The sequence below is a fragment of the Ambystoma mexicanum genome, chromosome 3p (assembly GCF_040938575.1).
Source record: "Ambystoma mexicanum isolate Mex_15411 chromosome 3p, UKY_AmexF1_1, whole genome shotgun sequence".
NCBI classification, from domain to species: Eukaryota; Metazoa; Chordata; class Amphibia; order Caudata; family Ambystomatidae; genus Ambystoma; species Ambystoma mexicanum.
In genome coordinates, this window is record NC_090925.1 from 801,233,973 (window position 1) to 802,298,269 (window position 1,064,297).

A 1,064,297-nucleotide genomic window follows, 5' to 3' on the forward strand; every position below is an offset into this window, starting at 1 on the left:
GAAGCTCCGTCATCTCCCTGAAACACAGCACTTGCGTTAATAGGGAAGAAAGTATAGCAAATGGAATCACGTTATATGATCACGCATGATGGAGCTGTCAGTATCCATACCTCGTGCTGCTGAAGAATATCTATGGATGTTGCAAATGTAGTGCGCACTTCCGAAAGCTGTTGCGCCGATTCGTATACGCATGGTCCCGCTTCCACTTCCCCTGGAATTACTTGAATGTCAGGCTCCGCATCAAGTGCAGGGGTTGACGCTCCATCAACTGCCTGAAACATAGTACTTGCATTAGTGAGGATTACAATAGTGAAAACATAACACACACCTGGGGTCGACAGCACAGGTACATATCAACGGCTAACCACGAATTAAACATTGTGTAGAACAATCAAACGACAAGAATTCCAGCTCTGATGATGACGCTCGATGGAGCTGTCAGTATCCATACCTCCTGCTGGTGAAGAACATCTAGAAATGATTTAGATGTGGCGGACGCTTCAGCATCTCCCTGAAAGACAGTACTTGCATTAGTATGGATAACACTAATTATAACTGAAAACAAACACCATTGGACGATAACTAAGGTGTATATCAATTGGAAAGCACTAACCAAACATTCGGTAAAATAATAAAACAATAGAATAAAACTATTACTTGACAGGCATAAAACAAGTCTGTAGCGGATTAGCCTAGTAAGATTACCTGATACGCGCTAGAAGTGGTTGATAACTGCGACCACGACAAGGATGTAGAATGTTCTTGCTTCAGATGCAAGGGATAGTCAAGAAGTTGTAAAGGTAAATTAATGATTGATAATGAAATGCCAATATTAAAAATAGCCATGCAAGGCGACAGAATACTTGAAAACTGCTCAATACAGCACAGTTCCCTGTTCCCATATATATACATTTGGTTTGTGGGTTATGAAATTGAAAAAGAATATATTGATAAATGTCATTATTCAAAAAGCTATACACTCATATCAATATCGAAATTATTACAAGAGATAGAACACCTACAATATCAATTAATCCATTCAGCTACCTACACACTACCGCAAGGCCTAAAGATAAATCCGGACACTTGACACACTGGTGGCGGAATGTGGACAAATAGAGTGGGAATAGTGTTTTCGAGCAATTTCCATGTCGTTCGCCGTTTATTCTTCTTTGTTACCCAAGATGTTGTGTACATGTCCAAGGAAAAGTGCCGGCTGCAGATGCGGTATCGATCACCCCTCTTGTCCTGTAAGACTTGTTGGACTCTACTTTCCAGCTCATCCAGCGGATATCCGCAATGTCTGACCCATTCTCTTATTCGATCAACAGTTTTCGGGAATACATGCATTGTAGTGCCTTCAGATTTCGCATGGGTCTTCGAAGGGCAACCGCTAATCGAAACAGGCAGGCATTGTTGATAAATCTGAAAAGTAAATATCGACATTATTATACAATCTTCATGAATAAAGATTTGATACAAAAGTAAATGAATCATACAATGATCAATGCAAGGTTTGTTTTGGTCGCCGGAACTATACCAGTTCATTATGTGTGGCTTAGTATTTGCATAAGTTGCAGAAATGTATAAATGATGTGACTAAAATCTGAACATGTGACTCGTCCCTTGGATGTTCTGTCTTGCACGAGAAGGAAACATGCTTACATTATAGACTGGACCCCCGAAGGATGCAATTCGATGACAATAGACAAAGATGAAAATAAATAGATCTATTGATAGCATAGCAATGGAAACTCAAGTCAATAGCAATGAGACCAATGAACATAGCACTATTGTGTACTCTACTCGCAAATAGATAGAAATTTAAAAATCTGCCAAATATGACTAGGATACATGGCCTTACCTTGACCAACAAACAGTTGGATTCTGCAAGCAGAGCAGTATGTTGCAGGAGAATAGGTGGGTGGTCACAGGTAGCACACTGATGGGTTTTCTCTAAGCGGTCACAGAAGTTCACGGATAGCACGACAACGAGCAGATTAGCGTAGATCTCAGTGGTTGCCAGGTAGCACGTTCAGGAGTTGACTTGCAAAGCACAAAGATGTTCTCATGAGACATATCAAGTGATTTATAAAGTATTAGAAACAGGGGTGTGTTTGTGAATGAATGACGTATGTATGTCGTGGTCTTAGGGGGGCGGCCTGCTTGAAGGGGAGGCCTGGCTGGAGACACGGGGTCTGAGGAGGCCATGTGAGTGATGGCCCCTGGGCGTGGGATACTTTTTGAAGTGTACATGCTGTTTGGCTCCTTGGCCGTTTGCGCCTGTGACAGCCCCCCATGCCAGCCCTCATCCCCGGGTGCGAACCGCCTTTGATAGAGGGGGTGGGATGGATGGGCCTGGGGCGTGCAGATAAGACACAGGAAGACTGCTGAATGGAGACACACTTATGTGGATTGCAGGGGGGCGGCCTGCTTCAAGGGGAGGCCTGGCTGGAGACACGGGGTCTGAGGAGGCCAGGTGACCGATGGCCCCTTGGTGTGGGATACCTTTTGAAGTGTACATGTAGTTTGACACCTTGGCCTTTCGCGCCCCTGACAGCGCGCATCCACTGGCGCGAACCGCCTTTGATAGAGGGTGGGTGGGATGGAGGGGCCTGGGGCGTGCAGATAAGGCACAGGAAGACTGCTGAATGGAGACACACTTATGTGGATTGCAGGGGGGCGGCCTGCTTCAAGGGGAGGCCTGGCTGGAGACACGGGGTCTGAGGAGGCCATGTGACCGATGGCCCCTTGGCGTGGGATACCTTTTGAAGTGTACATGTGTTTGGCACCTTGGCCGTTAGCGCCCCAGACAGCCCCACATGCCAGCGCTCATCCACGGGTGCGAACTGCCTTTGATAGTATATCGTTGCTTATCAATAACAAATGCCACATACCGGAGATTCTTGTGAGCACAGACCCACACTTCAACCGGTGTATTATAGTGGTCAAGACCCTAAGGCCTGTATAATCCAATGGTAATTGTTAGTATAGATATATGTGTGACTTTTATAGAGACATAACCTACTGAAAGACTTTGAACAAGTGTTATTTAGTGCATGCATTATCGAGAATATGGGCCTCATTACACGTTGTGTGGTAAAAATCACAAATTAGCGGCATGGCGCTATTAACGTGTCCGCCCTCGCAAGAGAGCGCTAATAGCGTACCATTACGAGTACGCGGACACGAGCATAGCGCCATGCTGTGAATGACCCTACCGCCATGCCGCTAAAGTCCCCAAAAAGTCCCTTACCGGCTTCCACGAAAGTGCAGATAGCACCTCCGCCTTCGCGCTGCATGCAAATAGCGGTCACCGCTATTAGCGGTGACCGTTAAAATGCAGAACCGGAAATAGCGTCATCGCACAGGAACGGGAAAGAGCATGGCGGCCATCTTTAAAAACACAATCCATTGCCATCCTCTGCCCCCTGGACCTGTTTTGAGTTGTGAGCAGTGCAAAATCATCTGGGACACCTGCATCATGCCCAAGGCATTTAAAAAAACCACTGACAGGCAGCGCAAGGAGAAATATACAGCTGAGGAATTGATCATGCTAACACAGACCATGGCTGAGAATGCAGAGGTCGTTTTTGCAAATGACATGCGCCGGCCAACCTTACTAAAATAAAAAGCCATCTGGGAGGAGGTAGCAGTCAAAGTCAGTGCTGTGGGCACCAGCATGCGCACTGTGCGCGAATGCAGGAAGAGGTGGGATGACCTCAGACTGCGGGTGAGGGGCATCCTGGCTGAAAACCACCGCATTGCCAGTGCCGGTGGAGATGGTTCACCAATCACAATGAAAGAATGGGAGGAGACATGTTCAAACCTGATTGCTGTTGAATCCATTGAGGGAGTAGGCAGCATGGAGCTCGGCGTGGGTACCACTTCAGATGGAGGTGAGTGTACACATGACAGGATGCGATGTGAATGTACTGTTCCCCCCATATGTGAGCACAGACTCCTCTCATGCATGGACACACATCCACATGCATCCATCCCTCACCATGTCAGTGTCAGACCCAAACACACACACATGCACACATCACCAGAGACAAGTTCCAAACACAACCATGCATGGATGAGGCACTGAACTGGCACATCACCTGCATCCACAACTACTAAGTCCCAATGGCCACAACTGCATCATTTATGTAATCTGCATTAAGTATATTGAAACGCAACCAATGCCATCCCCCTTCTCGTCCCTGACAGGCTCACATACAGATGGTGAGGATGCCGCTGATGCATCCCAGGCACCAGCTACGTGCAAGAGGCCAAGGGCACAGGAGCCGGAGGACACCCCAACAACATCCAGGGGCAAGGGGGGAAGGTCACACCTGACGAGCGGGAAACATTGTCAGAGTGCCACTGCCATGGCAGTAGTAGCTGCACCACAAACTGCAGCCCCACCACCGGAGGTGAACCCACTGGCACCAATGCCTGCCACCGAGGGCCCACCATCAGCTGCGGCAAGCTCCGCTGGTGAGACAGCCGCCACTGCCCCCCAATCCGATCCGGAGGACACCCTAGTCGAGCCTATGGAGATGCACACCCCAAGCCCCCCTAGAACGCCAGAGCCAGCACCATTCCAGACCCCTGGGTCTGATGTGACTGTTGAGGTCAACAACCCAGCAATTATGTCCCCATGTTAGCTTCACCTGCTGCAGTGGATGCATCTGAGGGCACAGCATCCAGTGCACGGTCAACCAGCACTGCCCCCCAACTGACCACCATCCTGCAGCGTCAACACGAGCTGACTGTGCTGGTTGGCCAGCATGTTGAGGAGGCTGCCCATCTCAGGGAGAACATTGTGGAGACGGCGAGGCACTCCACTGAGAGGATGGATGCAAACACTGACAGGCTATGCAACGAGATAGCGAGGCTCAGGGAGGTCCTTGTTCGCATGGCCGACACCATGGACCGCCACTTTTCACAACAAGCCCAGTCTGCCCCATCATCATCTTCCGGGTCGAGACAGACAAGCCCCCTCCGGCGCTCTACACGCACCACCAGGCGCACGTCTGACCATCCTCAAAATGCAGCCAAAGACAATGGCAAATAGGGTGTTAATGGAGATTCCTCTGTGTGCATTGGCCAGGGCAAACATGGCAGACAGATGAGGGACTGTTGTGGGGGGTGGGGGGAAGGGTGTTATGGGTCTGTTGTGGGGGGTGGGGGGAAGGGTGTTATGGGTCTGTTGTGGGGGGTGGGGGGAAGGGTGTTATGGGTCTGTTGTGGGGGTGGGGGGACGGGTGTTATGTGTCTGTTGTGGGGGGTGGGGGAAGGGTGTTATGGGTTTGTTGTGGGGGGTGGTTTTGGGACTTGCACTTCTACACCTTTCTGTTACTCAATACACTGGTTTCTGATCAAAACACAGGCTTGGACATCTTCATTGTGTTTGTGTACTTTATTGGCGACACGGTCCATTGCGTGCTTCCAAACATACACCAGTGCATTAATACCCATATCCATGTGACAGTACGAAAACATGTTCCTCAGAATATTTGGTTGATCAGATGCTGTCTCACAGCACGTCCCTCCTGCCCATCCCCTCTTGCAACACCTGCATCCCCTTCACCTCCGTCCTCATCACCATCATCATCCTCATCAACCTCAGGGGGCAGTGGCACATTCCGTCTGATACACATATTGTGCAGCATGACACATACCATGGTGATCTTGCCCACCTTCTCATGTCCATACAGGAGAGCACCACCAGACCTGCTAATGCACCTAAACCGTGACTTCAAAAGGCCAAAAGTCTGCTCGATCACGATGCGGGTACGGGTATGTGCACGATTGTATTCCTCCTCGTGCCTGTTCTGTGGGTTCCGTACAGGTGTGAGGAGCCAGGTCTTCAAGGGATAGCCCGCATCACCTGTATGGGGGAATGAACAGGGTCCTGTTACTGTTCACCTCAAAAGCGGCCTGTTCATATCACACAAATTGACATTGCATTGTGATTCAAGTACACAATTGACAGCATACATGCAGATGGTCTGTGTGACAGAAACGTGCAAGGGGGAGGTCGACCCTGCAAGTAGACATGCCACATTAATGCCTCCAACAGTAATTGACATGTCCTGGGTGAGGCGAGGTCTTCGGTGTCCCTGGGCCCAGGCAGATATGTTTCCACACTGCTGGTGTACTGCCATTCCAACATTGATGTTGCCATGCAGAGAGGCATCACTTCAGTGGTGGAATAGGTGCATGGTGAAATGCTATGGCTAGCGGTGATCCCTTTGCGTGCATTATAGGGCACATTGCATTATTGATGTTGTGCTGGACTAATTCAGGATGACTATCTTGATGGCAAGTGTGAAATTTTTGCATTTTGTGGCGTGGAATGTTGTGCAATTTGTATGTGGATGGATGTTTAATGTTACTAGACCTGTAATGTCATCTGTGTTGTGTAGCTTACACTTGCATGTCGGTTCATCTCAAGTACGTTGCCGCCTTCCCAGATGGACGTTGCCGTACATCTGTATGTGCATTTTGCCCACATACGACAAGCTACACCGAGTTGGAGTATGTATCTCTCCCCTCCCCATTCACACCCAGTTGTAGTATGTATCTCCCCCCCCATTCACACCCAGTTGGAGTATGTATCTCTCCCCCCCCATTCACACCCAGTTAGAGTATGTATTTCTCCCCCCCCATTCACACCCAGTTGGAGTATGTATCCCCCCCCCATTCACACCCAGTTGGAGTATGTATCCCCCCCCCAATCACGTTGCCATGTGCTTGCCCTGCTACTCACCAAGTAGCCACAAACGTTGTCCGGTGTGTCGCTCCATGTTGCGTGGGATAGTTGAGTTCCGCAGGACCATGGAATCATGGGTTGATCCGGGAAATGGGGCACAGCAATGTGTGATTATCTTGTTGGCGTCACATACCATTTGGACATTGATAGAGTGGAATTGCTTCCTGTTTCGGTAGACTACTTCATTGTGATGTGGGACCACCAATTCCACATGGGTACAGTCGATGGCCCCGATGCAACTTGGGATGCCTGCCAGTGAATAGAAGCCAACTTTTGTGTTTGCAATCTCCTGGGCAGTCCGTGGCATGGATATGTGTTCAGGTGCATGCTTCAGGAGGGCATTGAGTACCTGGTTCAGCGTGCGGGAGAATACTGGTTGTGAGATGCCATGCATCTGTCCCACTGTATGCTGGTAGATGCCTGTGGCCAGGAAGTGGAGCACACTCACCACCTTCAGTTGCGGGGGGATGGCAGTTCTGATGTCTATGAGGCTCACAATGTCGTCGTGGATCATGTCCACGATGCTGGTGATGGTAACCCTGCCAGACGGTACAGGGTGTGTATCTGCTCAGGGGTTAGGTTAAATGGACTGGCTCTGATCCTGGGGATTGGTGGGTGCCTCTGTGGTATGATTAGGTGCCGTGGTGGTGCTTGCTGTGCCTGTCTTGCCCTCCTCCTCCTCCTCCTGCGTCTCCTTTGTGCTGCCTGTTGTTGCAGCTGCACTGCAATGAGGTCCTCCAGGCCATGTAATGCTGCCAGTATTGGAACCATCTTGGTGTGGGAAGGGGTGTGGTGTGCTCCTTTTGAGCTGCCACAGTCTCCATTGCCTCCACCTGTGCTGATTTTGTCCACCTGTGGCAGGTGGGAACACTGCTCAGTTCTCTTAACGGGTGGTTCGCGATGCCGGTATTAGCACCATGGCGGTAAGGGGTTTGGGGGGCTTTACCATGCCGCTATTAGCATGTCCACTGGCCTTGTGATGCTGTGCTAATAGCGGCATGGCGTAATTTACGGGATGGAGGGTCGTGCGCACGCGGCCTGCCCGCTATTAGTGGCACCGTACTTAGCGGTGCCGCTAATACCGGTGAGCCGGGTCGTGATCCGCATGGGGATTTAACGTTACCGGTATTCCATTACCGGTAACGTTAAATCCCTACCGCCATCCGCTTAATGAGGCTATGGGCCTCATTACGAGGTATGCCGGTAGCCATGCCGCTATTGGCGGCATGGCTGCCGGCAAAACCGCATCCGTGTCCTCGGAATGAGGACTTACCGGACCATTCCGAGTTCGGATGGCCCGGTAATTCCTCACTCGAGGACACGGACACGGTTCATCCCCATTCCCATTTCAGCCCCCATAGGGCGGAATGGGAATGGGAGAGGGAATAAACAACGGGCCATTACGAGATGGCCCGTTGTTTGCTCCCTCTTGCCCTCGCGGGACCCGGTATGCATGCCTGGTTTTCCCAGGCGTGCTTAACGTGTCCCGCGAGGGGACCTCGTAATGTGGCGGAACGGGTTGAACGGCGCCGCAGCCTTTTACGGCGCTGTTTAACCCGTTCCGCCAGGGTCCTAATGAGGCCCTATGTGTTATGTTAGCTTAGATAGATAGTGACCACCCTGCTTCACAGCGACCAGACCTTCACCCATTCGGAGCACAGATGTCTGACGTCCATCCTTGAATGGAGACACACTTGATTCATTTAAAAAATTGAAACAACCGTTGTTAAAATATATGTGGTGTTTTATTTTGTATCTTATTTTCATGACACAAAAATACAAGACTTTAAAGATTATACAGGTCAGGTTGCAGCACAGCGAGAGAAAATCCCCTGTACTGACCGCTGTCACTCGGGAACGTTTCTCTTATGGCACGAATGGCACAGGCGGGTATCACTCTTCGAACGCGGTGTCCAAGCCTCCCGTTGAGCCACCATGTAAAGGAACGATAGGCCACTAGCCTGTACCACCTGTGAAAAGGAATGAAACAAACTGTTTTTAAATGACCAAGATAAGCTTAATAAACGGTTGTTGTCAATGACAATTCTTGTAACGAATGGCATTCTGCACTGACAAATGCTATCTAGACAATGCACACTATTGAACGACTTTCATGCGTTACTATGATATGAATATATAATTTTGGATATAGTAGAAAAACATGAAATAGGAGTGGCATGACAAGCAGAGTATACTTACTCGTTACTCGGATTACGAGGACGAACAGTTGCGCGAAGTTCGTGCATAAGCACTATCATTATTCTCAACACGGCCCGTGTGAGGCAGGCTGCCCTGAAGTCTGGCAGCTCGGTGATGCATTGCGGTCGTGGCTCGCCTTCCGAAATGTAGGCCAGGCATCCCGAGTTTTCTCGGCAGCAGCAGTTCTCGTCCTCGGTTAGCATTAGCTCGCACCGATTGCATGTGCACCAGGTGGAGACGCCGTCCATGCGACTAGGCCCAGGCTTTTCATCTGTTGAATCGTCCTCCCAACTGCCGTCCGAATCCCCATCGTTTTCGCGTGCTTCCCTTTCCAGTAGTTCCTCCTCGGTATACTCGGGCTCGTACATGTAGGGCATTATTGTAGCCATTGTGTGGTAAACAAAGTAAAATAATTTACAGAGATGGTACAGGTGTTCACACGGGCTACAAGCGGCGAAGGTAGCTGACCAGAGCACAGAAACGAGTCACAGAATACTCAAAGTAACACACAGAGAGGAATGGAATCGAAAATCTGCTGCTGTGTGTTGGGAAACGGTCTGTTTATACTTATTGAGGAAAGAGGCGTCCTGCCATTTCCATGGCGACACATCATTAGCTGAGGCGCAGCGATTGTTGACACGAGACGTGCTTTGGCGTTGGAAAATGGGCGGTACGAGTCTGCTGATGACAGGCTCAGGGGCAGGGGATTTGATTTAGTGCCGCAGAAGCAGATCAGCCAGGGCGATGCGGCAAGTGATAGGATTATCACAAAATGGCGGCTCCCTGGTGCCTGTTTTCGCGTGCGTTTAATGGACGAAAACTCGGGTAAGGTCCATAGGAAAGTTTTCTAAAATCGAGCCACTTAGGCTTAAAAAAACATGGCCGTCCCGTAGGGACAATAAAAAAATGTACTGGACCATGCCTTTAATAGTAGAGTCTCATGCATGTCTGGAGAAATGGATACCATTCTGAGATGTTTATACTAGAGGATATTGGAATGTCTGGGACAGTGTAACCTTGCGTACAAGTGTACATCTGTGAAGCATCGAGAAAGGGAGGGAAATGGGTGCATCTGTTGTTGGGAGGGGTGCACTCAGGGACATCAAAATTTGATTTATTTTATTTATTTATTGGGTATTTATAATGCGCCTATACAGCAAATGGTGTTTCAATGCGCAACAACACAAAAGAGAGGATGGGGGAACAGGAATGGAAAATAACAAAAACACTGTCCTACTAGGCCTTGTGTCATTCGGATCGTGCAAGTGCAGTAACAAGAAGTGCAGGGGAATGGGAGAGGTGGGGGGAAGTGCCGGTCAGAATGAACGCGCTGATGCTAAGGAGGGAAAGGAAGTGCAGGTCGGAGTGGGGAGCATGCAAGTGCTGGGGCAGGAGGATGAGAGGGGAAGAGGGTCCAAGGGCTCAGCGAGTGCTGAGGGGAAACCAGGTGGAAAAGTGCCAGGGGAATGCAGGGAGTGCACGGAATGAAGGTCCACATGCTAAGTGCGAGGATGGGGCTGGATGGGCTCAGTAGGGGGGCAGGCCTCGCCAAGGGAAACGGGGAGGGAGCCTGATCGGGGCAAGTGCAGATTTCGGGGGCGGGAGGGTGAGGGTAGACCGAGGTTCAGGGGTAGACTTGGCGAGGAGGGCCTGGTGCCATGTATGAATCAAAAGGAACCAGGCAGCCAGTCAATGTGGCACTGAGGGACATTAGTAGGCGAGGGGAGAGGGAAGGAAGTGTGAAAAGGAGGGTCTTGAGAAACTTTCGGATCTTAAGGAGACCTGGCTCAAACCTGAGGAGGACAGCAACGCCATTCCAGAGGGAGGCTCCTGCGGAAGAGAGAGCTCTACCCCCCAATCTCTGCTTGGAAAAGCGTCTGATCTACAGAGAGTTCGAGCTAGAAGAACGAAGGGCTCCAGCAGGGAGGTATTTAGGGAGAGAGCGAGTTGGATGTAGCAGGGTCCCAGGCCAAAGAAAGCTTTGTGGATGATGCAGAGGGTCTTGAACTTGATCCTTGCAGCAACCGGGAGCCAGTGGAGAGATTTTAGTGCTGGAGAGATGTGGTCCCTGGGCTTCAGGCCTAGGATATGTCTTGCAGTCCTATTCTGGATTAGTAGAAGGGTGGAAGGGAGGATTTAGGCAGAATGAGGAAGAGGCTGTTGCAGTAGTCCAGCCTAGAGAGTACCAGAGCTCTGGAGACATTGAATTTCTGGGGGAGGGGGAGGAAACAGGAGAATGCCTCTGAGGGGGGTGAAGCTAAAAGTGCACCTTCTTGGCAAGGTTTCGTAATGTGAGGAGAGAAAGAGGGAGACGAGTTGAAGATGACACAAAAGTTTTTTGCCTCACAAGAGGGTGATGGGAGGGGGACCTTGGAGGGCAGCCAGAGAGTAGGAAAGGAGGGAGCTGGGGTCCCAATAAGAAGGATCTCAGTCTTACTAAGGGAGATATGCATCTCGGGGCCATTGATATGGGGTAGGCTGAGCGCCTCTCGGACACAGGGTGGGCATGTACCTCTGGGACATTAATATGGAGAGGCTGTGCACCTGTGGGACATTATAACGTGGGTAGGGTACGCAGCTCTACGAGATTAATTCGAGGGTGGGATATGCACTTCTAGGACATTCATACTGGGGTGGACTCGCACCCCTCTAACTTTAAGGGCGCTTTTGGAGATAAGCCCCAGGAAGGCAGCGTTGCCCATAGGTCTCCACGCGCCCTTACTTGACAGTGGCGTGTTTTTATTCGGTTACTTCATGCACCTTCTGTGCGCACCTGACTGACCCTGCTGCCGCCATTACACAGCTCATATGGGCACAGCTCCCATTGGTTGCACAGAAGTCGCTGCTGTGTTTCTTGTGAAGAACGTTTTTGGTCATTAAAGTTTTCAGTCAAATAAAAACGTTTATGATGTTTATCAAATAAAAGTCGCAATGCTGGCAAAAGTAGATTATTTATAACAAGTTATGACGTTCGAACCCTTTTATTCATGAAAAAAAAGAAAGAGGACATAATACTTTTTTCGACCTGAGTTTTGCCCATCGCTTAGTGCTGTTTTACAGAGACAATTAATTATTCGGGAATAGGAATTATTTACTGTTATGACACTGGATCCCGATTTATATATAACCTTTTTGCACATTTTCGAAGGTATTTATTTCAGGTGGTAAGTTAACCACGTATTGATTTCCTAAAAAGGCGATGATGTAAGGGTGAAAACTGGGAAGGGGCAGCAGGGAGCTCAGGGGCTGCAATGCAATATTATACACCTCATCGGCTTATAAATGACAACATTACACCGAGAAAGTAGATCGGATATTTTGCGGGGTCCTGTGGCGCCCATTTTCTTTTGGAAACTCGGCACACGTACCGTGTCCAGAAAACATGGAGTCGTTATGACTGGACAGGAAACCTCTTTACCTTTGTTATGTTGTATTTCCCGTCAGTCTTAATCAACCGTGGGTGTTTATTCACTGATGCATTTTGCACAGAGCGAAAGCACAGCGTAGAGGTTCAAGTATAAGAAGGATTCAGTCCTGGCCACTCTAGGGCCAAAATGGCGGGTGGAAGCTGGCAGTTTTTCCCAACAGAGCGAAAACCGCCTGCGGCCTGGACGGTTTCTGGAATCACTGGGGCTCCCCTGGGTTATTTATTTGTAATCAGTAACTGTTAGCTCCATTAAACGGGCGGGACTACAAGTCCCAGAATGCATCTGTAACATCAGGATTGTGAGCTAGGACATTTTGTCAGCTGCGCGTGTCCCGAGTTTCAGAAGATGTATGAACACCTGGCTTCTAGGCGCTGGTGCTAGTATGGTGATGAGGGCTGATACTTCTGTGAAACTTGGGAGAAGTAAATGTACTATGCGCGTACACTAAACTATGTGCACTGATGAAGTTAACCATAGTCGAAACGTTGTCATTTATCATATAGCAACTTATAGAGAGCGGAGAAAACCGCCTAATGTAGATTACCCCTGCTATCTGCGCAGGGAGTATTAATTCTATTAAAGACTAGGAGGCGAGCATTATGCTTCATCTTCTTTTATTACTACTCCTCAGCAGTTCAACAACATATATATAAAACCATGGAAAATACCCAACAAACTTTTCCATTTTTTTTTTTTTTTTTTTTAACTACAACCCCCATGAGTCTCTGTAGTCCGTGCTCATTCCACCAGTCCTGATCTCCTTCCTGTACTTAGGCTCCTCCTCTGCTTTTACTCGCTCTGATATTCACTCCTGTCCATTAACTGATCCTCGTCAACGGTGCGAAGAATCTTCAGAACTCTAACTCAACTGCCGGTGCGCTCCCGGCCTCCTGATGGTCTTCTCTTCTTCAGTTATTCTTCTGCTCTTCCCCTATGAAGACACAATCATAAATCTTAGGGTGGTGCGCATGTACTGTACTCTCACATATAAATTTCTCAACATTTTATACAGTACATCCAATCGGGCGGGAATTTAATGCTCGCCTCCTAGTCTTTAATAGAATTAATACTCCCTGCGCAGATAGCAGGGGTAATCTACATTCTATGACAAGACAGGAGGCGAGCATTATGCTTGTTTAAAGCTTCCCCAAGACTGTACTAGCCAAACCCTCTGCTGGCTTAAAGTAAAATTCCTTAAATGTACGATCGCTCGCCCAATCTGCTGCTCTCATTATTTCACTCAAAGGCACTCCTGCTCTCGCGGCTGATGAAGCCATCGCCCCTCTTACTGAATGAGCTCCATATGAGTCCACATTCACTCCTGCTGCGCACATAATCTCTTTGACCCATCTGGCTATGGTGGCGGATGCCACAGCGTGATAAGGCTTCCTACGCGCTATTAACAACTGAGTAGTGCTAGCTGCTCTGTTCTCTGCTGTCCTGCTCTCGTATTCTTTAATGCATCGAGCTACGCACCATTTCGAGTTGTCCGGAAAATAAGGGTAATGGACTGCGAAGGTGTCTGTCTTAGTCCTCCTCACTATGGAGAACGTAACCCCCTCCGGTCCGAAGATTCGTCTATTAATCTCTAGCGCCTTGACGTCTGACACTCGTTTACATGAGATCAGACACAATAGCATAGCTAATTTACCCGATAGTTGTTTGAGAGAAAGGTATCTATCTGCTGGCCAGTCTGATAGTAATCGTAGCACTGTCGCCACGTCCCATGTAGTACTATACTTAGGCCCTGGAGGCGCTCTAAATCTCGCTCCTCTGATGAGTCTCACTACCGCTGGATGTTCCCCTGCCGGTACTCCCTCAATTGACATATGTCCCGCTGATATAGCCGACCTGTACACTCCTATCGTACGGAAAGCTTTCCCATTCTGCAATAGATGCGCTAGGAAATTTAGGATCTCCACTACAGGTGCTGAAACGGGATGAACACTTCTGTTCTTGCACCAACTCGTCCATTTTGCCCAAGCTGCGTCGTAGCTCCTCCTAGTGGAAGGAGCCCAGGATTCAGCGATAAGCTGCGCAGCCTGCTCCGAAATTCCTGGCAGAGCCCAGCGTCTCCTGATATCCTGCACGCGACTAATGGGAGTGTCCCTCTCACTCTCAGAGGATGACACGACCCAGCTGGGTCCGTGAGCAGTCGCTCTCCTTCGGGAAGGACTCTGGGAACGTCTGCTGCTAGCTCCATTAACGTTGGGAACCACACTTGAGACTTCCACAAGGGTGCTACTAATACTAGTTCTGCCTTCTCCCTCCGACACTTCGCTAGAACTCTGCTCAGCATCGCGAAGGGGGGAAAAGCGTAATGCGGACCTCCTGTCCACTCTTGCAGAAACGCATCCGTCCCTAGAGCTCCCGGATCCAGCCTCCAGCTGTAATATAAGCTCGTCTGAGCGTTGAGCCGGGAGGCGAAAAGGTCCGTATGCAATGGACCCCACTTCCTGTCTAGTCTCTGAAACACTACTGGATCCAGTCTCCAATCGCTGGAATCTGTCAGGTAACGGGAGTTCCAATCCGCTACTACATTCAGTGAACCCGGCAGGTACTCTGCAGTCACTGACGTTTCTGACTGAAGGCAAAAGTGCCATAAGTCCTTCGCTAACTCCGCCAGCATCTTGGACCTCGTGCCACCTAAGTGGTTTATGTACCTCACTGCCGAGATGTTGTCCATCTTCAGCAGCACACAAGACTTCACTCTCTCTCTCGTGAAGGCCTTGATCGCGAACGATCCCGCTAGGAGTTCCAGACAGTTTATGTGAAGCAGGAGCTCCTCTTCGCTCCACTTGCCTCCGGTCTGTAAACTCCCGCATCTGGCTCCCCAGCCCTGCCGGCTGGCGTCTGACTCTATGATCAGATCTGGCTTGTCTCCGAATATGGCACGTCCATTCCAGGCGTCCATATTCTTTAACCACCACTCCAGCTCTGTAATGGAGTCTTGATCTAGAGGTACTTGTTGGTGATATTTCAGACCCTGTTGAAGATGTTTTATCTTCAGCCTCTGCAGTGCTCGGTAGTGTAGAGGCCCAGGGAATATGGCCTGAATGGATGCTGCTAATAGTCCGACTATCCTCGCCAATGTCCTGAGGGATATAAGCCTTCTCTCTAGGCATACTCTGATCTCTCTCTTTATATCTCTCATCTTCCGCGCTGGTAGTTCCAGGGTCGCTTTCTTTGTGTCTAGCACAAACCCTAGGAAGTCTAATCTCTGTTCTGGAATGATATCCGATTTCTCTATGTTCACTAGGAACCCTAGCGATATCAGAAGGTCTTGTACCCATCTCGTTTGGTATAGCAGCACCTCTCGATTTTCCGCTAGCAGCAAAAGGTCGTCTAGATAGATGATCAACCTGACGCCTTTCTCTCTGATTGCTGCTGCTACGGGTTTCATTAGCTTTGTAAATGCCCAAGGAGCCGACGCCAACCCGAACGGCATCGTCTTGAATTGCCAGAACTGTCTGTGCCAGCGGAAAGCTAGGTAAGGTCTGTACTCCTCGAGTACCGGAACCGTGAGATAGGCATCCTTCAGATCTAAACGCGTCAGCCAGTCTCCTTCCCTTAGGGAGTCTCTGAGCTGATGTATGCCCTCCATCTTGAAGTGGCGGTATACGATCCATCCGTTCAGCTCCTTGAGATTTATAACTGGACGCACCTTCTCTTTCCTGTGCACTAGGAACATATTGCTTACGAATTTGGGCTCCCTCGCGCATCTCTCTATCGCCTGTTTGTGCTCTAGCTGCGCGATCTCGCTGTCTAGCCATGCTTGCTCCGCTTGCGCTAGTCTCTGGCCCCGTGGCCTGTGCTGCTGAATTGGGGTTTCTATAAAATCTAGCTGCAGTCCTCTGACGGTCTGCAATATCCAGGAATCGCTTGAAATCATGCGCCAATTTTCTAAAAACATGCGCGTCCTCCCACCAACTGGAGGATACTGAATCGCTCTCACCTGGCGTAAATCCTTGGCCTCGGCCTGATCCCCTGGATCTGCGACCTCTCGGGAATCTTCCTCTGGACGGGAAGAATGTATCCTGGCCCTTGTTCTCCCAGTATTGTGCTCTGGGATTATGGGGTCTTCTTCCTCCGTGACTGCGACCGGCTGCGCGACCCCGACCGCGGCCGGTCCCTCCAAAAACTCTACTCGGAAAGATTTTGCGGATCGATGCTTGGGCTTTCTCCAGGGATGCGTATGTTCCGACGAATCGGCCCATCTCCTTCCCAAAAGTCTCTCCGAATAGAAGGCCTTGCGCCCCTTCTCCCGCTTCATACGATGATAGATCGCTGAGCTTCGAATCAATCTTGAGTAGAAGCCCCTTTCTCCTCTCTGAGGCTATGGCGCAATTCGCATTCCCGAGCAGACAGACCGCTCTCTGCGCCCATCCGGCGAGAGCCTCCGGGTCCACTGCTTCACCAGTGTCCTTGGACCTCTCTGCGAGGTCCATTATCTTTGCCAGTGGTCCTGACAGGTCTAGGATCTTCTCCTGACAACTTTTCCAGGACCTATCGATACCTTTGCGGGGGTCCTTATTTGTCTTTGACACGAAGGTCAGCATTTTCGGGTCGAGCTCGGGGGCCTCTGCTACTTTGCCCGGGAGATCCGGTCGCGGACACTCTGCGCGCAGCCGTTGTCTCACTTCCTTGTCTAATGGCTTGCGCAGCCTAGCCGCCATGTACTGAGCTACTCGGGGGGATGGCTGCCACTCGGTGGACCTTGGATTCCTGATGCTGTCCGGGTCGAACATATCATCTTGGCCCCCAGTCAAGTGTTTCTCTTTCCGAGCTCTCTTGCCCCCACTGGGCTGGACCCAGTCTACCTCGCTCTCCTCGTCTCCTTGTGAGGTCTGATCCTCCCCTTGCTCCTCCTCCGAGCCTGGGTCATCTCCAGTATTGTCCTCCCCTGGAGAGGGGGTCATGAGGTCTGGCACTGCCTGTCGTCGTAGATAAGCTTCCTTCAGCTTTGCGAACGCATCAGGCACCTCTGGGGCCTCATCTTCTGCCCCGTCCCAAGAGCCCCGGGGGTCGACAGAGGCTTTCCTCTTAAGGGCTAACTTACTCCCCTTGTGTCCCTGTATCACGGGATCTGTGGGCGTGCGCTTGCGGTCTGTGGTGCTGTCCTCAGGCTGCGAAAGCATAGCTTCCAGCGTCTCTAGCCTTTCTTGAAGGGGCCTAACGCCCTCCGCCACTGCATCAATGAGGGAGCTCCCTAGCACTTTCTTGAAGCTGGCAGCGAGGTCATGTGATTGTTCCTCCTCGCTCCACTCAAATTCTGACATTTTTTTTTTTTTTTTTTTTATTTTTTAAACAGTGCTGTGTGCCAAATTACCTGGATCAGGTGTCTTAGCACGCCCACTGCTCCCTCCTGATGGTCTAGAGATAGTAGGGTCCCCTACTTGTATTCTCTTATGTTTTTATTCTATTTTATTCCAGTGGCTGCACCTTGCTTGTCCACAGCTCAGTGGCTCTTGAGAGGTATTCTCTCTCCTCAGTAGCGCCGGTTATCTGCTAGGAGCAGTAGCGTTATTTTTTTTTTTTTTTTTTTTTTTTTTTTTTTTTATACCCGTAAGCTGCCGTGTGATGTCTTTCTTAGGCACGGAGCTCCCGAGCGATCCGATCGCTACGGCCTGGCGCTTCCCTTGTATCAGGGGAAACTTGTCCGAACTAGCGGCGTTTAAAACTGAGCCGAAGTTCGAAGCCGACGCAGAATGTACTGCGCGGCACGTCTTTGATAGGCTCCTCCCACCCGCGGGTGGGGGCTGCTCTGAGAGCGTCGCTCTTCGCGCTCCTCACGCGGTAGCTCCGCCCACCCGCGGGTGGGGCTACCTCTGTGAGAGCCGTCTGGCGGCTTCGTATGATTCGCGAGCGCCGGCTTCCCCTACCCGAGGGCGGGGGCCGGCTCGCGAGTGTCCCGCGGCCTCAGCCGCGTAGTTCGCGAGGCCTGACTGAGCCCCTGCGGTGCCGGGTATGCGACACGGGACCGTCCGCCTCGCGAACCGGCTTGTCTAAGGTGAATCCCTGAATCGGCTGCCCGCGTACGCGAGCTCCCTTCGAAGCAAACTCGCCTAAACGTGCTATCAACAAACTACTATTTTATACCAAAACATTTTTTTTTTTTTTTTTTTTTTTCATAAACTACTATCTCCTACACACTGTCTCAACTTATTTGTATAATCACCCACTCTCACACAGACATTTTACCCCAGTCGTACAGAGAGTGGAGAAAAGGTACTTATCTGCTTGAAGAGCAGTAAAAGAAGAGGAGGAGCCTAAGTACAGGAAGGAGATCAGGACTGGTGGAATGAGCACGGACTACAGAGACTCATGGGGGTTGTAGTTAAAAAAAAAAAAAAAAAAAATGGAAAAGTTTGTTGGGTATTTTCCATGGTTTTATATATATGTTGTTGAACTGCTGAGGAGTAGTAATAAAAGAAGATGAAGCATAATGCTCGCCTCCTGTCTTGTCATAGAATGATGTTTGCCCATGCAGGTAAAAGCAGGTTCTCCCTTTCAAATGTTCAATATAATTCAAGCGCAGCGTTCTATTTAGCCGGGCCACGTCGGTATTTAGTGTTCGTACGAATATTCATAATGTGCGCTTCAAATTGTAGAATTGTAAGGTTTAATGATAATTTTTAATTAGATGAGATTAATGGATTTGAAACAACGTCAAAGTAAAAGGTGCATTTACTGACAAATTTTCCTTCTACGGCACCCGGTATTCCTGTGTCCCCTGGCCCCAACTTCATTACTATGATAATCCCTCCCAATGGGTGTGACCCAGAATGCACCTGGGCCCGCCCCCATCCCTATCAGGACAGTAAACCCCTCACTGTCTGCGTGGATGCGCTGTAGACTGGACCCCTCTCTCTTCTGCTGGAAGTTTGCATAGAGGAGTGTTGGCTGGATTGGACCGTAGAGATCTCCCTCCTAGTTAAATAGTAGAGCCCCTGGCCCTGCGTTTGGTGTTTCTTAATTGCTCAAGTTCCCGGTGCTCGCCACCCCGCCCTCTCCAGGTAAATAGTTGTAAGCACATATATGTTCTTTAGTGACATGTCTACGTGACTTGTATTTTTAAGACCCGAGCGTCGACGTGGCTCAGAGTTCCTGCTATGTAGCAGGGAGGCGTGAAAGGGAACAGGCTGAGCAGCCCAGAATTAGACTGGACATGACAAGGCCTCTTTTCTACTCGTAGGTATAGAAGGACATGTTTGGGCGTTTTTACATTTTGCAAAAGCAACCTGCGCCTTAAAAATCCGAGGTACTTACAACCAATACATGGAAGGCAAGGGGCGTCTTAGGGGCTTTGCATTTCTACGGTCCCAAAAGACGCAGGCCGGAGTCTAGCCGTTAGTTGACCTTCCCCCACTCATTTCCCCAGTTTTTGCTTACGACGGGCTACGTTTTTTTAAAACGTTAGAACGGGAACAACGCTTTACAATAGCAAAATCAAGAAGATCATTGTTTTGTAAACTGTATGGGTGCACATTTCTGTGTGATTTAGAGGGGTATGCTTAAAACTCATGTTTTTGTAAACATTCGGCTAGTTAGAATTACAACCAAAATGGAATATCCTTTTATAAACGGAATTCTCCTCATATAATTTATTAGCGTCGGAGTACAGATTTCCGTTTCGTTTATCAGGCTCGAACAGTGAGGAAGACACGCAGTAAAGGAGCATAGCTCAGGGGGAACGAACAAGACGACTTATGCAACACAGGTTCGATCCCCAGTCCGCGCTTAGAAACCTCTGGGAAAAATAAACTATTACAAGGGGAAACGGATGTGACGTAATTCGCACGCAGAAGCTATCTTCTAATCTTAGTACGGCACATTGTACAAACCAATAAGACCTATTAACTGTGAAGCACGAAAACGACCTAGTAATTTCCCCCCTCAAATGCTGTGCACACGGCTCCATACGTCTGATTTGCACCCCAACAACCCCCCCCCCACCCCCTCAGCCTTTTTGGTAACATTAGTGGCAGATGGAGTTTTAAACATACACATAATATATAATAAAACTGCAGGTCCATGACAGATCCAGATAACTCATCTATAACAGCTCTGTGGGGCAAAATAGATGCACACCGCCTAATTTGCATATGCTTCGCACTACATACATCGCCATAGAAATATGTTGAGCAATAAGAGTATGGCTTTAGTTTTATTCTCCTCATCCTGCATGCAAAGTCACAATAGCATCATGCAGATTCATGCGAGCCAAACAAATCCCCCTTGGGTTTTAAAGCCATAGTCATTATTTCCTAAAGCATGCAGTATTTTGCACTCTTCTAATTTCCGACCACCCCCATTCCACATTTCTTAAGGGACAACAGTCCCTGCTAATAGCCCCCCTCCCTCCCACCAGTGCCTAATGGCTCACATTGTAATGCTCTGTTGACCCAGAGCAACATGCTAACATCTCATGAGAGCCTCTCTGCTGCGGAGCAGGACATTTCGGCGCCGCCAGTTCGGCACAGGGTGATTTGGCACAGATGTTTCGCCGCAGGTGTCGGTTTGGTGCGCCCTGTTCGGCACCGAATTTCAATGAGGTCACAGGCCTCACCCTCCCTCACACCTTATTTAGTCCCACGCTCTGAATGTTATGCTTGATTCCTAGTTCCGTGCACTGGATTACATGTCCCAGAATGCACTTGAACACAGATTCAAGGGGGGACGGAATGCTGAAAATTCAGTGCTCCAGTGAGCAAGAGGAGCGAAAGGAAAAAACAAAGAACAAGCAGGGTCAAATTCCCAAAGAGGGTGTCTCCGTGAAAAAAAGTCCCAACTTAGGTCAGTTGCAGCCAAAACAGAATACAGTTTTGTTGGCTAACAGTTGAATTACCCTCCCAGCGACTTCAATGGGCAGTGATTTCATGTCAGCCTCTGAACATATCCCCCATATGGAGAAACTAAAAAGGCATCAGACCCCACCTCTGGTACCACAGAGCACGGGTGTGACAAAATACAGTTCAATGAACTTTACATTTCATGTAGGTTCCACATGGGCAGCTAAACAGAATTGTCCATCTAACAACCAGGGACTTTATATTGATAACAAACAAGGCTTGTACTGCCGCGCCGAAACATGCCGGTGCCAAAACATCCCTGCGCTGGACCGGTCATGCCTAATAGGCCGCGCCAATTCGGCTCACACTGGACTGGCTGCACTGAAACGGGTTGTGCTGTCTCTGCTGTCATGAGCCCTCCAGGATATTTTCCTGGCAAAGGGACACCTCCCCCATTGGGCACCCTCCTTGACAAGGAAGGTGCCGAACAGGAGAGGTTTCCCGCTACCAAATGTCCGGGTCTGGCTTTTGAAAGAGCCAATGGGGGGACAAGCTGCTCCCCCCGTTGGATACGCCACTGCCTGTTAATTTTACACTCGAATCAGGCCACTTAAATTCTACATATACACATACACCCATTCAAACAATAACATGATTTTCGAAATTCAGTTACCTTTTAGCAGCTTGTGGGCATCCAGGCATATGTGTACATAAAGCAAATGTGCATTAACAGGGTAGAGAATCGTCTAGTACCAAATGAGGGTCGGCATTGATTGGCTCATTGCGATCATGGCATGTCCACTGGAGTGATGCAATTGATCAGTGGGTTTCTGGATTTACAAAATATCCATTGGGGTTCTCATGGGTTTGGAAAGGTTATATCTATGGAGTATTTGAATGTTTGTTGCCCAAGTGACTGCATATTTGCTAACCAATAGCTTCTTTTTCCACAGGATTTTCGTGTGATAGGGGAAAAACATCATGGATTCTCAAATAACAGAGACAGAAATTGTCCTGCAGAATCAGGTGTTCCAAATGTCAAAGGACCTGGTGGAGGTGGTCCTGGAAGAGCACTATGAGGTTCTGCAGGAGCTTGGCGCTGGGGCCTATAGCTCTGTGCTGAGGGCACAAAACAGGGCAACTGGTAAGGAACCAAAGCATCTAAGTGCAAAGCATGCAGTGAGGGATACATATATCATTCACCCTTCACAAACCTTTGTGTGTACCAGCGCAATGGGATTAAAAAAAACATTGCATGAATACACACTCTTTTAGCCCTGCTGTATGAGTTAATTTTTATTTGCCTTACACTGGTTGTGATTAGCTGTTGTGTACAATGTAGACTTTTCTCAGTACACCATTAACTCGTGCATGCCCTTCCTTTGCAGACCAGACCATGGCCCTGAAGCTCCTCAAGAAAAGCTGTACATCGTTGAGTGGCTTTCTGGTGGAGTACTGCACAGCCTTCCTCCTCTCCTCGCACCCGTCTATCATCGGCTGCTATGGAATTGCTTTTCAGACACCAGAGCACTATGTTTTCGCCCAAGAGCTGTCACCTGTTGGTGATCTCTTCTCCCTGATTGTGGATCAGGTAGGCACATTCTACCATTCCCCAATATGCATCAAATGGATCCTTTCCTAGTAATGTGCCACCATCTCTCTTTGTAACTAATGGAGGTCATGATTTTGTTAGTGCTCTGCTCAAGGTGTCACTAGGCCGTTTCTGGGGTTCTGACCATAATTAGTAACCAGATAGACGTTATGCTTTGTTTCACATACGGAAAAATTGCAATCCAATTTTTCTGGGTCATGTATTTAAGTGTTTTCAAATCATTATTTTAATATTGCGTGCATCTCAGCTTTTTTTCCTATCCTGACAAATGGCTGCATTCAAATGGTTGCATGGTTAGGAAATTGAAAAATTGTAGCATTTCCTTTAAAAGGGTTATATTATAGAGAGTTTATTGGATAGTTCAATTCAGGCAACAATCTCTAAAGATTTTGTGAGTGGATTTTCCGAATAATCCAGACCATGTTTCTAGTGAGCTTCTGGGAATTTTCCTTTGCATGAGCTTATTATTGAGCAGTGCAGGTGGAGCACCGTGCGCATTAATTGAGCTGGAGATCATTGCTAAATGCTATGGGAATCCTAAGATGTTCTGTTTACTGCTTTTCAGGTTGGAATTCCGGAGGAGAAAGTGAAGCGATGTGCTGTTCAGATATCCAGTGCCTTGGATTTCATGCACAAGAAAGGATTTGTGCACCGTGACATTAAACCAGAGAATGTGCTCCTGATGGATAGGGAATGTCACCGCATCAAAGTGACTGACTTTGGGTTCACTCGCCTGAAGGGGACTGCCATCTCCCCAAGGTCTGGAACCACCTCGTACATGTCTCCTGAGCTTTACCAGCCCGGTACAGACTTTCTGGAAGCAGAACCTAGTCTGGATGTTTGGGCTTTTGGTGTGCTTCTGTTCTGTGTGTTGACTGGCAACTTGCCTTGGGAGATGGCAGCACGTGCAGACATAAACTATAGTGCATTTGTTAACTGGGTGACCACAAGCATTGGTGAGGTTCCTTTCTGCTGGAAGGGGTTCACTATAGAGGCCCTCAAAATGTTTAGCAAGCTCTTGGCTCACCATCCCACGCAGAGGAGTCGTGCTGCTGAAATCTTGCATTTCATAGATCCTCCTTGGACAGTCGATCTGTTGGCCGATGGTATAGAGGAGATCAACAGAACAGAGGAAGAATACAGCACTGAGCCATCCGCTAGTGACTCCATGTCATCTTGCATTGATGGAAGCCCCAGCAGCAAATCTCCCACAAGCTGCTCTCACTTTGAAAGCGTAAGCAGCAAGAGCATCAGCTTGAGCTTCCTGATGTCATCTAGTGGCAGGTCTTATTCTTCCTCAGAAGAAGCATCTGTGGATGGTTTTGAGATGATGACACCAGTCCTGTGGGATGTGAACACCACCGGCCAAAACTTCATTACAGATGGGTCATCCCTGTACATTGGAGCAGAAGCAGAAGTCTCCTGATGTGATGTTCAACTTCATCCTGAATAAGACCAAAAAGAGGGCGCATCTAACGAGCAAAGGTAGCTGGAGTGGCTCCTTTACCCGTCCAGCATTATCTGTGTGCCGAGAACAGGTGACGCGGACGGGATACTGAACTAAGGTAATGTACTCTCCTCGTTGGTGATGCAGCATGTTACTTTGTTCGCCTAAGCAACCAAATCTCGCGTATAATACCACACGTTATAGCTACACACCTCACTTTTGATCACAGTCATTCTTGTCTGAATACCACACTTGTTTACCATTTGGACATTTTTCCAGGCTTGACACATCCCTACATCCTTCATCCTATCTCTAGAATATCAGTACCACACCTTTGACAGGAAGGGTACTGATCGTCACCAGAGCGCTGTATATCTCTCAATGTGGCATCATTAACATACTTCTGCAATTCTAACAGTGCCTTGAAGAGACGACAGGGTGACATGTTTGGCGCTAAACACCTGAAATAAATGTATCGGAAACATTCAGCACTTCACTATGCATACTTTCAACCTAAGCAAAGACCCCAATATTTTTTTTAATCAAAAATGCACCTTCATTGTAGTAACCAGGTTGTAACTAGAAAAAAACAGTTATGTAAAAAGGCAGTTGTGAAGTCCTCCAATTTCATGGGATTTGGCCTTTCTCCATGTCCCTACCTCACAACATACAGTACCTTTCCCCAAGAAAACCTTCCACATTAAATCCTGTGAATGGGCTACTATCCGCATATAGTAGCATCACGTAATGCAAGTGAGGTCACCATCGTTTAATGTGTTTTTGGTGTCCTCTTATGCATTACCTGGTATTACAGAGAATAGGTTCTGGATGCACCGGCATAGATTTCAATTTGCTATGTAAGGAAGTGTGTATAATGTATTTGTGTGATTGGGAGAGTAATCTATTTCATGCAACGCTTCAAAGTAAAACAAATATTGGATTCTAATTCTGACTTTTTCATTAAAGTTGCTTGGAAATTGTGATGCGTTCTTGAACCCCCCGACCCCTCCGTATTGGCTGGAATCCAGGAGTGGCAAAGGCCCACAAGGAACTAAAAGCCATAAGCAAGTGCAGGAGAAGAAATTCAGTTTATACACCTCTGACATCCGATTGCTGGATCCCAGGTGACGTGAAAGGACAATAGAGGAAATAAAGTGGCACTGGTATGGCAACAAACCTCAACATGGATTGGACCACAGAAAGCAGCCTCATGAATGGCCAGCAAGAGTCACATGCAAAAATCATGACAATATTGCAGGGATAGTAGGGTTTTGAAAATACACGATGGACATAAAAGAGTCTCACTAAACATTGCTTTTTGTGTAGTTGAACCCAAGCGTGCTGCTCCTTTTTAAAAGACGTTAAAGCAGCTTGTGAAAAAAGAAACTGCTGGGCTGAAGAGCTATGAGTGCCTCCTTCAGGAGTCTGCCCGAGGTGCAATACCCAGACACCTTTTGAAGTATTGCTTTGAGAGGAAGAGATTGTGACAGCTTGTCTCAATTATAGTCTCCTGAAATATAGAGGAATCCCAAGTTTTCCGATGTGTACTTGGGGGTGTTGATTTGGGAAACCTCATATTGTGCCAGACAAGCCTATACACGATCAGGAGGTATCCGGGTCTTCAGTTGTGAAATTCAAGGGGTTCCAGGAATCGCCAGGGTTTGCAACCAGCAACTGAGAAGGTCCAGCCAGGGGGCACGAGATAGCATGCACATATGGGTGGCTTTGTAAAAATGATGACACAGAGTGGTGGCACCGTTGGGACCTTCATGGCTGTTGGCATGGCAGCCAAATATTTAATTCAGCGTTTGTTATATGAGAATGCGATGGAACTTGCTAAATCCTTCCTGGAGTGCAGTATTATTAAAATACTGTTCAAGGAATAAAAAAATAAACCAGGGATGACACCCATAGATACGCTAGTGTCTGGATTAAAGGAGGTCCAAGCTGTATGTGACAGAAGTAAACTAGTATACCAGAGGAATTAGAAATACTTGAAAAAGATTACAAGTCGAGGCAGTAGGCCAGGCGCTTGGGATATATCTGATCCAGATGAGGCATAGCCCACTCCCATCACCCTTCACTAGCTAGAGCACTTTGTTTACTGGAGGTCAGAAGACCAGAACAAAGTAATGCCATGGTTGTTTCCTAAGTAACTCAACCCCTGGCTATGAAACTCAAGATCACCAATCACTTTTATAGATTTTATTTTCAATAAATATGAGTTTGAAATCCACTGAAACTCGTGTCCTTTTTTTCCAAACACGTTTTGTTACATAAAAATGCACAATTTTTATTAAAGCCCTCTGCTGCTTTGTATCTTTTTAAAATTCAAACCGCAGCACAGCTTTCACATTACCAGTACATCAAAATAAAACATACAAGTCAAATGTATCAAAGAAGGCACTGGAGAGAGGACCAATAGAGTGGAAACCGTTGAACCGCCCAGGAAGAGGCAGAGATCAGCAAGCTGATGCTCCTGCCAAAAGGGGCCATTTTCTTTATTGGTCAGTGGCAAACAACCAAATAATCGACACATTCTAATCCATGGATGTTCTCTAAGAAATCACAAGTTCTAGAAACTTCGACAAGTATCCCATTAAAATTCACCCGATCAATGACAGGAGTTATCATGAGGTTTGTGAGAAACAGCCACATGAAGAAAGGATGGAAGTGAACCAGAGGGATAATAATAGAATTGTGATTATACTAAAAAATATTTGATGTAAATCATCATTCTATTACAGACCAGCACGTTTGTATTGTTAATGTTTTAAAGCCTATTACCACTGGTTGACCAGGTTAAGCAATCAGGTTTAAATAGAAGATGTTGAACTTTGAATCACTGGACCAGTTGAGGGTAGTATGGATTTCTTCCAGTGTATGACAATCAGAAAAGTCCTACAGGCCATGACCCCTAGATGGCTGCACAGCCAGAAGTGTCAATGGACCTCAGTACAAGGTTGGCGGTAATCCGCTGGTGGTGCCGGCGGGTTGCTCCCAACCCCATAACACTGATTCTGCCGCCTGATATGCCAGTTCCACCGGGATATCACAAGTAGTGGAACCGGTAAATCTCCATTCCCATGTAGGACTCCATGGGAATGGGGACACTGAAGCACAGGCACTGTTGCTTACAGTGTGGGTGCTTCAGTGAGAGACATGCCGGTAGGGGCCTGGTTTTCCAGCAGGTCAACCCTGCCGGGGATCTGTGCCCCTACCAGCATTCTCATACTATGGTCGGTCCCGAAAGGGTGCTGGTACGTTGCTACCCACACCCTTTTTCCAGACCGCCATACTTGTAATGAGGCCCAATGTCTTCCAATGACATATAAAGCGATTGTAGCAAGCCAAATTGGCAGTACAGCATATAAGGCAAGAGATCTATATTGTTAAATACAGGATTGAACAAAGTGTAAATATAATATCTTCACTTCCAATGTAAGGAATAAAATGTTCATTGGAAACACCTAAGAAATTAGACAAAAAAACTCTTGTAAGTTTAGCAGATAATTATTTTAAAGACAAAATAATTTCATGTCCAGTAAGACAAAAAAGAGAGAACCACATATAACGTTCCATAAAGAGGTTCATGAATGTATATCAATTTTCAACAGGAGCAAGCTTCAAAGTTGACCAAATTTCCGGGATCAACCGAAACTGCACTTTCCCCTCAAGTATTCTTATTTTAATTCTTAATTTGTCTACATTTATACTGTAGATGTATACTGTCACATGCTACATTTCAACCAATTACTTTGATTAGTCATTTTGTTTTCATTTTCACTTATCTTGCCATCTTTAGGTATATTCCTATCTTTCTTTTTATACATCATTATTACAAAATACAGGAGGATGCTGGCACATCAGAAAAATACTTTTCTTCATTTGGAATCGGTGAGGCGGGAGTATGACATTGTACTATTGGACATTTTTAATGTATGTGAGTCAAATTAACTTATTTTGAAAGATATACATTTGAAACTTTTATTGTTTTTTTGAATTTGATTAGTTGTGCAAAATCGTATTTCTAAAATGTACCATTCGGAAAATATGCAATCTTTTGTGTTGTATCATGCACATTGCTCTGTGTACCATCATTCTAATTCTTTAATCAAAATGTGAGTTTTAGTCAATTTCATATATTCTTGCCTTCTTTAAATGCACAATGTGGGCCTTTCTAGATTGAAGAACTAAACCGCACTCAAACTACACAATCTTTTTACTACTACATGTATATTTTGTTCTAAATAATTTTGAAGTTTAATTTAAAGGAGGAGACAGCTGTGCTAACTTTGATGTCTATTCCCCATGACACCAGTGTTGTTTTATCAGGTATGTATTTGATCATTGTTTTATTCTTCAAATTCTACATGCGTTTAATCAGTAACTTTGTGTTTAGTAAAACAATATCTTTTTTGATCCATGATAACACTATGCTGTTTAATATCATTACTTCTCATCACTTGTAGTGGTAAATCTTTATTCTGAAAATGCCACTATTCTGTACTTATCATTTGATACCATACATGGGTAACGTTCGGATTGATAATTATTTTTAATCAAAGCTCATTATTAGCATATGTAAAAGATTATGAATTACATTTAGTGTCTTATGTGTAATCAAAAATGAAGTGCAATAGAAACATCATTCTAACAATATTTGTTGTATGCTTACTATACATTTTGATATGTACAAGGAGTCTGCTACTGATATTGTGGAGATGGAAGAAACACAAGAACCACATGTACAGCGGTAAATGTGACAGTCATCTTGTATTATGCATTGTAGTATGATTTACCTTTCACTGTGCAAAGCGATCATTAAAGTGAAGTTGTATGATTGGGAGAATGTACTTATTTTGTGTTTCTTAGTAATGATGCCATTTTCCATTATGCAATACATAAGGCACATGAAAACAATAATATGTTTTATGTTTGATTGTATATTGTGTTCTCATCTTTTTTCATCTACGATTTGCAGGAAAATACATCAGTGCAAACCATTAACTCCAACCCTTATGACACCACTCATGGACAACAGGTACTTATTTGACTTTAAAAAGAAAAAGGTAATATCTACCGTAAGGCAATTGGAAGGTGACTGAGTAAGTATCTTTTCTATTTAGATCCCTTATCTGATCAATATATATAGTGTCTTTATAACATTATACCATCATAATTATTTTATTTTCAATCTGTTCTCCTCACTTCTTGGGCAGCATTATGACTATGTAAAGTAAAATCTTGTTTTCATATCAAGTCATAGCACACTGGGTAAATGGTTAGGATATATAAATCAATAATATCCCAGCTATGCATAATATCGTATATTTTCAAATGTAAAATATTAAACTTGAAATTAATGAAAAACAGACTATTAAAATCAACAATAATTTATCATACAGTTCATTTGTACTTTGTGATGTACAGGATTTAACCTCTCTGATGCAGTTAAACACTAGAAGACCAGGTCCAATAGTTCAATTGACAGTGTTGGGGAGGCGGGGGTCTTATTCTCGCCCCTCTCACCATTCCCAAGCCAATATACCATGTAGAAGTGTCTCGCAATACAACACAATGTAGACATACGCATGCATAACCTAACACAAAGACAGGCCCCAAGACTCCATTTTGTACCACCAGAGAAGCCATCTTTTACTAGGCCCAGAAATCATCCCCCTGCATCAGAGCAGCCTTCCCATTCCCCGCGCCTGCACAGACAGCCCGGAGCTCCGCCACCCCCTCCTGCCCGGCCAGCTCCGGTCAAGCCTTGTTCCTACGGAAGGCCAGCAGTTTATTTATTGCAAACAGTATAACATCATATCCTCACAGGGTGCATTCCGCAGAGCGTGAGATCAGAACAGGCCTCTGCACTGCGACCCATCCATCTCCACTAAACTGCCTAAACCCCCTCTCACCCCCACCCTGCCAGACAACAGCCCACGAACACAGACCCTCTGACTCCTTTGATTCCGATACCTATCTGACCTGGCCTCAACCTGACCATGCTGACCCCCCAATGAAATTCCCACCCCACATGGCAGTATATCCACTCCAATCCACTTGCCTATACAAATACTAATAAAACAAATGGAAAGTTAAAGCCTTGAAGTGGGCTCCCAGGTGCAATACATTTAGCATCAAAAGCACGGTGGAGGGTGAAGGGTTAGAATGTCTATAAGTCTAGTTTTTGTGGCCTGAACACCCCTATTCATGAAACAGTTTTATGTCTGCCATTAGTCTCATATTATCAGTTCCTGTTTTGTTAGCTTAGTTAGCCAGGATTATGTCATTCGTGAACTGACCTTCACCGCAAGGATGAGCCCAGCTGACCCACGTGCCACTGGAGCAACATCTGGACAAGAACCAATCCAGAGTGGTCAGAGAATATAGACATATAAGGTGCCATCCCATTTCACCAACTGTATCATAGAAATTTGTACCTATAGTCCTACGTCAGCAGTGACGTGTTTTGCATTTATAATGTGCTGCCTGTGTATTGTTTGGCAGAGCGCTCTCGGGCAGCAGAGTCCTTTGCTTGCATCCTTATAATTTATATCAAGTTTTGTTATAATTGCAATTTATCTGAGAGCTTTATTCCCTTTGAGGGGAGCGTCCAATTTATTTTGTTCTATTGGTTAAATGTGTAGCCTGGGTACGTGCCTTCAACAGCCATTTACTATTCTGTTTAACTTTGAAAGTGTTTTATATATAATTTCACCACTGTATGTGCATGCCATTTTTGATCTAGGTTACTGCTTTGAATTTGTGTGCCAATCTTTGCGCGTGTCACTTTTTTAAAATCAATGCAATCACAGTGGCACATTTTCATTATGTCACAAACAGCATCATTCAAGGACCTTAGGCATACTGATATGAAAAGTGATGTACATAGAAATTGTTTCTATTGTACAGTTAAATGTTAAGTCATTATATAAGTATACATTTTTGTTCATATGAATGGTCATTTAAAATTAAAGAGGATTGTTAAAAATCATTGAGAGAAGGGTGACATCATTCAAAACTCATTAGAAAAAACTGGGTAAATATGAATTGTCTTTAAAACATTCGACAAAAGTAGTTTTTTGACATTTTCTATAGTGGATTACATTGTACGTTTTGTATTGCTATGTTTTCTAAATAGGAAAGACTGATTACTTTTTTGTAATATATCAGTTAGAGGCCCTGGAAGACGAAAAGGAAGACTCAAATCACACCACTAACAATTGATGCCGCTTGTCAAACTGATGTAAGTTGGGGGAAACCTTTGTGTGAACTTTCAAATACTCATCCGAAAGTTAAGACTAAGGGCCTTATCACGGGTTGGGCGGTAACGCCGGGGCTATTAGCGTTACTGCCAAACCCCCCGGCGCTATTAGCGCCGGATCACGGGTTTGGCGGAACAGTAAGTTCCCATTCCCCACTGGGCCCGTCCGGGAATTCACCATTCCGCATTGGGCCCAATGGGGAATCCTCGGCGGTATACGTGCCGAAAATCAGCACATTCGCCAAGCCTGTGATCTGGTGGACCCTTAAATGCAGCGGTAATAGCGTTACCGCCAGACTCGTGATGAGGCAGTTAGGATGCCCATGTGCAGTGGACAGAGTTTGAACCGAACATCACCAGCAAGCAAAAGAAAGTAATGACAAACCCCACAAAAGATGAGTCATCATTACTTGCCGATCCACTCGGCCAATCTATGCCGTTGTCCAATGCTTATTCATGAATCATTTTGATATATCTTATTAATAAATCTGTTTGTTATTCATCAACTTACATTGCCTTTTGTTCATTATGAGTGTTATATTGAATGTATTTTCTGCCTCCCATACAATCTGAATTTGGTTATTTTCTTTATTATATCTACGTATATCTCTACCTCTTGAACTTTATATCGATTTCTCAAATAGCATCTCTAAATCTGTATCTGTTGTCTCAATGTATCGCTCCTTTTCTCTACAACTATTACTCATGGTATATTTGCATGTGCAGGCATAATGAAGCAAGACACAGACAATAGACAAAGTTCAAACTAAGATATTTTATTAAATGAAATGTCAGGATGGTAGAAGGCCTAACTTGCCCTATGCTAAGGTGAGATTTCCCGACCTGAACAAAAATAAGGACAGTCTGAGTCAAAGAGTCTGTCCTTGTCCAAATCCTATCCTTGCCCTCACAACTATCACTAAGGAATGTGTGGAGATGTCAATACTAAAAGAAATAGTGTTCAACATAAAGTTCTGAGCTTGGTCCAGCTCTTCACTTCTTCTTCAGCTTCCCGTGTACAGATTCACATTCATTTGCCAAGTCTCCGCCTGTTGACTTTAGTGGCAGCTGCACACTTTCCTGTTTCTCCCATTTAGCCTCTTAGCTTTGGCCCACTTGTCACATTTCTCTTGCCAGGCGTTGCCTATGTCGCACTGTTTCCAGTTATAAAGTACATTTTCTGGTGGTCTGGTTCATGCCCGACTTTTGTTACACTTCTTCACACTTGCACTATTTTCTGCATAATGTTTTTCAAACATTGATCTTGATTGGGGGCATAGATCCCCGCCAGCACACCCTCGCTCGTCCATTAGGCCCTGTATTATAAGCAAATGCTCCACCACACACTGCTGCAGCCAGCACTGCCTATGCAGTATAATTCCCACTCCACCCTGCTTCACCGGCCCTCACACACAGTGAACTTGTCCAATTTGTGCACCTCTTAACTGTCTCTCCTTGCCCTCCACCAACCTTGTTTCTTCCAGGAACAGCACACCCAGAGCTGCTTTGCGGAATTGCCACGCGACTAGAAATCTTTGTGGGAGAGTTCATTCCTTTTACATTTAAAGTTCCCACAACCAGACTCCTCCTCCCCTCACTGGTCCCCATCACCTCATATCCCAGCCTGCCCCAATCATCACACTTTCACTACATGCATACCCCCATTGCCTCACTGTATATAGTCCTTGGCGTCGCTCAAAGTAGAATCCGTAACCAACACCTGCTACCTGTGGAACCCCCCAGTGTAACTGTAACTTAAACTATATAAACTACAACCTGCAGTAAATGTTATAGAGACACCGTCCTTCCTATTGAGGGCCACCTGGGTTGGATACCTCCCTTCCAGCAATCTCCTGGGAGCCACACTGTGCCCTCCGTACATAACTCCATTCTGGAGGTGGTGTGTGTTCTCATCTCAACCCTCCTCCATGGGGGCACTTACAGGCCCTTGCGTGGGGTCGGTCCATTCATACACATGTACTTGCGCTCAGTCTGTCCTCGCTGACACCGGGGGATATCCAGAGATGGTGCCCGCTTTCCCCTCTTCTTAGCTGGACTTGCCTGCTTGTTTGGGACTGCCTCTGTGTCTGATGTTAGATGGCATAAAGCCTGCTCTGCCTCCTCTGCCTCAGTGATCCAGTAGTCTAATGCATCTATCTCAAACTGCAAGGTGAACCGGTATGCCCATCGGTACCTGATCCTGTTGTCCTGCAGCCGCTTCCTGAGCAGCCAGCAATCTCTGGCTAGGCTAGCACCTCAGTTTTATCCTTGTATCTTGAGAAATTAGCAACTACGGAGCGCAGGCCGTTCCCATATGACTTCCTGCCCCTGTGCGCTCTCTCTAACTTTGCCTCCTTTCCCCCTTCCGCATCGAATAGGAGGTTGACAATGGCTTGAACTTTGCATTCCACATGCAATGGGGATTCCCCACCCGCCTCCTTCAGTCTCAGTATGCAGATATTATTCCTTCTTTCTTGGTTTTCGAGGTCACCCATTTTTAGAATCACCTTCTCCTTGCGCAACTCCAGTTTTGTCATTCGGGCATCAAGATGCATTTCTACCATGTCCTCCTTAAGTTGGTTGTTCTCCAGGCTCTCTACCTTACTTTTCACTGTTCCTAACTTTCCTGTAACGTCTGCCAGGGATGCTCGAAAGTCCCCTCAGAGTGTCTTCATTTCCGCCAGGATACTTCTGATGTCACCTTTCATGGCACAGCTTGATACGTCCACTTCTGCAAGCAGCCTGCCTAAAACCAATCCTGAAACGTAGCGTGATCCGAGATATAATCCTGTATCAGTGGCACCCATATATGAATGAGTGGCAACAGCCAAGTTGTGACTCTGGGCGTTTCTCTTTTGGCTCTCCATAATGCCCACAGCAGGCTTAGGAAATTATTCCCATGCACTTTCCTTAGGATCCCCTTTCGTGGCACCTAGAGCCACTCTCCCAGTGTAACTGGCCTCCCCAAGTGGTTCTCTATGCACACCGGTTTCCTCTTTGTGACCACTCTCAAATGAGGGACCAGCACCCTGAATTGTGCTGCTCTTTAGTATATGTGCATATCCAGCTGCCCCCCAACCCCTTGTCCTTCAGTTCTATCAGCACATCGTAGGGTATCCTTTGCTTTTGGCCCTGCCATATAGATTTGTTAATCCGGAGCTTCAGCTCTGTAAAATGCATGTCCAGTATCTCAATATGCAATGTCTGGTATGAATATAACACTTTGGGGAGCAGTATCATCTTGACTGCGTTCAGCCTACCTAGCCATGACAAGGTGAACCTCTATCACATCTCCATGTCCGCAATGGGTCTATGCAGCAGTGGGGGGTAATTAACCATGTACAAATCATCTAAATCCATAGGTATCCCTATACCCAGGGACTTTATACCCTCCTTTTGTTTGTTTGTGCATTTATATAGCTCTACGAACCCTCAGGTATCTGAGCGATGCTTATTTCCCACGGTGTGTGGTGCTCATTTATCGACCTTGGAAGGATGAAAGGCTGAGTTTAGCCCTGCCGGAATTCAAACCTGCATCAGCAGGCTCTGCACGGATGTCAAAGCGAGCGCTCTACTCGCTGTGCTATCTGACTGGCTATCATTCGCAATTCAATCGGAATCTCGAGGTCGCCCACATCCACCCCTCGGTCCTGCACGTCTCTGCCGACGGGGAAGAGGGCCGACTTGTCCATACTAACCATGATGCCCGATACCCTTCCATAATCACTTAGTAGTCGGAGGACCCCCCAGACGGAATCGACAACATTGACCTCTTGATAGATCGTTAGGTGGGAGCCTTCATATTCCAAATCCTGCCTCAGTCAGGCTCTGGCTAGCACCTCAGTTTTATTGCTTTTCTATTTTCCATTTCTGTATATTTATAGAGTGTGTTAGGAAAGATTTGCATTTCATGTGTAATTGTACCTCCAGTTGTGTACCCCCCCGACGTTTTGCTGATAAACACCATAGTCTGACTTTACCAGAGGAGCCCAGCCTTATGCTGCACTCCTCTGGGCTTTTCGCTCACTTTTTATGGGGAAACTGGCATGCCCTTAAGACAGTTAGTACTGGGAGACTTTGTTTCCCTTAGTCCTTTCCAATGTTGCAACTTTTCTGCAACATAGAACAAGTGTACAATGTACCTTCCAGTACAGTGCACTTGGGTCGATTAGTCATTTACAAAGGCCCTAGATACTCTCAAAGGACTTTTTAGGAAAAGTGCAGATCTTCCTTGGACAGGGCTGGTTGCAGCTTATCATTCCGTATATTTTTAACCCTTTCCTGCCAGGTAAACAGCGTTTACCGTGTTTGGTACAAATAGGTGGCCTGGCTCCAAAATGGCCATGCCACAAGGTTCTTTGTCCTGTTCTTTGGCCACCTTGCCCCTTCACCCTCCCCAGGCTGAGCCAACCTGGGTCAGTCCTTATTTGGGCATGCATTTTCCAGAGAAACGCCAAGCTTTTGCAGACTTCTGCATGCCTTGTGTGTGTGCCTCCAGGATGTGGGCTGGGATGCCTCTTCTCAATACACATGCTGGGTGCCAGAGAGTTTGGAGTGCTGGGAATGCCTGGGACCACTGTGGTCCGTGATTGGTCCACGTATGGTGTGCCTGTATGTGAGCAGATCTCCCATTGGGTCCTCTTTGTTTTGGCACCGAAGAGATACTGGATAAGAGAAAACCCCAAACACCCAGACCATGTCGATCTCTGGAGTTCCAACTGAACGAAGGATAGGATCCAAGTATCCTGAAACTAAGAAGCTGAGTCGAGGAACCGCTGGTGACCCGCTAGAAGGTTTGGCACCCTGAGCCCGCTGTCGTCCCGTGGGACGCCTCTGCATCTGGTCGTCCTAAAAGGTCTGCGAAGACGCTTTGACCCATTGGAATAGTGGGACCAACTATTCTCGGCACCTTCATCAAACCCTGCAAGTAAGCCTTCTCGGATGTGTCCTGCGCCATCCAGTGGGCAGACCAGTTTACGCAGACTCTTTGCCCTGATACCGCCGCCGTTTCGAGGAGGCACTCGAAACTTGGTACGTCGCTAGCTCTTTGTTCACGGCACTCTCACACTGAATTTCATACACTTGGTTTTCCCAGATCTGGAGTAAAGTGAGTGAGCCCGAACCAGAGTACACGTGGTTACCTTGTCGCCCAGCAGTGGTGATGACCTTTGCAGGTGCACTGTATTTGTGCCCCTCTTGCCCCTGAAGCCTGCTGCACTGAAACTGGCCTGATCCATCCACCTAGAGTGGAGAAATCCCCACTGTCCCATTTGGGAATCATCGCTGTATCTTCGTTGCTGAAAGCTGTAGAGCCGCCAAATTGCCACACTTGAACCTGCAACCGAAGTGGACTTGACTGCCGAAGTTTGCTCTGGAGTGCACTGGGGGTCAGTGAGTAATCGCAACCCTAACCAGTGGTCCCTAGCACCTCCATCCATTTTTACGCACGAGTGGCCCCTGGGGACCCCTCTCCTTTACACTACTAGAGCAAACTACCAAACTATTCCCAACTCTTGGAATCGACCCTGCCCTCAAGTGGAGACCCTCCTCGAATAGTGGGAACCTATTCTTCATCGCCTCACCCACCTTCCTGAGCCTCTACAGACCCTTGAAGAGTCCTCGTTTTGCCCATTGGAACTACCGCGTGCGCCAGCCTTGATGTACATTTGAGCATTAGGCTCCACTCTTCTTAGGGATTGGACTGCCTCTTGGTTAGGAGTGTGTTGGATGCAGAAGGGACCAAAGACTATTTGCACTGCCTGATTCCTTCCCCTTTTAGGTTTTGGACCCATTTCGTGGATTAACCCTTTAGACCCAATTGGTCTTGTATATATGTATCTAGATAGGATTGTGTTGGCTTAATAGTATTACTGTGATTTGATTTGTGTGTTGAAACTCAAAGGTCTTGAAATAAATGTATTTGTATTTTTAATATATCTATACCTGACTGGGAGTGATTTGTAAGTGTCCTTTACTCTGTGTGCTCATTGAGGTCTTTCAGTCACCCTTACCCCTCTTGAGACCTGGTCTTGACCGCCGCCAAGCTACCTTGATTTTTCTGGCTCGTCCAGAAGGTTACCATGTTCCAAGAAACTAGGCTGGCCTCCTGAACCTCTGCCCACTAGATCAGAGTTCAGAAATCCATCTTAACAGAGCGCCAAAGCCCTCAGGCATCCAAGCGCTCTATCTTGTATCTTGAGAATTTAGCAGCTATGGAGCGCGGGTCATTCCCATACAGCTTCCTACCCCTGTGCACTCTCTACAACTGTGCCTCCTTTCCCCCTTCTGCATAAAATAGGAGGTTGACAATGGCTTGAACTTTGCATTACACATGCAATGGGGTTTCCCCATCCGCCTCCTTCAGTCCCAGTATGCAGATATTATTCCTTCTTTTGCGGTTTTTAGGTCACCCATTTTTCGAGTCACCTCCTCCTCGCGCAACTTCAGTTCTGTAATTCGGGCATCAAGACACATTTCTACCATGTCTGCGTTAAGTTGGTTGTTCTCCAGGCTCTCTACCTTACTTTTCACTGTTCCTACCCGTCCTGTAAGGTCTGCCAGGGACGCTTGCAAATCCCCTCATGGTACCTTAATTTCCATCAGGATACTTCTGATGTCATCTTTCAGGGAAAAGTTTGATACGTCCACTCTTGCAAGCAGCCTCCCCTCGGGCACCGTCACCGGCACCCTGTGTCACACCGCGGCCGTGGAAACTCTGGGCAAGATGGAGGCGGTATCGAGCCTCTGTGCCGGTCCGCTTGACGTGCTAGTCGTCTTGGACCGGCAGGTATAACAAGAGACCACGCCCCCTGCAACTCGCGTTGCAACTCGCTTTCGTTAGTCTCTTGACTTTCGCCCGCGCAGCAGTGCCCTGTCCAGGGTGCATTATTTCTCTTGCTCCCTCTGGTCCTTTGCTATCCTGACCGCTCCGACTGAGTATTTCCTATGCTCGTATTCCCTGTCACCCGGTTGCGGTGTGTTCTGTGTCCGCGACTCCTTACTACGTTCGTGTCTTTCACTCTTTCTCTCTCTCCTGCTCGCTTTCTCTCTCTCTCCCGCTCGCTTTCTCTCTCTCTCCCGCTCGCTCTCTCTCTCTCTCTCCCGCTCGCTTTCTCTCTCGCTCCTGCTCGCTCTCTCACTCTCTCTCTTTTCTCTCTCTCGCTCTCCCTCTCTCTCTCGCACTCTCTCTTTTCTCTCTCTCTCTCGCGCTCGCACTCTCTCTCTCTCTCTCACGATCTCTTCCTCTTTCATCGTTCACTCCTCTCTTACCTTCCTCCAGAGTTCTATTGTGGCAATCCTTCCTCTTTAAAGCCTCCCGTCTGGAACAGTTTCTCGCTTCCAGTGATAGGGCGAACCCCATTCTCTCCCAGAGCTTCGCTTGGAACAAACCCCTTACCGGGGAAATCAGACCTTCTGCTAACTTACGGTTTCAGCCGATACAGGACAACGCCAGCCTCTCCAGTCTCCTATCTCCAGTCTCCTATCTCCAGTCTCCTATCTCCAGTCTCCAGTCTTCACATCGGATTTGCCAATACCATCAATTGACACAGGGTTTTTTCTGCCTTAACAGGCTTTTTCCCTGTTTGAGGAGCGGACTCCCCTGGGTTCACCTGACTGCCAGATCCATCGGCGGGCAAGGTGGCCTCGGGGGGAGACCGTCCCTATCTCTTCGAACGGAAGAAGGGAAGAAGGACTAACCAGTCAAACGACGAAAGAGGGAGTTCCCAGACAGAAAGAAGAAGGAGACCAAAGTCATCAAACCCTGCTGAAGTACCAGGTGAGGAGTCTCAGGGGGACGGAACTTTTACACACTCTGACAGATTGCAACGCCTAACTACCGGCATGGCCTCACTGGAACAATACCAAGAGATGGTGACAGCAATTCAGGGCCTGCAAGCCGAGGTTCTGAATCTCCGAACCGAGAACACTAACCTACGCCAACAAGTAGGAACACGAGAAGAATCCCGAGGCGACTTACCTCCCCTGGCTTTTTCTTTTGGGAAGTATGACGGCAATCCGAAACTCCTAAAGGAATTCCTGAACGCCTGTATGGTTTATTTCACGTTTCGACCAAGGGCATATGAATTAGATAGAACCAAGGTAGGATTTCTTGTTTCCAACCTTGCTGGTAACGCACTGGCTTGGGCAACTCCACTGATAGCCCTCGCAGATCCAGCCTTAGCGGATTACTCTCAGTTTACTCAACTGCTGCGTACCAGATTTGAGAGACCAGAGGTCCAATATTCTTCTTATGAAACCCTTCTAGATCTCCGTCAAGGCTATCATGATGTACAGACTTATGCTTCTACTTTTACCAGATTGGCCACAGACTCTGGATGGCCAGATACGGCCCAGCAGACTCTATTTCGCCGAGGCTTACAGGATGAGCTCAAGGACGAGCTAGCCAGGATGGCGCGTCCCACCTCCTTTCAAGAGTTAGTTACTTTATCCCTGCAATTGGAGTACAGATTGCAGGAACGAAGGTCAGAAAGAAGGAGATTCAAACACCATCCTCCAGGAGGGATTCCCACTGCAGGTTCTCCTAACCGACCACAACAGGAGGAGCCTATGCAAATAGGAACAACCCGAGGCCCGTTGACCCCCGACGAACGCAAGAGACGCAGAGACCTAGGTCTTTGCATGTACTGCGGATCCTCGAAACATTTGCTCCGGAATTGTCCAGAAGTACCCCCGAGACGTCCGGGAAACGCGCCTCCCCGGTCTTGAGCAGGGAAAAGAACCGGGCAGAGTCGAAGAATCCCTGCAATTCCACCCACCAGGATCCTTCTGCGGACAATAACAGCCTTATGGTGTTTTCTGTGCACCTTACATTTGAATCCTCTCCTTCTGTAGAAGTCCTAGCAATGCTGGACTGTGGTGCGGCCGGAAACTTTATTGATATCCAGTGGGCTAAAGAACAAGGTATACCCCTACGCCGGAAGGCCTGCCCTTTGCCTGTAGAAGGGGTAGATGGAGCTCCCCTTTCATCCGGTCCCATCATTAAGGAGACAGTCCCGGCTAACATGTCCTTGTCTCAGCACCAAGAACGGATTGTCTTTGATGTTATAAGAGCAGCCCATTTCCCAATCATCCTGGGCATACCCTGGCTACGTAAACATAATCCCAGGATTGATTGGTCGGCAAATACCGTCTGTTTCTTGTCACAGTACTGCACGAAGGAATGTCTACCACAACCCTCTCCTTTGATGAGGAAGGGGATCACACTCTCGACATCCACCACAGTTATCCAAACGATTCCACCGCATTATCAGGAGTATGCTGAAATCTTCGAAGATAGGCTACCTCGTACTCTACCCCCACACCGCGCCGAGGACTACGGTATCGAGCTAAAACCCGAGGCATCGGTACCTTTTGGTCGTATGTACCCTATGTCTCTCCCGGAAAGAAGAGCCTTGAAGGAGTACTTGGATGCTAATCTGCAAAACGGCTTAATACAAGAATCCCGTTCTCCGGCCGGAGCCTCAATGTTCTTCATTCCCAAGAAGGGGACTACGGAATTAAGACCGTGTATAGACTACCGTGGGCTTAACAGCCTGACCATCAGAGACAGGTACCCTATGCCCCTCATTAAGGAGGTACTGGAAGCAGTGGAAGGAGCCTCAATCTTTACAAAGTTAGACCTGCGAGGAGCCTATCATTTGTTGAGAATAAAGGAGGGAGACGAGTGGAAAACGGCTTTTAGAACTCCCTTGGGACATTTTGAGTATAGGGTAATGCCCTTCGGACTTGTGAATGCTCCTGCCGTGTTCCAACGTTTTGTAGATAAAATCTTCTCAGATATGCTATACATCTCAGTGGTGGTCTATTTAGATGACATTTTGATCTTCTCTTCCTCCCTCTCTGAACATCGAAGACACGTCACGCAAGTCCTTCAAAGGTTGAGTGAACACCAACTACTGGTTAAACCCGAGAAATGTGTTTTTGAAGCCTCCTCAGTATCATATTTAGGATTCATTCTTTCTAAGGAGGGGGTACAGATGGATTCGGAGAAGGTTACAGCAGTTCTTCTATGGCCTACTCCCAAGAATCCCAAGGATATACAGAGATTTCTGGGATTATCTAACTTTTACAGAAGATTTATTCCTAGCTTCTCGGATATCGTTCTACCAATCACCCGTTTGCTTAAGAAGGGTCAGAAGTTCGAATGGGATAAGGAGGCGGATCAGGCTTTTCTTTTACTTAAGAGGACTTTCACCACCGCTCCTATCCTAGTGCAACCAAATCAGTCTCTTCCTTTTGTGGTAGAGACGGATGCTTCAGGAGGTGCCATAGGAGCGGCTCTCCTACAATCAGGCAAAGATGGAGCAGAACATCCGGTAGCATACTATTCCAGAACTCTTACACCTAGTGAGCGGAACTACTCCGTGTTGGAACGAGAATTACTAGCGATTCGTCAGGCATGCATTGAGTGGAGGCATTTACTGCAGGGGGCGGCTCATCCATTCCTGGTTCGCACAGACCACCGGAATCTGAAGGTATTACAACAGATGGAATGCCGCAATTCTCGCCACGCCCGCTGGGCGTATTTTTTTTCCCAGTTCGACTTTGAAATAACCTACCTTCCAGGAAAGGAGAACACCCTAGCTGACGCTCTGTCCCGCAGTCTGGAGCCCAAGGAAGAACAGGGCCTGGGTGAGATACTCTCGGGTAAGAGAATCCTAGGAATGATCAACTCCTTCCTACAAGAAGTAGAGTGCTCGACCAGACCCTCTGAAGTCTCTCCCGACCACATGACCCTCATGGAAAGGAGAGGGAAGCTATTCTTTCATCAAGGATCACTGTATTTACCATCTGAGAAACTCCAGACGCAAGCCTTGTTCTGGTGCCATGACCTTCCCTCGGCTGGACATAAGGGCCAAGAGGCAACACTCCATCTGATATCCAGATACTTCTGGTGGCCAACTATGGATCAGGACGTCAGAACTTATGTGAAGGCATGCCCGATATGTGCGGCTAATAAACCCATTACTCATCGACCCATGGGGTTGCTCCAGCAAGAACCTCTACCATCACAACCCTGGGAACACATTTCCACTGATTTCATCGTGGATCTCCCTCTCTCTATGGGATCCACCGCAATTATGGTTACGGTGGATACATTGAGCAAGATGGCTCACTTCTCTCCCTTGCCTGGTTTGCCTTCTGCATCCGAAACCGCTGAAGTGTTCCTGAGTGAAATAGTCAGGTTGCATGGTCTACCTCGGACCATAGTTTCCGATAGGGGTTCCCAATTCACATCCCGATTCTGGTCAGCCTTATGTAGCACTTTGGGTATAAGGAGAGCCTTATCCTCTGTTTATCACCCCCAAAGCAACGGACAAACAGAACGCCTCAATTCCACCCTCGAACAATATCTCCGTTGTTTTTGTCATCAGGAACAAGAGAAGTGGAAATCCTTTCTAACATTAGCAGAATTCACCTACAACAACACCAAACATTCGGCAACGGGCTGCAGCCCCTTCTACTTCACCTACGGTTATCATCCGAGGCATATACCTCTCTTTGGGGTTCCTCCAACTTCAGTCCCTTCGGTAGACCAGCGCCTGTTTGATCTTCGATCCATCCAGAAGGAAGCGACTCAGAAGCTGGAGGCAAGTAGAACTCGATACAAGAAGTATGCTGATAAGAAGAGATCTCCAAACCCCGAATGGGAGGTGGGAACTAAGGTCTGGTTATCTACCAAATATCTCCCACGTTGGGTTCATCCTGGTAAATTCTCAGCCCGCTTTATAGGCCCTTTTCCCATTTTATCTCAAGTGAACCCAGTGGCCTTTCGACTACGTCTGCCATCCAGTCTGAAAAGGATACACCCTGTTTTTCATACCTCTCTCTTGAAGGCTTATCTCCCAGATCCCAGGGGCCGTCGTGTACCCTTTTCTATACTCCAAGATCCTGAACCGGAAGAATATGAGGTGGAGAGGCTGGTGGATTCACGCTACAGGCATGGAACTATACAATATCTGGTTCAATGGAAGGGATATTCTGTCGCTGAACAGTCCTGGGAGCCTAGAAGTCACATCCACGCCCCACGACTTCTAAGACAGTTCCATCGCCTACATCCGGGGAAACCTGGGGGAGAGTCGATGAAGAGAGGGCATACTGTCACACCGCGGCCGTGGAAACTCTGGGCAAGATGGAGGCGGTATCGAGCCTCTGTGCCGGTCCGCTTGACGCGCTAGTCGTCTTGGACCGGCAGGTATAACAAGAGACCACGCCCCCTGCAACTCGCGTTGCAACTCGCTTTCGTTAGTCTCTTGACTTTCGCCCGCGCAGCAGTGCCCTGTCCAGGGTGCATTATTTCTCTTGCTCCCTCTGGTCCTTTGCTATCCTGACCGCTCCGACTGAGTATTTCTTATGCTCGTATTCCCTGTCACCCGGTTGCGGTGTGTTCTGTGTCCGCGACTCCTTACTACGTTCGTGTCTTTCACTCTTTCTCTCTCTCCCGCTCGCTTTCTCTCTCTCTCCCGCTCGCTTTCTCTCTCTCTCCCGCTCGCTCTCTCTCTCTCTCCCGCTCGCTTTCTCTCTCGCTCCCGCTCGCTCTCTCACTCTCTCTCTTTTCTCTCTCTCTCTCTTTCTCTCTCGCTCTCCCTCTCTCTCTCGCACTCGCACTCTCTCTTTTCTCTCTCTCTCTCGCGCTCGCACTCTCTCTCTCTCTCTCACGATCTCTTCCTCTTTCATCGTTCACTCCTCTCTTACCTTCCTCCAGAGTTCTATTGTGGCAATCCTTCCTCTTTAAAGCCTCCCGTCTGGAACAGTTTCTCGCTTCCAGTGATAGGGCGAACCACATTCTCTCCCAGAGCTTCGCTTGGAACAAACCCCTTACCGGGGAAATCAGACCTTCTGCTAACTTACGGTTTCAGCCGATACAGGACAACGCCAGCCTCTCCAGTCTCCTATCTCCAGTCTCCTATCTCCAGTCTCCTATCTCCAATCTCCAGTCTCCAGTCTTCACATCGGATTTGCCAATACCATCAATTGACACACAGGGTTTTTTCTGCCTTAACAGGCTTTTTCCCTGTTTGAGGAGCGGACTCCCCTGGGTTCACCTGACTGCCAGATCCATCGGCGGGCAAGGTGGCCTCGGGGGGAGACCGTCCCTATCTCTTCGAACGGAAGAAGGGAAGAAGGACTAACCAGTCAAACGACGAAAGAGGGAGTTCCCAGACAGAAAGAAGAAGGAGACCAAAGTCATCAAACCCTGCTGAAGTACCAGGTGAGGAGTCTCAGGGGGACGGAACTTTTACACACTCTGACACCCTGCTATGACTCCTCGTCTGCATTTTCGGGCACCAGGGCTAGGTTATGTCACTCTATGCCTCCTCTCCACCACCCAGGGCATCACAAAAGGGTAGCCACCGCTCAGAGGTCTCTCACGATGTTCCCTGGGGGCCCTATGCCCAGGCCCTCCATGCTAGGGCTACTGCTGGGGTCTATGCTGTCCAATCCTTGCTCCTGCTGATGCTGATCCTGCGGCTGTCCCCATGCTGGCACCTGAGGTGCTCCTGGCCCCTCTGGAGCTTCCTCTCTATCCCTTCCTACCTCATATCCCCGGCGTCTGCTTATCTTTGTGGGTCTTCACTGCGAGTCAGCTGCCTGCCCTGGGACCTCCTCCCTGCTGACACTTCTTGGGCACTGTGAGAAACCTGAGGGTATTCTCACTACTAGCCCTCTTGGATCCTCTGCGGAGGTGGCCAGGGAAAGGCCATCACTCTTGGATCCTGACCCTGGGGAGGAGAAGCAAGGAAGGATCACCTGGGTGGAGGGTCTTTGAGGACTGGTAGTGGGGAACCCTTGGGAGGGACATAGTATTTCCCTTTTCCTGTTGATGACCAATCTAACCCTCCTCCAACCTTTATGGGCTATTACAAGCCAGTTCCCCTCAATCTTACACATATAAGTACTGAGACAAAGAAGAGACCACTAAGAGCGCTGAAGATTTCAAGAAGATGCCTGCCAGGAGTTATGATGGTCAGGCATGTCCCTTTAATTGTGGTCAGATAGGGCTAAGTGGACAATCGCACCTGCAGCCAGTCAAGGGGCTGCAGGTGTATAGAAGGGTATCAGCCAGACAGAACAGAAAGCGAAAGGAGAAGCAGCAGGTTACCCTTATGAGGAGGAAGCCATGGTGGGACCGGAGACAGAGCCAAGCCGCCGGCAATCATCCCAAAGGACTTGTGGGACCCAAAGAAAGTGGGCAGTACATTTTCCCCAGGTCTGGGAGTCTTCCTCTCCCAATGCAAGCAGCAGGTGCTGCTGTAAAGGAGCCCGGTATTGTGAAGATGCTGCCCGCATTGAGAAAACATCCTGTCAAGGAGCCACCAGAGGGCAAGACTATATATACAGCCAAGAGGCCGATCTAAGGAACTAAGTGAAGGTGTAACGCTCACCTGATTCCCGTAGAGGCGCCGGTCTTGACTGGGCGTATACCGTATCTTCAAAGGTGATGTGTAACACACGGCTGGCTCTTTGGGCTGGACCTCTGTGCACTGTATATCTGACTCGAAGGGTAAGATGTCTGCAGATAGAAAATATGGGATTAAGGAACTGGGTTATTGAATGTCTCTCTCTTCTTCCCTTTCTCTTCTCCTGTAGAACCCCAAAGGTTAACGCTCTCACCTTAGGTAAGTGAACGCCGTGCTCTCCATCTGCCTCGGGGCAGGGTGCTGTAACCAGTTTCTTCACTGGATAAGGGGAGCAGGCCTCTTGACTTCAGAGGACTGCTGTCCGTCGTTTACTGCACGAACGGTAAGTTTCGAGTAATTCTAATGTCTTTAAAGTCTTTAGTAATGATGTTTCTTGTTTTGCAGGGTTCCGGCGATGGCGGATGACGGGCTGAAGTGAGTTGAAGATGGAGCCCGTGTGATGAATAGAAGCGCCTGGAAGCACGTAAGTAAGCGCTTGTTGCCTGCTTCACGATGCGCTCCAACTGTCTTTTTATTTTGCAGGTACAAGTTCGGAGCGGCTGCAGGGTGCCGGAATACCCACTGGGTTAGATGTGGAAAGGAGTAATGGCACGTGAGTATTAAAGTTCCCCAATGTCTTTAAACGCACCTTGTTTTGTCTTTCAGATGCGGGATGCAGCGCCGAAGGCCTCCGGAGCGTACGAATAGTTGGTAAGCCTTTGTCTTTCAGATGCCGGAATGCAGCGCGAGGCGTTGGTGACAGCCGATGGACCAGGTAAGTGAAGAGCTGTCACTGAAGACCGTAATGCTAACCTGTTCTTTCTTGTCTTTATAGGTGTTGCTGAAGACTGGATTCAGGATGGTAAGCCTTTTTCCTTAGGCCCAGGATCAGATGCAGAAGACACGATGAGCGTTCTGCTGCTGAGGATGCAGAATAACGCAAAGCAAGATTCATCCATCGGGTGTGGTTTAAATAGCCTCCTGTAGTGCTTAGGTGTCTCCTTCCACAGCCACGCCTAGGTAAGAAAAGAGTTCCTGCTTTCCAGAAGAGTTCCAGTGTTCTGAATCTAGGGAGTGGCTCCTGCCCCACCCAACAGGAAAAGTAGTTCCAAATAAAAGAGGATCAGAGGCTCAACTGGCAGGCAAGTAAGCAGCATGGTCTGCTGCAGGTAAGTCCACCCAAGCATTATGAGCCCGGCGCTTCCAGCGCTGGGACTGGGCATATTTATGAGCCTGGTGCCACTGGCGCCAGGACTGGGTCAAAAAGGTACAAATTGGGACTGGTTGGCACTCGGAACCTGGGTTATGGATCTGCTTCCAAGGGAGTTGGGAAAACCCTGACCTTTTGGAAGCAGAGATCATGACAGTACCCCCCCTCAAGGCCCCTCCCAAACCGGGCTTCTCCGGGGGTTTTGGCTTGTCAGGAAATGTTCGGTGAAATCTTTTGATTAGGCGAGGAGCGTGGACATATTCAGCAGGTTCCCAGGATCTCTCTTGGGGGCCGTAGCCTTTCCAGTCAATTAGGTAAAATAGTTTAGATTTGGAGATCTTGGAGTCCAGAATGCTTTTGACTTCAAACTCGAGTTCTCCATCAACTAGGATAGGTTTTGGAGATTTAGTTAGTCGGGTTTGAGGTTGCACAGGTTTTAATAGAGAGACATGGAAGACCGGATGTATCTTCATGTGCGGGGGCAAGTCCAACTTGACCGCTACTGGGTTTACTATGGTAGTGATGGAATAGGGACCAAGGTATCTTGGGTTGAATGTGCGTGGCCCTTTTAGAGGTAGATATTTGGTGGATAACCAGACTTGATCCCCTACTTGATATTGAGGGGCTTCCTTCCGATGTTGATCTGCTCCTTTCTTGTATTGTTCTTTAGCCCTTTGAAGGTGAGAAACAGCTTCCTTAAAGGCTTAGGTGATTGTAGAATGCAGGTAGTCTACTGCTGGTGTTTCAAGATCTTGGAGGGGATCCAACTCCGAGGTTGGAGGGTGACTGCCGTACAAAAGAAAAAACGGGGTTTTCCCAGTTCCCGAATGGACAGAGTTATTGTAGGCATATTCGGCTATCCAAAGGATGTCTTTCCAAGTTTTTTCAGTTTGTTGCAGCATGCAGCGTAAATACTGTTCCAGAGTTTGATTGGTCCTCTCGGTTTGTCCGTCGGTCTGAGGGTGGTGACTGGTCGATAGTCTCACATCAATTTGAGCCGACCGACAGCAACTTCGCCAAAAATGAGAAATAAATTGACTACCTCGATCCGAAATTAGAACCGAAGGAAAACCGTGCAGTCGGACGATGTTTTCGAGAAATTCTCGGGCCAGAGTTGCTGCTGTTGGCAAGCCTTTGAGCGGAATGAAATGCGCCATCTTGGAGAATAAGTCCACGATTACTAGAATCGTATTGTATCCGGAGCATGGAGGTAGATCGGTGATGAAGTCCATAGAAAGCGTATGCCAAGGGCGAGGTGGGATGTCAATAGGGCGTAAGAGGCCTGCTGGTCTTTCCTTTTGACTCTTGTTTTGGGCGCATACTCCACAGGACATTATAAAGTCTCTGATATCTTTTTTCCAAGACGGCCACCAGAAGTAGCGCTTGATCTTTTCTGAGGTCTTGGCCATACCGGGATGTCCTTCCATTAAAGAATCGTGATAACAAGAGATTACTTTTTTCTGTAAATCTGTGCTGGGTAGGTATAATCGTTCTTGGAAATACAATAAGTTGTCCTTTACTGCAAAGTCCTTTCCCTGCAGATGCCAATTCTGTATGTCTGCTGGAGTTACAAGTTGCCTGGCTTTATCCTTAACTTCCTCCATGGATTCTGTGGCGATTACACCCAGAATTCTTTGTTCTGGAATGATTGGTACAGGTTTAGGGTTGATCAAGTGTTCTTCCACTCACATCCGAGAAAGGGCATCAGCTTTACCGTTCTTTGTACCAGGTCGATAGGTAATTATGAAGTCAAACTTGGCAAAGAATAATGCCCAACGGAGTTGTCTAGAGGATTGGGCTTTTGCGGTTTTCAAATATTGCAGGTTTCGGTGATCCGTAATCACAGTAACGGTGTGTCGTGCCCCCAGCAGATAATGCCGCCAAGCCTTAAAGGCAGACTTGATAGCCAGAAGTTCCTTGTCAGTAATCGTGTAATTGATTTCAGGAGGCGAGAATTTGCGGGACCAAAATGCCACGGGATGCAACTGATTGGTTACCGGGTCCTTTTGTGATAGAACTGCCCCCATGGCAAGGCTTGAAGCATCAGTTTCCACGATGTAGGGGAGTTCGGGGCGAGGGTGTTTTAAGATTGGTGCAGAGATAAATTTAGTCTTCAAATCCTGGAAAGCTTGTTCCGCCTCGGTAGACCATTCAAAACATTTGTTTTTCTTTAACAAGGCAGTGATGGGCTGGACTATTCGAGAGAATTCGGGGATAAACCTGCGGTAAAAGTTAGCGAAGCCTAACATGCTTTGCACACCTTTTACGGAGGATGGTGATGGCCATTTGAGAACTGCATCGACCTTCTTTGAATCCATACGCACTCCGCCAGGTGATAATATGAATCCCAAGAATTCAACTTCAGTCACGTTAAAAACACATTTTTCCAACTTAGCGAAAAGTTTGTGTTGACGCAATCTTTCGAGGACCATTTTCACGTGTTTCCGATGTTCAGATTCCGATGAAGAATAAACGAGGATGTCGTCAATGTACACAACAACACACACATCTATGAGCTCTCTGAGGACATCGTTCATAAAATATTGAAAGGCGGCCGGGGCATTGCAAAGTCCGAAGGGCATGACCTGATATTCAAATAGTCCATACTTGGTGCGGAAGGCCGTCTTCCATTCATCGCCCTCTTTTACTCGTACCAAGTGGTAAGCTCCTCTAAGATCCAGCTTTGTATATATGCATGCTTTTCTGACTTGGTCCAGGAGTTCAGGGATCAAAGGTAACGGATATCTATTCTTAACGGTGATCTGGTTCAGGGAGCGATAATCTATACAAGTTCTAAGGTCTCCTTCCTTTTTTGGAACGAAGAACAAAGCTGAAGAAGCAGGGGACTTGGAAGGACGAATAAACCCATTTGCCAGGTATTGATCCAGGTATTGTCGAAGGTGAAGGTTCTCAGGCTCGGTGAGGGCATAAATTCTACTACAAGGAGGAGTAGATCCAGGTATCAGGTCTATCTGGCAGTCATAAGACCTATGAGGAGGTAGAGAGTTAGCCTGATCCTTCCGGAAAACATCTTGGTATTCTAGGTATTCGGGAGGTAACTGGGGAGTCTCTGAAGAAATTGCTGCCAGTGCAACACCAGGTGGAGGGTGACAAGTAGAGACACATTCTGGAAACTGGACCGTTCTTGCTCGCCAATCGATCAGAGGATTGTGTTTCTCTAACCAAGGTATTCCTAGAATAATCTGAAACTGAGGGGCCTTGATCACATCGAACACGATCTTCTCATGGTGTCCATCTTGACTTACTAGCGTCACCTCTTGAGTGGTATGCGTTACTGGCCCGGAGGCTATCTCCGTACCATCCACCGTAGTAATGACGTCCTTTACAGCCTTGGGACAAAGAGTTAGATTCATCCTCAAAACCATTTCATGATCCACATAATTGCCGATGGCACCGCTGTCGACGTAAGCTTCAATTGCATGTAATCGATCCGGATTATCAGGGCTAATGAGGACCATAGGTATCACGAAATGCGAGGTCACGGAACTGGTTTTCACGCTCGGCAAGAGGACCTCTATTCTTGTCGGGCGAGGTCGTTTCCCTGCTCAGAGTTTGTAACTTTGGTAACTGCAGCTCCTACTGCCTTCTTGGCAGGTTTCACCGGACAGTCTCGAAGAAAGTGCCCTGAGTTTCCGCAATAGAGGCATAATTGCAACTGTTTTCTCCTTTCCCGCTCCTTTTGTGTTAGAGGACCTTTCAGACCCCCTATTTGCATGGGTTCCCCGGAGTCTACTCCTTTGGAAGGAGTTGGCGGTTTGGAAAATACTCGAGCATCAAACTTGGAACGATCGGCCTTCCTGTTCTGCAGTCTGTGATCTATTTGAACGACTAAGTCTATATAGTCCGAACAATCTTGTGGGGGATTCACTACTTGGGCTAACACATCTTTGAGCTCTCCACGTAGACCTCTATAAAACAGCGTAATCCTTTTGTCCTCAGGCCATTGAGTTTCCACTATCAGTCTGTTGAAAGACGCAATATAAGCCAAAAGGTCTTGATTACCTTGTCGCAACGAAAGAAGCTCATTTCCAAGGCCTGCCCCTGTGAATGTCTTGCGAACAGTTTTTCCATACTGAGCTGAAAAGCTTGAAAATCATGAGGACCGGATCATCTTGATTTACTAGAGGGATCGACCAGTCTGCCGCATTGCCACTAAGGTACGAAAGCACGAAAGCTACTTTAGCTTGATCAGTTGGAAAGGCTGCTGGCCGGCATAAGAAATGCAACCGGCACTGATTGATAAATACTGCAAACCTCTTTGGGTCACCAGAAAATCGTTCGGGCGGAGCCAGAGGTACATTCCCAGGTAGGTTGATCTGCACTGGATTCATAGAGGATGTAGAAGGAAGATTTCCCCCAGATGCGGGTAACGGGGTCTGTCCGGCTTGTGACTGTAGCAATTGTCTAGCGAGATCATCTGTTCGCTCCTTGGAAATAATCAGTTCCCTTCTTAGAGCGTTCGTTTCCTGACGGGCTGCATGCACTTCTGCCCTTAGTTCCCCAAGTAACTGGGCTAGCTGGTCGGTATCCGAGGTTTCCATAGCGCCTGGACGGGAGTTTTGTGGTAGGCTTTGCGTTCTGTAACGCTCACCTGATTCCCGTAGAGGCGCCGGTCTTGACTGGGCGCATACCGTATCTTCAAAGGTGATGTGTAACACACGGCTGGCTCTTTGGGCTGGACCTCTGCGCACTGTATGTCTGACTCGAAGGGTAAGATGTCTGCAGATAGAAAATATGGGATTAAGGAACTGGGTTATTGAATGTCTCTCTCTTCTTCCCTTTCTCTTCTCCTGTAGAACCCCAAAGGTTAACGCTCTCACCTTAGGTAAGTGAACGCCGTGCTCTCCATCTGCCTCGGGGCAGGGTGCTGTAACCAGTTTCTTCACTGGATAAGGGGAGCAGGCCTCTTGACTTCAGAGGACTGCTGTCCGTCGTTTACTGCACGAACGGTAAGTTTTGAGTAATTCTAATGTCTTTAAAGTCTTTAGTAATGATGTTTCTTGTTTTGCAGGGTTCCGGCGATGGCGGATGACGGGCTGAAGTGAGTTGAAGATGGAGCCCGTGTGATGAATAGAAGCGCCTGGAAGCACGTAAGTAAGCGCTTGTTGCCTGCTTCACGATGCGCTCTAACTGTCTTTTTATTTTGCAGGTACAAGTTCGGAGCGGCTGCAGGGTGCCGGAATACCCACTGGGTTAGATGTGGAAAGGAGTAATGGCACGTGAGTATTAAAGTTCCCCAATGTCTTTAAATGCACCTTGTTTTGTCTTTCAGATGCGGGATGCAGCGCCGAAGGCCTCCGGAGCGTGCGAAGAGTTGGTAAGCCTTTGTCTTTCAGATGCCGGAATGCAGCGCGAGGCGTTGGTGACAGCCGATGGACCAGGTAAGTGAAGAGCTGTCACTGAAGACCGTAATGCTAACCTGTTCTTTCTTGTCTTTATAGGTGTTGCTGAAGACTGGATTCAGGATGGTAAGCCTTTTTCCTTAGGCCCAGGATCAGATGCAGAAGACACGATGAGCGTTCTGCTGCAGAGGATGCAGAATAACGCAAAGCAAGATTCATCCATCGGGTGTGGTTTAAATAGCCTCCTGTAGTGCTTAGGTGTCCCCTTCCACAGTCACGCCTAGGTAAGAAAAGAGTTCCTGCTTTCCAGAAGAGTTCCAGTGTTCTGAATCTAGGGAGTGGCTCCTGCCCCACCCAACAGGAAAAGTAGTTCCAAACAGAAGAGGATCAGAGGCTCAACTGGCAGGCAAGTAAGCAGCATGGTCTGCTGCAGGTAAGTCCACCCAAGCATTATGAGCCCGGCGCTTCCAGCGCTGGGACTGGGCATATTTATGAGCCTGGTGCCACTGGCGCCAGGACTGGGTCCAAAAGGTCCCAATTGGGACTGGTTGGCACTCGGAACCTGGGTTATGGATCTGCTTCCAAGGGAGTTGGGAAAACCCTGACCTTTTGGAAGCAGAGATCATGACAGAAGGTGACTTAGTGCACAGGTGCAAGTGCCAAGAAACTTGTGCCTATGCTGAGGAGTCCCAGGGCCCTGGTTGCCTGACCTGTAATGGGTGGACCATGTGATCTAACAGCTTCGCCTAGACCAGAAGGCCCCGAATGGTGAAATATAAGGGCACAGAGCAACAGCCTAATACAACCACTGCATATGAACTGGCAAAGCAAGCCAGAAGGAGGGTCAGGTTGACCTAGTGTTTTGTTGAGACTTTTTGGAAAGACTGCTACAAATATACGTGGCGAAGTTGAAGTCTTGGAGAAGGGAACCCTGAGACTTAAAGGAGCCACACTTGTTGTCTTGGTAACAGAGTCTCAAGACCCCTTTTGTTTTGAACTTTTTTACTTTGAACTTTGTTGCTCGAAGCTTGGGGAAGGGAATCCCCACTACAACTTCTTGAACTGGAGAAAGGTAATTGTGAGCCTTTTTCATGGAACATTCTTATGGTTGGGAAAGGGAAAGTGAAAGTAAGCTATGAGCTGAAAGAAGCTCAGAACTTTGAGTTGAACACTATTTCTTTTGACATCCCTGCCCATCCGTTAGTTGTTACTGCAAGGGCATGGATAGGTTTTGGACACAGACTTTTCTGTTGAGCCCTTTGACTCCAACTTTCCTTACTTTTTGTTCTGGTAGGGAAATCCCATCTTAGTATAGGTCAAGTTAGGCCGTCAACCATCCTGACATTTTAGTTAATAAATATCTTTTATTTGAATTTTAAGTCTGCTGTATGTGTCTTACTTCATGATGCTGTCACAGCACCCAGCAGCAGATGCAGCTCTGGTGCGCATTCAGTGGGGACCAGTTCAGTAATCAGAGCCTAACTGTACCTGGGCTAAAGGCGATGGATCCTGGCCCTAACTTCCCACTTTGGGGGACAGGACCCTGCTTATAGTCCCACGGCTTTGAGCCCCTGCAGTTATAACTCTATCAGTCGAGACACAAAGGTTATTAAGCCACATGCCTGTTAAAAAAAGGTGCTTGTCTGACTGTACTGTAAGACCTATCTCTCACTCACCCCTGCCTATCCCCACCTTGTTCACTCACGTGAACTATCCCTCCCTCTGCCTCACTCCCTAAGCCGGCACTTTTCTTTGTGCCTAGTGATGCATTTTACCATATGTACCTGAGTTGGTAACTACCTCTATCAGTGTATAATAGAGGGTTGTAGTGCTACATGTCTGTTACCTAAATGTGCATATCTTACTATACTGTTTGGGGGAGGAATGTGAACCTCTGTAACATCAATACTGGGCCGTTAAATGTGCACACTTTAACATTAATACCATGAGTTAAATGCGCACCTCTGTAACATTAAAACAGGGGGGGGGGGGGATTGTACCTCTCTAACATTACAACTGGCAAGTTAAATGTTCACCTATATAACATTAATACTGGGGCGGAATGCGCACCTCTTTATCATTAATACTGGGAAGTTAGATGTGCACCTCTGTAACATTAAATCCAGGGAGTTAAATGTGCACCTCTGTAAAATTAATACAGGGGTGGAATGTGCATCTCTGTAACATTAATACAGGGAAGGAATGTGAACCTCTGTAACATTACTACTAGGGAAATAAATGTGCTCTCCTGTAACATTAATACCAGGGAGTTAAATGTGCACATCTGTAAGTGCATACAGGGGAGGACCATGAACCCCTGTAACATTAATACTGGGGAAGAATGTGCACACCTGTAAAAGGAATACTAGGGAGGAATGTGCATCTCTGTATCCTTAATAATTGGGAGGAATGTGCACCCCTGTACATTCCTCCCAATTAAAACTGGAGAGCAATGTTAACCGCTGTAACATTAATACTGGGGAGGAATGTGCACCCATGTAAGATTAATACTGTGGAGGAATGTGCACCTTTGCAACATTAATACTGAGGTGGAATGAGCATGCCTGTAACATTAATACTGGGTATAAATGTGCACCTCTGTAACATTAATACTGGATATGAATGTGCACCTATGTAATATTATACTGGGGGAGAGGGCGCCAGTGTAACATTAATACTTGGGAGTTAAACGTGCATCTCTGTAACATTGATACTGGGGATGAATGTGCACTTCTGTAACATTAATACTGGGGTGAAAAGAGAATTCCTGTAACATTAATACTGGGTATGAATGTGCACCTATGCAACATTATACTGGGCAGAGTGCACCTCTGTAACATTAATACAGGGGAGTTAAATGTGCACCTCTGTAACATTAATACTCGGGAGGAATGTGCACCCATGTAACAGTAATACTGGAGAGCAATGCAAACGTCTGTAACATTAATACTGGGGATGAATATGCACCCCTGTAACATTAATACAGGTAAATTAAATGTGCAGCTCTCTAAAGTGAATACTTTTTTAATTAAACGTGCACCTTTGTCACAATTATTCTGGGGAGAAATGTGCATCTCTACAGCATAAATACTGTGGAATTAAATGTGCACCTCTGTAACATTAGTACCTCTGAGAACGGTGCATCTCTGTAGCGTTAATACTGGGGATTTAAATGTGCACCTCTATAACATTAATACAGGGAGGAATGAGCACCTCTGCAGCATTAATACTGGGGAGTTAAATATGCACCCCTGTAACATTAGTGCTGGGGAGGAATGCACACCTCAGTAACATTAATACAGGGGAGTAATGTGCACCCCTGTAAATGTAATACTGGGGAGAAATGTGCACTTTTGTGACATTAATACAGTGGAGTTAAATGTGCACTCATGTAACATTAATACTGGGGAGGAATGTACACCTCTATAACATTAATACTGGGGAGTTAGAGTTACACCTTTGTAACATAAGTACTGGGGAGAAAGATGCATCTCTGTAGCGTTAATACTGGGGATTTAAATGTACACCTCTGTAACATTAACAGTGCAGAGGAATGTGCACCCCTGTAACATTACTATTGTGGAGGAATGAGCACCTCTGTAACATTAATAGTGGTTTGGATTGTGCAACTATGTAACATGAATACAGGTGAGTTAAATGTGCATCTCTATAACATTAAAACTGGGGAGTTAAATGTGCTCCTCTGTAACATTAATACTGGGGAGAAAGGTGCGCCTCTGTAGTGTTAATGCTGGGGATTTAAATGTGCACCTCTATAACATTAATAGAGGGGGAAATGTGCACCTCAGTAACATTGATAGAGGGGAGGAATGTGCACTTCTGTGACATTAAAACTGGGGAGGAATGTGCACCTATGTAACTTTAATACCTGTGTGGAATGCACACCTCTGTAACATTAATACTGGGGCGTTAAATATCCATATCTGTAACATTAATACCAGGAGTTAAATGTGCACCTCTATAACATTAATACAGGGGAGAAATGTGCACCTTGGTAATATTGATACAGGCGAGGAATGGGCACCTCTGCAGCATTAATACTTGGGAGTTAAATGTGCACCCCTGTAACATTAGTACTGGGGAGTAATGTGCACCCCTGTAATCTTAATACTGGGGAGGAATGTGCTCTTTTGTGACATTAATACAGGGGAGTTAAATGTGCACTCCTGTAACATTAACAAAGGGGAGAAACGTACACCTCTGTAACATTAACAATGGGGAGGAATGTGCACCCCGTAACATGAATACAGTTGAGTTAAATGTGCCCCTCTGTAACATTAATACTGGGGATGAATGTACACCCATGTAACATTAATACTGGGGATGAATGTGCACCTCTGTAACATTACTACTGGGGTGAAATGAGCATTCTTGTAACATTAATACTCGGTATGAATGTGCACCTATGTAACATTATACTGGGGAGAGTGCACCTCTGTAACATTAATACGGGGAGTTAAGTGTGCACCTCTGTAACCTTAATACTCGGGAGGAATGTACACCCATGTAACATGAATACAGGTGATTTAAATGTGCAGCTCTCTAAAGTCAGTACTTTTGAATAAATGTGGACCTTTGTCACAATGATTCTGGGGAGAAATGTGCATCTTTATAACATTAATACCGGGGAGTTAAATGTGCACCTTATGAACATTAGTACTGGGGAGAAAGGTGCATCTCTGTAGCGTTAATACTGGGGATTTAAATGTGCACCTCTATAACATTAGTATAGGGGAGGAATGAGCACCTCTGCAGCATTAATACTGAGGAGTTAAATATGCACCCCTGTGACATTAGTACTGGGGATAGGATATAATATGGCATTTATAATGCGTCTATACACAAGTGTTTCAAGGTGCGACGAGGCAAGGGAGGGGGAACAGAGGGAAGACAGAGACAACGATCTTACTAGGCCCAGTGTCATTCAGATCACGCAAGTGCATGGGATGGGGGGAGTGGAAAAGTGCAGAGGTGATGAGGGAGGGACAGTGCAGTACATGGGATAAATAGAATAAATAACCAATAAGTAATAGTACGGCCAGCTGGTGGCAAGTGTAAGGGTGAGTGCAGACATCAGGTGTCAAGTGCTTTTAGGGCACTCTAGGGATACAGAAAACTGTCCCCAAGTGCGGGGGTTGCCCGGGAGGCAGTGCAGGTGAGCAACTGGTGGGGGAGGGGACATGGGCCCGAGATGAGAGGGTGGCCAGGTAACCAGTGCAGTTTCAGCAATGAATTCAGCAGGGGAGAGAAGGAGAGAAAGCAAAAGCAAAGAGGAAGGTTTTGAGGTGCTTCCGGAACTGGAGATGGCTCTCCTCAAGTTTCAGGTAGGCAGGGAGGCTGTTCCAGAGGGAGGCCCCAGCAGAGGAAAGAGATCTACCACCAACTCGTTGCTTGGAAAAGCGACTGACCCTGAGGGAGTTGGAGGCGGATGAACGAAAAGCTCGAGAGGGAAGATATTTAGGAAGATAGAGTTGAAGGTATTGAGGGCCCAGGCCGCAGAAGGCCTTGTGGATAATGCAGATGGTTTTGAACTTAATCCTCGCAGCTACTGGGAGCCAGTGCAGAGATTTCAGTCCTGGAGAGATACGATGCCTGGGCTTGAGGCCAAGGACAAGTCTCGCAGTCCGGTTCTGGATGAGTTGCAGAGGGCGGAGAGTAGAAGCAGGCAGATTTAGAAAGGGGTTGTTGCAATAGCCCAGCCTAGAGAGAACCAGAGCTCTCGTGACAGTGAGCTTCTGGGGGAAGGAGAGGAAAGGAAGAATACCCCTGAGGGGGTGCAGCTGGTAGTGTGACTTCTTAGAGACATCAGGAATGTGAGGAGAGAAGGAGAGTGTGGAGTCGAAGGTGACCCCAGAGTTTTTTTCCTTGTAGGTGGGAGCAGGAAGAGGGCCAAGAGAGGCCGGCCAGAGAGTGACAGGAAAGGAGGGAGCGGGTGTGCCGTTGAGGAGAATCTCAGTCTTACTGGCATTAAGGCAGAGATCATTGGTGGCACACCACTCCTGGATAGCAAACAGACAGTTGGAGATGAGAGAAGAAGGGGTGGCTGAAGGTAGCCTGAAGATGAGCTGAGTGTTGTCTGCATAGCACTGTAAGAGGAAGGACCCAAGTTGGACCTGGGAGGGTCGATCAGAGAGGAAAGAAGTCAGCCATGCCAGGGCCTGACCGGCGATACCCAGGTTATCACAGAGACGGTTGAGCAGAATGGCATGGTTGACTGTGTCAAAGGCAGAAGAGGGATCAACTAAGATGAGGACACAGGGGGGGTTGGAATAAAGGTTGAAGAGCAGGTCTTCACAGATGTTCAGGAGAGATTTTTCCGTGCTTCTGGCAGCTCTGAAGCCAGACTGATGATCATAAAGACAACCAATAGATTCAGTGTGAAGATTAAGCTGGGAGATGACCAGCTTTTCCAGGAGTTTGCCCAGGAAAGGAGTGATGGAGATTGGGTGATAGTTAGCTGGGCAGGACGGGTCAGCGGAGGGTTTCTTAAGAAGAGGGTGCACAAGGGAGTGCCTCAAGGGGGATGGGAAGACTCCAGTGACGAAGGAATGGTCACAGAAGTCGACCAGGGCAGGAACCAGGGAGTCAATGTGGTCCTTGATGGTTTTGGAGGAACAGTAGTGAACCTGTTTTGATGACACTTTCATAGATTGGACTTGTCTAGAAATCTCATCTGGGGAGAACAGGGGAAAGGCAGAGAAGGAGGGAGGAGAGGTGGCCGAAGAAGGGCCAGAGGAAGAGCAGGGGTAGAGGGAGGAGGGGGGAAGAGAGAGAGGACAGGATGTCCTGAGTTTTAGAGATGAAATGAGAGGACAGAGCCGTGCAGAGGGCATGGGAAGGGACAGGAGAGGTAGAGACTGGAACAGGGTTGGCCAGTTCCTTACAGATTTTAAAGAGTTCAGCCGAGTTATTAGATGCCACAGAGATGCGTGCTTGGATGTGAGCTCTCTTCCTGGTGTGGACAGAGAACCGGTATTGCCTTTGGAGCAGGCGGCAGGCCAGTTTGTCAGAGGGTGTACCAGAAGCATGCCACTTCATCTCAGCCACCCTGCACTTGCGTTTGAGGGTGACGAGGTTTGAGTCATACCAGGAGTTGGACCTGGCTTTGTTCTTCAAGCGGATCCTCATGACAGGGGCAAGAACATTGAGAGTATCAGATATATAGCAGAATGGAGCATGGAAAGGGCTGTGTCGGGGTGTGAGTCAGCCAAAGGGGGAGGAGAGGGTGAGAAAGTGGCAGCGAAAGCCTCAACTGAAATGCGTGCTTCATGGGTCGGATGACCGAGAAGGTGGGTGGCAGTGCTGGAGTTGGCTTGGCTTGAGGCGTAGAGAGGGTGAGCTGGGAGGAAAGGAGAAAGTGATCACTCCAGGAGAGAGGAGTGGTGAGAGGTATAGAAAGGGGAAGAGATCAGAACATCCAAAGTGTGCCCTGCAGAGTGACTAGGGCCAGAGGGGAGAATAGAGAGTGAGTGTTACGCTCACCTGATATCCCCGGGGCCGTCTGGAAGGCTTTGAGATATGGAACCCTGGATGCATAGTTGCCCAGCGCTGAATAATGAATCTTAGTTATTTGTAGGGTGAGCTATCCGTCCTGCGTTTCTTGTGCAGGGGCGCTTGATGTTTGTTGGCGAGCTGCCCGAGTTGCTTCATTGGTGCAGTACGCCTTCGTGGGCCCAGGCCTGCTGTGACCCCGAATCTGCTGGTAGGCAGGTAGGTTTGTTAATTGTAAGTCTTTGTTCTGTTTATGGTGGGAATTTGTTAATGTCTTTATCTCCGTCTTTTCAGGTGCGAAGGTCTTGATGCTGGTGTGCCGGATGGAGACATAGAAAAAACAAAGAGGTGATGGCTGGAAGGTTTAGAATTAATCTTAACCACTGGCAATGCTCTGGGCAACCCTCCAGACCACCGTTCTTCACATGCCAAGCCATTACAGAAGGGAAAGACCATATGCAAATCAGGCTTGGCCCCACCCCAAAAGGGGAAGTCCAGCCCGAACTGCTAGGCCACATCCCTTCTGCACGAGACCACAAGCATCCCCAAACATGTTTCGCCCTTGTAGGGGCTCATCAGTGAGGAGTAGCTTGGGTCTCTCGGCCCAGCAGGCACGGGACCCACGTCTGGGCATACCCATCCCACTTGGGTGACATAGCAAAAACAAAGAGGTGATGGCTGGAAGGTTTAGAATTAATCTTAACCACTGGCAATGCTCTGGGCAACCCTCCAGACCACCGTTCAGTCTAAATCTTCCAGCCATCACCTCTTTGTTTTTGCTTTGTCACCCCGAGTGGGACGGGTATGCCCAGATGTGGGTCCCGTGCCTGCTGGGCCTAGAGACCCAAGCTACTCCTCACTGATGAGCCCCTACAAGGGCGAAACATGTTTGGGGATGCTTGTGGTCTCGTGCAGAAGGGATGTGGCCTAGCAGTTCGGGCTGGACTTCCCCTTTTGGGGTGGGGCCAAGCCTGATTTGCATATGGTCTTTCCCCTTCTGTAATGGCTTGGCAGGCGAAGAACGAGGGTCTGGAGGGTTGCCCCGAGCAATGCCAGTGGTCAAGATTCAGTCTAAACCTTCCAGCCATCACCTCTTTGTTTTTGCTTTGTCACCCCGAGTGGGACGGGTATGCCCAGACGTGGGTCCCATGCCTGCTGGGCCTAGAGACCCAAGCTACTCCTCACTGATGAGCCCCAACAAGGGTGAAACATGTTTGGGGATGCTTGTGGTCTCGTGCAGAAGGGATGTGACCTAGCAGTTCGGGCTGGACTTCCCCTTTTGGGGTGGGGCCAAGCCTGATTTGCATATGGTCTTTCCCCTTCTGTAATGGCTTGGCAGGCGAAGAACGATAGTCTGGAGGGTTGCCCCGAGCAATGCCAGTGGTCAAGATTCAGTCTAAACCTTCCAGCCATCACCTCTTTGTTTTTGCTTTGTCACCCCGAGTGGGACGGGTATGCCCAGACGTGGGTCCCGTGCCTGCTGGGCCTAGAGACCCAAGCTACTCCTCACTGATGAGCCCCAACAAGGGTGAAACATGTTTGGGGATGCTTGTGGTCTCGTGCAGAAGGGATGTGACCTAGCAGTTCGGGCTGGACTTCCCCTTTTGGGGTGGGGCCAAGCCTGATTTGCATATGGTCTTTCCCCTTCTGTAATGGCTTGGCAGGCGAAGAACGATGGTCTGGAGGGTTGCCCCGAGCAATGCCAGTGGTCAAGATTCAGTCTAAACCTTCCAGCCATCACCTCTTTGTTTTTGCTGTGCCGGATGGAGAGGCACGTTTCTAGGTAAGAGAAAGCGCGAAGCGCCTTTATTGTCTTTTAAAGCTAACCTGTGTTTTCTTCTTCTTCTTCTCCTCACAGGCCCCTGTGGTGCTGCGAGTGGATGAGAGCGCAATGAAAAACAGGCCTCCGGAATCCATTAAGGTAAGTAAGGTAATTACACCGCTGTGCGGTAGTTTAATATTGAAAGCGAACCTGAATATGTCTCTTTTCCTTTGCAGATGTTGCTGTGGTGCTTCAGATGGAAGCATGACGTAGCGCGATGGAATTCAGGTAAGACTGATGAACTTCGATGTTTTGGAAGCGCGCGTTCTAATATTGTTCTTCCCTTTCTCGTTATTGCAGGTCGCAATGTTCGAACAGCAGCTGTGGTAGCGGTTCGCCGGAAGTCCTTAAGCTAGTATTCACAGGTGAGTGATGTTTCTTCTTCTCTCGGTTTCCACAGATTGCAGCCCAGTTCAGATGCTGAGTGCTGGATGGTGTTTTCTCAGGTAAGAGAGAATAATCTTGTTCTTGTTCTTGCAGGATTACAGGAAGATGCTGAAGACCAGGAGCTGGACGCATTGAGCGTCACTCTGCTGGTTGCAGAATAACACGAAGCGTGTTCTGCAGTCAGGGTGTGGTTTATATAGCGCTGGTAAAGTAGTACCAGGGAAAGTAGTTCCAGGCCTGCCACACCCAAAACACTAGACCGCATGGCTTGGTTCTTAGAACTAGACTGTGTGGGTGCTTCCATGTTGGATTTAAAGGCCCATGTAAATAAATGGGACCTAGTTTGAACAGCCCTTCCTTCCTACATATGAGCCTGGTGCCAAAGGTGCCAGGACTGGCTCCAGGAGCCCTTTGGCAGTGGTTTTAAGGCCCTCAGGGTTCTGGTGGGAGCCTGCTTGTGGCACAACTTGTGCCCCCTCACAGTGGTCATGACAGCACTCCCCCCCCCCAAGGCCCCTCTCATGGTATCCTTCCTGTACGGTCTGGGTTTGGTGGGGTTATCCAGGTGAAACCTCTTAATCAGACGTGGTGCGTGAATATGTTCACTTGGTTCCCGAGTTCTGTCTTGAGGCCCGTACCCTTTCCAGTCCACTAAATAGTATAGCTTAGATCTGGTACGTTTTGAATCCAGGATGTTTTTAACTTCAAATTCAGGCTCTCCATCAACTAGCACAGGTTTTGGCAGTGTTAAGACTCTGGTTCCTGGTTGTACAGGTTTTACAAATGACACATGAAACACCGGATGAATTTGTATGCTTGGTGGTAAGGCTAACTTGACAGCCGCTGGATTTATCACTGAGTTGATGGTATAGGGTCCTAGATATCTTAGACGAAAGGTCCGGGTACCTTTTATGGGCCCATGTTTTGATGCCAACTAGACTTTGTCTCCAACTTGGTAATCAGGAGCTTTCTTTCGATGCCGGTCCGAGAATTATTTTTGTCTGTCTTTGGCTTGCAGTAAATGTTAATTTGCCTTTTTGAAGGCTTGGGTTATGCTTGTGTGTAGAGTCTTTACCGCGGCCATTTCCAAGGTCGTGGGGGAGTCTAGTTCAGAGGTACGTGAATGTCTTCCGTATATTGTGTAGAACGGGCTTTTTCCTGTGCTGGTTTGTATGGAGTTATTGTATGCGTATTCCGCTTTCCATTACAAGTCTTTCCAATTCTCTTCCACTTGATGCAACATGCAACGTAGATACAGTTCTAATGTCTGGTTTGTTCTTTCTGTATTTCCATCCGTTTGGGGGAGATGGCTAGTAGATAATCGAACATCAATTTGTGGCATGGTACAACATTTCCTCCAGACGTTGGATACAAATTGGCTTCCATGATCTGAGATTAGGACTGAGGGGAAACCATGCAGTTTTATAATCTGTTTAAGAAATGCTTTTGCCAGACCGGTAGCGTTAGGAAGTCCTTTGAATGGAATGAAATGTGCCATTTTAGAGAACAGGTCTACAACCACCAGAATGGTATTAAAACCTTGTCAGGGAGGTAAGCCCGTAATAAAATCAAGAGAAAGAGTATGCCAGGGAGCCGGTGGATTATCCAGTGGTTGTAGGAGGCCAGCTGGTTTCTGTTTTTGTGATTTATTCTGTGCACATATCCCACAGGATAGAACGAATCGAGCAATGTCCTTACGCCAGGTTGGCCACCAATAATTCCGTTTAACCTTGGCTAGAGTCTTAGCAATTCCGGAATGGCCTTCGATCAGGGAATCGTGATAAACAGACATGACTCATTCTCGCAGATTTTTACTTGGTAGATATAGTCGTTCCCTGAAGTAGGGTAATCCATCCAGAACCGTGTGATGTCATTTTGGGAATTCCATTTCTACAAGATCTCGGGGTTCATTAAGGTTCGAATCTTATCTTGAAGTTTACTCAGAGTCAATGTAGTGATGAGTCCCAGCAGTTTATCATTTGGGATGATAGCAACAGGGTCCAGGGTACTGTTCGTTTTCTCTTCAACACCCATTTGAGACAAGCAACGGCCTTCCCATTCCGAACACCCGGTCGGTATGTTATTACATAATCGTATTCTGCGAAGAATAGAGCCCACTGCAACTGTCGTGACGATTTGGCTTTTGCTGACTTTAGGTTTTGAAGGTTTCGGTGATGTGTGATTACTGTGATGGTATGTCTGGCACCTAATAGATACTGCCGCCAAGCTTTGAAGGCTGATTTTATTGCCAATAACTCTTTGTCTGTAATTGCATAGTTAAGTTCTGGTGGTGACAATTTACGTGACCAAAAGGCCATGGGGTGTAATTGGCCTGTCTCTGGATCTCTTTGAGAGAGAACTGCTCCTATAGCTATGCTGGAAGCATCAGTTTCCACTACATAGGGGAAATCAGGGCGAGGATGTCATAAAATTGGCGCAGAGGTGAATCTTTTCTTGAGTTCTTGAAAGGCCTGTTCTGCCTCTTCAGTCCATTGGAATTTTTTGTTGTTTTTTCTCAGTAACGATGTGATTGGGTGGACTATCCGTGAGAAATCTGGAATAAATCAGCGATACAAATTCACGAAGCCGAGCATGCTTTGGGTTCCTTTAAGTGAAGAAAGTGACGGCCAATTAAGGATGGCATCTACTTTGTGTAAATCCATCTTGACTCCCTTTGGCGAGAGAACCGAGGAACTCAACTTCGGTGAAATGGAAGGAGCATTTCTCGAGTTTAGCATACAGTTTGTGCTGGCGAAGTTTGGCAAGGACTGAGCGAACATGTTCCACATGATCTCTTTCAGAGGGGGAATACACCAGGATGTCGTCAATATAGACCAAGGCACAGACATCGATTCATTCCCGTAATACATCATTCATGAAGTATTGGAACGCTGCGGGAGCGTTGCACAGCCCGAAAGGCATTACCTGATATTCTTACAGGCCATACTTGGTGGGAAACGCGGTTTTCCATTCATCCCCTTTCTTAACACGTACAAGGTGGTATGCTCCTCTGAGGTCTAGTTTGGTGTAGATTTGGGCATCCTTGACTTGGTCCAACAGTTCTGGGATAAGGGGCAAAGGGTAGCAGTTTTTTACTGTGGTTTGTTTAAGTGCGCGGTAATCGATGCAAGTCCTCAAATCTCCTTCCTGGGTACGAAGAATAAGGGAGAGGCTGCCGGTGACTTTGACGGGCGGATAAACCCATTAGCCAGGTATTGATCCAGATAGGACTTCAAGTAGAGATTTTCGGTTTCCGTAAGTGCATAAATTCGACCACAAGGAACCTGTGCGCCAGGTATCAGGTCGATCTGACAGTCATAGGGCCTATGTGGCGGTAATGTGTTAGCCTGTTCCTTCTGAAAAACATTTTGATAATCCCGATATTCTTTTGGTAAGGTGTCCATTGGTTCTGCGATCCCCGATGCTATTCCTTGATCAAATTTCAGGTTTGGCTGTGGTATAGAATTCGGGTAGCAAGCGTGGGCGCATTCGTCGGAAAAGGTCAGTCTCTTTGCACGCCAGTCTATGTGGGGATTGTGAGTTACTAACCATGGCATCCCTAAGATCAACCGGAACTGAGGAGCTTCGATGAGGTCAACCGTGATTGCTTCTTGATGTCCATCCTGACACAGAAGGGTTAATTCTGTTGTGCATTGGGTTACTAGTCCCAAAGCAATTTCTGTACCGTCAACAGTAGTTACCTTTTCAGTTGTTGGTTTTGTGCATAAGGGAAGTCCCATTTCTGTTGCCAGATCTCGATCTATGTAATTACCAACTGCTCTGCTGTCTATATTTGCCTCTATGGCATGCATCCGTGATGGTCGTTGGTGATTGATCAAGGTTACTGGTAGGGAGAAATGTGAAGTCTGTGACTCATCCTTCTCGCTCGACAAGCGGACCTCTACGCTTGCCGGGCCTGGTAGTTTTCCTATTCCTTTCCATCATCTTCTTTCTCTGTAGCCCCTACCACCTTCCTTGGAGGTTTCACTGGGCATTCTTTGAGGTAGTGACACGATTTACCGCTGTATAGGCATAACTGTAGCTGTCTCCTCTTTTCTCTTTCAACCTTGGTTAAAGGGGTCATACTCCTCCAACCTGCATGGGTTCTGAGGTATTTTCTGATGGACGTTGGACATTTTCTTTTGAACGTACGTACATGGCATGATTTTCAAGCCTACTTCGGTCTGTTCTTCAATTCTGTAATCTGTGGTCCAACTGAACTACCAGGTTGATAAACTCTGCACAGTCTTTAGGTGGGTCTACCACTTGAGCAAGGACATCCTTCAGGTCTCCTCGTAGGCCCCAATGAAACAACGTGGTTCTTTTATCTTCTGGCCACCCCGCTTCTACAACCAGTCTATTAAAGGTGGCAATGTAAGTCAGCAAATCTTGATTCTCTTGGTGGACGGACAGGAGTTTGTTATCAAGAGCTTGTCCATGCAAGTGTCGAGCAAATAACTTTTCCATCTCCTGTTGAAAACTCCTGAAGTTCTGCAGTAATGGGTCATCCCGGCTCACTAAAGGTACTGACCAGTCTGCGGCACTTCCACTCAAATATGATAACACGAAGGCCACCCTCGCCTGGTCGTTTGGGAAAGCCCCAGGCCTACAAAGAAAAAGGAGGCCGCACTGGTTCATGAATGTTGCGTACCTTCTGGGGTCTCCATTAAACTGTTCTGGTGGTGCCAGGGGTACTGCTGCCGGCAACGTTATCTGTATTGGATTGACTGATGATGGTGTAGCGACAGATGGGGCAAATCCAGGCAATAGAGCCAGCCCCGCCTGTGTTTGTAGTAGCTGTTTGCTTAGTTCATCAGTATGGTCTTTTGTGACTATTAACTCTCATTTTAAGGCATTGGTTTCCTGCCGGGCTGCTTGTACCTCGGCGCGTAATTGTCCCAAAAGCTGGGCTAACTGATCAGTTTCAGATGTCTCCATGACGCCCAGGTGGATAAGGTTTAAAGGCTTCATGTTCTGTTACGCTCACCTGATATCCCCGGGGGCTCTGGAAGGCTCTGAGATTTGGAACCCTGGATACGTAGTTGCCTAGTGCTGAATAATGAATCTTAGTTATTTGTAGGGTGAGCTATCCGTCCTGCGTTTCTTGTGCTGGGGCGCTTGACATTTGTTGGCGAGCTGCCCGAGTTAATTCACTGGTGCAGTACGCCTTCCGTGGGCCCACGCCTGCTGTGACCCCAAATCTGCTGGTAGGCAGGTAGGTTTGTGAATTGTATGTCTTTGTTCTGTTTATGGTGGGAATTCGTTAATGTCTTTATCTCCTTCTTTTCAGATGCGAAGGTCTTGATGCTGGCGTGCCGGATGGAGAGGCACGTTTCTAGGTAAGAGAAAGCGCGAAGCGCCTTTATTATCTTTTAAAGCTAACCTGTGTTTTCTTCTTCTTCTCCTCACAGGCCCCTGTGGTGCTGCGAGTGGATGAGAGCGCGATGAAAATCAGGCCCCCGGAATCTGTTAAGGTAAGTACAACGCTGTACGGTTGTTTAATATTGAAAGCGAACCTGAATATGTCTCTTTTCCTTTGCCGATGTTGCTGTGGTGCTCCGGATGGAAGTGTGGCGTAGTGCAATGGAATTCAGGTAAGACTGATGGACTTCGATGTTTTGGAAGCACGCGTTCTAATATTGTTTTTCCCTTTCTCGTTATTGCAGGTCGCAATGTTCGAACAGTAGCTGTGGTAGCGGTTCGCCGGAAGTCCTTAAGCTAGTACTCACAGGTGAGTGATGTTTCTTCTTCTCTCGGTTTCCACAGATTGCAGCCCAGTTGAGATGCTGAGTGCTGGATGGTGTTTTATCAGGTAAGACAGAATAATCTTGTTCTTGCAGGATTACAGGAAGATGCTGAAGACCAGGAGATGGACACGGTGAGCGTCACGTTGCTGGTTGCAGAATAACACAAAGCGTGTTCTGCAGTCAGGGTGTGGTTTATATAGCCCAGGTAAAGTAGTACCATGGAAAGTAGTTCCAGGCCTGCCACACCCAAAACACTAGACTGCATGGCTTGGTTCTTAGAACTAGACTGTGTGGGTGCTTCCATGTTGGATTTAAAGGCCCATGTACATAAATGGGACCTAGTTTGAACAGCTCTTCCTTCCTACATATGAGCCTGGTGCCAAAGGCGCGAGGACTGGCTCCAGGAGCACTTTTGCAGTGGTTTTAAGGCCCTCAGGGTTCTGGTGGGAGCACGCTTGTGCCCCCTCACAGTGGTCATGACAGTGAGAGAGAGTCGCAGAGGTCGCAAAAGTGTCCACAGGAAAGACAGGGAGCATCCAGGTGAACGTCTCCAAGAAGGAGGAGTTCAGTGGACGAGACCAAGAGGGAAGATGAGAGGTCTGGCCACTCAGAGAGGAAGGAGATCTGACCAGGTGGCCGATAGATGGTAGCCACAGTAAGGGAATGGCTAGGGGAGAGAGAGAGAGAGCCTGCAGACGAGGCATTCGAAAGAGGAGTAGGCCTGCGCAGGAATGACAGAGGCAGGAATCCACTTGGGGAAGATCAGGGCTACACCCCCTCCGGAACTGTTGGACCTGGGAGCGGAGAGGATCTTGTAGCCATCAGTAAGGAGATTGTCAAAACTTGTGTCAGAGCTGGCCGTGAACCATGTCTCGGTGAGACCGAGGACATCAAGGTGAAGTTCCTCCAGGAGGTGGCAGATGTCAGAGGAGTGCTTAACAGCTGGGTGAGAGTTAAAAGTGGCAATATGGAGAAGGTTGCCATCCTTGAAAGACTTCCGGGAAGGGGTACGAATCAGAGGTACGCCCTGCAGAGGTGTAGACGTGGCCCGAGGGGGACAGAAGAGGAAGGAGGCGAGGGCAAGGTAGCCAAGGAGGAGGCAGCAGGGGGAGGCAAGAAAGCTGTGGTGGGAAGAGGGGACAGCAGGGGAAGGAAGGAAGTTGATAAGGGGTGGGAAGCATCTATCAAAGAGGAGGAGATTGGCACGAGGGCCTTGGACCAAGACGGTACCATTCAAGTAAACATTAATGATCACCTTAGAGGAGTGGGAGGAGGCCAGAAGGGCCTCTCACCAGGTGCCACCATTAATATGAGAGGAAGAGAGAGGAGAAAGCACATAGTCCATATGAGGAGTCCATAGGTCTGGCGAGGGAACGACAAAGAGGATGTCAGTGAGGGTTTGCCTAGAGTAGGCACTGGTATATGTGTCAGCGATAGGGAAGCCTGGGTTGGAGACCAGGATGTCTTTTTTAATCTTCTTCCTACCAGATTTAGTGAGGAGAGCTGTATAATCGATAGAGAAGCAGTTAGAAAAGATGGGAGAGACAGAAAGCACCATAGAGTAGGTGGGAATAGGTTAGAAGAGGAAGGGTGGGTAGGGGTGGGGAGAGAGATAGGGAAGGACGCAGGGAGGGCCGCAAGCAGACGAGACGGAGAGATGAGACAAGAGTGGACAATTGGACAAGACGACAGGTGCTCAGACGATGGTAGAAGGTGTGCTAGACGAAGCTTTGCTAAGAAGTAAAACCAAAGGATGGCCCTACTAACACAGTGTCGTTTAGATAACACAGCTAAGTCTGAGAGTCCTGTATGCTGGGAAAAAAGGCCTAGGATTCACAATGCAATTTTAAATACTTTCACAATGTAATTATTTGAGCACACCTAGAGAAATACCTCTAAATCCGAGAGTCCTGAATAAAGGGAAAAAGGCCTAGGATACACAATGCAATTTTAAATACTTTCGCAATGCAATTATTTGAACACACCTAGAAAAACACATCTAAGTCTAAATGCACTCGCAATTAACATTTTTCCTTGGCAAGGTTGTCAGGTTAGAGTGCAGGCTCTCATTGCTAACCTTGGCAATTCTAGTCACTTTTGGTTGAAGGCTGGCCACTGGCTTCCCCTGCGGACACCTGCAGACGCGAGCTGGAGCCGCCAATGTTGGAGCCGCCCTTTGCCTTGGGCCCTTAGCCGTAGGGGTTGCCGGGTAGAGAGCTGCACTGGGAGGGTCAGTGATGACCAAAAGAGATCCAATCGGGGAAGAAGGTTGGCGGTCTGGGAGGCAGGAGGGAACAGGACCGGGAAATGGAAGCAGGGGGAGGGAGTGACAAGCAGCAGCGCTGGAAGCGCTGAGGGCACAAAGCACACAATTACACAAACAAAATGCCCAAAGAGTGTCAACAGCAGCCCACGCTCACCAGATGGTGCAGGAATGCGCACCTCTGTAACATTAATACAGGGGAGTAATGTGCACCCCTGTAAACTTAATACTGGGCAGAAATGTGCACTTTTGTGACATTAATACAGGGGAGTTAAATGTGCACTCCTGTAACATTACTATTGGGGAGGAATGTGCATCCCTGTAACATTACTATTGTGGAGGAATGCGCACCTCTGTAACATTAATACTGGCTTGGATTGTGAAACTATGTAACATGAATACAGGTGAGTGAAATTTACATCTCTATAACATTAAAACTGGAGAGTTAAATGTGCACCTCTGTAACTGTCATGAATCAAGGCAAGAAGTGGTCCATTTGGCAGCGTTGGAAGCCTGTATCAGTATTGGCCCGGTGTTCTCCCAAGATGGTGGCTGCAAGCGCTAACCCTGCTCTAGTCTCTTCCTGGCATGATGTGTTTTTCGGACTCTGCCCCCTCTGTCGGACAGCACTCAAACAAGCTGCTGCCTGCAGATCAGCGTGTAGCTTCTCTGGCAAGCATGCGCTTCATTGCTGTCTCTCTGCCGTCTCTATGGCCCTCATTGTGGTGCTGCCCGATGACGGGCGCGCACGCAACGGCGTGACGTTGCACGCCGTCGCATGCAGTACAAATAAATGGGGCGTTTCCCGGCCGAGTCAGTGCGACCGGGAAGCCCGAACCAAGACAGACATGTGGTCTCCATTCTTGGGGCCGGGGCTTGCGGCAAGGCGCGCGGGGGGCGCCAGTCACCTCCAACAGTGGCGATGAGTGGGGGATACCATGCCCGGGCCCGGCGGTGATTACAGGAACAATTTTTCACCCGAACGAGGTCGGAACACGAACTTCGTTTCACGCCGCAGGTAGTGCGATGCCCACGCAGCTGGTGGCCATTTTGTGCAGCAAGCTGTGGGACTTCGGGAGGCTCTGGTTTGAGCCCTGAAGCGACCCCAGGCCTAATCTTTGGACATCCTGGTAGCTGATGGCTACACATACATGAGGTTATGCCTGAAGAGGGCATAGACTAAATTTTGGGTTTGCTACATCGAGTGGAAGCAAGGAGAAGGCCCATCTTGGCTGGGCCTACATAGCCCATTTGTCCTTGGCAACATTTTTGGAACATCCAAAGGCAGGGTGCCTTTTTCTTTCATCCCCTTCATCATCATCCTGGTGGCCTCACCAGCCTTCATCCTCTTCATCATCACAGAGGTGTGCTACAGGTGACTGTACCCAGGGGGGTCAATGCTGACAGTTGTCTTGGACTAGGCGTTTGAGTTGCGGCTCCTGGTCAGCGTTCTGGGAGTGCCTGTGCGCTCAAACCCATGAGTGACACCGAGGATCAGGACGGTGCACACGGCGCGGCGGCGCAGCTACTTCCTCTTGCCCCAGCGGCCCCGCAGGGCCAACAGCTTCCAATGCAGCAACCAGCAGGTGGTCAGGCAGCGGTTCCGGCTCTTCAACCCCAAATACAACCAGCTGCACCGCCTGGCATTCAACAAGCCGCACCTGTCATGGCCCAGAAACGTGCCCATGCTGCTCTGCAGCCCATCCCCGAATTTGATGTGTCGGGCCCGCCCTCCAGCTTGGGGCCCAGGTAGAGAAGGTGGGTGGACCGCCTGGACATGTACTTCAGGGCTGCTCAGGTGGTTGATGACGACACCAGGTTGGCTACGATGCTATACTCGGCAGGGCCATCTGTCCAGGAGAGTTTTGAATCTCTGCCACCAGGGAATGGAACTTATGATCAAGCAAAGGCCGCCCTACAAGTGTACTTTCTGCCCCTTGCCAATGCAGACTATGAGCGGTTTGTGATGCTCTCTGCCAAACAAAAAGATGACGAGACTTTGGACACGTTCTATGGGCGCCTGAGGCGTCTGTCGCTCGCCTGTGCCTGGGGTGACGCAGAGGATGTGATCAGGACCATGCTTATCCAGGCGTGCTCATCAGGCAAGCTCAGGCGCCAGGTGCTGAGGGAGCCCGGGATAACGCTCCAGCGCATCCTTGAGCTAGGAAGGTGCCACAAGGTGTCGGAAGCGAGAGCCGCAAGAATGGAGGCCGGGTCGCGGCCTATCAAGACTGAAGAGGTCTGCGTGATGTGGCGAGGAGGAAGAGGTACCAGGAGGTTTGGTGGCGGCACCCGAGACAGAGCTGGGAGGGCAGGCGAAATTTGCCAAAAATGCGGGTATGACCTGCTCCACCAATCAGAATGCCCTGCAGCTGGCAAGACCTGTGGACGGTGCGGGTTGCCGGACCACTTCTCGAGGGTGTGTAGGGTGACTATGCCCGTATTGGTGCCAAGGGGCCAAGGCCGAGCTAGCTCCACTCGCCAAGGTCGGCCATCCAACGTCGCTCAAGTGGACCAGAGCGAGGAGGAGGCCCACGTGGAAGAAGCAGAGGAGGAGGATGAGGAGAACATATTTTTTGTCTCAAGTGTGGGGATTCTGAGAAGCAGGAACCGACGACAGCCAAGGTGCGTGGTTGAGGTGAACCAGTCTCCAGTCCCGGTCCTAGTGGACACAGGGGCGTCGGTGAACGTCATGGCCCGTGAACACTACAATGCCATGGATCAGCCGCCCCGGCTGGTTACACCCAGGGCTCGCATCTTTGCGTTCGGTGGTGTGGAGCCCATCCCTCTCGACGGAGCATTCTATGCAAAAGTAGAACACGATGGCTCTCACATCACAGCACGCTTCTACGTGACCCCAGTGAGTAAGAATACTTTGCTAAGTTGTGCAGCGGCGGAAGCTCTCGGCATCGTCAGCTTCGCGTACTCCGTCTACCTGGAAGATATCAATGACTTGCTGGAGAAGCACGAGGCTCTGTCAAGGGGATTGGGCGGATGGCCGGAGAGCCGGTGCGGCTGCATATCGATGATTCGGTACAGCCGGTAGCCCTGAAACATTGGAGGGTACCATTCCACCTCCGTGAGCAGGTCGACAAAGAACTGGACAGCCTCGTCGATCTAGACATCATAGAAAAGGTGGATGGCCCGACTCCCTGGGTGTCCCCTATAGTGGTGGCCAGGAAACTTAACCAGCCGGGCGCAGTCAGGATCTGTGTAGACATGAGAATTCCCAACAAGGCCTCCTGACCCCAAGAAGGTAATGGACATTCAGAAGGCCCAGCCACCAGAGTCTGTATCGGAGGTGCGAAGTTTCTTGGGCATGGTCACTTACTGTGGGCGGTTCATCAAGAACTTGGCATCCAGGTCGGAGCCTCTCAGGGCCCTGACAAGAAAAGACACCATCTGGAATTGGGGCTCACTGGAGCAGGCGGCTTTTGATGACATTAGAAGCGCCCTCACGGCCGAGGACACCATGTCGTTCTTCGATCCTGCATTACCGTCTGAAATCATCGTGGACGCCAGCCCTTTTGGCCTGGGTGCTGTATTGACACAGATTGACCATGATGGCGGTGTCCGGCCAGTGGCGTATGCCAGCAAAGCACTGTCGGACGCCGAACAACGGTACTCGCAGATTGAGCGCGAGGCGCTGGCCGTGCTGTGGGGATGCCGCCACTTCAGGCTCTATGTACTCGGACGCCCAGTGACGGTGGTAACTGACCACAAGCCACTGCTACCCATCATGGCAGGGTCGTCATCCAAGCCGCCAGCACGAATTGAAAGGTGGATGCTGGCTCTTTTGGAGTATGGGGTGACTCTGGTATACCGACCGGGGGCAAATAACGCAGCTGACTACCTCTCCAGACACCCCGGGGCGCCCGCGGAGGGGACCGAGACGCCTGTGAAGAAGAAGCCGAGGAGCATGTCCGAGTCGTGGTGGAAGCAGCCACGCCGAATGCCATGCCTCTTCAAGAGCTGGAGGCTGCGGCGGCACAGGATGAGTATTTCAAGGTGCTGAGGCAGTCCATGCAGCAAGGATCCTGGAAGTCAGCACTCGAAGCCCTGGCTGGGCGCACTCAGGAGGCCTGGACTGGGCTGGAGCAACTATGGAAGGTCCGCGAAGAACTGTCATTCTCTACATCGGGCCTGTTGCTTCGGGGTGATCGGATTGTAGTTCCCCAGTCAAAGGTGGGCGACGTGATTGCACTGGCGCACCGGGGTCATCAAGGGGCCGCCAAGACCAAGGCCCGCCTCCGGATGAAGGTGTGGTTCCCCGAGCTGGAATGCAAGGTGGACGACTTTGTGGCGGCCTGTGTCTGGTGCCAGGCAGCATCGCCTGTGCAGCGGGAGCCAGCCATCGAGGCAATGCCAAGGGGGACCCATCCATGGGAGGTGGTTCATGCCGACTTTGGGTCCACCACCATGTGCACCCACTTCTTGGTCTTGGTTGACGAGTACTCCAGGTACCCCGAGGTGGAGTTCGTGGAGTCCGTGGTGTTTGAGCACGTGGTTGTGGCGGTGGAGAAGTTGTTTGCGGCTCATGGGTTTCCGCACACGCTGTGCTCAGACAATGGTGCGCCATTCCAGGGTGAACGGTTTGCAGAACTAATAGTGAGCTGTGGGGTGGTGCACCGGAAGATCATGCCTCTCTGGCCTCGAGCAAATGGGGAGACAGAGCGTTTGATGAGGACTCTCAACAAGACCTTTAGAATTGCCCAAGGACAGGGACAGTCCCTACAGAGAGCCCTTTATCAATTCTTGAGGGTGTACCGCACCACGCCCCATGCGTCCACGGGGGTGGCCCCAGCAGAGGCGATGTTCAGGAGCTGTCCTCGTGGTTTGCTGCCAGAGGTCGGAGAACGAGAGCCTGCGGTAATAGATGACCAACGAGTCGAAATGGACCGGCGAGTGAGAATTGAGCAAGAAAACGTGCGGAGGGGGCTCCGCTCACAACAGCTGGAGCCGGGCGATGAGGTCCTCATTCGCAATCGACATCCGCATGGGAAGCTCTCCCTGCCGTACGAGCCTGAGCCGCTAGACGTGGTGGCTGTCAGGGGCTCTATGGTAACTGCGTCAGATGGCCGGTCGGAAGTGACTCGCAATGTAAGCTTTTTCAAGAAGATCAGGGATCCTAGAACTGACCCTCCTCCTGATCCGGACCTTGGGGGAGCCCCAGAGGACGAGGGAGACCAACCCTGCATGCCGGAGTCCCCAGCCCGGGGGCCATCGGTGGACAGATCACCCGTGCCGGAGGTGAGCCGGAGGTACCCCCAGAGGGCTGGGCGAGGGAGACCTGCTCGTCTCACCGATTACGTGCTGGGACACTTGGCTGATGATCGGAAAGGTGACAACTGTTAACTAGAGGGACCTGGGTGGATGCTAATAAAGGGGTGTTCATGGCATCGGGGTTTGTGAGTTATTCCGTTTGCAGTGTTGTTTGGTTTGCAGTGTACGGTTGAATTGTGATCATTTGGTTCTCCCCGAAAAAGGAGGAGTGTGGCGCTACCGATGACGGGAGCGCACGCGACGGCGTGACGTTGCACGCCGTCGCGTGCAGTACAAATAAACGGGGTGTTTCCCGCCGAGTCAGTGCGACCGGGAAGCCCGAACCAAGACAGACGTGCGGTCTCCGTTCTTGGGGCTGGGGCTTACGGCAAGGCGCAAGTCACCTCCAACACTCATTGTCAAACGTCTTTTCGAATGCGGCATTTCCGGCCACCGTTTCTTCTACGTATTTGATGAAGGATTTCTCTTCTAGCCGTATGCAGGAGGCTGGCAAGGTAGTAATCGTACAGGAACTCGTATCACAAACTCCTTTCACGTTCTCTTCGGAACGGGAAGATCTAAGATCAAGGGTAAGACGGCCACTCCCGAAATGTGAATGACGATTTCATTACTGACACTTATTACTAACCTCTCTATTTCTTACCTTCTGTACTCCTCTCATAGTCATCAGACTTCACTCAGACCATCACGCTGCCGCACACAGCATTTGGGGACACTAAAGAGCATTGGGTAGGTAGTGGCAACATTGGGAGTAAATAGAGAGTATTGTCCTGGCTAATAACAGTGCTTTATTTCAAAGTTACCTGCTCTCTGACCGCCTACGTTCCTTCAGCAAGACTGATTCCAGTTCTACACACAATCTGAATTAGGACAGACAGAACTCCAAGCTTCACCAGCCGAAGACATCACAGTGTTTTATTCTCTAGCGGGTTTCGCTGGAAACCCTGTTCCTTCCTGGCTATACATAGCGGAACGGCACAGGGCAACCAGGCGGATTCTCATTGTATCACAGACTGCATCAAACCAGATTAGTGCTGTGTTTTTTTACTGTGCAAGTTTACTCCAAATCTGTTCATGATTTTATTACAGTAACATTAATACTGGGGAGAAAGGTGCACCTCTGTAGTGTTAATACTGGAAATTTAAATGTGCACCTCTATAACATTAATACAGGGGGGAATTGTGCACCTCAGTAACATTGATACAGAGGAGGAATGTCCCTGGGCTTCAGGCCTAGGATATGTTTTGCAGCATTATTCTCGATTAGTTGAAGGGGAAGTATGGAGTATTTAGGCAGAATGAGGAAGAGGCTGTTGCAGTAGTCCAGCCTAGAGAGTACCAGAGCTCTGGAGACATTGAATTTCTGGGGGAGGGGGAGGAAACAGGAGAATGCCTCTGAGGGGGGTGAAGCTGAAAATGCGCCCTCTTGGCAAGGTTTCGTAATGTGAGGGGAGAAGGAGGGAGACGAGTTGAAGATGACACCAAGGTTTTTTGCTTCACAAGAGGGTGTTGGAAGGGGGCCCATGGAGGTCGGCCAGAGAGTAGGAAAGGAGGGAGCTGGGGTCCCAATAAGAAGGATCTCAATCTTACTGAGGGGGGATGTGCATCTCCGGCCATTAATATGGGGTAGGCTGTGCGCCTCTCGAACACGGGTTATCATGCCTGTACGTCTGGGACATTAATATGGCGAGGCTGGGACATTATTACGTGGATAAGGTATGCAACTCTAAGAGATTAATTCGAGGGTGGGATATGCACTTCTAGGACATTAAAACTGGGGTGGCCTCGCACCTCTGTAGCTTAAAGGGCGCTTTTGGAAATAAGCCCCGGGAAGGCAGCGTTGCCCATAGGTGACGTGTTTTTATTCGGTTACTTCATGCACCTTCTCTGCGCACCTGACCCTGCTGCCGCCATTACACAGCTCATGGACACTGCTCCCATTGGTTGCACAGAAGTCGCTGCTGTGTTTCTTGTGATGAACGTTTTTGGTCATTAAAGTTTTCAGGAAAATGAAAACGTTTCTCATTTTTATCAAATAAATCTCGCAATGCTGGTAAAAGTAGATTTTTTAAACCAAGTTATGACGTTCTAACCATTTTATTCATGAACAAAAAGAAAGAGGACACAATACTTTTTTCGACCTGAGTTTTGCCCATCGCTTAGTGCTGTTTTCGAGAGACAATTAATTATTATAGAATAGGAATGATTTACTGTTATGACACTGGATCCCGATTTATATATAACCTTTTTGTACATTTTCGAAGGTATTTATTTCAGGTGGTAACCACATATTGATTTCCTAAAAAGGCGATGATGTAAGGGTGAAAACTGGGTGAGGCAGACAGGGCGGTGGGAGGAATTGTGAATTTTACGTGGGTTGAATGCTGAATGGTGGATAGGTGCACATCATCCAATTGGATGGGGAAGCGCCTGCGTGGGTCCGTCCACGCCTACTCTAATTTAAAGAAAGAAAGGAAGCTGGCAGTTTTTCCCAACAGAGAGAAAACCGCCTGCGTCCTGGACGGTTTCTGGAATCACTGGGCTCCCCTGGGTTTTTTCTTTGTAATGAACTGTTAGCTCCATTGAAAGGGCCGGACTACAAGTCCCAGAATGCAACGGTAACATCAGGATTGTGAGATAGGACATTTTGTCAACTGCGTGTGTCCCGAGTCTCAGAAGCTGTATGAACACCTGGCTTCTAGGCGTCGGTGTTAGTATGGTGATAAGGGCTGATACTTCTGTGCAACTTGGCTTGGGACAAGTAAATGTACTATGCGCGTGCCCAAACTATACTGTGAGCACTGATGAAGTTAACCATAGTCGAAACGTTGTCATTTATCATATAGCAACTTATAGAGAGCGGAGAAGACCGCCTAATTATGATCGTCCATGCAAAACCTGGTTCCCTCTTTCAAATGTTCAATATAGTTCAAGAGCAGCGTTCTATTTAGCCGGGCCATGTCGGTATTTTGTGTTCGTATGAGATGAAGAATATTCATAATGTGTTCTTCAAATTGTACAATTATTAAGTTTAATGATATTTTTTAATGATATACTATTTTTTAATTGGATTTGAAAGAACGTCAAAGTAAAAGGTGCATTTACTGACTCATTTTCCAGCCACGCCACCCGGTATTACAGTGCCCCCTGGCCCCCACTTCATTACTATGCCAACACCTCCCAATAGGTGTGACCCAGAATGCACCTGGGCCCGCCCCCATCCCTATCAGGACAGTAAACCCCTCATTGCCTGCGGGTATGCGGTCTAGACTGAGCCCCTCTCTTCTGCAGGAAGTTTGCATAGAGTACTGCTTTACTGGCTGGATCGGATCGTAGAGATAACCCTGGCATTTGTCCAATTGTATCCCATATGTACATAGCTCATTACCTTTTCCCCCCAGAAAAGTGTCACATGAGACCTGTTTGTTTTTTGGCATAAAAGAGCCGCAGATTTATTCCACAATAACATAAACCAAAACCACACTGCACACATTGTGGAAAACATAACTCCTAAGATGCGGCGATTGCTCCGTGTCCAAAAGTAAACTGCTTCCCCCTTTCTTCCCCAAGCGAATAGGCCCAACTCTCCCAACCTTGGCGTCCGAGCCTCTCCTGCCCCTGCAGGTGCTCCTGGGCGGGGAGAGTGCCGTTTCCATGGGGGAAGCTGAGCCTTAGATGTTCCTCCCAGACGCCCCTGCCGCTTAGGCTCCCAAGGGGTGCTGGGTCTGAGAAGAGCGACGACCCTTCTCGCTTTCCCCTGGCTCATCCGGAGTCTGCCTCATGTGTTTGTCCGGGCAAACACCGCCACACCGCCTGCCGTCCTGCGACGCCGACGACCAGGCCCTTCTGCTTTCATATCCATAGGGTTGGTGGGTGGGAAAACGAAAAAGCTCCTTAAAGTCCGTGCGGGGGTCTCCTGCGGAGCTGGCTGCTGATTTCCCTGGAGTTCCTGTTTGTTTATAAAGTAGAAGCCCCTCCCCTTTCTTTTGTCTACCCTTCGCGGGCTTTCCTAGGATTTGCCGCGCTTCCTCGCCTTTTTGCGGGCTTCTGTTGTTTTTGCCGCGCTGGGCTTGGCTTCTCCCCTTTCATCCGTGAAGGGGAGGTTGGAGAGGGGACACTGCCCGAGTTATCGGGGTGCCTCCTCCATTTTGTGTTGCCTTCGTCGACACCTGTATAACCCTGGCATTTGTCCAATTGTATCCCATATGTACATAGCTCATTACCTTTTCCCCCCAGAAAAGTGTCACATGAGACCTGTTTGTTTTTTGGCATAAAAGAGCCGCAGATTTATTCCACAATAACATAAACCAAAACCACACGGCACACATTGTGGAAAACATAACTCCTAAAATGCGGCGATTGCTCCGTGTCCAAAAGTAAACTGCTTCCCCCTTTCTTCCCCAAGTGAATAGGCCCAACTCTCCCAACCTTGGCGTCTGAGCCTCTCCTGCCCCTGCAGGTGCTCCTGGGCGGGGAGAGTGCCGTTTCCATGGGGGAAGCTGAGCCTTAGATGTTCCTCCCAGACGCCCCTGCCGCTTAGGCTCCCAAGGGGTGCTGGGTCTGAGAAGAGCGACGACCCTTCTCGCTTTCCCCTGGCTCATCCGGAGTCTGCCTCATGTGTTTGTCCGGGCAAACACCGCCACGCCTCCTGTGGGTTTACCGTCCACTGAGGCTCCCCCCTCCTTCTTACATTTCCAGGATTTTAGTGCAAACATTCCAGAAGAATAGATCCATGCCCAGCGGGGTCAAGTGAACCCCGTCCTTGCAAAAGTATTCTGGTGATTTCAGATTAATCAGCCCGTGTCTGATCTGGCCAAAACCCCTGCCCTTACAGAATTTTGCCATAGCACAGTTTAATTTCCTCCTGGATTTCTCCACTGCTGCGTGCTTGTCCGCACCTCTCCATTCCTGTCTCGGGATGATTTCCGACCAAATAATTTCTGTTTCTCCCAGCTGTCCTGCTAATTTCTGCAGAGAAAACATCATTTCGCGCATCAGCGCACCCCTCCCCAAGCTTGTGTGGTCATTACCCCCTAAGTGGATAACCAGTATGTCTGGCTTGCGCCTGTTCTCCCCCAACCTAAGAACCTGTTCCTGCAGTTGGGCCCATCTCATCCCCGGCACCCCGTGCCACTCTATTGAGAACTCGCCCGCCGTCAGCTTTTCCTGTTCTTCCGACCAGCTTGCCCTTGCCCTAGATACAAGAGAGTGTCCTACCACCCAAACTGTTCTCTTCCTTCTTTGGGCAGCTGCTGGAGAAAAAAGGGGGGAAACATGTAACTTTACATTTTCTCGGGTCTAATGTACCGTTTGTAGCAACCTGATTTCCATCTCCCAATCTGCTTGATTGCCACTTCCCCAGTGCTTTAAGTGGGGTAAGAAACTGAGGGGGGGCCCTCATTTGGGGGCGTGGCCTAAGACATGATGGGCATGGCCCAATTGGTGGGTGGGGCCTAAATGCAACATGGTAAAACTGGTCGGGCCTACATTACGAAGTACATATTGTGTAGCAGACTGCTTGCTACATGGCTTAAAGTATAACAAATCAAAGCTCAAGGTGATTATTTATTGGACCCTTAACTGGGCCGTTGACAAAAGGATAGGTGTTGAGGTACATTAACAGGTGCATTCAAATGTGTAGACAATTAATTGACAATTTCCCAACTGGTCGGGCCAACATTACTAAGTACATATTGTGTAGCAGACTGCTTGCTACGTGGCTTAAAGTATAACAAATCAAAGCTCAAGTTGATTATGTATTGGACCCTTAACTGGGCCGTTGACAAAAGGATAGGTGTTGAAGTACATTAACAGGTGCATTCAAATGTGTAAACAATGAATTGACGATTTCCCAGAACCCCACATAATAATCTTCAAGGGAGTCCTTCTTTGCATGAGCTTGCTCGCAGTGTGTTTCCTCAGCTGTTCGTCTCCCTTTTGCCAGCCAGCTTTTTACAAAGGACAATGGCTTAAATGCTTTTACTGGAGGGCCATTAAGTTTCAGCCATAAACATGAGGAAATAGTAGCCACATGGAGGGATGCTCGGCTTGGCGAAGCAATTAAATTCATGGCGCTGAAGCCCCTTTCGCAATCTGCATTACTTGCGGGCAACGTTTCCATGCAAGCAACCAAAGCCCTAAATGCTTCAGGGCACCTTTTGCCACCAAAGTCCTTAAAATCCCTGAAGGCATGGATGGTGTCTCTGATTGGGAGTTGAAATTTCGTACACAGTCTCTGAATCTCATTTTCACCATAAAGTACAATGTCTTCATCATTCGGTAAATTCTTTGCATCCACGACACTGAAACTGGCTACAAGTTCTTTATCCAAGTCTGGAGCACACCTTTTGGCAAGGTTAACTGAAAGGCTTTGATAAAATTGCCTTTCATTCAGAGACACAGAGTTTGCCCTTCCCTGGGAAATATGAACGCCCTTGAAGTGTCCACAATCAACTGCACTCTGAGCAGTAGAAGCAAACTCCCCCGGAGATTCTTTCATCGCAAAGAATCTCCGTACTTGCCCCACCAAGAGTCTGTGTGCATCCACTATTGTGTTATCCCGGCTCTGAAGAGCCAGAGACAAGTCTTTCAGTTCTTGAAGGGCATCGCACATAAGCCCTAAATCTTTCACAAAAGAGTTGGAGGTAAGCTTCTTAAGCAGACCGTCATATTTGCTTCTGTCCCTTGTGGGTCTTGAGAGATCCTTAGCAGCTTCTCCGAAATGCTTACACAAAGCAGGGAAGCAGTTCCAAACAGCTTGAACCGTCCTATAACTTGATGCAACCCATCGTGTGTCCAGCATCTTACCTATCTTCTGCAGCTGCAAACCCAGATCACTTGCAGCCATTTGTAGCTGTCTTGTGTTTTTTGGTGACATGCTGTATGTGGCATATAAAGAGTCCATGAACATTTTAAAATGATTGGCCCCACCAACATCATCAATAGTGTCTCCAACGGCCAGTTCAAGGCGGTGAGCTAGACAATGCCACGATAACACAAGATTTGGGAATTCCGCTCGCAATAATGTTATCACCCCCCTTTGCTACCAAACATTACAGCTGCACCATCCGAACAAATATCAATCCAGATCTCATGCAACAGGGTCTTTGTGATGCCAACATTCTCAAAATACCCCAGCAGAGCTTCCTTTATGGCCAAGGCATTTGTCTCTTGGAGATCCACTAGACCAAAGAAAATGGTGACTGGTTTACAATGAGCCCCGAAAAGACCCCGCAGATAAATAATCAAAGTTGATTTGTTGCTGACAGTGGTGCTCTCGTCCACAAACACAGAAATCTTTGGCTTGTGTTCTCTGATATAACACACTAACTTCTTTTGCATTTCTGATGCAATATGTCTCACTATCTCTGTTGCAGTAACATTACTGCGCAACACACGACCCATTTCAACACCATTCACCTCCTGGAGGTCCACCAAATCAGGGTGATCTGTGAATGGCCGATTCTTTTTGGTCAAGTAGAAAACAGTGTGAAACACTCTGCATGTGCTTTCCAAATGTTTGCCACTGCTTTGCTGCATGACTTCTGTCAAGTGGTTATTTTTTCGCGCTGTTAGAATGTCTTGTGATGCCTTATGAGCACCACTTGACTTGTGCTCCATAATCTTCTTTCGGAGCTGCTTCTGCCTAGCATGTTTGCCAAAACCTGAAGGACCCACCTTTCCATCGGCCCATTCCATGCTTATGCGCAAACCTTGCCCACAGGAGTGGACGGATAAGCCACCTGTTGCTTTCACGTCCCTACACACAGAGCATCCAATGTGGCCTGAAGCCAGAAAAATCCATTCATATTCCCCCTTAAAATAGCACCATTGCTGCACGCTCCAGCAATCAGGGGTTAGAAGAGGCTCTTCTGGCACAGGCTGCAGTGTAGCGGGAGATGCACTGGAGCTACTGGCCTCCTTAGCGCAAGAATCCTGGCATATTTCTGGTGCCTCACTTCTCGAATTGACTGGGCTAGCTTCCTCATCCCCACTCAGAATGGTGGCAGCCTCCTCCATCTTACATCTTTTCGCTGATGGCAAGTAGTCAAACAATGAAGTCTGCACAGACTTGCGCTTGGGAAGTACCGCAGACATCGTTAATGGCCGCTCAAAATCTTGGGTGTATCACTAGCAGATCTGTTTCTAACCTGTGCACGGCCGAAACTCTCGGCTTCCTATCTGTAAAAAAAGAAAATGTGGTTTACTGCTCTGAACCTAGTTTATATATAAATTACTACATCTTATTGCAGTGACAAAGGCAGTATTCTAATTTGGGTGGTAAATAAACCTAACAACCACTAATAAATGGATTCAAAGCCTTCCTGTAGCATAAGATGTGATATCCGACACCTTGCCATTCCTAACCTGAGATCCATCCTGTAACATGAGATGTGATATCTCAATGCTTCTAATACCAAACCTGAGACCCTTCCTATAACATGAGATGTGATATCCAACTCCTTCCCATTCCAAACATGAGACCCTTCCCATAGCCTGAGATGTGAAATCTCAATCCTTCCTATTCCAATAATGAGACCCTTCCTATAGGATGGGATGTGATATCTTACAACACAAGAGTGTGAGTTCAGTTGACAGAGGTATGTAGTGTCCCCAACCTCGCATCTTACTTCTGGGAATCGATGTGATGATGCAAAGCTCCTGAACGCACCCTGTAGCCAGGGGGCGCACACTGCAGCATCCAAGAGACAGATTTAGCGTAGAGCGTAGTGTGGTAAAAGGCCATGGCTACTGTCGGCTGCCTAACCCTTTACTGTTTTCCCTTGGACCTCTGCAGTTAATCATATACTTTTAGTTCTTACACTTTCCACACAATTTTACACTATAACCTATAGTTCTCACTTTGTTCTCGACTATCCTGTTGACCTTTTATCTACCTTGATGCTTGCAATATAGTCTCCCATACTGTATCATCTGTTTTGGACTCTTTGTACTCCCAATTTTGTACCTTATGTATATATCATGCAATGTCTGTAACATGAAGCTTAAAGTAACCTTGTAACCTTTGCGCCCAGTTACCCGAGGGTTTGGTGCGCCTTATAAATGAGGAAACAAACAAACACACTCACTTTCAGTGAGTTTACTTCTCACTTCCCAATACATGGTTGATTTGTGGAGCAAGCATACACAAATAAGGATTCAAAGCAAAGAGGCAGCTCCACAACTTGGCAGATACTATGAAGGGGAAGCACTTGGAATTGTCTTCAATGGCACAGGGGCATTATATAGTGAGGTGGGACACCAGGCGCTGCCGCCAGGTGCTGACCTCACATGCCATGTAATGAAGGAGCACACCCTAGGGTAGAACCATATATGCCCGAACATTCTGGCCGTGGAGACCGTTCGAAGCGGTTGGTTAAATGTGCCATAATATGAGAATGCAATGCTGAGCTCTGTATAACCAATACATCACAAGGGAACACAAATCTGAATTTGTAAGAAGTTTATTTAAATACATTAGAAGTAAGAACCCTACAAATGGCGACGAGAGACGGGACGTAAAGAAATCCGCATAAGAAGGTCCATGGAGAGACAGAAGCAGAGCCCTAATGGAAAAACACTTGACAAAGAAAATGACGACACCAGGGAAAAGCCGAGAATTCCAAGAGCTGAGATTCGCCAAGAGGGAAGACTCTCTCCTTGGAAAGAAAGCAGCTGTGTGTAATCATGAAGACAAGAGCAGGAGGCAGGGCTGTCACAAAGTGTGGCGAGGCCGGGGCAAAATGTTTGGTGAGGCCCCCTAATGATTTTTTGTACTGGGCCACCAGCGGTGCCGCCGCAAACAGGAGATGCGATAACTCTCCCCTGGTGTGTGTGGAGGATCCCAAATATGGTTCTTTATTATGACAGCAAATCAACTACAGCTAAGTTATGTTTCTCTACTGAAGACAAGTTCACTCCAGACTAACATTTTTATGCATAAATATATATAGGATGGCATGACGGCGGGTGGTGTGACGCCAGCTTTAGGGAGGACTGCCCTGCCCCTTTGTGCACATTAAAACACACATCATACACAGTGACAGGTAGATGATGTTCAGTGGTGGCTGATTAATTTTTGAACTGAAGAATGTCCATGGAGACTGCAATCAATCTATTTTATTTATTTATTCAGCATATGTAAAGCGCGCCAAACCCAAAGGCATCTGGGCCAGTATTACCATATAAGGACTCACAGCCACTAAAAAAAAAAGAAACATGCCACGGAATGTATATCCAGACTAGCTGTGCACCATAAGTGTTATTACTGGCTAGACTGCCCAATATTCAATGCAGGCCAGTCTAGCCACCTGATAACACTTATGTTTTCTTTACCTAGGCATGGCTGAAGATGATTACTTAGAGCGGAAAACAGTCTAAGGCACCCGTTTGGTACATACATTATAATGCAGACAAAGAAATACAGCTAGGAGTTAATAGCCGCTGATTATCACAAGACGGCCAGCCAGCAGGGAGCTGAAACACAATGCCCACTGAAAATCTTTAAATCCTCCTTTGTCAGCAAGTGGTTGATGTGGAGGAACCAGTGTCAAAAGGCAACTTATAAGGCAAGCATTTCAAAGCACTAATTTCCAGCCCCATTGAAGGCCCTGCATAAGTCTTGGTACAGAAAGGTGCAACGTTGCAAGTTATGGTATTGGCACTAGGGCTAACATTCATACTTTCAATGCATTTTCGCATCAGGGCAATTAATTGCCCATGGAAAACGCCATGCCTTATTATCAATAGGACAAATATGGCCCTGGGGGTCACAATGCATTAAAAGAACACTTTTATTGTACTGGGGCGGATTTTGCCGTAGCGCATAACTGCACTTGCACCAGTGTAAGTTTAATGAATCCCACTGTGCCTGTCTAGATTTCTAAGTTAAGCACGTACGTGTAGCGTAAATGAGGTGCAACAACTTGCATTTTTGACACTCAGTGCAAACAATATATTACAGGCGTTGAAAGGCAAAAACGAAGGGTAAGGCTCATGATTGCCATGAGCATTTCCGCTCTAGGCATGGCCATGCAAGCCGGGGTATGAAAAGACCCGTTTCTGAATCGTGCTTTCTGCTGGGCCTGGCCTCCACCAGGGCAGACCATATCCAGTAGAAGGAGCCGCAGATGTAGGGTATCCCATGCAACATCATTTTATGAATAAGGGATGCACTCAGGATGGAATATGCTTCCCACTCCGCTCGCACACCACATTAATGTGTATGTTTTAGTGTGAACAACAGGGCATGTGCCAAAGTATTGTCCGCCCCGCTCCCCCACCATTTATTCATTGACTTATTATTTATCTTGTTTCTCTCCTATGCTCTGCACTTTCCACTTTCTCCCCCCTCCCATGTACTGTCCCCATTTTTCCCTTCCCCATGCACTTGGCGTTCTCAATGTCACTGGGCCTAGTAAGATCGTTTGTTTTTGTTTTCTTCCCTGTTTGTTCCCCTTCCCTTTGCCTGGTCACGCTCTGAAACACCTGTGCATGAGCGTGACATAAATAAAATAAATCCTATATCATATCATGTATCCATGCTGTGTTTAACTTTTTTTTTTTAATCTTTTTTTTTTTGTTCATCTCTGCCATCCAGACGGCCGCGAGGGCCCGAGGCCTGGGGCAGTTTGCCCCCCCACCGCCCCTTCGTGACGGCCCTGGCAGGAGGTATAGTAAATGAAGAAACTATGATGGGAACACAGGCTGTTCCCTCGCATGTATTTTCTTTAGTTTCTTTTCCGCATTCCAAATGTTTGAAAACGGGAAAGAAACTAAAGAAAATGCAGAAAGTGCATGCGAGGGAACAGAAAAGTAAAACATGTAAAGGGGAACATTGATTTGAAAAATAAATAACGTTTATTTTTAAACGTAACAGAATTGTCTGTTGCAGTTTCAGCTTTCCAAGGCGAACATGTACACATTGAAGTGCGAAGTTCGCCTTGACCAGCTGAAACTGCAACAGCAAGGAACATTAAAGCAGGCAGACAGTGGCAGACTTACTTTACCAGTGCCAAGAAGAAGCAAGCAGGTAAGGAAACCGACGGACGGTCCAGTCCACCACTCCCAAACACATCTAATGGCGCACTTTCACTCCTCGTGAGTGAGCCTGAGGAAGTCACGTCACCGAGGCTCAAGAGGAGTGAAAGTGCGCCATTTCCAACGACATTCCAGGCAGCTGTGACTGGCAGAAGTGTCAGCCAGTCACAGCGTCGCTCAAGCTGTGACTGGCTGGCAAGTCTGTCAGTCACAGCTTTGCCTGCAGTGTTGCCTGACTCTGCTGTGCGGCGCCGGCGCCTGACTTCTTGATGGGCGACCGGCGCCGACCGGCGGGCTCATCTCCCGTCGTGCGTCTGTGGCGGGAGATGCACCCGCCGTGGTTTGGTGGCATCGGGGGGCCCCGGCAGGGCCCCGGCTCAGTCTCACTTTTTGGAGACTGCCGGGGCCCGGCCCCGGCAGGCCCCGGCCCACTTAAAGCCCTGCACTTCCCCCATGCCCACTGCTGCTGCCGAAGTCGCCGCCCCTATACGAAAAGAGTGTGTACCAAAAACCCCTTCCGTTTCCCCTATGGCTTCTAAAGCCAGCTCCATCACCCTTTTAAACTGGAAGCGACATAGCGATGAACCATCCTGATGGATGAGCAGCGGGGCTTCCTTTACTGACGGTGGCCTCAAGCCGAGGTACCTTGTAACTGCACTGACTGGGCATATCGGGCTCCCTGCGATGAGCTGTAATGACACCGTGCAGCCTTTGCCATCCTGGTCTGTTTTAGACCTTTTTAACCATAACATTACTTGTTGCTCTGAACATTGTACATCCTGAATTTGCAAAAACTTAAGCCCTTTTGCGCCTTTGTTCTCAGGTACTAATTCACTTACCCTGAATGCCCCGAAAAATGCCAGGGTAAAAGCTGCTTTGAACAATGCTGTTTCGTAGGCCCCGTGGCATATCCCCCCGAGACAACATACCACTTTTTGCAACTTGTCTACATCAATGGGCCTCCTTGCGTCCTTCTCCACTGTTATCTGTCTAGCCTACCCCTTCATTGCCATTCTGATATAGTGTTCCTTAGTTGGATCGGTCTCCCCCTCCAGTTTGCTGAAATGAGCGATAGCTGCTAGATGGTGTGCCATCCAAGATCTTGACCTCCCCGCACGCCACCCCCATCCCATGAAGGCCCTTACTGGCAAATCTTGATGGTTTACCCCTAGTACCTCCCGCTTGAAATTCTGGTAGCGTTCCCAGCCAGCTTTATACCTCCTTGTCGTGCCTGGTGCCAGAGCCGTCTGGATGAGGGCATTCAGATTACCCCAATCATGTCCCACCACTGAGCTTTGAACGGGGACATCACCTTCTCTGCTGCCGGGCAGTTCTCCTGAAATTTCCCCCACTGTAAACGAGAGAGAGCATCAGCTGCCACGTTCAGCACCCCAGGAATGTGTCTCGCTCGCACCTCAATATTTCCAGCCAACATGCATTTCTGCAACTCTCTTAGCAGCTGCAACACTCTTCTGCCACTGGCAGCCCCTTTGTTAATGACTTGGACCACTGCTAAGTTGTCCGACCAGAGTATGACTCTGCTGTTCGCCAGCTGTTCCCCCCACAGTTTGAATGCCACCACAATGGGGAAGAGTTCCAGCAGCGTGATGTCCTTTGTGACCCCTTTGCGCTGGCATTCTTGGGGCCATGCCTTCCCACACCATTTGTTACCCAAAATTGCACCAAACCCCTTTGCTCCTGATGCGTCTGTGACCAACTTATGCCTGCCCTCGCGACCTTCTTGGCTGCGCCAGATCAACACCCCATTAAAGTTGTCCAAAAAGTTGTCCCACATTTCTAGGTCATCCCGCAACTCCGCCCCTAGCCTGACTTGTTGATTTGCATGTTGTAGGCCGACCATTTTTAGTTCCACATTCCTTGCAAATGTTCTGCCTACTGGGGTGACTTTCCCTGCAAAATTAAGGTAACCGGCCAGTATCTGCAGTTCCCTGAGTGTCGCCTTCTTCTTCCCTCTCAGCCCCCCGATGGCCCCCTTCAATTTTGCTACTTTGTCCTGGGGCAGCCTGCATTCCCCCTTCACAGAATCAATCTCAATCCCCAAGAAGGTAAGACATGTCACTGGGCCCAGCGTTTTCTCTCTGGCCAACGGTACCCCCATGACCTCCATCAGCCTCTCAAACGTGGCCATGAGGTTCTCGCATTCCCTAGACCCTTCACTCCCAATGAACAAAAAATCGTCCAGGTAATGGACTACAGCCCCTTCGTGGCATTCTTGCTTCACCGCGAACTCCAAAAAGCTGCTAAATGCTTCAAAATAGGCACCAGAAATGGCACACCCCATCGGTAAACATTTGTCATAGTAATACAGATTTTGCACCTTAAAGCCCAACAAGTGCTGGCTTTCTTCGTGAATGGGTAGAAACCGGAATGCTGACTCTATGTCTGATTTACCCAAAAGGGGTCCCTTCCCGGCAGCCTTCACCACCTCCACGGCGTCCTCAAAAGATGTATAATGTACCCTGGCCCTATCCTCGCTAATCCCATCATTGACTGACTCCCCTTCTGGGAAAGAGAGGTGATGGATCAACCGAAATTGCCCTGCTTCCTTCTTGGGCACCAGCCCCAGTGGAGATACCACTAAGTTTGGCATTGGAGGATGCTCAAATGGGCCAGCCACTCTGCCTAGCGCCACCTCTTTGGCCACTTTCTTGGCCACCACTTCCGGCAAGCCCAGCGCTGACCGCAGGTTGGCTGCCTCTTTGCCCTTTTTTCTCACTATACTCGGGATCTTGAAGCCCCACCTGAAACCTTCCCACAACATTCTGGCATCTTGATAATTATGATAAATATTTAACCATGGAGTCATTGCCTGTAGCTTAACCGGGGTTGGCAACCCCATTTTAATCATACCAATACATTTCTCATTCTGGATCATTTTTGACATTGTGTTACCCGCATTAATCTTTTTTGACCTTGTCTCTACCCTTTGGACTACTCTTGCGCCTCCCCTCGCTGGAAGCGGTGTTGCGTTCCTTGCTGTTGGCTCCACGAGGGTGCCTAAACCGGCACGCTTTACCAAAGGGGCAACCCTCTTCTGAATTGACCCTCCAGCATTCTGCTTGCTCCCCCTGGAAGCTGGATCTGTTGTTCCAGGAGGAGTGCCCGCGAAAGGACGCCCTGCCCCGCCAGGTGAAACCCCCCCTGCCCCTCCAAAACTGAGGTTTCTCAACTGCGGATTTCTCACTTCCCTCTCCCGTAAGCACCAATTTATCCAAAACCCCGCCCACATCCATTTCATCCCAGGATAAGGCTGGCCATACTTGCATTTTTAAACGGAACGCTCTATCATATTGCAGCCATCCTTCATCCCCTCTTTTCAAATAAATACTTTGAATGTAATGACCATAAGCCAGCATTGACAACGCGTCGCATAGTAGCTTCTGTCTTAGGTGATTCCTTCTCTCTTTTTTCCTTTTCTTTCTCTGACAATTCCTTCAACCCGTTACCCAAAGGCTCCATCCCAATGAGCTCTAGAATGTCTATGAACTCCTTCCTCCATACTTTCTCTTTGATTGATAATGGTATATGCCAAGACAGAGAATTAACCGCTACCCTCACCGGCGCGAAGCCCGGCATTGTTCTCCCATATTGCGTCATAGTACCCCACACTCCGTCCTGGTTGACAAAGGGACTAGGCCCCGGGGGTAAACCTGTTTCGCTACACCCTGCCCCCACCAAGAGGGGGGTTGCGTTGCCACTCCTCCCCTTGCTAAATCTTGCTGGTTCCCTGAGGCAACCCCAATTATTGCACCAGTGCTTGTCGCCGGCATGGATTGCTGACTTTGCGGGGTTTGGCCCGCAGCGATACCCACATTGTCGCCACTAACCCCCGCCCCTTGTTGGAGTGGCTGTTGTGCCGCTCCGCCTCTGCCTTGGGTGATTGGTTGCTGTGTTCCCATATTTGGAGTTGGCATTGTGGACCAGCCCCCCAGCCCTTGGCCCCCTGACCCTGCCACCCCCCAGGTGGCTTGGCCTGCTGATGCTGGCCATACACCCAGGTTCCCTGCCCCCGAGTTCCCCATGGCGTGCTGATAACCCCCGGAGCCCACTACCCCGGAGCCTGGTGCTACCCCACATTGTTGCAATACAGCCGCCCCATTACCCAAATGGTTAAAAGCATTTATGTTCCCGCTCAACATTTGACCACTCACACCATTCCCCCAAGCTTGCATACATTGCATCACCATACCTTTAACTGTTTCCAAGGATGTGGGGCCTTCGTCCCTCGCAGCCACCAGTCTGGTTGCAGGCGTGCTGGGTGCTCCCTGTCTCCTCGGTGTCCCCACAGGCTCGGGCGCCGGTACGGCCACAGCCTCCTGTGTCCTCCCCTTGCTACTTGTCCCGGTAGCTCTAGCTTTCTTGTTTCTGGCCGCCTGCTCTTTGCTTGCCAAAGCCCTTTGTGTCATGACTCTTTTCCTTTTTCCGGTTGGCTCCTCTTCCTCACATCCCTCTTCCTCCTGTTCCAGCACGTCCTCCTCATTTGGAAACATCAAGGGGGAAACCGGGCCCTCGCTTGACCCTGGTTGATCATCCTCTGCTTGAGAAGCCAGTGCCTCCATCCATCTGCTGCCGTGTTTAGCCACCACCAGCTTGGCCATGGAGATAAAAGCCTCCAAATCCATGCTTGGCACTTTCTGCTGCCTGGTGCACCGATGCCCTGCTGCCCCCGTGTCCACCTTTTTGCAGGGCACAATGCAGTCTGTTTCCCCTTGCTGCAACCCCTGATGCCTGCAGCAAGTCGTATTGGGGGCCCGCTGTCGCCTTGTGTGCTCAATAACACGTGTCCCAGTTTACTCGCACACCCCCACTTCTCGTGCGCCTGCCGGGTTATCTGGCCTCAGGCCCCTGCCTGTTGCAAGTTCTTTTGGGACCGCTGGCACCCTCTGCCGCCGTCTCCACGTGCCTCGGAATGCTCTCGCACTCCTACCTCACCCTGAATGCCACCTGTATGGCCACCGGACGATGCCCGCCGCACGTTCCTTTGGAGGACCGCTGGCTCCTTCTGCGACGATAAGGCCGTAGGCTCTGCAACGTTGTTCCTTCGCTGTGTGCCGGGCGTTGCTCGCTCTCTCCCGGTCACGCTTTCCGCGGCTTCCTGGTTTCGGTGCTTCCTCCGGCTGATGCGCTCACCTTCCTCACAGCTGGGCTGGCGCTTCGATGCGCGCCGCGGCTCCTCGGCTGCTCCCGGCTTCCGTGCCTCCCTTCTTTCTCCCGTGCTCACTCGCGCTCTCACTGGGCGGGGGCTCCTCTGGTGTTCCTCTCGTCCAGCTCACGCCGCGAATCACTCAGCTGCTCCTAAAACGAAAACGAAAAAGCTCCTTAAAGTCCGTGCGGGGGTCTCCTGCGGAGCTGGCTGCTGATTTCCCTGGAGTTCCCGTTTGTTTATAAAGTAGAAGCCCCTCCCCTTTCTTTTGTCTACCCTTCGCGGGCTTTCCTAGGATTTGCCGCGCTTCCTCGCCTTTTCGTGGGCTTTTGTTGTTTTTGCAGCGCTGGGCTTGGCTCCTCCCCTTTCATCCGTGAAGGGGAGGTTGGAGAGGGGACACTGCCCGAGTTATCGGGGTGCCTCCTCCATTTTGTGTTGCCTTCGTCGACACCTGTATCTCCCTCCTATTTAAATGGTAGAGCCGTGACATCACCGTGTCACAGGGCCACCACTCCGTTTCTGGCCCTGCGTTCAAGTACACGCCCTCTCCAGGTAAATAGTTGTACGCATATATACTTTCTTTAGTGATATGTCTAGCCTTGAGCCCGGGCCATCAGCACAATTATAACAACAATCGTGATTTGTATTTTTAAGACCCGAGGGTCGACGTGGCTCAAAGTTCCCGCATTGTAGCAGGGAGACGTGAAAGGGAACAGGCAGAGCAGCCCAGAATTACACTGGACATGACAAGGCCTCTTTTACACTCGTAGGTAAATAAGGACAAGTTTGGGAGTTTGTACATTTTGCAAAAGCAACCTGCGCCTTAAAAATCCGAGGTGTTACAACCAGTGAATGGAAGGCTGTTGCGTAGTGACTAAGCGATTGTTACGCATGTGCGAGCGGGATTGAGGCTCGCGCATGCGCTGTTGTTAATAAAGGCGGTCCTCCGGCAGTTCGTGCCGGGGACCCGAGCAGAGCACACGCGTCCTGCGTGGTTCCTGGTTTGTGTGTGCCTGCGTGCGTGCGAGTGCAGGTGGGGGCCCTGGGAAGCCCCCACCATATAACACTGGCGACAAGGAGGCTCAGGAGCATCCCGTACCCGCTCCGACTGCATCGGAGTGTGAGTTGATGCTCCGTGTCGTCTCGGACTCAAACGTGCGGCCGGCGGCCATTTTGTGTTATCAGTGATTGCAGCGGTTGCGGCCCGAGAGGGTGCTCGTGCGTCAGTTGCGATCTCCAGTGCTTCATTTACAATTTTTGGACCCTCCCACTGCCCTAGGGCTGTGGATTTGAGAAAGAAGGAAAAGAAAGGTGATTTTGGTGCCGAGATCACGCCTTCGCCATCAAGTGCCATCATGAGTACGTTGCCTCCTTGCCAGCATGGGTGAAGAAGGAGAGAATGAGGGTGCCCTTGTGCCTATCCCACGCAGAATGCACAGCACACTAGCCCCCATGCCCGAATTTGACACCACGGGCCCACCCTCCAAGCTGGGGCCGAAATGGCTCGCTCCTGTGGGTCAAGAAACTGGAAATGTTTTTCAGGGCCTCTGGGGAAGACGATGACGACGCCAAAATTGCCATCATGGTGTATTCTGCAGGCACAGAGGTGCACAGAATTTATGACTCTCTCAACATCCCGGTGGTCACGTATGATGCGGTGAAGCAAGCCCCAAGAGATCATTTTATGCCCATGGCCAACGTGGACTTTGATAGATTTGTCATGGGCGGAACGGCAACATGAAGAGGAATCACTGGACCAGTTCTGTGCGCGGCTGAGACACCTGGCAACCTCCTGCAGATGGGTGAATGAAGAGGAGATGGTCCGTAACCAGCTGCTGCAAGGGTGCAGTTCTGGGAAACTAAGAAGGCAAGTACTGAGAGAGCCTGGTCTGACCCTGCAGCAAATCCTGGACACGGGAAGAGCTTACGAACTGGCGGAGGCCAGGGGGGCGAAAATGGACGCAGCCACGCACTCTGGCAAGGGCGAAGAGGCGTTTGCCATTGGACGCTCTGCCCTAGGGAGGGCGAGATGGACACCAAAGAAGGGTGATGGCCCTCCAGTGCCTGGGGCTGCTCTGTCTTGCCCCTACTGCGGATATGACTTGCCACACGTGGGGGAGTGCCCGGCAAAGTCGAGGGTCTGCGGCCGGTGTGACACACCAGGACATTAGCGTGCGCGTCTTGGAAGCAAGGCGACACGAAGCAACAACAGGTTCGATACCCGGGTCCGCGCTTAGAAACCTCTGGGTGTTTAAGCGCGTTATAAATAGTAACTAAGACAAAAAAAAAAAAACCACACACAATTACGCAACTAGAAAAACAAACAATTCCTGTAACAGTGCCTCGATGCCTGCGGGCTGTGTGAGCGCTTTATAAATGTAAATGTAAATTAAAAAAATTATGCGAGGGTGTGCAGGGCTACCGCACCAGTAGCAGCCTCAAGAGGACCAGCGAGAGTTGGCGGGAGCAACACTCGGAGGGTGAGGGGCGAATCGGCTGTCGAGCAAGGCATACAGGACCTGAACATTGCAGAGGAGGAGGAGGAGGAAGAAATCTTCTTCATCTCAAGCATCGCCAAGGGCCCCGGAGGAAGCCGGCAACCGATATGTACGGTAAACATCGGGGAAGTCCCCACCCCAGTCCTCATAGACGCAGGGGCGTCGGTCTGTGTGTTAGAAACGGACCACTATGAAGCACTCCTGGGCCCACCTGAGTTGGCACAATCCACAGCACGAATATATGCATTTGGAGGTGACTCGCCACTCCCCATTCAGGGGGTGTTCGTGGCGCCGGTTTTCCACGGGCAGAGCAAGATAAAAGCGAGGTTCTTCGTCACCAGCGTGAGCCCGCACTCCTTATTAAGCTGCGCTGCCTTGGAGGCGCTGAACTTGGTGCACTTCACGTTTGCCGTATATCACACTGACCTGGAACGCCTGCTACAGCGCTGTGACATGATCTTCCAAGGCATTGGGAAGCTAAAGGCCGACCTCATACGACTTCACATCGACGGGTCGGTGAGGCCAACAGCGCTCAAGCATCGCCGCATCGCGTTCCATTTGAGGGCGCAGGTGGAGAAGGAGCTACAGACGATGGTCGACTGAGACATCATCGAGAGTGTCATGCTGTCCTCTCATTCTGTCCCTTTTTCGCAAACATCTAGGTCAGACAATAGGACAGGCAACACTCACAATACACCAGTTACCCCAGTCAGGTTTCCATTCCATGTCCCTCACAGTGGAAGGTTGTCACGTGAGCAGGTTTACCCCAAGGGCCACACATGCAGACTCAGGGGTTCTCCGTTCCTTCATTGGCGTCTGCAAGAGGGAGCGCGCAGACGCCGGCTACAGGACGCTGCTCGCAGAAAGTCAAGTCCGCGATCATGGAGACCACGCTCACGTGTCGCGTCTGGGGGTCACGTGACGTGTCGCGGATCAGGTGACGCTGAAGCTTCCGCTATTTAAGCGCTGAACCTCCGCACATCCGCGCTTCACAGCTGTTCTTTGGAGGACTCTGTACAGCGTTTGGATACCTTGTGTTTTCACGGCTTCTTGACTCTTGGATTGTTTTTGGATTTGCTTTTGCTCACGTCTTTGGCTCTGTTTGCTGGATCATCTCGAACTCGAAACGCCTTTTGGACTGCCTTGGATTACCCTGAATTGGACTTGGCATTTGTCTCTTCACTGCATTACGTTATTGAGTACTTTGGATTTTGGTCCTTTTGTTTCATCAAGTTACAGGAGGGCAAGTTGGGTTTTAACCCAGCCTACAGTCTTTCTCCCTACTGTCATCGGGGAAACCAGCTCACATGCCCATCCACAGAATTACCAACTATCTTAGGTTCTGGGCTTCCTCACCCATCAGTTTAGGTAAGCCCTGTTCTTTATTCTGCCTGTTTGCTTGTACTGTGCTCAGTTGATTGCTAATAAAGATTTTCTTTACAGCTGCCTTGGGTTTCAACATTTCCCGTGGATCCAAGCTGCAAGAACTACCCACCTGTGGCCTCAATGATCGCATAGGGAGTAATCTTGTATTCTCTCTCGGTGGTACTTGGGTACGGAGGTTTCAATACTCTTCACGACAATCAAGCAACCTGACAGACTGTGAAGCCATTGTTTGTCGTGCAGAGTATGCAGGGTGCCGCGGATGACCCCATGGCAGCTATGATTCAAGCAATCACAGTACTAAGAGCGGACATGGCTGCAGCCACCACAGCCCTTCACCAACGTTTAGATGCTATTCAGAGTACCCGCAACCCATTACATGCAGATGCAGAGTTCGGGGACGCGGCATCACCTGCCCCAGTTCCTCAGGCCCCAGCCCCAACCACTCCTGCTCCGGTGATTCTACCCACTCCTTTTCCATTGGCTGCACCTGAAAGATTCAGGTTCAGATTCAGGAAGGGGGATCCCACCAAGTACCGCACATTTATAAATCAGTGCAAGTTACACTTCCTGTGTCGACCTACCTCCTTCCCCGATCCTACTTCTAAGGCCGCCTTTCTGTTATCACATTTATCTGGAACAGCCGCTGCCTAGGCCAACCCACTTCTTGAGAATAACCCAGCATTATACGATTTTGACCTCCTGGTCACAGAAATGTCCCGTGTCTTTGACACCCGCCACAAAGCTCAGTCCAGGGATCTAGAACTATTAGAATTACATCAAGGCAGGGGAACACTCATTGAATATATTACAAAATTCAACCAACTGTCAGCCGAGACTTCATGGCCTGAGAGCAAGAGGGCTGTGGTATTCTACAAGGGTCTAAACAACGCTATGAAGGACACATTATCAGTAGTTCCTTCCTTGCCCACAGCGTTCCCCGATTTAGTAGATCTGGCTCTCCAGGTTGATGCCAGGCGCTCACAACGGAAAGCTGAAGCTGGGTTTTCTGGTTCTATCCCTTCTACAGGTTCCTCTCATTCTGAGTCTGTTTCTGAACCTATGCAAGTGGGAGGTCTACGTAGTCCTTTAACTTCCACGGAAAGGGAGCGCAGGAGGGTGGACAATGCTTGCTATTATTGTGGGTTGATTGGTCACTTTGTGAAAGAATGTCCACGTCGCCCAAAGGCTAAAGCTCAGGGTTTTCGGGCAGCTCGACCATAGACCCGGGGGTGGGTTCGAGCGCTATAAGTCACTCCCCGGACCAGGTACCTGCGTTTGGCACCATCAGACCCGTGATGGTACATGCGTTGTTACAACCCAGTATTGAGGTCTCACATTCAGTAACTGTCATCATCGATTCTGGTGCCACTGGCAATTATATCAATATCAATATGGCCCACACACTTAATCTCCCTCTTATCGCCAAGACCCGACCAGAACCCATACAGACCATAGATGGGAGTTCGTTAGTCTCTGGCCCAGTTAAACAACAGACAGCACCTCTTACTTTGGTCATACAAACTAACCATAAAGAAACCATTAGCTTTGACTTGATCTCCATGCCTCAATATGGCCTTATTTTAGGCATCCCTTGGTTGCGTCTGCATAACCCTTTGAATAATTGGAAGACTGGTTCTGTGTTCTTTGAGTCAGAAGTTTGCCAGGAGTTTTGCCTTACTACACCTTCTACTGAGAGCACTCCAGCCCAAATTCTCAGTACTGTTTCACAACTCACTTTGGAACCTTCTCCTGTTACCTTGGCAGACACGCACATTGTTGGTCTTGTAGCTGAGGCAATTCCAGAGCCTTATCAAGACTACCTGGATGTCTTTGATAAGGGATCATCAGAAATCCTTCCACCTCATAGGTTGTACGATTGCCCTATTGAATTACTACCAGATTCTGTAGTCCCAAAGGGTCGTATATATTCGCTTTCTCCCACTGAGGAACAAGCCTTGAAAACTTACATTCAAGAGTCCCTACGTAAGGGTCACATACGTCCATCTTCATCCCCAGCAGCCAGTCCTATCTTCTTTGTCCCAAAGATGGAGGGAGACCTTCGCCCATGTGTTGACTACCGACGTCTAAATGCCATCACTAAAAAGGACAGGTATCCTATTCCTCTCATCACACCCCTATTGGACCGCCTCATGCATGCTTCAGTATACACTAAATTGGATCTCAGAGGTGCGTATAATCTAGTACGTGTGAGAAAGGGTGATGAGTGGAAAACGGCCTTTTGCACTCGTTACGGATTATATGAATATTTGGTCATGCCTTTCGGCCTTTGCAATGCGCCTGCTACATTCCAGCGCTTCATGAATGAAATATTTAGTGATATTCTGGATGTATTTATGGTGGTCTACCTGGATGACATTCTCATTTTTTCACGTTCTCAAGAGGAACACATCAGACACGTAAGGGAGGTACTAAAACCCTAACGCATGTTCTCCCTTTTTGCGAAACCCGAAAAATGTCAATTCCACACTGACAACATTGAATTTTTAGGGTTTCACATCACTCCTGATGGTCTCACTATGAATCATGCCAAAGTCAAAGCGGTTTTGGAGTGGCCGACTGCCACCAACCTTAAAGCATTACAGTCTTTTTTGGGTTTTGCTAACTACTATAGAAGATTCATTTCTGGATTTTCTTCCATAGCAGCACCTCTTACTCTTTTGACCAGTCCTCTAGTTCCATTTAATTGGTCCAACGATCAACAACTTGCATTTGATACCCTAAAAGCTGCATTTACCACTGCTCCTGTCCTCCAACACCCTGACAGTGATCTCCCTTCTATAGTTGAGGCGGACGCGTCCTCGTTCGCCTTAGGGGCAATACTGTCTCAAGAATGTGTCTCTACTGGACGCTTGCATCCAGTCGCCTTTCATTCCCGGAAGTTTACACCCACAGAGTGTCACTATACGGTGACCGAAAAATAACTTCTGGCTGTCAAAGAGGCTTTGCAAGTATGGCGTCACCATCTCCTGGGTGCAAAACATCGGGTGCCGGTCTTCTCGGATCATCAGAATCTACGCGATTTAGCTTCTCTGAAATGCTCGAAAAGCAGACATGTTAGGTGGCATCTGTTTTTTGCCGCTAACGATTTCCAGATCATGCATCGTCCTGGTACCGTTCATGGTAAGGCTGATGCTTTGTCTCGCTCTCTTGGGGGGGTTTCATTGCCAGTCTCTGTACCCCTTCTCTGACTCTGCTGGATATGCTCCGTAAGTGGGTTTCCACTCACCCATCCTTACTTTCAGATTGGGATTTGGTATTACAAGACGGTCTGCCTTTCTTTCAGAACAAGTTGTTTCTACCCACCACTGATATTCACAATCTGGCTCTTGGATGGTCCCATGATCTCCCTGTTCATGCACATCCTGGGCAGCGAAGAACACTTTCGCTTCTACAATGTTGGTGTTGGTGGCCTTCCATGAGAAGGGATGTGGAATGCTATGTTAACACTTGCTCTGTTTGTGCCCAATCCAAACATAGGAAAGGACGACAGTTGGGTCTCCTGCAGCCTCTTCCCATACCCCCGAGGCCCTGGCATACCGTGACGATGGATTTTGTGACAGACCTTCCTCGGGTTCAAGGTTTTGATTCCATCTGGGTTGTGGTAGACTCGTTCACCAAAATGGCACGATTTATTCCATGCTCGGGCATTCCCTCTGCTCCTGTTCTGGCAGGATTGTTTTTCAAGTCCATCGTATGCCTTTTTGGTTTACCATCAGTGTTGGTATCTGACAGGGGTCCTCAGTTCACTTCTCGTTTCTGGCGCGGCTTGACTAGATTAGTGGGGATCCATTCACGTTACTCTTCGGCCTACCATCCGGAGACGGATGGACAGACCGAGAGGGTTAATCAAATCATGGAACAGTATCTGCGTTGCCTGATTCTCCAGCATCAACAATACTGGTTTCGCATCTTGCATATGGCTGAATTCACCTATAACAACGCGGTGCACTCTTCCACTGGTTTCTCTCCCTTCTATATCTTGTATGGTCAGCACCCTAAAATCCTGCCCATCCCGGATTTTTCGCTTTCTGGTAATCCGGCTGCCTCTTCTTGCATCAGAGACATCTCGGCTGTCCACGCGCAGACCTTGCTGCACCTCAAAGAAGCCCAGGATTCCATGAAGGCTTCCGCGGACCGGAAGCGTTCTGTGGCCCCTTCGTTTTCTGTGGGGGATAGAGTTTGGCTTTCTTCTCGTCATCTGCATCTACAGGGTTGCCGCAAGTTGTTGCCCCGCTTTGTTGGTCCTTTTGTGGTCTCCCGAATGATCAACCCCATGGCCTATCGCCTTCGAGTCCCGGTTTCATGGCGGCTTCACCCGTCTTTCATGTCTCTCTTCTCAAACCTTGCCCTGGTCCTACCCGTCTTTGTTCCCCTGGAGATCCAGTTTCCCCTTCCTCCCCGGATGTTTTTGAAGTGTCTGCTATTCTGGGTTCTCGTTTCTTCAAAGGGGGTTTGCAGTACCTAGTGGATTGGAAGGGTTATGGCCCGGAGGAGGGCTCATGGATTCCTGCGGGTGATGTACATGCCTCTCGTTTGGTGTCCAGTTTCCATATGGACAATCCGTTGTGCCCACGGGGTCGTGGGCCTTTGGGGGGGGGACTCTGTCACGCTATCCTCTCATTCTGTCCCTTTTTTGCAAACATCTAGGTCAGACAATAGGACAGGCAACACTCACAATACACCAGTTACCCCAGTCAGGTTTCCATTCCATGTCCCTCACAGTGGAAGGTTGTCAAGTGAGTGGGTTTACCCCAAAGGCCACACATGCAGACTCAGGGGTTGTCCGTTCCTTCATTGGCATCTGCCATGGCGTCTGCAAGAGGGAGCTCGCAGACGCCGGCTACAGGACGCTGCTCGCAGAAAGTCAAGTCCGCGATCATGGAGTCCACGCTCACGTGTCGCATCTGCGGGTCACGTGATGCGTCGCGGATCAGGTGACGCTGAAGCTTCTGCTATTTAAGCGCTGAACTTCCACACGTCCGCGCTTCACAGCTGTTCTTTGGAGGACTCTGTACAGCGTTTGGATACCTTGTGTTTTCACGGCTTCTTGATTCTTGGATTGTTTTTGGATTTGCTTTTGCTCACGTCTTTGGCTCTGTTTGCTGGATCATCTCGAACTCGGAACGCCTTTTGGACTGTCTTGGATTACCCTGAATTGGACTTGGCATTTGTCTCTTCACTGCATTACGTTATCAAGTACTTTGGATTTTGGTCCTTTTGTTTCATCAAGTTACAGGAGGGCAAGTTGGGTTTTAACCCAGCCTACAGTTCTTCTCCCTACTGTCATCAGGGAAACCAGCTCACGTGTCCATCCACGGAATTACCAACTATCTTAGGTTCTGGGCTTCCTCACCCATCAGTTTAGGTAAGCCGTGTTCTTTATTCTGCCTGTTTGCTTATACTGTGCTCAGTTGATTGCTAATAAAGATTTTCTTTACAGCTGCCTTGGGTTTCAACATTTCCCGTGGATCCGAGCTGCAAGAACTACCCACCTGTGGCCTCAATGATCGCATAGGGAGTAATCTTGTATTCTGTCTCAGTGGTACTTGGGGATGGAGGTTTCAATACTCTTCACGACAATCAAGCAACCTGACAGAGAGATTGGAAGGGCCCACCCCTTGGGTCTCGCCAATAGTGGAGGCCCCGAAGCCGAAACAGCCTGGGGTGGTCCGCATCTGCGTGGACATGAGGCTACCCAACCTGGCGATCAAAAGGGAACGACACCTCACGGCCACCCTGGACGACATTGTCGGCAAGCTGCAGGGGGTGAGAGTGTTCTCTAAACTGGACTTGAGATCTGGCTACCATCAGCTGGAGCTTCACCCCGACTCAAGATACATTACTACTTTTATGACTCAGGAGGGGCTGTATCAGTTTAAGAGGCTCAGCTTCGGGGTCTCGTCGGCAGCAGAAGTCTTCCAGAATGCCATCAGGGGAGCACTGTCGGGACTTAAAGGGGTGATCAATATGTCGGACGACATTCTGGTGTTTGCGAGATCGGAGGTGGAACACCTCAAGCGCCTGGAAAACACCCTGGAAAGGCTCCGTGGCCTTGGCCTGACTCTCCACAAACAAAAGTGTGAGTTTTTGAAAGACCGGCTGGAATTCTTCGGCTTTGTGTTCCACGCGGGGGGCATCTCCCCAGATTCGGAGAAGGTGAAGGACATCCTGGAGGCCGCCCCGCCGGGGTCATCCGCGGAAGTCAGGAGTTTCCTAGGGATGGTCAACTACTGTGGACGATTCATTCGCGACTTGGCATCCCTGTCGGAGCCCTTGCGGGCACTGACCAGAAATGACGTGGCCTGGAACTGGACCGGGAAGGAACAGAGGGCGTTCGCCGCCATCAAAAACGCCCTGTCGGGCCAGGAGACGATGACCTACTTCAATCCGGACCGGGAGTCGGAGATCGTGGTGGACGCTAGCTCGGTTGTACTGGGGGCGGTTCTCATGCAGGCGGATCCCCAAGGGACCATGAGACCCATCGCATATGCCAGCAAGGCTCTCACCGAGACAGAGAGGCGCTATTCACAGATCGAGCGCGAGGCCTTGGCTATCCTATGGGGCTGCAAACTCTTTCGTATTTACATTCTGGGGAAGCCCGTAGTGGTGGTGACGGATCACAAGCCCCTGATCCCGATCATGTCTGGAGCATCGTCCAAACCACCACCACGCATCGAGAGGTGGATGCTCTCGCTGATGGAGTACGGGGTCAAGCTGATGTATCGTCCTGGCACCCACAATCCAGCGGATTATTTGTCCCGAGACCCGGGGGCTGGGCGGCCCTGGAACTCGGCCGAGGCGGCGGACTGTGTTGAGGCGGTGGTGGAGGCAGCACTGCCCGTCGCCCTGGTGCCCCAGGAAATTGCGGATGAATTGAATGCTGACAAGGTGTTCTTGAGGATCAAGGAGGCCATGTCAAGTGGGGAATGGCGCGAAGTGTTGATAACAATGCCAGAAGGGGCGACGATGCACAAAAGGACTTGAGGGAGCTCTGGAAGACACGTCATGAGCTTTCGGTGGCCAAGGATGGTCTCCTGCTGAGGGGGCACCAGATAGTCATCCCGCGCGCTCTGGTGGGCAAGGTGCTGTAGTTGGCCCACAAGGGACACCAGGGGACGGCAAAGACGAAGGCACGGCTCCGGTTAAAAGGGTGGTTCCCGGATCTAGAGAGCAGGGTGGACGGGTTTGTGCGGGCTTGCGATCCATGCCAGGCGGCGAGTCCGGTGGAGAGAGGGCCGCCTATCCAAGCCATGGAGAGGAGTGAACGCCCGTGGGGGACTGTACATGCAGACTTCGGGTCCACGGGCCGTGGAATGTACTTTCTGGCGGTGACGGACCAGTGGTCCCGCTATCCCGAGGTGGAGCTGGTTGAGTCCACGGCAAGTGACCACACCATCCTGGCCATGGAGAAAATTTTTGCCACCCATGGTTTCCCTCTGGAGATCTGTTCGGATAACGGATCGCCGTTCCAAGAGAAGCAGTTTGCTCGCTACTGTGAGGAAAAGGGGATAAAGCACCGGAAAGTCACCCCGATCTGGCCCAGGGCCAATGGGGAGGTGGAACGCTTCATGCGGACGCTCAACAAGATCTTCCGCATATCGATGAATGGAGGGGAAGATCTACGGCGCAACCTGTTTGACTTTTTGCGGGAGTATTGCACAACCCCACATCAATCTACTGGGGTCGCGCCGGCGGAGGCCCTCTTTAAACGGGTACCCCGAGGACTGTTGCCCGAAGTGGAAGGTCGGGATCCGGGGGAGATCGACAACAATCGGGTGCGAGCAGAAGGAGCTGCCCGGAACGAGAGTGAGACGGCTCGGCGAGGATTACCGGAGAAGGCGATCGCAGTGGGGGACACCGTGCTGGTGCGAAACAGGAGGCCGGAAGGAAAACTGTCGTTGCCCTATGAGGCACAGCCACTGGGGGTGACCCATGTCAAAGGGTCCATGGTCACTGCGGCCAATGCACAGGGAACAGTCACAAGGAATGTGTCGTTCTTCAAGCGCATAGAGGCAGCGCCTGACCCGCAAGAGAGCATCACGCGGGAGCCCGAACAGCATGCCGGATCGGCACCGAGGGACAATGGACCGCCCGAGACTCCAGGGACACCAGAGGTGCCCCCAGCCGAGGCACGCATGTACCCGAGCCGGGCGGGGCGCAAGCCGCTGCAGAGGTTCCAAGACTTTATTATGGACTCTGCTTCGTGACCGGTGTGAGACTGGCCGTTAAAGTTTGAAGTACTGTTGGTAGTTTCATAAGTTGTCATGGTTTCTTGTTTGGGGGAAAAGGAGGGATGTTGCGTAGTGACTACGCGATTGTTAAGCATGCGCAAGCGGGATCGAGGCTCGCGCATGCGCTCTTGTTAATAAAGACGGTCCTCCGGCAGTTCGAGCCGGGGACCCAAGCAGAGCACACGCGTCCTGCGTGGTTCCTGGTCTGTGCATGCCTGTGTGCGTGCGAGAGCAGGTGGGGGCCCTGCGAAGCCCCCACCATCTAACAAAGGTGAGGGGCGTCTTGGGGGCTTTGCATTTCTACGGTCCCAATAGACGGAGGCCGTCTCTAGACGTTAGTTGACTTCCTCCCACTCCCACTCATTTCCCCAGTTTTCACTTATCACGGGTTAAGGTTTCTTTTCTCTTTATTTTCAAATCGCGACCCAAAGAAGGGCAACAACGTATGCATAAGGCATGAACAGTGCTTCAAAATAGCAAAACCAAGAAGATCATTGTTTTGTAAACTGTATGGGTGCACATTTCTGTGTGATTATGAGGGCATGCTTAACACTCATGTTTTTGTAAACATTCGGCTAATTAGAATTATCACTGAAATGGAATATCCTTTTATAAACATGAATTCTCCTGGTATAATTTATTGGCGTTGGAGTAAATATTTCCGTTTCATTTACCAGGCTCGAACAGTGAGGCCGACCCGCAGTTAGGGAGGATAGCTCAGCGGTAACATGGTCGCCTTGGAAGCAAGGCAATGTGGAGCAAGTTCAACACAGGTTCGATCCCCTGTCCGAAAAACCAATTACCAGGGAAACGGAAGTGACGTAGTTCACACACAGAAGCTGTCTGTAAAATGGCGGTTTTTCTAAACTTCACACGGCAGATTGTACAAACCAATAAGACCTAGTAACAGGCGAGCACGAAAAAATGACAGTACCTTCCCCCTCAAATGCAGGTCGCAAAATTCCACATGTCTCATTTGCACCCCAACAACCGCCCCCCTCCCCCCTCAGCCTTTTTGGTAACATTAGTGGCAGATGGTGTTTTACACATACACACAATATAAATTAAACGAATGGTTCGGTCAAAAATTTGTATTGCCCCTACGGGTCGGCCATGTGTTTTAAAGCCTAAGTCGCTCGATTTTAGAAACATTTCCTATGGACCTTACCCGAGTTTTCGTCCATTAAACGTACGCGAACACAGGCATCAGGGAGCTGCCATTTTGTGATAATCCTATCATTTCCCCCATCGCCCTGGCTGACCTGCTTTTGCGGCACTAAATCATATCACCCGCCCCTGAGCCTGACATTATCAAAACATTCATATTCCCTGCCTCTCTCCGTGACGTTTCTGTGCTGCGTAGGCAAACGCGCCCAGTCGTCTTCTACGCGACTTCACACAGAACCCGGAAACCAACACAGATCAACTCACAAGACAGCGTGCCACAATTCGGAATATGAAACTGTACTTTAAAATGAAACAGCAACACGGTACATTTGGTAAAGTACATTTATTTGACATTAAATGTTTATAGAATATTCAGCAATTGCCATATGAACTCCGAATGCCATTTATTTTCTTTTATCTCTATCCGCAAATCCGTAAAAGTTTATCGTGAGTCACGCGCTGTTTCTTTATGGTACACAGGGTGTTGGTTTTCGTTAAAAGAAGCACTTTGGTCGCACGTTGAACTGCAAGGCTGTTCCATCAAGTAGGCACTAAGCCAGCGTAAAGGTTGATATGTTGCTTCTAGCCGCTAGTACTGCGTAAGGGCATATGGGCCCTTGGCAATCGTCCCATAAAATAATCAAAATGGTGCAGTTGTTTACATTAAGCTGCAGCTGGCGGTTGAAAAAACCATCTGCCGGTGTCTGAAACTGGTGGCAGTAGCAGTAGGGAAGGATATACCCGTTTTGAAAACATAAAATTTATAATTAGTCTCGCCAGCCGATCTTTATTAATATTAATTATTTTATTTATTACAGCCGAGCTGAAACTATTTGCTTTCAAGGATAGTGCAATGGAGTATGTTCGGCTCTAAAATCAATGCGAAAAGTAACAAAATAAATCGAGGTTAGTACACAATGAGAAACGACTTTTTGTCTGCACACGTGTGGAATGTGGACCTGCATGCCCATGTGCCTGCTACAAGGACGATCCCACAAACGTTTTCCTAGCTCTTCATTCATTAATTTATTCATGCATCCACTCATTAATTCTTCATTCTGGTATAAAAGCGTCTAAAGAGTTACTTACATTATATTTGCAATTTCCATTGTGTCTCTGCGTAATGCAGTCCGTAAATCCCACTGTGCTCTTGACAACGATTTTTCGTATACTGAACTAACATGAAACTCAGTCTAGTTTCAGAATTTTCTGCCTTATCGTCTCTTACGTTATTGCACCCCCCCCCTTCAAATGAAGTTCTTTCGGCATGGTCCCTGTCTCTCAAGGTCAAAAAACAATAGAACCTTATACTGCCAGTGCGAGTTGTGGGCCTCTTCAGGGCGCGAGCTGACAATCAAAGCCGCTGACCTTCACTAGAAATGAGCATACATTCTTTCTTTGCAACATCCCGTAGTAAAGCCATCTGTGAGAACTTGAAGTTTCGAATCCATCTATGTACTGCACCTCAATGTGCAAATGCAAACCGGCTTCTCTCCCATCTGCAACGGCTCGCTTGGCGCCTTCTAAGGCCCCCAATTCTGTCCTTGTTGTCTGCGAGCTTTGAAGCCCCAAAGAACCATAACTATTGAGACTTTTATTTTTTGGGGAAGGTCAGGGAAAGTATAAAGTACCCGAGGAGTTGAGTTGAAAGTGAGATTTATTGTTTGTTTGTTTTATTATTTGCAATGCGCAAGCCTCCCCTCGGTTAACAGTGCGCAGCATTTACATGAGATTGCGAAAATTAGTTACATCAACAAAAATATATACATACACATCTAGACAAGGTCAGCAATATGACGTGAATAGAGAGAGAATTCAAAGATGACACCCAGGTTGTTCGCCACCCAGGATGGTGAAGGTAGGGGTTAGGGTTAGCGTACTTTGTATGCACACTGTACAATAACATTTATTTACAAAAAGACACTCGTATTACAATTATTTAAACCGGGATTTGTACTTCACAACCAGCTCTCCTTTGGGTGGACATGGCACAGTGGCAATGTTGGGTGGCAATGGATCAGTGCTCTGCACAGAAACATTCAAAATTCCATATCTGTGCTTCTCTAATACAGCAACAATAAGGCTTTTGACAAAGTCGAACTCCATTTCCTCATAGACTGGTTTGATCACCCATTGCTTACTTCTTTTTGAAAAGGCCTTAGTGTAGCGAGGCATCCTTACATTACCCATAGTCCTAGATTGTTCACGGCAGAGATTCTCGTTATGGGCCAAGACGGCAAGCAGAGTCCTATGTCTCATGCCCTGTATGCTGAAATGCAAGCGCTTTGGCCTGTACTTTAGGCACATATTGTGGAACATCTCCAAACCTCCTGTGTGACAGAATTCTGGCAGTCCCCTCAAATCTCTTGATAGAGTTTTATCGAAAACAATCTTCTCAATGGCTTTAACCACTTCTTCTTCCGTGCCTCCACTGGGGACAAAGCGCCATGTTCACATTGGTGGAAATGTAGGTTTTCTGACTAGCGGTGCATGTTGGTACAGTGGTGCATCAATGACCGCCATTTTTCAAGTAGTATTTCCACTGACCCTTCACAAGTTTTGGAGCTCCACCAAAGATGGTTACTGATAGACTGGGACCACTCTGAAATACTTTCCAAACCTTTTTTTTCTCCCTGCAGCCGAGATTTTCTCATTGATTGATTTAGCAAGATGCCATACGTCAAATTGATGTTTAATATGTGGGAACTGCTCTCTCATTGTCTTGGCAACTGAAACGTGTCTGTCCGTGGCTATGAGGCCGATGTGCATTCCCCTCGATTGTAGATATTCCACTGATTTTATAAATCCTAGTTTCTCCATGGCCACTGAGGATGTACATTGTGTTACCTGCATGACCACCGAACTCACAATTTTCTTACTATCCATGTCCTGAAAGTAGTACGTGCAGTACTTGGCAGAAAATCCAGGGCTGTCGAACTGTCCATCACCGGCTAGCCTGAATCGTTTGCCTTCGAATGTACTTGCTAGAGACAATTGTTCAATTTTCCAAGCATCACTAATGGCCGGAAACAGATAATCATGTTGGTATTTGTAGTACTGCGTTTTTTAAATGAAATGGAGTCCCACAAACTGAAAGAAAGACTCTAACTTTCTAAAACTGGAGCCACTAAAAAGTGATGCAGCTGCACACAGTAGATTGCCTGCTGGCAGTTTCCCCAGCATTGGTTGTGCAGACCATGAGAACGTATGATGTAATCTACAGGCGGCATGTATTGTGACGTTACTGCCTTGTTTTTGACGAGTCACATGAATCAATGGCTTCCCACATACTTTCCCTCTGACGGAATGCCCACATTTCAGCATACTTATAATATCCATCAAACAACTGTCAAATACTATGTATTTGCCCTCTTTCATTAGACTGTCATCCTGCGTCAAAGTTGTTTCAGCCTGTGACGTTGAGGACATATCACCACATTTGAAAGAAATATCGCTGCTATCAAGTTCTGATGCATCGGTGAATGCTGCTGCTGGTTCATTCTCTGTCATTTCAACATCTGCTACCTCAACATTGATGGGAGAACACAACAATGTCGACAGCTTTTTTGGTGGCAATTTTTTGGCGGGTGTAGATTGTGTGAATTGATCTGCGACTACTTCAGAGCTATCTTCAATTCATCCAGTATCATGTTGTTGTGGTGGTGCGGTCGCACTGTAGCAATGGTCCTTTACAACTTTACTGGATTCTCTGGATACATTCATTTAATGTTCTGGCCATTGGACATGAGCATCTCTAGTCTCAACACGCGGCCTCTGAATTAATAGTTCCTCCATAGTGTAAATGGTCTGGCAAGCAACATCTCTCATTCGCTTCACTGTCTGTGTATGTATAGTTAGGACACCCACGGGTAACTAGAGGACAGATTGGAAAAGGCATGTTCAGTTTAAACACAAGCTAAAGTATAGTACAATTGACTGGGAAAAAACATAAAATAGTCCCCAGCACAATTTATTTTCTAAAGTTATGAACTGTTTATAACTAACATTATTTTTGTTTCTTTTCTTTGCAACTTTTTTGACTCGACCTTCAACATCTGCACTCTGTTGCTCCGATTCATATCCGCCTGTCTCCCCTTCCTCTTGCGCTGCAACGACTATATTTTCTGTATCCGCATAGACAGCACGGAATGAGGCTCCATCGACTCCCTGAAACATAGTATTTTCATTATTGTGTATCAAAATATTGCTAGCATAAAACACGTGAGGACGAACACACAGGTACATCTCAACAGCCAAACACGATTTAAACATTATGTGGAACAATCAAACGACAAGTATTCGAGCTCTGATGACCTAGTTCGATGGAGCTGTCAGTATCCATACCTCTGCCTCTGCATGGACTTCCACAAATGATTGTATTGAAGAGGAGGCATCAGCAACTCCCTGAAACACAGTACTTGCGTTAGTATGGTTTTCAATATTGTAAACATAACACACACTTGGGGTCGACGGCACAGGTACATATAAAGAGATAACCACAAATGTTGCATTGTCTAAAAGAATCAAGGAATATTTAAATATGATCAGATTTAATCGACTTATTTCTCCGATTTCTTTACATCTGCATCATCTAAATGGGATCTTGTGATTGTAGTGGAAGTTCCATCGTCTCCCTGAAACACAGTACTTGCGTTAATAGGGAAGAAAGTATAGCAAATGGAATCACGTTATATGATCAAGCTCGATGGAGCTGTCAGTATCCATATCTCGTGCTGCTGAAGAATATCTATGGATGTTGTAAATGTGGTGCACACTTCCGAAAGCTGTTGCGCCAATTCGTATCCGCATGGTCCCGCTTCCCCTGGAATTACTTGAATGTCAGGCTCTGCATCAAGTTCGTGGGTTGACGCTTCAACAACTGCCTAAAACATAGTATTTGCACTAGTAAGAATTACAATATTGAAAACACAACACACACTTGGGGTTGACTGCACAGGTACATATCAATGGCTAACCACGAATGAAACATGGTGTAGAACAATCAAACGACAAGTGTTCCAGTCCTGATGATCACAGTCGATGGAGCTGTCAGTATCCATACCTCGTGCTGCTGAAGAACATCTAGGGCTTTTGTCAATGTGGTGGACGCTTCAGCATCTCCCTGAAAGACAGTACTTGCATTAGTATGGATAACACTAATTATAACTGAAAACAAACACCAGGGGACGACAACTAAGGTGTATAGTAATTGGAAAGCACTAACCAAACAATTGGTAAAATAATCACACGATACATAAGAACTATTACTTGACATGCATAAAACAAGTCTGTAGCGGAATAGCCAAGTATGATTACCTGATACGTGCTAGAAGTGGTTGATAACTGCGAGCACGTCACGGAAGTAGAATGTTCTTGCTTCAGATTCAAGGGATAGTCAAGAAGTTGTAAAGGTAAATTATTGTTTGATAATGAAATGCCAATATTTAAAATTGCCATGTAAGGAGACAGAATACTTGAGAGTAATGCTATTGAAAATGCGCAATATAGCACAGTTACCTGTGACCATATATAGATTTCCTTTGGGGGGTATAAAATCGGAAAATAATTTATTGATAAATGTCGTTATTCAAAAAGCTATACACTCATATCAATATCGAAAGTATTACAAGGGAGTATTACATGGGACACAACACCTAAAATATCAATTAATCCATTCGGCTACCTACACACTACCGCAAGGCCTAAAGCTAAATCCGGACACTTGACTCACCAGTGGCGGAATGTGGACGAATAGAGTTGGAATAGCGTTTGCGAGCAATTTTGGTGTCGTTCGCCATTTATTCTTCTTTGTTACCCAAGATGTGGCGTACATGTTCGAGGGAAAGTGCCGGCTGCAGATGCGGTATCGATCACCCCTCTTGTCCTCTAAGACTTATTGGACTCTACTTTCCAGCTCATCCAGTGGATATCCGCAATGTCTGACCCATTCTCTTATTCGATCAACAGTTTTCGGGAATACATGCATTGTAGTGCCTTCAGATTTAGCATGGGTCTTCGAAGGGCAACCGCTAATCGAACAGGCAAGCATTGTTGAAAATTCTGAAAAGTAAATATCAAGATTATTATAAAACCTTGAATGATGAATAAAAATGTCATAAAAAAGTAAATAAACCATACCATGCTAAATGCAAGGTTTGTTTTGGTCGCCGGAACTATACCAGTTCATTATGTGCGGCTTAGTATTTGCATAAGTTACAGACATTTTTTAAATTATGTGACTAAACTCTGAACATGTGACTCGTCCCTTGGATATTCTGTCTTGCACGAAAAGGAAACATGCTTACATTATAGACTGGGCCCCCGAAGGATGCAATTCGATGACAATTGACACAGATGAAAATAAATAGATCTATTGATAGCATAACAATTGAAACTCAAGTCAATAGCAATGAGACCAATGACCATATCTCTATTGGGTACTGTAATCGCAAATAGATAGAAATGTAAAAATGACCGAAATATGACTAGGATACATGGCCTTACCTTAACCAACAAACAGTTGGATTCAGCAGGCCGAGCAGTATGTTGCAGGAGAACAGGTAGATGGCCACAGGTAGCACACTGACGAGTTTGCTCGAAGCGGTCACAGATAGCACGACAACGAGCAGATTAGCATAGATCTCAGTGCTTCTCAGGTAGAATGTTCAGGAGTTGACTTGCAAAGCACAAATATGTTCTCATGAGACATATCAAGTGGTTTATAAAGTATTAGAAACAGGGGTGTGTTTGTGAATGAATGACGTGTGTATGTCGTGGTATTATGTGGTTTGCAGGGGGGCGGCCTGCCTCAGGGGAGGCCTGCCTGGAGACACGGGGTCTGAGGAGGCCATGTGAGCGATGGCCCCTGGGCGTGGGATACCTTTTGAAGTGTACATGCTGTTTGGAACCTTGGCAGTTTGCGCCCGTGACAGCCCCCCATGCCAGCGCTCATCCCCGGGTGCGAACCGACCGCCTTTGATAGAGGGGGTGGGATGGATGGGCCTGGGGCATGCAGATAAGGCACAGGAAGATTGCTGAATGGAGACACACTTATGTGGATTGCAGGGGGCGGTCTGGCTCAGGGGAGGCCTGCCTGGAGTCACGGGGTCTGAGGAGGTCATGTGAGCGATGGCCCCTGGGCGTGGGATACCTTTTGAAGTGTACATGCTGTTTGGCACCTTGGCCGTTTGCGCCGTGACAGCCCCCCATGCCAGCGCTCATCCCTGGGTGCGAACCGACCGCCTTTGATAGAGGGGGTGGTATGGATGGGCCTGGGGCGTGCAGATAAGGCACAGGAAGACTGCTGAATGGAGACACACTTATGTGGATTGCAGGGGGGCGGCCTGCCTCAGGGGAGGCCTGCCTGGAGACACAGGGTCTGAGGAGGCCATGTGAGCGATGGCCCCTGGGCGTGGGATACCTTTCGAAGTGTACATGCTGTTTGGCACCTTGGCCGTTTGCGCCCATGACAGCCCCCCATGCCAGCGCTCATCCCTGGGTGCGAACCGATCGCCTTTTATAGAGGGGGTGGGATGGATGGGCCTGGGGCATGCAGATAAGGCACAGGAAGATTGCTGAATGGAGACACACTTATTTGGATTGCAGGGGGGGGGCTGCCTCAGGGGAGGCCTGCCTGGAGACACGGGGTCTGAGGAGGCCATGTGAGTGATGGCCCCTGGGCGTGGGATACCTTTTGAAGTGTACATGCTGCTTGGCACCTTGGCCGTTTGCGCCCATGACAGCCCCCCATGCCAGCGCTCATCCCCGGGTGCGAACCGACCGCCTTTGATAGAGGGGGTGGGATGGATGGGCCTGGGGCGTGCAGGTAAGGCACAGGAAGACTGCTGAATGGAGACACACTTATGTGGATTGCAGGGGGGCGGCCTGCCTCAGGGGAGGCCTGCCTGGAGACACAGGGTCTGAGGAGGCCATGTGAGCGGTGGCCCCTGGGCGTGGGATACCTTTTGAAGTGTACATGCTGTTTGGCACCTTGGCCGTTTGCGCCCATGACAGCCCCCCATGCCAGCGCTCATCCCCGGGTGCGAACCGACCGCCTTTGATAGAGGGGGTGGGATGGATGGGCCTGGGGCGTGCAGATAAGGCACAGGAAGACTGCTGAATGGAGACACACTTATGTGGATTGCAGGGGGGCGGCCTGCCTCAGGGGAGGCCTGCCTGGAGACACGGGGTCTGAGGAGGCCATGTGAGCGATGGCCCCTGGGCGTGGGATACCTTTCGAAGTGTACATGCTGTTTGGCACCTTGGCCGTTTGCGCCCGTGACAGCCCCCCAGGCCAGCGCTCATCCCCGGGTGCGAACCGACCGCCTTTGATAGAGGGGGTGGGATGGATGGGCCGGTGGGCATGCAGGTAAGTGTGTGGAAGCGAGGGGCCATCAGGCCCCTATCATCCTTTACTTCTCAGTAGAAACTCGGACCAAGTGCCTCCAGTAGTGGGTTCGCCCCTTGCCCTTATGTGATGTTAACTTTGGTTGACATTCGCGTAGATGGGACCACTGAGCAGGACACAGGGCATCCATTTTTGTACCCCCTTTCCACTCCCTCTTGGTGACCAGGCCTCACTGCGCAGAGCACATGGCCCCCACCCTCGTTCCCACTCTGACTGGAAAACTCCAGAGGTATTTGCAACAGCTAATACATGTAACACATCACTCTTCCTCTGAGATCACTGTCCTGCATGTGAACCAGCCTGAACTAAGCACATAGCTCGTTCATCTCCACCAACGTGTCCTTGCCCACGCACCCTCGCCAGTGGAAACTTACTGCCATTCTGACCCTGTATCCCTGCAAGGTATTCTCTTCATGTGCCAGACCACTGACCACGCCATGATGCCCACCTAGCAGATCCTCAACTAACATTAGACCCCTACTGCAGTATATTGTTGCCTATCAATAACAAATGCCACATACCGGAGATTCTTGTGAGCAGAGACCCACACTTCAAACAGTGTATTATAGTGGTCAAGACCCTTAACCTAAGGCCTGTATAATCCAATGTTAATTGATAGTATAGATATATGTGTGATTTTTATAGAGACATAACCGACTGAAAGACTTTGAACAAGTGTTATTTAGTGCATGACCTGACCTTCACCCATTCGGAGCACAGATGTCTGACGTCCATCCTTGAATGGAGACACACTTGATTAATTTAAAAAATTGAAACAACCGTTGTTAAAATATATGTGGTGTTTTATTTTGTATCTTATTTTGATGACACAAAAATACAAGACTTTAAACATTGTACAGGTCAGGTTGCAGCACAGCGAGAGAAAATCCCCTGTACTGACCGCTGTCACTCGGGAACGTTTCTCTTATGGCACGAACGGCACAGCCGGGTATTACTCTTCGAACGCGGTGTCCAAGCCTCCCGTGAAGCCACCATGTAAAGGAACGATAGGCCACCAGCCTGTACCACTTGTGAAAAGGAATGAAACAAACTGTTTTTAAATGACCAAGATAAGTTTAATAAACGTTTGTTGTCAATGACAATTCTTGTCTAATGGCATTCTGCTCGGACAAATGCTATCTAGACACTGCACACTATTGAATGCCTTTCATGCGTTACAATGATATGTATATGTAATTTTGGATATAGTAGAAGACCATGAAATAGGAGTGGCATGACAAGCAGAGTATACTTACTCGTTACTCGGATTACGAGGACGAACAGTTGTGCGAAGTTTGTGCATAAGCACCATCATTATCCTCAACACGGACCGTGTGAGGCAGGCTGCCCTGAAGTCTGGCAGCTCGGTGATGCATTGCGGTCGTGGCTCGCCATCCGAAATGTAGGCCACGCATCCCGAGTTTTCACAGCAGCAGCAGTTCTCGTCCTCGGTTGGCATTAGCTCGCACCTATTGCATGTGCACCAGGTGGAAACACCGTCCATGCGACTAGGTCCAGGCTCTTCAGCTGTTGAATCGTCCTCCCAACTGCCGTCCGAAGACCCATCGTTTTCGCGTGTTTCCCTTTCCAGTAGTTCCTCCTCGGTATACTCGGGCTCGTACATGTAGGGCATTATTGTATCCATTGTGTGTTAAACAAACTAAAATAATTTATAGCGGTGGTACTGGTATCTGTTCACACGGGCTACAAGCAACGAAGGTAGCTGGCCAGAGCACAGAAATGAGTCACAGAATACTCAAAGTAACACAGAGAGAGGAATGGAATTGAAAATCTGCTGCTGTGTATTGTGAAACGGTCTGTTTATACTTATTGAGGAAAGAGGCTCCTGCCATTTCCATGGCGACACGTCATTAGCTGAAGCGCAGCGAATGTTGACACAAGACGTGCTTTGACGTTGTGAAATGGGCGGTACGCGTCTGCTGATGACAGGCTCAGGGGCGGGGGATATGATTTAGTGCCGCAAAAGCAGGCCAGCCAGGGCGATGGGGGAAATGATAGGATTATCACAAAATGGCAGCTCCCTGATGCTTGTTTTCGCGTGCGTTTAATGGACTAAAACTCGGGTAAGGTCCATAGGAAATTTTTCTAAAATCGAGCGATTTAGGCTTAAAAACAAATGGCCGACCCTTAGGAGCAATAAAAAATGTTGACCGAACCATTCCTTTAAACCTGCAGGACCATCACAGATCCAGATAACTCATCTATAACAGCTCTGTGGGGCAAAATACATGCACACCTTCTAATTTGCATATGCTTTGCACTACATACATTGCCATAGAAATATGGTGAGCAATAAGAGTAAGGCTTTAGTTTTATTCACCCCACCCTGCATGCAAAGTCACAATAGCATCATGCAGATTAATGTGAGCCTAACAACCCCCCCCTTGGGTTTTAAAGCCATAGTCATTATTTCCTAAAGCATGCAGTATTTTGCACTCTTCTAATTTCTGATCACCTCCGTTCCACATTTCTTAAGGGACAACAGTCCCTGCTTATAGCCCCCCTCCCTCCCACCAGTTCCTAATGGCTGACATTGTAATGCTCTATTGACCCAGAGCAACATGTTAGGATCTCAGGAGAGCCTCTCATCTGAGGAGCAGGTTATTTCGGTGCCGCCAGTTCGGCACAGGCCGATTTGGCACAGATGTTACGCCGCAGGAGTTGGTATGGCGCGGCCTGTTCGGCACCGCAATTTCAATGGGATCACAGGCCTCTCCCTCCCTCACACCTTATTTAGTCCCACAATCCGAATGTCATGCTTCATACCTGATTCAGTGCACTGGATTACATGTCCCAGAATGCACTTGAACACAGAATTCAAGGGGGGACGGAGTGCTGAAAATTCTTTGCTCCAGTGAGCAAGAGGAGCGAAAGGAAAAAACAAAGAACAAGCAGGGTCAAATTCCCAAACAGGATGTCTCAGTGAAAAGTCCCAACTTAAGTCAGTTGCAGCCAAAACAGAATACCATGTGGCTAACAGTTGAATTACCCTCCCAGCGACTTCAATGGGCAGTGATTTCATGTCAGCCTCTGAATAAATCCCCCATATGCAGAAACTAAAAAGGCATCAGACCCCACCTCTGGTACCATGGAGCACAGGTGTGACAAAATACATTTCAAGGTTCCACGTGGGCAGCTAAACAGAGGTGTCCATCTAACAAGGAGGGACTTTATATTGTTAACAAACAAGACTTGTACTGCAGCGCCGAAACATGCCGGCGCCAAAACATCCCTGCGCCGCACTGGTCGCGCCTAACAGGCCACGCCAAATAGGCTCACACCGAACTGGCTGCGCCAAAATGGGTTGTACCGTCTCTGCTGTCCTGAGCCCTGCAGAATTTTGTCCTAGCAAAGGGACATCTCCCCCATTGGGCACCCTCCTTGACAATGAAGATGCGGAACGGGAGAGGTATCCCGCTACCAAATGTCCGGGTCTGGCTTTTGAAGGAGCCAATGGAGGGGCAAGCTGCTCCCCCGCTGGATGTAACACTGCCTGTTAATTTTACACTCGAATCAGGCTACTTAAATTCTACATATACACATACCCCCATCCAAAGAATAATAAGATTTAGAAATTCATTTACCTTTTAGCAGCTTGTGGGCACCCAGGCGTATGTGTACATAAAGCGAATGTGCATTAACGGGGTAGAGAAATCGTGTAATACCAAATGAGGGTCTGCATTTATTGGCTCATTGCGATCATGGCATGTCCACTGGAGTGATGCAATTGATCAGTGGGTCTCTGGATTTACAAAATATCCATTGGGGTTCTCATGGGTTTGGAAAGGTTATATCTATGGAGTATTTGAATGTTTGTTGCCTAAGTGACTGCATGTTTGCTAACCAATAGCTTCTTTTTCCACAGGATTTTCGTGTGATTGGGGAAAAACATCATGGATTCTCAAATAACAGAGACAGAAATTATCCTGCATAATCAGGTGTTCCAAATGTCAAAGGACCTGGTGGAGGTGGTCCTGGAAGTGTACTATGAAGTTCTGCAGGAGCTTGGCGCTGGGGCCTATAGCTCTGTGCTGAGGGCACACAACAGGGCAACTGGTAAGGACTAACCAAGGCATCGAAGTCCAAATGCATGCAGTGAGGGATACATATATCATTCACCCTTCACAAACCTTTGTGTGTACCAGTGCAATGGGATTTAAAAAAAACATTGAATGAGTACACACTCTTTTAACCCTGCTGTATGAGTTAATTCTTACGTGCTTTACACTGGTTGTGATTAGTTGTTGTGTATAATGTAGAGTTGTCTCAGTACACCATTAACTCATGCATGCTCTTTCTTTGCAGACCAGACCATGGCCCTGAAGCTCCTTAAGAAAAGCCGTACATCGTTGAGTGGCTTTTTGGTGGAGTACTGCACAGCCTTTCTCCTCTCCACGCACCTTTCTATCATCGGCTGCTATGGAATTGCTTTTCAGACACCAGAGCACTATGTTTTCGCCCAAGAGCTGTCACCTGTTGGTGATCTCTTCTCCCTGATTGTGGATCAGGTAGGCACATTCTACAACCACCCCATAACCACAGTGCCTTTCCTACTGAAAATCTTGGATAAAGTAGCATACCTACAAATCCAGCAGCACCTGTAACAAAACCACCTCCTAGGAGTGCGTCAGTCTGGCTTCAGACCTCAGCATGGCACTGAGACCGCACTCATAGACCTCAAGGCACAAATAAACACACTGAGAGACAAAGGTAAAACGGCACTCTTGCTACTCCTTGACCTCTCAGCCGCGTTTGATTTGGTAGACCACTCCATACTCTGCAACCACCTGGTCTCCGCGGCCCGCTTCTCTCAGGAGGCAGTCGCCTGGATCCAGTCCTTCCTTGATAATAGGACAATGTGAGTCTTCTCTCCTCTAGCAGCTGCGGACCCCGCTCCCATATCATGCGGTGTACCCCAAGGCTCTCGCGTATCTCCTACCTTGTACAACATCTTCACAAAGCCCCTTTTCGATGATCTAGATGGTCTAGGTATCACCTACATGAATTATGCCGATGATACACAGATCCTCATCCCGTTGACGGGAGATTATGACAAGGATTTGGCCTTTGTGAACAGAGTATACCTCATCATCCAGGCATGGATGGCCTCTCACGGTCTATGCCTGAATGATGACAAAACAGAACTCCTCATTCTAGGTACCCCATCCAACATCAAAAACTAGGCCCCAACTATGCATCCCTCATAATTAACAACAATAACATTACTGTGGCTAAGGTAGTTAAAACTCTTGGCTTCTACATAGACTCCACGCTTACCTTTGGTAAACAAGTAAACGCTATGGCCTCAGCTACCTCCTACACCTGCAAGCTGATCAGAGCAGCTAAGCCGTTCCTCTCACCTCACAACTGCATTACTCTAGCGAGAGCCCTAATCTTATCCAAATTGGATTATTGTAACACCCTATATATAGGCAGCACCAAAATACATAACGTCCAAAATTCAGACTCTCCAAAATAATGCCCTGAGAGCTGCCCTAAGCCTCCCCAAAAACATCCATATTTCTGACCTCAGGAGATCCGCTAATTGGCTCTCTACGAAAGATAAAATCCTCCTTTAAAACTGCATCTTTGACACACAAATGTCTCAACCAAGCAGCCCCACAATACCCCACAGCCAGATTTACTAGACAAACAGCCTCTCGTCCCCTAAGAAAAACGAACTCGAATCTACTAGTAGTACCCAGATTTAAGCTTACTAAATCCGGAGGGAGTAGCTTCCCAGTCATAGCAGCACAGTATTGGAATTCCCTCCCCCCTGCCTTAAGGGAAGATCTACCTTACTCACAATTCAGATGCAGTCTTATCACTGGCTAAAGGAACATGACGTCTGACCTTACCTCACCTGCAATCCTCCCAGTACTTATTGTATATATGTGACTTCACTGTTTTTTGCTATTTGTATGCGCCTCATACTTATTCTTGGCTCTTACTGTATATACATATTATTTTTTCCCTGACTGTTGTTCATGCATAAAGCATTGTAACCCTAGCTGTACTCATTCCTGTGCTCCATGTAACTTAAGCTTAACAACCCTCTTTTTGCCTTCGTGCCCGAATACCTCTGTGTCAGGTGCGCATTATAAATAATAAAAACAAACAAACCCAATAGGCATCAAATGGATCCTTTCCTAGTAATGTGCCACCATCTCTCTTTGTAACTAATGGAGATCATGATTTTGTTAGTGCTCTGCTCAAGGTGTCAGTAGGCTATTTCTGGGGTTCTGACCATAAGTAGTAACCAGATAGACGTTATGCTTTGTTTCATATACGGAAAAATTGCAATCCATTTTTTCTGGATCATGTATTTAAGTGTTTTCAAATCATTCATTCTTTTAATACTGTGTGCATCTCAATTTATTTTCCTATCCTGAAAATTGGCTGCATTCTAATGGTTGCATGGTTAAGAAATCGAGAAAATTTAGCTTTTCTTTTAAAAGGGTTATATTATGGAGAGTGTATTGGATACTTCAATTAAGGCAACAATCTCTAAAGATTTTGTGAGTGGATTTTCCGAAAAATCCAGACCATATTTCTAGTAAGCTTCTGGGAATTTTCCTTCGCATTAGCTTATTATTGAGCAGTGCAGATAGAGCACTGTGCGCCTTAATTAAGCTGGAGATCATTGCTAAATGCTATGGGAATCCTAAGACGTTCTGTTTTCTGCTCTTCAGGTTGGAATTCCAGAAGAGAAAGTGAAGCGCTGTGCTTTGCAGATATCCAGTGCCTTGGATTTCATGCACAAGAAAGGATTTGTGCACCGTGACTTTAAACCAGAGAATGTGCTCCTGATGGATAGGGAATGTCACTGCATCAAAGTGACTGACTTTGGGTTCACTCGCCTGAAGGGGACTGCCATCTCTGCAAGGTCTCGAACCATTTCGTACATGTCTCCTGAGCTTTACCAGCCAGGTATAGACTTTCTGGAAGCAGAACCTAGTCTGGATGTTTGGGCTTTTGGTGTGCTTCTGTTCTGTGTGTTGACTGGCAACTTGCCTTGGGAGACGGCGGCTCGTACATACATCAACTATAGTGCTTTTGTTGACTGGGTGAGCACAGGCGTTGGCAAGGTTCCTTTCTGCTGGAAGCGGTTCACTACAGAGGCCCTCAAAATGTTTAGCAAGCTCTTGGCTTACAATCCCACGCAGAGGAGCCGTGCTGCCGAAGTCATGCATTTCATAGATCTTCCTTTGACAGTGGATCTGTCGGCCGATTGTATTGAGGAGATCAACAGCACAGAGGAAGAATACAGCACTGAGCCATCCGCTAGTGACTCCATGTCATCTTGCAGTGATGGGAGCCAGACTGAGAGCTCCAGCCCCAGCAGCAAATCTCCCACAAACTGCTCTCACTCTGAAAGCATAAGCAGCAAGAGCATCAGCTTGAGCTTCCTGATGGCGTCATTGAGTGGCGGGTCTTATTCTTCCTCAGAAGAAGCATCTGTGGATGGTTTTGAGATGATGACACCAGTCCTATGGGATGTGAACGCCACTGGCCAGAAATTCATTACAGATGGGTCATCTCTGTACATTGGAGCAGAAGCAGAGGTCTCCTGACGTGAAGTTCAACTACATCCTGAATAAGACCAAAAAGAGGGTGCATCTAATGAGCAAAGGTAGCTGGAGTGGCTCCTTGACCCGTCCAGCATTATCTGTGTGCAGAGAATAGGTGAAGCGGACGGGACACTGAACTAAGGTAATGTACTCTCCTCGTTGGTGATGCAGCATGTTACTTTGTTCACCTAAGCAACCAAATCTCACACGTTATAGCTACACACCTCACTTTTGATCACAGTCATTCTTGTCTGAATACCACACTTGTTTACCATTTGGACATTTTTCCAGGCCTGACACATCCCTACATCCTTCATCCTATTTCTAGAATATCAGTACCGCACCTTTGACAGGAAAGGTACTGATCCTCACCAGAACGGTGCATATCTCTCAATGTGGCATCATTAAGCCAACACACTTCTGCAATTCTAACAGTGCTTTGAAGAGACGACAGGGTGACATGTTTGGTGCTTTACTAAACACCTGAAATAAATGTATCACAAACATTCAGCACTTCACTATGCATACTTTCAACCTAAGCAAAGAGCCCAGGTTGTAACTAGAAGAAAAAGTTATGTAAAAAGGCAGTTGTGAAGTCCTCCAATTTCATGGGATTTGGCCTTTCTCCATGTCCCTACCTCCCAACCTACAGTGCCTTTCCGCAAGAAAACCATCCACATTAAATCCTGTGAATGGTCTCCTATCAGCATATAGTAGCATCACTTAATGCAAGTGAGGTCACCATCGTTTAATGTGTTTTTGGTGTCCTTTTATGCATTACCTTGTATTACAGAGAATAGGTTCTGGATGCACCGGCACAGATTTCAATTTGATATTTAAGGAAGTGTGTATAATGTATTAGAGTAATCTATTTCATGCAACGCTTCAAATTAAAAAAAATATTGGATTCTAATAATTCTGACTTTTTCCATTAAAGTTGCTTGGAAATTGTGATGCGTTCTTGAACCCCCTAACCCCTCCGTGTTGGCTGGAATCCAGGAGCGGCAATGACCCAGAAGGAACTAAACGCCATAAGCAAGTGCAGGAGAAGAAAGTCAGTTTATACACCTCTGACAGCTGATTGCTGGATCCCGGGTGACGTGAAAGGAAATAGAGGAAATAAAGGGACACTGTTATGGCAACAAACCTCAACATGGATTGGACCAGAGAAAGCAGCCTCATGAATGGCCAGCCAGAGTCATATGCAAAAATCATGACAGTATTGCAGGGATAGTGGGGTTGTGAAAATACACCATGGACATAAAAGAGTCTAACTAAACATTGCTTATTGAGTAGTTGAACTCAAGCATGCCGCTCCTTTTGAAAAGACGTTAATGTCAAGGAGTTCCCCCCTTCTCACCCGAGTTCGATCTTTGCTGGATTTCTCAGTCGATGCCTTCTTGCGAACTGATCGAGTCTTGAATAAAGCTGCACGAGTCTCTTCCGACTCTAGCGTGCGTTCAAGGTTCCAGGATGCAGGGATCCAGGAGTCTGGGAAAGTAACAGGGTGTGCAACAAGCACACGAGTCCAGGAACCAAGAAAAGAAGGAAAGGGACTAGGATGGGGTAAGCTGGAAGAAGCAAGGGAAACATTACTGCAAGCTACGGAGCACACGTCTGGTCGCTACTTTGCAATAGCATTGAGACGCGCGGGGCCGCGGGGGCGTGGCACATTTATGGAACGTACAACGTCCGCCGTGAAGGCTGGTGTGAGGTGTGTTATGTGATACGGCCATGTTGGAAGAAACAATGAATACAAGCCCCGTCGCGATAAGGACCAGGAAGTCCAGAAGGGGTGCGTTCTGTGGGTCATGACAGCATGCCTCCTCCGAAAACCTGTTCCACCAGGTTTGCCCGGGTGTATAAGGTGAAATCTTCTGAGTAGTCGAGGGGCCTTGAGATTAGAAAGTGGTTCCCAGGTTCTTTCACTAGGAGGATATCCTTTCCATTCAACCAGGTATTGAAGCTGACCCCGTTTATACCTGGAATCACATATTCGGGATACTTCATACTCCAATTGGTTGTTGACCAGTAGAGGAGGAGGTCAGCAGGATTTCCGGGATGATTGGTTGCAGGGTTTTAATAAGGATGTGTGGAATACTGGGTGAATTCTCTTCCAAGAGTCTGGTAGTCTAATCCGGTATGAAACTGGATTGATCATTTCCTTGATGGGAAATGGACCATAGTACCGAGGGGCCAACTTGTTTGGCCGTAGATGCCGGGGTAGTAGTTTCGAAGACAACCAGACTTGATCACTGATAGCATAAGAAGGACCTTTTTAAATCCGCATACCTCTTAGTCTGTGTTCTGGCCCTCTCTAAGTTTTCTTTGGCCTCCTGGTGAATGTTGATGGGGGTTTCTATCCAGGAGTCGACAGTAGGTACTGGTGTAGGATGAGGGAGAACAGAGGGTAGAGCCGATGGATGGAAACCTTGGCTACAAAAAAAAGGACTGGTCTTAAGTGCTGAATGGTCAGAATTGTTGTAGGCAAATTCAGCCACGGGTATCAGGAGCGACCAGTCATCCTGAACCTTGGTGGCGAAACATCGAAGATACTGTTCCAGGGTCTGATTAGCACGTTCTGTGGCCCCATTGGTTTGGGGATGATAACCAGACGAAAGGGGGCGTTGGATTCCCAAAATGCGACAGAGATGTTTCCAGAATTGAGAGACGTATTGAGGTTCTCGATCAGATATGATCTTGGAAGGAATTCCGTGTAAACGAAATATGTGTTCCAGGAAGATTGCAACAAGCTCGGACGAGGATGGCAGCTTACACAGGGGTGTAAAATGAGCCATATGAGTGAACAAGGCTATGGTAACCATGATGGTCGTGTATCCTCGGGAAGGTGGTAATTCCACAATGAAGTCTGTAGCAATGAATTCCCATGGTCTTGTTGACAGCGATGGTTGATGTAGAAGACCCGCCGGTCTCTTGTTATCATGTTTGTTTTGACTGCAGACAGCACAAGCTTTGATGTACTGTTGTATGTCGGTCTTCATTCCAGGCCACCAAAACTGTCTTTGTATAAGACGGAGGGTGTTGGTTATGCCACGATGTCCGGAGTGAAGGGTATCATGACAGAGGTTTATCATTCTTTGTTGTAATTTCTGTGTAGGAATGACCAGTGCATTCTCCTTGAATAAATATCCTTCCTTAACTCTTAGGTTCCATGGATTCTTCCTTGAAATATCCTTCCAGAGGTCAGAGGATTCGGTTTGCACTCAGATTTCTTCTAGGAGGTTGACTGCTTGGGCTACAAAGAGCGTGTGGGGAACATCTTAGGATAGGCCTTGTCTTCAGTAGTTACATAGTCAGGACATCGAGATAAGGCATCAGCAATCATGTTTTGTGATCCGGGAACATGAGTGATTTGGAATTGGTACTGGGCAAAGAAGTAGGCCCAACGCGCCTGACGACTGTTCCTGCACTCCAAGATTCTGATGGTCCGTGCGGACCTGAACTGGATATCTAGCACCCAGAAGAAGATGTCGCCATTCAGTGAAGGCTTGGCGGATGGCTAACAGTTCCTTTTCCAGGACGGAATAGTGTGTCTCACTGGGAGTCAGGGTTCGTGAGAGGTAAGCAATGGGGTGTTCCAGTTTATCCTCAAGTACCTGTTTCAAGACCGCTCCTATGGAGTAGTTAGAGGCATCCGTTTCCACTAGGAATGGGCGATTTATGTCGGGTTGGGCCAGGATGGGGGCTTGCGTGAACTCTGTCTTCAATCGTTGGAATGCTTTATCTTGCGGTGTAGACCAGATAAAGGGGGGTGTCTTTCTTCAAGAGAGCAACGATCGGCTGAACGATCTCGGAAAAGGTAGAAATTAACTTCCGGTAGAAGTTGGCAAGCCCCAGGAAGGATTGAATTTGTTTCACAGATGTGGGAGCGGGCCAACCCAGTATGGCTTTTACCTTTGAAGGGTCCATACCAATTCCTTCTGGGCTAAGGATGAATCCTAGGTAGTGAACAGAAGTAACGTGAAACAAGCATTTTTCGGGTTTGGCTAAAAGTTTGTGTTCACAGAGTCGTTGTAATACTGCCTTTACATGTTCTTCATGCTTTAGAGGATCCTTGGAAAAGATCAATATGTCATCCAGATAGACAATGACGAAGAGGAATAACATGTCAGAAAAAACCCTATCCATAAAACGTTGAAAAACTGCGGGGACATTAGCTAGTCCAAAGGGCATGGTTAGATATTCATAGTGACCAAAGGGTGTTCTAAACGCTGTTTTCCATTCGTCTCCTTCCCGGACATGGATTAAATGGTAGGAACCCCGAAGATCCAACCTCATGAATATTACGGCGCCTCTCACAGCTTCCAGGATATCCGAGATCAGGGGTAGTGGGTACCGATCTTTGAGGGTGCATTGATTTAAGCCACGATAGTCGAGGCAAGGTCCGAGTTCCTTGGTGTCCTTCTTGGGAACGAAGAACAACGAACAACCGCTGGAGATTTTGAGGGTTTTATGGTCCCGTTTTCAAGATTGGTGTCCAGGTATTCTCGGAGGGCCTTTTTCTCAGGTTCGGAAAGAATGAACATTCTGCCGAAGGGAATCACTGCTGAGGGATCTGTATCTATGGCACAGTCTTCAGGTCTGTGAGGGGGTAAGGCCTGGACTATAGCAGTTGAGAATACATCAGCATATCCCCGATAGGCCTCTGGGACTTGTATGATATTGGAAACCATGAGTGGTGTTTTCTGGTCTCTTAGTGGTTCTTTAGGGGGTGTCGAGGAGGGATCCAGGGATAGACAGTGGGACATACAAAACTCTGAGCCTAGGAATAGTGATCCTGCTGTCCAATTGATATACGGATTGTGCTTTTGTAACCAGGGCATACCCAATACCATGGGGTAATGGGCTGACTTAATGATGTCGAATGTAATCCGCTCTTGGTGATGGTTTATGGAAAGTTGGATCTCTTTTGTCTGCAGGCTTATGGGTCCTGAAGAGAGGGGTCTTCCGTCGATTGCTTCCACCGGCTGCATGGTGCTTCGTGTCTCGTACGGAATATGATGACTAACAACCCAGTCTTGGTCAATGAAAATTCCCATAGCTCCGCAGTCCACCAAGGCCAGAATGGGATAGGTCTTATTCTTGGAGGGCGACAGGAAGGCCTGTAGTATCACCAAATTGTTTTGTCCAGGAGAGTTCAAGGATGGAATTGATGTGGAGCAAACATCTCTCTCCCGAAGCTCTGCTCCATCTAGGATCGGGAGCTGGCGTTTCCCGAACGCCGAGGAGGGGCTAGAGGACACTCCCTAAACAAGTGTTTGTCTGAGGCACAATACATGCACAATCCTGTATGAATCCTTCTCATTCTTTCTTGCGGGGATATAGGTCCACGGAAGGCTCCTATCTGCATGGGTTCAGGTTCAGAGACTGAGCCTGGGTTTGTGTCCGTCTTGGTGGTATTCTCAAAAGACAGCCTCAGAGGATTAGCTCTGGATTTCTTCTTCTCTGCCTTCCTTTCCTGGATACGGAAATCTATTTGCATGGCAAGGTCCATTAATGCCTGGAATGAGTTTGGGCAAGCCACTCTGGCCAACTCATCCTTAATCTCCTCATTCAGTCCTCTCCTGAAAAGGGTAAAACTCGCCTCTGGGGACCAATCAGCTTCCTTGACTAATTGCTTGAATTGGGTAACATAGGTGAGCATATCCTGGGATCCTTGCTGGAAGTCTAACAGGCGTTCCTGGGCACTAAAGACCTGCTCTGGGCGGTCAAGCATGGTCTTAAGGGCTTGTATGAAGCCATCATAGTCATCCAGAAGAGTATCGCTGGAATTAACGAGGGGCGTAGCCCAGGTCAAGGCGTTTCCTGAAAGGTGGGAAATTATGAACCCCACCTTAGCCCTGGGAGTTGAAAAGTAATAGGGCTTAAAAGTAAAGTGGACCAAATATGAATCCAGGAATCCACGAAGGGTTTTTGCTGAACCATCGTATTTGTCCACTATGCCGCCCAGCAATACACTTTCTTTTGTGGCAGAATCACAGGATAGAACTAATTGTTTGAGAGCGGCGTTTTCCGCCTTTAGATTCTGCACCTCGGTTGATAGCTCTTGCATGCCACGCATCAAATCCTGGACAGCCGCTTCCATGTCCATATCGAGTTTGGTCGGGTGGCGTTTGAAACTGCCAAGGAGTTCCCCCCTTCTCACCTGAGTTCGATCTTTGCTGGATTTCTCAGTCGATGCCTTCTTGCGAACTCATCGAGTCTTGAATAAAGCTGCACGAGTCTCTTCCAACTCCAGCGTGCGTTCAAGGTTCCAGGATGCAGGGATCCAGGAGTCCGGGAAAGTAACAGGGTGCGCAACAAGCACACGAGTCCAGGAACCAAGAAAGGAAGGAAAGGGACTAGGATGGGGTAAGCTGGAAGACGCAAGGGAAACAATACCGCGAGCTACGGAGCACACGTCTGGTCGCTACTTCGCAATAGCATTGAGGCGCGCTGGGCCGCGGCACATTTATGGGATGTACAACGTCTGCTGTGAAGGCTGGTGCGAGGTGTGTCATGTGATATGGCCATGTTGGAAGAAACAATGAATACAAGCCCCGTCACGATAAGGACCAGGAAGTCCAGAAGGGGCGCGTTCTGTGGGTCATGACAGTTAAATCATCTTGTGAAAATAGACACTACTCGGCTGAAGAGCTACGAGTGCCTCCTTCAGGAGTCTGCCTGAGGTACAATACCCAGACACCTTTGAAGTATTGCTTTGAGAGGATGAGGTTGTGACAGCTTGTCTCAATTATAGTATCCTGAAATATAGAGGAACCCCAAGTATTCTGATGTGTACTTGGGGGTGTTAATTTTGGAAACCTCATATTGCGCCAGAGAAGCCTGTACATGACCAGGAGGTATCTCGGGTCTTCAGTTGTGAAATTTAAGGGGGTCCAGGAATCGCCAGGTTTTGCACCCAGCAACTGAGAGGGGAAAGCCAGGGGGCATGAGGTAGCATGAACATATGGGTGGCTTTGTAAAAATGATGACACAGAGTGGTGGCACCTTTGGGACCTTCATGGTTGTTGGCATGGCAACCAAATATTTAATTCAGCGTTTGTTATATGAGAATGCGATGGAACTTACTAAATCCTTCCTGGAGTGCAGTATTATTAAAATACTGATCAAGGAATTAAAAAAGTAAACCAGGGATGACACCCATAGACAGGCTAGTCCTCTGGATTAAAGGAGGTCCAAGCTGTATGCGACAGAAGAGAACTAGTATACCAGAGGAATCCGAAATACTTGAAAAAGATTACAAGTCGAGGCAGTGGGCCAGGCGCTTGGGATATATCTGATCCAGGAGAGGCATAGCCCACTCCCATCGCCCTTCACTGCCTAGAGCACTTTGTTTACTGGAAGTCAGAAGACCAAGAGAAAAAAGTAATGCCATGGTTATTTCCTAAGTACCTCAACCCCTGGATATGAAACTCAAGATCACCAATCACCTTTATAGATTTTACTTTCAATAAATATGAGTTTGAATCCACCGAAATTCAGTCCTTTTTTTCTGCACTTTGCTGCCCCAATGTTTATTTTTCCAAACACATTTTGTTATATAAACATGCAAAATTTGTATTAAAGCCCTCTGCTGCTTAATATCTTTTTAAAATTCAAACAACAGCACAGCTTTCACATTACCAGTACATCAAAATAAAACCTACAAGTCAAATGTATCACAGAAGGCACTGGAGAGAGGACCAATAGAGTGGAAACCGTGGAACCGCCCAGGAAGAGGCAGAGATCAGCAAGCTGATGCTCCTGCCAAATGGGGCCATTTTCTTTATTGGTCGCTGGCAAACAACCAAATAATCGACGCATTTTAATCCATGGATGTTCTCTAAGAACAAGTTCTAGAAACTTCAACAAGTATCCCATTAAAATTCACCAAATCAATGACAGGAGGTACCATGAGGTGTGTGAGAAGCAGCCACATGAAGAAAGGAACCAGAGGGATAATACTTGCATTGTGATTTTACTACAACATATTTGTGAGGTAAATCACCATTCTATTACAGACCAGCAAGTTTGTATTATCAATGTTTTAAAGCCTATTACCACTGGTTGACCAAGTTAAGCGATCGGCTTTAAATAGAAGATGTTGAAATGTGAATCACTGGACCAGTTGAGGGTACTATGGATTTCTTCCAAGTGAATGGCAATCAGAAAAGTCCTACAGGTCATGACCACCAGATGACTGCACAGCCAGAAGTGTCAATGGGCCTTAGTACGAGGTTGGCGGTAACCTGCTGGTGCTCCCGGCATGTTGCTCCCAACCTCATAACACTGATTCCGCCGCCTGATATGCCAATGCCACCGGGATATCACAAGTGGCAGTGGAACCAGTAAATCCCAATTCCCATGTAGGACTCCATGGGAATGGGGACAATGAAGCACAGGCACTGATGCTTACAGTGTGGGTGCTTCAGTGAGAGACCTGCCGGTAGGGGCGTGATTTCCCAGCAGGTCAACCCTGTCGGGAATCTGTGCCCCTACCAGCATTCAAGACAAAATAATTTCATGTCCAGTAAGCGAAAAAGAGAGAACACCATATAACGTTCATTTAAAGAGGTTCTTGAATGTATATCAATTTTCAACAGGAGCAAGCTTCATAGTTGACCAACTTTCCGGGATCAACCGAAACCACACCTGCCTCTCAAGTATTCTTATTTTAATTCTTAATTTGTCTACATGTATACTGTAAATGTATACCGTCACATGCTACATTTCAACCAATTACTTTGATTAGTCATTTTGTTTTCATTTTCACTTATCTTGCCATCTATAGTTATATTCCGATCTTTCTTTTTATACATCATTATTACAAATAACTATATTTAAAATACAGGAGGATGCTGGGACATCAGCAAAATACTTTTCTTCATTTGGAAGTGGCCAGGCGGAGGTATGACATTGTACTATTGGACATTTTTTAATGTATGTGTGTCAAATGAACTTTTTTTAAAGATATACATTTGAAACTTTTATTGTTTTTTTTATTTGATTAATTGTGCAATATTTTATTTCTAAAATGTACTATTCGGAAAATATGTAATCTTCGGTGATGTATCATGCACCATCTGTGTACCATCACAGTGATTCTTAAATCAAAATGTGAGTTTTAGTCAATTTCATATGTTTGTTTGTTTATTGTTTTGATATGGCGCACCAAACCCGAAGGTAACTGGGCGCAAGCAGTACAAGGAGACTTTAGGCTTGATGATACATAGAATTACAGTCATAGAATTACCGGTCACAGGTTGCCGGTGAGCAGTTAAAGATATATACAGTTCATTACAAAATATACAGTTACATTACAGAGAACAGTATAAGGTGAAGTTTCAGTTGCCAATTTATGTGGTGGCAGATATTAGCTTAGTCACTTGTTTGACACTAAGTTGTTGGGTGAGCGTCATTGGTTCTAATCTATTTCTGTATGTTTAGTCTGAAACTGGGGTAGGTTTAATCAGCCCAGAGTGAGTAGGCGAGTGAGTTCCATGTTTGGGCTGCCATAACTGGGAAGTTTCTGCCGCCAGATTTGACTAGGTTGACGCGCGGTATGCTAAGGTAGCAAGAGTTGGAGGACCTAGCCAGGCGATTAGTAGTTTTCTTGGCTATCCGGTCGGAGAGGTACTGTGGTGCGGCATTGTTGAGGCATTTGTGGGTCAGGGAAGCCGTTTTTAGCTTAATTCTGTCTTTAATTGACGGCCAATGGTTTTGTCTTGTGTTCACAGATATGTGATCTCTGTTTGGGATATTTAGTGCCGTTCTTAGGGTGTTATTTTGTAGCGTTTGGATTTTGTTTAAGATGTACTTGTTAGTCCCCATGTAGAGAGCATTACAATAGTCCAATCTTGAGAGTATAAGGGAATTTGCGAGGGTAGTGCATCTAGTTGGGGATAGGTAAGGTCTTCAGGCCCTGATTAGTTTGCATGTCTATGCTGATGTGGACGCTAAGTAGTTGACTTGTTTGCTCATGGTTAGGGTGGAGTCAAGGTAGAATCCAAGTGTTTTACTTCCTTTACAACCTTGATGGAGTTGCCATCAATGTTGAAGGAGGAATATTCGTTATTGAGTTTTTTAAGGTTGGCCGGGGTACCTAGTATTAGAAGTTCGGTCTTGTCGTCATTCAGGCAGAGGCCGTGAGTGGCCATCCATGCCTGAATGAGGAGGTAGATTATGTTCACAAGAGCCGTGTCAGTGATGTAATTGCCCGAAAGGGGTATGAGGATCTGGGTGTCATCTGTATAGTTAGTGTAATTTGTCAAACAGTGGCCTTGTGAAGATATTGTACATGGTGGGTGAGACGCATGAACCTTGTGGAACACCACAAGTTATTGAGATAAGATCTGCTGATTCTAAGGGGGAGAATACTTGCATAGTTCTATTGTTGAGGAATGATTGAACCCATGCTACTGCATCCTTAGAAAAGTGAGCCGCTGAGGCAAGGTGTTTGCAGAGGACTTCGTGGTCCACCAAGTCAAAAGCAGCTGACAAGTCAAGGAGGAGCAGCATTGCAGTTTTCCCTTTGTCTGTGAGTGCCTCAATTTGTGTTTTTAAGTCAATCAATGCAGTTTCAGTGCCATGTTGCGGCCTGAAACCTGATTGGTGGGTCCTGAGGAGGTGATTAGTTTCCAGGTATTGTTGTATCTGAATGTACGCTACTCTTAGCTTTATCAACAGTATATCAAAGGTACTCACGGAACTGAGAGTCTTTCTCCACTGGATCCTCTGTTCTTCCTCCTGTTTTGAAGCTGTGGTGTGCCTCCCAGAAAGCGCTGAAGAGACCAGTGTCTGGGCTCCAAGCACCTCGTGGGCGACACCCTCGGGAAACCCTCTGGGGAATAAAACCCGATAAGTTGTTCAGGGATCCTCCAAGATAGATGTAGTGATTCTGGCAAAGGATTCTGAGTGGAAAGTTCTTTGCCCCTAAGATTACTAATAGGTGCTGTAAACAGAAGCGTCCAGCAGCGACAGGTGTAGAACTGCAAAGAGAGCCGTGTCGCTGTGAACAAGGGCTCAGAAGAGAAGCCGCTGCACGGCATTGGAGAAGCTGCTGCACAGACTGGAAATGGGCGTAAAAGGAGGATCCGTTGAGGAAATGCTGGTCGGCAATGGAAGCCGGGAAGCCATACTCAGGAACACAGCAAGGAAGCAGGAAGCGCTCAAGCAGGACGCTCAACAGGGTAGGAGCGGAACCCGGAGAGGAGCGCCGAGCGGAAAGGAAGGAAGCGGCGAAGGGAGGCAGCAGCCGCGGGGAAGACGGTAGAAAAGGAAAGGAAAGGCGGATATAACGGAGGAAGATAAAAGATTAGACCGAAGTCTGGAAACTAGGAAAAAAGGTATAAAGGCTTTCAATAAGCAGGCAAGCGAATGCTAAAGAGCTGCACAAGGTGTGGAGCGAGTAGCGACGCACCTACCTGCTTCCTTACTGAAAAGATATGGTGTCTGGCGAGAGAAGGTCACCATCTTGAGGAAGACTAGACCTGCACTTGGAACTAGCAGAAATGGAACCAAATAGGAGCCATCTTGGTTTCTGCTTCATATAGTAAGGATGGTGCACTTTCCAAGTTCTCCAGTACGACCGTTGGGTTTTCCTAACAGTATGCCCTCCCCGCAGGGCTGTTGGTCCTGGTTTCCAGGGGTGTGTACGATGAAATCTGTGTACTAAGGCAGGTGCATGTACTGTAGAGGCGGGTTCCCAAGAGTGATCAGCAGGTCCATAGCCCTTCCAATCAATAAGGTACTGTAAGGTACCTCGACAATACCTGGAATCACAGATGGCTGCAACTTCATATTCTGGTCCTTCAGGAGTGAGTATTGGTGGGGGAAGGGCAGTTTGTTTTCTGTGGAACTTGTCAGGGATGTGTCTTTTCAGTTGAGAAACATGAAAAACGTTGCGTATCCTGTTCCAAGATTTGGGCAACTGAATACGATATGCCACCTTTCCTATAGCCGTGATAACTAAAAAAGGACCGAAATAGTGGGGAGAACGTTTTGAAGGTATCAGATGCTTGGGAAGATATTTTGATGCTAGCCATACCAGATCCCCTTTTTTATAAAGGGATTTCTGAGACAGTTTTTTATCGGCTTGTTGTTTGGCTTCAGCTCTGGCTTCAGAAAGAGCCGAAAGGGCTGTTGAGTGTGCTGTTTGTATTTTCTCAACCAGAGCATCCACTGAAGAGATCTTTGTAAGAGGAGGCGAGGTTGTTGGAAACACAGAAGGGTGGAATCCATAGGAGCAGTAGAAAGGAGACATTTGTATGGCAGAATGATGGGTGTTATTATATGCAAATTCAGCATAAGGTAGCAAAGAACTCCAGTTATCTTGTGAGGCCGATACAAAACACCATAGATATTGGTCTAATGACTGGTTAAGTCTTTCTGTCTGGCCGTTAGATTGAGGATGGTAACAGGAAATGAGACTGCGTTGTATCCCCAATGATTGGCACAAGTCCTTCCAGAAGGCAGAGATATATTGGGGTCCTTTGTCGGATAGAATACTTTTCGGAAGTCCGTGTATACGGAAAATGGTATCTAAGAAGCATTGAGCCATTTGAGCAGCAGATGGTATTTTAGCCATAGGTATGAAATGGGCTAATTTGGTCAGAGAATTCATGGTTACCATTATGGTGGTGTGATGTGATGATGGAGGGAGTTCAACTATAAAGTCAGTTGAAATCCTTTCCCAAGGTTGTGCAGGTAACATCGGTTGGACGAGTTTACCCATGGGTAGCCTTCTGGGAGTCTTAGATTGGAGACAGGTGGTACAAGAGGCAACATAGTCTTTTACGTCCTTCCGTAAACTGGGCCACCAAAAATATCGACCAATTAATTTTTGTGTGGTAGAAATGCCTCTATGTCCTGCCATTTTGTGATCATGACAAAGGTGTAGGACTTTCTTTCTAAGGTCACGATTAGGGACATACAAATGCTTGTTGTAGTAATATAACCCATCTTCTTGTGTCAGATCATATTGTTTCACGTCTTGTGGAGAGATGTCTTTACTTTGTTTTCGAACTTCATGTAGTAAAGAGGACACAAAATAAATGAAAGGTGTTTGGGGAAACATTTTTTCTGATTTAGCTGGAAGGTCCACTTCAGAGGAACTGCGTGAAAGGGCATCTGCTATTTGGTTGCTTGTTCCTGGAATGTATGTAAGAACCATGTCGTAAGAGGAAAAAAAATAAGCCCAACGGTCTTATCGACTGTTCTGACACTTGAAATTCTGCAAAGCTCTCAGATTCCGGTGGTCTGTCCGGATCAGAATAGGATGTTTTGCTCCTAGAAGAAGGTGTCTCCATTCTTGACAGGATCTCTTTACAACCAATAATTCTTTTTCCAACACTATGTAATTGCACTCAGAGGGTGTAAGCGTTTTGGACACGTAGGCAATAGGATGTTCAATGCCATTAGAAGATTTCTGTTTGAGTACCCCTCCAACGGCTGTAGAAGAGGCATCTGTTGCCAATATAAAAGGTTGTGACTGATCTGGAAGTCTTAGAATGGGAGCAGAGGAAAAGGCATTTTTTAGGAAGTCAAATGCTTGTTGAGCTTCTTTGCTCCAATGGAATCGTATTCCCTTTTTGAGAAGGGTGGTCAAAGGTTTGATAACCAGGGGAAATCTAGGGATAAACTTCCTATACAAATTGGAAAACCCTAGAAATCTTTGTATTTCCTTACTGTTCTGAGGTGTTTTCCAGTGAAGTATAGCCTTGACCTTTCTGGGGTCCATCGCTGCTCCGTCAGCAGAAAGGATATATCCTAGATAAGGTATGGTGGATTGGTGAAATGAGCATTTCTTTCGAGCTTTGCATACAAGTGGTTAGTTTGTAATCTCCCTAGGACTTCAGACACGTGTTGAACGTGTTCTGGCTGGGTTTTTGAAAATATAAGAATGTCTTCTAAGTAGACTATTAGGGAATGTAGAAGCAAATCAGAGAAGAGATGGTCTACAAATCTTTGGAAGACTGAAGGTGCATTAGCTAACCCGAAAGGCATCACCCGATACTCATAATGCCCAAAGGGCGTGCAAAATGCAGTCTTCCACTCATCCCCTTGTTTTATTCTGATGAGGTGATATGCTCCTCGTAAATCCAGTTTGGTGAATATGGATGCGCCTCTGACTGCTTCCAATATTTCTTGTATGAGTAGAGAGGGGTATTTACCCTTGCGGGTCACTTGGTTTAAACCCCTAGAATCAATACAAGGGGCCTCATTACACGTTGTGCGGTAAGGGATTAAAATTACCGGTAAGGAAATACCGGTATCGTTAAATCCCCATGCCAATTACGACCGGATTACCGCTATTAGCGGGACCGCTAAGTACGGTGCCACTAATAGCGGCTAGTTCACGGGCGCGCAACCCTTCATCCCATAAATAGCACCATGCCGCTAATAGCACACCATCACAAGCCATGCGGACATGCAAATAGTGGCATGGTAAAGCCCCAAAAACCCCTTACTGGCATGGCGCTAATACCGGCATCGCGAACCACCCGTTAATAGAACTGAGCAGTGTTCCCACCTGCAACAGGTGGACACAATCAGCACAGGCGGAGGCAATGGAGACTGTGGCAGCACAAAAGGAGCACACCACACCCCTTCACACACTGCTTCCCACAACAAGATGGTTCTAATACTAGCAGGATTACATGGGCTGGAGGACATGATTGCAGTGCAGCAGCAACAACAACGGCAGCACAGAGAAGACGCAGGAGGAGGAGGAGGAGGGCAAGACAGGCACAGCAAGAACCACCAGGGCACCTAGTCATACCACAGAGGCAGCCACCAATCCCCAGGATGAGAGCCAGTCCATTTAACCTAACCCCTGAGCAGATACACACCCTGTACCGTCTGGACCGGGATACCATCACCAGCATCGTGGACATGATCAATGACGACATTGTGAGCCTTATAGACATCAGAACTGCCATCCCCCTTTACTGAAGGTGGTGACCGTGCTCCACTTCCTGGCCACAGGTACCTACCAGCATACAGTGGGGCAGATGCATGGCATCTCACAACCAGTATTCTCACGCATGCTGAACCAGGTACTCAATGCCCTCCTGAAGCATGCACCTGAACACATATTCATGCCACGGACTGCCCAGGAGATCGCGAACACCAAAGTTGGCTTCTATTGACTGGCAGGCATCCCAAGTTGCATTGGGGCCATCGACTGTACCCATATGGAATTGGTGGTCCCACATCACAGTGAAGTAGTCTACCGAAACAGGAAGCAATTCCACTCCATCAATGTCCAAATGGTATGTGACGCTAACAAGATAATCACACATTGTTGTGCCCGATTTCCCGGATCAACCCATGATTCCATGGTCCTGCGGAACTCAACCATACCACGCTACATGGAGCGACAAGCCGGACAACGTCCGTGGCTACTTGGTGAGTAGCAGGTCAAGCACATGGCAGTGTGATTGCGGGGGAGAGATACATACTCCAACTGGGTGTGATGGGGGAGAGATACATACTCCAACTGGGTGTGATGGGGGTGGGAGAGATACATACTCCAACTGGGTGTGATGGGGGGAGAGATACATACTCCAACTGGGTGTGATGGGGGGAGAGATACATACTCCAACTGGGTGTAGCCTGTCGTCTGTAGGACAAATGGATATACAGATGTACGCCAATGTCCATCAGGGAAGTCCGCAATGTACTTGAGAAGAACCCACATGCAATTATAAGCTACACAACATAGAGAACAATCCAGGTCTACGAATATTACACATCCATCCACATCCACATCCACATTGCACATCATGCCACACCACATAATACACAAATCAGCAACATGGCGTCAAGATGGTAATACAGTATTAGCGCAGCACAACATCAATACAGAAATGTGCCCTTGAATGCATGCAAAGGGATCACCCCTAGCCATAACATTGAACCACACACCTATAGCACCAGTGAAGTGATGCTACACAGCATGGCAACATCAATGTCGGAATGACAGTACACTAGCAGTGTGGTACCAAATATGCCTGGGCTCAGGGACACCTAAGACATGGCCTCACCCAGGAAATGTCAATTGCTGTTGGAGGCATGAATCGGGCATGTCCACTTGCAGGGTCAAGCACCTTTGCACATTGCAGTCACACAGATCGTCTGCATGCATGCTGGTAGTCGTGGATTTCAATCAGAATGCAAAGGTGATTTGTGTGACATGTACATGCTGCTCCAGAGGTGAACAGTAACAGGTCCCCATTGTTCCCCCCATACAGGCGATGCCAGCTATCCCCTGAAGAGGTGGCTCCTTACCCCTGTACGGAACCCACAGAACCGGCACGAAGAGGACTACAATCGTGCACATACCCGTACCCGTGTCGTGATTGAGCAGACATTTGGCCTTTTGAAGACACGGTTTAGGTGCATAAGCAGGTCGGGTGGCGCTCTCCTGTACGGCCATGAGAAGGTGGCCAAGATCACCATGGCATGTGTCATGCTGCACAATATGTGTATCAAACGGAATGTGCCACTGCCCCTGAAGTTCAAATGCAAACACCTGATGAGGATGATGAGTACGGAGTTGACGGGGATGCAGGTCATGAAAGAGGCCATGGCCAGGAGGGACGTGATGTGAGACAGCATCTGATCAACCAAATTTTCTGAGTAACATGGTTTCACTCTGTACGATGGATATGGGTAGTAATGCACTGGTGTCTGTGTTGAAGCGCACAATGGACCCTGTCACCAATAAAGTACACATACACAATGAAGAAGTCCAAGCCTGTGTTTTGATTAATCACCAGTGTATTAAGGAATTTTAAGATGTATAAGTGCATGTCCCCAACCATCCCACCACCCTTCCCCCCTCCCCCCACAACAGTCCCGAAATACCCTTCCCCTCTCCCCCACAACAGTCCCTTATGTGTCTGGCACAATGTTGTTGTCCAGCTGCACACGTGGAAGGTCACCCTGCAGTCCCTATTCCCCATTGCCACCACCAGCATTAGGAGGCTGGGTTGACGTGCGCCTGGTAGTGCGCGTGGAGCGGCGGAGGGGGCTTGTCTGCCTCGAACTGGCGGATGATGATGTGGCTGTCTGTCCCGGTGGTGGTGGTGGGATCTGGCGGTCCATCGCGTCCACTATGCGCGTGAGGACCTGCCTGAGTTGGCAAATCTCCCCACACAGCCTGTTGGTGCAGGCTTCAATCGCCTCCCATGAGTGCCTGGCAGTCTCTGTTATCTCCCCGATGAGACGGGCAGCCTCTTCCACATGCTGCCCAACCAGCACAGTTATGTCCTCTTGGTGCTGCCTGATGCTGGCCAGGTCAAGGGCACTGTGGCGTTCCCGTGGTGTGGCTGCTGCGTCTTCCTCTGCATCCAGTGGGCTACTGGAACCTCCCATGTTGTCCTCGCCAGACTGGCCATGGACACTGGACCCAGGTGTTTGCTGTGGAGTTGCCTCGGGGGTTCCGGGGGGGGGTTGGGGTGTGCATTTCCATGGGGAAATCTATCGGGTCCTCCACATCTGAGAGCGGCGCTGTGGCTGCCGCCTCACCTGTGGAACTTGTGGCAGCAGAGGGTGGGCCCTCCGTGGCTGGAATCTGTGGTGGGGGGTTCACTTCTGAAGGTAGGGCAGTTGTTGCTTGTGTGGACAGCGGTATGGTAGCAGTGGCGCTCCGCCGATGTTTGGCACTCTGCATGGGAACTCTTCTCCCTTTGCCCCTTGATGTAGTGGGGGTGTCCCCTGTGTCCTGTGGCCTTGGTTTTTTCATGGCAGGGGGTGTCAGAGTTGCAGTACCAGGTTCCTCACTGTCTGTATGTGAGCCTGTCGGGGGACAAAGAGGGGGATGGCATTGGTGACGGTTCAATGTACTTCATGCAGAATACATTATTCATGCAGTTGTGAGCATTGGGACTTCATTGGTAGGGATGCAGGTGATGTGTTTGTTGAGTGGGTCCTCCATGCATGGTTCTGTGTGGCACTTGTCTCTGGTGATGCGTGCATGTGTGTGTGTTTGGGTTTGGCACTGACATGGCCAGGGTTGTATGCATGTATGGATGTTTGCGCATCCATGAGGTGAATCTGGGCTCACATTTGGGGGGGACCTCAACATTCACAGTGCATACTTTCATGTGTACACTCACCTCCATCTGATGTAGTTGCCACACCATGCTCCATGCTCCCAACTCTCTCAATCGATTCAACACCGATCATGTTGGCGCAGGTCTCCTCCCACTCCTTTAATTTTATAGGCGAATGGGCTCCACCTCCTGTGGCCATGTTGTGATTCACAGACAGGATGCTGCGGACTCGGAGGCGGGGGTCATCCGGCCGCTTTCTGCACTCCCGGACAGTGCGGGTGGTGGTGCCCACTACACTCACTTTTGGGGCAACCTCTGCCCAGATAGCCTTCTTGCGGATCAGGGTCTCCTGCCGCATGTCGTTCGCAAATACTACGTCGGCATTCGCTGCAAGGGTCTCAGTGAGCATTGTTAGCTCCTCGTTGGTGAACTTCTCCTTGCGCTGGCAGTCGGTTGTTTTTTTAATAGTCTTAGGCATGGCGAGGGTATCCTTGTGGCTTTCTAATAGCAAAGTTCTCAAAACAGGTCCAGGGGGCAGAGGATGGCAATGGATTGTGTTTTTAAAGATGGCCGCTGTGCTCCTTCCCGTTCCTGTGCGATGACGCTATTTCCGGTTCCGCTATTTAATGGTGACCGCTTAATTGCGGTGAACGCTAATTGCAATGGCCGCTATTAGCGGTGACCGCTGTTTGCATGTTGCGGGAGGTCGGAAGTGCTATCAGCGCTTTCATCAGTGTCGCTAAGGGTCTTTTTGGGGTCTTTAGCGGCATGGTGGTAGGGTGATTACCGGCGTTGCACTATGCTCGTGTCCGCGTAATGGTAATGGTACGCTATTAGCGCCCTCTTGCCAAGGCGGACACGTTAATAGGCCATGCCGGTAAATTACGATTTTTAGCGCACAACGTGTAATGAGGCCCAAGGTCTTAATTCCTTACAGTCTTTTTAAGGAATAAAAAATAATGAAGCACCCGCAGTGCTTTTGGATTCAGTAATTAATCCATGATGAAGATTGGTTTGTAGGTACTCTTTCAAGGCCTCTTTTTCAGGTCCTGAGAGTGTATACATTCTGCCAAAAGGTACTTGTTTGTCGGGTAAGAGTTCAATGGAACAGTCGTCACTGTGATGAGGCGGGAGTTCCTTAAATTCCTCGTTAGAGAATACTCTATGGTACTCTCGATAACATTCAGGTAGAACGTTAAGATTGGAGACAGATTGGTGTTGAGAGGCTGATTCTTCTTGGTGAGGAGTTGTGAATAAGGCCACGGCACCTTTGGGTAGACAATTTGACAGGCAACCTTCGGAACAGGGTACCTGCTGCCCAGTTAATGTAAGGGTTGTGTTTTACCAACCACGGTAGTCCTAGAATCACAGGATAATGGGCTGCTTTTATCAAGTCAAAAACAATCTTTTCTTGGTGTGAAGCTATTTTCATGGTAAGTTCCAGAGTGTTTTCTTTTATGGGTCCCAAGAGTAGGGGGTTTCCATCCACCCCTTCCACTGGTATCGCAACGGATTTGGTTAGCCTTTTGAGTTGATTTTGTCTGGCCCAGTCAGAATCCATAAACAAGCCTGCTGCTCCGCAATCAATCAGGGCTGGCACTTCGATTAATGTGAGGTCTTGGAACTGTAGTGTGATTGGTAAAACCACCATATTCTGAGAGGTAGGAAGGCAGTCCAGGGAACAGTTCTTGCAGTACCCGTTCATAGTTCCCTTCATGGACGGGTGATGCGTTTCCCGAACGTCGGGGAGGTACCAACGTGCAATCGGGTAGTGTGTGCTTATCAGGTCCGCAGTACATACATAGCCCCAATGTCTTTCCTCTGAGTCTCTCCTCTGGAGTTAAAGGTCCACGGGTTGATCCTAATTGCATAGGTTCACCTTCTTTGCGTCTAGTGGAGGTTTTTGTGGATTCGTTACGTGGAAGGGAGGCTGGAAGTTTGTTCCGATTCTTGCGCCGTTCAGAGTTTCTTTCTTGTATCCGATAATCCATCTGGAGGACTAGAGATATCATTTCAGCCAAGTTTTGGGGTCGAGCTACCCGAGATATCTCATCCTTCAGTTCTTCGCATACATTCCTTCTAAAGATGGTGATGAGCGCATTGTCTGACCAGGCGGTTTCTGTGGCTAGTTGTTTGAGGTGGGTAATGAAGGAGAGCAGGTCAGTGTTTCCTTGTTTCAAATCTAAGATTTGTTCTTGAGCCGTCACCACCAATTCTTTTCTGCCAAACATGGCCTGAACACTGTTAATAAATCCTGCAGCGGAATCCATTAATTGGTTATTGGTGGTAACAAGGGGAGTGGCCCAAGCAAATGCATTGCCAGACATGTTAGAGATCATGTAGCTAACCTTGGCTCTATTTGTAGGGAAAAAGGTGGGCTTCAAGGTAAATTGTACTGTACATGAATCCACGTATTCTTTTAATCTCTTCGGATTACCATCATATTTTCCCATCGGTAAGGGTCCAGGGGGAAGTTCAGTCCGGGAGGTAACCATTTGGCGTAACACATTATTCTCATTTCTTAGTGTCTGTACTTCCGTGTTGAGAGCCTGGACCGCGGTTATCAGTTGTTGGACTTGTTGATCCATGGCGTCGCTATCTCTTAGCTTTATCAACAGTATATCAAAGGTACTCACGGAACTGAGCGTCGTTCTGCACTGGATCCTCTGTTCTTCCTCCTGTTTTGAAGTTGTGGTGTGCCTCCCAGAAGGTGCTGAAGAGACCAGTGTCTGGGCTCCAAGTGCCTCGTGGGCGACACCCTCGGGAAACCCTCTGGGGAATAAAACCCGATAAGTTGTTCAGGGATGTAGTTCTTTGCCCCTAAGATTACTAATAGGTGCTGTAAACAGAAGCGTCCAGCAGCGACAGGTGTAGAACTGCAAAGGGAGCCGTGTCGCCGTGAACAAGGGCTCAGAAGAGAAGCCGCTGCACGGCACTGGAGAAGCTGCTGCACAGACTGGAAACGGGCCGTAAAAGGAGGATCCGTTGAGGAAATGCTGGTCGGCAATGGAAGCCGGGAAGCCGTACTCAGGAACTCGGCAAGGAAGCAGGAAGCGCTCAAGCAGGATGCTCAACGGGGCAGCAGCGGAACCCGGGGAGGAGCGCCGAGCAGAAAGGAAGGAAGCGGCGAAGGGAGGCAGCAGCTGCGGGGAAGACGGGAGGAAAGGAAAGGCGGATATAAAGGAGGAAGAGAAAAGATTAGACCGAAGTCTGGAAACTAGGAAAAAAGGTATAAAGGCTTTCAATAAGCAGGCAAGCGAATGCTAAAGAGCTTCACAAGGTGTGGAGCGAGTATCGACGCACCTACCTGCTTCCTTACTGAAAAGATATGGTGTCTGGCGAGAGGAGGTCGCCAACTTGAGGAAGACTAGACCTTCACTTGGAACTAGCAGAAAGGGAACCAAATAGGCGCCATCTTGGTTTCTGCTTCATATAGTAAGGATGGTGCACTTTTCAAGTTCTTCAGTACGACGGTTGGGTTTTCCTAACAGCTACTCTGCCAAGTATCTTTAAAAGGAAGGGAACCGGCGTGATGGGCCTGTAGTTAGTTGGAATGGCTGGATCTAAGGTTTGTTTTTTCAGTAGAGGTAGGACCCAGGATACTTTCAGGTTACTTGGGACAATATTAGTTGAAAAGGATGCATTAATCAGTTTGGTGATAAATGGTGACAGGTCTCTCGCTGCATCTTTGATTAATTGTGCTGGGCAGTTGTTGCCCTGGCATCTAGATGGCTTCACGGAGGAGATCATTTTCTCTACTTCAAGGATGGAAACTTTGGAGAATTTAAATTGATCTGGTTTATTGGTTGGTGTTTTGGTAGTTTGAGAGTGAGCATCATGTTTGGCGAGGGAGGATTTCTTGTTCGCAATCTTTCCTTGAAGGAGTGCAATTTTGTTGGCTAAAGCATTCTGAATGTTGGTGCACCAGGCTTTTTCTTTAGTTATATTATCAGCTGGAGGGATAGGTGGCTCCATTTGTAGTAGTATGGTGAAGAGCTCTTTTGTGTTAGAACTGGCTTTAGCAATCCTGTGGTTGTAAAGTTCTTTCTTAGTGTTAATTATTTCTTTTTTGTAATGGTCGGCAAATTTTGTCAGGTTCGTTTTATTTTCTGCTGATGGTGTGTGTCGCCATAAGGCTTCCAATTTTCTCTTTTTTTGCCTTAGTTATTTTAAACCTGGGATGAACCACGCATTTAGGTGTGCTTGTGGTTTGCTTTTACGTAGTTTAAGAGGTGCGATAGAGTCCAATGCTGTGGACATAGTTGTAGTGTAAGTGTCAACTAGTATGTTAGGGTCTGTGGATGAAGATAGACGGCTTAATGAAGGCAGGATAAGTGGTAAGAGTCTGTTCATTGTGATATCTTTTTTGTTCCTGGTAGGTTGAGGAGGAGCTATAGTCATGTTTGTTTGTCTCTGTTTGTCTATTACCATAGTGAAGATAATCAGGTGGTGGTCGGTCCACGGCAGTGGAGAGATGGAATTGATAGATAGGTTACAATTTAGGTGGGCCACCCAGTCAAGGGTTCTGCCTTTTGAGTGTGTTGCTAAGATTACTTTTTGGGCAAGTCCTTGTTCTAAGAGCATATTAGTGATAGCTTTGGCGTCATTGTCTGTTTGGTCATTAAAGCCAAAGTTGAAATCCCCTAGGATAAGTACCTGAGAGGTTGTCTTTGTATTATTGGAGAGGATACTTGAAATGCAATCCTCGAGGGATCCAATAGGTTCCGGAGGCGTATACACTAGGTAGATTGTTAGTTTCTTAGAGCTAGATATTGGTATTTGTGCTGTAAGCATTTCGCAGGACGTATTTGAGGTGATGGCATAAGTCTGATTGTTAGTTGTGTTTTAGCTATGATGGCGTTACCTCCTCCTCTAGCGTTAGTTCTATCTGCTCTGAGGATTTGGTAATTTTCAGGGACAGCTAAGGCAACGGCAGGACCTGCTGCGTCATGTAGCCAAGTCTCAGTGACTGCTAGGAGGTCAAGATTATTTAAGGTGATCAGGTCGGCTATATCTGTGGCATGTGCTACCAGATATCTAGCGTTTATTAAGTCATATTGAGGTTGGCAGAGTGGACAGTGGTATGAGTTTTAATGGATTTGCAAGGGCTAGTTTTAGTTTTGGTTAGTGTCTGCAAGGGAGCTAAGGCTGTTTTATCAGGATATGTTTTATTAGGAAAGTGGGGTAGTTTTAGATTTGGAGCAGTTATTATTTGGATAGTAGTCCTGTTTAGATAGGACATTCGCTCGTGGTTCATGGAGGCGAGGTAACCTAGCTCGAAGTTTATTATTCCTTTATGTGACTGGACAGGGTGTGGATCTGGTACTGGTCATGGTCGTTGGAGTGTATATTCTTATCTTCTTTAAATGCACAATGTGGGCTTTTCTAGATTGAAGAACTAAAACCCCAATCAAACTACACAATCTTTTTACTACTACATGTATATTTTGTTCTAAATAATTCTGAAGTTTAATTTAAAGGAGGAGACTGTCACGACCGCGGGTTACTGGCGGCTATGGAAGAGGTTGAAACTTGGCGGCCATTGAACTGCGCCGTCACGTTTTCTCGTGGACGGCGCAAACGGTCTAGTCTTTTCCAACATGGCCGCCGCCAAAGTGTATTTACCACTCTACACTAGGCGACTCGGTGCGTTGCAACTTCGGATTTCCCTCAGTTGCTCTCGCTCATCTACGTTTTCCTCTTGGCGGTGCTCCGCCCGCTTCCGATTTTCTCCTGTTACTTGTTCTCTCTCTCTCTTCCTGGATACTGCATTCCTTCTCCGTTCCTCCCGTTCTCAGTTGCTCTTCCCTGACAGTTACCTCTCCTTCCATCTCTGGGGTTCCTTTCCTCCCCCCTGGTTTCCTTCGCTGCTTCTCCCGTGCTTTCATTGTTTACTTGCCTCTCAGTCGCTCACCCCCTTACTCACCTCAAGTGGATCTGCAGCGTGTACCTTCACCATTTTTTCTGGTCCTGGTTCAGCGTGCTTCAGTGCTCCGAGGGGTTTTTACGCCGTTGGCTTTTCCCCTCACTCCGTATTTTGTCAGTTGCGGAGGGGGGTCATCGTGCCTACACTGTTGAGCTGCGGTGGCTTCCTTTCGAGGCCGACCTTACCTCCTTAATAAGAAAAGAGTACCCGCTCTGCACGCCAGGAGAAAGAAACTGAACTACTCTTCAACTTCAGGTGAGGAGGAAAGGGAACCGGGAGACGAGTTGTGTTCCACTGAAGAGGAGGACATTACCGATCAGCCTGATAAGGTAGCGAGTCAGCCAGTCAACATTGATAGCTTGCAACGCCTAAGTACCGAAATGGCAACCCCACAACAGCTCCAGGAGCTCGTCACTGCGGTACAGAACCTACATCTGGAAGTACAGACTCTGAAGACAGAGAATGCCGCTCTCCAACAGAGGGTTGCCGCTCGAGAACAGCTCACGGCTGATCCCCCCCCCCTACCTTTGGTATCAGGCAAATTCGATGGAACCGAAAGGAAAGTAAAGGAATTTTTGGATGCATGCAATATTCACTTTGCTTTCAGAAGAGGCACCTTTTCTACTGACCATGCCAAGGTAGGGTTCATGATTACCCACATGACGGGTAACGCCCTAGCATGGGCGACTCCCTTGGTATCTCAGTCCGATCCGGTGTTACAGGATTTTACTGCCTTCAAGGATCTCCTCAAGCAGACATTCCTTCATACAGAAACCACCTACGTAGCAAGCGAGGACCTGCTTGATGTGCGTCAAGGCAATTCAGACCTATTTTCGTACCTGTCCTCCTTCAAAAGAATAGCGGTAGAGGCAGGTTGGCAGGAAGAAGCACAGTATACCATATTTCGGAGAGGTTTGCGGGAGGGCTTGAAAGATGAACTTGCCAGGATTTCCCGTCCTGATTCCTTCTCCGATCTTATAAAGGCAGTCATTAGGATCAATTTTTTCGCATAACCGAAAGAAAGAATGAGAAGAAGAAGGCTTGTTCTACCGGATCCTTTCTTGAACCTCACCCTTCGACCTCCTCACCTGCTACTCGCCTGCCACCCAAGGAAGAGCCGATGCAGATCGGAACAACCCGAGCTCCTTTGACAGCGGAAGAAAAGAAGAGGAGAAGAGAGGGCAGTCTGTGCCTCTATTGTGGCTCGGCCACTCATCTCTTGAGAGACTGTCCCGAGGTACCCCCAAGGAGGCCGGGAAACAAACACCCTCGGTAGTCGGTAGGACAGACTATCGAGGGGCGTCCTTCAGTTCCTACACTACTCTTTCGGTGACCTCGGCCAAATCCTCCAAAGATCATTGTTTAATGGTTATCACCGTCCTACTCCAGTTCAGAGGAAAAGAGATGGAGACTCAAGCCCTACTCGACTGTGGAGCTGCCAGGAACTTTCTAGACACCTTATGGGCGGATAAGGTGGGTCTGATCCGAGTTCCCAAGAAGGAAGACCAGAAGGTGGAAGGGGTGGATGGCACTCCTTTATGCTCCGGGCACATCACTCATACTACAGAGGAAGTGCGAGTATCCATTCAACAACATTCAGAGGTGATAAAATTCGATATCATCAGGGCAGCCCATTTCCCTGTGATTTTGGGGATAGGATGGCTCCGTAAGCACAATCCTACTATATATTGGACAGACAATCTACTAAGTTTTCGCTCAACTTATTGTCAAGAGAAGTGTTTGCCTGGACCAGGGTTTGAGAAAGTCAAGACTGTATGTGCTACCGAGAAGAGCTCCATCCATTGTATTCCCAGGCACTTCGAGGAATTTGCAGCCATCTTCAAGGAACAACAACCCCTAGTACTCCCCCCTCATCGACCAGAGGACTGTAACATTGACCTCATACCTCAGGCCTTGGTCCCCTTTGGGAGAATGTACCCCCTTTCTTTGTCTAAAAAGGAAGTGCTCAGGTGTTACTTGGATGACAACCCAGCCAATGGTCTGATTTGACAATCAAGATCCCCGGCTGGCGCCTCCTTATTCTTCATACCCAAGAGAGACTCTAAGGAATTAAGACCTTGTATTGACTACAGGGGTCTTAATCAGGTGACCATCAAGGACAGATATCCCATGCCCATCATCTCAGAGATTCTAGAAGCCGTCCAGGGGTCGGTGATTTTCACGAAGTTGGATCTACGGAACGCATATTATCTACTTCGCATTAAGTCCGGCGATGAATGGAAGACGGCTTTCCGCACTCCCTACGGGCTTTTTGAATATCGAGTAATGCCTTTCGGACTGGTTAATGCCCCCTCAATCTTCCAGAGGTTCATGGACTGCATATTCTCCGATCTGTTGGGTCTCAACACCGTGGTTTACCTTGATGACATCCTGGTATGTTCCCGTAAGAAGGAAGAACATACTTCCCAAGTTTCTGAGGTGTTACGCAGACTCCAATCACATCACCTACTGGTGAAACCAGAGAAATGTGCCTTCGCCCAGTCGTCCATATCCTACTTGGGATTTATACTCTCTGAAAGGGGAGTTACCATGGATCCCAAGAAGGTAGAAGCCATTCTCACATGGCCATCTCCCTCATCCGTAAAGGAAATCCAAAGGTTTCTAGGTCTAGCAAATTTCTATCGGAAATTCATCCCAGAGTTCTCGGAACTTACGCTTCCCATCACTTCTCTACTAAAGAAATCTTCCACACCTTTTTTTTGGAACAAGGATGCGGAAGACAGTTTTATCTGTCTCAAGAAAAGATTTTGCACGGCCCCCATTCTCAGGCAGCCTGACCAACAGAAGCCCTTTGTATTGGAGACCGACGCCTCTGCGGCGGCGGTGGGTGCTGTCCTCCTGCAAACCAACCACGACATGGAACATCCAGTAGCTTATTTCTCTAAGACCTTGACAGCCAGCCAACAAAACTATTCTGTCATCGAGAAAGAATTCTTAGCTATGAAATTGGCTTGTCTGGAATGGAGACACCTGCTCAAAGGGAGTATGTATCCCTTTCTAATACGCACCGATCACAAAACTTTGCAGTATTTGAGGAAACAGGAATGTTACAATACTCGACAGGCCAGATGGGCACACTTTTTTGCTCAATTTAATTTTACCATCACGCACATTCGAGGCTCCCAAAACCAAGTCGCAGACGCGTTATCCCGAAGTGAAGAAGTCAGCCCGATACATCAGAAAGAACTTATGTTCCCCTATACTAGGATTGTCTTGGCTGTGTCATCGTTTCTGGAGGAGGTTAGGGAAGCTTCTCCTTCTTTAGAAGAACTCACTCCAAGCCTAGGGAGAATACCTGTCGAAATAAAGGACGGGCTATACTTCAACCGAGGGAGGTTGCTCCTCCCTACACACAATCTCCAGGTACAAGCCCTTCGGTGGTGTCATGACTCGAAGGTCGCGGGTCATCGGGGTCTACATGGTACTCTTGAATTGCTCCAAAGATCCTTCTATTGGCCCAACATGAAGGTGGACACTCAGGCTTACATTCGGACCTGTTGGACTTGTTTACGAAACAAGAACTCCACCCAGAAGCCGTTGGGGTTGCTTCAACTCAATCCGATCCCTCCAGGTCCTTGGATGAACATTTCTACAGATTTCATCGTGGACTTACCTGTATCCCAAGGTTGTACGTGCATCATGGTTACTGTCGATACCTATTCTAAACTGGCATATTTTTCTCCTTTGTCCAGCATACCCTCGGCCTCGGTTACGGCCGAAGTCTTCCTTAAGGATGTATTCGGACCACACGGCCTTCCACAAAAGATTGTATCCGATCGTGGCAGCCAGTTCACCTCTAAGTTTTGGTCAGCGTTATGCAAGTTATTGGGGATTTAGAGGGCTCTCTCTTCGGGATTCCATCCTCAAACAAATGGCCAAACTGAGCGGTTGAATGGTACCCTCGAACAGTACCTGAAGTGTTTTGTAAACCAGTCCCAAGACAATTGGGTATCTCTTCTCCCAACTGCTGCATTCACTTATAACAACTCTATCCATGCCTCTCTAGGTATGAGCCCTTTGTATTGTACGTATGCGTACAACCCCAAATCTATAATACCCACCTTCTGGAAGGACACCTCCATTCCATCGATAGAAACCAGCCTGGCTCAACTAAGAGAAGCCCACATAACTGCCAGACAGAGTCTTCAAAGGGCAAGCGTTCAGTACAAAGAACAAGCAGATCGACACCGAAGACAAGTACCGGCTTGGGAAAAGGGTACTAAGGTTATGTTGTCTACAAAGTTTTTACCTCGCTGGGGTATCCAAGCTGTCTCCCTGTTACATTGGCCCCTTTGACATACTGTCTAAGATTAACCCAGTTGCTTATCACCTTAAGTTGCCCAAGTCACTCAGTCGGATTCATCCAACCTTTCACTCCTCACAGTTACGTCCCTATGTGTCTGAGATAGGAAGCAGGAAGCTCCTAGACTTCGCATATTACCCAACCCGAACTCTGATGAATACGAAGTCTCCCACATCCTGGATTCCCGTTATCACCGGGGACGTCTAGAATATCTCATACATTGGAAGGGCTTTCCTTCGTCCGAAGATTCCTGAGAACCTGGGTCCTATGTTCATGCCCCCCGTTTGGTACGCCGGTTCCACAACCTGCATCCCGGTAAGCCGGGGTGATGCCACCTTAGAGGGGGGCATACTGTCATGACCGCGAGTTACTGGCGGCTATGGAAGAGGTGGAAACTTGGCCGCCATTGAACTGCGCCGTCACATTTTCTCGTGGACGGCGCAAACGGTCTAGTCTTTTCCAACATGGCCGCCGCCAAAGTGTATTTACCACTCTACACTAGGCGACTCGGCGCGTTACAACTTCGGATTTCCCTCGGTTGCTCTCGCTCATCTACGTTTTCCTCTTGGCGGTGCTCCGCCCACTTCCTACTTTCTCCTGTTGCTTGTTCTCTCTCTCTCTTCCTGGATACTGCATTCCTTCTCCATTCCTCCCGTTCTCAGTTGCTTTTGCCTGACGGTTACCTCTCCTTCCGTCTCTGGGGTTCCTTTCCTCCCCCCTGGTTTTCTTCGCTGCTTCTCCCTTGCTTTCATTGTTTACTTGCCTCTCAGTCGCTCACCCCCTTACTCACCTCAAGTGGATCTGCAGCGTGTACCTTCACTGTTTTTTCTGGTCCTGGTTCAGCGTGCTTCAGTGCTCCGAGGGGTTTTTACGCGTTGGCTTTTCCCCTCACTCCGTATTGTGTCCGTCGTGGAGGGGGGTCACCGTGCCTCCAATGATGAGCCGCAGTGGCTTCCTTTCGAGGCCAACCATACCTCCTTAAGAAGAAAAGAGTACCCGCTCTGCACGCCAGGAGAAAGAAACTGAACTACTCTTCGACTTCAGGTGAGGAGGAAAGGGAACCGGGAGACGAGTTGTGTTCCACTGAAGAGGAGGACATTACCGATCAGCCTGATAAGGTAGCGAGTCAGCCAGTCAACGTTGATAGAGACAGCTGTGCTAACTTTGATGTCTATTCCCTATGCCACCAGTGATGTTTATTAGGTATGTATTTGATAATTGTTTTATTCTTCAAATTCTGCATGCGTTTAATCAATAACTTTGTTTTTAGTAAAACAATCTTTTTTGATCCATGATAACACTATGCTGTTTAATATCATTACTTCGCATCACTTGTAGTGGTAAATCTTTATTCTGAAAATGCCACTATTCTGTACTTATCATTTGATACCATACATGGGTAACGTTCGGATTGCTAATTATTTTTAATCAAAGCTCATTATTAGCATATGTAAAAGATTATGAATTACATTTAGTGTCTTATGTGTAATCACAAATGAAGTGCAATAGATACGTCATGCTAACAATATTTTTTGGATGCTTACTATACATGTTGATATGTACAAGGAGTCTGCTACTGATATTGTGGAGATGGATGAAACACAAGAACCACAGGTACACAAGTAAAAGTGACAGTCATCTTGTATTATGCACTGTAGTTTGATTTACCTTTCACTGTGCAAAGCGATAATTAAAGTGAAGTTTGGGAGAATGTACTTATTTTGTGTTTCTTAGTAATGATGACTTTTTTTACCATTATGCGATACAAAAGGTACATGAAAACAATAATATGTTTTATGTTTGATTGTATATTGTGTTCTCATCTTTTTTCATCTATGATTCTCAGGAAAATACATCAGTGCAAACCATTAGCTCCAACCCTTATAACACCAGTCATGGACAACAGGTACTTATTTGACTTTAAAAAGAAAAATGTAATATCTACAGTAAGGCAATTGGAAGGTGACTGAGTAAGTATCTTTTCTATTTAGATCCCTTATCTGATCAATATATATAGTGTCTTTATACCAATATACCTTCATAATTATTTTATTTTCAATCTGTTCTCACTTCTTGGGCAGCATCATCACTATGTAAAGTAAAATCTTGTTTTCACATCAGTCATAGCACACTGGGCAAATGGTTGGACAGAGACTTTTGGGGGGGGTGTGTCCATGGTTAGGATATATAGATCAATAATATCCTCGCTATGCATAATATTGCACATTTTGAAATGTAATATATTAAACTTAAAATTAATGAAAAAAAGGCTATTAAAATCAACAATCATTTATCATACAGTTCATTTGTACTTTGCAATGTACAGGATTTAACCTCTCTGATGCAGTTAAACACAAGAAGACCAGGTCCAATAGTTTAATTGACAGTGTTCGGTGGGAGGGCTTATTCTCGCCCCTCTCACCATTCCCAATCCACTATACCATGTTCAAGAGTCTCGCAATACAACACAATGTAGACATACGCATGCATAACCTAACACACACACACAGGCCCCAACACTCCATTTTGTACCACTAGAGAAGCCATCTTTTACTAGGCCCAGAAATCATCCCCCTGCAACACAGCAGCCCTCCTATTCCCCACGCCTGCACAGACCGCCCAGAGCTCTGCCACCTCCTCCTGCCTGGCAAGCTCCGGTCAAGCCTTGTTCCTACGGAAGGCCAGCCGTTTATTTGTTGCAAACAGTATAACATCATATCCTCACAGTGTTCATTCCGCAGAGCGTGAAATCAGAACAGGCCTCTGCACCGCGACCCATCCATCTCCACTAAACTGCCTAAACCCCATCTGACCCCCACCCTGCCAGAACAACAGCCCACAAACACAGACCCTCTGACTCCTTTGATTCTGATACCTATCTGATCTGGCCTCACCCTGACCATGCTGAACCCCCAATGAAATTCCCACCCCACATGGCAGTATATCCAATCCAACCAACTTGTCTATACAAATACCAATAAGACAAATGGACGGTTAAAGCCTTGAAGTGGGCACCCAGGTGCAAAACATTCAGCATCAAAAGCACGGTGGAGGGTGAAGGGCTAGAATGTCTATAAGTCTATTTTTTGTGGCCTGAACACCCCTATTCATGAGACAGTTGTATGTGTGCCATTAGTCTCATATTATCAGTTCCTGTTTTGTTAGCTTAGTTAGCCAGGATATGTCATTCGTGAACTGACCTTCACCGCAAGGATGAGCCCAGCTGACCCACGTGCCACCACAGCAACATCCAGACAAGAACCAATCCAGAGTGGTCAGAGAATATAGACATATAATGTACCATCCCATTTCACCAACTGTATCGCAGAACTTTGTACCTATAGTCCTACGTCAGCAGTGGCGCATTTTGCATTTATAATGTGCTGCCTGTGTATTGTTTGGCAGAGCACTCTCGGGCAGCAGAGTCCTTTGCTTGCATCCTAATACTTGATATCAAGTTTTGTTATAATTGCAATTTATCTCAGAGCTTTATTCCCCTTGAGGGGAGCGTCCCATTTATTTTGGTCTATTGGTTAAGCGTCTAGCCTGGGTATGCGCCTTCAACAGCCATTTACTATTCTGTTTACATTTGAAAGTGTTTTATATATAATTTAACTTCTGTATGTGCATTCCATTTTTGATCTATGTTACTGCTTTGAATTTGTGTGCCTATCTTATACGCGTGTCACTTTTTAAAAAATCAATGCAATCATAGTGGCACATTTTCATTATTTTACAAACAGCATCATTCAAGGACCTTATGCATACTGATATGAAAAGTGATGTACATAAAATTGTTTCTATTTTACACTTAAATGTTAAGTCATTATATAAGTATTAATTTGTGATCATATGAATGGTCATTTAAAATTAAAGAGGATTGTTAAACATTATTGAAAGTAGGGTGACATCATTCAAAACTCATTAGAAAAAACTGAGTGAATATGAATTGTCTTTAAAACATTCGACAAAAGTAGTTTTTTGACATTTTCTATAGTGGATTACATTGTACGTTTTGTATTGCTATGTTTTCTAAATAGGAAATAATTATAACTTTTTTTAATATATCAGTTAGAGGCCCTGGAAGAAGAAAAGGAAGACTCAAATCACACCACTAACAATTGATGCCGCTTGTCAAACTGAATTTGATTATTTTCTTTATTATTTTCTTTATTATTTTCTTTATCTGTTTCTCTCTGTCCACCTCTCTCTCTTTGTATACATTTTTACATATTTTATTTCTCTTTTTCTAATTTTTATTATATCTACGTACATCTCTAACTTTTGAACTTTATATATATTTCTCAAATAGCATCTCTAAATCTGTATCTGTTGTCTCTCTACAACTATTACTCATGGTATATTTGCATGTGCAGGCATAATGAAGTAAGACACAGACAATAGACTTAAAGTTCAAAATAAGATATTTTATTAAATGAAATGACAGGATAGTAGAAGGCCTAACTTGCCCTATGCTAAGGTGGGATTTCCCTACCTGAACAAAACTAAGGACAGTCTGAGTCAAACAGTCTGTGTCCAAAACCTATCCTTGCCCTCACAACTATCCCTAAGCAATGTGTGGAGATGTCAATACTAAAAGAAATAGGGCCGCATTACACGGTAGGCGGTAAGGGTTTACCGGTACCGGTATTTTACCGGTACCAGTAAATCATTACCGCCTTACTACAAGGTCCCTTTGCGGATTGGGGAATCTTTAGGCCTGCTTTTTGCAGGCGTTAAAAACCAACCCGCAAAGGGACCCAGGGAGCTAATTACGGTACCGCAATTTGCGGTGCCGTAATTAGCGCCTTCCTCATTCCCATTATGCCCTATGGGGCAAAAATGGGAATGGGGAAGGGCAATGGTGGAAGGGGGAATTACCGCCCCTCCAACCTTGGAATGGGGCGGTAATTCCCCTTTCCACCAAGGCGGTGCTGGTATTTTACCGGCATGAACCATGGCGCAATTAGCGCCATGGTTCACCACCTACCGTGTAATGAGGCCCAAAGTGTTCAACATAAAGTTCTGAGCTTGGTCCAGCTCTTTGCTTCTTCTTTAGCTTCCCATGTACAGATTCACATTCATTTACCAAGTCTCAGTCTGTTGACTTTATGGGCAGCTTCAACTTTTCCTGGTTTCTCCCAGTTAACCTCTTGGCTTTGGCTCCACTTGTCACATTTCTCTTGCCAAGGCTTTGTCCATGTCGCACTGTTTCAGGTTGGAAAGTACATTTTCTGGTGGTCTGGTTCATACCCCAATTTTTGTTACACTTCTTCACACTTGCACTATTTTCAAACATTGATCTTGATTGGGGGCATAGATCCCCGCCAGCACACTTTCGCCCCGTCCATGAGACCCTGTATTATAAGCAAACGCCCCACCACACACTCCTGCAGCCAGCACTGCCTATGCAGTATATGTCGTAAATCTCCCCCCGTCTCACCTGAGATCGCTTCTTGCTCAGTTCCGCGGGAAGATTCTTCTTGCGGGCGGATCGGGTCTTGTATAGGCTCGCACAAGTCTCGTCCGACTCCAGCGTGCTTTCAGAGTTCCAGGATACTCGCGGGTACAGTATGTCCAGGAAGGAGGTTACGGTCGCTAATATGCGAGGATTCCAGGAGCAATTTGGAAGGGAAGGGTGGAAGGAGAAGAATTAGGGACCAGGAACTAGGAAATAGAGAATTTGTCGAGCAGCAAACACACGTCTAGTCAGTACCTGTTGATAGCGTTGAGACGCGCGGGCCCGCAGGGGCGTGGCATATTTATGGAACGTGCTGTGTTCGACGTAAGGTCAGTGCGAGGCGAGTCATGTGACACGGCCATGTTGGGAGTAGTAATGAATACAAGCCCCGCCGCGATAAGGACCAGGAAGTCCAGAAGGGGTGTGTTCTATGGGTCATGACAGCACGCCTCCTCCGAAAACCCGTTCCACCAGGTGTGCCCGGGTGTATGAGATGGAATCTTCTAAGCAATCGAGGGGTATTCAGGTTAGAAACAGGTTCCCAGGTTCTTTCACTAGGAGGGTATCCTTTCCACTCAACCAGGTATTGAAGTTGACCCCGTTTATAACTGGAATCGCATATTCTGGATACTTCATATTCCAGTTGATTGTCCACAATCACGGGACTGGGTCTGCAGGATTTCCGGGTGGATTGGATGCAGGGTTTTAATAGAGAAGTGTGAAAAACTGGGTGAATTTTCTTCCAGGAGTCTGGTAGCTTGAGCCGGAACGAGACTGGGTTGATGATTTCCTTTATGGAAAATGGCCCATAGTACCGGGGGGCTAATTTGTTTGGCCGTAGATGTCGTGGTAGTAGTTTCGAGGATAACCAGACTTGATCACCAATGGAATAAGAAGGCGTTGGTCTTTTGGAGTCCGCATAACGCTTAGTGCGTGTCTGGGCCTTTTCCAAATGCTCCTTGGCTTCCTTGTGTATGTTGATGAGCGTTTCTATCCAGGAGTCAACAGTAGGTACTGGTGTGGGATGTGGAAGTATAGAAGGTAAAACGGACGGGTGAAATCCTTGACTGCAATAGAAAGGGCTGGTCTTGAGTGCTGAGTGATCGGAGTTGTTGTAGGCAAACTCAGCCATGGGTATAAGGAGTGACCAATCATCCTGAACCTTGGTGGCGAAACAACAAAGGTACTGTTCTAGGGTCTGATTTACACGTTCCGTGGCTCCGTTGGTTTGTGGGTGATAACCTGATGAGAGAGCACGTTGGATTCCCAGAATGCGACAGAGATGTTTCCAGAACTGTGAGACTTATTGAGGCCCTCGGTCTGATATGATCTTGGAAGGAAGTGTCAGAAAACGCTCCAGGTCTTGTATCACCCCTGCGGTTCACGTGTCTCATCCTCACCAAAAGCTTCTGTCCCGTTATACCACCATACAGAAGGCGGGCTTGCGGTATCCACGCTCTACGCACGGAACACATTTGCGTCGGGAACGCAGTTCCCGACGCCTCACGTGGAAGTTGCCATGGAGACTACGTCAGTGGACGCAGCATCTTCCACGTGATAGAAAACGTGTTGGGTCACGTGACCATCTTGGTGCCGGTACTTCAAGTACTTAATGATCTGGCGCCCACTTCTCGCTGCTTCTGATCCAATAGTGACAGTGGTTTTTTCTTGCTCGGATTTTGTGGTTTTGTTTGATCTCGGATTACGTTTACTGGATTGCTCTTGGATTATCCTTACCTGTTCTTGTATCTTGACCTCGGATTGTTTATGGATTATTCTGGCCTAGTGATTTGGTTTTGTCGAAATCGGACCTCGAAGCTTGGGAGACCTCTTACCTTCTTTCTTTCCTTCCTTCCTTTTCCCCCTCCAATCCCTTCCCTGTCCGTCCCCAGGGTGCTGTAGGCGTCCTCGTGCCGGCGGGTATAGGCTTGGTGCTGGACTAGAGACTTCCTGAGCACCTTTTAGGCGTCCTCGTGCCGGCGGGAATAGGTGGTTGCTGGACTATTGACTTCTTACACCTTGGATTGTTTGGTCCACCGAACAGAGGGCAGATACCATCACACTGTTCCTACAGAATAAAAGAAGGACTTGCCAGAGACGTTCACTTCCAGGGAAACCAGGGTAAGAAAACTACCTTTCCTTACCATATTTTTCTTTCACTCATTCTCTGGTACTGATTGTCTTTTCTCTTCTTCTGGTCTCCAGAGTACCCCAGTATAGAGGACATTCTTGCATGAAACACTTCTGGTTAAACCGTTTTCTGCAGGTTAGTCTGTTGAGATTTTGTTACGTGTTCTTTTGAAAGGGGTGTATTAGATTGTAATCAGTATAATATTCTGCAGTCGTTGGACGGAACCTGGACCCATCATCTACCGGGAAGTTGCGGGCCGCTCAGCTCTACGATCCCAACGACTCTACACCATCTTCCGATCAATTGGATTCTTAGACTGTCCTTTCGTACTCCTGAGAATCACATTGATAGGAAGAAATATATTCTTCACGACGGGTCAACGCGGAACCAGGCTCCCGGATTTCTGACAGGAAGTCCATGAAGACGGAAAATGTGTTCCAGGAAGATTCCAGCAAGTTCTGATGAGGATGGTAGTTTATTGTCATAAATCACCAAAGTATCAACTGAAAAGGATACAGTAACCAAAAAAGGATACAATTTGGTAGGGCTTTTCCGGATCCTATCTTCACACGACTTGATTGTAGGCAGGTCAAATTAGACCTTCCAAATGATACAACTCTCTGACTGAATAAAACAGGCAGAGAGATGGATCACTGGAAAGGGCGTGGGAATTGTACAGGAAGTATGCCTAGAATAGATAAGTATCATAAGACACTGTCCCAAGTTAAATACTAAGAAACACAGATTTGGGATTAATTCAGACACTGACCTTAAGGCTAAACTGAAGAATTCCAGGACAATTTCTTGAAGAGTCCCAAGAGTTGAACAAACGACAAAGGAAGGGAAGATTAGTAAGGGAGACTTATCCCGAACGGCATGAGGCTCTCGCTAGATACCGGGTTGGTGCACCACAGGATAGCGTCCAATGTACTGTGCACATTCACCTTCCAATAGTTCATGAAATACTTCCTTTCCCACAAAGAACAAAATAAGAATCTCACCTGTTGACTGTCACAGGTACCAAAAGTTTGAAGTAGTTCAGAAAAACACGTGCAGGATTGCACGCGACAGCATACACGCAGCCAAGCCAGCCGCGCTTGTAGACAGCGTTTCCGCGTGAAGAATTAGACACGCGAACAGGATTCACGCAGCTCTGGACAGCCACGCTTGAAGACAGCGTCCGCGTGGAGATTTGGCACGCGAACTGCATTCACGCAGCTCAAGACAGCCGCGCTTGCAGTCAGCGTCCGCGTGGAGATTTGGCACGCGAACTGGATTCACGCAGCTCAGGACAGCTGCGCTCGCAGACAGCGTCCGCGTGGAGATTTGGCACGCAAACTGGATTCACGCAGCTCAGGACAGCCGCGCTCGCAGACAGCGTCCGCGTGGAGATTTGGCACGCGAACAGGATTCACGCAGCTCAGGACAGCCGCGCTCGCAGACAGCGTCCACGTGAAGATTTGGCACGCAAACTGGATTCACGCAGCTCAGGACAGCCGCGCTTGCAGACAACGTCCGCATGGAGATTTGGCACGCGAACAGGATTCACGCAGCTCAGGACAGCCGCGCTTGCAGACAGCGTCCGCGTGAAGATTTGGCACGCGAACAGGATTCACGCAGCTCAGGACAGCCGCGCTTGTAGATAGCGTCCGCGTGGAGATTTGGCATGCGAACAGGATACACGCAACCCAGGAATTAGCGTGTGGAGGAAAGCAAGCTCAAATTAGGCCAAAGAAGTTTGCTGAAAGGAATGCGAGGAAGTAGGTCCGGAGTTCAGCTACAAACGCCAAAATTGACTTAATCAGAAGCAGCGAATGGAGTTTCCACACTGCTTATGTACGCACTGCCGTGATACACGTGACGGACCTAAGTCACGTGAAAATTAACGACGTGAAAAATGCAGACGTCGTTTTCCGGGCAATGTATCGAACAACCTCCATTTTGAGTAAAAAGGTCTACTGGTTCTATGGGCGTAACTCATCTTGTATGGAGAAGTTGTTCCTGGTCCAGAGGTATGTCCGGCAGGCATGACATTTATACAGAGGTGTAAAATGAGCCATGTGGGTGAACAAGTCAATGGTGACCATGATCGTTGTATAGCCCCTGGAAGGGGGTAATTCCACAATAAAGTCTGTAGCGATGACTTCCCATGGTCTTGTCGGTACTGGAGGTTGCAATAAGAGGCCCGCCGGTCTCTTGTTGTCGTGCTTGTTTTGACTGCATATAGAGCAGGCTTGGATGTACAATCATATGTCGGTCTTCATTTTAGGCCACCAAAATTGTCTTTGTATAAGACGGAGGGTATTGGTGATACCACAATGTCCGGAGTGGAAGGTATCGTGGCTGAGGTTTATTATTCTTTGTTGTAATTTCTGTGTGGGGATGACCAGGGCGTTATCTTTGAACAAATATCCGTCCTTGGATTTCAGATTCCACAGATTTTTCTTGGTAATGTCCTTCCAGAGCTCCGAGGATTGGGTTTGCATCCGTACTTCTTCCAAAAGACTGACTGCTTGGGCTACAAAAATCGTGTGGGGAAACATCTTGGGATAGGCCCGATCTTCAGTAGTTTCATAGTCCGGACGCCGAGATAAGGCGTCAGCGATTATATTTTGTGTTCCAGGAACATAACTCATATGGAACTGGTACTGGGCAAAGAAGAAGGCCTAACGGGCTTGACGACTATTCCTACACTCCAAGGATTGTAGAACTTGAAGGTTTCGATGGTCCGTACGAACCTGGACCGGAAGTCTAGCTCCCAGAAGAAGATGTCGCCACTCTGTGAAGGCTTGGCGGATAGCTGATTGTTCCTTTTCCAAGACGGAATAATGTGTCTCACTGGGGGTCAGAGTTTGTGAAAGATATGCTATGGGGTGTTCCAATTTGTCTTCGAATTCTTGTTTTAAGACTGCTCCTATGGCACAGTTAGAGGCATCCATCTCTTACTAGGAACGGCTGATTAATGTCGGGCTGAGCTAGGATGGGGGCTTGAGTAAATTCTGTTTTTAGACCTTGGAACTCTTTGTCTTGAGGTGTAGACCAGAGGAAGGGAGTGTCTTTCTTCAAGAGAGCGATGATCGGTTGAACAATCTCAGAAAAGGTGGGTATACATTTCTGGTAAAAATTGGCAAGCCCCAGGAAGGATTGAACTTGTTTCACAGAAGTGGGAGTCGGCCAAGACAGTATGGCCTTTACCTTCGACTGATCCATACCAATTCCTTCTGGACTAAGGACAAATCCCAGGTAATGAACAGAAGTAACGTGAAACAGGCATTTCTCAGGTTTGACCAGGAGTCTCTGTCCCCGTAGTCGTTGTAAGACTGCGTTCACATGTTCTTTATGCTGTAAAGTGTCTTTGGAATAAATTAAGATATCGTCCAGGTAGACGATGACGAAGAGAAACAACATGTCAGAGAACACCCTATCCATGAAGCGTTGGAAGACTGCGGGGGCGTTAGCAAGTCCAAATGGCATGACCAGGTATTTGTAATGTCCAAAGGGTGTTCTAAAGGCTGTCTTCCATTCGTCTCCTTCCTTAATACGAATCAGATGATATGCACCTCTGAGATCCAGTTTCGTGAAGATTACAACTCCTCTTACTGCTTCCAGGATATCCGAGAACAAGGGTAAAGGGTAACGGTCCTTGAGGGTACATTGATTTAATCCACGGTAATCGAGAGAAGGTCTCAGTTCCTTGGTGACCTTCTTGGGAACAAAGAACAGCGAGGCTCCGGCTGGGGATTTCGATTGTCTTATGGTGCCGTTTTCAAGGTTGATATCCAAGTATTCTCGGAGGGCTTTTTTTCCGGTTCGGATAGGATGAACATCCTCCCAAAGGGAATCACTGCTGAAGGCTCTGTGTCTATGGCACAGTCTTCGGGTCTGTGAGGGGGTAGAGTCTGTACTATGGCGTTTGAAAACACATCAGCATAATCCTGATAGGCCTTTGGGACCTGAATGATGTTGGAAACCATGAGTGTCTCTCGTTGATCTGTTGGAGTAGTATTGGACGACATCAAGGAAGGACTCGGGGACAAACAATGAGATAGACAATACTCTGAACCCAGAAATAAGGATCCTGCTGTCCAATTGATGTATGGATTGTGCTTCTGCAGCCAGGGCATGCCCAGTACCATGGGGTAGTGGGCTGATTTGATGATATCAAACTTGATCAGTTCCTGCTCATGGTTTATTGAAAGTTGTATTTCCTTGGTCTGTAAGGATATGGGTCCAGAACTGAGGGGTCTACCATCAATCGCCTCCACAGGTTGCATTATGCTCCGGGCTTCATATGGAATACGGTTCTTAAAGACCCAATCTTGATCGATGAATACTCCCATAGCCCCACAATCCACCAGGGCCAGAATGAGGTAGGTCTCCTTATTTGATAACAATAAGAAAGCTTGGAGAATCACTACATTGTTCTGTCCAGGAGAGTTCAAGGATGGAATAGATGTGGAGCAAACATCTCTCTCCCGACACCTCGCTCCATCTAGGATCCGGAGCTGGCATTTCCCGAACGCTGTGGAGGGGCTAGAGGGCATTCTCTAACCAGATCTTTATACAAGGCACAATACATACACAAGCCTGTGTGGATCCTTCTCATCCTTTCTTGTGGGGAAATAGGTCCACGGAAAGCTCCTATTTGCATGGGTTCCGGATCAATGTCAGAGTTTGGAACAGGATCAGTTTTTACTGAAGTCTCAAGGGAACTCCTTTGGAAAGGCATCTTGGTCTTTCTTCTTTCAGCCTTTCTTTCCTGGATTCGGAAGTCTATTTGCATGGCTAGATCCATAGGAGCCTGGAATGAGCTAGGACGGGCCACTCTGGCTAATTCATCCTTTATATCCTCGTTTAGACCCCTACGGAAGAGAGTAAAACTTGCTTCCGAGGAACAATCTGCTTCCTTGGCCAATTGTTTGAATCTAGTAACATACGTTAGCATATCCTGGGATCCATGCCGGAAATCAAGTAACCGTTCCTGGGCACTATAAACCTGTTCTGGGCGGTCGAACATGGTTTTGAGTGCCTGTATAAATCCATCATAATCATCCAGGAGGACATCTCCTAAGTTGACTAGGGGAGTAGCCCAGGTCAATGCATTCCCTGCGAGGTGCGAGATTATGGAGCCCACCTTTGCCCTGGAAGTTGAAAAATAGTAGGGCTTAAAGGTAAAATGCACCAAGCAGGAGTCCAGGAATCCACGTAGGGATTTTGCAGAGCCATCATACTTGTCTACCACTCCACCCAGTAAAACACTCTCCTTGTTAGCGGAGTCGCGAGATAAGACAAGTTGCTTTAATGCGGCATTCTCCTCTTTTAAGTTTTGCACCTCAGTTGTTAGTTCTTGCATGCCACGCATGAGATCCTGGACTGCTTCCTCCATAACAGTATCAGTGTCGGTTGTCTGGCGTCTCAAACTGTCGTAAATATCCCCTCGTCTCACCTGAGATCGCTTCTTGCTCAGTTCCGCGGGAAGATTCTTCTTGCGGGCGGATCGGGTCTTGCATAGGCTCGCACGAGTCTCGTCCGACTCCAGCGTGCGTTCAGAGTTCCAGGATACTCGCAGGTACAGTATGTCCAGGAAGGAGGTAACGGTCGCTAATATGCGAGGATTCCATATGAGAAGAATTAGGGACCAGGAACTAGGAAATAGAGAATTCGTCGAGCAGCAAACACACATCTAGTCAGTACCTGTTGATAGAGTTGAGACGCGCGGGCCCGCGGGGGCGTGGCATATTTATGGAACGTGCTGTGTTCGACGTAAGGCCGGTGCGAGGTGAGTCATGTGACACAGCCATGTTGGGAGTAGTAATGAATACAAGCCCCGCCGCGATAAGGACCAGGAAGTCCAGAAGGGGTGTGTTCTATGGGTCATGACAGTATAATTCCCACTCTGCCCCGCTTCACCGGCCCTAACACCCAACAAACCTTCCCAGTTCGCGCACCTCTTGACTACCTCTCCTTGCCCTCCACTAACCTTGTTTCTTCCAGGAACAGCACTTCCAGAGCTGCATTGCGGACCTCTCACGTGACTAGAAATCTTTGTGGGAGAGTTCATTCCTTTTACATTTAATGTTCCCACGACCAGACTCCTCCTCCCCTCACTAGTCCCCATCCCCTCATATCCCAGTCTGCCCCAATCATCACATATTCACAACATGCAGACCCCAATTGCCTCACTGTATATAGTCCTTGGCGTCGCTCACAGTAGAATCCACAACCGACACATACTACCAGCGGAACCCCCGGTGTAACTGTAACTTAAACTGTATAAACTGCAACCTGCAGTAAGTGTTATAGAGACACCGTCCTTCCTATTGAGGAACACCTGGGTTGGAAGTCGAATACCTCCCTTCCAGCAATCTCATGAGAGCCACACTTTCCTCCCCGTACATAGATCCATTCTGGAAAATTTAACAAGAAATTGCATAGTAGCCTGTAAGGAAGTGTACATATGGATAACATCTTTAATGCCAACTATTTTTTAAACATGGAGAACATTATTGCCATTATCAATCTTGCATATAGACAATCAAATGATGTTGCTAAATCGCGTGTACATTGTGATAAGAAATCTGTAAAAACCTATGTCTGATATTAGGAAAAGTAGAAAGACGGATACCAGCTATGCGCGGAAACGCGAATTAGTCTTGAGGGCATACATGAAATTGAGAAATTGGGTAAAGCTACATGAATGGTCATGCTATAGTGTGCATTGGCAGATCGTGTATACTCCCTTGCAATCTCAGGATGAAAAATGTTGGCATTATGCACATAAACATATGCTAGCAAAGGATACTAGAGAGGTGAACCCTGTTACAGAAGATGGAAAGATTATGTCTCTGCTCTTCAATATCTTGAGAAAGATATAGTTTTGGATGTTGATGTGGTTGAGCCAACTGTTTGCTTGATATAAGAGATGGTGCCAAAGTGGTTTGATTGTCAAGTACAGGATATTTATAATCTCATTATCAAACTCAAATCATCTAGGGCCGCTGGACCTGATTGTGTGTCTAATGTTGTGATCAAGGATAGTTCTGTGTTTTGGGCTCACCTTCTCTGGGCTTTGTTTAGGGATATTGTTTGATCTGGTAGAATACCAATTAATCGGAAGAAATCGATCTTAATCCCTCATCACAAGTAGGGACCCAGGGACGACCCTAGTAATTACCGCTTATTGGCACTTTCTGATACAATATCAAAATTCTTTACTTCATGTATTCTAAGTAAGTTACACTATTGGGTATTGTGAGAAACCTGAAGGTACTCGCACATGTACTCCCCAGGGATCTTCTGTTCAGGTAGGCAGGGAAGGGTCATCGCTTTTGGACCCCAACAGGAGGATCACCTGAGTGGAGGGATAAAGCGTGTTATAAATAACCTATCATATCATATCATATCATATCATACTGAATCTGTTGGTTGTCTCAACGACCACCAGTCTGGCTTCAGAGCTGCCAGAAGCACAGAAACTGCTCTCCTGAACACCCGTGAAGAGTTGCTCTCAAATCTCTACTCTAACCTTCCTTCTGTCCTCATTCTCCTTGATCTATCCTCTGCTTTTGATACGGTCAAGTACGCCATCATGATCAATCGTCTCCATGACAAACTGGGCATCGCAGGTCAGGCCCTAGCATGGTTGACCTCCTTTCTCTCGAATCGACCCTCCCAGGTCCAACTTGGGTCCTTTCTCTCTACCACCTTTCTCTCTACCATTACTTGGCTCCTCTGGCTCACTGCATCTCTACCTTCTGTTCTAACATTTAGTGTTATGCAGATGACACTCAGCTTTCCTTCAGGCTCCACTCAGCCTCCTCTGATTTTTTGTTCATTCCCAACTCTCTATCTGCAATTCAGGAATGGTGTGCCTTCAACAATCATTGCGTTAATGCCAGTAAGACTGACATCCTTCTCATTGGGACCCCTGCTCACGCTTTCCCTCTTTCACATGGGGGCGGCCCACCTTCGGCCCTCCACCTGCACCTTCCTGCAAGGCTAAGAACCTTGGGGTCATCTTCGACTCCACACCCTCCTTCTCTCCTCACATCTCAGACATCTCTAAGAAGTCACACTACCAGCTGCACCTCGTCAGAGGTATTCTTCCCTTTCTCACTTTCCCCAGAAGCTCACAGTCGCCAGAGCTCTGGTTCTCTCTAGGCTGGACTACTGCAACAGTCTCTTTTTAAATCTGCCTGCCTCTACTCTTTGTCCTTTGAAACTAATCCAGAAAAGGACTGCAAGACTTGTCCTTGGCCTCAAGCTCATGGAATATTACCCCCCCGGCCCTAAAATCTCTCCACTGGCACCCGGTGGCTGCAAGGATCAAGTTCAGGACCCTCTGCATCGCCCACAAGGCTTTCTGGGGCTGGGGACCACACTACATACAGCTCTCTCTTCCTTCTCGAGCCCTCTGCTCATCCACCTCCAACTCTCCAAGGGTCAGACACTTCTCCAGGCAGAGAGTGGGGAGTAGATCTCTGTCCTCGGCTGGGCCCTCCCTCTGGAACAGCCTCCCTGCCTCTCTCAAACTTGAGCAGGACCACCTAATGTTTCGAAAGTACCTCAAGACCTTCCTTTTCGCTTCTGCTTTCTCTTTCCCCCCTGCTGCTGCTCCTGTCTGGTTTGCTAACTGGTTACCTGTCCGCCCACTGAACCTCACGGGCACCAGTCTCCTGCACTACCTGCTACCAGTAGCCCCTTGTACTACCTCCAGCCTTCCATCTACTTAGGGACTGTATCTACAACCCTACAGTCCCCTATTTCTCTGCACTTACTGAGCCACCACCCTGGCAGCACTTACCACGTTCTTGCCACTCCTTCATTTCCCACCATTGAACCACTGTGAACTGTGATTCGAGCCGGCTCGACTTCATCGAATCATCAGGACCCTCCAGTGCTGCCTTTGGCACTCAGCCAATCCACTGTAAAGCATGTTCAAACCAGTTCGCTGTCACGTTGCGCTAGATGATTGCACTGTGGCCTTGGCTTGAACACAAAGCTCCTTGTTGCAACTGCTTCCTACGAATCACTGTTCGACCTGCCAGCATCTTTGCTGCAGATCTTCATTGTCAGCCGAACTGACCATAGTGCCCCAGTGAACCGCGACCATCGGATATGGCATTAAACCGCCCAACTCAAACTGTGCATCTAGTTACCGGCATCTTCGCTCTCTAACAGACCCTGCTTGACCCTCATAATATGCACTTCCTCAAGCCCTCCATTGAACTGGCTGCTTAGAACAGCACATACAGTAACCAGCATCTTCGCCATCGAACCAAACCTGGTGGCCCTCACGATTCCTCCTTCTTGGTATTTATTTGATATACATGTCTGCCACGTGGCTCCATGTCATATGCAACACCGTGGACATAAATGGACATTTCGTTGATTATAAATGTGGGCCTAAAAGTTATTGCATGCAAAGTGAAAAGGCAGGATCATCACATATTAAGTGCACCATTCGGTAGGTATGCATGCATACACAATGCACATTCAAAGGAAGGGATGCAAACAGCTGATGCAGCCTTTACATTGTACACTGACTTCAAAGATAAGCTAGACAAGATTCCTACTAGTCTGGTGGACCTATACAATCTAAATCTTTTCCAAGCATTAGACCAAATAGCGCCTCTCAAACTAAGAAAAGCAAAACCTTCAGCACATCTAAACAAATGGTTCTCCACAGAACTAAAAGCCTTACGCAAATCCAAAAGATGTTCGGATGTTTGGATGCCCTATGGAGAAAAAAAACATTTGGCCCAAAACAAGGCAAAATTCACCTTGGCCTCCACTGCCTACAAAGCTTCCATTCTAAAAACCAAAAGTGACACCTTTAATGACAGAATTGTTAACGCTAAATCTAGTTCCTAAGAGCTTTGCACTATTCTCAGAGAGTTGGAATCACCAGTCGCTCCTCCTGAATCTTGCAGCAAAGATGCCACTTGGTGCTCCAACATTCAAAAAGCACTTTTAGACAAAATCGCCACTCTACAAGCAAAAATAGAAGCAACAAAAACTTAGCCTCACATCTAACTCTGTCAGGAAACCTGACCAATCACTATTGGTTGGATGTTGAACCCGTCGTGTAGTGGACACATTTTTCTGACCAATGTAACTCTCAGGAGTACAAAAGGACAAACTGAGGGTTCTATTGATTGAAAGATGAATGGACACACTGGAAACCTGATGGCTACAAGGCAAAATTTAGGATTAGTACAGGTGATAGCAATGGCAATAATAAACAATACAGATGCCAAACCAGACTAACCTGAGACAAAAAAATAGCCCTGTTCATAGAAGCAATGAAGAACCAATACTCTCAACCACAGAGGAGTGTAATGAAAACCCTGTGGATAGAAATGGGGTACTTTTAATGAGGAACTGTGAAATGGCTAGTACTGCGATGATATGTTATCAATTGAAAAATGGAAGGATACTTCTTACCACCGTGACCAGAAAATAAGTTCAGTAAGTCAGAAGCGTCCTTCCTTGGGTTCGGGTGGCAGATGTTTGTAGGAAGATTCCCAGGATGGTACTAATGAGGAAGTCTCTAGTCCAAGATAAAACAACAATACGAATTCCAATAGCAGAAGAGGGCCAGTCTGTGTCAATGATGAGCGAGCAAAAACGAAGACAGAATCTCTTTCCAGAAGCAAGTTGGGAGTGGTCCATGGTAGTCAACAGAAGATCAGAGAATTCCAAAAGGGCAAGGCAAGTTCAAAGTCCAGGAACAGGCAAAAAGGTCGAAGAAGCAAGAAATCCAAGTTCAAAATGCTACTGCCGGCTATGAAAACGGGATCAGAAGTGCTGAGTTGCTGTTGAGGCGGGCTTTATTTTGAAACACTGGAAGCGCAGGACACACGTAATCGCGGCCACAATGAAGTACGTGCCTGAAACCGGGTCATGTGCCACCGTCGCCATCACAACCCCCAATGCACCCGGAACAACGAGCTGGGTTGGGGGAGGCTCTGAATGCATGTGTTTTGCAGACGGCTTCGCCTGTATGTGTTGCTGGACATCCTCAAAAGTGTACGAGGTAAATCACCACCAGTCTTGCTGTGTACTTGTGCCGATTGCCGTATCCTGACAAACTCCAAACCTAGTGAGACACGCATCTCCCCCTAAAACTGGCAGCCTTTCGAATTCACACCAGTTACTACGACAGAGGTTGAAACTATCATTGCCATACTAAAACCATCACATTGCCAAGGGGACATCTGCTCAGCAACAATTATAAAGGAAGGGGCCAAGGAATTTGCTCCTTACATCTCATAACTCATTAACGCCTCTTTTGAATCATGCACTGTCCCTAAAAATCTCATAGATGCTTGGGTCATGCATCTCCTAAAATAAAACCTTGACCCTAGTATTCCAACTACCTCCAGACCTATTACAGCTGTGCCATTCTTGCTGAAAATAATCAACAAAGGGGCTTAAATCCAAATTCAAAAACATCTCGAAATAAACAACCTTCTGGGTCTCTGCCAATCTGGGTTCAGACCAATACATGGTACAGGGTCAGCCTTGTTGGATCTAAAAATACAGAGGGATGAATCCAAAGACAATGGAAACGCGGCGCTTATCCTCCTGCTAGATTTATCGGCAGCTTCCGATTTAGTCGACCACAACAACCTAACAAAAAATCTAACTGAAGTAGCCTTATTCTCTCCTAAAGCTGCCACTTGGATTCAGTCCTTCCTTGCTGACATAACCATGAGGGTTCTTTGCGCCTACAGCCTCAGCAGAACAACCTGCTCCAATCACATGCAGAGTCCCACAGGGCTCCTGCATCTGCTTGACTCTCTACAATATCTGTACGAATATATTGTTTGACCACCTAGAAGACCTGGGTGTCCCCTACACTAATTACGCAGATGACACGCAGATCCTCGTCACCCTCTCAGGCTCCTATGACAAAGACTCCAAACTATTGAACGAAACCTACCTCAGAATTCAGGCTTGGATGGCCAATTATTGCCTATGTCTCAATGATGATAAGACTGAGATACTACTCATCGGTTCTAGGTCACGACTTAATAACTTAGACTCCCAATATAACTCTTTCAACATTGATGGGAACAACATCAACGTATCCAATGATGTCAAAGCGTTAGTAGTGTACTTGGACTCCACCCTCTCCCTCTCCAGAAAAGTTAACGCAACAGCATCAGCAACGGCTTACACCTCTAAACATATTAATGCGTGCAGGCCCTTCTTGTCCACTAACAGCTGTATCACTTTGGCTAGATACTCTCGAAACTGGACTACTGTAATACCCTATACTTAGGCACCATTAAGCGCAATCTGAACAAGCTACAAGTGTGACAAAATAACGCTCTCAGAACGGCTCGAAACATTCCCAGCTCAATCACATTGCACAAATCAGACGTAACACTAACTGGCTCCCTATCCATGACAGGAACACATTCAGACCTTTAAGGATCACCCACAACAGCCTCTCAAACTCGGCGCCCAAATATCTGGTCAACACATTTTCAAGTAAGCATTCCAGCAGACCTACCACATCCAATTATTCTCATTGCCTCAATATCCCCAAATTCATACTACAAAAAGATCGTGGGTCCAGCTTCCCAGTACTAGCAGCTAAGACCTGGAATTCCTTATCTACAGCACTAAGAGCTGAACCTTCTTTCTGGGCCTTCATAAACATGGTAAAAACATATCTCTTTTCCCAGCTCTATTAAGGACTACAAATAACCACAGCTCACCTCCTCTCCTTATCGGAGTATCTGGGTCTAGATATGTAACACTAGATGCTTACTACTCCAGTGCTTGCTCTTGCAACCTACTTATTTATCTCTGCACTTAACTCTCCCCTGCCAGGCTAGGTCAGTTACCCTGATATGTAACACAGGATAATTGCCTACCTCTCCTTTTCTGTTTCACATTAATTCTATTTCTGGAATATGAGTACTGTACCTCATGCTTGTAACCTTTGTTGTTTTCATAAGAATGGACAGAGTACTGTACCACATGCATGTAACTTTTTTTGTTTTCATAAGAAAAAGCACTCGGATACCCTCGGGTTAGGTGCGCTATATAAGCAAATAAACTAAACTAAACTACACGGAGCGGTAGGCAGAGGCCGATTTCTGGAGAGTATACCGTTCTAGTGTAGTAACAAGCTTCCATCCATGCACAATATTATAAATCTTTTCCTGCATTTCTGGATTTAGGGGAATTTTAGTCATATTCATTAAAACATATGACGTGGTCAGGGGCTTCACCGTGTCCAGGGGGGACAGGGATCCCTCTCAACCTGGGGTAGGCGGCCTGCCAGGGCGAATGTCAGAGCCGATCCTACCCCATATGCGGGGTGAAGAAGTGGAGAGAGCCGCAGGCCGAAAGGCCCTGAATGATACAATTGGTACCACTGTCAGCCAATGCTTTAAAAGCCCATTTCTGGCCAGTATTGTGCTGCAGGACCGCAAATAAATTCCAGGATGCCATGCAGTGGCGAGAGAACAGAACAAACGAAAGGCTAGACCGAGTCACTGGCAGCGGTAAAGCCCATGTGACACCACTGACCATCAGCCTTATATGTAAGGGGAAAAAATACCACATCTGTCATCAAAGACAGAAGAGAACGCCGAGCGAAAACCAAGCAGAACAAACTGCAGGGGCTTCACAATGATCCACTAAGGCTAAGAGGGGTTTATACAATATTACCCATTGGTGATCAACCCCCAGGGAGAAGTGCAGGATTAGACAGATTCTTTGAGTTAGGTGAGTCAAACAGAAATGGAAGGCGAAAGGAACAAAAGAAACAGTCACAGGTATAAAGGACCCACAGAGACAAAATAGAGTGAAAGGTATTCGGGTGAGGTCAAGAGGTGTGAAGGTGGCCATAGAGACCAGGAGAAGGATGTAAGGTGGAGCAGGGTACTAAGGAGTCTGTGGTGGTGTTTGATGCAGGAGCAGGTAAGATATTGAATGGGAATGAGAGTAGTACCAAACAGGGAAGCTGTGAGAGTGTGTGTGGGATCAAGCGTTGGAAGAGAGCGCATGAACAAGTAAGTGTTTGACAAGAGGGGTATGTGAGATAGGAGGGTGAAGGTAAAGAAGGGAAGGTGAGAGTATTTGGAGTGGGGGGAAGTGAAGATATGACCAAGTAGTTGCTGGAGGAGGGAGAGAAGGCAAGAGAGGGAGAAGCTAGAGAAAGGAAAGTGTTTGGTGGAGGTAGGGAGAGAGGGAAAAAGAGAGAGAGGGAGAGAGGGGGTAGAGTGTGAGAAGATTGAAGGCACACAAGTTGTGGGGTACATTTAAGGCCCACAACAGAAATCCCTTTACCTCAAAACCGCATTTCCATATTTCACCCAAAAACGGCAGTGCTTTCTTTCCCTGGCACATGTGTGGCGAGCACTGAACATAAGAATGTCACCAAAAGAAGTGCTCTGCATTATTTTACCTCCATTTAAATCATCTGGAAATTACCTACATGCAGAACGGCATTACATTTGCTGTTCTGTTTTCTGAATACTAAAGCTACACACATGACATCCAAGACGACTTTGCAATTTGCTCTTGATTTCATTTTTAAACATCACCAAGTTGTGCTCTTCATGAAAACCCACACTGGCATGCTTTACTTCTGCTGAGTACCAAGAAGAAAGGCAATACAGTTCTAGAACATCTGATGTAGTGGGTAATCACTCGAAAGGCAAATAATTTGGGTTTCCACTTAAAAACAGCTTGTGTTTTCTTTTGCTATAAATCATTGTGCACAAACTGCAGTAAAATAAAGGAATAATGCAGTGTTTCTTTTTCTCATGTCAATTTCAAAGAAATGCTTGGCAGTATATCTCTCTGTGTTCAGAAACCGACATATCTGTAAAAGCACTCCAGAAGGTTAATTAACAAGAAACTGTGTGCTGTAACCGCATTGGTAAACTCAAAATAACTGAAATAAACACACGTGTGAATTTGCTCTTCTGAAAATCAGGAAAATACAGTTTAAAAATGAAATGACAAATGGCAACCTTGCCTCCACAGAAACAGTATGGTATATGTTGGGATGAGGGGTCTGGCTCTAAAATGTACATTATATTTATTCCCCAAATAAACTTTGAAACCAGCAGAACAGGTTTGGCCCAGGCATTCACTTCAAAGGTGCTCTGCCCCCCATGGGAAAATATTTACCTCCCCAGGTGAACCAGCCCCCATGGGCATATGAAAGGGCCAAAGTGTGGAAGTTTGCGGCCTCGTCAGACTGACTGGCAGCCCTGCCAGAATGAACAAAGGAGGTCAGTTGGGCTGGGCATAACAGTGAGGTGTGATTTCCTCCAGCACCCCTCTGAAGGTAGAACTGTCAAAAACTTCAAAAGGCATCATAAAAGCTCTTTGTTGCCAGCCAAGCTTGGCAGAGACAGTTGCTGTGGGGGTTTGTAGGACCGCCCACATAGTGGCTAATCCAGCCCATTGAATTTAAAAGAACTGTTGTACATTAAGACATTTTGGGCCTCATCACGACTTCGGCGGTAACCCTTAAATCCGGCGGTAGCGCTATTACCGCTGAATTTAAGGGTCCGCCGAATCAGGGCTTTGGCGGATTTCGCCCCAGCTCTGAGCTGGGGGGAAATCCGGCGAAAATGTGTGCTATTACCGCCGGCGGGAAATCCGCCAGCGGTATTAGCGCAAAGATTCCCCATTGATCCCAATGGGGAATGGTGCATTCCCGAATGGGCTCAGTGGGGAATGGGGACTTACATTACTGCCGAACTTGTGATCCGGTGCTATTAGCGCAGAGAGTTCAGCAGTAGGGCTAATACGCCCGCGCTAATAGCGTTACCGTTACCGCCCAAGTCGTGATGAGGCCCTTTGTTTCGGCACCCGAAATAAGCAACAATGCGATATTATATCAGTATTTCATGTGAATTTTAAACAAGCAAAATGAGACACAGTGCATGTTTTTAGCACCAGTGGAACTGGAATGGCAGGAAAAATGCATTTCTGGGTGAAGTATAAATGACACAGACATAAAACCTGGTGGAAATATGCGAAATAGGATGGGGCATATGTATAGCGATTTGCAGAATTTTTAATATTATCTTTCTCCTACAAATGGTGAAATTGTGCCCAAAAGCGATGCTACCTCGCACAGAGTTGGTGATTGGACTGTCCAATTCCCTGTGAAATATGGAACCTGCATATCTATGTTTGATAACGGCGGCTAGTATAAATCTGATGTTTAGATCCATAACTAATTTTTGGTCAGAAATAGGCTTTGTGAGACAAAGGAAGTCATAAACACACACACATAAAATTATGTCATTTCCCCTGAACCAATCAGACCGGATGGAGGTGGGAGGACCGATAGGCTGGACTATCCTAGAATAGGACTAATTCTTGGGTACTTCCCTCCAGATTGTAAAATTCTATGATGTCACTTTGCCTCTATAAGGGAGAGACAGAGAACCACGACTTACTTACTGAACTGGCTCACTTACTTACTTACTTAATGAACTGGCTGACTTACTTACTTGCATTCTGACTGCCTGCCTGATTTCCAGACTTGCTGACTCAGACCCAAAACCAGATCCAGAGACAAACCATTGATCCAGATCCAGGCAGAACCACTCATCCAGAGCCGGGCAGAACCATCCCAGCTAGGAGAGCCCAGCTGTCCCAGTGGCCAGATCCTTGTGTCATGTGCCGTGTGAGCTGGTGCCTGTGGGATCACTGGTGGTCTCGCTGTCATTGACGGTTCCACCACGTTCCTTTCCAGGTGTGTTCAGCAGGCTAGTGGTTTGCAACATGGCCACTCCTGGGAGGCACAACGTCCCCCTCCTCCCGGCGGTCAGCGCGTTGCAGCCCGATACCGGTTTAGTCTTTCTTTGGGTTAATGCACTAGTTTTCTCTTTTCGTGCTCACCGCACGGCTATCCTCTTTCTGTCCCGCTACCACACCTTTCTGCGGTTCCTGCTGTTTTTCTCTCTCTGCCTCTACTGCATCTCTTTGCAGTTTACCCTGTATCTCCCCTCCATCTCTCTGTGCGGAACACTCTCTCTCTCTTTGCACCGCCTCTCACCGCTGTACATTCTGGTTCCTGCCGCGCCCCTCCACGGTTCTGCTCTCTCTCGTGTACTCTTTTCTTGTTTTATCCTATCTTTCTCTATCCTGTGGGCACTTGGGACAATTGTGTTATTCACTTTGGTTCCACCGCCTGGTTTGCTCTCCAGCTCCCTGCAGGGGTCTTATTCAGCCTCTCTTCTCCTCCATTCCTGGTTGTGGTATAGCTGCTTACTAGATCAGCTCGGAGGCTCTGCCCTCCATACTTATCCTACTGGGTCACATCCTATCGTGGCACTGACATACCGGAACCCATATTCCACCAGTGTGGGAGTGACTACTGCCTTTCTTGTCTGGCCACACCTTTACTTTGGATTGACTGTTGGCCATTCTGGATACATTGATTTCTTGGATTCATCTAAGTTTTTTTTGTGCCTTCTGGCTTTTTCCCCTCTCCTGGGTTTGACTCTGGAGCGAGGCCAGTGGGTAGCTGTGTCCGCAAGCATCCACTGTTGCTTCCTCTCGGGGCAGGCCATGTCTTCACAAAAAAAAGGAAGTACCTGGAGAAAGAAGAAGAACCAGCAAGGCGCCATCAGCTCAGGTGAGGAGGAGGGGGACTTCATAGACACTGAAGATGAGGATTACTCGGTTGACACCTTGGCTCCACTGTCCAGAGACCTCGCTGGATGTCCAAATCCCCAAATTCAAGCTTCCCTTGTAAGTATCATGTCACCCAGTCCCAAAAACGGCAAATACCGCTCTTTTACCCTTGCATCAAATTCAAACCCTATAAAAATCCTAGTAAAATCCCACTTATATCCCAAATTGCCAGTATCATCTGTTCACCTTTTCCCTAGAAGAATCTGTGTTAGTCCATGGGCCTCATTACACGGTAGGCGGTAAGGGATTACCGGCACCGGTAAGGGCACCAGTGCCGGTAATCCCTTACCACCCTACTACGAGGTCCTCAGCGGGTCCCTTCCTTAGCGCCTGGTTTTACCAGGTGTTAAGGACGGGACCCGCTAAGGGACTTCAGAGCTAATAACGGTACTGCAATTTGCGGTACCGTTATTAGCTCCATCCCCATTCCCAATGAGTCCTATGGGGGCTCAAATGGGAATGGGGAATGGTTCCCGGAATGGGGACTTACAGGTCCCGCAAAGGTCGGAATGACCTGGTAAGTCCCTATTCCAGGAACACGGACCAGGGATGCGGTAAGGGGGTAGCCATGGCGCTAATAGCGCCATGGATACCGCCTACCGTGTAATGAGGCCCCATATCTGTTAGTGTATTCCTTTTATAATTCTTTATGTCATCTGTATAAATCCCTAGTACCACTTAGAAATACATTAATGAATTACCCTATAAAGAGATTCACCATGATCTGGTTGCAATTTGAACCCAACTACCTCATGTCAAGTGCATTTCTTTAATAATTATAGTCCTTAAAATATAGTCTCAGTAGAACTAGTCATTGTGCAACAAAAACTGAATTTTCCCATGTATTGTGCTTTTCTCTAAATTCCGATTTGCCTCTTTCCCATATACACCCAAATATAACCCCATTAAGAATATTCCCTCTCTCTCAGAATCCTGTCTGTCATGTGCCTGTGTTTCTCATCCAAAACCGATTTCTGATTTTGCCAGATAAGCCCCTTTTCTTAGCTGCTTGTTATGTTTAAACCCATGTCAAAACAAATTGCAATTCTGCCGTGTGTGTTTTATTCTTCATATGTTTCCTCCCAAAATCTATGTTCTTACCTGTGTCATTGTGCTTTGGTGCCCTGCAAAGTAGTCTTTGAGCTCCCTTGTCTCTTAAGTGCAGCCACAGAAATTGCTGTCATAGCTATCCTACCACAATTGTAAACTGAGAAACAAGTAACAAGTCAAATCAGAGTATACCATTTTGCTAATTTTGAAGGTTTACATTTTCTTCTCTGGTCTCCTATCATGGGGTGTTGGGCTAAATACACAATCTGAGTTTTCCCTCTTCATTCTGACTCCTTGCCACTGCTTTCCATCTACAAAGAATTTAGTCAGCAAGTGTTTGGTGGAAGTGTTGCAGTGAGATTGCATAACCTGTGTGCCATCTGTCATGCAGAAAAACTATTTTGCTTCTGTTTTCTATTGTGGGAATCTTTTGAATTTTACTGCCACAACAGCCTTGGCTGCTACCCTAATTTTGATTTACTTAATTTTCGGTGAATTTAAAAACATTAATAAATATTTCATTGTTACACACCAGTGTTAGGCAAGATTGAATGCAGTACCCTTTGGGTGCACTACAACAACCCTGACCTCCTGGCAATAGGAACTCAACCTTTGGTATAAGTCTATACTACACAGGGTGGTAGCGTCTTGAGCAGCCAGGCTTATCTCAAGAGGAGTCAATGTGAGCTGTAGGGGAGTTACACAGAGATTCACAGTGACAAGTATTCAAATAAACACTTACACACAAGGTTTCTTGAATAAACAATTATTAATTAATTTATCAGTCAGTTAGAATAAGCCTTCCTCCAAAACTACACACTTAGGTTCTAAATCAGTAAAGACCCTTTTGGGATGGCCCAAAGTCACAACCTTCACCCTCAGGTGACTTCAATAGTTAGGGTGCTGGGGACAGTAATATCTTATGGTTGCATTTAGAATATTCTTATGAATTGGTCAAAGGAAAACGTTATTAGAACAAACAAGAGATCACAAATATTCTTAAGCAGGCAAATACGTTTAGATCCCTTGTGGAGAGTCACTCAGTATAACAGGTTAAGCCAAAGTCAATGGGCAAAAGTCTATACGAGCTGAAGCATCTCTGGTAGGTAAGTAGAGAAATTATTTGCACAATGTTTTATAAGTCTTTGAAGAAAAGAAGAATCAATGTAGGGCCACAAGCTGTTTAGGCTTGTGAGTCGTAGAAGATGCAAGCAACTCTGCAATAAGAGGTAAGTTCTCTCAGACTTTACAGTACCTTTGAAGAAAAAGTGCTGCAGATGACTTCTGTTCCTGTGCAGCTCTGCAGATCTCACTGTTCCTGGGTGTCAGTCATGGGGACAATAGGGATGACTTCTGTGGACTCCTGCCCTGCAATGGGACAGTCAGCGCGCGCAACTGGCAATCTTCAAACAAGTGGCACTTCAGTGTTTCAGCTCCTCGCGACTACCGCAAATAGCAACACCATGGTTTCTGGATGTTGAGATGGACTTTCCTTGCTTCTGGGGTCCCGCACTCTGTTGAGAGGGCTCAGGCTCGGTCAGTCCTGCTTCCTGGCAGTCTGGAGGATCTTCCTGGAGCTCTTGGCCAACTTAAAAGCAATTCACACAATCTGGTGTTCCTCTCCCTGGCGTTTCGGTTTCCAACAGCAACTCTGTGGAAATGCAACCAGCTCTGAGAGAATGGCCAGGTGGCTTACTTTGGACTTGATTGGTTCCACCAACTCAAAGGGAGAAGTCGTCCTTGCCGGGGTTTCTCTGCCGATACGAATTTGGTGTTTCAGCACAGCAGCAGGGCTTCACCGGGCAAACCAACGGTCCAGGAGTTGCACCAGGTGTCCTCTTCAAGTTCTTCTACGGTTCCTTCGTCCAGTCGTCGACTCTGCCTTCCAAGCCAAAAGACTCGCCTTTTTATTCAGGTTTCTCCCATTCATTCCATCCTAGCTGTCAGTCACCCAGCAGGTTGGCTGTCCTTGCCGGACAGTCAACCGGCCAATCACTACAGAGTGAAATTGGGTATCCTAGGAGACTAAGCACAGGGAGTTTTTGGGCACCTCCCTCACTTCCTGCCCCCACCAGACACCCTGGGGCCAGAGGTTGGCTTCACTCGTGTATACCGCCAAAGGCAAAGCGATCAAAGGGGCCAAACCTGGTTTGGCATGCAGAGTAAATCTCAAGAAGGACCTTTCCAAGAAGAAATGGCGAAAAAAGAAGACCGGGGCCATTTTGACAAAAATGGCACACTTGGGTGCTTTAGCCCACGGTAAATGCACACCACAGTAGTTAAAAGTTAACCACTGCCACCATCCATTCATCGAGGAAAGGGTAACATAAAAATGTTACATGAGAAGCTAGACAAAGGGGATACTAAGTAACCCCTCCAGCAGCCTATTGTAAGATAGTGTGTGCTGGGTCTAGAAAGTTACAAATGTAAGTAAAGTCAATTTTACTTTACTACTCTTGGAAACAGTAGTTTATCCAAGAGAAGGTATTTGAACCTTTGGGAAATCTGAAAGACTTCCCTGTGCCACTGCACTGACGGTGCCGTGTGACTCAATGTAAAAGATGATGTCTATGGAGTTTGTCAGACTCCATAACCAAAAGAAACACATAGTTTAAAATCATATTAAAATACATGAGAAAGTGGGAAAAAGGGTCTCACTCTCTCCAGGTTAAAAAATCAAGTCCTCAAAATCCAGCAAATTTGCTGGGGGTCTCTAAGGTGGAGGGAATTAGCACATTTCTGAGAATTCTCCTTAACACTCGTCCCCCCCAGACTAAGCGACAGGACGATTTAATCCCCCCCTGGATGAATCTCCTTACTCCAGTCGGTCATACTTTCTGGAGAGATCATCAGCATTTTGGTGATTACACCCTGACCTGTGTTCAATGGTAAAATCAAACCCCTGTAGGCTGATTGACCATCTTAACAATGTATGATTTTCCCCCTTCATCTGCATTTACCATCTCAAGGGTTGATGGTCAGTCTGAATCACAAAAGTAGACTTCTTCAAAGACCACACAATGGCAAAACATTCACATTCTATGGTTGCCTACCTGGTTTTAGGTTCCTTCAGTTTCCTACTGATCAAGCAGGTTGGGTGTTCCCTGCCTTTCTCATCCAGCTGACTCAGAACTGCACCTATACGTGTATTGGAAGCATCTGTCTATACAATAAAGGATTGGTTGTAGTCAGGAGCTCTTAAAACTGGGGCTTGACACAGGGCTTTCTTAAGTCCTTCAAATGCCTTAGTGCACTCCTCATTCCACCTGGCCTTCTTGGGGAATTTGGGTGAGGAGATCACATTCAAGGGAGAAGCTATGGTCCAATAGTTCTCAATGAAGTTCCTATAGTAACCTGTAAGACCTAGAAAGGCTCTCACTTGGGTTTGAGTAGTAGGGGTGGCCCGGTCCTGTACAGCTTGTACATTGCTAGGCAATGGCCTTATTTCACTTCCTCCTACCTCATGTCCAAGGTAGACCACTTTACTCTGACCAATTTGACATTTACTTGCCTTTATGGTCAGATTGGCCTGCTGAAGAGCCTGCAGTACATATCCTAAGTGGTCAACATGTTCTTTAAAAGTAGGGCTGAACACTGCAATGTCATCCAAGTATGCCATGCATAAGTCCTCCATCCCATTCAGAACATGATTCACCATCCTTTGGAATGTAGCAGGTGCATTCTTTAGTCCAAAAGGCAAACCCTTAAACTGGTAGAGGCCTCGTGGGGTTGAAAATGCAGATGTTTCCTTGGCATGGTCTGCCAGGTCTATTTGCCAATAGCCTGAGGTTAGGGCCAATGTACTGGGGTACTTGGCTGAACCAAATTTGTCCACCAGCTCATGTTTCCGAGGTAAAGGATGGGCATCAGTCGTGGTGACTGCATTGAGAGCTCTATAGTCCACACAGAATCTCAACTCCTTGGATCCTGCCTTTGGTACTAGCACAACTGGGCTAGACCATGGACTTGTAGAGGGCTCTATTAGCCCAAGATCAAGCATCTTGTTGACCTCTTCCTTTATGTGGGTTCTGACATGGTCTGACATTCTGTAACCCCAGCCTTTGACAGGTAAACAGTCAACAGTGAGAGTCTCATGATTGCCCCAAGGGGTCAAGCCTGGTGATAGTGAAAACAGAGGGGTAAACTGATTTAACATAATTGTGCGCTCCTCCTTTTGTTCCTGTGTCAGATCAGAAGAGAGATTAACTCCTATCTTTCCATCTAAAGGTTGTCGCCTGAGGAGGTCAGGTAGAGGTTCACTCTCCTCCTCCTCTTGAGCAGAGGCTAGAAGCATAGCTCCCAGTTCTGGTCTAGAGACATAGGCCTTTAGGTGGTTGGTGTGAAAGACCTTGGGGGCCTCCTTAGGATTGCCCAAGTCCACAAAATAATTGACATCTCCAAGTTTTCCCACAACCTTAAAGGGTACAATCCATTTGTCATGTAAGGCCCTCTGCCTTGTAGGAACCAAAACTAGAACTAGCTGGTCTTCAGTAAACTCAACCATGTTGGCCTCCTGGACATGCTAATGCTTCACCAGAGCCTGACCTGCTTTCAAGTTATCTGAAGCTTCTGTCATCATGTGTGTCATTCTCCTTCAGAGACCTAACGCATGGTTAGTGATTCTCACTGGCTTGTGGGAAGGAGCACTCTCCAACCCTTACTTCATTAGGGCCAATGGACCTCTAACTGGATTAGCATGGAGATGCTCAACCCCCTTCAAGGCATAGCAGTTGAAGGTCCCACTTTCTTCTAAGGGGTTCTTCTAAAGCACTGTTAGGGAGAATTCTCATAAATGGCTAATTTCCCTTACCTAATGAGTCCCTCAGCAGCTTTGCTGGATTTCTAAGATTAATTTTTTTACCTGGTAAGAGTGTAAGCCTTTTTCCCCACTCTTACATGTGTTTTGCTGTGTGTGTTTTTACCATTTGTGTGATCTTGAGCTCTGGAGCCTTACCTACTCCAGGAGCATCATTTTTGTGTGTGTTACACAGCACCTTGAGTGCAGTGACACAGGGTTGTCTTTTAGACTTCCCCCTGACTCCATTTTTCTGGGACTGACTACTGTCTCCCAGAAACATGTAAAGTTGCCATTAACTTTATGTAGTCTCTTTAAATCACAGACCCAGTACAAATCATCTTACATGGAGTATTGGAAAGGGTTTATTCCTATCCCTTTTTGTCTGTGTCTCTTGGAGCACTGTTTCACTCCCTTTACATCAAGACTTGGCTGGTGGCAGTGGTAACTACCCTAACTTTTCTACCGCAGTTATCTTATATAACCATGGTATTGTTTAGGCTATCATATTAGCCTCAAACATTAACCCGCTTGACCAAATACATTTTATTTTGGCTCTGGCTGGGTTTATTCGCCATTTCTTTTTGTTAAAGTATTTCTCGTGTTCTTCTCTGTGCGCCAAACCGTGGTTCATTCCTTTGTTCGCCGTCTTTGCGCGGGCTTCTGCACAGAAGCCCTCCTTAAGGTGCCTGAAAGTCTGGGTAGGCAGGATGTGAGGGAGGGCTCTTAGGACCCCTGCCATGGGTTTCCCTGGTAACCCAAGTTGCACTCCTGTTTGATTGGCTGGGTGACTGTCCTTGCCAGGACAGCCACCCTGCTGTGTGATTGACAGCCAGGCTGAATGAATGGGGAAAACTGCATAAAAAGCAGGTCTCTGGGACTGGAAAGGCAGAGTCGCCACTGGAATGAAAGAACCAACGAGGAGCTGATAGAAGAGGACCTCTTCAACGACTGAACCGCCTGGTGAAGCCCTGCTGCAGGTCCAAATCTTCAGAATCCGCCAACAGAGAATATCCTCCAGGAAACTTCTTCCCTTGAGCTGGTGGGAGCAACCAGTTTGCCCAAACTTCAAGCCAGGACCCCATCTCTGGTCGAATTCGCTGTACAGAGCTACAGTGGGCCGGATAGCCAGGAAGGTCGGACCCTGCTTGGGTTTTAAGGAGCGCATCTTTTATTTGTTGCTTTGCTCTGCTGCTGGTTTCTTCCCTGGGCAGTGCAGGACCCTCCAGTCTTCCTACTGTGTGTCAGTCCGACAGTCGCTTCAGGAACTGTGAGCCTGCTGGAACTACCAGGAACGTCCGCCTCAGCTACAGCTTCCTTTCCATTTGAAGGTACTGTGCAAACCCGGTTGCTCGTTTCGTTCAGCCGCGAGGAAAGTGTGTGAAATGTTTCTCCAATCCGAGGGCTTTTCCTTCTCTTCTCTTTGTACTAACGTTTCTACCAACCAACCTCGTCCGAAATCCGTGGCACGAACTTTACTGCAAACTTCCCTGAATCGTGTGATCTTGAGCAAAAGACTTTTGTCCTATTGACTTTGGCCCTAAGCCTTTTCTACCTGATTCTATCACTGTAGTTCCTCTTGCTCTATTGCCCTGAGTACTTACCTGTTGGTGTGGTTCAATTTCTATTAACTTTGTCTTTCAGGAGCCACCAGGAGGCGCCGAGATGTGCTGTAGCACCTCTGCAGTTCTCCTTCCAAGGGCAATGAAAAAAGAATGGGAGACCTGACCCCCCCGGTGGCTGTGCAGACCCCCCAGGCACTAGCTGGGAGAAAATCGGTCAGCGGCGGAGTTCCAGAGATCCGTGCTGTGCTCGATTGCCAGGGAAGCTGCTGGTTGCCCGTCTCCCACCGGCGCTTCCACGGCAGCTGAGGGTCCCCCCAGGTGGGGGAGGGGCCCTCTAGACTCGTGGCCGTGATGCTGCGGAGGAGAGGGGTGCTGGAGATGAGCCTGTCACTGGTCGTCCGGAGCTGGCGGCTTCGACCCCCATGCGCCTGCGGAGGCCTATCCGGCCATAGCAGCCTGAGGTGTGTGTGCACTGGAGGGGCGGCTGCGGCGGGCGCCGGGGATCCCTGAGGTGCAGAGTGGGGGAGCCACGGCTGGGGAGAGATACGGCGAGAGCTTGGTTGAGGCAGAGCCTCTACCCCGGGGGTATTGTATTCGTGTGCGGCCTGCCCTGGTGTGGGACTGCCTGGACAGAGTGAGGTGCTGCGGCGCTGGAGGGCGCACACTCTTTACCCAGAAGTGGTGATTGGTGTCGGCGGGGGAGCCCATCTGTGGTCATAGGAGGGGAGACTATTTCACAGGACTGCACCCCGTTGGCACATTGTCGTGGAGAGGGGGCCCTCCTAGCCCCGGAGGTCCTCGAACTGTGCAACTGGAATCCCGCAGGCTCTTTGGTCTCATGCTTTACCACCTTGGACTGGCCTCAACCTGTGGCGGCCTTGGCCTCTGAGTAGCTGGGGCTGGTGCCCTCTCCAGTGTGCGTGGGGAGTGGGCAGGAACCCCACTGTAGCTCAGCACGTTGGCACTGGGAGCTCCCAGGGGTCACTCTTTGGGTGCCCTGGGGGGGGTGGGCTTGTGCTTGGATGGTCCTTTCTGACCGGCGCCAACTTCTCAGCTGCGGCCTTGCCTTGAATCTTTACCTTTCTCCTGCTTGCCCCTCAGCCACCCTTTTCACCCATGAACCCCTCTATTCTCCACTGTCTGGCCTGGCAACAGAATTGAAAGGTGGGTGTATCTGTGTGGCCCTTGATTTGCTGCCCCCGGAACGCTGTGGAGTTTCCCCCTTACCTGCCATATCACATCTCATGGTGATAGCCTTCTCCTTGGGCCCCTGGTGTGGTCTGCTCTCTGTTCTCCTGCAGGCTCAGCCCCCTTGGCATTGTGTTGGAGCTCAGAGCCTCAACAGCTCCGTTCTGTGATCTCCTTTGTGACTCTTCTGAGGGCCTCGAGGGCGTCTCTGTCAATATCCTTTCCTCCCCCCTCAATGGACTGGGCGAAATCTCTGCAAAGGTTCCGCCACTCTCCCGTGGCGGCAAAGGAAAGCTGTACCATGTTGGATATCGGCCATCCAGAAGGTATAGAACCCCAAACGATGAGTAGAGCCATGGCAGCTCTGTTGGAGGAGATCCGCAGGTTCAGGGCTGACATTAGTAAAAGACTTGACACATTGGACAAAAAAGAAGACTCCGTGGACGACCGTGTCCAAACCCTTGAGTGGGAATGCTCCAAAGTCTCAATCTACCAAGATCTATCTGCCCTCACATTGTCGCGCAGGTGGTTATGCAGCCCGTTAACTAAGTGGCTCCAGGTCAGAGGCGTGAGATACAGATGGGGCCACCCATTTTCTCTCTCATTTGAAGTGGAGGGCTATAAGTACTCATTGGTTACGGAGATCAACATACAGAGAGTGACCCAGGAGCTTCTGGGTGAAACCGCACCAAGGGATGGAGAGCCGAATAGGGGGAACGTTTTGTTGGAGCCTCGTAATGCTTACAAATTTGTGGAAAGGCGCTGAGTTCGAGGCCATAGAAAATTCAGAAAGATGGCGCCTTCCTCTCCCGAGCAGCCAGCATCCTGACAGGGCCCGGTGTCCATGCAGCTCAAACTTGGGTTGAGTGGGAGTGAGGTTTGATACATGGGGTTATCTCCAGGTTGCTGGAGAGGTAACCCGACTTCTCGGTCGTTGGCAAAGGGTTTCTGTCTTTAACAATGCCTTCTGGCAGGGAGGGGGGTGGGAATGGAGGAAGTAGCTGGTTTTGTTCTTAATGTTGGGGCGGGCTCAGAATGTTGTGGGCTTGTTATGTTGTTAATCGCCCTGGTGAAGGCGATCACTGGTGGCCTGGTCGTGCGTCAGGTTCAATGTCGCAGGTATTCCAGGCGCTCAGGAAAAGGGAGGGATGGGAGGGTTTAGGGGGGAGTTTCTTTTTAATGTAGGGTTTTACTGTTGACATCAACCGTTTGGAGTCTATGTTCAAGGAAGAAAGAAATGTTTATTGGGGAACCAATGGCGAACCAGTCAAGGGAGAGGCTTCAGGGACTTTGCATGCTGAGTGAACTAGAGCTTAGATTCTGCACCCCCGATGGCTGAACCTGATCTGTTGCTGACTCTGGGCTCATTGAACGGGCGTGGTCTCAACTCTTCCCAGAAGCGATCAATTGCTGCGAAAGAATTCAATAGATTGAAACTTGATTTTCTTTTTCTTCAAAAAACTCACTGGGTGAGGGGTGGGGAACCGACCCTAAAAGCAAGGTCTATCCAGAGGGTTTTTCATGCGTCCTACCATGCTAAGAAGAGGGGAGTGCCAATAGTGGTTTCTCTGAAGGCTCATTTTAGCCCGAAAGCCCAAAGCAGGGACCCGGAGGGTCGATTTATCATGGTCAAAGGGGAAGTGAGAGGTTCCAAGGTGACCTTAGTCTCTATCTATGCCCCCAACGAAGCCCAGGATCACTTTTGGTTGGTGATGAAGTCTAAATCATGTTCTTTACTGAGGGTGCCCTTTTGGTGGGAGGGGATTTTAATATGGTCTTGGACCCGGATCGAGACAGGAGATCCGAGCGGCCCTGTTCAGATTCCCTGATGCAGAGACGCCTAGCAGACTTTTTCCAGAGCACTAATGACGAGTTGGGGCTTTGGGATTCTCACTCGGCCCGCCAGGGCCAAGACCCGTTATTTACATTCTTCTCTAGAGCCCATTCGTCATTCTCTAGAATTTACTGCATCCTAGTTGACAAGGCAGTCAGTGAGAGGATCACGGGATCGAAAGTGGAAGTGACGCCGTGGTCAGACCACGACTTAGTTAAGGTTCAATTGGGGATGCCAAGTCGAGTCACTGGCCCATGGAGATGGACCTGCAACGATCTCCTGTTGAAAGATAAGGAGCTATTCCAGTCCCTCCTTGCATCCATTAAGAAGTTTTTTTAAATCAATGATGACGGGCAAGTGGGGACAGGGGGAGTTTGGAAGGCCTTTAGCGCCACAATTAGGGATGTTCTCATTGGGATGGGGGCGGCGAGGAAGCGGGAGAGGTGCAGGGAGGAAAAGCTTCTCAGGGATAACATCAAGGCCCTCCAACCAAGGGATAAGCTTAGGTCCCAGATATCCCCAGGCATGTGGGCTGAGCTGCAACAATTAAAGGCAAAACTCGCCTCTCTGTTAGTCGGGCAAATGGAGAGAAAGCTTTCTTTCCTTAAGCAAAGGTACACGGAGAAGGGTGAAAAAGCCGATAAAATCTTAGCCTGGAGGCTTTGGAAGCTTAGAAGTAATAAGAGGGTGGATTCTTTGACTCTTCCAGGTGGGGCGAGCTGTAGTGATGACCCAGGGATTGCGGAGCAGTTCCGTCTTTACTATGAACCCCTGTATAGTTCAGAATATGGTGGGGAAGGGGCGGATATAGATAGGTTCCTGAACTCCATACCACTTCCCCGTCTCCTCCCCGATAAATCGGACCCCTTGGAGAGACCCATTACACCGCAGGAAGTAATCAAGACCATCAGCTCAATGAAGGCAGGTATGGCGCCGGGGGCCGACGGGTTCACGGTTTTCTTCTACAAATCCTTTCGCCTCGTCCTTGCACACTTCCTGGCTAAACTTTTCAACGCAGTCTTGGAATCAGGTCGTCTTCCGCAATCAACACTCTCACCTCATATTGTTGTCATCCCGAAAGAAGGTAAAGACCCGAAACAGTGACAATCCTACCGTCCCATTTCACTACTTAACACAGACGTGAAGGTGTTGGCCAAACTCTTGGCAAATAGGTTGGCCCAGTTTCTCCCTTCGCTGGTGCACGGAGATCAGGTGGGCTTTATTCCCGGGGGGGTAGGAAGGGGACAAGATCAGGAAATCACTGGACTTAATGCATCAAGTCGCGGTTTCAGGTGAGGAGGCCTAGCTGCTGTCATTGGACTCAGAGAAAGCCTTTGACTGGGTTGAGTGGGCCTACTTGGGCAAGGTACTGCAGAAGATGGGTTTAGGGGCTAGATTTTGTGGATGGATCTCGATCATGTACAATGGCCCAACGGCCAGAGTGGCAGTGAACGAGACGGTCTCGGACACATTTTCGCTGCCCAGGGGGACCCGTCAGGGATTTTGCCCCTTCTCTACACTCTGGCGATGGAACCCCTGGTGATAGCTATAAGGCAGCACCAGGGGATTACGGGTGTGCGCTGTGGGGAGCTCGAGTTTAAACTCTCCTTATTCGCGGACGACATCCTAGCGTATTTGACCAAACTTCCAACTTCGCTTCCAAACCTTCTTGACTTGATCCAAGAGTTCGGTCTCTTTTCGGGGCTGAGAATCAACCCAGGGAAGTCCAGCTTGATGCCAATGGGTAGAGCCGACGCCGAAGTTGTGGGGAGGGGGTCACTTCACTGGGGGGTATTAGAGTTGAGCGTAGGACTACATCTTATCTGGGGGTTCTCCTCCCAAGAGACTTGTCCCTTCTCTTTGAAGAAAACTATCCTCCCATCCTAGCCAAGATAAAGTCTGACTTAGTTTGTTGGGCTCCCTTGACCCTTTCATGGTTTGGGCGTATGCTGTCTGTCAAGATGAACATTTTGCCTAGGCTTCTTTACCTCTTCTCTGCCCTTCCGATCGCCATTCCTAGTTTTTTTTAAGATTCCTCCATTTGATGGTCCAACGCTTTATCTGGAAGGGGAAAAAAGCAGGGGTTAAACACAGAACCTTAACACTCCCGAGAGAGTACAGGGGATTCGGTTTACCAGACTTCAGGCTCTACCACGAGGCTGCTCAATTAAGAGTAATGTTGGAGCATTCGAGAGATGACATGAGAACCTATTGGTCTTAAATTGAAGATGTGCAAGTTCACCCCAGGAAGGTGAGAGATCTCCTGTGGTCCCCTACCAAGGACCTCCCGTATAAAATTAGGACTCACCCTACCCTGTCTGTGCTGTGGCCACTGTGGAAATACGACAAAGAAAACTCTGCTCTCTCCTCCTGGCCTTCTCTTTTTTCTTCTCTGTGGGGCCCCCCGATCGACCTGGGCAAAAGAGATCTGCGTGGGACGCAGGGATGGTCAGATGTGGACCTCAAGCATGCGGCGCAGGTCTTCTGGCAGGGAGAATTCATTGAGTATGCCAGCCTGGCGGAGACCATGGGAGATTCGCCAATGTCAATTTTTGATTATATTCGAGTGAAGGGGATCTTGACTGATAGCCAGTGGGTGCATAATCTGGCCCATCCCCTTATGCCACTAGAAAAAGTAATTGTCGAATCCAAATCAAGGAGGGGGTCCCTGCCTAGATTTTATAAGGTCTTAATTACAGCGGAGGTTGGGAGTAGACAGAGATTCAAGAGGCTGTGGTAGGCTAGGTTGGGGATGGAGGTGGAAGAAGCTACATGGGCAGCTATTTTTAGGTCCCTTTTCTCGGGCCGTTTGTACACGGCAGCGATGGAGCACAACTTTAAAATGCTGCATTCATGGCACCTTGGGCCAGAGAGATTAGCTAAAATGTATCCCGGTGTGTCCCCAGTCTGTCCGAGGAAGTGTGGCCAACAAGGGACATGGTTCCACTTATGGTGGGAGTGCCCGGTTATTCAGGAATTTCGGGCAGACCTTCGGAGTTGGATTAATGAGATTACGGGTGTTCCTCTATCCCTGCTCCCCCTTGTATTCCTTTTTGGCATCCCGTCCCCGTATGTGGTCTCAGCTCCCTTCCCCGGGGTGGTCCAGGCCTTGCTCCGGGCAGGGAGATTAGCCTTAGCCCAGAAGTGGAAAAGTGGCTTGGCTTGTAAAGTCGGACTGGGTGACCAAGCTCTGGACGATTTTTACTTATGAGAAACTCTCAGCTTTGACTCACGATACTATGAACTCTTTCCTCCAAGACTTGATGGTGGTTCTGCTCCACGAAAGCTGTGAATCGATGAGACTTTGAACCCTCTTGATATAGATTGTTGCTAATTATGTGTGTGCATTCCAGTGTCTGTTATCTCATTGTTTGCTTCAGGTCGAGCCCGATATGTCAGCCGTTGATAAGTATTTGGTCCTTGACTGTTTCGAATTCGAGACTCCATTAACCTGTTGGATTCGGTTGTTTCTTAAGAGTGTGATTTTTAAACTGCTTATAATAGTGTAATGTTATACAACTGAAGAGTGAAATACATGTATATTCTTTTACTTGAAAACCTGTCAGTGTTTGCCTGAATCATAGTAATTGCTGTGCTTTGTGTAACTATTTGATACTGCTCACTTACTCTTGAGATAAGTCTGGCTGCTCAGCCATCGCTACCACTTTACTGTGTAGTACAGGTTTGTACCAAAGGTGAATTTGTACTGTCACTTGTAGTCTTAATTGTGTGTGGTGTACTGCATATAATTCTGCCTAATAAGCACCTATCATGCTCTTCATAGTTCTATGAAACCTCTCTACCGACCCATTGGTCTGGGGATGGTAGGCTGTTGAGAACGTGTAGGTTGCTCCACAGTTTTTCCACATGGCATACATGTAGTGGGATATAAAGTTGGATCCCCTGTCTGAGATAAACTCCTTAGGAAAACCTACTCTGGTAAAAATACCAAGTAGGGCCTTAGCCACTGCCTGAGGAGTAATAGTCCTCATAGGTATGGCTTCAGGATACCTGGTAGCATGGTCTACCACAACCAATATAAATCGCTTGCCTGAAGATGTGGGAGGGTATAAGGGACCAACAATGCCGATTCCTACCCTCTCAAAAAGGACTCCCACCACTCGGAGAGGCACATTCTTGGCTCCACTCTTTTTTATTTCAGACCCCATTTTAGGCCAGTAGAAATTAAGAGAATTCTTTTCCTTGGTCTTCTTAAAGCTTAAATGACCAGCTAAAGGAATCTCATGGGCTAACTGTAGAAACTAAGATCTCACCTCCTGGGGCACTGCAAGTCTTCTGTAGTGCCTAGGGGTAGACTCAATAGGTTCACTGTAGAGGACACCGTGCTCCCAGTACAACCTGTGCTTCCCTGGCTCTTGCCCTTCCATCTGGGAAGCTGCCCGTTGGTGAAGTCCTTCAAGAGTAGGACACTCTCTTTGACCTCTGCTGAAGTCTGTCCTACAGGGGCCACCTACTGCAGGCAAAGTCTGCAGCTCAGGTGGTCTTTAGAATCCAGATTTCAACAGGGGGGAGGTCTTCTTGCAGCTCTGTGCCATCAGTGGCTGGTTCACCATCTTCTGGTTGAACCTCAGACTCAGCCTCAGCTGGTGAAGTAGTTACAGGTGTGACTTTGGACGGTCCTCTCGGGGATGTCCTGGTTTGATGCACATGAGTGCTATCTTTCTTGTTTCCTGAGACCTTGGGTTTCCCCTTTGTCTCTTTCTTCCTGGAAATAGACGTTTGCTCTTCCTGTGGACTGGGTGTTATAGGGTCTTCTGTAACAACCCATTGAAAGTCATTTAAAGTGAGCTCTCTGGCCTTCCTAGTCTGCTCCTGCTTCCTTTTACTGGGAGGCCTGGGGGTGCTTGATACAACTCCAAATGTTTTGAAGTCATTCCCCAGCAGGACTCTCCCAGGCACCAAAGAGCTAGCTTCACATTTTCATACTCCAATATTTCAATTTCCCCCACTTCCATTACAGCATCAGTTGCAACCTGGGGAAGCCTAGACAAAAGCCAAGGAATCAACTGATTCCCTGTGAAACCCTGAATCCCAAAGTTATACTCAAAAGCACCCAACCAATCAAAAATATGAAGTTTCACATCAAACATCCTCACTGCTTCTTTAGACGTGCAAGTTCTCTTTGGACTGGAAGACCTAAAAGACTCTACGATAGAGACATTTTCAAGAGACAATTTCTTCATTTCAAGAGCATGTTGCTTTTCCATTTCCCTTAGTTTGATGTCCTGCTGTTTGGTTTCAGCTTGGATTTGTGTCATGCGCGGGAGGCATACCAGCTCGCTTCCTTTCAGACAGAACGTCCAAACCACTACAGACCGGAATATCAGCACCCCCACTCCCGACAATTCCCCGACCAGCAGTAGCGCTAGACTCCCCAGGTTGCAGGCAGTTCAGGGCTTTAGAATACCTGTGGTGCAGGGGAAGCAGCGTTCCTTCATGCAACGCAGTGTCATGATCTGTCGATCACGCCCTTTCTGGTCTTCCTGGTCCCTGGCACATAGGGGGTTACTCGCTGTAGTACACCCAACATGGCCGTATACACGGAATGCGGTCTATCGACCTTTACATCCTATGCAGCACGTTCTATAAATTAGCCACTCCCCTGCGGTTCCGCGCGTCTCAACGCTACCGATAGCTGTGTCCTGACGTGCTCCGTAGTTCGTTCTCCTGAACTGTGTTGCTTCCTGGTTCACGGACCTTCCTCCTTCTCCTTTCCTTCTACCTTCCTTGATCCTGTTTCTTCTGCGTTCCGCGCAGACCGCCTCCGTGTGCTGCCTCCATTCCAAGCTTCCTGTCGTCCAGACTATGAACCTCTGCAAGATCGGACGTATCCCAAGATGTTTCCTCATACCATATTCGTAGCTCAAGCAAACAATCTCCTGGAAGAGATTTGTATGCAAATTCAGACTTCAGAACTTTTGAAAGGAATTTCAGAAAGGAATCAATGGAACTTGAGAGTCAAGGACGGATACTTGTTCAAAGATACCAATCTGGTCATTCCTACATAAAAATTACAACAAAGAATAATACATTTCTGCCATGATACTCTTCATTCCGATCATCGTGGTATTTCCAACACCCTGCGTCTAATACAAAGACAAATTTGGTGGCCCAAGATGAAGACCGATGTACAACTGTATATTCAATCTTGCTCCGTCTGTAATCAGAACAAACATGATAACCAGAAACCAGCAGGTCTCTTATTACAGCCTACACCACCAACCAGACCTTGGGTAAACATTGCTACAGACTTCATTGTGGAATTGCCGCCTTCTAGAGGTTATACCACTATCATGGTCACCATTGATCTATTCACTCATATGGCTCACTTTACTCCTCTGTATAAATTACCATCCTCCTCAGAACTTGCTGGTATTTTCCTGGAACACATCTTCCGACTGCATGGACTTCCTTCCAAGATCATATCGGACAGGGGACCCCAGTATATCTCTCAGTTCTGGAAACACCTCTGCAGGATACTAGGGATTCAACGAGCTCTCTCCTCGGGATATCATCCCCAAAACAACGGTGTCACAGAACGAGTAAATCAAACCCTTGAACAATATCTTCGTTGTTTCTCTACCAAAGTCCAGGATGATTGGTCACTTTTAGTACCAGTAGCCGAATTCGCTTACAATAATTCGGACCATTCGGCTGTTAAGACCAGCCCTTTTTTCTGCAGCCAAGGATTTCACCCTTCGGTCTTACCTTCTGTTCTTCCACACCCTACACCTGTTCCTACTGTCGATTCCTGGATTAAAACACTCAAATGTTCAGAGAGAAGCCAAGGAACATCTCGAAAGAGCGCAAATCCAAACCAAACACTATGCAGATTCAAGGATAAGACCAGGGCCTTCATACTCCATTGGGGATAAAGTATGGCTATCTTCGAAACTTCTACCCCGACATTTCAGACCAAATAAGTTGGCTCCCCGGTATTATGGACCCTTCTCTATAAAAGAGATCATCAATCCTGTGGCCTTTCGACTCCAACTCCTGGACTCCTGGAAGAAGATACATCCAGTTTTTCACAAATCCCTGTTGAAGCCTTTCATCCAAACTACCCGGACTACTCTTAGACCTAGTCCTGTGCTTGTCAATGACCAGCTGGAATATGAAGTTTCTCGTATTTGTGATTCCCGATATAGACGAGGCAAACTTCAATACCTGGTGGAATGGAAAGGTTATCCACCCAGCGAACGTACCTGGGAACCAGTCTCAAATTTGAACTCCCCCAGATTTCTCAGAAGGTTCCACCGAATTCATCCAGGTAAACCCGGTGGAACGGGTTTTAGAAGGGGGCATGCTGTCATGATCCATCGATCACGCCCTTTCTGGTCTTCCTGGTCCCTGGCACATCGGGGGTTACTCGCTGTAGTACACCCAGCATGGCCGTATACACGGAACGCGGTCTATCGACCTTTACGTCCTATGCAGCACGTTCTATAAATTAGCCACTCCCCTGCGGTTCCGCATGTCTCAACGCTACCGATAGCTGTGGCCTGACATGCTCTGTAGTTCGTTCTCCTGAACTGTGTTGCTTCCTGGTTCCCGGACCTTCCTCCTTCTCCTTTCCTTCTACCTTACTTGATCCTGTTTCTTCTGCGTTCCGCGCAGACTGCCTCCGTGTGCTGCCTCCATTCCAAGCTTCCTGGAGTTTCCATTGATCCCGGACAAAGAATCTGAACGAATCCTGGAATCCGAAGACGGCCGAGCGGGCTTGTACAAGACCCGAACTGCTCAGAAGAAAACCCTGACAAAGGACTCCGCAAAACAGAGAAAACAGATGAGAAAAGGGGAAACCTTTGACACGCAGGGGCATTGGCCATCCTCGCTGGAACCCCCGTTTCCATTGGCAACTTCCCTGGAGACTGGGATCGGGTAGGAGGACCCGATCGCATTGGCTTCCTGGTTACGGGACGCTTTCCGGGTCACGTGTCTCGCCCCCTGCTCACGTGATCAGGAACCGCCGTGCATAAAGCCGGCCAGTTCGAAATGCTTGTTGCTTCACAGCTGTTCTTCGTATCGCTGTTCAGCATTTCATCTCGGATTCAAGATTTACGGTACCCGACCTCGGCTTACGGATAACGGACTTCCTTGCTAACTCCTTTGTACTACTGACTCAACCCGCATTCTACTACCTCGGCTTACGGATCACAGACTTCTTTGCTCGCTCCTTTTGTACTACTACTTCAACCGACACAGACCACACGGATTTTGACCTTTGGACAACGTATACCGGACTGCCCCCGAAACACTCCCTGATTTGTTGACTTTTCCCTGCTCACCTGGCATTGACCTCAGAGTGCTTTTGGACTTGCCTTTGCCTTGCCCTAATCTGTCACGAATAACGCTCAAGCATTCAAGCCTTACCCTGTGCCACAAATCAACCAGGTCCTTGCAGTCGGCTCAGCCGGCTTCAGGAACTTTACTGCGTGCCCCCTGCACCACAAAACCGATACCAGGACAGTTTTACAGGACTTAGTTAAGAAAACTTCAGTTAATTACTGGTGCCTGCATTTCTGTATACTGTGCCTGCTTGTGCTAAACTTGCCTTCCTCCCCACAGTCTTGGGGTCTTCGGCGGCGCCTGGTTCCTGTGCAAACAACACCAACACCTGTGGCTTCAAGGCTCGCACAAAGAGTGTATTCTATCTTTTTGTGGGGAACTTGGGGACAGAGGCCCTATTACTCTTCACGACACAGCAAGTCTGACAGAATGTGAAGCCAGTGTGTTCGTGTTGAGTATGGAGGCGGAAGCCGACGACCCCTTGGCTGCACTGGTGCAAGCAATTACAGTTCTCAGTGCAGACAGGGCAGCCGCCAAAACGGTTATCCACCAGCGGCTGGATTCCATCCAAAGTGCCCAATATCCCTTACCCACTGACGCTGAGTTTGGGGATACAGCGGCTCCACCCCCAATAGCTCCACCTGCTGCCCCTGCTGCCACGCCACAATTCCCCGTCATTGTGCCCACTCCATTCCCATTGGCAGCTCCGTAGAGATTTCACGGTGACCCCCGGAAGTTTTGCACGTTCCTAAATCAATGCAAATTACACTTTCTCTGTCGACCTCAGGCCTTTCCTGATTCCACAACCAAGGCGGCGTTCACACTATCCCATCTAGCTGGTACTAGCTGGTACTGCTGCCGCCTGGGCCAATCTCGAAAACAATAGCCCGGCCCTTTATGATTTTGAGTTACTCGTGACAGAAATGTCCCATGTATTTGATACAAGACACAAGGCCCAGTCCAAGAATCTCGAACTCCTAGACTTAATCCAGGGGAAGGGCAGACTCATTGAATATATCACCAAGTTTAATCAGTTGGCTGTTGAGACCTCATGGCCCGATGCAAAGAAGGCGGTGGTTTTTTATAGGGGATTAAGTAACTCCATGAAGGACGCCATGGCGGTCGTTCCCTCCTTGCCTACTCAATATACCGAATTGGTGGATCTCACCTTACAGATCGATGCAAGACATTCTGAGCGCAGATCTGAGGCTGGTTTTGCTAATATGGCTCAGGCCTCTTCTTCCACGGAAACAGTCGGGGAACCCATGCAAATAGGGGAATTGTCATGATGCCTACCTCCAAGGAGCCAGGTCCGACCCAGCAACCCAAGAGGCAGGCATCATTCCCCCCCAGGGAAGTTCCAGCGGGCCCAAGCTGGGGCCCTTTGGATGCAGTCCTGGCGCCTTAGGCGCCAGGCTCATGTTGGACCCCAGTCCTGGCGCCTTAGGCGCCAGGCTCATAAAGCTGGACATGTGTTCAAGTGTTTTTATGTGCACTTACCTGATGCAGACCATGCTGTTACATCCAGGCCCTCTTGAGGCCTGAATGGGACTACTTTACCTGTGGGACTACTTTCCACCCGGGTGTGGTCGGGGAAGGATGCATACCTGATCGGTGGAAGGATACATACCTGGAACTTCTTCCAAAGCTATTTAAACCCCACCCGAACAGCCACACGTGCTTCGAGTTGTTCTGCACCTAGCAGCTGGACGCTCACCGTGTCAGCTCCTGCTTCTGGACTTCAGCCACGCCTGTCAGCATCCTGGGACACCTGCAAAGGGTGATAAGAAGAGAATTGGGGAGGAAGAAGGCCTTACCTGCTAAACCTGCATCACAGAGACATCTCACCGACGATCCTGAAAAGGAAGACATCATTCTTAAAAGCATTTCGCTCCGATCGCTGCAGCGCTGCATTTCACTCACCTTTCTTGGGTGCCTCCATCTTCAGCAGCGATCATCCGGATTCGCAGCCACTTCCCAGAGCCTAGAGAGAAAAAGACAAGAACACAAGGTGAGAGAAGGAAGGGAATAGGAAAAGCTCAGTTTCCTTCTAAGACTTACCTGTTGGGTCATTCCCATTTGATTTCGGGTCTTGCTGCTTCCAGGCATTTTCCGGACCCCGGCCCCTATGGGGAAAAAAGACAAAGACATTAGATGAGCGAATGCAAAAACATTACCTGAGCGCTCATCTAGGACTTACCAGATCTTTACTGGAACTGCACTTTTCACTTCGGGTCGGCGCCATATCTCCGGCATTCCGAACCCCGGCTCCTATGGGGAAAAGACATCAACATTAGCGCTTTGTTGCAAGAAGTCTCCAAAGGAATCTTCTTTCATCACCTGAAAAAGACAATGAACATTATTATTTAAAGCTTGAACTTTTGAACTTGCAACAGAACTTTTACAGCTCCTTACCAGTATAATCAAGCTTACCTGAACTCCCATCCAACCTCAATCCAGTGAAGTAACTGGGTTCAACGCGCCCCTGCGTCAGAAGCAGGATGGAGAGCTCGTCCTTTCAGACCTTAAGGTGAGACTTCACGGGGGATCGTGGAAGGGTATCGAGGAGGGTTGGAAGGAAGTGGGAGGCTCGAGCATTATTCCGCCAGATTGTAATACTCCCTTTTCACGTACAGGAGGATATTCCTGCGAGCCAGATTAGCCAGAGTAGAGGGGCCCGTTCTATCCATCTTCAGAGCCCTGCGCTTCACCATTGAAGAGGCATCAGCACTCGAAACCAGGCCAGCGCCCCCGTGAAAATCAGGTGAGCGTGACAGAACGCGAAGCCTACCCACAATTTCCCACCCGGGCGCTATGGAGACTTCCGAGACTGACCAGCTGGCCCAGCTTTTGGGGGAATTACGGGCAGAGGTGCACTCAGCCCGCCAGGAGACTAACGCTCTCAAAAGAGAACTGATCCTATCCAAGGAAAGAACAGATGACCTGGCCAAAAGGTTATTGCAGGCCCAGACAGGGCACATTCCTTTACCGAATTCCGGTGGTACTTCCACATCAATGGGTTTGAATAACCCGGTACAAATCAATCTACCTGGACACATGCCTTTGGCCCCGCCTGAACGTTTTGCGGGGGATCCCAAGAAATATGCCGTCTTTATGAACCAATGTAGTTTACACTTTCTATGCAGACCCGGGGCCTTCCCCAACGACCAGACCAAGGTAGCCTTTATACTATCTTACCTCAGTGGCAGTGCTGCCGATTGGTCTATTCCTTTGGTAAATCAGCATGATCCCATTCTCCAGGATTTTCAGAGCTTCCAGGCCAGCATGGAAAGATTGTTTGCTCGACACTCTCAAGGACAGGCCCTTGATAACAAACTGCTATCCTTACGACAAGGTAATCAGGATCTCCTGTCCTACATTGCCACCTTTAATAGACTGGTTGTGGAAACTGGATGGCCAGAAAATAAAAGGATCACATTGTTTCATCGAGGCCTGCGCGGAGAGCTTAAAGATGTTCTAGCTCAGATAGTAAATCCACCCCAGGTCTGCGCAGACTATATAGACTTTGTGGTTCAACTTGATCACAGACTTCAAAATAGAAAAGCAGATCGGTTCAAGTACGAAACTCGAGTACCGATCAAAACCCACGCTAACTCCAAGAGCGCCGATGTATCCGAACCTATGCAAATCGGCGGTGTTAAAGGACCATTAACGCAGAAGGAACGAGAGAGAAGGCGGCAAATGCAACTTTGTCTGTATTGAGGGGCTTCCGGTCACTTTCTTCGAAATTGTCCGATTAAACCACCTAAGAAGGTGGTTGGAGCCACTGATAACGATTTATTGACACCTGATTCGGGAAACGACCTAGCCCGACAAGCGTAGGGGTCCACTTGCCGAGCTTGAAAACAAACTCTTTGACCTCGCATTTTGTCATGCCAATGGTGCTCGTGGACCCAAAACAGCCTCAGCAGTTGCATGCTATAAAAGCATACATCGACAGTGGAGCTATTGGAAATTACGTAGACCGTGAATTGGCTTCCAGGATTAAGCTCCCTCTCCGCCCGAAAGTAACCCAAGATGTCATTACTACAATAGATGGAACCGAAATAGCCTCAGGGCCTGTAACGCATTCCACTGTTGAATTGACACTGGTGGGTCAGGATGGACATCGGGAAGCAATCGTGTTTGATGTGATCAAGGCCCCACAATTTCAAGTAATTCTTGGAATTCCTTGGTTAGAAACACATAATCCAAGAATAGACTGGCGAGCAAAGAAGACAAGTTTTCCTGATTGTGAACCAACTTGTTATCCAAGAAATCCAGCTATGGGTTTAGCCTCAGCAACTTCCACCTCTGTACAGCTACCGTCAGAATACCAAGAATTCCAAGACGTTTTTCAGAAAGAACAGGCTAACACGTTACCTCCCCATCGATCTTATGATTGCCAAATCGATCTGGTACCCAATGCTCAACTACCTTGTAGTAGGATTTATGCTCTTACGGAACCTGAGAACCTGCATTTGCGTCAGTATTTAGATCAGTACCTAGCCAATGGTTTTATTCGCCCGTCCAAGTCTCCTGTCTCTTCAGCTTTGTTCTTCGTGCCGAAAAAAGAGGGCGACCTTAGAACATGTATAGACTATCGCGCCCTAAACCAAATAACGATTAAGAATCGTTATCCTCTGCCCCTGATCCCTGAGCTTATCGACCAGGTGAAAAACGCTAGTGTGTACACCAAGTTAGATCTCCGAGGAGCTTATCACCTGGTGCGTATAAAAGAAGGCGACGAATGGAAGACTGCATTCCGCACCAAATTTGGGCTCTTCGAATATCAGGTGATGCCCTTCGGTTTGTGCAATGCACCTGCCGCCTTTCAGTACTTTATGAATGGTGTTTTTCGGGAACTTATTGATGTCTGTGTCATTGTTTATATTGACGACATCCTGGTGTACTCTTCTTCAGAAGCCGATCAAAGAAAACATGTTAGGGCAGTTCTTGAGAAATTGCGCCAGCACAAACTATTTGCCAAGCTCAAAAAATGCGTTTTTCATACCACAGAAGTTGAGTTTCTCGGATTCATCCTGACACCTCAAGGAGTCCGAATGGACTCGCGAAAGGTGGACGCCATCCTCAAATGGCCATCTCCTAGCTCGGTAAAGGGAGTTCAGAGCATGCTTGGCTTTGCCAATTTCTATCGAAGATTCATCCCGGAATTTTCCCGAACAGTCCAACCCATCACAGCTCTCCTAAAGAAAAATAAACGCTTCGAATGGACTCTTGAGGCCGAACAAGCCTTTCAGGACCTGAAAACCAAATTCACCTCTGCACCTGTGTTGAGGCACCCACACCCAGATCTCCCTTACATTGTGGAAACCGATGCATCCAGTTCGGCCATGGGAGCTGTCCTGTCGCAAAGAGACCCAGAAACTAACCAACTACACCCTGTGGCCTTTTGGTCCAGAAAATTCTCTCCTCCTGAAATCAACTACGCAATTACCGACAAAGAGTTACTGGCTATTAAATCTGCTTTCAAGGCTTGGCGTCACTACCTTCTCGGGGCAAGACACACCATCACCGTAATTACGGACCACAGAAATTTGCAGTATTTAAAGACGGCCAGAGCTCAATCTTCACGACAACTCCGATGGGCTCTATTCTTTGCAGAATTTGATTTTGTAATTACCTATCGCCCTGGCTGCAAGAATGGTAAAGCAGACGCCTTATCCCGGATTGGCATGGAAGAACCCAACTCGAGTTTAGAACCTGTGCCAATCATACCTGAACAAAGAATCTTAGGCTTAACTTCATTGCAAACTATTGAGGATATCCAAACGCAAGTAAAACAACTTCTAGACTCTTCAGCCTTACTGGAATGGAGTCAAAAGGGTCCTCATTACACCGTTAAGGATGATTTACCCTACTTCCAGGAGCGGTTGTTTCTGCCAAGTAAAGAATTGCAGGAACTTGTTATTGCCCATCATCATGAATCATTAATGGAAGGACACCCTGGTATCGCTAAAACGGAGGAAAAAATCAAACGCCACTTCTGGTGGCCTTCTTGGAGAAAAGACAAAGTCTTTTGTATTGTCTTGCGGAATTTGCGCCCAAAACAAGGGTCAAAAGAAAAGGCCAGCCGGCCTACTTCAACCCTTGGATATTCCACCGGCACCATGGCACACCTTGTCAATGGACTTTATAACTGACCTGCCTCCTTGTGGTGGTTACAACACTATCCTTGTAATTGTGGATCTATTCTCCAAAATGGCCCACTTTATCCCTTTAAAAGGGTTGCCTTCAGCTTCCACCTTGGCCAAGGAATTTCTGGAGAATATAGTTCGCATACATGGTTTCCCTTCCATATTAGTCTCGGATCGTGGAAGTCAATTTATCTCCCATTTTTGGAAGAAGTGTTGTCAACTAGCACAAATAGATGTGCGGTTATCCACCAGCCACCACCCCCAGACCGACGGACAAACCGAGAGAACCAATCAGACTCTTGAGCAATATCTTCGGTACATGTTACACCAATCCGAGTTGAATTGGAAAGACATCCTTTGGATCGCAGAATATGCATACAACAATTCAGTGCATTCTGGAACCGGACAAACTCCTTTTTATACTTTGTATGGTCACCATCCTCGGACCTCTGACCTAGATCCACCTCTGACCCTGGAAATGCCCGCAGTAAATCATCTGCATTCCACAATAACCCGAGCCTTCAAAGAAGCTGCAACTCATTTACAGCAAGCCAAGAAAAAGTATAAAGAAAACGCTGATTTGCACCGAAGTAAAACTCCTCCTTACCAAGTAGGAGACCAGGTATGGCTAGCAACTAAACATTTACCCCTCAAGGGCCCGCGAACCTTCAATCCCAGATTCATAGGACCTTATCCCATCAAAGCTATAATCAACCCAGTGGCCTTTAAACTGGATTTACCGTCCAACATGCGTATTCATCCAGTTTTTCATGCGTCACTTTTGAAGCCAGTACAACCAGGAACCCGACTGTCCAAGCCTCCAGACCCAGTTCGAATTGAAGGGGAATTAGAATTCGAAGTTAAAGACATTTTAGACTCCAAGGTGTTAAAGTCGAAACTCTTCTATCTTGTTGACTGGAAGGGATATGGACCTCAGGAGAGATCGTGGGAGCCTAGTAACCATGTTCACGCACCTCGATTAATACAAAGGTTCCACCGGAGATTTCCGAACAAGCCAAAACCCCCAGAGGGAACAACCTTGGGAGGGGCCTTGAGGGGGGGTACTGTCATGATGCCTACCTCCAAGGAGCCAGGTCCGACCCAGCAACCCCAGAGGCAGGCATCATTCCCCCCAGGGAAGTTGCAGCGGGCCCAAACTGGGGCCCTTTGGACGCAGTCCTGGCGCCTTAGGCGCCAGGCTCATAAAGCTGGACATGTGTTCAAGTGTTTTTATGTGCACTTACCTGATGCAGCCCATGGTGCTACATCCAGGCCCTCTTGAGGCCTGAATGGGACTACTTTACCTGTGGGACTACTTTCCACCCGGGTGTGGTCGGGGAAGGATACATACCTGGAACTTCTTCCAAAGCTATTTAAACCCCACCCGAACAGCTACACGTGCTTCGCGTTGTTCTGCACCTAGCAGCTGGACGCTCACCGTGTCAGCTCCTGCTTCTGGACTTCAGCCACGCCTGTCAGCATCCTGGGACACCTGCAAAGGGTGATAAGAAGAGAATTGGAGAGGAAGAAGGCCTTACCTGCTAAACCTGCATCACGGAGACATCTCACCGACGATCCTGAAAAGGAAGACATCATTTTTAAAAGCATTTCGCTCCGATCGCTGCAGCGCTGCATTTCACTCACCTTTCTTGGGCGCCTCCATCTTCAGCAGCGATCATCCGGATTCGCAGCCACTTCCCAGAGCCTAGAGAGAAAAAGACAAGAACACAAGGTGAGAGAAGGAAGGGAATAGGAAAAGCTCAGTTTCCTTCTAAGACTTACCTGTTGGGTCATTCCCATTTCATTTCAGGTCTTGCTGCTTCCAGGCATTTTCCGGACCCCGGCCCCTATGGGGAAAAAAGACAAAGACATTAGATGAGCGAATGCAAAAACATTACCTGAGCGCTCATCTAGGACTTACCATATCTTTACTGGAACTGCACTTTTCACTTCGGGTCGGCGCCATATCTCCCGCATTCCGAACCCCGGCCCCTATGGGGAAAAGACATCAACATTAGCGCTTTGTTGCAAGAAGTCTCCAAAGGAATCTTCTTTCATCACCTGAAAAAGACAATGAACATTATTATTTAAAGCTTGAACTTTTGAACTTGCAATAGAACTTTTACAGCGCCTTACCAGTATAATCAAGCTTACCTGAACTCCCATCCAACCTCAATCCAGTGAAGTACCTGGGTTCAACGCGCCCCTGCGTCAGAAGCAGGATGGAGAGCTCGTCCTTTCAGACCTTAAGGTGAGACTTCACGGGGGATCGTGGAAGGGTATCGAGGAGGGTTGGAAGGAAGTGGGAGGCTCGAGCATTATTCCGCCAGATTGTAATACTCCCTTTTCACGTACAGGAGGATATTCCTGCGAGCCAGATTAGCCAGAGTAGAGGGGCCCGTCCTATCCATCTTCAGAGCCCTGCGCTCCACCATTGAAGAGGCATCAGCACTCGAAACCAGGCCAGCGCCCCCGTGGGAATCAGGGTGAGCGTGACAGGAAACCGCAGCCCAATTTCTCCTTTAGAAAGGGAGCATCGACGGACTGATAATGCATGCTATTACTGTGGGTTAAATGGGCACTTTGTAAAGACCTGTACCCGACGCCCCAAGATGAGGAACCCGGTTTTTCGGGATGCTCGAACCTAGACCCGAGGGCTGGGTCGAGCAATACTCCTGCACCCTCGGATATAGCCCCTGCCTTTGGGTGTGTCAGGCCAGTGGTTGTCCAAGCTACAATAACCATCGCCCCTGACATCGTCCATTCCGTCTCCATCATTATCGACTCAGGCGCCACGGGCAATTATGTACACATCAAGTTGGCGGAATCCCTGAACCTCCCATTGGTCAACAAACATCATCCTGAACCCGTACAGGCGGTGGATGGCACAGCCCTGATTTCTGGCCCAATTAGGCAGAAGACGGCTCCACTCACGCTCAACATACACAACACTCACCAAGAAACAATCACGTTTGACCTGATTACAATGCCACAGTTCGGCCTGATATTAGGCATTCCATGGCTGAAAGAACATAATCCATTGATAGATTGGAGGACGGGACAAGTCCATTTCGAGTCTGAGCTGTGTCAGAGCTACTGTCTCACCGCACCGAGTCTCCGTCACAGGCTTTAGGAGCCGTTGCTCAACTTACCTTGGGGGACAACGCTTCATTCCCCGCCGAGTCCCATCTAGTAGGGGCAACAGCGACAGGGGTTCCTGTTGAGTATCGAGATTTCCAGTCGGTTTTTGACCAGGGGTCATCTGAATTCCTTCCCCCACACCGGCCTTACGATTGTCCTATTGATTTAGTCCCCGATTCCGTTATCCCCTCAGGCCGAATCTACTCCTTGTCTTCTTCGGAAGAGAAAGCCCTGAAAGAATACATCTTGAAGGCCCTGAAAATTGGTCATATACGCCCTTCCACGTCCCCGGCGGCCAGCCCTATATTTTTTGTCCCTAAGAACGAGGGTGACTTGCGTCCTTGTGTGGACTACCGCCGCTTGAATTCCATAACCTTAAAGAATCGGTACCCGATACCCTTGATTACCCCCCTATTGGATCGATTGAGCCATGCCACTGTATTCACCAAACTCGATCTCCGAGGTGCATATAACCTGATCAGGATTCACCCCGGAGACGAATGGAAAACGGCATTTTGTACATGGTAGGGCCTGTTTGAATATGTCGTCATGCCGTTCGGGCTGTGTAACTCCCCAGCCACATTCCAGCGCTTTATGAATGAGGTGTTCAATGATCTGCTAGACGTATGCGTCGCAGTCTACCTGGATGATATACTCATCTTTTCTCAGTCCTTAAAGGAGCATGTGAGACATGTTCGTGAGGTACTGTCTCGTCTTCGCCAACACGCCCTCTTTGCTAAACCCGAGAAATGGCAATTCCATACCGACCATGTGGAATTCCTGGGGTTCCATATCACCCCAGGAGGTTTGGCCATGAACCAGTCCAAAGTCCGAGCCGTCCTGGAGTGGCCACGACCCGTGTCCCTTAAGGCCTTACAATCATTCCTGGGTTTCTCGAATTTCTACCGGCGGTTTATTCAGGGTTTTTCCTCCCTCGTGGCGCCACTTATGGCATTGACTAGTCCTAATGTCCCCTTTTTGTGGTTGGAGGAACATCAACAAGCTTTTGATGCACTTAAATCAGCATTTACCACTGCCCCCGTTTTAAGGCATCCTGATCCAGAACTCCCCTTTATACTGGAGGCGGATGCATCCTCTTTCGCTCTAGGCGCCGTGCTATCCCAACAATGCCCTTCCTCTGGTCTGCTTCACCCAGTAGCTTTTCATTCTCGGAAATTTTCTCCTGCTGAAAGCCATTACACTGTGACGGAGAAAGAATTGCTGGCTATCAAGGACGCCTTTCAAGTCTGGCCACATCACTTGTTGGGTGCTAAACATCAGGTCACGGTGTTCACAGATCATAGGAACCTCCAGGATTTGGCTTTGCTCAAGTGCCTCAATAGTCGTCAGGTGCGGTGGCATTTGTTCTTCACAGCTTACGATTTTCAGATCAGGCATCGTTCTGGCTTGTCCCATGGGAAGGCTGACGCACTCTCTCGTTCTCCCGGGGGGTCTCTTTGCCCGTGTTCCCTGACACCTTGTTGGAACAACAAGTCATCTGTCTTTGCACACCACCACTGTCCTTTCTCTCCTCCATCCGCATGTGGGTGTCATAACACCCTGACCAAGTCTCCGAATGGGATCCAGTGATACATGAGGGGTTGCCCTTTGTTCAAAACACGTTATTCTTACCCACAACGGACACTCGCAACCTCGCTTTGGAGTGGTCTCACGACAGTGCTATTAATGGTCATCCAGGCCAAAAACGAACGCTTGCACTCCTTAAGCGATGGTGTTGGTGGCCGTCCATGAAACGGGATGTGGAAGGTTACGTTAACACGTGTGTGATCTGTGCCCAATGCAAACATCGCCGCGGGCGCCCACTCGGGCTATTACATCAGTTGCCCGTTCCCCTAGGCCGTGGCACACGATTACAATGGACTTTGTGACGGTCCTCCCTCAAATCAAGGGTTACGACATCATATTGGTGGTGGTCGATTCCTTTTCCAAGGTGGCTCGCTTTGTCCCCTGCTCAGGCATTCCTTCGGCTCCTGTGTTAGCTGATCTCTTCTTTAAGGCAGTCTTTTGCCTCTTTGGTTTGCCTACGGTAATCATCTTGGACAGGGGGTCCCAGTTCACCTCTCGGTTCTGGCGAGCCCTTACTGGTCTCCTAGGGATCGATACCAGGTTTTCCTCCGCCTATCATCCGGAAACGGACGGCCAGACCGAGAGGGTGAACCAGTCCATGGAACAGTACTTACAATGCCTCATCCTGCAGCACCAACAGTCATGGTACAATGTCTTACATCTCGCAGAGTTCGCATATAATAATGCCCAACACTCGTCTACTGGTTCCTCTCCTTTCTATGTCCTCTACGGTCAGCATTCTCGCACCTTGCCCATTCCTGATTACGCCTGTTCTGACAACCCCGCTGCTGTGGCTTGTGCTCGTGATCTATCGACCGTTCATGCTCGTACACTTGCACATCTCCGGGAGGCTCAGGTGTCCACGAAAGCAGCGGCTGATAAACAGAGGGTGGAGGCTCCTTCCTATTCTGTGGGTGACAAGGTTTGGCTTTCGTCCCGGCATCTCCGTTTGCCGGGCTGTCGAAAGTTGATGCCCCGTTTCGTGGGTCCCTATAGGATTGCTAAGGTTATCAACCCGGTAGCCTTTCGCCTGGCGGTACCCGCCTCCTGGCACATTCACCCCATGTTTCACTCTTCCCTCTTGAAACCTTGTCCCGCTTCTATTCGTCTGAGGGGTTCCCCTGGTCCTATCTCTGTGGGTGGTTTGGAGGAGTATGAGGTTGTGGAGATTCTGGGTTCCCGTGTGGTCAGGGGTAGTCTCCAGTACTTGGTGGATTGGGTAGGTTATGGTCCAGAGGAGAGGTGTTGGGTCCCTGCAGCTGACGTCCATGCCCCTCGTCTGGTTTCTCGTTTTCATTTGTCCCATCCGTCCTGCCCACGTGGACGTGGGCCATTAGGGGTGGGCTCTGTCATGCGCGGGAGGCATACCAGCTTGCTTCCTATCAGACAGAACGTCTAAACCACTACAGTGCGGGATATCAGCACCCCCACTCCCGACAATTCCCCGACCAGCAGTAGCGATAGACTCCCCAGGCTGCAGGCAGTTCAGGGCTTTAGAATACCTATGGTGCAGGGGAAGCGGCGTTCCTTCTTGCAACGCAGGAGCATTGGTCATCCTCACTGGAACCCCCGTTTCCATTGGCAACTTCCCTGGAGACTGTGATCGGGTAGGAGGACCCGATGGCATTGGCTTCCTGGTTACGGGACGCTTTCCCGGTCACCTGTCTCGCCCCCTGCTCATGTGATCAGGAACCGCCGTGCATGAAGCCGGCCAGTTCGAAATGCTTGTTGCTTCAAAGCTGTTCTTTGTATCGCTGTTCAGCATTTCGTCTCGGATTCAAGATTTACGGTACCCGACCTCGGCTTACGGATCACGGACTTCCTTGCTAACTCCTTTGTACTACTGCCTCAACCCGCATTCTACTACCTCGGCTTACGGATCACAGACTTCTTTGCTCGCTCCTTTTGTACTACTACTTCAACCGGCACAGACCACACGGATTTTGACCTTTGGACAACGTATACCGGACTGCCCCCGAAACACTCCCTGGTTTGTTGACTTTTCCCTGCTCACCTGGCATCGACCTCAGAGTGCTTTTGGACTTGCCTTTGCCTTGCCCTAATCTGTCACGAATCACGCTCAAGCATTCAAGCCTTACCCTGTGCCACGAATCAACCAGGTGTTTGCAGTCGGCTCAGCCGGCTTCAGGAACTTCACTGCACGCCCCCTGCACCACAAAACTGATACCAGGACAGCCTTACAGGACTTAGGTAAGAACACTTCAGTTATTTACTCGTGCCTGCATTTCTGTATACTGTGCCTGCTTGTGCTAAACTTGCCTTCCTTCCCACAGTCTTGGGGTCTTTGGCGGCGCCTGGTTCCTGTGCAAACAACACCAACACCTGTGGCTTCAAGGCTCGCACAAAGAGAGTATTCTATCTCTTTGTGGGGAACTTGGGGACAGAGGCCCTATTACTCTTCACGACACAGTAGGTCTGATAATTTGTAATCTTTTGAACTCTAACTCAAGTCTCATTTTCTCAAGAGACACACATTCTGGACTCAGTGATGGACCTTGTGTGGTCCCTGTGGATACAGGTTGAGGCAAAAGGGCCTGTTGAGGTAAAGAGGCTCTTCTGACTCTTCAACAATATTAGAGTTAGACTCGGAATTATCATCCTCATTATCATTTTCCACATTTCCTGGGTTAGTAGGTGTGACAGGCCTTCTACCCAGACTTTGATTATTCAACAAACTTGCAATTAGTTCATTTTTCTTTCCTTTTACGGGGAGATTCCTGATTTTACACATTTCTTTCAGTTGCTCTACTGTTAAAATGATAAGGGCTTCCTTCATGAAGTTATCCATATTTGGCATGTTACAATTTCTAAGTGTAACAACTCTACAATATATCCTCAACACCTGCCACAAGTGTTAGGCAAGATTCTCAGAGAGAATGTCAAGGTGGCTTACTTTGTAGTTGATTGGTCCCACCAACTCAAAGGGAGAAGTCGTCCTTGCTGGGGTTTCTCTGTCGATACAAATTTGGAGTTTCAGCACAGCAGCAGGGTTTCACCAGGCAAACCAACGGTCCAGGAGTTGCAGCAGACAGCAGACATCCTCTTCAAGTTCTTCTTCGGTTCCTTCGTCCAGTGGTCGACTCTGCCTTCCAAGCCAAAAGTGTCATGAACCATCGGACGCATCCTTTCTGGACTTCTTGGTCCCTGACCCATAAGGGCTTGCACTCAAAAGTACTCCCAACATGGCCGCTGAACGCGGAATACTGTTTACCATTTTCCGCGCCGTACGCATTACGTTCTATAAAGCAGACACGCCCCCGTGGCCCTGCTCGTCTCAACGCTACCGCTTGCCGTGGCTAGACGTGTGCTGCCGTAGTTCGCTTGTATTTCTCCTTTGATTCCTGGTTCCCGATTCCCCTAATTTCCTCCTCCTTCATTCCCCCTCCTTTGTCCTCCTTGCATCCTGGATCTCTGTGCACTCGTCTCCCGTGTGCACTCTTTATTGTTTTCCTGGATTTCCTCGGACTTCCCGGACATCTGAACGTTCCCAGGACTCAGAACGCTGAACACACGCTGGAACCCGAGGACCTGCACTCAGGGTTATACACGACTCGAACCCTATGAAAGAAAACTCCATCGAAGAACTCCCACAAACAACAAAGACAGGTGAGAAGGTGGGAAACCTGTGACAGATTGAGGCGCCGACAAACTGATACGGATACGGACATGGAGGCTGCAGTTCATGGCATGCAAGAGTTAACCACAGAAGTTCAGAATCTCAAAGCTGAGAATGCTGCATTAAAACAACTAGTCCTGTCACGTGATTCTGCGACCAAGGAAAGTGTATTGCTGGGCGGAGTAGTGGATAAATATGATGGCTCCTCAAAGAACCTTCGTGGCTTCCTTGATTCGTGTTTAGTGCACTTTACCTTTAAGCCCTACTATTTTTTCACTCCCACAGCAAAGGTGGGCTTTATGATTTTGCATCTCTCCGGGAATGCATTAACCGGGGCTACGCCCTTAGTTAATTCTGGAGATGCCCTCCTGGATGATTATGATGGGTTCATACGGGCTCCAAAGACCATGTCGACCGCCCTGAACAGGTTTACAGTGCCCAAGAACATCTATTGGATTTCCAACAAGGGTCCCAGGATATGCTTACCTATGTAACATGCTCTAAGCAACTGGCCAAGGAAGCAGATTGGTCCCCAGAGGCCCGTTTCACCCTATTCTGGAGAGGACTAAACGAAGAAATAAAGGATGAGCTAGCCAGGGTAGCTCGCCCAGGTTCCTTCCAGGCCCTTATGGACCTCTCCTTACAAATAGGCTTTCGAATTCAGGAAAGGAAGGCGGAAAAGAAGAAAACAAAGATGCCTTACCAAAAGACCTCTATAGAATCTCCCTCTAAAACCAGCAAGGCCCCATTCACAGTCTCAAATATTATCCAGGTCCCCAGAGCCTAATCAGGACTACACTGATGTGTTTTCAACTGCCATAGTTCAAGCCCTACCCCATCACAGACCTGAAGACTGTGCTATTGATACTGAACCCTCGGCAGTGATTCCCTTTGGAAGGATGTTCATCCTATCAGAACCTGAGAAAAGGGCCCTCCGAGAATACTTGGATACCAACCTAGAAAATGGCACCATACGACCATCCAAATCCCCAGCGGGAGTTTCGTTGTTTTTCGTTCCAAAGAAAGATACTAAGGAGTTTAGGCCTTTTCTTGATTATCGTGGTCTTAATCAATGCACCCTCAAGGACCGCTACCCATTTCCCTGAATCTCGGATATCCTGGAAGCGGTGAGAGGAGCCGTAATCTTCACGAAATTGGATCTCAGAGGTGCCTACCATCTGATCCGTATAAAGGAAGGTGACGAATGGAAAACAGCCTTTAGAACACCCTTTGGTCACTTTGAATACCTGGTCATGTCTTTCGGACTCGCCAATGCCCCAGCGGTCTTCCAACGTTTTATGGACCGGGTGTTCTCCAATATGCTGTTCCTCTTCGTCATAGTTTACCTGGACGACATACTGATATACTCCAAGGACCATCTCAAGCATGAAGAACATGTCAAGGCAGTCTTACAACGGCTACGTGAACATAAACTCCTGGCTAAACCAGAGAAATGCCTTTTTCATGTCTCTACTGTTCACTATCTCGGATTTGTTCTTAGTCCAGAAGGAATTGGAAGGACCACTCAAAAGTAAATTCCATACTATCCTGGCCTGTTCCAACTACTGTGAAACAGATTCAATCCTACCTGGGGCTTGCCAACTTCTACCGGAAGTGTATACCTTCCTTTTCGGAGATATTTCAACCGATCATTACATTGTTGAAGAAGGATACTCCCTTCCTCTGGACCGCAGCCCAAGACGAAGCGTTCCAACGTTTGAAGTCGGAATTTACACAAGCCCCCATCTTGGCTGAACCAGACATTGATCGACCTTTCCTAGTAGAGACTGATGCCTCTAACTACGCCATCGGAGCAGTCTTAAAGCAGGAATTCGAGGACAAGTTGGAACACCCCATTGCTTATCTCTCGCGAACCCTAACTCCTAGCGAGACCCATTATTCTGTTCTGGAAAAGGAATTGTTGGCCATCCGTCAAGCCTTCACAGAGTGGCGTCATCTACTCCTGGGAGCTAAACATCCTGTTCAGGTCCGTACGGATCATCGGAATCTCCAAGTCCTACAATCCATGGAATGTAGGAATAGTCGTCAAGCCAGTTGGACCTTCTTCTTTGCCCAGAACCAGTTCCAGATCCATCATGTACCTGGAACACACAACATAATTGCTGACGCCTTATCCCGACGTCCCGACTACGAAACTCTGGAAGATCGATCCTTCCCAAAGATGTTTCCCCATACAATTTTCGTAGCTCAAGCAATCACTCTCCTGGAAGACATTTGGATTCAAACCCAGTCCTGGTAGATCTGGAAGGAATTTACTGGGAAGAATCGATGGAATCTTAAAACCAAGGACGGGTATGTGTTCAAGGACAATGGCCTGGTCATTCCCACACAGAGACTGCGAAAAAGGATTACAAGCCTCTGTCATGATACCCTTCATTCAGGACATTGTGGCATTACCAACACTCTCCGTTTAATACAAAGACAATTTTGGTGGCCAAAAATGAAAGTTGACGTCCAGCAGTACATCCAAGCTTGTGCAGTCTGCAATCAAAACAAGCATGATAACAAGAGGCTGGCGGGTCTTCTACTCCAACCAACACTACCAACAAGGCCCTGGGAATTTATTGCTACAGACTTTATTGTTGAACTACCACCTTCCAGGGGATACACAACTATCATGGTTACCATTGATTTATTCACTTGCACCCTTGTATAAATTACCATCATCCTCAGAATTTGCTGGAATCTTCCTGGAACACATATTGCGACTTCATGGACTCCCCTCCAAGATCATATCAAATAGAGGTCCTCAATACTTATCTCAATTCTGCAAAGACTTATGCCGTATACTAGGAATCCAACGTGCCCTCTCCTCAGGTTATCATCCACAGACCAACAGAGCTACAGAACGTGTGAACCAAACCCTGGAGCAGTATCTTCGTTTTTTCAATACAAAGGTTCAGGACGATTGGTCTCTTTTAATACCTGTGGCTGAATTTGCCTACAACAATTCAGATCACTCGGCTGTCAAGACCAGCCCCTTCTTCTGCAGCCAAGGATTCCACCCTTCGGTTCTACCATCCCTTCTCCCACATCCTACACCGGTTCCTACAGTCGACTCCTGGATTGAAACCCTCATCAATGTACACAAGGAAGCCAAAGAGCCAAAGAACACCTCGAAAGGGCCCAAGCTAACACCAAGCACTATGCGGACTCCAAAAGAAGACCAGGACCTTCCTATGCAGTGGGTGATAAGGTCTGACTATCCTCAAAACTACTGCCTCAACACTTACGACCGAATAAGTTGGCTCCTCGGTACTATGGCCCTTTTTCCATAAAGGAAATCAATAACCCAGTGGCCTTCCGATTCAAATTACCAGAGTCCTGGAAGAGGATCCTCCCAGTATTTCACACATCTCTAATGAAACCATACGTCCAGACCTCCCGGTCTGCTCCAAGATCTACCCCTGTGGTTGTCGACGACCAGCTAGAATACGAAGTATCCCGAATATGTGACTCCAGGTACAGACGTGGTCAGCTACAGTATCTGGTGGAGTGGAAAGGCTATCCACCCAGTGAACGCACCTGGGAACCGGTCTCAAACCTAAACGCCCCCAGGCTACTTCAAAGGTACCACCTTATACACCCGGGCAAACCCGGAGGAACAGGCCTTCGGAGGAGGCATGCTGTCATGAACCATCAGACGCGTCCTTTCTGGACTTCCTGGTCCCTGACCCATAGGGGCTTGCACTCTACAGTACTCCCAACATGGCAGCCGAACGCGGAATACTGTTTACCAGTTTCTGCGCCGTACGCATTACGTTCTATAAAGCGGACACGCCCCCACGGCCCTGTGCGTCTCAACGCTACCGCTTGCCGTGGCTAGACGTGTGCTGCCGTAGTTCGCTTGTGTTTCTCCTTTGATTCCTGGTTCCCAATTCCCCTAATTTCCTCCTCCTTCATTCCCCCTCCTTTGTCCTCCTTGCATCCTGGATCTCCGTGCACTCGTCTTCCGTGTGCACTCTTTACTGTTTTCCTGGAGTTCCTTGGACTTCCCGGATATCTGAACGTTCCCAGGACTCGAACGATGAACGCACGCTGGAACCCGAGGACCTGCACTCAGGGTTACACAAGACCCAAACCCTACGAAAGAAAAGACCATCGAAGAACTCCCACAAACAACAAAGACAGGTGAGAAGGGGGAAACCTGTGACAAAAAGCCTCGCCTTTTTATTCAGGTTTTTCCCATTCATTCCAGCCTAGCTGTCAGTCACCCAGCAGGGTGGCAGTCCTTGCCGGATAGTCAGCCGGCCAATCACTACAGAGTGCATTTGAGTCTCCTAGGAGACTAAGCACAGGGAGTTTCGGGCACCTCCCTCACTTTCTGCTGCTACCAGACACCCTGGAGCCAGAGGGGAGCTTCACTCGTGAATCCTGCCAAAGGCAAAGCGAACAAAGGGGCAAAACCTGGTTTGGCGCGCAGAGCAAATCTCAAGAAGGACCTTTCCAAGAAGAAATGGCGAAAAAAGAAGACACAGGCTATTTTGACAAAAATGGCACACTTGGGTGCTTTACTGCAGTTGCGAACGCAGCCCGCTGTAAATGCACACCAGGGTAGTTAAATGTTAACCACTGCCACCAGCCATTCATCGAGGAAAGGGTAACATAAAAATGTTACATGAGAAGCTAGACAAAGGGGATACTAAGTAACCCCTCCAGTACCCTATTGTAAGATAGTGTGTGCTGGGTCTAGAAAGTTACAATGTAGGTAAAGTCAATTTCACTTTACTGCTCTTGGAAACAGTAGTTTATCCAAGAGAAGGTATTTAAACCTTTGGGAAATCTGAAAGACTTCCCTGTGCCACTGCACTGAAGGTGCTGTGTGACACAATATAAAAGATGATGCCTATGGAGTTTGTCAAACTCCACAACCAAAAGAAACACAGAGTTCAAAATCACGTTGAAATACATGAGAAGGTGGGAAAAAGGGTCTCACTCTCTCCAGGTTAAAAAAATCAAGTCCTCAAAATCCAGCAAAGTTGCTGGGGGTCTCTAAGGTGGAGGGAATTAGCACATTTTTGAGAATTCTCCCTAACAACCGGCCTGGTTCATAGTCCATTGCAACATGGGGTATTTGTTAAGGTGGGTGTGAGACAGGTTGGGTGCCTACTCAAACCAAGAACCCAGGGTTCAAATACAAATAAAAGGTTTTTTTTATTGTGCGCCACATTCATGGTCAGGGGAAGAAGTCCCTGGCTGGAGTGTGCCATGTCATAAAAACCATTACAAAGTGAAAATGGGGGAAGGTACAGAGGCAGAGGGGTGAGGAGACCCGAGAGAGTTAAAGATGGTAAGAGAGACAGAGTGAAAGTACCTAGGAGGATCAAAGGTAGGGTTCTCTCCCTTCTCTAGAAAGGGAGAGAAGTGGGGAATACCAGAATGGAAGGTAGAGCCATGAACCATGAGATAAGGGACTGGGTGTACAAGAGGAAGAGAGAAAGAGAGAGAACACATGATAAAGGCTCAATCTCGAATCATACTCATGCAATCCTGGTAGAACTATAGAGCAGGGAACCATTAGGAAGCCCCAGAGGGACTAACATGGAAAAGGCCTCTTCCATTAGGCCCTCACCTGAAGCTTAGGCTAGATTAGATAGTAGGGGTTACCAATCTCTAGTCTTGATATCACACATGCTGTTAGGGAAGCCTGGGTTAGGGTGGAGGGAGTGTATGCAAGGTCGAGGAACGAGTCAGGGAAACCAGAACTACTTTGGTCAACCTGAAACCCGACAAGGTCATCAGAAGAGGTTTTTACTATCTGTCAATACAAATCCTGGAACTACTGTTTGGATAATGGAGGTTATTGAAACCATCTATGACAAATACTATGTAAAAATTGATGAAATAGCCAAATTTACTGCTTTTGCAATGGTGTAATTGTTTTTTTTTTTTAGCAAATACAATAAACTGTCCTTTCTGAAGGTTTATATTCGTTCTCAACAATGTCAAACCTCCTAAACTAGAATTCTTGCCATAGGTTAGTAGCAGAGATGGTTCCACTTGGTCTACATACCATTGGGATAGGTTTTTGTTTAGTAACTTAGGAAGCATAGCTTTTGCCCAATTCCATTATCTTGTGGCGGAGTACCAAACATGGCCGAGATCATGTGGGAGGAAGTAGATGCACAAACGGGACCATAGTCAGATTTACGCTACAGCAGCATTGTTCAGAGATAAATGTGATGTCCAAGGGTAGTGTGTTCCACTTCTGAGCCCCCTAGAAAGGAGAGGGATAGACAGGAAGCTGATCTAGTCCCCATTGCCCTGGGTTGGGATAGCAGGTCTATGTTAACGGACTGCTGCATACATGCTGGGATATAGTGAATACAATCTGACCAAGATGAAGCTAGGGGTTTGTCCATGGATTGCCATGTGTATCACACTGAGAACTGTCAACACAACCCTCTATCGGTGCGTATTCAGTGATTGTAACAAACGGAACCATTGGCTGAGGTCTACCTAGGCCATTGGCTGAGGTCTACCTAGGGCAAGTAAACTTAATTCTCTTAGCGGATTGCACTGTTTGCAGTCTGTCAGTCTGCCTAAGACATACACGGTAAAGACCAATTAAATACCTTTTGCGCAATCAAGTCGTTATTCACAATTGCAGGTTCGTTATTTACCGTGTCATAGATCGTTGTCAGTAATAACATCCAGGTTCATAACCTCATCACTGGGAGAAGGCAATGTCCCAGATGTGCAGAACAAAGCTCGGGGCTCCCCAGATGTTGATTAGGCCAAAAGAATATGACCTCTGTTTTATTTGGATTTAATTTCCGTTGATTCAGACATCCAAGAGTCTATGCAAGAAAGACACTGGGGTCAGGTCATTACACATTTGCCGGTATCCTGCCAGTAGTTCCAGTGGGATACCGGCAAACAGTATTACCGTTTCTGCCGTCTGATATCCTGGATTTACTGCGATATTACAGGTGGCGGGAAGACCGGTAAGTCCAGGACTCCATGGAGGATATTCCCGGTATATCCAGGACCAGTGATACCGGTGCAGGAAATACCAGCAGTTTTTTGCCTGTGTGGGCCTCATTTACATCCAGCTTATTTATTTTGTCATTTGTATAGAGCACACATCCCAGAGGTATCTAGGCGCTCTTAACTTAAGAGATTGGTTACATTTGGAACTTATTGCATGAGCTCTAGGCTGGAGGTAAACCGGTAACCCCCACGGTAAACTTGTAGTTTTGCGATGCAGTAAAAGTGGCGATCATGGAATTACCGCCACTTTTACCACACTGCAAAACGCATGATTAGGGCCACTGTCTCTTGGTTGCTCATCAGGTTTCTTTTGAACCTTGAAAATGTAGCAGTAACTCTATAGCTCCATTATAATTATGAAGATCAGGCCCATATGAATTCTCCAGCTGTATACATGGTTGGATGTGCAAATGAAATGGTTGTGGGTGTTCAATACCTGTGGGACCCCACTGGTCAGATAATAAGATGAGAAGCTTCAAAGGGGGCAGTGCAACTGATTGTGTTGTTTGCATTTGGAAGTGTGTGCACCATTTCAGAACAGCGCCACTAAGGCCTATTTGCTCCTGTTGGGAAGGCAGAATTCTGTGACTTGCAGTAGCAAATGTCAACAACAATCCCAAACGGATCATGGAGGCTGTTCCTTCCCAGTCCATTTCTAGTCTGATGTCATCAGGGACGGTCATTAAAACCTACTTGGTGTCCCTGCCAAGTCGGAACGCCGTAATGGATTTGGAAATTGGCATCCCTCATTATAGGTTTGTAGATGGCCTTCAACAGTTCTGTCAATCCGTTACAGCAGGACAACATTTTTGACTAAAGTTTCCTATTACCTCTGCTATTTTAGTCATGTTGCCACTAGGGTGTGCATTAGTAGTGGGGTGAGGGGGGAGAAATTACCAATCTGTTGTGATTTATTTATAAATTATCTAAATACTGAGGTCAATGCGGTGTCTGTAAGATGGCTTTAAAAATCGTAGAAGCACAGCAGGCCATTGTGGAGACTGAGCATTTGCTTGGACTGTCGTGTTTGGGGAAGGATTGTAATGAGCTTTTCTCAAAGCAGGTGATGATCCTATTTGCCGGTGTTTCTGCCCTCCTAGAGCAGTCTCAGTTTCTTGATTGGAGGGGAACCAAATACTTGTTTTCCTTGTCATCCAAATGTTTGTGAATGACCTGTATGTTCTCAGAAATTAAGTGAATTATTCTGTTGTAAAGATTTCAGATGGGATGTTTTGGTTGTCAAGTCATTCACTAGTTTCGGTACAATTTTAAGACCTTTTGATGGCTGTAAGAGGCAGACACAAAAGTGAAAAAATGAAAAAAATAAACAAATGAGTGTCAAAACAAAGAACTTTGTGGACTATATATTTTTAATCCAACTGAGTGAGCCAAAAGCACTCTTATACAACCATACCAGCGCCAACACAGTAGAAACTAACACCTAACTACTATGACACAACAAGCAGGCACCACGTGCACGAGCCTACTAGCTTCTACCGACAGGCTGCAGGTAACATCAAGAAAGAAATAACAAAAAACAAAGCGCAGCAACCCACAGTTCCTAGTGCTCTTGAAACTCTCCCATTTACTCATACACAAGGAATTAGGCAGCTGCAGCTAATTTGAAAATATACAATTAACTAATAATGGCGGAATACCTATTATCAAGAAAGGAAGACAACAAATCCCTCGTTTCCCCAAGAAGCTCCACTGCACATGGATTCCCACCAGCGACGACCCAAACTGAAACACTAAGGTACAAATTCATCAAATTGGAAAGATTGTGTACGAGAGAAATCAACAAGTTTTGGGAAAGATTCACATTACAAACCTACCTAGAACAGGACAAAATCCCACGAGGACTTAGAATAATAATCTTTCCAGATTTCCGTAACCCAGAGGATGCAGACCTAGCAGGTCTCTGTGAAGAGAACTTAACCAATGGCTCCAAAAGTAATGTTGGAACTTCTAATTGAGCATGCGGATAGAGAGCATAAAAGAATCATCAGAGATATCGACGCACTCAAAGAGGAGATTGAAGTTACCAATGCTCCAGCCAGCACTAAGGAAAAGAATTACAGAACAACGTATGATATACTTAAGAATCACCAGGATGAAGTTAAAATACGGAAATGTCTGAAGTTCGCAAGAGATGACAGGGACTATAGAGATGATAGAATTTTCACGTTCCAGCCTAAATATGATGAGCATTATAAACAGCCTCCAATGAAAGCACACCGAATGGCTCCCCACTAAGTTCAGATGTGGACAGTGAGCCAGAGAACAATGACAAATCACAAAAAGAAAACTAAAATGACACACCACAAAATGCAACGAACGCACAACCAGAAACAAATGAACCGGACGAAATATCGGCCAGCAGACTACGAGGATATGTTTTTTTAGACCAGATAAGGAAATACAGAAAAGGAAACAAACCCACAAATACCAAACAAGTGAGGTTCCAAGACCCTCTAGAAACAGGTACCACAGCCAAAAGACCAGATACAGAGGAAAGAGAGGCGGGATCAGAAAACCACACTGCTGAAAACGAAGGCATCCTGAGACTGACCAGATCCAGGACACAACTGCAACAAAGAGATCAGAGGCGATGAACCTGGTCATGAACTTATCCGACCATACTCTAACAGGGACAAAAATAACCATGCTCAATAGAGGACTATCCTTTGCACCTACTAATCAACTGAATTACACCAATGCACAGATAGACCTCTTTAAGTTCACGAGAAAGCTTAAACTTAAAGAATTCTTCTCTAAAAAGGAAGTTTGGAAAACAACCAAAACAACCAAACCAAACATTAGGGATGTAACCATGGAAACATTAGACCAAACCCACATGTTGGTTAATCATGCAGAATTTGGACATCGAAGAATGCAACATCAAAACCAAGGAGTTGAAAAGAAAATCAACATTTACCCCAAATCTACAGGGAGAGAATGCAATTGACATTTTTTCGAAAGCAGTTTGCAGAGATCTGCACAAAATGGAAGACAAAACACGCAACCCAAGGAAAACAAAAGAATACACAAACCTGAACAGCCAAGAGCTACAGGCAATGAAGAAATTACAGAACAACACGGAATTGATAATCAAGGAAGCAGATAAAGGAAGACATATCGTCGTAATGAACAGGGAAGATTACATCAAAATGGCCCAGACCCACCTCCAAACACCTGGATGCTACGAGGCACTTCCTAATAACCCTATCAGTACCATCAAGGAACAAGCTCATGAACTGATCAAGAAATGGCACTCAAGAGGACTCTTGACAGACTATAAGGCCAAATACTTAAGAACAGATCACCCAAAAACTCCAACCATCTACTTTTTACCCAAAGTGCACAAACCCTTCACCAAAATACCAGAGGGCAGACCGACAGTAAGTGCACTTGGGTCCATTAACAAACCTATAGCCAAATACATTAAGGGAGTGACTGAGAAGGAAGTACCAAAGATCCCCACGTAACTACGAGACACAATGCACAACCTCGCAATCCTACAGGAAATCAGATGGGACAGTGACTACAAACTAGTGTCCCGAGACGTCAAGGCACTGTACACAGCCATTGAACATAAGCAGGCACTGTACGCCATTGACTACACCTTCTTACTTACATACCTCAGCATCACACTACTCGCAACTTGCAATACTGAAAGAATTTTTGGAATTTTCGCTGACCAACAGTATCTTTGTATTCAATGGTATCTACTACAAACAGAAGAAGGGTGTAGCCATGGGAGCCGCATATGCACCGCCAATTGCCAACCTATTCATGAACAAATATGAACAAGTACATGCATTCAGTGAAGATAAATACAACAAACATATCCTGAAATGGTATCGCTTCATTGACGATATCCTGCTCATATGGACTGGCGGCAAAGTCACGCTTAATGAATATAAGGAATTCCTCAACACCAACACCTTTGGGATAGAGCTGACAGGGACTGAAAGTGAGCACACCATTGACTTCTGGACATTAATATCTCCACCACACCAACGGGACTAGAGACTAAACCCTTCAGGAAACCGACGGAAATCAACTCTGTACTTTTTTCCACAAGCTGTCACAAGAAAAATGTAATTGAAAATATACCTAAAGGCGAAATTATCAGGGCTCGGAGAAACTGCAGCACAATCAACACGTTCAAAGAGAAATGTGAACTTGTATGCAACAGATTTCTACGAAGATGGTACAAATCAACCAATATTACAACAGCAATCAATCAGGGGAGCACCATCCCCAGGGACAATCTGCTCAAACCCAAGCGCAAAGAAGAGAAAACCAAGAATGAGAACACCATTCCGTTTGTGACGGAATATAACAGAGACAGTAGTAAACTCATGAAAATATTAAAGAAACACTGGCATATCCTTGAAGTGGACCCAGAGCTACGAGAATGTATAACAGAAAGATCTGCAATATCCTAATGTCGAGCACCAACACTTAAGAGCATTCTCTGTCCTTCCTTTATGGAACCCCTCAAAACCACCACCAGCAATTGGCTAACACAACAAAAGGTAGTAGGCTTTCATAAATGCAGAACTTGCTCCATGTGCTGTTCACTTTGGTAATATATATGAAACTGATCAACTGTAGGACAAAATGTGTGATTTATGTCATCATATGCATATGTGGACTCAAATATATAGGGAGTACGATAAGAGAACTGCGAATAAGAATCAGAGAACACCTGAACTCCCTCAAAACGTCCGAATTTAGATATTCCCCCGCGACCCATTGGCAAGAGAAACACCAGATGGACAACCAAAAAGACATCAGATTCGTAGGGGTTGAGATGGTCAGACCAGAGCCACAAGGAGGAAACAGAGCCCCAAGACTGTGGCAAAATGAGGCCAGACTCATTTGCAGAACACGCAATACGGAGGTCGGCTTGAACACAGAACACAAGCTCAATGTTTTTCTGTAACAAGGGAAAATAACGTCTCTCCATTAAAGATAACAGAACCTGTGTTTTCAATCATGTATACTAACCCTTTATCATCATACCAATTGAAAGTCAAATGGCTTACTTCAACTCTGTACACTACCAGAGAGACTCCACCCTAATTCCCCTCCCCCACAATACCCGGGCAACCCCTATCATTACCTGTGGTTCCCATCATATACACCTTAGTCGAGATGACCAATTGCTCCCAATGCACATGGTATTTCCATATACATACAAACATACATGGGTAAATTAACAGTCGTCACTAATACAGTGGCACTTAGACCAACTCTTGCACCCATCAGATCTGAGGAGGCAATTGGACCCTCCCGCTCTCACCTCCCCAGGGGGTCACCAACCCTGCAACCATCTTCGGCCAACCCACTTAGTGGCACACATGTGTAACCTGCATATACACTAGTGGGGTAACTACAGCCACCCACCCATTATTCCAACAATCATACCCAATGCAAGATTTCTAGCTATCAGCATTAGAGCATGAAATTATGTCAGAGTCCCCCTTTGGCCAGGCAATTGGCCCATTGCTTGATCTTTAAGCACTCCTCTATTTTGCTTCCCGTGGGGCTTCACCCCGTCTGTAGATGCGAGAATCCGCCACAGCCATCTTCAACCTGAAGGGAGGCTTGACGTCCACAAACAATCACAGGGCACGTTGTGTCATCCAATAGGATGACCAGCTGCACAGCCAATACATTGCCGGTTCCTATTTTATCAGGAAGACCGTATTCACGGTTCTTCCGAATAAGACGGAGAACACTCAAGCCGTACGCAAAATCCTAAGGTAAGAGCCGCAACACCACGAGACAGTTTGTTGTTACTAAAATACCCCTCTGTGCTCTCTTGCCAAGGAGAGTGCCACAGAGGGGGCCCGGGGCACCTGAGCCCTTATGTTTTCTGAACCCACCAACCGGGACCCATAGCTTCACAATGTTGCCAAATTAAAGTTCCACCAGCCACACGGCCCATACTGGGATGGAACAGCTAATTCCTAGAAGTTATCCCTATAATAGCGCTACTAACCCCCGTGGGTCGATCGGCACCTACTGGGACTTGTTTAACGCGATATCCCGAATCAGCACACTGGAACGTGGCACCAGCCTACTATCTGTAGAGTTCAATAAGAACCTCTCATGACCTCGATCTCTCACTCAACTGAAATCTAGTCTGTCCACCACCCACCAGGACAGCACGCAACAGCAGACTGCTTACTGGTTCATGTGTATACCGCATGGCACCATCCCTGCCATTTGGCCCCACTATCAAGCTCCCTTCCCATAGTCAACTCACCGGGGAGCACACACACGGAACACTATGTACCATGTGTACAATCAACCACAGGGCCACGTTAGTAACTTAAATACAAAGCTTTACACAGCCCGGGACCAGAAAACATAAGAACCCTTACCCTGCCATTCTCCGCCGGGGAGTCCAGAACAGCATTGGAATACTTAAAGTTGTATTTAGCGCCTAACTGCCACCTGCCAACACCTAACGAATTCTATCATACACCCCAGGTACCCACCTTCAAGACAAAGGAGCACTGACTCCCTACTCCTCCCTCGACTACCGGAGTGCACCCCGCACCAACCCCCACGCGACCAAGGATGCACACCAAACAGGTGAGCCCCAATCTCAGCCTCAACAGATCACACTGACATCTGGGCTCCATTCTGCCTATATACCTTACTAACACTTGTTCTATGAACCCCGCATTTTTATCTTTTGTATGATTTACATCTATGACTGTGGGCCTCATTACGAGTCCGGCGTTAACCGAGGCGGTAAAACCGCCTGGTTAACGCCGGACTCGTATTACCATTCCGCCTCCGTGATTCCCGGAATTACCGGGGCATCACAACCCCGGTTTTCCGGGAATCACGGAGGCGGAATGGTGTAAATCCCCATTCCCATTGAGTCCTATGGGACTCGATGGGAATCGGGATCATGGAAACACCGGCAGCATCTTGTAATGCTGCCGGTGTTTCCTCGTCCGCCTGCAGGCGGGCGGTGTTAAACCCGCCAGGTCAGACCTGGCGGGAACATCACCTCCCGCCTGCAGGGGTCGGGATCAGGCGGTCCGGAAACAACGGTGGCGGCGGGTTTACCGCCACCGTTATTTCCGGACCGCCACGGTCGTAATGAGGCCCTGTGACTTCACTCACAAATGTTAACCATCTGAATAATACTGTGTTCATTGTACACTGGATCAACAAATGCAATGTTACATTTCATGATTTGCATTATATCACTGGGCCTCAAACTTGAATCCAGCACCCCATCACAATCCACTATGCACACCACACCAATGGTGAACATGCACTATGATATTGTATGAATTGCTTTTAAACCATGATAGCCTTAATAAAGACCCCATGGTCGAAACACGTGTCAGCACCACACGTTAATCAATGTCTAGAATATCTGGCACGAGATGGAATAGTGTCCAGTGAAAAAAGATGATGGACAGTGAAAAAATGAAAAAATAAACAAATAAGTGTCAAACAAAGAACTTTGTGGATTATGGGTCTCATTACGAGGTGGGCAGTAAGGGATTACCGGCACCGGTAACGACACCGATGCCCGTAATCCCTTACCGCCCTACTACGAGTTCCCTTTGCGGCTCCTTCCTTAACGCCTGGTTTTTCCAGGCGTTAAGGACGGGACCTGCAAAGGGATACCGGGGTCAATAACGGTAACGCAATTTGTGGTACCGTTATTGCCACCTTCCCATTGAGCCCTATGGGGGCTCAAATCGGAATGGGAATGGCCCTGGTGAATGGGGAATTACCGGTCCCGCCGACCTCGGAATGGACCGGTAATTGCCCCATTCACCAGGCTGGAGTCGGAAGGTTTTTGGAGGCAGCCATGGCGCTAGTAGCGCCATGGCTGCCTCCAACCTCGTAATGAGGCCCTATATCTTTTTAACCCAACTGAGTGGGCCAAAAGCACTCTTATTCAACCATACCAGTGCCAACGCAGTAGAAACTAACATCTAACTACACCATTAATTGGAGTGTTATACCTGCATGGCCCGTCTGGGAGTGATTGTGGTGGAATGGTGAAATGTACTATGAAATTGAGGTTTCTCATACGCATTCTTAGGCTATATATGTCTCATGCAAAAACGTTCAGTGTTGTGTTAAATACCCCATTAACCCACTTTGCCGCTGCGCAGTGGAGATCATATCATGAAGTGCTTACTGAGGGTATAATAGCCTGCAAGCATGAAGAAATAGAATACCCTTTCACTGTGCGGGAAAGAACTGTGTGATAAGGGTGCACGCGTGTGCATGTCAGGCTAGCAGAATCAAAGGTTCATTGTCTGTTAAGGTCAAACACTCCAGAGGGGAAGCTGTCCAGTCTTGGTGGGAGCTCTTTTGCATGTGTGCTATGTCTGTCAGTATGTTGTGGTGTTCAGAGAGGAGTGCGTGTACTGTTTCTATTTGATCTGTTTTGCCTGTTATGCTTGTCATGTCATGGGGCTATTCTACAGCGCCAAATTATCACTGGACTAGTCTCAGAGCACCTAGGCTGGTCAGAAAGTTGGCCTATTGTGTCCCCCCGCCCCCACCCCTACTGTCATGATGCCTGCCTCCGGAAGACCGGACCAGGCCCAGCAGCCCCGGAAGCAGGCATCATGCCACTTGGAGCATGCCCAAAAGCCCCAGTTAGGGGCTCTTTGGGTGCAGTCCTGGCGCCATGGGCGCCAGGCTCATTATTGATAACTTACCTGAAGCAGACCATGCTGCATACTCACCTGAGGCAGACCATGCTGCATGAAGACTCAAGCCAAATGAGGCTTAGGAGGGACTATTTTACTGAAGGGACTATTTTGTTACTTGGATGGGGCTGTGGAAGAATACTTACCTGGATCTTCTTCTAAGGCTATTTAAACCACGCCCGGACAGCCACACGTGCTTCGCGTTATTCTGCTTGCTGCAGCGGAACGCTCACCGCGTTTTCAGCAGCTCCAGTCTTCAGCCACGCCCGCTTCAGTCCTGGGACTCCTGAAACAAGAAGAAAAGAAGGATAAAGGTTAGAACAGGAGTTTTAACTTTAATCCTTACCTGATTCCTGATCCATTTCGCCACGGAACTGAAAGACAGAAGTCTTTCAAGCATCGCTTCGCATTCCTACGGCGCCGCGTTGAACTCACCTGCTTGGCGGTACTTCAGCATTCCATCACGCTCTCTCCATCTCGCGGCCGCCCTCCGACACCTAAGGAGACAAAGACAGCAAGGTGAACAAGGGGACTCTCTAAGGTTATACAAGCAACCCCCAAGGACTTACCTGATTTACCACGGGAGGTACTCACCTCATCTCGGGTCGGCGCAGTCAACTCTGCTCCATCGCCGTACCCCGGCCCCTAAGGGGAAAACCACAATAGACTTACCTGAATCTTACCAAGTGCCATTTGGAAATCTTCGAGTGGATTAATCGGCAACCTGCAAGGAATCGGACAGAGTGAAGATCAGACATTTTAACTCTTATGAACAATTGGATTTTAGAGTCAATACTGGAACTCACCAATTCCTCTACGCCAGTGAAGTAACTGGTCATCAACGCGCCCCTGCGGTCGACGCAGGATGGAGAGCTCATCCTTCCAAACCATCAGGTGAGACTAAGGAGGGGACATCAAGAGTGATCTGTGGGAAGACAACGGGAGTGGGGAAGGTGGGTTGACACTCAATTCCACGGGTGGTTAATTCCTCTTCTCCTTTGCAGAAGAATATTCTTGCGAGCCAGACAAACTAGGCTGAGCGGGCCAGTCCAGTCAGTCATCTCGGCGCTACACGTCACGCTGGCGGAAACAACAGCGGCCCAGTTCCGGTCGACGCCCCCGTGGGAACCAGGTGAGCGTAACACCCACCCCCTCTCTCTTCCTCTGCAGTATCCAGGCCTCAGTCTGCGGAAGAGAAATGTAGAGGGGGCGTGGGGAAGAAGAGGACGAGAAGGAGGGAAGCGTTGCAAAGACAGGGGGAAGGGGGATTCGGAAAGGGAAAGGGTGTGTTGTGGTAGCGTTGGTGCGCCCAGGTGGTGTGTTTGAAAGTGTTTTAATAGTTACTGTAGCTTATTTAGCCCTGCCAAAGATTCAATGCGTTTGCAATCTCTAATCTTTCATAATCCGAAACGGTGACTGGCCCGATTTCCTGTGAGCGATTACATTGAGAGCTGGAGAGTCTGTGCAAACTGTGGACTGCAGAAACAGAAGTGTCAACTCAGAACACCACCATGCCCATGGTGTGACCTGACGCATGCGTACAGACATCAAAGACATGCTTAATGTCGGTTGCTTCCACACTGGACAAGAGTATCTGCTGGCCCGGGTCGGAAGGGCCCTGCAAACGTACATACAATCCTCCTAGCACTTTCGTTCTGGTGGCGCATGCGTGTAAGAAATAAAGACGGCCCGTGAGGCAGTTGCCGCCGGGACCTTGGAACGATCAGACGTGCGTGTCCGAGTCTTATTGCATGGGCATGCTTTGGTTCTAGTACAGGGCGGCCGAGGCACGGTAAGCCCCATCACACTGGCGACGAGGTGGGACACGAGGAGAAAAACGCCCGACACGGACAATCGTGTTGTTACGGGTATTTCATCACACATGCACCACGATCCCCACACGAGTGACGGCAGCCATTTTGTTTATGGCGTTTAAGGCGGTTGCGGCCCACGAGGGTGCTTGTGCACTGTCTAAACACTGCGTTAGTCGATCCTTGAAGTTTTGGATGTTCGGCAATCTCCCCACGTCAGACACAAATATAGCCAGGTTTGCGGCCTCTAACACAGTCTGAGGTGCCAGTGCGACCTATGAACATGACGGACAATGAAGGAGAGGCCTCTGGATCAGCGAGGGAGGTGAGAAGACAACATGGTTCATTGCAACCAATGCAAGAGTTTGACACCTCAGCCCCCCCCTCGAAACTAGGCCCGAGATGGCTCCTCTGGATAAAAATGTTTTTCGCCGCCACCGGAGAAACAGATGAGGATGCCAAAGTGGCGACGCTGTTGTACTCGGCGGGCACAGAGGTACTGCGCATATATGAGTCTCTCACCCTACCAGTGGTAAACTGCGAGGCGGTCAAAACCGCACTAAGGGATCATTTTATTCCCTTATCTAACGTAGATATTGACCGGTTTGTCATGTGTGGAGAGAAACAGCACGATGAGGAGACATTGGATCAATTCTGTGCACAGTTAAGACAGCTGGCCACTACGTGCAGATGGGCGGATGCCGAGGTAATGATCCGACACCAACTGATCCAAGGATCCAGCTCAGGGAAACTGCGGAGGCATGTTTTGAGAGAGCCAGGCATGTCGCTGACACAGATTTTGGACAGTGGAAGGATCTACGAACTTGCCGAGAGTAGAGGGGCTAAAATGGACGCTGCAGCACGCCCAGACAAGCTCGAGGAAGCTTTTGCGGTTGGGAGACAATCTCAAACAAAGTCGAGGTGGAGCCAAAAGAGGCAGGAGCCGACATCCCCCCAAGGCAGTGCGGTTATCTGCCAGCATTGCGGATACGATTTGCCACATTCGGAAGACTGTCCAGCCAAATCGAAGACCTGCGGCAGATGCAACACGCCAGGGCACTATGCACGGTTGTGCAGAGCGGCTGCCCCAGTTGCCACACAGCGGGGACCGCGAGGGTAGGCGGTGGATATAGGAAACAACCAAGTGTCACTGCAGTGGAACTGGATGTCCAAAGACTCAACATTGCAGAGGAGGAGGAAGAGGATGGAGAAGTCTTTTTCATTTCAAGTTTGGCGACCGGGATGAGAAAACAAAGACAACCGATGTGTGTAGTCGACATTCAAGGAGTCCCCACGCAGGTACTAATAGACACTGGTGCCTCAGTATGTGTGTTGGCTACCGAACACTACGAGGCCCTCCCAGGCCCCCCTGCATTGGACCATTCGAGAGCGAAGATTTTCACGTTCGGGGGTGACACTCCCCTGCCCATCAAAGGGGTGTTTGTAGCTCCTGTAGCCTGGGAAGGAAAGACAATCAAGGCAAGGTTCTTCGTCACAGACGTCAGCCCGCGGTCCATGTTGAGTTGTGCAGCCTCTGAAGCATTAGATCTGGTCCATTTTGCGTGTGCAATTTATCAAGGTGATATAGACTCACTTCTGAAGAAATTCGAGAATACGTTTCAAGGGATTGGCCGACTAAAAGCGGAACCAGTGCGGCTCCACATAGATGAAACGATTCGACCAACAGCATTAAAACACAGATGAATTCCATTCCATCTTCGGTCCCAGGTTGAAGAAGAACTCAAAGCACTGATCGACATGGATATCATCAAAAGGGTGGAAGGGCCGACTCCGTGGGTCTCGCCGATCATGGTGGCACCTAAGCCCAAACAACCGGACAAGGTTCGCATCTGCGTGGACATGCGGTTGCCTAATGCGGCCATCAAGACAGAAGGCCACTTGACCCCCACGATAGATGATATCATCAGTGAGCTGCAGGGGGCCAAGATATTCTCGAAACTTGATTTAAGAGCAGGATATCACCAGCTGGAGTTACATGCAGACTCAAGGTACATTATGATGTTCACAACGCATGAGGGTCTGTACCAATTTAAGTGCCTCAGCTTTGGGATTTCTTCCGCAGCTGAGGTGTTTCAGAATGCCATCAGGGGTGCACTGGCGGGTCTAAGGGGAGTGATAAATATCAGTGACGATATCTTGGTCTTTGCCACCACGCATGCCGAACACCTGAAGCGTCTAGGGGCAACCCTGCAGAGGCTGAAAGATCTTGGACTTACCTTACATCGGGAAAAATGCGAATTTTTCAGAAATCGCATTGGGTTATTTGATTTTGTGTTTCATGGCAATGGTGTATCCCCGGACCCGGACAAAGTCAGAGATATCAGCGAGGCCGCACCCCCTCAATCACTGACAGTGGTCCGCAGTTTTCTGGGGATGGTGAATTACTGCGGTCGCTTCATCAAGGGTTTGGCATCCCTCTCTGAACCCCTCTGGGCCCTCACGAAAATAATGACGCTGTTTGGGTCTGGGGCACCAAGGAACAAGATGCGTTCGATGTCATAAAGAAGGCATTGTCAGATCAAGACACTTTGGCGTATTTTGATCCTGCGGCCAAGTCCGAAGTGGTTGTAGACGCCAGTCCAGTGGGCCTAGGAGCTGTGCTGATGCAGAAAGACGTGAGAGGTGAGATGCTACCTATCGCATATGCGAGTAAAGCCCTCACGGAGACTGAACATCACTACTCTCAGATAGAGAGAGAGGCCCTGGCCATTTTATGGGGCTGCAGACATTTCAGGTTGTACATTCTTGGGAAACCAGTAACTGTCATCACGGATCACAAACCGCTTCTTCCAATCGTAGCGGGTGTGTCCTCGAAACCTCCTCCCAGGATAGAAAGGTGGATGCTGGCCCTCATTGAATACAGGGTCAAGTTGGTGTACTGTCCGGGGACGAACAATCCAGCAGACTACTTATCCCGTCACCCTAACAGGGAGAGGGAAGGTGAGCAAGTGGATGTGGCAGAGTGCAAAGAATTCGTACAGAATGTCGTAGCAGGCGCCATGCCGGTGGCGTTGGACAGAAATCTGATGGCACAGGAGTCGGCAGGGGACGAGGTGTTCAAAATCATCAGAGCTGCAAGTCAGAGCGAGAGCAAGAGAAGCGTTCTACAGAATAATACAAGGAGGGAGGACAGGGCCCAGAGAGATCTTCAGGCACTGTGGAAAATCTGTGATGAACTCTCCACTTCGGAGGATGGGTTGCTACTAAGAAGCCAGCAAATTGTGGTACCCTGGTCGCTACGAGCCCGAGTCATAGAACTGGTACATACCGGACACCAGGGAGTGGCGAAGACGAAGGCGAGGCTGCGCACTAAGGTTGGTTCCCAGATCTGGAGGCCCTAGTTGAGCGGCATATAAAAGGGTGTTTGCCGTGCCAGGCAGCCAGCCCCGTAGAAAAAGCACCCCCGATAAATTCCATGGAACGAAGTGAGAAGCCGTGGGGCACAGTCCACGCTGACTTTGGGTCAACCGGGAGGGGCATGTACTTTTTACTGGCAGTAGACCAATGGTCGAGGTACCCGGAGGTAGAGCTGGTTGACTCACACGCCACAGATCACATGATCCTTGCGTTAGAAAAGATGTTTGCCACGCATGGTCTCTCCTCTGTTCGGACAATGGGCCACCATTCACTGGGAACCAATTTGCACAGTATCTGAGAGAACGGGGCATTAAACATCGGAAGGTGTCGCCGCTGTGGCCCAGGGCGAATGGAGAGGCCGAAAGGCTCATGAGGACCCTCAATAAGGTATTTTGCATAGCGGCCAACAGTGGGGCAGAACTGAAGAGAACCCTATTTGAGTTTCTTCGAGAATATAGGTCGACACCACATCAGTCCACCGGCGTGGCTCCGGCCGAGGCTCTGTTCGGGAGTTGTCTGAGGGGCCTCCTCCCGGAGGTAGAAGGTCGGGGCCGGGGATCATAGACAATGACCAGGTGAGAAGGGAACGGGAAGCCCACAATGTCAAGGAGAATCAACGGAGAGGACTGCGAGAAAAGGCCATAGCGGTGGGGGACTCGGTACTGATACGCAACCGCAAGCCAGAGGGGAAATTATCGCTGCCATATGAACCCCAACCGTGGGTAGTCACCCACGTCAAAGGATCTATGATCACTGCAGCGAATGCACGAGGAACCATCACCCGCAACCAGTCCTTCTTCAAAAGATTTGGCAGGCAGCTTCCCGAAGTGGATCCTACGAGACCAACGCTGCAGGTGGAAGATGCGGAGGTACCGCAGGATGACCCATCCTTGGATCCACCACCGACAGTCGGGAACCCACCGCTCAGCTTGCCGGCGGAAATGAGGTACCCGGTGCGAAAAGGCCGCACCATACCTGTTCGGCTCAAATACTACATTCTAAATTTCTAGCGACTGAACAGGTGACTGTCCGTGGCCCAAGAGACGCTATCCAGAAAGTTAAAGTTCATAATGTTCACGGTATACCTGTGAATGGGTTGCAGTTGTAAGTTGTTGTTTTGTTTAAAGAAAAAAAGGGATGTTATGTCCGTATTACAGGTGCGCATGCGCTAGCCTCGTTCTGGTGGCGCATGCGTGTAAGAAATAAAGACGGCCCGTGAGGCAGTTGCCGCCGGGACCTTGGAACGATAAGACGTGCGTGTCCGAGTCTTATTGCATGCGCATGCTTTGGTTCTAGTACAGGGCAGACCGAGGCACGGGAAGCCCCATCACAGCCTAGAGGATGTGTTAGCAACATACTAAAGGTGACACACTTATTTTAATAGGAGCATATTCTTTATCATGCTCCCACAGATAAGGAAAAGTTTGACATTTTATAGCGTATTGGATACTTTCAGCAACAAAAAGCGTAGAATCAACAAAATGCCCCCTTAAATTGTCCTAGAATGCAAAGTGATGTAAAAACCCCAAACCATCTCATTTGAGGTTTTAATACACACAGCAAAATAAACGGTGTGATAAGAACAATTGCTAGCAGTCATTGCCTGTGACTACAAATGGAAGAATTACAAAAATAAAAACGTTTAAATACCTAACCACTAGATATTATGCAAATAAACTAAGCAGTTTAAAGTGAAAGGGAGTTTACTTTGCTATTAATTGTATTGCCCTGGAAGTTGAGATTGCTAACTGGGGTTGTTTCGGGTTATGACACTAGATGCAACGATTGCACTGCAAATCCCTCATACACACTTCCCTGGCAGAATTGTCTCATACAATTGTCACGCCAATGGTCCACTCTTTACTCAATGTTGTGTCTCGTCTGAAGGCTGAGGCCCCACCCTGAGCATTACCTGGGGAGTACCTGGGGTAGGTGTGAGGGGGAAAACTATTTAGAATGTTCTCTAGTTAATGGGAACCTACGTCTTCAACTATCTAACCAGCCTTGTATGTGTTCTCCCAAGCTCTTTTTTGTACAAAACCACTACATTCAAAAGGCTAGCTGAGGTTCTATGTCGTTTCAACAACCACTTTTTTCAAAGTATTTATTTTTGATGCATTTTTTTGAGGAAACAACTCTTCAAAACTTGTTTTTCATATTTGGGGGGTCTTCCCTCCAACCCCCCTTTCCCTATATTGTAAACCCTACCCCACCCCTGTTAGGCAGAATCACCTGCAGTACCCTTTGGGAACACTACAGGCAATTAGGACTACAAGTGTAAGCACAATTTCACCTTTGGTACAAGCCTGTACTAAACAGTAAAGTGGTAGCGATGGTTGAGCAGCCAGACTTATCTCAAGAGTTTAAGTGAGCAGTAGAACAAATTACACAAAGGACCAACCAATACAGTGATTCAAGTAAACACTTACTCAAGGTTTCTCAGTAAAAGAATATACATTTATTTACTCAATCATTTATAAAACATTACACTAGCATAAGCAGCTCAATATTACACACTAATACACCATAAAAATCCAACCAGTAAGTAACTAAGCAAGTTTATCTCAAAAATGAAGTGTGAGCAAAATGTCACTTTATATACTTAGAAAGGGAGGGAAAAGACAAAGTTACAAGAATAAACAACCCAAATACAATCATAGGCAGGGAAAAGGTCAAGTTAAATACAACCAGCAATTCTTCTCAATAGGCCTGGGCCAAGGTCAATGGTTCAGAGTCTTTTGTATAGGATAGCACAGTTCTGCTAAGTAACGGTTACGTCTTTGCCACTGATTTTTAAAGGATTTGGCTAGGCGAAAAGTTTGACAAATGTTTAGGGAAGGACAAGCCTTCGTAGTTGAGGAAAGTTTCACGCACTTTCTCGATGGCCGAAAAGATTTCCAGACCGTATTTGCACAGTACCTTTTAAATGAAGAAAGCTGTAGCTGAGGCAGTTGTTCCCAGCAGTTCGAGCAGATCTTGTTGTTCCTGTGCTTCAGTCATGGGGACAAGAAGGAGGATGTCGGGAGGTTCCTGCACTGCCAAAGGAAGAGGCCAAAAGCTGTAGCAAAATGTTGGTTTAAGGTTTGAGTGCCTTAAAGACCCCCTGGTTTCCTTCCCTCTGGCTATCCGGTTTTCAACAGCACTCTGAAGAAAATTCGACCAGAATAGGATGGTGTCCAGGTGGCTTGCGAGTTGGTTGTTCCCACCAAACTCAAGGGAAGAAGTTAACCTTGAAGGGCTTCTCTGTTGTCGGAGTTTCCAGGCAATTTGGACTTGCATCAGGGATTCACTGGCCATCATGGAGTTGCAGCAGTCCTCTTCCTTCCTCTCCTCTTCGGTTCTGCCGACTCTGCTTTCCAAGTCCCAGAGACCCACTTTTAAACAGTTTTCCCCCATTCATTCAGCCTGCCTGTCACTCACACAGCAGGGTGGCTGTCCTTGCCGGACAGCCAGCTCGCCAATCACACCAGAGTGCATTCAGGTCTCCCAGGAGACTAAGCACAGGGAGTTTCGGGCCCCTCCCTCACATCCTGTCCACCCCAGACACTCTGGCACCAGAGGAGGGCTTCAGCACAGAAGCCTGCCAAAGGGCACAAACAAAGGGACCAAACCTGGTTTGGCGCACAGAGACAAACACAAGAAGGACTTTTCCTAAAAGAAATGGTGAAAAAAGATGACCGGAGTCTGTTTTTACAGATAGGTCTGGGGCACCATATTGAAAAACATGGCTACCCCTGATTTTTAGCTACTATTGTTAGCGGTCGGGAAAAATCACGGTAGTTGATCTAAACCACTGCCACCAGCCATTTAAAATAGGAAAAGGTAACATTTTACTGTTACATGAGTGTTTTGACTCAGTGGAAGCTAAGCAAGCCCTCCAGCACTCTATAGTAAGATAGGGTGTGCTGGGTCAGTAAATGTAAAGAGACTAGTAAAGTCAATTTAACTTTACATGTCCTGAGAGACAGTAGTCATTCTCAGGGAAGGTAGTTAAACCTTTGGGGAGTCTGAAAAGACACCCCTGTGCCACTGCACTGAAGGTGCTGTGTGACACACAGAAAAAGATGATGCCACTGGAGTTGCTTTAAAAACTCCATAACCCTAAGAACATAAAAGTCAAACACATTGAGAATGAACAGTTCAAAGCCCCAAAATATAACAAAAGTGCTGGAGGGCTCTATGGTAGAGGGAATTAAGCACCTGTGTGAGAAATCTCACTAACAGCCCCTAGTAACCATTTACCCCCCTAAATATTTAGAAGAGATTTTTCAATGAAAAGGCATCGAAGAAAAATACTTCATAAAAATCTCTGGCAATGAAACAGCATACCCCAACTTGGCTGCATCACAGTGACCAGAAGTAGCTTCACAACATTTAAAATAATACATTTTAATATTACCCAAGTAAATAGTTTTCCTTCTATTGACTACATAAATATGAAAGGAAGAGACACCCCTGTCAGCTTTTAAACATGTTTGCATGCAGGACAAACCTAGTGTCATGTGCTCAGGTCGTGGCGTCTATGGGACAGATGGAGGGCATGCCGCCCTTGAATTGTCCCACCACGATATCCCCTGCGCACTGTTGAGCGGTCTAGATGCCCTCCAACATGGCCGCTGCCGGGAGATTCTTAATCCTCCTCCTCCCGGCAGCTGGCGCGTTGCAACCGAAGTGTGCTTTTCCCTTTTCTGTGGTACGTTACGCTAGTTACATCAGCTTTGTTCCATCCCGGAACATTCTGTCCTTTGTGCTTTTTTCTCGCTGTCCTCGCCGGCGGCTGCCCCGCCTCTGCCCTGCATGGTGCTCTCACTCTCCTGTCTTCTCTCTGGGGATCTCTCTTGTCTCCTGCTCCTGGCCGGCACCTCCGAGCACTCCGCTCCCTTCTGGCTTCCCTTCCCTTTTCTCTTTCTCCTTTACTTTCAGGTTGTGCACAACGCTCTCCCTGTCACCTCACACGCGTTCCCTCGCTTATCTGGCGGTTTCTCTCCAGGCCTTCCCGTCACCCTGCTGTACCTCTCCCTCGGAATTCCAACTCCTTACCTTTCTTCTCGGTTCCATCGTGGATCTCTCTACCCTCGTGCATAGTCAGTTCTGGTCCTGTTTTCTCCTGGTACGGATCCACAGCCAACCTTCCAGTTGAGGTACATCGTTCTGCTACGGACTTCAAGCAACACAACCAGATTCTTGTTATGTGTGCGCCCGTGCCTCGGGCCGCACCTCACTCACGCTTGCATACACGCAGACACACAAGAGGACACGGGACGCGCTGTGTGCCCTTCCGCGTCCCGGTGGCAACTGCCCGCACGGGCGTGATTTATTCTAACACGCATGCGCGCAGCTCAAACGATGCTCGCGCATGCGTCATTCGTGACTGGCACGTCACATCCCTTTTTTTCTTTAACAAAAAACACAACATAACATTATGCTACAACAACAGTGCAAACTGCAAACACAAAACGATTAACCCAACCAGTTAGAAGGCTGCTGTGACCTCGGCTCAGTCTCCCGAGTCCAGGATGTAGTCCTTGAGGTGAGCAGGCGGTCTGCGGTCTCTTCGCACTGGATACCTCGAGGTACTTGGCGTAGTTCCGCTGGGACTGTCTCCACATGGGACGGCAACCCTCGGGGCGTCCTCGGCTGGACCCCCTGGAACGCTTCGGAGTAGGGGCTCTCCCCCGGATCAAGGGTCTCCGATGAAGTATCCACTTTTTGCGTGCGTGACCGTCCACGGGTGAGACTCATATGGCAAAGACAGTTTGCCCACTGGGTGACGGTTCCGGACTAACACTGAATCACACACTTCTTTGTCTTGTAGACCTCTTCTCTCACTCTCTCTCTGATTGCGTACGGCGCGCTCCTCTCTTACTTTCTCATTGTCGATGACCCCTGGTCCTCGGCTCTCCAATTCCAGTATCATGCCACGGGGGCAGCGTCCAAACAGCGCTTCCACGGGAGCAACCCCTGTTGACTGGTGGGGGGTGGTCCGGTACTCTCTTAGGAATTCCACGAGCTTCTTCGGGAGGTCCTCACTCCCATTAGCAGATATCCTTAGCACTTTGTTCAACGTACGCATTAGCCTTTCGGCTTCCCCATTAGCGCGAGGCCACAGAGGTGATACTCTGCGGTGATGGATGCCCCTTTCCTTGAGGTATTGGGCGAACTGACTGCCGGTAAATGGAGGTCCATTGTCAGAGCAAAGTATTTCCGGGAACCCGTGTGTCGCAAACATTTTGTCTAGGGCTCTAGTGGTATACTCCGTTGCTGTGGATTCCACCACCTCCACCTCAGGATACCTTGACCATTGGTCTACCGCCACTAAGTAATACATGCCCCGACCTGTCGATCCAAAATCCATATGGCTTTTCGCTCCGTTCCATGGAGCGGATCGGTGGAGCCTTGTCCCCTGGAGTTGCTGCTTGACATGGCAAACACCTTCTCACAAAACGCTCGACCATCCCTTCCAGATCAGGGAACCATACCTTGGGTCGGAGCCTCGCTTTGGTCTTAACAACCCCTTGATGTCCAATGTGCGCTAACTCCAGGACACGATTCCTTAGTGCCTGTGGGATCACGATTTGCCTCCCTCTCAGCAGTAATCTGTCATCAGAAATGGACAGCTCATCCCTTACCCTCCAGAGTGCCTGAAGGTCCTTTTGGGCATCTGCCTGCTGCCTGGAGTTATTCCGCAGTACCTCTCTCCAGTTGCCACTTCTCACTGCCACCTTGATGATGTGGAACACCTCATCCTTGGACGATTCAGTTGCTATGGCGAGTCTCGACAGCGCCACCGGTAACGCACCCTCCACCACGTGACAGAGTAGCCCTTGACAGTCAGACACCTCCTCTTTCTTTTCCACACTCCCAGTGCTGGGGTGTCGTCATAGATAGTCCGCGGGGTTATTGGTCCCCGGTCTGTACACGAGTCGAACCCCGTATTTCATCAGAGCCAACATCCATCGCTCAATTCTGGGTGGCGGCTTGGATGACACGCCCGCCAGTATGGGCAGCAAAGGCTTATGGTCGGTCACGACCACAACAGGCTTACCCAGGATGTAAAGACGAAAATGGCAACAGCCCCATAGAATGGCCAAAGCCTCTCTTTCAATTTGCGAGTATCGCTTCTGCATGTCCGAAAGCGCCTTGCTCGCATAAGCGATGGGTCGCATGTCCCCTCTCTTTTCTGGCTGCAGCAGCACCGCCCCAACACCCACGGGACTGGCATCAACAACAATCTCAGATTCCACCGAAGGGTTAAAGTACGCCATGGTGTCCCCAACGGATAGGGCATTCTTGAGCACCTGAAATGCCTCCTGTTCTTTCCTTTCCCACATCCATACGGCGTCATTCCTGGTCAATGCCCTGAGGGGTTCCGACAAGGAGGCCAAACCCTTAATGAAGCGCCCACAGTAATTTACCATCCCCAAGAAGCTCCTCACCTCCGTGGGGGATTGGGTTGCTGCGGCCTCTCGAATGTCCTTGATCTTAGCCGGATCGGGCGACACACCGCTGGCGTGAAAGATGAAACCAGAAAACCTGATCCTATCTTTGAAAAACTCACATTTTTCACGGTGTAGTGTAAGTCCCAAATTGTCCAACCTCTTCAGTATGCACTCCAGTCTCTTCATGTGCTCTGTCTCAGATTCGGCAAACACTAAAATGTCATCACTCATATTCAAAATGCCTTTGAGACCTGCCAGCGCCCCCCTGATGGTGTTCTGGAAGACTTCGGCAGCAGATGAAATGCCGAAGCTCAGGTGCTTAAACTGATAGAGACCCTCATGCGTCGTAAAGGTTGTGATAAATCTTGAGTCTGGGTGGAGCTCAAGCTGATGATAGCCCGCCTGTAGATCTAACTTCGAGAAAACTCTTGCGCCCTGCAGTTCTCCTATGATATCATCAAGAGTGGGCGTAATGTGTCTCTCCCTCTTAATGGCGGCATTGGGGAGGTGCATATCTACGCAGATGCGCACCGCTCCGGGCTGTTTTGGCTTGGGGGCGACCACGATGGGTGAAACCCAGGGCGTCGGGCCTTCCACCCTTTCAATAATGTCCATTTGAACAAGTGAGCGGAGCTCCTCCTCCACCTTCTCTCGGAGGTGAAACGGGATCCGTCGATGCTTGAGAGCCGTAGGCTTGATGGTGTCGTCAATGTGCAGACGTCCCGGGGGAGCCTTCAACTTTCCCACTCCTTTAAAAATGCCCGAGAATCTGTCCAGCAGCTGCTCGATGTCCACTTGGTAGACCTCCCACGCAAAATGCACTAGTTCCAGGGCCTCTGATGCCGCACAGCTGAGCAGAGAGTGAGGGCTCACGTTTGTGACGAAAAATCAGGCTTTTATGGTCTTGCCGCCCTTGGACACAGCCGCAACGAAAACGCCCTTGATGGGGAGTGGTGTATCTCCGCCTGCAGTCCCGGGATTGACTGGTAATGATCGGAGGCAAGCACGCACACTGAGGCCCCCGTGTCTATCAGCACTTGTGTCGGTACCCCCTGTATATCCACGACACATTTGGGCTGAAAATTTTTCCTAGCCCCTGTGGCTATGCTCGAAATGAAGAACACTTCATCTTCTTCATCTTCCTCCTCCTCAGCCATATTAAGCCTCTGCATCGCCTGTTCTAATGCCGCAATGCTCCTCTGCCCCCTTGAACCACCACCACGTGCCCTGGCCGGGCCCCTCTGTACAGTCGCTGGAGCGGGAGCGCGACACATCCGGCAATAGTGTCCGGGTCCGTTGCATCTGCCACAGGATCTTGATTTGGCGGGACACTCTTTAGAGTGCGGCAAGTCATATCCACAGTATTGGCAAATAGACACCGCCCCTTGCAGCGGACCAGCTTCCTGGCGTTTCTGGCCCCACTTGGCTTTCGACGTCAACTGTTTTCCAACTGCAAACGCTTCTTCTGACTTTCCCGGACGCACCGCCGCGTCCATTTTAGCACCCCTCGATTCTGCCAGTTCATAGGTCCTTCCACTGTCCAAGATCTGTTGCAGAGTCCAACCAGGCTCCCTCAACACTTGCCTACGTAGCTTGCCTGAGCCACAGCCTTGGATGACCTGATTTCTGATCATCGACTCTTCGTTGTCCCATCGACAAGTTGTGGCCATTTGTCGCAGGCGAGCGCAGAACTGGTCAAGTGACTCCTCTTCCCGCTGTTTTTCACCACAAAACAGAAATCTCTCGTAGTCTACGTTGGACAACGGAATGAAATGATTCTCTAAGGCAGTCTTGACAGCGTCATAGGTGACTACCTGCAGGTTAAGGGACTCATAAATGCGCAGAACGTCCATGCCCGCCGAGTACAGGAGAGTGGCCCTATTTGCGTCGTCGTCGGTTTCCCCAGTTGCAGTAAAGTACATGTCCAATTTTTTTATCCACAACCACCATCTTGGGCCCAATTTCGAGGGGGGACCCGACGTGTCAAATTCTTGCATGGGTAACAAAGCCCTCTGTTGTCTCCTTACTACCACTCTCGCTGTTTCTGCTTCACCGTCACTTTCCGCCATGTTCACAGGTCGCACAGGCACCTCCTGGTGGTTCAGAGGCCGCAAACCTGACTTGGATGGACAGTAGACGTACCTTGGGTCACTGCGCAACCGTGGAACCTTCCAGTTGTTGAGGGCCTTCCCCTATGCTTGTGTTTCCTTCCAGTCACCCCTTGTGTGGTGGCCACTGGTTCAGGTGAAGTCCTCTTGGATGATGAAGACTGCCGAAGTTCAAAAAATTGTTTGGGTGTAGTTTCTTTCCGGTATGAGCAGCGCACAAGCACCTTTTCAGGCCGCTACTGCCTCGTACCATGTGTGAAAACACATCCGCTCTGCTCGCGCCGGGTTCGTGACACGCAACGGTGTAACGTTACGAAGATTGACACGCAGCGTTGTGTCAATAAATGCTCCACTTGCATCCCATCCTCGTCGCCAGATGTTATGTGTGCGCTCGTGCCTCGGGCCGCACCTCACTCACGCTTGCATACACGCAGACACACAAGAGGACACGGGACGCGCTGTGTGCCCTTCCGCGTCCCGGCGGCAACTGCCCGCACGGGCATGATTTATTCTAACACGCATGCGCGCAGCCCAAACGAGGCTCGCGCATGCGTCATTCGTGACTGGCAAGTCACAATTCTGTCCACTGGTTTTTATTTTATGCCTATATTAAGGCTTTTCCCCCACTTTTGCCGATCTCGGGAGAGAGGCCACAGTGCTGCACTTTAACAGGCAGCCACTGTGGCTTCCTCTCGGGGTAGGCCCTAGCTCCATAATAAAATAAAAAGGACTATTGCTCAAGAATACGTATTCTAGTGTCATGGGATTGTTGTGAGGGATTTCTCGTGCGCCAGATTGCCTTATATTTGTTGAGATTATTTCCTGTTACACACTGTTGCACTGCATGTGGCCAAAGGGTTCCCACTGTCTCTCTTTACATACAGTTTACAAATGACACACCACAATTTGCGCCAGTGTAAGCCTGAGTTTATTGTTAGTGTAAGTAGTGTCCATTGGCAATACGTGTTTCGGCCGTTGGACTTTTTCTCAGCCGGACCTATATTACAAGTCGGTGATTACTGTTCGTCTCTCTCCATATTTCTTAAGTGAACCAATCAATGGGCGCATTCCCCGAACCTCATCCTTATAGTTCAGTTCTCACTACTGAATTCTATCCCTCAGGAAACACGTGTCGCCAACGGACACATCTTACACTAACAATAAACTCAGGCTTACACTGACGCAAATTGTGGTGTGTCATTTGTAAACTATCGCTCAAGAAAGCGGTCTGAGAAGGCCAACTTTGACGTCAGCACATCAGGTGAGGAGGAGGAGGTGATCAGTGATTAGGGGGAAGAAACCAAGGGAATTGACACCTGGATATATGGGCTGCTACATATGTATGTAACTACTTATTTAGCAGAAGTAAAGGTTTTCCCTTCTGCTGCTTAAGAGTAATGTACATGTAAAATTACTCCTGAATATCAGAATTCTAAACTCAGTGCAACTAGCAACGTGCAAAGAACAATATCCACTTTTCTCACCCAATTATGTCACTTCTTCACGGACTCTCAACTCATGTTCTGTAAGTCCTGGCAAGACCTTTTGCGTTCCTCACTACATTATAAATGCAGGTCTATGTGCACAGTGACGTGGGGTCAGGGGGGCAGACCCTGTCAGGGGGAGTCCAGGACACTCCCCAACTTGGGACAGGGGATCTACTAGGGGGTAAGCAGAGCCAGTAGTCTCCCAGGGGCAGGTAGGTGCAGTTAGGGGGCGGGGCTCAGTCCTTGACCACCCCTCACGTTCCATACATGTTAACAAAGGTACCATGTTATGTCACCCAATGATTGCTATACCCCATTCTGGCCAAAATCCTTCGAGGGTTGCCAGGGGGGGCGAGCAAGCCAAATGATCCACGAGAGAGAAAGTCTGCTCACAAGATTTACTGGATGCCACATGAAAGCAGCCCTCAACACACCAGGAAAACTGGCAACACCCTGAGGCAAAAACAAAACGAACTGCTAAACGACCAGCAAACAGACTGCTAACAAACCCATGCTGGAAGAGGGGGCTGGGCTTAGAGTTTAAAAAAAAAAACATTTCCCCCTCAAGAACATGGCTTCAGAGGAAAGAACATCTTTAGATGGCCCAACAGAGTCAAGTGAGAGCTGCTGCCAGCAGAGAGGAGGGGTGTGAGTCGGAACTAGGAAGAAAGCACTACAAAAGGGGAAGGAATGGAGTGCAGAGTAAGGGTTGTAGGGATGAGGACAGGGGTCGTGGAGGTGGACTGAGAGACCAGGTGAAGGATGGACAGAGCAGGGATGTAATTTCTTCAAAATGCCAGGGGTAGCGGAAGTAACATCACATAACCCTTGGCCTATGATGACATCACAGGAAGTAATGCCATTTGACCCAACCCCGAATTGACATCACGGGAAGTGAAGGAACACCACCTTTTGTTCCTTGACAAAACAGGAATGGGTATCACATAGCATTGTTGCCGAGTCCACAACGAAAAATATGGTTACGATATCACTATAATGTGACATACATTTCATACCCGAATGGATCATTAATATCAGTGTGTATAGGCCCATATTACCAAATTACTGTGACTGCAAGCAGACATCCAAGGCCAAATGATAATGATGTGTTATTATAAAGCACTTACGCTTAAGCGCTTTATATAGAACAAATATACATACAATATCCCTCAACCTGTGTTGGTACTCATTTATCGACCTCAGAAGGATGAAAGGCTGAGTTGGGGTGTTTAAGAACAGACTAAATCAGGGACTTACCCCCTGAAGTGTGCCTGAAATAAACCTTTAATAAGTCTAACAATTATTGTATAGAATTCTAGAAAGACAAATTATTTGTTATTCCTATTCTTTCTTATTTAGGGTCACTGCTCAAAGTGTTACACTTGTACAACCCCCTGTTTTTTTTTTTATTTTTTTTTATAGAGGCCTGAACAAGAAACCCAGCCACTCCAGAAACATAGAACCACATGGCCACAGCCAGCCCAGGAGCTTACATACTTACCAGACTGGACACCCCCCACAGGCAGCCCCCTCCAGACTGGACACCACCCACGAGGCCCCATCACCTGTGACACCACCCACATGCAGTCCCCTCCAGACTGGACACCATCCCCCAGTCCCCCTCACCTGTGACACCACCGACAGGTAGCCCCCTCCAGACTGGACACCCCCACAGGTAGCCCCCTCCAGACTGGACACCACCCCCCAGTCCTCCTCACCTGTGACACCACCCACAGGCTGCCCCCTCCAGACTGAACACCATCCCCCAGTCCCCCTCACCTGTGACACCCCTCACAGGCAGCCACTTCCTGACTGGACACCCCCCACAGGCAGCCCCCTTCAGACTTTGATATCACTCCCCAGGCCCCCTCACCTGTGACACCCCCACAGGCAGCCCCATCCAGTCCCCCCAGATCCCCTCACCTGTGACACCACCCACAGGCAGCTCCCTCCAGACTAGACACCGCCCACAGGCAGTCCCCCCAGACTGGATACCCCCCACAGTTAGGCCCCTCCAGAGTGGATACCACCCACACGAAGCCACCTCCAGACTGGACACCACCCCCTCAGCCCCCCTCACCTGTGACACGACACACAGGCAGCCCCCTCCGGACTGGACACCCCCCACAGGCAGCCCCCTCCAGACTGGACACTGTTACTCACCGGATGGAGAGTGCGCAAAGACAGGCGACCAGGGCTGCTCAATTCGGGTAGTTGCTTGAAGAGCTTGGTTGGGGCCTTCAACCAAGCCTCCTCTCTGTGAGGGAATAAACTCTTTTCTGTGATATGACTCTCTGCTGATTTGGTACCAGACAGATAGGCCGATCACCTAAAAGAGCGGGGTGAACGCACCGCCACGGACCCAGCTGTAAAGAAAGGACAAAAGGTAAGTAACCAGGAAAAGATTGAGCCACCTCTCCTTAGACCTCTACAATCTAGAGTAATACCTGAACACTCTCCCCTCTATATTCATTGGAACCGGCACTGAAAGGTACCTATAAGTACAGAAGGGTAATTTAGTGCTATTCTACCTAAGGAAGACTGTGCAGGTATATAGAAATATGAATGGTCAATATGTCTTACCACTGGTTGGAGCAAGGGAGGCTGATTATCCAGAAAGGAACACAACAATGGTGTAAAACAATAAACAGGAAGGTTAGCCAGGAAAATTATACCCGGGCAGCACGAGGAGTGCACTAGGTACAGATTGGTGCACTCGCCAGCAAAGCGTCCCTGTGTGCACTTATAAATAGGAGAGGTATGTAGTCCAGAATGGATGACGATAGTCCGATATGCAGCAATGAAGTACAATGATAGGAATGGCAGAGTAAGAGGAGTCACTCAACCCACAATATCACTGAGAAATAGATCACTTTGAAAGCTCCTCACCATAGGAAGTAAGGGAATATCAGTAATGCACACTTACCAATAGCTATAGAGTGAGGAGGGTGCTGTGTCACTTAAATTCGAGACACTGGCGGGTGATTGACTGATTGCCAGGCACTTCGTGGCAGAATTAAGTCCTGTACACAAACGGGCAGCGGAAGTAGCCAAATCAGGAGACAAAGACAGTCTGAGTGCGAGTCAGGAGGTTCGGTACACAAACAGGCAGCGGGAGTAGCAGAATCAGGATACAAAGGCAGTCTGCGTGCGAGTCAGAAGGTTCGGTACACGGCAGGCAGCAGCCAATAAGGAATTTCCCAAGGAGTCTGTTAGGCAGAATCCCATGCAGTACCTTTGGGGAACATTACATGCAATTAAGACTACAAGTGTCAGTACAATTTCACCTTTGGTACAAGCCTGTACTACACAGTTATGTGGTAGCAGTGGCTGAGCAGCCAGACTTATCTCAAGAGTTGAGTGAGCAGTAGAACAAGTTACACATAGGACCAACAAATACAGTAATTCAAACAAACACTCAAGGTTTTCTGGTAAAATAATATACATTTATTTACACAGTCAGTTAGAAAACATTACACTAGCCAGAGCAGCTCGATATCATCTACTAATATACTACAAATACGCAACCAATAAGTTACTGAACAAGTTCATCTCCCTTGAAGTGGGAGCAAAATGGCACTTCAGATACTTTAAAAAGGGGTAAAAAGACAAGGTTATAAGAATCAACAGCACAAATACATTCATAAGCAGGGCATAGGGCATAGGGTTTCAGTAAACTACAACCAGCAATTCAGATCATAGGCCTGGGCCATCCCCCTGGCTATCCGGTTTTCAACAGCACTCTAAAGAACATTCGACCAGGATGGGGACGGTGTCCAGGTGGTTTTGCGAGTTGGTTGTTCCCACCAAACTCAAGGGAAGAAGTTAACCTTGAAGGGCTTCTCTGACGATGGAGTTTCAGGCAATTCGGACCTGCAGCAGTGCTTCACCGGTCATCCATGAGTGGAGATTCTGCTCAAACACCCTTTCAGGCCTTAATCATCCCCCAACATACACATGTGATAAGTGAGTGCAAAAACATGTGCATGCTGCCCATGCCACATTGCATTGGCATAAAAGCACAGTGACAGAATGTTTGCCCACGACAGAAGCAAATATACCAAACGTTGCAAGATGCACAAACAACGACCAGGCGTGTCACAGCCTGAGCATGAGTGAGCTGGGTGGCAAAATACCTGTCAGGGAACTATCACATGACAGGTCCATGCATGGGTGATGGTAGGCCAGTCAGAGAGAGCATGACTCACAGAGACTGTTGAATTGTGCATCCACTCGGGAAGATCAAATAAGTGCCACTACTCAGTGGTAGAGTTTGAGCAACACATGAGAAGGCATTGTGTGACTGCACATGCTGGTGAAGGTGTATGCACGACATGTGTTTTACACAGCAATAACAAAGGAATGTGACCATCCCTCCACCCCAACCACACTGATGCCAAACACAGAGTGATGCAGCACGGGTAAATGCAAATCGAAATATACAGTGCACACCCATTTGTCTGATGGACACACCACCACATGCCAGGCAATTGTGCATCCTGCCATCCGCAACCATCCCTGCAACAACAATACACAAGCATGCACGCAACAAGACACATGACTTGCAATGTAGAGAGGCACTGGCTGAAAATAAAACGACCAAACAGGCCGACACACAAATGACCTGCATGAAGCATGGAATGTAACAAACAGAATTATGTATATTGAAGAAATATGTAAAAAATTATCTTCTAATGAAGGTAAAAGTAGTCCATGTAAAATATGTAAAAAAATGAAATCCTTAAGCCTATACAACTATATACAATAAAAACGGGGAAGGAATGTCTGAAAAGTCTGGGTAAAATAATAAATAAAGAAAGGAAACCTACACCTAAATAACTATGTACACATGTAACTATGAAGCAGCTGTCCCAGGTCCAAGGGTCCAGGAACCTCCTGCGGAAGCAGCTGTCCCAGTTCCAAGGATCCAGGGACGTGCAACTGAAGCAGCTGTCCCAGCCCAGAAGGGTAAGGGACGTGTAGCTGAAGCAGCTGTCCCAGCCCAGAAGGGTAAAGGACTTGCTGCTAAAGCAGCTGTCCCACCCCAGAATGGTAAGGGACATGCAGCTGAAGTAGCTGTCCCAGCCACAGGGGGTAATGCCATGCCCCAGGCCACTAGTGGTCGGCATCTGGAGCCCAGAGTGGTCCCAGCCACACAGGGTCAACACCAACACTCCGTGGCAAGAAGGCAAAGCCTGCACAGCAGGTACAGGCTCAACCCCATGGCACGGCACAGGACACTGGCACGTTGAAGAAGGGAAACTTCCATGAAGAACTCCAGATCCTCAGGGACTATGTGACCGAGCACGAACATGACATGTGCCTGCAACCGGGGAGCTCACATCCACCTGCTCATTGTATGGTGCATTGGCGGCATGTCATGGATGAGATAAATGCCTTAGGGTTTGAGAAGCGCACTGATGCACAGGTATTGAAACGCTGGAATGACCTCACCCGTTGCACCAAGTCCAAGCTGGGTGCCAACCTCACCTCTGCTATGGCAACCAGAGGGGTGTCACCAGAGGAGGAGGAGCTCACCCAGCATGAAGAGACAATGAGCCAATTCATTCTGATGGAGCAGGTGCAAGGCGTGGGAGACCTGCCAAATTACGAGGGCACGTCTGGTGAGTGACCAAGATTGTGCATCCTGAGTATGTATAATGAAGCATAACCAAGATGCACTTGAATGAGTGCCCTGGGTGACACATGTGGTGTAATGACTCCTGTCCCGTGTACCTAACAGTGAATACAACCCAGGTGTTGTATATCAGTTGAACATTGCTGTGTGACAGTACTCATCCCCCACTAGCATACACACCCAACATCTGCAACATAATACCACAACATGCCCTCTTAGTTGCATCCTTGATGTCATTGACTCTTCTCTGCTAGAAATGAGCTTGTGTCTGAAAAAAAGAGTTACACTTCATGCACTGCAGGGTATAGATTCTCCATTCACACATGTATATTGATGCTTTCATGCTACATAAATCATCCGAGATGGCAACCAAAAAGCCTCACGGAAGTGCCATAAGTGAGCGTGCATATGTGTAGACTGTGCACATCCCTACTGCCGCTATGGCAATGACTCCTGAGTCAAAGTGTTGTGAGGCCTGATCCCTGTTACACTCCGACACTCAGCACACACTCCATGTATATATGCCTCTGTCCCTCTTGTGGGTCGCTGTACCTTGTTCCTATCTTCAACTCCATTTACTTACTCTCTCCACTTCACAGACCTCGTCTAGGTGTTACTATTACAGTCAAACTTCAAGTGGGGCTGTTTCCTTTTTTCCACACTCACATCATGTTCCCATTGTGTGCAGTCCCTGTGCCAGGCCAACACTGGTGTGGCATGTGATGGATGCAGGCTAGGATGTGAATATGTGTGTCTGCCTGTTGACATGTCATGTAATTGCACGTCACAGAGCCACACGAGCATGCCCATTTCATTGGTATTAGTCAACAGTTTGCTGTGCCATAAAGTGCTTGCTAACAACCATGTTTGATGGCAATGTGTCCACTGGAAGCATGTCCCGGAGCAGGGGATGTTGTTTCCAGTCTGCATATGCCAGGATCAGAAAGCTCTTGTGCATACTGTGTGGATGCTGTTTCTCTCATGGTGACATGGTCTGCATTTTGTTGCATGACAGCAATATGATGCACATGTTTACTGTAGACACATGACTCCTCATGTCTTTTTCTGTCCATGTGCAGGTGAGCAGGCAACAGATGCAGAGGAGGAGGAGGAAAAGGAGGTGGAAGAGTCTGTGGCGGTTCTGACCATCAGTGGATGATGTGGCGTGGCAGGCTGTGAAAATCCACTTGTGCTCCAGACCATCCTTTCCGCATACAATTCAGACTCTCGGACTCCAATAGCTTTGATGCTGAACCGGATGTGCAGTCCTCAATGCTGGCAGAGTTGAGTGCAGCAATTGTTGGAGCAGTTGGGGCCTGTGAGTCTGCAGGGGGTCAGGTGGCATCACACTGCCAGTTAGTGGTTTCAGGGTCATCTGTGGTGGTTATGGATGCATGCCACACCCCCATGTATTGGTTTCTGGTCCTGAGGCAGATGTCCAAGGGAGGGCTGCAGTCCTGCAGCCAGAGACAGTGGTATCACAGCAAGGGCCATGCTCCCTTGGATCAGGCAGGCATGGGCCCCGCATACATGGTGGATGAGTGCAGCCTGGGCAGACCGAGTGGGAGCAGCAGATGTTGCGTTCTGTACACCGAAAGGGTGCTGCCTATGAGAGTTTGGCTGAGGGCGCGGATACGGTGGCCAGTTCCATGATCCCACCAGCAAAACAGGTAGAGCAATGGAGGCCAACCGCTGCAGGTAATGCGGTCCACATGCCGCTCCCACAGGCTGTGCATGGAGGCCAACATCAGGAGCCGACGGGCAGATCTGAGGTATCTACAGGCATCGCTGCTGCCTGAGGCAAGAGTTGTTGGGCCACAAAGCTGTAACCAGTTAGGAAGAGGCAGCCACCAGGAGACTGTTTCAACAGGAGATGCAACCATCGAGGCAGAATATCTCAGAGGAACTTTGTGCATACTGTGAGGTTATGCATGGTGACCTCCAAGCCCTCAGTGTGCTGGTGCATTCATCAGTGTCATACACGGCCACTGCCACTGAGGACCAGGCCAGGGCACTGCATGGTCCGCCTCAAGAACCACTAACGCCTTCTGACTCAACCCAGGATGATGGTGCCAGCAGAGACATGCCTCCCTGTCCACCATAGCTGTGCGGTCCATGAGCCCATGGAGGGTGGTTTTTAATTTTTTTAACATCCACCCACGTGGAAGTTGACATGCACCCTGCTGCTCCCCCCTCCTGGGCAGATCCACCACCCGGTCTATGATGGACATTTTTGATTATTTATTTTGTTGATACTTTTGTTCACCCCAGACCCTGATGTTGGCATTTTATTTTTTATTTGCCCTTTCCTGGTTTATTTTTCATTATTTTACTTTTCTTTTCCTTGAGGCGTGCTGTTAACATCTCAAGGACATGACGTTTGCAGTGGAGGACATGCAGGCATGCATAGTGAGGTCACCTTGCACAGGATGGCATGTGCAGGTAACTATGGTTTTTGTGTTCCTTCGCACATGTGTGCTATGTGAATGGTACTTAACTATGCCTGTTGTAATGCCTTCTCCCATGTTGTTTCAGGAATTGTGATCTGGTGGTGACTGCTGTCCAGAGGGAGACACCCTGCACCCTTTGACGTCCATGCTCCCCATACCCTCCACCAGGCACTGTCCCTCCTGAACCTAATTTGGAGACACAGTTCTGGGTGAAGGTGATGCAGGATTAACACCATGCCAATGCATTCAGCGGGTAAGCATAAGCACTGTCTTGCATGCTGAGCATGCGTGATTGGTCACCATGTTTGCTGCATGCGTTACTTAATTTATATGTGCTTTGCATGCTAACAAGCTGCTATGGTTATTTCAGTGGTACTCATGTCACTGTGTTACCTACCATGGTCAATTCATTTATGGCCGCACCTACTGTGGTGTAGAGCATGTCATTGTCCACCATCTTCAATCCAGGCAGTGTACTCCTTGATGTGGCAATTCCTTGGGCTTCCCTCTCAGTGTGACTCTCGCTCTGTTGTGGTATGCTGCTCTCCTGGGCAGATCAAAATCTATGTCCTGTCAGCCTCTTGCACACTGTGGTGCCCCTGCAGTGTGTGCTTTTTGCATATTTTATTTATCAAATCATGTGTTGTCATGGATGTGCATGTTTTTTTCTGTTGTTACTATGATTGCATTTAGGGGAAGCGTCTCCCGATAGTGTGCATCGGATGCAAGGCAGGTAGGTACCCTGTATTAGGGCATTAGCAGACGTGTGGGTGCTGTTTGCATGGGAGTCACATCTGTGTGTGATCACTTGGGAGTGACTTGTTTTGTGAGGCACCAGTACTTCTTCATGGGTGCATGTTTCACAGGGTGTGCTTCTGGTGATAGATCTGGGCATGGTGTTGTTTTAAATGGATTGGTGGGGTCAGTGGTTTCATATTGTACATTATGGGCGTTCGAACTACGTGGGCCTTTCATGGGTGTTTGGAAGTGGGTTGCATGGCCGGCTGCTTGTGGCCTGTGACAGATGTTGATGGTCGTTCTGGTGTGTGTCTCATGGCACTTTTAGCATGTGTAATGAGTGACACTTCACATCCCTTGCAATGTTTGTTAGGTTATGGATCAACGGCAGATTTGGGCTGTCTTGATGATGGATCAACCATTACGGTGTGCAGTACCAGTTAAAAGCCACAAACATGTGGGGAATTATGCACTTTTTTGGGATGCTATGTTGTACCATGCAATCTGCACCATGGTGTTTGCAGCTTCAAGGTGACCACAGCTGGGTGCATGGTGCTGCTGCATTGTACTGAATGCAGTTTTTGACAAATTGTATGCTGTGGCAATGAAGTCTGCATTGACCATGCACTTTTTGTTTGCATCCTTTATTTAACATGCATTTATACTTGCTTGCTGCATCACATTGCTTTGTGTTGTCTGCTTATGTCTTCCATGGCAGTTGCCTCAGTGGTCAGCCTTCCATTGTGACATCGGCCTCTGTGAATTTATGCTTCAGGCATGATCCTGCCGGGAGTGCAAGAGGTGAGTATTTATGTACTTGCATTCTTGTGTTTTTCATCATGGCTGCACTATAAGAAATGTGCAGCCACCTTGCAAACCCATCCGCTGTATCTTCTGCTCTTAATCCTTCACAGTCCGTTTGTAATCCACTTGCATCTCGCTTATTTTCAAAAAGCCGGGACATACTGAACATCCTTGTGACATGCTCTTCCAACACAACCCTACCCCCTCTGTCTCTCCTACCACTCCCCTCACCCTTCCGCCTTCGCTCCTGTCTCCCCTGAAGAAGTCAGAATTGTGAACTCCATGAAGGTCTCTTCCAAACAAGTGGGCCCATGCGCTTCCAGAACTATCAAGGGCAACACCTCCTCTCTGGCCCCTGCTCTTGCTGATCCCTGCAACTGCTCCTTTGCAGCTGATTCATTTCCATCATCCCTCAAACACTCCCTTGTGCGCCCCATAATTACAATACCATCTGCAGCCACTTCCTGCCCAGCCAACTAACGCAGCTAGGAGAAAGTGCTTGAGAAGTTGGCCCTCCCCCCAGATCAATGCCCATAACTTACTTGTTGGCGGTCTACATGTCCACCAGTGTGGATTCAAAGCTTCCTGGGCCATGGGCAATGCTCTCCTGAACACCGTGAAGCACTGCTCACATACCTCAATTTCTAATCCCCTCCTGTCCTGATCCTCCTTTATTTCTCATCTGCATTTGACACAGTGAACCATTCCATCCTCATTAGAATGCTCCATGATACACTTCTTATCTCGGAGCGGGCAGTGGAGTGGCTTAGCTCTTTCCTAACCAACCATTCCTACTAAACCATTCTTGGCCCTTTCTCCTCCCCTACTTCCTCCTCCACTGGTGGCGTCCCCCACATCTCCATTCTTTTGCCCAGCGTCTTTGACATATACATTTCTCTGCTGCAAAGCTTCATTGCCTCATTCTCCCACAAATTCCAGTGCTATGCTGACGACACACAATTCTTCAGGAAAGTTCCCATCACACTTGCACCTTCATTCTTCCCTGACTACCTCTCCACCATCCTAGCCTGGTGCACTGCAAATGACCTTGGTTTGTACGCCTTCAAAATCGAGAGTCTCCCTATCCGATCCCCTGCAGCCTACTTCTTCCCTTCACTTTGGCCTTTCTCCATGGGCTCACCTCCTGCCCCCTCCTTTAAAGCCAGGAATCTTGGCACGTGCATGCACTTCCCCCCTTTTTCCCCCCTTTTCCCTTTTCCATGCACTTGCGTGTTCTCAATGTCAATGGGCCTAGTAAGATTGTGGTTTTTGTTCTCCCTTGTTCCCCTCCCTTTGCCTGGTCGTGCTCTTAAACACTTGTGTACGCGCGCGATATAAATAAAATATAATTTCATTTCACCCTTTCCTTCATCCCTCATATTCTGGTCACTGTCAAGAAGGGCCTCTTTCAGCTCTTCCTTCTCAAAGTAACTGTACCCTTCCACACCTTCCTTCCGTGCTCTGGTTCTCTCCAGGCTACACTACTGCAACAGCCTCCTCCTTAATCTTCCTTGGTCCACCCTGCGACTCCTCCAGCTTACACAGAATAGCGCAGCAAGCCTTATCCTTGGCCTCAGGCCCAGGGACCGCTTCTCTCCTGTCCTACAAAGCCTTCACTGGCTCACAGTCTCAGCACAGATTAAATTGTAATCCCTGGTATCATCCACAGAGCTATCTGGGGCCGGGTACCACTCTATCTTCAAAGCTTCCTAATCAAATACTCCTGTTCTATAATCCTGCGGTCCTCTGGCAACAACCCCCTGCTTGTGAAGCACTTTGCTATAAAAAGGGGTGTTGGTCAATCGGTTTCCTCAGTAGGCGGCCTTCTGTGTAATAGCCTCGCTCTCCCACTGCGTCTTGAGCAGGACCTCCTTAAATTCCCAATATGCCTCAAGTCCTTTCTCTTCTCCTCTTCCTCTCCTCTTCCCTGCTGATCATACAATAGTGTGACTGATGTGAAGGGTCCATATGTATCATCAGGGCCCTGACCCCCCCACATCTTTCATCCAAGCCACTGCGTATATACTGTACTTGCTCACGCTCAGCCTCACCAAGGGAGGTTGCACTTATGTTTATCTTATCTTATCTTAGCACTTCACCACAAGCAGTTCTCTATGTACAACTTGGAACCTCTTCCCTTATCATCCTCCCCTGTACACCTGCAAATTGGGAACACTCACAGGGCACATTAGGTTTGTCTCCCCTCCCAGTTATTGTCATGATTTGTTTGTAATATTGATTCCATTATTTCTCACTTTTGTAATTAATTGCCTACCTTCCCCTGTGTGCACTTAGAGACATTTTGGGTAATTGTATGAGTGCCTAACAAGTGAGCAATACATAGGTTTATGGAAAACGTGCTGCCATGGCTGTGTTCAGTGCACTGTCCCAATACTACGCAGGTGATGGCATGCCTTATCATGTCATTGGTAGTCTTCCAGGGGTGTCCCTGCTTTTTTGTGGGATCAATTATCTGCATATATGTCATGGGTACCAGGCAAGTAGTTGGGGTAAGATGGGTGGAGGCTTGGCAGGCCTGGCATAGGCATACAAAAGTCCATAGCAGATACTTTCGTTTCATTCCTTCTTGGTGTATATAGTAACTTCCTGGTTACCACTTCCTGTTGCCAAACAGGAAGTGCATGATAAATCATGATCTCTAGTCTTTGGGTGTGGCTGGCTATATAAGCTACACCGAAGATCCTTCCAGTGCTTTGTGTTGCTTACTGTGAGCTGCATCAGCAACACACTCGCCGTGCTCCGGATCAACCTGCTCTGCTTACCTGCTCCGGATCATCCTGCTTCTGTTTATCTGCTCCTGATCATCTTGCTTCTGTTTACCTGCTCGGATCATGCTGCTTCTGTTTATCTGCTCCGGATCATCTTGCTTCTGCTTACCTGCTCTGGATCATCCTGCTTCTGTTTACTTGTTCGGATCATCTTGCTTTTGCTTACCTGCTCTGGATCTACCCTCATGCTTTCTCCACGCCGCGGCCTTCTCCGGTCAAGAGGGGAATCCTACACCGGCACCTGGGAGCACAAAGAAGAACTTGTTAGCGCACGCACTTCCATAACGCAGCGCATACTCACTGAATCTTCTCACTACGCTGGAATCCAGGTCAGTAGTCCGAGCGCTCAACGTCCTGCAAAAGAAAGAAGAGACATTATTCAGTGCGCTCGCTCCAATAATGCGGAGACATTATTCACCGCGCACTCTCCAATAACGTGGTGCATTCTTACCACAGTTTCTACTTACCAGACCACCAAGTTTGCAGAAGCGCTGAACCCAGCCTCTAGGCACTAGCACTCCATAAACCATTCCTGCAAGGGAAAGGAGAGACATTACCTGGTGCGCTCGAACCTATGACGCAGCGCATACCTACCAGCGGCTGATTTCTACACGCAGCGCTACTCACCCAAAACATACCTTGGCAAATAAGGACAATACGGACAATTCTGGACACTCAACATCCACCGCGCAACGTTCACTTTGTGGAAAGGACTATTTAGCTAGTGAAGAAACTGGCACATTGGACACTCTGCCTCGCTCTGAAGGCACATAACACCGTGTGGCATCTGAACTCAGCCAACAGATATTGGCACCATCCCTATGAGTGAATCGTGCCCCTGCGAGTGCAGGATGAGGTGCACACCCTACTAAAATTCAAGGTAAGCCCCTTAAGCAACATCACAGCACAAATAAAGAGAAGGGAAGGGCCAAGGGGAATCAGGTGAATTCTGGTCTGAGTGTACATCTTGTATTGACAGGTGTTCCTCCGGGCGAAACAGGGGAAGTGAGAACTCGGGGTCAAAGGAGGCTCATCCATCACTCCTGCAGAGACACAGGTGAGTGTGACAATATGTGATGTCATCTCATTTTCATGCAGCATGTTCACTGATGCGTGTATTGTGTATGCGCAATTGTGTACTGAATGGGGATATGTGACATGCACATTTGATGCATGTCATTGAGGGGGACAGGCAGTGTGTGGGATGCTGTTGTTTGTCAGTGTGTGTTTGATTTGCATGCAATGTGCAGGTGTTTCTGCATGTGCGGTGGGACACATGTTGATGTTTGTCATGTGAGTTGTTGTTTGCATATGTAGTATGTCACTGAGGGGTGCCCGTGGGACTTGCTTTTTTTGGTGCAGGGATTTGTTAGCTGCATTATGTCTCATTTTGTTCATTGTCTGCAGATCCTTCGATCAGGGAATGATGGCTATTTAATGGGATGAAATTTGACTGTCAACTGCATGCCAAGGGGGCATATTTGATGTTCATTTATATTGATCGTTATGGGATGTTGAGGAACTTGTGGGTCTATACTGTACTGCTTTTATACACCCCACAATAGGGACATGTTTGTGGTTGCCATGCATAATCTAGGACATGTGTGCAGATATTTCCAACTGTGCTTGTTGAATTTTGTGTCCATGTAAATAGTTGAGGCCATGTATGGCTTCCAGGTCAGACATGTTTCAGGATTTATAGATGTTTACACATTTGAACGGTATATTAGTTACTCAGATCCACCAGAGCAGAAGGGGACCACTACTGTGGGTATGGTGCGCAGGATACATATCCTTTTACATTACATATGGGATGGTTTTGGTGCCACAGAGGTGATTTAATTGAATGGTTGGCATGGTGGTAGTGGCGTACTCCCTCTTCAATGTGTTTCTTTTGGAAACACAAGATGAAATGTATTTTAGTCTAAGGGATGCACACAATTTAGCACTTCCAGGGGCACTTTCTAAGGGTGGTTTTGTGGGCACAGTGGATTGGCCCATTGTCATCATTGAATGGCACCTGGGATGAAGCGGGATCGTGTGCACTCCACAGGGGAGGGATTTTAGGTGAAATACGATTGCAAAAGCTGGGTAGGTGCAGCCTCTCCATGTGCCATTTGCCCAGCAATACACCAACGGTGGGCCAGTGGGTGTGGATGGGGTGCCACCACCATGTCCAATGGGACGCCACGCCGTGTTGCAACATTGTGCCGAACACATGCTGCCACAGTGATCCTGCAGACTACTGGTGCTGCATATAGTAACACACTACCAGAATGGTCAAGGGAGTGGAAACGTGACTTGAGCACTCCGAATGTGTGCTCCACTATGCCCTGAGTTGCAATATGGACAGTTTTGTATCTTACTTCAGCAGGTGTGTTGGGGTTGTGTGTCGGCATCGTCATGTATGTGGTCAGAGGATAGGCACTGCCCCTTCTAGAGGTGAGAATGGTTGTCATTTGTTGACAGTGTCTATTGGTCTGTGTGCATCATGCATTCATTTGCATTGCCATTCATACTCACCAATGAGCCATGTGTTGCCATGATTCCCAGCATCCAGGGCCCGGTGTAGAGGGATCATCCTATCATGGGTGCTGCCAGGATAGTTGGCATACACTTCAGTAATGATGCATTTGGCATCACACACAACCTGAACATTGATGGATTGCCAGTGTATCCGGTTGCGGTAGATGTGCTCTGTTGCTCGAGGTGGACGTAGAGCAACACATGTGCAATCAATGGCACCTAGCACTTTTGGGAAGTGTGCCACCCCATATAAATACTGGACCACTGCTTGCCTTTCTGCAGGTGTTCTGGGCATATAGACAGAAGGACATGCAGTTATTATTGCCAATACCTGATGTAGGCAGCATGACTGCGTGGCCTGTGAGATGCCACTGACTATGGCGGTGGTCCGCTGGAATAAGCCAGTGGCCATAAAATGCAGCACAGTGGACACCTTTTGCTTGGGAGCACATGGTGGGTGATGTGAGGTGATCTTCCCACTACGTGACCAGGGCTAGAATGATATGGGGGGGGATATACCTGGCACAGACCTTGTCATCAGGCATCCCAAAAAGGCTGGTCCTTGGGTGGAAGATCCCGGCCCTGGCCATCCTCCTCTTGCGGTGTGTCCCAGGATGAATGCTGCAACAAATGGTGCATTCATCGTGGCTGTATATATGCATTTGGTGATCGCGCTTGCTTTTTATGCATTTATTTGTGTGCGCGTTGACGTTTATGCCTGCTCTCGCGTGGCGTAGGTGTTTCAGGGTTTGCGTATGTTTTTCGCAAGCAGGCGATCCCTGTTCAATTCCATGAATACAGTTGTTTTGCGCATGTATGGGCGGTGCGATTGTTTGGCGGTGGAACGTCCCTCGTAACGCCCACATTTTTGCTTGTTCTTCCTCATTCCACATGTTCCACCCCCTTTTTAGGTGGCTACGATGGCCCGGCCAGGCCTTCCCTTGGAGTCTCGCGCAAGGCGTTCGTGGGGTCACAGTGATGGGTTGGACTGGCGCGGATTCCTCGCAATCCCAGCTAAGCCCTGCGCATTGTGTTCCATGAATCAACGAACGAGAAATTACGCATGATTTTCTGCACAAGCCCTGTTTTTGCAGCGCAGATTATTCCATGAATCGGGCCCTTTGTATGCAGAAGCTGCGCAGCAGGAAGCGTTGCTGTGTAAAGCTTTTCCACTTTTGATGGCCCTGAATGCAGAGGTTGTGCGTTGGGAAGCGTGATTTAAAAAGCTTGCCCTGTGTAATTTGTGCTCTGGTGGCAGGCTAGCACTGGCATGTTTATGGAGCAGGAAAGCTCCTCTCCTGACTGGCAGGGGCTGCGGGAGGTGAAGAGAAGCAGTTTACTGTGTAGAGTGAAGCAGACGAAGCAGAAAGCACAGAGGCAGCGGAGCAAGCGGACCCTTATGCAGCACTCAGTGAATTCACTGTTATTGTGTGACCCCAGATCGCTCCGTATTTGTCCGCTAGGCACAACCAATAGTTTTGAATACCGAACTGATGATAAGAAGTTAAAGGGACAGAATCATACTAACTTTAAATACCGAACTGATACAAAGAAGCTGAAGTGGCAGAAAAAGAACTGTGGAAGCTGACAAGAAGATTATGGTCATACTTAAAGGGCTGAGTAATTGCCAAAGCCAATAAAGGGCGATACTAAAGCCAGTTAACAAGAACCAGTATTGCCAAAGCCAAAAGAGGGTCATACTAAAACATGCTAATAAGAATCATTGCCAAAGCCAAGAGAGGGCAATAAAGAAGCAAGCTGATTGTAAACTTTATGGCCAAAGTAAGAAGGGGCGATAGTTGGAAAAGAACCAAACAAGTATTGGCTAAGCCCAAGAAGAGAAAGTGTGAGAGAAAGCCATTTTCAGCATTTGGTTGATGTAAGAGTGGGAACACAAGAGTGGCAGGAGAGCTGCCCTTTTGATAAGAAGCATTGAGAAGGAGAGAAGCACAACCTGTATTAATGTGGCAATCACAAGTGTGGAACAAACAGCACCAATGTGTTCCTTGTCTCCCCCAAAGAAATAGTAAATATTGAAGTAGTTGAAAGTCAAAAGACTTTACAAAGTTGTTTGACACACACTTGACCACAAAAGTAATTGTAGTAGTGTTAGGAATATTTTATTTAGTCCTGGAAGGCAAGTGTACCAGGGCTGGCACCTTGTAGAGGTAGACCTGGCAGGTGGGTGGACCAGGTAAAAGTCATTGAAGTATTCCTGTGTGGTTAATGCTTTGAAAAAAGAAGAAGTGGCCAGACCACTAAAGTATTTTGTGTACTCTTGTGGAAGGGTTTTTATTTCCTTTCTTTTGAACTACTGTGAAATCATCCTGTCAAAACATTGCCGTTGCACAAGATTAACTGTGGAAGTGTTTCTGTTTCCTAAGAAGAAGTTATGTTGAACGATTCACTATAAGTCGAGAAACAAAGGGTTATTATTTCTTTTGAACTGTTGGAAAGGTCAAGTGAGAGACTTTTGGAGCAAGAAGAACCTTACCAACAGAACTTTGTTGTAAAATGGAACTTTCCTAATTTTGAACTGTTAGTTGAAAGTCCTGCTTTGAATCTGGGGAAGGGGATCTCACCCAGGCTACAAGGAGAATGAGTAACAAGGTTTATGTTGAACATAACTGTTACATTTGAATTGCCATGTATTCCCAATATACGTTTGTTGTATGTACAAGTGTAAAGGCGTTTCCTTTAGTTAATTAATAATTAATAGGCAGGAAAATCCTCTTCAGGGTAGGCACAGTGAGGCATTTATCAAACTTTTTGTGTTAATAAAATGGTATCTTATGAAAAACCTTTACCAAGTTGTCTGCCTCACATTTCTAACCCCTCACATAGTGTACAGGGGATGTTGGACTATTCTCCAAATCACCGGTCTCTATACACATTCCCAGCACCCCTACAACCATGACAGAGTTTCTCTGAATAGGTGAGCCTCCCCTTTCCCCACAACAGGCCATCGAAGGGACACCAGTCACCTTAATATCCGCGACCAACGGAGCCTCCTCAAACAACTGCATGCCTCCCTAAAGCGCAGTGTCTGAAATGTCATCTAAATTCAACTGCAATACAGGAACCAATAAGGGGCACTTTCAGTAGTTAGCAGAGCAGTCTGAGCACCATCAAAAAAGTTTAGAATTTCCACATTGTCAATAAGTGTGGCATCGTCAACCACGGAATTCCCCAACAACTGTGGCAAAAAAGACCCAGTAGTCTCCTGTAATGCCGCTACTGGCAGCCATCGAACGCTTAAAGGGGAAATCAATTTCTCCACCACTTGATAGCTTAGTGGCACAGTCCTTACTCCGCAGGGCACAAGCGTAGGGCATATTGATATTGATATTTTATTTGTATCGCACTCATACACAAGTGTTTCAGAGTGCAAGGAGGAAAGGGAGGGAACAAGGGAGGACAAAGCAACGATCTTACTAGGTCCAGTGACATTGAGAATGCACAAGTGCAGGGGAGAGTGAAGGGGGAAGTGCAGGGGGGAGTCTGTCAGATCCTCACTCCTCTTGACTGGCGCAGAGGCAGCACAAACTCCTCCCTCCCCATTGGGTCTTGGCACCTGGGAAATAGAAACCGCAGGCCACCGCAACCCTCTAGGAAAAGAGGGTTAGGGTCCGTTGAGTGGATGGGTAGAGGGAGTTCATGATAACCAGAAAGAGGTTTAGGGAATTATCAATGGGTGGGAAAGGGGAATTAGGGAAACATGCTCCTCGACTCCTGTGCTGTTCTTGCTGATGGTTGCTGGTAGTGTCTCTGCCCTTGCACACTCACACCTAACAGCCACTCTCCTTGGAGTTACACAGATGGGAGGCCTTTGTATTGGAGCCTCTAACCAAACATATTTAGTTCACTAGTGCAACTTTTGCTTTGGCACTGCCACCCTTAAACACAGATAATTCAGCACCTTCCCCACATTACTTCATGTAGGCAATCCCCTTGTGTACTTGGCAAAGCCCTCCCCAAATCATGTCATATAAGTGGTCACTTCCCACCAATATGCAAACCTGAAGTTCCCCACATTTCCCCATGTGAGGGTAGAAAACAATAACATGCACACTAGGTGCTGAAACACTTAGCTCTGGCTTCTGCGGGAGTTCTAGGTCCTTTGGCCTTTTTGTGCGGGTGGGCCGTGATACGTCTCCCCAATCCCATCAGGTCAAAGAGCTGAAAATAGCAAGACAAAGTTAGTGCACGTGCGTGCAAAATGTCGTTCCTATGAACGTTCCCTAAAGGGTTAACGATTGTTACTGGTGCGGTTACTTCACCGCCAGGTTAGCTCCAACACTGGGTTAATATTCATGCAATGCATGCAAGAGGTTAATAAGTCGTTTTCTCATGCTTCCGGGTAGTTTAACAAACTGTCCCTGTGGCGCGTAGCGCGTCTCCCTCCGATGGGACAAATCAGCTGTTCTAATAAGGACGAGTACTTAGCTTTTTGTGTACGCGGGGCCGGGGTTTGAAGCAGGAGGGCGGTGCCCCGCGTAGGAGTGCCTTCAGGAGCTCGTGATACACACGTCCTCTCTTGCCAGTGGTCAGGATTGCGAGCGCTGCTTTCTGGGTGCGGCTCGCGCATGCGCATTAGCGCGCGTGTGGTCCTTCTTCTCCCAGCAGGCCCGTGAAGCACTCGGCCTGCTGGGTAATATAGTTTCCGGGCGGTTCTCCATCCCTGTGCCTTGTTCCTGCAAAAAGGGTGGAGAACTCGCCTGGAAAAGCTGGTTGGACACCTAAGGGCCTCCTTAACTCCCCCTAAGGCCCCAACAGAGGCTGTAACCGGCCCCATAGCCCCCAAAACACTCCCAATTGCCCCAGCCCTGACAGGGAGGGGGAGAAAGTGGAAAGTGCTGAGCAAAGGAATTAAAAAGCAACAACAGTGGTAGTACAGGCAGCAGGTGGCTAGTGCTAGGTGTAAGGCAACAGACAGGGGGGGGGTCTGATAAGTGCAAGGGTTGCCAGGAGGCAGTGCAAGTGTGTGGCAGGGTGACTAGGTACCTGGGCCCGAAATCAGAGCGTAACCAGGTGCATGATGCCGAAGCAGAACAGATCAGCAGGGGAGAGGAGGAGTGAAGGCAGAAGCAAAGAGGAAGGTCTTGAGGTGCTTCCGGAACCGGAGATGGTTCGCCTCAGGTTTTAGAGTGGCAGGGAGGCTGGTCCAGAGGGAGGCCCCAGACAAAGACAGCTTCTTTGAAAAAACAACTGACCCTGAGGGAGTTGGAGGTGGAGGCACGAAGAGCTTGGGAGGGAAGGTATTTACGGAGGGAAATTTGAAGGTATTTTGGACCCAGGCCCCAGAAGCCTTGTGGACAATGCAAAGGGTCTTAATCCTTGCAGCCACTGGGAGCCAATAAAGAGATTTCAGGGCTGGAGAGATACGATCCCAGGGCTTGAGGCCAGGGCAAGGGCAAGGACAAGTTTTGCAGTCCTGTTCTGGATGAGTTGCAAAGGGCGGAGAATAGAAGCAGGTACATTTAGAAAGAGGCTGTTGCAATAATCCAACCTAGAGAGAACCAGGGCTCAAGAGACAGTGAGCTTCTGGGGGAAGGAGAGGAAAGGCAGAATACCTGTGAGGATGAGTAGTAGGAAGTTTTACTTTTTAGAAACAGAGATGTGGGCAGAAAAGGAAAGCGTGGAGTCGAAGATGACCCCGAAGTTCTTAGCTTTGCAGGTTGAGGTAGGCGGAGGGCCAAGGGAGGCCGGCCAAAGAGTGACAGGAAAGGACGGTGAAGTTGTGCCGATGAGGCGGATCTCCGTCTTGCTGGCATTCAGGCAGATATCATTGGCGGCACACCGTTCCTGAATAGCAGACAGGCCGTCAGTCATGATCACAGCCAGGGCTTATAGTCTTGATTCAGACGTTCAGGCCAGGCGACACTCATTGCATAGATCAGCGGGTCAAAGGTGGGTGTTAGCTTGGCACACATGGCATTTACACCATTTACAGCATTGAAATATCATAGACTTCCATAGGGTTACAATAGTCTTTCGGTACCCATAAAATGGCCGCCTAGAGGGTCATGGACAAGCAGCAGCATTGAATTAGTCCTTTTGTCATAAAGAGCTACTTAAGCTCCGCTCCCACTGGAACGTGCGCTTCGCATTTTCCCAGCTGACAGCGGTGTAACGCTACCGGCACTTCTGCTCACAGAACCTGAGGAATTAAAGAAAAGAAATATTAATTCATAGAATAGTTAATATAAAATTCACAGACCGCAGACAAGACTTACCAGTCCGAAGATTTCCTTTGCTGAAGTTTTCCAGTAGAAGAATATTTTTTTCGTCACAGTCCAGCCTGCAGTCTTGTTCGCAGACGCAGCACCTTCCGAAGGTTTTTTCCTCAGCATTCCGAAGACCTGCAGAAACTAAGTTACTTAGTTAAATAACGAACATTACAGAGTTTTAGAGTCAAGATCATTTCTAAGCGTATACTTTCCTGAAGCACCACAGAGTTTTTCCTCACAATTGTTAACCACGCTTCGCAGTAGAAGGTTGCAATCTTTCAGAAAAGACGAACTTACGTTATCCAGCATTTTCTTTTCGCCATCAAAGTTCCTTTTCTGCATACAGAAAGCTCTTCATTTTCAGCGTGCTTCAGCTGTAACAATTGAACCAACTCTCTACAAGAAATAAAGGGTCCATATTCTTCTCCTTTAAACTTCAAACTTTTCATCCTCCAAGGCACTGCAAGAGAAAGAGGAATAAAGTAGTTAGTACGAGAGATTTCTCCAACTTAGAAAACTTTTAATTCTAAGAAAGACAGCAGTTGTCCTCATTTGATTTCTGTCGAGAGACTCATTCCCTTTAAAGACACTTGCCTCTAGAGTCTTCCATAGTTCTTCAACATTCCAGTTTTCAGTAACACAATCTATACGCGCCCCTGTGAGACAGAAGGATGGAGAGCTACATAAATACAAAACACAGCTGAGGAGAGTGTGTGGTCTCAGATAAAGAAGAGAGTTTATTGCTGGGTGAAGATAGACATAGACTCTGAGCAGGTCTCACCATCCTTAACATTTACAGTACCTCCATTTTGTTATCTATCTGCCCTGGCAGGAAAAGAATCCAAAAGCTTCAGTGCAGCAGATCAACAGGCTCATAGATCATTACGCTCTCGAGGAGTCCAGGTAAGCGTTACACAATCAGAGATGGGAAAAGGAGAAGAGGTGGACACAGGCTTGGATGTGGGCTCTCTTCTTATGGACAGAGAGTCGGTATTGCCTTTGGATCAGGTGGCAAGCCAGTTTAAAGAGTAGAGCATGGAAAGGGCTTTGTCAGGATGCGAGTCAGTCAGGCAGGGGTGTGGGGAGAATGTGGTGGCGAAAGCCTCAACTGACACACGCTTCATGGGCTGGATGTCCGAGAAGGTATGTGGCAGCGATGGGGTTGGCTTGGCCTGGGGGAAAGAGAGGGAGAGATGAGAGGAGAGGAGGGAATGATCGCTCCAGGAGAGAGAAGTGGTCAGAGGGATGGAGAGGGGGAGGTCAGAGGAGACATCAAGCGTGTGCCCTGCAGAGTCCGGCCAGAGGGGAGGATAGAAAGGGAGAGGTAATCGCAGAGATCACAGAAGAGTACAGAGGAGGAACCATTGTCGCTTCTAGGCAGTAATGACAAGAAAGCACTTACATGCAGCCCTCTGCTGCTTTCCATGGACTACCACAGACTGCCTCAAATCTTCCACAACTTTGCAGTGCTGTGTCCAGCTGCTGGGCTTTTTAAAGGCCTCATCCTCTTCCTCCCGAACACACAGCAGACAGCGTGGAAAGACTGAAGCATACGCTGTGTGCAAAGCAGACAGCCTCAACTCTGCTTCAACTCTGCTGCAACTCTGCGGAGCTCCCTGCAGCTGCTGGGCTTTTTAAAAGTCTCCTCCTCTTCCTCCCAAATGCACAGGAGACAGCATGGAAAGATTGAAGAAAAATCTGTGTACAAAGCAGACTGCTTGAACTCTGCCGCAAGTCTGCGGCGGTCCGCGCAGATGCTGGGCTTTTTAAAAGCCTCCTCCTCTTCCTCCCGAACACACAGCATGCAGTATCGAAAGACTGAAGAAAATGCTTTGTTCAAAGCAAACTGCCTCAAATCTGCCACGCTCTGCGCAACTGCTGGGCCTTTGGGCTAACTGCACACAAAAAACAGACTTGCTTGTGGTGGATATGGTCGCTTTACTGTGATAGACCACAGCTTACAATTAAACGCTAACCTAGCTCCTTGGCCTTACAGACTACAGACCAATAACAATCACCAAAAATTAATGAAACAACTAATCAATTCCTGCCCTTTATTCCCTTGCCGCCAATTCCTTTGAACCGCCATTCCCCCTTTCTCCTCCATCTCCTCCCGAGGCCATGCTCCTCCTTCTTCCATACCTCTTCCCCCTTTTTGTACCCCTGCAGGCTAGCCTGTCCATGCAAATAGCACTAAAGCCCTCCTTTACCGCACTATTACCCCTTTTTGCTTCCCCCCAACCAGCCTCCAAAGGGCCATGTCCCTGGCATTCCCCCTCCCTAATAGACCCACCACCATGCTCCCTTCAACACCAATCTGCTTATAGCTACTCTTGTCCGCACAGCCCGGCTGACCTGCCACTTCAGCAACAACATTAAACATTTAACATCAAGGAACCCCTACTGCCCCAGCCTGTCACACCAACGCCACCGTCCCCCCATTTACAAGGCCGCCCTCTCATGCCACCCTACTTCCCAGGCCCAAATAAACATAACCCCACCCAAATCTGGCACCTGCTCAATAAACCAACCATATGGGTGGGAGGGTGGGTAAAACGACAACCACCCCAACCGTTGCTTGCTCCTGAACATTCTCCGCCCTTATTAAATTGCCAGGAAAATGCACTCTGCCCCAGGCCAGCTCACTAGCCTGTGCAGCGCCCAAAACCACCCCGGTGGGGAAATGCAAACGTGTCACCCGCAGGGCCCCCTTTGGGCTAACTGCACAAAATAAAACAGACTTGCTTGTAGTGGAAAAGGTCACTTTATTGTGACAGGCCACAACTTACATTAAATGCTAACCTGTCTCATTGGCCTTACAGACTACAGATAAATAACAATAACCAATAATTAATTAAACAATACATCAATTCCTGCCCCTTATTTCCTCCCCACCTCAATTCCTCTGAACCTTCATTCCCACTTTCTCCCCCATCTTCTCCCTGAGACCACGCCCCTCCTTCTTCCATACCTCTTCCCCCTTTTTGTACCACCCCGGCTAGCCTGTCTGTGCAAACAGATCTACCCCCCTCCTTTACCACACTACTACCCCTTTTTGCTTCCCCAACCATCCTCCAAAGTGCCTTGTCCCCGGCACCAGAAAAACCCTCCCCTCCGGTGTTTTTTTGCCCTCAGCTCCTTTACCTCAACCCTTTATTACTCCCTCCACAGCCAAACTCAAGTCCAGCAGATATGACTGATTCCCCATAACTGACAGATGAACACCATCCTCGTGGTTGAACAAATTGAACTCCTCATATTTGATTTCTGGATGGGCCAGCCTCTGCACCCCCCACGACGTAAACACTTCCCCATCTCCCTGTTGATCTTCTTCCTCATCTGCTCCACTGCCCCTTCCTTCACATCTCCCCTCCATACCCTCCTGGGAATCAGTTCAGACCATATCAACATGACCTCTGACCAAATTTCCCTCAACCAACTGAGGTGCCTCTTCATTTTCTTTAATAGTGCCACACTCGTTTCCTTGACCAGATCGTTTTCTCCAGCATGTAAAACCGGCGTTGCTGGCACCCCACGGCGCTCCCTCATACTCACCAGCATAAACAAGAGTTTATCCCACCTGAGCTTCCCTAGCCCAGACCATCTCAACGATGCCACTTCATAGCTACACCCCAATGTTGGGGGCAGTGAACCCTCCACTAAATACAGTGTTCTCTATTTCCTAGCCGTGTATAGAATCAAAAACTCTATTTCCTAGCTGACACAGCTCCTCTGGGATCCGGTGCCAATGCACGGAATCTCTGCCACTGAAAACAAGATAATGCATCAGCAATGCCGTTATCCTTTTCTGGCACGTGTGTCACCCAAAACACCAGATTCCATTTCAGGAATCTCAACACAAACTCCCTCAGGAGCCTGACCACCCTGTGATCCCTGGCAGATTGCCTGTTTACAATATTAACAACAACCTGATTGTCAACATTGAAATTCACAATGTGGTCCTGCAACTCTCTCCTCCACAATTCCAAAACCACTAACAATGAGAAAAAGTCCATGAAAGCAATGCTCCTCCCCCCTTTCTTCCTCTGCTCTGGCCACATCCCTGCGCACCATCTGCCCCTCCAGTACACGCCAAAACCCCCAGCACCAGATGCATCAGACAAAACCTGCACTTTGCAATTGGCCGGGTCCCCCTGTAGCCACATGGATATGCCATTGAAATCTCAACCATACCCTGTGATTTTCCCTTATAGACCTTCAGCCTGTGATGCAGATGCCTCGCCCCCACCCCATCAAATGAGCCATGTTCCTAGAGAAAGTGCTGCCCCGGGGTCACCAGCCGCCATGCAAAATTAAGATGCCCTACCAACCTCTGCATGTCCACCAGTGTCATTCGGCGCACTGCCACCTCCCTATCCAACACAATTTACTTGCTCTGAAACACAATTTACTTGCTGTATGAGCTCCTTATGAATGCACAATAAATAAGTAAATAAAATTGTACCAGCTTGCTCACCTTGTTGTCTGGCAAGCGTGAGGGCATAGCCATTGAATCCAATTAGATGCCCAAAAAAATCAGAACTAATGCAGACCCCTCTGTTTTATCCTCCGCCAAAGGTACTCCCAACTCACGCATAAATGCCTGGAAAACTTGAAGCATTTCTCGGCACTCTTCTTCCCTACCCGCCCCATTGGTGTATAAGAATTCGTCCAAATAGTCCAACACCTCAATAAAAAGCGGACCTGTAGGTGAAGATCCACTGCAAAAAGGAACTAAAGGGCTCAAATAAGGCACACACCATTGCGCAACCCATAGGTAATGCCTTTTACATGTAAATCTGACCTTCAATCTGCATACCCAGCAAGCAGATATCCTCCGGGTGAACTGGCAGTAACCAAAAAGCCGACTTTATGTCATTCTTGGCCATAACTGCATCCTGTCCCTTTTCCGTTCACAAGGCCCACTGCCAGACCAACGCTCGCACAGGACACCCCACAATCCTCCGGGACAATGACATTATTTACAGACATGCCCTCTGGCCACGACAAATGGTGAATCAACCTAAACTTGCCAGCCACTTTCTTAGGAACCACCCCCTAAGAGGGATATCACCAGATAACTGGGCAGATCCGCAAACGGGCCCACCACTTTTTCCTGGGCAACCTCATTCTGCAATTTCACCCTCACCACCTCCGGTTTCTCAAATGCCGACCTCAATTTCTCGGCCCACCGCCAAATCCTGGGACCCTGGTATCCCCAACCTAAAACCCTCCTGCAAGCCTGCACCCAAAATCCTGGCCCACTCCCTATCCGGGTAAAAACCCAGCCATTCTTCCAGAACCTCCAGCTTAACTGGAGTAAAAGCCTTTTCCCAAAACCCGTCACACCGCACCTCGGCCCCTGCCTCTGTCGCAAAGCACTGTGTGACAGGGTGCCGCCCTGCGCACCAGCTGCACTCATGCTTGAACCTACACATTGCCCTAGAGCACCCTTCCTTATTGAAAGCCCAGAAGGGTGCCAATGGCTGTCCCCTGCCTCCTCCCCTGCCCTGTCAATGGTGGAATGACCAGGAAAGGGCCACTAAGGCACCAGTAAATCCCTCACTGTGTGAAGCGTGGGTGCCGAGCGCATAGGCGCCATCCACTGCCACCTCAGGTCCATGTATATCTCCCCCCACAGAGCCACCTGGTCCTCCCCATCCTTGCCCTGAACTCAGGCACAGCTGGCCCATGGGGACGTGAGGGATGGTGCCCCACCAACAATGACACTCCCCCACCATGTCCATGAGGAACAGCCAAATCCTGTCACTCATGGACATTGTGGGGGCTCTACTGAATGTGCAGTGGGGAGTGCTCCAATAAGCCACTCCTGCTGCACATGCTCAGTGTAGGCAGCCCAGTGCCAGCACTAAAAGATGAAAAACCCGGCTGAAAACGATCTCTGGGGGCGTTACGAAAGAAATGCCCCAAGGCATCCTTTTCTTCACACACCCAGCCCCGTGTTCTGTCCTTCACAGACTAGGGTGGGGTCAGACTTTGCAAACCTAACCTCACCCCAGTCTGTGCAAGAAATAGGACAGGGTGGCAGAAAAATTAGGTGGGGTCAGGTGTCAGTTACAGCCTCTGAGCATTGACCCTCCTACTTGGGGGGTCAATGCTCAGAGGCTAGGGACTCATCGTCCTCCCACAGCGATGTCACTGTGTGGGCACTGGGCCCCACTCACGTGCAGGAACTTTCGATTCCCCAGCCAACTGTGCCACTTTCTGCACATGGGTCGGGCTGAGTAGTATTCAGTTGACCCCAGATAGGACGCACGAGAGAGCGACTGAGCTGGCTGCACCAGAGGAAGGTGTTGGTCGGACTGACTGGAGTAACAACTGGGCTGAAAGAAAAGGGTACGTTTAATCAATTCTAACTTTCTTGTCCCCCTTTTCGATCCCTTCTCTAGGCCACTGGCCAGAGTAGTACACGAGCCCCCATCCCCACACCCTCACTATGGGTGCAAAGGGGCTTGCTGTTTCTCACACAGTCACACACCCTCACTGTGGTGAGGAGGCAAATGTTTCTCACACTCACACCATAAGACATGCTGCGCTCTGGTTGGTGAGGGCCTGAGTGCTCCAAACACCCATGGCTAGCTGGCAGCTTACATGGGCTATGGAGAGAGGGCAAGTTGCCAGGACTGTGCAGCTCCGGAGTCCCATGTCACCTAGATGGATGGGTGTATGGGGCATGTTGGTGGGGTGGAGCAGAGAGGAATTCCTGCCATTCAGGCCTCTTGGAGGATCCCTTGGTCTCAACTCCTCCCTCTGCTACTTGCTCGGGACTCAGAGATCCAGGTCAGGCACTAGGCTCTGCTCCGAGGAGGGGGTTGGGGGGGACAAGGGCAGGCCTGTTGTGAAGGGAAAAGAGACCGGGCCCCTTTAAGGGAAAGCGAAAGGAGAAGAGGCACAGGGGGAGGGCGGGAGGAGGGGAGGCGGAAGAGCGGGAATGGCAGTTGATGTACAGAATAAAGAGGAGTAGGACGTACACTGAGTCTGTGTCCTTATTTGGGCCCAAGTACGCCCATAACAACTGGCGACGAGCAGGACGAGCAGAGGAGAACCCCGCCTTCCAGGAGGAGAAGGACGAGCGTGGAGAGCTGCCGGAGTCACGGAGGGACTCGGCGCTGCCAGTAAGAAGCCATGCAGCAGCGCCGGTGAGGAGGTCCGGCGCCCAGGCCACAAGAAGGGGGAGAAATAGAAGCACAGAGAGCCACCGGAGTCGAAGAGGGACTCGGCGCCGCCATGAAGAAGTGACGCAGAAGTGCCGGTGAGGAGGTCTGGCAACCAAGGCCAGAAGAAAAGCAAAAAAGGAGGAGACACACGGAGAGCTGCCGGAGTCACGGAGGGACTCAGCGCCCCCAGTGAGAAGCTAAGCAGCAGGGCCGGTGAGGAGCGAGAAGCTAAGCAGCAGTGCCGGTGAGGAGGTCCAGCAGCCCAGCACAGAAGAAGGAGTGGAGAGGTTGCCGCCCACACAGAAGACTGACGGAGACCCTCAGGATGTCGAGGGAGGAGGCCCAGCCACACGGAAACGAACGCAGCGTATCACTCTCCGAAGGAGCGGAGTACCCAGGAGGATCGGGAGAGCCACATGCTGGTGAAAAGAGACACTGCACAGGTACAGAGACGGGGAGGACCTGGCATGTGAGGAGAGGGGCACGGAGTAAACATAGTAGCCCTAGCCATAAGCCACTCGAAAATGGCCACGCCCTAGCACCATCAGCCATGTCACAATCAGGGAGCGCAGCAGTAGACACTATGGCACCCGCCACACAGGGAGTAACTCCCCCTAACCCTGTTTCATTCCTACGCCGCCCGAACCCATTCCCACTAGAACCCCAGGAGAATCAAGGACAGAGGTGGCAGGAGTGGATGGACGAGTTCGAAGAATGCATGAGGGCTGTAGGAAACCTAGACATGCCAAACAAACTAGACATCTTCACAAACCCGGTTGGGAAAGACATAAAGAGCATCATCAAAACCATCCCGCTAGCAGAAAGGACGACATATCAAAAACTCATCAAAGCCATCAATAGTTGCCTGGTAATCGTTCCAAATAGAGACTATTTTGAACGCTATATTTTCAACCAGTGCACCCAGATGCCCCAGGAAACAATTGGACAGTTCATACTAAGTCTTCAGAGGAAAATCACATATTGCGACTTCGCCAACTTCAACGACGAAGAAGCCATCCACCTAAGATTTATTGAGGGATGTCGGTCCTCAATATTTCGCAAACACCTACTAAAGAAGCCGTTACTCCTGAAGGAGATAGCGGAGCTAGACAGAGTATACGAGAGGGTGGACATCCAGGCTGCCCACATAGAGAACCCAAAGAAGACAGACTCCATAGCGACCATCACCAGCAGCCAACCAAGCTGCCAACTCGGCAACAAGTACAGACAAGACCAGTGGAACTCCACGAGACGAACACCACCAGAAAGGCAGTGCTACCGCTGTGGTTTTGAATTTTCACACAAAGGACAGTGCCCCGCAATAGGCCAAATGTGCATGAGGTGTGGCCAAGAAAATCACGTCCAAAGTATGTGCCGGGAGAAAGCACCCCTCCTACCAGCATACCGGCCACCTAATCAACAAATGCCGGCGAGGCATTTTGAAACGCGGAGACCTTTCAACTCACGACTGTACCCCGAACGGGAGAACACCAAGACCATTAACCCCAGACCCATGGCCAACTCTGGGTTCATCAGACCAGTAGAAACCTGCAAGTAGAACCGGCAAACGAAATATACACCAGCCAAGAACAAATATACCACATGCAATCTTACCCTGATGAAGAACTCCGAAGGGAGAGTGCCACCAGGGACCCATATGAGAACCCACCCTTCGAAGAACAATAATCAGAACCGGAACAATATGCAGAATATGACCGATACAGCAGAGAGTACGTCTGCCTCGTCTCTGATGCCTTGGATGACAGCACAGCACCCCGGGTGACTGTACACCTAGGGGGAATTGGCACCCCGTTCCTGGTGGATACGGCCGCCACCGTCAACGACGTGAGCCACCAAACGTATGAACACCTGGCCGACAAGTTCCCGCTACAACCATCACACGCCCACATCTTCCAATGGGGCGCAACGCAACCACTGACCTCCAAAGGACAGTTCACGTGTGACCTGATACACAGAGGGAAAAGAGTCCAGACGGCGATACATGTCATCCACAACCCAGCGACGTGAAGGTGCCTACTCAACCACAAAACAGCCGTTGCTTTACACCTCATCGATATCCACTATGACCAATCGGAAGCGATTCAAGTGCTCCCGCCCAAATCCCAATACATACAGGCCTTTGATCAGAAGCCCCTAGACATCGAGACACTAAATACCGCCTATCCCAGCCTGTTTGAAGGAGTCGGCATGCTGAAAGACAATGTAATCAAGCTGCACATTGACCCATCGGTACGACCAGTGCCACAACACCCCAGGTGAATAGGGTTTCATATACAAGCCAAGGTCACCCAGGAACTGCAGACACTACTAAAGAACGACATCATAGAGAGAGCGACTGGACCCACACCATGGGTGTCCCCGCTAGTAGTCGTCCCCAAAGCAGATGGACACCTTCGTCTCTGCGTAGATATGAGGATCCCCAACACAGCCATTCAACGAGAAAGACACCCAGGTCCGAACATAGAAGACATGCTGATAAGACTGAAACAAGCCACCAAGTTCTCAAAATTAGACCTCAACCAAGGATACCACCAGCTGGTCATCGACCCCAAGTCAAGACCCATCACAACCTTCACCACCCACGAGGGTCTGTTCCGCTACAAACGGCTGAACTTCACAGGCAGAGCGCAAGAGTTTAGCTGCTGTCTGGGCGTGCGAGAAATTTTACTATTTCATCATTGGACACACTTTCACGCTAATAACGGACCACCAAGCCCTGCTAGCTCTCTTTGGCAACCCGAAAATAAAGATGCCGCCACGCATCGAGCGATGGGGCATTCGCCTCCAGGAATGCGACTATACCATTATTCACAAACCTGGGGGTGAGGCCAACCACGCAGATTACCTGTCGTGCCACTCAGACGGAGCGTCCGACACCGGGATGCAAGGAGAAGCTGAAGAATTAAGAATACGTTGCATAACTGTCACTGAACGCCCTCCCCCCTGCAATCACAGCACAACTGTTTGTGGAAAAGAGCAGAGCAGACCCCACCATCAGTGCAGCAATACATCTCACAAACATGAATAAGTGGCGACAAGCGGCCAACGAACACTTTGAGCCGGGGAGGAGGGGGGGAGTAGATAGAAGAGACCTAGCGAGAATGGAGAAAATACACAATGAATTAGCCACAACAAGCCAAGGCACCCTTCTCAGAGGGAACCGCCTCATAGCACCCAAGAGCCTAAGGAAACCCCTCGTCATGATTGCACACAAAGGTAATCGAGGCGTGGATATTACAAAACCAGGTGTGGTTCCCCCACATGGACACTAACGTGGACGACATAGTAAGACACTGCAGCCCATGCCAAATAAACGCAGCCAGCTCACCACCATGCCCACTGCAGATAGCTCCCCTCCTGGAGGGACCATGGCAACGGGTGGCACTTGACTTTTACGGCCCACTGGAAGAGGGAGGTCACCTCTTAGTGGCCATTGATGAGTACTCCCGATTCCCACTAGTAAAACACGTGCAGTCCACAGCCTTCCATCACGTGGTGGGCACGGTAGACGAACTGTTCAGCGAGTGGGGCATTCCAAACATAGTGAAAACGGATAACGGATCCCCATTCCAGGGCCAAGAATTCAAGAAATTTGTGGCACACCTAGGGTTCCACCACCAAAGAATCTACCCTCTATGGCCCCAGGCCAACAGAATGGTGGAACGCTTCATGGCGAACATCAAGCGCACCTGCCAGAAAGTGGCAACAGACCAGGCCTCGATGCCCCAAGCCATCTCGCAGATGTTAAGAAGCTACCGACACACCCCACATGAGGCGACTGGCCGCACCCTGGCTGAGCTCATGATCAAGTACAAGCCACGATCCCGGCTTCCCCAACTCGAGGACTACACACCTGAGGAAGACGACGAAATAAGACAGCGAGAAGCAGAGAAAAGACAAAAGGCCAAAGAATGGGCTGACAGGAGACGGAAAGCCAGAGAAGCCTGTTGGAGAGACAGTGCTAGTCCGGCAGGCCCAGCGCCGGAAAACTGACTCGACACACCGGCCCTAGCCGATGATGGTGACTGAAGTGAAAGGGCCCATGATTACCGCGACAAGGGACCAAGGAGAAATAACCAGAAATGCATCATTCTTCCGGAGGATGTTCCAGGAGGATCCAGCTGAGGACATGCCCCTGGAAGAGGAAGAACCCGAGGACCCGAAGGATCCCCCAGATCCACCTGAAGCGCCAACGTCAGTAGACCCGGACGATGAAAGAGGTGACCACGCCGTCGGCCACACAGAATGGCCAGAAGACCCACCCGTCTCATTGAGGAAATGTAGACCGTGGACTTACTTGATAAGTAAGGGGGGTGTTGTGAAGGGAAAAGAGACCGGGCCCCTTTAAAGGAAAGCGAAAGGAGAATAGGCACAGGGGGAGGGGTGGGAGGAGGGGAGGCGGGAGAGCAGGAACGGCAGTGATGTACGGAATAAAGAGGAGTAAGATGTACACTGAGTCTGTGTCCTTATTTGGGCCCAAGTACACCCATAACAAGGCCCGGGACATGCTGTGGAGGGGGGCAAAGAAATGACACGTCTTGGGCAGCCCTAATGTGGGGCAGTGGAGTGGGGGGGCAGAGGTTAAGTTCAAGATCTTCTGTACTGGGAGTGCACTCCAAGAACCAAAGGCCAGCACTGCGCCACCCCCACACAAGATCAAATTCACGGCTTTAGTCTGGCGCCCTGAGAGACTACCGACACTTGACCCCAAACTCTGCTTCCTCCATTAGGAGATTAATTCGTTCTTTCTGGGGGACCTTTTCATCTTTTATGAGATAGATGCTTTATTAATGGAGGGTGGGCTTATTCAGCTGGGAGGCGAATCATGCATTCACAGAGACGTTTTAACCCATTGGTAGATAGATCTCGGATTCCTAAAATAAATTTTAAAAGCCACTCTCTTTTCTACTGCCTCTCACCCCTGCATCCAGATCTCTCCCCGCCCCACGGGATCCGATGTGTGCTGCCACGGTCCTCCTTCCATGCCAACGTCCCCTTGACCCTGGTTCGGGCTATCTCTGCATTGCTCCTGCCTCTGCATCCTGATCTCCCACCTCCTGAGCCCCTACGCACTGCCACTGTCCTCCTTCTATGCAATCTTCCCCTATACCCTGCTTCTGCCTCCTGTCTCTGTATTGCTCCTGCCTCTGCATCCTGATCTCCCTGCCACGCGATCCCCTGTGCACTGCCACTGTCCTACTTGTATGCCATGTTCCCCTCTACCCTTCTTTTGCCTCCTATGAGCCATATTCCTGAATTGCTCCTGCCTCTGATCACCCGTCATCCAACTTCTTGATCAACACCTGCCCTCCGCTTCTGCCCCTTACCCCTGCCACTGCAGCTACATCTGCTCCTCAGCCTCCTAAACTCTGATCTCATTCCTCTACTACCCTGCATCTGCCCCTCAGCCTCCTAAACTCTGCTCTCAGTCCTCTACTACCCTTCACCTGCTCCTCAGCCTCCTAAACTCTGCTCCCAGTCCTCTACTACCCTTCACCTGCTACTCAGCCTCCTAAACTATGCTCTCATTACCCTGCACATGCTCCTCAGCCTCCAAACTCTTCTCTCATGATTAAACCAATAATAAAAAACACAGATGACAAGTCACTTAGCACAATTTGCTACCACAAAGTGCAACAGAAGATGCAGTTTAGCACCATTGAGTAAAATAGCACAGATATGCAACGGAATCCAGCACTTGACCCTTGGGCTCAGTCTGCTAGGTTCCTATTCCAGTTTTTTTTTTTTTTAAACTTTGTTTTATTAACATTTTCATAATATAACAAACAGGCTGGAAGCTTTACCATAGAATAAACATGTCATCAGCCCCCAAAATAAGAGAAAAGATGAAGAGCCCCTCCCCCCCGCCCTCCCAGAAAAGAACGAACCCTCCCCCCCATTAACTTGGATCCAGTAAAACCCCCTTCACAGGGAGATGCGTTGCAAACTTTGTGTGACCGGAGTTCGGGAAAAAAGCAAGAAGATTCCAACTGCGTGTTAGGCTGTATGTCGTCCAATCTCCCCCGGGACGTGAGTCCTCATTTCCATCCATGTTCCCTCCCCGAGCCTCAGTGGACCTCCCATCCCCAGATCTGCTGAACCCCGTACCAGTTAGCCTGAAAAGAGTTCATGTCATTGTTCATCATCGCTGTTAATTTGTCCATCAAGAACATGTTTTTAACCTTGTGTATCCAGTCCTCCTTTGTGGGCGTCTCCCTGCTCTTCCATTTCTGGGCCAATGCCACCCTCCCGGCCCTCAGCATTGTTTCCCACATTCTCGGGTATCTGTGTACCTCCGTATCCTCTGGGGGGAGGCCCAGCAGCACTGTTAGGGGATTATGGGGGAGCAATTCCTCCGTGACTTCAGCGATCCAACCCCTTACCCTCTCCCAGTATGTTTGCGCTTTCGGACAGTGCCACCACATGTGGCCCCTCGTGCCTGCTTGGTCGCATCCCCTCGGGCAGGCGGGGGATATTCCCGTGAACATTTTTGACAGTTTGACGGGATCTCTGTGCCACCCCTGTAGAATTTTAAAGTTGTGCTCCATGTCTGCAGTGAACAGGTTCCCGTGGAATGCTATTTTGAATATCCTCGACCAGGAGTCCTCCGAGATTTCTCCCCCGGCCAGCTCGTTCCAGAAAGTGCGGAACCCCCTCCTTCTCTCCAGGTTAACCGCGTTGAGGATTCTGTACATTGCAGATACCGCCCCCTTCCTGGAGGTTGCAGTATCGAGTAGTTTCTCAAAGGGGGTCAACTGCCTCTTTAGCCGCTGGCCCCATGATTGATCGCACAGGATACCCTTCAGGCGGAGGTACTCGAATATGGAGATTGTTTCCGGGCCGAGGGCGGTCTGCAAGTCCTCGTATGGTAGGAAATCTCCCTCTTTAAACAATTGTCCAGCCCATTCCATCCCCGAGTCCGACCAGGACTGTGCGTTACGGAACCCCTTGTTTCCCAGACTAAGTGGGTGGCCCCAAAGGGATGACATCGGGGACGGCCATGATGTCAGATGAGCCGTTTGGGGGCCCTCCCTCCATATTGCCCAGAGAACTCCCAGTGTTGGGTGGGATTTGAGTCTGTTCGGGATGAATTTAGGTGGGGCCCATAGGAGGTCGCGTACCTTAAGTGGGTGCGCATCTATGTCCTCCAGATACGCCCAGTATGTGCCCATCCCTTCCCTCATGTGTTCCAGGAGGACGCGCAATTGAGCGGCGCGGAAGTAGAGGTGAAAGTCTGGGAGCCCGAACCCCCCCTCCTCTCTAGGTAAGGTAAGAATGGCCTTCGCGGTTCTCGGGGTCCTACCCTGCCATACAAACTCGCGCACCGCATTCTGGAGGACCCTGAATGTTTGGTCGGGGACGTTGGTGGGGAGGGCGGTGAAAAGATATAGTAAGCGCGGGAGTATATTCATTTTCACTGCCGTCATGCGACCATACCAGGACAAGATCATGGAGCCCCATCTCCTTAAATCGGCGGTGACCTGTGACATAACAGGGTCGTAGTTGGCAGGGGCGAGTTTGTGCAGGTCCCTGGTCAGAAGGATCCCCAGGTATCGGATTGAGTTCTTCCCCACCGCTATTCCCCCCAGACTGTCCCGGGAGTCTAGTCCCGGGTCCCGAGTTCTCATGGGGAGGAGGACTGATTTAGATGTGTTGATCTTTAGACCTGAGAATCGCCCAAACGCGGACAACAGGGACAGGAGAGGGGGGAGTGAGGATCTTGGGTCCACCAGATAGGCCAAGATATCGTCTGCAAACAGGGAGAGCTTGAATTCTACATCGCCTCTCCTGATCCCCTTTATGTCTGGGTGTGATCTGATTGCTATTGCCAGGGGTTCCATAGTTAGGACATAGATCAACGGGGATAGTGGGCATCCCTGTCTTGTTCCTCGTGATAGAAGGAGTGGGTCCGACAATCTACCATTCACTTGGACTCTGGCCTTTGGGGCCCTGTACAGTGCGGCCACCCAGTCCCTAATGTGGGTCCCGAAGCCCATCTTCTGGAGAGTGAGCTCCATAAACCTCCACTTGACCCTGTCGAATGCCTTTTCTGAGTCCAGGGAGAGGACGCTCGCGTCTAGATCCGACACCTGGGCGTAATGAAACAGGTCTATGGTCTTGCGAATATTATCTGAGCCCTGTCTCCCCCTAACAAACCCCACCTGGTCACCATGGACCAGCTTCGGTAGGACCCCCTCCACCCGGCTCCCGATGACCTTGGCCAGGATCTTAACATCGACGTTCAGCAGGGAGATCGGGCGGTAGGAGGAACACTCCGAGGGGTCTCTACCGTCCTTGGGGAGCACCACAATGATTGCCTCCATCATGGAGTCCGGGAGAGGGCCCCCCTCCAGGACCGCATTGAACACCCTGACCAGGTGGGGGGCGAGGGTCGACCGAAACCTTTTATAAAAGTACACTGAGTAGCCACCTTCGCCCGGGGAAGTGCCCACCTTCATGCCACTGATCGCATGGTCCACCTCCTCCTCGGTCACCGGACCCTCCAACCCCTCCGCCATCTCCCTAGTCAGAGACGGGACCTGTATGGAGTTTAGGAATTCCTCAATCTCCCCCCCGTCCCCTCTGTACTCAGACGAGTATAGCCTTTCGTAGTATCGGCGGAAGGCCTCTCCAATGTGAGGAGTACCATGCCCCAGCTCCCCCACCTCGTTCTTCACTGCCTTCACCATTCTACTCTTCTGTACTTCCCTCAGCCTCCAAGCTAGGATCCTGTCCGCCCTGTCCCCCTTCTCATAATACTTTTGTTTGACCAGGTGGAGGCTTCTCTCTGTTTTGTGGAGGAGGAGGTCTTTTAGTTGGAGCCTATAGTCGTCCAGGGCTGCCACCCGGTCCCGGTCTAAGGGCTCCGTGGGGGAGCCTCCCGGTTGAAGTTGGGCAATTTTTCCCCTCAGATGCCTCTCCTGGGCTTCCCTTTCTCTTTTCCTCCGGGTTCCCAATTGGATCAGGACTCCCCGCAGGGTTGCTTTAAACGCGTCCCACAAGGTGTGTGTGCGCACCTCACCGTTGTCATTGAATTCAAAGAATTCTGTAATGGCGTCAAGGACCTCCTGGGCTAGGACCTCGTCCTTCAGGAGGGCATCGTTACATTTCCATCTTCCTCTGTGTTCATTAAAGCCCCCTCTCGCTATGGTGACTCGAACCAGGTCGTGGTCAGACCAGGGGACTGGGTCCACCCTATGGCCAGAGATAAATGGGTACAAGGTCTCATCCACCAGGACATAATCTATCCAGGAAAATGATGTGTGTACGGATGAGTAGTAAGTGAATATGGGGGTGTCCGTTCTAGGGGACGGGACCGTGTCCACCAGGCCCAGCTCCGAGTTGACCCTCTGGAAGCCCCGTGCCATGATCTCATCGAGTGCCCTGGGGGCCTGGGGGCCCGCTCGTTTCCTGTCCCGTATTGGGTCCAGGACCATGTTAAAATCCCCCCCCACCACCACCGTCCCATGGACAAAGCCTTTAAGTTTGTCCCTCACCTCTTCCCAGAACTGGATTTGGCCCTCATTTGGGCCGTAGACGACGGCTAGGGTAAGTGGGGCTCCCTGTAGGGATCCCCGCACCATCAGGTAGCGCCCCTCTGGGTCCTTCAGCACAGCCTCTTTCTCGAGCCCCACGTTCCTCGCTACCAAGATGGCCACCCCTCTCTTTTTGTTTTTGTGGGATGCACTGATGACCTCCCCAATACCTCCTGCCCGGATTTTGGGTTCCTTCCCCCGTGGCCAGTGGGTTTCCTGCAAGAAGAGGATGTCGAGGTTGGCCCTTCTGAACTCTCTACAGACCAGGGATCTCTTTGTGGGCGTATTTAAGCCCCGTACATTGAGGGAGCCCACTCCCAGGGCAGGTAGACTATCAGCCATAGTCCCAGATTCCCTCCCTCTCGGTCATTACCCACGTGACTCTTTCCTTCGCGCGCTCCCTTGGTTCTACTTTACGGATCTCTTCCCCTCCCCCCCCGGTGGGCCTAAAACACCCCAACTGCCCCCCGTGTCCCAACCGTGTCTGAACAACCCCCACTCCCGAATATACCCCCACCCCCCTCCCCGGCGTCCAGCCAATTAGTTCTGCCATTGCTGGCTTTTGGCCGAACCACCAGCCTGCCCACCTCGGCCAGGCATTTCACCCATAAAGCTCATCCCCTCGAGCCCCCAACGTTCCCCCCCGGTCGTAACCCGACCATGTGTCCCCTGTACTTGCTGTTCGTGGGGACGGTAGTAGTGGTAGACTCTCCGAATCTGCGCATATCCGTCCCGGATTCAGTAGGTTACCCCCGTTCTCAGTCCTCGGAGTCATGCCGTTCTCCCTCTTTTGCTGGAGATGGAGTGTTCATTTTCCGAAATTTCCTTGCGCCGGTGCGCCTTCTCCTCTCTCCGGATGGACCGGGGCTGGTCGTTCTGAGGTTTTCTGGTCCCACTGGACCTCTCCGGGGGTGCGGATCCGCTGTGTATCCTTGGATAGCGCTCCGGATGTCTTCTTCCGTGATCAGGGTTGAGCGTCGGCCCATGTATTCAAAGTTCAGGGAGAAGGGGTAGCCCCATCTATAACGCACGCCCTTTTCCTTGAATAGTAGTGTGAGGGGTCGGCATAGTCTGCGCTTGGCCAGCGTGTAGGAGGAAAGATCCTGGTATATTGAGACCTGGGCATTGTTGTAGGTGATTTCTCTGGTCTTTCGGGCCTCCTCCAGCACCTTTGTCTTCTCGGAGTAATAGTGGAATCGGACCAAGATTGACCGGGGGGCCCCCGTTCTGCCCCCTGCCCTATGCACTCTGTCGAATGTTGGCTCGGTTGTCATTGCCTCTGCAAATAGGAGGGTGATGATGTCCCTCACTATTCGGGTGACGTCCCTCTCCGTCTCCCCCTCCGCTTCAGGAACACCGAAAATTCTGAGGTTGTTCCGCCTTTCTCTGTTTTCAAAGTCATCCATCTGTCGGGCCCTTTCCTCGTCCCTCTTCTCCAGGGCTTCCAGCCTCATACATAGTTGTATGTCCTGGGCTGCTGTTGATGATTGGTTGGCCTCTACTTGTAATAGTCTATCTTCGACCTTGTCCACCCTCTGGTCCATTTTTTCAAATTTCTGGGCTATATCTGAACGCATGTCCCTGATTTCCTGCAAGATCGAGGCGAAGCCTCTTTCCATTGCTGCCGACGAGGGGGGCCGCGTCTTCCTGTCGGGCCATGGTTTCCCTGGGGTCCGCGCTCATGTTGCCTCTGGGGGTCTCCTGGAAACGGTATCCCTGTAGGGCTTCCCGCCAGTTCATCTGATAGTCACCTGCAACTAGCAGTGTCGATCCCCACCTGCTCCGGGTCAGTGTCCGAACTCCCTCCGCGATTCAGATGGGGGCTTGGCTCTTTCCTGGGGGTTAGCCTTTGCTTGGGGGGGGGGCGGGCACACGCCCCACCCGTTCCTGGGTGGGGGCCTCACACCCCTCTCGGTGTCCTCCGCCGTGATCCGGGGCTTCTTCTGGCCAGCCCCGTAGGAGGGTGTCCCGTGCGGCCTGGGCCCGCGGGCGTGGAGGGCACCTCTGCCTCGGCGCCGCGCCCGAGGGCTCTTGTGGTGTGTGGGGGGGGGGGCGGGCACACGCCCCACCAATGGCGGGTGGGGGCCTCTCACCCCGTCCGCCCCGAGTTCTTCTTTCCGCAGGGGGGGGGGGGCAGGGCGGAATCGATATGCCTCGGGGGTCCTCCCCGCGGTGTTCTTGGGGCGCGGGTGGTTGTCCCCACTCGCGCCGGCGGGGGGGGCGCAGGTCCGGGCCCCTCCGCGGCGCTGCCACTCACTCTTTTTGCCCCCCTCCTCCGGGACCCCGCGGTCCGCGGCGGCCCTATGGGGGCAGGGCCAGCGGGCGCGGAGGGCACCTCTGCCTCGGCGCCGCGCCCGAGGGCTCTTGTGGTGTGTGGGGGGGGGGGCGGGCACACGCCCCACCAACGGCGGGTGGGGGCCTCTCACCCCGTCCGCCCCGAGTTCTTCTTTCCGCAGGGGGGGGGGGGGCAGAATCGATATGCTTCGGGGGTCCTCCCCGTGGTGTTCTTGGGGCACGGGTGGTTGTCCCCACTCGCGCCGGCGGGGGGGGGCAGGCCCGGGCCCCTCCGCGCCACCGCCGCTCACTCTTCTCGCCCCCCTCCTCCGGGACCCCGCGGTCCGCGGCAGCTCGATGGGGGCGGCCGAGCGCCAGCCCCCTCCGCTCGAGCGGGTCCAGCCAAGGGGGCTCCGGAGCCGGTCGCTGTGCCTCCGCTTCTCTGTTCCGGGTGATGGGGCGGGGGGGGAGCCAGTCCCCCGAGCCGCCGCCGGGCCTTCTGGACCTCCGGATGCACGTCGCGGCGAGGGGGCCTCTGATGCGGTGCTCGCTCGGCCGCGTTCGCGCGTCCGGGCCGCGTCCTCTTCCGCTGGGGCCTTTCTCGGGGACCCCGGGGTCTGCGGACTCCGCTCTTTCTCCCGCAGGGCGCCCCGGGGATACACTCGCTCCGTCCGCTGTGTCGGGCCCGCCGGGGGGGTCTCGGGGGGGCTCAAATCCCGCTGGACGCCTGGCTTCGGGGAGAGCAGCACGTTCAGGCAGCCATTGCCTGCGCGCCCCCTGGTGGCCTCCTCCTATTCCAGTTTCATTTTTTTAATGGCATGTAGTTTTGGGCAATATAAGCTGTGCACCTTCAAACATTTCCCAGGAATTGCTATCATTAGGTGTACTCCCATATGCGTTTAATTAGGTCATATTGTTTGCCAAAAAATCTAAACCAAATTCTGGAGAAAACGTGTATATTTGAAGGAGGGTCTAACATGTATATTTGAGAATGGCTGTAATATGCATCTTTCAGTGTGGCTATCATGTGCATATTTCAGGGTGGCTCTAATGTGAATATTTGAGTGGCTCAAACCTGTATATTTGAGCGTGGATGGAACTTGAATATTTCAGTGTGGCTCCAACGTGCACATTTGAGTGCTGCTCAAACGTGTATAACTGAGTGTGACTCTAATATGTATATTGAAGTGTGGATCTAAGCCACCATAACTGCACTGCTAAAGAACATTTGGGCAATTAATGCACCTGGAACCTTCTCCTTTCCTACACTACCTTCTACTGTCTCTCCTTTCCATTACTGTACTCTTCTGCTCTTCTCGTTGAATTCTTGAGTGTCCCATCCCACACACATTTTATTTCTCCTGCTCTATTACAGAGCTCCCTCTTTCTCTTAACTCAATTCTAACGATAATGGTATGCCCCAAGACCCTATCCCAGGTCTATCCTCCTACTCTGACCCCCTTTGCGCAGAGCAGCACTGTGCACTGGTAGGGTGGCTGGGCTACCCGTGTTGGATGTTGACCACTTCCCTGCTTCAGAAACAGGATGGATGGAGTGAAGTTATCCTAACAGACAAAGGAGTTCTGAATGGGCCCACTTGATCACCAATATAATCATGTATGCCTATGCCCCCCACGGTTGCCTCAGACTGCTTTCCACTCTAAGAAAGGCAAGGAGGCTCAGTACGCTGAAGTCAGAACTTGTAAGACTCTCCTCTGTGGTCATTTAAGACTATGTAACTTGTTGGACATGCACATTTGCAGTTTGTACTGTATGAGTATAGGATTCACTATATGCCTTTATTAATTTCAGAGGAGGTACAGATGTTAACAAAAGGTCTGATTTCAACTGATTCCAATGGCAGGGCCTCGGTACCCCAAAAAGGAGGATACTCGGAGCACCTGTCAAATTCAGCATGGAGCTGCCACCAGCCCATACCCTGCTCTGTGGGCCACACACAGGTGCCCAAAAACATACACTAGGGGTACAGGGTTGTACCCCCACCCATGGTTGCCATAAGGGTATCTCAAGGGTCTGTTCACCATAACGAAAAAGAGGTAAAGCTGCACTGTCAGTGCAGAAAAAAACACAGAACACACATGAAAAGGGAATACAGAAGAAGGACATAGAGGCCCTGTCCCTCCGATGCATTTCCAGCATCACAAGGAACACCTGGGTAGACAGTCTTCAGGGATTGCGGAGGGAATACCCGAGGGTGAGACATGGTATCCCCCATTCTTTGACATTGGCCTTCCCAACTCCCATAGCCTTCATGAGATATTAGAAGTACCACAACCTTCATTCCCCCAAAGTACCATTCAAGTACTGTGACAAGGAAAAGGGAGTCAGGAAGAATACAGACTTCCTATGTGAAAAACCACTATGTTACTGGGACGAAGAAGATGCAAACGGAGGCACACCAGTATACTCAATAGAGATGTCCCAATAACAAAGCCAGGCAAGGTCAGGCAATTGAAATCAAGCATGCTCACCTGCAACCTGTTACAAACCTAGCAGAGTACAACATGGACACAGTCAGAAAGCAAGGTGAATGATTTGGGTGGAGAGCTGAGACGCCAGGGCTGTCCAGGACCAGCTGGAAAAGAACGGGATGCCGAGACACAGAGTCTGCGAGCTGAGGCAGCCAGAAGAAGCATAGCTAGGGAGCCGTGTCTCCAACGAGCCGGAGAAGTCTGTGGAAGGGAGACCCTTTTGAACTGTATTCCAGAAAGTGCTCATACCCCTGGGCCAGGACAGGAGCAGCCCAGGAGTGTCTGAGGGGCAGGTTGGTGAGACCCTGACCTCAGACGGCAAGGGCGTTAAGAAAGAAGTCGAGAAAGCACCAGTATGTGAAAGCTGCGAATGAGATACAGTGCAACAGCTCCATCACATAGGAAGAGAGACGCGCAGAATGAAACTGAAGAATGATCTAGAGAACAAAGCATTGATTCACAGTTATGAAGACGTTTTTGAAAGCCTCTGTAGAAATCACGGAGGCCTTCTGCAAAGAGGGGAGCTGTGCGCCGACACAAAGTGAGAGCAAAATAGAAATCACAAAAGGGGAGCCACGCGAGAAGGTGAAGTGGGAGCAAACGCACACGAAAACAGTTAAAAGTAAAATACAAGCATTGGAGTGGCCACCACGTGGGAGAGTGATCCAGGAAGGCTGCACAGACCCCCCACCATAAAGAAGTATATATTGGAAAGGATTCCAGGCATGGGAATGACCCAGGAGAACCACAGAAACCCAATAAAGAAAATATGATGAAACAATGATTTACAGAGAAAGTGGATGTTGAAAGAAGAATACTTTTCGTTGAAAGTGACTTTAAAGAAAATAACACATTTACAAGGCACCTGGTTGCATGACCTGTAGTGGTTGGACACTGCGGTCTGACACCTGCGCCACGACCAGGGGAGCCCCATTGAACAAGGGAACCCTGGATAACAAACTAAAGTGAAATAAGCAAAGTGGAGCTATCGAGAATGGGGAAGGAGACCCCGAAGGAAGCACGTAGAACTGTCATGGTTTTGCAAGTGGAACCTTTGCGTTAAGCAAGTTGAACTTTTGTGTTAAAGAAAGTGGAACTTAACCAGTTGAACATTGGTATTTTGAAAGTGAACTCTGTGGAATCGGAAGGGTCTATGTTTTGGCAAGGGAAGCCTGGGAGACCCATTGAAGAGTGGGAACCAAAGGGTTTTGGTGTTCAGGGAGAGGGAACCCGCAGAAACCAAAGAAGGTGCTGTGAACTTTTTGACAAGCGAATCCTGAGAAGCTTGTGGAGCTTTGTGATCCAGAGTGCCTTGAGCTTGGCAAGGGAGTTAAAGATGAACTCCATTGCCAAACTATTTTTAGTTTGAACAATATATAGAAGTGAGGGCAAGCATAGATTTGGACAAGGACAGTGTTTTGTTTTAGACTGACAGACTTAGACTTCCCTTAATTTAGTTTCCGGTAGGGAACATTCCCACCTTAGTGTTTGGGCAAGATAGGCTAAAATATGGCTGATCGCCGTAGCCAGCCTGGTTCCTATAATATTCCCTGGAGACCCTGTAGTCCTTATAGTTCTTCACCACAGCCATTGTAATGCTGTTGTTTTAGTCTTTCAGCCGCAGCGGTCTGAAGTGCAACCGCAGCCAGATTTTCCTGTACTTAAATGATACAAACCAACCTTGATCGCCTCTTGTCTGTATGTTGATGGTGTCAAAATTATTTTTACACACTGGAACATGATCAGGTTTTTTGTATTGAATGTTCACAATATCGTTGTTGTTTCCTCTAATCTTCATTGTTCTAAATAGCCGTGCATAGCAATCCCCCAGCCTTTGATACTCTACAATATGTCAGGAATCGGTCCGGGATCAACAGGAGTCAAACCAAATCGGCTCCCTCCCCATCGTCTCAGACACAACAGGAACACTATACACGGTGTCAGCGCTCACGATCCATTCGGATTCCTCGTAAAAGAGGGTTATTTCAGGTCTACAAGAAGTTATCAAAACCTCATCCCTCAGTGTTGTTGCGTTGGCAGTTGCCATGGAGATTAGGGCAGGCACGTCGAACCGCTCCACGCCACCCGCACCGTTAGGTCATGTGACCGCAGCTAGATAAACTCTAGCCGGCAACCAACTTGTTGCTTCTGATTTTGATTTTGGAGCCTGCTACGTATCCTGAGATATCCTTGTTTTTGCCAGCTATTTCTGAATTCCTTGCTTTCCTGTTTTGCCTCGTATTTTTTACCCCTGCTTCATCCTCACACTTGTGATTTCCTCGAAGTTACGGACTCTGTGATTGGAATCTCCATTGTTCTTCCTCTTCCTACCTATGCTATTCTCCTTACCTGTTGTCCTCCCGTTCCTTCCATCCTTCCAGCTTACACCCGTAACAATTCCCATTCCACCCCGCTGCTTCTTGTTGCCAAACTGGACTGCACCCAGGAACTGCCATTTGTCTCACACTTTTGATCATCAATACCTCCCGTTGCCGGATCGGATTGCTATTGACACTCGTTTGATCAACGTTGTTTATAAATCCTTCATCGTGGACTGCATAGGATTACCTCCTGTTTCCTGGAATTTACGTGCTCATTGCTCCTCAACCAGACTGCCAGTACACCACTCCTTTCCTCTTCCCCGGTACGGACTAGAGACTGCCGTGGTACCATCAGGGGCCGAGGTCGGAGCGTCCTCGTTTCGTCTGGTATTGTACTTCCGATCCTTAGGCGTACTCGTGCCGGCGGGAATAGTCCTACCCTGTACTTGACGGTCTTACTGGAGCATTGGTTGTTTCTGGAATACTTGCTGTCAATCCCATGGTAAGAGTGTCTGTCTTTTTCTTGTTTCTGCTTTTCATTTCACGTTATCTGAATATTAAGGATTCTTGTTTCTTGTGTATTTTAACAGCAGTTTTCTGGTCCTTGTGAACTCGGCATAAAAAGCATTATTGTGTCAACTGGATTACTGTCAATCCCGAGGGAGTCTACTGCCACGCGGTTTTTGGGTCCATTCTTCCAAACAATTGATCCCTGGTGCTGGTTTCCTTGTATCCAGACACAGGGTTACATTGTAGGGTAGAATTCTTCGTCTACACTACGAGGGCAAATTAAGAAGGCAGTCTCAACATAATAAGAAGCCTCTTAACATACCTCCATGGACCCAAACGATGCTCTGGCCCAGATCATGCAAATGGTTACGGATTTACGGGCGGATATGATGGCTGCTCATACAGCAACCCAACAGCGCATCAATGACATACAGGCAGAGATGGTTCCTGCTGCCTCTCCTGTACTTGACCCTATGGCCCCCTCAGGTTCAGGAATGGCTGGTTCAGGGCAGGAATCGGGTCCTGTGTTTGTGACAGCTCATTTCCCTTTAGCCCAACCCGAAAGGTTCATGGGAGATCCTCGTACTTACCGTACCTTCCTGAATCAGTGTTGTTTACATTTTTTATGTAGACCTTCCTCGTTTCCCGATTCGAAAACCAAGGCAGCTTTTCTCTTGTCCCATCTTGGTGGGACTGCCGCATCATGGGCTAACCCTTTACTTGAACAGGGTAGTCCATTATTGTTTGACTGCGACGCTTTGATTGCAGCTATGAGTCGGGTATTTGATACCCGGTACAAGACCCAGGCCACAGATCTCAAACTTTTGAAGTTACATCAGGGTGATTCCCCATTGTTGGCATATCTGGCCCGGTTTAATCAACTTGTGGCCGAAACGGGATGGCCTGAGGACAAGAAGGCTTCTATGTTTTATCATGGACTAACCGACTCCTTGAAGGATACCTTGTCTACGGTTCCTATCGTACCCACAACCTTTCCTGAACTCCTAGATATGGTGCTCCAGATTGACTCAAGGAGAGCAGAAAGGAAAGGAGAAAAGAGGGCTCAGACCCCCTTGGCTATGTTACCTCCAACTCCCGTTCAGGCAGGACCAGAACCCATGCAGATTGGAGCTATTCGGGGTCCTTTAACTCCTGAAGAACGAGAGCCTCGTAAAAAGAACAATCTGTGTTTCTACTGTGGGTCATCAGACCACCTGCTAAAAACCTGTACTAAGAAACCCAAGCGTCAGGGAAACGCCAAAGCCCGGCAGTAGAGGGAGTCACTCTGTCGAGCTCAACGTTTCTTGACTCCATGACTAAGAGGCCTTTCATTGTTCCTACTCGTTGTGCCCTGTCCTCAGACCAGGAATGGTTCATCGATGCAGTTTTAGATTCCAGAGCCACCAGAAATTATGTTGATGAGGCGTTTGCCAAGAAACTAGGCATCCCAGTAGTTAACAAGGCTCAGCCTGAAATGGTCAACACTGTGGATGGTTCGATTTTGCTTTCTGGTTTAGTTACTATACAAACTGTCGATTTATTGTTAACCACCTACCAGGGACATGAAGAGACAATTAATTTCGATTTGATCGCAGCACCACAATATCGATTAATCTTGGGTCTACCTTGGTTGAGACGTCATAATCCGGTGGTTGATTGGAACTCTGGGGAACTGGAGTTTGTGTCTGCCTACTGTGAGACCTCATGTTTTTCCTCGATATCTGAATCAAAGAATCCTTGTTGGCCATTATTACATGGTGTCTCCACTATCGGAGCCATTGTCGCTAAGCAACTACCCGAAGAATATGCTTCTTTTGGGGATGTCTTTGATGCTAAAGGAGCTGAGATCCTCCCTCCTCATAGAACATATGATTGTCCTATCGATCCGATTCCTGGGGCCAAAATACCTGTTGGTCGCATTTACTCTCTGACACAGAAAGAGGAAGCTATTCTAAAAGAGTATATTGATATGTCCCTTAAAAATGGATTTATCCGTCACTCACGATCACCGGCAGCATCTCCGATGTTTTTTGTACCAAAAAAAGAAGGGGATCTCAGACCATGTATAGATTACCGTGCTCTAAACGCCATTACCATCAGAAATCAATATCCACTTCCTTTAATATCTGTTCTCCTTGATCAACTCGGTTCTTCCAAAATCTTCACTAAACTAGATTTATGAGGGGCTTACAATTTAGTCAGATTAAGGGACGGGGACGAGTGGAAAACGGCGTTTAAGACCAAGTATGGTCTTTTTGAGTATTGTGTAATTTCAACATTTCGTTAACAACATTTTCAGAGACATGACTGATAGTTTTCTTGTCATTTATCTTGATGATATCCTCATTTATTCCGATTCCTATGACAATCATGTACAACATGTTCGCCAAGTTTTACAACGATTAAGGGAACATTCCTTGTATGCCAAACGAGAAAAATGTATCTTTCACATCAAATCTGTGGAGTTTCTTGGGTATGACATAACTGACCAGGGAATACTAATGAGCAAGACCAAAGTAAAGGCAGTTCTGGATTGGCCGGATCCTAAAGATCTAAAAGCTTTGCAGTCATTCTTGGACTTTGCCAATTTCTACAGGCGTTTTGTACGTTCATTTTTTGAAAGTGTCGCTCCTTTAACATCTTTGACTAGCAGCAAGAAGACTTTTGCCTGGGAGCAGAAAGCTCAAGACGCTTTTGAATCCCTCAAATTAGCTTTCACTACGGCACCAGTACTCCAACATCCCAACCCACTTCAACAATATGTGGTCGAAGCGGATGCTTCCGATACAGCTGTAGGAGCCATTCTATCACAGGCTTGTCTTGACTCTACGGCTCTACATCCTGTAGCCTACCATTCCAGGAAACTCTCTGTTCATGAACGGAATTATACCATCACTGAGCATGAACTGTTGGCCGTTAAGGACACATTCAACATCTGGAGGCATCATTTGCTTGGTACCACTCTTCCTGTTCAGGTTTACACTGACCACCGCAATCTGGTTGCTATTCGTTCAGTAAAATGTACCACTGCCAGATTAGCTCGGTGGCATGAGTTCTTTTCTGCGTTCAATTTCACAATCACATATCGGCCTGGTTCTTGTAACTCCAAGGCAGATGCCCTATCACGTATTCTGGGAATCGAGGTATCTAAACCGATCCCTACTTCAGTTTTGCTCCCGCATCAGGTGATTTTTGGGTGTACGGTCGATCCAACCTTAAGAACTCTCCTAGAGAACTGGGTAGAACAAAACCCACAGATCATTAAGGATGAGAGTATCACAGTCATGAATTCGCTACCCTACCTTCATGAGAAGATATATCTTCCCAATGAGTCAACCCGTTCCATGGCATTAAACTGGTGCCATGATTCTAAGTTTTCTGCACACCCTGGGATTCGAAAAACCATGGAACTATTGGAGAGGTGGTCTTGGTGGCCTACCATGAAGTCTGACACTATCCAATACGTCAAGACATGTGCTGTTTGTGCTCAAGGCAAGTCATCCCATGTGAAACCTATGGGATTGCTGAATCCTTTGCCTGTCCCCAGATTGCCATGGACTATGATATCTATGGATTTCATTGTAGATTTACCACCAATCAATGGCCAAAACACCATCTGGGTTATTGTTGATTATTTAACGAAATCAGCCTTGTTTATACCCTGTTCGGGTTTGCCTTCTGCCCCAGTCCTGGCTGACTAATTTATTACTCATGTGTTCCGACGCTTTGGTTTTCCTAGTGTCATTGTCACGGATCGGGGGTCCCAGTTTACCTCGCGTTTCTGGAGGGCTATCACATTGTCCTTGGGCATAGAAGGCAGATATTCCAGCGCCTATCACTCTCAGACTGACGGGCAAACGGAGATAATCAACGCAACTCTGGAACAATACCTCTGTTGTCTTCTACTCCATTACCAGGGTTCTTGGTTATCTTTTTTGGCTATGGCTGAATTTGCATATAATAATTCCTTGTATACCGCCACAGGGGTCACCCCGTTCTTTGCCCTTTATGGACATCATCCACGTACTTTGCCATTGCCTTTGTCCTCTGGATCCAGTAATCCAGCAGCTAATTCTTGTGTCCAGTCACTTACGACTTTGCATACCCGAGTAAGACAACACCCGCTGGAGGCCCAACGGCATAGCAAACGACATGCGGATGCTCATCGTTCGGCATCTCCAAATTACTCCCCAGGCATGCAGGTCTGGTTATCCACACGGAATCTACGCTTACCTGGTCGTAGCTCTCTTCTACCACGTTTCTCTGGTCCTTTCACGGTGTCCGAACTGATTAATCCGGTGGCGGTTCGGTTACAGCTTCCTTCCAGTTGGAAGATCCACACTGTTTTCCATGTCTAGCTTCTGAAACCTGTTCAAGGGGGTTCTCGGTTACTGGTCCCGAAACGTCCCATACCTGTCATTGGCTCGGATGAGTATGAAGTTAATCAGATTCTGGATACCACCGTCCGTCGTGGGGTCTGTCTCTTTCTTGTTGACTGGAAACAGTATGGTCCGGAAGACCGGACGTGGGAGCCTTTGGAAACCATTCACGCTCCTGCCTGTTTAAGGGATTTCTGGGCTTCCCGTAGAGGGAAGCGTTCTTTGAGGTGGGGTACTGTCAGGAATCGGTCCGGGATCAACAGGAGTCAAACCAAATCGGCTCCCTCCCCATCGTCTCAGACACAGCAGGAACACTATACACGGTGTCAGCGCTCACGATCCCTTCGGATTCCTCGTAAAAGAGGGTTATTTCAGGGCTACAAGAAGTTATCAAAACCTCATCCCTCAGTGTTGTTGCGTTGGCGGTTGCCATGGAGATTAGGGCAGGCACGTCGAACCGCTCCACGTCAGCCGCACCGTTAGGTCATGTGACCGCAGCTAGATAAACTCTAGCCGGCAACCAACTCGTTGCTTATGATTTTGGAGCCTGCTACGTATGCTGAGACATCCTTGCTTTTGCCAGCTATTTCTGGATTCCTTGCTTTCCTGTTTTGCCTCGTATTTGTTACCCCTGCTTCATCCTCACACTTGTGATTTCCTCGAAGTTACAGACTCCGTGATTGGAATCTCCATTGTTCTTCGTCTTCCTACCAATGCTATTCTCCTTACCTGTTGTCCTCCCATTCCTTCCATCCTTCCAGCTTACACCCGGAACAATTCACGTTCCACCCCGCTGCTTCTTGTTGCCAAACTGGACTGCACCCAGGAACTGCCATTAGTCTCACGCTTTTGATCATCAATACCTCCCGTTGCCGAATCGGAACTCCTTCTGGATTGCTTCGACTCACGTTTTGTCCTGTGAAAGTCCTTACGTTATCGACCCGGATTGCCTTATGGATTGCTATTGCCACTCGTTTGATCAACGTTGTTTATAAATCCTTCATCGTGGACTGCATAGGATTACCTCCTGTTTCCTGGAATCTACGTGCCCATTGCTCCTCAACCAGACTGCCAGTACACCACTCCTTTCCTCTTCCCCGGTACGGATTAGAGACTGCCGTTGTACCATCAGGGGCCGAGGTCGGAGCGTCCTCGTTTCGTTGGGTATTGTACTTCCGATCCTTAGGCGTACTCGTGCCGGCGGGAATAGTCCTACTCTGTACTTGGTGGTCTTACTGGAGCATTGGTTGTTTCTGGAATACTTGCTGTCAATCCCATGGTAAGATTGTCTGTCTTTTTCTTGTTTCTGCTTTTCATTTCACGTTATCTGAATATTTAGGATTCTTGTTTCTTGTGTATTGTAACAGCAGTTTTCTGGTCCTTGTGAACTCGGCATAAAAAGCATTATTGTGTCAACTGGATTACTGTCAATCCTGAGGGAGTCTACTCCCACACGGTTTTTGGGTCCATTCTTCCAAACAATTGATCCCTGGTGCTGGTTTCCTTGTATCCAGACACAGGGTTACATTGTAGGGTAGAATTCTTCGTCTGCACTACGAGGGCAAATTAAGAAGGCAGTCTCAACACAATATCACTGTAATGCAGTAAGCTGTAAAAAACCCAATTTATATCGGTGCAGATATTGTCCCAAAGTTCTTCTTCACTTCTAACATATTGGACGGCTCAGAGTATGTTATGTAGCATCCATGTTGTTGAACACCTGACAGATGCATCTGGGTCCTCCAGAAAAACCTTCCGCTGGTATGTGTCTAGGTATAACAATGTATCACCATACTGTGGGATGGCTGATACAGCTCTATTGCTGCTTCTGACAAGGCTGTGCATATCAGGGTAATACCCCTCATTGAACCACTCCGGTGAGAGCTGCAGAGGGTTTGTTCATTATATAATAAACGTGGCTTACCTGCTACTTAAAGCATCCCAGGAGCGGACGTACTGAACTTCTTTGAGTGCCCCAGTCCATTGTCCTTCCAGATTTGTGGGTTTGGCCAGATTAACAGTAAAGTTGGATATTTTGTTCTCTGGGAATGTACCTGCGGAAACGTTGCTGGAGAGAATATTGTAATATGGTGTAGACTCCATGCTGCTCCTGTTATATAACTGTGGCCTGTAGAGATCGGGTGTCCACCGAACTGTTGAATTTGTCAGGCCAGCCAACCCATTGTAATCAACAAAAATGGACCAGCAGGACAGGGAATAACCAACTCAACACATTTATCTTTTTAGAAATACCAATAAATGCTGAATATTGAATTCAAAAATCTTTTATTATATCAAAAATATATAAAATACTGTTTAGTTAAAAACATTTAAACAAACAAATACCTTCATATTCAACTCATACTTAATCACTCCTACCTTTCATTCCATTTTCATTTTTTCAAACCAATAACATATTTTGTGGCCTATTAATAATTAGCCCAAAATTCCAATTTCCACAATGAAATAGGTCCTCCACCAAGTGATCTGATGGTTCAGTCCATGTGCTCCTGGTCACACGGACATAAGTCTACACGTTTTTCGGTTGTATTTCAGGACGTCACCAATCTTCGCCCCTTTACTCTCGCAACCTTTGGCAGGACAAAATATGCTTTTAAGAAAAACCAGAACCCTAGGCAACATTTGGTACATACTTATAGAGATATGAATCAGGAGCAGACAATACTGAACCAGTGGGGTTTAGCACCTATAACAGGACACCACAGATGTGGTAATTGTGTCTCATGCCCATTGACAGAAACACAACAGGAGTTTATTCATGGTGCTATAAAATGGAAATTGTACACACATACGAACTGCCACACAAAAAATGTTATTTACATTATTAGATGTCCGTGTAATCTGTTATACGTGGGCAAGACAACAAGAGAGGCCAGACAGGGCATAGGGGAACATCACAGCTGTATCCGGAACAGGATAGCTGACAAACCACTTGTCGATCATTTTGTGAGGAATCAACATAAAGACACTGGGCCTCATTACGAGTCCGGCGGTAACATTGCGGTTTTTCCGGCTCGGTTACCGCCGGACTCGTATTACCATTCCGCCTCTGTGATTCCTGGAATTACCGGGGCATTACAACCCCGGTGACCCGGGAATTCCGAAGGCGGAATTCGGTAAATCCCCATTCCCATTGAGTCTCATAGGACTCAATGGGAATGGGGGCCATGGAAACACCGGCACCATCTCGTGATGGTGCCTGTGTTTCCACGTCCGCCTGCAGGCGGGCGATGTTAAACCCGCCAGGTCAGACCTGGCGGGAATGATACCTTCGCCTGCAGGACTCGAGATCAGGCAATCCGGAAACAACGGTGGCGGTGGGTTTACCGCCACCATTATTTCTGGACCGCCTGACTCGTAATGAGGCCCACTGACATTAGATGGTTTGTTTTACAAACTGTGAAGACACCGAAAAGAGGTGGAGATATGGCAACCATACACCACAAGATAGAACATCGGTGTATATACCATCTCAATACCGTGAAAAATGGACTCAATATCTCCGTTGAGTAGGTTGCATTAATTACGCATTGAATAGTTGCAATCTTGAGTCATGTTTCCTATCAAGAGGGGGTGGATATAGCAATCACTGGAGAACAATTGAATTTGGACCTCTTTGAGTACTATGCTATTATAGACCAAAAAATTGTATTTGTTTACTTATTTCTCTGTAGCCAAGAATACTATGCTATTATAGACCAAACAATGGTATTTGTTTACTTATTTCTATGTAGCCAAGAATTGAAGTGGATATGGAATATAATATGGTGTATTTGAGAGACTATAATGATATCTCCCCCAAATGAGGATAGACTAGCCGGTTAATACTCTGGACTATTTTGACTTGCAAGTATTCACATATTCTGGTGTGAGTCACCTGATGGAGGTTTGCCCAATGGAGAACTAATTGCTTGTTTACAGTGGAACATGTCAGGATGGAAGGTTGTCCATCTTGTTCACCCACTTCGTTAAGTAGCCGCATGTAAGTTTCACATGAGGTCTAATGAACCAAAAATAGTTGTAGTGCCATATTAGTTGGAATACAAAACGGTGTAGCCAGGAGATCGGAATTATATCTCCACTATCGTTGAAAGGAAAAAGAAAAAGAATAACAATTTGTACATATAGATTAGCCCGGTAATATTTGTAATTACATTTCGGGGGCTCTATGTAAGAGTCTTTGCCCACTAAGAAGGAATTTTTCATTATTAAAAAACCGCCGGACCACCGACTCGAATGGAAAATAGAAAGTAGTCCATTCTTTATGTCTGTGCCCCAAAGGAAATGGGACAGTCCTCTCTCGATCTCCATGATCAGGCTTTAACTGTTATGAAGTGATGCACCCCGTGTTATTTTAGAAAACTTTGTAGTGGTTTATTTAAAATCTCCATGCCAGCGTCTGTCTGTAGTTTAGCGGGTACTCGTCCGCTGTTAAATATGCATTTAAAAGACATTGCTAAACTGGACTCTGTCTTCTTTTTAAAGCCACAACATAGGCCTATTTTAACAGGATGTCGATGACAGGTAGAATATAACAGAAACCATTGTTGTCTCCCTGGAACAGGTTCAAATCCATAATATCTGCCTGCCATTGTTGATCGATATCAGTCATTTGTCGTTTAAAATGTATTCAGGGCAGTTTGTCTAGCGTGTAGGATTCCTGCTCTGAGTACCACGTCTTGACAGCGCACCTTGACACATTCTCACCATCGGTTCGTAGTTTACGAGACAGGCTTTCAATACCTCTATAACTACCAACACCCCATTCATCCTAATATATTTTTGACAGCTTTACCCTGGGCATATTCACCTCATAACCGTTGAACATAAAGACATATCTAGGTTTTTCAAACAACAGATTTCTATTAGCATTTAAAACATCAATTTGTATTCAAATTGTATTCGGTGAAGTCGAGCAGAGTCAAGGAGAGCCTGAGAGCAGTCTTGCTACTATTTCTATCTGCTTCGCGGCAGTGGGAGGAGATAACATTCAAAAGCCTGTTCAGTACGCGTCGCGTACGTGGAGTCGAGCAGAGTCAAGGAGAGCCTGAGAGCAGTCTCGTTACTGTTTCTATCTGCTTCATGATAGAGGCAGGAGTGACCATTCAAAAGCCTGTTCAGTACGCAGAGCATACGCAGAGTCAAGCAGAGTCAAGCAGAGTCTAGCAGAGTCTAGCAGAGTCAAGCAGAGCCTGAGAGCATTCTTGCAGTCATTCAGCTGGTAGCTGATAGCCTTTAATATCGCTGCAAAGGAGGACGTTCTATTGGTTATATCATTCTCTGGTAAGAGGATTGCAATTGCTACTATTGCCAACGATCAGAGTACTGTCAATGCCTCATTAATTCTGACTTTATCCAGACTTGATGCTGCAATCGAGCTAATGCAGCATGCAAATAAAGCACCTCAAGACAAGACATGGAAAGTCCCTACGAGTCAGCTTACAATGGTTAGAGACACTGCAGTTGCTCCTAACTTGGCACCAGGACTACGAGGAAATATTTGTGTCACCGACGTCAGCTCTTGTAGCTGAGTTAACTTCGACATCTTCTGAGGCCAAACCTGTTAAAAGTGTACAATGTGCACCTGTGCTCAGTGCAAAAGCTCAAAAAAACTTCAAATGTTCAAGAAAAACGTCAGAACTGGAGAAAGAACAGACTATTCAGTCTGTAAAGAGAGAAGTTACAAGAACATTATCTGATGGGACGGAGCGCTGTGAGGTTCTTAATGGACTTTTAAACATAGGATCCAAAGAAAACAGGAATATTCAACCACGGAAAAGCCATGCTATGCATGTCGATGTTGCTGCGAAACATTGCGAGGCTGAACTGAAAAAGAATGGAAGTACGTCAAGGAGCGTAAAAACTAGCCCAATGTTCAAGACTATAATTGAAGAGAGTCAGTGTAAAGATCTGGGGACTTGGTCCATTATCGAGGAACTAATTCCAACAGCTGGCAGTTCATTTTTAAATAGAACTCAGCTTTTGGCCATATTACAAGAAATAACTCAACAGTCTCATTAGTTCCACAGATATCAAACTTATTGAACTACCTAGGTTTTACAGCCCATCTAATTGGGGACTTGTAGAATTCTCTACACTAATTGCGATTGCCTTGCTCAAGTCGGAACTAGAGCCCCTTTCGGCTTATCCCTTATTCTTTGCCGGGAAGGGAAGAAAGTGGTTCCTCGTGCTTCACTCTCGCAAATTGAAATGAATTCACATTCTGGTACGGGTTTTCAACTTACAGAGAGAGACACATTACGTGCGTTTCAAAGAAGAAACGACTTATCCATTGAAAAAAATTGTGATAAGGAACATTGGTTACCAATGAGAGTTACCAAAAAAGAGAATTGAAGCTGTGCACAAGTTAAACAAGGGCAATGGCTGTTTTGGAATACAAGGGGCTTGTTACACCTCGGTCTCCTCGCCGCAGGTGTGGGCGACTTGCCTCTTCGTTTCTGCAGCTTTGGCAGTTGCCGTGGAGACGTAGCGTTTTCCGGGCCAGGATTCGAGCGGGTCATGTGCCTAGTCAGCTGACTGGGACACAGCAAGGCAGACTCAGCCCCTCAACAAACGCACATAAGCATTCCACACCCGGAAGACGCTGCTTCTAATTAGCGTTCTTCCATCCTGCTTCGTTTTGTACTAATTTGTTGTTTTTGGACCTTTGCCTGCTCGCTCGACTTGCTACTCCCTGCCCCTTCTGTGTTTTGGCGAACCGGACTCGCGTCTTTGACGTATTCAAGCTCTCGCTCGCATTTCATTACCTGCATCTTTCGGGGCACTCTGATCTTGTTTCCTCCTTACCCATCTTGCGGCTTGGCTCTCTACTCTGCTCTTTGGGGACAAGATCCTGCAACCTGGGAAACTTTCCACTCCGCTACTGCTATATCTCATAGTGAGTCATTCTACTAATTACCTTCCATTTAACTTACTGCCTGTCATGAGCACCAACCAATCTTCTCTCCTGCCTTGACATCCTCTTCTTTGGTACTGCCTGTCATACGACCCAACCATTCCTCAGCCCTGCTTGGACACCTACTACTCTGGGAAACTGTACTGTACTTTATTTTGGATTGTGCTGTTTTGTTAAAGACACTTCTTGAATCCAACATGCACTCCTGGACGCTACCCTGCTTTGTGCACCAACCCGACACTAGTGGCGTCCCTCGTGCTGTCCGGGAAGTAGTACACTTACTAACCTCCCTCTTTATTATTTTATACCTCCATTGTTTCTTTAAGTCAATTTACTTCTCTAAATTGGGTAAGCTGATTCTGTGTTAATTGCTATCTTTCTGTCTTATTAGATAGGTGACCTTACCCACCTTCCTTTTCTTTTTAGTTGCAGGTCTTCTAATGACACTATTCCTACTGCTGGTTTCTTGTCCAACCTTACCAGGTAGAGTCACCCTTTTAAGGCATCCTATTGAAGAGATTGTATTATACTGATATCTAATATCTCGTATTTTATCTTGCAGCATTGGTTCTGCGGTGTGGACATCCCCGCCCTTTTGAGGAATCAACTCCTCTGTCTGGGTTTCTCAAGACAGAGGGGTGTATTGCCTAAAAGAGCTCCTCAAGTTGAGGAGGCCTGGTTCTGGGGAGTCCCCTAGTGGGATCACCTCAGCTTGGGCTGAACTTATTCAACGCCGCTCCCTCTTGTCTGTTGATTCGAGGTGGGAGCAACGCCCCGGCCTTGTCAACTCAACCGTGAGTAACAGGGCTACAGGTCTTTTCTTTTTCATCCTCAGGTGTTGGCTCTTATAGTTGCTAGTGATGTTTTTATTTGACAGGAAACTTGGTGTACCTTCGTCATTTCACATTGATGATTATCAGATTGTGTACAACCCCGCTATCTCCTCTGGGATGGCCACGGGGGGGAGGGGGTGATTCGCAATAGTTACAAACATTATACACAGTCTGCACATCTTTCCTTGTGAAGAGGTTTTACCAAATGTCTTACCTGCTGTTTTACATTTACATGAGGGCACTGCTAGATCAATGTTGATAGTAAATGTGTATGCCCCCCCTGGAGGGTCGCACACCAAAACAATCATTACAGCTATAGAAGATATAATCTTTAGATGGTCTAGTTTCACGAGCGGTGGACCGGTGGTTATAGCAGGAGATCTAAAAAAGGGATCTACACTGTTCCACTGGCTGTGAACTAGATGTCCCAAATGATTGGATGAATTTTTCGGATCGGCATGAGATGAGTATTTTGGCTTTCCATTATAATACTCGAGCTGAGAGGACCTATATATGGTCTAATGGCAAAGTAAAGTCTCATATTGACTACATTTTTGTGGACAGTGTCAAAAACCTTGTTTAGCAAGGTTGGGATCGTGTCTAACAAGTTGAGTGACCACACAGTGCTTAAATGGCACTACCGTACATCTTGTAAGGATGTACACAACCACATGGTTGTTGGCGTTAGTTCAAATATAAGGTGCAACTGTCCAATTTGGACAGATAAAAGAATGAAGGTCTTTAACAAGGCCTTTTATCAAGAGAAACATGGTATTGCACTAGCTTTGACCAACGCTAATTGGAACCTTTATAGCATGGTATGATTTTATTTATTTAAAATAGCGCACCTGACAAAATTAATCGTATCTGGGCACTGATGATAGGGTCATACCAAATCTCAGTCTGCGTCACTTATCACTAAAAAAGGATTCCAGAATGTAAACCTTCGACTGGCATAGACCTGTTAGCAAAACAGGTACGTATTTGCTGCCTTTTGAAATGCCATGATATTTTTGTGTTCTCTGATAGCTCTCAGGAGGCTATTCCAGAGTTTTGGAACATAAACTATGAATCTTCGATCTCCTTTTTTCAAAGCTCTGGACCTTGGTTTGTGTAGCAACAACTTGTCACAGTAGCGAAGTTGGCGGCCTGGAGTATAACTCTTGATTTTATCCACCAGGTAGCTTGGTGCAAGCTGATTCACACATTTAAACATCAGACAGAGATTAAAATCTATACGTTCCTTCACGGAAAGCCAGTGTAAGGATCGTCTAAGATTAGAGATTGGGGAAGATTTTGCCACCCCAAAAAACAATCTAACTGCAGCATTTTGTGCTACTTGTAGCCTGCGTAATTGAAAGCTGGGGATTCCAGTCAGCAGAGTGTTTCCATAGTCCGCTCTGGAGTTAATCAGGGTACCAACAACTGAGACTCAGTCCTTATCGGCTAGGAACGGGAGAATCTGTCGGAGCATCTGTAGTGTGTAGAACACAGATTGGACTTTCACACTAATTTGTGCTCCGCTCCCCATGTTATCTTCCCAGATACAGCCCAAATATTTTATCTCAGACGAGAACTCCAATTGCGAACCCAGGAAACAAGGTGACAATACCTGCTTTTTCTGTTGCAGATGACTTTTGTAGCCAAACAGCGCTACTTCAGTTTTATTAGCGTTTAACAGTAACTGGTTAGCACTCATCCATGTTTGTATTTCCTTTAAGCAATCTTCCACTAGTTTGAGTGTCGCCTCTATTTTCTCAACTCTCAGAAATAGCTGAGTGTAGTCAGCGTATGAATGGAATTTCACTCGATGTTTCCTTAGAATATCTATGAGCGGTTTTATGTATAAATAAATAAAAAATTAGAGCGGAGAGTGATGAGCCTTGTGGGACAACACATGTTTGCTTGAGGAAATCGGAAAGAAAGCCTCCAAATTTGACCCTCTGTTCTCTTCCAGACAGAAAAGACCTGGACCACTTTATGGCTGATGAAGAGATCCCTCCAACCTCCTCTAGATGACTCAGCAGGATGTTATGATCTACTGTATCAAAAGAAGCGGGCAAGTCCAACATGATCAACAATGAAACATCCCCTTGATCGGCTATCAATAGCGCCGTCTCTGTTCCGAAACCTGGTTGGAAACCTGATTGTAGGGGGTTTAATAAATTCTCCTTTTCCACGCGTTCCTGAAGCTGTGTTGTAACTACTTTTTCCAGAATTTTTACAGGCCAAGGTAAACCTGCTAGGGGTCTGTAATTCTGTACATTTGTAGGGTCTAGATTTGCTTTCTTTAGCAGAAGAGTGACAACTGCTGTCTTCAGATTTGCTGGTACAATCCAAACGGCTAGTGATTTATTCACAAAATCTGTGATGAAAGGACACATAGCTGATGCCAATCGTTTAGCTACCACAGATGGAAGCACAAATAAGGTGTGGTTAGTTGGTTTCAGATTAGAAAGTAGTGAATAAACCGTCTCTTCGGCGACTTTTGAGAAAGAAAGATTTAGAACTGAATGGACTAACTGGATTAGTGACCTTCCTATCTTCTATTAGTTCCTCCAGTCCCATTGATGGTGACAGAGCAATCTTTTCTTTAATCAATTCTATTTTTTTTACAAAATAATCGTTAAAGGAATCTGCCTGTATTTGTGAGGCTTGTAGGGCCGTTGAGGCACATTTAGGTTCCACAAAGTTTAAAATGACTGAGTATAGTTCTCGCGATCTGTTAGTAGCTTTTTCAATCCTATCCATAAGAAATTTTGATGTGGCCTTAAAGATAGCCTTCCTATAATTTTTTGGGGTGATCTTAGTTAACTCAAAATTATGGTCCGTTTGCCTCTTGCTCCATATCTTTTCATGGGTTCTCAATTGAGCTCTAATTAAAGCAAGTTCCTGAGAGAACCATGGGTTAACCAATTTCCTCCCCTTGCTGAAAAGGGGCCCGTTTATGCATTTTGTGCATGATTTCTGTGCCTTCCTTAATAAAATACTCACAGGACAGAGAAAGATCAATTTGTGCCAAGGCAGATTTCAGCTACTTCCCTGATATCTTAAGTAGGTCTTTCAATCCACGGAACGAAATGCCATTATCTTTTTCTTTATACAACTTATCAGGCACTGTCATCCCAAACAATCTTGCATCATGGTCAGACCATGAGACTGACAGGGTGTCTAGAAAGTGTATAATTTCTCCTCTGTATAAAAGTATGTCGAGGCAATGGCCATCGCTATTCGAAGATGAAATTGTCTCATGCCATGAGCCTCAAGGATTTCTAATAGTTCTTTTGCCTCGACAGAGGACGAGTCCTCAGCCCAAAAGTTAAAATCACCTAGGCAATGTAATTCTCTATGCTTGCTACCTATATCTGGGAGAAAATTGTCCAGTTTTTCCCAGAAATGTTTTGCTGGTCCAGGTGGACGGTATCCAAACACGATTTTTATAGTCCTGATAGGCAAGCACCAAATACACGCATGCCCCATCTGGGTAGATTTTTCCCAGTCTAAGGTTTGTAGATGGGACAGCTTTAAGGGGGCTCGAAAAATAACCGCCACCCCACGGCCCCTTTTAGAGGTTCTATTTATGCTTTGTATGAAATAATCTTGGGGGACTAGTAGATGAAACATAGTATGAGAAGAATCATTAAACCACGTGTCAGTAAGGGACAAGCAGTCCAAATCATGAAGTTCAATAAAATCACGAATCTCCAAAGCATGTTTCACTGCAGATCTAACATTTAGTAGGGCTGTTTTTAAAGATATCATTACTGTGAATGAGGCCCGGGGAAAATTCCCCAGCCATCTCTTTCCTTCCAATATCTAATTTCCTAATTTTGTATGAAGTACGTAAGGAAGGAAACTCCCTCTTTAGGTCGAGCTCCTATTGGTGAAAGCTATCATAGTGCTTGAAACCTCCAAGAATCCAAGATAGCAGAGTATAAATGTGTACCCACTCCTTACTTGTAACTATAATATTATCCGCTCTAATGGTTATTCAGCAGCGCCTCTCGCCACACGCCGCCATCTGGCCGCAAACAGGCCTAAAAAGGCTTCCCGTCAGCGCTTTGCGTTAACGTGGGCCAGCTACAGGCTCAGTCGCGTGATTGGTATGTCAAAGTGGTCGTGCGAGCCCTGGAAGCCGGGAAGTGAAGTCCTCCTGGCTGCTCTGATCTTAACGTGCAAAGGTTTCAATAGTGCTTCCACGAAACAATCATGATTGCTATTCAGCTCTTATTATTCCCCACACAAATATAAAATTGGTGGTCTGATTCTGCCTAATAAATCAAAATATTTTAAAACTTAACATCAACACGTTAACAATGAATACACAATTAAAACAGCAAAAAGAATAATCTTTAAACCCTATCAAGTGCTTCATTCCCCACATACTACAAAATGTACCCGACCACAAGAATCGATGGTCCATACTTATGTCAAGTTGACACAGAGGGAAAAAGCTGGAGGTAAGCTCTTAAACGGCACTGGGAAATTAATGGCCAAACTGTACGATACCATAGTAGCAGAAAAAAGAAAAACCTACAGCAGAGATGGAGCTATGGCCAAAAAAGATGAAGCATTGAGTTCTCAGACTAAATCGAACTGTTTGAAACATTTGGCGGCGAAATACAGGAATTGGCATAAACATCATACATTTTCAACAAACAATTCCAATTGGCTTTTGTTGAACAAATGGCTTCAATTGAAAGATAGTAGAAAATTCTGGGCACATTATAATTAAAATAAGAAAGGCTACAGCTCCTGTGAACTTAATTCTATCTCTGAAAAAACATGGGCTGACTAGATTGCCAAACTGCACTTTGATCCCAATATTGCACCAAACCTGAGTAAAACACAGGTCACTACTCATAGTATGTCCATATTGGAGATAGATGAGGAATTATTGTGTAGTATTATTAAAAACCTTAAAGGTTCATGTGCCCCCGGCCCTGACGGCATTCCAAACATTGTCTTTAAGGCTCACCCTATGTTGTGGGCACATATTTTAGTATTTTTGTATAAGCACATTGAAGTATCAGGTACCATACCATCTAGCTGGCAAAAATCGATCTTGGTTCCGATTTTTAAGAAAGGGGAAAGGCTCAACCCTCAGCACTATAGTTTACTTGCTATGATGGATTCGAGCTAAAAATATTCACCTCTATTCTATTGCGCAAACTCAATAAATGTATTGATAGTAAAGATATATTCAGTCCATTACAAACAGGATTCAGGAAACATCATAACACCTTGACAAACATTAGTGGCTTGCAATTCTTAGCAGGGGAAACAAAGAAATCAACTAGACCACATCTATACTGTTGTTGTATAGATTGTAGCAAGGCTTTTGACCTTGTTCCTCGAGTTTTACTTTGGGACAAACTTACAGCTTTGGGAATCGATCGCGATTTACTTTTCTACATACAGCAACTGTATACAAATACCTCAATTATTGTGTGTTTGAACTTACGGGGTATTTGTTCTGAATACATGCCAACTAATAATGGCCTCAAGCATGGCTGTGTATTGGGACCAACCCTGTATAATCTGTTTACTGCAGATTTGAGCACAATCTTTTGTCCTATGAACAACTTTCCCCTGAGTATAAATGGTACAAAGATACCCTGGCTATCACATGCCGACGATATTGTGATGTTCGATCTCACCCCAGTCGGCTTACAGCACTCAATAAAAGTTTTGGCAGCCTATGCTAAAAAGAACGCAATGGAGATTAATACATCTAAAGCTAAAGTATTGCATATTAGCAATATGAAGGTGGTGACAAGGACAATTATACTTGGTATATTGATGACACCCACCTGGATAGAGTAACCAAGCACAATTATTATCAAACACTTTATTCAGAACAGAGGTGTAAATAATATTGAAGGATTACTGGAGGTATACCGTATTAGTATGGTGCCAACTATACTATACGATTTGGCAGATTTGGGAAAAAACAGGTCGCCTGGTTAGAACAGTTGGAAGGTAATATTTTGAGATCGGTCATGAATGTCCCAAATTGGGGCCCCGTAGAGGCGCTGAGATTAGAGTACGTGGTAACCTCATTGATAACTTTGTGGTTGTTACAGAGAACGCTCCGATAAGCGAAGTTTCTAGGAAACGAAACAACGTCAAATGAATACATTTTACTTATGGGCAAGGAGTCTTGTTATGGTGTCAAAAACAGTTTCCTTGCTGCTCTAGAGGATACTGCGAAGACATTTATTTATGAATTCAGTTTGTGTGCTGATGTATTGACATCTAATCCTAACTATATAGTTAAGATTAAAAGAAATGCTAGACATTGGGACATGGCAAATAATGTCAATAAATTACACGTTAAGAGTAGATATTTTGATTTTTCAAAGCTGTTTCCCTACACACTTACTGGCCACATATCTGACGAAGTTATGTGCAAATGAACTTAAACATTTTATTTAGTTTTTACGTTTGAATTTGCTCCCTACAATGGACTTGCTTGGAGCTTGGCAAAAAATATCCTATGAATACAGATTGTGCCGGTTATGTCACATGGAGATAGAGACAAGTCGCCATGTTTTAATGAATTGTAAGTCATTGTACACTCATTACTTACGGGGTTATGAATTATTCTTAACAAAAAGTTGCTAACTGCACTGGAGACCAGTTTTGGTCAACTATATTGGGAGCTACATCAGTTATAAAAGAGCTGCTGTTTTCAATGTTTGGAAAGAGGCCTCGAATAAATTTGCAAATTGATGTTATTTTGTAGCAAATTTTATATTTATCAGACATACTGAATGATCTGCGATAGAAATGAAATTTAGTGGGATTGCTGGTTATTGTAATTTCTTATTTTAGTTGTGTGTTTATATTTTGCCCAAATCTTGTTTTGTTATTATGTTTCTTTTTTTGTAAAATGTTTCTAAAGTTTGTAATAAACTAAGTACACAATAAAAAAATAAAAAATAAAAGTGGATTCACATTGCATGGCGGGTTGTTAGATGCTGTACGATGATCAATCGGGCTACAAATTTTGCAGTATGCCAAATCACTTTTATACACACTTCCTTTCACTGCATTGATAAACAAACATGTTGGCATTCTCATTGGTGTTCATTTTTTTATTTCCTGAAGGTATGCGTAAATACATGTAAAAAATCTACATTCTCAATCTTCATGTCAGTTTATGGGGGCCCCATGCACGTTGCTCGGCCATACTGATTTACATATACTCTATTCCCCTCCACTAGCAAACCATTTTTTCAATGGTGCTTCTAAAACACACACTGCACACCCCTGTCTAAACTGCTTCATTTTCAAAAGGGGGTTATCTGCCGATTGTATAGCCCAAAGCGCTTTAGTCATGCATTGTTCGGGTCCTTTCCCAACCATTAGCTGGGTTAGCAGGTATATTAGGCTCAACATTTCTACAAGGCGTTTAGGGCTCAACCTGTAACATATTTTACATAGCACTTTATCCGTATAAGATATTTCCAAACATTCATGAGCATCCTGTTAGGGATCAATGTTTTTATGCCGGCGCACCATCTGTAAAAGTGCTGTTTTAAACACGTTTTCACCACTATGGCTGTAAAATAGCTAGGATATCAATCCAGGGCACAACTGATGTGTCTGCATCATCTTTAATGCTATCTGTATCTATTAGCGAAACACGTTCCTTACATAGGCTATTATCGCGATCCTCTGGGTTTTCAATTGGGTTTGAACAGCAAACACAATAAATATTGATAGTCTCTTCTACTGCTTTACTCACCACAGTGCCGTCCAAACAGAAATACATGGTTTTAACTATGGATAGTTCTCACACCCCTACAAAATATAAACATTTGCTTTAAAAATATACCCACCGGTTGGCACGCCATCCAATTTCCTATCCACATGGGCCCTCATTTTTCACAAAGCCCCAGGGGTTCAGTGTCACTCCCAGGCGTCTTAACTGTATCATTCTGCATGACCATGGACTTGTATCGCTGTCTTCAGACTCCACTTTGCCTGTACATGATCGCCCAATCTCTGCAGCCAGGGGCTGCTAGAGAACCACATTATCATCCCAATTAAGCATTTGCAAATTTACCACAGTTATGGGTATAACCTCCTTAATGTTTTGAATGAAATCTCCAACATATCACCCCATAACAGTGGCAAAGATTGGCGGCTCGTTGCTTACAGAATGTGAAGCCATGAGCCGCCATCAAATCCTGAGAGCCGTGCATCGCATCAAGACCCATAAAACAATAAGGCATATAACTAACGTTAGAATCGCCAGAACTTCTGGGGTTTGTTTGCCCCTTGTCATAACTGTAGCGGTTCATAATTACAGTTTCCGCGATCACAGCACCACCCTTAATAACCCTGGGAAAGTCGGAAGGGTGCACATGTTTTCCATGCCTACAATAACAACTGTATGTCTGCGCTGTAAGACCCACCGCCCTGCTGCATCATTTTCTTAGAACTGTCCCTAACCTATACCTATTCATATCCTGTGTCACAGGTTTCCCCCTTCTTACCTGTTGATGTTGTTTACTGGAGCTCCTTGAAGGAGTTTTCTTGCGTACAGTCCGGGTCTTGTACAGCCCCGTGTGGGCTTCTTCAGGTTCCAGCATGTGATCGGCGCTTCGACTCCTGGAACGTTCAGTATGTCCGGGAAATCCAGGAATGATGATGTGTACTCGAGACGGGTACACGGGGGTCCAGGATACAGGAGGTGAGGAAAGGAAGGGACCGAAGGAGGAAGAACAAAAGGGTCCAGGAACCGGGAACAGGTAGTCAGCGAGAGCGAACTACGGCAACGCACGTCTAGCCACTACAAGCGGTAGCGTTGAGATGCGTGGGCTCACGGGGGCGTGGCGTCTTTATAGAGTGTGCTACGCCCGACGCGGAAGCTGGTAAACAACGTTCCATGTCTGTCGGCCATGATGGTAGTACTGCTGAGTGCAGGCCTCGATGTGTCAGGGACCAGTAAGTCCAAAAGGGACGCATCCGACGGTTCATGACATCCCGTCCAATTTTTATAAGGTGTACATTAAACATTGTTGGGATTCTTATAAAATGTGCCAAATTGATATCAAATTGTATAGCAAATGATATATCCAATGTATATCAAATTGTATATCAACTATTTGGGGGGCAATAAAGTTTATATAAAAATATCAAATTGTATTGCACGCCCAAAATTATATCAAATTCACATCAATTTGATATCAATTTGATATCATATTTATAGGTGGTGGGAAAAGGGGCAGGGTGAAACCACCTACTTTTATTTTGGGCGGGTGAAAGCCCATTGACTTGTCTGGTAGCTGCTTACAAGGCCGGTGACACCCGCCAAAAGCGTGTGAAGTGAGAGGTGCAATATTACCATCATCCGCGAATCACAGCTGTGGGTCCACACACAGATCAGAGGCATAGAGTGAGCGGGCCCAAGGGTGCACTGGGCACGAGCTCCACGTACTCCTAATCCTGACCAGAGCCAGATAGCAGTGCATTAAGCTGGGTGTAGCGATGCTAGCAAAGAGTAAAGACAGGGGTAGGGGCACAGAGAAAACTAGGGTTCAAGTTCTGCGGACCGTCCATGATTACACCTCCAGATTCCAACCTATAAAATACTATTGCCACGAGTATAAATGGTAACTTTGGGGTCTGTTGCGGTTCAATTTCCACATATTCGTGTACTAAATGTATCTTCTCTGTAATCAGAAGTGTAGCTTAACTAAAACCCCACATATTTTGGAGTGCATTGCCAATCGTGAATGTTGCAAAAAAACTTGCACTGTGTCCTATGTAGCATTTTTATACCAACATGTTTGGATTTTGACATTACAAAGGTCAACAGTCACGTGCGCATTCGTGTAAAGGAGATTGTGACAATGTCACATTTTTTAAAGAAAAAGCGGATGGAAAGGATACAAATCTGTTTTATGAAATAGCTTAATTTTTGGCTCTACGTTGTGAGAAAGGGACACGTGGGGTAGTGGGGGAGGGGAGAAGAGAGATGGGTGGTGGTGACGCTGATGGAAGAGAGAGAGGCATGTTAGTAAAAATCGGTGCTCTATGTTTCACCATTCCTTGTGCTTTGAAGCCATACAGTTCAGATTTTTCTGTAATTTGTAACAAAACGAAAAGACCCAGAAAACCAAAGAAAACAAGCATTGGCAATGCCGCCATTTGGGGCTCTGTGTAGGCACTTGCCAGGCACAGCCAGAGTGGTATTAACATTACTGGCAGCCGTTGCAAAATGGGGAGAGTACCTGGGCCTCTAATAGCAGTGCCTGGCAAAAGCTTAAAACGTATGCACAAGCAAAACATGTTGGCTTTGCCAATGCTTGTTTTAAACAGGACTTTAGTGAAGTACACAAATCTAGTGGCTGAGGGCAGGCCTGGTGGACATTTTTATTACACCAATACTGCGTTTGCAACTCCATTTACGTCATTGCCCCTCAGAAGACTGAACAAACACTGACAGGCACTTTTGAATGCAATGTCTGAAAGTAAGGCTTGGTTAAAGCCAGCTCAAAGAGTTCCCATGAGGAGGTGTTTGAGGGTGGCTGGGGCAGGAACTGGATGGCAATGACCATAGGGATGAGCATGGCCATGGGTAGTCAATGGGTGGGCAGATGACCGAACAACAGTGTCCGACTTGTGTGTCTCTCCTTGTATGTCATTCCTCCTACCTGTATTTCAATGCCATAGTTTCGCCTTATAGGTGCGCACCGAGCAAGTTCCGTTAAGTACCGCTTGGCCGCAACACCCTCGTCTCCTGGCTATCTGTGAAAAGGATTTCTTCCTACGCATTCACTACGAGCCCCACAAGGCTCCTTAACGAGAACTCTATGCCCATTTGAGGGGCAGGACTATATATATTGGGAGTGTGCATGCGCGCACCGGTCAAGTCCGGTTAAGTAACGCTTGTGTTACACCATCCACTGGTCACCTTACGCACACGAATACCCGTGCAGCCACTAAGCCCTCCATCTCAGGTCCTGATCTGCCTTCCCCTTCTGATCTCATGTCCTCACTCCCTCAAGCAGCACGGCAGCGGCGCACACGAGGGCATCTAACGTGCTATGGTCATATTCAACGTTGGCAGCTACCCTGGCGTCTTGGAGACAGTCGACGGAGACGCCGGCTTTTTGCTTTGCCTCGTCACGCCCTCAGGAAGACCCGGCAACGTTTTGAAAACTTGGGTCATGTGACAAGGAAACGTGCTACATCATCGGTCATGTGATGGGTCATGTGACACTCCTAGGCCCCTTTAAAACCGGAGAGAGAACGCTCATTCAGTGCTTCACAGCTGACCCAATCAGGCACTGTTCGGCGTCTTCCTGACTCCATATCTTGAACTTGGACTACGGACTGTTATTCTTGGATTCCTCTGTCAAGCCCTTGGATAATGTTTTGCTCTGCTGTTTCAGGACCTTTGAACTGTATTTTTGGATTCCTTTGGATTACCCCCTGGTTACGACGAACTTGGCTGGCTTTTGACCTTGGAACTCTTAACGGACTGTTTTTGGATTTCCTCTTCTGTTACCTTTTGGAGTACCCTTTCCATACAGATCTTGCAGTGCCTATTTCTATAACAATCTACGCCCATCAAGTCATAACAGCTTGGCCGCAACACCCTCGTCTCCTCACCATCTGCGAAAAGGATTTCCGCCTATGCATTCACTACGAGCCCCACAAGGTGAATTGGGACCCCTGCTGAAGATTGTCAACAGCCAGCCTGTGCAGCCGTATTTACAGCCTATTGTTTTCTTCATTTTAGGCTCCTTAACGAGAACTCTACGCCCATTTGAGGGGTAGGACTATATATTGGGAGTGCACGCGCACCTGCACGCACGCACCGTACAAGTACCGTTAAGTACCGCTTGGCCGCTTAGCCGCGGCGTTGCGGTGTGCTGGCGGCAGTTCTTTTGTTCTTTTGTTTATGTTTTTCTCTTTTGGTATTTGACCAGTTTTGGACACCCTGTTCTTGAGCTAACTGATACTCCTGAAGTGGTATCCTGATCATAGGCCTTTCTCACGTAAGTGATATTTATTCTCACTTTCTTGTAGATGGGCCCGTTATTGCTTGAGTTAAAATTTTGCAACAAACATGCTGTTGAGCATTTAGTTCGTATACTGTATAGTGGAGCGTTATCGTAGCGTTTGCCAAACTGTGTGGTTGATTGAAGTTTTGTGTTTGCTCCTTTGTTTATGTCTTACCTGCCTTACCCTCTAAAGTCCAATATGCCTAATGACACAGGGCTTCCATGCAGCATGGCTGTAAAATCCAATGAAAAAAACAAACGTACATCTCACAAGTCCCGAAAAGTAATTACTTTGACTCATGTCAGTCGCACCCCTCCTGTTAATCGTGATATTCGTTTGTTTTGTGCAAAAAAGGCTGATGTCATTCCAGCAACCCAAAGCCTAATAAAGTCAAATTCCTTACCAGTCTTTACTGACACTGAGCACAATAAATACAATAGGGAGCCAATTACACATATTGGTGCCCCAAAAGCAGGAGTGTCTGACCAAACCATTTTGACTATACCTCAGACTCCAATAAAAAGTATGCAGCGAAAAAGGACATTTTCTATAGTGGAAGAGGAGGTCACATTTTGCCCAGAGGTTACAAATAACATCGAAAAGTGTAAACCGTCTGCTGCCATTTCTCTTCATGCTAGTATTGGAGATTTTGAAAGTTCAAGGCTTTCCAGTGTGTCAAATGTCTCTGATTACAATGCTCCATGTTCAATGGACACAACCAGACAGGCTTTAAATGAATCATACATTCAACCTACACCCCGTCGCTGTCTATCAAATGCTACAGGTGGTTTTGTCTCTGAAAATCTAGCTCTTATGGAAATCACGTTAGGTGCAGTGAACACCACAATAGCCAGTCTCTTCAAACTTTTTGAAGGTCTGGATATGAAATTAATGCAACAGTCATTAAAAATTGATCAGATCACAGATTGGATGAGAAATGCAAAACAACACAGGAGAGGTTGACCCGAATAAAAATATAATGGAGAGACTAGTAGTGATAGAACAAAGCCTGGAGCATATTAATGCTGGTTCTGCATTGGCGATGTGGACGGCTTTGTCTATTTTTTCAAGGGTTATTCGTCCTGTGGAGTCGGACGACACTGAAACCATAAAGATAAATGACTCATGGGTCAGCGTAGAATCCCTTTCTGATAATACACGTCCAGTGCCAAGCGCTGGCTCGTACTAAAAGCCGGAAAAAACCCTCAAGTAGAAAAACAAACGCTACCGCACAAAAAATAACTGCCGCAGTGAAGCTTGGTGTGACAAACCTTAAGAACTCCCAAGATTTGGTTTCACACTTTGCTGATGTCGCCAATGCTGATCATATAAATAAGCTCTCCTTAGTGATGAATCATCCAGTAGGGGTAAATGCAGGAGCCGTTTCACTTATAAGTCTGGTGAAAATGTGCCCTGCCTCATCCCCTCCATCCTTGGCCCATCATGCATGAACCACTGAATGACCTGGTTGAGTTGCTGGACCATAACCCAAATAGTCTTCCCCTGCAGGGTCAAAAAGATCAAATGTCGGATTTAAATGTGGGTCCGATCGCCCTGTTAGAAAATCCGCTTGCAGAGAAAAAGAACAGCTCTTTGGTGCAAATGGACCCAGGGTGTAAAGAACGCATGACTGCGATAAAAGCAGCAGTTGATGCGTATTTACTACAACGCGTCCTAGAGGCAACTCCAAAGATTGACTTGACCAAAACAATGCAATGTTCAGGCCACCTCCAGGAGCATTCGGAGTGGCTAACTCATGCAGAAAGTATATGTAAGACAAAACCAGATGCTCCTCTTGGTGTTTCGAATATAAAGGCCCCTTGGAGCGCAAAAACACCAATCGGCCTATTGTGAAAAAGTTGGCTAATGAGCCAAATGCTAAAGGTAAGAGCAGTGAGTTCAGGAATAAAAATAAAAACAGTCTCCAAAGCTTTCACACATTAATCATGAAATGCTGTGACGCCCCTCATGAGAAATATGATTTATCACGTGCAAGTGTTTAAACAATTTTGGAGATGTGGCTGCCCTAGAAGGTATTACCTCGAGTGACCTAGATCAAATTGAATTCCTCTGTGATCACAATTTATCCATAGTACGGTTGTGGATTAAATCAGGACTCGTACTTAACACAATATGGAAGGCAAAGATGGACCTCTTCCAGATGGGTTTTCTTATAGCTCAAGACCCATAACGTTTGGTCCAAGAAATGAAGGAAATTAACTCTACATTGGAACAAGCTAAGACAGTTAAACAATTGGAACCAGTGTGCCAATGTCCATTCTGTGATAAGACTACAAAATCCCAGCGAGCGATTGATTCAAGGGGGCAATTACAACCATTAACTGAGGAAAATAAAACCCAACTCTTCCTGGCAATCTGGAATACAAGGTGTCATGAACTGTTGTCTGCGTCCCTTATGGACTTTCTGGTCCCTGACCCATATGGGATTGAATACAGTGATCCTTCCAAAATGGCCGCTTGACACGGAATGCTGCTGGCCAGTCTCTACGCCCCATGCTCTACAAAACAGACATGCCCCAGCGGCTTTGCGCTTCTCAATGCTACCGCTTACTGTAGTCGGATGTGTGTTGCCGGAGTTCGCTCAGGGCTCTCTTCTGATTCCTGGTTACCGGTTCCTTGATTCCCCTTTCCCTCCTCCGATTCCTTTACTTTACCTCTGATCTTCCTGTATTTTCTTCCGTGCTCGGGTCACGGCGTTCCGTGCCTCCGAGTGCGAACATCATTCTTTCCTGGTATCCACCCTGGACTTCTGAACGATCCATGAAGTTGGATAGCGAACCTCACGCTGGAATCAGAGGACCAGCGCTCTGGTTTGTACAAATCCCGGACCGTGAGAAAGAAGACATCACAGAAGGTTGCAAGCAAACAACAAAAGTAGGTGAGAAGGGGAGAGACTTGTGACAGATTGAGACGCCTAAAAAAGGATACAGATACAGAGATGGAAGCCGCTGTTCAAGACCTCATGCAAGGCATGCAGGAACTAACCACAGAGGTGCAGAACCTTAGGGCTGAGAATGCTGCATTAAAACAGCTAGTTTTGTCATGTGACTCTGCAACTAAGGAAAGCGTGTTATTGGGAGGAGTAGTGGACAAATATGATGGTTCTTCAAAGACTCTCCGTGCTTTCCTTGATTCATGTTTGGTGCACTTCACCTTCAAGCCCTCCTACTTTTCCACTCCTAGAGCAAAGGTGGGCTTTTTGATCTCACACCTTACTGGAAATGCCTTGACCTGGGCAACCCCCTAGTCAATTTGGGTGACGCCCTCCTGGATGATTATGCTGGGTTTTTGGAAGCTCTAAAGGCCATGTTTGATTGCCCAGAACAGGTGTACAGTGCTCAGGAACCACTACTCGAATTTCAACAAGGATCCCAGGATATGCTCACCTATGTGACCCGTTTTAAACAACTCGTAAAGGAAGCAGATTGGTCTCAAGAAGCCAGCTTCATCCTCTTCCGAAGAGGTCTGAATGAAGAAATAAAGGATGAGTTAGCTAGGGTAGCTCGCCCAAGCTCCTTCCAGGCTCTCATGGACCTTTCCTTGCAAATAGACTTCCGAATCCAAGAAAGAAGAGCAGAGAAAAAGAAGTCTTAATCGGCCTTCCAAAAGGCCGCCACAGAACACCTGTCAAGACCTGAGCCCACAGTTTCTCCAACCTCAGACCCAGAACCCATGCAACTGGGGGCCTTCCGTGGACCCATTACCCCACAAGAAAGGATGCAACGGATTCACACTGGTCTATGCATGTATTGCGCCTCCGATAAACACCTCGTGAGAGAATAACCTATTGCTCCTCCACAGCGTTTGGGAAACACCAGCTCCCGATCCTAGAAGGGGCACAGTTTCGGGAGAGAGATGTTTGCTCCACATCAATTCCATCCTTGAACTCTCCTGGACAAAATAATCTTGTGGTTCTACAGGCCTTTCTATCGCCTTCCAAGAAAGAATCTTACCCCCATCCTGGCATTAGTAGATTGCGGAGCCATGTGCATATTCATAGATCATGATTGGGTCACTGCTCACAACATTCCACATGAAACTCGAGGAACTATGCAACCTGTAGAGGCTATTGATGGGAGACCTCTGTCTTCAGGACCCATAGCCCTTCAGACTAAAGAGATCCTACTCTCTATAAACCACCATCAAGAGAGGATCAAATTTGACGTTATAAAATCAGCCCATTATCCAATGGTTCTAGGAATGCCCTGGTTACAAAAGCATAACCCCTACATCAATTGGGCAGCAGGCTCCTTGTTCCTTGGTTCTGAACACTGTATGTCTCACTGCTTATCCCTAGATTCCTCACCAAAGTCTTTTGAAGACTCGCAAGAGAGTCAGCAAAGTCCAGTCACCGTCTCTAACATCATCCGGATTCCTAGGGCCTACCAGGCCTTCACTGATGTATTTTCGACCGCTATAGTCCAAGCTCTCCCTCCTCACAGATCAGAGGATTGCGCCATCGATACTGAACCTTCAGCAGTGATTCCTTTCGGGAGGATGTTTATTTTATCAAAACCTGAAAAAAGGGCCCTCCGGGAATACCTGGATACTAACCTCGAAAATGGCATCATACGACCATCTAAATCCCCAGCGGGTGCTTCGTTGTTTTTTGTTCCCAAGAAAGACACCAAGGAGCTCAGCCCATGTCTAGATTATTGTGGCCTTAACCAGTGCACTCTCAAGGAACGCTACCCATTGCCTCTCATCTCGGATATCCCGGAAGCAGTCAGAGGTGCAGTAGTCTTCACAAAACTAGACCTAAGGGGTGCCTACCATCTTATTCGTATAAAGGAAGGTGACGAATGGAAAACAGCCTTTAGAACCCCCTTTGGCCATTTTGAATACCTGGTTATGCCCTTTGGACTTTCTAATGCCCCAGCGGTCTTCCAACATTTTATGGACCGAGTGTTCTCTGATATGCTGTTCATCTTCGTCATTGTATATCTGGACGACATACTGATATACTCCAAGGACCATCTAAAACATGAACAGCATGTGAAGGCAGTCTTACAACGTCTACATGAACATAAGCTCCTGGCCAAGCCCGAGAAGGGCCTTTTCCATGTATCAACTGTTCATTACCTCGGATTCGTTCTCAGCCCAAAGGGAATTGGAATGGACTCCTCGAAGGTAGATTCCATTTTATCCTGGCCCGTTCCAACTACTGTAAAACAAATTCAATCCTTCCTGGGGCTTGCTAATTTCTATCGGAAATTTATACCATCTTTATACCATCTTTTTCAGTGATTGTGCATCCTATCCTTACATTGTTAAAAAAAGGACACCCCCTTCCTGTGGACCTCAGCCCAAGATACGGCGTTCCAACGGTTGAAGTCGGAGTTCACACAAGCCCCCATCCTAGCTAAACCTGACATTGATCGACCCTTTCTTTTTGAAACTGATGCTTCCAACTACGCCATTGGTGCAGTCCTAAAACAAGAATTGGGTGACAAGTTAGAACACCCCATCGCCTATCTTTCTCGCACCTTACCTCCCAGTGAAACTCATTATTCCTTTCTGGAAAAGGAATTACTAGCCAACCGTCAAGCCTTCACTGACTGGCGTCATCTCCTCCTGGGAGCCAAACACCCAGTACAAGTTTGCACGGACCATCGGAATCTTCAAGTCCTACAATCTCTAAAATGTAGAAACAGTCGTCAAGCCCGTTGGGCCTTCTTTTTTGCTCAATACCAGTTTCAAATCCATCATGTCCCTGGAACACACAACATAATAGCCGATGCCTTATCCAGACGTCCTGATTACGAACCCCTTGAAGATCGGACCTTCACTTACCCTCCTGGAGAATATTTGAATTCAAACTCAATCCTCTGAAACCTGGAGGGAGTTTAAGAGAAACATCGATGGAATCTCAAAACAAAGGACGGATAACTATTTAAGGACAATCGGTTGGTCATTCCCACTCCTGGACTGAGACAAAAGATAAACAAGCTTATGTCATGATACCTTTCATTCAGGACATTGTGGCATCACCAACACCCTCCATCTAATACAAAGAGTTTTGGTGGCCGAAGATGAAGGATATCAGGATCCATATCCAGACATGTGCAGTCTGCAATCATAACAAACACGATAATAAGAAACCGGCAGGTCTCCTGCTCCAACCAGCAATACCAACAAGACCCTGGGAAATCATTGCATCAGATTTTATAGTGGAACTGCCATCTTCCAGGGGCTACACAACTATCATGGTTACTATTGATTTGTTTACTCATATGGCACATTTTACACCTTCATACAAACTGCCATCCTCATCTGACCTTGCCAGAATCTTCCTGGAACACATATTCCGGCTTCATGGGCTACCCTCCAAGATCATTTCAGACCGAGGACCCCAGTACATATCTCAGTTCTGGAAGCAATTATGTTGTGTACTGGGAATCCAACGTGCCTTGTCTTCAGGTTATCACCCACAGACCAATGGAGCCACTGAATGCGTAAACCAAACGCTACCAAGGTCCAAGATGATTGGTCACTCTTAATACCTGTGGCCAAATTCGCTTATAACAATTCGGATCATTCAGCTATCAAAACCAGTCCTTTCTTCTGTAGTCAAGGATTTCATCCTTCAGTTCTACCCTCCGTTCTCCAACATCCTACCCCAGTTCCTGCGGTAGATTCCTGGATTGAAACTCTTATTACTGTACGCAAAGAAGCTAAGGAACACTTAGAAAAGGCCTGAAGAGATGTTAAACATTATGCTGACTCCAAAAGAAGACCTGGACCTCCCTACTCAGTAGGCGATAAAGTCTGGTTATCCTTGAAGCTCCTTCCTCGACATCTGTGCCCAAATAAATTGGCTCCCCGGTATTACGGGCCCTTTTCTATACAAGAAGTCAATCCAGTGGCCTTTCGACTCCGACTACCAGAATCATGGAAAAGGATCCATCCAGTCTTCCACACCTCACTGTTAAAACCATATCTTCAGTCCTCTCGAACAGCTCCAAAATCTACCCCGGTGATTGTAAATGACCAACTCGAATACGAGGTTTCCAGATTCTGTGACTCTAGGTACCGACGTGGTCAACTACAGTATTTGGTCGAATGGAAAGGCTACCCTCCCAGTGAGCACACCTGGGAACCCATGTCAAACATGAATGCCCCCAGGTTGGTTCGAAGATACCATCTTATCCATCCGGGCATGCCCGGAGGAGCTGGGCTTCAGAGGAGGCATACTGTCATGAACCGTCGTCTGCGTCCCTTCTGTACTTCCTGGTCCCTGACCCATAGGGGATTGAATACAGTGATCCTTCCAACATGGCGCTTGACACGGCATGTTGCTGGCCAGTTTCTATGCTCCACGCTGTACGCTCTACAAAACAGACACGTCCCTGCAGCTCTGCGCGTCTCAACGCTACCGCTTGCTGTAGTCGGACGTGTGTTGCTGGAGTTCGCTCAGGGCTCTCTTCTGATTCCTGGTTCCCGGTTCCTTGATTCCCCTTTCCTTCCTCCCATTCCTTTACCTTACCTCTGATCTTCCTGGATTTTCTTCCGCGCTCGGGTCACGGCATTCCGTGCCTCCGAGTGCGAACATCATTCTTTCCTGGTATCCACCCTGGACTTCTGAACGATCCCGGAAGTTGGATAGCGAACCTCACGCTGGACTCCGAGGACCAGCGCTGGGTTTGTACAAATCCCAGACCGTGAGAAAGAAGACTTCACAGAAGGTTGCAAGCAAACAACAAAAGCAGGTGAGAAGGGGAGAGACTTGTGACACAAGGGGGTTTTCACATCTGCAATGGGTAAAAGACAGTATACTAAATGATTTCCACATTGTAGCCTTCCAGGAAACGTGGATGAGGCATCCTCCAGTATGGGATGATCATGCCATTGCTCTAGTACCAGCGGTAACTGCTGATGAAGGGAGACCTACCTCAGGGCTATTGATAGCTGTTAAAGTAAGTAAGGGGCTGCACATTTCATTGCAGGCTTCTCCAAATAACGTTCTTCAGCTGGTTAAAATTACCCATGCCAATCAATCGCTGGCCTTAATAAATATATATCGAAATCCTGCAGGGATTGCGGGTGATGCCTTTTTTAAAGATCTGGCGGGCCTATTAGAAATCATAGCTAAAACTCATATCTCTGATACATTGGTGATGGGTGACATAAATCTTAATTGTGTTGATCAGAGGAAAGGAAATATTAATCAGAGCACTCGAAGATGGATGAATTTTATGAAGGACGTAAATTGAAGAATGGGCAATGGTGTGATCCAAGGAGATATTCCGGCATGTAGCACTTGGGAGAGAGGTAAATCAATGTTCATCATAGACTATATATGAGTGACGACATTTTCTCAAGTGCAATAAAATTTGAAGTTGTCAAACAATCTGCCAGGGATCACCATCTGCTAACCTTATTCTGGACCACAATATCGCAGCAACATACTAAGAATCAAGTTTGGTCCAGCCGGACACTAGTTGCAAATAATGCTAAAATGCGTTTTAGATGGTCTGCCAGTAATTTAGCAGCTTTAAATGTCTCCCTCATGAAACGTCCACTAATGAACAACTTTGATTCAAATCTTGAAATCTTGGATACTTTTAAAAACATCCAGACTACTAACAATAAAACGGGGCAAAAGCGCACTCATGGGTTTGATCTTCTCCATAAACAGACGAAAGCGGCCCATCATATGGAGATTAGGATGCTAGTATAACCTACCAACTGAAGAACGAAAAGCGGCCATTAAGTCGGCCAAGTGTCCATATCGAAATTGGACACGTGCTAGGAAAGCCAAGCTGCTTCAAGTAGACAGTGGTATATTTATGTCAGCATGCCTCAACAAAAATATGGTGCAAATATGGGTTCTTTTAAACAAATGTACATCAAGCAGCCATCTGGCATGTCAAATAAATGGGGTATCCGAAGCACAATGGCTCGCTCACTTCACACAGTTATATGCAGATGAGAAATATCTGTTAAACAAGTACATAAACAAAACCTCTTCGAGGTGGCAGTTAGAATGCTCTGAGGAAATTATTGAGGAATTGATGCGGAAATCATCATCGTCCCCTGCTTCAGGTCCTGATGGACTAATTATATGTTCAAACAAAATCCCAGGCAATGGGCTATTTTCCTTAACAACACCTTCTAGCACATTCTGAAAATGTGCAATATGCCTAGCTCGTGGCGTTCCTCGCTTATCGTGCCGATATTTAAAAAGGGCGATCGCGGTGACCCTACGAGTTTTCGCCCAATTGCGTTACTTGATGCGCCAGTAAAACTTTTTTCCCAGTTGGTATTAAGGGATTTCAATCAATGGACGCATCAAGCTAAGCAACAAGACCCTCACCAGACAGGTTTTGTGGCAGGCATGGGGACTGCTGTTAATATCCTTACCCTGAATGCATTGAAAGCCCAGGCACATGCAACAAAACAGCCGATATAGTTTGCTTTTGTCGATCTCCATTCTGCCTTTGATTCAGTATCGAGAACTAAGCTTATGACAAAATTATTAGAGGCAGAATTTCCAGCATCTCTGTGTGACATCATATATGCATTACACTCTGAAACTTCGATACAAGTAAGATTATCTACTCTAGGCCTTTTGTCATCTGCCATTAGGCCAACAAGAGGGCTGAAGCAGGGTTGCATCCTAGCTTCAGGCCTCTTTAATTTATTTATTAATGATGTCAGATTGGCTTTTGTTGATGTGAAGGCATACTCTGCGACATTAAACTTCTTGGAAGTTAAAGCCCTGTGGTATGCGGATGATAGTTTCCAAAACACCAGGAGGGCTACAAAACGTGTTGACAGCTCTGGGTGCTTATTTTACACATAATGAACTGGTTGTCAATTTGAAAAAGTCTCAGATTGTTCTTTATGTTGCAAAGACGTCAGCGAGGAATAAGATGGTTTGGAAAATGGAAAATTCAAGGGTTGAAGTAATGCCCAACTATGTATATCTGGGTATGTTATTTGATGGACATCCATCGGTAAAATCTCAATTGCAAAAGATTGATCGGAAGTTGTCCTCAGCCATATCGCAGAGAAGACTAATTTTATATAAATATGGGAAATTTTCCATTAAATCGGCGATAATGTATTGGAGCCAAAATGTTATACCAATTCTCATTTACGGTCTGGAAACTAAAAAAAAATATCCAAATCAATTACTTTAACAAGCTACAGTCAAAATTTTGGTGGGCAGTCTTACAGTTACCGCAAAGCATACCAGGTTCTTGGCTATGCTATGAGTTGGGGCTGACATCTTTGGGGGCTATGTACAATTGGCATTTGTGTGCCCTGCTTCGGAAGTGTGTACTCCCAGACCAGAAGGGCACCACATTAGCAATCATTTCATATTATATGCTGTCTTCTTCACACACTTTTCCACAAAATTGGTGTAATCAATGGCAAATGCACACATAACAATTGATGTTCTTGTCTCGAATCCAGATCGCGCCAAAGCAAAATTATACATGATGGACTGGATAGACAAAAGAGCATCTCGCCTCAAATATAGAGACTTTAATAATCTCTGGCTTGGCCCAAAAAGGTATAGAGCTACAGAAGCATACTTATATAGAGCTCCGTCACCTCAGATGAGAAGTGCAATACTTCAAGTACGCTTCAATCTATGGCCAACTCGTGATGGTTTAGCTCGTAGGAAACGTATTCATCCTGTCGACAACTTTTGGCGGTTTTGTGATCATCATCAAAATAAGGAGACCTTAGAGCATTTAATAGTAGAATGCCATAAGCTCACAGGCTTAAGACAAATCCACTTCATTAAGCATATAGCCTACTTTGCTAATATGAATCCCGAATTCCGATGGTTGGTGGTGGTGGCCACAAAGAGCATGAGCATTCGAACAGCTACTGTCCAGTTTCTGAATGCTTTGAAAGTGGTGGAATCAATTGCTCTTTTATGGTATAGTTGGAACAAAGAAATTAGCTTGTTTTGAAACTGACAGAGCTAAGGGTGCTGTATTGTTGTATGATAGGAACATAAAAATCGGAGGTCTCGAAAATTAGTTGGAGTTCAAATAGTGCTCACAGTTTGTGTAGATACTATTTTCAGATTGAAGCCCTTGGAAGTATTTGATATAGAATGATTTGAGGTAACTTTATCATGAACTTTTGTATAATTATGAGTAGTTAGGCCATATGAAGTTATCATGTTAGCTATTTTTCTGTGTTTTTGTTATTAGAAATAGAAATCACCTGATCCAGATTATTTTCCTTTTATTTCTTTTATTTCCTTTTTTATTCTTTCACGTCTGCATTCTTTCTTGTTGTTGTCTTCATTGTTGCAATACTTCAGAGTGACTTCTTTTATAATATGTGTATAATGTGATACTATGTTCTCTTTTTCTACATTTTATGGCTGGAATTCATTGTTTTTATCTTTTTGTGGATTTTTGTAAAGATTGAAAAAGTTGATTTATTTCAGCTAACTCAATAAAAAGAAAAAATAGCCCAAACTGAAAATGGCCTGCATGGCTTTCCCACACATAGAATGAAGAAACTCAAGAGCTCTTAAAAAAACATTTCAATGCCATAGTTTCGCCTTATAGGTCTAATAGCCCAAACTGAAAATGACCTGGATGGCTTTCTCACACATAGAATGAAAAAACTCAACATCTCTTAAAAAAGAAAAACAAATTAAGTAGTCAGTGGGTTGCTTTAGCATAGTTGCCAACATGACCCATTCCAATCTGTAGATGCTTAGCCAGTCCTGGGTTTACTTTGCATTCTGGGAATTGCAGTTTCACTTTTCCCCCCATTATAAAACTCAGACTACACATCCCGGAATGCAAAGAAAAAAAACAGGACTGGATAAAGGCCTACAGATTGGAATGGGTCACGCAGAGAACGATGTTTAAAATCCCCTGTGGGTAATGCACAAAGGTCCCACCAGTGTTCACTCAAGACACACAGGCTGCCCCACCATGCAATCTGTGAGGTGTGCTGCGAGGCTTCGTCACTTCTTTATCGAGGCTTCGCTCAGTGAGACAAACACGTTCTCCTCAGTGACGCGCGCTGTGCCATTCGTAGCGAGATACACAAACGAGGCCCAAACTAAAGTACGCGGATGCCCCAGGCCGCTCTAACGTCCTGTCAGTGAAACTGTAACCTACTCAGTGAGATCCACGGTCACCGCAGCTGACTATGCGTGGCTGCGTGGGGTGCAGTCACGTCCGGTGCACCCCTGCGTGACAGGCACACGTTTCCTTAATTCCTCGTTTGGAAGAACAGGCTATGAGATGCGCAACGTGCCCAAAGTCGGCTCAGCGAGAAGCGCGTTTCCATAGCGACCCAATGAGTACCCCCCAAAGCATACACTAGGGCGAGACACGTACAGATAATAGTCTCATCGTGTGCCAAGATGACTTTTCGACATGGGTGCACCCAGGGGTGTTACTAGGTCTGGGAAAGATCAGGGGCTAAGCTAATGTCGGGACTAATGGGATTCGGGGCTAGTTATAGCCTTTTGGTTGTAGCCCCTTAGCTTCTATCCGGGGCTAAAACCAAAAGACTCGAGGCTATAGCCCCCTCTGCCACCCCCTAGCAACGCCTCTGGGTGCACCCTGCTCAGTGGGGAGGTGCGCGGGCGACATAGCAAGGATAATATTCACTATTTGCTCTGGGGTGCACACCAACCTAGTTCTGCTTCTGCAAAAATAGGACTGCAAGTCCCAGGATGCAAAATGATGTTATCTAATAAGACAGGACTGTCTAAATATATTTTACACATGGGACCACCAGGCATCTCTATATTGGTGGGGCATACATGTATGTGAGAACATGTCTGTACATGTGAAAAGATGTTGAAACTTTTACAGAGCGTAATTATCGGTCTTGGTCACAATGTCTGGTCACTCAGTTCAGGGAGGTACATAGACAGGCAGGGCGAGCAAGATAGGGAAGACATAGTAAAAGGTAGGGATAGTAAGAGAGGGCAGGGGTGTTGCTAGGTCTGAAAAAGACCCGGGGCTGCGCTAATGTTGTAACTGTTGGGACTGGGGGCTAGCTAGCCCTTTGTTTGTAGCTCCTGAGATTCTATCCGGGGCTACAACCAAAAGATCAGGGTCTATAGCCCCCGCCCCCCTAGCAACGCCTCTGAGAGAGGGGGAAACAGGAGATCCAACTCGGTCGTGTGAGGGGTCTTCTGGGGTAAGGATGGCACATCTCAAACTAGATATTATATAGAAGGCAGTGTCGTTTGAGAGCTGCCAATGCCTTAACAAATAATTAAATTCACCTTTGGATGACAGGGACAGAGCTATGTTAGGGTTCCAGGGCCCGAGCCAACACACACCCCCCAAATCAACGGCAAGCAGGCAACGCGAAGCAGCTTTCTTTTCTATAATGCTGAACATAATGAATGCCTCTTTTAAACGCGCCTACTAGGTAGTCTTGCTCGCTTTCTTTTCAAAAATAAATCATGTGCACATTATGGGATCTACGCCAGTAGACAGGTCCGCGTTCCAGGCGGAGTTGGAAGTACTTGGTTCCTGATAGTTGACATTATTTTTGAATGGAGGGAGTCGAGGACCGAACAACGCATGTGCTCCCCTCCCGGCGGGGGCTAATTACCTACCGGGGAGCGTCAATGAAGGTCGCTCAGCAGCACCTGACCCCCATTGGCGCACTTAACCGTCCGTTGGAGCAAAACCCTGTGCTTGGTCCGTTGGTATGCAGATGCCTTACACCCCGCTGAGGTGAAGGCGCTGGGCCTCCAGCTGCACGTTTCCCGCGTGATCGTTCATGGTGGTGTCTCAGCGGTAAACCGCCCCTTACTCCTAGAAACTCCGCCGCCGCAGGGGAGAACATTTGGAGCTCTTCGCCGAACCCCTCCAACCGCACTCTTTCGGCGGAGTCCAAGCCGTGGTTTTTGGAACATCCTTAGCGTCTCGCCTTGGCATCAGTAACCAGCACTGTCTCAGGTAAAGCGCAGGTGGATATAATCATAACCTTTTATAATCCCAAGTGCTCACCCCGTTAAGCGCTCGCTTCAGGGTACGGGGTGAGCTGGGGGTCGTCCCCAGCACCTCGTCTGCCCATCAAACTACAATTCGGCAATACTACAACATATCATTGCAGAGAGAAAAGCGGTAATATTAGTTAAAAGTTGTTGGGCCAAAGTCTTACCACTTGGAAATAGTTGTGGTGTTTGGGGGGGGGGGGGGGGGGAAGGTTAAACGGTCCTTCTGGTCCTGCAGGGGTGCCACTGCAGCAGTCGTTGGTGTAACAATTTCGCGTTCGGAAAATAAACCAATTCTACACCCACCTGTGACAAAAAAAAACTCATCCACCGGGCCCTTTCATTTTTATGGTGGGAAGAGAGCCTCGGAGTATGTTGGCGTTCTCTCGTTTTATATATATGTATTTCCCATTTGCTACACGCTAGCCTAGCTTCTTATCCGCGACTCGCGGAAACAGAGGTGCGTGTTTTCGGGGGATGGGATGGTGGTGGTCTTTCCCAAAACATGGACTTGTTTAGCCTCTTGCTTAAACCTGCCATTGAGGACCGGGGAGGGGGTTGGTAGTCGGTATGTGTCGCTGGTTTAAACCATGTCATGCAGTATGTGTTTAGCAAACACGCGCACGTTATCTGTCAGCCGCCATCTTTCCTAGGGAGGTGAGTAGTTACCGACTTCTTGGGAACCCTCTGTTTTTCGCGGTCGCTTGTAAAACAAACGGTTAGTGGGAGGCGGATTTTATACCCAGCAATCAGTGATCCGGCGACTGCACAGGGAAATTCGCCTGCCTTTTACACCAGCAGAAAGCTGGTGGATACCACAGGATTCCATTGTAAAGTGCTTCATTTATTTTGCACTCTGGCGTGCAAAAGATTGCAATTATGTCGAGGAGACCTGTATGCACCGAAGTGTACACACAATCGGTCACATCCTGCATAATGTACACACAATTCCAAAATAAGCCCCTCGTGTGTTTGAGACCGAGCGGCAGATCAGGTCTCGAGTTAATCGCGGCCATACGCAAACAGACCATGTATCCTGTGTTTGTGTGGCAATCTGGGTCTCTTCCTAAATTTCAAATTGAAACAACATTACAAGATCCAGAAATCGGTGCGGGCTGGCGAGGACAGCACTGTGGGGCCTTCTCATACATGGCCACCGAAAAATGCTGAGCTCTGATGGCAAAGAAGAATTGCCGGGGCGAAGGGAAACTTTTCCGCCTGACTGTTGCGTAGTCTTGGTCTGTTTTCCTCCTCTTGAGCATGCACTAGTATGATCATCCTGCTAAATATTACAACCATCAGTAAAAAAAAAAATAATCTACTTGGAGGTTTTTTTTATACAATCAAAATAGGTCAATGTTCGTTCCAATCCAACAGTTCTTTTTAAGGCAACTTTCCGTTCTTGTATTCCAGTGGTTAGGTTTAACTACACATGTCTGACATGCATGATTTAATTCGAAACAGAGGTGTTGTTGGCAACTGCTGGCGAAAAGTGTTTCTAATTCTTTTCATTGAGTTTTGAGAATGGGGGAATTGTGGACGGGTAGCCCCGGCGAGATGGTAAGTTTTGGACAACGCACTAGTTGAACCAGAGCTAGCCTGCTCCAAACCGCTCAAGCCTGTAGGCGGCAGCGCCAGTGAGTGGCGCCAAGCAGATATTCTTTGGAAGGCATTAGGCCGCCTTTAGTACATTTCTTACAAGGCCCAAATGCAATAAAACCATACATGAATGACATAAGCACAGTTGCGTCCTCAGTTACATACATGAGCGTGGGGGAGTGGACATTGCTATCACCCCCCCCCCCCCCTGCAGGAATGGCCCTGAGGGAAATGCGTGACCCCAGACACCCAGCCTCCGCCCCCCACCCCTCATCATGGACCGATTAGGACTGCTCAGTGAGTGCCTGATATGTTTCTGCACCAAACATTGGACCATCACATGAATCTCCCTTCCAGTGACCCAAATTACTGAGCCCATAACTCCATTCAATGCAATGCACCCCCAACATACCATCACAGGCCTACCAGTTGGGACAAACCACCTTTCCAAACCGTGCTTGTGCTCGGCTCGCGGAACAGTCTGTCCTGGTGCTCTGACCTCCCTCACTTCTGCACAATTAATGGACATCTGTACCGCATCCTCTTCTTAGCCTCCCAAACTTTCTCCCCACTGCAGCAGCCGGTGGGGACTTAAAAACTAGCTCTAAAACACTGATGCCCCACCCCGCGGTGTGCAGCCCTTCAATTGTCCATACATGTATAGCCTTCATGTGAATTCCAAAGGGTGCATGTGGCCGCAGCCCACTGGGATATTGTTTCCCGCTCCCATCCTATTAAAACGGCCACCACGCTCCACTACAGCCTATGTGTGGCACACAGATATTACCTCTCCCCGATGCCCCTTGTCCCATCGTACACATTTTACTCTCCTGTACTGTGGCCACTGGACCAGCCGGGGCGTCATGGTGGTGGAGGGTGGTCATTCCCATATTACGGTGTGTCATCTAGGGGTACAAGAAATGACGCATGCCACATGCTAGACCAGTTAGACTCAGTCAACCCTGACCTTGCTGGCAATGCACCAGAAGCCCTTACCAAAGCTATAGCCACACAGACCCATGGCCATCCACCAGAATGGGGCCTGGCCCTCCACCAGAATGGGGCCTCGCCCTCACGGCTGCACCACTGGGGTGCCCAACCATGGCCTCACACTGTGTGGTCTCTACCAAGGCCCTGCCGAGAGAACCAACCTCCAAAGGGAAACGCTGGTCTGCCCAACAGCAACTCGACTTATTGCAATCCCCTAATCAACTCCTAGGATAAGCACATGGTCCTGAAGCCGCTCCTCTGTGATGAAACGCCTTGCTGGCTCATGACATCTGGACTGCCGCAAGGGGGCAACCAATACATCAAATAGGCCACCAGGGCCTTAGAAACTGCAGTCCCTACAGCAGACCATTCCCAGAGAAGAAACACCCACTATAACTCGCCCTTCCGCTCAAAAGAAACACTGACAACGCACTACCCAATCCTTACTTAAGGGTGTGGGCCCTAGCCTGCCCTCCCCCGATAGCCGAGGGCACCCAAGTCCTTGAGCTGTATCCAGTGGCCCTTCTGGATCCCGGCCCAGCCCCTTGCCAGGTCAACTGTGACCACACCCTTGGCTGGCTCCGGACTGCCGCCAGGGACAAAGCCATACATGAACTAGACCACCAAACTGCAGACCACCAAACTGCAGTCCCCACCAACAAACCATTCACGGTGCAGAAAAGCATAGAAAGAACTATCATACCGCGCCCATCTGCGCAAAGGTAACACACCACTTGCCACACTTTTTCTCCCAACTCTGGGGGGTGGCCCCTCAACTGGCACACCCTCTGAGAACGATTCCTGGGGGCCCACAGACCCCTGGCCTGTATCCAGTGCCTCTCCCAGATCCCAATGTCCTGGCCTATGCTGTCCCGACTGGCCAGAAGCCCATTGGATGCACCACTGTGGTCACTCATCCAGCATGCTCGGGACCACAGGACTGCCACCCGGAGGCAATTGATCATAAACTAGACCACCATACCGTAGTCGCTACAAAACAGACCATTCCCAGCAGCAAACTTATTGACATTTCTCTCCCACCTCTGAACACAAGGGCGTGGCCCTCACCTCACCACATCCCCTAAGAACGAAACTCAGGGCCCAGCCCCTTGACCTAGATCCAGCACCCCTCCCAGATCCTGCAGTCCCAGCCAGACCTAAGCCCCTTCCATACTCCACTGTGACCACTCGCCCGACTGGCTACAGCCAACAGGTCTGCTGCCATGGGAAGCCATTGATGACTTAGACCACCAAACTATATAGCCCTTACAAAGCGGACCATCCACACACAGAAACCTCTAAAACTCGCAAAAATAACACTTACCGCCATAGTTTCGCCAATTCTTAAATTAGGGGCATGGCCCATACCATACACTGCGACACCCGCTAGGAATGATACCCAGGGACCCCCAGGCTCTTGGTCTGTATCCCGTGCTCTTCCCATACCCGATTTCCCTGCAGAGTCCCGCAACCCCTTGCCATGCTCCACTGTGACCATGCACCCCACTGGCTTTGTCCCCGGGACTGCCGCCAGAAGGAAACTAAACCGCAAATCTCACCCATCCCTACTAGCATGTGGTTATTCCGTCGCCCCACCTCATGGAACAGACGTGACTCCCAAGGCCTGTGGCCAATGCCAGTATCCCTCGTGGATCCTGGTTCCCCCACAATTCGTCATAGCCCAACAAAAAGGCATTCTCATGGGGGGCCGATGCCCATACTGCCCTCTCCCCAGCCTCATCTAACCACCAATCCGCGCACAGGAGCACATTGCGCCAAGCCTTATGGCAACCTTTCCGGTCTACGCTAACTGGTATGCCCGAACAACCAACAAACATTGCCCCAAACCCACTCAATCTATGGTCCTGCGAACAAGACCCATGCTCCCCGCCCACACCTCATGGATTGTTCCTGCACACCCACCGAGTCCCCCAGCCGGAAAGGGCCAGCCTGGCCTCGGCCCTCCCCCAAAAAAAGTAAACACAGCCCTACATATTAGGGATGTATCGGCAACTTTTACTCCATAAAAATATATACAAAAACTGTAAAAAAAAACAGGAAACTCATGTAGAAGCATGTGCTCCTGCTTTGACCCACAAAGCTCCATGTCCATGGATATGTTTGGACCATTGGTGCTGTGGGGGTATCGTTTAGCGAGAGACACTTGCATTTCAAACTAAAATACTTTATTCAAATGTCGGGATGATAGAAGGCCTAACTTGCCCTATGCTAAGGTGGGATTTCCCTGCCTGAATGAGACTAAGGAAAGTCTGCATCAAATAGTTCCACTTAAACGTATCTGTCCAAAACCTATCCTTGCCCTCACAACTAAAGCTAACCAAAGTGTAGAGATGTCAAAATCGAAAGAAATGGTGTTCCAACAGTTCTGAGCTTCTTCCAGCTCGCATCTTCCTTTCAGCTCCTCTTCCCCAAGTATAATAAAGTTCCACTAAAAAGTCTCAAGGGGACCTTTCTCCCCTCACCTGACCACATCCCTTGAGACGGGTACCAGGGGGTGGGAAAGAGAACGGGTACCCACAAACACGTTCGAGAGGCCTCGTTTGGGCTGTTGCGGCTAAGGTTTACCTCAAACTTGCAAAAAGCAAGAGCGTACATTTATTGAAAAGAGAATATCGGAGTCTTTGGAGACAGTAAGCAAAGCATTCCAGGAAAGGCAGCAGCAAAGGGAGAGCCTACAGAGGGGTTCCTACATAAGCAGCGAGCTAATCGCAGGCACCAGAGACTTTATTCCTCGAATGAATATGTTGGGGGGGGGGGGGAGGGGGGTCCCACCAAAGCTGCACTAACAAAAGGCTGCACACTAGAAGTGGACATGCTGTGCCATGTAGTTCAAAGAGGGGCACTGTCTATGCCACATAGCAGGACCCCATAGCCACAGTATGGAAGGGTGCATTAAACAAGCAGAAGCTAAAACTCACTAGAAGTGGACGTGCCGCGAGTGGTCCAGAACCCTTCCCTTCGCTTCCCTCCCACACATCTGCAGCTGCCCAGGGTCACACTGGGGAGAGGCAGCCTCGCACTGGATCACCCAGTGACTTCCTCCTCCGGAAACCTCTGCTGCACCTGCTTCACATGGAATGCCTGGGAACCAAGAGGCCCTCTTTTCAGAGTGGCCCCATATTTTGCTGAACGAGTGAGCACAGCGCTTGAGGCCAACCCTTCTACAAGCATATTTTGACACGAACATAAACTCAAGCACCACTTATTAAAAAAAAATTGTAATGTGTGACTGAATATTACAGAATGTAGCACATACCCGTGAGATCGGCTGTTAAGCTTTTTGATCATTATATTTGTGGCCTATGTTGGGGGTGGGGGGGGGGCAGCCGAGCGTGGTGGAATGCTCCTTGTATCAGTGGCTTTACTTCACAACGGCTCTACGAACAAACCTCTACACTGTAATGCAAGGTAAGCGGGTCTTGTAAAGTGAGCCTTCTGCCATTTAGGCGACCTCTTGGTACTACACTGTAATACATTTCAATTTCTGTCCACCTCGGTCGGAGTCTTACTGGTATGTTATTTAACGTTAATACCCAGAGGTTTCTAAGCGCGGACCCGGGGATCGAATCTGTGTTGCTGTGTGTCGTCTTGCTTCCGCGGCGACCGCTTTGTCACCAAGCTATCCACCCAAGACAACTGGGACCAAAGTTGGGCAAGTGTAAGTTGGGGGAGCGAGGAACACTTGGTTATAAATGGTGCCTTATGATGACGACCCCTCTATCCCACGCTCGAGTAGGAATCAAGCTGTGCTGCATGGCAGCATTACCCAGCAGGCTCATGCGCTGTACTGCATTGATGAAATTGGGGCTTGACAATGGTGAAGGTCTAGAGGAATAAGTCAGATAATGTGCATCGAGGCCAGCCTATTGGTGCGAGCGCTAAATAAATGGTTGTCCTGCCCCCTATCTTTCTGCAGATTTCAGCAGAGCCCACACTGTGATGTTATGCTTTATGGAACCAGCCCTTGTTGTCCCAGCTGAGTTCTCCTGTCTCTTAACACAATCTCTGTTTCAGAAACCGCCAGTTTATGGGGCTGCGGTGGTTACTAAGAGTGGAACTGCAAAGGATGAATTTGAATCACGCAGCTGACCTGGTCCATCTGATGTCAGCACAGGCAGAAATCTGGCAGCCAAGAGCCAGCGAACCGCCCAGGCTGGCCTGGATCTATGACCATGATTTTTCCGTATTATGTATCACCCCCACAAGAAAGAAGCCCTTTGTCCCCGAAGTCTACTGGGGCAAGTCCTGGTGGGCCAGTCCAGGCCTGCCAGTTCCTTTGCCTCCTGAGCCCCTTGCTCCATTCAAAGATCGGACTGACGCTCTACAGCCAGTAGAGCCCTGCTTGGGCTGCAAACCAGAATCGGGTGAAGGAAAATGGCTGCTGTGTGCAAAAGCACATACTCGATAGCCAGTCGCATAAGTGACATTACTAAAACTGCACACCAAATCAGCTACTGCTTACACCTGAAAGCACTAGAGCCACCCCCAAAAATCAGTGCATGGATATTTTGATTGACCTTTTTAGATCAAAACGTAACTACAACAGTAACTTTTTATTACACAAAATACATAAAAATATGTAACATAGCTTAAAAGCTGCATTAATGTTTTTATTTGTTTTTTTAAAGCATCCATTGAGTTGCATTTTTTATTAACGTTAGGCGGCCACCATTTTGGAAGTAAAAAGGGCTGATCCATTCAAGGGGTGTGGTTTTGGAGTGGGAATGGGGAGGTGGGGGAAATCCTATAGATTTCACTTGGAGATGGGCGCTAAATTGGTGGAGGAGCATTGGAATACACAAATCCATCCTCCTATATCTGCATTGAAAAGGATTACGGACCTGCATTCAAAGCCCCTATTTTGAAGCTCTTATTTTAATAGTTTCGGCTTAAAGGTAGTGCTTTCGGCGTCGCCTAATGGCCAAAAGTAAAATCCTCCCACCTCAAAATCTTATTTGGAGCATTGGTTACCTGCCACCCTAAAAGATCCTCCTAGTATCTTTCAAGCCAATGTGTGGACTTGAACCTGCAACCATGTCGCTGGTAACACACTAACTATTCAAGTAGGGGTTCTCCCCCATGCAAAATCGTACTACTGCGAGCTTCGGATGCTGGCACACCTCTACTAGTTTACTGAGGCTTAACTCCTCCCTTCGCAAGGATGATTGTTTATCCTTGATTTTAAGAAGCCTGGATGGATTAGAATGCAACACTTCATGAAACCGAATATGTAACCAGGGTAATGTTTTAAACGTATCACCAAAATATGCAGGGGTTCAGTAAATCAGCCCTAGTTACTGGCACAAGGGACAATCGTGCTCGACAACGGATATGCAGAATTTCTTAAACTTAAATTAAACGACTGGCACAGAGACAAGTCTTGCTTTAAAAAAAAATCAAACTCCTGACCTGGGTTGCAGTTACTCTGTCCTGTTAGAGGGAATCCTGGAAATGTTTGGCCTAGTTAACAGATTCAGGGCAACTCCTTTTCTTTTTGTGTGTTTAGGGAGTTGCTACCTGCTGTGTGATGGCTTCTCCAAAGGCGCTTGAACATTTAAAGAAAAACATAATGAAATTTCAACTTAATATAGCATGACCTAACCAGATCAATAATGACTACTTTAAATGTATTTATATTTGTTTCAGCACAAACACTAATTGCCTCTTTGGTTCTGCCAACAGAATAGTGGAGGGGGGAAGCAAAAATGTGGATGAAAGTCAGGGAGAATGGAAGGGGGGGGGGAGTAGAGGCTGGAGTCAAAGGGGAAGAGAGCAGGCAATTTAGAAGAAACCAATGTTCATGTCCACTGTGCCGGAGTGCCACCTTGCCCCACATCTTAAGGCCTTTAACTCTCTCATGCAGTTGAGTGGTAATGAACGTACACTCGCAAAGGCGCAAAGCACAGCATCTTTCTCTTTTTCTCCTGCATTATGGTGGGGGAATGGTGTGCGGGTGCAGGGGGGTTATTATGAGGTTAGTGTTAACAAAAACGTATAGGTTGGTAGTGGTGAATTTTTTATTTTTTCTGTTGCCTTGCTGATAGTGGGGAGACAGTCTGTAATGCTTTTATAGGCGCATCTTGAACTTGGTCCTGGCAGTCACCGGTAGCCAGTGAAGTGGTCTTGCTGGGGTAGAGACCGACTGATGGTCTTTCAGTCCAAAGTTCATGCTGACAGCTGCATTTTAGACTTTATTTCGGCACAATCCATTTGAGAGGCTGGAAGGCCTGTGTAAAGCATCTTGCAGTAATCCAGTCTTCAGTTGGTAAGGGCTTCGACTACTTTGGGGAATGTAGCGGAGATTATCATGCAGTAGTTTCATTTTTGACCATGGTTCTGATCTGGCAGGTTAGGTATCCACCGACGTTGGTAAAGCAATCCGATTTCGCCCCCCCCGCCAATGTTGCCCTCCTTTTGCTTTTCATTTACAGAACAGTGATCCTGTCAGGCAAAATGAACCATGAATTAGCACGTTAGTGCTTGACTGTCCTCCATGACATGCACGGGGGAACTCCATTAGACCCAAATCTTAAGGAGCATTTGAAAAAATACATGATTTTTATTTCATAAGTAAATGGATAAAAAAATATTAAATCTGTTACCCATAATGCATTTTGGGTTTTGCTTAATAAAATACTAACGTAACATCATACTGCTTTTAAAGCAACTCATTATGTATTCTAGCTGTCCAATATACTTAAAAGGTTATAAGTACAAGATAAACCTACATTAATAGTGGCCCATGACCACGTTCCACAGAACAGTTGTGAAAACAGAGCGCCGGGCTCAAGTGAAGGTGATCGCGTGCACCGGGGTGGACTGATATTCACAGATGTGTTTGTGTAAGACTAGTTCAAACTATACACAGGTGCCGTTCAGTCCGCTATTAAAGGAATCCCCAAAACGGACAAGTTAATTCAGACTGTATGAGAAAGTCATTTGAATAATCCTATACCGGTAAAGTTGGACAGAGGAGTACACTGTAATAACAAGGGAGTGCTGTATGTCCACTACGCTAGCCTAGGGACCACTTTGTTATAACAACAACAAGGTCAACCTAGCAATCTATATTACATAGCAACTGTAGTTTCGACAGAGAAGTTCTTCAAACTGACTTCCAGTTGATGTCCGTCTTCATCAGGACAGTACTATCCCTTGTGTGTTAAACAAATCATACAGCATGAGTTAAAATAACACACCAAAACATTGACATTCAAAGAGGTGTAGAGTAAGCTGAAAATTGTCAGCCCTATAAGAAAAGGAAAAAAGAAGGGAGGAAAAAAGCACACAAATAGCTACATTAGACTTGGGTCGAAAAGAGAAATGGTGTCAAGCTGGCTCCGGTCACAATAGTGTACAGGAGCATACATGTGGCAAGGGAGAATAATCGTAATTTTTACCATATTCTCAACCTTAGATGGCCTGGATTGATATGATTACTTCCAATAACATATCAGCCAAAGGTAATGCAGACCCCAACATAGTAGGTCTGTGGAGACATAAACCAAGGGCAATTTTTTTTTTTAATTTTTTTTTATTTTTTTACAATTGGGGAACAGTTCCCTAGTTGCCAACAGTGAAGTAAGTTGACCTTTATGTCAAACCTTAAATAGACACTGTCTCGCCACCTCCTTTTTTAAAAAAACTTTTGTGTAGAAGACAAGTTTCTGGAGAAAGAGATACATTTTCTGCCTTCTGCAAAAGGTGTTCTAGACATGAAACTGTGTGGCGAGTTCCCTGGTGAGAAAATGGCACAGAGGCTGCTGCCTAAGCAGTCATTGGGTCCTGCTTGCAAACCCACACGGATTCCTGGGACTTTGTGGAGATTCGGTTCCTCTTTGGGCAGTTGGACTCGGAGAGTTGGGGAGTAGGCACTCATCCAAGATTTCATTTCTACAATTCCATAGTAGGGGTAAGTGGATGGCCTTGAAAACGCACTAAAGTTTGGGTGCTGGAGTAAATATGGGTGTGTTTGGGAGGTGGAGGGAGCGAGGATGGATGGCAGTGGTAATGTGCAGGATTATTTCCATTGCGAAAATTTAGAATTTTTGGATTCAAAACGTTCGTAATCAAAATAATCCACTTCATTCATCTTTCATACAGTTTGCTCTGGGCACTGTGTGAAGGGTCAGACATGAGAGGCAGACACAAAGTTGTAGTATTCTCATTCAGACATTTTTAATGAAAAGAAATGGGCTGGGGGGGGAACACCTCTCCAACCTTATTCGGAAGGGGGTTCCCTACCTTGTCTGTCAAGAAGTTGGTAACTTAGAAACCGCCATTGTGTCCAAAACCATCCCTCACACTAGAAACAAACTAAGAGTGCAAGGAAATGTCAGACTTATGTTATTGTGCATTTTTTTGCGCTGTATATACCATTGGTGTGATCTCAAAGCGCTGTGGGTTTGACGCCCTTGGGGACCATAGTCCAGGTCAAGCGGAGAGAGTAGGGTAGTAAATAGTGTTGGGTGCACTCAGTATATGTGCAGCTGCATTCTAATGCTAGGTGTGGTGCAGTGGTTGTCATTCTACCAGTGGTGGAGCTTGTGTTTGAGATTGTGATGCAGCTAGGCTTTTTTTTTTTCCCCCTGTTTATAGCTGCATTCTAAAGACTGTTGAGGTGTTCATGGTGGTGAGTAGGTAGGTGTGCAGGTAGGCCAAAATTGATCAAGTGTTATAGCTGCCTTCTATTGGTTGTTGATGTAGAGGAGTAAATGAGCATATCGGTATGTGAGTGTCAGTGTGGATTGGTGGGAGACCCCTATTCCTGATTACCTTCCAGTGCCTGCTGAGCTGACAGATTTTATTCTAGAGGTTCGGGGCATTGGTTCTCGGAGATATTCTCGGTCTAGTGTGGAGTTTTTTTTCTGATTACCAGGCTTGGGAGGGGTTGGGGGGGGTGGTCTTTCCCTTTTTGGCAGTGTCATTGGAGTTGAGTTGTCTTCTTCTTTATTGGGTTAAGCAAATTGCAGGTCTGTGGTCGTCCTTGTCGTGTTGATTTGGCTATTGTCAATCCATTTCTGAGGCTGGGTTATAAGTGCTAGTGGGCCCAATCTGTAGGAAGAACATCAGTTTTCACTGTAGAACCTTTACGTCCTGTGTGTAATTGGGCCCAGGCTGTCACTCCCTGAATTAGATTATTTTACTCCCCTGTATACATTCTCACAGCAGGTTTTTCATTAGACAGGACTTTGGCAGTTTGGTAAAAGATGGTACTTTGGATTGAAAACTTTTTTTTTTCCCCTCCTTTTCAAAGCGGATGGAATTTGCAAACCACTGAAATACGGGACGTTCAAAACTCCCACATCTAAAACATCTGCTTTGGACTATACAAGGGAGCGGCTGGTGGTCTACATGGTGTTATAATATGGTGTTGGTGAAAGACGTGGTGTGAACTAATCCAAGCGTAGGGTTTCAGGAGCTCAGTAATGGCCGAGCTTCCTGCCAGTATCTTCTTACCTGGTTGTTGTTGTCTTTCCTCAGGCGTACATGGGCAAACGGAGAATGTGTCTGCTCATAGATGAGCTGCCTTATCCGTGGCTGTTGACTGTATGCCTGGATCATGGGATTGGACTAGGCCAGACGCAGGGAATCGGGTCGGCAGAGGGAGGAGCCACGTTTTGAGTGTCTTCCTGAAGGCTAGGTGGAGGTCGAGAGGGAGGGGTGTTCCAGATAGTAGGTGCTTGAACTGAGAAGGGTGTACCTCCTAATCTGGTGGATTTTAAAGGGGAATGGGGGGTGGAAATCGCCACGAGTTGAGCAGGTCCGGATCTCGAGGTTCTGTTGGGATGGTAGCAAAGAATTTGGTTTGGCGGAATTTGGGACCTTTCTTGTGGAGGGCATGGTGAGTCATGCACATGGCTTTGAAAGTGACCCTTCGGCTAATTGTGAGTCAGTGGAGCACCATGAGGGCAGGGGAAATGTGTTCCCTTGGGGGTACGGGAGGAGGAGGAGGAGGAGGAGGATGATGACTACTGAAGACGGCATGTCATGAAGAGGGCTTTAAGTTGTGGATGAGTGGACAGGTCATGGGGTTTGAAGAGGTCAAACCAGATGTCTCCTAGCAGGGTGAGATCAGGATGGCCACAAGGAAGTTAATAAAGTTGTCGCAACTCAATCGCTAACCCTCCATCCCTTTCTTACCTGTACAAATATTTCATGTGCACCCTTTCTTGCACCCTACCTATCTCTGCTACCTTTTTCGATTCTCTTGACAGGAGCAGAATGCAGCACTCTCGAGACCAGCTTCAGTGCTGTTCTACTGCAACTAGCCACCCCCTTTTTAGATCTTCTCTATTCATCTGAATATGTTGCATGAGCACCTACCACAAAACCCACACAATTTAATGGCATTAATCATCTCTTTCTAAAAGGGTGCTGAGGCTTGCACAGTGTTCTGTAAGTTAGATTGCCTTTCATCTGACCCCACTTTCATCTGGCTCCTGTGTGTCTCCCCCATTTTGTATAATATATTTACAAAGCCGCTATTCGACAAATTGGACCGTCTAGGTGTCACCTACACTAATTATGCAGATACCCAGATCCTCCTCACCATCTCTGGCAACTACAATTCGGACGTCATCCGGATTAACAATCTTCTCCATCATTCAGGCATGGATGGCCACCCACGGCCTTTGCCTGAATGATGAGAAGATGGAGCTTCTTCTAGTAGGTTCTCCCAACAACCTGTCAAAACTCAGTCCTTGCGACATAAACATTATCATAGATGGTAATACGATCCCCATTGTTAGGAGTGTGAAAACCCTCGGCTTCCACCTAGATGCCAATACCAACCTCTCTAAACAAATCAACGCAACCGCCTCAGCCACTGCCTACACGGCTAAGCTTATCAGGGCTAGCAGACCCTTCCTATCACCCAACAGCTGCCTCACTCTTGCCAGAGCCCTCATTCAGTCCAAACTGGACTACTGCAATAGCCTGTACCTAGGAGCCAACCAATCCATAATCAACAAACTCCAGGTTCTCCAAAATAATGCCCTACGCGCAGCACTTAACATCCCAAGGCGAGAGCACATCTCCACAACCAGGAAAGCGTGTAAATGGCTTTCCATACAGCAAAAAATTGACCTCCAAAACCATCTGCCTCACTTACAAGTCCCTAAACCACTTAGCCCCACCATACCTCACCAATAAATTTACCTTAAAAACCACCACCAGATCATCCAACTCCTTATGCCTGTCAGTGCCTAGATTTGCCCTAGAAAGAGCAGGAGGCGCTAGTTTCACACTGCTTGCCTCCCAACTTTGGAACACCCTTCCATTCAACATTAAAGCTATTGAGTCCTTTCCAATCTTTAGGAAATAGGTTATTGGCTGGTTACCGAACAAAGAATAGCATTTACCCTCACCTTCAAAGACCTTCCCCCTCCCTAGGGCCGCCACCTTGCCTATATTATATGTAACTGCTGCCTGTACCATGTAATCTATGTAAATGTTTATCTCATGCCTGTAACCGCTTCCTTAAGCGCCCTTCTACCTACGGGTCTGGAGCGCTATACAAATTAATCAAACAAACCAACCACCCGCACCCTACCCCGCGCACCCTACCCCGGTTTCTATTAATCTAGAGTCTATGCTGCCTGGGGCAGGCTGTTAATTCGCCCACTGGCTTGGCAGTCCCGTTATTGCTATGTTTCATCATTTCTCCATCATGCAGACATGCACTGCAATTGATGGCAGTTTAATATAAATGATCAAGTAAAAACTTATCGACAGAGGCCATGGAACTTGCACACGTTCCACGCAATTCATTAATATTCCATGCTGGTTGGAGTTTAACACATCCAAGCTTTTTATTTTAATTTAGTTTCTCAACTTGTTTGTACTTTATTTCGTACCCTCTTTCTATTTCCCTTCCCCCTTCAGACTAGTTTGGATAACCCTGGCAGAGGGCACATTATGCCTCAGGCACGCCTATGCACATGATTACTAGACTGGCGATTATGCACACTTAACATAACCTTATTACTATTAGCTGCGTGGCAGGGCATGTAGGTAAGTAAACAGTTTTTTTGCTTTGCTGCTATAATGGGCATGTAGACTGATTCCCTTTTCTCTTTAAGGGATTCAAAGCGTCTCACAAAAATGGAGGACAACCACAGCATGATGCATGTTTAAATTATGATGGGTGGGAAGGCTTATTTATTTAATGTATTTATTTTGGGCTGGAAAAGAGGCAGAAGACCAGTCAATAACATTTTACTTTTGTAAAAACAATGCCTCCTGTAAGTACTACACAAACTCGACTGCTGATGTTCTTAAAATATATTGGCAAGTAATCAGTGATTTTACTCCGCAAGTCCTTTTTTGTTTTGAGCTGCATAGAATATCCACGTTTTTGCTCGTGTCTATGGTGTTTTCTAAGCGGTTGTATATATCTGCCTACAGGTTTACTGCTACACTAAATTATGAGCCCAACAGTAAGTGAAACACAGCGTATCCTGGAGGGCCTGGTCTCCTTGATGTCGCCAAGGTTGGAGCAAGTGGACCTGGAAGACTACTACAAGGTTATTGATGAGCTTGGGACCGGCACCTTTGGGTCTGTGTTGATGGCTAAAGACAAAGCAACAGGTAAAGAGACCAACCTAAAACCAGGCAGTGGCTAAACTACACTGCATCCGGATCTGCCTCCTCTCCGGCTGGTTTCAGTTTCAATTTCGGGGTTTCAGCACCCAGCTAGTTTATCACTTCCAGTGATATAGTGCCCTTGCCACCATGCACCTAGGAATGTATTCTGCTTGCTCTGCCATGCTCCTAGGAAAACCTCGCTCTGCTTGTTATCTCAGCCAAAACTATTTACTCAGTACTCTTGTGGGGTCAGTCCCTTGGGCAAATTCTCAGCTCTCATCTCCCTAGGGACTTCCCGGCTCCCTCAGGCCTCTCTGCTTAATATACTTCTCTGCTTCTTCTCTAATCATTGTACTGTTCTTTTGCTGGTCCCTAGCGACCACCACAGTTGCTCTACAGCTTTGACTTGGATTTGTGCGAGTGCTGGTTTCCTAACCAGGCTTTGCATTGGCTAAGTTTCATCAAGCTTTTTTTTTTATTTTTGGTGGTCCTTCTAGTTTGCCTGCTGGGAAATGAGCTGTGTGCTTCCTGTGGTCTGCTGATGTTTCAAGTGGGCCTTATGCGATTGGGCATGGGCATGTGCTTGCTTTTTGTTTTGCTACCCTACTGACACCTGGGTGGTTAAAGGGTGAAGCGCTAAGGTGGTGAGTATCCTGTTATGTTGGTGTTCCTCTCTCAAGTAGCAATGTCCTGTTTAAGGGAATCTGCGGTGGTGACTGCCTTCATAATTTCTTGATTGTGGCTCTCTTGGCTCTGACTTGGCCCCAGTCCTTTTCTAATCTTACCTGAAGCGATCTGGGAGTATACCTGCTAGTCAGTCAGTGGGACCGTAATGCAACAGTGAGGGTTTTTCCTTAGGATGAGTGGTTTGGCACCTGGAATCCCAACCCTTAAAACCTCCAAGTAGCTCATGCCACTGGCTCACGGTCCTCTTAAGCCAGGATACTGTCTTCGTCTCATATGAGTTTTAAATAAAAATACAATGTTTGTGGTTATTCTCAAATGTGTCAACAAGTTTTTGAAGATTAAATACCTGAAGGTAAACTCTTACATTTTAATTTTTCCCTTTACATAGATTGTATCTTGGAAGTTCTGTTACAAGGATTACCATGAGCACTTATAATCCTTGTATGTGCCTTTTCTCCTAGATAAGACTATGGCACTAAAGTTTGTTAAGAAGAGCCGGGCATCGTTGCAGAGTTTTCTGACGGAGCACTACACCTCTTTCTTCCTGTCCTCGCACCAGAGCATTATTGGCTCTTATGGGGTGGCCTTCCAGACCATGGACCATTATGTCTTTTCTCAGGAGTGGTCACCATTTGGCGATCTTTTTGGTATGATTGAAGATCGGGTATGTTCACGTTAATATTGTTTTATGCTTGATCAGATTTTACAGCATGATATTATAAAGAGTTAAAAGCAAATTCAAATCTCCACATTTGAGTATGGCGATTGTTGTTTTACCGATAGCAACACTGCCTCTGACACCACTTCCTATTGAGGTGTGGGGTTTCAACGCTGTGATCGGTCCACTACTGAGCCAAAGACAATCTTCAAACCCTTTGCACAGAAGCACAATCCTAGGTTTCTCTAAGCATACTGGGTGGGTGACATGGTGCAGTATACAATTTTGTCTGTTAGCAGAACGTGAAAAAGGCGCACGCGCGCGTGTGTGTGGTTTTACTCCCTCTTCAGGGAATTGTGAATTGGACGAATTTGTGTTTCTGACCTAAAACCCCTCCCCAATGTTATTAAAAGGACTTCTAGATGTACATGCTGGACAGATTACCTTTTCTTTTGCCTGAGAGTCTGTTTTGGGGCCCTTTCGTTTCTGTTTCACGCTCCTTCTCTCACTTCAGGTAGCTTCCCACAAATGGCTTCAAGAACATGCCAACTCCCACATAGTTCAAGGGTTTTTATTTTCAATTCCACACAGTGGCTTAATGGACAACCCTTTCTCACAAATGTAGGAATGGGAAATCCCACCTATACCAGGGCATCTGCCTACTGGTGTTGGCCCAAAGGCACGTGCCTTATTTACCTAGGCTTTCTCAGGAAACAATCTACGGGTTCCTATGCAATGACTTACGGTTTGTGCCTTTTAGACCGCCTGATCTTCACCTTCTATGGTACTTCACACAATATCACTTTGAGGCAGATTGTATGCTTTACAAATGTTTTACCTACTTGGATATTCCTCTTCCTCCTTACCTCCTACCTCTGATCTTAATCACCACTACTCTCCCATCGCCACACCCCTCCTATGACTCTTGCTTCTCCCAACCACTACGACTCTCCCCACTCTTTGTCACCCCTCTTCATTGTGTCCCCTTACATGCGCCCTACTCTGTCAAACCACTCTGCTCACATGCTCATTCCGTCCCAGTACCATTTCCTCTCACCAATCTTTACCTTAACTTGCACAAAGCCAGAGAAATCCTTTCATCATGCTCCTCTGCAATATCTTTCCTCCACTCGGTCTTTTGGTCTGCCTCCTCTGACCTCACCCAACAACCTAGAACTTTCTGCTTCCAAGGTCTCGTTTTCCTGCCCATTTCCTCCCCATTGGCTAACGTGCCTCACTGGTTCTCTGGGCCAATCTTCCTCTTTTCTCTCCTCGGGACAGGTGGGGGGGGGAAAAGGACATCAAGGGGGGAGGTGGGCATGTCTAAGGCCCACCCCTTATGTGGGGGTCCGCCAGAGGTTTGCAATAGAGGCCTGCAGTGGTGAGTAATGCCGTTCAAGTCCCAGTTCGTGAGAGGGCCTCACTGGCATGGTCGCCTGTTGGTTTGGCTGGGGAGCCATTTCGTGGCGATCATGGACGAGTGCAATGCTGCTGAAGTGTTGTGTGTACGAACTGGCCAGCATCATGCACTGCATGCAAGAAAGCTTTCGCTGTAAAACAGTACAGGGATTGGGGCCCTGCCAACGGACAACCCTCCCCCAGGGGTAGGACTGGATCTGGTCCTTGGTAGACCTCCCCCTGGCTTAGAGGGGTCCTCATACCCTCTTGACTGGGTCAGCTTACTGATCTGTCACTCTGCTCATCTTTGCGTTTATGGGGGTTCCAGTCTGTTGGCTTGGGACCTGAACGCTTCCCTCCCTGCTTGGGGATCTGAGGGGCCTAAACTGTAGTATAGTACGCTCTGTACAGCATGTCATAACTGTCCAAGCATAATATGAGAGAAGTGTGCCATGCACTGCATATAAAAGACAGACCACTGACCCCCTTTTTTTTTTCTCCCCTACCTTCGCTCTTTGGTCTCACATCCACCTCTGTCTTTCACATTGTCTAATGAACAAATCCTGCATAGGGAGCTCGGTATGTTTTTATCACTCCAGAGGGATAAGTATTACCATATTTTGATAGCCTACTTCTAGGTGAGGCACCACCCCGTCTCACCATGACTAAAAGCCTAGGATGTCAGGATGGTGAACTAACCTTTTTGACATCAATGTGCTAGACAGTTTTAATTTGACCAGTCCATCCTTGACTATGCCACTCTTGGCTCAGGCTTGGCTTTCAGTGTTTCCAGGCTTTGACCCAGGGTACAAAGCATATAGACACCCAGGCAGAGGAGCCACCAAAAGGACTGGCCTACGCAGCCCTTCATGCATCCAACATTACATTGTATACTAACTTATAATTGTCCAAATCTACTTTCGCGACCCAACCCAATTATCACAACGCTTTAGGACCTATCTGCCTCTTCCTGTTGGAAGAACCATGGTTCACCTAACAGGACTGACACCGATCACAAAAGGCGATATTTTAAAAAAAAATCTTCCAGCAGACTAGGGTCTGGATTCTCCCCAGGAGGGTTCACAGTACGCCACTCGATGGGCAAGCCTAGGTGCTCTGTTACTATGGCAGTGATTTGGCACAAGTTATAAACTTACCAAAACCTCTGCTGTAAGATGTTATTAATCTTGCCATGGCAAGCTTTGTGATCTTGACACAGCTGCTAATGAACCAAACTTCCCATTTGACTGGGAGCCACTCGTCTTGGTGTTTTGCCCCAGTCCTGAAAGAACCTGTGTCTTAGTATCCTAGCAATTTTCATGTTGGAGATGTCTAAGGCCATGCCATGCAATGGGATGGGCAAGAGCAGGGGAAGGATGAGAGTCCTATGGGGACAGAAAGGTTAGGGTCTCCACATAACTGGATGGATGGATGATTGATTGGTTTTCCATACGCTTTTAACATTCTGTTCTTGATGTGTGCACAATATCCGGACAAGGCTGTATACCTGCATGGTGGTGATGAACACAGTAGAGCATCTTATTACAGAAAGTGGTATGGAAGAATATTTCTATGCCTCTTCAGTTCCCTGGATCTAAGTCAGACCGAGAAACATTGTGCGGGGGTTTTTGCTAATATCCAGTAATGTAAAGTGATCTTATTAAATGCTAGTGCTGTAATCTTCATGGCGTATTGGTGCATGGTTCTGTAGATGTTGGTGGGGAATTCCCATCCTGAAGTGGTGAAGGGGACAAATGCAGCTGGGTTTCTGTGTGTTGCTATGTATGGCTATCTACTGTCCTGCTTTGTTTGTGTTTGTGTGTGACATCGTTAATGTTGTTCTGTCTTTCAGGTTGGAATTCCAGAAGTGAAAGCCAAACGCTGTGCCGTACAGATTGCCAGTGCTTTGGACTTTATGGGTAGCAAAGGCCTAGTGCACCGTGATATCAAACCTGAGAACATCCTGCTGTTTGATGAGGAGTGTCACTGTGTTAAAGTCAGTGACTTCGGTCTCACATGCTTGAAGGGGACGCTCATTCAGGCCAGGTCTGGCACTGCATCCTACATGTCCCCTGAGCTTTGCCGTCCCAGTGAGGGTGACACCTTGCATGCGGACTCCAGCCTGGATGCGTGGGCGTTTGGAGTGCTCCTGTTCTGTGCCTTGTCTGGATATTTTCCTTGGGAAGAGGCTGTACCCGAGAACGAGGACTACAAAGCATTTGTTTACTGGGCGAACACTGGACCTGTGGAACTACCCTCTTTGTGGACGGGGTTTGCCACTGGAGCCCTTGATCTGTTGAAGAGACTCTTCGCATTCAATCCTGTTGATAGGGTACATTTTTCAGATGTATTGCCATATGTGAATCTTCCATGGAAATCTGATGCACACGCTACTCGCGGAAGGGAGGGGGACCAAGAAACAGACCTGGAGCTCAGTTACGAATGTGTTGGTAACGATTCTATGACCTCTTTCAATGATTGTACCCAGAATGATGACTCACACAGCGGTCACATCCGGCAAGCATCATCAGGATTTTCCAGTTTGCTCTTTCATGGTGATGATGAACAAAGCACGAGGAGTGCTAGATCTGTGGTTTCGTTCTCTGCCATGCACTGGTCATCGGATCCTGAAATTTGTTACACTTAATTTGAAGAGGATTCGAAGGACTGGTAAGACATTCTAGACCTGCCAACGATCAGACAACCTGTTGACTCATCTAAATGTCAGTTTCAGGAATACCATGTCTTATGATGGTTTGATGTGGAGTTGGTTAAGCCCTTACTGTGTGGCCTAACGTTTGTCCTCTGGCAAACCTAGGATGAGTACACGCGGACTACACCCAATGGGCAGTTTGCTTCATTGTTGCACAGTCGATCCAGCACCCTAGGGCTCATTCTTGGAACTTGGGTGTATTGGCAATCAGGAACTGTTGGTATGGAGAGCCATAAACAATGCTAGGGGCAGTTTTGAAGGTCCTTTTCATGCTGCACAGGCCAAATGATTTACCCAGTGCCACATGTTTAATTCTGAAAGACATTTTAATCAAAGTGCTTGGCAGAAGCGTAATATAAATTTGGAATAAGGATTCGTGAGCCCCAACTAAGTGGAACAAGGTGATAGAATGTATTGTGGCTTATCTCACTGGCTTCTATGAGATGTACCAGAATCCCCTCTGGCCTGGGAACGCAGTGCCAAAATGAATTGGCAATGCTAGTCAGTTTTATATCTATAATTGTCAGACGGATGCTTTGTACAGGTATCGGACCATGATTGTAGCCAGAATCAAACGCTCAATGTTAAGCTATTTCATAAGAAAATCGGTAACTTTTTTTTTGTACTGCACCTGCCCGCATAAGCATACAGGCAACTATGGCAGTTTAATTTCTTGGGTTTGAATAGAACGTCTTTTGGTTGAGACTGTTTGCATTCAAGCATAGGTCACTTCTTTGACCACAGCTTAGCCTGTACACATCTTAAACTGGTAATTCTAAAGGCTGATGTGTGGGGTATGTAGAACTGGTTGGCTGACCCATGCTGTCCTCTCTATAAACCATACTTTTGAAGCTTTACTGCAGACCTGGTCTCCGATTTGATGGCCAATTCAGAAATGGCGTCATTTGGGAGGAGTGTGTGGGGGGTGATAAAGGAGGATTACTAACTTCTCAAGGTGGGCATGTATTTACGATTTTGAGTAATTATCAAAGATTGGGATTTTGTCCTATTCCACAAAGAAGCGTGCAAAGGCGATGGAAGTGTAATATCAAGCTTCAAAGGGAAGATGACTTGGGAGATGCCAGTACATTGCATGGAATCGTCCTATCCAATCCATAAATGTCACTATTGCACTGTGGCAAAAAAATAAAATAAACACCCTTTTGCACAGACTCCTCATTTCATGTTGTATTTGAAAACTAAATTGTGCCAAAAGTAGCTTACTAATTAATAATGCATTTGTGATGTGTTGTGTACCTGTGCTCAAAACCTATTTTCGATATATTAACAAAAAATGCAGAAAAAGGTGTAAAATGAACTGCAACAAGGTGGAAAACAATGTGGAAAATCAAAGGCGGGTATATAATATTACAGAACGCTCACCCGCCACCAAGTGCTACACCTTAATCACAACGGGAACACCCCAATGACCACACGCAACAGGCCAAAAAAAGCACGATGGACACTGCACAAACACTTGGAGATTGTGGTGGGGGAGCGGGAGTCAGAAATCTTTGTGCACTTCTAGTAACTTGAGGTGTGCTCGCAAAGGAAGGTTATTGCCTACAGTTCTGCACTGCGTTGTGACGATGATGCACCGTATTCAATGGGGGATAGCTGTAGATGGAGGCACATTTTGGACCAAGGGACCAGCGTTAAAGCAAGTGCAATTCTATCACAGCCAAAGTACAGCAATTTCTTGTAGATAAAATGCAGTTGTTCGGGGCTATACACAATTAAACCAATGCATTATAAGGCACTTCCATACACCTGAGGTTTCATAGGCCATGGGAAGTGGTGTCGCCAGTCTCCAGGAAATGCTTACATGTAGTCTCAACTTGCTGAACCTCTCCAAATGTTGTGGTGCCCAAAGCCCACTGTAGTATTCCATTGGTGCACAGCTTGGCTTGCAGAGGAGTGGCAGAGGATACAAAGGCAATAAAGAAAAGCAGGTATTCTGATGGAATACCTTGTTACCCAGGGAGAGGACATTTTCTGATAGTCAGATGAGCCCCCCCCCCCACCCCAAAGAAAAGAAAAGGCACTGATATTGCGCTCTTTTTGTCAAATCCTTTAAGATCTGCAAATACCATCTTCCGATTTGTGGTGTGTGAATTTTGAATCTCCACACATGGCATAGGATTACCCAGGTCCCTTGCATCCCAGGTAAGCACTACGAGGTATACACCGTGCAGCAGATTTCTCTTCCCTGCAGCAGGATGACTTGCCTATGCTATCAGAAATGCAACAAGCCAGATTCCTGGTACGGGACGTGCATTACCAGTACAATGTGTTTGCTTTTGAACTACGGATAACACTTCTCCTGTTCACCAAAGTAATGGAGGAGGTGGCCAATGTTCCCTCTAGGCTGTGTGCATGTGCGCGTGCTCAGCTCCCTTTTGGGTGTCGATCAGTTATTCATTTTTTTTCTTTCAGCGCACACAGACAATTCCCACCGTCAAGAATTAAGAGCCCATCCACAGCATTTAGCTGACATTTGCCTTCACTCTAAATAAAGCAAATTAACACTAACTAGTCTGCATATTCTTGTCTAGTCCATTTACATTGAAACAAATGATGGTACCAGGATAGCGAGAGCAACTGGTAGAAAAAAGGCAGAAGGTAATAAATCAAATCATAATTTTTATTTAAGATTTGAGTGTAAACCTCATCATTAGGCATGTTCATTTTTTATTAAAAAAATCCTAAATTTCAGGCATTCATACAGCTAATTCAGATCCTAAAACATTTGAATTACATTATTTTAAGAAAGTTAAAATTCAATTCCATTGCGTTGCTAATAATTCACTCCAGACAAAATATCGACTATTAGTGCCCATGTATATGAATCTTCTTTATCAAACAGGCTTCCTGGTATAGTTTCGACTGCAAAAAAAAATGGAAAAGCTCATTAAAGATGTTAAAAACTTTGAAAGAAATGGCATACATTTACCTTAGCGCGGACTATCAGGGCCTGGTTAATTGGAGAGATCCAGATAATACAGTAGGGACACCATCTCGCAAGAAGGTTACTTTTTCAGACACTTCATCTGATGAAGGAGATGGCTACCAAAGAGGTAGGAGAGGTAATCGGCAAAATTATAGCCAACAGAACAGAGGCTCCCAAAGAGGAGGAAGGAGAGGAAGACAAAACATCTTCTTCCAATATCCTCCTTATTTTTACCCACAAGGGTTTGCCCCACCTGGGCAGATGCAGCCTTATCCTCCCCAAGAACTCCCTTTTCCTCCACCGCAAACAGGCCCACCTCCATTAGGAAACTTGTGAGTTAACTCACCAAGTGGTCGACAAGGTTTATTCTATTTTCTCGTTGCATGTTTAAAAAAATTATTTTCATGTTTCATTTCTGGTATTCACATTGAGTCACCAATGTTTGAAACTTGGGCCTAATTAATAAAGGTCACTGAAACTTCTCCCCAGGACTTGGATTTGTACTTTCCTCCAATGATACATACTTAAATAGATGTATTAAAACTTCAATATGGAGATGTGTTTAAACTGTCACTACAATAATTCAATGTAGTAAAAATGTCCTGCGCGACAATAGGCTATCCCTCATGTTACAAAAATTTATGAGAATAAAGACAAGAAGAAGCCTGCCAAAAAATGCTTTAATTTTACTAAAGAAGATTGGGCAGGGCTTAAGAACTTACAATCAGATAGAACAATTGTGATTAAAAAAAGCCGACAAGGGAGGAGGAGTGGTTGTGTGGGATTCCATGAAATACGATCTCGAGGTTATGAGACCACTTGACAATCGGGAGGTATATGTCAAAATACAAGGAGACCCTTCGCAAAGAATTCGGAAAGAAATTGAAACGTTGGGGAAAGATGCGCTGGAAAGAGAAATTATTACCCAAAAAGAACTTAATTTCCTATTGCCTAATAACACCAGGACTCAGCTTATCTATATGTTGCCTAAAATACACAAAAGCATGAGTGCGCCACCAGGCCGACATGTTGTATCATTGAGCGGCTCCATTTTGGAACTGATCGGCCAATATTTAGATTTCTTCAAACCAGGACAGATAACATTTCAGTCCCCAGTGAGTTTTTGGTGGAATTACTGGAAATTGCACTTACTAAGAATTTCTTCAGATTCAGAAATATGTATTATATGCAAATAAAGGGTACAGCGATGGGGGCATCATTTGCACCCAACTATGCCACCCTTTATATGTGGGATTTCAAAGAGTCTAACGTTATGGCAGAATCTAATCCATTTAAATCTGCCCTGAAACTCTATAAGAGGTATATTGACGATATACTTATTATTTGGGATAGTTCCAGAGGGGATTACAATGCTTTTTTTTCATATGGATTAATAATTTAAATCCCAATTTGAAATTCACCATTCAGACTAGCAATAAGGAGATTGCATTTCTGGATTTGCTAATAAAAGTGGACGATGAGATCTTGGTTGTGGACCTGTACAGAAAGGAATTGGACAGGAACACAATATTGCATCATCAAAGTTTTCATTCTCAGTCTTTGAAATCCAACATTCCTTATGGGCAGTTTCTAAGAGCTCGCAGAAACTGCACAAAAATCGAAGACTTCACTAGGCAAGCCTTCACTTAAGAGGAGAGATTGACAGAGAGAGGTTATCCAAGACAACTTCTAAAACACTGTAAAAAACGAGCCCGATACCAGCACAGAGAGGTTTTATTGAGAAAAGACCCAAAAGAAATTGAGGGATGATCAAATAGTCTGTGCGCTTACGTTCAATACACAGCACAACCAAATTAAGAAAATAATCTCTAATCATTGGCATTTACTCCAATTGAATATGCAGAAATTACCCAAACCAATCTATGCCTTTAAAAAGGGGAAGAATATTAAAAATTGGGCGGACAGAAACCAAGTACAAGATACTCAATTGACCATTACTGCGACCTGGGGTATGCCCCCTATTTACTGTTGCAGCTGCTCCGGTACTTCTGCCGACCTCTGTTATTAATATCCACGAAAGGGACTGGAAACTGAAGCAACACCTGCCTTAGTTCCAATGTTATTTACGTAATAATATGCTCTTGCAAAAAGGCATATATTGGTAAGACTAGAGCCGTAAAATTATGTATATGGGAACATAGATCTAAGATTAGAACAGGGCAGTTGAATGCCCCCTTGACCACGCATTTTGTGGAATTTAATCATAATCCAGAAGATATAAAATGGTGGGCTGTAGAAAAGGTTTTCGGCGCAGATGCGGCCAATGTGATGGCGTGATTATCTCAGAAAGAACAGTGGTGGATATATCACACCAACACCCTCAATAGAGGCCTGAATCAACAGGAGGAGTGGAATTGAGTGCTCTTTACTCATCTCCTTATCGTGCTCTGAGTCGGGTAGTTATTTATAAGGTATACAGGGCCATAGGCGGCGTGCAGGAGGTAATAAGGTCCACAATGCAGATCTTATGAAGCTGTATTTCCCCCCCCTTTTTTTGTATGTGAACCGGTGTTGTAACTTGTCATTTTGAATGTTTTCCCACACTCTTAGATATTATCTTTCTCTACCATACCCTTCGTTTTGCAATGACCATTATTATTTTTTGATCACTTAATTAGCTCGTTTTGGCTAAGTTGGAGCTGCTTCTATTTTTTTTTTATATGTAATCTCTAATGGTATTAGATATCCAATCACTATTAACCCGCACGGACTGTTGGGGTTAAGTGGCACCTTATCCGCCATGTTGGGAAGCTGAGGTTCTACTCCAGCATTTGTCCGTTGTTTTTGAAACGGACGATTGATATAAAAGAGGGACTAGCTTACTATACGCTGTCGCCTCGGTTTCTCAGAAGTTATTGTGATCCGCGTCCGATTTGGAACTTGGTGTGAGGTAAGTGGGATGTTTTGTCCATTCCGCCGTTCACCTTATAACCTCTTTTGGATAGTATAGTGCGCCCAAAGAAGCTCATGCACGTGATTTTTGACATTCTTATAGATTGTAACCACACACGGAATAGGAGCAGCTACACGGAGGGAACTGTGTCTCTCACCCATTGCTTCTGCATCCTGTTTTGTGTACACACGAGGCGGGCAAATAAGATCTAAGAAGATTGCATTAGGTGAGTAAGACGTTTGTTTCACTTTTCTTCTTTCTTTCTTCTTCTCTTTGTCGTTTAGAGAGATGATTTAGATTGAGAGGAGATAAAGATGGACATATGGTGTTTCTCTTTTCCACAGAGGCAGATTGCCTTTCTCACTGATGAAAACTGAGCCGGTGTGATAAAAGCTTTCGCTTTGAAGGTATTCTTCTGGGTTACTCTATCTAGAACCAGGTCAGACCCACAAGTGTGGGCTTTTTAGAGTTAAATGCACACTGGGATCTAACACGTTCCTCTTGTCTGTTTGTTTTCCAGGGTTAGCTTAACCATAGCATCTCTGATGTACACCAGAGACTATTGAAACTTAAACCATATTCAGCACCTCTGACATATATCAGAGGTTGTCGAAGCACAAACTAGACGGCAAACCGTATGTGGTTCTCGGGTACGTTTTTATTGAAACTGAATGGAGACATGTAGGCGGCAGGGTGTGGGATTAGGGGGAGCACGTTGGCACGAATTGACAGTGTCTAAAGATTGGGAAACGACATTTTTTTTCTTCTGAATTTACCATTTAACCTTGTACATAGGTAGATGGGGCTGTGAAACCACACATATGGATGCTTTGTGTTTCCTTTACATGTGCTGCATTTAGGCATTTTGTGAGTATTAGGTACTGGAATAATGTTTAAAAGTTCCTTCCATTAAGCTGAACCTCAGTTGGGTACAGAGATAGACCATATAGGCCTCTCCCCGGGTTTGGACTTTGTTGTTTGATGGGAGTAACTGAGTGAAAAAAAGACAGTATGGTATATTTTAAACAGTATTTTAATTGAAATTTATTTAATTTTTTGTTTGATTTTAGAATTTTGTTAAACGTTCATCCAATCCTGATGAAGACATATATAATCATCCAAGTCGAAACTATTTACCAGGAAGCCTGTTTGATAAAGAAGATTCATATATATGGGCACTAATAGTCAATATTTTGTCTGGAGTGAACTATTATTAGCAACGCAATGGAATTGAATTTTAACTTTCTTAATTTGTTTTAGGATCTGAATTAGCTGAATTAATGTATGAATGCCTGAAATTTAGGATGTTTTTTTTAATAAAAAATGAATTAATTAAAGATGTCTAATGATGATGTTTACACTCAAATCTAAATGAAATAAAAATTATGATTTGATTTATTACCTTCTGCCTTTTTTCTACCAGTTGCTCTCGCTGTCCTGGTACCATCATTACTTTCATTATATGGCCTTACCTCAAGGTGCCAGTGATTTTTGAGGTTCCCACCTTTTAGTTGATTTAGCCTATTTACATTAACACACTATTCAAGCGTGGCCTTAAAAACCAAATACCCTTGAGGTGAACAAAAGGAATATGAAAATCTGGCGCAAGGAACAGAAGATCGAACTAAGATATGCTTGCACACATTACCCAAATAAACTTTCCTTCCCGCCCTGGCACTTATAGTTGCTTATCGCACTTATGCCGTAGGACTAATGCTTGCTCCAGGCCACATTTAACTATTCTTGGACAACCGTGAATATGGCTACCTTGGCTCTGCAAATGGGTCCCAGACTTGCACCTACATCCACTTGTCTTATGTTTGTTGTACTATGATCAACATTTGTTAGTTATGGTGCCTTAGCAAAAGCGTCATTGTCAAATCTTAGATCAAGGGGTGTCAACCTCCTCTCCCGAACCACAGAAGCCGAATAGTTCGACCCTCCCACTGTGGTTGGCATGGGCACCCGAATATAGATATCACCGGTCACCATGTTGCAGCCAATGGGGTGAAGAAGGAAGTTGGGGAAAGGGTATGGACCGATAAGGGAAAGGTGGGAACAAAACATCAAATAGATACATATCACCATATACTGAACAGGCTACTTGTTAACCTGTAATCCTATACCAAAACCTTACTAGACCTAGTACTCTGCCTGCAACACTAAACCCATCACCTGATATCGCCCTACTCGTATTGCATCTTTGCTATAGAGTGTTCAAACATAAATGCACACATAACATGACTTTGACTCTTGGGCACAGAGTGCCATAGGTTGCCCAACGTATAACTGATAACAAGCCCAACAAAAACTTACAAGGGAAGCTCCCTGTGATAAAAAGACAGTACACATGGCCCATGGGGCTAGCAACAAAACATCATAGAACAAAACGTTAGCGTTTCCTAGCAAACTCCCCTAGAGAACGCCCCTATTCAGCAAGTTCTGCTTAGCCAGTACATGCCCCCATCCTCTTGCTGTCTGGGTTCTCAAATCATTTTACGTGTACTATTCCCAGTTTTGGCATCAAAAGCATAAAGGCAGGGTAGGATGAAAAACTCCTTGATGCGTGAGTACTGCCATAAGTTCTCGATCCAAAAAGCTACATTGCTGTTGTTTCCTCATAACAAACTCGGCGTACAAATAAACTGTGATCACAAGCATTAACAAGTCACTTATCTGCATGCCTGAGTGCCTTGTAATGACACTCAGGCGCCGTAGAACTGGCTCCTTATCGCAGACGGGACCAATGCTGCTCACCGCCACGGCCCGCGAAAAAGCCCCGTAACTCTCCACTGCTGCTGCTTCAGGTCACTGCCGCCGGCCAGGCAGTTTTCACCATTCCTTCCGCATTGTAACCCACCAGAGCTTCGCGAACACACGCCGTGGCTGCCCGTGCTGAATCTTCAATTATCTGCACCTGAGCAGGGGCGTTCAACGGTCTTTAATAGCCCAGGCTCTCACACAGTTGATACCGCGTGAGCTCTGAAACTACTTCAGGCCCGGAGGATGCAGGGAATTGTAGTTCCAATTACTGCTTTCTCCCAAATCTGAGTCTTTTAATGCCCCAAACTCTATTCCTGATAGTCGCCTACAATATGTAACCCAACTTTCAGCTCAAAAATTGGATACTGACTGTAAGTAAGGCTACTTGGATCAGGAACCTTATTCCAAATTTCCTATTGTTTGTACATAAGACACTGATCCATTATAAAACTCAATATCATTTACCCTTTAAGGATTCTGAGAAGGCAAATGTCATGCTCACCCTCTATTACTTGAGCATTGCTAACATTGGCCTATAAGTGGACAGCAACAATGCAATAGAACCTACTTGGCCTGCAAGGAATTATGGGAATTGAATATGCCTTGCATTACTCATACATAGCATTAGGTCAACAGATATTCTGACAGCTGCAATGCTTTTCATACAGTCGGCATCCTTTCCAAATTTTCATAGTTTCATTGGGCATAGACCTTAACAAATGAAATGGTAACTATCTGATATACAACTTTTTTTTTCAGTGAGCACTTGTATAATCCTGCCCAACAATATTAGGGGGGAGGGTGTTGCAGACAAACTTATGCACTGCAAAATAATTGTGCGTATGAAGATACGTGACATTTTCATAAACTGCCCATTGTATCATGGTGAGGGTTTAAATGTTTTCCGCTTGCAAAGTATTGTGGTTATGCAAATATCCCGGTGATTGTTTTACTACTTCCATCCCTAACTTTTAGAGAGCCCCATCAACTAGAATTGGAAGCTAGCACATGAGTTGAATGGGCCTTGTTGGGGAGTATGGTGGAGTTGTTGATTGACACGGGATAATACTCTTTGGAGAAGAACAACAAATCTGCAACTTTCAAAATGCAAGTTGGATGTTTTGGCTGTACAGTGAATGAAAAGTGTTTCCATTAAAGGATAGAAACCTCCAATAACAGTCAAGGAACCTGCACCTTTGAATGGATTGTGTCCTCCCACGTATTCCTCATTTTAGATATATCCTTACCTTTGGCTTGCTGCTTCAGAATTTCTTTTTCTTCTGTCCACCAGAGGGTGCTTCTCTCAAGGCCGCGGCGTCGATGTCCCTCGGCATCCGTCGAGCACCGATCTCATACACTGTATAAGAGCCTTGAGCGCGCCCGTTGGCTTCAATTCCGTTTTTCTGTTAGCTTCGCTTCGGATCGTTTCAAACAGCGCTTCAGTTTTTCGTGAAAAGAAAAGCTATGTCGTCTTCATCGAACTCTTCCACACCGAAGACGGGGTTTAAAAAAATGTCTAAAAGGTGGATAGAAGATGTCTTTGACCGATCCACACAAGAATTGTCTTTGGTGCCTCGGTTCCGACCACCTAATTGAAGACTGTGGTTCGTGCCAGTCGATGGCCCATAAGGCCTTAAAAGAACACAGAGGTAAACTGGCAATGGGGGAGGGTTCATCAAAGTCTACTTCGAAGGGGAAAGACTTGGCTGAGTCTTCGAAAAAATATCGTAAAAAACATAGGTCGAGGAGTAGATCGAGAGTCTTCTTCGTCATCCAAGAAGACGAAGAAAAGACAGCATCGTTCTTCCTCGACGTGTTCGGAGGAGGTGATAGCATGCCCATCAAAGCATGACTCCCCGAGTAAATGGGAAGCCTTTCGAGCTTCCATGCTAAATATTTTTGAGGACGCGGCTCAGACCCCCTCAAAGGTTAAAGACCATGCCCCTGCTCACGAAAAAACGTGACGGGGGGAAGGTCCAAAACAAGAAAAGCTGATAGTCATCGAGTGTGTCATCTAGGGACTCTCCCCGATCACCTTGTGAAAAAGACCTTCTGGTGCATAAATCGAAGGTAGAGGGAAACAAAATGGCGTAGAAATATCATACGCCATTGAAGACTTCGAAGGCTCTCGAGTCGACAACTCTTTTGAAGGAAGTTACGTCGAGTTCTCGATCGATAACTTTGAAAGCTCCTTTCGACAGTTTCCACAACTCCCTCGACGATTACATCGAGGTCATCGAAGGTTCCCTGGACGACATTGAAGGCTGTGGTTACGGCATCAGTGCCATCGACTTTTACGTTGACAACCAAGCCTTTAATAAGGGAAAAACCTACATTACCAGAAAAGGTTTTTCAACCTGAGAATAGACATGAATTTTTTAGGACCATGTCATCTATCTATGAGGGAGAATCATCAGAAGAGGAAGAAGTCACCTCTGCTGTTGTTAAATTTGGCACAAGATCTGTTCCAGACGAATTATTCCTCAGTCAAAAATTCAAGATTTACAAGAATTTCTGCAAATAGCAAGTGGTCTGGACACTTCTCCAGAGTACGAATTTGATAAGCCAGACCCATCAGAGCAGGCTGATGCGGGTTACAGAAAACTTGTGAATAGAGTTACTGAATTTATGGGGCGGGGTAGACGTTCACCAGTCTCAGTGTGATGACATGACTGATATTCTATCAGGAACACCTCAGCAAGACCCCATTCTTCCATTTCACATTGCCTTGCAGAGAAGGGTTAATTCTGCATGGGAAAACCCTGAAGCCATCCCAGCAGTAAATAAAAAAATGTGTGTCTAAATATAGACCCTGCAATTCTGATCCAGAATACCTGAGCAGACACCCAACTCCAGAAAGTCTGGTAGTACAAGCAGCCACTTCCACAAGACATGTTGCATATCCTACAATCCCTCCAGATAGGGATGATAAAGTGGATGCATGGTCTAGGAAGATTTTTACATCAGGGAGTATGGCTTTGAAGTCTACTAATGTAACCTGTACCATGGCAAGGTTCACATATACCCTGTGGGACTGCATCTGAACATCCCATAAGGTGAAGAGCGTGATGGCTTTCTAGCCATTATAAGGGATGGAAGGGAGGCTTCGGGAGAATGCCTTCAATCCGGTTTGGACACAGCTGACAGTATCAGTAGGTCCATGGCAACTAGCGTGGTGCTATGTAGATTTGCGCGGATCCAGGCTTCTTAATATGCCTTTTGACGGCTCAAGGTTGTTTAGCAGCAAGGCGGATGAAAGTTTGGAGAAGCTGCAGGCCTCTAAAACGGTGGCTAAATCTCTCAGTGCCGCTATAAGACAACCTCAGCAACGCCCCTACACAGGCTCATCTTCCTGGAGGGGTCGTCCTTTTCGTTATTATTCCTCAATTGGAAAAGGAAGAGAGCAGGCCAGTCAGAGAGGTGAAAGAAAATGTCCTTGGGGCGAGGAAAATGTGCTAGAGCTGCCCCAGCAGCAGCATCTGTCCCTTCGGCCACTGCTGCAGCTGCCGCAAAACCACTCGGTTTTGACCCACAAGACCCCTGTGGGAGGCAGGATCTCAAGCTTCTAGAAGAATGGCGGGGCATTACTTCAGATGCTTGGGCACTGGAAACAGTATCCCAAGGTTACTGCCTTCCTTTTCTAAGGAAACCTCAGAATCTCCTTCCGGGATACAACTGTCAAACATCCGGATCCGCTCCTGTTGCAGGAAGTCTTAACCCTATTACAGAAAGGTGCAATAGAACATGTATCTGTAGCGGAGAGGAACAAGGGTTGGTATTCCCCATATTTCCTCATCCCAAAGAAAGACGGAGGACTGAGACCCATCTTGGACTTGAGAAATTGAACAAGTTCCTAAGGAAGGACAAGTTCAAGATGGTCACACTTTCTCAAATCCTTCAGGCTCTCCCGCTCCAGGATTGGTTGGTATCATTGGACCTTCAGGAGGCTTACTTTCAGGTGCCAATCCATCTCAAGCACAGAAAGTACCAGTTTGCGATTGGCAATTCTCACTATCAGTTTTTTGAGTTCTGCCATTCGGGTTAACCTTCGTCCTAAGAGTTTTCACCAAGTTGATGGCGGTAGTGGCAGTGCGTCTCAGAGGGGGGATTCATGTCTACCCCGATCTGGACGATTGGATGATCAGAGCATGTTCTCAAGAACAAGCCCAGGATTATCTGTCCAAGACTCGTCACTTCCTTCACAAACTAGGGTTTTCTCTGAATTTAAAAAAGTCAAACATGATACCATCACAGAAACTCCAGTTTATCAGAGCAGTCCTGGATACTTGCTCGGGTAAAGCCTCGCCTCCCGAAGAGAGCGCACCACATTCTGCAGAAAGTAACAAAATTCCAGAATGCCCAGTGTCTTCTGGCCTTCGATTTTCTCAGATTGCTCAGCCTAATGGCATCCTTCATTTTTCTAGTGCCAGAAGCCAGATTGAGAATGAGATCCCTTCAATGGGCTCTCAGAACTCGATGGTCCCAATTCTCAGGGGAAATGTCAGATCTGTTGCAGGTTCCAGCCAAAGTAGCACAGGATCTACAATGGTGGGCTTGCAGACATATCCTTAGAGGAGAATCTTTTTGGCAACCATGGCCGGAGATCACAGTAGTGACAGACGCCTCACTCTGTTACAACTGTCCTGTGGAATCGCACTGCTGCACACTTCCAGGAATCGATACCCGTGACATCCACGGTTCAACCCAGAATCGGGACTCTCAACATGGAGGATCCCGAGACTGTAAGCCGCGCACCAGTTGTTCCCACTCCCCGGACCGCTGGATTAGCTCCGCCCCCAACTTCCGGAATGGTATATCCGGCAACAGGAACTTCAGCACTACGCGTTGCTTCTCTATTCAGAGTCGCGCTGCGCACCGTAAGTTCGCTACCTTCTTATCTGAAAGATATTTGTCTGCTACTTTTCAGTGGATCGTTTTCCTTGTAGCTTCAATCCTTTTTCTCTTCCTTTTCCGTTTCCTGGAAACTTAGAGATCTCGAATTCTTTCCGAGCCCAGTGGATCAACAGGAAGCCACCTCCCTGTGTTCCCGTCTGTTCTCTCTGGTAGTGTTTTTTTGTTCTGTCCAGCTATTTGTGTTTCCGTGTCTCACGGGGTTTCCTCCCTCTAATCTTGCTTATCTATTACGTCAACATTAGATTTCAACTTCAGACCTCCTATTCAGTCTTCAGTCCCCTTGAGCTCAAGCCCTCTATCCTGATCATTACAATTCCTCCCTTGGGCTATCACCTGTTGGTAAGACTCCAAATCCTACAGCATTCCTTGCATCTTCGTGTCTTTACTTCTGGACATATCCTTACTAGGGGTGTACCGAAATTCGGCTTCGAGTAAACATTCGGCCGAATTCCGGCTGAAAATTGGGTATTCGGTTTCGGCAGAATAACCAATAGAAAGCTTACTCGAAGCCGAAGTTATACCCCTCGTTTGAAGGCACTATATCGCGTGCATATGTTTAGAAAAAGCCCCATGAAGTGAGGCCATTATCATGTGCAAAAAGTGTCAATTGACACTGAGGGGGTGGGTGCATCAACGTTCTGTGTGTATCACTTAATGCTCACAAAGAGAAGCGAGGCCATTATCATGATCAAACAGTGTCTATTGACGCTGAAGCAGCAGGGCGTCCACATTCTGTGTAACTCACTCAATGCCGTAGCAATAAGACAATTGCAGACGGCGGCATGGCACAATGGACTGAGGGGGCATTTGAATTTGAAAGCCCCTTGGCAGCACTCCCTGCTCTACAGAATATGGGAGATGCTGCCATGCATTTAACACAAGCAACAAGGCTCCTTTCTTAAGGTGACTCTCGGGAGTTACACTGCCAGCCTCCATAGCTGATTTACTCTGTTGAGGAGTGCGTAAGTGAGCGAGCGATCAGTTGAAATTAGCACATGAATTCACATATAGGGCACTGCTATTAAGGCACTTCTGTTTTGGAGGTGAAGTTTCTAGGATGTTCAGACGATGTGCGCATTAAGTCTTTGGCCATGCGCATTAAGTCTTTGGCCTCTCTGCTGAGACTGCTAACAAGAACGCAGCTTCATGCTAGATTTCACGAGGGTGTGAGGTGGGCCATTCCCACTGGAGCAAGAATCTGATTTCGTGCTGACTGCCGAGTCAGCCTTCTTCCATAGGTCATCAGATTAGAAGCAGCCACCTTGAGATGAGAGGTTAAACAGACACAACATCTGCCACTGGAGCCACAGAGCCTGCTGCCTGCATACCTCTTTCACTGTGATCAGCAAATGGTGTCAGCCTTCACACAAAGTTACAAACAATGCCCCTATATCCACATATAAGTGAAGTTAAGTTTCCCCCCCCCCCCCCGCCGCACAGTGCCACTTTCCACCCCTGTCAGGCTCTACGATGCAGTGAGGAATGCAAAATACATCTCCAACATCACAATTGTATGCGCCTTGTAATGCTTTTCTGATTTGTATCACTGGTGCTAAACATATACGCGAACCTCCCCACTCCTGCCCCCACCTCCACCCCAGAGCCTTTTCCTTCCACCCGCTCGCCCGTGCCTGCTCACCAAGCTATGGCCAACAAAGGTGCATGCTCCCCGCGTAGCGTGAAGCATTAGTGACCTTCGCCCTATTATTATGGCCAGTCCCACCCACCCCCATGTAGTGCCTACCTCTAAGCCCACCAGCACCAACAACGACTTGGCTATCAAGCCATGTATCCCTGTGCCGATGCTTGCCTCCCTGCAGCAGTCCTCACTCGCTTCACCAGTGATGACTAGCAGTCGCAGCGGTAATGCAGCCCTACCATTCCGTACCAAGTATTAACACGCTAATATATACTCAATTGCCTGCACAAAAAACAAAACCTGGAGAGTCTCAGGAACCACTGCCCTAGACATGGCTACATACTAAGCTTACCATATAATGTCAAGAGGCAACGTGCAGGTATAGAGACAAGAGCACATTCAGAAATAAACACGGAGCTTAAGAGACAGGCAACTTCCAAATGTGTGTTTAAAAAAGATAGTGTGACATCTGTATAGTCACAAAGCTGCAGGCCAGACTGCTCAGGGCCTAATCCATGCTTACAAGATAAGGCAGATCTCTGTCGTTCCTTGATCCATTAGAGATGCCTCGTAAAGAGTGTTTCTGCCTCCTACCTAGAAACACACAAATTCCCTTAGTTGCATTATGCAGAACATCATTTCTTCGTCCAATTAAACAATGTCTCTTGTCCATCCCCTCAAATTGTCCAGAACTTGGAACGGATAGGTACTGCAGGGAACTCCCTTACAAACGATATGCAAGCAGCGATAAGGCCTGTTAACTAATTATTTATTCACAGATGGGGCGTGCTCAAGTCAACCCCCAGTTCCCTACTGAATTTCTTATTAGGCATTGAAAGCAAGCAATAATAAAAGTCCCCTTCTAAAGCTATGATCAATTTATAAGCACTATACATGTCCTTCACTGAAGTCCTGTTAAAAACAAGCATTGGCAATGCCAACAGTTTTGGCTTGTTATGCATATCTTGACACATTTCCAGTAGTAATCTACTATTCGGTCACTATTCGGCTCCGGCAGAATACTTCGCTCATCTATTCGGTATTCGGCCGAATAGTAAATGTACTATTCGGTACACCCCTAATCCTTACCTCTTTAATATTATATAGGCGCATTGCCAATTTATCACATCCGATTGAAAAAGAAAAGCTTAGAAGGGAATAGGCTTGTCAGGGTAAGCTGCCTTTCTATATCCCTACCACTCTACTAATTGAGATTCGGTATCTTTACTTACCTGAAATTCTACTGTTTCTCTCAGAATCCTCCCTGACAAGATTCCGGTTCACAGCCCACCAGTGTGACCCTCCACTAGCCGCTGCAGGAATCCACGCTCCCCAGCAGCACCTCACAGGGTTTTTTTCCCTTTGGGGTTTCCCCTGGAGACTTCACTTCAACCTAGCCTTTGGCTGGGTTTGAGAGGGATTTTCAGGTAATTCCCTCCTGCTTCTATTCAAAGAGAGCTGACCATCACGGAGGTAGGTGTCATTTCCATTTGCCGAGAGATAATTTGCTTCAAGTGCTTTATTAGTATAAAGTTATAACACACTCACTGGGTGGGAGCCCACACCAACGATGTGACAATCAGCGGTCGTTGGTCTCCATCGGAGTCCAAACTACACATCAACCTTTTGGAGTTGAGGGCAATCAGACTAGCGCTGAAGGCCTTCCTGCCCTCTGTACGGGGAAATAATGTTCCGATAATGACGGACAACACAGTGGCCATGTACTGCCTCAACAAGAGAGGGGTCACTGCCGCTGTGCAGAGAGGCGATGCAACTCTGGTTCTGGGCAATACAAGAAGGGATCTCTATCAGCAATTCATCTAGCCGGAGAGCAAAGCACAGCAGCGGACGCTCTATGCAGGCAGAGCAAAGTCTCCCACGAGTGGGAGTTAGCTCAGGAAGTCATTCAAGAGATCTTCGCCCTTTAGGGAACCCCTCAAGTGGATCTTTTCATGACGAGTACCAACCAGAAGTGCGCAACGGTTCTGTTCAAGGGATTTTTCCCCGAGAGGAGCTCTAGGGGACTCGTTTGTAGTGGAATGGGAGTTTCCATTCCTGTATGCATTCCCTCCAGTCCCTGTGATCCCTCAAGTAATCAGGAGGTTGAGAAAGTTCAGGAAAACCATGATCCTAATTGCCCCGGATTGGGCCAGGAGAACATGGTACCAGGACCTTCTGGATCTGTCCATCTGCCCTCCAATACGTCTTCCAAGAAGAGAGGATCTTCCTCACGAGAGGAAGGTCATGTTCTCCATCCGGAGGTCAACAAACTCAACCTTCACGCATGGCTTCTGAGAGGTTGAGATATAAGGATTAGGATCTTCCGGATGACCTGATGGAAATTGCTCGGCCAGAAGGCCAGCAACCAAATCTCTGTATCGGTGTCATTGGAACAAGTTCAGTAACTGGTGCAGAGAAAAGAATGTGGATCCATTCAATGTAATATCACCACAATTTTATCTTTTCTATTACATTTAGCTAATCTGGGGCTCCAGGTTGGTACGATAAAGGGATACTTAGCAGCGCTATCCATTTTTAAGCAACTTTCAGAAGAGGAATCTTACTCCAACATACCTTTTTTAATTCAATTCTTAAAAGGTTTAAATAATGTATTTCCACCAACACCTTTCCAGGTTCCAGTGTGGGATTTGAACTTGGTTCTAAAATTCCTCACATGCATTCCATTTGCGCCTTTAAACTCTTGTCCGCTAAGGCTCCTTACTTTGAAAACAATACTACTTGTAGCATTGACATCAGCCCGCAGGGTAAGTGAGTTGCAGGTGCTTTCTAGCGGTCCTCCTCACACAATCTTTTATAAGGATAAACCATCTTTTTTGCCACATTGTTTCAGATTTTCATCTGTCACAGAAAATAACTTTACCAACTTTTTCCCCTCCTCCTCATGCAAGCAAAGAGGAGCGACTACATGGACTAGATCCCAGAAGAGCTCTTAGTTTCTACATTTCAAGATTGCCAAAAGTACATCAGTGTGATCAACTTTTTGTGGGGTACACTGGACGCAAACTGGGACTTGTGGTAATTAAACAAACATTATCTAGATGGATAATTTTGGCTATAACAGAATGTTATAGATTGGCTGAGAAAGAACCATCTGAGAGCTCATTCAACCAGGGGCATGGCAACTTCAACAGCACTAAAAAGGGGTGCCCCTCTACAAGATATTTGTGCAGCAGCCACATGGTCATCCATGCATACCTTTTATAAAACATTATGCTCTGGACTCGACTTCTTCTCAAGGAAGTCTGTTTGCTAAATCTGTACTCCATTCTGTACACGATTAGAACAATTCTGTACTCCCACCTCCGAGACAAAACTGCTTTGGGAGTCTATCTAAGATGAGGAATACGTGGGAGGACACAATCCATTCGAAGAACAAGTTACCTACCAACTGTAACGCTCTTTCGATTGGATGTTCCTACCACCTATTCCTCATCGACCCAGCCAAACCCACAGTACAGTTTACGTGAATTACACTCTAAATTCTTTTAGGCTTGGGTCAAAAGAGGCACGCCATTAATTAAAATCCATGGGCTACAATATATGAAAAAATAGAACTGAAGCCAATGGGGGCGCACGAGGCTCTCATACAGCGGAAGCCGCCGAGGGACATCGGCGCTGTGGCCTCGAGAGGAGCGCCCTCTGGTGGAGAGAGAACATTTTTCCAAAGCAGCAAGCTGATGGTTAGGATATATCTGAGATGAGGAATACGTGGGATGAACTTCCAATCGAAAGAACGTTACAGTTGGTAAGTAACTTGTTCTTCTCTTTCTATGCTCTGCTGTTGAGGACTTTTCAATGTATGTAATGCGATTTTTGTTTTTAGTGCCTGTAGGATCCCCATGTATTTTGTTGACTGATAAAAAGTAATTGGTTTTGCCAACATGGTTACTTTATGCTTATTGAAAGAGGCTCTTTCACGCTAAAGTTTTTCTTGAGAACAGGCATTTATATTGTGGGAGTTCCTTCCTATGCCACTGCTCTGCTGGTCATTGATTTGTGAATCAGTTTAATGTCCGGGCAGCGGGTAGGCACGTGTGTGTGTGTGTGGCCCATTTTCTCTTGGGCTTTTGTTGGGCACATTTTCCTATCTTTGTTGATTAAAAAAGGGTGATATTTATGTCTCTTAGCTGTCGTCCTGATTTTGAGTAAGTGTTGTCTGTGCTCTGTTCAAAGAACAATTTAGGGCCTGATTTGCAGAAGCATTTTAGAATGGTGCAATCCCATAGGAAAATGTTCTGTGAATCAGGCCCTTAATGTTTATGATAAGCAGAGGTATTCTGATGATCACACTCTGGTGCAGTTATTCTAATGCAATTATCGTTTTACCACAAATTATGAGAGGGATATCTTCTGGCCCCCGAATTACTTAAAGTGGCACCTGAACTTTTATTGGCAAGTATCCGGTCTGAATATTTTGCAAACCACATCAGTTAAGATGAGCGAGACTTGCTTTTTGCAATGCATAACACAATTTCTACATTCTCTGAGCAGTGTCAACAAATGATAGCCACAGCTAAATCTATTGTTTGTATGGCGCAAACAATGCTTTTTTTTGTACATACGCACATTTTTCACAACATCGTAGTACTTTTGTTAGGTACTGTGCAGATCTTGAAGTCTGGTTGATCTCTCTTTATAATTACTTATAAAATATTTGCTCATGGAAAAAATGCTCCAAGATGTGCCTTTTACATAGAGTTGCAGTGGCTGGGGAAATTACCTTCCGAACTCGAGCTCTTTGCTCTCTGCATGCTCACAAAGTGACTTGCCTCTCTAGTCAGTTGCGCACATGGAAAATTTGCGCACAAAAGCCAAACTTTTCTGTACTTGAGAGGGAACATTGGTAGTGACCCCTTCTCTTTGCTCACTGGAGATGCATACTTAACCATTCCCGAATAACTGTTTGGTTTAGCATATCAGGAACCAGCACCCCAACCCCCAAAAGACCCGGCCCCCTCTATACATGAGTTTTATTTGGTATTTGGGTGAAGCCGCAAATGCCTCCCTTGATCCCCACTCCTGCAATCTAATCTAATCGCCATGATATTGGTCAGGGCTTTTCCCCTGCAAACGAACATTGAAGATTTCCTACGGGTTACATGTGTAGGAATGTGGCCTACCTTTATGCTCTGGGATGCTGGTTCTGTCGTTTACCTCTTCTGCTGGTTAAATGTGGCATCCAGGTTCAATTATTTCCGTCCCATCTCAGTGATTGAGGCAAACAGGAATGGAATTCTGGGACCGATGATTTTCATTGTCAAAGGTGATGTTTGACCACTGGATGCTGTAGACCGTTGCAGCTGCAGCCTCCAGTGAGAGCTCATCCGCAAGGGTGATCCTTTAAGCATGTGCCCACCTGCAATGTCAAACTCCTCCCCTGTGAAACAGTGTTTGCCATCACATTGTTGAGATGAATGAGGTCCAGGTTGTTTGATTGTGGAGTCGTACATGGTATTTTGGTAGCACAAAGTGATCCTGTTAACTAATTTTGCCTTCCTACCGATAATCTGGTCCTAATCTTGCATCATGCGATCATTCTGATCATCCGCTCTTTGTGGAAATTTGTACTCTGAAACTGAGAGGACTTTGAAGCATTGTGATGGGACCAACGAGAAAGGAAGTATTATCCCCACTCTGTGGACATTAATCATAGTCTTGTTTGCAAAGATTATTAGGGTGCGTATTATCTTATGTGTAGGCAGTCCCTTATGTCTGCTTGTGCAGCAGAAGAGCCCAAATACATCTAGGGTACACTAAAATGAAACCCAACAGATCCTTGTTGCATGAGAAGAATTTGAGAGCCTATAATGGTTGAAGCACACTTCACGGTGGCTACCTCCTTTTTTATTAATTATTTTTTATAGTTCTGGGTCACAAGGTCTCCATAAATATGGGCTCCTATGTTTTCTTTAGGTGTTGCTCTGGCTGTCCTTTAGGTGCACTACCTATGATCAGATCAGGGACAAGTCTCTCTACTACATAGTCAGAAATGTGTTGTAATGTTCCACTAGATCAAACAAGAGGTATTCTTTGCCTATAGGTGCTACTTTGGCAATGGGACTGGGCTATATGCCAGGGTATACCCGTCCCTGCAACACACATGCCCGGTTTGGGCAATGACAGAGCAGACGTCTTGAGCAGATTGAGCTCCCTGATATCTGGTAGTTGATTATATCGCCAGGATCGGAGCAATCTGTATGCATCAGTGATACGTTAAGTGCCGTCTTGTACATCATTCATGGCCAATGGCCTTTTCTTTATGGGACTTGCCTTTCGTTTGAGTAGTCCTCTCTCTGTTAGGAAAGATTTTATAACTGTATGTAATTTTCCCTCCATGTGTCAACCCCCAAACATTTTGCTGCTGTTTTACACCCTGATCTAGACTTTGCCACAGAAGCACAGCCCTCAGCTGCACTCCTCTGGGCTTTTGCTCACTTTTTATGGGGAAACTGACATGCCCTTAAGACAGTCAGTACTGGGAGACCGTTTCCCTTCGTCCTTTCCTCATTTTGCAACTTTTGTGTGACATGCAACAAGAGTGCAATGTAACTTACTTTACAGCACCCTTGGGTCTCTAGTCTTTCCAAAGGCCCTAGAAACTCTCGCTGAACTCTTAATGAACTGTGCAGATGTGTCATAGGCAGGACTGGTGGCAGCTATCGTTTTCATGTATTTTTTAACACTTTCTTGCCATGTTAACCGCGCTTACCTAAATTGGCACAAATAGGTGGCCTGGCTCCAATATGGCCATGCCACAAGGTTCTTTGTCCTGTCCTTTGGCCATCTTGCCCCTTCACCTTCCCCAGGTCGAGCCGACCCGGGTCAGTCCTTATTTGGTCATGCACTTTCCCGCGAAACCCAATGCTTTTGCGGCCTCTGCATGGCTTCTGCATGGCTTGTGTATTTGTATTTTATTTATATTGCGCACTTAACCCAGGGGTAGCCAGGCGCAGAAGCATTAAGAGGATTGCAAAGCTTAGTTACATACAGCAGGGTGAAGTCCAGCTGTGGTTACAGTGCTGGACATGTCACGCCGAAGAGGCAGAGATGCAGAAATATACAATATAAGCAATATTATATACAATAGTCCGGTAGACGCAAGAAGGTATCTACGCCGAGCAGTGGTCAACCAGATGTTTACAATTTTTTTTACATATTTTCAATCATTGTGGTAAGGAGCAACATGGCAGTGGAGCAACAGGGCATCGGACGGTCGTTATGAGTCGATAGCCTTGAGCCAGTGTATGGTCTTAGCTCTGAGCTGGTGGTAGGGGAGGTCCTCCCTGCAGGGAGGAGGAAGGGAATTCCAGAATTGCGCTGCTTTTACTGGAAAGCTGTTCCCTCCGGACATTGTACGTTTAAACCTGGGCACCAGGAGAAGGTTGGAGTTGGCCGTTCTAGAAGGGCGAGAAAGGGTGGGTCTAGTGAATCTGGAGATAAGGTATTGAGGGGCTGCTTGGTGGAGACATTTATGAATCAGGGAAACCGATTTGAGGAATATTTTGTCTTTGGTGGATAGCCAATTGACAGACCTTCTGGAATCAGAGATATGGGCTTTCTTCGGGATACTGAGGGCCGCTCTTAGGGCGTTATTTTGAAGGATTTGAATTTTATTTGTGATATATTTGTTACAGCCTACATATAGAGCGTTGCAATAGTCCAACTTGGACAGGATCAGAGCCCTGGCCAAGGTGATAGTTAGCGAGAGAGAGAGAAAGGGTTTGGCTGCCCTAATGAGTTTGCAAGTATAGGAAGTGGCGGATGCCATTGCATTAACTTGTAACGAGTAGATGACCTATCATCAAACATTGCAGACTCGCTGACGAAAAGATTGGGTGCCTGTCAGTTTTACAGCTTGGGGGTGGATGAAAGCACAGATGTGAGTGATACCACCCAACTGGCGATCTTTGTACGAGGAGTGACCAAAGAATTCCAAATTGTTGAGGAGCTACTTGACCTATGTTCAATGAAAGGCAAAACAACAGGACAAGACATTTTCAATGAAGTGAAACCAGTCTTGTTGAAATTCAATCTGCCAGAGGACAAACTCTGTGGTCTGACAACTAATGGGGCCCCTGCTATGATCGGCAAACACAATGGATTTGTCAGTTTAATGGCAAAGTCAGTTCCCCAGAATGTCATCACGCATCACTGCATCATTCACCAGGAACAACTATGCGCAAAGGCCTTGGAGATGACGCATGTGATGGAAAAGGTTGTTTCTACGGTGAATTTCATAAGGGCAAAAGGGCTTAACCATAGACCGTTCCAAGCATTTCTTGCGGAGATGGGAGCAGACCATGATGATGTGATCTACTTTTGCCAAGTTCGTTGGCTTAGCAGGGCAGCCACACTATCCAGATTCTGGTCACTGCTTAATGAAATTAAAACATTCATGACGAACAAAGGGAAAGATGTCACCTTATTGGATGATGCGAGCTGGTTGAATGACTTGGCATTCCTTGTTGACATAACAAAATATCTTTTGGACCTGAATATAAAACTGCAAGGGAAGGACCAGTTTGCGCAGAGGCTGTATGAGCACATCCAATCCTTTGTTCATGTGCTGGAATTGTTTCAGAAACAGCTGAATGAAAAAAATGCTACTCATTTCACAGTACTGATGACTAGATCTGCTCACAGCATCAACCATGACAAGTATTTGGCACTGGTTGGGAATCTTTTGAATGAATTTAAAAACCGATTTTCAGATTTCAGGGAGCACAGTGATGAGCTGAAGATTTTTGCAGATCCGTTTGCTACTAATGTCACCAATGCTCCTGACATGTTTCAAATGGAATTAATTGACATGCAAAGTAATGGTGACCTGAAGAGAGCCTTTTCCGAACATTCCCTGCATACATTTTATAGTAAATACATTACATGGGACTCTTTCCCAAATCCGTCTAATCATGCACTTCGGTTCATTGCACTTTTTGCCAGCACGTATTGCTGTGAACAGCTTTTCTCAAGATTGAAGAGCATAAAAACAAAATCAAGATCACTTTTGACAGATGGACACCTATCTGGAATACTCCGCCTTGCCACATCAAGTGTGCCAGCGGGTTTTGAGCATTTGTGCAAGCAAAAACAATGCCAAGTGTCACACTGAAAATATGTGCAGTGTTAGAATTATTCTTAACTGTGCTGAATGCTTTACAAGTTGCAACTTTACAAGTGACTAATCATGCAATAAAAAAAGTCCTTCATACCTTTAGATTGTGCTCGCATTGCGTTTCTTCAATTGGGTTCACCTTTGGGTGATCAATTTTCAACAGTTTATCTTTTGAATGGGATTATGCTTCTTTCATTACCACAGAAGTAATGAATGTTTATTACAGAGATAAGTTGCCATATGTATTGGGCACACTGCACATGCTCAGGCAGCATCAATCATGCTTTGTACAGGACAATGCTGTCCTAAATTGGGAACAACTAGCATAGACATGTTGCTACAAAGGCATATTTTGGCCACAACCAGCATGCCAATGTGTTACATCAGTGACAGTGCTGTCTTACACTGTGGACACATTGATCATTAAAATGTGGTGTTCTACAATGTTCTTGTCTGCTGTTGGTGACATGGAATGTACATGTTCCCCTTTAGAACTGATTGTAAACGTATGGCTTTTTGGCCACTTTTCCTGCTGTAAAATGCACCATTTCATCCCCATATTTGGAAAAATATCTTAGGGGGGGGGAACCCCCCAAACCCTCCCTAGATCGTTACATCTCCTTCGCTACGCTCGGTCGCCCCCACCGTTTCAGTAAAATATCACACACTGGTGGAAGAAATCACAACAAACTAACCTTTGATCACTGTCCCTTACACATCTTTGGGACTGCATGGCTATCCCTGCCTATGATGCAATTGTGTCAAAGGTCACACACCATCGATTTTGAATATACTGCTTTGGGTGAGGGTGTTGACTTTTGGCTCGCCGGCCCTGCGGCCCTCCAGGTGACAAAGTTCATGCTTCGGCCCCACATTCAAAAAGGTTGGACAAGCCTGGTCTAGATCATCAAAAAGGGGCTTTGTGAAGATGTTATAAAGTATAGGGGAGATGCAGGATCCCTGGGGCACGCCACATGTGATGGGCGTTGGGTCGGCTGCTGCTAGCAAGGAGAAGACTCATCGTGCGGTTATTAAGAAAGGATTGGATCCAGTTAGTTGCCTCTTGAGAGAAGTGGGCTGCTTTTTGTAAGTGGTCGCACAAGATCTCGTGGTCGACCAGGTCGAAGGCAGCTGAGAGATCAAGGAGTAGCAGTAGTGCTGTCTTCCCCTGATCTCTCAGCTCGTCTATCTGTGCCTTAAGATCTATAAGTGCAGTTTCGGTTCCGTGCTGAGGCCTGAAGCCCGATTGTCGGACGCCTAGGAGATGGAAGTTCTCGAGGTAGTGTTGGATTTGTTGGTAAGCTATTTTGTCGAGGATTTTAAGAAGGAACGGTACTGTGGTAATGGGGCGGTAATTAGTGGGAGTAGATGGGTCTAGATTTGTTTTTTTGAGCAAGGGGATGACCCAGGACTGTTTTAAGTTATTAGGTATGGTGCCTGATGTGAAAGACGCATTTATTAGTTTGGTAATAAATGGTGCGAGATCACGGGCCGCAGCCTTCATCAATTGTGCAGGGCATAGGTCTCCGTGGCAGTTCGATGGTTTGAAGGTAAGAATGATATTTTCTACCTCTTTGGTGGATACTTTGTGGAAGTTAAAGAGGGAATTGTGCGCTGGGGGGTGTGATCGCGTCGGGTGAGTCTTTTTGTGGGTGAAGATACTCAGCTTGGTAGAAGAGAGAAGGGATTCATTTTTAATGCTTATCTTCATCTTAAGAGAGGAGATTTTGTTGGCTAAGGCATTTTGTATACCAGTGCACCAATTTTTATCTTTGATGCACGAGTCAGGAGCTTGGATCGGGGATTCAACCTCTTTTAGTATTGTGAAGAGCTCTCTAGTGTTGGATTTAGCTTGTGAGATTCGAGTGCTATAGGATATTTGTTTGGCCAGTATAATTTCTTTTTTATATTGGGATGCTAGTCTGCTCAAGTTTTTTTTGTTTTTTTTCTGAAGGGTGTGCTCTCCAGGTTTTTCCGCAGCGTCGCTTTTCCTGTCTGAGGGCTTTAAGATGAGGAGAGAACCAGGAATTGATGTGTTTCTGGGGTTTGCTCTTTTTTAGCTTCAAAGGGGCCATGCCATCAAGGGATGAGAGCATGACTTTGTTGTAGAGGTCCACCATAGTGAATGGATCTGTGTGATCTGGAATGGCATTCAAGGTCGGTGCGATCAACGGGATCAGATTTTCAGGGGTGATGTTTTTTTTTGTTTCGGGACTGGACGGCTGGAGCTATACTGTTAGCTTGCGCTAGGGTTGCCTCTAGGTTGAACGAGATCAAGTAGTGGTCTGTCCAGGACTGCAGGAGTATAGCGGAGACCAAGACTGGGCAGTTGTGCACAGCTAACCAGTCCAGAGTTCTCCCTTTTGATATGAGTAGGCTCAGTGATCTTCTGGGTAAAGCCCAGTTCCTCTAGGGTGTTATTGATTGTGGTGGCGTTGGCGTCTGCGGGATCGCTAAAGCCGAGGTTAAAGTCTCCTAGTAGGATGCGTTGTGAGGAGTTTTTGAGATTATTTGATAAGATATCTGTGAGGTCTTCTTCAAATGACCCTAAAGGGCCAGGTGATGGTAGATAAGGTGAATGGAGATGGATTGTGTATTAGATAGGGTTAACTTTGCAGTTAAAGATTCACAAGAACTTGCATTGGAAGGTGACTCAATTGTCAGAGGGAATTTGGTTTTGGCTATGATGGCAAGACCTCCGCCTCGAGAGGTGGTACGATCGAGTCTTAGTAAAGTATAGTCATCTGGTACGGCTAGCATAATTGCAGGGCCTGCTGTAGGATGTAGCCAATATTCAGTGATCGCTAAGAAGTCCAGGTCTTCGTTGTGTAGTAGCTCGGCAATGTCTGATGCATGGGCTACCATGGAGCAGGCATTTATTAGTGCTCCCTTGGTCCCATGTTCTACTGGATTAAGGGGTGATGGCAAAGATTTGTGCATACTTTTCTGGGTGTGGATGGGCTTGCGGTAGAGTCTACTGTTCAGTTGAAGAGGGTGCAGGGAGGGGCTAACGGAGCTCATATTCGCCTTGCTGTGGGCTAGTTTAGTTGGAGGGTCATAGAGCCTTGGTAGCCTGGCACGTAGTTTGAGGTTCCTCATGAGAACAGGACAGGGTGTGGAGGTCATTTCGGTTAGTTTGTAAAAGTTGTGTAAGGGCTCATGTGCTGGTGGATTTGGTAGCATTGTTGGGTATTGGCTATTCATGATGTACAGTAGTGATCTCAGTAACACCGTATAAAGCGAATGGAGATACATTGTGTGAGTGGGCAGGAAAGGGCTAGTGCAGCATAGTTGTCGGTTAGCATATAGTCGTGTATCATCTAGATGGTGTATCACTACGGTGTGAGAGATGTTAGTTCAAATACAAAGGTAGTAGTTCATACAGGCAATAGTTCACCTAAGTTCAGTATTGGCAATGGGTCTAATAGGCAGCAGTCTGGTACAGTGGTGTTCAATAGGGTTCAGTACCATGGGGTGACACGCCTAGTTTCAGTTTGTCACAGAGGGTTAAGGCAGAAAGTCAAAGATATAGGTAGTAGCCTATTGGCTAAATTCAGCATTAGCTAACGGTATAGCGAGAAGCATTGATTAGCAGCAAGGTCTATGAGCATTCTAGCAATATTTGCAAATGAGTATTGGATAACAGCAAAGGCTAGGCGGCGCACAATGCGCAAGATGCAGAGAGTCTTGGATACACACGATTAAAATCAAATCGCATCGCAAGAATTCAGCATGGCTAGGAATGTTCTCAAGTCTTATTTGGGCATCCAAGACAGATTCAAACATTGGCTAGGTTCGTATGGCCGTACTTTGTGCCTATACAGGTCTAGCATGGGCTGACTCTGTTAAAGTGAGCTAGATTGACCGCTAAGTGCATGGCCTTAATATGCGTTTCAATAACGCTGCTCGGATGAGAAAGTTACGGAATTTGCATTTTACCGTAGTGTTCTGGATTGGAGTCTAACAGAGTTTTCAGGCTACGGCGAGGTTGGGCGTGGACAGGCATATAGCCTTGTAGCAGGCCTTCGAGCAGGAGCCGGCTCGCGCCTCCCGGTCTGCTATTGGCACGAATATCGTGGTGGATGGCCAATGGGAGCATGGGCAGGTCGAGGCACGAAGAGAGTGGTGCCTAAGGATGCCGGGTGGCCATCTTGGAATGGCGCTCCACAAGCACACAATGCTGGGGTGACATGAGAATCGGAGGAAAATCCACTGTTGGTGGTAGACTCTGCGGCGGTTTTGGGCGGCGATGTAGGTCGGTGAAAATGTTTCACAGGTGGGCACGAAATGCAGAATTATAGCAATGGAAATGCTAAAGCCTGGTGGCCTACCTACAGGGAGGAGGGAGCTCTGGCTTCCCTCCTAGGCAGCGCACCACACTGCTCCTGCAGTGGTGGAGAGGTGCCTCTCCCGAGGACGTCAGATGATGAAGGCGGGACAGGCAGGGACAAGCCTCCAGGATGTGTGCCTCCAGGATGTGGGCTGGGATGTCTGTTCCCAATACACATCCTGGGTGCCAGAGATTCTGGAGTGTCCTGAATGCCGGGGACCACCATGGTCCGTGATTGATCCACGTATGGAGTGAGTGTTTGTGAGCAGATCTCCCATTGGGTCCTGGCCAGTTTACACAGGACGTTTGCTCTGATACCGCCGCCGTTTTGAGGAGGCCCTTGAAACTTGGTAAACTGCTTGCTCTGTGTCCATGGCACCCTCACACCGAATTTCGTACACTTGGCATTCCCAGGTCTGAAGTGAGACAGTGAGACGGGTGCGCCCGGACCGGAGTAAATGCGGTTCCCGTGTTGCCCTGCTGTGGCAACGACCTGTGCAAGTTCGCTGCATTTGTGACGCCCCCTTTCCCCTGAAGCCTTTTGCAGTGGAATTAGGCCGATTCCTCCTCCCGGATCGGAGAAATCACCAGTGTCCCGTTTGGGAATCCTCGCTGTATCTCTGAGACTACACGGTGTCAAGACGTCCTGATTGTCGCATTCGAACCTGCCAGCCAAGTGGACTGTACTGGCGAAGTTTGTGCCTGCCTGCGTCGGGGACTGGTGAGTAATCCTTACCCCAACCAGTGGCCCCTAGTGCAGGAGCCCATTTTTACACACACAGTGGCCCCTGAGGGCCCCTTTCCTTTCCAGCGCTATTGCGAAATAGCGACTCCATCCCACACTCTCAAACTACCTCTGCCCTCAAGTGGAGGTCCGTCTTGAATAGTGGGAACTTGTTCTTCATCGCCTCCTCCACCTTCCTGAGCTGCTAGAGACCCTTGAAGAGACCCTATTTTGTCCATTGGCACAAGCGCGTGCATGTACTATTGAACATAAGGCTCCTCCCTTCGTAGGGCTTGGACTGCCTCTTAGTTAGATGTATTCCTGATGTCGAACTGGGTCTAAAGATTACCTGCACTGCCTGTTTTCCTCCCCATCTAGGTGGTCTACATATTTCGTGCTGATAATCCCTTAGACCCCTATGGTCTTGTGTACATATATTGTGTTGGTTGTGATATATTGGTTTTCTTTAGTATTTCTGTGATTCTTTGCTATGGTCCGTTACAAAGGCCTTGTAATAAATGTGTCTATATTGTTAATATAACACCTGTCTGGAATAATTTGTAAGTGTCCTTGCTTTGTGTGCTCATTGAGGTCTTTCAGTCACCCTCACCCCTCTTGAGACTTAGTCTTGACCGCCTTCCTAAGCTACCCTGATTTGTCTGGCTTGTCCAGAGGTTACCCTGTTCCAGGAAACTAGGTTTGCCTTCTGAACCTCTGCCCCTCCTGGTCAGAGTCTAGAAATCCTTCTTAACACTCCACATGCATCTTCAAAATCCTACCTTCATACGGGGAGAGCCCAGCGTGCTAGTTACTGCTGCTAGTTCCCAAATGGCCAAAACTCTATTTGCAGGACCTGCTTAAATTGTCTGTAGTCAACTGTTTATAGTACTGCAGAGACCAAAGCCATTCTTTTCTCAAACTCTATTTCCTTATCAACATTCACCTTTTTTACTGTATTCTTGACTATGCCACTCTTGGCTCAACAGACCTGAGGTACAACATATAGAGTTGCCCGACCAAATAAGGCGCCCACCTTCAAGGATTGTGACCATATTCATGCATCCAACTTTGTATTGTGTAACAACTTCGCAATCTGCCATGGAAGTACAACCCAAATATCACAACTCTTTGGGGCATTTTCCTTGCCGAGCTATGCCACCCCCCCACTAACCAGGCTGACTCATCCCCATGCAATCACAAAACCTTCTCCCCATCGTTGTATCACTCCCTCCTTGTGTTTGAAGCTTCTTTTTTCCCACCTTTCCATCTTCATACCATCCCCTTTCTCATACCCCCCTCCCCCCAAACCATGTGCTCTGGAACTACTATGGTGGCTAATAGCCTACCAGAAGTGGGTGGCCAAGTCCTGCACCCAATCATTCTACTTGTCATCTGGTCTCTAAAAATCTATTTTGTGGCTATCTGGAGGTTTTTTGGTGCCAACCCCAGGATCTCATAAACAACTGAGACGACGTCAACATGACTACATCACAAAAACAAGTGGTGGTTCAGCCAGAGGTTGCATGTGTAGGATTGAGACCTGTTTTCAGACTCTGAGATGCTGGCTCTGTCTTACTTCCTACCAATAATCCGGGGAAGCCTTTAAACAACTTGTACAAGAGCAACCTGTAACTTGTTTCGTTTTTCATGCAGTTAATCTTCCGCAGATGTGGGGGGGGGGGGGGGGGGTGAATCTGGCACAATGCATTGGTGACCAGGGGAGGGACACGGCAAATGCACCTGCGTTTTCAATTCTTATCGTGAAGCATTATGCACTTTATCTTATGTACTGCATTGCTATATGTACTGTATTGCGAATGTATTGATCTAAATGTGTATTTTTTATTATGAAGCACTTTATCTGATGTACTGTACTGCTAGAGTTTGCACAACTATTTTTATGCTAACGTGTATTTGCGAAGTTTTGCACTAATCACTCTTCCAATTTTTTTTCTTCTTCCCTTTGGGTATTCTTTGCCTTTTTATAGTTGCAGCTTATTTAATGTGAATTATAGTACGCCGTTTCGTTAACCTCAGCAAGTGACACTAAAAATATATATATAGAAACCTTGCTGGTCCAGCACTATGCTGTTTATTTTTTTGAGGTCTAGACATAAACTGCATGGGCATTTTAAGTCCTTTCACATGGGCTGTTCTATTCTGGCTCCCCAATATTAATATATTTTATATTAGCAATTTGGTTGATTTCATTTTGGATGACATAGTGTTAACATCTTGCACATAGCACTTTACCTGTATATTTGCATTATGTGATTCAAACACCACGTGCAATAAATATGTATTAGGAGCTGGTTCCTTAGAGCTTCAGTGCACAGCATTAGCAATGTTTAGATCTTAAGCTCTTGTCAAGCTGACGGACACAGTGGTAATTTTCTATGGCTAAACGGGTTCAGTGATGACAGGGTATGTATTTATGGTTAACGTTCAGAAATGTGTCGGATCATTTCTTGAAATGTTATGAAGTTATGTACTGTATTTACTTGATTTTACACGCTTGCACTTAGTGTACAGAGTTTGACTTGTATTGCTATAGTATCCCGTGTATCTCACTGTTTGATGTTCTGTCCATTGAAAGATGTCTGCCTTTATTATTGCGCTGTTAATGCTACTTTTTCCTGTGTACGTTTTAATGTTTAGTGCACTGCACAATCACAGAACAGTTATGCTGGTTTTAAATACCTCCCAGTTTCAGGCACTCATTGTGATCAAGCTGCTGGATAGCTGCGAAACGCGTCATCTCCAAGAGCACTTTCTCTTTTCTTGCATCAATAAAGATAAAAATGTTATGATTGGCGAATCCTGAGTGTGTCTTTCATCAGCCCGCCTATTTTTGGCACGCTGTTTCTCTCTCGTGCGTTCCGTTCTTTTGTACCCATGTACAATTTGTTTTTATATATATATATATCCATCCATGCATTGCTTGATCGCGTGTGCCTCCGTGCCCCTGCAGCCTTCGCTATGCCCGTGCGTCCCTAGCCAGCGTGGTCCCTCCCAATCCCTGATCGTGTGTTCTTCTGCACCTCTTCCATCCCCTCTCATCCTAGGCTAACTCACGTCTGCGGTTCCTCAACCTGCGTGGTCCTCTCAATCCTCGTCATGTGTGCTTCCGCCCCCCTTCCATCCTTGGCTAGCTCGTGCGTCCTCAGCCCGTGTTGTCCCATGCAAATCTTGATTGCATGTGCTTATGCGCCTCTTCCATCCTTGGCTACGCTCGCGCCTTCTCAGACCTCGCCCGCAATCCTTGATCGTGTGTGCTTTGTGCCCTTCTATTTTTGTCTCGTTGGCACTCAGACACTATGCACGTCCTTGCCCTCCTGTAGGCCCCCTCCCTTTTTCCCTTTCCCAGACCCTGTTACTACAGTGTTGCTCTGTTTTTTGTTTTTCTTGTGGGCCCCTCAGCTAAATTCACAATTAAGTGAAGGGGCAATTTTTGCTTCTTATGTGTAATCCCTACCTCACATTTCTCCGTAGGTTCCCTTTGATCACTGCTAATTTTTCTAGTCCTAGCTCTGCATGGTTGTTTACCTGTTGGTGCTTTTCTTTCAGGTTCCCCTGTTCTTGCCGTATACAGTACTGCCTACTTCTGTATGCTTTTCACTCTTCTCCTTAGGTTCCTTTGACCATTGTTCTTTCCAGCCCCTGCTCTGCCTGGTTGTTCCCCTGCTGTGTCATGTTTCCTTTCAGGTCCCCTCTTTATTACTCTGACTGGTTTTGTTCACTTCTACTTGATTACTCTTCTCTTGCCCTTCTTTGAATTAGCTTCTTTATTTACTCTCGTCTGCTTACCCCCGCCCTTATGTTTGCCCCCAGTGTCCTCACCCCCTTTCCTCTCTCTCCCACCTCTGAATTATCTATGGTGTTCTCTGTTTCTCTCATCTTCTCTAACTGCATCTCTATTGACTATCCTGCCCTTCTTACTAAGTGTAGTAGGAAGAAGTTCAAAAAGGATATCCTGGACTCCAACCCAGGCCTCCCTATTGCTGACACCTATACCAGCGCTTCTTCCAGACAGACCCTCACTGACATCCTCTTTGTCGTTACTTTGCCAGACCTATGCACTCCTCATATGGTCTCTGTGCTCTCTCCTTTCTCTTCCTCTCCCATTAATGGTGGCACCTGGTGGGAGGCCCTCCTGGCACCCTTCCACTCTTTAAGGTCGACATTAATATCTACCTGAATGGCACCGCTTTGGTCCAAGGCCCTCAGGCCAACCTCCTCCTCTTTGATGGAAGCTTCCAGCACCTTATAAATTTCCTCTCCTGTCCCTTCTCCCCATTCTTTGGCTTCCTTGCCTCCTTCCTCTGCCACCTCTTTGGTGCCCTCATTCTCTTCCTTGGCTACCTTGCCCTCTCCTCCTTCCTCTTCTGCCCTCCCTCAGGCTCCTTCTACACTTCTGCTGGGAGTACCTCTGATATGTACCCCTCCGTGGAAGTCTTTCAAGGGTGGCAACCTACTCAACATTGCCACTCTCAACTCTCCCTCAGCTGTCAAACACTCCTCTGACATCTGCCGTCTCCTGGAAGAACTCTACTTCGCTGTTCTCAGTCTCACCGAGACATGGTTCATGGCCAGTCCTGTCACGAGTTTTGACACTCCTCCCTGATGGCTACACAATCTTCTCCATGCCCCGATCCAAATGTTCCGGTGGGGGTGTAGCATTGATCTTTCCAGAGTGGATTCATGCCTCTTTCATTCCTATGCAGGCCTCCTCCTTTGAACACCCTCCTGCAGGATTTCTCGCTCTCTCCTGGCCTCTCTCAATGTGGCTACTATCTACCGGCCACCTGTTCAGATAACTTCCTTCCTCTCTGAGTGGGTGACCTCTCCTCCTGTTCTCCCCCCCCCCCCCGGGCCTCGACCACTCAACTCCTCCTACCTGGTGACCTCCATATCCACCTGGATGCTTCCTGTCCCTCCTGGACTCTTTCGCGACTTCTGTGACTCTCTCTATTTCTATTCTTCCCCCTGGCCCGACTCACTCTGCAGGGCACACCTTGGATGTTCTGATCTCCTCAGACAGCCCCCTCTCATCGCTCCTCTTCTGGAGCGACCACCTTCTCCTCTCTACCCCTTCAGGCCGAGCCTACCCCCACAGTGCCACCCACCTTCTCGGTCATCCGAACCATGAAGCGTGTGTCAGTTGAGGCTTTCGCTGCCACTCTCTCTGCCCCTCTGGCTGAGTGTCATCATGACGGAACCCTTTTCCAAGCTCTACTGTTCAATCTGATACTATTGGTGTACTTGCCCCTGTCATGAGGAAACACTTGAAGCCCAAAGCCAAGTGCAACTCCTTGTATGACTCAGACCTCGTCACCCTTAAATGCAAGTGTAGGGTGGCTGAGAGGAAATGTCTGGGATCCTGACAAACTAGCCTGCCACCTGTTTTAAAGGCAATACCGACTCTCAGTCCTCACCAAGAAGAAAGCTCACATCCATGCCTGCGTCTCTGCCGCATCTAGCAACTCAACCGAACTCTTTAAAATCTGCAGGGAGCTGGCCAATCCTGCTGCAGTCTCTACATCTCCTGTCCCCTCCGAGGCCCTCTGCACGGCCCTGGCCTCTCATTTCATCTTTAAAACCCAGGATATTCTGTCCACTCTCTCCTCATCTGCTTCTCTACCTCTGGCCTCCCTGTGGCCACCTCTCCTCCTCCCTTCTCTGCCTTTCCTGTTCACCACCGACAAGGTTTCTAGACCAGTCTGATGTAGGAAAGTCATGTCAAAATAGGTTCTTCCCTGTTCTTCCAAAACCATCAAGGACCACATTGACACCCTCGTTCCAGCCTTGGCTGACTTCTGCAATCACTGTTTCGCCACTGGAACATTCCCTTGCCCCCCGAAGAACTCTTATGCACCCCCTTCTTAAAATACCCTCAGCCGCCCCCTCCTGTCCAGCTATCGCCCGATCTCCATTACTCCTTTCCTAGGCAAACTCTTGGAAAAGCTGGCCATCTTCCAGCTTAATCTTCACACTGAATCTGTTGGTTGTCTCCATGACTATCAGTCTGGGTTCAGAGCAGCCAGAAGCATGGAAACTGCTCTCCTGGACATCTGTGAAGACCTGCTCTCTAACCTTGATGCTAATCAACACTCTGCCCTCTTCTTAGGCTCTCTTCTGCTTTTGACATGGTCAACCATGCCATCCTGCTCAACCAGCTCTGTGATAACCTGGCTATCACAGATCAGGCCCTGGCCTAGCTGACCTCTTTCCTCTCTGACTGACCCTCGCAGGTCCAACTTGGGTCCTTCCTCTTCTCAATCTCGCTCTATACCTGTGGTGTTCCCCAGGGGTATAACCTTTCTCCCTGGCTGTTCAACCAATACATGGCACCTCTCACCCACTGCATTGCTGCTCTCTCCTCCAACTTTCAGTGCAATGCGGATGACACTCGGCTCGCCTTCAGGCTTCCCTGTGCCGCCTCTTCTCCCTATCCCATCCCGGATTGCCTGTCTGCAATCCAGGAGTGGTGTGTCGCCAATGATCTCTCCCTTAATGCTAGCAAGACGGAGATCCTTCTCCTCGGCACACCTGCACCTTCCTTTCTTGCCACTCTCTGCCTGGCCACTCTTAGCCTCACAGGTGGGAGCAGGAAGAGGGCCCAGGACCTCTGGGTCATCTTTGACTCCACACTCCTTCTCTCCTCGCATCTCTGACGTCTCTAAGAATTCAAACTACAAGCTGCACCTCCTCCAGAGGTTTTCTTTCCTTTCCTCACCTCCCCCAGAAGCTCACTGTCTCCAGAGCTCTGGTTCTCTCTAGGATGGACTACTGTAACAGTCTTTTTAGATCTGCCTGCCTCTACTCTCCGTCCTTTACAACTCATCCAGAACAGGACTGCAAGACTGGTCCTTGGCCTCAATCCCAGGGATTGTTTCTCTCCAGCCCTGAAATCTCTCCATTGGCTCCCAAAGGCTCCAAGGATCAAGTTCAAGACCCTCTGCATTGTCCACAAGGCCTTCTGGGGCCTGTGACCAAAATACCTCCAACTCTCTTTTCGGAAATATCTTCCTACTCGAGCTCTTCGCTCCTTTACCTCTAACTCCTTGAGAGTCAGTCGCTTCTCCAAGCAACGAGTTGGGGGCAGATCTTTCTTCGGCTGGTGCCTCCCTCTGGAACAGCCTCCTTGCTTTTGAATCTTCTGAAGAACCATCTCAAGACCTTCCTATTTGCTTCTCTCTTCTCTCTTCATCTCCCCTGCTGATCTCCTGTTTGATACTACACTGGTCACCTGGTTACCATCTGAACTCTGGCCCAGGTCCCTGCATGTCCAGTTGCAACGCTGCACTGCCTCCTGGCAAGCCTCGCACTTGGGGTCTGCGTCTGCAACCCTACAGTCCCCTTACCTTCACTTATTAGACACTCGTCTGCACTTTTAACACTCGCACTTGCCACCTGTTGGCCGCACTACTTGTTGTTTTTGATCCCATGTCTGGCAATTGCCCATCCTCCCCGGCACTTTTCCTCTCACCTGCACTTGCACAATCTCAATGTCACTAGGCCTAGTAAGATTGTTGACTTTGTCCTCCCTCTGTTTCCCCTCCCTTGCTGCGTTGCGCCTTGAAACACTTGTGTATAGGTGCGTAAATGCCATATCCTATTTATCACAGAATGTTATGGTTACAAGTAAAACTAAGCAACCATAATTCCAGCAAAGATGACATCACAAATGTCATTGATGACTTCACATATCTGGGCCACTTCATTTTGTTCACGTACATATCTAGTCCATGTGGTTTTGTTCACTGATGGAGAATGTTTCAAATTCAAAAGGTGCTACATATGTAGAAATTAACTTTGTATGTTGTTAAGGCACTTGGCCTCAGCTCATGGTGCACATACATGGAGAAATAATGAGTCCTCACACAATTCATTTCTGTACACGATGATAGTCTAATGTGGTCATTTTTAGGTGGTTTGTTTCTTTCCTCCTTATTGAAGTTTCCTTGTATTTGACTCTGATTTGTATGCATTGCGGGTCTTCACGTGTATTGTTGGTACTAACACAAGTATGTAATAAGTCTTCAATTGTTGGCTATTTATTCCATAATTAACATTAGGTAAAATTCTTATAGGATTGAAGTTATTATTTTACTGACAATATTAACAGATTACAAATGCTGTACTTTTATGGTGGAGCCATTGCCTATGTGGATGTATGATTTTGTTCCTGTATTACAACACTCAAAAATAATGCTTAAGATAAGCATATTGTTTAATACATTAAATAGTTTGATAGATCTCCCGATCACCCCTGACATCTTGTTAACAATACTATAAACAGAACCCCTTGCAAGGACTTTTCATTCATCAAAATTAATTTGATATGTGATGTCATCAGTGACATTTGTGATGTAATCTTTGTCCTGGGTGTTAGTCTTGGCAGTGCACGGTGGTGACTCGAGTTAGGAAGGAGGGAGGACAAAAGAACAATCTTACTAGGCCTTCTGTCATTCAGATTGTGTGGGGACGAGGAAAGGGGAGAAGTGCCAGCAGGGAGGGCAGGTGTGCAGTGCAGTTAATGTGCAAGTGCAGCCAGCGGGTGGCTCATAAGTACAGAGGGAAGGCATTGTAGGGTTGCAGATAAAGACCCTTGAGTGCTGGGCAGCCTGGAGGCAGTGCAAGGGCAACTGAACATGCAAGAGCCGGGCCTGAGTTCAGAGGGTGACCAGTGTGCAGAGCTGTCGGGTGCATCGGCAGGGGAGAGGAAGAGAGAAGGCAGAAGCGGAAAGAGTTGCTTCCGGAACCTGCGATGGTTCTGCTCAAGTTTGAGCAAGGGAGGGATGCTGTTCCAGAGGGAGGCCCCAGCCGAGGTGATAGATCTGCCCGCAACTCTCTGCTTGGAGAAGCGTCTGACCCTCCGAGTTGGAGATGGATGAGCGGAGAACTTGAGAAGGAAGATGTTTGGAAGAGAAAGTTGGAGGTAGTGTTCCCAGGCCCCAGAAAGTCTTGTGGACAATGCAGAGGGTCTTGAAGTTGATCCTTGTATTTACGTGGAGCCAGTGAAGAGATTTCGGAGCTGGAGAGATACGATCCCTAGGCTTCAGGCCAAGGACAAGTCTTGCAGTCTTGTTCTGGATAGGTTGTAAAGGTCCAAGCGTGGAGGCAGGAAGATTTTAGAAACAAGCTGTTGCAATAGTCCAGCCTAGACCGGACCAGAGCTCTGGAGATGGTGAGCTTCTGTGGGAAAGTGAGAAAAGGAAGAATACCTCTCAGGCTGTGCAGCTGATAGTTTGACTTCTTAGCGACATCAGAGCTATGAGGAGGAGAGGAGAGGGTAGAGTCGAAGAAGACACCAAGTTTCTTAGCCTCACAGGAAGGAGAAGGAAGTGTGTGGGTGGAGGGGGAAGAATGCTGGAAAATAAATATGGGACAGGCCTCCCAATGAGGAGGATCTCATTCTTACTGGCATTAAGGCCAAGATCATTGGCGGCACACCATTCCTGAATTGCAGCCAACAGTCTGGTATGAGAGAAGAAGCAGAGGTGGCGGAGGATAGCCTGAAAGACTGCTGAGTGTCCTCCGCATTACATTGAAAATTGGAGCAGAAAGTAGCGATGCAGTGGACAAGAGGTGCCAACTAGTGGTTGAAGAGCCAGGGAGAGAGGTTGGAGACCTGTGAGGAACACCACAAGTAGAGAGATGGATAGAAGAGAGGAAAGACCCCGGGTTGGACATGAGGGTCAGATGGCATGGTTGACTGTCAAAAGCAGAGGATGGATCAAGGAGAATGAGGACAGAAGGGAGATTATGATATGGCATTTATAACATGCCCATACACAAGTGTTTCAAGATTGGAGAGCAAGATTGGATGTACCGAAAGCAAAGGCTACAAAGGTTAAATGCACTGAGTGCAACAGTAGCGGACAACTTCGGCTGTACTCCTACAGGACCACCTCCATGCGCCACCACATCAAAGCCAAGCACTTAGATGTTCTGAGAGGCTGTTCCTTGTTCAGGAAGCAGTAGGCGCTCTTCCTCATCTTGCTCAACCAATACTGCCACCACACAGGCTACTTTTGTGGGGCAGAAGGTACGACCAGCTACCTTGCAAGCCAAAAAAGACGCTGTTGATCAATATCTTTCCATGACAACAATACTCTTTATATACTGCCACACCCCACTCTGCAGGGGGGGAGCAGTTTCAAAGTGCTTTCAAGGCTGCATCAAAAGCATGAGAAACGCTGCCCCTTACCTTACATTTAAGGCACACACATCTTTTGATGTCGACCTTCCACCCCTCGTATCTTTTGATGGTGCCCCTTCCCTCATTTCCTTCCATTACCTTACTACTTAACCTCTCCCGCAAAAAAATACTAAATTAGAAAACACCAAAAAAAGGTTCCTTTTTAGGAGCCCCCTTTCACACTCAACAACTTTACATTTTTCAAAAAGGTAGTTACTCAATAAGATTCTCCCATTTCCATTAGCATTGTATATTGTGATAAAGGTAATATGGACAATTGTATATTAGAGAAAAATATAAAAGGCTAGAAACAATTTTGTGTCCCAAATACTTTTCTCTAGCATACAATAAGCACCACAATCCATGCACCTTTATGACTATCAGCAGGTTTCACAGTTCCCTTTCAACGCCATGCATCATTAAAAGACCCAGATGGCACGTGCACACGTGCACACCAGATGGCACGTGCACACCATCGCACAGAACAGCCTTTCTACCCTTTTTTACTTGTATATTTGTAACACTCCCCCATTGCCTGCTTTCGCACAGTTCCACATCCATCCACCAATCACTTCCAAAAACTCTACATATAACCCAAAAACTCTACATATAACCCAATCAACATATACTTCCACACACCAACTACCACTTAACAATGTTGTACAACCTTTGCATCTGCATTTCTGTTACTTATACAAAAAAAAAATGTACACAGTGCTCCTATAAATGCACATATGCATTGTGCAGTCAGAAGTGTACACATAGGGCAATACGGATGGGCAAGTGCTCATGGGAGCCCATGAGGGATCTAACTAGGAATGCCAAGGTGGGAGACCGCTAGCTAACTGCTGAGGCAGAGGAGTCCCAAGGGTGGAGTGAATCCTAACTGTGAAGTCTCTTTAATGTTTTTCTGTGGCATGGGGCTTGTCCATCACCCCAGCCCCACCAAACCACCCCCATTATTCACTGCACCTAACATATATCCTAGCCCAGTGTCCAGTATACCCTAAGTATGTGACCAATGGCCAGTACTCATGGCCTGCAGCCATGGCCAATCCCCAAAATCCATGCGGCATGGACATCGGACATGCAGCATTCCGCAGTTGGTAAATCGGAGTAGACATTTGCATTTGCCGAGGGCCAGGAGCACTGCGCAGACACCCTATAAATAGGGTGCATAGAGTATGGGTTCAAAAATGTGATCTGTATGATGCACTAGAATGTGAGCATGATGAACTAACAATAAGCACTTAGATGAACAACTACTGACATAAACAGATAAGATCTAGGACACCCATCTCTACCTGTGCTGGGATATAGGACACCCATCTCCACCTGACCTGGGAACTATCTAGTACTATTAATACTGTTGCACCGATCTCCACTTGTAACCTTAAAATGAGATATCCACTAGGAGATGGCACATATGCTCACCTACTGAGTAAGGATTCACCTATTATACTAGAAATTGAACTCCACAGTTTTTCAGAAATTAGCAAAAGGTTTACCCATATATTTAGGGTTAAAACTATATAATTACCCCATATGAAACTGGATTATCAGTTTACTTGAAATAACCATCATGATACCTGTAGGGAGCAACTAGTTCATTTTGTGCAAAATACTTTATTGATATTCAGTATATTTTGCTTGCTTTTAAAGTACAGAGAAACCTTTTTTCATGTTTATTTTTCATACTCGAACCTATTTTTCCAAGAGCCTCGTCTGTGTGAGGACGAGCTGTTACAGTGATTAAGCGACAGCAAAACAATAACAACGTGACGTCATCACGCTACAGCGTGATGACATCATACTACACATGCCGACCATGTTTTTCAATGCGGCAATGACCGCGACAGCCTGCTGATACTTCTTGAGGTTTTTAAACCAGATCAGGTAAGATTGGGACAGTATGAAGGATAATACTTCATCTTACCTAGCCCACTAGCACTCAATATTAACTTCAGCATTTTTTCTGACATGCAATTGCTCTTCTGCTTTTTTGCAGATTAATTGCGTAAACACAAGCTAAATTGGACCCTGAATACATCTCTAGACCATCTGGCATCTAAGGCCCCTACAGGAGTCCCTAAACTTCAGTTAGACATTCATACATTATTTTCATGCCAATCTTGAATACTTATGGCACAAGATACCAGCTATGTTGATCCGCACCATTGAGTGATCCTGAACCATGCCATAGTTGCACACATAGCGTGGGGATATTTGGAATTTTTGTGATTAAGGAATTTTTGTGATACAGATCAGAACTCTATTCCGTTTTAACCTACTATGATCTCTCCTAGAAATCTTAACAGATTAGCATGAGGATTTCAATTTTAATTGTGATTAGTTAGTCTACCTAGCTTCATGAGCCTCTTCAAACACTTTATTTATACAGTATTCTTGATTTATTTTAGGCCAAGGCACATCCCAGTACAAGGGATCAAGTCAACAGCAGTTGGTTATAGTTGAATAATTGAATGGACACCGACTTGAAACCAAATTTACAGAACTACGCACCATAAAGATTGGACAGCCAGATGATTTATTTATTGACTGAGAAATCATGACAGATTGATCTAAACAAAAATATATGTGGAAGTAAAATTGTATTATTACCTGTAATCCGTAGGTTGATCAAAAGACACAAAGGAAGGGTGAACAACTCCTGAAGAAGGGGATCTTTTCGCCAAGAAACGCGTAGAGTGCATAGATGCACAAGGACCAACTAATTTACATATGATTTATGAACTTGCTAACCCATGTATTAAGGGATTGAGTAACACTGGTGTTTGTTTGTTCACCAGAATAGATTACTTGGAACGAATTTTGAGTGTTGATAACTGAAAGTTTTGTATCTTTGGAATTACTAACATGTGAAATAGAAACAATGTTAGGATGTTGCGTGAAGCTATTTAAGCTCTGTATGACAAAATATCCATTGCAAATAAAAATTACTTTTATAAAAATGGAGTTATTTCTCCTTTTCAAAGAACTGTTTGAATTTACACTTTAGAACGCATTCCATTTATTGAACATATGTTTGTTATATACAATAACACTTGGGTGTGCAGGGGACGGGATTGTTCCACACATTTGTGGACATCTGTTCTTACGACAAAAAGTCCTACCACTACTACCAAAACCTGTGGTTTACTTTCACTTCAAAGAAAGTCTTTGACTTTCACCAACATTGAAATGCAAAACATCTTTCAGAAAGGTTTTATGCTGTTTGTTCCACTGGTATGTTTGCAACTTGCAATGCAGGTTAAGCTCCTCTTCCTCTTTGAAGCTTTCTACAAGGAGGGTTTCTACCCTCCCAACCTTGACGTTCTGCTGCTACACCAGTTAGCTGTTGGTAATGTCTCTTATGCACGTTTCTCACATTAGGAAAAAGATTTCACCTTTTCCTTATAATGGCCATATTTTGGTTTAGGCAATGCTGGTGGTTGTTGTGTTCTAAAATTACCTCCTCTTGACTTGGGCAATGAGGGTTAAAATCCTGCTTAAATGTTGCCCCGTCTTTACTTTGTCAATGGTGGTTGTAATCTGGTTCAAAAAGTGTCCCGCTATACTTTGACAAAGGTGGTTGCATATGTGATTACCTATTGCTGCTTTGTTACTTTAGTAATGATGGTTGCACTCTGGATTAAATATTGTCCCTGCTTTATTTGGCAATGGCATTCACAATCCTCTTCACATATTGGATAACCTAATGGCCTGTTAAAAACAAGCAGTGACAAAGCCGATAGTTTGTCTTGTGTATGGGTATTGAGCAGGCATTTGGTAGGTACTATTCCAATCTTAGAATTAGGGTTCCCCCTCAAAAAGTATACTGGGATCGAAAAGGGGATCCTCTGTATACTGTATGTAGTGTAGGGCAGTCAGAAAACTCACTGAAATGCCTGGTGATTTTCCCAAAACTGCTTGCATTAAATGCAAATACGCCTGCCCTCCTTGTATGAAAAATCCATAGCAAGGGAACCCCCTCCCCAAATGCCCCTATGTTCATCCACGTTAAAGATTTGCATGCTGGAACATGCCATGATGGATAACTTTCCAACAAACAACACTAAGACCGAAAGAAATCTAGCCAGACACCATCTTTTACTTTGTTTCCCCAACCCTGCCACATTCATGGAGGCTAGTTTCAGAATGCATTTCCCAGAATCTGCGTCATCTGACAGTTAACAAAGGGCTGACCAGAGGTATAGTTATGGTATTTACAGTATAAACTCTGTTGCCCTCAGTGGGCACTATTCTATGAACTGTTGCTGCACATTTTTCGCTGAATGCATTGTTGCCGAATTGTGCTTTTTTATTTTTGCAGCAAAATGTAGTGAGGCCGCATGCAAACACTCCTTACTATCCCTACCCCTTACTATCCCTACCCCACATATACCTTCCCATATGCACTTTGCCGCAGAAATGCATTTTGCAAAACCTTAGGTCGGCGAAAGTGGTCTAGATAGTGGGCACAATGTACTCATGACTACCGTGTGGCCATTGCATCATGTTGAAAGATACAGCTACCTTATGAAAGGGAATAACGAGTTTGGAGATGAGGAACTAAATTGGCAGGAAGTATACCGAAGTTGGAAGGTAAAGAGGTCCTGATTAACTATAGTTTTTGATTTGTCCAAACCAACTCATCAATTGTCTTTTGGATGCTTCTAATATATAGAAAATACAATATTTGCACGAAGAAATACCAAGACTATATAAAGATGAATACGATATATGGCAGAATCCGGTGAGAAATTGCTTATGGCTCTGAAGAAGCACTAGAGCACTAAATTGACTCTGCATATGTAAGCAGCACGTGTTCGACAGTGTTAAGTAGCCACTGTTACATTTTGTGTTTTTACAAGTCGATAGTAAAATCCTGTAAGATGAGGTATTGATTCATTGTAAAAACAGTGCTTTGTAATTTCCAGATATTCAGTCAAATAAACTTGTTATACAGATCAATCCATTTCTCACATGTGATCTTTACTGAAATTATTGAAGAGCACCTGCAAGATCCCAGAACAAATTACTGGACAGTTTGGGTTTTACATCATTAGTAGGTTTGATGTTTGGGAACAGGTAACAGCTTCTTTAGTAAAAACTGCAGAAAAACAAGAAACGAGGGGCAGGACAACGCAAGATCAGAAGTAACCTATTTGACTTTGGCCCATTCAATCTTATTTTCCAATTTAGGGGAAGTGTCGCAAACTTATACATTTGCTCATAGAATGCACATTTCGAATGGATTGTGTCGTCCCACGTATTCCTCATCTTTGATATTCGTATCATCGGCTTTGCTGCTTCGGAATAAAATGGCCACACCAGAGGGCACTGTGCTCAATGTCGTGGCGTTGATGTTCCTCGAGGGTTGCCGTAGAGCGTCAACGTCATCAATGGTATAAATTGCCCGAACTGCACACGTTAGCCTGTTCTGTTTTTCCGAAAGCTTTTGCTTAGAGTGTGCGAAACAGCGCTTCAGTCTTTAAGATGTCTTCATCTTCTAAACCGTCAATCCCAAAAACTGGCTTCAAAAAATGCCAGGATTGCGGGAAGAAAATGTCCATCACTGATCCCCATCGTGTCTGCCTGTGGTGCCTGGGTCCCGACCATCGAACCGATGACTGCGGGTCCTATCAGGCCATGACAGGAAAAGCTCTCCAGGAACGCCGAGATAAATTGGCGGTAGGGAGGGAAACTTCGAAGGCTTCTTTGAAGAGGAATAAAGACTCCAGGGAGTCTAGGGACTCGTCCCGGTGTAAGTCAAACAAGTCCTGATCGAGGAGTCGGTCGAGAAAATCTTTGTCTTCATTGAAGATGAAGAGACGTCACCGATCTTCTTCTTCTGACTCTACAAAGGTTATCACTTGTCCAACTAAACCTGATTCCCCAAGAAAATGGGAGGTTTTCAGAGCCTCAATAATGCGAATCTTCGAGAATGCGGCCCGGTCCTCTCGGAGAAGTCACACGAAGACCATTCCCCCAGCTCATCCTTCGGATGACAGAGGAAGGTCAGGGACTACTAAACGCTCTAAATCCAGCGACAAATCTTCAAGGCTACCGGCTAGAGAACCTTCTCTGATACCTCCAGAAAAATAGCAAGTCGACAAGCCTATTGGTGCATAAATCGGAGGCAATGCCGGACAAAATGGCATCCAAACCTTCATCAGCGCCAGTGTCGAGGGTTTCATCGACACCAGTCTCGAAGGTTTCATTGACACCATTCTTGACAACATCTTTGTCTAAGGCACCTTGGACGACTTTCTCAAAGCCAGTGTCGACAACATAGATGCCTCTGTCGAAGACGGCGTCAATTCCTGTTGCGTCATTGACGCCATTGGCAAAACCGATGCCTTCATGGCCTCAACCCAAGGGTAAAGTTTATACCCATTTGCCAAGGAAAGACCTTTTCAAGTCTATGACTTCTATTTATGAGGAGCAATCCTCTGAGGAAGATTCTTCCCCATTTGGGTTGAAATATGAAACCAAGAATGCTTCTGAGGAGCTGGTTGACCCAGAATCTGTCTCCAGTCAGCTAGTGGCATTGACGCTTTGCCTGAACTGGGAGTTTGACAAACCTGATCCAGCAGATCATACAGGAATATTATGAATAGGGTTGTGGAGTTCATGGGCTGAAGCAGGAACTCTCCCATCTACGAATAAGATGACATGACAGATATTCTGAGCCAGGGTCCTCGGAGGGATAGAGTACTGCCTTTCCATGCAGCCCTTCAAAGGAAGGTCATGCCCAACTGGGGAAACTCCAGAATCTGGGCCAGCAGTAAACAAAAACGTTGCCAGAAAATATAGACCTTCGTCCATTGATCCAAACTATTTAACTAAGCACCCTACACCTGACAGCTTAGCGATCCAATCAGCTACATCCACCAGACAATCTGCTTATCCATCTATTCCCCCAGATAGAGATGACGAGAAAATTAATGCCTGGGCTCACAAGATTTTTTTTCTTCGAGCAGTATGGCTTTAAAATCAACCAATGTTACTTGTACCCTTTCGAGGTTTACCTGCACCCTGTGGACTGCATTAGTATAGTGGCTGAACACATTCTGGAATGCGAGGAGAGAGACGGCTTCCTGGCTATTGTGAAGGATGGAAAGGAAGCAATGAGGGAGTGTCTCCAGTTAGGACTGGTCACGGCTGACAGCATCAGCAGGTCCATGTCTTCTAGCACTGTGCTACACAGGTTGGCATGGCTGAGAAAGTCAGGCTTTGCACCTGATGTGCAGGCCAGGCTACTCCATATGTCCTTTGACGGCTTGAGGTTGTTCGGCAGCAAGGCGGATGAGTCTGAAGAAGCTGCAGGCCTCTAAGGCAGCGGCTTAGTCACTTAGCACCTCCATACGTCAACCTCAACAAGACTCCTACTCGGGCTCATTTTCCTGGAGGGGTCGTCCTTTTCATTTCTATTCCTCATTTGGAAGGGGAAGAGGACAGGCTAGTCAAAGAGGACAAAAAAGATTCCCTTGTGGTGGACCAGGAAAGGGTGCTAGATCAGCCCCAGCAGCAGCAACTTTACCCTCAGTCGCTGCTGCCTCTAAGCCACTCTGAGGTCTTGACCCCGGTGAAGGCAGTATCTCTCAGCAACTGAACGAATGGTGGGGCATTACTTCAGATGCTTGGGCACTGCAAAGAGTAGCCCAGGGTTACTGCCTTCCTTTTCAAAATAGACCTCCGGATCACCCACCGGGATACAACTGTGTAAACATTCCAGATCCGCTCCTTGTGCAGGAAATTTCAACCCCGCTAGAGAAAGGTGCAATAGAACATGTACCTGCAGGGGAGAAGAACAAGGGTTGCTATTCCCCCTACATTCTCATTCCCAAGAAGGACAGATGATTGAGATCCATCTGGGACTTAAGACATTTGAACAAATTCCTCAGGAAAGACCAGTTCAAGATGGTAACCCTTTTCTCAGATCCTTCAGGCTCTCCACTCAGACTGGTTGGTATCATTGGACCTTCAGGATGCTTACATTTTGTGCCAATCCATCTCAAGCACAGGAAGCACCTGAGGGTTGGGATTAGCAGTTCTCATTTTTAATTTGCCTGAGGGCTTTCACCAAACTGATGGCGGTAGTGACAGCAAGTCTCGAGAGAGGGGGGGGGGGAAATTCACGTCTACCCCTACCTGGACGATTGGTTAATCAAGGCCTGTTCACCAGAACAGGCCAAGGAACATCTGAAGATCACCTTCCACTTCCTACACAGACTGGGCTTCTCCCTCAATTACAAGAAGTCCCATATGATACCTTTCCAAAAACTCCAGTTCATCGGAACGGTCTTGGATACTTCCTCTGGGAAAGCCTTGCCTCCCGAGGTGAGCGCTCCACACATTCTGCAGATGGTAATAAAATTCCAGAATGCTCAGCATCTACCGGCCTATGATTTTCTGAGGTTTGCTCGGCCTCATGGCATCCTGCATTTTTCTGGTGCCAGAGGGCCAATTGAGAATGAGGTCCCTTCAATGGACCCACTGGTCCCAGTTTTCCGGGAATAAGTTCCGAACAGAGTGGCTCAAGACCTTCTATGGTGGGCTTGCAAGGACAATATTCTCAAGGGAGAATCTTTTTGGCAACAATAGCTGGAGATAATGGTAGTGACTGGATGCCTCGCTCACGGGGTGGGGAGCCCACACCAACGATCTGACAATCGGCGGTCGTTGGTCTCCATCAGAGTCCAAACTACGCATCAACCTTTTGGAGCTGAGGGCAATCGGACTAGTCCTGAAGGCCTTTCTGCCCTCTGTACGGGGAAAGAATGTCCCGAAAATGATGGACTACACAGTGGCCATGTGCTACCTCAACAAAGGAGGTGTGTAGGGTCACTACCACTGTGCAGAGAGGCAATACAGCTCTGGTTCTGGACAATACAAGAAGGAATCTCTCTATCGGCAGTTCACCTAGCCGGAGAGAAGAACACGGCGGCGGATGCTCTGAGCAGGCAGAGCAGTCTCCCATGAGTGGGAACTAGCTCAGAAAGTCCTTCAAGAGATCTTCACTCTCTGGGGAACCCCTAAAGTGGATCTGTTTGTGGTCTAATCGGAAATACGAACAGTATTGCTCAAAGGAATTTACTCTGAGAGGAGCTTTAGGAGACGCGTTCGAAGTGGACTGGGAATTTACACTCCTGTACGCGTTTACTCCAGTCCCTGTCATTCCCCAAGTGATCAGGAGGTTGAGAAAGTTTGGGAAATCCATGATCCTAATTGCCCCGGATTAGGCCAGGAGGACCTGGCACCCGGACCTTCTTGACATGTCCATCTGCCCTCCAATACGTCTTCCACAAAGAGAGGATCTTCTCTCACAAGAGGTAGGTCGGGTTCTCAATCCAGAGGTCAAGACAGTCAGCCTTCACGCATGGTTTCTGAGAGGCTGAGATATAAGGATTGGGACCTCCCGTACGACGTAATGGAGATCTTGCTTTCGGCCAGAAGGCCAGCAACAAAATCCTTGTACCTGTTTCGTTGGAATAAGTTCAGTAGTTTGTGCAAGGATAAGAATGTGGATCCATTCATATGTGGCATACCTATGGTACTTTCTTTCCTATTACATTTAGCCAATCTGGGACTTCAGATTGGTACAATAATAGGATACCTTTCAGCGCTTTCTATCTTTAAGCGCTCCTCTGAAGAAGTATCTTATTTCAAGATAACATTGATTGTACACTTTTTGAAGGGTCTCACTAACGTGTACCCACCCCCACCCGTCCCATGTCCCTGTTTGGATCTAAATTTAGTATTAAAATTCCTTTCGAGCCTTTGCATTGTCCTCTAAGACCTCTCACATTGAAAACAGTCCTTCTAGTGGCTATTACATCAGCCCGCAGGGTAGTGAGTTACAGGCTCTCTCTTGTCTACCTCCTCACACTGTTTTACATAAAGATAAAGTAACACTTAAAGTCAAACCTTCATTCCTACCCAAGGTAGTTTCTGACTGTCTTTTGTCTCAAAAAATCACATTGCCATCTTTGTATCCTCCCCCTCATGCAGGTAAGGAGGAAGAAAGTCTTCACAGGCTGGATCAAAAAAAGGCCCTCAGCTTTTGTATGTCTAGACTTGCAAAACTTTGACAAAGTGACCAACTTTTTACTGGATATACCGGCCACAAATTGGGCCTGGCAGTAACAAAACAGAATTCATCCCGATGGATAATTATGGCAATTTGAGGATATTACACACTGGCGGGTAAAGAACATCCAGAGGGGCTAAGAGCGCACTCCAATAGGGGCATGGCAACTTTGACAGCTCTTCAAAGGGGTATCCCGGTGCAGGATATCTGTGCAGCGGCCACCTGGTCATCTGCATACACTTGTGAAACACCATTCTATAGATCCAACCTTGTCCCAAGGAGGTCCATTTGCTAAGGCTGTTCTTCATACGGTCCATGATTAGGGTTAATTGATAATCCCTCCTCCACATTTTTCACTGCTTTGGGAGTCTTATCAAAGATGAGGAATATGTGGGAGGACACAATCCATTCGAATAACAAGTTATGAACCAACTGGTAACATTCTTTCGACTGGATGTTCCTCCCATGTATTCCTTATTGACCCTCCCAGCCTACCCCGCGGTACAATTTATGTGAATTACACTCTGTTTCTTGAGAGCTTGCAGTCTAGGATACGCTTGGTCAACTCAATTGAGGATATAAAAAAACAGAACTCAAGCCAAAAGGTGCGGCTCAAGCTATTTATACCATGGATGACATCCATGCTCTACGGCAACCCTCGAGGAACATCGACGCCACGACATCGAGCACAGAGCCCTCTAGTGTGGAATTATTTTTTTCCGAAACAGCATAGCTAATGATACGAATATCAAAGATGAGGAATACGTGGAAGGAACATCCAGTCGAAAGAACGTTACCAGTTGTAAGTAACCTGTTCTTCTAAACTCTACCTTTTGTGTATAATTCTAGTGGACTATAGGCTGTTGTACCAGGGTAAGTCCCTACCAGTGATCCCTGTGTAAAACAGTATCAAGTTCAACAGCCGAACATTACCCTCTTCAAGAAAGAGAGTGGGATAAAGGTGTCAAATGTGTTCATGGCCTTTGCTTGCCTCAGTGGATGTGGGCTAAAGTTGGTTGAATGGTATCTGATTCCAACCTTGTACCCACATTGAAGTAAAAGCCCTGGAAAGGTCCTTGGAATGTTTGAATATGGTGATCACAAGCGATTGGGCAGCCACCAAATGTTTGAATGCATGCACCCATTTTATTTGGAGATGAGCCTAAAAGCCCTATGCACTGTGAAGGCATCATGAAGGACAGACAACAGATTCCAAATTCAAAACAGCAAGTTTTTTTTTAACTTGAAGGTAAGTATAAAAAAGGCCTAACTTGCCCTATGCTATGGTTGGAATTCTTTACCTAAATAAAACTGAGGAAAGTCTGAGTGAAAGAGTTCAATTTAGGAATCTGGCTGTGTCCAAAACCTATACTTGCCCTCACAACTATAACTGTACAATGTGTAAGTATATCGGCAACCAAAATGAAAACTGTCCAACATTAAGTTCTGAGCTTCTTCCAGCTTGCAGCTTTCTTTCAGCTCCCTTGCCCAAGAATAAAATAGTTTTGCACAGAGAGTCTCAGAATCCTCTTTCTTGGATTTGATGTACAATAGTCTTATCCAGGTCTCTGGGTTTCCTTCGACTTGGGGTTCCCTTCCCCAAGTTTCAAAATTCCACCCTTCACAAGAAAAGAAACACAATACCCTTTTCTATACAGTTCAGTCAATGTTATTTTCAAATATTAGTTCAGATAATTTGTAGCTTTCGCACAAATTGAAAATGGCACTGTAAATCAGGCTTCAGTATGCTTTGTTTGCCTGTTCCTTTATCATATTAGATTTTAGCATACTGTGGTCTGAGAATTATTTTCACTTTAGCACTTCAATATATAATGGCTTGCCTGGATTTTAACTTACTTTCCTCTTTTTGGATTCCAACTGTTTAGTCAGATGGTTTTAGTTCAGTTCGGGCTTCAATAATGATCTCTTACACAACCCAATTGCAGAGAGAATTGACGGGAGAAGGACCAGGAGGCTGGTGCATGCAGCAAAGGACCGTTCATCATGGTGTGGGAGTCGGGACTCCCTGAAGTTGACCAAGAGAGGTGAAGGGAGCCCTGCTAGAAGGCTGCCCTGTTCCTTTCTATTTAAAGTGCTTGTTCCCCTGTGGTTGAGGTCCACCACAGGTGTGTCTGAGGGGCAGAAGCTGGAGCCTAGGCACTAGAGGAAGAAGGCCATGTGATCTGCGCTGCAGCACAAACATCCTAAGCGAACAGTGAGTTTCTGGGGCTTAAGAAATCTGGTGTGCGTGTGTGAACTTAAGCATTTTATGAAATGCATTGTATCAGAGTGGTTGTGTGTGGCAGAAAGCACGCTATTGAAGGTCTCTGAACAGTGAACAGCTCAATTAAGTGGAGCAAACATGTATGCTTTGTTATTTATACAAGAAAGGGGAATACTTTGTATCGGAGTGGCCACATTTTGCAAGGCACACGTTCTCGAAAGTCTTACTGAACTATCCAATTAAAGCAAAACAAGCAGTTACATTTGTCTACCCTAAAAAGGGGAATATCTTGCATTGCGTGTGATTAGAAACCCGTTTTTCGGAGGTCTCCGCACATTGAATTATACATTGAAAGTGAAACGAACATTTATTGAACTTTATAAGAAGAAAAATAAACCCCCAAGACAGAGGTTTAGTTATCGAACACCAAATTGACTTTGTCGTTAAATAGAACCAAAGCTTTGATACCAAAAAGGTGACACGAACAGGCAGACAAAGGACACTGCATCTTGACACAGACAATTTCAACTAGTGGGAAAACTACGCAGTCACTTCAACTGTGCATTCTAAAACAGCCTTAACCAAACCGTGGAAGATTTTTTTTTTGGTTTCCTTTTGAAAATTGTGTTTTGGAACTTGGACGGGAACCCAGAGTCCTATGTTGGGGGGAGGAACCCTGAGACCTGAAGAGACTTCTTTGCATTCCAATTCTAAATAAGGGGTCATTGAGACTTTCTTTTGTTAACTGGTTTTTACTTGCGGATGGGAGCTGGAAGAAGCCCAGGACTTTGTGTTGAACACTTTCTTCTGTTGCTTGCCGACATCCCTGCATGTTTTAGTGATAGTTGTGAGGGCAAGAATGTGTTGGACACAGACGGATTCCTAAGTTGAATTCTTTGTTTCAGATTCTCAGTTTTATTTAGGTAGGGAAATCCCACCTTAGCATAGGGCAAGTTAGGCCTTTTCAATCCTGAAATGTACGTTAATAAAAAAATGATTGTTTGAATTTGGAATCTGTTGTCTGTGTCCTTCATGATTCCTTCACAGTACCCAGAGGATCAGTATCCATACCTTTTTTTTTTTTAAAAACTTGGCAACAAGTCCCAAGAACAGAAGTCCCAAAATGTACAGACCAACCCAGAGGAATCTCTGCCATCCCTGCATTACTCTGCCATTCGTCAAGTGACCAAAAAAGCGAGATCTGATGCCTTCTCCTCATAACACAGGGAGTAGGGGGGAAGGCAGTTGAGTCACAAGCCCTCAAATTCATGGCCTGAGAAATCTGTCTGTAATCCTTCAGTGTATACTGACCTAAGAAAACGCAGACACCGGACAACTGAGTGGCGCCACCAGCAGCGTCTTGGACCTTTGTTTGTGCAAGGGAGCACCCAAGAAGCTGTTCATATCACCCACATCCTGAAGGATGCATCTTTCAGGTTCTCCTGTATTCATGCACCCCTCTCCTTTGCTGCTCTGCAACTAGGGACACTATAAACCACTACACATGCCACCAGGGCTGAGCAAAACTTCCAAGGTTTTGGCAAATAACTCTTTGCTACCACTTTAGTGGAACTATCTAAATACTTGATAATAGGGGATTTAAATATTTGGTTCAAGCATGTAAATACTGCTAATTCTAGAGTACTTTTAGACTCTCTGACTTTTTTTTTTAGGTTTTGTAAATTCTTCATCTCATGTAGCAAGTCATTTGCTTGATGGAATATTTAAGAATTCAGACTGTGTCCGAGTGTGAGCTCCTTTTTTCGAATTTGCATTGTTTTACCCTAACCCAACAAACCACAGCTGACAAAATCATAGTGGTTTTGGCCGAAAATACAGTTTGGTCGTTAAGATAAAACAACCCAAATCAAATGCATCAAAAAATAGTCCATAGTTGCCCCTCTGCGAGAATGAACACAGCTAAATGACAAGTTCCTTTGCAAGGTACCCACTTGAGAGTCCGCTGCCACGTATCGGCTCGCTGTACCTTTCATCGAAGCAAAATATCCATGCCATGGCAATTCTCTTCTGAACAATAGTACCAACAGCAACCCCGTACGTGTGTTTAAGCTGTGTTGAGCCTCATCAGTGAGGTGGAGTTGTGCCTCTCTGGGCACAGTGAGCAAGGGGTCACGTCTGGATGACCCTAGGAAACTTAAAAGGACTATAACCAAGTCGTTTTAATCAATCAAAAAATAGTCCATAGGCGCCCCTCTGCAAGAACGAACATGGCTAAATGACCTGTTCTTTGTGAAGGTACCCACTCGAGAATCCGCAACCACACTTTAGCTCATTGTACCTTTCACAGAAGGGGAAATCCATTTGCATATCAATCTTTGTCCTGCCCATCAAATGCATTACTCACTCCACCCCCCCCCCCCCACTTACCTTGCATCAGCACACTTCTGTGATCGGGGAACCAGCGCAGAACGGGGACACCCCTGCTGACATTATATGAGCAAGGGTGTGGGGGACCACACCCGCCCGCATCCCCCACTGCCCTTGTTCACTATAGTTCCACCGAATGGGGGATTTGGTTGACATTTTCGGCCGTGTGAACCTTTTGTATGGCCGAAATTCAACCAAATCTCCCTTTCTGTAATCTGTTTTCAGTAATTTTGGCTAACCCCCCCCCCCCTTTTTTTCCCTCTGTGGTCATGAAGAAATCCCTTACTCAAGACGACCCCAAATTTAGCTGAATGTATACACCACCCATAAATGGGACAATTTAACTCTGGCTGGGTGGGAGGCAGAAAATGTGGCACTTGATCCCTCTCCAATCCTGGGCACATTTTATTTAAACATTTCTAACACAGTTAATCAATTGGCACCAGTCCGAGTTAGGTTTCACAACCCAAACAGTCGGAGGAATAAGCCCTGGTTTTCCTCGCACCTTGGATCTGAAAAAAAGGCTCTCCGACAGCCACAGCCCCTATGGTAGAAAAACATTAGGCACAAAATAAATACTGCACATATGCAAAAATTGCATAGTTATCATAAAATGATACGGCAAGCAAAACAGAAATATTCCACCCAAATTGTAGCCCAAATATATTGACAAAGCTGTTTGAAGTATTTCAAGAACTGCAATCTCTTAACTGCACCATCTCATGAAATGATTTATAATTTAGAAATAATATAATGTCGGGCATTTGCAAAGATCTAGCACAACATTGCTTAAACAAAATTACAATCATTCAGTCAGAATTAATAACAATTGCCCCCCTTGGAGATGCACGTTACTTGACGAGGGGAGCTATGTTACTTTAGTTTCAAAACAACCTCGGTCTCATTTCAACCGTAACAGACTCCCTTGTCGCGAACACGCTCTCCAAACGAACCTTAAACATACAGTATAATGAACGAGGTTATATCATTGGCCGCATCTGATCTTTGCAAAAACATTAACAGTTACCTTCAGTGAGAATTAGATCACTGTGGTAAAACCATTACTCAAACGTGCTTGAGCCAAGTCCACCCCGCACATTTTCGGCCATTCTCCCAGCTTCCCCATCCAGCTAAAATGGTGAGCGTGGTGGCAACAGCCCAACTGCAGACCTTTCTGAATAAGACCTGCTGGAGGAAATCCATCTTAGGAGCCGTTCACCCCAGGTTCAAGGAGAGTACGTGGTAGTTTCAGCTAGAGACTAATGGTGACTGGCAGCAGCATCGCGGGGGTCATTTTACTCCGTCTTACTGCAGCCTTCGATACAGTCCACCATCCCACCATTTTCTGGTGTCTTTGTGGGCTAGTCATTAGAGGTAAGGAATGGCCTGTGAGACATGATTGGAGCCATGACGAGTACAATCGCTCACCTTGACACCCTTTGAATCATCTAAAAAGGCAATTGGATGTGGGCTTCCTCTAGGATCATGTTGTCCTTCACGGCTGCATGAAGTCACTTAAGGATATGATTTGCATGTTCGATATGGTATTGCATATGAATGCTGATGATACCCAGGTGATTCTCTACCTGGTGCAGACAATGGGGGAATGCGGCAGACTGATTTAAACAATGTATGGATCAAGTCAGTGGGTGGATGAACTCAAACCCACCTGCAGCTTAATGCCCAAACTAAGGAAACACTTCTGTACAATTTTATATATAGCGGGCAGAGCAACATATTGCTGAGTAATTCTGATGCCACAACCACCTAGATATATTCCGATACTCAACTTCCTCTCCTCTCTTGGACCTTGCACAGCCCCAGCACAGAATGTTAGGAACCAGGGGGTCTGACTTTATCTATATTTATCAATGATTCGTTTTGTATCCATGACCTGCTTTTCCCATCTACGAACTCTCAAGAGATTCCTGAACTATTGTACTTTTTTTTCGCATCAAGCACAAGAGGTGGATGCCTTTTTCTCCACTCACCTTGATGTCTGTAATAATCTATTTGGGACGTCCAAAAACCTCACTGCATAGGATGCAGATTGCCCAGGATGCAGCAGCCAGACTACTGCTCCATCGAATCCATGAAGATCACATATCCCTGTCTCTTCGGAAGCTCCAATGGTTGCCATTGAACAGACGCATTGAGAATAAATAGTTTTGCCTGGGGCAGAAGTCCTACTACAATAATGCCCCTTTTTTTCCTCAAAATCAATTTGTTCTAATGTAAGGGAGCTGACGGTTCAGGCAGCCAAGTTATGCAATGCTTTGCCATTAACAATGCGCATCATTGCTGCAGATAAGATTTTTGAAGTGGGAGTATTTTACTCCCTATTTTATAGTTGGTAAAATTATTTTTTAGGGAGTAAAACATAACTCCAATTCCCAGTGGGAGTATTTTATAAGCAAATACAAATATATTTTAACTGGAAAACAAATGTTTTTGTAATAATAATTCCTTTGCACCTTGTTATTCATACACATTAAACGATACAGGTATTCTTCCAATTAGGCAGTAATAATTGTAGTTTCTTCCTGTGGAACTATGTGGATGACTGGTCCAAACATCCATGGATAATGTGGGACAAAGCGGGGCCATAAGAACCTACGTGTCTGTTTTTATCTTTTGTTGTGGGTATTTTTAGGTGGGATTTGAAGACTGTTTTGTTTCCACAATAGCTTCATCATTGCATGAGCAGCTGCCCCCCTGGTCAACACCTTCACGGCCAACACCCATCCTCCCCAGTTCCAATTCTCTATCATCTCCCCCCGTGAAGTCCTCACAATCATCCAGCACCTTAAAGCATCCAATTTTGTTGGCGACACATGCCCAGCTCGTGTTGTCCAAATGTGTGCTGAACCTATAGCCAAATTCAGTAATGCTTCATTTAAATCTAGCTCAATTCCAAGTGCCATCAAAGAAGCATGAGTCACACTCCTCCTGAAGAAGCCCACCTTAGATCCCACCATCCCCACTAATTACCGCCCTATCACCACAGTACCCTATCTCCTCAAAGTCCTGCACTGTACTGCCTACACGCAACTTCAATTACACCTTGAAAACCACAACTTACTAGGTACCCACCTATCGGCTTCAGATCCAAACACAGCACGGAATCTGCCCTCCTTGACCTCAAGGTCCAGCTTGACCACGTTAGGGGTAACGGCGAGCTTGCAATCCTCCTCCTATTAGACCTCTCTGCAGCCTTCAACCTAGATCATGAAATCCTATGCAAACGCCTCACTTCAACTTTCCACCTTGCCCCGGAAGCCACCTTTTATGGATCCAATCCTTCCAAATGGCTGGTCCCCTAAGGTCTTCCAGGACCTGAATCAGTGGACCCATACCTGTTTGCTACGGTGTCCCACAAGGATCCTGCCTCTCCCCTACCCTCTATACATGATACCAAACCCCTCTTCGACCAACTTGACAGCCTCAAAATACCCTACACCTACTTTGCCGACGACACCCAAGCCCTCCTCAAAATAACTGGAAACCACAAACTAGACTCCGCCAACATTGAGTGCGTCTTCAGTATCATACAGACATAGATGGCATCTAATCTTTGCTTGAATGACTAAAAAACGGAGCTCTTTATCGTGGGTTCCCCATACCGCTTCAAACACCTCAATCCTGCCTTCACTTCATTCTGCAATGACAGCAACATTCTGCTCACTAAACGTTTACCTGGATGCTGAACTCAGCATGCAAAAACATGTCAAATCAATAGTCTCCTCAACAGCCTATTCCACCAAATTAATAAACCTCTCCTAACTGCGTCACCCTAGCTAGAGCCATCATAGGCAGCAAACTGGACTATTGCAAAGCCATCCTAGCAGGGACCTCTACCAAAAACATCAATAAACTCCAATTGCTTCAAAATAACACTCTTAGAGCTGTATGGGGCATGAAACGCTCCAACCACTTCTCACAAATCGGACAGGGGGCTCACTGGCTTCCCATCAAAGCTTGCATCGACTTCAAACTCCTTACCCTCGCTTACCGCTGCCTACATAACACTGCCCCCCCTCCCTCAAGAACTGTATCACCAAGAAACCTAACACAAGCAATCTCTGTTCCTCCACCACATCTGCCCTGAACATACCTCGATTTGCCAGAGAGCTGGGGGCTCCTGCTTTACCACCATCGCGCCCATACTCTGCAATGTACTCCCTCAGCACATCCAAAACGAACGTACCTACACACTGTTTGGTAAGAAAGTACAAACGTTACTATTCAACAAATATGTGTAACTCTTGCAGCCTATGATCTATGCTTGAATGTGACTATCTTTGAAGAAAGGTAATCTTAATGTTACTAACCTTATAGTAATGCACGATATAATGTCTCCTTCGGGTCTGGGTGCTACCAACAAATACAATAAATAAAATGCAAATAAAAAAAAGAAGTTTGGCATTCTGAGCGAGTAATTTCAACTCCTTCCGTGACATGTACTCCTCTCCCCCACATGACTTGTAAGACGCTCAGTTATTTGTTTTCATTTTCGAGCTTTATTTCGACAAACGTCATTAAAACGACATAGAGGCAATAAAAAACAATAAATACTATAACATTTTGTTAGAACACAACATAGTACATACAAAATTTAAATAGCCATTTTACAAATAAACACTATTCAGCTTATCCAAATACAATTAGTTCCCAAACCTAGATCCGTGCTCGATTTAATACTCTAATAGTAACAATAAAAAAAGATGCTTTCTTAAGGTGAAGTGCGCTTTACAAATGCCATACCATGAACATTACCAACCTGGCCACAAATCTGCAAACAAAACTACCACACCGTTCTGAGGTTAAAGGGATGGTCTAGTAAAAAATTTTATTTAAAAAATAGATAGGCAACATAAAAAAATAAATACTAGCATTCTCCGTTTTAAAACTTCCTATGTAAAATTTTGAGCTATTCAAGCTCAAAATTCGCAAAAGCAAGCAAGTGGGCACAGCCATTTTGTGAAATGGAGGCCCTCCTGTGCTGGCTTTTGCGGCACTAATGAAGGAAAAGCCAGCCAGGGACCGGAGACCAGAGCAGGAAAGCTGCAGCTGAATCTCAGTAAGTGCTATTTATTTTTTTTACAAAAAATAAGCACTATCTGCGGTTTTTTTTCTAAGTTTTCCGGGCTGGAGGAGCCCGGAAAACTTAGAAATAAAACCGCAGCTTTAAAAACGTTGTATTTATGTTTGCGGTTGCTTTTGAAGCGACCGCAAACATAAATACAACATTATTGTGTTGGAAAACGCTGCGGTTTTTCTTTCCAAGTTTCTCGGGCTCCTCTGGCTCGAAGGAGCCTGAGAAACTTGGAAAGAAAAACCGCAGCGTTTTCCAACACAACCGCGTTGTTTCTGCCTGAATCTGCTTTACCATTTGGGGCTCTCGGGCTCCCCAAATGGGAAATCAGCTGCAGGTAGAAACACTACGCGGCATGTAAACATAACCGCGTGTGTTTCTGCCTGCTGTGGCTTTCACTTGGGAGCACTGGAGACCCAAAGTGATAGCCACAGCAGGCAGAAACACACGCGGTTGTGTTGGAAAACGCTGCGGTTTTTCTTTCCAAGTTTCTCAGGCTCCTCCGAGCCGGAGGAGCCTGAGAAACTTGGAAAGAAAAACCGCAGCGTTTTCCAACACAATAACGTTGTATTTGTTTGCGGTCGCTTCATAAGCAACCGCAAACATAAATACGTTTTTAAAGCTGCGGTTTTATTTCTAGGTTTTCCGGGCTCCTCCAGCCCGGAAAACTTAGGAAAAAAAACGCAGCTAGTGCTTATTTTTTGTAAAAAAAAATAAATAGCACTTACCGAGATTCAGCTGCAGCTTTCCTGCTCTGGTCTCCGGTCCCCGTCCTCCGCCTACAGCATTAATGAAGGGAAAGCCACCCAGCGGTAGCCTTTGTTTACTACAGCTGGCTGGCTTTTCCTTCATTAGTGCCGCAAAAGCCAGCACAGGAGGGCCTCCATTTCACAAAATTTTACATAGGAAGTTTTAAAATGGAGAATGCTAGTATTTTTTTTTTTATGTTGCCTATCTATTTTTGAAATAAAATTTTTTACTAGACCATCCCTTTAAGCCTTGTCTTTTTTGGCGTATTGGACCGCCTGTCGAGTTGTAGCACTGGTCATTCATCGGAACACTGCTAACTGAGGACATGTTTTGGCTTGCATTAAAGTCACTGGGCCTCATCACGATTGGGCGGTAGTGCTTAACTGCGGCTGTAACACTATTACCGCTGCATTTGGGCGCTAAATGGGCTGTTTTACCTCCAGCTTTTGGCTGGAGGTGAAAATCCCATTTAGAGCCCGGTTTTTGGCACAATTACTGCCGACTGTATTAGTGACGGTATTTGTGCCGAAAATGCCCCATTGGACCCAATGGGGATTTACTCTTATCACGCAACCCGTGATCCGCGTAATAACGCCAGACCGGTTGTCACTAACGCAATTACAATTGGGTGGTATGATCAGGCCCACTGTCTGAAAATGCAGAACAAACTGGCTGCGAGTTCACAGAAAGTAACACTTGGCCTTTTCGCTGAATAGGCACAGATTTTAAATCCTCGCTAGAAGAAACCTTCAACCAAAGACTAATACTGCAGTTAAACATGTGAGTCCGTACAATAAAAATAAACCCGTACATGGGATCCTGTATTGTAAAGCCAGAAGCCGCATCACAGTGATTGTTTCAGTAATTGAACCCCAATAAATAGGGACTTTGGGGAAGTGCACAGCTAAAACAAAGTTATATTTGATCCGTTCACTTCCCAGCTTTGATCTAAACCTTTCACAAGAGAACAGTTGTTTTCTACTGATGTTATTGAACTATGTTCTTGTGCATAATCGTGTATACCAAGTTGCAAACTAAAGGGTGCTCCAACATATATTTTAAAGTTGCAACCGTCAATACATACCTTCTCCTGTACATACTGTATGCACTTGCAGAGAACAAAGATAAAGTCTTGTTTCGGCTAATGCAGTGTGGTCATTACTTTTACTGAATTCAATAAAGTGTTACACTGTTTTCTTACACCCCACAAGCCAGTGGCAGAGCTGGGGGGGAGGGGGTTGCCCCCCTCCCTCCTGGTGCCCAGTACATCCCACAGCCTCCCTATTATCTGCCCCGTAAATCCCCCCCTAAACTGCTCCTCCCTGCACCAAAAGCGGTCTCTGCTACTCCCACAAGCCCTCCTATGAGTTGTGCTTTGGCTACTTGGCCACAGTTGCCCTCGCTAAATGGAGGGCACGTAGTCAAGAGCCAGATTAGACTGGGATCTGAATGCAGTCTCCCCCGGAGAGATTCCTTCCAATAATGCACTGAGCGCAAGTGTTGTGAATTACTCGGTGAGAAAAGGTGAACAATGTCCAGAGTGAGTGTTCACCTTCCGAATTGCAGCTGCGGTGTGTCTGCAGAACTATTGTGGTTGCTATGGAATATACTGCCAAGGCTCACCACCTGACATTTGTTTAGGCCGCCTGCAGCACCTCTGTTTTACAATGTTGCCTTTTGAATGCCGAGTTTATGGATTGGGTTCGTGTCACCCAGATACTTAGTGGAAATCCCAGTGCTCTTTGTTGTCAGAGCGCATTCCTTTTCCCGGTCCACATAAGGGAGAGCTTCACTAACAGTGTAGCTACCATCATAGCGGCCTCAAATATCACCCTCCCCATGCAACCAGTGGAAGGTATTTGGTCACAAACTGAGGGTAAGGATTGAGCTCTGTTTAGGATCTGATTATTCAAAATGGCATGGTTGCTTTTCAAATCCGTGCATGGTTTAGATGCCCAGGAAGCATAGCAATAGCAGTCATCTGATATCATTGTACCATTACATTGGGAACACTGCACTTGCTGCATTGAACACCTCAGGAAGCCTCCTCTGGTGGCCTCCGTTTTCTCCTTCTTTGCCTGCCTCCCCCTACTTGATCTTATTCCTCCAACACCTTAATTTCCCTTTATCCACTCCCCCAACCTCTACCTCCTCCAACACCTTGCTTTCCATCCTGTCGCCTCCTTCCTCCACTCTCCTCCTTGCTCTCTCTGCACGACTTGATGCTGTTTCCTTGACTCCAAACACCCACACTCTCGCTCACATCAGGCCCCCTTTTAAAAGTCTGACCGACAATTAGTTGGAGCTCTAATGATCTGTTACTAACCTAGCCATGTGACTGGGTGAGGGCTGTGTTTCCCACCCCTACCCAGGGTCTAACTTTGAGTTTCTGGATTGATTGTCATCCTGCAGCTCTTTGGAGCCTCTGGCATTGATGTTTCCTGTCTCCCTTTGCCTACTGCTAGTATTTGTTCATGATTTCCTTCTTGTTGTCTGTAATGTAATTTGTCATTTGTATAGCGCCTTTCTCCATTGGTATGGTCTCAAAGCACTGTATGTGAACGCCCTCAGGGGACCAAACTCCAAGGTTTGGGAGATTCGTCAGAGGAGTTTAGAGTGCATGTGTGCATTTTAGCCAATATGAAGGTAGGTGGGGTGGCCAAGTCCCTGCTAGAAACGCATGTCTTGCAGGCTTTTGGTTGGGTGCTGTGAGGTTGCCGGGAGATTATACGAGTGCAGGAGACTGATTATGTGTCCAGCTAGACCAAATTTTTGTTGTGTGGTGTAGCCGCATTCTAATGGCAGAGGTGTTGTGCTATGTGTCTTTAAGTAGTATTTGATAGCAGATGCGTGTGGGTCAGTGGCCATGCCTGCGGGTATCTTCCATCTACATGGAGTACGATACGTACCTTTGTGTCCTGGCTGGTTTCTAGGTTTTTCAGACGTCGCATTGATTCTGTCCTGCGGTCTTCTGGAGTTTATTCTCTCCATTACTCAGAGGTTCTGTGAGAGGTTAATTGCTGCCTCTGGCTATCTGACATGGGGCTAAATAGCCAAAGGTGCGGAAAGGGTTTGTCAGGATGGGGGGGTGAGGGAGACGGGTCTTGATGGCCTTCCGGAAAGGGAAGATGATCCTCTAAGTGGTGTATGGTGAGTGGAATTGCATTCCAGATTGTGGGAGCTTGGACGGAGGAGGAGGAGGATCCCCCTATTTTTGTGGATTTGAATGTGAGGGATGGTCAGGAGAAGTGCAGGGCCTGATCGCAGGTTTCTATTGGGCTGGCAAGGGGAGACATTGTGTTGAAGGTATTCTGGGCCTGTCTTGTGCAGGGCACGATTCGTGATGCACATGGCTTTGAAAGTGGACTGTCACCCGACGGGGAGACAGTGGAGGACACAGAAGGTGGGTGTGATGTGCTCACTGGCGCTAAGGGCTAAGGGGGGGCCTAAATGCAGTGTTTTGGAACCATTGGAGATTTAGGAATTGACATGCAGAGGTACCCAGGTAAACTGATGTAGCATAGTCTGGATGGGAGAGGTCGATATTCATGATTGCTGTGACACTGTGAGGGTAGACGAGAGGTAAGGGAAGATACGTCTGAGAATGCAGAGGTGTAGATAGCAAGATTTAGACACCAAGTTGATGTGGTGGGAAAGTGTTAGATCTGCGCCCATGGTAAATCCCAGGTTTTTTACTGAGTTGTATGCGGCAGGAGGAGGGTCTAGGGAGGACGGCCAATGGGTGTGTTGGGGGAAGAATTACGTCTTCCCGTGGATCATGATTTAGGTTTTTCCGGGGTTGAGGTGGAGGTGGTTAGGTGTCATCGAGTAGTAGATTTCTGTGAGGCCTGAGGCGAGGTGAGGATTAGGGATGGAAGAGGTCTTGGGATCTTGAAGATGATCTGGGTGTCTTCTGCGTAGTTGCAGCAGGTTAGGTCATGTGAGCGAATAAGGGCAGGAAGGCGGTAGAGGTTGAAGTGCAGGGGGATAGGGAGGTGCCCTGTGGTGCTCCATTGGTGACAGGGTGGGGGTGTCGAAGAGAATGGAGGAACAAGGGTGATTTGTGATCAGTTAGCGAGGAAGGAGGACATCCACCTTAAAGCTGTGTATCTAATGCCGAGCGAGTGGAGTCTGTAAGGATGCAGTAGTCGATGGTGTCAAAGGTCGCAGAGAGGTCTAGGAGGATAAGTGTGGTAAAGACCTCCGAGTCTGTGGATCCTTGGAGCTCATCCCAGATGGAAACTAATGTTCATTCCATTCCTCAAAGGGGTCCGAAGCCAGACTGAGTGGGGTTGAAGAGAAGGTTGGATTCGGTGAAGAGACAAAGCTTGGGAGTAGGCTGTTCAGTCAATAGTTTTAGCTAGGAAGCAGTTGTTGAAGGTAGGTCTGTAGTCGGCTGCAAGGAGGGAGTCAAGGGAGGGATTTGTGAGCAGGGGTTTGCTGTGCAATGTCTTGAAAGCTGCTGGGAACATGCCGGAGGTGAGGGAACAGCTAATGATAGACCTTGCAATGCTGGCTGTACAGGTTAAAGAAAGGATATCTTTAAGCAGGGCAGAAGGGCAAGGATCTCCCGGGGATAAGGAAGGGTGGCTGCTGGCAAGTAGCTTCAGGAATTCAGGTTGAGAGATGGGTTGGAAGGAGGAGAGGATAGGGCGGCCAGAGGGAGGTTTGTGGGGTAGGACAAGGGGGCAGGTGATTGGGGCTGGAGCGCTGCTTGTTTACTGCCGATGCTCTGGTTTCTTTCCACAGAAATGTTGTGGAAGTGGTCTGAGAGGGCATCGCAGAGTGCATGGGAGTTGGGTGGGGATTTGAGGGGGTGACTGCAGTAAGAGGCCTTGAATTCTGAGATGATCATGTGGAGTTCCCTACTGGTGTTACAGGTGTTAGTTATTCTGTTCCAGTAGAATGATTTCTTTGCCTTCCGGATGTATGCCTTGCAGGCTTTGATCTGACTGGAGTAAGAGCTCTATTCTGGGGGGATGGGTCAGCCCGGCATCTGCGTTCCAAGGTGTGATTAAGTGCTTTGAGGGTTTTGAGAAAAGGGGTGAACCATCTATGGGATGGACCTTGTCTATGGGAGGGGAATCTGGTGGGGGTGAGTGGTAAAAGGGCATTGGAGAGCCATAGGTCGAAATGGCTGATGGAGGACAGATCTTCCTAGAAAGAGATTGGGAAGGGAGGCAAGCAGGGAGTCTGGCAAATCCACAGTTACTATGACCTTTGTTCCACAGCGGGAAGCAGGTAGATGGTCCAGTGTCAAGTGGGGAGGTGGGATTGCAGTCGATAGCGAGAAGAAGGCTGTTTGGTCCGTCCAGATAGTGGTTGGGGAGCATGGAAATCAGATTGGAGGAGCTGAATATTGCATCTAGGGTATGTACTGTGGTGTGTGTGGCAACTGATATCAGCTAGTCATGGTGAGGGATTCCAGGTTGTCCAAGAGTGGTCATGTCATGGGGTTATGCAGGGCATCAAACCATATGTTGAGATTTCCTAGCATGGTGAGGGAGTGGTGGGCGTCCAGGATGGCCACTATGGAGTCGGAGCATCAGCAAAGTTTCTGTTGCAGCAGGGAGGTATATGAGTAAGAAGCGCTTCGGACGGCAGCAGCAAAAAGTCATAATACTCAAAGCCCAGAGACTTCCTGAATTTTATATGGAAAGCCAAGAAATGATAAATCTTTAGAACTGGAGACTATGTAGGCCTTGATTGCCTAAACACAGTAAATTACATATTAGCGACCCAACAAAGGGTAATCGGGTGTTTGATGCAAATGGTACCTTTTAACAAACTAACTAAAGTTTTAAAAAAAATGTAGTGCATGTAGAAATGGAGGCGGTGGCTCCTGAGACTGCAGCCTCTTTTCCTTCTGTTCTGTGATTGGAGAGGTCTGTGGTGAACAAAGTTGCACATCCATAAAGGAATCTTCTGAACTCGAAAATCTGGGCTTGTGCTACCCCAAAGTCTGAGTTTTTGTGATGCCCCAGAATCTGATCTGGCAGGACAGCTGCAGATACTGGTCTTTGGTAATATCTTACTTTTCTTTACTCCCGGTGTAGGATCTGGACAGTCTTCGTTTTTCCAGGCCCACTTTAGTCAACAGTAAAAGCAATTTCAAAGAAAAATAATCTGTTACAGGTTGCCGGCAAGGTTTTTAGTGGTCGCTGAAGAGGTCCTCTCATGTACGGCTATATTCTCTGCAAATGAGTTGAAAGGCATTGGTAATGCTTGTGCCGTCTAATGCTATGCATTTGTTTTGGTGAGGCAGTTGGTGATGGTTCAGTTTTGATGTTATGGAAGCCACCGATGAGGAGGGCATTCCTGGTTTTGATGTTGCTGACCATAGGTGTAGTCTTCTCTTTGTTTACATTGAGGTAATCGACAACTGGTGGTGTTTTGTTTCGAGGTAGTCCACGACAGTCTCGGAAGTTGTTGGCTTTCCAACACTTTAGGTGACAGGGCTGTAGCATTCTTCGTGGACTGTGAAGAACCATATTTTTACTGGAAGAAGACTGACTACGTTGGCTCATTAACCGCGCTTGCCTGTGCTTGTCTTTAAGTGTGTGAGGGATAGGTTATCCCTTTCTATTTAGGTATTTCCTCAGACGTAGACCTCTTGCACCCTGTGGAAGCCTTTTCTCTGGAGGGAGGGATAACCGTGGATGGTCTCTCTGGCATCACTGCCGCCGTATTATGGTTTGTATTTGCCTCCTCTCAAGATGGCGTCCCCCCCTTCACTCGTATCCTGCATATCAGATGCCTTGTCCGGAGCAACTTTGCGTTGCTACGATCCGTGAGTCTTGCACTAACTAGTAGGTTTACTAACCCTAGAATCTGCTTAGTGATTCTCACTTTCCTTGTCATCTGTTTTTTCTTTCATTTCTTTCTGGCAGTCACGTTTCCTCATCAGAGTCCGACTCTCTCCTCTTTTGCTTCCGAAATCGGAATTGGAATACCCTGGGATTTCCACCTCACCCAGAATGTATGTAACCCCCATGTCTGTAACCTATTACTTTCCCTAGACTTCCTTTTATTCCCGTTTCTCATGGTCACTTTACCCCCAGTGCCAAAGTGTGATTGCCTTCGCCCGAACTACGTTACTCTTGTTCAGAGAGGAATTGCCATAGCATTTCGGTGCTGGACTGCCCATGTGGGCGGGACAAAGACTGATATGAAAATGGATATTTCCCATCTGTGAGAGGTACAGTGAGCAAAAAGCGTGTGCTGCAAATTCTCATCTCAGAATAGGTGATCATGCCGTGTTCTTTCTGGAGAGGTGCGCCTGCTACCTATTTTGAAATATGTTACCCATCAAGCCTCAAGGAATACCGCCGGCAACAGACCCACGTTGTTACTGTTATGCCCAATGTTTATCCTTTTCCGTAAGGTTAGGTTCTGCTGCTACGCTCTAGCTCTCTTCTCCTCCATACCTTTCCTCTTATCTGCTCTTTATGCCTGCATTAATGTCCAAACTGCATTCCGAGCTCCTTCCTCTGGCCCCCTGTCATTGGAGCCAGTGTACCACGGACAAAATCAGGGTAAAGCCTCACGGCTCATTTACTCTTCTGGAAAGCGTCCCTGGAATTGCACTTACCCATCGCATTTTGTTACAGCACAGTTCTGCTGAATTACAGGAACGATACATCAACAGCTGCATCCGACTCCTGACATCCCCACCCAGCGCTCTCTAGCTACGCAGGGTTTTCTCCCCCTCTAGTGTTTCCCTGGCGGCTTCACTCTGCTCCAGATCATTTGGGTGCAGAGAGGGGTCGCTAGGTGAATTTCTCATCTCTTTGAGCTGTGTCCGAAGACCTGGTTGGTGGATTGCTCATTACTTGACTGTTGTATACGGGGGTGCAGAGTCATTTAGACATTGGTAACATAACAGTATGTTCCCGCATTTTGCCAACAAGCCTGGACTCCTGCATAATATGAGGGTGTAGGCAATAGATACAGTCCTCATGCTGGTCTCCCTCAGCCATTTTTTAGCCCACTAGTAGCATGGGCTATGTGTCAGGGTTCCATTGAATGCCTCGTTGGATAAACATAGACTAAGCTCGCTCAATAACAAACTACCTAGTAAACCCAAGGGAGCAAACGTTTTTGGTTCCAAATGAGGTGGTCTGCTAAGCCTCAGAACCGTCCTGCATCGTTTCTGGCACGTCCTTTTACAGAACGCTATGGGTTCCATGGAAACACTGGTGGCCATGGTATTCGCGTAGGTACTTGGGCCTACAGCGCCGTCCTGTGCGTAGGGTCAGGTGACCAGTACTTAAGCTGCGCCCCCGCGCACGGCGGCGCTTCTGAATTTGTCTGTTTCAATTCTACGTACCTTGTCTTCTTGGCTCCTTGAATCCCCGGCCCGCCTTGTGACCTTCCTTGCTTCCTCCTTGTCATTGCTCTCAAGTCTTACCTGCTCAAACCCGACCCGGAACGTCCACGGACTGCCCTTGTCTAATCCCTCACATTTTACCTGCTCATACCAGACCAGGAACGTCCACCGGCTGCATTCTTCTAATCCCTCAAGTCTTACCTGCTCATACCAGACCCGGAACGTCCACAGACTGCATTCGTCTAATCCCTCAAGTCTTACCTGCTCATACCAGACCCGTAACGTCCCCAGACTGCATTCGTCTAATCCCTCAAGTCTTACCTGCTCATACCAGACCCGTAACGTCCCCAGACTGCAATCGTCCAATCCCTCAAATCTTACCTGCTCATATCAGACCCGGAATGGCCACGGACTGCTTTCGTCTAATCCCTCAAGTTTTACCTGCTCATATCAGACCCGGAACATCCACGAACTGCAGTCGTCTCATTTCACAAATCTTACCTGCTCATCGTTACAATCACAAAACCCACGGACTGCATACATCTCATCTCAAAGACAGTTTTGGAACATTCAGGACTGTTGCGCATCGTCGCAAGGACCAAAGGACATTGGCTCGTCGCCGCAAGGATCAAAGGACACCAGCGCAACGGCGCCCGGATCAATTAACTCTTTAGGCGTCCTCGTGCCGGCGGGTATAGGAAAATAAAACATTGTGTTTCCCGGACTGCCTCTCCATTTCCAACTCTCCTGCAATACCTATCCTGGTCACTCATTTGGTAAGCACAAGACTATTCATTTCTTACTTTCTTGCTATTTCTGTACTCCTGGTAACAGTTACTTTCCTTGTTTTCAAGGTACTCGCCAATCTAACTTGGAACGATTCAGTCCCAGTCTGATTTTCTTGTTTGTGAGTATCAGTTCAGTATCTTGCTTTAGAGAGTCCATTGCCTTAACCCACATGTTAATATCTGGTTAATTTTTCTTGCAGCCAGCTGTTGAAGTACCAGGGTGTACCATATTTTTGGGCAATACTCACCTCAATCTGTCCTTTTGTACTTTTATGGGGTATATTGTCAGAAAGCCTAAATTGCGTCACAACGTGTCAAGCCACCACTACTATACTGAGCCCTTGTGTCATAACACTATCAAGAGGGATGTTTATTTTGTTCTCTTCTCTGAGACATATTTGTAATAGTTACTGGAAGAAACCTCGGTTTTGTAGTGGGATTGCTCTCCAAAATCTGGAGAGAAGCCAGAGAATTCTTTTCAGCAAGACGTGCAGTTAGAATCTGAACATGACCTCCAGGGGTGGAGCTGAACACTAGATGTCCCAATTGCTGGGATGAAAATTGCCAAAATCAAGCTGGGTAGACTACAACAACGCCTTTTTCAAAAACATTAACATTGAGGATTCCCAGCCTGATGAAGGGGAATATTTGAAGCATGTAAATCTACTAAAGATCCAATGCTGGGGAAAATAGCTAACTAAACAGACCAGCCTTGAGTAAGGTTTGTCAATCTGTAGCACATACTTATCTGTCTCAATTCATTGCTGTATGGGCCTATTTTAATCTTCCATTTCTAACTAGGAATGGGCTGGAAAAGAGGTACCATCAACTGAGCAGATATCAAATTCAAATCTCAGTTTGGGATGAACAGATCTTGAAAGTTTTGTTTTATGAAGTAGTTGAGTACCTCAAACACACTGTTTTTCACACGAAAATCAATAAAGTTGCAAAAATAATCTCTTAAAGCAGTGTAAAGAATCAAGCATAGTCCCTTCTCCCCAAGGGGGAGCCTCCCCCCTTGAGGCTAGGGAAGTGAGCCCATTCTTCAAGACCCTCCCTTTCTGCTCGCTGGGAGAGACTTTGGGAACAAGGACTCCTGTTCCTGTGAGTAACTCCCTAGGCCACATACCATTCAGAATATATGGGAGTAACGGCTTTGAAGAATGTGATCCCTGTATATTTGGCTGAAGGCTGCTGAAACAAACCAATTTGGAAAAGGAAAAGATGTCTCTTTAAGGTGAATCATACATTTAACTGAGATGAGTGGAGTAACGAGTGAGAGAGATTCGTACACCGGGGAAGCCACCTGACATGATCATGCCTGGCAGAGGCAGAGGCAGAGCAGAGACGAGCTGCGGAGCCCGTGACTTTCGAGGATGCAAAGAATGCAGATCTATGTGATTTTAACGAAAATAAAGTAAACACTTACAGGGAAGAAATTTGGTCGAAACAATTCTGAATTTTATGCCCCTAGGCCCTCTGTTTCCTAATATTAATAACCCCTCCACAATCCCTGTCCCACTGGTTGTAACCCCTTTCCGAACATATATATATATATATAGATTTATTTTTAAAATAATTTTCATTGTTTTTTTCCCCAAATTCTTTCTCTGTAATTGTTTTGCGTTCTTTTTTATTCGTTAAATCACTGGATTCCGAAGAGCGTTAACCTGAGAAGCCAGCAACGGTTGGTGTGGTGAAATATAGCTGAACTTGTGAATGCAGTGGGGGCACTTCTGCAAATTGAGAGGCACTGGAGCATTAGTTGCTGATGATCTGGCTCCATGTGTATTTCAGGAACAGAGGTGTTTGGCACCTCGCGCTGCTTCCTGTCTGCGGAATGTGAAGGAGCCAGATGGCCATCTGGAACAGTGTGTGAAGCAGTCTCTGGAGTCCAGAGCTAGATCAGGTATGAAAAAACTGAAAACATATCTATGTATGCGTGCACTTAAGGGGTTCTGTCTGTGTGTGACTGAGTGTAGTGTGCAAGTTGTTGCAGCATTTGTGTGTGTATCCGTTATCTCAGGCCACCTTTTTACACCTCTCACCGGCCAGAAGTTGGGGGTTCTGAGGGCTGCAGTCGAGACACCTGTGTTCTTTTACTAACCTGGCCATATGACTCGTAGTAGGCTGTGAGTCCAGCGCCTACCCTAGTTTCTGCATTACGGATTGTCGACCTGTAGCTCCTTGGTGTATCCCTTGCATTGGTGTTTCCTCTCCCTTTGGCTGCTGCTGCTGTTCGTACATGATTCCCTTTTCTCACTGCCTATAGTGTGTGGCCCATAGTCTGCATTCACATTCCTTCTCTTGCCTCAAAGACTAGAGTCAGGATACTTGTTCTTGCACCACAAGCAGCTGGGTCCCACAGGGTGAATGCAATCTACCTAGTTCCTGTTAGGGGAGTTGTTAATGAACTTTATCAGGGAATTGGGGAGAGACCCTGGGGCATCCCCCCAAAATACCTTCTCCGAGGTTGGCATCATTTGGGTGGCCCCTCTCACCTCCTAGGGTCTCCCTTGCCCCACTTCTCTACCCCACCAATGAGACTCCGTCTCTCCGGGCGCCAAAGAAGTCTGCCCTGATCTACTCCGATGGCTATCCATCTCAGATCTCAGGCTACGTTATTGCTGTGTACAGCACCCTCGTAATCTTGTTCTGCCACGCACTGGCTAAGAATTTAGTGCCGATAGTCACTCACTCGTGGAGCCATCAGTGATTGGTTTGGGCTCCAAATATGCCTGTTCAATTCTGCAACAAGTTAGTCTGTGTGTATTTGACAGCTCTTGAAAGCTGTGAGGATTGACAAGTCTCGGTTTTGGGAGCTTGGGAGCTCAGGGAAAGTTTAGCCGTCCAGCGTTTCACATAACCACGCATAAAAAAAAAAGCAAATTCTAATACAATAATGCCTGGGTATGAGTTGTGACAAAGTTCAGACTACTTAATGGTGGATGTGAGTGGTGGGGGTAGCCAACTATTTTTTTGCTACCACCTGCAGTATGGTGCTGGATATGTTGGTGGTATTGGGAAGATCCTTGGCTATCCTCGTCGTGCCACATGCAAGGGGCAGGAGATCTCCACATGGTCAATGAGTAAACAAAATGTAGCACAGGTACTGGCAACACCCCGAAGCCCGTTTAAGATCACACCAGAGGTCAAGTATAGGAATTCATATGACACAACTTACTATTGTTAAATCAAGTGACACATTCCTTCACTGTGATTGCAGTGATGGAGAGAATGGCAGCAATCATGAGCCTAGTTTCGTGGATAGTGCAGCACCTCGTCTGTGAGGTAGAGCCCTTAATGTGGCCTAAATTGCTGCCATAATTGGATTGGTTTGGTCCACGTCTCTGAAGCCTGCAGTCCAACATTAAGCACACCTGAACTCAAGTGGCAATTACATTTAAATCCGTCACCAGAGAGCAGTACTCACGAGACTTTAAGTTTACCCAGCCCCCGGGGATGGACCAGGTACCTATTATTAATATTTATTTATTGTGTTATAGTTTAAATTTTTTATAAACTTTACACTAAAAAGAAAATAAAATTAACAATAAATAGCATATGAACAGAATAATAAAATACATATATACTTTTTTGCATGCACCTCTAAAGGGTTAAGCCCAATCTTATTTCCACTTGTAGCCAGATAGTATATAGGGCTGTCAATACACGTAAGCTATTCGAATTAAGGCAATGATGCCAGAACAAGGCGTCCCCAATATGTATTATTTCATGTACATGGCTACCAAGGAGGGGTGAATATATGCTGGCCATCATCGAGCATTCCGTCAACACATGTTTTGCCGTCTCCAACTGCTTTTGTTTTTTACATAGACGGCAGCTGCGGTCCTCTACGGCAATCCTGTCTTTTCTCCCCGTAATGCTAAGAGTGGGGAGTTGTTCAAGCCTAAGTAGCAATATGAACCGTCTGAGTCTTACAGATGGACAAATATTTAGGTATCTCTGGGGTTTCCTAAAATCATATAATCTATATTGCACGAATTGGAAGCTGCTCAGACTTGTGAGATGTTTAAAGTTCTCCAGCCAGTCCCAGAGATCGACACGTTTACATAGTGCTCTATTTACCTTCTCCGAGTATTTGCCATCTCTGGGACGCCAGCCTATTTCGGAGAACAAGTCATTCATCTGGTCAGTGATTGAACATGTCAGCCCTTCCTTCTCAATTTCTTGATTAACCGCTGTTAATAGTCCATTAGTAGTATCTCGGGTCATTCTGAGATATAACGAGGCCCTTTTCTTGAGCACTGAAGCCTTTAAGGAGGTTAGTCCCAGTTCTAATCTGATAATGGCCATAGGAACCGAGGGAGGCAGTCCAAGCACGCGTCGCCAAAATTTGCCCTCTAGTATCTGCAGCCATTTTAGATCAGACTCTAATAGAGCTTCCAGGCCGTATATTATCGCCGGAGCAAAGACCTGAATATAGAGTTGTCGTGTCCCCCATAATGAGAATCCGCCTTGTCTGACCGTAAATCTGTGGAACAGCGCGGTCAACTGTGCAGCTTTAATACGACGTGTTTGTTTACATGTCATGTAATCCCCATTATTTTCAAAGTCTATTCCTAAGTAACAATAATGAGGGACATATGCTATATTTACAGCCCCTACTGTTAGTTGGACTCGCGTGACCTTTTTTTTTGTATATCTCATGATCTTGGTTTTGCCTAAATTAATGCTCAGACCGTTCTTTTCAGCATATTCCCATATTGCAACCGCAGATCTTCTCATCCCGCTAATGGTGTGATCAAATATCACTAGGTCGTCTGCGTATGCTAATACTGGGCAGCTTGCTTTCCCCATCTTTGGCGGGCAATTGCTAACCTTATTCAATGCATCTGGGATGTCGTACACATATAAATTATATATTAAAGGTGCAGTTACGCATCCTTGCTTAACCCCTCTATTTTGTATGACACTTTGCGTTGTATGGCCTTCTTGGTCTAATTTCAATTTAACTGTGTTATTTAAATGCAGAAGTTTTAGATAATAAATAAGGCCATATGGACAACCCATAGAATGCAATTTATTCCACAATCGACTACGAGGTATCGAATCAAATGCCGCCGTGAAATCTATATATAATGCATAGAGCGGAGCCGATCCACTTCTCAGCGCTCTGGTTCGTAACATATCCATTATCAAGATATTATGGGCCGTGGAGTATCCTTGTCTGAACCCACTTTGGAATCGAGACAATATTCCCTTATTTTCTGCCCATGATTGTAGCTCATTGAGCAGAAGTGATGCAAATATCTTTCCAGTCGCATCAAGCATAGAGAGCAATCTATAGTTGCTAGGGTCGGATCTATTGCCCTTTTTGTAGACTGGAATTAATATTGCAGCCTGCCAGGAATAGGGTATATTGCCCGTCTTTAATACTTTCTGGAATAGGATGTTAAGTAAATTTGCCCAGAACTCAGGGTACGCTTTCATGGTAATATTTGCCAGCCCGTTGGGTCCCGGTGCTCTTGATGATTTTATCTCTTTGATTTTATTCAAGATAAGTTCATATGTTATGGGAAATGGGGCCTCACTAGGAGGGCTGCCCAGCATTGGTACTTTCTCACCCTCCGTATTTCTATCTTCCAGAAATTTGACCCACACTCTTTCTTCGATAGGGTTAACTAGCGCCCCCTTCTGTATACCTTGAGCCTCGCTCAGGAGGGACCAGATGTTACGGGTTTTCCCTTCACAAATTGTCTTCACCAATTTCTGTGATGAGAGAACCTTGTCCCCCCTATTTTTCTTCTTAATGGTCGCTCTGTATTTATTTTTAATTGCTCTGATTGTTCGATAGTATTGCTCTCCCGGGAACATTGTTCTCTTGGCCTTACGTAGATCAGCTCTAAGATTACGTTTAAGGTCTCTGATTATTTTATCGTAAGGTAACTTATTTCCCTTACAGCTCATCATGTGACCCATAGGGGCTGCCGCATGTTTGCCTGAGAAAGCACTAATCCAGTCCTCTATGGAGTTGATGGTCATAGTATTAAATTTAGGGAGCTCACAAGGCTCTACCGCTCTCAGGGTTTCCACCGCAAGTGCAATATTCCTCTCTGACCACGAAATCCTAGTGCCTGCATTATTAACTTTTACAATTCCCGTATTGCTAGATGGGGGTTGACTTCGAATATTACTCATCGTGCATTTTAAGGCAGCATGATCACTCCAGTCATTGGGCAGAACGATCAGATCTTCAATCTGTTCTTGTAGCCCCGGGCAAATAAATACGTAGTCCAACGTACTACACGAGGCACCGTTTGACCAGGTATGTTGTCCAGGGTGGTCACTTGCCGTTCTGCCATTCAGCATTATCATGTCCCAGGAGTCAAACAGGTATTCCCATGCATTGCCCTCCCGATCTTGTTTTTTATTATGAAACATAACTCCTTTTTCTTTCAATTTAGTGTTCTGTGTTTTGCACACCCGACTGTTCATGTGGCAGTTGAAGTCACCCATGACCATTATTCCAGAATTGGTAGTAGCAGGTGACCAGTTTGCCAGCAGATCCTGCATGGCATCTTGTAGTTGTTCACTCAGCGTTCCTCCTGGCGGACTGTATATATTTACCAGCAGAAGAGAACCTATAGGATCTTTGCCGTCGAATAGCACTTCAACTGCAAGTAAGTTGTTCCCCCAGTTGCAGTCAATCTGCCTGGACCCCCAAGTGTTAATCACTCCAATAGCCAGGCCACCAAAAGGCCTGCCTTTCTCTCCTCTTTTGGCTGCTGCATGATACATCGTAAAACCATCTAGTACCAAAGGGTCAAGGGCCCAGGTCTCTTGTAGGGAAAAACAGCAGCATTTATCGAGCATCTCCGTGGAACCCTCAGGCGAAAGTAGATGGGAGAAACCCCGACAGTTCCACGATACAACAGAGAGGTATCATGGTTTCCTTAGGATCTCGGGAAGAGCATCAGCCAGCCATTTCAGTGCTCGTCGTACCTCAGACGCTTCCATTTTCTTAACAGTCTCCATATTAGAGCAAGATGTTGTATTTGTAGTAACAGTGATCTCTTCCTCTCTACAGCTGGGATCTATTTCATTTATGTCAGACATCCACTTCCACGTCTACTGATTTTAATTCCTCTTTATACTTTCTTAGCAGCTCCGCGGTGGCCACGAATTTACAATGAAGGGCGGACACATTAGGGTTAGGACCTTTCAGAGGTTCTACAAATTGAAAGTCGTCAGAGATTAGCACCCGCAGTTGGGGGACCGAGTATAGTCTTATCAAGAGCTCTGATCGTGATAACCATTTGTTAACCTTGCTCTGATAAAGGTTCTTAATCAGGCATATACGGCTGCCTTTCTTCTCACTTTTATCAGCCAGCGTGGCTATTGCTTCAGGAAGTGGATCTTCATTTACTGTCAGATTACTTGTAGGCGTGGCTATGTCTACTGTGGATCCGTGACTTACTTCCGCATCTTCCACGGGGTCAGCTCTTTCTTCGCATTCCATTGCGGGCCCTTGTTTGGAGAGTAACCAACTGGTCAGGTATCCATCTCGGGTGGCCTTTCTCTTCTTGGCTCTTGCTATTCTTTTCCTGCTCTTTTTAGTAGTAATTTCCCTCTCGTTCTTCTCTGTCCTTGCTGATTGTATGGCACTATCCCTTTTGCCCTTGTTTGTTTTCTTTGCCAGTCTCTTCTGTTTTTTAGAAAAGTATGGATCGGGTCTGTCTCTCTCCTCCTCTGATTCAGATTTTTGTCGCTCTTCAATATCACTTGCTATATGGATTGCCTCGGATAGATTTGCCTCCGCTTCTTCAGCAGAGTTCATTCTCTCCTTGTTACCCCCGATGAGAATATCCATATTGGTCAAAATTCGCCCCGACATTTTCAACAAGATCCTGAGTGCAAATTGAAGTGAGGCTACCGAAGCCTGTATCTCGGCGATTCCGGCGGCCCCTGTACATGTTTTGTCATTACAGTCAATTGCTTCGTCCGGAACGTCTTCCATTGAGGCAAATACCAAGTTAGGTGATGTAGAGAGTCTCTCAATGCCTACTCCCGTCATAGGGGTCCCTGGCTGTAAGGTTCTTGAATTATCTATTGATAGTCCGCTATTATTATCCGATCTTGCTGCGGGTAATGGCGTCATATTTCTCTGGATACTTAGACATAATTCTAATAGGGAGTTATTGTCAATGTCTTCAACATTTGAGCTACTCAATAGGGGGTTTTCAGGTTGATCGGGTATTTCTTCTTCAACTATAGTTGAATTTGTTTCTCGAGGGGGGAAAAATGAGGTGATCGCACCTTGCTTGATTGTGAGATTTTTTTTCGCTTTTGCTTTAGCTGGCAGCTTTTCCATCTCAACCTTTGAATTAGCAGGGCCCCTAGCCTCTGTTCTTGACTTGGTTTGCCTTAGATTGTATGTAGAGTGACTCGGATTCTGGTCAGGTTGCATTAAAAGTGCTACGCGTGGCTTCGCTGCAGCTGCCCAATCCGCTTGTTACGGCAGCTTTCAATTTACCGAGTTCACGCCTCAGTTTTCCAATGCTACACACTGTGAGTGTACTATACCTGGATCAAAGGCCTCAGCCCACAGTCTCCAAGTAAAGGCCACTTAGATTAAGGTTAATTTGTACAGTGGCGTAATGAAAGTCAACCATGCGGTGGGCCAGGCCACGTTTTGTGGTTCCGACCGTACACCAACGGCCTCAGGACTCAGGGTTAGCCCCCGTCCTAAGGTGCTCCTACGCCAATTTCTGATGTCAATTAATAACCGTGTTTGCGGTTACCGTAATCCAGACCCAGCAGGGAGCGCACTCGCGAGCCCTTGCGCCCGCCTTCAGTAGGTCAATCCAATCTCATACACTGGCTCCACGGGCCACTGAAGCCCCCGCCCGGGCCCCCCAACCGCCGGTCTGGGTCTGGCCCGAATGCTAGAGTGTGTTCACCCACAGGGTCCCTGTGTTCTCACCAGCGTTGCACTTCTCCGTGTTGCACTTCTTAGGTAGTCCAGGCAAACCAGGCAGCGCCGCGTAGGACCCAATGCCCGATGCCCGACTGCCTCGTTTCGTCCGTCCGGCGACTCTCACGGCTCTCACGGCTCGCTCGCTGGCTCTCTCCTCGCTCCTCTGTTCCGCCGTTACTCCGCCGACGCTAGAGGAAAGGACCCAACGAAACACTCGCAACGTGTCAAGCCGCACCCCTCGCTCTCCGTAATCCGACAGAGGCCGCTTCCGACACAGAGACACCTATTAAAGTCCTGACAGTGATGATAGAAGTGTGGATGTTTGAAACTCAGCAGGGGAGCGTTGTGGTCAAGTGTATAAGCAGAGTTCTGTGGAGAAGGAGGCAAGTGAGAGGAGTGGAGGAGAAGAATGTGTACAGGGAGAGGCTGGAAGGGAGGCCACGAGGAAAATTAGTTGTGAGTAGGAGATAATTGAATTAGAGGATGGGAGTAACCTCATTAGAGAGAAGGTATAGGAAGTGGAGGAAAATCTGGAGTCAGGTTGGAGCAGCCCTGAGGCAGAAGTGGAAGAAGTTGTGAGGAAGTGACGGGGAAGCATCAGGAGTAAAGAGGATTAGGAAATAATTGCAGCAAACCACCAGGTGCAGGGAGAACAACAGTTTGAAGAAGGGGTTCAGTCAAAGCTCCAAGAACAAACAGAGGAGATGGTGGTGTACCCAGTGTTCAACAGAGGTACACCTGGGAGGAGTGTAGGAATGAGCATGTGATGAAGTGTTGTGGAGGTGCCAGAGAAGAGTAGCAGGAGAAAGGGAGAAAGAGCCAAGGGTGTTTCTCAGAGTCTCTAACATACAAACATGTGTTGAGGCATCGAGAAGAGAATCTGGGTGGATTGGGAGCGAGGGTGCAAGTGGAAAACGTAGGGCAGTCCTTAGCCACAGGAAACTCTAGGTCCTGTTATCCTTTGAGGTGGTGTGTACCCAAGTGGGGGAAGGTGAGCAGGTTTCTCACTTCATACCCAGCCGACGAGAACTGCACCCTGGAGCCACAAAGGCCACGACTGGGAGACTCTTAGTGTCTTGGAACCCGTCTTGAGCTACCTACAGTGACTGAATCAAGACTTGTATCGTTTAAAACTTTTAGTTGGTCCTTGTATTTGTAAAATCCCAAATAAGCCAACGTAACTAAACCCTGCCATAACATGCCTGTTTGTGGAAAACATTCGACTTTGTGCCCATTATGCTCAAATCTTGGCAAAACAATTTTGGGCTCAAGAAAAGTACAAGGTCATCTGTGGAAGCAGAATGTCATATGAACAGCCATTTGTGGTTTTGGCGCATTTTGGTGGGGCAGCCCCCAAAATATCACCAACACCATTGCTACAGAGAACGGTGAGAGTAAAGGGGTGCCAGAAAGCTGACCTGGTGGTTGCCATGACAACTGGAAATGCTGTGGCATAATCGACCGACACTAAATGCTATTTCTTGTTCCATAGATGTAATCCAATCATGGCTTTTTAAACTATTTTTCTCTCAATCAGGAGTACTGTAACCTTTCGCATGTCTGTCACTTTCACACCTGGGGCCCTTTAGTGATCTTTCTTTCGCAGCCTGATGGAGTTGGGCTATATTTGGGGTACTTTCCTGGCCCATTTGGGCTACATGTAGCTTTCCCTTTCTGAATATTCTCATGCAAGCAATTCTTTTTTTGGCGAGGTGCAGTGCCACTGACCAGAGGACTGCTGTAAGTTGTAGTACATTGGAGAAGTGCATTACCACTGATAAATGCTTTCTCCTTCTCACAACCTGTTTCCATTTCTATTTCTTGTTTCTTGTTTATTTGTATTTTTTTGTAGAGCTGTAGTACCACTGACAATATACAGATGTCCTCATAATAATCTCATTGTGATTTCTTATGCATACCTCTGTATGTTGTCAGAGGTACTGCACCTCTCCAATAAAATAAGTTGTGAGGACATCTTCAGGTTGTAGTTCATTAGATAGGTACAGTTCTACTGACTAGATATGTGTCATTGAAGAAATCACTTTGTGATCAAAACTACAACATAGGACAACTATGTCCAAAGGCTGCAGTTATACATACAACCAAACAATGTCACTCCCCCCTCTTGCGCTGTTGCTCCTTCCCCCCTCTTGCGCTGTTGCTCCTTCCCCCTCTTGCGCTGTTGCTCCTTCACCCATGTGCTGTCCTTCCTCCTCTCTTATGTCCCTGCTCTGCCCCTTGCGCTGTTCCTCCTCCCTTTCTTGCCCTGTGCCTCCACATCCTTTTGCGCTGTCACCACCTTGTCCTCCCTTGAGCTTTCCCTATGCACTTTTCCCACCTGCGCTGTCCTTCCTCCCCCTTTGCATTGTCTCTCCTTCCCCTCCTTGTACTGACTCTCCATCCCCTTCCACTGTCGCTCATCGCCCCCTGGAGCTGTTGTTCCTCCCCTATTGCACCGTTGTGCTGCCCCTTGCACTGTCACTCCTTCCTCCGTGGGCTCCCGCTCCTTCTTCCCTCGTGCTGTCATTCCTTCACTCTCCAGCACTGACGATCAGCCCCCCTTTGTGCTGTTGCTCCTCCTCTCTTTTGCCCGTTCACTCCCCCCCCCCATTTGCGCTCACTCCTTTGTCCTCATAATAAGTCTCAATGTGATTTCCTATGAGGACATCTGTATGTTGTCACTGATATTTCACCTCTCCAATCAAATTAGTTGGGAGGACACCTTCAGGCTGGAATTCATAAATGGCCACAGCACCACTGACCACATACAGGTGCCCTTGAAATAAATCACATTGAGGCCAAAACTACAATATAGTGCAACTATGACCAAAGACTGCAATTGTACATGCAACAAGAAATGGTAATCCCCTCTTGCGCTGTTGCTCCTTTCTCTCTTGCACTTTCCCTCCTGCCCCCTTGTGCTGTCTGTCCTGCCCCCTTGTGCTGTCTGTCCTGCCCCCCTTGTGCTGTCTGTCCTGCCCCCCTTGTGCTGTCTGTCCTGCCCCCCTTGTGCTGTCCATGCTGCCCCCTTGTGTTGTCCATTCTGCTGCCCTTGCGCTGTGCATCCTGCTCCCTTGCGCTGTCTCTCCTGCACCCTGCGCTGTCCCTCCCCCTTCCTTGAGCTGTGCCTCCTTCCTCCCTTGCAGTCACTCTTTTCCCCATGTGCTGTTATTCCTTCCCCCCCTTGCGCTGTCGCTCTTTCCCCCCCTTGTGCTGTTGTTCCTTCGCCCCTTGTGCTGTCCCTTCCTCCTCCCTCTGTTGCACTTTCACTCCTTCCCCTTGTGCTTTCACTCCCCCTTGCGCTGTCACTCCGTCCCCCCCTTGCACTGTCACTCCGTCCCCCCCTTGCACTGTCACTCCGTCCCCCTTTGGGCTGTCACTCCTGTTTACCCTCTTCCCCTTTCGCTTTCCCTCCTCCCCCTTGCGCTATCTTTCCTTCCCCCTTGCACTGTCTTTCCTTCACCCTTTTTACTGTTGCTCCACTCCCTTTTCCCCGTCATGGTTTCCCTCCCATCTGCGTTGTCACTCCTTCCTTCAAAGGTTGTACAATGCGCCTGTGTACTGCTGGTAGCCTAGCTTTCATCTATTGCACTTATTTTATCCCCCCTCATCCCCTCGTGTTATTTATTTCTTATTTCCCCCACCTCCCCCTGGTGCTGCCCTTCGTTCGTCCCATGATGTACTTTCTTCCCCCTGTGCTATCATTCCTTCCATCCATGCTAAATGTAAAATGCAATAAACTACAAACGCTAAAACTATTCGCTTTGCCAGTGCCTGTTAATACATTACAAGGGTACCCATGCTATTGGCCCTGGGAAGCACCAAGACCCACAAAGCAATGAGGCTAAAAGCAAAAGGCACCATAAGGCATTGTTCTGAGACAGAGAATCGAGTAACTTCATGGAGCAAGGATGTGTACACATGTTGTTTTTCTCCCTGGATAGGTGAAAAATGTGCATGGACAAGAGAACGGTGACACGCCTACATCAATGAACCCTACCTCACAGGAACTAAAAGGTGCAAAAGGGGAATTGCTTTGCATGCTCTGTTCAATTTAATGAACCGTGTTCTTCCCATTAGCAGAAATTGAGTGTGGGGGTGCACTCAATATTTCCACAACTCAAATTGCAATCCTTCGTATCTCACATTAATTTCTACTCTTCCGATGCACATGGAAAAACCAACCAGGCTCAAGATTGGGGTGTCTATAAATGAAATATACAAAACCTACGCTAGTCAGAGGAGGACCCCAGGTGCACTCCAATCGGGTCAATATCAATTCCTCCTCTTCCCTTCTTTTCGGATTTCCAATCGGCTATCCCCACAGCAAAGATCTGTTTGGAGTCCCCTGCAACGTGAGCACAGGTACTGGGGTGAAAGGTTGCATATCTTTGCTGTGGGAATAGCTGATTGGTGATCCGAATAGACGTGAAGTGGAGGACACGCTGTTGATATTGGATAGCCTTCAAGGAGGAAGGCTTTGAATATCTTAAGGAATACTGACAAACATTTGGGAGTGCAGAAGATTCACTTGCCAAGCATTGAAACGGGGGAAGTACACCAGATTCTCCGGAAGAAGGGATGAGATTCCTGAAACACATAGAGATGACTCCGAGGAGCGGAGTGGAATACAGTCTGGGAACGGCTATGAGTTAGATGATTGGGAAATTAAATTCTTGATTTGCACTTTATAGTTTGTATAGGAAGTACTTCAGATGGGAGTTTATGCATCACAATGGAATAAATTTGTTATTGGGTGAAAGACAATCTGGTTACAAAAAAGTTAATTGTATAAGAGGTGGAATATTTTTTGTTCTGATTTCATAAGGAAAAACTGAATTATATGTACGCATTTTGTGTTTATGAATAATCTTGTTTAAATATATAAACTTTTTTTAAAATCAAAACATTTGTATGATTTATGTTATATATCAGTTTAAATGACTCTCTGAATTTGTGAGTATTAGTAAGGATTTTATTGACCCGATTGGAGTGCGCCTGGGGCCCTCCTCTGACAGGGGGAGGTTTTCTATACTTCCCATTAGCAGAGCCACATCTGCCCCCATCTGGCCCCTGGTTCCCTGCCCCACATCTACTGTGCCTGTTCATCACTGTTGGACCCCTGAATTACGACCAGGCACAATGCGTTACCACGAGTCGCCTCTGGTTTTTAACTAGGGTTTGAGGTGGGATAAGAAGTGCATTGCAAAATACCACAATCAATAGTGAAAGCAGGGAGGGAGTGTAAACAAGACCAGAGGCATTGTGAGTGCATTTAGCATTTATTTGAAAAACATCAAGCCAGGAAAACACAGAAATAAAATCTGAATCCCAGCAGAACAGAACTTTGATTTTAATAGGTGCAAGGCCTTCCCGCTTTTGAAAATGTGTTTATTAATATTTAAACCAAATCGGACTGTATAGTTACTTAAAAGCCTAGTTAGACAATGCTTCCCCACTCTCTTTCCTTTATAAAATATGTCTCCACTAACTGACTCATAATAACGTGCTACAGTAAGAGCTAAGGTCGATTAACGTGAGGGCATCCAAATAACTCAGTACTACAGCATCAACCCTGTGCCTAAGCAGCCTACTCGTGCATCTAAGAAGCTTAAATGGCTCTCTGCACAATGCACAGTGGACTTGAACCTTGGGGGGAGACCAAAAGTACCTGCATAACAAAATAACAAAGTATCAGTCAATAAGGCTCCTTCAATCATTTAAGTATATGACCATGAGCGTTACATTCTCTGGGACATGTGGCTGTTTGAAACACGTACCGCAGAAATCCTGATTTACTTGAACTAAAACTAACCTTTTTATTTTTACGTGTGAAACCAATGTGTTAGCAATGCTGCTCTGCTGTCAGTAGTTGTGAGCCGGTATGTTTGTCTGCAGTGCCATGATACCGGAGAGTATTAGCGCTTTATTAATAAACCTAGAAATGAAGGAGCCTGCTTTTCGGTTTGGAGCTTCAATTTGTTTTGAGTGTCACTGACTCGAAAGGATTCTGTATAATGAGTCAATAGCAAAGCCTACAGGTTTTCCCCCCTGATGCTTGGCATTTCAAACTAAGGTAAAACACTTCTTTATAAAACAACAGTATGTAAGCCATGTCTTTTTATATTCACTTTCATCAACGTTTCTTTCTGGCAAGTTTGTACACTTTTTAAATTATCATATCACAAAACAAAGAACATAAAAAGATATTTTGAAAGAGACTTTCAGACAAAGTGGGGTTCTCGAGTTTTCAGGGCTGCGAAAAATCCTATGCCCCGGTCCCACCTCCTATGCTCAGGAAGAGGTCTCTGGGCCCTACTGAGCAAGCATCATTTTTATTTCAGTTTACAACTGGCCTGCATGTTCTGACTAAAAGGCCAGCATTTTCACACATGTGCCCATATTGCTGGGCACGCGGCATGAGGTCTAGGTACAGTTTCCACTTTAAAATAAGTTTACCTTTTCACATATTTAAAAAATGTCAACCAGAACACAGTCCCAAAAGATGCACGGAGTGTTGAACTAGATCTGCTAGAAATAGCGGGATCAAAATAGAATAAAAACACGGTTTGTATAAGATGTATTACGTCAATCACCCATCCACATGTTCATTCTGTTCCTTGCTCAATGGCCCAGGAACAGATTGATTTACGTGGGTGGGCTACCATTCACATGATAAAACATGGGTTCAACTTGAAGTATTTAGAAAACACTGATTCGTTTGAGGAAGTTCACAACATCAACATGCTTCACCCTTCTTTTGTTCTGGACGAAATGTATGGGCCACAGCAGATTCAGACTCTGGCTGTGGTGGGGCAAGAGGCGCAGATGGTGGCGGCACTGATGGAAATGTAGCACCTTGGATGGATGTGCTAGTAATCTCCTTCACTAGCATTTTGAGGGGAGCTGGCGTTGGAGATGAAAAGGTGAATGTTGCAGCCTTTAGCAGCACTGGTCTAGAACACAAGTTGCCGGCCTGGAGGAGCTCTTCATCTGTGTTCTTGTCTACATCGTTATTTTCTGTGCGTGCTTCAGCATTCATGCTGCCCCACACAGGGTCCTTTGGCTTCCTCCAGTCCCTGTACATGCCGATTATTTGCGTGGCATGTTCTTTATCTGCTTCCGGTTCCCTGTCAAATTCTTCCGGTGCATTCGGGGCAGGTTTCCGATGCAAGGTTTGTGTGAGGGTTCTCTCACTCTCTGGATATTGGTCGTCATGGGGAGTAGGATGAGTGTGCATTCTCTGGTGCTTTATAAGCTGTGACTTGTGGGCAAAGCTCTTCTCACATTCAGTGCAGCAAAAGAGGCGGGTGTGCACTTTCTGGTTCTTTAAAAGAGACTTCTTTAGACTATAGCTTTTATCACGCTGTGGGTAGGGAAATATTCTCTGAGTTGGTGTCTTTAAGTGCTTCTGCGCATGAAGTATTTGGTGCCTTTGAAGGTTTTCCATCCGAACGAATCTGTTTCCACACTGGTTGCAGGGAAAGGATTTCACTTCTGTGTGGATTGCCTGGTGTCTTTTTAAATGTTTCTTCTGAATAAAAGACTTTTTACACACATAGCATGGAAAGGGTCTCTCCTTGGCATGAATGCTCTGTGGTCTTTCCAATTTGACCTCTTCATTACACCTATTTTCACTTTGCGAGCAGAGCAAGTCTTTTTTTCTTATGTAGATTTTCTGGCCTTGTTTCAGATTACACTTTTGATGAAAGTTCTCCCTGTTTACACTGTAGAATAGAGGAATCTCTTGCTTTGTGTTTTCCTGGTCGTTCCCCTTCTTTGTGCAGGAAACCTGACTAGGAGCGTTGTGTATTTCTACATGCAATGCAAGATCTTCTTTTCGTGCAAATCTCTTTTGACATTCCGTGCAGGAAAATCGTCTCTGAGGCTTGTAAACCCTTTTTGTTGGAAGGCATTTCTTCAAATCAAAGTTTTCTGCACAAAGTTTGCAGAAATATGATCTATGTTGATTGCGTTTCCTTTGACGAGGCCCAAAATCCCCTCCAAGAGGATTCCCACCAGAGTCTGTGTCTTGATTAGAATTGTTTTCTTTCATATTTCAAATCTGTGGCCAGTTCACATCTAAATAAAAATAAAAATATAAATATGAGTCACTGCCCAAAAAAATACATTGATTAAGTAAAACTTAATTCAACTATCATAAGAAATTGAATGAACAGTTCTGTTGGCTACGAATGCAACTACACATGTAGTATGGATGCCTCGTCATAATGGGAATGGAATTATGATACCGACTTCTGCTTCCCACAAGAAAGAGGCGTTCACATAGCCATTAGGGCTGGCTTTATTCTGTGCCATGTGCACCTGCGCATTCCTAACTGCAGAAATCATATAGCCAAGGAAAGCCACGCATGTTCTGGTACTGTCATTTCTCAGGTGCAGCTTCACATGACCAAGTATTGCCATTCTATTGGAATTAAATTCAGATGTCCAAATACTGTTATTATATACTAAGTGCAGCTAGATATGGCCGCTAGGAGGAAGGGCGATAGGGGCGGGTATCTGCCTGATCACCAGCAGCCATTGAGCATTGCGTCCAGACCGCTGGGTGGTACCCTACTACAAGGGCTGAGGGCATTCTTCTGAATTCCTCTCCCATTGGCCTTGTATCTGTCACCAGAAAACATCACCAAGCAGATACCCTATAGCGGTCACCAGCATGTAGTAAGCTTCTGGAGATTCAACACACTCCACTGGTGGGTGACAAGTGCCCCAAAAACATGGCTGAGGTTTTGCCTTTGTGCAACAGAGGAGCCTGAACTTGAAAAAAGGGAGAAATGCTGGGGGGCCTTAAAGATAGCTTTCAACAGTCCAACCCACAGACCTGCTGTTTCAACAAGTAGAACTAAAGGACCAATTTCATAAAAGCAAAAATGGTAAACTAGTTTGCAAAAATATTCTGTAACCAGATAATATTACTGAAGCCAAAGTCAAACCATACAGTACAGTGTAGTCAATCCCAGGGTGCAATTTAAATGATAGCAACCATGTCCCCTGCACCTCCATACCGTCTTCCACTCACAAGACATCGTAATTAATGGATAGAAATTGATGGAGGCTTGCAATTGTAGGCAATAATATGTTTTCTGTTATAGCTCTTCATTCCAGAATCGTCCGGCTTCTAAGTGCTGTCCAAAAGAGAAAACCTAGTAACGCCAGAAGTACAGAGGAGCGTGCAGGTCCTGACCAGATTTGAACCTATCACTACAAGTTGATACATTTCATCTAAGTAAAGGTCTAATTGGTCTGAGCTATTCTATCTGCTGGGAGTGAGAGGAAGGAGCACGAAGATGACGCTCCCCCCGTGCTTGCAAAACAAACCAATGTCTTTTGCCCTGACAGCAGAAGAGGGAGCACCAGCTGTTAGCAATACCTTAGCAGAGATGCATGCACTGAAGACAATGAAGATGCTGTGAAGCAGATGAGACCCTCTGGGCTGTCCTCAGCCACATGGGGAACTCCTAATACATGAGGCCACACAACCCATGCACGCAACTGAATTGATGTACGCATGTTGCAAGAACAGGATAGTGACATGGGTGTATTGTGCTCAACCAACTCTTCTCTGTTCCTGAACTCTCCTCTGATCGCTTTTACAATAAATGTCCAACTGTCTCTCTGCCATTAAATATTGGATGCCTTTGCATTCTCTGATATGAAACTCTACCAAAACAGTGGTGCTCTTTAGCCTTCCAAAAGCTCTCTTATCTCATCCTCTGCCTATCCAGTTCCCACCTGACTTTCTCCCCTACTGTTCTTCAGCTAGAAACCTCTGTGTCATCCATAACCCTTCTCACGCCTTCTCTACTTTCATCTCCAAAACTGGAACAGCAGCTCATTTCAACCTCCTAAATATTAGGAAAGCAGGCACCTCCTACTTTTCAACACTGCCAAGCATCTCTTAACCACTCTTGTCTTCTCTAAACTGGACTACTGTGCCAGCATCCTGTTTGTTCTCCCAACTATGCTTTCTGTCCTCTCAACAAGATCATTAACTACACTACCAGGACTCTCTTTGCTCACTTCACACCTACTTCATCTTACCGTCACCAGGCTGAATGGCTGACTATGCAAAACAGGGCCAGATTCAAATGTCTTCTTCTGGTTCACAAATCTACTGTCACGCCCCCACCTTCATCCATGCGTTCCATGGACACATCTCATAATCCAGCCCCCACTATCACCACCAAAATACATGCCAGGACATACTCTCCCCTGCAGGCCTACCGGCAAGGAATGGGACAAGGTCAGCAACGCCGGTTCTTGCCATCTCAGCGTTGGTTTCCATTCCGGCGTTGGCAGTTGCCATGGAGACGCACCACGGGCATTCTACAATGTCTCCGTTGCCGGCACCTGAGAGCTCCTCCTTCAGCACGTTCGATCACGTGACGGATGATGAGTCACGTGATCATTAGTCAGCGTTCAAAAGGGACGCGCTGACTGCCCTCCAGCGCTTCACAGCTGATCCTGTTGGGCGCATTACGGATTACAGACTACTACCACTGACCTCGGATTGATCTTGTACTCTGATTTGGCTTCTTCCTTCACGGTACCTTTGTTTGGAACTATTTTTTCCTGGATTCGACCACATTTCCGTCCCTGGATTGCTATTGGATTGCCCTTTTGTCATGAACTCTGTTCTTGGATTACGCACGTTTCAACTGATTGACTTACGTTTTCTGGCTTCTACGTAAGGTGGTGATTTCATTCCTACTAAGTGCTTTACCAAACTGTCATCTGGTCGTCACCCTTGCCGGCCGCCTCCGACAAACATCCTTACACCATTATTTAGTCCCGACCAACTCCTAAGGGTAAGCCCCATTGTAGACTTATTACATATTCATATTCAAGTCTGGGGTTCTGTGTTTCTGACCTAACTTCGTGTTTGCCTTACAGTGGTCATAGGGGGCATCTTCCGGCATTCCTGGTTCCGGCTGAAGAAAATCCACCACCTGTGGCCTCAAGGACCGCTCGGGCAGTAATTTCTTGTTTGCTCGAGTGGTACTTGGGGACGGAGGTTTCATCGGCTACACGACCATCAAGTCTTGACAGACTGTGAAGCCCTTTTTTGGTCGTCCAGACGATGGAACCCACTGCCGGGGACCCTGTGGCTGCTCTAATGCAAGCTGTTGCATCTCTTAGAACCGAAGTGGCGGCTGCCACAAACGCGATACATCATCGCTTAGATAATATCCAAAGTACCCGCAACCCTTTACCGGCAGATGCCGAATTTGGCGATCAGGCAACACCAACACTGGGTCCCTCTGTACCTCCTACACCACCTACTCCCGTGGTGTTACCTACTCAGTTTCCATTGGCACCTCCTGAGAAGTTCCAGGGAGATCCTAGAAAATATTGCACTTTTATTAATCAGTGTAAACTTCACTTCCTTTGCCGACCACTGGTGTTCCATGATTCCACCACAAAAGCTGCCTTTTTGCTATCCCATTTGACCGGGGTTGCAGCTACCTGGGCTAATCCTTTTCTTGAGAACAACCACCCAGCCCTTTACGATTTTGATCTCCTGGTGAGCAAGTTGGCCAAAGTATTCGATACCAGGTACAAAGCCCAGTCCCGGGATCTAGAGCTCCTAGAACTATCCCAAGGCAGACAAACCTTAATAGAATACATCACACGCTTCAACCAATTGTCAGCTGAGACTTCATGGCCTGAAAACAAGAAAGCTGTGGTATTTTACAAAGGTCTGTGTAATGCTATGAAGGACGCTCTTTCTGTCATCCCTTCCCTTCCTGATGCATATCCCGAACTAGTAGACCTAACTCTTCAGGTAGACGCTCGGAAGACCGAACGTCGGGCGGAATCAGGTTTTTCAAGTAAACCCTTGTCCTCTCCGCCGGATGGTGCAAGTGAACCCATGCAAATAGGTGGTCTACGAAGTCCCATCACTCGGGCTGAAAGGGAGCGTCGGAGAACCGACAACGCATGCTTCTACTGTGGACTCAGTGGTCATTTCGTCAAAGAGTGCCCAAGACGCCCGAAGAACAAGTCCTCGGGTTTTCAGAAAGCTCGTCCTTGAGTATGGGGGACAAGACGAGCTCGATTCACAATCCTTTCTAGGGTTCGCAAATTTTTACCGGAGGTTCATTGCAAATTTTTCCTCCATTGTGGCACCATTAACCGCATTGACCAGTCCTGCAGTGCCATTTATATGGACCGATGCACATCAAGCAGCCTTCGATTCCCTTAAAACCTCGTTCACCACGGCCCCAGTCCTGCAGCATCCTGACCCAGAGCTTCCGTATATCGTAGAAGCAGATGCTTCTTCCTTTGCATTAGGGGCCATCCTATCTCAGCCTTGTCCTACCACCGGAGCACTACACCCGGTGGCCTACCATTCCAGGAAATTCACACCGACCGAAACTCACTATACGGTCACTGAAAAGGAGCTCCTGGCCATCAGAGCCGCCTTTTTGGTCTGGAGACACCATCTTCTAGGGGCAAAACATAAGACCATCGTCTACACAGACCATAAAAACGTACAGGACCTAGTGTCTCTGAAATGCGCCAATAGTAGACAAGTTCGTTGGCACCTCTTTTTTGCTGCATACGACTTCCTTGTCAAACACAGACCGGGGTTGTCACATGGTAAAGCGGATGCTTTGTCCCGTTCACCTGGGGGGATACCTCTCCCTTCATATCCCAAAACTCTCCTAGGTAAAGGCCATGTTGTTTGTAACTGTACTCCATCTCCGCCTGTGATAACGGCTATACGTCAATGGGTTATACAACATCCCCAAGTATTGGATGATTGGGATACCATTATGCAGGATGGGTTGCCTTTTGTTCAAGGAAAACTGTTCCTCCCCACCAGTGACTCTCGCAACCAGGCCTTAGAGTGGTCCCACAATGCTCCTATCAATGGCCACCCAGATCAGCGACGTACTCTGGAGTTGTTGAAACAATGGTGCTGGTGGCCATCGATGCGGCGAGACGTGGAGACATATGTTAACACCTGCTCTATATGCGCACAATGCAAGACTCGGAAGGGTCGTCCACTGGGACTGCTACAACCATTGCCCATACCCCCGAAAACATGGCATACGGTGTCCATGGACCTGATAACTGATCTACCACGAATACAAGGCTATGACACAATTTGGGGGGTAGTAGACTCATACACAAAAATGGCCCGTTTTTTACCATGTAAAGGCATTCCTACTGCTCCCTCATTGGCTCGAATGTTCTTTGAATCTGTTTTCTGTCTGTTCGGTTTGCCAAGTGTCATTGTGTCAGACAGGGGGTCTCAGTTCACCTCACGTTTCTGGTTGGCTCTTACCAAACTACTAGGTATAGATGCCCGCTTCTCTTCAGCTTACCATCCAGAAAGCGACGGCCAAACTGAGAGAGTAAACCAGGTCTTGGAACAGTACTTAAGGTGCTTAACTTTGCAATTCCAGAATACCTGGCTTGAGTCTCTTCATTTTGCGGAATTTGCATATAACAACGCCCTGCACTCGTCCACTGGGTTTTCCCTGTTTTTTTCGCTCTATGGCCAACATCCACGTACTTTACCCTTTTCTGATTCGAATCTTGCCAATGCCCCTGTATTGTGTACCAGTACCCCTGCGGCAAATGATTGTGTCAGAGATCTTGCATCCATCCATGCTCAAACCCTTGTCCATCTCCAGGAGGCCCAGGTGTCTATGAGTACCGCCGCTAACAAAAAAAGGAAAGAGGCCCCGTCATACAAGCAAAGCGACCGGGTATGGTTGTCTACACGGCACCTCCATATACCGGGTTGTCATAAACTGCTGCCTCGTTTTGTCGGCCCGTATAGGGTTTCCAAGGTCCTGAACCCAGTGGTCTATAGACTTGACGTCCCCGCTTCATGGAAATTACACCCCGTTTTTCACACATCTCTCCTCAAGCCTTGTCCTGATGATACACGCATTGCTCCCGCTCCTGGTCCTGTCCCTGTGATTTCCCAAGAGGAATATGAGGTTAGCGCTATTCTGGGATCCCGGGTTGTTAGAGGGAGATTACAATACTTGGTGGACTGGTTGGGTTATGGTCCTGAGGAGAGGTCCTGGGTCCCTTCTTCTGATGTACATGCCCCGTTGTTGGTGGCCAGGTTCCATCGGGAGAACCCTTCTAGCCCACTGGGTCGTGGGCCCTTGAGGGGGGGGCTCTGTCACGCCCCCACCTTCATCCACTCGTTCCATGGACACATCTCATAATCCAGCCCCCACTATCACCACCAAAATACATGCCAGGACATACTCTCCCCTGCAGGCCTACCGGCAAGGAATGGGACAAGGTCAGCGACACCGGTTCTTGCCATCTCAGCGTTGGTTTCCATTCCGGCGTTGGCAGTTGCCATGGAGACGCGCCACGGGCATTCTACAACGTCTCCGTTGCCGGCACCTGAGAGCTCGTCCTTCAGCACGTTCGATCACGTGACGGATGATGAGAGTCACATGATCATTAGTCAGCATTCAAAAGGGACACGCTGACTGCCCTCCAGCGCTTCACATCTGATCCTGTTGGGCGCATTACGGATTACAGACTACTACCACTGACCTCGGATTGATCTTGGACTCTGATTTGGCTTCTTCCTTCACGGAACCTTTGTTTGGAACTATTTTTTTCCTGGATTCGATCACATTTCCGTCCCTGGATTGCTATTGGATTGCCCTTTTGTTATGAACTTTGTTCTTGGATTACGCACTTTTCAACTGATTGACTTACGTTTTCTGGCTTCTACCTAAGGTGGTGATTTCATTCCTACTAAGTGCTTTAACAAACTGTCATCTGGTCGTCACGCTTGCCGGCCGCCTCCGACAAACATCCTTACACCATTATTAAGTCCCGACCAATTCCTAAGGGTAAGCCCTATTGTAGACTTATTACATATTCATATACAAGTCTGGGGTTCTGTGTTTATGACCTAACTTCGTGTTTGCCTTACAGTGGTTATAGGGGGCATCTTCCGGCATTCCTGGTTCCGGCTGACGAAAATCCACCACCTGTGGCCTCAAGGACCGCTCGGGCAGTAATTTCTTGTTTGCTCGAGTGGTACTTGGGGACGGAGGTTTCATCGGCTACACGACCATCAAGTCTTGACATCTACCCACGGTAAGGCACCACTGAATCTATCCTCCTCTATACGCCTTCTCGTAATATCTGCTCTGCCTCTTCGACTACCCTTGTGGCTTCGGGCCCTCGCTGTGCTTCCGGTCCTTCTCTCTTCTTGCTCCACTTGCTTCTCTTCCCCCGGACATCGAGAAACAGTCCACACCGATTTGTTCAAAACCAAACTAAAAGCCTATAAGGACTGTTAGGGCGAAGAGGGCAGTGGTAATGTAAAACCCACAAGATCAGAGGCAAAATAACATATCTGTGAGCTGACAAAGGAATTTATGGACTAAAATGAGAAAAGGAAATACAGAAAAATAGGCAATGGGAAAGGATAAGACAGATACAAAACATACAAAAATACATGTTTTTTAAATCCTGCTTCTCTGTATTAGATCAGCCACTTCTGTCTCAGGCCAGAGGTATACAAAAGACAAAGTTAAGACATGACAAAACTAACACCCTGTGTATTCATTTATAGATATATAAGAACTTTAATCAAGAAAGCGAGACTTGTAGCCACATCCCTCACGTTCCCGCCTGATTCCCACCATCAACACCATTACCTACCATCCATTTCTTCATGCACCTCACTTCTATGGCATTTTTATGAGGCATTGGGCACTCTTCTATTGACCAAAATATTGTTATTTTCTTTGGGACTGCCTTTCAGTGGAACTTAGTAAAGCAAGCATTTGCAAAGCCAATACATTATGGCAGTCCTGTCAAGCGCAGCCTCAAACATAATGCCATCATATGTCTACCATAGACACCATAAATGAAGGTATAACGCTGCATCTGCAGCTGCTGCCGTCATATACCATATATAGCCTCAGATTCCCAAATAAAAAAGCTTTATAGACTGAGGGAAGGGTCGTTATCCTGGGATAATGACCCGCCACCAAGTTATGGCCCGAAACAAGGTCTATAAGGCTATTCGTCCACTGTGGTAGTAGCAATACATGTTTTGGAGTGTTCATGGTGAAGTACAATATTATGCTTTAAGAGTGAGTAAAGTAGGTAGACAAATAGTTAGTAAACTAAATGTGTTTTTATTTTGTAGTATTTAAACACCATGATTGTCTTCAAAAGTTAAGCATTTTAAATGCAAATTTGTTGAACTGGAACAGGTTTAACACGAGCATGCATTATGTGCCATGTAAAAGTAAACCGTTTCTCTGTAAGAAAAATGAAGCATTTTTCAATGTTTTAGCCTTCTCTTTCGTGTGTTAAATATCATTTTACAGCAAAGAAAGGTACTCGAAGAGAGGAATTGTCTTGTTGAAACAAAACCTTGCCTCGAATTTACATTATTTTTCCTGTCTGAGTCTGAAGATAGTCAATATCAGTAGTTATTGACTGCACTCTAAAAATTGTGATTGGCTGAGAGGAGATCAATAACGATTTCCGATTTCCATGTGCTATATTAAACTTGCAAATAGATACATTAATTCAGGAGAAGCTTTGTTATCGGGCAACGGGGACGTCATTTCACCAAAATGCCAGGGATCGCGGAAGTGACATCACATGACCCTTGACCTCTGATGACATCACAGGAAGTAATGTCATTTGACCCCACCCTAAAATGATATTGCGGGAAGCGAGGGAACACAACCTTTCACCCCCTGACAGAACAGGAAATTGCATCACATAGCATTGTTCCTAAGTATACTATGAAATATATGGTTACGATATCACTATAATGTAATATACATTTCATACAAGAATGGATCACCATTTGTATCATTAAGATCGGTGTGTATAGGCCCATATTACCAAATTACTGTGAATGCAAGCAGACGTCCATGTCCAAATGATAGTGATGTGTTATATAGCACTTACACTTAAACGCTTTATGTAGAAAAATATACATACAATATCACCCAACCTTTGTTGGTACTCATTTATCGACCTCAGAAGGATGAAAGGCTGAGTGGAGGTGTTTAAGAACAGACTAAATCAGTGACTCACCCCCTGAAGTGTGCCTGAAATAAACCTTCAATGAGTCTAGTCATTATTGTATAGAATTTCAGAAAGGCACATTATTTGGTATTCCTTTTCTTTCTTATTTAGGGTCACTGCTGAAAGTGTTAGACTTGTCGAACTCCTTTTCTCTTTTTATTTTTTAAGGGGCCTGAACAAGAAAGCCAGCCAGTCCAGACGCAAAAAGCCACATGGCACTGGCCACAGCCCAGGAGCTTGCATTTAAAAAAAAAAAAAAAAGGAGGCCACCAGGGGGCGCACAGGCAATGGCAGCCTGAACACGCCGCTCCCGCCGTAACTGGGACACGCAGAGGGATTGAGCCCCCCCCGCAACCCCCCCACGGGAGATCCACGGCCCACGGAACCCGTGAACCTCGGGTGCCCCCCGAGGCGAAAGAGCGGCATCGGGGGACCCCCGGGGGCCCGAGAACGAGCTCCGCGGCCCGAAGGGAGGAGCCCCGGAGAGCCCCAGGCAGCGTCTCAACCATCGAGAGGGGAAGTGGCGGCCTGTATTCGGAGGCGCGCACGACCCCCTCTCCTCCCCGAACACGGAGCGCGCCGGCGCCCCGGCAGAAGACCCGCCGGCGACACCCCTGCAGCACCCTACCGAGGAGCCGTCGCAGAGGGGAAGTCCCCCGCTGAGGAGCTGGGAGAAACGCGGGCCACGACCCGCTTAGGGAGAGGCGGCTTGCCCGCGCTCCCGAACTTGGTGCCGAGGTAGGTGGGGGGGAGCCCACCCCAGCCCCCACGCAACCCTCAAGGACCCCGGGGGACCAGCCGCGGGACGCATCGGTGGGCTCGGAGGGGCGAGTCGGCCCCGCCCCCCCCCGGTCGGGCCCCCACCCCAAAAAAAAAAAAAAAAAAAGAAGTGAAAAGAAGTCGGGAAGACGCGGGGGGAAACGCCCCCAGCCCTGGAGGGGTCACAAATCTTTTGGAGGAGAGTATCCTCGAGCCCATCACTTTCCTAGGTGGAGGCCCCTGGGCCCTATCCGAGGGCGAGTGCCCGCCTGGGGGCTCTCGCTGGAGGAATCGCGCCTGAGAGCCCCCCAACAAACCGCTAGTGGACAGCCATGGCCGCTCCCCCCCACCCTAAGAACTGCTACAAAAGACAGAGGACACAAGGGGGGGAGGGGGTGTGAGGCCCCCACCGGAAGTCGGTGGGGCGAGTGCCCGCCCACGAGAGGCCCCCCACAGAGGGCCACACCGGAAGGAGAGAGAGCGCGTCCCCCGACCGGGCTCTGTCCCTTGCCCCCAGGGGCGCACCAGCGGAGGGGAGAAGCAGGAGGACCGAATGAGTTGGCGCCATACCCTCCAGGAGTACCGCTACCAAGACACCAGCAGGGTGAACAGCGACCCAGACCGACGGGCCGGCATGTCTCATTCCGAGACCCCACCCCTGCCCACCCTCACCATGGAAAAGGGCTTTGCCTCGGTCTTGCAGGAGATTAGGGACATGCGGGCAGACATCGCCCAAAAAATGGAAAACATGGACCGCAGAGTGGACAAAGTCGAGGATAGACTGTCACAACTAGAGTCCAACCAGTCCTCAGCAGCGACCCAGGAGCTGGACACGGCCCTGAGACTAACGGCCCTGGAAAAAAGAGATGAGGAGAGGGCAAGACAAATGGACGACTTTGAAAATAGAGAGCGGAGGAACAACCTCAGAATTTTCGGGGTGCTGGAGTCGGAGGGGGAGACGGAAAGAGACTTGACCAGGGTAGTGAGGGACATCATTACCCTCCTCTTCTCGGATGAGATGACAACCGAACCGACGTTTGATCGGATCCATAGAGCGGGGGGAAGAGCTGGGGGCCCCCGGTCAATTCTGGTCCGCTTCCACTACTACACTGAAAAAGCAAAGGTCCTAGAGGAGGCCAGGAAATCCCGGGAGATAACCTATAACAACGCTCAGGTGGCCATTTTCCAGGACCTCTCATCATACACGCTGGCCAAACGGAGGATGTGCCGCCCGCTGACCCAGATGCTGAAAACAAAGGGGGTGCGCTACAGATGGGGGTTCCCCTTCTCCCTCATGTTTGAATACGAAGGCCAACGAGTGAACCTGATTACAGAGGAAGATATAAGGGGAGCAATACAGGAATACGCAACGGACCCGACCCCGCGGAGGGAACCCTCCGGGTTCGCCGCGGATGAAGCCAGAGCGCGCCGGTCACGAGGAGAGAGGAGAAAAAAGACTGGCCCACGGAAATTTAAAAAATTGAACCCTCCGTCCCCATCAACGGACAGGAATGACACGGAACCCGGCCAGGGTGGAGCGGGACTGTCGGACCCGGGCGAGGAAGGGAGCTGAGGCATCTCACGGCAGGCGTCATCAGCCTCGGGGGAACCGTGTAAAGAATTCATCACGGGGACTCACCATCTGTTCCGGCCCGCAGACAGGCCGTGCTCCAGGACCATGGGGTCCGAACTTGTGTGGATCCTCCCGGAACAGCAAGTACGAGAGTTACATTGAGGGGGGGGAGAGAGGGGGTAGGGGGGCTCATGGAGGCTCTAATTTGGATATTCACCCAGCAGGAGGCGGTAGGCTGGTGGTCCGGCCAGTTACCAACAATGGTAGAACTATTTGGCTGGACGCCGGGGTGGGGGGAGGGGGGTAGGGGGTTTGTTGATGTTGTTACGTTCACAGGGGGGACCAGGGGTCAGTTGGGGAAAGGTTACAGGACCACCTGGGGGGGAGGGGGGGAAGGGAAATGGGAGATCAGAGGATAACACGAAATGAGCCGGATAAGGAAAGTGCCACGAGTCAGCTATCCAGTAGCTGGTTATTCTTAGACAATGGCTGAGGATCTGCCTACCCTGGGCGTGGGCTCCCTTAACGTGAGGGGACTGAACACCCCCACCAAAAGATCCCTGGTCTGCAGGGAATTCAGGAGGGCTAAACTAGACGTGCTTTTCCTTCAGGAGACGCACTGGGCGAAGGGGAAAGAACCAAAGCTACGGGGGGGGGGATTGGGGAAGTCCTCAGCGCCTCCCACAAGACCAAGAAAAGGGGGGTGGCCATAGTGCTAGCGAGGGACATTGGCTTTGAAGTAGAAGCCTCACTGAAAGACCCAGAGGGACGATTCCTGCTGACGAGGGGCTCCCTGCGGGGCTCCCCTTTAACACTTGCAGTTGTGTACAGCCCCAATGAAGGCCAGACGCAATTTTGGGAGGGAGTGAAGGACAGATTGAAATTATTCGTACGCGGGCTAATGGTGGTGGGGGGGGACTTTAACATGGTCCTGGACCCGAAAGTTGATAGGAAACGCTTGGAATCCCAACCCACCAGGGCTGCAGACGAAATGATGGCCCGCTCCTTCCAAAGGGTGAACACGGAGCTGGGCCTAGTGGACACCATCCCGACCCCTAGGGCAGAACACCCCTCCTTCACGTACTATTCTACAATCCACACATCATACTCCCGAATAGACTACATCCTGGTAGACGAGTCCCTGTGCCCATATGTCTCTGGCTATGAGGTTGACCCGGTCCCCTGGTCCGACCATGACCTGGTCCGTACCACCATTACAGGGGAATGGCGAGGTGGCAGAAAAGGGCGATGGAAGTGCAACGACTCCCTGCTGAAGGACGACGTCCTGGCGCAGGAAGTGCAGGACGCCATTATGGAATACTTCAAGCTGAACGACAATGGCGAGGTGGGTGCGCACGTGCTGTGGGACGCCTTCAAGGCGACCTTACACGGGGTTCTTATAAGAATGGGGGCTCAGAAAAAAAGGGAAAGGGAGGCCCAAGAAAAATCCCTTAGGGAAAAGATCGCACAGCTCCAGCCGGGAGGCCCCCCGGAGGCACCCTTGGCTATGGAACAGATCACTGCCTTAGAAAATTACAAACTGCAATTGAAAGATCTCTTGTTGCATAAAACTGAGCGCAACCTCCAGCTAGTGAAACAAAAATATTATGAGAAGGGGGATAGAGCCGATAAAATCCTGGCCTGGAAACTCAGAGAGGTCCAGAGAAGCAGAATGGTGAGGGCGATCAGAAACGAACAGGGCTCACTAGACCATAGCACCCCAGTCATAGGAGCAGCCTTCCGACGCTACTATGAACAACTATACTCGTCAGAATATGCCGGGGAAGACACTCAGATTGAGGAGTTTCTGGACTCCATCCAGATCCCGTCCCTGACAGGTGAAATGGCAGAAGGTCTAGAGGGAGGGGTCACAGAGGAGGAGGTGGAGAATGCAATCGGTGGGATGAAGGCGGGAACGTCCCCGGGGGAAGATGGGTTCTCAGTACTCTTCTATAAGAGGTTCCGGTCCATTTTGGCCACACACCTGGCGAGGGTGTTCAATGCAGTACTGGAGGGGGGCACCCTGCCGGAAACGATGATGAGAGCCATCATAGTGGTACTGCCCAAGGAAGGAAAGGACCCCACTGACTGCTCCTCCTACCGCCCGATCTCCCTCTTAAATATAGATGTTAAGATCTTAGCCAAGGTGATGGGTAAACGGTTAGAGGGGATAATGCCCAAATTAGTACACGGGGATCAAGTGGGGTTCGTGAAGGGCAGGCAGGGCTCAGATAATATCAGGAAGACTATTGACCTAATCCACTATGCCCAGGAATCAGACCTAGAGGCTAGTTTACTTTCCTTGGACTCCGAGAAGGCATTCGACAGGGTCGAGTGGAGGTACATGCAACTCCTCCTCCGTCGAATGGGCTTCGGGCCTCACGTCAGGACCTGGGTTTCCGCCCTCTATGGAGCCCCAACAGCGAGAGTGCAGGTGAACGGGGAACTCACCGACTCATTCCCCCTCACGAGGGGGTGCCCACTCTCTCCGTTAATATACGTCCTGACGATGGAACCTCTGGCCATAGCGGTCCGGGCCCACCCCGACATCAAAGGGATCAAAAGAGGAGAAGTAGAGTTCAAGCTCTCCCTGTTTGCTGACGACATCCTAGCGTACTTGGTGGAGCCCAGCTCCTCGCTCCCCCCCCTATTGTGTCTGATGACAGCCTCCGGGCAGTTCTCGGGACTAAAAATAAATGCAGCAAAATCAAAGCTCCTACCCATGAGGGTCCAGGACCCGAGGTTAGACCCCCGGGACAGGTGTGCGGGGATTGCGGTGGGGAGGGATTCCATCAGGTACTTGGGGGTAACCCTGACTAGAGATCTCTCGAGACTGGCCCCGGTGAACTATGGGCCTACCTTGGCGGGGGTTACGTCAGATCTGAGGAGATGGGATGGTATGATTCTGTCCTGGTATGGGCGCATGACAGCGATAAAGATGAACGTTCTGCCGAGATTACTATATTTATTCACCGCGCTCCCAACGGAGGTCCCCACCCAGTTGCTCCGCGATCTACAAAAAGCAATCCGCGAGTTCATATGGCAAGGGCGGGCCCCGAGGATAGGAAAGGCCACCCTAACACTACCCAGAGAGGAGGGCGGGTTCGGACTACCGGACTTTCTCCTTTACTACCGGGCCGCCCAGCTGCGGGTCTTGCTGGAGCACATGAAGGAGGGGATGGGCACCTACTGGTCATACCTTGAGGATATGGATGCCCACCCTCTGAAAGTGCGCGACCTCCTGTGGCTGCCGCGCAGACTCATCCCTAGCAAACTGAAAGCCCACCCAACCCTGGGAATACTTTGGACAATCTGGAAAGAGGGACCCACAACCTCATACCTCACGACATGGCCTTCTCCAATGTCTTCGCTTTGGGGCCACCCGCTCAAAATAGGTAGCAGGGGTTTCAGGAGTGCCCAGTCCTGGTCGGACGGGGGTCTGGAATGGGCGGGACAACTGTTCAAAGAGGGCGAGTTCCTCGAATACGAGGCCCTGCGAGACGCACTGGGGCGGGAGTCCCTCTCAATCTTTGAATATCTGCGCCTGAAGGGCATCCTTTGCGACCAATCATGGGGCCAGAACCTACGGAGACAGCTGACCCCCTTCGAAAAACTTCTGGACACGGCCACATCAAGGAAGGGGGCGGTCTCCAAAATGTACCGAATACTGAACACCGTTAACTTGGAGGGGAGAAGAGGGTTTCGAGGGTTTTGGGACGACCTGGCGGGAGAACCACTTACAGAGGAGGCGTGGTCCAAAGTCTTTAAGATAGCATTCCATGGGAACCTATTTACATCGGACATGGAGCACAACTTCAAGATCTTACAGGGCTGGCACAGGGACCCGTTGAAACTGTCCAAGATGTTTTCGGGAGTGTCCCCCAGGTGTCCAAGGGGCTGTGGCCAAGTGGGGTCGAGGGGGCATATGTGGTGGTCCTGCCCCAAGGTGCAGGAGTTCTGGGAGAAGGTACGGGGGTGGATGGCCGAGGTCACCGAGGAACTAATCCCACTCAACCCCCTAACAATGTTGCTGGGCCTCCCCCCGGAGGACACTGAACTGTATAGGTACCCAAGAATGTGGGAGACGATGTTACGAGCGGGTAGAGTGGCCCTTGCACAAAGGTGGAAGAGCCCAGAGACCCCATCCAAAGAAGATTGGCTTAAGAAACTCAAAAACATGTTCTTAATGGACAAATTGACGGCCATGGTAAATAATGAACTGGGCTCCTTTCAGGTTAACTGGTATGGGGTCTATGGGGCATGGGGTTGGGACCCCCACTGACAACATGAGAACACTCTGGCGAGTTGGCGGGGGGTAGGTTTGGAATGCTTCAATCAAGGATGTGGGAGTAGCCCAGGACCCGGGAGACACCGGATCTCATCCAGCCAATTTGGACGTGAGAGTATAGCATACCTCTGTGGCAACGTACAACGAGCTACGATGACGGCTCCAGCTGTCCGACTTTTGAAGTGACTCTGATCTGGGGGGAGGGGAGGAGTTGGGGCGGGGGGGAGGGGGGGAGGGAACCTGGGGGTCTTATGACAATGTTAAAAGTGATGATTACAACGCTCCCAGCGTTGCCGTTTGTTTTTTCCTTCTAAAAACTACTAATAAAACCAAAGTTTTAAAAAAAAAAAAAAAAAAAAAAAAGGACTTCACTTTTTGCTTTTTTTTTTTTTAGGGTTTGCAAGGGAGACATCGAGGGTCGCAGTTGCGACCCCCGGCCACACCTAAATGATGTCCCTGTGGGGCACCTTATTAACCAGTACACTTACAGGGTGCAAAATGTGAACTCACCACTAGTCATTGCCTAGTGATAGAGGACTTTTGGATAGTAAGAAATGGTGTGCTATGTGTATGTATATAATTGAGGAGGCAAGTGACCTTTTTTTATGGCTAGTCAGTTGAAACTTGAATTTGTGCCCCCTACCTTAAGCAGCATCTCCTCTTGGCAGTAATAGTATCGTTGTGGTTACAAAAATACAATACAACTACATTTTCAAGCCTGAAAACCAAGGTTTTAGGAGACAGAGTGACGTGAAAAAGCACAGAAGGCCAGGAAGCTTAATCTTCTCTCCTTTCTGCTCTCTTTTCCAACTCTCTGCCCAGCCGGTTAACCGACTTTTGGTTATCCAGCAAGTGTGATTATCCGCTATGTTTGATTTTCCAGCACTAATGGGTTTCCATTGGTGCCAAATAATCCAGCATCTAATGTGCATGTGTATTCGTGCAAGGGATTCTTAAGTACGTTTTGGTTAACACAGGTGCCTTTTTGCCAGGAAGTCTTCTGTTGCATTATTTCCTGACTGTATCTTCACACCAACGTGATGAATCCTGCAGAGTCCTCACAAAGGCCCTACCTAAAGTCTCCTCCCAGGTGGCCAGGGGAAGGCAGACGCTACCTAATACTAACCGTGGGGGTGGTATTGATTGGCAGGATCACCTGGGAGGCGAAGGGCCCCAAGGGATTGGGAGCAGTCCATTGGGTGAGACGCAGTATTTGTCGTCCTCAGAGGAAGATATGTCAGTGATGCCAGAATATCTAATGGCTTGTTGTCAGATTGAGATTTCTTGTTCCAAAGCTGTTCATCATGGCGGTTCCGAAAACTGTCCTGATCAATCATTTATTAGGTATAAAACTCCTAATCATGAAGATACCCACATCTCTTATGGTAAGAACTATTGTAGCTAACAAGAGAATGTTAAATGTGGACATCAAAAGATTGCCATCAAATGTTCTGATAAAACTAACTCTCCTCTGATTCCAAAACAATCATTGACTCATTTTAAATTTCCACCTGAAAATGTAGTCAATAATGGAAATGAAATAAATCCCTTTTAAAAACAATGCTCAGAAAGAAAAAGGTATTTTGAACATTGCAGACTTCAAGTACCACATTGCCCAAAATATTGAGACGAGGAAGAGTGATGCAGAGGCACTGGACTGCAAGGTGCAGCCTAGTAGAGTTAATTACCCACATCTGAGTGGGACTAGGGAGTATAAAGGGGCCCCTCAGGTGCAGACCAGCAGGAGAAGCAGTGGCAGCAGAAATTGAAGGAAAGCATAGATGTTGGAGCCACTGCTATTTGTGAAGGGGATGCCGGTTTTGTGAGGGTTTCTACCCTTAACCTTGTATGTAGAGGATGCGCGGTGTGAAGCATTGTTCCAGAAAGCCTTCCCCGTGGTAGCCTTGTATGGAGAGGTTGCGCAGCGGGAAGCGTTAATCAAAAAAGCTTTCCCCAAAGTAACTTGCACTCCGGTGGCAGGTGAGCACCGGAGTGCTCATGGAACGAGGAACGCTCCTCTCCCAACGGGCACGGGACATGGGAAGCAGAAAGCAGCAGCTCACCATATAGCAAAAAAAAGCAGAGGAAGCAGAAGCTGCAGTGGCAGCAGAGCGAGCGGACGTGTTTGCAGCACCCAGTGATTTCACTAGTATATTGTGGCCCAAGAACACTCCGTAATAGCCCGCTAGCCACTAATGAGAATATTGAATACTGACCAAATGTAAAGAAACTAAAGTGGCATACTAAGAATAACTAGGCATACCAATCTGATACAAAGCATCTAAAGTGGCAGAATAAGAACAGTGGGAACAAACAATAAGCTTATAATTGTATTTTCAAAGATCAACGTAATTGCCAAAACCTAAAGACAGCAATATTAAAAGGTAACAAAAACTTCCATCGTAGTCCTGACAGGCGAGTATACTAGGGCAAGGTACTTTGTAGTGGTAGACCTGGTAGGTGAGTGGACCAGGTAGAAGTTGTTGAAGTACTGTGTTGTGGTTACTGTGAAGAAGAATTAGTGGCAAGACCAATACATTATCTTATGAAATCATACTGACAAGATAGTGCTGTTGCTAAAGTAGAACTTTGGAAGTGTTTTGTTTCCTAAGAAGTTGTGCGTAACTCTTTGCTACAAGTGGAGAGATAAAGAGTTGTCACCTCTTTTGAACTGTTGGAAAATCCAAGTGAGAGACTACTGAAGTAAGAAGAACCTTATTATCAGAACTTTGTTGTAGAATGGAACTTTTGTAATTTTGAACTGTTGATACAAATTCCTACTTCAAGCTTAGGGAAGGGGACATTACCCACGTTACAAGGAGAAACAGTGAGTTTATGTTGGATATAACTTTGACTTTTGTTATGTTGGAATTGCCTTAATATGATGTTGCATGTATAAGTGTGAAGGACAGATACCTTTTCTTAGAGTGTTTCCTTTGTTTATTTTTATAGGCAGGGGAATTCTCTTCAGGGTAGGGATAGTGGGGCCTTTGTCAAACCGTTTTGTGTTAATAAATAGGAAGTTCATGAAAAACCTTTAGAAATCTGTCCACCTCATATTTCTGACCCCTCACAAAACTTTAATTTTAAATCTGCATTTAATAGTCATGTTTTTAAGAAAACAATGTATCTTATTGCAGTAGGCCAGAGGAAGTAACACATTTCCCCTTTGCACATCTGCCAACTAAATTGTGTGTGTTTGTGTGTGTGTGTTCAATGAGCTTGTTATAGTTTTATGTTTCTGTAGGTTTACATCACAGAGCTTTTCTAAGTACCCACAAGACAGCAGCACATTGTCCCTCAATGAAACATTAACTCCTCTTTGTTTTGGTCATTTACCTCTGCTAACTTCCAGGCTAACCCCTCTTGTGCCCCACCAGACCTTCTTGCTCCTCAGCTAGGCAAGCCTATTGCCCCTTTAATGGTCTCTCACCTCGCTGAACTCTTCAACATGTCCTTATACTCCGCTTGCTTTCCCCCCATTTTCAAAACAGATTCTTCTCCTAAAAAAGCAAGGGGCTGACCCGAATCTACTGGCTAACTTTCGTCCTCTGTCTCTCCTTGCGCACTTCTCTAAAGTGCTTGAAAGCCTTGTGTTCAACCGTTTTACCAATTTCATAGACATCCAGGACGTTCAAGCTCCCCTGCAAGCAGGTTTTCGCTCCTGTCACTCCACAGAAACTGTTCTCATGAATGTCTCGCACTTCATTTCCTCTGCTAAGCACTCCAACATATCCTCTATCCTAATTCTCTTTGACCTTTCTCCTGTCTTTGATACTGTCGATCACTCTGATCTCCTTAATACTGTCTTTCGTCTCAGGATTCGCAATCAAGCCCTTGACTGGATTATATCAGCATAAATTCCGTCCAATAAAATAGGTTCACAATTTGGGCCTGAGTTTTTGCGGTCTCCAAATGATCTCCCATTAAATGAGAATAAACTATCTCCAGAACAATATTCGTATGTCTTTTAGGTACCACCATCATTTGTGCAGGGTGTACCTGCTGGTCCTTCATCTCCTCTATACAATAATTCAGATTTTAGAAAAAAAATGGTCCAGTCTTTTCCCTGCTATTTCTTCTATTACCAGGAGAAAGGGTTCTGCTTCCAAAGGGTCATTTCTTTGAGCAAAAGCTAGGTCAGTAATAATCTCTTCTTCAATACTGGGGATAGGTTTCACCACTGGCTACAAAGGAGGTTCTATATCTGTTTCCCTAAATCCCTGAGTTCCCCTCTCGGTTTTGTCATTGCTCTTTATTTCTTGAGGTTTTGGAAAATAAACTTTCTCCAATTTCTCTTGAGCTAATCTTTCTCCTGCTTTAATTTGATAGGGCTTTCCCCCGTTATTTTGCATCAGTACTTTAATATCCCTGCCTATAATCAGGATCAATTACTGTCGGCAGTACGTCTAACCCATAGCGCCAGGCCAGACCTGACTTAGAGGTGAATCTGATGTGGATGCCAGGGGGAGGAACAAGAACCAAGTCTGTGGACATTAATGCTCTGTCTCCGGGTTGTATTAATTTGCCTCTACTATTATAAATATCAACCCTATAAACTTTTCAGTAGCAATGGTTGGATTGGGGGCTCTTTTACTAAGTTTCTCAAATTTAAGGGTTGCCCAACTTGTATTAATTGATTCTGATCCCATTCCTGACACCACATCTGAGGGGGTCAGAAATGCAAGACAGACACAAAGGTATAGTTTTCTCACAAATTGCCATTTTATCAAATAAAAAGGGGTGAGACAAATGCCTATCTTTCCCAGACCAGACAATGATATCCCTACCTAACAAACTAAGGCTAAAGAAAAATGACCAAGTATCCAAAAAGGATATGAACCTCACGCTAATATGCACAACAAAATTATACAAAGTTTTTACTGTCTTCAATTCCACAAAACAACGTATCAAGTCAAACCCAAAAGTCATGAACAATAATCCTTGTGACATGGGTTGCATTCCTTTCCCCTGGATCAATTCATGAATATCTGGAACAAATCAGTTTCAAGAAAACTCTGGGTAATAACAAAGTTCCATTCAATGTAGCATGCAGTCTTTTCCATTCAATATATCCTTTCACCTAGCAAAGTGAATATCTTGTTTACAACAGCTTGTTTACAAATCAAAGCAATTGTTTCATTTTGCACAACCTCCTGCTTGATAAAACAAGTCTTTTCCGCCAAACCATAAATTCATAAATCAAATGCAAGTGTTCTTTTCTCAAAAGGCCAAGCACTTGTTAGCACAGCATACACCTTCTTCAAAAGAAACACTGTATTGAGGATGGTTCAACAATTACTTTCTGAAATGTCACAGTTCAGGTTCAACAAGACAGGGTGATGGAAGTAACACTTCTTTTGCACCCCAACCTTTTACCACAACCACAGTACAATCTAAATTTTCATCCTGGTATAGTCGCCTGCCAGAACTAACTACAATTATTCCCTTTCCTGGTTTAATTGCCTGCCAGGATACAACTCGTACTACACTTTGTAATCTGTGGTGATGCTTTGCTTGTTCCAGACTCTGATATGATAGTTTATTCATATAGCGCCTATACACAAGTTGTTTCAAAGCGCTTCAAGGCAAGGGAAGGGAAGGAACAAGGGAAAATACAATGACATTCTTACAGGCCATGAACAGTAAGGATGTGAAATTAACTATCATACTCGGCCTGATGACATTTCAGATAGTGGAAGAGCTAAGACATAGACAAGGGAGGGGGAGAGTGGGAAGGAAATGGAAACAGACAGGCGACTACTGTACTAGGCTTGATGACATTTCTGGTAGATCTGCAGAAAAACAAAAGGTGAGGGTGCAGAAAGGGAGGTGAGGAACAAAACAAGCGACTATCGTACTAGGCCTGATGACATTTCAGATAGTGCTGGAGGGGGGGAATAAGTAAAGGGAAGGAGGGCGGGAGAAGACATACTATGTTGCTATCATACTAGGTCCAGGGACAATTCTGATAGAGTAAGTGCATAGAAGAAAGTAAGAGGAAGAGATAAGGAAAGGGAGGTAACTGCAGCTAGCCCCACTGGCACAGTCACAAGAAACTCATCTTTCTTCCAGTCAGTTGTCAAGGATTACACTTGCATGAGAGAAGAGTCAACAGATTGTGAGGACTCATCAGATCCAGCCAGGCTCTGATGGAAACGTGGACACAGACGACAGTGAGAGTGATGGCAACAACAGAAGCACTCCCACCATGCGCAGCCCATCTAGAAGGGTAATTCGTAGACCGTGAAGATGGATTGAAGAAATGGGATAGATTCCCAAGTTTGGAGCCTGTTAGGCAGAATCACCTGCAGTACCCTTTGGGAACACTACAGGCAATTAGGACTACAAGTGTAAGCACAATTTCACCTTTGGTACAAGCCTGTACTACACAGTAAAGTGGTAGCAATGGCTGAGCAGCCAGACTTCTCTCAAGAGTTTAAGTGAACAGTAGAACAAGTTACACAAAGGACCAACAAATACAGTGATTCAAATATACACTTACTCAAGGTTTCTTGGTAAAAGAATATGCATTTATTTACTCAGTCAGTTCGAAAACATTACACTAGCATAAGCAGTTCAATATCACACACTAATAAGCCACAAAAATAAATGAACAAGTTTAGCTCAAATGAAGTGGGAGCAAAATGGCACTTCAGATACTTATTAAAGAAATAAAAAGACAAGGTTATAAGAATAGATAGCCCAAATACATTTGTAGGCAGGGCAAAGGGTTTCAGTTAAATACAACCAGCAATTCTTCTCAATAGGCCTGGGCCAAAGTCAATGGTTCAGAGTCTTTTGTATAGGATAGCACAGTTCTGGTAAATAACGGTTAAGTCTTTGCCACAGAGTTTAGAAGAATTTGGCTAGGCGAACAGTTTGATGAATGTTTAGGGATGGACAAGCTTTCATAGTTGAGGAAAGTTTCACGCACTTTCTCGATGGCCAAAAATATTTACGGACCGCGTTTGCACAGTACCTTGTCAGAAGAAAGCTGTAGCTGAGGCAGTTGTTCCTGGCAGTTCGAGCAGATCTCGCTGTTCCTGAGATTCAGTTGTGGGGACAAGAAGGAGGACGTTGGGAGGTTCCTGCACTGCCCAGGGATGAGGCCAAAAGCTGTAGCAAGACGTTAGTTTAAGGTGCGAGTGCCTTAAAGTCCACAAGCTGGTTTCCTTCCCTCTGGGTATCCGGTTTTCAACAGCACTCTGATGAAAATTCGACCAGATGGGGACGGTGTCCAGGTGGCTTGCGAGTTGGTTGTTCCTACCAAACTGAAGGGAAGAAGTTAACCTTGAAGGGCTTCTCTGTCGGTGGAGTTTCAGGTAATTCGGACCTGCAGCAGGGCTTCACTGGTCATCCAGGAGTTGCACCATTCCTTTTCCTTCAGCTCATCTTCGGTTCTTTCAGTCCAGTGGTCGACTCTGTTTTCCAAGTCCCAGAGACCTGCTTTTTCCCCCATTCATTCCAGCCTGGCTGTCACTCAAACAGCAGAGTGGCTGTCCTTGCCGGACAGCCAGCCGGCCAATCACGCCAGAGTGCATTCAGGTCTCCTAGAAGACTAAGCACAGGGAGTTTCGGGCACCTTCCTCACATCCTATCCATCCCAGACACTCAGGCGCCAGAAGAGGGCTTCAGCACTGAAGCCCGCCAAAGGCCAACGAACAAAGGGACCAAACCTGGTTTGGCGCGCAGAAACAAACACAAGAAGGACTGTTCCTAAAAGAAATGGCGAAAAAAGATGACCGGAGTCTGTTTTTACAGTTAGGTCTTGAGCGCCATATTGAAAAACATGGGTGACCCGATTTTTAGCTACCGTTGTTAGCGGTCGGAGAAAATCATGGTAGTTTGATCTAAACCACTGCCACCAGCCATTTAAAGTAGGAAAGGGTAACATCTTACTGTTACATGAGTGTTTTGACTCAGGGGAAGCTAAGAAACCCCTCCAGCACTCTATAGGAAGATCGTGTGTGCTGGGTCAGTAAATTTAAAGAGACTAGTAAAGTCAATATAACTTTACAGGCTATGGGAGACGGTGGTCAGTCCCAGAGAAGGTATTTAAACCATGGGAAGTTAACGACATCCCTGTGCCACTGCACTGAATGTGCTGTGTGATGCACTGAAAAAGATGCCACTGGACTTGTTTTAAAACTCCACAACCAAAGAACACAGAAGCAAAACACATTGAAAAGGAAAAGTTCAAAGCCCCAAAATATAGCAAAAGAGCTGGAGGGCTCTAAGGTAGAGGGAATTTAGCACTTGTGTGAGAAATCTCCCTAACAGAGCCTGGTGCGGACCCAGGGAGAGGCCCAGGCGTTGTGGATTATCCCCAAACTGATTGCAAGGATCGACAAATAGTGGAGTTTTGGGGGGAAATATAGAGCAGAGTGATTGAAGAGAACACACAGTGATTGAATGTGAATGAATTAGGTGGTTATTTGAAGTAAAGCACTTTGTTTTTTATATGGCCATTCATTATTATTTTTATTAGACAAGTGCAGAGACTATAAAGAGGAGATACTGGAACCTACCCCGAGAGGGGCTAGAGGGTGACGCCACGTTGCACTGCCTTGACCAGTGCAGAGAATAAATATGGAGATAAAAGTAGGAGCCCCATAGAAGTAGAGGGCTTGGGGAAAAAGTAGTGGTTATTATTTTAACTTGTTGTTTTAAGATGTTATTTTCAATGGTTTTATATGTGTAAAGGAAGGCCTAGGAGGGGCAAAATTTGATGTGAGTGGGTGAGAAAGCAGATATTGCTCTAAAGAGGGGGGATTAGCTGTGTGTTTTCTGTTTGTTGTGATTTGTTTCATTGGTTAAAAAATGGTTTCATGTTCATATATGTTTGACTATTTCACATACACACACACACACGATTGAGACGTGGGTGACAGCCACTTATTGATTTCCTAGACACAAAGGTCCCAGGTAAAGAGCCAGAGATAAGGGGGAAGGGCCCCTACAATTATTAATGGAACCCCATACCTGAGCATAAAGGGACTGGCCATGGGGATGGAGACTCCGCTATCCCACATTTGGAAATACCTCCCCCTGTATAGTGAGCAAAAGTACCACAGTCAATGGGTGACAGAAACAAAGGGGGAGGGACAGTCACATGCCTGGCCAGAAGATGGGGCTTTTGATAAGGAAACCTTAGAAAACCTATCCACGTGTCTAACGGCAAAGTACACAGGCAAACAGTTACAAAATAGAAGGGATGTATTAGATCCATGGAGGATGTTCAGAGAGACTCCAACCACAAATAAAAGGGAGAAGGGGTCAGAAACAGCAGCAATGTCAGGAGGAAATGTGGGCAAAAAGGAGAAGGGGGAGGAGGAGCCCAAGAAAATCTATCCCTTGCTCACAAGACCAGCAAAAGGGTATTCAAATCCAATTTATGTGTCAGGTGGAAGTGCGCCAGCCACACCAAGCACAGCCCCACCCTGCCCACCCTGGAGTAAGTACCCGAGACCTTGTGGTGGCATTAACTTCCGCCCGCACAGAATTGGCTCGATTGCGAGCTGTATGTGAAGCAACACAAGGAGCAGAGGGAGGGTCCTGACCCCTAAGTGCCACCCCTCCCATACCAGAAGATGAATGGAAATCGGGAGATTTCCTTTTCCGAATTGACAGCACGCTCATATGGGAAGTTCGAGTAGAACGAGAAGGGGAAACTGATAGTTTGGGATATGAGAACGCGGGGTCAGTGAGGGACGAGGAGTATTGGAGCGACTTTGATGAGGCAGAAGAGGGTACAGTAGGAGGGATACAGCAAGTACAGTGGGTCACCCCTAGAGTGGAAGACGCATGGGAAGGAAGGCTCTGAAACAGGATAGGGAGAATGGCCCTAGAAAAAAAGAAAGGAACAAGAGTGTAAGGTAGGAAGGCGAAATCAAAGCTACAAATGCCCCTCATCCACAAGGGAGCTGGCCGCCCCACTATGTCCCATGGGCACAGATGAATAAAAACAACCTCCTCAAGTCCCTCCCCCACTCACGGCAGGCGCGGGAAAATGGATCTATGCTTTTGAGAAAAACACTGCAGGGGTGCCCCTCACCATAGGAGATATTAAAAGCATCTTGGTGTCTGCAGTAGGTGACCAGGCTGAAATAGTATGGGTGAAGGCAGGTTATCCAGGTGTGACTATAAGTAACGATACCCATGACAGGGCATCACTTAATGTTCAGGCTCAAGTTTGGGATGCACTGCGAAGAACCTTCCCCGATACCCCGACTTACACTCCATGATGCAATGCACTATGGGGGATAAGGAAGATGCTACGCAGTTCATTCTCCGGGTCCAAGAGATGTGGCGCGCAGAGATGGGCACCGCGTGGGACCAGTCCACTCCCTATTCTATATTATTATAAAGAGAGGGTTGCCAAAGGAAGTACAGAATGCCCTTGACAAGATAGCGGGAATAGAAGCTAAAGGATGGCCTGTGATTCAAAGCATCATAGTACGCCATTGTAGGAGGATCAAAGAAAGATAAAAGGAAAGTTGAGGTTAGCTGAAGAAGCAAAACTCGTACAGACAAAGTTACTGAAGGTCGTGGCGGTAACAGCAGCACCGCCCTCAGAGCAGATAGGAGAGTAGGGCGGTGTCTCTGTGGCCACACAGGCAAGAATGGCAGCGGTGTGGATGGACAATGGGCCGGAACAGAGGGGAGGAGTGCAACAATACATGGGACCCCAGGGGCAAAGGAAGACATCCGCAAGATGACGAGGTGGGTCCCGGGGACCAAGGTGAGGGGGATTCAGAGGTCAGGGCCCATACGGGGGAACCAAGGGCAATGCTGGTTGTGCAGGAGGTGGGGGCACTTTTCGTGGGAATGCTGCAGCAGACAGGGAGGGAACTATCAATACAGTCAACCTTACTAAAACCAGCAGCAGTACGGAAACTCGCACCCAGGGAGCCCACCAGGGCCCGCCCAGGGGGGATATTAGATACCACTGCCTAACCCCCAATTGCCACCACAGATGCATGGCCCCAGTACTTACCCCCACCCTTATTGTATTACAAAAGTTCCTCTGTCAACCTATTAGGAAGAGATTTATTCAGCAAATTAAACATGACCATATAATTTACCGAAAGGTGTTGTCTGTTCCACCCCTGGCATGTGCCCCCTCAGAGTAATGTTGATCATACATGTCAAGGCAAATGAAGTGAAAGTGAGAGGGCTGCCGGTGAATCCCGATATGCTCATTTATGGGATTTGAGTGTGAGCAAAAGCAGTAACTGAACTTACTAGAAAGGAATGATATAAAATGAGTTTAAGAATTTTTAAATGAATGATCTGTTAATGAATTAAATGTTTTAGGTTTTAGGTTAAAATGTGTTGTAAACAATGTTTCTTTTTCATTTAATGTTTTATTATTAAGATGTTTTGTAATTGTATTAGCAAATTATTGTAAAGTTGATTTGTCAGCTATATCATTAAAAAAAAAAGGAATGGAGAGGAGAGTGCCATCAGATTTTGTGTGCCGCCCATAGCCAGCCCTGAGATGGTACAATCCTGTCCCTAGATTTGGAAGGGGTGCAGGTATCTGCCAAGAGGGTTATAGTAATTGGTACTGCCATTCATGGGTGCGAGTGGTGCACAATGCTATGCGTTGACCCCAATGTACCATTGCATGAGTTAACTGATGAAGAATTGTTCACTGACGATGGCACTGAGGGGGAGATTGTTTTAGAAATAAGCATCCCTTGTGACATCATGGTACAATATAGAAAAAGTACCCAGCCCCCTCATTGCTATCATCAGCGGACCACTGCGCTTCTGTGATACAGATATGCAACAATTGCCATCCAACCTGTGGACCACTAACCCCAATGATGTGGGATTATTGAGAGAAGTGACCCCTGTAAAAATAACCCTCAAGCCAGTAGCAATATTACCTAGAGCAAAACAATACCCCCTGTCCAGAGAGGCAGAGGAAGGGATTCAAGAGATACTGTGAGCACTCCTAGAGCAAGGTATAATTGTCCCCTCAAACTCTCCATTCAATACGGCTGTGTACCCCATTAAGAAAGCGACAGGGGGGAGTTGGCATATGATCCTGGGCCTTCACCCCATAATGATATTATCCAAAAGGACTTTACCATTGTTCCAAATCCTGCCTCCATTTTGTGTAGCATTGCAAAACAGGCCACCCACTTCACTGTAGTGGATTTGAAAAATAACTTCTTCTTGGTGCCCCTTGACCCCGAATCACAGTATCGAACAGCCTTCACCCTGCGGGGGAGAAGATATGAGCACTACCCTTTGCCCCAAGCATACTGCGAAAGCCCTAGCATATTCAATAGGATATTGCACGAAGATCCAGTGTACCATTATTCAATATGTAGATGATCTCCTAGTCTGCAGTGAGGGCAAAGAAAGCTGTCAGGGAGATTCCAGTGTCCTTCTCCAATTACTTGCTCATAAAGGGTACAAGGTAGACAAGAACAAATTACAGTACTGTCTGGCAGAGATGCTGTACTTGGGCCAATTGGTCTCAAAAGATGGCAAAAAACTAATCCCTGACAGTGCGGCAACAGTGCGTGCCTCTGCAAGACCGAACACAGTAAAGGACACGCAAAGGTTCCTAGGAATCTGCAATTACTGTAGGGCATGGATCTTAGATCACGCAGAATACACAAGGCCCCGCTTGCAAGGTCTGAAAGAAGCACAGAAAGAAAAAGCACATATCATTTGGACAGCAGAAATGCAAACGGCATACGACAACCAAAATAATTGATCTCTACAGCACCAGTCCTAGCCAAGCCTGATTATGACCAAGAATTTTACCTTTCTTCGCACTCCAATGGCACCCTAATGACAGCAGTACTGACACAAAAAACATCCATGGGTCACAAACCTCTGGCCTATTACAGTGGCACACTTGATTCAGTGATACAAGGCCACTTCGCTTGTGAACAGGCCCTTGCAGCAGCCACCTTTGCAATTGAAAAAAGCTTGACAATTGTCATGGGGTGCTCCGTCACCCTGTAACATGGAACACTCCCTGTTTACAATACAAGAAAGATCAAAATCCACCCTTACTACACAAAGGGCATCAGCGTACAAGATCATCCTCTCAATCCCCAATATTCATGGGGTAAGATGTAAATCCATAAACCCAGCCACATTCCTTAAGGAACCGGGCACTGTCCAAGATATGAAAGAACATGATTGTGCAACATACGAAGGAGAAGGGGATGACATTCAAAAAGCAAGGGAAAATGCCTTACAGGAAAGAGAAGTGTTCTTCATTGATGGGTCAGTATCCATTAACTTGTAGGGGCAGCAGTAGTTAGGATGGAGAATATGAAACTCTAATTAAAAAACGCCTGCCCATGCACTACTCTGCCCAAACAGCAGAACTAATAGCGTTGATTTAGGCTCTCTACACAGCCAAAGGGTGTGCAGTGGCAATATATTCAGACTCCGCATATGTAAACACAACAGTACATGCTGGGCTCTCCAGATGGAGAAGGAGGGGATTTAGAAGAGCTGATGGGTCCCTAGTACAACATGCGGAACTACTGAATAAACTAATTGAAGCCCTTGCAGAACCCTCTGTAGTAGCCAAAATGAAATGCCAAGCACACACACACAACGTAGACAAAATATCTTTAGGAAACGCAGCCGCAGATATGGCAGCCAAAGAAGCAGCCTATCTTCCCATACCCATCGGTACAGAATGTATCCTAATCAGCAAAGGAGAAGAGCCAAAAGCCGAGGGTTACAATGCTCTGCCCATTACACAAGTGATAGAGCTGCAGAGTAGAGCCCCACTAACAGAACAAGAATTATGGACCAAACGAGGGTGCACACAGTCCCCCACAGATCTATTATGGAGCCAGGATACTACAGGAAAGGTTGTCATGCCTGTAGAACTATTGTGTGTTGCATTCAAACAATTGCACTTTCCCACCCACAGTTCAAACCAACACATCACGGCCGATCTCCAGGAAGATTGGTTTATCCAAAACCTTTAAGAATATCTCAGCAAAATGGTGGTTGAGTGCACTACATGCCAAGTGTGCAACTCAGGGATGACACTAAGAACACTTCGGGGCACTCTGCCCCACCCAGTAGGACCCTTCCGTGAGCTGCATATAGACTGTGCAGACATGGGCGAAAGATGTAATGGCGCCAGATATCTCATTGTGGCGGTGTGTCCCTTCTCTCGATGGGTGGAGGCAGGGCCCTGCGACCACCCAGATGTGAAATGTGCAGCTAATTTCCTTGTCAGAGAGGTATTCCCCTGGTGAGGGATATGTGAAGTAATATGGTCAGACAATGACACTCATTTTGTCAATGACCAACAGGTGACAAAGAGATGACATCACTGTTGGGAATAAATGTCATGGTCATTAAGTCAGGGGCTAAAAGTAAACAAGACCATCCATTTAACACCAAAAAGCTTTTATTATGGACATAGCACTTCAGATGCATTAGCCTTGAACATTCCATCTATTAAGCAGATGCATCAACCTTAAACATTCCATCCATTAAGCAGCCCCAAGTGTATTCTTGGGTGTGGCTGCTAATGGATTGCCTTTGCACGTGCTCACTCTCTAGGAGTGGCAGGGTGTGGTTGGTAAGCCGGCCCTAATGGGCGTGCCCACAATCACAGCTATATAAGCTGCCCCGGTCCTCAATAGAGACGCTTCACGTTATTCTGCACTTTCAAGCAGCGTAACGCTCACCGTCGCCTGAGGCCATACTGCTTCCAGCCAGCATACTGACCAACTGGGGGAAGCTGTTCTTACCTGTACATCTCTTCCGCGAACCGAGTATTCATCTTTACACTTTCTGGAACCACTGAATCTTCATCTTGGCACCGCAGCACGACACGTTCCATCGTCGACAGCAGCGCCTGCAAGGAAAAACAGAAGACAAGGTTAGACATCGAAAAAACAGTCAGTTTAAGGTTGCGTTTTGCCATACTTCGCGCTTTTCCTTAAGCCATCACTTACCTGCTGTTGAACATTGCGGTAGCATTCATCTTCCATCCGGCCACGTCTCGCATCTCACAGCTGCATTGAGGCCGCATTTCCATCTAACGGAAGAAAACAGAAGAGAGACAATATTGCGGGCATAAATAGGAGCAACATATAAAGACAAACGGAATGAACAGAATCACAAGAGCTCAAGAAAGACTTACCGATCATAAGGAGAAGCATAGTCGCAGCTGGACTGGACTAATCCTTATCAGGGATCAGTGAAGGAACTAGATCCTATTCGATGCGCCCCTGCCAGAAGTAGCAGGACGGAGAGCTTATCTTCCATAATTCACAGGTGAGCTTTATGAGCCGGCGTATGCTCACAGAAACCATACTTTGGGGAGAAGGGTTCGAGAGGTACAACAATCACAAATTGGCGCACTCGCACACTCTTATCTCCACGCAGGAGTAGTATCACCATGTACCACCGCTCACTGCTTTTCTACTGAGGGAGAGGCCTGAAGGGGGTGATTCAAGTTCAGGGAGGGCTGTAACCGTACCCCGACGCCTCCGCAGAGACCAGTTGATCGTAACAATAAAACACAAAATGTTTTCAATTTACCACCCGCAAGCAAATGGGTTGGTGGAGAAAATCAACAGCCTCCTTAAGAGTAGGTTATCAAAACTATGCCATTCCTTAAAGAAAAACTGGGTTTACCGTCTGCCCCTCGCACTGTTTTAGCTGCGCACACAGCCTACCAAGGACCATCACCTGTCCCCCCATGAAATTGTTACTGGTCGATGGATGCAAACGCCATTGTCACCAGTGAGAAGGGCCTCTGATGCAGACAGAACAGCCAGTGTTGGGGCAAGGGTTCAAAGAGTATCTCACTCAGCTCACAAGAGCAATAAGAAGTATAGCCACACAAACTGCTGCCCCCCTTCACTGCAGAGAGTGAAACAGACACAAGGACTGCAGCACAAGATAGCCCAGCACAACCTCGGATGCCAGGAGAATTAGTGTACGTACAGAGTTTTGTACGGAAATGGAACTCTCTGAGATTCCATGGGCCCTATGAGGTGATCTACTGCACCCCGCTCGCTGTAAAAGTAAAGGGGTTGCAGTATTGGATTAATTTCTGAGATGTTAGATAAGCACACAATACTGTAGTAGGGAGAGTCAAGATGATAACCAAACGACCACCGCAGCACCTCGAGTGAAGAAAAAATATAAATATTGAAGAAAATCTCTCTCTCTTTCCCTCTCTCTCTCTCTCTCTCTCTCTCTCTCTCTCTCTTCCCTCTAATTGTCATGATCTCTGCTTCCAAAAGATCAGAACTTGCCCGACTCCCTTGGAAGCAGACCCATAACCCCGGTTCCGAGTGCCAGCCAGTCCCAATTGGGACCTTTTGGACCCTGTCCTGGCGCCGGTGGCACCAGGCTCATAAAGATGCCCAGTCCCAGCGCTGGAAGCGCCGGGCTCATAATGCTTGGGTGGACTTACCTGCAGCAGACCATGCTGCTTACTTACCTGCCAGTTGAACCCCTGATCCTCTTCTGTTTGGGACTACTTTTCCTGTTGGGTGGGGCAGGAGCCACTCCCTAGGTTCAGAACACTGGAACTCTTCTGGAAAGCAGGAACTCTTTTCTTACCTAGGCGTGGCTGTGGAAGGAGGGACCTAAGCACTACAGGAGGCTATTTAAACCACACCCGATGGATTAATCTTGCTTTGCGTTATTCTGCATTCTCTGCAGCAGAACGCTCATCGTGTCTTCTGCTTCTGATCCTGGGCCTAAGGGAACAAAGGCTTACCATCCTGGAATCCAGTCTTCAGCAGCACCTGTAAAGACAAAGAACAGGTTAGCACTACGGTCTTCAGTGGCAGCGCATCTCTTACCTGGTCCATCGGCTGTCACCAACGCCTCGCGCTGCATTCCAGCATCTGAAAGACAAAGGCTTACCTACTCTTCGCATGCTCCGGAGGTCTTCACACTGCATTCCGGCATCTGAAAGACAAAAGCTTACCAGCTCTTCGCACGCTCCGGAGGCCTTCGGCGCTGCATCCCGCATCTGAAAGACAAAAGAAGGTGCGTTTAAAGACATTGGGCAACTTTATTACTCACGTGCCATTACTCCTTCCCACGCCGAATCCAGTGGGTATTCCAGCACCCTTCAGCTTCTCTAAAGCTCCAAACTTGTACCTGAAGATAAAAGGGACAGTTAGTGCGCATCGTGAAGCAGGCTATAAGCGCTTACTTACGTGCTTCCAGGCGCTTCTAGTCCTCACGCGGGTTCGATCCTCAACTCTCATCAGCCCGCCATCCGCCATCGCCGGAACCCTGCAAAACAAGAGATAGCATTACAAAAGACTTTTAAGACATTTGAAGTGCCCAGAACTTACCGTTCGTGCAGTTAACGACGGACAGCAGTCCTCTGAGGTGAAGAGTCCTGCACCCTTATCCAGTGAAGAAACTGGTTACGGCACCCTGCCCCGAGGCAGATGGAGAGCTCAGCGTTCACTTACCTAAGGTGAGGGCGTTAACCTTTGGGGTTCTACAGGAGAAGAGAAAGGGAAGAGGAGAGAGGCACCCAATAACCCCAGTTCATTAATCCCATATTTATTTTCTATCTGCAGACATCTTACTCTTCGAGTCAGACATACAGTGCACAGAGGTCCAGCCCAAAGAGCCAACCGTGTGTAACACATCACCTTTGAAGATACGGCATTCACCCAGTCAAGACCGGTGCCTCTGCGGGAATCAGGTGAGCGTTACACTAATGCCTTATTAATGCTCGCTCTTTTTATCCTTTTCTATAGGTGCAATGATATTGTAGCTAACGCTACTTAATGAACATATTCAGCTAGATAGCAATAGGGATACACTGAGTGCACCCCATGCATACAGTTATCATTGCGGGTTTCACATTAGTGCCATACTATTCACAATTTTGATGTTTCTTTTAGGAATCTATTGGGAGCATCTTTTATCTGGGGCTTCCATATAAAAGAAGGGGGAAGGGGGTAAACGGGTATGGATCAGTAATATAAGTCTTTGAATTTAACCACATTACACAAGAATGCAACAAAAGTAACCTCAAATGTTTTCTTACTTACAAGTAACGCAGCTGATGATATATCTGATGAACCAAATAATACGCTGCCTCCCCTACCATGTTTACAGTTCAGCAAACTACCTCACAACCTAATATGATGTCAACCTCAATGTTTGATGTGTTGCTCACCCCAGTTCCCAATGCAAAACTAGGCTCCATTTACCCCCCCATTGCATACCGACCAGTAGACAAAAATATTGCTGCTCCCCAACTGTACAGTGAACCATCCATAATGCCTACCACCACGAGTACCATCTGTATCGGCTCCCAATCCACACTGTGTAGTAGCTTAATGGTCCAGTTGTTACCATCAAATGTACACCGGTCACTATGCAACGATGACAGATTATGTAGAAGCTTGGCAGGGAGACGACAATCACTTTTGCATAACAGTAGAAAGAGAAGGCAAACACGTCAGTACAAGTATGAAGCCTACCATGGCCCAGGGTAGGCTTCAAAGTGGAGGACCTTCGCCATCTTGGGCAATCTAACAATTGGCACTCCGATATGAGTGCAACTGGAAGGCGAACAACCAATGGGAGTTGCTACGTGTGTGCCTTGATACTGCATGCATCCGGGGCACCCAAGGTATTAGTGCCCCAAGAGGTACCCCTAGTAGAGTCACAATGTCTCATCCACCTGTAGGATAAAGAGCACCTTTCAGGCACGCACAGTGACAATGAAGCTTCTCCCAGATGAGAGGAAAGGCCAAAAGGGATTGAAGGACATTAACTGCTTCAAAGAACCATTTCTGGCCACAGACAGCACAAGCATCGCAGAAAACACGGGACAAGAGTCAACATTTATGTGCAAGGCTGAGGAGCTGCGTGGCCTCTCAGATGAAAAACTGAACTTTGTGGAAAAGGCATGCACGCAAACATTGACAGACCACATCACAAAGCTAACGTGGGTCACAGCCCTTGAAAAGCCAATCAAGGTACAGCAAGGAAAATGGTAAGGAAAAATATCCAGGGGTTCTAACAAACATTACAACATAACCATCATCATCCCAGATCTTCGAAAGGGCACTGCTGTACTAATGGACTACTACTGGGTTTGCGGCAAAAAAGCATACTTGCACCTCCCATCATTCTGGAGGGGCCAATGTACGCTTGCAACATTACATTCTGCACTGGTGGTGGTACCCGAGGAGCACCTAAAGGGGGGAGCTGTGCAAAGATGGACACGTGGCAAAGAGACAGACAGAAACGCCACCCACAACATCATCCCCATCTTTCGCATACTATCAGAGAATGAGCAACATGATCACCTGTTCCGAAGAAAGCGCTCCTCAAACTACCTGTCTCAAGTGTCTGATCTCATCACACAGATTCCAGATGAATACAACATTTTCAATTCAGCAGAGACATTTTTTCCATCACTCGTGCCCAGCATACAAGCAAGACCAAATGCCAAGTGGCTGCAAATCATGCAGTGGGAGCTGATGCAGTTGGCGAATGACACTGAAGAAGGATTCAACGTTATCAAGTTGGAACTCCGAGCACCCCGGCTAATGACGATGCAGAACCCGTACGTCCTCAACCTTCTTACAGCAATGAAGGGCGGGGTGTGCAAAAACATAGGGTGTTCATGTTGCACATTCGTACCTTCTGCAGACGCTGAAAACAAGACATTAGAACACGTGATAGCTGCAGTACACGGACTTGGCAAAAAAATGAAGAAGGAAGCCAGAGTACAGGAAAATGACTGGTTTAGCATGGAGTTTGGCTGGGTACCCTCATGGCTAGGGACAATGATGAAGATGCTGATCCTTATCGTGTTCATCTTGCTGACCTTTTGTGTGTGCCAGTTAGGTCTCCGGTACTGTGCATAGGCGGTACCTAACAGTGCAATGATGATGGTGACAAGTGAAATAGAAATAGCAATAACAAGGTGCCTCATGAAACTAAGGAAGCCCAGATACAAACAGGAGAGGGCAATGAGCCCAAATACCATATGGTGGCAATATACCACACTGGGGATGAGGTGGACAATTACTATCACGCCACTATTGCACAACCACACGATCTTGAAAAGTACAAAGAGGTGTGGGTGGACTTAGATGGGGGATGTATATATATGACATATACCCCTGAAGAATATGCACAACATGGGGCGAGCTTGAGGAGTGTGTGCAGGGCATGGAAGCCCATAAAGGACAGTCCTACATGGGAGGAGGCAGAACTAAAGGCTATTGAATGTAGAAATACTGGGGGAGGGTATTTGTTACTGTAGGAGTAACGAAAGGGGGGAATGTTGGGAAGGATGTGGTCTTCCCCCACCCTCCCCAAGCACAACAAAGGTATGTAGGCCCATTGAGGCTAAGGGGGAGGTGGCTCGTCCTCCCCTGTACATTCACAAACCCCATAGTATATAAAAGTAGATGTAAAACATGCCCTGTGTCCTGGCATGAAGACTCAATTTTTGCATTCAGCCCTGATGCCATTTTCTACAAGGGCCAAACCCCACCACTCTGCTGGGCTGCGGAAATCGCATCTCCGGCCTCTCACACAAAGTATCCAAGCCATTAGCACATCAGGCCAGCTCCACAGAAGCCTTGTTCTGGCGGCAGCTCATCTGCTCCCTGTCCTCTTAAAGTTGCAAATCTGTAGTATCATTCTGTCACAGAATGCGCTTTGAGAAGAGCGTGGGACTTAGACAGGCTGCAGCACGAATGCCCATCCATCTCCACTAGACCTCCACCCTACCAGGCCAGAACTCGCCAGCCCCAACCCCCCAGTTCCTTTCATGATAAGCATTAACCCCCTCGCCTTGACCATTCCAGAACACCCACCTTAGGCCTAATCCTGGATGGCAATATATTCTTCCTATAACAACACATGTCTGTTTGTATCATAAGGCACCAGGAAGAGAGGCAGTAGATCAAGTCACCAGGAGAGCAGGGTGCAGTAGATAAGGTATCAATAAAGCTCTGAATGTGGAGGTCGGCATGCCAATATCATATTCCCTCTTTACAAAGGACCCCTTTGCATGTGATGGCCAGGTATCCGCCATTACTCAGTTCCTGTTGTTTAGCTCAGATAGTTAGAAATGTTGCACTCACTTGAACTGACCTTCACCGCAACGATGAGCCCCGCTGACCCACGTGCTACAAGATCGACTGGAGAAGCAATGACCAATAGGCACTTGGCATCCCCTAGGGAGCAAGCACAGCTATATGTTCCCCAGTAACCTTATGTCTACCACAGCCTAAAATCTTCATTGATGATGTAATTGTCTTTTATAATGTGCTGCCCGTGAAATTGTTGGCAGAGCGCTCTCGGCCCACAGAGTCCTTTGCTGGCATTTTCTATATTATACAAACCTTGGCAAAACTATCTCTTGGTCTCATTCCCTAACTGGATGTATTGTACTTTATTGGGACACGTGTGTTAAGAGGGTGCCTTCAATAGTCTTTTGACTCTTAACAAAATGTGTTACATCTCTTTTCCAAAACGATATTCCACAAAAGGATAATTGTTATTTTGCTTGTCTTTTGGCTTTAGGCAATACAGGTTACAGTTCTCTCCCCCTTGGTTATAAGGAGGGCTTTGCTCCTGCGGTCTTTGCTTTCTGGTTGTGCAACCTCATAGCTGCTGACAATGCGGGTTACAATTGTCTCCCAATTGGCATCTCTTTCTGGGAGAATTGCGCTGTGTGTGTCTAATTAACACTCTTCTCTGACTTTGAGAATGCTGGTTACAATTACCCCCTATTTGGTACTCTCCTCATTAGGAGAGTTGTGTCCGGTTTGTATTATTATCACTTTTCTCTGGATTTGGCTATGCAGGTTACAATGGTTCCCTATTTGGAATCCATCATTAGGAGAGTTGTGCCGGGTTTGCACCATTTCAATTGTTTGGTATAAAAAATAAGCATAGCTACCTAGCAATCTCCTTCAGGGCGCCCCAAGGTCACCCACTTCAGGCCTACTCACTGGTATGCCTTGGCGTCTCCTACTGACTCACTGGTGTTGCTGCAGGTCTCTTTGGGGCTTCTCCTGTCAGCTACATTTGGTCTGAGGCCATGTGCGCAGACCTTCAGCGAAGCGCTCACAGCTCCGTTCACTATCCGATGTAAATCCAATACTGGAGCCGTTCACAGCGTGGTGAGAGCTCCTCTCCCACATGGTCTGGCTTGCTTCAGCACCGCTTCCTGCTGCATGCTCTTTGCATAGCCACGTCTCCCCGACATCTAATACATCTCCTGCACAGCGTCCTGCTGCTGCCACAACATCATCAGCTTCTGCTTCCTCCTGCTGATGCTCTCGCACCTAAAAGTCCTTTACATTTTGAAAGGTCTTGCTCAGATGTTTTTGAGTTAAACTAGACTGCTCATAACACTTCAATAACTCTGAGCCCCTCTCTCAGGGTTGTCCTCAGATGCACTTTCAATTTCAGGCTCACGTGGTTCTTGTGTTATAGTAGCAGGAGGTACAGCTGCGTAGTGTCTGTCTGCCTTCTTCTTTTTCTTGCAGAAATAGCTCTCCTTGAAGAAAAGGGGGTGATCCCTTCCAGAAGCCACAATGCTAGCTTAATTATACTGGCAAAACACGAGTGGCAACAGAGAGGGACGTCCTACTATATGGGGAAAAAGCTCCAGCAGAAAAAAAAAAAACATACGCAGATGTTGCAGTCCACCACACTATACCCAAAGTCCATAAGATGAATGGGTTTATCTGGAATAGGAAACTTCACAGCAACCAGGCTGCCAACAAACAGCAGGCTAGAGAAATAGGAGCAGGGTGAGGCGCCCCCCCAGGAGTAAAGGACAAAGCCAGGCTGGATAACATAGTGGGGCAAGCCACAGTACAAAGAGCAAAAGGAATCAGTAGGAGGCAGGAAAGCAAGGAGAATGTTCTTGAGAAATGCACAGCGAGTAAAGGAGGAAGAAAAGCACTAGCGTCTGACCTGGAAAAGGAAAAGTCAGGTTGCAAAGCACGGAAGTGGAGTGCCATCTGCAGGCCCGCCATCTTGGAAAATACTAGACCCTCGTCAGACCTTCGATTCGGGTGTGATGGAACCACACGGTGGAGCGACCTGGATTGAATCCTTTTTATTGAACAGGTCTATGAGGGTTTTTTCCCTGTTGGCTTCGGGCGATCCAGTACCAATCTCTTGTGCGCTTGTGTCTCGCCCACCTTTATATAACATATTTACGAAGCTCCTCTTCGACCACCTCGACGGACTGGGTGTCACCTACACTAACTATGCAGATGACACCTAAGTCCTTATCACTCACAGGCTGCTATGACAAAGACATTAAAATACTAAACGATATCTATCTTCACATCCAGGCGTGTATGGCCGCCCATGGCCTTTGCCTAAACGATGATAAGGCTGGGCTACTTATAATAGGCTCCCAATCCTGACTAAACCAGCTGGATAAGCTCTGCAAATCCTTCAACATTGATGGTAAAATCATCAAGGTCTCCAGCAAGGTCAAAACTGTAGGCTTCTACTTCGACTCCACCCTCTCCCTCACAAGGCAAGTCAATGCTACTGCCTCAGCAATAGCTTACACCACCAAGTTGATCAATACCTGCAAACCTTATCTATCCACGCAGAGTTGCATCACTTTAGCTAGAGCTCTGATACTATCCAAGCTCGACTATTGTAACACCTTATAATTAGGCTCAATTAGGTAGGTAAGAAACCTGAACAAATTACAAGTGCTTCACAATAATGCCCTTAGAGCAGCCTTAAACATCCGCGAACCGACCACATTTCAGCAATAAGACGTGACACACATTGGCTCCCAGTGTGAGACAGAATCACACGTCGAACTCTAGTAGTTACTGACAAATGCCTGACCAATACCGCACCAAAATATTGGTTGACAAATTCATCAGGAACCAATCTTATAGACAGACTACAACTAATTATTCACACTGCCTCAACATTCCCAAGTATAAACTACAAAAAGCCAGCTGGTCCAGCTTCCCGGTGCTTGCTGCCAAGCTGTGGAACTCCCTCCCCACAGCACTTCTAGCTGAACCATCCTTCTGGTCCTTCAGAAACAAAGCAAAAGATTGGCTTGTCGCCCAGCAAAAGTAAATCTCTTAAATTTCTGACCATGTCTGATTATCGGTACCTACTGACTATACGCAACCTACATGTCCGGCTCATTCTGTCATTGCCGGGCTTTATATCTTGATTCCAGTTGATTGTGGCTTATCTGTACCAATTGTTCCCCTTGCATTTCTGTATGTTTAGTATACTAAGCCTCTGTCTGGCTTGATGACGTGTATTTTCTTACCCTGCTCATGTTCTACCTATCTGGCTCGTTGACCTGATTTGTAACACTAGTGAACTGCTTAATGTTTGTTGTTTCTGTAACTTTTTCTCAAATGTAAGCGCCCAGATACCAGAGGGTTAGGTGTGCTCCATAAAGTAATAAACTAAAGCTAAACTAAACTACATAGGGTACTGCGCCGTGCCATGACACCCTCTTCCTCATCTCAGTACTCTGGGCATTATGTCCATGATGTTCTTGTTTGTTTTTAAGCAAAATTGTCAGTTTCACAATAAGCCATTAAGGCTTTAGGAACATTAGGGGGTCTCCCATTCCCCTTGACACGAGTCCCCTCCCACCATGTGGTCCTCCAGCATATTACCCCCAGGGTCAGGATGAGATAGCGACTGCCTTTCCCTGGCCACATGAGGAGGCTCATGTATGGGTTTTTGGGATGAACTACCTAAATTCATCGCTCTATCCCTTCAGGTATTACTTTATTGCTCCATTTACAATTTGCTTGACAAACACTTTCATCTGTTTAATGGATTCCCAATTTCTTTCTTGCTTTGTTTTCATGAAGCGGTATAGTTTTCTACACCATCCGCCTTCTACTTATTTATATTGCATTCTTGAATAGCTACAGGCTTTCCTTGGTTCTCGTTACTTTCCTTTCGGTTTGCTTCTAAGTAATGGTATTGATACGTCGGCAACCCAGTAACCCTTTCACTTTCCCTGGGCTTACCGGTTGTCTTTGGTGTTGATTCTTGTTCGTTGTGTCTACTGAATTGACTCGGTGTGCTCCCGGACAAGCACACTCTTGCTGCCGTGCTTGCTTCTTCAGTGTGTGGTTCGCTTCTCTGGTGAAGCACCAGCAACTCCTTCCCGAGGTTGCACCAGCTTCTCTGCTGTTTGCCACAGCACATCTTTCCTCCACGTGGTGTTCAGCAGCGTTCCCGACTGGCAGGCAGACCCACGTCTGCAGCTCTCTTCGCTCCTTCTCCTTTACACGACTGCCTTGACTTCCATCAGCTGAGTTTGGGTTGTATTTAAACTTCCCAGCTCAGCTATTCCTTCTCCAACAACTAGACTGTTGCACTTGATACTCAGTACGAGTAATCATCACTGCTCCGCCAGTCTTCCTTGTGTCTGTGGCCATGGATTTTCCTATTGCATGGTATTGAGGAATTAAAGGCTGAGCTTTATTGGGAGTAGTGTTTACTATTCCTAGTGTCTTCCTCATGTCAGTGTTTAGTGCCTAGTCTCTACTGGAATTTGGGGTTTGGGGGGAACAAAAGTAGGTTTGCTAAGAGGTTGGGAAGGGACATACCGATATGCTATTAAAGTCTGGGGGATCTTTCTCGTTACAGTACTGGGAAAGTGATATTCATTTGGGCCCCTGCTATTCTTCCGCATCCTAGTACTTTTTAGAAGAATTATAGGGTAAGAGCAATTTAAGAGCCTACTAGGGAAGGGCCCATTGTTCTTTGGTCTCCCCAACTATGTTTTCTGTCCTCTTGACAAGATCATTAACTTGGTTACCAGGACTCTCTATGAACTCCCTCACTTCACACCTACTTTCCTCTTACCATCCCCAGGCTGGATGGCTGACGATGCAAAACGGGGCCAGATTTACATTCCTGCTCCTGGCTCACAAATATATGCACAGAAATGCACCACTGTATCTATCCTCATCTATCCAACTCTACAAGCCTATCCGTAATCTGTGCTCTGCCTCCTTGATTAGTCTTGTGGCACCGAGCACACCCTGTGCTTCCTCTCTCTTCCACTTGTTCTCTCTCCTTGCACCACTTGCATGGATTCTCTTCCTCCAGACATCTGAGAAACAGTCCACAATGATTTGTTCAAATGCAAACTAAACCCTACCTCCTTACCTCCGAGTTACCCTCTTATCCTACCTTTCATTTGCTTTCTAGCTAACATTTTTCCCTTCGCCTCTACCCTGTCCCTCATTTTCTACTGCCTCCTCGTTAGCACTTCATCCCTCATGGTCGCATCCCTGACAACCCTTGCTGTACCGCCTGCCTGCACTTAAAAATGTTTAATGTTGGTTGTCCATAATCCATGTAGCTCCAATCATATATTGTCCCTAGCGAGTGATCCATTTACTCCCCCCCACAACTTGTTCAGAATGTCACTCAAACTCACCCCATTGTAAGAAGCTCAGTTATTCATATCAAATCTGATTTCTTATCTTTTGTACATTCTTTTCCGATGAAAAGGGCATTATTGTTCCTCCCAGCAACAAAATGAATAATGTTTCAGGACAGCAGATAACAACACTACCCATAATTGTTTGTGATAATCACACTACAGAGGATGAAGCAGAAGGTTTTTAAATTCTGTTTTAGGAAATATAATGTTAAATAGAGCAGAGCAGCATTCCTTTATTTATTACATTGTTGCCTGTTGTTTGTAGGCAGCGTTTGCTGTACAGATGAAGATTTACGGACAGGACCAACATAATTTTTTGCTATTGTCTTTATGATCACTTTATTTATTTACTGTATAATAGTATGTTAACCTTAGAAATGTGTTTTGTAATTAATGAGTATTGTTCTTTTATGTGCAGGTCGCCTTGGGTGTTGGCTGGGTCTTGGCTGTAGAGGTGGCGCTGATGGAGGGTGAGTGTAATCCATACCAGGGTGATGCATGGAGTATTTGGAGGTATGTGCAGTGCTGGAAGAGTTAAGGCATCTGAGCATGGTTGCTTGTAGCGGATGTGCAGTGCTGGAAGAGTTAAGGCATCTGAGCATGGTTGCTGGTAGTGGGCAAATGTCTGGAGTTGGGCAGAGGCAGGAGGCAGGCAGGAGGATTGTGGGTCTGGGCCATGCACGCCATACTGGGGTGGATGGTTGTCTGGTAGTACATTTGCAGCCAGTAAACCCATAGCGTGAACAGCAAGGTGGGCGTTGTAAAGTCCTGGGGAGAGGGGGGTCGAGATGGTACAGTGCCAGTTTAAGAGGGATGGTGAAGGTAAAGTACTCATTAAGCAGGGGGGTAGAAAAGATATGGGCGGAGGCGTGGTTATTGTTTGCGTGCAATGTGGGTTTACAGACAAGCACTTAATAGCAAGTGGCAGACTTACCTATTGAATGAGAAACCGTGGCATGGTGGCAGTGTGGGGACTCGAATGCTGCGAGACTGACCGCAAGATGTGTGGCTCTCCCTCTCCCCCTCCATTACCCGACAGGCCCTGACAGGGTAGGGCTTTGTATGCGAGACACCAGCTTTGCCTGCCAGCTCAGTGCCTGACTAATATGAAATGAGGGCATTAGCAAATGGGGTGCTGCTGCATCTATGGCCATAGAGGATGTAAAACGAAGGATGCAGGAGTCTGCCCCCTGTCAAGGGCTGGTGCAGCCACGCTCATTCACAGTGGCGGCTGTTAAGATTAATTTCTAAACTCTGACCTGGTCGGCAGAGGTTTAGGAGGCCATCCTATTTTAGTGGAACAGGGGAACCTTCTGGACAAGCCAGACCCATCTCGGTAGCTTGGCAGGCGGTCAAGAGTAAGGGGGTCATTATGAGGTTGGTGGTAAGTAACAGTCCTTACTGTCATGGAGCAAATACTGTGCCCGTGTAGTAAAGAGCCCGCTAATAGAGGGCTATTACGAGTTTGCGTGCACGAGCTTTGCGCCATGCCGGTAACGACATTACCGGCATGCCGTTAAAGTCCAAAAAATGGCCCTTAGCAGCATCATGGAAAGCACAGAGAGCACTACCGGCATCAATGAAAATGGCATTAGCGGGCACCGCTATTAGCGTTGCCCGTAAATAAGCAGAACCGGGAGTAGCGTCATCGCACAGGAATGGGAAAGAGCACGGTGGCCATCTTGAAAAACACAATCCATTGCCGCCATCCTCAGCACAAAGGACCCGGAGCATATTGCTGACTATAGACATCAACCTCCCACAACAAAATCATGCCCAAGGCAGTAAAAAAAGACGCCTCCCACCAGCGCAAAGAGCGCTTTAATGAAGATGAATTAACAATGCTGGCTGAGACCCTGGCTGACAATGCCAAGGTTGTTTTCGCAAACAGCTTCAAGATAGAGGCAGTGATAAAAAAAAAGAAATCTGGGAACTTGTTGCCCAAAGAATCAGCGCGGTAGGCAACACCCCCCGCACAATAAAGGATGTTCGGAAAAGATGGGATGACCTGCACCTGCGAGTCAGGAACATCCTGTCCGCAAACAGGAGCCAGGCCATGGCTACTGGTGGAGGACCAAGCTCACCAATAAAGCTAAGCCGGTGGGAGGAGATCTGCGCCAGCAGGATTGGCATAGAGGCCATCGAAGGTGTGGGCGAAATGGAGCATGGCTCCACCTCATCGGCGGAAGGAGGTGAGTGTCCTAAGAAAATACTGTAAAGCAAAGTATGATGATAGTCCACCAATTTGTCTGTCTAAAGAGGCAATGGATGGCCCAATACATACACATTCCCTGCCTAGATGTCATCCGCAGCACAGACACATGCATATGCATGCAGCATGGCAATGCCATACCTGACACACACCACACAAATGTGAAAATGGCATAAGTCACACTGCAAGCGGGCCACAACAGAAATGCATGTCACATAGCATACGCCCGCCCCAACATGAGTGACCCAGACGGATGCCTGCATGCTCCACCCATATAACAAACAACGTAATCATCAAAACTCCACTGCCTAATCCCCTCTAATGTGTAGAAGAGCAATAATACAAATGTATGCATGATGCTTATCAAACCATCACTCATGCCGTCCCTCTCTTGGTCCCCCACAGGCTCAGATCCTGACAGCGAGGCCCGGGACTCACCCCCACAGGCGACTACACCCCGGAAGAGGGCCAGGGAAGAAGGCAACAGGCCTTCTACTTCGAAAGGCCCAGACAAGCCACGACAGGCTTTGAATACCAAAACAGCCCAGGATGCCACGGCACTGGTGCATCTAAAGGCCCATCACCACAGTCCCCACAACACCTGTGACACCTGCACAGGAGACGGTCGAAGGGGCACAATCTGCAGAGAACAGCTCTGTTGGGGATGCGGCAGCCACGGTACCCCTGACAGATGATGATGTGCAGGGCCAGGTGTGTGTGCCTGTCGAGGACGACTCCTCAGACCTACCTGCAACACGAAGTCCCGCCCCATCCCCCCAGTTCACACCTGTGGACTCCTACCATGACACCACCCCGGAGCAGTCTGGGGAGCAGTCCGTACAAGGATGCATGTGTCCCACAGAGGACCCAAATGGATTTGCCCATGTCACACATGCACCCTCCACTGGTGTACAGGCGGGGGTGCAACAGGCACGACACGCAGCACAGCACCAGGAGGAGCTCACTGCCCTAGTGAGGCAGTCGTCGCAGACAGTGTCCAAGCAAGACAGGAGGGGCACGACAACACTGCCTCCCTGAGGCAGGTCATTGTGGAAAGCACCAATAGATTATGCGAGGAGGTGTCTGCCCTGAGGCAGGTCCTCGCCCGCATTGCAGATACCATGGAGGCTGAACGTCCAGCCCCCAGAATGGAGCAAGCGGCTACCCCTTCTTCATCAAGCTGCACCCAAACCAGCCCCCTACGCAGGTCAGCGCGCATCCTGCGCTGCTTGGACATGCTGCCACCAGGGGCAGGAGGCGGAAGGATGTAGACGGGGCAGCCTGATGAAGGCAATAGACACTGACACATGAAGCATTTCCTTGGACACCATGTGTGGGAGAGTTGTGGGGGGGAGACATAGGGTGGGTGAGGGTGTGTGGGGGAGTTGTGGGGGGAGGCAGAGGGGGTAGAGGGTGTGTGGGGGAGTTGTGCGGGGAGGGGGCAGAGGGTGTGTGAGGTGGAGGGTTTGAGCACTTGAATCTTTTTTGGACAGTTAAATACACCCGTTGTGTTAAAAAAAAATCTGAGTGAACATTCCTTATTGCATATGTGTCATTTATTGATATATAGTGCACATATACTCCCACACCCAATGCCCTCTGTCCAACTTTCATGTCAGCCTCTGCACCCATGTGTGTTAGAAATATTGTGCAATCACTGACTGACACACAGCACGTCCCTTCTGTGCATCGGCACTGCGATGATGTGCACCCACATTTTCTTCATCCCCTTCATCATCACCAGGTGGTTTCAGTTCAATGTCAGGGGACGGGGGCACATTCCGTCGGATACACATGTTGTGCAGCATGACACACACCATGATGTATTTGGCCACCTTCTCATGTCTGTAGAGGAGTGCCCCACCCGACTGGCTAAGGCAGCAAAACCATGCCTTCAACAGGCCAAATGTCTGCTCGATGACCACACGGGTACGGGTATGGGAACGATTGTAGTCCTCCTCGTGCCTGTTCTGTGGGTTTCGGACCGGGTCAAGGAGCCACGGCTTCAAGGGATAGCCACTATCACCTGCATGAGAGGCAATAAAAGGTATATGTTAGTCGATTCATGATGGACAGCTGTACTAGTCACACATGCCTGCAGATTATCGTCGGTCAATGCACATGTTCCTGGTTGTATGCACACAATCAGTTTTAATGCCCTCAATGTGTTCTGTGCCATGGACTTATGGTGTGGGTTGCATCTCCAAGATTATACACGGTGTTCACTGCCTTGATGTTGCTCATGCATTGTGGACGCATACCGCTGTGTTTGTGTCAAATTTGTGATGTGTTGTGTTCTGTATGATTTTCTAACTGGCAGCGTTGGCAGTGGGCTCTGCAATATTAGGCATTCAGCACTGATTATTACGATAGTGACATGGTGCACTTCTGTGGTGGTGGCGGCCCTCTGACAAGCAGTGGATTCCCTTGGTGATTTTGTTCAGTGCACTCCCATGGATGCTTGTCCTGTGTAGTGATTTGCTGCAGACATTTACATTGCTGGATTGTGTTACGGAGTGTGAGGTACGATGATGGGTGGTGGACGTGTTGTAGGGTGTGGGGTGTTTTTGAGTTTGGCATGTTGTGATAGGCGTCCAGCTTCATTTCTATGGGATTTGGCTGTCATGTTCAGTTTGGGATGCTTTGGGGCACAGTGTTTTGTGATGTGCACATCGAGCTGTCACCACAACAATGACACCATGGTGGTGTGTGCATCTATCCCCCCATTTCACTGCCATGTGCCTGCCATGCAACTTACCAAGCAGCCAGGCACGTAGTCCTGCATGTCGCTCCATGTAGTGTGGAGTTTTTTTTATTTTTTGTATTGTATTTGGTAAGATTACAAACCTTTACAATTTACAAAAAACAAACTGTAAAAAATTACAAAATTATAGACACATATTTACAAACAGTAGTAAAACCTTTTTTGTTTTCCTTTACGAATAAGTACAACTCTTTTGTTACAATTCCTATGTGGTAAGTCACATTTCATTTTTAGAATAGAATAATCATGGACATGACAGAGCTAAAAAATGCATTTATCCAGATCCTGATATCCTTTTTGACCTTAATTGTTGGTTATTTTATGCTATGTACATAAAAAAATTATTTCTTTCAATTTCTTGTCTATTTCACACAGTAGCATAGTCAGTTTCATAGTCAATTTAATACTATTGCCCATCATACACCTAGACCATAAGGTCATTCTCGCCAGCAATGAAGAGGGATCGAAATAAGATCCAAGGGTACTAAGTCTTAAAATTTCAAAATAGTCACAAAAAATAACCAGATGTTGTAGGGAATCAGCCATAGTAACCTTCTGACAGAATCTACGGGCACCTGGTTTTGTTGATTCATTGCATCTTCCCCATTGGTCTAATCTTTCATTCGTATGAAATTGGTTCAGTCTGAAGCGGAGGTATAGATTTCTACCAGAAGCTGATGGAAATTGTATAAGGTAGCTCGGACAAGTACCCCATTTCCTTCTAGTCTGAGCATATTCTTGATACATGATATATCTGCTTATTCTGTCCGATTGACAGCACCAATAATATAGCTGCATTTTCCCTTTGCAGCTAGGTAAACCCAAAATTAGATGATCTTCTGAGATAAGTGTAGAGGACATAATATCCTTCATGTTTTCCACGAATGCTAAAATGGACAGTGGGTGTTCAAGCAGCACCTAATTTCTTAGATCTTCATAGAGACTGTTGGCAGGTGGTTTTAGAAACTTGACATAGTTATTAAGCATCCGCCAATGCCATTTTACAGACAGAGGAAGGAGTCCAATTTCATGTCTTATGATATCATTTGGAATTGAGGTAGCTAAACCCAATACTTGCTTCCATATGCCACCTTGTAATACATCAAGAACATCTTCAATTTCATAAAGACATATATCCAAAAAATATAGTATACATGGTTCCACCTTAAGTAAGTAAAATTGTAAAACAGGTAATAAAGAAAAGCCACAATATTTTCTCATGATAATTTTCATCTGAGAGATTAGGGGCCTAGATTTTTCATACAGTTTGTTTTTCCACCATTGCGCTGAGTACATATCGGACAAAGTGTAACCAAGATATTTAACTGATTTTACTGACTCAATAAGGATACCATCCATAGACCAATTAAATCGGTATGCCTTTTTTTTACCGTCTGTAAAAACAAGTATGTTAGATTTGGACTGATTAACTTTTAAATTATTCTCTGCAGCATATATGGAAAAGGAGTTCAACTTGTTTTGAAGACCAAAGGGTGTTTTATCAAATAATAGTAAATCATCAGCAAAGCCCATGTAATTGAGCTTCAGCACCCCCAGATTCACGGGGAAATTGATGACCTCTGTCCAACAATCCTCAATATCGCAGATATATAAATTAAATAGTACCGCAGCAAGAGTGCAGCCTTGTTTAAGTCCGATGTTAGTTGGGATAACATCGGTGGTAGCGCCCGCTCGATTTAATCTAACCCTATAATAAGTTGATGTATGCAGAAGGGCAATAAGCAACACCAAGTACGAAGGAAAACCAATGTGTAGCCTTTTTTCCACAATAATTCTCTCACCACTGAGTCAAAAGCTGCACTCAGGTCAAGAGAAGCCATGTAGACAGCACCGGTACGATTGTGTTTGGTGTTCCATTGAATATGAGATATTACTGTCGCATTTAGAGAACATCCCATAGAGCGACGAAAACCAGTTTGGTATTTTGATAAGGTAGCATGAACTCCAAGAGCTCCTCTAAGATAAGATGACAAAATACTTTCGAGGAGGCATCCGTGAGAGCTATTGGTCTAAAATTATTTGGATCGTTAATGGGGCCCTTTTTATATATTGGAATGATCGTAGCGGCACACCATGATTGAGGTAGGGTTTGCGTGTCAAATACCATATCGATTTTATATTTTATAATACTAGCCCAAAACTGTATGTCAGATTTTAGAAGGCATGCTGGAATTCCATCCAGGCCAACTGCTCTAGATGCATTTAGTTTTATGATTGCCCTTTCAACATCCTTAAGGGACCAAGGAGAGCTGGCCATCCAAACAATTGTCGGAGGAAGTATTTTATTGTTATCAATATCAGCAGGCAATGTAAATTTTGACTTAAAGTGATCCACCCATTCAAAACCCGCAATTGAGTTTTCCTTTAGGCCAATTTTTTCTTGATTTATAGATCTTCGTTTAGCCCAGATGTTGCTGGTGTCACATTTCAATAGATGGTACATCATATTTTGATTGTCTGTAAGGTATTGTGTAACTTTGAGACTCTTCAGTGAATTTTTGTACGTCTGCAAAATTGTGGATTTTGAAACCCAGTAGGAGTCCCTGTCCGTCACCGTTTTTGCAAGCTGTCTAAGGTTTGCATTTTTAACTTTCTTTAGATTGAATATCTCGGTGTTAGATTTATGCTTGTGTATTTTATCAGTACAGACCGAAGCCGTTTTCTTAACCAAGGTCAATAAGTGGAAGTTAGTTTGCTTGTTAGGATCGCATCCATATAGGGTGCGTCCATGTAGTGTGAAGTTCCGCAGGACCATTGAGCCATGTGTTGATCCAGGATATCTGGCACAACAATGTGTGATGTTCTTGCTGGCGTCACATACCATCTGTACACTGATCGAGTGGTATTGCTTGCGGTTGCGGTACACCACCTCCATGGTATGCGGGACCACCAACGCTACGTGGGTGCAGTCGAGGACACCTATACAATTTGGCATGCCTGCCAGTGCATGGAAGGCAACCTTTGTATCAAAAATCTCCTGGGGAGTCCGTGGTAGGGATATGTAGTCCCTTGTGTGCTTCAGGAGGGCATCCAGCACTTGGCTCAGCATGCGAGAAAATAAGGGTTGTGATATGCCATGCATGTGCCCCACTGTGTGCTGGTAGGTGCCTGTGGCAAGGAAGTGGACCACCGACACTACCTTCAGTAGAGGGGGGGGTGGCGGTGCGTATTTCAATGAGGCTGACAATGTCGTCGTGTATCATGTCCATGATGATGATGGTGATGGTGTCCCGGTCCAGACGGTACAGGGTGTGGATCTGCTCGGGGGTTAGGTTGAATGGACTGGCTCTGATGCGAGGGACTGGGGGCTGCCTGCATGGTACCACTGGCTGCACTGGTGGGGCATGCTGGGCCTGTCTCACCCTCCTTCTCCTCCTGCGTCTCCTCTGTGGTGCCTGCTGTTATTGTTGTTGTTGTTGGTGTAGCAATGCAAGCATGTCCTCCATCCCCAGTATTGCTACTACTAGTGGAATCATTTTGGTGTGGGAAGGAGTGTGGTGTGTGGGTGTGCTCCTTTTGTGCTGGCCCAGACTCCATTGCCTCCACCTGTGCTGATTGTGTGCACCTGTGGCAGTTGGGAACACTGCACATAGCAGTTTACGGGTGCTTTGCGATGCCGGTATTGCCAGCATGCCGGTATCCCCTATTAGCACCTTCATGATGCCGGTATCTGCATATCTGCCTGACTTGTGATGTCCTCCTGTTAGCGGCATCCTGGTATTGCCGGCCTGAAGGCCCGCATGCCCGCGCCCTTGCCGCCATTAGTGGCACCGTTACTGACGGTGCCTCTAATACGGGGTTCTTAAGTCGGAATAGCCCAGAGCGGTAATCCTTTACCGGCATTGTTTTTCCATTACCTCCAACCTCGTAATGACCCCCTAAGTCTCAGGAGGGGTGAGAGTGATTGGAAGCCCACAATGAGCACACACAGTAATGAACCACAGATTACTCTTAGACAAGTGTATACCAAAAATATATATACATTTATTGTTGGCCGTACCAGTCGACCCAAGTAAACTTCAGTTATATAAAAAAACAATTAGCACACAATTCCCATATTAAATAATGTATATACAGTATGTTTTCTAATGTGTCAAAGGAGAAAAGCACAGCCACAACCTGTAAGGGAAAGGGTGAGTTAGTACACTAGGAGCATTAGACAATTCCTCAGAGTCGTTACCTAACTTTCTCAGTCCAGCCTTAAGAAGTGGGGAGCCTTGTGCTCAACAGTACAGTTGTGCGTAAAAACGCACAATCGCGCAGGTAAAACAAAAAGCGGGTCTTCTTCAGGGAGCTGTAGCGAGTCAGGAAGGGGCTTGAAGTGTTGAGAATTGATCCCCACTATTCGAGTAGGGTCTGTCCTTGGTGGCAGACCAATTTCCAAAAGATGGCAATAGCTAGGGAGCGCAGGCTACCCAGCCAAAATCAAATACCTTTTTAGGGATATTTGTGCGTAAAAGAGATCGGTTGTGCCAGGGGGCCACCAGTAAGTGATGCAAGTACTCACTGACCCTCGCCACAGTCCGAACCAAACTTTGCCAGTTTAGTCGTGGTTGCTAGTAGGTTCGAGTCCTGCAGTTCTATGGTGCTCCGGCTCTCAGCGGCTGCGGAAAAGAACGATTGTCCGTGAAGGGACAGCTGCCTTTTCTCAGCTTCCAAAGGAGATACAAAGAACATTCTGGTGCAGCAGGCTTCAGGGCACAGGTGGACACGTCAACAAGGCACCTACAGCGACCGTCACCAACAGGAAGTGAGACAGGAATCACAGATGTGTGTAGCATTACACACTCTCCTAATATGCGACCCAGAGGAGCTAGGCTTATGAAATTTGGCGGGGGAGGCCACGCGACCACAAGCAAGCAATGTCCCAAGTCGCGGATTTCAACTCGAGATGGCAGTGATTCTGTGGGATACCCGAGGTAGAGCTGGACAGTTCACTGGATAGACCAGCAACACTTCCAAAAAGGCTCCTTCGGTAGGTAAGCAGGGGGTGGCGAGAGTAGTTGTTCACACTACTCCAAAGTGTTGATAGCCCTTGCAGGCCTTCTTGATCGATGAAGAAAACAGGGGTTCAATGGGTCAGCAGAGGACTCAGGATGCCAAACCTTCAAATGCGTCTCGGGCGGTTCAACAAGTCTGTTTCTTCATTGCAGGATACTTTCCTCCTTCTGTAATTTAGAGAGGACTTGTATGATCGACCTGGAATGGATGCAGAACCCCTTCTCTTATCCAAGATCTGCTTTGCAACATCATCAAGGACTTCCAAACAAAGATGTGCTCTCATGCAGGCATCCCAGTTGTAGACCAATCACGGACCACGGTGGTCAGTCATTCAGGCACTCCAGACATCCTGGCACCAGTAGTGTGGATTGGGACCAGACAATCCCAACCCGCTTTCTGGGCACACACCTGTGAAATGTAGAAGCATGCGAGAGAGATTGGTTTTCACGGGAGGCTGCATGCCCAAATAAGGAATACCCGGGTCACTCGACCTGGGGTTAGGCAAGGGACAGAAATGGCCGCAGGACTGAACAAAAGACTTTGTGGCTCAGCCATTTTCAGACCTGGCAACAGTCTTGAACCAAACACGGTAAACACGATATGATCCTGTAAAAAGAAGTAAAACACTTGTAACTGATGCCACCAGTTCGTCCTAGGAACACTTGTACAAACCCCAAAAAATCCTTCCAGGGTGTCTAGGGCCATTTTAAAAAAAAGGACCTCAGCACACGGTACTCGAAGGCACATTGTGCACTGTTAAAAAGTTACCAAGAAATGGCAATATAGTCGAAGACTAAGGGAAACATAGTTTCCCAGTACTGACAGTCTGGAAGACGTGTCCGTTTCTCCATAACAAGTGAGCAAAAGCCCAGGAGAGAGCAGCTGAAGGCTGTGCTCCACTGGCAAAAGTCAGGATGGGATAGCCAAACAAAAGCAAAAAGTTTTGGGGGGTCCACAAATGGAAGAAAAATTACACATTGATGAAATCTTTCTTAACACTCGCCCCTCCCAGGCCAAGCACAGGGGGGGCTAATCCACCCCTGGATGGGCCTCATGTTATATGATATGATAGGTTATTTATAATGCGCTTAATACCCAGAGGTTTCTAAGGGCGTCCCGGGAAACTAACCTGTGGTGCTCTGTGTCGTCTTGCTTCCAAGGCATTGCTTGGTTGGACACCTGGCCTATGCTCAGTGGTAAGTCAAACCCTTGCAGGTTTATGGACAACCTGAGCAACTTTGGATTCTCTCCCTTCATGTTCATTAGCCACTTTAAGGGCTTATGGTCAGTTTGCAAAGTGAAGTGGGCCCCATAGATGAAGTGCCTCAGTTTCCTTTGGGCCCACACAACAGAGAAACATTCTTTCTCCACAGTGGACCACCTGAGCTCTCTGTCCTTAAACTGGAGACTAATGAAGCCAATCGGATGTTCCTTGCCTTTTTCATCTATCTGTGATAGTACAGCACCTATCCCAGTGTCAGGGGCATCTGTCTGCACAATAAAAGCCTTTTTGTAGTCAGAGGTCCTGAGGACGGGGGACTGCCACAGGGAGTCTTTTAAGCCATTGAAGGCCTTCTCACAGTTCTCTGACCAAGGGACCTTCTTAGGCTTCTTTGGAGCAGTGAGAGCAGTAAGCAGGGCAGCTATGGTGCCATAGTCCGCCATAAAGTTCCAATAGTACCCAGTGAGACTTAGGAAGACGTTCACTTGGGTTTGGGTAGTGGGGGTGGCTAGTCTTGTACTACTTGCATTTTACCGGGTAAAGGCTGAATCCTCCCTCCACCTACTTCCTGTCCAAGGTAGACCATAGATCCTTAACCAATCTGGCACTTGCTGGCCTTTAGGTTAAGTGGACCTCCTGAAGAGCCTGCTATACAATTCTAAGGTGTTCTACATGTTCTCCCCAGGTGGCACTGAAGACTGCTATATCATCCAGATATGCTAAGCAGACTTCATCCATCCCATTTAGAACATGATTCAAAAGCCTCTGAAAAGTGGAAGGTGCATTTTTCAACCCAAAGGGCATTACCCTGAACTGGTTAAGGCCTTCTGCAGTTGAAAATGCTGTCTTCTCCTTGGCATGTTCTGCTAGGGCTATTTGCCTATACCCTGCAATGAGGTCAAATGTGCTGAGGTACTTGGAGGCACCCAAGGTGTCCACCAGCTCACCGGTTCTAGGTAGGGGGTGAGCATCTGTCCTGGTGACAGCATTCAGAGCCCTGTAATCCACACATAACCTGCATTCAGAAATACTTGCTTTATGCACCAGAAACACAGGATTGTACCATGGACTACTGGAAGGCTCAATCACCCCAAGATACAACAGTCTCGGGAGGATAGCTCAGGGCCAACACGCTTATTTTGGAGGCAAGGCGACGTGGAGCAACACAAGTTCGATCCCCGGGTCCGCGCTTGGAACCTTCTGGGTATTAAGTGCGTTATAAATAACCAATTACATTTACAACATCTTGTTGACCTCTGCCTTGATACTTGTCTGATATTCTGTAGCCCCTACTTTTGGTAGGTACACTATCCCCAGTGTCTATATCGTGTTTGCACCAAGGTGTCAAACCTGGAGCTAGTGAGAACAAGGAGAACTGCCTCAGCAAAGTTCTTACTTCCTCTTGTTGGTCAGAAGACAGATGAGGGGCCACATGGACACGCTCAATGCAGCCATCTGAAAGACCATTCCGGAATAGGTCAGGGAGAGGTTCTGATTCCTCCTCTTGCATATCTGATGCCAGCAGCAGTGTAGCTATTTCAACCCTAGGGAAGAAAGCCTTCAGCCTATTTATGTGAAACACTTTGGGGGCCTGTCCGGGCTGTCCAATGTCCACCAAATAGTTAATCTCGTCCAGTTGCTCCACAATTGAGTAAGGACCTGACCATTTATCCTGTAGGCTCAAGGCCTTATAGGGTTCATGATCAGGACTTCTTGGCCTGGGATGAAGTGAACACGTGAAGCTTTCTGGTCATGCCCATGTTTGACCAATGCTTGACCAGCCTTCAGCTTGTCACTGGCCTGAGCCATCAGGAGGACAATTCTCTTCCTTAGTCCCAGCACATTGGGCCTCATCATGAGTCTGGTGGTAACGCTTAAATGCGGCGGTAGCACTATTACCGCCGCATTGAAGGGTCTGCCAGATCATGGCTTTGGTGGATTTCCCGCCAGCTCTGAGCTGGGGGGAAATCCGCAGCAAAATTGCTGATTTTCAGCGCGATTACCGCCGGTGGGAAATCCGCAGGCGGTAATAGCGCAAATTTTCCCCATTGGGCCCAATGGGGAATGAGGAATCCCCGAATGGGCCCAATGGGGAATGGGCAATAACCCTTCCGCCAAACCCGTGATCCGGTGCTAATAGCGCCAGGGGGTTTGGCAGTAGGGCTATTAGCACCGGCGCTAATAGCGTCGGCGTTACCACCCAACTCGTGATGAGGCCCATTGTCCTTTACATTGGTAGTTACAGGGGGGTTGGGGAGCTCACACCCTTCCTTGACTATGGCCAGTGGTCCCCTGACAGGATGACCAAAAATAAGCTCAAAGGGACTGAAACCAACCCCCTCTTGAGGTACCTCTCTGTAAGCAAAGAGTAAGCATGGTAACAGGAGATCCCATTTATTTTCTCATTTGGGGTGCTTCCACAGCCCCAATCATGCTATTGAGTTCTATTGAACCTCTCAACTAAGCCATTTGTTTGTAGATGATAAGCAGATGAAAACTTAAGTGACCCCACACCCCTTCCACGTGGCTTGTATATACTTACAAATAAACTTGCTGCCTCTGTCAGACACAACTTCTTTAGGGAAGCCAACCCTAGTAATGATGCCAAGTAACACTTTAGAAAATGACCTGCCGGTCAGTGTCTTCAATGGGATGGCTTCAGGATATCTGGTGCCATGGTCAACCAGCACCAAGATATAAGATAAACCTATTCCCAGAGGATTTCTGAGGGTCAAGGGGAGCAACAATGTCGATCCATACCCTCCCAAAGGGCACCCCCACCACAGGGAATGGCACCAGTGGAGCCTGCATTGTTGAGCCACTTTTACCAAACATCTGGCAAGTGGCACAACTCCTATAATGGCCATCTACTTTCACTCCAACCCCCATCTTGGGCCAGTAGAAATGCATGGATAATCTTTGCTTGGTTCTCGTGATCCCAAGGTGACCAGCATGGGGGACTTTATGGGGGACTTCATGCACTAATTGTAGGCAAGCTCCTCCTGGTTTACCAATGTGGAATCCACCACAGTTCTGCTGGATCCACTATCCCTAAGGGCAAGAGTGTCTACTCCATTGATCAGTACACTGCCTTTAAAGTAGTGCTTGGTGTTGTCAGGTATCCTAGCATACGCTTCTGAAACTCTTGGCTCCCAGGACCCCAGGAAAACTAAGACTACTTCAGATTCTATCCCACTTGGTAAGGAGTCTGAAGAGAAGGATGCCTGTGTGATAATGTCTTCCCCTTCATAGGAGGAGAAGGCCAGACTCAGAGTGGACCCCCAAGGTTTTGACCTTACATCTGGGGTCCCCCTTCCCATGGTCACTTGCTCCACAAGCCACACAAGATCCACTGGGTCTGTGTACATGGGGAGGCTTTTTGTAACCAGAGCTATGCTTGCGAGGATTACTCCCACTACTCTGACTATTCTCATGGCACTTGCCCTTGTTCACTTATATGTGGCCCTTCTGGGAGGAAGATTTCTCAGATCCCACACCCTCCTTATTGTGCCTTTTCCCCTCCTACTGCTTACTAGAAGCAGGCTAGACCTTATGTGACACTCTGAGTGACACCCATAAACCTGCTGCAATGGCTAACATTTTGGGTTCTAGCTCCTTAGAGTCTGCCAAGAGCTGCTTAAGCTTAGGGGAACAAGAAGCAAAAATATGTTAAAGCACGACTAAACAAATCAGACCCTCAAAGGTGGTGACCTTCTAACCTTCCACCCAGAGAGTTAAGTTTTTAAAGGAATCAGCTAAATAAGAAACCCAAGTATCACCTTCATTGTTTTTGTAATCTCTGAATCCTTTCAAGTACTGTGCAGGAGTCTTCCCAAACTTCAAGACCAGAGTTTGCTTTAATTTCGCAAAGTCTTTTCTGTCAACCTTTGACATATCCATAATAGCACTGCAGACAGAATGGGGTAGTCGACTGAGCAAACCTGCAGTCTTATCAGCCTCCACTACTTCTTGTACCTCACATCAATTGCAGTTAACCACTCCATAATGTCATTCTTGTCATCATAAACACTAAGAAGATCTTTAGGAAATCTTGGATGAGAGGAAGGGCTGGTCCCATTACCAGACGCTCTGGAGGAGCCATTGGTGCCCTGCAGTCTTGCAAGCTACGATTGGTGATCCCTGTCCTTCTGCTTCTATGAATTCTGAAGTTCTAGCTTAGCCATGCAGAATCCAAGCTCCTTCTGCTTAAACACCAGCTCTTGCTTCTTGAATTCCAGCATGGCCTCAGCCTCAGAGCCAGACAGAGAAGCATGGGACACATCATCCTCATCATCGTCATCATTATTGTCCCTTTCAGCAACAGCACTAGAGACTACATTACTGGTGCTTGGGATTGCCCCAGTACCTTCCGTGCTGTCATAGGAGGGCAAAGCCTGAATCCTAACTTCCCGCTAATCTATGATCCTCTGGATCATTTCGGATTTGGTACCAGTGGCCGACAGGCCCCTTTCGGTTCATATCTTTCTTAGTGTCTCCGATTTTGAGGCACTCAAAGCAATGTCCGTAATTGCTGCCATAGTATAAGTAAAGGCAGGTGGCTTATAGTTCATTTTAACTTAGGTGCACTGTGTCTCCTGTGTAAATATAACCTGGGTACCTTACCAGTGTGCAACACCAGGTACCTCCGATCTTATCCCACTGCTCTTCACCAATTTGTTAAGATGGATTTCTAAACTCTGACCTGGTTTATGAGGCCACCCTAGTTTAGTGGTACAGGGGAACCTTCTGGACAAGCCAGACCAATTTAGGTAGCTTGGCAGGCATTCAAGACTAAGGGCCTCATTATGAGTGTGTCAGTCCGGAAACAACAGAGTCGGTAAGCCTATCGGCACTGTTGTTTCCAGACCGGCACACTACGACTCTGCAGGCGGGCGCCGTCCCGCCCGCAAGAGGCAGACCTGGCGGGCGGAACGGCATCTGGCCGCAGAGTTTCACGGAAGGACCGGCATCGATGCTTCTGTGGTCCCCATTCCCATGGAGTCCTATGTGACTCCATGGGAATGGGGACTTACAAAATTACTGGCACCTGACTTCCCGGCCACCGGGAACAGAAAACCCCAGTGTAACCGCAAAGTCAGGTGCCAATAATTAATTACGGATCCGGTGGCAACCTGCCGGTTTTATCAGAATGGTTACCGCCAGATCCGTAATGAGACCCTACATCTCAGGAGGGGTGAGAGTGATAGGAAGCCCACAATGAACACACACACACAGTAATGAAACACAGATTACTCTTAGACAAGTGTATACCAAAAATATATATGCATTTATTTTCGGCCAGACCAATTAACACAAGTAAACTTCAGTTATATAAAAACAATTATCACACAATTCCTATACTAATTAATATATATACAGTGCATTTTCTAATGCGACAAAAGAGTAAAAGACCACCACAACCTGTAAGGGAAAGAGTGAGTTAGTACACTAGGAGCATTACACAATTCTTCAGAGTCGTTCCCTAACCTTCGCAGTCCAGCCCTAAGAAGTGGGAGCCTTGTGCTCAACAGTACCATTGTGCATAAAAACGCACAATCGCGCAGGTAGAACAAAAGCGAGTTGGCGAGCGGCTTGAGGTGATGAAGAATTGATTCCCACTATTCGAGTAGAGTAGAGTCTGCCCTTGCCAGCAGAGCAATTTCCAAAAGATGGGAATAGCTAGGGAGCGCAGGCTACCCAGCCAAAACCAAATACCTTTTTAGGGATTTTCGTGCATGAAAGAGATCAGTTGTGCCAGGGGGCCACGGACAAGTGATGCAAGGACTCACTGACCCTCGGCACAGCCTGAACCAAACTTTGCCAGTTTAGTCATGGTCGCTAGTAGGTTCAATCCTGCAATTTTGCAGCGCTCTGGCTCTCAGTGGCTGCAGAAAAGAACGATTATCCGTGATGGGCAGTTGCCTTTTCTCAGCTTCCGAAGGAGATGCAAAGAAAATTCCTGTGCCGAAGACTTCAGGGAACAGGAGGGCCGGTCAGCAAGGCACCTACATAGACGGTCACAACAGGTAGTGACAGAGGAATCACAGATGTGTGCAGCGTTACACACTCCTAATTCACGACCCAGAGGAGGTAGGTTTGCGAGCGGGCACAGGACCACAAACGAGCAATGTCCCAAGTCTCGGATTTCAAGTCGAGACAGCAGCGATTCTGCGGGACACCCCAAGGTAGAGCTGGACAGTTCACTAGATGGGCCAGGAGCACTTCCAAAAGGCTCCTTCGGTAGGTAAGCAGGGGGTGCCGAGAGTAGTTGTGCATACTACTCCAAATGGGCGAAGTGCCCTTGCAGGCCTTCTTGATCAATAAAGAAAACAGTGGTTTGATGGGACAGCAGAGGACTCGGGGTGCCAAGCCTTCCAATGCGTCTTCAGCGGTTCCACAAGTCTGTTTCTTTGTTGCAGGATACTTGCCTCCTTCTGTAGTTTGGAGAGAACTCAGGTGATCGACCTGGAATGGATGCAGAGCCCCTTCTCTTATCCAAGATTAGCTTTGCGCCAAAATCAAGGACTTACAATCGAAGATCTGCTCTCATGCAGGCATCCCAGTCTTGGTCCACGGTGGTCCCAGTCTTCAGTCACTCCAGACATCCTGGCACCAGTAGTGTGGATTGGGGCCAGACAGTCCCAACCCGTTTCTTGGGCACACATACGTGACCTGCAGAAGCCTGTGAAAGAGATCGGTTTTCATGGGAGGCTGCATGCCCAAATAAGGAAAACCTGGGTCACTCTACCTGGGGGAAGGCAAGGGACAAGAATGGCCGTAGGACTGAACAAAAGACTTTATTCTCTGCCATTTTCGGACCTGGCCACAGTCTTCAACCAAACACGGTAAACGCGATATGATCCTGTAAAAAAAAAGTAAAACACTCATAAAAAGTAACTGCTGCCACTAATTCATCCTAGGCACACTTGTACAATCATCAAAAAATCCTTTGAGGGTGTCTAGGGCCATAAAACAAAAAGGACACCAGCGTACGGTACTTTCAGGTACATTGTGCACTGTTTAAAAGTTACCAAGAAATGGCAACATATTTGAAGACTAGGAGAAACATAGTTTCCCAGTACTGACAGTTTGAAGGACGTGTCAGTTTCGCCATAACAAGTGAGCAAAAGCCCTGGGGGAGCGCAGCTGAAGACTGTGCTCCACTGGCAAAAGTCAGGATAGGATAGCCAATCAAAAGCAAAAAGTTTGGGCGTCCACAAATGGAGGGAAAATTACACATTGATGAAATCTTTCCTAATAGCGGCCATCTTCAAAGGGAGCTTGCGCTCCCACTTACAGTTGAAACCCTGCTGGTGGAGGGCATCAAGGGTAGTAGAACCAGCTTGGTTGGAGTAAAGCTGGATGGGTGCAACCCAGATGGGCTCAATGAATACAGCCATGACAGGGTAGTGCCTTGTATGCAGGCCTTCAATGTGGGACCGTTATGGGTGGTTCCATTAATTTAATATCTGGAAAGCTCGTTGGTCTCTTATTTTTCATGCTATTAAAATCTTGATTTCTTTGCTTGTCTTTCCTCATCTTTTCTACTGTTCTAGTCGTCTTCTTTATCTTCTTGTTGATCAGTTAGTTCCGGCTCGATCTCTATATAATTCCTCCATTCATCTCCTTTTCTCTCTATTTGCATGTGATTCCTTCTCCATTCTTTGCTTTCCCTTAATTGGCTCTCCTCCGAATCTCATCTACTGTTCAATGTTCAAAAGATACAAGAATTGGGGAACCAAAACCTTTTCTATGCACTAGTCGCTTGCATCTCCTTGTACACGGTGTCACAGAGAAACCCAGAAAATGTGGTTGCCCCCCAAAACGACGCAAAACTAAATTACCCAACTTGGGTGACAAGGTTGCAATCTGCATGCAAACCTCACACAATTCACAGTTGTAACACAGATAAAGTTCCATTTAAACAATAGAACCTGAGGTGGGAAGCATTACCAGTAGGGTAATTCCCCTAGGGTGTGATAGTTAGAAGCGCGAGCGAAGCGAGGTCTTTGATGTTGGCCAGGGGGCATTACCTGACTGGTAATGCCCCCCTCGAAGGGTTCTACTGCTATTAGTACCCGGCACGTCGTACCAACCGGGGTACTAATAGTAATTTTTCTTGAGACGAGAAACGTCACTGCGACCGCTTCTCGACTTGAGAAAAAAATTATTAAATACCCGCTAGGAATCGGGGAAAAGGGACTACACATATTCCCATCTCCCTTTCCATGGTGGCCTGATGGGGGGAAAAAGAAAAGGAACTGTAATCAACACAGCGTCCCTCCTCAGGTAAGTCTTTGGTGGCCTCTTGTTACATGTTCATTGACACTCGCTGGGTGCTAATAAATGATTAAGAGGTCATTCCTCTAGTTTAATGTTAGTCTACTGAGCTAATTTTGGTCTCCTCTCCATCTTACTCTCTTCGCTCACAGTCACTATTCCTTTTATCTGTTCCTCGCCTTCGTGCGCCCAATCCGTTTCCTTTAATTCTTCTAGCACCAATACACTGGAATGCACATACTCTCGCTCTTCATTCTTTCTTCCTTCCCTACCTTTCGCTGTCATTTTAAGGATCACCTGCTTTCTGGTTGATTGTACATTTTACTCCTTTACATACTCTTTGTACCGTTGATGTATGTCTGTAAAGTGTTTTGCCATACATTGCTATATACTTTCAATAAAATACAAATGACTGGGGCTTGACGTAGACTATATTTAGGCTAGCCCTCCACCTTGGATTTTAGTACTGGTCTGTACATGTGGCTTTTCCCCTTCTCACCACAGGAAGCAAGGGGATCTAAAGGATGTGAAGCAAACTCTTCCCGCATAAGGAAATAATAACATATTTACAGTGAGTGGAACGAGGGTTGGAGCACAATGGTTGTTTGGATCAGAACCTCCACACAGCAAGTGAGTTTCATTTCATTAATCATGTTTACCAATTGGTAACTTTGTATCTGCTAACTCCCGCCCCCAGTTCTGGTTGCAACTTCACAGCCACATTTCCTAGATTGCGGTATCGTGCAATTAAATGTATCAAAACACTCAGCGGCAACCTAGGGGGGGTTTATTCTTTCCCCTTAAAGGAGAATGGGCCTCATTATGATTCCGACGGTAGCCGTGACGGTCAATACCGGAGTCAGGAATTTACCGGCACCCGGCAATGGGGACTTAACGAGGCATTCCAGCCCCAGCGGACCCGGTAAATCCCCATTGCCAGGTGCCGATAATTATTACTCCCCATTCCCATTTGAGTACCATTGGACTCGATGGGAATGGGGAGGCCGGATGCACTGGAACCATTCATGAATGGTGGCGGTGCATCCGTCGAGGCCTGCTCGCGGGTACCGGTCCACCCACCAGGTCAATACCGGAGTCAGGAATTTACCGGCACCCGGCAATGGGGACTTAACGAGGCATTCCAGCCCCAGCGGACCCGGTAAATCCCCATTGCCAGGTGCCGGTAATTATTACTCCCCATTCCCATTTGAGTACCATTGGACTCGATGGGAATGGGGAGGCCGGATGCACTGGAACCATTCATGAATGGTGGCGGTGCATCCGTCGAGGCCTGCTCGCAGGTACCGGTCCACCCACCAGGTCAGACCTGGTGAGCGGAAAGGCACCCGCGAGCAGAACTCATAGCTTGCCGGTATGGTAACAACAGTACCGGTAGCTTACCGGCACCGTTGTTACCGGTCCGGCAAACTTATAATGAGGCCCAATGTATCAATTCTTATGCTGAGTATTTGGGTTTAGCTAGGGTATTGGAATGGCACTCCTTGAGGACTGTGACTGCAATTGTGTATTGACAACTAGGGAATAGGGCTAGTAACATGATATTGCCTCAATGAACTGATGAACTGGCCACTGTCCCAATCCCCCCCCCCCGCCAGTAAGGGCCTGGGCAGAGCAACCATGAATGAGTCAAAGCCTTAAGAGGCAAAGTTTTCTATTTACCTCTAAACGTACACAAGAACCTCAAAACACTAGGTGTAAGTCATGCCATTGAGAACACGTTATTAGTGATTTTGAATGGAGTGCCAACCAAACGTAAAAAAGTGGCAAGGGCTAGTAGACTTGTACGAAGTGCACAAGGCACTAACCTACTTATGAATATTACACTGACATAAATATAAAAGCACAAATGCGTGTAGGGGAAGAAATAAAAAAAAAACAGACCTCCCCACCCCCCCTTTGAAAAAGATGATTTCCAAACAATCAAAATTGTATATGAAGAATACACCATTCATCCACTTCATTCTTGCTGTATAATGGGTGACTCCATACTATACAAAATGGAACAAATGGAGTGGTCTTTATAAAGCATATGGGAAACAATTTAGAGTAAAAATGCTTGCAACAATTACCACCAACTAGTCGTGGTGGAACAATCAATGAAAAGACCGGTCAGAATCACTGGCATAAAACACACATGAAACACAGGTAAATGGATCCGAAACATGACTGCATCAACTTTAGTATAGAGGGTCCCGTTTTAGAAGGCAGAACAACAAATACATCCGCAAACCTGTGTGGAAACGAGCGAGCATAATACTAAGTTGTGCAGAACATGAATGGGAAGAACTCAATTGGCTTCTTCAAGTTGGCCAACAGCACCTACCAAGCATACAAAGTAGGACTCTCAATGAATTGTGTACCATACATGAAGTAAATGTATCCAGACACTTCACAATTGCTTTTTAGCTGTGTTAAAATGTCATTCTAAATACTGACTGTCTATCATAAAGGGATATCGCGCAATACTTTTGGTGTTGTAAGGGTGCAGAAGTACAAGTTTGACACAGGGGTGCCTTGTTTGTTGGCAAAGACTTTTATTATAAAAGTAAAGAAAAGGAAAACACTTATCTTGCCCTTTTACTATGAGGGGTTGGCCTACCTCAACACAAATACTAATGACTCTGTCAGGTTGTCTTATAACAGAAAGTGTCCACCGTCCTGTGTTCAAACCTATTTCCGTCCCTTACACTAAACTAACTAAAGAAAACTGGGCGTTTTCTTGCGCCAAAAGAAGACTTCTCATTTTGGGTATAGTGTTCAGTTATTGATGAAAATATACAATTACTGATTTTTTAAACACAATTTCCAAGTGTCAAGGAGGAGCCTCCGCCCCTTGCTCTTCTCTACAGTTCACAAACGAAATGTTAACTCTGGTTCTCTCTCCTGCCAGAATTACCTGTAGACCTTCTTATCACAGACATCGATTTTCTTTATATCGCGTGGGAAAGACCCTTCCCCGTGTTTAAGTTGGAGAAAGAAACTTGCAACATCCAGTCTGGTACACTAACCTGCCAAGCTAAACTGTAGAACTTGAAATTCGAATAAGAGTCTCTTCCTTTGGCAATAGGTCCTCAACCCCTTTGTTCAGCTTTTTGTGCCTCTTTCATTCTCACATGAGTCCCAGATCCCTCTGGGATATCTCAGGGTCTCCTTGACTTGTTCTTCAACTTTTGTTTCCTCTGTGTGGGTCGCAGACCCCTTTATATTCTCGCAGGCTCTCCCCAACTTGCTATGGGTCCCAGCCCCTTGACTGTTTGTCTTGTATGAGTCCTTGGCCCGTGTTTTTGGCTTTAGTGGGCCTCGCCCAACTGGGAGCAGCGCAGGACTTCTTCACTGCTGTGTACGGTATTCCGTCCTTGGAAGCTGCACAGTGGTAAGCTTTCTCTCGCATACCCAGCTGTGTGTCTCGTCCTTGCTTCAGCTTCACCCTTCCGGTCGCTTCTCTTCCTGTCACTAGAGAGGCTCCCTCTAGAGAATCTAGAGGCTTCTAAAGACTCTTGTACTTGCTTGACAGTGTTTTGTTCCCTTCTTGTCGGGTCTGTTGCCTCGGAACTGGTGTCTGGTTCCTGGTTCCTCCACGGCCGGCTTGCACCGTCTCTGCTCCTGGGCTGTCTTCTTCTCGCACAGTCCTTTCTCACTTTTTATCGCGGAAGCGGTCTTCAGCAGACTGCCCCGCATGTGTTGTTTCCGTGGTGGACTTTTGCCTCCTTGCTTGATCTTCTTTGTGTCAGTGATCATATTTACTCTATCTAGGTAAGCCTCCCTCTTCCTCGTCTCAGTATATTCAGTATGAATGGAATCCTCTATTCTACAGGCATACTTAAAGGTGTGGGGAACCAGAGGGTCCTCAGTGGGGTGAAAGAAAGGTGAGGATTGAGAGGAAGGTGGTGAATGCGTGTTCTCCCAAGGAGATCATCACTGGTACCATGGCAAACTTCCCTCACCATGAGATCCACCCGCTCAGTACCACCCCAGTGGGTCTGTTGGGTCTCACCTTCCTGGCATCATGGGAAGAGGATTCCAATGGAAGCAGTGACAATACCCTGGGATTCATCATAGTGTAAATAGTCCCTTGCTAAATCGGCACACACATCCATATGGTACTGGATCCCCCCAATCTGGTGACATGTTGAAATAAGTACTTAATTCCATGTACAATGCCAAATGAAAATGCCACTTTAGACCTACACAGCAAAGTTACTTAATACCAAATGTTAGATGTGCATCATATTTTAAAAGAACCTTTAAAGACAAACAAACCAGCATTATTTAGAATACGTCTATTTTCCGCAGAAAACAATACCTTGACACTACAATTAATGAATACTCATCAATAATCAGGCACCACATAAGACAAAAAACAACCAAGCAGTCTTATGAATTAAAATGAAACTCTCATGACCTCTCATAAATGACCATTCCATAAATATCTTGAGTTTTCAGAATCCTAACATTGATATCCAGTTTGCCACTGATAATTCAATGGCAGCAAGTGTACACAGAACTCCTTACATCACAAAGGAAGAAAATATCAATTGAAAGATTTCTGGGAAAAAACTGATGAAAAGAAAGCCTAATATTCACATGAATCAATGAATGGGGTAAAGACATTAGCCCCCTCAAATGCAGCACTTACAAAGCAGCAGACAAAATAACAGGAACATGGTTGTATGACAAGAGTGTGGAAATAAAGTGGCCACTCATAGGATACTGGTCTAAGTCAGAATCAGGACTAGGACACAGAGAGGACCCAAGGGCTTTGTATTAGGGTTTTATTGTTTATAGAGTTTACCTAATTTTTCCCATCTGAAAGCTCCAGCTCTATCCTATAAAAGAATCCCCAAAGGGTGCTTGTCAGGATGACTCTAAATTAACAAAGTCCCAGGTCCAGAATCCTACTTTAACCTGACCACTTTACCCATCTTCAAAAGAAAACATCAAACAATAAAAACAGCAAAGAAAGACTTTAGCAAGGGTGGCTGCTGGCTTCTAACCCCCACTCTATCATTTTTTAGTGAAGCCCTTTGCCCACAGTTCAGTTTCAAGATCGACAACCCTTGGTGTTCTGGAATGCTATCAAGCCCATGCCCCTCTGTCTCTTTCGACTTTGGGTTGGGATTCTTTCCATCAGCCTCTCCCCATTCTGGGGCTCTTCTCATTCTTCCTACCCCCTTTGGGATTCCCTCAATCTCTTTCCACTCAGGAGTTTTTCTTCTCCTCACTTCCCACTCTGGGGTGTTCTCAATGTGTCCCCAATCTGGGGCTTCTTCAGTCCCTGTGTGTTCTGGGGCTCGATCTTCCCCTTCCCATTACCCGCATCTGGGGTATCATTCTCCTTTCTCTTTCGCCTACCTCCCATTGCACTGAAGCCGCTATATACCTGATTTTCACAAGTGGTGCTCTGTGGGAGGGGCATTGATTCGGGTCAGCTTTCCTGTTGTCCCGGAACCACTTACGCGACTTTGCAGCTCCGCTCCATGTCGGCATTCCGTGGCTCTTTTCCCATGTTCTGATGGCCCGTTCTGTGAAGATTCGCTTACATGACTTTTCAGCTGGGCTCTGCACCTTCCTACCAAGACTCTCTCCTTCTCGCAGCACGGTTCAGGCAGAGTCGCTTATGCAGCTTCTCCACTGGGCTCCTTGCTGGCTCTCTTGTTCCCTCGTCTTGGTTAGGGCAGAGTTGCTTATGCAGCTTCTTTGTTCAGCTCTCTGCCATCCTACCGAGGCTCTCTCTCGGATTGGTTGGTGCAGAGTCACTTATGCGGTTTCTCCACTGGGCTCTGCGCCATCTTACTAAGACTCTCTTGTTCTCTTGGCCTCTCCAGGCTGCTCTGACTGGCCATCGGCTGCGTCTCGCTGCACTCTCCTGGTGCGCATTGCAGTCCTGTCCGCAAACACTGGTCTGTTCTCTCTCTCTCTTTCTTTCTTTCTCTCTCTCTCTCTCTCTCTCTCTCTCTCTCTCTCTCTCTCTCTCTCTCTCTCTCTCTCTCTCTCTCTCTCTCTCTCTCTCTCTCTCTCTCTCTCTCTCTCTCTCTCTCTCTCTCCACACCAACTTTGGTGCGGTTAAGCTCTGCTGGGCCTGCTCAGCCACCTCGAGCCAAGTCAGCCAGTAGTAAAGGGTGTACATGGTCATTGCAAACTCTAATCCCTGCATACCCTACAATGTTGTTAGTACCTGGGAGGGAGGGATTGTGACTTATCGCCCTGTCAGTCTCTCTCCTCTAAGAGGGGGTCACCTCCAGAGGGATACCGCTTACCTTGTCCTCTATGGGGTATTAAACATAGCAGGCTAACCACACTCGTCCCAAAGGGAGTGGCTCCCCCTTGCAGAGAGGTGACAATCTCCCTGGATTCGTCACAATACCTTAAAAACAAAAATCAAATCATAAAATCACTTCTTGAAATTGAAATGTTAGCACACACTGACACAAACAATGCTGACATTGTAAAAAATAACAATATTGATGATCACTATGCAGGTCAAAGAGACAGCCTAGAGGATTGATGTTTATATTTTAGACTCATGCCCCCCACACGATTCACAACACCAAGGCCTCACTCTTAGGCCCATCAACACGATCATCAATGTATCGCAGGTGTGAGAAGCGTTACTCGCTCAGACAGCCATTCAGACCATACCCAATCAATGATTTGGACAACAAGGAAATGACAGTGATAGAGCAAGTCGACTAACTGCAGAGATTAATGACGTCATCACTGACATCACGACGTAGCCGCACTGATATTTGAAGTACATATTCATCAAGTTACACGAACATGCACTAGTTTATTGCACAAAGGCTCGAAGCACATGAGTGTGACCCACCTAGGTAGAGGACCGACACCCATACGTATTTCTATATACTTATATCCTTTGCCAAAGCTGAAACCGCAAGATGCAAAGTATTCATATGTTTACCTTGCACATGCTTGACTGCTACTTACATAGAGAGACCATAAGGAATGATATGGAAGCTATAGGTCTCTGAAATGGAGAACAAAGGAAAGGCAGGCTTCAGGTACATGGAGAGGCTGGCATGATTGCCACAGCCAGAGGAGAGCAGAAACAAGGCACACAGCCAAGGACAATTAGAGACTGGAAAGTTCCAGTTACCAAGGCAATGAGCCACCTGCACAAAACCAGGCCCAAATCCTTATAATTACAAGCTGGACAGCTTCATTTCGTGGCCTCCACATACGTGACCCAGCGGAATGGGACAGACAGAGAGGACTGTTCCCATCGAACCAGAGTGGAAAAGCTACAAGTGTTGCCCACGAGCTGCCAACTGAATGCACTCTCCCAGGCTTAGGTGATCAGAGATGGCAATGTTAGGGAACACTTTTCACCTCCATGTTCATTGCCTTAAAAAGGTACACTCAGTCTGGTAACCATCCAGGGTGCCAGGGATGGGAGGACACATTCTGTCCACAACAGAGTCGCCTTTCACGTGGGGATATAATTTGTTGCAAGGGCCAATGGTCTCTCTGTGACCCTGGAATTCTAGAATGATACTAGTAGTTGTGGAAGAGCCACTAGATATGGATATCCAATAGTGAAACCTACCCTTATAGCTCCCATATGTAGCTTATCCAAAATGAACAATGCAAATGTGTAATAGGTATCTGGAATGGAACCTGAATTTGTGACATCACAACGGGAAATGCTTAGTGGACGAGAGCTCCGGAGGATACTTGTTTTTCTGGTGTGATCCGTGTCATTTTTGTTTGCTAATAAAAGACAGTGGGCCTCATCACGACCTCGGCGGTAACCCTTAAATCGGGCGGTAGCGCTATTACCGCCGGATTTAAGGGTCTGCCGAATCAGGGCCTCGGCGGATTTCAACCCAGCTCTGAGCTGGTGTGAAATCTGCCGAGAATTTGCGCTCATACCGCCGGCGGGAATGGGGCATTCCCGAATGGGCTCAATGGGGAATGGGGACTTCCAAGTCTGCCCAACTCGTGATCCCGCGCTATTAGCGCCGGAGGCTATGGCGGTCGCGCTAATAGCCCCCGCGCTAATACCGCCGGCGTTACCGCCCAGTAACTTTGCCCCATGAATGAGTCTTCCATTCTTGGGGAGTCTTGATGGCCCAAGTGTTCTCTGCTGATAATTGGGGTGACTACAAGGGTGCCCCGGCCACATCTTTACAAAGTGGTAGCAGAGGAGGGTCGCTAGGATTTTTCGCTTAGAAACCGTCTCATCCCGCTACATGCCTGAGGGGCTGTGTGGCGACCTGTGGAAACCGATAACTAAAGACACGCGTGTATGAAGAAGAGGTCAACAGGAGCCGCCTTTGGAGGAAAATTCCTGCCCACTTCCCATGGGACGCCTATCGGACCGGACGGCAGAGCGGCAGGTTGTGGGAGAGTCGGTGTCCGAAAGACCTCAGCGGATCAGAGTGTAAGTATAGACTCAGCTATATGGCAAATGCAGGGAAAGGTTAGCTTGGTGTCTTCTGTTGAAGTTTTTGTTTGATGTAAGGATACCTGTTTGTTAGGCGGTCAGTTTAGACAGTCAGCTGAGCAAAAGAAATTGGGAACAAAATATATAATGGTTTCACCGTGCGTTAGGCCATTTAGCTTGGTTCGTGGATATGTATATAATGGTTTACCTGGGTATATTGGTTAGCGGAAGAAGCTACCTTATATTGTGGAAGGTGGTATCTGTTCATTTCTATAAGGCGACGCTATAGAAAAGGGACCACGAGATGTATTGGTTTTCCCTGTTAGGATACAGGAAGGCAGATGTATATATGTTATGTTGTGTATGTCGTTGAGTTTGGGGCAGTTTATAAGCAGTCCTATCTATGGAAAGATAAAGTATTGAAACTTCTTCATCTACAATAGTGGTGACGTCACCGGTGAGGCTGTTTAATAGGACTTGAGATGTACAAGAACGCCGTAGAACATTTTGGGTAGTTTGACAATTGTGATTGAAAACCAGTGTTGTGCCATTTGGGTGGAGCTTGAGAAGCTTAAGAGTGGAGTTGTGATATCGGCCTTCAGGGCATAGAGGCGCAAGAGGGGCAGAGCGTGCAGCACGCCTGCGTTTTTGGTGTTGAACTGGAGAGGCTAAAGAGAAGATGTGTTATGATGTATTGATTAAAAATGGATGTGCCGAAAAAATCACGATTTGAGGTCAAGTAATTATTGAAAAAGTGTTACATAAGGGTAATGAAATGAGGGATACACCTCTTCTACAAATCTCTCCTGCGGTATCAAGACAAAATATGCAATTATAGCATGGAATGGACTTGCGACGCAGAATGCAAGTTGGCAAAGCCATGGCCCAAAGACAGAGGTGTGCAGCAACAAATGACCACTTACTTGCAGGCAGTTTATAAGGTGAATAAACTAAGCAAACGACTGGCCATATTACAGTTATGGAAGATGTTTCAGGACGAGGAAGGGTACTCGGTTTGGCGGCATTCCCTCCTCCTCCTCAAATAGCAGACGTAGACACAGCAACAGGAAGCAAGGGATTTTACCCCATAAAGGAATTAAAAGCAGCGGCGGGATACACCAATCTCACTTTCACACTTCCAGCGTATAGTGGCGAAGGCGCACCTGATGGCACAAAAACAAGCAAATAGAGCAACGCGGGCCATCAGCAGCGAATGTAAGGAGCACAACGAGATACAAGTGAAGCTAAAAGAGAATGACTTGGGGAAAACAGAGTAAAGAAGGCATAGTATCAACAGTAAAACAGACACAAGTGTTCACTGTTCAAGGATGTTAATTGAACTTTCACAAGTGTGTGATAAACGCATATCTAATCCTAAATATACAAATGGGAGCAAGATACACCAGCCAATAAAAATAATGCAATCCTACTGGAATCTTGTCAAAATAAAGGGCCTATACTAAAAAACCTATTGCCAATCATCACCCAACACTATTTGTAAATTAGTGGTAAGGTTCATGAAAAAGAAAGAGGTGCTCACAAAACTATATGTCAGGATGTTCAGACTGTTAGCCTCCCTTCCCCACGTTTTTAGCACAGGGCAAGGCAGTTCACTTCTCCGGGACGAGGATACAGTTCCATTACCAGCATCAGGACCTTCTGTGTCCAAGTCTCTTTTCTTCTTAAGTCTCTTTTTTCAGAGGGCCTGTTGTACAAAAACAAGATACAAAAGTTGTTTCCTTCTTACCAATATTCTATTTGGGTGTACACCCTGGATCCCCCCTCAGCCGGGCTCAGATCCCTTTCAGAAACAAAAGTTCAATGTTGGATCCCCCTCGTCCGGGCTCAGATCCCGTTATTACGGAGAAAGAATACTCTCTGAACATTTGTAATAACGGAATGAACTGTTATTAACAATGATATGTTGTTCGGAATTATTAACATTATAATAGAAATGAATAATAATTCTCTAAATACCTTAAAACACCTATATGTTTTAGAGATTCAATTAGTGAGTGAATGCAGGAATGCATGATTAGTAGAAATGTTTTTTTATAAAATTGATTAAAATGTTTTTTATACAAGTCTAAATAAAATGAAAATAATGATTTGATCCTCATATCCTCCTGCCTTCCTTCTTCAGTTTCCCTCGCATTCCTGGTACCTCCTTTGTTGTATTATTCAATCGTATCTGTTACACCCAATCCGGGTTGGGGAACCACGTATAGGGGTGACTATAGGTGACAAGACTTTTTTTCTTTTTCGTGGATATGGGGTCGACGAGGTCCTGTATTAGGGAGGGGAGATGTCCAATGTCAGGCATTGCCATGAATGCGCAGAGATTCTCCGGGGCCACTGATTTGGTTACTTTTACTGATGAATTGCCACTTTCTGACGGAGAGCATGACTTGACCATGCCTCTGTTATATTCCCGGCAGACACCAGTAAATATAGTGGGAACTTGCTAAATAGCATTTAAATAGGCAGTGTAACATTGTTTGATTTCAGTCTGTCTGAAGTGAAGTCGCCACTTCAGAACTACATTTCCCATGGAAAACAGTAGTTTTTCAGGCTATTTTTGACCTAACTGACAAGGTGGGCTAATTATTATTATATTCATACTGGTTTTGATTTCAGTTCACAGTATGTGTTGTTATTATTCGCGAGAATCTATACTTACGGTTAAGTACACTAGCCGGGGCTCTTTGTCCCTTCGCACTCTGAATAAAATCAGAGAGGCAAGGATTACGCACAATGCCGGGCGGTGTTCCATCTACTGTGACGTCAGCTGACAAGTGCTTTCAGTTAGCACTTATTAATGCTAGGTCAGCCATAAAAAATGCTGCTTCTATAAATTATTTTATTCAAGCACATGACACTGACCTTATGATGATTACAGAAACCTGGTTTATGGATACATGTCAGTCTCATTTTCATATACTGACAGCCATTAATTATTATGTTAAATGGTTTAACAGAGAAGGAAGGAGGGGAGGCGGGTTGCCATTATCTACAGAGATGGTATTAATTTGCAAAATACATGTACCGTGAAATGGGATGATGTTTCACAGGTATTAGCCTGCTCTGTTCAACTCTCACAAAATGAGTTTTTTTTTTTTAAATGATCCTATGTTACACACCCCCGAATCCAGCTACCATGGTTCTAAACGCTATGGATACCAATATGGGGGTGGAGGCGAGTAATCAGCCAAATATTGCTGTTTTTGGAGATCTTAACGTCTGGTGCAATGAGCCAGAAAATGCTGACTGTTCACACCTTACAGGTATTGTGGATTCACACAATCTCAGTCTTCTCTCTGACCACTCATGTGAATGAACACTGTTTGGATCCCATAATATCTACAGGATTCAATTTGAAAAACGTTGTTATTAAACAAGTTAGTTGGTCTGATCATTCTATGGTTCAGTTCAATTCGATGGTAGTGTCTAATGCAAACAGAAGTAAAATACTACCTACCATAGATTATTAACGGCCAAAAAAAGACCTAGACCAAATTTCAGATGCCAATCTGATGGTACATATTCCAGAACAGTATGACATGTTACATGGCACAGCAGACTATACGCGCCTAATACAACAATTAAAGGCAAATTGCGATCACTTTGCGCCTGTAAAAAAAAATGTTTTAAACTACCAGGAGAGGGAATCAATGGTTCAGTGAGACATTGAAAAAATATCAAAGCCACTACCGGAAGTCGGAAAAGAAATGGCATTTGACCCATACTAGTGATGACCTTATAACAGTTAAATTAGCTCTAAAACATTATAAAGAGGATATCAAACAGGAAAAGGCATTAAGCTTACAAAAACAAATTAATGTAGCACAAAATAGACTGAAAGAACTATTTAAAGTTATCAGAAACCTAATGAACCCTGATTGCATCAACACATGTCTGCGTCCGAGTCTGCAGAGGGCTAATCATTTCAATAACTTCTTTGATAAGATCGAACAGATTAGACAGAACACTGATAGTCAACACACTTCCGATTCTTGCCCTACTGTTTCCGCCTGTGAGGCCAGAGAGAAGACTCTGAATATGGAGTTTAACTTTGTGCCATTGGGAAAGGAGACCATTGAAAAATCAATTGGGGCTTTAAAATCTACCAATTTTAGTTGCGACCCTATGCCGGCATACCTAGCAAAACAACATGCAGAAGCCCTAAGTGGACAGATTCAAAGCTTTGTAAACGCATCGCTGGCTTAGGGCTGTGTGCCACAGGAATTCAAGAAATCATACCTCACGCCACTACTGAAAAAACCTAGTCTGGACTGAAACACTTTGGCTAATTATCACCCTATTGCTGGGCTACTGTGGCCTACTAAGATTTTAGAGAAGGTTGGGGCCATGCAACTCCAGAACTACCTTGAAGATGATAACATTCTAGACAAACTCCAATCCGGCTTTGTGCTCCAAGGTATGGGACGACATACTTGAAAATGCAAATAATGGTGACGTTAGTATGCTCATCATGTTAGATCTGTCGGAAGCGTTCGACAGAGTCGATTTCAACATCCTTAATGCCAGACTAAGTGACGTGACACATGTCTCCAAAGAAGCACGGAGATGGTTCAATTTATTTTTTTATTTTTTTTGACTGACCGAAAGCATCAGGTCAAAATAGGTCCCTCTTTATCAGAAATGTTGATTATTTGGTGTGGAGTCCCTCAGGGCTCTTCTCTGTCACCGGTGTTATTTAATCTTTACATCCACCCTCTATTAAAAATCTTTGCGCAATTCATTATGCAGTATCACTCATATGCGGATGACCCGCAGATCTATGTTAGCCTAAGACAGCCTGCAGAGGCTGTGAAGATCATTTTGAAATGCGCAGAGGCAATGCGATCATGGATGTTAGATAATAAGCTCCAACGTAACCCCACTAAGACAGAGATAATTATTTTTGACTCTAAGAAGGAACTAGAAACTACCTTTCAAATGGTTCCATGTCCTTCGATATTTGGAAATATCTCAAAGTACACTGAGTCAGTTAAGAACTTAGGGTGCATTTGGCAGTCAAACCTGGGGTATAACCGGCACGTTAATCAGATGGTTATATCAGTATCTTTCCATCTGAAAATACTGAAACCGCTTTTTCTTCTCATTCCAGAAGGGGGTCGAGCAACTGTTGTGGGCTCATTTTTTAATGCCAGGTTGGACTATTGTAATGGCCTCTTGGTAGGGTGTCCTAAATACCAGTTGCAGCGCCTTGTAGTGGCACAAAACTAACAGGTTTGTGTAATTTTTTTCCCCATCATGAAAAAATCTGTCTGAGAATTTAGGCAGAAACTCCATTGCCTTCTGGTCCATCGACAGCTCCAGTTCAAGCTTCTGTGTCTGGTTTTCAAATGTGTACATGGCCTGGCACCTTACCTAACCGCTAAAATCAAAACCTATACCCCCATTAAACCCCTGCAATCTATGACTCAAAATCTATTGGTGGTTCCTACCTCTAGATTTGTCTATCTGTAAGACAGAAGGTTCTCGGTTGCTGGCTGCCGCGCATTGAACAGATTACCGCCCTATCTACGGAAGATATAATCCTTGACTGTGTTTAGAAAACAGCTTAAAACCTTTTTATTTGAGTGGGAACATCATGAGTAGCTTTCAGATGGTCATCTTTACTCTACTCCAGATCTGCGGCTAGATGTGGCTTACCGCTTGTTTCACCAAGGGATAAGCACTATATAAATTCCAAATCATATAATGGGTAGAGACTGTTAGGGAGAATTCTCTGTAAGGCTAATTTCCCAAACCTAGTGAGTCCCCCAGCAGCTTTGCTGGATTTTTGGGGTTTATTTTCTTCTCTCCTGCGAAGAGTGAGATTCTTTTGCTCCCACTCTTAGACATGATTTGAGGTGTTCCTTTCACTTTCCATGTGTTTTATGGGCTATGGGGTCTTTTACTCCATAGGGTCTCATGTGTTTTTTTATGTGGGTTGCACAGCACCCTCAGTGCCATAACCCAGGGGTGTTGTAGCGACCCCCCCCAACATAGACTCCATACCCTGGGACTGACTACTGTCTCCCAGGGCATGTAAAGTCACCATTGGCTTTACTAGTCCCAAATTATGAACAGAAACCAGTACAAACCATCATATTGTGGACGTACTGGTCGGGGCAATTCGATTGCCCTGGGGTCTGTTGTTCGAGGGGGCACGTCTCCATCCCCCCTCATCGAGTTTTGGCTGGTGGCAGTGGATACTACTTTTTATATTCGACCACGAATATATCTCTATGGGATTTTCCCATTGTTCGAGGCTACCAACTTTAATTATTTAATTCTTATAGCCTCGAACATACCGCCGGTTTATTTATTTAATATTAATTCCCCGGTTGGTATTTTTTGCCAGAACTCTATTCTAAAATGGCATTTGTGTTCTCTTCTGTGACTCCAACCCGAGTCGAGCCCTTTGTTTGAGGTGTTCCTTCGACTGTGTAAGTGTTTTATGGGCTATGGGGTCCTTTACCCCATAGGGCTTCATGTGTTTTTGGTATGTGGGTTACACAGCACCCTCTGTGCCGTAACCCAGGGGTGTTGTAGCGACCCCCAAACATAGACTCCATACCCTGGGACTGACTACTGTCTCCCAGGACATGTAAAGTCACCATTGGCTTTATTAGTCTCAAATTATTTAATTCCTATGGCCTCGATCACACCGCCGGTTTATTTATTTAATATTAATTCAACGGTTGTTATTTTTGCCAGAACTCGATTCTAAAATGGCGTTTGTGTTCTCTTCTGTGACTCCAACCCAAGTTGAGCCCTTTGTTCCACTTTTTGGCGGGATTCTCCACAGAAGCCTCCAAAAGTGGTGCCACTCTGTCTGGGTACCACAGAGAGTGTGGGAGGGGGTTTAGGCACCCTGGACTGAGTTGCCTTGGCAACTCAAGTCGCACTCTTGTGTGATTGGCCCAAATGGTGAGCCGGCCGGCTCACCACTTAGCATGTTTGATTGATAGCTGGGCTGAATGAATGGGGGTTTGCTGCATAAAAGCAGGGCTTTGGGGACTGGAACTTCAGAAGTCGCCACAGGACCTAAGAATTCGAGGAGGGAGAAGCTGAGCCGACCTGCAACGACCACACCACCGGTGGAGCCCTGCTGAACCGTCTCACCACTTTTCCCGACGACAGAGGAGATCTCCAGTCCGGAGAGTCTTCTTCCTTTGACTGGTGGGGATAACCAGTTTCGCCTTCTTTTCACCTTCCTGGAGCATCTCATGGCCGCCTTGCCCGTGCCAAGCACCCCGGCAACCGGAATACCACGGTTTACCACTACCGCAAAGAGAAGGGTAGTGCCTTTTAACCGGAGAACTCGGCGGCTGGTCTCTTCCCTGGCATTGTAACGACCCTCATCTTTCCTCCACGGCGAGAACTCTTCTTCCTCTGGACGAAACACTGACTTGCACCTGCTGCCAGGAACAACTGCCCCCGCTGGAGCTTCCTTCACACTTAAGGTACTGTGTCCCGCCTGGCTTCCCTTGCGACAGATCGTTCGGGGTGACAGTAAAGCCTCAACCTTCTAACCTGGGCTGGCCTGGGGCGACCTAGCTAACTTTTCCTGACTTTAATTTCATCCTTTTGGTGCGAACTATCTATAAAGACTCTTTGGGCATAACCCCACTGGTGAACCTGGACCCCTTCTGCTTGCTCTCTCCAAGAGTGGGCCTTGCAATTGACTTCCTTGCTCTCCAGTAGAACTCTGCCTATCCTGCCTTACTGTGGTTCTTTGAGAAAGTATTGAAACTTGTATGCTTCTTTAACTTTGCCTTTTCCCTCCCTTTCTTAGAGTGTGATCTTATGTTAAGCGCTCATCTCTGTCTGAAAATAAGTGGTGTTTCTCACTAAGACTTGTCTAATAAGTGAATAGGGTTGTATATATATGATAGTGACTGTGTGATGAAATTACTTACCTCTTTTTTTGCTAGTGTGATTTACAAGTGTGTTTTTAAATAAATAATTATATACTTTTACACCAAAGCTCTGGTCAGTGTTTGTTTGTACTACTGTGTCTCTCTACCTATTGTGTATACTCTGCATACTGCCTAACTCTTCTTGAGGGAAGTCTGACTGCTCAGCCACAACTACCAAGTGAATCTGTGTGGTACAGACTGCTATCAAGTGGGTTTACTGCCAAACACCTGTAGTCTTAAATCTTTTGCAGTGGTCCCTAAGGGAACTGCACAGGTTTCTGCCTAACAGAGACATGATGAGCAGACTTAACATGACTATTTAATTCACAGTCCAACGGATAGCATACTCAACGCCAGGGATTCATTACATAAACGTGAGGGAACTCATCCAAGCTTATTGTAGGCAGACGGTACAGAGGGGGGTGCCAGTAGACACTGAATTGTTTACATATGGGATAGAAGTGTTAATCGTATCGCTCTCGGGGATACAGCGTAGGCTATTAAGCATACCCAATGAGTTCCTATTTAGACCAGAGATTCCCTTAGATGAGAAAAAAGGAAAAGTGATTCCAATAGAACTCGAGGCATTTATAGTGAGAGACGAGAGAATAGTATTGCATGGGACTGATGATACAGGACGATCATGGAGAATTGTAATTGCAGTGGGGGAAGGATACAGATTGTCTAACGTGACAGATGAGGAGCTATTCCAAGACGATCGATTAGATAGCGAGGTGGTGTTTGACATAAGCATTACACACCGGGTGGAAATACATTACATGGAAGTGCCGCAGAGAATGGCTATGCTGCGAAAAAACCACCACCACCATTTCTCGAGGAAGATTTAGGGCGGGTACCCAGTGTCTTATGGAGCAATAGTCCCTATGACAGGGGTCTATTAAAAGGAATAGGAGCGGCCATGATAAAACTTAAACCAGGGGCTATTTTACCAAGGGCCAAATAGTATCCCATATTAAGGAGAAGCAGACAAGGGCATTTATGAGACATTCGCAGCACTAGCGAAGCAAGGAATTCTGCTACCTTCAGAATCACAGTGTAACACCACAGTGTAACCGGTGAAAAAGACGACAGGGGGATCATGGGGTTTCATTCAGGATTTGCATTCTTTGAAGCAAATTGTTGAAGCAGAATTCCCATTAGTTCCGAATCCAGTAACAATCCTGTGCAGCATCCCAACGGAAGCTACACACTTCACGGTAATAGACTTGAAGAACGCCTTCTATTCTATACCACTTCATGAAGAGTCACAGGACTTAACCTCGTTTCTAGATAGAAACTGGAAGTGGAAACACACGAGCTAGCCAACATACAGATAGCGATTACAATCATACAATATGTGAACAACATTTTAATTTGTAGCAAGTCAGAGGAACAGTGTTGAAATGACTCTGTATACTTGCTGACAGTTTTACCAGAAAAAGGTTATAAGGTGGACAAAGCAAAATTACAATATTGTCAAACAGAAGTGCTATACACAGGGCAGCTGATATTACAACAAGGGCGAAAGGTAACTCCAGAAATGACTGAGGCGATCAGCAGATTGCTGATGACAAAGACAGCGAGAGAAATGCAGCAGTTTTTCAGCCTTTGCAACTATTGCAGAGCCCGGGTGTTTGACTGTAACATATATATACAAGACCCTTGTTGAGCTGGTTTAGGGAGGCAGAAAGAGGCTATGGTAAGTTGGTGTGGACACATGAAATGACTGAAGTATTCGAGGAACTGAAGAAAGCAATATGCACAGTTCCAGTACTAGGGATCCCAGACTATTACAACAAATTCTATTAGTTCTCACACTCCAATGGAGTAGTGATGACTGCAATGCTCGCACAGAAGACTATCTTAGAGCACAAGCCATGGGCTTATAGTGGACGGTTAGACCCACTAATGAGTGGACATTCCCATTCTGAGCAAGCTCTGGCTGCTGCCGCATTCGCGATAGGGAAGTCAGTGAGTACTACTATGCATTACATGGAGCATACCCTCTTTGCGATTCTCGAAAGACCCAAGAGTACATTGACCACACAGCGAGTTTCTGGATACGAGGTGATTATCTCGAATACAGTAATCAAGGTAATGAGGTGCAGGACTGTCGATCCGGTGATGTTTTTAGCTGAACCAATAGAGGAGGGAGACTATGTACAAGACTGTGCTACATACATGGAACAGTATGACGACCTTCGTAAGGTGGGGGGAAAAGCCACTTGAGCTACATTGACAGGTCATCGACAAAAGATCAGACAACAAGGGAAAAACATATGGGGACGGCAATGGTGAGACTAATGGCAGACGGTACAGCGGAAGTAATAGCAAGCATGAGATTGCCTTCACATTTTTTAGTGCAACTAACAGAATAAGTTTCTCTCATAATGCCATTAGGAGCGTGCAGGGACCAGGAAATTACAGTGTATTGAGATTCGGCCTACGTGACATCTACAGTATGCTCTGGAATGTCACAATGGCAGAGGAGGGCTTTCCGATGTGCTGATGGCTCATAGACACACTTCAACTCCCAGCAGCAATATCGATCATAAAGTGCCAAGCCCACATGAGGGGGAATACAAAGTCTCTCTGTGCAATGAAGCAGCAGACACAGAAGGAAAGCGTGCCGCATATTTTTCAGGAATAACAGACTTCGACACCCCATCAAACACACGCATCTGTGTGCACAATATGATTTTAAAGGAAGGCTATAATATGTTACCAGCCACACAGATAATGGAGTTTCAGGGAAGGGCTCTGACAGAGAATAAAGAATTATGGGTAAAAAAGGGATGTACAATATCTCTTACGGATGCTTTGTGACGACAGGAAAGCACAGGCAAGCTAGTACTCCCAACATCATTATTGTAGATTGCACTCGTGCAGCTGCATTATCCTACTCACATGGGTAAAGAGGTATTTGCTGCTCACCTTGGAGAAGATTGGCTCTGTCCTAATATGGCGCAGCATATAGCCGCACTTATGGAGAACTGTGTTACCTGTAAAAAGTTTACTGCAGGACATACTTTACATGAAGTGAGAGGAGCCATACCACGCCCCATCGGGCCTTTCTAACATCTCAACATCAAATATGTCGATATGATCCAGGTGTGCCAGGGCTACCACTACGTTATAGTTGTTGTATGCCTGTTCTCCCGATGGACCAAAGCTGGTCCCTGTTCACACCCAACACCCTCAGGGCTGCAAAATTCCTTATTGGAGAGGTATTTCCACATTGGGGGGGTGTGTGAGGTCCTGCGGTCAAACAATGGACCTCACTTCAAGAATGAGACTTTTGAGCACATCACAACCCTACTGACCCAAATGCTCCTGTGCCTATCACCCCAAGAGAACAGGGTGTGTGAGTGCTTCAATGGCCTGCTCAAAGAAAAGAAGAAAAGATTGCATAGATAAAATCCACTATAAAAAAGGGATGGCTACACTGTTTGCCCTTGGCACTGTTTGCATTGCGCAATCAGTCCGGGTCCGACCATCCGTTAATGCTCCATGAAGTGTAACAGGACAGTGCATGCGACTACCCCTGGCTCCTCCCACTAGGGCATGGAAAGATTAACATGTAACCTCTGATGTCCGTGGAAAGTAAACGTATGAAATGTGGCTTCTTTGATGGCTAGTACGTCTTTTATTTCTCACCAACTTCAAGCGCAGGGGGAGAGGTCAAATAACAATGAGGAAGATATCATCCCAGCCACAAGTGAAAGATTCCTCAAGCAACCGGAATTTTGTAAGGCCCTGGTTCAAACCGAGAATTGAGGGCCCCTATACAGTAGAGCAAGCAATAGGCCATGCAGTTAAATTGAATGGGAAGAAAGTATATAATTACATTGAAGACACTAAGCCCTGCCGAAGTGAAACCTCTACCCGTCTAAAAGAAGGTGATTTGATGCAAGAAGACAAAGAAGAACAACAACTGTGGATAACACGGTCCACAGAACAATACGCACACCTAGGCTAGGCACACTATCTTTTCCTTACAATAGGTATTCATCGAGAAAATAAAAACTGTCCAAGCCATATGATTTTCAATACACGTAACTCATTTCAGGAATGTTTCATCTGCTTTGTGATACGGACCGAGACTGAGCGAACGATTCCTCCAAGGATATTTTTTCATGCCTTTCTGTTATGTTGGCCACATTTACTGACAACTGACACGCATAAATCCGGCCTATCAATACTCTGCTTGGTGATTTGAGAATCTGTATAGTGTGGGAGTGATTGCTGTTCACAGCACTCGTCCAATACTTTAGGTGTAGAGCTTAATCTAACATACACTAACACACTAATAACACATTTCTGTGGCTTTTCAGTTGTGTTGCGCAAACCCGTTGGACCAACACAAAGAAACACCCAAGGATAACAGCATGGGAAATTTAACTTGTTATATTGTGATAAAGTTTTGGGCCTTCTGCTGTCCCTATCTCTTTACACTCCTTGTTCTACAAAGATTGTTGTTTACCCAACCACAAGCTCTGACCCTTACTAATCTAACCCTGATACATGCTGTTACGGAAACCATATCTGGGCAGGCAACGAGCACTGCTAAAGAAGCAAAAGGAGTAAGGAACACTGCAGAAGTAGATTTTAAACAGGTAAATTCTTACATGACTGATTCGTCCTGTATATCAAACGACATGTGGTATAGTCACACGGCCAAAGTGTGGAAACAAGTGACAAAAGAGAGCTCACTCCCCTATGCCATGAGTGCATCCAGAATGTCCATGGCAACTGAAATTGCAGTGGCAAGAGCACAATGCCTCATTCTTTTATCGCTCTGCACCACAAGGGGACGATTTGAAGGGAAGGGTGCCACACTAAGGTGGATTCCAAGAAGACGTTCCAGTACGAAGATCACTACATAAAGACCCAGGAAAGGTTGGACGATTATTGGAGTACAGACAAATGTATAGAGTATATCACAGAGGGGCTACGTAAGCGGGAAGTAAAGACAGTGACACAGAAGGAGCTACAATGTCCCAAGACAGGACCCATAGAAATAGAAGGAATGCCAGGATGCTGGGAAAGACCGCAGATGCTGGTGTATGGACAAGTATACACAACTGATGGATGGAAAGAAAGAGTGGTTGTGAGCAAAGCTCATGCACTCCTAACGGTTCCAGAGGAAGTAGTACAGCAAGATGTCAAGTGCCTCAAGGAATAGGAAGCAAGTGCCAATCTGCTCACATGGGTAGAAAACGAAGCAGGGCCCATTCCCATCGTGCCGCTCAAGGGAGCAGCTTTATGTTTCCAGAATGATGGCGAAGTAGAGTTTGGGGAAAATAAAGGATGCAAGCAGATTTCGAAGATACCAGGCATGAAGGTTGGAACTGCAGTGCTCATTTATTTATTTTATTTATTTTAGTTTTTTTTTTTATTTATATAGCGCACAAAACCCAGAGGTATCTAGGTGCTTATGTTTAAGAGATTGGTTACAGAGAGGAAGTGAGGGAGGTGATTACATCATGGAGCAATGTGCAGAGGTAATTACCTCACAAGCGAAGTGCAAAAAGAGTTCAAAGTGAACACATTCATGGAGCCTAACCCCATGTTGCAGGGTGGCTTCGGCACAGAGATGCAAAAGTCAATTAAGTGGGCACATTCATGGAACCTTACCCCATGTTGCAGGGTGGCTGCGACACAGCAATGCCAAGTCAATTAAGTGAGCACATTCATGGAGCCTAATCCCATGTTGCAGACCGGCTGCGACACAGCAATGCCAAGTCAATGAAGTGAGCACATTCATGGAGCCTAACCCCATGTTGCAGGCCGGCTGCGACACAGCAAGGCAAAGTCAATCTAGTAAGCACAATCATGGGGCCTAACCCCATGTTGCAGGGTGGCTGCGACACAGCAATGCAAAGTCAATTAAGTGGGCACATTCATGGAGCTTAACCCCATCTTGCAGGGCGGCAGCGATGCAAAGTCAGTCAGGTGGGCACAGTTATGGAGCCTAACCCCATGTTGCAGGGTGGCTTCAACACAGAGATGCAAAGTCAATTAAGGGGGCACATTCATGGGGTCTAACCCCATGTTGCAGGGCGGCTGCGACACAGATGCTGAAGAGTCAATTTGGAACAGCGCATTTAGGTGTATAGCGCAAGGGGACAGCGACTCACCTTGGAGTGTCCACGTAGCGGACAGGGAGCAGACAGGGGCCTTAAGAGTAGGCCTTGGAGGGAGGGCTGGCCAAGACTGCCGGCTCTGATATAGGCCAATAAGAACCTAGTCCCAGCCAATCAGGTCCAACAAGATGAAACAAAGGCCCAGGCCTTCCAGTGCACGAGGGGCGGCCATCTTGGAATGGCCAGGAAACACCAACAAGCACTGGTGTAGTGGAAAGTAGGCCAGCATGTGCCAAGACAAAGGCTTACTTTAAAAAGGCAGCAAAGAGCCGCTGCACAAGCACAATATTGGTGTCAATTATGGCAAATATTCATTGCGCTCAGTATAGTAGCAGGGACCTATTCAGGAAAGACCAGGACCATTTACCCCCAGATCGGTTAAGCCTGGGCTTAGAGATGATCTTGTAGCCCTCTGGGAGGAGTGTCAAAAGTAGTGACCGAGCTAGTTGAGAACCATATCTCAGTGATATAGTACAGGTGAGTACAATCCAGTCAACTAACATGGATTTGGTGAGCATAAAACATGTTTATCTTTTGTTGATCGACATGAATGGTTTTACAAATGACATGTGAGAACACAGAACAATGCATATTCTGGTGAACAAGAAACAGTGTGACTGGTGGACACTGAGTTTTATGGAGAAGTCGTTGACACTATTGTGTTTTTCGGCCATGTAAGGCTACTCATTGGAGCTTATGTACAGTTGGCCTTCATCAGCATCTCAAGTAGGTTGAGTGCATAGTTTTCAAAGGGCTCAATAGATGCTCTAAGTAAAGAAAAATACAATGGCCCTCATTCCGAGTAGGGCGGTAAGGGATACCGGGCACCGGTAAGGAGACCGGTGCAGGTAATCCCTTACCGCCCTACTACAAGGTCCCTTAGCAAGTCCCTTCCTTAAGGCCTGGTCTGACCAGGTGTTATGGCCCAGACCCGTTAAGGGACCTGGGCGCAAATAACGGGCTTGGCATACGCCGGCCCGTTATTTGTGCCCCCCCATTCCCATTGAGCCCAATGGGGGCTCGAATGCGAATGGGGAATGGTTTGGTGAATGGGGACTTACCGGTCCCACCAAGATCTGACTAGACCGGTAAATCCCCATTGCACCAAACCGGTCACAGTACCGTTATTGGTGGCAGTCATGGCGCAAATAGCGCCATGACTACCACCAACCTCGGAATGAGTGCCAATGTATATGATTACATCTCGTGGTGCTTATGGTGCTTACTTGTGCCCTCCTATGACTCAAGAGAGGTCCACACACAAGAATTTACTGTAGCAGAGATTTTCTGACGGTAAGCGCCACGAGATGTAATCCTATACATTGTCGTATTTTTCTTTACTTAGAGCATCTATTGAGCCCTTTGAAAATTATGCACTCAACCTACTTGAGATCACGCCATGTTCTAATCCACACATCCGCTGTCATTATTTTTTGACAGAGACCCTTTGGACAGGGATATCCAATTCATTCCACGTCCTGATGAAGGCCAACTGTACATAAGCTTCAATGAGTAGCTTTACCTGGCCGAAACGCAATAGCGTCGACGACATCTCCATAAAACTCAGTGTCCACCAGTCACACTGTTTCTTGTTCTATATTCTCACATGTTATTTGTAAAATCATTCATGTCGATCAACAAAAAAAGATAAACATGTTTTATGCTCACCAAATCCATTTTAGTTGACTGGAGTGTACTCACCTATACTATAAAGCACTGTACATAATCAAGTGTCCTTAAGTGTTTTTTTGTCATTTTGCTTAATGTGAAAAAAGTGTTAGGTTCAATTAAAAAACCTGGGGTCAAAGACTTTGTTGACCCAAAGGAAATTCAAACTTGTATGTTGTTTTTTTGTAGGAATGTACCAGAGAATTTTGATTGTGATCTCTCGCCCTGATTATTTTGGATTATTTAAAAGGGTTAACCAGAGTGAAAAGAGGGAACTATGATTCATCAGATATGGAAAAGCCATTGGATGTGATACCACCAGAGCATAGGCTGTTCAGCAGAACTGAGATGTTCTTTGCATCTATCGTTCCAGTAGTCCAAGCAAGCACAAATACTAAATGGCTCCAGATTAAACGTTGGGAGCCAATGCAGACAATAAACTCAACCGTCAAGGTGTTCAAAGCTATCAAGGAAGATCTGAGAGCAGTTAAGCTAATGGCCCTACAAAATAGATACGTTCTAGATCTCCTCAACGGCCATGGAGTGAGGGGTATGCAACAGGATCTTGTCTTCTTGCTATACATTCAGTCCTGCCAATGACAAAGGCAATGGTACACTGGCAGAGGCCACCACCCGGCTCTCTGAACTGACACAAAGATGGAGGCAGAAACAAAAAACATAGGAACAGACAACGGTTGGCTGTCATATAGATTCTCATGGATACCAACATGGATGGCCAACGGACTGAAAGTACTGGCGGCAGCTTTGATATTAGTGTTGCTGACATTTTGTGTCATCAGAATAATCACACAGTGTAGAAAGATAACAAAGAAGACTTTAGGGATGAAAGTACTGATAGACGTAGGGACTGAAGAAGATGTGGAAACAAAAACACTAAATGCACTGAAATCACAATTGACGCAGTGTCCTCTGTTCCGGACAGGAACAGTGTTCCAGTATCCATACAACACTCATGGTTATTGGGGAAAATGGGTTTGGTGTAACCCTGATGGGGACTGGATGATCATGCAAAGTACTATGGGCATCTCGGAGGGACAACAAAGGTCTGGCTCCCGAAACTGCAGATGAACGGAGAGAGTGGTATAGCTAATGTGGTCGACAGGAGACCAGAGGGGAGATTGTAGACTGGGACCAAATCTGACCCTCATGCTGTCCACACGACTCAACACGAAGGCAGAGAAACAACAGATGTGTCTTACTCTTAGGCCTATCATCATCGATGTATGGCAAGTGTGAGAAGCGCTACTCGCTCAGACCGCCATTCAGATCATACCCAGTGGATTTGGATGATGTGGAAATGACATTGATCGAGCAAGTCGACTAACTGCAGGACCAGAGATTAATGACGTCATCACTGACATCACGACGTAGCCGCACTGATATTTGAAGTACATATTCATCAAGTTACACGAACATGCACTAGTTTATTGCACAAAGGCTCGAAGCACATGAGTGTGACCCACCTAGGTAGAGGACGGACACACGTACATATTTGTATATACTTATATCCTTTGCCAAAGCTGAAACCACAAGATGCAAAGTATTCATATATTTAGCTTGTACATGCTTGACTGCTACTAACATAGAGAAACCATAAGGAATGATATGGAAGCTATAGGTCTCTGAAATGGAGGACAAAGTAGAGACAGGCTTCGGGTACATGGAAAAGCCGACATGATCGCCGCACCTTGAGGCGAGCTGAAACAAGGCACCCAGCCAAGGACAAGTGGAGACGGGAAAGTTCCATTTATCAAGGCAATGAGACACCTGCAGAAAATCAGGCAAAAGTCCTCCATAATTACAAGCAGGACAGCTTAATTTTGTGGTCGCCACACACGTGACCCAGCCGAACGGCACAGTCAGAGAGGACTGTTCCCATCAAACCAGAGTGGAAAAGCTACAAGTGTTGCCCACGAGCTGCCAGCTGATGCACTCTACCAGGCTGTCATGGCCACAGGCCCCAGAAAACAAAATCCACACCATCTAGTGATGGGGGCAATGGGTCACTTGATTCACTTATGTCCCTATGGGACCTATAAACACAGGTTCCCAGGCTGGACTCGTTCCTGGCGCCTTTGGTGCCAGGCACTTATAGAGATGTGAGCAGGAACACTTTATTTCAGTGCAGGAGTGCTTTTACTTTATTTCAGTGCAGGAGTGCTTTTACTTTATTTCAGTGCAGAAGTGCTTTTATTTTACTTTCCAGGAGCTGAAAGCCTTTATTCCAGAGAACATCCTCATGCGCTGACTCATCGGGTGTGGCTCCCTAGGCCTGGTCTTCATGTGCTGACACATCGGGTGTGGCAGGCAGGCTGAACCTGGTGGGTGTGGCTTGAGAAGCTCGGCTATATAAACTGCTCCATCCTTAAGGCCGGTGCTTCGGGTTACTGTGCACTCGCATGCAACATGACGCTCACTACCGCTTGGACCAGTTTACTTACCTTTGAAACCAGGCGTTCTCCTGCATACTCACCTCCAGGAAACCGGTCCTTCATCGCTTCATCTGCAGACTCATCTCCTGACATCCAATGATCTTGATCCCGACGCTGCAGCATCGCACTCCGCATCCACGAACTCGGACTCTGTGAAGAAGAAGAAAGACAAGGTTAGAACATCCGTCCTAGGGCCGCGCTGCATTTGAACCCCGCGCACCCCCTAGTTAACAATTTACCAGCTACTGTACCGCTGCAGCTTCGTTGCTCATTTTCTCCGGCTGTCGACTCGAGCGCTGCAGCTTCTGCCGAGCCGGCAACATCACCTGCAAGGGAAGAAAGCAAAAGAGAAAACATCAAAAGTGGAACGGGCAGCAATACAAGACAACAAACTTTATAATACAACAAAAACAGACAAGGAAAGACAAAGTCAAACAGGAACACTTACCTGAAGTATAGTGGCTTAGTCGCAGCAGGACTGGACTACCACATGCAAGGGACCAGCAAAGGAACTCGGTCCAGATCATACAAGCGCCCCTGACAGAAGCAGCAGGACGGAGTGCTCGCCAAAGCTAATCAACAGGTGAGCTTTCCAGGGACAGCATATCCCACAGGTACCACGGTTTGGGAGAAAGGGTCTGGAAGGGGATCAGGCGCACAAGCTGGCATACTCACACCCCCTATTCTCCACGCAGGAGCAGACCCGAGCAGCATCACCTATTACCACCAGTCACTACATAAGCGCAGAGGGTGAAGTCGGCCCCGAGCGACCTCATCCCCGGGAGGGCTGCAACCGTGCCCCAACGGTTCCGCAGAGACTAGGTGAGCGTAACAGAATGCAAAGCCTCTTCGAATCTCTGCCTGGGCATTATGGAAACTTCTGAAATTAACCAGTTGGCTCAATTACTGGGAGAGTTACGGGCTGAACTTCATGCCTCAAGACAGGAAACCAATGCCCTAAGGAGGGATCTAATTGTGAACCAGGAGCGGACAGATGAACTAGCAAGGCAACTGCTCCAGGCACAGTCAGCCCAGGTCCCACTGCTGGGGTATGCCCTTCCTGCCGTGCCTCCACAGCCCACACCAGTACAAGTGGTTCTTCCAGCAGGGGTTCCCCTAGCCTCACCAGAACGCTTCACAGGCGATCCGAATAAGTACGCCATCTTTATGAATCAATGTCGCCTACATTTCTTGTGCAGACCTGGGGCATTCCCCAACGATCAAGCAAGAGTGGCATTTGTACTCACATATTTGGGAGGTAGTGCAGCGGATGGTCAATACCCTTGGTAAACCAGGATGATCCTTTGCTTCGAGACTTCAGAGGTTTCCAGCATGAAATGGAGAAACTATTTGCACGGCATACTCAAGGGCGGGCTCTGGACAATGAACTGTTATCACTACGGCAGGGTAATCAAGACCTATTAACATATATTGCTTCCTTCAATTGTCTGATAGCACAAACTAACTGGCCAGAGGAGAAAAGAACTATGCTCTTTTACCGAGGCTTGCGAGGGAAACTTAAGGACGTATTAGCCCAAGCAGTAAATCCCCTGGAAATATGTGCTGAATACATAGACCTGACAGTGCAGCTCGATCACAGATTGCATGATCGGGCCAAGGCCGAGGGGCGGTCGGTCTACATGCGACCACATGAGAATCAAACCAAATCACACAATCAGTCTGAGCTAATGGAAATCGGTGGCTTGCGGAGCCCACTCACCAAGGCAGAAAGGGAAAAAAGGAGACAGCAGTAGCTTTGTTTGTACTGTGGTAAGGCAGGTCACTATCTCCGAGAATGCCCGGTGAAACTACCCAGGAAAGCAGTTGGAGTAACTGACAAGGGTGAAGAAGAAGAACAGGACTCTGGAAACTCCAACGCCCGGCAAGCATAGGGGTCCACTCGTCGAGCGGTGAAAAGGAACTATACAGACCTCACATCTAGTCATCCCCGTGCTCCTGGTAAACTACAAGCAACTGTCGAAAATACGTGCCTTGGAGGCATACATTGACAGTGGGGCTGTGGGAAATTACATGGAAAAAGATAGGGCTATCCGGATAAGCCTTTCTCTCCGACAGAAACAGGTTTCGGAAAACGTCACAGCAGTTGATGGATCTCAGCTATCATCCGGCCCAGTGACACATTACACCGGGAAGGTCACGCGTCTGTGTCAGGATGGTCACCAAGAGGGAATCACCTTTGATCTCATCGGCGCTCCTCAGTTCCAGATGATATTGGGAATGCCCTTGCTGGAGACTCACAATCCCAGGATTGACTGGCGTAAACAAGTTCTGACCTTTCCCCAAGACTGTGGCGACACCTGTTATGGCAAGGAATTCTCATTAAAAGGTCTTACCAACCCAGGTTCATCGAAGAAAGAAACCATACTGGGCTTCACCAGTTCACTACCACCTGAATACCTGGATTACCAAGATGTCTTTCAAAAAGACCACGCGAACACCCTACCTCCGCACAGACTGTATGACTGCCAAATTGATCTGGTACCTGGAGCTCAAGCTCCTTGCAGCCGGATTTACGCACTAACAGAACAGGAAAACCAGCATCTAAAAACCTACCTCGATCAGTATCTGGCAAATGTCTTCATTCGTCCGTCCAAGTCCCCTGCATCCTCGCCCCTCTTTTTTGTGCCTAAAAAGGAGGGAGACTTGAGAACTTGCATCGACTACAGAGCACTTAACCAGCTCACGGTAAAAAAACGGTACCCGTTACCGCTTGTCCCCGAGCTCTTGGATCAAGTCAAAAACGCTCAGATATATACAAAACTAGACTTATGAAGGGCCTACCATCTAGTAAGAGTCAAAAAAAGAGACGAGTGGAAGACGGCCTTTCACTTGAAATATGGCCTTTGAGTATCAGGTTATGCCCTTTGGACTATGCAAGGCCCAGGCGGCGTTGCAATTTTTCATGAATGACGTACTCTGTGAACTGTTGGACATCTGCGCTCTTGTCTATATTGATGACATTCTTATCTATTCGACCACCAAGGAGGACCACGTCAACCATGTCCGGGCAGTTTTGGAGAAACTGCGGCAACACCGGCTATATGCCAAATTGGAGAAATGCTTCTTTCATGTGACAGAGGTAGAATTCCTCGGTTTTATTCTTGCACCACGGGGCGTACGCATGGACACGCGCAAGGTAGACGCTATCCTGAATTGGCCCTCACCGACATCCATAAAGGGAGTACAGAGTGTACTCGGGTTCGCCAACTTTTATCGCCGGTTCATTCCCGGGTTCTCCCAGATCGTCCACCCAATCACCTCTTTACTACGGAAAAATAAACAATCTAATTGGTCCACAGAGGCAGAGAAAGCCTTCCAGGAGCTAAAACAAGCATTTACCACAGCACCAATTCTACAGCATCCTCGACCAGAACTACCACACGTGGTCGAAAATGATGCTTCCAACATAGCAATGGGAGCAGTCCTGTCACAACGAGACCCCGAACAGGTCAGTTGCATCCCGTGGCATTCTGGTCTTGCACGTTTTCAGCCCCTGAATTGAATTATGCAATCACTGATAAAGAACTGCTAGCAATTAAGGCAGCATTCAAAGCCTGGAGACATTATCTTCTTGGAGCTAGACATACAGTCACCGTCGTCCCGGATCATTGAAATCTACAATAACTGAAGACCGCTAAAGCGCAATCATCATGCCAACTCCGCTGGGCTCTCTTCTTTGCAGAATACGACATCATCATCACCTATAGACCCCGAGTATGCAATGGAAAAGTGGACACCCTGTCTCGCATGAGTGAGGGAGAAGAGGCATTCACTACACCAGACCCCATGGCTATCTTCCCTGAAGGACAAATCCAAAGCATGATTGCCGCAACCACCACTCTAGACAACTTAAAATCTGACGTGCAACACTTGATGAGTCCACCAGTGCAACAGGAATGGCTAGGGAAGAGAGACCGGTATATGATCGTGGAAAACCTACCATACTACCAAGGACGATTGTACATCCTGGATAAGAAATTTCAGAGTCAAATCATCGCAAACTATCATGATTCATTAGTAAAAGGGCATCCGGGAATAGCCAAAACCCAAGCTAGAATAAAGAAACATTACTGGTGGACAACTTGGCGAAAGGACATTATCCAGTTCATCGAAACCTGTGGCACCCGTGCACAACACAAGTCCCTGCAGGTCTGCTACATCTGTTAGAAGTACCCCAGCACCTTGGCATATGTTATCAATGGATTTTATTACAGACCTTCCCTCCTGTAACAGATACAATACCATCTTAGTCGTCGTGGATCTGTTTTCCAAAATGGCCCACTTTATTCCCCTGAAAGGTCTCCCAACTGCTTCTACTCTGGCTACCGTATTTTTGGAACAGATTGTCTGGCTACACGGGTTCCCATCAATATTGATATCAGACTGAGGAACTCAGTTTGTCTCTGCATTCTGGAAAAGGTGTTGTAAAATTGCCAAAATCGAACTCCGGTTATCTACAAGCTATCACCCCCAAACCGACGGCCAGACCAAACAGACTAACCAGACCCTCGAGCAATACATAAGGTGTATGCTGCAACAAACCGAGGATACCTGGAAGGACATACTTTGGTTAGGAGAATACGCATATAACAACTCCATTCACACCAGTACGGGACAAAGCCCTTTCTACATAGTGTACGGTCGACATCCACGGACATCCGTTTTCGACCCACTCGAATCATTAGAAATGCCCGCTGTAACGACCTTACACAAAACCATCACTCAGGTTTTTAAGGAAGCAGCAGAGCATCTTGCAAAAGCCAAAGAGAAACAGAAGCAGTTTGCAGATCGACACCGAAGGGAAGCTCCCAATTACCAAGTCAGAGACAAGGTTTGGTTAGCATCCAAAAACATCCCCCTGAAAGGACCATGGGCATTCCGTCCCCGATATCTGGGACCCTACAATATCAAGGCTGTGATCAACCCTGCGGCCATGAAATTAGAATTACCGGCCCACCTGCAGATCCACAGTATTTCATGTCTCCCTCCTAAAACCATTGAGACCACGTACGTGGATCGATACTCCACCGGATCCCAAAATAGTTGAAGGAGAACCAGAATATGAAGTTAAAAGGATCCTAGACTCCAAGATGGTCCAGTCCAAGTTAGTCTACCTTATAGACTGGGACCCCAAGATTGGAGATGGGAACCCAGTGAGCATGTCCATGCTCCACGATTAATCAGGCAGTTCCACTGCAATAACCCCACTAAACCAGGGCCAGGGGGAAACCACCCATGAGAGGGGCCTTGAGGGGGAGTGCTGACATGGCCACAGGCCCCAGAACACAAAAACCATACCATCTAGTGATGGGGGCAATGGGTCACTTGACTCACTTATGTCCCTTTGGGACCTATGAACACAGGACCCTGGCTGGACTTGGCACCTTGCCAGACTCATATAGAGATGTGAGCAGTAACACTTTATTTTAGTGCAGGAGTGCTTTTACTTTATTTCAGTGCAGGAGTGCTTTTATTTTACAAGAACTTTCCAGAAGCTGAAAGCCTTTATTCCAGAGAACATCCTCATGTGCCGACTCATCGGGTGTGGCTCCCCAGGCCTGGTCTTCATGTGCTGACTCATCCGGTGTGGCAGGCAGGCTGAACATGGTGGGCTTGGCTTCAGAAGCTCAGCCATATAAGCTGCTCTGTCCTTAAGGCCGGTGCTTAGCGTTACTGTGCAATTGCGTGCAACGTGACGCTCACCGCCGCTTGGACCAGTTTACTTACCTTTGAAACCAGGCGTTCTCCTGCATACTCACCCCTAGGAAACCGGTGCTTCATCGCTTCATCTGCAGACTCATCTGACATCCGGTGATCTTGATCCCGATACCGCAGCACCGCACTCCGCATCCACGGACTCGAACCCTGTGGAGAAGAAGAAAGACGAGGTTAGAACATCCGTCCTATTGCTGTGCCGCATTTGAACCCTGCGCGCCGCCTAGTTAACAACTTACCAGCTACAGTACTGCTGCAGCTTCGTTCCTTATTCCCTCCGGCTGTCGCCTTGAGCTCCGCAGCTTCTGCTGGGCCGGCAACATCACCTGCAAGGGAAGAAAGCAAAAGAACAAACATCAAAAGTGGAACGGAGAGCAATACAAGACAATGAACTTTACAATACAACAAAAACAGACGAGGAAAGACAAAGGCAAACAGGAACACTTACCTGAAGTATAGTGGCTTAGTCGCAGCAGGACTGGACTACCACATACAAGGGACAAGTGAAGGAACTCGGTCCAGATCATACAAGTGCCACTACCAGAAGCAGCAGGACGGAGTGCTCGCCAAAACTAATCAACAGGTGAGCTTTCCAGGGACAGCACATCCCATGGGTACCACGGTTTAGGAGAAGGGGTCTGGAAGGGGATCAGGCGCACAAGCTGGCATACTCATGCCCCCTATTCTTCACGCAGGAGCAGTCCCAAGCAGCATCACCTATTACCACCAGTCACCACATAAGCACAGAGGGCGAAGTCTGACCCAATCGAACTCACCCCCGGCAGGACTGAAACCATGCCCCAATGCCTCCGCAGAGACCAGGTGAGCGTAACACAGGCTTAGGTGATCAGAGATGGCAACATGAGAGAACACTTCGCACCTCCATGTTCATTGCCATTGCCTTGAAAAGGTACACTCCGTCTGGTAACCATCCAGGGTCCCAGGGATGGGAGGACACATTCTGCCCAATGTAGATTCACCATTTAGAGGGGATATAATTTGTTGCAATGGCCAATTGTCTCTCTTCCACCGTGCAACATTGTAGATTGATAATAATAGGGGTGGTCCTAGGAGGAACCATTAGATATGGCTATCCAATCGAGAAACTAACCCTTATAGCTCCCATATGAAGCTTATCCAACGTGACCATTGTAAATGTGTGATAGGTTTCTGGGATGGAACCCGAATTTGTGATGTCACAACGAGATAACACCTGGTGGCACATGCTTAGAGGACGAGAGCTCCGGAGGATACTTGTTTTTCTGGTCTGATCCCTGTCATTTTTGTTTGCTAATACAATTCAGTAACTTTTCCCCATGGCCGAGTCTTCTGTTCTGGTGGCAGCGAGTCTCGATGGCCCAAGTGGTCTTTGCTGATAATTGGGGTAATTGCTAGTGGGCCCCAGCCACATCTTTACAATATGAGATTTTACAAAAGTTTACTGAAACCAAACAGCATGGTCATTACATGCTTAATACCTCTAATGAGTGCCTAGTAAGGTATCCACTACCAAGTTTGATTAATCATCAGAAACGGACCATTACTACAAAAGAATTTACAGAACTCTGTTATAACTGTTGACTCTAACTTTTCTTTCCATGGTACAAAGAGGAAATATTAGTCACTGTGATGAAGCCCACCTGCCTAAACCTGGGGATAGATGGTGGGGTGGTCAATGGGGCTGAAGGCTGCCCTAAGTTAGTCAATGCCAGACTCAGATGAGGTATACAGGAGATCGCTCCCACCTGAGTCTCTGCACTAAGGGAGGAGTACAGTCACAAGGGCTTTTCACCTATCCTGTTAATACACAATATTCCCAAGGGGCATCCCAGGAAGACTTGTCCTATTACAAAAACTAAAATACAGAGCAGGGACCGCAAGAGGACTGTCACCAAGGCATTAACCACCCTCCCCTCTCTTCTGATATGCAAGACCACCAAGGAGGTAACAATTGGGGCATTCATATAACCATTGCGTATTACAATAGGCAAAACTATGAAGGGGTAAACAAAGGGGGGGGCCCGTGCGCTCCCTTACCACTGGCCAGAATCAGAAAAGGAGGTTTCCCTTAAACCCTACAGACACTCCTTCCCATAAAAGTAAATACTTTCAAAGAGCCATTCAAGCTCTCTATCCAGATCCAAAACTTCAGAGCTAGAAGGGACGCTTCTTCCATTAAAGAAACAGTTATATCTCTTTATTATCAACGACTAGTGAGGACATACATGTTTCTCTTTAGCACTGATGCCGGGGGAATAATTTTCCATTCTGACCCAGATTCATGCAGTCCCATGGATACAAAGTCGCATTTGAAAAATAAAAGATGGGTTCATGCTGAACATGCAAACATAGAAAAAAGGTCACACAATTCCCTCTGCATCATGGGAATTACAAACTTAAAAATTCCTTGCAGCTAAGGAACATTAAATGTAGAGAACAGCCCACCCTGCTTAGCATGATATTTTTTGACTGCCAACCAAATTACATGCCAAGAAGCACAACGACTTAGACTCACCGATGCAATGACAATAGGGTTTCCAGGGAAGGGGGAGCGAGACTCCACACCTGCTTTCTGGAATCCAAGGAAGTGGCATGCCTTCATTTAACTCCTGCCCCCTTCCAAGACACATGAGCACCAAAGTACACAGGTGTCCTCTATAAGAGAGAATTAGCATCACAGAGAGAGGAGTGAGAGCAGTGGAGAGATTGGATGAAGTAAATCAAGGAGGGTGAATGTAGACATTTACGTCGAGGAGAAGCTGCATCCCCCTCAGGTGGAGGAGAGCTGTGAGAAGTTTGAGGGTGAATGGATTCCATCGAAAATGAGAGAACCTGACGCTGTTTTAGGATAATCCTCCAAGAAACCTCAATGAAGGAAGGGGGTACAGCTAAATGCCCTTTTCATCAATGGCAGAGGGACAAGAACTGGAGAAGGAGATACACCTATAAGAACTGTGGTGGTGTATCAGGAGAACAAGTACCCTAGAAAGAAAAGACTACCAATGTTACAGAATGCAGGTTGGTTTAGGGTGGAATCCAAAAACCAGTGAGAGGAGGTGTGAGACAATGAAATCTCACTGGCAGGATCAGGGTTAGCATTGTAGGTGAGGTGTGAGCAAGGGTGTTTCCCGGGATCACAGCCCAAGAGTTGGGAGCCAAGCTTTGACTAAGGACCTATTAGAGCCTGCCTCCGAGAACTAGACCAGCTGAGGCTGAGCTAATAAGATACCACCACTTTCGGCACCTGGAGAATTTCTTCAAGCTTTCCTCAATACCAAGATGTATTGATAAGGGAACACCAGACCAGAATATTATACCAATAAGGGTTCAAGAATCCTGCAAATCGGTGACTCGCCACCAGGGGGCGCCGAATGAAGACCTAGCTTCACGTCGCTCCGCCAGGGCCGCCTAAATCCTCCATAATCCTGCCGTACCTTCGACCCTTCTGTTGACCAGCACCTCGCACCACGGTGGGGGAATGCACTGGCATCCCCTCCGAAAAATCCAGAGGAAAATCGGACCTGCCGGAGCCTCCCGCACCGTGTGAAAGCCCGGCCGGGGCCGCGAGGCAGGCCGCGCGAGTGAGCCGGCGCGAACACCAGCCGCGACCAACGCGGCTCCGCCAAGGACACATTGGGCACTTCGGAGATCGCCGCGGGACTGCTGCTGGAGGATCGGAATCATCGCCCAGCGAGGCGTGAGGTGAGGATCCCCCCCCCGCCTCCCCCTCCCCCCCCTGGGCCTCAGTTACAGCCGTAACCGCCGGTGCCGAGGGACTGGGGCTGCCTCCTCCCCCCCCGGTATGGCAACCGTGCGGGCTCTCCCTCCCCGGCCCCCGCTGTGTGCGGGCCGCCTGGGTCGAGGGGGAACATCGAGTGCGGGGGGGCGTGCGCGACGGCTGGGCGAGGGGAGTTGAAATTACCAGCGGATCGAAGTGGACCTGCTGGGGGACTGCACCAGGTACTGCAAACTGGGGCCATCGGGCAACCCAAAAAGCACCCGCCACGTATTGAAGAAACGAGGGATTCACCCCCCCCCCCCCAGGCTCAGACTTGCCGGCCCGGCACACAAGTCCAACACCACCCTCTGCCGGCATAGTCACGCCCGGAACCACACGACAAAGCAGGTCCTGCGCTAGGCCATACGGGACATAGCACCAGATTGTGCAGGCCAAGGCCAGATGAGGGCCTAAGCAGTGCGGCGCAAACAGTGATAAGGCCACCAGCCAGCGACACACAGGAGACCACAGGGGTGGAGCGGAGGGCGGAAGACCATCCAGGAAGGAACCTCAACCCAAGGAGACACACCGGCACCTAGAGTCGCCCCACAGGGTCAGGATGGGCAAGGATCAGCCCCGTAGGGGAGCGACCCAGAACAAAATAGACAAATACACGATGAGCACCCCGGTGGCTCTCCCGGACCCAATTAGTGGGGTGGAAAACGAGGCTATTAAGGGGGGTGCGGCCCAAACGCTGTCCCTCACCGACATCATGGCAGCAATTAACGACTCCAGAACCTCGGTAGAGACCAAAATAGACGGGTTGGCCTCCGAGGTGTCCTTTGTGAGGCAAGACTTAAGGAACCTCACTACCAGGGTTGGGGAAGCAGAACAACGAATATCAGACACCGAGGACACGGTTAAAAACCTGGGAAGCCGCCTTGAGCAAATGGAACGGAAAATCACCACACTTGAAAACAGAGCCGAAGATAGTGAGGGTAGGTCCCGCCGGAACAACCTCCGCATACTCGGCCTTCCCGAGAAAGAGGAAGGGCCCTCTATGGAGCTCTTTCTGGAACACTGGCTAGCGGACTTGATGGCTCCCAAGCAGCTCTCTAAATTCTTCTCAATAGAAAGAGCACATAGAGTTCCGACGGGCAGACCAGTTCCGGGGGCCCCCCCAAGAACGGTGATCGCAAAACTCATGAACTACAGGGACCGGGACACACTACTGCACATGGCAAGGGCGACCGGCCCCATCACCTACAATGGTCACCGAATCGGGCTCTTCCCCGACTACACGAGGGAGGTCCAGAAGTCGCGACAGTCCTACGACTCTATCAAAAAGAAACTGTCCCCCCTGGGCATCAAATATGCACTCTTCTTCCCGGCAACATTCAAAGTATACCACAACGGCAAGGTCCAAGTGTTCTACACTCCCCGCGAGGCCTGGGACTGGTTGGAAACACAGGTCCTCTCTACTCCACGCCCGAATAGACCGGATGGAAACACACCCCGCAGGAACGATGGAGACAACAACCGCCCTATTGGACAGGTCACCCCACCACGTGGGGAGGCAGGAGAACCCGGCCCCCCGATAGACACAGGACACACCTGAAAATGTGCAGCTGCTGTGGGACAGGAATAAGGAAACAGGAAGAGATCCTTGCGACCGGCGGCCCTGGCCGGCTACCACCTCTTCACCCCCGGAGGGGGACTCTTCACGGCTAGCTGTACTTTAAGTTCAGTGGTTATTTTGAACCACACAAGTTGCGGGGTAGGGTCCTCCTGACCCCCCCCCCCTGCCTCCGAGTTGGGGCCTTCGCCTCTTTAGTAGTTTAAATGGTTAGGGAAACAGGTACTTCAGGTTGGGGGGAAGTGCGGGGTGGGGGGAGTTTGGGGTTTTTGGAGAAGGAAGAGACTGGCCTCATGTCACAACCGCTAGCAACAGTGGGCTGCAAAACAGAAGTTCACAGAAAGTCTTGTACTAGATATGAGTGGGACCGCACGTCCCCCCACTGGCCAGCACATATCCACCTGCACGGACGGGACCTATGGTTCACAGGATGGGGTTCTAGAGTTTGCACATGAAGTACACAAAGTAGATCACCAAATAAGCAAGGCAGAAGGGCTCAGGCGTCAGTTACACCTTAGAACGACAGGCAAAAGAAGAAAATGGGAACCACCCCGCATCCTTACATATGACACCAAACCAAATCCCACGCTGATATAACACAAAAGAAACAGATATCCCTGTTGACTTGGAACGTGAACGGCCTGGGGTCGGGCATAAAGCGTAAACTGGTACTCCAGTACCTTAACCGCCATTCCCCAGACATTGCATTCATAACAGAAACCCACCTGATCGGTACTAACTGTGGGCTCTTTAGGAAATCAAATTACCCGCACACATACCTCGCTGGGTTCTCCAGAGGCTCTAGGGGAGTAATGATCCTCTTGCATAAAAGATTTCCGTTTACTACAAGGAAAGTCAAAGCAGACCCTCGGGGCAGGTTTGTGATGGTGCTGGGTGAACTGAAGGGGGAGACGTGGGGCCTCGTGGCAGTGTATGCACCTCCCACACTTACAGCGGAACTCCTTGCCGAGCTCCAGGACATAATACTAGAAGAACAGGCAGACTCATGGGCGATTGGGGGGGATTTCAATGAGGTCATGGAGACAGCTCGGGACAGAACACGCGTGGGCAACAGAGCTGTAGGCATCCCGACCAGACTCCACACCTTTGCAGAAACTATGGGGCTATCTGACACATGGAGGGCAACCCACCCAATGGACCGGGGCTACTCGTTCTATTCCAATGCACACCGGTCCCTATCCAGACTTGATTATATCCTCACCCCAAGGAATATGGGCCATCGACTATTGTCCGCAGAATTCCTGGCGAGAGGGATCTCCGACCACTCCCCCCTATTGGTAAAACTCAAGGGCCTATCAGCAAAACAAGAACCCACCTGGCGCCTAAACACCTATTACTTAGGGATACCCGAAATACTGGAAGGGCTCGAGAATAAAACATCGGAATATTTCGACCTAAATGTGGAGGCAGTGGACTGCCCAATAACAAGGTGGGAGGCATACAAGACCGTCATACGGGGGGAAGCAATATCCTTGGTGGCAGCTCACCGCAAACAACATAGCGAGGCAATCTCCAAAGCAGAAGCCCAGGTAACTAGGCGGGAGGAGCAATTCCTCGAAGAGGGAACCCAGGAGGCACATGAAGCCTTGGTAACAGCCCAAATAATCCTGAAAGACAGGGCCTTAGATAATGCCCGAACCGCCCACTGGCTGGCCCGGAGCCATATATACGAGAGAGGAGACAAGGCTACCAAAACACTAGCCTGGCTGGAACGTAGGGAGCAGAGCAGAGGACAAGTACGGGCCATCCAAACCCAGGGCGGGAACTTATTAACCGGGGACGCTGAGATCGCGGGGGAATTCGCAAACTACTATAGAGAACTATACTCCCCACAAATACGAGACCCCACAATATACGTCCCAAACTTCCTGGACGAGATCACGATCCCCCGCCTTTCTGAACTTCAGACAGAACAGCTAGACACTGCCATCACTGAAGAGGAGGTAGGGGAAGCCCTTTCACAACTACAGACGGGGAAGACCCCAGGCCCCAACGGGTTCCCCGTAGAACTGTGGAAAAAACTGAGCGCAACGACAACGAAACACATGCACGACATGTTCCTCCGTAGCAGAGAATTGGGCACCCTCCCCCCAGACCTCCGAAAAACGACAATAGTGGTGATCCCCAAAGGAGGGAAACCCCCTCCTACAGGCCCATTTCTTTAATAAATGGGGAGGCAAAAGTGCTAGCCAGAGTCCTCGCCAATAGACTGCTGGGGGTGATTGGATCTCTAACTCACCCAGATCAGTGTGGATTTATGCCCGGCAAGTCCACCCGAATGAATCTCCGCAGGGTCCAGATTGCCCTCGACAGAGCTGACGAGATCCGGTCTCCACTGGCCCTCCTGGCGGTGGACTTTGAGAAGGCTTTCGATACAGTGGGATGGGATGCCCTGTGGGACATAATGGAACGCATGGGCTTTGGACAATACTTCATGTCATGGGTTAAACTCCTTTACTCCCTCCCCGAGGCCTCTGTAAGAGTCAATGGGAAATCATCTGCCACGTTTCAGCTGAGTAGGGGGACCAGGCAGGGATGCCCCTTCTCCCCCCTGCTGTTTATCCTCGCCATTGAACCTTTGGCAATCCGGTTGAGAACTGATACACGATGGACAGGATTCGCCTGGCCACGGGGCGGGGAGGAACGGGTCTCGCTGTACGCGGATGACCTTTTGATATATTTGAGCAACCCAATAATCTCCTGCCCGATTGTGACTAGAACCCTGGAGGAATACCAACACTTCATGGGACTACGGGTCAACACACAGAAAACAATCTACTTCCCGGTACAGGGAGGGGAGGAAGCAATCCCAGATCCCTGTCCATACTCCGTTTCAATCCTGGGCTTCACCTATCTAGGTATACGAATTAACCAAACACAGGAGGACTTCCCCAAACTGAACTTACACCCGATAATGGAAAAACTGGAGAACGATGTCACCCACTGGCACTCCCTCCCACTTTCATTACTCGGGAGGGCGGCACTTTTTAAGATGCTGGCTCTCCCGAGATTTCTGTATGTCCTCCAAAATGCCCCGCTCCCTATCCCGGCCACAATATTCGCAGATATAAACAGGACTCTCCGCACACTTCTCTGGGGAGGGAAACAGCCGCGCATTGCCCTGAAAACGCTCTATCGCTCTGTGTGGGATGGGGGTATAGGACTGCCCAACATTCGTACATATTATTGGGCGGCACAAGCGGGAGTGGCAAATGAATGGCTACACGGAGACCCGCGGCTACCACATATCCGCGTGGAGACAGGGGACACTGGCTTGCCATCCCCCCTGCACGTACTATATGATAGCCCAAGGAACCTAAGAGCAACGCCGACAGGGTCCCGTCACATACAGCGAGTTTGGAGGGAGATACATAGATACTTAGGCTGGGCAGACAGACCAACCCTGATCCAACCCCTCTGGCGTAATGCACACCTTCCCGAAATACAAAAAATGGGCCATTTCGAAACCTGGGAGAGGAAAGGGATAACCACACTGGCGGACATAGTCCAGGAGGGGCGAATGATGGACTTTGAAACCCTGCGAACGAGACACGGGCTGTCACCCATGGACCGCTTCAGATACCTCCAGCTCACACACGCCATTAACACCCAACTCCCGAACCTGGCCGATATACCTGCCTGCTCTCCCCTGGAAACAAACATACTCCCGCACCCCATCCCCCATAAGGTAACCTCCACCCTCTATCAGGCAATTAACTCCTTTGGATCCAGGGAACTTGACAATCTCAGGGCTAAATGGGAACAGGACCTAGGGCCACTAGAGGCGGAGGAGTGGGTGGAGGCCCTGATGTCCCCGAGGGAAATAGGGATAGATGCCAAACTCCGGCTGATTCAGCTCCGAATTCTGCACAGGTCCTACTACTCCAGAACGCAAATGGCCAGTTGGGATGGGGATGTAACCGCAGAATGTAGTCGATGCAAGAGGGCAGAGGGCACCTTCTACCATTTGTTATGGGAGTGTGGGGTACTACAGGAGTTTTGGACTGCGTGTTTACTCCGCCTCTCCAGAATACTTGGCTCCACAATCCCGAGAGACCCTAAGCTTATCCTACTGGGTATAGGGGGCGAAACTGACCTTAACAAGTATGAAAGATTGTTTCTAGGAGTAGCACTTGGTGCTGGAAAGAGGCTCACGGCAGCCACATGGGGCTCGGGGGACAGGATAACCATTGACAGATGGTCCAATGAAATGGACAGATGCGCCTCCCTGGAGAGGCGAATTTATAATGCAAGGGGCTCCCCCCGTAAGTTCCAGAAAATATGGGGAAAATGGGAACTATAAATGCTAAGACCAAAACAAGGGACAGCGGCGACGCCCTACGCAGCTGCCGGGTGGAGGGCGCGGATTTCCGAATTCGAGCCCCACTCCCCCCACCCCCGCAGAACCACACAACTGTCAAGGAATATGTTGAGCACCCTGTCTATTGCGATCTTGATGATAGGTCTCCTAATGTCTTTTGTGTACTCATGCTGAAAGTGCTACCTTTCTTTTTCTTCTTTTTGTTCTCTGTTTAACAAACCAATAAAAAAAGATTTATTAAAAAAAAAAAAAGAATCCTGCAAATCCCACAACATGAAGACAAAGTGCAGGGTCATCAACATCAGGGAAAAAAAGTTCAAGGGCATACCCTGGAACTTTGGAAGGGACACAACATGACATTTTCACTTTCTTTGAAGAAATGATACTAAGAGAAGTAAACGTATGTTGTTTTCCTTTAGTGGTTCAATCAACCACCGCCCGAGGAGAACACATGGAGAGGTCCCTACTGCATCAAGCAATTTAGGTTATTTTAGGTGTTCTCTATTGACAATCATCTAATTTTCTGTTATTTCCCTACATTGGCTTTGCCTGTATCACGTTACTCCCTGTACACCAATAAATTCCTTATGTTTACGACTAAAACCTACCTCGTCTTGTGTTCTCCACTGAGTGCACTCTGTGACAGAACATATAGTTATTACCAAAAAATCATTTAACCCACATAAACACTGCATAAAGTGCTCAGAATTTTAAAATGAAGGCATTCCATTAGGATACACCATAGTAAGAAATAAGGCCCAAACGGCCATGTGATGTTATGGCAGAGCTGACATTATACACGAACCAAATACTGACAAATATCTGTAATACATTACAAAGCAATATTAATCTTGAATGTCAACATGATGCCCAAATGTGCATGTGCGTATTATAAACCAAAACTCCTGTGCATCAATGCCACCTAACCAAGGTAATTTCCACCTTCAAAGGGGAAACATTTACTAATTGAGAAGCATGTTCAGTAACAGCACCAATAGGTCTTGCAGCTTCCGTAAGGCTGTAGCAAACTGCATGTTGAATGAACCCAAGGAGGTGCCAACATATTGAAATGAATGAAAGTACTCATCATAGATGCAGAAGGTAAAAAAAACAGTCTGCTTCTTGTCCACTCTTGCAAATTATGTCAAATTCAACAGTGAAATAGTACCAAAAAACCCCACACATCATTGCAGTTAAGCTGTTGACCAAATCCAAAATCAAGGCTTAACTACTAAAACGGACGAAGATTAAAAGAACCAGAACATACAGTTTGTAGAACTGCTCGACTTAAATAATTTGAAATGTTTGTATGCAAGATATAATAATACTCTGTCGAAATGTTGGGGTACTTTGAATACCCAAGCACTTAGTGTGTTAAATGCAGACCGTACTCAAGGGTCCACTCCAGGCTCATTTGAGCCTGACTGGAGATGCGGACACAAAAAAGTAATGCCAGTCATTTTGTGAAGCACCACTGTTCTCCAGCAAAAAAAAAAACAAGTTAAACACAATTATGAAAAGTACATTAGCCCATTAACCAAATGCAATAATACACACAAAATACTGTGGCAAATGGAGTTGAGACTGTGAACCATTTTGGAAAATCCGTTTTTTTTCCATTGAAATTAAGTAGTTTCTACCCATACACAGGACACCTTACTCTGCTACGGTTTATGGAATGCCTCAGAGGTCTGTCAAATGCCGCTCTTCACATTTTAATTCAGGGCAGACTCCCTTGAAAAACAGTGGAAGTCCTCAGACTAAGATAGTGGCCATTTACAAAATATTCAATCAATTTCTATCCAATATCTGTCTTTCAAATAAACAATCAAATAGCGTTTTGCTGCTTCCCCATTCAGCAAATTCATCCACAACCTAACCAAACCAATCAGGTTCTGTGTTGCTGTTTTGCGGCATGTATATGCAGATTGGTCCACAAGCTCAAAATTGTCATTTTGCCCACATTTGAGGTATTTTCTAAAACATTTGAACTGAGGTTTATGAGGTTCCTTCAAGAGAGGCAAGGTTATGTGGTGTTCCCATAACCTCTGTTTCCCATTCACATAGCAAAGACAAAACAAACAACTTGGTACCAACTTTCTCTCCTGTGAAAAATCGAGCCTGCCACCAGAGAAAACAAATTCAGATCTGCTGTCTAAGCCTTGGTCTTCTCACACCTGAATGGTAGCAATTCCCATTCAGAAGGCCTTCTGGCGACTACCCTTGACCTCTGAGATGTGTCCTGCATGCTGCAGCATGACAGAACAAAGGACTCTGCAAATTCGATCACATCACTCTGACCCTCATCGAACTGCACTGCCTCATGCTGCAAGCCGGTATCAACTTCAAATCTTAGCTACCAAGGTGACCCATTGATAAGCAATTGGGCCACAGTGGCTACTTTGGCCATAAACCGTGCCTATGATCTCAACGGTTTTCTTGCAGTTACGGTTGGCTGCTGTAGCCAAAAAGCCTTGGTCAAATTGGTCACTGTTAAAGGCCACAAGTGATGGCCAGTGGCCATAACAATGCCTTTAGGCTGGCCTGAGGCATGGTAGATGGCCATGGACTGGGCAAAGTGCCCATTGGATATAGATGCAGACCATGTCAAGTGGACACATTGCGTGGCTCAAGGGTGACCCAGGTAAAGGGCACCCCCAGAAATGGGCCATGCCCAGTGGCCACTCTTTTATGATATTGGGTATCATTAAAAAAATCAAAAGAATTCAGCCAAAAACTTAGGTTAAAGAAACTTTTTATGGTTAAGTTTCTCTTGAAAGAAATTGCAATTTAGTGAACAACTTTGTTTTGCGGACATTATAGTTCGATATACTTTAAAAAAACATTGCAGAGACTATACCAATGGTAACAGTATGCGGTATAAGACAACTTAACGTAACATAACTCCAAAAATGTGTTTAAGAGACATTTTGAATGCAATGCAAAGCAACAAATCCCCAAAAATTAACCAGCTAAAGATTCTGAAAAAGCCTACAGCCATAAACTCAGCACTGCCTAGACACTGCACATGCCCACTAGGAATGATCAGCAGTCAGGCCATTGTCAATATTTACCATTCTCCAGTCATGTCCCTGACATCCAATGTGCCCAACATGCCCAGTGACCACTTTAGCTCGGGGCATGGCTTTTGGCCATGCCCCTGGATCTAAAAAGCAAACCCCTGTAGCTAGTGGGCATGGCCAGTCCAGCAGTCTTTTTTCCCAGGGCATGGATGGTCCTCACTCTGTAAAACATTTGAAAAGGGGCAGTTCCTGGGAGTTCCTTCAACCCTAGGCACAGTTGAACAGGTTTATAGGGTGGTGCCATATACCACCACAAAGCCAAATAAAATTGTGACTTTGTTTGCGAACATGCAGAACTGCCCCACAGTCCCCAGGCCCCACTGGAACAATGGCGGTTTTATTCCTTTTAAGGGACCAATTGCATCCTACCATAACCTGCACTGACCATGTCTTGGGGCTGAGGACCCCAAATGGGTCCCATTAGGTCCCTTTTCAAAAGGTTTCTACATCAGAGTGTGGTAAGTCAGAAGGAGTCAAAGGGGTGGCATTTCAACTCAAGACTTTTATTCAACAATCCAAACAAATGACCCTCCTTTCCTTACAACTAAAGGGTTTGCCCTCACTACCTAACTGAATTTTAACTCGGATGCTCATCATCAGGATGGTTGTCGAAATAAAGCATCCGTCCTCTGTCCATACGACCCTACCAATAATCAAACGTATTCAGCAAACAGAAATGAAGCCAGGAGAATGATTCCCTTTTTCTGGTTCCAGTGGTTCAGCCTTAAGGACTGGTTTCTTTGTGACAGTTCTTATAAGCCCTTGTATTTCCTCCCCATGATTTCTCTGGGTTTGGTGAAATGTCCAACAGTCCTCAGTGATATATATATGTTCCTGGACCTTCCTTGTCTTCCTTTTGGTTCTTCCAACAAGGGAGATTACTCCCGTAATGTCATTGGCTTCTTCCACAAACCTTCTGACCAGGGAGACTACTCCTGCAGTAATCTCTGTCCTTAATATCTCTATTGCAGTTATTATAACAAGGGAGGTTACTGCCAAGGCACTCTTCACTCTTGGCATCTTTCTGTAATCACTGTGATGAGGGAGATTACTCCTGAGGCACTCTTAAGTTTTAGTAATTTTCTTGTTACTAATGTGATGAAAGAGATTACTCTCGAAGCACTCTTCACTCTTGGTATCTTTTCTGTAATCACTGTGACAAAGGAGATTACTCAAGAGGCACTCTTCACTCTTGGCAGCTTTCGTGTAACTACTGTAGCGAGGGAGATTACTCCTGAGGCACTCTTCACTCCTATCTTTTCTGTAATCACTCTGACGAGGGAGATTAATCCCGAAGCACTCTTCACTTTTGATAGCTTTCTTGTAACTACTGTAACAAGGGAGATTATTCCCAAGATACTCTTCACGCTTGGTAGTTTTCTTGCAACAACTGTGACAAGGGAGATTGCTCCTGAGATACTCTTTACTCTTCCCCAAACCCATATTTGTCTCCCGTGGCTCCCTCTTTACTCTCCCCCAAGCCCCTACCTGGTCTCCCATGGCTCCCATTACCTTCTTTCTGGTGGAGGCACATTACTGGCTCTTCCCGGGGTGTTGGTCTCTCTTTCTCTTGTTGAATGTTCGTCGCAACTCTCCTTTCACCTCCTGCTGCAACGTGCTGGCTCTGCAGGCTTCTTGGCCTTTTGGTGTCAACGAAGTTGAAGAACCGCCCGGTCCACCTCTCCGAGGTCACGCCACCATCGGCTTCTCTCCAGCTTCTGCATACGTTGGGTCTCCGTCTGACTGTGGAGAGTTTCGCCGACCGCTCTAAAATGTCCTCTCGAACGAGCACCAGCTTCTTCTGCTTACTTTCTCGTTCCCAGGTTTAAATGTCCTGGGGCTGGCTGGCTGGCTTCATGCCGGGTCTCTCCTTCATTGAGTCCCTTCTTGCTTTTTATGTCCTGTAGGTGGGTTCTCCCCAGCGGAGTGTCATAGTCCTATGTTTTTGTCAATGGGGCATTCTTTATGCTTCATTTGGACCTCCTCTTCTCAGTACTGTGTTGACTTATAAAAAGAGTAGTTTGCATCACTTCTTCAATCTTCCTCTTCTCAGTACTTTTAAGAGATGACCATTATCACTCTGTATGTTTCTCCTTGTCTTGGTAGTAGTAAGACTTAAATGAGAAAAGGGGAGAATATTTCAGTAACAAACAGTAGTGCTTTCAGGTTGGTTTTTGGAGCACCTCAATGATTTCTTGTTCTGAAATGTCAGGGGGTTAGGGACTTCCATCACGGAACAGGAGTCCTTGTCTCCATGACAGGAGTCTCTTCCTGTGAGGTCCTGCAATCTGGAGGTTTGTTGAGTAGTGGACTCACCTCCATAGATTCACTGGGAAGGGCTTCCCTGTGGGTAAAAGTGACAGAATCCCAATAATCGTAACAAGTGTCAAGAGCCCAGAAATAATCTACTTGCCACAATGATGGACGTTTAGAAAACATTTCCAGGTCCCAAACCAGTTTGAATGGCTGTCTTTCCACTAGCCAATCTGGTTGTGCCCAACTAAAATCCACAGATTTCAGGCTGTGAATTTTATAATTGGCCAGTCAGGGTCCCATAACAGTCCATATGAATAGTGTCTGTGAACCAAGATATCCCTGTCAATTGCTGCTAAACATTTGGTGCCTTTGTGTTTTGCTGCACTTGCTCCCTAGCAGCCCTTGAGCCTCTTTTCCTTTGCAGTTAGTGAGTAGGTGCAAGTGGATCTAGGTCATGTGGCCTAAGCCCCACCCAGCTTCTTAGTCCTGCCTCTTCCTTTCTGCTTTTGAATATTAGATCAAGGACGCCTCTCGCCCGGACGTCCGAAGTGAAGGTTAATTACTGTTTGGACCTGTTCGGACCCAGCGCCCAAACCCCTGCTCAGAGAACAGCTAAGCATGCGCTGACATGTATTTTCTCCCACCATCACCACATTGCCAACATCAACACTATCGCCCCTCCTCTAAGGCATGGACTCTGCATTGTACCAACCTCTCCCACATCAACCTCGTGCCCATCACCATCCACAACACAGAAGTTGACGTTCACCAGTGTTCGCTCAGCTATCAACCATGCAGCTGACATCGCCAACCTCATCACTACACACAGCCTAAACGTCATCTTCATCTCTGAGACCTGGCTGGTACCCACCTCCACCCACATCCTAGACGTCCTTGTCTCCCATGGCTACATCATCCAACACAGAGACCAGCCAAACAAGACAAGCGGAGGCATCGCAGTCAGCCACAAGACCTCATGTCCCTACACCAGACTTGACGTTGACAACATTAGCTCCTTTGAAGTCCTCTGCTGCCACTTCCCGCTCTCCCCGATGAACACGGTCACCTTCCATCTCATCTACAGACCACTCAAACGCAACACCGCCTTCATCAGATAATTCACCGACTTGGTCACCACCATGTCCCTCACACACACACCAACATCTTCCTATGCAACTTCAACCTCCCAGGCAACAAGGCCACCAAACCGATGAATGAGCTCTCCTCAGCCTTCTCGAAACCCTCAGCCTTACTCTGCACATGAAAGACCCAATGCACGAGAAAGGCAGCAACCACAACCTAATCATCACTGCACTGCCTTCCCTCCACTACAGCTCTCCTTGACAGTTCTGACCACCTGGTTGTGCCTTTCAACATCCTGTACACCACCTGAGTCAAGCGCTCCCAGCAGAAACCCATCAGACAAACCTTCAGGTCCTTCAAGAACTTGCCAATGGAAGCCCCCACAGAGCACCTTGCCAATCTCCACCTCACATCGACCGAACTGCCCTAACCTAACTGCGACTCTCTACTGGAATCCCTCAACGCCACCCTCTCAGCCTCCATCAACCGACATGCACCTATGAAACAACCCACCTGCAAACCAAAACAGCCAGCACCCTGGTACACGCAAAAACTCAATCTCAGCAAAAGAGTCATCAGTAAACAAGAGAAAACCTGCCGCCGCTCCAGGATCGCATCCGATCTGGCGCTCAAGGAACTCAAAGCAACTCTCCAACAACTAATCAACACAGCCAAGGCCTCCTACTATCAGAACACCATATCAGAAGCCGGCAACAAAAGCAGAGCCCTTCAAAGCGGACAAGCACTATGTAAACTCGCTACTTGACCCTGCCATACCACACTCCATCGAAACAAAAACACTGCCATCAACACCTTCAACGACAAAAGTAGCACGATTCGACAGCACATAGATAACAGCTCTGCAATCACAGACCCACCTAACGCCCCTCTTCCCAATATGCCCACACCATGGACAACATTCATGACACTGGGCCTCATCAGAAGTCTGGTGGTATCCCAGAGGTAAATGCGCTGGGATACTGCCAATACAAATAGCGTTACTGCAACTTGGTCCAGCGTTATTATTGCTGGATCCCGAGTTGCAGTAAGGCTGTTACTTCCCATCTTGTTAAGAGTTCATAGGACTCTATGGGGTATGTTGGGCGCTATTACCACCCAAGCTATTGGCACCGCGGTAATAGGACTGCAAATGGGCAGAAAGTTGCAAGACTTACTCCAGCTCAGAGCTGGAGATAAATCTGCTACTTTCCACCCAAATTTGGGATTCAGCGTAGCGAAAATGAGGCGGTAATAGCGTTACCAATGCATTTTTACCACTCCACCCAACCCCTGATGAGGCCCACTCTCTACAGAGGACCTGGTAGAAACTGTGGACGCTCTCAAAGCCACATCATATACAGACGACATCCTCACAGCATCCATCCTCAAGACCCTCCCCACAGAAGCTCTCCATCCCTACCTGGAAATCATCAACAGCTCCCTAACTCAAGGCACCTTTCCCTCAACCCTAAAGGCAGGACAAATCCTCCCTCTACTAAAGAAACCCACTCTGCATCCCGACAATCTAGGTAACTATCACCCCATCACCCATCATCCCTTCCTGTGTAAGATCATTGAGAAAGTGATAGCCATGCAACTGCAGCAACACATTGACAAAAACTATCTCCTCCAAACATACCAATCCAGGTTCAGACCCAGATGCAACACGGAGATGGCAACCATACAGGTGGTCAACGATCCCCTCAACATACTTGATGGCGGCCATCCCTGCCTCCTGGTTCTACTCAACCTCTTGGCCCCTTTCGACACAGTAGACCACCAGGCGCTCACGGACACCCTACAGCAGTGCATGTGGATCAGCAACCTTGCCCTATGCTGGTTCAAGTCCTACCTCGCCAACCGCCAGCAGTTTGTTCGGATGGACTCCTCTAGATCGCCAAAACTACCCATCACCTGTGGAGTCCCACAGGACAGGGTTCCATCCTCTCCCAGTGATCTTCAATCTATACATTGGGCCGCTGGGAGCCTTCTTAGCCACACACAACATCCACATCCAACGACACACAGCTATACATCAAGATTGACTCCATCAAGGGCATCCAAAAGCTCCAAACATGGCTCTCGCTGATCCAGTAGTGGATGTTCAATGCATACTTGAAGCTGAACCCCTCCAAGACCGAATTCCTACTCCTCACCAACAACACTGAACACCCACACCTACAGACCTCGCTATCAACCATGAAACCTGAGGGCTTCTCAGCCAAGCTCACCTCCTGCATCAAGTCCCTTGGGTTCCACATCGACAAACACCTCTGCTTTAAAATACACATAGCTAAGAAAATTCAGATAGCTTGGCATAAGCTCTCCCTCTGTGGAAATTCAAGCCCTTCCTCCCTCCAGACAGATTTAGATCCACTGTTTAAGCACTGGTGCTATCCCACCTGGATGGGTGCAATGCCCTCCTCGAAGGCCTCCTGTTGTCCTCCCATGTGCTCCTTTATCCTACATGAGGCCGCCCACCTCAAGGGTCTATGCAGATACAACCACATCATCCGGGCCCTCAACGACCCTCAATGGCACTCACTGCACGCACAAATCACCTTCAAGTCTTGCTGCATCATCTATAAGGCAGTCTCCTTCATGTCACCCAGCTTCCTCTGGCAGACAGCGCACCACCAGAAGCCAGGGCATGTGCAGACTTGAAAAAGTCACCAAGTTCAAAGTATCTAAAAAAAAGTGCTCTTTCAGTGGGTAGCATTTGCCTGGGAATAGTAGAATACACAGATTGCCTTAGGTCTTTCAGACGAGAGTATGGACATTTTTGTATTGCTGTGCATTTTACCATGCAAACACAATTTTGAATTCTTTTAATTTTCCTAAAGATTACTCTTTACTCTGACGTATGCTTAATATTTCTCCTCTATTCTAACTTATGTGACACTGCCAGTACCCGCAGGGTCGGGGGGGACGAACAAACTAATCCAGAGTCAGTCCTGGCTCTGAGGGAGGAGGTGGCAGTTGGCAGGGCCTCAGTTTCTACCCCTTCCCCTTGCACCTGAATGCTGTATAGCAGTACACCTTTGTCTCACACCATGCCTCTTTCCAAAATGCTCACCAATTTCTTTCGGTTCCTTACAGAGCATGAGCAGCAGACAACTTGGTGAAAGTGAGGGATCAAGTAGCGCTCCACCATTGTGCTGCATTATTTAAGACCCAGACGTTCATAAAGTAGAACAACCGTCCAGGCACTGCAAAACTGGCATCCCCTGGAAACTGCAAAAGGAGCCCTGGAGGAGGTGATGCAGGATATACGCAGCCATGCAACCCACACCAGTTCACAAGAGCAACCTCAGCAGTACGCTGTGGTCAGAGACTGTGGGTCAGCCGTAGGCCACCAGGATCAAAGACAGGAAGTGAGGAATTGCTAACCCAAAGACTTACCTGTAAGGACCACGGAAGCTGGACCCCTCCACCCTTACGACCATAAACTCTACCCAGCTAGGGTCACTGTGGAAGTCTTGCAATGCGCGGAAGAAATTGACTGGTCTTAACCCCTGCTTTATGCTTTTTCTATCACACATTAACCCTCCCCCCTAGGGAAAAGACGGGGAAGCATTGGTCAGGGCCAAAGGACCAATCTTCTAGAATGAGGGGAAGTCAGAGTCCCATTGGGAAAGGAGAAGGGGCCCGCCAGCATAAGTCCCAGGATATTTGAACAGGAAACAGGAAGCAGGAAGTGTGGGTTGTCGAGGTGAGAGAAGAGGGGGAGTAGGAGGCAGAGCAAGAGATCAGCAGGAGGAAGGAGAAAGCAGCAGAGCATGGAAACTATTGTTGGAATAGACGACGTATTGGTTTAGTGAGTGTAAGGGTACTGCTGTGTGCTTGAGTGTGTATGTTAAGCAAGTGAAAGTTAATTTAGTTGGTGTAAGGAGTGTTTCTGAATTGGCAGTGAAAGTGAAAGAAAAGTGTCTTGTAAAGAGTGGGTGGTGTGCAGTAGAAGCAGTAAGTAAAATGAGTAGAAGAGCCGCGGCTTATAAGCAAACACAAAGATAAAAACCTTTCAACTTCCTGGAAGTCTCTGTCAGTTAAGGCCTTCTGTGAGCCTAATATATAACAAACAGATTACTTGTACTGTGCCGAATTGGAATAGCAGTTGCTAAAAGTTGTATGTTACTGGAACTGAGGACTCAGACGCTAAGAGGTGTAAAGCCTCAATAAATATTCTTTTGTCAATGACATGCACAAGAGCCTAATAAGTTTTATGCTTGCTGTACATTGCAAGTGTCTCTGCTAGCATTGAGCAGGTGAACAGGCACCCAATCCGATCACGACATCCTGATTGCAGGTTGATGTTTCATTGAGAAACTCTGCTGAAGTTCTGGCATTTGAAGACAATTCTTGGTGGTTCTGGTGGAGAGGAACCAAAGATCTTCTCTTTCTGTGGAGATCATCATTTGAAAGGCAGTTGGTGAACTCTGGCACGTAGACTTCCCACTCCCAGGCTCAAAAGCACAACAAATGAACTAGTGGGTGTCACCATCTAGAGAAACACTGCCACCCGGACCTGGATAAATAGTCAGTGACATCTGTTTCTTTCGGTGTGATGCAACCAGCTTGACTGATTGTGCTAGCGATAGGGTAAACCTTTGTTCACACTAATTGGGTAACAAAGCACATGACCAGGCAATTAAACATTTAATTGCTCACCAACAAGGAGTTTAATAATATGACAACAGAAAGTATAAAATACTTTTTGTACCTCAAAATATAAAATGTATCTGATGTTCCTGTTTATGTATGTGTTAGGCTGAGCAATAACATGCCTGACACACAAGCTTAGAGTTCGAACAATTAGATGTTTTTTCGTGTTTCATTAAGGAACAGGTTGGATCAAACACCTATTGCTACTAAAGGGTTTATCTAGGAACAATGCATGTTTTCTGATAAAAACAGTGTGAAGGATGGGTTCAAGCAAAAGTAGGGTTTCACGGGTGTTCTATACCTTAGAGTTCCCAATATCCCAATGTTAATCTACAAAACAATGTCCCAACATAAAGTGGTGTGATGAATCCGATGGTGTCATCACTCCTTTGCCAGCGGTGAACCTATGTGACCAGAGGACTGCAGCCGCTACCTGATCCTGACCCTGGGGACGGTTGTATGAGGGAGGATCACATCTGGGGAGGCAACCCTCAGGGGAGTGACACAACATCATCAGACGAGACATGGTATCCCCCGTTTTTCTTTTGAGGATACTTCCTCCATTTCCCATGCCTTAATGGCACATTATCATAACTCTCATCACACACCTATGCAGGTTACTGAGAATACTTTCCTAAACTCTGCATACATGTTACCAAGAACTGACTTGCCTGTCAAGACTACTGAGAATACTCTCCCGACTCTGTATACAAGTCATCAAGAACTGACTTCCCTTTCCCTCATTACAAAAGTACTGTAAACAAGAAGCTGTGACGAGTAATGAAGTCAATGAAGGCCAAAAGCACAATCTGCGCTTTAGTTGTTGCAAGCGTAAACTTGATGCCATGACATTTAAACACCTGAACCCGCTGACAGCAAGACGTCCTCCAAGATTGAGCTGGGAATCCAGAGAGTGGCGTGCAGAGCAAGCCGGCAGTGACAGCAAGAGAGAGAGATGCTGGCTGGAGAAGTCTTGCCCTCTCTGTGTCGACCGAGGGACCGATGGGCTGGTGCGAGGTCCGTGGAGCAAGCCGGCTTGCAGAAGAAGATGAGGAGAGCAGACTGCAGCAGATGGTATGCTGCAAAGACACCAGAAGAGGTAGATCTCCTGAGCGTTCCAAGGTACCGAAAGGCAGCCTCCACACTGCCTGAGCACAGAGAAACCCAGAGCAGGCGAGCAGGAGCTGTGAGAGGCACAGGAGCCATGGAGCAGAGGCAGCGAACCCAGAGAGAGGGAGCAGAATGCAGAAGAACCGCTGCAGGCTTGCTGCGAGATAAGCAACACATGCTACGGAGAGCCGGTGAGTCTACTCAAGGGAAGCAGGGACACCGCAGCATTTCGTCAATCCAACCGGAAACAAATAAAAGTAAATGAAGCATATAAGAACGAGATATTCAATATTTCTTGGCGACAGAATGAAACAAATATAAGAGAGTGTCAAGTTTGCAAGTGTGTGCAGTATACATATGAGAAAAGCCCTGGCAGGAGAATATACCAGGCAGATGCAAGTTGCAAGTGTGTTCATATAAGAAAGCCCTGTAAGAGAGCATACCAGGTTGGACAATGTGTAAAGTACATCACATGGGGAAGTCCTGAGAAGGATACATCAGGAATAGCCAAAAACTGTCATAGAAGCCTGTGTAGGGTGAAACGCATCGTTTTCCTGTGCGTCTTTCTTTGCTGCTGCCCTCCATGTCCAATTTCTGAATTAATAAAGGACTACCTATTTGTACAGCAAGAATGACTTTGATTTGGATTGATAAGGATTGACCTTGTATCACAACAACCTATTTGCCAGAGGGCCGCTACATTTCAGACTGTGTCACAGTCTACCTTCTGCCTTTCATATAAACCTGGCAGGAGGGTACACCAGGTATCCTACCAAGATTCAGACTAAACAGCCAAGTTGTTTTGCATACTAGTTGTTGTTGATCAAAAGAAATTTAAAGAACTGATATTCTTAAAAGTATAAAGCAGAGTGAAGAGAAATCCAGGGGAACGGTACCATCCTCTGGAACTATGAACTTTATTCTTCGAGAACTTTTGTGTTGGAGTTACGCATTTCCGTTCCGAAAATGTGTACACTATTCAAGGCCAAAGACATTTCCCTTTTCACCTTAGTGTTGATTTTCAGAATGTGAGGGCCAGAATAGTACTTTGGACACAGGAAATGTTGCTGTGGACATATTCACATCGGACAGACCTTTAGTTTTGTTTTAGGTAGGGAAATACCTCTTAGAGGCAGGGACAGATAGACATTTTCCAACCCTGTTTTGTTCCACTGTATGTTTATAGACAAGGCCATGAGTTCACTGTGTCTGTGTCTCATTCCTGGCTCCTCTCAGCGGCCAACAGAATGATTTCAATCGGTTCTTTACAAGGCTATAGCCTCCAGGCTACCATATGCTAACCACATTAATGTTCCAACGTTGGCCCAAGACAAAAGTTGTTAAACCTGCCCTTAAGATTCCACGCCTAAGCCAATTCAAAAGAAAACAAACATACAACTGTTTCTGAGAAGGCTTGTTACAAAGCTATGTGCAGCCTGGACCTCCCTTTCTTTCTCTCTGCTTTTACATCTGGACTACAAAATCTCTTTCCACAATGAAGTTCCACAGATTCATAGGCTGCTCCTGAGTAAGACAATCTTTACTTATAGACTTCAGACTTCACAAGATCTTCCATCAATCTTGGCAGCTTTGGATACACCAGCCCCCCCCCCCGTACCACTAGCTCTTCAACTTCTTAACTGGCCAGTCACGAACATTGGCTTTCTCAAGTTTTAACAGTAGGTTTTACCTGTACCTTCTCTTTCTAAGACTTTGCAACATGTCCCCCTTGGACCCATGTTTTTTCAGACTTCACCACAGCTCCCACTGGGATCTTAGCATTTTCAGGTTTCAACACAGGTTCTCCATGGACCATTGCATTCTAATTTTTCACACCAGGCCCCCCCCCCCAGGGATCTTAGCTTTCTCAGATTACACCACAGGTCATCCCTGAATCTAAGCCATACAAAGCTTCAAAACAAGATAATTGGACGTTTCTCTGGTGATAAGCCTTGACTTGTAGCTTGCAGCTTCCCCTGCCTCACAGTATCACACCATATCTTCTTCAAGTATTCTCACCTTGTATCAAGGAAGCATTGTTCTGCACATCTGCTTACACTGGGATTCATTCCCAGACAAGCCCTTCTATACATCCTACTTTGGTGAGGGCTTTCTAAGTCTTTCGCTGATTGGTTATTCTCCATGTCTTTTTGACCTGCCTCTCCTGTGATTGGTTAGTCTCTTGGGGACCTGGAATTGTATTTATTAAGTTGGTATTAGTCGAACTCAAGCATTGGAAATTACCTTGAGTGACGGTTATCTCGGGACTGTGCGGCTGTAAATGTATCTGTTACACATTGCCGTAGATGGTCTTTGTGGGCCTGTACCCGCTTGTGCGGAACCCTTTGGAATAGTAGTTCCAAGACGGATGCCCGTTGTGATCTTCAAGCTGACTGCAGCGGTCCAGTCTTTTCACGTCTCTCCGAGACGCTACCGACTGCTCACGTGATCCTTTATCCAGACTCGAAGCTGACGGTTCTTCGTGTCGCTTCTGCTAATGGCGCTCTGTGAGTTCGTTTCAGAATCTTTCTACTTACTTTGCTAGATACTTTACGTCCATCCTTTCATCTATTCTAACCCTGTTCCTTCTTACTTGTCAGAGATTGTCACCAGTCGTCCCATTCAACCCCTGTTTCCTTCGCATTCAGACCAACCCGGCAAGCCTGTTTCTTTCCCGCCTATTCGAGAGACTTATCCCCGGCTTTGCTTTCTCCCAGGCTTCCGATAGAGTAAGTTCAGCCCCTTTTGAGTTCCTCCCTTCGTACTTGCTAGGGCACTTACCTGTCTGTTCTTTACAGAGCCCCTGCCGCTCATCTGCTATCCTTCCGAGTTCCAGTCCCGGATATTCTACTTCCGACTTTTTTTCTTCGATGGTGAGAGGATTTCTCTTCCGCTTCCTACTAGACTGTCCTACTTCTTTCCCTTCTCTGACATTCTCCTGTTTTCTCCTCTCGTGCATCTAGAATAAGCCTCCTGTGTGACATCCTTGCACTATCACATCTCAGAGACTCTTCGGCTTCTGCATCCTCCCGATCCACGAGACTCCAGACTCAACCAGGGTTTTCTTCCCTTAAGAGGGTTTCCCTGGCGGTCCTGTCCTCTCCCCTGGGTCTTCCCATCCTGGGTCGGAGAGACCAGTGCTGTTACAGGGGAACTTACACAGCCGCATTTGTTCTTCCCATATTGGATTCTTCGATATGTCAAGGTGAGCTTGTTGCCTCCTTTGGTGATAGACGTTGACTTGACAACAACTTTAATTGAATTACAGTAATAACAACAGTGATAACAGTATCTGCGGCGTGTGGTGTCATCTTGTATTTGTGCTCTCACAGGAAGTAATTCACGCCTTTCCCCGGACTGTCCCTTTTTGTTTTTTACAATTAATAGTATGGACAAAGCTCTGCTGGTCTTCCAATTACTCCCTTTCCGTTCTGGTAAGCGATGAAGATTTCTTCTGCGGGATTCCTAAATTCCTCTGAGCTGCTCTTGGAGCTCCTCACTCTGTTATAGGTTATGTGGTGGGCCGAAGGTTGGACTCAGACATTGGACATGGTTAGCAGAAGTTTTAATAACAAAAGAAAGTCAGTCCCTCAACTAGCCCTATTGTTACAATGGGGTTCCCTATCTAGGAAAGAAAATTACAAATATAAAGAAAAGAAACAAAAGTAGTACAGATTAATACGTTGGTTGTTGGGTGGTGCTTGACCCTCTCGCACTGAATATACTTTTAAATGTTCTTTTTAGCTTCCCAGTTTTTTGGCTCTCGTCACAGTTCCAACTTAAGTACAAAAAGCCTTGTATAAAAGTGAAATTAGTACGCTTGTTTGCTTTCTCGTTACAGTTTTAATAATCCACAGAAAAGACCAGTTTCATAGAACCTAGTTATGATGGTTCTCGGTAGTTGCTTTATTTAAAATGAACAAGGTGGATTGTTGGGCCTTTCCATAGACTATTGATAATCCTTACAAGTGTACTTCCCCCTTTGCTTTATTTCCATTTTATAGCGTTCAGGTCATTTTTGATTACCCCTTTGGGTCTCACCTTCGGACCAGTTAACCTTCTAGTTTGGGGGTAATTTCTCCTAGCCTTCCATGGACTTAGGGAATCTGCTTCCCAGTCTTGGTTAACGTTATTTAGGTTGTCTACATAGTTTGGATTATTTGGGCGATTCAGACTTCTGTGTCTCCCTCATGTCTTGTTCTTGAACCAACTAGCCTGTTTGTCTACACCCTTTTCGGGTCTGGTTCTATGCTCTATTGGTCTGCCAGCCAGTTCTTGGATATTTTGTATCCTCTGGGTTCCTGTTGTCCTGAGGAGTATTGGTTCCCCTTCTTGGGATATCAAGCGGGCATCTTCACTTCTCCCTTGTTTTATCAGGTTTTGTAGCCTAGTGTTACGCTCACCTGGTATCCACAGGGACGCCACCCAGCCGGGTTACTCGCTGCTATGCTTCTCAGCTTTGCCCTGATGTGGTCTGCGGGGAAGGTTCTGCCTGAAAATACAGGAGGACTGTGTTCAAGACTGACCGACTGGGGTAAGTATCCTCCCTCCACCCCTGTATGATTTCAGTCCCTTTGGCGCCCTCTCCTCACCTTGTGGTAGAATTAGGTGTGCTCTCCGTCCTGCCTTCTTTGCAGGGGTGCGTTGTCTTTCATGGGCGAGTGCGGTCCAGTTACTTCACTGACGCCGGCCTGTTTGATATTGTTCAGGTAGGTCTTATTGCTGTTCTTAGTTTTGTTGCTATCCTGCATGCCTTTCTTTGTTTAAAATGTCTCTTTTTTCTCCCTTAGGTATGCAGAGCTTCAGCGCGGCGAACTGGCTTGGTTGAGCCCTGCTTGCCTTTGCTAACCTGTGTTTTCCTTCCTTGTAGGTCGCAGTGTTCTTCAGCGCGAGTGGAATGTCCGGAGTGGTGCCAGCCGAGAGGCGACCAGCCAGGTAAGCCTTTTGAGCAGTTCGTAATTTGTAAATGTCTCTACTGCTTTCTTTAATGTTGCCTCTATCTTCCTCTTTCAGGTCGTTCTGTCCGGGAGGCGTGCAGATTCGAGGAAGCTGTTCTCAGTAGCTGCAAGTGTTTAAAGATGAAGACTGCAGGTAAGATGCTGCTGCTAATGATGTTCCTTTTGTCTCCTTGCAGGTTCTGCTTCTCCGAGGTTCGAGGGAATAGCTGGACACGGTGAGCGTCAGGTTGCAAGCTGTAAAGTAACACAAAGCGTGTTGTCTTGCTCGGGTGTGGTTTAAATAGCCCCAACAAAATAGTCCAGATAAAGTAGTCCCTAGGCTACCACACCCAAAACACTAGACCGCATAGCTTGGTTCTCAGGAACCAAGCTATGTGGATGCCTCCATGTTGGCTGACAATACAATAAAGTAGTTCCCAAGCACATTGTTTTTCGTGGTGTATGAGCCTGGCACCATAGGCGCCAGGAATGGCCCCATGAGGGCTTTTGAAGAGGATGCCAGGCTCTAGAGGCCCGAGTCCTGACTCCACCTGGCCAATGGGTTTGCCAGAAGGGTTTTGGGCGTGGGTCGTGACACCTAGAAAGTTTTGCTAAGCCCTTTGGTTCTCCTCTTCTGACCAATTCAGCTTTCTGGTTGGGGTAATTTCTGGTGGTCTACCAAGAACTTAGGGAATCTGCTTCTGTTAGAATGGATTTCTAAAATTTGCTCTGGTGAACAGATGTTTAGGAGGTGTAAGGAAGGCATGGTATCAAAGTAAGACAAAAATCAGGGGTGTTTATTGAAATGTTATCAGCGGTGTGAAAAACACCTATCTAAATCTAAGATGGGAGCAAGCTACGACCATCAAATAATAATAATAATACAGTTTTAGTAGAGTCTAGTCAAATAAACAGGGCCTATAATTAGAAAAAAAACGATTGCCAATCCTTACCGCTATGTTACAAAATAGTGTGGGATCATGTTCACAAAAAGAAAGAAGTGTTCACAAAATGATAAGTCAGAATGCTTAGGCCGTGGGCCTCCCTTCCCCACATTTTCATCACAGGACAAGGCAGGTCACTCGAGCACAGCACACTCCTGGGCTTTTTTGGCACAAGGTCACAGTTTCCTTCACCAACATCAGGGCCTTCTGTGCCCAAGTCGCTTTGTGCAAAGTCTCTTGCGTCAGAGGACCTGATGTACCATAAACAATAAAGAAAAGTTCCTTTTCCAAATAGTCAAGCCAGGTGATTTACTCTTCGCCCTGGATCCCCCTCAGCCGGGCTCAGATCCTTCTTTCCCAATTAGCCTCCCTCAGTCGGGTTCAGACCAATCTTAATTTGCAGGCATCCCTCAGTCGGGTTCACATTTGCCACAACAATATCTTCGTGGGTGAGTTTTACTGTTTACCCTGGATTCCCCTCTTCCGGGCTCAGATCCCCTTTTGACAATAAGTCCCCCTCAGCTGGGTTGAGACCAACCATATCTTCGTGGGTGACTTTTACTGTTCACCCTGGATCCTCCTCTGCCGGGCTCAGATCCCCTTTTGATAAGTCCCCCTCAGTCCGGCTCAGACCAATTTCAATTTGTAGGCAATCGAAGACTTTCGAAAGTGCACAGACTGCCACTTATCCCGCTGCAGGACCACTTCGATTTCACCGTTCAATAATCTTTTACACTCTCGGGGGGGGGGAGGGAGTGGGACAAACAGAGACCTTCGAGTGAGCACCCACGTGGCGCCGGACCACTCTATATCTGGTACCTATTTTGGTTTCACAGTTCAATCACACACAAGTTCGTGGTTCATACAATGTTGCCGCTTGCAACCTTCAGCGTCACACAGTCCGATCTGTTATCAGTCTCTACCGACTCAACGAACACGTTGGCGTTGCTTCTCCCTGCTTTGGCTATCAATGCGGGAGGGCCTGTGTACCTTACACACATGCTACACCGCTCGTCAGCTGTAATACCTGGTCTTATGTTTCTTTTCCTTGAGGCTTCTAGAAAGTCGCGATCCTCTCTCGAAAAGGGCAAGCGTAATTTCCTCCTTGTCGTCCTCTCTGGTCTCACCGCCTTTCTCCTCGGTTTAAACTGCCACCCCGGAATAGCTGCTTCCTCATGCGTTTGGCCTTGCTCAGAGTGTGCTTTCATGCTCTGCCTTTTATCAGTGTGGGTAGTGTGATGGAAGTCAGGTGTGTGTGTAGTTATCAGTAATTGCCTGACTCTGCCTGGCCCTTGTGTTGGGACATGTCAGGTATACGGCTCTGGTGTTAGTCCGTTGCTGCTCACGATGAACTGTCTGTGAGAAAGTGTTTGTGTCGGAGGGTTGAATTTCTAGATATCCTACCTGGAAAGATGGGGAAAAGATGTCATAAGGAAGGGGATACCATGGCTCACCCTTCGGTGTCCCACCTCCACTCCTCGAAGACCCCCATCCAGGTGATCCTCCCACACTGGTCCATCCCCAGGAACTGGATCCAATAGCGATGGCTGTGTCCTGGCCACCTGGATGACAGACCGCTGGGGACTAGTGGGTGAGACACTTTCAGGTTTCTCACAGAGGCCACCCTTGTTTGGTGAAACAGGGAACACTTCTTGGAAGATAGCCAGACCAATTCACTATAGCATTACCCCTAGACAGTATATGAAAATCTGCAATTTATTAGGCCCAAGAACAAACAAAAGTGAATAATGGAAAACACAGTAATATCACCAATGAAACACACTATGTAAAATATATGTAAAGTCACTTTTGGTCAATGCGGTAAAGAGTGGAATCCTGCCAAAACCTGTAAGGAAAAAAGACAAGCAAGCTTTATCACAATGGCAAACTTCAGAGATGGAGAGCCCTAACTTTATAAGTCCAGCCCTACAAAGAATGGAGCGCTGTGCTCAATGTTAGAGGTGTGCCCTAAAGGAATCAGACAAAGGTAAATAGAGAGATGTGGAAGTCGCTAGTGAAACTCTATCGTGAGGAAGTTTTGTCAGCAAAAAGACATTATTTTTCCTCTCAAATTGCATCATCCAAAAATAATCCCAGAAAGCTTTTCGAAATCCTTCCAGAGTTGGAAAGGCCCAAAGTGATGGACATCTGTTCTCACCAACAGAGGCGGATTGTGAAGCAGTGCAGGAAGCATTTGCCCGAAAGCTTGACGCAGCCCATACACTAGTTAAGGACAGCCAGAGTAAACAGGAGCAGGACAGCCTGCTTCAAGTACATAAGGATGTTAAAAAGGAGGGCTGTTTAACTTTCTCATTTCAAGATAACATGGATGAAGTACAAGCTAAAGTCTTAAATAAAATGAGACCTACTACGTGTGAAGGGGAAACTCTTCCCTCTAAAAAATATTTTTGAAAACATCCAATGCATCCATCCTTTTCTGATTTCTTTTTATTAACACAACATTTAGAGAAAATCATATTCCGGATTCACTGAAAAAAGTTTCAGTGACTCCATTATTTAAAAAAAGCAGGACTTGATCAAAAAGATGATGTAAATTATAGACCTTTTACTAATGTGCCATTTTTGTTGAAAGTGGTGGATAAAGTGGCTATACTTCAACTTCAAGAGCACTTGGAAAAATCTGAGTTGTATAATCCAAGGCAGTCAGGGTTTAGGTCATTTCACGGCACAGAAAGTGCCTTGTTGGACCTTCAAACCGAAATGCTGAAAATCATGGATAATAGCAAGGCGGGGCTGCTGATGCTTTAGCTCTGTCATCGGCCTTTGACCTTGTCGACCATGGAAAGCTCCTATATAGATTAGATAATTTTGGGAATTGTTCTTGTGATCTAATCTCATGGATAAAAATCTCTTTTTGAAAATGGAATGTCAAAAATTGTCTGGAGCAAAGCTCATTCTAAATCGGAGCGCGTGGGCTGCGCAGTACCACAGGGTGCTTGCTTGCCACCAGCTCTTTTCAATGTTTTTTGTCGCCCGCTATGTGATCTGCTATTGAAAATTGGATGGCATCAAATGGATTGTGTTTAAACGCTGCTGAAACCGAGTTGTTGTTGTTTGGCTCTTCTCAAGCTCGTGACAAACATGGAACAGGTATTCAGAATTCTCCATTCACATGCATTCTATTAGTATGGTGTCTAAAGTTAAAACCTTGGGGATTGCATTAGGGGCATCATTGAGCTCAGATGCATAAGTCCACAGTATTACTAGTAAAACATAGTACCACAGTACCACTTAGGACTTCTTAGGTTAGTGAAACCATACATCTCAGAAGCCATTTGCACAACGATAGTCAGGGAACTTATCATGCCTAGGATTGGCTATTGCAGTGCACTATTGGCAGGCGCGAGTAAGAGGTGTCTGAAGAAACTTCAAGTCCCTCAAAATGACGCAGTGCATATTGTAAAAAAACATTCTGAGATGGGAGCCTATATCGCCTCATAATTTGCTTCAAGGTCTGCACCATTGTGCATAAATGTATCTATGGGCAAGCACCTAGGTACTTAAGAGTCTGTGTTGCTAGATCTAGTCGTTCTCTTCAGGCTGGAGGCAATAATAATCTGTTTGGCGGGTCCGAAATGTAAACGGGAAAGAGGCTTGGGCAGATCTTTCCCTGCGCAGGCAGCTATAATGTGGAATAATCTACCCAAGGATCTGCAAGTAGACGGTAATCTCTTTTTCTTTTAGGGAGCGACTGAATACAACACTGTTCGAATAACCCCTGGAATTAGACTCTGGCTGTATGTGTTTTCTGTTTTTTTTACGTCATGCGCCCTGATGCTTTCGGGCTCCGGCACTATATAAATAAATAAAGTGCTCTGAACTGCGTAAAGACACAAAGTACAATATTCAAAGAGGTGGCAAAATAAGAGAGATGATTCTAAAGTATAAAAAAAGGTTCTGAGATTCAGGGGGGGATCTGCTGTGGAGAACAAAGCGATTCCCAACTTTTGGAAGGCTTTAGGAAGCGAAGGCTACCCAATCCAAGGGATCCTTTGTGTGTAAAAATGCAATAGATGAACTAGGGGCCACCGGTAAGTGGTTTGTTTACTCATTGCCCTTATCTCACACCAGGTCCAAACTTGGCAGGTCTGGAGAGGGTCGCCTGGAGTACGATTTCCCACTGTTGGTTTAGCTTCAAAGTGCACAGGCGCTGCGGGTGCAGATGTGGGTCTGGTTTACAACAGGTGCTGTGTCTCTCGTCTCTATTGCAGGACAAAGAAAGGACTGATGCAGCTGGTCTCAGAACACTCGAAGAAAGACTGGAAAGTCACCACCAGCGAACGTCACTTTTGCACAGTGACACAGGGGCACCCAATGCTTGCGGTCTGAGGCACACGTCTCTCTCGCAGCCCAACACAGCCACAGCTGGGAGGACGACATTTGGCAAGTATGTGCTTTGCAGTTCAAGTTAGGATTTCCCCAAAGCTCGAGACAAAACTAGATAGGACAACGCTCCTGCACAGGTGCCAAGGTTCGAGCTGGACAGTCCACTGGATGGCCAAGGGACACTTCAGAGAAGGCTCTTTTGCAGGACAACCACGAGGCGTTGAGAGTGATTGGTACCACCACTCAAAGGGAGTTGAAGCACCCTCACAGGTCTTCAGAGATTGAGCGCAAAGCAGGGATCTACCAGGACAACAACGGGCTGAGGGTGCCAACCTTCTTCTGTGCGGTTCCGGATACTCCTAGGATCTGCTTTGGTCTCTGGATACTTGGCTCTGTGTACAGGTCGATTCGGAACTGTTGCTGATCTGCGAATCTGCATTCAGGACCCCTCCTCATATCCACAAGTGCAGTGAGTGCTCACACCCAGCTGGCCACTGAGGAGATCTGCCCCACACATGCACGCCAGCAGTGATCTAATCAGGGACCACTGCGGCTCTTGTGTCCACGTGCACACCAGACAGCCTGGCACCAGTAGTGTGAATTGGGACCAGACAGTCGCAGTCCACTTCCTGGCTACCTACAAACGTGATATGCAGTAGCTCGCGAAATGTAGCAGCTTTCGCAGGCGAATGCATGCCCAAATAAGGACTCCCGGGTCACAAAGACCAAGAGGGGGGGCCAACGGACAAAACGGCCAAAGGAGAACACAAACGACCACATGGCACGGCCATGATAGACACTAGCCCCAGTCATGAGCCAAACATAAAAGTAAAAGTTCATTCAAAAACCATGAAAAAGCTTCTGCTGCCACCAGTCTACTCCTAGGCACATTTTCCAGCCACCAAAAAATCCTTAGTTGATGACTAGCGCCCGAAAACGCAAGGAACCCATTGCATGGTACAATAATGTACGTTGTGCAATGAAATACAGTTGCCAAAAGTGTCAACAAAGTCGAAGGACGTGCCAGTTTCCCCATAACAATAAACAAAAGCCCTGTGGAGTGCAGCTGAAGGCTGTGCTCCACTGGCAAAAGTCAGGACAGGAGGCTGCAACAAAAGCACAAAGTTTGGGGGTTCCACAATTGTCGAGGTAAAATAGCAGTAAGTGAAATGTTCCCTATTAGCTTCCCAGTGTTGGTTAAAGATCTTTATTTTTTCTATGTATATTTGATTATGTGGTCGACTCGGACCTCTGTGTCTTGGCTCCGTATCTCTTGCGAGCGAGCTACCCTGTTTGCCTAGACCCCTCTTGGGTCTTCTCCTTCACTTGGTTTGACTCACACTTCCTTCTGGGTTACACTGTTCTCACTCTCCCTCCTGTTTTTTTCTGTATGCTCTGGTCCCTTCACTTGGGAAGGATACTGGTTCCCTTTCTTTGGGCCCTCTCTCTTTGGTGGGACTTGCACACCCTTTTGGCACACCCCTGTGGTGTATTTCTCTTGTGTTCTATTTTCTGTGGGTCCCTTTTTTCATAAGGGTATGGCTTCATCTTCCTTGGTTCTCAAGGGGGTGTCTTTGCAGGGCCAGTCGGGGCTCTGAGTTACAGAATTCTGAACTACCTGTGACCCACCGTGGAGTTCAACCGCCCTCCTCCCTCTCTGGCTCACACACTGTGCTGCAGTCCTCCCTCCCGGGATGGGTGGTCACTCCATGGGTGGCGATCTCCTCCTTTTTGGGACGCTGGTTCCAGACTTCTACCGGTGGGTGCCTCTTCTCTGGGAAATAACGGTCTTCCACCTTGTTACCAGTGGTTTGGCTCTTGGACAGAGAGCCGGGAGCCTTAATTCTCCAGCGCTCCTAGGCTCAGCAGCATTGCATGGTCCCTCCATCCACCACATACAGGCTGTGGTCCTGCCCCCAGGATGCATCGGCTCTGTGTGACAGTGGGGGCGTCTGCTATGCGCATCTTTCCACCAGCTGATTGGCTTTGTCTCAGCTGTTCTCTCTTTGCAGTTAAGGGTATGATTCTTCATATATGCTGTCTTTAGGTGAGCGACATAGCCTCTTTGGTCCTGGGATTGCTGTTGAAAGGTGCGGTCAGCACCCACACCAACAATGTCTAAAGACCTTATTTAGTCCGATTTTCTCTCTATTCCCATATCCTAAGATTAAACTGTTGAACTGTGCCAGTAAGCCAAACTGTGCAAGACTGAGAGAACTGTGCCATCCACCTATCTTTTTGTTGTTTTTCATAAAAAAACTCTCTACATCCCATGAGATTGAAACTGGGGAAAGGAGGGGGTGCTAAAGCCATTCTGACATTTCTTTATGGAGACACTATTTTCCTTTTGTATTTCCTTAACACATTTTGTTACTTTGAGAAGGAGGGCAAGTTAGGTTTTCCTGGTATAGGCCTTTTTATTTTGACCAGACTGACTTGGACGTGTTTGATATTATTTAATGGTCGAGATTAGTCCCATTACAGTGGCATCATTTTGCTCATGAGGGAACCGTTTCCTACTCGTCTAAAAGATTGTATGTCCCTTCCTATCAAATTGTTGCGCGCATTTGAAAAGTGCTTTTGGCAAGTGTTTTTGCCTGCTGTCTCGCTGCTACTCTCTGCCCAAGATTCTACATGCTTCTACAGAGCCGAGTCGCAGTCTGCTCACATGACCTGCTGGACGAGTGCAGCCACCGGATTGGATCGTGATAATCCCGCCTACTCACCCAGAACTAACAAAAAGCACTTTGCACGTGCATTCGCACGCGCACATTTGCAAAGTGCTTTTGGCAAGTGTTTTTGCCTGCTGTCTCGCTGCTACTCTCTGCCCAAGATTCTACACGCTTCTACAGAGCCGAGTCGCAGTCTGCTCACGTGACCTGCTGGACGAGTGCAGCCACCGGATTGGATCGGTACACGACTACAAACATCTGCCAGCCCATTTGCTAGCCCATAGACTGCTATTGGCCCATAGCTCGTGTCACAGACTGCTAGCACTCCCAGATTGCTGCCTAGTGATTGTATTTTTTCTTTTGTTTTAGTGCTCATCCCGCCTACTCACCCAGAACTAACAAAAAGCACAGTGCACACGCAATCACTTGCGCGTGCGCATTCGCGCGTGCGCATTCGCACACGTGTATTTGCAAAGTGCTTTTGGCAAGTGTTTTTGCCTGCTGTCTCGCTGTCTAGCAGTCGAGCGGGCAGCGTAGGCGGAACGATTTATATCTATACTTATATTGTTATTTACTCTTGCCCAAGGTATTTGTGGCTAATTTATTGTTATTTTCTAGCTTTTGATTGTTTGTTACCTATTATTGTAATTTATTTTGTGGCACTCACACAATGGTGAGCAAAAGATTTACGTTAAAGTCGTTATTATTATCATTGCATCCGCTGACCACTTGTAAGTCAAAAATGGCGGTGGCCAAAATCATTAGTCCGAGGAACAAAGTTGCTGCTCTTGATGATAGAACCCGAGGTACAAGGGCGTTTCGCTCTCTGTCCCTTACATCTGACATCCGCAGCTTTTGTTCTTATGAACCTAATGTCCAACAGATTCATCTAGCTCCACGAGTCGATTCCAGGAGCAAGCCAACGGGCCAACTAGTGACTCAAACCCCGCCCCAAGCCTTCATGACCACAACAGAAATATCTGAAAGCCTATTACCGAATGTGCCGGAGCTCACTAATGACGACTCGGTTACCATTAATCAAGGCGTGTCAAGAGCAAAGCCATCACGGATAGAAGTCACAGACATTAAATTAGTCTCGGCCTGTCTAGCAGGTGAATTGAAACCTAATGAAGAAGTCCATGTGGCAATCCTGGCCACTCCGGGTAAAGTTATGGAGCCCGTGCGCTGCTCAGTTGAGGCCCAGCACAAGCTTAGAAAGGCTCATGAACAACTTACTCTGGCGGCGGCATTGACGAGGAAGCTTTAGCTTTCATGAATTTGTCTAACAACTCCAGTCCACATTCACGAGATGTCCTATACATCTGTTCCAACAATGGGGATCTCATACAATTGCATGAAAATCACTCTTTTAGCAATACCTCCATACAACAGGATCACGAGTCATCAAGCTCTGCCCAATGCAGAGATCTAAGTCCGCAAAAAGCAATGTCACCTGAGCCACAAGACTCTTATTAATTTTATAGATGAATCACCCTCATTTATAGCACCAACCCCTAGACACTCTAGAATCCAGGAAACAGGGCAAGAATCAGAATTCTTTATACACAAAAATCAATCAACCCATGTTTCCTTTCCTGAGCCCCAGCTATCAATAATACAATAATAATAATATAATAATAATATATAGTGCCATGAATACAGCTTTGTTAACTGTGGCAAAACTCTACGGGATATTAGAAGGGAAGATAAGCAGTCAAACCATGTTATTGGAACAACTTGCTAGAAATGTGGACATCATTGAGTCATCTCTTAATACTAAAAAAACAACTCATATGATCCCACTACAAGATTGTCTAGGAAGGCATCACACTTTGACTGAGCCAAGAACTAAGCAGACTGGTAGTTATTCTACTCATTGTGGAAATCCAGACCCACTTATCACCGGGTCGCCGGGTACTCTGGTTCACCCCGACTCCTGGTGAGTGCCCTAATATGGATACCCAGGGAGTCTTAGTAGAATCGTATGTCCAGTCTAATAACCCTCAAGACGTTAAGTCCAGCGACTCAGTGATGATAAAAGCTCCAGCTTCAATACCAAAATCTAACATCTTTGGATTATTTGCACCATCTGGAATTAAACCTCTAGAAGTGACCGACTTGACACCTCCTCCTGCTCCGAGTCCCAGGAAGGGTTTGAAGTCGGTTAAAAAATTGAGGTGCCCACAGTCCAAAGGCAGGACAAGGAGAATAGTCAAGGCTGTGAGACCAGTGAGGCCTCTGCAAAAAGCGACATTCCCCCATCATAAGTACCAAGTCTATCCCAAATACTATAGTGACACACATGACTTATAAACCTCTAGACAATCTGGTGGCTCTCTCCTCTCAAGGCACATCTGGTAATAGATTATCTTGCACCAATCAAACTCATCAAGATGTGCAGCCCCAGAGATCAGTGTCACTTCAGACTACTCTTGCAAATAACCCATCGACCTTACCTACTCTGGCTACTTCTTCCATGGCGAATACGAAGCATTCAAACATTAATATTCTCAGAGAAGAAATTCGAGCCTCCACTGACGCCTATGTAACACACAAGTCATTCATTTGAAATGGAGCCCACCGGGTTGCCTCAGAGTGTCTGATGAAACATCAGTCTCCTGGCCAACCGCACCAGGTGAGACATCAGTAGGTCCAACAAAACTGCTTTAGTCTCAAACGACTCTGCCATTGAACACTCAAGACTTAAGGGCAAAAGATTGGGCAAGTAATACATCTTTCACTCCTGTTTGCAGTGAAGCCCCTAAGCCTGCCCCAGCCCAAGTGGCTCCCACCACGCCATCCACGGCGGTGGCACCATTAGTTCAGGATATAAGGGACATGATAAAGGTCTGATATTGGCCCACCGCGCACCGTGAAGTACTAAGAAGTACTTTTGACTGTGTGCGGGTGCTGTGGGAGCTGCTGAGTGCAAGCAGTGATTTCGAGCCGCTTGGGAACGGGGAACTACTTTTGCTCCTGGAAGAGCCGGCACTGAGGAGGACGTCTTAAAAAGCAACACCAATTGCCTGGCCTGCATTCAGGAAATAGAGGCATATCCTTATACTTGATCCCGTCCTCCGGGCGTGGCGACGCTGCCGCAAGTGGCACAAAACACACTGACCCAGCGCAGCCGCGTGCGCACCGTGAAGTACTAAGAAGTACTGTTGACTGTGTGCGGGTGCTGTGGGAGCTGCTGAGTGGAAGCGGTGATTTCGAGCCGCTTGGGAACGGGGAACTACTTTTGCTCCTGGAAGAGCCGGCACTGAGGAGGACGTCTTAAAAAGCAACACCAATTGCCTGGCCTGCATTCAGGAAATAGAGATGTGTCCTTATACTTGATCACGCCCTCGGGGCATGGCGACGCCGCCGCAGGTGGCACAAAACACACTGTTGACTGTTCACGGTGCACGGGTGCACTGGGTGCAATTACCTTTCATATTGAAGCACTACCTATGATTGCCGTTTTCTACCTTTGAGGTAATTCGGTTTGTCTGGTTCTGTATGTTTCCTCAGCCACCAGTGATAATTAGTGGGAACCGTTGGTTGTGTAAAATGGTCTCCTATATACATGGGGCGGGGGGGAACGAAGCAACTACCCATGAAGGTGCAACTGCGTGTATAATTTTGACTGTATGCTGAAAAGGTTGTCTATTGATTGATAGTGTTTAGCTCCTTGACTTTGGGCAACTTCTTGTGCAAAAAACCTTTATATATGATTGTGGGTGCATCTTTTTGGCGTAACGATAGCCATAGCCCACTAGGTTGCTCTAAGTGCAAAGAAGAGACCTGCTGAAGGCACAGAGGTCTATAGCACTGCACCTATAAAAGTAGCGGACGGCTACATTGAAGTTACACAATAGAACTAGTTCTGTTGTGTAATCTTTACATTGCCATATGTATGATGAATCTAGTACACTGTTGACTACTGCTATCCTTTAACACGGTGAAGGCCTATCTTTTGAACCTCTATATAATACCATCTCTCACTAATCATGGTTGTGATCAAAGCTAACTACCTGTGTTCTTAGATGGTTTACTCTCTGCGTAGTGGTCTCCCTCCTTGTAAACCGGAGGGAAAACGCGCACCGCGTAAAAAACAAACTAAAGCTGAAACTACCATTCTTTCTCCAATTGTGGAATCTGCTAATATGGATTTTGCACAGGGTGGGCAAAGCACCTTTGCTCATTTGAACCCATCATCTGCAAACAACATAATCTGCCACGAAGTGGCATTTGCATATGCACACTCACAAGTAGAAGCACCAAAGACCACTTCCCTCCCTCTGAATCCTCCCCCAACTCAAGGGGGTATAGGCCGTACGTCTCACTCAAGAAAAAGCTTCTTGAGTATGAGGATGGACGAGCCCATTGATTCAGGGGAGAGCAATATTGATCCATTGAACACCTCGCCTTCTGATAACTCGATCCTTGCTCCAGCAGTTCTTGCTGCCCTTGAAAAACGCGTGCGTTTATCGGACGGACCTTCAACTCCGGTCACAGTTCCTGCACACAAAAGGGCTGACGTCCACTTACATTGTAAAGAAACCATTCCATTGGATTTGTCTAATATTTCTGTTAATTCACTGTCCACGAAAAACCCTACCACAACAACGGACTCTGCTATAGAGCTCCCCTGCTCGGTAAATCCTGTGCCTCCTTCATTGGTAGCAGGGGTTGCTTCCTCGCCTATACCTATTCCTCAGGTCCACCCTCTGGGCTTTGACCTGCTTGATCCAGCGGTTCATATGCAGTCACTAGAGGCATTTTATCCGGTCCTATCACGGATTTTAAATCTATTGGACCGAGGACATGACTATACTCACTATGAACTCAGAGACTGCAAATCCTCTGTGAACCAAATCCTCTTCAAACTGAACAAATTAGAAGGATATATCTTTGCTGATTCTATTCGGACTGATGGTGCAGCTCCCATAACCATGGGGAGTGCCCCGATGGGCAGTGGTACAACTGCAAAAGTTGGATTAGTGAGCTGTGCCACTCAAACTGCATACAAAGAGCAGGCAGTTACCACTGTAGAAAAACAGCTATCTCAGCCGAATACCTACTCATTCTTGCAATCTTTTGCACAAACAGTGGCCGCTTCCTCTGTCTCCTCCTCCCAACCTATACTTACGCACGTGCAATTGTGCCAAATGGTCACTAAGAATACTGAAAAAATCGACCAATTACTCTTTTTTGCCCAGTTCAATCCATTAGACCATCTTAATGGCGGTGAAAATCGGCAAGCGGAAGCCGAGCTGGAATCAATATTTCATCCTGATAGTCGTACAAATCTGTTTACGGAGACTTTGTGTGTGACACCTCCTCCGATAGCTAAGATTAAAACAAAGCGCGAGTACTCTGCTGGTGCAGGACAATTTTTTGCCTCGCGAAAGGAAAAGCGCCTTTTTTTAGAGCCCTACAAAGGAAGGCCAAACGAAATCCCCCAACCAATGGACAAATCACTCAAACTAAATTCAAACAAAAAAATGAAAAAAGTTAATAATAACAATAAAAAAAAAATTAAAAAAAAAACCTGGAAACGGAAGAAATGATCTGTCGCTGCAGGACGAGAAATTGAATTTACAACATGAGCAAGGTCCTGCAATAGTGGATACTTCTGAGGCCACTAAAAAGGATCAACAGCCTTCCTCTGGCAACAAAGCCACTGAGATGGCTTTCAAAAGCTCGAAAGGAATGAGCAACTTGAATTCAGGCGGGCCCTCGGGAACACCAGCCAAGAAACTGGGTAATCTCCAAACCCAGTTATCAGCCTTTTTCAAGCCCATAGTACACAAAGTTTTACAACCAGCACAAGTGGCAAGCCAAGCCACAGTCAACAGCGAAGTGCCGCAAAATCCTCAATTCCACCTCCTCAAACAAGCAATAGGCTCCACTCAAGTTAATCTGTCTCATGGAGTACTGCCATGCCCGAAGCTTCCAGATCATGAGAATCGTCGGGTGGTCGTCCAATCGGATGACCATATGGAAGAGGTAGATATACAAAAGCTCCCACCCCCTTCCAAACATGATGGTAAAGGGGCTTCACCTTCCTCTACTATACTGGGATGGGAGACTGATCCTGAAATCTATGGAAATAAAAGATTGAATCTTTAGCCCTACTAAAAGCGTTCAGGCAAATTCCTGCTCTTCGCACGCTCCATTCAGACGACATTGAATGGATCACTCTGCCCCACATTCAAAACCATAGGATGGTGTGTAAAGTGCAATCCAGTATCATACCTGACCTGTTATGGCTGCATAGAGGGGACCTCCAAATGATTGGGTTAACTCCGGTCTCATCTGAAGCATTAGATGATGCAATAGCCTTTAACGAAACCCCTATCACTAATCCCATCTCTGAGGCCCCACCAATTGTCACTCCTAGTGATCATGGAGGGATCAAATTGGAAGTAATAAACCATTTGGTTACTCTGTCAAACACAAGCAAGGACTGGTCATGGCTAACCTCATTGGCCTCAACATTGAATCCTGCAATGGATAACGTGCCCTCTTAATAATCCACACAAATTGCTGATCTTATCATGGAACTCGTGCTGTTTTAAAATCTCTATACATGGTTCCATCACAAGCACGATGTACACAAGCGCGACATACTTTATGTCAAGAAACCATGGCATTACTAAAAATTGTATTACCAGGCTTCACTGTTATTCAAACTTTAGCGGAACGCGGCCCTAGAGGCCGCCCCAATGGTGGTACTGCTATTTGTATTAATACAAACTTGAACACTACTGTCCATCATTTCAGGCATTGGCCACAGATCACTATCTATGCATATCTTTATATCACAATCCTTCTCGACTGAAAATTGCTTGTGCATTTTCTTTACTCGACATGCTTTTTGATAAGATCTTGATCAATTACCCAGCATGTCGGATAATCGTGGGAGGTGATTTTAATACAGAATGTTTGAATCCCGTTGCCGTGAATACGGCCTACGATCTTCCATCCACATCTGCGGGTAGAGGCAGCATGTGGCATTCTCATCTAGCTTTGTGGGACCTAGCGTTTGTGCCATTTCAGAGACATGGACTGAATTATACATGGAAGAGGGGTTTCTTAACATCTTGCATTGATCAATTCGCCATCTCGCAAAACTTACAAGAATGCTGTAAAGATATTGTAATTCTTGATCCATCTCTGGGTGATCATCTCATAAATCAGTTGTCTCTTTCCATTAATACTGATGTACTTAACCATGACTCTTACCAAGTATTCCTAGAGGGCGACCGTCCACGGATCTCCATTAGATGGAATAAGCGTCTGTGCGACAAGGTCAATATTTGCTTGGATGAGTGGCTGGATGCTCTTCGGGACAGCACAAAATCTGAACAACAAATTAATATAGAACTAAATTTTGACTTGGAAATTTTAGAGGTTATAAGGGGCGTGCTGAAAAATGAGAAAGCTATTATAAGCGCCTCTAATTTGCAGAGTAGCTGTCCGGAACTGCTTCAAGCCAGACGTCTTTAAAATGCTGACTTACATAAGATTAAAAATAAACTCTGTTCTACAGATGGATATGCCAAACAGAAAAGAATGATTACAAATGCATACCGCAACAAATGTAAAAACTTAAAACGCTATCATTTTAACCTGGATAATCAAAAGATCACAGCCTCCTTATGTCGCAATGATCAGTGCGCGACATGGGCAAACCTTAGATCGGATGCAGGAGACTTACATGCAACTCAGTCTTCCACGATATCTGCTGCAGCTTGGATGGAATTTTATAGCAACAAATATGCACTTCCAGCCTGCTACCGCACCATCCATGCCGAGGCACCTATCCCGCCACGACTACCTATACCAGCTTGGTCTGTACAAGACATTGAACACGCTATTAATGTCCTGGATTACTCCAAGGCAGCCGGACCAGATGGCATTCCACCCTGTGTGCTAAAGCAGAATCCCTCATTATGGGCAAAACTTCTGAAATGCCTATTTGATAAGGTACTAACATCTTTAGTCATTCCCGAGTCCTGGCTGGGATCAATCATTGTACCCATTTTCAAAAAAGGGGACAGGGACAACCCAGTAAATTATAGGCCCATTGCACTAATAGATGCAACAGCCAAAGTGTTTGCAATTCTATTATTAAGGGAACTTCAGATTTTTCTGAAAATTAATAATACTTTATCGCGTTTCCAGATCGGTTTTCGGGCCGAGATGGGGACATCCCTTAACGCTACACTTATGGCGCATCTACTTGCAAAGTGAAAGACAACCAATGCGGGCCCACTATACATGGCATCGGTGGATATGACAGCAGCTTTTGATAGTGTGGTGCGGGGAATTCTCTGGCAAATCATGCAAAAGCTTGGCATTCCCGCGCACATTATATATTTAATATCTAAACTACACACCAACACAGTCTATTACATCAGAGTCAATCAATCTGGAGCAACCACCAATGCAATTCCTATTGCAATTGGAGTAAAACAAGGTTGCAACCTTGCAGCCACCTTGTTTAATCTATATCTTTGTGGCATAAACAATATTTGACTAAAACAACTTAGTTACCCTGCCGGATTAGGCCACTTAAAGATCCAGTGGCTTGCGTTTGCTGACGACATCGTAATATTCGATCGTACACCATCAGGCTTACAAATGAAGCTCTCTCTATTCGCTGACTTTTGCTCCTCTCAGAATCTTGACTTTAATGTAGCTAAATCTAGCATCGTTATTTTTAAGAACTTGAAAAGATGCTCCTGTCCATGGAAGTGGACCATAGGCAGCACGGCCATACCTAGGACGCTCTCGATTAAATATTTGGGCTATCTAATATCTGACTCAAACTCATTGACGATGTGGAAAAGTAACCTTAATCAAAAGGCAAAAATTCTATCCACTCAAATGCGCATGGTACTAACCAAATATTGTAAGTTCTCCATGCTGCCGCTTTTTGAATTTTATACCCTAAAAGTGGAGGCGATTATACTCTAAGCCCTAGATATGTGCCTGGCTAACATCGACCAATTTCTGGACCAACTTCAAGGTCGACTATGGAAGGGCATGCTGCGCTTGGCCAACTCACTTCCAAATGCGGTTCTTAGGCAGGAATTGGGACTAACATCATTGTCCGCCCGATACAACTGGTGCCAACTATCAAATCTTGCCAAAATGCTCTTCCCCCTTAAAAACTCCCTCATTGAGGATTTGGGATTGATGATTAGAGCTTCTGATCCCCCTTCAATCAAAATTTTCTATATGAAAATGGGTGTTACACCTGCTGATTTGGAATTTCGACAAGCATATATTAAGAACCGCCTATTTGAGCAAGATTGGTGTGCTACCATAAATGCAAAACATACAAAGAGGTGACTAAATTTGTATCAGTATGCACACTGCACAAACTCTATTTAATGCAATTTCCATGCTCTAAAGCCAGAGATTTATATTTAAGGTTTAAACGAAACCAACTTTCCACCTTAGAACGAGCAAAACGATGGTTAAACCTCAATGAGGCAACAGCGGGGGACAAATGCAGATTTTGCAAGGTACCTAATACGCAGGAGTCGCTCAAGCATTTGATTTCAGAGTGTGCCTATTATCGCGAGCAACGAAAATAAATATTGGGAAATGCACTATTGGGCACACATGGTGCCGCAAGTGAGTGGATATGGTTATCATGCATGTGGGGTTCTTCTACCAAAGCCATATTACGGCTTACTCGTTTTTTAGCCATACTGAATGTTGAACTCAAGAAACGAAATGCTTACCAAGACAATTGACCTTGCTATAATAGCAAAAGACTTGTTGTAAAAAAATCTAATTTTGCTTTCACATGTCGACTGTTGAAAATTTTTGCCACATGCTCATGATGAAGGATTTGGAACTTTGCTTATAGGAAAAAACACACATGGGCAACCATGCAAGGGGCGTTGATGTTGTAACCCACCAAGAAGTTGTTATTATAGACACCATGTGGAACAATTTTAGGGAGTGTCATCTGTGATGCTCTAGATATTTTATAAGAGTTTTTTCTCTCTTGTTTTTTGTCTTTTTTAAAGTGATTGTAATGAAGATTTATTGTTGAAAATTGTAATTGAATAATGAAAGTGTGTAAAAGTTTGTTAATCAAACTATAAACAATGGTTTGAATAAAAAAAAAAGGTCTCTATTGAATCTTACCTCACAGAAATCCAAGGCCAAGGCCGAGTTGGAAATAGCACTTCACAAGTCCTGTTTCCTGATGTAACTGCCCTCCTACAGGGCCCGACGTCCTTGTCTAAAAGTTATAACTTATTGCAAGGAGCTGACATGGCTTCTTCAATAGCCACGACCCAATTGCAGGTTCCATCTAAGGGTTTGCATGAAAAAAAAAACAAATGATGAGATTAAAAACAGATGGAAAAATTATTATTGTCTCATGTTGAAATGTCAAGACTTGCCAGGTGCCCAATATGTCCTTAATAGAGCAAGCATTCTGAACATCTGTGCCGAGATTCCCACCTTAAACCACCACCTGATAACATCAGACATTGACCAAGTTGAATTCAACAACTCCCACGATTTAACAGAGGCTAGGATTTGTATGCAATCTGGCCTGGTTACGAATATCATATGGCAAGCCAGGATGGCTTTATTTGATCTGGGATTCATTTTAACACAAGTTCCCACACAATCAGTCCAACATGTCGAGAAGCCAGTAATTAAGATCTATAATTCTCCCAGAGAATTGCAATCGAGGCAGCCCAACAGCATCCAACCGGCCCCACAGTATTCCAAACATATGATACAAGATCATAATCCTCGTTGGCTGATAATATCAGCATGGTCGAATGGAATACATGAGGCCATAATCATTTCATCAGCTCTTGGATGAATGATTTGGGAACGTATGATATTATTGTGCTACAGGAAACCTGGCTCATGAGTGTGCCGACATGGTCCTCCCATGGCGTTGTTACGACCTTGGCCATTAAGAAATTGTTGGGCCATCCGATGGGGGGGGTCTACTGCTAGCAGTTAAAAAAGCCTCTGGTTTAGCCATCATTACCTGTCCTTCCCCGTCATCCTGCTACCAAGTGGTAAAAGTTACCAGAGGGTCAGTAACATTTGCAATAGTTAATATTTACTGGTGTAAGCTAACCCTTCTTGCGGACCTGTTTCTTGAATATTTGCTTGGGATATTGGACATATTGTTACTAGACTCTGATTTGTCACATACTTTTATTATGGGGGATTTGAATTTACATTTGTTTAGCAATGATGGCATAGAACTTGCACGTGACGAATTGATTTGGTCCACCATAATGAAGGACACAGGTTTTGTTATGTTGAATGGTACAGTATCGGGTGATGTTCCACCACAGCCTACATGGGGCAGAGAGCACCAACAAACTATACTGGACTACATATTTGTGAATACAAACTCCTTAAAATATGTATTGTCCATGAAAATTCTTCCATCAAGCTTAAGTGATCATAATATGATATATGTATGTTGTAAGATTCCATCAACGGCAAAGGCCCTTCTAACAAATTCCAATCTGACACATGTGGCCGTGAATAATGGTGGTAATCGCTTGCGTTAGAATCCACACAAGTTAAAACAATTTCAAACTCATATTGGTAATTCTTTTGCTGTTCCCACAGCCGATGGTACCGACTGCTACGTACATCTTATGCAAGTATTGAAAGAGTATAATTTTCCAGATGCAACCACAAGAACTAAACATCGTCATGCCTTTGAAGTGGAAGTGCAGTATCATAAATCCTTATTGAGGCAGAACCTCCGTAATCTGAAATATCAAGCAAATAACCACAGAGCCGCTTTGAAAAAACAGCTGAGGTTGGCTCATAAAGCCTAGTTAAAAGAGCAGAGGTTCTTACAGCACCAACAAGACAATGAATATATGTTTAGGCAAATCCTGAGCAAATCTGGACCGGATGGTGGAAGCTGGAAGGCCAATGGGTTGATCTACAATGGAGCAGATCGAGAGAAGGCCAGGAAAGATTTCCAGGCTTTCGGAAATCCGTGAGTATTCGAAAAGATAAGCTGAGTGAGCGGGAGAAAGAAACCTTCACAATGCCGGTAAGCATCCTGCGACCCTCGCAGGTGAACGACGGAGTTGAGGAGGAGCAGAGAAGGCACTGGAAATGGCCTTGAGCTACAAGCAATGATGAGACATTTTATTAACATTGCCAGTGAGTTATCAAGGTGAACAAAGTCCAGTTGATGTTAAAGAGAAAGTGTTGAAATTTGTGCAAGTTGAAGGTTGCGCATGTGCCAGGAAAACGTGAATGAGAAGAACTATTATTAAAAGAGAGAGATACAGAGTAGCAGAGTGGTCCTGCAAAAGGGAATCGCATATTCGAATGTCTCTGTGAAATATTATGAAATTTGATAAGGAAATTATAGTGGAGATCAAAGGTAAGAAAGTTGAGCAAAAGCAGTGAAAGACAGGAAGTGTGAATATGCCAAGAAGGCAAAGATGGAAATATGTGAACAATGAATATGCCAAGAGGGCAAATATGGAAATATGTGAACTGTGAATATGTCAAGAAGACAAAGGAGGAAATATGTAAATTGTGAAAGTGCCAAGTAGGCAAAAGTAAAACATTAGAACTTTTGGAAAAAGCAAATGAAAGAGGATAAAAACTAGAAGTACCAATAGGGATTGGTGCTACAAGAGAAGATTGTGAATTTAAGTATTTTTGACCTAAAGGTCAAAGTGGTCATGCAGAGGTTTGTGAAAATGCCTTGCCGTTTCAAAAGTCATCAACAGTGGAAACAGATACAGTGGAGAAAACGTGGGGCAGGGAACCCCCACGAGGGAAAGGCAGGCTCGAGCCCAGCAGAGGGAAGCCTGTGCAGAACTGTGAACATCTGAGAAATGTATGAACTGAGCATTAATGGCAAGGCGAGGGAAGCCTTAACAAAGTGATGGAACTATTGGAAAGTGAAATCCTAAGATTGAACTATTGAACTGTACCAGTAAGCCAAACTGCGCAAGACTGAGAGAACTGTGCCATCCAGCTACCTTTTTGTTGTTTTTCATAAAAGACTCTCTACATCCCATGAGATTGAAACTGGGGAAAGGAGGGGGTGCTAAAACCATTCTGGCATTTCTTTATGGAGACACTTTTTTCCTTTGTATTTCCTTAACACATTTTGTTACTTTGAGGAGGAGGGCAAGGTTAGGTTTTCCTGGTATAGGCCTTTTTATTTTGACCAGACTGACTTGGACGTGTTTGATATTATTTAATGGTCGAGATTAATTCCATTGTAGAATTAGTGCCAGTTAGGAATTCTACCATCCCAAGCAAAACATTGAATGCATGTTTTGAAACTTGTATGCATTGTGTCTGTGTCTACTGCTTGATACCATGCCTTCCTTACAGTGGCATCATTTTGCTCATGAGGGAACCGTTTCCTACTCGTCTAAAAGATTGGATGTCCCTTCCTATCAAATTGTTGTGCGCATTTGCAAAGTGCTTTTGGCAAGTGTTTTGCCTGCTGTTTCGCTGCTACTCTCTCCCCAAGATTCTACACGCTTCTACAGAGCCGAGTCGCAGTCTGCTCACGTGACCTGCTGGATGAGTGCAGCCACCGGATTGGATCGTGCTAATCCCGCCTACTCACCCGGGACTAACAAAAAGCACTGTGCATGCGCATTCACACGCGCACATTTGCAAAGTGCTTTTGGCAAGTGTTTTTGCCTGCTGTCTCGCTGCTACTCTTTGCCCAAGATTCTACACGCTTCTACAGAGCCGAGTCGCAGTCTGCTCACGTGACCTGCTGGACGAGTGCAGCCACCGGATTGGATCGGTACACGACTACAAACATCTGCCAGCCCATTTGCTAGCCCATAGACTGCTATTGACCCATAGCTTCTGTCACAGACTGCTATCACTCCCAGATTGCTGCCTAGTGATTGTATTTTTTCTTTTGTTTTAGTGCTAATCCTGCCTACTCACCCGGAACTAACAAAAAGCACTGTGCACGCGCATTCGCACGCGCATTCGCGCGCGGGCATTTGCAAAGTGCTTTTGGCAAGTGTTTTTACCTGCTGTCTTGCTGTCTAGCAGTCGAGCGGGCAGCGTAGGTGGGATGATTTATATCTATACTTATATTGTTATTTACTCTTGCACGAGGTATTTGTGGCTAATTTATTGTTATTGTCTAGCTTTTGATTGTTTGTTATCTATTATTGTAATTTATTTTGTGGCACTCACACAATGGTGAGCAAAATATTTACGTTAAAGTCGGGTATGCTGTTATTATTATCATCGCAGACGCTGTCCACTTGTAAGTCAAAAATGGCGATGGCCAAAATCATTAGACCGAGGAGCAAAGTTGCCGCTCTTGATGATAGACTGCGGGGTACAATGGCGTTTCGCTCATTGTCCCTTACATCTGACATCCGCAGCTTTTGTACTTATGAACCTAATCATAAGTACAGTACAGATTTATCTAGCTCCACGAGTCGATGCCAGGAGCAAGCCAACAGGCCAACTAGTGACTCAAACCCCGCCCCAAGCCTCCATGACCACAACAGAAATATCTGAAAGCCCATTACCGAATGTGCCCGAGCTCACTAATGACGACTCGGTTACCATTAACCAAGGCGTGTCAAGAGCAAAGCCATCACGGATAGAAGTCACAGACATTAAATTAGTCTCGGCCTGTCTAGCAGGTGAATTGAAACCTAATGAAGAAGTCCATGTGGCAATCCTGGCCACTCCGGGTAAAGTTATGGAGCCCGTGCGCTGCTCAGTTGAGGCCCAGCACAAGCTTAGAAAGGCTCACAAACAACTTACTCTGGCGGCGGCATTGACGAGGAAGCTTTAGCTTTCATGCATTTGTCTAACAACTCCAGTCCACATTCACGAGTTGTCCTATACATCTGTTCCAACAATGGGGATCTCATACAATTGCATGAAAATCACTCTCATAGCAATATCTCCATACAACAGGATCATGAGTCATATAGCTCTGCCCAATGCAGAGATCTATGTCCACAAAGAGCAATGTCACCTGAGCCACAAGACAAGACTCATATTAATTTTATAGATGAATCACCCTCATTTATAGCACCAACCCCTAGACACTCTAGATTCCAGGAAACAGGGCAAGAATCAGAATTCTTTATACACAAAAATCAATCAACCCATGTTTCCTTTCCTGAGCCCCAGCTATCAATAATACAATAATAATAATATAATAATAATATATAGTGCCATGAATACAGCTTTGTTAACTGTGGCAAAACTCTACGGGATATTAGAAGGAAAGATAAGCAGTCAAACCATGTTATTGGAACAACTTGCTAGAAATGTGAACATCATTGAGTCGTCTCTTAATACTAAAAAAACATCTCATATGATCCCACTACAAGATTGTCTAGGAAGGCATCACACTTTGACTGAGCCAAGAATTAAGCATACTGGTAGTTATTCTACTCATTGTGGAAATCCAGACCCACTTATCACTGGGTCGCCGGGTACTCTGGTTCCCCCCGACTCCTGTTGAGTGCCCTAATTTGGATACCCAGGGAGTCTTAGTAGAATCGTATGTCCAGTCTAATAACTCTCAAGACGTTACGTCCAGCGACTCAGTGATGATAAAAGCTCCAGCTTTAATACCAAAATCTAACATCTTTGGATTATTTGCACCATCTGGAATTAAACCTCTAGAAGTGACCGATTTGACACGTCCTCCTGGTCCGAGTCCCAGGAAGGGTTTGAAGTCGGTTAAAAAATTGAGGTGCCCACAATCCAAAGGCAGGACAAGGAGAATAGTCAAGGCTGTGAGACGGTTGAGGCGTCTGCAAGAAGCGACATTCCCCCATCATAAGTACCAAGTCTATCCCAAATACTATAGACACACATGACTTATAAACCTCTAGACGATCTGGTGGCTCTCTCCTCTCAAGGCACATCTGGTAATAGATTATCTTGCACCAATCAAACTCATCAAGATGTGCAGCCCCAGAGATCAGTGTCACTTCAGACTACTCTTGCAAATAACCCATCGACCTTACCTACTCTGGCTACTTCTTCCATGGCGAATACGATGCATTCAAACATTGATATTCTCAGAGAAGAAATTGGAGCCTCCACTGACGCCTATGTAACACACAAGTCATTCATTTGAAATGGAGCCCACCAGGTTGCCTCAGAGTGTCCTGAAACGTTTAGTTCCAAGTTCTGAAACATCAGTCTTATGGCCAACCGCACCAGGTGAGAAATCAGTAGGTCCAACAAAACTGCCTCAGTCTCAAACGACTCTGCCATTGAACACTCAAGACTTAAGGGCAAAAGATTGGCCAAGTAATAAATCTTTCACTCCTGTTCGCAGCGAAGCCCCTAAGCCTGCCCCAGCCTAAGTGGCTCCCACCCGCCATCCACGGCGGTGGCACCATTAGTTCAGGATATAAGAGACATGATAAAGGCCTCTACTGAATCTTACCTCACAGAAATTCAAGGCCAAGGCCGAGTTGGAAATAGCACTTCACAAGTCCTGTTTCCTGATGTAAATGCCCTCCTACAGGTCCCGACATCCTTGTCTAAAAGTTATAACGTATTGCAAGGTGCTGACATGGCTTCTTCAATAGCCACAACACAATTGCAGGTTCCATCTAAGGGTTTGCATGAAAAAAAACAACAAACGATGAGATTAAAAACAGACGGAAACATTATTATTGTCTCATGTTGAAATGTCGAGACTTACCAGGTGCCCAATATGTCCTTAATATAGAGCAAGCATTCTGAACATCTGTGCCGAGATTCCCTCCTTAAAGCACCACCTGATAACATCAGACATTGACCAAGTTGAATTCAACAACTCCCACGATTTAACAGAGGCTAGGATTTGTATGCAATCTGGCCTGGTTACGAATATCATGTGGCAAGCCAGGATGGCTTTATTTGATCTGGGATTCATTTTAACTCAAGTTCCCACACAATCAGTCCAACATGTCGAGAAGCCAGTAATTAAGATCTATAATTCTCCCAGAGAATTGCAATCGAGGCAGCCCAACAGCATCAAACCGGCCCCACAGTATTCCAAACATATGATACAAGATCATAATCCGAGTTGGCTGATAATATCAGCAGGGTCTCATGGAATACATGAGGCCATAATCATTTCATCAGCTCTTGGATGAATGATTTGGGAACTTATGATATTATTGTGCTACAGGAAACCTGGCTCATGAATGTGCCGACATGGTCCTCCCATACCGTTGTTACGACCTTGGCCACAAATAAATTGTTGGGCTGTCCGATGGGGGGGTTCTACTGCTAGCAGTTAAAAAAGCCTCTGGTTTAGCCATCATTACCTGTCCTTCCCTGTCATCCTGCATCCAAGTGGTAAAAGTTACCAGAGGGTCAGTAACATTTGCAATAGTTAATATTTACTGGAGTAAGCTAACCCTTCTTGCGGACCTGTTTCTTGAATATTTGCTTGGGATATTGGACATATTGTTACTAGACTCTGATTTGTCACATACTTTTATTATGGGGGATTTGAATTTACATTTGTTTAGCAATGATGGCATAGAATTTGCACGTGACGAATTGATTTGGTGCACCATAATGAAGGACAGAGGCTTTGTTATGTTGAATGGTACAGTAACGGGTGATGTTCCACCACAGCCTACATGGGGAAGAGAGCACCAACAAACTATCCTGGACTACATATTTGTGAATACAAACTCCTTAAAATATGTATTGTCCATGAACATTCTTCCATCAAGCTTAAGTGATCATAATATGATATATGTATGTTGTAAGATTCCATCAACGGCAAAGGCCCTTCTAACAAATTCCAATCTGACACATGTGGCCGTGAATAATGGTGGTAATCGCTTGCGTTAGAATCCACACAAGTTAAAGCAATTTCAAACTCATATTGGTAATTCTTTTGCTGTTCCCACAGCCGATGGTACCGACTGCTACGTACATCTTATGCAAGTATTTAAAGAGTATAATTTTCCAGATGCAACCACAAGAACTAAACATAGTCATGCCTTTGATGTGGAAGTGCAGTGTCACAAATTCTTATTGAGGCAGAACCTCCGTAATTTGAAATATCAAGCAAATAACCACAGAGCCACATTGAAAAAGCAGCTGAGGTCGGCTCATAAAGCCTGGTTAAAAGAGCAGAGGTTCTTACAGCACCAACGAGACAATGAATATATGTTTAGGCAAATCCTGAGCAAATCCACACGTGGGATCTGGACTTGCCTTAATAATGCTACAGGCAAAACTCAAGGTGCGGTGCAAATTACTGCAATATCCAACGAAGCTTGGCAGGAATACTTTCGAGATTTATATGGTTCACCATTTGCTGCCTTAGACTGTCATGCTTTGGAACAAAACTCATCTCATGCCTTTCCCTTAGAGCTAGAAGATATTTCTCAATGCATTAGAAACCTGAGTAGATCTCGAGCTGTCGGTCCAGACAGACTTCATAATGGCATGTTGAAAGACCACCACAAGCCTGGGCAAACATACTCAATCAGATTTTCATGCACACATTTGCTGTGAGTCATATTCCCAATGCCCGTAAGCAATCCATAATTCTTCCAATCTTTAAAAAGAGCAACAGGGACGACCCTAAATCTTATCGCCCCATTGCCTTGCTAGATTGCCCAGGAAAAATGTTTGCACGCCTCATCTTAAATCAATTCAACATATGGTTAGACAAAAATAACTACCGTGACCCCTTTCAGACGGGATTCTTACCAGGATTAGGTACAGCAGTTAATATCATAACTCTTAATAGTATCTTGTCGCAAGCACTGCAATGTCGTCAGGCACTATACGTTGCCTTTATAGACTTCCGTATGGGCTTTTAAGCAGTTCTTCGTGAGCTGCTGTACAAAAAACTGATGGACAAAGGTTGTCCCTGGACCCTATACATACTAGACGTGGATTAAAACAGGGCTGCCTACTGTCGGTCTGCCATGTTTAATTTCTTTATTTCTGACGTGGGATGTTGCTTCAATGACATTAAAGCTGATCCTCCAAAAATCAATGGAGTACCTATTAAATTTCTTCTCTATGCAGACGATATGGTGTTATTTGCCAAAACTCCTAATGGCTTGCGAGCATTAGTGGGAGCACTTGATAAATACACCCAGCGTAATTGTATATCAATTAATGTGTTGAAAACTAAAGTCATCCTGTTTAGCAACCCAAAACAACGCACCATCAAGCACAGGTGGCCCCTCCAGCAAGTATTTTTGTCATCGGTATCATCTTACATTTATTTGGGTACATTGGTAACGAATCAACAGAGTGCTGTTCCCCATGAAATGTATATAAAACAAAAGTTATGTACAGCCATCTCTCAAGCCCACCTAATTAAAGCTAAATTCTGTAAGTTTTCCATTATTCCAAATTCTTACATATTACAAGCAAAAATGTATTCCAGTGGTAGTGTATGGGTCAGAAGCATTAATTGACAAATCATATAGCTACTGGCTGAAACTGGAAGGGGGCTATTGGAAACAAGTGCTTAACCTGCCAACATCCGAATCAATGTGTCTAATAAGGCATGAATTGGGACTGTTATCCCTATACGCTATGTACAAATGGAAATGATGTGCCTTTTATCGCAAATGTGTTTTGGCTCCCCCAAAAGTGGGCCTGTTAGGTCTCATAGCAGATTATGTGATAAATTAATAAGCCGTCTTTCCTGTATTCTGGCGAGGACAGGTGCTGAAAATCATTAGCAATACAGGCATTTCTTGCAAGCTATTGCTTGAGAATCCTGATAAAGTCAAGAGGCGCTTATGGGAATATGATTGGATAAAGACTAGGAGCGCCTGTTATCATTATCAGACATTTTTTATCAATCCATTGGCTCTTAAAAAACTAGGTGTTGTGGAAAATTATCTAACTAAATTCCCCACCTCCCACCAGAGAGATGACTATTTACGTTTTCGTCTCAACATGTGGCCTACTCGTGATGTCTTACTTACACTTACATTGATTACTCTGAGTGGCGTGTACTGTCCCTTTTGTCAATTGGAACCAGAAACCCTGACGCATATATATACAGAATGTGCTAAGTTATTAACATTGCAAATTTTACATTTTAAAACTCTGTTTGAAGACTATGATGACGTATCCAAGGCCCCCTTTTGGGAATTATTATTTAATTCCCCCAGGAAGAAAGTTAGATATGCAACTCTTAATTTCCTGTATAGACTGAGACTGTTAAAAAAGGTAATAGTTATGAGCAAATTATAATTCTAGAGCCCCGGATCCATGGATACATCTCTGGTAAATTGTGGCACAATCTGCTTATCATTAACATTCTTTATAAAGTAAGGGTTTTAAAATGTGGTCCTTGTGAATACCAATATATAGAGACTCTGATGCGTGCCAGTTCTGCTTGTTTTGTAAATAAGGTGATTTTTCTTTTTTGTATCTTGTACTTTTATTCTTTGAATGTTATACTTGATAATTTTATCGATGTGTATTCATTTTAGTTTCTTCTATGTTTACGTTTTTAGGTGATGAATTGTAAATTTTATTGTATCTTTTGATGACAAGTCAAGATTTATCTTGAATAAAACAACAATAAATTAAAAAAAAATGTTGCAACAAAATGTCCCTTAGCCTGCCTTTGGAGGCATATCTCTGTAGAATAAAAGTTCTTGAGGTCAGGCATTTGTTGCAATGAGAGATTGCACAGGCATTGTTTAAGATGTTCAAAGGTTTGTGGTTCTACCTTACCTCAGATGACCGTGTTTGGGCAATGGTGTTTTAACTTCTCCTTTAGTGGGGCACCATGGTAGAATATGATTGAATAAACAGGGTGGTAATAGCTGATCATATCTAGGTATGCTTTCAATCATTTATTTGTACTTTATTTGTACTGGGCACTGTCTCTGCCTTTTTCTTCCTGTGATTAAATTAAGTCTATTACCTACAACAAAAAGCTCAAGTATTTTGTGCGAAGTGATATTTAGCCAGATTGGCTTTTAAGTCAGCGGATCAAGGTACCCATACAATCACATTCAAATAATACATGTGTTCTGCCTAGGTGGGGCTGTGAATAATGATGACAACAAGATATGCTCCTGCAAAGGACTGATTCAGTGTTGAAAAGTGGAGAGGGTGCTGTTTTTCTTTGCCACTAGGGATGAAGGGAATTTGCCAACCGCTTTTAGCAAGGCCCAAGGTGGAAATATAGTTATCGTTCCCAAGACTCTCTACCACCACATCCATTCAGGGAATGGGATGAGTGTCAAATTTTGAGATGAAATTAACTCTTTGAAAGTCAACACAGAATCACCAGTTGTCATCTGGTTTTCTAATATAACAGTAGATGACCACTGACTCAGGGATGACTTAATTAAAAGGAGTTCCAGCAGCTTTTGTATCTTTTCTGTAATGATTACTTTTAGAGTGTCTGGCACTCTATATGGTTTTAATTGGACCAGTTAAAAGGCATATGGGAACTGATCTACCACATGCTGGAGATCTTTTCTCTGTTAACTGCATAAGCTGTCAGGTAATAGCCTGATCTCTTGAACATAAAAGGGTCATCGCTGTTGGTATAGGGATATACAAATACTTCAATTTTTTAAAAAGCTTCTCATTGTGCACCTGTTCATTTTGCTTCCTTTCTGGTTGGTACACATGATAGCTGAGGTTGTCCAGGACCTCCTTGATCTTATACGGTCCGTACCATTTTGCAAGAAGTACATTTTTCTGAGGTGGGAAGGAAAACAAGGACCTGATCTCCTATATTACATCTTCAGAACTTAGCCTTGGGACTTCAGTAGGCTTGCTCTTTCCCTTGGGCGCTGGGCAGATTCTGGAGAAACCAGTTGTCCCATGATTGACATGTAAGCTTGAGTGGCTTGGCTAAATTGAGCCAAGTTTCCACCTTGATGGCTTTTCCCTTACCAATGCGACTTCAGCATGTCAAGTACATCTCTTGCCACTTTTTCCATACACCAACTCAGAGGAAAAACCCTGTAGTGCTGTAAGGAGTTTTCATATGGCAAGTTTTGCCCAGATAATGTAATTTCTGAGTTCTTTCCATCCTCATCCACCAACCTCCTTGAGATGGTCTGGAGGCTTTTGTTCAACTGCTCAACCAATCCATTTGTTTTTGGGATATATGCAGATGTTTTTAATGTTTTTGTTGACAGTAGTTTGTTGATCTCTCCACTGGATTAACAGGGGCCCCCGCAGTCCCCACGGTGCGGGAGGCCCTGCCAGCACATGTTGTGTGGGGGCCCCCTGGATAAAAAAAAGAAAAACATTTTTTTTCCAAAAATTCTTTTTTTTCTTTTTCAATTTACTCTGCATTCATAAATAAATGATTTCTGTAACATAAACCATTTCTTTATGAAGGCAGTGACTACTAAAAGAAATGTTCTTTTTGAAGTCTGAGGGCTCCGCCCCCCCCATGGCATGGCTGACCCTAGGCTGGAGGCCTCCATGTCATGGGGTGGGGGGAGCCCTATGACTTAAAGAAGAAATAATGTATTTTTGAAGTCACTCTGCCTTCCCAAAGAAATTACTGCCGTTATGGTTCGGTCCTTAACGGAAATAATTTCTTTATGATTTACCGGTGCCCGACTTCCCAGGAACACAGGCAGATTACAAGCCCGTCATTCCGGGGAGTCAGGCGCCGGCAAATGATAAGTCCCCATTTCGATTGGGCTCTATGGGAATGGGGTCCACGGAAGCACCGGCACCATTAATAATGGTGCTGGTGCTTCCATGAAAACTCTGCGGGTGGGTGTCGTTCCGCCTGGCAGGTCTGGTCTAACCTGCCGGGCGGGATAGCAACCACCCGCAGAGCTGTAATATGTCGGTCTGGAAACAACGGTGCCGGTAAGCTTACCGGCACTGTTGTTTCCGGACCGGCATAGTTGTAATGAGGCCCAATTTTTTGGTAAGTATTAGGGCTCCCCTCAACCCCATGACGTGTGTGTGTGTGTGTGTGTGTGTGAGTGTATGGTGAAAGGCTGCACAATTAAATGTATAGGTGGCTGCCTGTGTGAGTGTATGGTGAAAGGGTGCACACTTTAATGTACGGGTTGCTGCTTGGGTGTGCCTGTATGGTAAAAGGGTGCACACTTAAATGTATAGGTGGCTGCCTGTGTGAGCATATGGTGAAAGAGTGCACACTTAAATGTATGGGTGGGTGCCTGGTAGTGTGTGCCTCTATGGTGAAAGGGTGCACACTTAAATGTACGGGTGGCTGCATGGGTGTGCCTGTATGGTGAAAGGGTGCACATTTAAATGTATGGATAGCTGCTTGGGTGTCCCTGTATAGTGAAAGAATGCACACTTAAATATATGGATTGCTGGGCGCGCGTGTGTGTATATGGTGAATGGCGTGTGTGCTTGCGTTCAGGGGCTCAACAAATCTACATTTCGGGGGGCTAACCCTTCAAATGTTGGGAGAGGCGCTAACTTCATGGGCGGTGAGGGAGGGGCAAACTTATTTGTTTGGGGCATCTCATTTCTTTACACATTTTAATGAGACTATTCTGTTGCAGCTTCAATGTTACAAGCAGTTAACTCTCTCCTTTAAGTTTGAAAGCTCCCACTTATGGACTGCTGTGAGAATGAGCGGTCTCCTGCTGCCTTCCTACCCTTCCAATCACTCCACTGGCATGCAAGTATTAAACCCACATCACGATTTCAATTGCCTAACAAATGTGGCATTTGAATGCAGGTGCTAACAGTGAAATGCTTTGTTAGTAATTGTTGGGCTCTTGTTAACAACAAAACCCAGGTGCCATTTAAGTCAACTCAATGGTGTTGCACCAATACTTGCATTTAATGCCTTGATTACTCATTACTCCTAGCCCTATTCTTCCTCGTCCCAGCATGTATGAGACAGCACTTGTGTAAGAGGCAGAGTGCCTTATACACAAGTACTGGGGTGAGGTAGAGGTACATGGAGGTAATGCCTGACTTAACTACCTGCAATCATCATTACTCCTAGTCCCACTTTTCCTCATCCCAGTACGTACCTATGAGGCAAAGATCCTCATCCATAAGCTCTGTGACAAGGAAGAGCGACGTGGAGGTAATTCTGGGCACAGAAGCTGACTTTAGAGGTTGGGGTAGGGTTGGGAGGGAGAAGGGATGTGTGGGAGGTGCAGGCCTGTGCAACGAATCATAAAGGCTGTCCATGTACAGGCTAATCAGGGATGATATGTGGTATTAGTGGCTAGAGAGGCATTTTGGTGTAGCCAGTCTAGTCATTCCTCAGTTTGGTATGACATTTTTTTAAGTGGGCATTTCTAATAAAGCAGTCCTGCTAAGTGAATTACCTGGCTAGACTGCCATTTGGGTGCTGCCAGTCTAGCCGCTTCTTACTGCGGCTTTGTATGTTTTTCTGGGCATCTGTGATCAAATTATATGATATAAATCATTTATAATGCACCTGTACAGAAATGTTTCTAGGCGCAACAAGAAAAGGGCGGGGAAAATAGAGGGAGGACAAGACAAACAATCTTACTAGGCCTTGTGTCATTCAGATCGTGCAAGTGCAAGAATGAGAAGTGCAAGGGGAAAGCGAGGGGGGAAGTGCAAGGGAGAGGAGAGAGAAAAACAGGGCAGCAATGCTCTGAGTAAGTGCAGCGCGGCTCTGGGTAGTGCAAGGAGAACAAGGGTTACAGTTACAGTCCCTAAGTTCGTGGTAGGCCCAGAGGCAGTGCAAGTGTGACTGTCAAGAAAGAGTCTGGACTCATCGAGACTCTGAGGGTAGCCAAGCAACCAGTCGATACAGCAGACAGGTAGGTCAGGTAGGCCAGCAGGGGAGGGAGAGAGAGAAAGCAGAAGAGTAGAGGAAAGGTTTGAGCTGCTTCTGGAACTTCAGGTGGTCCGGCTCAAGTTTGAGAGGGGCAGAGAGGCTATTCCAGAGGGAGGTGCCTGCAGAGGAGAGAGATCTACCACCCACTCTCTGCCTGGAAAAGTGTTTAACCCTTAGAGAGTTGTAGGCAACAGAGGAAAGGGCTTAAGAAGGAAGATGTTTTGGAAGAGAGCGTTGGATGTAGTGTGGGCCCCAGGCCCAGAAAGCCTTGTGGACAATGCAAAGGGTCTTGAACTTGATCCATGCAGCAACTGGGAGCCAGTGGAGAGATTTCAGGGCTGGAGAGATGTGATTCCCTGGGCTTGAGTCCTGTTCTGGATTAGTTGCAGAGGGTGGAGAGTAGAGGAAGTCAGATTGAGAAAGAGGCTGCTGCAGTAGTCCAGCCTAGAGAGAACCAAGGCTCTGGAGACAGTGAGCTTCTGGGGGAAAGTGAGAAAGGGAAGAGTACCATTGAGGAGGAGCAGCTGGTAGTCGGACTTCCTGGCGACGCCCGAGATGTGAGGAGAGAATGAGAGAGTGGAGTCAAAGATGACACCAAGGTTGTTTGCCTCACAGAATGTCAAAGGAAGAGGGCTCAAGTCGGGCGGCCAGAGTGCGAGAGGGAATGCAGGGCAGGAGTCCAAATGAGAAAGATCTCCATCTTACTGACATTAAGGCATAGATCATTAGAGGCTCACCAATCCTGAATCGCAGATAGACAGTCAGGAATGAGCGAGAGAGGAGAGGAGTCTGAGTGGAGCCTGAAGGAAAGCGGAGTGTCATCCGCTTAACACTGAAAGTTAGAGGCGAAGGTAGAGATCAGGTGGGCCAAAGGGGCCAAGTAGAGGTTGAAAAACCAGGGTGAGAGGATGGAGCAGAGAGAAAGGGACCAAGTTGGACCTGGGAGGGGCTGTCCAAGAGGAAGAAGGGCAGCCACTCAAGGGCCTGATCCGTGATGCCCATGTTCTCATGGAGTCGATTGATCAACATTGATCAGGATGGCGTGGTTGACTGTGTCGAAAGCAGAGAAAAGATCAAGGAGGATGAGGACAGAAGGAATGCTGGAATCAAGGTTAGAGAGCAGATCTTCACAGGTGTTCAGGAGAGCAGTTTCCATGACTCAGCAGCTCTGAAGCCAGACTGAAGGTCATGCAGCACAACCAACAGATTCCGTGTGGAGAGTAAGCTGGGAGATGGACATCTTTTCCAACAGTTTGCCCAGGAAAGGGGTGATGGAGATTGGGCGATAGATTGACAGGCAGGCAGGATCAGCAGACAGCTTCTTGAGGAGTGGATGCATAAGGGAGTGCTTAAGGGGAGAGGGGAACGTGCCAGGGGTGAAAGTGTGATTACAGAAATCGGCCAAGGCTGGAGCGAGGGTGTGTGCATTAAAACACATATTTATATTGTTCTGCTAGTGCAGTGTGCAGCATATACCTTAAGCAGCACATTCGTGGGTATTGCACAAGCATGATGATTTATGGCGGCCCAGAGTGTGGCGTGACCAGTGATTTGTTGCTGAGTTGGGGGGCTTCTCAGCATGGCTCGCAGGGGGGCCCCACATTTTGTGTTACGCCACTGGATCTCTCCCATTAATTTAAACATGAAAGGTCTGTCCTGGTCTGTTAATACGTCTTCTGGGAATCCCACCCATGAAAAGAATGCTAGTACGTGCCTGAGGATCTGTTGGGTGTTCTTATTCCTGCGGGGAAACACCTCTGGAATCAGGGTACTATAGTCTAAAATGACTGATGTACTTGTTTCCCTGTTTGGAGCGGGCACATCCCAAATGATGTTGTGCAGATAAGGTTTGTAGCTGGATGTTAAAATCCTGTCAGATTTAGAGGAGATTAGAGCAATGCCTGCCGTTAGGAGCTACATTTCCTAGGACCATGAACATCAATGTCATCACGTTGGGCATCTGCTTCACCAATAACATGCCCCACTCCTAGCCGAAGGCTGCTAACACAGCAAGAAGAAGCACTGCTGCAATATTGCACTGCTTCTCAACTGCTGCTTCCGGGTTCACTGCATACTTTATATTTATTTTATTTATATACAGGAGGAACAATGCTCTTTTGATCACAAAAGAATGTACAATATATAAGAAATTAGATTTGACGGGAAGCAGAGAACTTCTTACAGTGGCGTGAGTTTGAGGGACATCGGGCCTCATTCCGAGATTGGAGGTAGTCATGGCGCTATTAGCACCATGACTTCCTCCAATAACGTTACCAAGTTCAATGGGGACTTGCCGGTCTATTCTGACATTGGCGGGACCGGTAAGTCCCCATTGAAAATGGCAATCCCCATTCCCATTTGAGCCCCCATAGGGCTCAATGGGAATGGGGAGGGCGCAAATTACGGTCTGGCGCATGCCAAGGCCGTTATTTACGCCCTGGTCCCCTAACATGAACTGTAAGGTACGTTTGGTCCAACCAAATGTATCTTACAGGTCCGGTTGGGGGACCTCGGAATAGGGCGCAAAGGGATTACCGGCACCAGTGTCCTTACCGGTGATCGGTATCCCTTTGCGCCAAGGTCGGAATGAGGCCCATTCTGTCCAGGCTGTCAAGGGAAGTAAATGGAACAGTCACCAGGGACAATACACAAGTTGACAAACATAGATTAAGGACAACCAACATTGCACATTTTTAAGTGCAGGTAGGTGGTATGGACAGCTATGCCCGGGATGTGACCATGATTGTCACGGAATTCCCCCCTTCTCACCTGAGATCGCTCCTTGCAGGATTTCTTGGAGGAAGTCTTTTTGCGCACGGATCGGGTTTTGTACAAGCCCGCGCGAGTCTCCTCTGACTCCAGCGTGCGTTCAGCGTTCCAGGATACTCGGATGGTCAGGACGTCCTGGATGCGAGGAAGTGTACACGAAGGAGGTACTTGAAATCCAGGAAACAAGGTAAGGAGATGAAGGAGGAATGAATTGGGAAATTAGAGGGTCCGGGAACCAAGGACAGGAGAATAGTTCAGTGATCTACGGAGCACACCTCTAGTCACTACCAGCATAGCGTTGAGATGCGCGGGGCCGCGGGCCTGGTCTATTTGTAGAATGTGCTACGTCCGACGTGGAAGCTGGTGCAAGGCTTACCACGTTAGACGGCCATGTTGGGAGTATCAAAGAGTGCAAGCCCCGTCGTGACAAGGACCAGGAAGTCCAAAAGGGGAGCGTTCGGTGGATCATGTCAATGATGGGTGAAGTGCTAGAGTGGAGGCAGAGGAAGTGGGGGACAGAGGCAGGTTAGAGGCGAGGGAAAAATGTAAGCTAGCAGGCAGATGAAAGGTAGGCTAAGAGGGTAATTCAGAGTCACGGCAGTAGGCTTTTAGTTTGGTTTTAAACAAATCCGTGTGGACTGTTTCTCAGATGTCTGGGGAAGAGATTTCCATGCAAGTGGGGCAAGAAGAGAGAAAGAGCGGAAGTGAGAGAAAGCACTGGGAGGGCGAGAAACCACAAGTGTAGTCAAGGAGGTACAGCAGGGATTACGAGAAGGCTTGTAGAGTTGGATAGAGGAGGATAGATACAGTGGTGCCTTACTACGGATGGATTTGTAAACCAGGAGAAGCCATTTTAATCTGGCCCTGTTTTGCATGATGGTACAAGGAAACAAGGAAGTAGGTATGAAGTGAGGGAGTTCAAAGAGATTCCTGGTACCAAAATAAATGATCTTGTCGAGAGGACAGACCCAAGAGTATGCTGGCACCGTAGTCCAGTTTAGAGAAGAAAAGAGTTAAGAGATGCTTGGCAGTGTTGAAAGGAAGGAGGTGTCTGATTTTTCTAATATTTAGGAGGTTGAGGCAAGCTGCTGTTGCAGTTTTGGAGATGAAAGTAGAGGTGTGAGAAGGGTCATAGATGATGCTGAGGTTTCTAGCTGAAGGAGAGTAGGGTCCAGTGACAGGTGGGAACTGGATAGACAAAGGATGAGATGATAGAGACTGTTTGGCAGAGAAGAAGAGCACCTCTTTTTTGGTAGAGTTTTACATCAGAAAGTGCAACGCCATCCAATATTTAATGGCAGAGAGGCAGTTGTAAATTTTGATAGGGGGATCAGAGGAGAGTTGGGGAAAAGAGAAGATTTGGGTGTCGTCTGTGAAGAGTTGGTACGAGAACAGTTGGTACGAGAACCCAAGGGAGGAGATTAGTGCCACAAGAGCAGAGCTTTAGAGTGTAAAGAAAGAGGAGCGGACCCAAGACACAGCCTTATAGAACAGCAACAGTTAGAGAAGTGAGTTGAGAGGTGTGGTTGCTCAAGGAGACTGAGAATTGGTGAGGTGCCACGTAGGATTCAATCCAGGCAAGTGCTTGATGGCGAATCCCAAGAAGAGAGAGAGTATTAAGGAGATCAGAGTTATTGACAGTGTCAAAGGCAGTAGGCCGGTCAAGGAGACTTAGGAAAGAGGATAGGTTGGAATGCTTAGCAGAGGCAATGAAGTTTGACACATTCATGAGGGCAGTTTCTGTGGAGTGACAGGAGCGGAATGCTTGTAGGGGGTCCTTAAGGTTGTGGATGTCTAAGAAATTGGTCAGACGGTTGAACACAACCCTTTGAAGCACTTTAGAGTAGTGAGGAAGGAGATACACAAGGCAAAATTTAGCTGGTACGTTCGGGTCAAACCCTAGCTTTTTTAGGAGAGCAATGACTGTGGCTGTTTTGAAAACAGAGGGAAAGCAAATGGAGTCGAAGGACAGGTTGAAGGCCACTAAAGGGGCAATAGACTTTACTAGCTGAGGAGCAAGAGAGTCTGATGGGCACAAGAGGGTTTAGCCTTCATCAGTAGAGATACAACTTTGTCACTATTAGTGTGACTAAAGTGGGTGATGGAGGCAGAGGATGATGGTAGAGTAGGCAGAGTGTACAATGTAGGTGGAGGGAGTGGGAAGTAGGTGAGGAGAGAGTCTCTAATTTTGGAGATGTTTGCATCAAAGTATTCAGCTAGGCCATTAGCTGTGAGAGTGGAATTGATAGTCATAGACTTAGGAGAAGTGAGGAGTAAGTTTAGGGTGAATTGTAGGATGGTTGGATTGAGAGTCAATGAGGTTTAGGTAGAATTCCCTTTTTTCTCTATCAAGTGTGGACTTGAGAGAGTTCAGGGCAAAAAGGTAGGGTTGCAGGTCCTCATGCGAGTGGGTACACCTCCATTTGCGTAGCAGACGATGCATGTCTGTGCAGAGAGCGCATGTGAATGGGTCACCCATGGTTGAGGATGCTGTGACTTAGGGGTGAAAGTAAGCAGTGGGAAGTAAGAGGAGAATGAGTCATATAGTAGGGAAGGAAAGCTGGAGAAGGCAGTGTTGGTGGAAGAGGCATCAGCTGTAAAGGAGGAGATTGAGAACTGTAGGTCAGAGAGAAAGGGGCACTGGCAGAAGGTTTACATTTGATTTTAGTAATGGGTGAATTAAGTGATGAGGAAAGGTCAGAGGGTGGAAAAGACATGGTGGTGGAAACAATTGAGTGATCAGATATGGATGGTATGACAGAGGTATTAGTGGCTGAGAGAGAGGTGGAGACGAATAAGAGATCCAAAGAGTTACCCCCTGTCTGGGTAGGTAGGTTATGGATAGAGCAGAAGGCGTGGTCACTGAGAAAAGACTGAAGTTCAGATTTCTGAGTAGTGGTTAGGGAGGGAAGGTTTAGTGGAAAGACAATCAAGGAGTTGCCCAAAATAATCAAAGAATGGGCCAGTGGGACCAGGAGGGCGATAGATGGAGATGATGTGAACAGAGTGAGGCAGAGCAGTAGTAGAGATGGTAAATTCAAAAGAGCTAGGAGAAGACGTGGCATTGGAGATTTGTGTGGCATTGAGGCGGGAAGTAATTAGGTGTTTTACACCACCCCCTCTGCAGTCAGTCAAGGAGTCGTGTAGTGCCGCCAGGCTGCCAATGTCAAATGGAGAAATCCCCGTTTCAATGATAGCAAGAAGGTCTGTGGGGGGAGACCTGGAGTGAAAGTGGTCGGTGATAAAGGACGTTTTGTTGCATACAGACTGAGCATTTCAGAAGGCAATAGTCAGTTGATGAGGTAAGGAAGAGTAGAGAAGTGGAGTCCCAGGAGAAGAGAGGCGAGGTTGATTCGTGTTAGAAGAGGTATGGTTGGCTCATCAGCTTTGTTTGTTGGAAGCAGGTGGAAGAGAGATGGGGTAGGGGGAGTTGTCAGTTTTAGAATAGAGATGGGAAAGGAGGAAGTTGTAGCATGATTGGAGAAACGTTTAGATTATTGTTCCACAATCCTTACTGATTCTCTGCCTGAACTGCCAGATTTGACCTGTGGCTACTCCTTCTGGATTTCGTTTTTGGATTTTGTTTGTGGCTGCTTCTGGAACGCTCACCTTAACTCTACAGGAGCGCTGGGACCCTTGGCATCTGGGGATGTGAGATGTGAACTGGATCTGGTCTGCTGTGGACTGCTAGGAGAGGCTGCCGTGGAGCTCCTGTCTAAACACAAGGATCGAGTGAGACACCGTGTAACTGGTAAGACCCCTTCCCAGGTTCCCCCAAAGCACCCAAGGTTTTCCCCTTCCCTCAGAATCCCTGACTATCCTGATGTGTAGAACTGTGGCACTCTCCTTCCTGCGAACTCTTGCAGGGGCGCTAAGTCTTCAGGTTGACCTCAACCTGAGGTCTCCTTGACTTCTGTATTTTGCTTTCTGCACTGTGTCCTTGCAACTTACTTCACTGACATGGGCAATTACTGAGTCATTATGGCCCCACCGGACCCGGTAAAAGCCCATATGCGGGCGTCGGAAAAAAATCTCCCCATTCCCATTGAGCCCAATGGGAATGGGGAGGTCGGATGCACCGTGCCGGTGCTTCCGACATGCTCTGCTCGCGGTTGCCGGTATGCCCAGCAGCTCAGACCTGGTGGGTGGGAAGGCACCTGCAAGCAGAACTCGTAGTTTGCCAGTCCGGTAACAACAGTACCGGCAAGCTTACTGGTACTGTTGTTATTGGACCAGCAAACGTATTATGAGGCCCAAAGGGCTCAATGTGAATGGGCAAGTCGGATGCACCGGCACCATTTGTGAATGGTGTGGGTGCTTCCAACATGCTCTGCTCGCCGGTGCCGGTACACCCGCCAGGTTGACCTGGCGGGCTGGAAGGAACCCGCGAGCAGAACTTGTAGTTTGCTGGTCTGGTAACAACGGTACCGGCAAGCTTACCGGTACCGCTGTTACTGGACCAGCAAACTTATAATGAGGCCCAAAGGGCCTCATTACAAGTTTGTCGGTAGCCTTGCCAGTAAAACCGGTAGGCTGCCGCCAAACCTGCGATTTTTTCCAGCACCCGCGAATGGACAATTACCGGGTCATTACAGCCCCGCCAGACCTGGTAATTGCCCATTTGAGGGCACCGTAAAAAATGCTCCCCATTCCCATTTGAGCCCCATAGGGCTCAATGGGAATGGGGAGGTCGGATGCAAAGGCACCATTTGTGAATGGTGCCTGTGCATCCGACAGGCTCTGCTCGCTGATGCCGGTATGCCCGCCAGGTCAGACCTGGCGGGTGGGAAGGCACCCGTGAGCAGAACTCGTAGTTTGCCAGTCTGGTAACAATGGTACCAGCAAGTTTACCGGTACCGTTGTTACTGGACCGGTAAACTTATGAGGCTCAATATCTTTTGCTGGAGCAAGGTACGCGCTGCAGTTCTTTTGCAGTCTTTAACAAGGTATACTCTTCCTGGAGTGCATGACACGTTATGGTTCCTTTGACAGTGTGGGTATGCAAATGTGCTTTTGATTTGTGCGCTCTATCAGGTAGGCAGTGATCGAGGGATAGTCTGCCGCGTGTTGTGTGGAGCGCAGCGCTTGTGGTTTAACGTGTCTGACCTGGTTTTTGCTTCGCTGCAGATGCTGAACTGCAGCGGCCAGGATTGCTGGATATTGAAGGAAGTCCTTGGAGAAGAGTCGGGAGGAATTGGAGCTTCCGGGATGACTGGCATGCTGGTAAGTGATCTTCTGTGTTGCTCCGGGCTGCCGTTTTCTCCTGCTTACAAGTTCCTTTCTTTCCTTTTCCTTTAGGTTTGCCGGAGCGGAATGGCGCATCAGCGGTGAGCGTTATGTTGCGAGGGCAGAAAAACACTAAGCACGGGAGACTCGCATGGGTGGGGTTAAATCGGAACCCACTCATGCATACTAAACCGTGCTTCAAACAAGGAAATCCTGGCCAGATTGTCAGCCATGTTGGTAGTGTTCGGCTGGCTATTTAAAGCGGCCATGTTTGGAAGTCAAACTTCAGGATTAGGAGTTCTCACAAGTCTGGCATGCCATAAAGCAGCCCAACCTTTGCATTTCCTGGTGTGCTTTGCCCAGCTAGCGTGTGTGTGGTTTTATGAGGACAACCCCTGAGAGTGTTACAGGTGACCATGACAGCACTCCGCCCCACCCCCCATCCCCCAAGTCTCCTCCTGAGGGACAATTGCCAGGTCTCGGTTGTGTTGGGCATTTATGATTGTGATGGAACCTGTTTACTAGTCGTGGCGCGTGAACATTAGAGGAAGGTTCCCATGTACGGTCCTGAGGTCTGCATCCTTTCCAGCCGATTAGGTAATATAATGTGCGCCTTACCCATTTTGAGTTTGGAATGTTTTTCACCTCAAATTCTGGTTCACTGTCTAGTATATCGGGGGCCGGAGGATCCGTAATTCGTGTACCTGGTAGAACAGGCTTGAGCAAGGACACATGGAAAACCGGGTGAATGCGCATGGTGGGTGGCAATGTACGTTTCACAGCTACGGGACTGATCAAGGAAGTGATGGCATAGGGGCCAATGAATTGTGGATGACAATTTCTGGGGCCTTTTAGTGGCAGATGCCTTGTCGATAACCAAACTTCGTCGCCCACCTGGTAGTTGGTGGGGATTTCTCCGGTCTCGGTCTGCAAACTTCTTGTGAGCTGCCTTTGCTGAAGATAAATATTCTGTAGCTAATCTTAAGGTTTGATGAATGGCCTCATATAACACTGTGACTGTGACCGCTTTTCCAATTTCCCCGGTGGGTCGTAAACTGGTGTTGACAATGGAGCAATTGTAAAGGACTGAAACCGGTAGAGGCGTGCACTGAGTTGCTGTATGCATACTCAACGATCCATAAGAGGTATACCCAGTTCAGATCAGTCTGGTGGAGCATGGAACGGAGGTACTGATCTAAGGTCTGATTAGTCCTCTCTGTTTGTCCGTTTGCGGATGATGGCTGGTGGACAGGCGCACGTCAATCTGTGCTAAGCTGCAACCTTTCCTCCAGAATTGGGAGACAAACTGACTTCCCCGATCGGATATTCCCACTGAGGGAAAACCATGGAGTTTGACCACCAGCTCTGAAAGACCCTTGTTATTACTGAAGTGCTTCGGAGCCCTTTGAGAGCAATTAAGTGTGCCATCTTGGACAGCAGATCTACGACGACTAGTATGGTGTTGAATCCTTTGCATGGGGGCAGGTCCGTAATAAAATCCAACAAGACTGTGTGCCAGGGGGTCAGATGTACGGCTATGTGCTACAGAAGGCCTGAAGGCTTTGGTTTCAAGGATTTGTTCTGCATACAAACACTACAGGTCTGAACATATTGCGCATTGTCTTTATGCCAAGTTGGCCACCAATAGTGTTGTTGGACTCTGGCCTGAGTCTTTGTGATACCGGGATGTCCTTCTACCAGCGAGTCGTAATAGTTGGACAAGACCTGAATCTGCAAAGCGGGCTTCGGAAGGAACAAGCGGCTTTGATGGTAGGGTAAGCCCTCACGTACCTCCCATTGGGGGTCCGTTGCTGCCCAGGTTTATAGTTCCTTCCCTGTTGGTACTTGTTTGATGGATGCTTCTAACTCCACCAGAGGGGCAGGTAAGGTGTTAGTGGCACCTAGTAGTTTGCAGGAATTATGGCTAAGGGCTCAGGAGGGGCATAGTCATTGTCTTCTTTTCCCAATCATGACAAAGCGCTGCTTTACTGTTGCACACCCCTGGTCGGTACGTTATGGTGAAGTCGTATTCTGCGGAGAACAAAGCCAACCATAACTGGCGTGATGACTGTGCCTTAGCTGACAGTAAATATTGTAAGTTCCGGTGGTCTGTAATGACAGTTATGGGACGCCTGGCGCCTAACAGGTAGTGCCTCCATTCTTTAAAAGCTGCTTTGATCGCTAGGAGTTCCTTGTCAGTTGTTGCGTAATTTAGTTCTGCTGGCAATCTTTTGGACCAAAAGGCCACAGGCTGCAATTGGCCTGTTGCTGGATTCTCCTGAACAAGACGGCTCCCATTGCTACACTGGAAGCATCGGTTTCCACGACATATGGGAGTTTGGGGTGTGGGTGTTGTAAGACTGGTGCTGTGGTAAACTTCAGTTTCTGAGTTTGAAAGGCTTGTTCCGCCTCAGATGACCAATCAAACTTGTGATTCTTACAGAGAAGTATATTGATGGGATGAACCAACTGGGAGAATCTGAGAATGAAGTGACAGTAAAAGTTTGTGGACCCCAAAAAACTCTGGATCCCTTTTAGTGACGTTGGTGAAGGCCACTTGAGGATCGCATCCACCTTTCAGTTGTCCATACAAATAGCTTGGGGGTCAATATGAATACCAGGAACTCGACTTCCGTCACGTGGAAAGCACATTTCTCTAATTTTGCGAACAGCTTATGCTGTCTTTTCCAGCACTGCATGTACGTGTTGCACATGATCCTGGGGTGTAGTGGAGTAGATCAGGATGTCGTCAATGTAGACGACTGCACACATGTCCAATAACTCTCGTAAGACGTTGTTCATGAAGTACTGAAATGCTGAGGGAGCGTTGCACAGCCAAAAGGGCATCACCTGATTTTCAGTGAGCCTATATTTGGTGCAGAAAGCGGTCTTCCACTCATCCCCCGTTTTGACACGGACTAATTGGTCCTCCCCTCGGAGGTCTAATTTTGTGTAGATGCAAGCATTTTTTACTTCGTCCAGGAGCACCGGTATAAGCAGTAGTGGGTACCTTTTTTTATCGTGATCTGGTTCAGGGAGTGGTAGTCAATGCAGGTTCCTAGGTCCCCCTCCTTCTTTGGTACAAAGAAGAGGGGCGATGCTGCCGGGGACTTAGAGGGACGGATGAATCCATTGGCTAGATACTGGTCAATGTATGTTTTAAGATGGGCATTCTTTGTTCGGTTAGGGCATATATGAGACTGCAGGGAACCTGTGAACCCGATACCAGATCTATCTGGCAGTCATAAGGCCGATGCGGGAGAAGGGTCAATATGAATCCCAAGAACTCGACTTCCGTCACATGGAAAGCACATTTCTCTAATTTTGCGACAGTCTATCAGAGAATTCGTCTACTTGCTCTCTTTCGTGTAGCTCCTGCTGTCTGATCCCGCTTTGTCCTTTTGTCGTAATTTTGTGTAGATGCAAGCAGGAGCACCGGTATAAGAGGTAGTAGGTACCGTTTTTTATCGTGATCTGGTTCAGGCAGCGGTAGGCAATGCAGGTTCTTAGGTCCCCCTACTTCTTTGGTACAAAGAAGAGGGGCGATGCTGCCGTGGACTTAGAGGGGTGGATGAATCCATTGGCAAGATACTGGTCAATGGGCCTGATCACAACTTGGCCATTACGGCGGTAATAGCCCTACCGCCGAACTCCCCGGCGCTAATAGCGCCGGATCACGAGTTTGGTGGTAAAGTAATTCCCCATTCCCCATTGAGCCCATTCGGGAATGCCCCATTCCCCATTGGGCTCAATGGGGAATTTTCACGCTCTTACCGCTGGCGGATTTCCCGCCGGCGGTAATAGCGCAAATTTTTTCGGTGGATTTCCCCCCAGCTCAGAGCTGGGACGAAATCCGGCGAAGCCCTGATTCGGCGGACCCTTTAATCCGGCAGTATTAGCGCTACCGCCGGATTTAAGGGTTACCACCAAAGTCGTGATCAGGCCCAATGTATGTTTTAAGATGGGCATTCTTTTGTTCGGTTAGGGCATATATGCGACTGCAGGGAACCCGCGAACCCGGTACCAGATCTATCTGGCAGTTATAAGGCCAATGCAGGGGAAGGGTATTTGCCTGCTCTTTCTGGAACACATCTTGAAACTTGGAGTATTTAGGTCGTAACACCCCCACCATGCCTAGGGTGGAACTTATCCTATCCCTTGTGGGCACATCCAGGCAACGATAACCCAGAGAGATGGACTCTCCACTGAAACACATTTGCTCGCATAACTCAGAAAAGGTTAAAGTCCTAGCATGCCAATCTATCCTTGGATTGTGGGCTATTAGCCAGGGCATGCCTAGGATGATCTAGAATTGAGGCGCCCCAATCAGATCAAATGAAATCCTCTCCCGGTGCCCGTCCTGGCAAAGCAACTCCACCTCCTTGGTGCACTGGGTCACTGGGCCCAATAGTAGCTGGGTGGCATCCACAGCGGTGACGTTCTACATCTTGGATTTGGGCCGCAGTGGAATCCCAATTCTACGAGCCATGTCGTGGTTCATGTAGTTCCCCCTTCTCCGCTATCCATGTACGCCTCTAAGGCATGCATCCGGGTAGACTGCTGAGGGCACACGAGCACCACAGGGATGATGTCAGGGATAAGGGCAAAAACAAACAATGAAAAGGGACACAGAAAGGTGTAGTGGGGGTTGTGATGCCTGGGTTGGCTGTTGGAATTGTGCCTAAGAAGCTGCAGCCTTATAAGAGACTGCTTTGCCCCTTATGTAGGAAAGCAGCCTTCAGAAACTACATTACCCAGCAGAAGGTGCTTCCCAACTACAACTCCCAACATGCTCCAGGTCGCTTTGGACCAATCGTGAGCCGAGCCGGGTTTGGCACACCAACGCGCATGCGCAAGCCCCGAGGCACAGGGCTTGTGCTTGAGACTTCACAGGGAGAGCACGCAGAGACTGCAGCTCCAGACAAATCACTCGCGAGGGGCACAGCCCCACCGGAGCAGCACCCCGGTCCCTCGCTCTTATAAGATAAGTGTATTTCTGCTATTTGGGAATTAGAGGGACCTGGGGAAAACGCAGGGGGCCACCGCTTGCATATCCAAAGCCCCTGTGTCTCCAAATTAGATAAGTGGGCGTATTTTTCCACACGCTGCCATACCGCGCTTGCATTTTACTGGGGAAATAAAGTGTTTGGAACTCCTGCACAACCTTCTGTGTGTTTCCACCTCCTGGGACCTGAGACCAAGGTGCACACAAGGCGAAAACACATGTGGCTTTTGCCCTCAGCGGTCTGAAGAAAGACCACTCCAGGGTATCTGGTGCAGGCAGTCACGTTATCTGTAATCAGAGAAAACCAACCAGAGACGACTTGAGAAATCTGGTGCACCTTATTCTAATATTGGCGCAACCATCCACGTGTGATACCACGCATGGATGGGCACAAATTAATGTGATGTGTAGTATGCATGTGAGTGGGACATGAGTGTGAATGCTTCCTGAACTTAGAGGACATATGTTAACATGTATCCTTACTTCTGTTGAACTCTTCGGACGTGCCACAGAACTTGAAGACTCTATCACGGACAGGACACTGAAAGTCAGAGCTAAGTTTGCATGCTGAATTATAATGCTTATTTAGATTCAGACTGATTTATGTGCAAAGGTTGTGACTTAGGGTTAACCAGTGAGGGAGCCATATTTTCAGTAACGTGGAGTTAATGTGAAAACAGCTACTTGGTACCAAGTACACCTTGAATACAAAAGTGTGCAATGATCAGCCCTTCCCTAAATTCCCTTGTCCTACCCACAACCTCTACCTCACCCTCAATCCGGTTTTCCTAACTTCCCTCAACCCATCTAACCATAGAGACCCTAACCCTCCTTCCCTGCTCTGGTCTAGGCAGCCTGTGTAAGCTCCGACTTGCAGGTTCCGCGACCATAGTGAGGGTGGTTGGTATTGCATCGCTCCTGCACCTTGGACCAGAGTGCCTTGACAGATGAACAGGTGCGAGGCTATATATACCTTTTCCTCGCTCGACAAGTTGACCTCTACTCTTGCTGGGCCCTGAAGTTTTCCAGTGGTTGGTCGTCAACGCTCTTATCCATAGCTCCCACGGTCTTCTTCGGGGGTTTCATGGGGAAATCTTGCAAGAAGTGACCCGCCTTGCCACAATTTAAACACAGCTGCTGCTGTCTCCTTTTCTCTCTTTCATCCCTAGTCAATGGACCGTGAACCCCCTCCAATTGCATGGGCTTGGGTGTGCTTCCGGGGGTCGCACTGTGTTCTCACTGGGATGAATATACAGGATAACTCCTCAGAACGCACACGATCGAACTTACGGTCTTGTAACCAATGATCTAATTGCAGAACCAAGTCTATACATTCTGCACACCTGTTAGGAGGGTTAACTACTTGAGCTAAAATATCCTTAAGTTCTCCTCTGAGTCCTCTGTGGAACAACGTCGTCCTTTTCGCTTCTGGCCAGTTGGATTCCGCAAACCAGTCAATTGAAGGTAGCTACATAAGCCAGGAAGTCCTGGTTACCTTGTCGTAGGGACAACAACTCGTTGTCTAGAGCCTGCTCCTGTGCGCGACGAGCGAAAAGTTTCTCCAATTTTAGTTGAAACCCCTGAAAATCCTGCAGAAGGGAGTTGTCATGATTCACCAGCAGGATACACCAGTTAGCAGCGTGTCCTCTCAGGTAAGACAACGCGAAAGCCACCTTGGACTGATCAGAATTGAACACCCCATGTTTACACAGGAAGTAGAGGCAAGACTGGTTCATAAAGACTGCGAATTTGAGTGGATCCCCCATAAAACATTCTGGGGGGGCCAAGGAAACAGACCCAGGAACCACTACCTGAACTGGAACTGATGTGCTGGCTGATGGACCTGCCCCGGGTAAGGGGGCTTGCCCAGCATGTCTCTGCAACCATTGTCTAGCTATCTCTTCTGTGCAGTCTCTGTTAACCACCAACTCCCTCCTTAGGGTGTTACATGGGAAGGGGGGGGGTCTTACCAGTTACACAGTGTCTCAGTCTGCCGCGTGTTGTGTGGAGCGGAGAGCTTGTGGTTTAACATATCTGACCTGGTTTTTGCTTCCCTGCAGGTGCTGAACTGCAGCAGCCGGGATCGCTGGATACTGAAGGAAGTCCTCAGAGAAGGGTCAGGAGGAATCATAGCTTCTGAGATGACTGGAGGGCTGGTACGTTATATTCTTCTGTGTTGCTCCGGGCTGATGTTTTCTCCTGCTTACGATTTCCTTTCTTTCCTTTTCCTACAGGTTTTCCGGAGTGGAATGGAGCATCAGCAGTGAGCGTTATGCTGTGAGGGCAGAACAACGCTAAGCACGGGAGACTCGCATGTGTGGGGTTTAAATAGGAACCCACCCATGCACAGTAAACCGTGCCTCAAACAAGGAAATCCAGGCCAGATTGTCGGCAATGTTGGTAGTGTTCAGCTGCCCATTTAAAACAGCCATGTTTGGAAGTCAAACTTCAGGATTAGCAGTTCTCAAAAGTCTGAAAGGCCATAAAGCAGCCCAACCTTTGCATTTTCTGGTGTGCTTTTCCCCAGCTAGAGTGTGTGTGGTTGTATGTGGGCAACCCCTGAGAATGCTAGAGGGGACCATGGGAGCTTCATGTATGATTGCTAACCTGACACTGTCACGCTATTGGACTGTTGTTACCTGCTCCTCTTGGATTTGATGTTGTGGTCTTCCTGTTTGACAATATATATCTCAGTACCTTGTTGTCCCTTCTCAGTGTTTCCTCTGCCTTGTCTGTACATTATACTATGGGCCACCTAGTTGTTTTCCTCATGGTATACGGTTGCAGAACCTTTCCTGGAACAAACACATTTGTCTGGAATCTTGATCCTCCCTGCACTTGCTGGGTTGCCCTCTCAAATCTTAGTTCATCTTTGCGCCTTCAGGGTAGGCCATAGGAGGCTTTGTGCACCCAGCCGTATACATCACCGTCAGGCACTTCCTCCCGGGCTATGGATGTTCTTCGTGGCCTGCAATGAAAAGTCACTCTAGGTTCAGTGTTTTGGGAATCTTTATCTGAGGTATTTTTTCAAATTAAGTTAGGGGGGACAAGGGGTTTGTTGCTGGGCATATTGTATCTAATAATCTTATACCCTTCTCTTTTCCTGCAGTCAGGGGAAAGAGACTTGCAGCATTCCCTCCCGCCTTTGCGGCTGGCTTTTCACACAGGAAAGAAGAGTGGCCCACCTGCTGAACTATCACCAGGAAAGTCTACCAATGTCAGATTAGCGGCAGGGGCTGCCAGGGTCTCAGGTTGGGTTATACAAAAAGGGGAGGTTATTGCAGAGTTTAATAAAGCAAGTATTCAAGAACAAATAGTGATGGAAAATAAGACGGGTATGCAAGTGTCAAGGCAAGGAGTTTGTAAAGGAGTCTCTTTAGCTCTGCGCCTAATCTCTGGTGAACTAGTGGCCCCATGACAAATGGAGCTTCAGAGCGCTGCTGTGCATTCATGTTGATGCCAGCAGGTGGTGCAGACAGGAGCCCAAAGGCACTTAGAATGCCAAAGCAGTGAGGCGAAGAAAGGCATGCCGGTAGAAAGATGAACACAGTAGCAAATTGCTGCCATGGGTGCTACTTCTTTCCTATGAGGAAACACTGTAGCGTCAGAAAGTGGTACGGGGGAAAACTAGAACAGGATTGGCTAGGGAAAGCTGGTCAATAAGGACAGAGGAAGGGCAATGTAAGCAGGGGACAGGAAACAAGAAGTGTGGGTTATCTAGGTGAGGTGAGTAGTGGAGGTCGAGGCTGACCAAGAGACCAGCCAAAGGAACAAGGAAGCTGTAACATGTGAAGGAGATTCGTGGAGCAGGCGAGGCAATGGCTTATAAGTGATAGTAGTCCTGCAGTGTGAGTGTGCGTGTGTGAGATAAGTGTGTAGAAAGGATAGTGTAAGGATTGAATGTGAGAAAGCTGGTACAGCTTGTATGGATGTTGGTTGACTAGCGGTGTAGGAGAAGTTTTAGTATGGGAAGAGTAGTTGTGTGGGAGGAGTAGTGGTGTGGGGGTGGAGGAGCAGGCAGGGAGTGGTAGTAGTAGGAAGGGAGAAGTAGTAGCGGACTGATGAGGGATGTTAGTAGAGTGAGAGAAGAAGGAACAGCGTAAATCTCATCGGGTGAACGCAGGAGACAGGAGGCGTGACATGTCAGAGTGACAGAAAGTTGGTAGGGTCTCAAACACGCGCAGTTACATTGGCTTTCCCCAGGCCACCATTTCCAGGACACAGCAAGCCTGTGTGAAAAAAAGTGGGCAGGGCTTAGCCTGCTACTAATGATTTTCCACATTACACACATGTCCTGGGTGGGGAAGACAGGGCCTTGTTGGACAGGAAGGAGATCTAACCCCTGGCCAAGAGAGAGAACTATAAACTAGGAACAGCAGGCAGGAAGTGTTGGTTGTTCAGAGTCAGAAGTGAAAGTAGAGGATGGCCAAGAGACCAGAAGAAGGGAGGAAGGCACTGCGGACTGTGGAGAAGATTTACAGAGTAGGTGAGGTATCAGCTAAAGGGTGGAAATGGTGCTGCAGTGAGAGTGTGTAGAAAGTTTATTTAAAGGAGTGGTCGTGAAGAGGATGTTTGAGCAATTTGAAGGCAGGAGGGAGTAGTACTGTGGAGGAGGGAGTGGTGTTATGGGAGAGGGAGTAGTAGTGTGTGTGGGGGGTGGAGGAGTAGTGAAGAAGATGTAGCAGCAGTAGTAGTAGTGGAAGGAGGAGTAACATCAAAGGGTGGAGGTAGGACCTAGAAGAAGTGAAACACAGAAAAGACAGAAGATTGGTGGCAGTGTGAAGTGGAGTGGAAAAACAATAAGAGAAGAAAAGGGAGAGGTGAGAGTGAGTGTGTTTGAAGGGGTCTGAATCCAAAAGGGTAATTGCAAGGCACCATCCCAATTCCCATTAGAATACCAACCACTGGATAGTGTAGGGGGAGTTAGGACATCCCAGGCAAAGTCTAGTGAGAAAAGGCGTTCGGCATGTAGTACCTCACCATTAGCAAAAGATATAACTAGAGTTGTGGTCAATCCTTTGAATTGATTAACCTGGGGTCAGGGATGCCTCCGTTAGGGTGGAGGGTCTGCACAAGACAAGAGAGAGAGAGAGGGAGGCCATAGGCCCCGCAAAATCTTTAATAAAAACCCTTGAACTTCCCCTGAGACTAGGAGAGATCATTAAACCATTTGTGACACTGTGTACAGGAAAAGCAGCATTAAAACAGTCAAACATTAGGGGCATGGCAACTGAGGAATCTGAGATGAATCTAAAACTCCAGGCTGACACAAACCCTCATAGAGCTCAATCCCTCCGGTTTACGGGCCCTAAATTGGCTAAGCATCAATCACGCAAATGACCCAACCAATGATAACACACAGGGCCCGATATTACCTGCACCAGCCAACAACCACTCATGTGCCAAAAGACATGCCTAGAGATGACACGCGATGTGGAATCGCCTCATTCTTAAAGGAACTGGATGAAAAGACATACAAATTTAATTGTTTGCCATTTTCTCAATTAAAAAGTGAATTAAGCATTTCATGTTTAATAGCATTATCACTAAACGACCAGCTTTTACTAAGCATCAACGAATTCTCAGTTGTCATGGTCATACGAAAAACTCTCCTTTATCATGAGTATCCCTCATGCTTCACCCTTATAACATCTGCGTGCACGTGGACACCTTTGAGTAGATTTTAAAAGTCCATAACACAAATGCTGAAAGCCACGTGCTCTTCTGGACGAGAAAATAAAACGATCGCAATTCTACCTGCCACATCTGCAATTATCCTCATTGGTAACATTAGAAAGTGCGAATCCCTTACCGTGACAGTCACAGGTGGAACCAGATACGTATCCTTACACCTGTCTTCCTAGTAGGTGCGATTGGAAACTTCCTGTTGCAGGCCGCAAAGTTCTAGTGGTTGGCGATCTGGCCACAGATACACTAGAGGGCGGTCATGTGGAATCTTCTGTTATCAACAAGAAGCTAACAACCGCCATCTTGGAATCGGCTGATAAACAATAAATGTAGAACTTGTATAAAGGCCTGTGCTTTGAAATTCTAGTAGTAGGACTCTTTTTATATTTTGTATGTTTTCATAATTGCATATCATAACTTTTTCACCTAAAAATATATTTGACAGGCTTTTTTTGTTGTTGTAACTTCTGTTTATTGAAGATTATTTTGTATAAACAACACATTACATCTACACCATGAAATAAAATATATTTCCCAATTCAAAAAGGGGTTTCCCTCGGAGCTTCCCCCCTCCCTCTTACATAACTACATAACTTGGGGCCGGGGGGTGCTGCTGCCAGAGTCTTTCCCCGCTGCGGCCTACGCCTGCGTGGTTTTGTGTAGAGTCAGTGGGCCTCATTATGAGGTAGGCAGCCACGGATTGAATGGTGCTGGTAAGGGACCTGCACAGTTCATTCCGGGCCGCCACATTACGAGGTCTGCAGCGGGTCCCGCTCTGCATTTCTGGTCTGACCAGGCGTGCAGAGCGGGACCCGCTAGCAAACCAGGATGCTAACAATGGGCCCATCATTAACGGGCCCATTGTTAGCATCCTCCCCATTCCCATTGAGCCCTATGGGGGCTAAAATGGGAATGGGGATGTACCGCTCCAAGTCCGGGTCCCGTGAAAGGGAATTACCGGGCCCTCCAAGGTCGGAATGGCCCGGTAAATCCCCTTTCGCGGGACCTGGACCCGAGTTTGGATGTAGCCATGCTGCTAAAAACGGCATGGCTACCGCCAAACTCGTAATGAGGCCCATTGTATCTTAAGGCCGAATCCTATAGTCCCACCGCCCCCCCCAAAACTTGTAACTTATAACTTTCAACTTCAACTACTACTACATCCTCTTGGGCTCAGGGTTGTTGTCGTTGATGGAACAGCTGTGGCGGTGTCGGTGTATGGGTATGCCAATATCACGTATGTTATGCTGGTGTTCGGGTATAGTTTAGTCATGCCCGTTGGCAGACTGAGTAGAGGCTGTGCGTCCAACATTGAGTCCACAGACTATATGACTGCTATCCTCATGGTGTCACCCACCCGGGTGCAGAGCGCGCCCTGTGAGTGAAGACGACATATGTTCCAATATTTGGGAGTTAGCGCCACTTTGGTCGGGTTCAGCCGTTGGAGCACACTTTCTTCCGGGGGGCATGTCCTATCTAGAAATGCGAACATTTGTGTTTTAGATGGAGTCTCTGTGGATTTCCAGTTCACTATCAGGAGTTTACGAGTGGCAAACATTAGTGTGCTCATGGCTTTGCATGCCCAGAGGTCCGTGTGCCAGTCTTTGTAGCTGGCCCCAAATAGCATTTCTTCTGGCGCCAATGCTATCCCTGCCTCTGGGAAGTGGGTGGACAGCAATGTGTGGACCCTACGCCAAAATTGTTTGATCTTCGTACATGACCACATGATGTGACCCATGGAGCCTATTGCTCCGCATTTTCGCCAGCAGAGGAGAGGGCGATATCCCCATTTTGTGCATTTTGGACGCGGTGTAGTATAGGCATTGAATATTTTTAAACTGGATTTCCCTGTTTTTTATATTCAGTGATGTCCCGGTGATGGCGCAAAATATTGATATATGTCCCCTGTCTCGATTTGAGTGCCGAGGTCTCTTGACCATGACTCGGCTAAGGTGGAGTTCCTTCCCACATTGTTAGGGATAGCCATGGAGTAGAATGTACATAGGCGTGGGTGCGTGCAGGGGCTAGTTCTAGTTCGAGTTTGCATGGGGTGGGGGAGCTTGTCTGGAGGCTGCCCTGGTGTTTCATGATATTACGGCACATAGTGTGCCATATTGTAGCCACTATCCTGTGTGTAAGTCTAGCGCTCTACTGCCCTCTGAGAATGTCTGTATTTTTGGGCCGTCACATAGGTCGATGATTCTGACCTGTGCCCAGTTGGTGGCTTGTTGCGGATGGAGTTTATTTATATGTCCGAGTGAGAGGAGGGTTCCGATCGACATCCATGTGAGCGCCTTTTTAATATCGGCTCTTTGTCGAGAGCGGAGCCCGTGCCATTGGCTTATTGTCTGGCCCATTGAGGGATGTGTCTTGATGCGGCCTGTTAGCTTCATTGGGGGAATGGCTAGGACATCTAGAGGTGTTCGGGGAGACATCAATGTCGGTCCCATCCCTCTCCAGCTGTCTTCTGGGTTAAGCCACCGTTTGGCCCAACATATTTGTGCGGCCTGATAGTAGCTGGGCCATCATGGTAGCGCCAGGCCACCGTCTGCCTTAGGCGCCGTGAGGGCCTTTGCATGTAGGCACGCTTTTTTTTTTCTCCAGATGAATCTCGAGAACACTGTCTCTATCGTTTTGTACATCTTTGGGCTCGGTGCGCAGAGTAGCATCATAGCTAGGTATATAAGTTTGGGCATCTAGTTCATTTTAGTGGCGTTGATCCTGCCCATCAAACATAGTGGTAAGGTGTCCCATTTATGCTCGGATCCGGTCCACCGTGTGGGGGTAATTGACATCCCGAAGGTCCTCAATGTGAGCGCTGACATTGACCCCCAGATATTTGATGTGGCCTGTTTGCAGCCAGAACGGCACCACCGCGCCCAGATCACAGGGGATGTCGGGCCTCAGCGGTAATATCTCTGACTTGGTCCAGTTTACCTTGTATCCCGCCATGGGGCCATATTGCTGTAAGAGGGAGCGCACTCTGGGGAGAGAGGTGGGAGTATCGCCTATGTATAGAAGAAGGTCGTCAGCGTAGAGGGAGATCCGATGTTCAACTCCGCCCCTCCACAACCCCTGCCATTTCAGGTTGGACATCAGGATCACTGCCATTGGTTCGATGGACAAGGCATAGAGGAGAGGCGATAGTGGGCAACCCTGACACGTGCCAGAGTGGAGAGCAAAGGGAGCCGAGGTAAGGCTGTTGGTTGTCACCGTCACCTCAGGGCGTGTATACAGTAGGCGGATCAGCTTAATCAGCGGTGGTGGAAGGCCATACTCAGCGAGGGCCTGGAACATGAAGTCCCATTGGACTTTGTCAAAAGCCTTTTCGGCGTCAATTGTTAGGATGGAGTCGGTTTGGCTTGCCTCGCCCGCTATGACATGTAGCAACCGACGGACGCTGTTCCCAGAGTGCCGTTTGCGGATGAAGCCCTTCTGGTCGTCCTGTATCAGATGGGGCAGGACTGCCTCTAAATTTTGCGCCAGTCATTTTGCCAGGATCTTGGCATCGGAATTAATAAGGGATATGGGTCTGTACGACCCACATTCGTCCACCGGCCTTCCCTTTTTATGAAATACCACTATGTTGGCACTAAGCATTGACTTTGGCAGTGCACCGGTGTCGGCTGCCTCCGAGAGTACAGCATGCAGTTTCGGGGCCATATCATCGGCGGCAAGTTTGTATACATTATCGGGATTCCGTCAGGTCCCGAGGCCTTGCCCGGGTTCATAGCGTGAATTGCCCGTCTGATGTCGAATACTGTTAACGGGGTGTCTAGAGCCTCATATTGGGCAGGGGTGATTTTGGGCAGCCGAATTGATCTCAGGAATCCCTGCATCGCCTGTGGGGGGAGTGTTTCTAGCTTTGCGTATAGGTTCGCATGAAATTCTGTGAATCTGAGATGAATGTCTGTGTCCCCTAATATCTGGTTCCCTTCCCCGTCCCAGACGGCAGTGATTGCAGCGGCTGCCTGGCGTTGTTTTAGGGTGAGTGCCATCAGGCGCAGGAGCCTGTCATTTTCCAAGTAGTATTTCTGGGACCAGCTCGAAAAGGACTCTATTGGTGGTGGTTTCTTTAATTTCAGCTCGGATCTTACGCAGTTGTATAAGTGTCTGATGGTCTGGCGCTTTCTTGTGCTGTTTTTCTAGGGCTTCCAGCTCGGTAGTTAATAGGTGTTCTCTGTCGTGCCATTGCCTAACTTTATGTGCCAATCTAGAGATATATTGGCCTCTTAAGTAAGCCTTAAAGGCATCCCAGCACGCCCATGTAGGAAAGGAGGGGTTAAGATTTGTATCCCAAAATACAGCCATGTCTCCCTTAATGCGCTCTACAAAGTCTTGGTATGCCAATGTTCTCATGTTCATGCGCCAGATTGGGGGGTTTCGGGGAGTGACGGGTAGAGTCAGTCTGGTCCTGACGGGTGCATATTCTGAGACGGTGACGGGGGGTATAGAGCAATCTTCGAGCGTGTAGAGGACTGTACTAGGGGCCAGCCAGTAGTCTAAACGTCAGTAGCTTTGTTGTCTGCAGGAGTAGAAGGTGTAATCACTGAGTGTTCCATGCTTGCTCCTCCACACGTCTTTTAGTCCGAGGTCCGTGAGTAGGGGGCGGTGAGAGTGGCTAGCTTTTTAGGTCTGCTCGGGCCCAGGGGGGTCGCACTTTGCCTCTCTAGAGTCGGGTCAAGCGCAATATTAAGGTCACCACCAACCAGCGTAAGCCGTCTCATAAGTGGGGCGCAGGCGGCGAAGGTATTGGTGAAAAAGGCTGGGGTATCGGTTGTGGGAGCATAAATGTTAATGAGTGTGAGAGGGTGTTGGTATAACAGGCCTTGTACCACGAGATACCTCCCCTCTCTATCCACCACAGTGTGTTGGATTGTGAAGGGTATTCGTCTATGAAACAGTATGGACACTCCTCGTTTACCCCTGTAAGGTCCGTGAGCGGCTGCCCCACCCGGCCCTTCCCTAGATTCCTAGCCTCCCCCTCGTTAAGATGAGTTTCTTGGAGAAAAGCTATATCCCTCTAGAGGTCCCTCAAATGGTTCAGCACCTGCCTGTGTTTTATGGGGTGGCCCAGCCTTTGAACATTAAGGGTTATTAGAGTGATCTTAGCCATTAGTTTGGTATGCGGGGCCTCTCCCCTTCAAATCTCTCAAGTAAGACATACGTTGTACAGCTACACATATCAGTGCTGTGTGGGTGCTGCACCCTCTGTGTTCCCAGTATCCATACTTGGATTTCGACCCCGAGGTAGTAGATAAGCCATAAACCATAACTATAACTGAGGGAAGTAACATTTCCTTTGTAACATTGGGGATAGGTCAACCTCCCCCAATACCGGGCAATAAAGCCCATACATGGCGTGTTGGAGTGTTGGCCCTCATGGCTGTCCTCCTTCCCATGCATGATGAGGTTCTCACCACCTAGGGCCTGGAGTCGAGGGGGCCGGCCAGCATGCTTGCGCCGGGTGGAGACGGCTGTGGCGACTGCGAGTGGAGTAGCAGGCAGCATTCCCGGCCTGTTCCAGGTGTAGTGTACGTTGGTATAGCGCTGGAGAGAATCCTCCTAACAGAGTTTGTGGGGGGTCAGATGCCGGGAGGTCTGTCTGGCCACGTTGGCCCGGTGCCATTCAAGTCCTTAAGCGTCCGCACATGCCTCCCCCGGAAGTAGCTGCTGGTGGAGTGGTTTCCAAGACACAGGTCAGGGTCATTGTTGTGCCCCCAGGCACCACCTTCCGTGGATGGGGTAGGAATCGCTTAAGGTTCATATTGTTCTGTCAAGTGGGCAGTATTTAGTGTAGCATTTCACGGAGCAACTATGGCAGGGCTCTGGTTGTGGGTTCCCTTCGCCCCCGGCCAGGCCCCTTCAGATCTCTGTCCTGTCTTTGCCCCCTGTTTTTGGTGTCAAGATTTTGGTGTACCAAGAATCGCCAGGCGTCCTCCGGGTCGTCGTACAAACGCCACTGGCGGTCTATTTGGACGCACCAGACCGCTCGAAATTTCAGGTAGTTTCTGACTTCTTGCCCCGTTAGTGCTTCAAAAATGGGGTTAAACCCCTTCCGCTGGCTCGAGACCTCAGCAGAGTAATCATTAAACAGCTTGACGGGCACCCCACGGATGTTGACCTGTCCAACCTCCCTGTACGCCTTCAAAATCCTTAGCTTGTGCTGGAAGTTTAACAGCCTGAGCGTGATTGGTCGTGGGCGTTCTCTGGTCGCTGGCTTTGGGACCGATGCTCAATGGATCCTCTCTATTGTAAGTTCTCTTTGGTTTTCTAAGTGGAGGACGTCCTGCAGAAAATTATACATGAAAGTCTCCAGGTCGGGTCCTTATGCATTCTCAGGGAGGCTGATCATACGGAGGTTGTTGCGCCTGGACCTATTTTCCTGGTCCTCCATCTTGGCCCCCACGCGTTGAACCTCCCTGATAACGCTGTCGAATTTGGTCGCGGTCGAGCTTTGATTGTCTTTCAGTGAGCTAATCCGTTGCTCGTTGTCAATCGTCCTCTCTGCCTGGACGTTGAGTCTCGCCTGGACATCCTGGAGGCCTCGTCTGATGTCCTGGACTGTCGTGTTGGTTTCTTGGGTGCGTTGCCCTATGAGTTTCATCTCTGTCAGGATGGCCTGGAGCTGCGCCGGAGTATCCATTGCTGTCTTGCGTCATGTGGACCGCCTGGGAGTGGGATCTGTGGTGTCGTAATCTCCTGACGGTCTGGGCTTGTTTTCCGTGGTCTCTTTTAGCATAGCATCCCGAGTGTCTTGTATATTCGGTCAGTCGTGAGCCACGGGGCTGCTGACCATATGGGCAGGGCGAATACATGCAGTGTCAGGTGATTGGAGCTAGGTCACTTCCCGCCGTTGGTGTCCATGTTGTGATTGGGGCACCTGCCTTTTCAATGTTCCAGGGTCGGTGCGCTGGCAATGTGGGATAGTCACAGGTTGTAGGCCCGATGGCTGGCCTTTAGTGACTGCCAGAGGCTCCCTATGTTAGTTTCGTCAGCGGGAAGGAGTTGAGGTCGGGGCACCTCCACTGTGACCAGTTGATCTGGGTCAGACCTCGTACTGGTTGAGGTCTGGTCAGTGGGCGATTTTCCACCTGGGGGTAGGGATTAACACTGTGTTGTTGGTGTGAAGTGTTATCCAGAGCACAGGTGTTCCATGCGGGCCAATCAGTGTGGAGGGTTGCCTCTGTTGACTTATTGAGTGCGGAGGGCCCCGGAGGCACTGTTGTTTTGGTGCTTCTTCAGAGTGCCCCTTCACCGCCGGTAATGGGCTTTTATGTGGTAGCTGTATTGGGCCCTCCATCCCTCCACCGCATATAGTTCTGTTGTTCCTTGAGTTGAGTGTCTATTGAAGGTTTGCACTGCCTGGCCCTGCTGGTTCTGAGCAGGAGTGTATCTGTGTTGCGCTCGGGATGGAGAGGCCTTCCCCGGGTCCCGTTGTTGCTCAGTTGCAGTTTGTTGGCTTCTGGGATTGATGTGCTGTCCGGGGGCAGTATTCGTGCCGTTCCTCATTCCGGACGGCCTCAGAGCACCCCGCTGTTGTATCTTCTCCCCGTTGGGGGCTGATGTGTCTCGTATTCCGCCGTGTTGGGGTGGGTCTGGGCAGAGCACTAGGTAGAAGCCGACTGGGTTCCCACCAGTTGCGGCACCTCAGAGCCCAAGTCTCCTTGCGCCTGTTGCCAGCGAGCCATGTGTCCCGGGTTCTGGCCCCCGAGCCCTCAGCTGGGTGAGATCAGGAGTGGGTCCGGCAGGGGGGACCACATGCTTTGCCCCGCTGCGCCTCCCGGTTGTTCGGGCTGCGCGCCCTGGCGGTATAAGTGCTGTGCGGCCCTCGGGCCCTGCGTTGATAATGTCAGAAGACCTCTCGGCTGTGGTTTATTCGGCCAAAACTTTCAGGGTTGGCGTCGGGAGGCGTCCTCAGTTCAGGATTGCATTTTCACAAGCTTTCCGGGGACTATGGAGGGTGTTGTGCATAGCGTGAAGGTGGGTTCATACAGAGCTTCAGAGACCTGCGGCCATCTTCGTTCGGGCTCTCGAGCGTCCCCACATATTTGACAGGCTTTTGACATAATATCGAGTCCAAATTTGTATTCAGTCTTTGTTCATTTTGGCAATACATACATGTGTTTCCAATTAAATGTATATTTTTTTGGAGGCAGCTTTGATTTTATTTCTGCAAGTGGTGTCAACAAGAACCTTACATTTTGTAAAATGTACAGTTGTCATTGAGATTTGTAATTTCAACCAACACTTCGTGGCTTGTTGTAAAAATGCATGATCTCTAGAGTCTTTCCACAGTATGCCACTTGAAGTGACTGAGATTTGCTACACACTCAATATCCACTTGGGGCAAAAGACAGTACATCATACTTTGCAGAGCTGTACCACAACAGAGATACAGTACCCTTTTGCATCCATGACCAATGGTTGGGAGTGGTGCTCCTCTACTTTTTTAAATTAAGTTTTACTGTTCGTATACTTTTATTTTAAAAAGAAATAGTTTGGTTTTGTTTAAAAAAAAAGTTTAGGGGCTTACCAAGATGGCCACCCTGCACTAAGGTTGGTGTTGTGGGGCGGAGCCAGTCACGCGGCCGGCCTCATTGGTGCTGGGGGCGCCCAGCACCATACTGGTTTGCCGGGGTCACCTGGTCTTACAGAGGTGTTGCAGGGCAGGGCCCTGAGAGACTGTGGGGCACAGCATGGGTGCCACAGCACCATAGATGCCTGTAGCATCCAGTATAGTGGGTGCCTGGGCTGGACCCAGGACAACAAGCTGGTCTGGGGGGCCCAGACTAGCAATGACCTGGAGGGCTGTGGTCACACAGCATGGGGCTTGCAGGCCAGAGCTGCAGGACCATGATCACACGGTGTAGGCCTTCCGGCCTACAATGAGAGACGGAGACAGATGTTCCGTGGTTGGAATCTGCAGCCGTTCTGCTGCACGCCCCTGCAGGGGCTCCATCTTAAAGGGGCATTACACGTGGGAGGGATATACATAACACTCCTCCTTTTTCATAAGGTACAAAACAAACGTTGCTGAGACATACATGAATCCCACCCATTACAGAACAACAAAATATCACTTTAGAAATTGTGGGGTAGACAGATAATACGATATGCCACTGACACATACATAGCTAACTCAGATAGTTACAGACATAACACATACTACCCCATTCTAAACATACACAGCGGGTGACAGTCGTGGTCGGTGAACTGCCGGTGGAATCTAGGCAGTTCTACCACAGTTTACAAAACCCTTTATTAACCTGATGTTTGGACCTGCAACTACTGAAAGAGACGCCATTGTTGGCGGCTGGCACTATATGCACACCTAGTAACTGTGGGATCACAGCTTCACATTATTGTTCTTTACTGAGACCACTTTAAGCATGTCGCTTCTATGCAGGTTCACAGCATCAAAACACACAAGTTTTGTGAGTCCTCTTTAAGCAATTGCAGGACTGCAGGAGACCAGTTCGTTTTCCAGCCGTGTCCATTCAGGAGTCACTTCCCGGGTCCAGGTCCATAGATGGAACAGTTTACGGCCGGCAAAGCCGCATCTGGTGTGTACCATGGGCCATATCAGCATAGTCCCTTGATGTTCAGAGCGGGGCAGCGAGATGCAGATCCATTCAGGATGCTCCATATGCTGTTGATAGGGCACGGGGTGACAGGACATCACTCACCCCCTTTTTCTGCAATGTTCCCCCAGTCCAGAGCGTCTCTTTCCTCCAGGGGCGCAGGAGGGCCCACAAGCACTCATGATGGGCTGCAACCCATACCTTGCCCGTTGCACTGCTGCTTGGTGTTTGGGGGGGCCAGGGCTGCATGGTCTGGGCAGATGCAAGTTGTTGGCTGAACTCAAGGGGTCCGGCAGGTGTCTCCCACAAGCCCACGTTAGCTTGATCATTCGATGGCATGGAATGCAGGGTGACATTAGTGGCAGGCAGTCAGGGTGTCATTAGTGGCAGGCAGTCAGGGCCACTTGGAGGGCAGGCTGGGTAACTGCAGTGGCTTGGTGTTGAGGCCACTTACCGGACAGGCAGGGTGATTTTAGTAGCAGACAATCCAGGAACCTTCGTGGCATGGTGCCGAGGCCACCTGTGGGGCAGGCAGGGTGACTGTAGTGGCTCGCATGCTGTTGAGGACACTCGCAGAGCAGGCAGGTTGACTGTGGTGGCACAATGTTGGGGGTTGCTTGCTGCCTAGGTCTCTCCCTCCTCCAGGTGGGAGATGCTCCCCTTCTCTACCCCCAGGTAGGCATCTACGCACTTGTGCAGGGAGGTGATTACAGGTGCAGTGCCTGTGCAGTGCGCAGTAGTTCACACCCATGCTTGTGAGCCTGGGTAATATTGGGTCTCCTTTGCCATTCGACGTGGAACATGCATTCTTTTTTTTCCATTGCCCTGACTTGGGGCTCCTCTGAGATTCTCTGTAGGTCCCAGGATCTTTAGAAGGCCATCATCTTTATCTGAATCCGCTCCCACAGGGAGCACACATTTTTTTTCCCTTCTCCTGCTGGAGCACAGTAGCACTCACTGCCAGCCGCCCGGGATCTTGCAAGGTGCCTTCTCGTTTCCTCTGCTCCTCCTGGAGCACTGTATCCACGCTCCCGACTGAACACTTCTTTTCTTGTCACTGCCGGGCCCGGGATCACTGAGGGGGCTCCAGCAGTGGCCCAACATCCAACCGTACTGCCGCCTACAGGAAGGCCCACCTGTCATTTGCTCCGGACCGGAGCCTGAGGTCGTCTGCTGTCTGGCAGCCCCGGACCTTGATGAGGGCTGCCGGCACAGCTGACACACGTTGTCAGAGCCTTTCTTCTCCCTTGCGGGAGGTTGTTTCTTTTCCTCCCCAGCCGCATGGGGTTGCAGGCTGGCTCCCTCACTGGCTGCACGAGCACCCTCGCTACAGAGGGCCGTAGCCAGGGAGGGTCGCAGGCAGGGCTCCTGCGCCCCTTGTCTTCTCCGTCTTTTGCCCCAGGCCCCGTGGTGTGCAAAGCACGACACGATGGAGGGCCTGGGGGGTTAGGCGCGGGGTGGGGGACAAACGGCGCGAAAATAAGGGGAGGGGCAGCCGAACGGCGCCCCCACCCTTGGATTCAGCCAGGGAAGGACAATAGCAGCGGAGGATAGGTGTGAGGTGTTAGCAGCAGGGGGGCGGCAGGAAATCCGGCCACCCCAAGGCACAACAAAGAGGCAGGGGGGTATAAGAGACCCCAACGCTAGGCAGGTAAGCACAACCAGGCCAAGGAGCTCACCTCACTCGGGTAGGCTCCAAAGACCTGGCGAAGAAGGATAAGGAAACGTTTTTGCCTCTGCGGGCTTTTTCGTTTATCCTGTTACTATTACTGAGACGACTTTGCCCCTACGGGCTTTCTTGTACTCAAGTAAGGCAGTAGCAACGGAGCGGCTCGTCGGGAGAACAAGGACTCACCTCTTCTTTGGACGGCGGCCACGGACAAAAAACCCGACCCAGGGAAGCGAGGAGACGGCCATCGGGCAAATAATCAGGAGTTCGGCGAGCAACAGCTGGAGGCGTGGAGGCGGTCGGAGGACATCAGGGAAGTAGCTGCAGGACCGCCAAGAGCCGGGGACAACAAGGATCACAGAAGCGGGCGTTCGGCGTCGCGGAAGCCCGCGAAAGGAGCGGGAGAGACGCGACAGAGAAGGGCCGTGGCCGGCATCGATAGAAGCTGCACGCTGAGTTAAAGGGACAGACCGCCCAGTAAAAGAAGGGCGGATTAGCTCAAGTGGGTAGAGCGTGGTGCTAACAACGCCAAGGGCGCCGGTTCAATCCTCGTATTGACCACTTTTTCCGCTATTAACCCAAAAGGCAGAGAAAGACATTATAAAGCCCAAAGGAGCACCGCGAAGCGACAATACCTTTTTTCAAGGAAGCAGGATGGCGGAAGAAAGGGCAAAAAGGGCAGAGGAATTCGCGGTTTGGGTGAAAAAAGCGGCAAGCGAATATGGAGCAGAATGGGTACAGGAGGTGATGCAGAAGGAGGGAAAGGCAAGGGCAATGTCGCCTCTGTTACTCGAGGACTCCAGCGGTGGCGAAGAGGAAGCAGGATTACCATCAGGCCAGAAAAGGGCGAGAGAGGTGGCAGGAGGATCACAACAACAAACAGAGGAGCCAAAGAAAAAACAAAAGAAAAGCAATGATGAAGGTACTGTAAAAATCAATAATGCAATGGGTAACAAGATTTTAAAAATGTTGAAAAAATGCGTCACGGCTCAGGGTAAGTCACCCAGAACCCGTGGAGCAAAGAAAAACAAGCACAGGAAACAGGCAGAAGAAGGGGAGACAACCGAGTCAGGAAGTAGTGGGGACGAGGAGAGGGAGCATTTGAGAGCATGGGTAAAGGGGAAAAAGGGAAGGGGATAATAAAGAAGAAGAAACAGAAAGTGGTGGAGGGTCAAGGGGCAGGGTGGCCAGGGGCAGCAAACAATGTGGTCCCACTAGCGCAAGGAACACCACAAGGCACTAAGGTTGGGCAGGACAGTCCAACAGAAACACAGGGGACAGACACAGAGATGACGAAGTATGGCAGGCCCACAATCGGCAAAGACACGGCAGGCAGGGCTATGAAGGCACAAACATGGTATATTAGCGAAAAGGTAAAGGAGAAAATATGGAGGAAGGAATTCATTGATGTATATACTTTGCTAGATTGCCAAAAGAGAGGACAGGATGTACCCATAGAAGACATAAAAGAAGATGAGAAAAGCTTATTGAAGAGGCCAGCAGTAGCAAGGAACTTTGACAACTGGTTGGCCGCTTTTCAAATAATGTCCAATATCATTCTGCAGAAATTCCCAGAGGACGGGGTAGCATTAGTGACATACCAGCAGAGGGTGTTGAAAGTGTACAAAGCATTTGGGGGGGATGCATGGAAAGAATATGATCATGAATTTAGGAAAGAGATGGACTGCTTTCCCGATATAGGATGGGATGAAGAGAATTACAATATGTATATATTTAATGTTTTGAAGGAGAAATTGGACACCCCATCCCGTTCAAAGGCCAGGGATCTCAAAACACCCCTAAAAATCTGAAATCCGCATTAGAAAACAAAAAGCTAGTCAGCATGAAAATCAGGAAGGAAATAGAGCTGGGGAGAATGGGGGGCCCTTACAAAACCCCCCCGTTTAATGAGTACATGTGCTCACCACTGGGGCTGGTCCCAAAGAAAGAAGCAGATGAATTCAGATTGATTCACCACTTATCATACCCACCAGGGGCATCAGTGAACGATGGCATACCACAAGATGTGGTGTCAGTGACCTATTCAGATTTTCAGGTGGCAGTGGACGTGGTCAGGAAAGCAGGGAGGGGGGCATGGATGGCGAAGGCCGACATAAAATCTGCATTTCGCCTGATACCAGTTAACAGAGAGTCACAGAAATGGTTGTGCATGCATTGGGTGGGAGAATATTTTGTGGACAAATGTCTCCCGATGGGATGCGCAATATCATGCGCTTACTTTGAGAAAGTAAGCTCTTTTTTACAATGGGCAATCACAAAAAAGATGGAGGAGGCCCAAGTAGTCCACTACCTGGACGATTTCCTATTCGTGGGTCCGCAGGGATCCAACCTATGCAAGGCCACACTAGACGAATTCATAGCAGTAACAGAAGACTGGGGTTTTCCCTTAGCAGAGGAAAAGACCACGGGTCCTACACAAACAATACAATTTTTGGGTATAGAAATCGACTCGAAAGAGGGAGTGTGCAGGATCCCGGAGGACAAGGTGGTAGATCTTTTAAAAACAATCAAAAGCATGAAAGGAAGAAACAAAGCTACTGTAAAAGAGTTGCAGTCCCTAGCGGGGAAACTTAACTTTGCGGGTAGAGTCATCCCCCAAGGCAGGATATTCCAAAGGAGCATTGAGCTAAAAACCAGGGGGGTCAGAGAAGGACACCACAGAATAAGATTAGGTGGTGGGATCAAGAAAGACTTGGAAGTGTGGGAAGATTTTCTGATGTCATTCAATGGGGCGGTGATCTGGCGCTCACCGTTAAATGAAGAGTGCAAGAGGGTGTTGTTCACGGATGCAGCGGGGGTTTTGGCTTCGGGGCTATCATGGGTAGAGAATGGTGTGCAGAAAAATGGCCAACAAGATGGCGGGAGGCAGCATGGACAAACAACATTACATTGTTAGAACTGTTCCCCATATGGGTAGCGCTATGCGCATGGGAGGCAGACCTGAAAGATAAAGAGTTGAACGTATGGTCAGACAACATGGCGGTAGTGCAGGTGATAAATAAGGGAGGCGCATCATGCCCGTTGGTGCTGGAGTTGATGAGGGCAATAACGCTGGGTTGTCTGAGGAATAATGTATTTCTAAGGGCGAGACACATCGCCGGGGAAGCAAACATGGTTGCTGACGCCTTGTCTCGTTTCCAGTGGGACAAATTCAGAAAACTGAGACCAGAGGCAAGCAGGATAGGAACGCCTACGCCAAAAAAGGCATGGGTCCCATTAAGAAAACTGGAGAAAAAAACGGTCAACTACAAGGTTGACTCAAAAGAAGAGGAAAAGCAAGGCCAGGTGATTGAACGGTTGGCAGCAAACGCCATAACATATAAGACTGGTAAGCAATACAAGAAACATGTCATGGAGGTGTTAAAAGAAGTGGGGGTACAAATGATTGGTGATATTACAACTGCTAACATGTGTGAATTTTGGGAAAAAGCATTTGCACAAGGTAGAAGGAAGAGCTGGGCTGCTGCACATTTGACAGCAGTGGCATACACAACAAAGGTAGCCGGGCTGCCAGATCCAACAGATAGCTCACGGTTAAAATATGCTATGAAAGGTTGGGGGAAATTGGAAGGAAAGAAAGCAGACAGCAGAAGGCCACTAAATTTCAGGAAAGTGATAAGGCTGTTACAGTTGTTGCAGGCCACATGCAGCAACGGGTATGAGACACGATTGTTTAGGGCAGCATTTGCACTAGCTTACTATGGGGCATTCAGGATTGGGGAGCTAGTAGCCAGTAACACGGTATCAGGGGACGGGCTGGCAAAAGATGACATAAGCATCGGGTCAAAAGGTATGTCAATACTGCTTAGGAAATCAAAAACGGACCAGAAAGGGAAAGGGAGACTAATAGAGCTAAATTGCATCAAAGAGCAGGATCATTGTCCCAGATGCATAACACAGGAGTTCCTGGAGGTAAGATCAGTAGTTGGGGGACAGCTATTGATTCATAAAGACGGAAGGGCACTCAGCAGATATCAATTCCAAGCAGTGCTAAAGAAAACTATCACAAGGGCAGGGTGGGACGCAGCAGAATTTGGCACCCACTCTTTCAGAATAGGGGCAGCCACATCAGCATGGGTAGGAGGCCTAGGTACAGAACGGGTGGAAAAAATTGGAGGGTGGAGATCGCAATGCTTCAAAAGATACGTGAGGGAAAGCTTAATATGAGTCCTCTCCCTCCCACTCCTCACAGATACAGGCTCTTACAAGTCGGCGTGGATAGTCGGCCATTCCTTCGTGACGAGGGCAGGCAGGTGGATTGAAGACTACAAGGAGGGGCTGCAATTCAAAAAGACAATCACATCATGGTGGGGCCTCCCAGGAATGCACTGGGAGGACATCCACGACAGGCTATCCGACCTGATCGGGTTCAGGGACCCGCCGGAATATCTGGTAATACATTTGGGAGGCAATGACTTAGTCAGGACCAACAGAGGGGCGTTGATGCGTAGCATGTGCGAATCTTTAAAGGCCATTGCGCACTGCTGGTGGAAAACTGAGATTTTTATGTCAGAGATCTTACCCCGCAGGGTATGGTACGGTGCACATAGGAGGCACGCCATCGAGACGTCAAGGAAAAAGCTGAACAAGACAATAGAAAAGTATTGTAGAGGTACCGGCCTCCAGTTTATAAAACACAGTATGTCACAGAACAATCCAGAATGGTTCCACCAAGACGGAATACACCTGTCCAACAAAGGGATGGCAGTATTTACAGCTAACATTTTTAGGGCCCTAGCAGACCGGGGTTGTAGATAGGTCTCGTTTTGGGGGGACCTGAGCGGCCTAGGTAACACCCACTCAGGTGTGGCGGCACGTGCCCAGGAACGGATGCCCCTGGGTAACGAAGAACAGCCTAGGACCAGGCTGGGCATCCACAAACCCTGGACACGAGGTGCCCAAAAGCGAATTATGTCATTTTGGTTTGTTATGATGAGTGAGTGGTTGTTATTTTCGGTAGAAAATAAAAACAAGCCTACGGCCAATAATTTTCAACGTACAGAAGTGTCTGTGTTATTTTTGCCTACTAGCAGGTACCAGGGAATGTTGGGGGGACAGGCGCAAAGGGGGGCCCACACTACTCAGCCTATGCCCCAGGCCCCGTGGTGTGCAAAGCACGACACGATGGAGGGCCTGGGGGGTTAGGCGCGGGGTGGGGGACAAACGGCGTGAAAATAAGGGGAGGGGCAGCCGAACGGCACCCCCACCCTTGGAGTCAGCCAGGGAAGGACAATAGCAGCGGAGGATAGGTGTGAGGTGTTAGCAGCAGGGGGGCGGCAGGAAATCCGGCCACCCCAAGGCACAACAAAGAGGCAGGGGGGTATAAGAGACCCCAACGCTAGGCAGGTAAGCACAACCAGGCCAAGGAGCTCACCTCACTCGGGTAGGCTCCAAAGACCTGGCGAAGAAGGATAAGGAAACGTTTTTGCCACCCGCCCACCCGGCAAAAACTAAGCAAAAAAAAAAAAAAAAGACAAGAACAAGGAGCAAGAACGCCGAGTACTTTCTTCGGTATACGGTAGAAGAGAGTCGTAGGAGGCGGCACGTGTCCAGGAACGGATGCCCCTGGGTAACGAAGAACAGCCTAGGACCAGGCTGGGCATCCACAAACCCTGGACACAAGGTGCCCAAAAGTGAATTATGTCATTTTGGTTTGTTATGATGAGTGAGTGGTTGTTATTTTCGGTAGAAAATAAAAACAAGCCTACGGCCAATAATTTTCCACGTACAGAAGTGTCTGTGTTATTTTTGCCTACTAGCAGGTACCAGGGAATGTTGGGGGGACAGGTGCAAAGGGGGGCCCACACTACTCAGCCTATGACAGGGGGGCAATGCAATGCCTCATTTGGTCGTGGCAGTGGCCACTGCATTTCTACTTGCCTGGGGGCCGCAGCGCCACTCTCTCCCCGGTGGAAGATCCATTGTCTCTCGTGGCAGTGGCTGCTCCATGCTTCTCCGCTGGGGGGGCGCACAATTCTAGGACACCACAACTCGCCCCCGGTGCGAGGTGTTACTTCTTTCACAGCTGCGGCCACTCCATTCTTTCTCCCCCTGCAAGACGGGAGGGGCAGCCCGGCTCATCTTTTTGCTGCGGATGCCGCAGAGGTGGGGAAGCTCGACACTCTCTCCCTGGTGGGAGGTCCCACATTCTTCGCAGCAGCGGCCGCTCATTGCATATCCCCTGGGGGGTGCACACTCGTAGGCAGACACAACTCTCTCCCTGGGGACAACTCGATTCTTCTTATACTTTCGGGGCATGGCACGGCCAAGGGGGTTTGCAGGCATGCTTTGTTCCCGGCCACACAAGCACCCTCTTTCCAGAGGGCCACGGCCAGGGCAAAGTCATGCTAGGGCAACCCTCACTTCTCTGTGGCGGCGGCCTGCCGCTCCTCCTCCTTTCTCCCTCCTCTTCTTTCCCACGAAGGGAACAACCAAATAAAACACGCAGAGGGAGAGGGACGGAGCGGAGGCATTTCAGGGGCTCTCCTCACTCGTCGGCATTGTTGTGCGACCCAGGCTGGTTTGCCGGGGTCACCCGGTCTTACAGAGGAGTTGCAGGGCAGGGCCTTGAGAGGTTTGGGGCACAGCCTGGGTGCCGGAGCACCATGCATGCCTAGAGCATCCAGAATAGTGGGTGCCTGGGCTGGACCCAGGGCACAAGGGTTGGTCTGGGGGGCACAGACCAGCAATGACCTGCAGGGTTGTGGTCACACAGAATGGGGCCTGCAGGCCAGGGCCACAGGACAGTGATCACATGGTGTAGGCCTGCAGGCCCACAATGAGAGGCGGACACAGATGTTCATGGTTGGAGTCTGCAGCCATTCTGCTGCACATGCCTTAAGGGGCTCTTTTTATTAGCTTGTGTCATGGCCCATCTTAAAGGGACAATACACATGGGAGGGACAAATCCCCTTAAAGGGGTAATACACATGGGAGGGTCATATTTGGAGCTCTGTCCCAAAAACGGCATGATCTGGCAGATTTAACAGATGTAAGCAACAATGGGTCTCATTACAGGTCGGGCGGTCCCGAATTAACAGTGGCGGTAAACCCGGTAAACCAGGTCTGACCTGGCGGGTTTAACACCGCCCGCCTGCAGGCGGACGTTTTACCGCCTCGGTTACCGCCGGACTCGTAATGAGGCCCATTCTCCGTTCAGTCTGTCATGTAATAGCACATTGCAGCCTCATGTCCCTCTTGCTGCAGCAAAGAGTCTTGTGGCCGCAACATCAGCGGAAAATAAGGCGTCATTTGGTCCAGCCACGCCCGACTCACACGGAGGCATATACCTTCCAAACCAACACGGGTGAGTCGATGCACGGCTTACCCGCATAAAGTCACAGTCTAAACGAGTGGAAGAAGATAAATGGTGTAGCTGTGTGGAGCCCGCATAAGGTCACAGCGGAAATGAGCGAAAGAAGGCTAACAGTAAAGCTGTGTTGGGGCATGGTGTCTCCCTGCTGAATATTTCTGGGAGTGTATCGAGGACACAAGAGATAGAGCAGGTGAGACCGGCGTGCGAGGAAGAATATCAGCTGTTAAGACACAACCTGATGGAAATGAATTACTCTTTTCATCAGGTCTGGGGTAAATATAGAAAGGGATGCGTATTTCCTGCAAGTGCGATCCTCACGTGTGGTGGTGCGTTGAACTCCCGGAGGCTTCCTGATAGCTACTGGTGTGCTTACATTAGCAACAAGGTATAGCTGGATTTGTGCAAGGATACACACTTCAAAGGACCGCCCGGAATAACTACATTCAAGAAGCTCCCTGAACACACGCCGTAACTTTGAGCTTGCCGGCTCAGCAAGAAAATATACAAAAGGACCCTCTGTATTCGGGGAGGAGTTAAGTCATCATAAGTGAGCTCAGGGAGGAGGACACGGGGCAACAATATCCCGCAGATAGAGGAGCAAACTCTGGTGGACATATGAAAATCATCTGCACAGTGGTATATGCCCAGTTTATCTAGACACCATACCATTGCAAGAACATTGGGCCTTATGAAAGGTACAAAGGATTATATGCAGACGGTAAGACTTTATGGTTGCTAGTGATATTGACGCTGGTGCAACATTAAGGGTGGAGATCCTGGGAAAGGGATTGAGGGACCGTATGGAGCTGAAGACCTTATAATCCGCTGCACTCAGGCCCGGGTGTTGAAAGGGAACATCTGGGGCATTGTCCCTACTGGGACCATAGTGTGAAATAACAACTTGGAAGCACAGCCATTGGTACAATACTTGTTGTCTATTGAGGACCAGGGTGCCTGGTGTCCTAATTTTTCACACAATTCAAGATAAGGGACTTCTTTGATATGAGGCTGATCAGCCGTCACCAAAGTAAACACTGAAGGTTCTAAACAGACATTTAGACACACCTTATGAATATTAAAGTTGCATGGTGGGGTCTGCTATAGTGCTGGATAAGCTAACATAAGGTGACGACCCCCTTAAAATCTGAAGTAGCCACACGGCATGGGTTGTGATATAATGGAGAACCCAGCTGTAGCAGCAACCATGTGATAATTGGTACAACATCCAAGGTACACCGACGATCACTATAAAACTTGCGGCCACAGAATAGCCATACTTGTTCCTCTAAAGGAAGTCTTGGTGGGGGAGAACCGCACGAGTGCCGGGTACCCCATGCCGGGAACAAAGAAGAAGGCTGCTTTGACTGGACGCTCTATTACTCAAGAAAACAAGGGAAGCCCACTACAGGATATTTGGGCAAGGTCTTCGAGTGCTCAACAACCAGCTACTCCTACCCGATCTGCTGTCGCCTCGGAAGACATGGCGACCCTGAGAGAAGATTTTGCAAAGAGTTTTTAAGACTTCCAGAGTACATTCACGGTGTAATTCCAAATGCAGTTCACTGTATTTTACTATGGGGATAAAGCAAATTATCACAGATTTTCGAAAAGACCTGACGGATCTGGGTGGATTGCACTGATGCCAATGAAAGAGTGATATATGAATTGGCAAATGACAATCGGCAATCAGAGGAAATATTAGAACACTTAGCGAGATCGACTCACAACAATGTGAGGACTTAGAGAATAGGTCTCGTAGGGTGAATATCAGAGTGAGGAACCTCACTGAAACAGCGGCAGACCCAGAGTTGAAAGAAGCAATCTACAAAATCTTTAAAGAATGACTGGGGAATGTCAAGGAGGAGAAGATCTTACTTGATCATGACCCTGGGATGCGCCCAAGGGATGTACTGGCAGCGTGCAGTGATTTCCCACAAAAGGAACTCATATTAGGGCGCCCAGGCAAACAGATCCTATCCCATAGAATGGAGCAAGTACACAACTATCATGCTTCAAAAATGCAGAGAGATGCAAATTGTAGTAAAAATGCTGCAAATTGAAAACATAAAGTACAGGTGGGCATTTCCATTTGGCCTAATATTCGCATTAGACGAACAACAACACAGGATTTCTTCCCCGGCCGAAGGTATTGCCCTGATAGAAATTGAAGACGTAAGCGCCACTGTTGAGAATCCTCAGCCATATTTGGCTCGCCTGACGACAGAGACAACACACAAAAGAACGAACAGGGACAGGGGAGCTGTTACGCTCACCTGGTATCCACGGGGACGCCACCCAGCCGTAGGGACTCTGGTATTCTTCTCTGTGGTTCGAAGGTGTAACCAGCGGGGAAGTTCTGCCTGGAATACAGGTGGGCAATGTTCAAGACTGGGCAACTGGGGTAAGAAGCCCCCCACCACCCTCTATGCCCACAGCCCCTCTGGGCCTCTCCTCACCTTGTTGTTAGTTCAGGTGTGCTCTCCGTCCTGCCTTCTTGGCAGGGGCGTGTTGTCCTTTGTGGGCGAATGCGATCTAGTTACTTCACTGATGCCGGCCCGCTTTGAGTCCTTCAGGTAGGTCTTATTGCTGTTGTATATTGTTGTTATTCTTGCATGCCTTTCTTGGTTTAATAAATGTCTCTTTCTCTACCTTAGGTGCGCGGAAGTCCAGTGTGATGCATTGGCTGAATTGGGTCTCGCCGGTAAATGATGGCGTATAAAGAGCGCTATGATGCGGTAAGTAGGCGCTATGCGCAGCGCTATGATGCCTTGCCTTTACTAACCTGTTGCATTTTCTTTCCCATAGATCGCGGTGCTCACCCGGTGTGTGAAATCCCGAGGCGATGCTGGTTGAGGGGCGACTTGCGAGGTAAGCTTTTCGGCACAATTCGTTATGTTGTAAAGTTTCTAATATCTTGTTTCTTCCTTTTTTTGCAGATCCGTCGGTCCGGGAGAAGCGTTGATTCTAGGAAGCTGTCTGCTGGAGCTATAGGCAGCTAACGATGAAGATTACAGGTAAGCTGCTGCTGCTAACAATGTTCTTTTGTCTCCTTACAGATGCTGTTCTTCCAGGGTTCGCAGATACAGCTGAACACGATGAGCGTCACGTTGCAAGATTGCAAAGTAACGCAAAGCGTGTTATCCAAGCCGGGTGTGGTTATAGCTTCAAGAAAGTAGTCCAGGAAAAGTAGTTCCTAGGCTACCACACCCAAAACACTATACCGCATAGCTTGGTTCCAAGGAGCCAAGCTATGTAGATGCCTCCATGTTGGCTGGCACTTGAAATAATGTAGTTCCCTAAACACAAGTCTTTATCAAGTATGAGCCTGGCGCCAAAGGCACCAGGACTGGCCCCAAGAGGGCCTAGGCAAAGGATGCCTCAATTTGTTGGAGACCCGAGCCAAGACCCCTCCTGGCCCATGGGCTTGCCAGGGGGGTTTCTGGATGTGGGTCGTGACAGCACTCCCCCCAAGGCCCCTCTCATGGTGTTCCTTCTGTCCGGCCCAGGTTTAGCTTACTTTTTGATCAGACGTGGTGCATGAATGTTCTCATACGGTTCCCAGGATCTATCTTGGCATCCAAACCCTTTCCAATTGACTAGATAGTATAGCCTGCCCCTTGAATACTTGGAGTCCAGGATGCCTCTGACTTCGAATTCTGGTTCTCCGTCAATAAGTATGGGTTTTGGTGGTGTCCCAATCTGTGTAGCGGGCTGCATTGGTTTTAAAAGGGACACATGAAATACCGGGTGGATTTGTAGGTTAGGTGGTAAATCTAGTTTGACGGCCGCTGGATTAATAATTGCCTTGATGGCGTAAGGCCCTAAGTACCTGGGTTGAAAGGTCCGGGTTCCCTTGATGGGTACAAATCTGGCGGCCAGCCAAACCTTGTCTCCTACCTGATAGTCAGGGGCTTTTTTCCAGTGTGGATCGGCAAATTGCTTTTGCTTTTCTTTGGCGAGAACAAGATGTTTTTTGCCTTTTTGAAAGCCTGAGTGATGTTGGTGTGAAGGGTTTTTATTGCTGGCATTTCCAAACTGGCTGGGAGATCCAGTAATGAGGTACGTGGATGTCTACCATAAAGAGTATAAAAGGATGTTTGTCCGGTACTGGAATGCAAGGAATTGTTATATGCGTACTCGGCTATCCATAGTAAGTCTTTCCAGTCTCTTAGTTTGTGGTGCAACATGCACCGTAGGTATTGCTCGAGAGTCTGATTGGTCCTCTCGGTCTGACCATCCATTTGGGCGTGATGGCTAATAGATAGCCGGACGTCAATCTGCGCCATTGCACAACACTTTCTCCAGAAGTTGGAGACGAACTGGCTACCTCGATCGGAGATCAGGGCTGGTGGGAAGCCATGTAGTTTAACAATACCATCCAGGAACACTTTGGCTAAAGTGGATGCGTCAGGGAGGCCTTTGAGCGGAATAAAGTGTGCAATCTTTGAGAATAAGTCCACGACTAAAAGAATGGTGTTAAACCCTTGACTGGGAGGTAGGTCAGTGATGAAGTCGAGGGTAAGAGTGTGCCATGGAGTGGGAGGGATGTCCAAAGGTTGCAGGAGACCGGATGGTTTTTGTTTTTGCGACTTATTTTGTGCGCAGACTCCGCAGGACTGAATATATTGGATGACGTCTTTACGCCAGGCAGGCCACCAGAAGTTCTGTTTCACCTTGACCAGAGTTTTGGTGATTCCAGGGTGCCCTTCGATCAGAGAATCGTGGTAACCTGAAAAGATTTGTTGTTGTAAGTCCTTGGTGGGTACGTACAGACGATCCTTAAAAAAGGGTAAGTGATCTTTTTTGGAATATTGTTCCCCCTGCACTTGCCATGCAAGTAAAGTGTCAGGATTCATGGTTCGTTGAATCTCTTTTCTCAGCTCTGCTTGGGTTAAGGCCGTAGTGAGGCCCAAGAGTTTGTCTTCAAATATGATGGGGACTGGGTCTGGGGTTGTATATACTATGTCATCAGTGCCTGTACGAGAGAGTGCATCAGCTTTTCCATTCTTGACCCCTGGTCGAAATGTGAGGACATAATCATATTCGGCGAAGAAAAGGGCCCACCGCAATTGGCGTGAAGACTGGGCTTTAGCTATTTTAAGATATTGCAGGTTTCGGTGGTCTGTGATAACTGTAATGGTGTGTCTGGCCAACAGAAGGTAGTGCCGCCAGGCTTTAAAGGCGGATTTGATCGCCAGGAGTTCTTTGTCCGTGATGGCATAATTAGTCTTCGGAGGTGAGAATTATTTGGACCAGAAGGCCACTGGATGTAGCTGGCCGGTTTCTGGATCTCTCTGTGAGAGGACAGCTCCCATTGCTATACTGGAAGGGCGGTTTCCACGATATAAGGAAGATCTGGGTGAGGATGTTGCAGGATTGGCGTGGAGGTGAACCTTTTCTTAAGTTCCTGAAAAGCTTCTTTCTGCTTCTTCGGTCCAGGCACATTTTTTGTTGTTTTTTCGTAGCAATACAGTGATCGGGTGTACGACCTGAGAGAAGTCTGGTATGAACCTGCGATAGAAGTTCGCAAAGCCCAACATGCTTTGTACCCCTTTTACTGACGAGTGTGATGGCCATTTCAAAATGGCGTCTACTTTATGCAGGTCCATTCTGATGCCTCCTGGAGTAAGAATAAAACCCAGAAACTCAACTTCCGTGACGTGAAAAAACACTTTTCAAGCTTTGCATATAAACAATGTTCACGGAGCTTTGTGAGGACTGAACGGACGTGCTTGATATGATCCTGTTTCGAGGTTGAGTACACTAGGATATCATCTATGTACACTAGGGCGCAGACATCAATTAACTCTCTCAAGACGTCATTCATGAAATATTGAAATGCTGCGGGAGCGTTGCATAACCCAAAGGGCATGACTTGATATTCGTACAAACCGTATTTGGTACGAAAAGCAGTTTTCCATTCATCTCCGCTTCTGACCCGGACCAGGTGGTACGCTCCCCGAAGGTCCAATTTGGTGTAAATCTGGGCATCTTTGACCTGGTCCAGCATTTCAGGGATAAGTGGCAAGGGGTACCGGTTCTTCACGTGATCTGGTTCAATGCGCGGTAGTCAATAACGGTTCTTAAGTCCCCTTCTGTTTTCGGTACGAAGAACAAAGGACTGGCTGCAGGGGACATTGATGGACGGGTGAATCCGTTTGCAAGGTACTGGTCTAAATAAGACTTCAGATGAAGGTTTTCAGGTTCCGTAAGAGCATAGATTCTACCGCAAGGGACTTGAGCACCTGGGACAAGGTCGATCTCACAGTCATAGGGCGTGTGCGGCAGCAGCGTGTTTGCTTGGTCCTTCTGGAATACATCCTGGAAATCGTGGTATTCCTCAGGCAAGGTATTAGTTACTCCCAGGGTTGATGCTCTCGCTCCGGGAGTCGTAGAGATACTGAAAGCAAGTTTCTGTTCTTGATAATAACAGGCTGGGGAGGAGTCGCTGGGGAAGGTTAATTTCCTTGCCCACCAGTCAATCAAAGGGTTGTGAGCAACTAACCATGGCATCCCTAGTATGAGCCGGAATTGAGGTGCCATGATGAGATCGAACGAAATAAGTTCCTGATGTCCGTCCTGGCACAGCAAAGTTATCTTGGCCGTGCATTGGGTTACGGGTCCAGAAGCAATTTCTGTCCAATCCACCGTAGTTACCTTGTAGTTGGCTTGGAACATAGGGGAAGCCCGATCTCTGCAGTCAGGTCTTGATCTATATAATTCCCAACTGCTCCGCTGTCGATGTATGCTTCAACGGCATGCATTCTTCATGACCGTTGGTTATTAATTAAGATCACCGGTATTGCAAAGTGTGAGGTCGGTGGCTCTTTTCTCTCACTCGACAAACTGACCTCTACGTTTGCCGAGCTGGGTAATTTTCCGATATGGATTCCTTCTCTTCATCTTTTTCCGTGGCCCCGACGATCTTCCTTGGAGGTTTCACTGGGTAGTCCTTCAGGAAATGTCCTGGTTTTCCGCTATACAGACATAGTTGTTATTGTCTCCTTTTATCTCGCTCTTGTTTTGTAGTGGAGGTCGTACCCCTGCGATTTGCATGGGCTCCACAGTATTTTCTTGCACTCAAGTTGCATTGTCTCTAGGTCGAACATACACAGCCCGAGGGTCCATTTTGGAACGGTCTGCTTTTTGGTCTTGCAACCAGTGGTCTAGTTGAACAACCAAATCTATGAATTCAGAACAGTTTCTGGGAGGATCAACCACTTGAGCTAGAACGTCTTTTAATTCGCCTCGTAAGCCCCAGTGAAACAACGTGGTTCTTTTATTTTCAGGCCACCTAGCTTCAGCAACCAATCTGTTGAAAATGGCAATATACGTTAACAAGTCCTAATTCCCCTGTCGGAGGGAAAGGAGTTCATTGTCCACTGCTTGCTCTCGGGGATGGCGAGCAAAAAGATTTTCCATTTCCCTCTGAAATCCCCAAAGTCATGTAATAAAGGATCATCATGGGTTACCAATGGTACTGACCAATCTGCTGCGCTACCACTCAGGTATGATAAAACAAAGGCTTCCCGAGCTTGGTCATTTGGGAATGCTCCAGGCCTGCAAAGAAAGTGAAGGCGACACTGATTCATGAAAGCTGTGTATTTCCGTGGATCACCTGCAAACCTCTCCGGTGGTGCCAAAGGAACTGTTCCGGGTAACATGATTTGTACCGGAGTAGAGGTAGTGGATGGCATGGTAGGATTTTGCATTGTTGGGTTGTTTCCAGCTAGAGGCGTCTGTCCTGCTTGTGATTGTAAGCATTGCCTGCTAATTTCTTCAGTGCGCTCTTTGGTCACTAATGAGTCTCTCCGGTGAGCGTTAGTCTCTTGTCGGGCCGAATGAACCTTGGCACAAAGTTCTCCTAACAATTAGGCCAATAGCTCCAATTCTTATGTCTCCATGGTGCCCAAGTGGATTGGTTTGGCATGCTTCGCGTTCTGTTACGCTCACCTGGTATCCATGGGGACGCCACCCAGCCGTAGGGACTCTGGTATTCTTCTCTGCGGTTCCCAGGTGTAACCAGCGGGAAAGTTCTGCCTGGAATACAGGTGAGAAAGCTTTCGACCGTATTGAATGGACATATCTTTTAAGTACATTGAAAGGCTTTGGTTTTGGAGATACCATGATCGGATGGATAAGACTGCTGTATTCCCGGCCGACTGCTTGTGTTCGGACTAATGGCATGGACTCGGGCATTTTTGAACTTGGGAGAGGGACGAGGCAAGGCTGTCCACTGTCGCCAATTCTGTTTGTGATCGCCATGGAATTGCTGGCTGTGAGGATAAGAGAAGAGGATAGAATTGAGGGCGTACGCTTTGGTGCAGCCTCCCAGAAAGTTTGGTTGTATGCGGATGACATGCTGGTGGTGGTTCAGAATGTGGAGAGCTCCATTCCTGTGCTGATGGAGTTGATCGATGTGTTCAACAAGGTTTCTGGATACAAGATCAATTGGACCAAGTCGGAAGCGCTGCCGGTATCAACCACTTGCACTGTTTTGAAGATGCAGGGTTTTCCCTTTAAGTGGTGTCCGAATAAGATGAGATACCTTGGGATTTGGCTAACGAATGATGTCTCGAAAATAATGGATGTCAATATTACACATGTGATTCAATCTTTGGAGGTGGACCTGAAGAGATGGAATGCACTTAAATTGAGTCTCTGGGGGAGAGTGAATGCCATCAAAATGACATCAACACCGCGAATCAACTATGTGCTCAGTGTGCTTCCCCTGGACGTAAAGAAGGGCCATTGGCGGAAAATTGAGAGTTTAATCCAGTCTTTTCTCTGGGAGAACAAACAGCCACGCCTCAGCTTGTGGAAATTGCAGCTGCCCCAAGACTGTGGAGGTTTGGGGGTTCCTGACTTTGAGAATTATCATTTGGCCTTTGGAGCCAGGCATCTGGTTCCATTTATTGAAGATTCGGAGGATGTTTGGACGCTGGCGGAATCAAGTAGTTCTTCTCCGTTGCCGCCTAGGGCCATACTGTCCACGGTGGATGGATCTGGTTATCGCTCATTTCCGCCGACAAGATTCCTGAGAACTTGTTGGAGGGAACTATGGAAGAAAAGTAAGCGTAAGGTATGTGATAATGATTACATCCCTATCTGGTTGAATCCAGGTATTTTGCTGAATGGGAGGCCGCTATTGTGGTTGACTGGCTCCTGAGTAGTGTACTATGGTTGAGTGATCTGATGGAAGACGGCAAATGGATCAGCTATAGAAGACTTTCACAAATTAAAGATCTCAGAGACTGTACAGTGGGTGAATACAGAAAATTGAGAGGTTTGCTGCGGAACCAGAGAACTGTTGATGGCGGTGGTTGGCAGTTATGGCTACCTGAATATAAGACATTAGGTGGTATGGCGTCCAAAGTATATAGAAATCTGAGCCAACAGTACACGCCAGCAGAGGGGTTGTTAACTAAGTGGTCTGAGGTCCTTGGCTCTGATATGACTGTGGAGAGGTGGAGGTTTCTTTGTAAAAACGTAACTCTGACATCCATTAATCTTGGAGAACAATGCCACCAAATAAAAATTCTTAATAGAGTGTTTTGGACTCCCCAGAGACTTTATGCGAGAGGGATGATTGACTCAGAGTCCTGTTGGAGGTGTAAGCATGATGTCGGCTCCTTTGAACACTTGATCTGGGACTGTTATGAACTGAGGACATTTTGGAGGAGTGTCACTGAAAAGATTAATGAGGTTCTATTACTGCCAGAGGATTTTGATTATAACACTATCATCTTGGGTGAGGATGATAATGTGGAAGATCTCCCTTATCCACAGAAATGCTGGTTTTTTAGGGCTACAAATTCTGCGAAAAAAATTGTTTTGAGAAAATGGAAATGTGATGAGAGACCGACCTGTTCAGAATGGGTGGAGGACTTGAGGCAAGTGGCCAGAATTGAGAAGGTTATCCTTCGCAGGAACAAAAAGTTGAAATTGTTTGATGATATGTGGGGTGGGTTTTTGGATGACATGTGATAATAAGTTGGCCTGTTTTGCTTTTTAGATTCTGTGAAGGTTGGGGATGGATATGGGGTGTGGATTCTATGCAATGAGTTCTACGATTACAATGCTGATAAGTTTGTTGCTTGTATGTTTTCTATAAAATTCAATAAACTTAATAATAAAAAAAAAAAATAAAAAGGAATACAGGTGGGCAATGTTCAGGACTGGGCAACTGGGGTAAGCAGCCCCCCACCACCCTGTATGCCCACAGCCCCTCTGGGCCTCTCCTCACCTTGTTGTTAGTTCAGGTGTGCTCTCCGTCCTCCCTTCTTGGCAGGGTCGCGTTGTCCTTTGTGGGCGAATGCAATCTAGTTACTTCACTGATGCCGGCCCGCTTTGAGTCCTTCAGGTAGGTCTTATTGCTGTTGTATATTGTTATTCTTGCATGCCTTTCTTGGTTTAATAAATGTCTCTTTCTCTTCCTTAGAAAGTCCTTCCTTCCTTAGGAAGTCCAGTGTGATGCATTGGCTGAATTGGGTCTCGCCGGTAAATGATGGCGTATAAAGAGCGCTATGATGCGGTAAGTAGGCGCTATGCACAGCGCTATGATGCCTTGCCTTTGCTAACCTGTTGTCTTTTCTTTCCCATAGATCGCGGTGCTCACCCGGTGTGCGAAATCCCGAGGCGATGCTGGTTGAGGGGCGACTTGCGAGGTAAGCTTTTCGGCACAATTCGTTATGTTGTAAAGTTTCTAATATCTTGTTTCTTCCTTTTTTTGCAGATCCGTCGGTCCGGGAGAAGCGCTGATTCTAGGAAGCTGTTTGCTGGAGCTTTGGGCAGCTAACGATGAAGATTACAGGTAAGCTGCTGCTGGTAACAATGTTCTTTTGTCTCCTTACAGATGCTGTTCTTCCGAGGTTCGCGGGTACAGCTGAACACGATGAGCGTCACGTTGCAAGATTGCAAAGTTACGCGAAGCGTGTTATCCAAGTAGGGTGTGGTTTAAATAACTTCAAGAAAGTAGTCCAGGTAAAGTAGTTCCTAGCTACCATACCCAAAACACTATACCGCATAGCTTGGTTCCAAGGAGCCAAGCTATGTGGATGCCTCCATGTTGGCTGGCACTTGAAAAAAAATTAGTTCCCTAAACACAAGTCTTTATCAAGTATGAGCCTGGTGCCAAAGAGGGCCTAGGCAAAGGATGCATCAATTTGTTGGCGACCCGAGCCAAGACCTCCCCTGGCCCATGGCTTGCCAAGGGGGTTTCTGGATGTGGGTCGTGACAGCAGCCTGGCGTACTAAATGACTTAACTGGACTCAGTGGAGCCCTCATCTTGAAGGTCTGCAGCATATGTACAAGAAGTGACTGCAACTGAAAAATAACTAAGGGAGCTCTTTGAATGTGCTGCCATATATTTTGCGTATCTGAAGGCAAGGGATGGGACATTCCAACTTTGAATCTGTGGAGTGGAGGTGAAGAGGGTTTTCGGATACCCTAAGGGGAACCCTGGTGGAAGTGGTGGCCCACGATGGAGGGGTGATGGTCAGAGGTACTCTAGGTACAAAGGGTCACAGCAGGGTGGAGGAGGGGGGTGGCAAGGGAATAGGGGGCTAAGGGTTGGAAATGTTAGGGGGTGGGACAATGTTTGGGGAGAAGGGAGTGGAAAAACCTTAGCTGCTTCAGGCGATATATGTATGGTACAAGTTCATGGAAGGGGGCATTGGTTGTAAACAGATTAAAAATGTTACGCATTCAAGTTATTTCCAATAATGTTCAGGGGCTAAATACCTCAGTCAAACTCAAAAGAATAGATGGGTTTCTAACTCGGCATCGGCCTGATGTTTTAGTTTGGCAAGAAACCCATATCAAACAACAAGATAAATCATGTCTGCATATACAACACTATCCTACTATTGTACAGGCAAATGCGCAGAAGAAAGTGGCAGGTGTTCTAATTGCAATCAGGAGGGGGACACATATCAAAATAGTCACCACCAAGGCAGATAGGGAAGGCCGGTTCCTCTTTATTGTTGCTGAAATAGAAGCAATTAAAATAACCCTGGTGTCAATTTATGCACCAAATACAGGCCAGGATATTTTTCTCAAGCAAACACTAATGAAGGTGGAAACATTTATGGTAGGGGAATGGTTGAAATTCGGGGATTTCAATCTGGCTTCGGACCCGCACAAAAGCTTGAGAACTCAATACACACGGCTCCTCCTCCGCAAGGGCTACGTAATAGAATTGAGCAGTTGGCGACCTCCGATGTATGGGTAACACTGAAAGGGTCAGAGAAAGGATACACACATAACTCTCATGTCCATAAATCGTTCCCACAAATGGATTATATTTGGTCCTATGCCTCGTTGCTGGGTTATAATTCAAAATTGGAAGCACTCCCGATTACATTATCGGATCATGCTCCGCTGGAGCTGGTGCTTCTCCTTCCTAGGACACCCCCAGCAATATGGTCATGGGTCTGCCCCTCAGCACTTTTTCGGGATCAGGTTATGAGGGAGGAATTGGGGGGAAAAATCTTGGAATTCTTTGAGCTGAATGATACTGGGACGATAGCGATAGACACATTATAGGATGCTTTTAAGGCTACGTTTCGTGGGGAGCTAATCTCAGTTGGGGCCGCTAGACTTAAACAACGGATGGCCATCAAGTCCGAACTGGAAATGGAACTGAAGGAAATTATGAAAAAAATGGAGACGGATGGGGGCCTGGCGATTAAAAAGGCATATAGAAATGTAAAGGGGAGGCTACATCTTATGCTAACATCTAAAGCAGAAAAAGCTCTATTATACGAAAAGCCAAAGTATTATATACAAGCAAATGAAGTGGACCGCTTGTTGGCTAGACAGCTAAGGCAAACTCAAGCTTCGCAAACGATTATAGGGGTAAAAGACAAGTATGGGGAGCTAGTTACGACAACCGCTCAGATACTGACACAATTTGTAGAATTTAACTCCACACTTTATCGATCAGACAGCCCTGATGCAGCAGCCCAAAAGAAAATGTTGTGTTCAGTCACGCATCCGGGTATCACAGCCCAGGTACGTGAATGATTAGAACACAAGATAACAACTGATTAAGCTTTGCACGTCATCCGAAATCTTCCCACGAATAAGGCCTCCAGTCCGGATGGATACACAGCGCTGTTCTATAAAACATATATTGAAATTATCACCCCAGGACAGACCAAATTATATAACTCATTTACAGAAATAGGCCATATAACCCCGCCAATGGAGGATGCTAAAATGATTCTCTTTCCTAAACCTAATAAAGATCCCACAGCATGTGGATTATACCGTCTTATCGCCCTGATCAATTTGGACGCGAAAATGTATACACAAATCTTGGCTAACAGACTAATAGACATCTTACTGTCCTTAATTCACCCTGATCAATCTGGGTTTATTAAGCATCGGCAAACGCATGGTCACATTAGAAGGATTTCCATTCATTTGAAAAAATTAGCAAGAAAAGACAACTAGCGCTCTTCTTATCAGTGGACGCAGAGAAAGCGACTGATAGGGTGAGTGGTCGTTTGTATTTCAAACCTTAGAGGCAATGGGATGCAGCCCCAAATTTATGAAAATGATTCAAGTGAACTATATGTATATAGTTCACTTGAATCATTTTCATAAATGAATCTTGCTAACCTAATCTTGGGTCTACCCCAAGATTAGGTTACCAATAAATGGTCAGATATCCAATTCAATCATGTTATGTCATGGAACAAAGCAGGAATGCTCGTTGTCCCCTCTCTTGTATGCAATCTACTTAGAACCCCATCTAATTAAAATCCGACAGTCATATCTAATACAAGGGATACCGTTTGGGTCAGAAAAACATATGATTATTGCATATGCTGATGATATGTTGGTCACAGTGACAAACCCGGTTGAATCACTTAAGGAGGTCACACGGACACTCGAAGAATTTAGCAAGGTGGCGGGTCTGAAAAATAAACTATACAAAATCTGAAATAATGAATTTATCTTGCAAGTAACCCAGTAAACACGAAATTTGCATGGGCTACAGATAATATTAGATTATTAGGCGTGAACCTAACCAAATTGCTGCAATCTATGTATAAAGTAAATTTTGCCCCTATCCTTTTAGAAATACAAAGCTTACTGTCGCGGTGGGGCTCACTAATGATCACCTGGCTGGTTCGGATAAACGCTGTAAAGATTTCAATACTCCCAACGTACTATATTTCTTTCAGGCTCTCCCTATACCCTTACCGCAATTTTTTTTTTGGGAAAGTTTGATCTCAAAATTTTATTTGGAACAATAAAACCCCAGGTGTAGCCATGAAATTATGAATGACTCCTTCACTTATGGGGAGCCTGGGACTTCCCAACTTTGTAAAATACTATTAGGCGGCACACTTACGGGTGCTGAAAGAATGGGTAGCCTCAATGACCCAAAAAATATGGGCCAAAATGGAAAAGGCAATTTGTGGTCTGCAAATTGCAGAACTTCTGTGGCTTCCCAAACACGATCGTCCATTGAACATGCATACTAGTCAAATAACTAATTTGGTTTAAAATATATTGGATAGGGCGGTTAAGCATTACCAGATTACTACTTATATCTCCCCTTTTTCACCAATATTTAACAACGTGTAGTTCAAACCAGGCATTGAAAAGGTATCCTTTACGAAATGGAAATAGACAAAATGTAATAAGATCAGAGATATGTTTCAGGGCTCGGACTTCATTCAGTTTGAACAATGTAAAAGGGAGTTGGGGCTAACGGAATTGGAAAGATATCAATACTTTCAGGTTCGGCACTGGCTACTGGCTGCCCCGAATAAAGCCGCAGTCCTCCGACCGTTAACTGCATTTGAGAAATTTATGATTTCAAATCCAGGAGAGAAATCTCTTATATCGAACCTTTATCGCCTGCTACAAGACGTGGTCCAAGAAGGCAATTTGAAATATGTTCAGGGATGGCATCAGACCCCGGAATTTTGATAATAACTGATGGGAATTGGTTCCCCAGAAGAGAGAGAATGGCCAAAACATAAACGCAATTCACAGATCATACTAAGGGTGGCAGCATTGGTGGTGATTGTCCAACATTGAAAAGACAAGGATCCACCACATTTACATGATTGGTTCATGAAGTTATGGAACTTTAATGCTTTAGAATGGTTGACATACACAAATCACGGTGCGCAGCAAGCTTTTACAAAAGAATGGGAAATTTTATGGCAATTCTTACAAGCGATTCCAACATCGCACTCTGCCCACATACGCTGCACATTTTAGGTATTGCATCGACCTTGACTCTTGGGGGACATTATGATTTGCCAGTAGGGGTGGGAGGGAAGGAGAGAAAGGGTAAAGGGGGGTGTCTATCGGGGGGTTTACATTTATTGTTTGTAAAATTTAAAATGCCAAGAAAAAAAAGAAAAAAAAGAAGTTTACAAAGCAGTTTAAACTTGCATTGAGCGTTCACTTAAACAGCAAGCACATTTCTTCGTGGGCGTGTAGTGTGCCTGGGAGGGGCGTGGCGATGGGGTTTGTGGCGGTCAGGGAGACCAGCAAGGAACATAGTTCCACTACTTCTTTTCATACACTTCGACCACTGTCCTTTACAGAAGATGCACGTGTGTTGCTGCCGGACAGCTGTACTGTACTACACCCACTGTATGATAGGGTATTGGTCACAGTTGATTCTTTCCATTCAATATACAGTACAGCAGGGGTCCCCAAACTTGTGTGTGTGATGAGAAAGATTTGCATGTCAAATGAAATGGTGAGCAACATCTATTTTTCGACGTAACTTATTGGCGCTTAGTTGGCGGAAAGATTATTGCAATACAATTTAGAAATGTAATAAATATAAGACTGCTAATAGAACATTTTTATTTACTGTACTTAATATTTATCTACACCACGTGCAATTCTATTAAAGGAAAATTGCAAGGCCTTAAACTTCATTTGACATTAAGTGGTTGCTTAGAGGAAAGTATGAGGAAGTTGAGAGGACATTTTTAGATGGATGGGACCAGTCAAGTTGTTCAAGCGGACGGAGGATAGTACAAGGGTAATATGCTGGTCTTGGAAGCAAGACCGCGCAGAGCAACAACGGTTTGAATCCCGGATCTGTGCTTAGAAACCAAGCTCAGGGATTTAGTGCCTTTATAAAAAAAATAAAAAAGAAAATGTTAAAAAGAAAATATATATATCGTAGGACTATATAAACTTCACCAGCGGCTGTACGTTCTTGAGCTAAATATTAGAAATGTAGTGCATGTGTTTGGACAGTAAAATTGGTTGCAAATGGAGCACTGATTTTCAGGTGTACTTTGGGATCCTGCCTGGGGATTTTCCAGGATCTTTAGTGGCAAATGATTCGTTCCTAAGCATACGAGACCAGCTCAGTCATTGATTACTGTAGCGTGGACTGTGTTTTCTTCAGGAATGTTATGAATGTTTGCATTTCTGATTTAACAGAGAGTGATCACGATCCTCTTCAGTTAATATTCCAATGGCCAGGGGTAGACATCACAAAGAAAATGTCCTACAGCCAGAGAGGCTGATTGGTGAGGCCTACGCAATGACAAAGAGGCATTGGAAAGAATTCCTAATTCCTAAAAATTAAGATATTCTCTTAAAACATTTAAAACAGTTCAGAGGCCACAAAGGAAAGTGTCAGATTGAGTTTTTGGTTGAAAGCATCCGGAACAGAGCCATCAGCAAACAGCGTCCCCAACAATATCTTAAAACCTCAGCAGCAGGGGAGGGCTTAGTACAGTGGACCACTGCTTCACTCTGAGCACCATTATGATCATGAAGAAATATGTTAAGGTTAAGGGAGGGAGGGAGATTATTTGTGGCTTTTTACAAATTTGGAGAAAGCATTTTTTTTGATTGATAGAAATATTGTGGCGTAATTTACATTTTATTGGGGTCCCTAATGGTTTGTTAAATGTTATCCAACTGTGATACGCAGACATCTTAGCAACTGCCCGATATACAAGATCGGGGAATTATACTTTGTTTTTCCCCACCAATAAAGGTGGACAGCAGGGATATAATTTGTCCCCAATTTATTTATTTCAGACTTTGGCTCTACTTCTCTTAGGAAAGTGAATCTACCCTCTATGAAGGGTACCTTTTTATAGCATGCTTCTTTATGCCGATGACCCAGATATTTTGGACTTAACCCCGGCAGGTCGCCAACAGGGCCTGCTTTACACAAATGACTAAACTGAAATTAAATATCATAAAAACAAAAATGATGGTGTTCGGAGAAAGGGTGAAACCGTGTAGCTAGTTTTTAAATGAATGTTGATATGAGGAGGTAGTCTCATTTTTATTTGGGCCTACTCTTCTCAAATAACAGTGCTTGGGTCATCATTTTAAGAAGACAGCTGAAAAGGCATCATTAAGGATTAAAGAGCTTTTTACAATTTTATTTCATGCTTTGGGCATTCAGATTGGACAAGTGCCTGGAGGTATATAAGGCAAAGGTCTGTTTCATGATTTCTTATGGCAGAGAAATCTGGGTGGTTCGAACTGTCAGTTCCTGGAGGGGTTGTAAAATAACTTCCTGTGTCAAATAGCAGGTCTCCTGCCAGGTAAACCTAGTAGCACCTTATGAGCTGAATTGGGGGTGTTCATTTTGAAGGTGTTGGGCCAGTTAAGATTTTGAACTTATTTTTTAACAGGACATCTGTGATTTTCTGCTAATCATAAAGTGAATTTCAGTGTAAATGTGATTGCAGCCTCCCCTGGTGAACAAAAATACTTGTGGTATTTGGGGTTATAGGGCACTGTCCATTTGGATAGGGGAGGGGTTGGGATATAACTAAATTTGTAACATTAAGTTAACTCAAAATATCTCTTAAAACAAGAGCTTGTCCGATGGGGAGAGTTAGATGTCCATAATATACATAAGCTGCCCTCTTTTGCTTTATATGCAGACTTACGTACACATATAGGAGGGCAAGGAGAAGTCTTAGAAATAAGATCCCCAGAATGGAGGATTCTAATGCTGATTGTATGTTTAAATGTACCCAATAAATGAAGATGTGCAGGAGAAAGCACAAAGTGTGCCTGCAAAATGGGAGTCAATGAAGAATTGGTTTATCTTCTGTTAATTTATCGTTGTTTGTTTTGCATAAGCGTGGATATGCATGCAAGCTATGTTTTATATAATTAACTAGCTGATATACCAGGCGTTGCCTGAGATTTCATTCTCCCATAGGTACTGTTTTTTAGAAATACCTTAAGGTAGCATTATGCTTTTCAGAAAGGCTCCATAAGAAAGGTGAAAAGAAAATTTCACTACATTTTTTGATTATTTAATATTTAAAAAATGTTTTCTTATAAAGAGTACACCATTCTTTTTTCTTCTTCAAAACTCATTCTGAAGCGTATTAATGTACGCGGGAAAAACATTGAGACTCCTGAGCAGCATGATGGGTGACATGATGCCGACGGTGCCAACAACTATGGACCTAAAGTTTAATATTAACAAAGTGCATGTTCATTGTAAGGCTTGTTTATAAACAAACATTTATTTTTCTTCCAGTTGGAGCAAAGATATACAACTGATTCAGAAAACCCACTCTAGAACATATGACATATAAGTGCACGTGGGAGAAACATGAATATTCCAAGTTGATACCAGTGCACTTGATTGACTAGCCCTGTGCCTTGTTGATTGTGATACCAAATTCCAGCCTGACCGGGAACTGTAGGCGCTTGAAACTGAATGGCATATCGGTCGCAATGAGTGGAATACGGGGGATGAATACATCTTCTCCTGTTCCCTTCCCAGTGAACATTTACATTACATTGGCCAGCTAGCACTATTCGTAAGAGAGTAACGGAAATGCCTGTGCACCACTTTATATATCAACAATTTGGAAACTTCTGGAATTCCACGTGCCTTCACCTCTGCCTCTCAGGTTCATTCGCCTCCAATACGCCTCGCTTGCATGCACCACTTTATATATCAACAATTTGGAAACTTCTGGAATGCTACCTTCCTTCCCTTTTGCCGCTCAGGTCCATTTGCCTCCCACACAGCTCGCATTCACCGGCCATACTCCTTCGCCTTTTGACTCTCATACACCTTCACCTCCCAAACGCCTACGTTTCGCCAATCCACAAACCCACAAACAAACACATTTTTACTTTTATATATATATATTGTAATGATCAGGTTTTCATATATAGCTTTTTGAATACGTTAAATCTGCTTTTTTATTTTGGACTTGAACTATATGAATTTTATGAAATATGATAAATGTTTTTAAATGTTGCAAATGTAATGAAGAAATATGATTCAATAATTATTGATTGAGTATTACTGGTAATGACATGGTAGGCTTTAAAGATCACTTCACAAGAGCTTTGAAGGTTAACTCCAAAGTATTATTTTGGCATTTAATGGCAAATAGTGCATTTCAAAGCACCTGAAGCCTGTTACCTTGCTGAAAGAGTGGTTAGGAATAAAAATAATATATTTCTGAAGGATTTAGAGCCTCTTTTCTCTGCCCAAACTAATTTTTACACAAAACATAGTGGTAAGCATTGGTCAAAATAATGAGCATATGACAGCCACTTCATAGAGGGGTGTGGCGGTGTTAAATAGGTACTTGTATTAATTCATTGGCTTGTTAATTTAAACTTATTAACAGTAACTTAATTGGATTTGCATATAGCACAAATTAGTTATGAAAAATGTGGCATGTGAAAAATGTTATCCATGTGCCAGATGGGCAGAGTATCAAATGATGACACTTTTTCCACTAGGACATAGTAATAATAAATATAGATGGCACTAAAAGTAATATTTCTGATAAATGTAATGCATGGTGGCATCAAACACAAACCTTACTTGTACAAAAACTAGAACATGCAAATTATTTAATAAAGGAAGGTTAAGTATGCATGCCACTTATTTGTCCATTATGCTCCTACTAGCTGTACAAAGGAACAGAATATGAACATATTTTCCAGGATACAAACATGGTTCAATTATGTTGCTCATTAATACATTTTTCAGCTGGGAAAAGTATCTGAAGATTGCAATACTAATGTCTGGACTAAAGCAGCCCAGAGCACTCCCAGCACTCACTCAATATTTGTGAACCTAGTGTTCAACAACTCTCAAGTAATGTTGTCAAAAAATATTCTGAACCAATCTTCAATTAGACAGGATATTTGTATACATAAAAGAAAAGAGCAGACATACCTACTGTCTTAGTATAAGGTCAAAGCTTTATACATTATTTGGATCCTACTGCCACATAAATCATTGACAAACATCAACAAAAAATACAATCTCGATATCAATAAAGCACTCCAGACAGTTCTCCTGCTTATCACAAACAGGTCATTAGGAGAAAGAGTCTTTGTCACATTCATAGAACTCCAGTTCTTGATAGGTAGTTAGGCAATTGGTATGTAAATAAAGTTATTTCAAACAGAAATGAGGGTATCAAGCTGGTAGAAAAACTCCCACATGTTTTGGGCTTTGTGTTCCATTATCAAGGAAAACCCTTCAAATACCTAGAGCAAAAAATAATAGAGAGACATCCAATTATTATCATGTTTAAAAAATGTTTTTCATTGTATCCTTAATAAATCAGCATTTCTAGTAAAGTCACATCGCCAAAGATAAATACAATACAATTTTAACTACCTCAAAGTCTACCTTAAATCGCCAGTTAGACTTCACATTGTCCATAGTAGTCACCCAAACTGGAGAAAAGTAAAGGAAAATCCTCTAATATTCTGGAGAAAGGAGATAACCTCTGCGTGTGATCCATACCACAGACCAGGTAGACAGGTGAAAAGGCGAAAGAAAAGAACGCATTCAAAAAATTATTCAGTAAAGAAATGTGGTAGTACACACATAATAAACAAAATGAAAAACTCGATACGCCCATAGTGCCCTTAATAAAAAAACGACCTCATGTCACCCATGCAAAAGTCATGAAAATCCTAAAACCAGATAACTATGCACTCCTTAAACCTAATGTATAACTTGTGTGCAAGTACAGAGAAAATCATGAGAGCCTGTGAAAAAAGGTGCGATCTATAAAAAAGAAAAAACTCTCTACAAATTCCAATGTGCGCTGTGGAATCTATCAGAACTGCACCCAGCAATCCCATGGAGTTCTAAAACAAAATAAACAGTACCACATAGATAAATCAGAAAAGCATCAAAGGGTCAGAAACACACTCCAAGGAACACAAGTCACCTTGCCCAGATTTAATACATCCGGTTATGTGCCTCGGTCTGATACCCATACAATTCACACTCCTAGTAAAAGTTGCAGTCAAGTACCTACTATCTTATGGATAGATTTAAATTCATATAAAAGGACATTAGGAACGATCACTTATCTGAATATATTGTCAGTAGACCACTCGGTCCGATCTAAATACCTGCAAGTTGTGCATTAAAGGAACATCACATCGTTTGGGTTTGAACAATGACACTGCTATAATAAGGACGAACATTTACTGTAAAATAATTCACATGGTGGCAACAAACTCAAATCTTGCATGTACAAAAATAAGCCAACTGGAACCAGAGCATGCTCACTGGCAAACATTCTTGCACAGTCCAGGACTCCGTCCTGGCTATGCTGCTTCTGAGGTCTCACCCTGTCTGCATCTCCTTCTAGGCCTCCACACCATGGTCCAGAGTAACTGGCGAGTAACAATTTAGTGTGCCACGAGCAACATGTTGCTCCCAAGCTACGCGTTGGGGATCACTGCAAGTACAGTATACAGTTGATCCCTCTTTTTATTTCCATTTTAACAATGGACGATCAACTAGCATATGGTACAGTACAATGGGGTATCATTCAGGGTCAAGGTGGATACAGAATATCCGATTACATTTCAAATGTTGGTAACACCAACTGTAAGCAGGCGAGGGGGTTACTTTTTGTCTCCATTTATTTATTGTATTGCAATGTCTTCACAGGCTGACGGTCTAAGGCAGGACATCTAAAACTCTACTGCTATCATGCCTGTGGAATGGAAATGTCAGCTGCCCATTGGGAGTCCTTAATGTGGGAGTTTTTTTATAGACCTTTAGCTTGAAGTAGGTGGTACAGACCTGTCCTTGTCTACAGTACCTTACAGAAAGGGACATCTACAGAGATACCTCCCAGGGCTTTTTAATAGTGCTGTGAACAAATTGGATTCTTGATGTCACGCTCAGCCAGTTTAATGATTCTCTGGCCTGAGAGAGGCGGTCTTATTTACCAAGGCTGCAAACTAAATGCATAGCATGATTTAGCACTTGTAATTCAGTGACAAGTCCTTAAGGAAGGCCAGCATAAAGAGCATTTGTGTAGTTTTTTCTGTAATTGTTGGTGGCAACAACCATCATAGCTCTATGATTCAGTCTGAGCAAAGGAAACACGGTTCTTAGTACTCAAAGTTCAGCAAAACAATAGTTAACCAACGCATTCACCTGTAGTTTCAAGGTCATAGTTATGCATAATGAACCCCAAATGTTACACTAGTTTTTAACTGTAGGTCACTCCCCAAAAAAAGTGAAGATCGAAACCATAGTTAAACATTTCTCTTTCCCACCAGAATGATCTCTGCTGAGTTACTTACCTGCTGAAGATGCTCATGCTGGGGACCACTTGCAGAAAAAATCTGCCTCTTCGTTATCAAACGTCAAGCCAACTTAATTGCACATATAGCAAATGGCAAAAAGCATGTTCAAAACTTTGATAGCCGAGGGTCAAATGGGCCCTGAAAACCTTAAAAGTGCTATTCCATAGATTTCTAACCTAGGTTTTCTGTCCAGTCTGACAGTAAATGTCTAGTGTCTGTTCTCAGCGAAGGCGGTGGGCAGGCAGCGAGGGCAAATGGATGCCTCACTCAGTCACATTTTAATTATTATAGTAATTGAATTAGATTGAACACTCAGTAATCATCTAAACACAAGCACAATATAGATTGTAGCATATTTCTTCACAGGTTTACATGGATGTCAAGAAATGAAAAAGCTGCCTGTGGCAAACAAAGACAACACTAAAAAAAGAGATGAAAGCAAAGATCCCAAAAATCTGTCTGCCGTCTGTTGAGTGTCCATTCGGCTCAATAATAGCAATACACAGTATATGTCCTCAAGAAAATAATAATTTGTGTTATGTGTCCCATGCGTTTGTAGGCATAGGGGTAGAATTCTTAACCATAAGAGTTGAATTCAAATGTTGACATAAGCACAATGTCATAATTGGGTGATTCTGGGCACATGACCTTATCTAAGACTCTTACCTCTGGTTCACACACAACTATTTAAATTACTGATTATGGAGAATGTTTATGATTATGGAGAATGTTGAACTAGGCTGGAGTCGGGGGAGATAAATTCAGCTCTGGCAAAAGACACTGCTGCTATACTATACAAATAAACCAAGTGTCCTTATGTGTCAGACACTCCCATCCTGTGCACACCATCAATATTGGCCAAGGTCAGTCAACAGTTAAAGTGAAGTAAATTGGGAGTTAGTAGAGGTATGTTAACAATATCAATGACAGAGATATTCTTACAATTATTTATTCAATACATAACAAATCATAAAAAGGGGGCTCCATACATTTTGGGATCAACCCTTCGTCAGGAGCCTAATTTGCAATTAGCGCTAAGGTGTCTCTTCAAACTTCATGAATCATCTATAAAGTAAAAGGATATAGCAGAAATCTATTACTCACAAATCTTGATTACTAATATCTTAAGAACAATTTGTGTGATGAGCTCATATTATGTTTTTTAATCACCTGGCAGAATTTGCAGTGAAGAGTATTCATCAATGTTGCAGTCTCAAACTCTCCAAGTTTGGGTCCTTAGTATTTTGTAATTGTCTCGCCACCTAATATGAGGAAGATATTTAAAAAAAAAGTTTTCTTGTGTTTAGAATCACAATATTTTATGAATAGCAAATCTTAATAGATCTAAATATTAATTAGTTAAGCATATCTCATGAACACCATTCCATGGGTGGTATAAATCGATCACTGAAGATCCCTTTTTTCAATAAGCAGGACCTGTTTATAGATATGCAAGAAATTCAATAGAAACTAGGTATAAATCGTTGGTTGTGTAGTTATAATTACTGTAAGCATGTCAACAGAAAAATAAAGCTCACCGCTAAAGGGCATGTGGAGTGAACTCAGGATTGTTGGCTACAAGTTCACTGTGTATAACCTGTAGGAGAAGCATATATGGTGGTTGTCTAGGAATCTAATATGGTATAGTACAGATAAGTTCATTAACTTGTATGGTAAAACCTAAACATGGAAATTATCTCACCTGTGAGATGTCGCTGGTGAGTGAAGACGTGCTAAAAAAGGACTCTAAGACAAAGTCAATCTGACAATGTAATGGATACGTTTCGAGTGCATATCTGTAAATAAAATGGGACACAATATTCTCAATATCTATAGAGAGGGATGAAATGGGTTCTCTTATTTTGAATTCTAGTTATAGATTGTTAAGCTTGAGCACATCACTACCTGAGATTTACCCCAATAGTGCCGACAAGCAATAGTGCCGGCAAGTAGTTCTTGCAGAAAACGATCTTTGGATCTAAAATGGCCATCATTTAAATGACGTGATTCACGTCAGGCGTTGTGACGTGACGCCACTGTAAAGATGTCATGGTTGTTAATGTGCCGATGTTCATATTGCCGTCTTCGTATACAGAGCCTTGATTGTGTATCTTCATGAATAGGTGATTGAAATGGACACATGTCCATGTGATCGTTTGAGATGCATAACAGAAAACTGTTTTAGTTGATTGAAGAGGAAATATAAATATGCAACAAATATACAATATTGATCTGAGCAAAGACAATCAAGATTGAAATATCTCGATATCCAGCGATGTTGATTTATTAGTTATATAATTAAGTACACATAATTATTGCTGAATTAACAAACTTAATGTTGAGAAAAAAGCTCATACAGTCATCCTCATTTCATTTGTACACATTACATCTTGTTGCCATTGTATGATAAGTACAGTGTGTTCCTCATACACATACCACAGTTTGTCATGGCCACAGGCCCCATAACACAAAAACCACACCATCTAGGATGGGGCAATGGGTCACATACTCACTTATGTCCCTTTGGGACCCATAAACACAGGGGCCCTGGCTGGACTCAGTCCTGGCGCCTTTGGCACCAGTCTCATATAGAGATGTGAGCAGGAACACTTTATTTCAGCGCAGGGAGTGCTTTTACTTTATTTCAGTGCAGGAGTGCTTTTATTTTACAAGACCTTTCCAGGAGCTGAAAGTCATTATTCCAGAGAACATCCTCATGTGCTGACTCATCGGGTGTGGCTCCCTATGCCTGGTCTTCATGTGCTGACTCATCAGGTGTGGCAGGGTGTGGCAGGCACGCTGAACCTGGTGGGCGTGGCTTCAGAAGCTCAGCTATATAAGCTGCTCCATCCTTAAGGCCGGTGCTTCGCGTTACTGTGCATTCACGTGGAACGTGACGCTCACCACCGCTTGGACCAGTTTACTTACCATTGAAACCAGGCGTTCTCCTGCATACTCACTTCCAGGAAACCGGTGCTTCATCGCTTCATCTGCAGACTCATCTCCTGACATCCAGTGATCTTGATCCCGATGCCGCAGTACCACACTCCGCATCCACAAACACAGACCCTGTGAAGAAGAAAGACAAGGTTAGAACATCCGTCCTAGGGCCGCGCCGCATTTGAATTCCTACGTGCCCCCTAGTTAACAACTTACCAGCTACTGTACCACTGCAACTTCGTTCCTCATTCCCTCCGGCTCCCGCCTCAAGCTCCGTGTCAAGACTACTGAGGGGTTGGGGTATCAATCCCCTCTCCCGAACCACAGAAGCCGAAATGATAGGCCCCTCTCAAATCAGGTTTGGTATAAATGTTTGCGTTCTTCACCTAATCCAACAAACCTGAGATTAATGGCAATGGATGCCTGTTCTTTACTGTCACCTTGTTTAGAGCACGGTAATCAATGCAAGTTCTGAGTGTCCCTTCTTTCTTTGGGACAAAAAATAACGGAGAGGAAACTGGAGAAGTAGAATGTCTAATAAAACCTTTCCTCAACATATCATACAAATACTCTCTCAGATGTTGATTCTCTGTCTTGGTCAACGCATAGATTCTACTACAAGGCAATTTAGCCCCTGGTTCCAACTCAATAACACAATCATATGGCCGGTGAGGAGGCAGCCTTTCTGCCCCTCCTTTATCAAAAACACTAACAAAATCTTGATACTGGTCTGGAACACTCGGTCCTATGGCTCCAACTATTTGACATACCGGAGTTTGATCCGCTAGAAGCGGGACCCAATTCTTCTTCCATGTGACCCTTACACTCAGAGCCTTCAAAACACACCTCATGTGTCACCCAATCAATCCTAGGGTTGTGCTGAATTAGCCATGGCATACCCAAAATAAATCCGAATTGCGGGGGGACTATCAAATCTAACACAATTTCTTCCATATGCTCTGACTCACATCTCATCCTTATAGGCTGAGTTTACTGACAAATAGGTCCAGAAATGAAGGGAGACCCATCTACCGACTGCACCCCTTCCATCTGAGCTTTCTTTCTCAAAGGTAACTCCAATTTTTTAGCCAAACTGATATCAATGAAATTTCCTGTAGCCCCAGAGTCCACCATAGCTGAAACCACTTGCTTAGTACAAGCAAAAAATAATGTCACCAAGATATACAAGTTGGAATTACCCTTTCTTGCGGTATTTGCCACCCAAGCGGGGAACCTACTTTCCACTGGGCCTGACACCTGAGTTCCCCCCTAAGGCCAGCCCACACCTTTTCCCGTCTCACCTTTGTTCCTGTCTCCACCTGCTACCTTCTTCGGGGTGTTTGGACAGGTTCAAATGTAATGTCCGGGTTGCCCACAGTACAAACATAAATTGTTAGCTTTTCTTTGCTCCTTCTCGGCCGTCGTCAAGGGACCTCTCGTCCCCCTGATTTGCATCAGCTCTCCCTCTCCACACCTACTTCCCTTGTCCTTATCCAATCTCACAAAAGGTACCACCTCTGGTCTTTTCCTGTCCCCTCTACGTTCATTCATCCGATGGTCCTACCTTAATGCTAAATCAATCATGGCTGTGCAAGTGCTGGGTTGTGGTTCTACCTGAGCCATCTCATCCTTCAACTCCTCTCTTAATCCTTGATAAAACAGCACAGTCTGTTTATTTTCTGCCCAATCTGTTTCAATAATTAATCTATTATTTTGTGTGTGTCACATAGGAAACCAAAGTCCCGAGTACCTTTCTTTAAGGCCAATAGTTCCTTATCCTGGGCTAAAGAAACATCTCTGCGGTCGAATAATCTGCCAGATTCCGCAAAAAAATTATCCCAATGGTACAAAAGTGGATCATCCTTCTGCACCAAAGGCATAGCCCAAGCTACAGCATCTCCTGTCAAATATGAAATGACAAATGCGGTCCTCGCCTGAATAGTGTTAAACTCTGTAGGTTTACATAGAAAATGCAATCTACATTGTGTCAAAAACATCATGAACTTCCTAGGGTCACCTGAAAACCTTTCAGGTGCAGCCAATGGAACACTACTAGACGGTTGGACAATCACCGTGGGTGCTGGAACCTTCGGGATTCCAGTAGAAGTTCTGGCTTCCTCCAATGGTGTCTTTCGAGCTACCAGCCCCTGCACCTGAGTTTTTAACGTACCCGATTCCTGTCTAACCTGTACTAACTCCAACGGAATCTCCTGTAACACTTTTACCACATCTGCTAACGAGGGAGGGTTTTCCATTTTGGCCTGGGTGGTTCAATATCCCCAATGGGGGGCAGATAATTCTGTCAAGACTACTGAGGGGTTGGGGTATCAATCCCCTCTCCCGAACCACAGAAGCCGAAATGATTGACCCTCCCACCGTGGTTGGCACAGGCACCTGAATTGTATTTACACAGGTAACCATGTGGCAGCCAATGGGGGGAAGATGGAGTTAGGGAAAGGGGATAGAAAGACAAAGGTAAGGAAGGGAAGAAAACATACATATATCTACCTACACAACGTTACCACATGAGCAACATAACAGTTGACCTGCTCTCCTATACACAAGGCTAAGCCTTATTCCTGACCTCCTGTAGACCTAAATGCCCTAGTATGCTCTATTAGTTCACATAAAGAACACATGCCACATGTAGGTTAATTTCTGGCACATAACATATACAAAACATTAGCATTGGACTGAAACACGAATTGCAAGCGTGATGGCACAAAACAAAGGGGATATTCCCTTAGATGAGAAAACAAACACACATGGCCTCCTGGGCAAGCGTAAGCAACACATAGCAAAACATAAAGTGGGTGCAAGCCAACTCTCCTTGACTGATTGTGCACCTTCTGTTCATAATGAAACTATGGCCCAGTTCAGTAACTCAGAACACTCCCATACAGGAAGGGAAAAATGAAGGCAAGAGAGTCTGTGTGTTTCCATGTCTCCCATGCACTTACTATCAAACATTGTAAAACATAAAATAATGCCACTTATCTCATTGTCCGGAGGCCTCAGGGGACACTCCGGACTTGTGAAAATGATGCAGGAGATCAAACAGTCTGACGGTCTCACTGCCGCGGTCCGGGGAATCAGGAGCTGCGACGCACGCCAGCCAAATGCAACGAGGCACCCGGCAACATAACCCTGCTAAAGCAGCTGCCCATGCTCACCGTCGGCGGCTCGGGAAAATCCCGCAGACACGCGGGTTCAGTAGAATGAGCTCCGCCTCAATACTCCCGTCAGCAGTCCTCCGCCGGCTCCCTCCTAACGCTGCAAACGCTGCCGCCGCCCGTGCCGTCCGTACATTAATTATCTGCATCAGGTGTCGGGCGGTTGGCAGTTAAGAAGGCTCTTGATCGTGCACCTGATTAGACGCGCGAACACTTCCTCGAACTACATGATGACCACTGCCTGCTGGGAAGTGTAGTTCACGCCCTGATTCTCCCTCTCCGTGTGCCTAAACCTAGAATCCTGACACTCTGCAGCTTCTGCCAGGCCGGCCACATCACCTGCAAGGGAAGAAAGCAAAAGAGTAAACATCAAAAGTAGAACAGACAGCAATAAAAGACAACAAACTTTACAATACAACAAAAACAGATGAGGAAAGACAAAGGCAAACCGGAACGCTTACCTGAAGTATATTGGCTTAGTCGCAGCAGGACTGGACTACCACGTGCAAGGGACCAGTGAAGGAACTTGGTCCAGATCATACAAGCGCCCCTGCCAGAAGCAGCAGGGCAGAGTGCTCGCCAAAACTAATCAACAGGTGAGCTTTCCAGGGACAGCGCATCCCATGGGTACCGCAGTTTGGGAGAAGGGGATCAGGCGCACAAGCTGGCATACTCAAGCCCCCTATTCTCCATGCAGGAGCCATCCAGAGCAGCATCACCTATTACCACCAGTCACCACATAAGCGCAGAGGGCAAAGTCAGACCCGAGCAACCTCACCCCCGGCAGGGCTGCAACCGTGCCCCAATGCCTCCGCAGAGACCAGGTGAGCGTAACAGAATACAAAGCCTCTTCGAATCTCTGCCTGGGCGCTATGGAAACTTCTGAAATGGACCAGTTGGCCCGATTACTGGGAGAGTTACGGGCTGAAGTTCATGCCTCAAGACAGGAAACCAGTGCCCTAAGGAGGGATCTAATTGTGAACCACGAGCGGACAGATGAACTGGCAAGGCAAATGCTCCAGGCACAGGCAGACCAGGTCCCACTGCTGGGGTATGCCCCTCCTGCCGCACCGCCAAAGACCACGCCAGTACAGGTGGTTCTTCCAGGGGAGGTTCCCCTGGTCCCACCAGAATGCTTCAAGGCGATCTGAATAAGTAGACCATCTTTATGAATCAATGTCGCCTACATTTCTTGTGCAGACCTGGGGCATTCCCCAACAATCAAGCGACAGTGGCATTTGTACTCTCATATTTGGGAGGTAGAGCAGCGGACAGGTCAATACCGTTGGTAAACCAAGATGATCCTTTGCTTTGAGACTTCAGAGATTTCCAGCATGAAATGGAGAAACTATTTGCACGGCATACTCAAGGGGGGCTCTGGACAATGAACTGTTATCACTACGACAGGGTAATCAAGACTTACTAACATATATCACTTCCTTCAATCGTCTGATAGCACAAACTAACTGGCCAGAGGAGAAAAGAGCTACGCTCATTTACCGAGGCTTGCGAGGGGAACTTAAGGACGTATTAGCCCAAGTAGTAAATCCTCCGGAGAGATGTGCTGAATACATCGACCTGACAGTGCAGCTCGATCACAGATTGCAGGATTGGAAGATGGATAGGGCCAAAGAGGAGGTGCAGTCGGTCTACGCGCGACCCGGTTAGAATCAAACCAAATCACACGATCAGTCCGAGCCAATGCAAATCGGAGGCTTGCAGAGCCCACTCACCAAGGTAGAAAGGGAAAAAAGGAGACAGCAGCAGCTTTGTTTGTACTGTGGTAAGGCAGGTCACTATCTCCGAGAATGCCCAGTGAAACCACCCAGGAAAGCAGTTGGAGCAACTGACAAGGGTGAAGAAGAAGAACAGGACTCGGGAAACTCCAACACCCGGCAAGCGTAGGAGTCCACTTGTGGAACGGTGAAAAGGAACTGATACAGACCTCACATCTAGTCATCCCCGTGCTCCTGGTAAACCACAAGCAACTGTCGAAAATACATGCCTTGGAGGCATACATTGACAGTGGGGCTGTGGAAAATTACATGAACCAGGATCTAGCTACCCAAATAGGCCTTCCTGTCCGACAGAAGCAGGGTTCGGAAAACATTACAGCAGTTGATGGATCTCAGCTATCATCCGGCCCAGTGACACATTACACCGAGATGGTCACGCGTCTGTGTCAGGACTGTCACCAAGAGGACATCACCTTCGATCTCATCGACACTCCTCAGTTCCACATTATATTGGGAATGCCCTGGCTGGAGACCCACAATCCCAGGACTGACTGGCGTAAACGAGTTCTGGCCTTTCCCCAAGACTTTGTCGATACCTGTTATAGCAAGGGATTCTCATTAAAAGGTCTTACCAACCCAGGTTCGTCGAAGAAAGAAACCATACTGGCCCTCACCAGTTCACTACCACCTGAATACCTGGAATACCAAGATATCTTTCTAAAAGAGCAAGCAAACACCCTACCTCCGCACAGACCGTATGACTGCCAAATTGATCTGGTACCTGGAGCTCAAGTTCCCTGCAGCCGGATTTACGCCCTAACAGAAAAGGAAAACCAGCATCTAAAAACCTACCTCGATCAGTATCAGGCAAATGGCTTAATTCGTCCGTCCAAGTCCCCTGCATTCGCGCCCCTCTTTTTTGTGCCTAAAAAGGAGAGAGATCCGAGAACTTGCATTGACTACAGAGCACTTAAGCAGATCACAGTAAAAAAACGGTACCCGTTACCACTTATCCCAAGCTCTTGGATCAAGTAAAAAATGCTCAGACATATACAAAACTAAACTTATGAGGGGCCTACCATCTAGTAAGAATCAAAAAAGGAGACGAGTGGAAGACGGCCTTTCGCACAAAATATGGCCTTTATGAATATCAGGTTATGCCCTTTGGACTATGTAATGCCCCGGCGGCGTTCCAATTTTTCATGAATGACATGCTCCGCAAACTGTTGGACGTCTGCGCTCTTGTCTATATTGATGACATTCTTATCTATTCGACCACCAAGGAGGACCATGTCAACCATATCCGGGCAGTTTTGGAGAAACTGCGGCAACACCGGCTATATGCCAAATTGGAGAAATGCTTCTTTCATGTGACAGAGGTAGAATTCCTCAGCTTTATTCTCACACCACAGGGCGTGCGCATGGACACGCGCAATGTAGACGCTATCCTTAACTGGCCCTCACCGACATCCATAAAGGGAGTACAGCGTGTACTCGGGTTTGCCAACTTTTATCGCTGGTTCATTCCCAGGTTCTCCCAGAGCGTCCCACCAATCACCTCTTTACTATGGAAAAATAAACAATTTAATTGGTCCACAGAGGCAGAGAAAGCCTTCCAGGAGCTAAAACAAGCCTTTACCACAGCACCAATTCTACAGCATCCTCGACCAGAACTACCATACATGGTCGAAACTGATGCTTCCAACATAGCAATGGGAGCAGTCCTGTCACAACGAGACCCCAAACAGGTCAGTTGCATCTTGTTCCATACTGATCTCGCAAGTTTTCAGCCCCTCAATTGAATTATGCAATCCCTGATAAAGAACTCCTAGCAATTAAGGCAGCGTTCAAAGCCTGGAGACATTATCTTCTTGGAGCTAGACATACAGTCACCGTCGTCACGGATCATCGCAATCTACAAAATCTGAATACTGCTAAAGTGCAATCATCACGCCAACTCCGCTGGGCTCTCTTCTTTGCGGAATACAACTTTGTCATCACCTATAGACCCAGAGTACGCAATGGAAAAGCGGATGCCTTGTCTCGCATGAGTGAGGGAGAAGAGGCATTCACTACACCAGACCCCGTGGCCATCATCCCTGAAGGACGAATCCAAGGCATGATTGCCGCAACCACCACTCTGGAGAACTTAAAGTCTGACCTGCAACACTTGATGAGTCCACCAGCGCAGCAAAAATGGCTATGGAAGGAAGACCAGTATACGATCGTGGTCAACCTACCATACTACCAAGGACGATTGTACATCCCGGATAAGAAATTACAGAATCAAATCATCGCAAACTATCACGATTCATTAGTAGAAGGGCATCCGGGAATAGCCAAAACCCAAGCTAAAATAAAGAAAAAATACTGGTGGCCAACTTGGCGAAAGGACATTGTCCAGTTCATCGCAACCTGTGGCACCTGTGCACAACACAGGTCCCAAAAACAAAGTCCTGCAGGTCTGCTAAGTCCTTTAGAAGTACCCCCAGCACCTTGGCATACGCTATCAATGGATTTTATTACAGACCTTCACTCCTGTAATGGATACAATACCATCTTAGTCGTTGTAGATCTGTTTTCCAAAATGGGCCACTTGATTCCCCTGAAAGGTCTCCCAACTGCTTCTACTCTGGCTACTGTGTTTTTGGAACAGATCGTCCGGCTACACAGGTTCCCATCAATATTGATATCAGAAGGAGGCACTCAGTTTGTCTCTGCATTCTGGAAAAGGTGCTGTAAAATTGCCAAAATCGACACCCCCAAACCGACGGCCAGACTGAACAGACTAACCAGACCCTCGAGTAATACATAAGGTGTATGCTGCAACAAACCAAGGATACCTGGAAGGACATACTTTGTTTAGCAGAATACGCATATAACAACTCCATTCACACCAGTACGGGACAAAGCCCATTCTACATAGTGTACATCGACATCCACGGAAATCCGTTTTCGACCCACTCGAATCATTAGAAATGCCTGCTGTAACGACCTTACACAAAACCATCACCCAGGTTTTTAAGGAAGCAGCAGAGCATCTTGCCAGAGCCAAAGAGAAACAGAAACAGTTTGCGGATCGACACCGAAGAGAAGCTCCCAACTACCAAGTCGGAGACAAGGTTTGGTTAGCATCCAAAAACATCCCCCTGAAAGGACCACGGGCATTCCGTCCCAGATATCTGGGACCCTACACTATCAAGGCTGTGATCAACCCTGCGGCCATGAAATTAGAATTACTGGCCCACATGCGGATCCACCCAGTGTTTCATGTCTCCCTCCTAAAACCATTGAGACCAGGTATGCGGATTGCTACTCCACTGGATCCCGAAATAGTTGAAGGAGAACCAGAATAAAGTTAAAAGGATCCTAGACTCTAAGATTGTCCGGTCCAAGATATACTACCTTATAGACTGGAAAGGTTATAGACCCCAAGATTGGACCTTGGAACCCAGTGAGCATGTCAACGCTCCATTATTAATCCGGCAGTTCCACCACAGTAACCTCACTACACCAGGGCCAGGGGGGAAACCACCCATGAGAGGGGCGTTGAGGGGGACTGCTGTCATGGCCACAGGCCCCAGAACACAAAAAACACACCATCTAGTGATGGGGCAATGGGTCACTTGACTCACTTATGTCCCTTTGGTACCCATAAACACAGGGGTCCTGGTTGGACTCAGTCCTGGCGCCAGGCTCATATAGAGATGTGAGCAGGAACACTGTATTTCAGTGCATGAGTGCTTTTATCAGGTGTGGCAAGCTCAGCTATATAAGCTGCTCCATCCTTAAGGCCGGTGCTTCGCGTTACTGTGCACTCGCGTGCAACGTGACACCCACCACCGCTTGGACCAGTTTACTTACCTTTGAAACCAGGCATTCTCTTGCATACTCACCTCCAGGAAACCAGTGCTTCATCGCTTCATCTGCAGACTCATCTCCTGACATCCAGTGATCTTGATCCCGACGCCGCAGCACCGCACTCCGCATCCACAAACTCAGACCCTGTGAAGAAGAAGAAAGACAAGATTAGAACATCCGTCCCAGGGCTGCGCCGCATTTGAACCCTGCGCTCCCCCCTAGTTAACAATTTACCAGCTACTGTACCGCTGCAGCTTCGTTCCTCATTCCCTCCAGCTGCTGCCTCGAGCTCCGCAGCTTCTGCCGGGCCGGCAACATCACCTGCAAGGGAAGAAAGCAAAAGAGAAAACATCAAAAGTGGAACGAACAGCAATACAAGACAACAAACTTTACAATACAACAAAAACAGACAAGGAAAGACAACTGCAAACCGGAACGCTTACCTGAAGTATAGTGGCTTGGTCGCAGCAGGACTGGATTAACACGTGCAAGGACTAGGGAAGGAACTCGGTCCAGATTATACAAGCGCCCCTGCCAGAAGCAGCAGGACAGAGTGCTTGCCAAATCAAATCAACAGGTGAGCTTTCCAGGGACAGCGCATCCGATGGGTACCAAGGTTTGGGAGAAGGGGTCTGGAAGGGGATCAGGCGCACAAACTAGCATACTCACGCCCCCTATTCTCCACGCAGGAGCAGTCCCAAGCAGCATCACCAATTACCATCAGTCACCACATAAGTGCAGATGGCGAAGTCGGACCCGAGCGACCCCACCCCCGGGAGGGCTGCAATCGTGCCCCAACACCTCCGCAGAGACCAGGTGAGCGTAACAAGTGTAATATGTTAATAGACCGTACTTAAACAGAATATCTGTGTCGGTTGCTAATAATCGGTTCAATCTATCTCACATGGAAAATGTAAATTCTACATAACTTCATGCCGTAGGTACAGTTTCTTATTGATTGACCAAATGTCATGAAGCATGTTGACAGATTAATAATAAAGTTCACAAGATAATCATTTCTGACAACTGTAGCGAATTATTGTTGTTTACACATCACGATTTGTCACTGTAAAGTTCAGAAGTTGATGAAAGGATGTATGATTGAGTTTATTCCTCCTGTCTATAAGCACATTCTGTGAAGTCCCTTAATTGTCTTTGGACCACAATGATCTGGTGGACAGGGTGAAGTTCCTGATGGTTCAGGTTTTGAAGAAATCTGGCCTGGAATCAGATAACAATCTTTTGATGTAAATAATCAGGTGCTAAGTATCCTAGTCTAACTAGTTTAGTCAAATATTTCAAAGGAAAGGTACTATGGAGAATTCTTCATTTATCTTTGTGGGATCTACTGAACCCAATTTATGGATACAAAACATCTGTCTTTTAAGTAACAATTCACCTTGATTCCCTCCTCTTGTAGGAGTTTTAACCACTTACAGTATTACGTATCTGAGTTGGGCTATAGTGTGTCTCTTAGTTAGAAATGTCTTGCAACCAGGGATTTAGGGTTGTTGGTCCGTATGTTCGATTTGTGCTCAGTTAGTCTCCTTGATTTTACTGGTTGTTTTGCCTACATAGAATTGCCCACATAGGGAGATCAGACCGTAGATGACGTGTTTAGAGTCACAGGTGGCAAAGTGTCTAAAGCCAATTATTGTTTGTTATTACAGTGGCTGCAGTGTATGTAGGCAGTGTGTTTAGGTTTCTATATGGTTGTTTGGATGGATTTAACCTTTCTGCCTTAACCAGATAGTCTCTTGTATTGTGCCCTCTGTTGTATACCATTGGTGGTTTGGGGAATAATTTGGTCAGTTGTGTGTCTAATCTCGTGATTTTCCACTTATTTTTCAGAATTCAGTTAATTTGGGCACTCTGTCTCGAAAAATTCATACAGTGTTTGAGTTAAGTTCCCTCTTTTTTCATCTTGGATTCCAGTCGGGTTTTCCTGGTGAGTTCATTGCTTCTAGTCCTGGCCTTCTCTAGTACTGAGTGTGGATATACTCTTGATTGAAACATTTGCTTAAGTGTTTTGGATGCTTCCTCATGGATAGTGTCATGGGACATGATCCTTCTGATTCCCCTTTATTGACTAAGCAGTAAGTTGTCTTTGCGATGTTTTGGGTGGAAGCTGGCATAGTGTAGTGTGTTGTCGATATCTGTCAGTTTGTGATAGATAGATGTTACCAGTGTCTTGTCCTTTTGGGTAACTTCAACATCCAAGAAGTGTATGTTACAAACTTCTCTAATTCTGCGCCCAGGCCTTTCCAGATTACAAACATATTGTTGTTAAATCTTTTCCATACAGCCATTTCTTGCAGATCTATAGACAGGTTCTGCTTATTGACAAAGGGATCTTCAGTGATCAATTTATACCATGCACGGAATGGTGTTCATTCCATGTATTTTGAGGTATGCTTAACTGGTTAATTTAAGAATATTTAGATCTATCGAGATTGGCTATTCATAGAATATTGTGAATGGTTCTAAACACAAGGAAACATTTTTTTAATATCTTCCTCATATTAGGTGGTGAGACAATGTATTTATTTTATTTTTATTTATTAGGTCTTTATAGTATGACTATACTGCAAATGGTGTTTCAAGGTGCTACATAATACTAATGACCCCCACTTGTAGACTTTGAGACCACAACATTGATGAATATTTCTCACCTTGAAGTCAGCCAGGTGATTAAAAATGGAATATGAGTACATCACACAAATTGTTACTGAGCTATAAGTAATCAAGAGTTGTTAGTAACGGATGTCTGCTATATTACCGATGATTCATTAAGTTTTAAGAGACACGTTAACGCTAAGTGCACATTTTGCCCCTGATGAAGGGTTGATCCCGAAATGCGTAGAGCTCACTTTTTTATGATTCTTTATGTATTGAATAAATAATTGAAAGAATATCTCTGTCATTGACATTGTTAATATACCTATACTAACTTGCAATTTACATCAATTAAACTATTGACTGACCTTCGTCAGTGTTGATGGTGTACAGGGGATGGGAGTGTCCAAATCGGCTTACCTCGCAGTGCTGCAGTCCAGCCCACTTAACTGTCAGAATTGGTAGTTCATATGCTAGGGACCTTATAAGTAGTGCTATATATAAGTCTATTGTGCCTTAAGGATTGTAGTAGTAATTTAGCTTGCAACGTTGTGTTATACTGAAGAGACAAGTCTCCTTAATATTTTTAATTATTTTTGCAGTGACCTCCCTGTAGCAGGCTGTCAGCCAGTTGATGATTCCAGCAAGCCACACCTCATAAATTAGCAAGCTGATACCAAGAAGGGGGCATTGCATGAAGCTGCCTACACATTCAGAAATCGTAAGTGCTCTCAAACGTGTTCATCTGCTATGGTTCAACCACCTAGCTCGCCCACCACAAAGTAGGGAGGTACCCTGCATCTTCTGCATCACTATAATTAGAGGCACCACTGATGCCGCATGGCACCCTTCCTCATTTCTCTGAATTTTCCACTGAGAGTGGATTGGTCAATCCCCAGTTGCTTAGGGTCTGTGGTTCCCATCCACAACATACTCCATGCTTTTCAAAAACCTAGGACAGACAAAACGCATTCCATGGCCTGTTTCAAGCAACACTCTGTTGTTGCCTATGGGCTTTACATCTGGTTCCTGGCACCCTCAGAGAGAGGAGTCATTCCTCCCTAAATTCAGGTAAATAATGACCTTTTCAACCATGTGCAGTTTGTTTAAAGATCTGATTGGAGAAATGGACCCACCATCAACCCCAAAGCCTGCATCCCATCCTAATCTACAGGGTGTAACTTTAGGGAACTCTTAGCCACATCGCCTGTACCAGCACCTCCTTCCCCACCCCCACCACAACTGCACCAAGTCCCTCACCACCATTCTCCTCAGTGGAGGCCCCTCTACTTACAGAACACCGGGTGCAGGTATTGGCTAATCAAGCACCATCAGATCCTACCACCTCCGAAGTAACACTTCCCGGCGATGAGCCTACCGAGGAGAAACACCTCCCTTATACAGCCAGGGCTTTATATGAGCATATGGCAGAAGAAATGCTGTTTCCTGAACTGCAAACATGGGAACCTAAGACAGCAGAAACTGGCATGCTTGCAGTAGTGTTATTGGAAAAGCAAGGCAAATCAGGAACACTCTTGCAAGCAAACATACTTAAAGAGACTAAAAATGTAAGGGAATGCCCACACTCAACAATGGCAACACACAGGAGGCAGGACAATAGGTTCAGGACATCAGAGTTTGAAAAGCTCTGCTTGGACTGTCATACACAAGCCCAGGTCTGTGGTAGTGACTGCAGTATTTGAACAAAGTAGAGGGGACGTTGGTGGTGTCTATAACTGCTGCCACTTCATCATCAAAAAGGAGGAAGCTCTAGATGACTTTGGCAAGAAAGCCTACAGGAACAGCTTGCTTTATCTGAGACAGGCAAATGTAATCTTAAATTATGGAGAGTCATCACTGATTTTGTACAGGATCTCACTACGGATAAGCAGGAAGCATACCTGGCTGACATATCTTTTGCCAAGCCAATTGGCAAATGTGAGGAGTCAGAAACGAAACGCAGACACAAGTTAGACATGGGGCCTCATTACGACCCTGGCGGAATGGGTTAACGGGCCCCGCAAAAAGAGGCGGACCCGTTAAACCCGTTCCGCCACATTACGAGGTCCCCTCGCGGGACCCAGTTAGGACGCCTGGTGAAACCAGGCATCGTTACCGGGTCCCCACTCGTAATCGGCCCGTTGTTTGCTTGCTCTCCCATTCCCATTCAGCGCTATGGGGGCTGAAATGGGGAAGGTCCGGGCCCGGGTTCCTGGAGGGAGGAATTACCGGGCCCTCCAAACTCGGAATGGCCCGGTAATTCCCCATTCTGGGAACACGGAACCCGGATGCGATTTCGGCAGCAGCCATGCCACCAATAGCGGCATGGCTACCACCGAGGTCGTAATGAGGCCCATGGTTTTGGCTAAATACTTTTATTTAAAAGAAAAGTGGATGGGGAAATGCCTCAATGTCCCTGCTCTAGAGGTATTTCCCTCCCTAATACCAAAACTAAGGATTTGGTCAGTGTCAGAATGTCCAAAACAAAACCGTCCTGTCTCCAAAGTACTTTTCTGACCCTCACATTCTAAACAAATGAATACTAAGGTGAAAAGGATAATGGGCATCATTACGAGTATGGAGGTAGCCATGGTGCTATTAGCACCATGGCTACCCCCATACCGCATACCGGGTCTGGGTTCTCGGTATGGGGACTTACCGGGACATTCCAACCTTGGAGGACCCGGTAAATCCCCATTCTGAAAACCATTCCCCATTCCCATTTGAACCCCCATAGTGCTCATTGGGAACGGGGAAGGAGCTTATAACAGGCCCGCAAATAGCAGGCCGGTGATTAGCTCCCTGGTCCCTTAGCGGCTCCCGCTAAGGGCGGCTGGTAAAAGCAGCCGCCTTAGTGGGACCCGCTAAGGGACCTCGGAATGCGGCGGTAAGGGGTTAACTGCACCGGCATCCTTACCGGTGCCATTAACCCCTTACTGCCGCACTCATAATGAGGCCCAATGTCTTTGGCCTTAAGTGCTTTAGAAATGTTCAAATAGGAAACATTTATAACTTCAAAAAAAGTCTTTCAAGGATAGGGATCCTTGTTCCAGAGGGTACTTCTCTCCCCTGGATTCTTCTTTACAGTCATATTTATTCACAAGTAACAGTTTCTGGTGTTTCTCTCGATTCAACACCAAACGTTATCCACACAACTGTTGTCTTTTTCTTGTCAGGTTTGTAACTCCTAATTCTCTGCCTGCATTCAGACATACCTTTTGGCCTGCTTGTGGCACATCCTTTTCAGGACCTTTGTGACTTCTGTATCCTAACCAGATTGTCCTTGCCTGGTATACTTCTGTGCCAGGACATCCTTCAATTTCTTGTGATTGCCTGGTATACTTTCCTGCCAAGGCTATTCTTTATTTCACAGACTTGTAACTTCCTGGTATACTCTCCTACCAGGGCTTTTCACTGATGAGCTCTTGCTCACTCTTGCAGACTTGATAGTCCTGTACATTTGCTTTATTGGCCAATATACTCTGCTTGATATATATTGTCTTGTCTGAGCTTTTCATGTACATATATTGCCTGCATTGGCAAATTTGAAAGTCTCTCCTTTCTGGATCACTTTCCTTTTTTGTAAAATGAAAACAACATTTTCCACTAGCATGCACCTTGGCAGAGCGACATTTAAAATCCAAAGCATAGAAGATACATTCATCATACAGAGAAAATGATAATAATTAGATCTATAATTCTTCAATCCTTAAAAATACTTAAAAATATATCTAATACATTTTGTTACTGCTAAAACCAAACTTTATTTTTCACTGATTAAGAACACATCCCACCATTCTGAGACTAGCAAGGATTTTGTCTGCTTTGCATAAGCCTCCAGATAGCAGCTCCTTTTTCCAATCAAAGCTCTAAAAGTCATCACCAGATGGAATAATGATTCCTCACCACCACTATCCCCACAGTATCTACAATCTGAGTCAGCCTCCAATATCTGCCTCCTTGCCCGTTGAACCTCTTTTTGGGAGAATATTCTCACATCTCTCACCTGATGATTGTGTTGAAACTTCACTTTCTGCAGCAGTTGCATCTTGCCTTTTTGTTTGTCCCGAATTTCTGAGAGTGGAGAAAAGGACGACCCTCCTCCTCCACCACAGTGTATCCCGAAACTCAGGCAGGAAGCACACAGAGGCAAAATCGAAGGGCAGCGCCCCCAAGACAGGGAAAACTAATCTGGCATACAAAGCCCTGCTGTAGGTCCACAGCAGTTGTTGTAAGCGAGTCCAGTTGAGAAGGCAGCAAGCATGCAAGTAATGGATAACCAGCAGAAGGTAAGTAGGAAGCAGCAGAAAGAGGAAGGGGGAGAATCAGGACTGAGCAAGGAGGAGGCAGCGAACAGGCTTCAATAACAATGGATAGCCAAGGAAGCACTGGCGTCTCACCCAAGAAGAAAACTCCGGAGGGTTGAAACGCTGGCACTCCAAACTGCAGAAGGAACGTCACAGCAAACAAGACGTCCTTCTACATCTGTGCCACAGCAACCATCGCGTCACTGTGACAAATATGTAAGCGACATCGCCTATATAGCTCACAGTAGTGAGCCAATGAAAACCTTTGTAGGTAAACAGGGATTTGATTTAGCATTATTCTCTCCTGAGCAGATGTTATCGTCAACTTATTTTTATTTCTGGACTCCTGGGTAACAATCCAATCAAGGTCTTGCCTCCTTTTTTTCACCTTTACCGGGTTTGCAATTAACATATCTAATGAGATGTCACATGACCTAAGACCTAAAGAAACCAGATTGCTGTGTCTCAGAATGTCAAAAGGGAGTGAATTGTCAGAGACAATGCATTTCCTAAATAGGGAAATGGTTTTCCACGTTGCAATGGACTCCATGGATTGCAGCTCTAGTACGAATCGGATAGAGGCTGCTGGCAATTAATTGGGCAATCTCAACACCTTTCCTCAAAAATACCCCTCCAGAATCCCCCATGCTCTCCAAGATAAATTCAACATGGATTTTGCTCCTAAGTTAGGATCTGCACCACTTTTTGCTTATAAAAAGTTAATAGGGGCAATGCTGAAAAGGTGTCATGCCTGCGCCATGGGCGCATACATTGGCAATCAATATGGACTAATTGTTATTCATTTATCTGCAGAAAACTCTTGGATCAACCGCTATTCACTTCTTGGGCCTTATTTCCCATTTGCGAGACTTTGGTGCTTTTCTATTTTTCCCAACAAACTACACTTACCACAATGCACTTGGCTATAACTATCTATTCCTGGCTATTCCTATTTGTCATCATCGGAACTACAATCCCCAGAAGCCCTAGGGATCAGCTCTGCTTCCACCAGCTCAGGAACAGAGAGGGAGGAGGCAGATTGTATGCATGTGTGCTGATCCAGGTGCGACCAATTAGCCTGCCTCTGTGCTGGTCAGGGCGGTATAAAAGCTGCTGCCTGCAAGAGCTCAGTCTCTTGCATTAGGAGTCCTTCCAGCACCTTTTTGCTTCGAGCTACGGATCTTTGTATGCGGTTCCTCCTTACTCCTGCTTTGGATCCAGTGCCCTGCCGGGCTCTCTGCATTGCAGCCGATCACGCTCAGCTGCTACCTTCCACCCTTGCCTTCCAGGCTCCTGCCTTGTAGCCGATCACGCTCCGCTGCTACCTTCCGCCCTTGTCTTCCAGGTTCCTGCCTTGCAGCCGGTCACACTCCGCTGCCTTCAATCTACACCCTTTGTCCACTGGGCTTCCAGCCTAGCAGCCCTCTACAGTCCTCTGCAGCCTGCTACAGTCATTGGCCCTGCTCCTCTGGGCTTACTCCCTGCTGCCCGGTCTTTCTGGATTCTTGCCGTGCAGCTTGCTTCTCTCCGCTGCCAACAGCCATTGTCCTGGGGGCTTCCTACCTTAAGCCGATCACGCTACGCTGCTTGCTACCTACAGCCTTTGTCCGCTGGGTTCCCAACCTAGCAGCCCTCTACAGTCCTCTGCAGCCTTCTACAGTCAGCGGCCCTGCTCCTCTGGGCTCACTCCTTGCTGCCCGGCCCTTCTGGGCTCCTTGCCGTGCAGCCTGCATCACTCCGCTGCCCTAAGCCCTTTCCCTCTGGGCTCCCTTCCTTACAGCCCTGCTCCTTTGGGCTTGCTCATTGCTTTCCTGTTCCTCTGAGCTCTCAACCTTGTACCCTCCCGTCCTCTGCTACCCACAACAGTTTACCTACATTATTCACTTTCAGTTATTGCAGTCCCCCTGTTTCCTGACTTCTGCTCCCTTGCTTTCTTCCTTGTTTTCCAACCCTCTGTTCTTATCTCTATCCAATCCTGTTATACGGCTTTCCCTTCATTTCCTTCTGCTAGCTTGCTCATCGACTTCCTTTTTCTTGGATTTGTCTGTTAATGTCTTCTCTTGTACTGTTTGTAGACCCCTTTGTACAGAGCTTGTCTGTTGGTTTCCGTCAGGCAACCTCTGCCCCTTCCCTTGTCTCGTTTCTGTGTTACAGACACCCATAGCTGGTGTTCCCAGCCATGAGCAAACAGCGTGGGCCTCTGTTATAGCAAACTGTGCAGAAGGCTAGAGGTCAGTGGAATACTCTTTTCCTATATCTGCATACACCCCAAGAAGGAATCCATTCTGTTGTACCTTATTTCCTTGCTACACTTGCCTACTCTTTGTTCTCTTTCCTTTCAGCTGTGTGTTTACTTATCTGTCCACCTTACTTCGGCACAACCACCCAAACCCTTCCTGGGTGTCCTGTGCCACTCTTAACAGAGTGCCATCCATGACAAAAGGACCCATACCTCCTATGGAGTGCATCTCCCTAGACCGCTACCCTCTTTACCTTAGCCCGGAGCAGCATATAATGGGCATTTTCATTAAGATTCAGATAGGCAATAGATTCCACCATTTCTAATCTTTCCACACCTGCCATCCAGGAGTAGATTCCCTTGTGGTTCCTATGCACCGATGATATAATTAGGACGTTAGACCTTTTTACATTCACTCACAGATTATTCACTTCAAGATGGGCCATGAAGGCATTTAGTCTGCGCTGAAGCTCTACCGGATTTGATCGATAAAGACTAAATCATCGGCGTATAGGACCCAGGGTAGACCTGTTGCATTGATTGTAGGTGGAAATGCCCGAATCATCTGTTGGGACTCCCCCAAGTCGGAAATAGAGAGATTGAATAATATTGGGACTAGGGAGCAACCTTGCTTCAGGCCCCGATATATGTGAATTCTCCTGGAAAAAGTGCTGTTTGCCGATAATCTCACTTGTACAGAGGTATTGGTTTATAGAACCCTAATTGCCTCTACCAAATCCAGAGGACAATTTCTGCTTAACAGTTTTGTCCACAACCACTCCCTGCTAACCCCATCGAAGGCTTGTTCCAGATCCATAAAAGCCAGATAGTTGTTTTCCTTGGATTCAATGGATCTTAGCTTCAAAAAGTTAAGCAGGGAGAGGTTTAAGGAAGTACCAACTTTCTTCACAAAGCCCGTCTGACTGGGATCGAGGCGACCCGATTGCACCGCCCATGCATTCAAGTCTCTTAAGAGGATAGATGCAAATATTTTCCCTACAGTGTCCAAGAGGGCGTTCAGATGATAGTTTTTTGGATCGTCACGTTCACCCTTCGAGAAGATCGGCACTATTACAGCCTCCTTCCATGAAGTGGGAATCTGCTTAGTCTCTAGGACCTGATCAAAGAGCATAACCGTGAAATCCACCCGTAGGTCAGAATTTTCTTTTAAGATATAATTTGTGAGGCCGTCCGGCCCAGCAACCCTTGATGAGCTTAGCTTCTCAATCATTGTTTCAATCTCATCTTTATCAAAATGGAAAGACCATTTTTCCCCTGGGACAGGACTATTACTGTAGGTCCTTTCCACTCCGGTATCAAACAATTCAGTATAGTGCTCCACCCATCTTTCTTCAGTAACTTGGCTGATTGCGGGCCGTAAGCTTCCAGCATTGTTAATTAATTACCAGTGATTGCTGGTATTGTTTTTGCGAACAATCCGTAGCATGTGCTCTGCATCGTGCGGCAATCTTAATGCTCTCGATACCAAGAGCCAATTACGATATTTTTGTTTCCTTTTTTAAAAATGTAAACCAGGTAAATTGCCTTTTGCTTGTCTCAATTTCCTAATATCTGACCTTAATGCTCTCCTGGCTAACATCACTTCACAATTACAAGAGTGGGGAGGAATAAAATCCGGTCTACCAGAGGGGCCATGTTCTTAAATATAGTCTTTAAGAATCCAAGCATATTCAGTTCTATTCGGATTATCTGATACAGATTACTCAAACCGATCTACCATCCGGTGAACTTTTGATGGTTTGATTCTTCATCTATTTCTACCCCATGATACTTCGACCGGGTTTGGCACAACGTCATTTGGCTGCCGTTCTGCCATTACCCAACTTGTTGCTATCAGGTTATGATCACTCACCGGTATCTCTAAGACCTCAAACCTCTTGATTGGTACCAACACATTTGTGGAGACAAAGCAATAGTCTAAGCAGGCTCACTGGACCCCCCTAGACAAAGTCCAAGGCCCCGGGATGTCACCCTTAGTCTGAACATTTAACATTGATAGATCACAGGCCCTGGACTCATTCAACCATGACAAAGCCCTTTTCCCCAGCAACAAATCACTTAACACATCGTCCTGAGTATCTAATTAGTAAAGTCTCCAGATATAATAATGTGGGGATTTATCACTGATATAAGGGTTTCATCCAGTAGCGTCAATATGCAATCAATAAAATCCTGTTGTTAGGCAGAAACCTGTGCAGTTCCCTTAGGGACCACTGAAAAAGATTTAAGACTACAGGTGTTTGGCAGTAAACCCACTTGGTAGCAGTCTGTACCACACAGATTCACTTGGTAGCTGTGGCTGAGCAGTCAGACTTCCCTCAAGAAGAGTTAGGCAGTATATAGATTATACACAATTGGTACAGAGATACAGTAGGACAAGCAAACACTGACCAGAGCTTTGGTGTAAAAGTATATAATTATTAATTACTTATTAGACAAGTCTTAATGAGAAACACCACTTATTTTCAGACAGAGGTGAGCGCTTAACATAAGATGGCACTCTAATAAGTTATTAAAAAGGGAGGAAAAAAGGCGGAGTTATGGAAGCACATAATTTCAATACTATTCAAAGAACCACACTAAGGCAGGATAGGCAGAGTTCTACTGGAGAGCAAGGAAGTCAACTGCAAGGCCCACTCCTGGAGAGAGCAAGCAGAAAGGGTCCAGGTTCACACAGTGGGGGTATGCCCAAAGACTCTTGTAGATAGTTTGCACAAAAAGAATGAAATTAAAGTCAGGAAAAGTTAGCTAGGTTGTCCCAGGCCAGCCCAGGTTATAAAGTCGAGGCTTTACTGTCACCCCGAACGATCTGTCGCAAGGGAAGCCAGGCGCGACACAGTACCTTAAGTGGGAAGGACGTTCCAGCGGGGGCAGCTGTTCCTGGCAGCGGGTGCAAGTCGGTGTTTCGTCCAGAGGAAGAGGAGGTCTCGACGTGGAGGAAAGATGAAGGTCGTTGCACTGCCAGGGAAGAAACCAGCCACGGAGTTCTTCGGTTAAAAGGTACTACCCTTCTATTCGCTGTAGTGGTAAACCGTGGTATTCCGGTTGCCGGAGTGCTTGGCACGGGCAAGGCGGCCACAAGGTGCTCCAGGAAGGCAAAAAGAAGGCAAAACTGGTTATCCCCACCAGTCAAAGGAAGAAGACTCTCCGTACTGGAGATCTCCTCTGTCGTCGGGAAAAGTGGTGAGACGGTTCAGCAGGGCTCTACCGGTGGTGTCGTCGTTGCAGGTCGGCTCAGCTTCTCCCTCCTCAGATTCTTAGGTCCTGTGGAGACTTCTGAAGTTCCAGTCCCCAAAGCCCTGCTTTTATGCAGCAAACCCCCATTCATTCAGCCTAGCTGTCAATCAAACATGCTAAGTGGTGAGCCGGCCGGCTCACCATTTGGGCCAATCACACAAGAGTGCGACTTGAGTTGCCAAGGCAACTCAGTCCAGGGTGCCTAAACCACCTCCCACACCCCCTGTGGTACCCAGACAGAGTGGCACCACTTTTGGAGGCTTCTGTGGAGAAGCCCGCCAAAAAGTGAAACAAAGGGATCGACTTGGGTTGGAGTCACAGAAGAGAACACAAACGCCATTTTAGAATCAAGTTCTGGCAAAAAATACCAACTGGTGAATTAATATTAAATAAATAAACCGGCGGTGTGATCGAGGCCATAGGAATTAAATAATTTGAGACTAGTAAAGCCTATGGTGATTTTACATGCCCTGGGAGACAGTAGTCAGTCCCAGGGTATGGAGTCTATGTTTAGGGGTCGCTACAACACCCCTGGGTTACGGCACAGAGGGTGCTGTGTAACCCACATACCAAAAACACATGAAGCCCTGTGGGGTAAAGGACCCCATAGCCCATAAAACACATACACAGTCGAAGGAACACCTCAAATCATGTCTTAGAGTGGGAGAAACAGAGTCTCACTCTTAGCAGAAGAAAAAAATAAACCCCAAAAATCCAGCAAAGCTGCTGGGGGACTCACTAGGTTTGGGAAATTAGCCTTTACAGAGAATTCTCCCTAACACCTGCTCTGTGCACATGTTCACACTCCAGTACAGATTTATGAAGACTATGGTCATCTTCTGATTACCCTCCAAATTCTGCCATTTGTTTGTTTGTTTGTTTGTTTATTTTTCTTGTGTAGCGCGCCTGACACAGGGGTATCTTGGTGCTAGTGGATAAGAAGATGGTTACATGTTGCAAATCATACAGAATGGTACGTTCCATTCCCAACATTTGAACAAAGGGGTTTGGTTGGGAGACTTCTTTCACAATTAGGCTTCTGTCCATTTTAACCAGCGTCAGCAGGCCTTAATAAGGCCTCCCAAGCTGGCCTTTGGGTGCTTTATTTAGATATACTTGATATCCTTCGCAAATCGGTTTAGATCGAAGGCAAGTCTCCTGTAGGCAGATAATATCAAACCCAACCGCAATTTTTCATTTGAGAAGAGTTCAACAAAGCCTCTAGAATTCCAAGATCCTATAGAAAGGACCTCATTACAGTCATTATCTTTAAACTGAAAGGCTTGTGTTTCCATTACAGACCTCAGGTATGTGCAATATGGGAGCCCGATGCAGGTATGGGAGGTATGTGTCCTGGACACCCAGAGTTCCTAGCTAGTCCCCCTGTTGTAAGGTGGACAGATTTAGGCTTGTGTTATCATCTTAAACTTGAACTTCAGGAGAAGGATGACAGGCCCCCTTGTGCTTGCTGGAGGCTAATACTCTGCCCCCTACTGAGTTGCTGTGCTTCCTGGGTGTCAGCTCATTGGTTTTGCGGCTTATTAACTGAGACAAGAGGAGGGGATTGACCCCTTAATGAAGCTATGTCTTTTCATTGCCTGCACGCCTATGCATGAGCATGAAAGCCCTTGAACCCTGAAGGTCCTCTGCACCATCAGTCTCCTGTGATGAGGAAGTTGAGGGTTTGAATACAGACTTCATGGTAATAGCCAAAAAGAACTAATCTGTCAAACTATTAAACTTTTTGTTCTCAAGGATTTCTTCAATTAAAGGGCCATAACCTTTTCTTGTGCTTCTGGGACTAGCTTGGCACATTTTAGCCTTTTTCTAGGGCATGTGTCGAGGCAGCCGCCCCTGACCCTGGTGGTGGCTATATGAGGGAAGATCACATGGGGGAGGCAACCTCCGGGGGGGTGTCATGGCGTCATCGGATGAAAACATTGTATCCCCCTTTTTCTTCTGAGGATAAACCTTCCCTCCTGAATGCCCTAATGGCATATTGTCATAACTCCCCTCGTCTACCTATAACGAATGTTGAAACCCTGTTGTCAAGAACCGTAGGCCAACCCTCACAATATAACCTGCCTTGTGAAATTGTTCGAAACACCTCCCCAGACACCACATACAAATCCTCCACGACTGACTTGCCATCTAAAACTAAGAACAATCAACCAGGGTTTTTATGCAACTCATCAAGAACGGACTACCATTCCCACATCCACTGAAATACTGAGACAAGGAAGAGGAGTGGAGTTATGCAGAGCAAAGGAAGCCAAGAGCACAAGCAGCGCTCTAGTCACTGGGAGCACACACCTTTGTCTGGAACATTTAAACCACAGAAGCGATGTTCTCAACTTCACACGCACCTGGCGAAATCAGGAATCTTGTAGAACAAACTTGTTACAGCTATCGTTAAGTAGGGCCAATGTATTTTTCTTACCACAGCCCTATAATAAAGAGGCATTTTTATGGCCTGAAATGCCTTTTCCCTACATGAGGGCCCCTCACCCGTCTTGAAATCTCAATGTGTAGTACTCTATTCTCTGATGCATAAACCCATAGAACATACAGCATATGCTGATTAGAAGTTTATGACATGGAAAATGGCCTCCCTGGTATCAATTACGTGTGCCCATAGGATAAATGAGATTAAGTCCCTCACTCCATCCTTCTAGTAAGGTCCATGCTATCACTGGGATAAAATAACTCAAGGGTGGAGCTGGGAACATACATGAGGGAGGATCAGTGCTGGGTGTTTCCGCTGCCACCCATGCAGAAGGCATGTTGTTTGCTTTTTTAATTCATGCAGCTCAGTGTCATGCTCAGGTCCCATCCACAAAAGGAACAATCTCCCTGCAAGTATGGGAAAAATGGTCTATTGACTAGAAGTACAGTAATCACTACACTAAATTATTTTGTTCTTTGGCTGGTTGATTTGGGTAAAGGGTAGTGCCTGCTAGACTGTCCCTTATTCTGAACTGCTGTCACCTTCTTATTACCTTGCAACATGCTCATAACTCTTCCCATCCACCATGTATGTAGCTTACCTGGTGCACCTTCCCTCTCTGTCTCAGTCATACCAGGATAATCTCTCTTTCTGCCCACTCCACCATGGATCTACCACATCCTGGTCTGTTACAAACTCATCCTGTTGGCATCTCTTTTCTTTCTCATCTTCCTTGACTTTCACCTCCTCCTCAGGCTGTTTCATCACCTCCTACTATCTCTCCTCCTGATGTTTCTCTTGTTCTCTTACCACATCCTCTTGATATCTCTCCCCATTAATGATATCTCTCTTGTTGGCCTCCTCTCCATTCACTTCCTCCTGATATCCCACCACTTCCTTCTGCAATATCTATTGCTGTCTTGGCACCCCCTCCTAGTGTCACTTCAGCTCCTCCTCCTGATACCTCAACACCACTCCCTAATGTCTTTCTTGCTCTCTAACTACATCCACCTGATATATCTCCTTCTCCTGATGTCTTCCTTGCCAAATCACTACTGCCCCCTGATTTCTCTTCACCTCCTCATGATATCTTACCTCCTGCAAATTCTCCAACTCTTCCGCCTTTGTCTCTATGCCACCTTCACCCACTGTTCCTCTTTCTCTCAGAATTGCCTTTCCTCCCCTACTCTACACTGCCTTGCCTCCCCTTCAAGTCACCTACTATCCTCTCCTAAATGTTACTCCATACAAGTCCTGGTAATCAGATCTAATTTCCTGTGTGCTGGGACCACGAACAATGACCTGTTGTGCATTTGCCTATATCTTTTCTTCCCACATTGTAGTGCGTGGCAATTGTTCGAAGGTCACCTTATTGCCACATAGGTATGTGATGAATGAGTGTGTAGAATATCTCATATTGGCATTTTGCTCAGTAGGAACTATTTTAAAACAGATTCTTTTATTTAAAATCTTTGCACAATTTATAACTGGAGCAGCATCTCAGGTTCGACAGGTTTATCAATCACAGTGTCCTTACCACTTGCCCACTCCTCACCTGATGATTCTGTGTGGAACTTTGAGGGTTCGTCTGATGAACTCTCCACCTTCTTCTCCCTCCAGGCTGTCTTTGTCTTCTTCCTGATGGTCTTGCCCTTCTGCTTGAAGAGATAGGGACGGGCTCCCCAGAGGCCACTTTTCCTGTAAAGATATTTGCCCAGCAACGGGGACTCTGGGCAGCCCACCCTAAACCAGGGAAAAGCTTTGCTGAAAAACCCTGGTAGGTCTTGTTGAGGTAGGTTGTGGTAATCTGCAGAATGATCCAGTATTTGTAGTAGACTTCAGTTTCCAGCATGCACTGGTAAGTAGTGTAGTGGACTTCAGTTCCCAGCATGCACTGGTAAGTGGCAGAAGAAATGAGTAAACAAAGTCAATTAGGTTGAATGGGTTCATGGCCCGATGCAAGCAAATCCGATAATTGCTCCGTAGAATAGAGCCGGGAATCTCTGATGTCTAGAATGCGTGCCAGCAGCAACACGCGGTAAGAACAAGCCACCCGATTGTAATGGGAAGCGCCCTGGGCGGAAGGTGAACACGGAAGCAGCGAGAAGCGCAGCGTAAACAGAAAACAGCCAAGGGCTGTAACAAGTTGCTCGAAACTGGAGGAGGACACGGGGGAACCGCGTGAAAGCGGTCACAGGAAGAAACGGAAAAGACAAACAAGGTAACCATGAGGGGTAGCGGATAGCAGGAAGGAGCGCTGAGCAGAAATCATGAACAACAGCAAGAAAGTTGCATCGCACAGGTGTTCTCCATTAACTGGTCATTATAGCTACTGCAGAGGAAAGACTACAGCGCACCTCGCGTTAACTCGGGAAATGAGTCCTTCTTCCATATCGCCCACCTTCTCCATAACTTCCATGGGCGATATATGACACAGCAGTTAAAAGAATAATTCCTCTCTCATCTATTTTATGTTTTGGTTGTTGATGATTAATTATCTGAAAAGCAAATGCACACTTGTCCCATGCACTTTCTTCAATTAGGAAAGGCCACTTGAATGCAGACTTGTGACATTACATTCCGCAGAGTTGCTTTTTATCTCTCACTCTGCTCATGTGAGGTCATCTTCTGCAGCGTGTGTTTGCTAGGCCCTGGAAATCGTATTTATTTTATTTTATTCATTTATAAAGCGTGCAGCAGCCCAAGTGCATCGTGGCGCTGTTGCAAGAATCTTAGGTATGTGATACATGATAAATGACTTATACAGGAATCTTTGGCATATGATACAAGGCGTATACATGCAGTTGCTGATGGCATGAGGTAGTACACAATACATAATGGGCTTATTTGAACAGCCATGTCTCGAGTGCTTTGCGGAAGGTTCCATGGGAAAGTTCAGTTCTGAGCTATGGGGGCAGTGAGTTCCAGTGTTTGGCTGCTATAAAAGGGAAGCTAGCTCCACCTGCTTTGGTGCATTTGACTTTGGGTATCTATAATCTCTGTGTGTATGGTTTTCTAGTGGGTCTGGAGGAGTGGGCTCAGAGGATTTTCTGGGAGAGATACGGCGGGGCTGAGTTAGCGAGGCACTTGTGAGTAATGGCTAATGTTTTGAACTCTTTCTGATAGGCAGCCAATGGACTTTTCTTGCAGTCGTGATGTGTTCCCTTTTTGGGATGCTTAGAGCTGCCTGGATTGCATTATTTTGGATGACCTGGAATTTTTTTAGGTTTTTGGAAGAAGTGCCAGGTAATAGGGCATTGCAGTAGTCTAGCCTAGAGCCTATGATGGCTCTGGCTATGGTGAGACAGCTTGCTATGGAAAGGAACGGTTTTGCTACATTCAGTAGCTTGGTGGAGTATGCTGCAGATGAGGCGTAGCAGGTTTTGTTTTACCATAGAGAAATAGCTATGAATGGCATTGTGGCTTGTGCCGTCGCCATGCTGATAATCCTAAGTATTAGGGTGGGGCACCTTTCATCAAGTGTTTGAAGTGACAGGTGGCCACACCCATTCACCACTCCTCTGAACCTGTATACATTTGATTGAACAACTATAAATGTAATGCCACCCGAAAATGTTATATACATTTTATACAAACTCAATAATAACCCCACTGCAGTGTACATAACATTTGGTAGAGATGTCTCTGAAGCCCTATACATTTAATTGAACCCCAATACATTTGATGACCCCCACAAAGTTTATAAATATTTTATATGAATTTTATATACACTTGATAAGAATTCTAATGCATGTGATATAAAAACTGGATATACATTTAACTGAACCCCTTTAAATTTAATTGAAACCCAATACATTTGCTGACCCCAATAAATGTTGTATACATTTCATATGCATTTTATATAAATGTGAAAAGAACCCCAATGGATTTGATATAAAAATACAATTTTGAGAGCACTACTACAGTTTGAATGGGTCTCTGTGCTAAATAGACATATTTCTATGGGTGACTCTAAGGCTATGACACCATTAGGGGTGGGTTCGCACAATATGATAGTTTTTCTTCATTTATTTTTATTTTTAATAACGCACTTAATACCCATAGGTTTCTAAGCGCGCACCCGGGAATCAAACCTGTATTGGTCTGTGTTGTCTTGTTTTAAAGTCGAGCCCGTTGCCCCTGAGCTATCCTCCCGAGCCGATATGGATATATAGCTGTTATTGAAGGCCTTCAAAACATGTGTGCTCTTCAGACTTCACAGGACTAGCCAGCATGGTGTCAAGAATACTGTAATTATGAACAGCTACAGTTAATACGAGGAGAAAACAGCTCCTGTGAGCCGCAGCGATCCCGATAGTAGTTATTTACCTTATTGCCTTACGAGAAGATACAGCAGTCTTGATACAATGGATGACTCACAGGCTTTGATGGCGGACCGTGAAGATCAGGAGCTCAGTGAGAACATTACACTTTCTGTGAGCAGTCATCCACCTCTCATCACCATTGTCATGGGCCGGTGTGTTGGAGATGTCATTCAAAACACTCAGGCGAGTGCAGCCAAAGATATTGCTAATTTGCAAATGGCTACTGGTGCTGGCACTGTGGTTCTCGAGCAGCCCATGGGCGTAGAGCCTGTGCTGTCATGTTTAGATATGCAACATGGTGAAATGGTCTCTCAAGACAAGAGATACAAGTCCATGATCATGTAGAATGATGACGTTGAGGTGGGGTGAGTACCCCTGACCCCCTGAACATTAGTGGGAAACAGACGGATATGAAGCATCGATATCAGACTTCGTGCCAGCCAGTGGGTATATTTTTAAAGTGAATGTTTGTACGTTTTAGGGGCGTGATACCTAACCTGGAGTTAAAACCACGTGTTTCTGTTTTATCTACAACTCTAGCTGATAAAAAGTATGGCAATGAGGGGAGTCAAGCTATAGCAGACACTGTCAATATTTACTGTGTTTGCTGCTCAAATCAAACCCATGGAATCTTGGGGGGAATCTCAATAATAGACTGTATAAGTAATGTATTTAGATAATGGAGGCTGATAGTGTTAAAGACGATGCAGTTACAATAGTTGTGACCTGGGCTAATATCCTACCCATTAAACAACACTTTAACACATTTTGCACCGGGCACAACATTGATGATCTGTAGCAGGAGGCTCATGAATCTTTGCAAATATCTTATACAGATAAATATTTATGTAAAATGTACTACAGGTTGAGCCCTAAACGTCTTGTAAAAATGATGTGTCTAATACAGCCATCAACCTAGCTAAGGGTTGGGAAAGGGGCGGAACAATGTGTGTCTAAAACATTGTGGGCTATACAAGTGGTGTATAAGACCCTCTTGAAAATTAAGCAGTTTAGAGAGGAGTGTTTGCTGTGTGTTAGAAGTACAATTGGAAAAAACGGTTTGTAAGTGGGGGGATAACATTTATTTAAACCATTACAAATGTGAATGGTACCCCATAAACTGATCTATGAATATTGAGAATGTAGATAATTTACGCATATTTATAGGAAATAAAGGATGAACACCTGTTGCCAATTTAATGTGAAACCCGCCAGTGGATGTTGTGAGGAACCTGACGGTATTCCCCCACTTACTCCCCCAGGATCTTCCATTGAGGGGGCCAGGGAAGGGCCATCGCTTTTGGATCCCGACCCTGGGGTTGGACAAGAGAGGGAGGATTGTCTGGGTGGAGGGCTACGGGGGATTGGGAGCAGAATACCCGAGGGCGAGACATGGCATTCCCCCTATCCCAATTATACACCAACCCACTCTCCCTCAGCCTTAATGGGGTATTTCAATCACACACCATTTCCCCCTCCCCATTTCCAATAAGTGCTGGGATGAATAAGAGGCAATCAGGGGCAATGAGAATTGCCCATGGAAACAACACAGCAATACAAAGGGAGGCCTACCATGTAACACCTTTGAATGTTCCTACTAATAGAGTCAGGCAAGGTTGGCCCTTTCTTCACACTTTTCACACCTGACTCCACTGGACTCTTTACACTAGTATAAAAGGTGTGGTTCTGCCAAAGAGTATGAGCGAACTGGAGTTGCTGACGGGACCAGGAGAGCCAAGGAGCATGGAGCTGCAGTGGGAGAGGCCTGGAGAGTCCGGAGGAGAGCAGTGTGCCAAGATGCTGGCCTGGTGTGTTTTAGGGGCTGCAGCGTGGCTAGGGAGCTGTGTCTCCAGAGAGCCGGAGTGAGGCAGATTGTGGCCTGCTGTCCAGAAAAATGCTTGTTCCCTTGGGACGTGTGCTGGTCCCAAGGGTGTACGAGGGGCAGGTGGTGAGACCCTGACCTCGACTCAGTGTATCCCGAGGAGACCGCTCGCCAGTGCCGCGCTTCCCAGTGAGTTTCGTGAAAGTGAAGATAGAAACTCAGAAGCGTGCAGGTGGCTGGAGCGGGAGCGGAAACAGACAAGATTTATGAGTGTCATGAATGTAAAGAAAGCATAAAGAAAGCGGAAAGCAAGAAAAAAAGAACATAAAGAAAGATGCGGACATAAAGAAAGACGCTTCTAGCAGCGCGGAAAGTAAAGAAAGGTAAGAGGAAAGTGAACTTTAAACAGTATAAGGGAAAAGGGTGCGAGCGACCTAACAGCCTGAAAGTGATAAAGCAAGAGAAAGCCAAGAGAGAGTGCAAGTGACCCGAAACAGGAAAGGCGGTGCAATTGACCCAACACACTAGAAAAGTGAAAGTAAAAGCGAGAGAAAGCAAAGAGAGGGTGCGAGCAACGCTAAAGCAGGAAAGAGGGTGCAAGCGACACAAAAGCAGGAAAAGAGGGTACAAGTGACCTAAAGGCTGAAAAGGGAAAGTGTAAGAGGCACGACAAAGGGAAAGGAAGGTGCAAGGGCGCACAACCAAAGGAACAGAGTAACAGAGTGTGCCAGCGGCACGATAAAGACAAGAGGAGTGTGCAAGAGGCACAGTAAAGTGAGAAGAGGGTACAGGTGTGCACAGAAAAAAGAAAGAAAGGTGAAAGAAAAGGAAAACCAGAGTGGAAAGAGTACAAGAGGGTAAAGTGCACAAAAGGAAGAAAGAGAGTACAAAGAGAGGGGTCAGAAGACAGAGTGGTCACATAGGGGAGGAGCCAAAGCCTGACGTTTTCGAAAGTCTCTAATACTACTCCATGGAAAGAACTGTGTATCTTGACAAGGTGAACTTTTGTCTGAAACCAGAGGGGCCTAGGCTTGGGGAAGGGATCCCTGAGAGGCCGACAAAATTCATTGTTGAAGTTTGTGGAGAGGCTTAGACTTGGGGAAGGGAACCCAGGGAGGCTTATCAGGAACTGTCTTTTTTTGTTTGAAACTGGAAGGATCAAAGCTTGGGGAATGGATCCCCAAGAGACCCAGAGAAATTGTGAACTCTATTGACTTACTGCAAGAGCCCTACGTGGAGGGTTCAAGGGAAACTCTTTTGAGTTGAATTATTTTGAATTGGCAGAACTACACCTATTGGTAAGACTACCTGAAACCAGCCATGGTTTACACTTCCTTTATTTGTGAACCACTAGTTTTCTTTAAGAAGACTTCCTATCACATTTTGTCAAAGAGTGAGGGCAAGCATAGGTTTAGACACAGACGGATTTTGGTTTTGGACTTTGAGACATCAACACGCCTTAGAAACATCAGTTGAGCGAACAATCCCTTTCGAGTTAGGGCCAGTTAGGTATTGCACCAACCCCAGAACTTTATTAAATAAAGGTTTTGATATGCCCATCTTTGAGTCTGTGTCTCTCTTGATATCATGCCTGTTTCACAATGTGTATAGAAATTAATATTGGCTTTATTTAAAGAGCATCTAGGCAGTATATCCCCAAGGATGTTTTGATATCTGAAAATACCACTGCAGGCATACAAACGTGTATGTAACTATGTTCTATGTATCGCGAACATATCTTCCAACAGATGCCACCCTACAATGGACATCTACTGGCAAAATCGCTACAAAGGGGGTTTCAACGATTTAAGGCTACCTGTTAAAACTTTCCTTGAAGCTAGCGGTGTAAGACTTGCAACATAATTTCCTAGCCGTTAAAGGATATTGGCTGTTTGATAGGTAGCTTTATGAATTTCTATCATCCTCCGATATGGTGTGTATGTTTGCTTATCGATACAGTGAATGGCAGAGTGTGTATGGATTAATTGAGCATGCTGCAGAATTTGGAGCCCGATTGGTAACTGTACAGCAGCAGACAACAACAGATGTTCAATGTGAATACAAATCTGATGGTGTAAATCTGAATACAAATCTGATGTTGTAAATATCAATACAAATCTGTTGTTTGTAAAATGTAGTTGTGTCTTTATGTCCTTCAGCTATGCTATGAGGTGAACATGTCCTGTGTAAAGCGGTCCAAAATATATTTCGATGAAGAGGGTGTTGGAAGCTTTGGAGGTGTTGAGGGCTTGTATCGTGAAATGAGAACTGATAGTGAGAATTTGCCAAGGAGCCTAGACAAGACCTGGCTTTCGGGTGAGGAGACCTATACCCTACACAAGCCAGTCTGAAAACTATTGAAACAGCGAATGACTGTGGTATCGGTTATCAATCAACCATGGCCGTCTGATCTTATGGGTATGAGCCAGTATCAAGGATCCAATGATGGCTTCCGTCATCAATGGTCTATCAAAATACACCTATGTTTAGGCTTTAAAAGACAAGATGGGACCTAGTGTAGCGCATATTTAACAGAGGGAGAGTACCCGCATAACTACAGACAGACACCAGTAAGGAGTTTCTAAATAAACCGCTACAGATCCTTCTAAAACAACACGGGGTGCACCATTTCATAACACACTCCGAATTAAAGCCTCTATTATAGAACGTTTTATCCAAACTTTAAAAATGCAATCTGGGATTTCTTCACAGTTCAAAACACCCGTAGATATGTGGACATGTTACCCGCATTTATGCATGTGTGTATATATATATATATATATATATTTTTATTTATTGTGCCATAGCCAAAAATAATTGACTTTTAACACATTTAAGCACAACTATACATAAAGATAAAACAGAATAAAATTCATCAGCGATCACAGTATAAACTCTGAATACAAAATGAAACAAAACATTAATCACGAGAATTCAGAAAAGAAAACGGAAGAGAAAGAGGAAAAAAATAGAAGTTCAAAACAACCCTGATGACTCACTCTGTTATTAATTCTAGTTCCTGTAAAACTCTTCCCACCTCAATCGACAGAGCCATCTTATTACCAGAGGATAATCTCGCCCAGAAATGCCCAGTATTAAGACTAGACTCGTCATGAACAAATCTACAAAAGTGAGCAGCCCTCATAGTCCAAGTCCCAGAACAGTTGGATAATAGATGTTTGATAGTCTGCACCTCGTTACTAAGACACTTGTCACAGATTGGTATAGTCCCCCCTTCCTTATCTCTAGTAGCTAGTATTTCTAGAGTGGGGAGTAGGTTTAACTGAAGTCTCATAAAAGAAGATCTGAACCATGGGCTTGGGGATTTTTTTAAACAGACGTGTATCCAACATTGTCAAGGAGGCTGATCTTTTAGCTTTTCGCATATTATCAATCGTGCCTATCCAATCACCCAATTTCAGTTTTTCTTTCACCTTAAGTGGGTTCTGAAGAAGTAACTCAGCATTACAATCACATCCAGTCAACATTTCCAAACATTTTGGCCCAAGACTAGACAGAAATCCATTGTTACACAATTGCAACTCCAAAGCTGTTTCCTCAAAAAGGGAATTCTTTGGAGGGTCTAAGATTGATCTATAAAGAGCCAACCACTTCCATTCCAACCATGATCTAAGTGATGGAAGACCGAGTTCATATCTCAAAGAAACAATAGGTACACAATCTGGTAAACCCAAAGTATGTTTCCAAATCCTAGCTTCTATTATATCCCAGTCTATCTCCATAGCTATAGGGTTATAGTCCAAGCCATATAAGTTAATGGGCACTACCTTTCCTATATAAAATCTTAGGAGTGGGAGAATAGAAAATTTACCAAACTTGGAATTGATTTTTTTCATCTGTGCACCTAATTTCACTAGCTTTAGATCAATGGATAACAGCAAGCTATTCTTTGTTGGAAAAGATCTTAATGTGGCTCCCAAATAAGTTAATTCTGAGACAACCTCTACTAATGAATGATCCAAGTTCCAGGCATAGGTCTTCACTATTTTATTTGGTCTCTTAAATAATAAGATCCTGTACTTCGTGGGATTAATGGTTAGGTTGTTAGCCCCCGCAGAGGATTCTAATGCGGACAGCAGACGTTGCAGCCCAACTTGCGAGTAGTCCAGGACTACTACGTCATCCGCATAGGCTAACCAATTTACTTTTGCATTGCCAATAGATGGCGATATTAAGCCAATATCCTGCAGCCAAATAGCTACATCCGCCATACAGAGAATGAAAAGCATAGGGCTAATAGACATCCTTGTCGTACCCCTCTAGCTATCCTGATTGAGTTTGAAAGCAAGCCCGATGTACCAAGTCTGACCCGCATAGAATTGTTGGAATGCAACTCTCTCAGGATAGAAAGTAAACTAGGGGGGATTCCCCAAGCATCAAGTTTTTTCCACAGTAGGTTCCTATCAACCGTATCAAACGCCTTGGATAAGTTAATCCAGGCTGCAAAAAGGACCGGACCTCCCTTCATGAACGACTTTGCAGCAAGGCAGTTCAAAACTAGCCCATTCAATGAAGTAGATAGGCCCTTTCTAAAGCCTGATTGCTGCTTTGGGATAATTCCCTTGGTTTTAGCTCAGGCTTCTAATTCCCCTAAAATGATGCCCGAAAAGATTTTACTATCGGCATCTAGTAAGGAAGGAAATTGGCCGATAGTTTGAAGCCAATAACCTATTGCCCTCTTTGTAGATAGGTATAACTATGGATTGTTTCCAAGAGTCTGTGATTCTCTTCTGAAAAATGTTATCAAAAAGCTGTTTTAAAACCTTCGCCGAGGTGAGTGGATCCAACTTAAGAATTGAATTACTCAAGCCATTCGGGCCGGATGCTCTTGATGCTGAGGATTTCTTAATTAGCAATTCAAGATCCAGGATACTGAATTCAAGAGACCAGCTGGGCATTATATCCACAGCTGAACATAATGCAACGTCAAGGTCATAGACTTTGGAAAAATTATCGATCCAGACCCACTCCTGGATAACAGAATCCTGTTTCTGGTGATGAGATACCCCATTAATTACCACCAATGACCAGACATTTCGAGAATTCCTAAGAGATAGGGCATTAAGCATCATTAAGCATTCTCTTGCCATCGTGCTGAAGCACCAGATGCCTATGGGCACGAAGCCAGTTCCTATAGTTATTTTTTAGGTTTGAGACTTCATCCCCTTAGGCCTTAACGCTTAGATGTAATCTCTTTAACTTAGACCTCTGGATCCTCAATTCATTATTTTGAGTTATAATTTGTTCATTAAACAAATGTTTATGAATCATGTGAGATTTTTGTGATAAGTGCTCCATGGGAGCCAAATCAGACAAAAAATGGAGGAAGACTCCAGGAGAACAGCACGCAGACAATTTGTGCACAGGTAAACAATTTACCCTATTTCTCAATTAACAGTTTTTCCCAATTGGCAAACTTTCTAATAACATTCCCTGCAGTGTTAACAGAAAGCTCTTGACCATAGCAGGGAGCCACTAGATCACAATCATAGGACATAACCACCTTCAACATTGCGTGATCATCATTATTACCATCCTCCACAACCAAACTGCAGCAATTCTCAAAGATATTTCTTGAAGCAAAGAGGTAGTCAATCGTTGAGAAAGAGGTACCTCTGTGCCACGAGGGGGCACTCAGGACATCCCCCCGGATATTCCCATTCAGCATAAGGAGATTCCATTCCCTCATGAAGTCTACCCACATTTTGCCATTGCTGGACTTCTCTTTGAAATTTCCCGACCTTAAGTCTCGTGTCGGAATACATTGAGAATTAAGATCCCCAGCAATAAGGATATCATCTGTTGGAAATCGCAAGGAACATTCAAGTAGACCATCTGAGAGGGCATGCAAGAAGTCACATAACGAAATAACACTTGGATTCCTTGAACACTTCTTCTTGACAGCTTCATCATAAGGATGCCCTGACTACCGCTTGAAATAATAGAGGAGGTATTAAACACTTCCAGGCCGATTCATGGAATAATTAGCGCGGCGCAAGTGGGCAAAAACGTGCGATTCGCAGTGGAATAGCGAAAATCGCAGTGCAATTGCGAAAATCGCACGAAAAGCAGCGCACGTCGATTCATGGAAGGCCGTGCGCGAGAAAACCAGCGGATGTGCGATAAAAAAGTGCGCGGCGCACGTTGGCGCACAGGCCATCTAACAGCGTGCGCCAGGTCACAGCGAAAATCGCACAGGCCACAGCGAAATTCGCACATAGCGCGGCGCACGCAACAAAAGTAGGCGGAACACGGGCGTAACACTCGGAATGGGGAACAACTTGCCAAAACGTGGGCGTCACGGGGAAGTACAGGGCACAAGTGTGCGGAACGCCCACACGCTCGCCTACAACACGTATTCATGGAATAGAATAGGGCAAAAAAGCGCACGCTCAAACCAGCGCACAGGCACAAACACGACCGCCACAAGAAAGCAGGCGGTAGCGTCTCTGCGGCTGTAAGAAATGTGCGCCAAAAGGTGCGCCAACAAATAGCACCTATATACTGCCATGATGAATGTCCCATACTGTGGCCCTCCAGGAAAAATGACGTGCAAAGGGGTACCCACAAACACGGACACCCGCTGACCAAAAATACGTGTGCGTGTATACCGGGGTGCGCGGGAAGTCTAACACGCGATTTCAGCAGGGTACGTGCATCACAGGGGTTCGCGTGAAGTTATTCACGCGATCGGGCCTGGGGGAGCGGGCAACGTGTATTTCAGGGGTTCGCGTGAAGTTGCACACGCGATCGGGTCTGGGGGAGCGGGCTACGTGTATTACAGGGGTTCGCGTGAAGTTCCTCACGCGATCGGGCCTGGGGGAGCGTGCTACGTGTATATCAGGGGTTCGCGTGAAGTTTCACACGCGATCGGGCCTGGGGGAGCGGGCTACGTGTATTACAGGGGTTCGCGTGAAGTTCCTCACGCGATCGGGCCTGGGGGAGCGGGCTATGTGTATTTCAAGGGTGCGCGTGAAGTTCCACACGCGTATAGCCTGGGCGCGTGTATTTCAGGGGTGCGCGGGAAGTTCCACACGCGAATAGCCAGGGCGCGTGTATTTCAGGGGTGCGCGGGAAGTTCCACACGCGAATAGCCAGGGCGCGTGTATTTCAGGGGTGCGCGTGAAGTTCCACACGCGAATAGCCTGGGCGCGTGTATTTCAGGGGTGCGCGGGAAGTTCCACACGCGAATAGCCTGGGCGCGTGTATTTCAGGGGTGCGCGGGAAGTCCCACATGCGAATAGCCTGGGCGCGTGTATTTCAGGGGTGCGCGTGAAGTCCCACACGCGAATAGCCTGGGCGCGTGTATTTCAGGGGTGCGCGGGAAGTTCCACACGCGAATAGCCTGGGCGCGTGTATTTCAGGGGTGCGCGGGAAGTTCCACACGCGAATAGCCTGGGCGCGTGTATTTCAGGGGTGCGCGGGAAGTTCCACACGCGAATAGCCAGGGTGCGTGTATTTCAGGGGTGCGCGTGAAGTTCCACACGCGAATAGCCTGGGCGCGTGTATTTCAGGGGTGCGCGGGAAGTTCCACACGCGAATAGCCTGGGCGCGTGTATTTCAGGGGTGCGCGGGAAGTCCCACACGCGAATAGCCTGGGCGCGTGTATTTCAGGGGTGCGCGGGAAGTTCCACACGCGAATAGCCTGGGCGCGTGTATTTCAGGGGTGCGCGGGAAGTCCCACACGCGAATAGCCTGGGCGCGTGTATTTCAGGGGTGCGCAGGAAGTTCCACATGTGATTTGACAGTGTGGGTCCTCCCAGGTGTACCCTGTACACCCTCCACGGCCCCTGCAGGCAGCCCACACCACAGGGGACTACCCTGCATCCCTGGTCATGTCCCGCAGGCAGCCCACCCACCATGGCCATGCCCCCCAGCAAAGGCACATGTCTCCTTGAACTAATGAACACCAACTCATGTCCCCTTGCACCCCCACCCCCCAGCAGTGCAGGGGCAGCCTCCACCAGGCCCCCACTCATGTCTCCCACCACCCCCACCCCCCAGCCACCAGGGGCACCCTCCACCAGGCCCCCACTCATGTCACCCACCACCCCCACACCCCAGCAGTGCAGGGGCAGCCTCCACCAGGCCCCCACTCATGTCTCCCACCACCCCCACCCCCCAGCACTGTGGGGCACCTGCCAGCAGGCCCCCACCCATGTCCAACTCATGTCTCCCACCACCCCCACCCCCCAGCCACCAGGGGCACACTCCACCAGGCCCCCACCCATGTCACCCACCACCCCCACCCCCCAGCCACCAGGGGCACCCTCCACCAGGCCCCCACTCATGTCTCCCACCACCCCCACCCCCCAGCCACCAGGGGCACCCTCCACCAGGCCCCCACTCATGTCTCCCACCACCCCCACCCCCCAGCCACCAGGGGCACCCTCCACCAGGCCCCCACTCATGTCTCCCACCACCCCCACCCCCCCCAGCCACCAGGGGCACCCTCCACCAGGCCCCCACTCATGTCTCCCACCACCCCCACACCCCAGCCACCAGGGGCACCCTCCACCAGGCCCCCACTCATGTCTCCCACCACCCCCACCCCCAGCCACCAGGGACAGCCTCCACCAGGCCCCCACTCATGTCTCCCACCACCCCCAACCCCCAGCCACCAGGGGCACCCTCCACCAGGCACCCACTCATGTCTCACACCACCCCCACCCCCCAGCACTGTGGGGCACCTGCCAGCAGGCCCCCACCCATGTCCAACTCATGTCTCCCGCCACCCCCACACCCCAGCCACCAGGGGCACCCTCCACCAGGCCCCCACTCATGTCTCCCACCACCCCCACCCCCCAGCCACCAGGGGCACCCTCCACCAGGCCCCCACTCATGTCACCCACCACCCCCACCCCCCAGCCACCAGGGGCACCCTCCACCAGGCCCCCACTCATGTCTCCCACCACCTCCACCCCCCAGCACTGTGGGGCACCTGCCAGCAGGCCCCCACCCATGTCCAACCCATGTCTCCCACCACCCCCAGCCACCAGGGGCACCCTCCACCAGGCCCCCACTCATGTCTCCCACCACCCCCACACCCCAGCCACCAGGGGCACCCTCCACCAGGCCCCCACTCATGTCTCCCACCACCCCCACCCCCCAGCCACCAGGGGCAGCCTCCACCAGGCCCCCACTCATGTCTCCCACCACCCCCACCCCCCAGCACTGTGGGGCACCTGCCAGCAGGCCCCCACCCATGTCCAACTCATGTCTCCCACCACCCCCACCCCCCAGGGGCACCCTCCACCAGGCCCCCACTCATGTCTCCCACCACCCCCACCCCCCAGCACTGTGGGGCACCTGCCAGCAGGCCCCCACCCATGTCCAACTCATGTCTCCCACCACCCCCAGCCACCAGCCACCAGGGGCACCCTCCACCAGGCCCCCACTCATGTCTCCCACCACCCCCACACCCCAGCCACCAGGGGCACCCTCCACCAGGCCCCCACTCATGTCCCCACCACCCCCACCCCCCAGCCACCAGGGGCAGCCTCCACCAGGCCCCCACTCATGTCTCCCACCACCCCCACCCCCCAGCACTGTGGGGCACCTGCCAGCAGGCCCCCACCCATGTCCAACTCATGTCTCCCACCACCCCCACCCCCCAGCCACCAGGGGCACCCTCCACCAGGCCCCCACTCATGTCTCCCACCACCCCCACCCCCCAGCACTGTGGGGCACCTGCCAGCAGGCCCCCACCCATGTCCAACTCATGTCTCCCACCACCCCCAGCCACCAGCCACCAGGGGCACCCTCCACCAGGCCCCCACTCATGTCTCCCACCACCCCCACACCCCAGCCACCAGGGGCACCCTCCACCAGGCCCCCACTCATGTCACCCACCACCCCCACCCCCCAGCCACCAGGGGCACCCTCCACCAGGCCCCCACTCATGTCTCCCACCACCCCCACCCCCCAGCACTGTGGGGCACCTGCCAGCAGGCCCCCACCCATGTCCAACTCCTGTCTCCCACCACCCCCACACCCCAGCCACCAGGGGCACCCTCCACCAGGCCCCCACTCATGTCTCCCACCACCCCCACCCCCCAGCACTGTGGGGCACCTGCCAGCAGGCCCCCACCCATGTCCAACTCATGTCTCCCACCACCCCCACCCCCCAGGGGCACCCTCCACCAGGCCCCCACTCATGTCTCCCACCACCCCCACCCCCCTGCACTGTGGGGCACCTGCCAGCAGGCCCCCACCCATGTCCAACTCATGTCTCCCACCACCCCCACCCCCCAGCCACCAGGGGCACCCTCCACCAGGCCCCCACTCATGTCTCCCACCACCCCCACCCCCCCAGCACTGTGGGGCACCTGCCAGCAGGCCCCCACCCATGTCCAACTCATGTCTCCCACCACCCCCACCCCCCAGCCACCAGGGGCACCCTCCACCAGGCCCCCACTCATGTCTCCCACCACCCCCACCCCCCCAGCACTGTGGGGCACCTGCCAGCAGGCCCCCACCCATGTCCAATCCATGCCCCCCTGCACCTGGGTCCCAACATTCCGCAATCATGTCTGTAATGCCCATCCTCCCCTGCCAAAAGGCCCAACCAACTATCACACCCACCCACATATCAAAGGCAATTACATGTTACACCCCCAATTTAAATAATGCAATTGAACACATGTCTGTCACACACAATGGCTGCAAGTGAATGACAAAACACCCAACATGACATGCCTGAAAGCAATGAGATGATACGACACATTGAAGAATAAAAAAAATAATGTATTGAACAGCAAGTAGAATGGAAATGAAATAAGAAAAAACACAAAGCAAATCAAACAAAACAAGATGAATGTCCAAGAAAATAATCTGAAAAATAAAAATAAGCCAACGAAGAACCATGAAGAAGATCATCCTGGGTCCATGAGCCCAACCAAATTAAACCTAACTATGACTACTAACTAAAAACTGAACTATATACAAAAAAGTGGTGCATTGTCCAATCGCTACCAAAAAAAATCAAAAAAACAAAGGAAACCTAACCCTAACTATACAACTATATACAAAGGCAGCGGGCTATTCGGACGGCTCACTGGTTGTTGTCATGGGCCAGGGCATCATCGAACTCCTGGTCAATGGCTTGGAGGCGGCATGTTCCCTGGCCCCGAGGTCCCGCAGGGATAACGCAGTGTCAAGCTCAAACTCCCTGCGAAGACCCTCGAGGTACTCAGCCCGCCTCAGCGCCCTCCGCATGGAGTCCTCCGCCCTGACCATCGTGAGCCGTTCCTCCTCTGCCCGCTGCCGCTCCGCACCTATCCGCTGGCACAACCGGTCCCACACGGAAGCCACTCCCATTCCAGGGTTCTCCTGCCCTCCGGCCGATGCCTGCACCCCTGATGTTGATGGCCCCGAGCCATGATGCCTCCCACGTTGAGCCTGCTGCTGCCTCCGACGCAACTGCCTGTGCCAGCACGACGGCATCCAGGCTGATGGAAACCACCGACGCCGTCGTGCACGTGCCCTGCCCGATGATGCCGTCACATCCTCCATCTGCTGGGGTCCAGTTGCTCTGGTGTCCACCCCTGCTGGATCACTGACTCCCGACTGTGGCAGGGATGGGATCCCCACCGAGCTGGCTGCACTGGTCGGGGCAGGTCCACAGGGGGCCCTGGTGGCATCTGGGCTGGAAGACGGCAAGGAGAACGACTGGTGGATAGCCTGCACAGAGGAGGAGAGGGCCGCCACATTGGCCAACACATGCAGGAAACCCCCGAACATGGCCGATCCCAATTGGGCCACGTCGGCACGGTGCACTTCGTGATGCCGTGCGTGCTCCTCCCGGGAAGCACGCACGGCATCACGAATCACAGCCGTGCGCATCGCGACCCCAATCAGGACCTTCTCCGCACGGCCAGGGGTTCCCACGTCCGCAGGTGGAGGGGAGTCAGGTGACATGGACATCCCCTCTACCTGCGGACAGGCCTGGGACGGGGCATCCCTGCTGGTGCATGGTGGTGCACTCACAGGGTCAGGGACAGCGACATGCACAGGCCCCTCCACGGTGACCTGTGCTGCCTCCTGCCCCTGGCCCTGGACTGCACCACTTGCACCAGCAGGGATGCCCCCACCAGGCCCCATGTGTGCCCCAGTGGCGGCCTCCTCCTCCTCTGTGCAAACCACCAACCTGGATGGCTCCTCACCGTCTCCCACCGTAGCAGGCCCCTGTGGGGGCTCACCCACTCCTTCCGCTGCAGCCGTGGGGGCATCCCCGCCGCCTTGCTCCACAGCGCCGTCTCCGCCCTCCTCTTCACTAGCCGCTGCGTAGAGGGAGACAAAGAACACAAGCATCAGGGCACTGTACAATGGTCCCCTAGACAGGAAGCAATAGCAGATGAGCACCACTGTCAAAGTACTCTCCCATCATGTCCCTCCACAACACATGGGTCAGTCCAGGCAAAACACACACAGTAACAGGCATGGTGCATGCCATGGACATTTCCATGCATGTCCAATGGACTCTTGGAACATTCAATGATATGTAACTCACATGCATCATGGCTCATGCCTATCACATGCACACACTTCACCTCAGTCACATCCATCTGGCCCCAAACACACCAAACACAGCGGATACAAGGGTAATATGGCTGCTTTACTGAATCTGTGCATTGTCACACACATGTGTCATGCATCCATGGCATGCACAAGTCACAGACACGCAGGTCAGGCACACAGACATGGCTACCATATATGTACCTGGCATCAGCACCCATCCCTCACCCCCACCCATGTCCAGGTACAGAGACTGGCATGCTCTCATGTTCTAAATCTGCATAGGGCTCCCCATGCGGCATTTCAACACATGCAACAACCATGTGGGTCACACATCACTGGTCGCACATGCATTACCATGATGTCCCTGCACACATACATGCATACATGGCCTATGGCACACATACAGGCAAGTATCATAGAACCAGCACACCGCAACATGCCCTGTCTCACACAGTAATGCATGGACACTTACCGCTCAACTCCAGACGGGCCTCCCTCTCAAGGATCTGGGCGTGGAGCGCTGGGCGTACGCGTTCCAGGACCCTCATCTGGATGGAACTCATGCGGCCCCGGCCCCCCTCCACGAGGCGCCGGGCCTTCACAAGGGTCCTGGACCTCAAGTCCTCCCAGCGCTTCTTGATCTTCAGGACGTCGCGGGTTGCCACCCCCTCCGCGTTGATGGCAACCACACAGTCGGCCCAGATCCTCTGCCGTCCTTCCTTGCTGGCGCGGGACGATCCAAAGAGGGCATCATACTGCCCCAGGACATGCTCCACCAGGACACCAACTTCGGTGACAGTGAAGCTGGTGCCCCTCTGCCCCTCTGGCCTGGGGTTGCCACTGGTGCCAGATGTGGAAGTGCCCGAAATGGCAACCCCAGAGGCAGGTGTGGGTGGGCAACTGGGTCCTGGGGCTGGGCTGTGGAGCGATGTAATCCCAGTCGGGAGTCTTCAGTTCCAGCAGGGGTGGACACAGCAACTGGACCCCTGCAGATGGCTGATGTGCAGGCACCAAATGGCAGGGCACGGTGGCAGCAGGCAGGCAGGCAGGCAGCAGCAGATGGCACGTGGGAGGCTGCTCGGGGCACGGGGGGGCAGTAACTCGGCCTTCTGGGCAGGAGCGTGGTCTTCCGTGTGTTTTCGCGTGGCCAGCTTGATACGGAGTGATTTGGCACGTGAAAATCCTGCACGTCAGCGTGAAATCCGAGGAAAGGCCCTTAGCGCGTAAGCGCGTCAGCACGCATACGCGATTCTATTGGACCAGAGTCCCTCAGCGCGTAAGCGTGTCTGTGACGTGACCCGCACGGGTGTTCCCCACTCAGCACGTGATGACGGGGCACACGTGGAGATACTGCACGTCAGAGTGTCATCGCGTGTAATTGGACAAAAGTGCGCGTACACGCGATTGGCCTATGTACGTGTATTTAATGGGTGCGCGGGCACTTACACACGCAAGTACGTCAGCGAACCTGTATCCCGTGGTGCGTGTGAATTTCCACACGCTATTGGACTGGGAACTGGATTCCAGGGGTGCGCGGGTCACACGCTGTATCCCGTGGTGCGTGTGAATTTCCACACGCTATTGGACTGGGAACTGGATTCCAGGGGTGCGCGGGTCACACGCTGTATCCCGTGGTGCGTGTGAATTTCCACACGCTATTGGACTGGGAACTGGATTCCAGGGGTGCGCGGGTCACACGCTCGCCTAGAACACGCGCAAAGCATACATTTGCGGACTTTAACAATAACAAGCTCAGACGCCAGGATGAACATACCGTTCCTAGCAGCAGTGGCAGTGGGCTACCAAAGGAGGAGGAGGAGGATAGTCAGGGCCAGAATATTCACCCCCAGAACCAGCCTTTTCGGGATGCCTGATGACCAGGTGTATGGGAGGTACAGGTTTCCACCACACATTATACTGGACCTGGTGAGTGAGTGGGAGGATGACCTCACATCACCCACCCTGTGCTCCCAGGCACTCACCCCCCTGGAGAAGGTCCTCAATGTACTGCACTTCTTAGCCACTGGATCATTTCAGCGGACAAGTGCCATAGTGGGTGGGGTGTCACAGGCCACCCAGTCACGCTGCCTACACCAGGTCTTGAACATCATCACTGCACGGCCATCAGTCCGCAGGCACATATACCTGCCCAGAACACCTGCAGAAAGGCATGCTGCCGCCCTGGATTTTTACGCTGTGGCACGATTCCCCAAAGTGCTAGGTGCCATCGACTGCACCCATGTGGCTCTACGTCCCCCCAGGGCATCTGAGCACATCTATAGGAACCGCAAGCACTAGTATTCCATCAACGTGCAGGTAGCATGTAATGCCAAGGGAATCATCACCTCAGTATATGCCAACTATCCCGGCTCCACCCACGACAGCTTCATTTACCGAATGTCCACCCTAAGCCGGGACCTAGAAGCTGGGCGGCATGGCGATACATGGCTGCTTGGTGAGTATGTATGCCACTGCACATGCATGCATGTTGGATACTGAGCAAGGTCACAACCCCACCAATGATACCAATCACCACCTCCACAGGGGACAGTGCCTACCCTCTCAGCCCCCACATGATGACGCCAATTCGGAACCCCACCACGCCACCCCAGGTAAGATATAACACAGCCCACATTACAACCAGGGGCATAGTGGAGCGCACATTCGGAGTGCTAAAGTCACGCTTTCGCTCCCTTGACCGTTCTGGCGGGCAGCTCTTATACGCTCCCCCAGTAGTGTGCAGGATCATAGTGGCAGCATGTGTCCTGCACAACGTTGCAACACGCCGGGGCCTGGCCGTGGACATGGTGGTGGCCCCACATCCCCAACCACATGCACAGCCGCTGCGCATGGGAGGGGAAAGGGCACGGGGGGAGGCAGCCCGTACACAGCTAGTGGCTAATTACTTCACATAGAAATCACACCCCTGTGGAGTGCACACTGCCCTGGCACATTCCATCTGACAATCAATGATGACTCAACCTGACACTGATCCTGAATGTCTGGAGAATGAACCGTCAAAACCATATCAGCCTGAGATTGTTCACCTGGAAGTGTCACAATGTGTGCATCCCTACCCACACAGACACCACCAATGCAGTTTTGTGAAGTTACACATTGAAGCAGCTAAAATGAATACCCACTTGCAAAATGCAACAAGAGGACAGTGCCATGTCAGCCAACCCAACCCCAGCACCGCCACACGACACACCGTGCCATGTCATGCTAATTGCAGGTAAACAAAGTAATCCCCACAACATGACATCAGTCTCACTATGTACAGTGGCACTATTAGAAACCTGCAACACCTGAAATGCTCACAGCAATGCCGGACCAACAACATACTTGAGCACGTAGTACCATTAACATGACATCACAAATGTTACATATTAGTAGTCTCACCACCTGGAAATGCCTGCACTCCCACCACTACCAACTGTGCAGTGTTGTCGCCATGTAGAGTTGTAGGTGCACTGCTGCCAACATGGACCCCATCTCCAGACTAGAGGTCCTTGTGTGGACATGAGGAAGGGACCTGCAAATTGGGAGGTAGACACAGAAGAAGAGTTACACATCAATGCAACATGCAGTGTACAACACAACAGCAATATGCACTAGGAATGTATACACAGTATTGACTACAGACTGCCCACACAGCTCATGGGAGTCCAACGTCACTGTGTAATTCACCGTCACTTGGGCACACCCTTTACAAGCCCATGGAAACGGGAAGCAGGAGGGGTGTGTGTGACTCAAACCCAAGCATCTGAACCAAATACATTACAAGCCTGCATGTGCCCAGCCACAATGCAGCATATGCCCACAGGAACCACGGAAGCCAACAGATCGTCCCAAAAAAATTGGGAATAAAAGAAATCAAAATAAAAATAAAAATAAGAAACAATCAAAAATGGCCATTGATGGGCCCGGGGGGGTTGGGGAGGCCACCCAGGAGGTCCGAGGACAGGATGCACACCAGAACCCACCTGCGTGGATCCTGGGAAGATAAAACACCTCCATGGGCTCATGGCCCACACGGCTACCCTATTGTGGGAGTATCACTGCTGTCGCTATTATCACCCTGTGCAGCTGCATCCGGAGGTGGTTGCACTATGGGAGGCAGCCCACGCAAGGCCCTAGTCTGCTCCTCCATGGCTGCAAGCATGCGGGTGTGGTAGGTCTGGTTCTGGAGGATGAGTGTGCGGAGGTCCCCATGCAACAACTCACGGGATGCCCGGACCTCCGCCCTCGTTGCCTGCATCTCAGCTGAGAGCGTACGGGTGAGACGCTCCAGCTGCTGTTCTGTCCTTTGGTGTGTTGAAGCCTCAAGCTCAACAAGAGTCGTCCTGAGGTGAAGGAGCTCCTGCCTCAGGGCTTCCCTGTGGCCCTGGGACTCAATGGAGATGGCCTCCTGCAGAGTCGCCAGTGCCGCCCGCCTGTCCCTGTTGACTGTGTGACTGGCAGATGGTGTCGGTTGCCTGCTCTAGTCGCTCCATCAGCCTTTCTGGGGGGACAATGGAAGTGGCCACCCTATCCATGGCCTGAGCCATCATCTCGGATGATGCAGCCTGTTGGGTTGCCATACCGTAAATGGATTGCTCCCATGCGGTATTGCCGGGTGGCGTACGGCCACCACGTCGGCGGGCACCACACCTGTCTGGGGCAAGGCGAACTGCGCCTTGCTGTGCCGGCACTGCCTGAGGCTGCAGGACTGCATTCCCCCTCTGATCTGCTGGCCCAGGAACAGGATCAGATGTCGCGGAGTTTGACCCTGCATCCGTAACCACCGAAGGCGTAGCTGCCAACACTGACATCCCCATGGAGGGTTCTGACCCTGGTGCAGGTGGGTGAGACAGAACAGAATCCCTCCCTGGAACACTCACCTGCGACGGCACGTAGGTCTCATCCGAATCAACACCTGAGTACAGCTCGGGGGAGGTGCAGCCAGAGACACCCCTTGAGAGCACGACCTGCAGCACTTGTGGGTTCTCCCCCACCACCACACCACGTCCCTCACTGGTGGTTGGTCGGCCCTCGGACCCCTCCTGGGTCTGCACCATCTCCACAACCCCAGCAGTATCAGGTGCGTCTTCCCCTGCAAAGACATGAAAACAAAGAAATGGAAACAGGCATTAGCACCATGGCACACATTGAGGGCTGAGAAGCAAGAGAACCAGTACTTGATTGACACATGTCCCACATGACTAAAACCCTCCCATGCATGCACCCTCACTGCGTATGAAGTGCAGGCAAATGGCACACACTGATGACACCAAGATGGAAGATGAACACATTTTCTGCATGCTGCCTGGCAGTGGCATCACACATTGGCCTGTGATTGGCAGCTGAAACACACATGCCATCACACAGATGGCATGTACCATTGCTATTGAGTGAAGATGGAGAGGAGGGCAGCACCTATTCATTCAGTCCAGTTCCCGCATGTAATAGCTTTTCTAATTCTAACAGGTCAGATTTTTCACCTGGAGCTGCCAGTCTGAAATGGTCCAATTGCACAGGGACATGTGTGTACAAATGATATCCAGGTAACAAAGTCACTCCACTTTACCATACCCATGTCAGACATGTGACTAGTGGACAGCGACATGCCTAGTGAAAGTGGTGGAATGCAAACAAACTGACTGAATGAACAGTGAAAAAGAAGCAAATATGTTGTGGCAAGGTGACACTTCAAGGGCAACTGGCGTGCAGTTGGGCTAGATGTCTACTGTTGGCAGAAGGGATACTGCTATGGCCAAATGCAGCTGCGCAGGAAGGATTGCATGAAGCACATGGCTGACCCATACGACTCAGGCGCACACACTCTCACCTGGCACCCGAACAGAAGCCCTCACACACACACCATGCACATGGATGACACACACATGCATGTGCACTCACCGGACAATGATTCGTAATCAGCCAGATCTCCCACGCCTTGGATCTGTTCCTCCGTGACGTAGGTCCCAGCGACTGACTCATGTGGAGTGAGTTCCATGTCTACTACTGGAGACCCACCTCCAGTCACTAGAGTTGCGGCATTACTTGAGGCCAGCTTACTCTTTGCCCTGCGCTTTAGGTCATTCCAGCGCTTATAGCAATCATTGGCTGTGCGCCTCACAATTCCAAGGGCACTTACGATGTACGCAACGGTCTGCCAGTGTGCCTGGCGTTGTGCAGGTGTGGTCTTGGATCCTGCAACAATGACCATCTCGTTGTCATGTCCGGACACATACTCGACAAGTGCATTCAGTTCGTCATCCGTGAAGCTGGGCTTCCTGGACGGGCCGGACTGTGTAGCCGTGTCTGGGGCATCAGCCTGTGCCGGACGAGCACTCTTCCTCTTCCGCTTGGAAGGTGGTGGTGATCCTGAGTGTCCTGCGCCGCTCTGGACACTAGGGGCAGGAGCCCTGGTGGACTCTGTATCAGGAGTGTGGGATTGCACACTCAGCATGGGAGTTGGTGCAGGCATTAGCTCTAGTGTGATGGTGTCAGGGGGAATGTCAGCAGCATGGACTAGGACCGACACTGTCCTGGCTGGGTGTGTGAGGGCTGGGGTGGATGGAGCCGCAGCTGCCCCTGCAGCCTCTCCGCCCTGCCTCCTTGGTGCAGCAGATGACCTTGCTGCCCCAGATCCACGTGGCATGATGGCATCAACGTGCACCAGCGCACGTGTCGTAGCCCTGCTGACCTGGAAGTCAGCCATGGAGTCAGCCAGGTCTGGTGCCACAATGGGCTGGTCCAACAAGGGCTGAGCATGGATGGTGTCAGCCACATCAGCCTCAATGGGGGGGGGGGGGGATTATGGGTGCCCGTGACTGGTCCTCCACACATGGGGGGACAGGCTCACCCTGCAAGTTACGACCACGTCCCCTACCGGATCCACCACGGCCACCACTTGTGGCTCTTCCACCTTTGCCACCCTTACGGAATCCTCGCCTCCCAGCCATGGCACTGATGTTAATGTGCGTATGGGAGTGGATGTAGACTATTGTCCTGGGCAATTGGGGGTCAAAGGGGTTGGGTACCAGATGGTAATTGTACCCTAGTGCTCTAGCAAGGCTGAATGTAACCCCTGGGGAAAGATGACGGGTCACGCAACGCAAAGGAGGCCCAAAAAAGGCAGATGACGTGCACGCAACCCCTCCTAGACCACGTGTGCAGAAAGAAAAACCTGCACTACGCTGTGGCACCCAGAAACACAAGAATGAACGTATGCGTGTCACACGCAGCCTAGAATGACCTCTGAAGGGGTAGGCTACACACGGGGCAAGCACAGATGTTAGATACGTGCGTGACTCACCGTCTGCCAGGTAAACGAGCGCGTAAAAGGAGCACGTTTGGTTGGCAACACCCCCGCCAAAAGAAGATTTGTCCGCTGTCTGAGGAGACAGGACAACAGTAGAAGGGAACACTGTTTGAGGGAACAGGCCCAGGTAAACCAGTAAAAGAGAAAAAAGAGAAAAAGCTGTCAGAGGTAACAGGGAATACGAACTAGAAACGCCGTGAAGTAAATCGCGTGTGAAACGACAAGAAGTACAGAATTCACCCACTCGCTCTCCACGAAAAGCACGTACAAGGAAAACGTGTTCTACACGTACCTTTTATACAGGCCCACACGTCCAGCGTCACTTACGCGGCGTGTACGCGCTAGGGCCATTTCCACCTATTACATGCTTTGTCACTTCTGCGTGTAGGGCCATTTCCACCAATCACAAGCTTTGTCACTTCTGCATGTAGGGCCATTTCCACCAATCACACGCTTTGTCACTTCTGCGTGTAGGGCCATTTCCACCAATCACACGCGATTACACTCTGACGTGCAGTCTTTCCACGTGTGCTCTGTCATCACGTGCTGTGTGGGAAACACCTGTGCGGGTCACGTCACAGACGCGCTTACGCGCTGAGGGCCTTTCCTCAGTTTTCACGCTGATGTGCAGGATTTTCACGTGCAAAATCACTCCGTACCAAGCTGGCCACGCGTACGCACACGGAATACCACGCTCCTGCCCGGAAGGCCGAACTACTGCCCCCCAGAGCCCGAGCACGCTCCCACCTGCTGCTGCCTGACTGCCTGCTGCCCCTGCACTGCTGGGGGTGGGGGTGATAGGGGACATGAGTGGGGGCCTGGTGGGGGCTGCCCCTGGTGACTGGGGGGGTGGGGGTGATAGGGGACATGAGTGGGGGCCTGGTGGGGGCTGCCCCTGGTGACTGGGGGGGTGGGGGTGATAGGGGACATGAGTGGGGGCCTGGTGGGGGCTGCCCCTGCACTGCTGGTGGGTGGGGGTGGTGGGAGACATGAGTGGGGGCCTGGTGGAGGCTTCCCCTGGTGGCTGGTGGGTGGGGGTGGTGGGAGACATGAGTGGGGGCCTGGTGGAGGCTGCCCCTGGTGGCTGGGGGGTGGGGGTGGTGGGAGACATGGGTGGGGGCCTGGTGGAGGGTGCCCCTGCACTGCTGGGGGTGGTGGGAGACATGAGTGGGGGCCTGGTGGAGAGTGCCCCTGGATGCTGGGGGGTGGGGGTGGTGGGAGACATGAGTGGGGGCCTGGTGGAGGGTGCCCCTGCACTGCTGGGGGGTGGGGGTGGTGGGAGACATGAGTGGGGGCCTGGTGGAGGGTGCCCCTGCACTGCTGGGGGGTGGGGGTGGTGGGAGACATGAGTGGGGGCCTGGTGGAGGGTGCCCCTGCACTGCTGGGGGGTGGGGGTGGTGGGAGACATGGGTGGGGGCCTGATGGAGGCTGCCCCTGCACTGCTGGGGGGTGGGGGTGCAGGGGGACATGAGCAGGTGTGCAGGGTAGTCCCCTGTTTTGTTGGCTGCCTGCAGGGGCCGTCGAGGGTGCACAGGGAACACCTGTGAGGACCCACCCAGCCTAATCGCGTGTGGAACTTCCCGCGCACCCCTGAAATACACGTACCCTGCTGAAATCGCGTGTAAAACTTCCCGCGCACCCCTGAAATACACGCGCCCCGGCTATTCGCGTGTGGAACTTCCCGCGCACCCCTGAAATACACGTACCCTGCTGAAATCGCGTGCAAAACTTCCCGCGCACCCCTGAAATACACGCGCCCCGGCTATTCGCGTGTGGAACTTCCCGCGCACCCCTGAAATACACGTACCCTGCTGAAATCGCGTGCAAAACTTCCCGCGCACCCCTGAAATACACGCGCCCAGGCTATTTGCGTGTGGAACTGCCCGCGCACCCCTGAAATACACGTACCCTGCTGAAATCGCGTGTAAAACTTCCCGCGCACCCCTGAAATACACGCGCCCAGGCTATTCGCGTGTGGAACTTCCCGCGCACCCCTGAAATACACGCGCCCAGGCTATTCGCGTGTGGAACTTCCCGCGCACCCCTGAAATACACGTAGCACGCTGGGAGACATGAGTGGGGGGCCTGGTGGAGGGTGCCCCTGGATGGTGGGGGGTGGGGGTGGTGGGAGACATGAGTGGGGGCCTGGTGGGGGGTGGGGGTGGTGGGAGACATGAGTGGGGGCCTGATGGAGGCTGCCCCTGGTGGCTGGGGGGTGGGGGTGGTGGGAGGCATGGGTGGGGGCCTGGTGGAGGGTGCCCCTGCACTGCTGGGGGGTGGGGGTGGTGGGAGACATGAGTGGGGGCCTGGTGGAGAGTGCCCCTGGATGCTGGGGGGTGGGGGTGGTGGGAGACATGAGTGGGGGCCTGGTGGAGGGTGCCCCTGCACTGCTGGGGGGTGGGGGTGGTGGGAGACATGAGTGGGGGCCTGGTGGAGGGTGCCCCTGCACTGCTGGGGGGTGGGGGTGGTGGGAGACATGGGTGGGGGCCTGGTGGAGGCTGCCCCTGCACTGCTGGGGGGTGGGGGTGCAGGGGGACATGAGCAGGTGTGCAGGGTAGTCCCCTGTTTTGTGGGCTGCCTGCAGGGGCCGTCGAGGGTGTACAGGGAACACCTGTGAGGACCCACCCAGCCTAATCGCGTGTGGAACTTCCCGCGCACCCCTGCAATACATGTACCCTGCTGAAATCGCGTGTAAAACTTCCCGCGCACCCCTGAAATACACGCGCCCCGGCTATTCGCGTGTGGAACTTCCCGCGCACCCCTGAAATACACGTACCCTGCTGAAATCGCGTGCAAAACTTCCCGCGCACCCCTGAAATACACGCGCCCAGGCTATTCGCGTGTGGAACTTCCCGCGCACCCCTGAAATACCAGTACCCTGCTGAAATCGCGTGTAAAACTTCCCGCGCACCCCTGAAATACACGCGCCCAGGCTATTCGCGTGTGGAACTTCCCACGCACCCCTGAAATACCAGTACCATGCTGTAATCGCGTGTAAAACTTCCCGCGCACCCCTGAAATACACGCGCCCAGGCTATTCGCGTGTGGAACTTCCCGCGCACCCCTGAAATACACGCGCCCAGGCTATTCGCGTGTGGAACTTCCCGCGCACCCCTGAAATACACGTAGCACGCTGGGAGACATGAGTGGGGGCCTGGTGGAGGGTGCCCCTGGATGGTGGGGGGTGGGGGTGGTGGGAGACATGAGTGGGGGCCTGGTGGAGGCTGCCTCTGCACTGCTGGGGGGTGGGGGTGCAGGGGGACATGAGCAGGTGTGCAGGGTAGTCCCCTGTTTTGTGGGCTGCCTGCAGGGGCCGTCGAGGGTGTACAGGGAACACCTGTGAGGACCCACCCAGCCTAATCGCGTGTGGAACTTCCCACGCACCCCTGAAATACACGTACCCTGCTGAAATCGCGTGTTAAACTTCCAGCGCACCCCTGAAATACACGCGCCCAGGCTATTTGCGTGTGGAACTGCCCGCGCACCCCTGAAATACACGTACCCTGCTGAAATCGCGTGTAAAACTTCCCGCGCACCCCTGAAATACACGCGCCCAGGCTATTCGCGTGTGGAACTTCCCGCGCACCCCTGAAATACACGTACCCTGGCTAATCGCGTGTATAACTTCATGCGTACCCCTGATATGCACGTTACCCGCTTTGCGTTCCTTGTTTGGCAGCCCTGTAAACTGGTCCAGGGTTAGTGCAGCCCTTTGCGATGATTTAGCGATTTTGATGGCTTTTCCTTGCGCGAGGGCGTTCTTGGGGGCGTTACTGGCGCTGCTGCAGGGTCGCTGCGATACTCTGCGCCACGGCTGGTTTGGGAGCCTAAAATCCATGAATACGCTGTGCGCGGAAATCGGTTTTAGCGCACGTGCCTGGCGCAGACAATCGCACGCGGACACTCTGCGCCAGCCGCTTGCGACACTTTTCTGCGAAATTCTATGAATTACCCTGTTCATTGCTTGAGGCCACCAACAGGCCCCCCATTGGTCTACCTACCCCTGAACCCAAAGCCAACTGTTGATAAATCGAAAACCCATCTATACCCACTACAGAGGTTAACCAAGTTTCTTGGAAGAGAATTAAGTCAAATGTTTTAAAAATGTCTGATCTTCTGGGTTCCTCAGAAAAGGATGCATAACCTCTGGTATTCCACGATATTACATTGACCTGCTTATACCCTAGAGCTTCGGTTGGGTTATGCCCATTTTAAGAAAGACTTGTGAAATTACTTCTGGGAACATATCCCACACATTCGGTTGGCTTGCTGTAGGTGCATCCTTTTTTGTTGCTCCCCATCAATGATCTTGGTTCACTGGCTGCCGAGAGGGAGCAGAGACTGGTACTGGACAAGTCAAAGAAATCTTCAAGCCCCTCTGATCCCATGCCGCAACCTCTCCCATAATTAAATCTAAACCCAGTCTTGACTTCAATAGTATTTCCGCTGTATTCGTGTCGAGACCGAGCAGGAAGCTCACTGACTGAATGCCTGCTGATGAAAAGTACGTAAGGGCTGGTATTAACTTAATTTCCAATAGAATTGAGGTTCGATTTAAAGGTGAGTCATTACATGGGGATGTAGATTTCCTTGACAAGAAGACTCTCAAATCTAGATTCTGCTTGTGCAGATTAACTTTCCTCTGAAATCCTAATGGAGTATTACTATTACAAATCGGATCTCCTATACCATTTAGAAACTTCAGTAGCAATGGCTGGCGAGAAACCTTTCTGTTGTTCTTGTACAAGGCCCTCGGACCTATGAGGAGCGAGTCTTTCAATTGGACAATTGCTTGGTATAGCAATATTTACTTGGGGAGTTTCGGTACTAGAACTCTCTCCCTTTCTCAGAGGTCCTAATATCGCCCTCTCTGATTTTGTCAAGAAAATGGGTGCAATTTTTACCAGAGGATTAGACAGTGGGCCTCATTAGGAGTTTGGAGGTAACCATGGCGCTAATAGCGCAATGGCTGCCTCCAAATCCTTACCGACTCCGCCCTGGTGAATGGAGCTATTACCGCCCCATTCCAAGGTTGGCGGGGGCGGTAATTCCCCATTCACCAGGGCCCTTCCCCATTCCCATATGAGCCCCCATAGGGCTCAATGGGAATGGGGAAGGCGCTAATTAGCTCCAAAGTCCCTTTGCGGGTACCGTCCTTAACGCCTGGTAAAACCAGGTGTTAAGGGAGGACCCGCAAAGGGAACTCGTAGTAGGGCGGTAAGGGATTACCGGCACCGGTGCCTTTACCGGTGCCGGTAATCCCTTACCGCCCACCTCGTAATGAGGCCCAGTATCTTTTTCTGTTTTGCCAGTAGAAAGATAGGTGCAATTTTCTTTGGTTGCTCAATGGGATCAGTTTGACTTCCCAAAGTTAATTTACCTCCCGGCACTTCAACTTCGGCCATTGCCTGGTCTTTTTGGGCTTTCAATTTAGAAATGTTCTTCCCCTTTTTAGGATTTGAAAGCTTCAAGACCTTTTCCTTTTGGGATTTTTCAGGATTCTTTAGGCCATCCTTTAGCTTTCGCAGATATTGATTGGTTTCTGAAGCAATTTGCTTTTTTTTCCGATTACCCTGTTTAATCGGTACGGAGGGGGTTTCAAATGCTACTAACGCCTTTCTTTTTTTTTTCCTTTTGGACTTTCCATTAAGTTTCTTTCTCCGGGGAACTGCCAGCTCCGATTCTGAGGAAGAGATGTTAATAGGGAGCCCCTGATCCGGAGCCTCTGCATGCAGTTCATTATCCACCATCAATGCCAATCTCAAAAACTCCTCCATCACAGATGCTGAGAGAGGGGTGTCATTCAAAATAGCCTCTGGTAAAATAAGAGCAGAATAACCTAACGCTCCCTCTTAAGTCTGTAGTACATGACGTTCAGCTTTATCTAATAAGATCACAGATACCTTTTTTAGGTCCCAACATAATTCAGTCAAGTGATCCATTTTATGAGATTGCTCCTTGACCTCATTGTGGAGATCATTTAGGATCCCTCCCATTGAGTCATTAATTGCTGATTTTAGAGCCACCATGGTTATTTAATTTAACTCCAGATCTTTCGTGATCTCCATTAATAGGCCCGTGTGCTGGTAGACTTCAGTTTTCAGATTTTCGAAGAACTTGTCCAGGGAGGATAATACAAAATTTAAGGCCTATATAGTTGGAGGGACAAGTTCCTCGGGTGTCTTCCGAGTTCGATCACAGGGCCTCTCTTGTTCAGACTATGAGTTTTGAAGATCATAAGACTTCCCATTGCCCCTCTCTTTGTTCGTTCTGAGTGCAGGCCCAGAGATGGATGCCAAAATTGCAGATTCTAGCTCCAGCATGTCATCATCTCTAGGCTCACCAAGGCCCCCACATGAGTGTGCCATCAGAGCCTCTGAATGAGCTGAGCCCCCTCCTGGAATTATCAGACCAGCCGTAGTATCATTCAGAACTAGCTCACTCGTGGGTACTAGGTGGTTTGAAATCACATTTTTCATGGTAGCAGTCCTCAGGGTAAAATCAAGATTACCTTGAAAGAGGGCACGAAATAGGGTGATTTATAGGCGTTGATTCATCCCCATTCACCCTCATCTGTGATGATAAATCCCCAAATCCCGACCCTGTTGATGACTGGTTGTCCGTTGGGTAGACCCTAGCAGGAGGAAGGAAAATACCCCCTCCTGATTTATAGGGTTTGAACAATGATGCTCTGCCCCTTCCCTTCTCAATGCGCTGTGGCTTTTTGCCTACTTCCACAGGCAGAGTTTGCATTGTCCCACAGGCTTCTGAAGCTAAAGCTGTTCTGCGAAGATCATACATTTATCCCTTTTTTATTAAGGTGATTTTAAAATAAAAGAGAACTCTTACAATTTGCTTAACAGAGAATAGTGCACTTACGCACTAAACGGTTTCTTTCTGCCGTGGCAAAATCTCGAGTCAAAGGCAATAAAAGCCTGCAGTCCCCGAGACCCACTCCAAAGGCAGGTGGAACAGGTGGCCCAAACCTTCGCCGGGTTTAATATCAAATGCAGTACAAGGGCTAGAAGCCCGGATTGCCACAAAAGGCGATGGAAGGCCAGCAAAAGAGAGCCACAGAGCCCGGTGTCAGCCTTGTCAAGGTCAGTTTCAAGTTAACTGAACCTATATTGACATACACCAAACAAAGAATAGGAAATGAAAATAATAAAATATTTCGGTGTAATCAGAAGCGAGACAAAGTTTTAGTAATCCAATGCCTAATACTTCTTTCCATAACAATTTGCCACAAAAATATTCCACAGAGTTAGCCACAAAGAAACCCCCTTTGTTTCTGTATTTTTACTTTTGCATCTCTGCCTAAAGTACAGAGTGCAGGAAAACAAACGGTGACCGCTGGACCTCTCCCCCACCCATGCAAACTTACCTGCTGCTGTTCTGACAACTCTAACTGATTTCCGTCAGAGGCAGGGGGCAAGGAGCAAGGAGTAGCGGAGTCAGGGAGCCAGCCCGTGAATGACTGGATGACTGAAGAGAGTCTCAGCCGTATAGCTGTGTAGACAGCTCCAAGCCACCGCTGCCACGTCCACACAGCGGGCTCAGCTTTTTACTCGGCTCTTACTTATGCTCTGGGTCCGGCAAGAGACTTTCTGCTGTGCTCTGCTTTCCGCTCTGCCGCTGCAATCTGCCGAATCGAATTAGAGTTAGGAGTCAGTCAGCTGGAAAGAACCATTTTCCACGCAGCACTGCCCACAGCAAGCGGATAGACGATAGACCGTCAAACCGCACCGTCAAGCCGCACTGAACACAAAAAGCCACGTCAGCCGCTTCCGACATGTGTATAACAACACACATCATAGATCTATTAAAACTACCCCTGTAGCTGTAACACCACAGAATTCCTTGGAGGTAGGGAAAGACCTGTATGCCAAAAGACATTTTGAAAAGGAGACATGAACTACCCATAAAAAGTATGATCATGTGTGGATTTCGAAACTCAAGGCCGTCTTTTCAAAAGGGTAGGAGCAGAACTACAGCAATGAAATCTTTATTATAGATGGTCTGGATCTTCGGCAAGGTCTTTACATACACATACTAATCGATTACTTAGGGAAAGCTGTTCAAGGTGTTTTTTATAGGGTGGAGATCCAAAATGTCAGCAAAGACCAACACAGAGTTTATAGAATAGAAACACTCTAGCACCAGGAAGCAATATCTAGTAAAATGGCAGGTGTGGCATGTGAAGTTCAACAGGTGGGTGGACGCCAGCTATGTAGGGGCCACGGGTGTATAGCAGGAAAGTAATGAAGTCTACACATACCATCCACTTCCCACCACTACCTTCACCTGTAGTTACAGAATTAATGAACCAAGATAACTTTGGGAAAACAGCTCACTTTACTGCACAACTAGCTATGTGTACAGAAATTAACTGCACTAAAGAAACTGCAAAAGGGTGGGAAAGGAAGAGGGAAGGAATGGTGCGTGGTGGTGGAGGGGTGCCAAAATCCACCAACTAAACTTACATGACCACCGTTGGAAAATATTCTGATCCCCTGTCGAAGCTTCCTCACTTTTGGGGGCAGCAAGTGATATGACTGCTACATGAGATGGAAAGTTTGCATTTGTTCACATAGAATTGTTGTGCTTCTCTCAATCATGCCGAAGGGTCCCACAGCTGTCTTGGATATGTTCTTCCGGCTCAACCTTCATTTACTCTGTATAATCGAAGCTTGGATCCCCCTTCACAACTCTACTGTCCCTGCCTCTCTCACCACCTCCTCACCACCTCCTCTTCCTCCTTCTCTCATGTCTCTCGTTCTTCTGGTCGTGGCAGTGGCATCGGTCTCCTCTTCCACCCTAAATGCCTTTCCTCTACCTCTTCAATGCCTCTTCCTACCTTCCCTTCCTTCGAATACCTGTACAAATCCTTTACTTCCCCTCACTCTATTCCCTTTCTAATTATTGACAGACCTCCTGGCCCCCTCTCATCCTTTCACAATGACCTTGACCACCTCCTATCTCTTATCTCCCCCTCCCTCCCTCTCTCCTCTCACTGTATTCAGTGACTTCAACCTTCACCTTCATTCTCCCCCCAACCTTCCCCTCTTCTTTCCATCCTTCACTCCTACCGCCTCTATCCTCTCCCTACTTCTCCTACTCTTCTGGCTCCACTCTTGATCTTATCTTTATCTCAACCTACTCTTCCTCCCTCGTCTCTATCCTACCCAACTATCTGTCTGATCATACTCTACCCTCCTTCTCCCCTACTCCCCCTCTCCCTTCATCCACCTCTTCACCCTCCCCCATTTCCTTCTCTCAACGAGATCTCCGTAACTTTAGCCCTTCTCTCTTTTTCGATGCTTGCTCTTCCTCTCTTCCCCCTCTCTCTGTCTTCTCTTCCCTCTCAGCTAATAAAGCGCTATCCTCTCTGTGCTCCTCTATCTCTTCCAATCTCAATCAAGTATACCCCCTCTCTTCCCTCCGTCCTACTCGCAAACCTTCTCAACCCTGGCTTTCCCTGCACCTTCTGTCCATGCCTTGGTCCTTCCGTCGCCTTGAGCGACGCTGGCTCAAATTCCGCTCTCTGTCTAAGCAAACTGTCATGAGCACCAGGCATATAGTCGGGGCAAGCTGGGTGGAGGCTTGGCAGGCCTGACATAGACACACAAATACCCATAGCTGATAGCTTCCCCTAGTTAGCTTGGCATGGTTCCTTCCTGGTATTTTGAGTTACTTCCTGTTCCTTGTTACCACTTCCTGTTGCCAAACAGGAAGTGTATGGAAATTCATGTGCTCTCTAGTGTTTGGGCGTCGCTGGCTATATAAGCCACGCCCCGGATTCCTCCAGTGCTTCGTGTTGCTTTCTGTAAGCTGCATCAGCAACACACTCACCGTGCTCCTGCTCCTGCTTCTGCTTACCTGCTCCGGATATTCCTCCGTGCTTTCTCCAAGCAGCAATCTTCATCCGGACACGAGGTTACACCTGCATCGGCATCTGCAAAAGAAAGGAAGAACATTACTCAGTGCGCTTGAGCCAGTAATGCTGCGCATACTCACCGGACCTGCAACTCAGTAGCGCTTGGCATACTTACCGGACCTGCAAATCAGCAGCGCTGCGCATACTCACCGGACCTCCGAGATTCTTCCTGCTGCGCTGAATCCAGGTTCGTAGCTCGAGCACTCCTCAATCCAATCCTGCAAAAGAAAGGAGAGACATTACTTAGTGTGCTTGAGCCAGTAACGCTGCGCATACTCACCGGACCTGCAAATTAGCAACGCCTCGCATACTTACCGACCCTTCTGAGTTCAATACGCTGCGCATACTTACCCAATGTACCTTTGGCATCAGAAAGACAATCCAAACAGTACTAAAACCTGAACTCTCCGAAATCCCAGCGCGACATTCACCGTGTGGAAAAACTCCTTGCTAGTGAAGTAACGAGCACACAGAACACTGCAATCGCTGTGAACTCTGAACAGTGTGTGGCATCAGAACTTGGCAAACAGACATTAGCCATCATACCTACGTGTGTAGGGCTACGTATCCTCCCAATAGAATTGCGCCCCTGCGAAGACAGGATGGAGTGCGCACCCCACTAAAAACCAAGGTAAGCCTTTTGGGGAACATCACAGCACATTTCTAGGGAGTAGGGAGGGTGCTCCAGGGAATCAGGTTAACCCAGATCTTAGTGTGGATCTTTTATTTGACAGGTATTCCTCTGGGTTGGAACAAGGGAAGTGTGTACTCTGGGTCAAAGGAGGTGGTCCATTGCTCCTGCAGAGACATAGGTGAGTGTGACAGAACACAAAGCCGTCCTCAACAACTCTGCCTGAGCGATGGAAACCTCTGAGGTAGACCAGCTTTCTCTATTGTTAGGGGAACTACGGGCCGAGGTGCATGCGGCCTGCTCTGAGACTAATGCCTTAAGGCGTGAACTGGTAGTCAACAGGGACAAAACAGGTGACTTGGCTAGGCAGCTCTTACAAACCCAAGCCGGGCTAGCACCCCTACCTGGTGCAGCCACTCAGGGAGAGCCTACCGTAGCACCAGCAGTTACTCCCATTCAAGTATTGCTTCCAGGCAATATCCCCCTAGGACTCCCAGAACGTTTCTCAGGGTACCCTAAGAAATTCGGAGCATTCATGAACCAATGCCGCCTGCACTTCATGTGCAAACCGGACTCTTTTCCAAATGACTAGGCCAGAGTAGTCCTCTCTTATTTAGGTGGACATGCTGCAGATTGGTCCGTCCCGTTAGTACTTAGGGACGATCCCTTGTTGAGAAATTATCCAGGTTTTCAATAAGAACTGGAAAAACTGTTTGCTCATCGAACTTGAGACCAAGCCTTGGATGATGAACTGCTCTCTCTGCGGCAGGGTGGTCAGGATATGGTTTCATCTGTTGCCACATTCAATCGTCTAATAGCCGAATCAGGTTGGCCAGAGGAGAAACAAATCACATTATTCTACCGAGGACTGCGAGGGGAATTAAAGGACGTCTTGGCACATGTAGTTAATCCCCCTGAAGATTGTAGTGAATACATCGATTTAACTATGCAACTAGACCATTGTTTGCAAGATCGCAAGGCCGACCGAACCAGATCAGAACATAGACCAGTATATGTCCGACTGAAAGATATTTCAAGTCGACAGATCTCCGAAACGCACTCAGAGCCCATGCAATTGGGCGTCCTTAGAGGACCACTCACTAAAGCAGAGAGAGAACGAAGGCATCGGGAACAACTTTGTTTATACTGCGGCCAATCTGGTCACTTCCTCCAGAACTGCACGGTCAAACCATCACGGAAAACAATGGGAGTTCTAGACAACATGAGGGAAAATGCAGAAGCGGAAAACTCCAATGCCCGGCAGATGTAGGGGTCAGTCTGTCGAGCCAAGAACAGAGCACTCAGATCTCACATTTTAGTATCCCTGTGATCCTGGTAGACCCTTCACAACCCACCCGAATGCATGCCCTCAAGGCTTTCATTGAGAGTGGGGCAATCGGGAACTACTTGGACATAAACACCGCAAAGACCTTGGGCCTGGCCTTCCACCGTAAAGACTCCATAGAAAGCGTAACTGCTGTGGATGGCACACAACTCCTTTCAGGGCCAGTAACATATTGTACTTCAACTCTTACCTTGATCTGTCAAGACGGTCATAGGGAAGGCATCAAATTTGACCTCATCGCAGCACCCCAATTCCAATTGATTCTCGGAATACCGTGGCTGGAGACACACAACCCAAGAATCAACTGGCAGGCGAGGACCTTAACCTTTCCCATAGAATGCGTCTCTTGCTAAGACAACAAAGCGACCAGGGTAGCCCGTTGTCAGCCTCACAAGAAAGGGTACCTGGATTAGGTTTGGTGGGGACCCTACCGGTGGAATACCAGGACTTTCAAGACGTATTTGCTAAGGAGTAGGCTAATGCGCTACCACCACACCGAGCTTATGATTGCCAGATCGAACTGCTGCCAGGGGCACAAGTATCTTGCAGTCGCATTTATGCGTTAACCGAAGAAGAAAACACTCATTTACGGACTTATTTGGATCAGTACCTGCCCAACGGTTTCATTAGACCATCTAAGTCACCCGCCGTCTCCCCACTTTTCTTCGTACCCAAGAAAGAGGGAGACTTAAGAACATGTCTCGATTATCGGGCCCTAAATCAAGTCACCATAAAGAATAAGTATCCATTACCTCTAATACCAGTACTTATAGACCAGGTAAGACAAGCAAACATTTTCACGAAAGTAGACTTACGTGGCGCCTATCACCTTGTACGCATGAAAAAAGGGGATGAGTGGAAGACGGCGTTCCGGACCCGCTATGGTCTGTACGAATACCAGGTCATGCCGTCTGGGCTTTGCAATGCCCCAGCTGCGTTCCAGCATTTTATGATCGATGTGTTACGGGAACTCCTTGACGTCTGTGCAGTCGTTTATATCGATGACATCTTAATTTATTCAACCACTCCCCAAGAACATGTAACCCATGTACGAGATGTACTCTACAAACTACGTGAAAACCATCTGTATGCAAAACTCGAAAAGTGTTCATTCCATGTCACTGAGGTGGAGTTTTTGGGGTATATACTGACACCACAGGGGATTAAGATGGACAATCGGAAAGTGGAGGCAATCCTCACTTGGTCCTCACCCACGTCTGTAAAGGGAGTACAGAGTTTTCTACGTTTTGCACATTTCTATCAACGCTTCATACCAGGATTCTCTCATGTAGTGCACCCAATTACATCCTTGCTGCGTAAACATCAGAAATTTGAATGGACACCAGCAGCGGAAGAGGCCTTTCGAGCTCTCAAGGAGAAGTTCAGCTCAGCCCCAATACTACAACATCCGCAGCCTGACTTGCCGTAGATAGTGGAAACCGATGCCTCAAGCATCACAATGGGAGCCGTACTGTCACAGCAAAATCCCAAAACCAGATGCCTTCATCCCATGGCCTTCTGGTCGAGAACATTTTCCCCAGCAGAATTAAACTATGCAATTTCTGAGAAAAAACTTCTAGCAATCAAGAGTGCACTAAGCGAATGGCGACATTACTTACTTGGAGCAAAACATACAATCACAATAATAACGGATCATCGAAACTTACAATATTTACGCTCCGCAAAAGCTCAGTCATCAAGACAACTCCGTTGGGCCTTATCCTTAATGGAATATGACTTCGTAATCACTTACCGCCCCGGAGTTAAGAACGGGAAAGCGGATGCGTTATCCCGCATTGGCATAGGAGAGGAAACGCATAATGCTCCGAATCCAGTGGAGATCATACCTAGCCACAAAATTCCCGGTTTCTGCATTGGCCCTTCCTCGCTCGACGCACTTCAAGATGCAATCAAAAAAGATATGTCTGAAAAAGTCACGCTGGCTTGGGACAAGAAGGGGGAACAATTCACCATTCAAGACGAACTACCATATTATCAAAAACTCCTCTACATGCCAACGAAGGATCTGCAACAGGCAATTATACCCAACTACCACGACTCACTGTTAGAAACCCATCCAGGTATAGCCAAAACCATGAAGAAAGTAAACAAATCTTATTGGTGACCAACCTGGCGAGAGGATATTGCTACCTTCATTGACACCTGTGAAGTTTGTGCACAATACAAGACGTCCAGACAAAGACTGGCAGGCCTCCTTCAGCCAATCACCATCCCGCCAGCGCAGTGGCACACAGTATCAATGGACTTTGTCACTGACTTACCTCCCAGTTCAGGTTATAATACCATCCTCGTAGTAGTGGACCTCTTCTCAAAAATGGCCCATTTCAAACCTTGAAAGGTATTCCTTCAGCTCTAACCCTAGCGCAGGTTTTTCTAGACCGTATCATTAAGTTGCACGGATTTCCCACCGTAATCATCTCTGACAGAGGCAGCCAATTTATATCACGTTTTTGGAAGAAGTGTTGTGCCCTGGCAGGAGTAGAAATCCGTCTATCCTCTAGCCACCATCCCCAAACGGACGGTCAAACCGAGCGCACAAACCAGACCATGGAACAGTATTTGCACTGTCTATTGCACCAAACAAGCCAGAGCTGGACAGAAATACTATGGATGGCTGAGTATGCCTACAACAATTCAATGCACTCGTCAACCCAAGTAACGCTCTTTTTTACTGTATATGGTCAAAACCCCAGGACACCCATTTACGACCCGCCAGAAAACATTGAAATGCCCGCGGTAAAGAACCTACACGCCAGCATCATTAAAGTAGCAAAAGAAGCTAGCAAGAATTTACAGCAAGCTAAAGAAACACAAAAGAAAAACGCTGACCGTCACCGACGAAAAGCCCCAGACTATCAAGTGGGAGACTCGGTCTGGCTGGCATCTAAACACATAGCTTTAAAGGGGTCCAAAAAATGTCAGCCTAGGTATATTGGTCCATATACGATTGAGGCAGTGATTAATCCAGCAGCCATGAGACTGGCGTTACCTCAACATATGCGCATACATCCGGTATTTCATGTGTCACTATTAAAACCAGTACACCCGGGAACCCGAACCTCCACACCTCCCGCATCTATACAAGTGGGAGAAGAGGCACCGGAATATGAAGTTAAAAACATATTAGATTCCAAACTTGTATGAAATACCCTGTGTTACTTAATTGACTGGAAAGGGTACGGACCACAGGAAAGATCATGGGAACCCAGCACACATGTACATGCCCCCCGATTGGTGCCAATGTTCCATCTGGACAATCCTGACAAACCAAAACCCGCACTCACACCATTGGGAGGGGTCTTGAGGGGGAAGACTGTCATGAGCACCAGGCATATAGTTGGGGCTAGCTGGGTGGAGGCTTGGCAAGCCTGGCATGGACACACAAATACCCATAGCTGATAGCTTCCCCTAGTTAGCTTGGCATGGTTCCTTCCTGGTATTTGGAGTTATTTCCTGTTTCTTGTTACCACTTCCTGTTGCCAAACAGGAAGTGTATGGAAATTCATGTGCTCTCTAGTGTTTGGGCGTCGCTGGCTATATAAGCCACGCCCCGGATTCCTCCAGTGCTTCGTGTTGCTTTATGTAAGCTGCATCAGCAACACACTCACCGTGCTCCTGCTCCTGCTTTCTCCAAGCAGCAATCTTCATCCGGACATGAGATTACACCTGCATCGGCATCTGCAAAAGAAAGGAAGAACATTACTCTGTGCGCTTGAGCCAGTAACACTGCGCATACTCACCGGACCTGCAAATCAGCAATGCTGCGCATACTCACCGGACCTCTGAGATTTTTCCCGCTGCGCTGAATCCAGGTTCGTAGCTGGAGCACTCCTCAATCCACTCCTGCAAAAGAAAGGAGAGACATTGCTTAGTGTGATTGAGCCAGTAACGCCACGCATACTCACCGGACCTGCAAATTAGCAACGCCGCGCATACTTACCGACCCTTCCGAGTTCAACACACTGTGCATACTTACCCAAGGTACCTTTGGCATCAGAAAGACAATCCAAACAGTACCAAAACCTGAACTCTCCAAAATCCCAGTGCAACATTGACTGTGGAAAAACTCCTTGCTAGTGAAGTAACTAGCACATAGAACACTACTGCACTCGCTGTGAACTCTGAACAGTGTGTGACATCAGAACTTGGCAAACAGACATTGGCCATCATACCTACGTATGTAGGGCTACGTATCCTCCCAATAGAATTGCGCCCCTGCGAAGACAGGATGGAGTGTGCATCCTACTAAAAACCAAGGTAAGCCTTTTGGGGAACATCACAGCACATTTCTAGGGAGTAGGGAGGGAGCTCCAGGGAATCAGGTTAACCAAGATCTTAGTGTGGATCTTTTATTTGACAGGTATTCCTCTGGGTTGGAACAAGGGAAGTGTGTACTCGGGGTCAAAGGAGGTGGTCCATCGCTCCTGCAGAGACACAGGTGAGTGTGACACAAACCTCCTATTTCTCTTACCACTCTCTATACGACTGTCAAGATACACAAAATAATGGGGAAGAGAGGTCGACACTCTCCCCCGAACCACAGAAGCTGAATGAAGTCGACCCTCCCACCGTGGTTGGCACAGGTACCTGATATATAGTAGACAGGACACCACGTGGCAGCCAGTGGGGGAAAGAGGGTTAGGGAGAGGTTGTGGACAGGGTAGGGGATTTTAGGAACACCGGATAGAGGGTGAGGGAGAACCTAGTTTAGATAGGACTGGGGAAGCAACAGGGGAAAAAACCTTACACTGACTAGTACCCTGTAACACCATCAACTGTGTATTTTCCAGGTAGCATAACATACACCTTGGTATGCCCTGATAGTCTCCTAACATACACATTAAAAAAAAACCTTACACTGACTAGTACCTTGTAACACCATCAACTGTGTATTTTCCAGGTAGCATAACATACACCTTGGTATGCCCTGATAGTCTCCTAACATACACATTTAGCACTACTTGCTACCTTCATAACATACTTCTTTAGGACACCTTGATACATGTACCTCTTTCACGCTCTGACATGAACAATATGCATAGCAAGCAAGATGGAACGTACAATGGGGAATGTTCCCCCTATGAAAGACATAACACATGGCCCCCTGGGCTGGCGTAAGCAACACTTACAAACAAAGAACATAACTTGGGATGAACATGTAAACATAAATATTTTGCCAGTTGCATACTTCAAGCATGAAGTTTTTCCCAACCAGCACCCCGTTATCAGCACTGGGTAATCCAGGACAATGAGGCCTCTCAAGCCTTAACTAATGCGTATTCATTTAAACAAAAAAACAGGACAAGTTTATTCTTCCAGAGGCGTGTTTGCGTTGCACTAGAACCTAAAAAGCGCTAATTCATCCCCATAATAGTGCTCGTGATCAGTGCATACATGTTGCCATTCCTTAGAGCCCCTTCCACTTATCTTTAGTCCGGGAGGCTCCTGAGCCTTCCTGGACGTAGAATGGTGTAGCCCATAGCAGCCGCCGTGATTTCTTCCTTCACCCCTGTGAACACTCATGCCCGCCGCTTCCGATTCTCAGCAGAGTCCATAAGCAGGCGGCTCCTTCTTTCCTCCGAGGAAGCTCTGTACCAACACAAAATAAGCCACACCTGCCGTGCGCCCTTCATTAACCGTTGCTAATCAGGATCAGATGGCCACACGCGTGCACGGCTATTGACTACCCAGCCTCTCAAGTACTGCTGGGAAATGTAGTCTTTATGTGTTTTCAGGGTTTTAGCCTTTTCTGGTCCCATGACACCCGCGCCTACCCTTATTCCTGACAATGACTCCTGCCTCAGCTCGGCTAAACGTTCCTACTATTCTAAACATCTCCACTTCCAAGTCTCTCATCCTCGCCGTATCTTTCAAACCATTTCTCGTCTTCTCTCCCCGCCCACTCCTGACCCCTCAGTTACTTCTTCCCTCTCTCCTTCTGACTTCGCTGACTTCTTCTCTTCCAAAATTCTCTCTCTTCGCCAAAACATTAATTGCTCCCCTTCCTATTCCCATCTTCCCCCTTCTCTCTACTCCCCTTCAGCTTGCATGTCTGACTTCTCTCCTGTCACTCCTTCCAACGTTTCCCTCCTCCAGTCCAAATCTCATCCTACTGCTGCCCCTTCCGATCTTCTCCCCACCCTCCTTATTCCAAAGATTTACCCTCTTCTCATTCCCTACTTAACCTCCTTCTTCAATATCTGTCTCTCCTCTGCTACCTTCCCTTCCGCCTTCAAGCATGCTACTATGATCCATATTCTGAAGAAACCTTCTGCTAATCCCCTTCTTGCATCCAACTTCCGTCCAATCTCGCTTCTTCCATTCCTCTCTAAGATACTTGAATGCTTAGTCTATTCCCAGCTCTCAGCTTTTGTCACTAACCTTTCTCTCCTTCCCCCCTCTCAATCTGGTTTCCGCCCTAAACACTCCTCTGAAACTGCTCTCACTTATGTTCTCAACTCCCTCTTCACCGCTCGCTACTCTAAGCAATCCTCAGTCCTTATCCTTCTTGACCTCTCTGCTGCCTTTGATACCGTCGATCACCCCTTACTTCTCAATACTCTTTCCTCCTTAGGTTTCAAAGGCACTGTTCACAACTGGCTTTCCTCTTACCTCTCTTACTGCTCTTTTGCTGGCTCTGTACTCGGCCGTTCCCTATTCTCTCTTTACACCTTCCTTCTCGCCCCTATCATCTCTTCTGTCAGAATTTCTCACCATTTCTACGCTGACGACACCCAGCTTTTCCTTTCCTTCTTTTCCTTCACTCCTGACCTCCACCTTAATCTCTCTTCCTGTTTTACTGCCATTAAAAACTGGATGTCATCACACTTTCTCTCTCTCAACACTGATAAGACTGAAGTCTTATTCTTTCCCTCCAACATGCTTCCTCCTCCCTCTCCCCCTCCCTTTATTCATCCCCCCTCTAATCTTCCCATCTCTGCCCATGCTCGCAATCTAGGCCTTCACTTTGACTCCTCCCTCTCCTTTACCCACCATATTTCTCTTACCTGTCGTGCCTGTCGCTACCACCTCTTCAATATTCGTAAAGTCTGTTCCCCTCTCACCTTCCATGCCACTAAACTTTTAATCTCCTCCTTCATCTTGTCTCATCTTTTCTATTGTTCTACTCTCCTCTTTGGACTCTGTGCTTGTCATCTTACCCCCCCTCAAATCCCTCTACCACTCTGCCATCCATACCCTTTGTCTTCTTGCTCCTCACAACTTCATTTCCTCTTCGCTTTCTTAACTTGGCTGGCTTCCCTTTCACTCCTAACTTAAATTTCACTTCCTCTGTCTTGTCTTTAAATTTCTTCACGATCTTGTTCCCTTCTAACTTTCCTCTCTCCTTTCATTCTACACTCCCTCCCGCTCCCTCCGTTCTACCGATCTCTTCCTACTCACTCTTCCCCCGTCCCCATTTGCCTCTTCTCGTTTCCGCTCCTTTCAGCTCCTTGCCCCGCTACACTGGAACTCTCCACCTCTTTCTATCCGCTCCATCTCCATTCCCCACCCTGACACCCCTTATCCCCTCCTTTCACCTCTCTCTCACTCCCCTCATGTCTTCCCCTACTTACCTCTCCCTAGCTGCTCCATTTCCTCTTACGCTTCCTCCCCTTCACTTGCATCTTCATTCTATTCCCCAGCCTTTCTCCCTCGTCTCTCCCCTTTCTTCACCCCCTCTTTTTCTCGTTTATCATCATAGGTAAATTGTTCTACATACTGTTTTATTGGTTTGATTCATGTTTTGTAATTTGCTTCTATTGTTATCATCTATGTATTCTTGTTGTTATAATGTAAATTGCTTTGGCGTATAGCGCTATATAAACATAATAAATACAAATACAAATACATCCAAAATCATTTATTACACTTGTTGCTTGTGCTATGCAGAATATAAGTGATGACAAAGAATCTCTTTAAAATATTATTTGCTGAATATTTTTATCTGGGAAAATGATCTGTCCTGTTGTATAGTTCAAATCGTGGGGTGACATGCAAGCAATCTTTTATAATATCAATTAATTGAATAACTGTTTGCTGGATTTTGTCTGATTGTAGCCACTTCAGGATCTCACAGCAAAGTGCACAATCACATCTTTTTTTCTTGGTTGCTCCACGCTATGCACCGATTCTGCCCTTTAGATGTCCATGACTGCTAGTGATGGGATCTGTTTTAGGAGCAGGATTCTTATTGATAATGGGGTGGTTGTTAAAGCAGGGTTTCTCTGTAGGTGTCTTTTTGCCAGATCTACAGGTCAGTTTCTTTATATGGACGTTAAGTCCAGCATAGGGCCAAGGGGCTTTCCAGTTATGAATACTTTTTCTGCAACTTCCTTCATTGCTACAATTGGCAGGTGCAAGTTTATGATAGCCACTGTGTTTAATCGCTCTTTAACCCTTTAAATCGATTCTGCTTTGTTGTGTTTTTCGGGGTATTTTTATAAAGTGCACTGAGGCATGTATTAAGTAGTATTGCATGGCACTTTCCGAGCAGATACACAAGTATTCTAATTGTTTTAACACATGGGTATTTCAAGCCCCCGCTTTAAAGAAAATGCATCGTAGTGTGCCATCTCTGCTTCCATTTAGGTGGCCCTCTCTCTCTGCCCCCTTCCTTCAGCCCCAGGTAGCTTACAGGAGGTTGGTGAGGGATGCAGCAGTTTCAGTCAGTTTCTCATAGTGTATGCTATTCATTTTTAAATGTTTTTTAATATTTTTTAAACTTCTCTTTATTGGTATTTAATACAACACAAATCAACAATTATGCAATTCCCCCTTTGTTCCCTTTCCTCCCCCGGTGCATTCAGTCTGAAACATTCCCCATCATTTTGAATTTGTTGTGGCGGTCCATTATGAGTGACCCAGTAATGGCCGTTACGCCTCGGTTTACAGGCTCCTGGTAGTACACAAGCTGGATTCTGCAACCATTTCTTTGGGGTTATTTCTACATCTGGCTGGATCTCGCCTCGAGATATCTTGGTGCGGTTGAGTATCTGTTGATGGTGCCCATTCCTATCATTGAAGAATCTGGTTATTTGTTGATGGGAGCTCTTTTGTGCTAGGTTTGTTGGAGTGCACCTTGTGATGAAGAAGGTTCATCATCTTTGTTGTCAGATTGTTTGATCAAATAGAGCGTTTATGCATCCCACATTTGTCTATCTCCACATCGGCTGCCCTGCATGGAACCCCATCTAGTTTTCATATCGTTGCAGTACATAACGTCCCTGGAATATTGGACAACCATCGGGTGCTGCCTCCGACCCCACACCATTGCCATCCTCCGTTTGACCGAAGAAGGCCCACCAGTTTTCTAGTACTTCTGGGTATTAATTTAGTGTAGCTCAACACAGCCAGTTCTGGGTCCGGTATCATCTCCCGCTCTATAATACCCTCAATCACCTCAAAGCCTTCTACCCAAAATGGTCTCATCTCCCCATACTCCAATGCCACATGGAGAAACCCTGCTGCGTCATGTCCGCATCTAATGCATCTCCCAGTGGTCTGTGGGAAGAATTCCTTTAGTTGGGCTGGGGTGTAGTAGCATCGATGCAAGTACTTGAAATGGATCAGTTTAAATCTAGTACAGATCGCTCCCTTCCTGATCATCTCACAACAGTCTCCCCATTCTGCCTCCGGTATTTCTTTCCCTAGTGTCTGCTCCGAGGCCACCAGTGGATTGGCTGTGGTTGTAGGTTTATTAGCGTGGGCCTTTGCATACAGTTTGGAAGTTACTCGGTGCACTAGGGTCCCCCGCACTATCCTGTCCAACGTGTTCGTGATCTGGGGTTGTTTGGGGAAAGATAGAAATAGCTGCTGTAAAGTTACCTGTAACCTGTAGTATAACAATATGTCTAGTGCTGACAGGTCTCCCCTTTCTTTCAGCAGTTCCATCGTCATGAACGTCCCGTTGGGGAACAATTGTCCAAATTTTGTCACCCCTAGTCTTTTCATCAGGGATTGAAATCCTGTCTCGCTGGACAAGGGGATATCTGGGATGTGTATAACAGGGAGTTCAGGCAAAGAGAGTGTATCCCGCTTAGTCTTGCTCTCCAGGTGGGCCCATGCCCTACATATCAGATCCACCATGTGTTTCGGCTTATGTGACCGGTTCGGGGTGGTAAGATATATTGATCTCAGCATTGCCGGAGCCGCAAGTGCTCTCTCGACCTCCACATGCCTCTGATCATTATTTGCCCCAAACCAGTACTGGAGAAATCTGGCCTGTGCCACATTGTAGTATAATTTAAATTCTGGTAGGGCTAGGCCCCCCTCTCGCACAGGTGTCGTTAGTTTGTCCCAGGACATTCTTGCTTGTTTGCCTGCCCAAATGAATCGTGTCACCGCTGATCTTAAATCTCAGAAGTATCTCTTGGGCCCTGTTGTGGGTGTGTTCAAGAATGCATCGAGAAATCTAGCAAGTATGGCCATCTTTACCACTGATATCCTGCCATAGAGGTTGAGTGGGAGAGAGTTCCATCTAGTCATTGCTGCTTTGGCTATTTCTAGAGTTTTAACATAGTTGCTGTGATATACCACTTACTCGTCTCTGGCTATAATTATCCCTAACTAGCGAATTTGGAGTTGGTCCCATTGGAATCCCCAGTTTTCTTGGAACCGTTCTACTGCATCTGTGAAATGGTTGACTTGCTAGCATTCACTTTAAGACCCGATAGGTCGTCATATTGTTGTAATTGTAGCATAATATGGTCCAGATTGTTGTTGGGATCCCGTATAAACAGCACCATGTCGTCTGCATATAACAACATTACCACTCTATGGGTGTGTAGTCGAACATCTCTATGTATATGCAGTTCCCTGATCCGTTCTATCGCCAGGGCAAATACAAGAGGTGATAGCAGGTATCCCTGGCGTGTTCCTCGTTCGAGTGTTATCAGTTCTGTTACCTGCCCATTTATTCTCACCTTTGCTACTGGATCCTTGTATAATAAGGATATTAGAGAAATGAACAATTTCCCCAGGCCCTGTTGGTGGAAGATCGTAAACAGGAATGGCCGTTCAACCGAGTCGAATGCTTTGGTAGCATCAAGCAGAGCCGCTACCGCAGGTTCACCCTGCGGGCAATGTCGACATTAGGCCAAACACATCCTCCTTAGCCCGTATGACGTTGATTGTCCTGGGATAAAGCCTGCCGGATCTGCTCAAACTATCGCTGACATTAGCGGGGACAGCCTGGTCGCCAGAATCTTGGTCAGTATTTTATTATCAAGGTTAATGAGCGAAATCGGATGGTAGGATGAGCAGTCGTTACCCCATTTCCCAGGTTTTAGCAGCACCACCACTACCGCCTCTCTGAGGGAATCTGGTAGTCGCCCTGTACCCACTGCTTGTTGGTATACTTGCAGCAGATAGGGAGCCAATTTATCTATGTAATTTTCTATAAAATTCACCTGTGAACCCGTCTGGGCCGGGGGATTTCCCTGATGGTAGAGCTTGATTGCTCCAGTAACCTCCTTCAGTGTCAGCGGCCAGTTCAGCCACTCCCGCTACTCATCTGTGCACCAGTATAACCCCACCTGGTTTGGGTAGAGTACAAATGTGTGTAAAACATGTGTAAAATAGGTGCTGTCTGAAGCGGCTGAATCCGTACGATTCTGAGTACGTCCTCAGTGCGGCTTGACGGCTTGTCGGTGTGATGGTGACGTGACGGAGGGTTCTTTCCTCAATAAGATCAGGAAGCTCAGAGGAGCTCGGGCGGCCGCGGCTTGTGATCGGTGGCCCGCGGTCCACGGCTTGTGGTTTATGGCTTTACGATCCGGTCAAGAAGGGGCAAGGGGGGAGAGCGTGCTGATCGGACCGAGCCAGACCGAGCCAGAGTGGATACAGATTAAACGCGGACCACTAGTGGGAGAACTTCGAGTGCTTTGTGTCTTCCGTGGCCCGTGGCCGTGTTGGTAAACTCTCTGAATTTAGCCAGCACCAAATCGGAGGGGGTTTGGTGCTGTTTGCTGTTAGCTGCACATCGATTTGTGTGCCGGTCATACGGTTATACGGTGCCCAGTTTGGAGACTGCAATATAGGTGGCAACACATGTGCAGAGGTCAGCAGAGCTCAGCGGAGTTACTGCCCTCTGTTTTTTTTTTTTAATACAATATAACAGGTCTACTAGTAACTTGTGTCAACATTTGCAATCATAATTACAACTGATTACAACGGAAATCCTAATATATTTTGAATTGATTGCAATAACAATAACAAACTTAGTATTAACTAACTTAAACAATTTCAGCTGCTGGTAAAAAAGGTGAGAAATAGGGAGACTGTTGGAGACTTTATCCCTTTAAATCCCTTTAAACCAAAATGCGGAATTTTAGTTGAACAATAAACCAGCTTCATAAAACCTGAGAAATGTCTTCCCGTTACAATTTGAAGAGTGGTCCCCTTGTTGATGATCTTAGAGCCCCAGAATGGGATGGCTCTTACACTGAAAAGTCGTTGCAGGTGGAGATAAATAATTCAGGTCCACAAACTTCCACCATTTTGACGAGTGATAATAACTTAGTGGAGGTTCAAATTCATCAAGAAACTCAAGTTGACAAACGATCAGGAGGGGCAACTTTGAGAGATATAGTAAGAAATATACCAGTCGCATTATCTAAGGACTTTACTTTGACATCAACAAATATAAATGGACCATTGACCAATATTTCCAGAAACGTCGGCACAACAGTTCAAGTGCTCTTATTTCAAATTCTTCAAGACTTTCAAATCAGAAGTCCAATTTACAGATAGAGAATAGACAATTGGAACTACCAATCTCAGTAATGGATCTTTCAAGGTCCTCTAACCATCTATCGAGTCCAATTCAAAATGTATCTTATCAAGGAGAGAAATTGAACTCTACTGAGGCATTTAGAAGAGACTCAACTACATTTGATGAATTAAAAACAGATCACCCAGTCTATAGACCAAGGGTGGTCCCTGGAGGTGAGAATCAAGATTTCAAGTATGGGGACCCAACTTTATCAGCACTGACCTATGTTCTGAATTCATTGGTGAAAGTTTTTGAACTCTTAAAAAGAGATGTGCAGACGCACACGGGGATCCTTATGGAATTGACTAAAGACATCGAATAATTCGAATTGACAGCGGTAGGTCAAAGCAATTGTCAGGAGTGGCACTCTATTAAGAGTGGCACAGGACACCCAGAAAGGGTTTGGGAGGTTGTGCCAAATAAAGTGGACAGATAAGAACACACACAGCGGAAAAGAAAGAGAACGAAGAGTAAGCAAGAGTAGCAAGGGAAAAGATACAGAATGAATACCCTCTTGGGGTGTATGCAGATATAGGAAAAGAGTATTCCACGAACCTTGGAAATACTCTAGCCTTCTGCACAGTTTGCTATAACAGAGGCCCACGCTGATTGCTCATGACTTGGAACAGCAGCTCTGGGTGTCTTTAATGTAGAAACAGGACAATGGAAGGGGCAGAGGTTGACTGATGGGAACCAACAGACAAGCTCTGTACAAAAGGGTCTACAAACAGTACAAGAGAAGATACTACAGACAAATCCAGTAAAGGAGGTAATAGCAAACTAGCAGAAGGAAATGAAAGGAAAGTCGTGTAACAGGATAGGATAGCAGAGGACAGTAAGGAACAAGGTTGAGAGCTCAGAGGAGCAGGAAAGCAATGAGTAAGCCCACAGGAGTAGGACTATAAGGTAGAACGCCCAGAGGAAAAAGGGCTTAGGGCAGCAGAGTAAAGCAGTCTGCACGGCAAGGATCCCGTAAGGGCCGGGCAGTAAGGAGTGAACCCTGAGGGACAGGGCCGCTGAACGTAGAAGGTAGCAGAGGACTGTAGAGAGCTACTAGGTCGAGAACCCAGCGGAAAAGGTAGATAGTAGGCAGCGGAGCGTGATAAGCTGCAAAGTAGGAAGGCCCAGAGGACAAGGGCTGTAGGTAGCCAGAGAGAGGTAGGCTGCAGAGCAGGGAGCCCCAGAGGACAAGGGCTAAGGCAGCCGGAGTAAGGCAGGCTGCAGAGCAGGGGAGCCCAGAAGACAAGGGCTGAGGAAGGAAAGCAGCAGAGCGTGATCAGCTGCAATGTAGAGGGTCCGCAGGGCAAGGGCAGAGGCTGGAAGGCAGCAGAGTGTGATCGGCTGCAATGTGGAGAGCCCGGCAGGGCAAGGGCGGAGGCTGGAAGGCAGCAGAGCGTGATCGGCTGCAATGTGGAGAGCCCGGCAGGGCAAGGGCGGAGGCTGGAAGGCAGCAGAGCGTGATTGGCTGCAATGTGGAGAGCCCGGCAGGGCAAGGGCGGAGGCTGGAAGGCAGCAGAGCGTGATCGGCTGCAATGTGGAGAGCCCGGCAGGGCAAGGGCGGAGACTGGAAGGCAGCAGAGCGTGATCGGCTGCAATGTGAAGAGCCCGGCAGGGCAAGGGCGAAGGCTGGAAGGCAGCAGAGCGTGATTGGCTGCAATGTGGAGAGCCCGGCAGGGCAAGGGCGGAGACTGGAAGGCAGCAGAGCGTGATCGGCTGCAATGTGGAGAGCCCGGCAGGGCAAGGGCGAAGGCTGGAAGGCAGCAGAGCGTGATCGGCTGCAATGTGGAGAGCCCGGCAGGGCAAGGGCGAAGGCTGGAAGGCAGCAGAGCGTGATCAGCTGCAGTGTGGAGAGCCCAGAGGAGCAGGGCTGTGAGGCAGGGAGCCTCGCAGGCTATGGCTGGAGGCAGCAGGGTGGAGCAAGCAACAAGGCAGGGTCCAAGCAGGAGTGAAGGTAAGCAGCATACAAGATCCGTAGGAAGATGCAAAAGGTGGAGGAAGGACTCTCAGATGCAAGAGGCTGAGCCACTGCAGGCAGCAGCCTTTATACTGCCTAGCCCAGCACAGAGGCAGGCTAATTGGTTGCACCTGGCTAAGCACACCTGCAGGCAATCGGCCACCTCCCATTCTGTTCCTGGGCTGGTGGAAGCAGGGCAAGTCCCTAGGGCTTCTGGGGGGTGTAGTTCCTTTGATACCCAATAGGAACAGCCAGGAATCGATGCTTGTAGCCAGGTGCATTATGGTATGCATAGTTTGTTGGAAATAATAATAAAGCACCAAAGTCTCGCAAATGGGAAATAAAGTTCCCAAAGTAAATATAGATGGATCCGAGAGTCTGTTGTAACTAAATGATAAACATATAGTCCAAATTGAGCGTAAATGGATGCGCCCATGGCGCAGGCATGACAGTATGCCCCTCTCCAGGCCCCTCTCCAGGCTCCCTGAAGACCGACCTATAGGAAGAATGTCTGTCACACCGTACAAGAGTCTTACTCCAAAAAGGCACATCATGAAGCACCAGAAACGGGTTGCAAGGTGAGAGTCTTGAATGACGGAGATAGTACCAATGTTCTGAACTTTTGATGTAGAAATCAGAATAGACGAAGTCTTTGGAACACAGACCCCAACTGTGGGTGCATGAAGAGAGGAACTGCGAAAAACTGCTGCAGGCTCCATGATAGATTTTGCTTTGACGGGCAACAATATGGTGCTGGAAAGTGGAGCCATAGGTACAGCAGAGTTGGTAGCTTTAGGAATCACAGTAGCAGGAAGATCATGAATTGCAGTTGGAGGTTCGGGTGCTGTAGCAGCTACAGATAGTACAGGTGTTGCAACTACTGGTAGATCGGGTACCACAACCACTGGCGATTCAGGGGGTATCGAAGAAACTGAAGATGTTGATTGCTCAAGAGTGTTGTCTGATAGCACAGCCACACTTTGGCAAGACCCGCTAGCCAACTCAGCATGCTCGGTGTGAACTGCGCCAGTCTCTTCAGCTGCCAATGTCATTTCAGAAGAGGTTGTAAGTGTGAGTACTGGACAATAGGCAAGGGTGAGGGCGGAACCATCCTTTGACTCAGAGGGATTTCCAATCAGAAGACCACCCTTGTTTTGTGGTGTAATGGCTGTGTGCGTGATTTGACCCACCGGAGGAGTTAATTCTTTTCTGTCAGTACAACAACCTGAGTTTCTGTGGCTGGAAGGTGAAAGAGCTGTGTCAGTCTTTAGAAGGGATACATATGCTATATTTAGGTCTTGCATCTGCTTGGTATAAGTCTGTATACTTTTCTGTATGGCAATTCCAGGCCTTATCATGTCGATCTCTAAAGATAAGATGTCAGGTGTTGGACATAGTGTCAGATGGTCTGGTGACTTGTGTCCCTTCATAAGATTCTTATAATGCAAATAAACAAAGTCATCATAGAGGTCTTCGGTCTTTCTTTTAAGGCGTAGGAGTTGTTCGTGTAGCAGGTAAGTATCAATAGTTTGATCTAAAGCTTCAGAAGCTGGTGTGGCAGAAAATTCGGTTGTAGCAATGGGAAGACTGACCTTAGGGTTATTGTGGTTAGTAGATACTGTGGAAGCATTAAGACAACCGATGGTTAGTATAGGTCTTTTGTACCCAGGACCAGATGCACAAACCTCAGGATAATGACTGCCTTGTCCTGTCAAATAAGGGTTTCCAGCATTCTGGGGAGCTTGCCAAGCTGATCTTGCGCATATCACTCTGGCAACAGCGTATTCTGGTTCAGAGTCTCCCACAATGAGTGCTATATCATTGGCTGTTGCGGTGTTAGAAGGCTTGTCAGAAGACGCAGGAGTGTTTTTCACTGTTTGGTTTAACAAGATCTGTAAGAATTCATTATCTTGCTGTAGCTCTGCAACAGATAAGGACTGCGGGTCATAGTCGCAAATGTCATAATAATTGTACATGGAAGAAGGGTCAGCTAGCCAGTGAGTATAGTACCGTGCTTGTAAATCTTTGTTTACTGAGGCGAGACTGTCCTTTAGACTAAGGTTTTTGTTTGCTGTCTTTAGGGAAACCATAGGTTTATGCAAAGGTTTCTTTACCCGAAAGGAAAGCATCTTTGTTCTGTGTGTGCCTTTCCGGCCTATGGAACAAGAAATTTTTAGCTCTTGCATTCTGTCAGGAGTGGCACTCTATTAAGAGTGGCACAGGACACCCAGAAAGGGTTTGGGTGGTTGTGCCAAATAAAGTGGACAGATAAGAACACACACAGCGGAAAGGAAAGAGAACGAAGAGTAAGCAAGAGTAGCAAGGGAAAAGATACAGAATGAATACCCTCTTGGGGTGTATGCAGATATAAGAAAAGAGTATTCCACGAACCTTAGAAATACTCTAGCCTTCTGCACAGTTTGCTATAACAGAGGCCCACGCTGATTGCTCATGACTTGGAACAGCAGCTCTGGGTGTCTGTAATGTAGAAACAGGACAATGGAAGGGGCAGAGGTTGACTGATGGGAACCAACAGACAAGCTCTGTACAAAAGGGTCTACTAACAGTACAAGAGAAGATACTACAGACAAATCCAGTAAAGGAGGTAATAGCAAACTAGCAGAAGGAAATGAAAGGAAAGTCGTGTAACAGGATAGGATAGCAGAGGACAGTAAGGAACAAGGTTGAGAGCTCAGAGGAGCAGGAAAGCAATGAGTAAGCCCACAGGAGTAGGACTATAAGGTAGAACGCCCAGAGGAAAAAGGGCTTAGGGCAGCAGAGTAAAGCAGACTGCACGGCAAGGATCCCGTAAGGGCCGGGCAGTAAGGAGTGAACCCTGAGGGACAGGGCCGCTGAACGTAGAAGGTAGCAGAGGACTGTAGAGAGCTACTAGGTCGAGAACCCAGCGGAAAAGGTAGATAGTAGGCAGCGGAGCGTGATAAGCTGCAAAGTAGGAAGGCCCAGAGGACAAGGGCTAAGGCAGCCGGAGTAAGGCAGGCTGCAGAGCAGGGGAGCCCAGAAGACAAGGGCTGAGGAAGGAAAGCAGCAGAGCGTGATCAGCTGCAATGTAGAGGGTCCGCAGGGCAAGGGCAGAGGCTGGAAGGCAGCAGAGTGTGATCGGCTGCAATGTGGAGAGCCCGGCAGGGCAAGGGCGGAGGCTGGAAGGCAGCAGAGCGTGATCGGCTGCAATGTGGAGAGCCCGGCAGGGCAAGGGCGGAGGCTGGAAGGCAGCAGAGCGTGATCGGCTGCAATGTGGAGAGCCCGGCAGGGCAAGGGCGAAGGCTGGAAGGCAGCAGAGCGTGATCGGCTGCAATGTGGAGAGCCCGGCAGGGCAAGGGCAGAGACTGGAAGGCAGCAGAGCGTGATCGGCTGCAATGTGGAGAGCCCGGCAGGGCAAGGGCGAAGGCTGGAAGGCAGCAGAGCGTGATCGGCTGCAATGTGGAGAGCCCGGCAGGGCAAGGGAGGAGACTGGAAGGCAGCAGAGCGTGATCGGCTGCAATGTGGAGAGCCCGGCAGGTCAAGGGTGAAGGCTGGAAGGCAGCAGAGCGTGATCGGCTGCAATGTGGAGAGCCCGGCAGGGCAAGGGCGAAGGCTGGAAGGCAGCAGAGCGTGATCATCTGCAGTGTGGAGAGCCCAGAGGAGCAGGGCTGTGAGGCAGGGAGCCTCGCAGGCTATGGCTGGAGGCAGCAGGGTGGAGCAAGCAACAAGGCAGGGTCCAAGCAGGAGTGAAGGTAAGCAGCATACAAGATCCGTAGGAAGATGCAAAAGATGGAGGAAGGACTCTCAGATGCAAGAGGCTGAGCCACTGCAGGCAGCAGCCTTTATACTGCCTAGCCCAGCACAGAGGCAGGCTAATTGGTTGCACCTGGCTAAGCACACCTGCAGGCAATCGGCCACCTCCCATTCTGTTCCTGGGCTGGTGGAAGCAGGGCAAGTCCCTAGGGCTTCTGGGGGGTGTAGTTCCTTTGATACCCAATAGGAACAGCCAGGAATCGATGCTTGTAGCCAGGTGCATTATGGTATGCGTAGTTTGTTGGAAATAATAATAAAGCACCAAAGTCTCGCAAATGGGAAATAAAGTTCCCAAAGTAAATATAGATGGATCCGAGAGTCTGTTGTAACTAAATGATAAACATATAGTCCAAATTGAGCGTAAATGGATGCGCCCATGGGCAGGCATGACAGCAATGTAATAAACTGCTCAGTACTGCCTACACTGATAAAAATGGAAGATGGATTTTCTAAGCAAAATAATGACCTAACGGAAAACAAACAACAATTGACTTCTTTGTTGATGGAGAATATGGAAATTAAGGATTTGTTATTAAAAATGAATACAACACAAATAACAAATCCTCTAACAAATCAAGATCTTGAAACCAAAAAAGATGACTTACCGCCTGGACCAAGCAATTTTGTTGATGACACTCCTCTATCCGAGTCTGTGATGGAAGAATTCTGCCGCCTGGCACAAGTTGCAGACTTTTCATCGGAACAGCTCACAGAAAACCACGATGAAATAATTGAGATCACTACCGAAAAAGTGACTAAAAATGTAAATTCATGGAAGAAGAGTACCCAGCAAACTTACAAGAAACGGAGAAGGGAAAGGCGGAAAAATCAAAAATTAAATCAAACGTCACCTAAGTCTAGCTGCAGACAAGATAAGAAAACAAAGAATATGAAAGGCTCTAAAACAAAAAAATCAAATGTACACAGCTTTGTAAAGGGGATTTTCGGACCCGGGGAAAAATCGTGAAACCCATATCGTATTGGAAACGAATTATGGGAACCCAGAAAAAGATCCTCCCCCCCAGGAAGCTGAGGGAAGAACAGGACCAAATAAGTAAAAAAAAGACAAAGGAAAAAAAAAACTGATTGTGTCCCAGAAGCAGCGGAAGAGACACAAATGATTAAAAAATCTATGAGCACTCAGACCGAAGAAAAATCAGTAAATCTAGACAAAAACCCACAGCAAATTGATGCTCTCAGATCTAAGACCACAGGGAAGCTGCTAAAATTAGCTCCCATATTTCTGCCCAAACAGAAAATTGATCCTAAAGCCTCTACACAGAGTGAGACTGGCTTAAAGATTGCTCCAATATTTAATATGTCAAGAGTAAAGATTGGATGTCTAGCTGAATCATCGAAACCAGAGACAGTCTACTCAGAGGGCAAAAATCATGAGCTCACATCCAAATCGGAGACCAACAAATTAGACCTATTGGCAGATGTTGTAAACAAAGTGAACGTGATGCCACCAGTGGTAAATCAATCCTCTGAAGTTATGGCGGAGAGATCAGCAATCTTCCAAGATGACCAAAACCCTTATGCTATCCCGAGACCTTGGTTCACTTATGAAGAAAACAAACAGTCCGGTAAACCTTTGAATAGAGGAGCGATCCTGTCATTAGTTAAAAAACTTCCAGAACTTTATCTTTTTTCAACAAAAGACATTGAATATGTTCGCTTTCCAAAACCGGACTGTACAAGTTTAGCTGAAGTGGGATTTGTATCCAAACTGGGGGTAAAGGCCCTCCTAAATTTGGCAGAAAAGTTGTGTTGCTTGGGTCTGGAAGTGCATGATAAATTGCCATTTTTATGTACAGGAGTAGAAGGAGCTGAGGAAAAGGGAGCTACTCAGGGAAATAGCTCACTAACACAAGTTAACCAGCAAAAACGAAAGATGATCATATAAAAGAAGGGTTACAACCATTACCCTGGCCGATGCTACCAGAAATAATTATGCAAGTCTGCCAGAAGCTGGGAGTCGCACAGGCGTCTCTTTAGTAGTAAAAACTTCAGAATTACTAGTTGGAGCACACGAGGGTCCAGCACATTCAAAAATAATAAAATTAGACTTTGTTATTTGGGGAGAGTGACTTGATCCTATTGCAAGAAACCTGGCTAGTTAATACACCAGAAATTGAAGGTTTTAACCTGATAATACAATCAGCCTATAGCAAAGCCAAGGGTAGACCGATGGGGGGTTTACTAATTGCCTGCAGAAAGGTTTTATTTAAAGAAATAACAGCTATACCGTGCAAACCAGAAGGAATCCTCGTGGTAAGAGCAGTCACTCCCCTAGAAAATGCATTAACCAAGGAGATAATAATCATCAATTTGTTTTGTAACCCGGCCAGGGAAAAAATATTGGAATTTTTAGGGTTGATTTCGGTAGTTCTCAACGACATTAGGATTACTTATCCTGGGGCCTACATAGTAGTCGCAGGGGATCTAAATTCGCAATGTATCACAATTAAACACAAATGTGATAAGGGAAGAATGAAAGAAATAACATTTAATGGTAAAAATGGTTGAATTTCTTCGAAGAATGGGATTTAAAACTTTTGAACGGATCTGTAGAAGGGGATGTACCACCTGCCACTACATGGGGGAGGGGGGCCACAGAGTCAAAATTGGACTATGTCTTCTTATCGACAAATTGGTTTGGGAAATGTACACACTTCACAGTAGAAGATGGTGGAACAAGTGACCATAAGCGATTGGTAACGCAAATAAGTTGGAACTGTAGAGATACAATAGAAGTCTGGGACCATCGAGTAGTTGTAAACGCCCAGAAAAATCGGCTGGTTAAATATCAGAGAGAAGGGGCACGTCTAAACGATGGTCTTGACAGACTCTATAATTGGGAGTGTCCTGAAGTTCTATACCAAAATTGTAAGCCGCTATCCTTTCATGATTTTACATGGTCAATTGATCGCCCAAAGAATATTCAGAAGGGCCTCCAACAAACCCACAAACATCATTTTGATGAAGCTATATGGGCAAAAAAACGTGAATCTCGGAGGCAACTAAGACTTGCAAAAAAATCAGCAAAAAGCATTGTAGATCTTGCTATAGAGACCAAAAAAATTAAACACAACTTAAGGAGCTGGTCCAGACATCATAGGTAAGAATTGTGGCAAAACGATGGAGAGGAAATGTTGCGAGCCTTGCAAAATAATTCCTCTCGAAATTTTTGGTCACTTATTAACGCACTTAAAACAGACCAAGATATTGTTCAAATGAATAATGTACCAGAAGAGTGTTGGCTGATCCATTTTGGTGAGAAATATCAAAAACCACCGGGAACCAACATTTTTAAGGGGGGCAACGGAGATTGAGGTCTGAGTTTTGACAGAGAAGATGTCTTGAATTTGATAACAAAATCCTCCTCGTCCAGATCTGCGGGCCCTAACGGTTTAACCTATCAAGTCCTTAAAGGAAATGGGACCCTGTGGGCAGAAATTCTGTACACACTATTTAGGGGAGTGATAGACAACAAAGTAATTCCCCCTTCTTGGAGGTCGGCGATCATAATCCCAATCTTCAAAAAGGGGGATTGAAGAAACCCAATAAGCTACAGGCCAATCACGTTGCTGGACGTGGAGAGCAAGTTGTTCACCAGTCTAGTACTAAGAGAATTGGAAACCAGGGCAAGAGAAAATAATATAATCCCCAAACAACAAACAGGGTTTAGAAGAGGTCACTCAACATCTTTGAACAGTATTATACTTGCCTCATTAACAAACTATAAAGATTTAAAAAAATTAGGAAGACTCCATGGTGCGTTTGTTGACCTGTCGAGCGCCTTTGACATGGTGAACCGGGACAAGCTCTGGCTCAAGGTGGAACAGAAAGGGGCTCCGAAAACTCTGACAAACATTCTAGTAAACCTTCATGAAGGAAACACAGCCAGAGTAAGACTTAGCACAGCTGGACATTTGTCGGAGTATATAAGTATAAATAGAGGAGTCAGACAAGGTTGTATGGTGGCACCATTTCTTTTTACGCTTTATTTGGGAGATTTCGGACAGGTCATTGAGTCCTCAGCATTGGAAAGTTCTAAGGTGGGTTCATTAGCCATAAAATGGCTTATGTACGCAGACGATATAGTCCTGCTAGACAGGACTCCTGTCGGCCTGCAAATACTGTTACAGGCACTCGATCTGTATATGAAAGCAAACGATCTGGTGGTAAACCCGAAAAAATCAAGGGTGGTAGTCTTTGGAAGAAAGGGACTTAAAGAAGTCAAATCTCCTTGGTCAATAGGAGGTTGTGTGATCCCTGTGGTAAAAGAAGTTATATATCTTGGCTTCACTTTGTATGCAGCCCCCACAGTAGAGACACAGTATGGGGAACTATTGGCTAAATGCACACAATTGATAGCCCAAATGAAGAAGATCTCCAGTTTGTATGGCAAATTTTCTATCATGCCAATAATAAAGTTTTATGTGGCAAAAGTTATTCCTGTACTCTTATATGGAATTGAGGCAAAACCGCTCTTATGGTCAATTGACTGGCAAAAACTGGAAAGTTATATCTGGAAGCAGGTATTAGGTCTGCCCAAAGGCCTTCACACGCCCACACTCAGATATGAACTAGGTTTAAAATCCCTTAAGAGCGCAGTAGAGTGGAAATTACTTTCCTTATATAGATCTATTTTGGTGTCAACAACTAATACATTGTTTGAAGATCTTTTGGTCAGCTTCAATTTAGACACCTCATTAACCTTGAGAGAACTAAAGCAGATGGCAGAAGACCTGCTGATTTATTGCGAATTAGATCAATCTACATTACTTACAAACCCACTGAAAGTTAAGAAAGCCTTGACAATGAGAGATTGGATCCTTCTTCAAGTATGGGGAAAAAGCAGGGTTTTGTCCCGAGGTATCTGACAAAATTCCCAGATGTAAAAGGAAGGCAGAATTTCATAAGAGTATGCCTGAATTTGATCAAGACGGGCGCAGTATTGACCAAATGGGGTCTCACAGAAGGGACTCGGAGCCTATGCATGGAATTCTCGGACCCAAACAAACAAACACTCAAACATTTATTGAGATTCTGCAAAGGCACCTGGGACATTAGGGTTGAACATCTGGGTACCTCAGTTGGATCACTCGATCGGTTGTCATCAAGTGCTTTTTGGGAAAGAATGATTGCTGGTCACGAAATCAAATTGACTCTAAATGTAATAAGAGTATTGCAGCAGTCAGGTTTTATCCCACAAAAATACTGGTAAAATAGTTATCTTAATGGAGAGGAGAAATGTTTGAATGACTACCTTACTCCTGACTGGTACTGTTTAATTTTAATTCACCATTTATTTATTAACTATGTGAGAACTGCATGAATGTGATGAATAGGTTGTAATGGAAATTAAGTTACTGCTATTGCTCTTTTCTTTTGTAAAAAAAACCCAAATGTGGTCATATCACAATAAATAAAAAAATAAAAAAGTAAAACCTGTGAAACACTTGGATTATTCTCAAGTCTTCAAACTGGTCTGCCCCATTCTCATCAGTTATCTTCGCTATCCTACCCTCGTGACCTCCCATCCTGTTCGCTTTGGCTAGTGACCGTCCTGATGCTTGGCCTTCACCATATTGTTGGGTGCCGTCCTATCCCACAGGTACTTTATCTCCCTTTGTTCCAGGGCGTGAAACTCCTGGAGCCTCTGCATTATTTCTGTTTGCTGAGTACATGTAGGGTTAGGGGTGGCCTCCTGAAAGATGCGAATAGCTGCCTCCTTATCAGCCAATACACTCCTGATCTGCTTTATGATCCCAGAGTCTGCCGCTATGCACTCCCCTCGGATCACGCACTTAAACTCCTCCCATTGTCATGGCAACTTGCCCAGGATCACAAGAACTACATCAGCAAGTGGAGGGAACAAGGGGTACCATGGTTCACACACACCCCTTTGGGATGTTTATACATTGGGGGACCAGTTGGACTCAGTCCTGGCATCTCTGGCGCCAGGCTCATGGAGAAACATAAACAAGACTCTTTTTATTATGGGCAGGAGTGCTTGGAACCTCATGGACAGGAATGCTTTCAAGAACTTTCCAGCTTTCAAGAGCTTTCCATTAGTGCGCAATTAGCACTTTTTTATTTATGGGCAGGAGTGCTTGGAACCTCTTGGACAGGAATGCTTTAAAGAACTTCCAGCTTTCAAGAGCTTTCCATTAGTGTGCAGTTAGCCCGGTCGTGGCTTTCCATCTTCAGCTGCACATGCCTCTTCAAGGAGTGGCAGGGTGTGGCAAGCTGAACTTAGGTAGTGGGCGTGGCCTGAGGAGCTCAGCTATAAAAGCCAGCTAAAACCTAAGGTGCACGCTTTGCGTTAATCTGCATTCGCATGCAGCGTAACGCTCACCGCCGCCTGGGTAGCCCTTACCTTGGGAATCCTGTCTCCAGTCCATACGCCTACCTCCTGGAGTGAGCTTCCATCTGTATTCTTCGCAGCTAAGCCTGGTATCCATTCTTCAGCTTCCGGATCGCAGGTCTTCAGTTCTGGGCACAACATCTTCTTCATCTCCGGCACGCAGACTCCAGCTCCTGACACCGCAGCACGACATCTTCTTCTCCCATGAAGGCGGACCCTGTAAAAAGACAAAAGGCCAGGTTAGAAATACGAACCTGCAGTTTAAGGCAGCGCTTGCAAAACTCTTTGCGTTTGTCCTTAAATGCTCATTTACCTGCTGCCGGACCGCCGTGGGATCCTCCGTTCTTCATCTGGAGCCCCCTCGGGCTCTCCTGCTCTGCGGACCGCAATCACACCTAGTTGGGGAAAAAAGATAGACATTGTTACAGAGTTGACAACAGGCTGAGAACAAGACAATACCAAGACAAACTGAAAACCGAAAGACACTTACCAGAAAGGCGTGGCATCGTCGCAGCTGGACTGGACACCACGTATAAAGGACCAGTGAAGGAACTAGGTCCCCATTCTACAGGCGCCCCTGCCAGAAGTAGCAGGACGGAGAGTTCACCCTTAATAATCTACAGGTGAGCCTTAATGGGACGATGTATGCTCACCAGGCTATGGGAGGAAGGTGTCACAACTCGCCCGCCGTGGAGACTATACCCAAGATGGAGACTGGAAAGAAGGTAGAAGACGGACTCCTTCCCTGGAATCGCTATGCGCGTTCTAGTCTTTTGACTTTATATTCCCGGAAGTTGCTAACGCACTTGCGTTGCAACTTCCAGTATTTTGGAAAGTGTTTCCCAGCGCTTGTGTGTTATTTTCCTTTTTTCCTCCTGGCCGCTTTCCGAACGGCTTCCCCTTTCCGTTTCTGCCGTTCTCGTACGGCTGTTCCGCTGTATGCTGTCTACTGCTTACCCTACCTTCTTGGAACTCCCTCTTTCCTAACTCGCAGTTCTTGCGAGGAACCTGATATTCTTCTGCAACCTAGCCCTCCGGACTCCTAGTATCCTGCTGCTGCCCTCTTGGGTGTTTATTTGGAGCCATTGTGGACTTTGCCTACTCCTTCAGTATCTCAGTGCATTCTGGGACCAGTAGTCCCAGCAAGATATCACAACCTACCAGGGTTTTTTCGGCAAGACTTTTTCCCTGGTCTGGGGTGGGCTCCCTGGGGTCCCCACTGCCAGGCAAATTGCATCTCAGGCAAAGTGGCCTCTAGTGGAGCCCATACCCATCGCACCAAACCAGGAGTAAGGACGCCCAAGAAGCCCAGCGACTCTTGGAGACAGAGAAGAAAGGAGATACCAACGGATGAATCCTGGGACTCTGATTCAGACGGTACCTCAGTCATAAAGACTTCAGGTGAGGAGGGGGTTGGTGGAGATAACAAGGATCAGACTGAATCTGAGAGATTGCAACGCCCAGAGATTATGGCCTCCCTAGAACAATACCAAGAAATGGTAAACGCCATCCAGGCCCTGACGGCTGAAGTACAGTCCCTAAGAGCTGACAATACAGCATTACAGCAACAGGTTCAACAGTTGGGACAACGGGCACCTCAACGGGATGATAACAGAGGAGAACTACTCCCTCTTCCCTTGTCGTGTGGGAAATATGAGGGGGACCCAAAGAAATTAAAAGAATTCTTGGATGCCTGCACAATCCAATTCGCCTTTCGCCCCAGGACATACGAATTAGACAGAACTAAGGTTGGGTTCTTGATATCCAATCTGACAGGCAACGCTCTGGCATGGGCTACGCCTTTTGTTACTACTTCAGATCCGGTTCTCATTGATTACGGCCTATTCACACAACGACTAAAAGAAAGGTTCGAGAGACCGGAGGTCTTGTATTCCGCCTTTGAAAATCTACTCGACATACGACAAGGGTCATCGGACGTTCAAACGTACCTTGTGAGATTTCAAAGGATAGCTGCAGAAGCAGGATGGCCTGAAACTGCCCAACAGACTATATTCCGAAGAGGACTCCACGAAGACATTAAGGACGAACTGGCAAGAGTTGCCAGACCTAATTCTTTCCAAGACCTGGTCTCCTTAGTCTTACAAGTAGAGTTCCGTATGGCAGAAAGGAAGGCAGAAAGAAGAAGACCACGCAATTTTTTATCAGGACCAAACCCCTCTTCGATGCCTGAAAAGAGATCCACAGAAGAACCTATGCAAATTGGAACCACACGTGGACCTCTATCTACTAGCGAACGCAAAAGAAGAAGGGACTTCGGCTTGTGTATGTATTGTGGGTCGAACAGCCATCTATTAAGAGATTGTCCTGCAGTACCCCCCAAAAGACAGGGAAACGAAGGACCCCAACCTTAAACAGGGAAAGGGAAGGGGTGAACACCATAAATCCCTGTCACTTAGCGCAGCCTTCGGCTTTGGACTGTTGCAGTCTTATGGTGATCAAGATACTAATAGAATGGGAGCCGACAGGGTCCGTGGAGTGCATAGCCATGTTAGACTGTGGAGCGGCTGGCAACTTTGTGGACGACAAGTGGGCCGAGGAACATCTCTTACCCAGACGACCGAAGATCAGATCTATACCGGTGGAAGGAGTCGATGGTACCCCACTAACATCAGGCCCAATTAGTCACGAAACACAGGAGTTGAAGATAAAGATGGCTAATCATCAGGAATACCTCTCATTTGATCTGATCAGGGCGGCACATTTTCCGGTAATACTAGGTATTCCCTGGTTAAGAAAGCACAATCCTCACATTGATTGGAGTTTGAATACAGTAGACTTCAAATCACAGTACTGCAGTCAACATTGCTTAACTACAAAAATCACCCCAGTCATTCAAGCAACACTGCATCATTCCTTCAGTGTCAACATGATACCAGCTCCCTATCAGGAATTCATTGATGTATTCACAGACACACAACCCCGCCTTCTACCACCACATCGCAGAGAAGATTGCAAGATTGATCTGACACCGGAAGCAGTTGTGCCTTTCGGGAGAATGTTTCCGTTGTCACTACCGGAAAAGCAAGCTCTGAAAGAGTACCTTGCCACCAACCTAGAGAACGGCCTTATTAGAGAGTCATCTTCCTCAGCAGGGGCTTCTCTCTTTTTCATTCCAAAGAAAGGAACAACAGAACTACGTCCCTGTATAGATTACAGAGGTCTGAATAGTCTTACAGTGCGAGATAGATACCCTATGCCATTAATGAAGGACATCATTGAAGCTGTCCAGGGGGCCCGGGTCTTCACCAAGCTGGATTTAAGAGGAGCTTATCACCTTTTAAGACTCCGCGAAGGGGATGAGTGGAAGACGGCTTTCCGGACACCTCTAGGACATTACGAATATAGAGTAATGCCTTTTGGACTAGTCAATGCACCGGCACAATTCCAACGATTCATGGACAATGTGTTTTCAAATATGCTCTACTCCTCAGTGGTCGTTTACCTAGACGACATTCTTGTCTTTTCTGCCACCCTGGCTGAACATTGTGTCTTGGTAACAGAAGTCTTACAACGTTTAAGGAGAAACAGTCTACTAGCTAAACCCGAAAAATGCATATTTGAGGCATCCACAGTACCATATTTGGGTTTTATATTATCTGCAGATAACATACAGATGGATCCAGCCAAGACGGATGCCATTACAAATTGGCCTGTACCCTCTAATGTCAAAGGAATCCAACGATTCTTAGGACTAGCGAACTTCTATAGAAAGTTTATCCCCAATTTCTCTGAGATTATTCTACCTATCACCAATCTTCTTAAAAAGGGGTGAAATTCCATTGGGATTCCGACACTGAACAAGCCTTCCAAACCTTGAAAAGATCTTTTGTAACAGCTCCGATCCTCAGACAACCAGATCAAACATGCCCTTTCATAGTGGAAACTGATGCTTCCCTCGGTGCTATCGGGGCAGCATTACTACAGAAGGAGGAAGACGGCTTAGAACATCCTGTCTCTTATTTTTCACGCACGTTGACCACTAGTGAACGCAACTATTCCGTGTTAGAAAAAGAACTCCTGGCCATCCGACAAGCGTGTGAGGAATGGAGACATCTGCTACAAGGCTCTGTAGTCCCGTTTTTGGTCCGTACGGATCATAAAAACCTTAAAGTCCTTCAAAGGATGGAATGCCGCAACTCACGACATGCTAGGTGGGCGTATTTCTTCTCACAATTTGACTTTGAGATCACCTATCTCCCAGGAAAGGACAACACTCTGGCAGATGCCCTTTCTCGGAGTATGGGTGAAGATTCGGGAGATCTACCAGAACAGGAACTTATGTTAGCAGGGAAGACATTCATCGTCAACATAAACACATTTTTGCAACGGGTAAAAGCGGAACAACAGAACAATAGGAGTACAGAAATGGATTTGAAAGGGAAGGGCATCTTTCTCTTTAAAGAGGAAGCTTTGTATATACCAACCCGAGAACTCCAAGTACAAGCAATGTCCTGGTGTCACGATATTCCCTCTGCTGGACACAAGGGCCAAAGAGCCACACTAGAGTTAACATCTCGCCAATTTTGGTGGCCTTCCCTGGCTAAGGATGTGAAGGAGTATGTAAAGACCTGCCCTGTGTGTGCTCAAAACAAGTACGATTACCACAAACCCCTAGGTCTTCTACAACAAGAAAAACAGCCCGAAGGACCTTGGCAACAGATATCCACGGATTTCATAGTGGAGCTGCCAAAATCCTGTGGACACACCGCCATAATGGTCACAATCGATTCCTTTAGCAAGCTGGCTCACTTTTCTCCTCTTAAAGGACTCCCTACTGCCAGCACGACTGCAGAAGTCTTTCTGAAGGACATAGTCAGGCTTCATGGGATTCCCACCAATATAGTCTCAGATAGAGGCGCTCAATTCACGTCCAAATTCTGGACAGTTCTGTGCAGAACATTAGGAATCAGGAGATCTCTTTCCTCAGGGTTCCACCCGGAAAGCAATGGGCAAACTGAACGTTTGAACGCCACTCTCGAACAGTACATACGGTGTTTTTGTAACCAAGAACAAGACGATTGGTTCCATCTTCTGCCCATGGCCGAGTTCTCTTATAACAACACTAGACATACCTCCCTAGGCATGAGTCCTTTCAAGTGCACCTATGGTTACGACCCAAAGCATATACCTCTCTCTGGTATCCCTCCTACAAACACACCTTCAGTGGGTCATCTACTGGATACCATACAGAGGATGCATCGAGTATCAGAATCCAATCTCGCAAAAGCTCGACAAGACTGTAAAAGATGGGCAGATCAAAAAAGAAGCCCAAATCCTCAGTGGGAAGTAGGAAGGCAGGTGTGGTTATCCACCAAGTATTTACCCAGATGGGTTCATCCAGGAAAGTTTGCACCCAGGTATCTTGGGCCCTTTCGTATCTCAGCCAAGATCAATCCTGTGGCTTTTAGACTGGACCTTCCCCCAATTCTCAAAAGAGTTCATCCTGTCTTTCATACCTCACTCCTTAAACCATATATTGAGGACCCTCATTCACGAAAGACAAGAAGCTCCCCTCAAAAGTCCCCAAAGACCACTGAGGAATATGAAGTTTCCGACATCATGGATTCCAGATACAAAAGAGGTGTATTACAATACCTGGTTTTTTGGAAAGGATACCCAAGGTCAGAATGCACATGGGAACCAGTTAAGAACATTTCTGCTCCTCGTCTACTACGGAGATTCCATCACCTCCATCCCGGCAAACCAGGGGGTGGAGGCCTAAAAAGGGGTCATACTGTCACAACTCGCCCGCCGTGGAGACTATACCCAAGATGGAGACTGGAAAGAAGGTAGAAGACGGACTCCTTCCCTGGAATCGCTATGCGCGTTCTAGTCTTTTGACTTTATATTCCCGGAAGTTGCTAACGCACTTGCGTTGCAACTTCCAGTATTTTGGAAAGTGTTTCCCAGCGCTTGTGTGTTATTTTCCTTTTTTCCTCCTGGCTGCTTTCCGAACGGCTTCCCCTTTCCGTTTCTGCCGTTCTCGTACGGCTGTTCCGCTGTATGCTGTCTACTGCTTACCTTACCTTCTTGGAACTCCCTCTTTCCTAACTCGCAGTTCTTGCGAGGAACCTGATATTCTTCTGCAACCTAGCCCTCCGGACTCCTAGTATCCTGCTGCTGCCCTCTTGGGTGTTTATTTGGAGCCATTGTGGACTTTGCCTACTCCTTCAGTATCTCAGTGCATTCTGGGACCAGTAGTCCCAGCAAGATATCACAACCTACCAGGGTTTTTTCGGCAAGACTTTTTCCCTGGTCTGGGGTGGGCTCCCTTGGGTCCCCACTGCCAGGCAAATTGCATCTCAGGCAAAGTGGCCTCTAGTGGAGCCCATACCCATCGCACCAAACCAGAAGTAAGGACGCCCAAGAAGCCCAGCGACTCTTGGAGACAGAGAAGAAAGGAGATACCAACGGATGAATCCTGGGACTCTGATTCAGACGGTACCTCAGTCATAAAGACTTCAGGTGAGGAGGGGGTTGGTGGAGATAACAAGGATCAGACTGAATCTGAGAGAAGGGTTTGAGAGGGAGTTCACTCACAGGCCATGAAACTTACGTCCTCTCTTGTCTGTACAGGAGCAGGGTTATAATTCATCGCAGCAGCCCTTAGTCTACTTGCAGCAGAAGGAAGCAGATCAGGGGGTCCTGTTTCCTGGGAGGGCTGCAACCGTGCCCCAACATCCCCACAGAGACCAGGTGAGGTTAACACCCATAGGGTTCCCACTGATTCCACTGACCCCTCATTGAGTTCAAAATATGAGTCTATGGCTGCTGTCAGCCCTTCCCTGAAAACTGTGTCTGTAAGTCCTTCGCTCTTAAACCTCCAGGGAGGCCTCGCCTTTCCGCATCCAACTAGGTTAACGGTTAATAGGACGGGGGCATGATCCGATAGTGTACAAGCTAATATATCTACTCCAGTGGTTTGACCCCGAGTTGTTTGGGACATCAAGAAGAAATCGAGTCTTGATGCTGAGTTCTGAGGGGCAGAGTGATGTGTAAATTGACGCGCCTCTGTGTTGCTTACCCTCCACACATCTTCAATCCCCCATACTAAGAGCATACCTTGAAGCTTACTGGATCCCATGGTGTTCGGGCGCAGGGTCCCCCCAATGCGGTCTCAAGACGGATCTAGTACCGCATTGAAGTCTCCCCCCATATTATTTCCCCCTCGGGTATGTCCCCTAGTTGTTTCTCAATCCACTCCAGGGATTCTGTTGTATCTTGATTAAGACACACGTAGGGCATAATTTGTTATAGACTTTAAGTCTTAAATATTTTCCAACCATTTAAGGTCAACGTTTTCAACAAAAGAACGGTTACAGAGAACACATAGATTGCATATGACTGCAAACAAACTCTGACCCTTTCCATCTCTTGAATCTCTCCCTAGTCAACGGATGGTGTACTGCCTATCTAAAAGGGATAGTCGAAAGAGTAGCCCTATCCAACCTTCATTCATACTCACTTGTCATAAAAAACATACAAATCAGGTTAATGTCAATGCAATATTGGCTGTACAGAGACACAATATCAAATCTTGTTCACCAATTGTCAGGGATGGCACTGTTCACTAAAGACCTTATTCTGATGAGGGCTGTAAAATAGTCTCCATAAACTGAGGCTAGCTTGTTGGGTGCTGTAAAAGCAACTTACCAAAAACACATTTCTTTGTGTATGTGTACAAATAACATGTTCGTGAACATCTTCTTCGACATGAGACCGCTCTTGCCAAATGGGGTCGACCGGTTTCGATGATGAGGCAGCTTAGATCATCTTCTTCTGGACCATTCAGTTATAGTGGAATCTAATTCTAGTCGAATACAGCTTGATGATTCAGTATATGCCTCCGGTTCCAGCCGGAAAACATATTAGAAAAAAGGGCATGGTGTAAGTATCCCCCTTGAGTAATCTAGTAGCCAACTGGCTACAGGTACTAATGTACACCTATTTACAATGACCTTTATTAAATAGTGCTGGTGCTCTTAATGAAAGGAAACAGGGGATGTTATACTTCGGTACACCAATGGCATGCTTGGTATTGGGGGTGGGGGAAAGAGGGGGGAAAGGTATAGGCTTTCTTTATCATCAGTCTATAGTCTCTGAATGTGTAGTATCTCATCCACCTTATATCCATATCGGTTAGTGCATCATGCTCCACCCACGTGATACCAATAATAATAAATTGGCTTCCACCTAGCCGCAGTTCATCTAGGACCTTCTTAGCACGGTGCAGGCAGTGGATAGATACAATCCTATCTGGATTCATAACTCTCAATAGTTCAATCTGCAAGTGGGGTACACATTAATGTTTTTTACTCATACATTACCCATACTCAAAATCGTGTATGGTATCAACACATGTGCCTGTAGTTAATTGCTTACCCAATGATGTTTGTTGTGCTGCGTGCGGATCAATAACTGTGATTCCGTCTGGGCTACGGTTAGCTGGTCGTCATGGCAACAACTGGAACGCTTGTCATTTCGCTTTCCTTAAGGGATAAAAATATAGCGGGCTCCAGAATTTGTCATGGCTTGACAGAGTCTACTTTTTAATGTTTCACTATTGTCAGGGGGTGCCGGTGGCTCAGCAAATAAATGCTTACCTTCGGGGTTCAAAATCTCTGTCGTACGCGTGTGTCGTGCTGTGGATGTCTCTATGGCACAAATGCTAGAGCATCTCTAAATAGAGGCATATGCTGCGCGTCCATATGCAGATCGCCATGTTGGAATGGGCTATTCTGTACAATGGATGCACACAGAAGTCAGGAGCAATACATGTCCCTCTCTCCTATTCCGTGCAACTACGTGCACATACAAATGCCATACGGGCAAGACTATTTAGACCATTAACAAGATCCGTTTTCAAATGGTCTTGAATAACAAGCGGTGCGGCACTCCCAACTGTGTGGAAACAGACAAAGGACACAAAGCTTGACGTTTCTAAACTACGTAAGAAGCTATGGTCGGATAGATGTTCAACAACCATATGTGTGTGTATTTTTCAAGCGTTATTTACTGAATCTAATCCACTGTGTCCCATATGTGTGTGACAAAAAACTATCCACATCCAACGCATGGGTATTGATTAAATGCAGGTTGCCTTCTAATAGTTGGACACATACACAAAGAAATGTGTTTTTGTTAGGTTGCTTTTACAGCACCCAACCCGCTAGCCTTGATTTATGGATACTATTTTACAGCCCTCATTAGAAGAAGGTCTTTAGTGATCAGTGCCATCCCTGACAATTGATGAATAAATTTAGAAGGAAAATCCAGACAAGGATAGGACACTGACACAACAATAGACACAACAAGATTTGATATTGTGTCCCTGTACAGCCAATATTGCATTGAACTTAACTTGATTTGTATGTTTTTTATGACAAGTGAGTATGAATGAAGGTTGGATAGGGTTACTCCTTCGACTATCCCTTTTAGATAGACGGTACACCATCCGTTGCCTAGGGAGAGATTCAAGAGATGGAAAGGGCCAGAGTGTTCTTCCAGAAGGGACTTTCTGTATGAATGCACAAGAGTGTTGATGAATATTGTTCGCAGTCATATGCAATCTATGTGTTCTGTGTAACCGTATCTTGACTAGGACCATAATAACTAACCATGGTGTATACTTTCCCTTGGATGATTCCCTGAACCACTAGCGCTTTGCCATCCCGGTCTTTTAAGACCTTGGTTTGAGGGAATCCCACTGAGCTGTGTATCAGGATACTCACTCCTCTTGCATATGAGCATTATGAGGAAAAATATCTATGGCAGCCTCAGCTCTTCCCAAATTTGGCCTCTGTTTCTGCAGTTAAATAATTCACCTGGTGGCGTCTCATCTACTGCAGGACTTTCCGGCACTTATATGGGCATTTAAGCCCCCTTACGTTCCAGGTAAGGAAGTTAAGTGTCGCCATGAGGAGTCCGTTCGATTTGTTCCCATATAGGTAGGTGGGCCGACCATGGGGATAATGTTGCCATGTTCCATAATATGTGTTTGGGACGCCCCCCTTCGTTCATGTGTTTCGCTCTGCCTGTACCGGTGGTTTCACCTTCCCTACCGACAACCCCAACTCGTCAGTGGTGTATCTTTCCCAGCTCTCGTGGCACTATCGAGGTCTGGTTTATTGACCGGGGGCCTGAGGTGTTGTGCTTGTGGGCCGGTGTTGGTGTTCCCAGTGGATGTCGGCCCTGTGAGGCTCTGCCGTCCCCGACGGTCGTCCTACAGACCTGGGCTATGCCTGGGCATGTGGGTCGGTCCCCCCGTTGCAGTCCAGCCCAGGGATTGGTATACATTGTGTGTGCCCAGTGCCCCTTAAGTCGCCCCTTATATTCTGGGGCTCCGCTGCGGTTTTCGCTGTACCATACAGTCCACTACAGGAGCGGTTGTTGCAGGGAGGTGTTACGGTCCGTACAGCCCAGTTTATGAAATGGGCTAAGCACCCTCAAGTACTCCCCGCGGTCCCATGTCCCTTATTTGGTAGCTTATTCTTTAAGTGTAAGCAGGGCCATGCAAAGTCCTTTCCAGGACCACTTACCGTGAATTCTCTCTGTCTCCTTGCATAACAAATGCTGATTGTGCGGTCGTACAGGAGGTTTCCAGCTTCTGCCTAGTTTGTTTGAAACGGTCCGGCACATTCGTACCTCCGTTCCGTTCTGCTTCCACAACGTGATGCTTGTGACAGTCCGGGGGGGTGGAGGGGGGTGGGCGGTCTTATGAGTTGCCCGCCAAAGAGCAGCATTAGTCGGTCCTCACTGACCCCAGCAGTGTCACAGGCAGCTCACCCCGGTTTCACACAATGGTCCGCCTGACGTTCTGCTCAGCTCCTCCAATAAGGTACCCCCACATGCCGCTCCTCTGAGGTGCCCTGGCGAGATGCAGGCAGCGGGCAGGGCCTCAGCTACCTCTCCTGGAGCTTTTGAGCTCTGGTTTGAACAATGCTGGAGAACGTTGGTTCCGCCTGCCTGGGTTAATCCCCTAGCGAGCACAGAGGACGTTGCCAGTCACAGCCCTCCACGCCCGTCGGCAGCCGGGTACACCAGTGCAGCGGGGGCGCTGCCGGCCCAGGGGAATCTTCTGCCCCGCGTGAAGTGAAATCAAGATGGGCAGGAAAAACTGATGGGATGCCTGCAGGCTACATATATTTTTGCAGCAGCCTCTTTACCCGCTGAGCTATCTTACTAATTGTTTGTTCTTTGACTTAAGGTGCCATAGTCTGTATATAGTGTTCAACCTACGGAGCGAGTTTATCATGAGAGGGAATTGTGACACATTCACAGAATTTGTCCCTTCTCCCCAAGGGGAGCCACCCTATTTTGGACTAGGGAAGGACTGGGGAAGTGAGCCTGCTAATCTTAACATCTCTTAGGAGACAGGACAAGCGGGCACCCACTGAAGTTGATTTCCCTCAGTGGGCAAGGAATTCCAGAAGGGGATTTTCTTCATCCTCCCAAATGTGTAAAGTCCCCTTTGTTTGTTGGCTATATAGGGGTTGACCAGGATAATTGTGTGGATGGTCCTTTAGGAATAACTGGTATGATTTCTGATCCTGTGATTAGACACTCTTTTTGTGAACCACAGAATTGTCCAATCTTGATTCAGCCTGAACCATAAAGAGGTCATACCAGCAACATCAAGAGAGATGGAAAGGGAAGAGGAAATCCTGCTTGAGTGGCCGCATGAGGAGATGCCCTCCTGGAAGGCAGATGAAGGAAGCAACCCAACGCAGAAGACGTGCTGGGTGGAGGAGCAGAGAATCAGTGGAATGGTGCTCTCTCCAAGACGGTCTGAAGCCAGCCAAGCTTGACCAAAGAAGTCCCAACCATGCCAGAAGTGATTGTCCCTGTGCCGGCACTCCATGGCAATAACGAACCAGGAAAAAAGCAGGACCACCATTCCACGCCAGCTGAGGAGAGCACCTCTCCTGTGGAACGCTGATATGAGAGACAAGGTACACAGTTGCTCCCGGAATTGGGAGGAGGGCAGAGAGATCCGGCCAGACACCAAGATGTGGTGAGAGACCAAATACCCCTAGACGGGGTGAAAGCCTAGCAACCCTCAATGTGTGTGTCAGATGCCCCACAGCGGGATGAGAGGTCAGAGACCCCTAGATGAGGTTAAAGCCAAAAGGCAACAAGGTGTGGTGAGCGATACTATACCCTGCGGTGGTGCAAGAGTATCAAGACCACAAGGCAGGGTGGACTAAAAGCAACCCCAAGGTGAGGTGCAAGGAACAAGACCACAAGGTGGGGTGGGAGAAGCAATACCCCAAAACAGGGAGAGAGATACCTAAACCCAAGGATGAGTGAGAGAGATTATATTCCAGGGTGAACTGAGAGATACACAATCCCAATGCGGGGTGAGAGAAACACTCTAGAGTGGAGTGATAACAGCTTGATTACATGAGTTGGGATTATTATCAGAAGAATATGAGGAATAGAGAGAAATGTTTCTAACCTGAACTTTGAACTTTACAACGAGGCACATGACCTGAGCATCGAGAGAGATTTTTGGGTAGAAGTCAAAAGCCAGCTGCAATTCATAAGTTAAGAAGAACCACGGCTCGATTCCACAAGTCCAAGACTATTGCACCAGAAGAGGAGGAAGAATAAAGAGACATTTTTTTTCGTGAACTTTGAACTGTACAAGCAGGCATTGGGCCTTATGAGCACCCAGAGAAACATTTAGGTGGGGGTCAGAATCAGTCACCATTTCATAGGTTAGGAAGAAATATCTTCACAGACCCATTCTGGTTGAGTTTATCTTAATCCTTCTTTTTGATAGACTCCTCTGTCCCAAAACCTAATCTAACCTAAATTCTGACACTACTACTGTTAGGTTTTGTAAGACTTACTGACAAGTACCCTTTATTATTTTCTTTTACATAGGGCCAAGATCCTCTAGAGAGGTATTTTCGCCCCAAAACTGTTTCTTCAGAATTGTAAACTTATATTTCTTGGCAGGGCCTTCCTAAATTGCATTCTTTCCTGAAGCATTCTGTATGGAATGTATTCTATGTCTTTGCTACCAATAAACGTCCTGTGACAAAGAAACACAATGATAAGATAACTTATAATATAACTGCTAGTCAAATAAATTGGACTGCTAATAAAAAAATATAATTGCCAAAATAATTTAAAAAACGAATGTATGTGATTTTAGATATGTTTTTATTCGTAGGGATCTGTGGATTTTTCGAAAACTTCCCCAATCAATTATTTCTATCATTCTCCTCCACCTGCATTTGTTGGTTACTGTGATATTAATGTTGACGACCACTCTTCTAACTTGCCATACAACAATGTGGCTAATGTCCTGCATGCATTCTCTAACGGTTGACTAATATTGATGATTGAGTAAAATATCGTCTACATTCACTGCACACATACACATACACATTCATTCTATTGTGTTTGTTCCAGTATCTGGGAAACTTTGTTATGTCTGAAACATTTCTTAAGTTTGCAACCAATAAGTGATTAAAGACCTACATTTATTTGCATATGGTCGCTTAAAGTTGGCAACCATCAGAAATTATATCCATGTTCACTGCATTCCTAAGTGTGTTCTCTAATGTCTCAATTATGTTGATGACAATCTGAAAAAACTTCCCACACTTAATAAATACAGTGTACGTAATTTCAATCCTATGTGAGGTCAGTGGTGGGTGATTAATGTTAATGACAAAACACAGCTGTATCGTTTAATTTCTACTGGGCTCATTTTGGAGTTACCTGGAGCATAAATGTAGGGGCTAACGACAGGCATAACAAGGTTATGCCTGTCTTAACGCCTCTATTCACACTCCAGAAAATTTTCATTGTTTTTGAAGGAAAAAACAATTTGTTTTAAGGCCAGCATGAGACGTTCATGCTAGTGTAAAACCAATTATGTCCTATAGAAATCGCCTGCTTTTTCCAAAAAGCAGGCGGTTTCCATAGGAAATCATTGTAAATGCTGCCTGCCATGCATGGCAGGCGCGCTTACTCAATTTGCAGTGTGGAGTGCAAAAGAGAAGTGTTAAGTGTCTCTTTACACTTCCCATTAGCACTCTGCAGTCCAAATGACGAAAACTGTCCGGAGGAGACCCGTTTGCAGGTAGGTGAAAATGTAAGGAGGAGGATAGAACAAGGGCAATGTGCTGTTCTTGGAAGCAAGACCACGCATAACAACAGTGGTTCAAATCCCAGATCCACGATTAGAAACCAAACCCAGGTATGGTATTAGGCGCGTTATTAACAAAAAAAAAAAATGAAAGTAAGTGGTCCCCTTCAGGCAATTCCTGGTTTTAAGAAAATGAACCCTGTGTATATTCTCTGGTGCTTGTATAGCATGTATGAGTATCAAAAATATGCTCCACATTAACATGTCTGTGGCTTAATTCCTACACATACTTGATGGTGACACATTAATTCTGCTGACTAAAGCATTTTCCACAATCAAGGCATATGTATGGTTTCTCTCCAGTGTGTAACTTCAAGTGCAGTGAATCCAATGTGTATTTGAAACAATTTCCACATTCACTAAATACATACATTGTGTACTGTCACAGTCTGGGGAAGAAACAGAAACTTAAAGCGCAAGTAAATGCGGTATAATACCTTTATTTACGGAAGACACATTTAGAAGAGCGCCTATTGGACTCGTGGGGAGGCAACCTATGACACGAGAGGGGAAAATAGGCAGAATGTTATCAGATGTAAGGGGAACCTGAGCAGGTGGAGAGTGCCTATGCTAAAGGACCAAGCTCCAATGTATACATCCTATTATAGTTTCAAGCTCCACGCTGTCTACCCAGGACGAGGGACCGTAGTGGGTTGGAGGATGGCATAAAGGGGTGTGTTTACAAACTACAAACACAAAATCTAGGCAAAACAGAGTAAGGAAGGTGTAAAAATGTAAAGATAATGAAAGGGAACTGATCCAAAGAACCAGAAGTCCAAAGTCCATGCCTTGTCTAACATCAAACAAAAATGCCCATTACACAATTCAGCAAGTCTCTCATATTCCCAGGGTTTGGTTACTCATAATGTCGACCTCATGATACCTAAATCATCTGGCACAACCATGGTTTAGAGTATCCCTGCACACAGATGTTTACAATATGTGATATATGAATAAGTAATTTGTATTGTTAGTCTTATGGTTTACTGTAGCATTTTCAATGCTACCTTAAAACTGAATATCATCTGATTTCTTATCATCTTTTTTCTATTTCCACTTGTGAATATTCAGTTTACAGTAAAATCATCAAAATAAGGTGTTAAATGTGATCATTTATCCACAAGCAAATGGCTCTTGGCTTGGATTTAGGATTCTCTGTCTTCCATCCATCTCAACTGATTTTCAGTCATTTATAATTAAAAATTCTTTCTTTCAAAGAATACAAAATGGTCAATAAAACCAATACTTTATTAAGTGGTAAAATCACAGTCATATATTAAAATGAGCAACAACACATTCAGATCACTCACAATTAATGTTTAGCACAAGTCATACATAAACATCGTTAACATAATATAATTCCTTTTACACATTAAGTACTAACCTGCACTCAATGTATTGTCCATTTTGAGGAGTTTATGACAGGATTTCTTAGTGTTAACAAAAAAAGCAGAGACGTAAGTCAGCCATTAGGATTCCATATACTTTTAGATGAGACAAAATCCTTTCCCTTCTAAATAAAGCAGATCTTAGGTACGTTTTCACAGCAAACCGAGTGGGGCTATCAGGTAACATGCAAAACTGGAGCAGAAAAAAAACGGGTTACACAGAATGAATTACGGATCATTGAGAGCTGGGACCAGGGTTCTTGCCCTATTTTCTATAGAAAATGGACAAAAAAGGGAAAACGTGCATGTATTTTCCAAGACACAGCCACACACACCCATGTGTACTCTGGCGCCATTTACCTGCACAAATTCCAGTGGTGGTCTTAAATTTGCACCAATTTAACTTGGTCTTCAATTCATGCTCCATGTCCTTGCACAAGAAGGCTGTGGCAAGGTTGCATATCACTGTGCAAAATCCACACCTCATCTCCCTGCTTTGCTGAACTCCTTTGCAGGTAAATGTAGTGGTGCAAATAATAGTTGGGAAAGATAATTACAATTAAGAAAAACAAACATGCATCACTAGGAGTGAAGACACATTAAAAAGAAGGTGAACACAGGAAATGGAAAGCTCTGAACAGAGAAGACTCCAGAAATGATGGACAAACATTAAAAGTGAACACAGTAAGCAAACAAAATAAAATGTTAGATGGATTTGAAAAGAAAAAATGGGAGAATGGTGTTGGTGTTTGCCCCACAGTAGGAGATCTTCCATGTAGCTGTAGATTCTGACTGTATGCACATTATAGCGAAAGGAAAACTCTTATTTGGTAAGTGATGGTCCAAAAGAGTCAGCAGCCTCCTAGAACACAGTACAGAGCCTTGCGGAGGAAGTCAAAGGTTGACCAATCAACCAAAACCCTTACTGTACTTTCCATGATGGTTGTATGTTTGGGGTAGTTGTGTGCGATAGTTGCTGACTCAATGCGAGGCTGACAACTGCTTGTGGTTTTATCCAAATTAAACATTTTATTAAAAGTAAAAAGTGCAAATTAAATCTCACCAAACATACTCTATTAGGGTGTTCCCTGCCTATTCTAATGTCTGAGGGATTAACCCCTAGCATCAACAAAACTGGCCCTCACTCTAAACAACAGAACATTCCAGATAAACCATAAACAACATAATAAAAAAGAATAACCAATGATTTGAATGACCTCCACCTGTCCTGGGTACATCCTTTTCCCAGGATTGATTAGTCACCTTCTTAGAAATGTTCAAAAGGAAAATATAGTCTTGAACCAGTTCTTATGAGCGCTAAAGGAAAAATGTCAAGTTCACCAAACAAACTCCCACTGGCACAGTTCTTCAGCCTTCCGTTTAAAGTTCCCTTTGCAAGTTTAGCAACGAAAGCAGCACCAGTGGTAATCCTGGATATCATTCTTCCATGATAGGTTTGCCACAGTTTGTTTAAACAAATAAACAACTTCTGCTTTAACAACCTCTTTGTTATTCTTGACCTCTGCAGTGTCTTTGGTATACTTGTCAGGATGCTTCTTCTCAGGGTGTTGCTTCTCTCTTGACAACCCCATTCTACTACTGTTACTGGGGAGGAGTCTCCTTTTGCCCCACAATATACTACTAACTTAAATCACTACTAACAGTATAAGATGCACTGACAACAATATACAACCACAGTTCAGTTAGGTCTACTCCAACTTGATGCTTTAGAAAATATAAAGTGTTTGAAAACAAGACTCTCGACCTCCATAGGTAGGCAATGCACTCTTCTCTCCTGAGCTATGAGAAAAGGGCAGCCTCTTTGCCTCTTTATTACCACCAATGTAATCTGCCTCAGCTTCCCGATTGCTTCTCTGTTAGCTTCAACAGTCTCAGCCTTACATATTATGTATGGCTTTAGTCCTTTTACAAGCACCCAGCTCCCTTCCCCAGCTCCACTCACACGTTCATGGTTCCATTAGTTACCCATAAGCTGTATTGCCACACTTTCAGCTTGGGATAACAAGGTCAGACTTGTATAAGAGGACACCGGACCTTCAACAACTCAACACTCTCAGAATGTGTCTGGATAGTTCTTAACAGGGCTAGTTTTATTATAGAAAGGGTTCACCTACTGGCTTGGGTAATGCTTGCTCTTCTCTTTAGGTTAATAACTTCTGTCTTCTTTGAATACCTGCCCTAAATGTTACAAGGATATTTCTTCAATATAGAAACATATTTGGGACATTATTGGCTTATTGCGGGAAAGAGAGAGGGGGAAACAAATGCTTTTTAGTTCAGAAGATAATGGCACACTTCTGAAGAAAAATGATGACATTTGTGGTGCATTTAGAAGGTTTTATGCATCATTGTATTGTGAAGATAGATTTGTAGATGAAGTTGAAGTGACTGATTTTGTAGAACATATTTGTATCCCGGAGTTAAATGATAGTGATAGACTTCTTTTGGATGGAGACATTTTGGTACAGGAAATGATCTATTCTATGGGGTGCATGTCTCCTGGCAAATCCCCAGGGCAGGATGGATTCCCAATTGAATGCTATGGTGCATTTTGCGCTTCCCTTACGCCCTTTATGGTTGATCTTTTTACAGAGATTATTAATTCCGAACAGATGGCTGATTCCATGAAAACTGCAGTGATCTCTGTGATCCCTAAGCCTGGGAAAGATCATTCGATCTGTGGAAATTATAGACCCATATCCCTGCTAAATGCAGATGTCAAACTTCTGGCAAAGATTTATGCAGTAACAATGAACCTGTTGTTGCTGAAGTAGATTCAACAAAATCAGGCAGGATTTATTTTTGGCAGAAATAGTTTTGATAATTTAAGAGAGCTTTTAGATGTTGGGAATTAAAATTAAAAGGGTAATTCACCGGACCCTTACGCTGCAGTTAGTACTGATGCGGTAAAGGCATTCGATAGAGTAAGTTGGATCTTACTTCGACAAGTATTGATAAAAGTCAATAGTGGATCTTGTATATTAAAACGTTTTAATGCATTATATAGAGATGCTGTGTGAAGGGTCTTGGTGAATGGTTGCTTATCTGAGTGTTTTCCTATTTAACGTGGCATTCAGCAGGGTTGTCCTTTATCCCCTCTTTTTTAAAATCTTTTTATTGAGCCCATGGCTATCTCTTTTAGAGGAAATTATGGTATTACATTTGTGTCATTGGGTGACTGCGTTTCCAAGGTCCTACTGTATGCGGATGACCTTCTAGTTTTACTTTCTGACCCTGAACCATCGTTTAAGGAGTTAGTATCAACTCTGCATTGATTTTCCCTATTTCATCTGTGTGTCATAGAGTTCTCTTGGGAGGATTTGCCTTTCTGAATATTGCTTCATACCATAGAGACTTCAACCTCCGCACATTACACTTTTGGTTGAGGGAAGATGCTGCTACTTGCCCAAATTATTTTAGCATAGATAAATCCTCTGTTCATCCAATTCCTCTGGATTGCCTCCTTAGTATGGACAAATAAATAGCTGTTGATAAGACCCTTCTATTTGTCAGGCATGTCTTGAAAGATTGGAAGAAGTGTTGTGAGACCTCAGGGGTAAAATACCGTCTGAGGTTGGAATCTTCTATCTGGGGGAACTCAGCGATTCAATTTAATAATCATTCCATATCATGGCTTTCCTGGTAGTCTTTAGGTATCTGGAAAATTGGGCACATTTTTGATGGCACTTCTATGCTTAGATTCAAGTTCTTGAGATGTAAATATAAGCTGAGAATATCAGAAGTACGCCGTTATTGTGTACTTTGTGAGATATTTTAATTATTATTTGTGCCGTTGAACGCTTCTGTACATAGTGCCCCCCCCCTATATTGCATTTGTCTAGGAGTGAACTTCTTTCAGCTTCTACCTTGTATAAGCTCCTTGAACCAAAGGATGTTAATGTGACATCTGAATGCGGTAGTGAGATATGGAGTTCAGATCTGCGTTTTGATCTCTCGGATGGTGAGTGGAATCGCATTTGTGTAGACCCTTGTAGATATAAAAATTGATCTAGATTTGAGATATACTCAACAGCGGGTCATACACTGTTTTTAATGGTACCCTTCAAAGATGAAACGATGTAAACTTATACAAGATGATATTTGCTGGAATTGTAAATCAGATGGTGGTACAGGTTTGCATATGTTTTGGTCATTCCTGGAAATTACTTGTTTTTGGGAGGCTGTCATTCATCAGACAGATCTTGTGCTGGGTTTTTCACTCCCTCATACTCTGTTAGTATGTGTGCTGGGTTTGTCCCCTATGGATCTTCGGGTGTCTGCTGATTTACTCTTTTGGGCATGCAGGGCGTTGATGGTTCTTCTTTTTCTCTCTTCCTCCTTCTCACTTCCCCCCCTCTATATATTATTTTATTTCCTTTGATGTCCCTTCTACTGTAGACATCAGCAACAAACATTTTTAAAACAACAAGAAGGGGAGGAGAAAAAAAAGAAAAAAAAGGGGGAAAAACAATAAGAATGTATTTATTGATATTTGTCTAATGTTATTATTGTATTAGTTCCTAATTTAGATTTTTATGCAATGAACAACCTTTACTCGCTTCCACACCTATACGAGATATTATTGAGCTAGCAACAGTTACCGGCAAGCTTTTAAAAGTGAACCTGCATACAGAGCTAAACTCACCAACCCCAGGGACACTATGTTTGCAGATTGCTTCCACTTCCTGACCTCTTCGGGCTCTGCTACTTCTTTAGACACTCTTGGACCCACATCCCTCAGCAGCACAGATATCTTTAGTCCGGCCTTATCCACGAGAAGTCTCCTGTCATCCTCTGTCCCTCGGCTTGCTTTAGTACACAGGCCTCAGGTTGCAGCACGTTCTTGGCTCTGCATTCACAGTCATTAGGCACACCTGGGAAGTCTTTCAGTCGCAACATGTCTCTCTCAGTGCAGCCATGGCACAGCAGGGTTTGTGAACACAGGACTCTCTCAGGACTTGCAGGTGAAATCTGGTTTCCACTTGCCCCGGCGTCCTTTAAGTGAACATACTTCCTCATGAGCTGTCAGCCTCATGCTCTTCTCCTCTGCTACTGCTACCAGCCTACCGGTTCCTGCTCCAGCTCCATTCTACTTCTTCCTCCTTCTGTAGCCATTTATGACTCTCAGGTGGGGCAATTAAGTTCCGGTGCAGACCCTCAGCGTTAATTGCCTGACCTTTGCAAAGGCTGTTAGGCCTACTCGCCTGTCCGTCATTTCTACATGCCTCCTGAGCCCTCTTCTTCATCTCAGTCTCTGTGGCGTTATGGAACATGTAGTTCCCTTTAGAGAAGTTATGCTTTCCCACTTCTTTTGAGTGGCAAAAAGCCATCAAAAGGGAGGGACTTTGGGGAAAGTTAAAAAGCGGTTCCTCCCAGTCTTCCTGGTCTGAGTCCCCCCCACCATGTGATCCTCCCACAGTACACCACCCTCATGGTCGTGATCAGAGAGCGCCTGCCTTTCCCAGGCCACCTGAGAAGGGTCCCAGGCCAGGTTTCTGGGGAGAATCCTATCAGATTCTTCACATTGTGCTTTAAAAAGAAATCAGGGCATAAAATGCAGTACAGAATTACAAACTGGTGTAGGGGGTCAGAAAGTGAGCGTGGCCTCCTACATATTACCCCGGAAATCAGTGCATGAAGCGGAATCCTGTGCAGGACTGCCCTTATTGAATCATAGTTTTTTTGTGGTCTACCTGACATGACAATTCCTATCTTGTCATCTAGTAAAGTGAAAGAGGTGAACAGACATAAGTCATGTAAACCTCATCAGGTGAGGAGAGTGAAGCCAACGTTAACAGTCGTCTCATCCCTCTTTCCTCAAAGGCCAGAAAAGTCCCCGAAATTCGGTGTGGTTTAGCGTGGTCATATGTGTCACTACACACCAGTTGATGTTGCTGGTGTGCCACATAATGAGGAATTGTGCTACTGCTTTTGATTGTGCATTACTGTGCTGCTTCAGACTCACATAATGCATAAACCTAATGCTCATACTTTGGCTGTTGGACTGGTACTTCTGAATTAGCGATTAAATAACTATATTGATGCTCTGGAGCCTGTCGCAAGAGCATAATAACGTGAACAAGTGATTAGACTGATGGAACAGCAGATGCCACTTAGAGGTCCGATTAGCTACACTTTGCAATAGAAATGGAACAAATAATGTTGGCACCAATTATGCGGCTTTTCTAATGGGGAACGCGGCTAACAGGTTTTACCTGGCTCCGTATTATCTGGAAATGATTGCCCTATGGCAGAAATTAAACACATTGGTTTTTTTCTATGTTTGCTGTGTAACAAAAATATATTAAGCATATACTTTTTTAATGTTACACAGCAAGCAGAGTACAAATCACGTTTTAGCAACAATGCAAATGTTATATAATCTGGCCCCTGAATACAGTTAAACCCTACCTTTTTCAACAACCTAGCACGGCAGGCTTTGTGAGGACCCGCGGGGAGGTGCCACCAAATTCCCATGGTACCATGTATTGATACAGCCAAGGGTGTCCTCCCGATGCCTGTGAGAGATGCTCCTCATCACACAATATCCATAGACAAATACAAATATCAACTTCGAGTCTCTGCGACTAAGGTTTAAATAGTTTTAAAGCGTATAACCCAGGTGCGATTGGATAACATGAAATTGCTACCAAACTCTCCATATTACCCAACCCCAGCAATGAAACGAAGAAGGGAGTGTTAATGTGGATAGCATCATTGGACAATACCTGGACCAAATTTTTGTTACATTTACACAGGAGAATAAGTCTAGCCACTCTGTAAATGTAGAACAATAATACAATAATCCCTTATTTACACAATACAAGACCAACAACATCTATCTCATATTCATATGGACACAATTGAAAAGCATTAATGAATCTCAATAATTTGTTTCATTTCTTGTCCATGGGTTCATGAGAATAGCATACAAAAAAGTGCATTTAGCAAGAGGACTAAAAAAGAATAATCTACTGTGTTCTGAGTAATTCATGGTTTTGAGGCTATTCATTGATCTGGGGATCTAGGGATACTTCGGGGCTGTTCTCTCATTTTCTATCAAAGTTCACGATCAGGACTCAAGAAATAGAAAACGAAAAATCCCTCAAAACATCCTATAGTTCTCCTCCATGTGTGTGTGACACTCTGTGACAGCAGGCGTGGTAATCCTTGCAGCATGTTCTCTTAAGGGTCAACAATGGCATTTCACTTGGATGGGCACAGTGACTAGATCCGCCATCTCAGCGAAGGGGAAACGCATGCACAATAAACATTTATGCACCAGAGTTCCCTTGGGCAAAGCATCACAATGTGTCTTTGTGTTCTAGGTTTACAGGTTGAGCAGCCTCAGTCCCTGGCAGAGCTGGAGACACTGATGGTGGGGACACTGAAAATAATGTGGGAGCTTGGGGAGGCCTCTTACCAGTCTCCTCCGCTGCTCTTGTCGGCGATGATTTTGGAGGAGCGACAGTGGTAAGAGACTTAAAGATGAATGTTGCGGCCTTCAGAACCACCGGCCGGGAAATGGCAGAAGATTCCACTGACAACTGGTTCTCACTGTGCTTCTTTATGTTATTCTTTTCTCCTGGCACATTAGCATACACCGTGCTCGACAGAGGTGGTGCTTTCATACTCCTCCCCCAGTTCCTACCTCTTTCCTTTTCTAAATAGTCATCTTCGCTCTCGCTGTCGGTCTCTGGTTGTGTCGTCACTGAAAACTTCCTTTGCAAACTTCTGATGTAGCTTCCCCCCCTTTCTTGCTTCCTGTTTCCACGTTGGCGATGACACATTTGGATCCTTCTGTGCTTGATTAGGTGAGACAGACACGTGAATCGCTTCTCACATTCATTACAGGCATAGGGTCTGATGTGAATCAATTTGTGCTCATGGAGACCTTTCTTAAGACTAAAGGTTTTGTCACACTGTGAACAGGAGTAGCGGCTCTTGCCTAAGGTTTTCAAAAGTATCTTCCGATTTGCATTGCCAAGTTGATATATGTTGAGTGGTCTTTCGGAGTTAGTGCCCCCAAATCTCTTTGCGTGAGTTCTCTGATGGCGTTGAAGGTTTCCCTTCTGGTTAAAGCACTTTCCACAGTGAGAGCAGAAAAAGGGCCTCTCGCCGGTGTGGACTCTCTTATGTCGTTCTAGATGGGCCATCTGAGTAAATTTCTTTCCGCACACAATGCAGGAATAGTAGGCCTTCCGGATATGGATTCCCTGGCCAATCTGAAGCGTTTCTTTCAAAGAAAAGTCCTCAGGGTCCATTTTAAAAGAGAGGGGGCTCTCGCCTGTGTGTGTTCTCTGATGTATCACAAGGTGTGCCTTTCGGGGAAAGATCCTTTCACACCACGTGCACGAAAAGGACCTGTCTACAACATGGGTTCTCCGATGTATCACAAGATGGGACTTTCGAGGAAAGGTCATTTCACACTGCGTGCAAGGGAATGATCCACCCCCTATGTGGCTTCTTTCATGTAACACAAGGTGTGCCTTGCGTGGGAAGCTCTTCTCACACTGCGTGCAGGAAAACGTTTGTTCACCGGAGTTTATCTGCTTGTGGCATAAGCTATTTACCTCTTGAGTAGGACTCGTCTCACGGTCTGTATATGAATCAGTCTCGTTCTCCTTCATATTCAAAGCCTGTAGAGAATCACACCCACAAAGAAAAACATCAACATATTATACAAAGATTAGTGACCGACGTCCTTAAGAAATCACAAAGTATATTTAGGTTATTAAAAGACAATCTGGAAAGGTTCAGGAAAATATGATATTAACAGTATGAGATCCTCCATTATATAAAAAAACGTGCAAAGTTGAGGGTAGCAGGAGAGCTGCAAAGCATAATCAAAGAATACACATTCTTCCTTCCACTGTATAACCTTCTGACATGGCTAACCCATATCTCTTCGTGAATCCTTTTTATTTGTATTCTCGCTCTCTTTGTGAATCCGTTTTATTTGTATTCCACCATCAATTAAGTTCTGTTCCTGCTCACTTAGCTATTTATATCTGGCCCAGCGAAACGTACCTGGATTCAGATTACAGAAGTTGATTCTTTTGTCCAAGGTGTCCAAAGGTATTGACTTCCTACCATCATACCCACTGTTTCCTTGACTGTTCACTGAGACATTCAGAGATAGCATCAGGCTCAAGGCACATTCTGCAGTCTGGCTATAGTCACCTCATACTGCCAGTGCAGACCGCAGTCTCCCACACGGGTGAAGCACCCATGAATCTTACACAGCACCACCTCTCACTCTGTGATGCTGTTTTTGTCCATTGCAGATATCTGTGAAGGAGTGGCTCATTGTTGCAATGGGTAAGTTACTTTGGGTCTTTAAAGAAATGCTTTTAAAACATTGGCAGGGTCAAATCAGCGAGCACCGAACATGGTCTGTATTTATCGGTACACTCCCACATTCATACCTGGCTGACAGCCACTCTCAGGCTCCCCCTGTGCTGCCCTTCCCTGAACGCCATTAAAAAGATCTTACCTGCTGCTGCGCTTCTTCCATACCTTGCTCCTGGTCGTGCTTCATCCCATGAAAGATAACTGCCTTGGATTTACATATTTATTTTAATTTATTTTCATTGGAAATCAACCTGAACCCAAATCAACCCCTGGTTCACTCAGTGAAGCCAGCCAATCTCAACCCCCATTCAATCACTACGCTTCGGTGCAGACATCAATGAAAAAAACACTCTCTGGGATAAGAGAACAGACTATAATAGCAACAAGCTCCAGTTGCTAAGAATGGGTTGCAGGAGGAAGAGGAGGCTTCTGTTCAGGGAAGGCCAGAATTAAGAAGGAACTGGAAGACCAGGGGGCTGTAGGAGTGGATGAGACTTGGTGTTAGCAGGAGGGGTTAGTGAGAGCTGAAGAGGTGAGGAAGCAGGTAGTAGTAGCAAGGCACGTGGTGAAGCAGATACGGATGGAGACTGTTCACTCTGGAACGGAGTCAAAGGCAGTGATAGCAGCAGAGTAAAGGCAGCATGGTAAATCCTGGAGTTAATTAAAGGAGGTCGTAACATCAAAGGAAAGGTGGAAGTAGGTAAAATCTCAAATTGAGCAAAAGGAGTTGGTGAAAACAGAGGGAAGGAGGAGGGAGATAATAATAACAGAAGTAGAAAGGAAGGAAGTGGTTAGAGCAGGAATGAAGAGGAGGGAGCAGGTAGCGTCAGAGTTGGGAGTGGGACAGAACAAGATGAAGATCAAGGAATAGCCATGAATAATTAGCTGTTCCAAAGGCCTGGATTCCTAGCTACCCGCATTTCAGAAGGAGAAACATTTGGACAAAAGTCCATTCTGTTTATGGTTTCAGTTGGAGAAGACTATTCTGTTTTTTGTTTTATTTGGGAAGAACATGGTTTTATATTTAAATTGGCCCAGTTCTTCTTGGCTATAGGTGTCCAATATGTGAATTTCTTTTTAAATATTTAAAGACTTAAAGACAATCAGTGTTTATTTTATTTATAATACAGACATATGAGTGGGTTGGATATGTGCTTTTAGAAATAATGTGAACAGAAAAATGTAAACGCTAAACATAATACAATGCACCTTCAAACATAGCGTTGTTGCTATTCAATTGTATTCTGACTAAATGCAAAGCTTTAACTTTTGAACTTTAAGTAATACTTTGCATTGCTGCAAACTGATTAATCTTCTTCAACTGCATACACAATTCGTTTCATGTTGATCTTCAAGAGACCGAGAACTTTCTTTAAGTATTAAACTTAAACACCACAATAAAAACGATGACGGTGAATGAGTATGCAGCTATCTGTCTGTGGATCAAACTATAATAAAATGAGTATGATTTTCTATAAACCACACAAAAAACTGAGGGCATGGAAATTGAGAAGAAGCCTTCCCACCACAAGCACAAAGCAAAGGGGTCAGAAAAGTAAAGGTCACAAATACAGCTACTGTATGAGAATTCATTGAAATTAGTCAATCCTACTTTAACTGTAAAATAAACTAGGTGTGATGCTATTCAGGCTCAGCTCGATTGTCTAATGGTGATGAGGTAAAATGTGCAGCTGTTATCCACAAAATGTATCAATAATGTTCATAGAAGGTTTAACTAGTTATTTTAATCTTGATTACAGCCAACACGTGTTTCGACACAAGCGTCATTATCAAGGCTGTGTAATTCATAACATGTACATGATATAATGATCAAATAATAATGAACCTGTCACGCCACTTCTGGGGAGACCGAGGTCCAGTGCGAACGCTTTCCCTTCTCCTTCCTGGCGGATCTACCCGCGCTTTCGCGTCTGGGGAGCCGCCAGGAGGAGAGCTTCAGGAACCGCTGTTGGTGGGCTGCGGCGCATGCGCGGGAGACCGCTGTCTCGGTTCCGCGCATGCGCCGTAGATCGGGCCTGTACACTGGGAAGGGCTTGCCTTCCAAGCCTCGTTTTGGGTCCGCCGGCGCTCGGAGATGAAACGGCTTGCGTTTCAGGCCTCGCGGGTGCCGGCGGCCCATAAAAGGAAACCGCAACAGAAGCTATCGCGTCTCAACGCGGAAGCTTCGTTCGTGTTGCTCGCTCCTGGTTTCCTGTGATTCCAGCTTCCTATTACCCTGCCTTGTCCTCTGCCTGCCTGGGCTCCCTTCCCTACTTTGGGTCCCTTGTCCTTCTTGTCCTGCCTTCAGCCTGCCTGGGTATCCTGTCCTACTTGCCCTGCATTCAGCCTGCCTGGGTATCCTGTCCTACTTGCCCTGCATTCAGCCTGCCTGGGTATCCTGTTCTACTTACCTTACCTTCAGTCTACCTAGGGTCCTGTTGCCTGCTTACCCTTTTGTCTGCTTGGGAGTCTAGTTAGCTTAGGGTCTTTTGGGTCCCTCTTGTTCTGATTTCAGTCTCCTTGGTTCCTTGTTCTTGCCCTGTGTTTCCCTGGTTCAAGGGTTCCCCGCTGATTCCCTGGGGACCTATCAGGCCCTTTCCAGTCTGTTCCCTTCCAATCTGGTTCCCCTTTTTTCAGTCTGATTCCGTCTGGTGCCTGGTGTCCCATCTTCAACCAGCTATCCGAAGTTCGCCTGCAGTTTGGTGCATCGACCTTCACCTTGGACTTCGCCTTGTTTCAACTCTTCAAACTGACAGTTGCCTCTCCTGTCTGTGCTTGCACAGTCCCACCGTCACGTTAATCAGGAGAGTGCCTTCCGTGACGCTGGGAGTCTGTCCATCCTCCACCCTGTACCATTTGGGTGGTGGAGAGGCGGGTTCCCCGAATCACACACTCATCATTCAGCTGACTGCAGTCTGGCGGCCCCAACAAGATCCACATCAAGGAAAACAGGTACGCAGTCTTCACGAACATCTCAGCTTGACAGATTGAGACGCCTGCCTTCAGACCTTGAGATGGAGGATTCGCAAGAAGTGCGGAATGAGTTACAAGCACTCAGGGCAGAGATGATCGCCTTACGCCAGGAGAACCAAACTCTACGCCAAATGATAACCCAAGGGGTTCCGAGTACCTCACAGGTGGAAGGATCTTTGGCACACACAACGCCAATCAAGTTTGATGGAGATCCACGACGGGTAGCAGAATTCTGTAATCATTGTTGAATCCATTTTCTTTTCAGATCGACTCATTTCAATAACGACAAGGCCAAGATTGGTTATATCTTGGGAAATTTGACGGGCAATGCCCTGGCCTGGGCAACTCCGTTTGTGGTTACCAATAGCCCAATTTTGAACGACTTTGCAGCTTTTGAAAAAGCATTCCTTGAGGTTTTTCAGACCCCCAACCTGGCCTCCGCTGCACAGAACCAGTTGATGGATTTAAAACAGGGGAACGTCGACATAATAACATACATTAGTCGATTCCGTCTACTGGCAACCGATTCCCAATGGCCTGAAATCACACAAAAGACTCTGTTTCGTCGTGGGCTAAGAGAGGAGTTTAAGGATGAGTTACTCCATATACCCGAACCAGAGACTCTTCAACTCCTAATTGAGCAGGTGCTCCGAATTGATCAGAGACTGGCAGAACGGAAGGCAGAGAGACGTCGGTTCGAGAGGGGCAGTTCCAGAACAACCAGTTTACCTGCCGGATCTTTCGGGTCTACTGAATCCGGACCAGAGCCTATGCAACTAGGAGCTATGAGGGGTCCTTTATCAGAGGAAGAGAGAAGACGGAGAAGAACGTTACGCCTATGTCTCTATTGTGGAGCTGCTGGGCATTTCCTGGGTATGTGCCCTCTACGATCTCAGAAGAAGAAGGCGGAAAACTAGTGGACCTGTCGTGTATTGGGAAGGCAGCGACAGGTCCTCCTCTTTCTTCAGTCCTTTCCACGTTCTGTTCGGTTCTACATCCCATGCAACCTGCGGTACTACAGACTCTGAAGATTCGAATCAAGCTACCTGGCAGAAGTTTGGAGGTGTTTGCTCTGTTGGATAGCGGGGCTTCCGGCAATTATATTGATGAAACATTTGCCTCTGCACATCGGATTCCACTCCTGTCCAGAGCCACTGCTCTGCCCGTGCAAGTCATCGACGGAAATCCTTTGTCCTCTGGGCCTGTCCGACAATCCACAGTGGGTCTATCTCTTCAGATCGACAACCATCTTGAAGATCTCGCTTTGGACGTCATTAAATCCCCCACCTACAAGGTGGTTTTGGGCTTACCTTGGCTGCAACACCATAATCCAGTGATAGATTGGAGAAAGCACACCCTGACCTTTTCCTCTGCAGTTTGTGCTCAGAAGTGCTGTGTGTCTTCGCCAACTCGGGCTCCATCGACCCCCTTGAATCCTAATGGAAGTGGAGTCCGTGTGTGTTCTATCTCTCATGTTCCTCAGGAGTATGCCGAGTTTGAGCACGTGTTTTCTGAACCGGGCGATATACCTCTACCACCACATCGCCCGTTTGATTGTTCAATCGAGTTGTTACCTGACTGCGTGATACCTCATGGAAAACTATACGCTTTAACACGGGATGAGAAACAAGTGCTACAGGATTACTTGTCGGATTGTTTACAGAAAGGTTACATCATTCCGTCTAAGTCTCCCGCAGGGTTTCCCTTATTTTTCATGAAGAAAAAAGAAGGCACCTTGAGACCTTGTGTTGATTATCGTGAACTTAATGAAATAACAGCTAAAGACCGATATCCACTTCCATTGATTCGCACTATCCTGGATACTTTACATACTGCCCGGATCTTCACTAAACTGGATTTACGTGGAGCATATCATCTGGTACGCATCAAGAATGGGGACGAATGGAAAACGGCTTTCAAGACATCATTTGGACATTTTGAGTATAAAGTCATGCCATTCGGTCTGTGCAACGCCCCAGCCATCTTTCAACGGTTTATGGACAACATCTTTAGTGATCTCATTGGTTTGTCAGTCTGGATATATTTGGACGATATCTTGGTTTTTTCCAGATCCATCGAAGAACATGTAGAACATGTTCATGAGGTCCTTCGACGTTTATCTTCCAATCACCTATTCGCAAAGGCTGAGAAATGCAGATTTCACTTATCTAGTATTGAGTTCTTGGGATTTGTGATCAATCAGGATGGGATAGAGATGGACCCCAAGAAGGTACAAGCCATTCAGGAGTGGAAACAACCCCATGATGTGAAATCTCTACAACGCTTTTTGGGATTCGCAAATTTTTACAGGCGCTTTATTCCACTGTTCTCTCAAATCTCAGCGCCCCTTACCCGTCTGACCAGCAGTAAGATCACTTTCAGGTGGGATTCTCTCGCTTACCAGGCATTTGACAGCTTGAAGTCGGCCTTTATGGCCGCCCCAATTCTGCGCCATCCTCAGGATGATCTACCTTATATCGTAGAAGCGGACGCATCGAACTTTGCTGTGGGTGCAGTACTTCTGCAGAAAGATCCAGTAACTTCCGTTGAACATCCGGTGGCCTACTTCTCGCGCAAGCTGAGTCCCAGTGAAAGAAATTATGCCGTTATCGAGTTGGAACTGTTGGCTATAAAAACTGCATTTGAGGAATGGAGGCATCATCTACTTGGAGCCCGTTTTTCGGTGGAAGTACGTACCGACCATCGCAACTTGCAGTATCTACGCTCCTTGCAATGCCGAACACCCCGACAGGCTAGGTGGGCCTTCTTTTTCTCCCCTTTTGTATTTCACGTCACATACATTCCGGGAACAGCCAACTCGAAAGCGGATGCTCTCTCTCGATCCCTGGAGAAAGGGGAAGAAACACCTAGTTTGGATCAGCCTCTGATTTCCCCCCAACATTTCTTATTGACTTTGTCTTCTCATCTACAATCAATTGCTGACGCCACCTGGACGGATCCCGAAAGACCGGCCCTTCTTCGGCGCAAGTCCGTATCGGACCACGATGGACTCCTGTTTTTCCGGAAGAGGCTTTACATTCCCGAGGGTAAGATTCGTGAAGGCATATTGCATGGGTTTCATCATTCACCCATTGGTGGGCATCGAGGGGTGAGAGCTACACGTGAACTGATATCTCGACAATTCTGGTGGCCTAGGTGGGCTACCGATGTTCAGAGATTTATCGAGAGTTGTCCCGTCTGTGCTCAATGTAAAGTCCCAAGGAGACGACCTCTGGGATTACTGGTACCTACTGAATTGGCACCATACCCGTGGCATACTATCGCCACTGATTTTGTGGTTGATCTACCTCCCTCTGACGGGTACACTTGCATCATGGTTGTGGTCGACAGTTTCACTAAATATGCTCACTTCATTCCATTCCTCAAGATCCCTACAGCTGCTCAGATGGCTTCCGTCTTTCTCCACGAAATCTATCGATTACATGGTCTTCCAGAAAAGATAATCTCGGATCGTGGTTCTCAATATCTTTCTGCCTTTTGGAACAAGGTGTGTAATCATCTGGGTATACGTAGAGCGTTGAGTTCTGGTTATCATCCACAGACCAATGGACTTACTGAAAGGACCAATCAGACCTTGGAGGAGTACCTCCGTTGTTTTTCCAACGCCACCCAGTCCAACTGGAAGGCATGCTTAGATCTCGCTGAAGTATCCTACAACAACACCATTCATGCTTCCATTGGAATCAGTCCTTTTTTTTGTTCTACTGGTCAACATCCCAAATTGGTGCCGTTCCATCCTGTGCCCACCAGTACCGTTCCATCTGCTGATGCCCTGGTCTCTAATATTCAACGACAACAAGAATTGGCATGTAATATCTTGAATAGAGCCAAGGAACGGATGAAGGCCCAGGCTGACAGGAAAAGGAGTTTGGAACCAGATTTTCAAGTAGGGAATAAGGTGTGGCTGTCCTCCAAAAATCTGCCACTGCGCAATTTACCGGTTAAACTGGCTCCCCGGTACTTTGGTCCGTTCACGATAACCGAACGGCTATCCTCTGTGGCCTTTCGTCTCCAGTTGCCTCCCTCTTGGCATGTACACCCTGTTTTCCATGTCTCCCTTTTGAAACCCTATGTGGCAGATCCCTATGGTCAGTCCTGTCCTCGCCCTGCCTCTGTCCTAGTCCAAGGGGTCCCAGAATTTGAGGTACAAGAGATTTGCGATGCCCGCTATCGTAGGGGGGTGCTCCATTTTTTGGTGGATTGGAAAGGGTATCCGGCTTGTGATCGTACTTGGGAACCTCATCAGCATGTGCATGCCCCCCGCTTGGTGCGGAAGTTCTATGATCTGTTTCCTTGGAAACCCGGGGCTCTGGGTCTTCCTGGGAGGGGACATAGTGTCACGCCACTTCTGGGGAGACCGAGGTCCAGTGCGAACGCTTTCCCTTCTCCTTCCTGGCAGTTCTACCCGCGCTTTCGCGTCTGGGGAGCCGCCAGGAGGAGAGCTTCAGGAACCGCTGTTGGTGGGCTGCGGCGCATGCGCGGGAGTCCGCTGTCTCGGTTCCGCGCATGCGCCGTAGATCGGGCCTGTACATTGGGAAGGGCTTGCCTTCCAAGCCTCGTTTTGGGTCCGCCGGCGCTCGGAGATGAAACGGCTTGCGTTTCAGGCCTCGCGGGTGCCGGCGGCCCATAAAAGGAAACCGCAACAGAAGCTATCGCGTCTCAACGCGGAAGCTTCGTTCGTGTTGCTCGCTCCTGGTTTCCTGTGATTCCAGCTTCCTATTACCCTGCCTTGTCCTCTGCCTGCCTGGGCTCCCTTCCCTACTTTGGGTCCCTTGTCCTTCTTGTCCTGCCTTCAGCCTGCCTGGGTATCCTGTCCTACTTGCCCTGCATTCAGCCTGCCTGGGTATCCTGTCCTACTTGCCCTGCATTCAGCCTGCCTGGGTATCCTGTTCTACTTACCTTACCTTCAGTCTACCTAGGGTCCTGTTGCCTGCTTACCCTTTTGTCTGCTTGGGAGTCTAGTTAGCTTAGGGTCTTTTGGGTCCCTCTTGTTCTGATTTCAGTCTCCTTGGTTCCTTGTTCTTGCCCTGTGTTTCCCTGGTTCAAGGGTTCCCCGCTGATTCCCTGGGGACCTATCGGACCCTTTCCAGTCTGTTCCCTTCCAATCTGGTTCCCCTTTTTTCAGTCTGATTCCGTCTGGTGCCTGGTGTCCCATCTTCAACCAGCTATCCGAAGTTCGCCTGCAGTTTGGTGCATCGACCTTCACCTTGGACTTCGCCTTGTTTCAACTCTTCAAACTGACAGTTGCCTCTCCTGTCTGTGCTTGCACAGTCCCACCGTCACGTTAATCAGGAGAGTGCCTTCCGTGACGCTGGGAGTCTGTCCATCCTCCACCCTGTACCATTTGGGTGGTGGAGAGGCGGGTTCCCCGAATCACACACTCATCATTCAGCTGACTGCAGTCTGGCGGCCCCAACAAGATCCACATCAAGGAAAACAGGTACGCAGTCTTCACGAACATCTCAGCTTGACAGAACCAAAATTGAATCACAAAACAATAAGATGTCCGTAGAAGTGCCCATAATATAATTGATAGCACGCAAAATATGCACAAGGAAAATTGGCAAAATAACAGAAATGCGACACTACATCTGCCTTACCTCCACCCCTTAAATCTCTCCTACCCAAACCCACTAACCTTTCCAGATGGAACCGATCCTCAAACCCTGTCATGTTCAGAAACCGTCCCTCCCTAAAACCCTGTCATCCTGTTCACTATCCTAATCTCCCAAGTATTCTGCTTCCTATCCCTTTGATTATTCTTTCCCGCAATCCTCACCTGCTCAGGTAATGCACTACAGTTCCCATAATCCCTCTGCCCTATTTTATGATCTCAGTTATTCCCATCTGCTTCAAGGATTTTGTCTCTGATTACCCTTTCCCAAAATCACTCAAATCCCCTATGTTTGTTCTCCATCCTGGTTATTTTCGTCCATGGCCCCAACCTTCCCTATTTCATCCCATAGGCTATTTTGACAAGCTATTTTGACACGCCAACCCCCTCCTTTTCCGACACTAACATTCTTTCACATCACAATAGACAACAGACTAATGTTAAATCTGTGTACCTTACATGTCCCAAACCTAAGGTCAGGCAAGGTCAGGCAACTAACTCAAATCACACACACACACCTGACAACCCTTCCTTTTCCCCACAGGAATAAAAGGTGGAGCAAGAAAGCACAAGACAAGCAAGGCGAGAAAGACGAACACGGCAGACAGCACATTGAGACGGATACTCTTTTCATTACAGGTGCGCAGAACCTTTGGGGAGTAGAGCTTAAGACCGCAAACAATAGCTCTAGTGTCCTGCAACAGATGTCAATGGTACACGGGCAAGCGTATGTTGATAAGCAGGAGCGAGGGAAGCTCCTGCGCCTGTGGTACCGGCCTTGACTCCAGAGAAGCCAAATACCAAGCGGAGCAACACCACAGGTGAGTCGAGGGGAGAACCGATAAGAACCGGGATGTGCTAAATGACAATCACAAGAGTGGCAGGCTTCGAACCAAAGGTATTGAACTTTGATTGAACTGTAAAAGGGTGAAGGGGAGACCAGCGGCAGATGGAAACCGACACCACGTGGGTACCAACTCAAGAGGCTGGTCGAGCTTCATATTGAGAAACTACAGAAACCAGAAGGCCATAGGAAGGCTGCCAAAGGAAGCAAATTTGTCATACGTGAGGGTTGAGCAAAAGCCCCGTACATTCGAAAGACTCTGATCCGTAAATTGGCTAAAAGTAAGGGAAGGGAATCCTGCATGGTGAATGAAGCCAAGGGACGTGAATCCTATGAACATTTGAACTAATGGAGAAAGCCATAGTGTACCCAGAGGAGGGAGGCAAAGAACAAAAAAGGTTTTGAGCCTGGACGGGGGAGACCCGGGGTGAAGCTAAACCCAAACACTAGCATTCAAGAGAAGTCCGAGCTTGACCGAGGGAGACCAAGGGGTGAAGTCGTCACCCAAGGGCTGCCAGTCGAGAGAGGTCCGAGCTCGAACGAGGGAGATCCAAGGAGTTAAGCTATCACCCAAAGTTTGAGAAAGGGTCGGGCCAGAAGAGGGGGACCCTTGGGTGAAGTCCTAACCCTATTCGAGAATAAGAGATGCACAGAAATACAATTGAGAAAGGGTCAGCCCAGAAGAGGGGGACGCAGGGGTGAAGCCATTACTCTATCTGAAACTTTGGATTACAATTGAGAAGGGTCAGCCCCGAAGAGGAGGAACCAGGGGTGAAACTGTCACCCTATCTGAACTGCAATTTGCAATTGAGAAGGGTCAGCCCAGAAGAGGGGGGCCCAGGAGTGAACCCATCACCCAGCGAATTTTGGGAGCAAACTTTCATTTGTTAAAGGAATTTTTGTTTTGTTGTTTGAATACATCAGGCCCCGAAGGCAAGAAACTTTCAGAGGAAACAAGACTTGGCCATCGATGGCCCCGATTACAGAAAGCTCGAGGGTTAAAGCTGAACTGTCATCTCGTGATAAACCCAGGAGTGTGTACTAAGAACTGTCTTTGAGACTGTCGTCTCGTGCGGGGAAGGCCAGAGACTGTACTGTACTCCAACCTCCAACCTTACCTTGTGCTCAAAACGTGGGGAAGGGAGACCCAGACTACCGCCCCCGAAATGTCATTTGAAAACACTTCTTACTTGAAACTTAGCGTCACACCCTTTGCATTTAGCGTAAGGAATTGGCAATAGGTTTTCTTAGAATATGCCCTTTTATTTGACTTGACATCACTAGGACTGCCTTACTTTCATTTAATGGTCGACACCTGTCCCCATCTGAAATTTAGGTTTAGATTAGGCAGTTTTCCAACCCACATACCATGTTCATTGTTCAATAAATACCATTGAACTGTGATCACTTGTGTCTGTCTTACTTGTGTCACCATGAGTTTCTCACCATTTTTTATTGATTCTCCCCTCGACTCACTGGCTGTGATGAACCGCTTGCCTTTCTTTATCCTTGGATTCAAGGTTGGTACCTCCAAGAGCAGCATCCTTCCCCGGCTTGGTTATCAGCTGAGGAGGGTCTTCACGTACCATAGACATCTGCTGCAACACACGCTGGCTATTGTTCGCGGTCTTGCCCGCTTTTCTCCTTGTCACCCTCTTTGTCTGCGCTGTCTTTCCCCTCCTTTTGAACTGCTTATCTGTTTTGTCATGCGGTCTCCCTTGCTCGTCTTGTGCGCTTGTGTTCACCTTTCATCCCTGTGGGGAAAGGAAAGGGCTGTAAGGTATGTGTGATTTTGGTCAATTGCCTGACTTTGCCTGACCCTTAGGTTGGGACATGTCAGGTGAACAGTTCTAAAATGAGTCCCTTGTCTTTCATGTTGTGCAAAGATGTTTGTGTCGGAAAGGGGGGAAGTTAGAGTGTTCGAGTATCCTACAGGGTATAGAGAGAAAGAGGTTTTGTGTGGGATTATAGATCTCTTGCTAGGGGTTTGGATATGTTCAGAAGGGTGAGATTTGTAGGGTGTGTTGAACAAGAATGACCCGGATAATTGTTGGAAAATATGCAGGAGGGTTTGTGGGAACTGTAGTGTTTTGTCTGAGCAGGTTGGGAATGCAGGAAATGATAATCAGAGGGACGGGATTGGTAGGGTTTTGTCAAGGTAGATTGGGTGTTCTGGAAAGAATAATCAAGGGGACGAGGAGAAGAATGACTGGGAGTATAACGGTAGAATGTGGTTTCTAAGTGTAACAGGGTGTCTAATGGATTCACCAGATGCGGAGGGGATGGTGGATTCAAGAAAAGGAGATTCATTGGGTGGAAGGGAGGTCGAGTTGATACAGCCCACAAAAGCCTTGAGAACCTCGTTTTCCTCCCTTTCTACGGTATAGTACCCCGTCTCACCTGGGGCATTACCCTGAGCATAACCCGGCTCCCCTACCCAGGTGATCCTCCCTCGCTTGTTCATCCCCAGGGTTGGGATCTGAGAGCGACTATCCTTCCCTGGCCACCTGAATAAGCGATTTCCGATGTCTACTTGGGAGAATACCCTTAGGTTTCTCACACATTCCCTAATGATCTTTTGGTGCGGCCAGTATACCTCTAGTTGGTTAGCACCTTTGCCCTCCTAGCTGCAACAGCATGCTACCCTTTTAGTGCATTTGCTGAATCCAGTATCCAATGCACTTGCCCTCCTGGGTGCAACGATGTGCTAAACCCCTGAACTCGATTGTGTTATATGTATGTTCTTGGGTCTCTATTACAGGCGGGCACTGTGTGTCTTCCAAGCTCTTTAGGTCCTTGGGCATTTGTTGGGCCCTTCTTTGGTGCAGGTTTCAGCTTCCTTCCTAAAATCTCAATGAAGTGGATTTACTGGTAGCTCTATGTATTAGCAGTCAATAGTGTCCAAACTGTGGACACTCCGTCCCCTGCACACCTTAATGCTGATGAAACAGCCAAAGACTTAGATTCTTCTTACTTATATTACAAAGTTTTAATATATAAACAGTTAAAAATCAAAGCAACATGTTTTCGTATTCCATAATAATCTTCCAATCTTCTTTAAATGGAATGTTCTTTCACATGTTCAAATGAAAGCACCTCATGCTCTACGCGTTTCGGGGTGATGAGCGCCTTCTTCGGGAGCGGACTTCTTTACTGCCTCAAACACAATTTTTGCCACAGTATTCCTTGTCAGGGAAACTTCACTACTTATAAGTAGAGTCTCCTCAAGTATCAATCTTAGATGTGCGCTGGTCCTCCACATTAAACAGTGTGTCCAACTTCTTAACAACCTGTCACAGAATCCCAGCTGTGATATTCTTAGCTCCTCAAGCTCCTACATGTGTGTACTGCCACTGTTCCCACTGGAGTCTGTATTAGTGCTCTATGTATGAGTGCACACCTGCTATGGGAAGAAATGTACTAACCCTTATGGGATACATCAAAGGGAGACGGAGAGGCTTCACGCCAATTTTGGGGCCATGTTTCGCCCCTACTATCCTTTAGCGAGCCCGTTCAGGGCCACTATAAAATCGGTCATCCTGCTGTCTTTCGTAAGTGAATACAACTCTCCTTTCCTCTGCCCTTTACTTCCTTCTATTCCGTTGGTTTTCCTTGGCACTGGTCCCCCTTCTATACTTCTTGCTGAACTTTCGACCGTTTGGTATTGCCCCTTCTGTCAGTCTCTAGGCCTCCCCTTCTTGGACTCTGACCTTTCTATTCCTCTCCTCATTGTTATGTAGCACAACTCCTTCTTCAGTCTTTAACTTATGGTCCCTCAACAGCCTGTGTTGATTTAACTCTTCATTTTTATTCCTCCTTCGTATTCTTCCACTCCACCTCCTTGCCTAGCAGTGCTGCCTTTGTATTCTTTTCTTTTTGGGGCAAATTAACTTTTCTCTGGAGCCACTGAAGAAAATACTGGCAACAAAATTTCGGGGTATTTGGTGTTTTATCTCACCCCATGTGTGGCTGGTAAGACAGTGCAGCCATTATTTTGGTGACTGCAAAAAGCAGTTTTAAGGCAAGGCGATAGTGCTCAACAGTGCCAGCACAGCTATTCTGCTGGTGACTGCTGAGATGTGGTTTGGTGGTGTAGACGAGTTCTGCTGGGCACTAGATGTATCCCACAGATCCCCCGACTTTCCTGAGACTTCTTGTTGAGGGAAAGTAGGGCAAAGTGGGGTTCATCGGGCGGAGTTCTTTTTCCATCAGGGAGTGGTATGCCACGATCCTCCCTCTGTCTTTCGTTGGCGTGTGGAGAGACACCCCCCTTTCTTCCTTCCCTTTGTCTTTCTTTGCGAGTGTGGAGCGACATCCCCTTTCTGTGTCCCCGGGGAAATCCTCCTTTTTTTCTACGAAGGAATGGAATCAGTACTCACTAGTGAATAAATAAAGACGGGTTACAACATTTTCCCACTGACTGTCTACCCGGAAGGTTGACATCAGTGGGACACATGTCCAGTATTCGAACAATATCAGCAAATAATTCCTTAACAAGACAAAGATAGTTATTTTTACGCCATGGTTATGTGAGGCACTTTTGCAATGATAATGAAGAAAAGTACTCCCTGTTAGATAGAAATACCTATGGACCTACCTGTTCCCTTCTGGTTCTTCTTTTCTGGTTCTCATTCTCCATGTGTATCCTCTATTTGACTTTCTCTTGGCTCCTCAATGAGCGCAAAGTGTGGCAGGGGTGACAACTTTTTAACTGATTAATGTGGACCCATTTCTCTTCTGTCAGCTCTCCTTTGGGGATGCGGATTCTGTAGGCGACAGGTGAAATTTAATTTCAAAAGGACCGCACCAGGAGGGGAGACATTTTTGCTCCCTAGTCTGGTTCCTTTGAAAATTGTACAAGTAGACCTGGTCTCCTACTTGGTATTCCTTTTTGGTTGTTTTTAAGTCATATTGAGTCTTCATCCCCGCTGCTGATTTTTCCAGATTCCGCTGAGCGTACGCAAAAGCATCTTGAAGGTGTTTTCTTAGATTCTCAACATAATCATGTGTTATGGAGGCATTTATCAGTGTCTGCTCTTGTGTTCTATAGAGCAGATGCTGCGGTAGCACCATCCTTCATCCAGTCATTAGCTCAAATGGAGACATTTTGGTCGCAGAAGATGGGGTAGATCTCCTGGCCATCAGGACAAGCATTAAGCGGATGTTCCATCTTGGCCCAGAATCTGCCACAAACGTTTTTAGAATGCTCCCAATTGTTTTATTGTATCTCTCAGCTACCCCACTAGAGGACAGCGGTATGCAATATGAAGCTTCCTTTTCACCCCAAGTATCTCACACATCTTTGTCATCACTTTGCTGGTGAAGTGACTTCCTCGGTCTGACTCAATCCTTTGGGGTAGGCCAAAACATGAGAAAATGGGGTTGATCATCAGGGCAACTGCTGTTTCTGCCTTGCAATTTGGGGCCCGGAGACATTCCACCCATTTAGTAAACAAGCATGTTACTGTTAACATGTACTTGTTCCCCCTCGAGGAGCGAATCACGGGCCCGATGAAATCTACTTGTAAATCTGACCAAGGCAGTGTCACCCCCCTCTTCTGGAGTGCAGCTCGGTGTGTGAGTGAACTTGGCTTAAATTGTGCACACACAAGACACCCCTTCAAATATTGGTCAAGGTCCTGCCCTATGTGTGGCCAGTATGCAATCTCCCGCAAGATTTCTAGAGTAGCTTGAAACCCTCGATGACCGACTGTGGCCACGTCATGGGTGTGACTTAGCATCAGGCTTCGGAATGAGGTAGGTACCACCCGCTGGTGACATCCAGAGATGGATCTCCTTACCAACAAACCGTCTTGGATTCGGAACATTTTGGGACACTTTATCAATACCCTGAGGTCCTCTTTCCCAATGTAATCGGTATCCGTCAGAGGAATGTTCTCAGGGACCTCAATGTGTTGATAAACATTCCCAATAATCGGAACCCCTTTTTGTGCCGTGATTAAATCAGCATCTGGAGTCTCCTTACTCCACTGGGCAGTTGAGAGTTCATTGTGAGCATTTGTCTGGGAACTAGTGACAGCAGTGACCTGGATTTCCCCCAACAGGGACTCAATCTCAAGGAGATCACCCTGGATGGCTCCAGTTTTGGCCAGCTGATCAGCTAGGTCATTTCCAGTTTTGTTTGGCCCCTTATTCTGGAATGACCCTTAATTTTTTCCAATAGATGGTCATCCCATTGGAGATGCCCAGTTCATCAATATTTTGTATTAGCTTGCCATGTTTAAGTGGTGTGTTATTAGCACAAAGCACGGTTCTGGTTTTCCAATTAACGAGGTGCTCCACGAACCCGTTCCAGACATAATCTGAGTCAGTGATTATAACCAGTTCGTGGAGTTGGTATTGGACGGCAGTGACGATGGCCTTATGAACTGCCATCAACTCTGCCACCTGACTACTGCGGGGACCGATTTTGTACCCAGCGCAGGGTTCCGGGGCATCATTCACCCAGGCATTCCCAACGCCGGCCACCAGTTCCTTTTCCACGTTGTTGTCAACATGGTAGGAGCACCCGTCCACACAAACTATGGGCATTCCCTCGCACTTGTCTTCTTCATAGACTTTGTGCGGGGAATTCAGGTACGCCTCCATGTTGTCCTGGGATATAAGACTTTCGTCCTCGAGACAGTTTTCTCTGGCACAATCATGCAAGTCAGCCAGATCTTGCGCAAGGGGCCTCTTCTTGTTTTGGCCATATCTGACCTCCAGAGGAAAGCCTTGCATTCACAGAATCCAGGAAGTAATTCTGGAATTGCTCACATTTCCGGCCCGAATTCTGTCACTTTGGAGGTATTGCAAAGGCTGGTGTGCAGTGTCCACTATGATGTGCTCCCCCTGGATGAACGGGTGGTCATTTTGTCAATGCCCACACTGTTGCCAGGAGTGCCTTCTCACAATCGTTGAAATTTTCCTCCACAGAGGATAAAGTCTTGCTTGCATAGGAGATGACTTTATTGACCTTGTCATGCTTTTGATATAATACTGCTGTCAAGCATGTATTCGAGAACCCTGTCTCCAAGAAGAACTCCTTGTTTTTGAAAGGTTAAGCTAGACAAGGCCCTTGTGAGAGACTTCTTTTGAGTTGCTTTACTGCCTCGGCTTGTTCTGGACCCCCCTCCCACTTGACCCCACCTTCAACAGATGGATCAGGGGTCTTGTGACATCTGCGCAATCCTCAATGAAATTCCTACTGTAATTAGTCAGTTCAAAGAGGCTTCTTAGCTCACGCAGAGCTGTGGGGTCTTTTGGTTTTAATAGTGCTTCCACTTTCTTCTCCTGGGGACAGAGACCCTCAGGAGTTATTTCATGCCCCAAGAAGTTGACACGTGTCCTGCACCACTGTGCCTTCTGGAAGGACAGTTTTGCTCCGGCAACCCTCAACTGGGTCAGAACATAACAGATTTCCACTATGTGTTCCTCCACAGTCAGGCTTTTCATCAAGACATCATCCACGTAGGCCAGGTTACCTCTTTCACCCAAGTCGGGCATGGCCTTGTGTAAGAAGATGTTGATTTTGTTGCCGGAGTTTATGTATCCGAAGGGATTCCGGGTCCACGTGTACTGCTGCCCCCGAAGGTAAAGGCCAGCTTGTATTGGTCCTCCCTAATGACGGGCACGGTCCAGTATCAATTTGTCAGGTTAATAGCAGTGTATACCTTGGACCCCTGGATCTGGACCAGCCCTTGGTCAATGTAGGGAAGAGGCCATCGGGGCATGTGGACCCATTTATTTAGCTCCCTAAGTTGTGCGCGAAGTCTCCATTGGCCATTTGGTTTTAAAATCCCTAGCACCGGATTATTAAAGGTGCTGTGTACTGGACAAATTATCCCACGGGATTCAAGGTTTGTAATGATTTGCGTCAGGGACTCCATAGATGCGAGAGGCAAGCGATATTGCTTCACAAATACAGGAGTCATTCCAGGGTAAGTGGGAATGGTGGTAGTATGGATCCCGGTGCAACCAAAGTCGTACGAGTCCACAGCAAAGACATCTTGAAAATCTAAGAACACCTGTTTCAACTTTTGCTCCTCAGTCTCACAGGCATCAGCTAGGTTGACCCGCTCTACAACCATTTGCCTGAAGCCTGGGAAGACTTCGGGTTTTGCTATCTGAGCAGCCTCCTCCAATTGTGTGGAGAGGTCTCTGGTTAAAGTATTGACCTGGACAGAGGGTTTCAGGAAGGAGAGGCAGCCATTGTGGACCTGGAATAAACCTCATCCTGTAACGCTCACCTGACTCCCACGGAGGCGCTGGCCTGGTTCGCGCTGCTGTGACCTCTTCTAAGGTGATGCGCAGGGTTCAGAAGACGGACTGGACCGGGCCCCCAAATCTGGCTTGTCTGGCTCGCAGAAGTATCCTTCTGTAGGCGAAAATAGGGGATTAACTGTCTGCGGGGCAATGCAATCGGCCTCCCACTTTCCCCTCTCACCCTCCTTCAAACCCTTCTGCGATTCCTCGTAGCGTCTCACCTTAGGGTCTGGAAGGACAAGCTCTCCATCCTGCTTCTGATGCAGGGGCGCGTTGGTATCCAGTTGCTTCACTGGATTTTCGGATTGGTGAGAACCAAACTTGCTTGGCTTCCAGGTAAGTTTTTTGATAAGAGGTTCCCCTTGTGTCCATGCATTAATGTACTAATGCTAGTGTCTTTTTCCCCATAGGGGCCAGGGTACGGAATGCCAGGGAACAGGCACCGACCCGAGATGAGAGGTGAAATCCTTGTAGAAATCAGGTAAGTCTTTAATGAGCGTTTTTTTGGTAATGTCTTTTCATTCGCTCATTAACGCTGATGTCTTTTTTTCCCCTTAGGGGCGGGGGTCCAGAAATGCCAGGATGCGGCGCGGACCCGAAAAGAAGAGGGAATGAATCAACTGGTAAGTCTTAACATGGAGATTTAGCTTTCCTTATTCCCTTCTCTCTCTCACCTTTTGTTCTGGTCTTTTTCTCCCTAGGCGCTGGGGCGTGACTGCGAATCCGGATGATCGCTGCTGAACATGGAGGCGCCCTGAAAAGGTGAATGGAATGCGGTGCTGCAGCGATCGACGCGATGAGCTTTTAAATAAAAGTCTTCCTTTTCAGGATTGTCGGCGAGATGTCTCCGGGATGCGGATTTAGCAGGTAAGGACTTTTCCTTCTTCTGTTCTCTTCTTCTCTTCCTTTGCAGGTGATCCAGGATGCTGGCAGGCGTGGCAGAAGTCAGGATGCAGGAGCAGACACAGTGAGCGTCCAGCTGCTAGATGCAGAACAACGCGAAGCACGTGTGGCTGTTCGGGTGGGGTTTAAATAGCCTTGGAAGAAGTTCCAGGTATGTATCCTTCCTCCAATCAGGTATGTATCCTTCCCCGACCACGCCTGGATGGTAAATTAGTCCCACAGGTAAAGTAGTTCCTTTCAGGCCTCAAGGAGGCCGGGATCCTGCAGCATGGTCTGCATCAGGTAAGTGCACCCAAGCACTCCCATGATGTGCCTGGCGCCTATGGCGCCAGGACTGATGTCTTTTATGAGCCTGGCGCCATAGGCGCCAGGACACTGTTCAAAGGGCCCCTATATGGGGTTGCTGGGTCCTTCCTTGGGGACTGGATGTTCGCTTTCGGGGACGCAGGGCTTGAACCGGCTCCCCGGGAGTGGGCATCATGACAGCACTCCCCCCAAGGCCCCTCCCAAGGTTGTTCCCTCTGGGGGTTTTGGTTTGTCTGGGAAGAGTCGGTGGAATTTCCTGACTAATCGAGGTGCATGCACATGGTCGCTGGGTTCCCACGACCTCTCCTGAGGTCCGTACCCCTTCCAATCAATTAGGTAGAACAGTTTTGACCTAAACATTTTTGAGTCTAAAATGTTCTTCACTTCGAATTCGGGCTCCCCATCTATTAGAATAGGTTCTGGAGGTTTGAGTAGTCGGGTTCCGGGTACCACTGGTTTCAGAAGTGACACATGAAAAACAGGATGAATTCGCATACTAGCTGGTAAATCAAGTTTAACAGCCACTGGGTTAATTATTGCCGTAATAAAATAAGGTCCCAGATATTTTGGGTTAAAAGTTCGAGGCCCTTTGAGTGGTAAATGTCTGGTAGCTACCACACTTGATCCCCAATCTGATACGGAGGTGCTTCACTCCGATGTAGATCACCATTCTCCTTGTATTTTCTCTTGGCTTGTTGTAAATGCGTAGTTGCCTCTTTGAAGGTTTGGGTAATTGTAGAATGCAGATGTTCTACTGCAGGCATTCCGAGGTACTGAGGTGAGTCAAGGTTTGAGATTCGAGGGTGATGCCCAAACAAAGTATAAAAAGGACTGTGGCCAGTTCCAGAGTGTACCGAATTATTATATGGGTATTCGGCTATCCAAAGAATGTCTTTCCAGTTGCTTTCAGATTGCTGTAACATACACCGTAAGTACTGCTCCAGGGTCTGATTTGTCCTCTCGGACTGACCATCGGTCTGAGGGTGGTGACTGGTCGATAATCTTACGTCGATCTGCGCCATTTGACAACATTTGCGCCAGAAGTGGGAAATGAATTGGCTTCCCCGGTCAGAGATTAGTATAGATGGGAATCCATGTAGCCAAACAATATTTTCGAGGAATTCTTTGGCTAGGACAGAAGCTGAAGGTAAACCTTTCAAAGGAATAAAGTGGGCCATTTTGGAAAACAAATCCACAATTACCAGAATAGTATTGTACCCCGAACAAGGAGGCAGGTCTGTAATAAAATCCATTGATAGGGTGTGCCAGGGTGCTGGCGGTATGTCTAGAGGTTGAAGGAGACCGGCTGGTCTTTTCTTTTGACTTTTATTTTGGGCGCAAACACCACAGGACATCACAAAAGATTTAACATCTTTTCGCCAAGAGGGCCACCAAAATTGTCATTTCACCTTTTCCTCTGTCTTGGCAATACCGGGGTGTCCCTCTATTAATGTATCATGATAACCGGAAATAACTAGTTTGTGTAATTCCTTATGTGGCAGGAATAAGCGTCCTTGGAAATAAGGTAAACCATTATCTATGGTAAAGTCTGATCCCTTTTGTATCCAATCCTGTAAGGTTGTAGGGTCCAGGAGTTGTTTCACTCTGGCTTGAATGTCTTCAAGCGTCTGTAACGAAGTCATAACTAGAATCCTCTGTTCGGGAATTATCGGTACTGGTTCTGAGTTTGTATCAGATTCTCCCATTCCAATTCGGGATAAGGCGTTTGCTTTGCCATTCTTGCAGCCAGGTCGATAGGTAATCACAAAATCAAATTCAGCGAAAAACAAAGCCCATCTGAGCTGCCGTGATGACTGAGCCTTGGCGGTTTTCAAATACTATAAATTCCGGTGATCAGTGATCACTGTGATGGTAGGTCGAGCTCCAAGCAGATAATGCCGCCAGGCTTTAAAAGCGGACTTAATGGCTAACAGTTCTTTGTCCGTGATTGCATAATTAACCTCGGGTGCCAAGAATTTTCTGGACCAAAATGCTACGGGATGCAGTTGGTTGGTTTCGGGATCTCTTTGGGACAGGACAGCTCCCATGGCTAGGCTGGATGCCTCAGTCTCGACGACATAAGGGAGATCTGGACCCGGGTGTTTCAATATAGGTGCGGAGGTAAACTTATCTTTTAAATCCTGGAAGGCCTGCTCGGCTTCTTCAGACCATTCAAAACGTTTATTTTTCCTCAAGAGTGCAGTAATGGGTTGTACCACGCGTGAAAATTCCGGGATAAACCTGCGATAGAAATTGGCAAAGCCGAGCATGCTTTGAACCCCTTTTACAGAGCTAGGTGATGGCCATTTGAGGATGGCATCCACTTTTCTTGAGTCCATTCGGACTCCTTTGGGTGTCAGGATGAAACCTAGAAACTCGACTTCTGTGGTATGGAAAACACATTTCTCCAATTTAGCAAATAGTTTGTGTTGGCGCAGTTTTTCAAGTACTGCCCTGACGTGTTTTCTGTGATCAGATTCCGAAGAGGAGTACACCAGATGTCATCGATATATACGACAACACAAACATCGATGAGTTCCCGAAGGACATCATTCATGAAGTATTGGAAGGCAGCCGGCGCGTTACACAATCCGAAAGGCATCCCCTGGTACTCGAATAATCCGTATTTAGTACGGAAGGCAGTTTTCCATTCGTCGCCTTCTTTAACTCGTACCAGATGATAAGCCCCCCGGAGATCTAACTTGGTGTATATGCAAGCGTCCTTCACCTGGTCAAGGAGTTCAGGGATCAGAGGCAGAGGATAACGGTTTTTAACCGTTATCTGGTTCAATGCGCGGTAATCGATGCAAGTTCTAAGGTCGCCTTCTTTTTTGGGCACGAAGAACAAAGCCGAGGATGCCGGGCGAATAAAACCATTAGCTAGCTATTGATCCAAATATTGTCTCAAATGCAGATTCTCAGGTTCGGTAAGGGCATAAATCCTGCTACAAGGGGGTTGTGCACCGGGCACCAGATCGATTTGGCAATCGTACGATCTGTGAGGAGGTAACGTGTTGGCCTGTTCCTTTTGGAAGACGTCCTGAAAGTCTTGGTATTCCGGAGGTAGTTGCATGGAGGCAGAGGTTACAGATGCTAGATTAATCTTCAGGTTTTCTGGGTAGCAGGTTTGTGTACAATCCGGGAAGGTTATTCTCTTAGCTCGCCAATCAATTCGAGGATTATGTGTCTCTAACCAAGGGATTCCAAGAATAACCTGAAACTTTGGAGCCTTGATTACATCAAACACAACACCCTCCCGATGGCCGTCGGGACCAACAAGAGTCACCTCAGTAGTGGAATGTGTTACCGGTCCAGAGGCAATTTCAGTTCCATCGACTGTGGTGATGACATCTTTGCTGGTTTTAGGCCGGAAAGGGAGGTTAATCCTTGAGACCAATTAACGATCCACATAGTTTCCAATAGTCCCACTATCGATGTATGCCTTTATTGCATGCAACCGCTTAGGCTGTTCTGGATCTACGAGAACCATTGGCACAATGAAATGCGAGGTCTAAGAGTTAGTTTTCAAGCTCGGCAAGCGGACCCCTACACTTGTCGGGCAGAGTCGTTTCCCGAAACAGAGTCTTCATGGTTTTTATCAGCGGCTCCTACCGCCTTTCGGGGCGGTTTTGCCAGGCAATTTCGTAGAAAGTGTCCAGAATTCCCACAATAAAGACATAATTTTAACTGCCGCCTCCTTTCACGTTCCTTTTGAGTTAAGGTTCCTTTAACCCCTCCAATTTGCATAGGCTTAGAGACATCAACTCCCTTGGGATTGGCATGGGTCTTGACCAACACCCGGGTCTCAAACCTGGACCGATCTGCCTTTCTGTTTTGAAGTCTGTGATCCAATTGGACCACTAAGACTATATACTATGTGCATTCTTGGGGCGGATTTACAACTTGGGCCAAGACATCTTTAAGTTCTCCGCGTAGGCCTCGATAAAACAACGTGACTCTTTTATCCTAGGGCCATCCCGTTTCCACAATTAGTCTATTAAAGGTTGCAATATAGGATAGGAGGTCCTGATTGCCCTGTCGCAGGGATAGAAGTTCGTCATCCAGAGCCTGCCCCTGAGAGTGTCAAGCAAATAACCTTTCCATGCTTGCTTGAAACCTTTGAAAATAACAGAGAATCGGGTCATCTTGAGTAACCAGTGGAACTGACCAATCGGCAGCGCAGCCGCTGAGATATTACAATACAAAGGCTACCTTGGTCTGATCATTAGGGAAGGCCCCAGGTCTGCATAGGAAGTGCAAACGACACTGATTCATGAATAAGGCGAATCGTTTGGGGTCCTCAGCAAAGCTTTCGGATGGGGCCAGCGGCATGTTTCCAGGTAGATTAATCTGAACAGGGTTACTGGAAACCACAGGAGCGGGGTTCCCTCCGGAACCGGGTAGAGGAGTTTGCCCAGCTTGACCTTGCAAAAGCTGTCTGGCCAGGTCATCAGTTCTTTCCTTTGATATTATTAATTCCCTCCTGAGGGCATTAGTCGGTTGACGAGCGGCATGTACTTCGGCCCGTAATTCCCCCAGTAATTGGGCCAACTGATCAGTCTCAGAACTTTCCATAGCGCCTGGGTGGGAATTTGTAGAAAGGCTTCGCGTTCTGTAACGCTCACCTGGCTCCCATGGAGGCGCTGGCCTGGTTCGCGCTGCTGTGACCTCTTCTAAGGTGATGCGCAGGGTTCAGAAGACGGACTGGACCGGGCCCCCAAATCTGGCTCGTCTGGCTCGCAGAAGTATCCTTCTGTAGGCGAAAATAGGGGATTAACTGTCTGCGGGGTAATGCAATCGGCCTCCCACTTTCCCCTCTCACACTCCTCGAAACCCTTCTGCGATTCCTCGTAGCGTCTCACCTTAGGGTCTGGAAGGACGAGCTCTCCATCCTGCTTCTGATGCAGGGGCGCGTTGGTATCCAGTTACTTCACTGGATTTTCGGATTGGTGAGAACCAAACTTGCTTGACTTCCAGGTAAGTTTTTATGATAAGAGGTTCCCCTTGTGTCCATGCATTAATGTACTAATGCTAGTGTCTTTTTCCCCATAGGGGCCGGGGTACGGAATGCCGGGGAACAGGCACCGACCCGAGATGAGAGGTGAAATCCTTGTAGAAATCAGGTAAGTCTTTAATGAGCGTTTTTTTGGTAATGTCTTTTCATTCGCTCATTAACACTGATGTCTTTTTTCCCCTTAGGGGCTGGGGTCCGGAAATGCCAGGATGCGGCGCGGACCCGAAAAGAAGAGGGAATGAATCAACTGGTAAGTCTTAATATGGAGATTTAGCTTTCCTTATTCCCTTCTCTCTCTCACCTTTTGTTCTGGTCTTTTTCTCCCTAGGCGCTGGGGCGTGACTGCGAATCCGGATGATCGCTGCTGAACATGGAGGCGCCCTGAAAAGGTGAGTGGAATGCGGCGCTGCAGCGATCGACGTAATGAGCTTTTAAATAAAAGTCTTCCTTTTCAGGATTGTCGGCGAGATGTCTCCGAGATGCGGATTTAGCAGGTAAGGACTTTTCCTTCTTCTGTTCTCTTCTTCTCTTCCTTTGCAGGTGATCCAGGATGCTGGCAGGCGTGGCAGAAGTCAGGATGCAGGAGCAGAGACGGTGAGCGTCCAGCTGCTAGATGCAGAACAACGCGAAGCACGTGTGGCTGTTCGGGTGGGGTTTAAATTGCCTTGGAAGAAGTTCCAGGTATGTATCCTTCCTCCAATCAGGTATGTATCCTTCCCCGACCACGCCCGGATGGTAAATTAGTCCCACAGGTAAAGTAGTTCCTTTCAGGCCTCAAGGAGGCAGGGATCCTACAGCATGGTCTGCATCAGGTAAGTGCACCCAAGCACTCCCATAATGAGCCTGGCACCTATGGCGCCCGGACTGATGTCTTTTATGAGCCTGGCGCCATAGGCGCCAGGACACTGTCCAAAGGGCCCCTATATGGGGTTGCTGGGTCCTTCCTTGGGGACTGGATGTCCGCTTTCGGGGACGCAGGGCTTGAACCGGCTCCCTGGGAGCGGGCATCATGACACATACTGCCTGAGGTCACAAGTCACCTCTTCCTCTCCATAAGGGCAGGAAGAGTACACCAGGAAATTCCCCCCTTGCCGGGTAAAGATCTTCCTCGGTGGTATGTCATCGTCATTATCATAATAGTCATTGGGGATTGGTCCTATCAGTTTGTTTCCTACATCCATGGAAGAATGTCAGTCATCAACTGCCATTCCAATAATGGTGCCTGCGCCCAGAGTGATACTCCTATGTTCACTGTTATCCATCAATATTGGAATGGTGTTGTGTTCTACATTGACTAATGGGGTTGGGTTTAACCCCAACACCTGCTGTTGGAGATGGGCATTGAAATGTACATATGCGTCAGGATTTTGTAATTTCTGTCCTCAAATGGGAATTGTCAGGTCCGTCCTGGGATGGTGACCTCCTCTCCAATTTGAACTTCAACCGCATTTGGCAGCAATTGGGCTGACCGAAATGCTTTTTCAGAATCATCAACGCCCATGGGATTGCCACCCAGTCGGGACCAGGCCTTGTAATTTATAAGGTCCAAATAAATTGCAAACCGATTGAGAATGTCACTGCATAAATAGAATGCAGCAGGGACATCTCGCACGACCCAATAATTATGTTCTATGCTTTTGTCACCTATAGAAATTTCGAGCATACACCTGCTAGGCAGGAGATGTTTGGAATTGGGAGTTTCCAGGCCCATTTCCCACTTATCGATCAATTTAAATGTGGGAATGGTTGGATCTTTTGGGAGCTTTCTGAACATGGCTTTGCTGATTAAGCTCTTTCTGTTGTTCAGGCACACTCTGGCGAGAACAGACTCATTCCCTTTATTTAACTGAATAGGGAGGAACAGCTGTTCCCTAATGTCAGCTAAACTTTGAGCTGGTTTTTCATCACTTTTGACTGTAGAGTTTGGATTTTCAGATTGTGAATTGGTATACAATTTCAAAATATTTCCTTCCAGTGTGGAATGCCACTTGAAACTGGAAGGAAGGTTGATTTTTAGGAATGGAGAGGAGTTCCCATCACCAGTTTCTCGAACTACAGCAATTACTGTAATGTCAGGTATTTGATTATTTTGGAAATGAAACTCAATATGATCAGACCTTTGTTCAACCAAGTGGAATGTGCCACTTAAACTAACATGGTTGACACTCTGTTAAAATTGTATTGGCCGGGTAAGTCTGAGTCCAGAGGACCTTGTTCACACAGTCTATTAGGGGAGACAATCTGGGAAGGATGTCATTCCCTAATAGACAGGGGGTTCCCTCTGGAGTCGTGACTATGACTGGGTGTTTCACCTTATGTCGTCCAATTTTTATTTCCAAATCCGCAGTCCCCGCAACAGGAATTTCATTCCTGTCGAAGTTCTGGAGTTGTCCAGGAAGAAGGGTGAGAGGAATCTGGTGTTTCTCCCCGCTTCCTGAATTTAGCTGCTCAAAGGCCCTTTTTGACAGAAGAGTGGCTTGGGATCCAGTGTCCACCAGTGCTGAAAATGCACATTGCCCTTGCACTTGGACGGAGGCATAGAATCACCCCTCCTTCTCCTCAAGGGGGTAAAGGTAATGGGCATTTTGGGCAAGCTGGGTGGTCAATTTCCTTTTTTTTACTCCGACACAGGGGGATTTTTGACATTTTTCTCTGCCAGAGTCTGGGAATCTGTAAGAAAAATGTGGCTTCCTGAAATAGTTGGGATTTTGGAATCCCCGGTTTCCCTTAGCTCTGTGCTGCCCCCTCTTACCTGGTGGCAGTCACTAGAACCAATTTGCGGGGAGTATCCCTCCCTTAATATTTTTTTCTCAGGGTGAGAATTCTGGGGTTCAGGGATGGGTGAGTCTGAATCACTCCTCACACCTACCCATTCTTCATTCAGATCTCTTGGGACCCATTTTTCTTTGGGAGGAATTCCCCCGTCCCTGAAGGAGAAGATTCTCTTCCCAGAGTCCTCTAAGGATTCTTCCCCTTCAAACTGGAGGACACTAACTTCCTCCACAAAATGGGCCTTTTTGATGTCTTTATTTCTCTTACCCACCCTCTGTTCCCTGGGTTGCAGATTTTCGGGGGCAGGAGATTTTGGTTCCATTTCCAGGGTGTCCAGGGGCTTTTCACGGGTGAGGAAGGAAGCTTCCTCTAGGAATTTACAACCTCCTTTCCGCCGTGCCTCCTCTGCCGGAACCGGTGAATTAAGGGGGTTCTCTCCCCGTCATTGTTCTGGGGTGCCAGACCCTTGGTTACCGGGGTTCTGAGCCACCATGTTCTTCTAAGGGTTCTGCTGAGCCCTCAACATGCGACTCAGATACTGAGTTAAGTTCTGGACCTGGAGCTCCAGTTGGGACACCCATTCCGGCTGGTACGGGGGTCTTTGTTCATACCTAGGTGGTTCTCGGGAAGGGTAACTATCCCTTCTCTCAGAGTACCCTGCTTACTGGGGATTTCCTTGGTAACCCTCCACCCTTTGAATCCCCTCTCCCGGATTGGGTGGTCTGGACTAAAAGAAAGGAGGGTTCTCGTGCAGGTTGGGGTTTGGTAGATACCGGGGAAAGAAATTTAACACAGTATTTGGGGGATTACTGCCCTCCTGAGGGACGTTAGGAGGGAGGTTTCCTGGGGCAGTACTTACCTGGTTGGATTCTCCCCCCCATGAGCTGGAGGAGTCCATACATACCCCAAGATAGGTTGGTTGCCCTTATATCTGGGGCTTATGTAATCAGGAGAGTTAGAGGTCCCATTGGTGGGTTCACCTCCCTGACTACCACCTGTTGCTGATTGATCAGATGGTCTTCTTTGCCTCTGATTTGACTGATATTGGGACGGTTTGTTTGTAGGCCCCCCATTTCTAGGTCTAAAATTGGGGCAACCTTCACCTCTGCCACCTTAGCAGCAGCAGGGGTTTTGGTTGGTTTGGGATTTTTTTATCTGGTTTTTATTTTCTGCAGGTTTTTGGACCTCATATATCCGGGTAGCCTGCTCTATTACCCAGTCCAGGGATCTTTTGTCATGAAAATCCCTCACCAGCTGGGTTATTATGTATTTTGGGAGTGCATGAAAATAAGTGGTTATGAATTCTCTGGAATCAGTGGGCAGTTCTGGCTATCTTTGATGTGAAAAGTGTCCATCATTTGTTCATAGAGTTTCAGATGCTCCCAGACAGAATATTTTGTGTTTTTGTGCTACAGTGTTATGAACTTCCTAATGGCCTTTATCTGCCTAATGGGGTCTTTCACCAGAACTCTCCTCTGTTTATTTGCCTTCTTTTGCCGCGTCACATGAGTCCGCTCGCCCTCAGACTCAGAGGCGCTACTGTTTGAGGTCCTCTCATGATCTTCTAGGCGCTCCCTGACACTGTGAGCTTGTGAGGGGCTCGCAGAATGGTGGGGCCTAGTTTGTTCTCCCCTGTGGCGCACAGGAGAGTAGTCTTCTGACTCCTCCCTGCTTCCAGGGTTGGCAGAGGATCCCCCTCACTGCCCTGATTGGGTGGAGGTCTTCAGAACGCTTTTTTGGGGCCTCATTTCATGCTGTTTTTCTGCAAATTGAATCAAATGGTCCCTTTGGAGATAGTGCTTCTGTAGGTCTAATTACCTGACTTTCTCCTCATAGGAGGCTTCCTGGTCACAGACATCAGCCATTATATTTTTGAATCTATACAGGGACGCCCGCCCATCAATTTCTGAGGGGCGCTGACATGTCAGCTCCATCATGCTAGGCCTATTTAATTCTGACTGCCTCATGGTTTCTGGCTCATGTGAACCAGTAGACATGAAGTCAGCAGTGCCTTGGGGATACAAATTGGTAAGTGGGTTTGAGGCCCTTAGTACAGAGGGCACCACACTGTGATCAGGGGTTTCCCTATCCCTCTCTACTTGTTCAGGGTTTCTCAAGTTTGGATTTAGCCAGGCATACTCTTTCTTCAACCTCCTAAGTTTCTCCTTCTCAGCCCCACCCTCTTGATAGTAGGCAAAGGTCTGAGCTTTTTGCTCCACTATCGGGGCTTCACTGGTCTCTATGACCCGCTCTTCAGCTGTCACCTGCTTGTGGAGTCCATTGTTCTCCTCACAGAGGGCCTCATTGTCTCTTTGCGTTACCTGTATGGTCTGGGAACACTGCGAAGATTTCTGTTGCAGGAGGTGAACCTCCTTTTTCTGCACATTTAGAGCCTCTATGACCTGCTCCAACTCGAGTTATATTTGTCTCCTATGTCCCATTCATTTTTCACGTTCTTCTTTTATGCCAGTCAGTCCCTGAAGGTCTGACTCCCTTCTCTCCAGATTGGTTTTTAAATTGCACATTTCCTGGTATAGGGCCTCTTTCTCCTGATCCAGAGCGCCCCTTTGTTCAGCCAGGTCATCCCTTTGTTGCATTATGGCACCTTATTTCTGGTGTTCTTCATCAAATTCTGATTGAAAGTGGAGTTGTTTCATAATTAAATTATTACTTTCCTCTTCCAATTTTTTTATCTGATTCTGTAAAGTGGCCATTTGCTCTACGCTTGCGTTATTGTATCTCACTTGTTTTAATTTCAGTTGACTCTCTTCCAAAGAGTCAATCTTTTCTTGACCTTCCACTCTTAATGCATTTAATTGGTCCTCTTGGTATGAATTATTTTGTTGTTGCAGAGCCAAGTCCTCTTTTAGCTGTTTGATGTAGTTCTCAACTTGGACCTCAGAATCTTGGCTCTTTTTCAATTTTTCTTCCACTAATTTTAATTCAGTCTGGATTTGGTTTAAGAGCCCGGACTGGTTTCGCGCAAGGGTTCTGTTTTCGTCATGTTTTGCCTGCATCACTTCCATATGGAGATACATGTAGGCTGTGATTCTGACAATTTTAATCTGCTCCTCTTAATTTTCGGAGTCATGTCAACGCACTCACAGCTTGATGTAATAGGCCACCGCCCGGCCACGTATCCATGTCCATGGCGGTGACCTGTTACATCATTTCTTCTAGCCAGACCTCCTCATCTTGCGGTGCCCATTCCCCTCTGACAAATAACTTGTGCAGAAGGTGCTGCCTAGCCATGTTGATCTCTACTGTGATCATTATGGAGAGTGTTGTTTCTTTTTTTAATGTATTTATATAAGGGTAACCTGTATTCTGTTTCTTTTTGCCTAGTTTGGGGTTGATTTTGCTTTACTTTTACACACAGGCCTGGTACTTAGGGTCTATATTTTAGGGAGGCACTTTCTACAGTGTAACACAGTTTTCCACCCCACAAAGTAGCACTACCTTGAAGGTTAGCCCGCTGTGTTAAGCTATCACGGCTGGCCACTTTCTCAATCCCCGACTCGAGCCCCCAACCTGTTAAGGATTCTAATGGGGCGACACACACCAGAACAGGACTCTTGATACTGGCCTTGGGCTGCAGCGCACAATTAAAACACTTTTACTTTATTTAATAAGGAATTCGATTTGAGATGGCAATCAACGCGTCTCACACCCCCTGTTACAAATACCCCAGGCCACAATGGACCATGAACAAGGCCGGTGGATGGTAATATAATATTTATTTATTTTGAAATTCAAATGAAATTACACAAAATTAATATTGGGCAGCAATCACCAGTGGGGTGATAGTTACAAGGTAGATTGATGGAATGCACTTAGTAAGACTTTTTCATGTAAGAAAAACACTACAAACTTGAAAGAAAGCTAAATTCACTTTTTAATGGGTTTTAAATGGTAACACAGTTAATGATTTCTCCTGCAACACTCCCTCAAACCCCTATTAATCAAACTTTGCATGGATGGGGAGGTGTAGCAAGGAGTCAGGTACCCTATGCAGCAATCGGAATTAAAATCTGACCTACCTCCACTGAATAGAAGGCAGAATTTAGCTCCCCGAAAACTGAGCAAAACTGCCCACGAAATTACTAAATGTTTATTTCCAGTATCAGGAATCAGGACACTAGCACACTATCAATCAATGTCCTAAGCAGTTCAGAAATCGACTTGGAAATGAAAAACACAGTGCAGCCAAATCACACGTTGAAAACTTGCATTTTCTTATTTTTACAGGTTAAAATGTCAAAACTGTTTGAAAAACAGGTTGAATAGGCAGAGTAGGAATGCGTTTTTTATGCTAAAGTATAGAAACATATCAAAGGAATGATAGGCAAGTGAAAGGGTAACTCTAGATGAATGCCAAGATGAGATTCTTAGTAGGAAAGGAAATTTGGTTTGAAAATAAAAGCAGTGGGCAAGGAAAATCAGTTTACAAGGAATGACAAGTTTTACTTAAACTAGAATTCATTCAATGTTTCAAAATATGACTAAGGATATAAGCAAAGAACGGTTAGGAAGGGAAAAATTACGCTAACACCTAGAAATCAAGGAACAGAATACACATAGGATTCAGATAAATTAACCAGTTACAAGTGTACTTTCAGGATTACTTATGGGGTGGAACAAAAGCAAGGTATCAAAATGGGGTACGCTATGTTTTGTTATGGGATGCAGTGATACTCACAATCAACACTTGAGTTTGGGATTTGGGACAGCCAACCGGGTTTCTGGACTCAAAGGATCTGGTCATGGCACATCGGCAGGCTCTCCAAGAAGGGGACAGCTGGTAACCGGGGACAGGTATCAATAGATAGCGAGGTGCATCAGCTGGATAAAACAGGTGACAGGGCAGGCAGGCAGCGCTGTATAATCCCAATGAGGGTTCCGACACCTTTCCCCTTTCTCCCTGAATTAGTGGGATTTTGTTATGGGGTTTAGTGCTGAAAGGTGGTTCTGCCTGGATAGGAGGGCCTGGATAAACTATCCCTTTTCTGGCAGTGGAGTCTGGAATCTTGCAGGGTGAATCTGGAATGTCTGGATCTTTGGATGCGCAGGAGCTGGAAAATTCATAAGAGTGTCTTTTGTCTCTCTGAGTCTCCCCCTTTTATAAGGCAGGTGACATTACAGGGTTTACCATGGGGGCAGGCCTTTGGCTTGACATGCCCCCAACAACTGGATTGGTCAGGGTTTACTGTTACCACCTTCCTGTCAACCGGTTGGACTTCAAGGACATGACATCATTTTTATGGTGTGTGCTTAAATTGCCCATGCCCTCCAACAGTCATTTTTGCCAAAAATCAGTTATGACATAAATTGCACATTTTTACAGTTGTGGCATTTTTGAAAATCACCTAGGCAAATGACACATTTCATACAGAGCATGGCATTCCGACTCCCAAATCTGTACTTTGACATTTCACCCTTCTAATAATCTTTAGCACTTTTCAGTGGGAAATATTTCACCTAAAATGCTACAATTTTATATATGTGTACCTATTATCACAGAGCATGTTTGCATTACATTTTGTAAACACATTCCCCATGATTTCCATTTTTCTGCCGTTAGCGTTCCCTATATACTAGGGACAACTACTATGTCTTGTTTTAATGATACAACAATTGCATTTACACTGTTAAACTTTTGCATTGCTGTGTTGTCCGGTTGCAGAAATAAAAGTCTTAAAATAAAATAATCTTTTGCCCCAAATGGGCCAGCTTTTGTCTTCCAAATAAGGGCATTTCCTTCCAACTCACAGCCAACTGTCAGCCCTAGTCCTGTGTTGCCATGGAGTTGCCTTTGAAGCTCCCCAGTTTGAGTTTGAGGGGAGGTGCTGCTAAAAAAAAGTCACATTGTGGGGGGCATTACAAGGTGAGCGGTAAGGGATACCGGGCACCGGTAAGGAGACCGTTGCCGGTAATCTCTTACCGCCCTATTCCAAGGTCCCTTGGCGGGGACCGTAAGGGACGTGTGGTCTGACCAGGGACCAGGGCGCTAATAATGGGCTTCAAAGTCGCCTATGGGGGCTCAAATGGGAATGGGGAATGGCATGTTCAATGGGGACTTACCGGTCCCGCCAGGGTCGGACTACACCGGTAAGTCCCGATAGAACTACACAGGTGCCGGACCCGTTATTGGTGGCAGTCATGGCGCAAATAGCGCCATGACTATCACCAATCTTGGAATGAGGCCCTATGTGTCCCAGAAATCCATTCTGCCAGGCTGGAGCACAGCCACAGAGTCTGACAAGGGTGTGAGATCCACCACCATTGTCTATTCATATTCCTCAGGGGCTGGTACACTAAAAGGGATGCAGATCCTGTTCCCAGAAAGCAAATGTCCTTTGAAGCCAGGCCAGGAAAAACCTGTTCTGTGGCTTCAGCACAGTAAATGCATTTAATTATTTATTATTTTTTTCTGAACCAGAAAGCAAATCGGTTGGAATTAAATATCCCATATATGTTTACAAACAAAACCCCTATCACATGCTATGCAAAAACAGGGCCTTAATTCAACATTTCACTTTAAAACAGTATTTTCTTGTTTGTTTGTCAAAAGCATATTTTACACGTGGGTTAATTCTGCTGGGATGTCTTAAATGCAGCTTTTCCTGGTATCGTTATTCTGAGCATTTCCATGGCCATAGTTAATTTCTACTACACAAGAATTGGTTCCACACAAGGACCCTTTGAAACTGACATGCTTAGAGAGAGAGGGCTTCTTATGAAGAATTTAGCTGTGGTATGTTGTTGCAAAGTAAAGAGTTTTTCTTCATATGGCTTGGAGTGAAGTTCTTTGTTATTTCACAGATCTTGTCGGGGACAGCCTGTCATTCAGTGAGAAATGTCCCCTTTTGCTGGAGCCCAACCTGAATATGAATGGTCCTAGCTGGGTCTCACTGGATCAGAGCTGTGTACCGTTGAACAGATGAAAAGGGGCATCAGGACGCAGTCATTTCAAAAGGCAGAATATTTCCTTTTTTTGTGAAAAGCTTTGGGCTGGCAGCCTAGCAGCACTGCCTTTGTATTCTTATCTTTTTGGTGCAAATGAACTTTTCTCTGGAGCCACTGAAGAAAATACTAGCAACAATTCTTGTGGTATTTGGTGTTTCATCTCGCCCCATGTGTGGCTGGTAAGACAGTGCAGCCATTATTTTGGTGATTTTATTATTATAATGCTGTTTTAAGGCAAGGGGATGGTGCTCAACAGCGCCAGCGGAGCCATTCTGCTGTTGACTGCTGAGATGTGGTTTGGTGGTGTAGGGGAGTTCTGCTGGGCGGTAGATGTATCCAACAGGAGTAAGACACTTTCAGAGCCCACAGTCAGTTCATCTCTTACTCTAAAGAGCCTTTGAAGGAAAACCTAGGTTGCTGCCGTCCAGTGACAATTCTCACAGAAGAAGCTGTGTTATTGCCCTTTCCCGAAATTGCTTCCTCACCATTTGCATGCCTTGGTGGTTAGATGTAGCAGTACATGGGACGGATGCCCTTGTTATCATCGGCACATGTTCTTAGGCTTCTTTGTTGACTGGGGTTACCACTAACTTTCTCGGAGGCGGGTGCTTGAAAAGGATTGTCTGCCCCAGCTCATAATTGGAGGGAGACCCATAGTCTTGAAGCTGAAGCAGCTAGTGCTTGAGTCGGATGGGGAAGGTGCAGATACCAGCATGATGGGGTAAGGGGTTTGTGATCGGCAATTACCATGATGGGGTTCCTGAAATGGAAATAGTGAGCCCCACAGCACTGCCAGAGCTGCACACTGTATTTGGAAATAGTGTTATTCTGTTGGTATCAATGCTTTTCTGCTCATAGGCCGTTGGCCTTCTGACACCTGTCTGGTCGAGTTGAACTAGGACCGCCCCCAGGCCTAATAGGCTGGTGTCCATAATGATCTCTGACTCTCGGTCACAGTCGAAGAACGGCATATTTGTTTCAGTCGTGAGGTTCTCAAACACTGCTTGTTCTGGTGGTCTCCAGATTCATGGGTTGTCCTTCTTCATTAGGGTGCAAATGGATCAGCCAGAGGGGCCAAATTGGGTAAAAAGCAGCTTCATATGTTAACCATTATGAGGAAAATTCCTACTTTGGATAGTGTTGATGTCGATGTAGCTTTTTAATGTCCTCTACCTCCTTTGTTTCCACAGACAGTCCTTGCTCTTGGAAAACAGACTCAAAGACGTCTACTTGTTTTGTATGTATTTGCAATTTCTTACATTCAGCATCAGGCCATTCTGTTGTGGTATGGGTAAATTCCATCGTAGGAGATTTCATCAAATTCGATTCCATTGAATTTTGCCACAAATGTATGTGAGGGGTGCGTAGGGGTAATAATAAATGTGGCAGGTATATGCGAGAGGCTGCAGAGGGGGTGTCTCCCCTCACATACATTTGCAGCAAAATGTCTTAAAAAAAGATTTTGATGGACTGTAATTCAATTAAATGGTTTTCGATGGAATCACATAGATCCCCTATTGCAGCCTCTGGAAGACGCCAGCCACTGGTCACAGGTGTTCTCTTTTTAAAAAAAGAAATAGAGTAGCACATTGTCACTAATGTTGAGGACCCTTGCGAGCACCACCCGCACGCACAACTTTTATGATATGTTGGAAAACTTTGGCTGCTGATAAGACTCAGCCTCTTGTACCTGAAGAGGCCGAAATGTAAGGAGAAGGTTTTAATTGATTGTGATTCTTCATAGAGTGGTACCTGGTGATAGCCGGATTTGGGGTCTATGGATGAAAAGATAGTTGCAGGTAAACTATTAAATCATCCATTGCAGTTGTGGGGTGCCTCTCTCTCTGGATAACTCGGTTGAGCAGCCTCATGGCTATGCACATCTGTACTTCGTCAGATTGTCTTCCCGTTTGCTGGCTACTATTATCAGCGAAGCCCAAGGTGTTAGGCCTTTTACCCATACATTCATATCATCCTCTTCTACCTGCTTCAGGGCTGCCTGCACATTTTACATTACATGAAACAGGATTTGGTTGTGCCTGAGCACCACAGGCAGGAGATCTGGGTCTACGTAAAGACAGACTTCCTGACCTTCTAGGCAGCTTATACCTTTGAAGAGATGTTGCTAGGTGTGTAGGAGTGCTTTACCATCTTCCTCATATACGCTAAGCATGAAATGGACAAGCCCTAGCTCCTCTGCAGTGTCACAGCTGAGCAGTGTCTTTGGTTTCACGGGTGACATAGAACATGGCGTTGTTGAGGTGTGGTCGTGTGTTACTTAAGTGTAAAATGCACCCTCAAGGGGATGTGGGTTAATATGCAGATCTTGGACTTGGCAAGACAGGGCATTAAACACAGGGGCCAGTACTGAGCCATAGGCACAAAATACACAAATGCTCCAGTATCTATTAAGAGTCAGCGCTTGTTCTGATAGGACTGTCACCATGCTGCCACTTGTCTTTTCTGCATTGGCATACCACAGAGATGAAAAACACCCTCTTCATGTCATCTTTGTGCTCTGGGCCAAACATGGACACCTGGAATTCTGTGACAATGATTGCCACCCTGGCCTGTCTTGTTTAGGGTGTAGGGGCTGTCCCGGGTTGACTGTGGGCAAGCCATGGTGCTCTGTACACTCTGGCAAGTGGTTTGGCTTGCCACACCTCCCATAGGTTTGTCTGTTGACTTGACAACCTTGTGCATGTGAAAGGAACCCTTTGCATGAGTCATATTGCCCCTTTGCCTGTTTGATGTTTTCTGGTTTCTTGGCTGCAAGTTTCATCTTCCTCCTCCGTCAGGGTGCACGACAAAGCGAACTGCCACAGCCGGCTGTGGAATGAATCAAGAGATTCGGATGCCCCTGGCTAGCCGGACCCATTCATAGGGCCTCATTACAAGTACAGCGGTAACAGAGTAGTATTTCTGTTACTGCTGCATTGCCGTACTACAAGTTCAGTGGTGAAGTGGAGGATTTACCTTCAGCAAAAAAACTCCAATAAATGGGGACTAACAATGCCTACCACCACTTGTAATGCAGGGGTAAATCCACCAGATGACGTGCCAGTAACAGTAATTCCTATTGGCATTATTACACTGGATTAACGCCAGAATAACGCCAAACTTGTAACGAGGCCCATAGTACTTGTTGGCTAAAAGGACTGAAATAGGTATGCAATGCAGTTTTGCCTCCTTCTGCATATGAGCCATCACCTGCTGGTAATGTCTTAAAGATTGTATGTGCCTCTGCGCCTGTGTGGAACAGAAGCATTGTCTTCATGGTGGCATCATGAGTCTCACAGGAGGTGGAGGAGAACATTTCCAGTCTTTCCGTCTATAGATTCAAAAGGGGTCCTATGGTGGTGGGGGCACCTTGCACATCAAACTCTTGGTCTGGGCATCCATGGAACGCTCAGAATGACCTTGGCGTGGACTGTGTCTTGTGCTTACTTGAGACATGGCTCCTATAGTTTAAGAGGAAGCCGGGCAGGTGGATACCCATCACCTTTACCCAGGGCCTCCACAAGGGGATTGTAGGGGGGACAAACTGCCCCAGGCCTAGATCTCTGCATGGGCCTAGCAGGATGACCTATTGTCAATGGAATATGGGCGCACTGAGCTGCAGCACAGTTTGAGAAACATCACTGGGACGCAGATTCAGCTTCGTGAGCATCCATGGATATGTTAGCAGGATAATGTCAGTTAATGTTTATCCGGATTCGAAATCCATCAAACACATAAAACCAACATCACACAAAAACAATTACAATCAATAAACCAAAACATAATGCACCACATCAAGAGTCACTGAGGGGAAGGAAAGGGTGGACTGAAAGGCCCCATCTCCTTCAGGATATCACCCACTGTGTGGGCCTGTCCACCTTGGAGCCTGTCCGATCTCTTCCCAGAGGAGTAAGGTTAGCGCCAGACAGGGGAGGGGGCCTCATAGTTGTCCCTGTGAAGCACTCCGTGCCTAGGTGAAAATGTGGGCTAATTAGAATCCCACTGCTGGGCGTCCATCCGGCCCCCCCCCCCACCTTTTTCTCAGGACCCCTTTTGCCACTCTCCAGTCCCAAAAAGCCAGTTCCACAATGTGATAAGACTGATTGCCCAAGCTTGGCACTCTGCGACATCCCGCCAAGGTTTCCCTGGACACAAAAGGACATCCTCTTACAGACCGTAACGAGTGTAGGCTTTTATTTAGAAGGGCATCCCTTGATTCCTGCTTATACCTTGCCAGTTTGGGTACACTGTGAAGATGCACAATAGCACGTCTAGACCGACCTTGAGCAAGGGGCTGGGATGTGCCCCCTCTGCACCGTGTACCGTAGGTTCTTTTTTCCCCTGAACTAGGGCATTTTGGGCCCGCTTGACTTGGGGCACAGTCCGCCAGAGGCGTAAGCATTGCCTTTGGTTTCAACACCACATTAGGCTCTCTGGTCTTGGCGCTCCATACATAGGTGCTTTTTGCATTGGTCGGTTGTGAGTTCCCAAGCACCAGGCTAAGACATGCAGTTTTTGGTTCTATGATCGCTGATCTCAAGGTAGCCTGTTCCAAGGGGTGTAGCAAAGGTGAATCAGTGGGCCTCTTGCACGCAGTTGGAATATAAAAGGGCTCTTCCTCCCTCTGCTCCCTCCCCTGAGTTTCTGTGAGGACTGAGAGCAGATTTCTAATTACTGGCAACTCTGCCAACACTTGGTTGCACTTGCACTTGCACCCCCTGGGTGTATGGTCAACCCCAGCTAGGGAGTGGATAGCCGTTTCTACGTCGGAGATGGTTTCATATCGTTGTGGCTTAGGGGCCCTGAGTGGGCATAGACGAAGATAGGAACTGACCGATGAGCTTGTCGATGACAAGGGCTCACTCCAGGTGCTTCAGGAGCATGAGGGAAGATTAAGCAAGAGGGCGTTGATAGGTGATCTGCCCTCATTAGCGGGAAGTCATGGGTAGAGATGAATGGGGCCACATCCATGCTGGGGCCAAGGTTGGAGCCAAATGCCGGGGTAAAATCCAAACTGGGGATTGCAGGGGTAGCGCTTGATGATGGGCAGCTACTGGCAGGTAATGCTGGCCAGGCAACTTCCCCCACAGGGGGCGTCGGCTTCTCCGGCCCAAGGCAGAGTTGGCCGGGTACAGGGAGCACATTTGGGGCACTGGGTTTCAGATTAGGGACAGGGAGCTTGGCTGCAGTGGGAGGGGGGCTGGCCAGCGGACCGCCCAAACCTTGAACTATATCTGAGAACCTTCCCGGAATTGGCCATCCTCTGTTGGTAGCCCCTTTGGTAGCTAGTACCTCTTGGTTCTTTGCTGTGCGACCCCCCCATGTGTGTGTCAAAGTGACCACCCTGATTGCTGAACTTTGCTCCGAGGGAGCCAGTGATTGATACTCCACACACCCCTCCAAAGGCCCCTTCACAAGGCCCTCTTCAGGCATCTTTGCTGTCCGCCAGGTGTTGGTGGATCTCTGCTTTTGGCAATTGGGGGGCGGAGGAGCTTGAAGGAGTCACCCTCCCAATTGCAAAGTCAGTGTTCAAGGAGTCCGGGGTGGGGGCTTTGGCTGGCGCTCCCTGTTGTCGCTTCCTATTGACAACCAGGAGCTTTTGCTCAGATTTGTGCCCGATATCTTGGAGGGCAAGCTCGGAGTAGAAGAGAAGCAGGGGGGGAAGGGCGAAATATGAGAAGGCTCAGATGATGGGCCTTGAGACTTTAGTAATGGCATGGCAAGCTGACCAAGACGTCCAACAAAACCAGCGGTAACTTCTCTCCCTTAGCAAACAGTTGTAGTTGCAGACACTAGCAGACACTTCTCCTTTGTCAGCCCGGTCCAGACATGCCTCCCACCTCAGGCGCGAACACCTGCAGCACCAAACACTGCGCCATTGCATCACCGCTGCGGGGCTGCAGTGAAGATTTTACGTCCGGGGGGCGTGGCCAGAAAGCAGGAAACTGCAGCAGTGAATCTGGGAGGCTGCCAAACACCACACCCTTGCGCCGCGCGGGCTTCGCCGCTGTGGGGCTGCAGTGAAGATTTTAGGTCGGGGGCGTGGCCAGAAAGCAGGAAACTGCAGCAGTGGATCCGGGGAGGCCGCCAAACACTGTGCCCTTGCCCCGCCGCGGGCTTTGCGGTGAAGATTGTACGTCCTGGGGTCGGGGGGTGGCATGGCCAGAAAGCAGGAAACTGCAGCAGTGCATCCAGGGAGGCCACCAAACACTGCACCCTTGCCCCACCGCGGGCTTAACCGCTTTAGCGCTGCAGTGAAGATTTTAAGTCTGGGGGGCGTGGCCAGAAAGCAGGAAACTGCAGCAGTGGATCTGGCGAGGCCACCAAACCCCGCCCCCTGCCCCACCACGGGCTTCACTGCTGCAAGGCTGCAGTGAAGATTTTACGTCCAGGGGGGGCATGGCCAAAAAACAGGAAACTGTAGCAGTGGATCTGGGGAGACTGCCAAACACTGCGCCCTTGCCCCGCTGCGGGCTTCACCGCTGCAGGGCTGCAGTGAAGACTTCACGTCCCGGGGAGGGGGGCGTGGCCAGAAAGCAGGAAACTAGAGAAGTGGATCCGGCAAGGCCACCAAACACTGCGTCCTTGCCCCGCAAAAGCAGCTCCTGTGGCCAGAAAGTCAGCTCCTGCCACTTCAAAGCTATTATGAAGTATTGCCTATAAGCATCGCATTTCTCACAGCGTAGCTGTGTTTATTTTTCTTCTGCCCCATTGGTGACTGCCCAGCCTTTCCTCTCCCTGTCATCCCTACACTTTTTTCTTTTCTCGTGAACGTGCAAAAAAAACGAATCAAGGGGATGTCCGCAGAAAGAGGAAAACTACATATTAAGAACTATTTGAATAAAGGTTTGTGCCCCCTCCACATCCCCAACTCGTGGTCATGAAAATGTAATTTCAATGAGTAATACAGCTAGAACGGGAGTGGCCATAAAACAAGCAATCCTCTTTTTAAGTATACCTATGCCTAATACTGGCAATCATAGCAATGAAATGTGAAGAGTATGTGATGTCGTTACTTAGTCTAGGATCTGCAAGAGGCTGCTTAGCTAATTAAAGTGAAGAAGCAGGAAATTAGGTTCTGCAAAGATACCTAGATCTAGATGTGGCCAGATGTTGAATAACAGTCACAGAGATCACACTTAAAACGACACTAGTTTAAGACTATGGCAATATTCTGAGCATATGTTTGGACTGATTGATGTTAAAATATATCAAATAATCCATTGCTTACATAGTGCTTTCGCCAAAGTGCTTTGAATAAAACACTAATATAAAATCATTAGCAGGCAACCAAAAATAATACTCATTTGTTGACCTCAGAAGGATAAAAGGTTGAGTAGACTTTGCTAGGATTCAAACCTGTTACTTGCAGATCTGTCACCATGTTCCTCCCCCCATAATTGTAAAGCTCTGTGCTGCATCCTGAAGCAAGGTCTGCACCCAATAAATACCCTAATAATAATAATAAATAGATTCCAGCAGTGAGCACTTAACCTGCAGAGCTATCTTACCAGCTAATTTTCTATCAAGGAGCATACAAAAGAAAGGGTTTGCTAATGCATTGAATCTGGGGTTACATTTCATATTAATATAACACTTATTGCAGTGCTTAGAAGCAGGAGGAATATGTCGTGGCCACTACTAAACATGATAGTAGTAGTGTTATATATTTCGTATATATATATAAAAGGACTGGAAGGGACAGATAGTGGGTAGGTATCCTAATACATGTTACTGAGTCTGTGGCAGCCAGTCTGAAGGACTATGTAGACAAACACTACTCTCCAGTTGTAGCATTGTGATGGGGGATAGCTTAGGGGCAACACGTTTGTCTTGGAAGCAAGACAACACTGGGCAACACAGGTTTGAATCCTGATCCTGCGCTTGGAATCCAATCTCTGGTGTTAAGCGTGTTATAAAAGAACAATTATAATTGCTTCTGGCAGGGGTTATTGTGATGGAAATGTCATACTGCAACTTACATTAGCAGCAATGTGCACAGTTAATGTGGCTAGAGTTAACAAGGTAGGGTTATGTTTCAGGATCCTGGATACTGGTGGAAGGGGACAAATGTTGGGCAACCATGACAATATGTTTGCAAGCTTTTCAATGATTTCGGACTCCAGATTTACCCTACAAATCGTTTAGATGGTAAGTGGAATTGACCAACATCAAGATTTGTGCTTAGTCCAGCTGCATCCAGAAACCTCATCAACATATCTATGCCCTCCACACATAAACTCAAAGGGAGAGTTTTTGCATCTCCTATTAGTGGTGCCGCTGGTGTAATGCAAAATATAACAAGGTGCCTCACCACCTTTTTTTGCACAGGCCTCCCCAAAACATGTGACAGCCCTGCCTTTGCCATCATTATCCATTGTGGTCGATGAGGACATATATATGGTGCCTGCTCGGGCACTTATGCGCTGTCACCTGCAGGGGACAGCATAGCTGAAGGCAGGATCTGTCGTGCTCCACCGGTCGTTGTGTTCCTTGGCTAGCATATCACTTTGTTTATCTGTCTTCTATTTTTTTATGGGAACCCTTTGCTGAATGTCCATGACTGGGACAAACTAACTGCACGCTCCCCAGACTATGAGCAGGCCAGTAAGCTCACATGTAAATGGGACAGGCCGTGAAGCCACGCCACAACCACACCTATCTCCCACACGTGTCACCAGTTGCTGCCCGGTGCCGGGAGCTCAGGCCTGGCGGTAAAGGAGTACGCAACATTGGACTGCGTTATTGAAACACCTATGCTCAGAAGGGGTCAGTCTATTAAGTGCAGCGTACCTCACCATGATGGGGATGTCCTGCTTGAAGAGGGATGTCCTGCTTGAAGACTGCATCCTTCGTCACAACAATCACCAGAAAAGCAGTGCAGCAGAAGGGCAGTACTGTTAATCGGAAGAGGTTAGGTAATACGCCATTGCTTGTGTGGTTACAATACAATCTAAATTGTATGGCGCACCCCGGAGGTGCCTGGAAGTGCTGTTTGGACTGCGACCTCCATATTTCACTGGCTGAGTCGCTGACGGGCGTCCTCAAGAGGAAGCATCCTCTCCGCCACGGCGTAACACAGGAGGACTCTTGCTTTCATTCATTCAATGTCCCAGTGACGCGCTGCCCCGCCCACCCTCTGCTTCTCCCGACAGCCTACATAATGGCACGGGTACGCGCACCGGCGCGCGCTCCCCGGAAGTGCTGTTTGGGCTGGTTGGACTGCAACCTCCTTGTTTCACTTGCTGAGTCTCCGACGGGCGTCCTCAAGAGGAAGCATCCTCTCCGCCACGCCGTAACACAGGAGGACTCTTGCTTTCATTCATTCATTCATTCAAGAAATATTTACTTAAGACTCTGCCCACTCTTTTAATGTTTGGAATCGCGCTGGGTCTCTAATGGACTTGCGCTGACTCGCGCAGACGCAACGTGACCTTTCTCCTTTCTTTTTTATTTTCTTGCAGTGTCCCAGTGAAGCACTGCCCCGCCCACCCTCTGCTTCTCCCGACAGCCTACATAACGGCACGGGTACGCGCACCTGGAAGTGCCTGGAAGTGCTGTTTGGGCTGTTCGGGCAGTGGGGTGGCGTTCCGCTAATTAATATTATTTGCAAAGTGTATATTTCAGCTGCTCTTGAGCCTTGAAGCAACGGTGAGGCTCTTGCATGGTGCTTCTTGCTGTATATTTCATGCTTTAACTGTGCTTCCATTCGGTCGAGAATTTAGATTGATTATTGTTTATCTGAACTTGGTACTTAAAGGCACTGCTATTGGTGATTGGAGTAAGGGTGACAATCTACTGACTTTACTCACCTACTCATTTGTGATCGTGGTGAATTATGGGCAGTAGTTTAAGAAGTGGTAAGGTATGCAAAATAATACCTCTGGTGTCCTCTGGCGTTGCTAACTGCATGGTGGAAACTTCTCCTTCACTCACCCGACATTGCGAGCAGGAACGAAGCTCCTGTCGGCTTTCCTGCGCTTCCTGGAGGAGGCGGGGCTACAGCGGTGCACGTGACCTATCACGTGACAGAGGCCGCCTTCATTAGATCGAGGCTGCCGGACGAGCGCTGTGTCCTCTGGCGTTGCTAACTGCATGGTGGAAACTTCTCCTTCACTCACCCGACATTGCGAGCAGGAACGAAGCTCCTGTCGGCTTTCCTGCGCTTCCTGGAGGAGGCGGGGCTACAGCGGTGCACGTGACCTATCACGTGACACAGGCCGCCTTCATTAGATCGAGGCTGCCGGACGAGCGCTGTGTCCTCTGGCGTTGCTAACTGCATGGTGGAAACTTCTCCTTCACTCACCCGACATTGCGAGCAGGAACGAAGCTCCTGTCGGCTTTCCTGCGCTTCCTGGAGGAGGCGGGGCTACAGCGGTGCACGTGACCTATCACGTGACACAGGCCGCCTTCATTAGATCGAGGCTACCGCCCTCGCGGCGTTAAGCCCGAGGGAGTAAAGCACATCGGCTGTTGTGCGGCTGTTAGGCGCTGGTGGTGCTGGAGGGAGACTGTGGAGACTAAACTCTCTTTGATCCCCCAGCAAAGACACACATATCCTGCAAAACCAACACACCCTAATACACGAGCAGAACATACAAGGTAATCGTGTTGGGTTGTAGCCAGTGGCAGGCAGCCAGCTACCAGGAAGACTCTTGCCCATGGATACCCGTTCATTGACTCGTCTCAAAACAAAACAGCCCTTGAGTGAATCTGGCCGTGACTCCCCTTTGATTCAAATGTCTGGTGACTCAGACTCCATTCCCCCGACAGCTGTGCTCGGGGGTAAAAACAAGCTCAACAACCCAGTAGTGCCTCCCCCAACATCAGCACTTCCTCCCTCAACACCGTCCATAGACATCACACAAAATGGATTGTGCCCTGTGGAGAGCCACACTTCACTTGCTGCATCCATAGCCAAGGATATCTCAGCTTCTGTCTCCCAGGAAATTGTGCGAGACGTATTGGATCACCCTCACCCCAGAGAGACGGCAACCTGTGAACGAACTGGTTGCTCAGTTGTCCAACGAGACCTGCCAAATGCGGGTCTCCGTGAGAAAATTGCAAACTCTCCTGAACACATGCAATCGAACACAGAACTTGCTCCTGTTTTAAACATTGATTGCATGGAACACACATGCAAAACACATTCCAACGCTGCATGCAAGATACAACATCCACGCTGTCCACCAGAAGAGAGTAATGAAGATGGAGACGAGCGATTTTACTCTCCTTTTGAGGTGTCGGATGCCGAGCTTCTAAACTCGGATACCTCACGCACCAACCAAATCCCTAAAATGCTACGCTTTCATTTTCGTAATAAGGATGTGGCTCATTCTGCTGTCACTTCAACTTCCCGCAGATTGTCTCAGAATAGTCATCCCCTGAGCAATCAATTGACAAACAACACACCGTTCAACTTAAGTACAGGACACAGTTACAACCCAGCTCACAGCAATAAAAATAATACGCCAGTGAACGCTACACACTCTACTCCCTCCATAAGACCATTAAACACTGTAACCGATTCGTCTGGTCGGGAGGCTCGACTTACACAAAGGCTACAAGCCGATTTTGACTTAATGAAAGCAAAACTCTCAGAAAGTTTCCCCGAAGGAAAAGACGAAAATGGGCCTAACAATCACACAAGGTTAATTTTGGGGTCACCTACCAATGTTGAATCAGGAACAATAAACCACCAACAGAAATCTAGTCCTCAAGATAAGGAAGAATATACATTGGTTACCTTACCGAATCGGGGGAGAGGTATCGCAAGTCCACTTCGGCCCCATATGCTGAAAAATGATCGAGCTGAGGAAGTGGGAGAGACTATGCTCAGACCAAAGCTCGTGACAAACAAAGGTGGTGACACAACCCCAAAGTGTTCGACCCCTTTGCATGTTCACAAACTTATATCCGCTGATGCAGGTCGAGAGAAACAACATCTACCATTTCAACCGGACGACTCCGAATATAATGGTCATCACAAGCCAAAACTGCTTAATCCAATGGACTCAATTTCTGAAGCAAAATCTAATCTTTCGGTCGCTGCAGCAATTCAAATACATAACAACGTGCTAGCAGCGACATCTCAGGCTCTAATACCCTTCATAAAGTTATACGAAAGCATGAATGAAACACTTCATAATAACGGTGCAATCATTGGTCACCTGACAGAAAAAGTATCTCTGCTGGAATATAACTTTAACCTGCAGCTAGAACAACGAATAAAAGATCATTTAGAGATGGAAGATGGCCTCAGAAAAATAGTCCTGTTGATTGAAAAAAACTCAAATGATGCAAAGACTCAAATGGATGACCTGTCGACATTCATGCAAAAATCTCTTCGGCACACAGGTCCAACCCTGCCAAAATTGTTAAATTCGGAAAACGGATTTCATCATTACATAAACTCGGGTGACACAGCTGCACTGCCAATAACACCCCCAGGGGAAATAGCACAGGTGAACGTGCAAGGTGTTACTTATCCTCAAGCAAATGCGGAAGTAAATGCACTAAAGCAGGTATCAAAAGCGAAAGAAACAAGCTCCAAATCTGACACTCCCGCGACACCTCAACCCTGCTCAGTGGAAGGCTCTCAATTGCCTAATGAAAGCGAAGTACATCAAAATTTAAAAGGAAAAGTCCCTCCCAGTATCTGGGACCTCCCCCCAGCAGCTCCTAGCTGCTCAAATCTAAAGGCTTCTTTCGGTATTTTCCATGGGGGCGCAAAAAACCTCCAAACTGGAAAGATTCCTAACTCCATACAAAATAGAAAACCAGGAGGTCCTCCAAGTAGTAATCCTCACAACAAAAAGACAGAAAAGACCAGATTTACAACGGCCCCAAAACAACCCCCAATCTCAAAGAAATTCATTAGAAACCTAACAACACCTTCAAAACCAAAAACTTTTGTCCGTGACAACACGTCAGGAAATTTGTTAAAGAGACAATCTCTATTCCAGACCCCGGTCTCCAACAGAGAAAATTGCAAAAAAGCAGAAGAAAAAACAGCCAACCATCCATCCCTGAAGAAAAACACGCAAAATTATGCGACTAAGTCAATGAAACCAAATCCACACAAGCGAAGGAGGGTCGTCTCGGATCCTGGCAGCGACTCAACCATAAATGACCTTGAGGAACTTTGTAACCTGTCCACTTACTCACACGACGTGAGTGTGGGCGGCGGCCATATCCACGACGTTAACATGTCAAATATTGACAAGTCCCCCCTTGAGCATCACATCCAACTACACAACAATCCTTGGAAAAAAAAAGAAGAAAAGCAAACATGTTTGCCAACAAAACTGAGTGAGAAATGCACACAAGATGCAAGAAAGTCTGATAGCAAAATGTTTGGAGAAAAACATCTTAACCTAAAGACCAACGAGGAAAAGCTAGTCGCAGTTCTAAACCCAAAGCGTACAATCGCCCAGAATCTTAAACTCAGGGACACAAGAGGAAAACGCTCCCCTGTCGACCAACACCGAATCATGACAGCAAAGAAAATCAAACTGGCTAACGTGTTGGCTGACGACTCTGATGTAAACTTGAATCGTGGCAATGTCATGCGCCTTCTGCATTCAGTTCCTTCTCTAAGGACAATTTCATCAGACGACATCCAAATTGTCGAATACTACTCCGAAGAAAGACTCGATTGCGTATTACTACATGTCAACTCACATGCAGTCAGAAGATCTATGATGGGAGCAAGAGAAGACATATTACGGCTCGGCTTTGAAATCCTTGAATACCTGGAACCAGCCAAACAGTACAGAGATAACCCATCTGAGGATCCTGAACAAAAAACCATCCTGAGCCATCGGCGTGAGCAGATTCGAAGGCATCTGTACTCAAACTTGACACCTGCCAAGACAAACAGGACCTCACAACACGATAAGAACAAACATTAACTAGACAACGGTGCACCCGAGGCCGCTAACACCCTGATCTCATGGAACACCAGAGGATTCGGCCACTTATACAACAACTTCCCAGTGGACCTCGAAGACAACTTTATAATATGCCTGCAAGAGACCTGGATGCGACAGCTTCCCGTAAAAGACGGCTACCAAATACTAATAAACCCTGCAAGCAAAAACGCGAGAGGTCGCCCGTCTTCAGGACTACTAACATTGATAAAAATAGGAACAGGTTGGGAAGTGGCAGACACATTGAACCCTAATGACCATGTCCAGTCAACTCTACTCGTAAGAAAAACCAGCGAACCTAGAAAAGACCTCAGCTCACCTCAACATCTGTTGCTAATTAATGTATATTGGAACCCTGCAAAGATCTCGGCTGGGGTTTTTATTCACTCAATAACTACAATAATCGACATAAATATAAGAAATCTTCACAATCTCTGGATAATTGTGTGTGGTGACTTAAATACATCCTGGTTCAATGGAAACCACTTAGACGTCAATCATCGCTGCAATAAGAATCTTAAGGACTCTTCTAAAAGAACAAGATGGCAGGAAGCTATGGAAGCAAGAGACTGTACAATGTTAAACGGCAATGTCCCGGGTGACACTCCACCGCAAATTACGTGGACGAACATGGGATTAAAGAAAACTCTGGATTACATCTGGGTGTCAAATAATCTGATGCCGTCAATCATCAATATGCAGATTACGCCAACGAAGAACAGCGACCATTTTCAGTTGAAAATGCACTGGCAACCTCACTGTAAGCGTCTAAGAAGCACGACATGCACCGACTTAGAGGTGAACGCCAGCCGAAACAGAATTCGGATGTCCTCTAAACAGATACAACACCTCACTGCCGACTTTCAATCAAGAAATGAAGCATCGACAACCTTTACCGATTATCCCGCCATTCTCCTAACCGTGGCCAGCTCCCACCCAAGAAAGAACACGTCAGTGTCCAATCATAAACACACATGGAGTGTAGCCCAGAACAACGAGAAGAAGAAACTGAGGAAAGATCTGAAAGAACTAAGAGCGGAAAGTAGCGTTAATAAAGTAGCAAAAATTAAACACCGAAAACAACTATACCGAAATTGGACAAAAGCTTTTGCCCTCCAACGCGACCAAGAACGTGGCGAGGAGATGTTGTCCTTGATAAGATCTCAGAACACCAGAAACATTTGGAAAATCTTAAATATGGACCAGCCAAATCAAGCTGTAACCATGGCAAATGGTATTCCCGAGGCGGCCTGGGTAGCACATTTTAGAAACATCTTCTCACCCTCTAGCACTATGTTGGTGGATGGGAAAAATGGTGGAGACGTACGCTGGGATATTGCTGAGACCGCAAAGACCATACACGATGCCATATCAAAGTTAAAAAATTCCCGAGCAGCAGGCCCAGATGGCATATCGAACATCATGCTTAAACAACACCCCCACGAATGGGCAAAGTTCATAGCCGATCTATTTGTGACAATAGCCTCGTCCAGGATAATTCCGTCATCCTGGTTGGAGGCCATTATCGTCCCGATTTATAAAAAGGGCAACAGAGATGTACCTGCCAACTATCGCCCTATCGCGTTATTAGACACTATTGGGAAAGTCTTTGCCTCGTTCCTTCAAGAAAAGATCTCAGCCTGGGCACGTTGCTGCGGATTAAACGACGTACGTCAAACTGGCTTTACAAAAGGAGTGGGCACTGAAAACAACCTTGCTATACTCAATCTACTAAAGTTGGAAGCCATGAGACACAAGGGAACCCTGTTCTTTGCATTTATAGACCTGCAACAAGCTTTCGACGGAATCAACCGAGAAAAACTTTGGGGAAAACTGAACAAATGGAACTGTCCTCCAAATATACTAAATCCCATAAAAGCCCTACATGAATCTACATCAGTTAAAATAAGGTTGAACAAGGATGGTGTTCTTTCTGAAGCTATTCCAACGAAAAAGGGAGTGAAACAAGGCTGCCCCCTAGCAGCGGAACTCTTCAAATTATACATTGCAGATGTATCAGACACATTAATAAACACCCACTGCTTTCCTCCCAAACTCAATGGATTCCCTGTAAGTTATCTGATTTACGCCGATGACTTTGTCCTAGTTGACAAAACGCAAATAGGGCTACAGAGGCTACTAAATGCATTGAACACCTATATGATGGATCATGACCTAAAAATTAATGTGGACAAAACAAAAATTCAGAAATTAGGTCATGGCGTAACCCAGAAAAATAAGAAATACAAATGGTTTCTAAACAACGTTCCGATTGAGGAAGTGACCTCAATTCGATACTTGGGTATTCCATTCTCTATGTCCATAAGAGAATGGAGCTGGGTGTCCGAACTTGACAAAAGAATAAAAACCTTATCTTTACAAGGTGCAAAGATACATTCACAATTTGGAAAATTCTCTCTGATTCCAGTACGAACCTTCTACCAACAAAAGGTGATACCATCCCTGACGTTTGGTGCAGAGACAGGCTGGAATATCGACTTCAGAGTCTGGCCTAAATTTGAGGGCTTATTCTGGCGCCGCGTGCTAAGACTACCTAAATACCTGTCAGTAACAGTAATCCGCCATGAATTGGGACTCGAACCAATGTACGGAGCTGTCATTTGGAAATCAATGACCTTACTACGAAAGATATCGTTGGAGAAGGTTGAACCAGCATATAAACTGTTCAACCCACAAACAAACTTAAATTCAAACACCCTACAAGAAGTATGGGCCGAAAAAGTAAAAACAATTATGCAAGCTGCTCATATCAGCATGGAGACGCTGATAGAACGACCCCAAAATGCAAAAAAAAAACTGAGACGTCATCTCTGGATTGCCAACTTGGAAAAACTCAATGAATTAAAGACTGCAATAGACCTAAGCATGATTCCGAACAAACTAGACTACTTACCAAAATATCTGAGTACATTCCCGTCTCGCCATCATAGAGATGGCTTTTTACGCCTAAGAACAAACCTCCACAAAACCAGACAAATGTGCTTTCTACGACACATTGACAACGTAAAAGACCCCTCATGTAGGTTCTGTGGCAACCACTCAGAATCACTAAAACATCTTCTGACTGATTGCCACTCACTGAAGGACTCAAGGTCTCTGCATTTACTTAAGTTCGCCCCTCAAACTGACTGTATGGATGAACTATGGTTGAAAATTTTAAGCGGGACCTCAGTTCACTTGACCTGTGCAGTTATAAACTTTCTGGAGCAAATTTTGAAGTCATGAACCAACGAGCTAGCAAAATCCAGATGTCAACGTAAATGCAGGGTGAACCGATTAAGGAAGAAAGTTGTAATAAAAGTTTGTAAGAAACTAGAAATTGCAAAAAAAAAAAATAAAAAAAAATAAATAAATAAATAATACCGAAGCCTGCAAATGCTATCGAGGCTGAAACACTGCAAGTCCCTAAGAAAGTAAGTGAAAGAGATAACCTTGCACTTATGCCAGGAACTATTGGTACAGATAACATCGAAGAAATAAAGATTTTTGTGTCCAATGTGTTGGAAGGTGAGGCAGTGAATGTACATTCACCTAGTATGTACACAAAGGGCACAGCCTCATTTCCCCTGAAAGAGATGTATGATGGAGAACGCTCGGAGCAGCATAGTTTTCTTAGTATGCGAGAAGATCAAAACCCAATCCTACCTGTAAACCCACCTGGGGATATCTTCAACCAGGGTATCACAGGTGATTCAATGCTGGCCCCCAATATAATGGCCGAATTAGGAAAACGTGTCCGTATCTCTTTGGGACCATCTACTCCTGTTAATCCCAGCCATGTAGGCATCGAGGAAGTGCACCTCTTTCGAGATCGATCAGTAGATGTGGATATTTCTCATATTCATTCGGTGGGACCTTTTGCCCCTTCTCAAGTTCCACTAATTGCATCCAATCCTACTACCTGCAATGATTTGCAAAATTTTGAGGCAAACCAAACCTCAGTCGAAAGTGTCAGAGCCTGCTCCAGCCCAGTGGATGCAAAACAGATATCATTGGCAGCCTACGAAGCATCTCGAATTGCATCTCTGGGCATGTCACATGCATTAAACGATTTTGAAACAACAGAGCACACATTCCCTGTACTGACAAGGATATTGAACCTATTAGAGGGCACGAATTAACACACTTGAAAATTAGAGAATTGAAACAGACAACCAACGAAACCCTCATGAAAATAAGTAAAATAGAGGGTTTCTTAATGGGGAACGGTAAAGTTGACCCTATAAATGTAACCAAAACTACACCAGATAGAGAGTTTCTTGTTCATTCACAGTCCACACAAACCCAATAACTCATAGGTTAATTTGTACAGTTCTAGAATGTACTATCTGAGAAACCATTTGGTGCCTCCTCGAGATCATACACAAACGTTTTTGATAAAACGCTGATGTTAACCAAAAGCACGCAAGCTGAGTTATCCTGCAGGGCGCCTATAGCTATTGATACAATTAACACAAAATTAGACATGCTTGAATCACTGGTAACACAGTTAGCATGCAGATTAACGCACTCTTCCACTACTTATTCCTTGAATTCTCCACTGATTAATCAAGCTGTCAGCAGAGCACCCATTGATAGCCCTTCTGCCCTCATCGATCTGATTGAAGAGGAAAAAGAAGGGCCGGGAGGAGCAGAGATGGGAAATGTAGCACAGAATAAGATTGCTTCCCCGTCTACTGGCGACAAGGGGTTTACTTCTGGTCCCTACATGTCTCGTAGACAAAAACGTATTCATACACGCCATCTCAAAAGAAATTTACGGACTAAACAGGAGGTGAAGGTCAATGGAAAAAAGATGTCAGTTACTTTTTCTCAAACAGGCAATAAAGCAATCTAAATTCTTCAATGGCAGTCACCAATCGGGCAGTGGCAATCGATTTTTAGGGATTTTCTCATTGAGCTCCTACCACCTATGGGGTTCACTACATAAACTTTGTAGCAGATTGTTTTACTGAATTAGATAGTTTTTGTTGTTGTTACCTACATTTTGACCTGCTACACAACTGACAGATGTTTTCTTTAAAAACAATATTTTGCTTGCACAGACCACCTAATGTTCTGGTTTCTGATAATGGTACTCATTTTATATCTAAGTTATGGGCATCTCTTTTGCAAACTTTGGCTATTAAAGGAAATACGCCATACAGTTACCTTCTACAGGTTGATGGTCAGACTAAAAAGATGAACCAATTACTCAACAATGTCTTTAATGTTTTCTGACACAATTGCAGGATGACTGGGCACACTGGCTTTTGTGACTGTACAATACATATGACAACCTGCAGCGTGGGTCGACACTCTGTACTAATTTTCTTTTACATTTGGGTATCATCCGATAACGTTTCCTTAGGCTTGAGTACCAGTTGCGATGCCTGCTTTTCAGGAACATTTAAAAAATATGTCCACAATCCATTAGCAATTAATGTCGAATTAGAGTTCAGTAAGCAATCCCAGCAGTATCTTATAAGGTGGGAGGATGAGGGCCCGATTCTGAGCTTCTGATAAAGGTAGTGAACAAAGCTGACATTCTCTCTCCAGTTTCCAGTACCACCATTCTGAGGTGGGTGGTGTTAAGAGTTGGTTATCATGAAGAACCCCGTTGTGCAGGCCTTGCCCACCCGCGCTCTGTATAGAACACGCAGACACAGGTCATGCTCCATCAGGTTTCTCACGCGCACTGCCTGCTGCACGGCACCGGACACTTTATGTCAACCGCCGCACACCCACGTCACAACAACACACTCTTCCTTTTTCATAGGGAACAAATCAATCTCTTTCTTTGTACAAAACAACTTAACATGAATAGCATAACATTTACAAACTAAGTATAACATTAGTTCAGCCCAACATGAGCAACATGTTCTGACCTGACCACGATCAGGGCGTCCAATTACAGGCCTTTCTCGCATTGTTACTCTCCCATGATGTAGTCCTTAAATCGGGCTTGGCACCTACAGTGTTCCCGGCTGGGATATCGGCTTTCACCTCCCCTTCCTGTTGCAAAGCCACTCACTTAGTCTGGTGCCTCCCTCTCCCAGGTGTCCTCAGGCACCTCCTCACCACCTGGGCTTCTGTTCGGGAGAGTCCTGTTGTCTACATCTCGTTCTTCTTCGTGTTCCCCCACTTTTCGGGAGCTGGAGTTTCGGGTAACCGCCCCTCTTAGATTGCTTGCTGTCAGCATTGATCCCTTGACCTGGACCACATCCATTGGGCAGGGTTCAAATGTGAGGGCTAACTTCCCCTCTGGACGTCTGTTTTTGACGAACACGGTGTCACCTACTGCCAAGCCATGTGGTTTGAGGTGTCGTAGGTTCTCTCTCACATTGTGAATTCTCTGGTCCTCCCTTGCCTTTTCATCGTGGATGGTTCCCGGGAATCAGCCATCCACTTGCAGAATGAGGCACTTGGGGCACCTCTGGAATAGCGCCTCTGCTGGTGCCACTCCTGTGGGACGGTGGGGCGTGTACCGATACACTCGCAGGAATTGATACAGTGTCTTATTGGGTGAGTTACCCTGGCCTTGTGCAATGCGGAACACCTTGATTAATGTATGCATAAAGCGTTTGGCCTCTCTATTTGCACGTGGCCACACTGGCGTAACCTTCTGGTGGGTGATTTCACACTCTTCCAGGAAATATGCAAAATATTCTCCACGAAACGGGGGCCTGCTGTCTGAGCATATGAGTCTGGGAAAACGGTGAGTCGCAAACATTTTCTCCATTGCCTGTGCTACTTGTTCAAAAGACGTGGATTCCACTAGCTCGACCTCCGGGTACTGTTACCACTGGTCTATAATCATTAGAAAATGCATCCCGCGGCCAGTGGACCCAAAGACGGCATGGACAACTTCCCACAATAGATCACTCCGGGGGATTGATTCAAATCGGCGTTCTTTGTTAGCAGGGGCTGCCGCCTCACACCATATGCAGTTTGCTATGAATTTGTCCACCTTTGTTTCTAGGTTAGGGAACCATACTTTCAGGCGTCGCCTTGATTTTGTTTTGGCTGCTCCTTGGTGTCCACAGTGTGCCAGTTCAATTGCTCTCTCTACTAGTGCCAGCGGAATCACCAGCTTGCTTCCCCTTAACAGGAGCCCTTCTTCGATTGATGACAGTTCATGACGCACCTTCCACAGTTGCTCCAGCTCCCGTTGGGGCCCCTGGACTATTTGGTGAGGGTTTGCTACAACAGTTTTCCATTCCCCGTTGGTCATGGCCGCTTTCACTATCTCGAAGCTCCCGTCACAGTTGGACGCGTCTGTCACCTCTTGCATGGACAGTGCCACTGGTTTAGCGGCTGCCACCACTACTTGCACATGTTCTTCCACCACGAGTTGTTCAGTACACTTTCCGTTCACCTTACCGCTCGGATGTCGCGAGAGGTAGTCCGCAGGATTGTGAGACCCAGGCCTATATATATAGTATTCTCTTGTAATAAAGGAGTCTGTTTTGTTGGGTCACTACCCCAGTGGACCTCAGCGCCCTCCTTAATGATTGTTGACTTAAAAGTCACGGTCGCATGACTGAGTAACAACGGAGATTGCTGGCTCCCTTACTCCGTTAGAAAACAAAATGCAAAAAAAACTATGTTACTGTTAGCTATTATCATGCGCCCTTATCATGTAGGGGAAAAAGAAAGACAACCACTGCCTTGTTATTCTCCAAGTTATAAGCTTTGTGCTATTAATTGTGCATTGGTTCGAAAGGTTGACCTTTAAGATTACACGTGTTTCGACATTGCGTCTTTTTCAAATCAGGGCTGATTAAATTCCATTAACAAAAATATCATATTCATTACAGATGTAAAAAGAAAAAAGAAATAGCATTGTATACATGTTGTAAATCAAACACAAACAGTTTTTTTGCACATATGTTAAAAGATGGCCATTGAGGGAGGGAATAAGGTGGGATTGTTAAGGGTGGTTGACAAAAGAAAGAATGCATCAAGTAATAAAAACGAAACGGAAAAAAGAGACAAAAACATACATGAAAAATTTAGTTAGTTGACGATATCTTATTCCACTTTGCAAGACATATATAATATAAATTTGTATTTGAAACCAGAAAAATTGGGGTTTCTATTTCTTCTTACCTAGTCAGTTCGGTTTGCAATTCATTAGTTTAATACTTAAATCGGATAGTCATGGGTTAAATCCCTAAAACAAAAACAACATGTGTCCCATTAGTAAGCTTACCCGCTTACGGTTAATGAAAGTACCTTTGGTCAATGGGGCTATACATTATTTAAAAGTGCACATGAATTCGTAGGCGATTTTAAGTTTGCCGTTGTCAGCTGTCCCAAATGGCTAATCCGTTAATGGTTGAAGCTGAATAGAAAGGCAAGGGACCAGGTTCCCATATTTATCACCATAACTTTGTTTACACTCCAAGTGAGCGGGTGTATTGATTTTCCTAATGTTAACAATCGTGTTTCTCGGTCTAAAGTTTTAAGCAGTAGCGATCGTGTCACCACGTGTATTCCACTTGTCATTTCATTGTGTGAGTGAGCCCCCCTGCGAAAGACCCTTCAGCACGCTTACCTGTTTGTCAGCGTGTGCCGTTTCAAAGAGTCCCCATTTGTTCTGAAGGCGGGTTGCTATTGATATTGTAACCATAGTGACTAGACGGCTTAGTCCTACTACTGTTTTTACCAGATTCGTCCAATTCCTTTTTCTAATTTGTAGCGGATTTCAGATATTACGGCATTCCGAATGTAATTAAAGAATTGCTCGCGTATTAGATGTATTTTAGATATTGAATTCCCAAACAAGTCTCAATTTACTGGCGTATTGCAGGTAAATACCATTACCATGTGCTACATTGTCATAATGCAAATGTGTAATTCGTGTTGTTTGTAAATACACATTTAGTAAGGAGTATGAGAAAATACAAAATTTGAAAACGGATGCCTCAGTATCTCTAATGGTCCTTTGTTAGTTTCTGATATCGTGGCCATATTTTGGGATAACGATGGTTATTTAGTGTGAGAATCACGCTCTCTTAATGCATAGGGGCATAGTGCCGATTTGAGAAATGTTACAATGGGCATACGTTTGTGAGGGGTTTTTGCAGGGCAGGTTTCATTACTGACCTTTATATAAATTAAAACGAGGTCTCAAAAAATTCGTCATGAAAACTTTTTTACATGTTACCCATGTGTTTATAAAAGGTTTTAAGCGAATTGCACCATTGACCGGTGTTTAATATTGAATTGGTTCACAAACCCCTTATGTTAAGGGTTTTGACCTAGTGTGTGTTATTAAGCATATTGCAAAGTTATAAAACGTGCATGACCTATGGATGTCAATGTTAAAGTTCAAGACCTGGTACATGAAACATACTTATCCATTTTAAACCCTGTTTTAGGAGAACATTTTTAGAAAATGGCAATGGTGAATACAAGAAATGTTAACCATTTAGTGCTGATATGATTATAAAGATTGTTCTTTCAATTGTCTTTAAAGAAAAGAAGCCATCTCATGATCTGAGTTCAAGCCTCTTTCCACTGCACAGAATTTACAAATTAATTTTGCTTCTTCTTGCTGCAGTTTAGCTTCAAGGTCTCCTCCTCTTGGTCCCAGGGTCACTTTTTTAAGTCCAATAAATTTCAATTCCTTTTTGTCAACTAATTGGTGTTTGCGTTGCCAATGTTGGGCTTGAGGTAAGTTGATATCTTGACTTCCGATGTTTGATATGTGTTCCCTTATTCTTGTCCTGAGTACCCGAATGGTACTACCTATGTAAATTTCTTCACAACGGCAGATAATTGCATAAACCACAAACTTGCTTCTACAGTTGATTTGATCCACTATCTTGTGGGATATGTCATGTTTGTCTTTGAAAGTCACTGTGTTATTAAGGGCATGTTTGCACATTGTGCATGTTCCACATTTACGAAACCCTATTGGTGGTGGCGGCGGGAGCCATGTAGCTGGAACTTCTTTTTTCTCTTCTGGAAGAAGTGAAGGGTTTAACAAATTTCTGATAGTTTTGGCTCGTCTGTAAGTTAATGTAGGGTTTTCTCCTATGTACTTTCTCACATTTTCATCAAGTTGTAACAAATGCCAATTTTTCCTTAATATCTTTCTCAATACTTTATTGTCTGCACAGTAACTAGTAATGAAACTGATTTCTTGTCTTTCATCATGCTTGGATCTTGTTGGCTTTAGGGTGCTCTCCCTGTCAACTTGGGAAGCCTTACCTCTGGCTTGTGCTATTGTTTTGTTCCCATAGCCTCTTGTTTTAAATCTGCAAACAGGTAAGCGTGCTGAAGGGTCTTTCGCAGGGGGGCTCACTCACACAATGGAATGACAAGTGGAATACACGTGGTGACACGATCGCTACTGCCCCGAAACTTTAGACCGAGAAACACGATTATTAACATTAGGAAAATCAATACACCCGCTCACTTGGAGTGTAAACAAAGTTATGGTGATAAATATGGGAACCTGGTCCCTTGCCTTTCTATTCAGCTTCAACCATTAACCGATTAGCCATTTGGGACAACTGACAACGGCAAACTTAAAATCGCCTACGAATTCATGTGCACTTTTAAATAATGTATAGCCCCATTGACCAAAGGTACTTTCATTAACCGTAAGCGGGTAAGCTTACTAATGGGACACATGTTGTTTTTGTTTTAGGTATTTAACCCATGACTATCCGATCTAAGTATTAAACTTATGAATTGCAAACCGAACTGACTTGGTAAGAAGAAATAGAAACCCCAATTTTTCTGGTTTCAAATACAAATTTATATTATATATGTCTTGCAAAGTGGAATAAGATATCGTCAACTAACTAAATTTTTCATGTATGTTTTTTTTCTCTTTTTTTCTGTTTCGTTTTTATTACTTGATGCATTCTTTCTTTTGTCAACCACCCTTAACAATCCCACCCTACCCCCTCCCTCAATGGCCATCTTTTAACATATGTGCAAAAAAACTGTTTGTGTTTGATTTACAACATGTATACAATGCTATTTCTTTTTCTTTTTACATCTGTAATGAATATGATATTTTTGTTAATGGAATTTAATCAGCCCTGATTTGAAAAAGACGCAACGTCGAAACACGTGTAATCTTAAAGGGCAACCTTTCGAACCAATGCACAATTAAAAGCACAAAGCTTACAACTTGGAGAATAACAAGGCAGTGGTTGTCTTTCTTTTTCTCCTACATGATAAGGGCGCATGATACTAGCTAACAGTAACATAGTTTTCTTTCTATATATATAGTACGAGCATCCAACGCTCGATCCTCGGGGGTGGTTTTGACAATGACCCCACCATGATTGGTAATAGTGGCTTGTGGTCTGTTACCACCGTTACCGGCTTGCCTAGAATGTAGATGCGAAAGTGATAGCATCCCCACAAGACTGCGAGTGCTTCCCGTTCGATTTGAGAGTAATGTTGCTCGGTACTCGTTAGTGCTTTACCTGCATATGCCACTGGTCTCATTTGTCCTGTTGGGACAGGACTGCTCCTAGTCCGACGGGGCTGCCGTCCCCTATGATCTCTGACTCCTTCCGTGGGCCAAGGAAGGCCATGGTTTCCTCCCCGGTGAGTGCTTGCTTGATGGCTTCGAAGGCTTCTTGTTCCTTTGTGGTCCTCACCCGCCCTTTGTCCTTTCTCGTGAGAACCCTGAGGGGCTCGGAGATCGTCGCCAAATTCGGGATGAAACACCCGTAGTATGTCACCATCCCTAGAAAGCTTCTGATGTCCGAAACACTTCTAGTGGGTTTGCCTCCTGGATGTCTTGGCCTTTCGTGGATCGGGTGAAATGACACTTTCATGAAACAAGAATCCAAAGAACTCTATGCAGTCTTTTAATAATTTGCACTTCTCACAGTGTAGGGTGAGACAGAGGCGTTGAATTCTCTCTAATGTCCTCTCCAGTCTGCCTATGTGTTCCGCTTCGGACTCTACATACACCAAAATGTCATCACTCAGATTTATGACACCTTCTAGTCCTACCAGAGCCCCGCGTATCACATTATGAAATACCTCCGCTGCTAAAGAGATCCCGATCTCCTGTTTGCTTGGTTATGGAGTCTCAGGTGCTCACATATCCGCACTGACCCTGGTTGTTTTGTTCTGTGTGCAACGACAATGGGCGAGACCCATGTGGTGGGTCCCTCCACCCTTTCAATGTCTAGCTTCACTAGATTTTCTAGCTCTAGCTCTACCTGATCCCTGAGGTGAAAAGGTATCTGGCAGTGTTTTAGGGCTGTCGGGCGAACTGACTCATCAATATGCAGTTTGATGGAATCGTCTTGCAGATTCCCCACTCCCACAAATACCTGTTTGTACTTCTCCAACACCTTGTTTATGTCTTCAATGTACACCCATAGGCAAAGTTAACAATTCCTAGGGCTTCTAACGCTGCACAACTCAGGCGTGAGTGACTGCTAACGTCTGTGACAAAGAACTTAGCTTTGATTTCTCTGCCCTCGTGAGCCACCTTGGTGATAGAAACACCTTTAAGGGGTATGGGTTGGGTGCCCCCAAACGTGAAGATCTTCGCCCTTGCTTTGGACAGTGGCGGAGGCTTTGGGAGAGCATCATAGTGACGCGTTGCCCTCACGCATACTGACGCCCCATGTCCACCCGCACTGGTGTCTTTGTCCCCCCACGTTCATAGTGCACATGTGTTGTCTTCTATTCTTTGTTTTGAGTGAGTCTATGCGGGAGATGAAAAAGATTTCTTCCTCATCCTCTTCTTCTTGCGCTATCACTCGGTGACCTGCTCGGTCCTCGAGAAATGCTCACTGGGGTGGGAGCCTTGCACATCCTTGCAAAGTGACCCATCACCCTACACTGGCTGCACACCATTCCTTTGGCTGGGCACCCCCCTGCGTGTGGGAGGTCATAACTGCATTTTGGATATGGCATCAAGCTTTCCCCTCTCTTGGCATTGCATCAAGACCTTCCTGACTCAGGGGGCTGTTGTCGTCCCACTGCACAGACATCTTCTAGTTTGAGCAAGCGAACTGCAGCATCCATCTTGGTGACGCAAGTTTCTGTCCGGTTCATATGACCAGCCCATTTCCAGTATGCGGGCCATCGTGAGCCCCGGCTCGCGTAGTACCTGACGTCGCAGTTTCCCAGAGGCATGTCCTTAAATCTGCTGGTTTCTGACCATACCCTCTTCATTTTTCCATGCACATAGGGCTGCCAAGTGCCTGAGCCGGCCATAGACGCTGTCCACTGATTCTTCCTATTCTGTTTGGCAGCACACATGATGAAACTCTCATAGTCCTGGTTTGCCAGCGGCAAGAAATGTTCTTTCAGACAATTCTTTGCTGCCTGACATGAGTTGTCCACTGGGGTGAGAGACTTAAAAATGTTGTGCACCTCGGATACTGCGGAATAGATGAGTGTTGCCACATTCGCTTCATCATTGGATTTCCCCGTGGCTTTAAAGTACATGTGCAGTTTTTCTATCCAAAGAATCCACTTTGGCCCCAAACTGCATGGGCTCCCTGCTGTATCCAATTCTGGCTTTGGGGCTAGGGAACCTTATTGACACAGGGCTCTCCTCGCCCTGGCGATTTTCGCCGCAGGGCCTTGTCCTCCTGCTTGATGGTCTAATTCCTTGTCACTCATGGTTGGGATTACAGATCCCCGTATGTAGCTGAGCGCACAGGCACCACCCGTGGACCTGGAGGCCGCTACTCACCCTGACTACACACTTAGGGCCTTGCCTCTTACCACGAGTGTTGCATCTGACAAGCATCAAAAGGAATCACTCCTGCCATCCGTTTGTCGAGCGTGCATCGAAATCCTTTCCCCTGCCCAGGTGCATATTCGTCGCCAGTGTTAAGAGTTGATTATCATGAGGAACCCCAGTGTGCAGGCCTTGCCCACCCGTGCCCTGAACAGAACATGCAGACACAGGTCTCGCTCCGTCGGGTTCCTCGCACGCTCTGTCTGCTGCGCAGGACTACTCACTTTATTTCAACTGCGTGCACCGGCTCAACGCCGCTGTCGCACGCCTATGTGACAACATCACAGGTGGAAGTATTGGAGGGGAGATGTTGTGCTTTCCAGCAGCAAAAGCTTCTAAAATATATCCTTTTGATAGAAACATGTGCACCAGTGGCGCTGCAAGCATTCCTTAAAAGATTGCCAATTTTGTAATTTACGAAAGTGTCCTTAAGCTTTCAGTAAACTAAAACTAGAAAAGTGGTGATGCAGTCTAGGCAATGCTGTTTTTAGAAAGGTGAAAAAGTGTGCAGTAGAGTTTAACAGCACCTCACAGGTGCTATATGTTAACTCCTTTTTTTGAAGTGCCAAACCAGAGCTTTTGCAAGGAGAATTTCCTTGCAGTGCCTGTCATGCATTCCTGATGGTTGCTAGGGCTGTTGTGAAGCCATAAATCTGGCACATGCCATGGTCGCGGCTTTGATGCCAGGCTGCCACATTGTCACTTTGCCAGAATGTGGTGCTTTTAAGGAAAGTGTTCATCCTTCAAGGAAGAACACTTTCCTATGTTTGGATGCACCTCAGAATCGGGCCCTCAATGTGGCTGTCAACACGGTTTTGAAGTTTTCAGGTTATCACCATTTTTTCACAGCAGTTTTTTTGGTCCTTCTCCTGTTATGAAGGTGTTTAATCCTGTGGCACTTAAATTGGAATTACCATTAGCATGAGGCAGTCACTCGGTTTCCCATGTTCCTTTGTTGACTTCTGCACCTCCCACTACTTGAATGTCTCTTCCTTACCAACCTGTGGTTGTTTATGAAGTCCTCATATTTGAAGTTCAGGCCATCTTGGATTGGACTGCCATGTTCAACTCTAAGATTTGGCCCGATGTAAGGAGTATGAGCCTGCTGACTGACATTGTGAACATGCAGTTTTTATCCATGCACTGCATCTTGTTGAGAGATTTTATTTTTGTTTCTTCCTTCCTTTCACATTATCAAGTATAAAGAGGGTGGCAGCCATGGGTAGACTTCAGCCCAACAGAACTCCTGAGGGCCGGCCCCAGGGGTACCCACAGCGCCATCTCCTTATCTAACATGGAGGAGCCTGTAGATTTAATAGAGAAGAAGATTCTGAAGGAGGGATCCAAATACTTTTGAGTCACTGCCATCAAGGCAGTTCAAAATGCAATGCATTCCTCCTGCCCTCTGCTTGGCAACATTGTGTAGACAGATTTGCTTTCCTTCCATTGAAGTTCACACCAGTATCAATACATTACGTCTCCTTTGCTTCCCTGGTGTTAAAGTCGGGATATATACTCACATTCTCTGATGTGCTTTGTTTTTTAAAGGTTTTTGCCCAATACCCATAAACAATAGAGCAATTTCCACAGCACCCAGGAGCTTCACTCTGGTATGTGCTGCGCCTTTCTCTTCTGATCTTTATTTAACTAATGCTTTTCCTTATCCTAGAACATCCATTACTAATGGTTTTATTTTTTTCCACATTCTGGTTCTGGTATCTTTTTCCCTCCTTTGTCCCGACTTTCCCAGAGTTGTTTTAGAAGAAATCTTCATTTACTTGGTTGCCCCCAAAGTCAATTTTTTTTCTCACTGCTTGCCGTACTATCTAGTTTCTGCCTTGCAATCCATGAGGGACAAAAGGCAACCACCTTTTCTATCTAACCTCCCTCTGGGACTTCCTAGGTGTGACCTGAACTATCGTCTGTTAGTTCTAATGGGTTGTGCCTTCCAGACACTCAAGACCCAATCTAACTTCTTCCTTTCACGCCGTGACGTTCCTCTTCCTTTGTCTCTTGATAGCTCTACCCTCCTTCTGCTAGTCTTCTCCCTCAACTTCCACCCACCTTCTCGCTCTTCTTCTAAGTCTTTCTCCTCTGTCCCTTTGATGTCTCTCGCTCTCTTTCTGCAACCTACTTCTACCCCTTGTTGTTTCTCCTTCATACTCTCCCCTCTGTTAATGTCCCTTCTCCACTACTACCCCCTCTCCACTCCACTACGGTTCTATGTTCATTCATCAGCTGTTGTTTTTTCAAATTTGTTTTGCCGAAATTTCTTTTCTCAATAAAAACCATAAAAAATATATTTTTTATTTTTGCCCCTCCTCAAACTCCCCTTCCTGTATTAGTTTTACTCTATTCCCTACCGCCCACCCTTTATACACGCTTACCCCCCCATATATTTTTCAAGAAAACAGGTTCGGTAAAAAACCTGTAGAAAAAACAACTGTCGAATGAACTTTGTACCCTGCACTACAACAATCCCCTCTTCGCTCTACTACTGCTCTCCACTCTTCACTCGACTACTACCCCACCTCCTACTCAGTCACCCTCCTTTCAATCTCTGGCACCTTCACTTATCCTCTACTCTTTCACTAACACTCTCAATCACCCACCTTACAAACACACCCCCTCAAATCACAGCACCAGTTGCTCTCACCAACCAATAGCTCACCTTCTCAGCAAATCACATCCACAGTCCTTTCCACTGTCTTTCCTCCTTCTGATCTCCTTTTCTGCCACCTCCTCCTCCTCTAACGTCTCCCGACAACCCACAACTTCCTGGTCCCAGATTTATCCCCCCTTCGCTCTTTCTTCCATTGGTTCTTTTCCCTGGCCAAATCTGGTCCAGTCTTTCCCGTCTGGGAGGTGTTACAGCATCAGAATGATATATGATATGATATTTTTATTATCGCGCACCTATACACAAGTGTTTCAAGGCGCGTATCAAAAGGGGGCTAAACTCCACCCCTTCTCCTCTTGCGGGTCTACCACATCTGGTCAATGGCGACCCGCATTGATAGCAGATCCATCCATTCTGGTTGGCTAAATCACTGGTAATGACTAGTTGTTGTCTACCGATTTCGTCTTCAAAGAGTGGGCGGTGGAGCCTTTTCGGTGGCAGCTAGTAAGTTACGGAATGGTCTCCCTTTAACTTTGAGGCTGACCATGAACAACCTGCACTTCTGTCGCTTGTTAAAAACTCTGGTCTTTCATTAGTCCCCTAGATTGATGTTGTACTACTTCCAACAATCATAACTACCCCCGGATCTTCTCCCTACTGGAGTGGATTCCCAACAACTGGGCTTACCCTTGGCCTTTTTCCCTGTTACCTGTTGAACTCTTCCTCTTTCTCCCTGTTCCTATGTTCCCCCTATAGCTCCTCCCCCACGGGCAACCCCCAACCCACCCATTAGCACCCCCATCCCCTTTAACCCAGATCCCTTATACAGTACAGCGCTCAGGGCGCAAGTGCTGAGTCTGCAGGCTCCCCTTCCAACTAGGGTTTCTATATATTTGATGCCATTTAAACAAACAGTTATGGTGTGAGAGGTCTATACAGTTTGAGCAACTTAATTTCGTTCCGTAGGGCCCATTATACGATAGCCCGGATCTCTCCGGTCTTGTTCTTCTCCACAAGGTCTTGGCCCATTCCTGGGTGGGGGCGGGAGTGCCCACCAATCTCATCGAGAAAGGCACCTGCTGCTTCTGGCGAGGTGAAGAACTGAGTCCTCCCGGCATGCTGACTCCAGAGCTTTGCTGGAAATAGCATGGAGTACGGGATGTTGCAGTCTCTCAGGCACCTCTTCACCCCCGCAAATGATTGCGGAGACACTTGTACTGTTGCAGAGAAGTATATTTTAATTTTATCTCCATCGTATTGAAGTTATCCTTTCTCTCACGCCAGTTGAAGGATCGTGTCACGATCTCTATAATCCAGAAGACACGCAATGATGGGGCGGGAGGCTGCTACCGGTATCGCGCAAGATGCCGGTATGCGATGAGCTCTCTCCACTACGAAAGGGGGGACAGCACTGGCTCTCCGAACAGCTCTTTGCACAAGTTTTCCACAAACTCCTCCATCTTGGGTGTGCCTTGTCATTTTCGCACACTGACCAGGCGAATATTATTTCAATGAGCTCTTCCCTCTATGCCTTCATTTTTTGCTGTTACCGCTTTGACTTGGACCTCCAGTGATGACACCCTGGAGATAAGGGAGTCTTCCAGGCCAGATGTTCGCTGCTCCACTTCATATAAACGTTTGCCATGTTTATCCAGTCTGTGTTGCAGTAGGTCGACCTTGGAGGATAGTGAGTCTAGCTTGGAGTCAAATCCTCCTATGCCAGCTTTTAAATCTAACAGAATCTCTCTGATGTCTATCTCGGAAGCTTGGGAGACGTTTTCGTCTGCCTCCTCCGTTGAGTCGGATGTTTCCATCTGGGGCTGTTGTCTAGGTGTCTTGGCGGAAGGGCCGCTTTCAAAGGTGACTTTCCGCTGCATTTTGTCAGACTTCCCCATGCTCGGTTGTACTCTATCTAGGTATCAGTACGATCCGCTTAGGAGTACCTGTCAGAAGTCTGGAGCGCTCTCCATCTCCCGTCAAGTGGGTGCAGGCTGTGATCGCGTGGGGCTTCAGTATATGATACATACACGGGTCAATAGGTATGTACTCTTGTCTCAGTGAGTGTGACATGTCCGCTTCCGGCTAAACCAGTCTATTCCGGTGCAGTGCCCCATTCCGGGGATGAGTAGAGTCTTAGGCCTCTCCTCCTGCCTCGCTGCGCCTATCTCAGCAGGGTGTCTCCTTCTCCAAGCCGTTCCTTTGGTGGGGACGTTTGATTGGTAATGTCTCACTATGCTTTCTCCTACGTCACCCCAGTTCGTCTCTCCCTTGTCCACAGGTCTGTTGGGGTGATGTATTAGCAGTTAGGGGCACTTTTAGGGTCTTTTCCAGTGTCAGCGTTGTTCATCAGTTCCTCTCTCTGAGCAGCTCCCTGGGGGAAGTATAGCACCAGACTGCTCCCAGTTCTGGTTGTGCCTCAGGCCAGGAAGCAATAGTGCTGACTTGCTGCTATTTGGGCCTGTTTCCGGCATAGGGATGCAGCTGGATCACCTCATGCGTTTCGCTTTGCAGTGTATTAGGACATTTAGCAGGTGCGCAAGCTCTTCCCCTGCCTCCCCGTTCACCAGTAATGCCGCGCTCCCGGGGGTTGATGCCTAGATGCCCGCCGATGGTGGGCTCCGTACTGCCTCCAACCTCCAGCCAGGTGCCAAAGCGGAAGGTGGCTGTGCCTGTCAGTTGGTCCGACCAATCCAGACTCGCTATTATTGGACTGTGATCGGTAAGGGCGCTAAAGTCCTCGACACCCACTTGCTGTGAGAGTTGGTGATTAGGTTCCAGGGGCAGACTCCGTAATGCTTCCACCCCTGGACCCTGTATTATCATCTCTCATAGCAGGATTAATATTTAAATGTTGTGAGGTGAGGGATCTGCAATGCCGAGGGAGGCATGGCTGCTCTCACTCTTGGCTGTGCTTCTGTGTCTTGACTCGGTAGGCTGTAGTTATAGTACGTTGGGAACTCCAGCCTGTCCGCTCTGTGTTCCGCCCAGCCTCTGCACTCCTATCAAGATTGATTGTCCCTAGGGAGCAGTGGAACGGGTTGGAGGTCAGTAGCCGGCTACAAACTGCTTCTGCTTTACACTGCGCCACCTCCCGCTGCGGATTTGCCCCTTTACAGTGGAGCTGCTGGTTGTTGTAGTAGCGGGCTACCACAGACTTTGTCCCTCTACTCCTCCCTTGCTGTAATCCCCACTTCCGACCTACCTTTTGGGGTTGATGTGTTCGTAGCAGTTCAGTACATGGGCACGTCTTGATTGACTCCCAGAGCCCCTCTGTGCCGCGAATGGCCACCAAACACCAGCTAGTCTGTGAGCTTTTCCGCGTTGTGGTTTCTGCCTTCCTCTTGCCGGCGGGTGAGCCGCCTCACGTTTCCTTCACACAGACGTGCCAATGTAGGTATCTCTGCTGAGCGGGATCACTGCCGTTGCTCCGGCGTCCGCTCCTGCACCTCCTCCGACTGGTGGTCCTGTTGTCTGTGTTGCCCAGTGAAGAGGCTCCAGGCACTCCAACCCTGCGGTGCCAGGGTGGATGCGCTCGCCCCTCAAGCTCTCCAGAAGGCGCACGGGCCCCGTCGCAGCCGCTATGGTAATGGTTGCTTCCCTGCTGCCTACGCTGCTGTGTGCCCGCCACGACTCTGCAACTGCCTTCAGGGTGTCGGGTGGGCTCCCAGGGCACCACACTCTGTCACTGGTACCGGGGGGTGTTCAGACCTCTGGCCACACCTTTAGAGGAATATTTTTGTATCTTGTGCCACCGATTTCACAGGATTATTGGGAGCTCGTCACAGAGCTCAAGGAGGAGTCGCCATCACGGTCGGCTCTCTAGCGCCGCCTGATAAATGCGAATCCTTAATCCTATGCCTATCAGCAAACCCCAGAACAAACCTGAAATTCCTTTTGATATACAGACCGCCAATTTACGATGCAACCTTCGTAGATGCCTTCAGAGAAGCAATCACCAACCTAGCCATCAGTTACAATCATCTGATCGTCCTCAGAGACTTCAACATCTGTTGCGATGAAAAAACCACAGCCACACAAAAATCCCTAGCCAGCCAACTAGCAGCAATGAATCTACACCAACTAGTCAAAGGAGCAACCCACACGGCAGGGCATACCCTTGACGCAATCTTCGGCAACAAAAAACTCATTACCATGGCACCACCAATTCAAATACTGTGGAGCGACCACCTCATTATTCCCTTTATAATCACACTGACCACTCCAATAAACAAGCAACAAGACAAGCTACCGATCACCATGAATAGAAATTGGAGAACCATCAAAAACTTCAACCTAACTGGACTTCTGGAACTCAGCAAACCGTAAGCAACAACTATGGACGAAGCTGACCTGGACAAAAACATAGCTCTACTCCACAACTGAATCACAACATCGATCGACGAAATTGCCAAAGAAAAACCTTTCACCCCTTCACGCAAATGAGCAAGGGCAAAATGGGTCACTCCACTACTCAGCGCCATGAAAAAAAAAATGAAAACTGGAACTAGAATGGATGATAAAAAACGACAGCCGAAAAAAAACTCAAGTTTCAACAACATATCCGCTCATACAAAAAGGAAATACAAAATGCGAAAAGGAAATTCTACGACAACCGATTCTTCAAGCACAAAACACCCAAAAAGGAAATCTTTAAAATCATAAATGAAAAACTAAATCCCCCTGGCTGCAACAACATACCAATACCATCGAAGAAACTATGCATGACCTAGCAGACCACTTCAAAAACAAAGGGCCTCATTGCGAGTTGGGCGGTAAGTGGTTAACGGCGCTGGTAAAGGTGCCGGAGCCGTTAACCCCTTACCGCCCTATTACGAGCTCTGCTCGCGGGACCCGCTCCGGACGACTGGTTTTACCAGACGTCCTTAGCGGGTCCCGCGAGCGGCCCAGCGTGCTAACAACGGGCCCGTCATCATTTAGGGTACCCAGACCCGAGTTTGGAGGCAGCCATGCCCCTTTTAAGGGCAGCATGGCTGCCTCCAAACTTGTAATGAGGCCCAAAATCATTACCATCCAACAGACCATACAAAACAGACCCTGTGAACAGACTACGGAACCCACCTACCCTTCCAAGGAACGCCCGAACAAACTACAAAGCTTCCCCGAAATATCATTGGAGACTTTTGTCAAACCGGTAAATCAAAGCAACAAAACAGGCTCCCCTGCAGACCCTTGTCCCCCAGACATATACAAGTCAATCCTCAAACAAGGAACACCCATGGAATACCATAGGAATGTCTTCAACCTTTCAATATCAACAGGGAAAGTGCCACAATACTTCAAATCAGCATACATCAGACCGCTACTCAAAGCTACAGCAGGAAATGTAGAGGACCTCTCCAATTACAGACCCATCTCCAACATCCCGTATCCAGCTAAACTGCTCAAAACGTACATATACAGAACCACCCAAGAATTTGTAGAAGAGCACTGTTTTCTAGACCAGGCACAAGTAGGTATCAGACCAATGAGAGGAACAGAATCAGAACTCCTCTCAATATGGGATGACCTAAAAGCAAACGCAGATTCAGACAACAGTACTGGTTTGGTACTTCTAGACCTCTCTGCGGCATTCGACACAGTTAACCACGACATCCTCATCACGAGATTGGAAGAACTTGGGCTCACCGACTGCGCCCTACTGTGGATCAAATCCTTCTTAACTAACAGAACAGGGACTATATGGATGAAACCTTTCAAATTCAACCCATTATTTTTCAACATCTACCTGTCTCAAATAATCAAGATCATCAAAAGACACAGCCTCACCTGCTACAACCACGCTGACGATACACAAATAGTCTACAAAATACAAGACATTCAAGAAGGAAACACAACATTAGAAAACTGCCTTTGTGAAATGTACAAGTGGATGAACTCAAACTACCTCAAACTCAACCCAGGCAAAACAGAAATAATGATCATCACAAAAAACAGAGGAGAGAACCACTACATCCCCTGTCAAAGGGAAATCGGTACAACCCCAGCCCCATTGTCGCCTGTAAAAAACCTGGGAGTCCTGATGGACAACAAACTTACTCTAGAGTCACAAGTAAACACTCTAATCAAGAAATGCTTCTTTCTCCTGTGAGTGGTAAAAAGGATCCTACCATTCCTGTCATTCGCCAACAAAACATATACCGTCATTGCTCTTGTCATCTCCAGAGTATACTACGCAAATAGCCTGTATCTGGGTATGTCTGAACGACTTCTAAAAAAACACAACGCATTCAAAATGCGGCGGCCAGACTTGCTCCTCAAACTACCCCGAAGAGAACACATCACACCAGCGCTGAAAACACTACATTGGCTACCAATAAAACAGGTAATCAAGTACAACTCAACGTGCATCACGCATCGAGCAATTCACAACCAAGGCACAGAGTTCCTGAGAGACAAATTAAGCCTACATCCTCCAACAAGGACGCTCCAATCAAGCAGCGACATCCGCTTGGAACCGAAACCCTACAACAAAAGAAAATTTGAAGGATCTTATTTCTCTCACCTTGCACCAAAAACTTGGAACGATTTACCAAAGAACATATGTAACACAAGAAATCACCTACTATTCAGAAAATTCCTCAAATCCTGTGCGTAAATAAAGATTCCATCTTTCCATTGACACTCACCTTAAAGCCACTGCCTGAGCATGTGACTTGATCCAGTACCATTTTTGAAAGGGACACCCATCAAAGGCAGCTCTGCTCACGGTGCTTGAGTGACCTTTACTACCTTGCTGCTGGGAGGCTAAAGAAGTATTCTTTCCCTTTTACACCCATCTGAAACTAGTGACAGAGAGCTGGTCTTCTTCTACATTGCCTGGTATCCTGCAAAGTGTACTCATGTGCCAACCAGATTAGGTACTGTTGGTGGCACCAAGATAAGATAAGCTTCCTTATTGTTGCTGCGGGGAGGACCTTACCTTAACTTTACCTGAAACGATTCCTCCTTCTCAAGAGACCCTGTCCAGCACATGCATCCGTCTTCATGCATTTGGCCTCTGTCCATTGACGCACATATTCGAGGGTCACAAACTCTCACTGTTTCCCACAGCAGTTTCCAAACGTAGTCTGATGGGGCAGCTCCCTAAAAACTTTCAGAGGAGAAGAGGTTCTGTGGAGCATCGGTTATCATCACTGTAGCAGTTGACTTACCTTTAACAGATCTTCTGATGTTTTCAATTTTCGGCAACGTTCTGCCTCCAGCTCCAGAGATGGCACCCTTGGGACTGCCATTGGCAATGGCCTGGATCCTAGTAAAATCCCAAATCACCTCTGTGGGAAAGCATTCCCTTATATTAATTTTGGAGGACTGCCAGCCTAAGCAGCTGGACTCATTAAAAATGTGAAGCACGCAGTAGGTGGCACAAAGCTGACCACGCAGGACCTGGCACAAGGGTAATGACACAGGCTGTAAGGGCACTGTCCATTGGCATTGAGGCCCATACCATCCTAGGACACTTCCTGCAAAACAAAATAAAGCACATGGTTACAAACTATAACTTGCTTATATCAATAACACACACCTATTTTTGTAAATATTTATATGTTTAACTGGCAGTCATTTATTACTTAATTTCCTGAATTGGTCCTTACTAAAGATGATGCCTATAAGAAGCATTAGTCAAGCTTGAGTTGTTACCTGTTAGTTCTCCTGCAATAGGTAGCAGCAGTAAAAACAGAGTCCGGTAGGGCTCTGCCAGGATGGACCGGAACAGGGCAGCGATACAGTGATTCCATGTTCAAGGAAAAGTACTAAATGAGCCTTACTCTCTTAAAGGGCTTAAACAGGGCATATAACATTCTGTTCCTGGCAACGGTTCTAGTGAAAGTGAAGGAATGATAGCATGTCCACTAGATCATACCCTTTCCTTTGATTCTGATCCATGTCCGTGGACACAGACAATAGAGTCACTGCACTCACCAAGTGAAAAGCACAGGAGCCAGCGATCGAGGCACGTGTAGCATGTGCCAGTGAGGCTGCAGCAGGAGGGCGCAGGCAGTTCCTTGCCACGTGCTTATAAGTGTTAGCGGGTGCACGGGCTGTCCCTCAATCACTGGGAAAATGCCCACGCCATAGTATCACGGGCATAACTGCAAGCAAATGAGGAGTAGCTAACTCACTGTAGGCCGTCAGGCATGTGGGCGGATTTTCTGGGCTGCCGGGACTTCAATGTGCGCCGGCAGGACATCAGTGGGAGCTCCGTCGAGAGAGGTGTACAGCGCCGGAAGCCTGGAGCACTGAAACACGTGTCTTCTTGCACTACACGCGTCCGTTTGTCAAGGATCCTCGTCATCAGTGTTATGTCTAAGGTGAGCGCAGTGAAATGATAAACGTGCATATCAATAAAGACACAGAGCCGGTGCATAGCGTGTCAATTTTAATCTTAAATGGTAACTGCTGAAACATTTGGCGGTAGCCTAGTGTCCTAGGCGCTCGCCATGGACAGAGGACTGTGTCCTCCCTTAGCACAAAGGATACAGAAAGAGGACTCTAGAGTATTCCCAGATAACACAGTTGAGTTGCAGCATGTCAAGTAAGATTTAAATGCAGTAGCCAATCTCCCAAATGGCATACCATGCGCTGCTGAGCATAAAGAGGAAGGGAGAGGACACACTAATTGTGCACGAAATAACCAATGCTAAGCACACAAATATGTATGTTGTGGCGCATTATAGTTGGAGCGCACCTACCATATACATGTTCAGGTATAGTGGTCTTCATGAACCCTTTGCAAGTGGAAATGTTGGGGACAGAAGGAACCTCGGTGAGTGTGCATAACCGCATATGTGTGTAAGTGTAAACATGACTAATCACTACACGAATATAGACATATATCAGACAACACACACCCCTTCTGCATACATGCAAGCTAACTGGTGCTTGGTCCTCATCACTTAACTGAACCTCACTATTGCAAGACAGCACACATGCAATGCCCGTCATTGGACGCAATCCATAGGGAAGCCGAATTTCAGAATCCTGAAGTCTAGCTTATAATGCCTACACAGCAATGGAGGGACATGTGTGTGGCCCTGCGACCTAATGCAAGCTCATAGCCTTGCTGCTTAAATTGGCAACACCAAGGGAACGTAACACTGTAGCGGAAGACAATGATTCACATGACAATGAGAGACAAATCCCCTTGCTAGATGGGAAGGATGCGAGCAGAGCAAGTGAGGAAATGGCCCAGAGGAATGCTGTGGCTATGGCGAGAGACATGTTGTGTGTGTATGTGAAGCAGGCACACATGCAAGAGGTGATTCTCAAATATAAACTTCAACTGTGTGCTTCATAATGGAGTGGGTCCAACTAAACCAGTATTCAAATGATACCACCCAGAGAGTACAATGTGCAACCATCAGAAAGAAACTGCGTCACTCATTACCTTTGACCATCATGTATCAAAAAATGTAAAAAGAACCTACATTACCCACAACCTCTGCCCTCTTTACTGTGTCTACCACTTTCACTGGCGATGTTCATGGTTCATCCACCAAATTCCGCATCCGTCACTGAAGGGAAAGGATGAGACCCACGTGGTCTTGAAAGATAGTAGACAAACATATGGAGCTAGCCTTATAAATGTATCATCCCTGCAAGATACTCTTGATTTTTATTACCTTTTACCTTTTTTTATACAAAAACAATCACCTGCAAGTTTAGAAGGATGTATTGGAAGCTGAAGTTTAGCCCATTACATGAGAAGGAGCAAAGATTGCCTGCCCGCTGGTAGCTATCCAATTCCTGCAAGACAGAGTGAAGCATTATTGAATCACTATAAGAATATTACACGCCACTCTTTCAGGGATGCAGACACATTGTGCAGAATGTGCTGCATGCTGTTTAGAGCTGACAAGGACAAGTGAGAGAGAATAACTCTGAAGGGGCATTGTCCCAGTCTCTGTCTGTGCCCTTGAATACCTAGACTCCAGCCCTGCCTGAATTTTGAAGGAATCGACAATTGAACAGGACCCAAGAAGTATTGGATGAAACAAAAAGAAGGATCGGAGTACTGAGTGTCCATCCACTTCATGTGGACCATGTGGCAGATTCCAGAAAGGCACATGGACTCAATGGATTTATTTAGCCAAGACGCTGCAGGTCTTGGAGTCGCAAATAATCATTTGTCCTCTTGAGGTGCATAGATCGCCCACTACCAGGTTTTGGTGCTGTGATGAATCTAGCAAGCTCGTCAATACTTCTCCAAGGGAAATCCCCCCTCATGTCCCCAGGGAAAGGCAGCAGCTACCTGACTCTGACCCTGGGTGCTATCTGTGGGCATATTGTAGTGCGAACAAATAATCTCCACTATTTTCTGATCACCGACCTTATGTACCTCCCTACCCCTTTCATAACACTGAGACAACAGCGTCCAGGGAAATCGGGTAGAAGGTGTTTGCTGCGCCACAGTCAGAAGCAGCAGGAGCTGGCAAGCGAAGGGGAAGGCAAGGCGGGAACCGAGAAGCCGACAAGACACGCTCCCAGTCAGCAGACGGACAGCAGAGGAAACAGTGAGACGCAAGGGACACCGAAGCTGCCATAGAGAACCGTTAAGCCCAGAGAAGGAAATTGGGAGACTGGGGTGCTTCAGGGCACATGCTGCGTACCATTAGTGAAGGGTAGAAATCCACACAAGGGAGCTAGGACATTTAACACAGTTGGAGAAGGGTAGGTGGCTCGACATATGAAAACTATAATCACCTGGATACAGAAAGAAGTGAATGCTGATGAAGAGTGTGAACCCTGGATTTGCACTAGAATACTGAGTGGACTTAAAAGGCCCTGGCAGGGGAGTAAACCTGACATGCAGCGAGTCTGGGACCCGACACCCAAGCAGGAAAATAAAACCCTGGCAGGAGAGTAAACCAGGAATTGGAGAAACGAGACAGAGATTTCCCCAGAAATTGTGGCAAAGCTGAGAAAACAGGGGAAGAGATATCCCCCCCCCCCCAAATTGTGGACCAAAAGTGAAGAAACATACCCCTTTCTGAAAAAGGCATCAGAGGTCCAGAGAAAGAACTGTAACGTGTTTTGCAGGGAGAAAAAAACTCAAGGGAAGACCCATCCTACTAAGGATTGTAGAATATACAAAAGTGACATTGTGAATAACCAGAAGGACTCTAGAGAAAGGGAAGGCCCCTTCTCTGGTGGAACTTAATTTATTTTTCCTTTCTTCACTTTAAAGACTTTGGGGGTCATTCTGAGGTGGGCTGTAAGGTATTACCGGCACCGGTAAGGAGACCGGTGCCGGTAATCCCCTACCGCCCAATTCCGAGGTCCCTGAGCAGGAACCGTAAGGGACGTGTGGTCGGACCACACGTCCTTTACGGATCCCGCTAAGGGACCAGGGTGCAAATAACGGGCTTGCCATTCGCGTGACCATTTTTTGTGCCCTCCCCATTCCCATTGAGCCCTATGGGGGCTGAAATGGGAATGGGGATTGTTTTGTTCAATGGGGATTTACCGGTCCCTCCAGGGTCAGAATGGACCCCATTGAACAACACTGGAGCCGGACGTGGAGCTAATAGCTCCATGGCTACCTCCAATCTCGTAATGACCCCCTTTATGTTTGGAACTTTGGAAGGAAGCTGCAGGTGTTCAGCTAAAAGACATCCCCACTTCATATTATATTGTGTTGTGTTTAGTGTGTGAGGATCAGCTGAGGATTTGGGACAAAGGACATAGAATTATTTTTTATTTAGACATCCTGACACAGCAGGGAAACCCCTCTTAGAGTTAGGGATAGGTAGGATTTCCGCAACCACTCTTTTTCATTTTATAATAAAAGTCTTTGATAAACACCATTGTATCCAAGTTTTACTCTTGATCCCTCACATATGGTGTCAGGGAATGGGATCCGGCTCAGCTGACACAAACTGAGGGACCCTCGAATTTGTAAAACTTAATGAGCAAGCTACTAGTCCATCTGTAGCCACTAAAGAGTCTATTGGCTTTGACCTAGCCAGTAGCCGAGAGGAAGTATTACCGCCAGGAAACTGGTTATTACTACGCACAGATCTAGTATTAATACCCCCGAAAGGAAACTATATAAGACTAAAATCTAAGTCTGGTTTAGCTTGGAGGCATGGTTTAGATGTCATGGCAAGGGTGGTAAATCCCGACTACCAGGGTGATGTTAAAATCCTACTTCAGAACAATGGGAAAAAACCCTACACTATCAAAGTGGGAGAAAAGATAGCACGATTTTGGAGCAGGCCATATTCCCTAACATTACGGAAAGAAATCAAGCCAATAAACTGAAAGAGGTGAGAAAGGGTTTGGGGAGGCAGATGAAGAACGTATTCCATCCTCTGGGGTATTGAAACCTAACCCACAGAGTGATGAGCCCGAAATCATCTCAGAACTAGCGTTCGCCCAACACAACAGCCCTATATTGCCTGAGGCCTTCCTACATACCATCTCAAAGGAAGAGGGGAGGAAGAAAGAGGGACCATTCTTCTTTATTAGACAGGGGCTCCTTTATTGAAGTGACACTAGCATGAAAGGTTCACCCAGATCTCAGACTGTAGTCCCCAAAACATATCAAAAAATGGTATCAGAGATTGCGTATTCACATCTGACAGGCGAACACTTGGGAACATCCAAGACACAATAAGAGGCGGTGAACAGGTTTTATTGGCCTGGTATATACGCTGACATAAAGATCTTTGTTCTTACCTGTGCCTTTTGTCAGAACACCAGTGCCCATACACCAACCCCAACTGTCACTCCAACCTTTGCCCATCATTGCCATCCCTTTTTCTTGCATTGATATGGATATTGTAGGACCACTTGAACCCTCTAGGTTTGGAAAAAGGTATAGACTTGTGATTTTAGACTACGCTACAAGATATCCTAAGGCCTTTCCCTTAAGAAATAACACATCCCAACAAATATTAAAACATCAAATACCATTCTTTTCTCGAGTTGGTTTGCCTAAGGAGATCCTTATGGACCAGATAACTATCTTTATGAGTAAGCTAATGGCTGAGACAACACAGATTCTTCAAATTAAAACGCTCTGAACCTCAGTATACCACCCTTAGACTGATGGCTTGGTCAAGTGTTTTAACAAGACGTTAAAGAGTGTCCTTAGAAAGTTGGTGGAAGCCGATGGGAGGAATTGGGACGTAATGATACCCTGGGCCATATTCACCATCCAGATCCTCCTATCCTCCTTAGATCTTTCACCATTTGAACTCCTATATGGTCAGGAACCCCGAGATGTGTTAGATACGTTAAGGGAGACGTGGGAAGAAACGTCTGAAAGAACATATGACCACAGTACAAGCTATAGTTTATTCCCATCTGATGAAAGATCAAGAACAACAGAAATCCCTTGATGATAAGAAAGCTATCCTCAGGTCATTCACTATTGGGCAAAAGGTCCTTGTCTTGCTGCAAACCTCTGAGAATAAAATGCAATCTAAATGGCATGGACCCTATCATATAGTGGAGCAAACAGGTCCCTGTAATTACCAGGTTTCTTAACCAGACAGGCGATCCAAAGCCCAAATATATCATATTAACCTTATGAAAGAATGGAGGAAAGACCCTGTTCAATCAAAGTCGGTTGTAATGGCGAGTCTCTTAACAGAAGATCCAGGTGAAACCAGCTTAATCCCTACCGATCTTTCTCAAAGCCAAAAACAGGATCTTCAAGACCTGTTGGAACAATTTTCAGACATCTTCTGTAATGAGCCAGGAAGAGTAAAGGGGATCTTTCATTATATCCGAACTCCCCCAGGGAAGGTAGTCAATCTGAAACCTTATAGAGTCCCTGACATAATCGAACCTCCCCAAAGTCCCTGGTCCCCCCAATAGCTCTTGTCGCAAAATCTGATATCTGGAGGTTTTGTATAGACTTCCGAAATGTAAACACCATTTCACAATTCAACAATTATCCCATGCCCAGATCGATGATTAATCAATCGATTTGGTGTATGCTGTTCACCTTTCCACAATCGACTTAACAAAAGGCTATTGGCAGGTGGCAGTGAACCCAGAAGGTAAAACAAACAGCTTTCTCTACTCCTGTTGGATTATACCAATTCAAATGACTTTCCTTCTGGCCTCCATGGGGCACCTTCCACGTTCCAAAGACTTATGGAGTGAGTTATCTGCCCATTTTCGGCCTTCTGTGGGGCATACATCAATGACATAGTCATCCACAATAAGTCCTGAAATTAACATATGTATCATCTCTACCAGGTAACAAAAGCCCTGAGGAAAGTGGCTCTCACTGATAATCCTAAAAATTGTCATCTTGCCCAATCAGCAGTGAAATACCTGGTGTTTATTGTAGGAAATTATCTGGTACGTCCCTGAACAGATAAAGTAAAATCTGTACAAGAAACACAGACACCAAAACCAAAGAGGGATCTGAGGGCATTCCTTGGGTTAGTAGGATACTATAGGTTTATACCCAACTATTTTTCTATAACAGTGTGCCTTACCGACAAACTTAAAAATATAGAGCGGCAAAAATTAAAATGGACTCGGGAAGATCAACCTTGTTTTTCCACCCTAAAGTAGATTCTCTGTAACAAACCAATCTTGAAAGTGGGCAACTTTAACAAAGAATTCATCCTACATACAGATGCATCGCAGGTAGGGTTGGAGGCAGGCTTCTCCCAGGAATATGATGGCATTGAACACCGGATTCTGTGCATCCTTCAGAAGCACTTTCCCAGGGGGGTGGCTATATGGGGAGGACAACCCTCAGGGAGGCGAAGTGAGCCCACTGCGCCAAAACTGATCTTTACCTGTACTCATTGGTAACGTCCATTTACCTTAATCCCATTCTTATATGGCATATTGGTATAGTTCATTTATATAGTGCCTATATATGAGCAAGTGTTTCAAAGCGGTCGTACTGTAGTGCGGACAAAAAATCACCAATATTTTCTGATCACTGACCTTATGTACCTCGTACCACTTTAATAACACTGAGACAACAAGTGCTTGGACTTAAGCACATTCCCCCTTTTCAACACTGAGACAAGGAAGAGGGATGGAGTAATGCAGATCACTAGAGGCAGCAAGCCAACGCTGTGTTCTAGTCATTTCAGGATGTTAACAGGTGCCGGGAAATTTAAAAAGGGAATACCTGAACAGAACGAGAGACTCAACCCTCCCGACACTGGCTGGGATATGAGAGGAACGCAAGCTGCAGACCAGAGTGAGGAATCTGGCAAGAACAGCATCCAAGGAAGTCAGGCAGAAGAGTGTTCACCGCGCCACCGTCACAAATAGCAGAAGCTGTAGAGTGAAGGAGTAGGCAAGGCGGGAACCGAGAAGCCCTCGAGGCGTGCTCCCAGTCAGCAGACGGACAGCGGAGGAAACAGTGAGACGCGAGGGAAGCCGAAGCTGCCAGAGAGAACCGTTAAACCCATAGAAGGAAAGTGGGAGACCGGGGCGCTTCAGGGCACATGCTACGTACCATTAGTGAAGGGTAGAAATCCACACAAGGGAGCTGGGACATTTAACACAGTTGGAGAAGGGTCGGTGGCTTGACATATGAAAATTATAATCACCTGCATACAGAAAGAAGTGAATGCTGATGAAGAGTGTGAACCATCGATTTGCACTAGAATACTGAGTGGATTTAAAAGGCCCTGGCAGGGGACCCAACACCCAAGTAGCAAAATAAAACCCTGGCAGGAGAGAAAACCAGGAATTGGAGAAACGAGACAGAGATTCCCCCAGAAATTGTGGCACAGCAGAGAAAAAAGGGTAAGGGATACCCCCCTCCCCCCAAATTGTGGACCAAAAGGGAAGAACCATACCCTTTTCTGAAAAGGGCATGAGAGGTCCAGAGAAAGAACTGTAAAGTATTGTGAGACGCGAGGGATGCCAATGGTGCCAGAAAGAACTGATAATTCCAGAGATGGAAATTAGGATACAGGGGCGTTTCAGGGCGGAGGCCGCGTACCACCAGTGAAGGTAGAAACCCACACAAGGGAGCTGGGACATTTAACATAGTTGGAGAATGGTCGGTAGCCCGGCATATTAAAAATATAATCACCTAGATGCAGAAATTAGTGAATGCTGATGAAGAGTGTGAACCTGGGATTTGCACGCGAACATTGAGTGGACTTAAAAGGCCCTGGCAGGAGAGTAAACCCAGCACTCAGCGAGTCTGGGACTTGCACCCAAGTGAAAAGACAAAAAGCCCTGGCAGGAGAGTAACCCAGCGATTGGAAAAACGGGGCAGAGATCCCCCAGAAATTGTGGAAAAGCTCAGAAAACAGGGTAAGAGACCCCCCACCCCCTTGAATTGTAGTCCAAAAGGGTTAGAACAGTACATACCCCTTTCTGAAAAAAGCATTAGCGGTCCAGGTAAGGAACTGTAAAGTGTTGTGCAAACGGAGAAAAACTCAAGGGAAGACTCACCCTCCTTGGGATTGTAGAATATATGAAAGTGGCATTATGACTAACCAGAAGGACTTTAGGGGAAGTGAAGGCCCCTTCTCTGGTGGAACCTTATTTATTTTTCCTTTCTTCACCATAAAGTCTTTATGTTTGGAACTTTGGAAGGAAGCTAAAGGTGTTCGGCTAAAAGATATTCCCACTTCACGTTATATTGAGTTTAGTGTGTGAGGGTCAGCTTAAGATTTTGGACACAGGACGAGAACTGGTTTTGATTTAGACATCCAGACACAGACATTTCCTAGTTTTGTTGAGGCAGAGATTGGTAGCATTTCTCCAACCCCTCTTTTTCTTTTGATAATAAACATCTTTGATAAACATAAAACATGCTACTGTCAGAGTCTTATTCTTGATCCCTCATAGTGCTCAGCATTCTCTGCACAGGCCTTTCCAGCACCAGTGTGGAGGACATATGCGTGTTTGCCTTCCCCCCTTCTTGCTTTTAGGAAACGTTTGAAGTTGAAATTCTCAAATTTCCCCTTCCCATTAAAGTCCCTGTACTATTCTTTCTCCTGTGCACTGAATATGGGATTGGTTGTTTTTATTTCAATTCTATGCTTCTCCTTTTTTATTGTATTTTGTTTGATCTCTATATTGACTAAACCACTATTGTATATTGTTTTGCTTTTAATGTATTGTTCTTCATAACACTTTGTGAAAACCAAGTAATTTAATTAAATAAGAGTATATTTCCAAAGCCCCTATTTCAGTAGTTTGTCAATTTCCCAGATATTCTGCTCCAAGAAGAGAGGGTACAACCACCTAAAAAAGGGTTTGTGTAATGTGCCTGGTGTCAGGCGTGCAGCTCGATAAAGCTTCAAGTAGAATAAGAGGGAGAGAACTGTCATGCACCTCTCTTCATGGCGCCTGTGGCCTCGATCATGACTAGGAAGCCATTAGACAGCACACCACGTTCTGTACCCAGCGGGAGCTGCGGTCTAGTGTTTCTGCTGCTTCTACAGTGGTGCCCTTAAGCTCCGCCCCTGCAGCAGCCAGCGCGTTGCAACCAATGCGGTACATTTTCCGCTGCCTTTGGTTACGTGCACTAGTTTTCTCTCCGTCCCTTGTTGGGAACTTTTTCCGTTGTGTTCTCCTCTCCTCTGCAGGACGCCCTGGTTTCTTTTCAGAGCGGCCGCACCTCTCGCCCTCTTGCTGATTCTTTGTCTCGCGCCCCGGTCCTCTGCCGCAGTGCTCTCTCTCTCTCTCTCTCTCCCTTACCTTCCGTTGGCCGTCCCACGGCTCGACTCTTTCTCCTCTATTTCTGCAGTTAGTAACTCTGTCTGTTCTTCTCTTCTCCTCACGAACCTCGCCCGGTTCCATGCTCAGTCATTCCGACCTTTGGTATTCCGGAGATACATCGGTACTCTTCCCGACCCTAAGGTCTACGTTATAGGAGCCCATCTCCCACGGACCCTCTGGAAGTTTCCAGTTCTGGTACGGCAAGACTCAACAACTATTGCTGTTACCTGGGGTTTTTTGTGCCACGTGTGGCTTTTTCCCCAATAAGTCCCTCCCAGGAGGGGAGCCCCAGGGAGCTGAGCTGGAAGCTTCGCTGTGGCTTCCTTCCGGGTTTGACACTCTCTTCCAAAAAGAAAGAAGGATTATTGTGCCCGAAGACCAAAGATTCCTACCAGCTCGGAGTCCAGTCTCTCAGGTGAGGAGAAGGAGGAAGAGAGGTGGGATTCCTAGGAAGAAAGGTCAGAGGAAGCGGGAGCTAACAAGAATGATCTTCCCCTTAGCACACATAGGTTTCCAGATGGTGTGCATAAGCAATCAGAGAGACATTAAGTTAATGTGTGTAGTCAGAGTTTTGAAGGAAATGCAGCAAGGGACAAGTTCCGCAGAAAGGCACAAGTCCTCCTTGGCTGAGGAGTTACCCTGAGGAAATGTGGGGGCCTTTGGCTTTCCCTAAGGGTATTAATTTGGTGATATATGTGTTACGCAGTAACTCTGGGAAACATTGTGATGTTCCCGAAAAAAAGAAAATTAAGGAAGGAAATGTTTACAAAGTGATATTATAGCATATGTGTATTAGTGTGGATCCGGAAATGTGGTTGCTCCTCTATAATTTACACAGCAGTGGGATGCATTGTTAGTCTTTGATTTGTAACTTCTATACTGTCCAAGAGGTGGGTATGCACAATCGGAGCTAGCCCTCTTTTTTGCCCAGGACGTGGTGGCCCACATGGGTGCTCAGGTTAAGTGGCTAACTAGTACATGCTACCCCTGTCATTTGGGCATTTCTGTGAGCCATAAAGCATTCTTTGTCCCTTAGATTAAACTATCATGAAACATAAAGGTTATGTTATGTTACTGTGTCTCACTATAGCATGGCTTTTGCCATTTGCATCATGGCCCTTCTTGTTCTGCAAGTAAAAAGGTAAGAATATTAGTAGTTTAATGAGAGCAGAGATGTTACTATTATTGCCAGCACACACACATCAGATGATAGTATCCTGTGCCACCCGTCTTGCCGAATGTGAGGTACAACAGGAAGGCTTACGGGTGTCACGGCTACTGCCATGGGAAAAAAAACCCTTAGGGAGAAAAATTCTCCTGGGTCCAGGGTGGAGGAGAGAAACCAGGAATCCAACATGGATAATATAGAAGAGAAGCCATGTAGTCCAATAAGTGTAAATCAGGAGTCAACACAGCGTATTACACAGGAAACAGAAAGGAACAGAAACAAATAGGGATGGACAAACAACGGGGAACAAGTAAGGAACTGAACAGAATTGTTCATGAAGTGTTTGCACAGGAATATACTCACCTGAGCATTGCGATGCAAGACCACAGGACTCACGATCGTTAAGAAGGCTGATTGTCCAAGAGCGCCACCATCTTAAATGACATCATTGACGTGTACAACGTCAATCCGCCATCTTGGTGACGGCGGTACAGATTTGCTGGTAGCCAACATTGTTGGGACGTATGCACAGGAGATGCAGAGAGCCTAACTTTCAGCGATTCCACAGTGACAAGTTCGGTCTCATGACAGTATGCCCCCTCCATGGTCCCCCGGCCCTCAGTTTCCATGGGTGAGAATGATGAAATCAGCAAACCAGAGCCAGGGCGTGCACATCCACAGCAGGTTCCCAGGACCGGCCACATGGTAAGGATTGGCAATACGTTTTTTTAGTATAGGCCCTTTTATTTTGACGAGACTCCAGTAGGACTGCATTATTATTATTTGATGGTTGTAGATTGCTCCCATCTGTAGATTTAGGATTAGATAGGCGTGTATCACACTGTTGTTGAAGTTCAATAAACACCCTTGAACTGTGGCCACTTGTGTCCGTGTTACTGTTTATACCATGCCTACCTTACACTTCCCAGGAAAATAGTGCCATACAAACATAGCTATGTAATATTAACTGTGTAGATATAGGCATGTGTTTAAAGGAGAATAAATTACACATGTAAGGGACAATTAAAGCATATTGTATAATATGTAATGGGCAAAAAGTTAGAGTTTGCATTTTGCACACATGTTAGATTTGCTGGGAACATGTTAGATTTTCTGTGTTCTATGGGCTGGCTCCTGGTTCTCTAGAGGTAGTTTCTACCTAACGGGTGGTGATGTCTGATACCCAGAAGCTGCTTTTCGCTCCTGGTCAACAAATCTGAATTTCAATCCCTAATACTATGCCTACCTAACACAGGGTGAAAAATAATCTATATAAAGTATTATTACTAGCAATGTCTTGTTAATACACTAGTTAACTATGTTGTATTGTTCTCTATTTCTACTAATAAGACATTACTGTGTATGGGCTCTTTCCCCCCTTGCGCAATGAAATCCAGAGGAGCTCAAAATATGTTCCCTTATGAAGAATAAAATCAAAACAAATTGAAAAATGTGGGCCACAAAAAGTAAACAACTTCACTTGCTGCATAACTTATAGGAATACATACACGCGAGTATGCTGACGTAAAGTAATTATTCCTTCCATTTCTAGTAAAGCAAAAGCTATTTTATTGAAAGGCACGCACAATTAATGATTTAGTATCTATCATTTTTAGAAGCAAATCGCTACAGTCTAAACAGGAAAATAGTACAACACCATACTTATTTCAGGAAAGTGAAAATAAAATGCAGGTTTTTAGAACGTATCGTTTTCATAAATGTACAGCTGGGTCTGGGAGGAATGATCGTAGCAACAACACTCCTTGGGACCATCCAGGAAGTCACTTACAGGCCAATCAAAAGAATTACAAGGAGGTGTGTGCGCGAGTTCCATTATTTATAAGCTGTGGATATGCTATCAACTACAGCATTTTTGAAACTCAGATAACTCAACTGACCTCTGAGTCCACACATCTGTTTGGAGGACATATGGTGTTGTTTTTTTGTGGAATTATTTTATTATGAATGAATGTGGATTAGCTAGATAGAGAGGTATTTATAATTTCATTGTGAACATGATATATTTCAAATTGCTACCTCATATGCTGATCATGTTGGTCTGAAGCTGTTTGTAACAATGAGACAGTCAGGCGGTGTTGAGAGAAATAAAAAGGGGTCTTTATTCAGACTTTAAAAAAATGGTAAAAGTAAAATAGCTTCACGCAGACTTATTTTCGGCAATGTCCTTCTTTGTGCTTATACTGGGGTTCTTCTCTGTTCTTTGTGGGCAATGGGATAAGGACTTCTGGCAAGAATTCTCCTCCTAGTCCTCATACGCCCACCAGCCTTCAGTAGCTCCGGATGTTCTGTCTTGTTCGATCTGCAACAAAACCAAGAATGAACACCCCCTTGCCTTCCAGTGTTGTCTTTATATAGGCAGAACTTAACAGGCCAATTAGTGTTCACTTCCTCCTCTAGTCTATATAAATTCCCCCAAGCCCTGCCCCTTTTTCCCTTGAGGCATTGCAACTGGTCTTCCTTCTCGACCTCCATCCGTTCCCTGTCCCAGTCGCCTCTGCCCTGGTAAGTACTTAATTTCTCTGTGGAAGGGACTGTGTGTGTCTCTGTGAGACCCGTGCTTTTGGGCTGTATTGTTATTGTGTCCCGAAGTTGTTCTTTTATATTCAGCGGCTCCGCTGCACTTATGTGGGCTGTTGGACAACCGTGGCTCTCACAGCTCACGGTCCTTTGACTGTGCTGCTACTTCGCATGAACATGGCATTACAGCTCGAGTGTGACTGCCCGGAGGTTCCATGTCTTCCTGACGACTGCCAGAGTCGAACGTCGGCATCTCTGCTGTCTCGCATAGATGCGACGTTCCATCTCCTGTGTCTCCGTCTTCGAGCTCCACATTATATTTTCCTGTCTGTTTTTCTCCAGGATTATCTGTCTCCTGACCCCACCATTCCCCAACCATGTGGGTCTCTGGGTCTCGGGCTCCTCCGTGGTATAACTGACCCTCTTGACTGTTACATACACCCCCCGAAGCATCCAGCCGATCGGGCTGGTCAGGATTTCTGGACAAGTAATCAGGGACTAATTGGAAAGCTGCTGGTCGGTGAACTGTTTCAAAACAAAATTCCTGTAAGGTCAGGAACCATCTCAATACTCGTTGGTTTGAGTCCTTGTGCGTGGCCAACCATTGGAGTTGAGCATGATCTGTAAAAACTGTAAACTTTCTTCCTGCGAGGTAATATCTGAGTGTCTCAATGGCCCACTTGATAGCTAGACACTCTTTTTCAATGGTAGAATACCCCACCTCATGTGGTAAGAGCTTACGACTTATAAAGGCCACTGGCCGTAGATCAGTTTCACTAACTTGTGATAGTACGGCCCCCATTCCTATTTCTGATGCATCTGATTGCACAAAAAACCTTTCTTGGAAATCGGGACACCGTAGAACAGGTTGTGTTGATATTATCTGTTTTAGCTCTGTAAAGGCTTTACAATCTTCTTCATCTTTAAGCAGGTCGCCTTTGTAGGATGATTTGAGAGCATCCGTCAACAGGCTGGCAATGGAAGAAAACAAAGGTATGAAGCGTCGATAATATCCAATGAAGCCTAAAAAGGCCCTGACCTGTTTCTTATTGCTGGGCATAGGCAGTTTCCCTATTGCTTCAATTTTGTCCAACTGGGGTCGTATAACCCCATCCCCGACCAGATATCCCAGGTATCGAGTCTGATTGGCGGCCAGTAGGGTTTTCTTTGGGTTTATGTTAAGTCCTGCTGATTGCAATGACTTTATTACGGATAACAGTTGACTCAGATGATCCTTCCAGTTTTTACTGTATACAACTATGTCATCCAGGTAGGCTGCACTGTATCCATGATGAGGAGCGAGAACCTGATTCATTAGTGATTGAAAAGTTGCTGGGGCTCCATGTAAACCAAATGGTAGTACTGTAAATTGATATAGACCGGAAGGGGTAGAAAAAGCGGTTTTGATTTTATCTTCAGTCCTTAAAGGAATCTGCCAATAACCCTTTGTCAGATCAATGGTACTAATGTATTTAGCGGTGCCTAACTGTTCAATAAGTTCATCAATTCGGGGCATGGTGTAGGCTTGGTATGTAGAGATGGTATTCAATTGTCTGTAATCCATACAAAACCGTATACTCACATCCGGTTTTGGGACCAGAACAATAGGGGATGACCAGTGGCTACATGATGGTTCAATTACCCCCAGCCTCAGCATCTCCTCCACTTCTGCTTGCACTGCATTCCTTTTTGACCCAGGCAATCGGTAAGGACGGATCCTTATTGTCTGTCCTGGTTCTGTTTCAATTTTGTGTTCTGCCAAGTGTGTTCTTCTTGGGTAGAAGGAAAACACATTACTTAAAGGCTCAAGGTGTTCTTTCAGTTCTCTTTTCTCTTCTGGTTTGAGCTGTTTTCCCCACTGAACTGAATTGAATGCAGGTTCCTGGGTCGTTCTTGTGACTACCTGTATGGCTTTGTGCATGGTCTTCCATTCCTTCAGCAAGTTTACGTGGTAATTCTGTGTTTTTTCCTTCCGATCGGGTTGATCCACCTAGTAATTTACTGGTCCTAATATTGCCTTTATTTTATATGGCCCCCTCCATTGGGCCAACATTTTGTTCTGGCTTGTGGGCAATAATACTAGCACCTGGTCACCTATTTTAAACTGTTGAACTCTGGTTTTCCGATTGTAATATTTTTCTTGGGTCAACTGGGATCTTCCCAGGATGGTTTATGCCAGCTCCCTCATCCTAGTTAGATTATCCTGGAGTTCGATCACATAGTCTGTTAGGGTGGCAGGATCCTCTTGACCTTCCCACTCTTCTTTGGCGATATTCAGTATTGTTTTCGGTTGGTGTCCAAACAACAATTCAAAGGGTGAGAAACCTGTTGAAGATTGTGGGGTATCCCTTAATACCATTAGGACCCAGGGTACTGCTCTGTCCCAATTCTTTCCGGTAGGTGCCATTACCTTCTTAAGCATTAGCTAAATGGTCTTGTTATAGCGCTCTACTAAACCATTGGTTTGTGGATGGTAGATAGACGTACGGATTTGCTTTATTTGAAGCTGTTGACATACTCTTCTCATCACTCCGGATACAAAATTTCTACCTTGATCCGTTACTATTTCTGATGGTATTCCTACCCTGGCAAAGAATGGAATTAATTGGTTGCATACTTGGATGGTACTTGTTCCTCTCATAGGAAAAGCTTCTGGATATCTTGTAGCATAGTCCACCACTACTAATAAATATTGGTATCCATGACTACTGGGTTCCAGTGGACCTACTATATCCATGCCAATCCTGAAAAATGGTTCTTTGATTAGTGGCATAGGTACTAATGGGGCACGTCTTGGTTTGTTTGGGTTTTATTTTTGGCATGTGGGGCATTCATCACAGTACTTTGCTACTTCCCTATAGACCCCTGGCCAGTAAAACCGCTTCAAGATTTTCTCTAGGGTTTTCTCTCTGGCCATGTGACCGCCCGTCTGGTCATCATGAGCCATCCCCAGTATAGACTTTCTGAAACTCAGAGGTACCAGAAGTTGTTCCATCTCCTGTTCATCTGTTTTTTTTGTAACCCGGTATAGAAGTCCCCGCTGTACTATGAACCTCGGATAACTGCTTGTACTTTCTGGGTCTTTCATTGCTTGCTCGAGGACATTCCTTAAAGATGGGTCAGTTAGTGTTTCGCTTCTAAAAGAGACTCTTTTACTTTCAGGAATCCAATCTACGAGTCCACTGAAACTTTCCACACATCTCCGTATCTCTTCCCTCACCTCTCTTCTGGTTTTTCTTGGTATTCTCCCACTATTCCCTTCAATATCATTTTCTGAGAAAGGAGTCCTTCTTAACCATTCCTTTTCTCTAACACAGTCATCAAAGTTGGGCAGGTCAGTCCCTATTAACACAGGAGCAGGTATATGAGGCATGATGGCTACCTCCATTGGTGTATGAACCCCGTTAACCTCTATGTTTACTTCTTTGGAAGGGTAGGCTTTTATATCCCCATGCACACATTTTACCGAAATATTTTGCTTCCCTTTTATCCCCAAGACACTTACTTCTGGTCTGATGGCGGTTTGCTCTCTTCCACTGTCGACCAGGCCTTGTCGGGGTACACCGTCTGTTAGGGAGAATTCTCTGTTTAGGCTGAATTTCCTAACCTAGTGAGTCCCCAAGCAGCTTTGCTGGATTTCTGGAGTTTGTTTTTTTCATCCTGCCAAGAGTGAGACTCTTTTTCTCCCACTCTTGGACATGATTTGTGGTATTTCTTTGAATGTTAATGTGTTCTATGGGCTATGGGGTCTTTTACTCCATAGGGTCGCATGTGTTTTGCTATGTGTGTTACACAGCACCCTCTGTGCCGTAACACTGGGGTGTCCTAGGTGATCCCCACCATAGACTCCATACCCTGGGACTGACTACTGTCTCCCAGGGCATGTAAAGTCACCATTGGCTTTACTAGACCTAAATTTACTAACAGAACCAGTACAAACCATCCTATTGTGGACGTACTGGTAGGGGTAATTCGATTACCCCTGGGTCTGTTGTTCGAGGGGGCATTGTCCCGTCCCCCCTCGTCGAGTTTTGGCTGGTGGCAGTGGATACTACTTTTTATATTCGACCGTGAATATATTCCTATGGGATTTTCCCATTGGTCAAGGCTAATACTTTTTCTACGTAGCCTCGGTCATACCGCCGGTTTATTCAATTAAAATGAATTCACCGGTTGGTATTTTCTGCCAGAACTCGGTTTTTAAAATGGCGTATGTGTTCGCCTCTGTAACTCCAAACCAAAGGTTGAGCCCTTTGTTCCACTTTTGGCGGGCTTCTGCACAGAAGCCCTCCAGAGTGGTGCCATTCTGTCTGGGTACCACAGTCTCAGGTTTGGACTGTATGGTAACACCAGGTTTCCCGACCCCCTCCTCACCTGAACTGGTATCAGTTGTAGAGGATTCTTCCGATTTGTCTGAGGAGAGTCCTTTCCTTCTTTGTCGCCTAGTTTCGCTGATCTCCTTCGGGTAAATCCTTCCCTTCTGCTTGTAGTTGCAGGTATGGGCTCCACCGGAAGCCACTTTGCCAGAAACGTGGGTAAATCTGGCAGCGGGGACCCCAGGGAGCCCACCCCAAACCAGGGAAAAAGCTTGTTGAAAAAACCCTGGCAAGTTGTAACGGCGTAAACCAGCTGAGGACTTCAATTCCCAGGATGCACTGTGATGTGGATGCGAGTATTCGCAGGAGTTCGGCGAAATGGAACAGCAACAGTACAGCAAAGATTGTCAGGCGGAGAATCCAACAGAGGGAGAGGTCAGGCGAAGGTAAGCAGAGCACAAGGCTACAATAACAGGGAAGCACGGAACAGGTAGAAAGTGCTAGGCACAGGGAACTACGTACTGGAAAGAAGTCAGAAGGAGGGAAGGGCAGGAAAGCCGGAAAAGGAGTAGGAAGGGATCCCGTCTGAAAACGGGAAGAAAAACAAACGCACCGGAGCGTTAGGAAAAACTTTCCCGTAGCACTGGAAAGTTGCAACGCATGCGCGTTAGCTTCTTCCGGGTTTTTATAGGCTGGAAGACTAGAATGCGCCTGATGATTACAAGGTCTACCATTTCCACCTTCTCCATACCCGCCAGGGTCGGCTGCTCATGACAGTATGACCCCTCTTCAGTGCTCTCCCTCCCGGTTTCCCCGGATGGAGATAATGAAACTTCCGAAGCAATTTAGGAGCAGAAATGTTCCTAAGTGGTTCCCATGTGCATTCGGTCTTTGGAAACCCTTTCCAAAAGACCAGGTACTGCAGAACTCCCTTCTTGTATCTGGAGTCGAGAATGCCGGATACTTCATATTCCTTCGTAGAATCCGGGGTCTTCTGCGGTGGTCTTTGTATCTTTCTAGAATGGGGATCTTCACGGTAGGCTTTAAGAAGCGACGTATGGAAGACTGGATGAACCCTCTTGAGACTTGATGGGAGATTTAGCTTGAATGCTACTGGATTGATCTTAGCTGTTATCCGGAAGGGGCCCAGAAATCTGGGTGCAAACTTTCCTGGACGAACCCATCTGGGTAAGTATTTAGTAGACAACCATACGCGGTCTCCTATCTCCCACTGAGGGTTTGGGCTCCTTTTGGGATTCGCCCATCTCTTGCAGTCTTGTCGGGCCTTCTTGAGATTAGTTAACGTATCCCGATGCAATCTTTGTATCGTGTCCAGTAATTGATCCACTGAAGGTGTATTGGTAGGAGGCAAACCAGACAGTGGTATATGCTTGGGTTCGTATCCGTAAGTGCACTTAAAGGGACTCATTCCAATGGATGTATGGATGGCATTGTTATATGAGAATTCAGCCAGCGGCAAAAGATGGAGCCAGTTGTCTTGTTCCTGGTTACAAAAACACCTAACATACTGTTCTAAGGTGGCGTTTAGACGTTCTGTTTGTCCATTGCTTTCTGGATGGAATCCTGAAGAAAGTGCTCTCTTTATTCCTAACATGTTGCACAGAACGGTCCAGAACTTGGACGTAAATTGTGTCCCTCTGTCGGAGACGATAATGTTGGGGAGCCCATGCAGCCTCACTATGTCCTTCAAGAAAACTTCTGCGGTAACACTGGCAGTAGGGAGTCCTTTAAGTGGAGAAAAGTGAGCCAGTTTACTAAAGGAGTCCACTGTCACCATTATGGCGGTGTATCCACATGAGTCTGGTAAATCCACAATGCAATCCGTAGAAATGTGTTGCCATGGACCACCTGGAGGTGCTTCTTGTTGAAGAAGACCCAAAGGTTTATGGCAGGAGTATTTACTCTGAGCGCACACTGGACAAGTCGCTACATATTCCTTTACATCTTTGATCAGAGAAGGCCACCAAAAATGACGGGATGTAAGTTCTATCGTGGCTCTCTGACCCTTATGTCCTGCTGACGGAATATCATGGCACCATGAAACCGCCTGTGTTTGTAGGTCTCGAGTAGGTAAAAACAAGGCATCGTTTTTGAAGAGAAAACCACCTTTCTGATTAAGACTAGTTTCCGTGCTGGGGTTTCTTTGTTGTCCTGCCTGTACCTTCTGTAAAAAAGAGTTGATTGTGTTGATGAATGTCTTTCCTGCTAGTATGAGTTCCTGTTCGTGTGGCTCTTCTGCTTCTTCGCAAAAGCTGCGTGAAAGGGCATCTGCTAGAGTATTCTCTTTCCCTGGAAGATAGGTGATAGAAAAATCAAACTGTGAAAAATAGTAGGCCCATCTGGCATGTCTTGAATTACGACACTCCATCTGTTGTAAGACCTTAAGGTTTCGATGATCGGTGCGAACTAGAAAGGGAACCACGGAACCCTGGAGAAGATGTCTCCATTCCTTGCAGGCCTGGCGAATAGCTAGAAGCTCCTTTTCTAGGACTGAATAGTTCCTTTCACTTGGACTTAACGTCCGTGAGTAATAGGAGACAGGGTGTTCCACATCATCTTCTTCCTTCTGTAGAAGAGCAGCCCCAATCGCACCTTGGGAGGCATCGGTCTCCACGATAAACGGTCTGGTCTGGTCCGGTTGTCTCAAAATAGGAGCGCTTACGAATGTCTCTTTCAATACTTGGAAGGCTTGTTCGGTGCTTGTGTCCCAAATAAATTTGACTCCTTTCTTTAGCAAATTCGTTATGGGTAGAACAATCATTGAGAAGTTCGGTATGAATTTTCTATAGAAGTTCGCAAGGCCTAGGAATCTTTGTACTTCCTTCACGTTGGAGGGTACGGACCACTGGGTGATTGCTTTAGTCTTAGCTGGGTCCATCTGTACATTGTCAGCGGATAAAACAAAACCCAAATAAGGTACCGTGGTTGCTTCAAAGACGCACTTTTCGGGCTTAGCTAATAGACTGTGTCTTCTCAATCTGTGTAGAACCTCTATAACCAACGTGCAATGTTCGTCCAGGTTTGTAGAATATACTAATATATTGTCTAAGTAGACTACTACTGAAGAGAATAGCATATCTGCAAACACATTGTCCATAAAACGCTGGAATTGAGCAGGTGCATTGACTAAGCCAAATGGCATAACCCTATATTCATAATGACCTAGTGGTGTCCGGAAAGCGGTCTTCCACTCGTCCCCTTCACGGAGACGTAAGAGGTGGTAAGCCCCTCTCAGGTCCAGTTTCGTGAATATTCGAGCTCCCTGAACCGCTTCTAAGATGTCCTTAATTAGGGGCATAGGGTATCTGTCCCGCACCGTAAGACTGTTCAGGCCTCTGTAGTCTATACAGGGTCTTAACTCAGCCGTCCCTTTTTTGGACACAAAAAAAAGGGAAGCTCCAGCTGATGACGATGACTCTCTGATGAGACCATTCTTTAAATTGGTTGCAAGATACTCCTTTAGGGCTTCTTTCTCGGGTAAGGACAAAGGAAACATTCTTCCAAAGGGAACGACTGCGTCTGGAATCAGGTCGATCTTGCAATCTTCCTTGCGATGAGGAGGTAGTAGGCGGGGTTGTGTGTCAGTGAACACATCTACAAATTCTTGATAGGGTGCTGGAATCATGTGAATACCATTAGAGGGGTGTAGTGCTGCTTGTACGCACCTTGAACTTTCTGTCACGACCATTGGCGCTTGGAGGGTTTGGCGAAGGTGGAAGTTCCGTCGCCATTAGACGGTTCCGTTACGTTTTTTGTTTCAACGTACGGCGCAGTCTAGTGTTTTTCCAACATGGCCGCCCGCCGAGTATTTCTCTATTCGAATCTCAGCGGGTTGGCGCGTTGCAACTTGCTTTCCCGTTCGTTGCGTGCGCTCAGTAGCGTTATCTCCTCTTAGCGATCTTCCACCCCCCATTTCCTGCTACACTCTCTCCCGCTTGCTCTCTCCCCTTTTCCTCGCTTCCTGCTCTATCGGAGTATCTCCCTGCTGGCCGTTTTCTCCTGTCAGTATCTCAGGAGCTCTCTCCTCTGTGGCGCCCATTCACGCTGCTTCGTTTCCTTCTTGGGATTCCACCGCTTCTGCCTGGAGCCGATTTCTCTGGATACTGCTTCTAGTACTCCACGCTTCAACGGACCTGCTTCAGGAGTCTTCTGTCAACTTGTGGGGGTTTTTTGGGCCTCGGAGGCTTTTTCCCCCAATAACAACTGGCTGTCACGGGAGGGGGTCATCGTGAGTTTTCTCTGTTGAGATTCACGGTGGCTTCTTTTCGAGGCAGACCGTATCTGCTCTCCAAGAAGAAGTCTCAAAGGGAGAAACCACGTCGAAGGAGAACCCACTACTCTTCAACATCAGGTGAGGAGGAGGACGGCATTTTGGGGGAACCATTCCTATCAAGTGAGGAGGAGGACATTACAGACCTGGTGGGCAATTCTGCAGGCCAGTCACCAATCTTTGATAGCTTGCAACGCCTAAAAGAAGAAGACATGGCCACGCCACAGCAGTTACAGGAGCTGGTGGCCGCAGTTCAGAACCTTAATGTTGAGGTCCAAACACTCAAGACCGACAACGCAGCACTCCAACAAAGAGTAGCAGCTAGAGAACAACAGGCTACTGATCTACCCCCTTTGCCTTTAGTGTCAGGAAAGTTTGATGGCGCTGAGAGAAGGGTGAAGGAATTCCTTGACGCCTGCAATATTCATTTCACCTTTAGACCCTATGCATTTTCCACGGATCATGCAAAGGTGGGTTTCATGATCACACATTTAACTGGGAACGCCTTGGCATGGGCAACCCCATTGGTCTCCCAGTCAGATCCCGTGTTACAGGATTATACTGCCTTTAAGGATCTCCTTAAACAGACCTTTTTGCGGACGGAATGTGCCCACATAGCTAGTGAGGATTTACTGGATGTGCGGCAAGGGAACTCAGATTTACTGTCCTACATAGCAACATTCAAGACATTGGCTGCGGAAGCTGGGTGGCAAGAACAGGCTCAGTACACGATTTTCCGCAGAGGTTTACGGGAAGAACTAAAGGACGAACTTGCCAGGGTTTCTCGTCCTGACTCCTTCTCGGATCTATTAGCAGCAGTACTAAGAATAGACTTCCGCTTAACCGAACGGAAAAACGAAAGAAAGAAGAGCTGTGGCCCTAACCTGTTTTCGGACTCTCACACCCCCGCCTCCTCACCTGCTACTCGAAAGATCCGAGACGAACCCATGCAAGTCGGAACCACTAGACCTCCCTTGACCGCCGAAGAGAAGAGGAAGAGACGTGACGAGAATCTTTGTCTGTATTGCGGTTCTGCTGCCCACCTGTTGAGGGACTGCCCAGATGTGCCCCCCCGAAGGTCGGGAAACGAGCGCCCTCGGTAGTTGGTAGGACGGACTACCGAGGGGTGCTTCCCTGTTCTTACACCACACTATCCGTTACCTCTGCCAGAACGCCAGAGGACCTCCGCCTGATGGTGATAGGCATCACGCTCCGCTTCAGAGACAAGGAAATTGACACGCAAGCGTTGTTGGATTGCGGAGCCGCAGGAAACTTTTTGGACACCTTGTGGGCGGATAAGGTGGGTCTATCTAGAATTGCAAAAAAGGAGGATCAAAAGGTGGAAGGAGTGGACGGAACACCCCTATGTTCCGGACTCATAACTCATACCACTGAAGCTATACAAGTATCTATACAGCAACACAAGGAGCAGATATCATTTGACATAATCCGAGCTGCTCACTTCCCTGTCATCTTGGGTATCGGTTGGCTCCGGAAACACAACCCAACTGTGGATTGGACAAACAACCTGTTAAGCTTTCATTCCATGTATTGTCTGAAGGAGTGTTTACCTGAACCCCAACATGAATTGGTCAGGACGGTATGTGCTACGGAACAGAATACCGTAAATTGTATACCCAGTTGCTATTCCAAATTTACCGAAGTGTTTAAAGAGCAGGTACCCATTGAACTGCCACCGCATAGACCCGAAGACTGTGGTATTGATCTGGTTCCTCAAGCGTTGGTACCTTTCGGCAGGATGTATCCCCTCTCATTGTCAGAAAAGGCAGTCCTCAGGCGCTACCTTGACGACAATCTCGCCAATGGCCTGATTCGTTCTTCTAAATCCCCCGCAGGCGCCTCTTTGTTTTTCATTCCTAAACGCGAGAGCAAAGAGTTGAGACCGTGTATAGACTACAGGGGTCTCAACAAAGTGACCATCAAAGACCGTTACCCGATGCCTATCATCCATGAGATCCTGGAAGCCGTTCAGGGCTCTGTAGTATTCACCAAGCTCGACCTACGAAACGCCTACCATCTACTTCGGATAAGAGCGGGTGATGAATGGAAGACGGCTTTTCGCACTCCCTACGGCCTTTACGAATATCAAGTAATGCCGTTTGGCCTAGTAAATGCACCCTCTATATTTCAGAGGTTCATGGACCGTCTATTTTCAGATCTTCTGGGTCAAAATACCGTGGTCTACTTGGATGACATTCTGGTGTACTCTCGCAATCTAAAAGACCACATTCTTCAAGTTGGAGAGGTCCTAAGTAGGCTTAAACAACATCACCTTCTAGTAAAGCCGGAGAAATGTACCTTTGCCCAGTCTTCAGTATCCTACTTAGGATTCATTCTGTCAGAGCAAGGGATTACGATGGACCCCAAAAAGGTCGAATCCATTCTTGGTTGGCCGTCCCCCACCTCCGTCAAAGAGATACAACGGTTTTTGGGACTAGCCAACTTTTACAGAAAGTTTATACCCAACTTCTCACAGCTCACTCTACCCATAACCTCGCTGTTAAAGAAGTCTTCTGAACCTTTTATCTGGTCAACAGCCGCTGAGGATAGTTTTCTCCGCCTGAAACGAAGTTTCTGTTCAGCACCTATACTTAGACAGCCCGATCAGCTGAGTCCTTTCATTCTGGAGACCGACGCTTCTGCGGCAGCCGTAGGAGCTGTTCTTCTGCAATCGGACCAGGGCCAGGAACACCCTGTGGCCTACTTCTCAAAGACACTGACTGCGAGCCAACGGAACTATTCAGTCATCGAGCGGGAGCTTTTGGCCATGAAGCTGGCTTGCCTCGAGTGGAGACATCTACTCCAAGGAAGCTTTCATCCTTTCCAAATACGCACCGATCATAAAAACTTACAGGTCCTCAGACAACAAGAATGTTACAACACTAGACAGGCCAGGTGGGCTCATTTCTTTGCTCAATTTCATTTTACCATTTCCTACATCCCGGGTACTCAAAATCAGATTGCTGATGCTTTGTCCCGCAGAGACGACTTGAACCCTACCTACAGAAAGGAGTTAATGTTCCCACATACCCAAATTATCTCAACGGTGTCCTCTTTTATGCAGGAGGTAAGGGAAACCTCTTCAGATGTCCCTGCTCTAGACGTCAATAAGCTGCCTGTCTGTAGGAAAGATGGTCTATACTTCATCCAGGGAAAACTGTTCTTGCCCGCGCAGAAACATCGCCAACAGGCTCTTCAGTGGTGTCACGACGCCAAGACCGCCGGACATCGAGGAATTAGAGGAACTTTGGAACTGTTAAAACGATCTTTTCATTGGCCCAACATGAGGACAGATACCAAGACCTATGTACGGTCTTGTTTTGTGTGTCAACAGAACAAGTATTCTACCCAAAAACCACTGGGATTGTTACAACAAGAACCTGTTCCTTCGGGTCCTTGGAAATCCATCTCTACCGACTTCATCGTAGAACTACCTAGTTCCCAGGGTTGTACTTGCATCATGGTTACTGTCGACACCTACTCCAAACTCGCTCATTTCTCTCCCTTATCCAAGCTGCCTGCAGCCTCATTCATGGCTGAAGTATTCCTCAGGGATATCTTTAGATTACACGGCTTACCCCAGAAGATCGTATCTGATCGTGGTACCCAATACACCTCCAAGTTCTGGAAGGCCTTATGTAAGCTCTTGGGCATGGAGAGGGCTCTCTCTTCTGGTTATCACCCTCAAACTAATGGCCAGACTGAAAGACTCAATGGTTCACTGGAACAGTATTTAAGGTGTTTCACAAATCAACAAGACAACTGGGTCACTCTACTTCCCACAGCTGCGTTTGCATATAATAATGCTGTGCATTCCGCAACGGGCATCAGCCCTTTTTTTTGCACTTATGGGTTCCATCCTAAATCCATCATACCAACAGCCTGGAATGAGACCAACATCCCGTCTTTAGAGACCACTCTCAATCGTCTGAATGAAGCTCATGACACCGCGGAACGAAGTCTAAGTGAGACTAGCCGACGGTATAAGGAACTATCCGATAGACATCGACGACAAGTACCTTCTTGGGACAAGGGTACAGAGGTCATGTTGTCCACCAAGTTCCTACCCCGTTGGGTCCGCCCTTCTAAGTTGTCCCCTCGTTTCATTGGACCTTTCAAGATAGAGACAATGATCAACCCTGTTGCCTACCGTTTAAAGTTGCCAAAGACTCTCCGACGGATACATCCGGTGTTTCATTCCTCCCTCCTTCGACCCTTTGTCCCTGATGCCAGGAAACAAGCTGCTCCCAAGTTAGTGATTCAACCTACTTCTACCTCGGAGGAATATGAAGTCTCCCAAATTCGAGACTCTCGGTACCATCAAGGATGCCTGGAGTACCTCATACATTGGAAAGGCTACCCCTCTTCCGAGGATACTTGGGAACCAGCTGCACAGGTTTTTGCCCCCCGATTGCTTCTACGATTCCACCGTCTCCATCCGGGTAAGCCTGGAGGAAGGGGCCTTCGAAGGGGGCATACTGTCACGACCATTGGCGCTTGGAGGGTTTGGCGAAGGTGGAAGTTCCGTCGCCATTAGACGGTTCCGTTACGTTTTTTGTTTCAACGTACGGCGCAGTCTAGTGTTTTTCCAACATGGCCGCCCGCCGAGTATTTCTCTATTCGAATCTCAGCGGGTTGGCGCGTTGCAACTTGCTTTCCCATTCGTTGCGTGCGCTCAGTAGCGTTATCTCCTCTTAGCGATCTTCCACCCCCCATTTCCTGCTACACTCTCTCCCGCTTGCTCTCTCCCCTTTTCCTCGCTTCCTGCTCTATCGGAGTATCTCCCTGCTGGCCGTTTTCTCCTGTCAGTATCTCAGGAGCTCTCTCCTCTGTGGCGCCCATTCACGCTGCTTCGTTTCCTTCTTGGGATTCCACCGCTTCTGCCTGGAGCCGATTTCTCTGGATACTGCTTCTAGTACTCCACGCTTCAACGGACCTGCTTCAGGAGTCTTCTGTCAACTTGTGGGGGTTTTTTGGGCCTCGGAGGCTTTTTCCCCCCAATAACAACTGGCTGTCACGGGAGGGGGTCATCGTGAGTTTTCTCTGTTGAGATTCACGGTGGCTTCTTTTCGAGGCAGACCGTATCTGCTCTCCAAGAAGAAGTCTCAAAGGGAGAAACCACGTCGAAGGAGAACCCACTACTCTTCAACATCAGGTGAGGAGGAGGACGGCATTTTGGGGGAACCATTCCTATCAAGTGAGGAGGAGGACATTACAGACCTGGTGGGCAATTCTGCAGGCCAGTCACCAATCTTTGATACTTTCTGCAGTAAGGCAATGTTGTTCACAATACTGAGATCTGAAGTCCACTGTGTTAAGACTCCAATCGATGTACGGGTTGTGTTTCCTCAACCAGGGTATGCCTAGTATCACTGGAAAATGTGCCGCCCTGATCAAATCGAAAGTTAGATATTCTTGATGGGAAGCCATTGTGATCTTAAGATCCTGAGTTTCATGACTGATGGGACCGGAGGTTAACGGGCTACCATCTACCCCTTCTACGGTTATAGGTCGTATCTTGGGGTGTCTAGGAATCTGCTGGTCCAGAGCCCATTTATCGTCCACGAAGTTGCCGGCAGCTCCGCAATCAACCATGGCTAGACATGTCACCGGTTCATGTTCGACCCACTCGATCTGAACCTTGATAACCAGTAAACAGTTATTGTTCAAAACCGGAGGCTGTGCTGGGTGACAGGGATTTACGTTATTCACCCCTTCCCTTTCCCTGTTTAAGGTTGGGGTCTTTCGTTTCCCTGTCTTCTGAGAGGGATTTCCGTACAGTCCCGTAACAGATGACCATTTGAACCACAATACATGCATAACCCAAGGTCCTTCCGTCTCTTGCGTTCACTGGTGGAAAGCGGTCCTCTTGTGGTGGATCCAATTTGCATCGGCTCTTCCATGGATCCTTTTTCAGGTATTGAGGAGGGGTTTGGACCTGGAACGAAGGTTCTTGGTCTTCTTCTTTCTGCTTTCCTTTCGGCCATGCGAAACTCTATTTGTAGAGCTAGAGAAATCAATTCTTGAAAGGTATTCGGTCTGGCTACTCTCGCCAGTTCATCCTTGATATCCTCACGGAGTCCTCTTCTGAAGATAGTTTGTTGAGCCGTCTCTGGCCATCCAGCTTCGGCAGCTATCCTTTGAAAACCCGTGACGTATGTCTGGACATCAAAAGAACCTTGGCGGATGTCCAACAGGTTTTCATATGCCGAATACCCTACTTCGGGTCTTTCAAATCTGTCCCGGAATCTTTGGACAAAACCGGAATAATCAGTGAGGATCGGATCTGCACTTGTCACCAGAGGAGTGGCCCATGCAAGGGCATTTCCTGTCAAATTGGAAACCAGGAATCCCACCTTTGTTTTATCTAAATCATAAGTTCTAGGCCGAAAGGTAAACTGGATAATACAAGCGTCCAAGAATTCTTTGATCTTTTTGGGATTTCCGTCGTATTTCCCACAAGGTAATGGAATGGGAGGCAATTCTCCACGATAGTTATCTTGTTGTGGGACATGCTGCCCTGTTTGTTGTATTTGTTGGACAGTTTTTCTGAGTGCGGAATTATCCGCTCTCAGGGACTGCACTTCTGAGGTCAGAGCCTGAATGGCATTTACCATTTCCTGAAACTGTTCAAGGGAGGCCATTTTTGGGCGTTGCAATCTCTCAGGTTTGGACTGTATGGTAACACCAGGTTTCCCGACCCCCTCCTCACCTGAACTGTTATGAGTTGTAGAGGATTCTTCCGATTTGTCTGAGGAGAGTCCTTTCCTTCTTTGTCGCCAAGTTTCGCCGATCTCCTTCGGGTAAATCCTTCCCTTCTGCTTGTAGTTGCAGGTATGGGCTCCACCGGAAGCCACTTTGCCAGAAACGTGGGTAAATCTGGCAGCGGGGACCCCAGGGAGCCCACCCCAAACCAGGGAAAAAGCTTGTTGAAAAAACCCTGGCAAGTTGTAACGGCGTAAACCAGCTGAGGACTTCAATTCCCAGGATGCACTGTGATGCGGATGCGAGTATTCGCAGGAGTTCGGCGAAATGGAACAGCAACAGTACAGCAAAGATTGTCAGGCGGAGAATCCAACAGAGGGAGAGGTCAGGCGAAGGTAAGCAGAGCACAAGGCTACAATAACAGGGAAGCACGGAACAGGTAGAAAGTACTAGGCACAGGGAACTACGTACTGGAAAGAAGTCAGAAGGAGGGAAGGGCAGGAAAGCCGGAAAAGGAGTAGGAAGGGATCCCGTCTGAAAACGGGAAGAAAAACAAACGCACCGGAGCGTTAGGAAAAACTTTCCCGTAGCACTGGAAAGTTGCAACGCATGCGCGTTAGCTTCTTCCGGGTTTTTATAGGCTGGAAGACTAGAATGCGCCTGATGATTACAAGGGCGGTGTCCGTCTACCATTTTCACCTTCTCCATACCCGCCAGGGTCGGCTGCTCATGACACACAGGGGGTGTGGGAGGGGGTTTAGGCACCCTGGACTGAGTTGCCTTGCCAACTCAAGTCGCACTCTGGTGTGATTGGCCCAAGTGGTGAGCCGCCCCGCTCACCACTTAGCATGTTTGATTGACAGCTAGGCTGAATGAATGGGGGTTTTCTGCATAAAAGCAGGGCTTTGGGGACTGGAACTTCAGACGAGGGAGAAGCTGAGCCGACCTGCAACGACGACACCTCTGGTGGAGCCCTGCTGAACCGACTCACCACTTCCCAACGACAGAGGAGATCTCCCTGCTGGAGAGTCTTCTTCCCTTTGACTGGTGGGAACAACCAGTCCCTTACTTTTTCTTCGCTTCCAGGACGTCTAGTGGTCGAATTGCCTGTGCTGAGCACCCCGGCAACCGGATAGTCACTAACCACTGTAGTGCGATCAAAAGGTGGTGCCTTGTGACTGAGCACTCCGCGGCTGGTCTCTTCCCTGGTGGTGCAACGATCTTCAACTTTCCCCTATGACGAGATCATCTCTTCTTCCGGCAAAGCCCCAACTTGCATCCACCACCAGGAACAACTGCCCCCGCTGGATCTGTCTCTTCACTTTCAAGGTACTGTGTCCGCCTGGCTTCCCTTGTGACGGTTAGTGTGAGGTGTCTTAAATCCTTACCTTTCCACTGGGTCGCCTCCAGACCTTCTTAACTTTTGTTCTAAAACTGGTCCAACCTTTCTGTGACATTTTGCTACAAAGACTTGAAGTGCATTTCCACTGTGATATTTTTGGGACATACCGCCTTGCCTCTCTCCGAGTGGTTCTGGCCTCTGAACTTTGTGATCTACAGTAGACCCTGCCTTACTTGCCTTGCATTTGCTTCGTAAAAGTGTTGGTACTGAGTTGGTTTCATACCCCGCTTTTTTCTCTCCCTGTCTAACGAATACTAGAGTGCCATCTAGGTTAAGCACTCACCTCTGTCTGCAAATAAGTGGTGTCTTTGAACCTAGACTTGTCGAAATATTGTTATGGGATTGATATATACTTATAGTAACTGTGATTGAAGTTGTTTGCCATATTAGTGCCAGTGGGTTTTTCATAGATGTGTTTTTAAATAAATAATTATATATCTTTACACCCAAGCTCTGATCCGTGTCTGCTTGTTCTACTGTGTAAATTGTCCTATCTTGTATACTCCACATACTGCCTAACTCGTCTTGAGAGAAGTCTGACTGCTCAGCCACAGCTACCAGGTAAATCTGGGTGGTGCAGACTGCTACCAAATGGGTTTACTGCTAACTCCTGTAGTCTTAAACTTTTTGCAGTGGTCCCAGAGGGAACTGCACAGGTTTCTGCCTAACACTGGTGTACAGCGGTGGGATTTGTATCGAGTATACAGTTTAGAGTGCTTTTCAACACTTTAGGATAACTAACCACAAAGCTTAGCACTAAAAAGCAACTTTCTAAAAACATCTCTACTATGGAAGTCAAGAGTCCTTGTCAGGTGAAAAATACCGAGAGTTTGAGAGCTCTCTGTAGACAAGAGAATCTTTCTGTAAGAGGCAAGAAAGTAGAACTGATAGCAAGATTGCTGGAAAACCAAAGTCTGGGTACTGGTTCAGAGGAACCAACTTCTCCAGCAAAGGTAGATAACAGTAATGGTGTTGATCTAAATCAAAGTTCTGATGATAGTGATGAAGAGGCTGAAGAGGAAGGAGAGGCTAATGAAACTGTCTCCCCTACCCCTCTGTCTGCCTTACCAGCTGTACCTACTGGGCCTATAGCAGGTCCCACACTAAGTCCTCAAGTCCTTGAACTAGAAAAAATGAAAATAGACTTGGAATTCAGAAGGATTACTGCTCAAACTGAACAGAAACACCAAGAAATGCAACAAATTCTTAGGCTCAGAGAAATGGAGCTCAAGCATGAGTTAGAAATGAAAAAGTTGTCTGTTGAAACTGCTTCTGTCTCTGGCTCCTTTAGAAGTTCCAGTCCCAAAAGACCCCGGATGCCTAAGGAATTAATAGGTATGTATGAACCAAAGTTGGATGTGTTAGATTGGCTGAGTTTGTTTGAGTATAATCATGGGCTCCAGAACATCACAGGTAATGAGCTACTTACCTGGTTGTTCTCTAGGCTCCCCCCTGTTGCAACTGATGCGGTAATGGAGTTGGGGGAGGAGGATAGGAAAGAGTATGAAAGTGTGAAACTAGCTCTGATAGCTAGATTTGGGAAGACCCCTTCCCAGTATCTTAAGAGGTTTAGATCCCTCAAAAAGCATGATGGTACCCCTTGGGCTACCTGGGTGAGTGAAGGGTTGAAATACTTAGAGGGATGGATTAAGGGTTACAAGGTGAACACTTATGAGGGTATGAAGAATCTTTTTATGTTGGAGTCAATTTATGATGCCTGTTCACCTGAGCTCAGACAGCACTTGGCTGATTCAAGGGAATTGGATTCCAGGAAGCTAGCTAAGGCTGCTGACTTGTGGGTTGCCAACAGGGCTACTCATAAGGATTCTGGGGCAACTCAGAAAAAGAATGAGGGAAAACAGCCTAAAAAAACTCAAAAGAGAATTCTAATAACTCAAATTCCAAAGAGGGCCCCAAACAAAACCATAAGGGTAAGCCACAAGGAAAACCACAGCAGAATAGTGTACCTTCTGGTGCCAAACCAGAGGGAGGCCAGAACAAGCCACCATTCCAGAAAGCATTTGGTAAATGCTTTGTTTGTGGCTCTACTGACCATGTGAAAGGAGATCCCAGATGCAAGGGTAAACCTTCAGGGGTCCAGCTTGTCTCCTTAGCCTTCGCTCCAGAGGAGGAAGTCCAAATGGCAAGTGGAAACTTTCTACTGCTGGCTGATGAACCCATTGGAGTCTCAGCCAGTGTTTCTTTAGTGTCTCCGGGTTTGTGGGAACAACAGAATTTAGATGTCTATAATTCTATCCCAGATAATACTAAAGAGTATTATAAACCAGCAGCCAGCACTTCAGTGCAGCCAACAAGGACTTACCCTTGGTTGTCCAAAGTTACACCAGTAACTCCCCCTCCAGCTGAGGCTGAGAGGGTGGTACAACCCTGTGTGGTAGAATTAGACTCTGAGGAAGAGCTAATGGAAGGCCAGGAACTCATTGGAGATCTGGATCCTGTTGACCATCCTGAGCTGCAGTCTTTACTGGCAGAAGGTGGACCCAACAGGGCAGACTTCAGTAAGGGACAGAGAGAATGTCCAACTCTGGAAGGTCTTCGCCACCAAGCAGGAGCTCAGGCTGAAGGGCAAGAGCCTGAGAAATACAGGTTGCACTGGGAAGATGGCCTCTTCTACACTGAACCGACAGAGTCTGAACCTGGAGACTACAAACGACTTGTAGTACCCCCAGAGAACAGACTACAGTTCTTGCAGTTAGCCCACGAGATTCCTTTGGCTGGTCACTTGAGTTTCAAGAAGACTAAGGAAAGGCTCTCTCTCTACTTTTATTGGCCAAAGATGGGGGCCGAAGTAGAAAAACACTGCAGGAGCTGCCACATCTGCCAGACCTCTGGTAAGGTTGGCTCCAAGAATGTGGCACCTTTAGTGCCTCTCCCCGTTGTGGGAGTCCCATTGGAGAGAGTAGGGATTGACATTGTTGGTCCCCTTGATCCTCCAACCTCCTCAGGCAACAGGTTTATACTTGTTGTAGTAGACCATGCTGCTAGGTATCCTGAGGCCATTCCTATGAGGACTATTACAGCTCCGGCTGTGGCTAAGGCCCTCCTTGGTATTTTTACCCGGGTTGGGTTTCCTAAGGAAGTAATCTCTGACAGAGGGTCAAACTTTATGTCCCACTACATGAAAGCCATGTGGAAAACCTGTGGAGTTACTTACAAGTTCTCAACAGCTTACCACCCACAAACCAATGGGTTGGTCGAAAGGTTCAACCGAACCATGAAGAGCATGATAGGTGCTTTAGAGGACCCCTTAAACGAAAGTGGGATCTTCTACTACCCTGCCTTCTCTTTGCTTATAGAGAAGTCCCTCAGGAGGGAGTAGGTTATTCTCCCTTTGAGCTTCTCTATGGTCATCCCGTCAGAGGTCCATTGGCCCTGATTAAGGAGGGGTTGGAGACTGCTCCTTCCCCCAAGCCAGTCAGAGTGACTGACTACGTGATAGGTCTCCGGAGGAGAATGTCACACATGATGGCAGAAGCAAGTGTTAACTTGAAAGCTGGACAAGCATTGGTCAAGCACTGGCATGATCAATAGGCTAACATGGTTGAGTTCACTCAAGACCAGCTAGTTCTCGTTATGATCCCAACAAGGCAGAGGGCCTTGCAAGACAAATGGATGGGACCCTTCAGAGTTGTGGGTAAACTTGGAGAGGTCAACTATCTGGTGGACTTGGGCAATCCCAAGGAGGCTCCAACAGTCTTCCACACCAACAGACTCAAAGCGTATGTCTCGAGACCTGATGTAGGAGCGTTGCTTCTAGTATCATCAGAGGAAGAAGAAGAGGGTGAAGCTCTTCCGGATCTCCTCAGAGGCTTACCTTTAGATGAAAAAATTGAAGGAGTAAATCTCTCTTCAAATCTGACACCCGAGCAACAAGAAGAGTGCAAATCTATGTTGAATCAGTTTGCCTCTCTGTTCTCACTTTCACAAGGCTTGACCCCTTGGGGCCAGCATGACATACTCACTGGTGACTGTCTGCCAGTCAAAAGCAGAGAATACAGAATGTCAGAAAATGTAAGAACCCACATCAAAGGTGAGGTCAGCAAGATGCTTGATCTTGGGGTAATAGAGCCCTCTACTAGTCCATGGTCTAGCCCAGTTGTGTTAGTACCAAAGGCAGGATCTAAAGAACTTAGATTCTGTGTGGACTATAGAGGTCTTAATGCAGTCACCATGACTGATGCCCACCCTTTGCCAAGAACGGATGAGTTGGTGGATAGACTTGGTTCAGCCAAGTTCCTCAGCACATTTGACTTGACGTCAGGCTATTGGCAAATAGCCCTGACAGACCATGCCAAGGAGAAAACTGCATTTTCTACCCCAGCTGGCTTATACCAGCTTAAGGTAATGCCTTTTGGATTGAAAAATGCACCTGCTACATTTCAACGGATGGTAAACCAGGTTCTGAATGGGATGGAGGACTTCTGCATGGCATACTTGGATGACATAGCAGTGTTAAGCAATTCCTGGGAAGAACATGTAGACCACCTAAGATATGTTTTGCAGGCTCTTGGATGAGCCAATCTGACCATAAAGGCGAGTAAATGCCAAATTGGACAGGGTAAGGTAGTCTATCGTGGACATGAGGTAGGAGGTGGAGAAATAAGGCCTTTGCTCAGTAAGATTGAAGCTGTGCAAAATTGGACAACACCTACTACTCAGACCCAGGTGAGAGCCTTCTTAGGTCTCACCGGGTATTACAGGAATTTCATTGAGAACTATGGGAACATAGCTTCTCCTCTGAATGTCATCTCCTCTCCAAAATTCCCTAAGAAGGTTAGATGGAATGAGGAGTGTAATCAGGCCTTTGAAAACCTGAAAAAGTCTCTTTGCCAAGCCCCAGTACTTAGAGCTCCTTATTACCACCAAACTTTCATTGTGCAGACAGATGCTTCAAATGTAGGAATAGGTGCAGTACTCAGTCAACTGGATGGGAAAGGTAGGAAGCACCCCGTTTGCTTCATCAGCCGCAAGCTGAAGGATCCTGAAACAAGGTGGGCAACAATCGAAAGAGAGTGCTTTGCTATTGTGTGGGCTCTGAAGAAGTTTAGGCCATACTTGTATGGTTCTACTTTTGTCAATCAGACTGACCACCAACCCTTGAGATGGTTAATGCAAATGAAAGGGGAAAACCCAAAACTACTGAGATGGTCAATCTGCCTGCAAGGGTTTGATTTCACCATTGAGCACAGGTCAGGGTGTCACCACCAAAATGCTGATGGTCCCTCTAGGATGTATGTCATCGACTAGAGGTATGAGATTCATCCAGGAGTGGATGAAATCCTCCTGTCCCTTAGTCTGGGGGGGTGGGGGGGCGAGTGTTAGAGAGAATTCTCTGTTTAGGCTGAATTTCCTAACCTAGTGAGTCCCCCAGCAGCTTTGCTGGATTTCTGGAGTTTTTTTTTTTCATCCTGCCAAGAGTGAGACTCTTTTTCTCCCACTCTTGGACATGATTTGTGTTATTTCTTTGAATGTTAATGTGTTCTATGGGCTATGGGGTCTTTTACTCTATAGGGTCTCATGTGTCTTGCTCTGTGTGTTACACAGCACCCTCCGTGCAGTAACACTGGGGTGTCCTAGGTGACCCCCACCATAGACTCCATACCCTGGGACTGACTACTGTCTCCCAAGGCATGTAAAGTCACCATTGGCTTTACTAGACCTAAATTTACTAACAGAACCAGTACAAACCATCCTATTGTGGACGTACTGGTAGGGGTAATTTCGATTACCCCTGGGTCTGTTGTTCGAGGGGGCACTGTCGCGTCCCCCCTCGTCGAGTTTTGGCTGGTGGCAGTGGATACTACTTTTTATATTCGGCCGCAAATATATTCCTATGGGATTTTCCCATTGGTCGAGGCTAATACTTTTTCTATGTAGCATCGGTCATACCGCCGGTTTATTCAATTAAAATGAATTCACCGGTTGGTATTTTCTGCCAGAACTCGGTTTTTAAAATGGCGTATGTGTTCGCCTCTGTAACTCCAAACCAAAGGTTGAGCCCTTTGTTCCACTTTTGGCGGGCTTCTGCACAGAAGCCCTCCAGAGTGGTGCCATTCTGTCTGGGTACCACAGGGGGTGTGGGAGGGGGTTTAGGCACCCTGGACTGAGTTGCCTTGCCAACTCAAGTCGCACTCTCGTGTGATTGGCCCAAGTGGTGAGCTGCCCCGTTCACCACTTAGCATGCTTGATTGACAGCTAGGCTGAATGAATGGGGGTTTTCTGCATAAAAGCAGGGCTTTGGGGGCTGGAACTTCAGAAGTCGCCACAGGACCTAAGAATCTGACGAGGGAGAAGCTGAGCTGACCTGCAACGACGACACCTCCGGTGGAGCCCTGCTGAACCGACTCACCACTTCCCAACGACAGAGGAGATCTCCCTGCTGGAGAGTCTTCTTCCCTTTGACTGGTGGGAACAACCAGTCCCTTACTTTTTCTTCGCTTCCAGGACATCTAGTGGTCGAATTGCCCGTGCTGAGCACCATGGCAACCGGATAGCCACTAACCACTGTACCGCGATCAAAAGGTGGTGCCTTGTGACTGAGCACTCCGCGGCTGGTCTCTTCCCTGGTGGTGCAACGATCTTCAACTTTCCCCTTCGACGAGATCATCTCTTCTTCCGGCAAAGCCCCGACTTGCATCCACCACCAGGAACAACTGCCCCCGCCGGAGCTGTCTCTTCACTTTCAAGGTACTGTGTCCGCCTGGCTTCCCTTGTGACGGTTAGCGTGAGGTGTCTTAAATCCTTACCTTTCCACTGGGTCGCCTCCAGACCTTCTTAACTTTTGTTCTAAAACTGGTCCAACCTTTCTGTGACATTTTTTTTTTTTTTAACTTTGTTTATTTGAAATCAAGGCAGGCAGGATGGCAAATATACATATCACGGCATATTACAAGCAATGCTTATTCAGGTTTTTTGATCCCCAGTCCTCATTCCCCCCACCAGGCTTCCTCCCTCCCAACTCCCTCCGGCCTCTCCACCCCTTAGGTTTGGAGGCGGAATTTTCCCTCCTGTGTTATCCAGTTCGCCCCTTAGCGTCTATGTGTCTTCCTCAGGGTTCTCTTGGTGTTTCAGGATCCATCGGGCCCTGGTCGGTTTATAGGTCTGGGCGGGGAAGCGCTGGTGGTATTCCAGCACTGGGCTCCAAACATTCTGAAAGCGATGGAGCGTTCCCGCCTGTGCTGCCGTCACCTTCTCCGCGATCAGGATGTCCCAGAGTTTAGAACACCATTGGGCTATGTGAGGGCCTTCTGGGGATTTCCAGGCCCTGGCCAACACTGTTTTCCCCGCCAGAAGGCAGTGTGTCAATAGCTTAGACCTGGACCCGGAGCGCAGGTAGATCGCGGGGATCGGAGCTCCCAGCAAAACTGGTTCAGGTTCCAGAGGAATCGCTGTTCCCGTAATTTGTGTGATGGTCTCTAGGCATGTCCTCCAGAACTGTCGTATCTTTGGGCAAGCCCACCACATATGGAAGAAGGAGCCTGGGTGGCCACATCCTCTCCAGCAGGCATGATCCACTTGTGGGTTCATGTGGTGAAGTAGAAGGGGCGGGTAATACCACCGGAGGAGCACCTTGTACGCACATTCCCTATTGGTAACGCAGGTGGAGGAGGTATGTGTTCTGGTCCATATGTCCACCCAGGTTTGGTCCTCGACCGGATGACCTAGGTCCGCCTCCCATTGAGCCATGCAGCGGGTCTTTGTGGACAGGAAGTCCCTTAAGAAGCACCTATATAGGGTGGATACCCTGCCCCGGGTTGGAAGGTCCCCCAGTGTCAGTTCCAGGGCGGTGGGCGGGCGTGTTGCTGCCTGCAGAGTTTGGGGATGCGAGCACCAGTGGCGTAGCTGGATATAAGTGAATCTGTCCCTTTCCTGGAGTTGGAACTTCTCCTTACATTGGGCGAAGGTGAGGGGTGTCCCTCCCATATATAGCTGGTCTATGGTCTCCAGCCCGCCCTCTATCCAGTTCCGGAAATTGCAGGGGTCCGCTCCGGGTGAGAAGGATGGGTTATGGAAGACCGGGGAGAGTGGGCTCAGTCCTCTTGGCACTCCCTTTTGCTTTAGTGCCCAGTCCCAGGAGGTAAGGGTGTGTTTAGTTGATAGAAGGAGGTCTCCCCAGTGTGTTCTGAGGGGGGGCGGGATGTGTGGCAGAAATTGCAAGGGTAGAGGTACTTGTGATTGTTCCAGCTCTACCCACCTGGGGCGGTTTGTTATAGTTTGCCATGCCTGAATCTGTGCTAGTTGTGCTGCCACACTATAGGCCCGCAAGTCCAGAACCCCCAGACCTCCTAGCTTGGAGCCCCCCAGCATCGTTTTGAGAGGGATTCTCGCTCTCTTACCTTTCCAGATGAATTTCAGCATTTTCCTTTGGATGTCCCTGAGGGTTGGTGTAGGAATCGCTAGTGGGAGGGAGGCGCAGGCGTATAGGAACCTCGGCAGTAGGTTCATCTTGCATGCTGTGATGCGCCCCAGCAGTGAGATCTCTTGGGTCTCCCATCGTTTCAAGTCGCCTTCCAGTTCTTTCAGTAGCCGGGGGAAGTTGGCTTTGTATGTGTCTCTTGGGTTAGCCGGAATGTGGACCCCTAGGTAGGGGATGGCCTTCTTCACCCATGTCATCGGGCACATCGCAATCAGTGGCTCCCGTTCTGCTGGGGTGAGCCCGATGCCCAAGGCCGAGGATTTGTCAAAGTTTATAGTGAAGCCTGAGACCTCACCATAGGTGGTAAGTTCTCGTATCGCCTGTTTCAATGATGATTGGGCTTCTGAGATCGTGAGTAGGACATCATCCGCGTATAGGGCGATTTTGTGTTGCGTGGGGCCATTGTGCAGCCCTTTAATTTGGTCGTCTCCCCTAATCCTTTGGGCCAAAGGCTCCATGGTGAGTGCGAAGAGTAAGGTTGGGGTCCTGAACCCGGAGTTCCAGGAACACTGGAGCGTGGTCGGACATGGCTCTCGTGCCGATGGAGACCTCTTTGACTGAGGGGAAGGTGTGCGGGGAGATCAGGAACAGGGCGATCCTTGAGAAGGTGCGGTGTACGAATGAGTAGAAGGAGTAGTCTCTTTCGTCGGGGTGAAACACCCGCCATGAGTCTATTATCTCCAGAGACCTGAACAGCCGGAGGAGGCTAAGTGCTTGGGCGAAATCGCTTGGAGTCGGGGGGTGTGACCAGTCTTTAGTGGGGTCGGGAACCCTATTGAAGTCCCCTCCGACAATTGTTTGACCCTCCACAAAACTAGCGAGAGTCGTGCCCAAGAAGTCGTAGAAGTGTGATTGTCCAGTGTTAGGGGCATATACCGAGATGAGGGTGTATAGGTCTCCCAACAGGAGGCATTTGACTGCTGTGTATCGGCCTTCCGGGCATGTTTTTGTTTCCAGGATTTGCAGGTTGAAGTCTTTTCTAAAGAGGATCGCCGTGCCTCCCTTTTTGCTTGGGCCGGAGGCAAAAAATTGAAGCGGGAATAATCGAGAGCGAAGCCGGATCACGTCCGCCGGAAGCAAGTGGGTCTCTTGGAGCATAGCTATCGCTGCGTCTTCGTCCTGGAGCTTTAATAAGATTGCCTTTCGTTTGTTAGGGGAATTCAGTCCGTTAACATTTAGGGATAGGATCCGCAGAACCTGGTGGTCTAGAGGTGTCCCATTCTCTATCTCTTGGGTTGGGGGGGGAGTTTGAGTCGGTGGTTCAGCTGCCATGTTTGTCGTGAGATCTTGTGGTACCATCCTGCACTTGAGGTTTTAACGCGGAACCCCAACGGGGGGCTGCAACTTTAACTGGTGGGTAGACCGACATTGTAAGTACGGGCGTACCCTTGGCCAACGGGGCCGGTTGTCCCATCGCGAATCAAGTACTGTGGGTTTCCAAGGAACGAAAGTTGGAAAGTGTCCTTGGAGTGGGTATGAACCGTGGGTATGGTCCGCCGTCTCCGCCCTCAAGGCTCATCAGACTAAACGTTATGTGGCGGATCCGAGTTCAGATCGGGTCAGAGGAGACCAGGGAAAGATGCTGTTGAAACCTGGGGGCGCGGGGGTGCCATTGTTCATCTCTTTCTGTTGATCCGCTGGGTTGATGACCATGGCGTACGTTTAGGTTTTGGGGAGGAAAGCGGCCCAGAGTCCTCAGCTCCATCCGGGTTTGGGGTGGAGAGTTCCTGGGGCGAGGTTGGATGCATGATCCTCTCCGCATCCTCCAAGTGACTGATCTGGCGTAGGGTGCCTTTATATGTGAATTGTAGAGCCGCTGGAAACAGCCATCTACAGCGGACTTGCTGCTCCTGGAGGAACAGTGCCAGGGGTCGGAGCGCTCTTCTTTTCTGAAGGGTGAGTGGTCCTGGTAAATTTGAAGTGGCATGCTCTGAAACGTAATTTCCTCCCCTTGGCGGCTAATCGCCGAAATCGCCTCCTTGGTTGTGTAGAAGTGGACCCTCGTAATGACATCTTGGGGGGGTCAGAGATTGCCCCTCGACGCGGGCGGAGTCTGTGGTTGCGATCTAGCAAGAGCTGAGATTTATCCAGGTCTGGGAGGAGGGCCTCGAAGAAACGTCCCACGTCGTCCGCTAGCTTGTTGTCGGGGACGGAGGTTGGGACCCCCCGAATGCGAAGATTGTTGCGGCGCGCCCTATTTTCAAGGTCCTCATGTTTAAACTCCAGGATCTCGCATTTCTGATGCAGGGAGTCAATGGCTCTTTGCATTTTCCCTAGAGTGGTAGTGTGGTCCCGAGAGTGGTCTTCGATTTCTCCGAGCCTCTGTTCGACCTCCGTAACCCTTTGGTCTGTCTGTTCGATTTTGGTGGTGAGTTCTGACAGGCATGAGCGAAACTCCGACTTGATGTCCACCATGAAGGCTATCAGGTCCCCTTTGGTAGCGAGGGCTCCCCCGTCCTCCTGTTGTTTCTGTGGGGTGAGTTTGGGGGGCTCTTGCTTCTTGCTTTTATCTATTGTAGTGAGCATGGTGGAGATATCTGCGCCCTTGCCAACCTTCGTTTGCCTGGACATGATGATCGTGTTTGGCGGACTTGGCTGGACGAGTTGCGACGGGACCAAAGCTGTGGGAGACGGCACTCAGCCACCTCTAGGTCCGCAGAATTTAGTGCGTTGTAGGGGTGGGAGGTCGAGTGTTTTCGGCGCCAGCCGCCCAGGAGAGTTCAAGCATGGGAGTTCAAGCATATTCTCCGGGCTACCCCGGCACGATCCGGCTGGATCCGTGTTGGCGGGTCCGTCTGCTACTCTTCTTTGGTCCCCCTGAACCCCGTCACCATCGGTTTCGTAGTATGTTGTTGAGTTCCGGCGAGGCCGCCATCTTGGTTTCTTCGAATGGTGACAGGGGAGCGATTTGGTCGCTAAGTTCTAGGAGAACGCTCCAGCGTTCGGAGGTCATTGTAGGCCAGGTTGTGCCTCATCGGTTCCGATCGCTGTAGATGGCATTGGCGACTACAGCTTCTGTCACTTTCTTCAGGGTATCCTGGGAGGCAGCTTGCAACTGTAGGGCTTGTTGTAAGGCTTGTCGATCCGCCTGGGCTTGATGTCCCTGCACGTGCACCAGTTGCTGGAGCTGTTGCTGTCCATCTGCTAATGCCTTGATGATAGACTCAATATCGTGTTTCAGGATCCCACTCCTGACACCAACCTTTGTAACAATGAGACAGGCGGTGTTGAGAGAAATAAAAATGGGTCTTTATTCAGACTTTAAAAAAATGGTAAAAGTAAAGTAGCTTCACGCAGACTTATTTTCTGCAATGTCCTTCATTGTGCTTATGCTGGGTTACTTCTCTGTTCTTTGCAGGAAGTGGGATAAGGACTTCTGGCAAGATTTCTCCTCCTAGTCCTCATACGCCCACCAGCCTTCAGTAGCTCCAGATGTTCTGTCTGGTTCGATCTGCAACAAAACCAAGAATGAACACCCCCTTGCCTTCCAGTGTTGTCTTCATATAGGCAGAACTTAACAGGCCAATTAGTGTTCACTTCCTCCTCTAGTCTATATAAATTCCCCCAAACCCCGCCCCTTTTTCCTTGAGGCATTGCAACTGGTCTTCCTTCTTGACCTCCATCCGCTCCCTGTCCCAGTCGCCTATGCCCAGGTAAGTACTTAATTTCTCTGTGGAAGAGACTGTGTGTGTCTCTGTGAGACCCGTGCTTTTGGGCTGTATTGTTATTGTGTCCCGAAGATGTTCTTTTATATTCCGCGGCTCTGCTGCACTTATGTGGGCTGTTGGACAACCGCGGCTCCCCATGCCGCGGCAGCCCCGCCTCTCACGGCTCGCGGTCCTTTGACTGCTGCCGGAGTCGAATTTTGAATGCGCTGCTACTTCGCATGAACATGGCATTACGGCTCGAGTGTGACCGCCCGGACGTTCCATGTCTTCCTGATGACTGCCAGAGTCGAACATCGGCATCTTTGCCGTTTCGCATAGATCCGACGTTCCATCTCCTGCGTCTCTGTCTTGGAGCTAAACATTATATTTTCCTGTCTGTTTTTCTCCAGGATTATCTGTCTCCTGACCCCACCATTCCCCAACCATGTGGGTCTCTGGGTCTCGGGCTCCTCGTGGTATAACTGACCCTCTTGACTGTTACACTGTTGTATGCAAAAGTACTGTTGACTAAGTAATTTCTGTATATGTATTACTGATTGAGGAATCTTTTCTATGTATCAATTGAATGTTTTCTGTCAGAGTTATTATTAAATATTACTTTTGACAAAAGAAAAAGGAAACAAAGTAAAAAGGTATGGTCTACATAAAGCATTTCTAGGAAATTGACTCCTAATATTCACGTTAGACAAATTGAAAATGTAGAACATTACACTGCCATAAAATGGAAACAGATTGAATTTCTGAGATAAAGTAATTGCTGGTTGGGACGACTTTTAGTATGAAAATATAACTGAAGAGTCAAGAGATTCCTTGCCCTTTATTTGATGGCAGGGTGGACCAACTCCTCCATTCACTAGCAATGAAGAGCGGCAGCATTCACAAGCTGCCATTTTTGCCATACCAGTGGTGCAGCTCTAAATTACTATACTATTACTTTATTTGCACAATCATTCCTCGTTGATGTTAAACTTTTGCAGCAACGCTTTACCTCGCCCTATTAAGATAGGATCATTAATGGATAAATACATATGCATACATCATGAATGGATAATACGAAATTGGGTAAATCCCCCACACTCTAACAACAAGTAAGCAATGGGACATGATATGCAGACACAATATAGCTAGGTTAATTCTCATAAAGACGACTGCTCCTTAAACTTTCGGAAAAAACATGGCTTTTAGAAGACAATATTGAGGAAAAGTAAAGTCTTTAGAAAGTCCCTGAAGGGAAACACGTGCTGACAATCTTCAGAGAGGGGCATACTTTAAACTGAAATAATGTTTCTGAGAGATAAATGGCAGGACTTAAAATTTAAGAAACCATAATATTTCTATGAAACGGGCAAAACCACGTGGACACATTCACAAGGAGCAAGCAATATATTGCCCTTCTAAAAATGGAACAGTAACAATCTGAATAAAGATAGGAGTCGTAACCCAATGGGAATCCCTATGCATACAACCGTTCAAATAGATCATATTGATGAGGAACGGGGATAGTTTGCCCTAGTGAAACACATAACAGAATAAAACACTGAAAAGTACTATTGAGTCAATCAGAAAATAGAACTTGATTGTACTTTGGGACAAAAAGTGAAAAGGCACGTTTTTGCTGTTTTTAATGATATTTCTTTTCTTGTCCTGCGTAGGTCTTTCTGTTATTTTTTTTATTTGGTTTGCACTATTCCGTCTTTACCAGTATAGGCTGCACAAACGTGCGGTCAGCAATTCATGATCGGCTTTGGGTAGGAGTAAGCATTCAGGTGCAGAGCTGCAAATCTTGTGTGGGCAATACTGAGAACTTTATAAGAGCCTATATTCAAATTTCAAGTCACAAGCTACTAGCTATTCACTAAAAGTCACTAGACACCTCAATTCGACACATACATTCAGTACACAATTTCGTACTCGTCAAGAGTCAATTATCACTAGCCATTAGCTAGTGGCGAGTGCAGATTTTGCACCTGGACCTTTATGACACATTTTCTTATTGACTTCTTATGAAGTCATGTGCTCTAGTCCTCCACCTTTCATCCCTGTGGGGAGGAGGAAGGGCCGTCAGGTGTGTGTGTGATTCTGGTTAATTGCCTGACTATGCTCAACCCTTGTGTCAGAACATGTCATGTAAACAGTTTTAACAATAGCCACTTCTCGGTTACTGTGCGAGCAAGTGTTTGTGTCAGAAAAAGAGGGTGGTAGGATTTTTGAGTATCCTAAGGGGTAGGTTGGGGAAAGGGTATTATATGACGAGGGTTGATTGGTTAACTCGAAAGGGTGTTTTTTGTAAGGTTTGTGCAATGAGTAAGAGGGTTTGTGGAAACTGTAGTTGTTGGTCACATTCAACTGGGAAGTCGGAAAGTGACAATCAGAGGGATGGGATTGGTAGGGTTTATTGTCGTAAAATAAACAAGGGGGTTTGCGGGAACGCTAATGTTTTATCAGAGCAAGTTGGGAGTGTAGGAAATAATAATCAGAGGTACTGGAAAGAAAATAACTGGAAGTATTTGGGTAAGACTGGGAAAAGCAGAAATTCTAAGAGAGGTGGTTTCTGGAGGTAACTGGGTTTGGGATGAAAGAGGATTTGTTATATTTGGGCCAGAGAGGTTTGACGGGAGGAAGGAGGGGTGGATGTATTACTTCCTACAAAGGCCTCAGATGTCTCGTCGTCCTCTCCTCCGGTACAAACCGTGTCTCACCTTGGATTTTCCCTCAAACATAACCCTGTGTTCCCCTTCCCAGGTGATCCTCCCTCACTCGTCCACCCCCAGGGTTGGGATCTGAGAGTGCCAGCCTGTCGCAGGCCACATGAATAAGGGATTCTTGAGGTCTAACTGGGAGAATACCCTCAGGTTTCTCACACAAAAAAACTGGTGGCATTACAGGGAATGATGTCAAATGCTCTTTAACCCTAATGATGACTCTATTATTTTTCCAAGGTAAATGCTAATTTACTTTGATTTGCCTCGTTCTTTAATTTTTTTAATGTTCTGTAAGGGTGCAGATTAAGGACACTGACACAAAGGTATTAGAAAAAGTAAAGTAAGAGAAAACCTACCTTTCCCTATTTCTAAGAGTGGTTTCCCTGCATCAACTAAAGATCTAAGGGAACTTTCAGGATGTCTGTTAGAGTAAAGTGGCCACCGTCCTGTGTCAAGAAAACCCTACTTCTGACCCTTAAACTATAAACTAAAAAAAAACCAAAGCAGTGTGCTGATCCCAGGAGAATACCTCCCTTTCCTGGAATATCGTCCATGTTCGGTCTCCTTGGTGGGCCAGGAGAATGCCTCCCTTCTCCTGGAATATTGTCCGTGTTTGGTCTCTTTGGTGGGCCAGGAGAATGCCTCCCTTCTCATGACTTTCAGTCTCAAAATAACTGGCGGATTGACTCACTTCCCCAGTTCACAAAGTACAAAATAAAGTCCCCAAAGTAATAGGACTGGCGGGACGATTCCCTTCCCCAGGTTACAAAGTTACAAAATAACAGTTACTTCATAAGCCAGGAGAATGCCTCCCTTCCCCAGTCGTTTGGTCTCAGTCTCAAGTTAGCCCGGGGAATGACTCACTTCCCCAGGCTTGTTTGACCTTCCTCCAAGTCCACGTTACCAGGAGAATGACTCTGATCTCCTAGTAATTATGAAACAATCTTCTACCACCAGGGGGAATGACTCCCTTGTCCTGGCCTTCTCCTCATTAGGTTTCACACCTACAACACCCAGCCCTGAGTGCTGTGTGGGTTCTCGACCCTGGTTTCTCTCTTCTTCTTTGGTTTGGCTTACTCCCCTGCCAAATACTGCCACGAGGAAGATGACTCGTATTGTGCTCTTGGTTTGGGTCCTCGACCCTGGTTTCTCTTCTTCTTTGGTTTGGCCCACTTGGTTCACTTCCCTGTCAGGTACTGCCACAAGGAAGGTGACTCGTATCACTCTCTTGGGTTGGGTCCTTGACCCATCTTCTTTGGCTTGGCACACTTGGTTCACTCCCCTACCAAGTATTGCTTCTGGGAAGATGACTCGTATAACTCTCTTGGGTTGGGTCCTCGAACCTTGTTTCTCTTCTTCTTTGGCTTGACCCACTTGGTTCACTTGCCTGCCAAGCACTGCAATGAGGAAGATGACTTGTATCACTCTCTTGGCTTGTGTCCTCGACCCTTGCTCTTTGGCTTGTCCCACTTGGTCCACTTCCCTGCCAAGTACTGACACAAGGAAGATGACTCGTATCATTCTCTTGTGTTGGGTCCTGGACCCTTGTTTTCTACTTCGGCTTTGCCCTCTTGGTTTTGTGAGGAGCCAGGGATGAGACAATGACACAGAGGACTCATGGTGATTGGCATAAACATTTATTAAATAATAAAGGAGTTGGAAAATGCCTTATTGTCCCTAATTTAGGAGGTATTTCCCTACCTCAACCAAAAACGAAGGGCCTGTCCTGTGTCAAGATGTCCAAAGCAAAAATGTCCTGTGTCCGAAATCCGATCATAGCCCTCTCATTCTAAAAGTAACTCTAAGGTGTAAAGGGTATTTTCTTTGGCTTGATAAGTGCACAAATGTTCAACAACAAGGTATAAGTCCAACAAAATCTCCACATGGATAATTCTCACAGTTCTAGGGAATTACTCCCTTTCCCAAGTTTCTCTCCTCCCAAAAAAAGTTCAAAAGAATAACCAAATTCTTTGTAGCCAAGAGGATGATGACCCTCTTCTCTTGGTGTTGCAATGTATCCAGGGGAATGAACTCCCTTTCCCAGGTCTTTTCCATATTCAACGAAATGCACATTCTCTGACTCATAGAACACCTGGTATACTCTCCTGCCAGGTTCTCTCATATGTTCATTCACTTTCAAGATCTGAGGGTATATGCTTTCCCCCAAGTTCCTTTTATCATTGGTGTATTTGTATCTCACCCAAACACAGGGATTATGCAACTCAGTTCATGACATAAGCCTAGGGAATGTCCCTTCTCTTTCAGTTAGGGAACAGGAATGCCTTCCTTCTCCAGCTCCCTCTCAGTGCCCAACCTTCAACTGTGGGCTGGCCGGCTTTAGGACAGCACTCTTGGCTTCTCCGAGCCTGCTCTCGTCCTTCTCAGCTCATGTTCTCTCTATCCAGTTCGGGAAGCACATCTCTGCAGCTGGTGGTGGTCTGCGCATGGCTCCAGCTTCTCTTTTTGGCATGAATCTGCTTTGCCTCACATTGTGCTTCGGCGCCTCTCCTGCCTGTGAGAATGCGTCTTCAGTTCAGACACTGCCTCCCTCTTTCTTCGGGCTGTTGCCTCGCTCGCGTGTCCACATGACAGCTTGGCTTCGCCAGCAGTCACTAGCCGGTTGGATCTCTCTGCCGTTCTCCACGGCCTCCATCTTTATACTCCTGCATTACTGACGGGAGCTATTTAGAGCCAATCAGATTTCTCCAACATCTAGACTGCTCATTTTGGTCTAGCTGAACGATCTTCATTCCAGTTGCTCTCTTCCTCGTGTCAGTCTTTGTTACTCATGTAACTATGTGATGTTTAATATTTCTATGACTAAGGGCCTCATTACGAGCATGGAGGTAAGTAAAAAAGGAAGGCAGAAAGGTAATACCGGCATCGATTACCAGTCCGGGCCATTACGAGCCGACAACCCGGTAACACTGCCATCGTCTGTACCGTGCCCCTACTTTCCAGCATGCGCGTGTACACGTACCCTTCGTGGCGGCAATACCGGGATGCCGCTAACAGGAGGACATCATAAGTCACACGGGCATGCACCTACAGGCATCCTGAAGGCAGTAAATAGGACCTGCACGATGGCGGTATTACAAGCATCGGGGATCACCCGTAAAAAGCAACCTGCAGTGTACCCAACTGCCACAGGTGCACACAATCACCACAGGTGGAGGGAATGGAGCCTGTCCCAGCACAAAGGGAGCACACCCACACGCCACACCCCTTCCCACACCGAAATGATCCCACTTGCTGTTGCAATCTTGGGGCTGGAGGACATGCCTGTATTGCTACACCAGCAACAACAACAACAGGCAGCACAGAGGAGATGCAGGAGGAGAAGGAGGGTGAGACAGGCACAGCAAGTCCCACCTTTGGAGGCAGTGGCACCACGTAGGCAGCCACCAATCCCTTGCATAAGAGCCAGTCCATTCAACCTAACCCCTGAGCAAATCCACACCCTGTACTGGCTGGACTGGGACACCATCACCACCATAGTGGACATGATACACGACAACATCGTCAGCCTGACTGAAATCCGCACGGCCATCCCCCCTCTACTGAAGGTAGTGTCTGTGCTCCATTTCCTGGCCAGAGGCACCTATCAGCACACAGTGGGCCAGCTGCATGGCATATCACAACCTCTCTTTTTACGCATACTGACCCAAGTGCTGGATGCCCTCCTGAAGCACGCAAACAACCACATATCCCTACCACGGACTGGCCAGGACCTCGCTGACACTAAAGTTGCCTTCCATGCAGTGGCAGGCATGCCCATTGCATCAGTGCCCTCATCTGCACCCCTGTTGTATTGGTGGTCAAACATGCCATAGAGGTTGTGTACCGCAATCGTAAGCAATACCACTCCATCAATGTGCAGATGGTATGTGACTCCAGCAAGATCATCACACATTGTTGTGCCCGATTTCCCAGATCCATACATGATGCCATGGTGCTGCGGAACTCCTCGCTACCCCGCTACATGGAGCGACATGCTGGACGACGTTCTTGGCTGCTCGGTAAGTCGCCTGACAGGCCCATGGCAGTGCAGTGGGGGGGGATGAATACTTCCACCTGGGTGGGATTGTGGGGGGGTGTATACTCCACCTGGGTAGGATTGGGGGGATTTATACTCCACCTGGGTGGGATTGGGGGGGATGCATACTCCACCTGGGTGGGATTGGGGGTTGTATACTCGACCTGAGTGGGATTGGGTGGGGAGTGGAGACTGCACATACAGCATAACACTGTGGCCCTAAACTTTGCAACCTGAACGAGACACAACAATGCCATACATAAGACCAATGCTGCACACCAATGACAATATGCCAGGCGTACAAGCAGGCCACATCCCTCAACGCGTCCAATGCACATCAACTGGGCATACCCTCTGCAACACAATCCAGCAACATGCAGTGAGTATGCCTAACACACATGAATGCAGCAAAGCACAACACAGGACATCTGCAGGAGCATGCAAGTGTACACCCGGCATCATCTGGAGAACGCAATACGCACCTGCAGACCATAGTACAGCACACATTGCGACAAATGTACCTGTGTGCATACATCCAGGGACATGTGCATGTGAACACCAAATAGCTGCAGCCATGACAGTGATTTCTACAGGTGTCATGTCAGACGGTGACTCACACATACCTCATTGTGGTCCCATGCAGGTGATGGTGGCTATGCCTTGAAGCCATGGCTCCTCACCCCTGTTTGGATCCCACAGAACAGGCACAGAGAGGAGTACAATCGGGTTCATACCCGTCCCCGTGTTGTGATCGAGCAGACCTTTGGCATGTTGAAGGCACGTTTCCGCGGCCTCAGCAGGTCTGGTGGAGCACTCCTTTACGGGCCTGAGAAGGTGGATAAGATCACCATGGTCTGTGCCATGATGCACAACATGTGCATCCGTAGAAACGTACCACTGCCACCTGACATTGACCTGCATGCACCGGGTGAGGATGAAGATGATGATGGAGGAGAAGCCACACCCCTGCCAGTTCGCGATGCACGAGATGGCCGTGCTGTGCATCAATCAGTGATTGACGATTTCTTTTGAAACACCAGAATGGAGATGGTTCTCTGGTAGTACTACACAGGGCACTGGGATCGTGTGCATATGGACACAGGGTGTGTGGGGAGTCAGACACTGTGCACTGTCATGAATTGAATAAACACACACAAAATGAACAATGTCCAGTCAAGATATGATTCTGAACACAATGGGTGTATTGTAAATTTAACATTATTGTGGTTGAACCCTCCACCTCATACACAGATGTGGACTCCCCAGTACTCTGGCCTGTACTTGCATGGGGCTGACTGGTGTGCCCTGTGTGGAGTATAGGGGGGTTGGCTAGAGGCTTGGGGTATGTGGACATTCCACATGGAGGTTGCCGTCCATGTCGAAATGTTCTTCGACGTGGCCCTCTTCGTTGCTGAGGGGGGCTGAGGCAGCTACCTCCCCAATTGAAGTGGTGGCAGCAGACTGTGTGCCATCGATGTCAGCCTCTAGGACAGTGGACAACTCCGATGTGGCTGTGTCGTGGGGTGTTGTCTCACTTCTTTTTTCCTTCTCTGGTGGCCTGCCCTGTACTACTGGTGCTGGCCTGTGTTGCAGTCTGGGCGTTGGTGTTACCCTGGAGGTGGATGGTCCTGTGCCTTCTTGCCTGGCCCTGGTTCCCTTGGAGGATGTTGTGGCCTGTGCGGCAGGCTCCTGCCCTTCACTGTCAGCATCTGTGCCTGTGGGGGAACAAGAGATGCAGGGCATCAGTTATGGTGCTACATGCAAGATGCATACATCAGTGTTGTTCAGTAGTTCACATTTCATTCATTGCATACTTGTAGGTGTGACGCACAGGGTGCTTGCAATGGGGGGGGACATATTAGCATGCGTCGTGTCCTTTTGAACTGATGTGTGCTATGTGGCATACCGTTGTGTTACGGTTTGCGTGATGTGTGACATGTGATGTTTTGCTGTGTGTTGGGTCTCTGTTAGTAATGGGATTGGCACGCAGCGTGCATATCAATGTGCCAGGGTTTAGGCCACCATCTGGACATGGATCTGTTTATGTGTGTATGATGGGCCATGGATTGACTTGGTTCAGTTTCATGTCAGTAGTGCTACATCATGCTTTGGTTCTCTGTGGTTTGTGGGGACACTTACCTCCATCTGCCAATGATGGCGCACCCGCCTCCATGTCTCCGAAGCCCTGTATCGACTCCATGCTGATGGTGGTGCTACACATCTCCTCCCACCTTGTCAGTTTGGTTAGGGAGTGGTCCCCGCCGCCTGTTGCCATGGCCTCCCTGCGGTTGGCAGCCAGGATGTTGTGCAAGCGGAGATGTAGATCGTCCCACCTTTTTTTGACATCATTCACTCTGCGTGTGGTGGTGCCAACCGCAGTCACTTTTCTCGCCACCTCCTCCCAGATTTCTTTTTTCCGCAGTTGTGCTTGGGGCTTCAGATCTGTGGCAAAGACTTCCTCTGCATGTGCAACCAGGTTGTCGGCTAACATGTTTAGTTCTTCGTCCAAGAACCTCTGCTTGCGCAGGCGGGGGGTGTATTTTCTTGTTGCCTTGGATATTTTCTGTGGATTTGCCCTACTCCCAACTTAGTGCTGTGTTCGGAGGATGGCGATGGATTGTGTTTTTTAACATGGCCACCGCCGCATTTCCCGTTCCGGCGCGATGGCGTTACTTCCGGGTCCGGTATTACGAACCTGGTATTTGCATGATGGTAATTCCGGGTCCGTTATTAAGGGGTTGCTCCTGGGCGGAGGCGATATCAGCGGGTTCCGTGATGCCGCTATCAGGGGTTTGGGGGGCCTTTAGCAGCATGGCGGTGCTGCCATTACCGGCATGGGGGTTCACGCGTGCTCGCGCTCTCGTAATCAGCCGCTATTTGCAGCGTCAAGGGTGCACGGATGAGCTAATACCACCACGCCGGTAATTACTGTGTTTTTGCTGTGATTCTCATAATGAGGCCCTAAGTGTTGGAGAATATGGAGGGTTACTACCACAATATGCCATGAGGGCCTGAGGTACTAAAGGGGCGTCCCTAAAAAGGAATGGGGGATACCATGTCTCACCCAATGATGTTGCTCCACCCCACTAAGGGTTGCCTCCCCTCATGTGGTCCTACCTCAAATTGCCACCCCAGGTTTAAGATCATGTAGTGGCTACCATCCCCTGGCCACATGAGGAGAGGCTACTTCCGGGAAAGGAGTGATGACATCATCGGATTCATCACAGTTCACTTCCCTGCCAAGTGCTGCCACAAGGAAGATGACTCGTATCACTCTCTTGGGTTGGGTCCTCGACCCTTGTTTCTCTTCTTCTTTGGCTTGGCCCACTTGGTTCACTTCCCTACCAAGTACTGCTATAAGCAGGATGACTCGTATCACTCTCTTGGATTGGGTCCTCCACCCCGCTTCTCTCCCCCTCTTGTTATGTCTCCTTGGCTGCCTTGCTTGCCAAGTACTGACACAATAAAGATAATCCTGTTCATAATCTCGGTACACGGTTTGTGTCTCCTGCACCTTTAAGCCCCTACTAGTTCCCACGCCTATCCTCTTACCTTTTCTGAACCCGGGATGCATGGCCGGTTCTTCCTGGGGTCCATCTCCTGCTCGGAGCATTGCACAGGCTTCTCTGCATCTTGGTTCCTATGCGTTGCACTTCTACTGCCCAACTCCTGGAGTAACGGTATGGACGCTGCTTCCTGCGTTCGTGTCACCGCCTGCCAGCCTCCCGGTACCGTCTGGATGCGTCGGGTGAAGGACTCTGGGAGTTGACTACTCTCTGCTTTTTCCTGGCCTTCTCTGCATCTCCTTCGTGCTTCCTTCTCTCGTCCAGGTTGGCTGCGTCTCCTCGACAGGCAGTCCTCTTTGTTTTTTATCGCGTAAGCGGGACCACGTCTCCACTGAAGTCTATACTGCTGCAGTTCCTTTTTGACATTACTTTTCATTGCTCCTGTGTACCACCTTGTCCCAGTACTTGAGGTCGCTATGTTCTTCTTCAACTCAGAACTTTGCAGGACCTTGAGGTAGTTTACCTTACAACAACATATAGACCTAGTCTCTACAAAGAGATGAGCAGAAGAAGAAGAGGCTAGAGTGTGTGTGGTGGGGTGTTTCTATAAGGGCTACACCTTAGATGGTCGTTCTTCGCAGGGGGGTCGGGAGGAGTCCTTCCCCATGAGATCCTCCCTCAGTAAACCACCCACAGGGGGAGTATCGGGTAGCAGCCTCACCTCCCTGGTCTCATGTGAAGGGGATCCCCCTTGGGAGAAGTGATGAGATCTAATGATTCATCACAGCCTCCATAACCTCCCCTGGCAACCGCTACCATTCCGTCCCCCAAAGCCCCACCCCACCTACACCCATTAGCCTTAATGTACATATATATTCCCCCAACCACTGAAGTAATTTTGTCGTAGTAAATTACCATATTGTAATGTACTGCAGCAAAAGAACTGGACACCCTGATGATATCGCATTAAGTGATGTCACACTCCCTTTGGTGACACACGCTGAAGTGCCACTGGGGACCTATACACAACTTGAATAAGCTTATGATTATTAAAAGAATAACGGACTACTAAATCAGAAAAAAAGGAAATGTTGTTACCAACCATATTTTGACTATGGTACTGCCTTCATATGCTATTGGTCAGTTCATGATATGACAGGTGTACAGCCAGCTGCCATCTTTCGGTGGTTATACCCTCACAAGGCAGGCATTATCATTATAGGCTTAATGTAGCCTTATATTTCTCAAAATTGCCTTAACATGCCAAGCACCGCCTACCATATAGATACGCTACTGTCTTATGCAAACTATTGCCTCAAATTCCAAGTATGTCATAATATGTATGGTACAGTGAGTCTGGCAAATTCAGTGCTGACATATACCAGGTGCAATCCCCAATACCTCAGAAATTGTATCTAATTCCACTTAACACCACACATTCCTGATATGGTTGCCATTTGTAAGAAGCAGCCTCGCATGTGCAGCTGCTGCCATCATATGCCTTGTGCATCCTCACAAGCTTAGGAATTTCCATCTAATGCAGTATATGCATCCTATGCATGGTATAGTCACCATATGCAAGATAAAGCTTTACATGACTGAGTATTGCCATTGTATGCAAGTGCAGGCTCAAAGGCTCGAGCAATGGGAGCTAATGCCAGGAAATATGCCATATGCTTGGTAAACTCACCATGCCAAAAACCTTCAATAAAACTGCCACTCCGATTAGCATCACCACAAAAAACAAATCAGAGAGCTATCAGAAAACACAACTCCAATGTGCACTTATCAATACACGCTCGCTACCAGCGCACACCACAGAGATTCACAACCTCATTACTGATTTGAACCTAGACATCCTAGCCATCACCGAGACTTGGCTACATAAAGCTTCTGGTCCAGCCATCTGCCAAACCTTACCACCAGGCTACATTATCCTCTGCCAAGACAGAACCTCTAGAAAAGGGGCAGGGGTCGCCCTAATTCTCTGGGAAACTCTTAACGCCAGGCAATTAAAAACCGCTGAGGCTGACAAATTGACATGCTATCAGTTAAAATATCTCCCTCACTAAACGACACCATAACAATACATAGTGTCTACCGGCCTCCAGGCACTACTCCCGATTTCCAATCTACCATCACCCATATCTTAGGAGACAACCTCAAAACGAACACAAGAGCCATTCTCCTAGGTGACCTCAACCTGGGTTTCAAAGACCCCAAAGACAAGAAAGGAAAAGCCCCTGCTAAAGCACTCCATGACTTAGGTTTCACCCAACTAGTCAACGACCCGACCCACACCAAAGGTCGTACATTAGACTGGACTGCAGACCACAATTGTGTGGCCGACATCAGCTCTAACACCCTGCGCCCATGGACCGACCACCATTTACTCCACTTCTTCATACCTGCAAAAACAGGAGGGAACCCAAACCCACCGGCACCAGCCACCATGGCTAGGTCAAAGAAACTACTTACCGTTGAAAGAATCCTTCCTCTCCTTCAAACATCAGCACTTGCCCATCCCACCTCTAACAACCCCACAAAGCTAGTAGAGATCTACAATATAACTCTCAAAGAGGTATTAGATGCTATAGCCCCACTTGAAAAGAAAAAAGCCAAGCATATACTTCATGCCAACTCCTGGTTCACACAAGAACTCCTGGATGCCCGAACCATTAAAAGAGCAGCACTAAACGCATGGCAAAAAAAACCCTCCTCTACCACAAAGGAGACCTACCTTACAGTAGTTAAACAGTACAAGCAGTTCATCTCTAAAGCCAAAGCCGCCACTTACAACTCCAGAATTGAGAAGGCTAACTACCAATCCAAAGAATTATTTGCCATCTATAATGAGTTGACTATCCCCCCAACCTCCTCCACACAAACTACTGAGAAAAACGAAACCTGGTGTAACAACATTCAACACGCCATGTTAAACAAAATAAAAACACTCCAGAACAAAATTAAGACTCAAGTTGACAAACTGCCCAAAGCCACTCCACACACTCCTAAGCCCTCGGCAACCGCGCCAGTCGCAGACTCTCCACATGACCCAAACAAACCTACACCCTTTGCATTCAGGGAAGTTACCATCCCGGAAGTGCTGTTGATCATGAAGCGCACCAAATCATTGCTATGTAAAGGGGACACATGCTCAGCCAATCTAGTCAAAGAATGTGCATCAGCCCTGGCCCCATTTGTCACTAGCTTCATCAATGCCTCCTTCGCCAACAGCACCGTCCCGCTCGCCCTTAAGGAAGCTTCAGTTTGGCCATTATTAAAGAAACCTACCCTCGACCCTGACTCCCCAAATAACTACCGTCCAATTACCACTGTGCCATTCCTGCTGAATATTCTAGACAAGGCCGCCTACTTACAAATTCAATCTTACCTGGAAACACATAACATCCTAGGCAAAAGAGAATCTGGCTTCCGCCCTCGTCACGGCACAGAATCAGCCCTACTGGACCTTAATAACCAATTATTCGAAGCCGTGGACAAAGGCAAATCCTCACTCCTCCTACTCTTGGATCTCTCGGCGGCCTTTGATTTGGTTGACCACAAGATCCTGTGTAAACATCTCACTGACATGGCTCACTTCTCCCAAGAAGCTACCGCCTGGATCACTTCCTTCCTGGAGGGCCGAGCCATGAGGGTCTTCTCCGACCAGGCCTCGGACTCCCCTTCCCCCATTGAGTGCGGTGTGCCACAAGGATCATGTACCTCCCATACTCTCTACAAACTGTTCAGCGACCTAGATAATTTGGCATAGTGTTTACTAAGTATGCCGACGACACGCAAGTTCTTCTCCCCCTAACAGGGAAGTATGAACAAGACCTCAACACCCTCCTGAAGACATATGCACGCATCCAGGCCTGGATGGCAGCCAATGGCCTCTGTGTAAATGGGGAAAAAACAGAAATTGTACTGGTAGGTCCAAAAGAATCCCTAAAAAAACTAGACATCAAATACAATTCCTTCAGTATTGAGAACACTATTATCACAGCCTCTACTGCAGTGAAAACCCTTGGGGTATTTCTTGACTCCACCTTATCAATGGACAGGCAAGTCAGCGCCATCTCATCTTCAACTGCACTTACAACAAAAATCATAAACGCAGCCAAACCCCACCTGTCGTCAAAGAACTGTCTTAACATCGCTAGAACCACAATTGGCGCAAAACTTGATTACTGTAACATCCTACTCCTAGGCACCTCAGCAAATAACATTAACAGATTGCAAATTGCACAAAACAGCGCCCTGAGAGCCGCCCTCAGTATCCCTAGGAGAGAGCACATCTCCCAGGCGAGAAAAGATGCCCACTGGCTTCCTATCAAAGAACGCATAACATTCAAGGCTCTCACGATCACACACAAATGCCTCACCCAGACCGCCCCAGCCTACCTAGCAGAAAGAATACACCAGGCTCCGGCCGGCAGACCAAAATGTGACCAATACTCCCACTTACTCTCAGTACCGGCATTCAACAGAGCCAAAGCAGGCGGCACCAGCCTTGAAGTACTAGCCCCAAAAGCCTGGAACGCGCATCCACTTAGCTTAAGAAATGAGGAATCCCTCACAGTTTTCAGAAAGGTGCTAAAAACAAAACTATTTAACTAGACCACCTCCCAAATGTACAGTATCCTATATTGTTCCTCTGTAACCATGGAACACCAACTGTCATTAACATGTATTACTGCCTGTGTATCATCGGTGCTACTTTGTATCACTGCTTCTGTCATATCTGCCATCTTGTATTAAGTGAATATTCTGTAACAGCACCACGACGCCCCAGGGCCGCTGGGCGGTTTATAAATTCAAATAAATAAATAAATAAATATGTATGGTACAGATGGGCATGTGCAATTGCTTCCATCATATGGCAAGTGCAGTCTCTAATGGCACAGACATGCAATGCAGGTTAATGTCTGGTATAGTCATCACATATAAGACACAGCTTAATTTGTGCAGTTGCTGTGATCATATGCCAAGTCCAAGTGCAGCCTCATTTACCCCATGGTGCCATTTAATACCATGTAATGCCGCATAATAATATATTTGTTTTATTTTTTTATTGTGCAATTAGTTTAATGCATTAAAACTTTAAGCACATTTCATATAAAAATTATCAAAATACAAAATATCAGCATATAACATTGGCCCTCATTAGGACCCTGGCGCTAAGGGGTTTGCGCCAGCGTTAGCTGCGCCGACCCCTTACCGCCAACTACGAGTTCCCATAGCGCCATGGTCATTTTTCCGCCCGCTTTTTGCGGGCGTAAAAATCCATGGCGCTATGGGACCTCGGTGTTAATTACGCCACCGTAGTGTACGGTGGCGTAATTAACACCTTCCCCACTCCCATTGAGCCCTATGGGGCCGAAATGGGAATGGGGAAGGGTAAATGGGTCAATGGGGACTTACCGCCCCGCCGACCTCGGAATGGGGCGGTAAGTCCGCCATCCGCCATGGCGTAAAGGGACTTTGCGCCATGGCGGAAAAGTCCGCCGATGGCGGAAAAAATCCGCCAGGGTCGTAATGAGGGCCATTGTATTATGTTGCTAATAAACGAAGATGTCATAGAATGGATACTTGTGTTTACAATACATCCCATGCATAATGGTTGTTTCAGGTTGTTGATAACTGCTTTATTTCAAACGAAACAGAACGGCTAAAAAGTGATATTTTGCTGGTCTCTGAGACTATTAAAACACGCATTGGCAAAGGCAATCGTTTTGACATGTACTGCTGTTCTTTGCATTTTGCATTTATAGGCCCCAGGGTGCAAGGAGAAGAGTGCATGCAAAGTAGCAAAGGAGGATGTGATAAGGGATGTGGGTGTGCAAGAGAATGAGAAAGAAAAAAAATAGAGCAAGGGAGGAAACAATTGAGAGAGGGGACATCCAGAATGAGCAAGAGGCTACATGAACGAGAATGGTTGGGAGTGAGAGGGTAAGAAATAAAGCAAGAGTGTTAGAGGAAAGATGAGGGAGCATAGAGAGTGGGCGTGGGTGGTTTGTAGAGAGTTGGGTGGTTGAGGGTAGAGAGAGGTGGGGGTGGTGTAGAGAAAGTGGGGGTAGGGTGGGCGGGGGTAGAGAGAGCGAGTTAAGGGTACAATGGTGTTGCTGTAGAGAGTGGGGTCTAGGGTGGGTGGGGGTAGAGAGAGTGGGGGGTGGGTGGATGGGGTAGAGAGAGTGGGAGTAGGGTGGGTGGGGCTAGAGAGAGTGGGTGAAGGGTGGGTGGTGCTAGAGAGAGTGGGGATAGGGTGGGTGGGGGTAGAGAGAGTGGGGATATGATGGATGGGGTAGAGAGAGTGTGGGTGGGTGAGGTAGAGAGTGGGGGTAGGATGGGTGGAGGTAGAGAAAGTGGAGGTAGGGTGCATGGGTGGGGATAAAGAGAGTGGAGGTATGCTGTGTGGGGGTAGAGAGAGTGGAGGTGGGGTAGGTGGGGATAGAGAAAGTGGTGTTAGGTTGGATAGAGAGAGTGGAGGTAGGGTTAGAGACAGTGGAGGCAGGGTGGGTGGGGGTAGAGAGAGGGGAGGTATTGGGTGGGAGTAGAGAGTGCGGAGGTGGGGTGGGTGGGAGTAGATAGTGCGGAGGTGGGGTGGGCGAGTGGGAGTAGAGAGTACGTAGGTTGGGTGGATGGGTGGGAGTAGAGAGAGCAGAGGTAGTGTGGGTGGGTGGGGTTAGAGAGAGCAGAGGTAGGGTGGGTGGGTGGGTGGGGTTAGAGAGAGGGGACGTAGAGTGGGTGGGGGTAGAGAGAGCGGAGGTAGGGTGGGTGGGGGTAGAAAGAGCAGAGGCAGGGTGGGTGGGTGGGGGTAGAGAGAGCAGAGGTAGGGTGGGTGGGTGGGTGTAGAGTGAGTGGAGGTTGTGTGGGTGGGGGGCAGGGTGGGTGGTTGGTAGAGAGAGTAGAGGTAGGCTGGGTGTGCGGCAGGGTGGGTGGTTGGTAGAGAGAGCAGAGGTAGGCTGGGTGTGGGTAGAGAGAGTGGAGGTTGGGTGGTTGGGTGGGGATTAGAGATATTGGAGGTTTGGTGGGTGGGTGGGGGTAGAGAGAGTGGAGGTTGGGCGGGTGGGTGGGGGCAGAGAGAGCAGAGGTAGGGTAGGTGGGGTAGAGAGAGCAGAGGTAGAGGGGCAGGATGTTAGAGAGAGCATTGTGGTTGGAGAGAGCAGAGATACGGTGGGCGGGTGGTGGTAGAGAGCGCAGAGGTTGGGTGGGTGGGTCGTTGTAGAGAGCTCGGAGGTTCGGGTGGGTGGGTGGGAGTAGAGAGCGCCGAGGTATGGTGGGTGGGTGGAATTAGAGAGCGCGGAGATAGGGTCGATGGGTGGGAGTAGAGTGCGCGGAGGTAGGGTGGGTGGGTAGTAGTAGAGAGCGTGGAGGTTGGGTGGGTAGGTTTTAGTAGAGAGCATGGAGGTAGGATGGGTGGGTGATAGTAGAGAGCGTGGAGGTAAGGTGGGTCGGTGGCACGTAGAGAGCGTGGAGGTAGGGTGGGTGGGTGGGAGTAGAGAGCGTGGAGGTGGGGTGGGTGGGTGGGTGAGAGTAGAGAGCGTGGAGGTGGGGTGGGTGGGTGGCTTCAGTAGAGAGCGTGGAGGTAGGGTGGGTGGTTGGTTTTAGTAGAGAGCGTGGAGGTAGGGTGGGTGGGTGGGAGTAGAGAACTTGGAGGTACGGTGGCTGGGTGGTAGTAGAGAGCGTGGAGGTAGGGTGGGTGGGTGGGAGTAGAGAGCGTGGAGGTAGGGTGGGTGGGTGATAGTAGAGAGCGTGGAGGTAGGGTGGGTGGGTGGGAGTAGAGAGCGTGGAGGTAGGGTGGGTGGGTGGGAGTAGAGAGCGTGGAGGTAGGGTGGGTTGTGGAGTAGAGAGCGTGGAGGTAGGGTGGATGGCTGGGAGTAAAGAGCGCGGAGGTAGGGTGGGTGGGTGCTAGTAAAGAGCGCGGAGGTAGGGTGGGTGGGTGGGAGTAGAGAGTGCGTAGGTCGGGTGGGTGGGAGTAGAGAGAGCAGAGGTAGTGTGGGTGGGTGGGGTTAGAGAGAGCAGAGGTAGGGTGGGTGGGGTTAGAGAGAGGGGACGTAGAGTGGGTGGGGTAGAGAGAGCGGAGGTAGGGTGGGTGGGGGTAGAAAGAGCAGAGGCAGGGTGGGACGGGTGTTGGTAGAGAGAGCAGAGGTAGGGTGGGTTGGTGGGGGTAGAGAGAGTGGAGGTTGTGTGGGTGGGGGGCAGGGTGGGTGGTTGGTAGAGAGAGTAGAGGTAGGCTGGGTGTGCGGCAGGGTGGGTGGTTGGTAGAGAGAGCAGAGGTAGGCTGGGTGTGGGTAGAGAGAGTGGAGGTTGGGTGGTTGGGTGGGGATTAGAGATATTGGAGGTTTGGTGGGTGGGTGGGGGTACAGAGAGTGGAGGTTGGGCAGGTGGGTGGGGGCAAAGAGAGCAGAGGTAGGGTAGGTGGGGTAGAGAGAGCAGAGGTAGGGGGGCAGGATGTTAGAGAGAGCATTGTGGTTGGAGAGAGCAGAGATACTGTGGGCGGGTGGGGGTAGAGAGCGCGGAGGTTGGGTGGGTGGGTCGTTGTAGAGAGCTCGGAGGTTCTGGTGGGTGGGTGGGAGTAGAGAGCGCCGAGGTATGGTGGGTGGGTGGAATTAGAGAGCGCGGAGAGAGGGTCGATGGGTGGGAGTAGAGTGCGCGGAGGTAGGGTGGGTGGGTAGTAGTAGAGAGCGTGGAGGTTGGGTGGGTGGGTGGTAGTAGAGAGCGTGGAGCTGGGGTGGGTGGGTGGAAGTAGAGAGCGTGGAGGTGGGGTGGGTGGGTGGGAGTAGAGAGTGTGGAGGTGGGGTGGGTGGGTGGGAGTAGAGAGCGTGGAGGTGGGGTGGGTGGGTGGGAGTAGAGAGCGTGGAGGTGGGGTGGGTGGGTGGGAGTAGAGAGCGTGGAGGTGGGGTGGGTGGATGGGAGTAGAGAGCGTGGAGGTGGGGTGGGTGGGCGGTTGTAGAGAGCGTGGAGGTGGGGTGGGTGGGTGTGAGTAGAGAGCGTGGAGGTGGGGTGGGTGGGTGGTTGTAGAGAGCGTGGAGGTGGGGTGGTTGGGTGGGAGTAGAGAGCGTGGAGGTGGGGTGGGTGGGTGGGAGTAGAGAGCGTGGAGGTGGGGTGGGTGGGTGGGTGTAGAGAGCGTGGAGGTGGGGTGGGTGGGTGGGAGTAGAGAGCGTGGAGGTGGGGTGGGTGGGTGGCAGTAGAGAGCGTGGAGGTGGGGTGGGTGGGTGGGAGTAGAGAGCGTTGAGGTAGGGTGGGTAAGTGGGAGTAGAGAGCGTGGAAGTAGGGTGGGTGGGTGGGAGTAGAGAGCGTGGAAGTAGGGTTGGTGGGTGGGAGTAGAGAGCGTGGAAGTAGGGTGGGTGGGTGGGAGTAGAGAGCGTGGAAGTAGGGTGGGTGGGTGGGAGTAGAGAGCGTGGAAGTAGGGTGGGTGGGTGGGAGTAGAGAGCGTGGAGGTAGGGTGGGTGGGTGGGAGTAGAGAGTGTGGAGGTGGGGTGGGTGGGTGGCAGTAGAGAGCGTGGAGGTGGGGTGGGTGGGTGGGAGTAGAGAGCGTTGAGGTAGGGTGGGTAAGTGGGAGTAGAGAGCGTGGAAGTAGGGTGGGTGGGTGGGAGTAGAGAGCGTGGAAGTAGGGTGGGTGGGTGGGAGTAGAGAGCGTGGAAGTAGGGTTGGTGGGTGGGAGTAGAGAGCGTGGAGGTAGGGTGGATGGCTGGGAGTAAAGAGCGCGGAGGTAGGGTGGGTGGGTGCTAGTAAAGAGCGCGGAGGTAGGGTGGGTGGGTGGGCGTAGAGAGTGCGTAGGTCGGGTGGGTGGGAGTAGAGAGAGCAGAGGTAGTGTGGGTGGGTGGGGTTAGAGAGAGCAGAGGTAGGGTGGGTGGGTGGGGTTAGAGAGAGGGGACGTAGAGTGGGTGGGGTAGAGAGAGCGGAGGTAGGGTGGGTGGGGGTAGAAAGAGCAGAGGCAGGGTGGGACGGGTGTTGGTAGAGAGAGCAGAGGTAGGGTGGGTTGGTGGGGGTAGAGAGAGTGGAGGTTGTGTGGGTGGGGGGCAGGGTGGGTGGTTGGTAGAGAGAGTAGAGGTAGGCTGGGTGTGCGGCAGGGTGGGTGGTTGGTAGAGAGAGCAGAGGTAGGCTGGGTGTGGGTAGAGAGAGTGGAGGTTGGGTGGTTGGGTGGGGATTAGAGATATTGGAGGTTTGGTGGGTGGGTGGGGGTACAGAGAGTGGAGGTTGGGCAGGTGGGTGGGGGCAGAGAGAGCAGAGGTAGGGTAGGTGGGGTAGAGAGAGCAGAGGTAGGGGGGCAGGATGTTAGAGAGAGCATTGTGGTTGGAGAGAGCAGAGATACTGTGGGCGGGTGGGGGTAGAGAGCGCGGAGGTTGGGTGGGTGGGTCGTTGTAGAGAGCTCGGAGGTTCTGGTGGGTGGGTGGGAGTAGAGAGCGCCGAGGTATGGTGGGTGGGTGGAATTAGAGAGCGCGGAGAGAGGGTCGATGGGTGGGAGTAGAGTGCGCGGAGGTAGGGTGGGTGGGTAGTAGTAGAGAGCGTGGAGGTTGGGTGGGTGGGTGGTAGTAGAGAGCGTGGAGCTGGGGTGGGTGGGTGGAAGTAGAGAGCGTGGAGGTGGGGTGGGTGGGTGGAAGTAGAGAGCGTGGAGGTGGGGTGGGTGGGTGGGAGTAGAGAGCGTGGAGGTGGGGTGGGTGGGTGGGAGTAGAGAGCGTGGAGGTGGGGTGGGTGGGTGGGAGTAGAGAGCGTGGAGGTGGGGTGGGTGGGTGGGAGTAGAGAGCGTGGAGGTGGGGTGGGTGGATGGGAGTAGAGAGCGTGGAGGTGGGGTGGGTGGGTGGTTGTAGAGAGCGTGGAGGTGGGGTGGGTGGGTGTGAGTAGAGAGCGTGGAGGTGGGGTGGGTGGGTGGTTGTAGAGAGCGTGGAGGTGAGGTGTTTGGGTGGGAGTAGAGAGCGTGGAGGTGGGGTGGGTGGGTGGGAGTAGAGAGCGTGGAGGTGGGGTGGGTGGGTGGGAGTAGAGAGCGTGGAGGTGGGGTGGGTGGGTGGGAGTAGAGAGCGTGGAGGTGGGGTGGGTGGGTGGGAGTAGAGAGCGTGGAGGTGGGGTGGGTGGGTGGGAGTAGAGAGCGTGGAGGTGGGGTGGGTGGGTGGCAGTAGAGAGCGTGGAGGTGGGGTGGGTGGGTGGGAGTAGAGAGCGTTGAGGTAGGGTGGGTAAGTGGGAGTAGAGAGCGTGGAAGTAGGGTGGGTGGGTGGGAGTAGAGAGCGTGGAAGTAGGGTTGGTGGGTGGGAGTAGAGAGCGTGGAAGTAGGGTGGGTGGGTGGGAGTAGAGAGCGTGGAGGTAGGGTGGGTGGGTGTTAGTAGAGAGCGTGGAGGTGGGGTGGGTGGGTGGGAGTAGAGAGCGTGGAGGTGGGGTGGGTGGGTGGTTGTAGAGAGCGTGGAGGTGGGGTGGGTGGGTGTGAGTAGAGAGCGTGGAGGTGGGGTGGGTGGGTGGTTGTAGAGAGCGTGGAGGTGGGGTGGTTGGGTGGGAGTAGAGAGCGTGGAGGTGGGGTGGGTGGGTGGGAGTAGAGAGCGTGGAGGTGGGGTGGGTGGGTGGGAGTAGAGAGCGTGGAGGTGGGGTGGGTGGGTGGGAGTAGAGAGCGTGGAGGTGGGGTGGGTGGGTGGCAGTAGAGAGCGTGGAGGTGGGGTGGGTGGGTGGGAGTAGAGAGCGTTGAGGTAGGGTGGGTAAGTGGGAGTAGAGAGCGTGGAAGTAGGGTGGGTGGGTGGGAGTAGAGAGCGTGGAAGTAGGGTTGGTGGGTGGGAGTAGAGAGCGTGGAAGTAGGGTGGGTGGGTGGGAGTAGAGAGCGTGGAGGTAGGGTGGGTGGGTGTTAGTAGAGAGCGTGGAGGTAGGGTGGGTGGGTGGGAGTAGAGAGCTTGGAGGTAGGGTGGGTTGTGGAGTAGAGAGCGTGGAGGTAGGGTGGGTGGCTGGGAGTAAAGAGCGCGGAGGTAGGGTGGGTGGGTGGGAGTAGAGAGGGCGGAGGTAGGGTGGGTGGGTGGGAGTAGAGAGGGCGGAATTACGGTGGGTGGGTGGGAGTAGAGAGGGCGGAGGTAGGGTGGGTGGGTGGGAGTAGAGAGGGCGGAGGTAGGGTGGGTGGGTGGGAGTAGAGAGGGCGGAGGTAGGGTGGGTGGGTGGGAGTAGAGAGGGCGGAGGTAGGGTGGGTGGGTGGGAGTAGAGAGGGCGGAGGTAGGGTGGGTGGGTGGTAGTAGAGAGCGCGGAGGTAGGGTGGGTAGGTGTTAGTAGAGAGGGCAGAGGTAGGGTGGGTGGGTGGGAGTAGAGAGGGCAGAGGTAGGGTGGGTGGGTGGGAGTAGAGAGCGCAGAGGTAGGGTGGGTGGGTGTTAGTAGAGAGCGCGGAGGTAGGGTGGGTGGGTCGGTGTAGAGAGAGTGGAGGTAGGGTGGGTGGGTGGGAGTAGAGAGCGTGGAAGTAGGGTTGGTGGGTGGGAGTAGAGAGCGTGGAAGTAGGGTGGGTGGGTGGGAGTAGAGAGCGTGGAAGTAGGGTGGGTGGGTGGGAGTAGAGAGCGTGGAGGTAGGGTGGGTGGGTGTTAGTAGAGAGCGTGGAGGTAGGGTGGGTGGGTGGGAGTAGAGAGCTTGGAGGTAGGGTGGGTTGTGGAGTAGAGAGCGTGGAGGTAGGGTGGGTGGCTGGGAGTAAAAAGCGCAGAGGTAGGGTGGGTGGGTGGGAGTAGAGAGGGCGGAGGTAGGGTGGGTGGGTGGGAGTAGAGAGGGCGGAGGTAGGGTGGGTGGGTGGGAGTAGAGAGCGCGGAGGTAGGGTGGGTGGGTGGGAGTAGAGAGCGCGGAGGTAGGGTGGGTGGGTGGGAGTAGAGAGCGCGGAGGTAGGGTGGGTGGGTGGGAGTAGAGAGCGCGGAGGTAGGGTGGGTGGGTGGGAGTAGAGAGCGCGGAGGTAGGGTGGGTGGGTGGGAGTAGAGAGCGCGGAGGTAGGGTGGGTGGGTGGGAGTAGAGAGCGCGGAGGTAGGGTGGGTGGGTGGGAGTAGAGAGCGCGGAGGTAGGGTGGGTGGGTGGGAGTAGAGAGCGCAGAGGTAGGGTGGGTGGGTGGGAGTAGAGAGCGCGGAGGTAGGGTGGGTGGGTGGGAGTAGAGAGCGCGGAGGTAGGGTGGGTGGGTGTTAGTAGAGAGGGCAGAGGTAGGGCGGGTGGGTGTCCGTAGAGAGCGCAGAGGTAGGGTGGGTGGGTGGGAGTAGAGAGCGCAGAGGTAGGGTGGGTGGGTGTTAGTAAAGAGCGCGGAGGTAGGGTGGGTGGGTCGGTGTAGAGAGAGTGGAGGTAGGGTGGGTGGGGCAGAGAGAGTGGAAGGTAGGGTGGGTGGGTGGGAGTAGAGAGCATGGAGGTAGGATGGGTGGGTGGGAGTAGAGAGCGTGGAGGTAGGGTGGGTGTGTGTTAGTAGAGAGCGTGGAGGTAGGGTGGGTGGGTGTTAGTAGAGAGCGTGGAGGTAGGGTGGGTTATGGAGTAGAGAGCGTGGAGGTAGGGTGGGTGGCTGGGAGTAAAGAGCGCAGAGGTAGGGTGGGTGGGTGGGAGTAGAGAGCGCGTGGGTAGGTGGGAGTAGAGAGCGTGGAGGTCAGGTGGGTGGGTGGGGGTAGAGAGAGTGGAGGTAGGGTGGGTGGGTCGGTGTAGAGAGAGTGGAGGTAGGGTGGGTGGGTGGGAGTAGAGAGCGTGGAAGTAGGGTTGGTGGGTGGGAGTAGAGAGCGTGGAAGTAGGGTGGGTGGGTGGGAGTAGAGAGCGTGGAGGTAGGGTGGGTGGGTGTTAGTAGAGAGCGTGGAGGTAGGGTGGGTGGGTGGGAGTAGAGAGCTTGGAGGTAGGGTGGGTTGTGGAGTAGAGAGCGTGGAGGTAGGGTGGGTGGCTGGGAGTAAAAAGCGCAGAGGTAGGGTGGGTGGGTGGGAGTAGAGAGGGCGGAGGTAGGGTGGGTGGGTGGGAGTAGAGAGCGCGGAGGTAGGGTGGGTGGGTGGGAGTAGAGAGCGCGGAGGTAGGGTGGGTGGGTGGGAGTAGAGAGCGCGGAGGTAGGGTGGGTGGGTGGGAGTAGAGAGCGCGGAGGTAGGGTGGGTGGGTGATAGTAGAGAGCGCGGAGGTAGGGTGGGTGGGTGGGAGTAGAGAGCGCGGAGGTAGGGTGGGTAGGTGTTAGTAGAGAGGGCGGAGGTAGGGCGGGTGGGTGTCCGTAGAGAGCGCAGAGGTAGGGTGGGTGGGTGGGAGTAGAGAGCGCAGAGGTAGGGTGGGTGGGTGTTAGTAGAGAGCGCGGAGGTAGGGTGGGTGGGTCGGTGTAGAGAGAGTGGAGGTAGGGTGGGTGGGGCAGAGAGAGTGGAAGGTAGGGTGGGTGGGTGGGAGTAGAGAGCATGGAGGTAGGATGGGTGGGTGGGAGTAGAGAGCGTGGAGGTAGGGTGGGTGTGTGTTAGTAGAGAGCGTGGAGGTAGGGTGGGTGGGTGTTAGTAGAGAGCCTGGAGGTAGGGTGGGTTATGGAGTAGAGAGCGTGGAGGTAGGGTGGGTGGCTGGGAGTAAAGAGCGCAGAGGTAGGGTGGGTGGGTGGGAGTAGAGAGCGCGTGGGTAGGTGGGAGTAGAGAGCGTGGAGGTCAGGTGGGTGGGTGGGGGTAGAGTGAGTGGAGGTCGGGTGGGTGGGTGGGTGGGGGTAGAGAGATTGGAGGTAGGGTGGGTGAGGGTAGAGAGAGTGCAAGTAGGGTGGGGGTAAAGAGAGCAGAGGTAAGGTGGGAGGTTGGGGTAGAGAGAGCAGAGGTAGGGTGGGTTGGGGTAGAGAAAGCAGAGGTAGGTGGTTGGGGTAGAGAGAGCAAAGGTAGGGTGGGTAGATGAGGGTAGGGAGAGTGCAAAGGTATGGTGGGTGGGGGTAGAGAGAGCAGAGGTAGGGTGAGGGTAGAGTGAGCGGAGGTAGGGTGGGGTTAGAGAGAGTTAAGGCAGGCCAGGTGGGTCGGGGTAGACAGAGTGGAGGTAGGGTGGGCAGATGAGTGTAGAGAGTGGAGGTATGGTGGGTGGGGGTAGAGAGAGTGGAGGTAGGATGGGTCCATAGGGGTAGAGAGTGGAGGTAGAGTGGGTAGGTGGGGTAGAGAGAGGGGAGGTTGGGTGGGTGGGGGTAGAGAGAGTGGAAGTAGGGTGGGTGTGTGGGGGTAGAGAGAGTGTGGGTTGGGTGGGTGGTGCTAGAGAGTGGAGGTAGGGTGGTGGGGGTAGAGAGAGTGGAAGAAAGGTGGGTGGGTGGGGGTAGAGAGAATGGTGGTAGGGTGGGCTGAGGTAGAGAGAGTGGACGTAGGGTGGGTGTCTAGGGGGATAGACATAGTGGAGGTCGGGTGGGGGATAGACAGAGTGGGGTAAAGAGAGTGTCATTAGGGTGGGTGGGGTAGAGAGAGTCAGGTGTGTGTGTTAGAGAGAGTGGGAGTAGGTTAAGCAGTTGGGATAGAGAGACTGGAGGTAGGGTACAGAGAAAGGAGTAGGATGGAATGGTGTGGGTAGAGAGAGTGGGGGTAGGGTGGGTGAGGGTAGTGAGAGGGGGGTTATGGTGGGTGGGTGGGGTAGAGAGAGTGGGGATAGATAGAATGGGGGTAGGGTGGTGGTAGAGATAGCAGAGGTATGTGGGATGGTTGGGTAGAGTGTGGGTGTCACGAGTAGTGGAATCTAATGCGGAATCCTCCAAATCAGATAAGTCACAATCCACCTCCCCTTTCTCCTCACCTGTCACTAGAAGAACTCCTCGTCTGAATGACTTGTCTTTAGGTTTTTTCTTCTTTGTGAAGAGATACGGTCGTCCGCGGGAAGAAGCCACCCTGATTCCCAGATAAACAGAGAAGCAGCCGGCCCCTGTCCCGAAGACGCCAGGAAGAGAGGAAAAAAGCAGCCGCTTAAAAAAAACCTCTCGCCGGATGTTGTTGGTAACGAAGAAGTGCAGGAGGAGTTGACTGGCGATTCCGTTAAGCAGGTGAAACAATGAGGTATCTCAGAAGTAGCCACTGCTGTAATTCTGTTTAACCGGAACAGTTTGGATAGGAGCAGGAGAAGTCCGAGGTACCGGAGTGAAGGAACTAACTAAAGCCAGAAGCCGGAAACAAAATCCGGACAGCAGGAGTAGCAGAAACTCCAAAGGGCAGGGGAACTTATGGAACGGAAAAACAACAGAGAAAAAACAAAGAAAGGATAGGAGCAGTAAAGAAATCTGCTTAGGTACTGAGTACACAAAAACACAAGCAAGGACTGGATACACTGTAGCACGGCAACAAGCGAAGGAAAACAAGTTGCAACGCACAGAGCCCAGAGAGGGGCGTGGTTAAATACGGAAAGAAAAGAAAAGACTAGAGCGTTAAACCAGGAAGCGAAACGAAAGACCCACAGAAGAAAGGAAAGCTAGACCGCCAAAACAGGAAGTGAAAGAAAAACACCCGGAACCTCTAATGGCGCCGCCAACGCCAAGCTTTCCATAATCGCCAGCGACCACCATAAGACGGCGGCATGACAGTGGGGGTAGGTTGGGTGGTTGATGTAGAGAGATAAGGGGTAGAGAAGGTGGGGGTTGTGAGAAACCAGAGGGTGTCTCACCCACTAGTCCCCAGGGATCTCTCTCTTAAGTGGCCAGGGCATGGCCATCGCCTTGGGATACAGACCCTGGGGGTGGAACAGTGCCGCAGGATCAACTGGGTGAGGGATCTTCGGGAGTGAGAGTGAGGTAGCCGATGATGAGACGCGGTATTCACCCCCTCATTAAACAAACGCTGGGCCGAGGAAGAGGGGACCGAGAGCAACAAGACTAACTCTCATACATCGTACTTGACATGTCCCATTAATCTGGTCAGGTCAAGTCAGGCACTTCACCTCAAGTGCATACACCTGATACCAATGAGCTCTCCTCACACTGATAAAAGGCAACACCCTAAAGACACACTCTGAGCAAGGTGGAACAGGTGTACGAGCAGGACTTCCCGGGTGAAGGCAAACCTATTGGAGAAGAGCAACGGACCAAGGGAAAAGAGCAGTGGAGCAGGGAGCAAGAGATCCCTTCTGGAGGCTGTTGCCTCCGGCAGGCCGTGAAAAACACGTGGAGCAGGCCAGATCCTGCAAGGGAAGATTACATTGTCTTTCAAGGATGCCAGCAACCCTCTCGAGTGAACAGCAGAGTTGGGGAGGCGAGGCCAAGCCTGTGGTACTAACCTTGATTCGTGAATTGGAAATCATAAAACCAAGAAATAACAACGCACAGAGCCGGTGAGTTGGCAAGTGACCTGAGAGATTGGTGTGTGTTAAAGAAGGATTGAAGTGGCAACATTATATCGCAAGTGACGGCTGCACACATGTGGATGAGACGTGAAGAAAGGCAGACGTGTGAATTAACTTTGAAGTAAAAAGACAGCTGTGGAATCAACGACACCGAGTAACGGAGTAGTCCGGCGAAAGAAAGTAGCCCACTCGAAAGTCTCTGTGAAAGGTGCATTGTTGGTAACAATAAAGCAAATGAAGTGCAAAAGCAAAGTAGAATTACCACCTAAAGAAGGGGAGAGTGGAAGTTGAATCTTGAATTATAAATTGAAGTGGTCCTGTGGAGATCCGTAAAGAAAGCCATGCACATTCGAAAGTCTTCGACACCCGAAAGTGGTCTGAGCCTGGCTGAGGGAGACCTGAAGCGTAATAAGCTTGGGGAAAGGAGCCCCTTTGCAAGTTTTGTTGAACTTTGTGCTGAAGAGGTCTGAGCCCGACAGAGGGGGACCCATGTGAACTGTGTTTGAAGAGGTCTAAGCTCGACAGAGGGGGACCCATGTGAACTGTTAGGGAGAATTCTCTTATAAGGCTAATTTCCCAAACCTAGTGAGTCCCCCAGCAGCTTTGCTGGATTCTTTTGGGGGGTTTGTTTTTTTTCTCCTGCTAAGAGTGAGACTCTTTTTCTCCCACTCTTAGGCCTGATTTGAGGCATGTCTCTGACTATTTGTGTGATTTTGGGCTATGGGGTCTTTTACTCCATAGGGCATCCTCTGTTTTTTGTTACTGCACCCTCAGTGCAGTAACACAGGGGTGTCATAGTGACCCCCAAACATAGACTCCATACCCCGGGACTGACTACTGTCTCCCAGGGCATGTAAAGTCACCATTGACTTTACTAGTCCTAAATTGTGGACAGAACCAGTACAAACCATCATATTGTGGAAGTACTGGAAGGGGTTAATTATATTGCCCCTGGGTCTGTTTTCAAGGTGGCACTGTCCAGTCCCCCCTTGTCGAGTTTCTGGCTGGTGGCAGTGGTTACCACGCGAAATATTCCAAAGATACCGCCGGTTTATTTATTTAATATTAAATCACCGGTTGGGTCTTTTTGCCAGAACTCAATTCTAAAATGGCGTTTGTGTCCGTCTCTGTAACTCTGACCAAGGTCGAGCACCTTGTTCCACTTTTTTGCCAGGCTTCTCCACAGAAGCCCTCCAAATGGTGCCACTCTGTCTGGGTTCCACAGGAAGGGTGTTGGGGGAATTGGCACCCTGGACTGCGTTGCCCCGGCAACTCAAGTCGCACTCTACTCTGATTGGCCCAGTGGTGAGCCGCCCGGCTCACCACTTAGCATGTGTGATTGACAGTTAGGCTGATGAATGGGGGTTTTGCTGCATAAAAGCAGGGCCTTTGGGACTGGAACTTCAGAAGTCGCCACAGGACCTAAGAATCCGAAGAGGGAAGAAGCTGAGCCATCTGCAACAACGACACCACCGGTGAAGCCCTGCTGCAACTACCTCACCACTTTCCCAACGGCAAGAGAACATCTTCTGCTGGACGAGTCTTCTTCCTCTGAGCTGGTGGGACCAACCAGTTCAGCCTTTTTCACCTTCCAAAGACGTCTCTTGGTCGAATCGCCCGTGCCAAGCACCCCGACGGCCAGATAGTCAAGCTCACCACTTTTGACTGCGAATAAAAGGACCACACCTTTTATCAGGAACTTCGCGGCTGGTTTCATCCCTGTGCAGTGCAACGACTCCACGTTTCCTCCTCGACAAGATCTTCTCTTCCCCTGGTCGGAACCACGAACTTCAACCACTGCCAGGAACAACTGCCACCGCTGGAGCTTCCTTTCCCTTTAAGGTACTGTGTCCTGCCTGGCCTCCCTTTCTACAGATTGCTAAAGGTGACCCTTAAGTCCTTGGCTTCTAAACTGGGTTGGCTCCAGGCCTTCTAACTATATCTTTTGAATCACCCCAACCTCTTTTGAACACTCTGCAAAGACTTTTAGTGCACTTTAAACCGTGTGATCCTGGGCACATTTCGCTTCGCTCCATTTAAAGTGGGCCTGGCCTATGAACTTTGGCTCTACAGTATAACCTGCCTTTCTCCCCTTGCTCTGAACTCTTAAAAGTGTTGGGAACTGTTTTATGTCTATGCTCTGCCTTTTTCTCTCCCTTTAACTACATTATAAGAGTGCCATCTTGGTTAAGCGCTCACATCTGTCCTAACAAATAGTAGTGTTTTAACTCTGACTTGTCTGATAGTTATTAAGGGAGGTGTATATACTTTACCTGACTGTGTTTTAACTTGCTTTTGATTGAAAGTGCTAGTATATGCCATAAAGTGTGTTTTAAATAAATAATTCTATACTTTTTATACAAAACTCTGGTCAGTGTTTGTTTGCTCTACTGTGTTTTTGCCCCTATTGTGTATACTCTACATACTGCCCTACTCTTCTTGAGGGAGGTCTAACTGCTCAGCCACAGCTACCAGGTAAATCTGGGTGGTGCGGGACTGCTATCAATTGGGTTTACTGCTTACTCCTGTAGTCTTAATCTTTTTTGCAGTGTTCCCCAAGGGAACTGCACAGGATTCTGCCTAACACGAACTGTGTTTGAAGAGGTCTGAGAGCGACAGAGGGGGACCTACGTAAACTTTGTGTTTTAAGAGGTCTGAGCCCAACAGAGGGGGACCTACATGTACTTTGTGTTGAAACATTATTTGGAGGTCTGAACAAGAGACTTTAACGTGGAAGGTCTGGCGTGCCTCGATCCACATTTTGGAACTGTTCATTGTACTACGAACCTGAGCCATAGTGTGTCATCCTGCCCACAAAGACTGCCTTACTCTGGGGGGGTCTAACATGGGGATTAGAGCTGATTTAGCTATCTTTATTAATTTGAACACTGATTTTTCCTTTGTATGCATTTCTCCTTTATAGACTTTTTGTACAAGAGATAGGGCAGGCATTAGGTTTTGTCAGCATGGGCCATTTTGATTTGACAGACTCTAATAGGACTGTTTTGGTTATCGGTTGATGGTCGAGACTACTCCCATCTTAGTTAAAGGGCAGAGTAGGAGTTTTCCAAACCTAGAAACTTTAATAAAGGTTTTTTTCAAATTGTACCCATTGTGTCATTGTCATAGCTGTGATACCATGCCTTTCCTACAGTGGGTGGTGGTAGACAGGGTAGAGTTGGAGTGGGTTGGGGTATAGAGAGTGTGGTTTGGGTGGGTGAGGGTAGAGAAGGAGGGGGCAGGGTGAGAAGGTGGGGGTAAGGTGGGTAGAGGTGGATGAGTGGGTGCGGGTAGAGAGTGGGGATGGAGTGGATGGCTGATGGTAGTTGGCTGGGAGAGAAAAACATGAAGAACAAAGCAGCCTCAGGAGGACTTGTCAAAAGTAGCCCAAAATAGGCCCAAAAAACCCAACCATTGCACATAATGAGGGCATAGTGAGTAGAGAGAGTGGGAGTTGTGGTTAGAGAGAGTGCGAGTGGGGTGGGTGGGTGTGAGGGGTTAGAGAGATTAGGGTTAGAGAGAGTGGGAGTGGGGTGGGTCGGAGGGGCATTGGAGAGTGGTGGTAGGGTAGTTGGGGTAGAGGGAGTGGTGGTAGGGTGGGTGGGGTTAGAGAGGTTAGGGGTAGGGTGGGAAGGTAGAGTGGGGGTAGGGTAGCAGTAGAGTGGGGAGCGGGTGGGTGGACAGGGTGGAGTTAGGGTGGTGTGTAGTGGTGGGTGAGTGGGTGGGGGCCGAGAGAGTGGGGATGGAGTCGGTGGTTGATGGTACGTGGTTGGCAGCAAAAACCATGAAGAGCAAAGCAGCCTTGGGAGGACTTTTCAAAAGTAGCCCAAAATAGCCCAAACAAAACCCAACCAGAACACATAATGAGAGCAGAGTGGGAAGGGGTAGAGAGAGTGGGAGTTGGGTGGGTGGGGGTAGATAGAGTGGGCATGGGAAGCAGAGACAGTGGGCATGGTGTGGCTGTAGAAAGGCAGCCTCAGGAGGACAAAAAACAGATCTGCTGTCAAATGTAGCCCACAAATATCCAGTTTGTCCATGAAAAATAGCCCAATATGAAATCACACCTGACTTGCTCCTTACAAATCTGTTGATTGGAGCAAATATTTGTAGGTAACTTCTCATTGGGTACTACGGCAGAGGAGTTTGGAAAAAGAGATTTTGGTGATTTGGCAGTTTCATGCCATGGCATTGCCCGTTGCTATGCCAACTAGATATTCCCAGTTCAGAACCCCCAGTCCCTCTCTCTTCAGTAACAATAGTTTTAGCAATTGAGTGGCAAAAGCACCACAACAATTCATTAAAAAAAAAACCTTAACCGCTTAAGTGCCAAGGACAAGTATGCTCCTCCTTTTGCATAGAATTCTACGACAAGACAGGAGGCTCATATTATGCATTCTAATCTTTACTCTGAAATCACAGCAGCAAAGAAAAAACTTTACAAACAAAAAAGTTTAAAACAGAACTAAACAGAGTTCAATGTCAATGCAAGGGGGAACTCCCCAATCCATCATGGAGGACAGGTCATGCCCTGCAGGAGGCCAATGAGCAGGGACCCTTCCTTATATAAGTCCATTACTCTAAACCCAACCCCTCTTTCTTTGCTGCTGAAATCCACAGCTAAGTTACTCCTCCTAGTTCTTACCTTTGTGTGGAATTTATGGAGCTTAGAATGTTATTTTCTGTTACTTTATGTATTGAAAGTGATTTATAGCGCTGGTAATTACAGTCGCTTCGCCTGCTCATAAAACTCAGGCAGCGACACGTGGAATTGTTTCCCCTCAGGGGAAGTTTGTTTATCTTGATGCGGCTGCCTCCAGTCCCCGGAGCCAGCGCGCATTGCTCACGTGTCCCTAGAAAATGCTTAACATTCTTTCCCCTCAAGGAAAGTTTGTTTATTTTGGTGCGGCCTGGAGTCGCCGCGCATTGCCCACGTGTTCATTGAAATTCTTCCCCTCTGGGGAAGGCTGGTTTTCCGTGTGCGGCTGCCTCCAGTCCCCGGAGGCAGCGCGCATTGCGCACATGCTTGGTTTGTGGCACGCGCGGTCTGTTTTAGAAGCTCAGCTTCTTACCGACGCGTGTCACGTCACGAATGCGGCTCCTAATACTTTCATTTTTCCCTTCACAGGGATGGTAATGTGGCGCAGCGAGTAGAGCGCTCGCTTTGACATGGGTGCAGAGCCTGCTGACACAGGTTCGAATCCCGGAAGGGCCAAACTCTTCCTTTCCTCCTTCCAAGCTTGATAAATGAGCACCACACACCGTGGGTAATTCGTAGCGATATATAAATGTCAAATTAAAACGCATCGCGTGTGTGTTTTTCTTTTAGACGCTGCTCGCGTTTGGATTCAGATGCATGCATGCTAGGACCCGGCTGGGAGGCAGTTCCCTAGGCCCTCATTTCGTTGGTGGAGCTCTTTCATGAGCATTTCCACTACGTGCTGCTGTCCCCTCTCTTACATTGAAACGCCATGTTTTCTTGGTTTTGAGCTATTATTCTTTAGTATATATATATATATTATGTGTTTATGGTTCAGAAAGGCTTCTGTTGCAGCGCACAGGCGACATAGCTCAATGGGAAGGTTAAAGGTTTTTCCATGCAGAGGGACCTGGGTTCGCTGCCGCCATTGGCAGTGTACACATATGGATGTGCATTTATACCTTTATTTATTTGTATTGACATGTGTGTATTTATATATTTAAAAATAGATATTTGATGTGGTGTTTTATTGATACTTTCAGCCTATATTTGCACCAGTTCGCCTATTGAAGAGCCTCATACGCTGCCATTCTGCTGCTTTTTATTTATTTATTTCAGTGCTACTCAGGGCATGGGTGATTTGCCTTCACTGTAGGGGCGATACCCTATTTCGGTTTCAGATTCTGCCTGAGTTCTATTGCGAGGTTAACCCCTTGTCTACTGCTGGTTTTCCACACCCTGCTGGGGTGAGCGGTTTCAGGTATATTGGCTCGTTGTATTCCTCCCTTAAACTTGGCAGTTTTTTGTTTACTTGCGGCTGGGGGCAGATGTCATTATTCTCCCTGGAGGGGTACCGTCACCTGCTCGGTGGCAGGTTTTACCTGTGTTTTTGCTGCGAGGTGGCCCCTCGTATACTGCTGGTTCCACACCCTGCTGTGGTGGTCAGTTTGAGGTACACGTGCTCAGTGTATTCCTGGCTTAAAGTCGGCAACTTTGTTGCGTGCTGCATATGGCTGTTGCTGTGCCATAACCTGCTCGGGTTCAGGTTCTGCCTGAGTGCTAATGCGAGGTTACCCCCTTGTGTACTGCTGGTTATCAAGACCTGCTCGGGCGAGCAGTTGGAGGTGCACTTGCTCAGTGTTTTCCTCCCTTAAGGTTGGCAACTTTGTTTAAGTGCTGCATATGGCAGAGGTCATTGTCTTACTGTAAGCACGCCATAACCTGCTTGGTTTTCAGGCTTTGCCTGGTTTCTACTGCGAGGAACTCCCTCGTGTACTGCTGGTTGCCACACCCTGCTAGGGTGAGCAGTTGAGACGCACTTACTCAGTGTACTTTGGATAACCACTAGGTTTAAGTGTTGACTGGAACACATTTGCATTTTCAGAATGCTCAGTAGCCCGCATAGCTCGGTAAGTATCAGCTTCTATAAGGGCTGGGGGTCCAGACCCCTGTGAGGGCGTACCCCTCTTCTTGGACATGTTATATATTTATTTATGTATTAAGTACTTTAAAGAAAAGAGTGTGTGGAGGTTGTTGTATACAGACCCATGTGGGAGGTTGTAACTTCCTCTCTAGCCGCTGGTGTTCACCTTCGCCTTTTTAGTTAAAATTCGGTTGCCCTTTACCTTGGTTAGTTTCAGGACAACTCAGTCCTTTCCTTAGGTTTTGTTTTTCCCGATATCAATTGCTCCACCCAATACCTGTGCTTATTAAGCTGCAGTATTTTCTCCTAACATGAGGAAGAAAACAGGTTGCGTTATGCCTCTATTGATGTCTGCAGGGCTTGAAGCTCTCTTTATGGGGGATGTGTTTCCCTTACTATTTGTCCCTTTGGACATTCATTATTCTATTGGAACTATTGGTGGAGACAGGGTCAGCTCGAGAGGAGCTGCTCAGTTGTGAGGCATGGCAAGTTCAGCAACCAGGTTCTACTTGGAGGAAGTATTTGGAAACACTTGATGATATCTAACAGACGAGTTGCCAAATAATGATTTTATGGCGCCTGCCCAGGGATTTCCTCCCAAGGCTTGGCCTGTGGTTCAGCTAACCGTCTAACAGGTGTTGCAATTTCTCCTCTGCTCGAGGAGTTCAAGCAGGCTTCGGTACCCTCAAGAGCGTTGATTAACCTCTTTCATTGGGTATATATATATTTATATATATATAGACATATTTTATTTTCTACAGTGCAGAGGATAGAATGGAGTTTTCACATCCGTGCTGACCGTATGGATACAGGTCCCTAATTGGGAAGGGTCTAAATCAGTCTTTTATCCTGCTGAGATCGATAAGTGAACACCTCACACCACACTCTGTTCGTTGTAGTGATAAGCACCACTCGTATACCTGAGGGTCGTAGTACTATATAAGTGATGTTTTGCTATGAACTATGTGCTTGATTTTCCTTCCCCTGATTCCCTTAGTGGCCAGTCAGCCTCTCACGGATTCAGAGACTCGGACCTCAGGGTTTGAGGGGTCTGTGGTCCCAGGTTTATTGCACAACCTTTCATTTACGGGGCATTAATAATTATCCCAGAGTTCTTTCCCCTCTCATTCCTTTTTTCGCCATCCCTGGGGGAGATTCCATCATGATACTCGCGCTGAGCATTTCCCTCCTGTCAGTTACTTTCCTTTGCGCTAATCCCTGGTATTTCAATAAACTAAGGGGGACCCGTCCACGGTCAAGGGTTTGGTTGAAGTACAAGCGTGTATTTAGTTTTCTCTTAGCGGTGTACAGCAGGGCTTTAATATGGTCCTCAGGGTAGCCTTCTTCTGGGGTTGCAAGGTTTTTTCCCTTGGATATGTGGGGAGGGTCCTCCTCCTTTGGGAAATCTCAATATCCCTCGGTGGGATAGTGGGGTCTGGGAGTGATACTAATCTCCCATCAGATTATTATGACCCTCTATCACGATGCGTTCCAGCGTCTCTACATTAACTATCAGAAGGTGTCTGTCAGTGCGATTCCCAGTGGGCTGGGATATATATTTAGTTAATGACTTGTTTCTCCTGGTCACCTGCAGGGCAGGTGGACCTTTGGGTTTTCACAAGAGTTTGTTTTTGCAATACGGTGCCAGCTCAGGGTGCTGTGAGCTTCAGGGATCTTCAAATTAGATTAAATAGAGGTTAGACCTCTTCTGGTGTGCAACTCCAGTTTAACTGCTTAGCGATCGGTTCTTTGCAGTTACAGTCTTGCTAAGACTTTGGAATTTAGGAGTTCTCCTTCGGTTAGTTTTTGATCCTCTAGGGGTTTTATCACCCGGAGAGGAGAGAACAAGGTTCAAGCACCGGGCATATATACAAAGGAGTTTACATATCAATATAATGGGAACGTTTGGTTGTAAAATACATTTTTCTCCTTGCAATGTTTGGCCTCTTAGGGGTCAGGTGGGTAAATATCTGCCTTTTGTCATGGTAGCAGAGTCCTTTTCGCGAACGCGGGAGGTCTGTGGGTCTCCGTGTTGATGGTTTGACAGGTTCAGCTTCTCTGGTATGGCCCATCTCTCTTCAATTCTGCTTCTGTCTCCAGAAGTCATCCTTCCTTAGTATACACACATGTCTTAAGACAATTGGGGGTTAGTCTATTGTTTTCTGCTCCGCTCAGGATGGGTCGTCCTCTTACAAATTATTAAAATTACTTTTACTCCCACCTGGTTTTCCCAGTGTAGTTATGGGACATGCTCTGTTGCTACTACAATATCTTCCTTTAACGCATGGGAGGGAGCCCTACAAAACTTTCACCCCTATGGGGTACTTTCTTTATCTCCAGGAGAGCTGGGTGCTTCTTTTCTTTGGTTTGCTATCCAGGTTCCCAAAGAGGGTGTGAGCTTTACTGTTTTAAGGTTTGATTGGACAACAGATGCGTTTTATTTCAGAAGGGGTTTTTTCCTAACCTGTTTAGTATAGGATAGCTTTTTTCAATGTTTTCCCCTTCTTTTAACCAGTTGGTTTTGGTGGCTGGTAGGGTCGCTGGAATTAGCACATCTTCCTGTTTTCTTACAGTGGATTTGGCTATGCCTTTTAAGTCAGTTATTGGGGCAGCCTAGTCTTGGGCAATTCTCTTGCAGTCAGCTGATTGATTTAATGAAAGCATTTAAAACATTTCTTTCCTATTATTTTATTACATTGTCTATTGTATTGATTATGTTGCACTAATGGGATGCAAGGGCTTTAAACTTGCATAATATGAGCCTCCTGTCTTGTCATAGAATAGCTAATCCCCCACACTAACGTGAGATGGGGGTTTAGATTCTATTAAAGACAAGGATGTGATTATTATCCCACCCACCCACCCTGGGTATGATATGATATGACAGTTATGACACGCATGTACACAGATGTTTTAAGAAAGAACAGTCTTTGGTTTGTTGGTCTTCCCATCCACCCACCCTTCTTGCTTGTTTTACAGCTACGAGTTGAGATTTTGAGCAGGAGGGTGGCTCACAGCTTCAAGTTATGGAGTGCGTGGTACGAGAGCTTCGCTGGATTTGCCTTCATCGTTTATCATCTGATCTGTGCAGTGGACGTCTGGTTCAAGACAGCTACAGAAAGAGGGGTTGGGTTTAGAGTAATGGACTTATATAAGGAAGGGTCCCTGCTCATTGGCCTCCTGCAGGGCATGACCTGTCCTCCATGATGGATTGGGGAGTTCCCCCTTGCATTGACATTGAACTCTGTTTAGTTCTGTTTTAAACTTTTTTGTTTGTAAAGTTTTTTCTTTGCTGCTGTGGTTTCAGAGTAAAGATTAGAATGCATAATAATCGCCTCCTTGTCTTTAATAGAATCTAAACCCCCATCTCACGTTAGTGTGGGGGATTAGCTATTGCATTATAGCCTGGCACTATTTCTCACTTATATAAAAGCCATAGTAGTGGGTAAAAATAGGATTGCAAGTAAACATACATATGGTTTTTTTGATGTATCACTGCCACTTCAGGAGTGTGAGAGCACTGCAAGGATGTTTAATTTCGGAACATTTGGAGACAGAGATGAAAGCTGGGCCGAGGGACTATGGGCCTCATTCCGACTTGGGCGGTAAGGGATAACGGTCACCGGTATGGAGACCGGTGCCGTTAAACCCTTACGGCCCACTTCCGAGGTCCCTTAGCGGGAACCGCAAAAAACGTTTGGTCTGACCACACGTCCTTTACGGATCACGCTCAGGGACCAGGGCGCTAATTACGGGCCCGCTATTTGCAGGCCCGTAATTAGCGCCAATTCCCATTGAGCCCTATGGGGGCTCAAATGGGAATGGGGAATGGTTGGTTGAATGGGGACTTACCGGGTCCTCCAGGGTCAGAATGACCCAGTAAGTCCCCATTCATCCAGACTGGACCCAGACCCGGTATTGGAGGCAGCCATGGTGCTAATAGCACCATGGCTAACTCCAATATCAGAATGAGGCCCCATGTCTCCTTAAACAGCCTCGCGTTTCACAGATTCACTCGATAGATGAAAGCCCTGTCGGCCTTCTGTCCCTTGCACATCCATGGGTCGCATGGACAATGTCAGGAGCACCAAAGGGTATCCAAGGGTTGCAGCTACAAGCTTGGGGGAGCAAGCGCCGACACCTAATAACAAACACCTGTGAGATCCAACTATATAGCCCAATGTCTACCTAAATGTTTTTCTTTGTACATCCACCGTCGTAGTATTAAAAAGGACGTAGTACTTTACTGCAGCGGGAATGGTGGTGGTCACACATACCTTACAAAAAGAGGGGCCATAGCTCCCCACACTGGGGTTGCAGGTCAGCAGGGTAAACACAGGCATGAAGAAACAGCCTCACTGTTTCTGAACTTTCCAGCGCCCTTTACAGTTCACAGAAGGGGCTCCTAGTGCCCATTAAAAAAACAAATCTGCAATAAACTGTATTATGAATACTGCAAGTATACTTTAGTAAAAGTAATGCAATCTTAGGGCCAAAGTATGCTGCAGTAATCTACAGATTGGTCGAAACCAATTACAATAGTAAAGACTATAGTTTATACTACTATATATAGTATTAGGCGCAGTACAGGTACTGATTTGTATACTACCATATAGACTGTAGTCGTACTGTAAACGTAACTTTATATACAAACATAGCGATCATGGTAAATATACTGTGAATAATGTAGTACTGCAGCAAGTGGTGTAGGTATAATTTGCAGAATAATTGTGCATGTATTCATGCAAATATGTTTCTGCAGGGATTCCAAACAAAACCTTAGAGCCGAATCATGTTCTTATGGGATTTTCATTTGGAACATGAGTTTATTGGCCAAAGACTATATCACTGAACAAACTGGCTCTCTTAGGATATAACAGTGTTATGTTGATACCGTTCTGTGGAAAAATGTGAACATTCTTGGGTGATTACAGTCATTGTGGTGACGTGAGTCACGTGACGCCCACGACGGAGTGATGCAACTTCGCCGCAGTGAATAAAGGGGTTTCCCCGCGTATGCGCTGCACAGTAAAGGCGGAGCCCAGACTGAACGCACGTGTGTTTGTGTCTCTGTGGGGGCCGGGGCCAACCATCCCATCCTGCAAGGCTGCTAATCCTCACAACAATGGCGACAAGGAGGACGCTTTCCCTAATCTACATGTGCAATCAACTGTGCTGACAGAGGGGTCGGAACGCTCCCTTCGATCGCAGCTCTGCAGGCACAGAAAGGGAAGGTGAGACAGGCCCTGTAATGCTGTGTGAAAGGAGGATGAGACTTCCCAGTTAAGGAAATTCATGTGCACCTCCAGCACCATTTTTGGAGCGCATGAGGGTGCATTTTGATACTGTACGCGGCTGGCCCAGTGGTGCTGAAGCTATTTGAGACATTGAATCCGGCAGATGGCTCATACAATGCTGCGAACAACTCTCGGAGGGACCATTTCATCCCGTTGGCAAATTTGGACTACGAGAGGTTCATGATGTGTGCAGCTAAGCAGTGGGACGACAAGTCGCTGGACTCATTCCATGGCTGGTTAAGACACCTAGCAACCACGTGCGCTTGGACTAGTGAGGAAGAGATGGTGCGCAACCAGCCGATTCAAGGATGTGCCTCAGGAAAACTGAGGAGACAAATCCTGAGGGAGCCGGGACTCACCCTGGTGAGGATCCTGGAAATGGGATGTATGCGCCATTGGATGCCAGCAAGGCGCCAGAGGTGGTCGGCGAGGAATGGGTCGTAGGAGAGACAGGGGGCCGGAAACAATGGATCAATGCACGCTTTGCGGGTACGACCTCCTGTATACAAATTAATGCCCTGCAAACGGGCACAGGTGTGGGAGATGTGGATCAGTGCACCACTTTGCGTGCAAGTGTAAAGCCCCAGGGCCTGTTGCCACACCACAAGGCTCTGCCAAAACGAGCAGCTTTGCTCAGAAATGTTTCCCAAGACTTGCACGGGTGGACCAGGATAAGGATCAGGAAGCGCACGACCCAGGCCCCGAGGATGAGGAGGAAGACTTTTTTTCATCTCCATCCTCAGTGACTTGAGAAATAAGAAAAAGAGACAGCCGAGATATGCAGCATCGGTAGATGGCTGCGAGATCCCTGTTTTGATAGACACTGGTGCATCCGTGAGTGTAATGGCAGTGGAACACTATGAGGGACTACCACGTCCACCGCCCCTAGCACAGGTGAAAGTAAGGATCTTTACTTTTGGCGGCAAACAACCGCTTCCCCTAAAAGGGGCCTTTGTGTCGAGAGTGGGGCATGGGCCAAACAACATCAAGGTGAGATTCATTGTAACCGACGTCAGCAAAGACACTCCATTAAGTTGTGCTGCAGCTGAGGCCCTGAAGATTGTCAGCTTTGCGTATGGGGTCTACAAAGATATCCACAAGCTGCTGCAGAGATTTGAGGAAGTATTTGTTGGTGTGGGTAATTTAAAAGGAGACCCTGTCAAGCTGCACATAGACAAATCCATCCGTCCGTCACACTCAAACACAGGAGGGTCCCTTTCAATCTCAGGGACCAAGTGGACAAGGAAATAGAACATCTAGTCGATATGGACATCATTGAGACAGTGGAGGGGCCAACCCTGTGAGTGTCACCAATCGTGGTGGCCCGCAAGCCAAAACAACCAGATTCAGTCCAGATTTGTGTGGACATGCGCCTTCCCAACAAGGCCATCAAGCGAGAATGTCACATCACGCCCACCCTGCATGACATAATTGTGAAATTACAATGGGCGAAGGTCTTCTCTAAGTTGGATTTAAGAGCTGGCTATCATCAGGTGGTCCTACACCCGAGTCGCAATACATCACGACATTTACAACCCACACAGGCCTGTATAGATACAAGAGGCTTAGTTTTGGTGTATCGCCGGCTGCAAAAGTTTTACAAAACATTCGGGGGGGATTACTGGCCGACCTGGCCGGACTGATTAACATTAGTGATGACATCTTGGTGTTCGCTGTGTCTGAAATCGAGCACATGGAGAGACTGGAGAAGACACTTGAAAAGATCCGGTCACTGGGTCTGACTCGCCACAAGGAAAGGTGTGACTTTTTCAAAGAGAACATTTTGTTCTTTGGCTTTGTATTCCAGTAAGGTGGAGTGTTGCCGGACCCCAAGAAGGTTAAGGACATCAAGGAAGCGGTGCCACCAGAGTAAGTCACCGAGGTGGGAAGCTTTCTCTGTATGGTGTAATACTGCGGGCGCTTTATCCGGAACCTAGCAACACTATCAGAGCCACTGCAAAACCTAACCAAGAAGGAATGCACATGGCAGTGGGGCCCGCTCGAACAGAATGAGCTCGAAGAGATTAAGACAGCCCTGACTACTGAAAGCACCATGGCATTCTTCAATCCAGCCATGGCATCAGAGATCGTAGTCAATGCAAGCCCGTTTGGACTGGGAGCGGTATTGATCCAGCAGAACTCAAAAGGAGACGTCTTGCCAGTAGCATTTGCAAGCAGGGCGCTGATGGACACTGAGCAATGATACTCCCAAATAGAGCGGGAGTCCCTGGTGTTGCCATGGGGGTGCATACATTTCCGGGTCTACATACTGAAAAAGGCCAGTGATGGTGGAGACGGATCACAAACCGCTACTACCCATACTAGCAGGATCATCATCGAAGCTCCCAGCACGCATTGAGCCATGGATGCTGGCACTCCTCGGTACGATGTCTCTCTGATATATCGGCCAGGGGCAAACAATGCCGCACATTATCTGTCCAGGCACCCTGGGAAGTCCAAAGCAGAGGACACAGACATGGATGTCGAGGAGTATGTGAAAATGGTTGTGGAGTCTAATGTACCAAACTCCATGTCAGTGCAGGAGATGGCAGACCACTCTGCCGACGACGAATGCTTCTGTTTGCTCCAGGAAGCTCTCAGCAAAGGCGACTGGAAATGGGCCCTTATGGGGTTGGACAGGCGCACACAAGAGGTGAAGGTCGCGCTAGAGCAACTCTGGAAGGTGAGGAATGAGTTGTTCTTCTCTGAGTTGGGGCTTCTGTTGAGGGGCCAGAAAATTGTGGTACCGCCACGCTGGTGGACAAGGTCATAGCTCTGGCATATCATGGGCATCAGGGGTCTGCCAAAACCAAGTCACGGCTAAGGCTAAAGGTGTGGTTCCCCAATCGGGGACTCCTCGTCGACGAGTTTGTGAGGAACTGCATATGGTGCCAGGCTGCAGCCCCTATGCAGAAGGAACCCCAGATTGAGTCCATGCCAAGGGGGACAAAACCGTGGGATGTGGTGCATATGGACTTTGGCTCGGTAGGAAGAGAGACACACTTCCTTGTGGTGATTGACGAATGGAGCCAATACCTGGAAGCAGAGTTCATTGAGTCAACATCGTTTGAGAACAATGTACCAGCGGTGGGAAAGATGTTTGCGTCGTATGGGTTCCCGGAGGAGGTGTTCACTGACAACGGCCCGCTCTTCCAAGGTGAGAGTTTTGCAACCTTCTTGAGTTAGTGTGGAGTCAAGACACCAGAAGATCTCTCCTCTATGGCCCAGAGCTAGTGGGGAAGCTGAGCGCTTCATGCGGATGCTGAACAAAGTGTTCAGAATATCTCTGGGGCAGGGGCAATCTTTGCATCGAGCCCTCTTTCAGTTTCTGAGTGAGTACAGGGCGACTCCACACAGGTCCTCTGGTGTGGCCACCGCAGTGGTCATATTCCAGAGATGCCTGCACGGTCTCCTACCAGATGGCACAGACTGAGAACCGGGGTGATCAATGAGCAGGTAGCTGATGACCGCCAGAGGCGGAATGAGAGGGAGAACATTTGGAGGAAGCTGCGACCGCCTGACATATCGCTGGGGGATGAGCACCCGGAAGGAAAAATCTTTTTGCCCTATGACCCTCAGATACTGGCTGTGGTAGGAGTGAAAGGGTCCATGGTGACCGCATCTGATGGGAATAAGACAGTGACCCACAACTCCAGCTTCTTGAAGAGGCTCAGTGGCCATCACCCAGTCGACCAAAGCCCAATGCAGGGTGAGACTGACCTGCAACTTGAAGGCTCCTGGAGCCCTGAAGGTATGCCAGATACGAGCACAGGTTGGGAGGACGAGTTCCGAGGACGTGTAGGTAGGAGATATCCACAGAGGGAGTCCCGATGCCGTCCATCACGCCTGAAGGACTATGTGCTTGAAGATTAATATGTTGTTAACACTGAACTGGAGTAAGGCACAGACTGTTACAAGTGTGACGTTTTGAGGTTTAGCTGCAATCATGTTAAGTTTCGATGTGATGCTGCATGATCCTGTTTGGTTGTGTGATAATGTTTTCATTGTAATGAAAAAGGAGGGATGTGGTAACGTAAGTCACGTGATGTCCGCGATGGAGTGACGCAACCCTGCCGCAGTGAATAAAGGGGTTTACCCGCGCATGTGCTGCAGAGTGCAGGCGGAGCCCAGACGGAACACATGTTTGTGTCTCTGCAGAGGCCGGGGGCTACCATCCTGCAAGGTCGCTAGGCCTCACAATAGTCATGCCCCCTCAAACATTGGGTGAATTGTACAAAAGAGTATGGATAACCTATACAAATAATCGTTATGGCAATCTATAAACCTCTCAAAACCCTCTGGCAGGACCAAATTGACTCTGATTTCTCCCCAAAAAAGAAGTGCAAACAGAAGATGTATGTGTGCACATTTTTACTTGGAGTACCATATCATAATCTTGTATTCCACTAGAAAATACAGCAGTATACGGAAGAAAATATACTGTAGATACCCCATGGTAGCTTTCCGTCTCTTTCTGTTAAAGCAATAGCGACACTGGCACTTTGCATAGGAACATTAGAAACATTTTGCTGTCAATTAAAGTTCACCTAAATTAGCAAGCAACTAATCTGGTCATATATAAACTCGCATATAAGTTTTAATTAAGTTTCATGAACATTTCAATGGAAAGAAAGAAAGTTACTTTGAAATTGTCCATATTCATTTTTGGCACACACCTAGCCCTTAGTATGGACTGATGCATTCCCATCCACTTAACAAATCCACTGATTCGCACTGCCTCAGTCTACCTGTCCTAGGAGTTTCAGTGTGTTTGATGCTTCCATAGAAAAGGGTCATATTGTGTAGAATAATGATGCAAAGAGAGACATTATTACAAAAATATTACTTCCAGGTACTAATAATCATCTGATCTATAAAGTGCTTCATGAAGATATGCTGCTAAGCGCTAAAATAATTGGTGTAATTATTATTTCCCACTTATAGTACTCAATGTATCGATTTTGAAAGGATAAAAAGGGTCGGGAAGACCGAACAGAGTATGTGAACAGCATAGTCCAGTTTTCGAAAGTCAAATGTTGCACTGAGCTATACAGCCTGCTTCAGTTTAATGTGAATACAGCAGAAACTCTAGTGTACACATAGTGTGGAAACCATAAGCAACAGTATGTATTACAAACAAATGCATATTTCTGCAGTGCTCTACATTAAACTGCAGAATATATTTCACTATCTAAGAGACAGTTCATGTACTACAGTTTCTGCTAGAAAGGATTGCAGTTCAGCTGTGACTACTGTAGAACTCTGTAATATATACTGTACATGTGTACGAATACCCGCAGTTTGGAAACCATTTAGTACAGAAATAACTTCAAAAAATTGTATAGTACTGTAATACTACACAGTACTGTACTATGTACTGCAGAATATATTACACAATACTAGAGTCACACATCATGTACTGTAGGTTTTACTAAAGATGACTGTAGTTTAGCTGAGTATACTGCAGTAAACTATAGTATATATCATTAATTCATAGAAATACTACAGCACACAAACCATATAGTCCTCTCCACAATCGTCTTCAATCTATAGATGGAACCGTTGACAACTATCTTAAATTAAACCCATCATAGGCATCTATCAGCATGCTGACATCACTCAGCTGTACCTTAAGGTCAGTGGTCTCCAGGACATTGCTCGCCTCCCCAAATGCCTGTCTAACATCCATACATGGATTTCAAAAGCCTACCTAAACCGGAACCCCACCAAGACAGAATTCGTCCTCATTAGTCCTGCCACTAAACAAAAAACTCATGCAACAATGGTTGGATAGCATGCGCCTGGAACAATTCAACGCTGAGCTTTCAAACTCAGCCACATTCCTGGGCTTCATTATTGACTGCAGCCTTTCCTTTCAAAAGCACATAGCCAAAAATGCCCCAAATGCTTGGCTACAGATCTCCACACTCTCATCAAAAATCCAACTCTTCACCAAGTGCATGACTTCTGCAGCGGTCCAAGTCTTTGTGATCTCCCACATCAACATGGGAAACACCCTCTTTACTGGGCATCCATTCCCTCAATTGCCCCCACCCTCATCAAGGCGGCCCACTATGTCACAGCATCTCATTACACATTCCCTCAAATTAATTTGACCGTATCTCTGCAACTCTGCTTGCCCTTCACTGGCTCGCACTACCCCGCCAGGATCAAATTCAAAATCGCATTTATCACCTATAAAGCAGTCTTGAAAGCAACACCAACATACTTGGCAGCTAAACTCCACACCACTGGAGGCTCTCAAACATCATGTAGCAAAACTATCAAAAGGATGGCGTCTAAGCTCACCCGTATGAACAAGACTCGCAAAAAGTCCTTCTGCTTCCATGCCTCGACCTTCTGGAACTCAATTCCGGCAGAGGCTTGAAATGCCCACATCATCCACCAGCAGTGGCGGCCAGCCACTACGGTTGGAGAAGCACTGCCCCCCTGCTTAGCGATAGACAGTCACCTCGCCTGAGTGACAGGCAGCACAATCCCCAGTGTCCTTTATTTTCACAGGGTACTGTGGTGCTTGCCTCTCTTCAGGGGCGCGCTGCACACTAAGCAATTATTTTTGTCGTTGTATAGCCTTTGGGCTCTGCAGTGAAAGTAGCAGCAAATAATGGAAGCCGGCGTCGGAGGAATGGCCCTGCCGGCTCTCATTATTACGCCCTCAGCGTAGACACGCTGCCTGATTGGAGAGGAGTCTCTCCTGTCAGACAGTGTGCCTACATCCCAGTGGGAGGGGAGGGTCATCTGGTCCTCCCCGTGCCTGCGTGGGCGTGTGTGGGTGCATGCAGGCAAGGTAAGTGTATTTATTTTATTTAATGTTTATGCATGTATGGATTGTATGTCTGGGTTTGTTTTGTGTGAATGGTATTTGAATGTATGGGTCAAAGTGTTTTTGTGTTGCATGTGTGTGTGTAAGTAGGGGTGGCGGCTGCTTTGGGCAAGGCATTCTTTTTGCTTTACCCTGGATACAGATATTACCATGCAGCCCTATAGATAAGGGGTGAATTTGCCACTTTTACTCCCTATACATTTGCAAATACTCTCATAAAATCAAAATAGGGAGTAAAAATACTCCCAACAAAAAATAGGAAAAAAACATCTAGAATCTTGAGCCCCTGCTGTCACCCTTACAGCTCCATGGATATGTTTGGACCAGTAGTACCACAGGTAGGAATGATTATTTTAACTGCCTGATTGGAAGAAGTAAACCTGTATCTTTTAATGTGCATGAATAACTAGTTGCAAAGAAATAAATATTAGTTTGGTTTGTTTATTTGTTAATACAGCACACGTAACCCAAAGGTATGTGGGTGATTCTGCTTACATATACAACAGTTGTTACATGCATGTAGTACACTGCTAAACTTACAGGCCTAAAGTTAATCCAATACAGAGAAAGAGAGGTAGGCAGTTAACTTATGTTAAAGATCAAGATAATGTGCCTTGCCTGGCAGGAGAGTTAAATACGGAAATAGATATGGGTGCAAGAACAAAAACTAGAGTGGCAGGCACGTAGTGTTACATATCTAGCCACAGACACTCAAGTAAGCATGGGAGGTGTGCTGAGGTAGTTTGTAGTCCTTAATTAAGCTGGGAGAAGAGCCACGTTTTTCCTTGTTTCTGAAGGACCAAAAAGAGGGTTCAGCTTTTAGTGCTGGGGGCAGGGAATTCCCGGTCTTGGCTGCTAGCACTGGGAAACTGGACCACTAGCTTTTGTAGTTTGTATTTGGGAATATATTACAAAAACATTTCTGTTTTTCAATTAAAACATATTTTTACACACTTATAAAATACTTTCATTGGGAATTGGACTTATATTTCTACTTACATAAAAATAATTTTACTCCCAACTCTTATTTGGAGCACTGGTACCATGCATCCAGGGTAAAGCAAAACTGTTAAATGAAGTATTATTACGTGAATAGGCTGGCCTACATTGAATGTGAATGTAGGCCACTCTGTCAACGTAATAACACTTATCTTTGCTTTACCAATGATGCACAATTACTGTCCATCAAGGGTAAAGCAAACATGATTTGGCTAGACTGGCCTACATTCAGGGCCGGCCTTAGTTGTGGCCGCCCTAGAGCGTCATAGGCCTCCAGCACGCCAGCATGGAGGAGCCTTTAAAAAGACTCCTTTGTGCTGGAAAAACTGTGCCCGTGGCACCCAATGTAAAAAAAAAAGACTCCCTCATGTTGGTGCTCGAGCGGTGCCCTACGTAGGTGAAGAGCCCCCGCCCCTGTTGTAGGAGCTTTTCACTTACTTTAGGCGCCAGGCCAGCCGGGGGCAGCTTTTATATTACAAAGGGCACTGCTGCTATGCCATCTCGGGGGAGCTGGTGCCAGGAGCTTTTCTTTTAAATAGGGCACCTCCCTGAGCTGGCGCGGTGGTGGAGCCAGCCTCAAAATGTTTTTGAAGGGTGGCTGTAGGACAGTTGTGAAAGCTTGTCATTACAAATACAGGGTAGTCATGTCACCTGGGTGGGCTTTTGTCCTCTGCCACTGTATGTTTGCTGCTGCCGCCATGTTAATGAAGGTTTATATGTAAATAGTCTGTTCTTCCAGGTGGGAAATCTGACAGGATCTTGCTAGCACCCGTTTCCCATCAGAGCCTAGGGTGCATCACTCAGAGATCAAGGCAGAGTGCTGCCTTCTTCCTGCAACTTCCTCAAAGTGGGAGGCTTATGCCCTCCAAAGGCAGGGGCTGGCACCACCCGTCCCTGTCTGCATTGAACGCAGGTCAGTCTTTCCACGTAATAGCACTCGTCTTTGCTTAACACTTGATGCACAGATAGTTACTGTGCACCAAGGGAAAAGCAAACATGACAAGTGTTATTACCCATAGATGCCAACTTTTCACAGTGGGCTCAAGGGTCACTTATGAGTTGCTCACACTCCCATGGCTTGCACTCCAAAAATGTGCACCATTTGTACATCTCGATCCATCTCCCGAAAAGGACAGAATGCACTCTGAGCCCACGACATTGAAGACAATTCTGTTAGAATTAGAAACAAGAACAGTTCCCTTTTATTTACATTTTTGTAATAGTGTTTAATAGCATAGATAAGTGTTTGCCCCAATAGAGCTGACCATTAGATATGATGTGTGATTAGTTTGAAAGACAAGCATGTCATCTTATTTGCATCACTCAGCTAAAATGTGCAATGCATTTAGCTTTGAGTTACCCTTTAATATCTCATTAGAACGGATGGGCTTGCACTGGAATGCCTTGTAATCTTGGGCCAAACTGTGCTGGGATTGTGTGGATGCTAGCAGTGGCTCTTGACAAACTGAAACATTAGTAATGAATATATGTAGTGATTAGTGCAAACACAATTATCTAGACATACAATTAACCCAATTGTAAACACTTTTGTATCAGTGCATGGTTTACTTTCAGAATGTAGTATTTACTTCAACATAGAGCCACCATTAACTTGTGTGACTGACTCCAAAGCACTTAAATCTTTTTTTTTGGAGATGTGATAGCAAGGCTATAGACTTCTGGGCTGTGAAATCTGCCAACTTTAAGAGATCAAAAGTGGTCAAAGGTCTGTCACTGGCAGAAAGGGTTATCAGTAAAGCCGTTGTATGGAGATGAAAGGCTTGCTTTGCATGTAAAAAATGTATCACTTGATTACTCTTTTTCTCAGCCTGCCCTGCTTGTGGATTTTCTTACACGTTTGCAGCCTCAAGGGTTTGTAGTTTTTTGTGGGTCAAATTTACGAGTGGCAGGTCAGTTGACAGCGGTGGTTACTTGGCTAGACTGTCCTACATTGAATGTAGAACAGTCTACTCACAGACTAACGTGACTTTGCTTTATCCTTGATGCAAGGTTACTGTGCATCTTAACTGTGCCTCAAGGGTAAAGCAAACATGACAAATTTTGCCACTGGCCTTCATCCAATGTAGGCCAGTCTAGCCGGCTGGATATGCAGTCATTCTGTGGCATGGCATTCTTTTACTGAGCGGGGAGTCCTTATATGGTAATAATAACATTTTGTTGCAGCAAGCATTGACTTGTATGGGCACAGATAGCATGAAAATATTGTATATACTAGCATATGTTGTGGGCAAAGGCGTAATGAAAATGCATTGGGAAATCGTCCTGGGCACTGTTGGTAATTTGCATCTTTTGAATTTTTCTTGTGCTACCATACACAATTGATTGCATACTGTGTTGCTTCTGTAAAATGCAGCATTTTAACCCATTATTTAAAAAATATTCTCCACGGGAGAACAACCATGAATCCCCCTGGTTTGGTTCGGGCACCCTAGCTGCGCTTGGTCACTCAAGCATATTAGGCGCATACATTTACAACCCACCAGTTCAAAAATTCACCAGCGGCCAATTCCCTCCAGTTCCAGAAAACCCTAAAAGCATGGCTCTCTCAGCAATAAGGGCACCTGGAGACTGCCCCTGGGTGGTAGTGGTGCGCGGTACAAATCAACATAACATAACAAATGAATGCCTTATGAATAAAAATCCCTCCCTTCCTCATTTTACAACTGTGCTACTGTATAAAATATCAGGCCAAATGCTGGCACCCTTCTATTGTAAAGCACTCTACTGCTTTTGAGCTAGGTTCGCGCTATACGCAATAAAATAAATATTAAAAACAACAAATATAGTACAGCATTCATTCTAAAACAGTGTATAATTCTGTATCTTATAACAGAATATTTCAATATACTGTGTGGCATATTATAGTATATGCAGGATTAACATTTGGGGCCATTCATGAGCTTGGAACGTGCTGGTCATTTGTGTTGGACTGCTAGGATTTAATTTCATATAAATATTATAATATACCTGCGGTCATAAATGTCCACATATCCGTGCGTAGTGTCTCATTTGCAATCATGCTTACAACATAAATCAAGTCACGGGTGGATAGACGAGTCCTTGGTTCTAATTGTACACATGTTTGATGAACGTTTATGTGAATTGTCAGCCATGCATTTTTTTATCTCACGGCAGTTCGAGTCTCCTACCTGAACAGAGGAGTGCCCAGCTGTTTTCCACGATGTGAGGTGCATATGTTTGTGTGACAGATTAGATTATTTCCCCTTCTGTAGCAGCCGGAAATAGTCAGGGTCTGGTGACAGACACTGGGCTTTTCCGTCCCTGGGCGGCTGCAGGAAAAATGCACATACTGGAAGAAACCTTTCCCTCCTTCCCTGGAGCAGCAGAAATAACGGGGAAAGTCAGCGACGAGCGGCGGCCTCCCCGCCCGGGCTCCCTGCCAAGCATACGTGAAACATTCACACACAAGGAGATGGACGCAGCTTCTCTATTCATCTGCAGCGCAGGGAGCACCCAGACCCGCGAGACAGATACAGCTTTTTTCCCCCCTTCAGCGCAGCAGGAAATGGTACATGCGTGTTCTCCTCCTATGGCAGTCAAATGTTCATGCTCAGAAAGTAGACATGGTTCCACTTCCGCTATCCATGCTGCATAGCTGCCGTCATTTTGCACCACCTGGGAGGGAGCTTCTGTCACAAAAAGCGGGAGAATTTAATTTTGTCTTTGGAATGCACTGGGCTGGAATTATTTTAAGAGGGAGAAAGTAACATTTTTAATACAAACATCGTGTGTCTCCCGCCTAACCCGGGAGGATTGGCGTGAATGATGCTGGACTACATACAACAAAGCTCGCACATCAAAAAGGGACAACGGGTTGTGGTCCTTTAAAATAACAACTATGGGCAAAGCCAATAGATCTGGCGTTGTTTTTTATTTTGTAGTTGAGTGTGAATGCATATGTTGTGTGGACGGGTGGATCAGTGGGTAAATATGGTTGCATATTTGCCAACCCAACAGATTTAGGCATTAGGCTGCTGCTTTTTAAGAAGTCCTACCACCTACAGATTTGGGTGATAGATCCTACTGCTTTTTACAGTGGCAGGTAATTTATGTGACTCTAAGGCAGGCTGCAGGACAAAGCATGCAACACATTCATTATTCTGTCTATACAGTGGGCTCGTAGGTGATTACTTTGAATGGGCCCAGACCAATCCAGTGACCTGACCGCTGCAAGACTCTGTCCTGCACTCTTGCCGGTACAACACTTAGGAGGTGAACCACCAGTGAAGGCAAGTGGCAGATCGTAACACCATCACACAGCATCTGCCTATCAGACTGACGGGGGTATCAGTCTCCATGTCATTCAGTGTTCAACTTGCACTTCAGGAATACACATGTATTGCCCAGCTGCTGCTACAGAGCATTGGCAAACATTGCCTACCAGCTCTGTGTGAACATCTTTCCATGTTTTGCTGTTTGATGGGTTGTGTGTTTTAGAATGCTTTAATGGTGCCAACAATGTATGTTTTGTATTTTCCTGTGATGTCTTTGTTATGCAAATTATTATTTTTGAATGTGAAAAATCCTACATCTTTTTGGTCACATAATGTTGGCACAAATATGTGGTTGTGTGGGTGGAAGAATGGTTCATAGACATAATTTCGAATACAAAATATTAGAAAGTCAAAAAGTCGAAAAAAAAATGTCGAAAAAAAAAATGTCGAATTTTTTTTTAATGACGTTTTTTTTTCGAAATGGGGGGGTTCCCCCCCAACCCCCCTTTTTTTATTTTTACCTATTTTTTTCACAGAAACTAGAGCCAAAAAAAAAATATCGAAAAAAAAAACAATTCGACATTTTTTTTTTCGACATTTTTGATTCGACTTTTTTTACTTTCGAAATTATGTTTTCGAAATTATGACTGGACACCTGGAAGAATGCCTAGATTTGTGGGTAAATAAGGTGGTCGGTGAGTAGGTAGATATGATTGTGTGGGACCACTCTGACAGAGAGGACTTGGCTGAAAGGCAGAAATGCGATGCCATTCTGCTTTCAACCCTTAATGTGCCTTTTTCTTTGTCCATCCCAAACTTATACTTAGGGCAGCGGATAGCTGGACCCTGGCCTGCTTTTTTACAGACAAGGCTTGAATGTTCCAATGCTGAGACATAGGGTAAATATCCAAAGGGGCCGCGGTAAAAGCATGAGTGCTGCTTTCCACCAGACGTAACCGAGAGATTGTACATATAGCCCACCCAGATGTGTCCATAGCCCTTCTTCCCTTCTTAGAAACAGAAAGCACATTAAGTTACCAAAATAGGCCCCACGTGCTTCATTTTGACACACTGTGGGTCAGGGATCATTTGGGGTTTGCCAGGCGTAGCTCTGCCATCCCTAGACCTGTCTGTGCAACCCCCTAGCCCACTGAACAACGGGGCAGTGCCAAGAGCAGATATCTGTGTTGCACCTGAGAAAGGTGGTTGTAGATGCAGCTAAATGTGCCACAACTTTTTCACCTGGAATCTAGATTTTGTTAGCTGGAGAAATAACCGGGTGCAGAAACAAACATGAATCTGCCATCATTAACATGTTGGCAGTCCATTAGTGAAGAATGCCTGAATGGTTGGGTTCAGAGGCAGGGCTGTCTGTTCAGCTTATACCCAGTACTTTAGCAACAGGAAGGGTATGGGGGCTAGGTCTAGCTAGCTGGGAATGGGTAAGATCAGCATGCAGTACTCAGTGACAGCACAGCATGAATGCAAATCCCATCAGTGTTTTCATTGTCTGCTTTGCACATCCAGTGAGCCACTGGGCTTGTGGTGAGAGGGGTGTGCCCCAGTGGCTTCTGCCACCAATCCTTCCTGGGCACTTTGTCACCTGACCCAGATCTGCCAGACCTGCATCACAAGAACACTGTAGATAGACGCATGGTGAGATAATGAATTTACATGATGTTGCCCTCTGCCTTTGAAGTAAACCATTTGTTGGTTCCTTGAGCAAAAAAAAAATATATATTTGGAAGGATAGCTCAGGGGCAATGCACTTGCTTTGTTAACAAGAGGATGCAGTGCAACATGGGTTCAGTTCCTGTTCCAGTGCTTAGATGCTGGAGGCGGCTGGCATTAAGTAACATATAAAGTACCAAAGAAAATAATAAAATGAGCCTTTTCTAGGTGTGATGTCACAGAGCTACTGCTGCTGTTTTACATTTTAAAATGAAAGAAAACCTGCAATTACTGTGACCTATACCTCTGTTCTTACAGATAAATCTGTGGGATTCTTACCAAATACGCAAAACAGAAAGGTGATGGCTGGAAGGTTTGAAATCATTCATAACCACTGACATAGCTCTGGATTTGAGGTGTGAGGCTCAATGTTGTGGAGGCTGGTACTGGGGACTTAAGATGTTGTACTAGTGAGTTACAGATGTTACGAGAGAGTGTTTGAGATGTAATGTGTTGTAAGAGAGTTGAAATGCATGAGTGCAGATATAAGATGTTTGAGGAGTTTAATTGAGACTCACACTGTTGGGGTGTTGAATGAGGGTACTGGAGACTTAAGTTGCTAGTTTGCTTGAGGTTGATGGTATTGGAGAATGCTGGAGGCTTAAGTTGCTTTAGGGTGGCACTGTTTAAACATCAAGGTGTTGAAGCAAGGAACTGGAGTTGTAATGTGTTAGAGGACGGGAGTGTGTGCCAGACATTTAAAGCTGTTGACATAGGGCCCTTAGCGACTCGCAGTGGATGGTGGGGTTCCCGTAGTGAAAATGGTTGGGGGATATTCAGGTTCTTGGTGACTGACGGGAGTGGGTGGCGGTGCAATGGTTCAAAGTGCACTATTGACTAGAAATTCAAATCGTATTGTCCAAGTCTAAAAGTATGAAATGGTACAGCCTCTGATTGTCTTCTGGTTGGACTTCTGTTGGTCAGTTGCTGTTTCCAGTCCCTGGCTTTGAGGTTTAGGCCTCTTCGAGATTCTATGGGACTCATTGCACGGTAGGTGGTAAGGGTTTACCGGTACCGGTATTTTACCGGTAAATCCTTACCGCCTACTACGAGGTCCCTTTGCGGGTTGGGGAATTTAACGCCTGCTTTTTGCAGGCATTAAAAACCAAGCCGCAAAGGGACCCAGGGAGCTAATTACGGTACCGCAATTTGCGGTACCGTAATTAGCGCCTTCCCCATTCCCATTATGCCCTATGGGGCAAAAATGGGAATGGGGAAGGGCAATGGTGGAAGGGGCAATTACCGCCCCGCCAACCTTGGAATGGGAAGGGGGAAGGCGGCACTAACGGTACCACAAATTGCGGTACCGTTATTGACCCCGGTATCCCTTTGCGGGTCCCGTCCTTAACGCCTGGTAAAACCAGGCGTTAAGGAAGGACCCGCAAAGGGAACTCGTAGTAGGGCGGTAAGGGATTACCGGCACCAGTCTCCTTAACGGTACCCGGTATCCCTTACCGCCCTACTCGGAATGAGGGCCACTGATATTAATGCTACATATGGTGATCCATTCTTGTATGAAATGTATCTCATATTACAGTGATATCGTAACCATATTTCGAATGGATTGTGTCCTCCCACGTATACCTCATCTTTTGATATTTCCATATTCCGCTTCAGCTGCTTCAGAATTTTTATCCAGCAGAGGACATAGAGCATAGATGTCAGTTGACTGGATGTCCCTCGCAGGCCTCCATCTCGATGTCAACATCATCGATAGTATAAAGCGCGTGCAGCAACTGTTGGCTCCAGTTCCATTTTTCTGTGTGAGTTATCGCTTCGGATACAGTACACTTCAGTTCCCTATCGAGAATCTTAGAGTATATTATTGAGAAATGGCATCATCATCGGCGTCTTCGACTCCGACATCAGTGTTTAAGAAGTGCCAAGATTGTGGGGCATAGATGTCCCTTACGGACCCCCATTGGGTGTGTCTGTGGTGCCTTAGTTCCTCTCACGCTACCTTCGCCTTCGACTGTAAGGCCTGCCTATCGATGACGGCGAAAGCCCCGTAAGAGCGAAGCGGAAAATTAGTGGCAGGTAGGTCAAAATCCCCTTTGACCCCATTAAAAAAAGTGCTGGGACGGCGGCCCAGGGAGCTGCGTGTCCACAAGATCCCCCAAAGCACCTCCCAAGAACTGCGGAGGCACGGTAGATGTGGCCCTCTCGGCCCCACCGGGTGCAGCTTTTCCTTCTGGCGTCTGGGAGCGCCTGATTGCCCTATGTGTCCTGGACAAACCTGACATCTGCACAGCTGATGTGGCCCCCGGTGTCTTCAGGTGCGGCTCTGCTGGTTCATCAGTGTGCTCTAAGCTCCATTGCACTAATAAAGTGCTATTGCCCAAGTGTGTTTGGTGCAGTGATCTATTTATGTGTTTTTGAAGCTGTCATCCTGCATGTTCTAGATGATTAAAATGGGCGCATTAAAGAGTTAGGATCCTGCATGTCCAACATGCTCAAAGTGGACCCAGCAAAAGCTGTCTTCGTCATTTACAAAATTAATAAAATAGATCAGGTAAAGGTGCATGTCCTTGGTGCTCCACCTCTCCTAGACTAATAAAGTGTTTGTGTGTGTGTGCAATGCCCAGCGCCCCACTGGCTGAGTTTTAAATGTATGTGATTATTGTTTTACTGCCCTATGAACAACTGCCTGATCCTAAATTTGTTTCTAATTGTATGTGATCAAAGAAACATTTTTTTTGTGTTTGGTTCCATATCTAATGTTGTATCATTTCATTTGTTTAAATTTACACTTGGCATGGGATATTATGATCTGTGGCCCCACCCAGGGCTCATGCTGTGTCACGAGTTTGGTGTCACCTGGCACACCATGTCATGAGCTCAATAAAAGGGGCGCACGGCTTCCTGTGTGCCAGTTATCAGCCGTACTCTGACTGCTGTCATCAACGCCATGCACACAAACAGGAGTGACCCAGCCTTACCAGGCCCCATAACAAAGACCAATGTTATGATACCTGGCTTAGAACATGCACCAGGAAGTCAAGACATCTCGGGTGATATTTGCATATGTATGGATTTCCATGAGGGCAAGGATCAAATGCTGGGCAAAACTTGCCACACTCTCGGCAGAAGAGGGGGTGAGGCCCTGCCTAATCGACAGCCAGACGTGACTGTTGCTGAGAGCAGAGTTTGCTTGGATGAGAAAGGCCCGTGGGGAGGCTATCAATGTCTGAAGAGCAGACAGCCTGCTGTGCAAACATATGGCAACTAAGATGTCTTCACATGTCATGCCACTGGACCAAGAATAAAGCCAGCACCATTCAAAGTCTAACACACGTTAATCAACGTGACTGAGTGCAGTCAACCTGTGCACTGTAGGCCCCTGAGCCACTAATAATGCTTCCCCTCCACCAGTTGCTCTCGTACTAGTCAAGTCTGGCCTGTGAGTGGTGTGGAAGAGCTTCAATCCCCAGGTCACATCAGGATTACAGAGGAGACAAACATCCTTTCAATCTCAAATTCAATGTTCACTGCATGTTCTGGAGTAGTGCCGGAGTTGTATTGCAGCCAAAGAGAATTTCAATCTCTGTGTTTGTCATGCGCATGCTTCACCACATCACGGGACACTTTGTGGTCTGGCTATTCAACTGTACGGTTGTGTCATCGCATGAGCAAACACACAAGACCATAATGCTGGCCAAATAAAACAATGGAATGAAGCACAAAATAAGATCAACACATCAATGTGCCTATCAGAAGAGAAACATAAAATGCTTTGAAAAGCATCTTTCAAAAATCCCCTCCCCTCCCACACTTAGACATCTACACTTGCTACTACAATATGGCTTCTGCTGGAAGAGAGTTTTAACCAGGTTGTACTATACATCACAGAGCAGCTGACCGGTACCAGGGTTCCTCTAATTATGTTCCTGCAAGAGCTCTGGCAGAGAGCAATGATCCCTTTAGGGAGACCTAAAATAAAAAAGAAACCAATACCTGTCCAGGAATAAAGGCAGAAGCATCACTGACTTGTTTTTGCGTATTGGGGTCTTGGGATATCAACTTAGGGTGCACAGCGCTTGTGGGGGTGTCGCATGCCAGTGAAGTTACGGAGAGTACCCCTTGCTCTGTGATAAGTGTTGAGAGAAAAATTGGGCGGAACCCTCTTTTTTGTGAAGGGGGCCTGACTCCTGAGGGTGGGTATACTCAATGATTCCAAGCAATACATGTACTATGTTTTCACTCTGCCTACTAATCCACGAAATAGCAGATATTTATGTGCTCACTGTTGCACATCCTGAATGCAATAGCACACTTTTGAAAATATGTCTCGTTTTCTGAAAATATGTCTATCGTGTTAGTGTTAAAATAAACTTATTTTCTTGATACTCTCGCCGTCTTTAAGGTGTTTGTCTTTATAAGCTAGCCAATACCTAGCTTCGCTGCAATTGTTGTGACCTCCTTCCCCGTCTTGGGTCAGGGTAGCCTTTTGACTCCATTTCCTCTTTTTCTGTGATAAGTGTACCAGAAAAAGGGAAAAGGACTCCTTCTTCACTTTTTCCGCAGCGCCACAATCATTTATGCAAACACTGATTATAGTTTTCCTCAGTGCATCCAAATATATTTTTTTTTTTTTTTAATTGAATTGGTTGAAACAAATCAACCTTTCAAAAGAATTACAAAACAAAGATAAATATTATACAAAAGGTAAAAAAAAAACATAATTAACAAAAAATGGAAAATGTTAAAACAGTTGAATAGTGTGCAACAGAACACCACATCTAGTCTTATTATTAAGAGTGAACTGTCAGACTGAATAAGCACATAAAACACATAAAACAAAATGAACATGATGACGAATTATCTCTGGCAATACATTCATTGTTTCATACCACAATTATTTATGCATGAAATCAAGAGGCCAGCAACTAGATCTCAATAAGTGTGACCAAATAATAATGCAATTGTGTTTGTAAATCAAACATCTGAACTTGTCAAGGACAGACTTTCAATAAATTTAACAACTGCAATTTGAATAGGCAAGTACGCAGAATTCAAAATTGTGAGCCAACATGCCTCATATTCTAAAAAACCCAGATGCCGGCAATGACGTCCCAAAAACTTAAGTCTATGAGAAGTAAGAGCTGGACACTCAATAATCAGATGCTCCAAAGTCTCAGGTTGGCAACTGTTCCTGCAAAAGCGGCAAAAATTATCACAATCTGATATTATCTTGCGTCTGTAAAGAATGGCTTTGGTGGGCCAAAGGTTAAAACGTAGACGCATGATTGCAGAGCGGATATTGACTGCTGGGGCTTTGACTAGATAGAGAGGAAGTGTTTTCATCTTTTTTGGAGGAAAGCGGAGAGCATTGCCATCACAATAAGTTAGGCACAATTTATTTGTCTTAATCCAGTCAAATTCATACAGCTGTCGCTTTGCCTTATCAGGATTATTAATTAATGTATCAAGAGAAACATCTGCACTACTTAATGCAGAGTATGCAGTAGTCACCCATGAGACAAAGAATTTTTGTGTAGTGTGAAACATATGAAATGCAAGTTCTGATAGTAAGGTACGATCTCTGGATGCTAAGAGACATTTTCTGAAGAGCGCACACAGACGCCAAATGTATAAGGTTTCAAGTGAAATTAGGCCCAACTCATATCTGATCCACGAGATGGGGACGCAAGCTGGTAATCGTAATATCTTTTTCCAAAATTGGCTTTCCCATTTATGAAGGACAAGTTTAGACTGGCATGTGAGAGTTTCAAGACCATACAATATTGATGGCACTGCTTTCTGGTTCCAGTAAGCAAGAGCCGGTATAATAGAAAATTTGCCATATCTGGACATAATCAAACTAGCTTGTGACGAGGCCGTTGTCACCTTTTTCAAAACTCCATCTAAATGTGCATTAAAGGACCCCCGCAGTTCAAATATCATACCTAAATAGGTGCATTGAGGGACAATCAGCAGATGTACCTGATTAATGTTCCACATAAATGATTTGTTTCTTTTGGTCGGTTGATACAACATTATCTGAGATTTATTGGTATTAATTTTTAAATCATTCTGAATAATATAGGAGTCAAAAGCTGTCAACAATTTCTGCAAGCCAATTTGAGTTTTTGACAACAATACCATATCGTCAGCATACATTAAACTTTGAACATGATGATTATTCATTTTTGGAGAGTCTGAACCAAGATTTTGAAATGCGAGAGCTATGTCATGAATAAAATAATTAAAAATGGATGACGCCAGAAGACAGCCCTGTTTGAGCCCACGAGCCGTGGGGATAGAGGAAGACAAGGTTCCATCGAGGCTTAGTCGAACATGAATACACGTATCAGAGTGGAGAGCCAAAAGGATTTCAAACAATGTTTGCGGACAGTGGTCACGTTTTAGTTTTGTGAAAAGAAGAGAGCGAGAAATGGAGTCGAATGCAGAATGTAAATCAATGAACGCCAGAAATAAAGACTGTTTCGACTCTTGGCACTGTGCTTTAATAGAGTTCAGTGCAAAGAGGTTAACCTGGGTACCCATACCCGCAATAAAACCAGTCTGGAACGGGTCTCTATATGAATTCTGAAGCGTCCACTTATTAAATTCAATCAGTACAAGTTTAGTGAAAATTTTACTCGGAGAGTCTAAAAGTGCAATTGGACGGTAGTTCTGAGGGGAACACCTTTCACCTTTTTTGAAAATCGGGATGATAATAGAGGATTTCCAGGATAGAGGTATGGAGCATGAATGCAATATATCTTGAAAGATGCAATAAAGTATACGAGCCCATATGTCAGGATTTAATTTCAACATGGCGTTGGAAATGCCATCTGGGCCAACAGCTCGAGAAGGACTAGCTTTTTTGATGATTGATACAATGTCCTCAATTGTAAAAGCCAGGTTCCAATAAAGTGCTCTAACAGAGCGAAAGGAGTCTGGATCAAAATTGGCGTCAGCATACAAATTTGTGAAATACAAAATCCATTGTGATTCATTTACTGCATTTAGTTGTGCTTCAGCATCTCTATTATATGCATGATTGTGTAGAAGATGCCATATTTGGGCCGAGTTTTTATTGGCAAGGGATTTTAACATTATTTCACTGTCATGTTGAAACATCATTGATTTATGTCCCTTGAGCCAGTTTTTGTATTGTGTTTTCAGATTTATGAGCGCTTGCCAACGATCGCGAGAAGAAGAGTTTTGTATCTGGCGCTTTAGATGCCTAAACTCAGTCTTTCGTTCTTTAACCAACTGATCATAGATATGGGGGTGTTTAGTTTGGAGTTGCGTGGGAGTAGAAATGGTATGCGCAAACGGTGAAAGTATATCAGTGTATTGTACACCCAATGTATGCAAATTCTTTTGAATTAATTTTTCAAATTCATAGAGTCGGTGATCTGTCCATTTCAGTCTGGATCTGGCCGAGTTGATGGCAAATCCAAAACTGACTGAAGAAGATTTAGGAGCAAAAGTTTGCCATAAGATGGTCAGGAAGAGTAGCTTATGATCACTGCCAGGATAGGCAGTGATTGAGAGGTCCTGACAGAATTTAAACAATGGTGAATCCACGAAAATGTAATCAATTGTACTTGCACTGTTATTGCGATACCAGGTCGATTGAGGAGGTGAATCACCTTTGAGGGCCCCATTGATCATAATAAAATTACGTTCATTCATGAGTTGGATCCACCGGGAGCTATCTTTTGAGTATGGGTTGTTAGCAATACAATTCATGTTAAGATCCCCCAGTATGATGGTAAAATTGGTGATGTTCGCCATATTGATAATATCCAACAATGAAATAAGACCACAATAAAAATCATCATCAGAACAAGCAGCAGGATTTCTATACACATTCAACAATGCGAGCGAGGCAGTATTCAGATCAATTTTGACTAGTTGTAGGTAAGCCCCAAAGGAAGCCCATGCGTGTACATGAAGACCAGCCTTTTGGAGAACGGCAACCAGCAAGCCTGAAGTGGGTCTGCCTTTAGTACGAATGGCCGGTAGCAGAGTAATTTCATACCCATCCCACACCGGGGGGACTAAAAGCCAAGTCTCTTGTAAGGTGAGAATGTGATAGATTACAGGCATGGATTTGATAGAAACGTGTAAATGATTATGCCCCCTGGTATTCCAACATGCAAGATTCAGAAGATTGCCATTCTGGCACAATGATGGTTAATTCTGAGTGAAGATCCGAGAATCATGCACTGTATTAATGTCACTTCTATCAATTTGTTGTCTTTCATAAATGCGTGGATTTGGAATGGGGACCCTGGATTGGGGCGTGGTGACATTCAGCTCATGTGCCAATAGAAAGCCCATTTCAAACAGAGTCATTCTCGCTCGCCAAATAGTATTGGCAACAATGGTCGATGGGATCCATAGTCTGATGACAGAATTGGAGGAAGCAGAGATAAATTCGATTTGTGCTATATCAAAGGTAGTAATATCCCTTAGTTCATCAATGTCGCTAAAGATGTTTAAGACACTCCTTCTATTCAAGTTATAAGCAGGGTACGAACCATCTCGACATTTTAAAATGAATGTGCAAGGCGAGAGAGTGGAAGGGGCTTGAGAGGATTGAGGCAGAAGACGCCTTGTTTCAGAATGGTGAGGCTTAGGCAGTCTGAGCTGGTGCGTGTGTTGAGAATGCAAGTCTTTGAACCCAGACACTTGAGACTCAAGATTGTACTGCTCAAGACTAGAATAATTAGACATATCAGAGGGTTTAGAAATAGGTTGAGGGGGATCTGTCATAGCAGACGTGAGTTGTGGTACAACGGAGAACCTTTCCTCCAGAAATTTGTCAACGGCTTGTTTCAACTCATTCAATGGGTCCTGATTTAAAGCAGATGACACAGCAACGGGCCGTCTAACACTTGGGGCAAAAGAGACAGTTTTTTTGGGTGGCATATCGATTACAACTCGATCAGCATCTTGCTCTAACGTCTCAAGTGACTCAACCAAATCGTCCAAAGGGGGGTGGGGAGCTATCAGTGCTGGAGTGTCAACAGGCACGGCAGATGCCGTCTCCTTTGTGTGAACAGACGATGGAATACTCGCTTGCAACAGTACAGGGGCAGAGGTGGCTAGGGGTTTTGTGAGGGGGAGACTCTGGGGAAGATCTTTCGGCCCTGGTTCCAAAGACCCACCAATAGCTTTAAAGAAGGCATTCAGAGTGTTTTTGTTGCCTCGACGAGGCATCTGTTTCTTCGTTTTTTTCAATACAGCATGTGAATTTTTTGAGATCGTTGTGGACCTAAACTTGCCGCTAGAGGCTGTCGGCGTTACTGCCACAATGGGATTTGCTGGAGAGAAACCCTCAGAGGTGGGCAATGTGTCAAGGGGAGCAGTGGCAGCAAACTGGAGAGGCACCTCAGGGACAGGCACCGAGACAATGTTATTTGTGGCAGGCTGAGTAAGAGGCACAGGGACAGGTGTCACAGAGCTAGAAGAAGCGTCAAGAGCACAAATAACATTGTGAAAATGTGGCAAGGAAGATGGAGCATTCGCACTTTTCACATGTGAAACACAAATCGCGGGAGGCACAGCTGTACCTGTCTGCCTGTCTAGAGTAGTGAAGCTACCACAGGTAATAATTGAGGCCTCACAGCTCTCCAATGGCCTTTCTGATGGTAAAGGTGGAGAGGGGTTCAACTGATCATGGCGACGACTCCAGTGTAGGAGTTCCTCCAGATGTATGCCTTGGGTTGTGATTTTTGTATTCATAATATCAAACATTTTATGCATTCCAAGAATAGAGGTGTTAATGGGCTGCAAAGCTAATTCAACACCAATGTTGGAGCCTGTAGCAAGCGTATTGCGGGCAGGCACGACTGCACGAGGCGTAGGAAGAGCAAAGGAAGCAATTGCAGAGTCTATCGGTGTAGTGTAGTTATCTTGAGGAGAGTGGCTGGATTGGGCCACATCACAATGGGATTGTACAGACTGCAAAGTTTCATGGTGGCTAGCATATAGTGAAATGCTAGTGCTATCTAGGATTATAGGAGAACCTGGAGTGATAGGCGAGAGGGTTTGATTAGAATGAGTACTAAATTTCCTCTTCACGTTCCGTACTTTCAATGAGGCAAGAATCGTTTTGTCGGAAATGCCCCGAGTACGAGCAGGACTCGTCAGAACAATGGGTGAGCAGGGGGGCGCCACACATGGGACAGTTTGCTGACCCATAGTCGGAATGTGGGACCCCCCAGACCCTTGTGACAAAGAGGGGATAGTCCGGGGGGGACCAACCGACGGGCCCATGGTGGAAGTGGCAGAAGTGGGGCCGACTGGGGTTCTCGGAGACAGAATAAATGCTGGAAATTTCGTCTGGATTAGCCCAGTGCGAGAACAGCTAGGGATGTAAAGCAAGATCTGGCATATTTGATTTCAGTGAGTACGGCACAAAGGACATTCGTTGTAGGACAACACTTAAACTGACCTGGGAGAACTAGATAAGGACTGGGTAGGGTAACACCAGCGCTAGGGAGCCAGGCCGCGACCGCAGTAACGCGGTGAAGCGGTAAAGCGGAACTTAGCCGTGAACTTGCTCGTGCGCGCGCGCTGTGCGCGTAAGGCTGTCTTTAGTAGGAGGTGAGGGAGTAAAAAACACGCCTTTTCCTGGGCAGGGCTAGCAGGAGGTGTCAATCACCGAGGCTGGTGTAACCAGTAATGCAATCCGCTTCAATGCGAGAGGAAACACTGTGAAACAAAACAAACAAACAAACATATGTCAAGGAATTGCTAAAATGCTGAAAAGCTGGAAACTCCCTCTAGTGGGCTTAATGGTCCAAATCCTCTAGCCAAAGCAATCACCTGGCTAGGCGAGAGGCAGTCCAGTCCAAATGCAAAAGTGCAGAGAAGCAACAGCCATAAAGTCCTCACAAGCGGTAAAGCGGAACTTAGCCGTGAACTTGCTCGTGCGCGCGCGCTGTGCGCGTAAGGCTGTCTTTAGTAGGAGGTGAGGGAGTAAAAAACACGCCTTTTCCTGGGCAGGGCTAGCAGGAGGTGTCAATCACCGAGGCTGGTGTAACCAGTAATGCAATCCGCTTCAATGCGAGAGGAAACACTGTGAAACAAAACAAACAAACAAACATGTGTCAAGGAATTGCTAAAACGCTGAAAAGCTGGAAACTCCCTCTAGTGGGCTTAATGGTCCAAATCCTCTAGCCAAAGCAATCACCTGGCTAGGCGAGAGGCAGTCCAGTCCAAATGCAAAAGTGCAGAGAAGCAACAGCCACAAAGTCCTCACAAGCGGTAAAGCGGAACTTAGCCGTGAACTTGCTCGTGCGCGCGCGCTGTGCGCGTAAGGCTGTCTTTAGTAGGAGGTGAGGGAGTAAAAACACGCCTTTTCCTGGGAAGGGCTAGCAGGAGGTGTCAATCACCGAGGCTGGTGTAACCAGTAATGCAATCCGCTTCAATGCGAGAGGAAACACTGGCTAGGCGAGAGGCAGTCCAGTCCAAATGCAAAAGTGCAGAGAAGCAACAGCCACAAAGTCCTCACAAGCGGTAAAGCGGAACTTAGCCGTGAACTTGCTCGTGCATAAATATTTATTAGGTAAGTTGTCACATTCCTAAGTAATGTGTTCTGATTGCCCTTAGTGAGACACTTGTTTCGGCAAATTATATGCCTTTTTCAATCAGGGCTAAAAATCATATGTTTTGACACAGACATTAATATTGGAAGAAAACAAATAATTGCGCATTTTGGCAAAATCAAAATGTTAGTCAAAGAATCATAATTTGTGACATAAATAGCATTCATCATTTTCGTGTCCACAAAAATAAAATCATATTTAAATTGAAGACAATAATAGTTTGTGTCACAGAGAAACCGAGTGGGGGGAATGTGACAACTTACCTAATAAATATTTGGATGCACTCAGGAAAACTATAATCAGTGTTTGCATAAATTATTGTGGTGCTGCGTAAAAAGTGACGAGTCCTTTTCCTTTTTTCCAGAAGCATCAATGAACCTCACCAACCATTCCTATTGCAAAATGTAGGCCATAGCGAAAACATCTTGAACATGTTCTGAATTACAGCACACTGGCATGGGGTAATTTCTAGTGTCTCACAAAGATGATTCACACGGGCAAAGAAAGCCCTGTAAAAATGCCAATGCAGACATGTTATGCTATAAATTCCTACTGGCGAAATATAAATCCATCTGTTAAAGGTTGGTTAAAACTGGCTCCTTTGAATTCACTTTAAGTGGACCTTTTTTGGGAGGGAACTGAAGGTTTTCTGGGAGCTGTAGCATCCTATCTTTCACCCTATCACATCACATATCAAATTATCTGAGAGGAATTTCACAAGCACTAACCAATCATACTGTAATGTGCTGTGGGGTATGCCCTTTAACCTAGAGTGTTACACACCACCAGTAATGTGCTATAATTGACATGTTCACAGTCAGTACCTTAAATTAGGTAAAATATCAGGGAGACCTAACTAGTCTTGAAAGAATGTTTAGGGTGGAGCCTAAGAAGTGCATGCGGTGGCCTAAGAATAAGCAGTAGCTAAGGAACCTTTAAAAGATGTGTGACCGATGTAACTAAAGGAATGACCTAACCAACATGATCAAGTGCTTGTATATATCAGGAAAATTAGCAAAATCAAGTTACTTTCCCCAGTTGACAGTTTGACTAAATACAAAATATTATAAGATTCAAATCGAATGAAAATAGGTAAATACAGGCTCCAGTTCTGCAGCTCCTTTAAAGGACTCCATGATTCCTAAATATTATTTAATTGTATTCAATCATGATAATGGCAAAAACGTCCATATAATGATATTAAGCTTCTTTCTTTTTATAAAATGGGGCTGGTTATTGTATCTTATTTGTTTTGGATATTTCTAGTTCTCTTGGGGATGCTTCCTTAGATTTTAGTTGACTAATGTTATTTTAGATTGTATTATTTTATGTATTGTGTGACAAAGTCCCCAGGTTAACTTGGGGACTGACAGTGGAGTGGCCAACAGGGTGGCCCCAGGCTGCTGGATGGTGGACCCAGAGGCTGTATAAGGGGGTCCCCAGACCACTCTCAATGGGCCTCCGCCCAAAGGCACGGGTCAGTCTCAGGAGCATTCTCACACCCACTACCCTCAGCCATGTTTAGGGGGTTAGCCACAAATCACTTGAGGACTGTCCTAGCCATAGTCATAATATTAGCTGGGGTCGAAATTGAAATTCATGGAGCAGGAGCTGGAAGTAGCTCTTAGGTGTCAGGATTTTCCTCTAACCAGGAGCTCACCATGGTGACCCAGGTGCTATTTAAGTCCAGGTTCATGAGCCGAGTGCCTAAAAAGTTGGTGAAACTTGCTTTTTTCCTGAACTGTGGCAAGAACCCAAAAATGAATGTCTTGAACCCCCCTTCTGCTTTCTCTGTTCCTCTCTTCTATGCTATAGCCCATTTTCTGCTGAATCCTCAATCTCTGGTCATGTTGCTTTACATGTTTTCCCTTTTATCATTCTATTGAAACGGCTTTCCCTTTTATTTCTTTTACATTTCTTTTTTGTCAGTTCATCAGTCCTGCTGCTACCTCTCATTTAGTCTTTACCTATCTTTGCTGCTGGATCATAACTCTGCCACTACATCTGTTATTGCATTCATCTCTGCTACTGTCCCTGTACTGGCACCTTTTTATCTCTGCTGACCCCTCTGCTTCGGTGATGTGACCCTGCTCACCCACCTTCTCTCTGCTGCTGCAGGAGAATGAGGCACTTATAAGCATGCAACAAATCTAACTTTCAAATGAGAAGCAACTATAACTTTTTGTCCAGTTCATATTACCGTTCATTCTTTAGATGTCTTTTAGATGTTTTTAATGTACCTTTCTATGCAAATTCCCAGACACGTTAAATTTAAAGTCATCGTTATTTTTGTATTTCACCTTTTGGTCTGAGGATACAAAGGTGGCCCTTCTAGGCCCTACCCAGGAGTTAAATAGCGCCACCGCCCCTCCCCCCCCCGCAATTTCGAAACCCTGTGTTGGAGTTCCTAAAGAGCAATCCTCACCCTCTAGCCATACTTAAACACCCAGCATAGGAATTACTACCTTTCCCTTCAAAGGGCACAGAGTTGTAATGTTTTGAAATCATCTGCTAGTGAACTAATACATTTATTTCCTTTGCGCAATTGTTGAAAGAGTTTCCTTGGCACAACTGTTGGAGGAAACATTCACAAGAATGACTAATCCTCGCAAACACTGCAAGAGTTTGCGCGTAGAAAATGAAAAGAATTAAATGAAACTGAGACAAATTCTCGCTGTTTGGGACAAAACAAACAAACACTGTTATCCCAGTCCTGTTAGAGCACAGGGATTACAAAGTTGTAATTTCCCCATAATGAAAACGTTACATTGACAACAAACAGCTTCACTTGCTTGCAAAAGGCTTCACAGGCTTTTGATCTCCAAGCAGGAAAAACAGCGGTACCTCGTTTAAAGCAGGCAATGTAAACAGGTCTCCAAAGGAGATAAGGAAACCTCACACATGTTCGGGCAGAGGCGTTGCTAGGGAGGTTTGGGGGGGCTATAGCCCTGGGTCTTATGGTTGGAGCCCCAGATAGAATCTCTGGGTCTACAACCAAAAGACAAGGTAGCCCCCACAGTCCAGACAATAGTGTAGCCCCAGATCTTTTCCAGACCTAGCAACACCCCTGCCAGGGCAGCTTTAGAAGCCAAGATGGAATCAGGCCTCAATATAAACTCAGGCTACCCCCTTCCAGCCCACATGCCCACAGGCAAATAACCCAGTCAAAGAACATACCTCCCACAACTACATAGGTGTAGTCTATATTCTGGAGAACACCCAAGGGGAGGAAGGGCCACACTATAAAAGGCAGTATGATCAGTCATAAAGTGTGGGTTGCTCGAGAAGAATCTGGAGGATAAGAGAGCAGGGGGGGCATTGTGGGAAGTAGGAAGTTACAGTGGAGGAGGAGGGGTGCCATCTGCAGAGAGTTACACAAGGAGTTTAGACTGAGAACATTGCCATCTGGAGAGAGTAATACCGAGAAGGTTCGAGAAAGAAAATAACAATCTGGAGAGGGATATTCTGAGGAGATTGGAGAAAGTTACGTTCTGTAGATGGTCATACTATAGAGGATGGCGGGAGAAAATGATAATCTGGAGAGGAAGGTTGAAGGGAGAAAGTTACCAGCAGACAGCTTGGTGCAGGTCAGACTGTAGAGGTGGGCAGAGGTACAAGACACTGTAACCTCACGAGGGGGCAGGGAGGCTATGTGTTAGGAACACAGGTCACGCACACCCATTTTCAGGGTTTTGGCCGTCTGTAGATTTCCCTGGAGGACCGGCCCCCAAACCTGGTTACGGGGGAAGGGCCCTCCGTACAGAAACACTCTGCAGTCACCTCTGTCAAGAATGACGGTACACAGACGTGTTGACCTCATAGGACTCCATGTCCCTTTTTCAAGCTCACGTAGCGTGATGATGCCATCACGCACGACCTCCGATAAAAGGAGGAACGAGACGCAGATTCAGCGTTCTCGCAAACGGTTTGCCCGCTTGAACCACGTTCCGTGCTTCTAACATCGTTTATAGCAGTTAGTAGAATTAGGTATTTAGACTTAGCATTTTGGTTTATGTTAGGAAGCTTTATGATTTATGGGAAAGAGGAGTACGGGTGCCTTTCCTGAGAAGGTACCATTACAACGTAGGGATACTGAGAGAGCTGGTAGGATAAACAATTGTTGCTTATATTGTTACGCTTCTCATTTCAAGTATCCTACTGTGCTTCCATTTATGTCACGTGTCCCTCTCCCCACTGTAGCACCAGTATTCCATATTATGAATCGAGTTGAGGAGGTGTCTCCAATAGCAGCTCAGCCAGAAAGAAAGGGTTCCATTGAGCTGTTGCCTCGGTCAGTGGGGAGATTTTCTTCCTGGTTTACAGTGCACCTTCTCATGTGCATGAGAGAGCCCTGCACCTTCTGTGGATGCATATTTAATCTTTGACAGATTGCGAGAAACATATAAATCTCTCCTGAGCACATGGAGTCGCTGATCAAAGATCTTTCCATCTCTGTCCAGAAACTCCAGGCAGAGGATACACGTCCATTGCTCACTCTTGCCCCCCTCCAAGCTCCTATATCAACCCATAGCATTCCTTTCCCCCATGACACCTATAAATGGGGGGGATCCCAAAGAACTCAAACCTTTCCTAACACAATGTAAGATCCATTATCTGAATAGGCCGCCGCTTTATGCCTCTGATCAAGCCAAGATGGCTTTCATGCTTCTCAATTTCTAAATGACCGCCCTGTCCTGGGCTACTCCTTATATTGAGATCAACAGTCACCTATTAGCTGACTATACTGGCTTCTTAGAAGCATTCCAAGCCATGTTTGACAGACAGGGTGAATCTCAGTCCTTCAGAAATTAGTTAATAGAAAGAAGACAAGGGAACCTAGACCTCCTTATGTATATAACTAATTTTAAGGGGCTGGGTATGCAAACTCTATGGCCTGAGGATGCACATCTTTTATAGAGGCCTAAAGGGTGATATTAAAGATGCTTTAATTCATTAAGTAGATCCCCTGTAAATTTAGCCGAGTGTATTGCTATGGTTATCAGAGTGGACCAAAGACATCAGGATAGGAAAGGGGAGAAACAAAAAAAAGGGGGAATCTCTTTGGTACCTCTAAGGGTGGGACAACACCCCTCCAAATCATTCTAGTGAACCTGAACCAATGCAACTGGGCAGTATCTGTGGACCAGTATCCCCAGAAGAAAGAGAGAGGCGAAGACCTCTTAACCTCAGTTTTTACTGTGGAGAACCCAACCATTCTGTACTGTCCTGTCTCCGGCGAATTACATCTTTTTTGGGAAACTCACAGACTCGCCCCCAATAGGGAATGAGAGAGCGAGTCTAACTCATACAAATTCCTGTCTCGTCATAAGTCCTCTGCTACCCACACAATCATCATATTTGTATATAAAGTGGAACTTTGAGAAAGGCAGAAGTGGAAGGAGGTCATAGCCTTAGTTGATTGCGGGGCTACTGAACATTTTATAGACATTTATGAGGGGTCAGAAATAAGATGCGGGCACAAAGTGGAAGTGTTTTCAACATCAGACATCTTTATTAAAAGAAAAGGGTTGGATAAAGGCCTCTGTCCCTATCCTAAAGAAAGTTTCCCTACCTAGGAAATGTAAGGAACTAATTGTGGCAACAGTAAAGACAGACACAAGTGGTCACAGTTCAAGGGGTGTTTATTAAACTGTATATGCAGGTTTGAAAAACACCTAATCTAAACCTAAATCTAAGATGGGAGCAAGCTACGACCATCAAATAATAATAAGGTAGTCCTAGTGGCATCTTGACAAATAAAAGGGACTATACTGAGGAAAACCTATTGCTAATCCTTACGCTAAATACAAACAAAGAGTGTGGGATAGGATTCACAGGAAATAAGGATGTGTTCACAAATATTAAGTCAGGATGCAGTAGTCTGGTCTCCCTTGCCCACATTTTGAGCATGGGACAAGGTGGGACTCCGGAGCACAGCACACGCTCAAGCTTTCCCAGCACGAGACTACAGTTCCGTCCGCTCTCAGGTACCAGGACCTTCAGTGGTTAAGTCTCTCTTTCTATAAAAAGTCTCTGGCCTCTGAGGACCTAAGGTTTTCCAAAAATATTAAACCAAAAGCTCCTTTCTGCTTGCAGGTTGGGTGATGCCTTTTCACCCCCGGATCTCCATGTCATGGGATTAGATCCACAAAAGTTCTTTAGCTATCTCAGGACATTCAGTAGTTAGGTTTCTTGCTTCTGGGTGTGTGATAGGTTCAACATAACCAACAAAAGGTTAACAGAAAGTTTTGTACTTGGGTAATATCTCTTCACCCGTGGGCCCCCTCTTCCGGGTTCAGACCCCTCTCAAATATCAGCTTCCCTCTGTCAGGTTCACTCTGGCAAGAATTGAAAAGACTTTCTCTGTTGCATTTTTCTCTGTTGCATCTGTTGCATTCACAGGTCGGTGGGTGATGGCCGTTCACCCTTGGATCCCCCTCTTCTGGGCTCAGACCCTGGACTGTTTGCCTCCCTCCATCGGGTTCACTATGGCTTTTCAAAAATACTTTCACTTCTTATGTTCAGAAATTTTAATGTCTTTTTAAACAGTTCACTGTGGACATCCCTCTGCCGGGTTCACTCTTGTCAATGGGTCTCATTACAAGTTTTCCGGTCCAGTAACAACGGTACTGGTAAGCTTGCCGGTACCATTGTTACAGGACAGGCAAACTATGAGTTCTGCTCACGGGTGCCTTTGAGCCCGCCAGGTCTGCATCCGGCCTACACATTCCCATTGAGCCCTGCTGGGCTCAATGGGAATGGGGAGCCTTTTTTTCCGGCGCCCGGGAATGGGCAATTACCAGGTCCGCCGGGGTTGTAATGCCCCGCTAATTGCCCATTCTTGGGTGCTGAGAAAAAAACGGCTCCGGCGACAGCCGTGCTGATTTTACCGGCACGGCTACCGCCAAAGTCGTAATGAGGCCCACTGTATATTGGGACTTTAGACTTCACCCCCGGTTCATCTGCATCCCTCTATAGGGTTCACTCTTGCCAACTTTGTCAATCACACAATTCCTTTAACAGTTCTTAGGATGCGGGATTCATTTCCCTTAGCTTCACAATCATCTGCCGGTGAAAGACTTTCGACTGTACCGAGGATTTTTACTAGACCCCTGTATGACCATTTTGACCCCTTTCTCGCATTTCCCAAGGCCTTCTGGTAACTGTAGTTTCAACCATAGGGTAATCGCCCAGCGTTTCTCGAGTGAGCACCCACGTGGTGCCGGACTCCTCTGTAGCTGGTTTCCCCCTCTTTCATATAAACGGTTCTTTGTACTTTCTTCAATTGCATTAACAGTTGTTTGTATTTCTTCAATTAGCCAATTGAAACTTTCGTTCAACACAGTTCAGTTTCTTATCAGCTTTCCCCTCGACTTACCGGCTGTGATGAACCGTTTGGCTTTGCTTGTCTCAGGAGTCAAGGACGTACCACGGTGGCAAGCGTCTCCCCCTGGCTTGGTTATCAGCGGAGGAGGGCCCTGTGTACCATGGACATCTGCTGCAACACACACTGGCTATTGTTCACAGTCTCACAATTCCTTCAGTGGAGGTTTCACGGGCCTGGCTCGGAAAGGGCAAGGTCGCTTCTCTCCTGATCACCCTCTCGGTGTGCGCCGTCTTTCTCCTCCTCTTGAACTGCCGTGCTGAGTTTGCTCTCTCGTCGTGCAATCTGTCTTGCTCGTATTGTGTTCTTGTGCTCCACATTTTATCCCTGTGGGGAAGGGAAAGGGCCGTCAGGTGTGTGTTATTATTATTATTATTATTATTATTATTATTATTATAGGATTTATAAAGCACGAACTAAGGCCCAAAGGCATCCAGGCACTGGGCGGGAAGCAGCTCACAGAAAACAAAGACTCAAGAAGACTAAAAAGCAGACGAAAAACTGAAAAGGTGAATCTTTAGTGCTTTCCTGAAAGGAAAGTATTCAACCAGAGCTCTCAGATATAACGTAAGAGTATTCCACAGACTGGGGGCCAGCACAGAAAAAGAGTGGCCACCAGACGCTTTCGATGGACTTTAGGAATCTTAAGAACCTGCGTTTCAGAACGGAGACTTCTAACTGGGCAATACCTTTCCAGCTTCTTTTTCAAATACCGAGGACCAGCATTGTGGTGTGCGCGATGGACAATAGACAAAATCTTAAACTCGATTCGTGCTCCCACCGGCAGCCAATGCAGCCGATGTAAAAGAGCAATGGAGGGAGTCAGTCGACGAGCCTTGAGTGCCAGTCGCACTTCTGCATTCTGAAGGACTTGCAGTCGCTAGATCTGGTACTTCGGTTGTCCCAAATAGATACCATTACAGTAATCTATGGAGCCTATTATAGTGGATGTCACCAATGTAATGCAGTTTTCCGACGGAAGCAAGGAAGAATTTTCCTCAGAGCTTTCAGTTTACCAAAGCCAGCACCACAAATGGCAGAATTCTGGGCTTCTCGGGATCTGTTTGGAAGGAGTTTCACACCAAGACTCTTGACCAAAGCACAAGGGCAAGGTAAGGCCCGAGAGATTCAGGCCACTATTGTGAATTCCAGAAATGGTCCCTTTCCTGGGACCCAACCACCAGTACCTCTGTCTTATTTCCATTTAATTGAAGACAATTGGCCGCCACTTTCTCCAAACGGTCACGCAGCTTCTTGGGGGATGCAGCTTGAGGAGAGTCCAACCGAAAAATCAGCCGGGTGTCATCCGCATAGGAATAAAAGAGTACTCCGCATTCTGTAATGAGGTCAGCCAACATTCGAACATACAAATTAAACAAAAGTGGAGATCAGGCCGACCCCTGCGGGACTCCACAAGACAGCTCAAAAGGAGAAGAGAGACAAGCTTGAAAGAATACTGTCTGGGAACGGCTTTCCAAAAAAGACCTAAACCATGCAAGGAGAGATCCGGTGACACCTGCATGCTCCAGCCTAGTTAATAAAATTTTGTGATCAACTGTTTCAAAGGCTGCGGAGAGATCCAGAAGAATAAGTACTCCAGTCTCTATCCGGGCCTGGAGCAAAGCAAGATCATCCAGCAGAGATATAATTACGGACTCAGTCCCCATCTTGGGATGGAAGCCCAATTGAAAAGGGTGAAGACAATCATTATCTTCCAAGAATCTCAAGGTCTGAGGTTTAATCACTACCTCCAACAGCTTTATCATTGCTGGAAGCAAGGAGATTGCCTATAGTTAGCAGGCACTCGAGGATCCAAGATGGCTTTTTTAAAGAGCTGGAGAACTGCATGTTTGAGGGCAGACAGCACAGTACCCGTTGGAAAAGAGTATTGCAGCGCATCAGTGAACATACCCATGGCCCTTTGAGGATGGGCTTCAGAATGTGGAGAGGAACCGCATCAAAGGGTGAAGCTGATTTAAGGCCTAAGAGGGCTTTCTGAGAAGTTTCCTCGCATATTGGGTCAAGGTTAACATTATTTGGCAAGATTGGATGGGCTGAGCCATTACTAAGACACATTTGCAAGGTAGCCCCCCAATTTGACGATCTTTAATGCCCTTACGAATGTCAAGAATTTTTTCAAAGAAAAAGGTGCTGATTTTGTCTCATCTAGATTTTCATCAGGGGGTGCAGCAGGGTTACCCGCAGGACCGACTAAGAGCTCTTTAGCTACTCTGAATAACTCTTGAGAAGCACAAGCAGCTTCAGTTATTCGAGTAGCATAATATTTCGCTTTGCTTGATCAGATCATCTGATGATAAGAGAGCACTGCTTGCTTATACAGATTGCGGGTGTCTGTATCATATTTCAGTCGCCAGTTTCTCTCAAAACGCCTACACAACTGTTTCTGTATTCTAAGTTCTGGAGTATACCACGCCTCAGAAGGCTTCAGTCTGCAAAAATGGGGGGGCTAGGAGCTATTTTGTCAGGTACTGACTCAAAGGAGGGAGGACAAAGGATCATCATCCTTCTCAATAAAAATCGTGCATTCCTCAGAGAGTAATCCAGTCAGCTCAGTCAAGTCAACTTTGTGCCACCTTCTACAAAGCTGAACACCATGAGAAGCCTTCAAAGGACAAAGTGGAACATGGACCAAAAAAGGAACCATGATTCTGGTCAATTGCCTGATTTTGCCTGAACCAAGTGGTGGGGCATGTCAGATAAACGGCTGTGGTGTTTATCCGTCGTCTCTCGTGATGTGTGAAAGTGTTTGTGTCGGAAAGAGGGGGCGTGGGGTAGAGTGTTTGAGTATCCTACGGGTTAGGATGGGGAAAGGTGTTAAAGAAGGGGGATACTGCTTCTCAATTGTCTGTGTCCCAATTCAACTGCCCGAGGATCCCCCATCCAGGGGATCCTTCCTCACTGGTCCAACCCCAGGTGCGGGATCCAATAGCGATGGCTGTGTCCTGGCCACCTGGATGACAGATCCCCGGGACGAGTCAGGGAGACACCTTCAGGTTTCTCCCAGAAACTAAAACTAAATATCAGTCTGTGTCTTGTTGTCAAAATTATGAAAACTGTCCTTGTGTCCAAAACATATCTAACCCTCACACTAGAAATACACAACTAAGAAGTGTAAGGAAAAATGTCTCTAATTTCTTTTATTTTTTATTTAGTGTTTTGGTTACATAAGAAAACCTTTACACTTTAAAAGAGAGATTTTTAATACAGAACTAGGATGAAACTTATGATTAAACGGAATTCAGATAAAAATAAAAATTGTTCAACAGTTCATAATTCATATTTCAATTTTGATAAATTCTAAGAATCTCAACTCATCTAAAATCAGCGATACAGAAGTTCCTTTAATAATCATTGCCCAGATTGAGTTTTCTCTGGTAGTAATAACATCTTTAAAATGTTTAGGAAGACATATGTTTCTTGAATCTTTCTGTTCCCGACAGACCATTATTAAATGCCTCAATGACTCAATCTGATGACCACAGAAACAACAGAGGTGTGATTGATTTTGCTGCGAGTTTCTTGTTGCTAATATTTGGTGAGTTTTCAATAGGTTTATGCGAAATCTCAGGAGGTTCATCTGTCTATGACCGCATGGAAAGTATTGTAATTTGGCAGCACATTGCATGCCTTTGGCTGTGCTCCAAAATTTGCAAAATTATATATCTCTGGCATTCATGAATTGTCTTGCACCAGTCAGTTCTCCACATTTGCATTTATACTGCATCAGGTCTGTTTATTAGGTCTCCCAAGTGAATCCAATTTCATCCAACCAGTTCAAACATTCAGTTTTCCATTTAGCTTTGAAGAATGATGGGGATATTACTGTTTCGGTTGCTATGTATGCTAAAATCGAGTCCTGTGGTCCGGTGGTGATTTTTACTAAAACTGACAAAGCCTTCCATTTAGCAATTGCTTGAAGTGATAGCAACCCCATCTCATATCTGAGAATCTGAATGAGAACACAGTTTGGGAGACTCGGGGCTTTTTTCTAAAATATGCCTTCTAATCTGTTCCAGTGTGAATGCTTGCTGATATAAGTTAATATTGGGGCGAATTTCGGTTTATAAGAGTATCACAGGTAGACAGGAAAAGGTACCATATTTCTTGTGTACTATCAATGCCTGTGATGCAGCAGTTTTTGCCTTAGTTCTAAAATTCTCTCTGTGTGGCGCATCGGTTTTGGTTGTATTTATAAGGAGACCCAGATATCTATACTCGGAGACCATGCCTACAGGTTCGCCATGAATTTTCCATAGCAATCTAGTCCATTTTGTTCGCTCATCTGGTGTGAAAAGCACAATATTTGATTTCTTGATGTTGATTGTTAGTCTATTATTTTGGAAGTAGGTGTATAATGCATCTAGTTGTCCTTGCAGACAGAATAGAGGTTTGGTCCATAAGGACCAAATCTCCAGCATAAAATAACGATTGTACAGGCGAGCATGCAAGTTTAGGAGGGAATGCTCAGGCTTTCACTAGGTGGAGGCCAAGATCTCTTATGAAGAGATTAAATAAAATTGATGCCAAAACATATCCTTTTTTGTTTTTATGTGACGAGTCACAAGGCCTTGTTGGTTGAGTCGTATTTGGACCGTTGTTCCCGAGTATAGATCTTTTATGATTTCCAGCAGATGTGTTGGACAACCCCACTCGTTCATCTTGACCCAGAGCATGGTGGGATCAACTGCATCAAATGGCAGTTTTAAAATTGATGAATGCGAGAAAGATTGGCTGATTGGAGGGCAGTGCTGTTTTCTTGATTATGGATAAGGTGAATAAGTTGGGTATGGATCCCAGGTCGGTTCTGAAGCCCGATTGGAAAAGGTCATGCATGGTATTTTCCTTTATTCACTTTAGCAAGTCTTTTAACACCAATCTCGCAAATACCTTTCCGATGACATCAAGCAAAGCTATGGGACAATAGGTTGAAGGATTTTGTCGATCTCCCTTCTTGAAGACGGTTACTATAATTGATTTCTTCCATGATCCTGGAATTTGTTTCATTATTAGGATAGTGTTGAATAAGGTGATCATTATCTTCGCCCATTGATTGCTGTGAGCTTTTAACATTCTGTTAGAGATGCTGTCATGGCTGGGGGCACGTGAGTTGGACAATATTTTAATAATTGTAGTCATTGTTTGGAAATCAGAGTTTAATTTAATGTCCAATCAGAGCTCGATGGGATCTTTTCATCAGTTTGGGTTAATGTAGAAGATAAAAAAAGGCTTTCATAGTGGGAGACCCAGCAATCTTCCGGCATGATAGTTACTTGCAAAGCTATTTGAGATGAAGTGAAAGCTTTCTTTAGGATAGCCCATGTTGCTGCGCTGCTTTTGGATATTAATGTTTGTTCAGCTTGTTTTTGAAGTAGGATTATTTTGCTTCCTTTTAACTAATTTTTCAGTTTTTGCTTAAGTTGCCTTATTTCGCATAAGCCTTGCAGCCCTCGAGTTTGCATTATTCTTCTGATTTGTCTTCTTGTCGCTTTTTTTCTTGCTTGTGTTTCTGCATCAAAATTATATTTATGCTTCTCAAAGAGCGGCCCATGGAGAGGGCATTTGAGCTATGAAACATTGTAATATTGCAGGATATGTTTTACATCATGTGGATGTTCTCTTATGTTTTCATTAACAAGTTGTAATGAACGGTTGATGCAAATTAGACTGTTTCCTCGGGTCGAAACCTCCACCTCTGCGCTGTAGTGATCAATACTCTGCAAATTAAGCGTTAATGACCAGTGCAGAGTAAGCAAATGATGGTCACTATTTATTTGCGGAGAGACCACTATATCTTCGATTCACCAGTATATTTCTCTGCATACAAAGACAGTGTCAAGGGTAGCTTTTGTCTTCCTCTAGACTCCATCAGGAGGTCTCTGGATTTTATCAGCTCTAGTCAAGCACTTTTTCCCGAGCCTGAGTTGTTATCTGACGAATCTAGGCATAAAATGTTCAGATCATCCTAATCTGTTTTTGCAGGCCGTTAACTGCCTGGCCATTGGTCGCCCTTTTGTACCTTTTGTAGCCGGTGTGTGGCAACATATGTAGCCGTCAAATGTGGGAGGCTCAATTAACCATGTTTGATATTTGGCGGGGGAAAAACACAGTTTTCACTTTGTCGGGGGGTTCTGGGTAATAAATTCTGGGCCGCTTCGCGCAAGTCAGACCTCTGTGGATTCCCACGGGTGTCCTCTTTTCAGAAATGCATGGGGTTCCCAGTTTTCCTTGGTGGCTTGGACACCCTAGGCCCAAATCTGTATGGTGTGTGCTTGAGCAAAATTCCTGAAATTCTGCTGTGCGAAAAGACTTGGGGTTAGCCGTGTTTTAGGATTTCCCCTTTGCGCCCAGGTAGATGCACCCACACATATGAGGGACCGTTTTCGTCAGGAAACCTGTGGGAACGCGGGACGGTAGGCCATGTGTTGTTGGTGGCATGTTTTGGTGGGTGACCAGAGTGAAATATGCAGAAATTGTGGTTTTTCCCCCCAAATTTGGACTTTGCCAGGAGTTATGACATCTGTTGTTGGTGACGTGTTTCGGTGGGTTGGCAGAGGGAAATGTCTCTGAAATTTGCTGGAAATAAACACAATTCACAGACATTTTGCTTTGACGTTCGCATTTGTTACCTAGAACCTCAGTCGAAATTTGGAGGGAAAAAACACAATTTCCGCACATTTCACTCTGGTCACCCACCAAAACACGGCGCCAACAACATATGGCCTAACGTCCCGCGAAACTAAAACATTTGTTACCTACGGTCACCCCAGCAAAAACAAATCTACACAAATACTTTCCAATCACGGCCCCCCTTGCAAGCCATCCCTGGTGGTGTACTGAACCTCACCCCCTAGTGAAAACACATTTGACCCTTCCCAAGGGCAGAAATCTGCCCCCAGGGAGGGGTGCACGTGTTGCCCTCCCACACTCCATATGGGGTGGTGGGAGAGGGCCACCCCAAAACGTCAGACAGGCCCCCCCAATGGATGGGGCAGTAGGGTTTGGGCACCCTGGGGGCAGATTGGCACACTAATGTTCCCATCTGCGCCAAGGGAAGTCTGGTAAACAAAGAAAACAATTGAAAATGGTAGGCTGCACTTTAGGGGGGGCTGAGAGACACCCTAAACCACCAGGGAATTTTGTAATGTAAAGGGGGTGCACCTCTACCCCCACCCCAAATGGAGGGGGGCATCTCAATTAGCCCTCCATGGGGCCAGTTAAGGGGGAGGGCATGTCATGCACTCCTCCCTAGGGTGAGGTGTCCCTTCCTAACAGCAGATATCTGCCCCATTTTGGGCGGAGGGGGGAGGGCCAACCCCTTTGTACTACAAAATTCCCAGCCGGTTTAGGGTGCCCCACAGCTCCCCCTAAAATGCTGTCTACTATTTTCAATTTTTCTCTTTGTTTACCCAACTCCCCTTGGCGCAGATGGGCACATTAGTGTGCCAATCTGCCCCCAGGGTGCCCAAAACCTACTGCCCCACCCATTGGGGGGCCTGTACAATGTTTTGTGGTGGCCCTCCCCCCACCCCGAATGGATGGGGGGGCGCCTCATGCAGCCCTCCCCGGGGCTCCTAGGAAGGGCTGCATGAGGTACCCCCCCTCCATTTGGGGTGGGGGGAGAGGGCCCCAAAACATGTGGGACAGGCCCCCCAGTAGGTGGGGCAGTAAGGTTTGGGCACCCTGGGGGCAGATTGGCACACCAATGTCCCCATCTGCACCAAGGGAAGTTTGGTAAACAAAGAAAGAAAATTGAAAATGGTAGGCTGCACTTTAGGTGGGGGCTGAGGGACACCGTAAACCGCCGGGGAATTTTGTAATGTAAAGGGGGGTGCAGCTCGCCCCCTCCTCCCCAAATGGAGGGGGGGCATCTCATGGTTTACCCGACTGTGATTGCTTTTCGGACTCCTCAGCTTTCTGTCCATGTCCTTGTCTTTGTCCTTGTCCTTCCCACTGGAGTCCTTGGGAGACACCGGGTGGGAGACCCACTTGTCAGACAGCCTGGCCAGCTTAAAGGGATCCAAAATGTTCTGGTCAGCAACATACTGACGCAGCTCTGGTGAACAGGCTTCACAAAAATGACCCAGTGTCCTTGTTCTTAAGTTCAAGGTCCTTATCTTTGAGTTCAAGATCCCTATTCTTGAGCTCCACTTGTGGTGCCAACTCCTGTTTCCTAAACTCAGCTTCTATTTCCAACTTGCGGTATTCAAAGACCAATTTCATCCTTAATAACTCATGTTCCAAGGCATTCCATGAAGAAACATTGCTGGAGGTCGGAACAGAGGCAGCAGGAAAGGTGGCATTCTCAGAAACAGATTCAAGGGCAGCCCCAGGGGCAGGGGCCTCAATGGTTACATCCTCCCCTTCAAGAGCTTCACAATCAATCTGGTAGTCCACCAGGGCAGCTATCAGCTCAGCCCTAGACTTATCCACAAAGTCTAACTCCCTGGCTTCACAAAAACTCTGGAGAGCCTCTAAGCTCATCCGAGTCAATTTACCATTTGCAATAGATTCCATTGCGTGTAATGCAGTGATCTAGCATACAACTAAACCTCAATTTAACAAAGTGCAGATATTTTGTAAGTGGCACGGTTATACACCGATTCTTAAAACCATAAGCATCCCACCGCTGCCACCAGTGTAAAGACTGGAGGGGGTGTCTGTACTCCTGCTCTCTATATAGCAGATGAGAGGCACAGAGGACCCTAGCCAAGATTCTCTATAGGGTAGCGCATGTTGAGCAATCAAGGCCTAGCTTCTCAGGAGGTGATGCAGGCTGGTTCTTAAGTACAGTGTAGTCCCCAAGCACCCACAAAGGAATGTCTGCATACTGTATTAGTGAAAACGCAGTCTTTATATAATTATGGTTCAAGGTTATATACACAATCACAATAGTTCACTTTGTGCTCAGTTAATCTACAATGGCAAATATATACAGTTCTAAGTGTTACCACAATTATTATCAGATTTCATTAAAGTGCATCAACTGTACTCTGGTCAAATGTCACACAAATCAATTAATAAAGGTAACCAACAATAGACATAGGAGGAAAGGCAGAATACTGCCCCCTACCGCTAGACACAGGTCTGTGTGGAGATCCCCCCTCCTGGGAAACCTGTAAAATAAAGATATACTACAAGCCCAGTCCATATATTGTTCAATAAGTCTTATTTACTTCTAAAATGTTTCTACCACCCCAATGTACCTGGAATAGCAGAGTTCCTCGAGCAGGCGTTGATGGATCCTTCTTGAGTGACTCCCTTTAAAGCAGGAGCCACGGATTGTCAATGGGCCTCAAAGAAGGTGAACTTCACGTCGATGGCCTCGATGAAAAGTTCGATGGCGTAGAGGCAGCAGCTTCGGTCCTGGCGGTGCTTGTCGATGACGAGTCGAAGACGTCCTGCAAGGAAGAGGCGTGCGGGGCACCTCAATGTCATTAGTTCAGGACCACAAAGAGTTTGTGAAGAACTTTGGCCCAACAAGGGCGTCGAGTCGTCCGGCGTCTCTACGGTCTTTGGGTGGCGGGAAACCCAATGGCGTATGCTCCTTGGCGCGTTGACGGCCTGGCTTTCTCCGGCAAGATAAGGCGGTCAGCGGTGTGGACAAGGGCGTCCAGGAATCAAATGTCTTAGGCAAAGGAGCGTTGCGGCTCCAGTCGTCGACGGCATAGCATCAAGCAGCCCCAGCCTCTGGTCAATTAACTTTGATGGGCCTCCAGTGGTAATAGCAAACCTGCGAACCCTGGTCGACGACGGTGGACGGCTGTCCGGTGCTTCTCTTCATTTCTCATCGGCGGACCCTGTCTCCAGCTGACAGTCTTTCGTAGGCTGACTTCCAGGACACTTCGGCAAAGGTTAGTAGTGCACAATGGTCCCTCCTAGCTCGGGAAGAGGGTGCCTAACCAGGTCCTCTCTGGATCAGTTCTTGAAGGCACGGCAGCTTAAAGATCGATGAAGTAGAGCAGCAGCACTACTTCTCTTCCAGCAGGGCTTCAAGGTTAAGTTTCAGTTTCAATATCAGTTTCAACTCCAGCATCTGAACAATTTCTAGCAGTGAAAGGCCCCCAGATATACTGTTGATCTCCCATTCATTCTGCTGGGTCACACTCAGGCAACCAATCACTCAGATGGGCATTCAGGCAGTTAGTCAGCCAATCAGGCGCACAGTGCATTCAGGCCATTCTTCTCCATCCAGACACTCACAACACAGAATGTGGATTCGGACAAGTACCTCGCCATTCAACACTACACACTGCATTCATACCAGTTTCGGATAGGCTGTCTCAGGCATTGTGTCAAACACCAGATACTAGACATCCACAACACAGAATGCATATTCGTCACACACTCCATTCACCCAGGTCCCACCTACAGGCGTACCCACAACATACGGTCGTTGGGAAGGCTCCAGCCAGTGTGGTCGGCACTTCCCCACACTACCATATATGGAACTTCCACCCAACAGCCAAACTGGGGTAAGGGACAGAGTCAGGGCTTCCTGGGACTTTGGGAAAACCAAGGTAACAGGCGATGGAAGGCAAGAGGCCACAGTGGCCATCTTGTTTCCATCAAGAATCTACTGATTCCAATGACAGGGCCTAGGCATCCCAAAATGGATGATGCTCAGAGCACCTGTCAGATTCAGCATGGAGCTGCCACCAGCCCATACTCTGCTCTGTGCGCTACACACAGGTGCCCAAAAACATACACTAGGGGCACAGGGTTGTACCCCCACCCATGGGTGCCATAAGGGTATCCCAGGGGTCTGTACACCAAACCAAAAGAGAGAGCTGCACCCCCAGCAGTCCCACATGAACTCCTGCGCGGAAAACACAACAGAACACACAATAAAAAGCAGTTAAGGACAAGGATACGGAGGCCCTGTCCCTCCGATGCATTTCCAGCATCACAGAGAGGGCCACCAAAAAATGTGGGACGGGCCCCCCAGTGGGTGGGGCAGTAAGGTTTGGGCACCCTGGGGGCAGATTCGCACACCAATGTGCCCATCTGTGCCAAGGGAAGTTTGGTCAACAAAGAAAAACATTTAAAATGGTAGGCTGCACTTTGGGGGGGCTGAGGGACACCCAAAACCGCTGGGGAATTTTTGTAATGTAAAGAGGGGTTCACCTCTCCCCCCCACCCCAAATGGCGGGTGGACATCTCATGCGGCCCTCCCTGGGGACAGATAACGGAGGGGCCTGTCATGCACTCCTCCCTAGGGTCAGGTGTCCCTTCCTACGAGCAGATACCTGCCCCCAGGGAGGGCTGCATGAGATGGCCCCCACTCCATTTTGGGTGGGGGGGAGAGGGCCATCACCCCTTCCCATTACAATATTCCCCGGCGGTTTAGGGTGCCCAACAGCCCCCCCCTAAAATGCTGTCCACCATTTCCAATTTATTTCTTTGTTTACCCAACTCCCCTTGGCGCAGATGGGCACAATAGTTTCCCATTCTGCCCCCTGGGTGCCCAAAACCTACTGCCCCACCCATTGGGGGGCCTGACTGACATTTTGTGGTGGCCCTCTCCCCCCACCCCAAATGGATGGGGGGCACCTCATGCAGGCCTCCCTGGGGCTCATACGAACGGCTGCATGAGGTGCCCCCCCAATTTGGGGTGGGGGGGAGAGGGCCACCAAGAAATGTGGGACAGGCCCCCCCAGTGGGTGAGGCAGTAAGGGTTGGGCAACCTGGTGGCAGATTGGCACACTAATGTGCTCATCTGCGCTAAGGGAAGTTTGGTAAACAAAGAAAATAAATGAAAATGATAGACTGCACTTTAGGGGGGCTGAGGGGTACCCTAAACCGCCGGGGAATTTTCTAATGTAATGGGGGCCTGGCCTTCTCCCTGCCACACCAAATGCAGGGGGGGCATCTCATTCAGCCCTCCCTGAGGGCGGATAAGAGTGGGGGCATCTCATTCAGCCCTCCCTGTTTGCTACGAAATATATTTATTTTTTTCCCAAATATCCCCTCCCCTGGGGGCAGATGACCACCCATCTGCCCCCAGGGGTCTCCATACCTGTGGCCTCATGCTTTGGGGCCTCGAGGGGATGGGGCCGCTAACCTAGTAAGCAGCCCCCCTCCCCCGCATCTGTAACAGATCCTGGTGGTCCAGTGGCATTGCTGGCCACGGACGAGCGCTCTGCGCCCCAATCCGTGACCAGCAATGCTTTCACAAAAGGTGTTGTTGGAAAGGAGATAGTCTCCCCTTTCCAACGACACCTCCCTCGATCTCCGGCTTGAAATACAGCCGGAGATCAAGTGAGAGAGAGAAGGGCACTCGCCTTCTCTCTTCACTGCAGAAGCCGAAAATGGCTGCCGCATTGAAATTACTTTCACTTTCATGTCGGCAAGCATTACGCGCGCCAATGTGAAACTGAAGGTAATCCAGCCCCCGGGCAGTGAGGAGGGACCTCCCCCTCACATAGCCTGGGGGTTGGATTACAGTTTTGTGTGATCCCTGCTCTGCAGGGATCACACAAAACGAAGTGCCTTAAAGGAGGAGCTATCTCGTCCTTGGCAACCTGGAGGGAATGCCAAGGATGAGATACCTTGTCCTTGGCACTTAAGAGGTTAAAATAATTTCACCTGTGACATTCATGAATCTTAGTGTCTTTTGAAACAGTTCACTGTGGACATCCCTCTGCCGGGTTCACTCTTGTCAAAACACTGTTCAGTGGGACTTCAGGCTATGCCTCTTTTCCATCAGCATCCCTCCTTTGGGTTCACTCTTGCCATCTTTTGCCAATCACACAATTCCTTTAACAGTTCTTATGTTGAGGGATTCACTTCCCTTATCTTCACAATCTTCTGCCGGTCAAAGACTTTCGACTGTACAGAGGATGGTACTAGACCCCTGTATGACTACTTTGACCCTTTTCTCGTGTTTCCCAAGGCCTTCTGGAAACTGTAGTTTTCACCCACAGGGTAATCGGCTAACGTTTCTCGAGGGAGCACCCACGTGGGGCCGGACTCCTCTTTAGCTGGTTTTCCCCTCTTTCATAATAAACAGTTCTTTGTGCTTTTCTTCAGTTAGCCAGTTGCTACTTTCGTTCGACACAGTTCGGTTTCTTATCAGCTTTCCCCTCGACTCACTGGCTGTGATGAACCGCTTGGCTTTCGTTGTCTCTGGAGACAAAGCCGGTACCACAGTGGCAAGCGTCTATCCCCGGCTTGGTTGTCAGCGGAGGAGGGCCATGTGTACAGCTGACATCTGTTGCAAAACGTTGGCTATTGTTCGCGGTCTGACGATTCCTTCCGTGGAGGTTTCACAGGCTTGGCTTGGAAAGGGCAAGGTCGCTTCTCTCCTTGTCACCCTCTCAGTTTGCGCCATCTTTCTCCTCTTCTTCAACTGCCATGCTGAGTTAGCGCTCTCGTTGTGTGGTCTCCCTTGCTAGTCATGTGCTTTCATGCTCCACCTTTCATCCTTGTGGGGAAGAGAAAGGTGTGTGTGATTCTGGTCAATTGCCTGACTTTGCCTGACCCTTGTGTTGGGACATGTCAGGTAAACGGCTCTGGTGTTAGTCCGTTGTGTATCGTAATGTGCAAAAGTGTTCGTATTGGAAAAGGGGGGGTAGAGTTTCTGAATATCCTATGTGGTAGGCTGGGGAAAAGGTGTTAGAAGAAGGGGGATACCGCGTCTCACCCATCGGTGTCCCGCTTCCACTCCCTGAGGACCCGCACATCCAGGTGATCCACCCTCACTGGTCCACCTCCAGGAACTGGATCCAATAGCGATGGCTTCAGTCTGGCCACCTGGATGACAAATCCCCAGGGACTAGTCAGGGAGACACCTTCAGGTTTCTCACAGTGGAGACAGGAAGAAAGCCAGAAACAAAAAAAGGACTACACCCCAGGGACTTCACACTCTAGATGCAGGCCAGCTAAGAAAATAGGGTGGGAAGCCACAGAAACACAGGATAAACCGCCAGAATAGCTATAATTACTATCCGTTGCCTCTTCCTCTTCTCAGTACTAGAGTGGTGAGAGTGTATGGTGTTCATTACTCTCAGTTGCCTCTTCCTCGTCCCAGTACTGTCAGTATGGTGAATTTAGGGGTGCTCATTTAAAATAACCCATAAAACTCAGGGGAGGGTTATGTTGTTCATCAATAGGAAAGGGGGGGTACCATGTCTCGTGCAAGGTCATCCCACTCCCAATCCTCAAGGACCCTCCACACAGGTGATGCTCCCTCACTTCTCCGTCCTGTGGAAAACCAGAGGGTGTTTCACAACCTAGTCCCCTGAGATCCCATACTCAGGTGGCCAGGGAAAGGCCATTAGGTTTGGATCCCGACCCTGGGGGTGGACAAGTGAGGGAGGATCACCTGGGTGGACAAGCGAGGAGGGATCACCTGGGTAAGGGGTCATCAGGGAATGGGGGAGAAGCACCTGATGGTAAGACATGGTATCCACCTTTTTCCACACCCCATCTAACCCCTATCCTTGCTTATTTTATGGTCAACTACAGTTCCCATAATTCCTCCCCACTTCACATTCACAATACTACTGAGCCGAGGAAGATGAGGAATAGGGCCAGGAAGATCACCTCTACTGACTTGCCTTGGCTCTGTCCCTTTAATGGCGAGGTTGGAACAGAGTGCCGATGTCATATATTGAGATCTTAGTGAAGAATTACAGATTGAGGGGTTGGTAACATGCAAGGCTGTTGCTAAATCAATTGCGTCATATTTTTAAATAATCCCTAAAATGAATAAACAACAAGATACTTTGCAACAATCCTCCTCCTCTGGTTTGATTACATCTGTGAAGGGAAACTACCCCAGCCTCATTAAATACATTCATAATTATTGATACTGAATTACCGAGGCGGGGAACTATTAATGATGACACTAGTGACAAAGAAGAAGATTTCTTATTGATTACGCCTCCTATTTGTTCAGAGTCGGAATCAGACACGTCAATTTCTTCTTATGTTTCTACTCCTGCACCAGCACAGCAGAGACATTTGACTAATTTGGTTAATAACACTGAACAAACAGTGACTCATTTAGTTTATTTTAGTTTATTATCTTATATAGCGCGTCTAACCCAAAGGTATCTGGATGCTTAACTTGGGTACCGATGGTGGGTTACTGATCACCATACAAGGAAGTCACAGAAATGTAATATAATATATAATATAATATAATACATATCGAGAGATATTTAAGGCTGATCTCAAAGCATTGTTTTGGAGAACTTGGAGTTTGTTTAGATTCCGAGAGGAGGAGCCAAGGAATAGGATGTTGCAGTAAACCACCTTCGAGAGGATTAGACCTCTGGCGAGTGTGGTACAGCTGTTAGTGGTTAAGAACGGTTTACAGGCATTCATGAGTTTGTTAGTGTAGGCAGTGGAGGATGCAGTGTAGTTGACTTGTTTTTTTAGTGATAGGGTGGAGTCTAAGTAGACCCCCAGCGTTTTGACTTCGCTAGATACTTTTATAGTGTTCCCATCAATGATGAAAGCTGAGTCGCGGTTGTCTAATTTGTTAAGGTGGGCTTGGGAGCCGATGATCAAGAGTTCAGTCTTGTCATCGTTTAGACATAGGGCCTCATCACGAGTTGGGTGGTAACACCGGTGGTAATACCGCCGGCGCTAATAGTCCCTCCGCCAAACCCCCTGGTGCTATTAGCGTCGGATCAGGGGTTTGGTGGAACGGTTAGTGCCCATTCGGGAATTCCTCATGGGGAATGTTCGCGTTATTACTGCCGGCGGATTTCCCGCTGGCGGTAATAGCACCGAAAATTGGCAAATTTTCTGTGGATTTCCCCTCAGCTCAGAGCTGGGGGAAATCAGCAAAGGCCATGGGGGTCATTACGACCCAGGCGGTAACCATGGCGCTAGTAGTGCCATGGTTGCCGCCGGTATTTTACTGATTGCGCCATGGTGAATGGTGGAATTACCGCCCCATTCCAAGGTTGGCGGGCGGTAATTCCCCATTCACCATTGGCCCTTCCCCATTCCCATTTTTGCCCCCATAGGGCTCAATGGAAATGGGGAAGGCAGTAGTCACGGTACCGCAAATTGCGGTACCATAAATATCTCTGAGGTCCCTTTGCGGGTCCAATCCTTAGCAGCTGGTAAAAACCAGCCGTTAAGGTCGGGACCCGCAAAGGCACCTCGTAATTAGGCGGTAAGGGGTTAACGGCACCGCCACCTTTTACGGCGCTGTTAACCCCTTACCGCCTGGGTCGTAATGAGGCCCCATAATTTGGCAGACCCTTAAATGCGGCGTTAATAGCGTTACTGCCGCATTTAAGGGTTACCACCAAACTTGTGATGAGGCCCATAGACTGTGAGTGGCCATCCAAGCTTTGATCTCAAGATAGATGTTGTTGATCAGCTTAGTGTCTATGGTGTAGCAGCCCACAAGCGTGATGAGGATCTGGGTGTCATCCGCATAATTAGTGTAGGTGACACCTAGATTATTAAGACGGTTGAAGAGAAGCTTCGTAAATATATTGTAAAGTGTGGGCGAGACGCAGGAACCCTGCGGCACTCCACAATGGATGGGGATAGGTGGCGCAGATGCTGATGGCACAAAGACCCTGGTGGTTCTATTGGCAAGGAAGGATTGGACCCAGCTGGCCGCATTGGGGGAGAAGGCTGCAGCTGTTGTAAGATGTTTAGTCAGGATTTTATGGTCAACCAAATCGAAGGCTGCTGAGAGATCTAACAGAAGGAGAATGGCCAGTTTGCCTTTGTCTTTCGATTCTTCCATCTGTATTTTTAAATCTAAGAGTGCTGTCTCAGTACAGTGTCTAGGTCTGAAGCCGGACTGACACAGACCTAGTAACTCCTTGTCTTCTAGGTGTTCTTGGATTTGGGTGTAGGTGGCACGATCTAGAATTTTTAAGAGAAAGGGAACCGTTGTGATAGGCCTGAAGTTGGTAGGAATGTTAGAATCAAGATTGTTTGTCCGGAACAGAACCATTTTTGAAGGAAAAGTTTATAAAAGTAGTAATGAATGGGGCTAGTTCTTTAGCACTTTCCTTAATGATGGAAGCTGGGCATAAGTGTCCCTGGCAATTGGATGGTTTTAATCCATGGATTATGTTTTCCACGTCGTCAGTAGTGACTGGCGAGAAATGGAAGAGTAAGCAAGGTGGATGCTGGAGGACGTCGGGTTCCCTGTTATTGGAACTAGTAGGTAAGTTATTTCTCTTGGCTTTGATTTTATTTTGCAGCAATGTTATTTTATCTGAGAGGGCTTTCTGGATGTTCTTACACCAGGCGGCATCTTTCAGGCATGATTCAGTGGTGGGAGCTGGAGATTCTAATTTCCTTAGAATAGTGAAGAGCTCCTTAGTGCTCGATGTAGCATTCTGTATTTGTTCGTTATATATTTCTCTTTTAGATCTGAGGATGGCTGCTTTATAGGACGCAGCTGCAAAGACAAATGTCTCTTAGTTTAACAAGGATGGAATCTTTCTCCAGGTGGATTCTGCTGATCTCTTGTTGTTGCAGAGTAATTTTAGGTCAGCGGTGAACAACTTGTTGAGATGGGAGATAGGTTTGGCCTTCCGCAGTTTTAGCGGTGTAATCTCATTGATTGCTTTGTCCATGGTGGTGTTGTACAGTTCGACTAGATGGGCGGGATCTTTATCCTGAGGTATGTTGGCAATGGGTTGTAATAGGGGCCATAGATGATCTAGTGTTAAGTTACGCTTCCTGGGCAAGGTGGGGAGGGGGGTGGCTGCAGGAGCTGGGCTAGAGTTAGCTGTCTCTGATATGCTGAAGGGGATACAATGGTGGTCAGACCAGGCGCAGGGTACATTGTTAAGGATAGTGGTAGGGTGAATGAAGTCTGCCAACTAGTCCAGGGTCCTACCTTTATAGTGAGTGGGTAAGTTCAGTGATGCGTAGGTTGAATCCCAGTTGTGAGAGAGTACTCTCGAGGGCGGTGGCGTTCGTATATTTAGGGTCGTGGAGGCCTAGGTTCAAGTCTCCTAGAAGGATGATTTGCGATAATGGCTTGGCATTAATGATGAGGAGGGATGAGGAGGCCGATAGATGAGATGTAAGAGCTGGGTCCGGGTGGGGGTGAGTGGCAGTTTGACTGAGGGTAGAGGGGTGCTAGAGGATTCCCTGAGGTGGAGGTGGGCTTTTGCTATGAAAGCAACACCGCCCCGTATGCCAGCCGCTCTTTTGGCTCTAATGATGGTGTAGTCTTCTGGGAGTGTTAGGGCTAGAGAAGGGCCAGTGGCTGGGTTCAGCCAGGTTTCAGTTATGGCCACAAAGTCAGGTTGGTTAACAATAATGAAATCGGCAATGTCAAGTGAGTGAGCTTCCAGGGAACAAGCATTGATGCGTCCCTTTATGTTGGGAGATGTGAGTGGATGGAGGTGTGGTTTAGGAGAAGGATTAGTTCTGTTTTTGGGTGGTGGCAGGAGAGTGGTGACAGGTGTTTGAGCAATGGTTGGTCTGGGTTTAGCTATCTTAGGTCTCGAGGCCATAAGGGAGAAGCCAGACCCTAGTCTTGCTTTCCTTAGGGTGAGGGAACAGGGGACAGGGGTGTGGGTGGCAAGGCAAAGCGATTAATCCATTCCTCGAGTGTGAGAGGACTGGGGGCTACTGGAGAGATCCAAGAGGCTTGAGGGGTGTTACGCAAGTAGGGGGATGTGGTGTAGGTGTGAGCAGGCTCAGGGCTATCTAATAGGAGAGTGGCCAGAATAAAGGTTGTACATAGGCCATTTGAGATGGATCTGGGTACGACTTTATAGTAAAATTCAGGCAAGTGATACTAGGTGGAATTGCTAGCGGGCTGTGTACTGCAATATGTGCGGTAGTGGTGCTGTGGCTAGTGAAACGCGACATGTGAGTCTACAACTCTGGGCGAGACATAGGCGTTAGGCAGTGGGTACCAGGTCAGATGATAATGACGGGCAAAACATAGGTTGAGAATGTCGAGCGCTAGACATCAGTGGGATAGGACGGTGTTGTAGTGTGTCTCTGAGTGCTGGTGACATCACTGACCATGGAATGCTGTGATGTCAGTGAGTGTAGAGTGCTTATGTGTTATGTTCTGAACAGGGGTTCCAACAGTTACAGTTGGAGAGTGTAAGCTGGCATGGAGGGACGTGCCGGTGTCTTCCTGGCATATATCTACCAATAAACTTACAAGTAACTTACCTGCTGGTTCGGGTGTTGGTTTCTGGTACCAAGTTATTTCACTGCTGACGAGGATGGGATCCTGTCAAGGAGGGGGCAGCAGTTGTGTCCAGGAACTTCCCCCTCCATGTGCTCACGTCCCATGGTGATGCCAGCTATGTCACCTCTTGGTCTCCTGGTCTGGAGACTGCAGAGGAGGAGGGTACAGTGGAGAATGTCCTTTCTGTAGTCCCTGTGGTGCTCAGGGCGTAGTACATAGGGCCCTCAAGGAAGGGGGGGGTTGCACGGCACACAGTTTGGTGTGCAGAGGAGGAGCATGCCCTGGGTGGGGTGCTCCAGCTGTAAGGTGTGCTCCTATAGTGTCGATCTGTGTCAGAATCGGCCAGAAACACTCATTGCCTTCTATGTCACCCGGCAGTATCTCTGGCAGAACCCTTGCAAAACTCATGTCATGTTCGGATTCCCGTTACATCCACACCCGTTTCAGGACGCATACAGCTTTGTTGCCATGGCGATTGTGGCTTCCCCTCCACAAGCGTAACGCTATCGCGTTCCGCAGGGGAGGAGTCAAGCGGAAGCGAGGCCGCGCTCACCCGCTATAATCCCTTCCGGGTTGCCGCACTCGTTGCTTCTGATTCTGATTCAAGGCTAGTTTGTTCGTACCTTGCTCTTGTTCTTGACCCCCCTGTTTTCCCTCTTTTGCCTGGTTTGCTCTCCCTCTGGCGCACGACTCTGGGCTGTTTCTCTGACCTGCATTGTGGATACGTCTTACCTCTTGTTGATTACACGCTGCTGAATTCGGACCGTCCAACGACCTGCCTCATCTTTTCGGATATTACCTGCATTGCCCGCACGCTGATTGACCTCGGTTTGTAACGACCTGCCTCCTCTTTTCGGACATTACCTGCATTCCGACCCGGAACGTCCAACGACCTGCTTCCTTTTCTTGGACATCATCTGCATCTGCCACACGCCATCGACTGGGGAGCGGATCCCGATCTGCTACGGCTGATTGGTCGGCCGTGTTTACTTGCCTCCACTACTGCCTAGAGCGAACCTACACCATCCCATTCTCGGTGCCTTGGCTAGAGACTGTGAACATTGGCACATAATGCGATAGGCGTCCTCGTTTCGTCGGGATAGTAGTTTGGACTAGAGACTATTTCCGCATAGGCATCCTCTTGTCCGCGAGGTGTTAGGGTTAGGTTGGATGGTGTACGAGTTCCTCGGTTGTATTCTCACCATAGACCCCAGTGGTAAGTGTACTACATTTCATCTCCTCGTTTCTTCTTGCTCCTTGCTGTTCACTGTTCTTGTTTGGTTCTGATGTTCATGGCCTTGTATAGTTCTTGGGAGGATACCTTGTTTTGAACTCAGGTCTTTTCATTTAGGCAGTCATCAGTATTGGAGTTTCCAACCAGAGGCTAACAACGGTGTCTGAACTTGCCAGACTACGGATGCAGTGATCTCCATCTTTCGGCTAATTGATCCCTTTGTAGTTTTGAATATAAATACAAAGGGGTACATTGGTAGGAAGAACTCTACAGCAACGCTTCCAGTTCTTCTACTGGATTATTCTCAAGACCAGCAGCCTGACATAATCAGACCCCAGAAATACTGAAAGATGGATTTTAATGATACCTTGGTTAATCTCATGCAGCTCATGGCAGAATTGCGAACCGACATGACGGCCGCACATGCTGCTACGCAAAAGAGAATCGATGAGATACAGGCTCAGGCCTTACCTCCTGCACTGTTACCCCCTCCTCTGGAAGCTGCCAGTTCTTCTGCAACCATCCGTGGTTATGGCCACACATTTCCCATTGGCCCCTCCTGAGAGGTTCCAAGGTGACCCCAGATTATATCAAACCTTTTTGAATCAGTGCCGTTTGCACTTTTTGTGTCGTCCTACGGCCTTTCCTGATTCAGCCACAAAGGCAATGTTTGTATTATCCTATTTGGCCAGTACTGCAGCTACCTGGGCTAATCCGTTGTTGGAAGACGGTAGCCCTTTGTTGTTTGATTGCGATGCCTTGCTGGAGGCGATGGGTCGTGTGTTCAATACTCGTTACAGGACCCAAGCAACTGAGTTGGAATTACTGGCAATCCAACAAGGTGACTCTCCACTTCTGAATTATGTAGCCAAGTTTAATCAATTGTTTGCAGAGACAGGCGGGCCTGCGGGTAAGAAACCCTCAGTGGTATACAAGGGGTTGTCGGATTCCCTCAAAGACACCTTAAGCACAGTTCCAGTGGTACCAACAGCGTTTCATGAACTTTTGGATCTTGTTTTACAGATTGATGCTCGGCGAGCAGAAAGGATAAGCGAAAAAAGGAGCATAATGCCAGTTCTAGCCACTCCCTCTCCTGCCTCATCCAGTGCCCCCGACCCAATGCAAATAGGAGTCGTTAAGGGACCCCTAACATCAAGTGAACGGGAGAGGAGACGTCTGAACAATCTATGTTTCTATTGTGGCTCCGCGGAACATTTCCTTAAAATGTGCCCAAAAAAGCCCAAGAAGGCGGGAAACGCCATGACTCGTTAGTAGACGGGGTTCCGCTACTGAGTCACACCTCTCAGGACCCAATATCTGTTAATCCAGTCACGCTTAAGGCTTCCTTTCAGCCTTTGTCAGGACCCTCTTGGATTGGGGAACCGATACTAGATTCAGGTGCAACTGGGAACTACATCGACCTTTCCCACCCTCGGGAGAACGGTGTTACTTTTCATGCCAAAAATCATCCTGAGGTAGTTAATGCTGTTGATGGAACATCCCTCTTGTCTGGCCTGGTTACTGAGCAAACAGTATCTTTATCCATGATCACGGATTCCGGGCACACGGAAGTCATTACATTTGATGTTATCATTGCACCTCAGTTTCAGCTCATTTTGGGTTTACCTTGGTTTAGGCGGCATAATCCAACCGTCGACTGGGTCAAGGGGACTGTGGTTTTTGAGTCTCACTTTTGTGGTGCACGTTGTCAAAGCAATCAAGCTCTTGTGGAAAGTCCATGTCGTGCTCTCACTCACATTGCACCCTCAGCGGGGGTTTTGGTTTCTACCACGTTATTCAAGCAATATCGCCAGTATCAAGATGTCTTTGATGCAAAAGGAGCCGAAGTCTTGCCACCACATCGCCCTTATGACTGCCCTATCAATCTGATTCCTGGGGCTAAGATAGCAAGCGGCAGGGTATATTCTTTGACAGTCAAAGAAGACGCCATCCTGAAAGAATACATTGACAAGGCTCTAAGTACAGGTTTTATCATTTCCCGTCTCGGTCCCCTGCGGCCTCCCGTATGTTCTTTGTACCGAAGAAGGAATGGGATCTTCGTCCGTGTATCGATTACTATGAGCTAAATGCCATTACGGTTAGGAACCAGTATCCTATTCCTTTGATCTCGGTGTTGTTGGATCAATTAGGCAATTCCAAGATATTCACAAAGCTCGATTTGCGGGTGCCTATAACCTTGTTAGGATGCGCGAAGGGGATGAGTGGAAGACCACATTCAAAACCAAATACGGTCTTTACGAATACTGTGTCATGCCCTTTGGGCTATGTAACGCTCCTGCTACCTTTCAGCACTTCATCAATGATGTTTTTCGGGATCTCTTAGATACCTATGTGGTGGTGTATCTGGACAACATCTTGATTTACTCTCCCTCTTACGCAACCCACATAGAGCACGTGTCTACGGTCCTGCAGAGACTTCGGGACAATGACTTGTACGCTAAACTGGAAAAATGCGTATTCCATGTCACCTCAGTTGAGTTTCTGGGATATGATATCACTGACAAAGGCATCAAAATGAGCGACACCAAGGTTAAAGCAGCCCTGGACTGGCCAACGCCTAAAAATCTGAAACAGTTGCAATCATTCCTGGGTTTTGCAAACTATTATCGGCGCTTCATCAAGTCTTTTTTGAGTATTGTTGCCCCGCTCACTTCCCTGACCAGTTCAAAACGTTCTTTTGGTTGGAATCCTACCGCTCAGAAAGCATTTGAAAATCTCAAGTCTTCTTTTACCACAGCCCCGGTATTCATGGATCCTAATCCAGATCTGCCGTTTGTGGTAGAGGCGGATGCTTCGGATATCGCAGTCAGCGCTATCCTCTCTCAGCAGTGTAGAGACAGTGGGGAACTTCACCCTGTAGCCTTTCATTCCAGAAAACTCACGACATACGAATCACACTACACAATCACAGAGAAGGAGTTATTAGCTATCCGGATGCTTTCCTTACATGGCGCCACCACCAGCTAGGGACTGCCGTGCCGATTCAGGTCTTCACAGATCATCAGAACCTTCTAGCGTTACAATCAGTGAAGTGTACCACTGCTAGACATGCTCTTTGGCATGAGTTTTTCTCGATGTTCAACTTTCATGTAACCTACAGACCCGGCGCACGGCACTCTAAAGCTGATGCTCTCTCCAAGATGCATAATGTCTCCTCGCCTCCCGTGGATGAACGCACTGTTCTTCCTCCTGCTCAAATGATTTGGGCTTGTGGAGTTCATTCTCCTCTACGTTCTGCCCTAGCAGTCTGGGTTAAAGTAAACCCCCAAAGCATTCACGATATGAACTTGACCTTGCTACATGGTCTTCCTTACCATAATGGAATGCTGTACCTTCCTGATCAAGATACTCGCAATACTGCTATGCACTGGTGTCATGATACCAAGTTTTCAGCTCATCCTGGAGCTCGGAAAACCCTGGAATTATTACGACGATGGTCGTGTTGGCCTCAGATGTCTAAAGACATCTTGAATTATGTGGCCTCTTGTGCTACGTGTGCCCAGTGCAAAACCGTTCCGGCGAAACCCCTCGTTTTGTTACAACCATTGCCGGTTCCTAAAGAACCATGGACTATGATATCGATGGATTTTATAGTGGAATTACCTTGCGATCATGGCTACGATACGATCTGGGTCGTTAGCGACTATTTCACTAAATTAGCCCTGTTTGTTCCCTGCAAGGGATTGCCTACGGCCCTGCTGTGGCCAAACTCTTCATGCACCATGTTTTGCGTTTCTTTGGCCTTCCTCATGTTATTGTTTCTGATCGTGGATCCCAATTTACATCTCGTTTTTGGCGGGCCCTGACCACATCTTTAGGTATCGAGGATCGTTTTTCCTCTGCCTACCATCCACAGACGGATGGTCAGACTGAAAGGCTAAATGCTACCCTGGAACAATACTTGCGATGTCTCACTGTGCAATACCAAGACTCATGGTTCTCCCTGTTAGATATGGCTGAGTTTGCCTACAACAACTCGCTCCACACCTCTACAGGCACTTCACCTTTTTTTGCCATGTATGGTAGACATCCTCGCACCCTTCCCACACAACCTGACCTATCGGTCTCTAGCCCTGCTGCAAATGCTTGTGTGCATGATCTGAACAAGACGCGGGATGAAGTACTTGCTCAGCTGCATAAAGCCAAGTTGCAAACACAAAATACAGGCTGACTTACATAGGAGTTCTGCACCCGCTTACAAGGTGGGTTCCTGGATTTGGTTGGCCACACGTAACTTGCATATACCAGGTCGGCCCTTCCTTTTACCACGTTTTGTTGGTCCCTACCGGGTTACAGCCATTATCAATCCAGTGGCTGTACGGTTGAAATTACAGGACAATTGGCACATCCACCCGGTTTTCCATGTTTCACTACTGAAACCATTTCTTCCCTCTACTAGGTTACCTTTGCGTCCCTCCTCGCTCAGAGGGCAAGGGTCGGATGAATATGAGGTCAGTCGTATCTTGGATACTAAGGTCAGGAAAGGGGTTCGGTTGTATCTAGTGGATTGGAAGGGATACGGTCCCGAGGATAGAACCTGGGAGCCTACTAACAACATCCATGCTGTTTGGTTTCTGACTTTTGGTGCCGGAGAGGGAGGGCTTCTTTGTGGTGGGGAACTGTCAGGATTGGCCAGAAACGCTCATTGCCTTCTATGTCACCCAGCAGTATCTCTGGCAGAACTCTTGCAAAACTCACGTCACGTTCGGATTCCCGTTACATCCACACCCATTTCAGGACGCATAGAGCTTCGTTGCCATGGCGATTGTGGCGTTCCCCTCCACAAGCGTAACGCTATCGTGTTCCGCAGGGGAGGAGTCAAGCGGAAGCGAGGCTGCGCTCACCCGCTATAATCCCTTGCGGGTTGCCGCACTCGTTGCTTCTGATTCTGCTTCAAGGCTAGTTTGTTTGTACCTTGCTCTTGTTCTTGACGCCCCTGTTTTCCCTCTTTTGCCTGGTTTGCTCTCCTCCTGGGTCACGACTCCAGACTGTTTCTTTGACCTGCATTGTGGATACGTCTTACCTCTTGTTGATTACACGCTGCTGAATTCGGACCGTCCAATGACCTGCCTCCTCTTTTCAGACATTACCTGCATTGCTCACCCGCTGCCAACCCAGAACGTCCAACGACCTGCTTCCTTTTCTTGGACATCATCTTGATCTGCCACATGCCATCGACTGGGGAGCGGCCCCCGATCCGCTACGGTTGATTGGACGGCTGTGTTTACTTGCCTCCACTACTGCCTAGAACGAACCTACACCATCCCATTCTCGGCGCCTGGACTAGAGACTGTGAACATTGGCGCATAAGGCGATAGTCGTCCTCGTTTCGTCGGGATAGCACCTTGGACTAGAGACTATTTCCGCATAGGCGTCCTCTTGTCGGCGAGGTGTTAGGGTTAGGTTGGATGGTGTACGAGTTCCTCGGTAGTATTCTCACCATAGACCCCAGTGGAAAGTGTACTACATTTCATCTCCTCGTTTCTTCTTGCTCCTTGCTGTTCAATATTCTTGTTTGGTTCTGATGTTCATGGCGTTGTATAGTTCTTGGGAGGATACCTTGTTTTGAACTCAGGTCTTTTCATTTAGGCAGTCATCAGTATTGGAGTTTCCAACCAGAGGCTAACAACGGTGTCTGAACTTGCCAAACTACGGATGCAGTGATCTCCATCTTTCGGCTAATTGATCCCTTCTTAGTTTTGAATATAAGTACAAAGGGGTACATTGGTAGGAAGAACTCTACAGCGACGCTTCCAGTTCTTCTACCAGATTATTCTCAGGACCAGCAGCCTGATAATCTGGGATCTGATTCCTGTTTTAGCAGGCTGGGCGGTGCTGAAAGGACGTCTACCTCGGTGCGTGCGAGCAATGCACAGCTGGATTCCGGGTAGGCAAGAGAGCTGAGACTGTGGCTCTGTGCGCGCTCTGTCTGTGTTGGACTGTATGGGGACGGCTTCCGTCAGCAGCACGTAAGGAGGTTTTGGTGCTGTTTCCTGAGCCATCGTGGTGGCGTGGGGGCAGAGGGCTCCACAGTTGGGTTCTGGCCACTCCACACTTGCCTCCTGAGGGGAGCGTGGAGGAGTATTTCCTTGGGCTGTGTGGAGCAGGGTCGGTGGAGTCTGGAGGAGAAGACGTATCGGCCGTGCCCTGGCTGCTGTCGGGTGTCAGCATCAGCAGAGGGCGCTGGGGTGGTTGTTCCCCAGCGTCACTGACTCCAAGGGGATTGCTGAAGCGGAGGCGCAACATCGATGCGACCTCCGTGACACCAAAGGAAAAATGATGATGTTCACGGGTCATCAGGAGGCGTTCCAGCGCGACCAGCGGGAACGCATGGAGAATTTGAAGCGCGCTGCTTGTGCAGCGTGGCTGCAACAGAATGACGTTGTGTCCTTGTTGCCGGATGGAAACCGCTTTGTCACTATCTGTGGCGGCAAGGGGGAGTTTTCCACAGTCGGAGCATGGACTGGGGAGGAGATGTCAGAACGGACCACAGATGCAGTTGTAACACTGCAGGGTACTGTGGCGGTAGTGTGGAAATCATGGACAACGTGTTGCTTGTGTGACGTGGCAGTAGAAGGAGTTTCCCATGGTAGGTGCGGATGCAGCACTACTATTTCCGGGGTCGAGTCAGATTTGGATTTTGACTGTTGGCGGCCCTATGTGAGGAGGATGTTCCGGTTCTTGTTCTAGTGGAACGTTGTTAGTATTGTGTCAGGCCAGTTTGTGTGATTTCTCGTCTATGTGTTGTGGCCTGCATAAATGTTTTGGTACCAGTGTATCAGTTTCACAGGAAAGTATGGATGCATGTATTTCCGTTGTAGCCCTGATGTTATTTCAATCAAATGTAATTTTAAATTGAATACGTTTCGGAATATGGATTGTATTTTTTTGAGTAACGTGTTTTTCTTGCAGGTGGGCTAGAACTATAGGTATTTGGACTTGTTGGTTTGTGGGTTCCAGTTATTATTGTGTTGTTTTAACATGATTTACTTTGCAGGTGGGGCCGAATTGGTCTTCTCGACCTGGACTCGCGGGTGGGTTGAACTTTTGGGTTTTATTCCGTGGTTAACGGCAGCGTTGTTAACTAAGTTCTGGAACAACTTTGCAGTGCAGCTTTTCGTCGTTCAGTGAGGTTGCACCTATTGGGAGTATTTTCATATCGATACCAAAGTTTTGTGCTATGCTCACATGTGTCATCTGTCTCATGCGTGGCATGGGTTGTGCGTGGTGTGGTGAGGGGGCGTTGTGTATGATACCTACCCAGGTTCTGGTGTGGTGTTTACCTTAAATGACCAGGTGTTCCACATCTTTATATGCTAGCTTGGCCTGCGCTGGGGGTCCCATACGTTGTGCACGGTGTGGTTGTGACCAGCAGTCGGGTAATGTGAGTTTGAACTGTGGTTGGTGCAGTCCGGCAGGGGCTTGGGGCCCTGAGGAGTTGGCGTTTAGTAGTTTGGTTGCAGTCTTAGGGTACTGTTCTGAAAAGTGGTGGTGTGCTGTTGGTACTGGTTATGGAAGCTTGGTTTGTGCCAGGGGTCCCATATCTGGTAATTGCTCCCGGTAGGCAGTCGTTTCAGGGAAAGGTGTCCTGTGGTTGTGTTTGATGGTGATGTATTGGCAGGGACTAGGGATCCTGGGTGTGTAGAGGTGTACTGCAGGTGCAGCTGTGGTGGTGATGCACTGCGGTGTGCATTTTGGCATGGACTAGGGGTTCTGGGTGTGCAGTGATGTACTGCGGTTGGTGCAGTTTAGCAGGGACTTGGGGTCCCGGGTAGTTGATGTACTGCTGTGGGCAGTTGGCAGGGACCTGGGGTCTCGTGGTGTTGTGGTTTAAGGCGTATGTTTGGCGCTATTGAGGTTGACCGTGGTGTTTGATGGTGTTTGCGTGTGTGAGTATGCTGTGTATGAGCATTGTTGTGGACTGATGTTAGTGGTGATGTGCTTGTAGTTGCTCTCTGTTGAGCTGGGATTGTGCCCGGGGGTGGCAGCCCCTTGCACGCATTTCGAAATAGCTGCTTCTAAACGCTGCCAGTAAAATGTCAATTTTTGCTTCCCTTAGAATCTGTACAGATGTGCTGTTATTTGCACAAATTTATCATGCATGAATATATCCCACATACTACTCCTTTTTCGTACAATTATGAGCAACAAACTCATAATTGGAGGAAACACATCAATTTCTAAAATGTATGTAGGGATATATTCATGCATGATATAGACTCCATTTGGAGGAACTCCCCTGCTCAGTCATCTTTGTGGCCCTTTTCACCCTCTCACCAGTGAACCCTCGGAGCACCACCTCTGACACCAAGGTTGCTCCTGCTCCTGAAGGACTCACACAGAAGCTACACCTCAGCTCCATCAGGCAGGGATTGAAACGCCACGTCACAGGGCTTCGGCTGCAGCGCCTCACGCTGGTCCCCAGGGACTACTTGCCTGTGTCTTAATACGAACTGGAGCGTCCCGCCACTGGGCCCTGGCTGCAGCATCAATGCTGGACCTCGGTTGCAGTGCGCTCGGTCCACCCACCGGTGTCCGCCTTGTAGACACAGACAGAACAGACACCAAAACACGATCCTGGGCAGACTCCACTCTGTGCTCTGCGCACTTGCTGCGATGCCAGAACAATGCGAAGCATCCACGGCCAGCAGTGACCACACAGGACCACGACCTCCAGGTCCAGGCGCTGGCCCCTGCCGGGTGGGGTGGATGTCAGACGGAGGGCAGTGTCCTCAGAGCTCCGCCGCACCCTCTGCGACGGTGACCATCCTCGTCACCAGTGTGGTGTCCTCGTAAAGGGAATACCGCCAGACAGGCAAGTTGCTTATGGTGACTTTATTCCCTTGTTACAGCGCGGTCACCATAAGATAGATAGGAGCAATATGCGCAACACTGGCACACTCCACCTAGCAGCAATAACGCCACCACGATGGCTGAGGAAACAGTTCCAAAACCTCCTTACGCGCTGCCTGACGGAAGCCATCCTCATACAGTCCAACACAGACAGAGCGCGCACAGAGCCACAGTCTCAGCTCTCTTGCCTACCCGGAATCCAGCTGTGCATTGCTCGCGTGCACCGTGGTAGACGTCCCTGCGCCTCATTTAACACCAAAACCACGGCGCAACCATAAACCTACATGGCACCCCAAGAATCTCTACCTTAACCGTGCCAATAAATAAAATGGTACAGAAGAACCTGCACTCTACTCGTGCCGAAGAAGAATACACTCAAACCCCACTCTGTCCCCACAAGACCACAACAGATGAGGAACCCACCAAAGTAGTAGAGAGTACATTTCTTAGGCCATGAAGCAACTGATCATGGGTTAAATCCACAAAAGAAAAAGTTGGAGGCGATACAGAAATTGAAAAATCCTAAAAATATGAAAGGTTTAAAAAGTCTATTAGGGATTACAAGATAGAACAGGAAATGTATTGATATATATTCAGAGGAGTGGTCAGCTGAGTGGTGCTGTCTCGCTGTGGTGCTCTACTCTGTTGCGTTTGTCTGCCCTCCTGAAGACTTGTGAGGCCATTATTGGCTGAATCTACGTGTGGACTTTACTGGACTTTGTTGGCCCGTCCCTCTTTGCAGCCTTCCTGCCCCTCCTCCCGACCCCAGCTGCCTCCTTATCATCACTATGCATGCGCGTTCAGCGCGCGCGTTCAGAGGAGTCGTCAGCTGAGTGGTGCTGTCTCGATGTGGTGCTCTACTCTGCTGCGTTTGTCTGCCCTCCTGAAGACTTGTGAGGCCGTTATTGGCTGAATCTACGTGTGGACTTTACTGGACTTTGTTGCGTAGGCGAGCTGCGCAGGGCCGCTTGAACTGCATGAAAGACTATTGGCGGTTCGCCAATTAGTGACTTTGCTGTGTGCTTTCTTGTTTCTTGCAGCCCGCCCCTTTTTGCAGCCTGCCTGTCCCTCCTCCCAACCCCAGCTGCCTCATTATCATCACTACGCGTGTGCGTTCAGCGCGCGCGTTCAGAGGAGTGGTCAGCTGAGTGGTGCTGTCTCTCTGTCTGGCTTTCTAGCGAGCAGCGAGGCCCCACTCCCAGACCGCAACTTTCTCTCATTTTAAGGTGAAGTAAGTCCCTTCAGATTATAATATACAATGTAGGCTTCCCTCGCTAAAAACGGGAATGCCGGCAACTTTACTCCCATGCGGTCTTAAATCATCTCTAAATACAGTGTCGACTGCCTCCATGAAAAGAACAATGCTGGCACTTTGTTCTACCCCAGTAATGGATCGTGGGTGTAAAGGATTAAGAACAGGTTTCAGAGGCCCGCCGGTGTCTGATATTCGGCATTTCTATAAAGATATTCCCAAATTCTGTGTGGTAAACTCACCCAAAGTACTACCGGGGTCTAATGGTCTATTACCCGTGTGCTCCAACCGGTCTACTGTCACTCCCCTTGGTGCATTGACTGAAAGTTTGTTACCGGTGCTTGATGTGAACAGTAATTCAATGGAAAATGAAGCAACAAATCACATTGTTAAACTGCCCCACTGTGACTCTAACACGCATATCTCAGTGTCGGATAGTGTAATGTTGAACAACATGCTGGCCTCGGCTCCTATAAATGTGGAAATTAGCTCTGAGCTGTGTGCACCTACAGATGCAGCTATAATTGATTTAAATGTAAGCAAATCAGGCTTTTCGCAACATTTACTCCCTGATGGTTTGCCGCAAAATTTCTCTTACTCACCGGTTATGTTCTCTGATATTGATTTAAACTGCTCTGCCATTGAAGTTTCCTATCTTGTGCCGACTCCCCGACGCCCACCCTCCTCTCTTCATATTTCTTGTAATAGAGGGGTTGCGGCCTTGGACAAAAGCTTGGTTAATACTACTTTAACCTCTATGAACATTGCGTTGCAAACACTACAATCTGTTTGAATCTCTAAATGGCAAATTTCAGGCACAAACAAAACAACTAGATAGAATTATAGCCTGGCAATCAGATGCAAGTGTTTGTTACAGCAAAGAATGTCTGGGTTACCGTCAACTGTGCCTATGGTAAAGACCCCTGCCTTAACAGTGACACTTGGCACTCAAACTACCTCAGAGAATCCGGTAGTTCGGCCCCTCTCTCCCTTAAAACCTGAGCTAAAATTAGCAGTTCCATTTGATTAAAGGTATTATCAAACATGATTTAGCTCCATCGAGTGTTACAGCTTTAAAGAAAACAACTCTCAAAACTTTAATAAAACCGTCCCTTTCTTCAAGGACCTTGTTCACAATATTTACTAAAAATTCCCAAACGGGTGACAATCAACGCTCAGCTGAGAATTTGTCCAAAAAGCAGAAAAATTTACAAGCTCCCAGGAAAGTTAATTCATCTAAAACAAAAAACGTCCTGAAACATCTTAAAACTCCCAAGAAGACTGCGCTAATTGCTTCTTCTTCTGTGTCCAAAAAATATCATCAAATAGCCAATCTCTGCATTGCCTCAAATATTCAATCTGGCACAAACTCTATTTTACCCTATGCTCCTCTTGATGCGCTGGTTGAAGAAGTTGAAGGAACTGGTACTCCTTGCTCTCTCCCTTCTAAACCAACAAATGCTGTTCGAGCCAATGATAAGTTTGCAAATGATGCATCTGTGCGCCTGATCTACGAATTAAAACGTCAAGAAATTAGACAGGCGTTAGATGCCTACATGGATGGTCATCGCCCAATTGAGCCGAGTCGTAGTCTCTCCTTAGAGGCTACTGCTTTCAAAGCCCCTCGTTCTCAACCTCTACAGAAAAAAGTGTTGCTAGTCCTACATTCTACCAAGCCTATTGCGCAAATTCCAACTCCAAAATTAGAGAAACAAAGTAATGAAGCCCGCCAGCATCAGTTGAATCAAGAATCACCAAGTGAGAAGAAACGCACATTGCTAGCCGAACCTGCTCCCAAAATATTTGAGTTGTTACAAGTTGCCTTACATACGGAGACCAAATAAGCGCCATTTATAAACAGTGTTCCTACAGTTATCGAAAAAAATAAATTAAATTACCCACATTTTTAAATCAAAAACGTTTGGCTAACTATTCCTTAATTTTGTCATGTCGATCAGCTCCAAGTGCCCAATATGCATTGAATCGCAGAACAATACTGACTATATACTCTCAGATGTACCACAATTAGAAGATATTAGCTCTGATGATGTACATTTGGTGGAATTTTGTAACAACGCAAACTTTCATGCAGTAAGAATCTGGATGCAATCCAGAGTTATTCAGAACACCATATGGTCTGCCAAAAAACAGCTTTTTGATCTGGGGTTCGAGGTAACAGTGGGTGCTGACACTAAAAATGAGCTCTTGCCGCATCAAATGACTGCTAACGTGCCCAAACAAATCACTTACAAAAGTTTATCCCATAATAAAAAAGGTTCACGACTCCCAGGCAGTCAGTTTGTTCAACAGTAACTAGTCCTATCCAAAGAATTTGACCTTGTTAGTTGGAATTCCAGAGGACATACCCACCTGCTAAATAATAATAACAATGGTTTAGACAAATTTCACCTAGTAATACTTCAAGAGACATGGCTCTCAACCTCCCCAATTTGGGAGGATCATGATGTACTCATCATTCCCTCTAACAAAAACCTCTACTCATAGCGATACGAGCTAATGCTAACACTTCTATTACACCTTGAACATCTCTGAATATGTTCATCCAAATGGTACGATTAAATGTACATGCATCCATTTATGCCATCATTATTGTGTACTGGAATCCGGTGGGGATCACGGATGAATGCTTCCTAAAAGATCTAGGCGAAGTCCTTAATTTAATCGTTATGGACACCTCAGTGGGTACATTTTTAATTGCAGGTGATCTGAATTTGGACTGCATTTACAATAATCCTAAAAACAACTCAAGTAGATTATGTAAATGGAACCAATTTGTGAAACACCATAATTTGCTTAGACTGAATGGAGCCTTGTTGTCCGATATCCCCCCCCATTCCAACTTGGCAGCTAGGTTCATCTATGTCCATCACTGATTATGTATATACCAATGCTAATTTTTCCCCAGATTTTGTTGATTTCAAGATTGTTAATTCTCTTGTGAGTGACCACAAGCAATTAATTGCGAAATGGTCTTATCAAAATGTTCCCTTTGTTCAGAGAGAAAAATTCTCTCAAGGCTACCTTGCGTTGAACAATGCAGGTAACAGACTATCATGGTCAGAAAACTCTTTAAGTAATTTTCATACATGTCTGAATAGGGAAGCCACCAGTATATGTTCCAACAATGGGTCTAACAATTTTGTATATTCTGACATGATGCATGCCTTTCAAACTTTGTTGCTTCCCTTTTCCAAAACAAATGTAATGGTATTCCAAAATTGCATACTTTTGACGCAGAATTAAACACTTCAAAAAGGCTGTACAGATCGCAAAAACGAGAAGCAATGAATCTTCCCTCCAACATCAGGTTTAAAGCTCTAATAAATATCAGAACTAAGTATAAAAACTGGCTCAAGTTTAAGCGTGCTAAGCTTTATCAATCTGATGACCAGCTTTTGCTAAGTGCTGTACAAAGCAAAAATGTAGCGAGAATTTGGACTTTGCTCAATCATGCTACGATAGGGTCTCAAGTCATCACCCAAGCTAACAAAGTCTCAGAATCTGCTTGGATTGAGCACTTTTCCAATCTATATAAAGTACCTGATGTGAGCTCATCTTTAGATTCTATTAGAATTCCATTTAAATTTCATCTACATTTCGATCTGGATGATATCAGCTATTTTATTAAAAAAGTAAGTCAGTCAAGGGCGTGCGGCCCTGACAGCTTATCTAATAAGATGCTGAAAGCTTATCCAGCGATCTGGGCCAAAATCTTGTTTAACATCTTTTCCATCATCAACAAAACTCAACCCTATCCTCCAACATGGACTCATTCGAGCATAGTCCCTATTTACAAAAAAGGAGACAGGAAAGACCCAGCGAGTTACAGACCTATTGCGCTATTGGATGCGCTGGGTAAAATATTCTCTTGTCTAATATTGAGGGAGTTGAATAGATGGATTGCACAAACACATCATAATGATCCTTTCCAGGCAAGCTTTGTCGTCGGTTTGGGTACCATTCCAAACATTGTAACCTTGCATATGCTCCAGTCAGATTGTGCAGCCAGGAGACAGAACTTATACTTGGCATTTGTTGACTTTAGGGTTGCCTTTGATTCAATTGATCGGCTCTTATTGTATAACAAACTGGTCAAGTACAGCTGTCCTCCATCACTTGTGGCCTTAATTGTTCTCTTACACACCAACACCTCTATGCAGATAAGATTGTCTAGGGGAGGATTTATGACTGCAAAATTCAACACGTATAGAGAGCTAAAGCAGGGGTGTATTCTTGCCTCCACAATTTTCAATTTATTTATTTATGATTTCGGAGTGGCTCTTAGTTTAATCCAGAGCGATTCGCCATCCCTGGGTTTACATAAAATTGCATATCTCTTTTATGCAGATGATCTTGTTCTCATCTCTCAAACCCCCACAGGTTTGCAGCATTTATTAAATGGTTTGGAAACCTATGAAAACGAGAATCATCTCATTATAAAAACAAGTAAAACCCAAACGATGACTTCGAAATGGAACTAGGGGGGAGTTGCAATATAATGCAGAGTGTGGGTTGTTCAGACAAGAGTAAGCAGTGATTGAGGTTGGAAGGCTTAGCGGGCAAAATGAAGAGTCCGATTTTTAAAATGTTTGGCGGGGGTAGCATGCCATGCATGGCGGCAAAGTTAAATGTCGCTCAGCATTGGTTGGCCCTAGGCCTGTAATGGCCCGGACAGGTCCAGACAGATAACTGGCCTTGTAGTGGTGGACAGGCCCAGACAGATAACTGGCCTTGTAGTGTAGGACAGACCCAGACATATAACTGGCCCTGTAGCAGTGGTCTTTGAGTGACAAGGCCGGCTTGCGCCTTCCGGCGTCACGTATGCTGTGATAAGTGCAGCTGGGACCAATCACGGTGCAAAGCCGTTGCTTAGCAAAGTGTAAAAAAGGCCGACGTGGCCATTTTGGGTAATCAGGACGAAATCACGTCATCGAGGCAGGTTCAACATATAAAATTTGCAGAATGCAGGAAGCCAAACGGCTAATGGCAATGGAGGTGGTCAGCCTTTGTACCTGTGCACGCTGGTGTGCCGTGGGTGATTCTACGTCCTGCTTGCAGCTGAAGCTGAAAGTGCCGGCGTGATGCTGGTGAGTGGATCTCGGGTCCGGTCTTGTGGAAGAGGGGGAGAAGGGCTCCAGCCCTCTCGTTGTTGTCACTACTGTGGGGTATATGGGCCCAGAGAGATAACTGCCTTGTAGTGGTGGCCTTTAAGTGACATGACCGGCTTGCGCCTTCCAGCGTTGCGTATGCCGTGATAAGTGCAGCTGGGACCAATCGCAGTGCAAAGCCATTGCTTATCGTCCTACTGATACAATTTTGTTAGAGCTGAACCATGTTTTGAGCTCTCTATTGAATGTGTGTGAAAACCTTCAGTGTGATTCTCAATCACACTCAGTGTTACTAGACCGAATTTGGAGTAAAATTAAATTTTTGGATATAGATGATTCAAACAAAATGTTGTTGGTTGTTAGCAATGGGCCTAAGGGGGGCACTGGCCCCCTGGGAATGCAGTATAAGAGACTGAAAAAAACTTCTGATATTGCCTCAATTGTTTTAAACGACCGTAATGATAAAAGAAAGTATCAGCAAAAGAAAGTAAAGAATGTAATGCAAGGGAAATCCAATAATACTAATAATAAGGCTTTCTTTAAATCATTGCATATACCCTCTCGTAAAGATAATTTGGTACCAAACCAAGGGCTTAAAAATACAAGGATACAGCGGGGCCTATACAAACCTTACCTCAAACTCTAGAACGTTTTCCTGTTGGGGTTGTAAGAACTGTTACTGGTGAATTGAGAGTGAATTGCCAGCCTGCCCGTGAAGAAATGCAGGGAGTGGGTAAGGGTAAATCAATGTTTCTTTCCTCTGATGAAATATTAGCTGGGGAACATTTTGGGCCAATGTCTACTGTACCTGGTAATTTAATTCCCTCTGTCAGATGCTTATATGCACCTCATATAACTTGTGAGAGTACCGGATAAACTAAAGGCCATGCGAGTATTGTGAGAGGTGCTAAGGGTGCGGCTAAGGCTACTCAATATACTTGAAAATTTAAGGACCAATACGAATAGGTAGAAATGATATGCAATACTCTGTTCCAACTAATGTATTAGGAAGTACCAAAGGGAATGGTCAAGCTTCTGATATATTACGTCAACATAAAGAATCCTGTAGTCCTTTTAGTTGGCAGTTACTTATAAACGACAGAGGAATTTGCCACAAAATAAAGATAAATGCCCTAAATTCAAAATTGAATGATTCTTTACGATAAGTTAATGTGATTCTTAATAGGCTTAATATTTTTAGCATATTATCTGAAATTCCCTCTTTGAGTGCCATTACCTCGAAAGATATTGGAAGAGATGCATTCCCCCAAAGAGGTAGAACTGATGTTGCTCTTGTGTCTTTTTTCTCAGGTATAGTAGTATCGCTGATTTTGAAGGAGCTTCCTGTATTGCAACAATTGGGATTTGTTTTTGTTTTACTAGAGGGGGATGTGAATGGTAACTTTAAAGGCCCCTCAGATGCAGCAAGACCAAGATCAGATTACTTTGGGGAAATGAAGGTTAGGTTCGATAATTTTTTTTTTTTTATTTTATTTTATATGGTTTATTTTTAAACCTTTAAAAAAAAAGAGAAAAAAAGCAAAAACACATTTAGGATTTTTACAACCAGCATGAGGCCACATCTCATTATTTCATTTGCGTAGCCTCGGGTCTGTGTACAAGATTGTCAAGTTGTGTGTCGAATGACTCCTCCAGCTAAGATACCGCGAGACTGTCCAATCGATTTTTCACAGTTCGAAGAAAGATGACTAATGCGTATAGCAGTGGTCTTTTAGTTTCTACAAACATGGCTTTCCACCAGTCGTCCCTGGACAGGCACTGATAGTTCTTTGTCACAGGCCCGAAAAGGATGTTCCTTTCTTTCACTAGACCAGGACAATTGATCGTCAGGTGCTTGAGTGTTTCATGTTCAGTTTTACACAGACGACACATGGGGTCCGGAGCCAATGCCAAGTTCCAAAAACAAAGATACTCTTTGGTCGGAAGAACATTCAACCTAAACTGTAGGTATAGCTTTCTCGACCATGCGTCCGGGAAACAAGACAAGTAGGTCGGAATGGTGCCATACGCTCTTGCCTCAGGAGGAACTTCCCGGGTTGTGCGCGAAGTCGATCTTTGTTTACAAGTGTGTATCCAATCATTTCTCCATAATTTCACTTTCGCAGCATCAGGGTTTTCTATTAGCATTTGGATTGAGATGTCATAGTTAATCAAGACATCATAGCACAGCTCATTCCATTGAGACAAAATAGTGGATGTTTTCTTGAGATCTGAATTATGAAGAATTTCAATTTGTGGCTTTGGATTGGACAATTTAGTTTTTCTGAACAGACTTAGGAGGTTCCAAGCAACCCTGGCTTGCATCGAAATATATCCAAGCTCGTACCTTACACATGATGTTGAGGTCCCTTTAGGTAGGTGTAGAACTTTGGACCAAAAGATGTTTTCCAATGAGTTCCATATTTCGTTCCCACATCCAAACGCGTTTTCACCACCATAGATCAGGGACGGAACTACTTTCTGCTGAAAGAAGTTTATCGTGGGCTTTAAAGAGAATTTGCCAAATCTTTTGTTAATTAATGACGCTTGGCAAGCCAGCGTCCGACATTTGCTTTTTACAGATTCCAGCCAGGGCGCATCATTTCTGCTTGCGCTTAGTCTCATGCCTAGATATGTTGTATTTGGCACGAGCGTGATTGGATCTTTACTCAAGTACCAAGTGAATTTTTTCTTGTTATTTTTTACTCCACGCATGTTCTCGAATATCATGATTTCACATTTGCCTTTGTTGATATTTAGGCAGTTTTCTGTCAGGTATTTTTCCACAGCGATGAGTTTACGTTGGAGACCTATCGGTGTGGAATCCAGGAGAATGATGTCATCCGCGTAGACTAAGTAGTCAATATGCGAGCCGTGGATTTTGGGTGGGAACGTAGCTAAGCCAATCATGGAGTCTTTGAGATCAGAGATGAACAAGTTAAAGATTGTTGCCGCCAGAGGACAACCTTGTTTGACACCGCTTGATGTCTCAATAGGAGCTGTTAACGTTCCCTTTGGGTCTAATCTAATTTTAATAGAGGTGTCTGTATGGAGTTCCACAATGGCAGCTAACAGGCTTGGTGGACAATTCCACTTGCTCATCTTTTCCCAAAGTAATTCTCTGTTGATGCTGTCGAATGCCTGCGATAGGTCAACTAATGCAAGGTAGACCTTTGAGTTTACTCGAAGGGCTTCCATTTTCAATAGATTTAATAGGAGTAAGTTGACACCGCACCCCACGCCCTTGACGAAGCCAGTCTGTCTTGGGTCAAACCGATTAGACTTGGTGCACCATTCGAGAAGTTGTTGCTGGAGGAGAGAGGCATACACTTTCCCTAGGACGTCAAGTAGGGCAATAGGTCTATAATTTTTGGGGTTTCTGCGGTCACCTTTTTTGAAGATGGGAATAATCACAGCCGATTTCCATGAGGCCGGGGTCTTACGACTCTTGAGGATCCTGTTAAATAACGTCTCACAGAACGCTGCCCATTCTTCTGGATGCTGTTTGAGCGTAAAGTTCGTGAGCCCATCCGGGCCAGGGGCCCTAGAGGCATGCAAGTTCTTTATGACTCTCACGATGTCGTCGAAATCAAAGACGATGTCCCATTGTGTTAAGTTTGGCGAAACCCAGACGATGGAGTGTTTCGTCTTCTGAAAGAGGTCGGAGTAGAAATCTACCCATTCGGCCTCTAAGACTAGGTTTGCCTGGAGGGCATGTTGTGGAGACAGGTTATCATTAATGAGTCGCCAGTAATCGGCTGAGTTTACACTCTTCATCCTGGACAACATGAGCTCAGCGTCATTCTGGAGCATGATCGATTTATGTGACTTCAACCAGTTCTTGTATCCCTGTTTGATCTTACGTATTTGGGTGGTGGAGTCACTGGACTTTGAGTTCCCTATATGTCTCAGTTCACGACGAAAGAGCCTTTTACGTTGGAGAACCGCAAGATCAAATTTGTGTTTTCCTGTAAATTGAGTATGTCTTGTTTTGTTCTTCACTTCGTGGTATTGAGTCAGGGTATGTGCATACTCTACCATTCCCGATGCTTTAAGGGACGACACAATCTGATTCATGTCATTAGAGTCCAGGTTTAGCCGAATGCGGCCAGATCCAATCCTGACAGCGTGAGCCCAAAGGGCTTGGCATGTATAGGCTTCCGCAGAGAACGTCAGGGTTACCATATCGTGGTCACTGTGGGTCATATACTCTACCACGAGGCTGCTGATTTTCTTATGAAGGTTACTAGATACTAAAATGTAATCCAATGTTGATTTTGACTCTCCTCTTCTCCATGTAGGGACCGCTGGTATGTCTCCGGTCGTTTGCCCGTTAAGAGACGTCATCTCTCGAAGATCCATTTCCATCAGCCATTGCGTTGTTACTTCTTGTTCACGCTTATTTACGATCTTTTTATGACCGGAAGTGTTTAAATGGCTAATGCAGTCAATATTGAGGTCGCCACAGATGATTATGTCTTGTGTGGGCTCTTTCACTATAAGGTCGTCAATGACTGATGTTATCTCATCAATGAAGTGTTTAGCCTCAATGGCCTTGTGGTTCCAATAGGTATTAATAATACAAAGGTTAGAAGCCATTACATGTTCGGCATCCGCCAAGCTGACCATGACCACCTGAATGAAGGGAGAGATGTTTACACAACTCGTGATTCTGTAGCCTGAGGCGATCCTGACGGCAACCACAAGCCCAGCCATAGGTCTTCCTTTTTTCTGCTTAATGGCAGGATTACATGCAATTTCGAAGTCTTCCATAATAGGACTTTCACATATCCATGTCTCCTGTAGACAGATAATATCCAGCCCGTCTGACCACGAGACGTTGAACAAGTGGCTAAAGCCCCTAGTGTTCCAGGAGCCTAGAGTGTGTGTCAAACAGTCCTTAGGGTCCTGGCGTTAACGTGATTTCTTTGAGCTTATCGAGGCAGCGACCCACGACCAATCATTATCGTCCAACGCCTCGGTCGAGCATTGGGTAGTTAGTACCCCATTGGTCTTCACTTGAGCCGCTCCTTGTATTGTAATCTTGAGGCAATCTCTGCTTCTTGCTGCAAGTGAATTTTCTGGATCGGTGGTGAGCGGTGCAGAAGGTGTTAATGTTGCAGCAGTCCTTGTCAGAGATTTAGGCACTTGGTTTTTTGCGTCCATATTGTGTAGAGTGAAGTCATCTTGCATCGGGTTTTCTTTGACGTGCGTTGGTGCTAGGGATATGTCGAAGCCCAAAGACATGAGAACCGGACCTGCTTGAAGAAAGGTGTCAGCTATCAGCTTCGATTGTAAGTGTAGTACCACGGCATCATTTTTGTTGTCATTTATAAATTCCACAATTTTGAGATCCTCAGATTCAATGTTTCTGAGGGTCGGTACCAGGTGGCATAGCCACAGAACGTTGTGCCGATTTAGAATTAAATCGTCAGTTGAGTCTATACGTTCTAGGAGCACTTGATGAAGCGACGCGGCATTTCCTGATAGGCAGCCTTGTTTGCGATGGTTAGACGAGTTTTTATTGGCTGCGGAGGCTATTTGCAATCTTCTATTGTTTTTTGGCTGCAGTGGCAAGTGAGCTTTGGTGCTTTGAGAGGGCTCAGGTGTATGCGCCCGTCCTACAGGCCTGGTTGTAAAGATTGTGTTGACACAGGCCGGTTCTTCCGAAGCACCATACACAGTGTGTTGGCAAACACAGTCTTTTGCTGAAGCCATAGTGTTGCAGCGTTTTTCTTCCAAGGTCAGGAACACCTTTGGTTGATTGACTAATCCGTGGGACGGAGGAGGCACCGCCTGCGTTACTTCAAGTAGTGTGACCACCCTGTCAGATCGGGGGCTTAACACATTTTGACATACGGTGGCGTACTGGGTAGAGGACTTGATAGGTGCGACACTGTCATCCGAAATAGGCCTGTCTGTACCAGATGACATCTGCGACAGATCTTTGGAATTGTTTTGGACCGTTGGGGGTCCAGTGCTGACGGGCTTAAACACTGTGGGGATGGCACCAACCGTAGAAGTCGCTTCAACATGCGCACCCTGGGGTTCCACGTCAGCGTCTCCGTATACTGACATGTTGAGCAGAGTCTCATCAATGTCGCACAAATTTGCGATGCTGCTACTGGGTTGATCAAGCTCGATTACTACAGTGTTGTTCTCGGAGCCAACGGCTTCGTTGTATTCTTTCGTGATTGTTCGATTTACAGTAACATTCACAGTTTTGATGTTTCTCAGAAATTTTCTAGAATCATTGCCACGTCTTGATTTTTTTGATGGCAGATTCTTCGATTTCTTTTGAGGCCCCTTTCCCTTACGGGTCTTTGCTGTTGTGTCGATTGGGGCGGAGGCCTTATTGGCTTTGAATATGTCGAAAACTTGGGGGGACTCATCAGTTGTCTCTTTATGTGAGACTGCAATCGGTTCGTCTATAAAGTTTGGACCTTGATTTTGATTTGGACCTTGAATTTGATCAGACGAAGTGGCCGTTTGCGGGTCCAGAAGGGCCAAGTTCTCCACAGATTGGCTTACCAACAAAATGTCTTTGAAGTTTGGCGGGTTATTTGTGTTGGTTAAGTCCATAAGGGGAGTTTTCACTGATAATTGAACTCCAAGAGTGTTGCTATTGTTGTCAGGCACTAAAGTGGGAGACACACGGGTACAACTCGCATGAGCGGTTTCAATGTCATTGTTGTCATGAGAAGGGGAGCACAGCTGGTATATTGGATCAGGGAGGGCTTTAGGTTCCACAGCCACGCCTCTGTTCACGGCCAACCTGTTGTTTATGTGGCCAAGCTCTGTAGAATTACAGCACAAAGGAGCTACAATTCCTGTCACATCTACGGACTCAGTTCTGGATCTATTCTCGCGTTTTTGTTGGAAGATGTTTAGAGCTTGTTTTGCGACTTCAGCCAATAATTTTTTATCCAAGTTTGCGTTTTTATTAACGTCCATCAAAGATCCCATCGCCATCTCTGCCTTATTGTTGGTGTTTAACACCGCGGCCATATGCAGCGTATGCGTGTTTTCAAAGGTTTCAAATTTGGACTGCAAGCCTGCTACCATCACTGACAGGTCTTTTATGTTCTCGTTTAGGTGTTCGTACATTTTAAGGAATGGTGCGAGGGATAAAGTCATGGATGATAGAATAGTGGATTGAATGCCAGGCATGTATGGCGTTTGACTCGTAGTGTTGTTACATTCTTGCTCGTGTTCCACCTTGCGCTTTCTGCTCAAAGGGAGTCGCCTAATTTTCGGGTATGGGCGATCCATGATAGATGAGTCCGAGGATGATGAGTCACTTGAGGATACATAGCAGTCATGGGCTTTCGGTAAGCCTACGACTTCGTAACCTATTTTGGTATTCAGCCTGGCCGAGGGTTGGGCCAGAGCGGCAGTCCCTTGTTTCGGAATCTTCCTCTGTGAGCATTGGAAGCTCGGGGAAATACTCGAGTCGGCTCTTCTTCTTTTTGACGGCCCAATTTGGTGGACGTGTTGGCGATTAGCGAGGTTACTCAGCGCCCTACCATGTGCGCTAGCTGACGAGTCATATGCCTCTGTCCTATGCACCTGTCCTCCGTTAGCTATTTCTTTTGAGGTCGAAGTATTATTTCTCGCTTGGTTAATTTGTTTAAGGTCTGTTAGCAATTTGTTGACCATATCCAGTGAGTTTCTGCGTTGTGAGTCAGTTTTGGTGTCCAAGCACTTTGATTTGGACCACACCCCTTCGCCATTTAAAGGCGTATTGCAGGCTTCTGGGCACGCACCATACTCAGATTCCGCCCAGCCCATGGTCATAGGTGGGGGGCCATGAACTTCGCCTTCAGAGAGCCCGTTATACAGATTTATTGGAGAGGGTACCAATTTATCAAGGGCGCTGTAGAACCTCGGCCGGGGCGAAACACAGCTCGTGGCTTCAATTTTGCTCGGACTTGCGCTGTCAAGGACTACATTGCCTGGCTGGACTGCTAGTTCGTTTGAGGGCAGGTGAAGGGGCACTGGCCACGCAGCGCTGCAAAGGCTCCGGCCATTGGGGTTACTTCCAGCGTGTCGAGGTGGGAGCTCCTTGAGACCAGGGGTAGCCTCTGTCAACGACGGGGTCGTAATCGTGGGCAAAGCAGTTTGCGTTGCACTTTCACTCTCGGCATTAGCACCCATATCTAACCCTGCCGTCATCGCTGAGGTCGTGGCCTTGCAGGATTCGATCGAAGCCTCAGGAACAGGACAAGGAGCGGCTGTCATGTCGACTCTATGTTCGCTTTCTGTGTGACAGCCAGACGTCGTTGTCTGAGTAGAACAGACAGACGTTGCAGATGTGATTGTATGAGAGGGGGGAGGGAGGATCACTACTCTTTCCTGACTTAGGACCCCCATTCTCATGGTATGATTAAAGTCGTACGAATAGGACACGGACCCGTCTTCACTTACTTGGTGGCTTGATCTTTGCGTAGCTGTGTCCGTGATTTCACTTGGGAGGCACCTTAGTGACTGTTGCAGCTCAGCTGGAGTCTGTAAGCAATTTTCAGGCGACTCCAGCCTCTGCTTTCTTTGGGCACGAGTTTTCATGCAGATACTGCCATTTTTCCCTTTATCGGCAGTGGAAGACATTACCGGTAGTAGCGGGCCACACACACTTGGTCCGGTTAGTAGGGCACGAGGAGCTCGGATTTCCTCAGGCTCCGGCCGTACGCCAAAACTCAGTGGCCGCGGCCGCAGCAAGCAGCCAAACAGCAAAACAGCAGTTGCTTTCCAGTCACACGCCCTTCGCTCACATGGGCTTAGCGCCGCAAGGGTGCCTGGGTTGCTCTAATGTAGGCACACTTCCTGCATGGGCGGGCCACAGAGGAGGGGGCGGGGCGGGGCTTCTCAGCGCGACGGCGCTTCGTTCTCCTTCGTTCTCCTGCGGTCCTTGGATCCTCGAGGTAAGACAAAGGACAAAGGAATGGACACAGTGCAGCCACAGCAAAACAGCAGTTGCTTTCCAGTCACACGCCCTTCGCTCACATGGGCTTAGCGCCGCAAGGGTGCCTGGGTTGCTCTAATGTAGGCACACTTCCTGCATGGGCGGGCCACAGAGGAGGGGGCGGGGCGGGGCTTCTCAGCGCGACGGCGCTTCGTTCTCCTTCGTTCTCCTGTGGTCCTTGGATCCTCGAGGTAAGACAAAGGACAAAGGAATGGACACAGTGCAGCCACAGCAAAACAGCAGTTGCTTTCCAGTCACACGCCCTTCGCTCACATGGGCTTAGCGCCGCAAGGGTGCCTGGGTTGCTCTAATGTAGGCACACTTCCTGCATGGGCGGGCCACAGAGGAGGGGGCGGGGCGGGGCTTCTCAGCGCGACGGCGCTTCGTTCTCCTTCGTTCTCCTGCGGTCCTTGGATCCTCGAGGTAAGACAAAGGACAAAGGAATGGACACAGTGCAGCCACAGCAAAACAGCAGTTGCTTTCCAGTCACACGCCCTTCGCTCACATGGGCTTAGCGCCGCAAGGGTGCCTGGGTTGCTCTAATGTAGGCACACTTCCTGCATGGGCGGGCCACAGAGGAGGGGGCGGGGCGGGGCTTCTCAGCGCGACGGCGCTTCGTTCTCCTTCGTTCTCCTGCGGTCCTTGGATCCTCGAGGTAAGACAAAGGACAAAGGAATGGACACAGTGCAGCCACAGCAAAACAGCAGTTGCTTTCCAGTCACACGCCCTTCGCTCACATGGGCTTAGCGCCGCAAGGGTGCCTGGGTTGCTCTAATGTAGGCACACTTCCTGCATGGGCGGGCCACAGAGGAGGGGGCGGGGCGGGGCTTCTCAGCGCGACGGCGCTTCGTTCTCCTTCGTTCTCCTGCGGTCCTTGGATCCTCGAGGTAAGACAAAGGACAAAGGAATGGACACAGTGCAGCCACAGCAAAACAGCAGTTGCTTTCCAGTCACACGCCCTTCGCTCACATGGGCTTAGCGCCGCAAGGGTGCCTGGGTTGCTCTAATGTAGGCACACTTCCTGCATGGGCGGGCCACAGAGGAGGGGGCGGGGCGGGGCTTCTCAGCGCGACGGCGCTTCGTTCTCCTTCGTTCTCCTGCGGTCCTTGGATCCTCGAGGTAAGACAAAGGACAAAGGAATGGACACAGTGCAGCCACAGCAAAACAGCAGTTGCTTTCCAGTCACACGCCCTTCGCTCACATGGGCTTAGGTTCGATAATAGGGGGGAGATTGCTTACATTGTTAGAATCTGATAAATTCACTAAGAATGGGCGCTCAATCCTATCTTATCATCAGTCAGAGGAGAGAGTGAGGGATATAAATGGTCGCTCTCTGCTGGTAGACTTACCCCTGACTAATCAACTTCATGGAACAGGGTCGATGGATTGTTCTTGGGTAGCAGGAGCAATTAATAAACCCTCCTAAGCGAGGCACTGCCAGTGAAAATTATTTTTTGTCTATCTTGTCCTGAACTCCTGTGGCCACACTCATCTTTTAACTAACCCCAAATTGGATACTGTATTGCAGCAATACTCTATTATTTGTATACAAGAGCATTGGTTGCCCCATCCCCCTGTAGTTGAAGGCTTTGAAATTAATGTTTGGCTGCTAGAAAAGGCAAAGGTGGTCATCCCCAAATGATTTGCGCAAACAAACATCTGGTGACCATTCAGGTGACCATTGATCTGCACTAAAAAAAAAGGCAACTCCTTTTTTTTAAATATCTGTTGGAATAATTTCACACTAAAAATTGAATCAGCATTAGGATTGACAACATATGTTATTTTGGACTGGTCTAGAAAATGGCCAGATGGGTTGATGATTGTTGGGGGGGATTTGAATGCATTTGGCTTTCTGGAGTCTGAATCTTCAGGTATTACAAATAGGAAGCGGTCTACTCTTGCTAGGACGTATGGCATATTGTGGTACAAAATGATGTAATCATTGGGGTCTCACGTTTGAACAGTTGTTTTATTGATGATCAACCGTGTCAAGTCACATGAGCAAGAGAATCTAAAAAGGCTATTTTACATTATTTATTTGTTGATGGATTTTTATTCTACTTGTGTTCTAAATTTGTTGTATATCGTACTGAATGAAGTGACCACTGTATTATAACCGCAGATAGTAAGATACCTTTGTCACCTGGGTCCGGAGAAATTACAAGTTTAGTCACTGTGAACCAAGGGTTTAACAGAATTACCTGGAACCAACATAGGACTTCATTGGTTAACAATAGGGCCTCATAGATGTTGACTAATTCAACTATGGGCTGGACGTATAACTGTTTCAATGTGAACAACTTTCTGGGGGATTTGCTGGCAAAAGTGGAGCATAAAAATAGTCGATCATTGATTAGATCCCAACATCAATTTGACCCAGAGTTGGGGCTTAGAAAAAGGGAGATGAGGAATAAGATTAGGTGTTTTAAAAGTAATGTTAATAAGGACTCTTCCTCTATTCAGAGAGATATTAGGAAGGAGAAGTTATCCTATCGTAATTAGTGTAGAGGACATACATATCTTCCTCTTCAGAATGATGCTGAGGTGATGCTGGATTCACTTTGCAATACCAATACTGCTTCTTTCTGGCATCTTATTAACAATCTTGAAAGAAGTCAAGTTGATTTACAATTGAATCCTGTAGGGGCAAAGAAATGGATGTCCTTCTTCAAGCTGCCCTGTGGTGTTATAAAACTGGTGACTTTCATAATTTCCCTGTAGCTCTGGAGGAAGTGTTTGAAAGTACTAGAGCCAGCAGTAAATCTAGAGGACCAGGTCTGAAGAGATTGGAAAATATCTAATTTAAAGATGATCCTGCCACCTGGGACACCATTTTCATTATTTATTTTCAGAGAATAATTAAAAACAATGCTTTAACTGCTAGCTGGCAATCTGCTTTTGTAATCCCGATATTTAAGAGGGGAGATCGCTGTGATCCAGCCAATTATAGGCTGATTTCTTTACTTAATGCGGGCAGCAAGATTTTCACGTCTTTGCTGTTGCATCACCTAGACGAATGGTCTATTCCAACTGGCCGAATTAGAAAATGGTAGACAGGTTTTCGTAACAGCTTTTCTACTAATTTGAATGGTCTGCTTTTAAAACATATTCAACATCTTGCATTATCGGGGAACATAGATGCAGTCTATGTGGCCAGTGCTGATTTGACATCTTTTTATAGAGAAACTGGTAAAATGGAACATTCCGGATGGGCTTCTAACTCTTTTGATTGCCATGCATGAGAAATCAAACATCAGGGTGAAATTGAATAAGAAGGGTGATTTATTCACAGCAATTCCAATTTCTATCAGGGGTCAGGCAGGGTTGTACATTGTCTCTTTAATTTATATACTTAGGCTATTGGTGAGCTGTTGGATGAGAATTATTTTGCCATGGCCAAATTGAATAAAAAAAGGTTGATTTGGGATTCATATGCTGATGATTTCCTTTTATTCGATCAAATGAAAATGAGATAAAGAATCAGGGAGAAAAGAAAATGAAACCGCTTTGTACTTGGATCTTCGCAGCAGTTCCTCTCCTGAGGAACACCCAGTCCGTACGGGCCTGAGTTGGACCAAAAAAAGAAAATGGGAACACAACCACCCAGTTGGCCGAGAACCAGCCTCCAATCTCACCCTCGTACTTACCTCACGGCTGATGTACACTAGAGGGGAAAACACCTCCTACCGCACTGAAACAGAGACTGTCGCCTCACGACCACCAACCGTACTGAGAGACAACGGATCCTGCACAGGGTCCGATCCCAAACAAAATCAGTCCACTTGCATTCTCAAAACGGCCTGGCAGATGAAATGGGCCAAAAGGGCACACTGAGGGATATTTTACTCGATGTTTCCTCTGCCTTTGACAAAGTCAACCCCTCTATCCTCATAAAAAGGCTCCATGATACTCTGAGCATCTCACAGCGGGCACTGGATTGGCTTACCTCCTTCCTTACTGACCGCTCACCCCAGGTTATTCTGGGCACCTTCTCCTCACCTACCTCTTTCTCCACCTGTGGGGTCCCCAGGGTTACAACCTCTGCCCCAGGCTCTTTAACACTTACCTTGCTCAGCTGGCACTCATCATTTCCTCCTTCTCCCCCAACTTCCAGTGTTACGCAGATGACACACAACTCTTCTTCAAACTTCCTGCAGACCCTCTTGCATCTTCCATCATCCCAGACTGCCTATCTGCCATCCAGTACTGGTGCACTTCCAACGATCTGTGCCTCAATGCCAGCAAGCCTGAGATGCTTCTAATTGGGTCTACTGCTCCCTCTTTTTTCCCCTCATACTGGCCATCCTCTATGGGCTCTCCCCTTCATCCTCATCTGGAGCCAGAAGCCTTGGAGTCCTCTTTGACTCCTCTCTTACCTTCCTCCCTCACATTCAGGACATTGCAAAGAAGTCCAACTTTCAACTGTTCCTTCTCAAAGGAATTCTCCCTTTTCTCACTTTCCCCCTGAAGCTCAATGTTACCAGAGTTCTAGTTCTCTCTACGCTAGACTACTGCAATAGCCTCCTCCTGAATCTAACTTCTTCTTCTCTACAACCCCTGCAGCTAATCCAGAATAGGGCAGCAAGACTTATTCTTGGCCTCAAGCTCAGGGACTGCATCTCTCTTGCCCTAAAATCTTCCCACTGGCTGTTACGCTCACCTGGCTTCCACAGGGGTGTCGAGCGGAACTGGACAGCCACGGTCTCCACCAAGTGATGCGTAGTGCAGAGATGACTGACTGGACTGGCGCGCCTAGCTTCGTCTGCTTGACCCGTAGAAATAGTCTCCTAAAGACGGGGAAAGGGAATTAGCCACCTGTGGATTTGAGTATTAACACCTCACTGCATCCCCACTTATCACATCTGACATTCCCTTTCACAAAGCTCACCTTATAGTTTTGTATGATGAGCTCTCCATCCTGCAAAGAATGCAGGGGCTTGTTGATGGCCAGTTACTTCACTGGCTTGAAGTTATTGGAAGGGTTCCGGACAAATCTTTGCTCCAAACCTGCGGGCGAAAGGCCGTAAGTATATAGTTCTAAAGAGTTCAAAATGTCTGAATAATCACTCTTGTCGAATTCCTTGTTTCTTTTGCAGCTTAGACCCAAAAGATGATCGTCTTGTGGCAGCTGAAAGCGTTCAGGTAAGAGTCTGTGTTTTGTAACACTGTCCGGTAAATGATGCCAAGGTTTAACTCGCTGCTTTCTCTTTTCTTGCAGGTGCAGCGTAGGAAGATTTGGCATGCTGGTGGATAATACCTCCTGCGGTAAAATCAGGTAAGCATATGGTGGCAAGAGATTGTCCTTGTTTGTTCCCTTGGCTCACCTTGTTGTTTTCTTGTCCCCCTTAGGTGCTGGAATGCGGCAACCTGGTGATGGAGACAGCACCGGATCGTAGAGATGCTGCATGGAACGGTGAGTATGGCGCGGCGCTGCTGCTGGCGATGCAACGCGTTTAAAATGAAGTCTGTTTCTGGTTCGAAGATGCGCTGAATCCGAAATCAGGTAATAAATCCAGTAAAGTTCTTGTTCTAACCTTTCTTCTTCTTTCCCTTCTTTCTAGGTGCTCTGGACCCGAGGCGGGCGTGGCAGGATGCTGGATGCTGACTGCAGACACGGTGAGCATTACGCTGCTGGATGCAGAATAACGCAAAGCATGTGCTGCTCTTCGGGCGTGGTTTAAATAGCCTTCAAAGTAGTCCCAGGCAAGTATTCCTCCACAACCACACCCGAGTAACAAAATAGTTCCTAAGATAAAATAGTCCCTTCAAGCCTCACATGGGCTTGGATGCTTGGATCCCTTGCAGCATGGTCTGCATCAGGTAAGTTTTAACATATGAGCCTGCCGCCTATGGCGCCAGGACTGATCTCCCATATGAGCCTGGTGCCATAGGCGCCAGGACTGTACCCAGATAGCTCCTAACAGGGGTTACTGGGTTTGCTCCAGGTAACATGATGCCTGCTTCCGGGGTTGATGGACATGGTCTGGATGCCCGGGGGTAGGCATCATGACACTGGCTCCCGGTTGCTGCAAGGATCAAGTTCAAATCCCTCTGCATCATCCATAAGGCTGTCTGGGGCCAGGCACAACGCTATCTGCAACTTGCTCTTACTAAATACTCTCCCTCTAGACCGCCTACGATTCTCTGGTACCAACTCTCTGTGTGTCAAGCGTTTCGCTAAATAGAGGGCCGGACGCCAATCTCTTTCCTCAGCTGGCTCCCTCTTATGGAACAGCCTCCCCATTCCTCTTCGTCTTGAGCCGGAACTCCTTAAATTCCATAAGCTCCTCAAGACTTTCCTTTTCACACCTTGCCCCCACTTCTACCCTCCCCTGCCAATCTCACGGTCACTGTGATGGGTGACCAGGACCCTTATGTGTCCTTCGGGGGCCATGGCTTGCCAAACCCAATGCCTTCAGCCTCCGTCTACTCACATCACTTGCCTTGGCACTTACCACCCTTCGCCACTGTAGGCCTGCACTTAACCATTTATTTGTATTTTTACAGATGATAGTTACCTAGCACTTTCTACACTGGGCACTTACACCTGCTGCTCACTCACGAGCACGGGCACCCCAGCACTTGCCCCCCTCTCCACTCTCCCTCCTCTCTCTGCACTTGCACACTCTGAATGCTCACAAGGCCTAGTAGGATTGTCTATATCTTCCAGTGTTTCATTGTTTTCTATCCCATGTTCCCTCCCTGTTGACCTGTGGGCATTTGAAATGCAATGTATTTGTTGTATAAGTGCCAAACAAATGCCAAATAAATAAATAAACTCTCAGAGGTCTCCAGAAACTTTTAGACACATTTGAGGCTTATGCAAAGTCGGACAATTTTATTGTTAACTTCATCAAGCCTAAGGTACTTATCATTACACTGAAAAGAGTGTAAAGAGCACGGTGTTGGATGCTGGATAAACAAACACTTGAGGTGGTTGATTCCTTAGTTTATCTAGGTTTCCACTTCACTGTAAAACATGTTAAAGAAGAGACAAAGATCTACTTAACTCAGAAAGCTAATAGCTTAACTAATCAAGTAAAGAAAGTAGATGGACATTTTGGAAAGTTTTTGATTCTGCCAGCCCTGACGTTTTTTCAGGGCAAGATTATACCCAAACTTCTCTATGGTATTGAATAACATGATTTTAAAATGCAGGATATTCTTCCAATCTTGGATGCAACTATTTAGAGAAAAATCCTCAGTATGCCAAAATCTTTACCAGGACTCCTTATCCTTATCAGATATGAACTGGATGTACAATCACTGCAATCTAGGGGGACTTAGAACTTTTTTCAAATTTGTTTTGCCTTATTTTAATGGCCAGTGGAGATTTCATTATGGCAGATATTTTGCCAACCATAATTCCTCTAATAATAAGAACAATGGTATTAATTGTAAGTATCCTTTCTTGTGCCAAAAACAATGTGATGATATACTATTGATTATCAGATCCAACCGAGAAGAAGTGATGTTGAGGCCACACAAAGTGAAATGGTGTCTAAAAGAAAGAGACTGGATCGATACGATCGGGAAATTGCACGACTATTCGTCTTCTCATTTCTCTTCTAACCATAGGAAATTTTTAACCCTTGCATCATTTTTATCAATCTATCCCAAAAAGATTGCTCGAAATGATTTTCTGAGGTTCCACTGAAATCTCATAAGAACCAAGGAAATTCTTAATAGATAAAAGCTTACTGGGGCACAGACTTGAATTGTAGATTTTGTAAAGAGAGTAGTATGCTAAAGACTGTGACGCACCTCTTAGTTGGTTCCTTGATTCAACAACGTTATTTTATAACAACGTATTTTAACACATTTTGTATCTTGGAAATGCTATTACTGGACATCAATTCTGGAGATGATGTATAATGGGAAATAAGACATCAGATCTGATTGCTGTTGTTGGATTTTTTAAATGGATTAATTTAGGCTGAATACTCACTGTGGGTCTGAATTGTATTGTGAACTTGTTTCAAATCATTTTACTTAGTGGTTTTATTGAATGAATGTAACATGTTTTAAAGATTAACTGTATATTTTTTTAGATTTAATGTATTCTTGATTAAATATATTTTTATGAAGACTGCCATTAATTGTACTATTTTAATAATGCTTTGAAATTGTTGATTGTGAATTGTTAAAGGTTGCTTGCAGCCGAATAACAAACAGATAAATAAATAAATAAAATAATCCTAACTATACACACACCTGCCACTTGTTAACACTCCCTGTCAGGATAAAAGGTGGCATGCACAGGCACACTCTTCCGGGCTGATGCAAACCATGTTATGGAAGTTGGAAGGCCATGGGTCTGATTGGCAGTTGTGAAGATCGATAGAGAGCCCGGCAATAATTCCACACTTTATGGAACCAAGACTGACACAGAGAGCGGAAGGGAGAAAGCTTCAAGATGCTCCAAAGCGGCCTGCTACCCTCCCGGGTGAATGACGGAGTTGGGGAGGAGGGTTGTTTTTTTAAAATACATTTCTTTATTAATGTTTTTCAAATAACAAATGAAACATACGAAACGCGTATGACAAAACCCTTCCCATTCCCCCTGCTTCTCCTATTCCCTCCCTCCCCCTTGATTCCCTGTAACCTTTTCTCCCTTCTTCCCTCCGCTCCTCTTTTCCCCCCAGTGCCGCCAGTCCATAGTTCCGCATCTCTTTCTGCCCTTGAGTTGCCATGGACAGTTGTGTGCTGGGCCTTGCGCTCCCCTCTCCTCAACCTGGTTACTGTTTATCGAAACTGCAAATAAGTTTCTTCACATGGGTCTCAAATTTTGCGTGGATGCTAGTTCATTCAACAACTGCCCCCAGTCCAGCAGCAGCGCATTCTCCTCCTCCTGGTCTGTATGTTTATTTAAGTAAGCCACCTCTGCGAAACCCCACCTGCGTTTATCTTGGAGCCATTGCCTCAGCGATGGGGCCTCAGGTTTCTTCCAAGCGATCGCTATTTGCCATTTAGCTAGCCCCAGGAGGAATCTTGCAATATTGTTTTCTGTTTTGTATCTCTTCGCCCCAGTTAATAGGCCCCACAGACACACTTTGTGTGAACATTCATACCTACTCCCTAGTAGAGCATTCAGCTGTTCCAGTACCCCTCACCAGTACTTCGCGACCATCGGACATTCCCATATCATGTGCCATAGGCCGGCATGATCTTGTCTGCATCTAGAGCAAGTTTGGGGTGATAATTGATCTATGGAATGTAGTCTTTCCGATGTCAGGTACACCCTGTGTAAGTAGTAGAACTGGGTGAGTTGGTATCGTGCATTCCTGGATGTTTTCTTAACCTGGCCCCACATCCTCACCCATTTCTCATCTGTTATGGTGACTCCTGCATCCCTTTCCCATTTCCCCTTAACCGCTAGGTTCCCTTCTTTGTTGTTGATTGTAGTGCCCCGTGTACCCGAGATATCCTTTTGCCTCCCTCCCCTAGATCCAGCAGAGTTTGCATAAGTGGGTTCCCCTCTGGTTCCTCTGGGATACTTTCCCATATGCCTGCCAATCGCCTCACCACCCTCGCGTAGGACATGAAGTGACCGTTTACCACCCCATATGTTTGTCTCCATTCCTCAAAGGTTAGCAATTTGCCCACTACAAAAAAGTCGCCCAGCAATGTACATTGTTGTTCTCTCAAGGTTCCGAATCCTATGTTTCACAACACTACTATGATGGTGGTATCAAAGCCCATTGGTAAATCACTGCTATACAACCCTTTCACCCGCATCTTCCCTAACAGCTTTTTCCAGATTGTTCGTATCACCCTGAAAGCTTTAGAGTCTCCTTTACCTTTGATTGGTCCTTCCAGCAGTTCCTCCCCCGGTCTCTCCTCTACCAATCATCCCGTCAGCCCTTCCTTCCCATTTTCCAGGTTTGCTGGCTAGTGTTTTATCCCTTGTAGTTGCGCATTGTGTAGTATCGTTCAAAGTCAGGCATGTTCAACCCTCCCTCTTCCCGTTTCCTTCACAGCATTCGCATGGCCACCTGACTCCATCCCGTGTTCCATAGAAGGTCCCCCAACATCTTGTCTAGCATCTAGAAGAACACCTTTTTGATGACGTATGAGATATTCATAAAATAATACAAAAGTCTTGGGAAGACCACCATTTTGCAAATTGCAATTCTTCCCATCAACAAGAGGGGTAGCTTCTTCCAGAATTGTACTGCTTCGCCAATACGCCAAAGGGCTCTCCCCGTTTGTACGTGAATGTCTCCTCCATCTCATGAAAGATCCGGATCCCCAAGTACTTGAAAGATTCCCCCTCCCACCAGAGACCCCATTCCGGGAGTGCATCTCTTCCCCCGTTTCTCAGAGCCGCTAGCGGAAATTGTAGTGACTTTTCTCGATTAAGCTGATAGCCTGATAGTTTGCGGAAGTTATCTAATACCTCCAGTATGATGGACATGTTGCTAATAGGGTCATCCACGTACAACAGAATGTCATCTGCATACAGGAAGTATGATCTGAAATATCTTGCCAGTGGTTCTAATGCTAAAGCGAACAGGATCCCTTTTTTCACCCTGGCAGTGGGATTATGATATAGCAGATGTAGCCACTTCAAGAACCCCTCTCCAAAGCCATAAACCTCCAACACCCTGAATAACCATGGCCACTCGAGTGAGTCAAATGCCTTGACTGCGTCCACCTCAGCCAGTGCCATTTCCCTCCATCAGTCTTTGACAAGGTCCATTACAAGGAGCAGGTGTTGTTAACGGCCTTGAATGCTGCATGAAAGGCGTTCAAGAGAGAAGCCCAATTAACACGACCAGTGAGTTATCGAAGGCAACAAAAGCCCAGTCTGTGCTAAAAACAAATGTAACTGTAACCAAAAGTTGAAGGTTGAATGTGTGCTGATAAAATGCGTACTAAAAACGACAATTGCTGAATTGAGAGAAAGGTATAGAAAGTAACAGGGTGGTACACCAAGGAGGAATCGCACATTTGGAAGTCTCTGTGAAATGTTCTGAGTTGAAGTATACTAAAAACGGGAACCGAAGGCAAGTAAGTAACCGCGATCCTGAATGAAAGTGGAATAAGTGGAAAGAAAAGTGTGAATATGCCAAGAGGGCAAAGTATATACCTACAAATACCAAGAAGTATTGGTGTTGCATATAAGATTTTTGAAAGAGGCCAAGAGGGCAAAGTAATGAAGATAAGAAACTACAAGTATCAAGAAGCATTGGTATTGCGAGATGAGGAAGATGGTTGATTGTTGAATTGTTTAAAGAGAGGTCAAAGTGGTCATGCAGAGGTCTATGTGAAATCCTTGCAGTTTCGAAAGTCGTTGACAGTAAAAAAGATATAAAAACAAAACATGGGGAAGGGAACCCTCACAAAGAGAAAGACAGGCTCCAGCCCGGCAGAGGGAACCCTGTGCTGAACTGTGGCAGAGTGAAAGTTAAGTGTGAAGGAACGTGCGGAAGGGAAACCTCACGAAGAGAAAGAAAGGTTCGAACCCGGTGGAGGGAAGCCTGTGCTGAACTGTGGCAGAATGAAAGTTTAGTGTAGAGGAAAGTGGGGAATGGAACCCCCACAAAGAGAAATACAGGCTCAAGCCCGGCAGAGGGATGTCTTTGCTGAACTGTGATAAAGTGAAGAGGTGAATGTGAAAACAGAGACAGACTCGAGCCTGGCAAACGGAAGCATTTGTTGAATTTTGGCAAAGTAAAACTCAAGAGTAGAACTGTATATTTATGACAAGGCAGACAAAGCCTAAGGAACTGATTGAACTGCCAAAAGCTTGAAGCCCAACCCTGAAATGTTGAATTGTATCAGTAAGCCAGAGTGTGCCAGACCGATAGAACCGTGCCATCGATCTATCCGTTTTAAGAAACTCTCAAGACCCTGTGCTGCTGAACGTGGGGAAGGGAATTGTTACCTAAGCCATTCTGACATTTCATGGAAGACTCTATTTTTCCTTTTGTATTCCCTAACACATTTGTCATTTGAGAAGGAGGGCAAGGTTATTTTTTTTTATTAGTACCTGGCGAGGGTCAATCAGAATGTAACAAACAATCTGATTGGCCCTCGCTGGGGCTTTACTTGACTGGGAATACCTAGCCCGGGATTCTTTTCCTTTGTTCCCGGCGGGGGGTGTGCCAGCCCCTAGGCCAATGAGGAGGCTTGAAACAGGGCAATCCCCGCTCCGAGCCTCCACACGGCTGGAGGCTGCCATCCTCCCCCGCCGGGGATTCAGGTAAGTGTGTTGTCCCTCTCCGCCACCCCACCGTCCAAACAATCCCCTCTATGCCCTCCCAACCCCACTTACCTTCTTTTTCGTCCTTTTTTGGGAGCGAACGCGCTGGGGACACTTCGGTCCCCAGCGCGTCCGCTCCTGATGGCCGCCATGGAAAGGGAAAACGGACTCAGTTTTCCCTTCCCGGCGGCCATTTTTTCTAAAACAAAACTATTAGTACCCTGGTTTTGTGGCCCAGGGTAGTAATTTGCTTGTGCCTGTTACTATGGGCTCCGGGGCATTACCTGACTCAGTAATGCCCCCGCGGCTCGGGGCTTATTGCTTAAGTATAGGCCTTTTTATTTTGACTAGACTGATTTGGACTTGTTTGTTATTTGTTTAATGGTTGAGACCACTCCCATTTTAGAGTTAGGGCCAGTTAGGAACTCTACCAATCCAACCAAAATACCAAAATAAAGGTTTTCCAAACTTGCATATATTGTGTCTTTGTCTACTATTGACACCAGGCCTTCCTTACAGCCCCAAGGTATAGCATCCAAAAGCGATGGCCTTTCCCGGCTCACCTGTGTAGAGGATCCAAGGGGACTAGATGTGAGGATGCCCTCAGGTTTCTCACATGCCCTTCCCCTATAAAAACGGCTTCCCAAAGAAGGAACTGATGTTGTAGAGTTTTGAGGGGGTGGTTCATGCTGTTATCTTTTCTGGATCTCAGTCCAGACCCGTATCACATTATTTGCTTTAATTGGATCTTCTTGCCAAGTGCTAGATGGAAAAAAGGAGGTCTGGGAATGACTGACTTTGTGTAATAATGATGAAAAATTAGGAAAGTCAGTTCCGATAATAGTTTCTTCTGGTAACCCAGGGATAATTGCAGAAGGAAAGTAGGTAGTTATTCCTTTACCTTGAATGGGGGCATGTGCTTTATGGTACATTTCCTGATCCCCATGTACACATATTATCTTCACTAGGGAAGCTCCCTTCAACTTTTCAGGGGGCACTAGGTCAGCCCTAACTGCGGTTTGTTTACTCCCAGAATTCACTAGGGCCTGTACTGAGATTCCATTAGCCATTGCTGGTTTAAAGGTGGATTGAGCAGATGTACCACAAAAGAAATGACTCTGAACTTCTATTTCCTCAATATTTTCTGGGTAGTCCCATTCTTCCCCCACCATACACCCAATCTTTATGGGTTTCACTTTTCTGTTTAGAGGGCAATTTCTAGCTAAATGTCCTGGTTCTCTACAGGGAAAGCATGTCAAAATGTGGGGTTTTGTTGTTATAATATCTTCTCTCTTCTTGCTTGCTTTCTTGCTTGCTTCCTCTCCCCTGGGTTTGGGTTCTGGTCTCCTCTCTATTCTTGCTTCCTCTCTGCAAGGTGAATCTCGAGCCGGTAAGGGAGCTTGACCCTCTCTTTAGAGAGAAAAGGGGGTTTAGGAGGTCCCTTACTTTATCTTCTCTTTTCGTGTCTATGTAACCAGTGGAAATTTTTGTTGGCATCAGAGAAATCTTAGGCAGTATCAATGGCTAATGAGAGTGCAGGTGTGTTTACTTGTAAAACAGCCCACTGGAGTGAAGGAGGTAAAGAATGAATGAACTGTTCCAAGCTTAAAACGTCTAATACCTGGGGCAGTGTTTTCCTTCCTAACCATAATGAAAAGGTGTTTTTGACCCGCTCGCCGAGCTTAACTGGTTTTTCAACAGGACCCAATTTTAAGTTTATAAATTGTTGATGGTAGAAATTATCAGGTTGACCGACCCATTGTAGGAGCCCTTCTTTAATATCAGCGAAAGATGCGGTTCCCGGGAGATTCAATGTTACTCACCACGCTGGTAGATAGTTTGTGACTGCCCAAGATGAGTAGTGGATGCGAAGAAGCAATAATCAGTCTCGAATAAACCCTGGATCCCCTGATCTCTGAGAGTCAGGCTTCCTCTTGGTGAGGGGCTCTTCTTTACGATGTACTGCTCTGCTATTTGGGTAAAAACAGCCAGAGCCATCTATCGCATAAAAGAGCGGGGAATGCATGCACCGCCAAACCAATGTTGCAAGGAAATATAAAGATGATTAGGCCAATGAAATCTAGTTTAACAACAAATCTAATTGGAACAACAGATACCTGAATTAGGCGGAGGTGAATAGGGACTGAAACTTGATCCTGTACCTAGACAATGGAAACACCAAGGTGAGTTCTAGTTGGTGATTCAGTACTATCTATGAAATGAGTATGTGAATAAACTAACCTGAAGTGGCAGCGTAATAGGAGAATCATCTGGAATAGGTAGAATACAATGGCAGGACAAAATAACAAACTGGGAAGTTAGTACAGGAAGACAAAACCCGATCGGCACAAGGGTCGCGCTAGGTCCGGGTTGGTGCATGTACTGGAGAGCGTTCAGAATGCACTTTAGTAGAACAATAGAAACAAGTTCCAGATAAGGTCAGTTTAGAGTTCCAGGTTGCAGGACAAGAGCCAGGAATCCTAAGTGTGCAGTAGCTGAAGGTCTGTTAATAACCTAAAAAGAACTGAAGAAATGCTCTTGGGCTGTATTACAATAAACAGCAGTGTTTAGACTTACGCTTGTTGTTTTACTTGTCAATCTATGAGAGGAGTATTGCCGTGGGGCTGGAAGTGCTGGTCAGCTGCGCTGAGGAATTGCCGGGGTGTTGGGAGCATGGAACAATTTGTGCGGAACAGGACCAGAGGGTCTGCCCGCTTGAGGAGGGAACTGCCTCGGGGCTGGAGGCCCCATCAGCCGTGCGGAGGAAAGCCGCACCAAAGGAAGGAACCGAAGCAAACAGAGTCCAGGAAGAGATTCCGAGTAGGCAGTCTGATAAGCAGAACCGGTCTGGAAACCGGGAAATCAAGAATGAGCTGCAGAGAGTAATCCGAGGAAGAAGGAAGTTGTATCAAGCCACGAACTGTAAGTCAATTAGCAGCAATGAGAGTCCTGCAGCCGCAGGATTTAAACAGCAAGGGGCGTGGCTTCCATCTACAAAGAGCACGTCTGGACCTTGTCAGCTAACAAGAATGTGTGCGTGGCTTCCCCAGTCTCCATGGCAACCTGTAACAATGCCATAGCGAATTCCACGTTCTTGTGGTGCCTCGTAATGAATGGGCACGTAACGGAGCACAGAGAGCCCTCTGCTGCCGTAGCGTGACAGCATCCGCCCTCAAAGACAGCAGCAACCCGCGGGCGGCATGGAACTCCCGCAAGAGATCAGGGCAATGCAAATTAGCCAAAGGCTCCGAAGTACGGTCTTCTGGTCCGAAACCCTTCCAGTCCACCAAATAAAGAGCAGAGCCCCTAGAGATCCTGCAATCTAGGATACGGGAGACCTCGTATTTGTCCTCACCATCCACCAAGACGGGAGCCGGATGCACCGGCAAACGGATTGACGGAACGAATGGCTTGAGCAAAGAAACATGAAACACAGGGTAAATACGCCAAGTATTTGGGAGAGCCACGGGATTCACCACAGAGGAGATCCGGAAAGGCCCAACAAAGCGATGTAGCAGAGAACGTTTACCAGCGATCCGCAAATTGCGGGAAGATAACCGCACTTTCATGCCAGTTTGGTAATCCGGTGCCGGCAATCGGTGTGCGTCTGTGTTCTTTTTAGCACAGGCCTGGGCTCGGAACAGATGACAGCGTACATCCCGATGTAGCTGGTCCAGGTCACGTACACAGGCCAGAGCAGCAGGGGATGCCCCAGGTAAGGGAGGATTCAATGGCAACGACCGGGGATGATAACCATATAAGGCAAAAAAAGGGGAGATCCCCGTAGATGCATGCATGGAATTGTTGTATGCGAACTCAGCCTGTGGTAATGCTGTGTACCAGGTTTGTTGGAAGTGTACGCATAGACAGCGTAGATACTGTTCTATAGTAGCGTTTGCCCTCTCCGTTTGGCCATCAGTTTGAGGATGATAGGAGGAAGAGTACCTGTCATCGATGCCCAGATAGGCAGTAAGAGCCTTCCAGAATCTCGATGAAAATTGCGTGCCCCGGTCAGAAACGATGACAGAGGGAAGACCAAAGTACCTGAAGACATTAGACATGAACAACTTGGCCAATCGAGGAGCAGAGGGTAACCCTGAACAGGGTACAAAAATGGCATATTTAGTGAAGTAATCAACAACCACCCATATGGTATCGCAGCCTTGTATTTCCGGTAATTCACCGATAAGGTCCATGGAAACCATTTGCCATGGTTTGTAAGGAACCCGTAATGGCCGTAATAGGCCCACAGGTCTGGTCCTGGATGATTTACATTGGGCACATATAGCGCAAGAGTCTATGTAGTCCTTTACATCCCGTGACATGTTGGACCACCAAGACCAGCGCCGCAGGGCTTTCAGCATTTTCTTCTGTCCTGGATGTGCAGCAACAACAGAATCATGTGACCATTGAAGGGCCAGAGTACGGGTAAGGTCAGGAGGGATGTAAACGCGCCCTTGGATGACAGGCAACCCCTGAACCAGATCCAGAATGAGCTCTGCGAACTCAGTTGGATGTTCTTTGACCCATGTAGAAATGAGAGACCGCAATGAAGGTTGCACAGAAAACCCGCAAATGACTTTGTTCTGTAAAAATGTGGGAGGCTCCGTTCTCGATGAATCACTCTCATTATGAAGACGTGAGAGAGCATCGGATGACACCTGTGCCTTGGCAGGTCAGTAAGTAAGAGTGAATAGGTATTGGGAAAAGAACAAATGCCAGCGTGTCTGTCTAGCAGTGAGACATTTCATAGATTTGAAGGCCAGACGGTAACAGGATGACGGGCTCCCAAAAGATGATGCCTCTATTCAGAAAAGGCGTCCCTGATAGCCAGGTGTTCCCGTTCCGTGATTGAATAGTTCCTTTCATAAGCAGTTAGTTTGCGTGAATAAAAGGCAATGGGGTGCATGTCCCCAGTATGCGGACACTCTTGGGATAACACCGCACCAATAGCGACCCCGGAGGCATCAGCTTCCACAAAGAATGGGAGGTCCGGATCAGGATGTTTAAGGACCGGTACAGAAATGAGTGCAGACTTCAAATGGTCAAATGCCTGTTGTGCTTCAGGAGTCCAGACATAATCTACTTTGGCACTGGTCAAAGAAGTAAGAGGGACTGAAAGAGCAGAAAAACCATGAATGAAATGCCTATAAAAGTTGGCGAATGCCAGAAAGGATTGAAGGGTTTTAACCGATTTGGGTTCTGGCCATTCTAAGATGGCTCTGACCTTGGATTTACTCATACAAACACCATGGTTGGTGAGGTCAAAACCTAAAAATTCCACTTTGGTGGAGTGAAATATGCATTTTTTGGCATTCACAAACAGCTGATTCTCTTATAAACGTTGGAGAACCGTTCGGACATGTTGGATGTGCTCTGCAAGGGTGCGTGAATATATCAGAATGTCATCTAGGTAGATCACCACAAATTGGTCAGAGATGTCATGGAACAGGTCGTTCATAAAAGCCTGAAAAGTAGCCGGGGCATTACAGAGCCCGAAGGGCATCACTAAGTATTTGTACAACCCGTATTGAGTCTTGAACGTGGTTTTCCACTTGTCCCCCTCTCTCATGCGTACCAAGTTGTAAGCCACTCTGAGGTCTAATTTAGTGAAAATCTGGGAAGAACCCAATTGATAGAGAAGGATGGAGATCAGCGGAAGCGGGATTGGTTCTTAATATTAACCGCGTTCAAGGCTCTGTAATCGATACAGGGGTGAAGATCGCCTTCCTTTTTGGGCACAAAAAAGAGAGGGGATGCTGCTGGTGATTTAGACGGCCGAATGAATCCCATAGCAATTGATTTGTCTATGTATTCTTTTAACACAGCATCCTCCTTCAAGGTAAGTGAATACACCCTTCCTACAGGGATCTTGGCTCTGGGTATTAGATCTATAGGGCAATCATAGATACGATGTGGATGCAACGTCTCTGCGATGCCCTTGTAAAACACATCACAGAAGTCTGCATATTCTGCTGGAACAGAGGATATAGGGGCATTGGAGACGACTCCTATGTGCAGGGAGGAGGATGCAAGTGCTTTGGTAGGAGTACCTTGAGAGGTGCCATACAACGGAGTGCACTGAATGTTACACACCGTGGAGTGCAATTGTATCTGGCGTGTTGCCCAATCAATGACAGGGTTGTGGTGATGCAACCACGGAATGCCTAATATGACTTTATAAACCGGGGCCTTTATGATATCAAAAGATATCGTCTCGGTGTGTCCTTCATCGTTGCACATGGTCATGGCACAGTTTGATGGGTCACCATACCGGATATAAGAGTGGAACCATCTACTGCATTGACTGCTTCAGGTTGTTTTTTACGAATCAGTAGAATCCCCGCCACAGTAACAAAACAATGGTCGATGTAATTTCCCATGGCACCAGAATCAATAACGGCCTGAGCTTTGATGGGTTCCCCATGAGTAAGAGAAAATGTGACAGGAAGACGAATGAGTTGGAAAGAACCAGGAAAGGGTGAGTCCAGGTTAGGGCATCCCGACGTAGGGACTCCGTCTGCTGTCGGGATTTGCCATTTCCTGCCTTTCTTTTGGGTTTTTTGGGGGACTCAGGCAAAAGATGGTCGGAAGAGCCACAGTACATGCATAGGTTATGGGACCTGCGATACTCCCACTGAGCCGGTGTCAAAGGACTCCTAACTGCACCGATTTGCATAGGCCGAGGGGCAGGCAGCTGTACAGAGGCAGATTCCGAGACGGGTACTATTGGGGTTATTCTTTTTTCCCCACGTCTTTCAGCTTTGCGATCATCGATCTGAAGGACCAGGTCGAGCTGTTCCCCAAAGGCTGTGGGTAAAATGGGAACCGTGGACAGAATATTCTTTAGTTCTTCAGAGAGTCCTTGATAGAAGACAGCCACTTTCTTTTCTTCCGGCCAATCGGTTTCAGCCGCAAGCTGGTTAAACCGAGCTAGATATACCAACATGGAAGTGTTCCCTTGCCTGTGTTTGGGTAATTCCAGATCAGTAGCTTCAGTGGTATACCTGGTGTCTGTGAAGACCTGAACAACCCATACCCATGTGAAACTTCCAGGGATAGTGGAGAAGACAGCTTATTCCCCTACGAAAAACGCAAGGACGGTGGAGACGAGGCTACATCACCCAAAGAAAACAGAGAAAAGGAACGTACCGCGGCCAGTGCGGGGAAGGGATGGGGGAGCCCACCAAGCCAAGACCCAGTTTGCCGTGGCCAGCGGAGCATGACAGAACCTTCCTTGGAAAAAAGGCAGGGGCAGCCCATGGAGAGACCAGTTCCCGCTGTGCCCGTGACGGAGGGGCAGTTTGGACAGGGAACGCAGCAGGGAGAACACTGCGTCCGCGAGCAGCCGATGCAGTGCCGAGTGGCGGCTCTGCGGCTGTGCAAGCAAGCATGCCGAGGTGCGTCCCAGGGCTCCCGGCATGAGGAAGCGGTCTGCCGGTCGCGGTTGGAGGGAGGCTGCGTGTTGAACACAGACCCCGGAGGGCGGAGGAAGGGGGAGGCTCGAGCTGATGGCCGAACTGCAAACACATTGTGTGGCGGCGGGGCTTCCGGCCGCAGAGCAGTCGAGGGGAGACCGCAATGCAGTGAGGACGCACACAGTTCTAATGGCCGGCCACAAAGGAGCATAAAACATAAAGATCTTAAAAAAAACATGGAAATACAAACCATACCTCCCCTCACTCTATACTTACCGGGGCAACGGGAGGGGGTCACTAGACCCGGCCGCAGGAACACATCAGACACCATACTCCCAGGAAAAGGGGGGCGGGGCTTGGAATGGTTCTTATGGTATGTGGCAGGAAGTAGACGCCAATTGGACAGTTAAGTGCTGCCTATATAAGGAGCCTGAAAGTATGACAAGGGGTGCTCATTCTTGTTCTCTTGACAGATTGGACCAGACTTGGAGTCAGGAGCTACAGGAAGCACCTGGGCGTATGAGGACTAAGAAGAAAAGGTTGGAAAGAGGTCCTTACGTTGTGCCCTACAGGAGAAACAGAGAAAACTTTGGTCAGCAAGTAGAACTTCAAGAAGGAAATTATTTAGAAAGGACTTTGAGTTATTGACTTGGCTACCAAACTTATTGAGTCTGAATAAAAGACAAGCCTTAATTTTCACATTAACACCAGCTGTTTGTCTCATTGTCACAGTGTCAAACACCTTGCTCATCATGGAGAGAAGAGCATCGCAGTTATACAGCACATGGCTGTTGGATTCCAGCAAGGGTTTAGCCCAAGCTGCAGCGGTACCACCCAAGTGAGACAGCACAAAAGCTGCTTTAGTAGTGGAATTGGGAAAAGAAGCAGGAATGGATATGAAATGCAATTTGCATTGATTGACAAATGTACTGTACTGTTTAGGGTCCCCCAAAAAACGCTCCGGAGGAGCTAACGGGAACTGGGTAGTCAGCAATACAGGAGCATGTTCCTGAACGGGTGTCGGGAAACCAGACCCCGAAGCGGTAGCCCTGGCGCCTGCCTGTGATGCTGGGGATGTTACCAGAGAATGAATTACGTCCATACTTTGGCGCAGTGCTTCTTGTGCATTGGTCAGATCCGCCCTGAGGTCTGTTACCATCTGCACTATTTGTGTCAGGGCATCCGTAGTCTCAGTAGACATTTTCTTCAAGGCTCCTAATTCTGTAACTCACCACGTTGGTAGATAGTTTGTGACCGACCAAGATGAGTAGTAGATGCGAAGAAGCAATAATCAGTCTGAAATAAAACCCTGGATCCCCTGATCTCTGAGAGTCAGGCTTCCTCTTGGTGAGGGGCTCTTCTTTGCGATGTACCGCTCTGCTATTTGGGTAAAAACAGCCAGAGCCGTCTATCGCATAAAAGAGCGGGGAATGCACGCACCGCCAAACCAATGCTGCAAGAAAATATAAAGATGATTAGGCCAATGAAATCTAGTTTAACAAAAAATCTAATTGGAACAACAGATACCTGAATAAAGCAGAGGTGAATAGGGACTGAAACTTGATCCTGTACCTAGACAATGAAACACCCAGGTGAGTTCTAGTTGGTGATTCAGTAATATCTATGAAGTGAGTATGTGAATAAACTAACCTGAAGTGGCAGTGTAATAGGAGAATTATCTGGAATAAGTAGAATATAACGGCAGGACAAAATAACAAACTGGGAAGTTAGTACAGGAAGACAAACCGCGCTGGTCCGGGTTGGTGCATGTACTGGAGAGCGTTCAGAATGCACTTTAGTAGAACAATAGAAACAAGTTCCATATAAGGTCAGTTTAGAGTTCCAGGTTGCAGGACAAGAGTCAGGAATCCTAAGTGTGCAGTAGCTGAAGGTCTGTTAATAACCTAAAAAGTTCTGAAGAAATGCTCTTGGGCCGTATTACAATAAACAGCAGTGTTTAGACTTACGCTTCTTGTTTTATTTGTCAGTCTATGAGAGGAGTATTGCCGTGGGGCTGGAAGCGCTGGTCAGCTGAGCTGAGGAATTGCCGGGGTATTAGGAGCATGGAACAATTTGTGCGGATCAGGACCAGAGGCTTTGCCCGCTTGAGGAGTGAACTGCTGCAGGGCTGGAGGCCTGATCAGCCGTGGGGAGGAAAGCCGCACCAAAGGAAGGAACCGAAGCAAACAGAGTCCAGGAAGAGATTCTGAGTAGGCAGTCCGATAAGCAAAACAGGTCTCGAAACCGGGAAATCAAGAATGAGCTGCAGAGAGTAATCCGAGGAAGAAGGAAGTTGTATCAAGCCACGAACTGTAACGTCAATTAGCAGCAATGAGAGTCCTGCAGCCGCAGTATTTAAACAGCAAGGGGGCGTGGCTTCCATCTACGAAGAGCACGACTGGACCTTGTCAGCTGACATGAACGTGTGCGTGGCTTCCCCAGTCTCCATGGCAACCTGTAACAATGCCATAGCGAATTCCACGTTCTTGTGGTGCCTCGTAATGAATGGGCACATAACGGAGCACAGAGAGCCCTCTGCTGCCATAGCGTGACATTCAACCATTGGTATGATGTCTGTAACTCTCCTTTCAAAAGGGGGTCTAAATAACAGATTTTCAACTCATCCCCCATTGGAATTGGTGTGCTAGCCTTTTAAAGTTCAGGTAAAAGTTCCCTAGATCGTCCTCCTCTTTATAAAGCTGTAAGACGGCCTGGAGAATGTTCTTTGTTTTCTTGGGTGGCTATGCGGCTATGAGTCTTTCTAGCCTTGTTTGTAGTCCTTGCTTAGCCACAATCTGGTACTTGGCTAGTTGTGCTAATACTTCCTCTAGAGATGCCATTGTATCGGGGGAGGATATGGTGTTACTTGAACCCCAATCAGATCCAGAACAAAATTCTAGATCCTCAGCTTTATCAGATTTTACTTCCTGGTCCTCTTTTATTGGTTCTATAGGAGAGGAAGGGGAAGAGATGGTAAAACATCTGTGACCTGATTTTATAGGACCTAAGGCTCCAAGTTGAGTAAAGGTTTGGGATTCTCAGACTGACAACAAGATTTTATCCCTGTGCTTTAAGTGATAAGTGGTTAAAGGAAGCATATCTGAGATTGATAGAACAAGTCTTAACACTTAACTGGGTGGTGTAACTTTAAGGCTATAATTAGAATTCTAATTAATTATAATTGGCTATTTATAATGCACTTAATACCCAGAGGTTTCTAAGTGCGGACCTGGGGATCAAACCTGTGTTTCTCCGCATCATCTTACTTCCGTGGCGAGCGCATTGCCCGTGAGTTATCCTCTTGAGACCCTCTTTAGTGCCAACTCTCTAGCCTATTCTTGAACTTTTACACTAATGTGCTTCCCTACTTTTTGTTGAATTACCAACCACATAGGGGTCCCTCACTTTGTATCGGTTGAGCCGCATCCCACTCCTGATACCATCTGTGAAGGCATCATGAAGTACGACACAGACAAGAGATATCAAGTTGAACAAAATAATATTTATTAACTTAAATGTCAGCATAGTTGAAGGCCTAACTTGTCCTATGCTAAGGTGGGAATTCCCTACCTGAATAAAGCTAAGGAAAGTCTGAGTAAAAGAGTTCAACTTAAAAGTCTGTCTGTGTCCAAAACCTATCCTTGCCCTCACAACTACAATAAATCAATGTGTAGGGATGTAAAAAGTCAAAAGAAACAGTGTTCAACAAAACGTTCTGACCTTGTTCCAGCTCGCAGCTTTCTTTCAGCTCCCTTTCTCAAGTATAAAACAGTTCCACAAAAAGTCTCAAAGTTACCTTCCAAGTTCAAGATTATATGGATTTTAAACAATCCTCGGGGTTCCTTTCTCCAAGTTCCAAGAATCACAGTTCAAAGCAAAAAATAAAGAGCCCTGATGCTTCGTCCAGCAAAGGTAGTTCATGAAGTCTCAGCGTTCCCTTCCCAAGACTTGTATTTCATAATAGTCCAAAACACACAAAGGAAAGGATCATAAAGTCTCAGAGGTCCCTTCCCCAGGACTTGCATTTTATCAAAGTTCAAAACACATAAAAGAAAGGATCATAAAGTCTCAGGATTCCCTTCCCCAAGACTTGTATTTTATCACAGTTCAAAACACACAAAAGAAAGGTTCTTGGCTGTTCTCTTTTGCCCATGTAGGTTCATTTCTTTTTTCACATAATAGGTTTAACTCCAAAATGTCATCTGATTAATGGAGTTAACTTCAGAGACCTTTGAAAACGTGCTCTTTTCATGCGCGTGACCACTCCGCTACTAGATACAACGTATTTCAGCACAATGGAAATGTTCATTCATTCACGCTTCGAGCAGCGGGTTTCTTATTTCATAGAAACTCACTGGCAACATCAGTAGTTGTCCTCGCAACGCGTAGCACACAAACTGCAGCTTCTGCTGCCATGGGTCCAACTTTTGCCCCTTAGACATCCCTAGGCCAGCTTATTGGCAACAGGGAATGAACACTTAGATTGAAAGGGAAAGGGGCAGCCTTTCCACCCCGCTCCCTTATCCACTACAAGTCCGCTCCACAGAGCTCCTGCTCCCACGCCAGTGTTACACTCACCTGGTCTCTGCAGAGGCATTGGGGCACGGTTGCAGCCCTCCCGGGGATGAGGTCGCTCGGGTCAGACATCACCATGTGTGCTTATGTGGTGACAGGTGGTAATAGGTGATGCTGCTCGGAACTGCTCCTGCGTGGAGAATAGGGGCCGTGAGTATGCCAGCTTGTGTGCCTGATCCCCTTTCAGACCCCTTCTCCTAAACCGTGGTACCTGTGGAATGTGCTGTCCCTGGAAAGCTCACCTGTTGATTAGTTTTGGCGAGCACTCCATCCTGCTGCTTCTGGCAGGGTGCTTGTATGATCTGCACCGAGTTCCTTCACTGGTCCCTTGCACGTGGTAATCCAGTCCTACTGCGACTAAGCCACTATACTTCAGGTAAGTGTTCCTTTTTGCCTTTTTCTTTCCTTGTCTGTTGTATTGTAAAGTTTGTTGTCTTGCATTGCTGCCTGTACCGCTTTTGATGTTTGCTCTTTTGCTTTCTTCTCTTGCAGGTGATGTTGCCGGCCCGGCATAAACTGCGGAGTTCGAGGCAGCAGCCAGAGGGAACAAGGAACGAAGCTGCAGCGGTACAGTAGCTGGTAAGTTGTTAAGTAGGGGGCGAGCAGGGTTCAAATGCGGCGCTGCCCTAGGACGGATGTTCTAACCTTGTCTTTCTTCTTCTTCACAGGGTCCGAGTTCGTGGATGCGGAGCGCAGTGCTGTGGCGTCGGGATCAAGATCACTGGATGTCAGTAGATGAGTCTGTACGTACATGAAGCAATGAAGCACCAGTTTTCTGGAGGTGAGTATGCAGGAGAACGCCTGGTTTCAAAGGTAAGTAAACTGGTCCACGCAGCAGTGAGCATCACATTGCACGCGAGTGCACAGTAACGTGAAGCACCGGCCTTAAGGATGGAGCGGCTTATATAGCTGAGCTTCTGAAGCCACGCCTACCAGGTTCAGCCTACCTGCCACACCCTGCCACACCCGATGAGTCAGCACATGAAGACCATGCCTAGGGAGTCACGCCTGATGAGTCAGCACATGAGGATGTTCTCTGGAATAAAGGCTTTCAACTCCTGGAAAGTTCTTGTAAAATAAAAGCACTCCTGACTGAAATAAAGTGTTCCTGCTCACATCTCTATGGCGCCAGGACTGAGTCCAGCCAGAGCCCCTGTCTTTATGGGTCCCAAAGGGACATAAGTGAGTCAAATGACCCATTGCCCCCATCACTAGATGGTGTGGTTTCTGTGTTCTGGGGCCTGTGGCCATGACAGCACTCCCCCTCCAGGCCCCTCTCATGGGGTGTTTCCCCACTGGCCCTGGTTTAGTGGAGTTATTGTAGTGGAACTGCCTGAATAAACGTGGAGTGTGGACATGCTCACTGGGTTCCCGGGTCCGATCTTGGGGTCCATAACCTTTCCACTCTATAAGGTAGTACAACCTAGACCAGACCATCTTAGAGTCTAGGATCCTTTTAACTTCATATCCTGGTTCTCCTTCAACTATTTCGGGATCCGGTGGAATATTGATCCGCATACCTGGTCTCAATAGTTTTAGGAGGGAGACATGAAACACCGGGTGGATCCGCATGTGGGCAGGTAATTCTAATTTCATGGCCGAAGGGTTGATCACAGCCTCGATAGTGTAGGGTCCCAGATATCTGGGATGGAACGCCCATGGTCCTTTCAGGGGGATGTTTTTGGATGCTAACCAAACCTTGTCTCTGACTTGGTCGTTGGGAGCTTCCCTTCAGTGTCGATCCGCAAATTGCTTCTGTTTCTCTTTGGCTTTGGCAAGATGCTCTGCTGCTTCCTTTTGAACCTCGGTGATGGTTTTGTGTAAGGTTGTTACAACAGCCATTTCTAATGATTCAAGTGGGTTGAAAACGGATGTCCGTGGATGTCGACCGTACACTATGTAGAATTGGCTTTCTCCTGTACAGGTGTGAATGGAGTTGTTATATGCATACTCTGCTAACCAAAGTATGTCTTTCCAGATATCCTCAGTTTGTTGCAGCATACACCTTATGTATTGCTCGAGGGTCTGGTTAGTCCGTTCGGTCTGCCCATCGGTTTGGGGGTGATGGATTGTAGATAACCGGAGGTCGACTTTGGCAATTTTACAACACCTTTTCCAAAATGCAGAGACAAACTGAGTTCCTCGGTCTGATATCAGTATTGAGGGAAACCCGTGTAGCTGGACAATCTGTTCCAAAAACACAGTAGCGAGAGTAGAAGCAGTTGGGAGACCTTTCAGGGGAATAAAGTGGGCCATTTTGGAAAACAGATCTACGACGACTAAGATGGCAATTGTATCCGTTACAGGAGGGAAGGTCTGTAATAAAATCCATTGATAGCGTATGACAAGGTGCTGGGGGTACTTCTAAAGGACGTAGCAGACCTGCAGGACTTTGTTTTTGGGACTTGTGTTGTGCACAGGTGCCACAGGTTGCGATGAACTGGACAATGTCCTTTCACCAAGTTGGCCACCAGTAATTGTTCTTCATTTTAGCTAGGGTTTTGGCTATTCCCAGATGCCCTTCTACTAATAAATTGTGATAGTTTGCGATGATTTGATTCTGTAATTTGTTATCCGGGATGTACAATCGTCGTTGGTAGTATGGTAGGTTGTCCACGATCGTTTACCGGTCTCCCTTCCCTAGCCATTCGTGTTGCGCTGGTGGACTCATCAAGTGTTGCAGGTCAGATTTTAAGTTGTCTAGAGTAGTGATTGCGGCAATCATGCCTTGGATTCGTCCTTCACGGGGTCTGGTGTAGTGAATGCCTCTTCTTCCTCACTCATGCGAGACAGGGCGTCTGCTTTTCCATTGCATACTCTGGGTCAATAGGTGATGATTAAGTCGTATTCCGCAAAAAAGAGAGCCCAGCGGAGTTGGCATGATGATTGCGCTTTAGTGGTCTTCAGATATTGTAGAATGCGATGATCCGTGACGACGGTGACTGTATGTCTAGCTCCAAGAAGATAATGGACCTCATTACGACCATGGAGGTAGCCATGCCGCAATTTGCGGCATGGCTACCCCCATAGCGGGTCCCGGGTCTGGGTTCCCTGAATGGGGAAATACCGGGCCATTCTGACCTTGGAGGGCCCGGTATTTCCCCATTCAGGGAACCCAGACCCGGTACATCCCCATTCCCATTGAGCCCCCATGGGGCTCAATGGGAATGGGGAGGATGCAAACAACGTGCCCGTTAATGATGGGCCCGTTGTTTGCATCCTGGTCTGCTCGCAGGACTCGCTAAAGACGCCTGGTTTTACCAGGCGTCCTTAGCGGGTCCCACGAGGAGACCTCGTAATGAGGCGGCAAGGGGTTAATGGAGCCAGCAGCTCTATCGGCCCTGTTAACCCCCTACCGCCTAACGTGTAATGAGGCCCAATGTCTCCAGGCTTTGAATGCTGCCTTAATTGCTAGCAGTTCTTTATAAGTGATTGCATAATTCAATTCAGGGGCTGCAAACTTGCGAGACCAGAATGCCACGGGATGCTACTGACCTGTTTTGGGGCTCGTTGTGACAGGACTTCTCCCATTGCTATGTTGGAAGCATCAGTTTTGACCACGTATGGTAGTTCTGGTCGAGGATGCCGTAGAATTGGTGCTGTGGTAAATGCTTGTTTTAGCTCCTGGAAGGCTTTCTCTGCCTCTGCAGACCAATTAAATTGTTTATTTTTCCATAGTAAAGAGGTGATTGGGTGGACGATCTGGGAGAACCCGGGAATGAACCAGCAATAAAAGTTGGCGAACCCGAGTACACTCTGTACTCCCTTTATGGATGTCGGTGAGGGCCAGTTAAGGATAGCGTCTACCTTGCACGTGTCCAGGCGTACGCCCCGTGGTGTGACAATAAAGCCAAGGAATTCTACCTCTGTCCCATGAAGGAAGCATTTCTCCAATTTTCATATAGCCGGTGTTGCCTCAGTTTCTCTAAAACTGCCCGGAATGGTTGACGTGGTCCTCCTTGGTGGTCGAATAGATAAGAATGTCATCAATATAGACAAGAGCGCAGACGTCCAACAGTTCATGGAGCATGTCATTCATGAAAAATTGGAACGCCGCCGGGGCATTACATAGTCCAAAGGGCATAACCTGATATTCATAAAGGCCATATTTCGTGCGAAGGGCCGTCTTCCACTCGTCTCCTCTTTTTAAAATCTTACTAGATGGTAGGCCCCTCGTAAGTCTAGTTTTGTATATATCTGAGCATTTTGTACTTGATCCAAGAGCTCGGGGATAAGCGGTAACGGGTACCGTTTTTTTACCGTGATCTGGTTAAGTGCTCTGTAGTCAATGCAAGTTCTCAGGTCTCCCTCCTTTTTAGGCACAAAAAAGAGGGGCGAGGATGCAGGGGACTTGGACGGACGAATGAAGCCATTTGCCAGATACTGATCGAGGTAGGTTTTTAGATGCTGGTTTTCCTGTTCTGTTAGGGCGTAAATCCGGCTGCAGGGGAACTTCAGCTCCAGGAACCAGATCAATTTGGCAGTCATATGGTCTGTGCAGAGGTAGGGTGTTCGCTTGCTCTTTTTGAAAGACATCTTGGTAATCCAGGTATTCAGGTGGTAGTGAACTGGTGGGGCCCAGTATGGTTTCTTACTTCGATGAACCTGGTTTGGTAAGACCTTTTAATGAGAATCCCTTGCTATAACAGATGTCTGCACAGTCTTGAGGAAAGGTTAGAACTTGTTTACGCCAGTCAATCCTGGGATTGTGGGTCTCCAGCTAGGGCATTCATAATATCATCTGGAACTGAGGAGCACCAATCAGATCGAAGGTGATGTCCTATTGGTGACTGTCCTGACACAGAAGCATGACCTTCTCGGTTTAATGCTTCACTGGGCCGGATGATAGCTGAGATCCAGCAACTGCTGTGACGTTTTCCGAAACCTGCTTCTGTCGGAAAGGAAGGCCAACCCGGGTAGCCAGATCTTGTTCCATGTAATTTCCCACAGCCCCACTGTCAATGTATGCCTCCAAGGCGTGTATTTTCGACGGTTGCTTGTGGTTTACCAGGAGCACAGGGATGACTAGATGTGAGGTCTGTATAGATTCCTTTTCACCGCTCGACAAGTGGACCCCTACGATTGCCGGGCGTTTGTAGGTGAAATAATCTAAAACAAAAGGATCTAATGCCTTTTTTTCGACACCAAAAGTGCAGAAAAAAAAGTTTCAAATGCTTTTTGTTTAGTTTTTTTTATGGGGGTTCTCCCCACAATCCCCCGTTTTCCTTTTAAAAAAAACTTTTTTATGCATAATAAACAAAAGAATATATAAATAAATAAATAAATATAAAAGCATTCGAAAACATTTTTTTCGTCCTTTTGGTTTAGCAAAAAAGGGCATTCGATCGTGGGATTTGGTTTGATTCTCACGGTGTCGCACATAGACCGACCGCCCCTCGGCCTTGGCCCAATCCATCTTCTCAACCTGCAATCTGTGATCGAGCTGCACTGTCAGGTCAATGTATGCAGCACATCTTTCCGGGGGATTTACTACTTGGGCTAATACGTCCTTAAGTTCCCCTCTCAAGCCTCGGTAAAAGAGAGTAGTTCTTTTCTCCTCTGGCCAGTAAGTTTGTGCTATCAGGCGATTGAAGGAAGTGATATATGTTAGTAGGTCTTGATTACCCTGCCGTAGTGACAACAGTTCATTGTCCAGAATACGTCCTTGAGTATGCCATGCAAATAGTTTCTCCATTTCATGCTGGAAACCTCTGAAGTCTCAAAGCAAAGGATCATCCTGGTTTACCAAGGGTATTGACCAGTCCGCTGCACTACCTCCCAAATATGAGAGTACAAATGTCACTCTCGCTTGATCGTTGGGGAATGCCCCAGGTCTGCACAAGAAATGTAGGCAACATTGATTCATAAAGATGGCGTACTTATTCGGATCGTCTGTGAAGCGTTTTGGCGGGGCCAGGGGAACCCCCCCCCCGGAAGAACCACCTGTACTGGTGTGGGCTGTGGAGGCACGGCAGTAGGGGCATACTCCTTGCTAGTTCATCTGTCCGTTCCCGGTTCACAATTAGATCCCTCTTTAGGGCATTGGTTTCCTGTCTTGAGGCATGAACTTCAGCCCGTAACTATCCCAGTAATCGGGCCAACTGGTCAGTTTCAGAAGTTTCCATAACGTCCAGGCAGAGATTCAAAAAGGTTTTGCGTTCTGTTACGCTCACGTGGTCTCTGCGGAGGCGTTGGGGCATGGTTGCAGCCCTCCCGGGGGTGAGGTCGCTCGGGTCAGACTTCGCCCTCTGCGCTTATGTGGTGGTAATAGATGATGCTGGTCGGAACTGCTCCTGCGTGGAGAATAGGGGCCATGAGTATGCCAGCTTGTGTGCCTGATCCCCTTCCAGACCCCTTCTCCCAAACCGTGGTACTGGTGGGATGCACTGTCCCTGGAAAGCTCACCTGTTGATTAGTTTTGGCGAGCACTCCATCCTGCTGCTTCTGGCAGGGGCACTCGTATGATCTGGACTGAGTTCCTTCACTGGTCCCTTGCACGTGGTAGTCCAGTCCTGCTGCGACTATGCCACTATACTTCAGGTAAGTGTTCCTGTTTGCCTTTGCCTTTCCTTGTCTGTGTCACGATGCCCGCTCCCGGGGAGCCGGCTCAGGCCCTGCATCCCCGAAAGCGGACATCAAGTCCCCGGGGAAGGTCCCAGCAACCCCTTATAGGGGCCCTTTGGACAGTGTCCTGGCGCCTATGGCGCCAGGCTCATAGAAAACGTCAGTCCTGGCGCCATAGGCGCCAGGCTCATTATGAAAGTGTTTGGGTGCACTTACCTGATGCATACCATGCTGCAGAACCCCGGCCTCCTTGAGGCTTGAAAGGAACTACTTTACCTGTGGGACTCATTTACCACCCGGGCGTGGTCGGGGAAGGATACATACCTGATTGGAGGAAGGACACATTCTAGGAACTTCTTCCAAGGCTATTTAAACCACACCCGATCAGCCACACGTGCTTCGCGTTGTTCTGCATCTAGCAGCTGGACGCTCACCGTGTCTGCTCCTGCATCTTGACTTCTGCCACACCTGCCAGCATCCTGAATCACCTGCAAAGGAAGGGATCAAGAGAACAGAAGAAGGAAAAGGCCTCACCTGCTGAATCTGCATCCCAGAGACATTTCGCCAACAATCCTGAAAAGGAAGACATTTATTTTTAAAAGCACATTGCATCGATCGCTGCAGCGCCGCATTCTACTCACCTTTACAGGGCACCTCCATGTTCAGCAGCGACCATCCGGATTCGCAGTCGCGCCCCCGCGCCTAGGGAGAAAAAGACAAGAACAAAGGTGAGAGAAAGAAGGGAAAAGGGAAGCTAAAACTCCATGTCAAGACTTACCTGTTGGGTCATTCCTTTTTCATTTCGGGTCCGCGCTGCATCCAGGCATTTTCGGACCCCGGCCCGTAAGGAAAAAAGACATCAGCGTTAATGAGTGAATGAAAAGACATTACCAAAACACTCATTAAAGACTTACCTGATTTCCACAAGGATTTCACCGCTCACCTCGGGTCGGTGCCTGTTCCCCGGCATTCCGTACCCCGGCCCTATGGGGAAAAAGACACTAGCATTAGAACATTAATGCATGGACACAAGGGGAACCACTTATAGAAAACTTACCTGGAAGCCAAGCAAGTTTGGTTCTCACCCATCCGAAAATCCAGTGAGGTAACTGGATACCAACGCGCCCCTGCATCAGAAGCAGGATGGAGAGCTCGTCCTTCCAGACCCTAAGGTGAGACGCTACGGGGAAGCATAGAAGGGTTTTGAGGAGGGTGAGAGGGGTAAGTGGGAGGCCGATTGCATTACCCCGCAGACAGTTAACCCCATATTCTCACCTACAGAAGGATACTTCTGCGAGTCAGACAAGCCAGATCTGGGGCCCGGTCCAGTCCGTCTTCCGAACCCTGCGCATCACCTTAGACGAGGTCACAGCAGCGCGAACCAGGCCAGCGCCCCCGTGGGAGTCAGGTGAGCGTTACAGAACGCGAAGCCTTCCTACAAATTCCCACCCAGGCGCTATGGAAACTTCTGAGACTGATCAGTTGGCCCAATTACTGGGGGAATTACGGGCCGAAGTACATGCCGCTCGTCAAGAGACTAATGCCCTCAAGAGGGAATTAATAATATCAAAGGAAAGAACTGATGACCTGGCCAGACAGCTTTTGCAAGGTCAAGCTGGACAAACTCCTCTACCCTGTTCCGGAGGGAACCCCGCTCCTGTGGTTCCCAGTAACCCTGTGCAGATTAATCTACCTGGAAACATGCCGCTGGCCCCACCTGAACGCTTTGCTGGGGACCCCAAACGATTCGCCGTATTCATGAATCAGTGTCGTTTGCACTTCCTATGCAGACCTGGGGCCTTCCCTAATGATCAGACCAAAGTAGCCTTTGTATTGTCATATCTCAGCGGCTGCGCTGCCGATTGGTCAGTTCCACTGGTTACTCAAGATGACCCGATTCTCCGTGATTTTCAAGGATTTCAAGCAAGCATGGAAAGGTTATTTGCTCGACACTCTCAGGGGCAGGCTCTGGATGACAAACTTCTATCCCTGCGACAGGGCAATCAGGACCTCCTATCCTATATTGCAACCTTTAATAGACTAATTGTGGAAACGGGATGGCCAGAGGATAAAAGAGTCACGTTATTTTATCGAGGTCAACGCGGAGAACTTAAAGATGTCTTGGCCCAAGTTGTAAATCCGCCCCAAGAATGCACAGAATATATAGACTTAGTGGTCCAATTGGATCACAGACTTCAAAACAGAAAAACAGATCGGTCCAGGTTTGAGACCCGGGTGTTGGTCAAGACCCATGCTAACCCCAAGGGAGTTGATGTCTCTGAGCCTATCCAAATTGGAGGGGTTAAAGAACCCTTAACTCAAAAGGAACGTGAAAGGAGGCGGTAGTTAAAATTATGTCTTTATTGTGGGAACTCTGGACACTTTCTACGAGATTGCCCTGCAAAACCGCCCCGAAAAGCGGTAGGAGCCGCTGATAGAAACCATGAAGACTCTGTTTCGGGAAACCACTCAGCCCGACAAGCGTAGGGGTCCGCTTGCCGAGCTTGAAAACTAACTCTCAGACCTCGCATTTCATTGTGCCAATGGTTCTCGTAGATCCAGAAAAGCCTAAGCGGTTGCATGCAATAATGGCATACATCGATAGTGGGGCTATTGGAAACTATGTGGATCGTGAATTGGCCTCTAGGATTAACCTCCCTCTCCGTCCTAAAACCAGCAAAGATGTCATCACCACAGTCGATGGAACTGAAATTGCCTCTGGACCGGTAACACATTCCACTACTGGGGTGACTCTTATTGGTCCTGACGGCCATCGGGAGGCAGTTGTGTTTGATGTAATCAAGGCTCCACAGTTTCAGGTTATTATTGGAATTCCTTGGTTAGAGACACATAATCCTCGAATTGATTGGCGAGCTAAGAGAATAACCTTCCCGGATTGTGCACAAACATGCTACCCAGAAAACCTGAAGATTAATCTAGCATCTGTAACCTCTGCCTCCATGCAATTACCTCCGGAATACCAGGACTTTCAGGACGTCTTCCAAAAGGAACAGGCCAACACGTTACCTCCTCACCGATCGTACGATTGCCAAATCGATCTGGTACCCGGTGCACAACCCCCTTGTAGCAGGATTTATGCCCTTACCGAACCTGAGAACCTGCATTTGAGACAATATTTGGATCAATACCTCGCCAATGGTTTTATTCGCCCGTCAAAGTCCCCAGCATCCTCGGCTTTGTTCTTCGTGCCTAAAAAAGAAGGCGACCTTAGAACTTGTATCGATTACCGCGCATTGAACCAGATAACGGTTAAAAACCGTTATCCTCTGCCTCTGATTTCTGAACTCCTTGACCAGGTGAAGGACACTTGCATATACACCAAGTTAGATCTCCGGGGGGCATATCATCTGGTGCGAGTAAAAGAAGGCAACGAATGGAAAACAGCCTTCCGTACAAAATATGGATTATTCGAATACCAGGTAATGCCTTTCGGGTTGTGCAATGCGCCTGCTGCCTTCCAATTCTTCATGAATGATGTCCTTCGGGAACTCATCGATGTTTGTGTTGTCGTCTATATCAATGACATTCTAGTGTACTCCTCTTCGGAATCTGATCACAGAAAACACGTTAGGGCAGTTCTGGAAAAACTGCGCCAACACAAACTATTTGCTAAACTGGAGAAATGTGTTTTCCATACCACAGAAGTTGAGTTTCTCGGTTTCATCCTGACACCCAAAGGAGTCCGAATGGACTCAAGAAAAGTGGATGCCATCCTCAAATGGCCATCACCTAGCTCTGTAAAAGGGGTTCAAAGCATGCTCGGCTTTGCCAATTTCTATCGCAGGTTTATCCCGGAATTTTCACGCATAGTACAACCCGTTACTGCACTCTTGAGGAAAAATAAACGTTTTGAATGGTCTGAAGAAGCCGAGCAGGCCTTCCAGGATTTAAAAGCTAAGTTTACCTCCGCACCTATATTGAAACACCCACGTCCAGATCTCCCGTATGTCGTCGAAACTGACGCATCCAGCCTAGCCATGGGAGCAGTTCTGTCTCAAATAGATCCTGAAACCAACCAACTGCATCCCGTAGCATTTTGGTCCAGAAAATTCTTGACACCAGAGATTAATTACGCAATCACTGACAAAGAACTGTTAGCCATAAAGTCCGCTTTTAAAGCCTGGCGGCATTACCTGCTTGGCACTCGACATACCATCACAGTGATCACTGATCACCGGAATTTACAGTATTTGAAAACCGCCAAGGCTCAGTCATCACGGCAGCTCCGATGGGCTTTGTTTTTCGCTGAACTTGATTTCGTGATTACCTATCGACCTGGCTGCAAGAACGGCAAAGCAGACGCCTTATCCCGAATTGGAATGGGAGAATCTGATACAAACTCAGAACCAGTACCAATAATTCCCGAACAGAGAATTCTAGGCATGACTTTGTTACAGACGCTTGAAGACATTCAAGTCAGAGTGAAACAACTCCTGGACCCTACAGTCCTACAGGATTGGATACAAAAGGGATCAGACTTTACCATAGATAATGGTTTACCTTATTACCAAGGACGGTTATTCCTGCCGCACTAGGATTTACACAAACTAGTTATTTCAGGTTATCATGATACATTAATAGAGGGACACCCCGGTATTGCCAAGACAATCGAAAAGGTGAAATGACAATTCTGGTGCCCCTCTTGGCGAAAAGATGTTAAATCTTTTGTGATGTCCTGTGGTGTTTGCGCCCAAAATAAAGGTCAAAAGAAAAGACCAGCCGGTCTCCTTCAACCTCTAGACATACCGCCAGCACCCTGGCACACCCTATCAATGGATTTTATTACGGACTTGCCTCCTTGTTCGGGATACAATACCATTCTGGTAATTGTGGATTTGTTTTCCAAAATGGCCCACTTCATTCCTTTGAAAGGTTTACCTTCAGCTTCTGTCCTAGCCAAAGAATTCCTCGAAAATATTGTTCGGCTACATGGATTCCCATCTATACTAATCTCTGACCGGGGAAGCCAATTCATTTCCCACTTCTGGCGCAAATGTTGTCAAATGGCACAAATTGACGTAAGATTATCGACCAGTCACCACCCTCAGACCGATGGTCAGACCGAGAGGACAAATCAGACCCTTGAGCAGTACTTACGGTGTATGTTACAGCAATCTGAAAGCAACTGGAAAGACATTCTTTGGATAGCCGAATACGCATATAGTAATTCGGTACACTTTGGAACTGGCCATAGTCCTTTTTATACCTTGTTTGTACATCACCCTCGAACCTCAAACCTCGACTCACCTCAGAACCTCGGAGTGCCCGCAGTAGAACATCTGCATTCTACCATTACCCGAGCCTTCAAAGAGGTAACCACGCATTTACAACAAGCCAAGAGAAAATACAAGGAGAATGCTGACCTACATCGGAGTGAAGCACCTCCGTATCAGATTGGGGATCAAGTGTGGTTAGCTACCAGACATTTACCGCTCAAAGGGCCTCGAACTTTTAACCCAAAATATCTGGGACCTTATTCTATTACGGCAATAATTAACCCAGTAGCGGTTAAACTTGATTTACCAGCTAATATGCGAATTCACCCTGTTTTTCACTTATCAATCATCACTTCTGAAACCAGTGGTCCCCGGAACCCGACTACTCAAACCTCCAGAACCTATTCAAATAGATGGGGAACCCGAATTCGAAGTGAAGAACATTTTAGATTCAAAAATGTTTAGGTCAAAGCTTTTCTACCTAATTGATTGGAAGGGGTACGGACCTCAGGAGAGGTCGTGGGAACCCAGTGACCATGTGCATGCACCTCGATTAGTCAGGAAATTCCACCCGCTCTTCCCAAACAAACCAAAACCCCCGGAGGGAACAACCTTGGGAGGGGCCTTGGGGGGGAGTGCTGTCACGATGCCCGCTCCCGGGGAGCCGGCTCAGGCCCTGCGTCCCCGAAAGCGGACATCAAGTCCCCGGGGAAAGTCCCAGCAACCCCTTATAGGGGCCCTTTGGACAGCGTCCTGGCGCCTATGGCACCAGGCTCATAGAAAACGTCAGTCCTGGCGCCATAGGCGCCAGGCTCATTATGAAAGTGTTTGGGTGCACTTACCTGATGCAGACCATGCTGCAGAACCCCGGCCTCCTTGAGGCCTGAAAGGAACTACTTTACCTGTGGGACTCATTTACCACCCGGGCGTGGTCGGGGAAGGATACATACCTGATTGGAGGAAGGACACATTCTAGGAACTTCTTCCAAGGCTATTTAAACCACACCCGATCAGCCACACGTGCTTCGCGTTGTTCTGCATCTAGCAGCTGGACGCTCACCGTGTCTGCTCCTGCATCTTGACTTCTGCCACACCTGCCAGCATCCTGAATCACCTGCAAAGGAAGGGAACAAGAGAACAGAAGAAGGAAAAGGCCTCACCTGCTAAATCTGCATCCCAAAGACATTTCGCCGACAATCCTGAAAAGGAAGACATTTATTTTTAAAAGCACATCGCATCAATCGCTGCAGCGCCGCATTCTACTCACCTTTACAGGGCGCCTCCATGTTCAGCAGCGATCATCCGGATTCGCAGTCGCGCCCCCGCGCCTAGGGCGAAAAAGACAAGAACAAAGGTGAGAGAAAGAAGGGAAAAGGGAAGCTAAAACTCCATGTCAAGACTTACCTGTTGGGTCATTCCCTTTTCATTTCGGGTCCGCGCCGCATCCAGGCATTTTCGGACCCCGGCCCCTAAGGGGAAAAAGACATCAGCGTTAATGAGTGAATGAAAAGACATTACCAAAACACTCATTAAAGACTTACCTGATTTCCACAAGGATTTCACCGCTCACCTCGGTTCGGTGCCTGTTCCCCGGCATTCCGTACCCCGGCCCCTATGGGGAAAAAGACACTAGCATTAGAACATTAATGCATGGACACAAGGGGAACCACTTATAGAAAACTTACCTGGAAGCCAAGCAAGTTTGGTTCTCACCCATCCGAAAATCCAGTGACGTAACTGGATACCAACGCGCCCCTGCATCAGAAGCAGGATGGAGAGCTCGTCCTTCCAGACCCAAAGGTGAGACGCTACGGGGAAGCACAGAAGGGTTTTGGGGAGGGTGAGAGGGGTAAGTGGGAGGCCGATTGCATTACCCCGCAGACAGTTAACCCCATATTCTCACCTACAGAAGGATACTTCTGCGAGTCAGACAAGCCAGATCTGGGGCCCGGTCCAGTCCATCTTCCGAACCCTGCGCATCACCTTAGACGAGGTCACAGCAGCGCGAACCATGCCAGCGCCCCCGTGGGAGTCAGGTGAGCGTTACAGTCTGTTTTTGTTGTATTGTAAATACTGTTGTCTTGTATTGCTGTCTTTTCCGCTTTTGATGTTCGCTTTTTTGCTTTCTTCCCTTGCAGTTGATGCTGCCGACCCGGCAGAAGCTGCAGAGTTCGAGACGGCAGCCGAAGGGAACGAGGAACGAAGCTGCAGTGGTACAGTAGCTGGTAAATTGTTAACTAGGGGCCATGCAGGGTTCAAATGCAGCACCGCCCTAGGACAGATGTTGTCTTTCTATTTTGTCACGAGGTCCGAGTTTGTGGATGCAGCGCGTGGTGCTGCGGCGTCGGGATCAAGATCACTGGATGTCAGGAAATGAGTCTGCAGATGAAGTGATGAAGCACTGGTTTCCTGGAGGTGAGTATGCAGGAGAACGCCTGGTTTCAAAGATAAGTAAACTGGTCCAAGATGCGTTAGGCGTCACGTTGCACGCAAGTGCACAGTAACACGAAGCACCGGCCTTAAGGATGGAGCAGCTTATATAGCTGAGCTTCTGAAGCCACGCCTACCAGGTTCCGCCTGCCTACCAAACCCTGCCACACCCGATGAGTCAGCACATGAAGACTAGGCCTAGGGAGCCACACTGATGAGTCAGCACATGAGGATGTTCTCTGGAATAAAGGCTTTCAGCTCCTGGAAAGTTCTTGTAAAATAAAAGCACTCCTGCAGTGAAATAAAGTAAAAGCACTCCTGCACTGAAATAAAGCGTTCCTGCTCACATCTCTATATGATCCTGGTGCCAAAGGCACCAGGAGTGAGTCCAGCCAGGGCCCCTGTGTTTATGGGTCCCAAAGGGACATAAGTGAGTTAAGTGACCCATTGCCGCCATCACTAGATGATGTGGTTTTGTGTTCTGGGGCCTGTGGCCATGACAGCCAGGCTGTTTCAGACCACCACTCCTTGCAGTTTCCAACGTCTCGGCATGCTGTGCACCATGGACCTTCCGACAGCAGTTCCTTCCAACGGCTTGCCTGGCTTTCAGCAAAGTTTCTGGCTGATCACAGACGTTTCCCTGCTTCTGCTCTGTGTGTTGCTTTTTCCTTTTCATTTTATACACCTGCAAACGTCTAACAGGTTGTTAGTGTGTTCTCTCATTCAGCCTTGCCTGACCATGATTAGGAGGACATGCCTGACCTTCACACCACCTTGCAGGCATCTTCTTCTTCTGAATACCAAAATGGTGTGTGGTGTTCATTACTCTCAGTTGCCTCTTCCTCGTCTTAGTATTGTCAACGGTCGCATATGGTGAATTGAGGGGAGCTGACTTAAAATAACCCATACAAGTCGGCGGAGGGTTAGGTTATTCATTACTAGGAAAAGAGGGAAAATATGTCTTGCCCGAGGTCATCCCACTCCCACTCCCAATCCTCAAGGACCCTCCACCCAGGTGATCCTCCCTTGCTTCTCTGCCCCTAGGGTTAAGATCCAAAAGCAATAGCCTTTCCCAGGCCATCTGTGTAGAGGATCCAAGGGGAGTAGATATGAACATGCCCTCAGGTTTCTCACAGAACGGTTTTTAGAGTTTTGTAACTGGGGGAATTTGTGGCGTGACAATATGCCATTAGGAATTTAGGAATTATAGGGTCTTTCTCATTTCTAAGGGAGGAAAACTGTGTCGCTCTTGATGGGGTCACCACATCTCCCCGATAGCCATCTCCTCCAGTGTGATCCTCCCTCATAATACCACCCTCAGGGTCAGGATCAGATAGTGTCTGCCGTTCCCTGCCCACATGGGAGGAGATCTCAGGCTGGGGAACAGTGATGACTCCACAGGACATCACATATTGCTTTTGTCCATTTTAAAAACTTCACGCTGGTAGACAAACTCAAGGCTGAATCTAGTATTTCAGTAGATGGCTCTCCATTGAATTCCAGTCCCCTTACTCTCAAAACCAAACTGCTATCCATGTTATATGCCAAAATGCATCATGAAGTTATTACTTTTGACGCCATAACGGCACCCAATTTCCAAATTATACTTGGAATACCTTGGCTTCAGTATCAGAATCCTGCCATAGATTTGAGTGTGAATAAACTAACATTTCAAGGTACTCAATGTCCTCCTTCATGCTCTCAATGGTATCAACCCTCTCCCATGACAAAGGATAGTCCACGTGAACCCTCTCTGGTGAGATGACACATTCTCATTCTACTGGATACCCATCCCAAGAAATGTCAAGAATACATAGACGTGCTTGACCCAAAGGAGTCTGAAAAACTACCCTTGCATAGATACTATGATTGCCATATTCAGCTCATGTCAGGGCTAAGATGCCATGTGGTTGCACTTATGCACTGTTGGATAAAGAAAATATACTCCTGAAGCAATATATAGATAAAAACCTTCAAAAAGGATTCATCCGACATTCCACTTCCCCAGCTGGTTCGTCAATATTTTTCATAACAAAGAAGGATGAAGCAGAGCTCCAGCCATGTGTGGACTATCGACAGCTCAATGCTATTACAGTTAATTGATGTTATCATCTGGGCGTGGCCGAGCCAGGAGCCGGAGCAGATGCATCTGCCAATGGCCCCGTGAGTTGAGGGCGAATAGGGGCATGCCTGTTGCCTGGGACCAGAGGATTTTCAACTAATCATGAAAAAGAGGGTCGACTAGCTGCTGGATCCTTGGCGGGACCGGACCGCCACAAAATGGCAACTTGTCGGCGATGGTGAAACGAAGCACTCCTTGGGCTCTCCCGGGGCTGAGAGCTCGAGTCTCGTGTGGTGTCCTGCCCTTCCTGGAGCAAAGCAGAGCCTTAAGATCATGGGTTTGTGGGGCAAGGTTTTGTTGGCTCCCCGCCACCGGCCCTGGCAAGAGGAGAGCAACGGGTCAGAGAGGGGACAGGCGGTGCTTCCCAGCTTGCCAAGTCCCACTGGAAGCAGAGACCTGGTGATATCTCACCTCCAAGACAGCAGGGCTGGATCCCCGCTCACCCAAGCCTCCATAGCATGTACGGTCTTCGTACAGTCTTCTATACGATCATTCCTCACCAGACCCTGTGGAGCATGCAAGATGGCCAGGTCCAACTAAGGGCAACTGGAATCCTGTTTATATAAGCAGACCCATGTTGTGACTGTTGGTGGGCTCAAAGAGACTATAACACCCCTGGCACCTGACACTCCACTCTTACTTGCGGTAGGATGGCGGACCACGCCACCCCCCTGGACCAAATACAATGCATCGCTGGTGGAGGGACTGTGTCTGCGGACCATGTGGTGGGGGCCCATTCCCAGACCTTAATCAGAGACCTAAATCCTGAAGTGATTTAGCAAAGAGCTGTGCTAACTGCAGGGCAGCCCTAGTGGTGGAGTTTCCAAGAGACACTGACGTATATTGGGGATTCACGGTCCTCCATAATTCGGAATACATACTAGCTCATCGGCCTGATCTTCCATCGTGGGTGGGAAGACCCCCAAGGGAAGCAAGCGGAGCGATGTGTTGTCCTTTATGCACAATCAAGATAAGCCTAAGCCCAGTGAAATCCGAATGGAAGTGCAGGAACACACCACTAGCCTGATGGAAATGGGGGGGTGACCCGGCAGTCTTAGCCATCAGAGCAGGCCCTCTTCAAATGCTTATGGACATCAAAAGAGAAATCCAGGGTGCTGTTTGTGAACCTACCCAGAAAGTGACAGAGATCGACAAACAAGTCAGAGAAACTGAGAATTGCATTGAAGAGCTTGAGAACGGTTCCTGCGAGTATTCTTACGATCTGTCGCAGTTAACAGGCAGGGTGGAGGAGCTTAAATCCTCCAGAAAATGCCTACATCTGTGGCTGGAGGATCAAGAGAACCGGTCCAGATGGAACAAAATTAGGCTGAGGGGGTCCAATCGCAGATACAGGATTCAGAGTGGGTAGCCGACGTCAGTGCTCCATTCCGGGACTTGCTCCAATGGCCCGCATAGAGAGATCTGGAACTGGACTGCACTCATAGGGTGTTCTCCTGGGAGCAGATCTGGAGGAATTGGTCACCAGATGTCTTAAATAGAATACCCTTTTATAGAGTGAAGGAAGACATAATGTGAGCTGCCGCTCCTGCCCGAACCTCAAATTCAGGGGTGCTTGTATCTCGCAACTGAAGGATCTGACTTCGTCCACCCTGGCCAAGAGACACTCACTGAGGAATATCACAGAATGGATTAGGAGCAAGAATATTAAATCTAGATGGGGGTTCCCATTCGTTATCATCTTTACTCTGGAGGGAGAACAGCAAAGATATCTACAATGCAAGATGCTATTGTTATCATTAACCCATCCTCTTGTCCGCTCTCAGCCCAGCCAGTCGAGGGAGGTTCGAGCTCGAGCTGACCGTGAAGGGATCAGCTTGGGCAAAGGCTGCCAGATCTCAGAGTCGCAGATGGATGGCGGCTCTGGAGGGGAGTGCCCCCTTGACGCACTGCCCCAACACCTAACTGTGGCCCTGGGCTCCTGGATAGGTAGGTGCTCATTGTGGACCTGCTCCTCAGACCTGTTTAGTTGTGGGAATCTTCTTTGGTTCACCTGGCATGACTTGAGGTGACATTGACTCTTTCTGGAGGAGCGGTGGGCTGATATCAAGTCACGTCCCATCCTGGCCTAAGCCTATTAACACCTATGACAGATTTTGCAGGTGGGCTGCTCTTGGGGTGGGGGGCTTTAACCTGGCCCAAACCTGATGGTAGACAAGTCCTTGCTCCCTATTCCCAGGGGATTATAGATGCTCTCTGACTCTGATGAGGTTCTTACAGGAGGTACATGTGGTTGACATATGGAGGCTTCTCCATGAGGGAGAGAGGGAATTCACATTCACATTTTACTCCCACTTTCATAAAGGATTCTCACGCATTGACCTCCAGTTAGTCTGATCTCTACTGGTTCAATTAGTGTCTGATGTAGCGATAGGCCCCAGGTTGTTTTCCGATCCATTCGTGGTTACTCTCGACTTACGAATTCCTTTGTTCCAACCGCTAGTTAGATGCGAATGGCGGCTCTTTGAGCCGCTCCTCCAGGAAATCCTGGAGCGGATAGAAATTGCAGGGATTATCACTAACTATTTTGGGGAGAATGGCAGGATGGGCTGGTGCCGGAGGTGATATGGGACGGGGGAGACCATCAGCCATGTGGCTGGACAATTTGCCACCTGGACACACAATAGGACATTGTTGGAAGCTGAGGGGAGGGAACGGGAGGTGGAACACCTGCAAGTTAAATTGCAGAAGGGAATAGAGATTAGCCTGTTTCAATCTGGAAACCCTTATGGCCTCCGAGACAGATTCTTAGCCTACAAATTGAAGAAGCAGAAAACCCAGAATAACGTTCAGGCGATAAGGGATGGGAATGGGACCGTCGTAGACTCTGAGCCGAAAAAGCTTGAGATCTTCGCTGAGTACTCTGAAACCCTACTCAGGGCTAACACCCCAGCGTTGGAAAGTCAGACTTTGTTTTGAAAGGGGCCTCGCTTTCTGGGTTGTAGGAGGAGCAGCGTGCCTTGCTGGAAGGCCCAATAACAACAGAAGAGGTGGTGAAAACCACTGGGCCGGATAGTTTTTCGCCTGCCTTCTACAAGGCCCTTACCTCCCTGATTAATTTGATCCTCAAGTCACAGGTTATCACGCACTCTATGGGTGGCTCCTACCTCTCGCTGTTGCTCTATCCGGGTAGAGATGCTTTGCAGTGTGGTTCGTACTACCCAATCTTTCTTCTCAACACAGGCACAAAAATATATATGCCAAAGCGTTGGTAACTCACCTGATGGGTTCACTGTGGGTTCACTGCCCACTTTGATAAACCCTGGTCAGACGGGTTTCATAGTAGGTCAATGCGCACAAGACAACATAGATGGGCCATTAACGCCATAGAACTATGGAAAACTAATGCTAACCTGCTGAGTTTACTGGCGCTTGACGCTGATAAGGCCTTTGATAGGGTAGACTGCGGCTTTATCAGACTAACCCTACAAAGGTTCGGTTTTGGTCCCAATTTCATTGTAATGGGGATGGCCTGCTACATTTTTCTCAGCACCAATTAATGGCTGTTACTCACGATTTATTACCATTCTCAGAGGGACCCACCATGGAAGTCCCCTGTCCCCTCCATTGTTTGCACCCATGATGGAGCCTCTGGCAGCGGGTCTACAGTCCTCACCACAGATCAAGGGAATTTTCTCAGGGGGTGTGGAACATAAGGCACCTTTTTACATGGACAATATATTGTTTATCATGACTCAAACACGGAAGATGCTGCGGGCAACTATAATGGTGCTGGAGGACTTTAAGACCATCTCGGGCATCACGGTCAACATGGGGAAGTCAAAGGTGCTGAATATCTTGAGTCTGCTGACAATATGGCCCTCATTAAGCAGGAATTATGATTCCAGTGGGGGCAGGACGGATCTTGATTGCTTGGGGATAAAACCAACTCCCTCATTTGCAGATCTATATAGGGCAAATGTGTGCTTCTGTTCAGAGCCATGGTGCAGGACCTGTCCAGGTGGTTGCCTCAGCAGATCTCCGGGCTGGGGCGTGGCATGGTGGTCAAAATTAATATTGTTCCCAGATTGCTTTATCGTACCTCAGCTCTTCCTGTCCCCATTCCCCAATTATCGTTGCAGACACTACATTGGAAGGTAATTACATTTATTTGGGGGTGGGGCACAGACCCTGGGTGGCAGGCAGGTTCTCTATGTGAACAAATATTGCAGCGGCTTGGGGTTCCCTATCCATCAGAACTATGTAGGTGCGACCAATACCTCCCAAATCTTCTCATCGGGTGAAGAGGAAGGGGGACCCTCTGGGTGGGAATGGAACAGTCAGATACTAGTTTCTCGCTGAAGGACCTCCCACACATGATGGTGGCAGACAGATTGGTTGGAGACCCTCTTTTACCGACTACCAGAACCTCTCTAGCATATTGGAGCAAAGCGGTCAGGCACCGGGGTTCAGGAAGGGCTGGGCCCACTATCACCAATTCTAGGTAATCTGCATTTTACTCCAGGTGTCGGTAGGTGAGCATTTGCACAATAGCGGAGGGGAGGCCTGACCCAATTGCACCAGTTATCCGGTAGGGAGCCCCACTTACATTCGAGGAGTGTAAGACAGAATTTTGTCTCTCTGAGACGGAGCGTTTCTATTACTGCCATCTCCGCCACTGGGTTACTAACCCCGAGACCCCTGCTCACACAAGAACCCAACATATATGAGGGTAGTCCACCCAAGAAAATCTCCAGGATTTATAAATTACTGGATGGAGCCGACCCAGTGAAAAGATTTGCATACATTGACACTTGGGAGTGGGGTATAGGCCGATGAATATCTGAGGAGACTTGGGGGCAGATATGGCAGAGAGCAGTGACTGTGTCACGCCGTGTCACCAATAAAGAAAACGCCTATAAGGTGCTGTACTGATGGTACATGTAGCCCTCCCGTCTTCACAAGTTTGATGCTTCAATCTCCCCTCTCGGTTGGAGGGTGTGTGGCCAGAACGGGGATTACTTCCAACTGTGGTGGTCATGTGAGAAGGCTTAGGCCTTTTGGCGAGAGGTGGTAGCCCTCATTGGGGAAATAACGGGTGCGGCTCTGCCGCTAGAGCCGGGGGTGGTTTTCTTAGATGAGCCAGTGGAATCCATCTATCCCATGAGGGGCCCCAATATTACCCTGATCTCTTTGATGCTATTGGCAGCCCACATAGCCTTGCCCAAGAATTGGAAAAGCAAGGAGGGACCATTGGTAAGTGTGTGGTGGTATAAGGTGTGGGAGGTTGCAGCTGCGGAAAAGGTGGGTGTAGTGATTCAGGGTAGTCTTACCAAACATGTTGCCATAGGGTTCCTACGGCATGAATTTAGTGAAAAGTACCCGGCATGCTCTGTCAAGCCGCAAATGTTACATCACTTCTCACTGATTTAGAAATCCTGCAGACAGGAGACTTTATATCAGATGGAGTCTGATAGACGAGAAGGGAATTGCTGAATGCTGTGTGGGCGTTTCTCCAGCTTTGTTACATTGTGCAACCCAGGCAATTCCGTACCTCTGTTGTTGCACTCTATAATTACTGAGTTCAAGTATTGTTTTTTTTATCACCTGTAAAATCAATAAAGTATTTAACAAAAAGAAAGGAACCGGTACCTATTGCCACTTATCCAAGTCTTACTCGACCATGTTCAGGACAGTAAGCTATATACCAAACTACATATAACAGGCGTCTACGGGCCTCATTACGACTTTGGAAGTAGCCATGGCGCTATTAGTGCCATGGCTGCCTCCAAAATCGTGTCTGGGTCCGGGTTCCCTGAATGGGGAATTACCGAGCCATTCCGAGTGTGGAAGGCCCAGTATTTCCTCCTTCAGGGAACCGGGTCCTTCCCCGTTCCCATTCGAACCCCCATAGGGCTCAATGGGAATGGGGAGGGAGCTAATAACGGGCCCATCAATTACGGGCCCGTTGTTAGCTCCCTGGTCCTCTCGTGGGACCCGCTGTGGACGTCTGGAAAAACCAGACATCCAGAGCGGGTCCCGCGAGGGGACCTCGTAATAGTGCAGAGTGGGTTTAATGGCGCCAGCACCATTACCGGCGCCGTTAAACCCATTCCGCACTTCTCGTAATGAGGCCCTACAACTTAATCTGCATGGCTAAAGGAGACAAATGGAAAACAGCATTCAAGACACAGTATGGCTATTACAAATGCATTGTTATGCCATTTGGTTTATGTTAAGCTCCTGCCGTGTTCCACTACTTTTTAAATTATATATCTAGAGATGTCTTAGACAAGTTTGTAATCATATACCTTGATGACATTCTCATCTTTTTATATTCCTACGAAGAACCTGTGTTAGAGATTCTACATAGCCTTTGAAGACATAGCTTAAATGCTAAACTGTCCAAATGCTCCTTCCATCAGGTTCGCATCTTGTATCTGGGTTACGTTCTCACCCCACAAAACATCGAATTAGATCCCGAAAAAGTCTTAGCTATCAGGGACTGGCCTGCTGTTACAGACTTGATGGTCGTGCAGAGTAAGGATACCTCCGTCCCCAAGTACCGCACAGACAACACCAGAAATACTGCCTGTGTGGTCTTTGAGGCCACAGGTGAAGTGGTTCGTAGGCCTGGATTCGGGAAACAGCCGGAAAAGGACCCCTCGAACGCTGTAAGGCAATAGGTTATAGGATAAGCACAGAGCAGTTGGCAAGAGTAGAACCCCAGGGAAATGATCCTAAATGGCTTACCGAATGTGTTGGCAAAGATGTTCAATGACAGCAGAGAGGCGTTGGGAGTTCCCCAAGTGGTGGAGGGCAGATGGTGGGTATGCAGACAGGCAAGCGCCCAGCGTGAAGGCCAGAGGCCAAGAATCCAGGGCAAGAAACAAAATCCGTAAGGCAAACCAGGGACAGTCCAAGGGTCAGGCAGCGAGAAAACAGTTCCAAAACGAGGTAACAAGAGGCAAAGACACTAGGAATCCAATGTAGCAAAGGTAGTCCGGCAACTGGTGATCCAATGTCAATACTTGGGCAAGGCAAAGGCAATCCGTGGTACAGAAAACGTGGTCGAGAAAATCCGTAGAGTCAGCAACAGAACGAGCGTCACGGAATCCAGGTGGAAACAGCTGTGAAGCGACGCTCATTGACCTCCGGACTCTTTTATCCAATGACGGCGTATCACGTGATGGGGAATGACAGAAATCACGTGATACGGAAGTATTGCTGCACTGGAGAGTCACGTGACGCGTAACGCGCGGATCCTCCGAGGTCCATTCAGGGCACGCTGGTGACATGGAAGCCTCCAGTGTAGCTGCCAGGAGCGGGAGGGAAAGTAAGTGCCAGGTGTATGATTAAAACCCCGGGTATGATGACTGAATGGGCGCCTGAACTTGCGTGCAATCGGATGTGTAGGTGAGCGAGTGGGACGGCAAGAGGCCGAGGGTCGGGGTGGGGGCGTGGCACCCGCAGAGGGGTTGTTAGGTGTAGGAGACGTAACAGAGTCCCCCCTCAACGGCCCACGATCTCGTGGGCAGGCAGGGCAGTCCCTATGAAATCGAGCAACAAGGAGAGGGGCATGGACATCAGAGGAGGGAACCCAGGAGCGATCCTCAGGGCCATAACCCACCCAGTCAACGAGATACTGAAGGCGCCCCCTGTGAAGACGAGAACCCATGATGGCATTGACCTCGAACTCATCAGGAGTGGATAGTGAAACGGGAGCAGGAGGCGTAGTGATACGGGTAGGAGCAAGACAGGGTTTGAGGAGGGAAGTATGAAAAACCGGGTGAAGCCGCCAGGCAGAAGGGACCCCAAGGCGAAAAGCAACAGGGTTCAGGACGCAAGTGATTCTGTAGGGACCAATAAAGCGAGGCAACAGTTTGCGACAACCGGGGATGCGTAAATGCCGGGTCGACAACCATACCCGATCACCCACGTGATAATCAGGGGCCGCTGTCCGCTTCCTATCAGCCTTTGATTTCATAACTGCCTGTGCCTCATGAAGATGGACAAGGGTTTGAGCATGGACATCGGCCAGATCGCGAACACAGGCATTAGCAGCAGGAGTGGCAGAAGTGAGGTCAGGTAATGGGAGAGTGCGGGGATGCTGACCGTACATAGAATAAAAGGGAGAGAAACCCGTAGCAGAATGACGGGCATTATTATATGCAAACTCAGCGAGATGGAGTAGATTAAACCAGGAATCCTGATACTGGAGGGTCAAACAACGCAGGTACTGTTCCAGGGCCTGGTTTACTCTCTCCGTCTGCCCGTCGCTTTCTGGGTGATAGGCAGAAGAAAAGTGAGCATCAATGCCTAAGAGCTTGGTGAGGGCACGCCAGAAGCAGGAAGTAAATTGTGACCCACGATCCGATACAATAACCTGCGGAAGACCGAAAAGACAAAAAACAGCCTTAAAGAACAGACGGGCAAGGGGTCGGGGCTGAGGGAATGCCGGTACAGGGGATGAAGCGGCCCATTTTGGTGTAGGAATCTACTATAACCCAAATGGTATCATAGCCCTGTCTGCGTGGTAGGTCTGTGATAAGATCCATGGAGATGGTATGCCAAGGCCTGGGGGGAACAGGTAGTGGTTGGAGTAACCCCAAGGGACGTCCTCTACGAGCCTTACATTGAGCACATACTGAGCAGGTGTTAACATAGTTATCTATGTCTCGTCTCATGGATGGCCACCAACACCATCGGTGTAACAACTCAAGAGTACGTTGCTGCCCTGGGTGGCCGTTGATAACCGCGTCGTGGGACCAAGCAAGCGCCTGATTGCGGACGTTGCTCGTGGGAAGGTACAATCTACCCTGGACGAATGGCAACCCCTCCTGAAGTACGATATCCCATTCATTGAGTATGTGTAGATGTTGGGAAACCATTTGCTTGATGGCCGTAAGCATGGGTGGGGATGGTGTACATAGACATATGACATGGCCCTTTCCTAAAACCGTGTCTGGGAACAGAGGCAGCGTTTCCCCCCCAGGGGAGCGAGAAAGAGCGTCAGCTTTGCCATGGACTGAACCCGGCCTGTGCTTAACCACAAAGTCAAAAGCAGCAAAGAACAAGTGCCAACGCACCTGTCTGCTATTTGCGCATTTAAGCGAGGCCAAGTCCTGGAGGTTCTTATGGTCTGTGTACACTATCGTCTGGTGCCTTGCCCCCATGAGGTGGTGCCGCCATACCTGGAGGGCATCCTTTATGGCCAAGAGTTCCTTCTCGGTCACCGTGTAGTGGGATTCGGCTGCAGAGAACTTCCGTGAATGGTAAGCAACCGGATGTAAACAGCCCGTGGCAGGGCATGGTTGGGACAGCACGGCACCCAGGGCAAACGAAGAGGCATCTGCTTCTAGTACATACGGTAGATCTGGGTCGGGGTGCTGCAACACAGGGGCTGAGACAAACCTAGATTTGAGAGTGTCAAACGCCTTCTGGTGTATGGAGGTCCAGATAAAAGGGACAAGAGGGCTAGTTAACGCTGTCAAGGGAGATACAATGGAAGAAAACCCAACTATAAATCGTCGGTAAAAATTAGCAAAGCCGATAAAATATTGTAATTGTTTGGTGTTGCCAGGGATTGGCCATTCCGTGACAGCACGGACCTTGGATTGATTCATCGATAGCCCCCCAGGAGAAATGTGGAAACCCAGGAAGTCCACCTCTCTGACATGGAACGAGCATTTTTCGGGTTTGGCAAACAATGCATTCTTCTTTAGGCGTGATAGGACTTCCCTGACATGAGAGACATGGTCCTCCAAAGAGGAAGAAAAAATCAGGATGTCGTCTAGATAGACCACCACATACGTATCCAAGATATCAGAAAAGATGTCATCGATGAAACGTTGGAACGTTGCAGGTGCATTACAAAGCCCGAAGGGCATCACGGTGTACTCGAACAACCCCTGTCGGGAACAAAACGCGGTTTTCCATTCGTCACCGCGTCGTATCCGGACCAGGTTATATGCCCCTCTTAGGTCTAGTTTGGTATAGATCGATGCCTTAGTCAGCCTATCCAGGAGCGTGGAAATAAGAGGGATAGGATATCTGTTCTTTATTGTGATGGAATTCAATCGCCTGTAATCCACGCATGGGCGCAAATCACCCTCTTTCTTTGGTACAAAGAATATAGGACTAGCAGCCGGAGAGCAGGACGGCCGGATATGACCCAAACGCAAGGGCTGTTGTATATAGTCCTTTAGGGTTTGTTCCTCGGATGGTGATAGCGAGTAAACCCTTCCCTTGGGTATGGGGGCTTCTGGAAGGAGGTCGATAGGGCAATCGTAGGGCCTATGTGGAGGTAGGCCTTCCGCTACGGTCTTATCAAAGACCATGTGGTAATCTTGGTATTCCTTGGGAATGCCTGCCATAACGGCTCCCACGGTGTGTGCTGACGTGCCGTCAGGTGTCGTGTCGCTGATGTGGGAGGAAGCCATAGCACCGAGAATAGAGGCAGGAGATGAGGGTGACTCAGGTTCTATGAGACAGAAATGTTGGCATTCTTCTGACTCAAAGAGCACTTGTCCCGTACCCCAGTTGATTAATGGGTTATGGTGTTTCAACCAGGGTATTCCCAATATGACCCCGAACTGGGGTGTGGTAATGAGGTCGAACGACAAGTTTTCCTTGTGGGTACCTTGTATGACCACCTCCAAAGGTGCGGTTTGATGCTTAATCGGGCCGGAGGCTAAAGAAGTGCCATCAACAGCCTGTACCGGTTCGGGGTGATCCTTTTGGATCAGAGGTAGGTTAAGACGATGTGCTAGCGCAATGTCCATAAAACAACCCGTGGCTCCGGAGTCTATCACTATCTGAACAGCGTGAATGATGTCTCTAGTGGGTTTCAATAGGGCTTGTACTGTAACAGGTCTGATAGGACCAAATGCAGGGTCAGCGGGGGTCGTGAATGGGCTCGCCGGTGCCCCCGGTATCATGGGCGAGCCTTCTGAAAACCCGGCACTTTGTTTCTCGGTCGGCGGGGGCATTCTTTTACATAATGTCCGTTTAGACCACAATAGAAACAAGCGTTGTTGGTTCTTCGACGTTCACGTTCTGACTGTGTTATGGGACTGCGGATTCCGCCTATTTGCATGGGCTCAGAACCGCCGGAAGATGGCGCTGGAGATGGCTGCCCAAACGTGGATTCCATCCTTCGTTCGGATTTGTGGGCGTCCACCTGTAGGGCAAGGTCTACAAGGTCTGTGAAAACAGAAGGAAGGGCAGGGACCACTGAAAGGGCGTCCTTCATAGCACCACTGAGTCCTCGGTAGAACACGATCGCCTTCTTTTCCTCAGGCCAAGAGGTTTCAGCGGCGAGTTGGTTATACCGGGTGATGTACTCGATCAATGTTTGTTTACCCTGTGTGAGGTCCAATAGTTCCAGGTCCCTTGCCTGGGCCTTGTAGCGGGTATCAAACACTTTAGCCATCTCTGTGACCAGAAGCTCAAAATCATACAATACAGGATGGTTGCCCTCTAAGAACGGATTTGCCCAAGTGGCCGCTATGCCTGATAGATGAGATAAGAGAAAAGCGGCTTTCGTAACCGAATCAGGGAAGGCCTGAGGTCTGCACAAGAAATGGAGTCTGCATTGATTTATGAAGGTGCGGTAGGTCCGTGGGTCTCCCTGAAAGCGTTCTGGGGCAGCAAGAGGAGAGGAGGTCGGGACCAATACAGGGGCAGGAGCGGGAGCAGGTGTGGCCTGGACTGGAGGGGTGGCATCCCTAAGCTCGATGTCTGCAGACGGGGAATGATGTGCGCTTTGTAGGAGGTCTAGGCGGTGGTGAATGGCGGCTGTGGCTGTGGCCATGTCGGTCCTGAGAGCCGCTACGGCCTGCATTAAAGCGGTCACGGGGTCCCCGGCGGAGGGATCCATACTCCGACGACCAGAGGCTTCACAGTCTGTTACAGACTTGATGGTCGTGCAGAGTAAGGATACCTCCGTACCCAAGTACCGCACAGACAACACCAGAAATACTGCCTGTGTGGTCTTTGAGGCCACAGGTGAAGTGGTTCGTAGGCCTGGATTCGGGAAACAGCCGGAAAAGGACCCCTCGAACGCTGTAAGGCAATAGGTTATAGGATAAGCACAGAGCAGTTGGCAAGAGTAGAACCCCAGGGAAATGATCCTAAATGGCTTACCTAATGTGTTGGCAAAGATGTTCAATGACAGCAGAGAGGCGTTGGGAGTTCCCCGAGTTGTGGAGGGCAGATGGTGGGTATGCAGACAGGCAAGCGCCCAGCGTGAAGGCCAGAGGCCAAGAATCCAGGGCAAGAAACAAAATCCGTAAGGCAAACCAGGGACAGTCCAAGGGTCAGGCAGCGAGAAAACAGTTCCAAAACGAGGTAACAAGAGGCAAAGACACTAGGAATCCAATGTAGCAAAGGTAGTCCGGCAACTGGTGATCCAATGTCAATACTTGGGCAAGGCAAAGGCAATCCGTGGTACAGAAAACGTGGTCGAGAAAATCCGTAGAGTCAGCAACAGAACGAGCGTCACGGAATCCAGGTGGAAACAGCTGTGAAGCGACGCTCATTGACCTCCGGACTCTTTTATCCAATGACGGCGTATCACGTGATGGGGAATGACAGAAATCACGTGATACGGAAGTATTGCTGCACTGGAGAGTCACGTGACGCGTAACGCGCGGATCCTCCGAGGTCCATTCAGGGCACGCTGGTGACATGGAAGCCTCCAGTGTAGCTGCCAGGAGCGGGAGGGAAAGTAAGTGCCAGGTGTATGAGTAAACCCCCGGGTATGATGACTGAATGGGCGCCTGAACTTGCGTGCAATCGGATGTGTAGGTGAGCGAGTGGGATGGCAAGAGGCCGAGGGTGGGGGCGTGGCACCCGGAGAGGGGTTGTTAGGTGTAGGAGACGTAACACCTGCTCCATGCTCAGTCAAAGAACTACAGGGGTTCTTAGGCTTTGCCAACTTTTACAGGCGATTTATTCCTGATTATTGATAACTTCTATTACCACTGACTGCGTCTGGGACCAAGACACAGCAGATGCATTTACAGACTTAAAGATTCAATTTACAACAGCCCCAATCCTTAGGCTACTGCATCCAACCCTTCTCTACATAGTAGAGACAGATGCTTCCAATTATGCTATGGGAGCCCTGTTAGTGCAACGAGATACGATCTCCCACATCTTATTACTCTCGTACCTTTACTCCTGCAGAGAGAAACTATGATATATTTGAAAAAGAACTACTGGCTGTTAAAGAAGCTTTAATTACTTGGAGGCATATATTGGAGGGACGTCGACATTACCTTACTGTCCTCACAGACCATAACACTTAGGGATTTCTAAAGACTGCCAATACTGTTAATCAACGTCAAAACAGATGGGTTCATCTTTTTTCACGTTTAGATTTTACAGTGACATTCAAACTAGGCTTCTTAAATACTAAGGCAGATGTGTTGTCTCATGCTTAACAAGATGAAACTGAAGAACTAGATGGGATCCCCTTTACTCAAACAAGAAAGAAATAAGCTCTCTACTTTCCTCTCCTTCCCTATGAGTATCTCCTGCGGAAGATGTACAGCGTGCCACAGAGGAAGATATTCCTTCAAGACACAAAAAATCACAAGAAACAACAATTGCTATTCCCTAAAAATAGACTTTGGTTGTTGACATGTGCTAGTCAGCACACTGTGCTACATTGGTGACATGACTATGCTTGACGGAATACCATGAGAAAAGATATTATATAATCTATAGATTGGGCCTCATCACAACTTTGGCGGTAACCCTTAAATCCGGCGGTAGCGCTATTACCGCCGGATTTAAGGGTCCGCCAAATCAGGACTTCAGCGGATTTCACCCCAGCTTTGAGCTGGGGGGAAATCTGCCGCAAATTTGCGCTCATACCGCCGGCGGGAAATCCGCCGGCGGTATTAGCGTGAAATTTCCCCAGTGAGCCCAATGGGGAATGGGGCATTCACGACTGGGCTCAATGGGGAATGGGGATTAACATTACCGCTGAACTCGTGATCCGGCGCTATTAGCCCGGGGAGTTCAGTGGAAGGGCAGATAGCGCCGGCGCTAATAGCGCGGCATAACCGCCCAAGTCGTGATGAGGCCCATTGTGTGCTAAATTGTGCTACTTATGCCAGAGCCAAGACCTGTTGACAAAGGCCCATTACATTAATTACGTGTACCCAACCATCCTTGGCAGACTAGTTCAATGGACTTCATAACAGACTTCCCTAGATATGAAAGGAATACGGTCATTCTCACCATCATTGATTCATTTTCCAAAATGGGATATTTTATTGCCACGAAAGGGGAACCTCCCGCACCAGTATTAGATTCATGTTTTCTTCACACTCATCACAAGTTGGGTGCTAACCCCGGCGGTATTACTGCTAGGGCTATTAGCCCTACTGCTAGACCCCCCAGCGATATTAGCGCCTGGATCACGGGTTTGGCGGAATGGTAAGTCCCCATTCCCCATTGGGCCCATTTGGGAATTTCCCATTCCCCATTGGGCCCAATGGGGAATGAACAGGGCTAATTCGGTAATAGCGCCGAAAATCGACAAAATCGCGTCGGATTTGCCCCGAGCTTAGAGCTGGGGGTAAATCCGCCAAGCCTGTGATTTGGCAGACCCTTAAATGTGGTGGTAATAGCGTTACCGCTGCATTTAAGGGTTACCGCCAAACTCGTGATCAAGCAGTATATACATAGATTACATGGCTTTCCTCAGACCAAGATAAACACTTGCTGTTTATATTGTTATGTTTGTAATTTCAAGTATCCTACTGTGCTTCCATTTATGCCCCTGTTCCCTCTCCCCACTGCAGCTCCACTATTGCGAATTACAAATTCAGTTAAGGAAGTGCGTCTAGTATCTGCTAGAAAGAAAGGGTTCCACTAAGCTGTTGCCTCGGCCAGTGGGGAGACTTTCTTCCTGGATTACAGGGCACTTCTTCGTGCTCCCAAGAGACACTCACACCTTCTGTGGATGCATACTTAATCCGTAACACTATGGTAGGGGTAATCAGGAGTAGAGCAATCAGGGGACCAAGACCCTAAGACAGGGAGGTGATCGGTTACCACAGTGTCCCCTAAGCACGATTCTAAAATCATGCGAGAGTGGACAATCCACCTTCACCTCCAACTTCTAGCAGAGAAGAATTTATCAAACCTATAATGTCTTACACATGGGGGACTCTTGCTACAGACTCCATGGCAATGGGTTGTGAGCCCCAAAATGATGCAACCCAAAGACAAAGACCAGGGTTTTCAACCAGACATTGGAATGAGGACCGAACAGACCCTGGGACTGGGTATAAGAGACATTTCTTTGCTCACAATTCTTTGATGATTAAACCATCTACGATTTGGTTATATAAATAAATGCTTAAGAACCCCACCCTTTTGTCATCCATCTCCCACTCAAGTGGTCCACGATAATTGCAATGAGTGTTTTTGGCTATGCAATAATAATGTGTTTCGAAAATCATACAATGGGTCTCATTCAGAGTTGGCCGTTATACAGTAAAAGTGCTGATAATAATGTTTACCGCCACTTTTACCAGACCGGCCAAGTACGAGTTTGCCGGAACATAGTTGTCGGAATTACCTGCGCTGGCATCAGTGCATCTGCAATTACTGGCGCCAGTATTACCGGCACCGAAAATACTGGATGGTCCTCAAACCTGCACTGGCAAAACAAGCGCAAAACAAGCACAAAACTATTACCTGCATATCCTGAGCTTGGATTTGCCGGTATTTCCAGCAGAAGCAAGGCAGACATACCTCCACCTGAAAGCAGGTGGTAAATTCATGCAGGAGCGGGAAATGAGGCCACAGGTGCACCCATTTCATCCTGGAAGAGAATAAAAGGGCCAGACCTTCCCCAAACACACTTCCATACACCACCATGCTGCCGACATGCAACTGCTCCAGGCCAACATAGAGCTGCAGGGGCTGGAGAACCGCCAGAGGGAGCACGAGGCAGTGGCGAGGAGGAGGAAGAATGGGACGATTGCAAGGTTGAGAAGCCTCGCAAGACATGCGCCCATACCCCATGTAAGGGCCACACAATGGACCTTCACTGACACACAAATCCTCACCCTGTACCACTTTGACAGGGAAAGCAATGCAGATCTCCTCGACCTGATCCAGGAAGACATAGGGAGCAGGATCGGAATCAGGACAGCCATAACACTGCTGTTAAAGCTGGTGTGGATCCTGACTTCCTTGCCATGGACACATTCCAGCACACTGAGAGCCAGCTGCATGGCATTTCGCAACCTGCATTCTCCAAACTGCTGGGTCAGGTGCTGGACGCACTCCTGCGGCATGTGGGACAGCACATTGCACTCCCCACTACCATGGCACAGGTGAAAGCCTTGAAGGCAAGATTTTATGCCATTGCACCCAGGCCCAATGTGGTGGCAACCCTGGATTGCATGCATGTAGAAATGGTGCCAGCTCAGCCCTCAGAGGAAGTCTATAGGAACCGAAAGCAGTTCCATTCTTGAATTAATGTCCTAGTCACCTGTGATGCTGACCTCACGATCACCCATTGCTGTGCCCCTTTCCCAAGATCAACCCTTGATGCTATGGTCCTCCAGAACAGCACGCTGCCATTGTAAGTAGAGGGATATAGAGGCCAACGGACCTGGCCATTGGGTGAACATCTGTTCCATCACACTACCCATGATGTACAAGTGGCGTGCAATGGGGGTGGGACGTTTTACCCACATATTGAGATTGCACTCCCTGGCAAGGCCATACATGCAAGAACTACCCGCACACCGAACACATGACATGCTACAACCCACCAGAGTAGGACATGACTCACGATGCAGAAGTGAATGGTCAAGACATGCTCCCCTAACAGGCCAACCACACACACTGGACTACAGGTACCAGAATGCAACATCACACATCCCACTACATGCATCGTCTGCAAGGGTGGGGTGTCCAACATATGTCCAGGGGGGGGCCCAAGAGCCATGGAAGGAGTGTGAAGATGACAGATGGCAACATACCCAATGACTAAGATTACCGTCCATGCAAATACAAACCACACATTATAAAATATACACAAGGAGAGTAGTTGCTACTACAGCACAGTGGAAGTCTGAACAGCCCTCACAGTTCCAGACACCCTTGTTGCGAGCTGAATGGTGTGGGGAACAACCAGGGGTAGGGACAACCAACACCAATTGAGCCCATGGGGTGTCCGTCATGTCAAGTCCTGAGGAACACTGCCATACATGTAATGACATCCTGATAAGGTGCAACTGAGGGACATGACACTGAGATTTGACATGGCACCATGTATTTGAATCCATCAACTGATGTACACAGTTGACCTGCACGTGTTACCCAGACCCCACTCAGGAACCATGCATGGGAGCAATGCATAGCCCCAAACCACCCAACATGGCATGCTGCGCTGTCTATCACCGACCATGGAAGCTACGAGTGGCGGCTGTGAGCTGTGTGCAAGATGTACCATGACAGACCACACATCCCTCCTGTGTAGTTGACTCCACGTGCAAGGGCCAGACTGTGAAAAAGTGTAGTGTGATGACACATGGGACATGCATGCACATTCTTTCTATTGAGATGCTGCTGTTGCAGGCAATGCATTTACAGATCACCATGATTGACAACTATGTCTCCTCCCCTTGCAGGTGACTTACGATAACCACAGCTTCCGTGGCTGATAACTCCTCTGAGGAATCCCCTGACACCACAGGAGGTGGCATACGACCAGGCCCATGTTCGGATCAGGGTGTCAATTGAGCGCACCTTTAGCCTGTGGAAGGCCCGCTTCCAATGTCTACACCAGACTGGGGGCAGGGGGGGCTCATGTACAGGCCAGACAAGGTGAACTAGATAGTGCTGGCATGTGCTATGTTGCATAACATATGCATCCGCTGCAACATTCTCCTGTCCCCGGATGTGGACATGCCACCCCCGGAGGAGGATGACGCGGTGGCTGCGAGTGGCACACATGCCCGCACTGAGCATGTAGAGGCCAAGCTCGGGCGACTGGATCACCAGGAAATCATTGACAACTTCTTTGGATGAGGCCACCAAATGTCACTACCCTTGCACGTTTGTGAAGTGAATATTAAATGTGCACATTAAACAATTTCACTCAATAAGGAATGTCCCCTCATTGCTGCAAGTGAATTATTTTAAATCTAGCAATGTACAAATGAAACTAACATCCCCACAACAGCGTCGCCCCTCCCCAAACAACCACCCTCAGAACATCCTCCCACATACCCACCCTCAGAACACCCTCCCCACCCCCTCAGAACTACCTCACCACACACCCACCCTCAGAACACCCTCCACACACACCCACCCTCAGAACACCCTCCCCTAACATCTACCTTCAGAACACCCTCCCCACACACCCACCCTCATAATCACCCCTACAGTGTCAAAGTGCCATTTCCTTAGCCTGTTGTACTAGGGGGGCCTGCTCTTGCTCCCTGGTGGTGAGGTGGGACAGTGAACAGCACCTCGGGTGCTTGGTAGGGATACCTCAGTGGGTGTGGCAGAAGTTGATAGCCCAGACCCCTGGGCACAGATGTATTGGAGGCTCAGATGAAATGCCTGGTTCAGCGACTTGCTGAGGCCGAGGAAGAATCTGTGTGCTTATGCACCTTTTGGCCCAGTGTTACCCTGGCGGTGGTGGCATGGCCCAGGTGAGTGTGCAATCCTGCGGGTGCATCCATGCAGGCAGTCCCCAATCACCTGCATTTCCTGCAGCTACTGGCCCGCAAGTGTGTGGATGCTCTCCAGCTGCCTCTCAATGGTATCCCGACTTGCACGTATTGTGCGCAAGTTGGACTCAGGCAGTGGTGGTGAGTTGTGCACACTTGGTGGCTGGGCTGGGATGAAGCATGGTGTTGTATCACTCTCTTCCTCCTCTTGCTCTTCAGTGGTAGAGACATGGGCCCTGCGGCAAAGTGCTAGGCGCTGCACTCTAGGAGATTGGGATGCTGGTGTGCTGGCTCCCTGTGATCTGTGAACCACTGCTGGGACAGTCATAGTATGTGCCACTACTGGCTGTGTTTGTGGCATGGCATTGGGAGCTGTGGTGACAGCAGCTATATCATTTCCCTGGCTAGTGGGGGTCACTGTCCGCTGGCATGCGTCTTGTGTCCCTCTCAGGGCTTGATGGAATCTCCACATCATTGGGAGGTGGAGGTGGGGGTTGGTGCTGACGGCCTGTCAGCCCTCCCCTGCTGCTTGCTCCTGCGGCGGGTGGTTTGGCCTGTGTAGGGGTGGGGCAGTTCACGTGGCTGCGGTCGAGGGTCCGGCCTCTTCACTGTCTGTGAATTGTGTACCTGTTGGAAATGTAACAACATATTGTTAGTCATCTAGCAGACATGTCTGTGGGTTTGTGTTACACTCATGCCACATTGTGTGTGTCCCAGAGTTCAAATTTTCAGGTGGGTCGCTTGGGTGCGATTGCTCTGATGGGTGCTATTACGAATCTGGTGATGTGGTCACTGCTTCCCTGGAGGGAAGCTTCCCTTATGTGGCTAGGAAAAGGCAGAAGCTGCCTGACTCAGACTTGGGGGTGACTATCTGCGGATAGGACAACCCTCGGGGAGGCAGAGTAGACTTATTGGGTCAAAACAGATACAATTTTTCCTTTGCCTCTGTTAACACCCACGTGCCCCATGCCCATTCCTATATGGCATATGGTGATATAGGTGTAAAACCTTCAGTATGGACTAATCACCCACCATACTTACATTCCCCTTTACTTAATAACACTGAGCCGAGGAAGAGGACTGGAGTAATGAAAATCACTAGAAGCGGAAAGAAAATTCTGCATTATAGCTGTTGATTTAAATGCAGCACACCTGGAGCAGAGGAGAGACTTGCTTCTCCCGATGTCGGTCGGGACACCAGAGGAGAGCACGCTGCAATATGGAATGGAAAAGCTGCTCAAAGTGCCATCCAGGGATGTCGAGCAGTGAAAGCTCTTGTACCACGGACAGCAGAAGCTGTCAAGTGAGGAAGGAGACAAAGCGGGAGCCCATGGGACACTCTCCCAGCCGACGATCAAGCAGCAGTGAGAACAATGAGACACGAGGGACACCGAAGCTGCCGACAGAGACAGGTAAGCCCAGAGAGAGAAAAGTTGCGTTGCCTGGGCGCTTCATGGCAGATGCTGCGTGCTGTTAGTGAACCTGGTAAGCCCAAACAAGGGAGCTGGGATATCGAGAAACTGAGCAAAGAGACTAGGATTACTGATAAGGGGTCACTGACCCAATATATGAAAAGGACAGTTAAAGAATCTTGAGACTGGATAAAAGAGAACATGATAGCTGATGAGAAGTGTGAGTCTGGAACTTGCATCCAAATATTGAGCCAAATAAAAAAGTCCTGCTAAGAGAGTAAACCAGCCTCCCTTCCTCTCTGTCTGCCTTGAACCGGAGCTCCTTAAGTTCCAGAAACTCCTCAAGACCTTCATCTTCTGTTCCTCGTTCTCTTTTTTTTTCTCCCCTGCTAACCTCTTCTCTCTTTCTCTCCACCTCACTTCACCATCGCTCCCCTAACTCTGTTCAGCTTTTGCTGACTTGTTGTCTGGCTCACCTCCAGAGCCTGACAGGGCCCAGGCTCCCTCACCAGTCTTTGCCCTTGCCTCTGGGTCTCTGCAGTATGCTCAGCACTGCTGCACTTTCAGCATCCGTTCCATGAGAGGTGTAACCTCTTTGCACTTAAGCCAGGGCCCTGCTGGACTGGGCGCACTTGTTCCCCTCCCCCCCTCTTGTACCTTTGTCTGTACTTTATTAGGCCTAGTAGGTTCTGTCTTGTCCCCCCTTTATGTCCCCTCCCTGATTTGGGTGAGCCTGAATCAATTCATGTACTTGCACTAGGAGAAAAGCTGTCCGGCCTAGTACACTAGTTACTTTTTTGTTAGATAATCCGGAAACCTCAAGGCCTAAGAATGACTACTGTATTCCCTTGCTCCCTTCCCGCCTTGAAGCACTTTGAAACACTTCACTTGCGTATAAGCGCTTTACAAATAAACAATTATAATACAGCGATTCTGGGACCCGCACCAAATAAAGACATAACAAAGCCCTGGCAGTAGAGTAAACCAGGCATACAGAGAGCCAGGAACCTGCACCCAAGTAATGAAGTAAGAAAGCCCTAGCAGGAGTGTAAACCAGGCATACGGCAAGTCAGGGACCCGCACCCAATCAAGATGGTTGAACTTAGGAAAAGGGGAAACAGTTCCCCAAAAGTGAAACATGTGAACTATGCAAAAGCTGAGAAAACTCAAGGGCAGAGACACACTCCTTGGGCTTCTGGAACTGTAAAATGTGCAGCCTGTGGAAAAGCTAAGAGAGATCAGGGGCAGAAATACACCCCTTGAGCCTGTCAATTGTGAGAACCTTAAAGGGTAAGATTGTACCCCTTCTGACTGTGCAATGGTAAAGCTAAGAGAGCTCAGGGGCAGAGACACACCCCTTGAGCCAGTGAATTGTGGAACTGTGTAAACATAAGGAAACTCAAGGGAAGAGTCGTACCCCTTGAGATTGTGGAGTAAACTGTATAACTTGAAGGACACTCAGGGGAAGAGTTGTCCCCCTTGAGACTGTGGAGTATATTAATGTGACAATGAAAAGCCAGAGAAATCCAGGGGATGGGGAGGCCTCCATTTCTGGTGGAACTTTATTGGTTTCTGTTATACTTTAGAACTTTGTGTTTTGAACTTTCGATAAACGCTGCAGGTGTTCATCTAAAAGATATCCCCACATTACGTTATATAAAGTTTAGTGTGTGAGGGTCAGTTTAGGATTTTGGACACAGGACAGTGAACTCTTTGTTTTGGACATTCTGACACAGACATTCATTAGTTTTGTTGAAGCAGGGAAATCGCTCCTAGAGTTAGGGATATGTAGGATTTCCCCAAACTCCGCTTTTGTTTTGTTAATAAAAGTCTTTAACCAACACCAAAACTGAATGTGTACACTGTGCATGCATGTGCACATTAACTGTTGGCCTGCCAAGGTGGGTTTTTGTCATGGGTGTTGTGGGACATCACTTTCTGATGTGGCAATCTTGGCACACATGAGTGGTTGTCATATGTCCATGTGCATGCATGCACGTTTCAGCTGCATTGCATGTGCATTGGTACGTTCACCCATGTCACCATCCCCTGGCATGTGTGTGTGTTCGCTCACTGCCCATTTCTTGTGCCTGCCATGTGTCAAACCATTTCCTATGCCCATTATGTGCAGCTTTGCAGTGGGGAGTACACGCACATGTAAATGCAGTTGTACTTACCGCCATCACCTTGGGTTCCTGATCTAGCCTCAGTGCTTCCTATCCCTTCAATGCCCTCCATATGCAGGATGCTGCCGGCTGTCTCCTCCCAGGGCATGAGGTGAAGGGGGTCCATGTGCCTCCTCCGGTGACAGCACACTCCTTTGGCAATGAGGCTACTGACCCTTGCCTTCAGGTCGTCCCACCTTTTCCAGCAATCCCTGTTGGTGCGGGGGACAGTTCCTGTGCCTGCTTTTGAACAGTTCATCTGCATGAAGTACTACCACATCCAACAATGTGGTGAGATCTGTCTCAGAGGACTTAGGCTTGCTAAACCGGCGATCTGGTGGCTGGGACCTTTTTTCCTGTGACATCTTTGAATGGCAGCAGGAACGAGGGAATTACCCAATCTGACCGTTTACATTTAGTCGTTGGGTCATTTTGACCTAATTATAGGTCTTACGTTTGACTTTCTTTCTTTTTGACCTTATTATTTGAACATGAGGTTGCAGGGGGTGGGGGGTCCCTGCTCTTCACATTCAAGTACATGCGGCCTCAGAGGTTGCAGGGGTGTCCCCCGCAACCTTAATGATGGAGGATGGGGACAAAAATTGCTAGGGCCCCCGTTTTCAATGAACGGTCAAAACGGGGGTCCAGCAGTTTCACTGCGGGCAATCTGCCTGCAAACAAAACGTTTGCGGGCAGATCGTATACATCCAGAACGAGGGGATTCAGGGTGGATTGTGTTTTTAAAAAGGCCACAGCAGGTCTTTCCCTTCTGGCGGTGATGCTATTTCCGGCACCAGTATTCCCAGCGACACCATCAATGTGCTAATATTACTGCCAGTTTGGGTGCTGGTATCGGTAATATTGGCACTTATCTGCTGGTGATTCCAGCACTTTGCAGTTGTCGCCGGTAATACCAGCATGCCGGTATTACTGTTTCCTGTGGGGGATATGCACGTGCCAGCAGACTCGTAGTATGCCAGTAATTCCACCAATCTCCTCACCGGTAACAGTAATACCAACACGCCGGTATTTTCACCGTTTTACCTGCCAACTCGGAGTGAGCCCCAATGTCTTCACTACGTTGTATTTTCACACCAGACTATTATAAAACTACAATCTAACTCCAAATATACAGAAATGGTGATTTAATTGTAAACATATATTGGCACACATCTTTTCATTGACTTTTAACTCAAAAGGAAAGCAAATCTTGTAGTCCCAGTACGGCCCCTGCTCGGGAGCAATGTTTGGACCCCTTGTGGTGTTTTGAAATCCCCTGCATGACCCCAAGAGTGGATACATGGGTTGCCAAAGGGGCCAGATGGCTTGGGAAACTGGAGTCATTATGTGGTGGGTCCTCTGGCTACTGTGGTGTCACGTGCCAGAGAGTAACCAGTCACGTGACATGAGGAACCAGAAAGTGAAAAAATAAAGGTACCACCGGAACTGGCACCAGAACGCCAGTCCACGTTTATGCACCACATCAAGCAGTTGTGTCTCCTTTTTCTCCTGCGCAGCGACACGCTGCGTCACACAAGTTGCGCCCTGGTGTGTGTAGCAGTAAGCTCTAATGATGGTATTATAAACATCACACTGGGACGAAGGTTTTTAAGAGCCCCGCGCGCAATCAACGCGGACGGCAACATTCAGTAGGAAAAGGGAGTGGGAGAATGAGTGGGAGAATGAGAGGCTTTCTAACTGCCGGCAGAGCTGCGTATCAACACGCGCGCATATGCAGAGCCTCGCTCTCGTGCCCCCAACGTTCCGTTACATGGCCCAGTGAAATTCAAAGAAGCGGACCCTCAATTTCGTACACCAGATGGTCTGAAACCATCAAAGAAAACCGAGAAAGCATAAATCAACTTTCTCAGCCTAAAAGTGATTTTTATTTTTATTAGAAAGTGCAGACAAAGCCACAACAGTCAACAAGGCCCCCAAAAAAATCACTGACTAAAGAAACAGAGGTGATATTGTTACAGGACATTGCAAATACCTGAAAGCAACAATCCTGGACATTGGTGAGTGGAATCAAGCCAGCCTGGCCAATATGTAAACATTTTTTAAACTTTTTTCTTTTTTTCAAAGTAAAGACTTTATTTGCAAAACGCCACAGAGCTAACCATGTCCAGAGCTGAGACAAGCCCTGCAAGGACTGGTGGGAGCCCGTCAACAGGAAGAAATGCCAGCCCTGATCACCCTGACCCAGCACTGACCACTCTCATGCCTCCTTTTGACCCATTCACCACAGGTGCAGCCATTCGGTGGGAGATATGGTTACAACAATTTGAAATGCACCTGGATGCAACAGAAATCACCTTAGCTAAGAATAAAAGCACATTTCTTCTACTCAACATTGGAGCTGCAGCATTGCGCCTGTTCAACGCAATCCCAGACCGCGGAGATGCAAACAACTATGACGCTGCAAAGAATACCCTCACCAACATAATCCAGACTATGAACGCTTTCATTTCTGCATGGCCAGACAACATGAAACCCAGACAGTGGACCAATTCCATGCACATCTCCGTGAAATGGCGGTTGGCTGTGAGTTCCCCAACGAAGAGTTTGCCATCCGTCTGCAGATCATAAATGGCATTTCGTCTGAAAAACTGAGGAGGGCCATCCTGTCAGAGAGGAACATAAGCCTGTCCCGAATTTTAGAAATGGCATGTCTGCGCGAACAAACAGAAGACCAAGTGGCAGTAATCGAGGCGGCAATCCAAAGACACCCGCTCGACAACCTAAAGCCAACGGAAGACGTTGCAGCAATATCAAAACACCAAAACACCCGAGAACAGAACGAGCTAAGAAGAAACACCACCAGAACCCAAACATTACAAGAGAGAGACAAGGCATGCAAATGGTGTGGGGGTCCATGGCACAGAGAAGAGTCCAGCCCTGCGTGGGGATCGACATGCCGCAAGTGCAACCGCCTCAACCACTACGCAGCTTTCTGCCTAAACCCACCGAATAGAAATGATCGTGAACAAACACCGCGGCAAACACATGAACGGAGAAAAAAATTCGGCCCCCGAGAAACAACTCGCCAAACGGGCAAGAAAGGAAGGGTGAGAGCAGTGGATCACTCCCAGAGATCACCGGACACAAGTGAAAGCCAAGACAGTGAGGACAGCGCATCCCCCGATGGAAGGGAACACGACAAATGGAGAAAACCCAGCAACGGTCCAGACAACGGAAAAGGCCATCATGCACCATCATCCCTGACGGAGAACCACTGCCTGAGGTTATAGACACAGGCGCGACTGTCAATGTAATGCCAGTATCAGCGTTTAACAAACTCCGCCCTAAGCCCAAGCTCCAAGAAAGGAAGGTCAGGCTATATGCATACGGCTGCAAGAAACCTCTGCCGGTACAAGGGTCGTTCAAATCTGATTTTGCCCACAACTGCGCCATGTGCCGAGCACGTGTCTATGTCGTTGATGCTGGCTGGGAAACACTGCTAAATTGTAGAACCGCTGAGAAGCTGAAACTAATTCACTTTGCTTTCAACATCCAGTGCAGGGAAATTGACAACTTACTAAAACAACATCATGAGGTATTCCAAGGTATCGGGTGCCTAAGGGGTAGATCCATCAAACTCCACATTGAACAAACCATTGAACCAAAAGCAGTACGCCATCGTCGAGTACCATTCCATATGAGGGAAGCTGTAAGAAAAGAACTAGACAAACTAGAAGCGGCGGACATCATAGAGAAAACATCAGGGCTAACCCCATGGGTATCCCCGATGGTAGTTGCGAAAAAAACTAAACAACCCAACGCAGTCCGAATCTGCATTGACATGCGGCTCCCTAATGCAGCCATCGGGAGGGAACGTTATATCACACCAAACATAGTGAACTTATTGTTGACCTAACGGGGGCAACCATTTTCAGCAAGCTTGACCTCAGGTCCAGATACCATCAACTTAAATTAGCCAAGGAGTCGAGATACATCACTACGTTCTCCTCCCACCTCGGACTGCGATGCTACAAGCGGCTAAATTTCGGAATATCATCAGCGGCCGAGGTATTCCAGCACGAAATTCGGAAAGTCCTCACCGGCCTGGAAGGGGTGAGGAACATCAGTGATGACATTATTGTATATGCGTCCAATGAAAGCGAACACCTCAAACGCCTTGTAGCGGTTCTACGCAAGATAAGAGGAATCCGGACTGACCCTGAATGCCGAAAAGTGCGAATTTGGAAAAGAAGAACTACGTTTTTTGGTTACATTTTCAATGCAAAAGGAGTGTCGCCAGATCCTGCTAAAGTCAGCGAAATCAAAAGCACCAGGCCTCCAACATCAGTCACTGAAGTAAGAAGTTTTATGGGAATGGTGACATACTGCGCGAGATTCATTCCAGATCTCGCCACCATAGCAAGTCCCCTCCATGAACTAACCAGGAAAGACCAAGGGCCTCATTACACGGATGGCGGTAAGGGTTTACCGGTACCGGTATTTTACCGGTACCGGTAAATCCTTACCGCCTTACTATGAGGTCCCTTTGCGGGTTGGGGAATTTAACGCCTGCTTTTTGCAGGTGTTAAAAACCAACCCGCAAAGGGACCAGGGAGCTAATTACGGTACTGCAATTTGCGGTACCGTAATTAGCGCCTTCCCCATTCCCATGGAGCCCTATGGGGCAAAAATGGGAATGGGGAAGGGCAATGGTGGAAGGGGGAATTACCGCCCCGCCAACCTTGGAATAGGGCGGTAATTCCCCTTTCCACCAAGGCGGTGCCGGTATTTTACCGGCATGAACCATGGCGCTAATAGCGCCAAGGTTCACCGCCATCGTGTAATGAGGCCCCAAAAGTGGGAATGGTTGCCTACTCACCAACAAGCATTCCAGCACATCAAGGACATCCTATCTGCGTCCACAACAATGGCTTTCTTCGATATCAAGAGACATACAGAGCTTCTGGTCGATGCCAGTCCAGTCGGCCTCGGGGCTGTACTTACACAGACTGACAATGATGGAAATGTCTACCCAATCGCCTTTGCCAGTCGTGCATTAACCAAAACGGAACAAAATTATGCACACATAGAGAAGGAGGCCCTCGCTATTTTATGGGGATGCAGGCATTTCAAAGTCTACCTGCTGGGCAAGCAGGCAAAAGTGCTCATAGATCACAAACCACTGATTCCCATTTTCAGAGGATCGGCACCTCATCCACCAGCATGCATCGAAAAGTGGATGCTTCAACTTCAGCCCTACAAAATAGAGGTGGAGTTCCGACCAGGGACAGACAACCCAGCCGATTATCTGTCTCGCCACCCATGACCAGCCACGGATGAAGAAGAACACCACGCAAGGGAGACAGAAGAACATGTGTGCCATGTGGTAGCCTGCGCCCAACCGCGGGTTTTGACCTTGCAAAAGATAGCCAATGAAACCAAGAAGGACACCATCCTAAACCACACCATAACTGCCATCCAATCAGGGAATTGGAAGAACTTCCTTGCTGCCATGGCTCAGCGCACCGCAGCAGCCCAGATCAAACTTCAATCCCTCTTCGGAATCCGTCACGAACTTACTGTAGGACCCGAATGGGAAATACTCAAGGGCCACTGCATTGTACTACCCACCTCATTAGAAGAATGAGCCCTCAGACTAGCCCACAGTGGGCACCAAGGTATTGTGAAAACAACAGCATTCTTGAAATCCAGGATGTGGATGGCCAACATGCAACAGAGAGTGATGGAGCTGGTGGGGTCCTGCGCAGCCTGCCAGGCTACCCGGAGAGCTGAGAACCCAGAACCTATCATCAGCACCCCAAGAAGCACCAAACGGTGGGAAGCTGTCAGCATCGATTATTGTACCATTGCGGGAGAGGGCTACCTACTTGTCCTAATCGACAAATTCAGCAGATATCCCAAAGTTGAATACGCAGCGTCCACCGATGCCGAGACCATGACTCTCACATTGGAGAAGATATTTGCAATACATGGAATCCCATCAGAAATCAAAAGTGACAATGGGCCGCCTTTCACCAGCCAAGAACTACGCCAATTCTTTCAGGATCTAAATGTACGGCACAGACGGATCACCCCAGGATGGCCACAGGCGAACGGCGATGCCGAACAATTTATGGGGTCACTCAACAAAGTTATCCGCATCGCCAAAGAAAAGGGACATTCATTGCTGAAAGCAGCGTATCGATTTCTGAGGACACACAGGCAGACACCGCATTCCTCAACAGGAATCAGCCCAGCAGCGTTCATGTTTGGAGTACCCATACAGGCAGAACTCCCCATACAACGTCGGTGGGTAGCGCCTGAACCAGATCTTCCAACCATGGAAGCCAAAAGAGCGAAATGAAATGAACAAGAGAGCATTTCTCGACGAGCCAGCCACTGGGAGCTAATACCCGGAGACACAGTTATTGTCAAGAACCGAGCTGCTCCTAAGAAGATGTCCCTCAATTTTGAATACCAGCCCTGGATAGCCAGTGCCGCGAATCACAGTATGATCACAGCCACCCGAGGAAGTGAGACTGTGACGAGGAATATATCACACTTCAGGAAAGTACCGCCTGAATTGTGGGAAGAAAGCCAGGAAGCCGCAAGGGAAGGATCCGGATCACCCTACCAGCCACCAAGTCAATCGCCCTACCGGCCGCCAAGACAATCGACACCTGGACTCTCTGAGACACCAAGAGAACCGAAGACTCCCAGTTGGCAAGAAGAGGAAGTCCAGCCTGAGAACCCCCCTGTGACTGATCCAGAGAGATGCAATCCCCGGTACCACCTGAGGGAAAGGCCAAAACCATCGTCCCGCCTACAAGGATATGTGGTGGACGGGATCTACCAGCAGGTGAGCCTGCCCAGATAAACCTGAGAGACTAGAATAGACTACACCTGTTTGTATTGGTTATTTTTAGTATTGTTAAAACATTCCAAGTTGGGGAGGAATGTGGTGTCACTTGCCGGAGAGTAACTGGTCACGTGACACGAGGAACCAGGAAGTGAAAAAATAAAGGTACCACCGGAACTGGCGTCAGAATGCCAGTCCGGGTTTATGCACCACATCAAGCAGTCATGTCTCCTTTTTCTCCTGCGTAGCGACGCGCTGCGTCACACAAGTTGGGCCCTGGTTTGTGTAGCGGTAAGCTCTAATGATGGTATTATAAACATCAGAGCTACCATCACCATTTCACTGTTTGTGGGCAGGGGCTCGCCACATGGGACCGTCTGGAGCACAAGTCTCTTTAATGGACAATAAAACTGGTGTGTTTAGTAACAACAATGGAATGTCATTCGGACATCCTTTCTCTTTAAGAGCCCCAGAGTTCAGCTTGCAACATGTACAATCTTCCTTGCTGTTGAAATTGCCCCCAGAGAATATTTAGGCTGGAGAAATACTCAGATGTACATTAATGCAAGCATAGGTGACACAGTATGTAATCTACAAGACAAGTGCCCTAAATCCCAGTCAGAGGATGCTCCTGACTGGGTGGATACCTGGCAGGTGCTCACAGAATCACAGGAGCAGCTAATTGAGCTCAGGGCGTGTAAGCAGGGTGACACTGCAGCAGTGAGGAATCCATGCAGTTGGCTGGCTCGGAAATCCAGCTTAAAGATTGCAGACCCAATACTTAACAGTGCATCCGTGTATCTGTAGTATAGGGTTCTGTCCATTTGAATCCATCTGTCAAATTAGTGAGTCCAAACTAAGTTGGCCAATACAAACCACCCCTACCAAAACTGGCACAGGTGAAAGATGTCTACACATTAGTGGCACAATAACCAGCCCCACCATAGAAGTATAAGAGGGGTAGATAAAACCCAATCAGTGCGGAAGCTAGGAGGAGAAAAAGGTACGAATACATTGCAGATAAGAGACGGAGGAGGCAGGATGGGTTACATGTCTTTATAAGGACACATTTTATGTAGAATGTACATATACAGCAAATTGTACGACAAAACATAGAATTTCTTTTTTTTTCCTTTTTTTGGGGAGTCCTGGGGGGATCACCCCAAACCCCGTGTCCCACCCCTAAAAACCCACCCCAACCGTATCCCCACAAGATTTAACCCTTTACACCATACCACATACATTTTCATTATGTTTATCGTTATAAAAGTTTCATTATATGTGCATGTCTACATAATATTTTCGTTATAAAGACTGTATACCGGCAGGAGGCTGCCGTTTAGAAAGGACTTAAGGGGGGCGGAGGGTGAGGAGCTGAGCTAAGGAGGAAGTGGGGAGAGGAGTATGGAGGTGGTGATGAGCAGAGTTAAGGAAAAGGTGGGGAAAGGAGTTATGAAGGACGTGGAGAGAAAAACTGGAGACTACCGTTTACTAGCTCTGACAGCTCTTTCTTCCTCTCCTTCCTCCTACATTAGCACCTTCCTGCTCCTGCTCCAATACTACTTCCCACCACTGCCATCTCTCTACCACTACGACCAGCTGCAACTACTACTACTCCTGCTATACCTTTTCTGCCATTGACAATCACTGTATCTCTCTACTCTCACTTCTGCTACTAACCCTGCCTGCTAATACTAGTACCTCTAGCTCTCACTCCCAGCACTATTCTACCACACTACTCCTACTACACTTACTCCTTACTCTTACACGCACGCACCCCACGACCCAACTCTCCAGCAACCTCCACACTCCTGTCGCACTCTCCTTCTCTGGCCTCTCAGACGTCCTCCTTCGACTCCTGTCCTCACCCAACTAACCCTCAACCATTCACACACACCTTCTTAAATACCCCACCCTGTTCTGGGATTGGTCACTTACCCTATCCAATCACTTACCTTACTTCAGGGGGTGTGACTAGGGAAGGAAGGGCTTAGGGGTTTCAAAAGGGCTTCTCTGTGCAAACTGGCCTCATTCTAACCTGGAGCCTGTGGCTGCTCCCTAGGACCAGTTGTTATTTCAAGCCTCAGTGGAGGCCCTTGCTTAATGTATAGAATCCCTGGTGGTTTAGTGGGTTTTGGTTAGAGATAGATTCATAAAGGCCTTTATTTTTAAAACATTTCCCCTGATGGGCTAGTGACTGATTCCCTTTCGCAGGCTGCAGCAGACGCTGTCTGCTGGAGCCACATTTAAGTTTGGGGCACCTTACTGGTGTTGTGGCTTAGGTTGCATCCAGTTGTGCGGCTGTTTCCTGTGTCATCCTCCGCAACAGTCGCTCTGCTGTGTTCTCGCACGGAGCCAGCTCAGCATCTTTCTGTGGAGCAGAGGCTGCCATCATACCATGTATGGAGGGTTTGGGAGGGGGCATGGCCGCACACACTCCAGCACCTACGGGAGTGTTCGGGGGTCAGGTCCTCTCCCTCTCCTAATGGGGTGTGACAGTTGTCCGGTCACACCATAAAAAGGATGCCTAGATGACTGTGCTCCTAGTCCCCACTGACCCCTGCATACAACCCTGCAGGTAGCCAGAAGCTAATGCTAAGCAACCAATTGTGGAGTGAAGGACAGGGAGCTAGTCACCAGACTTCGACTCTGCTGCAATAGAAAAAGAGAACAGGTGAGTGAGAATAGCAACAAGACAACAAGCAAGAACATAACAAGCAATAAGAGGGAGTTGCTGAATTGTGCGATGTTCTGATGGTTGACCAAACGGCCAGTAAAAGCTGTGCGATTAAAGCACTGAACAGCAGGAGCAAAATGGTGGAATTCCAAGGGAAAAGAGCTGGCAATGGCCCTTGATGGCATTCCAATCCGAGGGCACCTGGATAAGGAGTCATGGGAGAGATTAAATCAAGCGGCAAGTCGATATGCAATATGGTTCCAGTCTGAGGTAGAAATGCATGTGCAATGCAAAAAATGGGATGATCATGGCATTAAAAAAACATTCCGGGTTCGGCAGGTGCAGGCAAGAAGTGAAGGCTAGTATAAAGCAATCGCAGATGCAGGACAGGTTATGTAATGTTATGTTATGATACCTTATAAAGCGCGCAGTCGCTCGGAAGCATCATGGCGCTGGAGACATGGTTCAGCAACATTGCGAGTAGCAATGAGGTTAAAGGGATTAGGCGAAGGTGATCCGGATAGGGGCCAAAATCCAGAAATGTACGGGCAATCAAGGAGGGCAAAAAAATTGTCAAAGAATTATAGGCAGTCCGAAGTCAAGGCACTAACAAAGCAGAAATGGTATGCAGTACCAGGAATTTAAACAGGATATCAACCACTGGACCACCACCAACAAGAACTCGTTAAGTCTTCTGGTTTCTTATGAGATTAGGATAAAGGATAACTGAATGCTGGGAAACATTCTGTCAGGGGAAACAATAGATGCCAAGTCAAAATGGACCCGCAGAAGACTTACACCATTCCCTCCTACCATAGTGGTTTCACCAGAAAGTGATGAAAAGCAGAGTGCAGTTGGGCATTTTTCAAAGCGCAGCAGTGCATATTGGGCCTCATTACGACCCAGGCGGAAAACCATGGTGCTATTAGCACCATGGTCCATGCCGGTAACTTACCGACTCCGCCTTGGAGAAAGAGGGAATTACCACCCCATTACAAGGTTGGCAGGGCGGTAATTCCCCCTTCCTCCATGGCCCTTCCCCATTCCCATTTTTGCCCCATAGGGCTCAATGGGAATGGGGAAGGCGCTAAGTACGGTACCGCAAATTGCGGCACCGTACTTAGCACCAAGGTCCCTTTGCGGGTCCCTACTTTAATGGCTGGTGTAGACCAGCCGTTAAGGTCGGGTCCCGCAAAGGGACCTCGTAATCAGGCGCTAATGGGTTAACGGCGCCGCAACATTTTACGGTGCCGTTAACCCATTAGCGCCAGGGTCGTAATGAGGCCCATTGTATCGTTATTTTTTGGGGAACTCATGTGGCAAACTAATGTCTCAACCCTTGGTAGTGGGCTCACCTTGTTTGATGGCCGCAGTTTCCAAACCAGAATTGGCCACTTCGGCCATTCTCTATGCAATGCGCAGATTCAGCAATTTCCCCCATTCATCTTTCCTCCCAACCCTTCCTTTACTGCTATGTGGTGTGATATCGCAATCATTGACTGATTTCCAGTGAAATACATGTGTTTCCGATTTGCCAAATAGAAAGCTATCCAAGTTTGTACAACGAGGGAATATTTCTGCTAGGTGTTTACATTTCAAGTAACCGTGTGGATTGCGTGTTACTGGTACAAGATAGTGTCCTTTTTGCATATGAAAAGGGGTACCTGTTGTCTTTGTAACTAAAGACTGGGAAGTGCACTATAAGGATGTGCTGCATGTTGCAAATGGGTGGGTGTAGCTGTTTTTTTTATTATATCATATCTTCCACTTCACCAAGATAGAGTCTGAGTAGTAATACGGCATTTGTATTGATACAGTGGTATTGATGAAAGTGTTGCATACATTGATGAGACAACATTTTGTAGCA

The 1,064,297-nt window shown here is 47.2% G+C and overlaps 7 protein-coding genes across 14 annotated transcripts; 4 read left to right on the plus strand and 3 right to left on the minus strand.

The window, feature by feature from the left end:
- Window positions 1-19,045: 19,045 nt before the first annotated feature.
- LOC138579978 (serine/threonine-protein kinase SBK1-like) lies at window positions 19,046-24,223 on the plus strand. The gene is made up of 4 exons (XM_069650205.1): window positions 19,046-19,067; window positions 22,186-22,329; window positions 22,574-22,776; window positions 23,363-24,223. The coding sequence occupies exons 1-4, from the start codon at window positions 19,046-19,048 to the stop codon at window positions 24,221-24,223; spliced, it is 1,230 nt and encodes a 409-aa protein (XP_069506306.1).
- Window positions 24,224-118,351: 94,128 nt separating this feature from the next.
- Window positions 118,352-122,032, plus strand: LOC138579979 (serine/threonine-protein kinase SBK1-like). The gene is made up of 3 exons (XM_069650206.1): window positions 118,352-118,514; window positions 118,764-118,966; window positions 121,151-122,032. Exons 1-3 carry the CDS (start codon window positions 118,352-118,354, stop codon window positions 122,030-122,032), a joined length of 1,248 nt encoding a protein of 415 aa, XP_069506307.1.
- Window positions 122,033-160,858: 38,826 nt separating this feature from the next.
- LOC138579980 (uncharacterized) lies at window positions 160,859-161,362 on the minus strand. Its single transcript, XM_069650207.1, has one exon. It carries the CDS (start codon window positions 161,360-161,362, stop codon window positions 160,859-160,861), a length of 504 nt encoding a protein of 167 aa, XP_069506308.1.
- A 162,701-nt stretch (window positions 161,363-324,063) lies between these two features.
- Window positions 324,064-346,327, plus strand: LOC138579613 (serine/threonine-protein kinase SBK1-like). Its single transcript, XM_069649875.1, has 4 exons — window positions 324,064-324,463; window positions 339,520-339,702; window positions 340,848-341,050; window positions 344,295-346,327. The coding sequence occupies exons 2-4, from the start codon at window positions 339,540-339,542 to the stop codon at window positions 345,087-345,089; spliced, it is 1,161 nt and encodes a 386-aa protein (XP_069505976.1). The 5' UTR covers window positions 324,064-324,463; window positions 339,520-339,539; the 3' UTR covers window positions 345,090-346,327.
- Window positions 346,328-368,322: 21,995 nt separating this feature from the next.
- On the plus strand, window positions 368,323-369,468 carry LOC138579981 (general transcription factor II-I repeat domain-containing protein 2A-like). Its single transcript, XM_069650208.1, has one exon. It carries the CDS (start codon window positions 368,323-368,325, stop codon window positions 369,466-369,468), a length of 1,146 nt encoding a protein of 381 aa, XP_069506309.1.
- A 59,147-nt stretch (window positions 369,469-428,615) lies between these two features.
- LOC138580901 (gastrula zinc finger protein XlCGF57.1-like) lies at window positions 428,616-742,916 on the minus strand. 7 transcript variants are annotated; one of them, XR_011304372.1, is made up of 6 exons: window positions 742,814-742,916; window positions 742,593-742,699; window positions 672,921-673,259; window positions 645,960-646,051; window positions 642,847-642,958; window positions 642,403-642,713 (listed from the first exon to the last, which is right to left on the minus strand). XR_011304372.1 is itself a non-coding variant. In XM_069651817.1 (4 exons), the coding sequence occupies exon 4, from the start codon at window positions 431,394-431,396 to the stop codon at window positions 430,080-430,082; it is 1,317 nt and encodes a 438-aa protein (XP_069507918.1). In that variant the 5' UTR covers window positions 431,397-431,422; window positions 570,308-570,476; window positions 742,593-742,699; window positions 742,814-742,916; the 3' UTR covers window positions 428,616-430,079. The 7 variants fall into 7 exon arrangements, 1 of the variants encoding a protein (XP_069507918.1); XR_011304369.1 differs by lacking the exon at window positions 672,921-673,259; XR_011304370.1 differs by lacking the exons at window positions 642,847-642,958; window positions 672,921-673,259 and adding an exon at window positions 645,779-645,854.
- Window positions 742,917-749,604: 6,688 nt separating this feature from the next.
- Window positions 749,605-924,176, minus strand: LOC138580902 (zinc finger protein 25-like). Of its 2 annotated transcripts, XM_069651818.1 has the most exons (3): window positions 923,730-924,176; window positions 830,286-830,594; window positions 749,605-758,422 (listed from the first exon to the last, which is right to left on the minus strand). In XM_069651818.1, exons 2-3 carry the CDS (start codon window positions 830,364-830,366, stop codon window positions 757,088-757,090), a joined length of 1,416 nt encoding a protein of 471 aa, XP_069507919.1. In that variant the 5' UTR covers window positions 830,367-830,594; window positions 923,730-924,176; the 3' UTR covers window positions 749,605-757,087. The 2 variants fall into 2 exon arrangements, with proteins under 2 accessions (XP_069507919.1, XP_069507920.1); XM_069651819.1 differs by lacking the exons at window positions 830,286-830,594; window positions 923,730-924,176 and adding an exon at window positions 801,609-801,947.
- Between the last annotated feature and the right edge of the window lie 140,121 nt (window positions 924,177-1,064,297).

Coding starts and splice junctions, on each gene's coding strand:
- LOC138579979 (XM_069650206.1), top strand. CDS start 118,352: ATGGATTCTCAAATAACAGAGACAGAAATTATCCTGCATAATCAGGTG. Junction 118,515..118,763: donor GGCACACAACAGGGCAACTG/GTAAGGACTAAC, acceptor CTTTCTTTGCAG/ACCAGACCATGGCCCTGAAG. Junction 118,967..121,150: donor TCTCCCTGATTGTGGATCAG/GTAGGCACATTC, acceptor TCTGCTCTTCAG/GTTGGAATTCCAGAAGAGAA.
- LOC138580901 (XM_069651817.1), bottom strand. CDS start 431,396: ATGAAAGAAAACAATTCTAATCAAGACACAGACTCTGGTGGGAATCCT.
- LOC138579980 (XM_069650207.1), bottom strand. CDS start 161,362: ATGGATAGGGTGTTCTCTGACATGTTGTTTCTCTTCGTCATCGTCTAC.
- LOC138579978 (XM_069650205.1), top strand. CDS start 19,046: ATGGATTTGAAACAACGTCAAA. Junction 22,330..22,573: donor GGCACAAAACAGGGCAACTG/GTAAGGAACCAA, acceptor CTTCCTTTGCAG/ACCAGACCATGGCCCTGAAG. Junction 22,777..23,362: donor TCTCCCTGATTGTGGATCAG/GTAGGCACATTC, acceptor ACTGCTTTTCAG/GTTGGAATTCCGGAGGAGAA.
- LOC138580902 (XM_069651818.1), bottom strand. CDS start 830,366: ATGGCAGTCCCAAGGGTGCCATCTCTGGAGCTGGAGGCAGAACGTTGC. Junction 758,423..830,285: donor CATCAGAAGATCTGTTAAAG/GTAAGTCAACTG, acceptor GATTCTCTACAG/GCTTTGAATATGAAGGAGAA.
- LOC138579613 (XM_069649875.1), top strand. CDS start 339,540: ATGAGCCCAACAGTAAGTGAAACACAGCGTATCCTGGAGGGCCTGGTC. Junction 339,703..340,847: donor GGCTAAAGACAAAGCAACAG/GTAAAGAGACCA, acceptor CTTTTCTCCTAG/ATAAGACTATGGCACTAAAG. Junction 341,051..344,294: donor TTGGTATGATTGAAGATCGG/GTATGTTCACGT, acceptor TCTGTCTTTCAG/GTTGGAATTCCAGAAGTGAA.
- LOC138579981 (XM_069650208.1), top strand. CDS start 368,323: ATGAAAGGCAAAACAACAGGACAAGACATTTTCAATGAAGTGAAACCA.